Consider the following 850,296-nt stretch of genomic DNA (forward strand, 5'->3'; position numbering starts at 1 on the left):
TCTCTCTTACTGGTTCTTTCCCACACCTGCCACCTGGCAGCCTTGGCCAGGAAGTAAAGATGTCTTATTTTTGATGTCAGAGATTTATGACCTATGTTTCCAGTAAATCTTTTTTTTTTTTAAGTTTTATCTTTGGAAAATGTAACTTTGTATATCAAATCCTAAATTCTTTTTTTTTTTTTTTTGGTATAAAGATTTTGGTTTTTTAGGTAATATCTACATTCAACGTGGGGCTTGAACTCACAACCCCGAGATGAAGAGCTGCATGCTCTACCAACTGAGCCAGCTAGGTGCCCCCAAATCCTAAATTCTTAGTAGAATTGGAGATTCTGTTATTTAAAATTCAAAGATAACTGTGCATTTAGGACCTATTGTATTATTAAGTAATTTTTCACAAGTAATTTACCTTTTTCACTCTCCTTCTCTCGTGATTCTACAATGGATTTTTCTAGAGGCTACATGACATAGTGACATCTTCACTCCGATGGTTAACGGAGCATGTACTTGTGTGCTTTTGTGTTTCCTAGACTCTTGTAAGTTGTAGAAATTTGTAAGAATTTTCCAAGATTCATCGGGTGCCTGGGTGGCACAGTCATTAAGTGTCTGCCTTCGGCTCAGGGCGTGATCCCGGCATTCTGGGATCGAGTCCCACATCGGGCTCCTCTGCTGGGAGCCTGCTTCTTCCTCTCCCACTCCCCCTGCTTGTGTTCCCTCTCTCGCTGGCTGTCTCTGTCAAATAAAAAAATAATAAAATCTTTAAAAAAGAAAAAGAATTTTCCAAGATTCAGGGTCCCCTCACCAAATTGTAATGGGGTGTATGCTGGAAGATTTGCTACTTGTGTTTATAATCAAATCTCACTTAGCAATTCACTCTGCATGGAATAGAGTTAAATCGCACCTCCTATCACTCCAGCCCGTTTTTGAGGTACTGACTTCACTGTCAGCTCCTTAAAGAGGAAGAGGGAAAATGGTCTCTCACTGCAATCATCACACAAGATCTGTGTTGTTATATAAGAAACTTTGTCACAGGAGAATAATCTTGATTTTTTGGGAGGGGGCACAAGCAGTTAGCCCTGGACAAACTCCATTCCTGTGGTAGAAACATGATTAAAGTCACTTCTTCTGGTGGTTAAGTAAGCTCCAGAACTTACTCCATTGGACACTGATGAGAATCCAGCTTCGCGAAGACCCAAAGCGTGTTTGGGTTCACGTCTGCACCATGCTTTCTTCCTGGAGCTGAAGGGAACCCGACGGCACCAGGGGTGTGTACTGAGTTGAGGAACGCACCTCTCAGATTCTCCCTTGATGCCTCCAGGGAACATGGATATGCCAGGATGCTGCAGGCGAGAGAAAGGGCTGCCGTTGGGGCTGGTTTTTATTAATAGCTTCCTTGCTGTTGTTAATAAAATGCTCTTTTAAACAAAAGATCACATATATTCGCCTGTGGCAAGCCATCCAGCTGTACCCTTTATGCTTTATGATCTTTTCAATGCGTATTTTATACTTCAGTTTAAATGTTGGTTTAAAAACAAACTTCGTCATCCAGAAGTTACTACTCCCTATGCATTTAAGCACATATCATATCAAATTGTTAAATAACATTTCACAGATAACAGCTAATATTTGTGGAATGCTCACATTTGTCATTTTTGTATTAACTCTTTTTTTTTTTTAAAGATTTCATTTATTTGAAAGAGAGGGGCGCCTGGGTGGCACAGCGGTTAAGTGTCTGCCTTCGGCTCAGGGCGTGATCCCGGCGTTATGGGATCGAGCCCCACATCAGGCTCTTCCGCTATGAGCCTGCTTCTTCCTCTCCCACTCCCCCTGCTTGTGTTCCCTCTCTCGCTGGCTGTCTCTATCTCTGTCAAATAAATAAATAAAATCTCTAAAAAAAAAAAGAGAGAGAGAGAGCACGCCAGCAGAGGTGGGGGCAGAGGGAGAGAGAGAATCTCAAGCAGACCCCCCCCTTGCTGAGCAGGGAGTCCGACATGGGGCTCAATCTCAGGACTCTGAGATCATAACCTGAGCTGAAGTCAGCCGCTTAACCAATTGAGCCACCCAGGCTGCCTGAGTATTAACTCTTTAATCTTTACGGTAGTCTACCTAAGTTGGTATTATCATTACCCTCATTTTACAGACTGAGGCTTAATGAAGTTAAGAGATTTGCCTGAGGTCATAACAGTTTATACCACCAGTTCTTAAAATGTGGTCTCTGGACCCCTGGGAATCCCTGGGAACTTTTAGGGCTATGTGTGAGATCCACACTATTTTCTTAAAACTACTAAGGTATTATTTGTTTTCTTCATTCTAGTGAGTGTACAGTGGAGTTTTCCAGAGGCTGTATGACATGGTGACATCATCACTCTGATGGTTAATGGACTATGTGCTCGTATATTTTTGTGTTTTCTAGAATATTGTAAGTTGGCAGGTTAACATTATAAGTAATATGTTTTTAGATATTAACTCAGTTTGCTCTGAGTATTTCTCCTGTGCTTACTATTTTCAGTTTTATCTGCTGTAATGGGCTGAATTATATCCCTAGGAATTCATACGTTGAAGCCCTAACCCCCAGCAGCTCAGAATGCGACTGTGTTAGGAATTCCTATGTTGAAGCCCTAACCCCCAGTAGCTCAGAATGTGACTGTGTTTGGAGATAGAGTCTTTCAAGGGGTGAGCAAGTAGAAACGAGGCCGAGGCTTCTAGGGTAGGCCCTAATCCAGTCTGACCGATGTCTTTATAAGAAGAGGAAATATGGATACATCAGACCCCTGGCCTCTGAGATTGGCCCCCCTGGGTCTTTCTTCAAAAAAGGTTGGTGATGATATTACCAAGGCAACTGGTGATTGGAAGGGTCTGAGGATCATGGTGAAACTGACCGTCCAGGACAGACAGGCCGAGATTGAGGTAGTTTCTGCCTCTGCCCTGATCTGTGGGCTGCAGGGTGGGTGGCTGCTACCTTCATGGCATCAGCAGTGGTGTGGTGACATGTCCAGTTAAGAACTAGAAAGGAAAATACTTCAATAAAGGGTTGTTTTACAACCAAGGGAAAAGGAACCATCGGGCATGTGCGTGCATAGAGGAATGACCATGTATGACCCAGCAAGAAGTCAGCCATCTGCAAGCCAGGAAGAAAGGCCTCAGGAGAAACCAAACCTAGCAACACCTTAATCTTGGACTTCTAATCTCCAGGACTTGGAGAAAATAAATTTCTGTTGTTGAAGCCCCCCAGTTTGTGCTATTTTGTCATAACAGTCCTAACAAGCTAATATACTTGCTATAGTGCAGGAGCTGATATACCTGTCTTCCTCTGAGCCAGATGTTAAAGGTAAATCAGTGCCCCTCTTCTTGCTAACTTTTTTGGGGGGGAAACATAGTTGTGTTTCATAAAATACATTATTTTGTTAATATGTAATGGGTTCCTTATTGTTATTTTTAAACATTTTTTCACTTCTTAGGCGTTTCTTTAAAGATTAAAGGGCAGTTTTAGGTTCACAGCAAAATTTAGAGGCAGGCTTAGTTTTATTTTCAAGTACAATAGATGATATCTATGTCTATATATCTCATATAAACAAAAGTTCGTGGGAGTCCTCAATAATTTTTTAGTGTAAAGGACCCCCGAGACCAGAAAGTTTGAGAACTGCTGTACCAGACTATACCCCTTCCAAGTGGGATTATATTTATTACACACGGTCTTCTATAACAAGCTTTCCTCATCTGCAGTATGTAGTGGGTCCCTTAGTTGTCACCAGATACAGGTCTACATGATTTTTAATATCTCGCAATAGTTCATTGTGTGTATGTATTATACTTTAACTAGTTGGTCCCTGACTGACAATGAGTTGGTTTCCAGGTTTGGCTATTATAAACAATTCTGGATTGAATATCTTTGTGCATTTTTTTAATGCTTTTGAGGTCATCTAGACATGAGATTACATGCTTTCAAAGATGTTAAATTTAAGTTTCTTATTTAGAAACTAAGGTTCCTCCATTTTGTATTGCTAGGTACTAAATACAAACAGAAAAATGCATAAAACATATGTACCATTTAACAAACGCACCCAGCAGCTTTTGGGCCCGTTCATTTGAAAAGGCCTACCTCGTAATTCTCTCAAAGGTTAGGAAAACTTTTCCTTCCTTATAAATTATAATTGTCTATTTTCTACAACGCTTTTACCTGTCATCTGGAAAATTGAATTCTCTTCCCTAAATTAGCTTTGCTATTGGCTTAACTAACAGTCCTAGACTTTCGTTGATTTGCTTTCAGCGCGAATCAGCTGACCCAGCTTGAAGGTGTTGCCGGAGACCAGTGCCACTGGAGGAGCTGCCCAGCAGTGTGGGAAACATTTTGACCTTCAAAAGTCTGGAAACATCTCTTGTCTTATTGATGGGCATCTTGTCAGTGCCTGCCCAAACTCTTTATTAGGCAACTTTGGTAATTCTAGAAGATCAGGGACTTCATAAGACAGCACTGGAACAGGAGAGCTATGTCTAGAATCTAACTTGCTCAGTGCCTTGGAAATACACAATGAGCTTTGCTAAGACTAGGATTAAGACGGTGGGAAAAGATGGAAAATTTTAGGATGTCTTCAGAACTATAGGGCATCAGAGCCTTCTCTTCTAGACCTGAGAAAAGAACTCACATTTTTTTAAACACCCACTGTCCTGCTTAGTATGTAGTTTTACATGAGTTTTCTAGAATTCTTTTGAGATAGATGGTATTAGCATTAGAGAGAAAATAGATTAGAGAACCTGCCCAATAACACAGCTGGTAAGTGGGCTTCTACCCCCCAGTCTATCTGACAAGAAACTGCTCTCCCACTATACAGAGTTGCTGTACAGCCCGGCGAGGCTACTGTATTTACTGGGAGATAAGGACATCAACGGCCAGAGCCGCCCTGCAGCACCACCCCTAAATCCAACTGCAAAGGGTAAAGAAAACACGGAAAGGAGCTATTGTTTTCTGTTTTCCCAAGGGGACCCCAGCCCAAGCCATTGATGCAGTCAGAATTCCCAGGCAGGCCAGATTCGGGGTGACTATGAACCTTCTAACCTGTGTTTTTTCCTACCGATTAAGATCATGTTTTTCATTGCCTTTGATTTTTTTTTTTTTTTAAAGACTATAGCAGCCAAGTCTTTATAAAAACACAATCTAGGGCTTGGGTCCCAAAAGTTCATTATGTTTTGTCCTGTCAGATTCTCCATGTTTCCTCTTCCATTTATTTGTAATGTAAACCTCACCCCGTTTCTGCTCTGATCCTGGGACTGCCCAGCCTCCAGCCTTCCCAGCTGGGATGGCAACACGTTTTTACAGGCAACGATAAGGGTCACAGTTTTAACAAAAACCTAAACACCTCAAACAAAACCAGCCTCCCCTCCAACCCCCTTCCCCAGTGGCTTATTAGAAACAAGTTGAAGTCAAAAGCGTGAACAAATGTGCCTTTTCCAAATGTGCAGCCTCAAGGCAGATGAAATGGTCAGACGCTCGCCTTTTAGGGTTGCCCTAGAAAGGGCTAACAAAAGGGGTGATAGCCCTGAAACAGCTGCTTGGGGAGGAGGACATCTGCCTCTGTTACCAGCCATTCAGTGCTTCGGCCTTGCCTGGAAACAAGCATGAGGGGCTGGGGAGCAATAGTTGTGAGGCAGCCAGTTGTCCTATGGCTTTTGTCTTAACGAAGCCACCCATTACTGTCAGAGCCATAACTCGCAGGAAGCCAGCTGTCACGGCTGTGGCACAGGCCCCTCCGGGTGGCAGGCAAGGGGAGACAGAAAGAGTGTCTGTAGCCAAATTCCCTTTTAGACACCTGAGCCTACTGGCTTTGTAACTGGAGAGATTTGTGTCCTCCCCACGCTCATCTTCCCTGGGGAGACCCCAGGGCCCTTTTTCTTGCTCTCCACCCTTGGGGGGACAGCAGGGACATCTCAGGATTTGGATTCCTTGGTTTGCAACTCCTTAAGTGCTAGGCTGGGCTGGGTTCTGCTGCAGTTGGCTGGCGTTTGGCGCTCTCATCTAGTGCTTCCCTTTGAAATCTACCCCCTCCTTTTTTTCGTTTTCTTTTTTTTTTTTTTTTTTTCCTCTCCCTTTTTTTTTAACCAGGTATGATGATGTCAAACGTGATGCTGATGCTACAGTTACAGACACGGCCCCTGCTGGCGCAGCCTCTCTGATTCTCTCTCCCTCTCCGCGTCCAGCGCTGGGCTTTTTCAGACAAGTGCATCTCCTAACCAGGTCACATTTCAGCCGCGACCCACTATCCGTCTGTCACCGGAGTCACACCGCAGGAGGAGGGCGGAGGAAGACGACGGCGTTTGCTTCGCCAACCGCGGGGTGGGAAGAAGGACATTAAAATACTGCAGAAGTCAAGACCCCCCCCCCCACCCCAGGTCGGACCCGGACCACGATGCGCGCCCCGGGCTGCGGGCGGCTGGTGCTGCCGCTGCTGCTCCTCGCCGCGGCCGCCCTGGCCGAAGGCGACGCCAAAGGGCTCAAGGAGGGCGAGACCCCCGGCAATTTCATGGAGGACGAGCAATGGCTGTCGTCCATCTCGCAGTACAGCGGCAAGATCAAGCACTGGAACCGCTTCCGAGACGTGAGTCTGCAGGGCCGCGACGGCCAGGGGCGCGGGTTTGGGGAGGAAGGCTCGGAGCGGAGCCCCAGGCGCCGGGAGCGGCGGCTGCACGTCGCAGCCACGGGCTCCGCAGGCCAGCCGGCTGACCGCACCGAGAGTAAACAACGCGCACCCACCCGCTCCCGCCAGCCGTCGCCGGCCCAGCTCGGCGCCCCCTCCCCGAGAACCCCCGGCCCGGGACCCCAAGCCCCACAGCCTCCCCGGGCGAGTCCCGGGCAAGGAGTTGCTCCGGGGGCGCGCGCTCCAGACACGGTCTCCACTGCAGGTCGGGCGCGGAGAGGGGCGCGGGAGGCAAGAGGGGTGCAGGGTGGGAGGGGTGGGGGCCCTGGCTGCGGCTGAACCCCTGACCGGCTCCCCTCCTTTTTTGGTGGGAAAAAAAAAAAAAAAAAAAGAGGCCCCCAGGCCTGCCACCAGCCGGGTGGATGCTGCAGGCTCCACATACGGGGCACTGCAGAAGGGGCAGGTCTGGGTGCGGCCGGCGGGTAGGTAGCATCGTCTTGCGCGAGTGCCCTCTATTCCCACCTTGGGCTTTGGGGGAGTGAGGACAGAAGGGGACAGAGCCCTTGGCCGGGGCTTTGAGTTGGGGTTGGGGGGAGGTGTCCTAGCAATCCTCGTTAGGCGACATGGTGAAAGGCGTGTCCATGATTGGGGGCGGGCGACGGCAGTGAAAACAGCCGAGGCCACCTCCGGCGGGCCACCAGAGCCAGGTCTGGGGTCCCCATGCAGAGTGGCGCTAGCTCAAGGACCAGCCTTTCGTGGGGGAGCCGGGCCCAGAGAAGGGAGAGGCTCCGATCCGGAGGAAAGACTCCGTAGCCCGGTGGGCTTGGAAAAGCAAAGGGGAGAGCCCAGGAGCTGGGTCTGGGGTCCCTTCGGGGACGCCTGCCCGAACCCTGGCTTAACCTTGGGCGAAATTTAGCCTGGTGGGGGTTGGGGAGGCGGCTGCGGACTAGCTGGCGTTGCTGCAGCACTTTGTTTACGAGCACCTGTAGATCAGAGGGGAAACCGGAGGCTGCGTTCCCAGAAGGGGGAAATAGGAGCTGAAGGCGGGGGGGGGGGGGGGGGGGGGGGGGGTAATGGAGGGCGTGGCTGGAACCCGGAGAAGGGGGCCGGGTGTGAGGTGGAGGATGGGCCCGGATGCGGGTGCACCGGAGGAGAAGAATGCTGGTCTTGGCCACCTAGTGCTCTCAGATGCCAGCCAGTCCCCAGAAAGCCTCTAATACGACCCCACTTCTCGCTTCTCATTTGCCAAATTCCCTCATCAGACCCACCTGGTACAACACTGGCCACACCATGACCTTTCTCATCTTCTCTTAAATTGTGTGCATCCAGAAGTTCCTTAGAAATGTGTTTAAAACACACATACTTCATATGATCTCAGCCAAATGATGGGAAAAGGAGAGATACGGATCTTTTTGTTATCATTGAGACAAGTGACAGTTTCTCTTCAAAGTCTAACCGGTAGGTTGTAATTGATCAGAAAGAATCGCATGCAGCCAGGTCATTTGGGGCAGAGGGGCCTGGGCCCCAGAGTGGGCAGTTTGCCCCACCCACCGCGGGTCAACTGAGGGAGGCAGGAGGCCCAGCAAGGCCTTTTCCGGGGCCCCTGCAGGCCCAGCACAGATTAGCAGCAGTCTCCTGCCGCTGCCTGGGAAGCAGCCTGGCCACGGCAGCGAGGGGGCGGCAGCAGGCTGGTCCATCCCAAATCCATGTGTCACTGGTCCAGGCCTCCCTCTGACTAGCTGGCTGTTTGATCTTCCAAAGTGAGACTGGTGAAGGTCAGAGGGAAAAGAAATGCTTATCGGAACGGGAAAGGTTTAAAAATAAAGATGCCTCCCCATCTCCCTTCCTCCACCTGCTTCCAATAGCCAACTCTGTGGGTGAGGATAAATGACTGACTGCTTGACCCCCTGGCACATGGCTGCCCACCTGTCTCCCTGTATTGGTGCCAATCATTTCCTCCTTCCTCCCATGCTCATCAGAAGAAAGGCACCAGATTATAAATTCTGCAGGGCCTGACCCTGGCAGATTCATGGAAAGCTTTAGGGCGTGTATGAAATTGGGTGGCCTGAGGCCTTAATAGGGCAGATGTCCTCTAAAACCCCATCTAAAGTAGCCTTCGCTGTGGGAAGACAGGATCAGGGAGAGAAGGAGGCCAGAGAAAGCTGGGCAGGAGGGTCTGGCTTTGGGGATCTGTTGGCAGCTTCTGCAGAAGGGCAGGAGGCTGCTAGCTCAGAACCACTGCATTGCACAACTCTGGAGGTGCCAGATGTGATGGTGCCCCTGGAGTTGTGCGGTGCTCACACTGCCCACAGGGACTCTGCTGGTACTACAGATCCTTCTCATCCCTCCTCTCTTAGTAGACACCCCACTTCCTGCTCTAAAGCCTGAAGGCCCTCTGGTTGGGCACAGTAGCATAGGGCTTTATACCCATTTCCTCAGGCTAGCTTTCTTGCAAATATGCTCCTTGGATCCTCAAAGGAGAGATGGAAGTTCTTTTGAACCTCTAAGGCATTGCCAGGTTGTACCAGAACCTTGTTCATAACCACAAAATGGCGCAGGACCCCAGTTTGCCTGAGTAGAAGGGAGGCAAGCAAGAGGAGTGGAATGTTCTTGGGGCATAGATGGAAGAGTCACTACGGTAGGTGAGGGGCACGTCTCGTGAAATGGTGCAGACCGCATCGAGGGGGGAAGATTGGGGCATCGTGTGGAAGAGGTCAGGAGGACAAAGAAGAGGAAGAAAGCGGGGGGCAGGTGCTCCGATTGGTGTGAGCTGGTTGGGGGGGGATGTTGAGTTTAGCATTCTTTCTCTGAGCGCGGGGATTAGAGGGAGGCAGGGTTTAGCAGCAGAGTAATCCTCCCCTCCAGTGGGTGCGGGGCTGCGCACCCTGTGCTGGGGTAGATTCCCTCTAATGCCCGGTGCTTCGCTGCCAGGGAGGAGAGAATTTCAGGCCGGAGGAGAGGGGGAGGCTGTGATCTGGCTGTGCCCTCCCCCGGGGCAGGCCTGGGCCTTTCAGAGGCCTGCTCCCCGGGCGCTGTTATCTCCGGCTTCACTCCCTGCAGAACCGGGTGGGATTTTACTGCAGGTCTAGAACAGAGCGCCCAGGGCCTCGTAGCTAGACACGGACACGTGAGAGGAGCCAGGCCCATTACGCAGCATTCTTCCGGGCAGGCTCCAAGAGCCGGGCAAGGCAGCACTGAACATTCTTTTTCTTCTTGGCTCTTCCCTGCTTTATACTCCATTTCTGTTAAACTTTCATGAGATGGACGGGTGTCTAGCACGGTGCCTGGGCCCCAGGAGGCACACCGTTCAAATCACCGCGGTGAGCGCTGGCTTACATCTGCCGGTCCCTGCAGGAAACACTCGATAGGCATTGTCTCTCGTGCCCCTCAACCCCCCGGGAGCTAGTTATCATTTTGTGGTGGTCCACGCATTCTATGGTTGAAGAAAGGAAGGCGCAGAGAAGTTAAGTAACGTACCGCAGGGTCAAATAGCTAGAAAGTGGCAGAGCTGGGATTTGAATCCAGGTCATCTGATTCAACTCTGCTTTTCAGGGAGCTCGAGGCCTCACCCTTAGGGACAAATGGAGAGGAAGAGTCTATCCTGAAGAACAAAGTCTACCCCCACTTGTGCCCTGTGAGCCTCAAGGTTGCCCTGGGCTGGAGTAGCACCTCCCGGGAAGGTGGGCCAGAGCCCGCAGTGTCTCCAGCGGGCCCGCCACCAGCCTGCCCTCCCCGCCCCTTGAGCTAGCGACAGCCCTAAGGCAGCTGTCTACCCAGGAGAGGTGGGAGTGCAGTGTGCTGGGAGAGCTCGGGCCTAGGAGCTGGAAGGCCTGGGTGCAGGTTCGGGCTCTGCCACTGGCTGGCCACGTGATGCCAGGTACGTCACATTACCTCTCCGGCGGGCAAGGAGACCAAAACCAATGCGTCAGCACGGAGGCGTTTTGTCACAGGGCCGGAGGGCATCCAAACAGGCAGGACTCCCCGGCCCCAAGCCCCCACGGAAAACTACCTGGATGGACCATCATCTTTGGGGCTAGCCCACAGCGAGCCTCAGTCTCCATGAGAAGGACATTGATGTGTGTTCACTTATTCCCTGCAGATCTGAGCCCCTCCCCTGTGCGAGGGGCTTCACCTTGACCCAGGGAAGAAGGGCCTGCTGGCTACTCATGCTTCTCAGATTTTTATGATCGCCAAGTAAGCCAGTAACAAGTTTTAGCCACAAAGGGGCTCCCTTCTCACCACCCCTCCCCTCTCCCCATTCCACACACCTAAACCAATGCAAGTGTGGGAATGAGCAGCACAGATGTTTGTGAATAAGTGTGGGTGCGTGAGAAGAACCCCAAACTGGGTCAGAATGGATTCCATAATTGAGGTTTGGGGATGGGAGGCTGAGTCCTTCCCTGGCCTCCTCCTCCATTCTGACTTTGACTCCTCTCCACCTGGAGAGGCTGGCATCTCCCAGAGCCGTGTCAGGATGGTGAGGGACACTTGAACACCCGGCAGGGCTCCAAGCCTTGGGAAGAGAGCGAGAGAAGAGCACTCTTTACCTGGAGAGGCTGCTGTATGGTCCTCTCACCTTCCAGGCAGGCTGAAGACGGTGAAAGATCAACACCACCCTTCGCATTCTCCAGGAGGTCAGAGGCTGTCTGGAAGACTGGAAGAGCTCCATCCCACCCCATGCCCCAAGAGCCCTGGGAGAGCACTCAACCTGTCTTCCTCAGGAGAGGACAGAGCTAGCTGTGTGACCTGTGAGAGCCACTTCACGTTTCTGGCCCTCGGTTTCCCTGTTGGTTTAATCAGCTGCCTAGTCAGAAGCCTCCACAGAGCCCTTGGCTTTCTAGGACTCCAGGAAGATGGCGCCAGAGCCAGCCAACAGCCCCTTCACCTGCAGATATACCCCCCACCCCCTCCACCCTTCCACAAGCGGGGCAGCACCGTCTTTGGCTTTAGGGAAGGGATTTTCTTTTTGCTCCTGAGGAAGTATCCGTGACCAAATCAGGGTAGGGCATGTATTAGCCAGAGACAGGGAACGCTGAGGAATGGGGCCTGATGGCATCTTGGGGCAAACACCAAGAGATGGTCATCCTACCTTGCATAGGTTTCCCTGCAGGGATAACATGGGTCTTCTTTGGGTGTGGATAGACGGCTGTAGCTTACATTGGGGGGCAGACCTAGGGCCTGCCGCGGGAGGTAGGGTGATGTGGTTCTGGAAATGGGACAGCTTCCTAGCTCCGAAGGGCTCAACAGCATTCCTTTGCAGGCATAGCCCCCTCCCCAGGGTTCCCGTGGTATTTATTGGCCAGAAGGTCAGTTGGCACCTGATGGCGCTGGCTTGTGGCCTCCCTTACGCTCGCACTTGTCTCTGAAGAGTGCTCTGACTGGTATTTTACTGTGTGCTTAACACGTTCCTCCTGTGGCTTAAGCCCCCGAGGGCAGGACCTGGGGATAGACCACTTGTGTACCTTACCACCCCGTGCTCGGAGCATTCAGCGGGCTCTGTGTGCACACTGTAGTGCTCAGTGTAAATGCGCGCATTATGGAATGGGCCAGAAAGGATCTCAACTCACCTGTCCTGTGATCTGGGGAGATCTCTTCCTCTTTCTGGACCCCGAAAGGTGGAGACAGTCAAACTAGAGCCCTGGCACCCTGACTTTCCAGTGATTCATTTGTAGGATAAGGGAGTGAATGACATCTTGAAGGAAAGTTGTCCCCTTGCTGTCCTTCCGCGCCTGTGTCTGTGGGCCTGGGCCTGGCTGCAACCAGCTTCCCCTTTTCCGCGTCCCACCCATCCTCAGTATGCCGACAGAGCAATCCATCCACCTATCAGACCTGTGAGTAGGTAAGCACAGGACTCCTGCAGGTAGAGAACGGATTCCCCAAGGCAGGACCTCCAGCCCCTCCAGCTCCCTTCCCTGACATCAGAAAAGAGGTGAAGGCTTCACTCAGCTGAAAGGACAAGCCGGGCCCAGCCAGTGTCTTACCTCTGCCTGGATGCAACCTTCTGGCTCTTCCCCTGATCTCTTGTTCCCTTGCACGGGTTGGAACACATAGAAGAGTCTGAACTTACTCAGGCTCTTTCCCCCTAGCCTGAGTTCTCGGTTTGGAAGAGCTGGGAGAGCAGGACCGTGGAGTCTCAGTGGCACTAAGCCCCTACATTTTCCAGATGGAGACGCAGACCCAGAGAGGTGCAGGCTCCAAGAACCGTTCTCCCTTCTCAGCCCGGGGTTCTTTCCCCACACCATGCCTGTGTTTCCGCAGAGATCCCTGGGCTTTAAATCCTGCTTCCACTCATGTTCCAGAAGGGAAAACAAGGTCTCAAGGCAACCCAGAATAGAATTTCAGGCCCCATCTCCCTTGCACACCTCCCCTGTTCTCTGCCCTTTATGGGCCCCTGGGGCTGCTGCCTAGAACCAGAAACCCAAGGAGGGTGTTTTTGTGTGTGGGGGGGTGGCTGAGATGCCCCGAGTAGTGGAGAGGTCAAGCGCATGGAGTGGGGGCATTGCTGCTTGCATACCTGAGGCCAGGTGGAGCCCCTGGCATGCTGGGAGTGATAAGCACATTTTTGCCTTCCAAGGAAATTCCTCCAAGGGGTGGGGGGAGACCGAGAGTCTCCCAAATGCCTGTCTCCTTCTGTTTGTGCAGGCCTAACACAGCCTCTGCCCTTCCCTCCGAGAGGGGGACAAATATTTAACGACTGCCCCCATTTTCACATACTCCACAGGGCGGCCACGGCCTCCTCAAGGAGCCTTCTTTTTTTTTTTTTTTTTTTTAAAGATTTTATTTATTTATTCAACAGAGGTAGAGACAGCCAGCGAGAGAGGGAACACAAGCAGGGGGAGTAGGAGAGGAAGAAGCAGGCTCATAGCGGAGGAGCCTGATGTGGGGCTCCATCCCATAACGCCAGGATCACACCCTGAGCCGAAGGCAGACGCTTAACCGCTGTGCCACCCAGGCGCCCCCTCAAGGAGCCTTCTGCTTGGCCTTGTGACGGAGGTGTCAGTCCTCAGCTGAGAAGGAGCCTAGATGGCCCCCACTTGACCCTCCTCATGCCTTTCTGGGTTCCTCACTCCGTGCTCCACTGGCTGTCTGCAGGGAGGGACCGGAGAGGCCCCAGCCGCAAGTGCCCCCACTCCTGGGCCTTCTCCAGGGGCCTGGGCTCCGTCGGAGGCTCCCTCGCCTGAGGAATGAGGCAAGAATAATGCTGGGCACAGTGCCTTTCAGAGGTTCGAGAGGCCTGGCCCACGTCCATTTTGAGAGGTTCTCGATCTAGTAAAAAATGAAGAAATGCCATCACAAGGTTACAAAAGTTGTGCTTTCTTTAAAATCTCATGATGCACATCTTCTGGTCCTGTCGGTGTGCCGCGGCCGCATTTGGTGACAATGTCAAAAGTCTATATTTGAGGCCCCTGATGACCATGAGCCCCCAGAGTGCCTCTGGCCCACCCCCTCCCCTAGGCTCCCACCCTGTGTGCCAGAGAACCCAGGCTTCGGCGGCCCCGTGCTGTGGCTTTTGAAAGTCTAGAGTGCCATAGCTCATCAGGTCCCCTGAGACACTGCTCCGGGTCCCTGCGCAGCTGGGGAGGGAGGCAAGGGAGTCAGCCCGTGTCACAGACTGAGGGAGTGGGGTCCGGGGAGGGCAGTATTGGAGCCTGCCGTCTTGCTGGCAGTCAGAGGCAAGGCCAAACGGGGACCCTGTGCCCTGGTGCATGTGGGGGGTCGGTCTCCCCATCACACTGTGATGCAAAGAGGCAGGTGGAGATTTGCCCAGGTGCTTTTAGTCCAATCAATCAGGGCCTCGGGCGGGCGGGGGGGGGGGGTGCTGCTCTTCTTTGGCTACATTTACGGCAGTGTCCCGTCCTCCTCAGCAGATGGAGAGGCCGGGAGAGACTGGGTTAATTCAAGCTGTGAAGTGAGCGGGTGATTTGGGTGCTAATTAAAATGACAGGAAGTAAACAGCGCTTGGAAACACCCAGCGTGTGCCCCCTAAGCCCAGCTAGGCCTGCGCACTTACCACCATCTCTCCCCCAGCTTGGCACGGTGGGCCCCGTCTCCATGGCAACCGCGGGAGCCGCAGAGATCAAAGCAGGAGATGGGTGAGCTCCAAACCAGCTAAACCAGGGGCTTAGGAAGGCGTTTCTGGGAAGTTTCTGGAGAAGGCGGTGTCCAGGTGTCTCTCCCCATCATTGCCAGCCCCTCCGCTGGCTCCAGGACTCCCTGCCGAGGGCGTGGAGCAGAGCTGGTGTGGTGGGCGGAACCACCCCTGAGCTGGGATCGGACCTCTGGGTTCAGCACCTGGCCTGGGATGTTCCTCACCCGCTAAAGTTGATGGGTTTACGGAGCTCTGGTTAGGGACACAGATTCTGGAATCACAGTTCCGGGGGTGCTAGTACTCTTCTGCTGTGCAGTTGACATGTGAGCCTGCGTTAAGTCGCTTCATGTCTCCAAGCCTCAGTGTTATCATCTGAGAAATGGGGATAACAATAGTAATTTTCTCTTAGGGTTGTTGTAAAGAGTACCTGAGCCAATGAATATAAAGTGCTTAGCACAATGCTTGCCACGTGCTAATTGCTGAAAAGATGTTAGCTGTCATTAGCAGTATTTTTACTATGTGCTAGGTCCTGGGCATAGACAGATGAATTTAATAGGGTGTCTGCCCTCCAGGAACTGGACATCTCAATCGGGCAGAAGCAACGCCATTACGTGGTGTAAGTGGGGCAGTTAGCCTAAAGGAGAGCTGGGCTTGGGGCTGCGCTAGGGAAGATGACGCCCGAGCTGGGTTTTGAAAGATGAATAGAAGTCCTGGAGCTGGATGCCGACACATATTCCGCATGAGGAAGGAAGCCGTGCCAAGGTATGGCCAGGAACAGATCAGGGGAAGAGAGACTTTCTTCTGTAGGTGACAGGGAACCAGTGAGGTTTTTTGGTTTTTTGGTTTTTTAAGATTTTATTTATTTATTTATTTATTTATTTATTTATTTATTTGAGAGAGAGAGCACAAGCAGGGGGAGAAGCAGGCTCCCCACTGAGGAAGGAACCCGATGTGGGAACTCGATCCCAGGACCCCATCATGACCTGAAACGAAGGCTGATGCTTAACCCACTGAGCCACCCAGGTGTCCCAGTGAGGGTTTTTAAATATAATATTTATTGTAGTTTTTTCCCTTCATTAGGAAGTAAAACATGTTCACTGGGGCACCTGGCTGGCTCGGTTGGTAGAGCATGTGACTCGATCTCGGGGTTGTGAGTTCAAGCCCCATGTTGAGCCCAGAGCTTACTTAACATTTTTTTTTAATTTAAAAATTAAAAAAATAGAAAGTAAAACATGTTCACACTGTAAAAAATGTGGAGACTTGGCAAAAGGCAGAAAGATGTCAAAATTCTCTGTATTTCTATCCCCTGGAGGAAATCACCTTTAGCATTTTGGTACGAATCCTTTGTACTTACTAACCTTGAAGACTTTTTCAAAATGAGAGCGAAGTATATTCTGTAAAGGGTTTTAAGGAGGGAGAGCCGTGGTCGGGATTGTGTCTGGAAGGATCCCTGCAGCTGCAGCGGTGTGGAGGACAAAAGACAGGGAGACCGGCCTGGCAGGGCGGGAGGGGGGCCCGGTGCAGGGGGCGCTGGTTGGGGAGAATGGGGTGGGGTGCACAGGATGTGGGGATGATAAGGGCAGCCTTCACTTTGCTCTTGTCAGCTTGGAGATGGTGCTGTGATGAGCATTGCAGGGGAGAAGGCCCGGGAGCCCGGGGCCCAGTGAGTCAGCCTGTGCCTCGAGCGCTGAGCATCTGCTTTGTGTGAGAGGGAGGGAGTAGCTGCTCTTTTTCCTCCCCGAGGCCCCGTGGTAGAGGTGACGATGCCAGAGGAGATGAGGAGAGCCTTAGACCTCAGATGCAGAGCTGGCAGGACCCCGCCCCTAAGAGCGGCTCAGCACCCGTGGGAGCTCGGCCAGTTCTACCCCCCTGGAAGGTTCCAGTGGGCTCAGGAGGCTCTGGGCAACAGGCAGGTGATTCTAATGTGCGGCCGTTGCTGAGATCCACCTGGCACAGAGGAGCCAAGCTGAGAGTGGTCTCTGGGGGCAGAGCCCTCCCCACCTCTTCTGCACCCCCTTGCTCAGTGCAAGACTGTTCCTCTCTCAGTGAGAGAGGCCTCACGTATGCAGACCAGGTCAGCCAAGGAATCTTGGCTTGGCTCTTCATCTGTCTTCTGACCCTTGGCCAGGTGCTCTGCCTCTCTGAGCCTCAGTTTCCTCCTTTTCTATGGGGTTGATCCTACTGGTCCTGCCTCCTTCACAGCAGCACGACTGTGCGGAGCACCACAGGGCACGGGGGTGGTCACGGCTGCTGAAACCAACCAGGTGAAACAGACATGCTCTTTCTTTGCCCAGAAATGCGGATCTCAGCCTAGGACCCACCTTCCCTCTGGCCTGGCCCTCGCTCCAGAGCACTGGACATGGGTTCTTCCAAATCCTCGATTCTTAGGGGAGGACATGATCGATGGGCAGCAGAGCCAGGACAGAACCAGGCCTCCTGTTTCCTGAGAAGACCCTTGTGCCTTTATGGGACCATTTGTCACAACTGCTAATAAGCACATTTAGTGCCATAAATAGACGCCATAGCATTGAAAGGCATTATTCACACTTGCCAACAAACACCTCCTTTTCAGCTTATAGATGGTGCTGGCCCACACCTGACCTCAGGGACCCCTAAATGTGTCCCTGGACTCTGCCCCCCCCCCCCCGTGCTGTCCGCAGGACCTTGTCACCCTTCCCCAAGGGATGCCTCAGGGCTGTTCTCCTCACACCCCGCTGCTCTCTGCTCTCCCGGGGGCGGGGAGCGGGGAGCTCTGCCTTTTCCACATGCAGGGGCTCCTCATGGGGCCTCTCCCTGCCTGTTTCCTGCCCCTCCACCCAGAGTCCTTGGTCTCTTCTTCTGCTATAACAGCTTGTATTAGCTGAGTGCTTTCTGGACACCAGGCACTCTGCAGACACCATCTTTAATCTCTGAGGAGTTCTAGGAGTTGGGTGCTGAGCTTCTAGAGGTCAAGGTGCTTGTCCGAGGTGTGCTGGTAAGGGGAGTGTGGGCACTGTGTGACCCTGGGCCCTCTCTTTTCCTCAGTGCCCTCCCTGGCTGGCTGTTCGCACTCTCCTGGGAGTGAGAGCTGCTTGGGCATGTCGGGGCGGGGGCGGGGGCGGGGGCGGGGGGGGGCGGCATGGGAGGAGTGAAGGGTTAGGAGAGAGAGAGAGAGAGGAGGCAGACAAAGAGACACACAGAGGCACACGAAAGCAAGACAGACAGAGTTGGTGCAGTGCACCCCTCGTGGGGAGAGGCCTGCTGCTCCCCTTCCTCCCCGCCCCTGCCTCGCCCTCTCTCTCTCTCTCTCTGTGGAAGAGACAAGAAGGCCAAACCTGAGGGAGGGCCTTGGCGCCTAAGTGTGAAAACTGGGGGCTGCCCACAGAAGTGGGCTTTGTTAACCTCATTTCTGGATAAAAACCATCTGGCATTGGGTGAGCTGCCTCGAAGTGTCCTTGTTTCCTACGCACACCCGGTGTGCACTGGTCCTCACGTGTGTGTCCGTGTACGCATGCTCACAGATGGGACTTGCACACCTGCTCAAATTCGCGCTCTAGGCTATGTGCCCATGGGTGTGCATGTGTGCAGCCGGGGCCCTCACGAATGCACAGGCATGTGCAGAAGCACACGTGAGGGTACGCACGTGGCCACGGTGTGCTCCACCTGGGGATGATGCCCGCTGCCTGCTTGTTCCTGGCCCCTTCCTGGCCTTTGCCCAGGAGGCCGTGTTGACAAAGGCCCTTGTCCCTGCCTGTTCCTCTGATGACTGTGAGCTTCCAGGGGGGATGTCAGCGACCGGGAGCCTTTGGGCTTTCAGAGCACTTGCGGATGCCCTCCTTCGTGCTTGTTGCTGCCCCCGTGCGGGAGCCCTCTGGTGCAGGAGCCCCAGGCCCTCTTCTGCAGGCCGGACAGGTGTCTGGCCCCTTCCCGCCCCCACCCCACAGTGGGCCTTTGCCTCCCATCCCTGCACAGCTCTGATCCTTGGGTGCGTGGGACTCAGGATGAAGGGCGCAGCACCAGGTGGCTCCTTCTAGCCCTTGAACCCCAGCTCCCAGAGGCCCGTGCAGAGGAGAGCAGCAGCTGGCTCCTTGGCACCACCAGCTGGCAGTCCCAAGAAGCCGTCTCCCAGCCTGCCGGATGGCCCTTCCACCCGGAGTACCCTGGGAGCTGTGTGCTGGCGGGCTGTCAGCAGCTGCCTCTGCCCCAGGAGGGCTAATGGGGAAACCGGAGGGAGCTGCGGATTCAGTGCCAGGGAGCTAGGCTGGGTGTGAGCTGCTCTGCCTCTGGCCACAGTGGGCCCATGGGCCCAGGGGAGGCCCCTGTGGCTGGAGCAGGGCAGGAGCTGCTTCTGGGTGCCTTAGGTTGTGGAGACTGTGTGTCGTAGCCAGAAGAGAGGTCTGTGCTGGGCGTCGGGAGACCTGGGTTCTGAGACACTGGGATCTGGGGTGGGTCATGTCCTGTCTGGCCTCTCCCACACACACAGGGGGCTGGGCCAGATGATCTCAGAGGGCTTTCTCAGGGTCCTCTGGATCTGAGGATTTGCAGTTGGACCATGGTAACCAAGGAAACCATCAACACTGGGAGGGACTGCAGCCCCCTTTTCTCTCAGGGCACCATCTGAACCCTACAAGAAAGTCAGACCTTGAGTGAAAAACAGTCCCCGTGCGGTGGAAGAGAGGCCCCCCACCTCGCCCCACTCACAGGGTGGCAGGGGCGGAAGAGGGGACTGCCAAGGGAGGGACCGTGGCAGAGGGAGAGAGTGGCATTTCTGGGATACTTAGGGCAGGTGTGAGAATCACTGTTCCCGGGCAGTGTGGGTCCCTTAGACATCTGTCCTAATGGTCAGGCCAGGGCAATGGAGAGATGGGGCCTTGCCCTCTCAAAGCCATGGTCTCACCTCCAGTGCTCCTAAAGCCAACCCTGAGTGGGCCCAGGCCTTAAGCTCCCTGTAGTGAAGACACAGGAATACTGTCCTCCAATGGAAGACCACAGAGCTTAGGGGGCCATAGCAATCAAAGAGCATTGCTCAGTGCGTATGGTCACATGATGAGGCCTGTGGAATGCTGGGACCACGTGGTCTGAGGGAGGGCTTCACACTAAAATCCCCATCTCTCCTTCCCTCCTCCTGCTCCGTTGCCCGTGGCCTGCTGCTGCTGCTTCCTGATCCCCAGGAGGTGGAGGTGAGTCCTGCCAGGGGGGCCCCACCCTGTATGTGCAGCCCCACACCCCACTCTCCTCTCTTCTCCCTCTGCACCCTCTCCCTGCCTTCTCCTTCCCTGCAGCACCCAGCATTGGATGGAGGGGTAAGGAACATAGGGGAGAGGCTGGAAGGGATTCCGGATAAGGGTTTAGGGGGATAGAGTTCTGGGGGAGGCAGCTGGCAGAGCTCAGGTGGCCAGGGGTCATCTGGGCAGCTGCTGGGCTGATGGCAATTAACATGTGGAAGCAGTGGTCCAGCCCTCTTCCCTCTTGGCCCTGGAGCTGAGCCTTGGCTCTAGGACATAAATCTCAGCCCTTCCCTTCTTTCTTGTTCCTCTGTCCTTCCTTAGGATGACTACATCAAGAGCTGGGAAGACAATCAGCAAGGAGATGAAGGTAACGTGCCCCTCCCAGGGGAGGGAATATGACTGACAACCGTGAAGACTTGAGGCCCAAGGGCACGTGCCAACCATGGCCTTGCCAGCCCCTGTTGGGAGTGGGGCTTCAGAGCTGAGGAGCTCTGGTTGTTAGGGCTACTGCAGAGAGGAGCTTCTTGGCTCAGAAGTGGGGCTGGGGGGTTCCTGGGGTCTCTGGCCCTGACTTCCAGGTGACCTGTGTTCTGGCCCTGTGTCCCGGCAGCCCTGGACACCACCAAGGACCCTTGCCAGAAGGTAAAGTGCAGCCGTCACAAGGTGTGCATCGCCCAGGGCTACCAGCGGGCCGTGTGCATCAGTCGCAAGAAGCTAGAGCACAGGTGAGGGCCTTGGGGAGCTGGGCGTTCTGGGGGCGTTGCTTAAATAGCAAGGGCCTGCCTGATTGACTTCTGTGTGGCAGCTATCTATGGCTAAAAAATGACCTGTCCCCAAAACTTTGTGCTTAAGACAACAAATGTATTATCTCACACCGTTTCTGAGGGGCAGGAATCTAGAAGTGGCTCTCTTGGGTGGTTCTGGCTCAGGGTCTGCCATGAGGTTACAGTCAAGGTGCTGGCCGGGGCTGCATCATCTGAAGGCTGGATTGGGGCTGGAGGACCCACCTCCAAGCTCACTCACATGCCTGTTGGTTCTAGTCACATAGACCTCTCTCCATGGGGATGCTTGAGTGTCCTCACCACATGGTAGCTGGCTTCCCCTCAGTGGGACATCCAAAGGAGAGAGAGGACAAGGAGGAAGCCACAATGTCACTTACGATCTAGTCTCAGAAATCATACATTGTTACTTCTGCCACTTTGTTAGCAGCAAGTCTCTAGGGGAAGGGAATTACACTCTACCTTTTGAAGGGAGGAGTGCCAAGGGATCTGAGGACATATTCTAAGACCACCACACTCTATGAGATCCATCACAAGTGTGGGACCCAGGGAAAGGCATCTCTCCTCTCTGGGACTTGGTGTCCATATCCATAAGACAAATAGGTTGGCCCAGATAGTCGAGATTCTTTCCAGCTCTGACATGCATTGACTTAATGAAATATTTAAGGTTGTAGCTTCTGAAGCTTGCAGAAGAGGGAAAGGTGTTAGCTCCAGCCCAAGGACAAGACCTGCCAGGATCCAAAACCCCTGGAAAAGGTCCCATTTCCCTCCCTCTCTCCAGGAATCCACGTTTTTATGGGGACTCTTCCATTTTGTAAATATTGGTGAATAACTCAGAGACAAAAACCTTTGGTGGCCACACGAAATGAGTCTCCTAGCCAGATATGTGCTTGGCCAGATGTGTGGTGGCCATTAGTTTGCAACCTCTGATTTGGTGTGACCCCTTATGTGAGGTGGGATTCCTTTTTAAATCTTGCAGTCAGGCCTGGAGTTGCTGCCTGAAGGCCCTGCTGGACTCAGTAAGCACAGGAAAGGGGGATCTGGGGGTCTGTACCCTGCGCAGTTGGCTCCATCCGCCCTTAGGAGCTGGACGAGGGTCTGGCTGGGGCTGATGGGGAGGGTGGGCAGGGACAGGGAGGAGGCTGCCGGTGCTGGAGATCGCCGGCTTCCTGTGAGAACCAGACTCTTGAACCTTCCCTTTGTGTGTCCCTCTCTCATTTTCGCCTTCACCCCATGCCCTCCCCATCTCTGTCCTCCTGTAGGATCAAGCAGCCTGCCCTGAAGCTCCCTGGAAACAAAGACACCATCTGCAAGCCCTGTCACATGGCTCCACTCGCCTCGGTCTGTGGCTCCGATGGCCACACCTACAGCTCAGTGGTGAGGAGCCCTGGCCCTGGGTGGGGGGCTGGGTTGACACCCGAAGCCACGGGGAGCTGAGAGGACAACGCAACCAGCGTCCCCTGGGGGGCTCCCAGTGTGACACAGGGCCAGATGTCCTCGGTCAGGGCATGCGGTGTGGCCGACCGTAGAAGGGATGCCTGAGCCCTGGGCTGGGGCTGCCTGAGAGTCGGAGCCAGACGCCCCCTGGCAGTTGGGCAGTGGGGCTTGGAAGACGCAGGTGGGTAGGTAACTGCGAGTCAGAGTAAGTGAGGTAAGGTCCTCAAGAAGGTACTCAGGGCTCTGGAAGGAAAGAGCCCTGTCATCCAGTTGTGGGGGGTTGGTGACGGATGGAGCTTCCCACAGGCAGATTTCCACCCAGAGGGGACGGTGTCCACCAGCAAGCACCAGGCATTCTGGGGCGGGAGAAGATCCTCCGTGAGACGGCCATGTGGGAGGGAATGGTGGTTGTGGGGAGTGAATCCCTACCCTCTAGGATTTTTATGAAGGTTAAATGAGACATCCGCAGAAGCATTTTATAAACTCCGAAGGACCGCAGAAATGCAGCTTCTGCTGGCGGCCGGGAGTCGGGAGTTGCTTAGTTTTCGGAGGGCGCTATCAGCTAGTATTGGGTTCTAGGGCTTAGGAACGCTTTCGGGGGGACATGCAGATTTATGAGTCACAGTCCCAGGCTGTGGGAGAGAGATTACGCCAGAGGCTGAGGGCAGAGCCACACTGAGGAGGCAGGAGGGCAGAGCGAGCTTTGGGCAGGAAGCTCTGGTCTGAGGGTCATGGAGCTGTCCTGCAGGGACGTAGAGGACATGGGGGAGTCTGGCTTCCATCCCAGCCCCGTGGCCTTGGGCAAGTCACTAGGCCTCTCTGAGCTTCCGTGTTCTCTGCTGAGCCGTCAAGGTCAAGGGAGATAATATAAAACACTACGACCCCTTCTCATTAGCTGTCATCCCCCGGGGATGAACCAGACAGGACCAAGGAAAACACTTTAAGGGCAGGGAGTGGATGAGACCTTCTCCGAGGCTGGCTTCGGCAGACAGCTGTGGCAGGGGGTTTTAGTAAAGGCAGGGGAGTTAGCAGATGGGAGCAGAGACTGGCAGCTGTTGTCCAGAGAGCTGGGCGAGCCCATCGGAGGTCACTGTGGAAAGACCACTGAGGGAGGGGCCAGCAGCCAGTGCCCCAGGACCGAGGGACTGTGGTAAGAAGGAAGATAGGACAGACAGCCAGGAGATGGGGGCAATAGGCAGCTAAATAGGGGAGGTGTGTGGGTGGGGGTGAGGGCGTGGGGAGACTGGTGTCCTGGGAAAGATAAATGTGCGGAGACGTTTAGCAAATGCAGACCAGGGTTCATGGGAGCCTTTGAATCCTTGGGAACCCCTTTCCAGGCCTGCTGCCCCCCAACACTGTGTACCTTTGGCCTCCCAGAGGGACCCGGAGGGCTAGCCCTCCATGCTGTTCCTGGCTGCTGTCCGTCCTGTCAGGTGTGGCTGCCTGACAGGCTCGAAGTACCCCAGCTACAAGTGGCCATGGGTGCGCCCCCCCCAGTCACGGAACCCCACCTTTCTTCTCGTGCAGTGCAAGCTGGAGCAGCAGGCGTGCCTGAGCAGCAAGCAGCTGACCGTGAGATGTGAGGGCCCCTGCCCCTGCCCCACAGAGCAGGCCTCCCCCTCTGCCACCGATGGCAAGCCAGGTAACAAGGAGTGCTGGGCCCCAGCCAGGCTGGGGGAGGCCTCCCTGCCGGTACCTCCTGGGGCGCCTCCATCAGGGCTCTGGGATGCTAAGAGAGGTTCACAGAGCAGGAAGGGGGATGGCAAAAACAGGGACAGGCCTGAGGACCTGTGGGCCTGGGGGTATAGGGAGCATGCCCTGTGTGATTTTAGTGCTAGGGGCTGTGGGGGGAGGAAGATGGGAGAGGATGGAAGGGGGCCTTTGATTTCTCACCCCCTTCCCTCCTGACCACTGCCCAGCGTCTGGCCTGCAGGGCAGCCTCCCAAGCTGAGACCATGCTGCGCTTCACCCCACCTTCACCCACGCCCCTTTCTCCCCATTCTGCCCACTGCAGAGACCTGCACAGGTCAAGACCTAGCTGACCTGGGGGACCGGCTGCGGGACTGGTTCCAGCTCCTTCATGAGAACGCCAAGCAAAATGGCTCAGCCGGCAGTGGGGCCAACCTGGCCAGTGGTACAGAAGCTGCTTGCTCTGCCTGGGAGGAGGGAGGGCAATGGGGAGACAGGTGTGCCCTGGGCCAGCCTGCCTTGTGTTCTCTCCTGCCAGACTCTGAGCCTCAAAAAGGGCCTAAGCCCCAGGACAAGGAGAAGGAGGCTCCAACTAGACAGGAGGGGTTTGGGTTAGCTATTGGAAGATCTTCTAGAAAGAGGTGGAAGGAGCTTAAACCCTAAAATATTCATGGCTGCTGTCCCTCCTGTCAGGTGTGGCTGCCTGGTAGGCTTGACGTACCTACCAAGAGAAGGCAAGAAATTATCTTCCCTGAAGGGCTTTCCAGACACAGTTCTGAATAGCTTAGGTGCAGTCCTGTGTAGAGGCAGAGGGACCAACCTTCGGCCATTCTTGAGTTTCTCACTCCCACGGTTACATTCTGAGCTGCCCTGCCCCTGCCCCTGGATGGATGGAGAGGTGGAGGGATGGGTGGAGAGTTGGTTGGAGGGGTTTGCCTTGAGCGTGCCTGAACCTGGCCTTCTCCCCAGGGCTGGACAAGAGCCTGGGGGCCAGCTGCAAGGACTCCATTGGCTGGATGTTCTCCAAGCTGGACACCAGTGCTGACCTCTTCCTGGACCAGACGGAGCTGGCCGCCATCAACCTGGACAAGTATGAGGTCTGCATCCGTCCCTTCTTCAATTCCTGCGACACCTACAAGGACGGCCGTGTCTCCACCGCTGAGTGGTGCTTCTGCTTCTGGAGGGAGAGTGAGTGTGGCCCCTGGCTGGCCCCACCCCTCACTGGCCCCGCCCCTAGCTCACCTGCTTCCTACCCTCTCCAGCTGTTAGAGACCCAGGGAAACCAGCACTTTAACTCCATTCCTTGGCAAGCTCCTTAGTGATCCAGATTTTATGGGTCCTGAAGCATATGCACATTGGGAAAGTAAAAACTACAAATGTAAAATTTCTAGGGTCCCTGGGGGCCTTGGAGAGGGCTGCTGCGTCCTCCTGCTGAAGCTATATTGGCTTCTCAACGATTCCACTTCTGGGCACATCTCACAGTATTTACCCCAAATCTGTGATCATCAGCCTTAGAGATAGGACATCATTTGCTAGCTTTCTATATCCTGAACCAGAGCTGGGCATGTGCTCAGGGATCATCCAGGCCAGGTGGCAACCGACATCAGTGGGGAAACTGAGGTTCCCGGGGGTCAGCTGACCAGCTGGCCCGGAGGTAAGGGAGGCCCTGGTGCTCCCTCTCGGTTGTCCTGCCTGGTTCCCACAGCAGCCGTGCAGTGGAGGCAGCACAGCGTCAGCCTGAGGCCGAGCCTTCCCCTCGGGCTCCACCATCCGCTGGTTTGGGACGCTGGGCAAGGCACTGAATCTTTCAGGTTCGGCTTCTTCATCTGATTTGGGAGATACCACCTGGCTGGGAGACTGTTGTGAGGGTGAACAGAGAAAATCTAGGTGCAGAGCACTGTGTCAATCCCATATCCATCTGCCAGTATGTGGGGTCTTGGTCACTTTTAGGGACCCCACCTGCCCTGCCTTCCAGCATTTTCACCTTCTAGGCCTTTGAAGCTCATTCTGTCAGTTCTGAACAGCAGCCTTCTTGGGCAGGAGGCTGGAGACTGATCTCATTTTACCGTCAGCCAGGCCTCTTGCTGCAAAGGGCTAGGGACTTCTCGAGGTGACAGGCAAGTTAGATTCGGCTGCAGTTACGTCTGGGCTACTGTTGCTTCTTTTTTTTTTTAACTAGGCTCCATGCCCAGTGTGGAGCCCAACATGGGGCTCGAACTCACGACTCTGAGATAAAGACCTAAGCTGAGACCAAGAGTTAGATGCTTAACCAACTGAGCCACCCAGGCGTCCCTGTTTTTGAGCTTCTGTCTAACCTTCCCTCTGGCTTTGTGTTTCCCCTTGGGCCTCTCCCCTGTGGAATCTGTGCACTCTTCTGGACCCTGCGTCCTTATCCCATGAGTTCCCAATATCCTCAAGGGCCCTGGGCTTCTTGGGCACCTCAGCCCATGCCACAGCCATGGAATGGCCTCCCCCAGTTGGAGCTCTTTTTTAATCTTGCAGAGCCCCGTGTCAGTTTTTGGGAACTTGAAAAGATCCGTGCATCCAGTACCACCGGGAGGCTTCCCCAAATCAAAGCCTGGGTATTTTCATCTCAGAGCCTCCTGCCTAGGTTTCCAAGCCTTGGGGGCTACACTGTGAGTCTTACCAGCACCACGGGATGGCCCCCATTAGAGGCTGCATCTCTCCCCACAGAGCCTCCCTGCCTGGCGGAGCTGGAGCGCATCCAGATCCAGGAGGCTTCCAAGAAGAAGCCAGGTGAGAGGGCTGGCTGGGCTGGGCTTGGAGGAGACAGGGGAGGGGTGCCCCAGGGTCCCCCTGAGGCCCAGAGACTCCAGCCCCTGGGCCTTAAGGAAGAGCTGAGCCTAGAGGAGTCCCCGGCCTAGGAAGACAGGAAAGGGCACTCCCTTCCTGTTCTTATCCTTGTGGTGGGACACAGTCTCCTACCAATAAATATGTTTTAAGCACTCATCTGGTGTCCATCCATTCTGGGGCTGGAGAATGGGATAACAGAAGGTTCCTAGAACCCTCCACTCAATCCACTTCAGCAGGGGGGTACGTGCAAAACTCAGGTGAGCCCCCTCCGTAGCAGACGTTCATGTCTGCAGCAAATACTCGAGCGCCAGCCCCAGAGGGAACAGTAGCCCCGGCCCAGGTCGGAACTGGTGGGCAAGACAGAGTTGGTCCCTGGTCTCAGAAAGCGCACAGGCTACTTGGGAAAACACAGTACACCAGTTGGCTCCCCAAAAAGACAGACCTACCCACGGTGGCTTGTGTATGTATAGTGCCGAGGGACAGCACCGTGGGTAGGCGTTAGCCCGGGTATCTGCAAAGGCCTCTTGGGGGAGCTAGTTTCAAAGGAAGACCTGAGAGATGAGAATGAGGCTGCGAAGGGCAGCAGAAAGCTCGAGGTTCTTCGGAAACAGAAAGAAAGGTCCCACATGGCTGGATCATGGTGGCTGAGGGACAGAGGGCCAAGAGGCGGATTCCATGGGACCTCGTAGCGACTTGAGAGCCGCGTGGTATTTATCTGGGCCCACGAGACCAGCACATGTGGGACCCAATGCCAGAACCACCCCACAGAGCCTTGTTGACCGAGAGCCCAGTGGCCTTCGGGATTGGGCGTTAGTGCTCCTTCTGCCAGGAAGCCACGCTCTTCCCTCCTGGCAGCAGTCCTCTAGGGTCTGTGTCCCCTGAGCGTACTCACTGGGCCTCAGGGTCCTATAGTACCTGGAATTGTCATTTCAATGTGTGTCTCACCCGCCTCCCCGAAAGGGGCAGAGTCTCTTTCTGGGTCAGTGCTCTCCGAAGTCTGTCGGGTGGACAGAGGGGCCGCAGTGCCAGGGTCTGAGGGAGAGCAGGTGGGCCCTGAGGCTGAGAGGAGAAGCCTGGGCATTGCTGACAGAGGACAGCAGGGCCAGAGGGGCAGCTGCGGGAGCACGATGACATTGGGGAGGCAGGTGTTTCCGGCTCCAATCAGTCGAGCCAGAAGAAATGCTAGCGTCCAGCCCTGGACATCTGGGCTTGTCGGGAGGCTGGTACCTGGGCTGGCTGCACTTGGGGGGGTCTGGACCCTGGCTTGTGCCCCAGGCTCCGGGGCCACCTGGAGCTCACACCCCAAGGCGCCTGCTCTGACCCTGCTGGGTCCTGTCATGTTCAGGAATCTTTATCCCGAGCTGTGACGAGGACGGCTACTACCGGAAGATGCAGTGTGACCAGAGCAGTGGTGACTGCTGGTGTGTGGACCAGCTGGGCCTGGAGCTGACGGGCACCCGCACGCACGGCAGCCCCGATTGCGGTAAGGGCCGGGGTAACAGCATGCCCCCCCGCCCCCATGCCCTGCACAGGGAGGGCTCCTGGGGACCTGGCTCCATGTGTCCTGCTGGCAGGGAGGAGAGGCGGCCAGCGGGGTCCTCACCTGCCCCTCGGCTTGTTCCCCTCACAGACGACATCGTGGGCTTCTCAGGGGACTTTGGGAGTGGTGTCGGCTGGGAGGACGAGGAGGAGAAGGAGACAGAGGAAGCAGGCGAGGAGGCTGAGGAGGAGGAGGGCGAGGCAGGCGAAGCGGACGACGGAGGCTACATCTGGTAGATGGCCCTCGGGGAGCCGTGGCAGGCCAGGGTGCCGATGGCCAGGGGAGACGGGCCAGCAGAGACCTGGACAGAAGCAGGCAGCTTACGCATGGATCCGGAAAATACAGTCGGAAGGACCCTGGCTCCAGCAGGGAGGACTGGATGTGTGAGTGTGCATGGCACGCGTGCGGACGTGTGAATGTGTGTGAGTGTGGCATGCGCTGACAAATGTGTCCTTGGTCCACACCGCTCCAAAGACCTCCTTGTTGTTTGCTTTCCATTGATTGTGGGTTTAGAGTACACACATCCACACACATACACCCACCACAAGGTCAAAACTGATGAAACGAGACGCCCCTGCCACATCCCCAAGCCCCTCCAGGCCTGTCCCGACGCCCTTGGGCCGCCCTGACTGGGGTTTCTTGTCTCGATTGCTATCCTTGGCTCAACCAGCCCTGCTTCCTCCTGCCCTTGCCTGCCCTCTCCCACCCCCCTTTAGGTGTCCTCATTGCACAGGGGAGCAAACAGGGACCTGCCTGCTGGCTGCGGTCCTCCTGGAGCCGGGCCAGTGTGGCTGTGACACCCGCACCAGCCTCTGATGACGTGGGCTGGGACACCCACCGCAGTGAGCCCCTTCCCTTTGCTGGACTCGCCAGCGCTAGAGAAACTGGTCTCCTAACCCAGGCCCGCGTGAGCTAGGATGGCCAGAGCTGAGAGGCCGGGGGAGGGGAAGGCCTGGCCACCAAGCCGCTGGGGTGGAGCAGAGGGAGGAGGAAGGAAGATCTGCCTTTGCAGATCTGGCAGGAGCTCTTCGGAGCCAAGGCTGGGTAGCCCTGAGTGCCAGACCCTAGAACAGCCCGGTCCCTTCCTGTGGCTCAGGTGGGGGCCTGGTCTGGACTGTTCTCCTGGAGGCAGGGGGCGGTGCTTATGCAGGTGGGCTCTGCCTGGCCTTGTGGGGCTGCTGCACTGCCCTTGTCCCTCTGGTCCGCTCTGGGAGCCTGAGGCTCGGGCAGCTGGTGGAGAGGCTGGGTCTCAGCGGGGTTGGGGGGGGGGGTGCACCCATCTCCTCTGCCATCCGGACCAGTGGGAGGCTTATCCCTGAGCCATGGGGAAGGAGAAGCCAGGAAAGCTCCACTTCCCATGACCTTTCTCCATCTCTCCTCCAGCACGGGGCACCAGGCCCACTTCCGTCCCGTCCTCTCCCAGCACCAGGGCCTTGCCTCTGACCCTGCTCAGGGTCCCCTGAGGCTGCAGTAGTGGAGGGGCTTCTCCAGGCTCCAAAGTGTTCAGGAGTGGCGAAGTCAGGGGCCAGGACTGGGGCCACACCTCCCTGTTCCCCCAAATCTCCTTACCAGGTGGGAGCCAGAGTGGATGAGACTCGGCCCCATGTTTTGGTTTTTTGTTTTGTTTTCTTCCCCAATCTGTCCTGTTCTCCCTGTTGAAGCAAATTCCTAAATACCCTGGGTGAAGAATTTCTAACCTGGACCTGGGCCTCTGCTGCCCTTCTGTGCGTGGTGAGCGCAGTGTGTGTGCGTGTGTGAGTGTGTGTGAGCAGCTGTATGTGTGTGAATGTGTGGGAGAGCCTGGGATGCGAGGAGGGGTGCCTGTGTGCCAGGTGGGCCGCCGCCGTGGGGCCCCGGGGCAAGGCTCCCTGCACAGGGCTCCAGCCCATCCCTGCCCGGTTTCGGCAGCATCCGCCGAGTCCGTCGGACCCTATGGAAGAACCTCACCCCGTCTGCCCCTTTGACTGTACCCCGGAGTCAACATCTTCCCAGTCCCGTCCTGGGGAAAATAGCGAAACCGCAGTTAGCCCCGTGAGCCGCTTCTCATCCCGCAGCACACAGCACAGGTAGGGTGTCGCGCTGCCCCAGACCCCCCACACCCCGTCTCCCCTGTCCCCAGCCCTCCCTGCCCTCCTCCCTCCTCCCTCAGGCCCAGGCTCAGTTCAGGGAACCGCCCTCTGCTCTCTGAGCAGCCGCCCCTCTCTCCAAGCTACTTGAAGCTTCCTGCTCTCGCTAGGATTGGAGTCTGTCTGTCTCTTCCCTCTGCCCCAGCGGAGGCTTCTGGAAACTGTCGCTGGGAGCGGCTGTTGAGGAGGCTGGGGCGTTCCGGGGTGGGGAGGGGGCGGAGAGGAAGGGGCACCCCTCTCTCACTGTTGCCCTCCCCTCCTGGGGGCACAAGCACCCTCTCTGTGTCTCTGGGTCTTCTGGTTGTGCACGTTTCTTATGACCTTGTAAATATGTTGTAGAAAGAAAGCAAAAGGCGCTGAACTAGACCCTGGTGGGACTCAGGGGTCCAGCCCTGCCCTGTCTCTGAAGCCCCTACGCTGCTTTTCACCCCACTCTCTGAGACTGAGACCCCCGCCCCCAGAGCTAGACGAAGCAGCTTGTTCTCAGGGGGCTGACAGCCTCCAAGTGACTTCTTGTCCGACGAGCTGCAGGTTTTCTCGTGAGCAAGGTTGCAGGGTGGGTCTTCCTTGGGTCCTCGGATTCATGCCCTTGACCAAGCTGCCTGCCACCCAGCTCCTCCCACGTCCCTCTACGTGGATATTCTCTCTCCCCTGGTTTAGGCAGGCAGTGGAATTAGGGCTCTGTTGAAAAGAGCTCAGCCAAATTTGCAGAGCAGTTTCTTGCCTGGCCCCGGAGCTGCCCTTGGCCGCCCGAGGCCTCCTCACCCATGGGTGCGGGGAGAGCTGGGTATGTCTAAGATGGGGGAGTTGGAGTTGGAGAGAACAAATGTGCCTTGAGAGACCACTCAGAGGGTTCAGGGTGATGGGGAAGGAGGCACGGCATTCGAGCTCAGGAAGGAGGAAGAGGAAGGTGAAGTTGACGAGGGCACCGTGGGGCATCACGACGGCCCCCTATTGTCCCACTGGTGCTGTGACCACAGGTGGTCACACTGCCTTCCCCATGCCAGCTCACCTGGTGTTAGTGGCCACCCCTGCACCTTTCATGAGCTCTGTCTGCTTCCAACTTCACCTCTGAGTGGGTGGGGTCCCTTGGGACCCACATGGGAACCCTCCATTTCACCAAAGCCTCACCTCAGCCCTTTGGGGAGGACGATGGTTAGTCTGCTGCCACCTGGGGCCAAGATTGTGAGGCCGTGGGCTGGCGGGGGTCAAAGGGAAGAGACACCGGGGGTACAAAAGGAGACTCGAGACATCCCGAGGAAGTCCCAAGCAGAGCGAACTGCTTTATAGCCTGAAGCCTGCGTAAACTGTGTAACGTGCAATAACTGAGCTTAGAGTTAAGAATCGTGTTCGAGTGCTTGGATCTCCGTCTGTATATTTCAGTGCTGAAATCGTATCTTTCGGTAATTTTAGATGTCTTAAAAAAATCGAGAAACACAGTGTTAGACCGTGTACGTGCATTGATGGGTACTCAAGCGTCCCGTGAGTCACCCCACCCTCTCCCCTTCCCCTGTGCCCCCAGCCCCTCACCCCCAGCCCCCCCTCCACTTGGGGACCCCGCCTCGTGTTGTCTTTATCTGCCTATTACTCAGCCTAAGGAACAAGTACACTCCACACATGCATAAAGGAAATCAAATGTTATTTTTAAGAACACAGAAAATAAAAACTTTATAAACATCACCCACTGGCGATGTTCTGATTACTCCGCCCCTCCGTGCCATTTTCACAAAAATGACATTCCCAGATGCGTTCCCAGCTACAGACACATGGTCGGCATGCTCCCCTTATGCACCTTCATGTGTGAGACCCCGAGGGGGGTGCCGGGGGGGGGCTGATCTGAGGGGAGAACCAGGAGCAACTTAGAAAGATTTTTGGTATTATCGCCAATCCTCATGCAATCTGTGTTTGTATATATGCCAGTAAAGACATCTATACCTACCGCAGAGCGGAGACCAAGCCTCACGTCCTGCTTTTCCCATTTATCTTACTATGAATCTTGCCTCAAGACTTTAATAGTTACATTGTATTCCATGATATGAATGTACTTAATGAGTTGAATAATTTCCCTATTTTTGGACATTTAGACTGTTCCCAAATTCTTGGCACTCTCAACTCTAGCCCTAGAACTTGCTAACCATGACCTTTGGCAAATCATCTGGAAGACGGAGAGAAGAACTCACCTCAAAAGGATCCCTTTTTATAACTTGTGGACGTGCTTTCTAAACAGTGAAAGCCATGTGTGATGTCAAGTTCACCCCCTCCCTCCTTGCCAGCCCGCAGCCAGGGCAGGCTCTGCCTATCTGGCTAGAACAGACCCTAAGGAAAGGGATCCCTACCTTCTGGGGGAGGTTTTCTGCCCCTCCTTGTTTCTCACAGCCACCTGCAAGGGCAGCTTAGAGGCCCAGGAATCTTCCTGGAAGGAAGCATGAGGAAGGATGTGTCTTGCCAAGGGGCTGCTCCCAGCATGCAGGATGGAGAACGTGTGGGGAGACAGGGACAAAGGTCTCTAGGAACTGGGTCACTTGCTGGGCTTGTGGGAACCTGTAGTTTTAGAAATAGAGGACTTGGGGATGCCTGGGTGGCTCAGTCAGTGAAGTGTCTGCCTTCGGCTCAGGTTATGATCCCAAGGTCCTGGGATCGAGTCCCGAGTCGGGCTCCCTGCTCAGGCTCCTTGCTCAATGCGGAGCCTGCTTCTCCCTCTGCCTGCCGCTCTCCCTGCCTGTGTACTTGCTCTCTCTCTTTGACAAATACATAAATAAAATCTTAAAAAAAAAAAAAAAAAGATAATAGGGGACTGACTCATGGGCTGGGGGAGGGCTGGAGGTTGGACTCAATCAGTGGGAATGTCCTATATCAGCCTGTAGGGAAGGTACTGTTGTTGATGCCCATTTTGTAGATGAGGAAGCGAAGTCTCAGGGAGGTTCAGGAGCAATCAGGGACGTGCAGCTAGTGGGCCCAACGCTGGGATTCCTCTTGCTATCCACCATCTGAGACGGAACAGGCTGCCCGCAGGGCCCGGTGACTGCTCCTCGCGTGGCTCAAAGGCGCTCAGAGAAGGAGAGTCCCCTGCACGGGGTAAGTTCAGGAAGACTTCCTGGAGGAGTGGGACTTCATCTTGGCCCCCTATGTGGGTAGCCATGGTCTAGTGGCTTAACTGTGGCTGCACATCAGAATCATTTGGGGACGTCTAGGTTCCCAGGCCCCACCTGCGAGGATTCTGGTTTCGTTGTGCTGTGCTGGGACATGGGCGTCAGTACATTTTAGAAGGGTCCCAGGTGATGCTGACGTGCAGACAGAAGCGGGCCCTGTGGGTGAAGACAGGATGTGCAGGAGGCCAGGGCAGAAAAAAGCCTGTGAGGAGCCAGGAGGGGGTCCCCATCTCTGCGTGGGGGCGGCGTGAGGCCTATGGGCCCGCCAAGGGCAGAAGGGCTGGCGTGTTCTTGTTTTTATTTGATGTCTTGTGAATCCCCAAGCCACGCCTTGGTGCGAGCGCCCAGCCCGTGGGACCCCTCCAGGTAGTCTCCTCGGCCTGCAGGGAGAGACTGGGGTTTGCGCTCAATGATCACATTTGTTCAGGAGATGGGGCCACAGAGGCCAGGCTGGGCCGTCGCTTCTGACATCCATTGTCACCATGTCCCAGCGCCCTGGATTCCCAGGGCACGTGGCTCAGACGGTACTGCTGGAGACAGGCCCAGTGCTGACAGCCATTCGGGAAGCGCCCACTGCCCCCTGCTCCTCCTGGACAGGGTCCCTCTTCAGCACTGGCCCTCCCAGCCTCTCCCTGCACTGTGGGCACCGCCTCATTCTGGCGCCTTGTTTTTCCTTTGCATTTGGCCTCCTGGGGACTGGGACTGTATATTTACTGCTCTCTGGTCAATCACCGGGCCTGAGAACAAATCTAAAAGAGGAAAGACAAATGGCACACAAACCCATACAGCTATGAAGGGGCAGAACCAGCCTCCCCCACCTGCCTCCCGCCTCCCATGCCCGTGGCGGGTCTCACACCTTTGTGCTGGCTGGAGACCGAGAACAAATACACAAACACAGACAATTGAAAAAAACAAACAAACTAACTTTAAAAAAACAATTTTTTATAATGTCTTTTTGAGCCAAACAGGTGAGGGAGAGGAGGAAAACCCACGTTTCTATGTTCCCATCGATGTGCTTTCTCTGTCGTATCTAATCCTGCCTGCATCTCCGTGAGGCAGGTATTACGAACCCAGCCCCATTTTACGCAGGAGACAGCTCTGCCTCCAGGGGCCAACCTTGGAGAGCACAGTCATACACATGGAGCTGTGATGTCACCCCGGGCCGGGCTGAACTCCAAGGTCAGCCCCCACATTCCACTGCCACGCCTGGCTGTACCCCACAGGGAGGTAATAAGTTCCGCAGGGAGCCCTGCGTCTTCCTAGACAAGTCCTGGGTGAATACGGGTGGCAGCATGAGAGAAGGGGAAGAAGTCCAGAAGAAGTGAGGATGTTTGGAGGCTGCCTGGCTCTGCCTCCCAGCACCTTCCCTTGAGCCTCAGTTTCCCCATCTGTAAGATGACTTGGATCACCCATTTTTGTGATTCTGTGGAAGAATGCAACAGTATGAATCCAGAAACCAGTTTCTGTAAGGTTCAGGGTTATCTCTCTCTCTCTCTGGAACATTCCACAGTTGATCTAATTAACCCCAAGGGCTCACACGTTTGCAAAGCAGAATTAACTGTGCTTTAAAAAGAAAGCTGGGGATGGAATATAAGCAACAGCTGCCATCTTTCTGAAGGCTCGAGTGACAGTTTCTCTTGGTGATATTTGGGGGTGCTTGGTATCCAGGCAGGGGGATGGTGCTTGGAATTTTTGGAGGCCATGGCCGGACTCTGGGGCATGGCACTTTCTCTAGTTGGGAAAACAGACTGGAAATGAAGGCACCACCCCCTTTAGCCTGAACACTCTGCCATGTGACAGCCCAGGAGGCTGAGGCCAGGGCTCCGGCTCGGACACGGACCCAGCAGGTGGTCGGTGCGGTCCTTGACCTCAGGCGGGGCAGGGCCAGAGTCTCCACACACATGATTTCATCGAGCCTACCACATCCCTCATCATCTTACAGGTGAGGAAACCAGTCACACAACCATCTGTGACAAGTCCTCTCGCTGTCCCCCCCTTACAGATGGTGCGGCTGGGGCACAGGCGGCAAAGGGCACATGGCCGACTAAGTGGCTAGGTTGGGGCCACCTGGCACCGCCAACCATGCTCTATGCTGCCACCTGATATGACTCCTTGTGCCGCTTCTCTAGAGGGCTGGCCTCTGGAGAGGGCGGGACTGACCCAAAGACTCAGGCTCCCGCTCCCTCCTCCCATCCTTTCCTGATTCCTGCCACGCAAGGAGAGGGTGGGTGGTTTCCTTCCAGACTTCCCTGAACACTCGCTTCCCTGGCCCTGGGGGGGAAGAGACTGCTCTCTGTGCAGAATCCTCTCAAACACATTTAAAGTCAATGACAGACGCCTGCGGAAACTCCCCCCCCAAGCAGGCCAGCCTTCCGTCCCCCCCCCCCAGCCCCGGCCTCCCCACTAATCCTAACCCCGCGCCAGGCAGCCAGCCCCAGCCGGCCCCTCCAGCATTTACCTTGCCCTGGGGGGTGGGGGCAGCCCAGGGCCTGGCAGCACCCTCATGAGCATCAAGGACCCCAGAACCAGCCAGGAGGGGCCCCGCATCAGCCGAGGCAAGGCTGCTGGGCCAGAGCAGAGGGTTCCTCCTGTTCGCGATCGGACCAGCCGAGGTCCTGCCCCTCCGCCGTGAGCTGACCGCCAGAAAGGTGCTGGGCTCCTTCCTCGCTGTCCTGCGCTACCTGCCCCCTTCAGGGTCGGGACTTCACCCGGTCTCTTTGGTTTTGCTCCTTTTCTGTGCTCTGCGCCCACACGCCAGGCTCCGGAGCCCGCCTTGCTCGGCGTTCAGGTGGCCACACTGATTTGAGTTTCTCCAACTCTGAGACCCGTGGGATCATCAATCATCTGGTCTGCTCCTTCCCCAGAGCCACACCGTCCCTGACCCGTGGAGACGGGAAGTTCCACCCAGCTGAGTTTATGGTGCTCCTGCTGTATGCAAGGCTCCCTGTTTATCCGAGCATGGAGGGGGGGTGGTGGGAAGAAGAAACGGAGAAAAGACCCAGCCTGCCTCAGGGACCCCAGCGACCCACCGAGAAGACAGTCTCGTGCCCAAGAACGCAGTCCGGATGTGATTCTTGTGGTGCGGGAAGACGCTCTCCCAGGGTTGCGAACTCAGAGTGAGAGGGTGACAGGGCCTGACGACTGGGTTCTGTGACACTGTGGCAGGGGCGGGCCTTGTGCAGCGGAGCCGCCCCTGCTCCGATCTGGGTGTGTAATGACTGGGACCCAGGAAGAGGTTCAGAGGAAGGCTGGAGAGGTAGCTGGGGGTCAACCCGGCAGGGTTTTGTCGTCTGTACTGTTCCCGACTTTCCCGCGTCACGTGCCACCTTCCTTGGCAACTGTGCAGAGCAGAGTGAGCACAGCAGGCCGGAGACCGCTGTCCTTCGAGAGGCCTGCTCACAAGCCTGGCCCTCGGCTGGCGTCTGGGAGCTTGGGTTTCGGGAGCGCTGCCGTGATTTTCTGAGAAGGGCTCACGATGCCTAAATCATTGGTGCAAACAGGATGGCTTACCTGGAAGCCCTGCTCTCCTTGGGGAGTCGGAGTTTTGGTGCATCTAGGCAAAGGGTAGCTGTGTGACCAGCCGCTGGTAAATGCCCTGGGCGCTAGGTCTCCAGTGAGCTTCTCCGGCAGAAAACGTTGTGTGTGTGCTGTCAGGACACGTTGCTGGAGGAGTTTAGCGTGTCCTGTGCGACTCTACAGAATGAGGACTCCCGGAAGCTTTTGCTTGGTTTCCACCAGCCTTTCCCCTGTGCCGACTTCGCTCTCTCTCCTTGCCCTGTCTCAGGTCTTAGCTGTGGGTGTGGCTCACTGCGGGCTCCTGGGAGTCCTAGCAAATCATCCAAACCGGGAATGATCTTGGGGACCCCGACGCAGGGGCTCCCTCAGGTCAGTCAGTGTCAGTTGATCTCTTCGTTCCCAGGATCCTGCAGGAGAGAGAGGTCCCTTGGATGCTGAGGGAAGAGTGTTTATAAACTGTGTCAGGAACTCCTGGCCTGGGCTCCTGGGACCGGTGCCACTGTTAACGGGGTGAAGCAAGGAGCAAGAGCAGATCTGGAGAGGAAAGACAATGCAGACGGCTTGGCTCCCCAAGGGCTTGCTCGGCACCAGGCCCCGCACAGTGGGCTGCGCACCCGGGGGCCTTTCCTTCATCTGTGGAGTCTGAAGAGCATGGTGATGCAGAGGAAGAGGGCCTCCCTGGCCAGGCAACAGACCCCAAAGCCACGGATCCTTAGCAGCTCCTCAAAGCCAGGCTGGAGCAGAGGCTGCTAGGTGACCGCATGCCCGCCCTCCCCTTCTGCAGTAACGGAGACCTCCATTCTAGCTGGGCACCCGCTGTCAGACAAGGACCACGCTTCCCAGCATCCTTGCAGCTCCACATGGCCGGTGACTCCCTGGTGAATGGCAGGGTGTGAGCAGAAGTGATTGGTGCCACGGCCTGGTTGCGGCCTTCAAGAGAAGAGGCCATGCCCTCCCCTCTCCTGCTGCCTCTCCCCGCTGGCCGGGGCGTGGACGTGGTGGTTCCGTCTTGTCCGTGCGGCACCCACGAGGAAGGAGCCTGGGCCCCCCGGCCCCTGGAGTCACATTCCAGCCTGGGACTGCCGGGGCCTGACTGTTATGGAAAGAGACATAACTGTTTCTTTGGTGTCAGCCAGGGTTACTTTTGGTCTCTGATACAAAAGCTAAATCTATATTCTAGTTTTGAGGGTTTCAAACTTTTTTTGCCACAACCACAGAAAGAAGTACATTTATCTTGCAGCGTGTGTATGTGACCGGAACAAGACTTCAGGAAGCAATACGAACCCTTACCGTGCACCCTGCATTCTCATATTTTAAGTCTATTTCATTTCTTTTAAAATGCTGAATGTGTGTTCATCAAATTGCTGTGACTGGAAGCCTGAAGAACACTGTTTCCACAATTGTCCAGGCTCACCTGCTCCCCTTAGCAACCTGCTTTCCTGCTTCTCTGCCCAACCCCCCACCCCCCCCCCCCCCAGGACTACTGGCCTCACGCCACTCTTTTCTCCCCCTTCCAATCATTCACTCAACAAACTGTCCACATTGGGCCAGAAAATGCTCCAGCGTTGTTCTTGTAAAAGTGGCAAGGAGCTAGGAGAGGGAGGGACGAATCCAATAGCTGTGATCTGGGGAGGCTTCCTGGTGGAGGTGGCATTTCCACCAGGCCTTGAAAGACGGTTGGTAGCTCCACTGCAGCCTCAGTTTCAGCTTCTCCCAGACTCACAGTCTTTTTTTTTTTTTTTTTGAAGATTTATTTATTTATTTATTTGAGAGAGAGACAGAGAGAGTGAGACAGAGAGAACATGAGTGGGGTGAGGGGCAGAGGGAGAACCAGACTCCCCACTGAGCAGGAAGCCCGATGTGGGACTCGATCCCAGGACTCCGGGACCTGAGCCGAAGGCAGACACTTAACCATCTGAGCCACCCAGGCGCCCCCGCCAGACTCACAGTCTTGAGACCCTAGCCACACTAGTCTTCCTTCTATGCCTGAAAAGAGCCTAAATCTTTCCCACTTCGGGACCCCCACATTCTGTTCGCTCTGTCGGAAACACTCTTCTCCTGGCTCACTGCTGTTCACCCAACTTTCTTCCCACCACTGAATCCCCAGCAGGGATCATCTGGGCTCACGTCTATCTCTAGTCACTAACCAGCTGTTGAATGACTGAATTCTAACTCCACCCCGTTCACCTGTCACTTGGACACCTTGTCTTCCAGCCCCTCCTTCCCAGCACTCCCGGTCCATCTTTGTCAGAGCTGCCATGGAGACAGGCACTCCCTTCCTCTGATAAAATCCCCAGCAGCTCCCAATTAGCCACCGGGTAAAAGTAAATTTCTCTGTGGCTCTTTGGAAGCCTGGTGATTTGGCCTCCACACTCCTCACTAGCTTCTTCCTCTTCTCCTTCTCCCCATTTCCTGTGCCTCAAAGCCTTAGTGCGGGCTCTACTCCAGCCTGAAAATGTTCCCTGTTCTTCTTCTTGACCTGGCAAAACCCTACACAGTCTTCAAACCCCGATCAAGCATCACGTCTCCCTCCTACCGGCTCAGGCAGAGAGGACCAAGCCACCTCTGCTCCTCAGTGGCCCTGTCCAGGTCTATATCTCGGCCTAATAGCATGGGGCTACCTCTCGCTGATGATGCCTGGGGTTTTCCCCTTCTGATTTCTTTGGGGACACAGATCATTTCTTGTCACAGCTGTATCCCAAGTCCTGGGCCTGGCGCAGGGCAGGTAACTAGGATGTATATGTTAAATAAATGAACGGGGAGATGAATTATCTTGTCCCCATTCAGCCCTGACATCACCTTTGTCCACAATAGTTATCATCACCCCTGGTGCCGCGTCTCCCCGTCAGAGACTCGCTTCTCTTTGGTTGCTTGAACAATTTTACCTTTTCCTGTAGAACCTTTCTGCAAATTGATTCCAAGCCAACATATCCCAACTGTTTCTTGTTGGAAAGCAGAATGTCAACATTTTATATGAATTGCTGAAAACTTCACATTTAGTTAAAAGAAACAAGTTTTGGGTAATTTTGCTAATTTAGTAAATTTGGTGCATTCATCTAAGGCTTATTGAGTTTTTGGCAAACTGGCCTACTTTCTGCCTCCTAAACTTCTCTCCCAGCTCCAAGTTATATTTCAAAAGGAGCCCTAAAGCAAAGGAGGCTCCCGTTCTTTATCTGTATTTCACTCGGATCCACACCCCTGTGCTTTTTCGGTTTCCCCCTGACAGCAAGTGCTCACAGGCTCGCCAGAAAGCACTCAGGGGCAACCTCTCCGAACGGCATTGGGAGCGGCCGCTCTGGAGAGGCACCATCCTCCTTTGCTCTCATTGGCTGCTTTGTCACCCTCCTTTGCTCCCATTGGCTGCTTGGTCACCAGGGCGAGGGTTTGGGAAACCACCGTATCACCCAGGACAGTTTGGTTGCAAGGGACAAGGACCCAACTCAGACTAACTTAGAGAAGGAATTTATTGGTCCTCGTTAAGGGGGTGGATATTGGGACAGCTCTTGGAAATGGAGGCACAAATGTAAGAACCAGGGCCCCGGCATGGCAACTGTTAATCCCCCCCTGGACTCTGGCCATCTGTCATCTCCACTTTACTGTTTCTTTTCGTCTGTTGGCCTCATTCTCTCTGACCCCTGATGGGCATTCTCCATTTGACAGGAAGCATGCTGCTCCAACAGAGAGAAAGAGCTGCTAGCTCCCAGAGTCAGTATCAGTCCCGGCAAAGGGCTCCTACTGGACCCATTATGGCTGCCGGGTGGCTGGAGTGCTGTGATTGGTCAGGCCCAGATCACATGACCACCCTTGTGGCTGGCTCACGGGGGTGTGACCAGAGGAAGTGACACAGGGAAGCTTCCTGCAGAGATGCAAACCCATGAGTTATTTACACAAGAGTAGAGTAGTTTAGCTTGAAGGAAAACCCCAGGGATGTGGATGAATGTCCCATCCTGTACTTAGCTTGCTTGGGAGGTCAGGATTTTTAAAGATTTAAATCCTTCACTGTTAATTCCAACCTACTGACTCCGCCCAGCCACACACCCTCATTCCACTACTCCCTGCTTAGCAAATAAACATTCATAGAAGGGGCAAATGAATGTTTCTGTATGTGGCCTTCCCCTGCCCTGTCTGGAACATGTGTCCTGCACCTGTTTCTCCTTGTTCCGATCATTTTAACCCTTCAAGGCCCAGTTCAAACGCTGCCACTTCCATGAAGCCTCCCTTGATTCCGCAAGTGGCAGGGATTCATTTCTTTTTAGACCTTGATTTCTCCCCACCTTTTATAAACTGTATCCCGATTTTGTGTTATTTGTATTACTGGTTTAGCAGAAAGAAGTTTTCAACTAGTCCATCACACAGATGGGACATGTGAGCTCTCCATCCTGGAGCTTTAGAGCACAGGCCTGTTTGGGGGGGACACTGGACAAAGGTGAAGACTTCACTGGGGCGTGGTATATTAGTCTCCGAGGGCTGCTGTAACAACTTAACCATAAATTGGGTAGCTTAAAACAGCTGAAATTTATTCTCCCACAGTCCTGGAGACCAGAAGTCCAAAATGAAAGTGTCAGTGGGGTTAGTTATTTCCGGAGGCTCAGAGAATCGGGCCCATGCCTCTCTCCTAGCTTCCGGTGGTGGCTGCTAGCCCTGCTTCACTCTAATCCCCGCCTCTGCCTTCACATGGAATTCTCTGTGTCTCCCTGTGTCCTCTCTTCTTCTTATAAGGACACCCGTCATTAGATTTAGGGCCCACTCTAAATGCAGAATGATTTTATCTCAAGAGAAAATGATTTTATCTCATGACCTCCGCAAAGAGCCTATTTCCAAATAAGGTCAGTTGCTGAGGTCCTGAATGTTTGGGAGACACTACTCAACACACTGCAGGGATTCTGTGTAGGACAAACTGGCCACAAACCAAAGTGGCTGCAGCAGAGGCTGGGCAGGTACCTGGAGGGCATGGGCTGTAGCCCAAGGCATTGGCACATCCCGTTTTCAAAAGAAGCCGGAGATCTGGGTTTTTATGTAAAACATCCAGATTTTTAAATGCTGGCAAGATATTCAAAACATTTTTAAGCATTGTGACCCATGCATCTATGCATTGATAGACAGCATATCTGTAAATCAGGTTCTGTCTTTGCAGGTCCAGTGGGTGACCTCTGGTGGAAACTCAAATCCGACTTCTGTGAGCTCGCTCAGAAAACAGGGCCTATTGCACTTCTTAAAGAAGCCACCAGATGGCGCGCCAGTCATTGCGTTAGGCCGGCCTCTTCCAACCAGGCCTGGGAGCCGTCCAGGGGTTGAAATGCTACAATGAGGCTTTATCCAGTGGAGGAGGGAGGGAGAGGTGAGATTGGGGGGAGGGTGAGATTAAGCTAACGGACAGAGTTCACAGCATTTCATTTTTTTTAGAATATATGGTTTTAATTTAAATTAAATTAATTAACATATAATGTATTATTAGTTTCAGAGCTAGAGGTCAGCGATTCATCAGTTGTATATAACACCCACTTCTCATTATATCACATGCCCTCCTTAATGTCCATCACCCAGTTACCCTATCTCCACATCCCCCTTCCCTCCAGTAACCCTCAGTTTGTTTCCTATGATTGAGAGTCTCTTATGATTCGTCTCCCTCTCTGATTTCATCTTGTTTTATTTTTTCCTCTCTTCCCCTATGATCCTCTGTTTTGTTTCTTAAATTCCATGTATGAATGAGATGAAATGGTAATTGTCTGTTTCTGATTGACTTATTTCGCTTAGCATAATACCCTCTAGTTCCATCCACGTCGTTGCAAATGGCAAGGTTTCATTTTTTTGAGGGCTGAGTAGTATTTGATTGTGTGTGAGTGTGTGTGTGTGTGTGTGTGTGTGTGTGTATACCACATCTTCTTTATCCATTCATCTGTCGATGGACATCTGGGCTCTTTCCATAGTTTGGCTATTGGAGTTCACTGTATTTCAAATGTACACCCCGCCCCCCCATCATTATCTCAATCTTTGATGCCTGCTACCTCTTGCTTGTTAGTGATACTTGCTCTCTGGGCAGATGAAACAAGTTCAAAGGGAGCAAAGATATACCCTAGAAGGAAGAGAGGAACAGCCAATAACACATGTTCAACAGCTGTTCTTTATTCTAAACAAACCAATTAACTTTAAAAAATTGACACACTCACACGGCAAAAAAAAATCGTAAACCATACAAAATATTGCTGCTCCCACTGCCAACCCCTGCTGTCTCTCTGTTAGCACTTTCTCATTGCTTCCAGAACTCTGAATTCAGGCATGAGGATTTCTTCTGTGGTTGCACATATATAATACACTTTTCTTGAAAGGAAAATTTTGCATTGTTGGCACAATGGAATTAAGTTTATCCATCCAGACGGTTACTGACTTGTCTGTAAATATGACCCTGATGATCCTTACAAAAATCACGAGGTGAGTGTATAATAGTTATGAGGAGGGGGAATTTCCAAGAATTTCATTATGCCTAATCAGAGTTTGACTTTTAGATGCAATGCTTAATGATAGATTTCCAATATTTAATGTAAATTTATTTTTACTTTTTATATGTTCAGATATTCATATGGCATAATGAACCTCCATGCTTCAACAATTAGTGACTCATGACTGATCTTCCCGCGACCCCCATATGTACTTCCTGTTTGTTTGCTGCAATATTTCAAAGCAAATCTCAGACATTGTGTCCTTCCATCCAAAACCACTTCAGTACCACACGTTCTTTTATTTTGTTCTTCTGTTTCTGTTGTTCTTTTTCTTCACAAGAGAACTCAGGGCCAGCTCGCTCACGACTACTCACCATCCAGCTCAGGCCTATGGTGGCCCCTCTTGACTCCATCCCTAAGACTCAACTGTCCTAATGCGGGACCCCACACACTTTTCATCATTCCCATTGGCAGGTTCACTTTTCTGTTTTCCATTTGTTTTTTAAAAATCAGATAATACAGGTAAAACTCTACAGCATATTTAATTAATTACCCCAAACTCAAAGATGGCCTCTGACAAAGTCTATCTCTTGGCTGACACTCAGTGCCATCAAAACTAAAGGTGTTTGTGGGTCAACTGAGGCCTGAAGAGGCTGAACTTTGTGTAGATGAAAGGTAGTCTAGGAGTATCAATGTCGAATGTACTGAGGTCAAAGGTCACCAGGCTTCCATCTGCCTCAGTTTGTCTTTGCCCGCCCCAGAAATTGGTGACGGCTCTGTGTGGGAGATTATACCTTCCCAAGATAGTTGCAACAACATCTCCCAATCTACACGTTATTGAGTGACCTTGACACTCCTCCCATTGAGAGATAAAGTCTATGTCCTCTCTCCTTGAATCCCCTGGGCCTCTGACTTGCTCATAAGCAAAAGAATGCAATAGAAACACCACCAGCGACTTCCAACATTGGCCCATAAAACCTGATACAGCTTCCACCTGGCTAGCCAGAACACTCGGGTGTGAAACCCTGAGCTGCCAGGTAAGATGGCTCACCATCTGAGGCAGCCATGCTGTTAGGAAGCTCAAACTATCGCACTCGAAAAGGTGGCGTGGAGATGCCCGAAACCATGTGCTTGGCCATCCCTGGGCTGCTCCAGTCTCACGCTGTTCCAATACCAGCCTCCATCGGACCACAGCCTCGTGAAAGCCTGAGCCAGCACCACCCAACTGAACCTTCCTTGATTTCTTGGCCCCCAGAAATGGTGACAGATAATACAATGGTTGTTGTTGCTGTAGGCCACCCGGTTCTGGCGTGATTCGTTACTCAGCGATAGATAACCATGTTGTTGGTTTTGTGATGAGTGTCACAGCATATGACTTTTGTTACTGTCGTCGTGTTGTTGCTGTTGTTACTTATTATCCGCCTTTGCTGGAGAAGCTCAGCGGGAGCTGGCCGCCTGACCGTCTCCCTCCCTCCGCCAGACTCTACCTCTGAGTGTGCTGGGAGCCTCATGGTGCCTGTCAGGGACTACTCACTGTTAAAATATTTATTGATCATTGACAACTGGAGCCTCTCATCTGTTAGTGATACCTGCTCCTTTGCAGCGCACCCCTGCTCCCCCAGGGCGGGTAGTAAGACCTGCCTAGCCTTGGGTGGACGGGAGAGCTTTCCAGGCATTCTGATTTCAGCAACCCCTACATGTTTTGTGCCAGAAAGTTCACCATCACTGACTCTTTGGGATGTGTCAATGGCTCTCCTTGTGAGAGGCGAACAGAGAGAGCTTCTGACCCCATCTCACCTTCCTGCTCTGTGAAGGAAGGGGTCAGCTCCCTTTCTGAGTCTGTGGGGGGGCAACAGAGTGGGGCTGCAGGGCGTTTCCCTGGACAGACCATCTGGAAGCTTCAGACCCTTAGCCCCACGTCAAGGCTGACCTGCGCCCTGTCCTCAGGGGGCAGGAGGGGACACATCACACACTCTTTATAAAGCAACGTCCCTCCCATGCTCACCCCACCTCTCCAGAGAATGCCCCACCCTTCCTAAGGCCAAAAGCACTCACTTAACTTTCTTCTACGGACACTAGGAGTTAGTAACTGGCCGCATTTCTGTTTTTGCTCTGGTTCCTAGAAAATGTATGGCCAAAGCCGTGGTTCACCATGACGAGTGTATAGATCAGGCCGGTAAAAAAACAAAGGAGAAAAAACATCGTTTACAACTCTATTACCTAGGGATAAGGTCGCTGGCTCTTGTGGGATAGCCTCCCACACGACACACAAACATAAATTGGGACTTTAGGACTAACGTACGGTTTATACACAACGGAAGCATCTCGTCGTGGCATTAGATGTCTTCTGTAGGACAGTGACTCTTCATTTCTTGGGGACCATAGTCATTTCAAGAAGCTCACGAGACTTCTAGTCCGTTTCCTAAAACAGTACAATTGGACATATACTTCCGAACTTGGCATTGGTTCTCTAAATAAACTATAAGTAAATTAGGTCCTATAGCTGTCATCATTAATGCTTACGGCCGCATCACAGCCCGCTGTGCAGCTGTATTATAATTTATTTAACTCGTCCCCTCTTGTTGGCTCTGCCGTCGTCTTGTCTTCTCGTGTTGCACTGTTCTAAAATGCCCTGAAAATCCCCGGAGCGAGGAGGGCTCATCAGCCTTAATTTATGCTGGTTGCGTCTCAGGCATCTAAGGCGGGGCATGTGTAAGTACATGCAAGGTCCGCAGAAGGAGAGATCCCTGAGTTGGAAGCTCTCCCCGACACGGCCTGGGGTGCAGCCCGGGGGATCCTGGCCCAGCCTCCCTCCGGGGCACAGAGAGGGCCAAGCGGAGGGGATGCGTGGGCGTGGTTGCCAGGAGCAGGGTGTCCAGGACTCCTGCACTGCAGGCTGCGGGGGACCCGGCCTCGCTGCCCGGTCTGCGGGCCGGTGATTTATGTCACCGGCCAGGAAGAACAGGCGCTGTGTGTTCCGTCCTGGAGCCTGGGTGGGGCGGGGGAGGGGGGGTGCGGGGAATGAGGTGGGAATGTGGCAGGAGGGTGGCAACAGCTGGCTTCCAGGGGCCTGGTACAGAGGCCGGCGGATCTTCATGCCCATAAAGCGAGCCTTCAGCCGCGGGCCAGCCGCGGCCAGAGGCTGCCCAGGGGGTGGGCAGGGACCAACACAAACAGCCAGCAGAGAAAGGGGCCTTTGTGGCGAACGGGCAACGGCTGCCCGGCTGGAGGGAGGAGGCCAGCGCTGCGGGGCGGGGGAGGTGGCCGGCAGGTGCTGCTCCCAGCTCGCCTGGTCCTGCGGGGACAGCGTGCGTGGTCCACACCGCAAGACGCTGGCGCCTTCGGTCTCCAGAGCACTCCCTCCCTTCTCCTTCTTCTTCTTCTTCTTCTTCTTCTTCTTCTTCTTCTTCTTCTTCTTCTTTTTAAATCATTTTTCTTTTAAAAGGGTTTTCTCTTTATTAATTTTGGTAATTACAAGAGTGGTATGCTCATTTATGTGGTGAATCCATGCAAAGATGGAAAAAGAACATAAGGCTCTCCGCTCCCCCACCCCCAATTCCCACAGCAGCCCGGCCGCCCGCCCCAGGACCTCACGTCTACACAGCGAGGGCCTTGCCATTGTGTGCTCAAACAAACACACCCACGAGACAAAACCACACCAGACCTCCCCGTTGCACAGTTTGGAGTCTCGGCAACTATGTCAAGGCTCTTTTGTTCTAAGGACACAGGAGGCAGCCATCTTGGCGCATCATGGAGGGACCAGGGACGCCACATGTCCAGAATGTGTGGACAGTTGTGCACATTGACTTGTCCTGCCTGCAGTGCCCAGTGTCCCAGCCCTGCAACATGCTTTCCAAATTCAGCAGTAGGCCCACAGGCCTCCGGATGGGGGGACAACCCGCCGTTCATAGCATCTGCGGAATCGGCCGCAGGACTCCCCCCATCCCCAGACACCTGGGGGGGGTTCACGGCTTCAAGCAATATTATAAAACCCACTCCTTTTTTTTTTTTAAGATTTTATTTATTTATTTATTTATTTATTTATTTATTTATTTGAGAGAGAGCACAAGGTGAGGGGGCGTGGGGAGAGGGAGAAGCAGGCTCCCCGAGGAGCAGGGAGCCCGATGCAGGGCTCGATCCCAGGACCCTGGGGTCACGACCCGAGCCGAAGGCATTCGCTTAGCCGACTGAGCCTCCCCCACGCCCTTGGGGAGCGCTTTTATTCCCATAGGAAACCTGTCAGTGTTGGCACTGTGGGGCTAATATGTGTGTTTTTCCTATTTTAGAAGAAAACGTCGGATTATTTCCCAAAAAGGGGATGCGGCGCACGCATGCTGGAGCCCGGTGCGGAGCCCCAGACCCCCAGCACCGCCGCCCTGTGGCTTTGGGTAAACCCCGCTCTATTGGTGGCCAGAGAATAGTGATCTCGCGGTTGTTTTAATTTGTATTATTCTGAACTCTGACGAAGCTGAGCATCTTTTCAAATTTTGATTGGCCCCTGGCTTCTCTCTTCTCAATTTCTTTTTTCTTTTTTTTTTTTAATGTTTTTTTTTTAAGATTTTATTTATTTATTCGACAGATATAGAGACAGCCAGCGAGAGAGGGAACACAAGCAGGGGGAGTGGGAGAGGAAGAAGCAGGCTTATAGCGGAGGAGCCTGATGTGGGGCTCGATCCCATAACGCCGGGATCACGCCCTGAGCCGAAGGCAGACGCTTAACGACTGTGCCACCCAGGCGCCCCTCTTCTCAATTTCTGCCTGACAGTTGCCTCCGGGGAGGCTGTCCCTTGTGGAGCGGGGACAGCACGTAGCAGAAAACGCCCTTCCCATCACATGCGATCAAGGGTACGTGGTAACAGGACTCAGGATTGTTGGCGCTGACCTTGCTCAGCACCCTCGGAAGAAGGCCCCTTCCTGCGGGACCAGGCCTGCCTCTCAGGGCACATCCTGCAGGGCCTGGCTTCAGGAATCGGCTTCTCGGTTCTCCAGCGCCTCGGACTGAGAGGGACACGGCCAAGCTCTCCCGAGCACTCTGCCTGCCCAGGCTCCTGGGTCACCAGACGGCAGCCTCTCCTCCTCACAGGAACCCCCAGTCTCTAGGTGGGATTCCGAGAGCGCCCCCAACACTTGGCTGGGGCTGGGGCCCGGGTGAGCCACCTTCCTACAGAGGCTGGAGTAGCTGCTTCTCACCGGGTGCCGTCCCCACGGGAGACTCTGTCCACGGTCTGCGAGGGTGGGGGGTGCTGGGGCGGGCTCCGTTTGGCCAGCCTGGTGGCCTCTGGGGGGACGTGTCTGGTCCCAGCTGGGCTCTCTTAAAACCTGGGTCCCACTTTGGAGGTCCTGTAACTTTGCTTCTCTGCTGCCTGTTATGTCATGGAAAGAGCAAGCGAGCCCTGATGATGATTCTGGGCCCCACTCACAGGGCCCGAGCACCCCTGCATGGCAGCCTGTGCTGTGTGCCGGCGGCAGAGCCAGAGAAGAACCAGACGGGGCCCAGCCTCTTCGGGGCTCACAGGCTGGTGGTTCCGGATGATGGATCCGAAATAAAGCAGATAAGCTCTAGTCACTGGGCGTGAGGAACACCCTGCAGACAGGAGGGGGGAGGGGGCAGGAAGAGTTCTAGAAAGAGGAGACAATGGCTCATCACCCTGCCTGGCGGGGGGCGAGGGGCATCCTCAGAGTCACTCTGCTCCTGCTGGTCCCAGCCTCAGGTAGAATTTTCCTCCCTGAGGTCCCCCAGACACACCTTGCTGTCTTGTGTTTGTCTCTGTAGCTCCAGCTGCCCCCAAGCAGGAAAGGGTGGGTGTCAGACCTGCTCCTCCCTGTTCTCTGTCCTCCAGCCCCGCCCTGGCCTCGCCACCACCATCCCACCCTGTAATTTCCCTGTCTGCCATAGGAGCTTATTTGGGACTTACTGGGGACTGGTCTTGCTCAGGCGGAGAACACGGTCCTCAGCCCCCTCCCTGAGAACAGGGAGGGCCTCAGCCTACCCACCACCGCCGTCTCCCTGCTGAGGCTGGTGCCATAAGGGGTTGGTGACAGAGCACTGGCCTGAAGGCAGGGCACTCAGGCCTTCTCCTGGCCCTTCTGAGGCTCCCTGGTGACCCCAACACATCATTGGTCCTCTCTGAGCCTTTCCAAACTGATAGCACAGAGTTCAATCGAAGGGAACTTAGAAACCTGTGAGAATCTCAGATGACAAGAAGCCCGGTATTGTCTCTCCGCTGCAGGGGGGAAATGGAGGCCGAACCACAATGTGCTGGTTCAGAGGCTTTATGGTGTGGGGACGAGAAGCCAGGCCTAGAGTGGAACCTGTCTCCCAGTGCCATCTCGGACTCCCACCAGCCGTGAGGCCCGGCTATGCATGACTCTTAAACCTCAGTGTCCCCAGCTATAAAACGGAGACAAAGCTCTTGTTCCCTCATGGGTACCGTGAGGTTAAAATGAGGTAAACAGAAATAAAGGGCCTCATAGAGAGCAGCTCCTGGGGAAGGGGGTGTGCTATCTGTAGGACGAGATCCCAGCCTCAGCCCTGCCCAAGGCCCTCACTTTACAAACCCCATGCAACTTCGGACAGAACTCGAAGGAGCAGAGGTTGGACACGGGTCTTTCTTGGTGGCCAGGGGGAATTTGGGAGGGGCAACGTGATAGGAGGCCGACATTCTTCAAGGGTGTCTATGTGATGGTGGCCGGCTTTGCCAATGTCCTTGAACCCCAGTTTCCCTAGCTGTAAATGAGAATCCTCATACTTCAGAGATGCATGTAGTAACAACTCACCACATTAGAAACTATTAGTATTATTATTAAACATTTATTTACTTATTTGAGAAAGAGTGAGAGAGAGAGTGTGTGTGTGTGCACAGCAGAGGGGGGAGAGGAAGAGAGAAACCCAAGCAGACTCAGGTGCTGAGTGCAGAGCCCTATGCGGGGCCCAATCTCACCACCCCGAAATCACGATCCGAGCCAAAGCCAAGAGTCAGATGCCTAACTGGCTGCACCACCCAGGTGCCCCAGAAACTATTTGTTCCTTTTTATGGATGAGGAAGATGTGGGCAGGCATACATGTCCCCATTTTACAGATGAGGAACATAGGCGATATTGGAGCCCAGCGACAAAGGGCTTCTCTCTGCCCGTCCTCTAGGCGGGGAGGAGCGGGCTCCAGAGACTCGAAGGTGGGTCAGGGGAGGCCTGAGAACCAGGAACAGGACTAGCCTTCAATTCTGAAAATCAGACTGGGTCATGGGGGGACAAGGTGCTGGAGGAGACAAAAACAAGCCCAGACCATTTCCTGATTGGGCACTGAAAGCCAACACCAACCCTTTTCGCTCCATAAATAAATTTCGCCTTTAAGTAAATGGGGATTGACATGACATTTTTTCCCTTCTGCAAAAGAAAAGGGCATTTATCCCGTCTCCAGAACCTCATTCCTTATTTCCAGCTCCTCTCTGACATCACCCAGCGGCAGCATGGGAGGAATTTTCTCTTCTCCTCCTCTGGGGAAGTCAGGTCGGATCCCTTTGGGCAGTGCTTGGACTCCCAGCCACAGACAGGCTCTGTTCCCACAATTCTACAGGTCTTGTTGGGAACTCAGAGTGGATTTTCCCTCTGAAGCAACATTGTCCATGGTTCTTTGGTCCCCAGCCTAGACCAGCAGCCCATTTTGGAGACAGGGAGGAAAAAGCAAGGGCTTTGGAGTCAGATTACCTGGTGTAACCCAGACTCTGCTACCTCCCAGCTGTGTGACCCTGGGGAAGCAGCTCACCTTCTCAGGGCCTCTCTGCCCCAGTCTGTCAGTGTTGGGGGCCAGTTCTCCAGCTGCCCCTGCAACTTCGGGGGGTCCCGTGAAGGCGTTTGTTCTGGATTAACTTTTCAAGGATTTTTTTTAGCAAATAGCTTTGGAAGATAAACATGGTGTCTCCCTCTAGGGCAGAGGGTAGATTTGTTTGCTGTCCAGGATAATAAAAGCCACGTCTCCCTCCAGGGCAGATTGGGCAGTTTTGCTAGAAGCCCCCTTCCAAAATTGGGGGCTTCCTAATCTCAGGGTTCCTCGATTGTGACCCAACTCCACTGTGGGTACGGCATCCACCTGGGCTCACCTCCCACCTGGCCCGTGAGACAAGGGAGCAAAGGGAACCAACGGGAACACAGAGCTCCTGTCACCTGTTCTGTCGCAGTTCGAAGTCCTTTGTCTCAGTCCCGGAAGTCTCGTGTCTTCTGCCAGCATTCACGGACCTGGCAGGCAGACTGCTAGCTTGCAAGCAGAGTAAAATCTCAGACCCACCACGGTTCTTGGCAGTCCGCTGCCTGGCTCTGACGCCCGCCCAGTTGTTGGGAGGGTGGGTGCAGGCTGTGCCTGGCCATTGGTGGGGAGTTAACAAACAGTGGTTGAAACAATGGTGGGAAGTTGGTTACTCACCAGCTCTCACCAGCTACTCAGAATTCCCACCCAGGATGCCAGCAGCGCAGCACGCCCTTGGCCCTGGGAGTCAAAATTCCATCCTATCTGGGGGAAGCTGGCAGTGGGGATGGGCTTGTGGGACCAGGGGCCAGGGTTCCAGCCTGGTGGAGCGTCAGTCCTTCTTGACCACCCCTTCAGGTGCCTCCCTCTTCAAAGGCAGCCTTTATGATGAATTTGAAATCTGTCTTTCTGGACCTTCCTCTGTACATAAATATGCTTAGAGAATATGCTTTATGTTTACATAAATGATTTACGCTGTACGTGTTGTTTTGCGATGTACATTTTTCATTCCAGACACCTTTCTGCGTCAACCCGCTTAGCTTTTGAGAACAGCTGGACAACGTTCATAATAGCACTGACCAGCATTTATTTCCCAAGAAGGCACAGCTTGCTAAGGTCAGGCCGGCAGAAGGATGTGGCATTGAACACAGCCAGAATAGAATTAATTAGCAGTTCATTAGCTAACCATGTCTTGGGTGCTACCCTGCCAGGCTCTATCCTAATCTCTTGATCCCATTTCTCCTAGCCTCCCCATAACCCTGTGAGCCAGCTGTTATAACAAGCCCTCTTTCACAGATGAGGAACCAGGCCCAGAGAGGGTAAGGAACTGGGTCCAGGTCCCACAGCTAGTGAATGATGCCCCTGGGACACAAACCGAGGCCTGCCTCGCTCTGGCATTCTGCTACCAAATCGTTCTTTGCCGTTACAGAGTCATGGCTCCTTAGAGATTCTGATGAAGGCCCTGAGCCTTCTAATCAGAAAAGTGCCTGCAGTAAAAACAGGCAACCCCCCCCCCCATGTGCACTGGGCCCATTTCCTGGGTGTGTGGCCTGTGCTGTCACATGGGGCCTGTGTTCAGAAGGACCTGAGCTTGGTTGCATGTTTTGCTGCTGCCATCATGAAATTCTTAAAACGTTTTGAACAGAGTCATATTTTCCTTTTGCACCGGGCCCCCGAAATTATGTCTTGATTGTGCCCGCACTTTACACACACACTACAATTTTGCAAACCACTCGATGTGCAGGAATCCCATGAGGCTGTTCAAAGATTCCTCTGCTTCTTGGAAGGCTGTGAGTGTGTCTGTGTGTGTATTTGCAGGTGTGTGTGTGTGTGTGTGCGCGTGTGCACGAGTGTGTGTGGGTGGCAAGTCGTCAGGTGCCACTGGGTGGCCGGCAGGGAGCGGGGCCAGGGAGCAGAGGAAGAGGCGGCGGGGACGGCGTCGATTTCCACACGGTCTGTGATAGCAACACCTTCACCTCCGAGAGAGGAAGCCCGGCGCTGGGCACACAGCCCCGGTACTAACCGTGTCCTCAAAAACCGGCCGCCTCCAGACCCACACAAGGAGCCTTTGTGGGGCACGGCGGCCTCACGGCAAACACGGGAAGGAGACCGGCGGCGGATGCTCAGCTTTACTGTCTGGGGCAGGATTTTCTTTGTGTGTGTGTGTGTTTGTCTGTTTGTTTTAAGGAAAAGTATTTATTATTTACACCACTGAAACAGTCCCGTAAGAACGATATACACCGTGTTTATTTGAAAGGCGGACAGGATGTTCTAAGTCAGGCGCAGCATTGCGCTCAGAGCGCCGCTTCCTGTGGCTGGAAGGTTCCCCGAGCCCGCTCCGGAGACTGGAGATGCCTCGGCAAGGGGTGGGCACGAAGGTGGCCGCACAAGTCCCCGAGGACGGAGGGCACAGAGAGCCTCAGAAATCCCGAGGGGTCTGCTGGTGGTGGGGGGAGAGGCCGTTATACGATCCTTGCTCTGATCTGTCACTTTGGGCAACTGGCTTAACTTCTCTGTGACTCAGCTTTTCCGTCCGGGAAATGGGGATAATAATATGATCAACCCCTGAGGTTGTTGTGAGCGTTGAGTCTAGTGGAATGTCCTTCCAACCAAGCACAATAAACGGTATTACTATTACCTAAAGCTAGATCAGAGGATAAGGCGAAAAGCCTAACAGTTGTGCTTTTAGTTTTGGGTTTATTTTTGCCGTTTCTCAGTCAGTTAAAGCCTTGGGGTGGCGGAGGGGGGCCTATCACTCTGGAAGGAAGGGGGGAAAGGGAGGGTTTTTCTGTTGCTGGGATGGAAAGTGCCCTGAGGGGAGACGCAGGGCTGGGGCAAGGGTCGTTCCACAGAACAGGGCGTCAAGAGCCCAGGAGGGAAGGGACCGGCCCTGGGTCTGTGGCTGGGGCTCTGCAGGGGGTGGCTTTGGACAAGGAGGATTTTTTTTTTCTTTTCAATCAAAACAGCAAAAGGTTGTTTCTATGCCTTTGAGGGTGACAGGTTCCTGGGTTCCTGGCCTTCCCCTCACCCCAGCCTCTCACTGGGTCAGGTCACACCACGGCCATTCAAGGTGAGCGACCACAGGGCACAGTGTCGGGGGGGCCAGACAGTGGCAGTGGGGCCTGGAATGAGGGTCCCACACTGGGGCCCCCCACAGGCTCAGAGACACCACCTGCCCCGGAGCTCTGGCCTGGGACCCGACAGGACCTGGGGGCGGGGGTGTCATCGAGTTGTCTAGTGAACCCCCGCCACAAGTACCAGCAGCCTTTTGCAGGCTTTCTATGCGCCGAGCTCTCTTGCAAGGCCGGTGCCCGCCCTATCTCATTAACTGTCACGGCAGCCACCAGCCCCAAGAGTCACGACAGATGAGGACACCGAGGCTAAGACAGGGACAGTCACCAGCGCAGGTGACTGAGCCAGGGAACCGTGATCCTGGACTGGGGTGCAGCTCAGGGGGGTTCTTCACTGGGGTCACCCCAGGTGGTCCACACACCTTGGTGACAGAGGGAGCTCTCCGTACTTTTGCGGGCCTTTCAGGGAGAAAATCTGCGGTGAGCCGAAGTGCTGGCACTTGGTAAGCGCTGCACTGCTGTCAGCTGTGACCCTGAGCTTCACCGTGTGCTTCCCAACCCCCTCCCAGGACAGCGCCTTCCTCCTCCGTGTGAAGGGCCGCAAGGAGGGCTGGGTAATTTGCTCAAAGCCACTCACTCGCTTGGTGCGTGCAACACCTCACCCCTACCCTCACTCCCGAGAGCCCGGGGAGGGGGTAGAGTGGGAGAGGGGGGTGCGCAGGTGCGTGGGGGTGGGCGGGACAAAGAGAACAGGCCTGAGCAGGGCTGTGCTCGCATGATTCTCATATTTTGCAGAGGGCGACTGGGATTAACTTCTGAACGTCTGCCCTTCCCTCCCTCCTGAGAGCAGCACCTCTTTCCCCACATTCTGGTGGCTCGGAGGAGACAGGGCGCAGGCTCTGTTCCAATCCTGCCTTGATCAAGTTACTTAACAGCTCCAAGCCTCCTTTGCTTCATCTGTGAAATGGGAATAATAAACATCTACCTTGCAGAACTGACGTGAGATTGCTTTATGGCAAGACCCAAACAGGACCTGATGTATTGTAGGTGTTAAATAAATGATGGCTAGTGTCATTACTTGGGTCTCATCCCTGTACTCAAAAAATATGTTCTCCTGTTGACTCAGTTTTTCCTCTTTTATAAATTCTTACCCTAAACAATAAACAGATAAAAAACATCCAGGGACGCCTGGGTGGTTCAGTTGGTTAAGTGTCTGCCTTTGGCTCAGGTCATGATCCCAGGATCCTGGAATCGAGCCTCACGTCGGGCTCCTTGCTCAGCAGGGAGCCTGCTTCTCCCTCTGCCTACTGCTCCCCCTACTTGTGCTCGCTCTCTCTCTGTCAAATAAATAAATAAAATCTTTAAAAATAAATAAAGTGTCTTAAAAAAACTTCCAGTCATGTGTCACCATCTTCCATCACTTTGAAGCGTTAACTCCCTGTCACACCCCACCTGTTTGAGGGCTTTGGAGAAAAGGCAGAGACCATGAAACGGGCATTCATATACTCAACTGGCAGGAATATAATTTCAGAAAGTGACTTGTCAGAGTGTATTGAGGGGTATTAAAATGCTGATATGCTTTGACCCTAAAATTCCAAGACCAGAAATCTATCCCAGGAAAATAATAAACTAAATGAGCGGTCGCACGCTCACACAAGTTTATACGGAGTTTTTTGCAGAAAGATGTTCGCGTTACACTATTTAGCATAGCAAAAACTTGAAAGTGAATCTGAATGTCCCAGCTTCATCAATAGTTAAGCAGATGTGACATCTCTGGTTCAGTTAGCATTAGGTTCAATCTTGAGTGACAGAAACCAAAAATTATCTGCTATCAACAAGATAGAAGTTTTAGACTTAAACCCCGTATAAAGTCCAGAGAGGGGCGCCTGGGTGGCTCAGTTGGTGAAGTGCCAGACTCTTGATTTAAGCTCAGGTTATGATCTCAGGGTTGTGAGATCGAGCCCTACGTTGAGCCCTGCATGGGGCTCTGCACTGGGTGTGGAGCCTGCTTAAGACCCTCTTCCTCTGCCCCTCCCCCTCTCTAAAAAAGTTAAAAAAAAAAAAAACAGTCCAGAGACAAATTGTCTAGGCTAGTGTGACACCTCTGTGATTATCAGCGATTCAGGCTACTTCTATCCAATTCTGGTATCCTCAGTGAGTAGCTTTCACCTCATGCTCCAACATGGCTGCTTGACTCTAGCCATCATGTCTGCATTTTAGCTATCACGAAGCAAGAAGAAGCGAAAGAGGTGCTCTGTGAATTTACACCTGACATTTCCACTTACTTTCCCTTGGCTAGAGCTTAACCATATAGCTATTCCTAGCTGTAAGAGATTCCAGGAAAGACAAGAGAAATCTTCATCTCTGGGAGGCCACGTGTCCCTCAAAAAATTTAGGAATTATACTACAAGGAAAGCAGGGGAGAAAGGTTATCGCCACAACATTTACATAATGATTTAAAAAATATATTTCACCTTTTTAATATGGAAAATTACTAATGCATATAGAAGTAGAGTGAATGATACAAAGAACTGCCTTCTACCTATTACCCAGTCTCAAGAATTGTAAACTCAGGGCCAATCTCGTTCAATTTGTCCCTCTTCCATTTCCCCAATTATTTAGAAGGAAATTCCAGACTTTACATCATTTCATCTGCAAGTACTTTATCATGTATCTCAAAAAGATCAGAGCTCTTTTTTAAAAAATCGTAATGCCAATATCCTACCTAGAATTTTAACGAAATCCTGGATATTCTTTTAACTATGTTCTTAGTATCATTGAATATCAAGCCAGTGTTCAAATTTCTCCATTTTCTCACAATTGTTGACTGTTCAAGATCCATCCGAGGTCCATACAGTTCATTCTGATGAGGTGCAGTTTATCAATTGTTCCTTTTATGGCTCATGATTTTGGTGTCAACATTAAGAACTCCTTGCTTACTTATAGGTCCTGAAGTTTTTATAAGAGTTTTAGAGTTTTGTTTTACATTGAAGTCTATGATCCATTTTGAGTTAATTTTTGTATAAGGTGCCAGATGTTTAGATCACGGTTCATGTTTTTGCCTGAATGGATGTCCAATTGCTCCAGCATGGCTTGTTGAAAAGTTTCTTGCCTCCCTCAAATTGCTTTCGTGCCTTTGTAGGGGAAAAAAATCAGTTGGACATATCTGTGTAGGTCTGTTTCTGGTCCTCTATTCTGTTCCACTGATCTGTGAATCTCTCCCTCCACCAATGCCGTATACTCTTCATTGCTGACACTGTGCAGGAAGAGCTCATATTGGAGAGAGCAATTCTTCCCATTTAATTTTTCTTTGTCAAGATTGTTTCAGTTATTCTAGGACCTGTGTCTTTGCATCTAAACTTTACAATACGTTTGTCTGTGTCTATAAAGATCTTATTCAGGATTTTGATAAGAAATGTAAACCTATAGATCAGTTTGGGGAGAACTGACATTTTTACTATGTGAGTCTTCCCATTCATGAACATGGTAGGCTTCTTCATTTACGTAGATCTTTGATTTCTTTCATCAGGATTTTGTAAATTTCTTTTTCTCTCTTTTTTAAAAAATTAATTAATTAATTAATTAATTAATTAATTTGACAGAGAGAGAGAGAGGGAACACAAGAAGGGGGAGCATCAGAGGCAGAGGGAGAAGCAGGCTCCACGCTGAGCAGGGAGCCCAACATAGGGCTCAAACCCAGGACCCTGGGAACATGACCCGAGCCGAAGGCAGACGTTTAACCAACTGAACCACGCAGGCGCCCCAGGATTTTGTAATTTTCAATAAAGATCCTCCATGTGTTTTGTTAGGTGTATACTTAAATATTTTATTTTCTCAAAGCTACTGTAAACTGTACTGTGTTTTTTAAAATTTCAGTTTCTTCATGTTTATTGTTAGTATATAGAAATGTTATTGATTTTTGTAAGTTGATCTTATATCCCACAAACTTGCTAAGTTCACAGGTGATGGAATATTATGCAGCCATCAAGTTGATGTTTATATTACCTATCTCTCTCCTCCATTCAGGGTGAATTTCTCTGAGCTAAACAGCTGTGTCCCATAGGAGGTATCCCTTGAGTTCAATGACATATTTTTTACTTTAAAGATATTTTAAGAATTTATTGAGATATAATTGACATATAACATTGTATAAGTTTAAGGTATACAATGTGCTGATTTGATACATTTATATACTGCATATGATTACCACTGTAGTGTTTTTATTTTATTTTTATTTTATTTTATTCTTTTAAGTAGGCTCCATGCCCAGTGTGGAACCCAGTGCAGGGCTTGAACTCACAACACTGAGATCAAGGCCTGAGCTGAGATCAAGCGCCAGATGCTTATGCAACTGAGCCACCCAGGTGCCCCTACCATTGTAATGCTAGCTAACACTTCTATCATGTCACATAATTATCATTTCTTTTCTGTGGTGAGAACGATTATGATCTAGTCTCCTTAGCAGCTTTGAAGTTTATAATACAGTGTTATCCACTACCATCACCATGGTGTTCATTAGATCTCTAGGACTTATTTATCTACTGGTTGCAAGTTTGTACCCTTAACCAATAACTCCCCAATTCCCACCCTCCAGCCCCTGGTAATTACTATTCTACTCTCTGGTTTTATAAGTTTGGCTTTTTTTCGATTCCACATGTAAGTGATATCATACAGATTTGTCTCTGTTGGTCAGACTTATCTCACTTAGCATAAAGCCCTCAAGTTCCATCCATATTGTTGCAAATAGCAGGATTTCCTTCTTTCTCATAGCTGAATAATATTCCATTGTGTATATAATATATATATAGTTATAATAGATGCTATAATATTGTATTATAATATATATAATTTTCCATTGTATATCTTCTTTATCCATTCATCCAGTGACAGACACTATGTTTCCATGTCTTGGCTATTATGAATAATTAACATGGGAGTGCAGATATCTCTTCAAGATCCTATTTTCGGGTACCTGGGTGGCTCAGTTGGTTAAACTTTCAACTCTTGGTTTCGGCTGGGGTCATGATCTCAGGGTCGTGGGATCGAGTCCTGCGTGGGGCTCTGCGCTCAGTGGGGAGTCTGCTTGAAGATTTTTCTTCCTTGCCCTCTGCCCCTCCCCCGCTTGCTCCTGTTCTCACTCCCTCTCTCTAAAATAAATAAATAAATACATCTTAAAAAAAAAAAAAGATCCTATTTTCATTTCCTTTAGATACATACCCAGAAGCAGAATTGTTGGATCACATGGTAGTTCTATTTTTAATTTTTTGAGAAACTTCCGTTCTATTTTCCAAAATGGCTAAAACAGTTTACATTCCTACCAACATGCACGAGGGTTCCCTTTTCTCCACATTCTCACCTACACTTGTTATCTGTTGTCTTTTCTTTTTTAATTTAAATTCCACTTAATATACAGTGCAATATTAGTTTCAGGGGTACAATTAAGTGATTCAACACTTACATACAACACCCAGTGCTCATCACAACAAGTGCCCTCCTTAATCCCCATCACCCATTACACCCATTCCCCACTTGCCTCCCCCTTGGTAACCATCAGTTTGTTCTCTATAGTTAAGAGTCTGTTTCTTGGTCTGCCTCTCTCTTTTTTTCCCCTTATGATCCTATCATGGAATATTACTCAGCTGTTAAAAAAAAAGAATGAAATCTTGCCTTTGCAACAACACGGATGGAGCTAGAGAGTACAATGCTAAGTGAACTAAGTCAGAGAAAGACCAATCCCGTAGGATTCCACTTCTATGTGGAATTTAAGAAACAAAACAATCTGTTGTCGTCTTGATGATGGTCATTCTAACAGGTGTGAGCTGGTATCTCATCGTGGTTCTGCTTTGCATTTCCCTGCTGATCTGTGATGTTGGGCGTCTTTTCATGTGCCTTGGCCATCTGGAGTCTTCTTTGGAGAAGTATCTATTTAGTTCCTCTGCCCACTTTTTTTTTTTTAAGATTTTATTTATTTATTCGACAGGATAGAGACAGCCAGCGAGAGAGGGAACACAGCAGGGGGAGTGGGAGAGGAAGAAGCAGGCTCCTAGCGGAGGAGCCTAATATGGGGCTCAATCCCAGGAACCTGGGATCACGCCCTGAGCCGAAGGCAGACGCTTAACCGCTGTGCCACCCAGGCGCCCCCTCTGCCCACTTTTTAATTGGATTGTTTGAGTTCCTACTTTTGAGTTGTAGGAGTTCTTAATATATTTTTGAATGCTAACCCCTTCCCCGCTCTGTGGTACGCACATACTGTTTCCCATTTCATAGGTTTGCTTTCTCATTTTGCTGATTCTGTTCGTGCCGTGCAGATTTGCTGTTGATGCAGTCCTGCTTGTTGACTTTTTACAAATAAATATTTTTACATTCACTGTTCTTGTTTCATTTCTTCCCCCTTCGGTTTCATAACGGCTCATTCTTTTTTAAGAATTGATTCCGGCGTTGATCTTTCAGGAGCTTCACGCCACTTCTTCTCAAGGACTTTCTCAAATTCATCTGCAGTGAGTTGACTTCTTACTGTTGAGTCTGTCCGTTTTCTTAGCATTAAATTTCATGTGATTTGGAAAGTTAGTTTCAAGGCCAATGGCCAGTGGGAAGTTGGTTCATGTTTTTGTTTTCTGTCTTTCTCTCTTCTGCTCCCCATGCCTGTCTGAGGCTTTGTTCTCTGAGCCCACAGTCTGGAACGGACGTGGGCATCTTGGGGGGCCTGCTCCGCACTCATCCTGGGGAGATCAGACGCGTGTTCCTGAGCAGGGAGAGGCCGGCTGTGAGTTCCGGTGGGGAACCCAAACCTGCGTCCTGCTGCATGCTGTCCCCAAAGGGCGGCTTCTCACAAGCTTTGCTGGCTTCTGCCTCTCTCACAGCTTGAGGTTTTCATACCATTTCTGTACCACAAAAATTTTTATCATGTTTTTTTACTGTGGTTTTTCTTTTGGGGGAGGGGGAGCTTTTTAACGTGTACCAATCTATTTTGCTTATTATTACTCTATTTCTGGAACCATGGGGCCTCAAAGCATGAAGGTAAAACTAACTTGACCAAAAGCCCTCCCACCGCCCTCACTGCCTGCATTTTATATATGGTAAGCTGAGATTCTTCGGAGAGCCAAGGGGGGAGGGGCTCTAAGGGCCCAGTTATTAAATGACACATGGGACTCTGGACACCCAAACTTGAGAACTTTGGATTCTTTCCTTCCAGTCTGGGCTAAGGCGAATCCTGCATCAATCCAACAGGAGACCCCTCGGGGGAGACTATGGGCAAAGATGGAGATTTAAAAAAATAAAGATGGGGTCTGTGTGCGGTGGGGCTGGGAGGAGTAGTGGGTAGGAACCTGGAGGAGAGCGTCGGAAGGTATATGAATTAATACACGTGCACACACATCCCTTCCCATTTCCCGCTGGCTTATTAACAGCCACGAGGAGGTGGAGGTCAGCTGTCACACCTTCCAGACTGAGGTGGGCTGCGATGCCCACGCCTTCTGTCCGGCCCCCATCACCATCCCAGTTGGGAAAGATGGGAAAGGCAGATGTGTCTTCCTTCTAGACCAGGCTGGTGGGTGGGACGGTGAGAGAGTCCCACAGCTGTTTGTTCTCAGGAGAGCACCGCACCCCATTTGTGTGGAGGGAGCAAGAAGGGAGAGGAATTTTAATTTCTTGGAGGTTTTCAACATCCCTATTGAAGAGTTTAAATGGATTTCGTGTTTATAGAGTCAGGACAAGTGTAAGAGTGGTTTTATGGGGTCCGATCCCTGTCTCTGGGGACTGACCAGAATAACATGATTCATTGTCATCATCAACGTGGCTCCAAAAGTTTTATAGCCCTCCACCTCAAAGGAAGTCATTATTACCCTGGATGGAGAGTTAAGTGAGACAGACTGGGATTTGAGCGATTTTATTATTGGCCGCATGTGATCTCGAGCAAGGAGCTTGGGTTGAAACTCGTCTCCGAAAATTCACATGTTGAACTCCTAACTTCCAGGACTTCAGAATGAGATCTTATTTGGAAGTTGGGTTGTTGCAGATGAAATGAATTAAGATGAGGTCATACTGGAGTAGGGTGGGCCTGTAATCCAATACGAATAATGTCCTTATAAACAGGAGACGTTTGGAGGCGGACACGTACAGGAGGAAGGCCGTGCGAAGATGGAGGCAGGGATCGGGGTGACATTTCTACAAGCCAAGGAATGCCAGGGATGCCAGCCAACCGTCAGAAATGAGGAGAGAGGCAGGGCACAGATTTTCCCTCACGGCCTGCAGAAGGAAGCAGCCCTGCCGGTACCTTGACCTCAGGCTTCTGGCCTCCAGAACTGCGGGACAGTAAGCTTCTGCCATTTCAGCCCTCCAGTCGGTGAGGCTTTGTTGTGGTGGCCCAGCAAACAAATACAGCAAGTGACCTCAGCTCTTGGTCTTACTTTCCTTGTCTGTAAAATGGGGATAATAATAATAATAATACCTCCCTGTGGCAGAGATAGAGATGGTCACCACACCTTGTATCTCATCCCCTGCATTTCCAAGCCCCCAAGCATTTGCCAATGCCACGAGTCACTTCTGGGGCAAAGCATGGCAAGGCCAGCACGTGACCCTCCAACCATCTTTTCCTCTGCCCCAGCACCAAGGTGGCCCCTGTTCAGTGGGCCAAGCCGCAAGATCAAGACTGCCTGGCTTGCTTGGTCACCGAATGAAGGGAAGTTGCCCTGGAGAGTCACACGGACTCATAGCAGGCTTTGTGTAAGTGGGAAAGAAACCACCGTCGCGTCAGTCCTGAGACTTTGGGGATTGCCACAACACAATCTAGCCTATGCTGCCTACCTCTAGGACCGCTCTGGGGATCGAACAGGTCAATATGTGTGCAACTAAAGCAGTGCCTGTCATACAGTCATATCTCAATAAATGTTAGCCAGCACACAAGCTGTGTGACTTTTGGCAGGTGCTTGACCTCTCTGAGCCTCTGTTTCCTCACCTTCGAAATAGGAGCAATGACAGCATCTTCTGTGGGGACTGTTGTAAGGATTCAATAAGATACTCCTTGGAAGACCTTAGCCCAGGGGAAGTGGAGTGTGTTCCTTCTCCTCGCTCTGCTCCTTGGGGCTGCCTGGGTCAATCTGCTTGCCTGGCTGGGTCTCTTTGAGGCTCCTAGAGCAGAATAGGCCAGCATCCACTGACCCTTCCCTTCCTGATGTGAGGATTACTGGGCTCCGTGCTTCAGTGAAGTCATTGTAGAAAGCATCTGCTCTTTGTTTTGTAAATCTTCCCACAGCGGGGCTGGAGGCCCACAGCTCGCCTCCTGCCTGGCCTCGGATGGGGATTTCTGCTCTTGCAGACCAAGGATCGGACTGTCAGCAGCATGCTCAGCTGCGGCCTCCCCAGAGCCGGGCCGCCCCGGGCCCCGGATGTGGGCTCACAGGACCTTGGCTCTTCCCCCATCAAGGCAAGTCAGCTCTCCTTATCAGAAGGGGATCTCTGCCCCAGATGCAAGGACGGGGAATGTTTCTCTTGGAACGAAGCAAAGGGAGAGAGCATGAAGGCACCGAGGAACCTACGAACTCAGAGCTGAGATTGTGACCACGTGCTGATGCCAGCACTCAGCCAGAAACTGGAGCAAATCAGACACAAGGGGGAAATGGCCTCTGGGAAGCTGCAGATGGGCCAAATCAGAGATGTCGAGCTTTCTCTTTGATGTAAAAAAGGAATAGGAGTGAGATAAGGCCATGATTGAGAACAGCTGGATTGTCGTTAGTCCTTCACTGATAACTGGATGTTTGTACTTATTTTTTTTTTTAATTTTATTTATTTATTTGACAGAGATAGAGACAGCCAGCAAGAGAGGGAACACAAGCAGTGGGAGTGGGAGAGGAAGAAGCAGGCTCATAGCGGAGGAGCCTGATGTGGGGCTCGATCCCAGAACGCCGGGATCACGCCCTAAGCCGAAGGCAGACGCTTAACCGCTGTGCCACCCAGGCACCCCAGTACTTATTTTTATAATGAGCTCTTAATAGTACATCTGACCTTAATTGGCCATTGAGGTGAGGGAGGTTCTCTCGGGATCCTCTGGGCACTTTTATTATTGATTTATTTTTAAGTCAACTCTATGCCCCATGTGGGGCTCGAACTCACAGCCCTGAGATCGAGAGTTGCGTGCTGCACACTACCGAGCTGGCCAGCTGCCCCACTCTGGGCACTTTTAAATAACGGATGTCCAGAGCCCACTCCGGACCAGTTGCATCAGTCTCCGAGGACAGGGGGAGGGCTGTGGTTCTCGAAGTGTGGCCCAGGGACTAGCAACCCTTCTCAGGCCCTACCTGTGCACTAAAACGGCGGTGTATTAAGACAGGCGACTGCTGTCAGGCTTCTGTGACCATCTCAAGTGACCTCAAGCAGAAGCCAAACCAAGAGGATCCGGAAAACCAGTTCAGCAGAGACATGCAGGCAACGTGTTTTAACAATCGGGTGTGATAGACACATAATGTATTAAGATATATTACAGAAAAGCTATGTAACTGTATGGAAATCAGTAAACATTAATTTTTACACCTGAACAAATTATACCTTGTGATGCACAATTACACCTTGGGGAATCGCTTACAAGTACACAGAACCTCAGTAAGACAACAAATAAAGCATTTACTAACCTATTTTAAGGTTGGCTTTTTTTTTTTTTCAGTCGACACACCCTGACCCACTGAGTCAGAAACTCTGGGGTTGGGCTCAGAAATCTGTGTTTTAGCAGGTCCTGCAGGAGATTCTGATGCATAGGAAAGTTTGAGAACTAGTGGGTGATTTGTTTTATTTATTCTTTTTAGAGACAGAAAGTGGGGAGGGGCAGAGGGCGTCTTAAGCAGGCTCCATGCCCAGCGTGGAGCCCAATGCAGGGCTCAATCTCACAACCTTGAGATCATGAGCTGAGCCGAAATTAAGAGTCGGACACTTAACCCACGAGCCACCCAGTGGGTGATTTTAATGTGTGTCCACAGTTGAAAACCACTGGGTTAGTTTGGGGAGCTCTATTTTGTTGTTGTTGTTGAATAAGTAGTAAAAGGGTGAGTGTTGATTTGAGTGGCTTCTTGGTGGCTTATCTCCTCCCCGCTGAGCCCCAGGGATCACGATGAAGTCATCGGCTCTCTACTCCCTGGAGGGGGAAGGGAGTGTGACCTGCCCGTTCTCTGAACATCTTCTGCATACACAAGGGAGAGCAAGGCAAAACTTATTGTCACAATTAATATTCCTGCCCAATCGTCCTATTACTAACAGGCCCCAAACCCGCTCAGGACATCCTTGACCAGCGGGATTTTGAGACGTCACTGATACGCAACGAAGTCAAGCACAAGCTCCCCTGAACCAACTTCACGCCCTGCGAACATAAGGCCTTTTCCTTGGGTTTTGGCACATCCTTCACAATCCTAATCCTGGAGGAATTAATTTCTCATTTTGGAGTAATAGAATAGCTGTGGGAAGTGGGTGGAGTGGGAATTTCTAGGAATCACAGCTTTTTTAATGCACTTTCTCTCATTTTCAGCCTAATGCTTCTGTTCACCCTTCCTGACGCTGTATCCAGCAACGGCGGGTCCTCGGCTTTTCCTGGCTCAACAGAACAGAACGAACTCCGCGTCCGTCCGGGTTAAACGCGGAACACTGCAGCATCCTTCCGGGGTCAACCAACTGGAGAGCGGAATCTGGCTGGAAAACCCCAGAGCCCTTTTTCTTACCCCGCCTGGAAGAAGGGGTGTGTGTGCGTGTGAGTGTGCGCACGTGTGCCTGTGTGTGTGTATGTGTGTGTGTGTAGGAGAACAACTCAACATGTCCCATGATCCTATGCTTCTCTCAGTCTGGAGAAATCTGTGACCATATGAGCCAGCTGCTGCTCGTGAGGGGCCACAGAAGAGGATAGAAACCAAGGGCAGGTGGATGCTTGCCAGAGGCCGCTGTCGGCTCCCAGGCGCAGGTCTCTCTCTCCGGCCCATCCCTCCTGATTTCTAAAAACCTCAGTCACGCGGACGCGCCTCTGCCCGGATGCGCCCTGGTCAGGCTATTAATCACCCTCCCCACGCCTGTCCATCGCTGCCTCTCAGGGCTCCTGCTGGCGACACGGCGGGGTTTCTCCGTGGCTTCTTCCAAGTCTGCTGGGCTAAGGGACATGTCTTGGATTTATTAAAATCAGCCCCATATTGGAGCCAGATGCTTCACAGCGAATGATGTGGTCAGGATGGAGTGAAGAAACAAGCAGGACAAACAAGGAGGCTCAGCGACGGGTGACCGTCTCTTCCTGGGCCTTACTGAAAAGTCTCCTTTCTTGCTCCTTCTCTCCTCCCAAATCAAACATTTGCTTATGCGTTTTTGTAAGCTTCCGCATCTCACTCTGCGAGCAGCAGAGCCGTGTGTGTTGGGCTGTTTCTTCCAAGCCCTGTCTGCGGCCACGGGCGAGGAGGACAGAACCCTGGAGTCCTGGCAAGTGTGAGCAGAAGACCTAGCGGGAGGTCAGAGAGCAATGGCCGGCCTTGCGGGGCAGGGATGGCTTTCTGGCTAAGTGGGAGGAGGAAGCAGGTAAACACTCAGGCTTTTCTCCTTCCTGCTTGCAAGAATTATATAACTGATAATCATAACAATGATTAGTCACGGTAATCATACTGATGGTGATGGTAAATCCCTGGGAGCCTTTGCACTAGAGACTCCACACATACCGGCTCACTCAGAGCTGCCCAGCCCCCCAGCAGGTGCTTTGCCATGACTATTCTTATCCCCATTTGTACTTGAATACGGAAACTCAGAGCTGTCTCCGTGAACCAGAGGTAGAACTGGGATTTGATGGGGCGCCTGGGTGGCTCAGTTGGTTAAGCATCCGACTCTTGGTTCCGGCTCAGGTCACGGTCTCAGGGTCATGAGATCAAGCCCCGAGTCAGCTCTGTGCTCAGTGGGGAGTCTGCTTGAGATTCTCTCTCCTTCTCCTTCTGCCCCTCCCCCTGCTCACTCTCTCTCTAAAATAAACAAATCTTAAAAAAAAAAAAAAAAGAATTGGGATTTGAACTCGGGCAGCTTGACTCCAGAGGCTACACTCTTAAACGCCAAGTGACGGATGCAAGGAATACATGTTTGTTCAAGAAATTGTTAAAGACTCAGATAAGTAATTTACTGTCAACAATTTGGCTTATGTGTTTCCAATCATTTCTCTTTGCAAATGTATTCACAGTACAGAGAATATTTTCTATAAATTGAATCATATGGTACTTGGTGTTTTATAGATTACTTTTGTGATGTGATGTAATTTTCCTAAACATCTTTGTCATTAAAAAAGTCTTCTGCACGATCATTTTAATGGCTGTGGAGAATCCCATCATATGTGTAACCACAATTTATGTGACCGATTCTCTGTTATTCAACACTTGCGTGGTTTTCCGCTTTTTCCCTATTATAAGCAACATTCAAGTTCACCAACATTAAATCTTAGCATTCAGCCACAGTTATTTCCTTAGGATAAGCTCCTGCACTGGGTTTGCTGGATGAAAATGTATGAAAAAAAATGTTAAGGTGTTTGATACATATCCACAGACTTCCTTCCTCTGTTCTCCCATAAGATGAAAGGATGTTTCTCCACACCTTCACCAGCACGGGGTTTTATTATTTTAAAAACATTGTTGCCCATTTAAGAGGTCATTGTTGTTTGGGTTCACATTTCTTAGCTTTCTGCTGAGTGTGAGCTTTATTCCTATGTGTGTTATGTGCACATGTCTTGAGGGCAACAGGTGACCTTTCCCCCAGGAACCCTGTATGTGATGTTTCCCTGCCTTAGCTCCACGCCACTGTCATCAAAAGCCGAGTTCTAAAGAGAGGCTCTGGTCCCACTGCCCCTTTCTTGTCCAGGTCAGGATCCCAGGAGCACTGTTCACAGAGGCACATGACATCTGCAGGGATTGCCCAAGATCCCAGACCACCAGGCCAATGAATCAGTGCCTTCTATTTGTCCTGTCACCAAGGAGAGGGACGAGGGTGCAAGTCCCAGAGTTCACAGATGGCCCCACAACGGTGTGGCACAGCTATTCTGAGGCCAAGCTCTGGAGGCAGGAAGACCTGGGTCTGCAACCTGGATCTGTTCTCGATTCCCCTCTGCAAGCCTTAGTTCCCTCAGCGGTAAAATGGGTGATAATCAAGTAAGGACCATCCAGCGAGATCATGCATGAGAGGCCCTGGGTGCAGGACTAGCAGATAGTATGTGCTCAATAAATCTTTCATCATTACGATTCTCATTCAGTTGTCTCTGGAGGGCTTCAAGGGAGGTATTTTGAGTGAGAAACAATAATACGAATGTTCACTTGCTTGAATGTTCATGGACATGCAAACAATCTTGTCATTTCTGGGAAGAAAATTCAACAGAAGTCCATTTTATTCTCTTTATTCCCACTTCTGACCAGGCTCATAACATAATAGCTAACATTTATGAGCACCTACTATGTGCTGGCCCCTTACATGTACCACTTGACTTAATCCTTACAGTAACCCCCTGAGGTAGACACCATCTGTATCCCCATTTTACAGATGAGGAAGCTGCAGCACAGAGAGGTTGAATGCCTTGCGGAAGGTCACACCGCATGGGTGTGGGCAGAGCCAGGATTTGAGAACAGGCAGGCTGGCTCCGGATTACACACTCTTGTCCTCTAGGCTACACAGATGCTGATGTTTGCAAAGGTGGTAGCACCTTTATTTGGGAAAAAATGCCCAATCTCACTTAAATTCCGCTTCAGTGTATGCTCCAAGAGGTCACACGCGGCACTGGGTCTCTGCAGGCAGCTCCCAGGGCAGGCACTGAACCTCCTGCAGAGTCTGAGAAAAGACACGAAGGGATGGGCTTGGAGCCCTCCAGGTCCTACAACTTTATGCCTCTCTGCTGGAGCCTGCCTGGGGGGTGGGGGCAGGCAGGCAGTGACTAGAAGTGCTGGCAGGGCCCGGCATGAGCCCTCTCCTGCTCATGTCCTCAGGACTCCACACTGTTCCCACAGCCACATGACCATAGGGCTCTCTAGACACAATGCTGAGAAATCCTTGAGCCCGCCACAGGTCTGGGGTCTGGTCCCTCTGCTTCTGTGTCTGAGATAAAGTGCATGGCCGGGGCAGTCCTGGACCTCGAGAGGAGACCTATAAAGCTCCCTCGGGAGCTGTGGCTGCAGATTTACCAGACTGAGTTATACCTGAGCCAAGGAGGCCCCAGCCACTTCAGTCTGGACATTCCCATCCGTCAGGCAGGGAGGGACGGACACAGAGACGAGGTGTTGATGGGGGGTTTAATTTTTCCCCGACTGTGAATTTTTAGGTACAGATGGTTACAAAGTAAGCCGCACTAGAATCATCAGTGAATTTCTTGTATTTGGTATTGGAAAGTATAAAAGCTTGCCCTGACAGGTCTGACAAGGGATGTCTGCTCCCACGCAGACGGAGACTATGCGTACAATTCTCTACCCTGCAGCTCTGCGTGGGGTCTGGCACACGGTGGGCACGCAGCCAATGTTGGTTGGGCTCAACTATTCTCTGTTACTTTCCATCTCAGCAAGTTCCTTAAACCTTGCTGAGCCTCCATTCCTTTATCTGTGAAATGGGGAGATAATTTCCACCCAGCTGAGAGCAGTTCTGAGGGATCAAGAAGAGATCATGAGCGAGTGCCCCACACAGGGCCTGGGTCATAGCAGGTGTGCAGGAAATGGTTAGTAAACAGAACTGTTGACAGGTGGAAATGACCCAAGGGGCCATCAATGGACGAATACGTAAGCAAAATGGGGTCCATCCATACAATGGAAGGTATTTAGCCTTAAAAAGGAATGAGGTTCTGATACATCCTATGTGGGCAAACCTTTTAAACGTGGTGCTCAGTGAAAGAAGCCAGACACGGAAGGTCACGTATTGTACGGTTTCATTTGCATGAAATGTCCAGAATAGGCACATCCCTAGAGACAGAAAGCCAGTCAGTGGTTGCCAGGGAATATGGGACTTCCTTCTGGGATGATGAAAACGTTCTGGAGCTAGAGAGTGGTGACAGCTGCACGTTACACATGTATTAAGTGTCACTAATAGTACGCCATTCGTTCCTTCATTCATTCATGCAACCACCACCTGTGCTGTGTCGGGCACAGGGAGCCGACGTGAATGCTCCAGACTTTCCCTGAGGCTTAATCACCCGTGAAGGAGAGCGAGGAGGGGGCACTGACATCTGGAAGTAAGACGGCAGGACCACTGTCCTGTATTGGGTTCCTTGGATTCCTGCTTCCATGGGCAGGTCTTTTTTTTTTTTTTTTTTTTTTTTTTTTAAAGATTTTATTTATTTATTTGACAGAGAAACAGCCAGTGAGAGGGGGAACACAAGCAGGGGGAGTGGGAGAGGAAGAAGCAGGCTCCCAGAGGATGAGCCTGACGTGGGGCTCGATCCCAGAACGCTGGGATCACGCCCCAAGCCGAAGGCAGACGCTTAACGACTGAGCCACCCAGGCGCCCCTCCATGGGCAGGTCTTGACACGTCTTCTCAGCTGTTCCTCTGCTCCCCAGCCAAGCGGGACATGTGTCAGGAAGCAGTGGGCTCCGAGCCAAGTGCAAACATGCCTCTGTTTGGGGCCAGGGCGGTGGGGAGCAGCACCCATCAGGCAATGTTTTGAATGAATTGACCTCAGCCCAGGTCTTCTTGGTCCCCCAGCGTCAGTCTCTCCACCCGTACAGACGGAAGGCAGAGGGCATGCTCTCCTGGGCGGGACGCTGCTTAAAGAAATCACCATCAAGTCAGGGGGAAAGAGAGTGTTAAAGAAGCGGAATTAATGGAAACTTACAAGGGGAAACAGGATTAGCCCCTGTTCACTTACCCAAACACCAAAGGTACTCCATGGGGCATCTCGGGTCTGTCCCTGAAGCTCAGCTCTGCTTTTCAGGGTTTAGGACAAAGGGCAGCCTGACTGCCTGGGGCAGGTGCTGAGGGACGTTCTCTTTGGCCCTGGGTTCCATTACAAGTTCTACTTGGGCCTCCCTTCCAGCCTTCAAAATATTCGTCAATTCACTGATTAACTGAGAGGCGTTCAGAGGAGGTCGAGCATGGGGTGAAGGACCTAAGCAAAAGCAGTAGCTGTTTCTTCAGGGCTCATCATGAGCCAGGCACAGGGCACACGTCCCCGTCCTTCATGTTGATATTGTCCCCATTTCACACAAGAGCAACCTAAGGCCCAGAGAGGACAATTCACTGGTGCAAGGTTGCACAGCTAGGACACATTGCTGCTATTCAAGCCTGGAGAAGAGCAGACTCAGGGGCAGACTTGGCGAAGTGGGCACTTAGAAGAGGGGTCAGGCTTGTCGTGTATGACCCCAGAGGGAAGCCTTCGGTTCAGCACTTGTGCCTCCTTGACATTTCCATGACCTGGGGCTCTCAACAGATCGCAGTGGGAGACTTGAGGCAAAGGATGGGACAGAAAGGTCTGTGGGGATGAGAGACATGGCTTTACATCCTGACACTTGCTGGTCATGTCAGCTGCCAGGGCCTCACTCTTCTCATCTGTGAAATGGGATCCAGTGATCACAGCAGGCCACTCTGCTTCACTCTGCCTTTCAGTGGCTCCCTAGACCCTTCCTAGTGTGGCTGAGAGACTCCCGAGCCTTCAGGCCCAGCTCTGCTCTCCAGCTTCCTGTCTCCCCAAAAGCAAGCTGTTTCTCGGGCCACAAGCACTCCCAGTCCTCTTTGTCTTCCAGGCCCTTGCACCTGCTGCCTCCTGGGTTCCTCTGTTGAGCTTTCTTGGGTGAGAGAGAGTAGGGCGGCATTTGAAAGCAGGCACTGGGGATTGCCACACCGATCACCGCAAGAGCACGCCCAGGGGACCCGTGTACCCCACAGGCGAGCATCGCCCACTGTGTACTTTCCAGGGAGGGCAACTCTGGTGTGAACTGGACACAGGCTGGCCCCATCCAGCCTGTAGGTGGGCAAAACCACCTCACTCCTTCCTCACTGCTCATTCTGGCGCCCTGCTTAGGTGGGCAGCCGCTGCTCCGGGGGCGGGGTGGGCGAAACCCAGGTGGGTGCAGCTGGGGTAGCCGAGTTCAGTGCTCTGACTGGCAGACAGCAGAGCCCACGATTTGCAGACTAATCAGCTTATTCCTCAGGTTTAAGCGTTAAAGAGCCCCGGGTAGGCCTTGCTGGGAAAGCCTACTCAGACCCCAGCACGCCAGCAGGACTTCAAGCTGGAGGTTGAAAACGCAAAGGCCTATGGGTCCCAGGGAGCTATAAGCATAATGAATGGAGTGGCCCTCAGGGACGGACGCGGATTCGCAGAGATGTCTTATTCGGAGGTGAAGTATCAGCGCCTCAATGGTAAATGGTGCCTCAGTGTTGGAGAGCCCAGGGGAACGTGGGACCTGGCTCTTCTCCACTTAGAGGGACTGTTGCCTTCCCCGGGCTGCAGTCCATTGTCCCTGCGGGAATTAGAGCCCCACATCTCCCAGGAGCAGGTGCTGTCAGACCCCTCCCCCCCTTATACCTCGCTCTGCGTCCTTACACTGCACTCTGGAAAGTTCCAACTGCCTGCATCTCTGGGACTGACAGCTTGTTCCAGAATTCTGGAATGCTGTTGTGCCAGCAAGCCTGTGCTGGGAAATTAATATTCCCCAAAAGCAGCCTTCAGCCAAAGTCTGACAAGGATTGGTGTAGGAATACTCCAGGCTCCCTCATCTTCCCCCTCGGGTAGAATAATTCTAAGGCACCGGCTTTATGTTGTTTCCCAGAGGGCTTCTGCTCCAGTGGCCACCAGGGGCAGCTGGCTTACCGGAGCACCCTTCACTGGCTGTCTCCCTCCCCTCCTCCCCTACTGGCTGTCTGCTGGTCCCAAAGAAACCCTTTGCTCTTTGCTCTCTAACCCTTTTCTCTGCATCAGCCTCAGGTGTTACTCAAACCAAGACACCTGACGTTCTAGGGGAAGCGGAAAGCTGGTTCTCGTATAAAACCCCTTAGTTTTTAAATGTCGGCCTCTAACACCAATCGTTAAAAATGAAACCAGACCGTGTGTGGGCCACGCATCCACAGGGTGGATTCGGTCCATGGCCGGGGGCGCGTGGGGCTCTGCGCGCACTGGGCCCTGAGTGCTCGGACCTCACGGCCGTGGCTATCCTCATGGGTGTTCTTTTTAGCAACTTGGCTCTCTTCCTCCCCTGCATCTCCTGAGGATGCCCCCTCCTTGTTGTCCCCCCCCCCGGCCCCCTTCCTTCCTCCCTTCTTTCTCACGGTCTGATTTTCCTGGGCAAGCCTCTCCCGCTGAGCCTTTACTACTTGCTTGTTCTTCCAATAAACCGCACAGCGGCGTTTAGCAAGGGGTTTACTGGCTACGAGAGGATTACATCTCCAGGGAGCCTGTTTACTGTTGGTAACCTTTGTCCAGCTGTTTCAGAAATGGCTCCTTTAAGAGTTACCTCCAAGCTCAGATCAATAGTGTTTATGCTTGACCTGGTTCCCCAGGGTCCCCGCTCTCTGTGGGGGTTACCGTACCTTTTGGGTAATGCCACAGGGGCTCTGCAGGGGTGGGCTGAGTTGAGGAAGCCAAGGATCAGGGTATCGGGTGACCAGGAGGTTTTATAACAGCAGCATGGATGCCTTGGGGTATGAACTTTGACCCGCAGTGCCCCTGAGGCTGCTACAATCTCAACAGGCCAACTCTTGCTCCTGGCCTGCAGCTCCTTGAGAATGGCAGGAAGGTGGGATGGGGCCCTGAATCTCGATCCTGAACTCTTTCTCCCCACCCTCTTTACCCACAACCTCCTGGTCTGCTTATCATGGCTTTTAGTCCCGTGTGCTTTTATTTGCAGGTTTCTGATAGCTACAACGTGTTCTGTAGAATGCCGGAGTCTTGAAAATGTTTGGCAAAAAAAACCCCAAAAACAAAAACAACTTTTCATGGTGAAAGAATTCTTCCTGTAAAAATCGTTCTGGGTGAATTCTGGTAAGCTGAGGGAAAGGAAAGCAGAACTTCTCAGAGCCTTTAATATGCTAATGTGCACTGTAACTTCCTAAGAGCAGTTAGGTGACCGCAGTTCTTCCAGACACACTTGGGGACACACTGATGCAGACTCCAGTGCTGTGCCTGCTGTGAGCAAATGACACAAGTCCCAGGCCCCTGCTGATGGTCAAACTGCTTCGCAGATGGGTCCGGCCGACTGTCACTCCCTCAGAGACCCCGTGGAGCATCTGGCTCCTTCCCAGGGTTGGGTAACTTGGGGTATAGTGGAGGAAGATTCAGGAGTCCCGAAAGGCCTGAGAGCAGAGAGCAAAGATGGCTCCAGCCTGGGCTGGTGACTGAGGGGGTGAGTGGGTGGGAAGGTCTCCAGCCTTCTCTGCTCTATGATTATGGCAATTTGTTTCTCCAGGAGGTCATTTGTGGTAGGAAACAGAGCCCAGAAATTAAACTAAATATATCCAGTCCCCAGAAGAGTGGAGACAGCAGCGGCTCCTGACTGGGGGGTTGGGGGGGGCAGAGATACTCAGGTTGGGATGTCATTGTACACAGCTGAATTTCAAGGGTTGGGAGGAAAATGGTTTGAGTTCCCAAGGCCCAGCCTGGGTGGAAAGGCAGAGGCACAGGTTTGAGTTTTTGGGAAGGGGCCCCATTCCTTCCCATCATGCCTCCCTCTGTTGTCGCCCCTCCCACCAGGTACCTAACTGCTCACCAGTGCTCAGCCCTTCTCTGCTTCTTCAAGGTTCCTCCCCTGGGCCCCCAAGCCCATAAAGCTTTACAAGCTCTGTCTTCTCGAGTTCCAAAATGAACCTTCTCCCTTCTCTCTGGGGAAACGCCTACTGCCTCCAGGTGCCTGTTAGGAGGTAAAAGGGCCCAAACCTAATTTGCACTACAGTGATGAGGACTGATAGAGCCATGTAACAACAATTTGAAAGGACTCCATTCAATTTCTTAGCCAAAGGGTCTTTAGCGATCTCCTCATGTGGTTTTTGTGATTTTGTTGAAGGCCAAAGGAAATCTTAGGTTTCAACACGTGAAACAAATCAATATACAGGAGCTCTGGGCGAGACAGCAGAGCCTCTTTTTCAGCTGACTTTGGAACAATGGCTGTAAAGCACTGATAACACACCTCATTCTCAAGGAAACTCAGGCTCAGATAAGGGAAGTGACTTGTCTAAGGTCACAGGGCCAGACAGTGGCAAAGCTGGGACTTGTCCCCAGGTCTCCTGACCTCTAGCCAATGCTCTAGTCCCTGCCCTGTAACACCTGGGTATTCATGTCAGACTGCATTCCTGCAGCCAGCTCCAGGCACAGTTCCCACCAGCTCCGCCATCTTGGTCACAGAAGCAACTATCATCACACCAGCTGCACTTAGCCATCGTTCCCTATGTCTTTCACTTCTCAGGAGCTTTCCTCTGCCCTGCTTAATGCTTGAAGTCACCCCTTTCCTACAGCTGCTCATTTTTTTTCTTAATTTTTCATTGCTGTTGAGAACAAAAGCAAAAGAAAGGCAGAGCCACACTTCAGATTTTGCTCACTGCATGGTTTCATTTTTAATTAAATAAGTCAAGTAAGCCATCAAGTGATGGTTCACATTCTGTTCCACAAAGCAGACCCTGACCGGCGGTGGCCCCTGCATTTCCAGGAGATGGCAGATTGCAGCCATGGCAAGGATACCTGGGACATTCGATGGCGAGAGGGGCTGGGGGCAACGTGGCCGAGCAGGAGGAGCTGCAGGCTACACATACACACGTGTGGACACATATGTACACACATGGCCACATGTGGCTGCGAAGGGAGTGTCCCATACCATGTGGCCACGAAACATGACACAGAGCTGAGGTCTTGGCAAAAAGAAGACAGAGTCTGCGGGATCCAGGAGGGAGCAGGGGAGCCAGGCACACTTGGCTTAGAACATACAGATGAGATGGAAACTTCTGGGGTGCCCAATGGTAGAGGAAGCCCAATGGTAGAGGAAGCAGGGTATTTTCCCAAATAAAATATCTGGTCTACATTATGAGCTGGGCCCATGGGGCTGGCACTGCGTCCGTATCCCTGGAAACACACAACTCATTCGTCCCCGGGCACAGTCCTGGAATGACAAAGGATATGAGACCAAAGGATTTCCAAGCTCTTAAGGCATCTGAATTTGCCAATTCCGCTTCCTCCTTTTGAGGTAAAGGGCAGCTTCCACTATTCCTGAAACTGTGGGCAGCCAAGAGGCAATGCGGTGGCATTCAGGAAGTGTCCAGGAAGCCTTCTGCCTCTCATCCAGCTGGACCGTGTCCTGGCAATCTCCACGAGCAAACCCACCCACCTGGGACCCTGGGAGTTCAGCAGATGCCCTTCCACTTTCTGCAGATCGGCAAGACCTACTTGGCTTCTGCAGATGCGTTTCCCCATGCCCACCCCCTTCTCTTCCTGCCCCCGAAATCCATCCCTTCAGGACCTGCCTTTGCTTTCAGCCTGGGGGATGGGAGCAAGGGACCGCCTCAGGGACGCGGCCATCTGCTCTTCTGCTCCTATCCTTCATAATCCAGGGCTTAGCAAGGGGCAGGCCCTGCAGTCAATTAAAACAGGCCCTAATGTGGGAAAAGACCACCAGGGCTGAGAGACCTCTGGGATCAGGACCAGACTATCTGATGCTTACCTCTCCAGGCCAAGTGCCCATCTCCCGGGACAGGGATCCCCTGACTTCCTGCTGGGCCTTGCTCCATCATCAGATAGGACAGAGGTGGTGGGGAAAGATGTAATGGCTTGGGTGGGCCCTCTGCTCTCAGGGGTCCTGGCAGCAGCTGCCCCGTTAGACCAGCCCCTGGCTGAGGGTGCTCCCAAGCAGGGAGTAAATCTTCACTAAACATTTTCTTCCTATTCATCGAGTTATTTATTTTCAAGTGTATGTATCACATAAAGGGACCAAAGACTAGATTTTTCATGTCCCTCAACCTTAGTAAGAACTTCTGATAACCTGCAGCAGTGGGAGTGGGGGTGGGGGGGAATGCCACAGAGCTGTGAATCTGCTTCTTTTTTCCTCTCTGTGGGGACTCAGGAACCCTGCTCCCCATGGACTGCTCCCAAAGATCCCCACCCCCAACCTGGTGCCCTTATTCCCTCCAAGGTTTACAAACGAGGCCAGAGGAGAAGCCAGGAATAGGCAGCCTCAGTGACAGCCTGTGGGTGTTAGACACTGCCCTGTCTCACTAAGGCCTGGAATGTTCTGAACTATTTATATAGGCCAGGCTAAAGAGGTCTTCATCAGGAAAAAGAAAATGAGTCAACATTCATTGCTGAATGGGCCTCTTGTTCCGGAGAAGCCGGCAGCCCCAGAGGTGAGGCCTCAGTTGCTCCCTCCGTCTGCAGGCAGGTGGACGCTGAGCGGGGAAAGGCTGCCGCTAGAGCCAGCAAGAGCAGAGAAGCCGGGGCTGGCCTCGCCGGAAGAGGAGGCACTCACCCCAGATGGACCACCTTCCTCGTCCCAGCTGCCTGCTGAAAACCCCAAATACATACCCCCAACTAGGTCCCCCAGAGTGTAAAGTCAGTAGTCGCCCCCACCCTGTCCTTCCCCAAACCCCGAGGGTTCCCGGAGCGCTGCTGAGGGCTCTCTCTCGAGCTGTGTCCTGTTTCAGACACCAGGAAGGGAATACAGCAGAAAGAGCCTCCAATGTCGCATCTTCCAAACTACAAGGAAAAAACCAAGGTACCTCCTTAAACAACACCCTGGGGCCAGTGCAACCCCCCTGCCCTGGGGGTGACTCTTCTCTGGTATTCTGAATCGTCTTCTTCAAGTGCCCTTGTGTGTATGGCGCGAGTCAACGGTTTCTATTACTGTTTCGTCTTCCTTGATTTGGGTACAGCTTTGAGTCCCTGCAAATAATAAGGTATTTTATGTCTCTTCTTTGTCACAAAATAAATAAATTAAGTCAACTTGCAGTGTACAAATTGTGAGTGTCCTGAGAAGTCCCAAAGGTCCATTCTCGGCACTGTTCTCAGAGCTCCGGGGGTGGAGACCTTGGCCCCAGAAACACAGGAAGGAAGGAAGGAAGGAAGGAAGGAAGGAAGGAAGGAAGGAAGGAAGGAAGAAGTTTGCTGTCCACACCAGGGGGGCCCCAAGGAGAGCCCCAGATGGAGGTGCCTGCCTCTATCCCTGCCCCAGCCCCCACCAACCACAGGTGGGGAACAGTGCAGGGAACAGGGTGGGGGTGGGGAGGAACAGCCAGCACTTCTGTGCTTGCCAGAAACATCCTGGTCCCCCTCTGCCCCAGGGTCAAGTTTTCAGGGCTGGAGTCCCTTTGGACCCCAAATTCGAGACAGCTCCCTGCACAACTTGTTTCTGGGACTGGAAAGCCAAGACCGGAGACCTCCTTGAATGGCTGCAGTCCATGGTGTCGGAGACCCAGCAGCTTCAAGCGGTGATTAGCACAGACCCCACAAAATGGCTGCGGTCCTCACCATCTCAACCAGCAGCTTCTGGCCAGGACACACTCCCTGTGGCGGCACCAGCTGGACTCAGATCCTCTAGTTCCCTTGTGTCCGTATTACTCAGACCGAAACTCAGCCCTCTGGTTTGACAACAGGACAGATCCGACAGAGAAGTTGTCCAGGAAATCAGAAACAGCCCTAGTGAACTCGTGTAGCTCTTCAAGCTCTGAAGGGGACTGAGTTCTGCTCCCCAGTTTGGGGACATTTGCTGTTTGGCCACAGGCCCCTGATTCCCCCAGGAAAGGCATTTGGACCTGGAAGAGATGTTCAAATCTGGCCTCATCTCGGGGAGAGGGCGAGAGCTGATTTATGTTGCTTCTGGACACACAGCAAAGAACGCTGGTGGTTTCTGAGACTCATTCCACACGGGGCTCAAACAGTAAAGCCCGCGGGGCACTGCAGGCTGCCATGTGGCCACCTAGGCTCTGATCCTTCCTCCTCCTCCTCTCCCTCCAGCAGGAGCCAGAGTGCTCCCTGCTGGTCCTCCCAGCCTCCTCACGCCCAGATTGCTTCCGAGCTGCACTCCTGCAGAAAGAAAATCAAAAATGTAGCCACAAAACAAGATATGAAACTATAAATAACTTTTTTTTTAAAAAACCCAAATAAAACACCCAGCCTAACCCAAGTTGAGCAACACTCTTCCCAGAGCCCTAAAAGTTGGAATTCCAGACACTAACCACGTAACCATGGTGACCAACCATGAGGCCGACCTCTGTCCCCTGTCTTCTCAGGGGAGGGGGTATCCTGATGTGACTTCTCCCCCAGGAGCACTCTGCACTCTCTTCTGGGCCCTGCCCCACACGAGGCCTGGCTGAAAATGGCAGGACTGGTCAGCTGCCTTTTGCCTCCGGTCAGGCCTGAGGCAGCCTTCACACATGGACATGCTCTCGGAGAGCCAGCCCAGCTGGGACCGGGCATTTGGGCTGTAGTCATGTGAGGCTTGGCCACACCATTTCAAAACATCCTGCCTGCCAGCAGGGAGGACGAACATGGGCCAGAGGAGGTAGCCAGGGGAAACCAAGGCGGGCAGGGGCCGCAGCCTCGGCCCTTCTGTGTCTACCGTTCCGTCCCAAACCTGTGTTTCCTTCCTCATCCCCAAATAGTTTAAAAATGTAACGAAAGGCTCGTCTTTAGGTCTGTGATAGTTAAATCCTGTGGGCATAAAGCAACCGGGAAGCTTGTCTGGTCTGCGTGTGTTCGGATTGGGTTTCTACGTAGTTTGGGTCTGTGTGTGGTGTGCACAGAGGCGCTGTCTTCACACGTGTGAGTGTGTTTCACAGTTCTGTGCCGGGCTGATCTCATCAGGAGCCAGCACGGCTCTTCCATTTATGAAAATACTGAATCGTTCTTGGTTGAAAAGCCCCAACGGCCATCCTCAGACATTCTGGGCTGTTTACAGTCCCTCCCCAGGGATCCATGCGGATTCCACACTGGATTGTGTAGAAATCCAGAAACTGTAAGATGAACGCTGAGTACGCAGGAGGGCTGCTGTGACTGGTCCGTGCACACAGCCCCTTCTGGTTCAACACTGGGACTCTGACCCACAGGGTCTGCAGGCACTTAGGCGTGTTCCCTGTGTGTGTGTGTGCGTGTGTGTGTGTGTGTGTGTGAGAGAGAGAGAGAGAGAGAGAGAGAGAGAAAGGCTTGTCAATAGTTCTGGGCCTGTGTGGGCCTGCTCAGGAGACCGCAGCCCCTTCGGTCCGGGACTGGCCACGGGACAGGCGCTGTCTGGCTCTCGGTGAGAGACCCCAGGCCCCAGGCTGGGGTGGGGGGGAGCTAGCTGGCGGGGGGCGCCTACTGCTACGGGAGGGCTGCCTGCTCCGCGAGAGGCCGCCCGCCCGTCCCCCCTCCGCGGGAGCCACCATCGCACCCTCGGCCGGGGTGGGGGGCGAGGAAGGCAAGGGTGGGCCTTCCACAAGGAGGGGTGCGCGCGGGCCCCGGGCCGCCTACGTGACCCAGAAGGTTCCGCGCTCCTCCAGCAGGCTGACGGAGCGGTTGGTGAGGGAGGCGGCGTCCCGCGCCAGCCGGTAGCCGAACAGGTGCATGGCGGGCCCGCAGGCGGCCTGCACCACCTGCGCCAGCTTGAAGGGCATGCTGAAGCGCCACTTCTCGAACTGCTCCGAGGAGTTCTTCTGCGTGGAGTAGATGCCGCTGCCGTCCTGCGCCGCCTGCGTGTTCCTCTGGATCCAGTCCTCCACCTGCGCCGTCAGGGGGATGCCGGCGAAGCGGTACATCTCCCGCGCCTTGCGCAGCGGCCAGCGCGCCACGTCCTCGTAGCGCACCAGCATGTAGCGGCCGCGCAGCCACGCGGGCTGCCGCAGGCCCAGCTCGGCCGACAGCCGGATGCTCTCGCAGTTGCCCCGCAGCCGCTGCACCTCGTCCTCGCCCAGCCGCGCCTGGCCCTCGGCCAGCCACTTTTTCCAGCCCTCGTACTTGCCCGCGAAGGCCACCATGCGGGAGGCCAGCACGGCCCGCGGGTCCCGCACCAGCTGGATGACGCGCAGGTCCAGCCGGGGGTCCTCGGCCAGCGGCTGCAGGAACTCCAGCTGCCGGATGCGCACGGCCTTGAGGGCCATGTGCTCCTTGCGGCGGCAAGCCTCGGCGGCCAGCGTCACGTTGAGGGGCCCGCAGCGGCGGTTCTTGCAGTGGTACTTCTCGAAGACCTTCTTGACGAAGGGCGTGCACACGGGCTCCTCGCACAGCGAGCGGCTGGAGCCGCGGCGGAACATGAACTGGGTCAGGTGGTCCTCGGGCAGGGGGCTGATGAAGTGCTCCAGCACGTACAGGTCGCACAGGAACAGCTGCTTGAGCACGTCGCGGTAGACCAGGGCCGAGCCCGCGGCGTTGGCGCCTCCCGCCTCGAAGGACACCGTGCGCTCGATGTGCCACAGTGGCTCGAAGAGGTAGAAGATGTTGCCCTGCTGGTTGAAGAACTCGCCCACGAACGAGGAGCCGGTGCGGGTGGTGGCCATGAGGAGCACGTGGCGCCGAGGCTGCGCCCCGGGGGGTGGCGGTGGCTCCCCTTCCCCGGCCTCCGCCCGGGCCTCCGCCTCGGCCTCCCCTGCTGGCTCTACACCCAGCTGCAGACTGAGGTTTCGCAGGCGGCCCTGCAGCTGGGTGAAGGCTGAATCGAGCTCACTCAGGGACAAGAGAGACGCATTGTCGGCCAAGATCAGGGCTGGGTCGGTGCCGTTGGCATCTACCAGGGGCTGTGGGATCTGCTTCAGCTTGTCTGACACCCTAGGAGGACAAAGGGAAATCGGAGTCAGTGAGTGACTGGGGACTCCATCCCTTGTGCACCCCTAAGCAGCCTCCTGGGCTGATCACCCAGAACCTGTGGTAGCTGGGTTTCCCCGGAAGCTGATTTTGAGGCAAGGATTTGAGTGTTAAGTAGTGTATTTGGGACATAGTCACAGGAAGAACTGGTAGAGAGGTGGGGTGGGGAGACAAAGAGGTCTGTAAAGGGTGAGCGGGGTGTCCCTGTGGGCAAACCAATCCCCCTGGGGCATCCTGGGAGACAGTGTAGAACACACCAAAGGATTCTCTTTCCCAAGGTATGTGAAGCCCCGGCTGGCCTTGGCTGAGGGCTGCTTCCAGAGGCATTTACTCTCTGTATTTTCTGGTTTACTAGTGTGCAAGTAGAGAGAAAGCTCTCTGGTGGAGAGTTGCACACTCCTGGATTTTAGCAGTATACAACCTGGACAGCTGCACATGGCAGCCCTGCCCACCAGGGTATATATACCAGGACCCTGCCTTTCCATGGGCTCACCCTCATCCATGGCTTTGGGCCGATATAGTAGATGTGCTGTTAATGTGAGGCATCATCCTATTCAAGAAGTAAATTAATAATAATAGCCATGGTCAGCAAGTACTGGATACTGCATGCCACGGACTGAGCTAAATGTTTTATATTTCCTAATTTATTCTTTTTATAAGGAAAATCCCATCGTTAGCCGTATTTTACAGAAGAGGAACTTAAGACACAGAAAAGTGAATTTGCCCAAGTTGTCACAGCTAGAAAGAGCCAGAATCAGGATTCCAGCCCAGGCTGCCAAGGGTCATCCCTGTGCAGTCCTGGGGACATATGCAGGACCACTGCCAGAGCCCAGGAGGAGCCTGATGATTACTCGTTGAAGGAATGCCTTTGTAGGTCCACAAAGAGCCCTGTAGCTACCTCTCTGCCCCACCCACCCCTCCCTGATAAGGAGGACTGGCGCTCGCATCCCTTACCTTGAGATGATTTTATTTTCCTTTTCAATGAAGACAAAAACCACCACTACGAAAGCCAGGAAAAGGGCATATTTGCTCCTCATCCTCAGGCTGTGCAGAAAGTCCCGGCAGTCCTGGGGTAGAGCGAGTCCCTTCTCCATGGGGAAGGGTGGGGCCACGGGCACTCAGCTCAGAAGCATCACTCAGGACCGGGCTCGTCGTCTTCAGGTGGGGGACACCCTCGTCCTGGGAAGAGACCAGTGGTCAGGACACCCTTGTCTGGAGATGAGGAATGAAGAGTTTTCCCACCCAACTTTTGAGGGTTTTGGCCCTACTTAGTAGCCAGAATCCCAGACCCACTCTCCTGATGGCTGAGAGGTGAAATCAGGTCATTTAAAATGCTAATCAGGGGGGTGGGGGAATGGGATAGACCGGTGATGGGTAGTAAAGAGGGCACGTATTGCATGGTGCACTGGGTGTTATACAGAACTAATGAATCATTGAGCCTTACATTGGAAACCGGGGATGTACTGTATGGTGACTAACATAATATAATAAAAAATCATTAAAAAAAAAAAAACATAAAATGCTAATCAGCCCGTTGATTCATTCATTCCACTTTCATCAACTTACCCTTTGAACTCACATGTAACTCAAGGGCAAGTACATGGAAAAGAATGTTCCTTGCACTATAAATGTTTGCAATAGCAAAAGACTACAAATACCTAAATAAAAAATGACGGAGATGGACCTGTAGTGTTATGTGAATAACCTAATAAATATATATTAGATCCTTCACTTGGGTCCTTCCAAAATACCTCCCATGGCCTCAGGCTTCACGTCTCAACCTCCTGGAGCAGCCTCCCCCTGGCTAGGTTAGGGTTCCCCGGCCCCACCACCGTGCAAAGACTCCTATTAGCATCTGAGACTGCCATGGGGTGAGCCCACTTGTATCAATTTGTTCACCGCTGACCATCCCTTTGTGGAGTGCAGGGCGTTTGTCTAGGCCCCTTATTATCCTTTAGCACCGGGCCAGGCACACAGGAGACGTTGGAGCATGGCTGCCAAACGACAGAACGGATAAAAGAATAGAGGGTCCTCGATGGAAGAGGTGCACATTTTTCAAAGCTGGAGCAAACGCAGCACTGCCGGATGGAGCCCATTTCTTACATTTACAGTCACCATCGCACACACACCTGTCTGCATCAGGAGCCCCAGATTCCAGCACAACACCCCCCATCAAAAGTCTATCCCTTCTCCATAAGGACCGTCGTCCATGGGATACTATTTGCTCCAAGTGTGGAAAAGTCTTGTGACCTGGTGCAGTGCACCCAGGATCCTCTCTCTTTCTGGAAAAGATGGATTTTCCCACGGGAAGCAGCTGACATCGACATGAGGGAGGAGAAGGGCAGGAAGGCAGGTCCCAGGGTTGCACCTTCATCGCACAATGAAAGTGGCTAAAGGGATAGGCAGAACATCTGTCCTTCGGGGAAAACAGTGGGCCACGGGCTCTGCAACTCGAGGAGGCAGAGCTATAACCTTGGCAGCTCAGTGGCGGGGCCCAGCTGTGCAGGGCAGAGGGGGTGGTGAGGCTTCCTGAGTGTGGGTGGCTGAGAAGGGGCTCAGGAGGGAAGAGACCTGCAGGGCCAGCTCCAGGGCAACTGCAATATTCCTGCCCCTTCCTAATTCTTCTGGGCCTTTCCCCACATAGTCATTCAACAACTATTTCCTGAGCACCCACTCTGCACCTGTCTCTGGTCTAGGCACTGGGGACACAGAAGCGAACAAGCGGAGCTGGCCCAAGCCCTCACGGAGTTGACACTCGGGGTGGAAGGGTCAACTGGAACGATTGGGGAGCTGAGATTTATTGAGTGCTTACTCCTCTGTGCCAGGTGCCATGCTAATAAGCACTTAATTTGCATTTCCTCATCAGATCCTTACAGAAGTCCTATTAGGTAGCAACTATCCCATTTTACAGATGAGGAAACTGAGGTTGAGGGATTAAATAACTTGCCCAAGTTTCCCCCAGCAGCAGCCCTCATCATCCCTCCAGGATCTGGGTCATTCGAGCCTCTCAGTGCTCCCCAGTAGCACATATGGTTGGGCTTTCCAGCCGATGGTCTGTCTGTCTTCCCAGACTCCGAGCCCCCTGAAGTAGGGACTAGCATCTAGAACGGCACCGAGCATATACCGGCTGCCCAACAAGACACGAGTGAGCAAACAGTGAGCACAGTTCCTGGCAGGCTATCAGCAAGAGTTTGCAGAATGACGGGCAGACCCACGTTTCTCGCACCCCGTGGTGCGCAAGGCTACCCAGCTCTCTGGAAGGGTGAGACTCAACGCTAAGTCTGTAGAGAAAAGGGATTGAAATCCTGACTTTCTGCCCTCCCGTCTCTTGGGTGAGAGTTGTCTGTGTCTGATGATGTAAGGGAAGCAAAAGGAGCTGGGACCAGGAGTCCTGGGTTCCAGTCCTTCCTGCGTGTCTACCATGCTGTGTAACCTTGTGGGAGTGACTTAACTTCTCTGGGCCTCAGTTTCTTTATCTGTAGCATGAAAAACCTGTACATAAGGCTGCCGTGAGGAACAGTACCTGGGGCATGGTAAGTGTTCATTAACTACGAGAGGGGAGAAAAGGCAGGAGTGGGTGAGGGGAGTTGCCCTCATTGTCCTCTCCCTTCTGGGTCTTTGGTGAGATTAGAAGTTCGGCTGCCTCGATGACGAAGCTCAGCACCTTCTCCTCCCCTCCCTTGCAAGCACTGTTTCTATTTCTGAGTTGCCCTCCCAGTCCCCTCACCCCCCTGAAAAATACAGGGTTCCTAAGAACCTTCCCGGCATTGCCCTAAAAGGAAGAAGCAATGGTGAAAACTCTCTGACAGGAAACACAAGGCAGGCTGTTGGCTCCGCCCTGTCCCAGCGGCTGCCCCTAGCTTTAGCTCTGGAAGCCCAGCGGACTGTGGGCAGGCAGGTGAGGGAGGTTTAGGGGTCCCAGGGGCAATGGGGGAGGTCCTCAGACCAGGAGGTAGGAGAGGGCCACAGGGGCCAGGAGGTCACAGGGCCACTAGGGAGGAAGATGGGGCCAAGATGGGGGTCACCTGGCAAAGCTCCCGGCAGAGGTCCTCTGTAAGAAGTGGGCCTGTGAATGTCAACACTAGTCAAACCTTTGCGCTACTCCCTCCCCAAACGCAGGGTGCACCCTTACTTAGCTCATGGGAAGAATGAAACATCGTTTCCTTCTTTTGGCAGACGCCGCCTCCCAGGGGAGTCCTCGATAGCTTTTCCCCCCTGACATCCAGCAAGTGATGTGACAGCCAAAGGAAAAGGTGGGACACCAGCCGAGGTCCCATTTCCAGGGCACCAGGGCCAATGGGGAAGAAGGCCAGAAGCACGGGCCAGCCCAGCTCTGCCTGGCCGCAGCAGGGGGTGGGACAGCTGCCCTTGGCCAGTCATCCCCAGCGCTCGGCTCTGGAGCCCTCCCCTGGAGCCCTTCCCTGACCGCCAACATCACGCTGACCATCTCCCCTCCCCCGTGACTTCCCTTCTCAGCATCCTGCTTTGTTTCCTTCCTGGTCGGAAATGCACTGGTTTCTTGCCTAATTCAGCCACTGGCATGTAGGTTCCATGACAGGAGAGCTTCGTCCGTCTGTTCCACCTTTGTACTCTGTGCCCAGAATCCTCGTGCCCTACCCTGTACATACGGGGCACAGACCAGGTTTTCTAGAACACTTGTCAGATGAATGGACGAATGCCTTTTCCAAAGCGTCTGGCCTAGCGGGAGATGCTCCCTCACTCTAAGCTGATGGACACGTGAAGAAGAAAAAGCGGCTGTCCCCTAGATGAGCGAACCCTGTGTGTTCTCGGAGCGTGCACTGTGGGTGTGTGCTCTGAGTATACGCCCCGAGCGAGTACTATGCGCAAAACTTCACGCTTGGGGCTTCGCATCCGTCAGTCTCTTGAATTATCACTATCAATCGGGATGTCATTTTGAGGATGAAGAAATTAAGCCTTGGAGCTTTCAGTTCAAGCCTGTACAGTGATGCGCTAATGATGGGAGGGCAGAAACCCACCCGCATATCCCAGACAAATCTTAGAGAGGGAATACTGAAAAGAAAGTGGGCTGGGCTAAGGCCCCAACTCAGGCACCCATCTCCCTACTTTCCTCTCCCCTCGGGGGCTTTTCTGGCCAGGCCTCCCTCCTGCCCCATGAGGGGCCTTCACTAGACAACAGTTTTCTACTTGGACGCCTCCCAGCCTGCCCCTGCGTCCCCTAACGGAAGGTGTGGTCCCAGAGTCTGCTGGGAATGGAGCTCTGATAAGGGACGGGCCCTGCCAGACATTGCATCAGGCAGCAAAACTCCACTCCCCTCACTTGCTGGGGCCCAGAGCACAGTGGGGGCTGGGCCTCAGCGGTTGTAGGCCCTGCTCCCACCCCCGTTCCATCAGAGGAAGAGCCACACCGAGAAGAGAAGCTGAGAGTGGGCAAGAGTCCAGATGGGGGGGCTCTGTGGGAGCAGTGAAGCCCACTGTGGGAAACCCTAGACCGACACGCTATGGGCCATAGCCCGGGGGGGAGGGGTGCGAGGAGGTGCCCCAAGCATGATGCTGCCGAAGCCCATGAGGGGAAACCTTGGGAGGGTTTCTGTGAGTTGTCTCTGAGTCCCCTAGAGACTAGGACGGAGGGCGGGGCAGGGAGGAGGGACTCCAAGGCTGGGCCTGCCCCTGAGGGAGGCGGTCCCTGCTTGGGGAACGCAGAAGCCCATCCAGGGGCCTGTCCATACTGGGTTCCATTTCACATAGGCAAGGATGGCCTGGAAAGGACCAAGGCCCCCAATATCTCAGACTTAGTGTCTGACGGGAGAGTAAATGCCTAGGGGCTGTTGGATGAACCAGTGAGTGAAGGAAGAAGGGAAGGATGAAGAGAGTGAGGAAGTGAATGGATGTCTGGCCGATGCTCCCCTGCGCAGCTCGGGGCCGTCCTTACTCCTCAAGCCTGCTCACATTCCAGGGCTCCAGCTTCCTCTCACAAGAACAAACCCCTCCAGGACCTCCTTATGGGCATGTGCCCAGCCTCAGCCAAGACAGAGACAGAGAAGAAGCAGCCAAAGGTAGAAGTGTATCCCACCTGAGCAGCAGCAGACATCCAAGAACTTGTAAGAAGCTCTGGGCCACTGCCACGAGGTGGACCAGGGGGCTGAGGGCCAGCCTGGTGGGGGTGGGGCTGCCACAGACTCTCAGGGTATCAGCTCCGCCTGGGACAGACCCTGGCTGCCCCTCAGCCCTGTTTTGCTCTGTGGGGATATGGGGGTACACACTCTCTAACCCCATTTGAGAGTCACTTTATCAGGGCCGGCTCAGCCCTGTGAACAAAACATCCTGTGTAAACCCCAAAGCCAACAGGCGCATGAAATACAGGGCCCCAGAGAACAGTCCCAGGCCTTCCTGTCAGCGAAGGCGCTTCCAGCACCTCTCACACTGAACCTGGGGCCCTGGGCTGGGTCGGAGCTGCCCCGCACTCTGGGCCTTGCCCAGTCAGGGCCTGCAGTGGAAGCTTGTGTCCAGGATGTCCAAAAGAAATGTGTCCTGTATACTACCCCGTGGACCATGAAAAAACATGGTTCTTGTCCTAACACTGCAGAATGTCAGGATGTGGACATTGTCTTACCTACCCTTCCTCATTTTTTATCTACAGAAATTCAGGCTCAGAGAGACCAAGGCATACAAGTGGATGCTGACAAAACTCCAACTACTATGTGGGTCTCCTGTCTCCCCGGTTAGTGATGGCCCTGCCCCTCTTTATCACTCTGACTCTCATAGCTTAGCCCACTTAAGAAGCTTCATCACAGGGACGGCAAACACACAGCACACACACCACCACTCAGCAGTGCTGTGCCTGGAGCAGACATCACTAATCAATCAATGCCCCCCTTCAGCTGAGACTGGGATGCAGCCTCATAAACCTCACTGCAGCGCGGATCCATTAGAGTTGTCCTGTGAGATAAAACCGATTTGCCCTCCCAACTTTACAGGATCCTTACTGGCTACCAAATGCAATTCCTCCCCACCTCTTAGTCTGGCATTCTACAGTCTGACATCGCCCTGCAATGCCAGCCCAAACTCTTACATAAACCCTCCATTCAAGCACACGTGCCTTGTACGTCCATCCTCCAAGCCTTTCATTTAGCCCCTTAGGCCCCTCACTGAACAAAACACCGCAGATGGTAACTCACGGCGAAGGTTACTAAGAATAGTGAAGGCCTCAAAAATGTGCACCCCCACCCCCAAACTGCTTTTTGCAAAGGACTGCAATAGATGTAGGGTTCTTACAGCTCCACCCTTCTCCCTCACGTGGCCTGCGCTTTCCTGAGTGAGAGTGGGGGCGGAGTTCTGGAGAGCTTAGGAAATTGCCCGAACCGCTGCCAATCTGTTCCATACCACAGCTGGCAAGATCTTTACACGGCTAATTTTATATTATTACTCACATGCCTTTATATGTTTTTATGAATAAGAGCCAAAACTTAAAAAAAACGTCTCAGGGCTTCCCCACAAAATGTTTTTTGGGTTCTGGGCAGATTTGGGCAAGCCCCCTGGAGCGCGTCCTGAGTGTGAACATAGTCTGCCATGGGGATCGCAGCAGACGGCGGAGGCCAGTTGCCTAAAGAAAGCGTCTGAGGGTTAATTGAAAAGATACATGGTCACATGTCAGACTGAAAGACAGCGTCTTCTGTAACCTAGTGGGCAGATAACGTCAGGGAGACCCAACGGGCAGATGGGCAAACACTTGGTGCTCATCAAGTGCTCCCACGCCCTCCGCCATCCTGGCCCGTTGAGGCACAGAACCAGGTGTGCATCAGTGGGATGTGGGTGGAAGTGACGTGAGCCGCTTCAAGGCCTCGTCCTTCAAGTGACCCCACACGCTCCTCAGGCCCTCTCTTCTCTTGCTGTGGCCGCACTGGAGACCACAGGTTCCAGCTGGCTCAGTCCCGATCCCGACCTGCTGACGGGAGAGCCCCCCAACCTGCGTCAGACGTGGTGCGAGGGAAAAATAAGCCTTTGTTAGGCGAAGCCACTGAGATGTGGGGTCTGTGACTACAGCACGGCCTGTTCCGTCCTAACTAATACACAGCATCCTCTTGTAATGCTGAGGGGGGTGTCCTTTTTGAAGGACAATTTGGCAAAACCGTCCCGATTCTAAGTATGCATGCTCTCTGACCCGGCAATTCCACTTCCGGAAGATTCATCCTGTAGACACGTTAGGACAATCACAGCAAGGCCACACACAACAGTAAGCCGTTCATGATTGCAAAAGGTGGAAAATGACCTTAATGTCTGCTAACAGGCACAAACGTAAAAATTCAAACAAAAAACTAGTTCGATAAATGATGGTACATTTGTCAGTGCAATACTCCGTAAGTGGTTAAAAAGAAAGAGGCTGGGGCGCCTGGGTGGCACAGCGGTTAAGCGTCTGCCTTTGGCTCAGGGCGTGATCCCGGAGTCCTGGGATCGAGCCCCACATCAGGCTTCTCTGCTGAGAGCCTGCTTCTTCCTCTCCCACTCCCCTGCTTGTGTTCCCTCTCTCGCTGGCTGTCTCTCTCTCTGTCAAATAAATAAATAAAAAATCTTTAAAAAAAGAAAGAAAGAAAGAGGCAGCTCTGTAGAAGCTGATACGAAACGCTGTTCGAGACATGAGTGATACAAACAAGGGACAAGCGTGTGTGAGGTCTACCAACATCTGTGTAACACGGGGGTGGACACACACACACACACGCTGGTACACAGACTACCTCTAGGGGAAAACAAGAAATGGGCCAGAGTGGTTGAGGGGAACTAGGAAATAGAGGTGGGGATGGGGACCCATTTTTCACATACACCTCCTTGTATTGTTTGAATTTGTTACCATGTTTATTTATTACTCTTCCCAAAGAAAAGAAAATGGTTATAGGGGCGCCTGGGTGGCTCCGTCGGTTAAGCATCTGATTCTTGGTTTTGGCTCAGGTCGTGATCTCAGGGTTGTGGGATCAAGCCCCACATTGGGCTCCATGCTGAGTGTGGAGCCTGCTTAAGATTCTCCCTCTGCCCCTCTCCCCACTCACGCTCTCCCTCTCTCTCTCAAATAAATCAATTTTTTTTTTGAAAGGAAGTGGTTAAAAAGTAAGCTAGAATAAAAGAGTATATGGAATTGTGCTCTAATCCATTGCCCTGTATACAGTTAGTGCTTAATGTTTACTTGAATAACCAAGTCCGCCTAAGGAGCTTTGTGATAAACTTAACCCAGCACAAGCAAGAGGGAGCCTGACAAAGATGGTGACTGTACCAAGTTTCCAGCGTCTTGAACCAAAGAATGTGCTTAAGCATGGACAGCAAACAATCCTCAACCTGTGAGCCAACGCCAGTAGATCGGTATTGACTAGAGCTCTGTGAGAAGACTGAGGTCATGCTTGATTGCCGCGAGAAAGAATGTGGTGTTTGACTAGTGATGTCTGCCATGCGTGTAGGATGGGAAAGGGTGGACACGTATGCATCCCTCTTACTTTAGGAGGAGCGGCCTAAGGCGGCCAGGAATCTCTGGGCCATGGAATTCTTTTCTTCCCTCATTCCTCATGTGCCCTATTATTTCCATTTTGGTCACGCTCATTACTACACAATTCTGTGCTCACGGGTGGGCTTGGGAGCTTTCGTTAGCTTGACTGATCCGCAACCGTTCAACCAGAAACGTGTGCAAGTATGCATACGTGCATGTGAGTGCATCAGACGTGAACATGTTCAGGACAAGCCCGTGGCCACTGCGGGGTACCCGGGGGTCCCCTTCAGTATGGTCACACGGCTGTCCCCTCTTGCTCTGCACCTTTGTGAAGGTAACTCCTACAGCATTTCTGGGATCGCCGGAGAGGAAAAAGCTCTCCGTGCATAAGCCCACGATCCCCTTTCTGCTCTGTCCTACTTACTGACCTTCCTCAGGAGACTTCAAACCTCTCTGTGCTTGGCGTACTGCACACAGCTTGGATGACTGTTAGGGGTACTAAGTGAAAAAAGACGGTCTCCAAAGGTTACAGATGCATGACCCCATTTATACAAAATTCTAGCAATGACAAAATTGTAAACCGAAGAGCACAGATCAGTACTGTCAGGAGCTAAGGAAGGCGTGGGGGCGGGAGGGAAGTGGTTAGAGCTATCAAAGGGCACCATGAGAGATCTCTGCCGTGCTCTATCTTGGCTGTGTCCATCAGTGTTAGTGCCCTGGCTGTGACCTTCGAAGAGAGTTTTGTAAGATATTACCACAGGGGAACTGGGTAATGGGTGCACGGGCTCTTTCTGTATTATTTCCTAAAACTGCACGTGTATCTGTAATTATCTCAACACTGAAAAAATGTAAATATTGGGGATGACGGATTGCACTTGCCGTGACGAGCCCCGGGTGGTGTACGGAATTACGGAAGCACGCTACTGTACGCTTGAAGCGATATCACATGTACGTGAACTCACTGGAATTAAAAGAAAAACGTAAAAAAATGTAAAAAGTTTAACTGAAAAGAGGGGGAAAGGAAACTGGCTCTTACCACAGAGGCGGGGTTGAAAGAGGACTTTGGAAACACAGCTAGAGGTGGGCAGTAAGACTGAGCAGAAATGGCCTTCCTGGGGCAGAAGACTGAACGAGAACTGAAAAGAGGGGGAAAGGAAACTGGCTCTTACCACAGAGGCGGGGTTGAAAGAGGACTTTGGAAACACAGCTAGAGGTGGGCAGTAAGACTGAGCAGAAATGGCCTTCCTGGGGCAGAAGACTGAACGAGTTGAATCCAAACTGGATGCCTGAGTTTGGCTTTTTGTAGGACCATGAACTGGCCCCACCCCTGGGGTCTATTCATGTGCAAGGATAAGCCTGGGGGGCTTTTTTTGTGGGGGAGGCTGAGTGAGGAAGTAGAACCTGATGAGGAAGCCCCATCCTCACAGCGGGGGGCAGGGAGAAAGGGGGGCGGGCCTTGAGGGACCCATAGTCTGTGATACACCCCCCCTCCCCCCCGCTCCCCCCTCCTGCCATCAGCTATAAGGCCTGGCATGGGCTCCAAGTAGGAGAGATGCAGAGGGTCCATGGGAGGCCACACAAGACTCCGTGTGTGAACAGTGCTGCCCCAGGGCCCGGGGACCCCGGGGAGAGCTCAGGAGGTCGGCCAGGCGTGGCCTTGACAATGATGTAACACTGGCACTCACAGGTTGTGAGAACCTGGGACCTCTGGGTTATCTCGGAACCGCTCCTGGGACTTACCAAGGGGCGGAACAAGCTTCAGAGCAAGCTTCAGGCTGCTTTCAGGCCATTCTGCAGTGAGGCAAGGAGGAGGAGGGTGTGAACTAAGGGGGAACTTGTAAAAAGTTAAAAGTCTGGGGAAAGTACCTAGTGAGCCTCCAGATGATAAAAGCTCAGGCAAGACAAGTCAACTCACTTGCAAAGTACTTGCTCCCGGCCACGCAGGGCAGGGGCCGAGGCCCTGGCAGCAGAGTGAGGGAGAGACAGTCTCTGCCCAGGGGAGCTCAACAGTGACGAGCTGACGCTGTGAACAAGGCGCTTCCAAGGGCTTCATGCATTAAATGTGTTCGGTCCTCAGCACAGCTCCATGAGGAAGGTGGGCAGTACCCTGCTGGCTACTAACCACCACCCCCGCCAAGGCAAGGAGAGGCCGAACAACCCGCCCCCAGGCACAAGGAGAGCCGAGGCAGTCTGGCTCCACGGTTCGGGAACGCAGCTCCCATGTGGTATCCCTGAGCAGGCAGGTGTAACGAAGCCTGGGAGCCGCACGGCGGCGGGCAGCTCCGGGGGAACTCGTCTGCCGGGACCTGTCACCTACTTGCTGTGTGACTTTGGACAACAACACTCTAGACCTCTGCTTGTCTCACACGCCTCAGAGAGACACACGTGACCTCAAATACAAGGTTCTTGGCGTCCTGGAAGAAATATCCTTTGAAGGCACAAGGTCATTGCTGGCCTCCCAGGAAATGGGAGCTTGCCGGCTGTCCCAGATAAGCAGCTGTTGCTGGCTGTGGGTGACAGCGAGTGGAATGCCGCTCCTGCCCAAGCCTGTGGCTGGCTTGTGGCCGCAGGCCAGATCCCAAAGGCAGAGTGGCCTTGAGGGATAGCGTGATGACAGGCAGCAGAGGAGACGGGGGACGGTGTCCCCAGGCTCCGCTCTTCCAGAATCGAGTTCAAACATGGCATTCCACCTGGGGACAACCCAGCCCATCCTAGCTTTCCTCCACCTGCCCACTCCCCCACCCCCACCTTCCCTCCTGGCCAATGGGCCCCACTATTAACAAAGGACACAAGAAAGAAGGCGGCGGGGCGGGGCTTCGGACCCACGTCTGTCTGTCTGGCTGCAAAGAGGGGCAGTGCGGGGAGGTGGAAGAGCACACAGAGTGAGGGTACTTCCTGCTCCAGCTCGGCCACTCACTAGCTGTGTGACCCCAGCTGACTGCCTCACGTCTCTGAGCCTCATCTAACAGAGTTAGTAACAGCCCTGTATTCGTCCCGTTGTAACACACCACCATCGACTCAGCGGCTTAGAACAACACATATTTATTACCTTAAGAGTTCTGAGAGTCAGAAATCCAGGATCAGTTTGGACTAAAATCAAGGCGTCCACAGGCTCGAGTTCCTTCTAGAGGCCCGAGGGGAGAATCTGCTTCCCTGACTTTTCCAGCTTAGCTTCTAGAGGCTGCCCGCTTTCCGTGGCTCGCAGCCCCCTCATCATCATCCAAGCTAGCAGTGGCTGCTTGAGTCTTCTTCTTCAGGCATCACTCTGACTTCCTCTTCGGTCGTCAAATCTCCCTCTTCGCAGGACCCGTCTGCTGACATTGGTCCCACTGGATAATCCGGGGTAATCTCCCTGTCTCAAAATCCTTAACTCAGTTCCACTGCAAAGTCCCTTGACCTTAGGAAGTAACATGCACAGGTGTGGGGGTTCGTGTGTAGACATCTTCGGGGACCCATTATTCAGCCTCCCACAAGCACCTCCCTCATGAAATGGGGGCAAACCAATAGGAGGCCCAGGATGCTTAACCCCAGCTGGGAATGAGAATCCCTTTGAGCGCTTTTACAAAATAGCAGGGCCTGCGGTTCACTCCCGGAGATCTGGGGTGGAGGGGCCTGCAGGCTGGAATTTGTGTAAGCTCCTTAGTGACTCTGCTGGCAGCCAGGGATGGGGGTGACTCGAACAGGCACTGAATTCATGTTACTGGTCATTCTTCCTGCCCACAGCTCCTTAGCACTGAGCCTCCGTGCCCAGCAACTGCTCAATACATGTTTGTTGAATTACACGGAACTGAATCACCCCTGGGGCCTCGAACTGCCCCTGGGATGGGATAGGAGGGGTAAGTGGGTTTCTCACTGTTGCCTCAGGGCCTGAAGAATGAGGTTCTGTGGGCAGAGGCCAAGGACTCGATCAACTTCACACCCAGAAATGGCTGCCTGGGGGAGGGGGGTTGGAGTCCTTCCTCCTCCCCTAAGTCCAGTCAAGGGGGCCGCCCTGGGCAGAATCTAGTCATCAACGGGCCATTGTTAGTGGAACAGAGGGGCTCTGTGCCCATTTAACACTTCCCTCCCTCATGAGGCTGCTCCCAGCTGAGGGTTGGCTTCTAGAGGACTGCACGGCTGGGGAGGGGGCCCCAAGGCTATGAAGGGGGAGGACTGGGGGGGCTGAGAGTTCTCTGGTTGGAGGAGCAGACGCAGCTTAAAACGTAGGCGAGCCCGGGTGCTGTCACACGCGCTCAGCTGCCATTCCAGGAAGAGGTTCCAGGGAAAGCTGGGAGTCCAGCGATAGCCAATGAAACCCAGCAGACCCCAACCAGAGTGAGGGGCAACAGCTTTCCCCATGGGGTGGTCATGCTTGACTTACCTTCTTCCCTTTAAAAAACCAGAATAGGTGAAATCTACATGGTAAATGGCACCTTTCATTGCCTATAGAGGAACAGTGTTTTCAAAAGGGCTGGGAGGGTTTTATGTTCTGTGGGTTTGGGATTTAAGAGGCAGGTAATTCAACCAGGGCTGGGCATAAATGTCCCTTTGCTTTGCAGACCTCTTCTGCATTCGGCACTTGATATTAATAGCGTGAGCTGGATTTCAGGAGACTGGTGTTTAAGATCCCGAAGGTAGTGCCTGACCAGCACCCTCAAAAATGTCAGAGACCCAAATTCTTGTATTAGCCGCCAGCGATTCTCATCTGTAGAATAAGGCAAATCCTCTGGAAGTCTCTGCCGGGAAGTACAATGCTTTAAAAAACAACCTAGGAAGGTCAGATCTCAGAGTGGGGTCCGGGGCCAGCAGGAGCAGCAGCGCCTGGGAGCTTGGTGGAAATGCACATTCTCGGGCCCCTCCGCAGACCTCTTCAACCAGAATCTCAGGGGGTGGGCACAGCACGCTGTTCCAACAAGCTCTCCAGGTGAGTCTGATGTAAAGTTTGAAAATCACTCTTCTAGGGGGATATTTTTAAACTCCAGCTTGCAAAGTTTGGTAGGTCGACCAGCTTTTTTTAAAAAAGTGAACTGGAATGGTGTAGAACTGAAAATACCAGAGTGTATCCTGGGTGATAAAGATACACACGGGCTTCGTAAGACTTGTTTCACTTCTGTATCTGTGTCTGAAGTTGTGGTCCAAAGAGTGAAAACCACGGTCATGGAGCCAGCTCCCCTTCTATAATGGGTCTGCATCAGGAGGTTTTAAAGAGCAGAACGTCTGGGTCCTCCCCCAACAACCTCCCCCCCGACGATGCCCTCATGGACATGGGGACAGATGAGTGGGGTTGCTTCGGGGCGCACAGCCTCCTTAGAACACTGGCCTAAAAGTTAAACTAAACTGTGCATTTCCCCATGTTTAGAAAACTTCCTGCCTCTCTACTGCCCCCTCTTCTATGTCTACATGCCTAGAGAAGGATGTGCGAGGAATAACTAATGGGTTACATCTGGGTGGTGGGACTGAGGGGCGAGTTTTGCTTTCTTCTCTGTATTTGTCCGTTTTACTTGAATTTTGCAGAGTAAGCATCTATTCCTATGATGAAAACTATAAAGTCATTACTTTAGAAAAGGGTCCATTGGGGGTCCATTTCTGAGTGGAAATAGAGAAAGAAAAGGCATGCCCACGGGGGGCAGGCAGCCATTAGCCCAGGGGCCAAGCTGCCTAAGAGGCCATTGTGCCTAGTCAAAGTCTACCCTAACCCCACGTGTCCCAGAGCCCTCCCTGATCCAGCCCCTGCAGCCATAACCAGTCCCCCAAAGGAACAGCCCTGCCCCCCCGCCCCCCGCCCCCCACACCTGTCACCTGTTCCTCCTTAGAAAGCCCTTTTGCTCCTCCTGGTCCTCAGGCCAGCCCTGCACCCAGCCTGGATTCTTACCACCACCCTTGCCTTCATTCTCCAGATGAAAGAGTAAGGTTCAGAGAAGCTAAGCAACCTGCCCAAGGTCACCCAGCTGGAGATGCAAGGCCAAGATGTGAAGGGCAGGGTCTGTGGACATCAAATCTCCAGCACATTGCTCTCCTGGCACTATTTATTTCTCTGCCTTGCTCTACTCTTACGAATTAGAGTTAACATTTGCTATATAGCACCACATAAATATGTCAGAAAAGGAGGGAGGAAGGGAAGGATGCAGAGAGGAAGGGTAGGGGAGGGGGAAGAGGGAGGAAGGGGGGAAGGGCAGGGGAGGCCTAGGTCACACTCGGTCTCATCAGGAATGGCAGTGGAGAAGGGTGGACCTGTCTGTGTGAGCCCCACACCTAGGGGACTCTGAATATGCAGTCAGTCTGGCCGAGAGGCAGTATGTCCATCAGATCACCAGCGTGGGGCCCTGACCCCACAGGCCACAGCTGCAGGGCCCAGCCCAGCCAGACAAGAGGGGAAAATGGAGAAGAGGCAGCCGGGAATGCAGGAGACAGCTCACTTGGAAGCTAAGGGGCCACGCTGGGGCTAGCGGGGGCAGAGGGATGTGGGGGCCTTTGCGTCTCATGGGTGGAGTCCAAGGTGACTCCTGGGGGGGCTGGGATGTGGCAGCCAGTACGGCCTGGGAGCGAGCACTTGCCGGCTTAGCAATGACCCCCGGGCAGGGGTCATACTAAGTGTCCAGGACAGCTACTCTCAAGCTTGTGCCTCAGTCTGAAAGCGATTTCACCTTGTATCTGTTCGTACCTTTCCAATCGGGTACCGTGGGCATGTATTGCTTAATTTATACAATGTAATCAAACTAAAAAAAAAATTAAAAGCAGCTAGCAGTTTTCTACCGATAGAAGTAGAGACAACGTTCTTTTGAGGTGAGACTCTCATTTTGGAAGTCATTCTAACAGGCCTTTGAATTTAAGTGAGGCAAAGCCAGAAAAGAAAATCTGGAGGCAATGAGAAGCAGAACTGCCCCTACAGTCAAACTTAAGTCTACTTCCCTGCAAGAAAAGTGACAATTGTCCAGAAATTGTTCCTGTAGTGGTCGGGGGGAGTAACTGGTTTGGGTCCCCTCCCTTCTGGGTGTGGGGGTCCTGGGGCTAAGAGGGGGCAGTGTCAGGGGGACTGACCCTGCAGACTTCGTGGAACCCTGGGGGATCCCCATATATCTGTGGAGAGGGCCCCTGGAGTTGGGCTAACCTGGGGCTTGGGCATTAAAAAGGGGAAGAGGGAACCCTGAGAATCTGGCACCAGTCTGTTCAGTCACGTGCCAGGTCATCACCTAAGCCAGGTTATCTCTTGGAGGCCCTTTGTTTCCAGGCCAGGCCCACTAAGGTGGGGCTGGCTCCCTGGGGGAGAAGGGCCCAGCCCCAGAAGCCTGCCCGAGGGCCCCTATTGTTTCAAAGTGCTCCTGGAAAAATCGTAACTCATAGCCCAAGGGAAATCTGAGAGCTTTTTCTCTTACTCCAGAGGGTCATTCTCACAGCAACATGGGGACCCAGTGACTGTAGAATGAATCAGAAATGCTAGCCTGAGAACAGAGCTGGCCTGTACCCTCGGTGTGGGGGGGAGGCACGACTAGCTCCTCCCTCCTCCTGTCCCTTGCAGAGAGAAGACTTCACAGTCTCCGTTTCTCCCCTTTTCCGGCCAAAGGAGTTCAGGTGAGCCAGAAACCCTCTCTAAGCCTCAGTGTCCTCACCTGGCAGATGGGGCTAACCATGCCTCCCTCGTGAGGTTGTGGAGGGTGAGGGCACCATTCAGCACAGGGCTGGGCCCTGGCCCCTCCCCCTGCCTGGGGCGGCTGGGGCGGAGCTGGGAGCAGCCTGGCATCCTGCGCCTGCAGACGGGGCTGAGGAAGTTGGCACTCGGCCCCTCTCTTGACTCACACTCCTTTTCCAGGTCTGGCCCACCAAAAACGTCACAGGCGCCCCCTGCACCCCGTCTCCTTCCAGAGAGGTGAGTTTCACCCCAAATGGCCACGTCAGCAGGGTCTGTATGGCCAAGAAGCTCGGTGCTCCCCTGCCCCCTCCCTGGAGATCCACAATCTCCAAGAAACTCTGGGGAGTGGGTTCACACTGAAAGATGAAAACTGTGCTGGCACTCCCTGTCTGCCCCACACCGCCTGGCAGGCATAGGTTCATACGCCCTGCCTCCTATGACTCCGGTGGCTTCATTTGCAGCTGGATCATGGAGTGGCTAAGAGCACAGGCACAGCTATAGTTGGACAGCTGAGGGTTTGAATTCTGGCTGTGTGACCTTGGACAAGTCCCTAACCTCTCTGGGCCTCAATGTTGGCATCTGTAAAATGGGGCTACCTCATGCAATCTGACTGGTGCAAATAAACCACCCAGCCTGAGGATGCTTGAGTGCTCAGGAAGGCAGGAAGGCAGAGGCCTTTAGGACCTGGCATAGTGCTGGGCACAACAACTCAACCAGGCTTTACTTTTTAAAAGTGATTCCAACACTGGGATGCCCAGAATTCCAATCAGAGGCCTGGAAAGGATGTACTTTTGGAAGTTCTTCATGCCCATCACCCCTTCCAGAAGCTTCTGCCACAGCTAAGCTTATGAGTAAGGGGTGGGGTGGGGATTCCAAGCAGGGAAAGGAACCCTGGGAAGGTAGGAAACAGCAGCTGGGGAGGAGAAGCCAGGACAGAAAGCCAGGAAGCTGACCTGGCCCTGCTATCCGGGGTGGGAGGGTCCCTAGCAGGACTTCGGGCACATGGTCACCAGAGGACCACAGAGGGCAGACTGGCAGGTAGGCAGCAGACACTGAGACTCAGTGATGTCATGCTTTCCCAGAATGACTCAGTGGTGCCCCTGGGCTGTGAATAGTGAGCTGTGTGCTGCGGCCTCAAGGCCTCCCTGTCTCTGTGCCCTCCAGGCTTGCAAGGTATCTCTCCTTCCCTGTTCCCTCCCGCCCTCCCTGCCCCAGGGGCCCATGACTACAGCGTCCAGGCTGCCACTCTGGGCAGTGACCCACATGCTACCTCTGTCATGTCTCTCCAATCTCCACACAGGCAGACCCAACTGCCAGAGACACTTGGATTTCATTACTGCCCCCGACTCCTCCTGGCTGAGTGATCTGGGGTGGGTTAACCTGCCTCTCTGAACCTCAGTTTCCTCATCTGGAAAATGGACACGTGCCTAACAGCCTTGCTGGGTTGTGTGGGGCTTAGTGAGACGGTCTGTAACTACCTGGCACACAGCAGGCGCTTAGCAAATGGAAAGTATGGCATTCAAAGGCCTCGATGATCTGACCTCAACTGACTTTTCTAGCTACATTTATTTAAAAAATAAGAACAATAGCTCATTCTTCTGGATGCTTACTGTATGGGAGGCCCTGCTCTAAACACTTGTATAGGGACACTTTTATTCTCCTATCACCCCCTTGTGGTGGGTACTGTTAGTATCTCCATTTTACAGATGAGAAAACTGAGGCATAGGGAGATGAAGCACCTTGGCCACGGTCGCACAGCAGGTCAGCAGCAGGGTCCCCTTCCCTTGCAAGCAGCCCGGCTCTAGAGCCTGCAGCTCCAACCACAGCGCCATCCGCCTCATTGCTCGTCTTCATCCATCCTACAAATTAGAGTTCGGTCCAACTGGACTCCTTGCCCTTCTCTGCGTTCCATCCGAGCTTTCCCGCCCTGTGCCTTTGCCCAGGCTCCCTCCTGGCAGCTGCGTGCCCACCTCGTCCGTGAAGCCCTCCCCAAGTCCTCCCTCACGTCCACCTGTGTGGGCTCATCACAGTTGGACTCAAAGGTGGTTATCTGTGCCCAAGTCTCCTCTCCCTTTCTAGCACCTTCTGCTAGCCCCAGGCCACCCTGCACAGCGTCAGGCATGAGCGAGCATGCGGTACTAATGCCCAGGCTGAAGCACCTACTGTGTGCTTCCTGGGTGGTGTGGAGGAGAACTAGCCCTCAGGGGCCCCACTACTCTGCAAGAACGGCTCGAGGGCTGCAGCTGGAACCAGCCCCCAGCCCGGGAGGCAGCCTGCCAGCTGGGCTTCCTGCTGTCTGCTCAGGGGAAAGAACTCGGCCACAGGAGGCCTGCATTGCCTGGGGGGCAGGTCTGAACCCTAGAGGGGCCGGAGGGGCTGGACGGGCTGGACACACACCCATAAGGGGACGGGACTGAGAACCACTTGCTGATGGGGTTGAGCAGTGGGGCTCAGAGTGCAACCACCCACCAGCCCCACCTAATTCCAAGGGGCCTCTCAGAGGGTTTCAGGACCATTGTCAGGACCCCAGCCCAGCCCACCCCAGCACACAGGATAATGACTCCAACAGGTCACATGCCCAGGGTCCCACTCCCCTGTTTCCGCCCAGTCCCACACAAGGCCTCTGGTCCACATCAGCTGCCTCCTCCAACTCACCATGACTCCCCCCAGCTCTGCCCAGACTCCGAGCACTCCCCAACGGGAGCATCCCATCCTGGGAGGGCGGACACTGTGCTACCGGGCATGGCGAAGCTTCGTGTCACCTCCATCACTCTCGGTTCCACGGTCAGATGGGGACTCCCTGGGGGTGTGGAAGCACTGGGGACACCAAGGGAAGCTAGGCAGATGCTGTCCTGCCTCACAGAGCTCACTACGCAAGGAGACCACAGACCACGAAAGCAGCAACGGCCACAGCGCGGGAAAGTGTGACGAGGGGGACGTGCAGGCAGCCACAGGGAGGGCTGCTGACCTAGGCTTCCAGAGCCGATACCCAAGCGGAGGCCGGAGGCTGAATGGGTGCTGGCCACAAGAAGAGCAGGAAGGAGAGGCCGGAGAGGCCACGGAGAGCAGGATGCCTGTGTCTGAGGAACAAGGACAGTTCGGAACGGGGAACAGTGAGGACAAGGGGAGGGCTGGGGAAGGGGAGCCTGGGCTGTAAGATCCACCTGGAAGATCACAGGGCCGTGGAAGCCACCGGCATCCCGGGCAGCTCGGCACCTAGCCCAGGGTGGGGCTTCTGTCTTGCTGGAACACCCTGATCGGCCAGCATCTCCTCGCGAGTTTAAATCCCTTCTCCTGCCACCTACGCCACTTCTGAGCCCGGGTCACTGCCAAGGGGAAGCAGCGCTCGGCACACAGCCGGCCCTGCAGAAGAGGCCGTGGTACCGTCAGAGACGCCCCGTGTGGGTCAGCCTGGGGCAGGCCGGAGGGCTCGAACCTCCACCCGCAGTGCCCCCGAAGCCAGCCTCCCCCAGAGCCGCCAGGACGAAGCGACCGTCCTCTTGGCCGCGACCACGGCAGCAAGCTCGCACGCGCCAGGGCCCGGGGCCGCCGCGGCTCCGCACGCACGAGCTGGGGCCGGGCAACCTCTCCTGGCCGGCGGCCTCTGCGCGCCCGTCTGCGAAATGGCCATCGCAGGCTGCCTCCGTCACGGGCTTCCTGTGGCACCGAGCGAGCGCAGGCCCGGAAGGTGTGAAGGGGACGTCCCCGCTCGGGCTTCCTGTGCACCTGACCGTGGGCCCCCCGCGCCGCACGCAGCCGCAGGAGGAACCGCGCGAGAGCAGAGCTCCTCTCAGAACAAAAACACGAAGGGCCTGACCTTCCCGGTCAGGGGAGTTTCGGTCCCCCCCCCCCGCCCCCGCTCCCCCCCCCCCCGTCCCCGCTCCCCCCCCCCCCCCCCCCCCCCCCCCCCCCCCCGTCCCCAGTCCCGAGAGGCCGACTTCCGCTCCCTCCCAGGTGCTAGGTTGCCATCTCCTGCCTCTCGGCTACGCCTGTCCGTGACCCCGCAGCCAGGGGGCCCCGGGCCGTGTCCCAAGCAGAACCTCGGCCCGGCCACGTGCCCTTGGCGCGGGGCGAGCTGTGAAATGGCTTTGCTGAAAATTGGTGCGGCCTCAGCCAGGGGGGCGGCCCCCTTTGTTTTCAAAATATTTCCTCCGATAGCGCTGCTTTGGCTCAGACCCCTTAGCACTTTCCAGAATCCTGCAGATGGTGCGGCAGCTGGAGGGGAAGGCAGAGGAGGAGAGTGGGGAAGAGCGCGCGCGAGGCGCGGGGCGCACGTCAGGCGACGGCATGGGCTCGCGCCAGGCCCCGCGTGTGTGGACAGGCACGCGTGTGTGGACAGGCGCGCGCACAGGACAGTGAACAGGTCCGCCTGGAGACGGGGGCCTGCAAACGGCGAAGCTGGGGAGCCCTCCTCTGAACCAGAACTTCCCTCAGAAGCCCCGTGTGTGCCACAGACAAGGCGGGGAGAGGCCTGGAGCTTCCTCCCATCAGGCCTCTGAGGGGTTCCCCCCACTGAACTCTGGGGTTCCGTGGCACCTAGTTTGAAAAACCCTGCTGCTAAAGGAATTCCCGCCCTTCCTCGGGGGAGTTAGTACCAACAATGTTTTAAGAGAATGAGCTTTCTGAGGGAAGATGAAATTATTTTCCTAATAAATTCTAATTTGAGTCCAGTACAGCAAATGGCTCACATTCTGAGAATCAGGGCTCAGAAAGTACAAAGCGGTTGATTTCACTCACTGACAAGTTTGTGGGTGCCTCTCGGAGAAGTCTTGTGAACTTGGGTCTGAATATCTGGGGCAGAGGGTGTGTGGCGAATAATACTTGTAAACACTGCCTAGTTCTCTGTACAGGCACATTTCTAAACTCCTCACAGATATGAATTCACTGACAGCCCTATTACCTATGACCTATTACCGATTAAGAAACTAAGGTCCAGAGAGGTTAAGTAACTTGCCCAAGGTCACACAGCTACTAAGCAAGGCTGTGAGCATTGCGGCTTTAGGATATGTGCTCTTAACCATTACATAATTTGCCTTTTGGCATGAGTGTGTCCCTGTGTTTGTGTATCTGTATGTGTGCACACACGCACTCGTGCCTACAAATGTTTTGGTATATAATGTCCCCAGCTGTTTACTGAACTATCTGTGTGTGGGGGGGGGGGGGGGACATATCTGAATGTGTGTGTGTGTGTGTGTGTGTGTGTGTGTGTGTATTTCAGCCCGTGATTATGTGATGGTCGGTGAGGATGTGAGGATGCAGCCTCTCTCCCCAGGGCTGCAAGTTATGGAGCTCACCCCCAAGTTCTCTCTCAGCAGCCTGGCGGCAGCATGATAGAAAAACTCCCTGGCCAGAGGCAGGACCCAGAGCCTCCCAGCAGGGCCTGCTCCCCAGATCCCAGAGGTTTCAGTTTGCCAACCCAGCTCAGTACGGTCACATATGATGGAAAGGCCCCTCAGCCACTCTCTGGTCTCAGCCAGGAACGGCCCCCCACCCAGAGCCCTGGTTCTCCCTTCTCACTAGGCGCTACTGGGTTTTAGAGGGGTCAACTGAATGCATTGACGTTATTAAGCTATCATGAATTTGCTTCCCAGCCTATGGACATAGCAACTTACGACAGCGCTTGAGCTCCTCGAAACCTCTGGTGTGAACCTACCCCCCAGCACCCTGAGCTGATGTGGCCTAATCTGATATGACTCCAGCCAAAAGCAAAGAACCCTGACATTCTAGGTTGTCCCGAAAGCCCTTCAAAGTAAATGCAGAGGTTTTGAGGGTTTTTGCACATGTGAGCCCCACCTTGGTGGGGAGCATGAAAGGGGAAAATTAGCTTTGGTCCATCCACCCTAAACTGACATTTAAGATGCAAAACTTCATCAGGACCCCCACCATTCTCCACCATCAAAGTCCAACTCACCAACCGGGAGACCACCCTCTGCCTGGACAAGTGGGGCCAAGGCCGGAAGACTTGCTCAGATGGAGCAGGGCTGAGCGGGCACCCTAGGCGGACCTTCCTCCCTCAGGTTCCTCCTGGTCCCAGCAGCCTGCGTGCCAACCTCCCTCAGCACAAGGACAGTCCAGCAGTCCGGTCAAGTCGTGTGTTCCCTGACTTTTGAGGCTCCCAAAGTCAAGGAGGAGGGGCTGGACAGGGAGAGGGGAGGGAGGGGGGAGCTGGTGAAAGCAGCCAGTGAGCCAGGTGTAACCATGGGAGGCCAACACAGAGCTTCCCAGGCTGGCCTCCGGGATGGCTGTTTACTTGTGGTATTCAGGAGAAGCTCAACTGGGAACTGGCTTACTTTCCACACTTTCCTCCAAATCCTTTCCAGAGAGTCCTCTAGAACCCCAGTGATAAATTTCTCAGGGCCCAGAGAAACCCACAGTCCTTCAGCACACTGCCATCTTTGTGGAACAGGGGGAGAGAGGGAGAGGGGGAAATGTGAAGGGGAGAAGCAAAAGGAGGAGGAATGAGGGGGTGCAGTTACTGGTGGCTGGGGGCTCCCACGGCCCGCCTGCCCCATCTCTCCGTGGTGGTGGATAAGGGTGGGGGGAGCAACCAGCCAGATTTGGAGCGATGGAGCAGAAGACTGAGCGTGTCCACCTCCAAGCACAGAACAAACTGCCCAGCTGGTCAGCGACCACCCTGCCCCCAGCCGTGGAAGCCACGTGGTCAGGGCAGGACAAGCAGCATTCTATCATTTATTTAGTCATCAGAGAAGAGATGACATTTATTTCCTACTTCTGTTTAAGGAATGAAACGGAGAGCTGTTTTCCTTTCCTCCTGCGTGACTTCATGACAGGCAGAGGCCTCTGTGAGCGTTTCCTCATGGCTAAGATTCCCTTGGCTCCCCTGCTTTATGACTTCCCAGCAGAGGCGCTCGCCCACGGCCCCTCCCTGGGCTTCACCCATCACCTGACAACAGTCCCAAGTACTTCCACGTCTCAGACACGGGGATGCAAAGATAAGCAGCCCCTGTCCCTCGGGTGGGGCAGCTTCTCCCCACACCCAGTCTCCCACTTCTATCCGGATATCATGCCCACTCCACAGTGGAGGTGGAAGAAGGTTCTAATACCCGCAGCTCAGCTCTGTCCAGGCTCTTAGAATCACCCACGTGGGCTTCCTGGGGAAGGTGGGCAGGGGCCAGCGGGGCAGTGCTCATTCTCTGCTCCTCATTTAAGGTTACCAGTTTTTCCTGTATATGGACAGCCTGGGCAGAGATGAGGGTGGGTAGAGCCGTGAGAGGCATCCCCCTCAGCCCTTACGGGGCATAGAGGACCAACCAGACTGAGACCACAGGCGCCCCTAAGTGCCTGCAGTTCCCTGGCTTCATGACCTTGGGCATCCACCACACCTCTCTGAACCTCATGTCCTCATCTGTCAAGTGGGGACGATAACCACTGTCCCTCTGTGGGGCATGTGTGGGAAAGCATTTGCTAGGGACCAGGCGAGCCGTGCGTTCTCATCCCTCACCCCAGCTCTGCCCCACCCATCTCTCGTGGGGACCAGAAACCACCCCAGGGCACATGGCAGGTGTGGGAAAGACAGCCACCACACGCTGCTTTACGTTCACCAGGCGGGAGGTGGCAGGTGAGGGCTGATTTTCCCAAGAGACAGATTTCCACTCTGGTGAGGGCCGAAGAAAGAAAGGAATATAGTAACCCATTTGAGAATGTCTACCTGGCCATTTCTCCCAACCCCAAACTTATGACTTGTATGGTTACAAGTGGCAGCTTTGTCCCCACTTCTCAGATAAGCAGCGAATCATCTCTCGCTGGAATTACTGCAATATCTCCCTCAATCACTTCCAAATCTCTATCATTTCCCAACTCCAGTCCTACATGGAAGGTTCTAGCAGCCTGAAGCCACCCAGACTTTGATTTCCCAACTCCAGTCCTACATGGAAGGTTCTAGCAGCCTGAAGCCACCCAGACTTTGATTTCCCAAGGCCCACGGTGTAATCCAGTCTAGGCAGAGTGGGTGGAAAAGGGACTGCAGTCAGAGGCCCCAGGACCATGTTAGTTAAGTGTTAGTAAGTAGCCAGTGTTGCTTCTTTGTTGCCATGGAGAACAAATAGGGACCCTAGAGACAGCCTAGCATGGTGGAGACAGCATGAGTTCCAGAGTCAGACTGTCCAGGTTCAAATCCCAGCTTTGTTCCTCATCAGCCGTGTGACTTTGAAAGAGTTACTTAACTTGTCTAAGCCTCAGTTTCCTAATCTGCAAAAGAGCGATAGAATTCTAACTTCAGATGTAGGGCTTAATGAGATCATGTACGGAGAACTTGATTCACAGAAGACACAAGGCGGGAAGGCGATATGGGGAAGGGACTGGCTTGCAGCATCCCACCTGAAACTGGAGATGGCCAAGTCCAGCTCACTCCCTCTCTCATCTGGGGTCACAGTTCTGGTGCTGGCCCCATACCTTGCTAATTTCATCACTGAGACCATTTAGATGCTTGAACCGCAGACTGAACCTAGTCACAAAGGGGTAGGGGAATGACACATTTCCTTGTGATTCCATGGCCAGGTTGTCCCATATCCTTGCACACTCAATCCCATGCCAACAGGGAATCACTCCCAAGACTGCTTCTAATCCCAGTTCCAGGAACATGAGCAGTTTCAGCTCCTCTGGGAAACTCAAGCCAGCTGGCACAGAGGAAACCACCCGATGCTCAGTACAGGGACTGTGACTACCCCTCCACCTGCTGCCACTACGGAGCCAAGCCCCTGCTGGAGGACACAGCCCCTAGACCCTTCATGAGACCCATATCCAGCCAGGCCAGCAGGAGCCAGGAAGAAACACCCAACACCATCCCCTGCTTAGCCAGATGTAGAAATGGAGACTTTCCTGCTGCCCCTCCTAGGGGAGCATAGACCAATGATGAGATTCAAGTCGTCAGTGCCAGCCCACATGGCACCGTGAAACATGCCGCTTGGGCCACTTCTCCAGACAAATCAGACAGGGCTCCCTGGAACCACTCAGGGCCCCCTCTTCTGCAGGAAGACCAACTCCAACCCAGCTGAGGCCACCAGGCTTGGCTCATAGTGAGTCCTTAGCAAATATTAATTATTGGTGTCATTAATCATCAAACAACTACTTACTGAGTACCAACTACGTGCCAAGCACTGGGCTAGGTCCAGGACAATCCCTGAAACATCCTGGGGCCCAGCACACCAGAGCATCTGAAAGCAAACACAGCTTCAGGTGCAGTGAAAATAAATAGGGTTCCCGCATCGCCCTGGTTTCTTCGTGACCTTGGGAGCCTTAAGCATCCCCCACCCCGCGTACACACACACATCCAGGGCTGCAGTCTCCTCTGCTGGTCCTCCTGGAAGTCCCTCTGAGGAAGCACATCCGCTGGGGGTGGGGGGCGGGGTGGGGGGCAGGGTCTGTGTGCTTTCTTCACAGGCTCTGTCACTGCCACCACCCAGCTGTCCCGCGCAGCGCAGCAACCGCCTGCAGCCTTTTTCCACTCTGCTCACAGAGCCCAGCACGCCGGGTCCGAGTTCATGAATCACTCCCTCCTCTTTCCCGGCCTCGCCTCCGGAAGGGCTGCGCACACCCAGACACATCACCAAGACACCGAGTTTCCACACCAGACTCGCTGCTGATGAACCCCGAGATCCGACTGCAGTATCCGCTTTCCCCTCCCCACTTCTAGCCTCGGGGTGCTGGCCACGACTTTCAAAGCCAAGACAGCCCTTCCCCGGCCCATCGCGCTTTAGGGGCTCCTCACTGGGGGGCTGCAGGGGCAGCAGACAAAGACCGTGGATTTATTTGAGGGCAGGAGGGCATGCTTGGTCTAAAGATCCGAACCCCGGCGCCCCCGGAATTGTAAATTTCGGCCTGCAGCGTGTGCGGGTCGGTGTGGCGTGTGCTCCCAGCGAGTGCGCGGTGTGTCTGTGGCTTGAATGAGGATGAGCTGCGAGTACCTGGCAGCCGTGAATCCGAGTGCGGGTTGGGTCTGGGGGTCGCGAGTGCCTGCGTGGAGTTTTCCTTGGGCCGAGAACTCCCTCTCCCACGCTCCGATTCGCCCCCTCTTCCTCCAAAGTTTGGTGGGCCGCCGGGACGGGGAAGGTTGAGGGGCGCACGGCTGGGCGGCCTTGCCCGGGCCTCGGAGGCGGTTCCGGGACGCCGGCGCCCTACTTACCCCGGCCGCCGAGCCTCCTCCGGCGGGGGGCGGATCCGACTGTCCGCGGCTGGCGTCCCGCGCCGGCAGCATCCGCTCCCAACTTTGCCCTCCTCTGCGCAGAACGCGGCAGAAGCGGCTCGGTCGCTCCGATCCCTCGCGGCCCGGGCTCTGCGCCCTCCCCGGAGGCGGTGGCGGTGGCGGCGGCGGCGGGGAGGGAGGGAGGCGCGGCCCGGCCGGTTCGCACGCCGAGCGGAAAGCGGCGCCAGGCGGGCGCCGTCCTGCGCAGCGAGCGAGCGAGCGAGCAAGCGGTCCTGCCTGGCGCCCTCCCGGCTCGGGCCCGAGCCGGCGAGCGGCCCTCGGCGGCGGAGGATTCCTGAACCGCGTCCAAGGCGCCCGGGGAGCCCTCCTCCTCCTCCTCCTCCTCCTCTCCTTCCTCACCCCACCCCACCCAGCTCCCAGCCCAGCGCGCCCGGCAACTTGGGAACCGTTGGCGAAGTTGGCGCAGCTCGGGCTGCGCGCCGGCCGGGCCTCTGGGTGGAAGGAGGGGAGGAGAGGGAGGAGCTGAGGGGGGAGGGAGGGGGCCCGCCCCCGCCCCCGGGGAGCCGCGCGCTCCAGGACCCCTCTGTGGGCCTTTGTTCCGGGAGCCGCACCTCTGGCCGCCCTCCCCGGGGACTCGCTGGGGGACCGCTCGGATCCCCCATCCCCTCCCAGAGAGGCTGGGAGGAGCTCCCGGCCCCGGGGTGGGTAGGTGGGGGGAGAGGCGGCGTGGAAATCCTCGCGGCTTCGCCCTGCCAGAGCCTCCCAAGCCATTACCCGCCTGCCAGCCTCTCTCTCCTCCGAGAGATCCCTCTGGCTACGCTGGTTCTCCACCCCGAGCGGGGTGGGGGTCCAAATGTTGGTCCCCCAGGCTTTCAAAGACCACAGCACACCCTCTCTGGGCCGTCACAGGTCACCCACTCGCCTTACCGCCTTCTCATGCCTCCAGTCAAGAGTTCCCTTAGTGTGACACCAGGCAAGCCAGAAGGAAGTGGGGTCCACCACGGCCAGCCAGGGAGGCTTTATCTTCCCACCCTTCTGGGCAGCTGGCGCCTCCCGCGGAGGGTGGGGTGGGTGCTGCTGGCCGACGAGTGGAGGCCGGTTGCCTCCCACAGGTGGGGCAGTGCCCGGGCTAGACAGCGCCCGCTCATGGGTACAAGGCCAACTTGACCAGGAGTGCGGTGAAGTGCTGGGGTTTGGAAGACAAACAGAGACTCCCTGTTAACTGCCCGAGTCCTGTGGTGCCCTGGGCTCTGGCGTTTCTTCGGAGTCTTCTCAGCACTTAGCACCAGGAGCTAATTCAGGCCCTTTAAGGCAGTGGTCCTGGCATTTAACGGGATAGTATAGGGTTCAGAACAAGAAGTCGTTTCCCGTAAAGGAGAAATAAGAAACTCAAAAAGACAAAAACTTCAATATCTACACTTTGCCTCCCTTGTCATTTTCAACATTTGTAGAAAAGGAACCCAAACAGAACAGAACAGGACCCAGGCCTTCCCCCAGGGGTGAGTCCTCACAGGTGGGGGAAGTCAGAGGTGTCTGTTCATTATCTGGGTGGGGACCAGGCCAAGCTGCCCCTGGGGACTGTGGGCTGCAGGGGACCTGGGCAAAGTGCTCCCAACTGTGAAGTGAGACCTTGGTGTGTGTCTCTTTTGGCAGAAAAACCCAATGGGGTGCTTCAGTTCTATTATTAACAGCTCTGTGGCCTGCTCTGGGGGGCTAGAAATTTGGTGAGAACCGAGACCTTAAGTCACTTCCTGGGTAAGCATCCTGAGGCCCTCCCCACACGTCCTGCAGGCTTGGCTGCCATGGCCGCATCCACAGGGCCCGGGCCTCTGCTCTGGAATCAGTCTGGCTGCTCTCCAACCAGTTTCTGAAACAAGCGGGTTTCTCCGGACCCCATCAGCTCTTCTCTGAAGGGAGGGCCTCGCCTCCTTGGAGCCTCGCAGATCTGTCAAGGAGCTACTTTCAACTGTGCCTGCTGGCCTTATAAGGGAGGTCTTCCGGTCAGCCACACGGAATCTGGGATTTTACTGCCAGAAATTTGTAGGCGCCTCAGGGGATCCAAAGGCTGAAACCTAGGACTGTGTCACCCCCAGATTATAGAGCAGGGACAGTGCTACTGAGTCAAGGAGAGGAAGAAGAAATAGGGTTATAGGAGGGAGAGGGCGACGAGAGAGCTGGAGAGAGATGAGCGGGTACTGGATACGGGGGCCCACTGGGGTAGACAAGCCTTCGTCCCACCTCCTGTCCAGAGAAGACAGTCCTGTATCGCAACAAACACTAGTGATACCATGTGCTTTGTAAGGGGAGGCTGGAGCCAGGCGTTGGGAGAGCGGGTGTCTCAGGAATAAGATCACAGGCTTGCACAGCTCCGGGGGCCCCAGGCAGATGGAATGTGATGGGACTGTCGGCCCCTGGAGTTGTTCAGTGCTGCGGCCTTGTTCTTGGACCTGAGGACCCCAGGCCTGGGCTCTTCCTGAGAAGGCAGAGATGGGACAGGGCTTTCTAGGTGAAGGGACCAGCAATGGAAAGAAACAGGTTCCTTTGCGCTGGCATGACAGCCAATGCCTGGACCTTCTGTTGAGGGTATCTTGGTTGCAAATCAGAGGCAGAGGGTAAAGTTCTGACAGGACATTGGGGATTTTCATCCTAAAATAGTTTCCAGGCTCCGCTTCTTCCCACAATTGCTCTGCCAAGAGATTTGGTCTCGTTTTTATTGTTTTGTATTGTACTGTTTTGTTTACCCTGTTTGAAAAATTGAAAAATTTTACCCTGTTGTAAAAAGAACTTTCCAGGCCAGAGGCAGAATGGCAGAGCGGGTAAGAATGTGGCAGCCTGAGTACCATTTTAACTTACCCAAGTTAAGATTACTAATCATGGGACATGCCAGCACCATGTGTCTCCCAGTATGCTGTGCCGGGAAGGGTACGATGTTGAGTATGAAGTATTCCTGTCAAAAATGATTTACCACCTGAATCTGATCATGAGGGTACATAGGACAAACCCAAACCGAGGGACATTGACAAAACAGCTGGCCTGTAAAATTTTAAAATGTCAAAGACAAAGAAAACGACTAAACCACTCCAGATTAGAAGAGCTGAGGGATGTGAGCACCATGGCAGGCAGGCTTCTCAGATGGCCCCCAACGACCCCACCTCCTGGTGTCCACTCCCTTGTGCAGTCCCCTCTCCTTGAGTGCGCCTGGACCTGGCGACTTACTTCGCATGAATACAATAGAGCAAAGGTGAGGGAATGTCATTTCTGCGTCACAAAAGACCATAATTTAGGTTACAAGAGACTGTGACTTCTGTGTTACTACATTCTCTCTGGTTCTTCTCAGCCTGCTTGAATTGAGAGCTGCCCTATGGGGAGAGACCCCCATGTGGCAAGGCACGAAGGCCCTCGGGCCAACAGCGTGCTACCACCTGAATCCTGCCAACACCTGCCGAATGAGCCTTGGAGCAGATCCTGTCCCTGTGGAACCCTGAGATCACAGTAACCCTGGCGGACACTTTGATTGAGGGACCCTGAGCGAAAGAGCTAAGCCACCTCCAGATCCTTGACCCACAGAAACTGTGGGATGATCAAAACGGGTGTTTTAAGCCATGAAGCTTTGTAGTGACTCGTTATACAGCCACATATAACTGATACAGCCACTAAGTACGACGCATAATCTTGGAACTGGGGAAAAAAATGCAATGAAAGACATTATTTAGATAATTGAGAAAGTATGAGTGGGGGCCAAGTGATTGTGAATATTGTGTCCGTGTTGTATTTCCTGCGTTTGATAACCGCACTGTTCTGTAAGATGATGTGTGGCTCGTTAGAGATACACCCCCAAGTATTCAGGATCGCGATTTCTGCCGCTTCCTCTCAAATGGTTCTGAAAAACGGATACAAATAAACATGAGGGGGGCACCTGGGTGGTCAGTCTGTTGAGCATCTGACACTTGGCTTTGGCTCAGGTCCTGGTCTCAGGGTCTTGAGATAGAGCCCCGCGTCAGGCTCCACGCTCGGCAAGGAGTCTGCTTATCTCTCTCCCTCCCCCTCTGCTCCTCCCTCTGCTCTCTCTCAAATAAATAAATAAAATCTTAAAAACAAACAAATAAACAAACATTGGGGTGCCTGGCTGGCTCAGTGGATGGAGCACGTGACTCTTGATTTCGGGGTTGTAAGTTCAAGTCCCACATTGGGTATAGAGATTACTTAAAAATAATTTTTTTAAAGAAAAGTAAACATCATGCACATTGCACATGCACTGTGTATTTTAGAGGAAGAATTTCATTTATCTATTAATTTATCTGTCGTCTAACAAACCATCTCTAAACTTAGTGACTCAAAACAACAAAAATGTAGTATTCCTCACAAATTCGTGGATTGACTGGATACATCTGGAAGGCTCCTCTGTTCCATATGGCATCCACTGAGGCTACTCACTCTGCTGCCTTCAGCTGGCAGGCGGGCTGGGCTGGAAAATCCACGAAGCCTTCCCTCCCAAGCGTGGCACCTCAGTGCTCCTCCAGACAGCATCTCTCTCCCCATGTGGCCGGCTCGGGCGTCCTCAGAGCATGGTAGTTTCCAAGGGGACAGACTTCTTACAAAGCAGCTGGCTTCTGAGAGCGGAGGTATAAGCTGTCTGTCCTCTTAAGGCAGCCCAGTTACATGCTGGGCCAGGGAACCGCTGAGCCATTCTTGGGATCGGGGCAAATCCTCCTCTCTGGAAGGAAGAGCGAGTTGCCATTGACTCAAGGAAGAATTCTGGGCACAAAGGAAGAGGGGAGGGGGAAGAATCTAAAGGGGTTCCCCACCTGGAGTTAAAGGGCCCGAAGGCTCAAGAGCCTGGAGTAAACTCTCCCCTCTCCCCACCCCCCAACTCATCCCAGCCTCCTCTACTTCCTGATCATTTTCACCCAAGAGCTCGCTTCAAGATGGTAACGCGCAGAGATGGGGGAAGAAAAATGTCAGTGGTTGAACACAAAGTACCAGGCGCTTTCTCCACAGTATTTCATTTATCCTCACAGCAACCCTGCAACGAAACTGCTACCATGCCCTTTGAAAACAAGAGGTAGCAAAGGTTTTGGGTGGTGTGGTGCCTTGAGCCAACTCGCACCGCAAACATATTGGTTCAAAGAATGTCTTTGCTTCTTTATTCAACAGTTTTGGGCCCGGGACTGCACTGGGCTTGGGAGCACAGGGATGCGTGATGTCTTAGTCAGCTATTGCAGCAACGAGGGTACAAAACAAACACCCTCCCAAGCCCAGTGGCTTACAACAAGGATGGATTTTCTTCGTTCACGGGTAGGTCAGCAGTTGAACAGGGATTTCTGTTTTGGGCCACGGGATGGGCCCACGCCCGTGGGGCCAGCCTCTGTGCTGGCTTCAGGTCTGCTGTTCGTGTCCTCACAGTCTAGTTGGTCCTGTGACTACCCGTGGCACATTCTTCTCGAGGTAGACCACAGGAGTACAAGAGACAAAGCAAACCACCCAAACACATTTAAAGCCTCTGCTGACATCACTAGCCAAAGCAAATTCCATGCCCAAATATAAAGGCATTAAGAGAAGTCTATTTTACCCACTATGAAGCCCCAGTGATAACAGAAAGGCCTGTGACAAGGAGAATGAGAATTGAGAGCAGAAGTCCAGCCAGCCACAGGAGACCAGGCACAGGTCTTGCCCTCAGGGAGCTCACAGTCTAGTGGGGAGTCTTCACGGAGACACAATTACAATGCAGTGAGGGAGGTGCAAGGAGGAGGTGCAGGGGGGTGGCATGGCAGTGTGTGTGTGTACGAATGTTCACACGCAAGCTATGAAAGCATGGAAGTGGGTCCCTGCCACCAGCTAGACATTTAGGAAGATGTTCTAGAGAAGACGACTGAGGTAGATGCGACAGGAGAAAAGAAATAGGCGCTCTTGGCTGAAATAGAGAGAAGAGGACGGGAAGTTGGGAGGGCGTTGTGGGCAGCCATGACTGTGCGAACAAAGGCAAAGAGGACAGAAACAGGGTGGTGTGTTCAGGGACACTGAGAGGCAGCTTGCTGTCTCCAGAGCACCAGGGGAAAACAGTGAGTGTCAGGACTTGATGAGAGGAGGACCTAGGTGAGGCCCAGCCATGCAGGGCGTTCGTCAGGTGCCGGCACCTTTCCTTGGCTGCCAAGAGCGCTGCCCGCCCTTCTCCACTCTGCTCTCTGTCTTGGGGCACGGGCCTGTATGAACTGCAGCCAAAGAAAGGCTCTCTTCTTCTGGGATGATGGCAGAATGTAGAATGTCTCTTCCCAAATTCCCCATTATGGACTGAAAGCTGTTCTCCCCCAAATACAAAGCTTGAAGTCCTAACCCCCAAAGTGACTATATTTGGAGACAGGGCCTTTAAGATGTAATTAAGGTTAAAGGAAGTCATAAGTGTAGGCTCTAATCCGACAGGCTGGTGTCTATAGAAGAAGAGGAAGAGACACCTCTCTCTCTCTCCTCACAGAGGAAAAGCCATGTGAGGACACAGTGAGGAGGCAGCTGTCTATAAGGAAGAAAGCAACCCTGACAGCACCTTGATCTTAGGCCTCAAGCCTCCCAAATTGTGAGGAAATAAATTTCTGTTGTTTGAGTTACCCAATCTGTGGTGCTTTATTATGACGGCTCGAACAGACTAATACACCGACCCCCCCTTTAAAAAAATAAAAATAAAAAACTAGGTAAAAAAAAAAAATCAGAAGACCCACAAACAACACCCACCAAAAAAAAACAAAACAAAACAAAAAAAAAACCTAAGTGATAAGTTAAACCCACAAGCCCAAAATACAGGTGGGCTGGGAACAAGCCAGAGGCAGTTAGGAGCCCTGTGGATATCGGTGTCTGTGTGGGGGAAGCAGAAGGAGGAAAACTGGGCTTCTCATCATCCTGGGAAATGGTAAACCCCCATATCACCAAGTTGTGCTCAAAAGTACAGCTGACCTGCTCAGTAGTAGCTGAAACTGGAAAACAATCCCACAGAATCCCGTTTGCGTGGGAGTGCCAGGGGACCACTGCACAATGGGGTGTAATGGCTCTGGAGCCATCTGGGCCCTGTAAACTCGCTCTTGCTTCCCCTATAAACTCTCGGCACTAATAGACTAAAGACTCCCTCTTTCATAACAAAGTCCCTGACTGGGACTTTGAGAGTAGAATCCAAACTGATCAGGACAGGCCCACTAGGGGACAAAGAAAGAGAAGCTCCAGGGGAGAGTGGGATTGGAAGGTGGAGGGTTGGGGAACCTCAGAAAGTACAAAGCTATGTGGGAGAGAGAGGGAGTGTGTGTGTGTGTGTGTGTGTGTGTGTGTGTGTGTGTAATCATTGAGGCAGATTTTATTTTCCAAAGATGGCTGCAAAAATTATCTCCTCACCCCACATGCTCTTCTTACAATGAGACCTTGACACTCGTCTCATTAAATGGTGGGATCCATGGAAGTCTGTGACTGGCTTGACCAACAGAGTCCAGTGGACATCAAGACCATGTGACTTCCAAGACTGTTCAAATGTCATGCACGGCTACCTTTTTTCTTAAGATGGCCACTCTCGGAAAAAAAAAACACAAAAACCGCCATGTCGTGAGGAAGTCCAACAAGACACATGTGGTAGGTACTCTACCAGACCACCAGCGTCCCCCACCAGACACAGGAGTGAGGAGCCTTCGGATGGCCCCAGCCCCTAGCCGTCAGGTCACCTTCACACCATCTTCCACCGGAGCCACCAAGCATCAAGATGCAAGACATGCCATCCTCACTGTACTTTTTCTGACCGTCTGACCCCCAGAATCTGGGAACACAGTAAAATGGTTTTTCTTTGATACGGTACTTTTGGGATAATTTGTTATGCAGCAGTAACGATAAGAACAATCACGTTGTAGATTCAACAGGAAAAGCAGCTCAAAAGTGATGAAGGTAGATGGGGCACCTGGGTGGCTGAGTTGTTAAGTGTCTGCCTTCGGCTCCGGGTGTGATCCCGGGGTCCTAGGATCGAGCCCCGCATCAGGTTCCTCTGCTGGGAGCCTGCTTCTTCCTCTCCCACTCCCCCTGCTTGTGTTCCCTCTCTCGCTGGCTGTCTCTCTCTCTGTCAAATAAATAAATAAAATCTTAAAAAGGGGGGGGCAAGGTAGAAAACTGTCCTTACTCACCCTTATCTCCTAAAAGTGCTGGGAAAATCCATCTAATTTAAGAACAAGGAGAAGAAGAAGCAAAATAATATTCCTACAAATAATAAAAGCACGCAAGAAAAACACGTCCACAAAAGAGATGGAAATGGTAACTTAATATTTCAAAACCAAATTAGAGAAATTTTAAAAAAATGACAGAAGTTATGAAATGACATAAATCGAAATTAGAGAAACTCAGTGAGGAGGAAAAAAGAAAAAAGTGGCAAAAAGTGATGATAAAAGTCAGAAAATAACTAAATATAAAATAAGAAACCATTTCAGAAACAAAGATGAAAAGAGAAAAAAACAGAAGAGAGAAGAACCACAATAGATAATATTCTAAGAGTAAAATGAGATAGAAAGGAAGGCATTTTGTTTTATTTTTCAAAGATTTTATTTGTAAGTAATCTCCGTCCAACATGGGGCTTGAACTCACAACCCCGAGATCAAGAGTCACGTGCCCTACTGACTGGGCCAGCCAGGAGACCCAAGAGGAAGGCCTTTTAACATATAAAAATAAAACCAAGGGATAAAAGAGATAAAAGAGGGTTAAGTGATAGATCCAACAGAGAGAAAAGGAAGATTCACCATCCAGGTAGCAGAAATCCACAAAGAACCTTAAAGAAAACCAAAACAATGCAATAGAGCAAATACCCAAAGCTGGAATTCAAAACACTGTTCCTCGCAGAGAGTGTGGCCTGAAATTTCATACTGAGGAGGAGAGCGGTGCCTCTGGGCTAAACAACCCTGAGACTCAAGTCTGGGAAGACTGCTGGGCTTTACAGAAAGAAAAAGGAGCGCCTGGCTGGCTCAGTCTGGGGAGTAGGCGACTCTTAACCTGGGGTTTGTGGGTTCGAGCCCCACGTGGAGTATAGAGATTACTTAAAAATAGAATCTTAAAAAAAGGAAAAGAAAAAGAAAGAAAGAAAAAAAAATAGAAGAAATCCAAGCACACAGACCGCGTCACTAAAGGAGGAAGGAAAAACAAATTGTCATCGTGACTTTCCACAGCAATGCTTTATGGCAGAAGACAATGCAATGTTTAACATAAGACAATATGGTATTTCAGGACATGCGAACCACAGATTTAACACTGAGTCCAACCAACCATCAAGTCTACGAGTCAAACTGTTTCAACACGGAAGAGCCCGAGGAACACTGTTCCCTTGAACCCTTTCTGGATAATCCACTAGAGAACAGATGTCGGAAAATCAAAAAGATTGGTGCATCATTGGCATTAAGTCTTGAGAAATATCCCAGCTGTGGGAACCAGACTAATCCTTGGACAAATCCTCCATGATGACCTTGCCGTGACCTGAATCCTTCCGGAGCACAGCTCCCCTCCCACATTCTTTCCTTTTGTTTGATCACACCTTTATGCACACAGAGGTGGGGGGTGGCTGTCTCCGTCCTTGATCTGCCTGGAGATAAGACTGTGACACATGCTTATTCTTGAACATTCTTCTTTTGGGTAGTCTTAAGGGAGCTGGGGTTGTGGGAGAGCTGCTCCTCCTTGTCAAGCTGGGATTGTTGGCCTTTCTCTTCGGTCTTACAGCCCCTTTGGCCTTTGGAGGTCGTTTTGCACATACCTCCTTTTCCAGAACACCAGCTAATAATCAAAGAAGGAATCATAGCCTCGAAAATCACCATTTTGTATCGCCAATGAGTTACAGGATCCGGGCATTGATCATCTACGGCTGCTAAGATTGAGGACAGGCTCCCTATTTCTGCTGACCCTTGATGTCGGCCTGAGGGAGAGGGACCAGACAGGCAGAGACTCTCCCAGGAAGACAACGCAGGTGAAGAGCCAAAGGGAAGAGAGAGCTGCTTGGAGCAGAGGTGGGGTGTGGGGGTGGCCTGGGAGGAGCCTGGAGGGTTGGTTTTTGGAGAGCCAGTTTTGAGGAGCGGTGGTGAGAAATGGCAGGATTGCAAACAGAAGAGCGGCACAACCACATTCTTGCTTGTGGGAGGTCATTGCGGATCTGGAGCAGAGGAGGGCTGAGCAGGGAAGGCTGGATTAGCACCCAGTTTGGGTCCAGGCAAGAAGCTGACGGTGGCTTGGACAAGATAGTGGCAGTGGGGATGGAGCGCGGTGGGTCTTGTCAAGATTACTTTAGGAGGCGGAGTGAGTGGGGCCTCGTGACTGACCAGACATGGGGAAGGGGGCAAGGCGGGAGCCCGGCAGTGGGGAGACAGAAGGCCCACTGGTAGCAGACCCTGGTCTGAGCCCTTCACATTAATGAGCTAATTTCAGCTTCTCACAAACTCTTAGAGGAAGATAATGGTTGTCTGGCCCGGATTCTCATCTAGCAAAGCCTAAGAAGCCGAGGGCTGAAGCCTACTGCTTTGTCGGCAGGAGGGGCCCCAGCCAGCAGGAGGGAGAGACAGACCGCCCAGCAGGGAAGGAGGCAGAGTTGATGATAAAGGTGTGTGATCCAACTGGCTGCCTCTAGAGATGAGGGAGTGCCCTGTCCCCGGGAATATCCTTCACGAATGCACATAAAATGCATCTCAGGACAGTTGGACCAGGGTGAAAAGGGGGCAGAATTTATCCACAAGCTCCTGGCTCCCATGGGCAATGTCTACTCCAATGGGCTTCCCCCACAACACAAACATTTCTTGGTTATGCGGGAGTAGACACCAAGCAGAGCCCTGTGGCATCCCATGCTTTGATGGCCCCGGAGAAGCCCCGGGACAGGAGGCCAGAGCATGGAGCACGGACAGGAGACCAGGCGCCGTCAGGGCTGTTCATAGTCCGTGCCGAGCTAGTTGCCACCCCACTGGTTAGAATGAGTAGTAGCAGAGGCCAAGGGCATCCGAAGTCACACCTCTGGAGAAAACTGATCCTCGCAGAAGTCACCCAACCCATCAAAAGCGGAGCCAAGATTCGAACCCAGGCAGTCCGGCTCTCAGGATTGCATTCTTAGCCATCGTGCCATTATGCTAAGCTGCAGCTCCCCCCCTTAGTAAGCCTAGAGATTCCAAAGCCTTTCAGGATGTACAGGAACTAGAGCCATCGAGCTACACTTCATTACTGGGGAGGAGTCAAGCGTAGGGAAAAAGGAGAAGAAATAAAAATCATACTGGAAGAGAGCTTTGCAATTTATAATCATTCATTCATTCATTCAACAAATATTTGCCAGGCACCTGTTACGTGTCCAGCCCTATGCCTGGTGCTGGGGAGACCGGTAGGAGGGACACACCGTCCCTGAGCTGGAACACTTGCGTGCTGGTGGCCAGACTGACGTGCATGCCGTGCTCCCGAGCGAGGCAGTCAGCATGTGAGGCAGGACACGTCTCTGCAAGATGTGGCAGTAGCAGGCTCGGCAGCACGGGTACTTAGCCCAGTGCCCCGCACAGAGGGTGACAGAGCGTATGCCGTCGCCACGGTCGTTACGTGAAAGATACAGTGGAGGGGACATTCCTTTATCCTCCGGCCCCACACTCTGCGTCAGCAGCCCTGCAGTCCTCTGATTCCCAGCCTTGGACACAGGCTTCCAGCCACCCACACCTCGCTGGCAGATGAACCAATGCCTGTCATTCTCTCCTTTCTTCGGATCTTTTTTTTTTTTAAGATTTATTTATTAATTTGAAAGAGAGAGAGGGAGAGAAAGAGGGGGGCGCATGTGTGCACATTCCTGGGGGTGGGGAGGAGCAGAGGGAGAGAATCTCAAGCAGACTACTTGCTGAGTAGGGAGCCCGATGCAGGGCTTGATCTCACAGCCCTGAGATCATGACCAGAGACGAAATCAAGAGTCAGACACTTTACTGACTGAGCCACTCAGGTGCCCCTGAATCTTTTTTTCTTTCTTTCTTTCGTTCATTCTTTTTTTAAAGTAACCTCTACACCCAACGTGAGGCTTGAACTCACAACCCTGAGATCAAGTCTCACGCTCTACCCACGGAGCCAGGCAGGTGCCCCATGGGATCTGGATCAGAAACTGGGTCAACAGGTCAGCCCTGAAGCCCTGGAGGGCTCAGCCCCCTTGGCATCTCTCTCTAGGGTCGGCTTGGGAAGCGGGGTTTGTGGGCTGATGGGATGCTGTCCAGAGATTTCTTCAGAAGGAAGCCAAGGGGCCCAGTTTCTATGGTAACAAGAATGCCTTCCAGGGGCTGCTGAGGAGCCCAGAGGCCCATCTGACTCTTACTAGAGGCTGGCAGCAGGGTCCAAGCTGGCCAGGAGTCTGCCTCTTCGGCTGTGGAGGGGGAGTTTCTACCAGGGTAGTCAGATTGGTAACCCCCACTCTGCTGAAGCACTTCGAATGGGCTCTCCTGCCGTGCTCAGAAAGACCCCAAGTCACTTCGCTTGGAACTTTCCAGGCAGAAGTCGGGAGGAAGAAGCACGGGCGGTTGGCAATGTCCTTCGCAGCTTCTCTAGCCAGGAAACCCACCAGGAAAGCCTGGGATTGGGGATCCTGAGCGCCTCCGGCTGTCCCCATCTGTCATGGAAACTCTCTGAGCCTTACTTTTTTTGGCAGGATAGTAGGATGGAAAAAGTACCCACTTTGGAACCAGGCAGACCTGTGTCTGAATCTAGGCTTTAGCCCTGAATTTATTCAACAAAATGTGTTGAGCGCCCACAGAGGGCTGTCCCTGTTCTGGGTGCTGGGGTGCAGCTATGGGCAAAGCCGGCCAGCCAGCTCCCTGACCTTGAAGGCCTTAGTTCAGTGAGAGCCACAGGCCACAATCAAATCGTATAATGGAATGAAGAGGAATGTGGTGTGCCGTGCTAGCAAGTAGAGGGTAGGGCTGTGAGGAAATACAACCCAGGGCAAGGGAGAGAGAAGCATTCGTGGTTGGAGGCACGGGGTGGGGGATGGAGGGAGACTGCTTTAGATAACACTCCTGAGGGCTCCTGGCCCAAATCCGAGCCTCCCTTTCCTCATCTGTGACGCCCAGTGGGGCATGCCCACCTCCCAAGGATGTTGTAAGGATCAAATAACACCACGAAACCTTCACCAAGCAGAGTAGATGATGCCAGAAAAAAGGACCAATTTCTCAGCCACCAGTAAGCACAGGACAATGTAGCAAAAAAGTTCAACCAGTTTCTGATTTTATTTTATTATGAAGCCTTCTTTTTTTCTTTTGTTACGGTTTCTGTGTATATTGAGGCTCTAATACTCATTAAATAAACGAAAATCTGCCAACAGCAAACCGGCTTGATCTGAGTGGGGTACTCTGTAAGTACCCAGCAATGTACTAGATCCCTTCGTCCGGAGTTGGGGCTCGTCTTGTGGATGTTAGGGGAGTGCCATGGTGGGAGCTGAGTTTTAGTGAAAGAGCATGGCAGGCACGCAAAGGGTCTCGCGTCTTCCTTGAGGCAGGAAGGCATGCAACTTGTCATTGCCGCCAAGCCAGGCTGGCCAGGCAAGTCGGTATCCCCACACGTGGACACGCACCAGGTGGGGAACCTTTACCGAAGGTTACCCCGAGCGCGAGCAGCCTCCCCTGCTGCTCCCCTAGCCTCGCCGTTGTAAAGCCAGCCCCACGCTCAGCACCAGCCCGTCTCCTTTGAGAAGAGACAGCACAAGCCTATTTCCAAGATAACCGAGTCCAGCTCAGTGGTAGAGAGGAGGCAGGTGCAGAAAATCCAGAGTCCGGGGCGCCTGGGTGGCACAGCGGTTAAGCGTCTGCCTTCGTCTCAGGGCGTGATCCCGGCGTTATGGGATCGAGCCCCACATCGGGCACCTCCGCTGTGAGCCTGCTTCTTCCTCTCCCACTCCCCTTGCTTGTGTTCCCTCTCGTTGGCTGTCTCTATCTTTGTCAAATAAATAAATAAAATCTTAAAAAAAAAAAATCCAGAGTCCTGAACACCCTCTCCTACCCCAGTTTTTATTCCATAGCACTGAGTCCTGACTTTAAGTTGCAAAAGAGACTTCTGGCTACAGGGCACCCCCGAGTGCACACTGAAGGGGCCATCTCGAAGTCTGAGCGTCTGCTGGGGACTTGCGGCACAGAAGTGGTCGGGCTCCCAAATGACAGGGCTGCCAGGCTAAGTGGTGACTGGGATGGCTAAAAATAAGCCGTGGTCAAGGTTGGGAGCTGAGGGATGGCATCTCCCCTTGGAGATCGGGGGCAGCTACAGACATGGACTTGGCAGGATGCTGGTGGCAGGGCCACACTCCCTTCTGCATGGAGCTCTGCTGTCAAACCGGCGGCTGCGAACAGGGCTGTCCAGTCTCTTCAAGAGTGTCAGCCCCACCCAGGGTGGCCTCCGCACCCCTGCCCTGCCTCACCTGCTGGTCCCTCAGCCCGGCCAGCTGAGAGCCACTTGTCCAGAGACAATCTAGGCAAGAACGAAGATTTAAAATTCTAATGCTAGTTATTTCACTTTTGTTGCAACTTGGGGCCTGATTTCAAAAACAAAACCAAACAAAAATTGGGGTAGTATTTTGAAGTCTATTTATAGACCTTAGAGTGTGTTCTGTTTTATTTTTCTTAAGAACCCTGGGCTTTAAAATGTTCTAGAAAGGCGGAACAGTGCACGTAGTCTGCTACCATTTGTGTGAAAAAGGGGCTGGGGAGGAATATACATTTGGGTCACCCCTGGGCAGAATTCTTAGAAAATGATAATGTTAGTTGCCTCCAGGAAGGGGAACTGGGTGTGGCTGGGGCATGGGTGTATGGAAAATTTCTATGTTTTTCTTTCGCTTACTGTAGAGAGAGGCTCAAAAGAGAGGGGGTGAGGAAGAAGAGGGTATGGGGGGGGGGCTTAGATCCAACAATTTCAGTGCTAGGAATTTGTCCCAAGAGATTACTGGTCAAGAACACAAAGATGTCTGCTAAAGGATTTTTTTTTTTAAGATTTTATTTATTTATTTATTTATTTATTTATTTATTTGGGGTGTGCAGAGGAAGAGGGAGAAGCAGACTCCCCACTGAGCAGGGAGCCCAACTTGCAGCTTGATCCCGGGACCCAGGGATCATGACCTGAGCCAAAGGCAGACACTTAACCGACTGAGCCCCCCAGGCGCCCCTGCGAAAGGATTTTATACAGTATTGTTTGAGTCCTGAACTGGGATTAGGAAAATACATGATACGTGTCGGGAAAACTATGCAGTTCTTAAAAAGGACAAAGTGGATTTATAAACATTGATATGGGAAGACATTCCCATCCTTGTTGAGGCAGAAAGGCATGAAATACAAACAGTGTGGGTTGTATGACCCCATTCATGTGACATTTCTGGGAAGCACTCCCAGCATATGGGATTTTGAGAGCGCAGCCTGAACAAACCAAGACAGAAGGCCAGCCCATCCTATCTGCGCCGCATGATAGCTCCCCAGACGTGAGGAACCATTCTCACCTCTACACCCTCGCCTGTGCACGTTGCTCCTTGGGCTGGGAACACCCTCCCGCCTCTGCCCCGGGACAGGCTCAGCTTCCAGGCTCTGCCTGGAGACACAGGTGAGCCAAACTGAACTCCGTTATAGGAAGAAGAGCTCTCTGCGGTCTGACTGGGCTCTGGAAGGCTTCGGGGTGGGGAGCAGGTGGGGAGGGAGGTGAGGGATCCCGTTCAAAGGGAGGAAGCGGGGCCTCTCTGGTGGGAGAATCAGCACAGAAGCAGGAAGGAACCCGGTGTGTTCTGGGTGTGGTGAGGAGACCAGAGCTCGCAAAGGGCTCTTCCCAGGAAGAGGGCCTCGGAGCCCGTGAGGCTGGCCGGGGCCAACAGAGGCTCTGGGCCTCCCACCGATTTCGTTCGCTAGTGCTGCCATCACAACGGATGGCCAGCTGAGTGGCTTCGACCAAGGCGAAGTCACTGCGGCACAGAAGTCCCACCTGGGGCTCCCTGGCTAAAATCGAGGTGGCCACAGGCCTCCTCGTCTGGAGGCCCCCGGGGAGAAACCACACTCGGCTCCCACATTCCTCGGCTCCCGGCCTCTGTGTCCATCTTCCAAGCCAGCAGCTTCACATCTCTGACCCCACCCCACTTCCATGGTCACCTCTTGCTCTGACCAAAGCCAGGAAAGGTTCTCCGCTGTTTGTGACTCACATGGTGCAATGGGCCCAACCAGACCATCCAGGACTGTCCCCCCACCTCAAGGCCTCTAACCTTCATCACCTCTGCAAAGCCCTTCTGCCTGTGAGGTACTGTCCATAGGGCTGGGGGACCGCGGCTTGGACATCCCAGAGGGGCCATCGTGCAACCAGCCACACGGCCTCGCTCAGCCTCCTCTATCCCACCAGGGAGGCCTCAGGTTTTAGGAAGGAGAGAGAGGGGGGCAGATAGTTCAAAGACCGATGGAGCCCAGTGCTGGGGGCCCCTGTGTATGTGCGTCAGGGGGGCTGTAAATTGGTACAGCCTCTTAGGGGAGTAATCGGACAGCAGGTACTAAAATATTATATCCATGTACCCCCTCCGTGGAATTAACCATCCTACTTCTAGGCATGAATCACACAGAAATACAGCAAGCCTGGAAACATCCGTGAGAGGTCGATGCAAGTCCGTAGTTACAGATTTAGGTGTAAACATCTGCGGCGACACTGTCATATTGAAAATAACGTGTATACGTGTAATGGGATTCTATACCCTGATTTAAAAGGATAAAGTAGACCTATAAATACAGACCTGAAAAAACGTCCACGCTATATTACTGAGTGAAAAATAAAGATCACTATTAATAGCATAACCCCATCTTTGGAAAGAAATGGAAAAATGTCTTCTGCTGAGTATTTTCTAGAAACTCACGTGAAAATCTGGGTCTAGGGATGCCTGGGTGGCTCAGTCAGTTAAGCATCTGCCTTTGGCTCAGGTCATGATCCCGGGGTCCTGGGATCAAGTCCTGTATCGGGCTCCTTGCTCAGCAGGGAGTCTGCTTCTCCCTCTCCCTCTGCTTCTCCCCCTGCCTGTGCTCTTTCTCTGACAAATAAATAAATAAAATTTTTAACCCCCCCAAAAAAACCCTAAAACTAAAACTAAATAAATAAATAAAGCTGGGTCTAGATAAACTGGGCAGGATTTGAGGAGACTATGCCCCAACCTGGTAACTGGTTAGAATGGGGTAGGGGCAGGGGACAGGAGGGTGGGCAAAATGGAAATTTTCACTTCTTACTGTATAATTTGGGGTGGAATTTGGGGTGACTTTTGAACTATTTTTTTCCTGGTTTTGAGCATTAAGGAAAAAAACCGGGGACACTTAGCTCAGGCCCCCATGAGCAGTTCTGAGAGGGTGTGTGTCCAGGAGGGGCAGGGGATGGGCCCAGAAGGCACCCCTGTGGGAGCCCAGATCTCCGTCACTCTGCAGGACTGACAAAGGACTCTGGGTCCTGCCTACTCTGGAGAGCAGGCAGTGGGAGCCAGTTCCATGTGGGACCCTGGCTGCTCCAACGCCCCCACGGAGGGTGGGCCAGGTGGTCCTCGGAGTCAAGAGTCCTGGATGGGAACAGGGGCTCCATGCCCCACTCTATCCTCTGACTCCTGACAGTCACTGGACCCTTTCTGCCTCAGTTTCCCTATCTTAAATGGGAATGAGTATACACAAAAAGAACCCCACTGCATAAAAATATATATCAATTTTAAAAGTGAGATGCACATAAAGAAAAAAAACTAGGATATCTTCCAGAATATTCTTAGTGGTTCTCTCGGGAGCAGGACTAGGGGTGATATTTCTTTCCTCCTTTCCTTGTTTCCAACGACGAACATTGAATCCATGGTATCATTTTTCAACTGCCTAACTCCTAAGGTTAATGCTTTGGAAACATGTGTCCGGGGCTCTGCAAATGGGGGGTGGGGAGGGAGACGGGAGAGTGAGCAGGCCAAACCGAAACAGCCACACATTTCCCTCGCCAGGGATGGAGAGCGTCTAGGCAATCTCTCTCCCCAGGCAGGCATGGCAGGAACACCGGCCCACGCGCCCCACGCTTCAGCAGCTGCCGCAGATCATGGCCTTGAGAGAGGACTGGCAGCCAAAGAGTATGGGACTGGGTCCTCAGGAGTTTGTTTCTGAGCTTCCCCAGGTCCCTCGTGCGGTGGCCGCATGACCATCTATCCAAGCCTGTGTCCACATTCACGGGCAGACTGGCAACCCGGACCAGAGCCCGAGTCCTCCTGGCGTACCTGCCCGCGGTGGGAACGGCGGGCCCGGAGAAGTGTTTGCGGAAGGAACGCACGATCCCTCTCCGTCATCTGTTCCTGAGGGCTGATGCAGCTTGCCAAGGTTGTTTGAGATCCTTCAGCCTGTGAAGGACCGAACCCAGGCCTGAGCCGGCGTGTGTGCTGGACCCTGTACCCCATATCGGATTCAGTGCTGACACTCGAGGGGTGAGCACTGTTATCGTCTGTTTTACAGGTGGGGAAACCAGGGCTCGGGAAGACGAGGTTGTTTGTCCAAAGTCACACAGCAAGGGAGAGGCCAAGTCAGACACTACCCCAGGTCCTCTGGCTTGGTGTCTATTGGACCATCCCAGAAAAGGTCGGTGATTTGCCCAAGGTCACATAGCTGGGGGTCAGACCTAATCCAGAACCAAGCCATCTGCTTCCTTACCAGAAAGTGGGCCCAGGCCTAGCAAGGTGAATATAAGTCCAAAATCCCCACAAAATCAACTCAGAACTACAGGACCGGGTATCGTGGCTTGACTGAGAACGTAAGAAAAGGTTAAAGGGCTCGAACTGGCATCAACTCTGTTTGGTCAGTAGTGTGAGGTGGCTTCTGGATGGGTTCCGTGGCTGCATTCACAGGAGCATGGTACGCAGAGCAAAGGAGGTGGCAGAAGCTCTCTGGCCCTCATCTCCCGTAACACCAGGTGGGCTGGGCACAGTTCCGGACACCGGCTCTTAAGAGAGGCACTGAGAGGAACATGTCGGGGGGCGGGGTGGCGAGCAAAGGGATGTAATAGATCAGATAAAGAGCAATAAGTGGGACCAGGACGTGTTCAAGGGGATGTCAGGGATCCACAGGGAACTCAGGCTCCGACTTACACCGGGATCTTTGGGGGAAAGAGTGCAGGCTGCGCAGACGACAGAGCAGCACCAATTTGCAGAAGGTGCAGGTTTCAGCTCAAAACAAGAAGTTCCTATCACATCAGAAGAGCCCCGTGAGGGGCGCCTGGGTGGCACAGCGGTTAAGCGTCTGCCTTCGGCTCAGGGCGTGATCCCGGCGTTATGGGATCAAGCCCCACATCAGGCTCCTCTGCTATGAGCCTGCTTCTTCCTCTCCCACTCCCCCTGCTTGTGTTCCCTCTCTCGCTGGCTGTCTCTATCTCTGTCAAATAAATAAATAAAATCTTTAAAAAAAAAAAAAAAAAAAGAAGAGCCCCGTGATGGCGGTGTGCGCTCTGTGCAAGGGGTGGAGCTCCTGTCACCGCCACAGATGAAGCACGGGACAGATGTCCGGGCCGAGTGGGGGAGTCTGTGTCTCACTGTCAGCTGACCCAGAGGCTCAGAACTCCTGACTCAGGCGAAGTCCTGGCAACACTCCAGGGGGCAGTCAATACAGCGTCCTCCTCTGCCACGACCCTGCATCATCAGCTCTGACCTCGCTGTCATCTCTTTTGGCCAGGCAGTCAGAGTGGTCACATCGAGCCTGTCCCCGCTCAAGAGCTTGTCCCCGCTCAACCTTCAAGGGCTTCCTCATCCCTGAGCAAACGCAACTCTTCCCTGCCTTCCCAGGCAAGCAGAACCTGGCTGCTGCCCCGCCCCCCTTCCTGGCTCACTCAGCTCCACACCCTGGATTCTTTTCTCGGGCTGAAATTCACAAAACACAGGCTCAGTCATTTCCAAGTGCACACGTCAGTGGCATTTAGCGCATTCACAAATTGTGCACCCATCACCCCTATGCAGTTCCAAAACACTTCCATCACCACGGAGGGAAGCCCCACACCCATGAAGCAGTCCCTCCCTCTGCCCCACCTCATCCCTGCGATCTGCCGATCTGCCGTCTTCATGGATTTGCCTAGCCTGGATGTTTCAGAAAAATGGAATCTTATACTTGTGACATTTTGTGACGGACCTCTTGCGCTTAGCGTAATTTTTTTGAGGTTCATCCATGTTGTAGCATATATGACAGCTTCGCTCCTCTTCATGGCTAATATTCCAATGAAACCAGCCTCCTTCAGCTCCTGGAGGACGCCATGCTTTTCCTCATCTCCAGGCTTTGCAGAGACTGCTTGCTTTGCCTGAAACTCTCTTTTTCCCACAATCACCTGATGAGCTTCTATTCTTTCTTTCTTTCTTTCTTTCTTTCTTTCTTTCTTTCTTTCTTTCTTTTTCTTTCTTTCTAGATTTTATTTTTAAGTAATCTCTGCACCCAACATAGGGCTCGAACTCACCACCCTAAGATCAAGAGTCACATGTTCCACTGACTGACCCAGCCAGGAGCCCCTTTATGTTTCTTTCTTGACTCCCAGGATTAAACAAGGTCCCTCTCCCAGGTGTCCTGAGAGCACCTGTCCTCTTTCACAGGCAACTGCTGGCTCTTCTTCTTTTTTAATTTGGTCGATTTTGCTGCCGGTGTATCTCCCCCACCAGCTTGGAAACCCCATGTGGGCAGGGCCTAGGCCTTTCTTGCTCGTCACTGTGAACTCTGTGACTAGTATAATACCTGGCATTTTCCAGGTGCTCTGAGATTTTTTTCTTCATTAAATGAATGAGCAAATGCTTTTGTTAAGCACCTACTAGCCACTAAAAATTTTATATACATCGGATTTTCCTAGAGCCAAGGCAGTAGTGGCCAGAGTTGTCATCCAATAACTTTCTAGGTTTTTGCTGCCCAATTCTGCATCCTTTTCAGCCCCTCTGGGTTTAGGGGTCTGGAGTGTGCCCCTCCCTAGGGGCTTATGTGGAAGCTTATGTGGATAAGATAGTTTAGCCTGCTGATGGGGCACTTCAGGCATCATTACTGTGAGCAGCTCTATAAGGTCACTCTTGCCCCCGCCTGACTCTTCCCGGTCCCCTGTCCCAGTGCCTGTGCACCAGGCTGAGCGTGAGGTTTCAGATTAAGGGCCCCGTTTCTCAAGGGTTAGCCCGGCAACTGTTGTGTTCTTGTGTCCTCTTGTGGTCAGTCCCGGGATAGCAAGTGCCGGTTTCCTTGCCATCCGGATGCTATGCTACAACTGGCCGCCAGAGGGCAGGCTTCTCAACACTAACCCACATACTACTTCCCACATACAGCCCCAGCTTTTAAAAAGTAGATTATTTTTCAACAGCTTTATTGAGCTATAATTCCTATGCTGTAAACACTTCACCCATTCAAAGCATACCATTCAGTATTTTTAGTATACTCATACAGGTGTGCAACTGAAGTCAAATTTTGGAACACTTTCATGGCTTCAAAATAAATCACCCGTCCCTTAATTGTCACTTCCTCCATTCCCACCCCACCCCCAGCCCTAGGCAACCACTGATCTGCTATCTCTATAGATTTGTCCATTCTGGACATTTCATATACACACTATCATCCGGTATATGCTCTTTGTGACTGGCTTCTGTCAGCACAATGTTTTCAAAGTTCATCCACGGTGTAGCATGGATTAGAACTTCATTCCTCTTTACCGTAAAATCATCTTCTACTGCATGGATATACCACATTTTACTTATGCATTCATGAGCCGATGAACATTCAGACTGTTGCTACTCTCGGCTATTATGAGTAATGCTGTTGTGAACGTTTGTGCACGGATTTTTATGTTGAGTACGTATCTTCATTTCTCTTGGGTATATATACTTAGGAGTGGGGTTGTTTCTCTCTCCGTTTAACAATTTCGGAAAGCGCCAGAGTTTTTCCCACAGCAGCTGTGCCATTTTGCATTCCCGCCCGCAGCGGATAGTGAGGGTTCCAAGTGTTCCACGTCCCTGCCAACACTGGTTTTTATTACAGCCATCCCGGTGGGTGCAAAGTGGTGGCCCTATGCATACTTTTCCAAAACAAACATTTTGAAATGCTCTCTTGCAATTTTCAAATTAGATGCATCGATTAGAGGTTTTCAAACTTGTGTTGGGACACCTCGACAGTCTTAAGAATTACTAAGGACCAAAATGCCTATTAATTCATCTAAAAATAACAATAATCCTATGCACGTAATAGGTTTCTTACAAAGAAACCAAAATATTTTTATGAAATAGATCCAAAATATATGTATGAAAAATGAACATACTTTTACCAAAACTGTCTGCATTTCCACAACGTCCAACAAATTTAGTAAGAAAAGTGGCAGTGTTCTTCACTTTTGGAAATCTCTTTAATGACTATATTAATAGAAGACTGCTGGATCCTTGTAGCTGCTTTTGCACTGTCCGTTGTGATATGTTCTGATTGAAGAAAATCTGCCCTCACAGATATGTAGCTGGAAAAGAGAGGAGTGGTTTTAATAGCCTTTTCCACAATTGTGGGTATTCCTCTTTGATAGGACACCAGAACTCAACAAGTGGCAGTTTCTTTCTTTTTTTTTTTTTAATTAAGCTTTTGTTTATTTATTTGACAGAGAGAGAGCACAAGCAGGGGGGAGCAGCAGGCAGAGGGAGAAGGAGAAGCTGGACTCTCCCCGTTGAGCAGAGGGCTCCATGCGGGGCTTGATTCCAGGACCCTGAGATCATGACCTGAGCTGAAAGCGGACACTTAGCCAACTGAGCCACCCCGGCGCCCCAAGTGGTAGTTTCTTAAAGATTAGTTGCAATGTGGAATCTGAAACTACATCCATGAATATTTCATACACTCTTATTTTTTTAAAGACTTATTTCTCTTTTTGAGAGAGAGAGAGAGAGAGAGAGAGAATGCAAGGGGAGAGGGGCAGAGGGAGAGGGAGAGAGAGAATCCCCAAGCAGACTCCCCGCTGAGAACAGAGTTCAACACGGGGCTCCATCCCAGGCCCCTGAGATCAGGACCTGAGCTGAAACCAGGAGCAGGTAGCTTAACCGACTGAGCACCCGGGAGCCCCAGTACACTTAGTTTAAAATGCATGGGTCTATCTTGGACTTGAAATGGATCTTTTAGCTAGGTATGATCTTGCAGTATCATGCATCCATCATTTGGAAATTGTTGGTTTGCTGAATGGTGTAGGTCTTCCAGAAGAGAACCCATCACAAAACAACGTAAAAAAATCACATCTGTTAACATCTCCGCTCATCTCATCAGAAAACTTTTTAAATATTAGCAAGCTGTCAAGTTCACGGTGGTAGATACAAGTCTTCCAAAATTCTAACTTCTGCTTCACAGCTCAGATTCATTGACAACAAATGTGGTCAACTCTTTCTCCTCCCTTTTGAAAAACTGCCCGCCAGATAGCAAAGTCTGAATGCCCACAGTTTGTCTGTCGGTTGCTCTTTCAGGTAAAAATGGTGTTCTGTGGACCAAGAGGCTGGTTTGCCTCCAACTCAGATAAGTTCACAAGTGCAGTTCCCTACAGCCAGCCATGTAGGACCGGCCAAGCGCTCTAGATACACGGCCGATCTCATCACACAGAATGTTAGAAGTCGGGTACTCGAGGGCTGAGACTCAGCGAAATTGATCATTTGTACTATTTCACCAAGGACACCCTTAAATGACGCTGGCATTTTTTGTCGCTGTGAGTATGTGTCTCTGCAGGATACCGTGGCGACCTCTCCAGTTTGGGGCCACTGTTTTGCTTCCTGCTGAGGTTCCAGCAGTTTCACCTGCCATGGCTTCCGCATCACCAAATGTCCTCGTGGTGAGAAAGGCAGTTTCTTAGTACCATCCCGATAGGGTCTCAGGGACTTCACTATAAAATATTCTGCACAGATCATCAAACTTATCTATCTATCTATCTATCTATAATTTATAAAAAAACAGTCTAATGCCCCTACTAATATGTAAAGGAAAAAGAAAGTCATTTATAATCACATATAAATTCATGTGCATCTCAATAGGTGAACACCCAGCAAACCCTTCCAGCAGTCGCAAGGTGAAGCGGGCGGCCGCCACACCCTCACGCCACATGAAGCACATCACACACGCCCGGCTACAAGTACAGGCGGCTTTAAGGATCCAGTTTTGGGACTTGAATCCCAGGAGATGGCGCTGTCAGAGCTGTGATTTTCTGAACTGGCTAAGACTGCTAGTAGCATTGCCCCGAACAAAGTAGAGTCTTCCATCAATTTGCATTCTCAGAGTAGGACTCAAAAGGTGCAAAATACCTTGTATTTAAGGGCGAAATGGAATTTGGATTTTTCTCCTGACATGAATATCGGAAGGGACCTGTGAAAATCAGGAGAGGATTCTGGAAACAATTTTTCTGTTTCAGGGGCAGCGCTGAGCAGTGTAGGCTCAGCCCTCCCACCTTGCCCCAAATACCCGTAGCCCTGCCTCAGATCCAACCCCAGGGCCCTGAGGACCTGCTCTGCACCCAGAGTGTCTCAGTCCTTCGGGGCTGTTAACAACGTACCCGGAGTGGGGGGCTTATGAACGACAGAAACTTATTTCTCACAGTCCTGGAGGCTGGGAGCTCGAGATCAGGGAGCCAGCATGGTCGGTTCGGCAGAGGACCCTCTTCCAAGATGCAGATCGTCGACTCCCACTGCATCCTCACATGGTGGAAAAAGAGCAAGGGGGCTCTTTGGGGTCCCTTTCATAAGAGCATTAGCTCCATTCATGAGGGCTCCACCCTGATGACCCTCTTACCTCTCAAAGGTCCCAACTCCTCATGTCATCACATTGGGGGTTAGGATTTCAACATGCGAATTTGGGGTGGACACAAACATTCAGTCCATCACGAGGGTGACTGAGGCCGGACGGGGGCCGGGGGGAGTCCCCCAGCCAGCAGCCCGGAAATTCAGGCTGGCTGCCTTGGTAACATCTGCTGTGTCCACAGCCCTGGGCTGGCCCCACGGGGAGGGAGCTGGCCTGGCGCTGGGTGCTTGCTGGGGAATCCAGGCACATCTGCTGAACAGCATCTGTACGAGCTTATCCGCAAGAAGCTGTGGAATGTCAGGGCCTCGAAGGACCTGGATAGCCAGGGAGATAGCAGGGAATGGAGCCCTTCCAAACTCCCAAACTGCTCCTGTCCTCAAGGTGGCCTCCCCCAGGTCCAGCCTCATCTCATCAGGGCCCTGCATGTACCGTATTCTCCCTCTCCTCCAGGCCTTTGTCCCTGCTATTCCCTCTGCCCCCAAACCCTTCCCACCTGCTGCACTGGCCTGGTAACTCACCCACCAGGTCTCACCTTAGATACTGCCTCCTCCAGGAAGCCCTCTTTGACCCTCCTAAGTCTGGATCAAGTGCCCTGTAGTCACCCATCAGAGTATTTATCTTTCACTCTCCCTATCCATGGGTCTGTCTCCCCACTAGAGCTGTGAACTCACAGAGGGCAGGACAGGGCTAGTTCTCTCTTGTTTCCCCACAGGCCTGACACAGGGCTGGTGGCTGTGGTTAATAATATGTAGGGAATGACGCATGAGGCCAATGAATGGAGTAAGGTGGAAGGTGTGGCTGACCCCACTGAATCTGGAGGGAATTGGGGGGGGGGGGGCAGGGAGATAGGAGCTGTGGAAAGTGGCATGGGCAGCCCAGAGAACAAGGTCATGTGTGTTTGGGGGGCTATGGGAGACTCAGATGGCCACCACAGGCCCCCTTTCTGGGAGGGCAATGGCCCAGTGTTCTCGCGTCCAGCTCCTGGCCAGCACAAAGCGGCCTTCTTGCCACGAGGTCAGAGTCCTGGGGCAGGCCTCATTACTATTTCCAGCACTAATATAAAATTCCTGAGCTTCTCCGACTCCTTTATTTTAGGGATGAATTTGAAAGGGAGACCCAATGAAGGGGTGACTGGGCCAGGAAGGCAGCAGGTTGGTGGCAGGGCCTCTGAGCAGGAGAGAGGTGGGGAGGGGGCGGAATTCGGGCCTCCCGCCTCCTTCCTCTCTCTGGTAGAAGGTGCCAAGTGCCGGGCCCGTTCTCAGCACTTCTGCAGGCCTCGCGTTAGCCCCATTTCACAGACCAGGAGGCTGAGGCCCAGGGAAAAGGGAGATACTTTCCCCAGGGGTCGCAGGCAGCGGAGCTTGGCAGAAAGCATACCTGCTCTAGGGTAAGGAGCTCCGGATAATTCCTGCGGAGCTGGGAGTGGGGGTGGCTTCTGGGAAGAGGTGGCCCCAAAGGATGGACAGGGGGGAGGGGTGTGCGTGCGCGCGCGCTCTCGTGCGTACGTTCGTGAAATCAGTAAACACTCTGGAAAGGGGTGAAGTGACGAGTGAGTCCTCGGCAGGGGCCCGAGCGCTCGCCGCGCTTCCCGAGCGTCTCCGGGCTGCGTGGGCGCCGCGGTGTGGACGCGCGCAGGACTCAGCGCTGGGTCCCCGCCCCGCGCTCTTTGCGCCGCGGGGCCTCCCGGGGCCGCCCCGCCCCTCCCGCAGGCTCGGCCGTGAACGTGAAAGAGCTCGGCGCGTGCTTTTGGATCCTCTTTCGCTTCTCCTTCTTGGGGAACCTACAGCCGGGTCCGCTGGGATTGCAGGAAACTGCGTTTCGAAAGGGGATGAGGACTTGGGCGCGGGACGGTTTGCGCAAGCAAAGAGAGGGGGTGAGGGGTGTCTGCGGAGCGGCCCGGCCCGACGGCGGGGGAAGCTTCCCTGAGAGCCCCCGCCCCAGCCCCTGCCCCCCGGCGACGTGCCCTAGGAAAGTCGGGGTAACGCTTACTGCGGGGGTCGGGGGGAGGCACGGGGAAAGCCTCGTCTTCCTCCTGGGCTCGGTGGCGTGCCCCGTGTATTGAGGGTTCGGCCGTGCATTGGAGCCCAGGGATTTTCCGTCTCTGTGTTTTGTTCTGCAATCACATTATTTTTAAAATATTCAACCAATTAAAGTTGTAGAAGTGAAATTCCAACTCTAATTTTCTTCTTTCTTCCTTCTTCCTTTCTTCCTCTCAACAAATTTCCCTCCCTCCCTCTCTCTCTCTCTCTCTTTTTTTTTTCTTTTTTTCTCTCCTTTCTCTTTCTCTATTGGTCTCTCTTTTAACAAATATTTCCTGAGGCCCCATCATGTGCTAGGGGATGTTCTGGGCTCCAGAGGTGTTGGAGAATAGACACGGTTCCTGCTTCTGGGAGCAGCTTACCGTGTAGTGAAAGCAGGTTAACAAACGGGAAAACACATAAATGCGTAACTACAAATTGTAGTAAGGATTCTGAAGGTGTGATGTGCACCGAATTTTTTTGCATGCGTAAACATGCATACAATTTGGTATATTGCACATATGTAGGCTTTTTTGGGTTTTGTTTTTTTTTTTTTTAGACTTTATTTTTAGAGAGAGAATGTGCACGAGTGGGGGCTGGGGAGAATGGAGAAGGGGAGAATCTCCAGCAGACTCCCCAGGCTGAGCTCGGAGCAGGAAGCGGGGCTCCATCCCTCCACCCCAAGATCATGACCGGGGCGAGATGGAGAGTCCGCTGCTTAACGGACTGAGCTACCCACGCACTCCATATGTAGGCTTTTTTTTTTTTTTTTTTTTTTTTTTTTTTTTTTTTAACACAAGGATCATATACAGTACTGGCTGTTCGGTACTTCTTTTTCTCACTTAAAAATGCATGGTGGGAAATTTTCCCAATTGGCACATGCAGGCTACCTTGTTATTTTTGGTGGCAGCGTACTATTCTGATCCATAGTTGTAGAATGTTATACCAAAGACTTGCCAGGGATTCTTGGAGATCCCGTGGTCCCAGGAGCCGCCTCAGGGGGGTGGCTGGAGAGGGGACTGAGTGGGGTTTGTGGTTGGCCTCTTTTTAGGCAGAGCAGCCCTCCTTGGATGTGTGTCCTCTACCCTGTCTGCATATAAGGCATCTGGCAGCTTTTTAAAGCATTGAATCAGGATCTCCAGGGTGGGCACGGGGAATGGGTGTATTCTTTTTTTTTTTTTTTTTTTAAAGCGTTCCTCAGATTTGTCTAAAGTGCAGCCAGGATTGAGAAGCACTGTACTATCATGGGGTGGGGTTGGAGGTGGTCCACATGAAGAAGTTGAAAGCCCGTGACCTCAAATGAGGAAGGATATGAGGCCCTCCCAGCAGGTTAAGAGCAAAGCAGAAGTGGGGTGGGAACTCTTGCTGCCCACTCCAGGGCTCTGTCACTCAGATCACCTTTTCTGCAAATTTCCGGTGTTTCCCTTTTTGCAAAATTCTCTGTCTCCGGATTCAGAGATTGCAGGGTAAAGATGGGTATGTTTTCCTTCTTCTTTTTAATTAAGATTTATATTACTATTCCAATTATGAAGGCAATAAAGCTCTAATGAAGAAATAAGAATCAAGAGATGTACATAGTAGGCAATTCACAAAAGAAATCCAAAGGATGCATGAACGTGTGACGAGGAGTCCCAGCAAGATGAAGAGACGAACCAACCAACAAGGGACGTCTTTCCACGCACACCATGGCGAAGGTGAACGGGGAGAAGTGGGCACTCCCCTTAAAATCCTACCCATGCAATCTTCTAGAGGGGTTTTGGCAATACAGATTAAAAACATTAAGTGGCGCCTGGGTAGCGCAGTTGTTAAGCGTCTGCCTTCGGCTCAGGGCGTGATCCTGGCATTATGGGATCGAGCCCCAAATCAGCCTCCTCTGCTATGAGCCTGCTTCTTCCTCTCCCACTCCCCCTGCTTGTGCTCCCTCTCTCGCTAGCTGTCTCTCTCTCTGTCACATGAATAAATAAAATCTTTAAAAAAAAAATTAAAAAATACATTCTGTGTGCCCTAGCAAGTCCACTTCTAGGAAAAATCCATGTGCAAAGATATATGTAAAATATGTTATTTGTTGTGATTAAAATAATTGGAAACAGCATGATCCAGAAATAAAGGATTTGTGGCAAAAATAAATTATTCTGCATCCCACTGTGCAACATTCAACAGTCATCAAAAAGGATGAGTCTGGGGGTGCCTGGCTGGTTCAGTCGGTAGAGCAAGTGACTCTTGATCTTGGGATCGTGAGTTCGAGCCCCAGTATAGGCATGGAGTCTGCTTAAAAAAAAAGTTGAAAAAAAGTTGAATAAAAGGGTGAGTCTGATCTGTGGACGTTGATTTGGAGAAATGGGTATGTTACATGAAAAACCAAGCTTCAAATGGTGTGTGGCTATCGTTCCATTTTTGCATAAAAGTAAATACGTGTGAATTCATGTATGTATGCGTATGTATAATTGTGTACATATGTACATGTATGAATATATACGTGTGTGTCTGCGCGTGTGGACGTGTGTGTAGGTATGTGTATGTATGAGTATGCGTGTGTTTGTATCCGTGTGTGTGTAGGTGACTAAGGATATTAACAGGAGTTAGCTCTGAGCAGTAGAATTCTAGATTTCCTTTGTACTTTCATACATATATATTGTTAAAAAAATTTTACCAACAGAATGTATAATTTTAGAATCAGAAACATGTCTAAAATATTTTCCTTTTTTAAAAAAAATTACAAGGAATACAAAGTTATTAGAGAAAACTCAGAAAAGCAGAATAAAGAACCCAAGTTCCCCTTGGTTCTATCCCACAAAGACTGTTGCAGGACCACGTTAGCTCATTTGCTTCTGTTTTTTTTTTCCTGTGTCTTTTTTAGGGTATCTGTTGTCACTTGGCATTAAAAATTTCACATCCTGTTTCGTCTCCTTCTTGCATTTTAATGCAAGCATGTGGCCCACAATGCAAAGGCCTCCTCCAGGCCCCAGTTAGCGCCGGTGCAATATTCTAGAACTGTCCTGATTTTCTTAATCCTTTCCTTCCCGTCAGAGGTTGGGCTCATCTCGGACCTTCAGCTGTCATGACTGACACTGTAATGAGCTTCTTTGTCACCATGCTTTTCTGCCTCTGAGCTTCGGGTCAATTCGCGGCAGTTGAATTCGTGGGCTACAGGGAAGGAACACTCTTTAAGTCCTCGGCGCTCATTGCCAACGTGCTCTCTGAAAGGGTGGGCCTGTCTCCGCGACACCAGCCATGCATGGGCCCACCTCAAGAGGCAATTTTCTATTTCATTTTCGAGTAAGACCATTTCCTTTTCTGAATCCTTGCCCTGCAAACTCCGTTTTCCCCACCTCTGTCCTCCCTCCCTGTGGTTTAGTGGACAGAGCGGGTACTGTGGGTTCAGATCGTGACTGACCCTGTGAGTGGCTGTGTGACCTTGGGAAGTCGCTTGACCTCGCTGGGCCTCTATATTCTTCCTCTAGTTCCTGTCTTCCATCCCGTGTAGCTGGAAAGATAAAGCACTTGACCTTGGAAATTGTTATTCTCTGGGACAGCACCAAACCTTTTCCTCCAAGTTTCCCCCAGGGATCTGGCTGGAGAGGCTCCCCTGCTTTGTGAAGGCTGTGTCCTGGTGCCTTCCCTAGCGATTGTTCTCCTGGAGACCTTCCTCTCCCGGGAGAAAGAGCAGGGGCTTGTCGGCTCCCAGGAGGTTTTGTCTTTCCCTTTCTTGCAAATCAGTCTAGAGAAGCTGCATGTGACCTTCTTCCTCCCTGGCCTGCCCAGAGACCACAAGGTTCTTACTGAAGATTCAGGGAAACAGCCCCAGAACCCCTGGGTTCATTCACTCGTTCAGGCATGCATGCATTCATTCATTAGCCCATCATTTAGTCACATATTCCACGAGGGTTGATGGAGGCCTCCTCCTGGATGCCTGCCCTGATGCACGCTGAGAAATGCCATGGAGGGGAGGGGCCGAAGCCCCAGTTCTCTGCTCTGTAGAGTGACACGTTGAGGGAAGCAGGGTGGGACTCTCACAGGCTTCCCGCGGCCCTTTCCATCAAGTGCAGACTGCTTCAGCTTGCAGAGCTCTGCGGGATCCAGCCCTCCTCCACCAGACGGATGCCTGGGCTTCCTGGAACCTTGGCTTGGAAGGCTCCCATGCTCTGCCCTCTTTTCCAGGCTCTTACTTATCCTTGGGTCCCAGCTTAGATCTACCTTCTCCCAGATCCCTTCTAGGACTGTCCAACGTCAGATTGGGTGGCTCCCACGTGTTTCCAGGGCAGCCCCTCCCTTTAAATCTGACCACGCATTCTATGACCTTTGTCCCTTCTCTTGTGAGTCACCCCATCAGACTATAACCTCTTGAGGGCAGGGATTCTGTCTCTCTTATTGAACCGTGTATCTACTTTATCCAAAACAATGCTCAGCATAGAACAGGAGGGTGTATGGAGAATTAGGGCCACGTGAAGTGTAGCCCTCTGAAAGGTGCAGCCCTCAGGCATGCTGGTGGGAGCCCAGGGGGGTAGGATGATGATAGGACGTTTCCTGGAAGAAGTGGGACATGAACTGGCTTCACAGACTGAGCAGGAGTCAGGAGAGCAGAGGGGAGGAAAGGCATTCTGGGTAAAAGAAATGGCACTAGCAGAGACAAGATGGCGGCATGGCATGATAGGTGTAAGGGCATCCCCTTGGCTGGATGGAGGGCTTGGACGGGGAGTGAGTGGGAAAGGTGGGCATTGCAGGTTGTGGGCACAGGGGCTGAAAGTGAAGGGGGCACTCTGGAGAGCAGTGAGGGACAAGGGGAGAAGAATTGAGTGTTGACTGCCAGGGAGACGGTTTGGCCCTGGTCCTGTGGGCAGTAGAGAGACAGCAAGAATTACTGAGCCATAAAGTAGCAGCAGAGCGTGGTGGTGTGAGGTATGATGGACCCAGCTCTGTACAATCAGCCTGGAGACCTGGGTTCAGCCCCGTCTGCCCCTAGCTCTCTGGCCCGGCAAATCTTTTCCATTTCTCCAAGACTCATTTAGTCAACAAAAAATCTTGAGCTCCTTCACGTCAGACACGGTTCTGAGCCCTTGGAATTCAGTGACAGTCACAGCAGACCCAGCTCTGTTCTCACAGAGCTTCCAGTTTTCACAACTGTAAAGCCTGCAGTGAGGATTGTGCCATGAGCGTGGATGACGACTAATAAAATTGTTCCCTAATGTCTGTTTAAACAAACAAACAAAGAAAAAAAATGAGGGGCGCCTGGGTGGCTCAGTCGGTGAAGCGTCTGCCTTCGGCTCAGATCATGATCCCAGGGTCCTGTGGGGCTCCCTGCTCAGCAGGGATCTGCTTCTCCCTCCCCCTCTGCCCCTCTTCCCTCTGCTCATACTCTCTTGCTATCTCTCTCAAATAAATAAGTGAAATCTTTAAAAAAAAAAAAAAGATGACAGATTTCGACTATATGGTCTTGGTAGTAGGAGATGGGATGGCCTATGTGAAGCCATTTGTGGTGGCTACAGAGGTGACAGTGAAGATGACTGTGGCCTCTGAGATGTAGGGAGTCCCCAGAGATGGGGTGGGAGGTGGGCAGGGTGGAGACAATGCATGAGAAGGTCATCTCTTGGTCCGCATGGGACTTCGGTGAGAATCTCTTGAAGGCGGGGCTCCCCCATACCGCCCTTCTGACATCCAGCGCTCGCCTGTAGTGTGCATGATGGCGGAGCCTTAGCAAAGGCGGTGGAGGGAATCATTTAATCTGTGTTAACACCAGCCCACGGCTGCTTCCCAGCCCAGGAAGAAGGCCTCCCTTATCTTTCAGTGAGTCTTGTCGTCCCTAAACCCAGATAAAGTGTTTCAGAGATCGGGAGAGAACAATGAGGATTATTGCTGAAGGAAGCACAGCCCTGGGCAGAGACTGGCTTCCTTCTGGCGGCCTCAGGACCCACCCCCAAGTCCTTCCAGAACGTCGTCGCTGGGCAAGGCCTGGCTTCCTAGGGAGTCAACCACCCCCCTGGCCTTCCAGGGAATGTAACGTATCTGCTACCCAAACTTGATGCAAACTATCCCACCTCACCTCTGTCCTTCTAGAGCCCCATCCGCAAAGGCCCCTGTTCTATCCTGTTAAAAATCCAGAGGTGACAGTGCTCACCTGGTGACCAGGGAAAGGTGAGAGGTCAAGTTGCCTGGAGCTGGCTGTGGGCCGACGGGGCAGAGGGTTGTAGAAATGTATTTGTCCTCCTTACATTTTTCTTCCCGGTTCTCCACAAAATTCTCCCAACTGACTATGCTTGAGAGAATCATTTAAAGACGACATTTTTCATTGACAAGATGTGTAAATAAATGGGTAAAGAAATGAAAATATAAGGGGTATGGATTGTTCCCACATCATGGGGGCTGAGATTTGGGGCTTAGTGCCTGGCACATAGTAGGCGCTCAACGTGTTGGTTGAGTGAGCGACAGGGTGGCATAATGGGTCCCTCCTTTCTCGCCGCCACCCATCTGTCCACGAAGCACTTACTGAGGATTCCCATGCTCTGGGAGCTCGCGATCCAGGCATGCCCGGGCTCCCAGGCCGGAGGGGGAGGCGGCAGGTGTAGGCACTGGAGCCCAACCGAGGAGTGCCACATATATGGGGAGTGTGCTCTCCGGTGGAAGTGAGGAAGGTCTCAGAAAACTGGGTAATGCTGGAGCTGGGTCGTGAAGGGCGGGTAAGCAGTTTGTCAGACTCGGGACAGCGTGCAGACATTCCGGGTCATGGACTCACATTCTTTTCTCCTTCATTTATTCACTCGCTTATCATCCTTCAAATAATGCTTGTCTGTGGCCCCAACCGGATCCAAACCATCACTGCTTCGCCTCTGCTTCTGGAGAATGTTTCCAGAGCACCTACTATGTGCCAGGCCCTGACTCAGTGGCTGGAGATCTGGCAAGATTGTCTCTGCCTCTCTGACACTTACATACAAATACGCTGGTGGAAAGTAAACATAGGCTACAACTCCAAAGGTAAGGCCAAGAGAAAAGTGCCAACAGGTGACAGGGTGAGTGTGGAAGCCATTTTGGTTGGGGTGGTCAATGAGCAAACTCCAGCATGAGCGTCTGGGGGAGGAATGCTCTAGGCAGAGAGGAGGACAAAGGGCAACCCCCTCCCAGATGGGAATAAGCTGGGTGTATTGGAGGAAGAACAGCAACAAAAAACCACTGGAGAATTTTTTTTTTTAAGATTTTATTTATTTATTTGACAGAGAGAGAGAGACAGCCAGCGAGAGAGGGAACACAAGCAGGGGGAGTGGGAGAGGAAGAAGCAGGCTTCCCAGCAGAGCAGGGGCTCGATCCCAGGACCTTGGGATCATGCCCTGAGCTGAAGGCAGACGCTTAATGACTGAGCCACCAGGCGTCCCCAACCACTGGAGAATTTTGAGCAGATAGACGGACAGTACGATCGGATGGATGTTTTAAAAGATTGCTTTAACAAGACGATGATCACCCTTTTTCCTAACAGGCACTCTTTAAAACACATTTGAAGGATGTGCCTGGCTGGCTCAGTCAGAAGCACATGCAACTCTTAATCTCAGGGTTGTGGGTTCAAGCCCCATGTTGGGCGTAGAGCTTAACACACACACACAAAACACTTTGAAAGTTTTTATACCATAAATTAAAAAAAATTTAAACTTGCAAGTGATGCATTTTGTCACTTGCTATATATTGTAGATGTTTTTAAAATATCTTTTCAGGGGCACCTGGGTGGCTCAGTCAGTGAAGCGTCTGCCTTCAGCTCAGGTCAGGATCCCAGGGTTCTGGGATCGAGCACTGCTTCAGGCTCCCCGCTCAGTGGGGAGCCTGCTTCTCCCCCTGCCTGCTGCTCCCCCTGCTTGGGCTTTCATTCTCCCAGATAGATAAATAAAATCTTTAAAAATAAAGAAATAAATAAATAATCTCTGGAAATGTAAAAAACTGCTGTTGTAACTAACTCCTAAACATTTATGACTTACGTGTGAATTCAGGGGAGAATTTGAATTTCTTCATATAATTTATCCTTACTAAAACTTTCCACCCCTAAATGTAACTTTTGGATCAAAATGATCTTCCTTCTGAACAAGTACCAGATTGGCCCCAACTCCTGGTCCTTGGAATGTTTAAAGCTCAAATAGACTTCCCTTTTTAAATTCAAATAAGGTGCATGCCCATGACTGCCTCTTCGCTTCGGAGCTCCACAGTGGACTCCACAGGGCAGTGCTCCACAGAAGACTCGGTCGGGTGTGGGGTGAGGAGTGGGAGAAGGGTGTCCAGGAATTGGGACTTGAGAGAGCAAGACACATGGATCCCAGCCGAGTGGATGCCCTTGCGTTTGCCAGGATCGGGGCACAAATGCTTTAAGATGCTGTCACTTTCGTGACATCTACACAGATGTACCCACATTCCTGGCATGGATGATGGAGAGCAGGGGGACAAGGGAGGGAACTGGGAGACCCCCAAGGCCACAGAAACCATCCCGTGAGTGAGTGCAAGGCGGCCTGGATTAGGGTGGTACCGTGAAGGTGGTGAGCCGTGGTTGAGTTCAGGAAATAGCAGGCTCCCTCCAGGTAACAGAGCCTGGCACGCTTCTTTGGAAAGGTGACCGGTCCCAGGCCTGGTACAAGGAGCAGAGGTCTAGGGACTGAAGGCCTGATCCCACCACTAAGCGCTGTGTGACCTTGACACTTGACAAGTCACTTAACCTCTCTGGGGATCATTTGTCAAGTTGGCCCAGCCTTGCCTCACTGTCAGGGAGCTGTAAAGCTGGGACCAAGGGAGGTGGGCTTTGGAAGGGCCGGCATGCTGGCTTCCTGAGAGACTCCGCTGTCAGACTCAGCCTCGGACTAACCCTGCTTTGTACCTTCAAGGCTTGGGGTCTCAAAGGTTCAAGGTGCTCAGGACCGGTGACTCAGGACCCCAGCTTGGCCGTCGCACCTGGTACTCTTTGAGCTTCCCACAGCCCTAGCTTACCACTCAAGGGCATTTCCTTAATCAGTAATATTGCTCAATTATGATCTGAATGGTCCAATTTATAAGGCAGGGGACAGGCAGAAAGGAAAGAGCTGTCAACAGGCCCCAGGATCTCAGCCCTGTTCAACCTGTTCCTCCCCCACAGAAGCACCTCTGGCCTCAGTTTCCCCTCTTTAGGCCCTGCTCTGTGCCAGGCTGACCTCTGAAGGCATGCTCCTGAGGTTCTAATGGGGAGACTGTAGACCCACAAGGTATCCAAAGCCCTACTATGTGCAAAGCCTGGCTGCCCATGGGGGCTGCAGGACTAGGAAGCCCCCTCTCCCCCGCCAACACACACACAGAGGCACATACTGTCCAGGGTAAGGAACAGTTTTCGAAACCCAGTGCTAGCAAGAGTTTTGGCAAGCTTCCAGATAGGGGTGTGTGTGTGTGTGTGTGTGTGTGTGTGTGTGTGTGTGTATGTGTGTGTTGCAGCAGTGGGGAAATTCAGGTACAGGAGCCTGAATGGCATAGTGCACGCCGGCCTGAGAACTGAGATTCTAGGTCTGAATCCCTTATCTTCTGGGGTGTGACCTTGGGCAAGGCTCTCAACCTCTCCAAGTGACTGGTTCCCCATTGGTACAAGAGAGGCAATAATCTAGATTGGTCTCGAGATCGCAAAGGGCCCTTTCAGCTCCGATGGTTTCTGTTTTACTTTCCTAGGTCACACGACTGTGTGCTACTCCCTGCTGGGATGGAGTTTTCCCAGGAGAGGGACTTCAGTTTCTCTTTCCTATCAGGTGTGGGACCCCCTGCCCAATGGGTCCCTAACCCCCATGTTGACTGACCCTCTAACCCACGATAAAACTGGGGACCCTAGTTGGGTGGGGTGACCAGATATTCCCGATCGCTTTCACAAGTGTCCTGGTCAGACAGATAGCCTCGCCTCTGTTGTCCTGCCCGCCACTCCCTTGCAGTGTATTCAATAAACTTCAGCCTCCTTAAAAACAAAATGTATCCTGGTCAGGATGATACCTCGATACATCCACTGTAGGTGGTAGGACCCACCCACAGCTCACCTTTGAAGGCCCACAGAAGGCTAGACTCCAGCGTCATCCTGAATGAGGAAGGGAAATTGAGGGAGTAATGCCAGATCAGCTGACTCATGGGGCACCCATCCCCCAGCACACCTGTGGGTCCTGATCCACCCACTCAAAGCCTTTTCCAGAAATACCAGCTGTGACCGGCCGAGGCACACGGCAGCTTCCCACCTTGCTGTGAGGCCTGATATCTGTAAACTTCCAGACCCAAGCTTGGTAATCACTCCTCTTTCCTTAGGCAAGATTCCTTAGGCTCTCGAGATTAAATAAAATCCCAAATTGATTTTTTGTTAGCAGATTAGACCTAGGGCAAAGTCCAAAGCACTGGAAAAAGAATTGTTCGGGGAGTCAGGAAACTGGGGTTCTGCCATAGCTGTAGAGCCCCTTACTGGATGACCTTGGAGGAATCACTCGTTCCTCTGGGCCTCAGTTTCCCCTTCTGTACAAGAAGACCATTGCCCTAGGGGGCTCTCTGAGGAATTGTAAATTCTATTTTAACTGGTTTTGGTGTCTCAGGGCAGGGTCTCCTCAGCCTGCCTTGTGCCTGCCACACACACAAGGGTCTGCTGAGCCTCTTGCTGATGGTCAGAGGCCAGAAACCCAAGGGAAAGGTAGTTTTGATTGTCTCTCATTTTCTGGAAGTGGTGACACTAGACCAAGATCTGTGGCTTAGTATGACCCCAGGCCTCCTCAGCAGCCCAGATGCAGACAGTTTTATGGAGGGCTGAGCCCTGTGGCCAGACGTCCTACCCAAGCATGTGACCCAGACAGCTGCAGGCTGAGGCTTACAGTGAAGTTTCCCAAGGCTGTGACTCCCTGTGGGGGCCTGGAGGCCCAGGAAGCCCAGGGTGGGTGTGAAGAGGGCCGTGGAGGGGCTGCATTTGTCCCAGGAGGGTAGGCACTGATCTTTCCAGGCCCTGTAAGTGAGGCCTTGCCTAAAGCGAGTGAAGGTCCCTTGCCTTTCTATAGTTCTCAGATGAGGTTTTTATGAAGCCTTAGAAGAAAAGGATTTTTACTTCCTTCTTTGTGCTTTTCCACATTTTCTCAATTATCGACTGCACATATACTGCTTTGGTAATCAGGAAAGAAAGCCAGACAGACAGCCAGCGAGAGAGGGAACACAGCAGGGGAGTGGGAGAGGAAGAAGCAGGCTCCCAGCGGAGGAGCCCGATGTGGGACTCGATCCCGGAACGCTGGGATCACGCCCTGAGCCGAAGGCAGACGCTTTAACGACTGCGCTACCCAGGCGCCCCCCACCTGGTACTCTTTGAGCTTCCCACAGCCCTAGCTTACCACTCAAGGGCATTTCCTTAATCAGTAATATTGCTCAATTATGATCTGAATGGTCCAATTTATAAGGTTTTTAGTGCCATTCCTGACGCCATCAGCACCCTCTGCTTTGCTCATTTCAGGATTTGTTCTAGGGAGCCCAGCACTGGGTGGTGGACAGGACATGGGCTTGAGAGTCAGACAGACCTGGGCTGAAAGGCTGGCCCCACCATTTCCCAACTGTGTCCTTGGACGAGTCACCCACATTTTCGGTGCCCCAGTTTCCTTCTAAAATGAGAATAGGGGCGCCTGGGTGGCTCAGTCAATTAAGCCCCTGACTCTTGATTTCGGCTTGGGTCATGATCTCAGGGTCGTGAGATGGAGCCTCAGGTCAGGGTCTGGGCTCAGTGGCGAGTCGGCTTGGTGTTCTCTCTCCCTCTCCTCCTTCCTTCCATCCCCCTGCTCTCTCTCTCTCTCAAATAAATAAACAAATCTTAAAAAAAAATAAAATGGGAATAATAATAGCCGTCAATCTTAATGAGCATTTAGCAGGTGCCAGTCACTGCTCTAACCACATTACATGTATTTACTCATTTGATCCTCACGTCTCTGTAAGGAAGGCACTACTATTAACTCTATTTTACAAATGAGGAAGTGGAACACAGTGAGCTCAATGTCTTGCCCGGGTCATCCGCTAGTTCATGGTGGAGTTGGGATTGAGCCCAGGCCATCCAACCTCAGGGCCTGGAGGATCCTGACCTCCTAGCCACATGGGCTTGTAGGCCACGGAAGTTTCTGTGAGACGGAGTGTGCAGAGGGCACAGAGCCCTGCACGCGATAGGGTCACAGGCCCTCCTCTCCCTCCTTCCAGGGTCAGACAGAGTCCATGCGAATGTCCAGCCTCCTGGGGGTCTCCGACTACTGGGGGAGCACTGGTCTTCTGAGCCACTGTGTCACCGCAGGGGTCCAGACCTGGATGGGGCCTGGACGGCCTGTACCCCAGCCTCTCACCATCCCTCCGTCCCATCGGTGATGGCGACAGCACAGCCAGGGAGGCAAGGCCCTGCAGCTCAGTTGTGATGGGCAGGAAGCAGGAACCAGGTCTCCTGAGCCCTACCAGGGGGCTTTCTCTGGGCCACAGCCTTCTAGACCAGGAAAAGCCCCTTGGGGAAGCAGGGGGTAGGCTCCCACCATCTTGAATCTGGCTGTAGTCAGAGGCTCTCTTACCCCCTGCTGGGCTGACTGGGATGGGGGATGGGGGAGCTGCGGGAGCACCTGCAGTGTGTAGACAGAGCAGAGGAAGTGAGAAAGCCTGCTGAGCAGCAGCTGGCAGGGCAGGGTTGGTGGCAGTGGGCTGGGGACTTCTCCTTCCCTTGGCATTGACATCCCCAGCCACTCCAGCAACTGCAGACCCCTAGCCCTGCCACCAGCACGGGCAGGGGTGGGGTGAGGTGGTGGTGACCATGGTGATGGGGCTGTGGGGTCAGTACATCTGGGGGGATTGTTGCTTTAAGTACTGGGAGGATCCAAAACCGTGGGGGCAGATATTGGCCCATCTGTGCGGGAAGGGGTGGGGGACAACATGCAGGCTCTGGGGCAGTTTCCCCACTTTCTTCGTTCACTTGAGGAAGCCTCCTCCTCTCGCTCTTAGTAAGTAATAAGGAAGCAAAACCCCACACCATCCCCCACGTGTAACATCCCCCTGCTCCTCGCTCTGTCTGCGCAGTGCTGACGCGGGCCAGGCCTGTGTGGGATGCTTCACGTGCCCCCTCTCATCCCATTCTCACAGCAGTCCTGGCATGCGGCTGCATCCATTCTCCCCATTTTCTGGATGAGGACACTGAGGCTTGTCCAGGCTCTCACGGTTGGGAGAGCAAGTGATGGAGCTGGGACTTGGACCTTGGTGTCTCTTCTCCTGGACATTTTAGAGCCAAGATTGTTTAGGCTTTTTTTTTTTTTTTCCTTTTAAAGGAAAATATTTTCTTAAACAATTAAAAGATATTTTTACAAAACAGCTTGAAGATATAATTCACCTACCATATAATTTACATGTTATGGTACATAACGTGTATGGTATACAATATCTGGTGTATCATATAATTCACCGGCTGGTAGTATAGACACAGAGCTGCACAACCATCGTCACCGTCACCAGCTCTAGAGCAGTTTCAGGACATCGTTACTTGCCAAAGAGAGCCTGCTCTCCTTAGCTCTCATCCCCAATTCTCCCATCCTCTTCAGTCTCTGGCTATCACCGACCTCTGTGGATTTGCTTACTCTGGACATTTCCTGCAAAGGGAGCCATATAATACGTATGGTTTTAGGACTGGCCTTTTTCGACTGGCTGCTTTCACTTGGCCTGATGTTTTCGAAGCTCATCCATGTTGTAGCCCGTGTCCGTGGTTCCTTCCTTCTTATCGTTGAGTCACAGCATGCTGTATGGACGTACCACAAGGTGTTCACCCATCCAGCAGGCAGTGGCATTGGCGTCGTTCCCTCTTTGGGGCTATTATGAATAACGCTGCGACGAACACATGCGTGCACATTTTTGGGTGGACCTATGTTTTCAGTTCCTGCAGGTGTATCCCTAGGATCACATAGTAACTGTTTAAAATTTGGAGGACCTGCCAGCCTGTCTTCCGCCGCGGCTGCACCACTTCACATTCCCACCAGCAGAGTAAGAGGGCTCCGATTTCCCCACATCCTCCCCAACACTGGTTACTATCTATCTTTTTGGTAATACAACCCTCCTAATGAGTGTGTGGGGGCATCGCAGTGTGGTTTTGATTTCCGTTTCCCTGACGACTCATGATGTTGAGCTTCTTTTCTGATCACTAATGACATTGACCACTTTTTATAATAGTTTTCATCTTCTTTCTTTATGTTTTAAGAATATTTATTCATTTATTTTGGGGGGAAGGGGCAGAGGGAGAGAATCTCAAGACCCCAAATGGGCTCCATCTCACAACCCATGGGACCATGACCCCAGCCAAAATCTCTAGTGCGACCCTCAGCCAACTGAGCCACCCAGGCGCTCTGATCTTTGTTTTTTTAAGATGGACCCGAGCACCTGGCGGGCTCAGTCAGTAGAGCGTGGGACTGTTGATCTCCGGGTTGTGAGTTCAAGCACCATGTTGGGTGTGAAGTATACTTAAAAAAAAACAAACAAACACCTATTTTTTTTAAAAATAGGAAATGCGTTTATGTGGTTTCTCAATGAATTCTAAAGGAGGTTTAGTAAAAAATTTCCACTCCACTTGCCCTGAATTCCTCCAGAGATATTCTATGTAAATATGAAAAATGCGGACAAACTGTCTTTTCTTTACACAAATGGAGCCTATTAAACAACTTCTCTGTACTTCGATTTTCCACTTATATCATTACTGATTTCGACATTGCTTTAGTGCCACCGGAACCATTGGCGATCCCAGTGCATCTGCAGGACCGTGAGCCTTTAATTTTCTTTGGGGGCAAATCAGGATCAAGCCCTTCGTCAGGCTCCCTGCTCAGCGGGGACTCTGCTTCTCCCTCTCCCTCTGCTTCTCCCCTGCTCATACTCTCTCTCTCTCTCTTGCTCGCTCACCTCTCTCTCAAATAAAAAAAAAAATCTTTTTAAAAAGCACATTAAAAAGTCTTAAAAACTAAATTAATAGACTTCATTTTCTAGAGCAGTGGAGTTTCTAGAAACTCGAGCCCATAATAGAGTTCCCATATGCCCCTTCCCTCCCCTCCCACTTTCCCCACTATTACTGTCCTGCATTCCTGTGGTACCTTCGTTACAATGAATGAACAGATATTGATACACTATTATTAACTAAAGTCCGCAGTTTACATCAGGGTTCACTCTCTGCGGTGCCCTTTTAACAAATGCAGAATGTCACATATCCACCATTACAGTATCTTACAGAATAGGTTTACTGCCCTCAAAAGCCTCTGTGTTCCACCTTTCATCCCCCACCCCCCACTTCCCCCAGCCACCACGAACCTTTCTACTGTTGCTCTAGTTTTGTGTGACAAGGCTTTGAAGGGGAAGCCCTCCCTGTTCAAGTCCTGCTCCCAGCTCCAGGGAGGGGCTAGACCCCCCTCAAAGGCTGGGGTGGGGGCCTGCTGAGAACTGTCAATGACAAAACTGAAACAATTTAATAATGAGTCCGATGTCCTTTATTCAAGAGAAAACAGTGCAGGGATTGGGCAGCAACAGTGCCTCGCAAGCAGCGGAACTCCCTTCCGGAGGGATTTGGGAGAAGAGCTGGTTTTCTAGACTTAAAAGGGACAAAGAGGAAACAGGGCATGATTGGCTGGGAGGTTGGGATTTCTTTCTAAAGCTGGCAGATCCTGTTTCCTAGGATACAGAAAGCTAGCTAAAGCGGAGCTGGAGGCCCACGACTGGTGTATGTTTCCCCCACAGGTGTTTCCCATAAGGGCAGGCTGATTTAGGTTTCAATTTGTGACTTAGGCCTCCCTTTTGTGGGTTGCAATATATACGAAGTAACTTTATCAGAACTGACCTTGGAGAGCCTCTGAAGGAGTCAGGCACTGCACGGGGGTCCCCTTGGTGAAGGATTCTGGTCTCAAATTTATTTATTTATTTACAATTTTATTTAAGATTTTATTTATTTATTTATTTGTCAGAGAGAGAGAGAGAGCGCGCACAAGCAGAGGGAGCAGCAGGCAGAGGGAGAAGCAGACTCCCCACTGAACAGGATGCTTGATGTGGGGCTCGGGGTGGGATCATGACCTGAGCCGAAGGCAGATGCTGAACTGACTGAGCCAGCCAGGCGTCCCTCGGGTCTCAAATTTAAAAGTGTCATTACCAAGCATACCTTTGTGATCCTCCGTGGAGACGAGGGGAGAAGAGATTGCTCAGAAATTGCCAGCCCTGTCTCCTCTCAGAAAAGGGGGGTGTTCACCCATCTGAATCTCTACCCAGATTGCCAACTTCGAGGACAGAAAGACATCTGTGCTGTCATACAGTTGAATTTGTGCTTGAAAAGGCAAATTTGACCTTGAAACAGGCTTACGCCTCCCAGAGTCACAAGGATTCCTTCTGTGGGCACGGCTTTCTCCAACTGGTTGCACAGTGTCACAGTCTTGACGTTACGGTGGTCCGAGGGTCTTGGTCCACCTGGCCAAGTGAGAAGTTTAATATTTTCAGGGCCCAGAGTTGATGAGGGTCATGAACAAACTCATGCGTCTGATCGACAAACCAGACCAACAGTCTTCACCTTGAGAAATCGCCGTGTTACCTGAATGCGATCATCTCGCCGGCTGAGCAGCTCGTTCTCCTCTGCCGTCAGGCCGGTCGGGCAGGTTACCAAGTCTGCCCGGGGCGTGTGGCGCCTGAACATGGAAGGGTGGTTGCTTGATGGCATCAGGCCCTGACAGCCCTGCTGCATCTCTGTAGTTGGCGTCTGCCGGCCCTGGACGGGAACATGAGCGCTCTAGCCAAGGCACTCCGGGCAATTCTGGGCATTCTCCGCGGAGGCAGTGTGGCCTGGGCTTGAATCCTGGTTCTGCCGGAATCAGGGATATCCTAGGCAAGTCAGCCTCCCGAGACTCAGTTTCTCTATCTGTGAAATGGGCACAATTAATTTCTGATTTAAAGATTTGAGATCACGGATATAGACTGGTCAGTAGAGAGCCTGGGATATTACAGGCGGTCTATTAATGCCAGCTATTGTTGTTACTGCTATTACTCTCTAATGTCAGTTTGCCTTTTTGATTCTTCTCTCCCTCCCCTGCTAAATTCCAAGTTCCTTAGGAAGATTACTTTTTTTTTTTAGATTTATTTATGTATTTATTTGAGGGGGGGGGAGAGAGAGAGAGTGCTCAGGGGGAGGGGCAGAGAGAGGCTACTTTGCACTGAGCATGGGGCTCGATCCCATGACCCTGAGATCATGACCTGAGCCGAAACCAAGAGTCCGGAGCTCAGCCGACTGAGTCACCCAGGCACCCTAGGAAGCTTTACTTTTTAAAGATAAGCTCTTGTAGTCAATTTGATAATAGCCCAGTTCTTGCTTTCCCTTTCAGGTTCAGAAACTACTCCGTCTAATCTCATCCTTGCTGTTGTTCACTCTCCAAGCCTGGCCCAGAGCAAGGGCCCAGGGTGCGCTAGAAGCTGGAGGAGGGAAAGGATGCCTGAGGCTAGTGGGGGCAGGGAGCGTCCCTGGAGGTGGAAGCAGCAGGTCCTTGAAATAAAAGGGAGGCTTTGGTGGGTGCTCAGCACGGAGAGATTAAGCTGGTAAATCGAGAGGGCTGGAATTTCAGAGAGCTGGTTCTGGTCCCAGTTCTGTTATTTCCTGGCCGTGTGACTGGCTAAGTCACTTCCTCTCTTTGGGTTTACTCAAGTTCTCATTCTGTATTCACTGATGGATGGCAGAGGTCTGAGAACCTCCTGAAAACAGTGCAAAATGTTGTGTCTGAGCGCTTTTTGGCCGAGTGTTCACGGCTCTCAGCAGATTCTCCAAAGGCTGTGACCTCACAGATGTGCGGATTTTTCTTCCAGTGACTCAGCACTCCTCGTGGGCTCTGCTGCCCACTGCTGACTCACCGGCACCAGCTCTTAGCAGCCCTGTCTGAGATCCCCAAGAGAGCATCTGATTGGCTCTGCCAGGCACAGGGAACCATGAGGACACCTGTGGGCAGAGTTCTGGGGCCTGGCCCTGTCCTGGGGGCTCGCCAGCCTCCAGAATAGACTGGCTGCCTGGGACTGTGCTCAGCCCCAGCCCAGAGGGTGGCAAGGCCTCGAGGTTCCCAATGTGACTCTGGCTTCCGCAGAGGGGGTAAGATAACATCGGGCCCCTTGTGAGGCCTTTCCATTCAGCCTGGGTCTTTCCATTCAGTGTCCTCAGCCCCTAGTCCAGTGCTTGGTAAACGCTAGGTGCTCCATAAAGACACTGCTTAACCACCACGAAGACGGGTACTTGACAAGCAAAGGACAGTGGGAGCAGTGAGGAAGGGGATCTTGGCTGTCTCCTAAACCATAGGAAAGGCTTCCCTCTGCGAGTATCATCTTAACTGGGTTATGAAGGTTAAATGAAAGTTCACTAGGGCAAACAATCTGAGGTAGGGAAGGGCCAAAGAGTTGTGAAACTGCCTGGCTTATTTAGGCCGCCATGAGAGTGGGGCAGTGGCTGGAACCATGGGGTGGAGGGAGGTGGAGGGAATGAGATTGCACAGATGGGGTGGGGCAAGGCCTTGCCTTCTGAAAGGAAATGTCAGCGTAGGAGGAGACATCAGACGCAGGGATGGAATAGTGGTGCAGTGTACAACCAGATCTTCCTTTCAGGGCTAAGGAAGTCAGCTCTCTGCTGCCTGGAGGGCTGCCTGCTGGGGTCTCCCAGCCGCGCACTCACCTCAGTCTGCTCAGGCTGCTGTAACACGATGCCACAGACTGGGGGTCTTAACAGACATTCATTTGCTCACCGTTCTGGAGGCTGGAAGTCTAAAATCCAGGTTTCTGCTAATATGATTTCTATTTTTTGTTTTAATTTTACTTATTTCTTTGGCAGAGAGAGAGAGACAGCCAGCGAGAGAGGGAACACAAGCAGGGGGAGTGGGAGAGGAAGAAGCAGGCTTCCAGCGGAGGAGCCTGATGCGGGGCTCCATTCCAGAACGATGGGATCATGCCCTGAGCCGAAGGCAGACGCTTAACGACTGAGCCACCCAGGCACCCCATCTGGTGGGAGCTCTCCTCCTGCTTTCTCACTGTCTCCTCACATGGTCTTTCTTCAGTGCGTGCAGGGGAGAGTGGGGCTGAGGGGTGCAGGAGCAAGCTCTCCAGTGTCTCTTATAAGGACAATAATCCTATAGGATCAGGGCCCCACCCTTACAACCTCATTAATCTTAATTACTTCCTCAGAGGCCCCAAATCCAAATACAGCCACACTGGGGGGGAGGGTTAGGCTTCAATATTTTAATATATGAATTTTGTGTGTGCGTGTGGGGCAGACACAAACATTCAGTGCATAATAGCTCCTCTTCAGGACTTGCCCTCGGTCAAACAGAACTCCTGGCTCAAGGTTACCCCTCTCCCGGGGGCAGTATTACGTTGAGGTATAAGGGCCGTTCCCCTTGCTTCAGTTGAGGACGATTCAATATGGGGTAGGCTGAGGGCTCTGTTGCAGTCACTGCCCTTCGATTTCCCCCTCTGCCCCAGCTTGCTGCCTTACTGCCTCAGAAGTGCGATCCTGAGAGCATGCCCCAGTAAACTTCGGCCCACGTATCTCCGTGTCAGAGAGTGTGTCCCAGGGGACCCCAGCTGTGACGGATGGCAAAAGCAGGTGGAGTACTGAGTTGAGGAGGCTTTGGAGGTCACATTCTAGTAGTGATTCCTCCATGTGAAGAAGTGGGCATTGGGGGGGGGGGACACCTGCATGGCTCAGTCGGTTAAGCGTCTGCCTTCGGCTCAGGTCATGATCCCAGGGTCCTGGGATGGAGTCCCACACATTGAGCTCCCTGCTCAGAGGGGAGTCTGCTTCTCCCTCTCCCTCTCCCTCTGCCACTCCCCCTGCTTGTGCTCTCTCTCTCTCCCTCCCTCTCTAATAAATTAACTCTCAAAAAAAAAAAAAAAAAAGAAGTGGGCATGGGGACCATGGACTGAATGGTCAGCATCCCTGAGGGGTGGTGCTGTGTCACTGATGCCAAGGGGGGGGGAGTTGTAGGAAGGAGAAACAGACCAACAGTGTCAGAGCCCGAAGGGAATGAGAGGGGGGACTTTCCAAGTAGGAATTTACAATCTGATTTCAGAAAGCCATTCGGTGGAGGGCTGGGCTGGGTTAGAGTTAGGCCGGAGGGAGAGCCCGGGACATGGTGAGTGTAGGCGACTGTTTCAAAGAGCAGCGGAGGGGAGGTGAGAAAAAGCACAGAGCTGAAGTGAAAATCAGGAGCGAGAAAAGATTTCTTTTGGATGGGAGAGCCTTGGGTGTACTTGTAATCCGAGGATGAAGGGTCAGTGGCAAGGCGGGAGACTGAAGATAGAAAAAAGGAAAGCACCCTGATGGAGCAAAGTGCTAGAGAGGTGACATTAAAAATATGGAACAATTGCTAAGGCACAGGTGAGGAACAAGAATGAGGTCACAGGAGCTGATCGGCAAAAGCATAGGAGGGCTTAGCAGCTAATGTTTGGCCTCCTACAGAGAAGAAAAGGCATTTCCTCCTCCGAGATAGAAGGAAAAGGTAAATTGGAAATGAGCATGAAGCTAAAGATGAGGTATGGGCTTGAGCATCACTGAGGAGATCTAGAATGTAACAGAAACTTGAGACAAAGAAAGCTTAAACAAGATATGGGTGTGTTTACATAAATAAAGTTTGGAGGTGGACCGCATAGAGCAGCTGTAATCACCAAGCAGCCAGGCTCTTATCTTGCTGCTTTGTCATCCTTACGAGGGCTTCCACCTCAGGGTCCATGATGGACTCTTGGGCTCCTGCCGTCATGTCTGCAATCCAGGTAGCATGAAGAAGAAAGGAGTTTGTAGCCAGGACTGGCATTTCACTGGTACAAATCAGTAGAGCTTTTTCAGTAGTAAAATTATTATTATTATTTTTTAAAGATTTTATTTATTCGACAGAGATAGAGACAGCCAGCGAGAGAGGGAACACAAGCAGGGGGAGTGGGAGAGGAAGAAGCAGGCTCATAGCGGAGGAGCCTGATGTGGGGCTCGATCCCATAACGCCGGGATCACGCCCTGAGCCGAAGGCAGACGCTTAACCGCTGTGCCACCCAGGCGCCCCGTCAGTAGTAAAATTATTGAAATACTTCTCCACCAGCTGGTAATAGCTGATGACTCCCTCATGCCCACCTCCCTGTCCCCCCAACTCATCCCCTGGCTCAGCTGGGACTTTTCATGGCATTCCCCCAGCACTCTGGCCAGATGTGGCGTATCCATTGTTAAATATTTGCACTGGATGTGACTCTTCAAGAACAGTACCTAGAATTCAAAAAATGGGCACTTGTGCTTTTATCACATTGGCCAGAATCCTATGGTTGCAAGGGAGGTTGGGAAATGTAGTCTTTATTCTGGGTGGCCATGCACCTCGCCAGAAATGGGGGGGCGGGGTAGTTGACTACTAACTATCAAAATCAAGGAAAAAGAGCCGAAGGATACTAGGAGACAATAGCAGGCTCGACCACATGGGAGGGCTCTGTAGGTACCCAGTAGCACAGAGGGCTTGTGAGCCTAGCTGGAATGGTTGATTCTGCAGCCAGTATCTCAGGTGGGGATAGAAGAGAAGAAATCAGAGGCTGGGAATTGGTGGGTGGGTGGGTGACTGAAGTGTGAGGGGGAGAGGGGTGCCTGGGAAGGGCTGATATCTGAGCGGCTGCCTGAGGGGTCCAGAACAGGCAGAAAAGCAAAAGCAGGCAGGGGAGGCTGAAGGCTGCAGGTCTTGATGAGGGAGAGGCTGGAGGAAGAGAAGCCTGACGTGGTTGTTTGAGACACAGAGGCGGTGGCGCAGGAGGCTTCCAGGGCAGGATGAGGTTCCATGGTGGCTGTTTGGGGAGCCGAGTGGGTGAGCTGGGCCTTCATGGCGGATGCCTCTGTTAAATCAGCTGTCTTGGCCATGGACCCTTTCAGGGGTAGAAACAGTAACAGATGGAAGCCCTCTGGGGCCGAAAGTGGAATCCAGGTGGATCTGGCAGGTGGGGGTCTTGACAGATCTCAGGCACTGAAAGTGGGGCCTCGTGAGGAATTGAGACCCAGAACTGGAAAAACCATCGGGATCGCTGCTGAGATTTCCAGTATGGCTCACATTTCTGAGGAAAAAGATCTTTTCAGTTTTCTGAAAACTTGAGCTCAAAGGAGGGAGGAAATGAAGGGGATTTTCTTTTCTCTTTAAAATTTTCCCGTAATCTTTTTCTTTAAAAAATTGAGTAACACATGGACATCGAAATGAGTGAGGTAGTGCAGAGATGAGTTAATCCCAGTCAGCAGGCTCTCTTCCCACCTCCGATTCTCTGTTCCTTTCCTCACCAAAAGTCCTACCGTTTCAAAGGGAGAAGGGCAGGAGGGCCTCACTGCCTCACTGCCCCTGGGCACGCCTGGACCGGGGGACCTGAAGCTCCCTCGCCCGCTCTGCATTGCCCTCTGGGAAGTCAGTGGCAGGGCTTGAGGTGGACCACGGGGCTTGGACCCTGCTCTGCCGGTATCTTCCTGGAACCCACTGCCCTCCGAGGCCTGTTGCGTACCAGTGCTTGCTCCTTCTATCTCCTGTTTCAAATGCACTTCACGTATCAGTGTTTTGTCCAGGCCAGCTTCCTTAGTTAGCCATCATTGTTCAGCATTTGGGATCTTTCCAGTATCCACTGTTATAAAGGGTCCTTCTGTGACTAGTTTGGATAAAACATTTCTTAGTTCTGGATTATTTCCCGGAAGAGGGGGCTATACAGCTAGGAATGGTACTGCAGGGTCAAAGGGTCCAAACAGTCCCATAGCTCTTTGTTGCCTGTGCACAGATGGCTCAGAAGGTATTTTAAGAGATTTAAGCATCTACTGACTTGGTAAAAAAGAACAATAATCTGCTTACTGTTTTTTATATTCGTCATTACAATTCTGTCCTTACAGGGAGGGAGATGGATGCAGGATCATATTTTTGTGTTCCAGGCATGCAAATGAAGGTAACAAAAATGCATCTCAAAAACATTGACTTATCCCTCTGGTTATGAGAAAGGGGGATATTAAAAAAGAGTTGTGGTTGGTTCACTCTGTCATTAAGCAGCTCTGAGAGCTCAGTAACTCCACCAAAGTGAGAGCATATGATCGGAAGGTCTCTAAGCTTCCTTTTGGCGTGGAGTCTTGTCATTTCTGTATGGCACACAGGGATGCTTTGCTGGAGGTGAGAGACAGGGCTGTGTCCTTGAGCCCCACTTCCCCTGCGTTTATCTGGCTATTGGGGGTGATTGGCCCTGTGCTTGTGCCTGGACCGAGGAAGCCTGCAACTGGGGCAGCCACGCAACCATTTGGCCACGGAGGCCAACCAGTGAGGCATCCAGTTTAGATCAAATCTTTTCCCAACTTTGCTCAGCCCTCTCACATCGCCCACTGCGGTGCACACTTCCCCATCACCCACTGTGGTGCATACTTCCCTGTCAGCTCCCCAGTGGGAAGTAAGAACCACAGTGTGGGGGTAGCGGTGGAGGAGGCCTACCAAAAGCTCTGAGAACTGTCTGTGGCCGGTTCCAGTTCCTAAAGGAGGAGTACACATTGTTGGAGGCAGATGGAACCCTGGGTTTGCCCCTCTCTGGTGAGGCGTGACCTTAGATAAATGTCTTTCCCTTTCCTGGTCCCCACTTCCGCTTTGGTATAATGATGGAATGGGACTAACTGACCTTTAAGGACCTGCCTGCCCTAATAGGCTGACATTTCCCTCCTATCTTCCCTTGGACTAGGAGGTACTTGTCCCTTGGGAGAGGGCAAAGGTGGGGTGAGACCTCTGCTCAGAACCAGACTGGGTCAGCCACAGGTAGAGGGCAAGTGGTTTGGTGTGGGCCACCCGGGCCTTTCTTATTCTGGAATGAGATGAAGGTTGAGGGCTGCACAGTGTGGGGCCACTTCCTTCTCCAACAAGGCCTCTGGCTGGTGCACAGCCAGGTTCTCAGATTCCAGCTTCACTTCTCCAATGGCCGAGGCACTTCTTATTCTTCCCCATCTTGCCCTCCCCTTTGTCCAAACCCAGGACAAACCATGGTAGGACCTCGGGAGGGACTGTATTTAATACTGAAAACTTGTCTGAGGAGAAGCGGTTGTGGATATGAAATGTTAACAAGGGAAATCAGGGCCCAGAGTGAAGCTACACGCTGGCCCTAACTAGGTAACCACATATTCGTCATTTAGGAGACAATGTGGGCAGGGCGGTGGGCTTGAATAATGACCTTGAGAACTTAGATCAAGTCGTTAACCTTTCTGAGTTTGGATTCTCACCTGAAAAATGGAATAGAAATAATAATAGAATATTATTTCTATATAATTTCTATAATAACAGAAAATGGTAACTCAGAAAAAATGTGAGGCTTAAAAGATTATTAATACATATAAAATCTCTAATGTTGACTTATTCAATTACTAGTTTTCTTTTTGGACGACCTCTCCTCTTCCACCACACGTTTTTCCCCTCCCCGCCCATTCCCCCCCCCCCCCCCCCCGTTCCCGTCCTCTCCCATTCACCGCGCCCCGCCCGCATCGCGTGCTCTCCTCCTCTCTCCTCGCCGCCTCCAGTCGCGCAGGCGCCCTGAGCCGCGCTGAGTCAGGCTGCGGGGAGAGCTCAGGCAGGCCTGGCCGGGGCGGAGTTTGCGCCTGCGCGGTGCACAGCTTCGGGGCGGGGCAGGTTTATAGCCGCAGAGGATCAGCTGACGCTCTGCATTGCAGACTGCGGAGTCGGGCGTCGCCATGTACACTCTCTTCCTCCTGGCCAGCCTTCTGGGCGCGGGTAAGCCCTGAGACCCCCCCCTAGTCTGGGGAAGGGGTTCCCCGCAGAACGCGGCCCACCGGACCTGGAGCAGTCCCGGGCGTCGCCCCTCGCTCCCCGTTGGGGTTGACGAGGGGCGCTTAGTGCGCAGGCGCGCGCGCAGCGCAGATACCTGCGGGGCGAAGGGGCTGTGGGAGGAGGCTGGGAGACTGGCCGCCGAGAAGCCCCCGGGCTGGCAGCTCAGGGCTGGGGTCGGGGCGAGTGGGCTAAGAGGGCGGGACTGGAGGAGTAGCGTTTCCCTCCGGGTTCGAATTGGTGCCGCCCCAGGCCTCTCAACATCTATGGGGGTGGGCCTGTAGGATGACCCCTCCTGCACCTGTGTTGTGCTTGTGCGGGGCGCACGTGATCGAGATGGACTGGAGCCCCATCCTAAGGGACACATTTTGGCTCTTGGCCTCAGTTGCCCTAGTTTTTAAGAAGGTTGAAGTTGCAGGAAGCACATAAGTATGTCATCTCTGTTGATGTTTATCTTTACCTGTATATTTACTCTTGATCCTACATCTTGAAGATAATACAGGGTTTTGTGCGGATAATTTTGCAGTGAAGTTCACGTTTCATCTCCTTTAAAAGGTCTTGCACAGCCGCTGGCCCGTTTTAGCCGCGGCCTTTATCTTGGGGGAAAATGTAAGTACGTGAGAAGCTGTGCACAGGAGTATTCTTACACTTGTTTGTTGCCCTGAAATAATAATGATGGCTATTAAAGTCGTTGCGGGCTATGAAGGCAACGGTTGGGAGCCAGCTACATTGCCTTCCTGGAATTAGAAGGATCCCTCCTGCCCTCCCCATGTTACTGTGACCTTTCTCAGTTACTGTGCCCCAAACTCATGTCTTCACATCTTAAACCTCTTTTAAGTCATCATGGTAAAGGAAAATGAGTGAAGTTGAGTACTTATCAAACTTCTCTCGTTTTATAGTCGTGGAGCCAAATTTTAATTTCTATGCGGAGAGGATCCCAAGTCTGGGTTTTTTCAGGCGTTACAGCTTACTGAAAGGGAATAAACCGGATCGTTAGGGCCAGCCTGAGTTTATTTTTCTAGTTAACTGTAATTAGGGGCTAGCTTCCATTCTATTATGCAGCTATTCAGATTTTGATAATTAGTAATAAAGTGGATGGTGGGGTTGATGGAAAACCAAAGATACAGGCTACTTATAGGTGAAATAGATTTAAGATGTTTTTCTCATGTTAGAGCACCTCCCAAGAATGTGTCTTGACCTTAAACCACGCTCTTAAACTTGTTTTACTTGTATGCTGTGAAAGGTGATCTGCTTATAAACATTTTCGTTTTATAGTCAATGAAGAAAATATTTCTCACTGGAGTTGATACTACTTGCTAGTCCATGGTCTATAGGATAAACTATTACTAGTCTCTAAATTTTCTGCACTGGTTGAGAACAATTTTTTATCCCTATCAAACAGTTGTTCTTATTGGCAGTGAGTCACTCCTCACAAGACCCTTAGGAATTCTGAATCACTCAGATCACCGGAAGGGGACTTGTTTCTTTTGAAGTGTAAAATCCTCCCATGGTTTATTTGGAAGTACGGTTAACCAGAATATTGGGTTAACAAAGGGACCCTCTTCCCTTCCCTGAACACTTGAGTAAGTGGGAGTATGTTACAATTATAGGCCTTGTTCTAGCCTTGATACCGAGTTTGTTAGTGAACTTGCGTAGTGCCTGCAGCTGTCCTCTGCTCTCTGGGACGTGCTTCGAACTTGCCATTCCAGCATGGCACTGCCGTAGTACAGAGTGTCATCCTGAACCTAGAGATGCTTTGTTGTGTGTTTTAGTGACATCCTGGTGATTATAGAGACACTTGGTTTTGAGGGTTTTTGTGTTTTTGTTTTTTGGTTCATCCAGTGGTCCCTCCCTTTTCCCCACCTGATAAAGAAAGCAAAGTAATGGTATACTGAGAAAAATTGGAGGGCATCTAATCTAAACTCTTAAGGAATGAAGACACCGATGTGCCTCCAGAAGTGACTCTCCCAAATCACAGGCTGTTTACCGGGGAAGGCAGGATCAGAAACCAGGACTCCTGACTGTGCTTGCTCTTTCCATAGCCTTCCATCAACACTTAGCTTTTACAAACTGACTGGGTTGTAATTTATATACTGAAAACATGCACTTTTTAAATGTACAGCTTGATGAGTTATCAAGAGTGAACGTTAACCACTGTAAGCAGCCCCCAGAGTCAAGGAACAGAGAGCATTAGTAGCCTCCAGAAGCCCCTGTGCCTCCCCCATTCACTACCCTGTTACACCTGCCCCAAAGGACACCACTTTGTTAGCTTCTAGCACTGCAGATGTAATAATAACTGTTTGTGAACTTTCTGCAAATGGAATCATTTGGTAAGGGCATACTGTTGGGTGACTCCTCTCACGGAAAAAGGCAGGGCCGGTGTTAATGAGGTGATACATGTAAAGCATGTGGCGTGGTTCCTGGGATGTAGTATGTGCTCGGTGAAACTTAGGGGCCCTGTTACTGTCACTTGTGCGGTGGCTAACAAGTGAGTGCTGTGTGCCCAACAGTGAGGCAGGTAGGCTCTCTGGGGATGCTAGAATATATTACATATACACATATATTCATTTGATAGCTTATTTTTATGATGATTCAATACATGGATTTACGGCGCAGCCTTCTGAATATCAGCAGAACTTCCGTTCTCACCTGACAGGAGTTTTGGATAAATCCCATTTCTCAATTTTCAATCAATAATCAGTTTTATTCTGAAAGCATTAATGTAATTCACGAAGGGTTTATTTGTATAAACCAATCACAGATTTAGTAAGTGCTTGAATTGCAGTTGATAAGTTGTATCCAGTACATTTTTTATGAGTGGTTCTCTGAGTGGAAGTATATTGGGTTGAGTGGTGTGAATTTTTCTAGATCGGGGGAAAGAGAAGTTGTTCCTCCATTTTCTTGGTTTGTGAAACTGGGATGGTCAGGCTGGGGCTTGACTAGATGGGGAAGAGGGAGGATGGACAGGGTGCTGCTGACCGGGGAAAGCACCTAATGAGGCATGGGAAGCTCTCTAAGCCAAGACCATGCCACTTGAGCAAGTGTGTGCCACAGCTTTTGGAGACAGTCTTCTAGTATTCTGGGCATTCTAGATTACTGGATGCCAGGCTCAAAGCCTTGCTTTCTGGCTCCTATTTGGTTCTGCCACCAGGAAGGATTAGATTTTCTTTAAATCAGCAGAAGGGAATACTGATTATTTTACCATGCCTTTTTCTTTTCCCCCCTCAATAATTTTAAAATAATTGTGAAAAATACAGTGATTGGGATGAAGAATTTGGTTGTTGCAGAAGTACTAGTTGCTTTACTTTGTTGTTGTTCTGTGAAGTTCAGAAAATAGCTAGAATTATGTCCTTGAGTAATAATTATGTACCGAAAAATAATGTGTAGACTCCATGTTTTCTTTTGCAATTTGTAATTATAATGGGATTGAGAGGAAACTGGAAAAGAATTTTATCATGTCGCTGAGAGCTGTGGGCAAGTTACAGTGTCCTTTCCATCTGCAAAATAGGGTTACTGATCATTCCTATCTAATAAGGTTGCTGTGAAGCTTTTTAGTATTTTGCTGTACAGAGGGCGTAGGTAGCAGGTACTGTAAGGTTGGCTGCTGTACCACAAATAAAAACTGTCATGTCTGTCGGCGTCCTTGTTGTATCTGCACAAGTGACTCTCCTCTGCCCTTGATTTTGTGATATCTCTTAACTTCTTTCATTTCAAAAATCTTAAATTTAATAAAAGCATTACATTGACTTATAAGTGTGTGCACTGTTTGTAATTACTGGGTCAAGAAAACCAAACCAGGATAGGCAGTCAGCAGTTAGGAGGGGGTGGGAGTCAACTCTAGTTAGCCAGACTTGGTTTCGGATGAGATCAGCCTTTATCAGCAGCCTAGCAGATCAGGGCCACGTCCTGGTAATCTGAGTTATTCCTATTCTGGGGCTGTTGTTACTAACCGTGGTACCTGTTTTAAGTCCCCTCATCTGGTTTCTCCATCCAGAAATGGGGGTGAACTGTTGAGATAATGGCTGCACACAGTGAACAAGTCCAAGAGTGTAAAAATTAGGGCAAAAGTGTATTTCCTTCCCACCACTGTCCCCCAGGCCTTTCCCAGAGACAGCCTGGTACCAGTTCCTTTGGGAGCCTTCCAGAGAAACATATAATTGACAGTGTGTGGGATATCCCCCTTCTCTCTTTTTTTTTTTTTAACCGCAAATGGTGGCATATTACACCAGCTTGGTCTTTTTTCACACATTGTAGACCTCCAAAAAAGTGGAAGAATAATTATATTGAGCACCCATGTATGCAGTACCCAGTTAAGAAACAGGGCCTAACATGGATGTGAGGGCGATCTGGCCGCGACATCTGTTACCCCATTGATCTCCACGGTTGATTCGGCTGATCTGGCTGGCTAGGCGGGTGTCCCCTCCCTCACTGCTCCATGTGTGTCCCTCCCGAAGCTGCGCGCTCGGTCGAAGAGGACAACCTTCCCCGATAGAGGAGGACCGTTCTTCAGTCAAGGGTATACGAGTAGCTGCGCTCCCCTACTGGAACCTCCAAACAGGCTCTCAAGAAACAGGGCCTAACAAGCCCCCCTCCCTTTGTAAATAACCACCTTCCGGGGCTTGGTGTTTATCATTCCTCTGCAGGTCTTTATCCTCTCAAACATGGAAGTGTGACCTTCTGTGTATGCTGTTACATTGGGTATTTTTTTTTCCTTAATTTTTATTCATTTAGTTGCCAGAGAGCAACGGGGGAGGGGGAGAGAGAAGAGGAGAGGGGGGAGCTCGAGGTCATGTGCACAAGCAGTGGGAGCTGCAGGCAGAGGGAGAAGCAGGCTCCCTGCTGAGCAAGGAGCCTGATGCAGGACTTGATCGTGGGATCAGGACCCAAGCGAAAGGCAGATGCTTAACTGACTGAGCCACCCAGGCATCCCTTGTATTGGGTATTTTGTGCAAATATTGTGTGTATTCTTGGGTTAATTTTTTTCTTTTGGCTAGTGAGGTTCATTGATGTCCATAACGTGTAGATCTTTTCACTGTAGTATAGTATTTCGTTTATGTCCGACTTCGTTGCTAGGCATTTAGATTATTTCTAGCTTTGTTTTTCTCTTAAACTGCTTCTATTCAATTCTTGTGCACATGAACAGACCTTTCTCTAGGGGGTATACCTAGGAATGGACTTGCTAAGCTGTAGACTGTAAACTTTGCCAATTTTATAAAAGAGTGAATAGGTTTGCATTCTTCTTTAATTTATACCTTAGAGGCCATTTCATGCCTAGTACGGATAGATCTGTCTTTTAAAATTTGGAATAATTTGAGATTTACAGAAAAATTGAAAAGATAGTGTGGTGAGTTCCTGTATACCCTTCTCCCAGCTTCCTGTACTGTTAACTCTTGTATATCCACTGTATATTTGCCAAAAGTAAGGAGTGAACATCGGGACAGTGTTGTTAACTACACTGCAAACTTGATGGGGCCTTTACCAATGTTCCCACTGATCTCATGTTTCTGTTCCGGGATCGAGTCCAGGGTTCCACATTGCATTTAGTTGTGGTGTCTTAATCTCCTCCCACCTCCCAGCTGTTGAAAAAACAGTCGCAGAGGATTTCATTGTATGCATGTATCAGTTTAGTTAACCTCATCGATGGACATCTTTTTTTTTTTTTTCCCAGAAAAAGTGCTGTGAATCCTAATGACACTTCTAAATTTTAAAATTTAATCCTGGCCATATTTGGACAGCACTGCTTTTGAAAAGGAAGTATTTACTTTAAGGGGGATTTCATAAATTAGATTGAAGGCGATACTATAGAAAGTTCTTTTGGCCAGTCTTTGGGGTGACACTACAGTAAAGAAAAAAAAAAACTTCCTTTACCAGTGGTGATGGGATGCTGTCCTGCAAGTGTAGGCATCGATAGCAGAGGGTCACATGGCCTCCTGTCTCACAAGGATTAAAACCCAAGGTTTGTCTTGCAGGGTTGCATGTTATCTGGCTTTTGGCTGCCTTTCAGAGCTCTTCTCCCTCTTCCTCCCATTTCCAGCCTCTGGTGCCCTGTTTATCCTCCGAGCCTTTGCATTCTGTGTGCCACCTGTCTGGAACATTTTCCTCCTGAGATGATCCCCGTGCATTCCTCCCTCCACTCAGTTGTCTGCTCCGTTGTTGCCTCATCCGAATTCCCCACTGCTCCATCTAAATGGCCATGCTGTCCTGCCCTAGTCTTGTTCTTCATTTGACTTGGCCTCATGTGTCTTCATAGCACTCACCGCTACCTGACATTCTGTGCTATGTGTATTTGCAGTTGGTCTGTCTGCAGTGTGTGTGTGACTGTGCTCGGCCCCTACTAGGCGCTCAGTGTTGCTAAATGGTGGTGTGAGGTGCTGCCAAGTGGACTTCAGCCCAGGCAGATTACTGTGCCTGAAACTTCAGTGTGGATAGTGCCAAGTCTTTATCACAAATAAAAAAAACATTGTATTTACTGAAAGCCGTTTTAAGATTTTGTGTCTTGGAGTTGACAAATCGGCAGTGACTTTGAGCTCAGGTGAAGTGTCGACCATTGTAATAGTTTCTACATCCAGGTTAGAGGGACCCATAAGACTGTTGGAGAGGGTTTTCTGTAGGCGGTAGAGACATTAGGAGTCTAACAGAACTTAGATACTCTGGTGGCTGTGATTTGTGGTGAATCTGAAAAGGGAACCAGCTATAATTTGAGAAGTTATTTCCCTTCCGTTGGGTTCCACAAATTGGCTCTTCGTAAATGGTGGCTCTAAAGCTTTTTCGTCTCCCCATCCTTATATACTCATGAGTTGAGGGACCCCAAACAGCTTTTGGTGATGTGGGCCCTAGCTATTGATATTTACCATCTTATCAGTTAAGCTGACAATTAAAAAAATAATCTTTTAGAAATGGTAAGCATTACATAATTTTAGTGAAAAATAACGTTTCTTAAACACGGACATATTAAGTGAGAAGAATGGCTTGTTTGACATTTTTGCAGTTTTTCTAACACCTGGCTAGATTGTCTGCTGTGTCTGCATGCGGTGTGCTGCTGTGTCACGTGCCATATGCCTCTGGAAAAACTCCACCGCACATGTCGGACTGAATAAGTGAAAAAGGCAGCTAATGCCTTGGTATTACTATTATGAGAATTTTGACCTCCTGGATGCCCTGAAGGAATCTCCGGGACCTTCAGGGTTCTCTGGATCACACTTTGAGAACCACTGGTTATATAGCTGCTTTGCAGGAGCTACAGGCATCATAATTACCACTTAATTGAGAGTTTGTGTATCCAGTACTGTTCCGAGTGCTTTTTGCTTCACATTGGTTTAATCCTCACAACAGCCCTCTGAGGTGAAAGCAGCGGAATCAGAATGCTGGGGCATCCTGATATCCTAGCCTAATCTGTGCCGTGGTCTGAAGTTTAGATCTTGGCATTTCAAATGAAGGGCTGTATTCCTTTTATTGACGAAGGTGAGTCAGAAGTGCCATACATAGTTGACATATTTACACGTATCTGAAACTTTCTAATGATCCTGTGGGACAGGCCCAGAGCACTGTACTTCTGTATTAGTGCGGTTTGCATGAGATCCTTTTTTAGCATATTATTGCCTTCTCCAGGTGTGCTGAGACCACCCAGCCTGTTAGCAGGGATGGGGTAGAACCCATGGTGGCTTCTAGGTGACTGAGTTGACTTTGCAGCATCTGGGCCGGGACTAGAACTGTTGACGTCTACCTGGACCTGTTCACCTGACTGGACCCTGGGCAGTCCGGCCAGGGGTTCATTTCTTCATGGTCCAGTTGTGGCGGCATCCTGTCTAAGGTGATTGAAGTTCATCTCTGATCACCACCTGATAGGTTAACACTCAGAAGAAGAGCTTTCTTTGTAGCAGTTTATGTTGCATTGAAGTGCTCTTGAATGAACTAGATAGGAATTTCTCTTCCCCAAATTAATTATGCCACATTGCATCACTCTTGTGCAAGGTATGAGGATTGCACTCTTGTCCCTTGGTGTTTCAGTTGATTGCACAAGCCGATTTGCCTGACCACTCTCTTGCCTTCTCCACGTAGATCAGTTTTTTGTCCTTTTTTTTTTTTTTTTTAAATATTTTATTTATTTGTCAGAGAGAGAGCGCGCACAAGCAGGGAGTGCGGCAGGCCGAGGGAGAAGCAGGAGCCCGATGTGCGATTCGATCCTAGGACCCTGGGATCATAACCTGAGCTGAAGGCAGACCCTCAACTGACTGAGCCACCCAGGTGTCCCGATCAGTTTTTTGTCCTGGAATGATCTTACTTGTGAGAAAAATTAAGGAGCAAGAGGAGGGAAAAATTGAGGGAGAGGAGAAACAGGGAAGAACCTTTGTCTTAGATAACAGAACTAATAGCTTATTGGGGCCAGAGGTGATGGGATGTCAGCCAGGCGAGCTCCAGAACTTTATCGCTATAGTTTCCTTTTGTGATAAGAGGAATTTTTGGACCTTACTTCCTTCAGATCAAGGCAGACCTTGGAGCATATGCTATTCTGAATGATGAAATGGGCAGTGTTTTTATTTGGCTCCGCAGAATGCTTCCCAAAACAGGATCCTCTAAAGAGGAGACAGGTGCTCCTTGCCGTAGAAGCCAGCTTTTGGATGGAGCAGTCAGTGTTGAGTGGATTGCTTTAATTTCCTGCAGGACCCAAGAACCTGAGTTCTGAGAAATGTCTTGAGTGCAGGGAGCCTGAGGTATTTGCTGCCCCTCCCCGGGGCTTAGCCTCTCCTGGTTTCCTAGCAGCCTGCCTGTTGCCATGGTGCTCCATTTCCCAGGCGGCAGATCCATTGCCCTGTGGAATGTCTCCTCGGATCACTGGTGCTGCGAAGCTGCTTGCATTTTCTGTTACCCTTTTTTTGGTAACTAGACTCTGAACAGTATTTAGCATATGTTACCTAAGATATTTACAAGGAAAAACAATGGCTAAAATAATAAGACTGTTTTAACAAATGGAGCATAAGCTACATCTTCTTGGAAAGGTTGTCCCCTTCATTCTGAGAGTGTTTTTGAAAACCTTCGGTGATTAAGTTACGTATGAAGACTTAAAATATCCTTAGTGGAGTCCTTTGGGGCTCTTCTGGTGAGTGAGGTAGATGATGAAGCTGGTATTTAGTTAGGCTTAGGTTTGACTGCAGACAACAGAGACCTAGAATAGTATGGCTTAAATATAATAGAACCGCCCCTGTCCTTCCACGGGAAGTGCAGGAGCCAGACAGTCCAGGCCTAGTGTGGTGGTTCTACTTCCAGAAGCACTGAGAGACTGCATCCTTGAGGTCTAGCCCCTTTCTTCATGAGTGCTAAAGATCCAGCCGTCACGCTTGTCTTTCAAGGCCGGAATGTGGTTTCACGGCCAGACCCCGCTACAAGGGAGACTGGGAAATGTAGTTTTTAAATCTTGGCAGCCATGTGTGTAGCTAAAAATCTGTGCTTCTGCTCCCATGAAGGGAGTGGAGAATGGATATAGGGAACAATTTGTGGTCTCGTAACCAAACCCAAGTTCCTCTCTTGGGTGTGCAACAAAGCCAGTCTCTGAGACATCAGGTTTGCAGCAAGGGAAGCGTTTATTTGAAAGCCAGCCAAACAAGGAGAGGAGAGGGCAAGCCTCAGATCCTCCTCCCTGAAGGGGGACAGAACAAGTTTTATAATCAGGGGTTGAGATTACGTATGTGTGTTGATGAAAAGGGTGGGGAAACAGGACTGTTCATGAGGAAAGGTGGAACATGTACGTTGAGCAAGCACGTATGTGACCTCTCCCATGTTCACTTTGGGGTGGGGACGTGAAATTAAAATGAGGCCAAATTGGGGTCCTGCCATCATCATCTTAAGTAGAGGGGCTATGTGGATGCTCTGAGAGCCCCTATAAACTGGATGGGGTTTTGGGCTCCTATCTCAGGTAAGGAATGCAGGGTCTTGCTTGCTCGTAGGCTGAAATCTTATCAGTAACCTTGAGCCCAGGCCTCTGCAGGGACAGCTAGTGGATTTGTTACTGGGGTCTGAAAAGAAACAACAGCCGATTAGGGAGAAACAGGTCTGTGAAAAAACAAGCTTTAAATCCTCATAGTTTCAGCCTCTTTAACCCTGTAGGATACAGTTTCAGTTTCTGCCATATTGGGCAGTAATAATTGTTCCCTGAAACTGGTGGGTAAGGTTTAACTTTTTTCTGACTTGGAAGGTAACATGGGAAGAAATTGTACCACGATAATACAAATCAGAACGTGAACGCTTTCCATTGGTGATTCTTCCCTCAAGTCCATCATTAACAGTTAGGTGCACAATTAACTGAGCTTTGTAGATACCCGGCACTCTGTCCTTCCTTTGCTTTCTCATTGATTTTCACAGAATTCCCGAGAAAGGGGCGCTCTTTTTTCCATATTTTGCAGATGATTGTGGCATAAGTAGTTGTCCAGGTCTTGGCATTAATCGCTAGCAGAGCAGGGGGTTTCAGTCAGGCCAGTGTTCCCCCCAGCACTCAGGGCAGCCATCATTTTGTCATATTGCCTCCTCGTCCTTCCCGAAAAGGAAAGGTTTGGAGGGGGCTTTTCTGAAAAAGGTGGGTTCCAGAAAGAATTTGAACTATGACAACTATATCAGGATTGGAGGCAAAGAAGCCCCTAGCTCCAGTGTCATGAATTATTGAGAGCATTTCGTCTGTGGTGTTGTTAGTGCCTTGCTGGGCCCCTCTCATTCTTGCTCATGCAAACCTCTTGTGTAGCACCTGTGTACATAGTGTCGACTCCTGGGCTTCTGCGTGGAGCCTGTGTTCCACTCTGTGTGACTAGCATTTGGGATGTAACTCTTTAGGTCTTTAAGCTGCCAGTGAAGTACTTGATGAAATGCAGAGTAAACAGACACAACAGCCTGGATTCCACTATTTGTGGGAGCACCTGTTTTGGGCAGGAAGTGGATCAGAGAAAGTCCTGCTGTTGCTACTACAGGTGGTGATGAGGATGATGATAGCACTTGACTTCTGTAGTCCTGCCTTGTGTTTTACGAATACTGGTTACTTTTATGAACTTCTAGGAGTACTAGTAATAGGCCCATTTTGCAGATTGGAAGACTGAAGTTGTCAGGTCACCTGACTAGAATTGGTGAGCTGTGATCTGAGCCCTTGACGGTCTGATTTCAAAGCCAGTCTGGTAGGGAGTCGAGATATGTGGATAAATGAAAGTGCCAGAGTGAGGCTGGCAAAGGCGTGATGGCTGAGAGATGTAATCATTCTGGCAGTTGGAAGTGCATAATGATGTCGCCTTGATTCTCAGCAACGTTCCAGTGACCCCAGTAGCTGCATCTTCATTTTACAGATGGAGAGCAAGCTCAGGACAGTGAGTAGCTGAAGGTCATTTATTTGGGTGGGACGTGGAGGCAGATCTTGTTTTGTTTCGCTTTGTTTTTTTTTTTCAATTTCCCACATTTGAAAAACATTTACTTTAGATGGTGGGTCACCTACCTTGGAGGTCTCATTTTCCAAGTGCAAGGGTTACTTTCTTTTTGCAAGAGGTCATCACACCTAAAACAACGTGGCTCTAGTGAGCTCTCCCTGCCTTCCAGGCCCACTGAGGTTTTTGTCTAGAGGCAAGAGCTGCTGCAAACCCATTTCTGGTCCAGCTCATGGCCGCCGTTCTTAGTAAAGGAAGATTGCATTACAGCCTCTTTGTTATAAATGACCTACATGTGGGTCCTTTAGAACATGTCTGTTTTCAGGGGCGCCTGGGTGGCACAGCGGTTAAGCGTCTGCCTTCGGCTCAGGGCGTGATCCTGACATTGTGGGATCGAGCCCCACATCAGGCTCCTCCGCTAGGAGCCTGCTTCTTCCTCTCCCACTCCCCCTGCTTGTGTTCCCTCTCTCGCTGGCTGTCTCTATCTCAGTCAAATAAATAAATAAAATCTTAAAAAAAAAAAAAAAAAAGAACATGTCTGTTTTCTTTTAGGCCTGGGGAGTAAAAAGGGAACACAGTGCACCCATTCCTTTGCTAAGGAAATACAATTGAAGTTCTTGGTCTTAGAAAACAACACAAAGCCTGTCTTTCCTTAATAAAAGGAAACTTGCCCGAAGGGTTTTAGTGTCTCTGAAGGGATGATTTCTGTAATCTCAGTTTACCAGTGTGTTGTCATTGAGGGCTCAAGTGGCAGGCCTTGGAACCCAGAGGGGTAGTGCCTGGTTCGCCCTGAGGAGTGTTTGTGCCTTAACATATTTAATTAGAACTCTCCAAGGGGTCAGGCACATGTTTTCTAAGAACTTTCTTAGAGTTCAGCATATTGCCTCAAAAGAAGGAAGTTGGTGTTTGGGGGCAGAGTGTGGGAGAATGAGAATAGAGATGAAAGCTTTGCTGGGAGCATGTTTCGAGAAACAACTCATCAGAAAGTGGCTTAGGGTAATTTTTATATGTTGGTTATGTATACCCACTGAAAATGTCGTTTGCCTCATTGTTACGGGAGTGAAGATGTGTGGCCCCTAAGAGGGCTTTTAGCGCTGCTCACCACGCAGGATCTCTCACACAGAATTCCTTGTAGGTTGGGCATTTTGTTTCTGTGTGGTTGCTTCTGCTTTTGGAGAGGTCATCATCTGATGAGGCAGCTCACTCCCTCTTTATGACCCTGCGGACGGCCCGTGCCTCGAGCTGTGGTCTGTTTGCCTTAGCCTCTACCCATTGCTCTCAGGTCTGGGTCTGAAACCTCACACAGCAGATCCTCTCCGTTGTGATAGGTGGAAAGCATCCTTTCCCTATGAAGATGGCAGTTTCTCTGAAACACTGTCTCTCCCAGCTGAACACCTCCAGTCTTCTAAGGGTCTCGGGAATGGTGTCACGTGCCCTCACCTTTCCGACCTGCTGTGCTTGGCACTGACTCGGGGAAGCAAAGCAGGTGTGTTCTGCCCTTCCTGAGGCTTGAGCACCACTGCCCCTCCACGGGCTTGTGTTCACATTTGTTTTTTTTTTATTTTCATTATGATTTTTTTTAGATTTTACTTCTTTATTTGACAGAGAGAGAGAGAGAGCCCACAAGCAGGGCTCACAGCAGGCAGAGGGAGAGAGAGAAGCAGGCTCCCCGCTGAGCAGAGAGCCTGATGTGGGGGATCCATTCCAGACCCTGGGATCACAACCTGAGCCAAAGGCAGGTGCCCCTCGTGTTTACATTTAAGTTTAACCCTGTGAGTTTCATTTTTCTAGCTGTCCTTTTGGAATCTTTCTGGTAGCTTTTCTTTCATCCTGTTGCTACCACTTTTTGCTTGGAATTTTTGGTATGAGCTTTCCATTCGAGTCAGGTGCCCCATCATCTGAATCTCCCCCCCCCTTTTCAGTTCTCCCACATCATGCCTGGGTTTTTAAGACCGTAGCATGAGCTATTGCCCATGGTGATTTTTCACATAGGGACTAGTGTGCCAGATGAGATCTTCTCATTGGGCCTGAGGTCTGTCATTGCAGCCTGGCTCCTGAGAAGACAAAGATTTCTCTCCTTTGGAATGTTCAGGAATTCCCTTTCCCCCTCTCAGCCGGTCTTTTGTATTTCTGTCTTGCAGGGGCCAGTTCAAATTTCATTTTGAAGAAGCCTCCTCCAGCTGCCCCTGTGCAGCTAGTCTTTTTGCTGCTCCAGGACTTGTCATCGGCCCGTTTCTGTTAACATACCACCATTTCTTCGGGGTCTGTCCCTCCCACCCGTGGAGTCAGCCCAAGTCTGTCCACTTTTCCCTGCTGCCTGAGCGCAGTGTTCTTGGCCCAGTCAGTGGAGTTTGGTAATCACGCCTTCTTAGTTGTTTTCCCACTTGGGTGGAGAAAACCCATGTTTGCTTTTAGAGCCAGGCTTCAGTCCTCAGCTGGGGTCCCTGGACAGGGGTAGTGTCTGCGAGCTCCCTGAAATGGCGTGAGGGTGTTGTGTATTTAATACATTTTCCAGGAAAAGGATTCGCGTCTCAGAGTGTTCTGATCCCACCGTTTGGTTCCCTCACAGGGCATCAGGTCCTGAAATAAGCCCCTGAGCCGTCCCCGGGTAGCTCACTGGCATCACCCACGCTTGTGTGTCAGCCTCACGTTACGGATCCTGAGGACACACAGTTGTTTCTGTTCATAGACATTGGGTCATTTTAGGATATCAGATTTGTTGTATACCACAGACTATTTTTCTAATAGGCACCTTTAAAAATTTGGCTTTAGGTCGGAGGACCATGGGAGTGTCTTACTGAGAATTTAATTTCTAGGAGCTGGGAGTTTAGTTTATTTCCCAGTGTCCATGAAATGTTCTAGATTTGACTTTGAGGATTTCATAGGTCTACCAGCTTGGCCACCATGCATAAATTCCTTTTACTTGTGAAAGTTCTGAGGTGGGCCATGGAGTGACAGTAACTGTTGGGATTGTGGAATGACTTGGGTGTTTGTTAGCTGGACTAACCTCAGATAACCAGCTACCCAAGACTACTTTTAGGCCAGAACAGTTTGGCCAAAGCTGGTAACAAAGTCATTATTGTACGTGATTACTGTTCCAAGTTCCTTGAAGGAGTAAATAAGCTACAAAGTATTCTTGCTTCGTGGGCCTCTGATAGTGCATCCTGTTCCTGAAACTTGATGGATTTTCGTCCTTGTATCCAATTCCTGACTGGGATGGTTGGAGAAAAACCCCGGATCAAAGTTCTAGTTCACTGTGACTTGTGAGAATGGAGGATGGTGGTCAGGCCTTATGTAGGGAGGGCTGCTCCCTGGCCCTGCCTGTCTCTCTGAATCCTGTCTGGCTCTCATCTGTTGATGTCTAACCTCTTCTGGCTTCCCTTTGTATCTCTGTGCATTCTTTTGCCTAGAGACTCATTTTGTAGCTTCCTGTTATTTTTCCGGCATATTTTCTCCCAATTGGAGGTAGAACCAGTTGGTGTATCTTGGGTGCTTTTCAGGATCCCTAGGGCCCAGTGCATGGAAGGAGCATGGGAGGTGCTGCTGGAACCTCTTGGTTATGTGTGCTGTCTTTGTGGACCCCCCCCCCCCCCCCACTTCCCAGAGCCCTTACCCTTGTGACACAATTGTTGCCCCCTCCCCTTTACCCGGACCTACAGCTCAGGGCTGGCCCCAGCCTCGCTTGGCTACATTACGGGTGCTAAACTTCTGTGAACCATCTGGGGATTAGTATGTACTGTTGAATCTGCTGCATGTTTCTGCCTGGAAACCAGGGTCCAAGCCAACGGCTGTTGGAATGTGGCTAGTTCGGCTGCGTTTGTGAAATGGTTATGGATGCGATTTTTGCTGCAAAGGGGCATCGAAGGCAGTAACCTGGGTAGCAGATTAATAATTCATTTGCGGGTGTCCGAAAGGGTGCAGATCATCGGGCTTAAGCTTTCTGCAGACCTGTGACTCAGTCTTTTGTGAGTAGTTTGTGGACTATAGCTTTGGTTAAACAGCTAGTAATGACCGCATTTCATTGCCTTCCCTCTCCTGGAGCGAGAGCACCTACCAGCCTCCACGCTTTGTATACCGCGTGTGTGTTACACGTCTGTGGAATCGCTGCGCCTTCTCGTTGGCTTACAAACTGAAGCGAAGTGCCGCATGACTCCTGAGGTTCTCAAGTCTGGTTCATCGGTGGCTGTGGGCTTTCTCCTCAGACTTGGGTCTCGTGTTTCCTTTTCACAGTAGAAGGTGGTTCTGCCCTACTGAGGTGTTGTTGGAGTCGGCCTCCTGCGCCGTCACCCATCTTTGTGTAGCCTGGTGGAATCTGTTGTTTTTTAGCGGAATTGTTGGCTGAGAGATGAGGTGCCAAAGTCAAGGTTACCATAGACCTATTGTAAGAAACATAGGTACTCTTAAGGTAGTTTATAAAATATTTTTAAAGAATTATTCGTATACATCATGACGTTGGGAGTTCAGCCAACCACCTGCTTCGTTCTGTTTTTTGTGCAACTTCTGTATAATTTCATATTCTTGAATTATTTTTCTACGTGACACATAATATTTTTATACTTAACAGCTACATAATCTTTGTAGTAAGAGTATCGTTTTTTTCCCCCTCTATTTTTGGCCATTCAGGTTACATCTACTTTTATTCTTAGTATTGTGAACTATACTTCATAAATACAGTTATGCATATCATATTTTGCCTCTTGGATTGCTGTATTTCCTTAAAATCTATTTCTAGAAGTGGATTACTTTTTTTTTAAAGTAGGTTCCACACCTAGCATGGAGCTCAATGTGGGGCTTGAACTCACAACCCTGAGATAAGACCTGAGTTGAGATCAAGAGTCGGGATGCTTAATCGACTGAGCCTCCAAGGTGCCCCAGAAGTGGATTACTTTTTTGAAGAGGGTTCCCCCCCCCCCCCCCAGTTTTTGAAATACATTAATATACTAAGAAGTCCTTACCGGTCACACTTACTGGCCTTACAAATGCATATTTTATGACAAACTTGCCACTTTTCTTCCCCTTGGCTATTTAGCTTTCAAAATATGACACCTTCTTGCTGTAACCTGCATTTCTTTGGTCCTAGGGGACTTTGTACCTTTCCTGTGTTTTTCCCTAGTCCCATTTCTGCGCATTGACTTCTGCCCTAGTCCTTTCTTCATTACCACATGCCGCCCCCCCAGTTTTGAGCGGACACGTGTTCACTGGGTGATACAGGAATGGATTATGGAGGGTTTTTTGTTAGACTTGTTTATGAGAACATATTCACAAAGTGAGCTTTACAAAAGGGCTCTTCTACTAGAACATTAAAAATCATTGTTTTTTGTAATAAGAATATGAATCTTGTTTTCCCTCCAGATTCAAAAAACCTGGCTTTGTCATTCTATAGAAGTTAAAATTCTAACAAAATCTGCCAGTGTTTTCCCATGATTTCTTTTATTCATGGAAGATTTTAAGGTTATAAAGATGAAAAAGCCTGATACTGTTTAACATAGTTCAGGAGGAAAAAAGCAAACCAGGTACTCCCCGCTCCCTCCCAGCCCCGTGACCTAGACTGACTTAGACGGTCACTGAGCTTCTGGACCCAGTGCCGCTGTGTGGTTTGTGTGGCGTGCAGTGCCTGGGCTGGTCCTTCAGCCTGGGTGGCTGAGTGGGGCGGGCCACCTTCTCATGCCGGTGTTTCTCTTAGCTCTGGCCAGCCCTGTCCTAGGCCTGAAGGAATGCACCAGAGGCTCGGCAGTGTGGTGCCAGAACGTGAAGACGGCAGCCGACTGCGGGGCCCTGAAGCACTGCCTGCAGACCGTCTGGAGCAAGCCGACGGTGGTAAGTGCCGTCGGGACCGTACTGATCTCCATATGCCATCTGTAGCTGTTGCCATTTACAATGCGCTTTCTCTTGCCTCACTTCGTTTGCTCCTCACGGTGACCCTGCGAGGGAGGCAGGACCTGTTGCAGGGTGGATCCGTTTTAGCACAGTGGAAACAGGGTCTCAGAGGTTACCGTTCCATTCCCCCAAGGTCACTGAGTCTCTTGGTGGCAGTGAGGTTGAGGTCCGCCCATGGCCACCTCTGTGTGCACTCCACGCTCCTTCCGGGCCTCTGTGCGCGTCCCACCTCTGTGCTCCAGGTGAGGGACCAGAGGTGTGCAGCTTCCGTTCCTGGGGCTGGGTGCACGGGCACAGCTCTGTCCTTGGTCACTCAAAAAAGTAGATGTTAGGGGCACCTGGGTGGCGCAGTCAGTTAAGCGTCCGACTCTTGGTTTCAGCTCAGGTCATGATCTCAGGGTCATGAGATTGAGCCCTGTGTTGGGCTCTGCACTCGGCACAGTGTCTGCTTGAGTTTCTCTGCTGCTCGTCCCCAGGTGCACGTGTGTTCTCTCTCTCAAATAAATACATCTTAAAAAAAGTAGATGCTAAACTTTTGAAATCCTTCCGTGCTTTTTGGTATTTTCATTCTGCCCTTCTCAGACAAGCAGATCACTGATTCAGACCCTAGAGCTTAGTAGCTATTTAAAATTTTATTTCTAGCTGTAGCCAAACTGGAAAAGATGCTACTGATTTTTTTTCTTTTTTTTTTTTTTAATATGGAACACTTCACAGATTTGTGTGTCATCCTTGCATCTAAATGGTGTTAAATATAGCATACTAATGTGGGGCTCTAACACTCATGAGGTTACTCTGAGATGACACCGCTCAAATGCAGTCTTCCTGCCACCTGAACCCTCTCGGGAGACGCCTGAGCTTTGCTGGCTGTCCCACCTGACTGCAGAATGTGCGTGGGCTCGCTCTGGGATGTGCCACCTGATTGGGCGGATCCGGTTCCAGGTCTAAAACTCAGTCACTAGCGGCCACTAGTGCTGCTGCGTTAGGAGAACAATTAAAAACCCTGTTCTTCTAGAAATGCTTCTGAGTTTGCTAGATCACTACCCTCTGTGGCCAAAATTACTTTCTGATTTGGTTTCTAATTTGCTTCTCATCTTGTTTTTAATATGGCTTCCTCTTTTCAAATTCAGCATGTGACAAGGGAGGGCTTCAGCTCTTTCTCTTTTGATAGGGCAGCCTCACAGGCTCCTGAATCCGCTAGTAGCCTGACCAGGCCCAGAGGTTCAGATAGATTTCTTTCCATGTAGCTAAGTTACAGGTGTTCCTTCATTTGACTCAGACGTTTTAGTTCCTTCTTTCTTCATAGGTTGAAAATCAGTTGCCCTTGAGAAGGGAGCTTCCCATGGACCTCAAGAAGCAGCTAAAATCTCCATATCCCGGGCCACGTGGGGCGCTGGGTGCACAGGCTTCTCAGGGACAGGCGTGCTGTCTAAGCTCTGGGGTGGTGACAAATGGCTTCCATGTGAGCATAGCAGCCCCTGGGAGCCAGAAGGTAGATGGAGTGTAGGAGTCAGTGCCAGTGTCCGGCTGGGCTTCTCTGCCTCACCACCTTTTACTCTGTGATAGTGATATTTGGCCCCAGGTGACCGGTTTTCTCGGATTTCTGCTGCTCTGATTTTCACCTTTCCAAGCCTCAGTTTCCTCCTGGAGCTGTTGTGAGCATTAATACATTTGGCCTGTGCCACGTGTGCTGGGGTGTAGAGGGTACAAGAAAAGGGTATCTCTCCCTAGAAGCACAGAGTGTTCTGGTCAGTCCCCCCGATCCTTCTCCCATGGCATCCCTGTGCTTCTCATCTAGGTTAGGGAACCAGAATGTGCCAGTGTGTCTGACATCCCTGGTTAGATAGGCCAGGACAGAGGCCGGGGGGCTTTTTAGCTGGGTAGGGTGTGCATTACGTCCTGCAAATACAGATCTCTCTCTCTCATGTTCTGTTCTCCTAGAAATCCCTTCCCTGCGACATATGCAAAGATGTCATCACTGCAGCAGGCGACATGCTGAAGGACAATGCCACGGAGGTGAGCCGCCAGGAGTATGTGTGACCACGTGTGAGCAGCGGCCACATGGCCATGTGCATTTGTTCCTTGAAAGAGCTGTCTGTGGCTTTGGGGGTCTCACGAGGGATGGTCTAGGCCCGGGTAGGAAGTAGTTCAGCTCTTGTGAGCCACATACTTTTTCTGTCACCTAGTTTTTTTCTTTTTCCCCCCAAATCCTTAAAAATGTAAAACCCATCCTGAGCCACAGGCTGTACAGAAAGAGCCTGTGGGAGCTAGCTTGCTGTCCCGTCTCGGTGTTTAAGTGCCCAGGGTTGGTGGGGGTTTTCATATCGCTGGTCGCTACCTTTAGGTCCGTTCTGGCCCTCTCTGCTCAGAGTTCCCTGTGCCCGTGAGACTGCGGGTCAGAGCAGCTTCATCTGGAGAATGTTTGCTTTTTGCCTCTTGGTGTGATGCAGCCACGGCCAGCCACTAACCCTCTCCCAGGGCTCTTCCCTGAGGCCGCTGTTTGCTGGGAGGTGTGGAGGTCCTCTGCTCTCAGTCGTTTGCAGAGCAGAAGTCCATCCTGACCCAGCCCTTGCCTGTATCCCCTTAGCAAGAGATCCTTGTGTACTTGGAGAAGACCTGTGACTGGCTGCCTAATCCGAACTTGTCTGCCTCGTGCAAGGAAATGGTTGACTCCTACCTCCCAGTCATCCTGGACATGATTAAAGGACAAGTGGTACGTGGTGGAGAATAGACTCTTAGGGAACTTCTGGGGCCCAGGGAGGTGCCAGACCAGAACAGTGATTAAAGTGGAAAGTCTTTTCTCAGCAGCTCGCTAGTACAGTTCTGACATCTGAGATGGCTTTGCCCAGCAGACCACTCTGCTTGTAAGTTTCACGGCTGGGGGAGAGCACAGGAAATGGGACCTTGCAGAACACTGAAGGAGTTGTAGACTGCTTCAACATTTACACGTGCGCATTTGCTAACTCATGTCAGATCTTTAGCTCTCCCTTTGAGCATGCATTTCATTTCATTTCTGTGGTTTTTATCCTAAATGGACTGAGCTAGAGGGGTGTTCTGCTTGCATTCTAATAAGCATCTACCGTGCACAAACCATGTGCCACTGCACTGGTTGGCTTTTCAGCCACAAACAAGGAGCTGGGTTTGTGGAATTTGGAAAGACCCTAAGAAAGAAGAGGTGCTCAAAACACAGGGCCAGCAGGGTAGAAGTGTCCTGAGACTGGATGAAGGTTTTAGCGAGGATGGCATGGGTCACACCATGCAAGGCCTTTTCGGCTCTATTTAAGGATTGTAAGTGCAGTAAGAAGTCCTTGGAGGGTTCAAGGGGAGAAGTGACATTAGAGGTGCCTTCTTTAAAGGGTTTGGTCTAGGTCCCACCAGTTGGGAGTTGGAAGAGGGGAAGCTGGCAGGGCAGTCCATGTGAGATGTGATGGGGCAGTGGAAGGGGACAGGTGCACGTTCTGTTTCAGAGGAGAAATGGGCTGGACCTACTGAGGGAGAGGAGGGACAAAGGGAAGAGTGAGGAATGTCTTCCAAGTCTCTGGCTTGAGCTGCTGGGAGCTGGGTGAGGGAGCCATTTGCTAGAGTGGAGATGGAGGGGGGAGCAGGTCGGGTAGTTTTGTGAGCAGGGCATGCGTATGTGAGGCCAGGAGGTGAGAACAGAGACTCATTCAGGGGCACTGGGCGGTGGTTTTGTTTCCTCTGGAGAGAGGATTTCCAGCTAGACTTCTTTTCCCACTAGAGCCATCCTGGGGAGGTGTGCTCTGCTCTCAACCTCTGCGAGTCTCTTCAGAAGCACCTGGCAGAGCTGAATCACCAGAAACAGCTCGAGTCCAATAAGATCCCGGAACTGGATGTGGCTGAGGTGGTGGCTCCCTTCATGGCCAACATCCCCCTCCTCCTCTACCCTCAGGACGGCCCCCACAGCGAGCCCCCGCAGAAGGTAAAGCCGCAGGCCCAGCCACTGAGTGCCCCGTTCCTGCTTGGTTAGAGATGAGACGTGAGAGGGGGTGTGTGTGTGTGTGTGTGTGTGTGTGTGTGTGTTCTCACACTGGGGGCTTATTCCTTCATTTGACCCTGCAGTTACCCGAACCACCCTTCAAATGGTTATGCCGCGGAGGTTCTGAAGAACTTGGGATATTTAAAGTATGCAAAGACTCTCTCCATTCCAGTTTTATTGAAATCAATGCCTTATTGATTTTAAGCCTATTGATAATTGTAGAGCCTATAAAGACACAGAACTGGGGCACTTGGTTGGCTCACTCGGTGGGGTGTGTAACTCTTGATCTCAGGGTTGTGAGTTCAGGTGCCACATTGGGTATAGCCATTATTTAAACAGAACAGAACAAAACAAAAACCAAACTTTAAAAACAGAACTGTTCAGTAAGTCACTGCCTAGTGCTTTGGTCATGAACATACAAGGACATTTTCTTGGGAGTTTGGATCCTCTTATCTATCATAGGAGTATGCTATGTTTACAGCCTGACACCCCCCCCTGCCCCCCTTCTCTGTAGGCTGGTGGGGACGTCTGCCAGGACTGCATCCAGATGGTGACGGACATCCAGAATGCTGTAAAGACCAACTCCACCTTTGTCGAGGCCTTGGTGGACCATGCCAAGGCACAGTGTGACCTCCTGGGGCCTGGCCTGGCTGACATGGTAAGCCTTATCTCTCCATGCATGGGAAGGTACACTGGGTCAGGGAGCTTGGGGGACCTAGGAGCGGGGGACCCAAGAAAACTTCAGTTCCCGAGGTACCGTTTTAAGTTCCAACTCCAGGGCTTTGAGGAAGAGATGGTTCAAACAACTGTTTTCTTTTTCCACAGAAAGCATCTGGAATAGTTGGTGGGTACTTAAATACTTTGTTGGTTAGTTGAATTTGTATGTGTAAGCAAACACTTGGGATAAGAGTGGAAGGGGACCGCTTTTGTGAGGATTTGTTTTCCTCCCAGTCACTGTATGTGTAAGAACACTAGAATCCTTTATAACCTTGTTTTTAAAAGCCTGGCTGTTGTATATTCATAATCCTGAGTGTGCTCTCCCCACAGCCTGTGGGGTTTTCCATGGAAGCCATGCAAGGACTTGCAGGATGATTCACGTCTTCCTTACCTTGGTGATGTTAGTCCTGCAGGCTAAGAAGCCCATTTTGTTAGTCTCTTAGAGGGTCTCACTTCTTGGACCCTATTCACATTAACTACATGTGTTTGAAATTAACCTGTAAAACCAAAGTACTAGTTTTGTACCTGGCAGCGGAAAAACCTTGGCCAGACTGGATGTAGGGAAGCTGGTTGTAATGACTCCATGGGTCTGGGATCAGAGCAGCCATCTTGGGTAGGAATGGCTGGTTCTGGGAGCTCTGGGTTCTTCTGTTGGCTTCCTCTGGGAGTCTTTTGGCCTCCTTGAAGTATTTTTGTATCTTGCTGTGTTAACTTGGCCTCCCCAGTTCAGCCCTGTCTGAGGGCCGTTACTACCCTTGGCTTTCTCACTGTGGAGGCACCCCAGTGTGGCCAGAACTACTCTGTGAGGGTCTACAGGAATTATCTCGCTGTGGATGAAAATAGATATGCTGAAAATCATCATGACTTGATTCCTCGTGGATTTTAGCTTTATAAGCTTGTCCAGGAATGCATGAGCGGGTTTGAAAAGTCACTTTGGGTTCATAGCAGCATGTCTCATATCCACATTCAGAACTGCTCCTGAGTGGTTACTCTGTGACCTTGGGGCAAGTGTGGGCTGTAAAAGGAGATTGGAGGACCTCTCCTCTAAGGTCCTTTGGGACACATTTTCAAAACACCCTTTGCACACCTTTTCCTATGAGGTATAGGATAAACAAATAGCCATCTTTATCTCGAGATGTTTGTAAGACTGCACTCTTCGAAGCTCTATAGTCACCTGTTGCCGTTGCTGGAAAGGCTGGGTTTTTGGTGTGTGTTTGCAGCAACGAGTGTCACTCACAACCGTTGTCTGTCTCCCCAGTGCAAGAACTACATCAACCAGTATTCTGACGTTGCCGTCCAGATGATGATGCATATGGTAGGTGGCGGGGAAGTTCCCTGTTAGCATTCTTTGCCTCGAACTGTATGAGTCCCAGGATTTTGAACATTACATGGTTTAGTCTTCCTTTTCTCCCTTCAGATAATGAATTGGGTCAAAACGAACCTCGTTCGACCAGCAGACTCTCTACCCGCAACTCAGTACCCCCCCCCCCCACCTTACCTTCCCCAGCCAGGGGACAGGCTGAGGCAGCTCCACCCCCGGGACGGCCCTGTGGCTTCCTGGCGGTTAGTTGGCTTGTGCAAATCGAGCTGGCCATCAGATTTCTAGTATCTGGCTCTTATCCTGGGACTCGTGGGAGTAGTCTGCTCTGGAGCTAGTCCAGGCCTGAGAATGGCTGCGTTGCAGCGTGAGTGTAGGGGTGCGGGGAGCCCCGCCTGCCACAGTTGGTCCTGCACCGCAGCGTCCTTAGCCGTAGTTGCTGCTTGAGCCCACGACTCCTGCACTTGCTTCTGACGCATCTAGCTGGTACGGGCGTCCCTCCGTCGTTAGAGGTAGAAGACCCTGATCGTGCGGTGGGCTGGCCAGCTCCGCGCAGTAAACTGTGGTTCAGAGCAGGGTGGGCTCAAGGAATTTGTACGTTGGGAACGTGCCCTGGCTTCCTGAGATCTAAGCTGCAGGGCTTGGGGGGGGGTGGGTTGCGCTTTTTGTGTCTCCATCCTGCTGGCTTTCTGACTGCGTTGTTGGTTCCCTCACCAGGGGTCAGCAGGCTGTGGCCCACTGCCTGTTCCTGTAGTTTTATTGGTGCGCAGTGATGCCTGTCCCAGTTTTTGCTGCGACGGCAGCGTTGCAGACCTGAGAGCCGACGGGCATGGTGGAAGCCGTACCCTGTGGCCTTGCTGTGACTGCTCTGGGGCTCTGTCCAGACATGAGAGGGCTTATTTGGGATTCTTAGACCGTGCCTTGTCCTAGAAGTACCTCAGAGGCAGCTTACAGAGACACACAGCTAGAGTAGGAAATAAATAAGCCTTTGATTTTGATTTGGTTAAGTGCTTTCTCATAGCTAACTAACAGTTTTCTCACTGTAAAAGATACACTACACAGATGTTTTTTGCAAATATGGAAAATACTTCCCAAATCAAAGATCATTTGCAATTAAAAAAAAAACAGTGAGGTAGTATGGTTATGTGTTATTTCAGACTCTGTAGTTTGCACTGTTTTGCTCATGAATGTATTGGCCATTAAACATCCTTGTAAATGATTTCTAAGCGGCTGCACAATCTGCTGTTTGGGTGGAACATACTTTCTGTTAACCCATCGCTCTGGGTGTTTAGGTTGCTTTGGAATTTGTCTTGGGATCAAAAGCGTGATGAGCCCCCGTACAGTTAGATAGATGTGCGGACCCCTGTTTCTCCCTTAGTACAGATAACTAGAACCGACCTTCCTTCGGCCTTCCAGGCTGGCACCTGGCTACCTGGGGTAGTTGCCCTGCAGCCTGGGGAGCAGTGGGTGTGGTTCAGGATCCCTGACCCTTTTGGGTGTATTTTATATTCTGGCACACAGCCCTGATTCGGGCAGTCCCGTGTCCTGTTCCAGTTTGCTGCTTACCATCTCGCAGGCATGTGGGCCTTAGGCTTCTGAGGACGGACAGCTCCTCATCACCTGGCATTTTCTGGGGTCTGCTGGCCAGTGTTCTGAGTATGATTTGGTGTGTCGGGCATGGGGCCTGTGCACACACCAGCTGGACAGTGTGATCTGTCCCTTGGGGGCCAGAAGAGCTTTCAGGGCCCCCCGAAGTGGTAGGAACAAGGTAGGTTGCTGATTTGTGACTGCAAGGTTTCCCCTGAACATCTCGTGATGCACTTACACCTTCGTTAACTGATCGTTGTTGTTTTAATTTTTTCTTAACTGTTGTGTCCTTTCCTTTCTCTTGTTTTCATCTCCGATTTCCTGTTTTTGTTCAACAGCAGGATCAGGTATGTGGTGGGGCATCTGCTTGTAGTAGCAGTCTGCTGCTTGTTGTAGTTGTTTTGCCTTTTTTTTTTTTTTTTAACAGCATGATCTGTGTTTAATAGGCTGGTGGGGGAGCTTCTGCATCTCTCCCCTGTGACTTAGCACTTGAGGTCCTAGGGGTCTCCTCTCCCCTTCAAGGGGCCAGAAAAGGAAGCCAGCAGGGCCTTGGACTCCAGTTAAAAACCAGCACTCAGCTGGCCATGTGCATGCCAGCAGTGTGATGATGGGGAACCACGGGTGACCCCCGAGATGCCTCGGCCTCCTTAACTGTAGGCCTGACTTCTGGTGGGACACTTTGTTTCTGTCATGACTCGGGGGAGCATTGCATGTCTTTAGTCCTGTTTTTCTTGACCCCAGAAATGCTTCTGCTGCATGAGCAAATCATTTGCAAATAGAGAGCAGACTGTTCCGTCTGTTGGATCCAGAGAGTTGGAAACAACCTCTTGATTTGTGGCTTCTGCCCCTCTGGGTAATGGGGTCCTGCAGCTCCTGGAGCCACATCAGATGGCTCAAGAGCCAGGCCAATGGTGGCATGATACTGGGACCAACCCCCCAGCCCGTACTTACTGAGCCAGCACCCCCTTCTGAGCACTGGCATCTCTCTGTGGGAGTAACGATTTTTCAAATGTATTGTGAAGTCTAATGGGAGAGGACTTTGGCTGAAATAACCTGAATTTTCACCTGGGCTGCCCCAAGGAGGAAGCAGAACAAAGCTCATCTGAGACAAAGCAGCCACACTCCTCCTGAGTCTTGGTCTTTTTTCTAAAAAGTTTGCTGTGTCTTTGGCCCCATTCTGGTCTTCTCCCCATTCTTAAAGTGTGCCAAAGACAGGCTGTTTAGGATACTTTCAGACTTCCTCCGTCTTAATTCTAGAGACTTCTTGATATTAAGGTGAACAATAGCCATGGTCTAGCTCTCTTGCATTAACAGGTCTCATGTGAGCAGTCCTGTCCTGCTGCTGTGGTTTGGTGGTGGGAGGCAATGGCCGTCAGGACCAGAGCTAGGCGCTGCTTGCATTTGGTTCCCAGAGTATACAGAGCATGTCTGCTCTTCTCACTCTTGGCCATCGTCATGGTGAAATGGTTAAGATGTCCATCTTACCCAGTTCCCTGTGGTTTGGTGTCTGGACGGGAAAGGGGATCAGTCTGGAGCTTCGGTGACCTGAAAGAATTCATCAGTTGGGGGCATTGGGTTTTTGTGTGTACTGTGTTTGCGCAATTGTAAAAATCAGAATGTGTTTTTTTTTTTTTAAGTCCGCCATTTTTTTCTTAAACAGTCCTGCCACTGAAGGATCTAAGACATTTGGCTTTCTGTTAGTTTGTGGGCATGGTGGTTCCTCCTCTAGAAAGAACATGCAGCTTATTTCCTACTGAGAGTGAACCAGCTCAGCCACGAAACAGGTCCTAGAACAGAGCAGGGGTCCTCAGAGAGGATGTGATTGCTTGTGAAAGGGAAACAGGTGCCAAAAGCCTCACTTCCCGGGGGTGCTCCCTGGGGTGCTCCCTGGCTGGAGCAGGGACAGCCGTTCTGTCTGCTCTCCCTTCAGAGTTTTGTGTGGCCTCCTCCCCGTGTGAAACTGGTTCATCTGCATTTTCAGGAGTCCCTTTAGTTTTAACATGGAATCTTTGTCTGTTCGGGCAGTCAGACTTGACACTGTGACCAGGGTGCTTCCCCAGCACCCCGACCTTTGTGTGTAGAGAGTGGGACTGGGGGAGGGTGGGTGCGGGCCTGCATCTGACTGCTTTTTCTGTGCCTTCTCAGCAACCCAAGGAGATCTGTGGCCTGGTTGGGTTCTGTGAGCAAGTGAAGGAGATGCCCTTGCAGACGCTGATCCCTGCCAAAGTGGTCTCCGAGAACGTCATCCCTGCCTTGGACCTGGTAGAGCCCATGAAGGTACCTGGTGTCATCGTGTTGCACTGGCCAGGGCTGTGTCATGCCCGGGCCACTCCATGTGTACCACATTCTGTAAGGCACACGCTTTTTTGGTTCCCTGCCTGACTCCTAAAGGTGTTTGAGTTTGAGAACATCCGTTAGTTTGTGGTGTCCCTGTACGAGTGCAGCGTCCCGCTCCCAGCCCTGAGTACGTTTATTCCCTCGGTTACGAACCCGAGTGCTCCACGGGGTCAGCCTCCATTGTAGCATGTCTCCCACCTCCTCGGACACGGTTCTGCCCCCCCGCCCTGCCCACGGTCACTGCAGCGCAAACCTCATGTTCCCAGAACACCCGGGGCTCACGCAGAAGCCTCTCGGTGTGCTGCCTTGCGTGCACGGGGGTGTGGGTGGTTCCCTAGCGCCCTGCACTTGGTAAAGACGCACCGCGTTCCCGTGTCCGTTTCCGTTCAGCACTTGCTACGGGTCTGCCAGGGTTAGAGATCGAGTCCTGAAACTGTTCAGCTGGAGTGGTCAACAGACTTGTCCCGGTGTTCATGTGGCTCCCGGTTTAGTGCTTCAAAGGGCCCAGGCCCTGTGACATCTTACCATGTGGCACACGCACGTGCTTCTTCCAGAACTTCCTGTCACTTGACCTTTAGCCGTCTCGTCTCCGTCTGCTGCCCTCCCTCAGCGTGTGCAGCGTCTGGACCACACAGTTAAGAAGTCAGATGGAGTTGGGGAGGCAGAAGTGCCTCGTTTTGCCAACCGAATTAATAGCCAGAGAAGATGGAGGAGAGTTACAGCTTATATTCTAGCCGCACGGGACTACTTACGTTTAAATAAAATTACACCAAACTTAAAAAAAATTCAGTTTCTCGGTTACCCTGGCACATTTCAAGTGGTCCGAGGACACGTGTGGCCCATGCTGCTCTGCTGGACTGCAGAGATGGAGAATGTTTCTACTGTCACAGAAAGTTCTGTTTAGCAGTACTACTTTATTAAAGGCTGGCTCTAGGAAAGCAACCTCAGGTACTAGTGAGACTTGAAATTCAAGAGCAGGCCTGAAATGTGTTTAAAGCTCTGTCTTGTAAACAGCGGACAGGTAGTGAGTCCTCACTCTGCCCTGCGCCTCCACCCACCTTCCCAAAATGACTCCGGAACGCTGAAATGATGGTGACAGATAAGATACATCGTGCGGACTGCTCTTTGGGGTCGGGGGATGGTTTCACTGCTCTGTCTTCTGAAGTGTGGATTCCTGGTCTGTCTGTGGGGTTGGGGGTGCACGGCAGGAGGTAGTGGTGGTAGAGCACTGGGCAAAGGGATGGGTCTTCCGCCATGCAAAACCAGCAGGGACAGGAACTTGCACACTGGGAGGAAGCCACCCTGTGTCCCTTTGTTCTCCTGTCCCTGGCCATAGGGTGTCCCTTCCCCTTTAGAGCAGCAGGACTCGGGTGAGGTGAGGGTCTCAGCATTAAAGTGCCCTCCTGCCCTTCCCATAGAAGGACATGGTCCAGGCGAAGGCTGGGGTTTACTGCGAGGTCTGCGAGTACGTGGTGAAGGAGGTGGTCAAGCTCATTGACAACAACAGGACCGAGGTATGAGCATCTCTAGAATGCTAGTGTTTCCGTTCCCTAGTGGCAGAACCAGCAGAAGAGGGGGGCTTGGCCCTTGCCGGCATTGGACACCAGCCCTGGGAATCCTCACAGCCGCTGGCCACCGGCGGGTGCCTCTGGGTGGGGGTCGGGCTGCTTTCTGGGGAGGAACTAGCACCTTGTTGTGGGCTGGTTTCCTAGTCATGTTCGTATTTTGAGAATCTTCCCCAGCCCTGTCCAGCCTATTCTCTTCTAATAAGGATCGTCTTGTGTTGTGGTTCAGGAAGAAATACTTCACGCTTTGGATAAAGTGTGCTTGAAGTTGCCTACGTCCTTGTCCGAAGAGTGCCAGGAGGTGGTGGACACTTACGGCGCCTCCATCCTGTCGATCCTCCTGCAGGAGGCGAGCCCTGAGCTGGTGTGCGGCATGCTCCACCTGTGCCCCACCCGGGGGCTGCCTGTGCTGCCCGGTGAGCGGGTGAGGGCGTGGCCGGCCGGCCCCTGGGGCTCGGGGTGGGGGGCCTTGCCGGCGCTGAGCCTGTGCTCCTGTGTGTAGTCCGTGTCATTCAGCCGAAGGACGGGGGCTTCTGTGAGGTATGCAAGAAGCTGGTGAGCTATTTGGACCACAACCTGGAGAAAAACAGCACGAAGCAGGAGATCCTGGCTGCTCTCGAGAAAGGCTGCAGCTTCCTGCCTGACCCCTACCAGAAGCAGGTACGCCCTGGGCTGCTTTGGGCCAGAAGGTCAGAATCTGCCTGCGGAGCACAAAGCCTGGGCTAGCTCATTGTGCCGCCCATGGAGGTTTTCAGGGAAGACTAGCCATTTCTTAGAGGGGTCTGTTGGCTCAAGGAGAGCCGAGGAGGGGGAGTAACAGGAGCAGGTGAGGGGGGAGGCGGAGTGTGGGTGGGTGGGGCATCTGGGAAGGGGTGCCGGGCTGGCAGAGCATGCGTAGTGCCCCTCCTTTTATGCCCCGTCTGCTGGGCATGCCTTGACCTGGACCCGTATCCCTGTGTACTTAACAGTGTGACCAGTTTGTGACTGAGTACGAGCCTGTGCTGATAGAAGTCCTGGTGGAGGTGATGGACCCATCCTTCGTGTGCCTGGTGAGCTCCCGGGAGGGGTGTGGCCTGGCTGGTTCTGCATGGGGTGGGGGGGGTTTACCTCTCAGGTTCTAGCAGAGTCCCTGGGGATGGACTGTGGGAGGACAGGGCTTCCCACAGCACTGATGTTTTGGAAATATATGTCCGAGCTCGAGTTCTGGCTGCTTCTAGAAACTGATAATCTCTGGTTTTGAAAAGGATCAGTAGGGCTGATCTGATTCTTCCCCCTTTTCACCACATAGAAAATTGGAGCCTGCCCCGCAGCCCGTAAGCCTCTTTTGGGAACCGAGAAGTGTGTGTGGGGCCCTAGCTACTGGTGCCAGAACATGGAGGCAGCAACCCAGTGCAACGTGAGTAGCTCGGCAGCTGTTCCACAGGCCTGCCTCGCCAGTCGGGCGGCTGCTGTGACAGTCCTGGGTGAGGGGCCCCGCGGTCGGTGCTGTGCCCAGTCTTCGTGTCAGAGGAGACACGGAGGCCCAGAGAAGCAGCTAGGCCTATTGGTGGCTGCCCAGCAAAGGCAGGAGGACTAACAACATTCTTGCCTTTGAGAAGTGAAGGGTGGGGGTGTTCTTTAGTGTTTTTTGCTTCTGCTTTCTTGTTTTTGCCTTTAGTTTCCATGTGACAGGGTCAGGATCAGATTTGCACAAGGCCACCCTAGAGATTGAACAGGTCCTCCTCTCTCTCGGGTCAGTCTGGGCTGGAGACTGGCCTGAGTCTTCACCCAAGGCCGAGCTGCTGTTCTTGAGTGACGCTGAGACTTGGTGCCTGCCCAGGGCCTGCGGCACTGTCCTGACTGGGCCGCCACCAGCGGTGCCCCACACTGCTTGCTTGGGTGGGGACGTGTGGACTAGTCGGTTACGTAATGTTCTTTGGCGCAACCTTGTCTTCCTCGAGCGGGTTCCTCCTGACCAGTGGGGCATGACTGCCGGTCCGGGTGAATCAGGTTGGGCCCCTGCAGGGAAGGGGTGGTGATGCCCACCCGGCCGTGTCCAGCTCCTTGCCCCTCTGGCCCCAGCGCACAGCACAGTCAGTGGACGAGTAGGTTCCTGCTGCCATCCTGGGTGCCGGGGCCTGTGGGGCCCTTGTTCTCAAGGCCTGAGCTGGTGTGCGCTCTCTTGGCTGAGGAGTTCGCCTCGGGCGCCTCCGTGCCACCTGCGGAGCGCTGGGACCCCGCATGCGAGCAGGGGGAGGGGCCCCGGACCCACCTGCAGGGGCGCACGGCGCTCAGGTGCTTTGCAGCTGCTGTTCTGGCCTCGTGCCTTAGGCGTCCCCGACACTCGGGGGGGTCACCTGCTCCCCAGTTTGAAGGGGGCTGCTGTCAGCTGACTAGGACAGGAGAACGGGTCCCATTTTTGCGTGCCAGGAGTAGAGTTTGTCACGTGAAGACTAAATCCAGCTTCCTCTCTCCTGTCAGGCTGTGGAACATTGCAAACGTCACGTGTGGAACTAGGACGTGTGGAACTAGAAGGGACGTTTCATCTTGGAGAAACTGCAGCATCTTTTCTATTTGTGTGTCTGGGGCAGTGAACACACTGATCTGTTGACTCTGTTATAAAAATAGGTCCCCTTTCCCTCCCTCCCTCTCTCCTCCCCCGTAGCCTTGCTGTCAGTGCGGAAGTGCCTGGCCCGCAGCCGCCACCACGGCTTCACTGTCCCTTTCCTTTGCCTGGACAGGTGGGCACGGACTGTGCGCTGGAGGGCGTTCAGCCTGTGCTTCTGCGGTGGCTCCCTGGAGGTGGCGGCGGGGGGCTCTGGGGGCTGGCGTGCGCCGGAGCTGCTTGACCAAAGGCTCTCCGTCCTCTTGGCCGGGGCCTTGTTCTGAGCCCTCCGCCTGCCCCTAAGCAGGGGCCTCCCCTCTCCTGGGCAGCTCGCTGTCCCGAGAAGGAAAACAAAGGCAGTTCTGTATGAAAGATTAGAGGCTCAGGATAATGAGGCTTTTTAAAACCACGTAGTTCTCACTGGAGGGGAGATTGAGGAAGCAGCTGCTCGGGAGACCTGGGTGTGTCTCGGGTTTGCTATCCCTGGGTCACCCTCCGATTCAGCTTTGGGGTGTCTTTCCTGGTGATGCCTTGGTCGGGGTTCTGTGGGTTTGGGTGGGAGGGGGAGAGCCTGCCTGAATGTCATCTGCTAGCTCCATGGGGAGGTCCCGTGGGCCTGGCTTGTGTGTGTGGACAGCGGTGGCCGCCTCTTGCTTGCTCTGTGTCCGCCTGGCTGCTGAAGCCTTGCTTTGTGCGTCTCTAGTGCTGCCCGGGGACCCCCTTGGCTCCGGGCCTCCCGGCCTCCTCACCTCCAACCCCCATTTCCTAGATGTTCTTTTTGACCTTCGGATAAACGTGGATGAGAAGCTCCTAAGCCTCTGGCTGTCAGAGGGGGTGCTGGGGGTGCTGTCCAGGGGCCTTGGCTGCCGCCCTGCCTCTCCCGTTTAGCCTGCCTCCTCTTCTGTCCCACTTCTAGTTGCCAGGAGACAGCGAGACGTGCAGTTGCTATTAAATGGACTTAATGACTTTTTTTGGTTTGTTTTGCACTAAAGTTTCTGTGATTTAACAATAAAGTCTGTTAACTAGACGTGAGCCTGAGTGCTTCTGTTAACACCTCAGCCAGCGTTTGGTTTTGGAGTAGCTCCGGGGCCGTGAGTGTCCGGTGGTCCTCTGGCCCCTCTTGGCCACAGAAAGCAAGCAGAGTGGCAGAGAGAATCCCGCCTGGCTCCTCTCTGGCCAGCCCACCCCCTTGCCCTAGGCCAACCCCAAGGGTAGTTTACGGGAGCCACGGTGAATTGAATTGCTGTTCAGTGACGCTGAGTTGCTTTTCTTATTTAAAATGCAGACCATTCCAGAAACGTTCAGTGAGTCCCAGTTAAACAAAATCAAGGGGAAAATGTTGAGGGAATAACTTAATTTAAAAAAGGAATACACACAAACACTCTACATTCAGAACCCAAGGGAACACCAGTCCTTTCTCTTTATGAGCTGGACACGTTTGGGAAGCCAGTGGAATGTAGAGAACGCAGTTCGCTGACATTGACCATGTCCATCTGGGGAGTCAGGGCTCACTCACTGCTCCCAGCTGGGTGTCTAGCCGGGGAGGGGATGTGCTAGAAATGCATTGGGACTTGAACTGAAGTCAGGGAGTCAAGGCCAGGTGGGGTATGCCAGCTCTGGGCCTCCCTCCCCTGGTGCTGGGCGCGGGGGAATGGGAGATAGATGGACAGGGATGTGGGAAGGGCCTGCTTGGCCTCTTAGAGCTCAGCCTGGGCTTCTGAGTTCATCCTCAGACTCCTGGGCCCCCAGTGACCCTCCTTACCTTGTCCTTAGATGCTTTTTTTTGTTTGTTTGGTTTTCTTAAAAAAATAACAAATTTTATGAAGGTAGAGGTCAGGTGCTGAATGGGCGTCTGGCAGAAGTGGAATCTGAGCGGCTGGGGCGGGCTCCCCCAGGCCGGCCCGAGGCTGTAGAGTTGGCCTGGGGAGGGGCCCCCACTGTAGTCCTGCTCTGCCCTGCCCTGGGAGGGATGGGGGACAGCAGCGAGGCCCCCCCGTCCGGTCATAGCTCTGTGATCTCCAGGGGGCTCTCAAGGATCACGTCACGGAGCTTGTGCAGGGGTGTGGATTTGGCCGACTCCGTGCGGGCGTTGCGCTCGAAGGCACTGGCTTCCGCGGTGGTCAGGGTCTCCAGTGAGCGACCTAGGCCCTTCTGGTCATCCTCGGGCAGGCTGTTAAGGTCGGTGGCCAGCAGCGTGCCCGTGCTGCCGTGTACCATGTGGATCCCGTCGGGCCCCTTGAGCTCTGCTGGTGGCTTGTGGCGGAAGCGCAGGCTGCCCTGGCCAGGGCTACGCTCCCCCGGCTCGTCCTCCAGCTCCGTCTGGATCAGCTGCAAGAGGCCAGGATCCCCCTGTGGCTCTGGGACCCACCCAGGCTCAAGGCCATGCCCAAGGGCTGAGCAGTGGATGGCCCCAGAGTCCCGCCTGCTGTGTCCCTGTTTCCTCCCTACCACACACAGGTAACTGCAGTGAACTCGGGGCTCGTGCTGCAGCAGGCCTCTCAGCTGATGACGGGGTTTCTCCAGCTGAGTACCAAGGGGCACCACGGCCACTTAGGCGGTGCTACAGCTGTGTTCTTAGAATGTGGGCTTCCCAAGAGAATCTGGAGTTTTGTGTATCTGATGATATACAAAGATCCTATGATGCAGTTTTGGTATCTGGGTTTGTTACCGATCTGTCTTCCAGCAAGATCCACTCTGGCCAGGTAGGGAGTGTCCACAGCTGAAGTTGGAGGGGTGACGGTATAGTGGAAACTCAGCATGTGGCACTTTCGTCCCGTGTGGAACTGTTAGCTTTGGCCTGTTCCATTTGGGAATTGTTGGCCCAGCTGGAAATCTGGGTTTTTAAATAAAGTCTGAATTTTTAAGGTGTTGACATTAACTGCAGGCAAACAAACCTATTTAGACCCATTTGACCCTGAGCCAGTTTCCTATAGGACATCACTCCTTCAGGGCGTCTTCTGGGGCTCAAGTCTGAGAAACACTCCCCAGCACCCACCCCGGGAAAGCCCACTGCAGAGCCCAGAAAGGACACTTCCTGGATCCCGCCCTGGCTGCTGAACTCCAGACTCTGAGGAGGAGGAGGGGGCTGGGAGAGAGATTGAGAGAGGGAGGGAGGGAGGGAATGAGCACCCCCAGTGCTGGGGCACAGCACACAGCTCCGGGCCCGCCCGGCTACCTCAGAGACCGAGGAGTGGCAGGAGGCGGCTTTTTGCACCATCCGCTGTGCAAAGAGCTTTTTGAGCCGCAGGTAATCCTCCAGGACCACCTTGAGCAGCGAGCCCTGGGGGAGGGAGAGGGTTAACCCCCCACCGAGGCCCTCCCCTGCCTGCCGCAGCCCTCACTCCTGACACTGATGGGGGTGATGGGGGTGATGGGTGAGAGTAGTCTAGGGTACACAGGCTCCTGATCCAAGGCAGAGCCTGGTGACAGGGACCAGCCGGAGCCCACGTGGGCTCCAGGCCACCGCAGGCTGAAGCAGCTCCCTGTCTGCCCAGTGCCCGGGCCCCGCTTTCCGCACGGTCATTCCTGCCTAGTGGAAGGCAGATCAAGCCGAGCCTAGAGGTGGAGAAAGTTGTTCCCTGGGATCCTCCCCCATCCCTGTGTCCTCTGGAGCGACTCACAGCGCAGTCAGAGGTCTGGGTGCAGGGCCCTGAGGGGGGTGGTGCGGGAGCCCGCAGGGAGGACTCACCTTGATGGGTCCCTCCCGAATGATCTGGCCCAGCTTGGCAATGTTGTCATACTCCTGGATGGCTGCCCGCAGGTATCGGTCATCGTCAGGCTTGGCTGCTGCCGGTTCACGCCCAAAAGTTCCCTGGGGAGAGAACCCGAGCTGGAGCAGACGTAGACTGCACGCACACACGTGTACATACACACGGGGCTATGGCTACAGCCCCCCGCCCCGCAGCTCTGGCCGCGGCTCACGTGGGTGCGGGTGGGGCTGTTCCACAGGTCTGCGATCTCGCTCAGGTTCTCGGGCAGGTCGTCCTCGTGCTCTGCCTGGGCAGCCAGCTCCAGGTTCCGGCAGAAAGGATCCAGCCACACGGGGTTGGCTCTGCGCATGGGGAGTGGGGGGGGGGTGGAGTGAGGAGGGACAGCCTGAATACACAGACGCCTTGTAGCTTCACCTCTGACCCCTGCCCTTTTCCCTGGCCAGCAAGGGACTGGGGGTTCCGGGTCACGAGAAGGAGGCCCCTTGCCTGTGGCCCTCGGGGTGTACCCTCCCACACTAGGATCCTGCAAGAACCAGGACAGTGTGTCAGTCTGGATCAGCTTTGGTTTAAAGGCCTCACTCTGTACCTGGTATCCAAAGTCTGTGTCCCCTGGAACTGGGGGCCCAATTAGGTGTGGATCCTAGCTCAGCCAATAGTTTGTGTGTAGAGAAGGGTAACTGCCCCACTAGGGGGCACCCCCACCCCAGGTTTTAGCTAGTCTGGTTCCTCAGAGCTTGAGGGGTGGTAGAGAACCTACTCCAGTTGGGTCCTGGGCAGGCCTCCCCAAAGTGCACCCTGAGGGCTCAGGGACCCCACTCACCCATCGAAGGAATACTTGTTGGTGTTGGGCATGTCCATGATGTCGATGAAACCACGGTTCCCTGGAGGGAGAAGCGCTGGGGCATGGAGGGCAGGGGTGCACCCTGCTGGGCCAGGGGAGCCGAGCCAGCCTTGTGAGGCATAGGCAGGCGCTCTAGGCCCCTCGAGGCCCCTCCTGCGCTCTCAGCCCCGCCCCCCAGCCCTTGCTCACCTGCTGAGCCAGCCACAATGGCTTTGAGCTTCCTCTTGTGTCTGGAGGGAAGCAGAGAGAGGGGCTGGTGAAGGAGGCTGGACTGGGCTGGCGTCTCAGGGCCCTGCCTGCCTCTGTGACCGTCCCAGGAGCGGGGCTGGTCAGCCTATCCCAGGGCAGGGAGTGGGGGTCACTCACACGGTCCTGTAGTACCAGTTCATGAGGATGAAGAGCATGGCCGCCAGGAAGAGGAGAATGGCCAGGACAATGATCGCCATCTGGGGGAGCAGGGCCAGGCATGAGTGGGCGAGAGCGCCCGGGGCAGGGGGGCGGCGGGGCTGCGTGCGCCCAGGACTACCTGCAGGGCAGACATGTCGTCGGGCAGCCGGACAGAGATGGCAGGCTGCACATCCAGGACGTTGTAGTTCCGGAAGAGATTCCGTAGCTGCTCCTTGTTCTCGTCAATCATCTGGATCACCCTGCGCGAGGGGCAGGGGCCTCAGCTCCCCTCAGCCATTCCTTAAGGGCTTGTCCCACGCAGAAAGGTCTGCCGAGCTCCTGCCTCCGCCTCCCAAATTCACTCCCACCAAGCCTTGCAAGATCAAATCCCACCCAGCGAGAATAGCTTCGTGCCTTACAGGTCCACCACCCCTCACCCAAGATCCTGCTTGCTCCTCACGATTCATGTAACACTCCCATTTTACAGATGGAGAGAGTAAGGCTCAGAGGGGTGGAGGACACCCCCAAACTATTCTTTACCAGGCCTGCCCACCTCTGGGGGGAAGCCCCCACACAGCCGGCTTGATTGTGTTATCTGCCTCCTTTGGGGGGTCCCCTCCCCAACTCCAGGGCAGGAAGGTGGGCCGATGGTCTGAGCACAGACCCCACCCACCGGTCCACGTCCAGGATGCGGTTGCTATCGCGGTTCACCACATGGATGAGCAGCTCTGTCTGTGCGAAGTTCACCCGACCCTTCTTGTCCACATGGAACTAGGCGAGAAGGGGCATCATGGGCTGTGACAGGAGCAAGGGATGGGATGGGGAGCCCCTCCTGGCCTGCCCTGCCACTAAACCTGTCACTGCTGAGTGCTCCCCGAGGACCAAGCGTGATGCCAGTCACTTCCCCGCATCGGGCCAGGCACTGTTACTAGCCCCATTTTACAGGTGGTGATACTGAGGGCCAGAGACGCGGAAGGACTTTCCTAAGGCCACGTGGCTTAGGGAATGACTGAGGCGGCACAGACCCCCTTACCGACCCCTCATCTCTCCGTGATGCCCTGTCCCTGTGGCCTCCTCCCCTCAAAGCCGCTAGCCCCAGGGCGGTTCCATGGGGCACCTGCACGTCATCAGTGTTGACAATGGCGCCAGTGATGTTGGAGAGCAGGCCGATGAACTCCTCCTCGAAGCCACGCACGCGGTCGGGGATCTCGTTAATGACGATCTTGACACGCTGGTCGTCCCTCAGGATGTAGATGCCGACGATGGCCGTGTCATTGTGGCCTGCCAGGTCCCGGGCCACGATGTCCACCACAAAGTAGCCAGGGCTGTAGGCCATGAAGAGGTCGAAGGTACGCAGGATGCCATCCACACTCCCTGCAGGAAGAGCCCAGGGGCAGGGGCAGCTCAGGGGCCACCCAGTGCCCCGAATCCCCTGGGGAGGGGCAAGGGCCAGGGCATTTGGACACACTGACGGGAGGCGGCATCTGAGGCCGCAAGTGGCTGCAGGGCCCGGGAGAGAGCAGAGATGACCGAGGAGGGGGGACAGGTGAGTGTGAGTGTTGATCGGAGGGAGCAGTGGCGTTGGCCTCGGCTCGGCTGGTGACGACCCTCAGAGAAGGCAGCCGGTGAGCCGGTACTTCTAGAGATTTTCTAAGTTTTTACTCAAACCCTGCGAGTTCCAACACAGCTGTGGGCTGCACTGACCTAAGGATGATAAGTTTGGGACTCTGTTGTCCCATGCTGGGGGACCAGGGGACACGTCTGAGCCCCCCAGTGACTCTCTCTCACACACACACGCACTTCAGAATTCCACAGCCGCACGAGAGAGACGACGAGAGGTGGTGCGGCGGTCTTCGAAGACCGTAGACCTGGGTTCAAGGTCTGCCACTTTCTAGCTGTGTGACCTTTAGCAAGCTCCGTAGCCTCTCTGTGCCTTAATTTACTAAACGAGGAGCAGTAGCAGATCAGAGGACAAAGGGATGGCGTCTGGTGGTGTGACTGGAGGAGGTGGCCTGTGAATTAGGCTTCAGAGGATGGCTGGAGCGCATCTGAAGGCAGAGGTCAAGGTCAGGATGGTGTTTCAGGAGGTGAAGACTGAGGGCGAAGGCCAATGGCGGGTGGTATCGAAAAGGCTGAAGGAGTGGTGAGGCGTTCAGCTCGGGTGGGCACGGGGCCCTTACAGGTAGTGGGGGCTGTGGAAACAGCAAGACGGACTGGGAGGAAGACCTGGTGAACCTTGAAAGCCAGGCCAAGGAAGAAGTCTAGATTGACTCTAGTAGACAAGAGTGGGGAAGGGGTGGGGTCTAGAAATAAGGTCATGGGACACCCACCAGGACACCTGCTCGAACCTGACCCAAGAGGCTCAGCTGTCCACACGGGCAAATGCACAAGTCAGCGTGCATACCTTCAGGTAACGTGTGCTCCCCAGTGCTCACCACGATGCCTGACCCAGGGGCAGAGAAGTGCGCAAACGGGAAGACAGGTGGACGTGTGGAAAGGAGGATGCGAAGGTGGATGGATGAGTGGACGGGGCAGATGGGTGGATGCGTGGACGAGAGAGGAAGGCTGGATGGATGCTCGGGGGTGCAGACTGACACATGGGTTGATGATAGATGGATGAGAAGATGGAAGGAAGGAAGGAGAAAGTGGGTAGTAGATGGAGAGGTGGAGAGGTGGATCCGGGACTAGAAAGGCAGATGGTGGAAAGGATTAACAAGGGGCTAGCTCTATGGCGGCTGGGTGGCTGGGTGGACAGAAGGATTCGCATGGCTGGCTGGCCAGCCACTCATACCCTGTGGTGCCCACACAGACCCCATCTCCTCCAGACTACAGTCCATGCAGTGACCGAGGTCTCGGGTGGAGGCTCCTACCCATGGTGAAGACCTGTCCCACGTCCTCAGAGTCATTGGCGAGGGCCCGGAAGTAGTGGACGGCCAGGATGCCGTAGAAGACGAGGCTGTTGTTGCCAATGTCTGCATCCAGGGCCAGCACCTGGATCAACTCTGAGCCCACCTTGGCGTCGGTGGCCACTCCTGCGGAACAGGCGGGCGGGTGTCAGCGGCAGGGCAGGGGTCCCCCTGCAGCCCGGCCCCGGGCCCGGCCCCCATACCTGCAGTGTATTCGGCCTTGGTGAAGCGCGGGGGCTGGTCGTTGATGTCTTCCAGCACGACACGCACCTCCTGCAGGGTGAGGTCAGTGACCAGGTCGAGGGCCGGGGAGGGCCCCCGCGGGGGTGTCCAGCTGCGGTTGCTCGAGGCCTTGACGATGAAGGAGAAGACCGCTTCCCGCTCCCGGTCCAGGTCCCGCAGCACCAGCAGGCGCCCGTCAGGCCGCAGAAGGAAGTTCTTCTCTTCGTTGCCGGCTGGGGGCGGGACCAAGGCACGGGGTGAGGGGATGGGGCCGGGGTGGGGCACGGTGGGGTCGTCTCCAGCCCCGGGCCCTAGGGCACCAGCCCCTGCAGGCCCCACCTGCAATGGAGTAGTACACGACGGCGTTGGGGCCCTCGTCCGCGTCCACGGCGCCTGTCACGTTGCCCACGAGGGTGCCGCGTGGAGAGTGCTCGGGCACTGTCAGCAACTGGTACTGGGGGCTGCCTTTCTGCGGGGGGAGGGGGAGGTCACAGGAGGCCAAGGTCGGAGGGCCCTTGCAGTGCCTTTGGCGGGTGCTGAGGGAATTCACTGCCCAGGCCCTGTGCGGTGAGCAGAACTTCTGGAACGTCAAGAAAGCATGGGCTGGGCCTGGCCTGTTCTATGAAGCATCCCGGCCCCTGACCGGATGTTTGAACAAGGGGGCACACTCACAGACATGTGCATGCACTCACACCCCTGCACTCAGCGGTCTCCGGGGAACCTCGCATCCCACGTGCACACGAGAAAACCCCCGCCGAGCTGCAGAGTCTGAGCGGACAGGCGGGGTCAGCCCCAGCTCTGAAGCGGAGCTGAAGTTAGGCTTCCCGCGCTTGTCTGCAATCAGGAGAGCTGCGGCTGCACCAGTCGGGCCTGCGTGCTTTTCTGGCTGCCGCGTGTGCCCTGACAGAGCTGCTCAAGAGACAGTTGTTCTGGGAGGTGCCGGCGACTTCCCGTGCGTCCGGCACACTACGCTGTGTGCACAGGAGAGTGAGCATGTGTGCCTGCAGGCAGGTGAGTCCCTGTGTGGGTGTGGCTGGTGCCCGGGGGCGGGGGTGGGGGGGCTCACTGGAGGCCTCACAAAGAGGGGTTCATTGTCGTCGATGTCCTCCAGGGCCACTTGCAGCGGCTGCATGGTCTCGTACGGCACTGGCTGGCCCAGGTCGCTGGCCACCAGGATGAGCTGGGGACAGAGGGACACAGTCAGAGGAGGGCACTCCCGGGGGGGCCAGCTCGCCACCCTGGCAGGCATTCTAGGTGGGGAGGGGGTGGCCCTTGCGCCCGGAGGAAAGCCCCGCCCTCGGCCCCACCCCACGCTCCGGGCCCCGCCCCCTTACGCTGTACAGGGCCTGTTTCTCGCGGTCCAGGCGCTGAGCTGTCTGGATGAGGCCGCTGATGGGGTCGATGGTGAAGTACTCCCAGTCCCGGTTGCCCGCCGTCTTCAGGAAGCTGTAGCGCACGGCCCCATTGAGGCCCTCGTCCTTGTCCGTGGCATAGGCTTCGTATACATTGGAGCGCAGCGGGATCTCCTGCAGGGGGTGGGGGGGTTGGCAGGGAGGCTCCTGGGGCGTCTGAGAGAATCCCAGCTCCCGGGGCCTGGTGGCGCTCTTGTTCTTTGTCCTCACTCAGCAGAATGTCCACGCCACCTTCCAGCGTCCTTAGGAAACGTCTGCCTGCTCAGCTGGACTCGCCTGGAGTCTTGAGCACGAGCTAGAACATTCCTTCACCCCACCCCCACTCCCTGCCCCGAGATGGTCCTGCCTGGTCTCCATCTGTCCTGCCTGGTCTCCATCCACCGTGCTTCAAACTCTCTCAGGGTTATTGCCCTTCCAGGGACTTCCATCCCTTGGGTCCCACTGGAAGGCAGAAGCGGAATTCAGAAGCTGAGGCCACAGCTACCCCTCTGTCCCTGAGTCTGTATTGCTCTCTGCTACCCTAATCACAGGAGCCCTAGGTGTCCCCAGACAACACCGTCTACCCAGTGGGGTACCTGACAATGAGGGACAGGCAGGTAGGGTGACATGGTGGACAGAGACAACAGCTGGGTTCTAGTCTGTTACGAATTCGCCGTGTGACTTGGACATGCACCCCACCTCTCTGGGCCTCAGGCTCCTGATTCCCTTGAGTTAAGTCTGAGATCTCAAGAAATCTCAGGGACATCATATACGGACCCATAATATGGCTGCACAGAGCACAAGGAAAAGAGCACGTTTCTTGGTTTTTACTTGAAAAATTACCAGCTCAGCATAGTTTTACTGTGTATCTCACTGGTCATGACAATGACCAGAAACCCCAAATGGCAGTTGCACCTAATTAAAAGCAAGTACGATGGCACAGCGAGCGTTACTTAACACACGCTGGCGTTGGGGAGACACGGATCTTTCAAAATACGGTGTCTTGTAGGGAAAAACGCAGCAAATGGGGCCTTTGTTGTGGAAAAGAACTAGATTATTAATTTATATCTTGCCTCCTTCCACAAAAAAGATTTGAGATCACTGACAAGAATGTATAAATTATAGCAACAGCGAACAAGTTAAAAAAAAATCAGGGTAAAGAAAAAGAAATGGTTGGCAGGAAAATGGAAACTGAGGGGTGGGGTGCAATGTCTGTGTACTACGTCCCTGCAGGGCCACTCAGCTTGGGCTGGCTGCTCCGAGCTCCCTAGTGGGCAGCGCAAAGAGGACCACTCCCTCATTGACGTGGGCACCAGAAAAAGCAGCTCACAAGGTAGGAGCACAGCGTGTCCTGGTGCTCAGCCCTGGGAGATATGTCTCCTGTGGGACCTCAAAGAGGGGACAGAGTGACAAGGACCCGATGTTGACATTCTGAGAGGTGGAGGCATGCTGAAGTTCGGGGAACAGAGAACAAGTGGGAGACCTCCCCCTCTCCAGGAGACCAGCACCGAGCAGGTCGGGCCTGGGTGCTGAGAGGAAGGAGGGGGCAGGGCAGGAGATAAAAGAGTGCTCCCTGCCTTTACGAGGCAATTTAGAGCAAGGGATGAAAGAAGGATTGAGGAATTCTGGAACCTCAGCCACTTCCCCTTGTTTCTTATTTGGATGCCCATCCCCAATTCCTAGGGCTGGTATCAGCAGGAACAGCAGACAGACGGAAGGAACATGTGTGTTTATTTTGGGACACAAATACGGGGGAAGTGGGTGTCCGGGGAGGCTGCCTTTTTTGGCAGACGTCTAGGAGCAAGAGCGAGGGCATCTACTATTCTTAGTCCCCTTTGCAGATGGAAAGCCACTCAGACAAGTCTCTTTCTCAAGGTCACAGTAGTGACCGTCAGACTTGCGCCCGGGACCTTGTGGTGGCATAGCTCATACTACTCCCCACTCTTCAGGACTGCCCTGTGTGTCACTGAGCAAGTCTGTCTCCCTCTCTGGCCTCAGTTTCCCCACCTTCCCAGTGGGACCCTTTCACTCTTCCAGGAGTGACTGTGGGAGGGAGACGGTGGTGGGCGGGAGGCCTGGGGGACGGCGGTACCTCTCTGATGTGGAGGACGGTGCCGTTGGGCGGGCGCACGAAGACAGGTCGGTTATCGTTGACGTCGATGACCTCCACCAGGAGCATGGTGGTGCCCCAGAGTGGGGGCTGTCCGCCATCCGTGGCCACCACGGTCAGGTTGAACCTCTCGTAGGACTGCAGCGGCCGCTTTGTCGTCACCAGACCTGAGTCCGTGTCCACGTGGAAGGCCTCTGGCAGGCGGGACAGGAGAGCAGGGCCTGGCTCTGGCTGAGATGTCCCTCCCGTCCCTCCTCCTCCTCCTGGCCCGGGGCTGCATGCCGGACCACCTGCTCCTCCCACGCCCAAGGCACCCCGGGTGGGGAGCGGGCTACTTACCCACGCCGGGGCCCTCGAGTGAGTAGGCCAGCTCCCCATTGGGGCCCTCATCCTGGTCTGTGGCCAGCATGGTGATGACTGAGGTGCCCGGCGGCTCATTCTCATACACGCTCGTGCTGAACTGGGGCTTGGAGAACTGGGGCCGGCAGTCGTTGACGTCCAGCACCTGGATCACCACCTGGGGGGGGGAGGTCAAAGGTCAGGAGCTTACTGAGGGGCTGCTTGAGGCAACCCTGTCACACAGGAGTAAGCCTGGGTAGACAGCACCCGCTACTGGAGTCTGACCTCAATTTCTTTACCACCTGCCCCCCCAGTCTCCGTTTCCAGCTGTACACTGGGCACAGGATCTCATCTCTCAGGGGCCGGTAAGGCTCACCCATGATGCACAGCGCCTGGCCCCGGTACATGCTCTCCAGCTAGTCCAGTGGTTACCAGGTGTCTGTGTCTGGGTCCTGAAGCAGGAGCCCTCCCCACCCACCTCCCACTCTGTCCTTTGCTCCTTCCCACCGGAGCCCTCTACAGCTGACTCAAATCTCTGGACCTTAATGCCGGACTGTGATTCCTCCACTCTCAACTTTCCCTCTTGATTGGGATTTGTGTCTGGCTTGGGGCTTGGCTCCCTCGGCTGACCGCTCAGCCCAGGGCGGGGCCTACGGACACACCAGGACGGAGGCTGTCCCTCCCCTGGCTGCGGAGGCCCTGGCGGACCGCGTCCACATGAGAGCCCTTCACAGCTGTGATTTTAAGAACGCTTTTCCGTGCACAAAGCACCTTCCAACTCCCCATCTCCCTGCCTCACCACTGCCTGGGGCAGGAGGCATCTTCCTTGCTGACCCTGCCTCCCACCCACTGCAGAGTTGACAGCTGAGGCTCAGGGGGCTTATACGCCAAATGCAGAGTGCTCAGCCAGGGCAGTCTTAGTCTTCTGACTCCGAATACTGTGCTTTCCCCAGCACAGCAGAGTGATGGGGACGGGATTCAGGTGTGTGAGTGCTCCCAGCCCCTTCCCCTACCTGCTCACAAGACTTCGTCTTTGCCCACCCAGCTGCTCCCCAGCCCCCGTGCTCCAGGAGAGTTTTCCTTGGATGGTTAGGCTATTGTGGGGAGAAATGGCAGGACTGTGTACAGAAAGACGGGACTGGAGGAGGCAGGAACAGGAAGAAGAAAGAAGAAGAAAGCAGAGCCTCAAGGCGTGGGCCTTGGGACAGAAGTGGGGTAGAGCTTAGAAGGTGGCACGTTGGCCTCAGGGGAACCCTGTTGTAGCTAGAGCCTGAAGGGGCCCGGGGCTGGGAACTGGAAACCCCCTTACTGTCCTTTAAGGGACATAAATAAAAATAACCGTGTTACAGTTATGTTTGGTTGCTGGGCTGTGTTTCTTTCACTGGGACACCGTGGGCAGTGGGACCTGTGGAGCCCCAGGCTTTCCTTGGGTTTCACTTGGGTAGGTTTAAACACTGTCTTCGCAGGGGGTTGGCACAAGAGATCTCTCTTAGAGAGTCTCCATCTCCCTAAGCCACCTACATTTTGACTCACCCAGCTAAGCTCCTGCTGGCTCCTCCTGCCACCATGCCTCCGAGGGGACAGGGAGGCTCTGCCCCCGGTCTGCCGCATTCTCTGGAGGAAACGCTTTGCTTGCTGCCTCCACCATTCCAGTCCTTAGGGTCCCTGGCCCGGGCTGGTGGCCCTTACCTGCACCGAATTTTCTCGACGGTTGCTGGCTATATCCCCAGGGTTGTCTTTGGCCAAGGCCGTCAGAATATAGTGGTCCTTCTTCTCCCGGTCCAGAGAGGACAGCACATAGATGTCACCCTAGGAGGGGGAGGGTGGAATCAGTTCCTTCATCAATCCAGCTGATATTTTTTGAGCATACCCTCTACAGCAGACATTGTTCTAGGCTCTGGAGATGCGCCTCCGAAGAGACAACAGCCCCTACCCCCAGGGAGCTTGGATTCTAGTGGCTCTGCTTGCCCCCATGACTCCCATCCACCCAGAGATGGGATGGACAGCCCAGGCTGGAGCTCGCTACCCGGCCAGGTATAGAGCAGTAGTCTGTAAGTATTTGCTGGTCACAGTGCCAGGCCAGCAGCATGACCGATTGTTCTCACCGAGCAGGAAGCACAGAACCCTGCTGACAGGGCAGAGTGCAGGGGGATGTGGGCAGTGAGGCGGTAGGGGGAGAGTCCAGTCCTGGCCCCGTCCCTGGGGAAGGCCCTGCCTGGCCGCCCGCCCCCAGGCCACAGCGGTCTCTCCCTGCGCGGAAGCGGCAGCTTGGAACCAATTTAGTCATTTCAAATCATCACCCATCCTTTCTCTTGAGTTTCTCCTTTCCCACAAGTCTGAGACCCATGGCAGCGTGGGGAGGCACCCGGGGGGGGGGGCTTCTTCCCTCCCCGCCCCCAGCACTGATGTAGGGCCACGTATACAGTAGGTGCTCAAACACTGTGCCCACTTTCTGCAGAGCTTCCGATATCTTTTGACGGTTCCAAAAGCAGTTGCATGGACTCGAGTCCAGTTTTCTAGTCTGGTGGGGACACATCTCAGAATTTTTTTTGTCCCACAAAGGCTAGCTCCAAAAGACTCTGGCCACAGAGACAGAAAGGCCACAGTCCACAGGATGTCTGGGACTCTTGCCAGGCTTGCTGACTTGGTGAGAAAAGCTCTGAGACCACAGACGTCCTGATGGCAGGACCCAGAAACTGGGACGACGATACTTGTGGTGACTTCTCAGCCTCTGACCCCGGGCCCTTCCCACCGCCAGTTTGCCTGCTTACCGTGGTGGGGTTGATGGCAAACTTGCCCTCTCCATCCCCGAGGCTGTACTCAATAAGGGCAAAGTTGCCCGAGTCGGCATCCGTGGCGGTGACAGTCAGGATAACCGTGCCCACGGGCGCATCCTCAAAGATGGCTTCCTGGAGCCCAGCAGGCAGGGAGAGAGAGCGGGCTCGGGTCAGTTCTAGCGTCTACACCCCTGCCCTGAAAACTCACCTGGTAGACAACCCAGGGCACCAAGCTGCTCCTGGGGCGGTTAGGCCCGCGGGGCGCAAAGGCTGGCAGGGTAGGGGTGGACGATGCCCAAAGGCCCCAAGGCCTGGGCACGGGTCCTGACCTGACTTGTTGCCCGGCTGCCCACCTGGTAGGAAGGCTGGTCAAAGATGGGGTTGTTGTCATTGATATCCACGATCTCCAGGTAGACGGGGATCTCAGCTGCCCGGGGCGGAGAGCCGTTGTCCGAGGCCCTCACGGTGAAGTTGAGCCAGTGCACTTCCTCATAGTCCACCGTCTGGTTGGCAATGACTTTCCCTAAGACACACAGGCACCCACTGCTGGTTTGGCCGCTCCTCACTCATGGAAGCTCTTCAGAGTATAAAGATCTGGAACTCTGAGGGGCAGGGGTCGCCCAGCAGCACTGCCCAGGGGCAGGCAGGCCAGAGGTCTCACAGCAACTGGTATCAGCTCTTCCCCTTCCCGGAGGGGTGAGAAGCTTCTCCCAAGTCAAAGGGATGAGTACCAGCGAGCCCAGGACCGCCTCGGAGAGAGTCTTCCCTTGGCCTTCTCTCTCCCTACGTGAGACTCATAGTGGAAGCCTGGGTGCTAGAGATGCTGGTGGGGTATCCCAGGGGTCCAGTAGACCTCCGAGGGGGCCTCCACCTCACCTGGGACTCGGTATTCTCCTTCCCTGTAGTTTGGGCATCGGGGGGTGACAGCAACGCTGGCCAGATTGGATCTGGCCCAGCCCACCGAGGGGCTAAGGTAGGGCCCCAAATGGAGGGTGACAAGTGGGCCATGGTTCCCTGTGGAGGCTGAGCGGGCGCAGACACGGGTCCCCCAATCCTCTTCTGGCAGATTTCCCACCCACCTGCTGAGGGGTCTTCCAGCTGGACATAGCCTGGGGGCATCAGGTCCAGCACAGTGTAGGTGATCAGCCCATTGAGGCCCTTGTCCGGGTCCACGGCGGCCACAGCAATGAGCGTGGTGCCTGGGGTGGCCCCCTCCATGATCCGCTCTGTGTAGTGGGTGATCCCGAAGGGCTTGAACTGGGGCGTATTGTCATTGACATCCAGGATGTTGACTGTCAGCTTGGCTGGGGTGGAAGCAGGGGGTGAGGGTGATGTGAGGGACACCAATGTGGCTAGGCCTGGCCTTCCTAAGCGTCAGTCAAGCCCGGAAAGGGTGGTGGCCTTTCACTGTCTTCTTGGGACTCCCTGAAGCTCGACCCAACCCTCGCGCGGTGGCATGTGACCTTTTCCTCTGGTCTGGTCACTCACTCTTCCATAGCGGAAGGGGTTTGGGTTCCACCAACTGGTTGAGTGACCTTGGCAGAGCCCCCGGCCCTTACTGTGACTCAGTTTCCCAACCTGTCCAATGAGGTAGGGCTGTGATGGTCTAAGGGTCGAAGACCCTTTCCATGATTCAGCCTTCTACTTCCTGTCTGAGGTGTCCCCTCTATGTAACCTGCCTGGGCCCTTCCCCTCTGAGCAGGGGACATGTAGGCAATGACCAGGTCTGCTCTTCCTTCCTGAAAACTTGGACCTCGGGCCTGTAAAGACAAGCAGCCAATATCTGCCAGGCCTATCTCCCCATCTCAGCAGCTGTCCGTGCCCTCTAGGCAGGGGTGACTGGAGGCCACCCCTTCACTACGCCCCCTCCGCTTCCTGCTCTGCCCACACAAAATGCACTCCTTTAGCACCCCCTCCCGGTCGTGCCTCAGGCCGCGGGCAGGGCAGCGGCTGGTGCCCGTCTCTGCTCTGGCGCCCGCACCCTCCAAAGTGGTGTCCCGGTCCCCACGGACATTCGTGTTTCCTCGAGCTTTCCTTCCTCTGGGCCAACCCCACAGTTTGCTCTTGGATCTGAGGTTCCTGTCACACGTGCCAGCCACACCCTCCTCACTTGCCCTGACCACGGGACTCAGGCCGAAGTCTCCGCTGGCCGGTCAGTTTCTCAATGCCCATCAGCCTCTACGAAGCCTCCTTCCCACTCTGAGCCTTCGAGTTCAAGCTCACACCCAACTCTGGGCTTCCGGACCCCCCGCCGTTGAGCTCTCACCACTGGGACACAGGGCCACCCTGAGCTTCCCTGTAGCGGCCACCCTTCATGCCGTTCGTATAGCTTGACGACTGGCAGCCCCTGCAGTGAGCGGGTCCCGCTGCTCCCTCCCTGGGGCCAGGCCTGTGCTTGCTCCCCATCTGCCCTGACGGGCTCTGAGTAACCCACAGGAGATGCCGGGGGGAGCCTTACCATTTGGCACACTGACAGAGCGCTCTGGTAGGTCACTGGCATTGTCAATCACTGACAGAGTGACCTCATAGGTGGCAACCAGCTCCCGGTTCAGCGGGGACTTCACCATTACGGACCCTGCAGACCAGACTAGGTTCAGTCTGAAGGGAACCCCCTAACATCTGGGCCTCCCGGGGGCTCTCCTGACTAGCTCTCCCAAACTGCACCAAGAGCAATGACCCCAGTAGAACGGGGACTTGCCGGTGACATCTTTGGCTGGGATGAGACCACAGCGACCTGCAAGTTGGGGGCCCCTCGCTGGCCCCTCGCTCGCTGCTTACTAGCCAGGTAAACTTGGGAACATTATTTACCATCTCTGCACCTGTTTCCTCATTTATAAAATGAGGATAATTACAGTCTGTACCGCAGAGCTGTTTTGAGATAGATTATAACCGTAAAATGAGTTTACATTTGCGAAGGGTTTAGAACCGTGCTTGACACATCGTGCCATGTAATTGCTGGTTTCAAATGCTTATATTCCACAACCCTGTGCGTATTCTGACACTACCGAACCGTATGCTTAAGTATAGCTAACATGGTAAATTTTATGTCGTGTGCATTTGATTACAATTTAAACAGTGCTTGTATTCTAGGGAGACCAAGTTTAAAGGTCAAGGCAGCTAGAAATCCCTGCGGGTGTTCTCTGGAGGGGACAGTGGTGGGGCAGGCTGGGTAGTCAGACCTATCTCTTTGTCTTGATCAAGTGGGGAATGGCAGGGCCTGATTGTGGGAAACGAGCACTGTCCTGTGTTAATACTAGCCAGGAGCTGTTTTCTTTCCTCCTGCCCCCCACCCCCACATCTCCTGCCTGCCCCTGAATCACAGAGGGACCCTCCAGAGGCTTGAGCTTGAACTGGACAGACCTAGTTGGGCCAATCTCAGGGCTGGCTCTGTTGGAGGGCCTGGTGGCCTAACCCTAGGTGAAACTTTCTGTCTCTCTCCGGCTCCCTCTCAGGCAGTGTGGCCTCTGGGATTCCCTTCCCCCTTGGCAGATCCCCTGCTGGGCTTCTGTCTTCCTCGGGTCCCCAGCCATGGGGCAGTCACTTACCCTGGGCTGCTGCCTCCTCCTCCTCCTCCTCTTCCTACTCTCGCTCCCCGTCCCCGAGGTTGGGGAGCGAGGATGGGGAGAGGGTGGCTGCATTCAGTCTGCAAAGGCTGGGCCATGGCCTTGGCCTGGGCCCCACAGGACAGGAAGGGTGGTAGGGGTGTGGTATGGAGGAAGGCAATGGGGTGAAGCAGAGATGAGGTGGGAAGTGACAGAGAAACCGAGCTCAAACCTGCAGGCCTGCCAGCCATGAGGAAGAGAGAAGAGGGTTAACATCGGTTAGTTCAGGGTGCAGAGGGGATGGAGCAGAGCAGGGCATGGGGGACAGTAGGATTCAGAGCAGACCAGGGCAGGTGGTTTGAGCAGGAAGGGAGTGGAAGGGAAGGGGGGCGGTTTAGGAAGCCAGGGGAGCAAGTGGGAGCCCCATTGGATAGGAGAACTCAGGGAGCTGAGGCTCTGGCAAGAAGAAAGGGGAAGAAAGGTAAGCCAAGGGAGGTAGGGAAAGCACGAGGAAGAGGGGGTAGAGAAGACACTGGAAAGAAAAATAGAGAGAAGTGAGTCAGTTGGAGGGAGAACAGAGAAGAGAAAAGTGGTAGAGGCCTCCGTGGAGCATGAAGGGGGGCTGGGCACCGAGCAGCTCTCCACGGTCCCGACCAATCACCGCACAGGAATTCTGCTCACCTGGGGTGTGGCTAACCCTTCTAAATTCTTCTAGTGCTCCCGGTTTTCCTGTCTTCTTTTTTCTTTTGGGCCTCAGGTGCATATTGAGCGAATCATGCTCTCTGGTTTATTGCAGCCTGTGGTCACTGGCACCACTCTTGTTTTATGTATGTATCCGCTCCCTTTTATTCCCATCCTCCTCTCCCCTCTTCTCCCCTGGTCAATCACTGGAATGGACCGAAGTATATTTTTCATTTGAAAGTGTTCCTGAAAATCATGTGTTGTTTCTTGTATGTGTATTTACATTTACACAAATGGGATTGTGAGATGTATCTATCTCCATCCCATTCTATTTCTTACTCTTTCAGTAAATACTTATTGTTAAGGTCCTCCCACATTTCTCAGCGAATCTAATCTATTGCTTCTGACGGCTGCGTCGTGCTCATGGTGTATACCCACCATGTTTTACTCTCCAGTCTCCTAGGGCTGGATGACCAGGTGGCCTCCAACTCCCGCCACCAATAACGTGGCAGGTAACATGGCATATAGTGCCATTACTGACCTGAGAATGTCCTTGGGACATACACCCAGGAGCAGAATTACTGAATCGTGGGGTCCGAGTGTACTTTGGATGGTGGAAGCCTACACTCCTACAGTAGTGTGTGAGTGTCCTCATGTCCCCACATCGTCACCGTACTCAATACTGTCCAGCATCTTAATATCTGCTAATTACATACAGAAAATTGATATCTCATTGCTGTTTTACTATGCATTTCCCTGAATAACAATGGTTTTTAGAATTTTGTCATGGCCATATTAGTTTTTCTGTCACTCTTCTGGGCCTTTCAAGAGTATACCTGTAGGGGTCCAGTGTCCCCTCTTGGGACTTTTGGAAAAATGGTAAAACCATCAAGATTGTAATAAGCTGCATAGATCAGGAAAGACAAGCCACACTTGTTTCTTTTGTGATAGTGTAAGAAAACCATCAAGGGTGTATATATATATAAACTTACAGATGACTTAAATGATTAGCATATGCATGAAGAAAGTGTTCATTAGCATATGCATGAAGAAAGTGTTCACCTGGTTATTAAAGAGAGACCTATGAGAACAAGGTATGTTTTCCTATATAATTACAAACATGAAAGCTCTGCAGTATTTAGTACTGGCAAGAGTGTGTGAGGTGGGCGTTCTCACAGAACACTGGTAGAGTGAGGGAATCTGAAAGAGCTGGAGCTGATGAGTGGAGGAGGAGGAGCAAGGAGAAAGGGAAGGAGCCAGGGAAGAGAGGGAAAAGAGAGGGAATAGTGTGGTGCTGGGGGTGGGGGAAGAGAGTAGTAGGAGCAGCTGAGGGAAGGGGAGGAACAGAAAGGAGGATCAGGAAGAAAGCGGAGGCCAGGAGACTGGGGCAGGGAGTCGGGAGTGGGGCGAGAGGGGAGCAGGCCCTTGTACCTGTGTTGATATTCACAGCAAAGGCTTCCTCCTGGTCGGGTACCAGGCGGTCAGTGTCGTCCTTGGCCACGATGCCAATGATGTAGTACTCTAGCTTTGGGTTGAGGTCACGGTCGATGGCGGTGATGTTGGCAATGACGGTGCCTGGCTCTGCCGACTCCAGCACACTCACCGTCTGGATGGGGTTGAGGAACTCGGGGCGGGAGTCATTAATGTCGTCGATAAGGATAGTGATGGTGGCCGTGCCCGAGAGAGGGACGGTGCCCCTGTCGGTGGCCACCACTGTCAGCCTGTAGGATTCCTGCTCCTCCCTGTCGATGGTGGCATTGGCGACACGGATGACCCCAGTGACTGGGTGGATGAGGAAGCGGTCCTGAGCCCCAGCTTCTATTCGGTAGATCAGCTCCCCATTGAGGCCACTGTCCCTGTCCGTGGCTGTGACCTGAAGGACTGAGAATCCTGTGGGGATGGGAAAGGGGAGTGGTTGAGCACAGTGGCCTCTTCCAAACACCTTACACCAGGATACACTTGGTAGTGGTTCCCAAGGGCGCCATCTTGCCAGTCTTACCAGTGATTATCTTTTATGCAATTTGCATGTTTGCAACTTTGTAGGTAACTCTCGTTTTCTTTCACATTTTAGGATTATTTGAGAGATTGAAAAATCTTTAATAATTTAACAATTAGTAATATCTTCTGCAAATTGTCTGCTTTTGACCTTTGTCCACTTACCTGTCAACTTATGTAAATTATGTAATTATGATAATTGGTGACAGATAGTTTTCTCTCTGTTTGTTTGCCTTTCAATATTGGTTGTTACTGTCTGGTGTAAAGAAATCTAACTTAGTATGCATCAAAATTTAATAGTTTTCCCTTTTTGAGTTTTATTTCTCATATGCTTAGAACCTCTTTATCAGAAATCAGAAAAACATTCACCTAAAGTTTCTTCTTTTGTTTGTAAATGTTTCTGTTCTTTTGTATTTTCTCTAGAACATCTTTAGGTTTCATTTTGGTGTCTGTTGTGGGGTGAGAATCTGCACTAAATATTAATAGATATTTTGCACATTAAGCAATTAGTTTTCACAACTGATTTCATTGTTTCCTTATTTTTTTTTTAAGATTTTTAAGTAATCTCTAAGTCTAATGTGGGGCTCAAACACAGAACCCCAAGAACAAGAGTCCACACTCCACCAACTGAGCCAGCGAGGCCCCCTTCGTTGTTTCCTTGAGCACATAATATTACTTTTCTTAATTTATCCGTGTCCATTGCTGGGTACTCTGCCCCAGAGGCTCGTGCTCCTATCATGTGGTTTTAAATACGGTAGCTCTGTACCATGTTCTGATACCGGGTAAGGCCAACCTGCCTTAGTTATTACTTCTATCTCAAAACGTTCTTACTCTCCCAGATGGCCTGTAGAGACAAATACACCCTCCAAATCACACTTGACTTTGATGGGAATCACGTTCATCCCCATTTTGACTTTAAAACAGTCTTTCCGTCCAGGGACATGGATGGAACATATCTTAATAATCTCATTTTACAGATAAACACTGTGGATCAGAGCAGGGAGGTGAGGGCCACCTGGTTTTTCTGACTCCCTCTCCAGTGCTCTCTCTGCCCACCCTACTGCCCTTCTCCCCCCCCCACCCCCCCGCCGGGTGAATTCTGCCTCCAACCTGTGAGGCTCCAATCCCTGTGGACCACCAAGCAGCTCCTGCCTGGGGCCTGGGCCCTGCTTACCTGGCGGGCAGTTTTCTAGCAGGTGGACTGTGAGGGTGGGAGGGCTGAAGGTGGGCCAGTTGTCATTGTCGTCCAGGATGGTGACCAGCAGATCGGCTGTGCCATTGAGCAGCCCGATATCCTCAGCCAGCAGCAGCAGCTCCAGGACCGGGGGTGAGAAGGCCTCCCGGTCAATGATGACACCTGACCTCACTGTCACCATGCCTGGCACCCGGCACCACCAGCCGGGGAGACACAAAGGAAAAAAGGTACAGTGGGGAGACGGGGCAAGAGCCAGCCAGGAGGGGATTGAGAGAGACAGCGGTGAGATAGGGGAAAGATGAAAGAGGAGCGGGGAAGACAACACAGTGACTTTCTTCCCTAAAAGGCTCAACAAGCAGCATTTAGGGAGGGCCCCCGGTGGCCAGTTTCCTGGGATGATCTCTCCCCAGGTACCCTCTGCTGTGCTCCAGAGTCTTGCCTAGGACGAGGGACCCAGGGAGGAGCACTGACTGGCTCGCCAGCGTATCCCTCCCTGTTGTCACCTGTCACCAAGCTGGCCTCCTGTCCAGGACCAGACACGGTCTCTGGGGAACTTTGGATGTGGTCTGAGGATAGACGTTTGACTGCTTCTGTGGACTAGGGGCCTGAGCCTCTGCCCAGGGCACGGCGGATGGAGGGAGCGCACTGGGGGGCCCTTTGCCTGGGCGGAGAGCTCATGCACCAGCAGGTCCCTTGGGTTGGCTCCAGGCCTCCTGCTGGTGCCTCCTGCCCGGCCCCAGGGGACTTAGTCCAGCTGCAAAATTGGGTTGTGAGGCATGGGGTCCCCCCGGAGAGCCAGGATCTAGCGCTGAGAAGGGAGGCCCTAGGTCTAGGGGCCGGGAAGCCTGGCGCCAAGCTGGGGGTGCTGGGATGGCACAGAGGCCTCACCGGTGCTGTTGTCGATGTCGAAGAGGCCACTCTGGGAGCCCAGCAGCTTGTAGGTCACCACGGCGTAGACGTCCAGGTCTGCGTCCAGGGCCAGGATGGGCCCGTTGAGCACCGTGAGGGGGGTCCCTGGGCCAGGGGGAGAGGGGTCACTGCGGGGCCGACCTGGCCCCCTCCCGCCCCCTCCCGCACCCCGGCCCCGGTGAGCCATGGCTGACGATGGATGAGAGGGAGGGAGGTGAGGTGGACGGGGTGGGGAAGCCCCGGGCCGGGCTGCGGCAGCCTTGGCAGACTGACGCAGATGCCTGGGGAGCAGCCTCAAAGCCCTGCTGGGGAGAAAACACAACAGCGGTGAGCAAGCCCCTCCGGCTGGCCTGGAGCGCGCCTGCCTTCCCAGCAGCCTTTGAGGGTCACTCCGTGGGAGGGTCGGGGGCTCCCTGAGTGTGTGGGCCCTGTCTAGCTATGCGCGTCCAGCCCAGTCTGTCCACAGGGGTGTTCAAGACGCTCTTTACAGGGCTCTGGCTGCGCCCGGCTAGGAATATGTGACACCCGCATGTGCACAGGACCCCATGTTCATGGTCGTGAGCACACAAACAGGTGCACTGGCTGGCCAGGGATCCCCCTGGTTGCGCACCTGTCTGCCGCTGCGAGCGGGCACATGTGCACATGGAGTGCTCTGTGTAGGCCCCTCCCGGCGTACCTGTGTGTGTCTGTGCACACGAGCAAGCCCACACCTGTACCTCGACATCGGCACGTGCTAGCATGTGCGTGTGTGAGCGCACACACGGGCGGGATTAAGAGGCAGAGTGGGGGATGCCCAGCCAGAGACCAGGAGCATCGTAGCTCGTGTCTTTCTGAGTTAGAATCCAAGCTTCTGGGGCTGGGGAGGCTGGAGGAGGGGTGAGGGGGCCTCCCAGGAGCACAGTAAAAAGGAGGTTCTGTTCCTCTGGAGACGGTGAGGCTAGTCAGGGTACCTAGTCCAGAGAAGGGGCTGGGCTGGCCTACCTGGGGCGCCTTGGCCCCCCCTCCTCTGATTCTGTGTGCTCCCTGAGCTTCTGGAAGTCTCTAGGATGCCCTGTGCTCCTGGGGTGAGGGAGCAGGGAGGGATGAGCTTACCCCCTTCCTGGATAGTCTTCACGCCTTAATTGTCTCTCTTGGGGGATAATGGGGACCAATTACCACAGCTGTCCACTTTGGGGACCAGTGACTATAGCTGTCTTTCCCAAGCAGACCTATGGCCTCTTTGGTTGGCCTCCAAGAGGTGTGGCAACCTGGGGCCCACCAGCCCTTCAAGAGCTGTGCCCCTTCCTCCCCTCCACATCCTTCTACAGCTGCTGGGTCTCTGGTCAGCCATGCGGTGAGGCCTCCCCAGCCAGGCTTCAGCCAGGCCCCTATCCAGCACAAGGAGGTCCTCAGGCATCTGGGGCCCAGGTGGGTCTGGCAGCAGCAGGAGCCCTCAGGTGGCTCTGGCACCTACCGGCGGGAGAGTTCTCCATCACCTCTGCCTGGTAGGTGCTCTCGGTAAAGAGGGGGTGGTTGTCATTCTCGTCTGCCAGAAAGATCAGCAGCAAGTCAAAATCCTGAGGGAGGCACAAGGGAGGGTTCGGTTGTAGGCCATGTTCTAGCAAAATGCTCCCGTGGGAGGAGGGCTGGGAGGGGGGTGGTCGGGGTACAGACGTAGAGGATTAAAAAGCCCACACTCGGGGTCCAGAGACCAGGGTCCAAGTCCCTGCTGTGTTAGCAGCTCACTTGGTGACCTTGGGCAAATCACTCCCCTGACTGGGCCTCAGTTTTGCAGCCTGGTGAATGGGAATCCTGACTCCTTCACAGAGGTATTGTGACGTGAACAGGATGGAGGCGACCAGCCTGTCATCGTGGTCCATCTCCTGGTAAGGAAGGACTTCAGGCAGGAAGATGACTCTTGGTTTTCAGACCCTGCATGCCTGCCTGATACCCCGGTCTGGGCCCAACCGGACTCTCCCCCCGTGCTGTACCTCGTGCCGTGCAAAAAACACAGTGGGGTCCTTATCTTAGAACCTCTCCATGGCCCTGGATGCTATCTGTGTTGCAGAGCTGAGCAAACCAAGGCCCAGAGGCGGGGCGGTTCTCCAGAACCACAGGGCGAGCTGGCAGTGGGTGGGGACCAGCCTCCCAGCTTCCCGACTCCCCCACTCAATGCTGCTGTTCGCGGGCATGTTCAGCAGCACGGGGCCATTGTCACTGATGTCCAGCACCCAAATCCCCACCAGCATCTGAGGTGTGCTGGGGAAGAAGAAGAAGAGATGGGCGCGAGATGGGGCAGGCGAGCGTGACGGGTGGTGAGTGCCCAAGTATCAGTGGTTTGGGGAGCAAAGAGGACAGCTGGTGCTCATTGAGTGTTTGCCACGTGTCAGGCACCGCACTGACGACTGTATATGTATTGGCTCCTTCTAGTCCTTTCCACAACCTTGGGGTAGGGGTGATCTTCATTTTGCAGGAAAGAAGGAAAATGGGGTAGGAGAGAAATCTGCTTGTCAAAGCCACACACCCAGTGACAGGTAGAACTGGGATTTGAACTCGGCACGGGCTCACTCTGAAGCCTACGCGTCTAACCCCCAGGCATGCCGCCCGCCACCTCCAGTGTGCAGCCCTGCTCCCCCATGTCCTCCGGCCTCACCCTCCTGGCTATGCGTGGGTTCTCTGGGTTGTCCTTCACGGAAATGGTCAGCTTGTACTCTGGGATCCTCTCGCGGTCCAGTGGCCGGTTCACGGTGATGACCCCTGTCTGGGACGTGGAGGGTCGATGAGCTGAGCAGCGACCTGGCCCCCGTTTTGGGCTCTGCTCCACAGACGCCCAACTGCTTCGCCTGCAGCTCGAGCTGTAGCTGTGAATTCTCTCCCTAAATTGCCACAGAGATGGTCTAGAAGGCCATCATGGGCTGGCAGGGTCTTGCCAGGGCAAGAGTGATCTGCCAATGCCTGGGTCTTACTCTCTGGAAGAGGTGGGCCCCCTGAGGACCCTGGGGGCTAGAAGCGGGTAATACTCCAAGAGGACGAGGACTTCCTGGTGCATCTTGGTAATAAACCAAAGGGAACTGAGGCTCTGGGCCCATCGCTACACATGGCAAGCCTTGGGGGTGACGGGGACCCCCGAGATGGCTCGGCTGGAAATCCAAGATTCCATGCTACCCAGAGACTCCCTGGTCCCAGCAGAGGACAGAGACTCTGGGAGGAAAGTGAACCCGAAGACGCCCAGACAGCAGAGCAGGAAGCCTCTAGGGCTGCGTCCTCCCGTTCAGGAGGCGCCCTGGGGCCTCCCTACCGTGGCATTGATGGCGAAGGCCCGCTCTCGGTTGCCTGCAGTGATGTTGAAGGTGAGGAGCGCGTTGCGGCCGCTGTCGGCGTCGCTGGCCAGGATGTGGGCGACGATGCTGGAGACGGGGCTGTTCTCACTGATGGTGATATTCGCGGGCAAGTTCAGCAGCACGGGGTCGTTGTCATTGATGTCCAGCACCCGAATCCCCACCAGCATCTGGGGCGTGTCAGGGAAGAGGAGGAAGTGATGGGCGCGAGGTGGGGCAGGCGAGCAAGTGGGGAGGGGGGTGATTGACGAAGGAAAGGTACAGGCGGCCATGGAGAAGGAAGAGGAAGAAGAGGATAATAAAAAAGGCACGAGGATGAAAGTGAGGATAAGAAGCGAGCAGAAAGGGCAGAGAGGCAGAGCGGGGGCAGAGGATGGAGGGGCATGGCAGAGTGACAGGTGCAGGGGCTGGCTGGCTGGGTGGGGAGAGCTCTGAATGGCCATGGCTGCCAGGCCCCAGGGAGCCTCTAGAGGCACTGGCCGGCCTGTTAGGGGCTCTGCAGGTCTGCACTGGCTCCAGGTCAGCCTGGGGCCTCTCTGGGCACAAGAGTGGGCATATAAATAGAAACCTCTATGGAGAGTTAGGGGGGGGCAGTGAGGGGAAGCCCCTGGAATGGAGCCCCTAGACTCACCGTGGAGCTGAGTGGAGGCACCCCCCTGTCGCGGGCACAGATGGTCAGGTTGTAAAAGGCAATGGTCTCCCGGTCCAACTCCACATCCTTCTGGACCCGCAGCACCCCCTCCACAGGAGAGATCACAAATTCCCCTGGGTGATGCCCAGGGGAGGCTAGAGTGAGCTGGGAATGGCCAGGAGCTGTGGAAAGCCCTGCCTTACTCACCAGGGGTGGGGGACAGCTAGGCGCGGGGCTCCCGCGCCCCTAGCTTCAGATCCTCAGGGAGCCTGCCAGGGGCTGGGCAGGGCGGGAACGAGGGGGACAGACAGCTGCTCGGGGTGCAGGTGCTCAAGGGCCCACTTATACCCTGGCGTGCCCGAGACACCGGTTTAGCTCCCTTCCCTGGGTCACGCGCACGACAGGGACTGACCCTAAGTAAGATGGTTATGTCCAAGAAAGGGGGGGGCCCTTTCTACACAAGCACCCTCTCACCACTCTTGATCAGAAACTGATTAATGAAGGTCTCGGGTACTTTGTAACGTGCGATTCCTTCCAGATACCACATCTTGGAAAACGGGGCAAGGGCAAAGCTTACCCCCAAGGAACGGTTTGCTAGTGGTGACGCACCAGGGCAGGACAGAGCGGGAGTGACTGAGGGCAGGGAAGCCCCCAGCTGCCCTCCATACAGCCCTGGTCTTGAGCCACAGCTGGTGTGTCAACAGGGTTCTGCCAGGCCTGGGGCCACCTCTTGGCCTATCTCTTGGCCTCTAGTCAGATCTGACTTCTTTTCTTTGATGTTTTGGAAAGCCCTCAGCTGGCCCTTTGGCTTCAGTGCTTATTTCAGCCTGGCTGAGGGGGCCGGAGGTCTGAGAGTGTCTACAGCACCTCAGATTCTCAGACTGGCCTGGAAGGGGCCTCAGAGACCATGCAGGCCCTCGTGTCCTTTGGAAAATGAATCAAGAGTCTGGAGAAGGGTGACACCTTGTCTGAGCTCCCACAGCAAGTTCATTCCAGAACCAGTGTTCAAATCTGGGGCTCTGGGGCTCAGCCCACTGCATCCACAGGACGGTGGTCTTTCTAGAACCACCATCGGAGCGGACCAGGGCGGGAAGTTAGGGAGAGAAGGGTGAGGACAGGGAGTGGGCGGAATGGAACAGATGGGAGCCCAGGTGGGAAGGAAAAGGGCAGGGAAAGCGAGGGAGGGAGGCGGGGTGGATGTGAGGACAGGGGCTGCCTCTATGCACTCCCCCAGGGACTGGGGCTTCCTTTGCTTTCCGTCTGACACCTGGGGGAAAGGCCCAGAGTGGGGCACTGACTTGCTCGTGGACACCCAGCACATGGGCACAGCAAGGGTGGAGGCCCTAACTGCCCCCGATTTCCTCTGCCTGCTTCTTCCCATCCTACCTCACCGTCCCTGCCCCGGGCCCTGCTGCTCTGGCTACCCAAACAGCCCTTCTGTGGCCCCCGCCCTCAGCTGCACCCTCCCAGAGGGGTAGAAGCTGCTGAAGCAGGATTTCCTGAGCCTGACACTCCAAGGTCTCACAAGAACTGGGGATTCCCTTTCTCGGGGTTTCCCAGCCCTGTCTGGGCCCCTGACCATGTGCGAACAGATGGCCTCCAGCCCTTTCTCCAAAGCCAGCCACCCTCTTGAAGGAAGGAAAGGCTCTGGGGGACTGGGCCCAGGCTAGACCCCCATAAGATCAGCTCGAGGACTGAAGATCAGGGAGTCGGTCAGGCCGAGAACCCCATGACACGTTATCCTCTGCAGCTGGCCCCCAGGGAACTCCCCAGCATTCCACTCCTTTTGGAGATAGGGGTTAAAAACAGAGGCTTTCCATCTGCATCCTGGCTTCACTCCCATGTGCCTGTGGGCATGTGACTGAGCTTTGCCTCCATGTCCTCATATGGAAAATGGGCCCAAAAGAGGTGCCGTTGCACAGCGGCGCTGGGACTGGACAAGGTCCGCCTCGTGGGTGCTGGGTCTGTGGCACGTCTTGGTATCGTTAGAGGGACCCAGAAAGGAACCCAGGCAGACCTCTGAAGGAAGTGGGGACTTTCAGGGAGGATGAGGATGGATGAAGGGTCCCAGGAGTGGGCTTGGCCGGAAGGGGCAGCTGGAGGTCCCGAGAAGGCTGAGGTGAGAGGGAGGGGCTCCAGGGGTTAGGGCCTGTTTCCCAACTATTGCTTGACCACGCATCTCCTCTGCAGAGCCGAGTGGGGCTTGCAGGAACCCTGGCGTCCCTGATGTCTCCCTCCCACAGGAGCCCCTCCAGGCTCAGGCTGCTGTGCTGGGAGCTGGGTGGCCCAGAGCACGTGGTGAGTCCGAGCTGGCTCTCCACAGCAAACAGTCCTGATTCGTAGCGTGTCGGGTTTGCAAGTTACCGCCGTGGTGGCACTGAACCTGGAGCGGGGAGCGGAGGCTGCGCCCTGTGGGAGCCGGTCAGGCTCGCCCCCAGGTTGCCCCTCCCTGCCCCCAGTTCCTTCGTCTATCCTGAAATGGGGCCATGCTCTATGATTCTGAAGTTATCTTTGGGCTCTTCCTTCCTGGGGGAAGGGGACCCCAAGCTTCTCTTACTCCTCCGGGCGGAGGGGGGTGCCTCTCAGTCTCCTGGGACGCCCCACGAGACCCTAAATCCCTTCGGCTGTGATCATGTGTCAGTTTCACTGGGACGTTTGGCTCCAGACTCCAAAAGCCATGGCGTGGAGCTGTCTGCAGTTTGCTAGATACAGTGTGAGCCCTGTACCCCAAAGCTGGGGGCAGTGAGGGCCTCTTACGGGGAAGGGGCTCAGCCGCCTGCCCAGCAGCCGCCTCTCAGGGACGCTTCCGTAGCCTTCCGAGCAGGCGCCGGGCCTCCCATGAGACGGTGAAGCCTCTGTGTTTGTGAGAATAACAGAAAGTCCCTTGCTCTGCTGGTTTGGGGAGAGGAAGGCACAGTGCTTGGCCAGAGAAGGGACTTTTGGGGCATGAGAGGGTGGCATGCCAGAATGGAGTGACCTCATGGAAGCTCAGGATAGCAGGGCCTCCAAGTCTTGCCCTACAGAAGTGGCGTTTTGGCATCTTGATTGCAAATACAGCCCAAGTTCTGTGTTCTGTCCTCGGACCTCTCGTTTGTCTACTTCCCCGGCGATGGCCTCTCGTCTCGTGGCTTTGCATATCTCTGGGCTGACAGCTCCCCGTTACCTGCCTGCAGCAGAGACCTCCCTCCTGAAGCCCTGGCTTGTGCATCTAACCCCCATCTGACATCTCACACCTCCCTTCCCCTCTTCCCCCACATCTGCTCCTGCTGCAGCCTCCCCGCCAGCTGACGGTCATGCCCTCTCCCCAGTTGCTCAGACTGAAACCCTGGTGTCATCTTAGACTTTCTCCACATCTAGTAAGTCAGCACATCCTGTTGGTTCCACCTCTGAAACATACCAGAGCTGTCTACCTCACTGTTACCGCCTCCGGCGCGACCAGCCTGGTCCCAGCAACACCGTGTGTAGCCGGGGTGATGGCAACAGGCTCCTACAGTCCCTCCCCATTCCTACTCCTTAACCTCAACGGTCTGTTCTGAGCACAGGAATCAGAGTGGCCCTGGTAACATCGAAGTCAGATTGCGTACCTCCCATGCTCTAAGCCCTCCTATGGTTCCCCAATCACTCGGAGCCAAAGCTGTGTCCTCCTCATGGTCAGCAAGGCCCAAGAACATCTTAACGACTACCTCTCTGACCTCATCCCTTCCCACTTCTCCTCTCACTCCACTTCACACCAGCCACAGGGCCTTTGTGTGCCCCTATGAACAGTCAGGCATGCTCTGGCCTCAGGGCCTTTGCACTTGCTGCTCCCTCTGCCTGGAATAGTCATCCCCACATATCCATATGACCCACTCCTCCTTCCTTCAGGTCTTTGCTCCAATGTCACCTCCCTGGACAGGTCCTCCCTGAGCACCCTATCCAAAATTCCAGCTTTTGCGTGGTACGCCCCATCTCCTGGCTTTATGTCTCTCCATAGCACTTAGCACTCCTGATACACTAATTTATCTACTCAGTCACCTAAGTGAAGCCTGTGTCTTCCCGCTGAGGGCAGGGATCTGTGTCTGTTTTGTACCGTTCCGCATCCTCAGCACCTGGAATACGACTGGCATGTGGTAGGTGCTCAGTAAATACAGAATGATCAAGTGAAAATCAGGATGTTTCACAAAGATCTGGGTCTCTAGCTTTTGTCCTGAAGGTGGGAAGACCTAGCCCCTCTGGGCCTGCATGTTGACACAGCCACACTGGCAGGAGCTGAGTGTGGCCGGCACAGCCCCCACTTCTCCCTACTGTCTTGCCTAGACCCCTTCCCCACGTGTGTCCCCGGCCTGATCCTGGCAGGCCTTTGAGTTTGGAATTCTGACTCTGCAGAAATGAGTGGAAACTGACTTGAGGAACCACTCTGGCCAGGGCCAACCCTGCTCTTCACCCGAGGACCGACACCGAGTAGCTGTGAAGGCTGTTCGTGGCAACAAGCTGTGCAGAGAATCCAGGTGCAGAATGCATCTAGGGGTTCCTGGAGGGTTGGGGCAAGGGTACTCATCCTCCCTCTGTGCTGGAGTCTTTCCTCTGGTATGACGCAGGGGAATTTTCTACCTGATTCTCAAAGGGGTCTCTGACCTTCCAAGGCTACCAGTCTCAGATTTCAGAATGTTCTCACATATCCCTGTGAAGAAGCGTGGAGAGAAGAGTATTTCCATCATCTTGTGGGTGGGGAAACTGAGGCCCAGAGAGCGCAAGGCCACGGCTCCTAAGTGGGATGGGGGAGAGGCCCCTAGGTTGTGCTGCCCTCCGCGCCTGGCTCAGTCCCCACTCACCCAGAGGGTCTCCATCCACGATGCTGTATTCCACCTGCCCGTTGGGGCCTGAGTCCTGGTCGTGGGCCAGGAAGGTCCACACTCGGGGCCCCGGCTGGCCCTCGGTGACATCAAATGGCCCCTCGTAGTCTCGGGGGAAGGTGGGCACGTTGTCATTGATGTCATTCACGTTCACAAGCACCTGAGATGGTGGACAAGCTTAGCTGGGGCTGCATCCCGGCTAGCCCTGTGCTCAGCCCAGTTCCCTCATCTGTGAAGTGGGTCTGATGATCCTGTCTCATGGTGCTGAGGCAAGAATCCTCAGGGATCATGGATGGGGAGGGCCTTTCAGGCTATGCGTATGGAGAAGTTATTGTCATTGTCAAAGCCTTTTTATGGGCATAAGCATTGTATTATAAATAATAATGCTACAAACTTCTATTTATTGCCACACTATGGTCTCATCTGCTCTGCCCACCCCTGACAAGTCTTTACTCTCTCCCTTTCATGGAAGAGGAGAGCGAAGCTCAGGCGGGCTAACTGACTTGCCTAGAGTCACACAGCTAGGAAGCGGGAGAGCAGGGATATGAGCTTCCGCTAGTTTGACCAGAGTTCGTGCTTTTCCCATGAAGGGGAGGAAGGCATCTATCTGTCTGATAGACGCAGCCACGCAGAGAAGTTCAGTAACCTCCTCGAAGTCACACAGCAAGTTTGGCTGCGTTGCCAAGACCAGGACAGGGCTCTTGGATTTAGGTGTTTCTCCTGGACAATCTTCCCTTTTCCCCTTCCCCATTAGAGCTTTCTGGGCCCTGTCCTCCCCCATGTTGAGGCTATGTCCCACCCACCCACCATGGTGGTAGAGGTGAGGCGCTGAGACAAGATGGGGCACTGGTCCGTGGCAGTGACGATCAGAGTGTAGCGGCCATTGCTAATCTCATAGTCCAGTTCCTTGGCGGCACTGATGACGCCCTGGGGGATAACAGAGGGGACAGGGTGGATTAACGGATAGTGGGTCTGGGGCACCCCGGAGACCAGCTTCTTCATGGGGTACCCTCAGACCACCCCAGGAAGTGTGCTCTGATATCCCGGCCATGATGGGGAGCCCCTGTTGCCATCCCACCTGAGTTTTGCTTCCTCTGCACTGGTTGCCCCCACGCTTTCCTCCCAGACTCCATCTTTGTTCTGCTCCCACCTCCCATGATGTCATTGAAGTCCCTTCCAATCCCCTTAGCCAGCTGAGGCTCCTTCTAAACCCATCAGCTGCTGACCGTGTGCCTGTCGATACGGAAGGTGTTGATGATGTTGCCTGAGACAATGGCGTAGTTAACTGTGCCATTGGGCCCCTCGTCCAGGTCTAGCGCCTGGATGGTGATGAGGCTAGCGTTGATTGTGTCTGGGCCCTCGTCCAGTAAGATCTCGTAGTGGGGCTGCTGGAACACTGGTGCGTTATCATTCTCGTCCACGATGGTCACGTACACGTGAGTGGTGGCCTGTGAAGAAGAGGGTGGTCAAGTTCCTTGGTCAGCTGGCTAGAGGGGTTGAGGTGGAGCTGGCTGGATAGCCTTCTAGGCTGGGATCACTCAACGTGATCCAATAGGGTGAGAGAAAGAAGAATGAGAATGTGGGGAGTCACAGGCTGGTAAGAAAATCACAGAGGTTCCTCCAAAAGCCAAGCTAGGTCACTGTATAGGTCCAAGATGGCACTGGTACCACCACAGCTTTGTGTATGCCCATGGCAGACATCACTAATCAATCGTGGCTCTGCTGAGGCTAGATTCAGCTCCGTGATCCTTGTCAGCACAGGGATCTAGTGATTCAAATTAGCATATAAGATGAACCCCAGTAACTACTCCCAGCCTATAGCTTTGGTTGGGCCGGGGCCTTATTGACCCTGGGCCTCCTGCCAGAGCACCAAAGGCATGAATGTGGTGTTCTCAGCCTAACACAGTATTAAGCTTCACCCACTGTTCATGTAAATGGAAGAAATACCTATTTTCGGCATTTTTAAAAGGGAAGACATTGGGTTTGGAACAATTTAAATCTGCAGAATTTGTTGAACCATGAAAAATAAAGCTCACAGAACATGACTTGACCGCAACAACATTTTCTGCAACATGTTCTCCTGCAATTGGCCAGTTCTGGCTGATGCTTGGTCTCATCAGACCACATGAAGTATCTAGCCAGTTGGAACTCAGGGATCGGCACTCAAGAACCATAGAGAGATGACGGATGTGGCACTTTACAAGCAGAGTAGATAAATGGGAGAAGGAAATTAGCCCTGTGCTGGTATTCTCTGTCCCTCACACCTCTCCCCTTCCATTCTCTGCTTCTCCACCTGGGAGGACATCCCCTGAGGACCACCTCCTCTGGGCTCCTTTGCCATCTGGCTTCCAGATGGGTTTCACCAACAGGAGGTCCTGGCAGAAGCCAGGAGGAGGGAAGAAAGAGAGGTGGGGCATTTCTTCCATACTCCTTCCTTTCCTTCCTGCAGTTCTGCCAGTGGCTGTGTTTTTCCTGCTGAGTGGCCCTTCTTCCATGGTTCCAGCTCCCACTGGGCTCATGCCACCTCACCTCCTCTTATTGTCCTTTTGGATGCGTGGGTGGTAATGGCTTCCTGCAGTTGCTAGTCTAGGGGTGCTTCACCAGCCCTCCGTAAACAGTCCCCCCATTAAACTCTCTTTGGTGGAGGCCTGAGTGTGCCATCTCTTTCCTGCTAAGACCTTGACTAATACAAGCCATAATTAGTAACTAATATAAGATAATAAGGTTATAATAACCATAAAGATATCTGGGTAGAGAGAATATGACTAGACTATTGCCAAGGCCACAGAACAGAAAGCAAGTAATACAAAAAGCTGGATGTAGGCAGCTTGTGCACATCTTTTTCCTGGGGCTTTGGAACACACCCCGGGTGGCTCTAGAACCACCTGTGGAGGGACAGATGGACAGCAGACCTAGGCCCAAGAAGATTTTCATTGCCCCTGAGGAGGCAATAAGTCCACCGAGCTACAGCTGTGGATCTTGGAGGGTTGGGTGTTCGGTGGTTGCTAACGTTGTTTCCAAAGCAGGTAGGGTTGGCACCCTGGAGAAGGAGCTCTGCGACCTTGCGCATATCACATTTTCTTTTTGGACCTTTTCTGTTAATAAAGAACCTGACTTGATATCTACAGTCCCTTCCAGCTCAACATTCTGGGGTTCTGGTCTACTGTCATCAGTCATGCGGCCTAAATCCCACCACCAGGGAGGGATTCTTTGGAGTCTTAGAATGTCAATGAATCTTTATTAAAACAATAATCACACAGAGAAGGAAAATGTATTATTTTAACATTGTTCAAACTTTTCTACCAGAGAGGGAACTTGTACAAACTCTGAGGAATACTCTGAAGTGTCTGTCTTAAGAAGGAAATATCTTCAAAATCTCTCATGTTATCCTGAAAGCTCATATGAATTTTACCATCTTTTCCATAATGTGTTTGTGTTAGTTTTCATTAAAGATAGTGGCGGGGATTTATGCCAACACACATCTAAATATACAGCTTGTGCACGCGCATGTGTGCGCGCAACCTCCCCTCCCACGTATATAGCAAATGTTACCAGACATAAAGGGAGAGATAGACAGTAATACAATAATAGTACAGGACTTTAATGTCCCACTTACATCAATGGATAGGTCATCCAGACAGAAAATCAACAAAGAAATATTGGCCTTAAACAACACATCAGACCAGATGGACTTAATAGGTATATACAGAACATTTCACCCCCAAACTACAGAATACACATTCTTTTTAAGTGCACATGGAACATTCTCCAGGATGAACCACGAGTTAGGCTATAAAACAAGTCTTCATAAATTCAAGAAGATTGAAATCATACCTTTTCTGACCATGATGGTATGGAACCAGAAATCAATTATAAGAAGAAAACTTCAAAAAACACAAATATATAAAGGCTAAACAACATGTTACTAAACAACCAATGGGTCAAGGAAGAAATCAAAGAGAAAATAAATACCCTGAGATGAATGAAAATGAAAACACAACTTTCTAAAATCTGTGGGGTAAAGCAACAATAGTTCTAAGAGGAAAGTTCATAGTTATACAGGTGTACCTCAAGAAACAAGAGAAAATCCCAAATAAAAAAATTAACTTTATACTAAAGGGACTAGAAAAAGAACAATCAAAGCCCAAAGTTAGTAAAAGGAAGAAATAAAGATCGGAGTGGCAATAAACAAATAAAGACTAAAAAAACAACAGCAAGGTCAATGAAACTAAAAAGCAGAAGCATGTAGCCTTCTGAGACAGAATTATGAAGAAACAGAAAATCTGAATAGACTGATTACAAGTAATAAAATTTAATCAGCAATTATAAAACTCTTCCCCAAACTAAAGTCCAGCACTAGATAGCTTTGCAGGAAAATTCTGCCAAATATTTAAAGAAGAGTTAGTAGTTAACCTTCTCAAATTATTCTAAAAAGTTGAAGAGGAGGGAATGTTTCCAAACTCATTTTATGAGGCCGGGATTACCCTGATACCAAAACCAGGCAAAGACGCCATGAAAAAAGAAAATTACAGGCCAATATCCCTGATGAACATAGATGCAAAAATCCTCAACAATTAGGAAACGGAATTCAACAATACATTAAAAGGATCGCACACCACAATCAAGTAGCATTTATTCCAGGGATGCAAGGATGGTTCAACATCCACAGAGCAATCAACCTGATGCACCACGTTAGCAAAAGGAAGGATAAAAATCATACGATAATCTCAATAGATGCAGAAAGAGCATCTGACAAAATTCAACATCCATTTATGATAAAAATTCTAAACAAAATTGTATAGAAGGAACATACTTCATCACAATAAAGACCATATCTGACAAAACCACAGCTAACATCATCAATGGTGAAAAGCTGAAAGTTCTTCCTCTAAGATTAGAAATAAGACAAGGATGTCCACTCTCACCACCTTTATTCAATATAGTATTGGAAGTCTTAGCCACAGCAATTAGAGAAGAAAAAGAAATAAAAGGCATCCAACTTGGGAAAGGAAGAAGGAAAACTATTATTTGCAGATGACATGCTACTATATATAGAAAACCCTAAAGACTCCACCAAAAAAAATTATTAGAACTGAGAAACGAATTCAATAAAGTCATAAGATAAAAAACTGACATACGTGAATTGATTGTTTCTATGTACTAATAAGCTATCAGAAAGACAAATTAAGAAAACAATCCCATTTACAATTACATCAAAAAGAATAAAATACTTGGGAATAACTTTAACCAAGGAAGTAAAACACCTGTATTCTGTAAACTGTAAGACATTAATGAAAGGAATTGAAGATGACGCACAAAAAATGGAAAGATATACCATGCTCATGGATTGTAAGAATTAATATTGTTAAAATGTCTGTAATAACCAAAGGAATCTACAGATTCAATGCGATCCCTATCAAAATACCAAAGGCATTTTTCACAGAACTGGAACAAAGAATCCTAAAATTTGTATGAAACCACAAAAGACCCCAAATAGCCAAAGCAATCATGTAAAAGGACAAAGCTGGCAAGATCATAACCCCTGGTTTCAAACTGTACTACAAAGCTACAGTAATCATTATAGTGTGGTACTGACACAAAAACAGACACACAGATGAATAGAATAAAACAGAGAGTCCAGAAAAAAACCTCAGGCATATATGGTCAATTAATCTATGACAAAGGAGGCAAGATATACAATGGGAAGAAATTTACAATGGATTAAAGACTTGAATGTAAGATTTGAAACCACAAAATTCCTAGAAGAAAACATAAGCAGTGAGCTCTTCGACATCAGTATAGCAATATTTTTTTTTGGCTCACTCTCTTGAGGCAAGGGCAGCAAAGGCTAAAATAAACAAATAGGACTACATCAAACAAAAAAGCTTTTGCATACAAACTATCAACAAAACAAAAAGGCAACTACTAAATGGGAGAAGGTAATTGCAAATCATACATCCAACAAGGGGTTAATATCTAAAAAATATAAAAAACTTACACAACAACCAAATAACCCTAATAAAAAATGTCCAGAGGCCTTGAATAGACATTTTTCCAAAGAAGACACACTGATGGCCAATAGGCACATGAAAAGTGCTCAACATCGTGCACCATCAGGGAAATGCAAAATCAAACCCACGACAAGATATCACCTAATACCTGTCAGTATGGCTCTTATTAAAAAGACACACACGCAAAAATCACAAGTGTTCTCGATCAGTGGTACAGAATAGAAGTCCCAGAAATAAACCCACAATCATATGGTCAATTGGTCTTCGACAAAGCAGGAAAGAATAGTCAGTGGGAAAAAGACAGTCTCCTAGACAAATGGTGTTGGGAAGACTGGAGCGCTACATGCAAAAGAATGAAACTGGATCACTTTCTTATACCAGACACAAAACCAAATTCAAAACAGATGAAAGACCTAAATGTGAGACCTGAACCCATAAAAATCCTAGAAGAGAGCACAGGCAGTAACGTTTTTGACATCAGCTGCAGGAACGTTCTTCCAGCTATGTCCCCTGCGGCAAGAAAAATGAAACCAAAAATAAACTACTGGGATGACATCAAAATAAAAATCTTCTGTACAGGGAAGGAAACAATCAACACAACTAAAAGGGAACCTATAGAATGGGAGAAGATATTTGCAAATGACATACCTGATAAGGGGTTAGTATCTAAAATATATAAAGAACTTAAACAATTCAACACTCCCCAAACAAATAATCCAGTTAAAAAGTGGGCAGAAGAAGTGAACAGATATTTCTCTGAAGACTTCCAGATGGCCAACAGACACGTGGAAAGATGCTCAACATCACTCATCATCAGGGAAATGCAAATCAAAAACCACGATGAGATACCACTTCACACCTGTCGGAGTGCTAAAATACACACACACACACACACACACACACACACACACACACACACACAAGAAACAAGTGTTGGTGAGGATGTGGAGAAAAAGGAACCACTGTGCATTGCTGGTGGGAATGTAAACTGTGGAAAATAGTATGGAGGTTCCTCAAAAAGTTAAAAATAGAACTACCCTATGATCCAGTAATCACACTACTGGGTATTTACCCCAAAAATACAGAAACACTAATTCCAAGGGATAATGTGCCCAGATGTTTATGGCAGTATTATTTACAGGAGCCAAATTATGGAAGCCCAAGTGTCCATTGATAGATAAACGGATAAAGAAGATGTGGTGTGTGTACACACACACACACACACACACACACTGGAATATTACTCAGCCATAAAAATGAAATCTGGCCATCGTGAAAACATGGATGGATCTAGAGAATATTATGCTAAGTGAAATAAGTCAGATAAAGAAAGAAAAATGCTGTATGACCTCATTTACATGTAGAATAAAAACACAAATGAACAAACAAAACAAGACAAAACAGAAACAGAAACAGACTTACGGATACAGGAAGCAAACTGTTGGTTACCAGAGCGGGGAGGGGTGGGGGGACAGGTGAAATAGGTGAAGGGGATTAAGGGGTACAAACTTCCACTTGCAAAATCAATAAGCCACGGTGATGAAAAGTACAGCATGGGGGATACAGTCAATAATATTGTAATAACTTTGCATGGTGATAGATGGTGACTAGACTTATCACGGGGATCACTTCACAATGCATAAAATATTGAATCGCTAGGATATCTGCTCAAAACTAGTAGACTATCGTATGTCAATTACATGTCAGTAAAGGGTGGATGCCTCAAATGTTGGAGAAAAGACGACCATCTAGGAAGGCCCCTGTGCTCATTTCATGGCTCCGCACGGTCCTGGATGCAGCTGTGAGCACTCATCTCCCGCCAGGAGCCCCGCATGGAGTCCTCCCGAGACCCCAGAGATGCCAGTAGAGCCTAAGAGTGCTACCTTGCAGGGAACGGGCTTATTCCAGCCTCATAGATGGGAGTCGTGGTGCTGGCGTGTCCCACTGCCCCAGACACCCCGAGGTAGGTCTCACCATCACGCAGGATGCACAGGCTGGGAGAAGGGGCTGCCCCACAGAGCCCCTTCTCTCTGCGACCTGGCCTGAGCATGGGAGGGAAAGGCAGGTCTGACTTCCTGTGGCCTCTGCAGTAAGGAGGAAGTTAGGGCTCCAAAGGCCCTCTCAGCTGAGTCCTTCCTGCCCTGGCACTGAGGAAACTGCTTGAGGTTTCTGGACCATGCCCACACCTTGGGCAATGCCTGTGTGTCTCACTCTGAAGCAAACCCAGGAGGTTCACTAGTGGGCAGTGTGGCAGGGAGGAAGGAAGTGGAGGGGAGCACCACTGGGCCCCGCTCAGGTGTTCTAGCCTACTGGGGGAGGGGATGGCTGGGCAGTGGCTTCCCTCCCGAAAATCCCATGCCCTCTTTATCCACCTGCTAGGCCCTGGGGCAGAGGGAGTCTGGTCTCAACGGTGGTCTGGGTGAGGCCCGGTGCTCTAGGGTCTCACCTTTCAGTGACCCCCACCTCACCTCTGTCAGAGGCTGGCCAGGGATGGAAGAGGGCCTGATTTCAGTTGGCTTTCTTCCTTTTGTGGGTGGAAGAGTTCACACTCTGCCTGGGCTGTTTCCCAAAGTCGAGTCACAAGGTCAGGTTCATGATGAAGGACCCAGTTATGTCCTGGCAGTCTCTGGCCCATCTCAGGGGGCCTGGGCCAATGTCTTCTAGTAATAAAAGCATGACGCCCACCTTTCCTCTGTATAGCCTTTCCATCCCAGGAATGAGGACTGAGAGCTCCCAGAGAGCCTCTGATTAGGATGAGGTCACCCCAAATTCCTGGCTACCTTTCAGTTCCACTACCTTGATTCCCAGCCTAGGTGGACTCTGGCTGTCCTCTGTTCTTCAGCCTGGGGTCGCGTGAGCTCAAGACCCCTAGTGGGTCAGCAAAGCCCCTGGAAGCTTCAGTGAGGCTGGGGTAAACAGTACCATGGCTGCACCCCTCCCTTCCTTCCCCTGACCCCTGGCCCTAGCCACCACCACCCCCACTCCTTCATTTAGGAAGCTACTTGCTCACTTATCAGTGTATCCATTCAGGTAACAGTGCTTTAAACACCTTCTCTGTGCCCACTTTTGTGTCAGGGACTCAGAAAACTCAGGCAGGGGCTCTGGTCCCCCCAAAGTGCACAGTCCAGCTCAGGCGGGCAGGTACGCCCAGGTGCAGATCAGCTGGTTGGCCACTTGGGTGTGACAGTGGAAGGGAGTGTGAACAGTGAAGCCTGGAGGGGTGCCTGCTGGGGAAGCTCAGGACCCTTGGTGAAGGGGAAGGACTTGAGCCCTGAGGGAGAGGGGAGGCGGGAGACCCCACCCGTGGGCCAGTGCTGGGTGGGTGTGCAAGAGTAGAGGACTGGGGGGGGGGGGTGCATGACTGTCCTGTGGCTCTCCAGGGCACAGGGAGCTAGAGAGGGTGCAAAGTGGGAAGTGATGCTGGGGCCTAGCAGGAGAGGAGCCCTGATGGTTTCCTGCGGGATATCTACCAGACGCACGCACACATGCACGTGCAGGGATGTGCCAAGCCTGTTGTGTATCCCTGCACCTGTGCTGTGTGTGTGTGTGTGTGTGTGCGCGCACAAGGGTTTTGCAGGCTCTGGGTCAATCTGCTCCTACGTGCCTAGCCCTTTACAAAAGTTAGATTTCATTCATTCACTCATTCATTCCACAGCTGGGATGCCTACCACCTACCAGGCCCTGGGCTGGGTTGGAGGATGCTGGAGACAAGTGCTTGCCCCCAGACAACTCAAAGGCTGGTGGGTGAGGTCAGACACCACCTCTGATGCTTGTGCAGCGGCTAAGTTAGAGGCAACACCCTTCTCAGATTGTGCGGCAGTACCAGTCCTCTCTGGAGGGGCCCCGGAGAGAGGAGCAATCAAGCGGAGAGACGGGGACACTTCGGCTGTCGCCCCTACCTAGAGGGCCCTGTGCCCAAGAGTCAGCGGGGAAACCCCTCTCGCGAGCCCTCGGCGAGGCAGTTCCCCCCACGGCCCCCCGGGGGCGCTGCGGGAGAGGGGGGTGGGCCCTGGAGCCGCGGCTCTCGGGCGCCCACGGCGCGCACTCTCGCGGCACTCACTCAACCGGAGGTTTTCCGGCCAGCTGTGTGCTGCCGCTCCCGGAGCTCCAGGCACTCCCCCTGTGCGCCCGCGGTCCCGCTCCGGCCCCGGGGCTCCAGACGCCGCCACCCCACGGTGACATGGGCGTCCCCCTGGTCCCGGAGGCCGGCGGCCCGCGCTGGGGGCCTGTGCTCCTTGCTCTCTTCCTGGCTGCCTCCCGAGGTAAGGTCGGCAGGAGTCCTGCCCGGGTGCTGGGGAAGCGCACTGGCACAACACGGCGGGGGAGGGGGGTCGCAGGGGGAGGGGGGCGCTCCCCTCCGCCTGCCCTGTCTCCTACTTGCTGGGACCGATTGGCAGGGGCCAGCAGCTCTCTGCCAAGTGCCCTGGCTGGGCGGTGGCCCATCTGCATGTTCTGACAGCTGCCCCAGCTGCTGCCTGCCCGACCCTTCCCTGCCCAGAGAGCCCCGTGCAGGAGCAGCTGCTGCAGTACAGGAGAGGTGGACATGGTGGGGACAGCCCAGAATTTTCTAGTGGATGCCACGGGCTTTTGACACCTGGGGCATCTCCCTGCCCCTCCCACCTCAGGGCTCCAGGATCTCACTGGGCGCGGGGGGTGTGGTACGCTCTGTGTCCTGTTCCGTGGTGACACTCCTGGTTGAACCTTGGGGGGCACTGCTCCACTCCCAGATGTGGGCGCCCACCTGGTCCTTATCCTGAGGGTCTGGTTCCTGGCATCCTAGCAAGGCTGCAGCTCGGGGACGGGTGTGGGGTCCCGGGGAGCATGTGGGCCACTTTCCCTGCTCAGCCATGAGCGCCATCTGGGTCCCAGGATAACTTATGGCATCTTTCTGGTCTCGGTTTCCTCAGCCCATGCTCAGAAGCCCTATGCCAAGGAGGCACCACTTTCTTCTTCCAAAGTCCATACTGTCACAACTCCAAGTGGAATCCTGGCCAGGACACAGGGGCTCCCAGTGCAGGGCAGGGAGTGGGGAAGGGCAGAGGCTGGGGTACCCCCAGACTGGCCCCTGGTTCTTGCGTGCCCAGCCCTGGAGCAGCTGGATTTCAAGGGAAGAGGAGGCCAGCAGGCAGCCTGTGAACTACACTTCGTGGGGAGGGCCCAGGGAAAGCTTGAGTCATGCAGGGAGGCAGGGAAGCAGGAGGAAGGTGGGGCGCTTGGCACAAGGATCCAGTGGGTGGGTCAGAAGATGAAAGAAGGGGGAGCAGGGGGTAGGAGCAAGAGAAGGGAGTTGAGAGAACCTGGAATATGCCTCAGAAGCAAACTGGGTGCCTGCAGGCAGTGTGTTATCTCAGCGCTCGGGGTCTGGCCTCTGATAAGGAGGACGGAGCCCACACCCACACACAGAGCTGCCTAGCCCTGGCCTGGATTCTCCCAGGATGGGGGAGGCAGTCTCGGCACCAAGGCCATGCTTCGTGACAGGACATGAGTTCCAGAAAGGTCAGGGGATGGTGGCAGGCAGAAAGGCCAGCACGCCCCCACCACAGAGCACCTGCCCTTCCCCCTTCTCCCCAAGTGACCCCGAGAGGCCCTTCTGCTCTCTTACCCCTTCCCCTGCCATCCCCTGGCCAGGCGGCCCTCTGTTCAGCAGCCCTGAGTTGGGAAACAGAGCCCTGGAGAACTAAGGTGCAGGGAACCACCTTGCAGAGTAGCTGGCTGCAGAGAGCCTCGGAGCCGCGCTCCGTAGCGTCGACATAGCCCGAAGCCTTCTTCCCTAGAGGTCTTGGCCACTCTGACAGATAGGCACTCTGAAGGGCCAGCTCTTCCTGGGCCCAGCTCTTCCTGGGCCCAGCTCAGGGACATGGTTAGGGCTCGAAGCAGCTTGCCACTGAAGGGGGTCAAAGCACTCTCTTAGCTTTGAACTCCTCTGAGACTCAGTATTCTTAACTGTGATATGGGCATGCTGGCGAACATCACACTACCCAGGACAGTGTGTAACAAGGGGCTAACAGACGGGAAGTCTGCTCGCAGGCACGGTCAGGAGGGTCTGTGAGTTGGAAAGACTTACTCGCCGGCCTGCTGAGGTGCTGGGTTGCCTTGGGTGGGATTTACGTCCGAGAAGGTGAGATGGAGGTGGCTGGTGTAGGCCTATCTTTTCTAAGCTCCTGAGGCTGGGTCAGCACCAAGGAGAATGGTGGTGGTGAGTCGGCACTCAGGAGGCCAGTAACAGTTGAAGATGCCCCTTTCCTGGGCCCGACTCAGGCTGAGATGGGGGGGGGGGGGGAAGCACCTACAGGGCCAGGCCTAGCAGACCCCAAGGGTGGCAGAGACTCTTCTTCCCCTATAAGCACTCCTAGGACCTGGGGAAGTTCTTGTCCTCACCATGGCCTTATAGGTTGACCCAGGAGGCCCGGACTCTGGGACTAGTGCAAGGAGGTGCACTGAGGCTAGGGAGGGGAGACCCCATCTTCCCTTTCATGGTAAACAGGACTGCAGGGCCTTGTTGAGTAACCCAGTGGCGCAAGCCTCTGATGCAGCAAAGGTCAGCTCTTAGGAAATCCACTATCTTCTGTGCAGAGCCCCCGGGGTGGCCCTTGAGGGCAGCGCACGGGCGTGACGGGGCATCTACCCAGTGCCAGGGATGCCCAGCAATACCAGGGAGTCCCTTGCCCAGCTGGGCTGGTTGTTCCTGTCCCCCACCCTGTTCCATGCAGGGCAAAGTTTCCCTGCCCGGGCCTGACCGTCCTGGGAGTGGTGGCTCAGGTGGGAGGGACAGCGGTGGGAAGCTGAAAGAGGCCACCTTCCTATAAGCATACACATACGGATCTTAGGCTGCAGCCTCGGAGAGGAAGAAGGAAGGAAGGAAGGGCTCCCCGGTGTCTGTCCGGCCTATTGGCACTGAGGCCTTCAACCAGCACTGAGCTTGAGGCCCCCCGTTTTAGGCCAGCTACTCATCCAGAAGCAGCGTGCCTTCACCTGGGCAGGGTGAGCCTGGGATGGGCAGCACAGCTTTCTGAGGGACCCCTGGGGCCCTTGGCAGCAGCACTGGCAGGCCCAAGGCCTTCCTGATGGCACCCTCTATGGGAAGGGTGACGCAAGGGACCTGGGGTTGTGAGCCTTGCATGCTTCCCCATACAGTCCTGTCCCTTAGCAGTCTGGTCTGGGGGTCGGCAAGGTAGACGTAGGTTCATACCCCAAGATGGCCATTTATGGCCATGGCTTTGGGCAAGTTACTCAGCTTCTCTGAGCAAGTTCCTTCATCTCTACAAGGGGGACGATGATGGCCCCTCCCTCAGGGGGCAGCGGGGAAGAGCCCGTACAACCTCAGCACCCCGCCTGGCACCTGGACGATGATGTGGAGCGTTAAGCTGCTTCTTGGCTTTCTGTGGCCACGTGCCACCGGCCCTCCGTCTAAGTTCCTTGCTGCCTGCAGAGCCGGTGGAGAGCCCGGGGTGTGGGAAGGCACGGACTGATTTCCTTAGGACTGGACTCGAAGAACCCAGAGGTCTGGCCACCTGTCGGTACCTGTTGGCACTTAAAGTGTGACATGTCCACGGAGGTGCCTGTAGATTGTCTCCAAGTTCCCCAGAGATGGGGGACTTTGCAACTTCAAGGCAAGCCCGGCTCGGGGTTTGCTGGTGGAACTGGGATCTTTCTTGCACCGCATCTTTACGTTTCGCCTAGTTGCTCTGGCTGCGCGTTCCCAGAGAGAAAGGCCGTGGCTGTTACGCGCATCCATCGTTCAGCCATGAGCCCACTGTGCAGACCCGTCCTTTCATGTTCTACATAGGATGCTATTTCCTGCGGGGACCTGCGGTTGAATCGGGGATGGTGAACAGCAGAGGCTATTCACTCCCTGCGGGACCTTGAACGCACATTCTCTCTGAGCCACGGGCAGCCTGGGGGACATGGCCTCCGGCCCGCGGACCGCCCCTTCTGAAGGGCAGCTCCAGCGTAGCGTTCCTGAGCTTCAGCATTCTGCTCATGACCTTTGGGATTTCTGCAGACGCATCTGCCTATCATATGTACTTATTTTTTTCCTCAAATGGACTCATTCTTTTACTTAAGTAAATAGATTTTATAAGGAAACTTTCTATCACTGCCACCGATGGAAAGCCAGTATCATTGCTATAAATAGAACAAAATCATACAAGTACACAATAAGAAAGCCAAATAAGGGTATTAAATTCTAGCTGGAAACTATAGCCTGGGGAAGGCTCTGAGCCTGAAACCTGCTGTCCCTTGTTAAATAAAAGGGCGGGGAGGGGGAGGGGAATAAGCTTCTATGTGATTCGATGGCATTTAGTGCCATAAAACTAAAAGTAGAACTGTCTGTGTTATAGTCACCATTGGCTCCTCCCCCCGTCACTGCAGAAGCCAACCCACCACTGTGAAGAGCGATAGCTGGTGGCAGGGGACAGGTCAGCTCTCCCAGAGGAAAAGAAAGAGAGCAGTAGTCCCCATCCTAAGAGGTCAGGGCAGGCTCAGAGGGCCTCTCTGAGCTTCTTCCAGCCCCCAATTCTCCCAGCCCCTGTTGCCTTCCTCAAATAAATACAGTGTCTAAGTAAATACAGTAGCTTCAGCAGGCTCCTCTCTTACGTTGGGGCCAACTAGCTATCTCAGTGATGATGGGGTGGGGGGGAGAGGGAGAGAGAGCGGACAGCAAACTGAGCCCTCATTGGCCAGGCCAGCTGTCCGTCTGCAGGAAGGACATGGGCCCTCCAGTGTGTCCCAGGCTACCTCTACTGTGTCGGCGACTACGGGCTGCCTGCACCGAGGGCAAGGCACAGACTAGAACCTGGACCTGGGGGAAGTCTTCACAGCCCAGAGCCTTGAGGGAAGCCGGCTAGAGCTGGTGTTCTGGGCTGCACACAGTCCCCTTCAGGGAGGGCCTGGGCGAGTCTGGGAGGGAGGCATCCAGAGAAGTATCCACTGGTGGGGCGTCTGGCCAGCTGCCCAGGCCCTCTCCAGGGAGGCGTGCTGGCCGGCAGCCTCCAGCGCCGGCTGCGTGGATGCTTTCCCAAGGTGCTGGAAGTGCTGCTTCCTCCAATAGAGCCTGGCTTCCCCTTCCCAGACTCCCTGGTCTGATGTGAATGGACACTTCCTGCGGGGGCAGGTATCAATAAACACATCTGAGATGCCCTTTGTCCTTGCTGGCCACAGACCCCAGGGGCAGACCTGCCGGCTCCGCCCCTCGCACTGGGGGCACTTCCTGGAACTTAGCACTGGCAGACTCGGTCCTGATTGGTCCTTGACTCTGTTTCCCTCTGTGCTCTGCAGCTTGATAAAGACAGAACTGAGCCTTTCCCTACACCCTCCACAGACTGCCCTGGGGCACAGGACCCGGCAGGGAGCTGGAGACCAGTGCCATGTCTGTCTGGCGCTCCTTCCGAGGGTGAGGTCCTGGCCTCTCGCATCTAACATCGGGCCAGCGACAGCAGATCCGGGACTGTTTGACTGTTTACTTACAACCCCTAGCAGCAGCTGGACAGAGTTCAGCTGTTGGTGGGGCCTCCCAGGCCCGACTAATCAAGCTGGGGCCCCACCTCCAAAGGCTGGGGCGTTGCCTTGGCAACCGTGGGCTAAACTCATGCCCCATCAGGGAAAATACACAAGCCTCTCCACACCCACACACACACCCATCCCGTGCACACCCACAGGGTTTCACGAGGTGCCTGCTGGGTGGAAAGAGGTGAGGTCATGAAAACAAGCATCCCGAGACGGAGCCAGACAAGAGCCCCTCTCCCCGGTACTGGAACAGAAGCTTCTCCAAGGGGCCGAGCCCACCTTTGGCCGGGGGTCCCACAGGAGCAGGACTAAATTCTGAATGGCCATCCCTTAGAGAACTCTGCACCCCCTTGGCCTCTCTGCCCTGGGCCTGGCTCATGGTAGGACCTCGGTAAATATTTGTGGAATGAAGGAATGGTGTTTTTGGTTTAGGCCTGAGGCAGAGCAAGGATGATTGCCTGGAAGTTGGGGTCAGTTCCCGCTCCACACTGGTGGAGGCTGAGGTGTCAGCCCCACCTGCTTCAGGAGCCGGGGGGCTCTCCTTCCTGCAGTGCTGGTGTGTCCAAGGTATGGGTTTCAGCTCGGCCACATAGGGTTGGGTGGTCTTGGGGAAGTTGCTTGACTTCTGGGTCTGTTCTCTTATCTTTTTTTTTTTTAAATAGATTTTATTTATTTATGTGACAGAGACAGCCAGCGAGAGAGGGAACACAAGCAGGGGGAGTGGGAGAGGAAGAAGCAGGCTCCTAGCGGAGGAGCCTGATGTGGGGCTTGATCCCGGAACGCCAGGATCATGCCCTGAGCCGAAGGCAGACGCTTAACGACTGCGCCACCCAGGCACCCCTGTTCTCTCATCTTTAAAATGGGGATGATAATACCTACACCAGGGGTATGAAGTGAGAGGAGTATAAAGTGCTAAGCAAGTCCTGACACGTAAGAGGTGGCCCATTTCTTGCCCCCTTCCTCTGCGTAGGGAAATACAGCCCTGTCCTCCTGCCCCAGGCTCTCAGAGTTGGAAAGGCCTAGGAACATGGGGAGTCTCTTGAGGCCTAGGAACATGGGGAAAGGCCTAGGAACATGACACATAAGAGGTGGCCCATTTCGTGCCCCCTTCCTCTGCGTAGGGAAATACAGCCCTGTCCTCCTGCCCCAGGCCCTCAGAGTTGGAAAGGCCTAGGAACATGGGGAGTCTCTTGAGATGAAGAGAGGGAGACACAGGGAAGGATGGGACCTGCCCAAGGGCACACAGCAAGGACGTGGCTACGCGGGGCCTGGGGCCCAGGGATCTGTCCGACCAAGGTTTTAATCCTGAGACCTGGAATTTTCCAGGTTCCTAGCAGTCTTCCTCCAGGGGCTTCTGCCTTTTTACCGGTGACGGGGCGGGCCCCAAGAGGAGCACAATGACTGGACCCCCTGGGCACAGGCTCAGGCCCAGGCCCAGGGCCATTTTCCTGTCCCACATGTTCTCGGCCACCCTGGAGCCAAGGGCTTTCCTCCCCACCCACTCCCCAGTCTCTGACAATGACCCAGGTGTCCAAAAGGATCTGTTCCTGACAATAAGCAACATCCTCCTGCTGAATAATTATAAATCCAGCTGTGCTAGATGTATCCCCGATAACACACGTGCATGCGCAGTTGTGGATGGCATGGGGGGCGTGTGTTATTTTCCCCAACTCTGTGCCTTTGAGCATCCTTCCAAGGACAGGCTGTCCTGGGCTTTGACCTGGCTTGAGTCTTAGACACAACAAAGGGGATGTTCCCTCCCCCCCTCCCCTGAACCCCCTGCTAGGACAAGATCCTGTGAACCCTTGGTCCACTGCCATCTGGCCCTTTTGCTGAAATCGAACACTGTCCCCCATCCCCCAAACCTGAATCCCACTGCAAGCTTCTCCTTTTTCTAAAAAGGGAAGAGGTCCTCTGGGGTGTGTAGGGTGTTGGGGATTGAGCAATGTTCCCTCCCCATGCCCCCCACCCCCTGCTCTCAGCCCCAATTCTGTATCCCACTGTTGGTTTTCAAGGAAATTGCCTCTAGGGCTGAAAATCTCTCCCCAGTGCTGTCCAGGCCATTCTGTGCTCACTGACACCATTGCTTGGACCCTGAGGGCTGGGGCCTGAGGCCCTGCTGGCAGCCCCAGGGCTGGTGTCCCACTGGAGGCCCTGCTGCTTGCGCCCACCCTGGTCCGCCCCAGCCACAGGCTGGCCCCAGCTTGGCTACATCTCGGCCCCACCCCGTCTACACCTCTGTCCACTCCGCAGCCCCCAGCCCAACCCAGCTTAGCTCTGTGCTCCACTTCCTGCTTCTGCCTCCACCCCTGCTCCGCCTGTCCCCCCACAGCTACCTCAGACATCGCCCCGGGCCTCTACTGCGCCAGCTCTGCCCCCAGCCCCCAAGGCGTGTGCGATCGGGGCACATGCTGCTGGGTCTGGATCTGGCTCCCAGCCTTGGGTTCTCTGGGGTGGATGTGGGTGGGGAACAGGGAAGACGGGCGCTGGTTGGGTGAGGTGCTGGTAGGACCTGCCACTAGCTGGGGCCTGCTGGGGAAAGGGGGAGCGCCTCCGTCTGCTCTCTGGGTGGGGTTTTGTTCTTCCTGGGAGGGCCTGTGAGGGTCCTTTCCCTGGCGACTCCCCCTCCGTTTACTGGCACATGTAGTTCTGTGGCCACGGCCGCTGCCACACAGGCCTGTGAGGGGAGCCGAAGTCACTTACTGTGATCTTCAGTGAATTATTTAGTGTCTCTGTGCCTCACGTTTTCTCCTCAGTGAGACAGGAATAAAACAACAGCGACCTTATAGCGTCGTTAGACATGCCCCTAAAGGAGTTAGCACAGCACAGGACATAAGCTCTTCCTTCTAGCTCTAACTAGATCTGGCTTGATCTGAAACCCCGCGCTCCAGCTTCCGAGTCCATACCCTCCCTCTGGGGCACTTTAGGAAAATCACTTTCCCCTTCTGGGACTCTACATTTCTGCCTGAAAAGGAGACCAGCATCTTGCCAGGAAGTTGTGAAATCTCTGCTCACCTTGGCAAAGATTTTCCACAGATCTGGGGCTCCCAGACATGGTTCCCTCTCACATGTGGGTACAGTGAATGGAGGGATCTGGTGTGTGTGTGTGTGTGTGTGTGTGTGTTCTTTACTTTCTAGGGGCCTAAAACACCACCTTGCAGACATATTCTTTGGGGCCATGACTTTGCTAACCCCCCCACACTAGGCTTTAAATATGCAGGCACTCCAAGATCGGATCCCCAGGTGCTGTCAGTCATTCACACCTTAGTGGGAAAGAGTTTGAAGCTGGCTTCTCCATTCTTTTCTGCAGAACTACTTTCACTCCTAGGAAATGTTTCTGGACTTGCCCAAACGAATGAGCGAGCTGTCTAGCTTCCAGCAGCAAGCACCAACTACTCGCAGAGTAGCTCCAGAGCATTTCATGGAGATTATTTGCAATCCTTGCCTCACCTCTGGCAGGCGGATGTTTTCATTTCTGTTTGACAGTGAGGAGTCCGAGGCTCAGAGTCGAACTGACTCCGAGCTGTTGGACTCCAATGCAGGCTGGTCTGGTTCCGAAGCTACATCAGGCTGCCTTCCTCCCGACTGGGTCCCAGGCTCTAAAGGCAGGGAAGGGGGTGCCTGCAGGAGGAAGTGGCGTTATCTCGATTTGCTCAGTGGCAAGGGAAGAGACGTGCTGGCTCAGATTCTGTGCCCATTTCCAAACTCTCCTTCCCTGCTTACGACAGCCTCTGAAACGCCAATGAAAATTCAAATATCGCCAACGTATAATAACCATAGCTATCTTCCCTACGTCTGTAGAGGGCATGAGAACTCACATCTCGTGTTCTCAGCTTTCCCTCGCTCTGTCCTCTCACAACCATGCATCATAGGGAATATTTTCTCTCATTGCACATGTGAGGAAGGCGGGGGGCTCCCACAGCTAGATAGGAGCCGGGACTCCAGCCCCAGCATTCTGCTCTTAAGGGCCAGTGCTTGTGGGGGTCAACATGGTTGAGGGCTGGCGCGTTGGGGTAGGTAAAGACGACCAGGGGATGGCTTCGTTTGCTTACTGAAAACAAAATGAACTAGGAAATATTTCTAAGAAGACTCGGTGGCAGCGGGTGCATGGATGAGGTGAACTTTGGCCCCAAGACACTGGGTTTTCCTGCTTCCTCACCCCCTGGCCCCATCTACTTGCTGAAGTCCTATCTGTCCGTCAACCCCAAAGACACTTGCTCCTTCGAGAGGTCTCCTGACCATCCCCAGGACGGCTATGTCTTCCCTCCTCCAAGTGCCCTTAAGGCTGGCACCAGTTCTCCCTTTAGCCTGTGGGGTTACTTTGTCTACCCAGCTGGGCCAGAGCGCCCAAGGGGGACCCATGTGCTCAGCATCCAGGTGGCATGTAGCACCTGGCACAGGCCTTGAACACAGGTGCTCCATCAGTGCTCACTGATGAGGTGGGAAGGCATGGCCAGCCCAAGGAGTGGAAGGGCCCAAGGTGCTCATGGCCCCTGAAGGGCGGTCAAGGGCAAAGGGCTGCTGTTCCCAAATAGTCTTTGTGCGCCTCATCCCGCTGCTCACCGGACGGCACAGGGCGTGGAGGCTGGAAGTGCCAGGGGCCAGTGGTGGGCAGAGAGCCCCAGTGCCTGCCGCAGCGGTGTGGGGAGACAGACACACTGGCTGGGCCTGGTCCGCCGCCTGCCAGAGTCTCTCCTACACCTCGTCCAGCTTCCTGGGAGTCAGGGGAGTCCCTCCCCCGGAGAAGCTCCTCCTCCCACGCGGCCCGGGGTGGAGGCAGGTTCAGGAGCTAACGAAGAAGCTGAGGCCTGGGGAGGTCAGCTGAGTAGACTGGGGCCTGTGGCCGGGGAACCCACAGCTTTGGAGCCCCAGGTCAAGGTTCTTCTCACTCTGGGGGAACTGGGAGTCGTTCCGGCTCAGGCAGGTGACCGTCTCTTGTCTCTCTGAACAGGTCTGGTGGCAGCCTTCAAGGTCGCCACGCCGTATTCCCTGTATGTGTGTTCTGAGGGGCAGAACGTCACCCTCACCTGCAGGATCCTGGGCCCCATGGCCAAAGGGCACGACGTGACCTACTACAAGACCTGGTACCGCAGCTCGCGGGGCGAAGTGCAGGTGTGCACGGAGCGCCGGCCCATCCGCAACCTCACGTTCCAGGACCTCCACCTGCACCACAGCGGCCACCAGGCCAACACCAGCCAGGACCTGGCCCAGCGCTCCGGGCTGGAATCGGTGTCCGACCACCACGGCAACTTCTCCATCACCATGCGCCACCTGACCGCCCTGGACAGCGGCCTCTACTGCTGCCTGGTGGTGGAGATCAGGCACCACCACTCGGAGCAGAGGGTCCACGGTGCCATGGAGCTGCAGGTGCAGACAGGTGAGGGCCTTCTCTACGGGACAGCCTTGGGCTGCCGTCGCTGTGGGGATGGCGCACGCGCCCGTCTGGAAGCAGGGCAGAGAGGACGGTGTGACTCTGGGGCTTGGTGCTGTGTATTGTGTGGTGTGACCGTGCATGATTCTGTGTTGGGAAGGTGTGTGGTCCCAGGTGGGTGACACGGACACTCCAGGGACATGTGTGGTGAGATGGGGTGGCCACGGGGTGTAGGGCTGCGTATAAATCACTCTGGTCAGTGGGTGTGGTGGAGAGGGGGGTGTACGGGGTTCTGTGTAGTAAGAGAGAGGGTACAAACCTAGGCCGGCAGGTACTGCTCATGACAATATGGCGGCCATGGTATGTGACCTGGGTGTGAGCCGGTGCACGCTTGTGGGGGAAGATGTATGTGTGTGTGTGTGTGTGTGTGTGTGTGTGTGTCCAGGTGAGAGTGTGAGGGGTAACAGGCTGGGCAGACGTGTGGGTGCTGGCAGGTATCCACACCCCTGGGGTGAGGTGTGGCAGTGAGCCAGGCACGCCCAGCCATGCGGTGAGAAATGCGTCTGTGTCTACGCGTGTGCCGGCTGCGACAAGCCTCCCTGGCCTCAGGCCCACCTAACGACCCTTCTCTTTGCTCCCACAGATGAAGCGGCATCAGGCCGGTGCATCGCGTACCCACCTTCACCCAGGGAGAGCGAAAGTAAGGCACCGCCCTTTTGGCCCTTCTGGGTTCTCTGTTCTCCTCTGCCCCCATCTTGGACCAAGGCCCCTCTCTGAACTCTGACCTCATCACCCTGAGCCCATCGAACCCCCATTCTTCCTCCTCTGCTATTGCCCCTCCCTTTCGCTTCCCCCTTCCCTGGAGCCATTGGGCTGCAGTCCCCAGCCCTCCAAGGCTCGAAGTCCAGGGAAGCTGGATTGGGGGGGGGGGTGCCCTGGCAGTGGTCTCTGACCAAGTGCCCCCAGGACAGGCGCTGAGCGCCACAGGCTATTTTCCGTGGACGCTGCTCTTGCCCACCAGCCCTCCGCCTCATGGGAAGATTGGCGGACTGTGGGGGGTTCTCTTGGCTTGGACCCACCCGCTTAAAACTTCCTTGTAGCGTGCATGGGGGAGAGAGACTCAGTGAGGGGAAGAGAACTGCGTTTCCTAGAGTTCTTCCTGGGTGCAAGGCACCGTGCTAAGGGTTTGCAAGTACTGGCATCTCCATGCATTCTGTTAAGAACCCCCTGAAGTACACAGCACCGTCTTCACTTCCTACACACGGACGCAGAAGCCCAGAGACGTAACATAACTGCCCAAATTCACACAGCTGGGTTGTGCTCAGTTCGCCTTCTTCCCATCCTGAGGAATGCATAGGGTGGTGGGTGGGTGGCAGTCAGCCCCCTGGTGTTTGCCGCGAGAGGCATCCTGCGGAGGAAGGGGGGCACTGCTCTGAGGGGTGTCTGGGTACTCAGAGGCCAGGGCAGAATGCCCAGTAAAGGGGAGATGGCTCAGGGGTGCCCCATTCTTTGGAGAGGAGAGGGTCTTGGCTTCCAGAGCCTTCTATCCATCAGTATTTACTGGGCCTCTAGTATGCCCTGGAGATACAAGAGGGCAGACCTTCCCCCCTGCCCTCCCAGAGCACGAGCACAAAGACTGAAGGCAGGAACGGGAACAGCTAAAACTACAGCCCCAGCCAAAGCCCCGCTCAGAGGTCACGGTGACTTTCTACTCCAACTACTCTGTTTTGAACCAACAAACAGCTTAGCCAGGAATAAAATTAGAACACACATTTCAGTCTGAGCCAGACCCACATGGAACTAAGGAACTCTTTGGTTCGAGCCCCTGCTCCTAACACCACAAACCCGACATGTCGCCTCTGCACCAGGCCACTGCTGTCCTCACTTCCTCCAGCGGCAGCTCCCCGGTGAGCGTGGACGGCCCTGTGTGCAAGCCTCCAGGACGGGGGGAGCCTCACCTGGCGGGGCCCACGAGTGTTCACTTCCCCATTGCTCCTTCCACTCTGAGCAACCCTCCAGGAGCTCCCAGAGCTCCCTTAGAGACTGTCACCTCTGCCACTGCCCACATGTCACTCGTGGGGAAACCAAGGTGCAGACAGGTGCAGGGATTGCTCCCAGTCTCTCAGCCAGATCGCCTGATTCTCAGCCACAAACCCTGCCTGGGTGCCGAGCTGCCCTCCCCTCTGACAACACCGATTTTCTGAAAATTAGTTGTATGACTTGAAGTCCTGGGGACAGAGACGAGAGGTGCCAGTGGAGACAACAAAGAAACCAGGTACAAAATAGTGAGGGAGCAGAGATTTAGTTCATGTTTCCTGATCTAGACTCTAGAGCAGTAGTTGCTGGAATTAAGCAGAAGTCACCTGGGAAAGCCTAGGAGTCTGGCTGGTAAGAACCCGAGGCTGAGGCAGAACTTTGAACTTGACCGTCAAGAGTGGGTCAGACTTCCCTCGCTGGGCACCTCTGCTCTCAGGTTTTTGACATTTGCCTTCCTCTCCAATTTACAAGGACACGCAGCCTCACTCTGGTCCCTGCTACCCTGAGCTACTGTCCACAGTGACCTGGTTCCCCAAGGGCCAAAGGGATGTGTTTACTTCTATCCTAGCTGTTGAGGGCAGGACGATGACTTAGGTGACCTCTGGAGTCCCTTTCCAGTCCCTTTCCAGACTTGGTTCTGGAGGTCTGGAGACTACAGCTGTGGTGGGGTCTTATCACTAAGGTGGTCATGGTGTCCAATGAAAAGAAACGCAGCTATGCTTTTGGGTGGGGTGTGGGGGTTTGGGCCAGCATTTCCATTCTCTAGGTATCATGGGTCCACTGAGAAGTGGGAGCATGCGTGTGTCTTCCCCACTAAGGGAGACAATCAGTGTTACCCAAGAGGCTGAATCAGGGATCAAAAACTCCAATGCCCCCAAAGCCAGGGACCTGGGGAGGAAGACAGTAGGGAGGGGTGGAGACTGTGGTGAGCAGCCAGCTGCCAGCCTGTAAGTGCAGCTCCAACTGCTATATGTTTGGAGGGGGGCTCGGGGCTGCCAGAGCTACTCCATTTCCTAGCAAAGTCAGAAGTCCAGATCTTATAGAAACTTTCGATTTTAAAATGTTGGCCCCCCTCCCAAAATTACATACAGTGTGCAGGCATGACAGTATGGCAAGTAGATGGCCACAGACAGTGGACACACATCTGTTTTTCTAATGGTTTAGAAACATTTGCCTGGTGACCCCTGTGCTTAGTGGGCCTCAGGGCAGGCTGCTGGGTCCTGTCCTCAGTGCTGCTGACCTTTGGAAAGACCCCAGTCCCTGCTCGCTCTAAGACAGGTGCCTCACAGCCAGCCTTGGTACCTGGCCGGCTAACGATACTTCCAGCGAAGTGGTTCAGAGCTTTTCTGTTCTACCTGCAGCCCCGTCTCCTAATGGTCTCTTTGGGAATTAAGAGGGTGGCCAGCCTGGGAAATCATCTGAAAGCCCAAGTCAGTCTGAGGTTTGGGGAGGCAGGAGGAGGGGAGAGAGGCTGAGGAAGTTGGTCCCCAAGGAGCCCCCAGTTGCTGAGGGGCTGTGGTTTTTTTCACTGAGCCCAGGGAAGGGAGCTGGGCAGCCTATGTCTGGCAAAGCAACCTCCTTATCCCCCTACAGGATGTTTGGTTTGCTTTCACCCAGCCCCTTCCTGGGGGAACCAGGCAGCCCAACTGAACTCCCTCCTCCCCTCTCTACCTACCTACCTGCCTACCCCCCCCCCCCCCCCCCCCCCCCGCCGCTCCACAGGGTACTGGCAGGTTCTAGACAAGGATGCAAGGCTGAGCGGGTTAGGGTGTGGGGGAGCGCCCATCCCAGCCTGCTGTGTAAAGGCCTGGCAGCTGTCTCTGCCAGTGCCTGGTCACCTTCCCCATGAGCCTGGCTCTGGATGGCTGCCAAGCAAGACCCCCCACCCCCTCCTCCCGAGGTGCTGGCTAGCTTGCAGGAAGGGGCGAGGAGCTGTGGCCAGGCTGGGTTCTGCAGAAGAGCCCACAGCTTCTAGGGTGGGTGGGCCCACAGACTGTCCCCAAACTCCTGACTCCGTATCCCGGCCTCAACTCTCAGCCCAGGTTGTAAGGAAACCAAGTACTGACCCCCTAGAGGGGCTGCAGAGGGGGATCTCTGCCTGAGGACAGGAGTCAGGCTGTGAGGGGGACAGGGAGCCACAGTGAGTGAGCACCTAACCTCACTGACTGTGGCTTAGTAGCAGTCCAGAACCCTGCTCTGATGACCAGAATAGAGCACTTTGCAACCCCCTTCTCAGTGCCCACAAGAAGGTCCTATGATGGGGAGTTAGAAATCCTCAAACGTCTGAATTACAGAATGTGTCTGCTTTCACTATTCCACGTCAAAATGCAGCTCTGCTGAGATCTGCAGGGAACCTGCTTTAATGTGGACTCGAACTTGCTTTGTAATTAGCACAGCAACGGTTCCTGTACCAGTGGGTAGGTCTACAGTGCTGTGAACAGTTTGTTCTCTTCCGTGGTATGAACAAACCCCCCGGAAAGCCCATTTACACCATCAAGTTGTTTAGCAATACTGAGATAAAAACAGCCTTGACTCCCGAATACATAGCGCAAAGGCAACACGGAGACCACAGCCCATCCACCTTCCCCAAGCTCCCCGGGGGCCACGGGGATGCAGGGCCAAGGTATCCCAGCCCGGATTTTGTATTTTGGGAAAGGCTGAAATCGGGAAGGAAACGCATTTACGCTGGTTGTGGTTCTGAGGGCACGTCTGTTCCCAGCTAAAGTCCTGGCGTCAGCAGATGGGCTAAAACAAATCAAGCCTGTCATGCCGTTGGTGGCATGGTAAAGCGGCACAGCCTTTGCGGAGGGCAATTAGCAGCCTGAAGAAAACGCACATACTCTTTGGCTCAGCACTTTCACGGCTGGGAGTTTACATACAGAGGTAGCTGCCCGAGCGAGCGAAGATGTGCACACGAGGAGTTCGCCGCTACGCTCTTAGTTACGTGCGAAAATGGAAGCAATCTGCATGTCTACCAATGGGGGACTGTTTCAATAAATGTCGGGGTGAGCCCCACGACAAAGCCCTAGGCAGAACGAGCTAGCTCTGTGTGACGCACAGAGCTGTCCAAGCCACGCTAAGTAGGAGAAGCGATTGTCGTGAAAAGCACCTGTATGCCGCATACACAGGGAGCGCATCTGGGCCGCATGCGAGAAAAGTGTGGACAGCTATGATCTCTTTGCAGGGGCCCCGGGTGGAGGAGGAGAAGCAGGAGGAGGAAACTTGTGACTATATTTTAACATATATATATATATTTGGAATGTAGAAAGTTTAAAATTTTTAAATGCCGGATACGGATTCACATTTTTCTGGTTCTCACCCACGACTCCCCCCGTGACTTGTATGTGTGAGATCACTTCCAGAAGCTGTGTCCACAGCTAACGGGTCTCTCGGGATGAGTGGGGCCTTGGTTCATTTTGATGTTTTTTCTTTCTTATTGTGGTACAACATCTATAACATAAAACTTGCCATTTCGACCACTGTGAAGTGTGGCATTAACTTTGCTCCCCGTGTGATGCAACCACCCAAACGTTTCTCACCACCTGGGTTCCTTTTGACCTTGAGCTTCAGGGCACAGGGTCCGTGAAGGACCTGTTTTCCCTTTCCAGGGAACACCCTGTGGCCCCAGGGCAGCTGAGCGGTCCCTAGCGGGCTGGGATGAAGGCCCTGCTCTCTCGTCCGCAGAGCTACCTGTGCTGTAAGCGCCCGGCTCATTTCTGCACGCCCTGGACCCACCGGCACAGGAGGCAGGGGGCTTGCTTTGAAAGGGGCTCCCTGGGCCTTCTGTGCCTCTGCAGGTCACTGAGGGTCTGACTCTGGGGCCTGGGTAAAGCTGGGTCCCTCGGCTGCCTGGACCTTCCCTCTCTGGGCTTCGGTTGCCCCTCAGGCGCAGGAAGGGAACGGAGTCTCACCGCGGCCGTCTCTCTGCCCTTCCAGGTATCACGGCTGCCGCTCTGGCGACGGGCGCCTGCATCGTAGGCATCCTGTGCCTTCCCCTCATCCTGCTCCTGGTCTACAAGCAAAGGCAGGTGGCCTCCAACCGCCGTGAGTATCCCCGCCTGCCTGGGGTGGGTGAGGGTGCGAGTGATCTGCCCCAGCCCCCAGCTCAGCCTCTGTGGTTAGCAAAGGCAAGAGGCAGGCACATTTCCTCTCTGTTCCGGAGATGGGAGCCGCTGTAGTCCCTGCAAGGAGCTGGGCTCAATGGTGGAGAGAGGAGGGGACCCAGGTATGCCATTTGGGGGGTCTGAGTGCCTACCAGCCCCAAGTGGTCCTGGCCTGGCACCCAGTAAATATCTGTTGACTAAATGAATGATTGCACGGAGTCGTCCAAGTTGGTGTATAAAAATGCTGCCCCTTGGAGATCTTTGCGGACCTGCTTTAATGTAGGGGTAGGCTTGTTTTGTAACCAGCATCGTCATTGTCAGGACAAAAATGACCTTTGGATTATGAGAACTGGAAGGGATCTTGGAGATAACTTAGTTCAGTTCTTTCAGCATATAGCTGAGAAGCCAAGATTATTAGGGGGTTAAATCATTAACCGAACATTATATAAGTTAGTAAGTGGCGGAGCGGACACTCATGCTTTTCCCAGGGAATACAACCCCCCCGTATCATCAGAATGCTCACGGCACGAGCATCCTGGCCACCGACCCCAGTCTGGGAAGGTTGCCGTGCTGGGTCCCGTGCCAAGTTGGTTATATACCTTCTTTCACTGAATCCTCATAACGATGGGACCACTTGGTCCTACAATTGTGCCTCCTTTACAACTGAGCAAACTGAGGCACAGAGAGGTTCAGCAACTCGCCGATGGAACCTCACAGTGAGTCAGCGGCGGAGCCAGGCTTCAAGTCACGGCCACAAACACCATTTCACCCTCCTCTGTGGTACAGAGCCTCTTGCCCTTCCTCTGACCCCACCCCTGAGCCTGGGCTAGCCCGAGTCCTCCAGGAGCAGGAGGGTGGGGAGTCCTCTGCCCTGGCCCTTGCGTCACCTCCCCTGCCTCTTCTCCTCCGGCCAGCTGCAGAAGGTAGTAGAGAGAGGGCTGTTCTGCTGCCAGGTGGCTTTTGGCTCACACCTGATTTCCTCTGGCTGGACTGTCACACCTGGACAGCCCTCTCTCCTGGGGGCCCAGCCTGGAGCCCCCACAGTGGCTCACTCAGGGGCTGTGGTCACCTTTCCCTTACTCTCAGGACATCCACACTCCTTTGGCAAAACCCACCATAGCCTACCTCCAGAAATACCCGAGGTTTGGGGTGGGGTGTGGGGCAGGCAGGTCAAGGGCTTGGAGCAGAAAGAGGAACCCAGGGGCTCCAGCAGGGAGAGTTGTCAGCATGGAGCTGCCGTGAGCTCGTGCTCATGTGTGCAGTGTTTTCACGGAGGTGAGGAAGAGACGAGGAGGGAGACACACTCAGCTCCCGGTAAAGAGGTACTTCCCAGTAAAGAGCTCCCAGTGCTACACACACCCTCTGAAACGAAATGGACCCCGATTCTGTGATGTGCAGCTGCATACAGCTCCTTATCCCCAAATTAAATATATGCAGCCACAAAAAGTTGCCAATAACTTATCTTCTAATAAAAGTATTTTTGAGGCCAGTCTGCCCACCCCCTCAAAAGAAAAAAAAAAGAAGAAGAAGAAGAAAAATGAGTGGTAGGGTCAGAGTCTTTGAGACAGACCCAAGAGATGTTGGGAGAGAAAGCAGGTGTGAAATGGAGAGGGAGGGGGGATTTGGGTCATTTCTTCATCTAGCCTTGCGAGAGGGGCTGCTGCCAGAATTATGGGAGCAGAAGTCACTGGAAAATGCCAGGAGTTCGGCCGCAGGACAGAGGCTGAGCGCCTGGGTGGGGAGGGAGGGGACAGGGAGCGTGTGTCAGGTGCTGCGGGCAGGGCAGGACGCTGGCTCAGAGAGCATGCTCCGGGGGTGAGCCACCCTCGGGGAGGAAGAGGGAGAAAGGGTTGGGAGCACCGAGGCAGGCAGCCTCCTGCAGAGGCTGATGGGTGCGGAAACCAATCTAGTTTTAGATGGAGATTGGGTTCCCCAGCTCTGAAGTGGGGCCAGCCATCCCCCCGCAAGGGGTGGAGAGGATGAGCCCAGGGAATGCTGGGCACCTGCACGAAGCCTGAGGCGCAGAGCCACCCGCTAAACGGTCGCCATGATTCCTCCCGAGAGCAGAGATTTTAGGAACCTTTGTGCAACTTCCCATGTGTTCCGTGTGTGCCCCTCCCGCCCACGTTTCCCCACAGTGATCGTGGTAAAGCTCTTGCAAATGAGACGCGTATGGGGAGCTGCAAGGAAGAGGGAAGTAGCGCCACTGCATCTGGTTGGTGGCCAGTTTGGGGGTGGGGAATCCCAGGAGGGGGGCAGTGTGGCAGCAGTTTGGAGGAGGAGCGGAAAGTGGTGGAATGGCTGAGAAGTAATGGGGTCTCAGGCCCCTAAGGTTCCTCTAAGAGATGTCACTGGTAAAGCCACCCTCTAGGCAATGCGGAGGGTGGGCCAGAGAGGACCAGGAACCCTCCAGTTAGGAACTGAGCTCGCGGCCCTCCCACTCAGTAAATCCTGGCGACAGACCAGAATGTGGCAAATGTCCAAACAGGAAACAGTCAGGCCTTTGGTTGATGCTTAAATCCGGAAGGTCTCACAACACCTAATCGAGCCATAGGAGAAAGCATTGGCTGCCTTTGGCCTCCTGGTGACAAATGCCATCCTTCATACACGTGAATGCGGCTCGAGTTTCATTTATCACTGGTGAAAACACCAGGCTCACTGAGGCCTTGCCTGCAGGATACATGTTACCGTGCGGGCCTCCTGGGTCAACAGAAGGGGAATCCAGGGCTGAGCGTGGCCCAGCCTGGACTTGCTCTCCTTCCCTGAAGGGCGTCTGCCAGTGGGGGCAGGGATGTGGTCCAGGGAAGCCTCTCCTTTGTGACCAGCTTCTCTGTCTGTATGTCCCCAGGTGCCCAGGAGCTGGTGCGGATGGACAGGTAAGGCCCATGGAGATCTTCCCGAGAAAAATTCCTGCCGCTGCCGCTGCCCCAGCCCCAACTCCATGCTTGGCAGGCTCTCTCTCTCTCCTTGCCTCTCCCCGGGCCTGTGGCTGTCAGGCAGTGTCTACACTCAGCCCGTAGCTGGACTTAATGCAGAAGAGAGAGGGGTCACTCTTCTCCTGGACTGACTCCCCTTCACCAGAGTCTTTTCCCCTCTGCCCCTGCTGATAACTTGTCCTGGGACAGGGCTCAGAACACAGACGGCCTCCCAGGTCCTCCCTGGGCCCTGGGTCACCTGCCAGGAAGGAGAGCCGTGCAGGAGGCTCCCTGTACAGCCCCCAGGGCACAACTGCTTAGAAAAGCATCTGCCAGCTGCCACCGAAGCCTACACATCTGTGCTCTCCCTGTACCCCCTCGCCCAGTGGGCTGAGCTCTGACACTGCTGGGATGAGCCTGGCACCTTCCTTCAGGCCTCCATGTCAGCTGGCCAGGGTGGGGCGGGGGGAGGAGGAAGCAGCTGAGCTGGGGACAGACACTGAAACATGCAAAGGAGGACGGCACACCCGGAGTCGCGGTCCCTCCCTGCAGAGCACTCCCAGGAGAAAGCAGTCAGGCCACCGCAGGCCACCAGGGGCTCCGCGTGGGGCAGCAGGCTGGGCATGCGGTGGCCAGGGAAGTGTTTGTTGGCGCGCTCGGGGCAGGAAACAGACGTGGTGCCCGGCATGGAGGGTGGTCTCAGGAATGCGCCCCGCTCAGGAACTTGGCCTGGTTACCTTTACCAGCAGACCCAGAGCTCCTCTGGGTGTTGGAAGGGGATGCGTTTCTAGCCTGGTCAAAGGAGGTCCTGCCAGTGATCCTGCCAGGATCTGAGTTGGTGGCAGTTGGCTGCGGGGGAGGGGAGGGGTCTCTTTCGAGGCGGTCCCGCTCCTAAGCAGGAAGAGGGAGAGAACTGCCCCCTGCAGCTTACTACAAGCTGTGGCCACAGTCGATCCTGATGCCATCAGCTCCACCGACCGGAGAGAAACCTGTCGCAGATTCCTGAATCTGGTGTCCTCAAAGCGTCTCTGACCGCAGGCTTCCCGGCTGCGCCCAGGGCGGAGGCCAAATAATAGCATGCAGCCCTGAGCTCAGGGGAGACGGGAGAGTGCAGGCCACGGCCTTTTCTCTCTGACCCCACTCCTCCCTTCCTGCGGGAAGAGGGTGCTGAGGCCTGGGCTGTGCAGGCAAGGGAGGGGAGGGAAGCAGAGGAGTGGGGCAGGCAGGAGGACAGAGGCCCAAACCCAGGCAGCAAAACCCACTGAATCAGCTCTCCTCTTCTAGCAACAACATGCAAGGAATCGAAAACCCCGGCTTTGAGGTCTCCCCGTCTTCCCAGGGCATGCCGGAGGCCAAACCCAGGTCTCCGCTGTCCTACATGGCCCAGCGGCAGCCTTCAGAGTCCGGGCGGCACCTGCTGTCCGAGCCCTGCACTCCTCTGTCTCCACCAGGCCCTGGGGATGTCTTCTTTCCAACCCTCGGTGAGTACTTCCCAACAACCCTCAACCTTGGGGCACCATAGCGTGCAAGGTCATGACCTCGCATAGCCTGCAAGGTCATGACCTCCTCGTGGCCTGCAGGGCACCAGCCTCACTCCCCTTCTGAGGCCTTAGAGCCTCCCGGTGTGGGCTCAGGGGATGAAGGACCGAGGAGCGCCACCCCATCCATTCTACTTCTTTGTTTTGCAGACCCTGTGCCTGACTCCCCGAACTCTGAGGCCATCTAGACCGGCTGGGGGCAGCGGCAACTGTGGCTGGGCCTGGGGCAGGTGCATCTGAGGCAGAGCTGGCCCTCTGAGTGGTCCCTTAGCCTTGGCCCTGGTTTCCTCCCTCCTGCTCTGAGCCCAGACTCTGTGAGATACCTCTGATGGCCAGGCCCTCAACTCCTCTGGGTGCTACATGGCAGAAGGGAAAAGGGTCCGCCCAGCCCCTGTCTCAAGGATGGTGGGGTGCTGGGATCCCACCCCAGAGACCTGAACTTCACCAGCTACAAATGCCAAATGGCCTACGTCCTAGAAGCTCAAGAGTTTCCAGCCTATGGCAGCTTTTCTCCCTGGGATGTGAGCTTTGTGACTGGACAGCCCGGATGGGACAAGATGGGCACTGGACAGAACTCCTCTCCCCCCGCCCCCACCCAGTGCCATCCTCCCAGGTGCGAGACACAGGACCAGCTGTGGCAGACTCCTCCTCGCTGCCGGAGAGCCAGTGCTGGTCTCGCCTGGGGCCGCTCATCTGTCAGACTCCCGCCTGTAGCCTTGGCGCTCTGGGGCTGGGCCTGCCTGCCTGCCCCCGGGGCCGCAGGAGCCTTTCCCAGCGATCCGCTGCCAGCAACCTCTCCCAGTAGCTGTCCTCTGGTTAAGCAAATCTGGGCTGCCACTGCCTGCCCTCTGGTCCCCAGAGTTCACTGGCCAGGGTCCCCGAAACAGGAAGTACACCCTGAGGCACAGTGGCCACTGTGGGCCAACTGGCATCTTGGGCAATGGGGGCCAGGCCAGAGGTTGCATTGCCCGCTGCAGGACCGGGGGTGGGCGGGGGGGAGAGCAGGTGGAGCCTGCTGGGAAGGTGAGTGGAGAGGTTCCACCTCCTGCCCCCTCCCCCCTCTACTGTGCAGTGCGCTCAGTGCAGAAGGCGACCGCATACTGTACTGCCCCAACTGTGACCCTCCCTCCAGTGGAAAGAGGGGTGCTATTAAAAACTCCACGGGCAACACGTGCAAACCCTGTGAGTGGACTGCAGGAGCTGGGGTTTAATCCCTGCTCTGGGAGCCCCCCAGCTCCTCCTCCCCCCCCACCCCCTGCCCCTCGCCCCATCTTTGGTCTTCCATTCCATTTAATCTGTGCCGAGTCTTCACCGACCAGTGACCCTGTCAGGAGGTGTGTCCATAGAAGGCTCTGTGGCGCTCTGCTCCGGGACCTCAGCTCCGTCCCCTGCTTCAGGGCCTGTCCCGGATTTGTTTTTATACACCATATGCAAGAGAATCCTTTGTGGAATTTTGATTAAAGAGTTTTAAAACACGGAGAGGACTGGGGGGCCTCTGTGCACGCTGGGGAAGGGGGGCCCGAGAAGGGAAGGGGTGAGTTTGAGCGGGGTAGGGCCCAGGCACTGCACTGAGGAGGGCATTCAGCTGCCAGCAGCGGACGCGGACTTTGCTGAGCTGGGCACCCCGGGGCGCAGAGCCTGGACTTCAGGCCAGCGTAAGGACCCAGCAGGCAGGGAGAACCCTCTGGATGGCCTGGGGAGGGAGAGACAGGAGTTGGGGGTGGAAGAAAACAGCTCTAGGCTCTCCAGCAGCAGTGAGCCCCCAGGCCTGCGGCTAAAACCAGGGAACCCCCCTGGATACACGGCACTGCTTCCAAACTCCCCTGTCAGGCCCAAGGGGATGTCCTGCTGTGTGGGTGTCCTGCTACGCCAGGTGGTGGGGCGGGGCGGGGGGGACAGCTTGAGGAAAGAGCGGGCCTGGGCCTTGAGACTGTGCGGACACCTCTAGTGGCCAGAACACCAAACTCCTGGCTCCTGCTTTGTCCCTGGGGGTCCCTCTTCTATTCCACCTGCTGCCTAGACACTCAGTGCTGCCACAGAAAAACAGTGCCGTTCTAACAGCTCTTGGGGGCCTATGTCAGGGATGGGCAGGGCGACACTTGCTCAGGGATGGGCTGGGCTACCCCTAGGATCGAAGGCAAAGCCTATAGACCAGACCCCCCCCCCCATCCCCCAGCTCAGAAAGAGTGCTCCTGCCCTAGGGGGAGGCTGGCCTGGCCCAGCCCTCAGCTTCTGACCTCCAGGCAGATATAATTTCTAAGAATTTGGCTGCCAGACCCCAAGCCCGGCTGCTGCTGTGTGGAGGGTGGGAGGGAGGAGGCCCCAGAGCAGAAAGCCACCACACTTCCTCCCCAGCTTCCTCCTGCATGGCCTCGAGCTCTTCTTCTCTGGACCCTTACAAGTGAACACGTCTCAGCTTCGTGGTTTCCTGTTTTCAGTGAAATTTACTCTGAGCTCCAGGCTCCATCTTCATCCATGACCACACGCTCCGCCCCCAGGGGCCCGAAGGCACCCTCCCTGCCGCTCACGAGCTCATGAGGCGGGGCAGCCTGCAGAGGAGCCCTCCACGCTCGCGTGGGGGTGGCCGGGCCTCTGGAGGCACCTGCCCCGAGGGCTGGTCCCTGTGGGCCCTATAGCTCAGTGCCTGTGGGCCGGGGTGCACAGAACGGAGCAGGGGAGTGGGATCATCGTGCCTGCCTCTAATGGGGCTGGGAGGAACACGGGGCCTCCAGAAAGCCAGCTGCCAGGCAGGGTGGGACTGAGGCAGGAGGCTGATGGGTCATGGCACTGTCTGAGGCCCTCAGGAGGCAATCTGTGCTTTGAGGCACGAAGTAATTGTTAAGAGCTGTATCAGGAATTATAAGGGCCATCATTCCTGTAACGTCCTCCCGATGCCCACGTTTCATAAAGAGAGCCTGCCTTTATTCCCTCCAAGGGAGAGGCTAAGGGAATGGAATGGACGCTCTCTGAACACATGCCATGGGGGCCGCCGGAGATGCTGCTGTTGGATCAGGCTGGCCCTGCCGGGGGGCGTCTGTGACGAGGGGCACTGGGGTAGGTTTGCAGGAACGCGGGGGCCTGCTTCTCAAAAGACCAGCCCTAGGGCCAAGGGGCCGAGGCACTGCCTTCTTTAGGGAATGTTCTGTGGTTAGGGCCCCAGGAAGACATCGTGGAGAGACGACCACCCCAGCTTGGGCACTGCCTCCCAGAAGGGGCCTTCCTGGGTGTCAGCTAGAGCACCCCAAGGCTGGTCTGACTGTGATTTCTCAGGAAGTCCAGGGGCACGGCAATGGGCAGAAAGGGACTGGGGTTGCCAGCCAGGATGCCAGCGGCAAAGGCCTCTCGAGAAGTAGACGCTCAGAGCCCAGCTTCGCAGGTGTCCCAGCCCACAGAGGGCACCCTGGCCACACAGCCCTTCCACTGGGCATTCACTGGGTCTGCTTGGCACAGTGCCTCTCTTTCCCGTACGGACGCTATGTCTCCCTAACTATTCTGGGAGCTCCAAAAGGGCGGCGGGTCCAATAACAGCCTGTCCTTTGGACCCGGCTGCAGAGCTGACAACTGGAGCATGGCCATGGGGTGATGGGTTGAACTGGGATGCCAGGGTCCTGCTCTTGGGACCACTCACAGGCCACCTCCCCCCCCACCCCCCCCGCCTTTCCACCAGCTCTAGTTCTTAGCAGCTCGTGCTTGGTGGGATCTCCCGAAGGGCAGTATGATGAGCTCGTGCAGAGCCCGGGGGCGGGGGGGCAGAGGATTTATTCGGTCTCGCAATTCTCATCTGGTGGCATGACTTCCTAAAATGTATGTTGGGAGCGGTTCTGAAGTAGCAATAGAGCTTAATGAGAAAATGCTGCCACCAGCAACCCCGGGCACACGATGGAGAAGTGGTAGCTTGTGGCCTACCTCTTGGCCTTTTCTGTTACGATACCACGTGTTCCAAAACACACACGTTATTGCTTTTTCGATTGCTCCTCCCCCACCAGAAAACCCTGGGAGGCTTTATGGCGTCCATTTCATGCACAGGAAAACCGAGGCTCCAAAAGACTTGTGTCTTGTGACAACAAGTGAATGTGGAACTGGGACTAAGACCTGGCTCTTCTGCTTCTCAGGCTCGTGCTCCTTCCTCTTCACTGGACTGAATGGCACCAGAGGCCAGACTTAGACCTACTTACAGTACAGACAAGGGCTGGCGGGGGGGGGGGGGGGGGGGGGGAGGGGCGGTGCACCTGTGCCCACAGGCCCAGGGCTCCATTTCTTTGGCATCGTTCTCATCACTCCCCTTTCTGCCTGGCAACCCTGAAGCACAGGACTCCTGGTGGGCACAGTGGCCTGTGCCCCCCTGACTCGCTTACTGTGGGGGAGGGGAAGGGAGAAGCTCTCAGCTGACCACAGAGCCCCACGGTCTCTGGGACGGAGATGCGTGCATGGCATTTGAGCAGCGGCAGGACAACCCTCAAGATGCAGGACAAGGGAAGGATCTGGGTGTCATGCTGGGCCGGAGGAGGCTGGCTTTCTGGGTGTGCGGCCCAGGGAAGGGGCCAGGCTGGGGATTCCTGCGCTTGAGCCAGGGGAAGCAGGCTTCATCCACAGCAGCAGAGGCCACGTTTAATACACAGAAGAGCTCTTGGCCCTACAGATAGGAGGTCCGCTGCCAAGAGCAATGTCCCCAGCTCGCAGACTTTCTCTGGGCTACTGCTGGGCTACTACTCTTGGACCAGCAAGTGGGTGGTGGCGACCTCTGTCCCTCTCCCTGGACAGGTGACTTCTGTAGGTCCCCACCAGCCTGAGATGCCAGAGCTGATTGGCTGGGATTGTCTAACCTGCTGCCTGTGATTTGTGTGGCAGGGGGGCCCCCGGTCAGGCCCTCCCTCTCTCCATCCTCCTGCCAAGGTGCCTCTGTGGCTGGGGCTCAGCTTCTGACCTCCCAGTTGCCTTCCGTCCTTCCTCCCCGGGCCCAGCCCTTCCTCTTGCAGGGGCCTCCCTGACGGCCACTTCGACCCCTCCCCCTAGCCTGGCCTCCCTTGCCTGTGGCCCGGAGCTAGCCAGAGAGCAGAGGCTGCACAATGATTTCCCCTGGCTGGGTGGCACACCATTGTGTGACCGGCCTGGGCTGGCCCGGATGCCCCTTGCTGCACAGCTGTTCCTAGCTCGGGGTGATACAGGGCTGAGAGCTGGGTGGGGACAGGAATGTACAGTTCTCAGGAAATTGGGGGGAGGGGGCCCAGGGTGAAATGAAGAGATAAGAGGACTCAGATACAAGATTTCTCTTGGTGGCTGAATCCCAGGCCCCTGCTAAAAGAGCTTCACTCCGTAAGTCACAGGCGCAAATGATGTCTTATCCAGAAAACCTTCCCTGGTTCTTGGCTCCAAGTTCCTGGCACTTCATCACATCACAGACTGGCAACTCTCTGTTATGTGGCCATCTCCCCTCTAGTTTGGGGGCTTCTTGAGGGCAGGACTGTACCCAACTCATGTCTGACTTCCGGGCCTCTAGCGTAGGCCAGGCACATATTTGGTGTTGAACGAAGAAAGGAAGGACTCTTACTTGCCCTTGGGGGTTGGTCCTGTGCCGGTGAGGGCTGGCTTGGGCCAGGCAGATAATTGCAGGCGGAAACAAGAGGATGGTGTGTGGGTCGGCCGGGCATCTCTGGACAGATATGTGCAGAGTGACATCCACCCGTAAGACCATGACGACCTTTCCTGGCACCTTGGAATGCTGCTCAGGGCTCTGGCTGGTGAAGGAGGGCTTGGAACGACGCTATCCTCGAACACCAACCAGGGAAATCCGCCCAACAGCAGAGAAGGGACCTCCTCTGGTCACCTCTGGCTTGGCCCTCAGTTTTGTGCTTGACCCTGGGGCTGTCTAGAGGGGACAGTCTGATCACTGGAAGCAAATCTTCAAGGATCCAGTGCTCCTTGGAAGCAGATGCCAATCATGGCCGAGCCCTGGCCTCAGGGCCCTCTCTTGCGGCTTGTGCCCTGTCCTCATCCTGGCTCAGCTGTACTGGGAATGGGCGGAGGGGGCCCGTGAGAAAGTAGTGCGATCAGCCCTAGGGCAGGCCCCAGAGATGATGTCACCGGGAGGATATATACACAGAGAGCCGCACTCTTGGCTCTGAATCCTGCCACGGGCCTGAACTGCGCGCAGCAACTCGAACCCACCCCTGGTGATTGCTCACTCTTAGGCCTTTGTTCAGGTGGTTCAGGGGTCCAGGATATGCTTTGTTGTGCTAATGATGGCTGAGTGACAAGACAGCCTGGTGTCACCTCCTTCGAGAAGCCTTCCCCAAGCCCTTGCTAGCGCTCCTGAATGCAGGCCCATCTGCACGTTGGCCCCTGCGCTTGGACAGCCTCACTGCCTCCCCTCCTCGGCTGTGTTTTACCACGGCAGGGACCGACACTGCTTCCTCCCTGGACCCTGGTGCCTGGCACAGAGAGGGCACTCAGGGAACACCCGCTGCCTGAACGAACGGACGGACACCTATGTTCTAGTGCTCAGTTCTCAGCTACTCTCCTGCGGTCACCGCAATTCCTCACCGTCGCACGTCCCTTACGGAAGTCAAATACCAGGGATCTTTCCTCAACCTGAAGAAACAGGAGAACGAGTTGAAAGGATAGATTCTTTTTGACCTGAAAAACGTCTGCTGTAAATCTTTGCCCAGCTGCACCTGACGCTGTTTGTCTGTGTCATGGTGTTACAGCCCAGGAGCCATACACATATTTCCTCAGCGATGGCCTCAGGGAAGCCCAGGCCTGGTCCGAGTCATCTGGAAGGTGCTTTCCGGGGCTCGAGCTGGTGATGGCCAGAATGAGGAAGGTAGAGAAAGGGAGATTATACTTCTCACCACCCAACTTCCCATAGTCTTACCAAGGGGCTGGAGAGCCTGAGATCTCCTTCAAGGCGGGGCCAGAATATCAGCGGGGTGGGGCGGGGTGGGGGGTGGGGTGTCTGTCAACAGAAACTCTTTCTGGCCATGGGGACCGGCCCTAAGTTCTGCAGGAACCGCTTGAGTAGTGGCCCACCCATTCCTGGTGGTTAAATGTGGCTGGGGTGATTTCACGTTTCCCCAATTGTCCTTTCTTCTGAAAACCAAAAGGAAGCCATAGGTCACCTCCAACACTCAGGGTCTCAGAATGTCATGGGTGTCACTGACTGCCTCCCGAGGAAACTCTAGAACTGTGGGATGCGGGGGATGGGGGAGCAGGGGTGAGGTCCGTGTGCTCACTGGCCTAGGTCGGGATGGGGAGCAGGAGGACAGCACGTGCTCTCAGTTTCCCACCCCAGATCTAGTCTCTATCCTTCCCTCAACGACAAACTCTGCTTTTGTTTGAGGCGGTGATGTATCTGGCTCCCACGTAATGAGCTAGTCCCGACAATCCTGTCATTTTTTCCAATCTCCCTTGCAGCGAGGGTGCCCCTATGAACATTTTCTGGCCACAGGCAGAGGCGGAACTTTAGAGAGTAGTTCTGGAAAAACTTTTGCTTTCTTGATAAAGGGGCAGAAATGGCTTGCATAGCTCTTTGTCTTCTTGTTATTTCCTGCTTCATATGCTGACATGATGGCTGGTGCTTTAGCAGCCATTATGCACCATGGGGGAAAGGTCAAGAGGCATTAACTCTGACATCACTGAGTACAAAACCAACATTTGTAATTCTCTCCAGAGGTTTGTTATGTGAATAAAATGCATTCTGATTTATTGATGACTCTAGAGTTAAGTTTCTGTCACTTGTAGCCAAACACATCTCTAAATGCCATTGGTGAGATGACCAGGATGATGCCTTGCCCTGAAGCCGGGTGCAGTTAGGGAGGGATTGTCAAAACAGAGTCCTTCCATGTCACCACAGTAACTGATATCCCAACCTGTTCCCCCCTCAGGTAGTTGTATGTGTCCTGTAAACATGCCTCAGTTTGGCTCACTGGGTGGGAATGGCTGAAATGTTAATGGGGACACTGGCAGCTATGGAGCTGAGGATGCCCAGGGTGTGCCCAGAGCCAGTCCCATCGCCTCAGCATCTCAGAATGTGTTTTCCCAGGATGGGTCAAATTCCACCATCCTCCCCAGAGACACTGCAGATAAACAGCCCAGCCCAGGCCTGCTCTGACCCCACAGTCCATAGTGCTGCTGCCAAAGGGGAGGGTCTAACAGGGTCACCTGTAGAGGGCAAAGGGACAGGGCTGAGACCTTATTTATGATTGGGTTCCCAAGGTGAACAAAGTACAAAAATGTCCCCAATCCTTTATATCTTCCCGTATCCACACTTTTTACAACTCACTTGCAACTTGTTCCTTCAAAAGATAGAGTGTATTTCTCCACACTTTGAACCTGTACTGGTCTTGTGACTTGTTTTGGCCAACAGAATGTGCTAGAAGTAACCTCAGTCCAGTTCCAAGCCTGGACTCAAGAGGCCTTGCATGCTTCCACTGTCTCTCCTGGACGCTTTCTAGCTCCGTATGAACAAGCATGGGCTAGCCTTCTGGAAGAGGAGAGACAGGTGGCCCTGTCACCCCAGCTGAACCCCAACCATCCAATGACCCACAGCTGCCCCTCCCCAACCCCGACACAGGTGGGAGCCCAGCTAAACCAGGTCTCACTGCCACTGGGCAGAGCTGGCGCGAAGTCAATGGTTGTGTTCATGTCTCCATTTGGTTCGGTTTGCAATGCCGAATTACCGCAGCCATACGTAGCTGGTACAATCCTCTCCTCAGGGCTTACCGAGCACTTCCGTAGACATGAGCTAATTCAACTCCCCAGACACCATCTCATAGGAGATATCATCTCTCTGTACGGATGACGAGACCCACATTCCGAGAGGTTCTGACTTGCCGGCGATCGCACAGCCAGTCTACAGGGCTCCTTACTCCAAATTCCCCACCCTCGGTGTACAATGGCTCCCACCCCAGCCCGTCGCCCCCTGACCATCTCGCCATCCAGTCCTGCAGGCACCTCCTTCTCCAACCTTGCATGTTGCCTTGGGCGGAGGCTCTGGCCATTCAACCACCAGACGGGACCGAGGACATCAGTCCCTTCCAACCAGGACATACCGCGACAGCGTGTCACAGCAACGTGACAGAGGGCAAGAGGCCAGAGAGCACCTCTTCCTATCTGGCATGGAGTGTGGGTGAATGCAGTCTCGTGGGCACACAGCTTGACCAGTGGTGTGGCGGCTGGCCAGGCCCGAAGGGCTAGGCTCACTCTGTACCATCCCATAGAATTGCTGTGTAAGCAAAGAGGGCTGAACAGAGGCTCTGAGCGGCTGTGGGTGCAGGACAACTAGCACGTGAGTTCTGCACACGCGGTCCTCATAAATACACACGCGGGTCCTCCATAAATACTCACAGGCAGACCTTCTAAAGGCACAATAGAGGAGCCGTCAAAGATTCTCCCAGGGCACATTCTGCTCCCACCCCTCTTGTTCCCAGCCCCACCCCAGAAGGCGGAGCTGGTCCTTCAAGCACCCTCCACTCCCTGCAGCCGCCCCCATTACTCACCGACAGGGTGGGGGTGCCTTCGTCCTCCACGGTGACCACCAGGTGGTAGAAACCCTGGCGCTCGCGGTCCGGCGGGGCAGGGCGTGTGGCAATCTCACCACTGATCCGGTCCATGCGGAAGGTCATGTCCTCATTGCCCTCAGTGATATAGTAGGACAGGACGCTGTTGATCCCGACGTCACGGTCGGTGGCTCTCACCTGGACCACAGCAGTACCCCCACCCACGTTCTGCGGGGAGAGCAGGAAAAAGGTCATTCTGGATGCAAAGCGCCCCCAGGGCAAAGGCTAGCACCTGCTCCTGGGAGCCCAAGGGCTTCACTTGGGCCTTTAGAAAGCTTTGCTCTGTCTACTGTGGCGCACCGAGGGGGAGGATGAAGCTGCTGGTGGTGACCATGCTGTGGGCACCCACTACAGGCCGGGCTGCGTGAATTCACCGACGCTTCTCTGGAACCCTATGGGGTAGGCATGACATCATTCCCGTTTACAGATGAGAAAACTGAGGTACAGAGAAAGCATGTATGCCAGTCACACAGCCTGTCAGGGGCAGAGCCCGGGTCTGAATCCTGGGAGCCTGGCCTGAGACCTGGCCTTTAAAGCCCCCTACCATCCTGCTTTCATGGACGTCCAACCAGGTCCGATACCCAGCGGTGCTGCAGCAAAAACTTCCCTCGAGGCTCAGTCTTAAGAATGAATAGTAAATGCTTTGCTTGTTTAAAAGCAGCTCTCCTGGGGATAAATCCCATTTCCCTATTGGTGGTGAAAGGCCACTTCCTTCTTTCTCTCTCCTCTTGTCTCCTCTTCACACCTCCCACAAAAAGATACTGTGTTCCGGGAGCCGGCATTAGGGTGGGAATTGTGAATGAGTGCGCCAGGCCCCCACCTGCCAGACCCGAGAGCCTCGCGGGCCAGACAGACACTTAAAACAGTTGCGTCATGGTCACTCACACCCACTGCCCACCCTGGACATCCAGCTGTACGGACTCGAGAGCTGCCCTCACCTCGTTCACACTGACATTGTACCCAAAAGGGCTCTCGATCACTGGAGGGTTGTCATTGACATCCAGGACGGTCACCTGTAGGATGTGGTCCTTCTTCCGTGGAGGGCTGCCACGGTCGGATGCTACAACCTGGAGGAGGGAGAGGACTGGATTCAGGGCTAAAGGTAGGGGAAGGATCGGGAATATGGAGTCTGAAAGGGCAGTCTGCCCAGTGGGGAGGATCAGGAGGACAGAGAGGCTCGTGGGTCCATACCTGACCCTGTGTGGCCTGCCAGCCCTGGGCTCTCCCCAGGATTTTGCCTTCTGCCCCACCATTTGGAATCTGATTCCGGCGTGCCCAGTCTTTACCTCCTGATCCTACCCCTGACTGTATTCTGGGCTGTGCCAGCCCCTGACCATGACCTGGGCCTGTGACTAGATCCCGGGCTCCTGCCTCTAGCTTCAAACACCTCTGTTTCACGCATGCCTATCTGACCCCTGGCAAATAGAGAGAGCCTCCTATAATCTTTTCAGCAGTGACCTGGAGTTCTCCCCATAGCCTGAGCCTGTCCCTGGGAGCCTGGATGCTTCCTGGGTGCCTGTGGGGCAGCAGAAAGTACTCTCCAGGGTCAGACCCCTGCAGAAAGGCAGCCCTGGGTCCCCCAGAGTCCTCAGGAAATAGGCCAGCCGCAGCAATTCAGCAATAATGGCGGCCTTTGTGACTCCTCACACCTGCGCTTCCTTCCCAGCTAGGCAGAGGCAGCCAGAGAGGGGTTCTCCTGCCCATTGTACAAGAGGGGAAACCAAGGCCCAGAGAGAGTAAACAACTTGCCCAAAGTCACACTGTTTCTGGAAGAGTCAGGGCTCTATCAGCTCTGCCAGGCTTTCTCTCCTGGCTCCTGTGGCAGGGACAGACACCTCTGCTGCTCCCTGCTCTGGGCCCCCTGAGGACCAGTGACACAGGAAGCTGACTGCCAGGCTGTGCCAAGCTCTCTCCTGGTCAACAGAGACCCTAGGGCAGGGCGGTTCCCACCTTGAGGATGTAGTGGTCTAGCTCTTCTCTGTCCAGAGGCCTGGCCACAAACACTTCGCCAACGGAGTCATTGGTGGTGACAATATCAAAGGCCCTAGCGATGTTGCCAGAGGCCAGGGAGAAGACCACCTGTCAGGGAGGAGGGAGGGTGAGGGGTGAGAAAGTGGGGAGGACAGGCCACCAGGTCAGGCCAAGGGTCTCTCCCCTGCCCTCCCAGGCCCTCTGCTCAGTAAGGGCATTTGGAAAGGGAACATTAGACACAGAGGTGATGGCACCCTTCAAAACGTGTGCGGCAGGCCCACCGAGGCAGCGCAGGACCTGTGGCAGGTTCCTGGGGGCCTCTTCCAGGTCAGCATTAATGGCCTGGGGGCCAGAAGAGTGGGTGTGAGTCCCACGGCGTGGATGTTTCCCAGCACAGGGGTGGGGAGGTACTGAGACTTCTGGGGGCCCCGCTAGAAGCAGGCCCGAGCCGTAGTGTGACATGGGTTCCATCTGGCCCTCACAGCAGCGGTCAGAGGGAGATGCTCTTTTCAGTTTGCAGACAGGAGGCTCAGAAACATGTGACAACTGGCCTAGGTCACACAGCTTGCAAATGACCAAGAGAATGAAGATTTGAACGTCTGTGCTTCTGACCCCAAAGCCAGCCCCCCCAGAGGTGTGCAAGCCATCTTTGCGGGAGCAGAGGCAGAGGGAGACAGGATCTTAAGCAGGCTCCACGCTCGGTGCAGAGTCCAATGTGGACCTTGAGCTCATGACCCTGAGGTCATGACATGAGCCGAAATCAAGAGTGGGCCACTTAAGCAACAGAGCCACCCAGGCGCCCTGAGCAAGCCATTTTTAAATGGTGGAACTTCCTCAAACATACCCCCTGATTCACAGGACAGATTAAAGCAGCAGGAAGACTAGTATCCCCGGTCCTCCTTGTGCGCTGGGTCATCCAAACCCGGCGTGTGTGTGGAGGGAGCACCTCCTGCCGTGGGACAGGCCCCCCAAAGCAGGAGGGAAGAGGAGCAAGTCCTCTCTGAGACCTGGGGCCACATGGGAAGGGCTGGCACACAGGGCTGAGATCCCGAGTGGTTCGTGGCTCCGGTGACGAAGGAGTCAGCGGGAAGGGTGAACCCCTCTGCTTTCAGCTTGCTGTGGGGGGTGGAGCTGTGACCGGCCTTCGGGCTCCATGTTCACTTGACCCAGGCAGGGCCAACAGCCAGCACAGCTCTGCCTCCTCTCCTTGACCACGGACTGGGGTGAGGGCAGGGCGGCGCTGCCTTGGGGCCAGGTGGAGCCTGACTGCCCCTCCTCTGGTGGAGGGAGCCTCCTACCGACAGGGAAGAGCCAGCACTTTTACTTGCTGCCCACCTGCCCGTTGCTGCCAACGTCGGGGTCCCGGGCCTTGACGGTGGCCACCTGCTGGCCCACGGGGCAGTCCTCGGGCACGCTGACGGCCGAGTCGGAGGTGAAGTCAAACTGGGGACTGTTGTCGTTCTCGTCCAGCACCGTGATATAGACCTGGGGGGAAGGCAGCCAGAGACCTACCGCCTCCTTCCGCTTCCTGGCTCCAAACACCAGGCTCCCACCGTGGGCCGACTGGGGCCCAGAGCTCTGCCAGTTCCAGAAAGTCAGCTAGCATTCAGAGCCTGCCTGGGCCGACTGGGACTTTACACGGAGGTGTTGAGGACATTTTTCCTCGCAGTGCGATGGGGGAGGGCTGCACACACTCAAATGCTGGGGTCAGGACAGCAGGGTGGGGGTCTGGGGGGGACTCAGAGGTGGTGGGGCTGAGAGCTGGAAGGCATGGGCCTTGGCTAAAGAGGACAGAGGCTACTCAGCAAAAAAAAAAATCCAGTGAGGAATGCCAGCTTGGCATCGGCAGAGCTTCCTGTTTTTTAAGAGGAACTCAGAATCCAGATTTTCATGAGGAATTACATGGTGATTAATAAAAATTAAAGGAAAAACTTATGTGCCGGCTGGTCAAAACACATCTGGCAGCCAGATCTTGCCCGAAGGCCTCTCCGTCGGTACATCTGGATTAGAGGGACAGAAACGGGGCTTTGGAACAAGAGGGGGCCCTGAGGTAGCCGGGTGGTCCCAGTGGGGAGAGGAGAGGAATCTCCCAATGTCAGATAGAAACTGGAAACTTGCAACTTGCACGCAGACTGAGTATTGTTTTGTGACTGTTGCTTCCAGCCCACGGATGGCCACGAGCCCCTTCAGCTCATCGAGGGGAAGGTTCAGATGGGGTGGGAAGGGCTTGCTCCCACCGCCCTGCCCCAAGCCAGACCTCATCCCCTCCTTCCCTGGGCCTGGGGTACAGGGCTCCCAGGCCTGCCTGCCTGTCTTGGGCATACATAGGCCCCCATGGAGAGCCGGGGGACACCTCCCGGCCACAGAGGAAACCCCCTACGTCCTTCCCCTCCTATCAGGTCTTCCTTCTTCTCCATCCTAGCCACGCCTCCGTATCTTTAGGGAGCTGTCAGAACTGCAGGGCAAGAAGCCCAGGCTTGGAGGCAGGGCCAACTCCCCCATTTATTAGCTGTGTGACTTTGGACAGAATGATTCAACCTCTCTGATTTTCCACTTCCTTAGCTGAAAGTGGGGACAAAACACATATAGCACCAGGATGCTTTGGGGAATGAACGAGCAAACAAGAAGTTCAGGGGTGGTACAGGGTGATCCTCGTCCTGCTTCCTGCCTGGCAGACTGGCATGAGCTCACGTGCCAAGGCTTTGCCCATCCATCATGATTTTGGCCAGGGCGTTCTGCGAAGTCCCAGAGCCCCAGTCTGCTCCCCTGTGAAATGGACTCAGTAATGCCCACCATGCTATTCTCAGGGCAGAACCAAACAAGGCCTCTGTGCTCTGATTCCCCCCAACTCTCTCGCTCCACTCGAGGCTTTGTTCAGGCTTCCTGCACTGTTTCCCACCGCAGAGTGTTTGCATATGCTATTCCCTCTGCCTTTATGCTCTTCCTTCTTGGCTGGGTAAATCCCTATGCTTTCTGAGGATCTCAGCCTGAGTCACTTCCTCAGGGAAGCCCTCCTCGATTTCCTTGACATCTTACTACAGACTCTCTCCTATAGCATACGTTGACTGGTGGGATAATTTAATCAACATCCCTCCGCCGCTGTAGCTTATGTTTGTGAAGGCAGGGGCTATGTCTGACTTTGGTTTCCTGTTGTACCCTGAGCCCAGCCCAGAGCCTGGCACACAGTAAGTGCTTCCTCTAGGATGACCACTGTGATGTTGTCTGTGAGGTGCTCCCAGCAGCAGAGAGTCTGCCTCAGTGAGGGAGAACGAGGGCAGGTGTCAAGGTCTATAGAATTAGATCTGGCTCTCTGTTCCCACCCAGGGCCTCATGGTCCAGATCTGCTTCCCCCAGGCCCCAGAGGCCTGAAGGTATGATGCAAGAGCCTGCCCCCGTCTGCCCCTTCCTGCTGCCTCCTCACCCCTCCCAGGGCCCACGGGGGCTGCCGGGGTCAGGGAGGAGTCAGGTATAGGTGAGCTGTGGTTTGGGGGTTCCGGCCTTGCAGAGGAAATGGTGCCACCTTTAAAAGGCCCCTCAGCCTGCCTCCACCCTAGCACCTCCAACAGTGCCTGGGGCCTACAGGGCTGGTGTTTCTGGGGCAGTGGGCCCTGGGGCCGGAGAGGAAGCCAGGGCAGAGCAAAAAGCCACAGGTCGTGCTTCCTGGAAGACGGTGAAGCGACCGTGGAAGTCCGGGGCCTGCACAGGAGTGTGTGCTTAGGGTGTCCCCCAGCCCGCGTGGGGGAAGGGGGCTGCCTGACTACAGAAGGGCTCTAGCGGCCTTGGTGGGGAGCGTCCTGGCCACCCTGGCTGCTTAGCAGGCTCCGCCTGGCTTCAGGTCCCAGACTCCTCATAAAAATGAGGGGCGAGCTGCAACTGGGCCCATTTTATAGATCAGGCTGCCGAGGCCCAGTGAGAGGGCCCCACTTAACCCGAGCCTCAGCTCCTCTGGCTGGGGTGGCCAGGAGCCGGAGCTGGGAGGTGCGGGACACGGTACCTGGCTAGAGTTCACCACTGAGGGTTCTGCTCACCGGCTGCTGTCTGGGAACACTGGGGAGCCGAGGCGAACCATAGAGCTCACGGCTACTCTTGGCCTCATTACCCCAGGCTGGCCCCGTGGATGGAGGGGGCTTTGGGATACAACTAGTCACAACGAGGGCCACTGGAACTGAGCCCCTCCAGGGAGCAGTGGGGCGGAGAACCCCAAGCAGCTGCATTGGGCTCTTAGCCTGGACAGTGGGTTGGTGTCTGTCTGTCTAGGCTAATGTGATAGCGACCCAGTGGGGAGTGAGAATGTGGCTATAACCAAGGCCGTGGATGAGCTGGACGCCCCATGTGGTCGACAGATGCCCTCAGACCAGACTGGCTGGGGCCTGAGCCCAATACATTGTTAATATTCTCGTTATCCCTGCAGGACGCTCCCCTGGTAGACCCTTCCCTCTGGGGACCACCCCCATTTCAACCCCCAGCCTGAGGTCCCCTGCCTGCCTCGCCCACCTGTCCTACCCTCCTAAGACCCTGGCCCGACACCTCTGGCCTCAGCGGTCATCCTCAAAATTCTCTGAGCACGTGGTTCTGCCCCAGAGTCCTCGAGGGCAGTGACTCACACTGTGCCCAGCATGCCGCAGGCCCCAGCCCCGTGGGCCCCACCTCCCACCTACCGCAACACAGTATGCTCCTTCCCTCAACCCCCAAGAGAGGGCGAGGTTCCCCTTTACAGACGCCACTCCCATCATATGCTCCTTGGGGCCTAGTTTTCAAAGGGCTGCTTATCCGCCATCCCCTGCCAGCTTCAGGCTGCTGGCGTGATCCTCACTTTAGACCCAAGGAAGAGAAGCACAGAGAAGTTGAGCAACTCGCTTGCGTCACACAGCAGAGCTGGCATGAAGCCTCCGGGTTCCTTCCATTGTGTGTTCTTCCTCCTCCTTGCTAGGGCCCCTCCCCCGCCACGGGCTGGATCTGGGGAACGTGCCCGAGAGGGGCCGGGACTGGAGTGGTTGAGAAGGGTCTGGAAAGGAACCTGCTGCGGGCCTGTCCATGTGTCTGTCTCCAGGGGAGGCAGGAAGGTGCCTGCCACACAGGGACAGAGCTGGCCCTGGCCACAGCCCACAGTACAGGGGACAGCCCCAGTCCACACGCCACTCACCTTCTGTGGGCAGAGCCGGCAGGATGCCAAGAGAGAGAAAAGGCAAGGGTGCCACTGGTTAGCAGTCTGCAGCTCCCCCAGCCCCCTCCCTGCAGGGCTGTGCTGCGCCCCCCCCCCCACAGGTCTGCAGTCTCATCCCCAGCCCGGGCTGCCCGGGAAGGGGTGGCATGACGGCCACAGAACTGTCCTTGGGTGGCCGAAACCCTCACCCACTGCCTGGCCCGTGTGTGGGGTGGCTGGTGAAGATGGATGTTTTGGGGTGCCTTGGGTGGTGATGGGCTCTACCTGTGGGGCTCTCACCCGGGGTCCCACTCACCACAGTGGAGTCCACCTTGGGGCCCCCATCGTCTGCCACCACTGTCAAGGTGTAGAAGTCGCCTTTTTCCCGGTCCACCAGGCCCTTGACCGTGATCACACCCTGCGGGGAGGGGCCCAGATGGGAGAGTGACAACATCGTACTCACAGGGCAGAGGCCGCCCCGCCCCCAAGCAGACCCCTCCCTAATCCCCAGCATTCTGCCTACTTTCCCGCTTCCACGTCGCTCCCTCTGCCCAGCAGAACATCTCCGCGGAACTCTGTTGGCGCAAATCCTACTTCTTTCTCAAATCCCGCTCAGGTGCCCCCTCACCCGTGTAGGCTGCCTGCTTCCCCAGCCCAGTAAGATTCCTGGTGTTCGGGCCCCAGGGAGTTCCATTACACCTGTATTCTAGCTCTTTCCACATCTTCCCCTGTGGTGCTCGGATGTACATCCCTCATTATTCCCACTTCTCCTCCCAGTCTATAAACTCTTTGGGGGCTGGGAAGGGTCTCGTTCATCTTTGGGATCCCAATATTCCCTAGGACAAGACCTGCACACTTCAGTGATTCACATCTTGCCTATTTCCAAAGAAGGGACTCTGATAAAAGACACACCAAAGCAGAGATGAAAGTACGATCCAGATAGTAGATAAGAGACTAGCTGCTACTTAACTAAGACTAGCTATTCTGACGAAGCAATTTATATCTGAGCTTCCTAACAGCCAAGGTAAAAAGAGAAATGTGATGACTTGCATAGCTCTCGTCTAATAACAAGAAGGTAACCAGGTTGCCTAGGTAGAAAGTTTATCTTACCCCCGAATATTGAGAGGGATCATTACAGGGATATTTATCTCAAAGACACTCTGTGACAGAGAGGCCAGTGCCGTGCATATAGATGGAGCTCAAGAAATGTTGGTTAGCTTTAAAAGGACTGTGCTTCCCGCCCCTAAGGAGAGCCCTTGCTGTGCCTGCTCCCAGCCTCCCTCACCGTGACGGAATCTATCTTGAACAGGGCTTTGGCCTGGGCGCTGGTATAGGCGTCGAAGCGGTAGGTGATCTGATTGAGGTTGTCAATGGAGTAGGCCTGGACCCGCATGATCTCAGTGCCCAGTGCCAGGTTCTCCAAGATGGCCGCCTCGTAGGAGGTGTTGGAGAACTGCACGGCCTCGTCCAGCTCATTGAGCAGCGTGACGTAGACACTGCAGAAGCCCTGGTTGAAGGGGGGGGCCTGGTCGATGGCAGACACGTTCATCAGGTAGCTGGTTTTGGTCTCATAGTCCAGGTAATCCACAGTGATGATGAGCCCCGTGCTCTCGTCAATCTCGAACTTCCCCTCCGCACCAGATAGGATGCGGTAATTCACCAGGCCGCCGTCCCCTGCAAGAGGACACAAGAGTGTGCAGTCCCGGGGCGCCTGGGTGGCACAGCGGTTAAGCGTCTGCCTTCGGCTCAGGGCGTGATCCCAGCGTTCTGGGATCGAGCCCCACATCAGGCTCCTCTGCTATGAGCCTGTTTCTTCCTCTCCCACTCCCCCTGCTTGTGTTCCCTCTCTCGCTGGCTGTCTCTGTCTCTGTCAAATAAATAAATAAAATCTTTAAAAAAAAAAAAAAAGAGTGTGCAGTCCCAGATGGGGGTGGGGCTGCCCTGTGGCTTCCCAGGATGCCCACGACACACCTGCTACTGGCCCCAAAGGACTGGGTGAGGGGCCCTGGCTGGCCTGCCCAGTGTGTACTGTCCCCCCACCTCTGGGGGTTGGGTTGTCCCGAGAGACGTGGCAGAGGATGGGGCCAAGGTCTATGTGGACAGCAAGGCCCAACACACACAACCCCTCTGGGGCTTAGCCTTGGCATGAGAGATATGCTGGAGGGACTTAGTTCTGCTTCTGGGGCCTCTAAAGTTAAGCTCAAGTACCAACCCCTCTCCCCACCCCACCTTGGGTATTTGGACAAGTAGCAGTGGGGAAATTAGGGATCTCTTGTATGGGGGAGCTTTCATCTAGAAAGTGTGAGACAGGGGCAGCACCCTCAGAAGTGGCCAAGACTCTATTTGGTCCCTCCAGCCAAAGGGTGCTAAAACCAGGGACACCTTCCCCCATCCTCCCCACTCCTCCACATCAAATCCCAGGGCCTCGGTACATTCTTCGACCAGGAGCTCAGTTGGGATTCTTTAGCTAAGGTCCATAGACTTCCAGGAGAATGGCCATAAAACCACTCAGGAAATCTCAGACTTTCTTGAAACCATTTGCAAAACTCAGAATGGATGTGTATTCTTCTAGGGAGGGACACATAGCTCTCTAATTTCTCAAAAGGATTCCTGACCCAGAAAAGGCCATGAACCATCGGGCAACAGTGACATAGGTGGCCTGAACTGTATAAATGCACCCTGTAAGGCACGGCAAATCTGAGAGTTTTCAGACCGATCTCCCCGTTACCCCATCCTGTGCCTCAATGGGGCTGGGGATGCCGAGAGGGGCTGACGTGAGGGAGGGGCTGGAGCTGGGAAACTGGGAGCAGCTCAGGGAGCCTCTCCAGGGTGGGCAGTGGACCCCTCAGGAAAGAGCTCCTCTTTGGCTGCAACCCCGGCTTGGGGCAGAGGCCCAAATAGCCAGGCCCCATGAAGAGGGCCACCGTGACCTGGCCATGTTCTCCTTTGTTTCGCACTGCTGACTGTCGCTGTCTCTGGGGCTCGGGGTCCTCGGTGAGGGCCGGGCTGCCTTCAGAGCACTCCAGAACACTGCCCCTTGTGAAGCCTGCATGTGTCAGGCCCCGAGCCAGGCCCGCAGGACACGGAGGCACCACTGGCTGGAGGGGCAGGCCTCAGCCAGCTGTGTGACAAGTCCTTTACCTCCCCCAATCCTGCCTGGCCCCCAGCCAAAGGCTAGCCAGGAGCTGCCGACTCCTCCAGTGACCAGACTTTCCAAGCTTGGGACCTCCCCTCTCTCCATCCAGAGATTGGGACAACTCCCCCACTCCAATCCTTCTAGGCCTGGGCATCTGGTGGGGATGCCACCAGGACTGTCCCCAGAGCCCCTCCCCAGCCTGGGAGCTGCCGAATGGGGGAGGCTGTGGCATCCCAAGGATGACGAGCCCCACAGGAGTGGGAGGGACGATTTGTGGAGGGTGACTGCGGAAAGCCGGCCTCACCGGTGTCTCGATCTGTGGCTCGGACTACGATGACTGACGTGCCGACGCCCGCGGTCTCTCTAAGCCCCAGGCGGCTGTACTGCTGCTGTGTGAACACGGGGGCCTCGTCATTGACGTCCTCCACGTACACGATCACCTATAGGAGCCAGACCAGGGGTGGAAGGTCAAGGTGGGGCGGAGACCGGAGAAGTCCCGGGCTGGTGCCTGCATGTGTGGTCACTGCTCTCCTGGGCCAGTGGGGAGCTCCAGATGGTTGGTTAGCATGGCCCCCCACCTTGCACGGTACCGGGCATGGGGCAGGTGCTCGAACGTCACTTGATCTTACTCTTGGCACTGCTACTAACCCTGTGGGAACCTGTGACTAATTAGTGACTCTTTGGGGCCATCAAGTTGCTCAGCCATGAAATAGTAACATATCAGCCTGATAACTCATGCTCTGTGCCACGGCCAGGGTTGTGCGGAAGACAAAACCAGCCAGACTTTGCGAAAGTGCTTTAAAAGGCTGAGGTGACCCCGTTCAACTATCAAAAGCTATCTGGGAGAATAGACACGAAAACGTTCACTCTGATTGCGTCAGAGGACTTCGGCGCTAAGACCCATCTAGATAATCAGGCACGTTCTCTGGGGGCTCTCTCTGCCAGCAGCCAGCCCCCGCGGCTCTTGACGGAGGACTCACCCCACCCCGCCCAGGCTGCTGGAACACACACACACCCAGAGAGCCGGAAGTGCCTGGGAATTATGTCCCCTGGGGCAGCCCTTACCAGTGCCTGACGGGTGTGCAGTGTAAACACTCCGCTTCCTCAGCCCTGATTGCGTAGTTGGAGAGATTCTCGCCAGAGCTCCCCATGGGGCTGAGTCAAAGTTCCCCCGGCTGCCTTTCCTTCCCTGGTCCCACGCCCCTTCCAGCTTTTCCTGAGGACACTTCCTACTTAGCATCTTCCTATCAACTCTTGTCCCAGGATTTGCTTCTGAGGAGCCTGGCCAAGACAGCGGCTCTATCGGAACTGTGCCATTAGCACCATTTTCGCCATTGCTTAGCTGTCCTTTCTTTAAAGAACACATAGGTCTTGCGTAACAGAAGAAAAACAGTTTAAAAGATGTTTATGGAGAGAGACGTATATAGCTAGAGGTCAAGGTTACAGCATGTTTTTGCCACACCACCTGCCCCTGCCCCCTCACATACACACAGGAGCACAGGGAGGGTCTGGCCCAGGGACGCGCAGGACCAGGTCTGTGTCCAGAAGGACCGGGGGGGAGGGGAGGGGGGCACAGACTGTTGGTGCTTAAGGAGCCACAGGGAGGCCCAGGGCCCCTGCCTCTTTTCCCAGATGGGGGGACTGAGGCTCGGGGGCGGGGAGGGACCTACCCAAGGCCTCATGGTAACTGAAGGGGCAGGAAGGAGAGGGGGAACCCTCCTGGTTCTCAGTCCATCGACCCCGACTCCTCTTTGCTCTATGTTGGGGGTGAGCTGGCCTCAGAACAGGAGACCACCTCCTTCCAGGCTGATGGAACCAGGGTCAGCAGGAACTTGCCAGCAGAGGGAAAGCCGCAAATGGAGCGTGGGCAAGAGCGTGCAACACAGACGTCACACGTGCTCACCAGCACTCACGGCAGGCCGCAGCACAGACAATCTGACGGCACTAATGTGGGGTTTCCGATTGATCACCGCCCTTGGGATCAGCCCTGGCTTCTCTCCTGGGCTTAGCTGGGAATTTGCTGGAGAAGTGAGGGGACTTCTGTAGCAGAAATGGTGGTCTGACCAGTGGAGGACTTTCGTGGAAGGAGGGGGTTGCAGGGGGAGGAGAGGCATATGGGGGTAAAGGTTTCTCTATCTTCCAGCTCTTGGGGTTCCTTGCAGCCCTGTTGCGTCATCACATTTTCATGTCCAGACACCCAGAACCCACTATGCAAACTAAAGTGCCCACCCCAGAGCACAGCTGTTCTACAAGCCGGAACCTTCTAAGTTTGGCTTCACCAAGAACTTGGCTGGGAAGATCCTGGGTGGGGTGGGTGTGGGGGAATTTGCATGGATGAATTTCGGGAACTCTCTTGCTGTAAACAGAAACTAACCATCCATCTTTCAAAACTGTGAGCCTTCCCCTTCCTGAGTCTGCTTGTCCAACTGGCCTCTACTCCAAGGGTTGAGGGGGCACAAACAGGGCCAGTCTGTCAGGATGAGAAGGAGGAGGGGGGTGGCATGGGGCCTGGCCGTGGCCCGTGCTCCGCGGGCCGGCTCCACGCCACTATCCTCTTGTCAGTTTCAGCCTTGTTTTTAGCAGCAGAGACACAGGAGGCATAATGGTGTGTGGTTTGCAAACCTGAGAGACACAGATGTACAGGAAACGCACAGGTCTGCCAAGTTCTTATAAGAGGGAGGGCTCAGCTACTGAGCTCCTGGGCCCCCTGGAGAAGCAGCCCCACGGCCTGTGTCGTGCCGTGCCCTCCAGTGGGGACAGGGCAGGAGACGCGTGTGCGTGCACATGCATGCTTGCAGGGTGCACGTGAGGCCCCCAGTTTCTAGGAGGGCCTTTCACGCCATGCTCCTGGGCCCTCATCTGTGCTGTCCCTGGTCTCTAAAGCAGGAACTGGAGGACGTGGATGGTCCCCAGAAGCCATCGGCAAGTGATGCTGGGGCAACGCTGGAGTCCCCACACTGTCTTCGGGGAAGTCCCCAAGTTTCTTGGGGTTCAGAGATGTGTGAACTGTGTCCTACAAAGGCTATGAAGCCTCTGCCCTGGGTGCCAGCTCCTAATTTCCCATCTTAAAATGACTCGGGGTGGTAGACAGTGGACTCTGGGCTCTGAAGGGCCTGTATGTGGGGCAGCGGAGTGTAGGGATTGAGAGGGCAGACCTGCGTGGACGGCTTGGGTGTGAAGTCCAGCTCTACCCTTACTGCTATGTGACCCTACACACGGTGGCCAATGCCTCTCTGCTTCAGTCTCCTCCTCTATACAATGGGTATGAAAACAGTGCCTACCTCGTAGGGCTGTTATGAGGGTTAAGTGAGTTCAAGGGCATAAAACACTTAGAAAATGCCTGGCAGAGAGTAATTACCATGTGAGGATTTACTATCCTTCAGGGTTCATGGGGAGCGGAGCAAAGGAGGGTAGGCAAGCAGATATGCTTCCCGCCCCCCACCCCCACCGACCCGCCCAGCCCGGCTTCCATCGGTTTTATGCTGTATCCTGGCCCACTGCATACCATTTTGTTTCAAAAGGTCTGTGGTTAGGGGCGCCTGGCCGGCTCAGCGGGTGGGGCATGCCGCTCTTGATCTTGGGGTTGTGAGTTCGAGCCCCACGCTGGGTGGGTGGAGAGATTACTTAAAAATAAAATCTTGAGGGAAAATAAAAGTCTGTGGCTAAAAAACGTTTGCAGTCACAAAGTCAAGGCTGATAGGAGCAGGCCCTGGAGAGAGGTGCCCACCTGCTCCTGGGAGGATGGGGAGCACAGGGGCCCCAGGGAGGGCTATAATTAGGAAGCTTAAAGTCTAGGTAGCCAACCCAAGCTACACTGACGTCCGTCCCTCCGTGACCTGACGTGGGCCCCACAAAGAGCGTGCTCTGACGTGGGCACACTCATCAGCAGGTAAGCAAAATTCACGGTCGTGCGGGGGAGCGGGGCGGTGTGGGGATGTCCCGGCGCACATTCAGGTAACTGAGCGTGACCTGCCGTCCCCGGGTGCCCCCGAGTCATCCCAAGCAGCCCCAAGGTGTCAACGCCCCAGGGATCTGACCCCCCTCAGCCATCCCGCCCCGGCACATCTCACTCCAAGGGGCAGCTGTAAGGACCCAGCCTGCTCTTTCCATCTCCTTCTGGGGCAAAGCTGAGGGGGTGCCAGCAGGAGATGGGCCAAGGCTGAGTCACCTACTCTCCAGCACCTCCTGCGTGATGATGACCCGGGCGGGCTTCTGTTCATTGTTTCCAGCCTGGGGAAAGAGTGGGGTGGAGATGGGGCTGATAAGCAGCTCACTTTGCTCCACTCAGTCCTGGGTAAAAGTCCCTGCTTGCTCCCCACCCCGGCTTTTCCTATCTTCCTCCTACTCTTCACCTCTGGGGCCTGACTCACTTTCCACCTGGTTCCGGGGAGGGGGCTGTGAGCTGCTGAGTGTGCAGTGGGGGGAGGGTGGGGTGACCTTGAGAGGTTACCTCAGCCAGCCCCTGCCGCTGGGCAGAAGAGTGCCTAAACCAGCCCAGCCAGTAAGCGGATCTGTGTGTCTACTGTTGACCCATCAGGAAGATGAAGGGTTAATTTGATTTCAGCCACATGGGGCAGAGGCGTGAGGTAAGTCTTGGTGGGCAGAGAAGAATACATTTGAGGGACAGCTGGGAGTGGTAACTGGAATATTCTGGGGGCACTTTCAATGGAAAGTGCACTGAAGCGAGACTTGGGAGACCGGGCTCAAGTCCCGGTTCGATCCCCAGCGACCCCTCCGTACTTCAGTTCCCTCATGTGTAAAACCCAGTTGGCACCATCTCTGTCTCCAAGGTCATACTGGTGAGATTTCCTTGTGAATGGCGTGGGTAGGGGGGTTCATTCTGTAAGGACACCTCCCTTAGGACAGACATCGGTATCACTGACCCCCTTCCACATCTGGAGAAACTGAGGCTCAGAGCAAAATGACACGACCAAGATCCCAGGCTGGGCTTTGGCATCCCCTCCCGCAACCGTAGCCCCAGGTCAGTCAGCACCTAAACCAGTGGTGGCCTGCCCCCTTCGGGCCCCTGCTGGTGGCCGGCTCTGTGCCAGCGGTGGTCTCGGCCCACCTCCGAGGCCGCCGCTGAAGTGTCTGCAGGGCTTCTCGTGCTGCTGACCGCTAGACGCAAGCCCCACCCCGTCGCCCAGCCTCTTACCCTGACAGAGCTCCGCATGGGGCCCAGGTCATGGTTGTAAGCCTCCACTGTGAGCACGTGGGAAGAGTTCCGCTCTCGGTCCAGGGGCCGGGGCCCTCGCATAAGGAGCCCGTTGCTGACGTGGATCCGGAAGTTGTTGCCATGGTTACCTGCGTGGAGGGACAGAGGAGATGCATGGGCTCCGGCCTGGAGGAAGACATAGGGGGCTCATGGCATAGTGGGGGGGAGAAGTGGGGGTGCCCAGACCCCCAGAATTCTGACCCTGCCCAGAGGTCTTGGGAGCCTGACCGAAGCCCACGATGGCAAGAAGTCATCTGTCTCGTGTTGCCCTGGCCTGCAGGATTTGAGGGAGAGGGCAGGAGCCCACCTTGTAGCCTCCTTATGGGAAGGCTGGGGGTCCCCTGACAGCCCCATACCCACACGTGTCAGGGGATTCAATATTTCAGAAAGATCTGGGGCACCACAAAAAGAGGAGCCAAAACCCAATTCTTTGGGGGGGGTTGAATTGAGGGTTTGGGGTATGTCTTTGGGCTAGTCCAGTACCCATTCTGTCATCTTGGGGTAAGAGCACTCTGATTTTCCTTTGGGGATCCAGCCTGCTCCACTCTCAGTCCAGGGGCTTTGTGTCAGGGTGATCTGACCCTGATTCCCAGGGGGGCAGTTCAGCAGATTCTAGTCTCTGGCCAACAGTCATTGGTTCAGGGATGGTCCCACGCGATATGATGGGCCAATGACCATCTCCGGGGGGCTCGCTTCGGGGAGCGGCCCTACCCCAAGGCCCCTCGGTCAGGGTGGTATTCCATATGAAGAACATTAAGAGCATAGCAATCAAATGCAGCACATTCACTTAAACACCCAACTTGGTGCGAGTGATCCGAGAACGTCCGTTTCCTCCCCTTGCCCACCCGTGCGTATGGCGCTTCGGGCTCCCTTGGCCTCACTGCCCAGACTCCTGGCAGCCTGGAGAAGCCCCGCCACCCTGAGGGCAGGAGCGCCGGCCCTCTCTGTCCTAGGGCAGCCCACTCACCGTGAAGGATGCGGTACCACACACGCCCAAACTCGCCCTCGTCTGCATCTGTGGCTTTCAACTGAGGGAGAACGAGACACGCGGTCACTCCTAGCATTCCACCCCACAGGGAGAGAAGACCGTGTGTGAAGCCCCTTTCCTGCCGCCACACCACCCCCAGCCCACCCGGCACAACCCAGGGTTTCCCACAGAAGCTGGGGGTCTGAGAGAGAAGGACACGTCTGTCTGTCTCGTCTCCCACGAGGACACCCGTTGATGGCAGGGGACCTGCCATCTCTGCTCCTTGATCCTCCGCCAGGGTCCTGGGGAGGATGGGGGAGCAGGTGGAGGATGGCATGGTAGCTCTCCGGATCTGGGCTCGACGAGGTCAGCCCATAGGAACCCACTTTCCTCCTTCAGCCTTTTGAGATCCCCGGAGCCTCATCTGGGGGGCTGGATTGGGTGGCTGCTTCTTGCCCACACTTTCCTGGTCTGAAGCCATTCTGGCCACACTGAGTCCCAGGGGGGCACTGTGTACCATAACAGCCACTTCGCCGAAACCCAGAAATCCCACCTCCCACCGGGTCGCTCTATCTTCAATCACCCACACATTCGCTCCGGTCTGGTTTCAGACCACTCTCCACCCCGCCCCCCCACCGCCCGTCTTGCTTGGTTGTGCCTCAGGCTCACGCACGGTCTCTGATGGAACTTGGGGGCATGCTGTTCTCACTCAGAGACACTACGCGGTGTTTATCCCTCTTCATACGGAGTCCAGCCTTGAGGCTGCTGGCAGAGTCAAGGTTGGCCCCAAGGCGAGTCCTCTTAAATCAAGAACCGACCACCTACTCTCCCCGCTATACACCTGAAGTGAGTAGAGAGATTGCTCCCCTGGAAGGTGATGCAGGAAGTCTTGACACCGCGTGGCTGGGAAGTCCCAGGGCCTCGGGATCTTGTCTCGATTGGTGGTGAATTGCTTTGTGATGCCCTGGACCCCACGCTTCTTCTGGATCTGCCCTCCTCTCACCACCTCTCACTGCGACCCTGTGGTACGCACTGGGGCTGCCATGTTCTTACGGACCATGGCCAGCAGTGACTGGTCCGGGAGAAGGGACCTGATCGAGACTGGGTCAATCTCACCCTTCGCTGCAATTTTGGACCTTGGGCCCAGAGAAAGAGCAAGTCCATCTTCCTACTGGTGAGAACTGAGACTATGTGAGCTCATCTCCTCGCCAGCTCTGCCCCAGCCGCACGGATCTCCTGACTACTTCTTGAATGCTAAGTGCGTGCTGTTTCCCCCACTGGCCAGCTCTCCCCCAGGTATCGGCATGCTCACTCTCTCATGTCCTCCAGATCTCTGCTCAAATGCCAGCTTCTCGTCCGGCCTTCCCTGAGCCTTCTCTGTGGAATTGCATTCCCCACTCCAGCACCTAGGCTGTCCCCACCCCCACCAGCTGCTGACATACTGCATCCTTGCTTAGTGTCTATATTCCCACAGAAGACGGGCCTTTGTCCACTGCTATCTCCCCAGTCTCCAGAACAATGGCCCTGGCACTGTGCCCACTGTGTTGTATTTCTGGGGCCTTGGAGGAGTTCCTTGAAGGGGAAGCTGCTCAAGACTTAGGCTCCTCTGTAGGGAGCTGGCTGCTGGGGAGGCTGCGGGGACACGCTGGCTTCCGGGAAGAAAGAAGGCTGGGGGAAGGGCATGCGTGTGTGGGTGTGCGTGTGTGTGTGGGGGGGGGGTACGTGGGTGTGCGTGCGTGTGTGTGTGTGTGTGTGTGTGTGGTGTGGGGAGGGCTGGAAAGCCACCACCTGGAGGGGCTCCAGGAGCCCACCCAAACTATAGGAGCAAGCCATGGCTGTCCCTCAATCCTGTGCTTTCTGCCCTAAGATCTCTCGGACCTTTGAAAATGTCTCTCACCCCTCACTTCTGTAGCCAGACACCTTCAAAGGGCAGGTGTTTTCCTGGGAAGCTGAGGGCAAGCCTGGAAGGTGAGGGGCCCAGAGACGCAGGAGGGGAGGAGGGGCCCGGGGGGTTGCCAGGGCTTCTCCCTCTGCTGTTGGGCTGCAGCCCCTCTCCCCTCTTCCCTCTCCCGGGTAACCCGGAGGCTGGCAGGCACTGAATAGCAAGCCGTTGGCTGCCGACCATACCATTCAGACACCCGATGGGGGAAGGTGAGAGCTGCTGCAGAGACTGGGAAACCCTCCCCATGGCTCCCCAGTGCCTCCACCCTGGCCCCTTCAAGGGCTCCAAGGAGACAGGCTGGAGTGAGGCCCTGGGAGGGCTTGGGAGCGACCGGGCTCCTCTGCATGGCTCCCCTCTCCCTCTGCCCGGTCCAGTTGCCATCCCTACCCTCTTGGCTGTCCCCTCCCCCAAGGCAGGGCCAAAACTCTCCCAGACAAAGCCAGGGCTAGCTGAAGAGTGAGTGAAGACGGCCCGCTCTGCCCGGCCTGGTTGACTGAGGGGCACAGGGCACGGCAGAGTCCAGAGCAGGCTGGGGTCACGATTGGCACCTGCTGCTCCTTGGCCCTCCCGTGGACAGCTAAGACGACCTTTCTACCCAGCTTGGGACTGCTGAGCGCTGGCTCTGAGGTCAGTGCTCGGGGGACTGCAGGAAAAGGCTTGGTGAAGAAAGTGGGGCCAGACCCTTGCTGGGGTACTCTGGGGAGGATGTGAGTGTGCGCTCAGACCTGGGGAATCCCTCTGCTTTTGTAGAGAGTGGAAACGGCCCAGTGAAGGATAGTGACTAGCCCAAGGCCACACAGCAAGATGTATTCTGAGGCTAGTCCCTCTGCTCCAGCGGGTACTGCACTATGGAGTTCCAAGGAAAGAAAGAAGGTTCTAGACTGAACTTGCTATGTCTAGAGCAGGGCCTGCCAGTGTGCCCTGGGCTTGTGGGCAGGGAGAAGCTTCAACTGCCCTTAAGACTATCCTAGCACTGGTCTGATGGAGGCCTCTTTTCCCTGCAAGCAGCTGGCCCTTGGAGGATCAGAGGGGCTGCAAAGGGACCGGTGTGTTCCAGGGCGGGTGGCTTGATATTTTCAAGCGCTTTAGACTCTCTTGCTTCCGAGAAAACTATGAAAATGCTAATTATACCCTCATTTATCTTTTTATTAAAGTGCTTGCCCAGGGACCGAAGACTGGACCAGCTTTGCTAGCCCGATCGGATCTCCAGATCCATGTGAGGGCCTTGCGATAATATCAGGGCTAACAGGATTGAGACGCCTCCCACTTCTGATTGTCCTTTTCTCACTCCCTGCCAAATACTGTCCAGAGGACGATAGAGGGCCAGTTTTCTCCCTGTGGGAGATGGTGGTGGGCACACCCCATCCCTCTCCATGCTCATATTCAAGGGCGGGCCAACCCACGTATGGCTGCCCAGCCAGAGCGCTTTCTAGGCCCAATGCCTGAAAGGCAGAGGCCGTGGGCAGCTAGACAGGCATCAAAATTTCCAGCTGGGAGCTGGGAGGGGTCGTGTTCTGTCTGGAAACGCTGGAAGGAGTGGTGGCAGGGAATGGGTGGGAGGTGGGGGGGGGTGCCCTGGATGCCCTAGTTGGCTGGGCGGAGGGCGAGGCTGCAGGCAGGAAGGAGGCTGAGCACAGGGAGCCGGGAGTGAGGTCCTGCCGCTGCTGGTGAGTGCCTGGGGTGGGGACGGGGGCTCCAGGGGGTGGGGGCAGGGTGGCCCCTCTCTGGTCCCCACTGCCTGCTGACACAGACTCTGCAGCCCACGTTCAGAGGCTTGGCATGACTCCGCTGAGCGCCATGCTAGAAACTCAACTGAAAGCTTATTCTAAGCTGCGAGCTGGGGGAGAAGGAGGGCAACTTGCCGTCCCTCATCACAGGAAAGTCTCCAAGGTCAAAGAGAAAGAAATGATGGTTTTTTACTAAGACCCTCTTTGGGACTTCCTGTCCTGTGTCTGTAGAAATCAAAGGTCATCCATGCTGGCCTGCGACTGGAGGTATGCCTGTCTGTTTGTGTGGCTTGTTCTAGCATTTTAAATATTTGAAAATTCATTTCAAATTTTTGGGGGGTCAAGTTTGTTTACTTTGCAGTATATCCTCCCTCCCCCGCCCCTCTCTTGCTTTAACCAAATTTGAATCAGTTGTCAATATTTAAACATCAGGGACATTTGCCTGAAAAATCCAGATTTCTGGCTTCTCTTGGGAAACTGGAAGGGCTGACCACACCAGGCCAGCGTTCCATCAGCCTGGCCGAGGCACCCCCACCTCTGCGAGGGGGCTCTCTGCGTAGACCTGCCACCAGCCCTCTGTGGTCACACGTTACCTAGTGGTCAGGCTCCATGGGTATTTTCATCTGCAACCCCAGACATATTGAACCGGAAGCTCAGTCGGATTTTCCATCTCCAGAGATGCTCCGCTGAGGTCCCTTTAGTGGAATAGTCATGAGTGATAACAGGTGACTGGTGTCTGGGGGACGTTTTGAGCCCCACCTTGTCAACTCTGGAGCTCTCTTGGTGGATTATTTCTCACCTGTTCTAGGAGCGGCTCAGTGATCCCAGAGGACTGGGTGCCATAGGGCCAGGAGTCCGGAAACCTGGTTCCGGCCTTTGCTTGGCCATGGCTCACAGTGTGGGTTTGGGCTTGGCCTTCCCTTATTTGGGTCTCGGTTTCCTTACTTGTCATGGGAGCAGGCTGGGCTGCAGTGGGAAGCACTAACAGGAATGCCCAGGGGACCAGGCAGGTGAAATAAGGTGTGTAGTGGACCTGTGGGGGAGTATGGTGATCTGGGGGCCAGATCTGTCTGAAGGGGGCAACTGCTGCTCGGCCTCAGCTACTGGGTGCCAGGCAGCAACTGGCCCTGTGTTGCCATTGTCGAAATTCTGGAATTTCAAGAGAAGCCAGATATCTAGATATTTATGTGAAATCGCTTGGTTTTAAAAGTCTGTGACTTAAAATATTCACAATTAATTGAAATTCATAAAAACACTAGAACGACCGAAGAAACACACCTGTAGGCCAGCCACCAGTTTGCAGCCCCGACGTTAGATAATTGTCAGGGTCCTTGCCAGCGGCAGCATCCTGTAACTGATGACTTGTTCCAGGTCAGAGAGCAACCAATTGATGGAGTTGGTTGTATGTTCCCAGGTTTTCAGGTGTAAGACTGTTGTAATTCATGAGAACTGATTTTCCAGGCCAAGAGGCATTACCCTCCCATCTCCTCTGTGGCAGGTGGGCAGGGGATATAGAAGAAAAAGGAGCTGGGTTCAGGCCCAGCTCCATCCCTTTCTGCTGTGTGACCTGAGACGTGTCAACCTCTCTGGTCCTCACTGTTCCACCCTGTAAAATGGCCATGATGCTGTCCGCAGCTCATTGAGCAGCACGCGGCTCCCATCAACGTGCCCTTCCCTTGCCCGCCCTGGGTCCAGCTGCATTGCCTCTGAGCTCCCGTCCCCTTCCTGTTGCAGGAGCCATGAGCACACAGCGTCCCAGCCCCCTCGCCTTCCTCACGGCTCCTGTCACGCCCGGCAGCCCCACAGAGGCAGCTGACCCCCTCCCCATGCTCATCGCCCTCGCCTGCATCTTCCTCCTGCTGGCCATCTGTCTGCTGTTCATGACCCTCTGCAAACCGGCCGCGCTGGACCCGACCCAGCGCCGGGCTAGGGAGTGCATGCCCCACCACCCCGGGAGCTCCAGCGAGCCGCAGCTCAGGCTCTGGAAGCGCCTGGGCTCTCTGCGCCGCTCCCTTCATAGCTTCCGCCGAGGCAGGCCTGCTCCCCGACGCCCCCTGCCGGGCTGTGATGACGGCCGCGACTGTGACTGCACAGAATCTACCAAGATGTGACCGGGTGGCCCTGCCTGCCTCGGACAGAGCCTGGAACCTGGGGCTGCCGAAGGACGTGGGCCACACGTTCAGCCCCAGTGGTCCCGTGTCCCTGGGCCCGTGGCCTTTCCCAGAGACAGCCCTGGGAGGAGAACCTGGCTCTCTGCGGACCCTCTAGTGGCTGCCGGCTGAAAGACTGCCGGGCCGACTGCGGGGCCAGAGGGGGCAACGTGGGGCCCCCAGTACCGCCCTCTGGCAACCAGGCACCAACCACCCCCGGGAAACAATGCCCCTGCTTCTCAACAGAAGTCCCGCTCACCCTCCCAGGTGCCAAAGCCCAGCCTGGATTCCAGTTTGAGCTGCCAAATGGCCAAAGGTTCCCTCCAGTCAAATGAAATACTGTGCCCACATGGGGGGCAAGGTACTGTCTTGCCCTCTGTGCCAACTCAGTGCCCAAGGCAAGAGGAAAGCCAGGGACTCCTCTCCTTGGAATTCCTGGGCCCCACCAGCATTCGCCTAATAATCCCTGGGAGCAGTCAGCACCTTCGTGGTGGGTGAGATGCCTGGGTGCCTCCTGGGAGGAGGGCAAGCAGGAGGCTTCCAACGCTGCCCAGCCAATCGCCATCTTGACAGCCATCTTGGTGGCACCCCTTGGAGGTGCTGACGTTACAATGGACCAGGAAGGGGCTGAGAATGGGTTAAGGAGCTCCTTGAGATGTCAGGACCCGTGCTGTGTCAGAGTGGAGGGAGGCATTGCCAGAAGCTAGAGGTGATGCCGCCTGGGCTCTGAGGACACGCCATAGTGCTCCTGCCCCACCCAGGGCAGGAGGCATCCTCCCTTTGGGGTAGGAGGGTCCAGACCTCTCCAGGACAGCACCCCAGGTTTGAAGCACACGAGGTCTGCTCTCTGAGTTTTTGGCAATTACATCATTGACTGGCTACCTGTCAAAGCAATCCCACCCTAGAGCGGACTTCTCAGCATTCCAAACCCCCAAACTCTACCCAGGGCCGTGGCTGTACATTCTGGGTCCCAGATTTGGAGAACGGACAGAGTGGTTCTGAGCTGTCTACCTCCTGCTCCCAGAGAGTCAGCTTGCCAGGGCCGCCTGGTGCCCTGCCACAGGGCTGCCCCAGCCCCCCTGCTGTGACTCATGGTGCGGCCAGCCAGCCAGGTCTTCTCAAAGAGGGAGCTCCAGCTTTGCCACTTCTTCCCAACCGTTCCAGCTCCAGAACTATCCCTGGTTCCCAACTGCTGGCTAGAGAAAGCCAGAGCTCTCTAGTCTGACGTTCAGTGCCCTGGGAGCTGGCTCCAAACTATCTTTCCAGCCTCACCTTGATCCAAGCCTCCAGACAAACTGAACTTCCTGCCCTCCCCAGGCTGTGGCTTATGCTGCGCAAGGCACCCCCTCCGTGAGGCCACCTTTGCTCCCCGGCTGAAAGCCACCTCCCACCTGGAACCAGTCCTACTCTTTCCATCTCTCAGAGGGAGGGCAGGGATCACTTCCTCTCAGCGGTGTGGGCGACCCACATCTATGTCCCCTCCTTCCTACGGGCCTGGAAGCTTGCACGGAGTGAGACTACGTCCAACCTCTCACGGGACCAGCTCCAGGCACAGAAGTATGAACGTCATCTCCATCTCCAGAGTGAAGGGTGGCCCCACCTCAGTGTGTCCCCACTCCCAAAGCTTAAGGAGTCCTGGGGGGGGGGGCATCTTCTTCCCTCACGTGCCCCTAGACAGAATCTTTGTCTCCGGACATGGTGGTGAGGTGAGGCTCACTGTACCTTCAAAGAGTGAGGTCACCTTGGCCAGAAACTTCCAGGGCCTTGGAGAAGTCACTAATGTCTGAACTTCTCCCTTAGAAATGGGGAGAATCGGGGCTGCCCTGTCTCACTCCTGGGCTCTAGGATTTCAGGCTGTGTCATGTCAGGTAAAGAGAAACCAATTCTTCAGGTTTAGAAAGAGGGGCAGGCCTCATTCCACAGACATTTGTTACCCTCTCCCCTTCCGGCTTGTTAACTTTGTCCTGGTTCCCCTCCCAGGGCCTCCTGACACACCCCAGGATGAATCTGGCCTACAGTCACTGGCCCAGCACTAGGTGCTCTCTTCCTGGAGACCAGGGTTGGGGGCAAGGCTTCCCGGCGGGACTGAAGGAGATGCGAAAGCTGGGGATGGACAGGGGGACCCTCACAGTACTGGCCATACTCCCAGGCATGTCTCCACTTTGGTCCTGGGAGACGGTTGGTTAGTGGGGTGGCCGGTGTGAGGCTAGAGGAGAAGCTGAGCCCCAGAGGAAGCTCAGGGCTTACTCCTTCTGGAACCGGCCCCGGCCTCTGGTACATCCCTGCAGTTTCCTGGACTCTCCGGGCCTCTGGGAGTCAGAACCCTGCTCCCAGCCCATTCCCTGCCAGGCCCCCGGCTCCGACGCAGGGAGCTGGACATGCTTCCAGCCCCTCCCGATCCTGGGAGCCTGCCCCAGTGGACAGGCCCAGATTTGCTGCGTTTGGCTCAGCATCCGCCTCCACAGCTGGCGAAGAGGGTAATCCCGGCCTCCCTGCCCACCCAGAAACGGAGGCGTCCAGGGCCAGCTGGGGGAGGGCACCCGAACCTCCTTTTCAGGTCCTCCCCTTTCTCCCTTGGAGACTCATAGCCCTCGCTCCTGCTCCCTGGGCAAAGGAGCTCTTTCTTCTCGTGCCTGTTTACTTCCCAAGAGGGGAGCTTTGGCCAAGGGCCCCATGAAAGCCTCTCTGTTCCGGGCCTCGCTGGGCCCTGGCCATCTCCCCTCACCTCCTTTCGGGAAAATGTGACAGCTCCATCCCCTTGCTGCTTTGAAAGGCCCTCTGGGTGGTGTAGGGGAAGAGGAGAGGGCTTCCTTCTGTTTTTGGGGGGAGCCGGGGTGCTGTCGTAGGCAAAAGAAACTAAAGGCCTGCTCTCCCCAGGAGGGAGGACGGCGCCTGGCTACTTCCGGGGCAGCCGCTGGACCCTCTCCTGTTTCCATCCCTCCACGTGGCATCCAGGCCACGATGACACCGAGCCTGTATGCAGCCCTGCCTGCCCCCAGCCCACCAGCTGCCCCAGGGGGCTACGGCCACCTGCCTGCACGATGCTGTGTCCCTCAGGGATGTCCTCGGGGACGCTGGCCTCATAGCTGCTCTGCAGAAAGATGGGCCGGTTGTCGTTCACGTCCAGGACGGTGACAAACACGGTGGCCGTCCCCGTGCGCCGCTTACCTACGGGGCCGTTGTCTGTGGGAGTCGAAGGCGGACGGGTCGTTAGCAGCTGCCTGACGGGCAAATTCCCTGGGCGTGTATCCTGTTCATGCCACCCACTCTGGCCTTTGTGAGGGGTGGCTCTTTCCCTTTTTAGATCGAGAACAGCACTAACAAGGCCTACCATGTCCCAGGCGCTCTTCTAACTCGTTCAGTCCTCACAGGAAGCATGTGCAGTAGGTGCTGTTATTATCAGCCCCACTTTACAGAGAAGGTCACTGAGGCACAAAGCGGTTCCTTGGTGGCCCCCAGAACATAGACCCATGTCAGGTCCCTGGCATCGTCGGAGTGCAAACTCATTAGGAAAAAGTGTCTTTGAAGATGTAACGAAGTTAAGAACCTGGACCTGGGGTATCCCGGACTGTCTGCGTGGGCCACAGACCCAATGACAAGGGTCCGTAAGAGGAAAGGGCAGAAGGAGATTCGATTCAGAGAGAAGGTCATGTTAAGTCAGAGGCACGGACTGAATTTTGCAGGCACGAGCCAAGGAACACTTAGAGCCACCAGAAACTGGAGGGGTCAAGGAGGGGATCCCCTCTAGAGCCCCTCAACAGCAGAATGCAGCCCTGCTGACACCTTAAATTTTGAACTTGTGGCCTCCAGAGCCATGAGGAAATAAATTCCTACTCTTTAAAGCTACCTAGTTTGTGGTAACTTGTTGTAGCTGCCCGAGGAGAAGGAAGCGGGTACGGAGGTCACCAGCCAACGGCTCTCAGGGCCAGGCGGGTGAGACCCGCGGGTGCACACGTGGGAGGGCCGACCCCGACAGGCAGCTCGGCTCTCTCCAGCCCACAGTGGACAGGCAGAGGGTAGACCCAGTGACCCAGTGACACGAGGTCTTCTGATCTCTCCAGAGAAACTGAACATCTGAGCTTCTTCTTCTTCTTCTTTTTTTTTTAAGATTTTATTTATTTATTTGACAGAGATAGAGACAGCCAGTGAGAGAGGGAACACAAGCAGGGGGAGCGGGAGAGGAAGAAGCAGGCTCCCAGCAGAGGAGCCTGATGCGGGGCTCGATCCCATAACGCCAGGATCACGCCCTGAGCCGAAGGCAGACGCTTAATGGCTGAGCCACCCAGGTGCCCCTGAACATCTGAGCTTCTACATAAAATCTCCTGGTTTTTCAATGTTCCCAGCTAACTGTCATTCTGTATGAAACAAGATACAGGTCAAACACGCCTACAGGACAGAGTGGGCCTCTGGGCCCTGGGCACTCAGGGACATAAGTCCTGCTCGATTTCTAAGCCTAAGGCGTCCAGGGGTTCTGCGCCTTCGGTTCCCTGCAGGACCCTCCCAGGGCTGGGGATGTGGCTCAGCCCCAGGGGCGGCTGTCAGGTTGCCGTCCCTGGAGGAAGGAGCGTGTGCCCTGTGCTACCTGTCCGGGTGAGGGTGGTCAGCCCAGGGAAGAGTACAGGTAGCTGGCGTTGGCTGCGGAAGAGGGGTGACTCCGTCCTTCTTCCCAGGCCAGCTGACCACATGCTGGGGCACAGTTGCCTCTCCCGCGGTAGGTGATCTTGCCGTCCTAAGCTCCTCTCCAAGCCCAGCCTCCCACTGCCCTGGAGGTCCTGCTTCCTTGGCCCGGCTGAGGACAGTATGCGCTGGCAGGCCCCATCCCAGGCCTGAGCCTGAGTCCTCTCCTCCTGCCAGATGCTTGATGCAGCGGGAATGAGGGGTCTGGGCATGGGTGGGCTGGGAGGGGCTGCTGGCTGGAAAGAGGGAGGCACAGAGAGCTCACTCCCTCTCCCCTGCAGCTTTACTGCAGATGTTGGACTGGGTGCTCCTTGGGGGGGAGGGCACAGGCCTCCTCACACCCTTCTTCCCATCCAGAGCCTTCATGGGCTCCCTACTGCCTAGAGACCAGAGCCCAAGTTGCTGGCCCAATGTTCAGGCCTCTAGGAGCGGGCCCTACCTGACTGCAGCCTCCTCCGACCCAGTGTACGTCACGCCATGAGCCGGCTGCTCACACACACGCACACACATGCACGCATGCACGCACGCACAGCTCTTTCCCACAGCCAGCTCTCTGCCTGGGCTGGCTCCTCTGCCTGAAAGGCCCTCCCCGCTTCTTGACTTACTGAAACCTGACTTGGCCTTCAAGGTGGTGACAGGCAGGTGTCTGTCCAGTCCTGGAGAACCCTCTGAGAACCCTACCTTCCTCACTCTGAGGCCTGGGCTTCGGGGCAGGTCTGCCCATCCGCCGGCACCAGAGACAGACATGTGATTAAGGTCTAACTAGCACATCTCTCCTCCCTTGGCCTAGACGAGGGCTTCAGGGACAGGCTCTGGGGCAGATGAACTCCTTAGAGCTCCTTGGGGGCTTCAGCTGGGAAGACCAGCAAAGAGACAATGCTCTCTCCCTGCTGCTGCTCTTGAACCCAAAAGGATTAAGGCCAGGGCTGCAGCAACCACTGGCCACTCCGTCAGCCAGAGAATGAGGGCAACACACGGAGGCAGAGCTGGCCACTGCGGAGAGACTGAGGCCTCATGGTACCACCCGGGCCCCAAATCCAGTCCTACCTGAAGCTCCATCGCCCTATTGACTGGTTTTGTGAGCCCATATTGCTTAAGGTAGCTTGTTTTAAAACTTGCAACTGAGGGGCGCCTGGGGGGCTCAGTTGTTAAGCGTCTGCCTTCGGCTCAGGTCATGATCCCAGGGTCCTGGGATTGAGCCCCGCATCGGGCTCCCTGCTCCTCTGGGAGCCTGCTTCTTCCTCTCCCGTTCCCCCTGCTGGTGTTCCCTTTCGCTGGCTGTCTCTGTCAAATAAATTAAATCTTAAACAAACAAACAAAAAAAACAATAAAAAAAACTTACAACCGAGACTCCTAACTGATCCAAAGACATTCCCAGCTGCCTCTTCCTCTAAGAAGGCTTTCTTGATCACACCCTTCCCCTAACATGTTTCTACATCCCTTTGTGCCTGATACTCTGGGCTCTCCCCCTCCCCCTTTCTGCCTCACTTGGCCTGGTGTTGCAGTGATCTGTCTACACCCCACCATCTGAGCGGCTTGCATGTAGCACTGCAGGCTAAGCCCCCGGCCCGCCAGGGCTCAGTGATACGCTGGATGTCCGGCTGCCCTTTCTCCACTGACGTCAAGACACAGCCTCTGCTCAAGGCCTGGCTCCTGGGGCCAGGCCCGGCTGGCCCTCGAAGGGCACCCCACTAGACTGCCCAGAGCCATGCTGGTGGTGTGCAGGTAGGGTTGGGGCATACCGATGGCCTCCAGGACAAGTGTGTATGCGGCTGTGGTCTCCCGGTCCAGGCTTACTACTGTTCTCACAACGGCGTCACGGTAGCCAACGCTGAACTTCCCATCCACGTTTCCACCTGTGGGCCAAAGACAATGAAGCCTCTGTGAGGAACCAGGGAAAGGGCGGTGGCACCCCAGCTCTGCTCCTGGGCCAGGACATTCCAGGGGTAGTCGGGGAAGAGAAGGCCATGCTGCCCGTTTAGCCCTGCCTGAGGACAGGGTTCAGGGGGTGGGGGTGGGGCTCTGATGAGGGTGTGGCTTGTGTGGGCTCAGGTGGGGGTGCCAAACGCCTGAAATCATAAGGGGTGAACATTCATTAAGCACCTTCTGCATACCAGGCACTTCATGTGGATTCTTCCATCTCATTTGTACTATCATAAGACCACTTCGCAGAGAGGGAAATCAGTCCTTTAGTGAGGCTATGTGTGTTGCCCTGGGTTACAGTCACCTAGTTTGGGTGTAAGACTCCAACCTGGCATTCTGATTCCTGAGCCTGCATCCTTCACTCTGCCGCCTGCCCATCAGGTAGGAGTGTCTGAGCAGTTAACCTGGGTTGAGGCTTTTATAGGTGGCCGGGGACTTTGGGTCAGCTAAGATTTTTCCAGGTCCCTAATCTTGGACTCTCTGAGTGGGGACTCCTGGAGGCTCCATGGAGTGAAGAGTAGGGGCAGGTGGCCAGGGTGGGATGTGGGAGGGTCTCCTCTCCAAGGTGGACAGGAAAGGACTCCATCTGAACTGTGAAGACCCCTCCTCAGCCAGCTGGCAGGCTATGTGGCATTCTGGGCAGCAGAGGGCGCTGAGGCACCGGCCTTGGGCCAGCTTGGTCCAGGACCCTGCTCGGCTCCTTGAAGAATGAGCAAATTAAAATCTAAGAGTCCCAGCTGGGAGGGCTCTCAGCAGGTCAGCAGGAACTGGCCACTTTGGGGTGCTGGGAAATCATCCTGGGAGCTGCCAGGTGCTCTCTTTTCCTTACGGGGTTTGCCCCTGGGGAAAAGCCCTGACCCCTTTGTGGATAGTCTGAAGCACCATTCACATGGACAAAATCTGGCTCCTAGGGGGTGGGGGAGAAACTGAGGCACCAGTGGTGCTGGGTGCTGACCCGTGACTGGTCCACGTGGGGGGGGGGTCTTTTCTTGGAGAAGTGTTGAGGACTAGACTGTGAAGAGGCGGCCTGAGGGTGCTGGGGCTCTTTAGGGAGGAGAGGGAGGGAAAGATCTGGAAAGGAGAGGCTGAGGGCTACTGCAAGCAGGGATGGGCTGTGAAGCTGGGATTCCTTGCTCCAGGGGCAGAGGCGTCAGGGAGACTGGTGCGTGCACTGAATGCATGTGCAGACACCTATGTGCATACAAGCTGGTGGGTAACGAGGCTGCAGGCAGGCCATGGACAGAGAGAAGACCGAGCCAGTAATGTGGCCGAGGGACAGCTAAGGAATGTGAAAGAATTGCCCCCCAGCATCCCAGCATCTCAGGTGTGTCTGGGACTAAAGCATGCTGGGCAACCATTCTAATCCAGGCATGACTAATACACGGCATGTTTACCACCACCTCCCAAGCCTACCGTCACGGCAGACATCACTAATTGATCATGACCCCCCGTTCTCCTGTTGAGCCAGGACATGGCCTCATAGGACTTCTCCACAGCTCTCTACTGGGTATTTGTGAGCTAAACCCATTTTATTTAGAAATACTGAAACCATCAGTCTCTAAACAGACAGGAATTCTCATGAGTGAAGGGTCCCTGGGGAAGGACAAGACCACAGTCTTCCAGTCACGGCTTTATCACCTTGACATGAGGGTGGAGGGGGGCAGGGCTCCTCCCCAGGAGTCATGGGCTCTACCTCCCTCCAGACTGAACCTCGGTAAGTTCCCCCAATTTCTGAATAGGTTTGGGCGGCCCCCAGGGAGCCAGGCCAGAGGAGGGTGGCGGCAGGGCACCTGTGATGAAGTAGCTGAGCTCGGCATTGAGGCCCGCGTCACTGTCCGTGCAGTTCAGCCAGACCACCCGGAACTCGCGCGGCACGTCCTCGGACACGGACACGTTGTATGTGGCCGGGAAGAAGGTGGGCGTCTCGTCGTTCACGTCCAGCACTGTGGGCAGAGTCAGCGCACGGGGCTAGGCCTGGCTTCTGCTCCAGGGAGCCCGGCGCCAGAGGCGGTGAGTGACACGTCTCGGTGGTGAGCTGAGGGCCCCACGCCTGCCACGGTCAGGGCAGAGCTGACCAGAGCTCCTCGGCCTCCTACGGCCCTGTTCACCGGGCGGTTCGGCGCTGCTGCGGGCATCCAAGCCAGGAGAGAAAACCCCAGGGCCTCTCTCCAGTACGTGCCTCACAACAAGAGCGGTGAGGACGACGGCGAGGACCGTGACATCTCAGCTCTTCCCCCGCGTCGAGCCTGTGCTAAGTGCTTCCCAGGCAGCACCCCGTGTGCCCCTCCTAACACCCTCAGGAGGCAGGCATTCTTAGACACAGCAGATCGGGGAGGGGACAGGAGCTCAGAGCAGTTGAGTCACTTGTCCAAGTCACATAGCAAGTGGGTGGCAGGGTTGGGGTCTCGGGGAGGCCCACCCCTAGTCTGTCATGAGGTCCCAGGAAAACAGCTGGCTTTGAGGGTTACTCCCACCCCCCTGCAAGAAAAGTTTAATTTCCCTTAAAGATTTGTTTTCTCAGCTGATGGGGCTTGGGACAATCTTCACAGTGAAATGACCTTACGTCCCCACTTTGGCTCCTCGTTGTGATAACACCAGGAGAAATGATGGGCTTGTTTAAGGACCTGGCTTCTGCGGAGGCGTGGAGAAAAAGCTTCTCTGAGAGGACTGAGCACCTCCCTTGCAGTCACTGGCACACAAGCGGGTCCCCACACTGGCACCGGGAACCCACAAGGCAAGCGTGGGACCAACAGATGAGAGAACGCCTGGGCATAGCCTGTGACTAAGGAGGGCACACGGTTGTACGGAGCTAACCCCCACCGGCCCCGAGCCCGCGGAGGCCGGCAGCAGCCAGAGAACAGGCCCCATCTTGCCCGCCACGCTCTGTACTTAATTTCCCTGTGGTTAGTGCTGCCCCTTTGGCAGCAACTCGAGCCAATGTCCCTGCTTTGTCCCAAGGATTAAAGATACGACCAGAACAGAGGAGCAATCCTAAGTGGCCTTGGCCCTGCCCCTCCCCTGCCTGCAGCTAACCCCGAGGGCCCCACCCACCCCTGCGCAAGTCCTCTCTGCTCTTCGCCAGGTTCAAAGATGCTGGGAGGGATCGGGAACCTTGGCAGTGGGTCCAGGCCCCGGGGGGTACTGAAGGCAGTGGCTCGGTGGGGAGAAGGCTCTGCTGGCATTTTGGACTTGGTGGAAGCAAACACTGTGCTGAATGGCATGGTTGAGGAGGTGCCCTCGTTAGCAAGGCACCCTGTGTTCCCACAGACAGGGACAGCAGCAGCGGTCGTGGGCTCCCCAGCCGGCCCGGCACCGCTCCAGGGCCCAGGCGCTCACCGCGCGGTAGGAGGCACCCCCGCCCCTCACCTCGGATGGTGAGCGTGCTGGTGGCGCTTTTCGTGGGTGTGCCCGCGTCGCTGGCCACGACGCGCAGCTGGTACTCGGCGATGCGCTCGCGGTCCAGCTCCGCGCTGGTGACCACCGCGCCACTGGTGCTGTTGATGAGGAAGTCCATGCGGGGCATGCCCACCTGCATGCGGTAGGACACCAGCCCGTTCAGGCCCTCGTCCAGGTCGACGGCCACCACCTGACGGAAAGCAGGGGCCACGTGAGGGGTGGGGGCAGGAGGACTTTGCGCCTGAGCAGGACCCCCCCTCCTTCCTACTGACCCACGCTCAGCTCTAGCCAGACACGCCCGCTTCCCTCAGCGCCTCGGGCCAGGCCACTGTGCCCAGTGCCCCTTCCCAGATGCTAAGAGCGCAGCACGGTCAGAGCTGAAGGCATCCAGATACGTCAGGTGGGACCAGGGGGCGGGGTGGGGAAGGCACTTCCTAGAACGAGAGCCTCGCTCCCCATAGCCTTCCCCTTCAACACCCTGTTCTCCTCCTTGGCAAGCCCCCCCAGTTGGACCCTGGCTGGCTCAGGGCTCCGAACTGCATCGGGTTCTAGCAGGCTTCCTGGCTGCTGGTCAGACAACAAGATGATGGAAAGGCGCAGTGTTTAAGTCACTTGATGATTTATTATTTTGAAAGCGTCGTTCGAGGCCATGTGTAGGCAAGCACCTTCCAGATCCCTACACTGTTCCCATCTGTTCCTCCAGTCCTGAGGAGAGCTCTCCTGACTCAAGACCCTGATACATTGAAAGTTTCACAGAAGATTCAAACCCTTTGAGCAAATGTGAGGAACAGTTAAAATAAAAGCTTTGGATTAGGCCAAGACTCTCAAGAGTGAAAGACGTCAAGGTCATCTACTCTAACTCACATCCAACAAGCTGGACAAGAGGGTGTCCACTCAGCTTGAATGCTTTCCAGGATGGGGGGCTCACTACTTCTAATTTATCTGCATACAGCGCTAATTCCTGGAGAAAGTTCTAACACCCATCCAACGGAAATCACTATCCGTCCAGGTTGTGGGGGGGGGGGGTTGGGGAATGCATGGCTCCTATCAGAACCCTCTTCCTGTATCTGAGGACGGTTCCCAAGCTAAATGCTCCAGCTCCTTCAACCGTCTTTCCACGCCTGAGCCAGTTCCTCTGTGAACTCAGAAGCTGCGCTATCTGCACTGTCTCTGAGCCCCTGGAGAACGGGCTGGGAGGGGGGAGCCCATTGCTTCTCTTACCCCCCCCCCCCATTTGGGGACTGCTCCTCAGGGACTGGCTGCCGTTCCCTGGCTTGCAGCTCCCCCTGCTGGGCGTTTGGGAGAATGTCCTGCTGGAGAGATGGCTCCCTGGGACCTTCAAAGACCGCTGCTAATCTCCTATCACAGATGAAGAAACTGAGGCACAGCAGGCCTGCAGGGCATCGCCAAGGTTACCCACTGTGGCATCCCGACAACCCTGTCTTCTTCGAGTGGGATCAGGCTAAACCTTTGCCACTGGATCCCGCTGTGCCTCAGGTATAAACCCCCACGGCAGACACCTGACAACGAGCACGTCAGCCACCCTGGATCTCCCGCAGTCCAAGTACCACCTTGCTGGACATGCGTGTCTGGCTGAATCCCCACGGCACAGCCAGGCAGGTACGAGTAGGAGCCCCATTTCGCAGGTGAGAAAACCGAGGCCCCGTGAGGTTGTTTGCTCTAGGTCACACAGCACACGAGTAGAAGAGCTGGGATCCGCACTCATGTTGGGTGCGCTCACAAAGCCCATGCTCTTAATCACGAGGGCCTTCCGGCATCTCTAAAGGGCACCATCCTTCCGGAATGAGCCCCTTCAGGGCCTCCTTGACAGAGGGTGATGGAGCAGGAGGCAGAGGGGCCGGGTTCAAGATCAGGCCCTACCTCTTCTTGGCCCCAAGTCTCTTTAAGGCTCCTGCCAAGTGGGGTGAGTACCCCCCCCCCAGCTGTGTGGAGCTGCCTTGGGGCTGAAGGGAGAGTGACCTGCCTACCCATCAACCTTCTCTGTGTTCTAGAACCAGCTACAGGCTTGGGGTGTTGAGGCTCTTGGGCCAGACTTCCATAATCAGTACCTGCTTGACTTGGCTTCCCAGAATCCTGTCATCTCCCTTGGCACTTTCCCTCCACCATCCAAATTCACCTGTCCTTTAAGACCCAGCTCAAGCCCCTCCTCCTCCAGGAAGCCTTCCATCACATCTCTCAGAGCACTGGCTCTCCAAGCCTGGCACAGACTGTGTCCTGTCTGGTGATCTCAGCTGGCATCCCCTGCTAGGTGCCCAGGGCCTCCTCTGCCCTCTTGTTGGCTGGGTGAGATGAGGTGAGGGAGACAGATCAGGAGCTCAGGCCAGGAAGGGGAAACTCACCTGGTAGACAGAGACCCCGGCTGGAGTGCCTTCCAGCACCTCAGCCACGAAAGGCAGGTTCTGAAAAGTGGGGTCGTTGTCGTTGAGGTCCAAGAGGTTCACAAACACCGTGGCACTGCTCGTGGCTCTCAGAGGGGGACTGCCACCTGGGGGTGCCGGGGAGAGGGAGAGAGGGGTGCAAAAGAGACAGGGAGAAAGGGGAGTGGGGAGAGGGAGGCAGGCTCAGTGACGTTTCATCCCAGGGTTCCCTCCAGGGAGCAGCCCGGGCCTTGCACCCCCAGCCACCCCCACCCCCTGAGGGTACCCTGGGGGCCCCGCCACTGGCAGGTGGGTGTTACCGCATCCTTAGTGATCATGACACAGCCCTCCTGTATCCAGGCCTCAGGACCCAGGGAGGACAAGTCAGCGGGAGGCCCCCAGGACCCTGAGAGTCAGGGGCCACCGCCAAGGTGTGTGGGGCTGCGGGGGGCACGTACAGTCAGTGACGGCGATGATAATCTTGCGCATCAGCTCCGCCTCGCGGGGGTCGGGGTTCTCCCGATCCAGCATCACGTGCGTGGTGCGGATCTTGCCCGTGCTGCTGTTGAGGCTGTAGAACTCGTTGGGTGGCTGGATGCTGTACACCAGGGTGCCGTTCTCCCCCAGGTCCGGGTCCACGGCCACCACCTGCCCAGGACGGAGCCCATCCTCCACTGAGCCCGGCGTGCCCGGGCTGCCTGCCCAGGTTGTCTGAGCTCACGCTCCAGTCCCTCCCTCCCTCCCGACTCCAGTAGGGGGTTGCTGGGGGATGGGAGGCAGGACGTTCACAGGATGGGTCAGCAGTGGAAGTCTGGAGCTCCTGGGCTTCTTCACCCCCTCAGTCTTACCCTTAGGCCAGGCCCTTATCCCACTTAAGCGCCAGCCTTCTGATGTGTAGCAGTGGCCCCTGGCACGCACCAGTCTATGGAAAGCGCTCCGCAGCTCACTCAGGCCGGGCCCTCCTGTACGAGTACCCCGGGGAGGGGGCAGCCCCGTGAGGAGATCTACAATGATGTGCATTTCACGCACGAGGCTCAGCGAGGCTCCCAAGGTCTCTTAGCCTGAAGCGGCCCTGCTGTCCCTCCGGAGCCCACCCCACGCTAGCAGCCAGCAGGCCACGCCGTCCACACATGTTCGTGTCACTGCTTTCCAGACATGTGGGGTAACACGTTCGTGGGCTTTGGCAGAAGCAGGGAGTGCCCAGTAGGTCCCTGATCATGGAATTCTTTGGGGATTAGGAATTCTTCGGGAAGCTGGGAAGGGCTGAAGAGGCTGAACCTTTGGCTGAGCTTTGGGAAGACTCTGAAACCCTGGATTTGGGGAACCGGATCCTTCTCAAACCTTCTCTTCCTTCCTTTGAACTCTTCAGGAGGCAATTTGAAAAGAATTAGGCTTCTGTGACACCAGGAATGACAGGGCAGGGGAAGGGAGCCGTGGACAAGCCACCCGGGTTTAGAGGGTAGGTCCCAGCAAGTTGGGGCTGTTGTGGGGCTGGGTGGGTGGGGAGGCTGGAGGAGAGAGGGGGCTGAGTCTCCCTGCCTGAGAAGGGTGAGGTCCTTTAACTCTCCAGGCCCCCCACTTGGCTCCCCACCCGTAAGTGCCCTCCTAACCCAGGGCAACGGCCATAACCCCTTCTCTCTCCGTCCCCATGCCTGCCAATCTCCCGCTTTGCAGAAAACCTCTCTAGCATGTACCACCCCCAAGGGGAGGCAGAACTCAGGGAGGCACGGGCCAAGCTCAAGGTCACACAGCACGGGCCTTGAGGCTGACCCAGCTCCCACCCTGGAGGCCTCCCAGGGTCCCAGGACGGCAGCAGTACCCGCTCTACAGCTCATCCCTTGCCCTGTGCTGCAGAGCTCACTGTGGCACCAGAGGTGGACAAGATCAATGGCAGGGGGGTGGTGACCGCAGTCCCCAGGGCTGCATCAGGACAGTGTCATTCTTAACTCCAGGACACTCGGCGATGACAGCCTGGCCTCGTCAGCCCCTTCATCTTACTTGATGTGGGGCATTTTGTGCTTTGGCAGCAGAATCTGTCCCTCCTCTGGCTTAGTCCCCTGCTGGAGGTGTCTCTGGGGCCACCAGACCAGAACAGACAGATGGGCTGCCCTGGCCGAGGGCCCCCATCTAGGCCCCGGATCTGGAGTGGCCAGGGAGAGAGGCCCGAGCTGGCACTGAGCCCTGAGCCCCACAGGGCCACCTCCTGCCTCAGAGAGGTGGGAGGGGAGCGGGTGCACCAGGCTGCACCAGGGAGCAGGGGTGCGGGGAAGGCCCGAGGGGCCCTTGCTGCTATGGGGCAGGTCACCTTAGTTTCCCCAGTCTCTAAAAGGGGACCCCTGCATTGACAACAGGAGGCGGGGCTCTTAGGCACGTCGGGTGTCACTTCAGCCAGGCAAGTCATTCCACTGATGGACAAAGGCAACCAGCAAGCCTTGCATTTCTGCAGCGCGTCTCTGGGGGGGTGGGGGGAGGCTTATCCCCATTTTTCCGGATGGGGAAACTGAGGTACAGAGCAGTTAAACGACCTGTTCCTGGCTAGCAGCTTGCTGCTGAACATGTGGAGATCAATTTTACATGATCGGGGGGGGGGGGCGTTTCTCTTCTCTTCCTGCCCCTGAGTACGAGTGCCCGAGGGTGCCTGGGGTAGCTGCTTCCAAGGGACCCTAGGTGGGGGCTGGTCCCCGGCTTCCGCCTCTCGGCCCACTCCCTGGCGGGGTGGGGGCACAGAAGCGGGCTGCCGGCTGTGGCCCCTCCTGGGGCAACTGTGCAGAGTCTCAGCACTCTCCCTCTTCATTTCCCGTGTCACACTGTCATTTTTCTCTCTCCCTCTCCCCTCTCTTATTTTGCTGGAGGGCTTTGAAAGGCTCTAAATCAATGCCCATCAGCCAGGTCCTTGAAGGAGCCTGCAGGAGCCAGAAGGGAGGGGTGGGCCAAAATCTCACTTGCAAACGGAGAAGGGCCACGCTGCAAGCTCACAACGGGGCAGGTGCATGCCCTGGGTGCACGGACGTGCATGCCGACACACGCGCGGGGACAGCTCCTAGGGCACCGGGATGCAGGCACACGCTTGTCTACACACAGCTCTCACAAGTCATTGGCATTTGGGAGAGTTGTGGGGCGCACACCCTGATCTCCCTCTGACAAGGAAGACCCGACCTGGCCTGGCAGAGCTGGGGGGCCAGGTAAAGTGAGGAAGAAAGGTGAACAATCCCTCAAGGACTAGCATTTGCCAGTGCTTGAATTCCTACAATGCACCTGGCACTGCGCTAGGCACCGGGGTTCAACAGCAAGCAAGACGGCTCTGATTCCTGCAGGGGAGGCGTGGTGACCACCACTATCACTCACCTATCACTCACCTATCACTCACCGGGTGGCTGGTTAAATACGGACCGTAACTCTATCAGGGGACTTCTACTAGCCCCATTCTCTAGGTAAGAAAATTACAGCACAGAAAGGTGAGGTGACTTGCCTAAGGTCGCAGAGCTGGTAAGGAATGTGTCTGGGATTAGACCCTAGACATTCTGGGACCAGAGGCTGCCCGCTTAATCACTAAGCTACAGTGCGTCAGAATAAGCTAGCAACCTAACAAAGAAATAAACGCAGAGGTGGGATCAGCTCCGGAAGAAACAGTGTAGAGAGCGGGCAGGGCTACGTGAGGCAGGGTGGTCAGGGAGGGCCTCTCCGAAGAAGCGGGATTTTAGGCTGGGACAGGTAGAGGAGAAAGAGGTAGCCCTGGGAAAAGCAGGGGTGGGGGGTAGAGGGAGAGGAATGCTCTGCAGGCAGAGGGAAGGGCTTGTGCAGAGTGTCTCAGGGGAGGAAGAGTTTACTGGGTTCCGGAGGCTGAGAGGCCAGCATGCATGGTTGGGGGGACTGAGTGTGGGAAAGGTGGTGGGACAGGTGTCGGAGGTGGGCAGCCCCTATGCAAACATGGCCTCCTCCTTGACGTCACCTCTGGGTCAGCTGCCCCTCCCCAACTCCCTTTCTCCATCTCAGCCACAGCCCCCACTTCACCCAGGGCCACTGCGTGGCCTTAGAAGGCTTCACAGAGCCCCCGTTGGTATTACAGCATACCCACATATAAATGCCTACAAACCATAAAATTTAACCAGATTTTACGACTATTCCTTTTGAAATTATTTCGCCATGACAAATTGGACTAATAGATGGGCTTCTTGATTTCTAGTTTCCTGGCCACCATTCAACATAGCTGGGAATTCCAGAGAATTCTGAAAATTCTTAAGAATTCTAGAAAATCTAACCTACAACTTGTCTTTAAATGCAATGAAATTTTTTCAAACACTAATTGTCATAATATATTTGGCAGATGTTTGATATAACAAGTTCTAATTTTGAGTTCGCCCTTTTCTGTTTGAACTTCTGAGTCACGATATTTTGTTTTCAGGTCTCAGACATGGAAACACTTGGGGGTCCCCACCCTGTAGCCGCCCCACACCAGGGGAGGAACGGCCCTGAGATGCCCTTACTGAGTGGTGGGTTCACGTGTCCGTCTCCCTGGAGGTAAAGGAGGGGCATGTCCCTCCGGAAGAACTGTGGCTCTAACACAGGGTGGGATGGGAACCAGTGGTGGGTTCAAGCAGAAAAGTGACAGAAAGCTCCCTGAAAATGGAAGGGAGCCTTGCTGCTCCCTGTACTCCTGAGCTTGGCGGAAACAGGGCCTGGCACACAGCAGGGGCCCACTGAAGTTCTGCTGAGGTTCCTGGAGAGTGACAGCCCTGGGTAGCAGGCCTCCGGCCTCTTGTCCACACCTGCTAATGGCTCAGAAGGCTGTGAGGAAGGCTGGAGACCCACAGAGGGCCACTGGGGACCAGATCCTGGGAAATGCCCAAGGTCAAGTGCAGTCTCAGTCCAGCAAACCTCTTGGTCTGGCAGGTGGATTCTTCAAAAACAGCTGGTGTCCCATGCAGCCATTTTCTCCCAGAGACACCTGTCTCAAGTGACACCCCCCTCAGTTCCTTCTGCAAGGACTTTCACAGAGACATAAAGCAAAGGTAGGAGTTGACCAGAAAGGTGTTCCGAGGTAGGCTCTTTTGGGGTCCCAGAGGGGGAGTTGTCTTGGCTAAACCCCAAGTGCCCACGAGATGGCAGCAGAGAGTACCCACAAGCTCTCGAGCCCTAGAGAGAGCGGAGGAACCAGCCTAAGGTAGTGGTTTCCACACCCGGTCCTTTGCTTGAAAGAATCCTCACCCGGGGCCTTTGAAAACCAGATTCCAGGCCCTACTGGAATCTCTGGGAGAGGACCCACTCCCCAGGTGAAAGTCATTCAGATCTTGAACACGTGGAAAGGAGGACAGGAAGCTCCCTTTGACACTGACATCCTCCCCCTTCTAGACTCTGTCCCTACTGGCTGTGGTTGGTGAGGGGTCGGGGTGGGGAGGCTAGGCCTCACCAGGGTGGGGCAACCTTCCTGAAGAGCTGGATGTGAAATTTTCCCTCCCTTCTCTCATCCCACCCACGTTCTCCAGGTACTCAGGACCTCAGCCACCTGCCAGGACACCCTGAACCAGCAGAGATGGAGGGCTGGGCCGGGTAGTTTCCACATCAGACAGACCCGGGCTCAAGTCCTGACACAATCTCTTACTAGCTCTGGGACCCTGGGCAGACCCCTCAAACTCCAAGACCCAGTTTCCTCCATAGCCCAACGGGAGCCCTGAGTCCACCTGCCCCGTGAGATCGTGATGAGGATGAGAGCAAATGCAGGAGGAGGCCTCGGGCAGCGCCCGGCACACTGCGGCACTCAGTACGTGGGGTTCCCACGGACTATCAGGTTCACGTCTGTCACAGCTGGCTCAGTGGCTCTGGGGCTGGACCCTGGGGAAAAACCACCTCAAATGAAACCAAATGGGGCACAAGGGTGAGGGGAGATGACCTCACACGTGTGAACCCCAGAGCCGATCAAGGGGGTTGCTCAACCCTGGCTTTTCTCATCTTCCCCAGGACGCTGGCTCCAGTCCAGACTCCTGAGACTTTGGCCAAATCTCCCCTGCTCCCCAGTCTGAGTCCTATCCCTGCACACAGCGTACACAGGGGCATGGGCAAACCTGGAATATTCCTGGGCGAACTTCAGACACCCCACTGGGGTGGCCCTGGGGTCTGCCTTTGGGGACAGTAGCGGTGAAGGAAAGGTGGGGGACAGAGCCTACATTGTATGGCTTGAGGAGGTGGCTGGCACCTTGCCAGGGAGGGTGGGGGCACTCCTGTGGGCACAGAGGGAGACACAGCCTTGGCAAGTGTGCTTACTAGCTGAACCAGCCCTAGCTGCCTCAGCGCTGTCCCTGAGCTGCTCGCGCTCCCTTTGACAAAGCCTGAAGAAGCCCACTGCCTCTGAGGACCAGGCGAGGGCTTTTCCCCAGCCTCTGACTACCTTCCACTACGCAAGAGAGCTTCCAGAATTCTGCTCCGTGGGCTGGCTCAGAGGGAAACAGGAAGTCCGTCGGTCCCACATGGGCCGGCCCGTAGGGCTCACGCGGGAATGGCAGACACCCCGAGCAGGGCAGCCTGGCAGTTCTGCTGTCCCACCACCACCACTTACCGTGGTCACATCGGAGTCTGGAGGGGTCATCTCCACCAGGTTGATGTAGTAGGGGGCATCCTTCCAGGTGGGGTGGTTGTCATTGATGTCCAGGAGGGTGATGTTCACCTGCAGGGCCACGAGGGACAGAGGGGGAGGAGCCTGGCTGAGCAGTGCGGAGGTGGGGGGACCACGAGAGAGCACACTCTGGGGCCTATGGGACATCTCAGCCAGAATTCCATGGGCTCCACCCACTTTGGGGGCCTCGGGGCAGGCCCTGGGCTTTCTAGCAGCAGAGAGCCAGTTCCCTCCAGGAGGAGACAGTTTAGCAGAGGGATGAATGCCATGACCCCTGAAGTTCTTCCTGTAACCGGGGACATCTCTCAGCCAATCCAGGCTTGGCAGAAGGTGACAGACAGGGTCGGGGACCTGGCAGGATCCCTTGAGATTCCATCAGTCTCAGCCAAGAGCCAAGCAATTTCCCTGCTCACTTGCCACCCAGGTAAATTATTTATAGGGCTCAGAATCCTATTAGCAGCAGTCTCCCAGGATGAAATGGGGTTCTGGGGATTTTTCTGCCAAGTCCCTGGCCAGCCGACACCAACCCCCACCCCTCTGGCAAAGCAAGGATGGGGGACAGCTGCTGTGGGTAGGGTAAGGGCCAGGCAGAGAGGTCAGGGAGGGCTCCTGAGGGAGAGCCAGAGAAGTCAAGTAGGATCAAAGAGGGGAGGTGGCTAGAGGGACTTGTCAGTGGGTCTTCCTACTTCCTCTCCGTAGGTGGCTTCCTGCTTCTCACTGCCCCCTGGACCCCCTATCTCTTCTGCAGCCTAGAGCTCAATCAGGACCCTCAGATATCCTTTCTCTAGCTCCTTATATCTGAGGCACCTTGGTGGGATGGCAAGGCCTTGGATGGGGGTTCTGGGCCTTGATGGGTCCTACTTACTCATGGGAGGGAAACCTAGGCATCATTTCAGCACCAGGTCAGGGGCCCTGCTTCCTGTTCGGATCCACTCCTTCTGGCAGGAATACCTGCTCCTTGTAGGAGCCCCGAGGGAGGGGTCTCTGGAGCTCATCCAGACTTGCCCAGCTGGTCTTTTGGGGACAGGGGAGGAACATTTGTCCCTCCTGGGCCCCCCCATGTCCCAGGTGGGAATGCCTTTCTGCCCCCTAGCTGCAGTGGCCCTAGGGCTGAACTTGGCTGACGGTGAGCTGGGAACTGTCACCCTCACCCCGCTCCCAGTGCATCAGGACACAGGTGCAACCTGCAGATGGGCTGGGGAGCAGCGCCTGGGCGGCAGGTGGGGAGCAGGGGGCACGGGAGGGGTGGGCACTCACAGTGGCAATGCCGGTTTTCTGGTTGTGGCCCACACCCCCGTCCACGGCTCTCACAATGAGGATGTATTCAGACTTGGTCTCACGGTCAAGCAGGGAGGTGGTGGTGATTTCGCCTGCAGGACAGAGGGATGGGGTGGGCCGGGGAGAGGGCAGGGAAGGAAGGAGAGAGTGAGGGACATGGGCACGATGTGGCAGTGTGGGTGCAAGTGTGTCTCCGTGTGTGTGCACACGCTGGGGGTGTGGGGTGGCGCTCTTGAGGGGAGAGAAGGTAGCACGCATGCCCTGGGAACCGGAACCTCCGAGATGGCAATATAACCCCCCGACAGGGAAGCATTTTTGTGTGTGGGACAATGCAGGCGGATGAGAGGCTAAGAGCTGGGGAATAGGGCGGGAGCAGCCTGGCCTCAAGCTCGGTCACAAAAGACCTCTTTTTCAGACTTCTGACATGATCTTACTGGCGCTGTCACTTGGGACTTGTTACTTAAATCCTCCGTGCCTCAGTTTCCTCATCTGGTCAAAAGGGAAAAGTAATAAGGGGCTGTCAGGGGATTAATCTGGTCGACATCACAGAAGGCTTAGAACGGTGCCTGGCACTGTTTGTTCAGAAAGTCACAGAAAAACAGAGACGACACCGAAACGGATGATGTGTTTTACACACGTTCACACTGGTGACTCATTACTGGGCAAGTCAACCCATAACGCATTCAGAATAGTCATAATTTCCGCAGTGACCTTATAACATGATTCTCTTGCCCTGAGGTGTTTTTTTTTTTTAGTGTATAAGCGAGTTGTTCCATTAACTACAAACATTTAAAACTGACCACTTATCGGTCTGTTTTGGCTTTTCTTTGTATTTTGGTGTAACTGAAACACGGAGGTCCCCCTGGTAGCGTGGAGTGGTGTGCTGGTGTTTGATAACTGGCTCCCCAAAGGAAGCAAAAATAAATAAATAAATAAAGCAAGCATTTGCTGATTTCCATGGTGTTAACAGTCCCACCAGGGCCACTGTAAGTGACTTGATGGCCTGGAACAAGGAGTGGAGGAGATGCTTGAACTTGGCTCTTGGGAGCAGGTGTGAGCCGGTCCCTGCCAGCCTCACACATGGTAGGCAGGCTGTGTACCTTTGACCTGGGCCGTGGCAGAGAGCTATGCTTTGAGGACAGTAAGGCCCAGATCCGAATTCCGATTATGGCCCTTTCTATACGTTTGGCCTTGGAAAAGTTAATTTCTTCGAGCCTCAATTTTCTCATCTGTAAAATGGAGATTAGTATGCCTTCCAACCAGAGCTCTTGTGAGGATTAAATAATTAAATAATCAACAGAGCTATGGGTAAAGCTCCCAGCACACAGAAAACGCTTACTGCCTTCTCCAGACTCTGAGAATTCCCCAAGGCAGGGAGTGGATACCATCCATTATTTTTATCCCCCTTGCCTGAGCTGTGCCTCCTGAGGCAAGTTACTCAACTTCTCTGTGCACGGTTTATTCTACCATAAAATAAGGGAGCTGCACCAGATGGTCTCACATCTCCCTCCCTGCCACTCTGACCTGTCCCCTGACCTGCGCAGGGCTGAGCGGGGAGCTGGGGGTGGGGACAGGGCCGTGAAGTCACTAAGGCCAGAAACAAAAGACTGGCAAAGGTCGGCCCACCAGGCCATGTTCCTTGCTGGGGCGGGTGTCGATTAATTGGCAGGGCGAGGAAGAAATTAATCTCTAAAAAGTTTTAAACATGAACTTGTCGGCATGATAGATGGCTCCTCCTGTCTGGGAAATTAGATCCAATTAAGGCCACCTTTGTGGAGCGGGCCTGGCTAATTTGACCGAGGAGATCAGAGGAAAACACTTACACCTTCATAGCTGAAGGAGCTGTGTTAAGGCAGCAAGAAAATGTCCATGTCATTATTAAAGGCCCCAGGGTGGAGATGTGGTCCCTGGCTGGGGAGGCAGCCGGGTGCTGAAAGGTCAGCGCGCCCATTACCGGATGTGGGCGGCGGCGTGCGGCTCTAACGTGGCTTATATTATGTAGCGCTTAAAGTCTGGGCTCCGGACTCAGAAGTTCAGGCTCTCCAAGTCCTCGGTCAAGTTACTCAACTTGCGCTATGCACCAATTTCGCCATCCGGAAAATAAGGGCGATGCTGGTACCTGTCTCCGAGTGGCGAAGGCGGTAAACCGGCAGGATGCTGCTCTGAGCACCTGCTCATGGTCATAAATGATATTATTCTGGGCCCCCTGGAAATGCGGGCTCACCGGCAGCAGATACTCCCGAGAGCAGGGAGGAAGGCCCCCATTGTGTCAGGGGTGGAGCGAGAGGCTCAGGACGGCCCTGGACAGGTCTCGCCCTGTACATGTCAGAACCGTCTGCTCCCCTTGCTTCTAGGAAAAGGGGATGAAAGAAAGCCTGAAGGCAGACTTGAACGGTGGGGTGCATGGGTCACAAGAAGACTTAATGCCTCCCCCAGCCACCTGTAGCAGGGCTGGCCAGCGTCCACCAGACCCCTGCTCTCTTTCTCAGGCTAGAATGCCTGCTGCAAAGGGGCTGTCAGGCCAGAAACGACTTTCCCAGGCTGCTTTCTGTCTAGGTGGGGCTATCACCTGGTTCTGGCCAAGAGGATATGGGCAGAAGTGATGCATGTCACCTCCAGTCCTGGCCTACACATCTCCTTAGACAGCACTCCAGGCTCTCTTCCCCTGCAGTGACCTTGGAGCCACAACATGGAAGGTGCCTGGGTCCCAGAATCGCCATGTGCAGGGCGGTCCCCTGAACATGACATTGAATTGCTGGGAATTTCTGTTGTGCTGAGCCACTGAGATTTCAGGGTTGGCCAGCGTGGTACCTTCAGTGCCCTTACCTAATACAGAAACGGGCATTTAGAAGTGGGGGGCCTTGCATGCCCACTAAGTAGACCGGGAACCCTATGAGGGCAGGTCACATCTAATTCCATCCTGTGCCCCAGCACCCGGCACCCGGTGGACAGCAGGCCCCCACTGACACCGAATGAATGTATGAATGAATGTCCAGGGGCCTCCTATTCCTTCCCAGCTTCTGACCTGGGGTCTCTTTTTGCTTTTTTCCTCCCTCTTCCCCCCGAGCTTCAAGGGAGAGAGATCAGGAGGGAGGCACAGAGAGAAAGGAGAAGAAAGCTAAGAGCTCCACTGACTGAGCCGGGGGCCGGGGATAGGAGCCCCTGGTGAAAAAGACCAAAGGGAATGATGAGGAAGACATCACTGTGTCAGCACCTGCTGGGTGCCAGGAACTACTCTTGGAGTGCTCCCTCTAACAACACACGTGCTCCACACTCCACCCCTAACACGACCATCCTTGTTCTGCAGGGGGGAAACCAAGGCACACGCTGTGTTAAGAAGAGGAGCCAGGGTTCAAGAAATACGCCTGCAGCTGACGGAGGGGGACATGGAGGCTTGTGGAAAGAGATCCCCCGTGGGGTGGTATGTTAGCCAGCTGTTTGTAAAACGGAACACATTTTAAACATAACAGGCTCTTCACCATTGAAAGGCATCCTTCAGTGGATACATTCATATCCCAATTTTTTTAGGGGGGCGGGTAAGATCACTAATCACACTCAAGGTCATATGTCAGGATGAACCCAGGTGCTCCAAGCCGGCATGCTCCAGACGAGAGCTTCCTGGGAAAGGGAGGGAGAACTTGGCTCCGGGGCGGGGGAGTCGGCCTGAGGTGGGGAGGATGGGGACCACGGGGGCTCACCTGAGCGGGCGTTGATCCGAAACTGGGAGGAGCCCTCCAAGGAGTAGATGATGGACTCCTGACCGTACTCCCGGGAGCGATCCAGGTCCGTGGCGTTCAGGAACAGCACTGTGGCTCCTTCCGGGAGACAAGGGGGGGGAATGCTCACCGTAGGCTCGCAGCTTCCGGCCCTGGGAGCAGGCCCTGGGACCTCCTGCTGACCAGGGTCCAGGAGCAGGAAGCCTGCCCCTGGGGCACCCAGGGATGAGAGTAGGCTCAACACCAGAGCTCCCTGGGCTGCATGGGGACAAGGCTCCATGGGAGGGGGTCCCAGAGCCTGGGGTGGATTACACCTGCCACTCTTACCCCCTCCCCCCAGAGAGTGTTCCACTGCTCTCCCCCACTTCCCTCTGGCTGCTCGCCAGAGAAAATACACTCAGATTGAGCAGCTTTGACTCTGAGTCAAAAAGAAACGAAGCCTACATTAAATTATCCCACGTTTATCGTATTCGATTTTGGTCTTGTTTCATCTTGTTCACAAGCGGGAATTTATAAGGGTTTTTATTTTCTCTTTAATGTCTAGTTAAGGCCCTCACCTTCATGTCCATCTCTGTGAAACCCTGGGTCAGGGGACCAGCCTTTCCAGCGGCCTTCGCCGGAGACCCTGAGAGTAGCCTGTCCTGAGGCCACATTTGCTGGGCTGTGGGCTCCAGCCCCCTCCTGTCTCCCACGGCCACCTAACGGCCACACTGAGGAGATTCAATGTGTGGACTTCTAGAGTCATGGCGGCCAGGCTGGAATCCCAGGGGACCTCTGGCAACTAAGTCTCAGCTTCTTCCTCTGTCAAATGGGTCTACCTAGAAAGCCAACTTATGGGGTTGTTGGTGGGGACCCCGGGGGAAAGCATGCAGGGTGCAGGCCCACGGCAGCTCTCACTGAGCCACAGACGGGGGTTACTACTGTGTGGATGAATCAATAGTTCCGTGGGTATCAGGGGCCAGGCAGGGGGCTGATAGGCAGGTCATTCTGGCTCCTTCCGGGGAGTGTGGGGCCTCCGACTCTCAGTCTTACCCTGAGCAGGGGGACAGGTACATGGGCCCTGATCCACCCTTTATCTAAGCACGAAGTAGAAGAGCATTAAGCGCCGTGGTGAAGGCCTCGCCTACCAGAGGCCGCGGGGACGGTGGGGAATGCAAGGGGTTGCTTCAGCGCTGACCCTCTCCAGGGGATGCTTGACTGGCACAGGGAAGGGTGGGCTGGGCACAGCCTGGCACCCACCCAGGAAGTCGTCAGACACCAGGAAAGTCCCATGGTACCACAGAAGGTCACCCTCCAGATGCAACGATTCCTAATCTGGGGGTTTGCCCCACTGGAATAGTCCACCCTGGATGTGAGGGTGAGCTGTCAGCCTGACCCAAGGACACAGCGGGTCCCCGGGAACACAAATGTGGAGCTGGTGGTCCTGGGTCTGCAAGCTGGGCCCTGCCGCCAGAGACATGGCTGTGAGACAAGTGTCCCCTTCTATTTCTCACATAGGAACATAGGCCAGCCTGGTCTCACAGCACTGTGATTCAGTACTCTGTACACGCTCGCTTAGTCAAGCCCGTTCCATCACTGGTCAGTGACCCCTCTCTCCCCTGCTAGACTGCAGCCGAAGGAGAGTGGGGACCCAGTACCCAGCCGAGTGCCTGCACATAGTAGGTGCTCTGTAAACAGTTGCTGGCTGGCGGATAACTGGGCTTGTCGTGGGTGTGTCTGCTGGCTTCCTGGCCTAACGGCCTCCCCGCTGGGGCCCGTACCTGCCATGACGTTCTCCACCACCGAGACGAAGTAGGCAGGCCTGCTGAAGGTGGGCGGGTTGTCGTTCTCGTCCTGGATGGAAGGGAAACAGACAGGTTGTTGGAGCCAGGGAGGCCGTCAGGGCTGGTCAGCTGCCCAAGGGGAGGCTGGGTGTGGCTGGCACGGAGGAGCCTCGGCCCTGGCATACAACCAGAGCCAGGTGGGGTGTCACGGGGGAGGGGGCTGGGTGCTCCCCTGGCTGGGCTACAGTTCGGGGAGGGAGGACAGGCCTTGGGGAGACACGTAAGGGCCAGGAAGATGGAGAAGGAGGGCAGCAGGTGGAGCTGCCTATACTCCCAGCTTCCCTGCTCTCCCGCTGGTCTTCCAGTGCTGCTCCAAACGTACTCTGTTCCATCAGCTCGCCATCCTCCATGCTGGGGGTGCCCACTCGAAACTTCCCTCCCAGCTCCCCAAGATGACGGTGGAAGGTTCTAGGACCCTCCCCACCAGAAGTGAAGGGAGAAAGGAACACCCCGGCCCTGAAGTGTGCAGTGGTGGGCAGACGGGGTCAGGTGGCTCCCAGAGCCCGAATTCCAGGCCCCTCTGCACACATAAGACCATGGCTCCAACACCCACCGGGGCAAACCCTGGCCCACCCTCCCTTCCAGCTCCAACACCTCTGGTTCTTGAGCAGTCCCTCGCCCTGCCTAGCCTCCACCAGAGACCAGGTCCGAGGGACAGTGGCCAGGGGCTGGTGCAGGCCGAGGGGCTGAACCGGCACAGCCTCGGCCTCCTCCTGCTCTCCCTGTTCCTCTGTCTCCCTCTTCCACACTCGGCGCAATTTCTACACCCTTTAAGACTCTGGTCCTCACCCACTGCTTTTTGTGATCAGTCAACATGAATTTCTTCCTGTTCGCCTCTTGGAGGAAGCCCCACTGGCCCCCTGACTCAGAGCCTTCTCCTCTTCCCCTGGAAGCCCTGGGGGTGGCGGCCAACGGGAGTCTCCAGGCTGCAGTGTTCATGGCACGTGCTCTCACGGGGCCTCCTTCCTCATGGACCCAGGAGCTCGTTGAGGAGAAGACTCCCATAGAAGCCCCCTTTGCTGGTGTTACTTATAGCTGAGCAGCAATGAAAGAGAGGGAGGCACGACAGCTGGCCGTCCACGCCTTGGAACTTTAGAGAATCCCATCCTGCTGGATTGCGGGTGCCCAGAAGGGAATGCTGCTCTTCTCCTTCCCCAGCCTGTCCCCCGGCTCTGGGCTGCACACCAGAGCCCCCCGCCTCAGAGAACTGGCAGCGTGAAGACTCTCCTGACATCCAGGGTCCCGACAGCGTGCCAGGGCATCCCCCTGGTGCAGGTGCGAGGGGCCCATATACGTATATATTTAAGCCTTCTGCTTGGCTGCGCGAGACGGCGCTGAGAATGTCAGTGACAGAGCACGAGGCAGAAACTTATTAGCGGTGATATTTCCCTGGGTCCTGGCACTGCATTCGCTATTAGTTCTAACTCAGCGGCTCCCTCTACAAAAGCTTATTGTCCCCTAATGGGAAATCTACAAACCAAGTTTGACTTCTTTATTAAAAACCAACAAGCAGTGGGTGAACAGGAGTCACCTGGCCCCTTTCGCTCGCCCCTTCTTCCTCCAGGAGCCTCGTCGCCCTGATCTGCCTCTCCCCACCCCCAACCTGTGCCGGAAGGGCTGCCATGAACTTCTCATCTCTCATCTTCACTGGGTTTCCCCGCCTCCCCGCCCTCAGTTGAGAGAAAATCCCTTCGGTGGACGGAGGAGGCAGCTTAGCCACATGACAGCTACTTAAAAATCACCCACGTGCAAAATCAACCCAAAGGCGGTGACCTTTTCAAGTGCGGTCCTTAGACACAATTGACTACACCATCCCAAAGCCCTGCTCGAGAGATGTTCACTCACAGCCAAGGTGGCACCTGTCTTTGTTGCCAGACCCCTCATCCCCTCCTCCCTGCAGTCAGGGCCAGAGCACACCTGGAGGGAAGCTGGGGGGCCCCTGCTGATCTGCAGGACAGCTTTGAGGGAATTTGAAAAGGACCCTTTCTGCTGGGCTCCGGTAGCTCCAGGCAGAGTGGATCCCCGCCCCCACCCACCCCTGCACGTGGAGACCCTGCTGTCTGGATTCAGGGAAGGAGGCAAAGGCTGCTGACCACTCTTTTATCCACAGTGAATGAAGAGTTAGTTTGGCTCCTTGGCCACCCTCCTCCTGCTTGCGCGGGCTCCCCTGGAGAAGCTGAGGCGAAAGGAGAAAGAGGCCCTTTCTGGGTTCCTTCCCTGAGCCACAGGCTGGGAAGCTGGGGTTTGGGGCAGTCCCTGGGTTTCAAGATCCCATTGGGACAGACCTGTGAAGGCCTTGCTACTCCAGGTGTGGTCCCCTGACCTGAAGCATCAACATTGGCTGGAGTTTGTTGGGAATGCGTAGCCTCAGCCCTTGTTAGACTCACTAAATAAGAATGTGCATTTTAAGATCTCCAGGAGATTCACATGAACCTTGAGGTCCACTGGTCTCAATCACAGGAAGATAGGGATTTCTAAGGCTTCAGGCCTAGGACTGTAGTGGAAAGGATGTGAACTCAGGAATCAGGTCAGGATTCAAATCCTAGCTTACTAGGACTGGAAGCAAATTCAAGTGCCACTTACTAGCCAGTGAGCGAGGAAGGCACTGGGAATCCCGGACCTGCTCTGTTGGCTCATCTGTGGCATGGGATTGGGAGCGACTGTGTAATGTGAAAGCACCTGACATGTTAGTGGCGCTCAAGAAGTTTTAACTTCCATGTGACCAGTTCTGCCTGTCCATCCCTGGGCTGGTGTAGAACACCTCAATTATTTCCCAACACCTCCCCTCTTCTCACCCTCTCCCTCATCTGCTTCCCCCAAACTGAGAGCGAGTTCCTTTCTGGCTGAGTTCTCTGGAATTCCCATGTATAGTGGAGATAGCCTGGAGCACAGATGCTGCCGATGGTATGCACGTCTGTCTTATCAGCCGCGACAACAGCCAACATTACAGGTGCCAAGTACCACCTGCGTGATCTCACTTAATCCTCACAACGACACCATGACGCAGTACCATGATTATCCCCATTTTGCAGATGAAGAAACTGAGGCTCAGAGAGACAGAGAGTTAAGGACCGCAAGTCACGGAATTAGAGCGTGGCAGAGCCGGGTGTCAAAGCCACACATCTCCAAAACTATGTTCCTTCCTCCATTCTTTGAGGAGGGGGGCAGGTTTCACAGACACCTTTGCATACCTCCCAGCCCTACTGCCGCACCTGGCGCACAGGCAAAAGCCACCGTGCCTGAGCAGAGAACACCAGCTGGTTGACAATGATGGGTGGGTTGCCCGGGCATAGGAGCATGACCAGGACTGGGGCGCTTTGGGGGCTGTGTTTAATCAAGATTGGTAAACTAGGGCTGGGGTCTCGTGGAGAAGAATACCAAGACATGGTCATGATTGGCAGGGAATGCACTCTGGTTCTTTGGTGCCCCCCACCTCGGTGCTTCAAAGCGGGGGGCTGTGGATAAAAGGAAGAGTGTTTAGGCTCCCGTGGATCTTCTCTTTCCCAGCCCCCCACTCTCCCCAGCCTCCTACCACTCCCTGAAACCTGTGGGGTCCCAGACTCTCCGTCCCTTTGCTGGGTCTTCACAGCCTCACCCTCCAACGCCACCCCTAAATCCTGTTCCCGCATGCCCACCTGCAGGGCCCCCCCAGGGCATCACCACCCACCTCGTCACTGCCAGCCCTCCTGTGCAGCAAGCAAGAAAGTTTCCCTGCCCGGACAAGGACTGTCCCACTCGGCAGCTGGCTCTGGAGCCTCTGCTTTGGGCTGAGAGGACGGGGCTTGGTAAAGCCTGGTGTGGGCCGGTGCCAGAGGCTGCTGGTGAAGCCGTGTGGGACAGGAAGGTCACCCAGCACGCCTGCTCTGGAAGGGATTTTCCTGACTGTATGTCAGATCACGGCATATCTCCTAACCTGACAATCTGATCTAATCCTCCTGGAGCCATAACGCCCTAACTCTTCCATCAACACGCATTCACCCGCTCCTGCAGGCAGCAGCCTTTATGAGATGGGGGCGGGGGCGGGGGGCATGCTTGTGCATGCACAGTGGGGAAAGGCCCACTGGTGCCCGGTCGGACCATGCTCTGCATCCTTGGGATCGCGAGGGGCACGGCATGGGGCAAATGAACCAGCGTGGAGATGGAGACCATGACTGATAATTTCAGACATGGAGAGCACTAACGTGTGCTTGACATTCATGTCAGACAAGCTGTGGTTTGGTTTCAGGCCCCTTTAGATCCTCAGAGGACCGGACAGAGGAAAAGAAAAAAGGAAGAGGGGGATATAGAGAGAGGACAAGACAGAAGAGAGATGACCTCTCCGTAATTCCCTTAAACATCACAAAGTATGGCTCTAAATGAGGGAATCCCACGACATTTCCTCCTGCTTGAGCCCCAGTTCCTGTTCCCCATCAGCAGGCATCCTGAGTCCCCCTAATGAAGTTACAGCAGGATGATGGGGCTCTTCTCACATTCCAGGGCCTGACCTCCCTGGCTGAGCTAGGAGGCAGCTTGGCCGCCGCAGCACTGGCAGAAGTTTGCGGGGTGCAGCCTTTGGGACAGTCTGCTGGGTGACTCCCAGAGCTGCGGGGACAGCCAAGGAGGTAGGGACACAGTCTGACACCACTGGGTTCAGGCAGGGCCCCCAACACTCTGGGAAGCACTCACCACCCCTTATCTTGAAAGGGCAAGACCAGCAGCCCCAAGTACTTACAAACACTTCGATGGTGACGGGGACAGTGCTGTTTAGAGGTGGGTTGCCAGCGTCCTTGGCCATGACTGTCAGGTAAATCAGCCCGTTGGGTATCTGCTCATAATCCAGGGGACGGCTCACGCTGATCACTGAAATGACAGGAACAGGGCCCAAGGCCCCGTATAAGCAGACTTCGGATGCCCATCCAGCCAGGGTCTCCTTTGGGCAGAGAGGGTGTGGTAGGCGCAGGCTGGCCAGCCCTGCCTCCTCCCCCGCCCCTTACTCTGAACTTCTGGAGCCTCATGGTCTGGACTTCGGTTTACTGACAGCCTGATATGTGTGAGGCACAGTGCTGAGCACGGCAAGCGTTGACTATTTTGGTGTGTAAGCACTGCTTGACAGGTGAGGAAACCAAGCTCAGAGAGGCTCAATAACTTGCCCAAAGTCACACAGCTAGCACCTTGATAGAGGTGGGACTTGAGCCTAGGTTTGTCTGAATCCAGAGCCCCGTCTCTTCCCCAGTAGGTGCTATGGCCTGCTTATCTGTCTGTCTGTCTCACCCACTTATCTGGCCCTCTCCTTCAGTCTGGAAGCTGCTTGGAGGATGGGGTCATGCCTCAGGCTCTCTAGTTTGCTCTCTTACCAATTCTCCCTCCAGATACTCACAGAGTTCACCCACTTACTGCCCAGCCTCAGGGCTGCTGGGGTGATGCCAACAGTGGGGTGCAGATGGCAGCTCCTTCCTCAGTCTCCTGTAGCCGTGCCCGTTCCCTCCCATGGCCTCTGTCCCCTTTACCCTGGGGTTTCCATGCCCATTCCATCCAGCAGCCTGCTCTGGGCACCGCTTAGACCCTTTGGGGGGGACACTCAGGTGCTGCCGACTTTACTGTCAGAACTCTGCTTGAAGGTGGTGAAGACACCTCTACAGCCAGAGGCAGGCAGAGGTGGAGAGGAAGGATTTGGGGGGAGCTGAGAGATGCCCCCCACCCTGAAGTCCCCACCACTGCATGTGCCTGAACCCTCCCACGGGTCCTCTCCTGCCTGGGGAGGGAAGGCATATCGGCTCCCGCATGGGGGTCACAGGTGGTCTGCCAGGGCATTACGACAATATGAAATCACCACTTTCTATGCAGAAAATGGAAGCAAAAGCATTGCTTTTGGTGGGTCTAGTCAAGAAGAGGCCAGGCCGTGCCAGTGGGCAAAGACACTTCAGGTCTTTAAAGTGTGTGTGGGGGGGCACAGATTTTATAGAGAACATCAGGCTCTAGCCTCTGGAGCCAGGATTGCAATTTCCGTGACCACGTTTCCTTGACCTAACTGTGGGGTACAGGAGGAGGGAGTGCTGGACTCAGAGTCACCCAAAGCGCATCCGTTCTGCCTTGGGGGCACCTAACCCATCTTCAAGCATTCGGGAAGTTTCCCAGAGGAGGGGGTGTCCAAATGAACCCTTAAAGCCAGCCGGAGGTTATCGACTTAAAGGCCAAAGGGAGGCAGAGCAAAGAGACAGGGAGGAAGGGTTTTCCTGGCAGGAGGAACAGACTCTGCAAAGACATGGAAGTGAACCCTAAGGGAGACGGAAGGGCTGAAAGAAGAGGCTGGAGAGGCAACCAAGAGCCAGATCACACGAGTGTCGTCGGACCCCTTTGCTGTATGACCTTGGGCAAGTCACTCCCTGTCTCTGGGCCCTTGTCGCCCCTCATCTGAAAAACAAAGTGGTCTCAAGATCTTGGAGCTGAAGGCTGCTGCTGCTACTCCCTGCCTGGGGTCTGGGGGTCAGGAGTCACAGCGGGCTGGCGGGGCAAGGCGCGGAGTCTGGGACTGCGCCCGGGGCCAGGCGGGGAGTGGCCACCGCCTGCGAGGCAGCTGAAGCCCGCCCAGGGGGTCAGGAAGCACGCTGACAAGCCTCTACCTTATGGACCTGGCCGGGCGGCCTGGGTAAGGACGAGGGGCCCTGCAGACAGTGGAAGTATCAGACGCGGGGCTGCCCACGGCCTGAGACCCAGGAAAGATGGAACTGATCCTGCAGAAGGGCCATCCCAGGCCTGTGTCGCTCGCCCCAGCTGATGGGCTGTGGGGCAGCTCCCTGGGTCGTCCAGGTGTGTCTGGGAGACAGATGGCCACCCCCCCCCCCAAAGAAAGGCGTGAGCGTGCAGCCCTGCTCTGGCCCGCCGCCCTCCTCCCTGGGCTGAGCCCTCCTCCCCAGCACGCTACCTCCATAGCCCTCGTACACGCTGATGTCAAAGTGGCGGCCGAAGACGGAAGCGCTGACGATGCTGTAGGTAATCTGGTTGTTGGGAGGGGAGTCTTCGTCCGTTGCCTGGAAGCAAGAGTGCAGACAGGGCCCGTGAGCCCTCAGAGGCGGGGGCTGGACGAGGGTGGGTGGGAGGGGAGCACTGGCCCCCTCGGGGTCCCTGCTTTGGGTGATCCAGGCCCTCCTTGCCCCTCAGCTGGATGCTGCCCTCTGGCTCCCCGCAGACACACCTCATGTCGGGGTGTGGATGCAGCATGGGAGTCTAGAAGGTCAGCTGGAGGCCTAGGGGAAAGGGGGAAGGTCGGGGCTTACCCCGAGGACGGAGAGGGTCACCGCCATCCCAGGCACGACCATCTCCTAGACTCTCCCGTCTCAGCTTGAACACCCCACCCACAGAGACCTTCCCTGACCTCCAGACCAGGTAGGCCCTGTGCTGGGCACCCCGTTAGTCCCTCCGCACCCAACTGTGGCTTCCTGCTCCGTTTCTGCTCGCCTCCCTCAGACCGTCAGCTCTGTGCCAGCAGGAACCTTACACTTCTTGATGGCTGCTGCATACCTACAGTCCAGCACAATCTTTCGCACACAGTAGGTGTCAAATAAATGCACATGGCCTGAATGCAAGGTGGGGGGAATGCCCTGGAATGAGGTCAGAGATCCCTCTTCCCCTTGACGGTCTTCTGGAGTGACTAAATGAATGCACTTCTTTTCAGAGGTCTCTGTTCCCAGAGAGCCTCCTAGGGCATCCCACCACTCTGGTGTACCGGGAGCTGAGTGGGGCGGGACGGCATGGTGGGTGGGTTCTGCCGTCCCTGCTTCCCCCTGTGCCCACTCCTGGTCTCTTGCCTTCATCCCTGCCTCCTTCAGAATCCAGTTCTAAAGGGAGGCTCTGGGTCCTGTCACTCTGGGTGGGCACAGTGGGGGAGGGGAGTGAGGACATCAAGAAGTCTCTGGTCAGAGTTACTATGCGTGGGGGGGGGGGACTCACTGCATGAGGACACTGGGAGTGTGGGGTCCCGAGTTCTGGCCCCAGCTCTACTACTCCACTGCCTCCTTGTGCCCTGGGAACTGCCTCTCCCCTCCCATTTCCCCTTCTGGGACATGGGTGGTGCCCCATGGTCTCTGGTTCCTTCTCGCTGGGGCAGTTCCAGATTCCAAGCAGCCACCAAGGGGCCTGGATGGGGGTCCTTCTATGAGATCCTGCTTGGCGTTTGCCAAAGGAGGGGGGGAGGACATCCCTTTGCTGAAGAGTGACCTGAAATTTAAGCTGACCCAGACACTTGCCCCACTCGGTTACCCAGGACACGAGGGAGTGCTCAGAGGCCTGACACAAATCGGGGCTGAATTTTTGGTGGATGGCAGGGTGGCCTCTCTTGTGGCAGTTTCCACAGGGCAGTGGCAGGCCGAGGGTGCAGAGGGGAGCGTGGGAGCGGGGCTGGACTGCAGGATGTCCTGGCATCTTACCCGGAGCCGCACTAGCTGGGTGACGGAAGGCTCATTCTCCCTCAGGGCCCCCACATAGGCATCCTTCTGGAAGGTGGGCACGTTGTCGTTGACGTCCAACACGTTGATCCTGACCCGGCCGGTGGTCTCCTCACCACCCCCGTCCCGGGCGATGACTGTCAAGGTGAAGCGCTGGATGAGCTCATAGTCCAGTCTGGCGATCAGCAGGACGAGTCCTGTGTCCTTGTCCAGAGAGAACCTGTGTCAGGCAGGACGGGGGAGAGAAAGGGACCCTGGGGTGAGGCAGCTCATAGATAAGGCCTGTATTTACCAGCCTGTCCTTGCCCGAGCTGATAAACACAAATGAGGTCAGAAATCTGCCATCTTTTCCCTTGCCCTGAATCAGAAGAGCGCCTATTTCTAACGAGGAGTGGGGTGGGAGGTGGTGGGTGGGGGTGAGGACCACATGGGGGTGGAACAGTCAGGTACTGAGGGGGCAGGAGCAGGTTGATTTCGTCAAAGAGGAAACTCAGGCAGACTGACCCTCCTGCGCCGTGAACAGGAGCTCCTGCCTACCGTAGGCATTTTCATGCTGGGGAACAATGATGGTCAGAATTCTGCCGTCCCCGATGGTTTTGCACCAAAACGTTTTAAGTGGGTGGTAAAGCATGTAGCTAGGGGAGGGCTGGCTGGTCATCTCTCGGGAGAGAGCTCTTGTCTTCTGCTCCAGGGCACAGCCTTGGCTAAGAGCCTGGCAACTGGCTCCTGGGGAGGACCAAGGTCCAGCGAGACCATCCCTCCACACGCCTCCTCTGAGCAGCCCCTCGGGAGCCTCGCTCGAGTTGGAAGTTGGCACATGTATGCCCGGATCTGGTTCCACAGCTGCCAGCCTCTGAGCCTGAAAGGTCCTGGCTCCAAGACCAGGAAAGAATATGGGAAGAGATAAGAAAACCTAAGTTGATCAGGACAAGGCCGTGTGGACACGGGTGCCCTGAGGCGTAGAGGTGCCCTGTGCATGCCTGCTGCTGCTGGCTCCTGCCTCCCCTCTTGAGGCTCCATCCGGAGTGGCCGAGAATGGCCAGATGCACCTAACAAGGTCTGTCTCTTCCTGATCCCTCCCCGGAATGCAAGCCGACAGCCCCTCTCCTCCTCAGCCTGTCGAGCTTCCAGATGCATCAGACACTTCGTTTTTAGAGGCACACCTGCTGTCTGACTTCAACTTGGCTTTTGAACATGTTAAAAATGAGAGGGTTTCGCCTTCGGCTTAACTGAGGACAGGGAAAGAGATGGCCCAGAGCCATGTGGGTGACAGGGCGAGGTGGCACCGGCTGGGCAGTGAGACAAGCCACCCACCCGATGGCCGAGGTACGTGGTGGGCCCTCTCCTGCTGGACGCCATGTGTCCTGGTGGTGAAGACCACGTGCAGAGGCCGGGCCCTAGTGCTTACCAGCTGTGTGACTTTGCGCAAATGACTCAGCCTCTCTGAGTTTCCTCCCCTGCAAAGCGCAGATCATAACAGTGCCCAGTGCTGCGCTCCTCCCGCACTTGTGGGGATGAAATCAGATCACATGTGGAAAGCTCTGGGCACAGAGCCTGACACACAGCGAGGGTTCCCAGATGCTAGCTGCTGCTCTGGCCTTCGCTGGGCACTGTCACTAGCGTTTCTGAACTGCTTCATTTCCAAAGCTAAAGGCTGTCTTTTGAGGGTCAGAGAAATGATGCCTCAGAGAGTTTAGAGGACTTGACCAAGACTGTGCTACGGCTAGGGCCACGCCAGCAGTGGCGTCCGTGGGTTCTGACTTCCCACTCAGAGCTCTAGCCATGGTGGCATGGCACCCTCCCTGGGCACTGAGAAGTTTCCTGAACCTTGCGAATAGCACAGTGCCACTGCTGGGGTGGGGGTGAGGGTGTGCCGGGGCAGGGTCTTACCGGTCAGGGTCATCACTGAAGAAGTAGTTGACTTCCCCGAAGGTGCCCACGTCATTGTCTGTTGCCTGCAAAGGTGAGAACAAGAAGTCGTTGCTGCCAGACCCAGCAAGCCTCCTGATCTCACCGGAAAATGTCCATGGCCAATCCCTGGTCCTCCCAAGCAACTCCTCTGGCTGAATTTTCTAGAGGTGCGTTGTTCAGTATGGGTGCCCGCAGGCACCAAGCGCTATTAACAGTGGGGAGCACAGTTCTGGAGGATCGGTCTTCCGCCTAGGTCTCTAACCTGGGGAAACCACCCCTTCTGGGCTCCTGTCAGGCAGGCTTATGCTCTGCAGAGGCTCAGAGGACTTGGGGGAGAGGTTTTGGACCTGTGACTTTGGGTCCCAACGTGTAGGTTTGCAAAGTATTGCAAACAAAGGTGGAAGTGGGTTCCACCATCTGGTGGATTCTTCCAGTCCTTCTCTCCTAGTCCCCAAAGCCTCCACATCTGATGTGCTTCCTGATGGGAAAGGCCCTTTGGGGGGGGGGGGAGGCATTCTAGAGTCCTGCCCCTGACATTCCTTCCACCCTCAGTTTGGTTTGTGAGTCCGGCAAGACCTCTTTTATCCTGTCTGGTCCAGCTTGGCTTCTGCCACTTGCAGTCGAAAGAGACAGGGGAGGGGGAGAGGCCTGCCTTACGCGGATGACAGTGGCAATGACGGTGACCACCACCAGCCTGTCCTGTCGTCCCGCCTTTTACATTTTCAAAGACCATCCATGTTTATCATGACCTCATTTTATCCTCACAACTATCCCACATGATGAGGGAGACAGACGTTTCCACCCATTTCACAGATCACAAAACTGAGGTCCTGACCCCGGTGAGGGCCATTCTAGGTCACAAGCCGGGTTATGAGCAAAGGGAGGCAGAAACAGGGATCCTGACTCCTAGCCTGTGGTTCCTTTTTTCAGGCCATCCCAGTGGGGCCCCGCTCCATCTCCTGCCCTCTCCAGGACAAGGGCAGTTTTCAGCGGAGGTTTGGCTTTTGTGGGTGGGACTTCCGGCTTCGGCCTCATTCTCGGCATGGCCGTAGTCTACAGTGTAGGGGAAATGACACCATTCATTCGTTCGCTCGTTCCTTATTAAGCACGCGCTGTGTGCCGGGCACCGGGACTCTGCTCCTTTCCCAGGCCACTCACTGCCCTGGAGCAGCCCGCTGCCACGTGCCAGGAGCAACGGCCTTGGGCTGACCTTGGGGACATCTGCTTTACATTCAGGGCTTCTCCATAAGACTGTGATTGGACAGAGTTTCTGCTAATAAAAATATGTTTCATTACTTTTATTTTTTAGCTTTAGTGAGGTATAATTGACAAATGAAACGGTAACATAGCTGAAGTGTGCGATGTGATGATTTTTTATACGTGTACGCTATAAAAGGATGTCCCCATCGAGTTAATCAACACAACCATCACCTCCCTTATTTACCATTTTTTTTTTTTTTGCTGAGAACACTTAAGTTCTACTCTCTTAGCAAATTTCAACTCTACAATACAGTGTTAGCAGCCGTAGTCCTCATCTTACACATTAGAGCTTCAGACCTCATTCATCGTACAGCTGACAGTTTATACCCTTTTACCAACCTCTACTTCTCCCGCCCTCCGTATCTTCGTATTAAGTATTTTTTGAGGTTCTCTTTCAAGTTCCTAGATTCTGTGAAATCTATTAAATCCCATGTTATGATACAGCTGAATGTGTGAGAGACGTTTGTGTTCGGTATACTTAGTTGAGGAAGGCAGATAAGTGAATAATAGATTTCTACACCTAAGGATCCAAGGGAAGGGTTCAGATCTCAGTTACCCAGAAAGAAGCCATTTCTGGGGCTGAGGGCAGCCTCTGTGCCAGATTCCCATTCAACGTCCCCACTGTGTGTTCTGGCAGACGGTGTACAGACTTCCGCTCGGCCAGGCTCCGAGTACATGACGGGTTCTTAGGGATGCATATCGAGTAAGTGACAGAGATGACACTGAGCCATGGAACCCACCCTCCTTGGCAGGACTGACTCCCAGACAGACAGACCCTCCCTGGTGCCCTGAGCCACTCCTCACGACCACTGCCATTTACCGAGCAGCTCACACTTGTCACACGTTCTATCTCTGTAACCACCCTACAAGGTAGGGCCTATCATCAGCACCACCTCCAATTTACAGACAAGGAAACTGAGGCACAGAGAAGGTAAAAAGCTCCCCCAAGGCTTCACAGGGATTTGAAGCCAGTGCTGTCTTGCCACGCCCTTGGCCTCGGCGTGTTACTGATTCTGAACCGAGGGGAGAGCTTGCTCTCAGAAGAACTTACACCTGGGGATTCCAGGGGAGAGGAGACAAAGCTCCTCAGAATAAGCCTGCCTCTCTCCTCCCGTTTCAGGGACCAGAGGAGAAGCGGGGAGGAGCCTCTAGTTTCCCTTTCGCCCCACTAATCACCACCACCATGTGTGGCAGTATTCAACTAGAGTAAGGGCAGCTTGGTCTGCTGAAGAACTGACCAGATGCCATCAGGCCCCTGCGTGAGGGGTCAGCGTGGCCTGAAGACCCCAGTTCCAGGCCGGTGTCAACAGCGCAGGTCACTGTGTGACCAAGCATCACCCCCCTCAGGCCTCGGCGTCCTGGTGGGTCAGAGGAAAGGGTCTGGGGGAGCAAGGGAGGCCGGGCTCACCTCCCAGCACACGGTGCCTGGCGCAGGGCCGCTGCTGCAGGAGTGCTTGGAAAAGGAATGAATGAATTCCAGGAAGAAGGGGTGGAGAGATGGGGCAAAGCCAGGGACGAGAGAGGACTAAAGGGGATGGAGCAAAGGGGCTGAGAGAAGGGGCCAGGAATCCGAGAGAGCAGCTAGGAGGTGTGGAGGGGATCAGGAGGAGAGGAAGAGAGGGCTGGGCTATGCAGGAAGTGAGGGGGTTCCTGGCCCCAGGGACAAAGCCCTTCGTATCTGGGTACTCTGTGGAACTGCACTCAGACTATCAGGGCAGGAAGGACCCTGGAGGTCCCCCTTGTCCAGGCCCTTCCACCCTGGGACCTGGAACAGCTGAGGCCCAGGAAAATGAGGTGACAAGATGGGCCAGTCTTCTCTTCCTGGGAGACACTGGCCTCCAAACCCCCAGCCCCAATCGCCACGTCCTCCCCTGGTGGGCTGGGCACGGCCATGGCTCCCACAGTGAGCCCTTTCCTCTGGGGCCTCTCGCTGCCTGCCCACGCCACTGATGCTGACCAGGGAAGATTTGTGAGTCCTTCAGTGCCACCGTCTAATGACCATAGGAAATACGTACGCCCAGTGAAGAGGGGAGGGAGAACTTTCATCTTTCAAATGCACGAAGCAGAATCAGAAGAAGATGAAAAGCTGCTTTTGTGCCCCTGCCAGGGTGGGGACAGCTGGCACTGACACAGAGGGCTCAGGCCAGTGGCAGGGGGCCCAGGTCAAGTGCTCTGGGCCTGGGAGGAGGCAGCAAGTCCCATCACTCGGCGGCTCTGCCAAAGGCCTTCTGGGCTGCTGGGTGCCCTCAGGAGATGGTCCCTTCTCCTCCACACACACTCACGGCCCTGCCCTCTGGCCTCTGCTGTCAGCTCCAGCCTCACCTCTGACCCAGGCCAGCCCATGTGCGGTTCTGGGCCAGGCTGGCACAGCCCATCTGCTCCCTCTGCCTGGACCGATTCCTTCCTCTCCTGCCTGGCTCACCTTCTCTCCTCCCTGGCTCCCCAAGGCTGGGTTAGAGCTTGGCCCTTCGGGAAAGACTCCCAGCCCTGAAGGTGCTGTGGAGAGGAAGCGGTCAGCTGCCGTGTTTCCTCCCACCGGGCTCTGGCTCCCTGGGGACACGGCGGGGTCATGGTGCCTGACGGGAGGGCTCACGCTGTCCTCTGTCCTCTATAGCGACATCTGCATCCACACCTCCACGACATGCATTCACGTACGCGGGTTTCGTTCCGGCCCCCGCCCTGTGAGCTGGGTACTGTTACAGCCCCCTGCTCCTTGCTTTTACCGAACGACCAACGAGGAAGCAGACAGGATCATCAGTAGGAAAGTTGCCCAAGAGCTCACCGCTGCTAAGTGGCAGAGCTGGCCTCCAAATCCCCATGTTTAAAACCATTTAGCACCTCCAGGGCCAAGTGGCCCTTGTGTCGGGCCTGTGACAGCCAAGGTGCCGCTCAGCCACGCTGGCTAGGCCACTGGAGGGCGCTGCTGGGCCTGCCCCCTCTGTTCCTCACGCACTTTTCAATCAGCCTCCTTCATGCCTGCACCACTGAAACGAATCCAGTGCCACACAGACAGCGACCCTTGGGCCCACTTTAGGAAGGAGGGGTTGGGGAGTGAGCAGGGTCTGTGCACAGAGGACACATGTCCTCCTCGTGCCATGAACACCCTCTCTCCTGCCACGTTAGCCATTGGTTTTGACTTCTTGCCCCCGGTCCCTTCTGACCAGTCCTGGTAAGCACTAAAGCGTACCAGCATGTACCTATGGGTTAGATCCTAGTCCTGGGGGATGGCAGTGGGTACGCGGAGATGGCAGAGGGGAGGCCTGCAGTGTAATTCAAGTGCTCATCTGGAACCCTGGTTTGGCGTTGTTTTTAGAATTCTAGGAATGAGTGTCTCTGTTTCCCTGCAGGGTGATGTCCGGGGTCTCATGGGCCGGTCAGATAGCTACAGGGATGGGAGAAGGGGACGGCCCAGCTGGCCAGCTCTCACACCATACCTGGGAATTCTAAGAAATGCCAAGCCAGGGTTCCAGGTGTCCCCTCTGTGGTCTCTGCGTACCTACTCCCATCTCCCAGGGCTAGAATCTTACCCACAGATACACACTGGTACACTTTACTGCTTACTCAGGGGCAAGAAGTCAAAACCAATGGCAAACATCATCTTCCTCTGCTCAAAAACCTTCGGTGGCTCCCCTTTGTTGCGGAATTAAATCCAGACCAGCACCCTGGTGTCGAGGCCTGGCTGGCTTTGGCAGTCTTGTACTCGCCTCTCCATGACGCACCCTCTCTGTTCTGGGTTCTGATGACCTGGTTGTACCTACCCCTTCATTCTGTCACTGCCATCCAAACTCCAGCCCAGCCCTCAGGACCCACCCCAAATGCATGCTCACGGAAGGAGCTCCCTGACTGCTCAATGTTCTTGACCTGAGAGCCCTTGGCTGTACCTCTTTTGTTTTTTTGTTTTTGTTTTTTTTATAAAGATTTTATTTATTTATTTGACAGAGAGAGACAGCCAGTGAGAGAGGGAGCACAAGTAGGGGGAGTGGGAGAGGAAGAAGCAAGCTCCCCGTGGAGCATGGAGCCTGATGGGGGGCTCGATCCCAGAACCCTGGAATCACGCCCTGAGCCGAAGGCAGACGCTTAACGACTGAGCCGCCCAGGGCGCCCCTGGCTGTACCTCTTTTGGAACAGGTGGTGCAATCTGCCATTTCTGAGAACTGCCCGTGTATGCCCCGTGTCCCCCCTTGATAGAGAAGTCTCTAGTTAACTCATTTTTGTATCCTCCGTTGTGTCGGGCACAGGGGTCAAGATCTTTGCCAAATTTAGCAAAATCTGGGATTTCTACTGCCAGTCACTGAGGGCTGGCATGACCTTCCTTCCAGGGGGCTGATGTCTTCCATCAGCAGATACCACAGTGGGCAGGGAGCTGCCAGAGCCAGGCTGTTCAGCTCACCCAGGGGGCGTAGCTGATGTTTTTAAAGCCTCTCCAACGAGTCTCTCAAGCTCTGATGTCCCCCCTGAGCTCTGCAGCCTGAGTAGGGGGACTCAGCAAATGGTGCATGCAGTCAGCCTGCTGGGGCCCACGCAGAGCAGGTGGGAAAGGGCAGCATGGAGTGGGTCTAGAGGGGCAGATGGAGGACACCTGGCACACCACGGAGAACCTTCATGAAGACAATGACCAGATCCTTAGTCGTGTATTCAGTAAACATTTTCTGGGCTTTTCCAATGTGCTAGTGATCGTACCAGGCACTAGAGTCATGGTTATAGGTATGCCAATGCCCTTGCTGGAATGTGACTTACAGATGGGAAGGGGAGAAGATGAGAATGCAGGGGAGAAATAACTAAAGAACTTAATTTCAGACAATGGTAACAACTGTGAGGAGAGTAAAGCAGAATAGGGGCTAGCAGGTGATGGGGCTGCTATTTTAAACTGATGAGTCCTGGGAAAGACCTCTTCCGCCAGGTGTATTTGGGTCTATGGGACAGCCACTGGCTGGACACCAAGAAGCCCTTGGGAGCTCCTGGGGAGAAGGGCCCTACTGCAGGCACGGAGCTCGGAGGCGGCTCACAGCACCAGCCTCCTCTAGCACAAGTGTGTGCAGTTCAGAAAGAGGGGCCCTCACGCAGGGTCAGCAGCTGTCCCCACCACTGGCACGCGGGCAGAGGGTGCGGCTGGGATTGGCTGCTGTCCAGCGCCTGATTTATAAGACATCTTCTCTGATTCTCCCCAACACTGGCATTACCAGCAAAACTAATTCCCTCATTTGGGCCTTTATAATTGCATTGCGAGTGCTTATTTCCGTGATGGACAATGCTGGCAGAAGTGTAATTTTCTTCTGCTGACAAAAAGGAAAAAAATAAATACGCATGGTGGGGGGAATTCCAAAGGTTAAGACAAGGTGAGCCTGCAGTGGGGGAATAGCCAAATTCCCAGACTGGCCAGGCCTGAGTCAGAAATGCCCATCTTTCCCTTGGCTATGGGGCAGGGGGAGGGTAAGATGGTGCCCCTTGCCATCTCCCTTTGAGCACATACTGTGAGCTATGCACTATGCCCAGTGTTTCCCACACCATATTTCCTTCTATCTTCCTGACAGCCCTACCCTGGTGGTGGGGGGATCAGAACCAATGTTATCCCCATTTTACAGACAGAACTGAGGCTCAGAGAGGTCAACCAACAATCAACTTGTTCCAGGTCAAATGGCCAAGGTACAAGATATGAACTCAATTGTGCTCTCATGTGCTATTAACCACTCCCCGCCCCTGTTGGTGGGGCTGGGGGAGAGCTGTCTTCCTGCAGTTGGAGAGCTCAGCCATGAGATCCAGGGTGCCCCTACCAGGTCACTGTCTCTGCCCTCTAGAAGCCAGATGAGTCCCCACAGGCAGACTCCTCCTTGCCATAACGGCTCTGCCCCCGCCTCTGCCTGGAAGGGGTAGGCACCGGCGCCTCTGGCCATGCCCATCAGCAGAGGAAGCAGGGGTCTCTGGCTGTGGTTTCCCTGGAGGCAGGCCCTCAGCCAAGACCCCTGGCCCTCAAATACGGCCCCCCCACCTCTGCCCAAGCTTGGTCTTTCTATGTGCATGTGGCTCAGGACGTAGACTGGGAGAGGCCATGGCCTGCTAAAGGTTGAGGCAGATGGACTGGCTGTGGGCACCCTTCCCAACCCACCCAGGTCTCTTCGCCGAGCACCCTCCGGATACAGTGCTCCCTTTAACTTGTATGCCAGGGCTCTGTGCCCAGCCCAGCTCATCACGACATCTCACGCCCACTCCCAGGACCCACCACGTCACGAGTGGTCAGGTCCTCCCCTCTCCTGGGGCCCTCCCAAGGGCCCCCTTCTGACCCAGCCTATTTTCCTGACAAGCCATCACCATCTCCCACCCTCTTCCATTCATTTGCTCTGGACCAAGGGCCTCCCTTGCTGACACACTGTCCCCATCATGTAAGTCTGCACCTCACTACTGTCCCTCTTAAGAGCCTCACAGAGGCCCATCATGGATGCTGGGCCTTCTGCCCGCTCTGGCCTTCTCCCAGGTCTCCCTCCAAACTGCCACCCACCGGGTGCTGTACTCTGACAGCGCTGACCCCTCCCTGGGGACAGACGCCATCCTCTCTCACGGTCGCAAACAGCCTCCACCCTTCTCTAGAGCCTGAAAGTCCTGTCCTTGCATCTTCTCTCCTCTGGTATCCTCATGCTTCCCCCCACACACACGCCCTCTCTCTCTCTCTTCCTCTCCCTGTGGCTTGGGCAGCCCCCACTATATACCTGTCCTTCTGCCTCCCACAGAAATCTGTCTGACTCAGATGGACCCCATCCCACTACACAATCTCACACACACGTGCACACACTTGCACCCACCCTCAGTCTCGGGCAACCCCCACCCCACCCTGGTTTCAGCCCCTGTGGCCCCTCTACACCCCTTCCCCGCCACCTGCATGCCCTTCCCTGCAGGTTGGCAGCTGGCAGGCACTCACTCAATCACTCCCCAGCAGCGCCCGCACCCCCGTCACGCATGCTCGCCCAGACACCCCGCACGGGGCTTCTGCTCTGAAGCAAGGCGGGCCCAGCTGCCTCCCCAACAGCCCTGGGTCCCAGCGATGGTGGCAGGCGGCGGGCGCCGGCGAGCAGTTCTGCTCCCGTGCACAAATCCGCAGAGAAGGGCACACAGTACAATTTGTTCAGGAAACAATAGCAATGTTTGACATGTCATAAGGATTGATGGAGCAGAAATTTACATGGGAGAATGCATTTTTAAACAGCTCCACGGAGCCCCGGTGCTTTGCTGGTAATGCTTTCCACATTCATCATTCGCTGAGCCTCTCTGAATAACTCCTTAAACTCTGGGAGATTAACTGCACTCTTGCAAGCTCTGGGAGGCTGGTGTGGCCGGCGCGAGGCAGGAGGGACTCCGTGGAAGGAAGCCAGGAGCCCAGAGGCCGGGTGACCTCCACTTGGCCTGATGGGGCCCATGAGGCCTGGTCCTCTTCCATGTTCTCGCGCTCCCACCCACGGTGCTCTGTGAGAGGATTTCGGCTTCTTTCTAGGACACGAGGCAGAAGCAATGGCCGGGAAATATTTAGTCTGCCCCACACTTCTGGGGACATGCTAGGTGTAGCAGTTCCGCTCGTCATCTAAGAAAGAAGCCGGGGCTGACGGGTGAGCACGCGGCGGTGTTAGGTGGGCAGAAAGGTTTGGCTGGAAGCTGCTGCTCTAAGCACTTCCATGGGGGTCCCGCCCGGGGTGGTCGCACTCCTCGGAGAGGAGATGCCAGTAGCTCTAAGGAAAATGCTGTATAGGGGATGAGAAAGGAGTGTTCAAGGTGGACAGGCGTGCCAGGGAGTGAAAACAGGGTGCAGGAGAGATCTCGGGGACACTGTAGATCCTAGGAAGAAAAATATATTCAGGAAAACTCCTGGGTCCTGCTCTTGGCTTTCTGGGCATGCAGGAGGCCTTAGGACAAGAGGGTGCCGCTGGGGAGTCTGGGGACAGAGGCTCAGAGCACATGGGACAGTGGAGTCACTGATGGGAGGGTGAAGTGACAAAAGTGTGGGGGTCCAGCTGGTGGTGGGGAAAGGGAAGAGGGCCTTTCCTGCCTCGTGTCCCATTATGGATCGGGGACGGACAGCCACGACTCCGTTACCCATGGCCATGGCAGACTGACTCACCATGGTGCTGAGTGCACGGAGGTCCTCGGGATCTCTCAACACTGTCTTCCCCACAGCCACTAACAACCAGTAGTTATACCAGTCGTGTTAAAGCCTTGCTGCTAACTCTGCTGGGCTCTCTGCGCCTTGAGGGTCAGGATGCGGTCTCCTTGGGAGGCACCGTAAAACACCAGGCGCCAAGGGCCTCACAAAGGATTTGGGCTAAGTGAGGGGTCATGAAAATACCAACAAAATGGCAGCGTGAGAGCTGGGTTCTGGTCCAGCTTCTGCTGCAACCATCTAGCCACGGGATCCTGAGTAAGACAGCAGGCTTCAGGCCTGGGTGCTACCCGGCCTTCTGACCCACCTGCCTGCTTCCGCTCTGGCACCAGCAGCCCATCCTCCGTCCGAGCCAGACTGACAGTAGGAGACCCCACGGGCCACCTTAGAAGGCTCCCAGGGCCCTGAAGACAATTCCAAACTGCCTGCCATGACCCCTGAGGCGGGCCAGGCTCTGCGGCCTCTGACCTCCTCTCTGAGCCGTCTCTGGATCACTCTGCTCCTGCCACCCGGTCTTCGGGCTCCCGACAGGGCAGGCTTGTCATGCCCGCCTCACAACCTTGCACGCCACGGCCCTGGGCCAACAGGGCTGCTCCTCACCCCCGCGGGCTCAGCTAGCAGGACCCATTTACATCTGGAAAAGCTCTTGCAGCTGCCCATTTGCTGCTGTATGCACTCGGAGCTGGGGTGGTCACGGTGGTCAGTAGTGGTGAGGCCATGGACTTGGACCGGGGTGATCGGGGCCGTGCTGGGAACTGGCTGGACTCAGCTGGGGCAGACGGGCCTGGCTGGTGGCTGGATGCGGTGGGGAGAAGGGCATGGTTTCGGCAGGAATGGTGGGGTGAACGTTCACTGGCTATCTCCTTCCCATAGACTGTAAGCTTTCTGAGGGCAGGACCTGTCTTGTTCAGCACGCATCCCCTGCATCCAGCCCGCGCAAGGCACCCAGGAGGCCATCCACAAAGTAGTGGATGAAGAGATTTTATAGGAAGAAGGACTTACGAGGTCTTCCTACCAGTGACAAGCCAGGAGTCCCTGGTCTGAGTAGATGGACTTCTGAGGAGGCAAGGGCACCAGAAGGATACGATGGGGTCTGGGGGGAAAAGGAGAAAGAGAGGAGGGAGAAGGGGGGAGGAGAGGAGGAAAAGGAAGGAGAGAAGAGGAGTAAGAGAGGAGGGAGAAGGGGGGGAGGAGAGGAAGAAAAGGAAGGAGAGAAGAGGAGGAACCACTACAGAAACATGTACTCTAAGCCTCAGCTGTCTCATCTGTTAAATGGGCCTGATACTAGTACCTGCCTCGCGGGATCGTCGTGAGGGTTAAAGAAGGTGTTGCATGTAAGGGGCTGTAGGTCCCTGCCTGGCAGGGGGAACTGCCTCCAGGGGAGCAGGCATGAGTTTTCTACCCCCAACTCGAACCGCTCTGGGCCAGCTGCAGGTGGGGTGCGGGTGGAGGGGACGGGCGCTCAGCCTGTCAGCCCCCGGCCCAGGTCTGGAGGCGTCTGTCTGTGTGTGTGGGGGAGGAGGGCTGAGGATGGGGCTGACAGGTGCTCTCCGGGTGTGAGGGGTCCCCGGCGTGTTTGTTCTTGCAGACACGGTATTGTTCTTGGGCTCCCTCACCCCCTTCTTTATTTCTCTTTATTTTAAAACCTGGAAATAAAAATTGATGGGGAGCAAATTGCTCTGGCCAGCAGCTCTGTGCTTAAAGGAGTCTCCCTGGGAAAGCAATTACGGGATGTCAGAGGCTGTCAGGGTGGCAGGCAGCTGCCAGCGGCCCAGGGCCTGGGCGGGCCTGGTGGGCCCTGGGCCTCCTGCTGGGGAGATGCAGGAGCTGGCGCCTGGAGGAGGGATGGGGACCCCTCAGAGGCACGGGGATAACCGAGATCGCTGCCTTGCTGAGCGTCACCCGTGGGCCAGGCATTGAGTGAGGAACTTGACACAATCTGTCCCAAATCCTTAAAACCACCAGCGAGATGGGAATCGAGTCCCATTTTACAGATGAGGCAGCTCCAGCCGAAAATAACTAGAACCCCAGTCGCAGCAGCCCCGCCTGGCATAGCCCACATTCCACTTCCACTCCCACCCCGCAAGAGAAGTACTAACGCCGCCCTTGTCCTATGGACATGGAAAGCGCCCAGCCGGTGGAAACTTCCAGCGCCACGCACAGCCCCCTGCTGCTCACCTCTGCCCAGCAGAGGCTGCTTTACTGACAGGACCTGGGCTTCTCTAGGCCTGCAGGCTCTTTTCTCCAGGAAGCAGTTGGCATGTCAGGGTACCCACATCCCCAGAAGCTGCCCTCACGCCGTGGGGGCTGGAGTGGCTGGATCAATACCCCAGCCTCCTTGCCCCAAGGTGGACTGGCTCACCTCTCCCCTCGGATGTCTCGGTGGACAGAACTCCCATAGCCCCCCATGGTACGTGGCTTCACAACGCCCCCATTGGTGACCTCATCTCACTTCCCAGTCCTGGGTTACCTGGGGCCACCTCTCCCAAGTAAACTGCCTGCCCGCGAGTCCTGTCTCAGGGTCTGCGTCTGGGGGAACCAGGCCTGAGACACAGGCTGGGCGAGCCAAACAGTACGTCCCTGTCCTCACAGCTGCCCACGGCTCAGGGTCCCACAGCTGGTCCCTGGCGGAGCTGGGATTTGAACCCTAGTCTGTCTGACATTCACACACACAAAACGAAAAAGAAAAAAAAATTCAGCTCCTAACCCTTCTACACTGCTGTCCATTCCCTTATGCCCTTGGCTTTGAGGAGGACTCAACTGAGTGACTTTAAAAAAAAATCACATCTGACCATCAAAGAAAACTAGGATACAGAAAGCCATTTTCCGGGGATGCAGGAGTGAGGGCAGCTGGCTGCCTGGGGGTGAACGAGACATTCACAATCAGGAGGGACGCAGGGCCTCTCCGGGGCCAGTTATCAAGCTGGGATTGTGTCGTAGAGGATGGGAAGGGGAGGGCGCCGGAGAGAGGTGGGGCCAGACACCAGGGCTGAGCCTCAGTTAAGTGAGACCTTATGTGCAGAGGAGATGGAAGGAGGAAGAAAAGACAGTCTAATCAGCCCCCTGGCGGTGCAGTCAAACCATGGTTCCCCCATTACCGGATCTCACCATACACCCCTGCCCTGCCTATGACCCTCTTCTCCCCTGCCCCTGTGGGATGCAACAGGCAGCTCGAGGTCTCGTGAGAAGGTGGGGAGAGGTACCTGGGCTGGGGCTGGTCCCACCCACACGCCAGGACGTGTCCTTACCCCAAGGTGACTTAGAGCCCGGGTGGCACGCCCCCCATGCCTGCTGCCATTGGCGGGCACTGATTGGGCCAGTGCGTACTGCTCGCTAATGAACCGTATTGACTCCACATTCTCTTGTTGTCTCCCTAAATGGCAAGCCACACATCTGATAGATTAAATACCCACATGATTGCCCGCCTGACATCTCCATCACGCCGCCTGCGGGTCCCTAATGAATTTTACAGCCCCACAACGACAGAAGAAATTAAGGTCAAAGTCCGACGCAGGAACTATAAATCACCGTGGTCTCTGAGACCAGCCGAAGCCTGCAGCCCTAGCCCTCACTCACCTGGGCCAGTTCAGCCCAGGGCTTGATGGCAAGATGGTCACATTCAGTGAGTGCCGGGAGCACTCATGCCTGAGAAGCAGCCCCCACGCACAGACGTTTGGGTTCCCTCTCTCCCCTGCCCACCCCACCTCCAGGAGTCAGAATTCTCTCACACAGGGAGGCTCCCTGATAGGAAAGCAGCGTATCTCCTTTACAAAGACTTGTTTCCCAAGGAGTTCAAAACATGCTGGTTGCACTGTTCTAATAATGTCCCCAGAACAGGAAGAGGGATGAGCAGCATTCGTCCGTTTTGCAGACGGAGAAACTGAGGTTTGCACAGAAGGACTTGCCCAGGGTCATTCAACAAATTGAAGATCTTTATCTTCCAGACCCTACGTTTACAGGTCTTGTTACAAGGGGAGCTTAGAGGAGCCTTTTGTCCTGGTCCTGTCTTGCCTCTGGGTAGGAGGTACCAGCTGCAGGTGGCTGAGCAGGCAGAGGGAGCCCTGGCCTTGGAGTCAGCTTGGACATCGGCCGGTCAAATGCAGTGTGCATCCTGTCAAGCCTCTGGCCCTGCAGTCTCACCAGGCTCCCAGGGAGGGATTCTGTCTCCGTGAGGAGCTGTGTTACTAGAAACAAGGGTTCATGCCTCAGCTCTGCCCCTTCCTCAGGTACGGCCTCAGGCAAACACCTAACTTCTCTGAATCTCAGTGCTCTCATTGATAAAACAGGGAGGCTAATTTCAACCAGGTTGTCATGGGGGGGGGGGTTCAACGTGGTAACGCACATAGCTGCTGAGCTTGGCGCCAGGCAGGCGGTAATAGTACCTGTCCTTTGACACAGACCTGTTCTGTGCCAGGCACTATGCTAAGTTCTGTCTGTGTATTATCTCACTGAAGCCCCACAACAAATCTGTGAGGAACGAACCTCATCACCATTTTGCAGAAGAGAAAACTGACGCACACGAGAGGTAATTCGGCAGAGACTAAACATCCATGCTCCCTTTTTCAAACGAACAAAAATTGTTATTTTTAGGTGGTATGACACTATCTGCCTAAAATACTACATTGGCCAGCTTCCTTTGTAGACAAGCACGGAGAGACAGAACTCTCCAAGTTCTGGCCAAAGAGATGAAAGCAAAAGTTTGCAAGATATTTCTAGGAAGTCTTCTCAAAAGGGAAGGAGAGTATCCTTCTTCATTTCCTTCGTTCTGCAGCTTGAACTATGGATGTGATGGCTGGAGCTCTAGCAACCACCTTGGACCATGAAGATGAGGGCCACATCCTAGAAATGGGGTGGAGAAGAGAGCTTAAAGGAGCCGCCCAAGGCTGCTCACCTCTAAACTGCTTTTACATGGGAGAGAAATACACCTCGATTTTGTTTAAGAAACTATTTGGGGGGGTTTCTATGACTGGCAGCTGTACCAGGTCACTGCTGATACAAGTAACCTATTCACAGTCAGATAGCTCAGAAGTGGCCGAGTCAGGATAAACTTGGGTGGTTTAAGTCTGGAGGTTGGGGTCTTTACCACTCTGCTTCCTATGGTGAGCACTTGAGGCACATGAGATAATATCACCACCACCATCCTCATCCTCATCCTCATTGCATAGTAAAGTAGAGGAGGCTTCTTCTAGAGATGTTCAAACTTGAATTAGTTGGTCACGAAATCAATTTAGTGGGTCATGACTAGCATTTTTTAAAAATGAAATGTGGTGGAATAAAATAGAAATATACTAAGGTGAAAATTATAAGATGTGAGGAAAGAAGTTGAAGACGACACAAACAGAGATAGTCCAGGCTTATAGATTGGAAGAATGAATATTGTTTAATTGTCCATACTACCCAAAGCGATCTATAGATTCAATATAATCCCCATCAAGATTCCAATGGCATTTTCCCCTACAGAACAATCCTAAGACTTACATGGAATCACAAAAGACCCCAAACTGCCAAAGTAATCTTGACAAAAAAAGAACAAAGCTGGAGGCGTCACGTGCCCTGACTTCAAACTGTGTCATAAAGCTATAGTCATTGAAACAGTGAGACACCAGCATAAGAGCAGACACGTAGATCAATGGAACAGACCACAGAACCCAGAAATGAACCCACGCATACATGGTCAAGTAATATTTGACAAGGGAGCCAAGAACACTCAATGGAGAAAAGACAGTCTCTCCAATAAATGGTGCTGGGAAAACTGGACAGCCACACGCAAAAGAATGAAACATTTGAAACCCATAAAATTCCTAGAAGAAAACATAGGTGGTAGGCCCTTTGACACCAGGCGTGGGGATGCCATTTTGGATCTGACTCCAAAAGCAAAGGCAACAGAAGCTAAAATAGATAGACGGCACAGCCTCAGATTACAAAGCTTCTGCGTAGCCAAGGAAGCCACCAACAAAAAGAAAAGGCAACTACTGAATGGGAGAGAATATTTGCAAGTCACAAATCTGGTAAGGGGACAATATCCCAAATATATAAAGAACTCCTGGAAACTCAACAGTAGAAAAAGATCTGATTTAAAAAATGGGCAGAGGACCTGAATAGACGTTCTTCCACGGAAGACATCCAGGTGGCCGACAGACACATGAAAAGGTGCTCAACATCCCGGACCAGCAGGGAGATGCAAATCTGGACCCCGAGGAGCTACCACCTCACTGTCGGAATGGCTATCGTCATAAAGACAAGAAGCAGCACGCGTTGGTGCGGATGTGGAGCAAAGGGAACCCTGGGCACTTTTGGAGAGAACATAAATTGGTGCGGCCACTACGGAAAACAATATGGAGGTTCCCCCCCAAAAAATTAAACATAGAAATACCATATGATCCAGCAATCTGACTTCTGTGTATCTATCAGAAAGAAAAATGAAAACACTAACTCGAAAAGTTACGTGCAGCTCCACGTTCACTGTAGTTTTATTTGCAACAGCCAACGTAGAGAAGCAGCCTAAGTGTCCAGCAAGGGATGGATGGATACAGAAAGCGTGGAGCATGCTTACAACGGATTATCTGGCCATAAAAAAGAAGGAAATCTTGCCATTTGTGACAAGGACGGACCCTGAGGGCATTATGCTAAGTGAATTAAGTCAGAGGAAGCCAAATTCTGAATGATCTCATATGTGGAACGTGGAAACACAAAGACCCTGCTCACAGAGGCGGGGAGGTGGCCAGAGGTGGGGAGTGCTGAGGAGGGCAGAACAGGTGAAGGGGATCAAAAGCTACGCACTTCCAGTTATAAAATAAATAATTCATGAGGACGTAATGCCCAACGTGGCGATTCTAGTTAATCACACTACATGGTACATTTGAAAGTTGCTAAGAGAATAGATCTTAAAAAGTTCTCATAAAAAAAAAAACCCAAACCTAGAATACTAGAGCGTGTCATTATATGTGATAAGGAAGCACTGTTTTTGTTCTAGATACGGAGGTGTGTGTGTGTCCCGAGTATGAAGTTAAAGATAGTGTTTATTACGGATTATAGTAAAAGTTTGAACAACACGAAACCAATAGGCATAGGGACTTTGAGCCCCTCCAGAAAGCAGCTGGCAGGAACCACGGCCTTCATTCCCTCCTATGGATCATGCAGCAAGATTAAGCTACCCCAAGGGCATAGGTCCAGCTCAACTGCTCCCTAAACCTCTGTGGGCCCCCCTCCCCGTTCCCTTAGCCTTTCTCCCCCAGCTGCTCTCTGGACAAACTCTCAGGCCGAGGCCCTGGGGGCTGCTCTGAGCCCAACCCACCGCTGTCGTCCCATCCCAGGGCCCATAACCTTCCCAGCACAGGGCACAGGTGGATTCTGGGCAGGCCGTCGGCTGACTGCATTTATGAACTCATTCTGTCTTGGCCACTCTTACGGCGACCTAATGTCCCTTCGCCCAGGGGCTCCATTTTCTCTGCTCCGGCGTCCTGGGAGCAACTGCTCGAGCAGGAACAATCAGTAGCTAACCTACAGAAGGCGGACTCTGACAGGCAGCGTGCAGGGGGCCGCAGGCTCCGGGCGCGGGGGGCCGGGCTCTCTGGGCGGCAGGCAGTCACATGTTGTTAGCGCGGGGGGCCTTAGAAAGTGTTCAGCACAACCCCTTCATTTTACAGATGAGGACACCAAGGTCCCGGAAGCCAGGGACCTGCTCAAGGTCAGCCGGTAACGGAACAGCTCTGGTGTCCCAGGCCCGCGCCCTGCCATCTGCCCGGACTCTGGAGTATCCCCACTGCAGCAAGAGGCTGGGGCCCAGTGTGTGGGGGGCACTTGATGGAGACCAGCAAACAGGAGAGGGGCCCCGGGGGTGTTGGAGTTGGACAGACCCAGGTGTGAAACCTGGCTTGCGGGCTCACTAGCTGGCCGACCTGGGGCGGGTTCCTGATGTCTCTGGGCGTCCGTTACTGTCAGAAGAGGAGACTAACCTACCACTCAGGGTTTATCATTTGCCAAACTCACAACACCCGCTCACGAGGCCTGGCCTTTCAGTTTCTGGTCAAGGGGCAAAGGTCAGTGGCAGAGCTGCTGTGTTCAAGGATGGGGAATTCTGGAGGTACCAGTTAGGGAAGGTTCAAGGCCTTGACAGGCAGTGGGGCTTTCCATCAATTGCCACAAGTCAAGTAGCTGAGTGACTGAATGACCCAAAATGGTTAGACCTTAAACAAGGTCCAGGGCGATCACTTCAGTGGCGGGGGGTTGGGGGGGGGGGGGCGCAACTCTCCATCCTCACACCCACCCTGCCATGAAGGGCTCCTTCCGGAAGTTCTGGATGGTGGTGGGCAGGCGGCAGCCAGCTGTGTGCTCTCTGTCTCTCCTTAGTGCCTGTCCTACTCACCCCATCCTAATTTGGTTTTACGGATATTTAGATCAAAGAGATACACACACACAGCCGAGGAGCACTGAGGCCTGACAGACGGAGGAACCCGACCCGTCAATCACCACAGCCAGCTCCACTTCCTCGGGCACCTGGTAGGCACCGCGGCGGCCCCTCCAACTGGAGATGAACCGAGAGTAGATTAAAGGGGTCCAGAAGTACAGCCTGGACACGCCCCAAATGGGGGAGGGTGTGCCTACAACCTACAAAGGCCGGCCAGCTTGCAAGGGGGGCTGGGGCGACGGGGGTACATGTGTGTGTTTCACCTCCCTCTTCCCCTCCCCAGGCTGCAGATATTCAATTTTCTTTTAAACGGTGGGGAAATTGGAAGAGATTTTGTTCTGTTTAAGCACAGCTGGAGTCTCCGTCTCAAGGGACCGGAGAACAATGAGATCAATTAAGATGCCCGCTGTGAAGGGTGTCAGGAGGGGGTGGGGAGGGATAGCGCCAGGTGGGGGGCGGAGGGGGCTCTTCTCAGGAAGGGGAAGGTGGAAGAGGTGGCCCAGGCCTGTCGGGAAGTCCAGCTTTGGCTCTTCTCTGCTTTGACCTGCCTGTCTCCATTGGGTCTTGCTGATGTACCTGGATGAGGGCCGCTCGTCGGGTCATGTTATCTCCCAGACTTACTAATAATTCATTTTGGCAACTTCTGTCCCCAGCTTTATACGATGATAGAATCAAGTTTGAACGGCTGCTATCAGAAGCAGGGAGAGGGCCACCGTTCTAGAACAGCGTGGAGAGCCCTGGACACTTGGCGTGCAGTAGCTGCTGGTACTAATACCAAAGCCTCGGCTATGCGGGGACCCTGGACCACCGCCTTTCCATACCCTGTCCTGCAGCACTGCCGAGATGGGGATCCTTCTCCCCGTTTTATAGAGGACAAAACTGAAAGCCAGGGAAAGGAAGTTATTAGCCCAAGGCCAACCTGCTGGTAAGAAGCTGAGGCAGGACTCCTTCCCAGTGTCTGTCCACGTCCGTGCTTGCCAAGGTGCAGGCCCCACCTGGCAGTCAGGTGGAAATGAAGATGGATGATGGACCCTGGGGCCTGGGGGGAATGGGGAAGCCATGGCCCAGACCCAAGCAGGAGCACCGCTATCACCTCTCACCTGCCCTGCCAGCCTCCACCCTGGAGCCTTCCACACCCTCGCTCTTCCCCACCCCCATCTCAGCCTATTCCCCACATGGCAACCACAGTGATCCATCAGACTTCTCTGGCTGTCCCCTCCGATGGGCTCCCTGTCCTCGCCCAGTCACCTCCTGACCACCTTGCCTCCACCTACACCCCCAGGCTTTTGTCTCCCGGTCTCTCCCTGCAACTCCCTCAGCCTAGGGCAGCTTTTCCCAAACTCTACCCGCCTCTCCTGTCCTTAAGGCCTCTATCCACTGTCACCTTCTAGGACAGGTCTGTCTCCCCTAACCCCCTGAGAGCACACAGTAACACTGCCACCCCTGGCGCTCCCCGCCGGCCCACTTCTCTTTTTCCCCATGACACTTCTCCCCACTTGACATACTCTGCTTCCTTGTTCATCCTCTATCTCCTGCCCCTGGAATGGACAGGGATGTTTGTCCGTCTTGCTCACTGCCATCATTCTAGGCCCTTGATAAATAGCCACTGAATGCCTCTGGGGGCCCCCTGTGCCTCAGAGAGCATGGAGTCCTGCTTTGGGAGGGACGGTAGGTAAGGCTTCTGCGGTGGAGACGCAGGGGCTCACAGAGGGCATCCAGCTCTGCCCAGCAGCAGCCAAAAAAGCAGGGTCAGCTTCTGTTCGCCTGTCCACAGAGCCAGGCTGAGAGGGGCTGGGTGCATTTCAGCCTTGACCTTGCAACCACATGACCTGATTAGGACAAGGAGGCCCCGGGGGATCCTGGAATCTGGTGGCCATCGTACCTCACAGCCCCCTATCTTTGTTCCTAGGTGAGGGGTCTGCATCCCCAGACTCTGCTTGCCCTAGGGAAGTTTCCAGTGCAGCAGGGAGGAAAGGACACGAGCCACAAAATCCCTGAGTGGTGAGAAGAGCCAGGGAAAAGGAGGTGCAGGGCACACAGGGGAGCTGGGAAGAAGGGTTACTGAACTGGAGCTCTTATGGTTCCAAGACATCTACATTTGTGTAAATGCCTTGACCTTCCTTCCATTGAGAGCTGGGGGTGTCTCCATCCCCTGCCCTTGACGTGAACTTGCTTTGGTGACTCCCTATAACAAGCAGAATTCAGTGTCAAGGACTATGTGAATTTGAGGCTAGGTCAGAAATGGCCACACAGCTTCCACCTGGTTCTCTTGGGACTCTCTTTCCCCAGAGGCCTCCGCTGAGGGTCTCCGGCTCCGAACGCCTGTGTCTGCGATGCCTACCCTGTGGGGAGAGGCCCTGTGTGGGTGCTCGTGACAGTCAGGCTGAGCCAGTCCTTCGGTGGCTCCAGACAAGGGAGAGAGACGCCTCCAGCTGCTGGGGTCACCCCCACACCCGCAGGAACAGAGAAGGGCCCCCTTGCTGAGCTCTGTCCAATTCCTGACCTACCCAACCCATGAGGGTCAGAAAACGGCTGTTGCTTCATGCAGCCAAGTTCGGGTGGTTTCTGATGCCACAGAAACCCAGCTCTGAGGGTCCTCGCTCAGAGCACGCCACAAAGCAAGCCTGAACCTAGCGTGTGCTGAGCGTGGGACCGCACGAAACCAGCAGAGAAGGGCATGCCTGTGGGCTGCTACAGCCAGGACAAGCTCTGTAATTTGCAGGGCCCAGCTCAAGTAAGCACACAGGGCCCCTTGTTCAAAAATTAAGAATTTCAAGACAGTGACAGCAGCACATCAGGCCAAGTACGGGGCCTTCTGAATCCAGGTCCCTGAGCACATGCCCAGGCCGCACGCACACCCTCTGAGTAGGCTGCTGGCCGGGCTCAGCGCTGAGTGCCCTCCCACGCTGTCCCACTCCAATCTCACAGCAGCCCTCCCGGGCAGGACCTCTCAGCGTGCCTCCCCAGGTCGGGGACGACACAGGCTCAGGGGCCTGTCAAGGGCCCATCTCAGCAGAGCTGGGCTTGCACACAGGCTGAAGGGGAAGAGGGCAGCCGGATCAGGGTCCCTGAAGGCCACTCATAATAAAAACCACTGTGGACCACTGTAAGCCCTTGACCCCCACTGGGGTCTCCCAGCAACCTGGCCACGTGTGCTGGGCAGGTGCGACTTTCCTCACCTCATGGGAAGGAAGTCAAACCTGGAGAAGGAGTGGCCAGCCCACAGCAGAACCGGATTCACGACCCTGCCCAAGACATTACCAGTCTCCTAAGGACAGGCTGGGAAAAGCAGCAGGGAGGAGAGAGAGGAACCATGCCTGTCAGCCCCAACAAGGCCACCCTGGAGCCAAGGGGTAGCACTCTGCCCCCAGGCTGAGCAAACTGGGCCCATGCCTACCCAGTCGGGGTGCTTACATGCCTCTCCTTCTTGCTTTGATTTCTATGCCTAGAGAAGAATCCTGTCTTGTCTGACAGTCCATCTTCTGCCCGTTCCTGCTGTGCCCTAGCTCTCTGGAGCAGGGACAGAAGGTCCCGGAGGGCAGTAAGCTCTGCCCTAGGAATAACCTCCTTCCCGGCAGCTGTTCCTTCTCTGCGTCCCTCTCTGATGGAGCTAATAAATCCGGGACATGAGCTCCCTATTGCAGGAGGCTGGGCTGGCTCATTGCATATCCCAGGTACAGCCTCTCTCAGGGGTCTCCCAAATGCCTGCCATAGGCCACCACGATGGAACAGGTATGAGAATGGAGATGGTTTGATACAGGATTTCTTCACTATCAGAATAGCAGCCCAATGATTATATTTGGGATGGGTAGCAATTCAGGAGGGAGAGAGCGAGCTGAATCCTACCCATATCATAGGAATGGAACTCCACCTCCCTACAGAGCACATCCCCCTCTCTATATTTCAGCCACAGGGCCTTTGCACATGCTATTCCCTCTTTGTCCAATGTGCTTCCCTTCCATCACTCACCTGTTAAGGCCTATGCAATTGCTACTTCCTCAAGGAAGCCTTCCCTCACTCCAGTCAAGGTCAGATGTCCTGTTACAGGTTTTCATCCTTCCCTGATCTCTCCATCATGGCAAATAATAAAGATTCATTTCTTAGTATTAACCTCAGCCTTTCCCAGGAGACTGTAAACTTCACGAGGGCAAGACTCACATCACTACAGTCCTCACGGCCACATGCCTAGCATACACTAGGTATTCAAAACACATTTGTTAGATGAATGAATGGTCGGATTGCTTTCTCACTGCCCAGGAAAACTGCTAGGTGCCAGGTTCCAATTGGACAGGCTGCAGAGCTGCCCCAAGCCCAGGAAGAAGACACCCCACCTCCTGCCGCCTGACTCTTGTCAGGGCAGGAGGCAGGATGGGAAGGTGAAAATCAGAGCAGCCAGGGATAGGAGAGGGTGACAAACCACACAGCCTAGAGGATGGGGTGCCACCAGCAGGATACAGGAAGTTTTACGTGTTCACGGACACAGACACGTGTTATATACACACGCCCCTGAGCGCATGGAGCCGCATACACACGTGCGTGTATGGATACGAGAGCACGCCTCCATGGCGCACAGACATGCCCCACAAGCATACCTCATGTGCCCCCCAAACATATGTGGGTGCATGTGCCCCTGCACATCCCTCCCCTGAGTGGTCACCCTTCAGAGGACTGGCTCCGATGTCTGTCCTGCGTCCTCCTGCCTTCCAGCAAGACTCTCCTCATGAAGACAGCGCTGGGCTGCCTTGGGGTCTGTGCTTCCCTAGGCGAAGTGCTCCAGTCTCCCTGACTTGGTCTTCTCATCAGTGAGAGGAGCTCCCCCAGCTCTGACCCTCCAGGGGCTGGGGGACCTACGGAACCGGAAATTCACCTGATGGTGCCAGAGACTCGTGTGTCACCCAGAGATACAAGGCCTGTCCACCGGGTCCTGCAAAGAGCGCTCCCTAGCACCTCTCTTACACCTCAGCTCTGAGCGCTACTGAAAGGACAGGCTCAGCAGTCCAACACAGAACCTTCTGGCCGGGCAGCCACGGTGGCTAAGAGCCTGTGGCTTGGGGTCAGGCGGCTTCTGGTGAATTTCAGCTCAATTGCTTGCTAGCCTGGGGGCCCTGAGCAAGCGGTACAGCACTTAACCTGAGCCTCCGTTTCCTCAACTATAAGACGAGAAGGACTGCTTGTGCGGGGGTTAGAAACCGCGCGTGAGGTGCCGGTTTCCAACCAGGGCTCACCAGGGACACCGCGGAAACGATTACCGCAGTGGCAGCGGCGCCCTCAGAGGTCAGCTCGGGGCGTGACTGCCCAAGGCACGAGGTCTGGAAGGGACTGGGGACACATCTTAGTCCATCTTGTTCATTTTACAGATTAGGTGCAAGAAGAGAAGCAGCTTCTGCCCTAGTCACCCAAGGTTGGCCGGGAGCAGAGGTGCTCAAGGTCAAGCCTCTGCACCCTGGGTCCGCACTCTTGCCCCTCCACCAGTGGGCACCCCTTTTGCTGTAACTGGGGGGCTGTAGGGGCCTCAAAACCTGGGCTGGGGGAGGTCCAGGGAGCGGGGAGGTACAAGGGTCCAGCCCTTCCACCTGGCTGGGAGACCAGGCTGGAGGTGATGGCCCCTCCTCTCCCAGCTTCCCCACCCAGCTTTCAAGCTGCTGCCTCCCTCTAGGATGGGTGGCGAGCCCACAGAACCAGGCCAGGGCCAGGGTGGGGGCTGGGGACGCCCCTCACAGCAGGCTCTGCCCCAGCCATCGGTGCAAATTAAAACATTTTCCTTTTTCTTCATAATTTTTTTTCCTGACACAACTGCCCATGAAACATTTTAATAACATCCTAGAAAAGGTCATGGAGAAGGAATTTCACAGTCCCTGAGCAGGCAGCTATAACTTCAGCTCCTCCTGCAGCAAAGGAGGTGGAAAGAGCAGGCTGACCCCTGGAAATGGCAGGGTGTGGGGGGCGGCCAGGTCAGGCTGGGCAGGGCGCCGGGTGTGGCCACGAAACACTCCCTGCTAGGGCTCTGGAAGCGCCCTGGGGGAGGCTGGGAGAGGATGGTGGGTAAGTAGGGTTGCCCAGGGGATGCCTTCGCCAACATTCACACCTCTTGACAGCAGCCTTGGGGGGCCTCACACCCACTTTGCAGACAAGGAAATGGAGGCCCTCAGAGGCCACGTGGATGGACCAGCACACAGCTGAAGCGAGGAAAGCAGGGCCCACGGTTTCCCCAGAGGTCCTGGGCTCCCGCAGGCACACAGTCCTGGCCCTGGAGCTTATTACTGGGTAAAATGGCCCCTCATATCTGCACAGTCCCACAACCCTGGGGGCAGGGGGTGAGAAGGAGGTGGGCAAGGCTTAGACAGACTCAGGAACTGGAGGCTGACCAAATGAGCCAGCCCTGGGCAGAGACACTCAGGAGGCTAAATGCATCTGTTAAACACCCGGAGAGGAACTGGAGAAGGGGTTGTGGGCAGCAGGCAGGGGTCCATGCAGGCCCAGGAACTCCTCTAGCGCTTGAGAAAACCTGGTTTGAGGACCTGCTCTCCAGTGGTAGCCCCAGAGGAGACTGGGCCTCACGCATTGTCCTTGGCAGCAGCAACTGGCCACCACCAGCCAAGAGGTGTGCCTTCTGACCCTTCACACCCCACCCCTGTTCCCTAGGTTCCGCAAACCTTCCCCAGGGCCACGGGAGCTTGCGACTGCAAAGTGAGACCTCCGTCCCCAGCAAGAATAGCGGGGAGGAATCCCTGGACACCCACCAAGCCTGACACCCAAATTCGTTGCCATGTGGGCCCTGAAGCACAGGTGCTTGGCTGTCCTTCACCCTGATATTTGAAGATAGCTGGGGGGAAGGGGTCCTGCGGACTCACTTTGGGTCCAGAAGGCCAAAGCCTCTGGCACTTGCTCTCTGGCTGGGCCCCTAGAGGCTGCAAGAGGGTCCATGGGGGGGCCCCCAAGCACCAGGTGACTAATTACAAGGAACACCTTGGTGGAAGCCAGGGGGGCCACAGTCTAGGGAAGCAGCGGGGAGGAAAGCAGCCACAGCAGACTTGGTGTTTATGTCTGTTGGCCCGCCTAGCTAAACATCTGTTTGAAGTATTAATAACTGTCAGATGGGAAAGGCCTGGGGCTCAGGACGCCTTCACACCATCTGTCGGTACAGTAAACACACTTCGGAGTAGGGGGCCTGGGATCAGCAGGCAAGGTCTTGGCTTGGAGTAAGGATGGAGCAAGAAATGGAAGCGAGGACCCCGAGGCCCTCAGAATGCGCAGAGAGCTCAACTCCGTCACATTTACTGAGCACCTATACCGGTAAGAGCTGAGCTTGTGTCACACTTTGATTTAAGGGTTTGTGTCCCTTGCCATCAAGAGTACCGACTGATACAAACGGACACTGGGAGGGCCCCCTGTCAAAGGCCCAGCCAAGAGGAGCTGGGGATGGCCAGGCACCCTCAAGGAGCCCATTCTTCCCTGGTGCTTAGAGGGAGGGTGGCCCTCCTCAGAGACGGCTGGCCTCTATCCTGATTAGAGGACACTTCCAGGGCTCCTGGCCCACCTAGGCTCAGTGCCTCTCAGAGACAAGGCAGAAAGCCAGTGTCCTCGGCCCAATCCCCTCCTCCCCGCGGTTGGTCCTCTTTCCACATTGTTGCCCAGACCATGGAAGTCCCATCATAAAGAATCCAGCTGCTTTAATATACAAACACCACAGCTTCTGGGGGCTCAGGAGCACCCCCTTCCCTGACTGCCCAGGTTTCGTGGACCAGTCCCTCTGGCTGCCTCCCCATGGACTTCCCCAGAGCTCGGTGGCCCTGCAGAAGAGCGGGACTCACCAGGACTGTCAGCACAGAGGTCCCCACGGTGACGTTCTCATGCAAGCTGACGTTGTACAGTGGCCGGCTGAAGACGGGCCGGTTGTCGTTCTCGTTGATGAGGGCGATCTTCACCTTGGCATAGCCCACATGGTCAGGCACACTCTCGTTGGCGAAGAGCTGGGTGTGCAGAGCGGGGGATCAGGTGAGCTCTCACATGCTCCCAGAGCCTTGTCCCCCTAAGTCCCCCTGGGGTCTTTGCAGGTCCTAACCCAGAGTTCCTGTCTGAGTCACTGCCCATCCCAGGTGTGTGCTGCTGGGAGTCTCTCCAGCAGTGCTCCGAAGCCAGGGTGGCCATGGATTCTGCTGGGGGCTGGGCTGGCAGGGGCTGGGCAGTGAGGCTCCTTATGGGTTTCGGGGCTGTGCTGCTCATTTCCCAAACACTTCTTTGTCCTCCTTAAAAAGGGGAGGCTCGGCCCAGCCTCTGCCATGGGCTCAGTGGGCTTCCTGGAGTCGGATCCACAGGGGAGGACTGGAGAGAGGCAGAAGGGGGAGTTTAAGGAGAGGGTGTTCCCCTCTGCCTCCCTTGAAACCCTCCCACCCGGCAAAGAAATATTGAGGGGGCCTTACATCAAAATCGTAGCGGTCCACAGTCTCATAGTCCAGGGGGACAGCCACCCGGATGCGAATGTCTGCTTTCCCTTGGACAGAGGTGGGGGAGATGATGAAGTGCTGGGAATTGTTCCCCACCAGGTACACCTCGAACATGCTGTTCAGGCCCTGGGGCAGAACAGAGAAGAAACCAGTCAGAAAGGGCTCAGGAGGCCGAGGGTCCAGAGCAGAGTGGCTTTGGTGGACAGAGAGGAGGGGCAGGGTCCAGAGCAGGGCTTGCCTGCACCCCACCCCAGTGTGGTCTGGCCTCCTCTGGGTCACCCTGGCCTGGCTCTCAGACCCTGCCTCCTCCAGTCTGGGCCCACTGGAAGTCTCCATCAGTCCTTTTTGCCTTTGTTATCCCTTCAGATGCCCCAAATATCCCTTCCAGATGGTTCAATTCACGTCCCACCTTGTGCTCCCTTCCTCAGTCCCAGTGACCTCAACTGGGGGGGGGGGGGATCTGCAGCTGCACGACACAGCAGGGAGACAGGAAAGAGGGCCAGAGGGGAAGGGAAGGGAGAGAAGCAAGTATGTGTCCCAGGCAGGCTTGGGCAGGAGAGGGCATGAAACACAGAGCAGGACACGGCTTCTTCCCCTCCCCAGCCCCCCCCCCCCCCCGCCGAGGTATCAATCTGGGAGAACACTGGCTTCCTTACACATGGAATGGGAGTAACCCGAGCAGCTGAATGGCAAAGTGAACCCCCGTGGGCCCCACACTGTGGCCAGCTAGTGGTGGCCCGGAGGACACTGGATCCCGGGTAGCTCAGAGCTGCCGTGTCCTCCACGGGCTCTGCTGCGGCCCAGTAGAGGAAATCCACGGTTGCAGGTTGGGGGGTAGTGCACCTCCCTCCCGGTCAGGTGTTTCTGATCATTCTAACAGGGCCCGAGCTCAGAGCCCTCAGACGCCACTTAGCTCGTTCTGACGTAAAGGGTGTGAGGTCTCCATGCTACCCGAGACCTCAGATCCAAAGAGCCGCTGCTGAAGGGGGGGACACGGCTTACGGACTCCCCAGAGTCTGGCCTGCTCAGAGATGGAGTCAACTCCCCCGGGGGGGGTAATTACCCCCAAATAAGCCTCCTTCAACCTAGGCAGACAGGCTTGTGGTTTGTCACCAACCTGTGGAGAGCCTCTCCTGACCCTTTACTGCAGATGCTCACTGGGTGACAGACCTGGGCTGGGAGCACCAGCAGGGAATGTCCTCCTGCCCAGGCTGCTCCCCCGGCCCAGTGCCCAGCACAGCCCCTGTGTGTACGCGTTTCTTTGGAACCGAGGGCTGGCAAAGCATGCCTCTCCTCTTGGTTGCCCAGGGATCCCTTCCAGAACCCGTTCCTGCTGTGAGGGGGGCAGCCAGGCCATCTGGAAGCCTTTCCATGGTCAGAAGGGGATGGTCCTGGCATGGCTGGAAAGGATGCCCCCCCCCCCCACCGTGAAGCCTGAGAGTTCACGAGATTCTTCCAACCCTGGACCTGTCCCACAGGTGGTCGAATACGTTTGGGGAATGAATGCATATTAATGTTTCCATTTACCCCTCACTCTCTTAAATTTTTTCTATTTGTAATTACAAATTGGCAAATCAGGAGCACTGCCAATCTTGGGGTCCAGACCAGCAGCAGGGCCTCCAGAGCCCCCACCCAGATTGGCTCCTGCAGACGGTGCGGGCAGTGCTCCCTCGGCCCTGTCAGCGTGTGGAGTCCTCAGTTCTCCCTGGCATGGAATCCATCCGTCAGACGGAGGCCCAATTAAATGCCCGAAGGGGCACTAATAGCCCAAACCGGCAGAGTGTGACAGCTCTGAGCAGGTGACACGAACACCGCTCCCTCCACCACAGGACCCGGAGGTCCAGAGGCCCGAGGAGGTGGGGGCGGGCTGCCCTCTGGCTGGACAGGTGGAGCAACGGCCCCTCTGCAACCCCTTCCCCATGATGCCCACCATCCTCCCCAGCCCCTGCCCCGCCCGGGCTCACTTACCAAGTTCTGTCAGTGGGAGTCGGTCAGTCAAAGGGTATGGAGACAGAGAAGGAGCCGGAAAGGTACGGAGAGGAGGAAGGAACGGGAAAGAAAAGATGGTGAGATTGGAGGTCCGGGTGAGGGAGAGGGGCTGAGTGGACCCCAGGAGCACACCCTGCTCCAGAGGAACAGCCCCTTTCGTGTCTGATGGGCCCCACACCCAGAGAAAGGAGAGGGAAGCAGAGGACCACGTACACTCCTGGACGCTAGCACTCCGTCCTCACGCAGAGGGAGGTCGGGGAGAGGCGTAGTGCTGGGGGGGGAGGGGGATGGGCCACATCCCTATGTCCTCCCAGGAGCCTAGACCACACCCCTGTAGAAAAGGACCCCAAGCACTGTCAGTTTTTATCTTCCTAACACAGAAAATGGGAAGACGTGATAAATATAGACATGGAAAATTTTCACATAGTTCAAAAGTGTAAAGGGCACACTGCTGTCTCCCTGTCCCAACCACTGGAGAACCTTCTCTGGAGGCCACCACCACACCCCGTCCAGGGGTCTCTTCCCCACCAAATCCACGCAAGTACCATGAGCTCTACGTATCTGTGGCTCCCCTCCCTGACACAAACGGCAGCGCACTACACGCATTGCTCTGGGTGGGGTTTTGTCACTTCGAACCGAGTCTCGGAGATTATCCCGTCAGTGTACAAACAGGGGCCGATATTAACAACAGCACAGCACACAATTACCGGACACCTACTCTTTCCCAGGCACGGTTCAGAAGCAGCACAGAATCATCCTCTGTGGTTACCGTGGAATGCTGGGAGTCCACGAGGCCCCTGAGCGTGCCTCGGGCAGTGTAAACCCACAACAGAGCAGGGACAGTGGGTGCTCAAGAGGCCGCCGGGTTTGAGCAGCTTTTCCTCACCCTGTCGTCTGGGTGATCCTCTTCCCACGGGCCATAGGGTGGAGATGAGGAAACACTGGAGCTTGGAAACCCCTCCAGAGGAGATGGACTTCAGAGAGGTTGAGTGAGTCACCCAAGGTTGCACAGCTTGTTGGCCCCAGAGTGAGGATAAAAGCCCAGGCCAGGGTGCCGTCTAGGTTGACGGAAGCGGGGTCAGGGTGTCCCCCAGTACAGTATGAGTTCCCAGAGCAAAGGGAGGTGGTAACACTGAGCACCCCAGGGTGGAATCTGAGTGAGCACCAGCAGATGAGGCCAAGCCAGGAAGGGTGCCCCAAGAAGGGGAGCTTTGTACTGGTTTAGGAACAAAGGAACAGGAGCTAGAAGAGGAGGGAGTCCGTCTGGAGGAAGTGGTTTTATATGCTGAGCTCTGTCCTTAGCGTGCATCGGAAGGACCTGGATGCTTTGTTAAGCCAGAGGCTGCTGCCCACCGCCAGGACTCCCTGATTTGGGGCCTGTGAATTTCCACTTCTCACAAATTTCAGGTGCTGCCTTCCTTGCCACTGCTGGGCTGGGACCCCCACTGGCCTCAGCAAAGGCATGGAGCCGGAAGGAGGAATTAGTGAGGAGGCAGACAGGGAGCTGATCTGCAAAGGGTGCAAGTGGGGAAGAGCTGGAGAGATTGCTGTGAGAGAAGGAGGCGGGGGGGGGGGGGGTCCCATGGCAGGCACGGTCTGGAGGGCTTTGGCACTGTCTTCGTGAGCAACGGGGAGGCACTCTAAGCTCTGAGCACATGGATACTGGTGAAAAGCAGGCAGGTGAACTCGGCAGTGAGTGCGAGTCACACCTGCAGGTGTAGCCTCCTGCCCAGGCTGCACACCGGAGCCACCAGCAGAGCTCTAAAAATCAGACACAAAGACGCCCACGGCCCCTGTGTCAGAACCTGTCGGGGTGGGGCCCAGGCAGCTGCAGGTTTTCCATGCTCGCTAGGGAACCGCACTGTGCAGCTTAGACATCAGTGTGTTGCTTAGACATCAGTAGGGGCAGGTAGGGGCTCGGCGGCACCCACAGGGGTCCAGAGGGGTGAGCCGGGGAGAGGCAGAGCGGGAGTCCTGCATTGGGCCACCCAGCACAATCAGGGAGGGGGTCTTTAAAATATCCCACTGCCTCGGCTGCACCCCAGATGTGGGTGAGCGGGAGGAGACCGGACCTCAGGACCTCGTAACACTCTCCACATTATTCATTGTACTGTGCGTCCAAGGGTGAGAACCACGGAGGCAGAGCGGTGGTTCTCCGAGTGGGGTAAAGGGACAGTAGCTCAGCTTGACCAAAAAAACATCGTTAGAAATGCATATTTTGGGCCACGCCCGGATCTACCCTTCCCAGAAACACCAGGGGCGGGGCGAGCACCCTTCAGCCAGCCCTCCAGGTGTCCTGATGCTCCCTGATGTTTGAGAACCGCCAGGACAGAACAAGGCAAGGCAGGGAGTGAGTCTGAGAACAGGGAAGAACTGGCCATCAAGGAGTGGTGGATGAGCAGCTGGAGAGAGCCCAGTAAACACCTTGTGGGGGGTGCGGGGGTGGGGGCTGGAGCTGCCACTGGTGCCCGGATGGAGGACCAGAGAGAGGGACAGAAGATGTGCCTGGGAATGTGGGGCTGAGCTCAGTGTGGACTCAGCCCCTGTAGCTGGCCGGGCAGGAGCACTGGCCCCTCAGACCCAGTTTCTGGGTCTCAAGGAATGAGGTCCCCATCCTTCTAGATTTGCCATCAGGGGCTGGATGTTCACTCAGGCCTGCTGTCCTGAGACCCCAGGGCAACTTCTGGCTAAGTCCCATTAAATGCTCGGCTTGCCCCTTTCAGAACCTGCCCAGATGGCCAAGTCCTGCTGGGGCTTGGCTTGTGACTGTGAGCCCCTCGGGATGGGATATGTGTGTGAAGTTCACCCAGTTCACTAAAGTGCGGCAAAGCCCTGATTTACTCCAGACAGCTTCTGTTTATGAAGCCCCACTGTGTGCTGCATGTGACTTAACCACAATCTTTACCGACATCACCAGTGAATCCCTTTCCTGGAGAAGGAAAGCCAGGCCCGGGAGGGCAACGCATTCAGGTGTCACAGCTGCCAGAGAAGGATTTGAAGTTGGTCTGTTCTGTCTCCATCGCAGTGTGGGCTCTCAACCAGCCAGCCCTCCAGCCCCTCCCAGGGCACAACAGTGCTTCCAACGCAAGCAAAGAACTGGCCTGAGAGGGCAGGGGTGGGTTCCTCCCCCATTCTCCCAGGGGCAGGAGTGAGGAGGCCCAGGGGAAGGCTCCTCTGCAAGGTCGGGGACCCAGGCAGTTGGAAGGCGAGAGCCTGCCCTCGCTCACTGCCTGGTCCAAGGGAGGGCGGTTCACTGGGGCTGGAAGGGAGGGAGCGGGGCGGGCAGAGGCAGGAGGCCCTCTCGGAGCTGTTGAGGGGCAATTTTGTTGGGAAGGGAGATAAAGAGGAACATCAAAAGGAGTCCCAGTGCGTGTAGAGAGGAGGCCGGTGGATTAAATTCTCTTCCAGCTGGGAGAGGCGATGAGAAGGCTGATAGCCGGCAGCCGGCAGCCGGCAGCCGCGGTTCCCCGGAGCCAAGCGGCAGAGCTGCCTTCCCCGCACCAGGCTGGGGCACCAGCAGCGGCCTGCGGGGCTGCGACAGCTCGGCTTTATTTGTTTAGTGGAAGGGGGAAGGACATGGGAGGGAGATCACTCCTCGCTCCCCACTGTGCAGCCAGCATGCTTTGCTCCCGGTGACTGAAGGCTTGCCACCTCCCGCGGAGGGCAGCGAGCTGGTCCCTGGCCCTTCTTATCAGCCGCGGCCAGAAGGGGCTGCCCCCCACCCTCGGCTCGCCTCAACCTTGCCCCCCACCTCCCACTGCTGGAAGTGGGGGGTGGCCTTGGGAGCGGTTGGAGCAGGCACTGCCCAGAAAGGACACCCTTCCTAGTCTCCCTGCAGCTGCCACGGCCAGGGGTCACCTGGCTCCGTGAGGTGACCCAGCCGTGTTTTCCCAACTAGTTGCTGAGAGCTTGGTATGTGCTGGGCCCTCTATAGGGCGCCGGATGCTCACAGCTCTGGGGGGGCCCAGGGCGGCATTTCGTTAAGGACTGCCGGGCACAAGGCCTTTCCCTCCTCCAGCAGACGCAGGTTCAGGCAGGCCCCTGCCCTGGGCTCTCTCAGGGTCTGCCCCTGACTTCTTGTTTTATTTTATTGTTTTAAGATTTTATTTATTTGACTGAGAGAGAGACAGCCAGCGAGAGAGGGAACACAAGCAGGGGGAGTGGGAAAGGAAGAAGCTGGCTCCCAGCAGAGCAGGGAGCCCGATGTGGGCCTCGATCGCAGGACCCTAGGATCACGCCCTGAGCCAAAGGCAGACACTTAACGACTGAGCCACCCAGGCGCCCCTGACTTCCCTTGGTTGTCACCTGGAGGCACTGGCACGTCCCTCCGCAGACGACCTGGTCTCCAAAGGGAGGAAGGTCTGGCCTGGCCCCCAGACTCCTTCCCTGGACCTGAGGCCCGCAAAGGCCTCCTTCATAGCTCTCACTTGGCTCTCCACCCCACCCCCCTCAGGCACCTCCCTGCCAGTTCGGCCCTTGGAGAGGCTCATCTCCCTGCTCTAGGTCAGGGAAGTGGCTGGCTGGGGACCAGTGATGGGATGTGCAGTGGAGAGTGAGGGTCAGGTTGTCACTTTCTAGCTGTATGACCTTGGGCAACGCGCTCCCATTCCTGGCGTCTCAGCTGCTTCATCTGTGAAGTGGGGAGAACAAGGCATACCTGCAGGATTAAAAAGCAGCACCGTCTCTTTGCCCCGTCTTGTTTTGGTGGGTGATATAGGAATTATGTTTTCTTACCTAAGACAGGAGGCTCTCTGATAGGAGCTTCGTGGGTTTTTTTTTGTACCCCAAATGCTAGGGGTACCAACCTCACCTTACCCCGTGAGCTACAATATATCCTGCAAGGGACCTTAATTCCTTTCCACAGAAGAGGAAGGCCCAGGGAAAGGCAGCAAGGCCCAAGGTGGTCTTTATGTTGGGAAGGGTGGGCAGTGTTGGGAAGCAAGACAGAAGAGCCAGGGAGCTCTGTGGGCTAGTGGGCGACCCTTAGCTAAGCTGGGAATGGGGCTGCGGTCTCGAGAGCCCAGATGTGCCCAGAGAGTCAGCACCACCCCCACAGAACAGAAACCGTGTCTAGGACTCAGACCCCGTAACCAGTGACTCCAGGGTGTGGGGCCCTAAGCTTCAGTGGTAGCTCAAAGCACGGCCTCTTGGGGTTGGACCTGACTCCAGAGGGAGGCAACTGCCCTTCTCGGCTGTGTGATTTTGCACAAAAGCTCTTCCCTCTCTGAGCCTCAATCTCCTAATCTGCAAAATGGAAAGAATAAAGCCCCCTGACCACACTCTCACAGGTGAGCTACCAGATCCTGGTCAAGTGCCCATGACTGAGTGTTCGGGAAACAAGAGTTGTTATTCTTGTTCTAGAAGGGAGTGGGGGGAGGGGAGGAGGTGGCCCTGGGGAAGGGCTGATTTCTAGACCTTGGCCAGGAATGAGGGTGGCCAGGGAAGGGCAAAGGCTTGGATGTGTGCAGGGGCGAGTGGACCCCCCCCCAAATGCTGGCCAGGGGCCGTAGGTCTCCCTTCCCCCCTGTGCTCTATTGGTCTCATCCCTGCTATGGAGTGGCAGAAAATCAAAGTCCACTGGAGACAGATTCTTTACCACCCCTTTGTCCAGCCTTTCACTTAATTAACCCAATCAGACATGCCAATGCGGACCTTGGCAGGGGGCAGGCCTCTCGGCACCCCTTCATGTCACTGCTTCTCCCACCTGTCCCCTACCCCTAAGGGGTCCTCTGGCCCTGCTGCTGCCCTGTGGGAGCGTCCCATGCCCAGCACACCAGGCTGCCACCGTGAAGGCAGAGGCCAGAGGGCCACCAGAAGGAGCCGTGCGGTGGCCACTGTCTCCATCCCCTAACTATGCCTCAAGCCCCAGGGACCTTCCAAGTTGCAGAGTCCCGGGGAACTGATGCTGGCACCTCCTTGCAATTCCTGCGTGTAGGACCACCTTCTGTCTCTGTCTCTTCACGTTCCCTCGACCCCACGCCCTGCTCCTGGACACACAGTCCCAACCCAGGGCCCCAGCAAAGGCCATAGCACAGGCTTGGTAGCTCAGCCTTGTCTTTCTCTCCTGCATTCCAAGCTTATCCAGCCCAGAGCCTCAGTTTCTCTGCTTCTCAGGCCTGCATCAGGTGAAGGACGCTGCCCTGGTTTTAGGCTCTCAGCCCACCCACACCCTCCTCCCCAAACTCCTTTGTGGTTTGGGCCCTTCAGCAGTGTGGGCAGGAACCATTTTCCCTGGACGGGCCATTTGTCACTGCGTGACGTCGGCAAGCCCTTCATTCTCTCTGGGCCTCAGTTTCTAGATCTGCAAACCGGGGTGATTCTCTAAGGGCCCTTAATGTCTGCTATGCTCTCTTGGATTGCTTTCCACTCCTACTACTGCTCCAGGCCTCCTCGGCTGCTGCCCTCTCTTCCGCTCCTTTGTGTTTCTTCATCTTTTCCTCCTCTCCTTTCCTCTCCCCTCCTCTTGCCCTGCTCTCCTCTTCTCTCCCTCTTCTCCTTGCTCTTTCTCCCCCCATTCTCTTTTCCATTTCTCCTTTTCTTCCTCCTTTTCCATCACCCCTCCTGTTTCCCCTCCCTCCTTCTCCTCTGCCTCCGCCCCTCTCTCTGCCAGACTCCCCCTCCTCCTCTCCCCAGGTTATCTGCTAAATTCCACACACGCCTGCACAGACGGGGATCAATCCAAGGCTGCCTTGCCTTCAGCTTATCTCTGCTCCAAATGATTGATTTTCCCTCTTTAAGAGTAATTTGCTGGTGAATTCCATGTATTGCAAAAACCCCTGTGAAATCTAATTCAATCCGATCGGCAGCTGGCACTTTGGGGAAAGAATACTAGAGAGCTGTCAATTTCATCGCGCGGACGTGTGTATTATTTTGCTCACAGACGAGGGCACGAGGCAGGCAGGTGCTCCTCACCTGCACGTGCACGCCTCCCCTCCCTCCCTCAGAGGGATCTTGTCGCTGGCCCTGCAGCCAGCCCCAGCTCTTCTGGGAAGTGAATTATAATGTGCTATGGGGTACTTGCATTAAGGTAAATGAGGGACAGGTGCTTTAAAACTGCTTTCCTGATTTGCAGCCCACTGCCCTCGTGCACGTGGGAATCTCACTCGTCCAGAGCCCAGCTACCCCTGACCACCTCTCTTCTGCATTCCAGGCTTGCCTGGCTCAGAGCCTCAGTTTCTCAACATGTATAAGTGTGTGGGTGTGAGGAAAAACCAGGCCACCTCTCAGGCCTGCCCCTAGGTGACCAGCTGTCCCAGTTTGCCTGCGATGTGGGACTTAAATGGGCTAAAACCCAGGCAGTCACAGGCAAACCAGGAGAGCTGGGGTCCAACGCCACGAGGCGTGTCTGAGAGCCCAGCAGGGTAAGTTGTCCCCACTGCACAGGGGTGACCATCATGCACTTGGAATGGAAAATAAGGCTCTGAGCATCTGACACACCAGTCCCAGGGTCGGATAGGTGCTCCCCAAAATCGGCACCACTTCGGGGGCTCCAGCCCTCATGCGGCTCAAACACAGGAGCTGGTCCTCTGCCAGTGAAGATGGCCGCATGGTTGACCAGGGGCTCTTGCTCAGCCCCGGTGACCTTTGCTCTGGGAGGGTCCCATCTTGGAGGGGTCATGGGTGCCACCTATGTTCACCGAATACAGCAGACCTAACTGTGCCTACCCCCAGAGTTGGAACCAACCACTCTGGCCTCATTTCTGTGCCCCAAGTAAATAGCCATTTCTGGTGGGATCCAAATCTTTGGGCTGCCCTGGACCTCTAGGCATCAGACCAATCAGTCCAGGGGTTACTTAGAGAAATGACATGGCTTTAGGGGGATTGGCCAGTAGGCTGGAGGCTCACCTTAATAGTGCTTGTGGGCATGGTCAAAGGGCAAAATTTATGTGGAAGGCCCAGGTGATCTCGGGGATCTTCCCAGGCCACATGGAAATTCATGTGCACAGGACAGGGGGCCATGTAGGATTTATGAGGCCAGGGCTCTGAGCTCTTCATTCCAGGATGACATGTTTCATCCTCTACCCCCAGATCTCAAGGATCCCCCAAGCCAAACCCCCTTCCTCCTTCCTTCCTGCTCTCCTGCAAGGGACCCTGTTTGAAAGGCACATGCCCCAAGTGGAAAGCTCAACAATGGCTTCCTTGTGGTCCTGCCTGCCACCTGCCATGCCTCCCCGCACAGGTGGCCTTTAAGGTCTTCACTTTAAGGTCTACCCTGATCAGAACCTGCCAACTTGGACCTCACCCCCATACCTGGTGTCAACTCCTTCCCTCCCTCACTCCACCAGCAGACCCTGCACTGGAGTTTTGGCTGGGATTGGGGCAAGGGGCCAAAGTGGGGTGTCAGTGCTCTTAGAGGTGCAGGAGAATCCAAAATGCAGGAAAAAAAGGGTGTGCATCCTGGTCTGCCCCAAGCCCAGAACTGTCCCTCCCTTTCCTGTAGGGTCTTGGCTGGGAAGGATCGTGTGGCCTGAGGGGCAGGATGGCTGCAGGAGGGTGAGCCTGGCTGGCCTGGTTGGGGAAGGATGGCATCCAGCCCTCAAAGGGTCTCAGGAGGAGGAGCAGGGGGGTTGGTGCGGAGCTGGGAGCTGGGCTTTGCATCCAGCCACTGCCTGGCTCTGTCTGTTTACCATGCTACAACGATTTCCCTGTTCCCACAGAGAGAGAAATGTGTGGCAAGGCGGAGAAATCTAAATGCCTTATGGAAATTGGGAGGGCACACTGCCGGCCCTAATCACGCCACTTTGCATTCCTCTGCCTTTCTGACTGTGTCCCCCTCCCCAGGCCTCTGGCGGGCGGGGGCAGGGGGCTGAGGAGGGGGTCCCGGGGCCCCGGAACTGGCACGCTCTGTGACCTCAGGCAAACTGCCCTCTCTGGGCTGCTTTTCAAAATGAGAGATCCCTTTGCCTCAGGAGGCCCGGAGGGCAGAGCTCAAGACCGTGTAGAGTCCAGGCACCTGGGTGTCGGGGAGCTGGGAGTGATTCACCTCCCTCCCCCTGCTAGCCCTCTGCCAGGGAGGTCCGCCCAGCTTTGCATCCCCTTGCCATGAACGAAAACATCACAAATGCCCTAGGGGATGGGTGCTGGGCTGGGACAGGGTGCTGGGCTTCAGGCAGATGGGTGATCATGCCTGGGGACAGCCCTGCGTGGCAGCCACTGTGGTCCCAGAAGTCTAACCCCGGGCACAGCTATCCAGGCCTGCAGAGAGCCTCTCCTACTTGACACATTCCACACCTTGCAAGGCACTCACATGGGACACACAACAACTACAGTTGAATGGACAATGGGATACATGCACGAATGAATGGGCTACACGTGTGTTTATCTGTGAATGTGTGGGTGTGAGGAAAAGCCAGAAGACAGAGGCAGGAGGAAGGCTGGGAAGAGGGGCGAGAGAGGATAATCAGACTCAAAGAAAAACAGACAGAAATGGAGGGAGTGGGCAAGGGCAGACGATGGCAGCTCCCATCTTCTTTCCGCCTTCCAGCCTGTACTTCTGGGTTTTTGCCATTCCCGACCCTGGGATTCCAAACCCTAGCTGCATTCCCACCCTACAGACCCTGCATCCAATTCCTGCCCTTTCTGCCATCATCCTCTGTCACTGTCCTCGTTCTCCTGGTGTCCAGATTAATCAACTTAAAGTACAGCTCTGAGAATACCACTCATGCTCAAGAACCATCGATGGCTCCCGCTTGCCTGCTGAATTAGGTCCAAACTCATCTTGTCATTCAAGGCCCTCCAGTCTATCTTTCTGGCTTTATAGGGGGTGCGGTGCGCATGACATACTTGCTGAATGAAATGACAATGGAGAGAAGCATGGTGCTGAGTCCAAAAGCTCACCAGTGCTGCTATTTATGCTGCTACCTTTGACTTCATCTTTTTGGGGGGTGCGTGGGGGGGGGGAGAGGTTGTCAATAATTTAAAATTTTTATAATTAACCTGCAGTGAAATTGACATTTTGAAGTATTCAGTTTTATGAATTTTAACACATGTATAAATTCATGTTACCCCAACACAACCAGTCCCCCAGACTCCCCTGCGCTTACTTTTCTGGTCAACTCCTCTTTTGCCCCTAACCCGTGGTAACCACTGAAGGGTTCTCTGTCACTAAAGTTTTGTCTTTTCAAGGATGTCAAATAATCACACAGAACATAGCCTTTGAGACTGGTTGCTTTCACTTCCTATAATGCCTTTGAGATCACCTGATTCTCACTTCCCCATAGCGGTCTGTTTATTTAAGCCCGCCTGTCCCCAGAGGAGGAGTGAACATCTGCACGGATGCACTGAGCGGGAGGGGCAGTCCCGCATCCCTCTAAGAGGTGAGCCTTCCAGTGCTGGGGGAAGGGCTTTGAAGGCGGGGGAGCAGAGGGTCAAGTGGATTAAAAAAGAAAAAAAGGCCTGGTTGGCCTGCTCTGTCAACGTTAGCGGATTTGGACATTCCCTAATGAGGGCAATTAAGAGTCATTATGCTGAAAGCAGAAAAGTAAACACAGATCCATATGCTAATTGGCAAATATTGCTGCGCCTTACGGCTGGCTGCCTCCTCCCTCTCCTGAGCGCTGTCCCTCTTCCTGCACAGTGCCTGTCCCTGCCAACCCCCCACCACACTCCTGTAGTGCTCCCTCTTGGTCCTCCTCCTCCCTGGGAGGCCGCTCCTTCTCAGTCGCCTTTGCTGGCTCAGCCCCATCTCCCTTCACGTGAACACTGGGGTGCCCCAGCCCCCCTCTTCCGACACCCACACCCCTTGCCTCAGTGAGCCCAGCTGGACCTGTGGCTCTAAATATAGTGCAGTCTCCATGGTGGGCTCCAGAGAGTCAAGGGCTGGGTTTCCAGGATCCGGGTGAGCCAGCTGCGGTCATGCTGGCAGCTTGAGGTCGGTGTGGTAGGAGGATTTCCCCCAGAGAGAATGCCACGTGCTACAAATGAGGGGCCCCCAACCTAGAGCTGCTTGTTGGACACTTAGCACACCCCCTCTGCCTTCTCCATGTCTCCATAAGGATGACCGACAAGCACGTCAAATGTAATGTGTTGAAAGCTAAACTACAGATTCCCCCTCCCCCTCACTAAACATACTGCTTCACTATCTCAGGAAGGAAGGACGCCATGTTTCTAAGTGCTTGGGCCAAACACCTTGTGCAGTCATTGTAACACACACCCCTGAACACACACACACACACACACACACACACACACACACACACCAGCAAATCCTTGACTCTCCCTTCAAAATGGGTCCAGGAGCTGACCCCGTCTCACTCCCCAACAGCACTCCCCTTACTGTCCTTACCTCCCAGTGATGGCTCTGCCCTGGGTGGTCTCTCTACCCTGGGCAGCCAGAGCATCCTTTAAAATGATTTTGTGATTAGATTCACCATTGTAACATTTTAAAGAGTATAATTCAGTGGTTTTCAGGATAACTGCAATGTTGTGCAACCGCCACTTCTATACTGTTCCACATGTCCATCATTCTAAAAGGCAACCTTGTACCCAGGAACAATCACGCCGCATTCCCCTCCCCGCAGCCCCTGCAGCCACGAGTCTGCATTCTGTCTCTACGCATTTGCCTACTCCGGACATTTCATACAGATGGCATACAGATGGCATCGTACACTATGTGCCCTTTGTGTTTGGCTTCTTTACCTAGCATAAGGTTTTCTAGGTTCATCCATGCGGTAGCAGGTGTCAGGGCCGCATTACCATCACGGCTGAGTAATATAGTCTGTTGTGGAGCTACCATGTTTTGTTGATGCTCTCAGCAGTGGATGGACACTTGGGTTCTTTTCACGGACTGTCCTTCCAATACTTCAATCTACAAGACCCTCGCTGCCTGCTCACTACCCTTAGGGGACTTCCTGTGTCCTGCCTCCCTCCGGTACACAAGCTGAGCACTGATGGCACAGCTGCCTATCTGACTGCCTCCACCAGCCCCGGGCCTCCCCGCTCCTCCCCAGTCCTCCTGCACCGTGCGCAGGCCACTGCTGCCTACAGCCGTGTGCCTGCCGTGCCCTCTGCCTGAAATGCTCTTCCTCCAAGTGTCCACGTGGCCAAACGCCTCTTCACTGAGGTCTCTCCTAAATGTCACCTCATCAGAGAGGCCTCCTCCGACCCCTCTGCCTCCCCGGGACTCCCCTGAGCCCCTTACCCTGCTTTATTTTCCTCCATGGCTCTGGTTGCCGTCTGCCATAGATTTACTGGTTTCTTCAATTTTCCACTGCTGGAACGGATGCTGCGTGAGGGCGGGACCTTGGCTGCTGCGTTCACTTGTGAACAGTACCTCGAAGAGCATCTGGCATGCAGCAGGTGCTCAACAAGTATTTGTCAACTATATAAACTAATGAATTGATTCCCACCCCGTTCCATGCAAGAGTCCCAGCAGGACATCTCTTACGCTCGCCTGCCCCAGGCCCGCGGGTGCCCGCTACTCTGCGCTCTGCTGGCTGGTGTAGCTATGGCACTGCTCTGACCTCAGAAGAAGGTTTCCTCTAGGCTAGTTTTGCCCACGTGAGAGCAGCAGAGATATCATCTGCCCGTTGACCCTGGACTCAGGGCATGTGTCAAGGACCAAGAAGAGGAAAACCTGCACCTTTTAACCTAGGATATAAACATATGACAACCTTGATTTTGATAATTTAGTCTCACTCTCAATTCCTTTTCAAATCAGATGGGTAACAGATGGGGAAACGAAGGTTTGGAGAGAGAAGAGGGAGTGTCTGCCCTGTGCCTTCCTGGGTAGAGTGACAACACGGTCATGAAACGTTGCCTTGCCATGAAATGCGTCCTGCCCCCGCCGCACCCACCCCTGCACCATTCCCCCTTTGCAGGGGACAGAGTCTGCAGCAGCTCAGGCGAGCAGCGCTGGGTGCTGGCTCTGGGGAGGAGGCTCCGTGCCGCCCTTGGTGGCCCATCCTCACCATCGCTGCCAGCGGGGCTCTGCCGTCCCTAATACTTGTTAATTAGGAAGTTTTACCACCGTGTGCACAGGGATGGGGTTAGGCATGCAGGGACCACTCCCAGCTGGGCTGTGCTTGCCCCTACTCTTCTGAGATGGGGATAAACAAGACACACTGTCTACGGCTGTCAGGGGTGTGATGGGGGTGACAAATGGGGCAGGTGGGAGAGGGTGGAAGGAAGAAATCACGTTCTAGGGTGAGACTGGGCTCACTGGTGCCCACGGTAGAAGGGGCACCGTAGTGGGCATGAAGCCGTCAGGAGGTCCTGGAGAGGAAGAGGATGGAGGATGAAGTGCGTTAGTTCTGCTTCTGATCCCCGCGGGGGTGTTCAGGAAGACCAGGCTCTGCCTTGCAAAGCGTGACTCCTAAGAACAAAATGACTTCCACTACTTTCCATCCTAAGTGGGGGTGGGGTGGGGGAAGGGTCAGCTGCCAGGGAGGGGGGTGAAGGGGTACAACCCCCCACACCCAAGATGAAAGTCCACCTCTAGCTGCGGGAGGGGACTTGGCCCAGCAGGGGAGCAGGCACTGGGGAGGGGAGAGGCTGAGGAATGGGGCTGCCTGCTTTACACCCCTGCCAGGGCTACTGGGCCTGGTGTAAATAGCACGCTAATTAGATTTACGGATGAGACTAAATTAGGAGGTGTCAGAATCACACCGAGGACACCCTCTGGTCCCTTAGGGAGGCTGAGCTTAGCATGCTGGGAGGAATCACACCACGGGACGCAGCCATGCACAGAAAAATCCTAATAATCACCATCGTCATAATAAGAGCCTCAGTGAAGGCAACTGGGGAGAAATAAATAGGAAAAAGAGCAGATGGGGCTGCCCTGCTCCCTCTGGCTTCCCTTCCAGAATGGCTTTGCTTTGAAGTCCACAGATAGTCTCCTGGAGAACCTAAACCTTAGGGAAGAACCCCGGAAATGTGGGCTGAAGACGTGACACAACAGAGGTCCTGCCAACAGACCTCTGCCCACTGCCAGGCCAACAAAGCCGCAGAGCGATGCTCACCGCAGCACCGTGGATTCCAGGTACCAGCTGTGCGGACATGGCTCTGGGCGGACGCTTACCTGGCTGTGCAGCCAGATCACCAGAGAACCTTTTAGAAACAGGAGCAGCCAAGATGGGCACCTTGGCCTGGGGAATGGGGACTGCGGGAAGGCAAGTGCTGACCTCCACTTCTGGATGTGCCTCAACTTGGTTGCTCCCTGGACCAGAGCCCTCACTCCCTACTTCCTCTAGGCTTTGTGTCACTGATGACATCACAAGCTGGGTGAGGGACAGATGTTGGAGGCAGTCTATGTACTTCCTTTATACCCCCCAGGGGATTCAATGGGAGGTGGGTGATTTCCAGCCAGATCGCACTTATGTCCCTAATAGGGGGGAAACAAGAGTCTGGATAACTGGATAATCACACACCCACAGAAAGTGCAAAAACTCACGTCTGCTGCCACGGATGCTGGCAGCCTGCCCCTCCCTCTCTTCCCCATCTCGTCACTACTTCCAGTGTTTGGTTTCTGGTGCAAACTGCTTTGGAAAATAGGGAAATGGAGATCGATGTTCTGGGTCCCATCAGCAGGCAGGGAGAGTTTAGGGCAACGGGGATCACTCCCTGGGGTGGTAGGGGCATATATGTCCTGTGTCTCTACTGTACAGCGGCTGCTAGTGGATGGATATGGGGGGCCCAGTTGAACAGCGGCTTGGAGAATCCAGAGCTAGAAAATGGACCCTCCGTTGAATGTGTGCCATGGAGCCCCCCTGTCCCCGCACCCCCCACCCCACGCTCCAAAAGATGTAAGGCTCAGGATGCGGACTCCACCAACCAGCACACTATCAGCCTTACAGCAAAAGCCCAAGAAGGGAGCTGGGCTAAAGGGTGGTAATTCACGAGCATAGGGATTAAGGAGGGTTTTTCATCTTTTTTTTTTTTTTTTTTGGCACCAAGGACCCCTCTGACAGTCTGGTGAAGCCCATGGAGCACCCTTTCCTAGAATAACATTTTTAATTGCAAAAAAATAAAATACACAGGACCACAGAGTCAACTCACTATGTTGAAACAGAGTTACCAGGTATGTTAAAAGGGTGTTAAAGAATTAGGTGCTTCCTGATGCATTAAACAATAACATTTGGCAGGAGGGTTAACGTATGCTGTAATTTCAAAGTAGTGATAACTGTAAATGGTATGTTGAGATCCCAAGACACTTGAAATGGGATATGAAAATGTCTAAGGTTTCTCTTGGGGTCAAAGCCCCAGGTACTACTAATGTTTGTTTCTATTTTCAGAAATGGAGTACTAACGGTCAGTTACAGGTTAGTGAAAACAAAGATGCAGATTTTCCTCCATCCAGAGTCATGGATGCCTTGGGGAAGCAGTGGGCCCTCACTTCTGGGACTGAAAGGGAGCCTGGCCGAGGCCCCTGGGGCCCACAGCCACAACCATGCAGGGCTGCCTGGGGAGAGAGGCCAGAGAAACCACAGGCTGGACAGACTGAGGAATAAGAACAAACAGGAAAATAAATTTAAATAAATACAAGGTTGCGGGCTGGGCTCCCTGACAGGCCTGGAACACATGTGGAATGGAGAATGAGGGTGACGGATAAAAACAAGGCCCAGATTAGCAGGAGAATGAGAACAACCTCCCCTTCTCACTGCCCCTCCCCCCAATCCCTATAAGTAAACCCAGTATTCTGGAATATGGCTTTTTCTCCCTGTCATTTGCTTTCTTTTATTTATTTATTTGGTGATGTTTTCTCCTTGGGGAGGTGGGTAATTCTGTTGTTTTTTTTTTCCTATGCCCCTCAAACAAATGAATCGTGTCATCTCCTGCCTGAAATAGGAATTAGCTCCTGCCAGATGTGTCCCCGTTCACCTTGCCTTACCTCCCCCCTCGCCCTGCCCACAGCCATGCTGGAGGTGGGAGACCCACCTGCTTGGGTGGGATCAAACCTTCGAGAATGGGGAGCCACAGCTGCAAATGTGGAGCTCCCCAGTGCAAGCCAGGAGCACGGGATTGAGAGTTCAAGGCCAAGCTCTGTGACCCACGGGCTGTGTGACCTTGGGGAAGCCCCTTAACCTCTCTGAAGACTGCCTCCTCTCTGAAGAAACACAGTAATACACCTCTCTCTCTCAGGGTTGGTATAATAAAACTGGTTAAAATTTAAAGAGTGCTTTTTACGGGGCAGGCATGGTTTCAAACACACATATTAACTCATTGAATCCTTGTAACAGCTTTGCGAGATAGGTCCTATCTCTGTCTTCATTTTGCAGATAGGAAAACTGAATCAGAGCGGATAAATCAAGTCCCCTAAGGTGACCAGATCAAAAGCAGCACAGCAGGACTCGAACCCTGGCAGTCTGGCTTCAAAGCGCTCATGTTCCACCATGCCAGCTGCTTCTCTCTCCCTAACCGGTGAAAGGAGGCTCCAGTAACGGCAAATAAGCAAGCACGCGGGCAGGCTGGGAGAGGACAGTGGGGGGACGGGGCCCTCAGCGGTGCCAGGTCCCTCTGCCCAAAGTGGGGAGCAGAGGTGGCCAGAGCAGGGTCGGGAAGGGAGGAGGGGCCCACGCTGGGGGCAGGAAAGAAGGAGGAAGCTCAGGTGGCACCCTCCCCTTCCCACGCAGGTCCTCTTGGACCAAAAGGTTGGCAAAGTCTTCACTGAGACCGACCGGCCCAACCCACGGGTTTCCACAGGTGGACGCTGAGGCACAGAGTGGGGACGTGGCTTGCTGGGAATCGCTCTGTGGGTCAGGAGCAGGATGGGGGTGGGACTTGGCTTTGGGGTTTTCTCTACCACCTCCCCTACACAGTTGGGGTCGGGCTGGTAGCAGAAGGGTTCAGAACCCTGGGCCGATTCTGACAAAGACCAAAGTGGCCACTCCCCTCCTCCTGGGCAGAGTTCTGAAGGCGGTCTCCATTGGACTTTCTGGGTATCCTAATAAGGGGCCTGGGGTTCTTTGGCTTCTTGCCGCCCTGAGAGGAAAATGGCGAAACTGTAGGAGAGCCTCCAGTCTGATGCTGGAGACACTTGCTGGGTGGAGCAGGTGGCTGAGGGGAGGGGGGCTCCCATGCGGCTTTGCTACATTGCCTGCTTCCAGCCTTGCCTCCTGGCAGCCCATTTTCAACACAGCAATCAGAGGGCTCCTTAAGAAAGGCGACTCAGAGCATGTCACCCGCCAGCTCCCCACTGGGCTCGTGGTAACAGAAAACAGCCCGGCCTGGCTCCCGCTGACACTGCCACCTCGCCCCCTACAGCTCTCTCCAGCTCCCCCCACCTCCGACCCATCTCTTTACTGCTCCTTGAAAATGCCCAGCCTTTTCGGGGGACTTCTGGCCTTGCGGGGGAGCATCTGCTGCCAGAATGTTCTCTCTCTGCAGATCGGTGCGGCTGCCTCTTTTACACCTCTTAACCTCAGCTCTAAGGGCACCTGTTTTGGAAGGCCATCTGGAACCGCTGAGTCAAAAATCGTCCCCCATGGCACCCCATCACTCACCCTGTTGATTGACCTCTTGACAATCATTTATTTTTACCTACAGTGGTGTTGGGGCCTAGCCCTCTAGCTTCCCTGCTGGGATGAAACAGAACTCTCGAGGGCAGGGACCACATCTTCAGCACTAATTCCTCAGTGGCGGGCACATAGTAGGCTTGCAAGAATGATCGTTGAGTGAATGCATACATCATCCCCCAGCTGTGTGGATTTCCACAGAGGCCCTCAGAAAGGCCCGGGGGGGCCAGCACATTGACGATGTCTGAAGCCCATTCTCAAATGATTCCAGTTCCCAGAAAGAGCCAGAACCAGGCAGTAGAGGCCTCTCCAGGGGGGATACTGGCGCCCCACTCCCCTGCAAAAATCAAGGACAGCAGGAAACATGTTCTGAGAAGCTGTGCGTCAGAAATGAGACTGAAATGAAGTGGATGAAAGGCCCCCAGCTCCTGAGAAGAAAGGCGCAGGGCGGGTGAGGGGTACTGCCAAATGTCAGCTCTCCGAGTCCGCTGGGCGGGGTCGCGCACCATGCCAAACGGTATTTAAAACCAAAGCCCTTTGCTGGAATTTGTAAAGCAGCGGGCAGGGGCACGGATGATCCGCAGCAGAGGTGGGATGACGAGCACAGAGAATCTACTCGAAGGAGAAGAGTGGATTTTAGGACAACTGAACAGAAACTTGCAGCCATCCTAAGAACGTCACCCCACGCAGGTGGGAAAACAGGACAGGCCAGCTCAGCTCTGGGCAGGACTGGGGGTGCGGAGGGCTGCAGGCTTGGTCGGGCCAGGAAGAGCTGACCGGACTGGAGAAGACACAAAGAACGTGCTGCGGCCAAGGGCGTGGGAGAGGATCCGGTAGGAGTCCAAGTGGGTGAGTGTGCTGCTTATTTCTTGTGGCTTTCCAGAACACGGAGGAAGAGACAGGAGAACGCCCAGCAGCCGGGAGGAGGGGAATGAGGCTGCCGCAGCCTTCAATTCGAGAAACTCTGAGAGGAGTTCCACACCAAGGCTGACTCCTGGGGCCTTTGCCCTGAGATTTTGTTGTTGTTGTTGTGATTTGCATTACAACCATCTATTTGCATCTCAACTGTCATGTAGAGCAAATGGGTTGTTGGTGGTTTCAGCCCATCCTATCCCTTCCTTCTGGGGCTTCTGTGAGTTTTCTGTAGCTGGGCAAAGGAGAAGAAATTACTCAGTGGGACTTGACAATGAGGATGGAGTCCTTGGGAGATAGAAAGGGCTTCTTTCAAGTACCATTGTTGTCTTGCATTTTCCTGCAGAGGCGAGATTCAGCAAGAAACTGGGCAGAATCTTCCGTCTGGTGGGGATGCCAGCATTGCCTAGTTTTTGTGAAGTAGATTAACATCCTTCTTGGGAGTAACTGCCACAAAGTGCTACCCGGGAAGTTAAACTGCTTCCTCTTTCCCTTTGTTTTCCATCTGCACCCTCTGCTGCCCCACTGTGGACTTCTGAAGTCACTGTCTTACACAATCGCAGGGGAACTGAACTTTCGCCCAGGGGCACGGATTGACGATCAAGTTTGGACAAAGCCCTGAGCCACCTCATGGCTACTTTTATCATTCAATCGTGCTTTAATTCAACCAGCACGCATTTCTGCAGTGCCTCCTAGGTGCCAGGCAGAGTGTGAGGCTCCGGGTTACACCGGCGGCAAAGGCAGCCCTGCCCCAGCCCTGCCCCTGCCTGAACCCTTCAGCTGAATCAGGGAGATGGTATGACTGAGGTCATCACGCTAATACCTGCAAAACCACATGCTCTCTGACTCTACCACAAAGTGACTTCACCTCTCTCAGGCTCCTTTCCCTCCTTCAACTCTGCTTGATGAACACATTTTTGCAACACGCCCAGCAAATCCAGCCACCTTCACCCCAGACACAAATCCCAACAGATGTATCCTCCCCTCAGAAAGAGAACCGGAAGAAATGACAGATTTTTAAAATGTCCTTTCACAAAAGATGTCTGATTGCTCTTTGAGGTTCCCTGGTTTTTCCCAGATTCCGGACGTTGGCAACGTGGCTGAACTACTCCACGCTGGGAACCTGGGGCCTGACCCTTGGCACCCAAGCCTGGGCCTTGGCGGCATTTACCCCCTCCAGATCCGGATCCCTCCAAAATTTTGGAGAGTAGAGAAGAGATGGGACACATAAAAAACCAAAACAAAACAAAAATTCCAAAAACAAAAAAACAAAAACAAACAAACAAAAAAACCCAGGGCAATTTAGAAAGCAATTGATTCCTCCCTCTTATTTAGGACTCGGCCCAAGACCACGTCTGGGATGTTTGGGTGCAGCTCTACCAGGACGCTGGGTTGTGACCCAGAGGACCTTAGGGTGGGGAGTCTGGGCTTCTGGGCTGTCTTTCTTCATCAGTAGTTCCCTCTCTGCACCTCACTGTGCCCTGGAGAAGTGGGGCCCTGCAGGGAGGAGGCCAACCCTTTACTGTCAGAGACACTGGCCAACTCCCTGGGGCAAGCAGTGAAATGGTCTCCGGTGGTGTTGGGCACCCCGTCCACAGCGTGGATGCCTATGTCTGGGCGGGGAGTGGCCACTAGAGGCAGGCTGGACCCAGATAGCCCTCAGCCTCCCCGCAGACACTTCCAACAGGCCTTCCAGCAAATTAGGACTGAGTTTAACCCCAAGGAGTCAGAGTGACCCTGAAACCCCCCAACCAGTGGTGGTGAGAAGGCCCTGGGGGTTCTGGCCCTGCTGGTGGGGATGCTCCCTGGACCCATCTGGTTAACATCTGGGTGTGTGCCAGGTACTGTGCTAAGTCCTACAGACTAGAGGTCTGGTCTCCTTCTCTATCCCGTGTTGGCATTCCCTGTGGCAGACCCAAATAGGTAGCTGCTTCCCCATATTCCACAGCCTTCTGGCAGTGAGGTGGGGCCATGTCCCTAGTTCTGGGCAGCAGTCTCAGGATGAAGCATAGAAGAGCTGGTGCTTGCCCCCATAGCTGTCCCCTCCCTCCTGCAGTGACTGATGTGACCTCAGAGCATGCACCTGAGTGACTACAGAGTGGGGTCTCCCTACCCACCTGTGCCAACGAGTAGTAATAAATCTCTGAGCAAGAAATAAACCTCTGTTTCAGGGTTAATTTGTGACTGCAAGAGAAAGATACATTTTCACACAGATGAGCAAAGTGACGCTTAGAAAGGGTCAATGACTCACCGAAGGTCGCGGAGCTAGTGAATGGCAAGGCCGGATTTGAACACAGGCCCCAGCTGATTCCAGAGCTTGGGCCATGAACCACTACACAAGCTGCCTCCCCTCTGGGTTGCCTCCAAAATCGAGCCCCGAGTCCTTGGTTTGGCGTTCAAGGCCCTCACGGCCTGTGTCCCAGCCCACCCTCCCACAAGCCCACTATGTAAACCCTGCTTCCCTCACACGGTACGGCCTGCTCCCTCCTCCTCACGGGTTCCGCCCTCCGGGCCTCTGTGCGCCACTGCCCAACCTGCCAGCCCTCCTGGCTGCCTTTCACCATCTGATTTGTGCCCCAACGCTCAGCCCTGGTCTCCCTTTCAGCATAGAGCTTTTGTTGTCCTCTGGCCCCTTCTTCCCCCTTCCTCAGCCGAGCTCTGGAGCCCTTGCTGCCCGTCGTCACTGGCCTGCATGCGGGGACCAGCGTCTCTGTTCTCTTGGACATTCATCATGGCCTGAAACCAGAGATGGCCCTTTCTCCCCAGGCCCTCACTCACACAGCAGTGTCTAAAGGGGGCGCTGCGCTCCCGGGGGACCAGAGCTGACCCACTGGGGTATGAGAAAATCTTGGAACTTGTTTTTATACCTGTTTATCTCCACCTTTTAAACTTCCCACATTTTTGCACAGGTTTAAAAAGTATCCACTACACGTGTGTAGTCACACTTGGTCCCATGGGCTACACTCCCCCAAGGGACCAAAAATAGCTCCTTGTAAACAGTAGGTGCTCAGTACATACTTCCCTTATCTCAGACAGATAGGTACGAGATGACTTAGCAGGAGGTGGGGGCCCGTGGCTCACGCACGCGCACACACTGTGGGGCTGACCTGCCCCCACGGACCTGCATCCTTGGTGGGGGCAGGGGCTGGCTGGGGCGGACGTGGACGGTGCGCAGTTAGGAGAAGCTGAGGGCAGGCAGACGGGTTGGGTCATGGCAGGACTGCTGGCCAGGTGTGCTGGTGGCTTGCTGAGCAGCCCCAGTAGAGAGGGGCAGGGGGAGCGAGCAGGAAGCCAGGCCTGGAGCAAGGCCAGTGAGGGAGTCCCACACTGTGAGGAGTAATTGCAGAGAAGCCCCTCAGGCTGGAAAACCGAATGGAATTCCTGAGCAGAGTGGACCGGCAGCAGCGGTGGTAATAAATAGAAGTGCTATTAAGGACTGTGGCTGCTGACAGGACTGTGGCTGAGACCGGCAGGGGCATGGGAGGGGCGGGGGGAGGCAGGCTGAGAGGGTCTCCCCAGCAGCATGGAAGCCTGTCCCATCCAGGCCTGGTGGGGCTCGGGCCCCATCCCGGAGCCTCCTCCCTCCTGTCGTTCCGGAGCTCTCCTTCCCTCGCGGCCCATGTCCCTTCATCTTAAGACTGGCCTCAGCCAGGGAGGCCCTGCAGGGGGCTGCAGGCTTCCCGGACCCCCGAAGTCTCCTTGTGGCCTGGGATCCCCTTGAAAGCACTTACGCTACTCACATGGAAAAGGAGTCATTACTACACCAAAAGCAGAACTAAGACTTTTTTCCAAGGTCGTATTTATACAACAGCCTCCAACTTTTAAAATATCTATTTTTTGGTGTAGTTTTATAATGTACATACTAGACCAACAGGAGGGGCATATATTTCTAAACAAATTCCTCAGTAAATCACTAACTGAAGAACTACTCGCTGCAGGCGTGTGCTCCAAGAGTTTTTGCAGGGGTGGGGGGTAGGCTGAGGATTAGAGACTGCTGATTTCTGCAGGGGACGAGGGCCGGCAATGTTTGTTTCTATGTTACAGATGGGTACTTGGAAGCCTAGAGATAGCTTGTATCTTTCCCAGGGTTGGAGGGCCCGGGAAGGGCAGGGGTCTGGACAGGCCACGCGTTCCCAGAACTCACCTCGTCCTTGTCCACCACCTGGATGAAGAGGGGTAGGGCAAAGCCCACCTGTGCGAGCTCGGTGATGGCCACGCTGTATTCAGAGCTGTTGAACTCTGGGGCATTGTCATTGATGTCAATGACCAGGATGTTGAAGGTTGTGGTGACTGTGGCATTGGAGGGGGTGCGGTCATCATTCAGCTCTGTGCCCTGCGGGGAGACGACAAACACCCCAGAGATGAAGGTGGCCATGATCACAATACCATCATTGACCAAGGCTTTCTCAATGCCAGGTCCTGTGCTTTATGCGGATGATCCCATCCCCTCACCACCATCCCGGGAAGAAGATTCTATCGTTAGCGTCCCCATTTTACCTTTGGGGAAACCGAGGCTCAGAGAGGTTAAGTAACTTGCATAAGGACACACAGTCAGAGTAGGTGTCAAACTTAGGCAGTAGGGTTCCAGAACCAAGGGGACAAGGCGGCGTAGTGATGACAAGACAGATTTGGGGGCTCATCAAGGGGCAAAGGGAGACTCCTTATTCAGTTTGGCAGATGATAGAGTGAGGTCAAGAATTTTTATGCTAGCAGGTAATCAAGACTTAATTTGGCATCTGCTATGGCCCAAACGCGGTGCTAGGTGCTCTGAGGGCCTGGGTCAGACTCTGGGAAAAATGGGCTCAGATCCTTGGGTGCCCGGTCTCTGCACCACAGCGCCCTGGCCCCCGAACACCCATTCCCAGTTTCCACTCAATCTTCTGAACCCAAACCTCCGGGCAGGAGGCGCAGGACTAGCTATCTTTTACCAGTTCCCTAGCAGATTTGGATTCACAGCCAAGTTTGGGGAACTCACCCTCACATTTTATATAAAGATGGAGGAACTGAGCTCGGGGTCCCGCAGTGAGCTGGGGGTGGCGCTGGGGTCAGGGCACAGTTCTCTCTGACTGGAACTGCGCCCCTCCACAGGAAGCAAGCAGAGAGGAGGGGAGGCAGAGAGGGGCCCCGTGGCCTGGTGGCTTGATGCTGGGTGGGCAGGAGGCAGTGTTAGCCCCCCTCCCCCTGCTGGCCTACATGTGCACCCTAGGTGGCGACAGAGGAGCCAGCTGGCAGGGGAGGGCTAATCAACAACCCTCCCAAGGTCAAGGAGAGCAATCAAGGGCCAGGCTGGGCTGCTCCATTCTCTTCAGGGTGGAAGGACCTCCTTCCCCAAGCTGCTCTTCTCAGGCCTTGTCCCCTCCCCAGCCTCCATTGATGGGTGGGCTGGGGAGGACCCCTGTGGACTAGACACAGTCTATACCCTAAATGGGTTTTGGGGGGAACGGCTCTGCAAATCAGAGATTTTAACTAAAACCTGCCATCAGTGGCAGGGGCTATGGGGGCCAGAGGGGTGTGGCTCTACCATACCTCGGGGGTGAGGACCCCAGCGGTTTTCACCTCTCCCCACTATGCTGCTGCTTCCTAACCAGGGAATAGCCCCCAGGAAGTGGTCAGAATTAGAAATGGGACAAACCCAGAAACGGGGTCAATATAAGAATTTGAGGCGGCTACAACAGAGAACTTGGAATCATGGGTAACAGTAAGTACCAAGGAGGAGCACCTCCCATATGCCCCCTCACTCCTCACATGGGGATAAAAGTCCTAACCCTATGTGATTGTTGAGAATGGCTGTGAGGTGCCCAGCACCAGGCCCTGACGTGGCCTACGCCTGGTAAGTGGGGTTCCTTCCTGACCGGGGCCCTGGCACGAGCCCCGGGAATCATGCAGGGTGAGAGGCCGGGGGCTTCAGCGGGGGCACTGCTGGAGGCTGGTACCACAGTGTGGGCACCCCTCCCCCCAGGACGCAGGTGCCTGCCACCTGGTCCTCACCTTCACGGTCAGGATGAAGCCGTGGCTGTACAGGGGGTTCTCCCGATCCAGCAGGCCGTTCAAGGTCAGTGCTCCGCTGATGTAGTCCAGGGCGAAGATGCTGTTGGTATTCCCTGCAAGAGAGAGTACCATTCCAGGTGTACCTGGGGCCCGGGGCAGGTGGCATGGGCTGCGCTCAAGGCTCCTCTCTGTGTATTAAGGACGAATCAGTAACTTAACACGGATGCTGGCCCAAGGAGTAATGGGAAGTGTTCTGGAAGACATGGCCCAGGCAGAAGACAGCACCGATTCATGGAGTGAGGACGTTCTGCTCCTCGGTCTTCTGTCTCTTGGAATGAGTCAAGGAGAAAGTCTGGGTTTGGTGCTAGTATGCCTACAGCATCTCTCTAGCACTTGCTTGTTTTCCTCTGTAACAGAGAGAGAGCAGGCTTCAGGCTTGGAAGCTTCCAGAGGGAGTGGTACTCAGCAGGGACTCAGTAACTGCTACGATCTGAACGCTTGCTTCCCCCCAGAATTCCTACGGCGACATCCAAAACCGCACAGTGGTGCTAGTAAGTGGGGCCTCTGGGAGGGGCCTCGGCCACGAAGGCGGAAACTTCATGGATAGAATTAATCTCTTGTAAAAGAGACCCCAAGGGATCCCATGCCCCTTCGGCCATGTGAGGACACAGTGAGGGATCACCATCTCTGAACCAGGAAGAGGGCCCTTACCTGACCGTGCTGACACTCTCGGTCTTGAATTTCCCAGCCTCCAGAATTGTAAGAAATAAATTTCTGTTGTTTATAAGCCACACAGCCCCTGGTGTTCTGATAGCAGCCGAATGGACTCAAGCAGAAACCTAGTTTGGTTTCCTTTGTGCTTATTTTTATGGTCATTTTCAATTCCATTCCATTCTATCCTATTCTCATTTTCTATTTAGCCATGATACAAGTTCCTTTTATAATAAATATAAGTTAAAGACCTAATTCAATCTCAAGAATAAGCATTTATTTTAAGTACCTCTTAAAACTTGAAGTACATATTTAAAGTACTGGCAAAAATCATACACAAGTGACACCAGCTCACATGGAGGCCACTGTGCCACCCGTCTCCCCCACTTCATTTCATGCTTCCCCCTATAGGCGCCCCATTTCCCATAGAGGCTTCCCCAGCTCCCCCAAATCACCAAGTTCATTCCCGCCTCCTCTTCTCTCTGTGTCCACCTTCCTCTCTTGGCCTCCCCTCTCATCTTCCCACCGAGTGCCACTGGTCCTCCTCTTCCTCTCCTCCTCCTCCTCTTCCAGGAAGGCGGCCTGACTTCTCTGGCTGACGCTCCATGCTCACAGGCAGCAGCCACTGTTCTGTTGGCTCTCCCATTGCTCCCTGTGTGTTCATGGGAACTTCCTGGCCAGCCTGAAGCTGGGGGACCTTTCATGGGTCCCTCAAGGAACCTGGCCAGTGCTGGGCACCCTGTGGCAAGCAGGTTGCTGAAGGATCACTGCTCCCGGCCCACCTGGGCCCCCCACCCTTATCCTTGTGCCCTTCCCTCCAGGCTATGGATTCACTTGGGCAAATCCCAATTCCACTCTTCTCTCTTCCTCATAACCAGTTTGTTGGTTCAGTCACATACACACGGCCACTCCTTCACAGAGTCAGCGATCTCCGGGGCAGGCATCCGCTGACCGGGCCCTGTGCTTGGTGTCGTGGGGGTGCGGATGTCAGTGTATCAGGAATCCTCACACTGAAGCCCCTGCAACCTGCTGAGGGGGCTTCGACATGCGCGAGAATCATCATCTCTGAGCTCACGGCAGGGACAGACTGTTTCCACATGGGAAGGCTCAAAGAAGGAAAGCTTCACAGAGGAGGTGGCAGTCATTCCCTGCACCGCCGTGGAGCCGCTGTGTGACCTTGGGCAACTCACGTAACCTCTCTGTGTCTTGGTCTCCCCATTTGTAATATGGGGATAATAACGGATCTACCTCATAAGGTCATGAAAATTCAATGAGTGTGAAACACACGCACACACACGCACATGCACACACACAGGCTCGGAACAGTTCCTGGCACAGAGTAAGTACTCACTAAGTATTGCGTGAGTGGGGCCCTGCGATGGGCAGGGTTGGGGAAGGGACGGAGGGACACTGGTTCCACAGGTAGGAACTAATCAATACCCAGGCCTTGACACACACAGGTGAAGCTACTGTATCTCCCCGCTCGCCCCCTGCCCTGTCACCCCTGCCCCGGCTCCAAAGGGATCTGTGCACAGTCAGGGGCTCATATCATCTCTTGGATCAACTGGGAAAAGAATAGAGCAGAGACAATGTCGTCTTCTAACTTTAGACGTTGGGACAAGGGCTGTTCTCGGCTAGTCCCCTGCTGGCCAGCCAGGGATCTGCTTCTACCTGGCTGGTAGCTACAGGCTGTCCTCCCCTGTCCTCCTGGTCCAGTGCAGGGGTTGGCTCAGGCAGGGGAGAGACAGCTGATGCTTACAGAGCCCGTTCAGGTCTCACATCAGTCTCAGACTGTGGGCTTTGGGGACTCTGACGTGCGGCCTGGCCAGGGAGTGGACATCACTCCAGCCTCCCCCTTGCCTGGAGCTTCCTCCATGGCCATAGAGAGACCTGGACACCTTCCTGCTGAGTAGGTGTAGTTGGGGGGGACGGGCTGCAAGGAGGCATAGACACGCATGAAGGGAAGGGGCTGTCTTTTTCTTTAGCCAGGAATTCCACTGCTGGGAAAACAGGAGGATGGATGCTTTCATCGGTGTGTCCGTTCAACAATTACTGAGCTCCTACGATATCCCAGAGACACATTCTAGCAGGGGATGCAGGCCTCAACCAGGTATTCACATCACAGGGTAATCAGGGTTGAGTTGGGGTGAAACATGGACATCACAGGGCCCTTTGGGGGCTGGGTTCTCTGAGCCCCTAAATGCTGAGCTGAAGGGCTGCCCTGAGGCAACACCTCCGAGCCTCTTGCCACCCATCACCCCCCATACCAGCGTGGGCCCCACTTCCTCAGCCCCCAGGGCTAGCATCCCATCATTCTGAATTTTCATAAAAATTTATTCTTCCCAATAAAGGAACCTATCAAATGTTAAACTAAATGTAATTCAATTTTTATCTTTGCAAGATTTTTCCTATAAATCATTCACAAACCAGAAGCCCCTTGTGGAATGGTGTGCTTTGGGTTTTGGCTTGAAAAATGGGGTTATCAACCCTGGTACACTCAGCTGGCCTCCCCACTCAGCACCTTTGCCCTGAAGATGGCCCTACTGCCCGGCCCCAACCCGAAGTCTGTCTCCAGCACATAAAATATCCCCTGACCCAGGCATTTTTCTCCAATTGGTACACATTCAAACTCAGGGACTCTCTCTCTCTCTCACACACACACACACACACCCCACTTCTCCTTATCTCTACCTGTGTGGAGTTCACCTCTCAGCCTCTTGCCAAGTATGAATCACCAACTCCCAGGGCCAACAGCCAGAAAGGGTTACACCCAGGAGCTGACAGGACCACCTGAGAGCTGCTGGCTCTGATGGTCTGTTGCCATGGCAATACAGGACCCCTGGGATGCTAAGCCCTGAGTCCCAAGCAGGGAGGGCCAAGGGCAGGCAGGACTCTTTCAAAGACTGATGGACTGATTAGATCACTCATCCATTTGAGTTCGTATTGAGCACCTACTGTATGCAAGGTGCTAGAGAATCAGTAGAGAAAAGCAGGCCAGGTTCCTGTCTCGGTCTCGCAGTGAAGGGCGACATTAATGATATAATCATGCTATTGAACCCATAAGTAAGGACTTGCTGAGCTCAGGTCCCTGAAGGAAAGCAACATGGCGCAGAGAGGTGGTTAAGATTATGCCCTTGGGAGGGCGACTGTATGGGTTCAGAGAGCTCTGCCTGTGGCTGGCCGGGTGAGCTTGGTCAAGTTACGGAACATATCTGGATGATTTCAGTTTTCTAGTCTGTAAATTGGGCTCACAGTAGTCCCCACCACAGAATGTTGTGGTGAGACGGGAAGGAGCGAATACAGCGCCTGGCACGCAGGACATTCTCCACACAGTTCGGCCACCTGTGCTTCACCGACATGATGCCGCCGTGGACCTCCTGCCCCACGCCCACCCCCATCCCACCAGCCTTGACTGAGCCAACCCTGTCCTCTTGCCAGGAGGGCCTCACAACCAAAAGCCCAAGTGTAGGAGTCGGTAGCCCCAAGGCCAAGGCCGAAGCCCACAGGGCATCTCATCAGGGCTCTGGCCTAGGGGTGGGTCACCATTTCCTTGCTCCTCTCCCTTAGCTCCCCTCCCACCATCCTCCCTTCCCCAGGGGGCTGTGGGCTTGGCAGCCACACAAACAAGTTTCTCTGCTACCCTGGAAGCTGATACCACCCTGTCAGCCCTCTGGTCTCCCAGACATTCTTTATCCTAGTCCCGTGGGGACTAGGGGGCCAGGGGAGGCTTACCCGGGACGCCTTTCACCTGTTCATCCCCCATTGCTGAGCAGAAGGGCAGCTGCTTCCCCTGGGTTGACAGGTGCTGTCCTAGGTGCGTGTGGATATACCTGGTAGGGGAGGGGTTCTGGGGTGGAGTGGAACTGCACCTCAGTGCCCTAAGGGTTCTGGGAACTGGTGACTTGAAGCTTTCACAAAAGAGAAGCAGCAGGTCCTTATCACCCTGCTGGTTCTCTTGGGGACAGCCACCTCTTCTAGGAGCTCTAGGCACCCAGACCTCTTCAGATTCCCAAAGGAAAGGCTGGGGGAATGTGGATTGAGTCTGCGAAAGCGTGAAAGACTGTCAAGGGGGCATCCCAGCCTTCTTTCCCTTATTTATTAAAAACAGTAGCTAGTACTTATCGAGAAGTTCCACGTGCCAGCACCGAGCAAAGCCATTTGTGCAGCCATGTTACTCACTCCTCACGATAACTTAGTAAGAACACAGCCTGTTCCCATGCGAGGAAGCAGCTTCGGAGACGTCAAATAACTTGTCCAAGGTCATGTGGCTACTAAGTGGCTGGCTTACAGCTCTCTTTCTTGCTGCACCGGCACTGGCCCTGCACACGTTTGCACCCACTCTGCACTTGGCCCCGTGCTAAGGGACAAGGAGATGCGGAGACACAAGAGATCATTGTCCTACATAGAATGGAGTGGTAACAAAGTTGCTTTTTTCTCAGGAGGGAGTTCTAGGTAAAAACACAGTACATTCTGGGAAGTTCTAGATCAATTCTTCCACAGCAGATTTAGGTAGCAGCAGAATGTCCAGGTGGCGATGTCCTCCAGGTGGTGGCAGGAGGGCCCACGATGGGGACTAGTAGGAAGGCAGGGCTGTGGGCAGGAGCTCTGAGCAAGCCAGGTGTTGATACACAGAAGGTGCTGGCAAGGCTACCTTCAGGGCAGACCTAGGGCTCCAGTGAGCATGAGCATGAGACTCTAGGGAGACTGGCAGTAGTCTGAGATGCAGGGGGACACTATATAGTGCCAGGTGCCTGGAGGCAGGAGAGGAGGAAGTTCTGAGAAAGAGTGGTCAGTAGGGTCAAGCAGCGCCGAGAGAGAGGCTCAGGAGAAGGAGGATCCGGCAGAGGCCAGTGGTTGGATCTTCAGATGCCCCCAAAGGTCAGACTGTGAGACACTGCGGGCAGGTGGGGCACAGATGCAGGGACAGTGAACAGATGCAGACCCGTGGGGAGTCACACACAAGGAGGGAGGCAGAGTGGCACTAGAGGGCGCAGCAGAGTCAAGCAAAGGGCTTCTGTGCTTTACGGAGGTGGAAGGCAGAGGGAGGAAGTGGGAGAGGGAAGGTGGATGGAGGGAGTGCGGGGGTTGGGGGAGAAGGTCAGCCTTGGGAAGCAGGAGGTGCAGCTCTTTTTGGGCCATGGGGACTAGCGCTCCCGCCGCCTTGTTCCTCAGAGGCTGAAAGCCTCTCCCCTTCCCCAGGCGCCCCTCCTCCTAGCTCCTGCCAAATCCCATCACTCCCACATCTTGTTCCTTTGTTATCTTGCTGGCAGCATCTTGACCCACAGCGAGCCAGGTCTGGGAGGAATGCAGTTAGCAAGTGGCTGATGGTGCGTGTGGGAACACAGGCACGACTTTCAATGGCTTTGTCTGCTCCGCTGGGCTAACAGCAACCCGGCCTACTGCCCTCCGAGTTAACGGAAAACCAATGGCTTCCACCCTGGTCCTTCCTATTCTTAAGATCCACGTCCAGTGTCACAGGCCTCAGGAAGCCAGTCCTGGGGGCCATGGCATCTCACACTCCTCTGAGCCCCAGCGCTGTGCTGCACTGTGGGGATGTCCCTGGTCCTCATAGCAAGACCCAGGGTGGCCTGGAGGATAGGGCCAGGGTCTCACACTTCTGTCCCCTGGGGGCACTCCCCCAGAAGGACGCCTGAGCAGCGGTTAGGAAGGGTCACCAAGTACACACTGGGTGGGGGCATGCTCCTGGCTGGTCCTGCCCTGGGGCTGGCGAGGGGAGAAAAGAAGAAAAAGTCCGTGCTTATGAGGAGTTCATGATCTGGTTTGGCTTCTGGGCCCAAATATCCATCCGCTCCAATGCCAGTCCCTGAATGGAGAACGGGGGCTACAGGGAGGTGACCTGGGGGACGCTGAACCCTCACCTGGCCTCTGACTTGCTCACTCCGCCCTCCTCAGGCCCGGGGTCAGGGACCCTTCCCAGGGAAGAGAGAACTGGGATTTGCACCCCCTTCTCTCTGGGGGTGTCTGTCTGGAGCCTGTTACGTCAACACCCAAGCGAAGACTGCCTACTGCACATAAACTGGCGTGATGAAAAAAGACCCAGGTGCCAGCTACAGATCTGCCACGTACAGGCCGCGAGACCTCCCGCAAACTGCTAATTCCTTCGAGCCGAAGTCCTCATCTGTATCGCGTAGATAACAGCTCCCACCTCACCAGGCTGGCTGAGGACCGGGCGTGATCACGTCAATAGAGGACCTACTGCACTGCCCGGTGCTCAGTGGGTGCGCGTTCTGGTCCCTGTTCCTTCTTTCCCTGCTACGCCTCCTGAATGGAAGAATCAGACGAGGGCGTCCCCAGGCTGCGGCGCATCTCATCCAGAAAGAGCTGCGAGGGGTCTCCCTACGACAGCCGACATGACTGTGTCTGGTCCCGTGCAGGGTTTTGCGTGCCTATCTTTTTCAATTTTCACATCCCACCCTTAGGAGATAGATACCGTCATCCCCATTTTACAGATAAGGAGCCTGAGGCACAGAGCAGTTAAAAACCCCTGGCCCCCAGTCATCCAGGTAGTGAGGGGTAGAATACAGAGTTAAACTCAGTGCTCACGAAACTAGAGTTCATGCCCCCCTCCCCGCCATCCACGGGCCCTGGATTTTCCTTCCTCCCGCGCCAGCGGTAGCCCGTGAGACAGCTAGCTGTATGTGTGCTGCTTTGACCCCCGGGGCCCGTGGGGCAGGCTGGCCTGTGGGCCCACCCTGGTCCTGTCTGGCCGTGTCACTGCATGATGAAAATTGGGAGTCAGTCTGGGACACGGGCTTTGGGCAAGATGTCTTATGAATTAAAAATTGTTACTTAGCCGCCTGCGGACAAAAGGGGCCGGCGTCCTGGGGGGCCCCTGGCTGGGCTGCATTCAACAGCTCTGGGATCAACATATGGCAACCGGCGGTGTGGGTTACCTCGGCTCTCAACCAGGGGAGGGGACACAGGCTGAGACCTTGCTGCCCCTCTGAAGGACCCTCGAGGAGGCTGGGGGTGTGTGTGGGGTGATTAGACCTACCCCCTCTCCAAAGCTTCTCCAGAAGCCCCTGGAACCCTCTCCCTGCAGATCTCTGTGGGATGCATTATCTGCTCCAGTGTCACCTCTGCAGGGAAGCCCTCCCTCATCCCCCCACCTGCCTCACGCCCCTCACTCTCCACTCTGTTAGCCTGAGCCTTCTACTTTCTGAACCTCTCTTCTCACCTGTTCGTGTGTTTGCTGCTTGTCTGTCTCCCCTCACTGCCACATAAGCCCTGGGAGAGTAAGGGTTTGTTTCCCCAAATGACCAGCGGATGCACTGTAGTGCTCGACAAACGGGGGACTGAACCGACGGACTGAGGCAGGGATGCCGGGGGGCCGTTCTGAGGCTCGTGTCAAAGGCAGGGCAGCACGTTACCGGTGTCACGTGTAACGTCGCACATCAGAGAGACCACAATGCTCCGGGGCTCTGAGGAGGGACCAGCCCATTAGCCGTGCCACCCGGGGATCGTCTGCTCCTGCTGCCCTCGTAGCAGTACGTCTGCCCGAGCTGAATGCATCTCGCCTAATGACGGTTACTACCGTCCGGTCAGGGAAAGAACCCTCGAGCCCCTCAGCTAGGTGCGAATGGCAGGCTGCTTGCCCTGCAGACGCTTTACAGAACGACGGTTTTCACCAAGCTCCCTCAAACCAACCAATGATGACCCCTCCTAGTAAGACCACGCACTGGACTCTGATTAATTTGTGAATAACTGGCTCCAATGTGTGACACGGTAACCTGAGTAGCCAAGGTAGTAAAACTGATCATATTAGGGCTGCCGAGGGTCACGCAACGGCGCTGTCGCCCACAGCAGTGCCTGGCTCCCTGCACGACAGGTGGCCCCAGGCAGGTGGCCCCCGGTGCTCTGAGGATACTTTAATGGGGATCCACAAAACAGCACCAGGGGTTAGAGCTGGGAGCAGAATCTCCCCCGTTTCCTAAAAACCTTTCCTCTCCAACCCCACGTGCCCGCAGGGGCGGCCACCAGGCTGTCCACCACGGTGCCGCTTAATAAAGAAAATCCGGAACAACCTAAGAGTCCAACAACAAGGATTAGTTAAACAAGGTATTATACGAGATTCGGTCAGCTGCTAAAAATAATGTTGCAGAAGAGAAGTTTCTGTCCTGGAAAGATGGATGTTTAAGACGTGTTTGTTTCTTAAAAAGGAGTCACCAAATAGCATAGTTCCAGCAGATACTTCCTATTGTTAAGAATACACGCTTAGAGAGAGGCATGAAATGCTAAAAGACGTTCACCGAGATTATCTTGAAGTGGTGACGCTAGAGCAGGGTTCCTCCCTCCCGGAAGTGGTGGCAGGACGCTGGAAATCTGTTGTTGTGGGGGCTGCTCCCAGCCCTGCGGGATATGCAGCAGGACCCCTGGTCTCCAGGGTGCCAGTAGCATCCTGTCCCCGCAGGCGTGACAACCAAAATGTCTTCAGACATTTCCAAATGTCCCCGGCAAGGCAGGGGGAGTGGGCATGTGTGTGGCAAAATCACTCCAGGCTGAGAACCACTGCTCTAGAATCATTTCAACTTTTTCCTTTTGACTTACTTGAATTACAGGTGTTAAAAAAAGAAAAAAGTAAATGCAAGTTCCTTTAAAGAATAATCCCCAAACTTCTAGACAGAGATGATGGTTTTACCACTGTGAGCGGTCTTAATGCCACTGAATTGTACACTTGAAACTGCTGAATTTTAGGGGCGCCTGGGTGGCTCAGTTGGTTAAGTATCTGCTTTTGGCTCAGGTCGCGATCCTGGATCCATCCCTGCTCAGCGGGGAGCCTGCTTCTCCCTCTCCCTCTGCCTGCCACTCCCCTACTTGTGCCCATGTGCTCTCTGTTAAATAAGTAAAATCTTAAGAAAAATGAAACGGTGAATTTGAACTTATGTATATTTAAGCACATGCAAAGACCTCCCAAGGTTTGATGACGCGCGTCTGTGTGCGCTAAGCTGGTGGCAGATGTGGGCTGCCTTGTAAATGGATCTGCTCTAAGGAGCGACGCTTCCTCTACCCGCTTTAGCAGCGTTCTGACTACGATTTGGGGACGTTAATCTCCCCTAGGGTAGGGGCCTCTCCTGCCTTGGCCGCTGCTGCATCCGTCACAGTAAGGAAAGGAATTTGCTCACAGAGGAGTCTGCAAGACTCCAGAGAGGTTGAGCAGCGCATGATGAAGTCTCTGCTCCCAGGTGCCACCAGTGCAGATGAGGAAATGGGACCTGGGCGCCAAAGATGCCTGGCCTTGGTGAGGGCAGCTCGTGGGAGGCTGGTGTGGGAGAGGCTACTTCCGCTAGGCCTTGGAGGGCAGATTTGGGTAAGCATGGAAGGGAGAAGGCCTTCCTGTTAGGGGTCTAGCAAGAGCAGAAGGGGGAGAGGAAGCCCTCCTTTCACAGTGTGGGGGGGACCGGCTGGAGGAGCAGCTTTGTTAGGAGCTTAGGGGCGGCTGACGCCAGGAGGTGGGAGCCTTGAATGCCAGGTAAGCTGTTTGGACTTCTGTCCTACGGGGAGTCCCTGGAGGCAGGAAGGCCTGCTGGTGATGTTCACGTGTCAGGCGAGGTTCTAAGCACTTCGCATGTATCTATCCATTATGCTTCATGGCAACTCCATGGGCAGGGGCTCATCACCTTCGTCATTCCCATTTTTAGTGTCCTTAGTGTCCCATTTTACAGGTGAGAAAACCAAGGCACAGAGAGACCAAGTGATTTGCTCGAAGTCACACCACTGGTAAGTGTAAGTGACTCCAGAGCGTGTAAGACTTAGTGCACACACCAGGCAGCCCCCAAGAGCTATGTGTGAGCTCACTGGATTCTTAGAATGCCCTGTGAGGCCAGCACTGCTACCCCAATGATCAGATTAGGAAACTGAGGCTCAGTAAAGGAAGTGCCCCCTTTAAGGACTTGTGGTAACTTAGCGACCATGCTGGGATCAGAACCGGGGTTATTCGGGTCTTGAATGTCCCCCACGCCTGCATGGTCTCTCCTGTGTGGGTCTGGAGACTGGCCGCCGACAAGCAAGGTGAGGAGAAGGAGAGCAGAGGGCTGCTGATCTCCCAGGAATCCACCTGCTCGCTTGCCCTGAGCCTGGTTGCCTCCAGGGCCTGTGGCAGGTGGGCCCGGAACACCCACTCCTACCCTCTACTGAGGCCCTTCCTCCGGCCAAGGGCGGGTGCCAAGGTGTGCCAGGTCGCTTGGCTGTGTTCCCCAGAGGGCCAACTGCTCTGCCCGCGGCTGGGCCCGGCCCACATAACTCACCCGAGGCTTGGCACTCAAGAGGGCGTCAGGGCTCTGGGAGATTTACGGGCTCCGATAAAGCCATCTCAGTCCTCGCGTAAGGAGCCTGTGATATTTGATGATCTGAAAGGCCTTGTCCCGGAGTGGGAGTGTGAGCGGGAAGGAGGAGGGGAGACACTTAAGAAAACAAAAAGGACAGTGATCAGATGCCCAAGGAGATGGAAGTGGGAGGGGGGTGTTTGCACTGTCATCCAGCGAGCCCTCACCCCCTCCTCCAGCACCTCTGAGCTGCCCCAGCAGTGGGACGTGGGAAAAACAGGTGCAGGGAAGGGGCTGTGTAGGGAGCAGGGGCCCCAGAGACCACCTACCACACTACCGAGCCTCTAGGTGCCAAGCACAGGTCAGGGACACAGGTAATGCCCCCAGGTGCCTGCCCCCCAATGGGGAAGACGGGTCCCCTGGAGAGGGACAAAGCTCTGTGTAAAAAGAAGCTGGCTGGGGAGTCGACATGAAGTCAGGGGACTGGATTCATGCTCGTGGGCTTGTGGGCCTTTCTGAGCCTCAGTTTCCTTACTGTGGGTGAGAATACCTGTCCTGATCACAGCTATTTGGAGGTTCAACGAGATAAGGATCTGAAAAGGCTTTACAAACTGACGTACTGAACCTATGTCAGATATGTGTCAAGGCCGATGATCCAAGCGTCTAGGGCAGGTGGAGCTAAGCAGTGCCCGGAGCTGGATGACGTTAGGCAGAAAAGACTGTGGGAAGGGGGCAGGGTGGGGTGCCAGGCCAGCTGTAGGCACACACCGGAGTTTGCGGAATGAGGCAGCGTGGCGTCCCTGAACCTTCCCTTCCAATCCTATTTCCCAGGGTCTAACCTCGTCCTCTAAATGTCACTTGTTCCGTTCCTTGTCTCGTCATTGCCATGATCACGTGGGAGGAAACTCTGGCATCAGGGAGCCCTGAGTTGGAATCCTAGCTCCATGTGACTTGGGGCAAGTGATGTCGCCCCTCTGAGCCTCAGCTTCCTCGCCTGCCAGCCAGAGACAGTAACAGAATTTGCCTCCTGGGGTTGCTGCGAGGATTGATGGAGCCCACAAGCATGAGGCTGGCTCGGAACAGGGCTCCCTGAGTCGCCGAGTCCTCCCGTCTCCCCTGCCACTTCCCCTCCGTGGCTGCTGATCCTGACAGCCCCACAGCTGCCCCCCCTCCGGCCCCAAGTACTGCAAGTTCTGGAGTGAATGACTTTCAAATCTGGGAAGGAGAGCCCATCACACACACCTTGAGCTGGGTAATTTATGAATCAAATTGTGCTCCGTCAGGGCTCCGCGGCCCAGAAATAGATGTGGTCGGACGAGGTTCAGGGAGCCAGCCTCAGACACAGTTATCTTCATACAAACTGGCCACCCGCGGGCAGAACCAGCCTGGACGACTGACCTTGAGGGGCTCCCCGGGGGGCTGCGAAGCTCCCCCCTCAGCCTGGCTCCTGCTCCAAGTCCTGGAGAGAGGACAGAGATCTGCCTGGAGCTCAGGAGGAGAGCTGGTGACCCTGGGGCAAGTGACTTAACCTCTCTGGGCCTCTGGGTCCTCCGTTGTTTAAAAAAGACAGGCTTTCCTTTGGCAGTGGTTTTCCAAATGTCTTTCGTTTGGTAGCAAATCCTTTTGTCGGACAAAATCTTGCACAAAACCCCAGTATAGGAAACAGTCAAGAACAGAGCCAGCTGCCCTGGCTGAGGTCGACGATGGGGGGAGGTGACGGCATCCAGCACATTCTGCACCCTGCACAGAGGGGCCCCAAGGGATGCACTGTGGGCTTGGGGCCTCAGGGAACTTGGAAGTCCCCGTGGACTCTTTTGGTTTTAAGATTCCATGGTTGTCTACGAGCACATACCCGAGGGTGCACAGGGCCTGACATTATGCCAGCCAGGTCATCCTAGGACCAAGAAACGCTGACCAGACTGGCAAAGTTCCTGAGGATCAGAGGATTAATGTCTTCTTCATCCGGATCTGATCTTTTTGAAAGGGGTAGATGTTGTACTGCCTAAGATCACTTCCCTCAAGCTGTGTGACCATGGGCAAGTTAACTACCCTCTCTGGGCTTTAGTTCCCCGGCTGTAATAGGGGAGGGATAATACTTATCTCACAGAGCTGATGTGCATGCAAAAGCCGGTAATGCATCTATTTAGTTCAGCACAGTGTCCAGCACATAGTAAGTGCTCAATAAATATTAGCTATTGCTATAAATTCTTTCAGAGAAGGAAGGACACTTGGCACTTGGTACATTCTATGCTGCTTAATCCTCATAGGAACCCCACTGATGAGGAAACTGTTGTGACAGGCTAATTTGTCTCAAGTCATTTGGCTGGTAAGTGGTTGAACTAAAATCCGAACCCACAGCCTTTAATGCCAAAGCCTGTGTTCTTTCTCCTACTCCTCCCTAGAAACATTGCTTCTAGAAGGCCCCACCAGGAAAGCCCCAGACTGCCAGGCATAGTTTCCCAATGTTGGAGGGTTTTCCAGCATCTGGTCAGTGACTCAGAGTGTAACATCAAAGCAGCTATTTCTGGTCAGGGAAGACTGGGGTTAACAACTACCAATTTAGCTAAGTACAAAACCCACCCAATGATGTGGAAAGCAAAAAAATCTTGTGTTCTACTGAAAATGGGTCAGAAATCATTATGTTCACAAAAAAAGATGGTGAATTTGTCCTATGGGGTAGGATTCCCCCTAATTTGAAAACAAGAAGGTCAGGTTTTCCCAGAGGGTTATCTCTGGGAACTCTGATGCATGGGATATAGAAAAAGACAACTTTTAAAAAAGTTCTGTGGTCAAGAAAATTTGGAAACACCGAGCAGGTATCTTCACTGCAAGACTTGTCAGAGCCTTTAATGTGCTAATGTGCATTGTGACCTGCCAGGAGGAGGATGTTGTGATACAGCATCTCTCCAACTTATTTGGCCACAGAAGCCTTTCTCCAAAACTCTCTTCAGACGTGGTGTGGGAAACCCACTGAGGAAAGTGAAGGTGTACAATGGGCTGCTTCCACAGTTTCCCTCCCGTGGGGTCTCTGAGCACACAAGTTATATGTGTTCAGAGTCAGAGATGGAAAATAGATGAGTGCTCAGAAGCCCATCAGGTTCGAACTTCTCCATCGCCCCGGGGAGCTGAGGGTCAGGGACGGGGAGGCACTTGGCCAACATCACATGGCAAGTTAGAGGCAGAGCTGGGTCCGCTGGGTCAACCTCAAGTCTGGTTCAAGTCTGGGTGCCCGACGGGGCCATGGTCAGATATGGGTCCCCCATGGTCAGATGTGGGTCCCAGGCCAGTGGTGGGTCCCCTGGCAGCTTTGGAGACCATACTTTTAAAAAGAAATGAGCTCTCACTGTGGACAATTTCAAACATACACAAAGGTAGAGATAAGAGCACAATGCAGCCCTATCTCCCCATCACCTAGCCTCGAGCATCATCAACATTTTGTCCATCATTTTTAAAACTCCCCCCTCCCAACAGTTTCTAGAGTCATTACAGCAAATTTCAGTTCATCCTTAAGGACTGTATACATATCCAACAAGGACTTCTGAAGTGCACGGAACCTGCCATTGCCGCACTGAACAAAATCAAGGATTCCTAATGTCACTTGAGACATAGTCCTTCTTCAAGCAGGGACCCCCTCCCCTTTTTGAAGCCACATTCAGATTAGAGACCTTAACCCTTTCTACTTAGTCCTTAGACAGCGGGCCTCTGGGATTATTGAAAATGAAAGAAAAGGTGTTGCCAACATGGTAAAGTTTCATTTCCCAACCAAGGACAAAAAAAAAAAAAAAAAAAAAACAAAAAAGATCAGAAGCAAATAGGGCAAAACGCCAAGCAGCGTCCTCTGGGTGGTGAACACTGGTGGGGGGGGGTTGTATCAGGTTCTATACTTTTCTAAATACGTAATAGTTCACATTTGCCAGTGATCCTGGCCCTGCTTCTCTGACGAAGGCCAGGGTCCTGGACAGGGTTGTGGTGGGGGAGAGGGGTGGCCATTTCACCCCGGCAGCCCAGCCTCCAGAAAGCCCTCATCCTCCCTGGTCCAGTGTCAGTCCTAGATGTCACATTGTGTCCCCAGGTCCTGGCCTGGCGCCCCACACCGAGTGTGTGTTCAGAATGCTTGATGAGGGAGCCCGGCCAGACAGGGAGGGGTGTCCTGAGATGTTCCCGCCCCCTTGGCTCACACAGGGACTTCTGCTGAGCAAGCGGGAAACGGGAGAAAGAGAGACGTCCTTGCCTTTTTGGCCAAGGAGGAGGGTCAGCAACCAAAATCTCCGCAAAGACTCTGAACACACTTTCGAAAAAGAGAGCCACAGGTCAGAGTTCAGGGTCCCTCTCCCTGGGCCAGCCTTGGGATAGGGGGCCGGGGGGTCCTCTCTATTACAAGGTCCGATCTGGGCTCCAGACCCCTACTCTCTTGGAAGGAGGACAGTTTCTCTGGGAAGCTCCCCAGCGCTGTCGAGGGGATGGGCACCCTATGGCACCCCCACTCCCAGCTCTGTGAATAGACCCTTCCGGAGGGGGAAGAGGAGCACCGAATCTTGTGGGAGACAGATGGTATCTTTTGGGGGTGTCTGCAAGTTTGAGACTCAGCGCCCAGGGGACAGAGGAAGTCCTTTATCTGTGGAAGGAGCTCGGGCACTGCCCCGACCCCAAGCAGAGCCTCGGAGTCCAAACAGCACCTCGCCAAAGCCAGAAAGGAGGGCAGTCTTGGCTCTTCAGCTCCCGACCTCCGCCCACATGTGCAGGTCACTCTCCCTCCCAGCACCAAGCCCAGAGCGCTGCCAGCTGTGAGCCCCAGCCTGTAGCTCCCCCGACGGAAGATGACTTATGGCTTTAATTATGGAGCGCCGGGTAGGAGCCTCAGGAAGGGGCCAGCCCCACCAGGCTCCGTGCCTGCTGACAAGGGGCTGCCAAGTTGGCGAGTCCCGTCCTGCGCACGGCCACGCTGTCCCCCACTGTCTGGGTTGTGAGCAGGCTCTCCCTTCACTCCGGGGGTGACTGCAGCCTGGCCCCCTGCTCTGGAGTGCAGATACGGCTGCGTGTGCAGGAGGAACAGCTCAAGGCTGGCCCAGGAGACAGCTTTGCCTTGGGTTGTGGGAGAGACTCAGGGGGGATGAACTGGGGCAGGGGAGAGCAGGCCAGGCTCTGGACAACGAGGGAGTTCTCTGAAGGGCGGGGGTGGTGCCAGAGAGCCTAGGGTGGTTAGGAAGAGTTGTGAGTGGCTGGACCGACAAGGGACAGAGCCCGGATGGTTGACAGGAGCACTCCAGATTCTCTCGCACCTGGTCACCCCAGTGGCCTTCCAGCTGTCTCCCTGCTTCTCCTCTTGCCCCCTCTCCAGCCCATGTTCCACCTTTCTCTGATCTTTTGAAGGACCGACCAAGGCCTTTAAGATCAAGTAACTCCATTGCAATTTCCCCAGGGCAAATGGAATAAAATCCCAATTACTCATCCTGGTCTGCAAGACCCTAAGTGCTCCTTCCCAGTCCAGCTCTCTGAATTTCCTGTAGCCAATCCTCTATTCCCCACCACACCCTACCCTCATCGAACCTCTCTTTCTGGGTTCCTGTTTCTTAGACACACCCAGCTCGTTCTTACCGCAGGGCCTTTGCACATGCTGTATCCTCTGCCCGGAATACTTTCCCCCCATAGCTCTAAGTCGCTGCCTCCTCCATCGTTGCTCAGGCCTCTCTCAAATGTCACCATATCGAAGAGGCCTTCCCCAACCACCCCAGCCAAGTTGCCCCAGCTCAGTCACTCTCTAATTCACCCCCAACCCACCAGTGTTTTATTTTCTTACATGTACCTGTCAACTCTCTAAAATTATCTCATGCATTCATCTGTCAGTTTACTTTCTTTTTTTCTTTTTTCTTTTTTTAAAGATTTTATCTATCTATTCGACAGAGACAGAGATAGCCAGCGAGAGAGGGAACACAGGCAAGGGGAGTGGGAGAGGAAGAAGCAGGCTCATAGCGGAGGAGCCTGATGTGGGGCTCGATCCCATAACACTGGGATCACGCCCTGAGCTGAAGGCAGATGCTTAACCGCTGTGCCACCCAGGCGCCCCGTCGGTTTACTTTCTATTTTCCTCACTAAACTGTAAGCTCCATGAGGTCGGCAGCTTTATCTGTCTTGTTCATGGATATATCCCCAGAAGTGGCACAGGAGAGGTACCCCATAAATATGTATAAGTAATCAACTTAGCTCAAACTCTGTGTTAAAAAGGGGGACAAGCTCCCCAAACCACCCAGCAAGCTACAGGCAGGGCCAATAGACCAGAAGCAAGCAAGGGGAACCATGAGCTCCAGGACTGTGTCCCCCTTCCTTGCTCTCCCTTTCCCTCTTTGCATGGTGAGTGAACTGCTAACCTCCCTCCCCTCCCCACCGTAAAAGCCCCCTTGGGAAGCAGGCTCCAAGGACGCCCATGGGGGGCTTTGAGGAGCTTCCACCAGTGATGGACCCTGACTCCTGACCCTGACACCCGAGGTGGCTTCGCGGCAGAGCAGGGGAGTGGGGCTGGGGGAGAGGTAACTGTGGGGGAGGGCTGGGGCTGAAGAGCTGGCCTGGGAAACAGGCCCTTCCCTCACTGCTCAGGGCCTTGCTTTTCCCATTTGTGACCTGGAAGGGTTGGACTGGATGCTACTGGGGTCCCTGTGGCCTGTGGCAGGTGAGCCCCCATGACACTGGGCCCCCCGTGTTGGGAGTAGGATGGGGATGGGCAAGGGGACAGGAGGCGGTAGCCTGGTGCCTGGTCTGCTCCCCTCCCTGCCCGACCCCAGCACCGTCACGGGTCCTCAGCCTGGGTTATCAATCTCCTGCACCTGGAGAACTCCCCTAAATGAAATTCCTGTTGGCGTGGGGCCTGTGATACAACAAGTCACTTGCTTTGCCTGGGAAATGAAAGATGGTGAGGCAGAGCTCCCGGGACAGAGGCGATCTCCATAAATCTGCCGGAGTGTTCCAGGGATTACTTTGTGGGATTAATGATCTGTCCTTCACACAAAGACCTGACCTCAGCGGCCTGAATGTCGCCAACCTGCAGGGGCAGGGGCACCGGGCGGCTGGGAGGCGGGCTTGGGTCGGGCTGCACAGGCGTGCGCTACAAGCTCCCAGGTCAGCACTTCACTTGTCCTGTAAGACCCTAAACAGCTCCCTCATGCCCAACACATCAGGTCTGCCTAGCTTCCAGCACTTTCTGCAACTTGGCCCTTCTTGACCCCTTTCACAACCGGCCTCCCAGGACGACCCTACCGAGTTATGCTTCTATTGCCCGGACTCGGGGCAGTGGTTTCTGGTACAGATGAAAAAGCTACGTGTACATTGGACAGAATAAAAACCAGACCAGGAGCCAGTTCAGTATCTACCGCTTCACCAACCATACGACCTTGAGTTTCTTGAGTCTCAGTTTACCCATCCGTGAAACGGGAACAGTGTGGGAAGGGTCTGTACACGCTGGTGTTGTCATGACAACCCAGTGGGGCTGGTGGACTTCAGACTCACATGGACCTGCCACTTCTTTTTTTTTTTTTTTAAAGATTTTATTTATTTATTTGACAGAGAGAGAGCGAGAGCACAAGCCAGGGGGAACAGCAGAGGGAAAGGGAGAAGCAGGCTCCATGCCGAGCAAGGAGCTCAACGCGGGACTCGATCCCAGAACCCTGGGATCATGACCTGAGCCGAAGGCAGACTCTTAACCATCTGAGCCACCCAGGCGCCCTGACCTGCCACTTCTTGACCTGGCTGACCCTACATGTTCCATAACCTTTCTGGCCCTGTTTCTCATCTGCAAAATGGGGACAGTAGTAGTGCTCGCCGTAAGGCGAAGATACAGCCTCTGTACAGGGCCCTGCACAACATCCTTGGGGGGCGGGTGGGACTCCACTGGCATCTTAATTACAGCTACAGGACAAGCGGGCTCACAGAAGCTTTCTGTTTTCTGCCGTCAGTCTGGCCAGCCCCTTCTCCCTGCTGAGCCCACATTATGTGCAAATCTTCCACTGCCCCTGAGTGGAGCCAAGCAGAAGGCACCACTCTGGGAGCCAGGAAAAATCAGCGCTAATCATAGGAGGGCTGCCCGGAGCCGCCCGAAGTCAGCCAAGCCCCAGTTAGCTGCTCTGAGTCATAAGGGCCGCAGAGGAAAGGCGGCTGCTGTGGTCTTTGGTTCCCTGGAGAAAAGGGAAGGGGGGGGGGAGTTTCACAGTAGAAACGTGGGTGTCAGATGGTCCCCTCTGAGCAGAGGTGGCTGGGGAGCGATGTGGATCCTGCATATGGGATGGGGTCCTGGATATGGGATGCGGATGGCTTGGCGCCAACCGCTGGCCACGCCGCACGTGAGCTGGGCAATCCCGAGCAGGCCACACTGGGTCGGCCTCCACGTTCTCAGAGGTAAAGTGGAAAGGCCATTCCTCCCTTGCAGTGTCATCCTGAGGATACATAACTTCGGTGAAGGCCCCCGGCAGCTGCTCAGACCCATGTGAGTCCCTCAGCAAAGATATGGCTTCTTTCTGGGTTCCCAGGGCAATGTGGTTGGGGCCCAAACAGGACTCAGGGTCAGTGACTCACATCCAGGGGGCCTGATGGACATGTGGATTCCAGAGGATTCCATGATCCCCATGATGGGGAGGGAGAGAATGAGGCAAAGGAGGCAGAGCCTTGTGAACTCCTGAGCCCAGCAGGTAGTCACAGCCCAGAGGGGACATGGTGCTGGGTACGCGGTGGGAGGTGACAGGTCAGAGAGAAAATGGAAGCGGAGCTGGGCAGAGGGCATGAACATCCAATGAGCAATGGGATGGAGCTGACCAACCTGCTTCCATCAACTGACCAGACCGCGCGAGCTGGGGAGTCAGGGGAGGCTTCTGGGGCAGTGAGTGGGAAGATGAGGTTTAAAGGAGGGGAAGGATATAGACAGATGGATAGAGGGACAGGCAGACTTGGTAGTAAATAGCTAATGCAGGCGCCTCTCTTCTCTCTCTTTTTTAAGGTTTTATTTTTATTTTTTTGAAAGAGAGAGGACGCACGGGTGAGTATTGCAGGGAAGGGCAGAGGCAGAGGGAGAAAGAGAATCTTAAGCTATTTCCATGCCCAGCACAGAGCCTGATGCAGGGATTGCTCTCATGACCCTGAGATCATGACCCCAGCCGAAATCGAAAGTTGGACGCTAAACTGGCTGAGCCACCCAGGCACCTCTCCTCTCCACTCCTCTTGACTGTCCTTCTTTCAAGAACATGCAACGGGAAGCAGTCACCCTCCTAGATGAGGTTAATGAACTCGGGAATGATAGCATTTTACTGAGCATTTACTGTATGCCAGATATTGTGCTAAGCATGGCTGCCTCTGACGCAGGTTTCACCTCAATTACAGAAGCGATCTGTGGAGGTCCCACAGGCTGTTGCACTGGGAGCCGGGATTTGAACTCAGACCTGTCTGATCCAAGGCTGCCACCTCAGCACACCAATGCCGGAGCCACTTCTCAGGGAACATCGGGGCAGTCATTTCGTCCTGTGCATAGCACATCCCATCACTCCCGGTTGGGTCAAGGCAGTGACAGCATCCATACCACCTAACTCTTTGGTCCTGTGCCTGTAGGATGGTCAGCATCTAAGGTGGGTGCTCAAATTCTGCAGAAGCAGGATGAGAAAGGAACAGCAGGGGTTTCCTGGGCACAGAGCAGGTTGGGATTGGGGTAAAAGGGTGGAGCCAGATCTGTTGGGTCCGCCTACATCCCTTTGAGTTCCTCCTAGCTTTCCCGACTTCAGATTTGATCTCCAAAGCTGGAGCCCAAACTGCCTCAGTCCAATCCCGGCTCCAACGCTGACAAGCTGAGTGACCTTGGGCAAGTTACTTAACCTCTCTGAGCTCTGTTTCCTCATCTGTGTTGTGGAGACAATGACAGCGCCTTCTTCGCTGGGGTGCCATGAGGAGCAAACGCGTTAATACACATAAGCTCCTTAAAGCAGTGCACAGGGCGATACCCCAAACACTGGTTTCCCTGCACACACACGTACTATTGTTAAATACCTCCTGTTGGCTTGTTTTACTTACATATATGGTATCGTGCTATTCCTTTCTACTTTCACCACTCAACGCTAGGCTTTCAAGATTTATCTCTTTTGCTGTTTGTACATCTATTAAGTTGAACCATATGAAATTGCTGACATTCCACCATTTTTGACCTGTAAGAATAGTGATTTCATGTGATTTAACCTCCGAGTTTGTGGCTTCTAACTGATACAAAGTATTCTCTAGCATAGGGGTTGGCAAACCTTTGCTTAAAAGGCCATCATAAATATTTTAGACTTTGCAGGTCAAGAGGCAAAATTGAGGACATGATATTGGTACCTTTTAACGAGAGAAAACAAATTTCCACAAGATTTTTGATGAAATTCACAACACAACAATAATTGAGCACCATTTTTGTAATACAGGCTACTGGTGAAAAGAATGGAACTTTGGGGGTAAGAGATAACATTTCACTTGAGTGGAGTTCAAAGATAGGATTTACTACCATTAAATCACCTGCAGAATGGTTCTCTAGAATCCATTCTCAGCTCTGTGATCACACAAAAGCAGGCAGTGGGGGGGGCACCAGGCCCACATGCCCACGTCGGGGGTGTGAGGGGATGGTCACTGTAGTTGCCACTTGCAATGCCCTGACCTCGACTCAGCCTCAGCCCTCTACACTGGGGTCCCCTAGTCGGCAGGCTTCCCCATCCTGGTGAATACACTTTGCCTATTTTTCCATTGAATTTCCCAGCTTTTCCCTACTGATTTGCAGGGATTCCTTATACAGTCGGTTTTAATTGCTGCAGAAATCTTTCCCCACATGTCATCTGCTGTTAGTTTTGTCCATATATTCCGACTGAACTGGGAATCCTTTGATGTAGACCAATCTTTCCTCTCCGGCATCTGCTCTTTGGGTGCTAAGTCCTTTCCAAGCACAAGGTCATGAAGATATACCCCCACATTTCCTTTTATGAGCTTTATATTTTACCGTTCACATCGACGTCTTTAATCCATCTGACGTCCACCTTGGTATACGGTGTATGATGGGGATCTTGCTTTATTTTTCTCCACACAGTGAGCTGGTTTTCCCAACACCGGCTACTAAACAAGTCATCTCTTCCCCATTGATTTGTGGCACCGCCTGTACCATATGTCAAGTTCCCATGTTTATATGTGGGTCTAGTTCTAAGAGCTGCATTCTGTCCCATGGGCCTATCTGTCTGTTGTTTAAGATGTACTAGACGGATTAGGGCTCACCCTACTCGTGGCCCGTTGCCCTCTTCTGCGCTGGCTAACTTGGGTGATACCATCTCAGGCTGCCAACGGCTTGTGGACACTGCTTGTGATGATGAGCTGGCCAATCTGACCCCCTCTAGGAAATCTAGAATTGAAAACTAGAACATGAAGATGGTTGACAGTTGAGATGGAAGCCAGAAGGACCATCTAGGGGCAGCCATGATGGAGAGGGGGCGGGACGGCCATCATGGATATACTCGGTGAGATCACGAGGGAGCCAGTGGGGTAGAGAGAGATGAGCGGGGCAAATGGCCAGAGCAGGGCAAAGATGGTGTGGTAGGCTGAATAACAGCCATCAAAGGCAGCCCGCTCCTGATCCCTGGAACCTCTGAATGTTATTTCACATGGCGTACGTGATTCAGTGAAGCATCATGAGATGGGCAGAGTATCTTCCGGGCTCTACATGTCACCACAAGGGTCCTTGAAGAGGGAGGCAGAGGGAGATTAGACCACAGAGGAAGAGAAGGCAATGTGGCCCCAGGGAAAAGAGATTGGATGGTGCAGCCATGGGCCGATGAAGGAAAGTCTACAGTCACCAGCAGCTGGAGGTGGCAAGAATGGATCCTCCCTGGGCTCCCCAGAAGGAACCAGCCCTGCTCACACTTTGATTTTAGCCCCATAAGACTGACTTTGGACTTCCAGCCTCCAGAGCCATAAAAGAATACGCTTCTGTTGCTATAAGCCACAGTTTGAAGTGGTCTGTTACCACAGTCATGGGAAACTCTGTAAGAAAGGAGAGTGTGTTCAAGCTTGCTGTCCCGGTTCCTCTTCCCAGAAGGCCCCACTCCCAGAAGTGTCTGCCCTGGGTTCCCGCAGGAACCAGCTTCTTAAGTGCTTTCAGATTCTTGGAACCACAGATGCCCTGGAAGGAACACACCACGCCCCTCACTTGACCCTCAAGACCCTTCAAATCACGTTTCCTCTTCTGCAGCCTGGCTGGTCTGTCCATCGCCTTGTAGACACTTCATGAATAGTCCTCTCCCTCTAAGCCTTTGCTCCGGGCAGCCCCTCCTGCCCAGGATGCCCTCCTCCCTACCTCCCCCCACCCACCCTTCCAACCCAGCGATACAGCCTCATGGGTGCTAGCGCTTCCCCCCTTCCAAGGTGGCTTCCTTACGCGACCCCCTCCAACAGAGCGCTCGTGTGTGCTGGGTGCTTGCCCCGTGCCAGGCGCTGTTCTGAGCACTTTCGTGTGTCGATGGGACTCTTGGAGCCTCCACCATCCCATCTCTCCATTTGACAGCTGGGAAAAGGGCCAGCTCAGGTCCACTGCCTGTCAGGATGCCCAATCCTCAGCCCTTTGGATGCTACCCTCCCAATTATTACCATACCTGCATGTCCCTTGTATTATTATTTACTATTTTTTTAAATCTGACTGAATTTTTTTTCTTCAATAACGCATTCTAAAAGAATCCATTTAAGAGTTTCACAAATGGAGAACCAGTTCACTGACCATAAATAGAGAGTGATTGTAAAATGGGTAATACGAGCCTACGTGGCTAGATTTTTAGCCACACCAGCTTGCCATCTGAGGGCTCCGGCCCACTCTCTTCTCCTTAAATGGGAAGATAAGCCAAAGGGGAGCGAGGTGTTAAAGGTGTGAGCACCCAATTGGACTTTCTCCTGGACAGAACTGACCGAATTAGAAATTCTGAGGGAGAACTGGGAAGGGAATAACCGTTTCACTGTGTGGTTCAATGTGATTTCACGTCCCACCCGTGAGCCACTTAGAATCGTCTCTCTGGGAATCAGCATGCTGGTGAGGCTTCTGCCCTCAGGCCAGCCCTAGCCCCACACTCTCGGCCTCCTCTGAGCTGCCCCAGGGCCTTCCAACAGCTCTTGCTGCTCAGTGAGTGCTAGGTGCATGTTTGAGCAACTGGTCATAGGCTTCCCTCCCCTCAAGTTCTCAAGCTTCTGGATGGAATGGTTTTCCATATCTAATTTCCATTCTAGAGCCTGTTTCCCCAAGACCACCAAGTAGGGAGGCTGGTTGGAGACCTTGCTAAGCATCTGAGGAGTCATGAACAGGCAACGCTCCTGTGCCTGCAGACTTCTAGAGGACCCACAGCACCCAGGACCTCAAGTCCTCCTCTGCAAAGCGCCCCCGTAAGTCTCAGCTAAATTGCTCTCTAGGACAGCAACGACTCCCACCATCATCATGAAGAAAAATCAGTCCCTGACTCCTTTAAAATAACCCTTGAGATGCCGGACGCTGCTGTGAGGTGCCCTTCAGCCTCAGCTGGCCCTGATTCAAAAGCGCCTCACTGCTGTGGCCCTTCGGAGTGGGGTGTCCTGCCCTGGTAGCAGGGGTGGCTGGGAGGGGCGGCGGGCTGGGGAGCAGAGGCAGCCTGATTCCACCTCACTTCCCCCACAAAAGCGATGCCTTCTGGGGGGCTGGGATGGAACACCACGCAGCAGAAGGAGACTGTGGAAGCAAGAAATTCATTCTGTGCCAGAATGTTTGCTCACTTCAATCAATGTCTGAAGGTATCAGCTCTGAAATCTCTGTTTCCAGGATATTGGTCAAATATTTGAATGGGGCGGCTGGTTAATTGACTCAGGCAGAGCACTTGACAGAGAGGCAGAGGGAGAGGCTGCGGGGCACTGCACCACAGTTGAGCCCAGAAGTAGGTCTGGCTGGGAACCTCAGCAGTGCCAACAGGTGCTCAGGATAGGGCAGGGGAGCGTGAGGTCAGGGGTCCTGCAGAAGCGTGCGTTCTGAAGCCATGTGACCTTGGGCAACTGGACCTCAATTTCCTCATCTATAAGAGGACGACCACAATAGTACCCACCTCATGGGGTTATTGGCAGGATTAAAAGAGTTGAAGCATCTGGATCAGCTCCTACGGTTCTCGAAGTGCTAGCGACTCTTACTAATGGTGATTGCTCCTTAGTCTGGCATTCAGAGGTCTCCAGTGGGAGTCCCATGCTGCAAGAGGGTGTTAGGGCTGGACAGGAAGTCCCCGGAATGTGTGCTCACAACCTACCCTGGCTGGTGACATTTCCCTTCCTCAGGGTCTCCAAATCAACCCCCGGAGGACTGCTTCTGAGAACAAACCCTTTCCTGACCTCCTGAGGTCTTTGTTCTGTATGCTGTGCTTTAAGCTTTCCAGATGAATTACTTGTGCATTTGGGTTCTCCCGGGGGCCTATATGGACATGTCTAGTGAACTGGTGGGTGGGCTTTCAGTGGCTGACATTCTGGCTGGAAGAAAGGTCCCTTCTCCTCCCTTCCCTTTCTTGTTTTAAATTGCTTTTAACACGGGTTCTGTTGGAGAGATGGGAGTAGGGAGGGTGGCATGGTGTCTCCAAGGCCCTGTCTGGGCCCTACAGAGAGAAGGACTGCAGGCTGGAGCTGGAGAAGCTGTATATGGGGGGGTGGAGACAGTGCACAGGGACTCAAGCAGGGGTGCCATGGGGTCCAAGCGCAGCTGCAGGAGTAGGGGAGAAGCAGCCCCTGTCTCTTCCCATGATCCATTTCGGTTCCAGGGCTGTTCCGGTGGCTGTGGAAGGTGTTGACAGCAGGGGCCCCGGGGAGTTACCCACCTCCAGGAGCTTGGTGCAGGGGATACCCTCAAGGGATTGGGGCAAAAGACCAGGTCAATCATATAGCACATGGAACTGCCTCTCTTTCCACGCCACAGGGGCCCCTGCAACACTTGGGGATTTTACAGAGAGCCGAAGTGCTAGGTTTTGCTGGAAGAGGGGCACGAGCCAGTGACTTTGATGTTTTCAGAGACTCCAATCCCCCCTCCATGCTGAGCAACCCTAGTATCTTTCCTGGTCTGCGCTTGTCATCAACCAGATGATAATTTTTTGGTTAGACCCTGTTAACACTCCCATTTTACAGAGGAGGAGACTGAGGCACAAACAAGAGAAGTCACCTGACACTTGAGCCCTCTCCCTGGGGTGCCCTGCTAATGGCTGGCACACAGCAAACACTGAAGACAGGGATCTGCGGACAGGAACATAGGGGCAGATGCCGGAGTCATGAATCAGAGCTGTGTGGGGGTGGGAGATGCTGATGGGCTGAGTTCCTGGAACTCCATCTGCTTACTTGCCCGGTCTGCAGGGAGCCTAGGGCGGCCCCCTCCTGCGCCCTCACCCCATCCGCTCCTTCTCCCTCTGCCCCTGCCGAGCTGAGCCCAGAGAGACAGGGGACTGCAGCGTGGGGTTGCTGGGTGACTTCAGGCTTAATATCTTTGTAACCATATTGCAAAAGGGCATGCCTAAGACGGCGCCTTTCGCTTAATCTTTCTCTTTTATTGCTTTTTCTCTTGTATGATTTAACCTTGCACCAGGTATCAAGCTAGATAAATAAAAACTTTTATTTCAGATTAGCCCCGGCTGGGGGCTGCCTTGAAAGCTGAGCAGTCATCCAGGGAGTCAGATGAAAAAGGGAGCTGGGAACCTGAGCTGCTTAGAGGGGCTCATCTCAGGTTCAAAGCCCCCAAAAGATATTTGAGACCTTTTCTGAAGGGAGGGGCAAAATCTCCTCCACTGCCCACAGCCTGGGTGGGGGAGGGGGCTGAGGCCAGCACAGCAATCTCCCCAGGGCAGCCCTGCCCGCCCCCTCCAGGACGCCCTCCCCAGCTACCTCTCCTCAGCCCCAGCGCTCAGAGCAGCCACCAGACACTGCCTCTGTAGACTTATTTCCCAGTGGAACGTGGGCTCCATGGGGGCAGTGATAGTGGCTTTCATGTCACCGTTGGTCCCCAGGGTCTAGCATGGAGCCTGGCCCACGGTAGGCACTCAATCAATATTAGGGGCCAAATGAAGGAAGGAAGGAATCCTGGGATTCCAGTCCACACAGAGACCAGTGGGTTGACATGAATCGCTTCATTTCCCAGTCAGAACAGTAAAGGGTGGCAGAACGAATGTGAGTTTTGGAAGCAGGGAGATCTAGAATGGAATCCCACGTCCAACACTTAGGTGCTGCGTGATCCTAAGCATGTTTCAGGAGCTCTGTGAGTTTAGTTTCCTGGCCCGTGAGATGGCTCTGGCCAGCCACATCCTGGGCTTATGGTGAGGGTCAGAGAGGATGTCCAGCCCAGGCAAGCGCGCGCACGTGTTCAGAGACAGGCATACCCTGTTTGGAGCAGCAGAGTTTGTAATAGCAGAGACCAGTGCCCGTTCCCATCGGTGGGAAAACCCACTGCCTGTGGCATTGTCTCACGATGGAGGACTGTGCCGTAATAAAAAGGAACGAATGATGCCTACACCAAAAAAAAAAAAAAATGAATGAACCTCAGATATATAATATTGGGTAGAAAACACTAGTCCCAAGAGACCATGTATAACATGATACTTCTTAAATAAGGTTCAAAGACAACTAAACCCAAACAAGATGTGATCCATAGATATGTGACAAAAGATTTCGTAAAAGCAAGGGAATGAAAAAAACACAAGATTCAAAGACGTGGCTACGGGGATGGGGCGGAGCACAGCCAGATGGGAGGTATGGTGACAGTCTAGCTCTTGGGTTGGTTGGGGGGTTCACGGGTGTCGGCGGTGTTATTAAAAATGAACAGTGAGGCTAAAGGGGGTCAACACAGACCGATGTGGATCGTGACCCAAGAATTATGTCTCCATCAGTTCTGTGTGGCTGACGTGCAAGCTAATGCTGAAAGAGAACGCAAAATAGAAGGTGGCTAATTTCATAATCCTCTCAAGAGCTCCAAGCCCTGGAAATCCAGTACAAAGCGGTTACCTGAGAGAGGAGGAACAAGTGGGAAAGAGCCAAATTTGTTAAAAAGACAGATGCTTGTTGACATGGGAAACCGGACTAGAACCTCCCTGCCAAACAACCTCCAGCCACAAACTAGAATAATCCCCAGCCCTGTGAGCAACCTCCAGCCGTGACTGGTCTGCCAGACCCCAGGCAGGCCTGAAGAGAAGTGGTTTCCCTAGCCGAGCTGAGGGGCACTCCCTGCCCGGCTCGGAGGAGGACCCGGCGCGTAGCAGAGGGGGTCTAGTTGGGCCTGAGGGGGAGTTCCTCGGGGGGTGCTCCCACAGTACACGGGACACATAGGAGGCTCTACAGCATCCTGAGCAAGGGACAGAGACTCCTGCCCATGCAGAGGGTGTGGAAAAGAGGAGAAGTGGGAAGGGAGGGTCTCAGACCGTGTGGCAGTGAAACCTCTCAAAAGTCCGCTGACAGACGCAGGGGGCAAGCTACTGCTGTTGACAGAGCGTACAGGGCATCCTTAAAGGAGGGAGAAGAACAAAGACTCCTCTGGTTTATCACAAAGGCAAGGCACAGGACAGCGTTGGGAGCAGGAGCAGACTGGCTGAAGAGAGGAGGGAGAAAGATCAGGGGGAGAAGGAAGGGCAGGCTTTCCTGAGGTTCATGGGGAGAAAGTAGTGTTGGTGTGAGAGATCACTGTCGTTTAGTATGGTGGGGGAGGACCATAAATAATATGCCAGTGCACCTGTTTCTTTTTTTTAATATGTATGTATGTGTGTGTGTGTATATAAATATATACACACACATATTTAAATTTTTCCCAGTATATTTGTATAATTACATAAAAAATCTACCAGAGGCACTGTCCCAAGGTATTTTCAAACAAAGAGAGCCATGGGCTGCAAGTAGAATAAACCTTGGACACATTTGTTCTTGCTCTAGAGAGAATGCCTACCAACTGCCAGTGGTTTCTGGAAGGCCCGGTAAGGCTTGGCGGTCCGTCCAGACTAATGGGAAAGTGTGCTGGGATCAATTAGTGATGTCTGCCTTGGTACGGGATTGGTAAATTGGGGAATGCGTGCTGATGCAGGTCTAAGGTAGCAATCGTGGGTATAAACAGATCAACTTTCCTTATGAATATGCCCCTTTTGCCTAGGCTACCACCAAGGCCCCAAAAACCTAGACTCAGAGGTTAGAAGCCACTTTGTCTCCTCCTTTTTTTGGTACTATTTATTTTAGTATGTCACCAGAGCCTGCAGCCTTCTTTCCTCGGACCACCCCTCCCAGTTGGGGTGACAGCGTAAGGAGACCATCCTCGTCCCGGTGCTTCCTACTCTGATTCACCTAGAACTCCCATGAGATGAACCTTCAGATGACCCCCTGCTCATCTCTTCACCGCCAGCCTGGCTCAAGAACCCTCTTATTTTGCCTTCGAGGCCTTCTACCAGCTGGCCCGCTGCCTGTCTCGGATCTGCCCTTCACTTCTCCCTGGCCACCTCTTGGCTCTGGCTGGGTGGATCATTCCCCCTGTGCCCAGCAGATGCTCTGAAGTTTCTGGCGCTTCCAGGGACCTGCTGTGCTGCCCCAAGCCGGGGGCTGTGGCGTGCAATTCCGATGTCTACAGCATCTGATTTTCCCAAGTTTTTACTTCTCAGGGTGGGGGAGGAAAATGCCAAGTGGCTTAATCACAAGAGCTCTAATGCATTTCAAACGCTGGTCTCCTGTGACAGCTGCCCCCCCACCAGGCCATGGCCAGGGGCCTATTTAGTTACTGGCATATGTGTAAGCCCATGCAAGTCTGACTGTATCTGCTTCTTCTCTCTCCACACATACATGCACGCACACACACACACACACACACACACACACACACACAGGCACACTCGCACATGCACTCACACACACGCAGTCCTCACTTCAAAGCACTCAATGCATTTTCAAAGAATTACCTCACTTGTTAATATTAAAGTAAAATCCAGGAAAGGCTGGCAAATGAGGGCTTTGTCCTTCACTAACACAGCTGGGCAGGTCCCCAATGTGGCTGGTAGGGAGGCCACTGCCTTTCAAGCTGGGGTGAGGGGTTTCGGCCCTGACACTGCTCCCGATTCTTCATTCTAGGCCAGTGTTTCTCAGCCTTCCTGTCATCGTCCCCACTACTGGCCACTGAAGTCATGTTTTTGGAACGGCACCCCCCATGAAATCCCAACACCACAGATATATCTGCCGTATATATCTGTGCTTTATAAACAAAGTAAACACTTTTCACCCCTCATAACAAATGTTGGCCTCCTGGAGGTGCTATCGCCTCTGTTGACTACATAGGCTTTTCCTGACCAGTGCTTCTCAAAGTGTGGTCCCCAGACCAGCAGCATCAGCATCGCCCGGCTCCCACTCCCAGAGGTTCCCGTTCAGTAGGTTTAGGGTGGGATGCAAAATTTTGAGTTTCTAACAATTCCCATTATTGGGTGTTGATGCTGATGCCGCTGGTCCGGAGACCACATTTGGAGAACCACTGTCGTCATGAAACATGGGCGTATTCTGGAGCCTGAGAGACTTGGGTTCAAATCCCTGCTCTTCTACTCAGTAGCTGTGACCCTTGGCCAGTCTCTGTACTCGCCGAGCCTCGCTTTCCCGTGTGCAGGCTGGAGTAACAATGTCTCCCTCACAGACCGCTGTGCACATGGCAGGTGCACAATAAATGGGCTTCCCTCCACTCCCCCTGGGGGACACTCTGGAGCTGCAGAAGGCCCAGGCAGGCAGGGCTGCAATGGGTAAAGGGATGTGGGCTGCAAGGCATGGGCGGTGGGAGAGCTGGGGCCCCCATAGCCTGTAAGGCGGTGTGTGCGCTGAGAGAGGCCGTAGCACAGGACATGGTGGAAAGTGCTAGTATGGGCTGTTGGCCACACCCTCACTCTCCAGGTGGTAAAGGCCCTTCTGGCAAAGGAAAGAAGGCCCTTTAGCATCAGTGATGGGAAGGAGAGAGTCAAATGACAGAACTCATCAGTCTAGCATGTGTGGGAAAGGAAAATGCTTCCAGAAAGGGCTCAGACAGAGCCCTGGAGGACTCTTTAAGACAGTTTTGTGGGCCCCCTTCCCTGGGCCCCGAGTCAGTAGTTCTGGGGTGGGGCCTGAGAACTCGCATGCCCAACAGGTGTCCAGGTGCTGCTGCTGCCCGTCTCAGACCCCTGTGCTGAGAACCGCTGTTCCACAGCCTTCTGTAGATGGGTTCCCTACCACAGGGGACGGAGAACCAATGAAAAATCTGGGTGCTTGCAGGAAGCTGATGGCAGGACAGAACCCTCAGTGCCCTTAGGGCTGACTGAGAAGTCTTCAGCCTTGGCTCCTGGCCACCGGGGGAGCCCGGCTTGCTGGCACACGAGAGCGGCCTCAGCTAGCGATGCGGGTTTCAGACTGCATGCCACATGGCTGTCTCTACTGCATCCTCACGGGAGGCAACAGAGGAGGGAAATGGCTGGCGTCTGCCGAGGGCCTACCATGCAGTGACCTGTGGGACACTTGCCAAATGCCACTCACTTTAGATAGCAGACTCACTTATTTTTATTTTCACAACTCTGTGAGAAAGATACAACTGGCCCTGTTAAAGGGTGGAAAAACTGGTCCTTCGAGAGTTTTGGTCACCCACTCAAGGGCACTTAGGAAGACAGCGTTCCTCTCTGGAACACACAGTGGTTGGGTGTTAAATTAAGCAACATCCCTGCTCAGGGGGCTCTAAAGCCATCTCAGGCCATGGGCCAATCTTATGCCACCTGTCCCAACAGCCACCTGTCACCTTAGCCTCCTCACCCTCTTTTGGCTCTGCTGTCTCTGCTCCCTCACTGGGATGTCCAGCTGGGGGACGGACACCACAACAGCCTCCCCTTGGGCCTGCTTATTCCTGCCTGCCCTCCCGCAGCCCAGTGGCTCCAGTCTGACCACAGTGAGCTTCCTGCAACGCACCTCAACCATGCCCCTCCCCTACTGAACTGGCTCCTGGCGACCCTCGGGAGCAAGGCCTGGCATTCTCTTAAGTAGGGCATTCCACGCTGCCTGGCTGGGCCCTGCCTCCCTCGGTGGCCTTGGTCTCCCCAAGGTCTCTCTTGCACGCTGCGCTCAGCCATGCTGAATTACTGCAGTTCCACGACCGTGCACTCTCTCCTGCTCTGGGATCGTGCTCTGGTACGTGCAGTTCCCTCTGCCTGCAACACCCTGACTCCACCGTTCCCGGCCAGTTCCTGCTCATCACTCAGTGGGTGGCTCAGGTGATCTCTTCTCAGTGAGTCTCCTCATCCTAGTGACCACGGGGGGAGGCGCCCCCTCCCATGGATTCTTTCTCACGTCCTGTTACAGATGTTTTCAAACATATACAGAAGTAGCGAGAACAGTCTAATGGGCCCCCCGGGGAGCCATCACTCCATGTCCACACGGCCCATGCTTCTCAGTCTGCCTCCCCACCTACAGTACAGGTTCCTGAGGCCGAGATGGTGCCTCCAACCCCACACCCTCTCACAACATTAGCGCAGCTCTTGGCCCAGAGAAGTCCCTCCAACCACCGTGGGTGGAGGCCAAGAGTCCACATTTGCTGAGCACCTGCTATAAAATCAGGCACTCTTCTATGTGCTTGCACACCTTACTCACTGTATGCACGTAGCTTCCCTGTGAGGCTCAGGCTACCTTCCCTCCATTTCACAGATTGGAAAACTAACAGCTCAGAGGTTACACAGCTGGTCAGTGGTAGCAGACCAGCGAGGCAGTCTAACCCTGGAACAGAGCTGCCCACAGAAATAGGATGCGAGCTGCATGTGGTATTTTAAATTCTCTAGTAGTTGCATTAAAAAAAATAGATGAAATTAAGTTTAATACTATGTCGTATTTAACTCAGTGTATCTAAAATAGCACTTTAACACGTCATCAGTATAAGACATAATTAATGAGATGCTTTATAATCTGTTTTGCATACTAAGTCTTCAAAATCCTGTAGGTTATCTTACAGACTAGCCACAGGTCAAGTGTTCAGTAGCCACAGGCAACCGTACCAGCCAACAGAGCTAGTGGTCAGCACCCTGGACAGCAGCCCCAGAGCCCGCACTCTCAACCACTTCTCTGCTTGAATGGATGAAGGAGGAAACGAATGAATAGAAGTCCCCAGGACCCTTGGGCCTGATCTTTCCTTGATAATTAATAATGCTTAATACTTTATGGTCCTTTAGAGTCTCTCTGGCACCACTTTATCTGCCGTAGAAATTATTAACCCTGTACCATGGATGAGGATTATGGGGTGAAGAGGGGTCAAATGCCTTTTTTTGACACAGTGCTGCAGGTGGCAGAGCTGGGCCTTGAACCCACAACTTTGGACTCCAAGTTCAGTGCTCTGTGTGGGGTGGGGCACAGCTGCTCCTTGAAGGAGGACTGCCTCCATCTGGCAAAGGAGGGTGTCTGTTGAACCCCAGGTTGGGCTGGCCATTGGGGATGGGAGCCCCATTTTGTTTGGGCCCTGGGAGAAGTGATGCCCTTGGTGAGTGGCAGGGCAGGCACAGGCTGAGGAAGCAGATGGGGCCTGTGCCAGGTCCTCTGAGGGAAAGAACCTTGTCATTCTTCAGTCTCAGTTTGGCCACAAGAGGCTGAGAACAAATTGATGGCAATGGAGCCATAACTTACCTCTGAAGGCCTCTTTGTTCTTGGCAAAACAGAGGGGTCATTAGTAATGGCGAAAGCGCTGGTGTGCAGACATAAATCCCCCCAGCTTCAGGGCTGATAAACAGCCCAGAGGGGACGGGGGCCTTAAGGAGCCAAGCAGGTTAACCACGTGCCATGGATCACTCATGGGTTCAGACCTGTGTCTACCCACATGCAGACAGAGTCACCCCCTGCCCAGGCTCTGGAGGTGCCCAGAGACTCAGTCACCCACAGTGGCCATCAAGACTCACATCTGGCTCCAGGAGCCCCTGCAACCTGCATTTTTTCTTTCAAATGGAAATGGTTCCTTAGCATCCAGGGCAGGAGCAGGCTCCCATGGGGTACTCAGGGCCAGCTTGGGCCAGTCAGCGTGAAGGTGCCCTTGTGGGCATTCCTTCTTCCTGCTTCAAGGCAAACAGACACTGGCTGAGCCTCCCAGGAAAGGGCTGAGACTTAACGGCACTGGAAACGCATGTGTGTGAGGCCAGATCCTTGGCAGACAAAGTGCTTTGCAGCAGTGTCTACTGGTCGAGAGAAGTAGAGATGAGGCCATATCCTAGTTTTCTGTCTACCTGCTCCCCTGGGGACTTCACTCTCCTGCCTGTCTGCCTGCTTTAGGGAGACCATGCCAGCCCAGGGCCAGAGAGAAGGGCGGGCAGGAACAGGTGGGTGGGCAGCTAGGTGAGCCATGTACTCAGGATGGGGAGGGAGGGGAATCCCGGGAAGCGCTGCCCTTTCCTCAAGCTACCTAAAAAGAATTTGGGTGGGGTTTGTGGCTTGTGTGGTGACAAACACCCATGAGAGAGTTAAACAACCATCAAGGCCACCCTACAAACGAGGTCCAAGTGCTCTCTTAGCAAGGACGGCAAATACTTGCAGCAGGTGCTGTCTGCCCTCTCTATTTCTGCACCCATAGCAGACTCTACCAATTGAATATTGCACTGAGCCTGTTTGGATTCATGGTCCTCTTCAGCCAGGCATTACCAATCAATCACAGTTGGCATGTAAGAGGAAACTCATTTGTCATCCTTTCTCAAAGCCCTCAAAACACATCTGTGCTGGCAGTGGGACTCCTAAAACGCTATGTTAAGTGCTGCAAGCTTTCTGGAAGTTTCTGCCTCCTGTTCCCACCTTCACACACATCGCCTACCTGTAGTTTCACATCCTGTGTCTCCCTTCTCATCCTGCTGTTTACATTTGGGGACTGGCGCAGGGGAGTATGCCCCGGAAATCTCATAGTATGCTGCCACAGGCAATTGTCCCCAGACTCCAGGCTTCAGAGCCCAGCCCAGACACCAAAGGCTCAGCATCTCTACCCTCCTACCTCCTGCTCCCAGGGGAGAAGGTGAGGAGGGAAAGCTGGCTGGGGCCATCTTTGAGGGCTGGAGAGGGCCTGAGGGTCTGAGGCTGGTGGCCTGGCACCCGGCAGCAACTTGGAACAGACCAATGCCCTGGAGGATGGCCTCTCAGTGTCACGCAGGAATTTCCATGTGGCCACGACCACGGGCTAGCTCCTGGCTCCTTGCTCCCCACCTTCATCTAGGCTGGGGTATGTCTGGAACCAGCCCACAGGCAAGGGGATGAGGAGACAATCCCCCACCCAGCCAGGTGTCCCCTTATGCTGCCGCCTTCTCCTGGCTCCTCAACTCTATCACTCTTGGGGCTCACCGGTGTTCCCTTAGGTCTCCAGGACAAGCCCCTTGTCCCTGGGAGGCACTTGCTTTGCTTCCCAAATTGAAAAAGTCACGAAGGAAACCAGCACCAGCATGGGCCTCCCTCCTTCTCTGCTCAGCAGGAGAGGGCCCCCTAATTCTCTGGGGAGTCTGCCTTCCTGCAGAATGGCTTCCCTCCCCCGCACACCCTGGCCTAAGGAACATCTGCACCCAGGGTGCTGTGAAAAAGGACCATTCCGGGGCTCCACCCCAGTTTCACAGAATGAGAATCTCTGCGGGCGCCACAGACTCTGCATTTTGGTAGGAGCTCCAGGTGATTCTTGGGCATACTGGAATTTGAAAGGCCATGACCCTAGAGTCACATTCCTTCTCTCCTGTCTTTCTTCATTCCACAAGTACATATTGGGGTTTACCCTGCTGAGTCCTGTGCTGGGCACCAGAATGGGGAGGAAATGGGGTTGGGAGGAGAGGCCTGAACCCCTGCTGCTGCTGCTGCTGACCACAGGAGCCGGTGTGGCGTTTGCTTAGGGTCCTGGGGTACCCTGGGCTTAAAGACACACTAGTAGTCATGCCGGCAGCTGCAGGTCACAGGGAGCCCACAATATCCCTGATTTCCTGCATTCCCAAGGATGGGGGGGGGTCTTCTTCCCACCAGCTAACTCTCAGCTTCCCAAGGTTATTATTAGCTGCCAGCAATAATAATAATAACAGCAACTAACACATATGAAGGAACTTACATCCATGAATTAGGTTCTTTACATATACTAAGTCTTCTGATCCTTAACCACCCAAGATACGTACTCTTATTGCTCCCATTTCATGGATGAGAAACTGAGGTAGAGAGACCCACCCAAGGCAATATGCTCATGAGACTCCATCCTCTATGTTCTTGATCATTACACCTTGGTGTTTGTTGAGCTTTAGGGGAAAAAATGTCCCCTAAATGTCACTCCTTGCTGTGGGGGTGTGGTCGGGAGAGGCGATGGGGTAGACACCAGCCTGGTGGTCTGCCATCCTCCTGGCCATCAGTCCGGCCTACCCAGATGCATGAGGCTGACTCTTCACTGACTGTTGGGCGGGGGGGGGGGGGGAAGCCACCTGTGGGGTGGGGTGGGGTGGGAGCACAGGGACAGAGTGAGAGTCTGTGTGTGAGGGAGCAGCTCCTCATGGGCCTCTCACTGACTCCCTCTCTCCAAAGCCACCCAGTCCTGGGACAGCCAAACGGAGTTACTTGGTCTGTCTTTAGGTAGGGACATGGGATCAGGGATCCCATCGCGCAGAACCTTCTCTGCAGCCAGTCACTATTCTGTCACTATTCTGCTTAACCAAGAGATGGGGTGGGAGAGGAGGGGGCTCTGTGCTTCCCCTGCAACATTCCCGACGAGACATGAACTCATGGTCAGAAATGTGAAAAGAGCATGAAATCAGCTGAAGTTGCAGTTCTATTCATCTTAAAATGATGTACAAACTGCCACCTTTTCATCAAGTCAGAAAAGAAAAACAAAGAAACACCCACAGCACCAAAGGAGCTAGATGGGGTCCCCAGTGACCCAGGCTCAGAGCCCCAAAGTGCTCAGATGCCTCTGACCTCAGACAGTGGCACATGCACCTGTCCCCCAGTGCCACCCAAGCGGCCCCCAGTATGTTAGCCTCAGTCCCCAGCTCTTCCCCTCCTCCCCGGCTCTTCCCTCCTTTAGCCACTCAGTCCCCTTCCAGGCCCTCTGCCCAGGGTTGTCCCTGGGGGCGAGTCCCCTCATACCACTGTCCACACGCTCAGACTCTGCTCAGCCCTGCAGAGCCCGGCACTCCTGCAGTGAGGGTGGAGGGCCAGGGAACCAAGGCCTTACCTGAGACGATGGTGTAGCCAATCCCCCGGGGACGTCCTTTATCCTGGTCAATGGCTGTGATAACACGCACCGTTGTGCCCTGGGTAGGAGAGAGGACGAAACTAATTTGGCTGCCGAGTCCCTGGGTGGTCATCTCTTTTTGTAGCTGTCTTGGCACCTGCAGCTTCCCTCCCCAGGTAGTGGACTCCCTGCCACAAGGCCAGCCTAGGAAGTAGCTACTGAGGGCTCGGGTCTCAGCTTTCCCCATCAACCTGGGGACATAACACTGAGGCCTCAGTAAACACCTCAGAGTCCCTTGGAGAGGCCCAATCTCACTGATGCTCTTGTTCCCCCTTCCCCTCCCCATCTCGCCTCGTCTGGTACAACCACCCAGGAAAGAGGAAAAACAAGCTGGGGGACAAGAGATCTGGCCTCTATCTCAACCACCCATCAAATTGCTGTGTGAATTCAGGAAGGTACATTTCTGATTTCAGTTTGCCCTACCTTAATATGAATAACAGCAAAAGACCCTGGGATCTTGCTTTTACTAGGACTTGAGTAAAGGGGAACATCCTGGATCAATCACTCTTCTAATGAAAGTATTGCAAATCCTGAAAGTGAGAATCTCCAGGGATGAGCCTGGAGGCCACCATGGCCCTATGAGCTATGCCCTATCCAGCACAGCAACCAGCAGCTCCTGCCTCATATGGTTCTGTCCCTCACCTGTTCCTTCTCCCTGCAGCACTCGGGAAGAAGGGACCAGGATCTGGGAATATCAGGATGGGGATTCAGGGGTCCCTGCTCTTAGGGCGCACACAGCCTGTGGGGGAGGGGCCAAGGACAGATTCACAGACACTGCTATACACATCTAAGGGTGCTTAGACGCAGAAATGTACTCCAAAGCACCGAAGTCCTCCTGGAAGACCTGGCCAAGGGTTGTACAGACAGCAGCATTGAGGATGGGTCATGAAGAAGGAGTGGGAGTTTGCCAGGGAGAGAAAATGATACAGAAGGCAAAAGATACAGCACAGGCGGGGACTTAGAGGCGTAAGTCTCTCCAGAAAGGGATCCTGGCATGAATGGGCACATTCAAATATCAGCTGATGGACTGGTTGGTTGATTGAATAACTGGATGCACAAAAGAGGATTCTCACATCACCGCTGCCACCGCTACCACCTGCTGAGCGCCCCTTGCCCACGGAGACGTTCACCTTACTCTCCAGGCCCTAGCACGCCATCGTCCAGCCAGCCAAGCCTCTCCACCCGCCTCCCTGAGGTTCTGGCTTGGGCTGCAGTTTCCCCTGGTTAACAACCAGCAGGAAAGTCCTGTCCCCATGCCCTAGGGAAAATCAACCCTGGCATTTACATGTCTCAGGACAATCTCTTGTGGCTGTCCATCAGCTAGAGGGTGAAGTCTGCAGGCTGCACCCTCCACCCCTACCTGAGCACCTCCTCCTGTGGAGAGAGTCCTGTGCTCTGACATCCAGGCCCTCTGATCAGGACGGTGGGGGCGAGACACACAAGGGGTGGCCCCAAGTCACCCTCCCAGAGCAGTGCTGTCCCTGTGTGGCTGTCTCTCCGTCCTCTCCTGGGCCCAGGTGTGCAGCAATCTGGAACACCTCTAGCTCGGGCCGAGGGAAGGTGAGAATGTTCCAGGAGAAACGGTTCCCGCAGAAACATGGACACAGCCCTGAGGCCAAGGCCGTGCAGAAAGCAGGTCTGGCTCCCTCCTTGGGGCTCCTTCGCCGGGGAGACAGGAGCTCTGGCTACATCCCCTGGGGGAACAGACTGTTATGAACTCAGAGAAAGACACCATTAAATGAGCCTCTCCCCAAGTGGGTTCTGAGGACCTGAACCATGCCAGAGACCAGAAGGTACCAGCTTCGAGAGCCTTGTTCTTTCCCGAGCACTGACTCTGTGCCCCGTGCTATTGCAAATGCCTTCTAGGTACGAACTCATTCCACCCTCACGCTTATCCCAGAAGCCCCGTCCTCTAGATGGGGAAACTGAGGAATTCGAGTTAAGGGGGACCTTGGCAAGGTCCCACTGCAAGGAAGGGATGGTGAAGCCAGGGTTCAAAGTCAGGTACTTTGGCTCCAAAATGCTCTTGCCTGCCAAGCGATGCCGCCTCCCTCCCAGGTTCTGTTTTAATAATGGTAACTGTCATTTGTGAACGTCCTTGCTATGTGGCAGGCACTAATCTAAGCACTTCACAAGGTTTAGCTCATGTCAAATTTGGGACAACTGACATATCCCACTATTCCCTTCGGCTTCAGTGTAGTAACGGCTCCTCAAAGTAGTAAAGTGATTTAAAACCAAACCAAACCAAACCACACCACGGCAACCCTGTTAACCTTTGTTCTCCAGGGCTTTCTGATCTGAAGACTGACTGTCCCCCTGGAACATCTGTTAATGGCCCCAGCCCCAGGCATCTGTGGAGGGTCATCGCAGGGTCTGCACTAACAGTTTCCTCCAACGTCACCCCTCAAGGGGCTCTTTTTGTGTGTGGCGGGGTCTGCCCCTGCAGGGGCCACTCCTCACATAGGAGAGGCCTGGGTTTGTCCCCAGGAGGAGGTCCCAACAGTGTGGGGCTCTGGTGTGGGCTCAGGTGCCAAGACAGGCTTTCTGGCCACGGAGACCACTCCCTCTTTTAGAGTCTCATCTGGCCTGGGCCCTGAAAGTGTCCCAGTTTGAGGGTCCCCAGGCAGCCTCTGGTCTGCTGAGGGCAGGGACAAGCCTGCCAGGTTAATTGGGCCCAGAGCCACCAGAGCACCTTTCCGGAAAGTCACTAAATAGTAAACCTCTAGGGACAGCTGCATGTCCCCAGGCATACAAACCGGAGTGGCTGAGCTGAGCTGGGCCTACAGATAAGGACAAGTATACCTTAAGAGGACTGAAAGGGGGGCCAGTGCTGGCCTGTGCAAAGATGGGGACCTAGTGGCCAAAGAACCCTCAGGCCTCAGAGCCCTGCGAGCATCTCCCCATGGAAACCCCCACCGTGGGCTGCCTGGAGGCTCGTGGGCAGGCGGGGCTCATGGGGGCCGGTGGGCAATCGAAGACCAGAGGACAGGGAGGCTGGCTCTCCCCAGGAAGAGCCACACCTGAGCTTCTGGGAAGTGAGAGCCAACAGGCTCCTGACAAAGTTTGGGGTTTCATCTCTTTTTGGGTAAATAAATCCATTTTTAATAAAACCCTGAGCTTTTAATACAAGTGCAGCCACAAAGACTGGAAATGTTATAAGAAGGAATTAACGGGGAGGAATGGGGGCTCTTGGGATCCCACGGCTCTTGTTTCAGAGTCTTAGTAATTATATTTTCAATATACTGAAACTTATTTCCAAAGACGACGGGATGGAGAAGCATGGCCCCTGCCCGGACCAGAGCCAGGCCCCTTACTGGCTGGTTCCCCAGATAGGGGCGGGGGTGGGGGTACGCACAAGCACGCGGCAGGGAGAGCAGGTGGGCAGGCCCAGGAGGCTCAGAGAAGGGTCCACCCTGCCATGGGGGTCCTCCCATCCAGGAACCCACGTTGTAAGGAAATGAGGCTCCCCCGAGAGGCTAACGGTGCGCAGGCCTCCAGGGTCCCTGCTCCTTGTGGTGGGAAGAACAGTATGGTGAGGGGGTTAGAGGGTCTGATTCTGTTGCCAGACTGTCTGGGCTCAAATCCTTTGAGTGAGTTACTGGATCGCTCACTGCCTTGTTCTTCCCGTCTATGAAATGGGTACAACAGCCCCACTCCTCAGCACCTGATACGTGTGCAATACTTGGACCATACCCAGTACACAGCAAATGCTGTAAAGGTGACTGTCGCCGTTCACTGGGACCCCTGTGAGCACCTGATGAAAGTTCACGTGCCTCTTCCCAGACAATGCATGCTCGTGCAGTGCCCAATTTCAGCACATGCGGACTCCCCAGCACCCCAGATTCACACTCCGTACCCTGGAGCGAAGGCGTCTTCTGAGTATTATAGCGAGAGAACAGCTAACGGCCTGGGGAGAGCTCACACTGGTTAAGCGCCTACTGTGTGCCAAGCACTATGCGGGACACCCAACATAGGTACTCTCACGTTTTCCTCACAAGCCCAAATGCGAGGAAGTATGGGAGGAAACAGGTTCAGAAAGTTCCAGAATTGGCTTCAAGTCACAAGGCGTGGTGAGTGGGGGGGAGGGCTGAGGGTGACTGGGGAATGCCGGCCTGTGTTGGGGTGGGTCTGGGGGACTCCACTGCTCTGTGGCAGACGGGACAGGCCCGGGGCTTCAAGCCCAGTGGGTGTGCTGAAGACGGGTGGGGGAGGGGTGCGACACAGCCCCTGGCCCCTGAGCTTTGGGTCCTGGTGGGGAAGTCCAGGCAGATTTGAGAGGAGCCGAGACTCCCCTAGAAGGAGCTTGTGTCTCCCCTTCTGCCACCTGCCATTTTCAGAGCAGCCGGCCGGGACAGGAGCTGCAGCTGCAACCCATAGGGCCAGGGCTTCAGGGGTCCCAGCCCACCTCTCTCCCCTGGGTCCGCGGTCCCCATTTCCATGACAGGATTACGGCCTTGAAAGGTGGACCACAGTTTGCTTCAGGAGTGGGAGGCGCCTTTTGGGGGGCGGGGGGGGCGCTGGAGGGGACTTCCGACAAGAGCTGCCACAGCAGATTCTGAGGCAGAAAATCCTATTTCTCAGTCCTTAATTCCAGTCAATTCCAGTCAAAGGGCTGATAGGCATCAGCTAGCAGTAATTTGTGCAGTTTATCCGCTCTTTTCACCTTCTATCGGTCCTTCACTGACGGGCAGGCCGACATGCCGCTGCTCGAGTGAGGAAATTAAAATTTGATGCAATAATCCCAAATAAGAAGGATTTTATTAGGTAATATATACACTTTAGATGAGGCATGCTGGCCCGATACACCGATAGAGAGAGGCAGACATGCTGGGAGCCGCAGATAAAGAGGAGGAGCGAGGCAGAGTGGGCAAGGGTCCGACCGGAGGCCCCGGGCCAGCAGCGGCAAGGCTGGGAGTGGGGACGCCTGGGTCCTCAGGGCGAGGAGGCGGCACAGGCCACGGAGCTCCTTCCTCGGCCTTGGCTGGCCTGGGAAGTATGGAGTTAAGTCAGGGTTCCACACTGTAAAGCGACATGCAGGGTCTGGATCAAGGCATGGAAACCGATTAGAAGCCTGGAAAAATCAGGCTTGGAGCATAAGGGAATTGGCCTGCGGTAGAAAGAGCTGTCCTAGAGACATGGAAATGGGAGCGCTCCTTTCAAGTGTGGGCACAGGGAGGGGAGGCCAAGCTGGTGCACGCGAGACGATTCTGTGGGTGCCCGGGAGAGTCCGAAACCACCCACTTACTTCCTTGTCTGGCTCCCCCGGAGCCCAGTCATGATCTAAGTGGTGGGGCTCAGACCTGCCCCGTGGGAGCGCCTGAGGCATTGGCTTTAGCGGCCTCACAGCGCCCAAGGGACAACCAACTCATAACCACTGCCAGTGAATGTCTTGCTGGGCACTCTACACGAGGATGCGATCTCCAATCCTTAAAACCCTCAGGGAATGGAGGCAGGGCTGCAGACATTACCAGCCCGTTTCCCAATGAGACAGTGGTCCACAGTGTGTGGGATCTGGCCAAGGTGAGTGCAGGGACCTGCTCCAAGTTTCTCTGGCCGCGTGGCCACCATAACGTCCTCACTTCAATCAACAAGTTAGCTTTGAGCACCTTCTCTGCATTCAGCCCTGGGCCCGATGTCCTGGGAGATCCCCTGGAAGCTGAGACCAGGTCCTAGAGACTCAGGCACCTTGATCCCAGGAACTCCAAATAACCCGCTCACACACTGGTGAACGTTACAGGTGCAACTATAATTCACTAATACATTATGCAATTCAGGGAGAGGCCACGCTACCAGAGCCGGGGGAAAAGAAATGGCGGGCTATGTCTGTGGGCTGGTGAGGATGAAGCCGGGGGAAAATTCTAAGAAAGGTGGCCAGTAAGTTGGGAACCAGCAGATGGGCAGATTTTGGATTGGTGACAGGAACAGGCATGGGGGTGATGAGAATGGTAGGAGGGTGAGAGGGCTGGTCTGACCAGAGCATTGCTCTGTTGATTGTTCGCTCGTTCATTTATTCATTCATTCATTGCACACACACACCCTTGGCACCCCTGATGTGTTTTGCCCACAGCAGACCCCATCCCTGCTGAACTACACTTCCGGTCCAGCGGGAAACAGGCTGAGCAAGCTGTCCGAGAGCACTGAGTGCTAAGAAGGGCGCGTCCGGGGTCAGGGGCAGTTGGCGGGGCCCACCTCCTCTGAAAGGTCAGGGAAGGCCTCCCTGGGCTGAGAAGATGTGGGTGTAGCAAAGAGATTTTGGAAGGAGATAGCCTTTAGTCTCAAAAGCTAGAGGTCCTGCTGTCCATGGACCACTAAGAAAGAGCAGGTTGGGGTAGGGGGCATTGAAATGTCCCCCCCTACCCTAAATGCAGCTTCAGACACCTGCAGCAGAGGACCAAAGAGCATCTGGCTTGTTAGATCCTCCAGCCCACACCTGGCCCGAGAAGGAAGTGGCCCACACGCCCAGAGACAGAAGCACAGTGCTTTGAGGATGCCATGGTCAGGATGGACCACGGTCTCCAGATTGGAGGTCAGGCTTCCCTGGCCTGTGGTGGCCTACAGGTACAGTCTGCACCCTGGCCAAGGGAAGCCTGCGTCTCACTTATACCCAATTCTGTGAGCCTGTGCAGATGGGCGGGTGGGGCCCCTACCATCCGCATGTTCAGGTGGGTGCCCTGCTTGGCTCTCACAGTTGTGCGTCCTTCCTCCAAGCACACGGAGTTCCCTCAAAAGGAAGGGCACGTTCTTTCCACAAGAGCGGCTCCCCAGACTGCATGTCCAGGGGTTGCAGCTGCCCAGAGGAGCCAGCTTTTCTTAATTTAGAAGCGCGGCATGTGTGCTTGATTCTACTTTGCACGGAAGCACGGATGCCTACCAGGCAAGGGACGGGTGAGCAAAGCTGCCCACCCCCAGCCCCTGCCAAGTGGGCAGTAGCATGTTTGGTTCTCGAAGACTCCCGGTCACAACTGACTGGACCAGAGGCAGACACAGGGCCCAAGGGCAGCCAATTTATAGCCTGGCTGGAGATCTGTGACCTTGTGACATGGCACAAAATCAGGAGCACAACCAATCAGATGCCTCTTTTAAAAATGTGGGACTTGAGAAATCCAAAGACGGAGCCGTTAGAGGGGCAACTGGAGCTGTGTGCCCTCAGAGAAGAGCTGAGCCTGAGAGGACTGGGGAGTGGAGGGCAAACTGCCGCCATCTTGGGCAGCGCTCGTTGGCTGAGAGAGGCAGACTGAACCATGGGGGATGTGGCTGAGCCCAGATCTGTTACGGTAAGCCTGGCTGAGTCCAAATCTGCTCTCCAGACCAGGCTGGTTCCGCAGGCATCCCTATCACCCCACATCAATCTTTCTGAACTGCTCCCCTTAGTTTACACTTGTAAGTCTTTGTGTTTTTGCCTCTTGGAGCCCTCTGGGGATGAAGTGAGAGGGTGAGGACACAGGGCGTGGTGGTGTGGTAGGAACAGGAGGTTAGGCTTTCACTGGGCTAAGACACCCAACCCTGACATGCACAGGGATTGAGGGGAGTAAGAAATGCCAAGGAAGCACCTGTCCGGCCAAACAGGGCCCCCTGTCCCTAATAGATGCTCAGAGGGGCGTCCCATGGGGGCCAGAGAGCGTCTTACCGGAGGAGAATGCTCATAGATGTTAGTGCTGTACGGCAGGTTGATGAAGACGGGGTCCATGTCCTGGACGTCTGTGATGATGATGGCCAAGTTGGCCAGGGTGGACAGAGGCCTGGTCTTGTCTTGATCCTTAGAGGACAAAGAATACACAGCCTTAGGTGGTGACATTGTTGACACGCACACACATACACACACACACACCTGAACACACATGATACCCATGTCCACAAACATGGACGCATGTGCTCCCACTGTCCTTCAGGAAGAGCATTAGTACGCAGAAGTTCGAGAACTCGAAGAACCCACAGTGATCTCTGACCTGTACAGGAAAACACAAACAGGGCCCCCCAGGCCCGGCAGAAGGTGGCTTGTCCAATGTCACAAAGCAGGGCTAGCGTACAGCCGGATGTCCTGCCCCCAGCCCAGCCGAGGCCTCATCACCCCGGACACGTCGTGGGTGTGGGATGACAGGCTTGGGGTAAAGAGGGGGTGCTGTCCTTACCAACTTCTCTTCATTCAGGCAGAGGGCCACTGGCCTCCCCATGCCCACTTCCCGCCCCTCTCATCCCAGGGCAGCACGGGAATGACCAGGATGGGCGTTCCTCAGAAGAAAGGCCCTCTGACAGCAGAGGGGGCCACTCTGAGACCTGCACCCCCCACCCCTGCACGGAAGAGTTACTGGTCAAGCAACTTTTCTGACAGAACCAGCAGGGGGAGCCCCAGGGCCTGTGACATCTGGGGGACTCCAGGAAGAAATCCTGAGAGGTCATGCGGGCCATCCCCCTGTGGCCAGGCAGGCCATGTTTAAACCCTCCTAGTCAGTTGGAAATTTAGCCTTACGCCAACAAAGGAAACCAAAACCACAGCTTGTATAGCCCTAAAATACACAGGCCACCATGATCAACTGGTCCATAGCCGTCTGCTATGGAATGACAATAACCCACCGGAGCAGACTCCGCTCAGTGCAGATTACAGATTCCGTAGTGGGCACGTGCTAGCACCTTGCTTGCTTTTGAAGCTGCCATGTGCCCGTTATTCAGATGGGAGACTCACAGACGTGGAGTAAGTTGCCCAGAGTCCCACAGCTGGTAAGTGTGCAGCCAGGACCCAACTCAGATCCTTTCGTAATACGAGCCTGCCCTAACTGCTCTGATTTCGGGCCCTAACATTAGCTCAGGCCCTGACTTGCTGGGTCACTTCAAATAAATTCTCTTCCCTCTCGGGGTCTCAATTTCCTTCTCTGTCAGATGAAGGGGCTCAGCGCAAGGACCTCCAGGGACCCTTGGGCCTGTAAAGTCTCTGGTCTGGGAGCTGAGGAGTGACTGTGCTCTGATTAGGTCTCCCTGGGTCTGGGTGACCGGCGCGATGCAAAGCCTTCCCCCCATTACAACAAGCCTGGAGCCTGCTCCCGCGCTCCAAATACAGAGGTGCGGCGGAGCCTCTGGGAAGGGACGGCAGGTTGTCCTAAGAGTCCTCAGGGGCACCGTGGAGAGGGCGAGGGACTTCGGGGACGAGGACTGGGTGCAGCAGTGAGGAGAGTTTGACGCGGGAGGGGCAGAGCAGAGGGTACACTGGGGAGACAGCCTCTTGGGCTCCAAGACAATGGAACCCACAGCCCAGGCTTCGGGGCAGCCCATGGTGTGAGAGCTCTCCGTCAGGGGCCCGAACAACCAGGCAGACAGGGCCAGGGTGGGAGGAACAGAAAGTCCCTTGACCTTTGAGCAGGGGAGGCCAGTGGTTCTCTTTTGCCACTACCAGGCTTTGCGCGTAGGTGGCTTCGTTCAGCCTGGCACCTGCTCTCCCCATCCCCCAGTCTCGGGGCCCCCAGCCCTGCTCCTGCCACAGATCCAGCCTACTTTGGACTCCGTGGCTGGGGAAAGGGGATGGCAGTGACATCCCTGGCAGGGCAGGCACCTCGCCAGGCTCCCAGCTGGCACTCTGGGGCCCGCAGCTCTCAGCAGCCACTCCCAGGGAATTCCTCCTGTTTCCCCACCTGGTGCCCACCCAGGGGTGGCTGGGAGCCCATGCTGCTCCCTGCGAGGCCACACAGGAGAATCTCCTTGGGGAAATGTCCAGCCGCCAAGGGTGCAGTGCCAGTCCTGAGGGGACCGTGCTACAGGTGGGGGAGCCCTCCGCGTGGAAGGGCCCCTCCTGTCCCACTGCTCCAAGGCCTGATCGCGGGCAAGATTAACTGTATTCACCATCTCAGCTGGAGCCCAGGCCTCTTGATGGGTCCGGCCACCCAGGTTCTTGCCTGCGCCCGGCTCTGGTCTTTTCCCTGCCTGCCCAAAGCCATTTTCATGGAAGACAGAAATTACTCGACAGGGACAGGCTCATAGCAAGAAAGAGCGCAAGCGTCTGTGTGTCTCTGGGCCCTGGTATGAGCAAATGCAGAGCGGCTGGAGGGGCAGCACGGCTGTGTGTGGGTGTGAGGCGGCGCACAAGGGCACAGGTGCATGCAGAGAGTGGGTTCTGGGCTTGCACGCCCCCTTGATCCCAGATGTCAGGTTTACAAAGAGCCAGACACACGACCTCCCAGGAACCCCCACTTAATCAGGGGAGAAGAAAAGAATGTGAATGGCACCCGCAGTGGCCTCCCCAGGAAAAGTGGGCATTTCCTGGTTTCTGGGGACTCTACATGTTGCCCAAGCCTGGGGGAACACCGTCTTTCAAACCGGACCTAGTCCATGTGTCTCACCCCAGGATCTGGGGTCTCTGACTTGCAAGTGGAGCCCCCAGCGTCCCTACTGCTGTGACAGGGGGCTGGGGTGGGGGTGCTGGGGGTCAGGCAAATGGGTCCTGACAGGTCAAGAGGGACTCCTATAACTTGTTTCACTCTCGGCCTGAGCTTTTTAAACAGAAACTGAAGGGACAATAGGCCTGCTGCCTGCTGAAGGTCCCAGCTGTGCCTGGAGACAGACGGAGGAGCCTGCAAGGGAGGAGTGCAGGACTAGGAGCCCACTTGGGGTGTCACTTGCCTGTCCCCCAGGCCCTCGTGAACAGCAGGCGACAGAGGCCAAGCGGCTGTGATGATCTGGAAACTCAGAAACTCCCGGCCACGGGGCACTGGACTGGTGTCAGACAAACTGGGTTTGCGTTTTTGCTCCCCGCTACTCATCGGCTTGTGAGTCTCAACGGTGTCAGCCATAAAATGAGACAATTATTCCCCTCTCACTCCTCCCTCTTCTGACTGACTAATCCCAGAATTCCCAGGACCCAGCATTATGGTTGGTGCACACGGGTGGGCCCTCTTGTGTAAGCATCACTCACTACTCAGGACCCTGTGGCATATAGGGTGGTGTCAGGACACCGCTGGGCTGCCACCTCTGTCTGAGGTTCCAGAGAGCGAGGGGACACCCACACCATGAACGTCCTGCAGGGTTCCCAGTGCAGGCTCTGGAGTGCAGCGGCTGGGTTACCAGCGGCAATGACCTGAATTGCTCCTGGGCCTCAGTTTCCTCATCTGTAAAATGGGTAACAATATTACGTATGAGACAGGGCTGCCATGGGGTTTAATGGAGACAGTCCATTTGAATGCTCGGCATAGCACCGCTCCCGTTCTTATTGTGACTGTTGCCAGCATGGCTATTATAGAGCTTTGACCAGCTGGGAAGGACGCTGGTGTCCCGTGGCTCTCTCCCAGGGTGGGAGGAGGCAGACATCCGGCGCGGGACTCACCGTGGCATTGACGGTGAGCTGGTAGGCCTGCGTGGTCTCGTAGTCCAGCTCCCGGACCACGGTGACAATGCCGCGGGCGCTGTCGATGGCGAAGAACGGGGAGGGGGGCTGGAAGGAGTAGAGGACGCTGCCCCCTGCGCCCAGGTCGGGGTCCGTGGCGTTCACGATGAAGATGGGCGTCCCCACCGGCGTGTTCTGGGGGTGAAGCAAAGCAAACGAAAGGGTGAGTGGTGCTCAGATCAGCTGCCTTTGTCAGTGACTATTCCCCCAAAACCCATTAACCACGTCCCTCCAGCCAACCAGACCCGCGGCTTTGTCATTTTTATTCTAAGAGGGTTCAGAGGAACTTAAAATGCAGTATCTATTTTTTTTCCCTTTTTTTGATGGCCTCCTGGTGGCTATAACAGCACCCGTTCTAAAGATGACCTGCTCATCCTGGCGTTCTGGATGAGGGCCTTTTGGTCCCCAAGCCCCTGTTTCTTGGCGGTGTCATTTCCTCTGTTCAGAGCCCTTTGGCTGCCCAAACCCCAGGCCTGGGGCTGCTCTGGGGGGCACCCGAGAGTCTGCATGTCAGGAGGCTTCCGGGGCGGGGAGCTGAGAGGTGTGTGACACAGGCAGGTGGTGGGGGACCCCGAGGGCTTTGCCTGGCACCACAGAGGTTACCTGGATTGCCCTGGGGTAGGGCATCCACATACCATCCCTGGGCCACGGCAGCCTTCCACGAGAGACCCACAAGACCCACTCGAATGGTACCACCTCCTGGGAGCCTACCACAATTCCCTCTGCTACACACCGTGCATAGACTCCTGCCCTTTTCTGACTTGGGGTCTCTGGTTAAATGTGAGGTCCTCTTGGAGCCTTCTCCACTTCTAAGGCAGGTCAGCCCCTACCACGCCCCCACCCTCCACCACGGTTTATACTAAGGTTCCCACCTCGCCCAGGGGATTTTCACCACCCACCTATCTTCCGTAATTCCTTGGTCAGTGCCTGTCTTCCCTCACAGCACGTGTGCCCCACGGAAGCCGCAGGGCTCCAGCTGCCTTGCCTAGCACAGGGCCTGGCACATGGCAGGTGTTCAGTATCCCTTTTGAAGACACAGACGAGGGGCTTTGGGAGCACTCAGCGTGGGCTCAGGCTCGGTTTGCCTCTCTGCCCGACTGCCAGCTCTTATCACCGCAGCGCCCACCACAGTGCCCGGCACGGAAGCCGTGCCAGTGGAATATGGGGCGAGGGAATTTATTCATAGTTTAGTGGGCTCTGGGCACACCTGGAGATAGGCAATCGAATGAGGCTCTTCCTAGAGACAAAAGGGTACAAATAATCCCTGCTCCCACCGACTGACTGTCCTTTGAAAAGGAAGCTAAGGCTCAGAGAGGTTAAGTAGCTTGCCCAAGTCACACAGCCAGGCGGTGGTAGAAGAGGGCCTGGAACTCAGGGCTGGCTAAGTCTAAGCCAATGATCTCAGGCTCTGTAAGAAATACTTCTCTAAAACACTGATGGCAGATCTTTCCCTACCTCTTCGGTTATGACGCTGAGCTCAACTGCCCCCAGGAGTGGCCCCTCCCAGCCAGCAGGGTGGGAATAGCCCGTCAGATCCCTGATGGCACAGACAATATTCCTGGTCCCATGAAGATGACTGGGTCCCTTCTGACACCTGTAGGGCTCCTTTGCAGGAGGGCACCCACACTGCTGCCTGCTCCCTGTGCTGCTGGCCATGACTTGGGCCCTGTGTCATATTGCTTGGAGCAGCTTCTTTCACTGGGGCATGCTGGCAGCTCTTCCCCAGGACCATCCGCTTGAGGCAAGGGTGTTTTGTAAGACCCCCAGTTGGGCTGGAAGGGGCCTCTGGAGGACAGGACTATGGGGCAGCCACTGTTTCTTTCTGAGTGTGCTGACCCTCCCCCATCACGAGGCAAGTGCCAAGCTGAATGGACAGGCTCCTAACCTGTCCTCCCGCCAGCACAGAGGACAGGAAGCAGACAGGGAGGCCGCTCTCCTCCACACCATCCATGACTCCCCAGTGCCCTCTGCACAGAACACAGGCCCTCATGGTCCGGCCCTGTCCCTTCCTTCATACTGTATTTCCTGGCAGGCATCCCTTCTTGGCCTTCTGGTTAAGATCACGTGTAGCGTCTGTTCTTATCGGTTTAATATTTTCTGGTAGGTAGAACTATCTGTACTTCTCAAACCCAGCAGGCTGCCTCACACCTCGGGGCTTCTGAACCTCCTATTCCTTTGCTAGACCTTCCCTCCTCAGCTCGGTGGCTTGGAAAACAGATGCTCTCTTTCCCTCCAGAAGAGAATCAAGTGTACAAGGGGGCAGAGCAGACAAGAGCCAGGATTTCAGGGATCGACAGACTCTGTCGGAACCCCAGCCTTGCTGTGTGTCTTTGGGTTACTTAATCTCTCTGATCCTTAATCCCTTCTCTATCCACTGAAGTTAATAATATCCCATAGGGTTAGGGTGAAGAGAACATGAGCTCCTGAGTGTAAATTTCCTGGCGTATAACAAGTGCTCAGAAACGGGCAGTTGTGATGTTGTCGTCTTGTGTCTTCCAGAGGACTGCAGACAAGAATGGCTTCGAGGGGAGGGCAGGCAGGTGTCAAGAAGCACTATGGATATTAATGGTGATACTGTGTTGGGCATTCCCTGTCCACATGCACTGAGTACCCTGCTCTGTCTCCCCCTCCCCACCCCAGGGAGACCTCAGTGGACTGCCTCCAGCCCCAGGCTCCCTTGTAGGCTGGCTTCTGCCTGGGGAGGGTGCTGGTAGGAGCTCAGAGTTTGGGAAAGAGGCAGGAGGAGAGTTTGGGTATTACTTTCCCACTCCTTCCAGCTCCAGGCCAGCGGCCCCTCCTCCCTGGCCGCAGCCTTCAGGGGGCTCCTCAAGCCCCACTATCCCCTCGCCTTCCCACTCCAGCCTGAAGGGCTGCTGCTGGTCCCAGGTGCCTCCACATCCCGTAATGCCCCCTAGCCCTGCATGCCCTCTGTCATGGTCTCTTCACTGAAATGCCTTTGTTGTAACGGAGATGAACTGTTTCCTGGGGGACTTGATGGGTGCAGGTACTCTGCAGACACACACCCTGGGCCACCAGGTGCAGAAAGAGCCCTGAAGTCTGAGCTCCCCTGGTGCTGGGCTTGGTGGAGCCGCCCCTGCCCCCGACGTGTTGCCATGATGGCACTGGTCTTGAGGAGATCTTTAAAGTCTCTGAGCTCAACTACGGTTCTCCCGCGGTCCCCCTGTCCCCTCGAGTCCTATATGCACATCGCACGTGAGCACGTGAGTCAGCCCCACACTCCAGAACAAAACATTCCAACAGGGCCTGGGGTTTCTGCCATGAGAGGGATGGACATGTCCTGATTTCTGAGCAGGCAGCCCCCTGGGAGGGAGCTCGACAGCACTTCAGACCACTCCCCACAAGGAGCCAGTGCCCAGAGGAGAGGGATGGCTCCCTCGAGAATGTCAGCTCTCCGGCCCCCTGCCTCGGGGAGGAGGGGACATTTCACCCATGCGTACCTCATGGTCCGGGGCAAAGGCTCTCTGGGCAACTGATCAGACAATTTAAAAGCAAGATCCAAGAAGACAGGGGAAAAGGGGGAAAAGAAGGAATGGTCCTGTGTCTGACCTTCTTAGATTATGTCTCATGCCCTGCAGTGAAAACCCATTTAATTTCTGCATAACTTAGAAAAGGTTTTAAATGGGCCTGGCAAAGAGCCATTCATATACTTGGAAGGGACAAGCCATTGGAGAGAAAAGACTGCTGACTTCCCGCATTTCAGGTCCTGGGCGCCATGCTCTATCAGGGATATGGGGGGGGGCGCTCATCGGCACCTATCCTGGGGGGCTTCTCCAGGCACCCAGCTGCCGCTTCATGCAAATGTGCAGACGCGCCTCTTTAAAGGTCTACACCTTCCACGCAAGCAGATTTCCTCTACGGTGCCAGGGGTATCTGGGCTTCCGAGTATGCTGTAGGCAGTAAAACTTGGTGGCTCACATGGCCTGAGTCAGACTCCCTAAGTTTGAGTCCGAGCCTCTCCACTTACTGGCTGGAGACCTCAAACATATGCTTCCAGCCTCAGTTTCCCTGTGTAAAGGAAAATGTAAAAATGGAGCTGTTAATAGTACCTTCCCCCAGGGTTGTGAAAAAAATTATGAGAGACAAGGTGTAGGGGGAAAAAAAAACTTCTCACCGAGCCAGGCACACAGCAATATTGAGCAATACTCAATAAATGGTCGTTGCAATTATTATTATGGCAATAAAGTACCATCACAAGCAGCGTGAGATGAGCTCTATTTAAAGGGGGGTATTAAAAACAGCCAATCAAGCTCTTTATCATGAACTTAGACAAATGGGCATTTTAAAATTCAGAAAGAGACCATCTCTGTTGATGAGTTCACGGCTGCTGCAGAGGGGTTCAGGGTGCGGGAACTTTGGGAGACCTTCCCCTGTGGGACTGGAGGGCCTGAGAGAGGAGGTCGTGGGAAGGGCTTCCGGAGGCAGCTCCTGAACACGGAGGCCGGGCCGACGGGGCACCACTCAGGGACCGCTTGAGTGGAGGAGCAGGAAGGAGCCTTGGGGATTATCCAGTCCTGTCTCCCCAGATGACTGATGATAAAAGCGAGGGACTGTGCCCAGCTCTAGGTCTCCCAGGTGGTGAATGGCAGAGCCACGACCGCAAATGTGATGCCTTGTCCTATATAGAGCGCTTTACTCACGCTGCCCAGAGACGCTAACCACTGCCTCCCTGCCCACACTTCCCAAGGAAAGATGCTCTTATTACCCACAGTTCCACTCAAGCGGAGGGTCTAGGCAGCCAAGTTTGTAGGCCACATCTGATTGGACCAGGGGTAATCACCTGACTCAAAGAGGCCAATCAGACGGGGCCTGGCCCGTTAACTCCATCTTCTGGATCTGAAAAAGACTTGAAAAAGACTTGAAAAGGACTTCTGGACTTGAAAAAGAAGGTTCTTGCTATCTGGTTAGGGCTGGAGTGGGCAGCATGACCAGCCGAGCGCCACAGAGAAGCCAACATTTACAGGCAGAGACGCCACGGGTGGGCTGAGGAAGCCCCGCTGAGGTGATGGTAATGGAGCACAGTGCGGGAGAAAAGCAGAGACAAGTCCCTCTGAGAGCCTGCCCTGCCCTGGTCTTCACAGGTCCTGTCTGGACTTCACTTCCTGTCGCTGGCTGGGCTGCAGAGACCCCATCTGGGCTGTCCTTCCTATGGCTACCCCCTTGGCTGACACTGTCCTCCAGAGTCTCGGCTCCTTCCTCCCCCACGGTACCCCCAGAATGCATCCAGCCCCAGGCAAGGCTTCCTCGTTCCTGCAGCTCTGCCCCGGGCTCAGCCTGACTCCTGCCTGCTGGGATTCTGTCCTTTTAATGCCCCGGCTGGGCCACAGAGAGCAAAGCTCCCTTCTACTGCTCCTAGACTGCTGGGGGCAAGGGAGGTAATAAGGGGGAGAAGAATAAAACAGCCTAGATGAACGAATGCTGGCTCCCTCTCTTTTTAAAGTGTCCCCAGACACTCCTTTTAACATGCAAATCCAGTCAGGTCACTGCAGTGATCAGCATGAATGTGGGGGTGGCAGGGGTGGGCAGGGGACAGCTCGTTCACTGCTTGACACCAGCAGTGTCAAGACAGGCTGGGGAGGGATGCCCTACAAAGCTCGGCTCTGCCCACCTGGGAGGTACCCCTCTGGTGTCTAGGCTTGGGGCTCAGGGGTCTACAGAACCGTTGCCAGGGTGGGCCTGGGCTGCAGAGGCAGGGCCAAAAGGCCCATTTCAGCTGAGGTGGGCTGCCCCATTCTAGGAACTTCTCCCTGCAAATTTATGGTGGATACTGGCTCTGAGTCCAGCTTCTTGTTGAAAAGGAGCAGCTGGTCTTTGGAGGAAAGGTTCCAGGCCTCTTGGCCTGCTTCTCCGCCCCAATTCTGCTCCCAGCACCCCTTCTTCCATGGCCATTCCTCCCCTTGCCCAGTCCTGCCCACTCCCCTAGAGCTTCTGGGCCCTTTCAAGGGAAATCTTCCCAAACACCCGGGCCCCTGCCTCCTGGGAGGCGGGGAGCAGCATTTTGGCATCAACCCCTGCAAACCACAGGCCTGCCAGGTGGATTCTCTCAGAGGAGGTCCCCTCTGGGCAGGTCGCAGACAGGGCAGGCCCCTGCCTCTTCCAGTTCCCGTTTAAGCTCCACATCACTTCTGATGGACCTGCTGTAAATGGGCCACCCTGTGCAATTCAGAGACAAATAAATCTTTTTGCTACTCCTGGGGTGACAAGGGAATAGACTCTGGGAAAGTTCTGCTGTGCAAGGGATCTTGTTCGTTAATAATAATGATAAATAGCTCACTTCTCACATGCAGTGTGAGTTACATTACACTCCAGGCTTCTACAGAGGTGGCTCGGGGTGCTCACTGGAACGGTGGGGGTGCAGGCAGAAGGGAGGAAGATGGCCTGACAGACAGAGAGGAGGAGAGGGAGGGTAAGGAAGGGGGTGGGGGAGGGAGAAGAAGGTGACTGGGCGTCAGGGACAAAGGAAGATAGGAGGGGATGGTGAAAGGGCAGAACTGGGGAGCAGAGGGAGATGGGGGTGAGCGGGAGAGCACTCACAAGAAGAGAGAGGGAAGGAAAGAGGGAGGAAGGAACTAGAAGGAAGAGAAAGACACTGCAGAGGGAAAGTTGTAAAGAAAGGAAAAGAAGCATAAAAGTTCGCAGCGCCAAGAGAAAGGAAGATAGGAGAAAGAGGAGAAGCACCCCATCCCCGCTCATCTTCACTGTGTACCCTCCTCAATTCGATTTATTCTGTATCCTCGACCAAAACTCCACAACAAGCCCTACCATTTCCACCATAGGTGCCATCTCTAAAGGCGTTATTAATATTTATGGAATGCTTGCTGGATGCCGCCACAGTCTTTAATATCTTATTATAAAGCCTGTTATAAAATGCATTAGTAATAAATTCCTGACAGATGGAGTTCTGACAAGGTGCAGGCACCTCGGTGGATCTGAGCTGGGAACAGACGCTCCTGGAACGCGCGTGTGCTGCTCAGAGGCTGGGCTGCTGGGCCCCCGAGGCCAGGTTGGGGGGGGCTCAATTCTGTACCCTCAGGCCTGGGGGGGTCAACAAATCTTATCTCATCCCTTCCTTTTGGGGGGGCGGTAGTTGAAAGCTCAGAGAAATGGAGCAACCCGTCTCAAGTCACACAGCTTGTAAATAAGTGGTGGAATTAGGATTCAAGTTCAGGTCACCTCTGTGTCCCCAAACCTCAGGGACCCCAAAGAGAGGGTGGAGAGTGGGCTCAGGGCCCCTGCTCAAGCAGGGCTGATTCATTCACTTTCCTCTCTGGAAAGGCTGGGGTGACGTGGGGGCTGAAGACGGGGGGCTCCAGGGAGTCTGCATAGAGAAGGGAGTGCTGATGGGGAGTTTAAGCCCCCCCAAAAATTCAGAAGGAAGAGAGCATCTCAAAATTTGCACACTTCCACTGGGAATCAGGAAATGGGCTCCCACCGTGTCAAGAAGTCGAGTCAGAAGTAAAGGCCTCTCTGACAAGGGGGCTCCTGGGGCAAAGGGAGGGGCACCCATGTTTTAGTTTCCATGGAATGCCAAAGCAGGTGTCACTTCTCTGGTGACTCTGGAGGCAGGGGCCTGCTACTGGGTTCTTGGGGAGGGTGTCATTCCAAATGTAAAGTTTTAGAGTTTTGTGGCATTCCAGCTTAGGGAGGAGGAGAAATGGGGACTGTGGGAGATGTGGGCTGTATTTCTTTCTCAAAGAGGCAAGAAAGAGCATGTGGGCTCCAGCTGAGAGCAGGTCCAAAGAGAGCAACGGTGCTCTGAGGGGAATGTGGAGAGGCAAGTACCCACCGGGCCTCGATGGCTGTCTCAGGTGGCCCCAGTCAGTCAGGGAGAGGGCGGGCACGCCAGCTCGTGCACACGCCCGCATGCATACAGCACACACTCCAGCACCTCCCTCTGCAGAGTCAGGGAGAGATCATCTCGCAACATCTCTTCTCTCCATTAGCGTCTGCTCTCTCTTGGATGATGTGCGTGAGACTCCAAAATGTGCTGGGTCTGCTCGAGAGCCGGGCAGGCTGCCAGGTGGAGGCACCAGCTCTGTGGGCAGAAGGAGCCCCAAAAGCCTGAGCTCTGAGTCCCACACACCCTGACATGAGTCGAGTACTTTCCCAGCTATTCCACTCCTTAGAGCCGGCTCAGTGCTCTCCCACCGCTGAGTCTCTCCCTCCTTCTCGGCCCCCCGCTGTGTACTGCCCCTTCTGAATCCCAGGAAGACACGCATCAAAGTGCTGACTTACGGCCCCTCCTGACTTCCCCGTGTCTGCGAGGGTCTTCGCCTACCAGAGTGATCTTGGACTTGCCCTTCTCTCTCTTTTTTTTTTTCAAGATTTTATTTATTTATTCGACAGAGATAGAGACAGCCAGCGAGAGAGGGAACACAAGCAGGGGGAGTGGGAGAGGAAGAAGCAGGCTCATAGCAGAGGAGCCTGATGTGGGGCTCGATCCCAGAACGCCGGGATCACGCCCTGAGCCGAAGGCAGACGCTTAACCGCTGTGCCACCCAGGCGCCCCTTGCCCCTCTCTCTTGCCCCCCGTTCTTCATCAGGCACCTGTACCTATCAATTCTTCCTTCCATATGCCCCCAGTCCTTCCTTTTCTCTTTGTTATTTACCTTGGCCACCCCTGCGGTGACACCTAGTGCTGTCACTAGCACACAGAAGGCATTCAATAAATGTTTTAACAGAATCGGGATTTCCCATTCAACAGAGCAGATTGAACACATTCATTTATTTCTGTTTTTGTCCAAACCCCTCACCAAAATGACAATACGAAAATTAAAAATGCATAGATCCACAAGGACAAAAAGAACAGGAGAGGAGGCAACAGCAGATGAGAGATGCTGACAAAATCCTGGAAACAGGAAACAGATGGAACTGAGACTGCCTCAGGAAAGAGGGGGCAGACCAAGGCTCAGGCTGGGGACTCAGAACCCTGGAAAATCTCAGGAGCTGGAGACGCCAGGTGAGGCTAAAACCAGGAAGACCAACTGCAAATCTTTAAAGAGGAGTCAGACTCCCAAATGCCTTCCCCGATTTGTGAAGACAGGAGGTTTACTTTCTTGAGGCACTGAGTTAGTCGGGCTCTGGACAAGGCACTGAAAACAGGGAGGTTAAATGAAAATCTGCTTCTCCCCTCTACTCCCATCCCTGATCAGGCCTCTTTAGCCAGTCAGCCTCCTGAAGACTGACAGCCAGGCAGGAAATAGGGAAACTGGCCCAAGAGAAAGATAAACACAAATGTTAACATGGTAGAATTCTTGAAAAGAAACAGCGAGGTCCTCACCTAATCACCCATGGTGAAGTCCACTGGTCAACAACAGCACTCCACCTTGCCCTGCCCTAACACACAGCAGGCTTCTAGCTGGCTAAATGTCAACTAAGCTTAAATATAAACAATCAACTACGGGTCATGAAACATCTGAGAGGAGCCTCTAATGTGAAAGACAGAGATGGGGGTGGGGGGGCAGTGGGAAGGAATAACAAAAATAAGTATCTTTGACATCCTTAGAGAGACAAGACATAGCATCTCTGAAATAAGAATATTCCAAGAGGAAGAGATAGTAGAAATGAAAAACTTAACAGAAGAGTTGGAAGATAAATTTCTCCAAAAGTAGGACAAAACTTAAAGAGATGGAGAATAGGGGAGAAAAATAAGAAAATCAGAGAAGCAGTTCAGAAGATCCAACACCCAACTAATAGGGGGTCCAGAGAGACGAAACAGGGTAAGGGAAGGAAAGGGAATTATCTGGGAGGAGAGGTAAGAAAATCTCCCAGATCTGGAGGACATGTTTCCAGATGGAAAAAGGCCACTATGTGTTTGGAAGAGAGATCCACACTGAGGCTTAGAACTACGAAGTTTCCAAACACAGAGTCTTTAAAAAAAAAATCTCAGACATTTTCAGAGAGAAAACAAAAGACTACACTCAACGGGTCAGGAACCAAAATGACACAGAACTTCTTAACAGCAACATTATAGGCAAAGGAGAAATGATGTCACATTACGAGGAAAACTATTTCATTCTAGAATTCTATACCCAGCCAAACTATCAACAAATATGCATATAGAATAAACACATTTTTTCAAACAGAGTAAAAAAAAATTCCCATGAATCTCTTTTTAGGAAATTACTGAAGGGTGTTCTCCCACCAACCTGAGGGTGTAACCCCAAAAGGAAAATATGGGAACCATGTAGAAAGAGACAAAGAAATTCACTGGGTGATTCCCCTATCCCCCCCTCCCCCATGCCTATTCCACACAGGCCTCTTCACCACTCAGCCTCCAGAAGAGCAGCCAAACTGGACTAGAGCAGGCAGATGGACGCTCCAAGGTGAATGTTGCCAAGAGAAATACAAACTGATAAAAAATCAGTATACTTTTAATAGACCAAGAGGAGGTACTTAATTATGTCCGACTATTTAGAATAAGTGATAGCTTCACAGAACTCTAAGCAAACAAACAAAAAGGTGGTAATTATTAATCCTACAAAAAACAGAAAAGGAAATATAATTAAGGAATGTGCTGTATCAGCTTGAGTAATATTTGCACCAGCACGATGCTGTATTCACTAAATGCTGTGCGAGCTACGGTTAAGCTGGGGGGATAGGTGGAGCACGTGACAGGGGTGTGTGTGCACGTGCAGCAAAGACGAGGTTAAGGGTGGGGTAAAAGTGCCTCTCACTCTTCAGAGCTAGAAGTCAATGTCTAAAGCGACAATGTCTAAAACTGAAAAATGTATATGCATGCGATTTGGAAATAAGAAGGTAATTATCAGCAGTTGAAAGAGGTTGTCTCAGGGAAATCAGGAAGGGGAAAGGGTGTTTTTATCATAAACCTAGCTTTACTCTTTGACTTTTCCACTCGTGCAACCATGACCTTGATAAAAATTAATAGAAAGGTGGAAAAAATGTATCTCCCCATGGCTGGCCCACTGCAGCCCCTCCTCTCTTTCGGCCATGACCCTGTAATTGATCCCAGAAAGTCACTGCCTTAAAGCATGGCTCTCCCATCTTGTTCTCTTTCTCAGACACCATCACTGGCTCCTTTTCCCTCCAAGGCAAGGTTTCCTGGACGTCGAACATCACTGCAGTTTGACCAAAGCTTCCTTCTCTACACTCATCTTTCATTTTTGCCCCAGTGAGAGCCTCTGCTTCCGTTGGACTGTTCTACTTGGCAGCCCCCAGAGTGTGGGCCCACCTCTAGCCTTTGCTCACGGCGCTGTCTTTCCCACCAAATTCCTTCAGATAGTTTCCCTGGAGAGCAGGCATCACCGTCCGGCACACAGAGATGGACACTCCCTTCCCAGAAATGTCTGTTGGCTCCCTGGGCTTCTAGGCACATGCGCCCAGGCTGGGGTTGAGACATTCTCTCCCTGCCCCACACACATGGGCCATGGCCTTCACAAGACACTGCGTGTGCAGGACTGGGAGAAGAAGCCTCATCCAAGAGACACTTGGGGCCTCCTTCCCTTCTTCTCAGAAGCTTGCTTTTTAGAGCTAGGTATGATCCTCAACTGTGAAATGGCCCCAGCTCCTCCTAATTCAGAGATTTAAGGAGACCCCAGGCAATTTTTCTCACCCTTCACTGCAGCAAGCCCAGCCCAGCCCTGTGACCTTCCTGTATAATGAGTGGTCACAGAGTTCCAAGACAGTCCCCTCCGCCACCAAGTGCCACCTCCCATTAGCACCACGTTCCAGGGCTGTCCATGACCCGCCCTCTCCCAGACACCACCCTCGACACCCTCTCACTCACTGACCCGCAGGAGCTGAGGAAGGGAGAACGTGGCAGCACAGGGCAGGACGCCTCCTGGACAGTGCACCGCTGGCTGACCAGCCCAGCGGCCGGCTGAAGGCCACATGCAGACAGAAGGGGACAGAAGGGCCACCATGGTGGGGGAGCCCCAGTCCCTGCAACATGCAGCTTTCAACACCAGGCAGCGCCACCCCCTCCCTCAGGGAACCGGCTTCAACTTCTCTCTCTGTGGCGTGGGAGGAGTGAGAGCGGAGGTGCGGGGTTCCAGACCTCAGTGTTCAGCCTTACTCTCCCACCCTTCCCCAACCTGAGAGTTAGGCTGATTGGCTCCTGGGAGCCTCCCCACCTCCCTCCCCCAGCAGGGACTTAGAAACCAGCTTCTGGAGACCAGGAAGCTTCCATTAGGTGATGATTACTCCCCATGCCTGTTGGCCTGACTGGAAAAAAAAAAAGAAAAAAGTCCAGAAACAATCCTCAAGTGCTGGGTCACGTTCTGTCTTGCCCATAACAATCCACAGGACTTCCTTCTCTGTTGTCACAGAGCATTAATGCAAACACTGATTGATGCCTCAGTTTTCCCACCTGGTAAATGGGTATAGCAATTCCTGTACTGCCTCCCACATAGAGCTGCAGGGGAGATCAAACAAGCTAACAGTGCAGAAAGTACTCTGAAAACTCAAAGGTCAAAATAAAAATCACCATCTTCTGCGGAAGTAGACAAGTTAAAAAAACAACTAGGGAAAGGTATGATGTGACCTATAGAAGAGTCCTCTCTAAAAAGCTCCCCTGGAGTCCAGAAGCTGGGTTGTCTGGGTGCTAGGACACTGTCCCTGAGCCCAGGACTGCAGGCGGCTGAGTTCCAGACACAAATAGGGTTCAGCTGAGGCATGAGGTGGTTTTGAGACTTGGTAGATTCTGGAAGATGGCAATCAGTAGATGCAAGGAGTCTCCTGGGATTTTTTTTTTTTTTTTTTTTTTTTTTTAGATAAGAAAAAGACTTCCATGGGTCTAAGGTAATAACGCACATCTACTGAAGACAGCCTATATGTCAGACCCTGATTTAAACACTTTCCACACATTATATTGTACAATCCTCGTGGAAACCTTGAAGCAGACACTTTTACCACCCCTTTTCCAGATGTCTAAGGCCGTGTGGTAATAAGCAGGAATCCGGGGATTTGCACCCAGACAGGCTGCTCCAGGGCCCAAGCTCCTACCCACCATGCTATATTATTCTCAGTGACAAGCGAGCAAAGTGTACCAGGGTCTAGGACGCAGGCAGATGGCCAAGATGACCTTGAGAAACTGGGACCCTGGCATTCTGGCTAAGTGCCAGGGCCTCCCGATGACGTTTAAGGAGGCTGCCACGGAATGACTTAGGTCATCCGAGGTTCCAGGTTCCGAAGTTGACAGGTGTCAGAGGTCACCAGGAAGGGGCTGGAAGTGGGAGAGTGAGTTATCAGGAGCAGTCAGCTTCTTCCATCCTTTGATCCCAAACACATTTATCGGATAACATAGCGCACACTCATACTCTTCATTGCTCCGGCGAAACTATGGTCATGAGCAATTACATGTGGTCATTTATGCGGAGGAAGACAAACATAATAAAGGGAGGCTTTGAAGGAGCAAAACCAACAGGGAAACTGTGGTTTGAGTCCCAGCTCCAGCCCTTATTTGCTGTGTGACTTCAGGGAAGTTAGGCAACCTCTCTGAACCCCAGTTTCCTTCAGTGAGATGGGCATACTAAGAAAACCTGTCTCACTGATTATCGTGAGGCTTACAGAAGATAATGCATGAGGAGTACTTAGTGCAAAACAGGTGCTCAATAAATCTTAGGCTCTGTCATATTGTTGTTACCTCTTGGCGTGGGTGTAAGAGTCTATAAACTGTAAAGTGCTTTGCAAACATTACTTCTGGTGGAGAGGTCTGGAAGGGAAGGGGATGCTTCTGAAGGCTGAGGTCCTTGCTCTGGTCTCTGCAGAGACAAAAGGTCTGGATAAAAGGCCAGGGGGAATCTTCCTAGTGGCATGCACCCCATCTGTGTCCCAGTGGAGCCCACCGGGTGTGTCGTGCCTCCACTGGTACCCTGAGCTCTCTGTGCACAGCTCCATGGCTCACAAATGGGGCTCCATCTCCCAGCCCCCAAATTCATTCCCCTGCATGATGATGAATCATGTTAAACAAAATGAATATGCAAATCTCCTTAGGGCAGGCCTTACATCTATGGGAAGCTGAGGCTAATAAATGGATTCTGAATAAGGAGACAGCTCAAGCAATACAACTTCGGCTCATCTCTCCTTCCCCCCTTTCAGGCTCCACCCACCAGTGTGCCCCTTTGTCCCCAGCTGGGGCGTGCTTTCTGAAGGGGTGGATGAAGGAGGCAGCAGAGGCCTGGGCAGGCATGAGGAGTAGGTTAGGCCTGGCACGGGTTTTCCCTCTTAGATCCCTGATCCCGATCCCAGTGGCTACTGTTGCTGGGCGGTATGACGCGATAAGTGGAACCTGTCACCTGGAGCCTAGGGGCTTAAGGGCGGACAGGCAGTGGGGACGGGGAGGGGGGTGTGCACACATGGCTGTAGGGGAGCTGAGGGCTGATGAGGGCTGGAGAGAGAGAGGGTGGCTGTGGGAACTCACTGGCCCTGGGGTTGGGGGGAGGTGTTAGTGCTGGGGAATGGCTTCAGAGCCAAGAGGTAGAAAGAGACTGGAATTGTTGGGGTTTCCAAGGACTTGAGGACTCACCCAGGCCAGGGCCTCACTCCCTGGGCTGCACAGCAAGATAACTGGGGAGCTTTGAAACAAAATCAGTGCCAGCCCACCCCAGCCTCTGGGTTTTTCGATTCCCAGAGGACTTGTCAGGTCCCTCTGGGGTGGAGCACTGCCGCCCCAGCCACTACTCTACAGATGAGAAAGCTGAGACCCAGAGAGGGGAGGGGATGTGACAGAGGTCACACAGATGACATTCTCCTGCTTGGGTAAAGATGGCCCAGGGAGGCCCAGACACCCAAGGAACACCTCTGCGGAAGGAAGATACCCCGCTCCATTGTCCTTGGGAACTTTCCCATGGTAGGGGACCACGAGGGCTGTAAAGGCTGGGGTGGGATGGAGCATGTGTTTCCACAGATCTGGGGAGATGGGTGCCCTCTGAGGGACGTGTGGGAGGAACACGGCAAGCGGGTCCCGTTCTGTAGTCTTCTGTGCCTGGTAGACCAAGGCACACGGGCTCCACCACTGGCTTGAGGGACAGTCAGAAGTCCCGGCACACAAAGCCCAAGAGAAAGTCCACTCTAGACAGACCCCGAGAAAAGATGGAGACCCCGAGTCCCCGAAGCACTCTGCTCGGCCTCGGGAAAGGCAGTCTTAGGGTAGCCACGGCCTCATCTGTGAAGATGGGACTTGACCAAGGCAAAAACCAGCTTCCCCTTCCCTGACAGAACCCACAGAAAGTGGCTCCACACACTGCCTGGGTACTTCAAGCGGATGACCAACCTGGTTAGGACATTCCCAAGGTCTCCCCAAGCCCCTCCGGGAATTACGAATGTGGAGACCGATTTCTACGGAGAAACAGAGAGCTCCCCAGCTCCGCTCCTGCTGGCCCCAGGGTGCCCACTGAAGGGCTTGCCGGCTCCTAGGGCACACCGGCCTTCCCGCAGGAAGTAAGAGAAGTAAGAGTGATGACGGAGGGTAGGAATTGCAAATGACTTTCATTAGGCAGGGGTGCTAATACCATGAATTACAAATGAAACCCAGATGAAGAGGACCCTGGCAGCCTTACCTCCATTTGATATTAATTGGGCGACACTTTGTTTTAATGGTACATTAATTAATGCGGAATTTCGACGGAAGTCCGCGTGACACTCACATTAATACAAATGAATTCATTACCGTTGGTGTTATTACAAGAAATGACAAATAAATCTGTAACAGTGGGACCCTTCAAATAATAATCACGAATCATTAGGTTTACCGCTCGTTTGTACTGTAGCTTGCAAATATGTGTGTATGTTTTCTGCTGCCTTTTGGCTGGGGGAGGCGGCCGCGCGGGGCTGGCTCTGCGGTACTGAAAGGGGAAAGCCTCTTCCAGACTTCTCTGCATCTGCTTTTCCTCTCTTTCCTCCTCCCACCTCAACCCCCAGACAACCCCACTCCCCCGAGCCCTGCCCCAGGCTTAGTGACTATGTCAGGGGTGTGATGGGGGTTGGTCCCCCAAATCCAGCACGCCCAGTGTACAATCTCTGTCCCTGAGGAGGGGGGTTGGGGGAAAGAATAAGAGCAGCAGGCCGGGGGTGGAGCCTGGCTTGAGGAATGGGTGCAGGCCTAGAGCTATCTGTTGCCAAAGGTTCCCCACGTCAGATTGGTCTTCAAGCCTTGGAGGGTCCTGGGGACAGAATCCAGGTGCCCAATGACCGGCATTGTGCTGGAAGTTTTATCCATTTACCCCATGGTCAAGGGCACTAAATAGGGTTTGAGAGCTCAGACTTGAGCGAGGAAGGGCCAAGCCTGGGACTCAGCTCCGCCTGGCCCCCGAGCTCCCAATACGCAGGCTCTTTCCAGGGAGAATTGCTGTATGCCTGGTGGGTCAGCGTCCTGGGGGAGACAGGTATAGCCGGCATGACCCTGGCGAGCCAATCCCTACTCACTCTCTATTCCCCTGCTCAGGGCTTCGGGCTGTAATCGCACAGGGGCCAGCAGGAGACCAACGAGCTGGGTCTACAGCTACCATCCTGGCGTTCCTCAGCCCCTCTCCGTTCCCTGCAGCTGAAGCCAAGATTTCTGGCAATAAGGGAGGCCCCAGGAAACCACAGTGGGGGAAAGCATCAGACGGGCCTGGGGGACTCGGGTGGGTTTGAGTTCTCCAAATCCTTGGCACACAGGCTGCCTTGCCTCCATTTTGCACGCAGGGCAGACTGTGTGGAGAGATCACAGCGCTGTTCCGCAGCTTCGGGATTCCCAGCCCAGGGCTCTAAGCAGCTTCTAGCCATCGACTGGTGTTGACACGTGATTTGAGAGCTGTTTGCTATCCCTGTTTTAGAACATCTCTCCCTGGAGGACTTTAAAATAGGATCCATTCTCTGACGAGGATGCCGACCAACAGTTCAGCTCGGTAGCCAAGAGGTTTGTTCAATGACCTCGTGGGGGGTCCCTCTAACCCAGGGAGTCTGGGCCTCCATGAATCAGTTGCTCCCTCCCCGCCTACGAGAATCAATCGGCTGGTCTGACTTCAGTGTACAACAGCGTTCTGACCTTTGGCTAACAGGTTAGACAACATGGAAGCCAAATCCAGCTTCTCCACCCGTGAGACATTGCTAACATGGCCAAGCCCTGTTGGCCCCTGCCCTATGCCCTGCCCTCCACCCCAGCCCTAGGCATCCTGGCTGTCGGAGGTTAATGTCACTTGGCTATATACTGTGGACTAGCAGTGGGCCACGCAGCCCACAATTAGATGTTTGGGGGACTCCAGCTCCCTCTCTGGCTCACGTTTGCCCCCATTCACACTGGTACTGAATGAGCCAATTAATCACCTAAGATTGTTAACTGCACTAATTACGCTCACTCTTGAAACTTGTGGAACAATTATATACTGTCTCTGCCTCATGAGCTATCAATTACAGTGATTGCAGGCAGGCTGTCACTTCTCCCAAGCCAAGACAGGGGCGGTCTCACCAGGCTCAGAGCTGGTTTCTCAAAAACTCCCAGAAGGCTTTGTCTGAGCGGAGCCTACACTCAACAGAAGTGGCGAAGGCAGAGACCTCTCCATGGGACTAGGCTTTGCCAGTGACTAAGAGCCGCTCCACACTGATCTTACGTGAGGTCTTCATTCCACAAAACTGTCCCCTTGTTTGCTTAGAAGAAATGGCAACCACAAAGTATTTCCCTGGGAGCTGTACTGCTTCCTTCGTCCTTGTGTCCTTGGCCAGACTTGGCATGGTACCCCAGAGATCTCCGCGGGGGCTGCACGTGCACACTGGGTTTTCCTCTGGTTCCCCAGGGGCTCTATATTGCCTCTTCCCAGCCCAGCTCAATGCCCATCCCACATGCTGCTGCCCCCGCTTCTCAATCCCTTGCCTGGTGGAGAGTTGGTGCCTCTAGCCAAGATCTTTGCTAACCGCAGGAAGACAAAGAAGGGGGAGAAACTGTCAGTCTCTCTTCATTTTACCTGGCCCTTGAGATATTCCTGTCCTCCAAGACCACTGGACTTTGGAGCACATACTCACAGGCCATTACCACCCCCACACGGACACACTCTCCCCTCTCTGCCCCCAAACACCCCCCAACTGGCACCAGGATGACAGTTTGTGATGTGGCTGTCGGGGAAACATGTATTTCTTCAGGCAAGCAGCAGGCCCCAGCAGGCTGTGGCTCCCATCCCCTGGTCTCCCTCCCCCATCCCAGCCCTCCCGCTGCCCAGAGCGCTCATTTCCACACGTCAGGGCAAAAAGCACTTAGAGCCAACTGCTAAGCTCACATCTATTCTGGTGCGGAGAGATGCACCCCGTCACCACGCAGCTGACAGGCTCCGGGCAGGCTGGACTGTGGTGGCCAGGCTCTGACTGACCCCAGCCTGCTGGGCCTCCCTTCTGGCTTCTCTTACTGGCAGGGGTCAGACGGGCTGGCCCACTCCTTAACCCCAGCTGCAGCAGCCAAGGGACCCCCAGCCTCCCTGGAGGTCCCTAGGGGTTCTGAACAAGCCACTGCCCACTCCACGTGAATGTCACAAAGATGCTTTTAGACTCAACTGGTCCAAGAACAAACTCTAAATCTCCCCTGGAAACCGTGTCCCTGGCTCTGTGACTGGTAATACATTCCCTCTGCATTTAGTTGCCAAGCCAGAAACCAGAGTCCTCCGTGCAATTTCATCTCCCACACGTCAGTCCCCTGCTCTCTGTCCCCGCTCACCACCAGCTCCCACGTGGACTGCTGCAGTGGCCTCCTGACTGGGTCCTGCAGTGGGGACCCCCTACACTCCCCACCTGCAACTGGTATGAACTCTTTGAAACAGTCATCTGACTGCATTGCCCCTGCTCCGACAACTGTCCAGTGGCTCCCTGCTGGCCTTAAGATCAATGTCAGAGAATCCCTTCCATGACCCTGCTTGGCCCGGCCCCACCCAGGTCTCCAGCCCCTCCCTTCACCGACCCTCCTGTCCCTGCTCCAGCCCTCTTTCACCTCCTCAAATAAACTGGGTGCTTCTCTGCCTCTGAGCCACCTGTGTGTCTATCCACCAGAATTCTTTCCTCATCCTCACCCCCATTAATGCCTACTCAGCCTTCACATCTCAACTGAATCCCATTTCCTCCAGAACTTTCTCTGACCCCCAGTCTGGCTCAGGTTTTGGCTACGCTTGCCCCCTGGGACTTTCCTGGGGGCTCTAATCACATCTTATAATTATGTGACACTTCAATTCCCACATGTTCCCCCACCAAGCCCTTTGAGGCTGGGGGCCCTGTCTGGTTCTGCTCTCTGATGTGTCCCCAGGGCCCAGCACGTGGCTGGTACCGAACAACATTTGTTGAACGAGAGACACCCCCGGCATCCTTCTCCTGACGCTCTCCTCATTCTCCTATCTGGTGAGACGGTTGGGAGACACCAGCTCCAAAGTCTCTCCCATGCATTCATTCAACAAACATTGACTGAATACCCCCAATATTCTAGACTCTGCTGGGTGATCAAGGTACACTGATCCGTACTGTCGGGAAGGAAATCTGAGGGTGTCGGTGACAGGCAGATGTTGAACCTGAGTTCTGGCTTCCAGCTCCATCACTGCCTGGATCTGGCCCCTGCTGGTCTGCCCTCATGCAATTTTCCTGCCTGGAACATTCTTCCTCATTCACCCATTCATCCAACAAATAATTAATTACTGTGTACCCAGTAGGTATCAAGCAGTGTTCTAGGTGCAGGGGAAACACTGGTACACTCCTATGCATTTTCAGTCTCAACTTCGTTATTACCTCCTCCAGGAAGCCTTCCCTAATTCCTGAACCTGGGTTGGATGTCCATCCTATGAGCCGCCAGAGCCCCTCCCCGGACTGCCCCTTGCCTAGCCCATAGCAGCCATGCGATATCTGTTCTCTGCACCAACGGATGCCCCCCTTTGTTACACTAGTGTCCCCATGAGCTTTAAAGGCAGAGGGGAGACACTGGACAGAGTTGTGGCTGGCTGAGGTAAACACGGAGAAGGGGCGCCTGCAAGAAGGCCATGGTCACTGCTGAAGAGGTGGAGGACATGGCTCTGCGGGAAGGCACGAGGGAGGATATGAGCTGGAAGGCTGGGATCTTCCTGCCTTGAGTCCGAGAGCCCCACAGCCCTCAGGTCAGGGGGACATGAGCCTGCAGGGCCAGAAGTCGTCAGACAGGCAGGCCTGGACACCCCGGCTATCCGAGACCCCAAACCCCTCCACGTTTGGGCCCTGATGCTTCCCTTGGTGTCCAGTCCTTTCCAGAAGCCCTCCTGGTGTGGCCCTGATGCTGTGAGGTGCCGGGCGGCCCCTGTCTGGAGTCATCACCCCTGAGACAGTGTGTGCTTCAGTCTCTCAACGCCTCTGCTTGGATGTCCTCGGAGACTTCCCTGGCCACAGATCTTGCCAGAGCCCCGTGCCTGCTTTATTTTTCTCCATGGCCCTCATCACCAGCAGACACGGATTTCTGTGTGCGTTTGTTTGTCTCCTCCACGAGTGGACACTGCCAGCAGGCAGGGACCCTGTCAGCTTTGTTCAGCCAAGTCCGCAGCTCTGAGGACCCATACAGTAGGCCCTCAAGAACGGGCTGACTGAGCGCAGGGAGAAGGAAGGCGGCACGTGGCATCTAACTGTTACTGAGGCAAAAGGCACAGAGCCCTAGAGAATAAGGTTCCCCAGTGGGGCAAACAGAAGTCACCCGTCTGCAGCCCCCACCCCGGGGACCAGCCGGTGCTGGCCAAGGAGCTGACGGCCTCAGATGTGCACGCGCCAAGGCACTCCGGTGGAAACACAAGGGTGGATTTGACCGGCCTCCTGGGGTTCTCCCCAGGCCGCTGACCTCTCTGTTGAGGACAACGCTTTATCATCCCCTCCCTGTCCCCCCTCCTTTCCCTGCTGGCGGAGGTCTTCCTGGAGTATGAAAATACGGCCTCGGGCACCCATGCCTCCATCCTACCTCTCCTCTCTGCGGCCAGCTGCCTTTCTTCCTTCTGGGAGGAACTGAGGTGATGAAGGCATCTGTAGCCCAGAAGGCCTCGGGAGGGGAGGGGAGGGGAAGGGAGGTGGCTTTCCGGCTGTCATATCTGGTGCTTCTGGCTACGGGCTGTGTGCGGAGGCTGCCAGTCCCTCCCTGTGGCGAGGGGGGTAGCCCTGACCCTGGCCCCAGGCTGACACAGGCCAGTGTGCCAGTCATGAGTGCATACCAGACCCTAGCCACTGGCTACCCCCTACTTGCTCTAGATTTAGCGAATCTAGCCATAAAATGACTCCCAAACTATGAAGAAATTAGAACAGCATTCGCCAGCCTGGCTGAGAAGTCAACTCAGAATGACGGGACTCCCTTTGAAGATGGAGAGAGTTGGAAGAAGAAGGTAATGAAGCACTATCTTTTCCCTCCAGAGAGCTGTGGTCAATGGTCTTTCCCTTGGGGCCTTGTCTGCGGCACTGGTGACCCCAACTCAGGCTGGAATATGGGCGAGGTGTTCGGGGTTGGGGGCAATATGCCTGTGCCCCTGGGCCTCTCCTTCATCTGGTCACTCACTGGTTAACCTCTCTGCCGGCACTCCCACCCTGATAGCCAGAACCCAGAGGAGAGGGTGGGGGCCGGGACCCGGGCAGGCTCCGACCCGGGCAGGCTCCGCTCCCAGGGCTCTGATTGCCCGCTGTCCAGCCCCCGCTGCCCCCAGCTCTGAGCCTCTCCATGTGGCCCTCCCCTTGGTGGAGCTGGGGGTGATTGGCACCCCTCCTGCTAGGGCTGATTAGGCCTGATTTCACCAGCCTGCTCCCACCTCTGGAAGCTTCCCCTGTTATTAAAGTTGTTTTCCGTCCACTCTCTCGGTCGGCTGGGTGAGGCGAGTTTATTCGACTTGATTTCTTCCCCCCGCCTCCCTTTTTTCCACTACTCTTATCCACCCGCCTGTGTCTATGGCAGCCCCGGAGACCAGAGTCCGGTAAAAATCAGGAACATTAACTTCTCACCTTAGAGTAAAAATAGCTATAATAAAGGCAGGTGGAAAAGAAAAGCTCCAACTAGTGTAACTTTGATGAGTGCTGAGGCTGTCTCCTCATCGTACTGCCACCCCCACAAGCACGAGGCTGGCCCTTTAAGCCGGGAGACGGTTGTAGGGATGGAATATGCAGCCAGCCCTCGCCTCCGGTTTGCTTTTTCTCACCCTTTTTTCTTCTTCTCTGCTCTCCAAGAGGCCCAAGGATCCCATCTGCTAGTCTTCACTCTGCCCTCCAGCACTTACTAACTTGGGAAGAACCAGGTCACTCAGAACCAAAAGCTGCCGGCAGCTCTGGGACCCTCCCCTCTCCGCTTCATGGGGTGGGGGTGGCTGAGGACAGGATGCTGGGAGGTTCAGTTCCCCCTGGCCCCTAAACTCCTCTAAGGCCTGGGGGTGATCAGAGTAGACCTCTGGGCCTCTATCTGCCCATCTGTCAAATGGAAAGAGAGAACCTTTTCCCTTGCCTGAGTGGTCAGAAGTGCGAAGATTCATGAGAAAATTCAGGTTACTGGGAGAAAGATGGTGGTCTTTCCCTGAGTTTGCTCACACTGTTATAACCAGAACCATCTATGAGGAATTGGTTTTTACAGGAAATCACCCAGCACGGGCAGCATCCTTGTATATGGACCCTAATAAGCATGCAGTTGGCCAGCTTCCCCAGGGGGCTAGACCCTGGAGAGGTCATTGCCAACATCTGTCCTACCCTACTGGCAGGGGGAGAAGAGAAGAGAGTTGCCCCGGGCCCTACCCTCAGGCCTATCATTTCTTTCCAGGGATTTTTGGATGACAGAGTTACACAGGGCGGAAGACCAGGAAGGTGACAAGTTCTGGATCACCTGAGCTACAGAGGTGAGAGCTCTGCCCCAGGAATCAAGGACCTGGTCCCCCACCTGACTCCCTGTGCACGTGGGGCCACACGCTTAGCTCTCTGGGCCTTGGCACCCTCCCCTGTGGACTGGGGCCTCCGGAGGAGCATTCCAGGGTCTGTGCATCCAGGCTGTCCTGAGAAGTTCGGGGGGGGCATAATTTCACAAGGGCAAAGTCTACCTACTCGCCAATCCCCTTCCCTAGTGACTCCCTCTTCCATCCAAACCCAAGGGGCAGCTATGCCCCCTAAAGCCCCCAGGCCCATGAAAGCCCCCTCCAAGCCACCCTGGAAAGGGACACCCTGCCCAGAGCCGCTGGCAACCTCAGAGAAGCCAGACATAAAAAAACCTGTTCTTCCTGCACTTTTGCTTGGAGGAGGGGCGAGGGGAACCGAAGTGTGGCAGCTTGGAGCCCAGCCCAACGGCCAGGCTGGGGGCGGTCGCCTTTCATTCACCATTCCACTCTCCTCTCACTCAGGGCACCGGGCTGTGGAAGCAGGAGTCTGGTGCTTTTCAATTTCACGCCAGGTGTCAGTGGCCAGGCCCTGGCTGGCCTTATCTCCTCGGCCTCCTGCCCAGCCGGGCGCCCTCTGAGCTCAGCTTCCCTGAAAAGCCCAGAGAAAGGCTGCTCCAGAGGCAAAACTTATAGGCAGGGGGACCCTGGCGAGCTGACTTCCGCTGGACAGACAGGGAGGCCGGACCCTGAGTCCCGCTGCAGGAGGTGGGGCCTTAGGACCACGAATCACAGAGCACACTAAGACAAAGGAACGGGGTCCTGAAAAGTCAGTCCTAAATGAATCATTGTTCGTAGAGCTGGAAGATCCTTCGGGACTATTTCATCCTCTATCCCACTTTCTCCCATTTTCCATACAAGGGAAACTGAGGCTCTGGAGATTTCAAATAACTGGCCCAAGTTTCCACATAGCTGAGCTCCCACCCCAGGCTGTGCTGCCCAGATTCCCCACTGCCAATCACTGAGCGGTGCCCCCTCTCCATCCACAAGTGAATATGGGGGAGCTCCCGAGAGGGTCTGAGTAGGCCAACAGATCCCTCATGACCATGAGCCCCCCACCTTCAGGTGGCCAAGAGCTCAGCTTCCCTCATCTGGAACACAGGGAGAGGAGTGTTGAGTCAAAAATCCCTACAGACCATTCTCCATCTAAATCGAGGGTTAGCAACCTATGACCCATGGGCCAAATCTGGCCCACTGCCTGATGGTTAGCTAGCCCACCAGCTAAGAGTGTTTTTTCACATTTTTCACTGTTTAAAAAAGAGTCAAAAGAAAAACCGTATTTCGTGACATGTGAAAAATTACATAAAATTCAGATTTCAGCATCCATAAAGTTGTATCGGAATCACCCACACTCATTTGTAGTCCGAAAAACAAACGGCTGCTTCTGGTCCACGACAATGCTGAGTGGTTGCGACTGAGACAGCAAAGCCTGAGATGTTTACCGTCGGGCTCTTTACAGAACATGTTTGCAGAGCCCTCATGTAAAAGGCTGAGTCAGGTCCGAGCTCCAGACCCTCCGGAGGAGCCGGGGTGGAAAAGCTCCGAGACAAAGCTGAGTGGGGCCACTCCTGGCGTCTACTCACAGGGGCATGCGCCAGTCACACCAAGTGCTGGGTCACACCACGTGTACACTGCCAGGGCCCCCTCCACGTCTGGGGTGCTGGGAAGCTGCTTCCCACCTGCCCTCCAGCCCAGAGCCAGGCCCCAGGCCTGCCTTCCCAAAGCTTCTGCTCCCACCAGCATCCCGCGGCTCCCGGGTGTGAAGGGCTCCCTGCCCGGCCGGCCGGGTCGAGTATGTTGTCAGTAAGCGGGTGGCTGTGTGGCTGGCGCTGAGGCCCGGAGGAGAGGAATCAGAGCGGGTAATTGCTGCATGAAAATGACAGTGCAGTGATTTACCCACCCCAAACTGGGCCTCGGCATACCAAGAGGCTGCCGGCGGGCAGGAATCAATACCACCCCAGAGGAGGGATTATTAGGGAGAAAAGGGGGTTTGAAAGATCCGTAAGAGCCTGATGACTGTCTGTTTCCAAGGGGACCATCAGCTGCATGAGAATTGTACACGGGAGGCGCACAGCTCTGGCTGCCTGTGCGAGGGAAGGCCGTGCCCGGTGGCAGAGCTGGGGCCCTATCCTTGTCCTCCTCCTAACCACCTGGGACATGGGGTTGGGTGGGACCTCCCTGCCAGGAATCTGAGGCCCCAAGAGCCAGGCATTGGGGTGGAAACAGTGGGGTCCACGAGAGAGACCATCCATCCCAAGTATGCACCTGGCCCAGGGACAGCACGGAGACCACCCTGTCCCAGGCCCAGCTGCAGCCTGATCTGCCGTGTCATCTTGGGCAAACCCGGGAAGGCCCAAGGGCATGAGAAATCCCTGGGGAACTCGAGATCAGCACAGAACTGGGAGGCTGGGAATTCCTGGGCTGGGATCTAGTCGATACAACTTGGCAAAGGTAGGAGGAGACACTCGTTCCCGAAAGGGTCTTCTCTGGCCCATCCCAGGGCCTTCCTCTCCTCTCTGTGCAACGGGGGAAGGGAAGGGGTAAAGTGGGGGTCATGCCGCCCCTCGTCTCTTGGGGCAGTGACACCGTGTCAAGTCATCACCCACAGCACGTTTATGGTCTGCACAGGCTGATCGGAGCAGGCCCCACTCCTCTGCCAATCTCAGGGGGTTATGAGCCCTCTGAGCTATGAGCCTGAGCGGCCGGGGTGCGCAGGGTGCTCGACCACCACGCTCGAGTACAGAGGCCCACGTAAGCACCGCCTGGAGGATCCCCGGCTGCTTGGCACCACGCACCGAATAACCCCGGTGGGCTGAACTTGCACAGTGAGCTGTGGGGAAGGTGGGGGGTGAGGAGCTGCTTTCTGCTCCAGCGTCCGGGCTGATGCAGGGGTAGGTTCCCAGGGCAAGCCTGGGAGGGTCGTGGACTCTGGTCTGGGAGGGACCTCGGCCCCCTCTGGGCCCCATCCCACCACCCTGGGTTTTGGGAGTGGGGAGACAGGAGAAAAATCACACCACCCCATCACTTAACATCTGAGATGGTTTGGGGGAGGGGGTGTTCCACATCCCTAAGGAGCAGAAAGTCCCCTCCCCAGAACTCCAGGGGTTCCTGTTAAAAGAGAGGCCCCTGACTCCCCAGTCAGGATCCAGGCAGCAAGGAAGGTTATGAAGCCAACCTGCTTCCGGCCAGCCATGCCACCAGCCACGCCGCCACCCACTCTGCCACGAGCACACCTGCTCTTCTACCAGTTAACAGGCTCATGGAAAGAAGGCAAAGGCATGCAGCTTGTCCCCAAGGAGAGAAAAGGGAAAATGGGGGGTGGCAGCGAGCAAGAGAGGGAGAAGGAAGGAAAGGAACAGAGACACCAAACGAGTCAGAGAAATGGATAAATGTTTGGAGGGCGGGGAGGGAAGGGGGAGAGCACGGGGATCAGGATATGCAGAGTTCCTGAAGTAGGGGAGAGGCTGGGTTTGTAGTGCAGCCCTCAGGAGACAGCAGGAACAAATTGGGTTTTGAAATGAGAGATAAAAGGAGCTGTTACATCTCCAGCTTTGCATCATTTAGTTCTTCAGGCTTGACATGTGTCTAACAAACAAAGCCACAAGGCGGCAAAGAAAGACATCGGAGACAGAGAAGGGCTAAGGAACGGGGAGGGCAGGGAGCCTGGCCCTCCCCTGGCTCTGAGCACAGCTGAGGCTCCAGATTTTTATTCTGAGTTGATGCCCTGCTCGAAGGAGCAGGAGTCGTGAAGAGCAATGCTGCGGGCGGGCAGGACAGGCATGAGAGGAGTCAGTCCTGGCCTGGGGGACACCATAAACCGAGGTGCTCACTCTGAGTTCCTGGCTGGGGTGCCCAGGGCAGGGGACCAAGGAAGGGACATGGGGAGGACAAGTGAAGGCCTCTGCCCTCAGGAGGGCACTGTCACCTGCTTGGCCTGCCAGCCGGGGGAACAGAAATAGGGAGAGGTTGAGTGGACAAGGGACACGGGATGGGGGTTGATGTCTGGACCTGAGGTACAGGCGGGCACTGGAAACTCTCTAGGTTCCCAGGAGACAGGCGGAAACAGCCCTCCGTAACAACGGCACTCACAGAGCCTTGCTCTCTGACTCCCACGTCATCTCCTGATTTCCGATCCTTTCCCTTTCCCTTGTGAACCCAGCCTCAGTTTCCCCCCCTGTCCTGCAGGGATTAAAAACTCCTGTCCTGTCAACCTCACAAGGCTTGGGCGAGGATTTAATAGAAGAGGGCACACAAAAACACCTGGTACACTTTCAGAACCCAAATGCGCCCATTTAAAGAAAAGGAAATACAAAGAGATATGATTGATAGCTAGCGCCTGGGAGTTTATCAGATGCTGGATCCACCAGCAGGACAGTCCTTGTAGCTGCCTGTCACTTGCCAGAACATACATGTCTCAGCATCAGAGAGTTTTGATGCACTTGGTTTTGATTCTGTTTTCACTAAAATCAGATTAATCTGAAGAACAGAAAAAAAATATGTTGGACATAACGGGGGAGCAGGACGAGGAATGGTTTTGGGGGCGCCAATGGCTCTGTGAATCATGTACCTTAGACCCTGTCGCTTCGGTTTTCTGGGCCTCAGTTTCCCCAAATGTCAAGTGAGGAATGGGCCAGACAGGCCAGTCGAGGCCCTGGAATTCTGGGACGTTGGCAGCGGTCAAACTACAAACCAGGCAAATGGCTAAGCACCAGACCAACTTACTCCCTCCTTGTCCCAGCTCCTTGGGGACCTGGTAGCAAGTTATTAGCACGTGTGGAGGGTGTGAGAAGCTCACAGTTTTGGGGGTAACCCTTAGTGTATTTGAAAATTAACTCACTTATCACTTTCCCAGCTGCTCCTCCCTAAGCAACATGACCAACGGAGACTCGTGGGGGTGGGTGCCGGCAGCAGGAAGACAGACTGTTTATCTCTTCCCCTGCCTGCTGCAGAATGTTGGCCCTGACTCTGGGCCTCAGTTACTCCTATCTGTAAAAAGGACAATGCTGGCGGCTGGATCACACTCAGGACGGCGGTGGGAGAAGACACTTATTGGGCGCCTACCACGTAGGGAAGGAGGTGGGAAAACCATGGGCTTGACTCCCAGCTCCGCTCTACGCCAGCCAAGTGAATTCCAGGAGTGGATTTTTACGTTTTTAAGTTTTCTCATTTGCGAAATAAGATCATAACACTGACATCTTCAAAGAGTCAGGAGCAGGAAACAAGCGGGTGTTTGAGATCCGTCACCACAGCGCTGGCCCACGCTACGGGCTCCTTCCACAGCTGCTGACGCGGCCAGCTCGGGGCCCCAGGAAGAAACTGCACCAGTGACTAAGACGGCAGGCAGCTGGATCTTTTTGGGGGTGGGCTGGGGAGACAGAGAGCCAGACTGAGGCCCCGGCCCAGGAGAGATACACACAGAGTTCATTCATTACTGGGCTCCTCTGGGGCATGCAAAGTGGGGGAGGGAGGGGACGCAGAAATTGCCTTGATAACACTCAGTTTTTAAGGAAATAAAAGAGCCACTTGGAAGAAGCGAAGCTATCGCGGGCTGCATTGTCCTTGGCATCACGACACCAGAAAAAAAAAATCCTTTGGATTAATGTGCTTTTGTGAATCTTGACTTCTGGGGGGAGAGAGGAGGGTGTTGGTGACATTCTGCCAGCTAACGAAAATGCAAATGGAATGACTCCCCCTCCCCACTGTGTCCTCTGTCAGGCCCCTGACGGATCCTCTCTGCTGTGTTTATTACTACTAATGACTTTCTCGTTATGATTTGGCTCTGAAACATAACCTATGGTTCTGGAGAAATCCCATTATTTCCACACACCATTCAATTAGAAAGCCGAGCTGCCCTTTTGCTTGGGGAGTAGGGGCTGTGGCCCTGAAGGGTGACCACTTGCTTCTGGCTCCTACCTCTTGGCCCTTAGCTGCGGACCAGTGGGAGCTGGGAAGATGGGGATGGAGTAGGAAGCCGTTGAGTGGTCAACACTGCTCCTGCCGTGGTCCCGTCAAATGTACAGTGTCAAAGGAACACAGAACCTTCCAGAACTGTCTTGCAAACAGGGGCGCCTGGGTGTCACAGCGGTTAAGCGTCTGCCTTCGGCTCAGGACGTGATCCCGGCGTGATGGGATCGAGCCCCACATTAGGCTCCTCCGCTATGAGCCTGCTTCTTCCTCTCCCATTCCCCCTGCTTGTGTTCCCTCTCTCACTGGCTGTCTCTATCTCTGTCGAATAAATAAATAAAATCTTAAAAAAAAAAAAAAAAGAACTGTCTTGCAAACAAATATGCAAATAGCTTGAATTCTTGTCCCAATTTTATAGGCCAGGTTACCCCCTTTCCAGGGCAATGGAGCCTCCTGTGGCACGAGGGGCGTGGCTGAGATGCTCACATTTAGTGACTAATGGGCTCTGCTGAGTCCTTTCACCACCTCAGACACATGGGCTCCCAGCCTCTTTGCCTGCTGTGACCGTGGCTCATGAAGACCTTTCCCTTGTCACATCACATGCCCTGCTCACCCCTTTTGGGTCTGGATGGAACAGAAGGCCTGGATGGACGATCAGTGGTGGATTTCCATGACCCACTGTCTTGAACTCCGCCTCACCCCAGAGTGGGTCCTGAGCTTCACTCCAGACGGAAGCTGCAGTCCACAGCCCTGCGGCCTTTCCCACTTGCTCTGTTTCATGGTGGTCCTCCTCTCCATCCACTCCCAGGGGGCATGCCATCACCCCAAAGCCTTTAGGGGCTCACAATTTCCACTTCATGGAAAGCAAATGCTCTGCATGCCCTTCAAAGCCCTCCAGAGTGCTCTTTCCACTGGTTCCAACACCCCCTTCCCTGGATGCCTTCCCCCATTCGGTCACGCCAGCCCCTCCTCACTAGCCCCAACCACACCACGTGTGCCCCACCTCTGCTCCTCTGCCCACTTCCCACAGTGTGCCCCCATCACCTCAGCTTCTGTCCAGACCTCACCCCATGTTCAAGGGAGCCTCCAGTCCTCCTTTCACAGAGGCCCTCCTGCCCCCATAGACCCTCAAAGGTCGGCCCAGCAGCACCCACAGCCTGCACCCCACAGATTAATCCTTCCCCTCTGTCTCCCTGTCCCTGTGCAGTCCTTCTATTTTAGGCTCTCTTTCCTATGATGGGAACGTGGGCTACTTGAGGGCAGGGGCCATGCCAAGGCTGAGGGGACCTGCTCTTCGGCTTGCCCTCTCCACCCAGCAGCCCAGGGCAGCCAGTCCTTTGACAGGCAGATGAAGGATTTCAGCTGAGAGCATGTGTCTTTCCTCAGTGACTTCCCGGACTGTCTGTTTGGGGTTAACAGTGTCTGTTTCAGTTACAGGTACTTTCCTCGGTGTCCAAACTCAATGCCACATGCACAGAGCTGCGTGGTCAGCACTTCTGGGTGACGAAGTGGAGATGTGATGCCCCTTGCCTGGCATAAATCACCACGTTCCAGGCCATATGGGCCCCAGCTATGCCCTGGCCTGAGTAACCAAGTCTCATTACCCTGCCCTGGAGAGGTGACATCAGGGGTCAGTCGCCTCCGGCTAGCCAGCTCCAAGGCTAATGCCACTGGGCATGGAGAACACTCAAACCCTTCTACAGGCAGAACGCAGGGCAAAGCCTACCCCATGAGGCTCCACACAGTAAAAGCCGGTTATGATGGGTGTCTGCCCATCAACCGAGCTTTCTTCCTGTTTCTCGCGACCCACTGAATGGTCTCAACATGAGGCAGTTTTCTGGGGCTCCCAGGATGTGGAGCAAAGCCTTCTGTGGTGCCATGAACCCCAATATATTTGTGAGTCAGGCTCAACTTGAAAAATGAGCAGACTCTTGGTCCCTGTGGCTTTGAAGACTCCTCGTCATCTAGAACAAGACCCAGGAAGGCAGGAGGGTCCTGAGAGCTCACCCCCTCCCAGCAGAAAATGATGATCTGATCAGGAATGCAAAATGGGGCTGAAGGAAGACACGGGCCATAATTTACACCATGTCTTTGGGCTTAACCAGAGGTTATAAGCACCATCCACCCCGCCCCCAACCAGTCTGCCCTTCCTTCAGTTCTACTGCTGTCTTTCTCCTGCTCCATAAACCACCAGCTCCAAGCCATAAAAAGTGCAATGAGCAGTCTGGATGGAAGAGATTGGGCATGGAGCAGGCAGTCAGCCATGCTTCCCTGAAGAGCCTCAGAGGACAGAGGCCGGCAGCAGAGTGAACCCAGCCCCCAGGGGCCCTCTCCTGGCCGCCCTGGCAGGGAGGGGAAGACGGGGGCTCTACAGGCATTAGGCCAGGGACTATGGGCTTTCTGGTCTGAAAGGGACCTTTTGCCTCTGCCTGTCCAAGCTGGGGGAGGGGATGCCCCGGGATCCTAGAGTTTAGGTCCCCAAGCCAAGGAGCCTAGGACAGCGTCTATCCCTGCCCTACCTTCGGCGTCCAGCAGACTCGGTGATCACCACCCTCAGAACAGAGCTAATGGGGGTGGAAATCAGAGCAAGGGAAAGACCCCCAAAGTGCCACTGGGGTCTAACACTTCAGGTGACCCGGTCTGACCACCCCAGGAGTTTATCGGTTCTGATGTGGCTGGTGGTGACAGCAGCATTTTGGGGGGAACGGACACGCGTGTGCTTATCCAGGTGGCAAGATTCTTCTGAACAGTAGAAATGAGACGCAATTCAAGAAAGTACTCAGCTCAGAGGGGTTTAAATAAACCTTATTTCATTTCTCCATCAGCAACAAGGGACTGAATTGGGGTCAGGCAGCAGCCAAGCCGGGGTGGGGGGATTCCCCGGCGCTGCACCGTTTGCTGGGCAGAGTGGGGGCACTTTAGGGATTGCCAGGGACAGCCAGTCCTTCCAGACGTGGAAGTGGCAGGAAAAACATGAAAATCAGGACAGATGTCCCTTGGCTGAGTTGAGGGGGCCTGTTCTGTGGGTCAGTTTATGAGCCGGGGTGACCCAGATTCAGCCTGAGATGATGGACACTTGCCCCCAAATTTTATGGATCTGGGGTGGGCTGGAGCTCTGCTGGCCACTCGGAAGGAACCAGTGGGGTCTGGGGACAATCACATATCCGAGCGGGGACGAAATTGGGCATCTCAGAGCAAAGGAACGCCTCAGCGCCTTGAGGGACAGCCTGACACACTTAGGGAAGGCGTCGGAAAACATGGGCTGTTTATCATAAAATCGGTAAAGAAAAGAATGGTTAAAATTCAGAGCCTGGCCAGGAATGAGGAGGGAAGGGTGGGAGCCTCAAAGGAGATGTTTTCTGAAACCTCAGGAAAAAATAATGCAGGGAAACGGGAAGTGGGACAGTGCCTTTTCTAAAACAGGGGGTAAATAGATTTAGACAGTTTGTGATGAGGGTGGGTGAGAGCAGAGACTATCTGCCCACCTGGCTCCGCGACCTCCATCCAGGCTTTCTGCAGCCACCAGAGACCCTGCCCCGAGGCTCAGCCCTGACAGCATCCTTCCCTAGCACAGAAACACTCCACCCCCGTCCACTGCCTCAGAGGAGAAAGTCCAAACCACAGACTGGGAGATTTGGGGTCCTTTATACTGTGGCTCCAGTCAATCTGTTTTTCACTGATGTCCACTGGGTCTATTCCAGAATCTTCTCCTTACTGTTCCCCAAGCATACCTGGCCCTTTTTAGCCTCCAGGCCTTTCCTTGTGCTGACCACCCCCCACCCCCCATCCCCTGCCTGGGCTGCCCGTCCCCTCCAGCTCAGCCCACTTAGCAGGGTGCAAAGCCTGCCACCCCCCACTAAATGCCTTTCAGCCTCCGCAGCCCCCAGCGGGTGTTTGCACGTGTCCCGTGCAGCCGGCCTGGGCTCCCAATTGTGTGGGTTTCTACGTGTCTCCCTCGTGACGCTGGAAGGTCCCAGACGGCGAGGCTATGTTGCGCACGCGTGTCTTCCCTATCCTAGGAGCCAGTCTTTGTTGAATTTACTACCCATAAAATCGAAGGCCAAATACAGCACAGCGGGGCCTAACCCTGCGAGGTGGGCAAGGCGGTAATAACATCCTCGCTGTGCAGAGTCCAGTAGTAAGTGACACTTAAAGTCACCTGGCTGGTGGCAGAGCCAGGACTAGAACCGGGGGGGTTGGTCTTATGATCCGGGAGCACGGCGTGCTGCTCCTCGGCACATTTGCTCAATCGCACACTCACGGAGTGTCATCGAGGACTCGGGCTGCACCAGAGATCCGCACTCTCCCAAGAGCTGGAGCCCCTAGGAGACGGGGAGCATCAAGATGCGCCATGCCCGGTGCTGCTGGGTACAGCGCTGGGCACACGCAGACAATTAAAAATACTCGCCAGCAATCAGAGGTGACACTCCTCATCTGAAAGCTCCGGGGCTTTGCATGAGGACAGCTCGGGGTTACACATGCAACAGGCCAGGCTATCTGAGTCTCAGGCCAGCCCCTCGGGGTTCCAGGTGACCTCAGGGGGGCAGGGCTGCGCCCACGGGGTGCGCCTGGCTGTGGCCCCAGCCTCCAGGTTGGGATGGCCAAGGGTTAACCACCTCAAGCTACCCCCTCCCCCACCCCTGTCCTGACACTCAGTTCCCCTAAAGAAGGACCTGCCATTACCCTGATTGGACTCTCCAAGATAATCACAGGGCCTCAGATCCCAGCTGCTCTTGTCGCGTGTGCTCTCCCCCTCAGACCAGCCGGGAGGCTGGCAGGAGAGCAGCCTTAGTGAGAGGCAGATGGGGCTGTAATGAACTGAAGACGTGTGACAGCTACGGAGGAACAAGTTCATCAATTAGAGCCTTCCTGCCTGAGGACTTCTGGGAAGGGCTGGAGTGGGGGACGGAAGGGGCTGACTGGCTTCCCTCCAAAAGGTCCTGATGCCTCTAACTGCTCAGCTCCCCAAGTCTCAGGACCCCGGAGGGGTCTCCGCCCCGGCTCCCAAGCAGCTCCTTCTGCCGTTGACTGTGGATAGCAGGGGTCAGTGTCTTCCTGGGAGGGGCTGGCTAGCAGTTTCCCTGAGGACTAAGGGTCTTCTGAACAAGAGTGAGAAATAGATAGTCCAGTCCCAAACTCTTCAAGTCCTTAGAAACCGAACTTGTGAGCAGAGTACAAAACTTAACCACCGCTGCTCCCCTCTTTGGCTCTGACTTGCACACCCAGGGGTCAGAGGATGAGGAAAATCTTGCTCCAAAGGGCCTGGTATTGGGGTACCACACTATTGCGGAAGCAGGCCAAGATTAAGAGTCTAAAATGTCGGCACTTCCTGCCTGTACAGGAAGTGCCAAATGTGGGTGTCGTCTACGGCTAAGAGAAATCAGAGCAGTGATGGCCTTTGGAGGCTCCCTGGTCCTCAACCCCTCCCTCAGCTCCCACCCCTACTCAGCCTGCCTTTGCTGAGCCTGGGAGGGGTGTGTCATGCCCATGTTTCCAGGGCAGGAGCCTTAAGTCATTTCCTGGGGAGCAGAGAGCAAAGGGGCAACACAGCAGTCACACACTCAGGCGAGGTGACTGTGGTCATTATTTATGTAGGCGGCTAACTCAGATGAATATTCCAATTCCACATATTTTGGAAGGAGGGGCAAATGAGTATCTTAGAATGGAAAAAGTGCAATATTTTTGGAGATGTGTTAGTACCCATGGTGTCTGGGGACCCCTGACAAAAGGGGTTTAAAATCCTGAACAGGGGACACTGGGCTTATGACCTCCAGGGGGCAGTGGTACTATTTCCCCTGTCAAAATGCTAGAGGAGATGAGGCCCAGGGATCTACGACTGGGAGAGTTCTGTAGAAGAAGAGATTACTCGGAGGCCCCCTTGCACCTATCAAGCACGTCACAAGCTGGCCAGAGGCTCACATGTGGTGCTAATGGGACCCACGAGGTGGGTTCAACCCATGGCAGTCTCCCACAGTGGCAAGTTCATACACAGACCCTAATCCCAGCCAGCAAACCTGGATCAATGGGGTGCAAGTGGCAGGCAAGCATATTTCAGCTTGACATAGGAAGAATTTTCCTACAATTTTGAGATGGCTGAACTTGTCCTGCATGACCCCGGGAAGCTGAGAGTTCCGTGTCACAAGAGAGCAGCCACACAGACACACTGTATTTGTCGTGCATGTTGTGGGGTGTGCTAGCCCTGGGCAGTCACTTAACATCTCTGGGCCTCTGCTTCCTCACTGGCATAAGGAGCAGAGTGAACACACCTTTCTCCAAGGTGGTCTAAGAATGAAGTAATGCCTAGAAAGTACTAAGCCCTGTCCCTGGCACAGGGGACGTGCTTTGATAAGCATTAACTCACTGTGCACATTATTCACCGGTGGGACAGAGAGGTGAAAAAAATGAACATTTGGACTCCTCCCTCTTCTGATGGTCAGAGGGGCAATGAACGCCAACCCAAATCAGCTGGATGTGAGATGAGAGGCCATCAGGCAAGGCAGGTGCTTGGGAAAGATGATGCTCTGCCCACCTGCGAGACCACCAGAGACCCAGCCTCATATAGCTGCCCACCGAAGACACGCCACCAGGCAAGAAGAATGACACCATCCTTGCGACCCTTGGCATAACAGGACGAGGGAAGTCGAGTCTAAGGCGGAAAGGGGGCCCTTCAGGCTGTGTTGGGAATGGTGGGAAATGGGCGTGGCAGCTGCAGAGGTCTGCCGTGTGATTGTGGCTCTGCGGCCACGGAGAGGCCCCCTCACTTGGTCTGCAGGCACCACCAGCAAGAGGCAGGCCTGTGCTCAGCTGGGAGTGGGCAGGGCGGAGCTGGGAAGGGGTGGGCCTCTCTCCCTTTGCTGGGCCTGGCACTCAGGCCCAGAAGCCCCCAAGGAGGGCTAGATATATGCCAGTGGAGTCCTGTGCAGGGAAAACCTGGCTGGGAGAGATAAGCTGTGGCATCCCACCAAAGGCCCCAGCTCCTTGAAGCTGCTAGAACACATATTGATGGGGCCCATTCAGCTCAGCCTTCATGGCAATTAATAATGGGCCAAGCGGAGAGACTGAGTATGGTATGCATGCGTGCGTGCGTGTGTGTGTGTGTGTGCGCGCACATGCTGGGGGGAGGGCATAGCCTGGGTTGGGCTGAGCCAGAGAATCTTTCAAGGACATCCCCTCCCTACAGCAGACTTGGTTCCCACCCCAGGCTGGGACAGAGGGGCCTGTCCTAGCCTGACCTCTCCAGCTGACCTCTCCTGGCACGGAGGGGGCAGGAGGCTGGAAAGGATCTATTTCTTAGGTGTCCGAGGCTCAGAAAGGCCTGAGAAGGGACTGGATGGACTGGAGGGAGAAGCGGAGTCTGGGAGTGTGAGTGTCTCCCCTTTCCTTGGACTTCTGGTTCCTCCGGGAGAAGCTGTGAGATCACAGCGGTGTGATGTGGGGTGTGATGGAGGAGGATGGGGGTGTGCAGAAGCAGGCAGATAGTGAACGGCTTTAAGTCTGCGGGCAAGGCCTATATGGTGCCTTTGTACAAAACTAGAAAAAGCTGCCCCTTCAGCGTGGACCTTGCCCCGTGAATACATAGCTTGGTGAGCGAACCACTCTCTGTGCCAAGAGAACTACTCCTTTCTTCAGGCAATGCCACCCAGCTCCAGGGTACCCAGTTTCAAGAGCAATGCTTGGGGGTGCCTGGGTGGCTCAGTCAGTTAAGTGCCTGACTCTTGATTTCAGCTCAGGTCATGAACTCAGGGTTGTGAGATCAAGCCCCAAGTCAGGCTCCATGCTTAGTGCGGAGTCTGCTTGTCCCTCTCCCTCTGCTCCTCCCTTCCCTTCCCCCTCTATCTCAAATAAATAAACAAAAAAATCTTTAAAAAAAAAAAAAAAGAGCAACGCTTGGGCTGGGGTTCACCAACCCTCCCCCTCCTTGCTCAGTGCTCTACCTGCACCACCACAGAGGGCAGCCCTGAACAGGAACTCGTTGTTTTCTCCCTGGGTATGTCCTCACAGCTGGGCCCCTCACTGAGAATCTGGAGCATTCTTGCTGGACCCATGCCCTGATCTCTTCCTAGAACCTTACTCCTCAAAGCCAGGTGGGAAGACCAGCAACGGCATCACAGGGGAGCACAGTAGAAATAGAGTCTCAGGCCCATGCCAGACCTACTGAAGCAGGATCCGCATCTTAATTAGATCCTCAGGTGACTCCTATGTGCATGAAAGCAGCTTGGAAGACCCTGGGGTTGTCCAAACCCTGGAGGAGGTAGGGTAGCACGTGGAGGGAGGGAGAGATGCAGAAGGTACAGAAATCCCTCTGCAGAGCAGGGGCCGGAGAGGAGCCCTGTCAGAACGAGACAAAGCAGTGAGGGGGGGAGAGGCTACAGGCAATGGGCTCTTGTGCTGGTTTCAGTCTGATGCCCAGCCCTCTCCTCATGCACCTGTCACCGGAGACCCTCTGCCTGTGCCCAGCACCCCGAGGCCTCGGCCGTCTCCTCCAGGCACCGAGCTGCCGGGGAGCGCATTGCAGGACAGGCCTCGGCCTCTGGGGAGAGGAACAAGGATTCGGGGGACCTGGCCGCACTCCATCTATCCTCCCCAACTCTGCACAGACCTTTCATCAGGATTCCCAGGCTGGTGCGCAGGCCTGGGCGCCTCAATCACTCCTATCCTGCCGGTCACAGGAAGAGAATAGCTTTCAGCTCAATTACCCTTCACATTCCAATATCATAACGCTCCAATGAGGCTTTTTAACCAAAAACAAAAAAGCCGTGTCTGCTGCAGGCCGGCTGCAAGGCCAGCCGTGCAGAAGGGACAGGCCTGCCTGGCTACAGGCTCTCCAGGTGAGGCTCTGGGAAGGGACCTGTCCCAAGGCATGGCTGCCCAGTGCTTGGGGTCCCAGGCCTCAGTTTTACAAATGCCCCCACCTCTGCTCATCAACGGCTGGGTGGCCCTTGACCTTGGAGAAGGAACACTGAGCCCCAAGTCCAGAGAGGCACCACGGAGTGACCTGTTCTATGATGGTCCTCTGTGTCACAACACTGGCTCTGCCGTCAACTCCCGGGGCAGGAATGCCACACAGAACCCCCCTCTCATGCAATGGCCCAATGGCAGCCTTCAGCAAGGCCATGACCTGGCGAGATGGGGCCATGGTTTGCATGCCATCCCATCCCTGGCCTGTCTGTTCCTACAACAGCCCGGACTAGCTGAGGAGCTAGCCGGAGCTAAGGTGATTAACCCCACTGTAGAGGTGGGTAAACTGAGACCCCGGGAGATGAAAGGGGAGGACCAAGGACGTATGGAAGAATCCCAGTGCAGTGTTTCTTTAAGATACACTGCTTCCCCCAGGAGGGTGGCAGGGGGATGGTCTGCTCTAGTCCAAAGCTTCTAGGAAGAAACCAGCTTCTCTCTTCTCTCCACTTTACACGTGCAGTGACTGTTCCCATCTGCAAATTGGTCTCATGGGAAGGCATAAGCAAGCGTCCCTGCCATGAATCCTGCACGTTCAGTGATTCCCAGGGAGCACACATGTCCACGTATGTGCCCTGTCCCACGTCACATCTCAGAGGGCTACAGAACAGGGCCCAGAGGAGGCTGGTCTGCTCGGCCCCAATCAGCTGTGCTTTCGTTTGCCTGGCCAGCTCGATGCTAATGGCTTTGATGGCAGTGTCCCCTCCTTCTGTCCTCCTGGCCTCCCACTGGCTGTGGCCGATTTGCCCATGATTTAGCACTCTGGGGCGCTGACCCGTGAGGGAGACACACGGGACAGGAGGAGGCAGGGCAGACGTCACGCCTGAGGTGTGTGCACGTGTGCGTGCCCTGGCGCAGGGTGAGAAGGCTGTCATTCCAGGAACACGGTCCAGCCCGACTCTATAGGACTGGGAGTGGGGTCTGCACTGCCCCCCTCTCCGGCCCATGCCGGCCATGGCACTGGGCACTGTCCTGGGGAGAGAAGGATGTAGGGAGACCTCGGGAGGGCTGCAAGGAGCCACAGCCCGGAGGTCTCACACTGGTCTGCTGGCTGCCAGAAGCCCTGAGTGTCCGGGCACTTCACTCGATGTACAAGACGGGACCCCCTAGACTCACTGTCAACAGAGGGGCAACAGCATATGGGGGCGCTGGGGGGGGGCACACCTGGACTCATATCCCAGCTCTGCAACCGACTTAACCTCTCTGAGCCTCGGGTTCCCTGTCTTCTAACTGGGAGTAATCCTAGTACGTACGCCTCAGATAGGCTACAAAAAGCACACATGGGAGTGCACGCACGGTCTCCTTTACTGTCAGCTGTTCCGGGTGCTTTCCCTGTGCCCAGTACCCCCTGGAGCTTATGGGTTCAAGGACTTGTAAGGTACAGACCCTAACTTTAATCAGATCATAAACCCTGGAACTTGGGACCAGGAGGACCCGTGTATCAGGCCAAGTGGTATAAAGGAGGCTGGAGTAGGACGTCAGAGGAAAGTGCGGTCACTAGCCCGTGCTAGGCCTTCTAGGAGGCCTGTGCCCTGCCCCTTCTTCCAGAATGTCCCTGAACCTTCCAGAAGGGCCTGTTCTATCTTGTGGGGTTTCCACCCACCCCAGATATAAGGAAGCAGATGGGGCCCCAGAGATGGAGTGGGGGTCTCTCTGCTTGTCTCAGACCCAAGGCAGTCCCTGCTTCCTCCCTCCCCAGGCCACATTGAGAGCAACTTTCGGGGAAACCCTGTGCTGCTGCAGGGCAGGGTGGCGAAGGCGTGGGACAGAGCAGAGAGAACCAATTTGCCAAGCTCATTTAGAGCTCATTTGTCCAATTCTGTTGCCTGGAGAGAGCTGCACTGGTGTTTACATGTATGCCGCACGCCGCAAGGGGCTCGGGAGCCAGGACGGGGCAGGTGGGAGGCATGACCCAGGTTTGCTGTAGCTCCGAAGATGGGATGGGTGGATGGCCCTGCTCCACCCCCTCGGCCACCTAGACAGAGCCAGCCTTCGGGTGGTGGCTCCCTGGGTCCTCAAGCACTGGCTTCCCATTCTGTTTTACAGAGTGCCACTGTGGGTGAGCAGGATCTCCTGGGGAGGCAGGCACCATGGCTCGTTCTCCTGTGTCCCAAGCACCCAGCATTGTTCGATGAATGAATGCAGGTGGGGTCAGGCACGTGGACACAACACGCCTACATTCATTACTATTTTGGTAGCAAGCCAAGCTGAGACTCCTCTCTCTCCCTGGTCTCTGGGCTGGTTGGCACCCAGAGGTCAAGTTTTCCAGGGCGTTCTCCAGCACTCTGGTGCCTGCTAAGTCCACTTTGGTGCAATGGGAGGGTTCCCTGGGGCCCACCAGCACGGTGGCCAGTTCTGGGGTGCAGCCCTTCCAGGACCACGCTCTCCCACTCATCTAAAAGCTCTTCTTCTCGGGGCGCCCGGGTGGCTCAGTCGGTGAAGCATCTGACTCTTGATTCTGGCTCAGGTCATGATCTCAGGGTGTGAGATGGAGCCCCGTGTCAAGCTCCGCACTCAGTGGGGAGTCAGCTTCAGGATTCTCTCTCCCTCTGCCGCTCCCCCCTGCTCATGCACTCTCTCTCTCTCTCACTTTCAGATGAATACATAAATCTTAAAAAAATAAAAAAATAAAAGCTCTCCCACTCCACACCCACGACATGGGCTCTCAGGCTCGGCCACCTCACCCCTCCCGGTTCCTGCAGGGCCCCTTCCCAGCCAGTTGCGCTCCCCAGCTCCTGGTGCCCCTGCCCCGTGGCTGGCCCTCATGACCATGCCCAGCGACCACCGGCCTCACACCGACGTCTAGACAGCCCACCTCCAGGGACGTCCGTCCTCCTGCCTGAAGCGCCCCGAAGGAACCAGTGAATTAGTGTTTGGGGGTGCTAGGGGTGCGCTGGAGAATGCATGCTCCTACTGTCCTGCCTCCAAAGCACACGCCGTGTCAGCTTCCTCCAGCCGCTCTAACGAATCCCCGCAAGCTTATCATCTTACAGTTCTGGGGGCCAGAGTCCAAAATGGGTCTTACAGGAACAAAATTCAGGGGGTTAGTGGCCTGCACCCCTTCTGGAGGCTCCAGGGGAGAGTCTGTTTCTGTGCCTTTCCCAGCTTCTCGAAGCCACTCATGTTCCTTGGCTCATGGCCCCTTCTTTCCATGGTCAGACCAGCAGCATGATGCCTTCCAACCTCTCTCTCTGACCTCTGCTTCTGCTGCCACTTCTTCCTCTGACTCTCCCACCTCCCTCTTACAAGGACCCTTGTGATGATGTCGGGCCCCCAGCAAAACCAAGATATCTCCTCACAAAGGTCCTTCATCACACCTGCAGAGTCCCCTTTGCCATGTGAGGAAGAGTCACGGGCTCCCAGGATTAGGATGCGGGGCTTTCCTTTCTTGGGGGCTGTTCCTCTGCCTACCATACCCCAGCCCCTTCAGCGACACCCCTTCCTCCAACACCCCTGCGTGTGGTGCCTTCACCACTTCCCACCGGCTGCCTGGGAAGTCTGGTGAGACCCAAGGCCTTGGTGGGGAACTCGCCCTCACTTCCGAGCTGCCTTCCGCAGTGGGCCTTGGGAACAGAGCACACCAAGGACGGGTCCGTGGCAATTCTCACTGAAAGGATAGGCACTGCAGAGGAGAGGAGGAAGAGAAGCTCCCAGAAGACAAGTGGTATCAACTGCATCGTGCAACAAATCTCTACTAGGTCCTGAAGGTCCAATGATGGGGAAATGGTCACATGGACATGCCCCTGCTCTCAAGGAGCCCACCGTCTCACCTGGGAGACTAACAGAGATCAAACAGTCCTATAAATAAGGAGTCATTATGTCCCAAGGTCATAGCTATGGTGCTCTGAAGACCCAGAACATGAGCATCTGTTTTGTACTGGGAAAAGGGATCATCAGGGATTGAAGATCTCAGGGGATATAGAGAGCTCATGAAGAAAGGGAGGGTACCGCTGTGCAAAGGTCCTGTGGCACGGTGCTCTCAGGGACTGGAAAGAAGGCAGAAGTGCAGGAAATCAGAGAGTCAAGAGGAGGCTGGCATGAGGGGGCTGGGATTAGACCCCGCCAGCCTGGGGGACTCTGGCCACTGACAACAGAAAGGTTCTAGCAACATTCCTGGCACCTTCCAGGGACTCACTACAGTGGAATGAATGGATGGATGGAGGAATGAACGAATGAGCCTGGCTATCTTCCTTCCGCTCTCCCCAATAACCTGCTGCATCCCTTCCTTCCGCACAGCAACAGTTAACGCGCTCTCCGACGCTGGCTCACTTATTTATTTATTTATTTCCCCACCACTGCTGGCACCGACCCATGCAGCCTGAGCGTGGCTCCGTGGAAATGTCTGTAATCGCCAGCACACTTTAGACATTACTTCCACACCATTTAGGGCTTTCCGCCCCGATAGCTGCGGCTGCATTTCCCTCCATCCCCATCTTTTGGGTTGTGTTGGGGGGATTTTTTTTTTTAAAGATTTGGTGGCCCCCTGTATTTGGGGGATCTGATGGTTTGGGGACATGGGGAGAAAGACAGTGCTTTAGGAGAATTCATTATTCTTCTCCCATTGCCCTGGCCCTGCCCCAACCATGACCAGGTAAGGGAAAGAAAAAACAATCACAAGCTGCTAAGAAGCCTTTAAAGATTTTTGTGGGTTTTTTTTGTGCAGACTTCAGATTGGGTTGCTGATACAAGCCGCAGCTTTGTGGGAGGCCCACGGTACTGGAACACAATAAAGGTCACTAAAGAAGAATCCCCCTCCGAGCCGAACAACCCCCTCCTTCTGCCTTCTCCAGACTCAAGGCTGGCTCCTCTGAACGCAGCGGACACTGACACTAAACCCCAAACCCTGAGCGGATGTGCTGGCGGTAAAAGGCGTTTGGGCTTGCTTTGGGGGCAGTGTAATGAGGACAAAATCCAGGACCAGCTGTGTGACCTTGGGCAAGTCATTTAACCCGTCTGGGCCCATTTCTCTGGCTCCAACATGAGGATAACCAGACCTTTCTTACCAACCTGAAGGACTCCTGTGGGGCCCAGCAGAGGCACTGTGGGGAAAGGGACCCTCCTGCCGTGTTTCTGACTCTTTCCTCTCAGTCCAACTTTTGCTCGCTGCATTTAGGTTCCTGTAACTCCCTTCCCTGCCCCCCCCCATCCTCCTGACCCAGCTGCTGGACAGCTGCATATCCACCTGCAGAGACGAGCCTTCCTCCCCCCCCCCCCCCCCCCCCCCCCCCGCCCCGGCAGAGTCTGCGTAGAGGTGATGCCTGCAGGGGAGGGTCCTGCCGGGGCAGGCTGCCGGCCGAGCACACGCACACTCCACACGCGCACACTCGGTCACGCCCCGGCAGAGCAGCGCTGCGGGAGGAGCACCCTGGCAGCCCTACATGAGCCACACCCATTTCAGCAGAGACACTTCGCTTCCGGGGACTCGGAAATGGAAGCGGTGAGCGCAGCACCCAAACCACTAACCTTAGCACTGATCCTAACCCCTGTGGGAAGTGACCTCCCAGAGGGAGCTGCCTGTTCCATAGTGTAGGTGGTAATAAAAACCAAACAGACTGCAGGCAGTGAGATGAATACGGACAAACATACTCCGTGGGGATAGAAGCCAAGATAGAGGTTACCCATAGGAGGAGGGACTGGGAATCACAAGGGGGCTTCTAGGTGCTGGAGAGTTTCTGTTTCTTGATGCAGCTGTGATTACACAAATACATTCACTTGGCAATAACTCGTAAAGCCGAACACTTATGACTGTTCGTTTCTCTGTACGTATACTTAAATAATATGTAGACTCAAAAAAAGAAAAAAGGAAAGAAAACTCATAAAGCTGGGAGGGAAGGAGGCACTGGAGAAAATACTCCAGGGGTTCATCTGTCCCACTTGCATGAGGCTTTAAGCTCAAGGCCATCCTGTCTGTCCTGTCCCTGATCTCCACGATGACATGGACAGACCCAGGATTACCAATCTCATTTAACAGAAGGGCATATTCAGATCTAGAAGGGGGGGGGGGGTCCCTCACCGAAGTCTCCCAGCTGCAGGTGGTGGGGCTCCTGTCTCCTCCAGGGTAGAGCTCTCCCCACTCTAACTTGCTGAGCTGTACAGACAGGTGGCCAAGACATGAGGAGCTGCCTCTGGCTAAGCCAGCCCCAGGGAGGCTCAGCAACCAGATTTGTACCCGGTTAACCTCTTCTGCCCGCAGTAGTGGGAAAGGCCAGGCCAGGGTCAGGAGGCAGCGGGTGGGTCTGGGAGTGGGGTTTCAAAGCCAGCATCGAGTGGGTATAAGCAGCAACTCCAAGGGCAAGGGGTAAAAGAGGCCTGTGCCTTCAAGCCTAGCAGAGAGAGGACCAGGTGAAGGACCTGGGGTGGGACCCCAGTCAGCCACTTCCAGAGGGAACGACCTGGCAAGTCTGACTTCGCTCACACTTGGCTTGCCTGTCTGTAAAATGGGGACAGAGTACCAACCTCCCCCACTTCATTTTTTCCAAGGAAGAAAGGAAGACTAGGATTTAGTTAAACGGAGGGAGGAAGAAGGTGCAGGGGGGCATGAGTGAGAGCATCTTGGGGGAGGGCACGGCATGAGCAAAGGCAGGGCAGCAGGAAAGCAGTCACCCACAGTGAGGATCTAGGGTAGGAAGCACAGAAAAGCCCAGAGCTTAGACCTCAGGCAAATGGGATGGATTTCTAACATGTAGGGTTTGTGTTGGGAATGGCAGGAGGTGTGGCTCTGCTCAGACAGGGAGATAGAGGGGAGGGGGTCCGTGGGAAAAAGGCCTTCTCAGAGGCAGGACTGGGAGAGGGACCGTCCTGAGCCTGTGACCCTCCTGGACAAGGACGCGCCCGGACATTCGGCTCTTTGTGGCTGGCAGTCCTCCACGCCTGCAAAGTGGGCCGGCCTACTGGTGATGAAGACAGTGAGCGGGGAAGATTACATCGTACCTAGTGATTATGCCCTGGGTGAAATCTCTCGGCTGTATTATTGCATCTGGAGAGAAGAGCCGGCGTTTTCATAGACGGACGGGAGGCTTCCACTTACGGTTATTATAAAGAGGGAGAGCCCAGCCCCTCCCAGCTTCTAGCCAGTGCCACAAAGTTGCAAAGTAATTAAAGGCTGCTGAGGAATCAGAGAAATTATAATAATTCCATCAACAAAGCGCCTGCTCGCTTTCTCTTGTATTCCCCCCTCCTGATAGGAAACAAGGTGGGTCAGGCAGCCTGCAAACATACCCACACCGGCCTATTGTGTGGGGGGCCTCGTTGTCAAGGGGGGCTGCGGGGCCTGTCCCCACGCTGTTCTGACAATACTCCAACTTGTTTGGGTAAATCAAGGGGCTGAGGCAAAATTCCAAAGTCTCCAGAACAGGAGAAACAGCAGCGGCATGCCAGCGGTCTGCCAATACACTCACACGGCCCCTGCGCCCTACATCGGAAGGCAGCCCACCAGGCCACCGCTCCTGAGCTCTGAGCTTGCGGGGGGGCGGGGGGGCTGTAGGAGTCCACAAGGCAGTGCCCCTCCCCTCTCCCCAGCCCGGCTCTGGACATCAGACCCCACCTGGGCGAACAGCGCTGCACCTCCAGTGGAGGGATGGGCTCAGGCTCATGGGTTCTGGAGACCATGTCCCTGAGAATCTTCCCCAGTCACCTTAGGTCTTCAGCGGTTTGCCACTGACTCCTGGGGGGACCCTGGGGAAATGGTTTCCTCTGCCTGGTTTTGTCGACCTGTGCAGAACGTGTGGTTAGATTAAGTCACCTTGATGGTCCCACTGGTGCTGGTTCCAAGGAGCCCGTTTGGAATGCTCTCAGGCCATCATTACCAGTTATTTCTCGGTGACTGCTTCCTTTTTTCTTTGTCATGTTTTCATTTCATGTTTTCCACATGTTTCCTGTCTCCCGCTGGACCGTAAGCTTCTTGACCACTCCCACCCCAATATCAACCAATCCAGCCATAGCAATAGAGCCCATCTGTCAAGCTCCTTGGACCCCAAGTGACTTTCCTGAGGCTCTCTGAGAACTCTTCATGACGACGGGAATACCCATCCTCTACCCCAGGAGTGTGGTGCTTCATACATGGGCTCTCTTGGAACTTTCACCCCCCCCAACATACCCCCATTTTACAGATGGAGGCACTGAGGCTCTGAAAGCCCAAGCATCTTGCTCGTGGCCTCCCGGTGTGGAGTCAGAACCTGTGTGTGCGTGGCTCCATCACCCTGAGCCACAGCAGAGATCAGGGTCCCCATGTCACAGGCGGAGCATAGGTCCTTCCATCAGTGTCCTTAGCCTGCTGACCACCCAGGGTCTGAGGAGACCCCACTGTCTGGAGGAAAAAGGTGCAGGCAGGAGACCTGACCCCTCTGGCAAGAGGCCCCACCACGGGGGAGAGGAGACCATTTAAGAGAAAGGGGATGAAGACGACAGGTGGCCTCCGGGCGCGTGGGGCTGGCAGCCCAACCATGCGACAGGAGCATCTCCTCACAGCCGGCTCTCGTCTCCTTCCGTTTAGACGGTCTTTACTCATAGGGCGGGGGCACAATGAAAGGTGTGCCGGCTTGCGCCAGTGCACCCCTAAGGCACGCGAGCCGGGCTCTGCCCCTGGGCCCCTGCTTCATATTCATGGCAGCGGGTCCTTCAGCCATTGCAGCAGAATTATAGGAGCCCCCGAAGACTCCCAGCTAGAACCGGCGAGGAAACCGGTATCATGAAGAACGTTATTACTGTTCAAACAAAATAATAATTTTAATTACATCTGGGCTCCTTCTGTCCCCTGCTCCCATGTTGCCCTCTTTCCTTGTGCAGAGAGTGGCGGAGGGCGCTCACAGCCCTGGCCGTGCCCCCGTGGGCATGGAAGGAGGAGGTGTCACGGAGGTCGTGGGGGACCCCAGGGGAGCAGGCTGGCGTTCACCTGTAGGGATGGGTCTTCTACTTCTCACAGAACAATGTTGTATGCACATCCGGGGACCCAACTCTTGGAGGCGGGGCACTCTAGGTAGTGGTGTCACTACGAGCATGGCAGGATCCTGTCCTCATGCTAGAGAGTGGGCAGCGGGCGCCGAGTGGAGCTTGTCCACCAGATTGCTACCGCCTGTGTACAGGGCGCGTGTGACGGCCCTCGGCCTTGGACGGCGGTAAGCCTGTGCATGAGGCCCCGAGCTCCCCGCTCGTCTGCCCCCATCCTGGCTCTATCAGGGTCTCATCTTTGCGACTTTGGTCAAATTATAAGCAGGTCATGGCAAAGCTACAAAAAGACGCATGCGAAGATGCTGGAGATAACAAAGAGCAAGACTATGGCTCTAGTTGAAAGTATGCTTGACTCGGGGGACTCGAGGAATCGTGAAACTTCTCTTGGCCTCAGTTTCTCTCATCTCTAAAATGGGAAGAAAAATTCTCCCCTAACTTACAGAGTTGTCACGAGGCCAGATGAAAGGGAAAATACTCGGATATAGACAATATTACTTCAATAAGTACATACTCAGCATATCACCCACGTGTGTGCATGCACGCACACACGCACACGCACACACACACACACAATTGCACCTCAAGACTATGTAGAAACAAGTGGCCCTGCTGCTCTGCCCATGTGCGCATGTCACTTCATCGCTACAAGCCCAAAGCTCAGTGCCCTGGCTGCTGCAGGCTGTGGCACCTGCCCGCTGCCGGAGAGGACGTACCTGTCATTGTGCAGACAGTGGGGGACCAGAGGACCAGAGCACCTCGGGGTGCTCACTGAGGGGCACAGAGACATGGCATAGCTCGGGGCTGCCGCCCGGCTAAAAAAACCACTCTGGCTCTGGCCAGCAGATCCAGGGCCCCTGAGATGATGTATCGGTCCCCCTTTCCCAGATCAATAGGTGGCTGGTTAGAGATGCAGGGGGGGCCGCCGGGCACCGCAGCCCCAAGGTATAAATTATATGGTCTGTCAAGGGACTGCCTCTCCTGGCGTGGGAGACGACACTCTCATGAGCAGAGCTGACATCTCAGGGGGGAATGGCCGGCCCAAGCCAGCGGGAGCCCCCCGACCCCCCACCTCTCGCTGCAACCCAAGCATGCAGTTTATAAATCATTCAGCATCTGATGGGCATGCCGTGAGGAGGGCAGCTGGGGGCACTGCTGTCGGCCCCAGCGGGTGCTAATAAGTCTGGTCATGCCTACCTCTGCAGGCTCGGGGCCTTGTCTGGCCACCCCTCCGGGGCTCCCGTGTGCCCACCACACTGAGAAGAGCATGGCCAAGGTTCAGGACCTGGCCGGCTCCAGCAGTGAGCTCTCAGGAGTCCTGTGAGATGCAGGCACCCCCTCCACCCCGGCACCGGCACCGGGCCTGGCTGCTCTCCCCGGGACACTGTGAGCAATAAAGGACCCCTCACCTGGGTGATGAAAGCTGGTGGGGGCAGAGCCCTTCATGTGAAGGCTCCTGCCGTCCTCCCAACTGTCCAAGAAGCAGAGGGAGCAGTGGGGCTCCGCCCATTCTTGAAGTTCTGGTCCATGAGCTGGACCCCAGGCTGGGTACGGAGGGCACACAGTCCCTGCTCAGGATGGCGGGGGAGACGAAGGTACCAGCAGCTACAGCCTCGACCGTGTGCTGGACACTTGCTTATGCTGGGCCCTGTGCTAAGCACTTCCCACACACGGTCCCATTCACTTTAATCCTCACAACAATTTTGCAAAGCATAATTATCTCCATTTTGCAGGTAGAATCAGGCCTGTCTCCTAATCCTGGCTCCATCCTTGACTAGCTCTGGGCAAGTCATGAAACTTCTCTGTTCCCACGTCCACACCCGTGGCATGGGACTAACAACGTGGCTAGCCCGTGAGGTGGCAGTGAGCACTCAGGGAGCTCCCACGTGCATGGAAAACACGGCCTTGGGCACAGAGGAAACTCTCAACAATAACAACGGCTTATTATTATCATAGAAATGAATTACTTTGTTTCACTGACACATGCTCACCAGGAATCTCCTTCTCCCTGCTTTCCTGTCTCCAGTAAGGAGCTCCAGGGAGGAGTGACTTTCATCTGTCCTTGCTAAGTGATATGGAGGGATGGGGTGGCCTTGGGGGACCCTGGCTTGGACTGTGCCTCCAGCCAGGGCAGGGGGCTTCAGGCGCCTGCTGTCTCATCCCAGTCTACCCTTCCCCTCTTCTGGCCTCCTCCCCACCTCACAGCTGGTCACACAAAGCCATGAGTGACAGACATGTTTGCAGGACCTGTCCATCACAGTGACACAGGGAGCCCACTTCCAGCCCAGCTTTATTTCCACAAGGGAACACTCGGTACCAGTGAGGGACACGCATATGCCACCTGCCACTGGCCCTCTTCAACAGGATCCCTGGTCAGTGGTTAGAGTTCACTTCCCTCTTTTGGAAATTCCAATATATGAAAAGAAGCCAAAGGACAGAGAGTATATGACATTCAGAGACACCACAGTCTCCTTCTATGACTACCAAACTTCTACACACCCTGTGAGGTCCCAAACAAATAGCCCCTGTGTAGAGGCCAGGTCACTCCTTCCACAGTGCTTTCCTCCTGCTTTGCACACCCTAAGCTACCATGGCATTTAATACGTTTACATGTAGTTAGACATCCTCTTGTCTTTCTCCCTGTAAAATGATCTCCCCGGAGGACAAGACCTTGGTCTTAGTCCCGAGCATTTTACTGAATATACAATGAGCTACAAAGAGGGCTGAGGGCTTTACCCACCTGCATTATTCTTTCTCTCACAATGACCCCACAAGACAAATATTGTGGCTTATCTCATAGATAAGAAAACTGGGGTCCAGAGAGGCTAAGTCACCATCTGAACTTGCACAGCTGGCAAATGGGAGAGTCCTTTTGCTCTACCCTACATGTCCAGGTCAGCTTGGGATCCCTGGGCCTTGCTCCATAGCTGCTCAGCAAACGTTTGCTGTGTTCGTTTAAAAAAAAAAAAAATTGAGTGGCTCAGGGCATGGTGGGTCAGCGCTGGGCTTTGAAGGACCGGCAGAACTGAGTCAGTTTGAGAGCAGAAAGAAAACACTCCCGTACCAGTTAGAACAGCACAACGTGTGTGTGTTGGGGTGAGAGAAAAGAGAGACGCAGACCCAGGTTCACAGCCACTGAATCGGCCCCTGGGCTGACAGGACGATCCATGCAGAAGAAGCCGGCAGGGAAAGCAAGAAAGGTAGGTTGAGGCCAGGTGGATAAAAGCCTCAACTGTCCAGCTATGGTGGCTGAACTTGTCAGAACTTCAAGGACACAACCGTGCCTGAGATTACAGAAGCCCTCCTTGACTCCCTGATTCGAGGAGCCACCTGGCACCATCTGACTTCTAACCTCACGCCCACCTTCCAGCCTGAACACCCTGGCTCCAGGGTCACCTCCCCGGGGCGCACCAGGAGGACTGTGGGGGGGGGGTGGCCCAGGAGGACACAGGGGACAGGGCAGCGCTGAAGGTCAGCGAGGCGGACACACACCCCTAATGGAGGTAGCGGAGCGGTGCCGCTGGGCACAGACACAGGCAAACACGTTTGAGCAAATTGGAACGCCATAAAAGTCTATTACAGCAAATCAAACAGCAGTCAGCATGACAGCCATTAGCCTGAAATGAATACACGGGGGCTTAATGAGGTCTGTCGAGGCTGGCTTGGGGAATTAAGTTGCCAATTCTAGCAGGATTTCCCTTTTCTTTACGGACTTGAAAGCATCCACGCTGCCTCGTTAGGGCTTCGACAAGTGAATTGCAGGGCCTTTCACCCTGATAAAATGGATAATTACATGTAGAACAGCTTAGTGAGGGGAGAGGGCTGGGCAGGAGGGGAACCAGGAGCACAGAAACCCAAACACACCTGTCTGGCTTCTCCTGAGCAGGGGCGGAGCCAGGCAGGAGGTCTCGGGAAGGAGAGGGGCAGGGCTGCGGGGCAGGGGGCCAGTGAGCTTCTGCTGGAGAAAGGGGCAGGGCCTGGCCTTGATCCAGCCTCCCACCCACTCCTATTCCAGCCCGAGGACACGGGTCCCCATGGGCCATGTCTCCAGGGCTTGCTGTCACCAGGGGAGTTTGTTAAAAATGCAGCTTCCTGGGCTGGCTCTTTCCAAACTATGGATTCAGAGTCGGAGGAGTGCAAGAGTATGCACCCTAACTAGTCCCCCAGGAAATTCTGATGGGTATGTTCAGGGCCTTCTGATTCATCCCTTCTCTAGCACTCAGTTCTGAATGGCTTCTGAGACACGTGGTTCTCCTACTTTAGCTTGCATCACTCCAGGGCTGGGAAGCCAGTACATCCTTGGGAGGGTAGGGGGTAGACTGTGCGCTAGATTTCAATATTAGAAACGTCTTTGTTATGTAGACCTAGAATTTGTATCCCTATAAACTTGCTCTTCACACCCATTTTTGGGTTCTGGGCCCAATAGACCCCCAACTTATCAGGGCCCCTAGGGCTGGGGACAGTGGATGCTGAGAAGGTAAGGGAGAGGGGGCAGGTGGCTGGCACGACCCGAAGTGGAGCTCAGTAGATGGAAACAGCCACGGGAGCTTCTCTGCCAGCCCTTAAGGAATAATGAAGTACTGAAGGAGAAGCAGGAGCTTCTCCTGCTGGGATTCATCTTTAGATCACAGGCTCACAGCCCTAGAAGGAACCTGGTCCAACTCCCCAGTTTAACAGCTGTTGGAACCAAAGCCAGCAGGGGCAGTGACAGGCCCAGAGTCTCACCCAGCCAGTAGCTGGAACAGCCAGGACTAAACCCCAGGTTTCTTGACCTACAGGAGCTCCACAGCTCACCTTGGCAAGAGTCAGCTGGAAAGCCACCTCCTCCAGGAAGCCTGCTGAAATTTCTCTGGTCACTCTGGCAACCCCTCAGCATGACACCTCACAGGGTCTCCAGGTCCCCCCCTCTTTCTCTCGTTTGCATTCTCACCCTACTTATTTCCATAGGGCCTCTGCCATACATCATGCTTCTAGGGCAGGGGCCTGGGGTTGCCAGGGTGACCTCAAGGCCAGCAGGAGAACCCAGACTCAATTCTGGGCCAGGAGCCAGCAGGCCCTTTGCTGGTACCTCAGCTGGGGCCTGAGCCAGGCAGCTAAGTCCTAGCTCAGGTGACCACACCAGGCCAGGGCTGGTCGGTGCCGAGCCACCTCGGGTCAGGAGTGGCTAGGCCTTCATGCAGCTGATACCACACCCCACCGGCCACACTGAGCAGCCCTAAGTAGGGCATCACGTATCAAGTCCAGGAGGTGGCCTGGGGATGTTTACAGGTGAGCACCCACACAGACTGTCCTCCAAGAACTGTATGTCCTCGTAGCTGGCCCCTCTCAGCCCACCTTCTCCTCATCAGATGGGCAGCAGGCAGGCCACTTTATCCTACCTGTCCTCTGTTTTTATTAGATAAGGACTGTGGCCCAGAGAGGGTAAGTGGCATGGCCAAACAGACTCAGCGTTCTGGAAGCAGAGCAGGGGCTGGACCTGGGGTCTCCTGGGGCTAGTTCCGGCTCCTGTCATTGCGCATTCTTCTGGCCTTCTAGGTCTCTGGGCAGCGAGAGCCTGGCTCAGCGCCAAGCCCACAGCAGACACTCAATAAATATTTGTTAACTAGATGACTGACTGAAGAGGCTCTCTCCTTGGAGGCAGAGGCCTTCGGAGAATCCCAGGGGATTCCGACAGGGAGGCATTGGAGGTCATATCTCCTGGCAAGGTAGCGAGGCAAAGGCTGGCCCTGGCCCAAAGGCTGGGGAGGAGGGATGTGACCTCTCATCCCCTTGCCGTCGCTGCTGCCTGCTGCCCCCTGTGAGGGAGGACAGAGGGCAGCCATGCCTGCCAGGATGGCAGCTGAGCAATGGGTCCAAGGCTCATTAACTCGGAGCCGTGCCCTTGGTTTCTGAGCCTGGGCCCAGAGTGCAGGCTGGCACGTAGAGCCCCTTAATTAAATTAGGGAGACTTCCAAATGAGAGGGGGCCCAGAGCCAAGCTGCAGTCCCAGACACGCTGGCCACAGCCCAGGGCACTGTGTCCCCATGCTTGGGACTGCGGGTGCTCCCTCCTCATGCCCGGCCCCATCACGGGCAGGGCGTGGGAGCCTCTGGTGTGTTCTTACCCACACACTTGTCCTCACTTTCCGCCATCTGGCACAACCATAGGACCATTGGCTCATAGCTGAGTGAAGAGGGCCAGGAACAGGAATGGGGGAGAGGGCATGAGACAAGGTCTTGTCATCTTGGAGGGAATCTGAGGCTGCCCTGGGAGTCAGGAGGCTCAGGGGCAAAGCTGTGTGACCTTGGGTAAGTCACTGTCCCATACTGAGCCTCAGTTTTCTCATCTATAAACAGAACAGATATTTTCTAAAGACTCTTCCAGTCTCCTGATCCAGTGACATATAATATAAAGGGGCTGACCTGCCTCTCCCTAGTGGATTCCATCTTCCCTGGTTCCCAGGCCAAACTTTTACTGCTGCCATTCAACCCAGAGCCCTGAGGGCAGGCCTGAGGGACACCCAGCAGAAGCTCTTTACCTACCACCTTCAAGGTCTTTGAATGGCTAACTGCTAGCCCAGAAGACTGTCATCAGTCACTGGGAGAGGGACAGTAAGCCACGAGAACCCTAGTACCACTGGGAGCCGGCAGCCAGCTTATTAATGAACCGTTTGTAATGCAATAATTTGTACTTCTCAATTACCAGTGATGCTTGGTTTTACATGCATGCACTCATGCAAACACACTCAGAGTACACAGACGACCCAAAGGAGCAGAGGGCCAGGGAGACAGGGGGGCAAGCATAAGGCTAGGGGAAGATGTCCCTTCCTGGAGCTGTTTGCTTCCTGTGTCCTGGGCGGGGACGCGTTCTGGCCACAGCTGGAAAGTCTGGGATCGGGCCTGCTGACCCATGTGCCCGAGGCCCACGCTGGCTATGAATGGAAGGAAAGAGGCCATAACACCTGCCCCTCCCAACTCCTGTCCTGCCACCTCCAGCTGGACTTGTGGGGCTCATCCCAGGCAGGCCTTCTACCAGACCCGAGGCTTCCACCGACCCACTCTCCCTAAGTGGCAGGCGGGCCCCTACCCTCAGAGGTGTCGGCACGTACACCAACCTGTCCAGAGCTGGTGCTTGGGCTGCGGTGTGGGCAGGAGAAGCAGAGCTGCAGCTGCCCTTTCCCCAGCTTCAGCCCACTCCCAGGTGGCCCTGGAGCAGCAGCCCACCCGCCATGTCCGTCAAGCGTGACCCTGGGGGCTCCTACCTCAGGGATGCGGACGCTGTAGGGCTGGTTGTGAAAAGTGGGTGCGTTGTCATTCACATCCCCGACCTGAATGTTCACCTTCCGTGTGATCACCTGGCAAGAGAAGGGGGGGGGGGCGGGATTTAGTGTTGGCATTGGCCCCTGGCCTCTTTCTGCCCAAGGGCCCAGGACCCTGCCTCCCAGGACAGCAGGGGCCTCAGGAGACACTCACCCCCTGATGGTCGCTGACAGAGAACTCCACTGTGAACTCAGACTTGGTCTGAAAGAGAAGGGAGGGAGGGAGACGGCAGAGTTAGAGGGAGGCACGCTGATGTCCTGAGTCCTGGGCCCTGGGCTCTAATCTGGCCTCGGCCTCTAAACTGCTGTGTGATCTTGAGCAAGTTGCTAGACACCTCTGTGGCCATTACTTTAAATGTAAGGAGAAAGCAAAGGTTGGGGTTTTCAAACTCGTACCTTAATTTGCTAAGGGCTGCCATGTCACCAATTCCTGTGTCTCTGGAAAATGTCCTTTAGGGGAACACTGTTCATGGGGATCGACTTGTCTATACCATGGAGCCACCATTCTATGGCGGATGAACCCTGGGTCATCGTCCTTCTGGTGGGGACACCCCACCCACCCAGGGACACCCCACCCACCCCATTCCAATCCCCAGTCCAGATGTCAGCACTGATCGTGGAGGAGGGACTCCATTTAGGCAGGAAGATGCTACTTCGGGGTCAGAATGGGGCCTCAGAGGAAGCCCCTAAAAGAGGATGAGCCGGCCTCCCTCAGTGTCTGCCTCTGCCCCCAGGAAAGAACTGGGGCAGGGTATGGCCAGCTCGTACCTCTCTGTCCAGCGGCTGCCGCAGCCACACCACGCCTGTGTCGGGCTCCACGGCAAAGAAGCGGGAGGCCTCCTCCCCAGACACGCCGAACACCAGGGGGTCATTGTCCATGTCTCGGGCCAGCAGCTGCGTCACAGAGGAACCTGGAATGGCCATGGGAGAGGTCAGAGTGCAACTATGGGAGGTTGGTCCACTCCTCAGCACCTTGCTCAGGTGGCGGAAGCCCAGCGGGAGCCGCCACCCCGTGGACTGCCCCAGCTCACTGTGCACCTCTGGGCTCTGACCCAGGCTCCCTGCCCCCAGCCTGACCACTTGTCACAGCGTGTATATGCCCGTCACAGAGAACTGTGGCTCACCATGTTTTAGGTGGCTAACAGACAGCTGAGACCTGGGCCTGTCCCCCTTTCTTCTGATTTTAATGTGGAGACCCCCTCCTCCAAGTGGCTCGGATGAGGGCAGGCCCCTTCAATTCTTCTGTTCCAGGATGGGCACATAACTCAGCCTTAGCCAATCAGAGCATTCCATCTCCCTGGTCACAGCGATTGGTTCAGGGATGAGCACGTGTCCCAAACAAACCAGTCAAAGCCAACCCTGGGGCCTGTGCTTGAATGGGAAAGAGGAGCCCTCCTTCCACGGGGTCGCTAACTTGGCCCTGCTGGCAGCCACCTGTGGCACCCCCCGGGAAGGGCTGGCCTGACAATGAGGCCAGCAGGGGGCAAATAGAGCCACACGGGGCACGGGAGAGACTCCTGAAGGTTTGAGGGTGGGCGGCCAGCTGTGCCCGAGTTTAGCTCCAGCCTCTGGACTTCTCAGCTACATGAGCTAATAAATCCGCCTCCCCTCACGTTTTTCTCTTTGGCCTGAGTCCGCTGAGTTGGATTTCTGCCTTTTGCAAATGGAAGCACCCTTTCTAATTCACAACATACTACAATACTTGGCATTCGCCCAACAGTGACTAGGTGCTGGCCTTGTGCTAAGTGCTGGAGAACACAGAGGTTAGGAAGATGTGGCCCGGGCTCCAGGAAATCGAGGCCAGACTGGGTACAGGGGGTGGTTTCTGTTCAAAGGAGAGGACTGAGGTGTCCCTGTTCCCCAGGAAACACAGCCCTGGCCAGAGGCCCCCAGGATGCCTGGCCTAGAGCCCTGCCTAAGAAGCCCTAGTGTAGGGCACCTTCCCCCGGGAATCACAGCTCTCCCTAGGTAGCCTTCGGGCAGGGTGACCAACCCCCTGGTTTGTCTGGGACTGAGGCAGACATACTAAAACCAGGAGGTTGCAGACAATTGGACGGGCTGGCTGCCTTAGCTCCGGAGGCCCTTGCACCTCCAGGAACTGTGCAAAATGTCATGGGCACACAGTGTCACTTTCTGCAGAGCGAGTCTATAGTCTTCACCTGATTCTCAAAGGGGTGGTTAGATTAGAATCACGGCCTTGGGCAAATCACTTCTTTTAAAGCCTCAGTTTACCCTATAAGATGGAACACTCTTCCCCAAATACAGATTCTCGTGTTTACTGAGTAGCTCTGACGATCAAGCTAAGTAAGCAAGGATTCCAAACTCTGGGACTATTATCTAGAAAAGAACACTAATGAGCTTTTCTAAGTGAACTTCTGAAAGGACAGTTGTTCTTTTTTTTTTTAAAGATTTTATTTATTTATTTGACAGAGAGACAGCCAGTGACAGAGGGAACACAAGCAGGGGGTGTGGGAGAGGAAGAAGCAGGCTCCCAGCAGAGCAGGGAGCCTGATGTGGGGCTTGATCCCAGAACTCTGGGATCACACCCTGAGCTAAAGGCAGACGCTTAACGACTGAGCCCCCCAGGCGCTCCTGAAAGGACAGTTCTAACATGACAATGATAACTAATATTTCTGAGTGCTAACCACACTCTCGACACTGGGCTAAGAGGTTTCCATGTACCGTCTGATTCAATCCTTACCATTATTCTCCCCATTTAATAGATAAGGTAACAAAGAATGATTAAGTAATTGACCATGGCCCACAGTTAGTAAATAGCAGAGCTGGAATTCAGATCCCAGGCATTCTGGGTTTAGAGCCCTTGTTTCCACAACCCTACACATCTCAACACTTGATATGTGAACTCAAGATTCAGGACTTCTATGGACATGACCCTCAGACCCTGACCAGAAGACTAACACTTGGAAAAGGAAGATACCGGGCAATCACTGGGCTCTGTGGATATGCCAGACAGAGTACTAGGCTCATTCACCCAGGTTATGTCATTAAATCATCCCAGCTACTCTGTTTGGTAGCCATTATTCTACCCACTTTACAAATTAGGAAACTGAAGAGCAGAGAGGCAAAGTCCCCTCTCCAAGGTCACACAGCACAGCAGGATACGGCAGCATCCAAGGTGATGGGAGGAGGTGAGAAGCAGGAGGAAGAAGAGTAAAATCATGGAACAGAGTCGGAACAACCTCGGAGACCTTTTGGAGAGCCCAAACTTTCCATTTTAAAGATGGAGAAGCTGAAGGCGTTTTGCTAGTTGTCCTTAGTACAATGGTGGGGGAAAGAGTCCACAACTAGAACCCAAATTTCCAGACTCCCAGCGCAGGGCTCCATCTGTATGAGGAAGGAGGAGGATGTGAAGTCATCGATAAACCAAGAGCATCTCTGCAAAGCATCTGTGTTGTTCAATGGCAAGCGATTGTTTTATACTAAAATAAATAGGGTATTTTGGAACACAATGTAACAACTTATTTTTTAAGACCGAACCTAAAGCTATAAAAGAACTTCCAGCCTCCCCCTGGCTTCCAGGGATGCACATCTCCTTTCTGTTCCCCTCAGGTGTGCTGGAATGGCAAAGTTTGAAAGGCTACATCCTAATGCCTTGGGGAGAGTCCATGTGAGGAATCTGAAGCCCCGAGCGGCCCCGCCTGCCCACAGCATAATGAGCCCGTGGCGGCCCCCTGGAGTGAACGCTTCACCTGCCAACCACCGTCAGGGTCCAGCCCAGGTGGGGGATATGGGACCAAGCTCTCTGCTGGCCGATGGGATTCTGGAAAAGACCACCCTGGCCCTCTAGCCAAGGTCATATGACTTGGCCCGATATCCCAAATGGCTCTCTTAGGCCCGATGCTCAGGCCCTTCCAAGAAGGGGGGCACTGGGCAGGACATGGATGGGGCCATCAGCTGCTGTCGCCCACCCTATAATTTCCTGGACTTTTATCCATTTTCCCCTCAATTATGCGCTGCTCAAAATGGTCCTTTTCGGCTTCCTCACAGGCTCTTGCCTGCTTACGCCTTCTTTGTGTCCCAGGTAATTGCTAGTGACCTTTTCTAAGTGTACTAATTAAAGGTGCCGATTTAATATTATATTTAAGACAAGACGCCCCGCAATTTTCCAGCTGGGCACAAACTGGAAACCCCCGCCCAGGGCTGTTCTGTCACTCCACAGAAGCTGGGCCTCGCTTTGGCTTCTCCTGGACACAGGGCTTATTTCTCCACCAGGAAGCCTTCCAGCAACCTCTGTTTGCACCATTCACACAGGAACGAGGCCAATCTGTGAGGCCCCACTCCAGCCCAACGGTCCTAGAAGCAGCCACTCAGGAGAACCATCCCTGACTGTGGGGCCCTGGGGTACACATATCACACTGCACGTTTGCTTCCCACCTGAGAAGCAGATAACATGCCCTCCGACTCAGACCGCAGAATACCTGGAGTTTAGTGTTTTGTTCTAAAATTGGGATAAAATGCATGGAATACAAAATGCATCGTTTTAACCATTTTAACATATGCAATTCAGCCATATTAGGTACGTCCACAGTGTGGTGCAACCATCACCACAATCTGCTGCTAGAATATTTCCATCACCCCCAAAAGGAAATCTGTACCCACTCAGCAGTCAGTTCCCATTCCTCCCTCCCTCCGCCCTGGCAACCACGAAGCCACTGCACCTCTCTATGAATTTGCCTGTTCTGGATATTTCCTATAAATACAATGATACGATGGGTAGTCTTTGTGTCTGGCTTCTTGCACTCAGAATAAGTCTTCGAGGTTCATCCATGTTGTAATGTAGTATGTAATCCCTTCCTATGGCCGAGTCACATTCTGTTGTATGGAGAGATCACACTTTTTTGTATCCATTTATCTGTTAATGGATTTTTGGGTTGTTTCCCCCTTCTGGCTATCGTGAATGGTGCTGCCATGAACATTTGCCGGCAGGAACAAGGAACGAGGAGTAGAATTGCTGGGTCCCGGGTAATTCTACATTCAACCTACTAAGGAGCCACTGAATTGTCTTCCACAGCAGCCACACCATTTCTGTGCCTACCAGCAGTGGATGAGGCCCGGAGCTCTTTCCAAGGGTAGGAAGGACACTCAACGATTGACCGGGACTGGACACCCCCTTGCACAGTGCAGAGGTGGGAGCTGGCAGTCCTCCATTCCAGATGCTTCTGGTACCTGGCCCGCTAGGCCTCAGCACATGCCACTGTCACACACACCAGCCCGACCTCCAGTGCCAGCCTGGCACTCTCTGCTGAGGGTTCTGGCCATTGGAGACTGCCTCCCCCACCCCGGACAGGCTGACGTGCCAGGGACTAAAAGCTCTAGCGGCAGTGCTCAAAGAATGACTGAGGCAAGGTGGCGAATAAAGAGGTGGCAGATAACCGCTTCAGCTCCCTCCCCTCTTGGGGGGCTAACGCAGAGGCGTGTTGTACCCTGGCTCTCAGAGCTCCCTGCTGGGACTCACCCCCATGGGGTAGACGTGATTGGTCATGTGTCTTCACCTCCCTGTCTCACCTCCTCAGTCCTCACCTGCGTTTTCTGGAACCCTCTTTCCCACAAACGATTTGCACTTGAACCCTCATCACCAGGCCTGCTTTGGGGGGAACCCACAGAAGATACCCCGTAAAATTGTGGCATCAGAATCACCCGAGAAGTAACAGAATAGGTTCCCAGGCCTTGCTGACTCAGGTGGCCCTGGGGGACGTGGGGAGAGCCCAGGGTGTGAACTTTTAACACAGCAGCCCTACTCTCCCTGCGAGAGAGCCTGACGCACAGCCAGGGTGGGACGCCCTGAGACTGCTTTATAGCAGGGAGAGCTTCAAATATTTAACAATGGGCATAGTACAGGCAGCAACCAATCAGAAAGGATGCCGGCCGTAAACAACCGGACGGGTGCGTGCCGACTGTAAGTCAGCATGGTTTATGGCTCCCATTTCAGATGCAGAGAAAAGCTCCTCCGGCCCCAGGATGATTTAAAGGCTCAGTCTTAGGGCTCTTGGCTCAATCAGTGAGGCAGGAGGACTCTCTGTTCTTGGCCCCCCCACCTCTACCCTCACGGGGAAGGGTAACTCCACAAGGCTAGCCCCCTCGGCTCTGTGGCAACCGGATCCAGGCGGGGGCCACGCCTCGCCTCATGGGTGGAAAGTGGAACTCTAAAGAGCTTAAGTCCCCGCACACCCCTGCCCATAGCAGCGTTACTCCCAACAGCCAAAAGGTGGAAGCAACTCACAGGTCCATTGATGGAAGAAAGAATTGACAAAACGCGGTCTATATCTATAATGGAATATTATTCAGCCTTAAAAAGGAAGGGAATTCTGACATGCACTGAAACAAAACATGATCAACCTTGAGGACACACTGCTGAGTGAAACAAGCCAGTTACAAAAGGACAAACGTGATATGAATCCCCTTACACGAGATATCCAGTGTAGTCAAATTCACAGAGACCAAAAGTTGAAGGGTGGATGCCAGGGGCTGGCAGAGAGGGGAGAATGGGGAGTTGCTGTTTAATGGGTATAAAGTTTCAGTTTTGCAAGATGGAGAGAGTTCTGGGGATCTGTTGCATGACGACATGAATGTCCTGAACACTCCAGAACTGTACATTAAGACATGGTTAAGATGGTAACTTTTTGTTGTGGTTTACCACAATTAAAGAATTTAATGCCCAAACTTAATCGGATTAGGTCCAAGGCCCTAGCCATCTGGCCTGAGGCAGCACCTCCCACATCTCGCACTGGCTCCCGGGCTTACCCCTCCCGGACCTGGACCTTCTTTCTGTTCCCGAACAGTTTGTGGTTGCCCCAGGGCCTTTGCCCTGGTTGTGCCTTCTGCTGGGCATGTCCCTACCCTGCCAGCTTCCTCACTATTCCCCTCTCAGCCTAAGAGTTACCTTCTCAGAGAGACCTTCCCCATACTTGATCATACACAGAGAGTCTATCTGAAGGGACGCCCCATCACTCCAAGTCCCTGCATCCCGTGTCACTGTCCTCATGGCTCTCCTTCTTCTGAGCTGACTGCGTTTGTTCACCTGACTTGCAGACAGCCTGCCCCAGCCCCTGCCCGGCATGCAAGCACACCTGGGTTAGCTCCACGGGGGCCAAGGCCTGGCCTGTCGTGTTCCGTTGTGCCCCTAAACCTAACACAGGGGGCTGGCATTCCAGGGGTGCTCAATAAAGAGCCACTGGGTAAACAAATGGGTCCCGCCAACTGTCTAGAGGTGCTAGGCGACAACAGACCCCAAAGTCATGTTAGATCTGTGAGCCACAGCAAGGGGAAAGAGGATAGCCAGTTAATTCCTAATTATGTATACTAATGGACAGGAAAAAGCATGGCTAATCGAAACCTAATAATGCCGAAACCGTAGTGCTTGCTTTGGGATGCAGGCAGCATCATAGCTGGGTACTGGCTGGGGGTCCAATCTCTCAGGAACTAGAGCCCTGTATTCCACTCTTGGGCAATGTACCCCAACCTGGGGCCATGAACTCTATCCTGTAGCTCTGTACCCCATCCTGGGGTAATGTTCTCCATCCTGGGGTATTTATTACACCTTATCCTGGGGACCATCTACCCCATCCTGGGCCACGGACCCTATCCTGGGGGCCATCTATCCCATCCTGGGCCATGGGCCCTATCCTGAGGGCCATCTACCCCATCCTGGGTCATTGACCCCATCCCACGGACTGTGGACCCATCCTTGAGGCCAGGTACCCCAACCTGGGCAATACATCCCATCCTGGGTGCCATGTACCCCATCCTAGGGCAGTGTACCCCATCCTGCAGCCCAGGGGCCCTGGTTGGGATGGGGATCCACTCAGTAGGCTGCAAATGCCCCTGAGACGCACAGGGCTGGTGACACATCTCCGTGGTGGCCTCAACCCCTCAGCAGCAGGCCCCGTCCGTCTTCCAGGCAAGGGACGCACAATCACAGCTTTCCCTGCAGCCCTGCTGGGCCCACGCTGATCGCTAAGATGACTGCTATTACTATTATTGTTGTTATTTGTGCCGAGGAGTGAGGGCTGGGATTGGCGTGTCATGCTCTCCTGGAGAGCTGTGTGTTTTGCCCGCTAGACGAGGGGTGGGCCAGAAACTCAGGCAGGGCAGTGGCGGCTACAAGCCTTCTTATTTATTCTGGATGGGGGGAGATGAAAGCTGTTTGCTCCCCAAACGCCAAGTGGGAATCACAGAACGAATGAAAGGGCTGGAGAACACGCTGTGTCCTCCTGGGAGCTGCGTCTTCCTACAGCAAACCTCCGATTGTGCCCACCCCACTCAGACACCTCCGTAGTGCCCACAGATTTCAACCCAACTCCTTCCTGAGCTGGCCAACGCCCCTCCCAGCTTGCGCTCGACTCCCTGGCGGCTCACATTCCCACCGCGTCCCTGGGCTGGGACACCAGCCTGCCAGCAGCCCTTAGGCACACCGTGGCTCTGCGTGGCGTGGGCTCCTGTTGCTCCGAGGACCTGGAAGGCCGCTCCTCCTCCCACCGCCTCTCAATCCCACTCACCGGTAAATGCATGCCTCAAATGCCACCCTGGTCACAAAGTTCTCTCCCCTCTGCGCTCCCTGAGCCACTGTCCCTACCTCCGTCCAGCACAGAGAGGTTATTGGAGGCTGATGTCCTGGGACATGATTTCAAATCTTCCCACTGCTCCAGGAGGGACCGTGGCTCCTCTCTGGGGCCCAGGAGCCAGCCGGTGCCTTCCCTTGCCAAGCACAAATGGCTAATCCATCACAGTTCCCTTTTCCATTGAGTCTATACTCAACTTCAGATTCCTTCGCGATGCTGGGTTATACACTGCCACGACCAGCCAATCTTCAACCTAAAAGGACTTCACGTCAGCCTTGACCTATTGCCCCTTCCCATCCAGGGACCAAGGATCTTACCATCCGCCCCTACCGGGCTCAGGGCAGTTGGAAGGGAGAGAATCAGGCTTGGAGTCTATGGGCAAACTCAGAAACACGGGCTAGTTATGGCTGAAGTTGAGACAAAGCCCCATATTGTGCAGAGGGAGAAGCAGGGGTCCTGGCTGGGAGACAGTCGGGTGCTTGGGACCTGCGGATTGGGAAGTGCACTGGGAGTGGCTGAGTCAAGGAGGAGCAGACGGCGGCCCCCAGACCCAGATGAGAAGCCATGGCTTATGACCAGGTCTTTCTGAGAATAACCAGTCCCTGCTCCCCACACGCCCCAGGCCCACCCTTCTCCTCCTGGTCCCGAGGGGCCTAGCTGCACTGGTCTTGGTCTCTGCCAGAGCCAGGGACTCCTGCCCTCCCCCTCTCCCCAGGAATGAGCCCCCCAGAGCCAGGGCTGGCCTTGGAGCCTGCAATCTCATTTGTCTCTCCTCTGGGATCAGACAGGAGGGTTAAGTGCCTTGATTCCTGCGGATAATCTCATTTGTCTCAGGTTCACCCTCCCCATTCTCCTGCCTTCAGTCAGGCTCCTTCCTCCTAATCCCCCTCAGGGGCTTGAACTTGGTTTGACCTCAGAGGGGCTGATTTTTGTTTTTGGGTTTTTGTTGTTGTCCTAGGCGGCTTTCTGGGCCTGGGGGAAACCAGAGTGAGTTCTGAGGTGGACCCCTCTCTACTGGAGGCAGGTGGAGCCGAGCCTGCCTCATTACCCTCATCAGAAAACCCTCGCTCTAATAAAGGGCACTGGCTCTGAGCCGTCTTCATGTCCTCTCTCTCCTGTAGTTCGGTCCGCTCAGAGTAGATGGCATGAACTGTCTGGGGGAAAGGAAGCTAGTATTCATTAAGCGTCCACTGTTTACCTGGCACCGGGCTCAGTGGTTTTCATACATTCTCACTGTCATCTATTTCTCATCAGGACACCACAGAGAGGGGTTAGCATCCCCACTATACAGACGAGAAAAGTGAGGCTCAGAGGGGTAAAGTGACCCACCTAAGGTCACACAGCTAGGAGGTGGCAGAGTGAGGATTTGAACATAAGTCGGTCTGACTCAGAATTCGTGTTCCCTTCCCCATCCTCATGGCTTTTATCACAAAGCCTGTTGTTATCCAAGCCCTAATCTGAGCAGCTAAACACTGCCCTCTCCTCATCCCACAGAGACTGACCCCCACAGACATCCCCAGACCCCCTCCATGTTTTAGGCTCCTGCATACTTTAGGCTGCTCTGGACCCCCGGGGTTACCTGGCTGGGCTGAAGGTGAGTACCCTTGGGGCAGGGACTGTGGGGACCCACCCATCACCCTGGCTTTCCACCGCCCACTTATCACATGCCAGCAAGATGGCAATTCCCTCCTGAGAGTCCAGACGGGTGGCTGGCTCACTTGAGCACACAGGTGTCTGATGGCCAAGGGGACAAGCTAATTCAGCAGAGAGGAAGGAGACATTAAACTGAGCAGAAGGATAGAAACCACGGGGTTTGGTGGCAGGGCAGAGGACGAGCAACATGTTACTGTTCTTTTAAAGTAATAAGCCCAAGAGGAGAGATCGGAAATCAAATACTTGAAGGACCTGGACGAGAGTCTCAGAAACTCAGAGCCGTTCCACTTTTGGCACAACAGACACATAAAAAATCATCATTGCCAAGGGCTGCCAGGCCCAGCCGCAGACACTGACGTGCTCTCAGCCCCTATAACCTTATGAGTCACAGAGAGGTTGCGTTACTTGCCTAAAGTCACACAGCTAGCACGTGACCGAACTGGAACTGTTCAGTGACTCCTCTGATGCCCATGATGCCATTACAGTCCTTCCCTCATTCATTCAACAAACACGGCCCGAGGCCCCGCTCTAGGCACTGGTGATACAACCACGAACAAAGCAGACAGAAGTCCGTATGCTCCTGGAGCTGCCATTCCAGTGGGCACGCCTACACACCCGTTAGGCCACACGCTTTTCGTGGCCGTTCCCAGGCACACGGGGGAAGCACGAGCATGGGCTGAGGGTCTCGCCACTGTCGAGACAGATGTATGGAGAGCTGCAGCCCTGCCCTCTGCCCTGCTTCACGGGCTGTGGCCCCCAGGATGAGCACTGGGCAGGGAGGTGAGGGCCGTGGGATGCAGGATCAAAGCGCACAGACGATATTTCAAGAGGAAGACAGCCTCAGTGAAATCCCTTTGTAAGAAGACACAAGTGGTCAGGCATACGACTGACAGGGCTGCACGGAATGGCGCTCAGTCATAACTTCCTGTGTGGTCCTGTGTGACCGTGAGGGAGTCACGCCCTCTCCGAGCAACCATCCCCCATGGACACCATGAAGGGGCTGACATCAATGGCCAAAGCACAGAGATCCTTGGGGAGAATCAATTCCAAGCCTGGCAAGCGGGCCTCGGTTCATGTGCTGGGCTGGTCCCCAGGTCGTGGTTCACGGAAGGATCTTGAGGCTGCACGGGTTCAGTGGGACAAAGCACTGTGACCCATTAGACACCTGCTGTGAGCGGGGGACAGACCACACTCTCATTCTTGAGGAGGCCAGCAAACTAGGGCTGGGCAGCTCCATGACAAGTCCACGGCCGCCCAGCTAACGGCTACAGGCGGTAGAGTTGACACTCGATCAGTCTTGGGCTCCCAGTACGCCTTCTGCCTCACAACATTCAAGTCCCATCTGGTTCAAATACCTCCAAGACTATGGTCCCGTTTGCCACACCACGTACAAGGCTCCTGGCTGGCAAGGCTTCCCAAACTAGTGGAGACACCCGGGGAAGCAGCCTGACCTGTACGGCCGGGGTCCGGGCTGGCCTGGACACTCTTTCCTGCACAGGAATAGCAGCCTGAAGAAGAAACAGCCATGGATGAAGAGGCTCCAGAAGGCTCTGTTTGACTTTCCTGAGTCCTTGCTGCCAGCTCCCAGGCCCAGGGGGGCTGAAGTCCTGTCACAGGGGCCCAGAGAGCCAAGCGGTAGTTACCAGATTTAATAACAGTGATAATAGTGGGGTGGGTATTTTTTTCCTTCTCCTGAAACTTTTCAATTCATTGAACTGTTCAATTAACTTTACAAAAGGAAATGTGGAAAAATGTCGGCAAATTGAACTTGACATTATCATTAAAATAAACAGAGCACTGCAGGCCTTTAAAGGCTCACAAAGAGATTATCCAAACACTTGCAGGGCGTGCTGATTCCTTCCTGCTCACGGGGACCCTGGCCCTCCCCTCCTGCCCGAGCTTGTGCTCCGGTCAACACTCACATTCCCCCAGCTCTGAGCGAGGCCCTGCCAGCATCACCCGTCATCACCACCCTCCCCTCGCTATGAAAGTGAAGGAGGGGGCCAGGCTCTGCTAACCAGCTGCCGACCCCAGTGAGTCCCTTTCCTCTCCGGCCAACAATGGAGTGTTTTAGTCCAGTAGGTCTCGGGCCTGGCTGGACATCAGAGTCCAGATCCTAGTCATCTAAAATTCTTCTCAAAGGGAATTTGGACCTAAAGGCCTGACTTCAGAATCCCAATCGCTCCTGTGCCCCCAATCCCTTAGCCAGAGCCCAAGGCCCAGGGGCTGCAGATTTTCACCTCTCAACAGCAGGAAACGATACTACTACTAAGAACCTAAGAAAGGTGTCACAGGGAACCAGATGAGAAAGACACCCTTCCCCTCACCCCTTCTCTCCCTCCCACTCTCCACTGCCCAGGAGGCCAGAAACGTCCCTCCAGAAATCACTTCCTCTTTGAGGAGACTCCTAATTACCCACAATGATCACAGCACCATTCATTTTGCCCTAAAATTAATACATCACGTTGAGAATGATATCGTACTAATTTATCACAAGATTTATGAAACTTGCACTTTTTCTAATGAGATTTATGCAAATGCCGCTCTTGACACTGTGTTTTAAAAAGTTTTGACAGGGAAGTGGGGGTCCAGCCCAGCTGGCAGAGGCCCTGCCCCTACTCCAGGGCCAAATGGGAGGGGCTCCATAGTGGTTCCTGCCCTTGGAGGGCCCCAGGTGAGCAAGCCCCTGGGCCTTTCTACTGGGCTCATCCCTCAGTCCCATCTCTCCCCAGATACACCCTTATTCATCTGGAGCCAGCCCTCCGAGCGCGTGTACCCGTTGCCTCAGGTGGGGAGGCCGTTACAGGGGGTGGGGCTGCTTCTCTAGGTGAGCAGGGTCTCTCTCGCCCAATCAGAGAACTTCCAGGCCCTCGGTCCCTGAGAACAATCACAGGTGACAGCATCCCACTAGCCAGGGCGTGAGACAAGAGCGGCACACAGAAGCAAGGGATAAGGTGGCACTCACTCTCGGGGCTGACCCCATACTTGCATAAGCCTCAGAGTGTCCCCTAAAATATTGTGTCCTGGGTGCCTCTCCTGCCTCACCCTAGTCCCCACCTTGCCACTAGCTACCATTCACTGAGCACCTACCGTAGGACAGGTACTCTGTTAAGCACTTCACACACACGATCTCATTTGATATTTACCACACACCTGGGAGAAAGGTATTTCCCACACTCAAGGGAGGAGACTGAGTCTCAGAGAAGTTTGGCAATTTGCTCAAGATCACACAGCTAGGAAGAGGTGGAGTCAGAATTCAAATCCAGGCCCATCTGACCCTGAAGACAATTTTTTCTTCAGAACTGACCCCAAACAAGTCACAGGGGACTTCCCTCTTCTGGGGGTTTAGTAATACCAAATACCCAAGAGTCATATCCCACATATTCCGTTATCTAGAACATGGATGAAAATCAGGAAATTAGCCCCAAAGGTCTTTGAGCAGCTAAAAGTCATAGCACAAAACCCATACACTAAATTTCAAGCCCATGATGAAAAAGAGAGATAAGGTCAGGTCCTCACTCTGAGCCTGTTTACTCCCACTTTACATACAATTATAATCAGATTGGTTCTTTGTTTTTTCAATTCATAGAAATGTCAAACAGTAATGAAAAGCAATAAACAATAACTTTCACTGTTCACAAAATGAAAAGATCAAAGCTCTCTGAAAAGTGATCACTTAAAATAATCTGAATCCCTCCACGAGCTCCTGTCAATGACAATACATCATCAGAGCATTCTATCCGTTCAATCCGTCCTGATGTGTTCAGTCCCGTGCCACGTAAGTGCTAAATGCTGAGTCATTCCTACGTAAGAAGGCAAGTGCATATGTAAGAGATCTTATGAATATTCCGTGCAAGTCACTCTAATTTAAAAAGATTTTATGCTTAAAGGAATGCTCCCCAAAGTGTATTTCACGAATCCTTCATTCTCTAAGATGCTAATGGCTACTCCATGAAAACGCACTCCTTGGTCAAAGAGGCGTAGGAACACTGCCTTAGAGAAATGTAAACAGGGTTCCTTCCTGCAGAACGTCCAGAGCCTTTCTTATATTAACATGCGTGCTGAAGCTCCACGGGTGGTAGAGAGGATAGAGCTTTCCCCAGATTTATTTGGCCAAAAAACCCTTTCTTCTAAGAGCATCTCAACGGGAAAAGGGTATAAGTGGTTCAGGAAATAATAATTGAGGAAACACTGGGCCAGGAATTTTTCTGGTTATATTTACTTGAGGCATATCTTTTTTTGGGAGGTGAGGGTGGGTGGGTGAATGGATGGATGGGTGGATGGGTGGATGGGTGGATAGGTGGGTGGATGGGTGGATGGATGGATGGATGGATGGAAGGAATGATGGGTGGATGGATGGCTAGGTGGGTAGATGGATGGGTAGATGGGTGGGTGGGTGGGTGGATGAATGGATGGATGGATGGATGGATGGGTAGGTGGGTGGGTGGGTGGATGGATGGATGGATGGATGGGTGGATGGATGGATGGAATGATGGGTGGGTGGATGGCTAGGTGGGTAGATGGATGGGTAGATGGGTGGATGGATGGATGGATAGATGATGGACAGATGATGGATGGGTGGATGGATGGGTGGATGGGTAGGTAGGTGGGTGGGTGGTTAAGTAGGTGGGTGGGTGGAGAGATGGATAAATGGATGGATGGATGGATGGATGGATGGATGGATGGATAGATGGACAGATGGAAGGAATGATGAATGGGTGGATGGATGAGCAAATGAACAATGAGTAAAGGAATAAATAAACGAATAAACTGTTTTTATCCAAGGAGCATATGCGAATCTCTGTCATTGAGGGGAACACATGAGTACAAAGCCTGGGACCACTCCTCCATATGAATCAGCCCATTTCCCCACCAGGTTATAAGTCACTGCTTCATGAGGAGGGAACTTTGGCCTCAAAGGAGGACATCAGGTGAGCTGCTTTTCACTGGAGCCAAATCCTAAGCACCTGACACACTGAACTAATACTCATAATAACTCTAAACATGTGGATGGTGCTCAATACTTAGAAAGTGCTTTCCTGGCCATTCATTCCAGGTCCTCTGCCACCACACCCTCTGGCAGCGGGCTGGCCAGTGGCTACACACTCTCTTAATGGGGAAGGAACTTACAGTTCAGCACAGCTGAGTGAGGAATCCAGAGTCATCCAGGGTAGGTTCCTGGAACTGGAGTCAGAGGCCCAGGTCCCACTCCTGGCCCCATCTGTGTAACCTAAGCAAGTCTGGCCACCTCACTGACCTCACTGCTGCCTCAGAAGCTTATGGCAACAGTGAAGCCAGAAAACATAAGAAGAAACACGTCATAAATCCCAGACATCCTCAAAAGGCTTCAATTCCCCCACAGCGGATCCCAACCAAAGCATTTCGCACACTCTGTCCTAACTAGTTGCCGACCTCTTCTGAATCTACCCTCTGACCGTAAGCACCCCAAGGGCAAAGACTATGGCTCCTGCTGCCTGCTGTACCCCAAAGCTTCACACAGTCCCTGGCACAAGACAGGTCTCTGATCAGTGTCTACTGAACAAATGAGTGAGTGAGTGAAGGAATGGATAAATGAATGAATGAATGAATGAATGATGAATTACTGTGTAAACACAATGTGATTTGATTCTAGAATTTGCAGGAGTGTGGGTTTTGGAATGCTAAAAGGATTCCATCCCCAGTCTCTACTGGGCACATTCCAAGGAGTACCTGCTGTTTTTGTTTTGAGGGGCACACAGCTTTCCCAGTGGGCAACCTGCCTGGTGCCTGTCTAACTGGGAAGGATGTTCTTTAATTAGGTCTGCTTAGTTTTTAATTAGGCAGAGGACAAACTTGTGGAGTCCTTGGAGGTCCCCTTTCCGTTGGAATGAGGATTCTTCTTCCTAGTCCTCTGTGAGGAGAGTTGGAAGTGCTCAGGCCCCACATCATTGAAACGGTGTACACGTGGGCGGGAAGTGGGAAGTCGTAAGTGGAGAGTTAGGGTGGGCTGCGGAGGGGTTCACTTGCCTTTTAGAAGGGACTGCCTGGAGATTGGCTACCTACATACCTTTTCATGTATACCTGTCACACCATGGTTTATAGTACCCCCATTCTCTAGATGGGGTTATAATTCACTTTGGAAACTTGTGGGCAAAACTCAGGCCCCTTTCTTTTCTCTTTTTCTGGGTCTTCTCTTTTAAATTGTTCTGGGAAATCTGTGTCAAGAGGCCTAGAAAGGGAGGTAGAGGATATGTGCTCCATTCCTACTGGGTCCTGCATTTCACTATAGACTGTCAGGGGCCAGGTGATCATCAGTGCCTAGCAGACCATTTTCCCCCCAGAGCAGGTCAGAGAGCATGGCAGGATGCCAATGAAAATATCCTACTTCCCACCGGGCAAATACAGGAGGCACTGGCTGCCTTCCTAGCCCCACCTAACCAAGGCTGACGTGGCACTGTGGGGAGATGTGCCCAGTGAGCCAAACAGTCCCTGAATGTGGTTCCTGAGGGGTGTGGTGGCCAGGACTTGCCCATGCCCCAGTGGAGAAGGGGGTCCTCTGGCTCCAGTGGGAATCACAGAATGTCAGAGCTGGATGGGCCTCAGACATCAGGAAGTGCCCTCATGTTGCTTACAAGGACACAGAAGCCCAGGGTGAGTTGGGCTGGTCAAAGTCCCATATGCAGTGATGAGTCAGAACTAACGTTCTGCTCGCCTCTGTCACCAGTAAGTGCTTTTCTACCTCTTCTCTTCCAAAATATAGCCCTTCTCCAACCATCAACTTTTCTGCACACCCTTCCTCCCACAAATTATACTGAATGTATTAAGACAGTCTCAGAAAACAAAATGTAATGTTTCTGGCTACATCACAATAGAAGGGCATAGACTGTGACCCTAGTTTAGGTTGTAAAAGAAAACCCAACTCCTCCAACAGCAACTCAGTCAAGTCAACCACCACCACTATGGTTCAGTCAAAGCGCTTACCTGGTAAATGGGTGCTGAGGCTAATGTCAAGCTTGGAGGATTGGACTTCAGCTATGTGCCCCAAACTGTGCATGTCTGTTTATTTGACTGGGGACCTCGGGTAACTGGTGTTTTCCTAGGGGTGTGCCATGGACAGGGAGCTGGTGAGTTCGTGGTGTTGGATGGAAGGCAGGAGAAATCTAAAGGTGCCCAAGTGATGGCCTCAGCCAGGGCCAGCACCCCTCCAAAGTGGCTCCTGCTGAGGAAGGGGTGGGGGAGTCTCAGCAGCCAGCACACTCACAATAGTCACAGCCAGGCCTCACAGACAGCTACCCTGGAGGTCAGCCCTGCCTACCAGTGTGGCTGCAGCAGCTGTGGCCCAGCCATAAGAGGAGCACACTCACAGACCACACAGGAAACAACCCTGGAGCACTCGGTTCTGGTGACCACAGGACCCCTTCTAAATAAGGCCACTTCTTCAAGACCAGGAGAAGTAACTGATCTGCCTAATATATAGAAATAAACACAGAAAGTGAGGTGAAATGAGGAGACAGAGGAATAAGTTCCAAACAAAAGAATATGATAAAATCTCAGAAAAAGAACTAAACAAAACAGAGATAACCTACTGCATAAGAGTTCAAAGTAAAGGTCATGCAGATGCTCACTGAACTTAGGACAGGAATGGATAAACACAGTGAGAAGTTCAACAAAGAGACAGAACCTATAAGAAAGAACTAACCAGGGCTGAAGGGTACAATAATTAAAATGAAAACTATACTAGCTGGAATCAGTGGCAGATTAGAGAATGAAGAAGAATGAATTAGTGATCTGGAAGACAGGATAGAGGAAATCATCCAAGCTGAACAGCAAAATGAAAAAAAAAAAAAACCCACATTTTTTTTTTTTTAAGTCAGATAGGTTAAGGGACCTTGGACACAACATCAAGTATACTAACAATCACATTACAAGATCCTAAAAGGGGAAGAGAGCAAGAAAGCAGCAGAAAACTTACTTGAAAAGATAATAGCTAAAACACTTCCCTAACCTGGAGAAGGAAACATCCAGGCCCAGGAAGCACAGAGAGAGCTCCAAATAAGATGAGCCCAAAGAGGTCCACACCAAGACATAGTAATTAAAATGTCAAAAATTAAAGATAAAAAGAAAGAATCTTACAAACAGCAAGAGAAAAACAAATAGTTATGTACAGAGGAACACCCATAAGACTATCAGCTGTTTTTTCAGCGGAAACTTTGCAGGCCAAAAAAGAGTGTCATGATATACACAAAACGCAGAAAGGAAGAAACTTACAACCACGAATACCCTACCCCATTTTGGAGCTGAAGGTTATCAACTTCAAAACTGAAGGGGAGATAAAGAGTTTCTCAGACAGAAGTTAAAGGCATTCATCACCATTAAATTGGCCTTATAAGAAATGCTACAAAACACTTTTTTAAACAGAAAAGGTCATAACCAAAAGTAAGAAAATTATGAAAGACAAAGAATCTCACTGGTAAAAGCAAACATATAGTAATGGCTGTGGATCAACCACTTACTAAGCTAGTATGAAGGTTAAAAAAAAGATATAAAATCAATTATATTTACAATAATTATCTAAGGTATACACAAAATAAAAAGATGTAAAATATGACATTGAAAACATGAGACATGGGGGGAGGTGGGGAGTAAAAATGTAGTGCTTTTACAATGTGTTCCAAGTCAAGCAATCATCAGCTTAAAATAGTGCTATGTATGGGGTGTTATACATGAACCTCATGGTGACCACAAACCAAAAACCTATAATAAATGTACATACACACAAAAAGAAAAAGGAATCCAAACATACACTAAAGAAAGTCACCAAATCACAAGAGAGCAAGGGAAGAACAAATAGAGAAGAACTACAAAAACAACTACAAAACAATTAACAAAATGGCAGTAAGTATGCAATTGTCAGTAATCACTTTAAATGTAAATGGACTAAATGTTCCAATCAAAAGACACAAGATGACTGAATAGAAAAAATGAGACCCATCTATATGCTGCCTAGAAGAGACTCACTTCAGACCTAAAGACACAACACAGACTGAAAATGAAGGGATGGAAAATGAAAAACATTTCATGCAAATGGAAAGAAAGCTGAGGTAGCAATAATTATATCATACTAAATAAGCTTTAAAACAAAGATAATAACAAGAGACAAAGGAGGGCATTATGTAATGATAAAGGAATCAATCCAACAAAAGGATATAACAATTTTAAACATCTATGGAATGCAACCAACATGGGAACACCTAAACATATAAAGCAAATATTAACAGACATAAAGGGAAAAATCAACAGCAATACAATAATAGTAGGGGACTTTAACACCCCACTTACATCAATGGATAGATCATCCAGAAAGAAAATCAATAAGCAAAGAGTAGCCTTAATAGGCCAGATGGACTTAATAGATGTATTAAGAATATTCCATCCTCAAACAGCAGAATACACATTCTTTTCGAGAACACATGAAACATTCTCTAGGATAGATCATTTATTAAGCCACAAAACAAGTCTTAATAAACTTAAGAAGAGGGGTGCCTGGGGGCTCAGTTGGTTAAGTGTCTGCCTTCAGCTCGGGTCATGATCCCGGTTCCTGGGATTGAGCCCATGTCAGGCTCCCCTGTTCAGCGGGGAGTCTGTTTCACCCTCTCCTTCTCCCCCTCGTTCCTGCTATCTCTCTCACTTGCACTCTGTCTCTCTCTCTCAAATAAATAAATAAATCTTTTAAAAAATAAACTTAAGAAGACTGAAATCTTATCAAGTATCTTTTCTGACCATAATGCTATGAAATCAGAAATCAATTACAAGAAAAAAAAATTGGAAAAAAACACCAACACATAAAAGCTAAACAATATGCTACTAAACAACCAATGCTTTAACAAAGAAATTGAAGAGGAATTTTAAAAATACCAACACAAATGAAAATGGAAACAACATTACAAAATCTATGGTATGCAGCAAAAGCAGTTCTTTTTTTTTTTTTTTTAAGATTTTATTTATTTATTCGACAGAGAGAGAGACAGCCAGCAAGAGAGGGAACACAAGCAGGGGGAGTGGGAGAGGAAGAAGCAGGCTCATAGCAGAGGAGCCTGATGTGGGGCTCGATCCCAGAACGCCGGGAACACGCCCTGAGCCGAAGGCAGATGCTTAACCGCTGTGCCACCCAGGCGCCCCAGCAAAAGCAGTTCTAAGACAGAAGTTCATAGTGGTACAGGCCTACCTCAAGACATAAGAAAAATCTCAAACAATCTAACCTTACACATAAAGGAACTACAAAAAGAGAACAAAGTCCAAAGTTAGTAGAAGGAAGAAAATAATAAAGATCAGAGCAAAAATAAAATAAAGGCTAAAAAAAATAGAAAGACTAATGAAACTAAGAGCTGTTTCTTTGAAAAGATAAACAAAATAAAAAAACCTTTAGCCAGACTCATCAAAAAAAAAAAAAACTGAATAAAATCAGAAATGAAAGAGGAGAAATTAATTGACACCACAGAAATACAAAAGCGGTAAAAGAGACTATTATGAAAAATTGTATGCCAAGAAACTGGACAATCTAGAAGAAATGGATAAATTCCTAGAAACATATAATCATCCATACTGATCCAGGAAAAAATAGAAAATCTGGATAGACTGATAACAAGTAATGAAATGGAATTAGATATTAAAAAAACTCCCAACAAACGTCCAGGACTGGATAGTTTCACAGGTGAATTCTACCAACCATTTAAAGAAGAGCTCATATTTACCCTTCTCAAATTATTTCAAAAAATTGAAGAGGAAAAAACACTTTGAAATTCATTCTATAAGACCAGCCTTACCCTGATACCAAAACGAGATAAAGACATTACAAAAAATAAATTACAGATCAATATCCCTGATGAACAGACGCAAAAATCCTCAACAAAATATTAGCAAAGCAAATTTAACAATACATTAAAAAAAATTATTCACTGTGATCAAGTGGGATTTATCCCAGGGATGCAAGGGTGGTTCAATATCTGCAAATCAATGTTATATACCACATTAACAAAAGGAAGGATAAAAATCATATGATCATCTTAATAGATTCACAAAGAGCATCTGAAAAAATTCAACATCCATTCATGATAAAAACTCACAAAAAAAGTGGCTACAGAGGGAACATACCTCTATATTATAAAGACGCACATATATGACAAATTCACAACTAAGTTCATACTGAATGGTGAAAAGCTGAAATCTTTACCTCTAAGATCAGGAGCAACATATGTCCACTCTCATCATTTTTTTCAACTTAGTACTAGAAGTCCTAGCCACAGCAATCAGACAAGAAAAAAGAAATAAAAGGCATCCAAATTGGGAAGGAATAAGTAAAACTGTCACTATTTGCAGATGACATGATACTCTATATAGAAAACCCTAAAGACTCCACCAAAAAACTATTCAAACTAATAAATGAACTTAGTAAAGTTGCAGAATAAAGATTAACATACCGAAATCCATTGCATTTCTATACACTACCAGAAAGAGAAACTAAGAAAACAATCCCATTTACCATTGCATCAGAAAAAAAGAAAATACTTAGGAATAAACTTAACCAAGGAGGCGAAAGACCTGTACACTGAAAACTATAAGGCACTGATGAAAGAAATCAAAGATAGCGTAACTAAATGGAAAGACACACAATGCTCATATATTAGAAGAATCAATGCTGTTAAAATGTCCATACTACCCAAAGCAATCTACAGATTCAATGTAATCCCTTTCAAAATACCAATAGTACTTTTCACAGAACTAGAATGGAGAATCCTAAAATTTAGATGGAACCACAAAAGACCCCAAACTGCCAAAGCAACATTGACAAAGAAGAACAAAGCTGGAGGTATCAGATGTCAAACTATACGACAAAGCTTTAGTAACCAAAACAGTATGGCACTGGCCCAAAAAAAGAGACACATAGATCATTAGAATAGAATAGAGAACCCAGAAATAAATCGATGCATATAAGGTCAATTAATTTATGACAAAGGAGGCAAGAATATACTTTCTGTCTTACACCATATATTAACATAAGCAGTAAAGACTTTGACATTAGTCTTAGCATATGTTTTTGGATCTGTCTCCTCAGGGCAGGGCAACAAAAGCAAAAATAAACAATTGGGACTACATAGAAGGAAACCATTGATAAAATGAAAAGGCAACCTATTGAATGGGAGGAGATACTTGCAAGTGAAATATATGATAATGGGCTAATATCCAAAATATATAAAGAACTTATACAACTCAGCATCAAAAAATAAATCCAGTTAAAAAATAGGCAGAGGATCTGAACAGACATTTTTCTAAGGAAGACTTACAGATGGCCAACACACATGAAAAGATGTTCAACATCACTAATCATCAGGGAAATGCAAATCAAAGCCACAATGAGCTATCATCTCACACCTGTCAGAATAGCTAGTATCAAAGAGACAAGAAATAACAACTTTTGGTGAGGATGGGAAGAAAAGGGAATGCTTTACACTGTTGATCAGAATGTAAACTGGTGCATTCACTGTGGAGAATAGTATGGAGGTTCCTCAAAAAATTAAGAATAGAAATACCATATGATCCAACAATTCCACTTCTGGATATTTATCCAAAGCAAACAAAAACACTAATTCAAAATATATATGTACCCCTATATTCATTGAAGCATTATTTACACTAAGCAACATATGAAAGTAACATAAGCATCCACTGATAGATGAATGCATAAAGAAGATGTGGTGTGTATATGTATACATACACCCACACCCACACACAACAGACTATTATTACTCAGCCATTAAAATCAAATGAAATCTTGCCATTTGCAATACATGGATGGACCTAGAGCCTATTATGCTGAGTGAAATAAATCAGAGAAAGACAAATACAATATAAGCCACTTATATGTGGTATCTAAAAACCAAAACAAATGAGCAAACAAAGCAAAATAGAAACATACTCGTAAGCACAGAGAACAAACTGGTTCTTGACAAAGGAAAGGGGTGCGATAGGGAAGGGAATTAAGAGGTACAAACTTCCAGTTATAAAATAAATAAGTCATGGGGATGTAAAGTACAGCATAAGGAATATACTCAATACTATTGTAACGACTGTACAGTGACAGATGCTAACTAGACTTATCATGGGGAACATTTCATCCTGTATATAATTGTTGAATCACCATGCTGTACACCTTAAACTAATATAATATTTTATGTCAATGGAAGGGAGGGAGGGAAGAGGGAGAGAAGGAAGTAAGGGACAGAGGGAGGAGCGAGCCCAGCGAGCCATGGCCAGGCCACACAACAGGATTGAATGATTCTACAGTAGGGCCCTCTCAGAGGCCCAGCCTAGAGCAGAAAGTCTTGGCTCCCTTGAAACTTCTATACCCAGTCAAGGGGCTGGGCTCTTCTCTAAGGCCTCCATTTCCCTCCACCTTCTAGCCTCACAATGACAAAGATGAAGGGCAAAGAAACAACTCCAGCACGGTCACTGTCTAAGGGGACACTTTAGTAAGTGAAATGTGTGGGGCTGCCAGAAAGAGAGTTATGGAAGCCTTCCCCACAACCTCACCACATGGCCAGCCTGGAGGGAACCCCCTGGAAAGACCTCCATCAACCACTTCAACCCAGCTGCGATCACATGGCCTGAGGGGCTGGCAGCCTTACTTTCATGCACTTAATCAATGCATTTGGCACTCCTGGCCACTTGGAGTTCCTCGTGGTGCCAAAAGTCTTAGTTGATGGAGGTTGGTCAAGGATACGGCATCTCAATTATGCAGGATGAGTTAGCTCCGGAAAGTACAGTACGTGATGACTAGAGTTAGCAATACTGTACTGTATTCTTGAAGTCTGCTATACATATATCAGAACATCTAGTTGTATGCCTTAGATACATATAATTTTTATTTGTCAATTATACCTCAATATAGATGGGGAAAAAGTCCTGATTGCTGGGGAGGGGCCAAGGCCAGTTACGGCCACTCTTAATACAGCATTTAGGATGGGGAGCTGTGAAGCTAGATTTCCCTGGGTGCTGGATTGGCACTTTCACTAGCTGGGTGACCTGGGGCATGTTACTTTGCCTCTGTGAACCTCAGTTTCCTCATCTGTACAATGGGAATAATGACAGTATGTGTCTCCCAAGCCTGTTGTGAGAATGAAGTTAACACATGTAAGAACTCGGGAAGTGTGTGGCACATTAAGTATGTGCTCAGGAAATGCTGGTTACTAATACCATTCCCAAAGCCACTCATAAAGATTTCTCAGCTGCCTGTTCTGAAGCAGGCCCTTGGCTGTCCTTTATAAGCCTCATTCAAGTAGCCCTGGCTCAGCTATCAACCCCTGTGTGGAAAAGTCCGTTGGCCTCAGTTGCCTGGTTTGTAATATGATGATCTTCCATTCTATCAGCGAATCTACCTGCTATTCACTCAGCGACTCATTCGTTCCTCAATAAACATTTATGGAGGGTCTATCATATGGCTTTTAGTGTGTGTGCCAGACATCAAACCAGATAGTGAGAATTAACAAAAGTCATAACACAGGGGCACGTCTGGCTGGCTCAGTCAGAAGAGCATGTGACTCTTGATCTCGGGGGTCATGAGTTTGAGCCCCATGTTGGGCATAGAGCTTACATTAAACACACACACACACACACACACACACACACACACACACACAAAGTCATAACATAAATAATAAGAAAAAATTCTACTCTCAAATAGGGCCATAGTTTAAGTGGTCTTGGTTTTCTGGTTCTGGCAATATGGTATAGATGTCCGGGTCAAGCTGAAGTTGAAAACAACTACAAATACAGATCAAGTATTTACAACTTATTAAGTGGATAAATAAGTATAAGTTGATAAGAAAGTAAAGATGACTCAGGCCAAATACTAAGTTAAAGGAAGATACTCAGAGAGGCTGGGTCATGCCTCCAAGCCATTTACTGAATCAGGCAAAGCAGACTTTTCATGGTTACAGCTCCCAGGGCTCAGAGAAGAGAAAGGGCCCGGGGCCCACTGTGCTCCAATCAGAAAACAATCCCCACCAATGCAAGGATCCCCAAGAACCACATCTTTAGCATAAGGGTGAACCAGAAATAAATCTGTACCTCCACATGAACCTAGAGTCTTTAAAAAAGCATGTGGAGCTGAAGAGAAAAAGGAGTACAGCCCTCAAGGATTCATAACCACACGATGGGCCACATATATATTTGTAGCCCAAGTTCTTATCACCTGGGTGTTGAAAAATCCGTACACAAAATAAATTTGATTTAGAGTGGGCCCAGACAAGTAGTGAGCTAAGTGATTCATAAAAAAAACACATATAAATCCTCTCTGGAGTAACCCACCCAAAGGTCTCGGGTCTCACAGAATCCCTCCCCTCCCCTGCCAACCAAATGACAAGCTCACAGTCAAAATCGACACATGCCCTAAACACGATGACTGAAAATCTAAAGGAAAAACGCACAATCAGACCCTTCAACACTCCAGATATTGGAATTATCAGGCACAGAATATAAAATATGTTCACTACGCTTTAAGAACCAAAAGAGAGGCTTCCCAGTATGAATAGGGAACGAGAAAATTTAAAGAAGAGATCAAATAGAGCTCCTAGAAACCCAATTACGATCATTACAATTTCAGATGCACTGGTTTTACTGAGGATTAGACATGGTTGCAAAGAACTGGTGAATTAAGGACAAAATGGAAGAGCTGGTCTAGAATGCAGCACAGAGAGGCAGTGATAGAAAATGCAACAGAGATGCTAAAAAGCACGGAGGCTAAAAGAAAAAGATTCCAGAAGTAAAGAATGCGCAAAAGCAACAATATTTGAAGAAATAATGTTCCAGGATCACTCAAAGATCACATCTATAGATTCAAGAAGCCCAAGGAAACCCAAGCCGGATAAATACAAATTCACACCAGACAGGTCATAACAAAACTGCAAGACAACAAAGAAAAATAGAATACCTTAAAAGCAACCAGAGAAGAAAAAACAGACTCCCCTCAAGGAAGGAACATTTTAAACTGGGAACGAATTTCTCATGACAACAATGGCGGCCGTGTGCTGAGGAAAAAGCCAATGCCAACCTAGAATTCTCTGTGAAGCAAACATATCTTCGACACAAAGACACGTTCAGTTGTTTGACTGGTCTCTTCAGGAATCGATGACGTCACAGCTTAAGGTCACTAGGAGCTCAGGGAGAAGTTCGGGGGGGACCGTGCTGCTCTAAATGGGGCAGCTTCCTCCGTGACAACTGGTTCTCTCCTGATCCAATCAACAAAAACTGGAAATCTAGATTTTGATACAAAATCTCCCGGTAGGAAGGAAGGAAGTCCGAAGGAAGCAAGTCCAAACACCAAACACGGTAAGCGCATCTGTTATGGGGGGGGTGGTGCAAAGGACCAACCAAAAGACAGGGTCAGGGCTGTCACGGTAGCCAGGGCAGTGCTAGGAAAAGGCTCTGCAGACAAATCCAGCAGCCCTGGGGGCCCCAGGACTGGAGGGCAGCCCTCCTTCCTGGAGGAAGAGGTCCCCATCTTTTTCTCTGAGTGCTTCTGCCCCACTCACGCGGAGCTATCCTCAGGAGAAGGGCCAGGCCGAAGCTTGTCTGTCTGCGAGGCCCTTCGCTTCCTAGTAAATGCCTTCTTCACACGTCAGTGCGGACATCCCCGGGGTGGGGTGGGGGAGAGAGGAGAGCCTTCCCCAGCCCACCCCAGAGCTGCCTGTGTTTGCTGCCACCGGGGGCATTCATTATGTGTCTGTGCTCCATCCCCCCACTCCCTTGAGAGCTTGACCCTGGCTCTCTTGCAGGGCGTGGGGTAGGCACCCAGGGGCCAGTAGCTGAGGTTCTTACAAAGGTAGGGACAGTGACCGGAAGCGTGACCCAGGGAATGCAGAGTCCCACACGTGCATGCAACGACACTCCACCCCACGCACGGGGTGGGTACAGTATACAGACGCCTCTAGGCTGGTTGCATGAGTGATCACAGAGAGCATTAATGGGCAAAAAGTGGAAAGAGAGCAGTTTGTTTTAACGCACGGAGTGGGGGGAGGAGAGAGGTCAAGGGGAAGCAGCAGCCTGCCTGAGAATGTAAGACTGGATAGCCTCAAGTGCTCACTGTGGGTGTGCTGGAGACCGGGTCAGTGTGCTGGACGAGATGGCCTTCACCAAGCTTCTGATCTGGGGGTGAGGACAGCCCTCGATGAATCATGACACCTGAATTATGTAATTACAGTGGCGTTAGGGCCTTATGGAGAAAAGCGAGCGGCTAGGCCCTGCCCTACCCAATGGTTTAACCATTCTTTTCCTTCTTTGTGTTTTTAATAACTATTTAGTTTACTTTTACTAAATCATTTATATCATTCAAAATTCAAAAGGCATAAAAGCTCCCACCCACACAGTCCTCACCTTACACACCTGCTGCTTTCCAAAGATATGTTTACGTTACTCAAAGGGGAGCAGATCTGAGTGCACAGTACATGTATGTATATTTATGTATACTCTATTTCTCTCATGTTTTAAATACAGGTAGCAGTCTTCTGTCCTGCACTTTGCTGTATCTCTGACATTTTAAAGGTGTAGGAAATGACATGTGAACCTGGACTTGCAGGGGAAGCTGGAGTTCTGTAGGTAAAAGGAGCAAGGGGACTGCTCTAGGCAGAGGGAACAGAATGTTCTAGACACACCTAGGCAGGTGGGGGGGGCAGCCTCTGCCAACAGGGGGAGGGCATGGAGCACATGCCTTGCCCAAGGTTATGCCCCCTCCCAGGATGGCCTGTGTCCCACGAGTGACTGAGGGTGGGCACAAAGGCCTGGCCCCTGCCTTAGTCTGGACCATCCCCGCCCCAGAGGCTTCCCCCCCCCCCCAAAGATCAACTGAGGCATTGTTGGGACGACAGCACAGTCCCCCTTCTCCCTCTGCCCAATCCTGCTCCTCTCCCCCCTTGCACACCCCAATAAATCCTCTGCATGCAAGTCTGCATCTCAGAGTCTGTTTCTAGGGAACCTGGCCTCAGATGGTCCAAGAGCAGGAGAGCTGGAGTTCAAGGGCAGCCATGCTGGGTCCAAGTGCAGCCTCCCCCTTCACTGACTGTAACTGTGGCGCTGTCCTGAGCCACAGCTGTTACCTATGAAATGAAGACTATGACGTTTGTCCCGCACTGCGGAGCCTTGGTGTGAGATGATGTGTGGGGACACCCTGGGAGCCACTATTGTCACTGAAGCCACTTTACCTGCATTAGAGCCCCAGCCTTTGTCCCATCTGTCCTCCCCTCCCACCCTGGGCTCCAGGCTGGCCAACGCTACAAAACACCCTGCTTCTCTCCCCTCCTCCCATCCCACCTTTTCCAGCGACAGGCCCACCTCCTCCAGGAAGCCTTCCCTGATCATCCCACACTCTGCCTCCTCCTCTGTACTTTCAGAGAGCCTGGAGTCGCCACCAAACAGTCGGTGAATTCAGGGCTTCGCACCACCATATCCCTGGATGCAGAGAAGGGAACGTATGTCTCAGGAGGCTCGTGAGATATACAGCCTGCAGAAGCGGCCCCAGAGGCTGAGCTAATCCAAAGTCTTGTGTTTAATATTTCACTGGTGTAGTTAAAGAGCTCACTCCTTGGGGCACTCAGTAAATCTGCAGTGAGTACCTACAAGACAATGACCAGGGCAGACGTGGCTCCTGTCTTCATGGAGCCTAAAGTCCAATGAGCCCGCCTTAAAAATCTATGTAACTTCTGCACTCTACTCCAGAATGCATTTGTGTTTATGTCAACATAAAATCTGTCTTTCCTCATTTCAGTATCAAATAGTACCAGCTCCCCAGGAAGGTATGTCAGGTTTATCTGTGGCTTCTTGCGTGCCGGCTTGGTCCGTGGATCCCAGCACGAGAAGCCCAGATGGCGCGTCCCTCTCCCACACAGCTTGGTCACAGAGTCTGAGCATTCTGGGGGCAAGCAGGATGCAGGGTCACCTGGAGATCAGCCTGGAGCCATGGGTTCCATCGCAGTTCCTGGCACCCAGGCCAACATGCCCAGCATCCATGCTCGCTTGTCCACATACTGCTTCTCTGCCCGCACAGCCTCTGTGGGTTCAGGCAGCCAGTGGAGGGCCCTTGACTCCAGAGAGGTAGGCCCGTCACTGGCCTCAGAACCAGGATTGAGCTAACGCAGCCAAACAGTCTCACTCCCCTTGGCTGATTCTGGCCAGTGAGAGTAAGGGGAGGCCTGCTAGGGTGCCCGTGGGAACATCTTCTCAATGGCACATCAAGGAACAAAAGCCCTTGTCTCCCCCCTTGCTCCAACCTGGGATATAGAGGTGGGCCTGCAGCTGTGACCACTTGAGGATAGAAAGTCACCAGGGGAAGGATGGTAAGAAACAGAAAGATCCAGGCTTCCAATCATTCAGCCACTAACGAACCCACTCCAGCCACTGCCAGCCTTCAGACCTTGTGACAAGGCAAACACCAGCCCCTGCTTGTCTACATGACCGTCAGCCAACTTTCTATCATGTGCAGCCAGATACACTCCTGGTCAATCCACTCCTTAGAGTGTACAACTTTTATGTGAGTTTTTCGTTCTGTCCTCACAATGTTACGAGATGTTCATTTTCCAGATAAAGGGTCCACTCATGTATGTAACACCAACGCCTCTTTTGTAATAAAAGCCCAGCGAACTAGGAATAGGAGGGAACTACCCTATCTCCACAGAACCCATATACCAGACCTACAGCATTATAAGGCATTCTGCTTCACAGAGACGCCAGTCATGAGCCCTCCAAGATCAGAAACAAGACAAGGATGCCGCCCATCACTGCTAGTGTTTACAGGTGACACACCGGGTGGTCAGGCGGCAGGGTCAGCAGGTGGCAGAGCAGAGCCCAGCTCCGACCTCAGACTCTCAGTCCTGCCGTCAGCTGAAGGAGCTGGCAGACAGACAGGCAGATGTCTCTCGGACAGAGGACCCGCTGTGAATGCCACACAAGCCCTGGGGCCCAGAGAGGCCAGGGTCTTGCCGAGCCTGCCCCAACCCAAGACTCCTCCGTGCCTGGGAAGAGGCAATTCTAGAGCCTCTGGCCAGGCTGGAAGGTGCCCCGCACTGAGTTTCCTGCCCACTGCCTCCCCTCTTTCCTGCTGCCCTGGAGATGGAAGAGGAGAGGGGAAGATACTTGGCAGGTGTCTTGCAAGCACCTCGGCCCCGTCTGCTTATCTGCGTCCCTGCCACCTCGCCACGGCAAATTGCTTGTTGATAAATGAGGCTATTTAAGAGCGAGTGATGCTGGCATTACAGTTATTAATGAGGACGACGTGGAGAGACGTTTAAGAGTGGCCCGACTGTTCTCACGTCCTCCTACCTGTGAGTAATGGGGCTGCTGTGCCACAGGCCCCTGGCTCCCTGCATCCAGTGACAGGCCCTGGGAAAATGGCAGCCACGCTCTGTGGTCATGGGAGGTGTGCAATAGCGGAGGGCCCCAGAACTAGGATTTTGACAGGAGCGCTCGGGCTGGAGGACAGCAGCCAGCACATCCTCTGGGAGCTCCAAGCAGTGAGGATGCAAGAATGTGCATGTGACAGTGTGGGTGTGCACGGGTGTGCATGCGTGCATGGGTGTGTGTGTGTGTGTGTGTAGGCGCATAAATGTGGAATTATAGGTAATGTGTGCAAGTGAGTAGATACACGAACAGACTGATTTTTGCTTCATCTTCTCCGAGGACTGGAACTTAAACTTGCTAAGCTCAGTGTACTCATCTGTAGAATGGGTGTGAAACTCATCCACCATACAGACGGCTGGGAGGATTAAATCAGATAATCTACACAAAGGGCTGAGCCCGGAGACTGGCCCTGAGGACCCAGAAGGCCCAGGAAAGGGTGGGGAGTTTCTCCTGCCCATCACTGGAATTCTTTTTTTTTTTTTTTTAAGGATTTATTTATTTATTTTTAGAGGGCGGGAGAGAGAGCATATGCAAGCAGGGGAAGGGCCGAGGGAGAGAGACTCTCAAGCAGACTCCCCGCTGGGCATGGAGCCTGACTTGGGGCTTGATCCCATGACCCCAAGATCATGAGCAGAGCTGAAACCAAGAGCTGGAAACTCAACAGACTGAGCCACCCAGGCGTCCCCCCGCACCCTGCCCCAGCTATCACTGTAATTACTAAAGCAAACTTGCTCATGGGAATGAGTACCAGGAAGAAAGTGCGGAGTGGAAGGAGAGAGTGCCCATCTGGGTTTATGGGGATGCTGGGAACAGAGCACAGACAGGAACAAGAGGAGGCGCCGGGCTCCAGCCAGGAGACCCAGCTGGGACACCCCCATACAGCCATGCTGGTGGACAAAATATTGTAACACTAGGTACCAGCCGATAAGGAGCTGCTGCCCCAAGTGCCAGCAACCCCGCTGCCCCAAAGAGCTCCGGCCTCCCACTAGAGGGTTTGTGGGACATGCTCCAGCCCCATGGCAGGCCAGCGTCTGTTCAGCTCAGCATGCCCCACGCCGGAAAGGTTAGGAAGCATCTTGAATGTCACCCGTAGCAGGTGTGAGGGTGTGATTTCGAGCCTGAGCAGAGCAAGGTTATACCAGGTTGGGTCACTGAGTCCTCACACTACCCTTCATCAAGGGAGCCTCCTAGAAAGCGAGGCCCGGGCTCCAGCCTCATGTGGAATCGGGGCTGCCCCCATGCTGTGATTTATCATGAGGTCCCTGCGTTAGTCCCCTGTCAACGCCAGCAATGGGAGCAGCATTTCAGATTTTTTTTTTTTTTTAAGATTTTATTTATTTATTTGACAGAGAGACAGCCAGCGAGAGAGGGAACACAAGCAGGGGGAGTGGGAGAGGAAGAAGCAGGCTCCCAGCGGAGGAGCCTGATGCGGGGCTCGATCCCAGAACGCTGGGATCATGCCCTGAGCCGAAGGCAGACGCTTAGCAACTGCGCTACCCAGGCACCCCAGCATTTCAGATCTTCTGCACATTTCAGAAGGCACCGAGGACTGCGTCCCTCAATGTCCTCTGTACTTATGCCCAGATGATCCATTCCTGCTGGACGCTTCCTTCCAGGAAGAAAGCGGGCTCTATAGATTAATGGGCATGCTCCCTGCCGCCTGGAAACACCTCAGTGTGGCTTTCTTTTGGATTGAACTCTCAGGATACTTAGGCGCAAACTCAACGCCCAAATATCGTAATCTGCTCAATTCAGGCACCTGAGACTACCTAATCCCTCAGCCTCCCCAAATACGCTGTGACATTCCACACACCCCCCCCCGTGTCCCCGGTCACACTGGGCTTTTTGTGTTAAGCCCCCAGGTCCTTGGGGACGTCAGAAATCTGAACTAAACAACCAGCCCAGCAGCACGGGAGGCAGAGGAGAGAGAGAGAGAGAGAGAGAGAGAGAGAGAGAGAGAGAGAGGGAAGAGGCCCTTCTGCTCAGAAGCCCAGCGGCTACTAGAATGGCCTTGCCGATGGGAACACACAGAAAGGGGACTGTCAGGACTCAGGCCCTGGTCCCCACTGCAAAGGGCCTCAATCAAGCTCCTGCTCCTCTGGGGAGGGCGAGTGGACAGAGGACGCAAGCAGCCCGACTCCACAGGCCCTTGCTGGGAAGGGCAGCCCAGGCTCTGCAGGCACCCCTTAGCCACGGAGCTGCCAGACCCCCAGTATCCATGCCGGCCACCTGGGGAGAGCATCCCCGTCCTGCTGCGGGGCTGGCAGAGGCCGCTCACCCCATGCAGGCAAGAGGAACCCCCACACAGCCAGACCCAGGGCTGCCCCACAGCTGCCTCCCAAAGCTGGGCTCAAGGGGGATGAGAGGGAGCCCTCGGGAGGTAGGGAGCCAGAGGGAGCTTGCCTCAGCATGCCATTGTAGAGGAGAAACTGCTCCAGGAGCTCCTTCCCTCCCTATATGCCCCCTCCAGTGATGTCCCTGCTTCCGGTTTAATAAGCTTTCCTCCCTGGCCCTAACTGCCCATTGTTTAGACAGAAGCTGGTATTGATTCAACTGTCTGCTGAATGGTACCCGTGTGGACGGACGTGGCAGGTCAGGGCGTTGGCCCGGGGTGCCCCAGGACCCAAAGACCCTGGTTTATCTAACATGAACCCCGAGAACAGGCACCACTCAGGTACTCTCACAAGCCTTCTCCCTTCCTTGGGGCGCTGGGGGCCTTCTGCCCCCAAACACACACCCCTTCCTTCTCCATTTCCTGACTCCCAAGGGGGCCCGTGGGTGGGCAGCTGGCTGTCTACCACAGACCTGTCTCAGGTAAGCCCCCAGTTCAAGCCCTCATCCCTCCACTCATTCCCAGCGCTCCGCACCCTCTGGGGACACAGAACTTTCTCCCTTTCACTCTATAGGTTCATCAAGGCACGGCTTTGAGGCATGGCCCCGACTGTGCTGGGGCCCGGCAGACAGCCAGGAGAAGCCAGCGCAGCCGCGAGCCGAGCTGAGGTCCAGGCCTCCAACGGAAAAGACGGAGCTGCGGTCAGGGCCACAGCCGGACAACGACAAGGCTGGGAGACAGGGCTCCCCAGGAGTCTCGAAGTTCCCCACCCCTCACCTCAGCCCCAAACCGAGGTTCCCGTGCTGTCAGGCTGCACATTTCCACAAAGCCATCCTGACGTGTCCACTTGGATACCCAAAGGCTAAAACTGACCCCCGATCTTTCTCTGGGGGGAGGTTCCCTAGGAGGTGTCACGAGCTATAAAAGCCATAACCAGGAAGCCAGGCTTGAGTCCATCCCTTGCCTTACGTATCATCCCACCAGGCAGCCCATCAGCTAGTGCGTAGAGTCTACGGCCAGATACACCCCATCCACGTCCTCCCCCCTGTGTAGGCGAGCAGCCCCCCCCCAAATTCTGTGCTCATTCTGCTCCTCCAACCTGGCCCCTACGCCATATCCTACCTCACCCTTTCCCTCACCAAACCCGGTGGTGGCTTCCTGGGGCTTGGAGGACACAGACGTCCGTCCCCACATGCCTTGTGCACGTGAAAGCCCTCCCCAGCCCCGCCTCTGTGCCTTTGCTCCTGCTGCCTTCCTCACTGAGAGCGCTCTTCTCCGTCCTCCCCTGGTTTGGGTGCACCCCAGTTGTCCCTCCAGCCCTGTCCCTCCACTCCTGGCTCACACGCTATGTCCCTGCCTACAGAGCAAGCTGTCCTCTCCCTGAGCGCGCTTTCAGGCGCTGTGGTCGCACCCTCACCACGGTCGTTCTCACCAGACCGGCCCACCCAGGAGAGCAGAGTCGTGTCTTGCTCACCACTGTCAGCCCAGCACAAAAACCAGCGCACAGTAGGACGTCATAAACACCTGTGGGACACAGCACGGCAGAAATGCCATGGCACGATGAGAGAACTATGATGATAGGCAGACATGGGGAGACACACTACAGAGGGAACCCTGTGTCCCACCTGGCCATCCGTCAGATGCAGATGTGGGCTTTACGACCCTACTAGTGTGGTGCGCTCCCTTGTTTCCCAGCCCCATGGCACCTGCGTGGGCCAGGTGCTGAGTCTGGCCAACAGGACCCAGGAGGCAGTGCCATGGGTGACCTCCTGGCCAAAGCATGGAAGTGGGGGCACGTCATCCTCACTCTTCCTTGCCGGGGAGGGCCTGTGGAGTCCACAGGTTGAGACAGCAGCAAAGGCACAAGAGCAAAGCAGGATGATCACTGAATTACCGTGTGGAGGCCACGTGCCCACCGAGTCATGTCTGGCGCCCGACAGGTCCTCATATGAATTGTGACCCAGTAAGTAAGGTGTGCCCCTCCTCAGGAGTACCTTACCTTTGCAAGAATCAAAAATTTAAAGACCCAAAGAAATGACACCTTAATGGTAGAATTTCTGGTCCAGACAAGAGCAAGTACACTTTCCTGGCTCAAACCTATCCTGGTCCCTCTGAATCTCCTCTGCCCCCTCACAAAGGTCCCCCTGCAGAGGGGCAAGCCCACCCTTGGCCTCACCCCATCCCCCTTACTCCTGCTTTCTTAAGGCATTTAGCTCATTCCTCACCTCTAGCTCCTTAGACAAACTTTCCAAAGACTTCCACCCTGAAGGCTCCCTAAGGAACCTAGAGGAACCACTCCTTGAGAGAGGGGAGAGAAAGGATGGAAGAAATGAGCACAGGAAAACCCCAAGGACAATAGCCTTGCCTTCTCCCCTCCCTTCATGTGGGCAGGTTACAGATCCATCCTCACCCCAGGAAATGGAGAAGCATATGGGTTTGAATTCTGCCCCCCTTTACTTACCTGCTGTGTGACCTTGGGCAAGGCACTTAACCTCTCTGAGCCTCATCCTTATAATGAGAACACTCATTCCTGATTCTTAGGACATCTCTGAGAATTAGGTAAAGAAACACAGCTGAAAGTCCCTGCTTTGAAATGGACACTCCATAAATGCACATTCCTTTCCCTTCTCCAGCCCAAAGCCATTAAGTCTCCATGTGACCAGCGAACAGACATAAGAACCAAGGGGACAGATATACCAGCCCACGGCCTGCCCAGCCTCTCCATTCTTAAAGAAGAAGAAGAGAGTCAAAAAAGAAAAAAAAAAAAGACTCCTTCCTTTTTGCTCAAGTCATTTGTTAAGGAGAGGCTCTAAGAAAATATGAAAATGTTTGACTTCTGTATTTCAGGCTTTTGGGATAGGCTCTTAGATTTCTCTCTCCACAGCTACTGGGGTTACTCATGTACTGTGGAACACGGGTTGCCCCTCAGCTACACAGAGCAGCACCGGAGACCAGGGAGGAACATGGAGGGAGGGGGAGGCATGGCATCCCGAACTCTGCCCCAACAGCATCCAATGGACTACCTGAGGCCACGTGTGCCGGGCACAGCACTAGGTCCCAGAGAAGTCAAGATGGGTCAGATGCAGTCAGAATAGCAGAGACCCTGTGACAAGCCCTCCCAAGCAGGGATATTCAGGACACTCCAGGACAACAGAGAGGGGCAGCTCGCTCAGATGGGGTAAGGCGGCCATGGGAGTCCAGGAAGGTAGAGCCTTGAAGGATAAGAAGGAAGTAGCAAGAGGTGGCGCTGGGGGTGGGCAATCCTCGCACTAAAAAATGCAGGTGCAAAGGCCCGGAGGCATGGGGTTGTGTGACGTATCAACAGAACCGTCAATCCCCAGGAGGCAGGGGCAATGAGTCAGAGGTAGGAGGAGAGGATGAGACACGGAGGGGCAGGCGGCCTGAGTCACAAAGCGCCCTGCATGCCTGGCTAAGAAGCTTGTATCCTGCTGGCAATGAAGACCTATAGAAAGACTTCTAAAATTGTGGTAAAAGATATGTAACTTAAAACCTACCATTTTAAACATGTTTAAATGTAGGGTTCAGGAGCATGAAGTGGATTCACAGGCTCGGGCCACCTCACCACCGTCATCTCTAGAACTTTGTCATCACCCCGCACTGCCCGTAGTTATAAAGCAGGAACAGCACGCCCCCGCCCGCGGCCCCTGTGACCACCGTTGGACTCGGGCTCTGTGCAATTGACTGTTCTAAGCACCTCGCATAAGAGGGATCACACAGTATTAGTCCTCTGGAGACCGGCTTATTTCACGCACTCTGTGTCCTCGAAGGCTCACCCAGGTAGGGCGTGTGTCAGCCTTTCATTTTTCTTCAATTTTTTTTTTATCACGGTAAAACAAACGTAACATAAAACGCATCATCTTAACCATTTGTAAGCGTGCAGTTTCCAGCGGTATGAAGCAGGCATGCATCGCCGAGTGGCCATCAGCACCGTCCATCTCTGCGCGTCCTCACTTCGCAAAACAGAAACTCTGTGCCCGTTAAACAACAGCTACGGAAGGATTATTAAAGGAGACGCGTAACCTAGCTTCATCGGTACGGTGAAAAAGACCCTTCTGGCAGTCATGTGGAAGACAGACAGGTGTGGGCAGACACTGCAGGCAAGGAGACTATGGGAGGTTATTACGAAACCCAGGCCACAGAGAGCAAATCACTTCCATCGCAGGCACCAATTCTGATAGATTGGTTGTGGCTGTCTGGGGCTCTGTGTTGAGAAGAGAAAAGGTGCGATGATTGACTAATGATGTCTGGTGCGGGCACAAGACACTAAAATGCGGTGTGAGTGCTAGGGATTTACCAGTCCTAGGCTAAACAGAGATTTAGGGACACAGCACAGAAAGAAAGGGGGCAGACAATGTGAGCGACGTTTCCGGAATAGAAACATCAAGACTGAGTGACTTACTTAGTAAACGGGCTCAGGTATAGGCAGGTGGACTTGTAAAGCTCTGGAAAAGACAACTAACTTACCACCACTCACTACATTTTGGAAGATAGGTGGGAGAAAAAATCTGGTGTAGACCTGTGATTGTGGCACCTGAGGACTACTTTAGGTAAGGTCCAGTGGGCTGAAAGCAGAGGCCCGAGGAACACCAGCAATCAACGAGGAGCCAGAGAGGGAAGCCAAGAAGGAATGGTCAGAGAAGCAGGAGCGGGGCCTTGGGAGAGAGGATGGGACGTGGGAGAGGTCGGCCATGAGGGACGCTGCGCGGAAAATCATATTCAAGGTCAAGGGTGAAGCAGCCCGATGTTTTCAGTGCCCCTCTCTGTCAATGTGTTCTTTCTAGGCTCTTTCAGAGAACGTTCTTAGAGGAGCAGTATCCCCGCCTCTGAGGACTAGGGAACAGGCCACGCAGGCATGGGTAGGGAGGGTGCTCTGAGGGTCCTGGCAGTGCTCAGGGTGAGATCACACAGGTGTTCACTTTATTTCTTTAACCTGTATGTTCAGGTGCTGTGCACTCTTTCGTCTATGAGATTTTCGCCACAACCGAGGTCAAAAGTAAAAACATGAATTTTAAAACAGGCACAAACGGGACAAGGCCTAATAGACAAGCCCTGTGCTGCCCAGTGTCCCCTCCCAATGCTGTGTCTGTCCCCTCGGCCAGGTCAGTGGTTTTCCGTTTGGCCATAAGGTGTTCCGGCCACAAATCTCTTCAGACAACCCCGCAGGACAGACTGGAGCTGGGGACACATGCCCCCCCTTCCCCACTCCCCGTGCTGTCACCCGCCATGTGTGCTGTCGTCTGTGTGCAGTGGTCACCAAACAAGTCACCAAAGGTTCACAAACCCTAGGGGGGTGGAGGTGGGGCTGCTCCAGATACACAACGAGAGGGCGAGGACTGCGGAAATCTCCCTGCCGTTTGGAAGAGCAGAGACTGGCGCCCAGAGAGGGCAGCCAACTTGCCCAGGCTCCACAGTAGACTGAAAATGGAACCAGAGCTAAACCCAAGGCCCGGCATTCCAGGCTGATCTTCCTCCCACCCACCCCAAGCTTCTGGAGCCCACGCCTGGAACCGGGGCCTGACCCCCCTGAGATTCCAGCCTCTGCCCCTCAGGTCCCCCACTCCTGGCCAGCAGCTACCCCTGCCTCCCGCCCCTGGCCATGTCTGCTCCACCTTTTCCTTCTCCTTCTTTCCCCTGCCCCCAACCCAACATCCCATCCCAGGCAAAGCCAGCGGGGGGTGGGGACCCCTCGGGTGACGGATGGGCCACGCACTGTTTTTGCTTGTCACGCGGGCATACAGAATGACAGACCTTGGGAACCAGCATTAATACTGAAGATTTATAGTCAAATCTGTCACGGCTGAAGGCACTTCCCCCAAAGTTGGCTCGGCCTGAAGGTCGCTTTTCCGAGGTGATAAGTGCAAAAAAGATGTCCTCACCCGCCCTCCTGGGCCCTCCCCCTCCCAAGCAAGAGCTCAGGCTGCACAGAAGGAATCAGAGAAGAGGAGGCAGGAATGGAACTCCTCCAAAGGAGTCTGAGCCATCACCCACACACTCCCTTCCCCCCTCCCGACCCCCTCTCCCTGGGATCCTACAATGGGCTCCAACTTGGCTGGGGGATGTGGAGGAGGGCGAGAGGATGCCCTGGGGAGATCACCGTGTGCTCAAGAGCCAAGCCCGGTGAATCACCTCTCCAGCCCCTGGAGGTGACGGCAAGCCGGTGGGGGGGGGGGGGGCGGGCGGGGGAGATGTGCCTTGGCCTAGGCAAGGTGACCCCGCTCCAAGGCTGCAGCTTACACCAGCATCTGATCTCAGGCCCCATCAGAGATCTGGAAGCCGCCCTGAGGGGCCTGCAGGTGACATAAATCACGGCTCCAGGCCTCCTTGTGAGGGCCGAGGTCAAAGTCTATCCGCTCACCAAATATTCACCAAGAACCTCAAAGGATCACAAAGCAGAAAGGCCGAGAGGGCCCTTAGAGACTGATCTGGCCAATGGCCCCATTTTACAGATGGGGAAACTAAGGCTCAGGGAAGAGATATTAAGAGTCTAAGTCTGTTCATTCATTGGACAATCACTGGCACCACACTGGGGGCTTGGCCCATCAGCCAGGGCTCTTGACCTGCCTGCTTGCTCTGAGGAGAGCCCTGTACTATGCACAGAGTGGGGCATGAGGACAGATCAAGAAGAGGCGAGACGTAAGCCTTCCCACGGCAGCACAGCGGGGAAGAGTGATGATGACGGCTGATGCACTGGTTCTGCTCACCATCACAATGACTCTGGAGTCATAGGTTATTTTCCCCATTTTACCAATGAGGAGACTGAAGCATAGGTCTGACAGCCAATAGTTATCAGAATTCAGGGCCCATCTTCGGACCACCATGGTCTATTGTGTCCCAGGAAAAGGCAACCTGGCAGACACTGTCATAGACAGGCCTTGATTAGCTACCAGTGTTTGGCAGGTGAGGACCAGGCTCTCCAAGAGGGGAAAGGGCTCTCCGGGCTGCGGCGGTCTCCTAAGGCTTCCTGGAGGAGGCAGCAGAGACATCAGAATGGAGCCAGAGCCTTCCTAATAGGAAGCCTCCCAGACTTGGGGCTGGCCGGGCACACATACTAACCCATCCCTGAGGAGGTCACCGTTGACCCTACCCGGACCCCCTGGAGGCAGGGCCACGGGCCCTTGGCACAAGCTGGCTGGACTGGCTTGGCAGTGCAGGCTGCACTGGCAGCTGGTGCCCAGCGCACGGAGAAGGGGCGGGGAGGCAGTGGGTGCCAGCATCCTGGACTCCAGAGCCTGGCGCGAGAGCGGCGCCGTTCCTGGGTTATAGATGAGCTAAATTAGCTGTGACGCTCATTAGTGGCAGCTCCTAATTAGTGAAAATTAATATTGGCTTTGATAAAGACGTTGGCACCAGTCTCCAAGGCGGAGGCATTATCGACCTTGTCAGCAGGGCTAAGGACTGGGTAAGTGGAGGTGACAGGGGGCCTGGGAGTGGGTAAAGGGTCACTGGGAGGCAACATAAGGCCCTGTCCCTCTGCAGCTCTCAGCCCTGGGGGCAGGGCCACGAGCGTTCCCTCCCAGGGCTCACCTGACCCTCGGCAGTCTTTCCCACAGGGGCCCATCCCCACACCAGAGCTGCTCCGGGAGCCCGGGACAGACCAGTCCTGGCGGCAGCTGGCACGGGGGCTGAGGAGACGTCACCTATAACTACCTTTAATGTTGCTCGGCTACGAGATGCCCCAGGCAGCGTTTGAAATGTTTTCACATATATTTAAAGTTCCCCAAATCCCTGCAAATAAATCCTTCCATTATTTCCATTTTACGAAAGAGGAAAACTGAGGCCCAGGGCGGATGAGTCACTTGCCCTGGGACCTATGGGTAGCAGGACTTGGACCCAGGCAGCCTGACTCCAGAGCCATGCTCACCCCCCTCGACCCCAACCCCAGAAGAGAGGACTGGACGCCAGCACACCACAGCGCACCCAACATTTAACACCGTACCTGGCACACAGCAGGTAAGCAACACACACTTACGAATGAACAAACGAATAAGCAGAGGGAGCTCTTAGTTCTGCCAGAGTGTCTATATTTACTTACCTGTTACATCTTCCTCAATCTATTTAGTACAATGGAGACCCTGAATTTCAATTTGGAGCCACCGAGATGTTTCCCCCGAAACTTCCCGGGACCGTCTCCAGACACTGTATCCTAGAATGCTGCCTCTGTGGCGGGGGCCGGTGTGGGGGGAGACACAGGGGGCACCCCTGCTTCCCAGGCAGCGACTAGAAGCCTGGAGGTCTCAGTGCGCCCAGGCCCCAGCCAGGCTGTTGCCAAGTGACCAGCTCTGGGACCTTGTCCTTCAGGCCCCCTGGGAGGTGACTCGGCAGATATGGCTTCCCTTCACCCACGTCCCTGCTCCCCAGCCAGGGATCCTGAGGCCCTCCCAGGGTAATGAGGGGAAGTAACAGATACATCTATTTTTAATCCAAATAAAGGAAAAATGTTTGCCACCATGGAGCTTATAAAAATAACAACGCATTATTCGGGCATTAATAACAATAAAGATGTCAAACTGTCAGATAAGAAGTTAATCTCATTCAAGCACAATTAAAAATGCTATTATCCCACCACCTGGGGCCACTTTGGCTTTTACCACTCAGCAGGCTTAACAGATAAAGGGGCCACGCCAAGCGCACGGGAGGCATTGGTCCAGCCGCCTGCTCCTGCTTGACCCAGCACTCAGCCGCCCTTTCCTTGACCCCTGCACAAGGACACAGGCCCCGTTCAGCTGTGGAGGACCTGGCAGGACCTTCAGGGCAGAAGGATGGTGACAGGATGACCTGGGGCCTGGGCCTGCGTGCCTGCCATTCACTGAGCGTTTCTTGGATGAAGAATTCCTAAGCCGGTCCTCGGTAAAGGCAGAGGGGCCCCTGCTTCCTGCAGTGTGACAGGGTCCAACCGGGAGGAGAGAGCACTGTTAGTATGGAACAGAGAGGAAATGCAGTGTTGGGAATCGGTCACAGGGTGACGGAGGACGGTGCGGTGACCCAGGGATCAACAATAGCAGGAAGCCACCCCTTGCCGGCTCTGCATGGGCAGGATAAGGAAGTGATGCTTCCAAAGCCGAAGGGCCGTGGTCACCTGGTGGGAGCGGGAGCCACTGGCCAAGGGGAGAGTGATGGGGACAAATACCCTGGCCCCTCCCTTCTTCCCGCTGTCCAGTCTTCTGCCATGGCCTCCCGTTGGCTAAATCCAGATGGGAGCCGGCTGACCTGGGAGTCTGGGTAAGGCAGCCCACAGGGTCAGCTCCCTGTGGTTCCGAGGAGAGCTGGGGAAGGCCAAGAACAGATCCAAGGCCAAAGAGACCAGGGTCTAGCCCTGAAATTTAATCACCCAAGGTTCACTGAGCACAGATACCGTTCCAGGCACACCTGTGCGTGGGGGGATACGATATGAATCAGAAGTCACATCGGCCCTCTGGTTACTGCCCAGCGCAGGAAATAAACATAAACAGATCATTTCCAAGTACTATGACAGGTGCTAGGCTGCATTATGGGCCGTGAGAGGCCCAAGGACAGACTACAAAGAAGGAGGTCCAGGAAGGCTTCCTGGAAGAGAGATAGCTATGTCGGGGAATGGGAGAAGGACAGAAAAGAGGAGAGGAGACCAAGAAAGGGTGCTCTGGGCAGCAGGAACTCTGCAAACAAGGCACGGAGGCAGGAGACAGTGGAGCGTGGGCAGGTTTCGTGACAAGCACAGCTGCCCCTGGCCTCCTCCTGTGGCTGCCAGGGCACAGCTGGGTTTGTGCAGTCTGTGCTTCAGTACTCAGGACACAGCAGGGCTCCAGAAGGTGACCTGAGTATCGCAGATTTGGGGGTGATCATGGGATGAATGGAGAGGGAGGTCCCACTACAGAGAGCATGTGAAGGGGAGCAAAGGGCACATTCCTAGGAAGCACTACAGTTAGGTGGACGGAGACCAAGAAGGAACAGTCCCAGAGGTAGGAGAGAAGCAGGAGGGTGTTCGAAGAGCAGTGAGTTTGGTCTGAGTTCCCACAAGGTCAAACACAGCAGAGAGTCTGGGAGGTAAGGTCCGAAAGCCACCCACTGGGCTGGGCAAGGGCAAGACCACTGGGTGGCCTTGGTGTGAGCCCCGTCAGTGGGGTGTGGGGGCAGCAGCAGGGCTGCAAAGGGCAGGGGGATAACAAGGGATTGAGGTCAAGAGCAAGCCAGTGTAGCCCACCCTGTCAAAGAGCCTGGCTGCACAGTGTATAAAATCACAACTACTGCTCTTCAGGAGACACTTAGTGCTAAGAGAACGGAGACAAGCCGCAGCCTGGGAGCGAATATTTGCAAATCCTACGTTTGATAAAAGACTCTGATTCAGAATATAGAAAGAACTCCCAAAACGCAATAATAAGAAAACAACTTGTTTTTCAAAAGTGGCCAAAAGAGTTGAATAGTCACTTCACCAGAGCAGCAGGCAAAGCGACACTCACCATCATTAGTTATTAGGAGAATGCAAATTAAAACCACAACGAGAAACCACCACACACCTACGAGAATGACTAAAATTAAAAATACCTCCCATAGTAGAGGCTACTGAAGGCTGGAAGGAGGGGAGAATGGAGAATTATGGTTTAACGGGGACAGAGTTTCTGTCTGTGGTGTTGAGAATGTTCTGGAAACAGTGGTGATGGCACAACACTGAATTACTGCCACGGAATTAGTACACTTAAACATGGTTAAAACGGGTGAATTTCGTTATGTGTATTTCACCACAACCAATAAATAAATAGGTAGATAGACAGACAGACCGACCGACCGACCGACCTCTCTCCCATGCTAAGTGCGGGAGAGCGGAGCAGCTGAGACTCGTGCACACTGCTGATGGGAGGGGGCGTGGAATGGTACAACCGCAGTTGGGCAGTTTCTTGGGAAGTTAAACACACACATGACCCAGCCATCCCGCACCCAGATGCTTCCCTGAGAGAAATAAGGGCGTATGTCCATCCGGAGCACACAGATTCTGGCAGCCTTATTTGGAAGAGCCGCACACTGGACACCACCGAGGTGTCCAGCAACAGGTGGATGGAGAAAGACATTACTGTGTATCTTTACAACGGAACACGACTCAATGCTATAGAGGAATGTCCCATGGATGTGCGACAGATTGAATGGCTCAAACGACGATGCCGAGGGACAGAAGACAGACAAAAAGACGACACACGGTACGATTCCATTTACAGAAAATTCTGGAAGATGCAAACTAATCTTTAGTGACAGGTGTAGTTCAGTGGTTTCCCGGGAGTGGTTACCAGGGTGGGGAAGGTGGAGAGGAAGGATTTCAAAGAGGTGAGAGGAAGGATTTCAAAGAGGTGAGAGGAAACTTTGGGATGACGGATGTGTTCCCTATCTTGACGGTGGTGATGGTATCAAGGGTAGATAATGTATCTCAAAATAATCCATTATACACTTGAAATGGTGTTGTTTTTCATTTATGTCAATTATCCCTCAACAATGTTGTAGAAAAGTTCGTTCTCCTAAAGGCACCTAGGTACAAAAAAGGAAGGAGAGTTGGTGGAGGGAGACACTGGGTCCAGGAGGGCTGTGTTTTCGGAGGGAAGGGACATGAGCCTGCCTTGGGGCTCCTGGAGGCTGCTGGCCTTCCTCAGAGCCACAAAGAAGCACCCTGAGAGCCAACGTGAAGGGAGAGGACGTCCTGAAGGCAGAAGGTGGCCTCCATGAAGACTGTTCAGGAGGAGGACATTCTGGGAGGGTGAGGAACAGAGGCCAAGCACTGAGTTGTCTGCCTCCCTGCCTCCCTCCTGCCTGCCCCTGCAAAGAGGCTTGTGGCAGCTGTGTAAGGAACCAGTGTTCCGCGTAAGAGAAACAAAAACCACCATGAACAAGGGAGGGTGTGGGCACGCCTCACAGGGAGGGCTCCCGGAAGCCACAGGCAAGGAAACCACCCCTGGTGGTGGATCGGGGAGGGTTTTGATCAGGAGAGCCTTGCAGGGACAACATGAGCGGAAAAGCGCAAGACAAGTGCAGTCCCGCCACACTGCACAACCGACATCCTCTGGACTTGTGGGACACGACAGCCCAGAAAGCACGTGGGGGATGACGACAGATCTTTTTAGGGGAACCAAGGAGCCACACAGGCTGGAAGGTGGTGAATCCAATCACAGATGGCCTGGTTGGGTAGACCGAGGGGCCTGGGATTGATGCGTGGGCAGTGGGAGCCACTGATGGTTGTGGAGCTGAAGAATGACACCAAAAGAGCAATGCTTCAAAGACCCTGCAAGTATCACGCTCAAAGATCAGCCACAGCTCACCATGACCTAGGCTCCAGGCCAAGTTATGAGGATGTGGCCTCAGGGCCCCCTCAGTGGGATCATGCCTTTTCATACCATCTTTTCTGCCATGACCCCCTCTCCTACAGTTGGACCAGCTGACCTACTCTCTCCTGGGCACAGGAGGCCACTCGCTGACTCTGCTTACAGTTTCCCCCCACCCAAATGCCATCGTTTCTCCTCTAAGCTAAAGATATATCCACCCTGACATTCATTCATTCAGTCAATCAATCAATCAATACCTTTTGAAGTCGCATTGTGTGCCAAGACCCAACTAGGCACCAGGGACCCAGCACTGAAGAATAAAGTTCTGCCCTCGTGGAGCCAGCTTTGGGGGGTGGGGAGGGTGGGAAGCAGACAATAAACACACAAACAGTGAATACTTTTGGGTATTAGGTGTCAAGAGGTAAACAAAACAGGGTAATGGGAGAAAGGGAAGGAAGATAGGTATGGGCCATATTAGAGACGGTGGTCAGCAAAGGCTTCCAGAGAAATGAGCAATGAGGAGGTCCCAGTTTTTGCAATCTCTGTAAAGACCCAGGGTAAGAGTGTTCCAGATGGAGGGAACAGCAAGTGCAAAGGCCTTGAGGTGGGAAGATGCTTGGCTTGTTCAAAAGACCAAAGACAAGTCTGGTACCTGGAACAGAGTGAGCAGGGAGGAGGGTGATAGGAAAAGAAGATGGGCAGGGGTCAGGCCACGTTGCTTTGCGGGCCAAGGGAGCAGTCTGGGGTTAATGTAACTAGAATTCTAGGGGAAGCTCGGGGAGGGCCTTAAGCAGGGAAGGGTTGTGCTGATCTATATTTTAAAGTGACTGCTCCAGCCGCAGTGTGGAGGGTGGACTAGGCGACCATGGTGGGAGGGGGGCAGCAGGCTGACCTTCCTCGTCCCTTCTGGAGGCCCCTATCGAAAGACCTCCTCATTCAATCATTAAGGTGACACTCGTGGACTGCTTACCACATGCCAGCCCCACCCAGCTCCACCTCCCCCCCGGGCACCAACCCGGGGGCATCATGACACTTCAGTCTCCTGGCTTGGACCACAGAGAAGTCTCACTGTCTCAGCGGAGCCCTGTCCCACAGTACGTGCTCAGTCACTGCTCCGTACCATTGTTGTCATTGTTACTCTGTGTCAGTGATGAGCCCTGTCTGAATGTCTTCACTGTGGCTGCCATTTATTTGGGGCTCCATCATTAACCCCCGCGACAGACTGTCTTGGTTACTGAAACCTTCACATGCAGGTGGATGGCTGTGCCTCCCTCCAAATTGAAAATTCCTTTTACTATTAACAACAAACTTAAAACTCCCTTAGTGCCAAGTGCCGAGCTCTGCTTGTGACATTTGTAGGATGAAGCACAGAAGACGGAGGAGGGAGGAGGGAGAGGGAGGAAGAGAATGGAGGGGGGAGGAGGAAGGAGGAGGAATAGAGGGAGGATGGAGGAGGGAGGCCTCTGCGCTGGGCCTGGCCTGGCTGGCAGGGCTGGGATGAATGCCACTGCTGGGGGCAGAGGACATTGTTCTTACAGCAGAGCACACTTTCTGGGCGACAACAGCCCTCTTTTCCCTGGTGCCACCAAAAGGGGTGGCCAAAGGTCCTGCGGAGCAGGGACACAGGGCCCAGGGGAAGGTAAGGACATCTGGGAGAAGAATGCTGAGCAGTGACAGGAGAGGGGACAGGGGCAGGAGGAAAGGAGCATGGAGGAGGAAGAGGTGAATAAAACGGACTTGGGTCAGGGATAGCAGAGAGCTGAATGACTGGGCCCAGCTCTGACCTGGGAGCAGGGGGACCAGGAGGGTGGAGTCATGGTCCCTCCCTGGAGGACAGACAAGGAACTCATGGCTGAAGCCGAGGCTCTAAGTGTGACACAGAGGTCATGCAGAAGCAGCCCAGAAGTCCAAAGGAGGAGTGGCCGGTGCTGCCTGACGGTCACCCCACAAGAAGGGTGTCTGCCAGGGGGCAGGCAGCGAGAGGGCCCTGGGCTCTGCAATGACCCCCAAGCAGTCCTGCCTCCGAGTGTGCTTCTCCTCTTCCTCTCTGCCTGTTGAGGCTCTGCCCAGCATCCACCAAGACCTCCTCAAATCCCCCTCCTGCCTGAGGCTGACCCGGGACAGCGTTCCTCCAAGCGCTGGGACTGCACACTGAGCCACACGGTGCTCCTGTCATCTTCAGGAAAGACCCATCGTGCATCCCAGCAGCCTCTGCGGACGTGTCCAGCAGAGATGTGGGGAACTGCTGGTCCTGGGCCCCTCCCCGAGGGCATGCCTCTCTCCCGCCCCACCCCCACTCTCTAGGTGTGCGTGCTCCCGGGTGGCCAAGAAGGGTCTGACCTTCCCACTCCGACGGAATCCCTGGCAGGCCGGGGCCCTTGGGCCCGCTGCACATCTGCAGGGCTCGGGGTGCTCAGGAAACACGGCGGAGCCGAGCGCAAGCCCAGGGAAAGCTGGAGACAGTCACTTCGAGACCACACAGTTCTCCTGGGAATCTCTTTTCCTCAGGGCGGAGACTCACTCTCTAGTTTGGGTTCCTTCGCTGCAGTGCACGTCGGCAATGTGGGAGAACCTGCCCTAAATTCCCATGTTCAGGACCATCCCAGACACGGTGCATGGGAACCTCGGGGCACCTGCGCCTCCACGTCAGCTACCTGCCCTCCCTGCTCCTCCGGCAAGGATGTGCTGCCTCCCAGAAAGGCCCCAGTCTGTTCCCCAGAAGGTCCTGCGGGCAGTGAGGTGGGCTCCAGAGGCTGGGCAGAGGAGGCGAAGACCCGCTCCAGCCTACAGCTGCTGACCACCTGTTACAAGCTCCTCCAGCGGCTCGCTCCCCTGCCCGGAGCCCGAGGCTCCCGAGCCACGGCGGGGTGGGCGCGTGCGTACAGGTACGTGCACACACACAGAAACACACATGTGCATGACGATTTCCCACGCCTTTCTGCCCTCCATCCCCCTGACCCAGCCGCCCGAGGCCAGGCGCAAGTTCGGCACGATGCAGCCGCAGGGCTGGGCAGGGCAGGGAGCCGCGCTGGCAGAGCTTGGGGGGCAGTGGGGAGCAGAAGGGCTGGGGCAGAGGTCAGAGCTGTCAGGCAGGCTTTGTTCAGCCCTCCTTCCTCTCTGAGGGGGAAGAAGTAAAGGTCTGCCTCCCCCTGAAAGGAGGCTCGGGAAACAAGCCTGCAGGGGCAGGACCCAGCGGCTCTGGAACCAAGGGACCCCAGTAAAGAAGAATGGAGGAGCACAAAGTCAAGTCAGACGGACTGGGTCTCGTTCCCGCTTCTCCTTAACTCTCGGTGTGACCTTGGGAGGCCACATGCCCTCAGTGTGCTCATCGGCAAAGTGGGGAGAAGAACATGAGCCAAGACAGACGGTGCTGGCTGGGTACCAGGCACTGTTCTAAGCTGCTTCCTTACACCAAGCTTCTGCACAGCAGCCCGGTGTGGTGGGTAGTGCCATCATCCCCATTTCAGGATGAGGAAGCCCGAGCACAGAGAGGTTCAGTCTCTTGCCCAAGGGCCCAGAGGCGCTAGGTGGCAGAGTCAGGCTCTGAACCCCAGCAGTCTTCTCCCACACCCCTAAGCACTGTATATACTACCTCCTCGCCCTCGTTGCACGCTTGCGGTACTGGGGGTAAAGGACTCTGTGAACAGCGTGCCTCAGTGGTTCTCGGAGAGTGGTCCCCAGAGGGGCAGCGTCAACCTCACCCGGAAGCTGGTGGGGAATGCAGATTCTCAGGCTCCACCCAGACCTGCTGAATCAAACTCTGAGGCCGGGGTCCCATCATCTGTTTTAGCAAGCCTTCTAGAGGATTCCGGTGCCCACTAAAGTCTGAGAATCACTGGTGTAATACATTTTCTACCCACAAAATTTCTTTTCAAGTTCACACTTTTCTGTTTATGAGCTTCACTTGCTGAAATGAGACGACTATTCCTGGCCGCCCAAACCCTGGGGATCGTTCTCGCTCTCTCTCTTCCTCTGGGGTCTCCAAAGGGGCTCGTTCAGTCATCTTGCCTTGAGCCAGCCTCTCCTCACACCTCCTACCATCCTCCACAAAGAAACACCTTTGGCTGCACAAAAAAAAAAAAAAACACAGCCAATGTCCTCTAAGTAATAACCCCAGAGCGCACGCACCCCTACAGCGCTGGCAAGCCGTCCTTTCGCTGTCCCCCAGATTCCAACATTGTAATAAATAGCAGCTTCTAGGTGGTCTGCAACTCTGTGGGCGTGCACACACATGCGCACGCACACACACACACATACATACACAACCTCACTCTGCCTCATCCGTGGGCTCAGATACTCCATGCAGGTTGCTACAAACACACAGAAAAAGCAAAGGATGAAATCAAGATGTGGTCACACACTTACACAAACACAGCACACAGAGACAGGTGTGTTCACGTGCAGAACACTACCTTGCAAAGACACATCGGTATATGCACGCATGCATTCACGCACACAGAGGCCGGGACACGCGCACAAGCACACGTATGTGGGCAGGAACAGATGCACGCACGCACACGCACGGAGCTGTCTCTGCAGGGGGTGGTCCCTGACGGCGGTGGGGAAGCCAGGCCCCTCTTGCTTGATGGACCATCCTGCTTTGACTGTCCCCGGGGTGTGGCAGCGGGAGCCGGCCAGCAAGGCGGGGGCGACAGGCAGCCTCCACTGAGATGTTGCCTTCTGAACAGCCTACTTCTCCCACCCTTGGGAGGAAAATTATGACTTTCTCAGGGAGGAGGTTTTTTTATTTTTTGTGTTTTTTCCTCTCCCCTCGTTTGGCACACGGCACTAATTTATGACTATTTTCCCAAGTCCGCTGGAGTAAGAGGGTAATGGCTTTCAGCCGTTTCCTTTCTCTCACCTGTCATTCACTGCCGGCTACCTGACAGGACTGCAGACAATGTTCCAATCACAGGGGCTGGTTTTTTTTCCCAGGGAAGCGAAGAATTCATAGTGGCCATGGGGAGAGTTATTTCACTCCCGGACGGAACGACGTCAGGTAAACCGCTGTAAAAATTCATAAGCAGCGGGGCTGCCTCTGGATAGGGGGTGGGCACATCGCCCACGGCTCAGGCTCGGAGCTGGCCCGGCTGGAGGTCCGGAGAGCTGGGGGGGCACTCAAGGACTCAGGCCCCTCAGCTGCCATTACCCCATGGACTCCAGCCTCTCGACCTTGAGTAGGTCACACTGCTTCTCTATACCTCAGGTGCTCCAGCCGCTCCCTGGAGAGAATATTCTTTGCCCTTAGAGTCAGGGGGGTGATGACCAGGCATGGGTGTTCCCTTGTGGGGGTTGCCTGTCCCCATCTGAGTGACAACTGGCAGGCTGCCGAGTCTCAGTGGCTCACGTGAAAAGCTGAGACGCTCTATCCCAGTGCCATTCGACCAAATTCGCAGGAATCACAGAAACGTTCTCTCTCCTTGCCGTCCCGTACGGCAGGCCCTCCGCACGTGCCTACCGAATGCTCTCGATGTGGCCAGTGTGGATGAGACAGTGAGTTTCGTGTTTCCACTTAGGTTGTAATTAACGGACCTTTGAATAACCACGTGTCCAGTGGCTGCTGTTTGGGATAATGTGGTGTTATACTTGCATGCTTGTAGTGTCTTACACTGATTATAGGCCCTCCTCAGATGTTGTGAAGACCGAATGAGATAACACATAGAAAGTCTGGGCACCTAGTCGGCCCTCCGTAAGTGACCACTCTCACTAATACTATGGGACGCAGTCAGGACAGGAGGGAAGGGGGGCTGAATTCGGGAGTGTCAGGTTAGAGCAGCCCTTTAAGTAACTTAACCTTCCCGTCACTGGTTTTCAGTGTAACTGGGGGGCACATGGGACACATGACCAGGGCCGACCATCGATTGTCCAGGAGAGGTCCTGTTGTCCCGCAATGTCACCCCCTCCCCTTCTGTACTCCCGTCCTCCTCCCCAAGCCCCATTCCTCACACTCGTGGCATCACCCAGAACTATAAGGAGGAATCCTCCACCCAGGCTCTGGCACAGTGGGGCTGAGTGGAATTGCTTTTGGATGGGAAAAGTCCTCACCACAGACCATCGGTGGGGCTCAGAAGACCCCCTCTTTTCTGGAGCCAGAGCATTCAGGGGATACAGCAGGACCAGCTTAGGGGAAAGACCCCTGGACCATCTCCCACGGCCCTGCAGGGCTGTCCTGGGTCGGTTACTACTTCTGTGACCATGGGCAAATTCGTTGCTCTGAGCCTCAGTTTCCCCATCAGCTGCATAGAGACCTAAATACGCCCCTGATGGGTGATCATGAAGGTTGGATTGCAGTAACATGTACCAATTGGTACCTCATAGGCACTCAATAAACAGAAGTTATTCCCACCATCACTACCTCTTATCCAGAGACAGCAGAGCACACCGAGTAAGACAGAGGCTAGCCGCTGGTGCTGGTGCCAGACCACCAAGTTCAAGTACTAGCTCCATCCCCGCTCACCGGCTGTGTGATCTTGGGCAAGTCACTGCAACCGTCTGCCCTTTCCCCCACCTATGAAGCAGTAATGATAATGACAGCACCTTCCTCCCAGGAACGTTATGAGGATCGAAGGAGCTCACAGCAGTCACGGACACAGAGTAAGTACTATGCATTGGTTAAAGTAAATATTCCGCGAGGCCTCTAAAGAGGCCTTCCTCATAAAGAAGGGGCCAACGGAAGAGAGCCCAGCAGCCCCGGGTTTTGATCTGCTGATGGCAGGACACCGCCCAGCGAAAGCAAAGGGGCAGAGAATGAGGGACTCACCACAAGAACTTCAGCAAAACAGAGCAGTTCTAACATCACGATGCCTCTGACCTCAAGGATCCTGGCTCTTGGACACGCTGGGGAACTTTACCCTCACTGACGCTTGCTCACAAGAGCGTCAACATCCTGATTTACAGGCAGGAAAACTCCGGCAGCAGAGCTGGCTGGTAAGAGAATGCACACTTCCTTCACCTTTAGTTCTGCTTTCCCTGCCACCCACCCTCCTCCCCCGGAGCCCGAGAGGGGAGGCTGAGAAAGGGATGCACCCCAGGGTGAGGAATGGGGTGAGGGAAGGGAGGGAGAACCACCCTGTCCTTTGTTCCTCATCGTTCTTTTCATGGCATTGGACTAGACAGAAAACACCTGGAAAGGAAAAGGCACTCCTTCTTGACACGCGGGTGAGGGCAGGTGGGGGTTCACCAGCCTGGACAGTGGACCAGGCCCTGTGCTGGGCAAATGTCACACATCGTATGTCACAGCTCATATGTCATCCCTCCAAATGAGGGCACCAGGCTGGAGCAGGGACAGCACCTGCAGCAACCAGGCAGCCGGTCTTCCCGATGTGGCCCCTGGTCTAATCTCAGGACGCAGGCTCCTTACTGCCATTTCTCAGATAGACTCCGGTATTTACATTTTTCGGAGCTGAAAAGCAGTGCCACTTTTCCCACGGCCACATTTCTGGTCAGTAAGGTAGGTAATCCTATTGTAAAAATACACATTGTCCTCCCCCACCCCTCGCCCCCCACGATGAACCTATTTTCATTTTGGACAGAGGGAAATGCAGCTGGGAAACATTTTAATTCTCCTGAATTGGCCTTTAGGCAGAAGGAGAGGTATGCACCCTCAGATCTGATGCTAAGAGCGAGGCAGGGACTGAGCCAGGCTCAGGGGGTCCTCGGACTGTCACCGTCTGAATGGTCTTTTGCTTTTAGAAAGCACCTGTGCATGCAGGGACAGGTGAGGTTCCCCAGGTGGGACAGGAGTCACCATCCCCGTCCCCGAGCACCTGGTGGGGGTCAGGCCCTGTGTTCACCATATTCAGAACTTCCCTCGACAACCGCAACAGCTCTGCAAAGTGCACGGGACCAGCCCCATCCTAGAGATGAGAAAACGGAAGCTCCCGGAGGTGAAGGGGCCGCTCGAGGCTTTGGCAGGCCTGCCGTAGAGCCAGGGCTCCGTGTTCCTCCCTCCACGGCTCACGGGTCCTCCCACCACGCTGAGAGTGCTCAGCCGAGAGCGGGTGACCGATGGCTTGGCTGCTGACAGCGAGGGCAGGGGGTTCACCGGCTCCAGAAGCCACGCACCCCTCTTCTTCCTTCTCCTCCCTGCTGGGCCCTGAAACACCGGCCCATTCCATTGGAAGCAGGTGGTGGTGGTGGGGTGGGGGCACCTGAGGAGGGAGCAGTCCCCTTCTCCTTAATTGACTGTAAATTGCTCCAGAGCTTTTAATGAAGGCCGTCAGGAGTAATTACGTCCGCTGCTGTGTGGCCACTCTGTAAACACCGGAGGCAGGGCTGGGGGCAGGCCGCACGGAGCATCTCACATCTGGGCTCTCCTGCTCCTCCCTCCCCCGTGGGTCCCTCTCAATTCACACCTCTGTCCCCCGAGGAGGAGCCACAGCAGTCCCAGGCAGGGGCCCTGCTACACAGGCAGCCAGGCGAGGGGAGGTACCGGGGAGCCCCACACTGTGTCCACGGGGTGGCTGCCACCAGGGCTGTGGGACAGGGCAGGCCTAGATGGAGGACTCACACCAGACTTGGGAGCCAATTCCAGGGGCTGGGAAGCAACATGGTGAGGGCAGCAGTCTCAAAGTGGGGTCCCCAGACCATCAGCAGCATCACCTGAGAGCCTGTGGAAAATGCAAATTTGCCGGTCCCACGTGGGCCCACCTACTAAATCAGAAACTCGGGGGTGTGGTAACAAGCCCTCCAGGGGGTTCTGAACTGCTGGGGAGGAGGAAAGAATGATGGGAGACGCCTGCTAGCCTCAGTTTACAAGATGGGGAACCTGAGGCCTGAAGAGCTGAGGGTGTTTACTTATGGGCACACAGCTGGGAACGGAGCCAAGTGCGCCCCGGGGATCAGACTGTCAGGTTGCAATCTTGGCACTGACATTTCAAGTCAGGGCATGAACTTCTCCTCATCTATAAAGCGGGGCCCCATGGGTCTCGTCCAGGGGACCAGATGTGAGGGAACCCGGCACAGGCTCTGTACGTTGGCCCTGCCATCACACTCCGAGTCCTGTGATGTGACGGGGTGCAGAGAAGGGCAAGAGTGAGATGTGGACTGTGCTAAAAATAACAGAATGCTGGTGCCAGCACTGCCCCCACCGCCCGCCACCCAGGGCACTGACTGTTAATTAGTACTGTGCACCCCTGCCACGGGGAAGTCCCTGCCACCTGAGCTCTCTCGTCCCCGAGCTGTCCCCGAGCTGTGCCACGTGTCTCCCTACCACTGCCTCTGGATGCCTCTCCCTCAGAGAAAGCTTTCCTGGCCTAAGGCTGTCAAAGCCTAGGATGAATGTCTCTTGCACCAGGACAGACACAGAAGACATTACACACAGGAGTGCCACCCGGGGCCAGTCCCCGTGCCATGCTCCAAAGGGGACACCAAGAAAGGAAGGTCCTCGCTGTCCAGCTATTGCACAGTCCAGGCGATCCCACCTACCTGCAGGGTTTTAAGACATGGTCCTTGCCCTCAAAGAGTTTACAACTTGGCTTATTCCCTGGCTGCCCCCCAGAAGGTCCCCTAGAATACCAAGGTGCTGCAGGGGAGGGTGATATGCAGGGGAGGGTGATAAGGACAAACACCCAGGGTGACCAGGGCTGACCCGAGTGGCCAGGACCCCACAAGGGGCTTTGCGCCCCCGGCCTCATGCCCTCGTGTCGGCGCTGAGCAAGGCTGAGCCCACGAGGTCACCTCCCCAGTAGCGTACTGAGTCCTCACACTACAGATCGCTTTGATCTGCCGGGGACCCCGCCAGCCTGCAGAGGCCATGTCCCCGGCGATGAGGCTGGGCTGAGCCCCGGGCAGACAGACTACCAGAAATCAAGCTGATCTGTCTGCCGGCTCTGATTCACTCACCTCCGCTCTACCCGGCCTGTCCGAGCAGCCTGGAGCCAGGGGGCCACAGAGGGACCCAGCAGGTGGTCACCACGACCCTCACCCCCTGTCCTGGGTTGGCCCTTGATGAACAAGGGGGAGGGATGATGACCTGCTCGCAGAGAAGCTGGAAGCTGCTTCTGGGCGACCAGACAGGGCGAGCTGGGTGCCTGGGCGCTGCTGGCATTACTTGCTAAGAGAATGTAGGAGACGAATGCCGCCTCCCTGCCCGTCAGGCTGAGTTACCCACAACATAGGGTTTTTCTAGAGAGCTCATAAAGCAGCTGATGCGGCGAAGCAGTCTGCTCAATAATCCCTCCATCTCACTCCAGTCGGACGCCGGCATATTCATCTTGAATTATCCTTTTCAAAGGCCAAATCAATCCTAGGAAGTGCCGGGGCTCGGGCCGCACATAGTCTTGCTACCAAGAGAGCCAGGAAAGTAGGGTCCGTGAGCTGTGCTAGGACACCAGGGGGTGGGGACAGAGAGAGGCGGGGGAGGCACGTCCTCTCCCTCGCCCGATGGCAAGGAGCCCGTGGGGACCCGAGCTGAGGCTCTTGTCCCCTGCATCCACTGTGGCATGCAGAATGGGGGAGCGCAAGAGAGGCCGGAGACGGCAGGTGAGCAGCCAGGACCAGCCCCAGGGATGGAAGATTCTCCTCTTCACCTACTCTGATCTACTCACCCCGCAAAGAGGCTGAAGCATTGGTGACGGAGGGAGAGAGATCTGAGTTTGAATCCAGCTCTGCAACTTCATGACCACGAGCCTTGGGGAGGTGGCCACCTCTCTAAGCCTCCGTTTTCCTCATGGGTAAAATGGGCTTCATCACCACCTCCTTCACAGGGTACTGTGAGCATGAAATGAGCGGGCACGCAAAGCCTTCGTGTGGCACCTGGCAGACAGGAGGGTGACCGGGAGGGAGAAGGTGGGCAAAGTCCGTCCCAGGTCAGAGGGCCGGCCACGGAAGCTAGGGACCTCCAGAATCAAGCAAAGCAGACTCAGGGGCAGCTGTCACATGAGGAGGGACAGGCAGACTCCAGGAGCTCTGCGCAGACCAGGACGAATGGGGAGCAGCAGCAGGAGGCAGACCACCCATTAGCAGGCGGGTGGCCCTCATCACCCAGGGAAGCAGGGAGGTGCCCACTGCTGCAAGCCCCCACCCCCGGCACCTGCAGCACCTCTTAGCGGATAGCTGCACCAACTGGGTTCCTGGTCAGGCTGGGAGGGGGGACCAGGGACCTCTGGGACTCTCCCGCCTGGAAAGGGAAAACACCCTTTGGGAGAGTAACACATAAAACCATAGCAAATATTTATGTGGCAGACACAGTGGGTTTTGGCCACTCAGGATATCATTCCTGTCCCCAACCTGCTTCTCATCTGCTTGGGAATAGCACTAGTCAATGATGACAACAATGGTTAGCATGCCAAGCACAGTTCTAAATGCCTGCAGTTAATTTATTTAATCCTCACCACTATTCTATGAGGATATATACTGTGTTCATCCCATTTTCCAACTGAGTAAACTGAGTCAGAGAGAGGTTAAGTAGCTGGTGGTACAGGCCACACTTGCTGTAGATGCAGCAGAGGGCTTCTTGGAAGAGGAGGCACTAAGGACAAGCTGCCCAATAAAAACAACATCCATCATTTGTACAGGAACTTTATTTTCCAAGCTCTTTCATGAAGCTCCCTGTGAAGTGGGCTGGGCAAGGACGATCATGCCCGTTTCCAGAAGAGGAGAACAAGGCTCAGAGAGGCTACAGGCCCTGCCTGAGGTTACACAGCTAAGAAGTGTAGAGCTGGGATCAGAAGTCAGGCTTTGTGCCTCCCCTCCCAGTGCCTGGAGCACCACCTCGGGGAGAGGAAGGGAAGGCGCCAGGTGAGGGGACCAGCAGGGAGACCCCTGCACCAGGGACAACTTTCCCGGGCATGCATACCCTCTCTGACACAACACCTTGAGCTCCTATTCCAGGAGAAGCTGCAGTTGAACAGTCAGGCTCGCAGGTCCCCTGAGCCATGTAAAGAACAGTCGGGGCCAGGGGTGTGATGACAGGTTCAAAACCAGCTCTGCCTGCACAGTCTCCCCAACCAGCTATTGTAAATCACACCTTTCGGCTGGCTCCCAGGGAGCCCAAGGGTTCCCAGGCGGCTGCAAGCTCAGCACATCCTCGCCTGATGACACGTCTGAGCCCGGCTCTTCTGCCAGCCCACCAGCTCCCCGCAGAGGGAGTGCCTGCCGCCTGGTCACAGCACAGCGGGCCGAGGCCCCCACCGCCTCCCTTGCCGGCCACTGGGAAAGGACGTGGGCCCAGGAGCAAGCAACCTGGTTAATATATGCTCATCTATCTCCCCCAGTCATTTTTTAGCAATCGTTCCAACTCTGCGTAGTATGTCCGGCAAGGATTAGCGTCTTTTGAGTAATGCGGGGAAGTGAGGCCTGGAGGGGGAATTGACCCGCCTAAGCTCATTCGGCTGCATGAGCAGAGCCAGGCTGGGACCCAGGCTCCTCCCCAGTCCTGGGCCCGTGTGTCCAGGCCAAGCCATGCCGGCCACTGCCCCCTCCCTGGAGCAGTTGCTCCTTCACTCTGTGTGGACCCTTGACCACTGACACCCTTTCCCGGGTGACAGGCTGAGCAAAGGCCCACACTATCAGAGAGGTAGCACGATGGGGTATTAAGTGTGGACACTGGAGCCTGAATCTTCGGATTCAAATCCTGACTTTGTTGTGGGAGCCTGGGCAGGTTGCTTGACCTCTGAGTCTACACCACGGGGATCACGATAGAACAGACTTCCCATCACTGCTGAAAGGATTCAATAAGACCACGCAGGTAACCTAACGAGTAAGATGCAAGTACTAAATAATTACTGTTATTATTTTTATTTTTAACCACAACAACCTATTTCTGCCATCCGAGACACAGTACAAATTGCTTGTTCCATGGTTGGCTGGCCTATTCCATCACCTTCTGAAATGCCTCTCCTATGGCTTCGGCCTGTCAAAACCCAACCACTCACTGCCCCCTTTACTATAAAGCTTCCTCGTCCCTGCACCCAGGATGAATTCCTTCCCACTCTGAGCATTAGCACCATCTGCAGCTCCTGCCTTGCACCTGCCTGGGGTGAGCTGGGCATTTACCAGGGTCCCCTTCTCCACTCCTAATGGGGGCTCCTTCAAGGCAGTGACCCACGTACAGAATCCCAAAGTTGTGGTTAAATGCACAAGCTGGGGGTCAGGCAGCAATAAATTCAAGCCCAATCTCCGGCCCATACAAGCTGTGTGAGCCTGTGTGAGTTACTTATCCTCTCTGAGCCTCTGCCCCCTCAGCAGTAAGATGGGGGCTATATGGCCCACTTTCTGGGTTTGTTATAAGGATTCAATGGGCCGTGTGTATGAAGTGCTTCCCTAGACACGGAGTAAGTATGGAATGAAAGATAATTGTTGTTTCCCCGGCTACCTTGAATGTGCACGTCCCTACCCCACCCCCGAGCACGGCCTGGCACAGGTGTCCAGTGCAGGCCATTAACGGCCTGCCCACACGACAGGTGGCACATCATCGTTATCATCAGTGTTATTATGGCAGCATCCAAAACACCCAGCCCACCTCCACCCATGTGTTGAGGGGCAGTCTGTCTATAGCCGGGGCTGCCACAGGCTCCAGATATGCCCAGGGACGGGTCTCATGGGAGTGGCTACAGATCACAAGAACCCCCCAGAAGGGTTCACCCTTTGAGGGCCTATGTTGCCCTGAAGAAAGATGGAGAGGAGACAAGGCCACAGAAGTTTCCAGGCCCTTCCAGGGATTCTGTGATTCACCCTGCTCCCGCTCCTAGAAGGAATAGTAAAATCCCTACTCTGAGGTCACCAGGAACCCAGGGCCCCAGGTTCTTTGGTCCCAATATCTGATCATCTGGATAGATAGTGGGTTACCTCCTTCCCTCCAAAATCTCACACCACCCCCCTTCCAATGCCAACAGCCCCAGGGAGACTCGGGGCTACCTCACTTTCTCTCCTTAAGCACTCTACCCCAGACTGTGGAGCTGTGAGGCCCCTTCAAACCTCAAGTCCCAAGCTCCCAGTTCCCTTCATCCGCAGGCCTGCAGGAGCCACGTGCCTGCCTGGGAAGAGTCCCCTCGAGCCCCTTCTGCTGCTGGGGTGTGGAGTCAGGGCAGGCTTCAGTCTGGAATTCAACAGTAACTCTCTGGAGCCCTTGGGCAAGCTCCCCACCGTGGGCCTCAGTTTCCCCATCTGGAAAGGTGGAGTGTTTGACAATGACAGTGGTCATAGAGTTACCTGGCAGGAGGCCTGAAGCTGTTCATCCCAGGCCTTCTGAGGGTCCTTCAGGTGGGGGGTAAAAGTGAATACGGCTATGACGTCTCCCCACTGTCTACCTCTGACCCTAACTTCACCAACAGATGATTATCTCCCCTTAGAGTTATTGTCTAACACACTGTAAATTTTCTGCATTGTTATTAGCTAGCGGGCTACATGGCCCTGTACGTGGCTGGCAGAAAAGCCCAAACACGCTCAGAGCACACACCCACCTGATATCGGGGACCCTCTCACTGGACTCCCCACATCTACATCCCTGTAGCCCGTAACGCCTGCGACTTTGTCTCCGACCCTTGCCAAGGAACTGCTCTGGGGAACCATGACCTCCTCTCTTCTGTGTCAGTCCTAAGGGACACTTTGGTTAAAAGAAAAACCATTCCCACCCTGTGATTCCTTCATCCTCTCCTGAGACATGATTTCTTCCCTTTACAGAATGGGAGAGGGGCTCAGCGAGGAGGGACAGCCTCCTCTAGGACCTTAGGTACAGAGAATGGTCCCAGGAGAGGCCAAAGCCCCTCCCAGACTCCCCTCCTACCCACCACTCTCCATGTCTGCTCCGGAGCCCCATGCCCGCAGGTCTGGCCCTCCATTCACGCCAGCCCTCCCGCAGCTCGTGCTCCTAGCTCTGTAGGAACTCCCTGCGGGAGCCGTTCCCCACACTTGCCGGCACTCTGCTCCTCTGTCTAGGGAGACGGCTAGCGCGGGGTCAGCCCACCTGCAAATTGCTCTCCGTGGGTCCAGACGGAACAGCTGGGCGCTGATGGAGTTTGCAGGGAAATTCATCAGCGCCGACTGGCCGCCGAGCCAGGCGCTGCCTGGGCCCGAGCCACCCTAATGAATCCCGAGCTCCCGCCTTAATGGCTCCTGACAAGACTAATTTGGTCGCGCAGGTGATTAGCATTATCACCTGAATCGTGGCTCAGGCTGCTTTGGGGGTACTGAGGGGTCTGCTGGGGGGAAGTCGGCTCCGCGTGCAGCGACCTTGGTGACCTATGGCGGGTCCGGGAGCCTAGGGGAGGGGGCTCGATGAGACGTTTGGCATCTACTCGTCCTCCTGCCTCCTTCGCTCATCCCGCTACACTCATTCTGTGTCTGCTGAGGCCCCCTTGGTACCCCGCACTGTGCTGGGCACAGAGCACCGGCAGGCCCGTCTTGCTCAGCGGCAAGATGGAGACAGTGACGCCTCCCCAAGACGCCCCTGAGGTCTACAGGAGGCCAGGTGCTGAGAACCCTTATCAGGGGCCCTGGCAGAAGGCTGGCAGTCAATAAATGCTAGCTAAGAGTACCGCTCTGCATCTTATATGATACATAAATACTAAAATTATAATTAATTGTAATGTCGATATTAATAAAAGTAGTAAGTAAAAACGAACTGCCGATGGGAAGTTACACACAAATAACCGTGAGAGAACTCGCGGGCCCCACAGAGCAGGTGACATCTGAGCTACCCCTAGAAAGATGAGTAGGAAGTCAGCAGGCAGGAAGGGGAAAGAGTACTCCCTGCCGAGGGGCTGGCCTGGGAAAGGCGCAGCGGGGAGACAGAGGGGAGGTGTTGGGGTGCTGAGTGTGTCCCCATGGCTGGAGATCAGGGTGCCTGTGGGAGAGGTGGGTGACAGGCCATGACGAAGCGTTCTCACTCCTTCCGTTAGGCCCTTGGGAGGCTTTTGGCTGGCGGTGTTTAGAATCGGGATAGAAGGAGTGATGTTGGGCCCCAGCCCCCGAGAGACACCAGCCCCTTCCAGGATCTGCGGCATGAAGATCAGGGTCACAGCCAAGGTAGATGGACTGGATGTCCTCACCCCTCACAGAGCTCCTCCGTCAGCCCTGTGCCTCCAGGCCAGGCCTCACGCTGCTGCGTGGCACCCTGAGGGTCCCCGGCAAATATACCCCATGCGGCCCTGACAGGCTGCTGGGATGAGAAAAACACGACCCCAGCACAGGGCGAGCTCCGTCATTCACAAGCACAGTCACGCACGGCGTCTGTGCCATCTGGGGCACGTGCTCTCCTGGGCCCACTTCCTGGGCAGCCATCCCTGTCATCACCCACACCTCGCTTCTGACACCCTTGGGAGGGGAGCGCCTGGCTTGAGACTGCGGGAGGGGGGACGAGCAGGTGCGGAGCCAGCTCCAGCCCCTGCCAGGTGGAACCCCCCCCCCCACGCTCATAGGCTCCAGACTTCACTCCTTCCTCGAGGCGCCCTGAGCCCCAGGCACAAGTTGGGCCCTGGGGACACGGAGACGGTCCAGGCCACCTGGAGGCATTGACAGTGCAACAGGGGAGGCAGAGGAGCAATGGAGCCACAAGGGCCCCGTGACAGGGACTAACGGAAAGGAAAGAAAGCAAAGGAAGCAGCGCTTGAACCCTGTCTGGAGAAACCCAGGAAGGCCGCAGGGAGGCGGCAGCGTCCGAACTGACCAGACTGATCAGCGGAGGTTCCCCATGTTCTAAGTAGCAGGAGCAGCAAATGCAAGGCTGAGGTGGGAAGCCGCCTCTCACGCACACGGAGTCGCACCGGGTGGAGTGAGCAGGGGAGAGGGGAGGAGACGAGGTCTGACAGGGAGCTGGACAGCCATCAGCCTTCATGCTGCTTTCATTCCAAGTGGGATGGGACACTAGAGCACACCGCATGAGGGGCTCTGTCTCGGGTTCATAAGCACCCCTGGACCCCTCGGCTGCGGGGGTGGGGAAAGGCTGTAACAGGACAAGGGGACAGGGGAGACCACGGAGACCATTAAGGAGCTGCTGGGATAATCCAGGCCTGGACTGTGGTGGCGGGAGCCGAAGGGGTGAGAAGTGAGAAGATTCTGGAAATAGTCTGAAGGTGGAGCCAACAGGATTTGCTGAGGAATCGGATGTGAGGTGAAGGGGAAAGGGAAGACGCCAGGACGACCCCAAGTTTCTAGCCTGAGCAACCCGGGGTGGGGGGGGTAGTGTTGCAGGTACGGCTGAGACAGGCAAGGCTGCAGGGGAAGCAGGGTCTGGGGAAAGGGCAGGAGTCCGGCCCGGGTGCCCTGAGGCTGGGAGCCCTTCAGAAACCCAGGTGGAAACGCTGAGCACAGAGGTGGGCACACAAGTCCGGAACGTCTTCTGCGAGGAGGCCCAGGAAGGAGGTAGAAGGCTCCGACTTGTCCTCATGCGGACAGGACCTGAAGCCATGAGTCCCGAGGAGACAGCCATGGGGCTAGAACATGCGGAAGGCACACAGGAGCTGGGCTGTGCCTTCCGGGGGACTGTAGGAATGAGGGAGGGTGCGGGACGCTTGGAGGAGGCAGAGGTGGAACAGCCAGAGAGCCGAGGCCCTGGAAGAGAAGACCAACTGCCGAAAGGCCACAGGTCCAAGAATTAAGGACTGGCTTTAGCCACCTGGAGGCTGTTGGTGACCTTGACATGCGCCATACCGTTGAGCGTTTGGAGTGGATTCCGGAGGTCACCTGGAGACAGCACCCAGGAAGCATCCATCCCTCATCGTAAAGGTGCCATGTGGCCATTCACTGCTGACAGTCAGGGCCAGTGTGGGGGCGAGGCTACCAGCCCAACCAGACATTGAGTCCTCGCTCTGCCCTTGCTCTGCCCCTCCCAGGCCAGCTCGGCTGCCAGAGACAGATAGTTACATCTGCAGCGAGACGCACAGTGACAAGGGGGCCTGAATGTTAATAGGATGGGGGCGGCGGGAGAGGCCGGGCTCCTTAATGACTCCATTTTGCTCCTGTCTTCCCTGGCGGGGAGACGGTCCTCAAAAAGAGCATCAGGCAGAGGGAACTGGAACTGGAGATGGGTGAGGAGATACAGCGACAGAACGTGTAGCCTCCACAAGGGATCTGGGACGGCCGCGCTTTGCCCTCCCACTCCGCTCCCCAGCACGCAGCTGCTGGCTGGAACTGCAGCGGGAGCATAAAGGATGGAAAGGCTCAGAGGGTTTGTGGTGAATCCAAGTCGCAATCTCTAGACCAGGAGAGAACATTCACAGAAACTAGCTACCAACAGAGCCTGCAGCCACCTCTACTCCGATTCTTAAAAAGAATGTGAAGACACATTAGTTAAAACACTTTGTACACTACCTCGAGCACTCAATAAATAGTTATAATAATAACATGCATTATACATATGTAGTATGTCGTATATTATTATTATTAATCTGTAAGGCTCCAGTGATCAGAATTAGGCTCAATGGGTGGGAGTCCCAGGGACAGATTTCAGATTAATATTAGGAAGAATTTCGCATTCCCAGAACTGTTCCACAGCACATGTCTTATAAGATCATGAGCTTCCCATCATCGTGCCTTAAGCAGAAGACAGATAATCAGCCCCAGAGCTGGAAGCTGGTCTGCCCACAGCTCTGACCTCTTGCCACTTTCAGACTGGCTTGGGCTCTGCCTCCAAGCCATTGGTGTTGACCAGCCCACTAGACCCAGCTCCTCTCTGTACTTGTCTGTCCCCACTGCAAAGCTGTGGCTGGCAGGACAGCTTAACCGGGGCCACACACAGGCTCTCCTCTCAGTAACAAAACTTTCCAGGTATGGAATCCAGAGAGGGGACTCTCCCATCCCCAGTTTGCAGGCTGGAACACTGAGGTTCAGAAAGCAAAGGGCAAGTGAGAGCCAAGCCTCCAGGTCAAGTCTCTGGGCCACCCCATTCCACATGGCAAGCAAGGGGCCAGCCCCTTGGACAAGCTGTTTCAACACGACCCTCACCCTGGCCTCTCCTGGTCCGAGGCTTGCACCCTGCCACAACCGTGTGAGTCCACATCAACCTCTGGATGGCCCAGGGCCACAGAGGTGACAGCACACAGGAGAGGTCCGCTGGGCCAGCAGGACTGCCCACGTCAAAGCCCCCTGGGCCCATCTTTCCAGTGCCCTCTCGTTGGTGAGATGGGAGGTAAGGCCCAGGGCGCGGCAGCGCTGTGCCCAGCGCCACACGGGCCAGAGCTTGCTGCCCCACCTGATGCCAAAGGAAGGGAGGAAGCCAGGAGGGTAGGGGCCAGCTCAGCACCAGCCCCTGCCCGGAGAGAGGGACAGAGCTGTCTTCCAGCTCACCGAGCCCTCCCTCATTCCTACAGTCCCCCAGAGCCAAGAATCAATCCCCATTGCGCCAGACGGACGCCCCTGCTGTGACTGCAGAGTGCAGCCTTAATGGGGCCATGTCCTAGGAGTTGCTCCTGGAAGCCGATCGATGCTAGCATTTGCAGAAGACAATCAAGAGCCAGAGCCCAAGGTAGCTAGAGCAGGGCCTGCTGGAGGGCTTACTGGGGGGTGTGTGGGGGGGTCCCAGCCTAGGGCTCATCACTGTCAGCACAGCAATATTCACCCCACCCCACCACCTTCCCCATACCCTAGGCCTCTGAGAACCCCACACTCAGGGCTGGGCAGGGTCACAGATGGGGTGACGGAGCCGGCACCGCTCACCTGACAGCGGCCTTCACCTCTCCCGGCCAGCCTCCCTAGTCCATTAGTGGCCGGCCGCACGTCTGTCTCAATGGCCCACCTGTCCCAAATACATTCCCTCCACCACAAAGCAACGTCTGGGAGGATAGGGTGAGAACAGACTCTTCTAAATAATCAGCTGCAGGAAATAGTGTGTGAAGAAATGGCAGGGGAGCCTTTCGGGTCGCTACTCAAGGGCCACCACCTCCCCAAAACCTCTCCTGCTCCCTCCTGCCTCTGCTCTGTCTCCAGAGGAACACCCCTTCCTCCTTCCATCCTTCACTGGGACTTGATCAGACATCCAGGCCAGCCCCCACCAGCCTGACATTGCCTTCTTTATCCCTCTGTCGAATTCCGTGCTGGGCGCACGGCGGCCAGGCGTGGCACAGAGGGCGGACACCCTCTATATCTGACAAACTGAGGAATGAACCGAGAGCCTCTAACGATGATAAAGGCTGCTAACAGTCATTCATTTACTGAGTCACATATACTAGGCACCAGTTCCCCCTCTGCGCCGGCCCCATGCTAGGCCTGGGTGTGGGGAGAAAGCCCAGATGGATCCAGAAGCCCACAAACATGCCCTGACACAACCCCGAGGGGAGCAAACAGCTCAGCAGCATCCCCAGGAGACTTCCAGGTACCCACTCCACCCCCCACCAGAAGGTAAGCCTATGCAAGAACATTCCAGAGAGGCAGGCAGCCTTCCTCTTGAATGACCCTTTAAATACCAACACCCACAGATCAGCCTTTCAATGCGGCCCCATGTGGGCTGCTAGTCACCAAAAGAGCTGTCACATTCCATAGAGGCCCCCCCATGGGTCCTAGAAATGAAGTGCCACTGGACCTTGGGGACATTCTCCCCAGTAGTCAGAAACACACCTGCTATGCCCTGCACCCACCTGGAAAAAAGCTTCCACCAGGAAGAGTGGAAGGAAAGACTTCTTCAGGGGCTGCTGTCACGACCCCCCTCGGCCCCCACACCAAAGAGCAGGGAGAGTCTGGGGCCTGCTAAGGCACCCCTCTTCAAGCAGAGATTTTCTTTGAAGAATTTTGCATCTCCTCTATCACACATCTACATTTGGTTTTGTACAAATGAGTGTTTAAAACGACCTATGAGATCAATATCAACACCCCTCCCCCTCCACGCCATCCCACTTCATTTCCAAGGACAAGCGATTCTCCAGAAAGATGCACCATGCCAACCCCAGACGTACACTGCTTCTGGTGTGCAGCCCCACCGCAGACCCACAGAGCGGGCGGACCTGAGTTAAAGAAGCCACAGATGGCAGGCACTTTCCCTAAAATGACACCCACAGGAACGGGGACGGAGGAGGGCGTGTGGGTGGAGGCGGGAGGGATCTTTCCAGGCACCACCGTTTGCGTGCGTGCTCCCCGGAACGAGAGTCCTCCCATCAGCACAGCGGCAAGATGGGTTTGTTCCATTCAACCCCCACTTCCTGAGAAGCTGCTGGTCCCCAGAGCCGAGCGAAGGCCGCAGGGCTATGTGTGCACACGTCCAGCCGCAGGTGTAGAAGCCAGGCCGTCAGGAAGGGGGTCATGAGCACAGAGCTGGGTCATGAGGTGACTCCGGCTGGCGTGGAAGGGGATGCTCGTGATCACCTCCTAAGTAGTCCTTTTTTTTTCCCTCGTGACAAAAGCAGGCAGACTCTGGGCAGAAAACTCCGTGATCACAGCAAAGTACAAAAGGCCACAACAAACTCTATGACAGCTGCCATCTTTAAAACTTCACAAGGAAGAGGAAAGAGCCATTTTGTAGAATGAAACTAGTGCAGAAGTGGAAGTTAAGCAAGTTGGGCTCAACGTGGTAAGTCCCTGGACACTTAGAACTTCCCTATGTTGGAAGGAACCTCCCTGGCAAGTACTGAGTGCCCCATCCCCGGGAACAACCAAGGAGAGGTCACACAAACATCATGGAAGAGCCTCCAATAAGGGGAAAGATGGCCTCCATCTCTAAGATCCCCTTCATTTGAGGGAGAGGAGCCCGCCCCACGCTTCCCGGCGTGCCCAGCAGCCCCCGTGCCAACTCACCCACAGGCGTGTCCTCACTGATCAGCAGGTATGTGTCGAAGAAGTGGTTGGTGAAGAAGGGCAGTCGGTTCACCTGGCCTGGAAGTCAGAGGACAAGAGTGTCAGTCAAGTACCCTCATGGCAGCTTCTGGAAGGAGACACAGAGTGGGGGCTGCAGGGGGCACTGAGCCTGCATCCAGTGCCACAGCCACTTTCCCAGGACCTCAGCGAGTCCCCATCCTGCCTCAACGTAAATGGGGAATGATGCCAGTAGGGAGGTCGTGGGGTCAGCGAGGCCACCAGTCCTATGCGGCCCTGGTATCCTGGCCACACGGAGACGTGCTGGAGCATAAAATATACGCAGGATTGCAAAGACTTGCTATGAAAAAAATGGGTGTAAAATATCCCATTAACCTTTTATACTGATGACGTGTGGAGATGAAAATATTGCGCGTCTATTGGGTGAAACGTATTATTAAAATGAGTTTCTTTTCTAATGTGGCTCCTAGAACATTTCGAGTCACACATGCGTCGCATTCCTACTGGGCCTCCTGGCGGCACACGGCGCGTGAGCATGTCGAGGCCCCGGGCTGCATGCCCGAGCAGGGGCACGGCAGTCAGGAAGCCCTCGCACTGGGAGGAGAAGGGGGCTTGTGGGGGATCAGCAGTCACTGGCCCAGGGTCACACAGCAGGTAAGTGGCCCAGCCTTACAGGGCCCCTGGGTGGTTGGCCCCGTACCACTCTGTGATGGCCTTGGGGTGACGTCCGGGTCCGGAAGGAGTTGGGGCCCCTCGTACCACAAGTCCCTCACATGAGGCCTCCCCAAGGCCAGCTTTACCTGTCCCCTGAGCCCCTCCTAATGGTCTTCAGTAATGTGGTATAATAAAAAACCTATTTGGTCTTCGTCCCAGTTCCTGGCACAGAGCTCCAAAACTCCTTAGAAATTCCAAAACGAGAGGAGTGACGTTTGTCCTTTAAAAGGAGCCCCTTTTGAGCACAGCTGGGTTTATGCGAGCGAGGGGACCTAGGGTGGGGCTGGTGGGCAGGAAGACCGACTGGTTAGAAGGTGGCACTTCTAGCCCCACCTGGACCTGCAGGGAGGGGAGGGGGCTGGAGGTTTAAGAGATCTGAGGAGTTTCCAGGAGGTGAACATAGCCCCATGCTGGGAAGGGGGCACCCCTGGAGAGGACAAGGAAGCTCCCCGCTGCCCTCATCCCCACTCTGTCTGGCCGCCCCTGAGTTGTACCCTTTGTTTAATCCAGTAAATGAAAGCCATGTGGCTCCCTGAGTTTTGAGAGTCATTCTAGCCGATCAAACCTGAGGAAGGGGGTGGGTCACAGGAACCCCTGACTTATGGCTTGTAGGTCAGAGGACAGGGGGCCTGGGACTTGTGGCCGGCCTGTGAAGTGGGGGTAGTCTCGTAGGCCTTAAATCTGTATAATCTGACACTAACGCCAGATAGAGTCAGAACTGAATGTAATTAAATTGTTAGACACCCAGTTTGTATCCGGAAAATTGAAGAATTGGTTGTTAGTGTGGGAAGACACCCCAGAAGTAGGCATGTGAGGAGGGCACTTCCCTTTCCGCCCCTGCCAACCAGTGGGTAGCGGGTCTGTCTCACACGGGGCTGACATTGTGCCGTGGTAAGCAGCTCCTGCTGGGTCCTCTGGGGATGTCCTCCATAGGGGCAGGCTGCAGCCCTCCCGTTCCCTGTTTCTGCTGACCCGGGGCTCTCTCAGGGCCTGTGGCTGGCTGGAGAACAGAGGCCAGCTCCCAGGAAGTGAGAAGGCGGGGGCTGAGGGAGGGCACTTCCCCCTCCGGCCTGAGATGGCTCCTAGTTGGGGGGGTGAGCAGAGTGGCATCCTTTCCTCCTTCCCCTAAATCTGCTCAGAGTGATGCCATTTCTGATTCCTCAAACATTCTGGACTCTCTCTCACTTCCTGGCTAGGACTGCTGACCCTTCTGTCTTCACCTGTCCAAGTCCTTTTCATCCTTCGAGTTTCATCTTAGGCACCCCTTCTTCCAGGAAGCCCTCCTTGATCACCATTACTAAAACATGCACTCACACACATTCCTCCACCCTCTCATACCAGGAACCCCTCGCCCCTCGCACCTGTAACAGCCCCAGAAAGCGGCCAGTGGTCAAGGGCCTTGCGTTTGTTTGGGACTGTGCTGTGCTTCTTTCTAGCCACCTGGTCTTCCCATGCCTCAGTTTACTCAGGTGTAAAATAGCAACAATAAGACTGACTTCATGGTTGTCCTGAGGATTAAGTGAGATTACATACATAAAGCGCTTAGGGCCGTGCCCCAGCACACAGCAAGCACGGGATAAATGGTAGCTACTATTAATATTGGTATTAACAACAGTGCCACCCGCTCAGCCAGAGAGGGCTGCTCTGGGTCACTAAGAGGAGCCCTGGGCACTGGTATGGGAAGCAGGCTGAACGCAGGGAGAAGGCTCAGGGAGGCCAGAATACAGCGGTGGGCAGCTGGGGGAGGGAAACCAGCGAGGAAAAAAATCGCCTGCAGCAGCATTATTCATTTTAAAATTCTCTTTTACAGGACCTGCCGATAATCAGCTGCGGAGAGCTCTGCAAGGGTAGCTGGCAGGGCCTCGGGGACATGTGTCCCCTGCCACATACCAAGCAGGGCCTGTGTCCTCAGCACCCGGGGACTGGGAGGGGGCTGGTGGGAGGGGGTGGGGAAAGGGGTACGTGGACAGGTCACTTACTTGTTCTCTTAAAAGCCACTTTCATGGCACAAGGCTCTGTCCTCCTGAGGCAAAATGGCTGCCTCGGGAGCTGTGAGACCTCAGCCAGGCTGGACTGCGAGTGAATGTACAAGGGGCGGGGGCGCAGGGGGCTTCGATGATGGACAGTCCCCGCTTCCCGTGCCCAGGACCCGCTCCTCTGGCCATGCCCCCCCCCACACACCTGTTCCCCCACGAGCCTACGTCCCTGCTCGCTCTGCCCTGGTGGCGTCACCCCACCTGCCCCGGTCTCCCCCGGCCACTCACACCGATTGTTCCCTGCACAGCGGAGAGGAGTCCACCCGCTTTAAACACGGCAGACAGCGCCCAGCATCCCACCGCCGGCCGCCACAGGCCCGAGGGGAGAAGGAAGCAGGGAGGTTCGCAGAGACCACGGGGTTCGAGCTGCCGCTGCTGAATGACAAAGACTCGGGAAGGGCACAGAGGAGCGCAGCGTCCTGGCCCGGGACACCTGATCCCGGGAGGACCGGCGCCAGGCACAATCTGGGGACGCCTGGCCAGGAAGCACTGACTTTATTCAGGGTCGTGGGGGGGGGGGGGATTCCTCTTCGGGCTTGACCAACACGGGGCAGCGGCAGGGCCTTGAACCAGCGGGGCCTGGATCCACGCCTGTCTCCCCGGGTCTCGGAGGGCTGTTGGGACGCTGGAGGCACAGCGGCTCACCCTGAGGTCCATGTCGTGGGGAGCCCCCTGACAGGGGAGGAGCACTGGGCAGAGAGGACAAAGCTAGAGGCCTTAAATGCTCCGCCCGTCGCAGCTGTGTGGCCGCGGGCAAATCTTCTCTCTCTGGCCCCCATTTCCAAGCGTCAGGAGAAACCCTGCGCGGCCCTCCCAGCCTGCCTCCATGCCAGAGGTGTCCTGTGCGCTGTGTCACGGTCACAGTGGCTGCAGTACGGGCCCTGGGCGTCCTGGGGGTCCGAAGCCTGACCTGCTGCCGTCGGGCACGAGAGCTGGTAGCCCCACCGTCAGGCCCCCTCGTGCCTCCTGCCTGGGGACCAAGGGCAGGACCCAGCAGGATGCTCAGGGGCCAGGCCAGACAAGGATGGGGCAGGGCAGGCCTTCACCTCCTGCCTTCCCAACTGGCCCACAGGCGGAGAACACACTGAGCCCAGAGAGCAGGAGGGAAGCAAGCTGCGGCAGAGAGAAGATGACAGGCTGACAAGGGGGGCTGACATCTTCGGGGGTTAATCCGTGAGTCTGGCCATCTCTGACTGCCCGGGATGGGAGGAGGGATCCCCTGGGGCTGTGGGTCAGATGAAAGCAAAGTGGGGAGAGGTAATGTGGGATGGTCTGGGGGACAAGGGGCAGGTGTCGGAAGAGCAGGGTGGGAAGATGGTGTCCTTCAGTCCCTAAGGCAGCCACGGTCTCACCATGCCAAAGCAATAGCACCGGCCATCTCAGACAGGGACCAGAAAGAGGGGACTGTCCTCAGCAATGAGAGAAAGAGCGCCCCTCATACACACAAAGCAGACTAGCCCCCAAGCAGACTGGTTTTGCCACAAAGTTGCTGGTGGTCTCAGGCAACTTGCTTAACTTTTCTGTTTTCTGTGCCCCAGACGGCTTCCGCCGGAGAAGGATACAGCTCATAATCAAAGAGCTAACACGGATTTAGCACCTGATATGTGGCAGGCGCTACTCTGAGGGCTTGATACATGCATTAACCCACCTGATCATCCCACAACTGACGGAGGGGAGTCCGACGGTCCTCCGGACTTCGGAGATAAGAAAGCTGAAGGACAGAGAGGCTGAGACACTGCCCCAGGGAGGCCGCTGGAGAAGTGGGGCAGGAACCCCGGAGTCCTGGCTCCGTGCTACTCCCTTGTGCCCACTTGAGATGCACGAGCTTCTTCCATCCCCAGAGCTCAGGAGGCAACTGTCACCTCTGCTAGGATACAGCTGAGCTCTGGGCACCTGTTTTATTTTCACATCGGTATTTCTTCTTCACAGCGGGGGCGGGGGGGGGGGTGGCGTGTGCGACCAAGGTCATAGAGCCTCTGGGGAGACTGAGGAGAGTGTCCTGACTTCTACCATCCAGCAGAGCCAGGGCGCCAGAGCTGTGTCGGGGGCCCCCACGGAGGCCTCCCCGAATGGGGCTCAGAGGGCAGGTGGGGGAGGGCTACCCTGACAGAAAATCCCGTGGAGGATCAGAGACCCTGACTGAGGCTCGGCCATGCCCTGCTTTGCATGACCTTGGGCCAGCTGCTTCTCTAGATGTCCTTTCCCTGCCAAGTTGGCCAGGAGCTGAGAGAGGGTCTAAGAGCCCCTCCGGCTTTGCCCCGAGAGTCAGTGAGACTCCGTTGTAATCCCGGGATGCCTGGATGGGAGTGAGCTCCCCATCACAGAAGCACTCCCACAGAGATCCTTCCAAACTCAGGGGCCAGGAGAGGGGACCTTCAAGGGACTCTCGGGCAGCCAGCGTGAGGCTGGCTTCCTCCAGAGACTCCCTGGCTCCCTGGAGTTGTCGAAGGAGCTGGCCTCACTCAGGAATGTGTTTGCCCCTGTCACCAGGCACGCCGTGCCCACAGCTCTTCCCTGCGGACACCCTGGCCCCAGGAGACACTGCCAGCTGCAGTCCTGGCCTTGTTCCTTCAGCGCAGCCCAGAGCTGCTTTGCTCCTTGCCACCAGCTGGCCGGGAGCCAAGGGACAGGCACATGCCCAGGTCTTTCCCAGCCTCCTCCAGGGGCACCGGAGCTTACACGCTCCGGCTGCTGCAAGGGCAGGGGAAGGAGGGCTGGTCCTGCCTGCAAGCGGAAAGGGCTCCTCACCGCCACACCTTTGCTCAAGCTGCTCCCTCCTCTGGGATTCCCTTCCTCCTGCTCCCCTGCTCTAAAACTCCTACTCAGGCTTCAAAGCCTAGATGAAAGATTTCCCTCTGGCTGGGTCCCTCCTGTCCCAATGAGTCTTTTCTTCTGATGGGCTTCTCTGGGCCGTGTCCATCCTTTATTACCACGCTGCTCACCTGCACTCCATGTAGTGAATCCTCCCCCCGCTAGGCTCTGGACTCCTCCTTGCTCGCACACCCCAGAGCCGGGCACCGCAGACACACCCGGTGTCACACAGCAGGCGCTCACACGGCAGCCGTGAAACTGAAGAGGACCGTGGCCAGGCCCTGTATCCCACAGGGACAGTTCGCGGCACAGATGCCTCCTGCCCCTAGAGCTCCCCTCCTTCCAAGGCTCCTCCCCTTCCCTCACAGGGAGGCTGGTATTTCCAGCCCTGGAAGTGCAGCAGCAACGGAGGCCCAGAGAGGGAAGTGTGTGCGCGGTCACACACATAGTAAGGCAAGGTCTGCAGGCCCGGAGCCGCCCTCTCCCAACCCCTGCCCCAGAGCACATACCCCGTGTGGCGGGAAGGGCAGAGGGTCGGACTTACCCCGGCATCCAGAGATCAGCACAAACAGGCAGGCCGCGAGGCAGCTGGTGGCAGCGTGGCACCCCATGGCTCCTGGGGACACAAGGAAGGAGAGGGTGACAAGCCTGCTCTCGGAGTCCCTCCCATACTTTCCCACCCCCACAGCTCCAGGGAGAACTGGCCTGGGAAGAGGAAAGGGAATCACCTCACTGAGGGGGTGAGGAGAGCACATGTGGGAAAGAAGAGAGGGTCTGCATCACTGGGTTTCATCCTCGTCCAGGGCTGGGTTGGGCTGGCGGCAGGGGCATGGGGCCGTCTGCCCTCGGGGGGTGGGCTGCACAGGCCCACGAGCAAGCAGCCAGCACAAGAACGCATGACTGAGGCATTCTGGGCTTGGGGGGAGGAGAGGGTTGTTGCCTTGGCAGCCCCAGGAGTGACGGGGCTTGCTTAGTCTGGGGACAGGGATAGGGGATGGGTGCTGAGCGGGACGTCGGGGGTCTAAGAGAGGGCCTGGCAGGCCCAACAGCCCGGATCCCCCAACCTAAGTGCCCAATGGGCGTGTCTTTTGCAACTTTTTATATCCATCGTATTCTCTTAAAACCTTGGGTATGAAAGGAGGCAGCAGGGGACAGTGTCCAAAGAAGCACAGAGAGGGCAAATAACCACACAGGGCTCCACAGCAAGTCTGAAGAAAGCTGAAGCCAAATTCCCAGGGGCTCAGAGCGAAGCTCCAGAGAGATCTGGGGCCCAGCACCCAGAGGCTCAGCGGGTGAGATCCCACCTCCAAGGGTGTGGGGACGGTGGCTGTGCCTCCCACCACAGCAGTGGCCCCATTACAGAAGAGCCACGGTCCTCTGGCTCCTTCTTACCCTCGTAGCAGCTCAGCGGTGGGCTTCCCAGAGACCGGGAGTAACACCAGGAGGGGCCCACGTGTCTCAGCTGGGAACCCCCGCCTCTCTCTAAAATGCCAGCCCTGTTAGTGCAGGGACACAGCCCACACATCGCTGCGTCCCCTCGGGCCCCAGCCAAGGCCTGCACGTCATCCTCTAGTTCAGCAATTTGCTCAGAGACTCCTGGCTCGTGGGTGCCGGGGTCAGAATCCGGACCCAAGTTGACTTACCACCTCCCTCGTGGATGGGCGATCAGGAAAGACACAGGGAGGTGACGGGAACTGAAGGGAAGGGGTTTTTGGAGAGACTTCCACATCTCTGCAAGATCTAGGGGCAAGAGATTCCAAAAGAGCCACAAGCTCAGATCCCATCATTTCCAGACCTGGAGCGGCCTTTGTCAGCCCGGACCCCCGAGTGGCCCATGACATAACCGGGCCGGGGTTCCTGACACATGCAACCAGCGATGGCCCGTGATGCCCTTTCGTTTCCCTTCTAACACTGTACTTAAAAGTCCTGATTACTAGGCATGCAACAGCAATCTGAAGAACAGAACATTCTAAGGTGTACTTAAATAATAAAAGACGACCCCCCCCCATAGATGCCTGTATTTCCACCCCCTTGAGCTTTGGAATGTTAACAGCCCATCACAGGGGTACCAACCGATCTGCTACAGGGGCCAGGCCGGGAATATAAATGAGGGGGACGCCAGGTGGTTGGGGGTGATGGCCACTTAGAAGCCACGGACTCTGTCTAAAAGTGGCAGCCACTGATGTGTTCTAGCCCAGAGGGAACGTGGGCCCCGTGTGGCCAGAACTTCTGATTTTTCTCAATGAAAAACTGGCAATGTGGCTTTTTCTATGAATTCGATTTTTAAATGTTGGCAAATAATTCGATTTTCATGAGCCTACCAGGACGTGTCTGACGGCCCAAGCAGGCCAGTTGGGCTAGGCACGCATCCTACCAGGCCCTGCTCCGCACCGAGGCAGACACGTTCGCATTACACACACGTATGGAGCAGTGCGGCTGTGTTTATCTTTAGAATAATGGAGTCTGCCTCTACACAAAAGAAACTAGCTTTTCTCACATCATGATATTTCACGGATGACCCTCCAGGTCAACACTGCTCCATCGACACTTCTCTTTAGGGGCTAAGTCATCGTTGAGAGAGTGGATGTGGTGTGAGCGACACGAGCGTCCCCTGCGGCTGGGCATCTGGGTGTTCCCAGGGTCCCACCACCACAGGCACCGGCACGATGGCCCGCCCTCTGCACGTAATTGTGTGGGGCCTTCGTTGCTCTTGAACGTGGCTCTCCAGCTGCGGCATTACCGGGTTGATTAAATACAACACCAAGCATGTATGTAAACCTTTATTAGACATCGCCATATTACCTTCTGGAAAGGGGGTGGCAATTCCCACTCCCTCCGGCAGCGTCGGAGAGGGCCTCTGTGCCCACCTGGAAGTGATTCCTCTTTTAAATGGCTGCCAATCGGATGCATGAAAAATGGTATGGCATTGCTGCTTTCATTTGCATTTCCCTAACTACTAGTGAGGTTGAGCACGATGCCTTTTTCTAAATGTTCAAACCACTTTCCATCTGTTATCCTGCGTTAGCCTACCGTATCCTGCGAAGAAGCTAGCCAGCATTGCTGGCATTATCCCTGATTTACAAGTGGAGAAACCGAGGCACAGAGCAATTAAGTGACAACCTGACATCTCCTGGTGAGTGAGTGTTTTTAAAAAAAAAACAACTCCAGCCCTCTGCCTTTCCAAACCAGATGTTACAAGAATCAAACAACATCTGCCGAGAACATCATCCACAAATAGGTGGGGAGCGCAGCCATTCTGTGCTGGGGGCTGCAGGAAGTTTGCCGTGGAAGGAAGGAAGGAAGAAACCGAACACTTACCGGGGGCAACGCCCACAGGCCAGGGATTTTCAGACGTATTATTTTATTCCATCCTCCCAATTGTCTCTATAATGTAGATATTATCGTCCCCATTTCACAGAGGAGGAAATGAAGGCTCGGAGAGGTGCCTCCAGGGTGGGAACTGGCTCCCTCATGCCCTGCTGCCGTCCCCCAGCTCCGACACACCGCCCACCCCGCTTCCTAATGGAGAAAAGGGAAGGCACGGCCCTTCCCTCAGGAGTCCCACACACAACACAATAGACACAGGATGCATGTCTGCAAAGAGGTGCGCACATGTGTGCAACACACACGTACAAAATGCATCTCATTTCCACAACACTGGCTCAGGCTATGACACTGCCAGGCACACTGTCCCCAACCCGTCTCCTGAAATCACACGGCCTCGCTGCCTCTCTTCTGTGGGTCAATGGCAGCCAAACACAGTCCTAACCCTGCAGGGCTGGTGGGGCCGTGGCTGAAGCAGATCGAAGCAGGGGCGATGCTGGCTCCATGCTGACTCTTCATCCTCAGCTTGGGGCAAGGTAGCCTGGACAGTAGGGCGAGGGGGGACACAGGCTCCAAAGGGTGCAGCCGAGCAGCCAGGCAAAGGAGGGTCCATCCCGCTACTGGGTTTCCCCTGAGCTCCCAGTTCTTGCTCTTCCTCCTTCCTTCCCCTTCGGCTATGGGAAGGAAAGCGAGGCCCAGAGAGAGAGGCTAATGGCGGTGGGAAGAGGCCCCTGGGCCCCAACCTCCAGCCCAGGTACCGTAATGGATGCTGCAGGGTCTGCAGGCATGCCCTTGACACTGGGGCTGCGAAAGAGGCCCGCGTCCCCCAGGAGAGCCCGACCTCGCCCTGTCCCCTGCAACAGCCTCCCACCTCCCAGCCAGCACCGGCTGCACAGGCCTCCTCCATCATGTGAGGCTGTACCGCCCTCAGGATGGGGCCTGAGATCCTACCAATCCTCACCTGTCCCCACTGGGCCAGGAAACACACACACAGCCTTTTGTGCTGGGCTTCCTCTCTAGGCCTGGGATAAGTGCCAGAGACATGCTCCAGAGGTATAAGCGGGCTCTGGGCTGGCCACACCCCAAATCTTCAGGTGCCTGGCTTAGAGCCCATTCTTGCAGGAAGACTTCCGGAAATCTCTCTACATACCCACCACCAAGAAGACATGGAACCAGGCCCCACAGCCCTCAGGCTGTCAATTCCCAACCTCCTCCTTCATGCAAAGCTCTGTGCCCAGTCCTGGAGGAGGATAAAGCGCCATGAGAATGGCTGGAAGCATGAGCTAGGTGTCAGATAAGCCATCGAGACTATTGCTGCTCGGGGCCATCAAAAGAGAAGTCCTGAACCTCGTAGAGGAGGTGAGGCGGGGGCTGCACACACTTCAAGGATTCGCAATGCTGACATTCACTGAGCGCATGTTTCGTGCCATGTGCTCTACATGCTGGGGCTCAGAGAGTTTGAATAACTTGCCCAAGGTCACACAGCTAGTAAGTGGTTAAGTCTGGATTTGACAGCCGTTCTGATGGCTATCAGAAGTTGGTCTCCCAGCCTCAGACCCAACCTTTACTGAGCTCAGAAATGTGCCCCAGGGCAGGCCCAGGTTAAGGGCCTGGTAGGAAGGCCCTGGGCAGGACTCTGCATCTACCGGTGAGCTGGGCCTGGGTGAGAACTGCAACCTACTTCACAGCCATAGTGTACAGGAGCAGCGGCCAGGCCAAGTGCACGGGCCAGGAAGAAGGGGAACAGCAAGGGCTGGGGAGTGCGCTCCTGTTTAGTCTGCCTTTCTGGGCTACTGGCATCTCACAGGCCTTGGCCCTAGAACCAGTGCCAGCAAGATGATGTATACACCATCAGAGGTGACCAAGCCCCCCACCTCCTCCGCCCATGGCTCCCTCAAGTACCATCCCCAAGAAGTTGATACCTTTGCCCCTGGAGGGAGCAGACTACAAAAATCACCATACTCAGGGCAGCAACGCTACCCACATTGGTCTCCACCTTCTCCTGTGCTCAATCCATAAACACCTGCTACTCAGGCAGGCCTGGGCTGAGGGCCACAGGAGAGGCTCTGGCAGGTGGCACAGTTACAGCACCCAGGGAGTCACCCCACATGGGAATCACCTCCCCAATCAAAGCAAAGCCTCCACTTACACCCCCGAGAGCTGGTGAGCTGCACGGAGAGGCCTCCACGCCAGGTCTGGCCACACGGCACATGTCTGCCCTGACATTACTTGCTGTGTGCCAGGCACAATGCTAGATGCCAGCACACAGAAGGGAACAGGCCGAAGACCTTGCTGTGGGGGAGGTGCCACTCCCAGAAGAGACCAACAGGGACTGAGTAGGTGGACAAGTTCTACAGTGTGTTTGGAAAAAGGAAAGGAGCAGGGTGAGGGTGGTCTGCCTATCGCTGAAGGTGCTATACAAACAGACAGTGAGGAAGCAGGAGAGTGAGCCATGTGGTTATCAGGGAGAAATGTCTTCCAGGCAGAGGCCACAGCCTGTGCAAAGGCCCTGAGGCAAGAGTGTGCTAGCGGCCAGCGTGGTTGTAACTGGGTACGTGGTGGGGAGTGCTGCAGGAGATGAGGCCACAGACACAGTGGGCTCATCACTGATATGAGTAAACTGGGAGTCATGGTCTTCAGCCAGCCAAGAGTAACATGAAGGAGTCAAGTTTTACTGGAGCACTTGGCTGCTGTGTTGGGGACTGACGGTAGGGGCAGAAGAAGGCCGACCAGTGTGGAGGCTACCATAGTGATGGAGGCCAGAAACATTTGAGGGCTCTGTCCAGGGACTGGAGTAGACGGTGTGGGATCTGGAAGATTCTGGGCATATGTCAAGGTACAGCTGAGTGGGTCTCCTGCTGGAGAAGATGTGGTATGCTAGGAGGACCTGAGCCCAAGGGTCTGGCTGAGGCCCCTGGAAGGACAGAGCTGCCATTAACCAGTTGGGAGAAGGCTGCAAGTGGAATGGGCCAAGAGTCAGGGGCAGAAGTTCAGTTTGGGGCATGGTGAGTTTGAGAGGGCTATTGACAACCAAGCAGCAATGGGGGACAGGCAGTAGGACACCCCCAAATAAGCCTAAGGCCCCCGGGGGGGGCTCTAGAGATATTTCGAGCTACCCAAGGGACCACCAAGATCACCAAGGTCCTACATCCTCAAGCTGAGGCAACTTGGCTACAAATCGATCGATATCTGAAAACTGTATGAAGAGCCACCCTCGTGCATGGCCCAGTGCTTCCACTTCCAGAACTCTGGCTAAGGAAACCGTCATAGCCTTGCATGCGCACTAAGCCCCAGAGATGTTCCGTGCAGCCCCGCGGGGCAGCCCGACAGCCAGAGGGAACTGGTGTGACTGTAGGACATGCACGGGAAGCAAAGAGAGGCTCCCAGATGGATGGGTACGTGTGTGAGTGTGCACAGGGCAGGGTGGGCACCCACGGGACTATCAGGGGAAACAATGTTATCTGAGTACTGAGGTTATGGCTGATTCCAGATTCTTCTACACATTTACTGCATCCTCCACATTTTCTATAATAACACTCAATATTTTTACAACCAGAAACCTAGCTTACATCCACCCTACCAAAACAGGGGCAGCAGCCGATGAACAGATAGCTCTGATGAGAAAGTTCTTTCCTGTGCTCTACTGAGCCTCCCTGAAGCCCTCAGCCCAGCCCAGCTCAGAGACCCCCTACCTCCCAGCCCAGCCCTGTTACCTTTTCAGGCTGGGGCAGCATGGGGGCATTCCGATGACACCCGCCCTCGGGAGGACTTTCCTGTGCTCCAGCCATGGGCACTCACCAGCACAAGAACGGGCTAAACCTGACCTTGGAGATGAGGCCCTGGTCTGCTGCTTAGCCCTGTGCTGTGGGCTCTCCTTTCCCTGGGGGATGGGAGGGACTAACAATTTAAAAGAGAAACAAATACCTGAAGGTACTCACATGCTCCCTCACACATACACACAAACTGGGTTCAGGGAACCCCTGCAGGAAATGCGCCCACAAGATGCCCCTGGCTGAAACTTGGAGGGCCCCTCCTCCCTGTCCCCACGGCTTCCCCCAGGCTGGAGGAAGCCAGGGTCTTCACAAACTCCTCCTGATCAGTAGGGGGTGTCACCAGATGCCTCTGGACCAAACCCAAGACAAAGCCCATCACAGCCTGGTGTCTTGGACACAGACCAGAAAGCATGTTCCTTGCTGCCGCCAGAGCAAAGCACACTCCCCTCCTCTGGGAAATCAGCCCATTCTGGGCTCAACCCCCTGTCAGGGTCCTCATGGTTACCATCTCGCACCTCTCCCTGCAGCCCAGCCAGGGGATGCAGGAGCAGAGAGTGCACTCGGCAGGGCGAGAGGCAGCGCCTTCGTCCCAGCAAGCAAGGGGACAGGAAGGAACAGAGCAGAGGGGGAGGGAAAGGGCAGGAGGGGACATCTGAGCAGCTTTTCAGTTTCTCGGGAGCGAGAGATTTTCACAGCAGGGTACCACAATTTAGTTTGAACTGTTATGAATTCCCATAAAATCAGATGCACTCAACTTTGAATAGAAATACAGAAATACACGGCAGAAATCAAATACAATTTGGGGATTATTCACCACCACTACACACGGAGGGGTTCGTGCGTGCAAGGAGGCGCCTGCAGACGACACCATTAGGGCCACTAATGGACAAGCCAACGTCAGCTACTGATGGCCACGCTTCAGAGCCCACCCTATCCAGGCCACTGGCAGGGAGGCTGCTGTGATAGAAGGTCCCTAAGATGGACTTTTCCTGTAAGGAAGGAAAATACCACCTGGGGCCATTCTGTTCATGCCCCCTCCATCCCTCCCCAGAGTTCCCACTGACTGAGGCCCAGGGACGGGCAGGGAGCCAGGCAGGACTGAGAGGGGCATGACTGAGACCCCCCCCAGGGCGGTATCTCTGAGTCCCCTTGACCTGTACTTTAAAAAAATTATTCAGTAGGCAATATATTTTAGTTTCTTCACTTTGGAAGTAATGCACAGACGTGGTCCATAACTGTATAAAAGGGCGTGTAGCAGGAAGTGAGCCTCCCCTCTACCCAAGCCCACAACTTCCCGGAGGCCACCCTGGAGGGAGTGTTCCTGAAGTGCTATCTGTATATACAAGGATACAGCACGCAGGTCTCTCCCTTTCTTAAAAAAAAATCTAAGCAGTGTCCACGCTACCCTGTTCCATTCTGTCACGTGACACTCTATCCGGAAGACTGTTCTGTTTCAGAACACACAGGGCTTGCTCTTTTTAGCGGCTGGGGATATCCTATAAGGGGTGGGGGCAAAACTTAATCCCCGCTGATGGACATTGAGGTGGTTTTTAACCTTTCACTTCGAAACATGAAGCTGCGATGACTATCCTTGTTCCTGTATCTAGACAGATGGTATGAAGAAGGAAATTTTCAAGTTTTTATAGCTGCTGACAAACTGCTCTCCAAAGAGGGGGCACCAAGTTGCACTCCCCCCAATTCTGAGAAAAGGGCCAGTTTCCCCCATACCGTTACCAGAACTGGGCACTCGCTATGTTTTCAAGTTCCAGAAAAGGCAGCTGAGGCTCCTCATCCTCAGATCCCCCAGCCCCGTCAGGGAGTTAGGACGGGGTTGATCAAGGTCGGCTTCCTCCTCTCCCCCCGGCTCTGTGCCCTCTCCCTCAGTGGGGACGCTGCCGGTCACCACACCCTGTACTGTCCCTATGTGCCTCGGCCAGGCTGTTCTCTCCGCCTGCAGCACCCCCGGGGCCATCTTGCACGTGCAGCCCCGCCTTCAAGGCACAGCCCTCATACTACGTCTTCCATGAAGTCATCCTGCATCCCGGCTAGAACTTGGATCCTCGGCTCCCCTTGTCTTTGGTACATTTTTGGAGGCAGCTATTCCAGCTGTGGGGGAGAGACTTGTACACATCCTTCTTCTCCCAGAAGACCCTCAGCATCTTGCAAGTAGAGTCTACTTTATCCCACAAGCCATTTGCCCACTTAATATCTCCTCCTGGGTTTGTCCCCCAGCCAGGGCACGCAGGAGCAGAGAGTGCACTCGGCAGGACGAGAGGCAGCACCTTCCGTCCCAGCAAGCAAGGCGACAGGAAGGAACAGAGCAGAGGGGGAGGGAAAGAGCAGAAGGGGACATCTGAGCAGCTTTTAACAGATTCAGCAGTGCCTGGATTTTTTCCCCCAAATAGGTTCCCATTCTCACCTTTCCCACCTCAGTAAATTCACCTCCATTGATACACTCTTTTCTTTTTAATTCAGTTCACAAATAGATTTCATATATCCAGTAAGTGGCACTTTCCTCGTTACCCTCTTTTTTTTTTTTTTTTAAGATTTTATTTATTTATTTGACAGAGAGAGACAGCCAGCGAGAGAGGGAACACAAGCAGGGGGAGTGGGAGAGGAAGAAGCAGGCTTCTAGTGGAGGAGCCTGATGTGGGGCTTGATCCCAGAACGCCAGGATCACACCCTGAGCTGAAGGCAGACGCTTAACGACTGAGCCACCCAGGCGCCCCTCCTCGTTACCCTCTTGATCACCATATTTCAACCGGTACACTAGCCCTCTCTCGACCTCACACACCTGCCAAGTTCATTCCCAACTCTTGACCACCACTGTGGTTGATCAAATTATTATTCCCCCAACCCTTCGCTCTGCCTAGAATGATGCATCTACAGCCATGCCGGGGTCTCATGGTAGGCACAGTGAGCGCACTGAAACCACACGTGGCCCAGAAGCAAGTTCAGGCCCACCTAGCCTAGATTTGCTGGCCCTCCAGTTGACCCAGAGACACAGGAGTGAAAATAAATGATTGCTGGAGTGGTTTGATGGGCAGCTTTATTGAGGTAATAAGTAACGGATGCCAATACTATGAATTATATATAACCATACAGAAACACAGAGGGAAATCTTCACAACATTAGATTTGGCAATGATTTCTTGGAGATAACACCAAAAGCACAGGCCAAAAAAGTTAAATAAGCTGGATTTCATCAAAATGAAAAATTTCCATGCATCATAGGACACTATCAACAGAGCAAAAGGGCAACCCACAGAAACTATCTGTAAATGACATATCTGAGAAGGGATTAATACCTATCGTAAATAAAGAACTCTTAAAACTCAACAGCACAACGAAAGATTTGATTCAAAAATAAGCAAAGGATTTAAATACATATTTCTCCAAAGAAAATATCCAAATGGCCAAGGAGCACATGAAACAATGCTCAACATCATTAGTTATTAGAGAAATGCAGATAAAAAATCACAATGAGAGACGACTTCTCACTCACTGGGATGGCTATTATTTCAAAAAAAGAAAACATAAAATAAGTGTTGGAGAAAAACTGGAACCCTGTGTATTGCTTGTGGGAACATAAAATGTTGCAGCCATTGTGGAAAACAGTCTGGTGATTCTTCAAGAAATTAAGCACAGAATTACCATATGATCCAGAAATTCCGCTGCTGGCATATACGCACAAGAACTGAAAATGGGTACTTGAACAAATATGTGTACAGCAATGCTCACTGCAGCATTATTCACAAAAGCCAAAGGTGGAAACAGCCCACACGTCCATCAATGGCTGAACGGATACACAAACGGTGGTCTATACATACAATGGAATATTATTCAGGAATGAAACTGTGACACGTGCTATGACATGGATAAACCCTGAAGATGCTACGCTGAGAGAGATACGCCAGTGGCCAAAGGACAAATACTGTCTGGTTCCTGTTATATGAAGTAGCTAGATTCATAGAGACAGAAAGTTGAATGGTGGTTACCAGAGGCTGGGGGTGGGGAGGGAGAAAGGAGGAGTTATTGTTCAACAGGTGCACAGCCTCAGTTTGGGGTGACGAAAAGTTCTGGAGATGGATGGTGGTGATGGCTGCACAACAGTGTGAGTGTACTTGACACCACTTAAAAATGGCTAAAACGGTACATTCTGTTGCACATATTTTGCTGCCAGAAAAAAATGCTAAAAATGATTAAAATGGTAAAATTTACATTTTGTAAATCCTGCCACAGGAAAAATATGTAATATAAAATAAATAAAATAAAAGGTCACCACTCCTCTCATATTACTACTCAAAAAAAAAATTAATAAGCCATATGTAGAGCCAGGCACACCAATCACAGCAGGGGCCAGCCCAATCAGAAGAAACTCATGGGAGCCACCAGCGGCAAATCAGCCCAGCCACCACATGCAAAATTCCCCCCCACACCACACACCCTATTTTGCCATATGTCGCCCTAATTGTCCCCTGCTGGGGGAGGCCTTCCCTAACCAACTGTTACAGTTGGTCCTTGTTTTTTTCTCACTCTACCCTCTTCTTGCCTTCCATACCTCTCAATAATTTCATAGCTGCAGAGTAGTCTGCTGGTTGGTCGTCTCCCCCACACCATTAAGGTTACAGGTGGGTGGGGGACCCAGACGCGTAGCCAGGTGATAGCCAAGGGGAGAAGGTGGAGGAAGGTTCTTGTAGGGTGGGCTCCCTTTGACAACCTCTGTGCACATTGCTCAAGCCCCGCTATCTCCTCTGATGTAAAAATTGGAACAGGAAAACAGGAAGAGGCCCTAAAAGGCAAGAACAGCGAATCCTTCTGCTTTTGAGTCAGACTATTCCACATAGCAATTTTTTGTGGAAATCTCCTCTAGCATAAGTGGTACGACTTTGTGGGAGGCCTTTTGGCACAATAAAACTATAGCCTTGGAAGCGTTCATACCTTTTGACTTAGCAATTCCACTAACAGGAATTTTCCCGAAGGAAATCACCAGAATTATGGCACAGAGATCTGTTTTGAGGATGTTTACAGAACACTGTTTATAAAGTAAAAACAGGCAACTCATAATCAGTGATAGTAGGGTCTCTCCACCAACCAGGCGGGCAGCCGGCCCTGCCCCCCACGCACCCACAGTGGAGGCACCAAGTCATTGCCGACAGCCGAGCCACGGGTCAGGCCTGCCCATAGCAATCAAGGCCCAGGCACAGCAGGAGGGTGCGTGCTGTCCACAGAGAGGACACCCCTGGGACACATGGTTGTGGAAACCAGGGGAGACTGTGCTACCAGGCCCCACAAGACTTCTACATCAGGCCCCTACTTTCAGCACGAGGATAGGTAGCTGGCCTACCTAATACATGGAAACAAACACATGGAGTCAGATAAAATGAGGAGCCAGGGAAATATGTTCCCAATGAAAGAACAAGATAAGACCTCAGAAAAAGAAATAAACAAAATGGAGATAAGCAATCTACCTGATAAACTGTTCAAAGTCATGATCACGAAGATGCTCACTGGACTTGAGAGAAGGGTGGAAGAGTCCGTGAGAAGTTCACCAAGGGATAGAGAACACAGAAAAGAACCAATCAAAGCTAAAGAAAACAGTAACCCAAATGAAAAATACACTAGAGGGAATCAATAGCAGATTATAGAATGCAGAAGAACAGACCAGCAATCTGGAAGACAGGTAGTGAAGAGCGGCCATGCTGAACAACAACAACAAAACCTTTCTTAATGAGGATAGATTAAGACCCTCCGTGACAACATCAAGCATACTAACATTTGCATTATAGGGGTCCCAAAAGAAGAAGAAGAGAGGGAATGGGACAAAATTGTTTGAAGAAATAATAGCTGAAAACTTGCCTAACCTGGGGAAGGAAACAGACACCCAGGTCCGAGAAGCACAGGAAATTCCATACCAGATGACCCCAAGGAGGTCCACACCCAGACACGTAATTATTTAAAATGACAAAAATTAAAGATAAAGGGAATCTTAAAAGCGGCAAGAGAAAAGCAAATAATTATATACAGGTAAAACCCCCTGGGCTATCAGAGAATTTTTCAGCAGAAACTCTGCAGGCCAGAAGAGAGTGGCAGGATATATTCAAAGTGCTGGAAGGAAAAAGCCTGCAACAAACACTACTCTTCATACTTTGTTGTACTCTACTTGGCAAGGTTGGCATCCAGAACTAAAGGAGAGAGAGAGTTTCCCAGACAAGCAGAAGTTAAAGGAGCTCACCGAATTCACTAAATCGGCCTTACGAGTCATGTCAAAGGAACTTCCTTAGGCAGAAAAGGCCATAATTAAACGTAAGAAGATTATGAGAAGAAGAAAGTCCACAGACAAAAGCAAATATATACTAAAGGTATACGTTTGAATCACTCATAAAACTAGTAGGAAGGTTAAAAGACAAAAGTAGTAAAAAACCAAGTACATCTACAATAATTAAGGGAGACCCAAAATTAAAAAAAAAAAACACAAAACATGACATCATATTCATTAAAATGTGGAGGATGGTAGTAAAAACTATAGTGCCTGTAGAATGTGTTAAAAAGGGAGAAAGTGACAGTAATACAATAATGCAGGGGATTTAACACCCCACTTACATCAATAGTCAGATCACCCAGACAGAAAATCAATAAGGAAACAATGGCCTCAGATAGCACATTAGACCAGAGGGACTTAACAGATGCATGCAGAACATTCCATCCCCAAACAGCAGAATACATATTCAAGTGCATGTGGAACGTTCTCCAAGATAGATCATGTTAGGCCACGAAACAAGTCTCAATACATTTGATAAGACTGACATCATATCAAGCATCTTTTCTGACCACAATGCAATAAAGTAGAATCAATTACAAAAAAAAAAAAAAGTAAAGAACACAAACACATGGAGGCTCAAACACATGCTACTAGAAAACCAATGGGTCAATAAAGAAGTCGAAGAGGAATTCAGAAAAGACTTTGACACAAATGAAAGTGGAACCACAAGGTCCTCAGATCTATGGGACACGGCAGAAGCAGCTCTGAGAGGGAAGTTTACAGCAGTACAGGCCAACCTCAAGACACAAGAAAAATCTCAATAATCTAACTTTACACATAAAGAAACTAGAAAAAGGAGACCAAACAAAGTCCAAAGGTAGTAGAAGGAAAAAAAAAACCATTAAATTCAGAGTGGAAACAAATGAAATAGAGATTTAAAAAAAAAAAACATAGAAAGACTAATGAAACTAAGAGCTGGTTCTTTGAAAAGATAACCAAAATTGATAAACCTTTAGCCAGACTCGGAGAAAAAAAGAGAGAGGACTCAAATAAATTATGTTAGAAATGAAAGAGAAATTAACTGACACCAAAGGAAGGCCAAAGGAGTATAACAGACTACTACGAAAAATTATATGCCAACAAATTAGACAACCTAGAAGAAATAAATTCCTAGAAACATATAATCTTCCATGACTGAATCAGGAAGAAATAAAAAAATCTGAATAGATGGATTTCTAGTAATGAAGTTGAATCAGTACTCAAAAACCTCCCAACAAACAAATGTCCAGGACCAGATGGCTTCACGGGTGAATTTGCCAAACATTTAAAGAAGAGCTCATACCTATCCTTCTTAAACTATTTCAAAAACTGGAAGCAAAAGGAACACTTTGAAATTTATCTACAAGGCCAGCATCACCCTGATACCAAACTAGACAAAGACAGCACCAAAAAAAAAAAAAAAAAAGAAAAGAAAAAAGAAAGAAAAGAAAAGAAAAGAAAAGAAAAGAAAAGAAAAGAAAATTACGGACTAATAGCCCTGATGAACACACTTGCAAAAATCCTCATCAAAATATTAGCAAATCAAATTCAACACTACTTTAAAGGATCATTAATCCTTTAATCCTTAATAATCCTGATCAAGTGGGATTTATTCCAGGGATGCAAGGATAGTTCAATACCCACAAAACAATCAGTGTGATTCAGCACATTAATAAGATGAAGGATAAAAGTCATATGATTGTTTCAATAGATTCAGAAAAAGCATCTGACAAGATTCAACATCCATTCATAATAAAAACTCACAACACAGTGGGTGTAGAGGGAACATACCTCAACATAATAAAGGCCATACATGACAAGCCCACAGCAAACATCATGCCCAATGGTAAAAAGCTGCAAGCTATTGCTCTAAGATCAGGGACAATACAAGGATGTCATTCTCTTCACAGTTATTCAACATAGTACTGGAAGTCCTAGCCATAGCATCAAAGAAGAAAAAGAAATAAGAGGCATCCAAATTGGTGAGGAAGAAGTAAAACTATCACTATTTGCAGATGACATACTATATAAAGAAAACCCTAAAGACTCTGCCAAAAAAACTATTAGAACTAATAAATGAATTTAGGAAAGCGGTGGGATACATGATCAATATACAGAAATCTGTTGCATTTCTATATAGTAGCAGAAAGAGAAATTAAGAAAACAATCCCATCCACAAGTACATCAAAAACAATAAAATACCTGGGAATAAATTTAACCAAGAGGTGAAAGAAACTGATGAAAGAAATTAACGACAACACAAATAAATGGAAAGATATACAATGATCAAATACTAGAAGAATTAATGTTGTTGAAATGTCCATACTACCCAAAGCAATCTACAGATTTGATGTAATCCTTATCAAAGTATCAATAGTATTTTTCACAGAACTGAAACAAAGAATCCTGAAATTTATATGGAACCACAAAAGACCCCAACTGCTAAAGCAATACTGAGAAAGAAGAACAAAACTGGAGGTATCAGATGTCAAACTGTACTACAAAGCTATAGTAAACAAAACAGTATGGTACTGCACAAAAACAGACACATATACCAATGGAATAGAATACAGAGCCCAGGAAAAAAACCACAGTTATATGGTCAGTTAATTTATGACAAAGGAGGCAACAATATACAATGGGGAAAAAAACAGAGTCTCTTCAACAAATGGTTTTGGGAAAACAGTCACATGCCAAAAAATGAAACTGGACCACTTTCTTTTTTTTATGATTTTACTTATTCATTTGAGAGAGAGAGTGCACAAGCAAGGGGAGAGGCAGGAGAGGGAGAAGCAGACTCCCTGCTGAGCTGGGAGCCTGACATGGAGCTCAATCCCAGGGCTTGGAGATCATTTCCTGAGCCAAAGGCAGACGCTTAACCAACTGAGCCACCCAGTTGCCCTGAAACTGGACCACTTTCTTACACCATAAACAAAATCAACTCAAAATAGATTAAAGACCTAAATGTAAGACCGAAACCCATAAAACTCCTAAAAGAAAACACAGGCAGTAAACTCGAACATCAGCCTTATCAATATTTTTCTAGATATGTCTCCTAAGACAAGGGAAACAAAAGCAAAAATAAACAATTGGGGTTACATCAAACTTAAAAACTTCTTTTGCACAGGAAGGAAACCATCAACAAAACAAAAAGGCAACCTACTGAATGGGAGAAGATCCAATAAGGGGATTATATCCAAAATACATAAAGAACTCACACAACTCAACACCGGAAAAACAAATAATCTGATTAAAAATGGGCAGAGGACTTGAATAGACATTTTCCCAAAGAAGGCATACATGGCTAACAGACAAATAGAAAGACGCTCAACGTCACTGATGATCAGGGAAATGCAAATCAAAACCACAATGAGATAGCCCCTAACACCTGTCAGAATGGCTAGTATCAAAAAGACTAGAAATAACAAGTGCTGGTGAGGATGTGGAGAAAAGGGAATTCTTTTTTTAAAAAAGATTTTATTTATTTGAGAGAAAGAGAGAGCACAGAGGGAGAAAGAAAGAGAAAAGAGAGAGGCTGAGCAGGAAGTTTGATGTGGGGCTCAAGCCCAGGACTCAGAGATCATGCCCTGAGCCGAAGGCAGACATTTAACCAACTGAACCACCCAGGTGCCCCAGAGAAAAGGAATTCTTACACACAGTGGGAATGTAACTTGGTACAGCCACTATGGAAAACAGTATGGAGTTTCCTCAAGAAATTAAAAATAGAAACACCATACGATCCAGTAATTCCACTTCTGGGTATTTACTTGAAGAAAATGAAAACACTAATTCAAAAAGACATATGCACCCCTATGTTTATTGCGGCATTATTTACAATAGTTAAGACACGGAAGCAAGCAGCCTAATATCCGCTGATAGATGAATGGATAAAGATACAGCGTATACACACAATGGAATATTACTCAGCCATCAAAAAGAATGAAATCTTGCCATTCATGGCGTACTGTGAGGCAGCCATGGAAAATCATTTTCAGAGAGTATTTATTGACAAGGAAAATGTTCATGACAAATTGTTAACAGAAAACACAAGCTACAAGACTGTGCATAGTGTGTTCCCATGTTAGAAAAAAACATATATATGTATATATCTATACAGAAAACATATATCAACATACTGATATCTTTATCATATCTCCAAACACGGAGATTACGGGTGATTTTATTATCCTTGTGTTCTGTATTTTCCAAGCTGTGTGCCTTGAGTAACAGATAACATTTAAACAAAGTAGCAAACATGCATTTATAAACAAACTAGTAACCCAGATATAAGGTCCTGGCATACAGATAGATATATAGATCAATGGAACAGAACTGAGAGTTCAGAAACCAAACCACACGTCTATGGTCAACTGATTTTCAGCAAGGACGCAGACCACTCAACTGGGGAAAATCAGTCTTATTTTAACAAATGGTACTGGGACAACTGGATAGCCACATGCAGAAGAATAAAGTTGGACCTTTCCTCACTCCATATACAAAAATTAACTCAAAATAGATCAAAGACCTTAATGAAGAGCTAAAACTTAAAAGAACTCTTCGAAGAAAAACAGATGTAAATCTTCATGACCTCGGATTAGTCAATGGTTTCTTAGGACACCGAAAACACAAGCAACAGAAGAAAAAATTGATTCAACTGGACTTCATCAAAATAAATTTTTTTTTGCTGCAAAGGACACTATCAAGAAAGTGAAAAGACAACCCATGGAATGGGAGAGAATATTTGCAAATCATACATCTAATAAGGGACTTACCTAGAACATAAAAGAAACTTTTACAGTGCAATAGAAAGAGACAACTAGAAAATGAGCAAAGGATCTGAACAGGAAGATGTCCAAACAGCCAAGAAGCACATGAAAAGATGCTCCACACCATTAGCCACGAGGCAAATGCAAATCAAAACCACAGTGAGACAGTCCTTCGCACTCACTAGTGTTGCTATAATCAGACAGATAATGACAGTGTTGGAGGGGATGTGGAGAAATCAAACCTTCCTACACTGCTGATGGGAATATACAGTGTTGCGGCCACTTTAAAACAATCTGGCTATCCCTCAAACGATGGCACAGAGTTAGCATGTGACCCGGCACTTCTAGGTACATACCTAAGAGAAATGAAGACCTATGTCCACACGGAAACTTGCCCGTGAATGTTCACGCAGTGTTATGCATAACAGCATAAGGGGACACAGCCCAAATGTCCCTCAATGGACAAACGAATAAACAAATCGTAGTACGTCCATGCAATGGGATATGACTCAGGCGTGAAAACGAAATCCTGACACGTGCTACAACACAGATGAACCTTAAAAACATGCCAAGTCCAAGAAGCCAGTCACAAAAGACCACATGTGAGTCCCTTTATATGAAATGTCCAAAAAAGGAAAATCTACAGACAGATGTAAATTAGAGGACGCTTAGGACTGGGGGGGACCGAAGAATAAAGGGTTGATAGGGTATGGGGTGTCTTTCTGTGAGGATGAAAATGTCCCAAAATAGACCCCGCCCGCCGTTGCACTCTGCCGTGAATATACTAATAACCACTGCCTTGTACGCTTTACATGGGTAAGTTGTCTTTTATGTGAATTCTAGCTCAATAATGATGTTTAAAAATTTTAAAGTAAATTCAGAAGTCAATAGATAAAGCTAGTATAGAAACTGAAGCTTATGGGAATTAAGCGAGTTAGCCTGTCCTGTTCAACCCTCTGCTCACCTCCCTCCACCCTGCGCCCCACCCCGAAGGAGCCTGGCAGCCGCACCTTGAAGCCCATTCTTCACGGTGAGCCCGTCTGGGCCAGGCGGCGCACTTTCCTAAGGAAACCGAGCGCCGCAGAGGCTGCCTTCCTTCTCTTCAGACCTTCAGGCCATGAACCAGAGATGGAAACAGAGACCCCAGGGCGTGAGCCTGTCCTCGCCATTCGCCTGCTGCACGGCCTTTGGAAAGTCATGGCCCCCCTTCTGTACAGGGCAAGGTGCATTTGGGTTTCCTGGCGTTCCCACCTCTGCTGTTCTCTGCCTCCCTAATGCTGCCCACCCTACTCATCCCCTTCCAAAAAAAAAAATATGTCAAGACCATTTACTCAGGAGCCATGCAGGTAGTCAAGGGAACTGTGGATAGGACCAAGGCCACTCCTGGTGGCTGCCTGTTTGATCTCCACCGGCTAACTCCCTGGTACCCCCAAGGCTGAGGGGTGAGAGGGAGGCCAAGACACCACCAGACAGATGGGGGGGTTCACATCTATGCCGAGTCCCTACTCTTCTCTCCTTTTGCTTATGCCACTCTCACCCTCCTGCACCCCAAAACCTGCCCCAAAGGAGTCCAGAATGCGGGACAGCCTTCACCCAGAAGTTTCCATTCTGTGTCCTGAGGCATAAGCCCCGGACTCCAGGCAGCTGCCAGGAGAACAGCTCTGGTGACTTGAACTCTGGAAAGGCTTTCTGTAGGTGCTGCGAACCGGGGCAAGCAGGTGTTAGCCCATTTCATAGATGAGGAAACAGCACTGGAAGGATCAAGCTGATGCCAAGGCCGGACCAGGGGATCGGCGGCAGAGTCCGGGCCTACCAGCTGAACAGCGAGCCGCCTCCTCGGCCTAGGGCCCTGGGGGGCAGGGGGGTAGGTGAGAGAAAGCGCATGCAGGTGCCCACTTCCTGCTGTGGCCTCTCCCACACATGCTGACGAGCCCAGGCCGGCCACACCCAGGCAAAGGCCCTTCCCAGGCTCTTCGTCCCCATGCCTCTTCAGTGACCCGGGAGCCCATTCTCCACCCCCACCCCCCGCCATCTCCCTCTCTCTCTCACTGTGATTTCAGCCAGACTGGTTCCCTCCCTTTCCACCCTCACTCTCCCCAGAACGCCTTCCGTGACATTCCCCAGTATCTCACGGACACCCCTTCGGCACTTAGCCTCTGCTCTGAGTCCTTCGGCACAAATGCGAGTTCTTAGACGCCGAGCAGTCATAAATTGCTGGGTGACCCTGGACAAGGCATCGGGTAGCCTCAGTGTCCTTGTGTGCAAAATGCCACTGAGGACATCACACGTCATGCCTTTGCTTGGGCAGAGGTCCTTCGTCCCCCGTGGCCATGACAGGGACTCACCTGTCAGGAAGAGGCTCAAACGTCACCTCCCTTCAGCCCCTGGCAACCCTCGGCCCAGGGAAGTGGTCCCTCCATCCCTGCCTAGGATCCCTAACACGTGACCCGTGCTGCTTTCAAGCGCTTGGCACGGGGCAGCAGGAGCCCGTGTTTACCTGCCGGCTTCACCGGCTGCGCTGGGAACGCCTCCCGGCCCGCCCCGAGCCAGCACACAGTAGGTGCACAGGCCACACCCGACGACTATACGGCTGAACGAATCCAGACGTGTGGTCCCTTCTAGTTCGAACTGCAGGAGGCTGCAGTGCAGGGGAGGCCCAGGCCCCACCCCACCAGCCGGCAGGAGGAGGCACTCTCGGGTAGGGGTACCCATGGGAGGGGCGTCCCCGCCTCGGGGAAGGGGAGGAGGGAGGGCGGGGTGTGCTCTCTGTAGCAGCAACCTGATAGTCCTCTCTGTAGTTAAGTGATAAATCTTTCCCAAATTGCCTGTGACAGCCACTTCATCCCCACGTAATTGTGTGAGATGCTGTTCGATTGTTTTTATGCTTATTAATATCACAGCTCCCGAAGGGAGAAAGGGGGACCCAGCGGGGCCCGGGGGGTAGGAGCTTTGGACCCTCCACTAAGAGCTCGGTGAAGAAGCTGGCTCCCGCCAGGTGGGCAGAGAGGGACAGTTCTATACGGGAACCATCAGGAGGCTGCAGCGAGAGATCTAGGTTCAAATCCCTGCTCGGCCTCAGTTTCCCCTCTGTACAAACCATGAGAATGGCACCTCCTCAGCAGGGATGGTGGGAGGATGAAGTGAGAGAGCCCAGAAGTGTGCCCAGCACCAGGGGAGTGTCCTCGGAGTCAGACGGCCCCCTGCCTTCCTCCCTTGTCAGTCCCTTTCTCTTCTGCGCGATTCACAAGGTGCGAAGGACCGCAGTAGCAGCAGGGATGCCCGGTAACCCTCGCAGAGCACGTCACCACCGTCATGCTCATCGCACACCCCCTACACACACACCCCACACACACACCTGGACTGCAAGCCCTGAGAGCACAGGCTGCAGACCCCAGATACACACCTGGTGGTCGGGAGCAGAACGGAGAACACCACCGCCCACCCCCTCCCAGCTCAGCGCTGTGCAGCCTTCTAGATCGGCTGGCTCTCTCAGCGACTTGGAGGTGGGTGCATCACCCCATTTTCCAGATAGTGAAACTGAACCGCAGGGAGGCTAAAAGGCATGACCCTAAAACCATAAAGTGCTTGGACCTCAGTATGACTGACCCACTAGGAGTGTGACGTTTAGGTGAGCCTCAAAGCTGTCACCTCCTGCCACAGCCCTACCTGCCTCCCCAGATGCCGGTCCCCAGCAAACACCACCCATGGTGACCAACTCACCGTCCTGGAGCTGCTGGCCGGCTCTCTCTCTGCCTGCTCACTGCTAACCTCTGCCTAGATGTGCTCCTCACCAGCCAAGGAGGGCCATCCTATTCTTTTCCCTCCTCTAGGGGCAAAGGACTTGCCAGGAACCAGGAGCAGAAGTGGTTTCAAACTCAGCCCCAGGTGCAATGCAGGGTTGGCCATCTGGTGGTCCCTGAGCCCCAGTTTCATGCGGACACAAAGCGCACAGCAGTTCCTTCTCCTCCCTGTACAGTAGCTTGGCCATCACCTCCTCTGAGAAGTCTTCTCTGATTTCATCTGCTGGGCTTTGGCAGGCCTTCCTCCACACCACTGTGCCCCTGACAGACAGATTTCCCTGTTTGGGTACTCCTCTGTGCACACGTCTGTCTCCTTCACCAGACACTGAACTCACCTGGAGTCAGGGCCTTGTTGGCCTCGGTGGCTCCAGAGCCTAACACAGTGGCTGTCATAGCATAGGAGGGGTTCACTATGACGCGCTGAAAAAATAAGGGAAGCAGGAGAAGGAAGCGAGGGAGGACAGGAGGGAGGGACAGCAGAAGACCAGAGCACAACTCCTCCCCCAGAGACCACAGCAGGGGTGTCCCAATGCCAAACGCTCCCCAGAATTCTGAAGGCTTTTCTCTCTGCTCCCCCCAGTCCACAGAGCTCCACAGGAAAAGGAGTCAGGGGTGGGGGCTCTGGGGGAAGCAGAGGGGCATGCTATTCCTCTTCTCTCTGGGCCTCCACTTCCCCACCTACGAAATGGGGATCCAGTCTCCCAAAGGCAAGGCGCGCACACGGAGTACTTACAGCCGGTGCTTTGAGCAGATAAGCCCCACATCAGCGCAGGCAGCCATGACAGAGGTTCAACGTGCTGGGAGCTGCTGGACAGGCCTGTGGAAGCCTCGAGACCCCAGGGGTCTAGCTCCTTCCCTCAACCACCTTCCTTCCTCACACTGAAAACCTGGGGCAGAAATCTAGAGCCAGAAGAAACCCAGAGAACCTCAGCAGGCTGTCCATTTTGCAGAAAGTGAAACTGAGGCCCCAGGATGGAGGCAGGCAGAGCATTGGCACATACTGAATATACCCACTACGTGCGAGGCTCTCTGATTTCGTAAATCACCAGCACTATCTGTGAGGGGCCTAACCGACCCATTCTGCAGATGAAGAAACTGGGACTCAGGGAGAATCTGTAATTTGACTGTAAGACTAGGGTCTCAAACAGCAGAAAGTGAGAACAGCTGGACTTGAATCCTGGAGACTCTCCAGAAATGGAACTCCTTCCCTGGTGCCACAGAGCAAGGGCTGCCTGGAGCTCAAGATAAATGTTCTTTAACACCCAACCCAGGGCTCTCTCTCGTACATGCTACAGGGCTGCCCCGCCCTGACCTACCTTCCAGATCCACTGTGTGCAATTCAGAGCATCACTGAACACCAAGACTGGACTACAGTTGCTCTTCATCTGACCGCTCTACTCTACAGCATCCTCCCGCATAGAACTTCAACTGGGACTTGTATACCCCCAGTGATGGAAAGCTCACTACTCAATGCAGGATACATTCTATCTTATGGATCGCTTGGTTAACTAGGGTGCCCTTCCTCTTACGGGACCAAAAGCACCTTCTAAAGGCCTGAAGGCATCCTGTGACTGCAGGTCACTCTGTCCACCACTGCTTCCATTCAGCCCCTCACATACCCACTTCCCCACCATCCCCCACCCCAGCCACTTTCAATTTATCTTTTGACCCTACCGCCCTCTACCCTTCCCCAGTGACCACTTTTTAACCTTTACTAAGGGCAAGGATATCTTTTTAAAAATACTCAATTTAAGAAAAAGATATTTCACATCTGTATGAGCAATACACAAATCATAATTCTTAAAAATAACAAATTGCAGGCCAGAATAATCATAAGTAAATTGATATTGATAAATAAGCTTTTCTCCAGAGCAGTAGGTGGTTTATTTTAATCTAATGAGTTTTGTATTTTCCCAGCTTTCAGATTCCATGATGAAGGGCTGTCTGCAATAGAATTACGACGCTCTCCGAAATATTGTAATTTAATGCCTCATTTTGTCAAGACTTTCTTGAAAATGAGATTTGTTCCTAGTGAAGAATTTTACTCAGCTCTTTCCTAGATGCCCCCCACCCCCCTCCCCAGGCACACAGGTTGTCCTCAGGCCGGGCGTGGAGAGGGAGAGCCGGGCTCAGCACGGGTGCAGGCAGAGCGCCAGGAACACCGCCCGGAGAGCCAGTCCTGGCGGACCTGGGCTTCCTGTGCCTGAGCAGCACCCTCTGCCCACTCCGAGCCTCCCTACCGCCTCCTGCCAACAGGCTGGGGAGGGCAAACCTCATCCTGCCTCACAAGATGCTGAAAGGACTCCTCTTTGGGGGTTCAAGGGAGCAAGGTGAGCACCTGTGACCCCTAAAAACACGAGACGCGACGGACAGATGTCGCAGGCAAAAACCAAAGCTGGGGGAAAACATAACAACGTTATTTGTGGAGAAGCCTTTAGGAGTCATTTGGTTGAATGCCCCCCAGGGACGGGGAGCTCACCACCTACTCAGCCAGTCTGGTGCACTGTTAAGTATACTTCTACCAGGGGACTGGAGGGAACTTTTGCTAAAGCTGGGACCAAGAAATGTGGAAAGGAGTAGAGGAGGAGGTCAAGAGAGCAGCCAGACGAGCAGGACACACCATGACCACCCAGAGAGGTGTGTGAGCTGGTCTGAGATGCTTCATCTCTCTGGGCCCCAGCTTCCTGCATCGCTGAAATGAAGATAAGAATAGTACCTCCCTTACAGGGTTGTTGTGAAGAGCAAATGTAATGCAGGTAAAATACCTGGAATGCAAGCCCAGATACTGTAAGCTCCCAAGAAATGTTATTAACACTGGTAGTACCATTGTCATCGTACGACATGAGCGCGTGGACTATTGGAGAGGACACTAAGAAAGCAGAAAGTGACAGCCTCTGGGAGGGAAACCCAGGTGGTTGGAGGGGCGAGGTGGGAGAGAGATGTTTCACTATATTCTGTTTGGGGCCTTTTGAATTTTCTACACGTGCTATATGACTGACTCAAAAATACATCTGAAAAAATAAACTGCAAGATAATTTGGTATTTCAAAAAAGAGAAAGAAAGACAAACTTCTTCTAATGGACCCCAGGTTGCCTCCTAGAAACTTCTGCTCCCTGTTTGGGCTTCTGGCCTCCAGAGCCACACAGCGTCAACGCTGCTTTTCCAAGCAAGTCATTCATTCACTCAACAAACCCCTCTTGAGCGCCTCAGTTGAGCTGCTCGGTGCGAGGCATCCAACTGAGGCTGGGACAGCCCCAGCAGCCCGGCTGGCGAGCGGGGCCGTCAGCCTCACCATCCCCGTCCTGGGTCCTCCGGGTGAAACTCTTATGGTGACACCACCTTCTTCCCTTCTTGGCCCACTTTCCCTTAGAAAGCTGTTCTCGTGCCTAAATTAAAAGTTTCAGATCCCTACTTTTGATTTGAAAATTATGTGAGTTGACCACTTAATGGTACACATATTCAAGTGTTGAGAGGTGAGGGGCACCTGGGTGGCATAGTGGTTAAGCGTCTGCCTTCGGCTCAGGGCGTGATCCCGGTGTCATGGGATCGAGCCCCACGTCGGGCTCTTCCGCTATAAGCCTACTTCTTCCTCTCTCCTGCTTGTGTTCCCTCTCTCGCTGGCTGTCTCCATCTCTGTTGAATAAATAAATAAAATCTTAAAAAAAAAAAAAAAAGTGTTGAGAGGTGAAGTGAACTAATGCTCCCAGCTCACTTTGAAACACATCATCTCTGTTGAATAAATAAATAAAATCTTAAAAAAAAAAAAAAAGTGTTGAGAGGTGAAGTGAACTAATGCTCCCAGCTCACTTTGAAACACATCCCCCCAAAAGTGATCTGATGGGTGTTTGGGGAATGGATAGAAGGACAGACATAGAATAAAGGAAATTCTACAAAATGTAAACTGAAGAATCCTGCTGGTGGGGATACAGGTGTTCACTGTACAATCTTTTAACTTTTCTGCATGTTTGGAAATTTTCATGATAGAATGTTGGGGGGAACATTAGGAGAATTAAAAACCACACAAAACTTCAAATGGCTTTACACATCTGGGTGGCCTCCAACGCTCTCTTCCTATGGGTTAGGGGCTTTCCCTGGGGAAAAGGTCTCTGCCAGGGCGCAGTCCCCAGTGCCCTTCTCATACCACCTGCCACGGGGGTGGGCACTCTAATGGGCTGAGGATGACACAGAGCAGGGGCAGGGTGGGGGCAGCAGGGATGCCTCTTCATTTTCATCCTCCCTCGAGTTCACTTCATTCTCCCGAGAGCCAATTCCAGCAGCACCAGCCACCCGAGAACCAGTCCTGCGAAGAAGAAAGCTTTGCTCTGATACTTCGGGGAGAAGACGAGGAAGCGGAGGAGAGTGTGGGCACGTCTGCGGGGCAGGGGGGAGAGGGTGGGTGGCTGAATCCATGCTGGCGCCGCAGAGAAACACTAACCCTCAGCGCCCTCAGGTCATACTGTGGACCCCAAGACCCCTCCCCAGAGTTTTTACTCACTTCACGGTACAATAGCAACAAGGACAAAGATGCTGGTGGTGATGATGGTGAGAGTGGGCATTTATTGAGCACATACTATCCAGCAAGCATTGTGCTGCTTATTTAATTCTCACGACCATCTGATAAAAAGGATGCCAATTACTACTACCCCCATTTCACAGATGATGAGATGGAGACTAAAAGAAGAAGTCATGAACCCAAGGTTGCTCAGCCATTAAACAGTCAACAGGGATTCAAATCCCAATTGGGCACCGTTCCGCCTTGTCCTGCGAGGCACAACATGGAGCAGATCGATGATCCCAATGTGACTGGAAAATCGGGACCCAAAAACGTCTGAAAGCACGAGAGAGGTATCAGGGCAGACGCAACCAGAGACGCAAAAGTCCAGAGACAAAGGAAATTCCTGGGGATAAGCCCAACATTCTAAGAGCCTCCTTTCCACTCCGGGCATTGGCAAGAAATGAGAGTGGAGAAGCCAGCAGAATTTTGGCCATCCTGTGAGTCTGGGGAAATAAAAACTGGGCTTCGGGGTGAAAAAGGCAGCCAGCACTTAAGGAACCAAGATCCCAGAGAGAAGGGAGGCATCGAGAAGTGAATTCAGCACTCAGTACCAATTTTCCCCTCAAAGCGTTTGCTATTTCTTAAGCTTTGGAGAGAAGAAGCTAAGGAGCCAAGCAGAAAGCAGCTGAACAGTAGAATGGAGTGTTTAGCTGACTCATTGTGGAGACAAAAATGGAGTGTAGAAGGAGTGGCTTTAGTTAACACCCAGGCTTCGGTTAACAGACCCCTGGAGAGGTGCTCCAGAAGTGTCCGTGAACCACAGGTAAAGCAAGCGTTAGAAAGACTTCAATCCAGCCTGAGTCGGCTCCGTCCTGACCAGACTCGGATGACGGGCTGCTCTGCTGCCTGTGGAGGATGAGGTGAGTCCTCTGTGAAAGGAAGCAGCAGCACCGGAGCCTCTGCAGGTTTTCAAACAAAACCACCAATGTTCATAAAAACATTACCAACCATTCCACAGACAGGACCAAGAGAGAAAACGGAGAATAGAAACAAGCCCACAGGTAACCCAGATACTGGAGTTACCAAATATGAGCTTTAAATTTTATAGGGATCGATAGTCAAGAAAACAGTTGACTATATGGATGATTTCACCAGAGAATTCAAATCTATAAAATAAAGAACAAGAAATGCCAAAAAATGAATAAAGTAATGAAAATCAAGGCCTTAATGGTTGGGTTCAACAGTGAATTAGACACTGCTGAAGAAAAGACGAGTGAGAGAAAAATACACACAGAGAACTGATTTTTAAAATAGTTTACGAGATACATCAGATACAGTGAAAATATCTAGCACATGTGTAATTTGCCAAAGAAAAAAGAGAGAGAGAGTACGGTAGAAGCAATAGTTGAAGTGATATTGGCCAACAATCTTCTGAAACTGATTAAACATATCAAGCCACAGATTAGTTAAATGCTACGAATACAAAGGAGGATAAATCAACATAAAACTGTTGAAAACAAAAGGCAAAAAAATTTTTTAAATAAGTCAGAGTGAAGAAATATTAGTTTCAAAAGTGCTAATAAAACTTACACCTGACTTTTCAAAGGAACTATAGAAGTCAGAAAACAATGAATGGATTGACATCTATAAATGTGACAAGAATATTTCATATTCAATACAAATACCCTCTAAAAGTGATGGTATAATATATACATTTCCAGATGAACAAAGACAGAAAGTTAAACAACATATTTACAGTAAGAGGAGTGATCTGTAGGTAATGGGAAAATTATTCCAAAGGAAAATAGGAAATACAGTGAAGAATAAAGAACATCAAAAAGGGTAAATATGTAAGCAAATGACTACTGACTAACAGGAAAAAAAATAATAGTGTCTTGTGGAATGCAAAATATACACACAATTAAAACTCATAGCAACATTAACAGAAAAGGAAGAAAGGGGGTAAATGGAGTTAGTGTTCTAAAGACCAGCATTGTCCGAGAGATAGTAAAAAGCTGACTGCAGTAAGTTAAGGATGCAGGCTATAATCTCCAGAGTAGCTGCTACGTGAAGACTAAAGGACTGTGTATATAAACTAATAGAGGGGAAAATTGAAAAATAAAAAACACCCAAGGAATCCATAAAGAGGGCAATAAAGTAGTAAAAAGGGGTAGATAGATAGGTGGGCAAATAGAAAACAACTATTAAGATAGTAGCCATAACCAAAATATATCAGTAATTACATCAAGTATAAATGAAGTAAATATTCAAATTAAAAGACAAAGATAGGGGCGCCTGGGTGGCTCAGTCTTTAAGCGTCTGTCTTGGGCTCAGGTCATGACCCCAGGGTCCTGGGATCAAGCCCCATGTTGGGCTCGCTGCTCAGCGGGGAGTCTCCTTCTCCCTCTACTCCTCCCCCCTGCTCCTGCTCTCTCTCTCTCTTTCATGCTCTCTCTCAGATAAAAATAAAATCTTTAAAAAAATAAAATAAAATGTTTAAAAGACAAAGATAATCAGACTAGATTTTAAAATACTACATTATGCTTATAAGTGATACACCTTGAATATAAGGACACAGAAGCACTGAAAGCAAAAGGATAAAAGAAGTTATGGCTGTGCAAACTCAATCGATAGAAAGCCAGCATAGCTACTCTAACAGCAGACAAGTAACACTTTAAGGAAAAAGCTACCAAAGATTACCAGAGATGAAGATAGATATTTCAAAGACAGACATTTCAACATAATGGAAGGATAAATCCACCAGGAAAGCAGCTGAAGATAAGGAAAGTAGGAAGATAATCCAATTCTAAATTTTTTACTTGCCTGATAACACAGCTTCAAAATACATAAAGCAAAAACTGACAAAACTAGAAAGGGAAACAGACAAATCCACAATCATAATGGAAGACTTCAATGCATCTTTCTCAAAAATCAATGGAAAAAGCAGACAACAAATCAGTAAGGATACCAACATCTAAACAACATGATTTACATACCTGACCTCATTGACAAAATTAAACACTGCACACAGTAACAGAATAAATGCTCTTCTTGTGAGGCGATGGAAAACTTACCAAAATCCACCATGCTGGGCCATAAAGTAACTTTTAGTATGTTTCAAAGAAATGAAATAATTCAAAGTATGTTATCTGGTCATAACAGATTAGGTTCAAAAACAACCATGAAAAAAAAAAAAAAGAGGAAATCCCCAAATGTTTGGAAGTGAAGCAATGCACTTCTAAACAAAACAGATCAAAACCCATTAATCAACGAAGAAACTACAACAGAAATTAGAAAATGTTTCGAACCATACAATAATGAACATGGGACATATAAATTTTGTGCATAGAGGAAAATGTATACCCTTAAATTCAGATTTTAGAAAAGAAGAAAATCTTAAAAACAATCATCTATGTATCTAATTACATAAAAATTTTAAGAAATAAATTAAACTCAAAGAGAGTGGAATTTTTTTCATCTCCTGAGAAGATGAATAGAAATTGATGAAATAAAAACAAAATTAAATAGACAAAAATCAGTAAAACTAAAAGCAATTCTTTGAAAAGACTAACGAAATTGATGAATCTAGTGATCAGCAAGATACCAAAGAAAATAAGAAAGAAGACATATATTTCCAATATCATGAATGAAAAAGAAAGTATCACTATAGATTGCACAGAGAGTACAAAGATAAGAGGACAATTAAAGAGATACTATGAATATCTTTATATCAATTCATTCAAACATTTATATAAAATGGATAACATCCTCAAAAATATAATTTATCAAAACTGACACACAAAAACATAGAAATATAAATAATCCTATTTCCAAACTGAAGTTGTAATCAAAAACCTTCCCACTAAGAAATCTAAGTTCACATGGCTTCTCTATTGAATTTTTCTAAAACATTTAAGTTAAAAAAAATAAAAACCTACACAAATCTTATCCAGACTCCTGCAGAAAAACAAAAAAAGAAGCAACAGTTTCCAATTTGTATCATGAGCCCAGTATAACTTCATGACATCATCTGACAAGGATATCATAAGAAAGGAAGATCACAGATTGATCTCTTTCATGAACAGAGATTTAAAAAAATCTTAAGCAGAATAGTAATAGTTCACACATACCATGCAAAAGATAGTCAAAATAACATGCTGTTGTAGCTTTTCTATTAGCAGCTAAAGGATTATGAAAAGAATAATACAACACGACAAAGTTGGATTTATTTCAGGAATGCAAGGTTGGTTAACTTTTGAAAGTCAATCCATGTAATTCGCCACAAAGAAGAAAGGTGAAAACTTGTATGATCGTCGCAATAGATGCAAAAATGCATTTGATAAAATGCCATGCACATTTATGACAAAATGCTGAGCAAAAAGGAACGGAAGAGGCCGTCTGTGGAAAACGCGCAGCTAACATCACACTAAATGGCTGAAGACTTAACTTATGATCAGGAACAAAACAAAGATGCCTGCTATTACCACTTCCATTCAACACAGTATTGAAAGTTCTAGGCAGAGTGATTAGGCAAGAAATTTCCAACTCCAAATTGGATGGGAAAGAGTAATCTCCATTCACAGATGACGAGATCTTTATGTAGAGAACTCCAAAGATGTCATTAAAATGCTGTTAGAGGTAATGAATAAATTCAGCAAAGTTGCAAGATACAAAATAAACATGCAAAAATAAGTTGCATTTCTATACACTAGCAGTAAGTAATCTGAAGAGAAATTTAAGAAAACAATTCCATTAACAATAGCATCAAAAAGAACAAAAGAGGAATAAATTTAACCGAGGAGACAAATGACTTGTACACTGAAAACTACAAAACATTGCTGGAAGAAGTTAAAGAAGACATAAATAGGTGGAAGACATTACATGTTCATGAACTGTAAGACTTAATATTGTTAAGATATGATACCACCCAAAGCATTCTATACATTTAATGTGATCCCTATCAAAAAATCCCAATGGCGATTTTTTGCAGAAGTAGAAAAACCCATCCTGAGATTTATATGGAATCTCAAAAGGTCCCTGAATAACTAAAACAATCTTGAAAAAGAAGAACACAGCCATTAGAAAGAATGATTACCCAATATTTGCATCAACATGGATGGGACTGGAGGAGATTATGCTAAGTGAAATAAGTCAAGCAGAGAAAGACAGTTGTCATAATGGTTTCACTCATTTGTGGAACATAGGAAAGAGCAGGGAGATTGGTAGGAGAAGGAAGGGAAGAATGAAGGGGGGGGGGTAAACAGAAGGGGAAATGAACCATGAGAGACTATGGACTCTGGGAAACAAACTTAGGGTTTCAGAGGGGAGGGGGGTGGGGGGATGGGCTGGCCTGGTGAAGGGTATTAAGGAGGGCACGTATTGCATGGAGCACTGGGTGTTAGGTGCCAACAGTGAATCATGGAACACTGCATCAAAAACTAAGGATGTACTGTAGCAGTTCAATAAAGTCTCAAAGCATTAAAAAAGAAAGAAAAGAAAAGAAAAGAAAAGAAAAGAAAAGAAAAGAAAGAGCAGAACAAAAGTGGAGTACTTAGACTTCCTGATTTCAAAACTTGCTATGAAGCTACGGTAATCAAAACAGTGTGGTACTGGTGCTGTAAGGACAGGAATATAGACCAATGGAACAGAATTGAGAGCCTAGCAATCAGCCACTGCACATGGCTAATATATTTTTGACAGGGGTGTCAGGACACTTCACTGGGGAAAGAACAGTCTTTTCAACAAATGGTGTAGGAAAAACTGGATATTCACATGCAAAAGAATCAAGATGGACTCTTACCTTACACCATATTTACAAATTAACTAAAAACCACAAAGACCTAAATTAAGAACTAAAACTATAAACTTCTTAGGGGAAAATCTTCATGACATTGGATTTGGTGATGATTTCTTGGCTGTGACACTGAAAGCGGGGGCAACAACAAAAAAGATAAATCAGAGCTCATCAAAATTGAGAAACTTTTGTGTATCTAAAAACAGAGTGAAAAAGGCAACCTATGGAATTGGGAGAAAATATTTGTAAATCATATACCTGCCAATGGATTGAAAACACATAAAAACCTCCTACAACTCAATAACCACCACATCACAAACAACCCAATTTAAAAATAAGCAAAGGACTTATATTTCTCCATAGAGGATATACAAATGTGCAATAAGCACGTGAAAAGATACTTACATCGCTAGCCATTGGGGAAATGCAAATCAAAACCATGATCAGATACCACTTAAAACTCATCAGGGTAGCTATTATCAAAAAGCAAGGGGCACCTGGGGGGCTCAGTCGGTTAAGTGTCGGCCTTCTGCTCAGGTCATGATCCCAGGGTTCTGGGATCAAGTCCTGCATCGAGCTTCTTGCTCAACGTGGAGCCTGCTTCTCCCTCTGCCTGCTGCTCCCCCTTGCTTGTGCACTCTCTCTCTCTCAAATAAATAAATAAAATCTTTAAAAAACCACAAGTGTTGGTAAAGATGCAGAGAAATTTTAACTCTTGTGCAGTGCTGGTGGGAATATATAATCGGGCAGCTGCTATAGAAAAGAGTATGTCAGTTCCTCAAAAAATTCAAATGCAGAATTACCATATAATCCAGGAATTCTACTCTTTGATATACTCAAAAGAATTGATGGCAGAGACTCAAACAGATACTTGTACACCAATGTTGATAGCAACATTATACACAGTAACCAGAGTGGGAACATTCCAAATGCCTGTCAACAGATGAGTGGATAAACGAAGCATGGTGTACATATACATATAACTGGACAATATTCAGCCTTAAAAAGAAATGAAACTCTGACGTATGCTACCACATGGATGAACTCTGGAAATATTAGTGAAATAAGCCAGACACAAAAGGATAAATATTGTATGATTCTACACATATGAGATACCTAGAATAGGCAAATTCATAGAGAAGGAAAATAAAATAGAAGCTACCGGGGCTGGGACTGGGAGGGAATAGAGAGTTATTATTTAAAAGGCACAGAGTTTACAGAGTTACTGTTTGGGATGATAAAAAGTTTGGAAATGGTGATGATGGTTGTAAACATGATGAACATACTTAATACCAGTGAATTGTACACTTAAAAATAATTAAAATGGTAAAGCTTGTGTCAAGAATATTTTACCACAATTTTGGGGAAAAAAGAATAGAAGGAAATTTCCCTAACTTGATAAATGACATCTACAAAAAACCTACAGCAAACATCACACTTAATGGTGAAATATTGAAAACTTTCTCCTCAATGCAGCAATCAAAATAAACATGCCCACTATCACCACTTCTATTCAATATTGTGCTGAAAGTCCTAGCCATTGCAATAAGACAAGAAAAAAAAAGTATTGAAAAGGAAGATAAAACATGGTTATTTCTGGAAAATATGATTGTATATGTTAAAAAATAAAAAATGCTATAAACAATTAGAACTAATAGGTAAATTCAGCAAAGATTGTTGGATTCAGGGCAATACTGTAAAAATCAATTGTATGTCTACATACTAGAAATAAATAACTAGAAATGAAAAAATCTTTAAATATCATTTGTTATGGGATTAAAAAACGTAAAACACATAGAAATCATTCTAGTAAAAGAAGTGTAAAGCCTCTACACAGACAACTAAAAAGCCTTCTTAAAAGAAATTTATTAGGACCCAGGTAAATGGATCAGCTTATCTTGTCTGTGGATCAGAAAACTCAATATTGTAAAAATGTCAATTTTCCTCAAATCGGCCTACATATTTTTGATGCATCTCAATCATATCTCAGCAGGGATTCTGTGGAATTTTGAAAGCCAATTCTAAAATGTATATAGAAATGCAAAGAACCGAAACAAAAATGTTAAAGAGGAACAAAGCTGGAGGATTTACACCACCAGCTTATCAAGACTACATGTATAAAGCTATAGGAATTACACCGTAAAGTTTGCGTTGGTACAAGGACAAAGATGCCCAACAAAACTGCATACACACATATGTACGTCAAAAGACACATAACCAACAATCATAACAGCCTTTCCTATAATAGCCAAAAATTGGAGGCAACCCAATTGTCCATTAACAGCGGAATGGGTAAACTGTGGGACAGTCATACAATGGAATACTACAGAGAAATGAGAATGAATGAGTGTAAGTATACACAACAGGATGAATCTCACCAATAAGCTGAATAAGAGAAAACACCACAAAGAGAATAGACTGCATGATTACCTGCATACTACACGGACGAAACAGACAAAATGAATGTATGGTATTAGAAGTCAGGGTAAGAGTTGCATTTGGGGACTAATGACAGGGAGATGGCTTCTGAGATATGTAGATAGATAGATAGATTTTTTTTTTTTTTTTGGTTTGGGTAGCAGTTACATGGGAGTGGTCACTTTGTAATAATTGAAGCTGTACGATTTGCACACTTTTCTGTATGTGTAATACTTCAATTAAAAAGTTGACTAAAAAAGTCCCAGTTGGTTTGGCACCGTCAGGGCTACTCACCACCACGCTGCCCTGCCTCTCTTCCTACCATGGGAGCACCATGCCGGTGGGCACAGAGAGAAGCCACAGGCTCTGGGCAAGGGGGCCTCCTCCTCCATGAAGCCTTCCAAGACTGCCCACTTCCCCCATCTCCTTTGAACCTACAGAGCCTTCCTCATAAGTATGAGAGTTACTCCTGGCACCCCCAGGTGGCCTGAAAGACTGTGAGCCTCCAGAATGTAGGAGCTGAGAATAACAGCGGCATCATGACACCTAACTGCAGCATCTGTTGAGCCTTTACTATGCGGCCGGCACTTTTTCTAAGGATTTCCCTGCAGTATCTCACTCCTTCCAGTAACCCTGTGAAGTAGATACTGCTGTTATCCTGATTTTCTGGATGAAAAAAAACAAAGAAAAAATGATTGATTAAATTGCCCAAGGCCACAGAGCTAAGAACTGGAAGAGCGAGTGCTCGACCCTGGGTAGTTTGACTCAGAAACATTCCCCTTGTTTCAGCAATAGGTCCACCTATGAGGCTGGTGCCCGGAGCCCCGGTTCCACCACAAAGATGCAGCCCAAATGAAGACAGGCTCCCCAGCTCTTCCAGGCTGGCAAATGCGTCTACGTGTGTGTGGACAGGGATGAGGTGTGTAACGTCTTGAAGGCCCAGTTCTACAACTAAAGAACAGCAGGCAGGCCCGGCCTCTGGGCCTGGGCTCCTGAGCCTGGGGAAGCCGGCTGGGGCCGAAGCGTGGCTTTGGGGGCAAGTTCCGTCCCTATCCTGTGGAGGAGGGCCTGGGCCCTCCTCAGAGATCGGACCCCTGCTGACCACACTCAGGACAAACAGAAGGTACAGGATGAGGGCCCCTGTTCCCCTCCCAGGCACTGGCCAAGGGTCCTCTGCTTCCAGGGCTCTGGAAAGGATGGTTCATCTGGAGGCAAAGCCAGCCTCCTCTGGGAAGGAATTGTACCGTCTCAGACGCTCCGCCCCTCGCCTGACACATCGTATAACCAGTTTCCTCTTGAATCTGCCTTTGAGCTCTCCTGCTGCGGTTTAAGCACGGGCCCTTTGCTCTGTCTCGAAGAGGCCCTCCTCCTGCCAGAGACGTTCTTTGTTTTCCTAGGAGGTATGGGGGTCCAGAGGCTCCTCTGTGCCAGGTCTGGGTGGCTGTAGCCGGGTCCAGTGGTGAACACTTAAAATGACAGGCCCCACAGCACTCGAAGATAAAGTCCGAGTTACCCGCCCCCCAACTTACATGGAACAGCGCTTCCCTTGTTGGAGGCCAAAGCCCGGGGAGACAAAACCATCTCGTGTCCACGGCAACCAGAAGGAGCCCAGAGAGGGGGCCACCCTAGCAAAGGTGACACAGCACAACCGTGCCAGAGACGGGGCCAGGCCTGACGCCCGGTGCAGCAAACAGCGCTGGAGACCAGGCCTGGGGACAGGGCATAGGACACGGCCCACCCCCACGTGCGGCCACTGCTGCGGGCTGTCCAGGTGCAGAGCATCAGCACACCTGTGTGTGAGGACGCGCGCACACGCACAGCCCGGGCCATCTGGGCCCAAGTCAGGACAAGAGGGCGCTGTCAGTAAAAAACACTTCTGAGCCGGACAGATGAAAGGGAAACAGAAACGCTGGGTCTGCAGCTGGCCCTTCCCATTTCCCTCTGCCCTCCCTGACACCCAGGCCCTCCACGCCTCACCCCGGGGGAAGCTGTGAAACACACAGGTGCAACCAGGTCACCTAGTTAACAGCCTCCCTCCCGCTGTATTATTCATGGGCTCCCTTCTTCCGGCCTGAGCTCCAATTTCCAACAGCCTTCGGGCTCGGCTTGGCAGGTCAAGCCACCTGGCAAGTCTAGCCTGCGGCAATCCCCACTGTTTACACCCCATGCCCTTCCCGTCCCCCCGTTAGGGTGCAGCTTTCCCCGTGCGAACTCAGCCCCCGGGTGTCATACCGTACTTCAGGCGAAGGGGAGTGTTTTGGGGTCAGTGAGCAAGAGCACAGAAGGAGCACTTTGGCTGAGTCAGGCATGAGATGCTAAAATTTCCAAAGGGCACTGCAGGCCCCCCCCTTCCACCCCTCCCACCCACACACCCAGAATCGGCTGTCCCAGATATGGTACTCCCAACAAGGGTGGGAGCCCATGGGAGGAAAGGGCCCATGCCTTCTCCACGTCTGTACTTGAGTGTGCCTTGCAGTGTCTCCTGCAAACAGTAGGTGCTTAATCAATACTTGCTGACTTGTACACTCTCCCCAAAAGATGGGTATCAAATTGATAAGGTGGGCATAAGTCAGTCAACTATTTGAAGATATTGCTGTTGGGTTTAGAAATTTTCGTGTTATTTCAATAGCTATCCGCGCAGGTCTTATAAATCCCACATAGTTTAAGTCATTCATTCCTAGTGATAATAAATAAATATTGATTGATTGATTGATTGCAGTTTCTAGGTATCACAATACATTCTGCCAAGCATTTTCACGCATCTCTCGAGAGTCCCCTACCTCCTGAGTGCGGTGGACTGGCCTGAAGGATTTTCCCCCTACTTCACAGATGAGTAAACTGTCACTCAGAGAATTAGAGCCCTTGAATCCGCACAAGGACAGTGACGGAAGTCTTCACACACTCACTGGGGGTGTCTTGCTTCACAACTCTGCCTCACGGTTCCCGGGCACACACCAATATAGGAGAGCTGCAAGGTCCCCCCATGGTCCCCCAGTGAGGCTACGCGGGCTGGGAGCAGCGTCTAAGCCGAGATCATTCTAGGACTAACCCTCGGCCAGAAACACTGAGGGCAGCTCGTGGGCCAGCCCGGCCAACAGCAGAGGGAAAATGTGGGCGGGGATTCGATCACCAGACTTATGCATTTGACCCCTGGCTTTACGGGCAGGGAGAGCTGGGGGTCCGACTGGGGTGGCCAGGTCCAGGCAAGTGCGGAGACCACTGAAGTCATGGCCCTCCCCGATGGGGGCAACCTGGTCGGGCCAGATGACCTGAGCTGTGAGAGGCTCTGTGGGTCATGCCCACGGATGCTTAAATCCCTGCCCGGCCTCACTCTCTTATAAGCCTGTAGACACCTGAGTGTCCTGCCCCAAAGCGCGGGCACTCATAGGTGAAGCCCGGACAGCACTGAACCCACACACAGGCTGGACTGAGAGCGCAGCCCCGTCACCGCCTCTGTGCAGACCCGAGGTGGGTCACGTGTCCTTTCTGAGCTCGGTGTCCATCTAGATCGTCAGGGATTTGGCTCTGGGCTTCTCTAAGTGCAGTGTGGGGCCCAGAACAGGCCGAAGCTGAAGGAGTCAGACTGCCTTGTGCAAATTCTACCCCACCACCTGCCTGCTGTGTGACTTTGGGTGAAGTGCTTGACCTCTCTGTGCTTCCGGTGTCTCATCTGTAAAGTTGGAGTAACGGCAGTGCTTATCTCACAGGCCATTATCAGGAGCAAGGGAGGCACTTCATGTGAAGCACTCAGACCAGGGCCTGGCACATGGTAAACGCTTAGTAAGTGTTTCTAGTTATTACTGTCAGTCCTGACACCCTAAGTCTACGACAGAGGTCACACATAAACTGTTCGTGCATAGGCCACAGGCAGCTTGCTGAAGGGTCCTCCCTACAATATGCAGTCCACAAAGGCAGGAGCCACTCCTGGGCCCCAGGGGCCTAGAACAGATCCTGGCACCCAGTAAAGACTCCATAAATATTTGATAAATGAATAGCCTCGTGGTATCTTTAAATGTTGAATTAGTTGCTAACATTTAAAATAACAAAATTTTGCATTTTTAAAAATCTGCACTTCTAGATAATTTTTGGAAGTCAGTTGTGGCCATACCTGTCCTGTCCTCCTGCTTGACAAGCTCTGGTGAGAATGGAAGCGGTGGCACCCCCTTCAGACAGGGGGAGCATGGGCACTTTGCCCCAGCACCTGCCCAGCCAGTCTGTCTCGTAACATCAGCTGTCTAGATGCTGTAGGCACCTGACCGTTCACCCTGGCCCAGGTCAATCACAGCTGAAATCCAGACAGCAAGCCCCAGGATCCACCCCCCAGCCCTCCTCCCACCCCAAGTCCAGGAGAGGAGACAAGCCTCCAGGTCTGCAGAGCACCCCGACCCCACAGCATCCGAGCCCCCCTACTTTGGATAGGCCAGCCCTTCTCCTCCCCCGCAGAGGACACAATCCCTAATGCTCCACAGGGCAGCAGCTTTCCAGGCTGACACCCTCCTTGTATTGAAAACTCTCCATCATAAAAAGCAATGGGCAGCAATGAATTTACTCCTTATCTTTCTCATGGAAAGCATGCAGAGAAGATGTGTGGGGGGGGGGGGACAAACACATACACACCCCAGAGATAAAGTGCTTTTCTAAAATATTAGTAACCATCCAGGCCCACTCCACTCGGGTCTTCTATGGAGAGGGGACATAGTGTCCCATGCTCAGTAAGTATGGGGTTTGGTGTGCTGTGGGGGATGGGGGAGGCTGCCAGTGGACACATGGATCCCCCCCTTTCCACTCCTCCCCCCCAGCCTGCCAGGGCTCAGGTCCGTGGGGATGGACCACATCTTCCCATCCTCTGAAAGGCTTCCCCCAATCACTCTATTTTCTGCCTTTAGCACGTCAATTGCCCCTTCTGTCTTCTCTGCAGCGCCCAGGACTATCTGTCAATGCCTTGGGTGTGTCTTTATTATTCGACTTTCTCCCCCAGTTCAGTGCAGTAGCCACCAGACACAAGTGGCCTCTGAACACTTGGAATGTACCCAGTTCAAATTGAGATGGGCTCTAAATGCAAAGTACACACCAGATTCCAAAGACTTGTACAAAAAATTAATGTGAGATATACAACAAATAATAATCTGTTATACTGATATGTTGAAATGATAGTATTTTAGATGAACTGGGTTAAATAAAATAGATTATCAAAAATAATGTCACCTGGGGCGCCTGAGTGGCACAGCGGTTAAGCGTCTGCCTTCGGCTCAGGGCGTGATCCCGGCGTTCTGGGATCGAGCCCCACATCAGGCTCCTCTGCTAGGAGCCTGCTTCTCCCTCTCCCACTCCCCCTGCTTGTGTTCCCTCTCTCGCTGGCTGTCTCTCTCTCTGTCAAATAAATAAATAAATAATCTTAAAAAAAAATAATGTCACCTATTTCTTGTAACTTTTTAAAGTGGCTACTAGAAAATTCCAAGCCACACCTGCGGTTTGCCTTTGTGGCTCGCATTATATTTCTAGTGACCAGCCCCGCTGTGTATTCTCGGCATGAATCCCCAGCAACTAGGTAGAGCCTGGTACACTGGCGATGCTCAACACTGGCCAACTGAATGGCTGAATGAAGGGCCTCCCGCACAGTGCACGCGAGACCCTAAAACACAAAGGAGGATGGGGCCGCAAGGACTTTCCACACCACTGCCCAGTATAGGCTGGTTTCCTGGTGGCCTTCCATCCATAGATCCCCTTCTAATACGAAGCCACAGGCCTCCGTACAACGGGCAGAGAGGTCTGGCGCAGAGTTCTGTCACCACAGCTTGCCTAATTAGAAGCCAGGAAAAGCCAGCATCCCCTGCAGACAGGACCAGTGACACAAATGGATACCCAGACATGGTCCCAGCCACCCTGGGGGTTTTTCTCTCTCTCTTTCTTCCCCCTCTCTCGCTGTCTCCTCTACTTCCCTCCCTCCCTCACTTTCACTGGCTTCCAAATTACAGCCTTCTTTCAGAAACAGAGACAATCAAGGTGGTACTCAGGGCCCTTGTCACAAATGGCATCTCAGGTCCTCTCCAAATGGAGTACGGCCTTTAAAGACAAAAGCAGCGCCACTATCTGCCTGCCTGGGGGAAGATGTATTTCCAGGAAGGCATGGGCCAGAAAAGGCTCCCTCCCTCGTAGGCCGATCAGGCCTAGGGAGGCTCTGGGTGACTGTGATTGCAGAGCCCAGTGCGGGGCTGCTAGGGTCCCAAGGGATGACAGCCAGCCTGGCCTCTCCCACACCTCATGCTGGGGCAGGAGAAGCAAGGCTTGGCCCGACTGACCACCACCCAGATCTCCGTCACCAAGGGAGAGGGCCTACAATAAGCCCATTCCCCGACTCTGAACCTCAGTTAGTTTCTAAGAATGCTGCCAGTCCTTGGAATGGAGGTCCCACACTCAAATGGCTAAAGGGGCCAGGATGGAGGGCAAATGAGTAGGGGGGTCAAATGTGAGATAATAGGGAGTAGTGGGGCCTGTGGAGAACCGAAAGCCGTAAGCTCGCCTAAATCTACAAGGAGGAGGCCCTCAGACAAAACTCAGATGTGTGACCAAAGTCTGAGTGAAGTGGGGACGGTGGTCGCTTCCAGAGCGGGATGACCCTGCCTGGGAGGGGGCGTGCGGGAGCCTGCCAAGGCCCCGGGAATGCACCTCGTCCACGTGGGGTACGCATCTGCGAAAGTCTGCCACTTCTACTTAAGATCTGCTTATCTTGTCGGAGGCATGTAATCCTCCGTCAAAGAATTTTTAAAATAAAAACGTAAGTAAACAAAAGGGGCGGCCGTACGTCGGCACCAACCAGCAACTGCCAGTCGGGAACACGGACCCACCGTTGCCAGCTCCCGTCAGAGATGCCAGAAATCTAGGTTTTTATGCAAAAATGCTGTTGTTTTAATGTTGTTAGTAACTAATTCAAAATTAAAAATCACGACCACACGCGCACACACACCCCTTCAGGCAGAATTCAATTTATGAACTTACAGATTGTCAAGCTCTCAAAATAAGGGGAGGTTTCACCTCTTGGCTAGAATACAGAGTGCCTAACACATGACTAAATCAACAGGGATAATAAAAGCTACTACATTTTGCATGTGTGCTCTGTGCCAGGCATTGCACAAAAGGCTTTCTACACAATTTTCTTCTTATTCACGTTGAGAACAAGCCTACAAGGTAACTGAAAATTATTCCCATTTACCAGATGGGAAAACTAAGGTCCGGGCAAGGCTACATGGCAGACCAAGGCTTCAGAGCCGAAGAGCGGACACACTGGTGTATAATCCCAGCTCTGTCTGCCTCCGAGCTGCCTTACAAAAATTAGGAAGGGAACAGCTTTACAGTCATAATAATAACCAACACTTGCATGGGATTTAGACTACACAAAGGAAATGTACAAAATACGAATGCGGAACGTGAGCCTGCCATGTTCCCCTTAGTGACACAGCTTGAGGTCCCTGAGGCCGAGGACAGTGTCTGCTATTCCCACTCCCCTTGTCAAAACACTGAGCCACACGGACATTCACTGCTGGTGTGAGACCGTCGCTCACAAACACCAAAGCTGAGACCCAAATATACAGACCAGCAAGGAGGAGCAGTGGCCGGCCCCATTCCCCGTGACAGGTCCGGATTAAATTTCACAGTGAAAGACTAGAACACTGTCTCCATGTGGCTACTTCTTAAATACGCCAAGTTTCCCACAGACACCCTTCTGATCAATAAAGTTGGTAACAATATGCATTCTCTGCCCTATGGGATTCAATAAAGCTATTTCCATATTGAACCAAAATAAATCTGGCCCATAAATGCTCCAATTTTTCTGAATTGACTCTTCTGCACAAATGATCAGTCACCACTGTTGCAGACATTCAGCTCAAGATATGGAAATTTCCAGCATTCAGGAAGCACACCTTGAGTCTTAGTCATGACACCCCAGGGCAACCACGATCCTGACTTCTGTCGCAGAGATGGGTTCTGCCCACAGTGGCCCCTTTCCTACGGTGCCTGGGCTCTTCTGTTCTTATGGTGCCCACAACTCCCTGTCATCCCACATTTGGCGCTGTGGTTCTCTTTGTCTGCCTCCTAGCCCCCGCAGGCACGTGATTTTGAGACCTCCACTCCAAGGGCATATGCCTGGAGCCCCAAACACAGCAAGACTGGCAAAGCTGCCCAGTCTTGAAAGTGATCAACAGGAAGAGTGACGACTAGTTATGAGCGCACCAAATGCCCAGTCTGTTAATGATCAGTTAACAATGGGGCTAGAGAAGGCAGTGGAACAATCACCTGGCAATCGTGCATTCGGCCAATGAGCCCCGAGTCTACCAGGGTGGGGGGTCCTGAGGATTCAAGGAGTAAGAGACAGCCCATGCTGTGGGAGCTCACTGCCCAGATGAGGGGTCAGAACCCCACGGGTGTGCTCAAGGGGGCACTCCACCATCTGGGAGGGACAGATGAAGCAGAGGACAGCTACTCAATTCCTTCCCTTTGAGGGACAACACCTCCGCAGCCCCAGGCCACCTAGAGGCAGAGCACCAAATCCGGCTTCCAGAACCGCTGCCCTGTGCCCACTTTCTACCAGCCCATGTGCAGCACACACAGCAACATTTTAACCGCACAGAAGGCTGAGCTGCTACTTGAATCTGTTTAAAGGTCCCCCAAACACAGACACTAGCAGGGGATGGCCCCGAGGGGCCAGCTTCGGTGAACTGTCACCCAACCCTACCGTGACTGTCCAGGAAAAGAAGTTCCAGTGCGTTCTCAAACCCACATTCTTACCCACTGCCCTAGGTGATACTCCTTTGGCTCCGAGAGGTTGTGAAACACTCATTCCCTAGAAGGTACTGTGGACCAGGGCTTCACAAACTTTACTGAGCACCCAAATCACTCAAGGATCTTGTCAAACACACATCCTGATTCAGGAGTTCTGGGATGGGCCAAAAGCCTTTCTTTCTTTCTAACAAGCCCCCAGTTGATGCGGATGCTGGGTCCACAGGCCACAGCTGGAGCAGCGAGGCTCCACCAGGCCCTCACCTCCCAGAAGTGCGTGCAAGTACAGTAAGGACTTCAGCAAGATGCCCTTTAAAATATTAAGCTCAAAGAAATGAATGTCAAATGGTGAAACTGCAGGTAAGGTAGCTTGTTGGGTGAGGGAGCTATTTGGGAGGCAAACAGGACCATCTGCCAATATAACCCTCTAACCAAGCTCTTTAGTAGGCAGATGTGAGGAGCCCAGCTGTTTGAGGCTCAGGAAGGCCAAGGCAGACGTGTGTCCGGGGCCCAACCCAGACCAGGCCAGGCTGCCAGCTCCGGGCCTCCCACTCCCTCACCATCCTCCACCACCTGGTTCACACCAGTCACTTCTGTAGGGCTACCTTTCCAGCCCAAGGGGTACTCACGCTCTGTGCCGTGCAGGCCCTGTGCTTTCCCACCTCCCCAGCCCCAGGGAACAAGCGGCAAGCATTCCTATTCTCAGCGGAGGGCCCTCCTCCTGGCCCCTCCAGGGGCAGAATGACCTCTAGTCCCCCACCCCCATGGGTGCTGCCCGCAGTGCGCCTTCCCCGGGCACCATGACCCGAACATTAACTCCAAGCCAGCTCTCCCCACCGTGGGCTGACTCATCAGCACCTCGCACTGGCTCCAAACACGGCTCTTCAAGCCCACCCCAGCCCAGGGAAGGGTCTGACTCCACCCAATATGCCCGCGGGGACACACACACAATCCTCATGTGCCTCTCCAGCTTATTTCAAAATACACGTTGGGGTGGGGGCTCTTGCTAATCTCCTGAATGGCAAGGGTCAATGCCTGCTCCGGTCCAAGAGGGCAAAGTACTCAGAAGAGGCGGGAGCTGCTTTCTGAATTACTAGGGAGGGTAGGGGCGTGTTACTACTCAGACAAGGCTAATTCCCCCCCCCCCCCGCCCAGTAGGCCACTGACAGCACCAGGGCTGGGGGTTGGGGTCGCAGTGGGGCGGTGGCCAGCGGCGATGGCACCGAATCTCCGCTCCGAGCACAGAGGCAGCGACTAGCGACTCTAGGTGCTCGCTTAGGGAAGGCAAGGTACCGAGAGCTCGCCGGCTGATGCCGCCACCACCTTGGAACACGCGGGCTTGGCACGCGCCCCTGGCTGACCTGTAGGGGAGATGGGGGGCAGCAATCCCGAGCGCAGGCCTCCAGGGCCAGCCAGCACCGTCGGTGGTGGGCCTGCCAGGGGACCGACTGGGGAAGCGAAGTGCAAGCCGCACAAGGCTCCCTGCTCCGCGAGGGGTGCGTTTTCCCAAAGCAGGATCGGTTTGGGGAGGTTGCGGGAGTCCTCTGGGGTCTCTCGCGGGCACCGAGAGATGATGACGGTAGGGGAAAGCTACGTGACTGTAGGTTCCTCCAGCGCCAATGCCCATCCCGCGGTGGCGGTGCGCCCCACCCCATTCCACTGCCCAAATGGGACCCAGAGCGCAGAAGGGGACAGGATTGGGATCCCAACGCCCTCTTTACCGCCGAAATTCTCCCCACCCCAGACCCGACCAGACCCTCTCTAAGGCGCGGAGAGCAAAGCGACCGAATGTCCAGGAACGGGGCCGGGAGTGCAGTGCCTGTCCTCCCAAGGCCAACCCGGCGGGAATTCGAGTTCCCGGGAATCAAAGTTGCCGCGCGTCCGGCCGCTGGCTGCGAGCGGGGCGCCTGACCCGGGCCAGCGGCCGGGGATGGAAGGAGGCCCCGGGCGCTCGCCGTGGGCGATGGCCGTGCCGGGAACAAGTGGTTCGGCGGCTGCGGTCGCGACCCCACGGCTCCAACTTTCCCAGCGCGTGGCGGGCAAACGGTGCGGAGAAGGCGAGGGAAGCGGGGAGGGAAGGGGCGGTGCGCGGCTCTCGGTACCGTGTGCGTGTGCGGAGAAGCGCCGCGTCGCGCCTCCGGCTCTGCTTTCCTCCGGGTCGGCCCCCACGGGCCGCCTGCTCAGCTGCTGGCCACCGCCGCGTCTCGCCGCCGGCTCGAAGGCTCACCCGCGGCACGCCCGCCGCTCCAGCGTCCCCTTGGGCCGGCCGCCCGCCTCTGGCCGCTGGCCGCCTGCAACTTCAGGCGCGCCGCGGGCTCGGACGAGGCGCGCCCCAAACGTCCAGAGGCTCTGCACCCCCGCGCTCCATGCCCGGGGCCGGGCCGCCCCGCCCCGCCCGGCTCAGCGCCCGGCCGCCGTCGGACGCGTCTTCTCGCGGGGCATCGCGCAGCACAGCCCGCGCCCCTCTCTCCCGAGCCGCCGCCGCCGCTCAAGTCTGCGATCAACTTTCCCTCGCTTCCTCCGCCCCACTCGGCCCCCGCCACCCAGACCCCGCCTCCTGACGCTCCCTTCCGCGCTCTCTCCTCCCCAGCCCCCGCCCGCCCGGCAGCGCCTCGCCGCCCACCCCCTCCACGCTGCGCGCGGGGAGCGCGCTGGCCGGGACCCGGCCACGCTCCGACCCCCGGGAGCCGCGCCGAGCCCGGCCGGGCGCTCAGGCCATGAATATTTCAGCGCTGGCGGAGCTGCCCTCTGCCGATGTCATGGCACCGGCTGCTGTGGCAACTCGACGAATTCCCCCAAGGGGCAGGGAGGACGCCCGCGGAAGCGGCCCCAGGTGCGCGCTGGAGCCTTGGCCCGCAGGGCCGCCCGCCATCCCGGAGAGGAGCACGCAGAGGGGTGGGGTCCGGCCGGTCTCCTGCCGGCTCCGCGCCTCGGGGCGAACCGGGAAAGGCTCCTGGAAGCCAGAGCGAGCGAGCCGGCACACGGCCTAGGTGAGCCTGCGCCATCTGTTGGCTTTAAGCGCCCCCTCTCTGCTCCCAGAATCGCGGAGCACCGAGCGGGGCTCGGTCCCTCTAAGTCCTTGAGGCTGCTTGGCCACGCTTGGCTCAACCCGCTGCCTTTGCCCATACCACTCGCGGGGTATGGGCACCACTCCCACCTGCGCCCTCTCCCTCGTTCAAGTTCCGAATGCCCCCAGGCGCTTACAAACGGAGGACCCCATATTGGAAGAGGGCCTTGAGGTCACCTGAACACCCTCACTTGTGTACTACACCCTTCTGCAGTAGTGATCTCCCAGCTTCCTTTTGCACACCTAAGGGACGGAGACTTCATGACTTTTTCAGACACCTGGATTGGGGAAGAGTCCTACTTGATTCAGGAGTTGTGGCTGAAGAGGGGCATTCCTTGACCTTGATCTCTACTTCACCAGACTAAACATTCTGAATTCCTTGAACTGTTTATCATATGACACGATTTCTGGACCTGTCACCATCACAGTCAGCCTGGAGCCAGGCTCTGGGCTGAGACTCAACTCCTATCCTCAACACAGCCTTTCTGGCAGGTCCTGTCATTAGCCTGGTTTTACAGTAAGAAAACAGGCTTTAGGGAGATGAGTGACTTACCTGTGTGGTAGAGTCAAGCATTGAACCCAGAATCTTTATCATTCACTCATTCACTCACAGTTGCTACTCTCTGCTAGCTAACTGAAATAGGTTCTGGGAAAATGATGGGGAACAAAGTAGGCTTGGTCCTTGTGCCTGGTGAGGGAGCTCCTCTAATGGGGGAAACAGACATTGGTCAATGAAACCCAGAAACAAGTAAAATCACAGCCGGCATCAGTGCTTCCAAAAATGAGTGCTTTAATGGCACCTGGCCTTGGAGATCAGGGAAGACTTCTTGGAGGAGGTAACACTGAGCCAAGATCTGAAGGATGAGCAATGGAGAGAGAAAGTCTTAGGCAGGAGAAACAGCACGCACAATGGCCCTGTGGTGGGAAGGAGCTGGCCTCTGTGAGAGAGTGGAGGAGGGCCAGAGAGCTGGAGTGCTGAGAGCGTGAGGAGGGCTGAGTATAAAGCCAGAGTGGGAGCAGGGGCCAGACTGTTCGGGGCGCGCTGGCTGTCATCGGAGTTTGATGTTTATCCTAAGAGGAGAGGCTTTGAAGCAGGTGGTTGGAGTGGAAGTTGAGGGATGGGAGTGCCATGATCGGATTTATGTTTGGAAAAACAGGGACTTAATTGGGAGGCAATAGAGAATAAGAGACCAATTAAAAATATTTACTTATCATCTACTATGTGCCAGGAGCTTTTCTAGGTCAGGGTAAGTGAACTGCAGTCTTCAGGTCAAATCCATCTTGCTACCCATTTTTTGTAAATAAAGCTTGAGTGAAACACAAACATGCCCATCGAATTACGGCTCCCTTTACACCACAGCTGCAGCGTTGAAGGGTTGGACAGAGACGGTGCAGCATGCAAAACCTAAAATATTTACTATTTGGCCCTTTACGGAAAAGGTTGGCTGGCCCTTGTGAATCTAGATACTTAGGATACGTCAGTGAACCAAACACACACGTGCGTGCACGGGCATACACACATATCCCTGCCCTCCCAGAGCTCACATTTCTGTCGCCCACCGCACTGTCCAGGTGACAGAGGCTGGGACCGGGGTGATAGTGACAGAAGCGGAGAGAAGTGGTATTCAGGAGGTAAAAAAAAAAACCCCACAGACCCGGGAGAGGGAGCCATCATGGGGTGGCATAGAGGGAGGTGTCAAGGAGACCCCAGTTTCTGGCTTGTGGAAGCAGGCAGACAGAGTGCTGTTCCCTGAGATGGAGATTGCTGGAGGAAGGCCACCACGGGGGGCTGGGTGCGTGGGGAGTGAGAGGCTTATGCCATGATGGAGCCCAGATGTCGAGTAGCCCATTGGACACGCGAGCCTGGGGCTTGAGGGGAAAGGGCGGGACTGGAGTTGTGGTAGGTCTCAGGTGTCACGTTTTAGACAAGGTGATAGAGCCAGAAAGGGGGGGGGGGTCTGGGTTCCGAATGCGAGCCTGCTCACTAGCTGGCTGGACACTGGACCCCTCTTCGCATCACGTTCCTTACTCATAAAATGAAAGGGCTAGAAGAGGTGGTCTTCAGAGGTTCTTCAATCCTAAAACCGTCTTTCTTTCTGGTTTGCCACCATCTGCCTTAAGCTGACTCCCCCAACTGTCTGCAGTCATTTTATACTGAACCAAAACAGCACTGAGCTCCCAGAGACCATCACCTCCTTTGATGTGGGCACCATACTTCTTTTCATAGGACCGCTATGCTAGGAATGGGGTGTCCATCAGGGTGCAACCAGCCCATAAAGCGAATTTGGCCACATAGTGATGAAAGAGCTGAGAATTCAGGGGGATGGCAAGGTAAGACAGAGGTCAGCAACAGCAAGAAGTCGCTGTACTACCTCTGGGCTGGAGGGACAAGAGGAGGAAGCAGTGTTACCAGGCTCAGGATCACATGGTGGAAGATGGAACGGCGGTGGACATGTCTGGTGGGGGCCGAGGATGCTGCTACTGTCCAAACACGGCTTAAGGCCCAGTGTGAAGAAGAGATGCCCCGGCTTCTCCCTTCCTCCAGCCCTCTGGCCTCCCACTAGGGCTTCCCTGTGGTAGGCCCCAGCTGGAAGTCAGCAGACCAGGGGCTTGAGGGCTGCAGCCGGCAGTGACAGAGCGTAGCAGAGAAGAGCGGGGCATGGATGCGAGGGGAACAAGCCAGCACCGCACGCTGGGGACACAGATGTGAATAAAATCCAGCCCCTGTCTTTGAGGCCCTCCCCGTCTAAGAGAGAAGCAGACATAGAAATCAATGATAATCGAGCGAGGCAAGTGGCGAAGCAGAGAGGTAGCCCAAAGGGGAGCAACATGAGAGGCTTCCAGGAAAGTTGAGTCCAGAAAGGCTGCCTGGACAAGGACACCTCAGAGCTGGTTTTGCTGCCATGATCAGGAGCTCCTCAGGCAGCAAACGCGGAAGGGCATTCCAGGTGGAGGGAACAGCAGGAGCAAAGGTGATCCTGGAGGTAAAGAGCAGTCCTGCTGTTCTGCACAAGAAGCAGCCAAAGGCAGGCTGAAGCGTTGGCAGGAGACTCAGTGCTAGGGAAAGAACCCACCGGCCCCGTCCTCTGGACCAGCTGAATCCATGCCCGGAATGTTAGCATTTCTCCCTTGCTGGGGTGGCCCTCCCTCAAAGCATGTCAGGGCTGCCCACCCACAGCTCTTGGGGTTCTTCCTGCCCCCCTTTCCTCAAAAAACATCTGCCCCTCCCCAAGCACCTGCAGCATGGAGAAAGGGGGATGAGTGTGATTAAGAGACACTTCGCGCCATCTTATGTGGTTTTGGACTAATCGCTTACCTCTCTGAGCTCAGGTTCCTGGAGCCTGGCCAGCCTTCCTCCAGGGGCCCAGTGTGAAAGGTTGACAGCAGTAAAGAACGACACAGATGTTCACTGCTCAGTCCCCAGCATCGGGAAACCCCTCTCCTACTGGATGGGGCCTGGGAGTGCGCCCCCCCCCCCCATGAAGTAAGGGAAGGACCAGACTCAGCTTTAACCGCAAACAGCTAAAGGGTAGGTTCTCCAAGGTCCTGCCTCCTGGGTGCAGCACGTGGCCCAGGCTGGCCAATCAGAAGCGCCACTCTCTACTTCAGCCCTTGACAGAGTCACAGAGTTTAGACATAGTTTAGAATAGTTTAGACATTATGGAAAGCACCAAACCCCAAACAGACAGCTCCTAGGGCCTGACCTGGGCTGCATTCTCAGCTGCGTTCTTGGCCATCAGTCTCTTTTGGTTGCTGTTTTCTGGGCCTATCCTCCAGTCTTCTGGTTGATTGTGCAATCCCACCTCCCCGCCACCTCATCTAAGCACAAAATTCATTTTCTGCATCGATTAGCCAGAGTTCATTTCTGCGGGGGGTGGGGGGCAACCATGAGAACCCTGCCCGGTACGGACCATATGACGATTCTGCCAGCGACTGTGGGGGATTCCAGTGCAACACGGGCTCAGCATAGGTGAGTTCCTCTACCTCCTGTTTTCCAGATTTAAAAAAGGAAGGGAGGGAGGGAGAGAGGATGGATGACATACTGGCTCATTCCATATCAGAACACTTTGTCCAGGTGTTTCCTTCCAGAAGTGACCACCTCTCTGTAGTGGGTTCCAGTTCATCTTTAGCTCAGAGACAGTGCATTTTAGGATCCTCAAAGGCAGGGACTGTGTCTTTGTTCTTTCATGTAACAGGCATCCCTAGAATGAGAGGATGTCATTCTGGTCCTCAGAGAAGCTACAGTCCAGCTGGAGACACAGACACAGAAACAAACAGGAAGCGTGAGATAATGTCATTCTTGAGATCAGGCCCAGGCTCAACAGCGACAGAGGGCCCCCGAGACGGGTGCAGTCCCCCCTAACCGAGCAGTCCGACAGGACAGGGGGATCCCTTGAGCAGGGTCTTGAAAGATGAGTGTGCCTGGCAGCATAAGGCCACAAGGGCCTCAGGGGTGTGCAAAGGGGGAGGACTGAGTGTGTGCAGAGCCACAGAGGCCACAAACAGCAGAAAGGCTTCAGGAGATACGGCGGGAGGGCTGGACTGGGGTGTACCGGGCAGGGGTAAGAGAGGAGACGGACCAGGGCTGGTCGGAGAAGGGCCTGGCCTGCCACGCCGGGCCTTGGGGTCACTCAGCAAGCGATGCTGACGGCGGAGGGGTGAAGATGCCCAGGAACAGAGGCAGGCAGAGACTGTGCGCTGTCCCAGGTGGACCCGGGCTGGCATCTCGGAGGAAGGGGCAGTGAGCCTCCGCTGTCTCTGCATCCCCAAGCACCAAATGATCAGCTGGCCCACGAGCACTCTGGATGAACAAGAAAGGGAAGGGAGGAGGGAGGGAAGGGAGGAGGGAATCCAAACATGCTGTTTTAAACCTGTCCAGCCTATTAAGCCACCTGGCTTGGATTGTAGTCGGCGTCTGTCCCTGCCTCCACTGGGGAGCTTTGTGCCCCTGCTTCCTCCCCGGGGACGGAGGTAGGGCTGAGTGGGATGAAGCGGGACTCCCAGACCTGGGTCGTAGCCGACCTGTCTGAGCCTCAGTTTCCTTGGCTGTACATGGGCAAGATAGCCGCTAGGCTTCCTGAACGCCTCCCCAGGATGCCGTTCAGGTGGAAGGAGAAAACACAGGCATGCGAGTGCTTCATAAAGTGTGAAAACAAAACAACACTTACATACAAGTCCCTCCTCCCCATGAGGGTCGATTATTATTTTTAAAGCACATAAACACCTCTCCTCTGGGTGTCCTCCATAACAGCTTCCCTTTCCCGCCTTCCCAACAAAGCCCCGGCTCCTACTCCCTTTCTATTCCCAGCCCTGAGCTGCTGAAAAGCTGTTTGTGGCTTCCTGTCTGAGTCCCCAGCCTGCTGGCCCTCTCCCGGGGGCAGTGCCTGCCACCATAAACCAAACATGTGTGCTCCTGAGTTTGGTTTGTGGGCCCCCCGAGCCTGGCACAGCTGTGGTGGCTCAACTCAGCTCGTGGAAGAACGAGGCCGGGAGGCGAATAAGGTGGGCTGGGGCCACCCATCAGCGAAGTCGAGGGCCCCAGGAAACCCCCAAGGGCACGGCTTCCCCTGGCCCCACCTTGGAAGCTCACCCCTCCCCAGCGTGGCCTACAGAGCGTGGCTCTTTCCCTCACGTTCCTGCCCTGCTCCCTGCTCCCCCTCCTATCATTTATTTATAAGGTGTTCATAGCAAAATGAATGACGAAAAGTTAGAAGCTAATTAAAGCTGGCACGGATTGGCACACGGGCATGAATTATGCATTGGTGCCGAATGGCGCATGGTGGCAAGGACTGGTACCAAGTGCCCTGGGCGCTGGCAGGAAGCGGATACAGGACCCCCAGCTTCAAGAGGGCCCCCTACCCTGCCTCTCTGAGGGACCCTCCATCTGGGCCCTCTGTCTTTCTCTGGGGGCAACTGGAGACTTATCAGCCACCACCTCCCCAATTTCTCTCTGCACAGCCCAGAGCGTCCTGGCTGTGTGAGGCATCGACGCCGCAATCAGAGGCTAGACTCGTCCCACAAAACACATCCCTGGTTCTCCAAGCACCAGCCTACTGCAGCCCCTGCGCAAAATGGGCAGGGCAGGGCTGGGCTGGGCTTCCGGGGTAGGGGGGAGGTGATGGGAAAGGCCTGAGATCCAACCAGCTAATCGCTGACGTGAGCACATCAGAGTTGAAGACACCTTTCCAGACCATGTAATCTACACAGCATGATGCCTTCAGATGGTGAACCTGAGGCCCAGAGAGAGCCAGGCTCTCCACCCAGCTACCCAGCAAATAATAATGAATAATAATAACAATAATCATCTTGCTAGCATTTATTTAAAGCTGATTTTGTGCCAGACACTGTTCTAAGCTCTTTGCATGGATTATCTCGTTCAATCCCCCCATGAAGGAGACACTGTCATGATCCACTCTGGCAGATGAAGAAACTGAGGAAACACAGAGGGTAAAAGCACCTTGCCCAAGGTCACTGGAGCAAAGCCTGAATTAAACGAATCCTGCAGGCCAGGGCAGCAGTTCTCCACCCTGGTTACACTTCAGACGTTCTTGGGAGCTGGGGCAGGGGTGTTGAAATAAAAGCCGAGATTCAGTTTTGATTGGTCTGGACTGACATCCAGACACTGTCCTCTCGAAAGTTCCCTGTGTAATTCTACTGCGCAAAGGAAAACCACTTGTCTGGGACAGGGGCTGGGGGTTGGATTCTGATCCCAAAAATCACGGATGTGAGTTCTTGCTCTGCCACTACTGACTGTGAGTTTGAGTATATGGCTCAACCTCCTGGGGCCTCAGTTTCTTCATCTGTAAAATGGGCTTAGTAGTATCTTGAGCTCCAGAGTTGGGCTGTTTGGGCTCATTTGGAATCCTGGCTCTGCCTCTTAGGCAGCTTATCTTACTTCCCTTTGCCTCGGTTTGCTCATCTGTAAAATGGGGACAAGAATTGCGAAGTTTGAGTCAGTGGCTGAATATAGAATGGTACCCCAGAGCCGTGGCCGTTGGCTGTCCTGGGAATGGAGAACCTGGCCCCTCCTGGCTCACAGGGCTGTGGCCTCGATCAAATGAGGATGTGGACAAGAACAGAGGGACAAGAACACAGTGTGCACTGTGGGGCATGGCGAGAGGCTGTCAGTCAGATAGACCGCCCTCCTGGTTACCTGTCCTGGGCCCCGACTTTCCTTTTGTTTGCAGACAGGAGACAGGAATACATTATCATCGCAAACATCTCAGACCACATAGACAAACCACTGCGCTCAGTGTGGTGTGTACCCTTCCAAGTAACGTTCCACGCACATATGGAAATACATAGTTTTCGGCTGGGGGCAGGGGTGGAAGAGAGAGACATCTATCATGGTACACTTCTGTACTTTGGAATTTTGAACCATATGAATGGCTCAAATATAAAACTAAATATAAAGGGTATGCTTCAGGCACAAGGAAAGTGGTCCCAGATGGAAGCTTGGATATTCAGGAAGGAAAGAAGAGCAATAGAAAGGGAAATACGGGTAAATACAAATGAATCTTGGTTGTATAAAACAATGAAATGGATGTCTAAAATATATAGAGAGAATTAAAATACACGACACAATAGCACATGAGTCAGGAAGGGGGTAAATGGAGTTAGAATGTTCTGAGGTCTTTGCATTGTCCAGGAAGTGGGTAAAAATGGGAACGTATGGGAAACGTTAATAAATCAAGGATGCCCGGTCTATCTCTAGGCTCAGCCTGGAAGAATGGTAGACGGATGTTCAGCCAGTAGAAGGGAAAATAGGACGATAGTTATGCGTGCGTGCATGTGTGTGTGTTTAAAGAATTATTTGTTGTTTATAAATTGAGTCATACTTCACATATTGTTCTATAACTTGACTTTTTCTGTTTAAATATGTCCCGGAGCTCTTTCCACACTGGTACACAGAGGGTCGGGCTCCTCTCTTTAATCTGCCAGCCCGCGTTCCACAGAATCATGGCGACAACAGTGCATGAGACTGAGGGGCCCTTCCAAGCGTGGGGTGCTGCGTGACTGCACAGGTCCCACGGCCGCAGAGCCAGCCCTGACCGAGACGATGGTGCAGAGAGAGGGCAGTGCCCATGGATGTGTCTGCAGCCCGGACCAGGGAGCCATAGGCGGGCCCTGCTCTGTCCGGACTCTGAGCCCCCCCAGCTAGCCCCATTCATCACACACCAGAAAACCTAATGTCCAGGAAAGAGAGAGGCAGCCTGTGATCACCTCCCACCTCAGGACCCACTGGAGTCAAGCCGCCCCAGAAAAGATCTTGTTCCCGCACTGCTGACAGTCTTCAGGGATGGGGGTCCCTTATGGGATAACCCGCGAGTCACTTCCTGCTAGACACAAGCTTTCATCAGGTCACCTCTGGGAATCGCATAGAAAGTTGTTTCGTTGTCAGTTCTGGGGTAGTCTCTGCAAGCACGCACAGAAGATCGTCGCATTTGTGTCCTATATCTTTAAGAGGTCCCAATCCCTCTTCCTTGAACTGGAAGGGATCAGACTTCCTCTCAGCCTTGAGCCAGCAACTCTGGCTGGCTGTATTTAACAGCAGGGTTATTGCTGGGTTTATTTTTATAGTTATCTTTCATTTATTGCAAATAGTACTGTTTTTTTTTTCTCATTTATAGTGATGATAAATTTTTAAAAATAGACAAGCTGAAAAGTGAGGGATTAAAATTGAAATGGAGGGGCGCCTGGGTGGCACAGCGGTTAAGCGTCTGCCTTCGGCTCAGGGCGTGATCCCGGTGTTATGGGATCGAGCCCCACATCAGGCTCCTCTGCTATGAGCCTGCTTCTTCCTCTCCCACTCCCCCTGCTTGTGTTCCCTCTCTCGCTGGCTGTCTCTATCTCTGTCGAATAAATAAATAAAATCTTTAAAAAAAATAAAATAAAATAAAATAAAATAAAATAAAATAAAATAAAATTGAAATGGAGTTAATATAGTGTAGTTGGCACACGGATGGGCCAGAATTGGTCAGTGTGGCCAATGAATGGTTGAAATTGGAGGTTTTGGCCTGAAGAATGACGTGGAAGCATTGGTATAGCATTCATTGCCCCCAGGCCTCTCGCCCTAAGAAATGAGGCCCAACATCCCTTTCGGGCTTCACCCCAACCTTGCTTCCCTGCAAAGTCTCTGTTTCAGCCAGCAAAATACACAGATACACAGAGGCTGGTACGAAGATGTTCGGTGCAGTGCTCTTTATGATGGGGATGGGGAGTAACCTACATGTCCTTCACTAGGGGATTGGCCAAACAGGCTGCACCTTGATTCATCTGTCCTAGGGGCCACTCTGCTCTTTGGACCTCCCTAGGTTACACTGTCCTCTCTCCTGCCATTGCTCGCTGTCCTTCCCTGATCCCTGCTGAAAGCCATTCTTCAAGTCCCACCATCTCCTGGAAGCCTTCCCTACCCACCTCCCAGGCCCTCAGGTCCACCGCCGACCTTCAGAATCCTCCCTCTCTGGATGATTCCCCACACCTGTACGTAGTATGGAATCTCCAGTGATCTTTTGGTATTCTGTCTGTCTGTCTTGTTTCCCATCAAATCGTAAGCTCCCAGAGAGCAGGGACCAAGGTGTAGCTGAAGGAGCGCCAGACAGAGGTTGGAAGACCCCGGCTTCAGCCCTGACTCTGCCACTCTCTGTCTGAGTGACCTTGAACAAGGCATCTCTCCCCCTGAGCCTCCGTCTCCTCATTTGGCCAAGAAGAGTGAGTTCAAGATCACGGGATCCCTCCGGCTCTGAGAATCTAAGGTCATTTCACGTTTTCCTGTATTTTCCTATAGAAGTGGTAAAAAGTCAGATTTTGCATTTTAGGAGGGTTGCATTCACGATCTCATTTAATCCTCACAACTCCATGAGAGCCATACTATTGTCGCCATTTCACTGATGAGAAAATGGAGGTGCAGGAAAGCTGTATCGGAGAACTTACACTAGGTTATAGGGTGACATCCACGAATCCTGAATTCTCGGCGGCAATAACAGTTTACTTCTTGCTTATATAGAGTGCAATGCCGGCGGATGGCGCTCCTCCAAAGGTTGCTTGGGGACCCAGGGCACTTCCATCTTACAACTAGACTATCTGCACAGCTGTCCCCACGGCCACACCCAGGTCGCTGTGACAGGGCAAGAAAAAGGATGGAAGAGGTCTACGGGCTCTTCACAGCTTTAGTCTGGAGTGACACACGCCACTGCCCCCATTTCTTTGGCCAGAACTCGTTCATCCCATGGCTCCACTCTAACTACTCGGGAGGCGGGTTTATGGAGCGGAGAGCACTAAGAATCTGCCTACGGAAGCTAAGGAACTTGACCAATGGGAGAGGCAAGGATCTGAACCCAAATCGTGAGATTTTAGAACCTCTGTCTCACCACGGTTCTATATGTTCTCTGAAGAGGTACCAGGTCCACAGGGGACGGGCAATAGAGGTTGGTGATGGCGTGATGGGCTGGCGTCACATGGTAAGAAAGACTGGGAAGAAACAGCAGCCAGACAGAAATAACATCAGGCAGCCACTGTCCACAGAAACAATCCTAATAGTTCCCATCTGTTGAGCACCTGCAACAGGCCATAAAATGTTCCATCTGATTCTTTCAATATCCTGGAAATACAACCCACTTCCACTCTACAGACGAGGAAAGTAAGGCACAAAGAGATTGAGCACACTGCCCAAGGGGGAGCACATGGGAAGCGTCCGGATGCCCCCCCCCCACCAACCCTCTGGAAGTTCTCACCCAGGGGTCCTTGGAAGGCTGGCAAGGGAGGACCTGGTTGACATGTGAGTTCCCGGTCTGGGTCCTGCCAACCCTTCATTGCCAAAGCCCTGGCAGAGGCGGCCTGGGGGAAAGGGGGAGCTGTTTTCCCCTGGGAATCCTGAAAACTATGGAGACAAGCCATCGCCCAGGGACAGACCAATTCCCGGTGGCTTGGCTTCCAGAGGGAGTCCAGATCTGCAGTGCGGGGCGCCACCTAGAGGCCGAGCGCCGCGCGGCACCTCCCGCCCTTCCCAGGCCTTACCCTCCAGCCTGGCTGTGAAGGGAAATTGGCTCCTCTTACAGACTTGGACGAAAACGTCCAGCTCCCCAATCCCCAGCCATCCTAGGTCTCTTTCCCTAGACTTGCTTCTACCACAAATATTAACTGATGGGCCAGGTGCCCTTACAGGCTCATTTTGGGACTGAAAATCTAGACTTTTGGGTTCAGTATCTGCTCGGCCACTAGCTGGCTGTGTGACCCTGGGCAAGGCACTGCCCCTGTCTGGGCTTCAGCTACCTGCCTTGTAAAATGCAGGTTACAACTAGAGTAACACATTGGGGCCTGGGGCCAGGCAGGCCTGAGTCTGAATCCCAGCTGTGCCACTTCCTTGCTGTGTGACCCTTTGGGGAAGTTAATTAAGTTCTGTGTGCCTCCAGTTAATATATCTGCAACACATGGGGTATAACCCATGGTTGAAAGATAAAGATCTGGAAAGTCCTCTGTAAACTGACTAGTCCTGTTCAGACACGTTATTCCCATCCCCACCTGACCAAATTCATTCACGGATCCATTAATTGAGCACACCGCTGGGCAAAGGGCTGGGGATGTGGTGGTGAGCGCAAGGCTCAGTTTCTGCCGCCGTGCACACCTTGAGGGAACAGAGGAGAAAAGACGTCATGGCACCTTCCAGAGGGCACCAGAGCCTTCTCCTTCTCCTGGCTCCACCTCCTTGTGGGAATGGCAAGAACATCGTGTACAAGGCGCCCAGCACTGTGCCTACCCAGCATAGCACAGACACCTAGCATGTGGTTTAATCTTTTCAGGAAACTCTAAAAGGTAAGGTACACACCGTCATTCCCATCTTAGAGATAAGCCGACTGAGGCTCAGGGATTTATACTTTAAGTGGAGGAAGCTGGATTCCAAACAAGATTGGTCTGGCTCTCCGATGAGAGTGCACCCCTGAGTTACGGCGGGAAAAGGCCATCATTCCTGAGTGTGTCCCCTGTGTTGTGGGACCAGCGCTTTACATGTTTCATTTTACTCAATCCCTATACCAGCCGTGTGGGTTACGTATATCAACCTAATTTTACCGATGAGAAAACCGAGGCTCTGGGTGGACTGGGGAAGAGGTCCTTCCCCTGCCATCCTGGCGGACACCCTGGGAGTTAGACAGATTATAGTAATCAGCTAATGCTTGAGCAGGGCTCTGAAGATGCAAAGCTCTTATTGAGAGTGCTAAGTATGATGATTAAGTCGGAACATGGAATTAGCTGCGCAGGGGGAGTGGCCCGCAGCCATCGGGAGAGGATTAGTCACTTGCTGCCCGATTAAACCGAAGGCAGGCTAGGAGTGAGGGAAACTGAGAGGCTTATGGCTCCACGGTGCTGCTCACCCAGAGCGGGGGAGTGAGGCTGGGGCTGCAAGGCCCCGATCGCACCCAGTGTTGAGGGACAGGGGCAGTATCCACAGAGAGCAGGCTGGGTCCCATCATCCTTGCCTTTCTCCCATCCATCCATCCATCCAACAGATGCTTACCCACCGTCTTCTAGGTCTCAGGCACTTTGGATACAGCCCCCTGCCCAATGGAGGGAGACAGACCTTTAACAGTAACCACATATCAAGAAATTGCTGTTCATCTTTCTAAGCGTAATAATGGTATTGTGGTTATATTTCATTAAAGAGCCCTAATTAGTCAGAGATACATATCAAAATATTTATAGATGAAATGATACTATGCCTCAAATTAATACAAGGAGGGAGGGAGGGAGTGGGGGTAGAAATGGAAAAAGGTTGGCCCTGAGTTGGTGACTCTTGAAGCTGGGTGATAGGTACAAGCTGTTTTCCTTTGTACATGTTTATAATTTCCCATTGGGGAAAAATGTTGAAAAAACACACAGGCAGGTAAATAATTGTAACATGGGATGAGTGCCATGAAGGAAAAGCAATTGACATGGTAAGAAATTCTCCACCACTTGACTCATTAGGAACGCAGACCATCTGGGTTCAAAATCACCCAGATTTCAACTGGGGAGTCAGGGGAGATCGTTTTTGACAGGATGAGATACTGGGGCATCCTTAAGCCTAGTGATCACCAAAGTAATCCTTTCTATCTCTTCCCACCCTGAAAGGTGGGCTGGCAGGGTCCTGGGGAGAGGGCTCTAGCTTTTGGGCATCAACCACAGCCTCTGGCTGACCGGGGTCCTGGAGAACCCAGGACCAGCCCCCAAGTACTCTCATCCTTGTAACGGAAGGAGCAGAGGGAGGTTGCCATTGCAGACCCGTAGCCCTCACTGTTCGTGCTTGTGTCCTATGTGGGCATTGCTTGTCTGCCACGAGCAGCACATCAGTAGAATAATCTTCAGGGGAGTGGAGTAGGAGTCCCCATTTACAGATGAGAAAAACAAGGCTCTAAAGGGTTAAAACAAAAAGACTGACCCAAAGTCAGCAGTAGAGTCAAAAATCAAAGCCTGCGTTCCTGTCAGTGTCCCTCCCATCCACCTCCTACTTGGAAACACACCCCTCATTCCCAGATCACAGGAATGGGCAGGTGACGAGGCACTAAGAGCTGCCATTTCCTGAAAATGTGCAGAACCAAGCAACCTTTGGGCTCTGAACATCAGGGAAAGCAGAGTTCAGAGGTAAGTGCCACACACCACCCCCCCCAGGCAGCTCCAGATCTGGCTCAATTTCCCGGTGTTTGTGACAGGAGAGGCCCCAGCTCTGGGGTCTTATGGGCATATGCGGTGGGTGCAGAACCCGCCTTGACAGTGCTGGTGTGGAGGGACCTCAGGCACTGGGAAGGTCAGGAGTCCCACCGCAGTGTCCCGCACCGGGCACTCTGGACTTCTCCGAAGTGCACAGACTGTAGCCTCACAACAAAACTGGATTCCTGCCTGCTGAGAGAAGAGCAGTAATAACAAGGGACCGTGGTGTGGGCCAGTCCTCTGTCCTCACTGGTGAGGAGCTTGCCCTCGGAACTCAGGCAGACCGGGGTTCAAATCTTTGGGCAAGCCCCTCAAATCCTTCAATCTCCAATTTCCTCGGGGTCCAGGGATGAGACAGTGAAGGCAAAGCACTTAGCAGAGCATTCAGCCTTCAGTGGGCACGCCAGCCCCCACCCTCTCCCCACTGGGCAGTGACATCTCCTCCTGTTCTCATCTAAGTTGGTGTTTCCCTAGAAGCGGACCTGAGACAAGGATTCAAGAACAGGTAGGTTGTTGCAAGTGATCCCAGCAAGCCCCCAGGTGAAGAGTGAGCAAGTGAGGCAAGCAAAGGAAGGAGAACCAAAAAAAAGTGTGTTACTGAGTAGGTTACCATTGTAGACATCTGGAGCTCCAGCCCCCAGGGAATGCTGGGAAACAGCGTGGTGGAAGAGTAGTTCTCAAACTCTCCTGTGCATGGGACTCACCTGGAGGGCTTATTAACACACCAATTGCTGCCCCCCCCCCCCGAGTTTCTGATTCATTAGGTGTGCGGTGGGGTCCGAGAAGGTGCATTTCTAACAAATTTCCGAGTGATGTAAGTTGCTACAGGTCTGGGGACCACACCTAAGAGCCACTAGTGTAAAAGGTGTCTCAGCATGGTCCTACCTGAGGGTTGATGGTGGCCAAGTCCGTGTCCATATGTTTGAGAACTGCTTCTGAGGACATTAACTCTCTGGAACCTCAACTTACTCACTTGGCAGCTCAAGCTTGCTGCCACGGCCAGAAAGCCTGACTAAACCCATTGCTAGAGGTCCCCCACCCCCACCCCAGTGGAGGGCCCGTAGCTTAGATGCAGGGTAGGGAGAGGAGCTACCTGCAAGGTAGTTTGGTGTCTGACAGATGGACTTCAGTGGGACTAAAGGTCAAGAATGCCTTTGTGTAGGGCCCTAGCAACGTGTACATATGGTCATAGATACCTGTAAATTAGCAAGTGTTTTGTTCTGATTTCTTTTTACCTTCTACACGAGTATTCTTTTGGTGCCTAATTTTATATTTGCAATTTGTAACTCTTTCCTAAAGAGGTCCCCTAAGTTGTCTAAGTTTCAGGGCCCATAGAACCTGCGTTATCCCCTGCAGATAAGGCTAATACGAACACAGACTCGTTTGTGGAGCTGAAAGGAGTGTTCACTGCTTGACTCAAGAAGACAGAGCACCTGGGTTCAAGAACACCGAGGTTCAATTCGCCTCTGCTACTCCCTCGCTGAGTTATTATGCAAAAGGTGCCTAATCTAAGACCTCCGTTTACTCATTTACAAAATGACAACAGTAATCATATTTTTCCTTGCAGGATCAGATGAGGATCAAATGAAATAACCCCTAAAAAGAGCCAGGCCCATAGAAAATGTTCAATAAATACGAGTATTTTTTTCATTATTGTTAGGCCCCATGGTTTACCCTTATCATTTGCCTTGATGATCTTCTCTTTCCTCCAAGTCCAGGTGGTAGTGAAGAAACTGGAGACAAGAAAAATTCCTTCGGGACTGACAGGTCGCCTCCCTAACCTGCTACCACACCAGCTCCCCTGCCCAACTGGCTCCGCCCCCTCACCTGGGCGCCTGGCTCGTTGCCGGGCAACCACTGCCCGCCCCCGCAAGAGGATTGGCTGGGTGGCGTGGCTCCCGGCAGGCCCCGCGGCTCCCGGAAGCCGCACTCGACCATCTGTTTCGGGGCGGTTGGCGGCTGTGGCTCCAGAGAGGCTGGCGTGGGCGGTGAGGCCACAGTGCTGGGAGCCGTTCCCGGCCCGCATTGAGCGCGGCGAGTCGGCATCGCGGGGCTGAGAATCTGCCTCCTCCCGTCTGGTGGCGTGAGTCTCCTGCCAGTCCGAGACCCGGGAAGACGGGGCTGAGTCCCGGAGGCAGCTTGGAGCATCCGGGGCCCGGGCCCCTCTGCAGCAGCTCCTGCCACCCCACCTCGGCTCTGGGCCTCGAGGATCGGACACTCCTGGACCTGGCCCACCAACCTTAGCCTACCTGGTTAGGCTCTGTGACCTTGGGGAAATGACCCCCAGAAGCTTCTTTGCCTTCCTGGTACTGATAATATCAAGAGTGATTAATTCCCAGTGACATTATTACTGATTGCTTATTTTTTACCCTTGATAAGCATTCTATCATAGACGCTTTCTGATCCCAAGGGATGGGTATTTACATTATGCCCATTCTGGAGAGATGAGGAAGAAACAGGCTCCGGGAGGGATTTAATTTGCCTTAAGTCACGCAGCTCCACAGGGCCAGATTTCCAGCCCCAGGGAGTGCAACTCCAGAGCCCAAGATTTTTAACTTAAAAGCTTCGTGTGAGGATTGATGAGAGGATGTCAAGTCTTAGCCAAGTGCCAGGCATCTGCTAAGCGCTCAGGCAAGGTTACTGGGCAAATCATCAGATTCATGGTAACAAGTAATGACAGTTGTATCAGCATTGAAGAGGGACTTTGGCCAGAGCTTTGTCAGAGACATATTGCTTTGTCCACTTGGGACAAGGACAGTCTGGAAAACGAAAGTGCCCTACTCCAGTTTCAAGTCCTTAAAAATGTTGAAGCTGCTGGGCCTTCTACTTCCTACTTACATTTCTCTCCACTTCTATTTTTACCCCTTCCTCTCCTTTTTACCAGTTATTGCTAGCTCCAGGGCTGAAGCCCTTTGCCTCTGAAAATGGCCCAGTTTGTGCCCTGAATTTAAAGGGAACAATGAATAACTTCAAAAGTTCTCACTTTTATGGGCTAATATGGAAACAGCCATAAGACGAGAGTTAATGGGGCCTAAAGTTAAAAGGGGGCCTTTCCTAGCCCTTGACCTCCAAGTAGAACACTGTGGTTCTCAGGGCACGTAGATGCCTGTATTCTTAAATATCCCAGACACTCATTGTAGGATCTGGGGACTCCTGCTGGATGTCAGTTTACCTGCCTTGAAAATAGTAAACTTGAATGCTATTTGCCATATGCAAGTACCAAAGTATTTTTAAATTTACTATGCTTTAACTCAGTAGGTTTACTTACATTTACTTTAAAAAACAAACTATAGGGGCACCTGGGTGGCTGAGTTGGCTAAGCAACTGCCTTTGGCTCAGGTCGTGATCCTGGAGTTACTGGATCGAGCCCTGTATCAGGCTCCGGGCTCAGTGGGGAGTCTGCTTCTCCCTTTCCTGCTCCCCTTTGTGCTCTTTCTCTCTCTCTGTCAAATAAATAAATAAATAAAATCTTTGAAAAAAATAAATAAAAAGCAAACTAGGCTCCTGGCTGGCTCAGTCAGTAGAGCATGTCACTCTTGATCTCGGGGTCATGAGTTCAAGTCCCACATTGGGTGTAGAGTTTACTTAAACAAAAAAATAATAAAAACAACCAAAAAAACAAACTGTATATCATGATTTACTAGAAAACCAGTATCCCCTGTCATAAATAGAAGGTAAGAAAACATAAAGAAATACAAATAAAACCAAAACATTCCCAATTCTAGCAGGCAAGACCTTGAGCTGAGGCCAGATCTCATTTTGTTAAGAAGGGAGAATAGGGAGTTTTAGCAAGGTAGTGAGGACTTCCAAGCACTAAACTGTAAGTGGCTCCTGTGGGTCATCAGGGTTGAAAGAAGCGAAAAGGGAAGAACCCCCACGTGCTGAGATGCTGCCTCTTGACCCCTCCCACCTCCTAGCACAGTATCGGTAGCTGACTTTCTCCCTTGAAAACACAGCGGCCAGGACACTCCGTGGAGTTGTCTGATATCCAGTCTTGGCTCTGATTCTCTTCGGATCTGCGGGGCAGGTGGGGAGCAGATGGTATTTCACAATCAGTGCACCTCAAGGCTGTCCCCTCATGCCCTTCTTCCTTCTCTGTGTCTAGCCACCTCAGGCACAGGGGAGGTGAAGCCATTCAGCAGAATTTGATGTGCACCGAAGTCTTGACCCACCTGCTCCACCTTCCCGGGACAGCAGGAGGCAAGGGGGGGGGGCAGCTCTTCCTGTCTTACCTTCTGGGGCTGGGGAGACTGAACTCACAGAGGCAACCAACCCCACTTCCAGATCAGAGTCCCTGCATTGCCAAAGGGTATCTGAACAGGAAGGGGACGTTGGGAAAGGGTTTTCTGTGAAGCAGAATGTGGACAATGACACCATCGACAGCAAGCAAGGAAGAGTTAGGAGAACCCAAAGGGAGCTCCATGGTGGAGAGTCGTTGGCTGCTACCTCTCACCCACCGATGTTCCCCCTCTGCTGGCTGAGGACCTGTACCCCTCCAGGATGGAGGTGGGGGAGGATCAGGCAGGACCACTCTTCCTAGAGTTGCCCCCTATACTAAAGTCTAGGCTTCCAGGGCCTCCCCCAGCCCCAGGATGGAGCCCATGGCTTGTCTTAGCATCAGCTAGTTCCTGTGGCTTCGGGGCTACCATAGTGTCAGCAGCATGGAGCTCTGTCTTCTGAAGCAGTAGAGACATCCACTGTCTGCAAACTGCTTAGGAGGCCAAAGGGAGGCAGCCACCGACCAGGGAGGACCCAGGTTCCCTGCCTGTGGTCCGCTGTGTGTCACTAGGGAGGTGAGAAGCGGTGTGAGGAAGAGAAGGGGGCTCCTGAAATCTCAATAAACGTCTCTGAATCCCGGCTACATTTCCAAATAAGGCAAGGCTTTGAATATTTAGGAAGACCGAGGAGAGGAACTAGGAGGCACAGAGAAAGAGGAAATTAAGAGGGCTGTCTGGCTCAAAGGAAGTGGAATTTAACCTTCTAATAATAAAAAGGAACATGTGTGGGCCTAGCACAAGAGTACGAATCGAGGCCCGTATACCATGTGTCTCCATATGTAAGTTATAAATCAAGTAGCAAACTTAAATATGTTCTTCCTTCTGGAAGCTCAGGTCTGCATCTGGAATTCTCTGACTTCTTAGAGACGGGATGGCTTATCCCCACCTGTAGGGGGGTCTCCTGTGCCCAGATTGGATGGTGAACCCATATGTCCCAATGCAGCACCGCTTACACACAGCCATCCCCTGAGTCTAGAAGCACCTCGAGCAGTCGGCCCTTGGGGGGATGGACCAGGAAAGAGTCCCTCCTGGGCCCTGTTTGCAAGTTTAAGCCCATTTAGGCAAGGGATTTGGGAGTCCTGGGTACCTGGAGCATGGCCCCCGTGGGCTACGCTACAAATGGGCTTGCAGTTAGTTTGGCAGTAATAACAACAGCTACTGTCTTGATGTCTTTTGCAGTTTACAAGGCACCCGAGCTGATCAGAACTTCAAGGTATGCAAGATTAGTTCCCCATTTTACAGGTGAGAACATGGAGGCTGACAGAGGTTAGGGACTTACCCAGAGTCCCCTGATTGTAATCCCTGTCCCTGAGCTCTTCCCTATTTGAAGAATTCAGGTGGCTAGTCCTGACCCAACATGGCAGAAGCCGAAACGTCCCGAGCAGCAAAAAGCAAGGTAAAGGGACATTTCCTGACGGCATCACCACAGGCCAACGGGTGGGCGTTAACAGGCCTGGCGCCTTCTGGCATTTGACCCCTCCTGTTCCCTTCTCACAGAGCTTTGTGGGCAGAAGGTGAGCCACGGACAACTCTCTTCTGAAAGACAACTTCGATATAGCAGGGCCAGACTTCTGCATTCTGAGCTCACAAAATGGTATAAGAAAATGCAGCCCATTCAGTTTCTGTTGCAAAAAGCGTTGCTGTTTGGTAATGGCTCATTTCCCTTTTCGAGTCTCAGCAAAGACTCAGCAAAATTAAAAACAGTTAACACCACCTCAGCAGTTAATGAGCCCAGGGAACAGGTAGGAAGTGTGACCCTGCCCTTGGCAGGAGACGGCCCTGCACCCCCATGCTGCCACTCCCCAATTACAGAGCACAGCTCCTTCCGACTTGCCAACTCCAACTCCTTGCCCATCAGGCCTCCCCCTTTCTCCCTCCTCTCTCCTCCCTCCCAGCTTTATTGATGGTGGAGGGAGCAGGTGGGAAGGAGGCAGCCGAGGAGTAAAGCCTCTGGATGTCAACCCCCAGGTGCTGGTGGAGAACGTGAGTTTGCACAGGCTCTGCCCTGGATCTGTGATCACTTTTAAGGAATGACTGAGTGTCCCCAATCGTTTGCTTCTCTAAAGGCTTTCCGGTCCTGAGCCCTCACCTGGAGCGGGAGCAGACGGAGGCCTTGCTAGCTCTCTCCCTGGGCCAGGTGTGAGCTCCAGAAGAGCCCTCATCGGTCTTCGGTGGTCTCGCAGAGTGGCTCTTGCAGTGGGATTCCCGGACCAGCAGCGTCCGCACCACCTGGGGACTTGTCAAAAAATGCAAATTCTCATGGCCTATACCCCAGACCCCGGGAATCAGAAACTGCGGGGGTGGGTACAGCAGTCTATCTGCAGGTTGTCAAGCGCTCCAGGTGAGTCTGGTGGGGGGGATGCTGCCACAGTCACCTTCAGGCGCTGGCGTCTTGGAATCAGACAGACCTGAGCTTGACTCTCAGCTCTGCCCCTTAGCGGCTGTGTATCTGACTCTGTTTTGTCACCTATAAAATGGGGAATCTACGACTTCCTCAGGGGGAGCTGAACAGATTAAGATTATGCATTGACAAGCTTGCTTATAGGGCTCCAGGGGTGGTAGCTCTTCTGTTTCTCTGGAACTCAGATGAGCCAGGGTAACCCCAAGAAGGCCTCCTCCGACATGCTCGCAGGCCACGTGGCGGGCCCTTTCAGACGCGTGGCTTCTGACTCATGCCTAAAGCCACTTCCAGCACCCTGTGACCCTGTGCCTGGTTCTCAGTACTGGACCGGGGCTGACAATGTTGGGAGACCTGCTTGATTTCCAGCTTCTCTAAGGGAAACTCTCCCACCTTTGAGAGCAGCACACAGACCTCCTTGGGGGACCTGTTGCGGTGACAGGCCGAGGCTCTGATCTGGACTTAGAGTCTCCACCATGCTGCCTCCCAGAAAATGGGATGGAGATAACCCCTGACCTGCTGACCTCCCAGGGCGATGGGGAGAAGCAGTCACTGAGCACGGATGAAGAGGTTTACATGGATTAACATGTTCGATCTTTACAACAGCCCCATGAGGGTGGGTGCTCGGTCAGCCCCTTTCCCAGATAAGGAAACTGAGACAGAGACGCTAAGAAACTTGCAAAACCGGGCAGGCCGGCTCCAGAGTCCCACCCTTCAGCACCGTGCTCTGTACGGGGACACCATCTAAACAGGACAGGTCACCGGCATCCGGGGGATCTGAAACCTTAGAACACGGAATCCTCTGATTAACTGACAGATAGATGTCTGGACCCCTCTGCCCAGAAGCACCCACACTTCTGCACACGCTCTCAGGGCTCCGTGAGCCTCTCACTGCACCCAGGGGGCCGAGCAACACCTGTGTAAGGCTCTGGGGAGGAAAAAGGCAGGACAGAGGAAGGCCAGGGTCATTAGTCTGCTCCGCCCTCATTACGCCCCACAGAGCAGGCCTGGGGCTGGAGCAGCAGGGGTGGGGCTGTGGGGGGAGGCTGCTGGGGGAAGGTCTCACGTCCTTCTGTCCAGAGTAAAGCCTGTGAGAGGTGGGCTGGGAACACGGGGCTGTTTGCAGAAGAGCAGGACTGAGATGCTCCCTTTCCTTGGGCCTCTGGGGACTCAGTCTGGAAGAAACTGCTTGCTGATCAGCACAGGCCGGGCGCCTGACCATCTAGAACAACCCAAGTGTCATCCGACCAAGAGGCAGGGGTCGGACTTGGGTGACGACAGGACCCCTCCCAGCTCTAGGTGTGTCTAAGTCAGGGACAGGAGGTGTGGGCATCTGAGGACCTCACACTTCGGCCTGCTCAGTGTCCAGGAAGGGGGGGCCCCAGCCCTGGTCCTTGGCACCCTGGAGAGGACTCACGTGAGGCATCTGCCGTGTAAGGTGTAGGCAGTGAAGCTCCCTGCCTGTGATCGCATGCCCTGCAGACTCGGCCCTCGGCTCGGTGCGCTTTATGTTCCAGGCTCCTATAAAGCCTGCGGTAACCCAGGACCAGTGACTCTGCACCGAACAGCACCGGGGCACTGAGGGCAGGCCGGGGGGAGGCTGTGCCTCGCCCAGGACAGGTTAGTCTGGCCGCAGGAGGGCTGGATACTCCACAGCGCCCGCCGCCCACCCAGAGGGTGGCCCAGGGCTCCTCCCGTCAGGAAGCCTTCTGGGTGGCAGGGTAGCCCGGCAGGGTAGCCCGAGAGAAGCCAGGCTTTGGAACCTCACAGCCCTGGGCAGAATTCCAATGTGACCTCCTGCTGACTTAACCTGAGCCTCAGTTGCCTCCTCTGTGAAATGGGGATGACCACCCCACCTGGCAGGTTTGTCGTACGTGGGTACAGCCCAGCCCTGGCAGGCACGCAATCATCGCCCCCTCCTTTACCGCGATGCCAGGAGGAGCCGGGCCTGTGCTGAGGCTCATGGCCCCGCCGGCCCTCGCAGAGCCCGGGTGCAATTGTAATCTCTGCGTCGCAGCCCAGCGTGGAGCAGAAACCCCTCGTCCCTGAGGGCTCTTCCAAGGTTAAAGTCACCAAACCCTGCCTGGGCATAACAAGGCAGAAGTGTCATCCTGGGGGCAAGAAACACCTTTCCAGCTGCCTCCGGGCAAAGGTGGGCAGGTGAGGAGGGGAGGAGAGGAAAGCAGCTGTAGTGTAAAGACAGAGCAGCGGCCACAGCTGGAATCTTTATAGGATACCTCTCACTCCCATTCACCGAACCGCCTGCCTCCAGGAGCCGGGGGGAGACCCGACTCCCAGCCCACCCTCATCTCCTCTTTTCGCTCCCTTCCATCCTTCCCTTCCTGTCTTTTCCCTTCCTCCCCCCAACTTGTAAAACAAGCAGGGGGTGAGCAGGGCCATCAAGCCACATTCCTGGGGAAGCTCCTCCAAGCAGACTCCGTTGGCCCCGACGGTGGGCCACACTGGGAGATGTTGCTTTGAGAGGTGGGAAGGGGAGGGGCCGGGCAGCTGGCACAGAGGCCAGGCCCAGAATCTAGTGAGGGAACGAGACAAGGTCAACGAGTTTGCCCTGACAGGTTAGTCGGGTAAACCGGGAAAGTGCGAAGATACAGCCTTCCAGAAGCTGGTGATGAGCGCTGATTACACCCGGCTCAATTCTCAAGGTTTTCTAGGAGTTACCACCATGTCACTTACTACACACGAGCCAGCTGCGAGGCTGGAACAACCGTGGCCAGTCAGGTTGAACTGACCCCTGGTGGAAGGACGGGGAAGCCACGAGACTCAAACCTGGGCCAGCTGGCTCCAGGGCTCAGGACCACTTTGAGACACGACTGGTGTCTACACGGCGTCTGTGTAGCCGGCCACCGGTTGATGATGGAGGCACGACAGGTGTGGAGGTGGCCACCTTCCCCGCCGAGGCTTAGCACCAAAGCGATGCGGCCAGCCCGGAAGGCAAAGCGAAGGGCAGACTGTGCTCTGAGGTCCTGCATGCCCAGCTTTCCACCTCGCCCATCCCGCCCCCAGGTGGGGCGTGTCCAAGCAGGACCCAGGCAGGGCAGCAAAGAGCAGGCATCAGGACCAAGGTGCTGGGCCCTGGGGCCGGGCCCTGAGCGCGGGGCGCAGCCGACGGTCCGGGCAGCAGCGGGAAGTGGGAGGAAGCACATTTGTTGAGGATCCGCTACCCGCCGGGCGCTTCTACCTACAACCCCGGGGCTGCTTTACCTCTTCCAGCAGCCCTGAGGCTTCTCAGTTCAGTCGTGAGGGGACTGGGCCAAAGCACCCAACTAGGAGGCAGCAGAATCCGAGCTTCCACGTGGGGCTGGGCGCCCGAAGCTTCTGACTGTCCAATCTCCCCCGCCCCCACACACTGCAGGCCTGGGGCTCCCTCCCACTGGCAGGCAAAGGCAGGGCCTGTTCTTAAGGGGGTGCACAGGGCCAGCGCATCAGCTGGCTGGAGTCTTGTGAGGACAGAGAGCATGACCGTCTCTGTCACTCTCCTTTGGTGTCAAGCCCACGGCAGCCTGAAGTTGAGGTCGTCTGTGCCCTTGGGTCAGCCTGCCACACGCACTGTGAGGCCTGGTGCGGCTCAGCCTACGTGGATTGGGTCGGGGGTGGGGGGACTGGGTGTGCCGGCTTGGCTCACTGGCACCCCGAACAATCACATTCCAGAACTGATCGTCCCCTTTACAGATGAGGAAATGAGGCTCCAAAGGCGATGTGACTCAGAGCCTGGGCCTGGTGGAGCTGGAGGCAAGGCTTCCTGACTCCCTAACTACGTGCTGGGCCCCACAACCCTGCATCCAAAGATGGGCCCAGCAGCAGCAGCCACGCTGGGGTGACCTCAGTGGCAGGGGCTGGTATGGCGGAGGAAGGGCTGTGGGGACCAGGAGGGCAGGGGCTGGGGATTGGAATGGACAGGGCAAGGCATGGAAGCAGCCCAAGGTCCCGTGCTGGGGCCCACGAGGACCCAGTCCAGCGGGCCCTGGCCAGCCGCACTGGTCCGACCGTTGGGCCAGGCCCAGTGTTCCGGGCAATCCGTTTATTTGGCACAACACTCCCACCAGGCCATGGAGTGAGGAGTCAGGGAGACAGGCAGCGAGCACCTAGGAGAAAGTCAAGGTTCAACCAGGGAGCAAGAGGGCAGGGTGGGTGAGGACCTCTGAGTTTAGGGAGAGCTCGATTCGATTCTTGTCTAGGCTACTTGGTAACTGAGTGGCCTTAGGTAAGTTACTCAACCTTTCTGAGCCTCCTTGTGTTCATCTAGGTGGGGAAGTAACCGGGGTGAAGCACCTGGCGTAGGACAGCACCGAGCGAGGGTTCTGGGCGGCTGATGGAGAGCCTGGGCGCTGGGCCTGTGACCGGCTGGCGACACTGGGCCTCCACCTGTAGTGGGGCCGAAACTCGTCCTGGGATCCTGCCAGGGTCCAGGCGAACGGGAAAGCGGGCCAACCTCAGCCAGTGGGTGGAGAGCAGCAGTGACTCAGGCCCCGACAAGGCTGCCACCAAGGAAGTGAGGGTGGTAAACTGATACCAGAGGCTTCGCTCAGAAAGCCCGCAAAGGTAAGCCTGGGCAGTAAATGTGACTGCCCACGGAATGAAACCTCTCAGCTGATTTTTGGCCCTCTCTCTTCTACTTTGAGTTCTCTATAAAAGCATTACACGGTCTCAGAAGCCGGGGTCCTGCAGTGACCTCCTCCCACATCACGTCCAAGCTGATGCGGGGCCCCGAGTCTTCTCTAGGGAGCACTGTGCCGAAGACAGCAGAATGAGGAGTCTTCTGCTAATAATACTCCCTCTTGTAGGAACAAGCATTTTCCTAGAAGCGCCCGTCACTCGCTAGCTGAAGCGTCAGCTCCTGCGGCTGCCTCTGGCTTTCTTTGTTGAATAAAAGGAGGAAAATGAAGATGTGTGTGGTCTGGAAGATATACAAGGGCACGTGCTAAAAACTGGTCCTTGGGATTAAATCGGACTACGAGGCAAAGCCAGCTTCTTGGGGACTCCCCCACCCTCACACTGAAAATACCCTTCTCTTCAGCAAGTTTTGTTCACTCCCCAAAGCACGGGAGCTAGTTCCACGAGGCTGCTGGGGTCACATGAGACTAACCCCACAAGCGAGTCCAGTGCCTGGGAACGATGGTGACTAAAAGCTACTGTCTGTCCTTCTGCTGGGAGACGCGCTTTTACGTTCCTTCCTCCCTCCCCCGGGAAGGAACGATGCTTTGTGAAATGCTCACGAAGGTGAGCAAAAGTCTGGATAACTCCCACCAGCCAAGCAGCCTCCTCCAGGAAGCCGGCCTGGTTGCCCCTGCCACCCCCCCTCCCCCATCCAAGGGCTGCATCCTCATGGCTGGCCACCCTCTTGCCCCGTCACTCCGCACTTACTTCAAATCATTTCACTCACAGGGATACCTCTTCTTCTGAACGCTATCTCCCTTCACCTGAGACATGCTGCCCATTTGTAAAACGCCTGAGGTTGGGATGAGTCACCAGCCAGACCACTGCCACCAAATGATCACCAGCATTAGAGTCGGTGAAAAAAACAAGGGAAAAGATTTCAGGCTCCTGCAAGGGGAGGGGAGATGGGAGAATTTATTTTTAGTTAAAAAAATTTTTTTTTCTCTAGAAATCAAGTTTCAGAAAACCTTTCAAGGGTGTCTATTTTCATTCTTTGGCTGGAGAGAGGGAGTGTGTCCTAGCCTGAGCTGGAGGGGACATAAGCTGCTCCCACTGGGTGGATTACTGGCTGCTTCCCAGGCTAATCGGCTGTCTGCAGGACACCGGGGTGCCCCAGCTCTTCAGAGAAGGAGTGGGTGGGTTTATGGCTCCCAGGGTTGTTGCTTCTTGGGGCTCAAGCTCTGTTCTTTCCGCACAACTCTCGAGAAAGAACTCCTGGTCTGATCTAGCTCCTTTCTCTCGGATTCCCCAGCCAGCCTGCTCCCCAAGGAACAGCCCTGCAGAAGCCTTCGAGGAACCGAAGGAATGTAAATTACCACTCACAGCAGACCATTGTGGGGCCACACAACCTGAGCGCCTTTTGAAACAACAGCTTTAAAATGCACAGCGAATCCAGGACAAACCAGAACAAAGCACCACCCAGTACAGTGGGCCAAGGCTTCAGAGCTATCCTAATGTGCATATGGGACTGGGAGGCTGGTGGCCCCTTTCGGGACACCTGCTGCCCCTCCAGTCTGGGCTCCACCTCTCTGCCTGCTCCTTGGCTGTGGTTCAGTCCACAGGGGCTTCGAGGAGATGGGAGGGAGGGAAGTATGAAGGGAGTACTGTGGGTTACAGCAGGCTGGAGATGCCCCCTGCCCCTAGCCCTGGTTAGGGGTAGAAGGGCCTTACTACTTCTGGGATATAAAGCACGACCCTGTAGGATTCCTACACCCTGTCTCAAATATCCTCCTATCATCCTGTTGGAGTATGCCATTCCCTGCCAAGAGCCTGACTAATACAGCCACCAATCAGGCTCTCATTAAATAGCCAGGTGTTCATTATGCCCTTGAACCAATGTGCTTGACGTACTGTAAACATGGCCATGAAAAGACCTCCACCCTGACACAAGCCATAGACCACTTGGAGGATCCCTGCCTGAACACCCAGGCCTGACCCCCTCCCCCGCAGACTCTAGGACAGGGGAGCCTTCTGGAGCCCAAATTTAGGGAATGGAGGATTCTTAGGAGGCCTGTCTTTCTGGGGTCCTCTGCCTAGTTGGCGGGTCGTCTCTCACCCATAGAAAGCAGGGGTCTGTACAGCGTTGGGTCTTGGGCCCGAGAACTGGCCATTCCAGTGGATTTCCTTATTTTATTTAATTTATTTTTTTATTTTTTAAAGTAGGCTCCACATGCCTAGTGTGGAGCCCTATGTGGGGCCTGAACTCACGAGAGGACCCGAGATCAAGCCCTGAGCTGAAATCAAGAGTCCGACGCTTAATCGACTGAGCCACCAGGTGCCCCTCCAAGGGATTTCTATTCTAGGGGAACCCCCTGGAGAGGGAGGGCTGGGAATTGTCACATCCTGCTGTCCCCTGGAGGGAGGAGGGCTGGGAGAGGCAAAGGGCCTGTGGTTGGGTTTTGGCCCTGGCCTTGTAACAGCTCAGACTCCACACTGGTGATGGAGTTCATAAGAGGCTAGAAAACAAGGAGGGATGTAACCAGCAGCTAGAAAAGTGCTTGGCACGCCCACTGTCCCCGTGTAACTGTGGGAACTGTGCCCCATTTGGATGTCTTTTGGTCTCCTTCAGAGGTCTCAGGAGAGCTCTTTAAAGTGTCTGGAATGTGTGCCTGGCATGGCTGCCAGCTCCCCAGGGGAGAGGGGAGGCCTGGGTGCGCTCGGTCCCGCACCGGGCCCAGCTGCTCTCTCTCCTGCACGCTGCCCGAGCCCTCCCGGCACTCGCTCCCCACCTCACCGCGGCTCCCGGGTGTCTGTCGCTCGGCCCCGAGGTTCTTGCCATCGGCCCCTTCTAGATGAGGTGCACGAGCAGGGCAGAGCAGGCGGAGCCCAGGACCAAGCCCAAGCACAGGTAGAAGGACATCACCACGCCCGTGGCCTCGGCCAGCTCGCGGGGCACGATCTTCGGCCCGTACATGAGAGCCAGGGTGCTGAGGTAGCCGTTGCTGAGCCCCAGCACGGAGGTGAAAAGCACCGGGTAGAGGTCAGACTGGAAGACCACCGTGTGCAGGCGGACGCGGGGCTGATAGTTGCAGAACATGAAGAGGGGGAGGAGACAGGTCCGGAGGAGCACCAGCCCGGGGAGCACCTTGCTCCTGGGCCCCGGCACCTGAATCCAGGCTGTGACCTGCCGGCCGCACAGGTCGGCGAAGTTAAACAGGAGGAAGGTGGTGAGGGGGACGAAGAACTTGGTGCTCCACAGCGAGCCCGAGCCCTTGTCGAGGGACTCGATGTTGGTGGAGATGGCGGGGAAGATGAGGCTGGTGATGAAGAAGAGGTAGACGACACAGAAGCCCAGGCCAGCTGTCCTCTCGAGGATGGGGCGGAGTGGTGGTATGGAGGAGTCGTGGGCTCCAGGGGCTGCCGAAGGGGCGCCGGGGGGGTCCTGGGGGGGCTGCTCTTCCCCAGAAAACACGTGGGCCGGCCAAGCAGGCCTCAGGTAGAACCTGGGGGGGAGAGGGCTCATGGTCAGAGAGCTCCGGAAAGCAGGGTCACCTGGGATTTCCAGGGACACGGCAGGGGACCTACAGGCCTGGTGCATGAGGATAAAGCCTCAGGAAGCCCTCAGACACGTGTGTCTTGGGGCGGCCACGGGGAGGCCCGCACAGTCCCTGCCCATCCTGGGGCTGCCTGAACTGCTGGTGACCGTGCCTTGAGCAGGGACACAGGGAGGCAGCACTAACTGCCACGTGGTGAGCCATTGTTTTTGTTTTGCTTTGGGGAAGAGGTGGATATAAAATAGCATTTTAAAATGTAAATGTTTACAATTACAAAAATAACACAAGCTTGATGCGATGAACCCAAAATACAGAAGGAAAATGGGAGAGTAGAATGAGGACTGCCACCTCTGTCTGGTCTCACTCCTTAGGAGTCTGATGGTTAAAAATCTGGTGGCTATGGCTCCACAGATGTGTAAACACCCGCCCCCACATATCGTTCCTAGTTCTGTTTCTTAAGCAAAAGTGGGTTCAAACTATACACATTGTAAAACTTTCTGCAACAAGACAATTCCTAAGTATATTGTATAAATAATGTATGTTAAATACATTACATAACAGCCCAAATAACATGCGTAACTATGATAGACACATGCACGCACGGCATCGCGTCTAGAACAATTATGTCGTGGCCACGCTTTCCCATGGAGACACGTGACTCGATGCCTCTCTGCTGAGTAGCCTATTCCCCTGTATGCACATACAATTTCACCGCTCCCCTACTGACGGACATTAAGGTTAGCTCCAATTTCTCTGTACTACAAATAACGGAGCGATGAGTACTCCCACACGTACAACCTTGCACCTGTATGTTAGGACTTCAGTAGAGCAGATTTCTAGAGGAGGAACTTCTGGGTCAAAACGTTTGTATCTCTAAAATTTTGATAGGTGTCAGTATATTGCTCTCCAAATAGGTAGGACCAAATCGTCTCTGCTCTGTACCACTCACCCGCCCCCTCTCCAGTCACCTGCCCTGTTGACCTCTACATGGTTATTGCTTTCTGCAAAAACGCTGACCACAAATTATAATCATTGGGTTAGTTTATGGTTTATCATCTGGCTCCTTCGATAGAAGACAGCTCCCTGGGGCAAGGACCATGTTTGCCTGTTTCCAGCTTAATCTCTAGGCACAGAGTAACCCTTCAAAATAAAATTATAACTAATAAGCCTATAAAGGTATCTTTCCCCCCATATCCTCAACACTGAATATTATCAATATTTTCAATTTCTGCTCCTCTCACCAGCATAGAAGACACTCAGGTCACTTGGCCCCGCCATCTTGCTGTGTGACCTTGCCTGAGTCACTCAACCTTTCTGGACCTCAGATGCTGAAAGCCAGGAGACATAGGCTGACTGCATGACCACACCTCAAACACGAAGCTTGGTGTGGGGTTGGGAGAACAGTAGCTTGATGATGGCTGGGTGCTGCTGTCAGTCTCCCCTTAGGCCAGGCATGCCCCTCTCTGGGCTCAGTTTCCTCCTCTGTAAGATGGAGGGATGCTGAAGCCACGGCTTTCTGAGCCCCTTGCCAGGCTGCCCATCCTAAGCGCCTACGGGGAATAAGCGAGTCGGTGGGACGGCTCCTCCTCCGAGCCACTTTTCCGTGTGACACTGAGCTGGGCACTGCAGCCCTGAATTCTGTCTTGTTCCACGACCGCTATTTAGGGAAAGGAGTACTCTTACTTCCCCCTCTGCTCAGTGGCAGGTCCCAGCCTGAAGTCAGCTCCGAGAGGGCTCCAGCCCAAGTTCCTCTGGTCAAAACTCTTCCTCATCAAGTTCTTCCACGTCTGTCTTGCGCCGCCCTCCCCGAGCCCGCAGCCGCCCACACTGCCTGCAGCTCCGTTCCTCCTGTGGCAGTGCCCGTGGGCTCCCTTTTAACTATGATTTAGTCTGAGCAGCCCCAGGAGCACGGCTGTCTCCAAAGCTCCTTCCTCAGACGTGTTTCTGTAAACCCAGAAGTCTTGACCGAAGTTTTAATCAGCAAAGAAGGAGAAGCTTCCATGGGACAGCCTAGCCCCTGGGTGTTCTCTATCTCACAGGCTCAGTTAGGAAGGATTTTGTGAGGATTTCAGTTGGAAAGTGAGACTGGAAACTAAGGTGACCGACTGTCCCCGTTTGCTGAGACTTTCCTGGTTTTAGCACCGAAAGCCCCTCATCCTGGGATCCCCTTCAGTCCCAGGCGAACAGGGAAGGTTGGCCACCCCACTGGAGACAGACCCGTGTGAAGCACCAAGAAACAGGACACAGGGAAACAGCAGAAGGAGTGCCGGGACCCTCCTGCCTTCTGTCCATTCCGTGACTCAAACATGGCGCAAAGGGCACAGCTGTGGAAACAAATCCGGATTCAAACCCCAGCCTGCGACTCACCAGGTGAGCAGCCTAGGCACATCTATTAACTTACAAAGCCTCAGTTTCCTCATCTATAAAATGGGGAAGGGCAGTAACAGCTGCACACAGTTGTCACACAAGAAGTGAAGGAGAGACCACAGGCGTAACCCGCTGAGCTCAGCGTCGCCACGCAACATGCGTCCCCGGGGAAAAGGGCAGGGACCGGACCTGAGCCTCCCCAGCCCTGCCAGCTCGCCCACTGTGCAGCCACAGCCTGGTCCCCCGGCCTTCTCTGGCTCCGTTTCTTCACCTGTAGAACAGGGCAAATAATTCCTGCCTCTCCTACATCAAACATGATAATGGATCTGAAAATGCCTTGAAAAGAATAAAATGCGAGAAAAAATTAAGGACTGTTGTTCAAAAAGCAGCAAGAAGCACGAAAGAAAAAGGAGGAATGAGAGAGAGAAAGCATGAGAGAAGGTGAAGTGAGAGAAGAGGTCCCCCAGTGGGGAGGGAGGCCTGGGGAGACAGTGGGTACAACGCAGCTCTGGGGTCAGAGTGGAATCCCGACTCTGCTGCCCACGGGCCATGGCTCAGCCAGGCACGTCGCTCAACCTCGGGGAGCCGAGCCGGGGTTCTCGCGTGTGCACGGGGCCAGCCGTGAGGAACAGGTGCGTGAGCCCCAGATGAGACATGGCCCATCAGGCCGGGCTGAGCCCCGTGCAGAAGCAGCAGGCGCTCCGCCAGCGGAGCTGTCCTTTGTCACTATTGTTCCTCAGTCCCTCTTGCGGCACCTGGCCTCCCTGTCCAAAACCTGGCAGACTCCAGCCGCTGGAGGGGGTGGGGGTGCGGCACAAAGCCGGCTTCTCATATCCGTCGGCCTGGCCAATTTACAGAGCAGCTACTATGAGCCAGCCATCGCTTGAGGCTCTGGGGTTCGGCAGTGAACACAATCCACCCATTTCTGCCCGGGGGGAGCTCTCTCCGCAGTGGGGAGATGCGCAGTAAGGAGGAGGCAGCCGCGCCCCCGATCAGATAAGGGAAGATCGCGAGCGGGTCACGGGCGGTGGAAGCACAGCTGGGGGGACACCTGAGGGCCAGGCGGCCTCACCTGGCGTACTCCAGCCGCGGCAGCAGCAGGTAGAGCCCGACGCAGAGCCCGAGGAAGACGTCTGCCGTCAGGAAGAAGGCCAGGGCGCTGTCCGTCACGTCGTTGGACGCCGCCAGGTCCACCAGCAGGGCCACGGCACTGATGGTGCCCCCCCATGGCTCCTCCTGCAGAGAGCACAGGGCGCCGCCGAGGTGGGTGGGCTGCGCCCCCCTTCCCGAGTCTCGGGCCTGCCCCCCGCCCCCTGCCGCTCAGCCTTCATGGAACTGAGCTAAGAGCACTTGCTGCTGACCGAGATGCTGCAGCTCTCACCCGGCCCTGATGCCGCGGCAGCCACCCCCAAGAGGGTATTGGAGGTCAGGCCCCAGTCCCGGTTCCCACCGATGGGCTTGTAGGAGCTGCTGCCTGAGGGGTAAACGCCCTCTGAAGTTTCACCTTCACCTCTGACCTTGGACCCTCCATCTCTCTTTACTGCCCTTCTGGCGGGGTGAGCAGTTTTAGATTCGGGGGCGGGACTTCTCAGAGAGCTCCTCTCCCGTGCCCTCAGCCTAAGCCACCCACCAACCGAACTGGGCCACAGGCTCAGGGAATGTTCTAGCATAGGCCCTCCCACGGCTCTGAGCACCAGGGAGTCCCCGTCAGTTACAGAACCCCTGCGCCGCCCACCCGCGAGCTCACGGAACTGACCTCGCACCCCACGGGAGCTGTGGCACTATACACACGTGAATGTGAGCGTGCACACACACTCACACGCGCTCACACTCTCTCACACACACACATCGCTGTGCTATCACACCCTTCCACACATACACACTCACACTCGCATGCCACCGCCCTCCCACATGGAATGTTCTCTCTCGTCAAGGGCTTTAACGTGTGACCCATGTGACTACGTGCCACCACCATTCGCCGTTACCAACACAGAAGGTGGCACAACTTAGTGGACCCAAGGCTCCGGGAGCCAAACAGATGTACATCTGACCCTTGACCCCGAGGCCTCCTCGCGGCGACTTGGGGGCTAACGCGACTGCTTGGAGCCACAGTTTGCTCATCTGTAAAATGGGGCTAACAAGGCCTGCCTTGCACAGCGGCTTTGAGGACTGAATGAGAAGATGTCTGGAAAGTGCCCAACACATAGTCTGCTTTCAACAAGTGCTGGTCCCCTTCTTTGCCAAGGTCAGGCCGTCACTTCTGGGGGAGGTGCCTTACTTTTCTATCGAACCCTCACAACCGTGGGTAGTCAACCCGTGCTGGGCAAGACTCAGAGGTCAAACGTGTTGTGTGTGCCCCCAGGTCATTTACTCCTCTCTGCTTCTGTTTCTTTGCCGGAAAAATGGGGCTAATACTTGCCCTCTCTGTCCCCCGAGGCCTGGTGAGTACGCTGCACTGCCCGGCTGAATGAATGAGTCCGCCCGCATTAGAGGACCAGGATACAGATTCTCAGGGACACTTGCCACCTGGTGTTGCACAGAGCAGAAGTGGAGAGCGACGGGTGAGGGCCTCGCCCACACTCTGCCCGACACCACACTGCTGTGGCTCTGCAGGGAACAGCCCGCTGCCCTCACGGACAACACCCCCCTTCCACCATGAGCTTCATTCGCCTGGGCGGGCCCAGGATCGGGATTTGAAAGGACGGCAAAGAGATCAAGGTTAGCACAGTGACGACAATGAGCACAGACTCTGCAACCAGAACATCTGGGTCCAATCCTGGTTCTACCGCCTCCGGCTGTGTGCCTTCAGCAAGTCCCTGAACCTCTCTGTGCCTCCATGTCCTCATCTGTAAAATGGGGATGTTAGTAAAACCCACATCCAAGGGCTCTTACGAAGATAAAAAGGATTCTTAGCTGGACAGTGTTCAGAACGGTGCCCGGCACAGACAAGTGCCTATAGCTGCTCTCAGATTCCCAATTAGGTGTTTGGCTATTTCTGTCCCTCCTACATCAAAGCTGCAACAACGGGGTAAACCCCTCGCCAAGAGGGTGCCAGCTTCAGAGAAGCTGTAATCCCCACCTGGGTGTTTTGTAAGAACTGGAGCTCAACTTGAGTAAGACACTTGCCGGCTGCCCTGAGGAAGAGATCTTAACATCACTGCCTATTGATTTCCCTCTCTCCCCAACTTGTAGGGAATTTACAATATTATCATCAACAACAAACCAGGCCTCCGGGAGCTCATCCTTCATGACTCCCTACTTTTATCTCATCAGTTATGGAAATACATGCAAATGAGGGGTTTAAAAAAACATCAGTACAAAACAAATGAATTGTTCCTCGGATGCCGACACGCGCAGAATTCACAGATGGGCTCCTCTGGACGAGAAACAACGGGGGCTGGGGAGGCCGTGGTGGAGCCTCTGGGAGCTGGGGCCACCTTGGATTTTCCAGCGTGAGGGGCGCCCGATGCCCCCCCCCCCCCGCCCCGCAGAGTGATGACACTGGCTTAGGGCCCGGGGTAATCAATCCCGAAGTGTGAGAGTCGGACTTCTCCACTTTTTCAATAATGGACTTTCTGAAAAATTCACAGGTGACTCCTCTTTTCGAGAAGATTCACATGTGGCCAGATGAGTCTGAAGGGCCCCCTGCCAGCATAAATGGTGTGTTTGGTCACTGGCTCCTAGACAGGTAGCCAGCAAGGCTGTTATAACAAAAAATACATCCTCCCACAGGATGGAGGGAATGAGGGGACAAGCGCTTCTCTCTGACACTCCGGTAACAGAAGAGATTACATCTAATGCTTAGGGGCCATTTCTAGGCATGTTCTTCTCAAAGCCCTGCTAGGGCCATATTAATTGTACTCAAGAAACTTACAATGGGTCCACTTTTATTTTACTTTAGACCCAAGGATTTCCCTGGATAGAGCCAGAAGCCTAATCTTATGTCCAAAATGGCAAACAGACTTGAGCTCACATCTGAACTCTGATGTGCAGGTGGGAACACCGCTAGTGCTGAGTTGAGAAGGGACAGGAGGCTCAGGAGGAAAGATACAGATCTATTAGTGATGTCTGGCACGGGTGCGGGCGTGGGGAGGGGATGTACGCTTGTCCAGGTATTTGTCATCCCTGCCACATACTGCCTGGTGTTATGATTTCATGGACACGGAGCAGATTCTTTGTGACCTTCTGCTCAAGTGGGCAAATGCTTATAGCACTCCTCCACTCAACAGGGCTGTGCCCGGACGCCGAACGCAGCAGCTGAGTCCCCAGCCTTGCGTTAAGGGACGGTGGTCTTCTGCGAAAGCACAGATTCTTACTGACCCACCTCCTTTTTGTCTTGCTGGGACATCGGAGCGAGGGAACAGAGCTGCTAAGGCCTGGACCACAGGCTTAGGATCAGCATCAAACTTCAGCCCAAGGGGTTGGCCCAAGTGGTGCACCTGCGTTTCCAGAGAATGCCAAAGTTCAGGGTCATGGAGGCGTTTATTTGCTAGGCTATCAGCTCCTGTGAGGCTGGGTCTTGTTCATCTTTGAATCCCTGGCACATAGTAGGTCTTCTATAAAATGAGAAGGGAAGAAAAGGGGGAGAAGCTAAGAGGAAGGAAAAGGAAAGAGAAGGGAAGGGACAGAAGGCGAGGGGATAAGGAGGAAGGGAAGAAAGGAATGCTGTTTCAGGAGAGGCACTTGGTAGACGGATGTGTTTGCCAGAAGTGGCTGCAACTGGCTGCCCTCGCACCTGCTCCTCTTACAGGATGATTTTTATGTTCTCCTGCTGGTACGTGTGGGTCTGTGTTCTCGCCCCTCAAATCCAGGTGGGCTCGTGGCTATGGTGGACGTGGCCTTAAACGGCTTCCACATCTAAGCCATGAGAGGAAATAATGCTTCCGCCTGGGTCTCCTGGGATGCTCGCTCTGGTGACCCAGGCACCGTGCCTCGGGGAAGCCCACCCAGCCGTGCTGAGGTACAGTGGAGCCCCCTGGCCCCAGCCCCAGCCCGGCTGAGTTTCTCGGGAGTGGGTCCCCCAGCCCCATTGAGCTATATCGGCTAATGCCGTGTGGAGCAGAGGACAGCTGTCCCTGCCACTCCTGCCCGGATTGTAGATTCGTGAGCCCAAGAAATGACTGTTTATTGTTCGAAGCCACTAAGTTTTGGGGTGCTTTGTCACCCAATAATAGATGGTGGAAACAGAGCTAACGCTCGTTGCTCTGGAAGGATCGCTGCAGGCTCAGCTCTGGGTCCTCCACGTGACCCCCAGGGAGACTGACCTGGTCGGCTGTCTGGAGCCCGGCTCTCACCTGATATCAGTGCCTGGGAATTCCTCATGGGGAAGGAGCCAGTCATGCCAAAGACGCTGCTATTGAAGATGGTGGAGGTGCCGCTGAGGACCGCCATGCAAACAATGGTGACAGCAAAGAAGCCATAGGTCCAGGAGGAGGTGTCCACCTTCACCAGCACGGTCATCACCAAGAAGATGGTCAGCATGACAGTCAGCGAGGCCAGCACGCGGACACGAATCGGAACCCTGGGGGGAGGGGGGAATGCCAGAAGTGGTCAGGGATCCCCTTGGGCCTCCCATGCCAGGCCAGGGGTGGTGAAGGTTCTTAAGGGACACTCTGCAGCCAGGAGGCCTGGGCCTGAATCCTGTCCTCCTGGCTCATTAGCTGTGTGGCCTTGGGTCAGTGACTCAACCTCTCTGGTTTCAGCTTCTGCCTCTGTATAGCAGGGAGGAGAATGGATCCACCTGCTGGGGTGGTTGTGAGGGTCTCGGGAGGGGCGTGTGCGGAGTACAAGGGGGCAGCATCAGCTCAAGGCAAATGCTTGGTGGATATTGCTGCTTTTCATCTTGCTGTGAGGTTCAAGGACAGGACAGGAGGGCTCTCGAGGCAAGTCCCTGCTCCCCCACCACAGGGCTGAGCTCTCACTGGCTTTGTCTAGGGTTTCAACGAAGCGACCACCCTCTGGGCTTCCTTATCCCAAAACTTAGCAGTGGGGGGAGGAGGGAGAAGAGCAGAAAATCATCATCATCATATAGGAATCACCCAGATAGTACTTAATTTGTGTTAAGTACTCTTCGGAATGTTTCTACATGCTGACTTGTTGCATTCTTGCACCGGCCCTGGAAGACAGGCCCTCTGACCTGTCCTGCACATACAGGGAAGGAAACGGAGGTCAGAGATAATAAAGAACTTGCTCAAGGTCACTCACGGTGACCCCGAGAGGACTGCCTCCAGCCTGCGCTCTCAGAATGACACTCTACTGCCTCCCTGGAAAGAAGGGAATATGGGTGGTCCAGAACAGGCCAGGGCAGAAGGATCCTCCTGTGATGGTCTCAGTTGTCATGGGCAGCCGCGGATGCCAAGCCAGCGCAGCCCACACCTGCAACATAAACCGTACGCTCCTCCCGGCCCCCAGCCTCCCAGACGCTGCCCTGAAGGGAGGAGCGGAGATGCCTGGCTCTCCGGGAAACTGCACATTTTTATTCCAGGGAGAGAGAATATCATTGAACGGGGCTGTTTAAATCATCAGATTAGACGAAGCTTTAAGCCGGATTGGATGTTTGGTTAATTTTCCTGCTAACCAGTGGGGGGGGGGGGGGGGTGGGGGCTGGGAGAAAAGCCAGATTAGTTATACATGCAAAAAAAATTTTTTTTTTATAAAAAAGAAAGACCTGAAAGGTAAAAAAAAAAATGTATCTACATACATATGTACATAAATAGGTGTGAAATGACGAGCGCAAGAAGCAAGGATTTTTCAAAGTGCTTTAGCGGCTCCAGGCTAACTTGAGTTTTCTCTGATCTTCGTTCTGATCCTCGCTGGAAGGAGAGCAGGTGCCGCCTCTGCTGTGTGAGGGGCAGAGGGAAGCCTGAGGATGTGAAGAGGCAGTTCAAGGTCGCGGTGTGAGTCCGTGGGGAGCAGGGAGGAGAACCAGGGTGTGCCGAGCCTCCGCCCAGGGCTGTCTGCCAACATGCATTCTCTCTGGTGTCCGTCCCACAAACGTGTATGGGGCCACTCCTGCGTGTCGAGTGCTCTGCAGGATGACCCCGGCCCCGGGCAGACGAGGACCGGGCATTTTGCTTTAGCGTGCACAGTGCTCCACTGGGAGGGTCCCAGGGTGTCCTGGGCACAACCAAGGGGCACACAACCCAGCCTGGGGGTCGCACAGTCTTTTTGGAGGTGGTACCTAAGCTAGAGTGTAAGGTGTGTCAGGGTGTGAGTGCACGCGCGTGGTGAGAGGGAACACGGCAGGTTCAGGGAACTCGACTGGCCTCGGGCTGCAGGGGAGATTGAGAGCAGAGGCTGGAGGGAAGCGGAGCCCTATCCTGGAGGGCCTGGTCCACCTGGTAAGTGTCAAGGCTTGACCCTCAGAGTAGGGTGTAGGGTGGGCGTGCGGGCTTCGTCTGCCAGCATCCCTTCCCCGAGGAACACTCTTCCATGCCAAGTTGTTCTGGAGAGGTGGCCAGCCATATTGTCTGCCCTGACCCAGCCACAGATGATGGACACACGATGACTGGGTCTGGGATGACTGGAGTGTCCCATGCCACAGGGCGGGCTGCTGGTTTGGGTTAGGGATTAGCATGTGAGCCAGGCAGGGACAGTGAGGGCTCTCCAGGACTGAAAGGTGGAAAGAAGTTCCCTCTCTGCCACAACCGTGTCGGGGGCTGCTGGTTGCCACCTGACAGCTGTGTGGAGAGAGACCACACCTGGGAGAGAGACCACATCTGCCTGGGATAAAGCCAGGCAGACACACAGAGCCCAGGGACAGTGCAAGAGAAAGACAGCCCTGGGGACATACCGTGATCCCCTGGACCCAGCAATGTGTGGAGGTAGCCCGGACTTTAATTTTTCAGGTAAAGAAGGGGAAAACCCTTTTCGTGTCTCTATTGTTTGTTCCAGGAGTGCCAGCTAACACAAAGAGGCACATCAAGGTTTCTAGCTGGTGAGTGACCTGCCCATGCACCCTCCCTCTACCAGGAAGCAGGCTGCAAGTGACAGGTAATTAACACCCCCTAAGAGCAGCCTTCAACCAATGACAGAGAAGTGGGTGGATAAATACCCCAGCTCCGTCCCCTTCAGGTGTGTGTTCCGCACTGGGTCCCAGAGTCCTCAGGCAGGTCAAGCTCGGTCTCTCTCTGTGGGAGCTGGTTCGGTAAGGCATCCTGTATTGGCTGCCTTTCCCTCTCATCCACCCTCTTCACCTCCCAAATAAACTGCTTGCACTTAAAATCCCTGTTCCAGGGGCTGTTCTGGGGAACCCCATACTACGATGCATCTTCCCAGGGTCTGCAGGGGCCCCATCCTGGGCAGGAGCTGGTGGGCAGCCAGGTGGAGCTGGGGGCCCCTGGGGGCCGAGTACCTAGTGTAAGTGCACACCAGGGGCCCGGGAGGCTGGCGGTCAGGCCTACCTCTGATGCTCGGGGTGGTTCTACACACTCACCCGTGTCACATAATGCCTTCCACTCTCTCCCAGCAGCTGGAGCTGCCCGATACCCCAACGATAAGAGCCAGGAAGAGCCCAGAGCCCAGGTCAACATAAGCTTCCATTTACAATTGTGAATATTAAGATAATCGAGTGGAGAGAGAGGGTGGGGACCAATGCCAAAAAGCTTTACCAGATCCCTGGGGCAAGAAGGTGGCCCAGGGCAGACTGGGAGACATGAAGGGTGCCACCAGGACAGTGCTCTGTCTTGTTCTCCCCGCCCCCCACCTCACCCCCATCCCAGGGTGGACATATGGCCTGGGAGGGACCAGTATCCACGGAACACACAAAATGACAGACAAGGGCTATTAGCAGTGCAGGGAGGCTCTCTGCTTCTTGAACCAAGCACGGCAGGGAGACCGCGGGACACACTTGCAGAGTTTCCAGCCAGCCTCCAAGTGACCTCTGCCTTTAACCACCTCCTCCAGCCCAGTGGACAAAGTCCACTCCAGGAGTGCTGACGGCATCCCAGGAGCTCTCTGGCGCCTGTCACAGCAAGGTAATCAGTTGCCCCTACAAGAAGGCTGTTTTGGAAAGAGCTGGGGACTTCTCACCCAGCACCCCCGGGGCGGGCAGCCGAGGGAAGAGTGGGAGGTGAGGAAGTAAATGCCAGCGGCAGGCCAGGAGCACCGCAGTCCCCACAGGTCAATGCCAACGGCAGGACAGGAGCACCGCAGTCCCCACAGGTCCCTCGCCTGCACAGGCCTCCTCCTTGCCTGCAAATTACCTGCCACGTGACCCATGCTGCACCTGAGCCCCATCCCTGGGCCCCAGGTCCTCAGGGGTCTTGCGTGGGGCTCTCTTCAATGCCCACGAAGCTTTATAAACGTGCCGCACGAAGCCCACCCCTCATGCAGTGACGGAGGACGCTGGCCTCACTCTGCTTCTTCCACCTGGGCGGGGAGAGTGGCCCAGGGGACAGTGGTGCCGTTAGGATGGTAGAGAAAGCCTAGACAAGTGTTGCCCTGGTGGCAGTGGCTCTGCTCTGGGGCAAGAGATGGCCGCGATAACTACTTCAGCCCTGGGACCCTGGGGCAGGCCACAGGAATGTGAGATTCTGGGAGAGGGCTGCCAGCTCCCCACCCGCTTGCTCGAGAGGGCTCAGGACCCCAGGGGACTGATTTCTTCATAAGTCTCTCAAATGTAAATCCTCCTCATAAGTATTTATGATGCTACAGATTTAACATAATAAAACACTTGGAGATTATGGATGAGCCGGTCAGAGAGCCAGGGTTCTCCAGGAGGGAAAAAGGAGATGTTTCAATCTCGCACATTAAATAAAAAACAGCTTAGCCCCAAACCATCTTTCCACAACCCAGAAACAGACGGAGGCCCATGAGCACTCCCCACATGGCCTTCGCCCCCTCCTATAGGCAGGAAAGGGCAAGGGCAGGCCCTGGGGTAGGCTGGACCTTCTCGAAGATGCCCTATAATGCTGAGACTTCAAAGCCAACAGCCTGCCTGACCTTGGGAGGGTGACTGCCTAGGCGGTCCCCTGTCCCCACTGCAGACAGACCTACACCCCCTTTACCACCTCCTTCCTTCCTGCCTGAAGCCACGGCAGAGACCCTCACCAGAAGGCTCTGAGGTATGGCTCTGGTGGCAGGGAGGGGCCAGGGAGCCCAGAGTTTCCAAGTACAAGTGTGGGGTGAGAAGGATCCCAGTTCCCATCTGGCTTCACCCTGTTGGTGGTCACGTGACCTCTGCGAGCCTATCTTCCCATCTGTAAAAGAAGGTACCAAGTTTCTGCTCTCTGGTTGGTGGGAGGGTTAAAGGAGACAAAGCTCTAAGGGCGCATGTGCTCGGAGGCGCTAACCTCGCGTCCTGAGGGTCGACCTTCCCTGACCCAGCTGACCCCTGTCCCAGGCTGGCTTCTGGTCTGCTGGATCTCATGACTACAGAGGAGGCACAACACCAGCTTGGGCCACCCCTCACAGGTCCTGTGGTCTTGGATACAGCTCCGGACTTCCGCCTGAAAAGTGGCTAATGTCATGGTCTCCCTCTCAGGTTACTGTGTGTCACCAGGCCTCACCCCTTGTTATAGTTCAGACAACGACGCCAGATCTAGAAGGGGGTGGGGGCCTCTCACTTATACGAGCCCGGGCTGTCCCCGCTGGACAAACCCGTATCCTCAGGGCCAGCCAGGCGAACGGACAGAGAGGATCCTGAGAGAGTCCTGGAAAAGAGGGGGGTGGTGAGAGACCAAGGGGGCCTCCACCACCTCAGCTGTCACCCCCTCTTCCTCATCCTCCTCCCTTGTGTCCCCTTCCCTTCTTCCTGCCTTCTCTCCTGTAGCACTTCCCTCCAGGGACCAGCCGTGCTGAGGGAACACTTGGCCCTGCTCTGAGCTCCATTCCTCCACTCATTCCTCCTGCAGGAGGGGGTCCTCTGGAGGCTGCACCCCACCTTTGAGGATACTGAGGGTAACCCCGTGCACCAGGGGAAGGCACGAGGAGGCAGGTTAAGGGTCAGTTGGTTTACGATTGGGGTTGCAAGGCCCTCAGGCCACGTGTGTCCCATTCTGCTTTTCGCCCTTACAGCCTGCACTTTGGTTTTAAAATGGGTGCAAATTCTTTGCCTCTCCTTCCACTGACAGGTGGGTGTGTGTCCCCTTGAAACCAAGTGGGCTGGGTGAGTGCTTGCCCAGCTGAGTCCGGCATAAGTGACACTCGTCACGTGGCTGCAGAGACCGGGTTACAGAAACCGTGTAGCTTCTGCCTTGCTCTCCTGAGCCCTTGCTCTTCAGCCACAAGATGAAACGTCCTGCTACCTGAGCCAGGTATGTGCCAGAGACCACGGGGAAGGGAGGGGAGGGTGGAAGAGAGGAGAAGGAGATGGTGCCCGAGAGGGTGAGCAGGTCCAGCCCAAGCTGTCTGCAGCCACGAGAGGCAGCGAGTCAGAGCCGCCCACGGAGCCCGATGATGCCCCGATCATGAGACATACTCATTACTGTTAGTGTTGAAGCCACAACCACGCTGTGGGATCTGAATGCCGCGACAGATCGTTGCAATGGCCCCGCAGCACAGTGTGTTTGGAAGCACTGGTCCACCCAGGCTTAGCCCACATGCCGCCTCGCTCCTCCTGTGCTCAGAGCAGATGCCACCAACCTATCGCAGCGCACTCCCTGAGGCCAGACATGCCTTGGAGTCCCGTTCCACCAGAGATCCAGGCTGGTCCTGCAAAGTTAGCAGTGCTGGGTAAAACTGATTTGCCAGCAGGGGCCTAAGGTTTCAGGCAGCTGTGCCCAGAGAAGGTTCCTGGCGGTAGCTTAGGGGAAATGTGGGCAAAGCCGCTAGGGCTGGTGCTCCTGCAAACCTAAGTTGAGGCAAGGGTACCCTGGTGGGTCTACGGGCCATGCTAACTTGCCCGGCTGTCTCCTACATCATTCCTTCTTCCACAGCGCAGCCGGGGGGCTCTCTCCCAGCCCCCACTCCAACACACTGTCAGGAGGTCCCCACTGAGCCTCTGTGAGTAATCAACCCATGAGCTGATGGCCTACCCCATGGAGCGAGAGCCAGAATCATGGGGTACCAGGCTCTTAACTTCTCACGCTCTCAGAAACACTTGAGGGGGCGTCTGGGTGGCTCAGTCGGTTAAGCGTCTGACTCTTCGTTTCAGCTCAGGTCATGATCTCAGGGTCGTTGGATCAAGCCCTACATTGGGCTCTGCATTCAGTGTGGAGTCTGCTTGTCCCTCTCCCTCTGCTCCTCCCCCAAGCTCTCCCATCTCTATCTATCTCTAAAATAAATGCATCTTAAAAACCATAAAAAAGAAAAAAAAGAAAAGAAATGCTTAGAAGACCAGCTTCCACAAGCCTTACACCCCGGGCCCGCCCCCGCCATCCACATGCTGGCCTCGGGCCGCCCCATCAGCAGCCCAGGCAGCTGGTGACAGACAGGCGTCCCAGATGGCAAAGGAGGAAGAGCCGAGTCCCCACATGCCTCCTGCTGGCTGCTGACGCGGTGTCCCAGCGTGTGGCTGGGAAGTGAAAGTCCAGCTCCCTGCCCCGGCTTCCCTCGGCGGGGCCCCAGGTCACCGGTCTGACCTCTCAGTCTTCCCTGCTGGCCTCCTACTTGGGGGGCTGCCCCCGAGGCGAGCAGAAAAGCAGCAGCCGTGAGCGAGAGGTGCGCGGAGATGGCTGGAGGGAAGGGCGGGGGCTGGCAGACAAGGAACGCAGCCTACCTGTTGACGAGGAGGAAGTTCGCCATGAGGCACAGCACAGACGAGACGGTGGAGGCAACGGTCAGGTAGCTCTCGAAGTAGTTCTGCAAGCACAGAAGTGAGGGGGCTGCTGACATCACCGGGGTTGGGTGGGAGGCCCTCCTGGGGGCTTCTCCCTCTGTCTTCAGAAACCAGTGAGTGATGGATAGGTCTACCCCAAGACGGCACGGTCCCGCCCCACTGTGACCAACGACCACTCACTCGGTCACTCAACAGACACCGATATGAGCTGTGTGAAGTGCTGGGGATGTAAGTTAGGATCGGACCTTGTCCTTGCCCTCAGAGAGGCCCCTAATGCTCTACAGCCCATGCTCCCACCTGCTCTCCCCGTCCCGTCCCACCCACGATGGGCCAAAGGGACAGGACTCAACTGTGAGCCTGTACACGCAGAAAGACTGTGCCCGACCAGCCTGCTTTGCTACCGCCAGATTTCAACTAACCGAATGGGCTTTGTTATGACCCAACCACATCCTCGTGTTCTTGCAACCAAGTGAGGCCTCTTAGAAATACACCAACCCTGACGCCCACGGGGAAACTTTGTTCTGACTCTGGATTTGCTCCCTCAGTAGAGATGCTACCCAAGGTCAAAGCCACTTTGGGAAATGGCTCCTAGACTGGCCAAGAGGAGGGAAAAGGGCATTTTTTCTGGAAGCGGTTGCAGGGTATTCCAGATGACACATGCATGAGACCACACGATGAAGAGCTGCTGATTACAATGTGCTGGAGCTCAGAGCTCGAGAAGCTGTGTGGCAGCTACACCTGGTTCTCCAAACTCAGAGAACTGCCCACTCCTCAGGGAAGATGTTACTGCATATCCTTTACTCCTCAATAGACCTGTCTTTAAAAATCGGAAAGGGCTGACATACCTTGGTTTTGGTCACTGTATGTCAAACCATGAACCCCAGGTTGGTAATGACCATGGGTGTTAAGCCATGAGAACAGATGACACGTATTAAGCATTTCCTGTGTGCCCAATACAAAGGCTTTATATTAAGTATGTTTTTTACTCTGAAAAATAAAAAAGAAGTTGTGAGCATTCTTCTCTGGAAAGCTCACAAAGTTGGACTTAACTGAGGCAATATTTTGAGTTACAAATGTACCAAGCGCAAGGGACAACGTGTGCAGAAACCTCGCCGACGTGCAGAGCACTGGGCCAGTTACAGGGATCACTACACAGAATGAGACACGCTTCCTGCCCGCTAAGAAGGAAGCATCCCACTGGGAGTGGAAGATAGAGTGTGAAGGTACTTGCATCTCAAAACGCCATGGGAAGAGATGTCAGAATTCTGTGGGTTTTTGTTTTTGCCAAATCAGAGGTGGGAGTGGTGAGTTCTAGAAGAAGGGTTCCAGGGCGGGGAGTGGACCAGGGAGGAGGATCCCGTGAGAGAATGGGAATGAATACGGGTTTGGGGAAAGGTCCCAGAGGAGGTGGGATCTGAGGCAGACCTTGAAACAGAGGGTCAGATCTGTCCTTTCTGGGAGAGTCTGATTGCAACGTGGCACCCGAGAGAGAAAGGTATCATAATGAGCTCCTTCTGGTCTGAAACTGACTGTTCCATGGTCCCTTTTTAAAGCCTGCAGAGTGCTTTGTGGTCTTTGAAATCTGCACCCCGAATATAAGGTGGTGGCGGCCTTGCAATTAAAATGGTAATCACAGCGAGTGCGGGCCATCAACCATGAGCCTTAGAAATAGCCTTCCTCCTTTGAGGTGCCACCTCATTGTCCCTGCCCTGATGGGCTCAGTAGAGCCTGGACTGGTCCGAGGCACTCAGTCAATTACGTCTTGACACAGTGGCTGCGCCTACGTGAGGCCAGGCAGGCGGCAGGCGGGAACCACGGAGAAGGGCCGCGAGGAAGAGACAGCCGCAGGTGGGGGCCGACCAAGACGGCCCCAAATCCAAGCCCCTCCCCCAGGGCTCCCTTCCTTCAGTGGCGGCTCAATCCGTGGCAAGTCTACGAAAACCATCGCATGGGATGCAGGGTCTCTGTCCTTGCTTTTTCGAGCAGGCTCAGGTCCCCTGAACATTTTAGGAATGGGGATTTTCTAGGTAATTGAATGTTCTGGTCTGCTGATATTTAAGCAGAAAATTGTCCTTTTAATGTTGGAAAGCGTTTTAAATATTGAAAACGGATAAGGCTCTGCCTCCCTTTCTGTTGACGGAGCCCATTTTCTCGGCTTTTCAAAGAGCGTGCAGGAGGGGCAGAATGGGCTGGACTCTGGGCCATTTTTCTACTGGTGCGGATGGGGGGCTGTAGATGGTTGTGTAGGCTGACTCAGCACACCCCATGGAGTTTTTTTTTTTTTTTAACTTAGTTCCTGATATGAACATGTTGTGTGTGTGTGTGGGGGGGGGTTACTTACTTGCTGCTTTTGCCTGTAAGTAGAGTTCTAGCAAAATGTGGTGGGCAGACTCTCTAGGTGGTCCCCACGGTCCCAGCCTCCTGTGCTCACGCCCTTGTATGAGACGCCCTCTGCTAAGTGTGGGTGGGACCTGTGACTTGCTTCTAACCAAGAGAATATGGCAAAGGGGCGGACATACAGGATGACGTGTATGGGATAACGTTACACGAGATGGTAGCACCTGTCTTGCTGGGTGCTTTTTCTTTCTCCCTTGATGGCTCAGAGGATGCAAGGGGCCATCCTGGGGAACCCCAAGTGGCAAGAACTTCAGGTGACCCCTAGTTGCTCAGAGAAGTTTCTGGTCAATACCCAGTAAGAAACTGAAGCTCTCAGTCCTGTGACTGCAAGGAATTGAATTCTCCCAACAACCCAAGTAAGCCTGGAAGTGATCCTTCTCCAGCCGAGCCTCTGGTGAGACCGCAGCCCTGGCTGAGCCTGTGATTGTGGCCGTGTAAGACCCTGAGCTGAGGACTCTGTCAGGCTGCACCCCGACTCCTGGCCCACAGGCACTGTGAGATAATAAACGCGTGTCGTGTTAAGCCGCTGGAGTGTGTAGTATTTTGTTACACAGCAATACATTCCTAATGAACGAGGGCTTGGGACCGCTGAGCTCCTACTATCCAGAGTTTTTCTGCACACTGCTGCCTCTTGGTGTAGTTTACATTCAGTTCCTTGATGAAAACAGGGACAGCCAGACACAAAGACCAATGTATCTGCCTGCGAGGGAAACAAGGTTATGCTTGCTGGCATAAGTCCTCTTCGACTTTCCTCATCAAATCCTTTGCTGAAATTAGGCTCATTGTGTGCAGATTCCAAAAAACAGGATTTAGCTTATGTGTCACCCCAGATCTGCTTACCTTGCCCGCCCCTCGGGCCATAAAGCCACTGCCGCTGCTGCCCCCAGAGAAGGAGCCGACTGCAAGGGAGAGACCCCTGTGCTGTGCACTGCCCAGGCCCCACGCTTGAGGCTCTCGCTCCCTGGGAGACGGTGGGAGGGGTCAGGTGACATTCTCTGAAGTGGGGAGAGGAAAAGCCCCATGACATAGGCTTTGACCAACAAGAGGCAGGAAATGGGAAGGAGACAAGAGATAAACTTCTCGACTTTCTTCTCCCCCCACGAACTGGTCTAAAATGTGGTGGGTGGCCCCATGTGGCTTCTCTGGATTCATGCTGGGTGCCCAAGCGACCAGCTGTGTTTTGTTGCAAAGCTGTGGCGAGCCTGCGTTTGCTCTCTCCCATCCCTGCCTCACTTCCCTTTTCCCTCACTCTTGCTTTCCTAGGACGGTGCACCCTGAGATGGTATATTCACACATAACGGGTGGCCTCGGGTTCCTTTCTAAGAAACATCCAGCAGTGAAGGCCCTACTTTCCATCCTGGATTACACCCTTTGCAGACCTGCAGCTGGCATTTCCTTCCTAGCTTCGTCTCGTTTGCCTGCAAGGGATGTTGGGCCCCCTTCTCCCATTTTACTCCAGGAAATGTAAAAACATGTGAACTGGTTCAAACACATTGGTGACAGTCCTGCCTCCTCCAGAGCAATCCATCCTTTCCATCCCATAGGGCGATTGCATGTCATGCCACGTGTGGGGATGACTTGTACTTGTGCCTCGTTCCTAGGAGCTCCCGCAAAAGGCTCTGTTGCTATTGTCACACCAGCTGCCCCACAACATGACTGATGAACATGGCCTCTACCTCCAGAGGTGAACCCAAAGACCCCAAAGGCCAGCGCTGGCCATGTAGGAGTAGAGGGACAAGGAGAGCCCCGGGGCAGTGGCACTGGGTCACCTCGGGGGACAGCAGAGGCTGAGAGCACCAATCCTGAAGCGACGAGATGAGTGAATCCCCTCACAGTTGTGCCACATGGCAGCCCTGTTTATAGAGTCCACAGAAAACCTATGTCCTGGGGGCGGGGGTCGCTCCTGCAGGTAGGAAACCGGGTGATTCAGCAAGCAGGCAGGGCTGAAGATGGGTGGGATCAGCAGGGCAGGACATGGTGGGATGACGGGGCCTCTCTGAGCAGGGTTCTCTGCCTCAGTAGTCGGGAGCCCCAGAGGCCGGTAATCCCACGGACTTCCACATGGCCAGCGGCTGCTGCCCATCCAATCAGCAACCCACTCCTTTGTTTCCTGAAAATGTGGCCACCCCCGTGTGCCCTGCATGTGCTGGTGGCCTGGTATATGCCTCTGGGAGCATGAAGCCTGGCACCATCCTCCAGCTTGAGTACAAGGGACACAAGGTATGGTGGAGGAGGGAAAGAGGGGCCTGGGGGGGAGGTCCCTCAGGAGGCCCTGAAAGGCTGGCGGAAGTTTGCCAGACGGATATAGGGAGGTGGGGGTGCTGGCAGGGGGAGAGAGAGTGCACTCCAAGAGGCGGGAACAGCACATGCAAAGGCCCGGAGGGTTGCTTCTTTGCCACCTACGACTCGGACCCAAGTGCCTTTGTTGGAACAGACTCCCTGAGGCCTTCCTCGGCATTGACAGGAATCTACTGAGCTATGACAAAACTGCACTGTGCCGTGCATTCAGCCCAGACGTCCCGGGAGAGGTGGCATGGAGCCACGGCACCCACCCTTCTCTTTCAGGGTGCTAATGGGAGACAGCGGCCCCATCGGCCACCGTTCTGAATTCGCCAACCTGATGGGAGGAGAAGCCCAGTGAGGAAGAAAGCAGAAAGCTTCTGCTCCTCGTGCTTCTCCTCTAAGCTCCCCGCCCTCAACCATCTCCCTGCACACTGCAGTCCCCCGGAGCTCAGCACACTGGCAGCGGGAACACCAGAGCCATCCATGACACGGTGCAGGTAAGCTGAGTGGGGGCACGGAAGCCCCGCAGCGTGCCAGGTAAACTGCCAGTGAACAAAACTGCTCACATGTGGCCTGCACAGACCCCCGTCCCTTTGCTCTTAAGGCAGCCTGCGAGGGCGAGGCAGCGCTGGGTTTGCTCCCATTTTATAGATAAGGAGCCTGAGGCTACCAGGTGGATGAACTAGACAGAGGCGCCTACCTGGCGCATGCTGGCGCCAGATCTTCTGATGCAGGGCAGGGGTGGGGTGGGGGGACATTTAGGGGCTCTAGCTGAGGTGGCCTGCCTCACAGACGCACAGGCTCCAATGCTGTCCCTGGGATTGCACCAGGTCACACGGAAGCCCCAGTGGCCAGCACCAGCAGTGAGCAGGGATCAGCTTGCACACTCTGAGGTCCCATCAGGGCGGCGTCTTCCCTCTGCCACAGCCCCGACACACGGGGGACCTGCCCAAGCCAGCAAATGACAGGTTTGATTTCTCTCCCCTCTGCGGTTAACTCTCTGCTCCTTAAACCCCACGGTCCATTTCCCAGGGCATTTCCACAGAGCGGTGGTTCTGAGTAGAGTTAAAAGGAAAAGGATTCGGAGAAGAGCCCTCGCTTCTGTCAGCCGCCCGAAATGGACGGACACGGTCCGCTGACAAGCACAGAGCACGGTCCAGGGGACATGAGAGTCGGGAAGAGCCAGGCCGGCTTCCAGCTTCTCCCCTGACCCGGGCTGACTCCGCAGAGCCCCGCCCCCCAGGCCCAGCAGAGGCGGGGCTCAAAACCCAGACCCCGGGGGGGGGGTGCCTGGCAGGTGTGGGGGAGCCCCGCTCCGGCCTGGGTGCGGGGCGCCTGAGCCACTGGTGATGGAGATGGGCAAGTCACATTCATCCGTTACACTCTGGCCCGGCGAAGGGGAGAGCCGCTCTTCAGACACAATTTAAAAATCCACCAGAGCCAGCCGGCCAGATGTGAGGCCCATTTTACGAGGGGGAACATTTTACGAGGGGGAACATTTCCCCTCCTCCACCACGCTGAGCGGCTCCGTGCTAAGCATCTCTTCTGGAAGAATTTAATTCCGGGCTCAGCGTCCAGGTAAAGAGGTTTCTTCGGGCAGGGAGGCCCTGAAATGAGCCCGTTTATCTCTGGCAGGCCCTGGTTAAGCTGCTTCTCCCCTGAATGCTATTTGGGCACTTTGAAATAAGTGCGGCAAATTAGTCACAAGCCGTGGCAGGCTAACTTGGAGCCCGGCCGCCCGGCTCAGAGGCAGCCTCGCGCAGCCCCCACCGCAAGAGCACGGCGGCAGAGGCAGTGGGCTCCTGCGGGGCGAGAAAAAGCGATTCGGGCCCGGGGGTGGCAGCTCGAGGCAGCAAAGCGTTACCTGGATCACAGGGGCATGAAATTAGCAGCAGCGAGTGGGCTGGAGCCAAGAATAGTTTGCTGCTGCAAACTTGCTTCCTTCCGATCGCCGAGCTCTCCGGCCTGGGATGTGGCGGGGAGGCGCCCTTGCCCTGGCATTGGCCAGGAAGGGAGCAGAGGGCAGGTGTCCCCCAGGGGTGCAGCTGATGTCCTCTCTGTAGGTTCCGAGGCCCTGTGCTTGGGACACTGGCCCAGGGAAGCTAACAGTGGTGTGGACGAGCTGGGAGGGCTGGCTGGACAATGCCTGCTCCAGGGCCCAGACAGGTGAGGGACACAGGAGCCCCGATCCACCCAGGTATGATAGGTGGCTAGGGGCCCAAGGGCAGAGCAAAGCCGGGTCAGAAGCAGACAGGTAAGGCCCTGAAGGATGCCGGCCAGACAGACCCAGCCACTCTAAGGACAGGCCCCCCATCAGACCTGTGAGCACGGCACAGACACTCAGCCTCATGGGCCATCTCCAGGCCCCGGCTCCCTGGGGCCACTGTCAATCTTGCTCTTTAATGGCCTGGAGGCCCTCCTTAGTCTGCAATCCTTTTTCACATCTCCCTGGAATCCCTGCCAGAAGATAAGCAGAGTTGCTGAGAGTTTCTGGAATGAGACTCCCTACTTCCCCTGCTTCTGTGTAGAGCCCTGTGGAGCACACTTTCTCTCCCCCGGCCTATGCTGACTTCCGGAGACTGCACCGTGAACGCTCACCCTCCCTGTCTGCATCTTCTCTCTCTTTCTCTCTCTCTCTCTCTCTCACTGCGGGGCCTTCCTTCTTGTTTGCCTTAGGAAAGAAAAACCTCTCTGACTTCATGGCCTTCAGCCTTTGCCCCAAACCCCCTAGACAGGCAGCCCATGCCCTCAATGCTAACACCTTACCCCCTCCCAGGCTGCTCTGGGAAAGACTCCTTCAAAGGGGTCTCTTGGCAGCCCACCCATAACCAAGGCTTGGTCATGCTCCTGACACCACTACACCCCCCCCCCCACCTCGGCTGTAGTGGGCTGAAGAGTATTCCCCCAAATTCATGTTTCTCCAGAACCTCTGAATGTGACCTGATTTGGAAATAGAGTCCTTACAGATATCACCAGGTAAGAGGAGGTCATACCGGATCAGGGTGAGCCCCAAACGCAAGGACTTGTGTCCTCAGAAGCAGAAGAGGGCACGCAGACGGAGGCGGGGAGAGAGCCACGCGAACAGAGGCAGAGACTGGAATTACACTGCCGGGAGCCAAGGACTGTGGGAGCCCCCAGAACCTGGAAGAGGCAAGCAAGATTCTTCCTAGAGTCTTTGGGGCAGGCATGGCCTCTTTGTTTGGGGCTTCTCGCTGCCAGAACCGTGAGAATCAAATGCTGCTGTTCTGAGTCCTCGGTAGCTTGGTCTGGTCTTGGTCGACCTCTGCACTCTGCCACCAGCGGTGAGGCTCCTGTGCCCCAGGATGGAGGTGCCTCCTCCGTCCCCGTGCCGTACTCCTGCCTTGGGAAGCTCATCTCCCCTGGCTCCCATGAGTCCCGTACCTACATTCGTCCCTGCGTCCAGAACAATTGCCACTGCCTGCCTCCCATCCTGCCTGGGTGGCCTGCTGAGCCCCAGCTCCGAGCTCGCCAACCAAAGGCCTTCCAGAGCACCTTCGAGAGCTCCCCCAGCCGCCTGTCCCCAGGCTCCACGATCTGCCCTCCTTTTCTCAGTGCTCCTGCTCCAAGTTTCTCTGCTTTCCTTCACCCTCACCCCAAGTCGGTCACTTGCTGTTCCCCACTTCCCTAGCAAAGGACAGTGGCTCCTGCTGCCCCCCGGCCTCGGGACTCCCCTATGCCCACCCTGGGCTCAAGCTCCTCCCAGGCCTGGCCGCGCTCTGCCTCCCTGACTCCAAGCCACGCTCACATGTCTGGTTCTTGTCTGCCTCGCAGGGGCCTTGCTGCCTCCTCTGCTCCTCCATGCAGCCTCACCCCCCGGCCCTCCTCGGGCTCCTCAGCGCACTGTCCACCCTTCTTTGGCCCCCTTCCAGGACACCCCAGGGGCTCCAGTTTAGTTAAATGAGGGGGCCTATGAGGTGAGGGAGGCCCGGAGGGGAGACTACGGATGGTGTCAGGTAGCAGGCTGAAGAGGGGTGCTTGTCTCAGAAGGAACTGGGGAGCCATGGAAGAAGGCTTCTGAACAGCACAGATCTGCTCAGGGCTGGGCACAGAGGGATCACCTGGCCAGGGAGGGCAGAAGGGACCGAGGGGGAGCCGCAGGTGGCAGCGGCCACGCATGGATCCATTCATTTCTTCACTCAAGACACAGTAAAGGCAGCTGATCTGCTAGAGGCCACTCACCTCCTCGACAGTAACAGCGGAGCGCCTTGTGAGGGCCGACGTGCGCTAGAGGCTGGGAGGCCGTGGGGCTCTGGTGAGGGAGGCGGCAAAAGGAGCGAACAGCAAGTTCAGAAAAAAAGATTACATTAAACGCAATGAACAGAAAAACCAAGTAAGAAGCTATAACAGAGCCTGGGGCAGGGGCGGGGGCTGATGTTGGCGAGGGGGGCGAGAGCCCACCTCTTGAAGGAGCTGACGTTTGGCCCGAGCATAAGCTATGAGAGGGGTGACGGGCAAAGCATTCTGGACAGAGGGAGCAGCATGTGGTGGCCCCAAGGCAGGAGCGAGTCTGTGTGTTCGAGCACCTGGCAAACCAGGCTGACCCTGGACTCGGGGAGTAAGGGAGAGAGTGGGGAGACCCGGCTGGGGTCAGAGTTTGGATCTTATTCTAAGTGCAAAGGGAAGCCACTGCCAGATCCTAAGCGGCTGAGAAACTTGGTGCGGGCGTGCAGTCATGGAGCCCTCCCCACACTCTCCTGTTCTGAGTGCTTTTCATGTATTCACTCCCTTGATGCTGATAGCAGCCCTCCCAGGGACGAGTCCTGTTGCAAATGAGGAAACTGAGGCTCAGAGAGGTCAGACACTTGCCCAAAGTCACACAGCTCAAACCCAGCCCTCTATCTGCAATGCTTGCCCCTTTACCTGGCACAGGAGACAGCCGCTCCATTTCATATCTTAAAGAGACCCTGTCTGCAGCCTCCATGGAGAATGGTTTGCGGGGGGCGCCCTGGGAGCCAGTGTCCAGCAAGGCTGAGGCTGGGGTGCTGGCCGCGGAGAACAGAACAGGAGGCACTTGAGCCGCTGGGAAGGCGGGATCAACAAAGCTTGCTGACAGACTGAGTGTGGGGGCAGAGGGCAGAGCAACCCAAAGGGGAACCCCAAAGTTTCAGGCATGATGGACCTGTTATCAGCAGTGTGTACAGCTAACCGGGCAGTGGGGGGCGTCTGCTCCGGTGTCACCTCGGTGCGCTGGTAAAATAACCCCACCATGATTCCAAGCCCTGAGCACGGCCCCACGGTGCACAAACCTGGGAGCAGGGCCCTCCCCCCATTCCTCCCCTCGCCAGTCCAGCACCAGACAGGCCTTCCACAAACTCTTACAGGTTAATTCACCACTCCGCACGTATGTACTGAACTCAGTAGACTTCCAGGCACGTGGGATTCAGCCCAAGTTCCCACTTTCACGGGACAGATGGTCTGGTCAAGGAGACAGTCGGCAGACGCACACACCAACAAACGGCATGTCAGGCAGCGGTCCGCGTTCCGCACGGAAGCTCAGCATGGTAGGTCCCTCTATAATAGACCTCGGAACACTAGTGGGGAAAGCCCCGTAAGGGAGCGTCTAGTCCAGGGGTGCCTGGGGCCAAATCTGCCCGCCTCCATTTTTGTAAATACGAGAGAGTGGTCAGGCCCATTCGCTTAGGGATTATCTGTGGTGCAGAGTAGCTGCAAAGAGATCACGTGCCATCCAGCCGTTTGCAGAAACGGTTTGCCCACCTCCACCTAGTTTCTTAGATAAGGAAATAGAGCCCTAAGTCACCCAGCAAATTTGAAACACAGTAAGAAACAGAACCAGCTCTCCCAAACCTCAGGTCTTTCTACCACTGGAGGTGAGCATGGAAAAAGGAAACATGATTTCTGCCAACCCTTCCGCCCCACCCCTCCCCGACAAGGCAAGCCGGCCTTTGATTTTCATCCTTTCTGTTCCCCTACCCACCCTTCGGGCTAAAACCTCAGCGGGCAGAGAAATGGCTCAGAATCAGTTCGAGGGAGGGGTCAGAGGGACAGGGAGCCTCGTCAGTCCACACACAAGTGATCCCGACCTCTGAGGGGTGACAGCTGATTCGGGGCTCGGTCACTGCTGATGCTCAGGCTGGGCTGTCCTTCCTCTTCTGCAGCCTGACCATGTGGCAGGGTGAGGAGGAAGAGGACGCCTTCCAAGAAGACTCCCCACTTACCCACACAGCCCTCGCTGGAAGGGGCAGCTTCTGCACCTCCCAGAGGGCCGACATGGTTTGGTGTCCCAGGGCTGAGCGGGGGATAGGGCCCAGGGATATGGCATGTGGGTAAAGAGGAGGTGGTCTGGGGGTGCTCCAGGTGTTCTCCACAGAAGGAAACCCAGCAGAACCACCAGGAAGAGGGAGAAGAGAGAGTCCCGAGAAGGCCCAGCCAGCACTTCCCTACCCAACATGCCTGGCGGGAGGCCGAGGTCCCAGGCTCACATGCTGCCACAGGCCTCAGGTGAGTGCGTGTGTGCACACACAGAGGACCCCCAAGAGGCCGGCTAGGACCCCCCAACCCCGCACCAGCACCACAGACCCCTCCCAGCTGATGATCCCGGTAACGAGGGCGCCCGGCAAAGGCTGTGATCTGGCTCTGCTCTCTGGGTACACTTGACGATCAATCACGTTAAGGAGACACTTGAACACTTAAGGCCCAGGCCGTGTTCTAATTTGTCGAGGAAATCGCCTCTGGATTCCAAGGATGAGTGTGGGAGGAAATAAAATCGAAGGCGGAGGGGGGCAGTAGGGAGCGATCGATAGCCCAGGGGGGCCAGGGAGCAAGGCGCGGGTAGGGAGCGAGGCCATGAGCACGCACAGAGAAAATAAAAAGAGAATTTGAGAAGTCGAGGCCACCGAAGGCATGACTGACAGCGTTTCAAGTCAGGCTTTTTCTCCCCCTCTGCAGGACACAGCAAGAGCTAAACACAGAAGAAAAAGCCATCACAGGTATATTTATTGGAGATAGCATGCTGGCTGGGTCTGCAGTTAGAATCAGAGGGTGGACAAGGGAATAAAAAAATATGACTCACTTTTGGTTCTAATTTTTAAAAATGGTTTGAGAGCAGCCATCCACTAGCCCAAGCCACTGGGCAGCTTCGGGGAGGGACCTGCCCTCTCTGCCCCACGGCCGCTCACCCATGCCCTGGGAGGGAAGCCTGGAACTCTGTCCTCTCCTGCCTGACCCCCGGACTGTCTCTGCCATCTCCCCTTCTGGGATGACAGGGCTCAGACCAAATCCTGCCTTGATTTGGGGTGAACACCATGCTTTGGAATTCTGCTCTTAAAAAGTGGATTGCCAACGGAGTCCACTGTGTGTGTTTTCCATTTGGAGGGATCCGAGTGGCTCTAGGATTGGTCTGCAGGCACATAATGATCCAGCGACGTCCAGGATGGTGGAAGATTCTCAAGGAATAGCACGTGCCATGGAGGAGTGGTTCCCGTACGCCCAGAGCACCTGGCAAGAGTAGCCCAGGTCCACTGTGGGGAGGAGCCAGCACAGTGGGATCCGGGAGTCTCGGCCTTTGCCAAATGTGCCAAGAAACACAATGCAGACTCAGATACCCCTGGGTCACAGCCCTGTGCCATCAGCAAGTTACTTAGTGCTTCTGCTTTCCTCCCCTGTCAAACGAGGGCAAAAATGCACCCTCATGGCCGGCTGGAGGCAAACAGGCAGAGCGGGGTGTTTCAAATTACAGGCTGCAGCCCCCTAAAGGCTATGAAATCCACCTAATGGGTCATGACTACAGTTTTGTTTCATCTTTGGCTGCCTTCTCTCCTGTTCCTAAGGATGAATCACCTGCATTCTTTTTTTTTTTTTTTAAGATTCTATTTATCTGAGAGAGAAAGCACAAGAGAGCGAGTGCGAGAGAGCAGAAGCAGAGGGGAGGGGCAAAGGAAGAAGCAGACCCCACACTGAGCAGAGATCCGGATGTCATGTCCGGCTCGATCCCAGGACCTTGGGATCATGACCCCAGCGAAGGCAGCCCCTTAACTGACTGAGCCACCCAGGCGCCCCTCACCTGTGTTCTTTTCTGGGACCCCCTCCACTGTGCCCCAGAGCCCAGGCCCTCTGCTCATGGACCTCACTTGCTCTGCTTCTTCCTGTTTCTCAGCACCCGCCTTCCCCTCTCTACTAGGCCACTTGCGTGAGCCCACAAGCTGGCTGCTATTTCTCCTGAAGGAAAAAGAAAACCAAACCAGAAAATCCATCCCCTTCTTGACCATACTTCCCTGGAAGCCCTGCCTCGCTCCTCTAGAATGAGTTTGAAAGCTGCCTCTAGCATCCCTCCCCCATCCTCCAGCTTGGCTAGCAGCCTCTGGTCCAGCATCTGTCCCCGCCCCCCCCCCCCCCAGCACTGCTCCCCAACGCCACCACGGACCTACAGAAGGGCAAATCCAACGGCAGCTCTCCATCCTCAGCCTAGCTGACTTTTGCCACTTATAAGGTCATCATGGATGATCACTGGCTCTTCCTTGAAAACTCCAACCAGAGACTGTTCTTGAGTGTGGACGCTGCTGTTTCTGTTACAGACATGGAAGTCTTGCCAGTGAAATATGCAGGTGTCAAGAACAGTCTGGAAACACTCGAAAGCACTGGCATGGAGCCCAGGGTTGCGAGCACGGACAGCATGGGTTCAGACAGCCCAGTCTGAGTCTCAGCTGTCACTTCCTTTCTGCTTGGGAACAAATTACATTTTTTGAGCCTTGGTTTCCTTCTCTGTAAAATGGGTATAATACCTATCCCTTGAGCTATAATAAGGAAAGGGATAATGAAAATAAAGCCTCTGGCACATAGCAAGGTGTTGAATAAATCCAGTGGGATTAAGGAATGAACCAGCGCTTCTGGTGGGAGCTTCCCTCCCAGTGATATCTGGGCCTGGAGGGGAGCTTTGACAACCTGCCTGGGGGACGTTCTTCCAGAGAACGCTCACCATCTAGACTAAGTCTACTGGGTGGGTGCTCTGGTGGGGGCAGAGAACAGCTCATTAGCTCCATGTGGGGGCCTTTCACTTGGGTCATGTGGTTGCTTGCTGGCCTCACCTGGAGAACTTTCAAATGCTTGTGCCCAGGCCCCTCCTTCAATTGCACCAGAACTGGGTGGGTGGTCGGGGCAGGCGGGTGGGCTTTAAAAGCTCCCCAGAGGTTCTAGTTTATTCTACCACGGTAGCTGGAGAGGCCAGAGAGCATGCTGGCTAGCAGCGCAGGCCCTGCTCACCTCCAGACTGCTCCTGAGCCCAGTTCTGTCACTCGCTAGCAAACGGCCATGGGTCAGTGAGCCTCAGTTTCTCCATCAGAAAACTGGGGAGGACAGTCCCTAACTCACCAGGTTATCCTGCAGATAAAGATGGTAGGTCCAAAGGCGGGTAGGCATGGGCTTCATGTCCGGGACTTTGTGAAGTCAGCAGGTCATTGCCAAGATGATCTGTCTTTCAGTTTCCTCTTCTCCAAACTAGTTCGTCCTGGTTCCTTTTAACCCTACCCCTCTAAATTGGGATGTCTGCCCTTGTTCATAGGGATAGCTTCCAAGTCAAGCTCTCCTGCTTTTTGGGGGATGCTGAGGGTTTGGGCCAGAACGAAGGTGCTATAATGAGGGGATGTCCTAGGAACCCCCCACCCTCCCGCTGAACCAGGCCAGCCTGGGTCCCTTCCCTATAGAAGAAATCTCACTTCAGGGAGGGGGGTGGAGGGATGCGGTAACTGGGGGATGGACATTAAGGAGGGCATGTGATGTAATGAGCACTGAGTGTTATATAAGACTGATGAATCATAGACCTGTACCTCTGAAACCAATAATAATTTTAATTGAATTAAAATTAAAAAATTAAAAAAAAGAAACCTCACTTCATGTCTACACCAACCCACATGAAAGAAATGCTTTGGTGGTGGCCACTATGACCCCTAGGTCTTCTTCTGCTTCTTTGCAGACCCATGCCATCCCTATCTTGGATTGGGGCAATGGGGCTTTCCTCCTCAGCCATACAATAACTAACGCAACAGATTTTTCTTGTTGCTATTATGTGCTGGGCACTATCCCAGCTGTGCTGAGGGCACAGGGATGTACGGTAAGAGAGCTGCACTCTCTACCACAAAGAGCTCACAGTTTGGTGGGGGAGGCAAGCCCATCTGTGAACTGGGTACTCTCATCACGGATAATAACACTTCTGCCTCATGCAGGTGCCGTGGGGGTAAAGGAGCTAAAGCCAGCGGAGCGCTGAGCAGTGGCCCCCACACGAGAGACAATACCATGAATTGTGTGGCAAGCACCAGAGGAGGAAGTGGGCTCTGGGGACCCAGGATCCCCTAACTCAGAAGGGTGGCAGCAGGAGAGGTTCCACTCCCTCTGACTGGGCTAGTGGGGCTCCCTCCAGTTAGGGAATGGATGGGACAGCAGCAGACCGCCAGGCCTAGGTCCCAGGCCTGCTGACACCGAGTCAGACTGTAGGTCCCACCATGACCTGGTCATGTCCTGCAGTCCCATCAGAGAGGAGCCCTGGACAGGCCAAGGTACGTCAGAAGAATGTGCGAGGAGGCCATGGTGGGCTTGTGAAGCAGGGAAGGACTTGGAGAAGGTGTGGTCCCTCTCCTCTGGGGGGTAGAAAGAAAGGCAGGTCTGGCTTATACTCCCTGGCCCAGGGGCAGCCCAGACCGGCTTGCAGGAGAGGCCAAGGGGAGGGCGAGGAGTGCCCCACCGGATCAGGGACGGCTTACAGACCCCAGAGCCAAGGGAGGCCCTGGGGGTAGGGAAGGGATCAGGGACGCCGACAGCTTGGAAGCTGGGTTCAGAATCCAGGAGTGGAGCTGAGGCACCTGTTCTCCCAGGGTGGAATAGGAGGCCAGACCAAGGGCAGGCTCTCCATTTGGCAGAGACAGGGGCTGGGGCCGTCCGGTCTCCAGGAGAGTCCCCTCTATGCCACTCTCTGAGCTGGACCAATTTTGCAATCATCTGTCCATCTGAATTCTCTGTGACATTCTCTACCGCCCTTGCTCACTCTGTGATTGGAGGCAGGTGACCGAACCTCCCCGAGCGTGGTTTTGGGTCGAAACAGTTAAGGAGAGGCGAGTTGAACACCCCTGCCAGCACAGCGGGCCCAGCGTCGGCTCAGAAGACGGCGGCCACCACGGCGCCCCGCGGCACCGCCTCTTCAGAGACATTCTTCCTTGCTTATGCTCGAATTTTCTGGGCTCTGGGCCCAAAGGCCCGTGGTGGATTTATTCAAAGTTCTTATTCCAGGGACCAGAGACGAGGGGGCAGGTGAGCAGGACACTTTCTAAAGCATCCCCCAAAACTGTCCTAGGCAGAAGGACATGAGCCTGGGATGGGAGGTGACCTTGAAAGTCACCTAAATTGGAAGGGAGGGGGTCTGTACCAACATTTCTACTCAGCCGAACTCCCCAGCCCATGGTATCAGTCCCTGGGAAATATTAAAGGAAAGTACAGAGAAAAACCACCATTCAGAGCCACAGCTAACTGAGTTGCAGGTGGAGACAGACCCATCTGACTCCTCCCCCTCCTTTCCCCAAAGTGGCCCTCGGGTGACAGAGCGGACCAGCCACCTCTTGCAGAGAAATCAGGAAGAGAGTGGGAATGAACTGGGGAGGTGGGTGGCAGCAATGAGGAATTAGGCAAAGAAAAATGGCCTGCAAAATGCAGAAACGCCCCAGCATGCTTGCTTCGCAGACCCGGCCCATGAATCGAGGGGTGACAGGTCTCTCATCTCTGATGCCAAGAGCCAGGAGCTCCGGGCAGCCGCAGGTACTACATCTGCACCTGCCAGCCCTTGGAAAGAGGCAATAAAGCATCCTAGCAGGGCCTGGAATGCTAAGTGCCTGCAGCTGGGAAGGGACCGCCTTGCAGCGGGAGCAGTTCGCGGCAGACGTCCACTGCGCGAGGCCCCACTCCCAGGCACCGGCCGCGGCTTCCTCTCCTGCCCCGGGGCCCGAGGAGACAGGTGCACACTCAGTCTAGCCCTGGGGGCTGCCACGGCCGGGTGCTGGCCCAGACAGAAACAGGGATCTTCTGGATGAAGCCCAAGTGGGCTGGGTAATTTACCGAGGCTGGCAGGAGCTGGGATGCTTGAGTCACGGGTATATAAAAGTGGATCATAAAGCACCCCAGCTAAGCCAGACGTCTGGAAATACACCAGGGCCACATGCAGCTCGGAAGTGAGTCCCCTCCCCCGAGTGATAATAGTGATAATGTTTGTACAGCGCTCGGAGCAGAGGCGCCAGAGCCTGTGCTCAGTGCTGTGTGTGCGTATTTACGTACCGAGTCCTCGACACAACCCTGAGAAGCTGGTGGTAGTAGCACCAACCCCCCCCCCCCATCCACACCAGGAAGACGCGGCAGCCCAGAGGCCAGAGAGCTGGGCACTAGCAAAGCCAGGGTTGGAGCCCCCCAAGCCAGCTTCCGGCAGCCACGCCCTAGCGAGTGTCTCCAGGGCTCAGTCACCTGGGGGCTTGGCGGCATGCCGCTCCTGACTCAGCTGCTCTGGGGCCGGGCCTGCCGCATGCACAAGCTCCCAGGCGACGCCTGGTCCAGGGACCACACCTTGAGTAGGAGGCCCTAAAGTCCTGGACCACCTTCTCACGACACCTCTTCAGCTGTGGAAATGGGTTTACACCGCACTGCTCTGGCCCTGGGGGCGTCTACGAATGCCTCGGTGGACAGAAACAGGCCCTGGCAGGGTGTGAGTACCAAGGGCCTGACGCCAGGGGAGGGCGTGTGAGGTCTTCAACTACCTCAGTCCCTTCCGCACCTCAGCCTAATTCAATCACGATCGCTGCGGAGGGGCTCAGACTGGGTGTTTTTAAACTCCCTGTGGGATTTCAATGGGTGGCCTTGTACAGGTCCCAGAGACAGACAACAGGGCTGCTCCAGTTGATGTGTTAGATTTATCTCTACAGAACTGGGGAAATTCTTTGGGGTTAGGTCAGGGATTTCAAAAGCGCTTTCAGAAAAGGGGTGGTGACCCACTGCCTGGGTATGGCTAGGGTCGGCTAGGGTTCCCTCTTCTTGTCCCCCGGAAGACAGGGGCAGCTGGCCACCCTCCAGCCTGCCACACTTTCAGAGATGCCCACACTCTCCCCACCCAGGAGCTTCCGAGAGAACAGACACAGCCTAGATCAGCTGTGGACACTGAGGCTCCTGGCAGAGATGACCCAAACCTCTGAGCCCTCTTCTCCACTAGGCTTTGACCTTGGCCTCCACCCGGTCTTCTACCTCTCCAGCCCAGTCCTAGCAAGAATCCTGTTAAGTCCATTTGTGGAGAAGCCCCCCCACCCTTGATATCCGACCACCCTCGATATCTGAGCAAGCCCCCCATCCCCCACTCCTGGTGTGCATGCCCTTGGCCTGCCTTTAGCAAGAATCCCCCTGCCCTTGATGGCTCCTCTTTTTTCCATCAATTCCTCTAATTTTCCATCCACTGAGCTCTCACCTGGCTCCTTGGCTATAAATCCATCCACATGTCCTTGTAGTATCTGGAGTTGAACCCGATCTCTCTTCCTTATTCCAACAGTCTTGAGGAAAGCCTTCCTTACATTTTAACAAGCGGCAGAGTAATTTCTGTCTTTAACACAGCCCTCACCCAAGGGAAAAGTCCTGCCCCACAGTGAGCAGCCCCAGCAGTGGGAGGGGGGCTTGGTGTCACTAAATACAATGTCTACTCCTCACCTTGGCATTCCAGGCCTGAGCAATGACTTCAGGGCCCAGGCAATGATCTCAAGCCTTACTTTTCCCTTACGTGTACGCCCAATACAGGAAAACTCAGTGCCTTACCGCCCCTCACACACCTGAACGTCCCCCCATCCTGCCTCTGCTCAGGCTTTTTCTCCCCTGGAAGATCCCCTCCCTTCTAGTCCACCTGCTCTGAGTCACAGTGATCTCTCCCCTGGTGACAAGACTACTGATCCCCCAGGCTTCATCTCCCCTGCCCTCCACAGCTGGACAACCTCCCATTTTAGCTGAGCACACAGGTCTCTGGGGTAACGACTACATCTAAAGGCTACATTTTGCAGCCTCCTTGCAGCTCACGTGGTCACGTGACCAAGTTCTGCCCAATGCTATGGAAGCAGAACCAAGGTGTGTTACTTCAGGAGTGTTCTTATGCCTCTCCTCTTGCTGTGATAGCTGGAGCTCCAACAGCCATCTTGGACTGCGAAGTGATCTTGCCCATGGAAGCTTTACATGGTGGAGCAACCAGGTTCCCGACCACATGGAACATTGTACCAGCGCTGGGCTGGCCCCTCCAGACTTGAACAGGAGAGGAAAATTAGGTTCCATCTTGTTTTATCATTGCTTTTTTTGGAATTTTCTCTAACAGCTGAACTTACTGCTATTAGAGCCACCTTTTCAAATCCCTGGAGTCCTGAACTCTGGATTCTTGGGTTTACCACAGGACGGTGCAGAGAATCGCCATTTGCATCTTCTGCCCAAGTTAAATAGTACGCGGGCTGAAGGCTGCAATTGTGTCTTCCCCACTTCCACCTTCCCACCACATGAAGCACGAGGCTTCACGCACCGCACGAAGCACGTCTCGGGACTGAGGTCTTCCTACTACGTTCCACACAACACAATGATTTGCATCCGTATTCTCAGCAGGCTGCAAACCTTCCCAGAACAGTACACCCAAGAACAGTCACCTTCAACCCCATCCGGGCTGCTTGCTGCCCCCGCCCCCCCCCCCCCGGCTCCCCACCCCCCAGGACGAACACGCCCTTACCAGGATGTCGGAGCCCACGGACTCCTCCCCCGCGGCTGGGTCGGAGCAGTTGCGGAACTTGAACACCCAGTACTCCTTGGCAGTGATAAAGAAGTTCCATGGCAGTAGGCCGCCGATGCCCAGGCTGAAGAAGATGACGTAGGCCCCATGGAAGCTGTCCTTGGGCCGCTGCAGGCCGGGCGGGGGGCGGTCGAGCGGCTTCTCGAGCAGTGCTTCCTGGTCAGTGCGGACGGAGCTGCCTGCGGTTCTGTAGGTGGAGTTCGAACTGTGATGAAAGTCATCCTCGGAGGCCATGGCCACAACTGGAGCAGAGAGACACAGAGACAGGGCAGGCGATCAGAAGCGTCGGCTGGGCCCGGCTAGGGACTCACCCGTCCTGCAAAGCTGACTATGCGTCCACCCTGCGTCACCGAGGCATGGTTAGAGAGCTTCCAGTTCAAGGATCGGGGAGAAAGACAAGATGCTGGAACTGTAAGTGACCAAAGCATCACCCCCCCCCCCACCTCCCCACCGTCCGTCCTCGTGCAGGGCAACATAGGTGGCAAACAAGTACTGGGCTGGCCGGGGGTAAGGCAACGTGGCGCCGTGGGACCCACGGCAATCGATCTAGAAGGGCGAACCTGAGTTCAAGCCCTTCGAATGTCTATGGAACCATAAAGAAAGGAATTAGGACCCTTGATAGGCAAGGCGTGTTCTCCAAACTCTGCTCAACTTTATGTGAGAAAAGTAAGGAGCAGGAAAGTGCGTAGAATATGTTATTATTTGTGCCAAAAAGCAGGCAGGGCTGGGCTGGGTGGAGAGCAGAAATCCTCTGGAAGGACACATGAGAAATTGCAGAGGGGTTGCCCCTGGGAAGGGAGGGGTCTTCAGTGCCTCCTCTCTTGTGCCTTTTGAATTCTGAACTATGTGAAGGTATTATGTGTTCAGAAATAAAATTATAAATAAAAACAAAGGCATTCAAATAAAATAACATTTAAAACAATAAAAAAACCCTAAAAGCTGCCTTCAGAAGCCGGTTTGAGAGATCTAATAGTCCACTCCCTCATTTAGATCGCCGACCAGGTCCAGGGCCAAGCCTGGGTTCGTAGCTCCTGCCCGGGTCCCCACCCCTGTCCCTCACATCCCATCAGGAGACAGCCCTCCCAATGTGTGACAGCACCGAAAACTAACTGAAATTCTCGGTTGCTAGCAACTATTGCCTACATGACCTTGGGCAAGTCATGCTTCTGAGCCTCGATCGCCCCATCTGTAAAGCTAGGGAGGCCTATTTACGATGATTATGTAACTGCAGCTGGGGGCAGTGCCTGGCCTGTGGTAGCAGCTGCTGCACGAACGTCAGCATCTTCCCCAGCATCCTGGGCATGTCACCTGGCTGGCTGGCTGAATTTGGCTGCGAAGTAGCATTCCTGCTTCTATGCTCCATATAGCACCTAGGCCATGAAGGCAGCTCGATCAATGGGCAGTCCTTCCATAGAGCTGAGAAGGGACCACTGCAGTTTCTCCTGCGGTAGCTTCCCTCCTCTCCCAATATATCAAGACATCATCGCGGCTCAGCTCCCATCGGAGGCTGGGCCTTAACTCACAGCATCAAGCCAGGCAGAGCCGGGCCCTCGTTCCCTGGGGAGATGGGAACATCCTGCCACACAGGCACAGAGCTTTCTCTGTTGTCTCAGGAGAGCCTCACGACATTCCTTGGAACTAAGCAGGACAGGAATTGGTGCCTCCTTCTTTCAGGGGCAAAGAATGAAGCCTTGAAGGCAGTCGATTTGCCCCCCATTCAAACAGTAAGAATTCCCAATAGCTAAAATTGCTCATGCAATGCCAAGGTCTGTGCCTCGCCCATGGGCCTGACAGCAGCATAACAGGATAGGTAGTACTCTAAGACTCAGTTCATAGATACAGAGTGAGGCTCAGAAAGGTTCAGTCACTTGGCCAAGGACACACAGCTGCCAAATGGCAAGGACGAGGTTACATAGCCAAGCAGTCCGAGGCCCACCCAGGAGAGGAGTTTGGGTGGTAATGTGAACCCATGTCTGCTGGCTCCAAGTACAGACCTCCTTGTAGAAGGGCTCATGGACAGTGAGCTGTGAGCAGAGGCAAAGAGGTTGCAGGGCACCCTCACTAGTGTTTGCTGAATGAATGGACTCTGGGTGGTCAGGATATCCTCTCCTAGGGGGGCAGCATGCACCCTGGAGGGGGCAGGCAAGAGGCTGCCAGATGCCCGAGCATCCAAGCCAGCAAGTCTATTTTCAACTCCCCTGGCGGAGCAGCGCCCTTTCCTAGCCTTGTTCCACAGGAAGCCCAGCACGAACAAACGAACCAGTGCGGGCACACACGCAGTGTGTGTGCCCAGGTGCAGACATACACGCATTTCTCAATTCGTGCTTAGAAATGTAAAAACTATGACCCACGTAGGACAATAGACAAAGGACAAGTGGTTCTTTCCAGATGCTCCAGCTACAGGGGGGGGGGGCAGGGGCCTGCGGCGGGGTCACTCTGGCCCACGCTCATCTCCAGGCATCTATTTGTCCAGGACCATTCAGCCTTGACTGAGCTTCTGAAGAAGGAGCCAGAAATTTTCTCTAACCTGGGTCACAGGCCAGGGCACTGGAGTGAGCAGTCTTATTACTCTTTATAAAAGCTAGCTGCTGGCTTTTGGATTAAAAAGAAAGAAAGGAAAAAGAAAACTAAGGAAGAGGCCTGGTGTCACCAGCATGGGCTGGCTGCGGCCTGCTGTGTACTCTCAGTCACCTGCAGGAGTTGGCCAGGCTTGGCGGGGCTCCCTTCCTGGGTGACTTGGGGGAGGGGGCAGCACCCCCACAAAGAAGCAGAAGTGTGTGGTGCCCGGGCTGCTGCAGACCACCATCTGGAACTGGGGCTGGTTCCAAGGAGGTTTCTGACTCTGGCTAAGTCAATCTCCTCACTGTGCCTCGATTTCCTCATCTGTGAAATGGGGGTAGGGGAGCTGGTGATGCTAAGGAAAGCATTGCTGGGGAACACGGTGCCATCCGGACACCAAGGCAGAATCGCTTTGGGGTTGGAGGCACCCCCAGCCTCAGACTCCCCCAATTTGAACTTAGAGTCAGCCACCTTCTGGATACTTCGCGCTGACTCGTCCATACCCAGGCCCCCCACAACCAGGCGGTGAGGTCCCGTGTCAGGAAATCCATGAGGAGGAGGAAGAGGAGCGGAGGGAATCTGGGGGATAAAGAGCATAGAGGCCCAGAAAGGAAAAAATTAGCAGGGCGGGGGGAGCCGAGAGTTAGACGGGGGGGGGGAGCCATGTGGGGGGCTCCAGCGAGAGGTGAGAGGCGCCGCCGCGGAGGGGCTGGGAGGCCCCCCCCCACGCCAAGGTTCCCGTGGAGCCGCCCCCAGGAGGGCTCCTCGTGGGAGGCCGCCGAAGCGCGAGCCCAGGGAGCGGCCGGGAGCCTGAAGAGCCGGTCGGGGGTCAGGTCCGCGCCCGACCTCCGGCCCGCACTTACTGTCGCCGCCGCGCCGCCGCCGCCGCTGCCTCCCCGGCCGCCGAGGCCACTGCGAGTCGGGGCTCGGAGGGGCCGAAGGCCGAGCTCCGCCTCCCGGCCCCGCCCCGCCCCGCCGACGCCGGCGCTTCCCTGTTTGCGAACCCGTCCCCGCCGGCGTCCCGAGGCCCGCGCCCGTCGCACAGGGGGACCGAGCGAGGCGCCCCCGCCCCGTGCCCCGCCGCCTCGGCCTCCGGCCGCTGCGCGCTCCGTCTCCCCCGCCAGCCGGCCCCTGTGGTCGCCAGAGCCTGCGCCCCGAGACCCGGAAGCGCTCCCGTCGCCCCCCGACTCCTGCAGAGGACCCTCCAACTGCAGCCCGCCCCTCCTGCCCAGCCCCCTGCGCCGGCCGGCCCCCCAGCTTTGGCGCGTCGTGTCAGGCCTCCTGTGGGCCAGGCCAGCGCCATGTCGCTTTTCCTTGTCACCGCCTTCCGGACGCCCAGTGTCTGGCTGAGGCAGAGGGGAAGCTGGGCGGGGGGGCCACCGGGTCCTCAGGTGGTGTCCGAATGGCAGGCCACGGGGGCCACCTTAACCCGGCCCGCTTCCTCTCTCCGCCGCGCCCTTTACACCCCCTGTCTCCTTACCCCTGGCATGCCTGAGGGGCAGGGGGCAGTATGCCCTTTTCACAGACGGGAGAAGGCTGGGCTTGCGGGAAACCGAGATGGAGCGGCCCGCCTGCGATGCCCCCCCCCCCCCCCCCGCCACAAGGGTGCGCTCAGGGCTAGGTGCTCTTAGGGCAAGCGAGGCTCAGAACACTGCGCTTCCCTCAACACACCTGCTGTGTGGGGCCTGCAGTGAGGACCTGCGATGTCGTCATGTAAATACATGTTTAGGGGGCGCCCGGGTGCCTTCGTTGGTTCAGCATCGGACTCTTGGTTTCAGCTCAGATGTGATCTCAGGGTCCTGGGTTAGAGCCAGGCACTAGCCTCTGCCCTCAGCGGGAAGTCTGCTGGAGATTATTTCCCCCTCCCTCTCCCTCTGCCCCCCCCCCCCCCCCCGCTTCCCACGTGCACTCTCTAAAATAAAAATCTAAAAAATATATATGTATGTATACATGTTTATATGTATATATGTGTGTGTATATATTCATACATATACAAATATACACATATATAACTATATATATATAACTATATATATATATATATATAGTGTTAAAGAAAACCGCAGGCCCCAAATAGTCATTTAGAGTGAGTTCCCAAACGGGGACTTAATACCCAAACTAAATGCAGTTTCAATCTCCCCCAGAAATGTGGCCTTAACTGGTCAGTCAGGAAATATTTCTCTCCAGCAGCACGGATGAATCTGTCACCTGGGGTCCTCTCCATCCCACCCCACCCCCAACGGAAGATAAGGCAATCCACGTGATAAGGTATCTTGCTTTTTCCCTGGCAGACAGCCTCCACTGGAATGATCCCCCCCCTTTTTTTTTTCCTAAAAACTTTCTTGCCCCCACCCTCCATCTATAAAAAAACCTCCCATTTTGTACAGTGCCTCGGAGTGCCTCTCTGCTTGCTAGATGGGGGCTGTCCGGTCCATGAATCATTTAATAAAGCCAATTAGATCCTGAAATTCACTTGGTTGAATTTTGTTATTAACATCGGTCTGTGTCCAGTTCCGGACATGAGAGCTTCTGAAACCCTTGGAATTTTCTGGGTAATAGAGTTGGTTTTGGAATATAGGCGAGGTCCAGTAGGGTGAGGTCCAGAGCCGACGACCGAAAGAATTCTTGAGATGTCTTTGGTGCACAATGGTGGTTTATTAAAGCATGGGGACAGGACCAGTGGGCAGAAAGAGCTGTGGCACCCAGGGTTTGAGGGGTGGCTGCTTATATACTCGGGAGTTGGGGGACCTAAGGAAAAAGGAGGTTTCAAAAGAACTTTCATATGCTAAAGAGGACCTACAAGATACCAGAGGTCTTGCCTTTGTCAAGTTAAGGTTATTTTCCCCTCTAGCAAGGTATTAACATTAAGACAGTTGGGAGATTCCCAAAGAATGTCCCACAGGTCCCATCCAGGAGTGGGAGGGGAGGGGGAGCAGTTTCTGCGTTGTCTTCAGCTAGCCTTCTGCTCCCTCATCACTAGGAGCGTTTTGTTTGTTTGTTTGTTTGTTTATAATAACCCCCTTTCCACCACACCAGTGTTTATGCTAATCAGGTGACTCTTGCTGGGCCCCTAGATAGTTTCAGGATGGGGGAGGGTTGTGCCGGAAGAAGCAACCACAGATTTAGAGGTTGGGATTTTCAGCACCACGACCTCCCCCCCACCCCCGCCCTCTTGGGAGAAGAGGATCTGGAGATTGACTTCATCACAGTGACCACCGAGTTCCTTACTCATGCCCATGTGCCTCCATAGAAACCCCTAAATCATGGGGTTCAGAGAGCTTCTGAGTTGGGGAACACTCCCACTTACTGGGAGGGTGGTGCCCCGCAACTCCATGGGGACAGAAGCTCCTTTGCTGGGGACCTTGGACCCTGTTCATCTGTATTCTTTATAAGAAATCGGTGATAGTAAGTTAGGTGTTTTCCTGAGCTCTGTAAGCCCTTCTAACACATTATTGAAACTGAAGGTGGGGCGTTGTAGGAACCCCAGACTTCGTAGCCAAGTTGGATGGAAGTTTGGATACCCTGGGCAGCCCATACGTGTGACTGGCGTCTGAAGTGGGGACAGTCTTATGGGACTGATGCCAGCTCCAGGTAGTTCGTGTCAGAATTGAACCGAGTTGCAGGACCCTGGAGAGAGGGAGGATTGATGGTGGGGAAAATCGCACACGTTTGGCATCGTAAGTGTTGAGAGTGAAAACTGGGCAGAGGCCCAATGGTACGGAGGGTTGGGGTCTTGCTCTGGAGAAGCTTGCACCTCCCCCCTCCCTGGGGAGGCAGGCCAGCGTTGGAAGCCCTGCAGGGGTGTGCACGGTGCGGTGGCGGGCATGGATGGGCAGGTGCCGGGAGTCAGTAAGGACTGGGCTCACCTGCCCCGCCCCCCCCCGTGCCTCACTGCCTCGTCAGCCCTATTTCACAGGGTGCAAGTCCCAGGCTTGTAAAATTAAGTAGTTGGCCCAAGGTCACAGGACGGTGGAGCCTGTATTTGCCCCCAGGTTTGTCTGACTCCAAAGGTGGCACGTGTTTTCTGCTCCACCACGTGCCCCTCCTAAGGGCCTGGGGGTGGGTAGGGTAAGAAGTGAGATGGGGGAGAAAAGGGTATGGGGGCAGCCTAATCTGATGAAAGAATTCACCCAAGGCAGAACGAAGGAGATAGAAGTTTATTGACTGCACTGCAAGGGAGCGACAGGCAGGACAGTAGAGAAGAGACTGTCCGCTAGGAGGCAGTGGTAGGGGGGCTGGAGTTAAGGGGGGAAGAGAGGAGAGGCCGGAACGTATGGAATTTTCCCCTTTTTGGTACCTGTGCCCGGTTCTAAATAGTCCACCGGTCAGCTAGGGCCTCTGGCTATTTCCAGGTGGGTCTCCTAATGAGCCTGTTTGCAGTCAGCTGGGGGGTCACTGTGGGCCCTTCTACCCCACTCACGTTTCCATTGCTCAAGCCTGTGGCCTAAAAGTAGCCTCTACAGAGGGTTTCTCAGGAGAAGTGACCTTGGAGCTGAATCTTCAGTATGCTTGTGGCCCATGGAGGACAGCAGGGAGGACCTTCTGGAAGGAGCAGAGGGCTGAAGCGAAGGCAGAGGGGAGAGCAGTGACATGTCGGGGGAGGGAGGGATGAGAAGCTGTGAGAAAGTTCAGGACTGGGATGGCCCTGAGAGCCAGTCTGGGGGTGTGCTCACCACCCTGCAGGCCACAGCATGCCATTCCATGGAACAGCATTCTGTAAGGGTTTGCATAGAGGAGAACAGACCCCACCAGGGGTAGAGAGGTGACCTTGGGGACCGCTGATCACAGGCAGGGCAATAGAGCCTGGGGCCACCCGGCTCCAGTATCTGCCTGAGTTCTCCAGCCTAAGAAAGAAAACAGATCCATGTTTGCAGGGGTTGCATTTGGCATCTTAACCCTTTCTAGGCCTTGAACCATCCTGGCTCCCAGCCCTGGCTCCCTAACCCAAGTCAGTGCAGTTTGAAACACCCAGCCCAGGACACCTGGACCTTACCTGAAAGGTGGGAAAGGGGTGGGCAGGAGGAGCAAGCGGTGGGGGTCTGGGCACTGTTTTGGAGGATTTGGAGCCCCCGTGTGGTTGTGGGGCGGGGGAGCGGGGGAAGGCGGAAGACTGGTCTTGAATCTCCGTTTGCTCAGCAAGCTGGCTGCTCCATTTCGCTTGTGCAGATCGCAGATCGGACGAGCAGCCAGATTTCCCAAGATGCTCTGGTCCTGTACGCTCTAAGTACAGCTGACAAAACAGGCGCTGTCCACGATGAAATGACAAGAACCAAGAGGCCGAAGACCTTCCCAGATGCTGTCCCTGATGGGGAGAGGGGCGGTCGGGTGTCGCTCTTGCTGCACTTGGCCTCCCAGGGCTGGGCGGATGTTTTCAAGGGACCTCAACGTGGAGCAATTCTTGCAGAGAGTAGGAGTCCAGTAAGCAGGACTGCTGCCTGGCGAGGAAGGGGGATCTTCACAGAGCTCTGTGCTGGCTGCCCCCCACCTCTCTCCTGCAGGGACCACCTCCTCGAGTCCAATGTACGCTCCATGAGGTAGATATGCAGGTTAGCCTCATTTTGCATACGAGGACCCTGGGGTTCAGAGAGGTTAGTTTCTTGCTCAGAGTCACACAGCTACTAAGTGGCCAAGACTCAAATCGACACCTCACTGCCTCCAGAGCCCCGTCGGGGACATCATCCAAGGGGGCGGTCCCACAAGCTCCTGGGCTTGCCCGAAGACTGCTGACCCGAAGGTGCTTCAGCAACAGAAGAACTGCTTATTCAGGCAGCCAGCTGCCCCTGGAGTCCGCCAAGGCGGCTGGGCCTCCAGGCACGGGTTGGCAGGCCATCTTGTGGCCATGCTCTGTCACTGCAGGTACTGGCTGGCTCGGTGAGGCTGCACTTTCTGCCGTCAGGGGCTTACTGGGCCCCCGAGGCCGGGGCGTGGGGCCGGGGAGACAAGGACTCATCCATAACCGCTGAGCTTCATTCTCTGCTCTCACATCACCAGTTCAAATCCACCCTCCGACTCTAGCCATCTTTCCTTCTGTGTCCCACGGCTCCCTTTGGGAAAGTTCTGCACCTTCTGGAGATTCCAGCCCTTGACCCCTCTGTCTCCGCTCCATGCATCGGGCATCTTGCCCTCCACCCTGCCTCAGCTTAGATCCCATGACCCATTATTGCAGTAACATTTCAGCAATCCCCCAAACTCCCATGACCCCCGTCTCCTGGCGGCCCCACTGGCCAAGCCTGGATATACCCACCTACATCTGAGCAGATAAGCCTCGTGGAGCAAGCCCCCAGCCAGCAGGCGACTCCGCTCCGGATTCATGGTTACCAACCTGAGATGGGCCTCTAGCCTCCAGCAGGCCCACGGCATGTCTCGGCTCCTGCTCTCGCTGAGAACTATGACCAGCTTCCTCCTCCAATTGCCCCAAAGCCCTGGACACAACCATCCCAACATGGTCTTGCCTCCTGCCTCCTGGAGGAACATCCTCATTTCTCAACATGAAATCTGCCCCATCAGCTTTGGGTTTTCTCTCTCCAGTGACAACAGGGCAGTGCCCCCTCTATCCTAGAGAGGGGATGGGATCTGGAGCCAGAGGGGGTTCAGACCTCCCAGTTGTTGATGGCTCTATGCCTCCGCCATCCGGGCCGGTCAGCCCACCAGAACTCCCCCCTGGGAGTCAAAGGGACAGAGGCAGGCCACCAGGGACCGGAGGGAGCACAAAAGGCCTTGTGGTTGCGGAGCTGTGCCTCGTGAGGACCAGCCAGCATTTGCACGGAGGAGGAACTGCTCTAGGGTGGAGCATGGGATCTGTTTCCAAATCTTTGAAAAGCTGTCAGGGAAGATGACTTAGACATATTCCTAGTGATTGCTGAGGGTGAAATTAGCCCCTACAGTGAAAATAAATATAGTAAATGCCATTTATTATGACTCTTTCAGGAAGTAGTGAGCTCACCGTGTCTGGAGGCAGTCAAGTGGCCTCTGGACAGGCCCAAGTCTGGGCTATTGTGGAGGGAATTCTGGCATCAGGTGAAATGTGGGAGATGATGGCCAAGGACCCCCCCACCTCTGCCATCCTAAAAGTCAGTGAAATGGATCCCAGTGAACCCCTGCAGTTCTCAGGGACAGCCTCTGCCCACTGTAACCCCCTTGGTAATCACGATATTTACTGATCTGCACACTGGGCGTCTGTCCCTGGCGACCTGGGGGTAGGGGAATTGCGGGGACCCCAAGGCCTCAGCTAAGCCCTGCCCTGGGGTTCAGCAGGCAGTGGGGAAGCTCCTGGGAAGAGGATGGGCTGAGCTCACCATCCCACGGAGGGCTGCAGGAGGGCTGCCGAGGCAAGCACCACTGTCCTTCAGATGCCACCCCTGCAAAGTGGCCCGCAGGGTCTCTCGGTGGTCAGTAGAGAGAGCCAGGGGCTCAGGGCTGCCCCGGTCAGCAAACCCCTGAACCAGAACACTCTGAGCCTACCCCTCCCCTGCTTCAACGCCTTTCTAAAGCCCACCCCTGCCCAGTAGATCCCAGACCGGGTGGGTCTTATTAGACCCTGTGCTTCAAAAAAATAGGGCCCACAATTAGCCAGATGGAATGATTTCACATACAAATCCGAATCCTGATTTCTGGTTTCTAAAAGCAGAAGGATAGAGCAGTCCTGGGCACTCACTCCTGCCTGGCAATCATCAGTTTGAGCCAGTAGTGAGGGCCTTCCCCTCCAGGGGGCTGTGTGGTCTCCAGTTAACTACAGTCTCCACTGCTCCCCATCACTCCCTAGCGTGCTGAGGCCAAACGTGAGAGGCCATCTGATGGAACATTTATCCTCCAGCTCCATTCAAGTAGAGATCCACGCTGCTGACAAAAGTGGTGAGAAAGCAATATGCTAAGACATTGTATGTTTCAAGACCCAGCCAAGAGGGCACGTTTCTTTGTGAAGTGTTGATAAGGCTGCTTCTCTTATTCGTATGATGAGCAGCCTGGACCCTGGAGATACTTGCTTTTGACCCAGGCCTACAGACGAAGCCCTGAGGCTGACTCCAAGGCCGAGGAACAGATCTGCATGAACCTGGAGCGAGTGGCCTATGGCAGTGGGGTCAGCATGGCCCCTCTGTCCTTCCCAGACTCCCAAACTGATCCTTCGATCCCTTTGCTATAAGCTTTCTCACCTCCTTACCTGTCACTGTACAGTTCCTGCCATCTGGTGGTTCCTTGGACCCAGTCCTCCACCGCAATCCCCACCTGCCCAGACACCATTACCTTCCAAGGCAGGCTGGCCAGAATGACCCCCTCCCTTCTTCGTGCTTGTACAGAGCTGGGGCCAGGCCCAGGCTAGCTGCCTCTCAGTCCTGGTAAACTGTGGGAACTCACTTTTTATTCTGCAGTGAGCTGCTAGGGGGCACGTCCGGGCATGATTTATTACCCCGCACCCCCTATGCCAGGCGCATCTACGGATCAGATCAATGAATATTGATTGAATGTCCAGGTATTCCAGACCCTCTCCCTGGGGAAGCTTTCTAGGCCGAGGAGCTGGGGTTGGTAGATTCAAGCTACGGGCATGAGGCCTGGGCTGGGTCAGGCCCTCATGGCCGCGGGAACAGCACGGACTCACCGGTGGCCCCCTCCCCAGGATTACCGCCATGTCCTGGGTCGGGGTCCCTGAGAGGTCACCAGCTCCCACCCCCACATGCATACACACACCCAGAGACGCCCCGAGACCATTTTGGCCCCTGGGGCAGACAGCGGCCTTGACATCTGGCCCATTACCTGCTAAAGGGACATCAGTGTCTTCTCTTAGCAAGAAGTTTCATAAAAGAAGGTTGCTGCAAACTTTTGCCTAAAAGCATCTCCCCCAAAATGCACAATTGAGAAACAATGGCTCAGGGAAACCAACCCCAGTGTTCTAAAAATCTGTTCCTGGGGCGCCTGGGTGGCTCAGTCAAAGTATCTGCCTTTGGCTCAGGTCACGATCTCAGGGTTCTGGGATGGAGCCCCATGTTGGTTTCCCTGCTCAGCGGGGAGCCTGCTTCTCTCTCTCTCCCCCTGCCCCCCACCCTGCTTGTGCTCTCCAGCGTGCTCACTCTCTCAAATACATAAATAAATCTTTAAAATACCACTGTTGCAGAAAGCCTTTCTCGATGCCCAGCTCAGTCAGTGGCTTCTCTGAGCTTCCATGGCCCCCTTGTCCACTGATGCCTCTGTCTCCCGGTTAGGCCACGGGCTCGGAGGGCAGTGTGCGGCCTCGCCCCTGTGCCCAGGACTGACCGACAGACACGGTGTGCTGGATGAGCCGTGGGACCCCACCCCCCACCCCGCCAGCTGGTGTCTGGAAAAGGCAGGCCCGTGGAGCTCCTCATCTCGAGCTCCTCCGGTCCCTGGGCTGCTGAATCCAGGGCAGGGATTACGGGAGACACAACTTCCTGTTGAGGACCGCCACCCAGTTCTCTAGGACCAAGGGCTAGGAAGGCTGGGCTCTTGGTGTGGGACTGCCTGTGCCCAGGGCAGAGCGACGGGTTGGATGGCAACTTTTCCCATGTAGGGCTGAGGAAGGGGCCCGGCTGCTGGCAGGGGAGAGAGGCTGGTGGAGGCGGTGAAGGGAAGGGGCAGGGAGAGCCGGCAGCCGCAGCCCCCAGCAGCCTATCGCGGGCACTCCGAGGGCTTTAGGTAAACGGGACACTGGAGTTCCAAGATGGATGGGTTGCGCCTTAGCGACCAAAATGAGATAGAGACCGTCTTACTGACAGTGAGGGAGGGACAAGTTAGGGACCTCCACGGGGACATCATTAAGGGAGCCTGTTATCCTGTGGGAAACACAGTGTTGGCAAAACGAATTTCCGAGCAGTTATTGGAAAAATAAAACTATTTCATGTTTATACCTCAAGGGGTTGAGACTCTTGGATCAGATCCATTATATTTAAATATTTACATGTACAAATATATGTTTGTATTTGCATAGATCTTCCTGGGAGGATACATACAAGATGAACCAACTGCCTCTGGGTGGGGTGGACTGGGGACAGGCAGGGAGCAGGGGACGGCCGTGAGACAGGAGAAGGAAGGGCATTGACTTCTCAACCTTTTCTTTTGTTCCTTACACATTTTTTTTTTAAGCCATAGACGTGTATCCTATTTTGAATTAAAACGGGCAAGAGTTTTGACAAATTTGCTAAGCGGAACTCGACAAGGTCTTCCTTCCTGTGTGTGAGATCTCATGCCCGAGGCTGGGATTGGAATGGGTTTTCTTTTCTTTTTTCTTTTAATTTAAAAAATTTTTTTCTTACGGCCCCTAGTGGTGGAGGGCGGCAGCTGGTGGCCTGAAGTCTGTGGGCTGTGACAGCTTCGTCACATCACTGCCCTGTTCTAGGGCACCTTTTCGGGCCACGCTTGGTTGTAGGGTCGGAACCAGCCCACCTTCTGCCGGCCTCTGGTTTTTCCTCACCCACCCCGGGACTGTGATGGAAGAGGGCCCACCGGGTGAGGCCGTCACACCCCTGCCTAGAAGCAGGACCCCGGATTACAGAACTACTCAGCCAGAGGGAACTTACAGACTGGGAGGTCGAAGGCCCCCATTTCATGGATAGGGAAACTGCGGCCCAGGGAGGGACAGTGACGTGCACAGCATCAGAACTAGAACCCAGGTCCCTGCTCCCCAGGCCAGAACTCTTGGCACCCAACAAGGGGTAGGTGGCAAGGAGAGGCCGTCCTGTATGTAGTAGGCAGAAGGGGAGGGGTTTAAATGGGTACCTTGATTCCTGGGGGGACCCTAGACAATCTGCTTGCTTGTAGGGACTACTTGTAGGAAATAGCCATCCCACACCTGACTCTGCCCACCCCTTCCCTGCACTGCTGCCCCACCTCAGGCTATACCTCCCTTCCCTTCCTACCCACCCCCCCCCCCGACAAATGAATGCTCTGGGTACCCTGGGTCTCCGGGGAATGGTGACAGTCAGAGCAGTGGGTCTGTGTGCATGTGTGTGCGAGTGTGAGCTGACGATCCTGCCTGCCCCGCTGGGCCATAAGCTCCCAGAGGACCTAGCCCACATGTGCTCCCTACCCCTCGTGCGACAGCCGGGGGACACCTGGCACACACCCAGAGCCACAGCTCCCTGAAAGTCAGAGCTGGCGGTGCCTATAAGTACCTCATACTTCAGGGCATGGAAAGGTTAGAAAGGGGTCTATGGCCAAATACACGGTGGGGGGGGGCACCCTGAATTAATGTGAAGAGACCAGCTTCTTGCGGGACTTCTCAGAGCCCTTCATGTGCCGACGGACACTGCGAGTGTCCACCTATGAGACCAGAGGGTACTTTCACCCCAAACTTCAGAGATCACAGCATCCACCATGAAGCAGGCACCGCAAGCTTGAAACTGCTGGGACTAGACTCAGTTCACATAGGGAGGCCTGACGACCAGCTAACAGGACCCTGCCAGTCATATGACCCCTTTTGTGCAAAGTAGAAAAAAACGCCCCTTCAAGGTATTTCCATCTGTGGAAAAATTCACAGCAATATGTTGGTTTTATTACAACAGGACCTTTACTGCCATCTGCTGGAAACATCTCATAGTAAATACACAGATCAACCATCTGTGGGAATGGCTCCACTCTCCCCTTTAGATATTTGCAAATGATACTCTTGTCCAGTGTGTCACCTGCCGAACCATGCATAGCGGCCCTGGCTCCAAAGTCACCTGATCCCCGCCCACCCATCAATCCCTTTCTACAGGCACCATTATGTCCCAGGTGAGTGCTCTAAACCGACCTCTCAGCCTCCGCCCCTCTGCATTTCTTGTAGACAGAAAGGCATGCTGGGGGCTTCATGTCCACCTATCACTTAGCCCACAGCAGGCTCAAATGACTGAGCCCTGAATTCTATGAATGCTTTTGCCTTGAGGGTGCCGCCTGGGGAGCAGGGGTTGGGATCCAGACCCAGCACGGGCTCTACCTTGCTGTGTGACCACAGAGAAGTCCTTATCTCTCTCTGGGCCGGGTTTCCCTTCTGTACAATGAAGCAGTTGGGCTTGATGGTTTCCAGGAGCTCACAGAGCTCTGACAGTGATCACCCCTTTCCCAAACCCATGGAATTTTGGGAAAAGCAAGAAGGTCATCCGAGTTCCTGATAGACAGTCAAGAAGACAACAGAATACAACTGGAATCTTTTATTAGACTAGGAAATATAATTTATTTTGTAAAAATTAATTTTGTTACAATAGGAATGCTAAACCGTATGTACAGGTTGAAGTTTACAGACTAAACAGCGGTGGGATGGGGCCGTCCCCGCAGCCCTGGGACACGTAACCATGTCCACGGCCCAGGCAGGGGGCCCAGCCCTTTGCCCCCAGCAGAGCTGCTCCCTGCACCCAAAGTCCTGGTCACCTTCCCTCAGAGGGCATACTAAGGGACCTGGCTCAGCTGCCTGGTTGCTGGGGACAGAGGACCAGAGGGTCCTGGGTCATCCAGGAGATGGAGAGGCCCCCACACCCGCAGGAGGACCCCTGGTCTCTGCGAGAGAAGGCAGAGGAGAGGCACGTAGAAGATACACCGACTGACCCTGTGGATTCAGAGAGGTCACACACGCACACCCAGGTGGGGACATGTTCCTGGGGGGGGCACCCTGTTGTGCCTGGAGACAAAAGCACGCACACATGGGGCACGCGCACACACACATGCACGTGCAAGCACACCCCAGCGATGAGAGAGACACAAACACCAGCGCGAGGCCCCTGCAAGACCCTCAGGGGCCCCTGATCTGCCTCTCGTGGGGCACATGGGCCACGGGGGGCGGCCGCTTAGGTCGGAATAAGAGAAATCCTGACCTCCCTCAGGCAGGCAGTGTGGGGACACAGCCACGGTAGCCTCAGGAGAGGACTGGTGGATGGAGCCAGCACACCTTTTCCAGGCGTTTCTTATAAAGCCAGACAGTTTGAACCCTCCCAGGAGGCTCCAGCCAATTGGTTCTGTGCTCCAGGCCCTGGTACACAATTTCTGGAAATGAGCTGAGAAATGGCACGTTGGTGGCTGGTCTGGCCTCATCCACCAAGAGCTTCCATCCTGGGTGCTGAGCAGGTGGGGTGGGGAGGAGGGGCACGGCAGATGGCAGCCGACCTCCACCCACTAGGGTTCCCACTAGGCCCCTAGAACGACCATGTGTCAGAACCCAAAGGGAGTCAGACAGCAGCTGCAGGTATGAAAAGGAGATGAGGCCCAGAGAGGGCAGTCCTATGCCTGAGGTCACACAACAGTTTAATGGCACAGCTGGTCTTCGGACTCCAGGCTGCCCGGGGGTCTTTTAGAGACGGATGGGGAGGGCACCGGGAAAGCCCCTGTGGCACTGGTCAGGCTGCTGTCACACAGGCCCGCACAGCTCAGGCTAGGACGCATCAGGGACGCGGAGCCCACAGCAGACGGGCACCCTTGGCAGGGAAGGCTCGCTGCCTTTGAGGCACGCCACTCAGGCACTGGGATCCAGAGCTGTCGTTGCCCCGCCCCGAATGCAGGCCTGGCCCCTTCAGCAGCCCTGAGAGAAGAAATCCTCTCTCAAACCAAGCAGGACTCTGTCTGCCTGTGGCTAAGCTACCCCCCAGGGGGGTCGGTAGGTGGTGAGAACCCCCATAAGCCCCAGAGTCCACGGCAGGGAAGGGTAGGCTGGGGACACCGGCTGGGACTGGAGCCCCAAAACCTGCTTTCCTCCCAGGAGACCAGGCTTTTCAAAGGGCAGGATATGCCCAGGCTGGTCCCAGTAGCTGCTCATGGACCCGCTGGGGCAAGCCCTGGGGTTAGCGCCCGCACAGAGCTTTGGGGGCGGGGGGAGCTGGCACTGGCTTTGCCCTGGGTGCCAAGGAGGAGAGAGAGGCCTGTGGTGAGGCCTCTGTGCCAGCTGTAAGAACTTTGTCCCAGCCATTGTCAGCCAGTCAGAAAGAGACCTTGATCTGATGGCCCCGTGGAGCTTCCCGGAGCAGGCTGGCCAGGGGGTACCAGCCCGTCCACTCTGGCAGCCCTGCCTGTTAAAGCTCGCTTCAAGACCCCCCAGACTGCAGGGGGAGGCTGAGAACCAGGCTGAGGGAGGTGCCGGTAGAGGTCAGAGCTGGGAAAACAGGCCTCCCCAGGTTCTCCTCCACTGGGGGAGGAGGGGTGTAGCACACAGCCAGGCACCCACCTCCCTGCCTCCTGGACTGGAAAGGCTGACTGCCGACATTCTTCAAAGCCACATCCCTTCTGTTTTATAGATGAAGCTCCCAGCCAACTGAGGCTGGAGAAGACCAGTTTCTGGATTCCTGGGCATTAACAGAACGCCAATGCGCTCCCGCCCCTCTAGTCTAGGCGCTGCTAGGTGGAGGGATGACCGGGCTGGTCCCACCCTGGGGTGAAGGAGAGAAGTGTCCAGAGGAGACTCTGTCTTCCCCCACCCCACTTCGTTCTCTGCTTAGGCCCCACTTCTGGGTCCCGCTCCCTTCCCCAGGAGCTACCAGACAGGGACACGGGAAACACTGTCCCTGGCTCCCAGCTGGCCTGGCCTGCCCACACTTTCTACCCCAGGGCCTCTTAACCTGGACTCCTGAGGAGCCCGGGGAGCCTGTGGGAGCCCTGCCTGGGGAGGTGGTGGGTGGGAGGAGCCAGCCCACTCCAAACCTCAGGGCTCCTTGGCTTTATAGACTCAGCACCTGCTTAAGATTTTAGAGGGAAATATGGTACCATGGCTAAAACCCCATTTGACCCTGTACAACTGGGGAAACTGAGGCCTTGTAGGACTTAATCTAAGATGGAATCTTTAGCAGCAAGGTGTCCCTGTTCTGTCTCTCTCTCTCCCTGATAATCTCTCTCTCACACACGCACACACACGCACACACGCTCACTCCTGGCCAGAACCACGAGCAAGCCCACACTCATCCACACTCAAGAAAAGAGTTTTCTATTTTTTCTGTGTTGTTTTTCATTTTCTTTTTTTTTTTTCTTAAAAAGGACTTATCCAAATATCTGGATAATAAATCATGTGCGTTTCCTAAGAAACTGGGTTTTTCTTTTCCCTTGTGGTTTTGGTGTTGCTCTTTTTCTTCTTGGAGCCTGACTAGCGGTCTGAAGTTTCTTTCTTCCCTTCCTTTTCCTTTTTGCTTTGGACAGGAGAAAGCAGTTCGTCTGAATTGTACTTGACTCTTCAAAGAGGAAAATGGTGTGGAAGGAGAAGGGGGCTCGGGGGGAGGGAGAAACCAGGAACCGAGGGAGAAACTGAAGGACGAAACTAAGACAAACATAACCCAGAGCTCCCGGGGCGGCGGTGGCAGGTGGGGTGGACAGAGTGGGGAGGGCCACCTCCTGGCCCCCTGGGCTGCCTCCAGAGGCCTCAGGGTGATTTCCGCACAGAGATCTGAGGGCAGGAGGGACAGCAGAGGGTGAAGAAGGAGGTGGGTCCTCCGGACAACGGAGTACATGGATTTGCTAAGGCTGGTTGTGGTCTGGAGTGGGGCGAGGGGAGGAGGAGGGGGCGACTCTGGCTGTGAGCTGGGGGGCAGTGGAGGCCGCACCACCTCTCATGAGGCTGCCCGGCGCCTCCCTGCGCCTGTCTCCTGCCCGCCCTCCCAGCCCATGGTTCCGGGGCCTCTCAGCAGTCCCCATCAGTGGCCATGGCCACCAGCATCTCACTCTTGCCCATCTCCTCCAAGGCACTCGCCAGGCTGTTGAGGTCCCCGTCGTCCTGCTGCAGAGCTTCCCAGAGGTCCAGGATCACGCCTGTGGGGCTCGCTTTGGTGGCAAAGTAATTCAGGTACCTGGCGGAGGGAAGGAGAAGGCCGTCGGGCTCCCCAAACACCCAGCACCTCCTGGGAGCTTGGAAATGGAGAGCACCGGGAGGTGGGAAGACTCTGTGGTCCCACAATCCTGGGTCCTCTGCTGGGGGGCTGTGTGGCCCTGGGCAAGCCACTGCTCCTCTCTGAGCCTCGGGCTCCTCCTCTCTAAAACCCAAACTGTCTTGCTCATTGTCAGCCATCATCCCTGGTGGTACCACCACTGAAAGACACTGGCCCCCGGAGAGGCTGTCCAAACCTAGCCTTCCATTCTTTCCTGCTCCCGCATCCGTTCCCTGCTTGGTCTTGCCCTCCACACTCTCCTGAGAGTAGGAACAAAGCCTTAGACGCTTTGCAAAGCCCATCCGTTTCTAGTCCTGTACGTGGCATCTGCTCACTGCAGGTTTATTAAAGGGCTTCTCAGTAATATAACGTAATAATAAGGACTATTGTTGCCATGGTATTTATCCAGCATTTTAAGTTCCCCAGAAGGGCTTTGACACCAAAATATACTCTGTCACCGGCAAACATTTCCAGAACACCTGCTCTGTCCTGGGCACGGGGGTGTAAGTGGTGATCACAGCGGGGGTCCCAGCTTCCCCTGGTTCCCACGGGCCAGCGCCCTGAGCATGGCACTCCTCAAGGATGGGCTTCGGCTTCTTGGATTTAGCACACCCGAGCCTGAGCTCCTGACCTACCGCAGATGGAAGGATCTGATCCCGGACTGTGGGGCTGCCTGCCCCACCTGCGCCCTGGGGACAAAGGGAGGCCGGGGGGGGGCGGGCCCGGCCCAACACCCACCTGTCCATGGAGAGCTTCTGCGCCAAGAGCCGCCAGTCGTTGCCCCGAGAGTTGGGGGCGTCCAGGCTGTTGCATATCTTCTGGCGGATGGACAGTGGAATCTTGAAGGCGTAGGGTCCCAGCTGGGTGGTGACCATGCTGCCAGGGGCAGAGCAGAAGGCATCCAGGGAGCCGGCAGGCGTCTGGAAGAGCAGGGGGCAAGGTGAGAGGGGCAGGGGGCGCCCCGCTGCACAGCACTGGCATCTGTCCCTCCAACCTTCCTGCCCAGGGACTGTGAGCTCACGGAGGTTCCGGTCACCCCCCATGCTCGGGGCAGGCTCCACCTACTCAGTCAGAGGCCTCCTCTCCCGGAAGGTGAGCTTCCAAGGGCCAGGGCTGCACGCGCAAGCCCAGGCCTCGGGGCGCAGTGTGCTCTCGCACCCGCCCGGGCTCCCGCTGATGCCCTCTCAGGATTACCGAGCCACGAGGAGCCTCAGCCACGCTTTAATCCGCCCAGAGCCACTTCCACACGTGTGGAAATGAAGTCTCGAAAGGGGAAGTGACTTGCCCAGGGTCACGTGCCAAGTTAGGGGCAGAGCTGGGTGGAGGCCTACAGCTGTGCTCTTGACACCACACTGCAAGGAGGTTCCAGCACTGTGGTCCTGGGCGGCCTGGGTTTTGTAAGCCTCAATCTGGATTTAGAGTCGGGGAGAACCACAGGCCTGGCCCAGTGCTGACCACATCCAAGGTCGACGGTCTCTGTCCTCCCTAAAACCCCACTTTCTGACTTAGTGAGGTCATCTATGTTGCCGCTCGGTAAGCGCTCTGAGCAAAAACTGCCCGAGTCCCAGCTCCGACTTGGGGGGTGAAGGGGACGTATCTTTACGGGAGACAGCATTCCCACCCAGCTGAGTGGGGAGCACGGGGGTCTGAACACCGCATGCCCCGGCCCCACAGAGAGTCTGGCCTCTGGCCTCACCTCTGCCAGCGTGGCGTGCAGCTGGAAGATCTGGCCCTCCCCTTCCACCTGCCGCACACAGATCTTGCAGGTGAGCTCTGCGGCGGCCAGGCTGTGCCTCTCCAGGGTGAAGGTGCAGTGCAGGGCCTTCTGGCTGCCGCTCCAGATGTGACAGAAGGGGATCTCCTGCGGGAGGGGCGGCAGGGTCAAGGACGGGAGGCCGGCCTGCCCTGCCCTCGGGGAATGAGGCTAGCCTCGGGAGTGTGGGGACCTCTCAGGGGCCAGTGCAGGCCTCTCCATCCGGACGGGCAGAGGAAGAAGAGCTGGTCAAGGGCCCTTCAGCTGAGAAAGCGAGCACAGGGGGGAGAAGGCACAAGTCTGGATGCGTGAGTGTGTGCGCATGTGTATGCGTGTGTGTGTGCGTGAGCGTGAGTGTGTTTGTCTGGGCCTGGAAGCCTTGCAGACTCAGTGGTGGTGTGCTGACAGGGGCAGGCACAGGGCTGTGGCTATTCGAGATTCTTCTGCACAGTCTGCCGGGCATGAACACGCTTGGAGATGGTAAGTCCTCTCCGAAAATGACGCGTATAGACATTTGTGTGTGGGCGTGCGTGCAGGGGTGGGGGTGAGTACGGCCGCCAGTGGCACGAGCGTGGGGATGGGCTTCAGGGTGACGGGGTGCATGGAGAGTGGGGTGGGAGGGAGACAGCGACCCGGGGAGGCGGGGCCAAGGCTAGAGGAAGGAGACGGGGCCAAGGCCTGGGAAGGGGCATTGGTCTTCCCTGCACAGCCCCTCAAATGTTCCCGCTTCCCCAGCCTCATGCCCCCAGCTCCTCTGGCCCAGCCCTCACCTGGTACTTGGCCAGCAGCTTGCTCCTCCAGTGGGCGTGGGGGACGTCGTGCAGAGAGAGGCGTAGGTTGTGGTAACTGTCCTTAAACAGCAGGGGTTTGGGCTCCTCCAAGAGATAGCCGCCCAGCGTCCGCTCCAGCTCCAGCACCTCCTGGGGGCCGGGGGCCATGGGAAGGGGGAGCCCATCATACTTGGCCCATGGGTTCTTCCTGCTGCAAGCTGGGGGTCTGGGGACACATGCGGGCAGTGGGAGCCTGGCTGTAGGACTGAGGGCAGGCACCCAGCGGAGCACAGGGCCAGGCATTGGTAAGTGCTCGGAGAAGACACACCGTGTGAATGGATGCATGAGTGGACAGCTGATGGATATACGGATAGATGACTGGATTTGCACATGACTAGACAGATAGATGGACGAACAGATAGATGGATGCATAAATACAGACAGACAGATGGACATGTAGGTGGATATACAAATGGATTGGTATATAAATAGAAGGACAGATGGAAGGAAAGATGAATGGAGGCTTGGGGATGGCTGGACAGACAGATGGACTGCTGAGTGAATGAGTATACAGATAGATGGGCAGCAAGCTGGATGGATGATGGATGGATGGACGAATGGACGGATGGACAGATGGGGACTGAAGAGATAAGGAATGCCATCAAGCCAAAATGTGGCAGCTTCCCTCCTGACCTCCCCTCCACTCTCTGACCAAAGCTGGACCCTGGCCAGTGCCCCAGTGCTGAGGGATGCAGGCCACGAGAGCATTTCTCCGAGCCTCCAACCCATTCTGGGCCTTCTGGAATTTCAGGCCAGCCTAGCCCGGCAGAGACACCCACTCTCCCGTGAGGCCTTTCCACCTACGCTGCCTCGGTCCCCAACTGGAGTTTGGGACAAGTCACAAGTGACTGGGAGACAGGAGTTGGATGAGACCACAGACCATGGGTGGGGGGCGGCCTGCAGCTACAGGAAAGGGCCTGGAGGCTTCGCAGAGGGATGGAAGGAAGGAGGAGGAGGTTTACAGGGGGCCAAGGGGCTGTGCTCTTCCAGTGTCAGGATGAGCCTGAGGACCTAGGAACTCAGGGGACGGCTGGGGAGGCAATGGACAGGGACTTGGAGGCTGGGGGCAGGGGGCGGGGGGCAGGTGCTACTAACACAGGCTCCATGCCTGCCACCATCAGGCTCTACGTGCCCAAATCTGACCCCTTCGCCTTTCTGCCTCCCCTGCCCAAACCACTGGCACCTGCCACAACCCCTCCCTCATTCAGGGGCACCGTCTGTCCTTCTGCATATACTCGGAACCTGGCTGTCAGCCCTGATGCCTCCCCTCTCCCCTTTATCCCATCAGTCACTGGGTTCTGTCCATTCTGTTAACACAGTGGCCAACCCCCTGTCCTCGCTGCTGTCACTGCCTGGTGTCCAGGGCCCAGGTGCAGCTTCCCAACTGGCCTGTCTCTTGCCCGCCCATTCCCGCAGCAGAACACAGGGGCTTTCAAAAGAGTGCCTGTGAACAGTGTCCACCGCCTCTATGCCCCCACCCACTGGATCGATCCCAAATTCCTGAACACGGCTCCCAAGGCTGTTGGGGAGTTGAGCCCTGTCCACCTCTCCAGCCCCATCTCTCTCCCTCCGTCACATTTGCACAGCCCCTGCAGGCTTCGGTCACACGCAGCGACCCACCTGCTTTTGCGTTAACGGCTCTGCCAACTGGAATGCCCTTCAGCCTTCTCTGCCTGGCACCCCTGCTTGGCTTTTGGAGCATAGGTCTAAGGTTAACTGTGCTGTGACGCCTTCTGAGACCCTCCCCCTCCCAGTCGGGTGCTCCCCTCGCCCTCCGTCAGGGAGCCCCCATCTCTCTCCCTTTTCTAGCCAGGAGCTTGGTGAGGGCAGAACTGTGCCTCTCTGATGCCATTTCAATGAGCAATGAATGACCGATTCACGGGGCTGATGGTGGAAGAGGGGTACCACGATTTTGGGGTGAAAGGTACCGGAAGGCAGCAGGCAGCTGGTCCGCTGGGGGTGACGCACCCCCGTGTGCCAGCGCTGTGGCCTACCTAAGGTCGGCCTTACCTTCAGGGCTACGGGTGTGTCCTCCAGGCAGTAGACCCTGAGGCTATACTCCAGGGAGGTGCAGAGGGCGGGGGCGAAGATGGCCAGCTGGAGCCGCTTGACCGCCGAGCGGGAGTACGACTCGCCGGTGAACACATAAGTGCCCAGCTGGTCCAACAGGATGTGGCAGGACCTGGCCTCCAGCTGGCAGTAACAGGGCGTGTTCAGGGTTTCCTCGTCCAGAGTCACCACCTCCTGCAGGGGGACGGCAGGGGGAGGCCTACAGGTCACAGTCAAGGCCGTGGAGAGGTCCACCCAGGTGGGGCCAGGAGAAAAGGGGCTTGTTTTCAGCTTCGGAGGCCTCCTAGAGCAGCTTCGGAGAGCGGGTCCCCCACCCCCCAGCCTCAGCTCCTCACCTCCCAGTGGCCCTGGTGGGCCTGGGTCTTGAGCTGGAAGATCCAGTCCCCGGCGCTGACCTCAGCACAGTGGGGTACCGTGAGGATGACGGGGCGGCACAACAGGAGGCCCGTGGGTCCACAGGTCACCGAGGGGCTCAATACTGTCTGGGTCCCTTCTGAAAGCGGGCTGGGGAGAGGGCAGAGGGCAGGGGGGAGGCAGTGAGGGGAGGCCACAAGCTCAGCAAGGGCTGGGACTGGGGGTGGGGCTCCCGCCTCCACCCTGGCTCCTGGGTGGCCCAAGGCAGGTCTCCACCCCCGGGGGCTCCCAGAGGTCAGGGGTTAAGGAGAGGCAGAAGGATGGCATAGGCCTTAAGATCGTTCTCAGGTTTCTGCTGTTACACGGTGAAGTTCTCACAGCCATATCTTTGTTCGCGGTTTCAAAGGTTCTGAGCTCTAAACTACTTTCTAGAAAGCTGCTACCAGTCTAGGCTCCCGAGAGCATGTCATGGGGGTGCCGAGTCCCCGCGCTTTTGTCAATATGAAGGTTTTACTGTTTGAAAAAAATCTGTAAATTCAAGAAGCAAAACATTCCTAATATCTCCTGTTTGAATTACTATTTCTTTGACTACAAATTAGGCTGTTTTTTCTTTATCTACTGGCCTGTGTGTGTGAGGGCGCGTGTGTGTGAGGGCGTGTGTGTGAGGGCGTGTGTGTGTGTGTGTGTGTGTGTGAGGGCGTGTGTGTGAGGGCATGTGTGTGTGTGAGGGCCCGTGTGTGTGAGGGCCTGTGTGTGTGAGGGCGTGTGTGTGTGTGTGTGAGGGCATGTGTGTGTGTGAGGGCTTGTGTGTGTGTGTGTGAGGGCTTGTGTGTGTGTGAGGGCTTGTGTGTGTGTGTGAGGGTGTGTGTGTGAGGGCGTGTGTGTATGAGGGTGTGTGTGTGTGTGAGGGCGTGTGTGTGTGAGGGCATGTGTGTGAGGGCGTGTGTGTGTATGTGTGAGGGCATGTGTGTGAGGGCATGTGTGTGTGTGAGAGCCCGTGTGTGTGAGGGCGTGTGTGTGTGTGAGGGCGCGTGTGAGGGTGTGTGTGTGTGAGGGTGTGTGTGTGTGTGTGAGGGCGTGTGCTTCAGAGAGAGTGTGTGTGAATCACTTCATAGCCTCTGACCAGTTTTGTAGCGAACTGTTCAAAGCCTCTTTACATAGTAAAGACATTTGTCATAATGTAGCTACTTCGTCAACTGCCCTTCAGTTTCGTGATTTGTCCGGCTGGTTTCGTACATTTTAAGTGTGAATGTAATCAGGTCTGTCGATGTCTTCCTTGGAGAACTACCTCTGGCCTTAGGATCAGGTGCAGAGTGGGGGGTGGTGATATCTGAAGCCAGGGTGGACAGGTAGCAGGCAGAGGAAGAGGAGGGGCAGCCCAGGCTGGAACTGAGGTCTCTCTACTCACAGGGTGTTCTCTGCCTTGTTGATAAGCAGGTACAGCTCATAGAACTTGCCCTGGGGGATGGCTCCACTGGGCACCAGCAGACTGACCCCTAGAGGGAGAGGGTGGTCAGGAGGGAAGGGCCGGAGGAAGTCTCAGAGCTTAGAACAGGGGTGAGGGGTGGGTGGCTCCTAGCTTAGGTCGGGGGGAGAAAGACGTTTCCTGAGAGCCAGGGGTCAACAGCAAGGGGTGGAGACAGAAGCTCTGGGAATTAGGTACCAAGACAGCCCAGGCCACTGAAAGCAGCGGGTCTGTCTGGTACCACAGGGGCCGCTGCCACTGTGACAGGGTATAAAGATGGCAAAGACTCCAAGTCAGAAGGCCCCAATGCCAGCTCCAGCCCCAGATCAGTGTGACACTGGGAAACCATCACGGCTTTGCAACCTGAGATCAGCCCCGCCCTCCCAGTAGTTCTCTGTAGGTCTGTTGAACTACAAAGAGGTATTCTCCCCCACTTAGCAGGTGAGCTTTACAGAATGGCTAGTCCAAGGTTCCGGAACCCGCCTTAGTGGGGCAGAGAAAGGTCTGACCCCAAATCTTCTATTTTATTGTCCTTCCTCCCCCTGGGCCTCATGTTTCCCATCTGAGAAGTGGGACCGGGAAGTCCTATCTTCTGTCGGTGGAGGGGGACATGCGGAGGCCGGGCCGAGAGGCAAGCGGAGCGGGAGCCCACCTGTGCCGGGGACGCTGAGCCTCCCCCCCAGGCAGCCAAAAGTGCCGCTGACGCTGCTCCCCGGGTCACGGGGCAGGCCCAGGAGCTGCTGGGAGCCGAGGCTGGCACTGTGCAGGTGCAGTAAGTGGGCATCCCGGGTGAAATCGCCCGAGTAAGTGCCGGCTGGCAGGACCCCCAGCAGGTCGGCCCCATCTGGCAGGCCTGGCGCAGAGCCGGTGGTGCCGGAGTTGTAGACCTTGATCTTGAGACTGGGCAGGGGGTCCAGCAGAGGTGAGTTGGTCATGGGGATCTTGTCGGCTGAGTCCTGCAGGGCATACATGGGCCCGCGGTAGATGCCAGCACTGGCCGTGAGGTCCGGAGGCGCGGACGGGTGCAGGAGCTGCGGGTTGTCTGCGGGGGTTGGGGCTATGGTTAGACCCAGCTGTGCCTCACTGGCCGGCTCCTGCCCTCTGCTCCTGCCGGGGGCCCTTCTGTTGCAAAATCCCACTCAAATGTCCAGCTGCCAAAGGCTCAAGGGCCATCCGCTGCAGGAAGCTTTGGGGACTCACCACCTGAGCTACTCCTTCCCTCTTCTCTGGGTCCACCAGAGCGTCTCTCTGATCTACACTCATCCAGTTATCTGCACAGCAAAGTCTAGAAAAACCTCCAGAGGGAGCAGGACCCCTGCTCTGGTCTGGCAGGTCTGGCCGGCTGCCATGCCCCTCTGGGTGCCCCGGGCTGCATCTGCCACCCAAGGTATGCCCGGTGCTTACTGGGCCTCGCAGTCTTGAAGTTGACGGGGTGGAAGCCACCAGTGAGGGCGGCGGATGAGTCGGTGATGTCCGTGTCGAAGTCCCGGCAGTGGCGGCGGTACACCACCACCCCCACCACCATGAGGACGCCCACGATGATGAAGGCGGACACCACGAGCCCCGCATACAGCGCCACGTCCCCCGAGGCCTCCAGCACTGCGGGCACAGGAGGGCTGCGTGAGACCCAGGTCCCGGGACAGAGACCCAGGTGCCGGGACAGACCTGTGCTATGCTAGGTCCTAGTCTGAGCACCACCACGACTGGCCGGGGACCTCAGGCAAGCCTGAACCGCTCTGCGCTTCAGTCTCTGTGAGTAAAATGGTCTCAAGTCCCCTGCCTTGCTTCCCTCCCGGTGCAGAAAGACAGGCAGAATGACTCGTGGTCAGTCCCAACAGTGAACTCATGGCTCACTGCTGAGAAAGAGACAAGGGCTGTGGCTCCGTCTGTCCTGCCCCGGCCAGGAAGTTAACTCAGGGCCCCACTGCAGCCTCAGCACATCCTCAGGCCGGAGGTCCCGGCTCCCAGAACTCTCTGCAAGCAGCTGTCCTGAGCTCAATTTGCAACCTATGCTTGGGGTGGGGGGGAGTGCAGGCAGAGAAGGAGCAGGAGGGAATGAGATGCAAAGGCGATGGGGTGGAGAGGAGGTGAGCAGGCGGAGGGGCTCAGGGAGGCCACCCACGGCTACACTTCCCTCCCCCAGGTGGGGGGAGGCTGCCACACAGCTGCAAATAACTCCATCTGGGCCAGGCAGGCAGGTGTCAGGGTCCAGAGGCAGGGTCTACACGGCAGAGCCATCAAACCGCGCTTTCCACACGATGCACGTTCTGTGTCTGTGTCGTCCCACATGATCGCCACTAGCCCCGTGTGGCTAATGAACAACTAAAATGTGGCCGGTGTGACTGGGGAACTAAGTCTTTAAAATTGTATTATTACATTTTAACTAAGTTAATAGGAAGTTGAAAGAGCTACACGTGGCCAGTGGTTAGCACGCTGGGCAGCACACAGGCGGCGCCTCAAGACGGCTGCTCTGCCCTCCTTTGTTTTGGGAGTGCCAGGAAGCACATGTCCCGTCTCCCCTCCTGGGGCGGGGGTGGCCCTCCGGAAAGTAGGCCTGCTTTCCCTGCCTGGACCCTACCAAGCCCCACTTCCCTGGTGCAGACTGAGACTTCGGGGAGGGGGAGAGGGGGTGGCTCAGGGCTGGTGGCTGCCCGCTTCTGCCACCTTCTGGCCCCATCTCTCCTCAGTGGCCCTCATTCTTAGGCTCCCCAGAGGATCCTGGCCCCCGGGACACCTGCCAGAGGAGGCCCTCAGGGCTTGGCTCTGCCTCCTGATGTTCTCCCTGACCGCTGTGAGCTGGGCCCAGGGCCTCGCTGCTGATGTGATGATTCTGGAATTATCTGGGAATTATGGCTCAATTACCACAGCCAATCGGCCCGAGCCGCTTTACCGCTCTCGAGCTGCCCCGGCACAGCCTGGGGAGAGAGCCGCCCCGCCCCTCGGGGCTGACGCCAGGCAGCGGGTTTCCCAGAGAACCTAGGCCTGCTCTTGGGGGTACAGTAAGGGGCACGGGTTGACGGTGTGGGCCTGGGTGCTGGCTCTGTCACAGAGAGGAAGGCCGAGGGCACAAAGCTAAGAGCACCAGCTTTGGCCACATAACGAGTGAGGTTCAAATGCTGCCTGGATCCCCGGGTAAGCCCCTTCCTCTGACACCCATCTTCTCCCATCACGGGAGGGTCGGGACAGTGTCCTTTCTGTCAGCTGTGGGTCTGCCTGTCTGCATGTGACGGAGGCCGGGACGCGTGCAGCCCTGGGGGCCGGGGGACCCCATGGAGGGTTGGTGAGGGGCCACCTTCAAGTCTCCCTGCCCCCACCCTGCCCTGCAGCCCACACCCTGGAAAAACCAGCCAAGGAGAGCCAGGGAATCCCCCAGAGGAAAGAGGACAGCCATGAAATGGGACTTACGGTGGCTTTTGGGGTCACTTAGAGTTTTCTTATCTGTCGAGGGAAATAAAGGGAAAGACAATGACATAGATGGCGGAGAAAGGATGGTGGAAGTGACAGGAAACGCGCAGATGAGATGATGCACGTGGCGGGTGGGCAGAGGCCCCAGGGACTGCTCCACAGCAGCCGGCACCTGAGGCCTGGGGCGGGCTGGGGGGGCCCCCTCGTCCTCCTTGAGCCCCCACCCCGGGGAGGCCCCCGCCGTCCCAAGGACTCACTCTGCACGCACAGCCCGTCCGTGCAGTTCTTGGAGTCAAGCAGGGTCCCGCTGCAGTCTCGGCCTCCGTTCTGGGGTGGGGGCGCCATGCACTCGCGGCTGCGCCAGTGGGCGCACTCGGTGCTGCAGGCTGACCACTTGCTCCACTCCGTCCACGCTCCGTCCACTGCGGGGGCACGGCACACAGAGCGTGGGACAGCGCACGCGCGGTTAGGCCATGGAGCACAGCCACGGACCCGCGCACGCGCACTACGGCAGGGGAGGGACCCAAGACAAGCAAGCCACAACGGAGAGATCCACCCCCGGCCACGCGGCCCTGTGCCAGCGCGGCCAGGGGTGTTGACAGGGACTCGAACCCAAGGCAAACACCCCGCATTGTTCACACAAAAACCTGAGCCAGGAGAAAACCAGGCATGCGAGGGCCCACAGACGGGGACGCACAGGGTGAGGCGAAGACGAGAGGATGAGAGGACCTTTGCAGGACTAGGGGTGGCGGTCAAGATGTGTCTAGCTCAAGGGCAGGAGCACAGGCTCCTCTGACCCCGGGCAGCGCTGGGACCCCAGCCCTGGAGGCCGACACCGAAAGCCCGCAGCCTGGAGGGCAGAAGAGCCCACCCCTCAGACGGCAGCTCAGAGCCTCTGTCTGTCTCTCCAGCAGCCGGCATCCTGTCTGGCCTGCTCCGCCAGCCGCTGGCCCCAGGACAAGCACCTTCCGCCCCCCACTGTGCAGGCGGAGTGGCCACCCTGAGTGTGGCAGCCGCCACAGCACAGAAAGCAGGGCTGGAACCGGGGTGGGTAGGATGCCAGCCGGCCTGTGGCCTTACCTGGGCACACGGTGGTGCAGGCGGTCTTCTGGAAGGCCTGGCCCTCACAGAAGGCGCCTCCATTGAGCGGGGCCGGGTTGGTGCAGGTCCGGGTGCGCTTCTGCCAGCCACGGCCACAGCGGTTGGAGCAGGGCGACCACTCTGCCCAGCTGGACCAGCCCCCGTTCACTGCAAGGGCAGCGGTGTCACCTCCTTGGCCTGGCTCTGCGACCTGTGGGCTGCTAACCCCATCTGCATTCCCGACGAGGCCCTTCTGCAGAGGCCTGGCCTTTCCTAACTGGACCCCTCCCTGCTCTAGCACTGGGGACAGATCTGGGCTGCAGCCGCCAGCACCAGAGGGGCCCAGTGAAGTCACGGTCTACTCCCAGCCTCATTGCACAATGGCAAACGTAGGTCCGGAGAGGGCTACGCTTACCCAAGGTCACCCGGTAACGGAGGACCTGGGACTGGAACCCCATATAGAGTTCTTTCTACCACACTCGAGGCATCTCAGCTATGGCTCTGCCCCTCCCACCCAAGGGAACAGCAAGGAATAGCCCACAGGCCTGGGCGGCGGTTCCTCACTCTGCTGGGACACCAGGCTTGGGTATGAAGATACTGACGGGGCCCCGTTCCAACCGTCAGCCCAGGAGTGCCTGACTTGACCGCTAGCTTTGCTGTGTGATCTTGGGGAAGGGACCTGCCCTCTCTGGGCCTCAGCCTCCCAGCTGCCCACCAGAGTCCTGCTGGCCTCCTGGGTAGGACGCGGGGAGGTGGGCAGATGGCCCAGGCTCTCCCGTGCCCCTGGCTAGGCTGCCCCCTGTGGGCCTGTACCGTAGACGGTGACGGTGGCCGTGGTGCTCCGGCGCTTGGCTACGATGTTCTTGGCCACACAGGTGTAGTTGGCCGTGTCTGACAGGCGGGCCTGGCGGATGATGAGGTTGTGGTCGATGGTGAGCAGGAAGTTGGTGTCCTGGGTGGGGTCGATGATGTCCTCGTTCTTCAGCCACTCCACCTGCAGGAGTGCGGTCGGGGGGCGTGAGGGCCTGGTGCCTACTCACCTACATCTTGGGGAGTGGGTCCCCTGTGGGGGGGGGAAGGGAGGGCGGCCATAACCAGGACAGCAGTTCTATCCGTGTAAGCCCACGGCGGTGACGTGGTCAGGCAGGCCCTCCACGGGCCGGGCACTGTGCAGGGCAGTACGGAACCCAGGGGTTGTGACAACCTCCCACCAGCTGGACGGCCTCAATTGCATCAAACGTAGGGCAGCATTTATTGGTATCTACCCCACAGGGCGGTTACGAGGATTAAACGAGTTAGTGTGGAAAGTGGAGGATAGTACTTGGCTCCCCATAAGCACAAACTTAGCATTAGCTGGTAGTGTATGACTTCACCATTAAGGCCAAGGCCACGTGGGGTGCATCCGCGCTCAGACCCACGTATTATGAAATCCTTTGGTGTCCATAAGCTGGGACTTTGGCTTCTGGGTGGGGAAGGAGGATTGGGCCACAGGCACTTCCCTTGCAAGAGACTGAGCCCGTGGCCTGCCCAAGTAGCCCTTGGGGATCTTGCCCCAGCTCTGCCCCAGCCCTCGGGGTTATGCCTGTGGACGGCCCGGCCCGGGTCTAGCACATGCTGAGTTCTGCAGAGGTGACAGTTCCCTTCTCTGTCTCAAGTCTCTATATTCCCATCTATGAGATGGGGAGAGCTCTGGGAGGCTGAGACACTGTGGCTGGTAGTCAAGACCATGCCTGGCTGTTCTCTGCCGTGGCTAGTATTCCCCTTGCCCCTGCTCACCTCAGCCACAGGCACCCCCTCTGGTGGGCGGCACTGCAGGAGAACCTCCTGGTCCAGGGCCACTTCCTTGCCCAGAGGCTCCTGATCGAAGTTCTTGCGCAGGTCTGGGAGAAGGACGAGGGGTCACCAGGCACAGTGAGGCAAACCGAAGCCTGAAGTGCCCCACTCAGGCCACTAGGTGGCAGTGCACACCAAGGGAATGAGCTCAATGTAGAGCATCTCCTCTTCTCCAAAGTGGGGGCCTCACTGGGTGGAGTTGGGGGAACAGGTTTCCCTCCCTGACTCTGGGATCCTAAGCACATAACAACCCAGGACGGTGAGGAAGCAGGCAGCTCCCTTATACAGAAGTAGGTGAAAGGGGCCGTTAGAAATCCCGAGGCCAGAGGTGGCCCAGGTGCTGGGTCTAGGAGCTTCTTCTGAGTGGGCACCCATGGGCCCTGACATCTCTGACGGATGCCCCCACCGAGGATGAACTTCCTCTCCAGGGGGCACGGGCAAGGGGAAGGGGCCCGGAGCAGCAGGGTGGGGGTGTCGGGACGGCGTACATGCGATGCGGACATAGGCCCGGCGACTCTTGGTGGTTCCAGCAGAGCTCCAGGCCACGCACTGACACCAGTAATCCTCCAGCCCGAACAGCTCCTCCACCTGCTGCCGTGACACCTCGATCTGGACCTCCCGTACCCGCAGGCCTGAGAGGGGGACACGGGTGTCAGCAGGGGGCAGGCCTGAGGCTGGGAAGCAGGGACATGGCACCGGGACATCGGTCTCTCTTCTGCCAAGTGCCTCCCATTTCCATCTATTTCCCTGGCCTGAGCCGCCACCGCCACTCCCCTGGAGACTGCCCCTGTGCCATCCACGTCCTGCCCTAAAGCCGGTGTGTGCTCTTCAAAAGGCACAAATGCCAGGTCACTCCCCTGGTCGTGCCTCCAGTGCTCACAGCACAAAGACCTCGACCCTCCACATGGCGAGCAGGACCTACACCGTCTATCTGCTATGGCCTCACGGGGCATCTCCCCCCCCAGCCGCAGGGCCTTTGCACACCCAGTTCCCTGCCTGGAACTCTCTTCTGTTCCCCCTGTGCCTGATGGACTTCCCGTCACCAACAGCTCTGGGTCGGGCTGCACTTCCAGAGGGAAGGCCCCTCTGACCCTGCACCCCCCCACCCACTGTCAAAGTACCACACTGAGCATGACTGGGCTGTGCAGTTCTCTTTCCCTGCCCAGCCTGGTTTCCCCACAGCACTGACCACTCTCTGGAACTGTATCCTCTATGGATGTGGTCATGTGTTAATTATATATTTCCTGCAGGAGAATAAAGCAGGGCTTTGCCCTGTTTACTGCTGGAGCCCAGGACCTGGCACAGAAAAAGGGGTTCCACAAAGATGTGAAGAGAGCATGTGGCCTCTCTCTGGTTAGGAGCTGGAGCTGGTGGGAGGCCCCTCTTCCTGGGAGCCCTCCAATCTCTCAGTAGCTCCCTGCCAGGGCCTGGAGGCCTCTCCAGATAACTGGATCCACCAGCCGGCCCAGAAAGGATCAGTCACTCTTCTGCCAACCCTCGACAAAGCCCCTTAGGCTCAGAAAAGGAGTGAACCCTTCTGGATTAGGATGCCCATCCACAGCTCCTCCCCAAAGCCTGTGGGAGGACTGAGAGGCCTCCTCCTCCAGGAAGACCTTCCTAACTACCCCCATTTCAGAATCCCTAAAGCTGCTCCTCCCTGCCATGTGTCCCAGCTCATCCTCTCATGCTTACACGTGGGTTCTGACAAGCCCCTCGAGGGCAGGCCTGTCAACTGTACACTCTGTGGTACTGTGGCCCAGTGGTCAAGTAGGGTTGGATGGCTGGGCAGGTCTGAATCCTGACCCAACCTCACTCCCCAGCTGTGTGACGGTTCCCTCAGTTCCCTCATCATAGTAAGACACTCGGAGTAAACTCTAAATGAAGCATGACAATCACTCCACCAAGCACCCAGCCAAGGCTGAGCACAATCTACTCTGGAAGGTCCCTTGGATCTCATCCAGCTCCTTCCTTCCACTTGTGAAGAAACAGAGGCTGAGCGGGCTGGGGGCAGGCCCGAAGTCCCCCCTCAAGGTGCCAGCACAGCCAGATCAGCTATTGGCGCCTTGCCCTGATTAGAGCTCTATTCCCAAATGCATGATGTCTTTGGACCTCTCCTAGCGAAGTCCATTGCCTTAACTCTCCTGGGTCATGGGGTAGGATGGCCTTTGCACTAGGAGCCCAGACAGTGAGGAAAACCCCAGGGATCTAAATGGGAGGGGGCTGGGGGTCTGCCATCGGGGAGCACCAGGACGGAAGAGGCTTCTTCTGGGGGAGTGGCTCTGCCTGCTCGCAGTGGCTGCCCGGAGTCCTGGCTCGACAAGCGATGCTGTGTGGTCCAGGCCAGCACAGCCGGGACCCCCGCCCCTCATTCACCAGGCTGTGAAACTGGAAGTGGGGGGCCCTCTCCCAGGGGTCATCCATCCGGAAGCACCCAAAAGCTGGACAGACAAATCATCACCCAGTGGGGCTCACCACCTTGGTGATGGTCACCAGCAGACAGAGAGGGGACAGGGACCTTCAGTCTCCCAGACCTGGGCCTCAGCACCAGGTATCCCCCCTCTGGCATCAAGGCGACCTAGCAGGGCTTGGGCTGCTTTGCCCCAACCTGGCATGAGCCGCTGAGGGGAGGCTCATCTTGCCTCTTCTGGCCCCCAGCTGTCATCCTCTGCTCTTCCAGGGCCTCTGAGAGTGCCAGGGTGGGGAGCAGGAGACTAAGGTGGAACCAGCCATACCACCGCCAAGAGAGGGCCCACAGGACTGCGGTCTATCCTTTGTCGTTAATGCGGACAAGAGTGCCCCAATTTCTGGGGCTGGCAGGGGAGCGCCTGGTAGCAGGGGAGTAGGAGCCATGCTGTTACTATTACTCATAAATGCAGGGTTTGTGAGAGGCCCCAGCAGGGTACACCATCCCCCTGCTCGGTCTGGACCCCTACAACTGACCTCCGGATCCAGGCCAGTGGGGCTCAGGGGGACAGAGAAATAAGGACAGGTTTCAAGAGGAAAGAGGCCAAGAAAAAGCCAGAAAGAGGATGGAAGAAATGGGGTTTACTGAGTGCCTGCTAGGTCCTGGCACTGTGCTCAACACTGTGCAGGCCCCACCGTGTTCCACCCCCACCCGGACCTTCTGTTAACATCCCAGTTTACAAGGAGAGGAAGTGGGGCTCAGAGAGGGTGAGGGACTTCCCAGAGTCACAGAGTCAGAGAATGGGGGCAGTGGGGGTATGTTTCTTTTTTTTTACATTTTCTTTTAAAAATCCCTTATTTTATTTTAGTTTTTAGACTTTGGGGGAGCATGAGACTCCAACTCTATTTTCTAAAATTCTTTCACCAAAATGTTGGTAAAAATATATATATATATAATATATAACCTAAAACTTACCATTTCAACGTATACAGTTGAGTGGCATTAAGTACATTCTGGGGTATGGTTTTAAGCCTGGGTGGTTCTGAAATCTGCGAGCTTTTCACAGAAAAATAGAAGTTGGAAGGAGGGAGAAAGGAGAGAGAGTGAGAGAGAGTATGTGGAGGGGGAGACAGACATGCGGAAGAAAGACGGACAGAGAGAGACAGGGGTGAGAAGGGAGAGGCGGGAGAGACAGAAGGAAACAAGAGAAGGCTGAAAAAGGAGGGAGAGAAAAATGAGGGAAGAGGTGGTAGCAGCAAAACCAAAGGTGAGGGGGGCTGTGGGGCCAAGGGCCCCCAAAACCCTGGCCCGGCTGGGGCTGCCTGACACTGGCCACCTGCAGGTCACCAGCAGCGGTGGTGGCCCCACGGGCAGCCCCCTCCCCGGCCTGAGCCCTGGAAAGGACCCCTGAGGGGCCTGGGGACACAGAAGCCCCCACCTGGCCTCGGAGGCACTGCTGGGGGTGCCCGGGACCCAGGAGTCCTGGGGTGACCAGACGAGTGGGGCAGGCTCACCTGTGGCCTCATCCAGGCCCTCCTGCGTGACATGCTCATTCTGGCTGACCCACTCGCCGTTGCACTTGAAGTAGATCTGCGTGGCGGGGAAGGCACGGCAGCGCAGCTCCACCGGCTTGTTCTTCACGATGTAGGCGTCCTGTGGCTCCTGGAGGAAGTGGGGCAGGGGCTCAGCCGGCGCCGACGGGAAGGAGTCGGGGAGCACCTCGCTGCCAGAGTCTGTGCCTGTGGAGGGAGGAAGGGCTCCGTGAGGCTGCAGGCTAGGAGCAGGGGTGGGCGGCTAGAGACCAGCCGGGATGCCCTCTGTGACCTGGGCAAGGTCTGGCACTCCTGGGGGCCTCAGTTTCCCTGTCCCCCCCAGCCCTACAGAGCTTGTGCTTTGGAGCCAGTCCTAGCTCTCTGATCCTGCGTGATTCTACTTCTTTACAGATAGAGATGTCAGGGGGCCCGGAGAGCTGCAGTGACCCATCTGGGCGAGGATACCCCTCTAGCCCTCCCCCGTGTCCCCTGCACTGGATCTACTGAGCCTCCTTCCAGTTGCCCACGGTGATGTCACAGGACGTGAAGGGCTGGAATGAGGCTGAGGCCCGAGCACAAAGCAGACCAGCTCTGCCCGGAAGCCACAGCTGCCCTTTGCAGCCCCGGCCAGCCAGGCTGGTGGACATGGGGAGACAAGCCAGGACCCAGAGAGGCGTGAGGTGGGGTGAGGGGGGTGGCTGCACCGGACCTGGATTCCTCGGTGCTTCGCCCCCGGCAGGGCCTCCTTCTCCAGGATGCCCAAGGCAGGCCACAGCACGGAGGGGGAGCCCACTTCCCCAGCAGCCTTTACACAGAGCCTCCCCTCTGGGCTGGGTCTCTGCTGCACTCCTTAGCCTTTCCCACCTCAGCCAAACCCACACCTTCTACCCTAACAACAGACTAGAAGACTGCAGAGCCTGGGAACGCAGACAGGCTGTGCCTGCAACCATGTCCTCCCCAACAAGGGGCCAAATGGGAAGCCTGGCCCGCCGGCCTCCCGGGAAGAACAGTGCCTCACGAGGTGAGACAAACAGGAAGGGAGAGGGGCCCGCCACTACCAGCGCTGGCAGGGAGGGAAACCAGGCCCGGCCAGCCTATTGGTTCGCCATCCACTCAGGAAAACTGACTTTCCAACACCAAGCGCCAAATGATCAGGTGGCTGCGACAAGCGGTGGGGGGCTCACTGCAGGGGTGCGCACCTGCCCAGCCCCTCACGGCCAGCCACGGCCTGCCACTGTCCCAGCACCCCAGTCCCTCTAGTGGGGTGGGGTCCTAGGAGGCACTCGTCCCCCAACCCAGGAGGCTACGATGGGACATGCTTGGCCCTAGGGAGCCCCCTATGTGCAAAGGGGCCAAGGGACTCTGCATTCTCCAACGAACAAACATGCCATCTCTTTGTGGACCGGAATCTCCTGCTAAGACTTGGGGTGGGGGTGGGGGTGGGCGTTCAGGGGCTCTGAGAACATGCAGAGGTTGTCAATGGCTCCAGGCACTGGGTCCTGGGTGTGTGTGTGTGTGTGTGTGTGTGTGTGTGTGTGTGACCTGTGGGAGCAAAGGGGAAGCCAGCAAGAAGGTGTGAATCCAGCTCCATCTAGCATGTTCTGTGTGACCCGAGGACAGCCCTTAAACTCAGAGCTTGTTACTTGTCTCTGAAGATGGCAGGGAGGTAAACACCCTCCCCTGGGCTGTTTTGAGGACCACATGAGCTAGAAAAGCATGAGTGCCCAGGAGGGCCAAGCACATAGTAGGTGCAAGTTGTTGCGTGAAAATGCCAACTAACGCTCGCCTCACATTGGGCACTGCGTTTTTGGTACTTTACACAGTCAGTTTACTTAACCCCTGCAGCAACTCTGTAAGGTATTTATGTTAGTCTTTGGTTTATATGTGGGGAAACTGAGGCTCCAAGAGGTGAAGCAACTTGCTCTAGGGCACAGAGCTCGCAAGAGGCAGTGCCAAGGCCTGAACCCAACAAAGAGACCCCAGTGTCTGGGATGCTGCCCAGGACTCCCCCCTGCCTGCCACTGGAGTAGCTCCCGGTGAGTGTCCCCGCATCTGAGAATCCAGATAGATCCTGATGCCAGCCAGGATCCCACAACTCCAAGAGCGCTGTCATGAAAGGCTCAGCAAGGCTGCAACCGTCCTTGTTTTGAAACTGAAGACTGTCCACGTGGGGTAACGACCGACCGAGGCTCCCTGGCTCATGGGCAGCTAAACCGGCAAGAGCACTGAGGATCCGAAGGCTTCTCCACACGCACTTCCCTCTGCCAGGCAGGGAGACGCCTTCTTTGTAGGTAGAAGACTGGTGGCCCCTAGGGTGTGGGCACTGGGGCAGTTGATGGCAAGATAAAACAGTGCCCAGGGAGCTGGACAGTGTCGCCCAGGGGGCTGAGAGCTGATGGAGCCGGGGGGCATGTGGGCAGCAGAGCAGCTGCAAGGCTCCCCCCCAACCCCCGCTGCCAGCCCCCCTGCTTCAGTCTCAAGCCTGGGGGTGTGAGGCAGGGTGTAGGCTTTAGACTCAGCCACCTCTGGGTTTGAAGTCGCCCTTACCGACCTCAGGCACCTCATCGGTGAAATGGGGGGACCAGGCCTCCCTCTGGGGGGGTGGCAGCCACCAGAGAAGGTGCATGGGAGCCTGTGGGTCCAGGCACCTGCTAGCTCTCCCTTCTAACTGTGCGGCCCCCGGCCCCCGGGTGACGGCTGCCTGGGCTCTCTGTGGCACTGCAGGCTGTATTTATGACTTTGTTCTATAGCCCTAATGCGGCTCATTTATAAAGCAGGCGCAGACGCGGCGGAGGAAAGTAAACACGAGACATCCATTAGTGCAGCAGGGCCCGCGTCTGGCGGCCCCCGGCCCCGCCCTCCCTGCCCCAGCCCTCCTCTCCACCCTGGCACAAAGCTCCTCTCTGGCCTTGGCAGGGATGCGGCTGGGGATCCTCATCGATGCCTCTCCGGCCTGGCGTGCAGGGTGGCTCTCGATGCAGCTACTGCCCGGTTGCAACGTCCCCGCCCCCCAGGCGTCTTGGACTCGGACTCTGCCAGGAGACCAGAAGGACCAGGTCTGACCTAAGAATTCCTCCCCAGGCGGACCACCCGCAGACTACGTGCTTGCCTGGCATGTAGCAGGTGCTCAGTGAATGCAAATTAAATAAAAGCAGGGCGGGGTGGGGTGTGCTGCTAGGGCCTGGGGAACAGCTACACTGGGCCCCCGCCCTCATCAGCGGACGCTTCTTCTCCTTAGCTTGGCCACTCGCAGTTAAGGGAGGCTCCACAGACGTCCCGGGCCTGCCCTGCTGGGGCCAGCCTGGAGGAAGAGGAGTGATGGCGTTTCAGGGTTCCCAGGGGGCTTCCTCTGGCCAAAGCTTTCCTCTGAACTCAAAGAGAGTCCCGCACCAACCCACATACAGCTTCCTAAACTTCTTTGGTCTTTAGTGTCTTGGTAAGTTTTACCCCAAGGCCAAAAGAAATTCCTAGTGGTTTTATTTATTAGTTAGATACAAACAGCGTGTGTGTGTGTGTCCCCTAACGACTTGGTAGCCATTTGAAAAAACAATACCCATAAATTGAAAGAAAAAATCAGATCCGTATTCCATTCCTAAAGAGTCACAGTGACGAGTCTTGGGGGTGTGCACATGGCTTGGGCACAGCTCCTCAAGTCTTGGAATCAGACTGCCCCCCCCGACTGTCTGTCTCAGAGTACTTCCAAATGCCCAAATCCCACCTTTGCAAAGACAGGATGCTCTGTAAAGGACAAGAGTGTGACACGATGTTGAAATGGAAAGCTGTCTTGAGCCAACAGCTTGTGGCAGTGTCTGGCAGCTGTTCAGCACGGCTGCCTTTCCTGGAAGATGAAAAATTTCCCATAGCACCCCTGGGAATGTGTGCAGCACCCTGGGGTGCTTTGGCACACCGTTTGGGAACCACAGCCCTATGCATTAGGTAATATCATTATGCCCCTACTACAGACGAGGAAACGGAGGCCAGGAGAGATGAAGTAACTGGCACAGTGCTATCCAGCCAGTAAGCAGCAGAGAGCGAGGGAGCAAATCCAGGCATTCGCATACCTGAATCTGACTTCTGAATTAGAATTGGCATTTGCTTCTACCACGTGGCAGGTACTTTAAATATTTTGCCCAATTTATGTCCCACAATCCCCAAGGTGAGGATTATCTTCCCATTTTCCAGATGAAGACATGGGGCACCCAGGGACTTGGCCCATGACAAGGTCACCTGGCCAGCGGGAGGAAGGGCCAACTCTCTCCATCCCCCATTGCCCTGGCTTCACTACAGCTCTTTTCAGAGGAGACTCAAACCCCTGAGAAGAAGCCCCAGCGGAGGACAGCCTGCTCCTGCCAGCTGGTGCCGGATCCGGACTTCCTGCTGGTGGGAAAATGCCTCACATCGAGTGTGTTTTCCCAACAGCATCTCATTTAAGATGCAACCTGCCTTTAGAGCCACATACACGAGTGGCCCGGCTCTCCCAGATGAAGGCAGGAGGACGCGTCCTCGCACAGATGTGACCGCAGACGGTCACACGCGGGAAGACGCCAGGAGCTCTGGGTGTGCACCCCGGCTGGGGACTGGCGCTGCTGTCGGCCTTCCGCTCGAGCCTCACAGCCCCCATCTGTAAAACCAGACGTTGGTGGAGCTGATGTCTCCAGCCTTGCTCTGGCTCGGTCACCTGGAGCCTGGAAGGGGCCTGACGTGGAATCTGTCAGCGGAGGATGGTGTCCTACTAGGTCCATTTTTAATTCCTGAAGCGAATTTCCTTCAAGTGCGGTCACCTTTTTTGCCCCTGTTACTCCTCGCTCAAAGGCCCGCACAGACTGTGGTTGGACGGCACAGTGTGGGGGGAGCCTGGGGAGGGAGGGGAGGCACTATTGACTGTTGGGCTCTCCCAACCAGGCCCAGGCCCTTCCACCCCAGGCCTCAGCTCACGAGGGCCACCAGCGCCTCCAGGTGGGACCCCTTGAGGGCGCCGTTGAAACCCTCGCTTCCAATTTGCCTACGGCCGCATGACGGTTCTTGTCGGGTGGGGTGGCGTGAGTGTAGATTCACAGGAAGAGGTCGCTGTAAGGGCCGTCTTGTACAGCACCCCCATGCACTCCATCCATCCTTCACTCACGTCCCTCCAGGGACAGGCAACTCGCGGCTGCTCTTCTCAGCTAGGTTCTCCTTTGAACAGATCTAACAGAAAAGTCCTTCTTACTTTCAACTGAAATGTGCTGTCCAAGGTTCCAACCATTGCTACAATTTTAACCTCTGAGGTTCGACAGAAGAGTGTTTCTTCTGGAGTGCGGAGCTGCCTTCCCTGGCCTTCTGGCCTTGCTTTCAAATATTCACGAGACACAGTTTTGCACCCCCTCACCGCCAACCTGGCTTCCTCACGGACACGTTCCATTTTGCTCCCAACCCCCTATAAATGTGGGGAGGAGAGGCGACCAGGGTGGGGTCTGGCAGGCCTGTGCCTGCTTCTGGCGGCTCCAAGGTTCCTTAGCAGTTTTGGTGGCTGCACTGGAGAGCAGGGAGCACGAGGCACCATCCTTGGTGTCTCCCACGGTGTTCAGGACTGAGGAACCGGCCTCTAGTAGGGGAGTGGAGACTGCTGGACGGCACCGGGAGCCCGAGCCCAATCCCACCTGCCAGGAGGAGCTGTGCTGGGTTAATGCTCCCTCCCGGGGGCTGGGCCTGGGCAGGGCCCAGTGCGGGGACACAGGCTCCCACCTGGCAGAGAGGAAGTCAAGGCCATAGGCTTGCTTCCGAGGTGCCAGAATCCAAGCCACTAGAATAAGCAGGAGCCAGGGCCTTGGGAGGTGAAGGAAGTGGCTTCAGGACAAAAGCGAAGAAACTACATTCCGGAGCCACCCCTGAGAGGAGCGAGAAGCTAAAACTACAGCATTCAGACGTTTCTGAAGGGGAGACTCCCACCAGACACTCAGGGAAGCCAGAGGGCTTCTGCTTCCCTTCCAGGGACTGTGAGAGGAATGGGTTCGAATCCCACTCCGCCACCGAGACCTCGGGACGGTTGTTTTCCCTCTTGGGGCCATCTATAAGAAAGGGGAGAAGAGGCAGAAGCATAGAAAGTCACAGTCAGAGGGGCCTGGAGCCCTGCCTTCCACCAGCTCAGAGAGGGAAAGTGACTAAGCAACATCACACAGCAAGTCAATAGCCAAGCCGGACCAGAGCGTGGTTTCCGCTTCGGGGCTGAAGAGGGTAGACAGCACGGCCACGCCAGGGCTGGGGGCACATGTGTGGTCTCTGTATTCCCCCTGCCTGGGATGGAAACTCATGGCCACCCACCTCAGCCGGGCTGCCTCTGGTCTCACCCAGGGCAGAGACCTCAGCACGAGGCCGCAGTGGTTTGGTAGCGAGGGCCTTGACACCCCCACCCGCTGTTTGTGTCTCCAGGTGGGCGACAAGGCCAGCCCTGAGACCCCTGGGCTCAGCTGCAGGAGGTGGACCTCTGTAGCTGAGCCGGGCCGTGCGTCTCCAGGGCTGGCGTTGAGGCGGTGCCCGCGCAGACAGGGCAGGGCTGGGAGGGGAGAGGGGAGCAGGCGGGAGGTGAGGGAGGGAGAAACACCCCACGCTGGGCACATTCATCATCAGCAATCACAGTCTCTCCAGCCCCTGGACGCGGGCTGATTCTTGCCAGACTTGATCTCCCACCGCATGGAAAATCTCCTCCATTCACTGTGAGGCTGATGTGCTCAGTGGGGGGTGTGGAGAGTGGGGGGAAGGAGCCCACTTATTATTATGTTTTAAAAAACACATAAACTCCCCATGGAAGGACCCCTCCCTGGATACAAAGCCCTTCTTCCATCTGGCCCTGGTTTCTGGCGGCTGTGGGGTTCAGGCTGGGGCCCCCCTCAGAGACTGTTACAATGGCCGTTACTGATGACAAATGGGGGCTGGCGGGCTTGGGGGACGCTGAGTTACTCCTAACAAAAGAGGCCCCTTGCACAGCCCTTTTCCCATACCCTCTGTAGACCCGCCTGTGCCCATGACATCACTTCCTGTGCTGGCCCCAGGAAGTGGCCTCACCGTGATGGCCAGCTGTGGCAGGAGCCTGCATCCTGAAGGGGGGTGTCTGGCTGATCCTGAGAAATGTCTCCCCTGGGAGGACTCAGGGGCAAGCGAAGGAGCTGATGCGAGGCTGGCGATGAGACCCCAGGGTGGGCACTGAGTCCTGGAATGGAGCCTGGGCCCCATTTTATTGGGGGCCACATGACTTACAAAGTCAGGAGGGACACTGCAGTTACTGGGCCTACCCTCAGACTCTCAGTGGTGCCTGGGGAGGCTGCATTCCACACCCAAGAGTCCAGACCCTCCCCCCCCCACACACTTTTCCTCTAGCCACTGGACTTCCTCAGCCTGGGCCTCTCTAGGGCTAATTTTTGGTGGCTCCCCTTCCAAGCCCCACATCCCAGGGTGTCACTAGGTCTGGAGGCTTGGGCCCTAAGGAGGGGGCATTCTGCATCCCCCTCTTCTCTGCTCAAAGACCTCCTATGCATCTCATTCCAGATAATAACCTTTTACCAACACGCAGTGGGCTAACGAACATCACCAATACAACAGCCCTGCGAAGTAGGTGTTCCATTTCACAGAGGAGGAAACTGAGGCTCAAGAAAATAAAAGGACATGCTCACCCCTAATGAGAAACCCAAAGCTCTTCTTGTTAAGCCACAGGCCTCCTTTGGCCCACAATGCCCCTGAGGGATTAGCAGGGGTAGCTATTTTCCTGCTCATTTTGCAGATGAGCAAATAGAGTCCAGAGTTCACTAGCTTGCTGGAGGGGAAGAGGGTCTTGGCGCCCTCACCCCAGCACCTGGCCTCCCTACCTCTGTGGGCCTGACAAGTCCCAGACTTGTTCTGGACGCCCCAGCCAAACAGAGATCCATCCTAGCCTGGAGCGACCTGTTGCTAGCCTGGAGCAGCCCCCAAGACGTCACACGGAGACACACACAGGCTCACAGCAGCAGACACACGCAGACCCCACCCGTAGTCACAGGCCGCCACCCTCTCCCCGGGATCCCCTCGGCTAGACTGGGAGAGTGACTCCTTTCTTAAGGCTGTTTATGTCAGTGCTCTAAGGCTATGGCTGTGGCTCGGGCCCCTGGGGGACCTTCTATTTTATATGGTCATCTCTCCTCCATTCAGAGTTGGGGTGGGGTGCGTCTGAGTTGCTCCAGTCCTAGCCAGGGAGGCCAGGGAGGCCTGCCTTTCCCTCCCCAAGCCCGTGTCCTCCTGCTGGGGCCTCCTCACGGTGCTCCCCACCTCCCTCCTTCCCCCTCCAATCCACTCTCCTCACAGTGGCCGGAGCCACCCTGTGAACAGAAATCCGTCCCCCCCTCCTGCTTGCACCCTCTGACGGCTGCCGTTTGCACCTGGAATCAAGTCCCACCCAGCACCGAACGCTTTGACTTCAGAGGCTCACCCGTCATCACTGAGCTCCAAGCCCCCTGGGCGTTTGCTGCCCCTTGAACATGCCTCCTTTATTCCCACCACAGGGCCTTTGCTGTTCTCTCCTGGAATGCACGCGCGCCGCAGGCCCATCTCCCTGCACTCCCGAGGCGACTTTCTGTCCCCGAGATCTCAGTGCCACCTGCCCCTCCCGACTGAGGCCCTTCCTGACCGCCCCGCGTACACTGATCCTCCTCTGCTCTCCCCCGTGCCACCCCCAGATTGTCCTGGGGTGGGTTTTTGTTGTTGTTGTTTTGCTTGTCTGTTTTCCTTGACAGTGTTCAGCTCTCTCTGGAATACCTCCTTCCTGTATTTGATTGCTTGCTGTGTCTGGACAGGTCTGCTCTCTGGAAGGCAAGCTCCTGGAGAACCTGGCAATCCTGTTTGCTTGTTTAGCTGGGCCTACCGGGGATGCAGGACTTCTTCCAACCCCTGGGGTGGCAGGTGGAGGTGGAGGGAATGGCCAGAGGGGACGCACACAGGTTGGGCTGACCTGAGCCCTGGAAGGCAGGCCCCTTGGAAACTCGATCCCATAGGACACTGCTAACCCATGGAACCTCAGAGATCATCATATCCTTGTCCTCTTGGATGGAGAGCAGAGAGGGTGTGGCCTGGCCTCAAAATCACACAGCACCCGAGAAGCAGAGACTGTAGAGAAACTGGCCTCTAGACTCCCAGGGCAGAAGGAGGGGCCTTTATTTTAAAAATCCTCCTTTTCCTTCTATTGAAAACACTTTTTTCCCCCTTTGCCTTTTCTGATGACAATTTAGGAAGAAATAAGAATGAAAATAAAACCACCCATTCCCACCCACAGTTTATCAGAATTAACACGGGACATTGGTCCTCTCAGACTTTTATAGGCAGGACCCGTATTTTGCTACTGACGTGCCACCACGTACAGCTGCATATTCTGTTTCCCTTGCAAGTCCCGTAACTGAAGACTTTGAAACCACAAGCCAAATGCATGAGGCATTCTCTCTGGCGCTCAGCACAGTCCCACAGGTCGGCTGGGCTGACTGCCCCCGGCACAGCATCCCGGGTCGCGGGAGAAGCGACAGTTTGCAGAGCCAGTGCAGGGAGCCACTGGGCAATTACATCAGGTTGGCTTGCCACACTTGGACCTGGGCAGGAAGATGCCCAGGGTCTGTCCCTGTCTTCCGGAAGTGAAAAAGCCCATAGGTACAGCCTCTGGCTCGGGGGCTGCCTGGTGGGGCAGGGGTTAGGCCCTGCTACCCTTCCAGACCAGGTGTCCTCATGCCCTCCTGCGAGGTCCAGGGTCATGCCTGTTCTTAGAGTGCCCCGAGGCACAGATTTCCTCTCCTTCCCAGCGCCATGCTCTAGGGCTGAACAACCCCTCCTTGAAAAGGGGAGACAAGCGCCCACACACTGCAAAGCAGAAAATCGGTTGATCCTTGCCTGCTTGCCACCCTCAGCACCGTCATCATGCCTGGCCAGACCGTCCCCCAGTGCTGGTTGTGGTCCACCTGGCAGGCACCAGGAGGCAGCTCAGACTCTGGGCTACAGGGCCCTCAGACCTGAGTCCAGGCCCTTCACTTCCAGAGAAGAGCAATGACTTGTCCAAGGGCAAACCGCCAGTCAGTGGCTGCAGCAACCCTAGTGTCCGGGCATCATGTTCGCACAAAGGGAACCACAGCAGAGCCGGAGAAAAAGGCGGCAGGCTTGGCCTTTGCCAATCTGGGAAATGGGGCCTGGGACAAAGGAGGAGGGATGAACAGATCTGGAGGTGGAGTCACGGGGAGAGGGACAGAGAAAGAGAAAACTGAGAGCGCCAACAGTGGAGGGCGAGGGGAGCAGTGCGGGGGCTCCTTGTCCTATTCCGAGCCTGGAATCCACCTGGGTTTGCGCTCAGGCCCCGAGAGCGAGGGCAGGTGGTATCCAGCCCTGGTCTTCATCTGCTCCGCTCTTCTGCGAGGCCAGGACTGGGTTAAGGTTCCATGGGCCCCAGAGGAGACAGACCTTGTAGACTCGGGCTCCCAGGGGTTGGAGTAACTGGGCTCAGCTCACAGAACAGGTGGGAAGCAAAGCTGGGCTGGAAAGTGGGCATACTGGCACTCAGTGCTCTTGCCCTTGCCTCTCTCTGGTTCCCCTCCTCTGGTGGGGAAGACCCTGGCCCTGGTCTTGGGTGAACAGCTGAGTTGTCAGCGCTGGAGATATGGGGAAACAGGTGCCACAGGCCAAGGGGAAGACCCACCTGGCTGCTCAGGCACCCCTCGAGGGAGACAGGGTGGTGGGCAGGGGCTCACCCCACTCTTTCATTCATTCATCAGACGTCCTCATCTCGCCTTGATCACACTATGGTAGGGCCTTGGAGAGCTCTGGCCAAGCTTCAGTCACACCCACGGGAAGCTCGCAGCAGAAGTTCAAGGTTAAGGATCCCACATGTTGACTCTTAGACTCCTGATCCGTCGGCCTCCAGCCTAGCCCCACAGTGATGCCCCTCTGCCTGTGAACCCACCATCAGTGCATAAATAAATCTACAGCTGTGTCTGTAGCTCCCTCCTTCTCAGTTGGGGAGACAGCCCACCTCCTCCAGGAAGCATGCCTTGACTACTTCCACCTCGACTACTGGAGGGAGTGCTCATTATAGGCCCCTATAATCCCTTGTATTTCTCTTGGGCTGAAACCCATGGTGCTGTCATTGGCTCGTGAAGCAACCCTGGGTGAGCCACTTCCCTCTGGGCCTCAATCTTGCCTTCTGGGAAATGGGGCCACTTTGACTTGCTTCACCCCCCTAGGGTTGTCAGGAACATCAAGGTCAGAAGTGTGAAACTATTTTGCCAGGTGGGCAGCCTGGTGCTCTAAGTTTTATTACTGCTTTTTTGCAGTAAGAAATGGTGGCTGTGCCTTCCTGGGGCTGCCAGGTTCCCTGGCTGACATCTTGACCAATAGCTCTAGGGTTTTCCTCCGGGTTTGAGGTGCCGGCCCGGTGCCCCACTCCCCACCCTGCCCCAGCGTCCCAGCCACTGTCCCGGCCCACTCAGTGATGACCCACTCAGTGATGACATGGAGCTGCAAAAGGCTGATGCAAGCTGGAAGGAGGGAAGGAAACAGACTCGAGTGGGGCAGGTGGAGCTCCACCCCCAGCCCCGTGGGACTCCCAGCCCTGCTCCTGCCTGCTTGTTTGTACCTGCTGATGTAATCGCTGGGCCTCCTTGGCTCAGGGCTCGGCCTGCTCACCTTGACCTCTGAACCAGAGCCAGAGGAAGTGGGAGATGGCAGGTGCCCGGCCCCCGCACGCCATGACAGGGCTCTTCTCTGGGGGCGGGGACAGGTAGGGAGCAGTGCAGCTGGGCTCCGGGGAGAGCAGAGGGGAGGAAAGAGCCTGAAACACAGCATGGAGAAGAGCACGGGAGGAAGCAGGACCTGGGTCAACCTCAGCGCTGTCACTCTGTCACTTCAGGGGAGTTGTCCGATGGCTCTGAGCTTGTTATGTGACAGCCCTCAAAGCGTCAATCTTCTATGCATTTCTCCAGGGGGATAAAGAAGTCAGGGGGAAAAGAAATAGGGGAGAAGTGTGGCTTCTCCCCTGTGGAAGGAAAACACCAGAATGGTTCCTGTGTGACAGGGCCAGCTGCCTCACCTCCTGGGGCCTTGGGTTATCTGTAAAACGGACACAACAATATCATGAGCCCAACTGAGCTCACTTCTCAGAGATGCTTGAGGCCAGAGGTGTGAAAGTGCGACATGACACTAAGGCATGTGGATAGCTCAGGGGACCTGGAGACAGTGGTGGGAGGGTTCTCTCCAGGAGCCTGGGGGTGGGGCTGTGCTCTCCACCTGGCCTGGCCCCAGGAGCCTCCTCTTGGGGAGGAAGGCATGGATGAGGAGTGCAGGGTTCCCCAGAGATCTCCAAGGAGCCTTCAAAAACACGCAGGTGGTGAGGACAAGAGCCAAGACACACTCCTGGAAACTGCAAGGCCACCTGTGTACAGCTGAGGGCCCTGAGCCCAAGAGCCCAGGGTCTGGAGATGGCCCTGTCTCCAGACTCATTCTCAAACCTGGTTTCCCTGGAGACCCCTTTGCTCTTTCCCTGAGAAGGAGGAGGAGAAAAGAGCCTCACGCAGTTCATGTGTCTCTTTGGTTAACACCAAAGGTTCCTGAAAGACGGGGAGCGAGCCCGGGGGGGAGGAGATGTCCCTCTCAGCTGCCCTCGACCCCGCAGCCCCAGGATAATGGGGTTATCTTTGGTTCTGCTAGGTGGCTCTGGAGGGAAAGCGGCACTCCAGCTGGGATTCATGGGCTTCCATGGCCACACAGACCCACCCTCCCTTTCCCATGGCCTTGAGTCATAGCAGGTCACATGGGGAACCAATAACAACTGCCGTTTCCAGGCCAGCGCGCTCCTGGACTTTAGGCAGAGCACCTGGCGGACAGCATCGAACCAAACACGGCCAACGACCTTTGAGGCAGGTACTCTTCTGAGGATCCCCAGTTTGTGGGTAAGGAAACTGAGGCACAGAGAGGCTAGGTAACTTGCTCAAGGCCACAGAGCAGGGTTGTTGGCCCTTGTATGCGCATCTCCCTGACTCTAAGCCTTACTCATCAACCCCCATGGCAGCCGTTCTCGAACTGCAGCACGCGCCAGCACCCCCTGCGGCCTTCCTCCTCCACCCCCAGGCCCCCCCTCAGCAGGTCCACGGTGGGGCCTGAGAAAGAGCGTTTCTCACACATTCCCAGGTGTTGCCGCTGGCCCACTGCTCTATGCTCTCTTGCCTCCCAACAGGAAGACAAAACACCCAGCACACAAAACGGTGATTGATGGAGTCAGCTCCCTTTCCCTGAGCTTCTATGATTCAGCCGCAGATCTTTCAAAAGGAGCCCGAGGAATCACATGGCAGCATGGGGCCGGCCCCCTTCGCTTAAATGGGCTCCGGTGTGCGGCAGTGAGGGTAATGACAGCCGTCCCCTGCACCCGCGTCCTGGCCAACTCCTTAGCCTCTCGGGGCCTCAGTTTCCTTATCTGCAAAACGGGAGGATGAACACATCATACGCCCAAATCGCTCAGAGTAGGGCGAGGCACATCAAAAGGGCTTATTGAGCCTAAACTGTGTTATTGTTTTTATTATTATCATTGTCACTATGCACATCATCTATATTGTCTTTCCAACGACCCTGGGAGGTTGCTGTAACCCCACCTCCATTGTTCACCTGAAGTCGCTCGGTGGGATAAGGAACTTGCCCGTCACCAGGTGGCGGCGGAGGAAAGATCTAAAGCCAGGTTTGGGAGCCCAGTGGCAGGACCTGTCCCCCGCGAGCAAAGAGAGATGCCTACTTCCTCCAGGAAGGATGGAGAGTTATTTTCTTATTTACGTTTCTTACACTTCCTTCTAGACGGCCCCCCAGCCCAGGGTGGAACAGTGTCACTGCTGAAGGGAGAATGTCTCCAATAGGAATCCAGAGCTGTGTCAGCCCCCATGCTTGGGGGCCTTGGCCAGCCAGACCCCTTCCCTCCATCCCCACCCCATCTGTCCCCTGGTCTGCTCCTCCTTACTGGGCACCCTCGAGGTGCAGGGGATGGCTCAGCATTGGCTGGTCCAGCCCCTGAGAAGGGGATGGTCACATGCTTCTCCGGAGACCCTTCTGCCCCCACGTCCTCTGGGATCGCAAGTTCAAAACAATAGAAGCTTCAGGTTGCCCTTGATGTAAAGGTTTAGTAGGTGTCTAATTTTAGCTGAGAAATACTCGGCATTTTCCCAGCCGCCGCCGCTGCCGCACTCCATGCTGGACAAATGGCCTTGGTTTTCCTCCCCAATTGTTCTCGGCTGGGGGGCTCAGGGCTGACTCCAGCTCAGGACAATTGCCTTTGTGTCTGCTTCCGGGTGGCTTGTAATCACTCAGCGAAGAGAACGGGACAGGCTGCAGTTCTCAGCCCAGAGCTCTCAGCCCGAGCTCTCTGGCCCCTACGCCCATCCCGGCTGTAGGGTCCTTGCTTTACAGTTCAGGGTGTCCCCAAAATGTGGTATTTAAACAGGACTTGCTGGTCACAGCCTCCTCAAATACCCAGGGGTGGTGGCAGTGAAGGAGGGCTGTGGCCTACGGGGGCCTCCCAGTGGACAGACGGGATGCCAAGACCCAGAGAGGGTGTGACTGGCCTGAGGTCACACAGCACTCTGGCAGGGCTGGGCCTAGACTGGCGGTCCACAGTCAACAGCTCGGCACTCTGTGCACCACAGGCAGGAGCAATCCCACTGCTGTCTATGCTTCCAGCCAGCGTGGGGACACCTCAGAGCATCAGATCCCAAACTGTAAGCCTCCAGTGGAGACACCTGGAATGCTGCGACATCACCCCACCTTCCCTCATCAGTCCTTCTGTCTCCAGGTCTCACCTGAAAGGTCACCTCCTCAGAGAGCCCGGCCCTGACTGCCCCTCCCAACTACCCTGGGGCCCTGGCTCTTCCTTGGGTATTTCTTTTTCCTTATTGCCCTCACCACCATTTTTAGTTATACACTCCCCTGTGTATTTCCTTGTTGAATGCCTGAGTCTCCACCAGATCCTTGTCTCGCCCCGGGGGGCAGACGCACGGTGGCAGTCACAACACTGAACCCCCTCTGTGGGCTCTGGGCCAGGGTCTCAGAGCCCCTGCCGTGCCAGGTGAGGCTGGCAGTCAAGTGAGTCCCAGGGGAGTGAATGGGGCCACTGGGGCTACTTAGGCCTCAGGACAGTGGCTCTTTGCCACCCAATGTGGACACACTCAGATGTTCTCAGCAGTGGGAGGTCTTCACTGGCACTTTTTGCCTGAACACCATCCCCGGCTGGATGGCACACGTGTGCTCACTGCTGACCCCCAGCGCCAGCGCGGCACACAGTAGGTGCTTCATAAGTGCTCTCTGCATGAATGGATGAACATCCTGGGCTCCTCTGGATCCTCTTCTCCCTAAGAGGCCTCGATTCAACGTATGCCCCACCCTTCCCACACATGGCTCTGGAAGCAAGAGAAATGAGGAGCCCTGGGGAAGGCACCCAGGGCCCCAACCCAGAGGGCTGTTTGCTGGCCTTGCAGCCCCCAGCTCTGCCTGGCCCCCCACCACTCCAGCCGGGACCCAGCATGCTATAATTAGAGTCCTCCTTCCAGGCTCCGGTAATGAGGGGTGTCGGGTGCCAGCCGTAATTACAGCCTGGTTAAAACGAACAGGAGCCGCCTCCAAGCCAAATTACAAAGTCTGCAGCCGGACTCCCTCCTGCCCTGCTCCCTTTTTATGGGGCTGGTTAGAGGGAGGGACTGGGGAGTTTACGGAGAAGCCAGCTCAGGCTGGGGCTGCGGTTTCGGCACAGCAGAGCACGGTGGAGAGCCGAAAGTCTGGGCCTGCGATGCTTCGAAACTCTCCTTGAGCCTCCCCCCACCCCACCCTCATCAAAATTCCCAGCCAAAGCCCAGGTCAAGAGCAGACAAAGAAACCAGCTCTTCTGACACTTTCATCAGCACCACGTCATGGCGCTGAGCACTTTGCGTGCACAGCTGGATTCCATGGGCCCAGGCCCCGTCGTTCCTACTTTACCAACCATGGTTCAGTGCTTAACGGACTTGCCCCAGTGAAAGGGAAAACCCAGGGTTCAGGTCCACACGGGGAGAAGGTTCTGGAGCACAGGCACACTCCACCTTGCACAGGGCAGCATCGGAAAGGGCTCGGTAATCCCGAGAACGATGAGTTTTGGGAGTCAAGGCCTGAGAGGTTCCGTGAAGGCCTTCTTCCCCTTTTGGAGATGGAGAGATTGAGACCAATTTCCAGTGACATCTCAGCATCCAGAGGCAGAGCCAGGATGAGGGAGTCCTTGTCAGCCTCAGAGTATCAGGATGGGAGAGAGTACAAGGGCTACGGAGAAAATCCAGTTCAAGCTCAAACACCCAGCAGCATGGCCCATCCCGACGCAGTGGCAGACATCACTAATCAATGCCTGAACAAGGCCTCAGACTCCTTCTCAACACAAGACTACGCCCAGTCACACCAATCATGCAATGAAAAAAAGACTCCATCATCCCTGATTTGAACTGTCCCCAATCACCCCAACTTAACCCCAGGGGAAACAGGCCAGAGAGCTGGGGTGACCTGGCCCAGTAACAGAGTGGCTCTTACTCCTTCATGACCAGCCTCCATGGGTGTGCATCGGCCACTCCCCCTGCACCCTCAGCACAACCCCGCCGACTCTGAGCCTCCAGTGTGCGAAAAGACTCAGGAGATGCAAAAGCCCTTCCCGGCCCCGCCCCTGCCCCCACCGCACTGACCAGGCTGGCTGTTCTGCTGCCCTGACCCAAGGTGGCTTTTGTCAGGGACGGCGGAGGGACAGGGTTGCTCACCGGTGGAGGTGTCCCTGTGCAGCAGTGGCAGCCTCTGCATGGAGCCCCGAGCTGCCAGCACACCCCTTTCCGGGGCCTCTTGGCTGGGCTCTCCTCCCAGCCCGAAAAGCTGGCTCCAGCCACCCGCTGCCCACTCACCACAATTGGCCCGTGGTGACTCAGTCTTCTTGGTTACCTCCCCCCAGCCATTCTTCTGCCCCTGGCATCCCCCGCTCTAACAAGCCTCTTCAATAGAGCCTTTGATCCGGGCTCTCTAGGCTCCTGGACCAGGACAGCCGGCTGCCTTCATTGAGGGGTGTTAGAGAGAGGTGGGTCTGGGAGGACAGTGACCATGATGGCATGGGCACAGCCCTGGGGTCCTCACTTTAGCGTGTGTGACTCCCCTAGCCTCACCAGGATGACCAAAGGCCCTGAGCCTAGAGGCCCTCCAGGGGAGGTGAGAAAGCTGCTGAGATTTTTGGGAGGTGCCTGCCTCTCCCAGCAGTGCTAGGCCTGGACCGGAGGGCATTTTCAAAAGGACACTTTAATTAGGGAACAGGGCGGCCAGCCAGCAGGATTACAGGCCACACCCGGTGCCATCAGAGGCCTCTAAACGCCCAGGCCTGGCTTGCCTGTCTTGCCTCCACCTAGTGTCACCTTCTCCCTGGAGTTGTGAGGAAAGCGGGGTGGGTGGGTCCCTGAGCGCGTCTGCTTCTCACCCCCACAGCAGGGCCCCTGGAAAGAAACACTGGATATCTCAGGTGTGCTTTTTCAAGCCGAGTTTGGATCTCAGGCCCAGAAACACAAGTGCTGCAGACAGTTGAAGCAGAGAAGCCGTCCTCTGGGCAGGAGGCCAGAGCAGTGCTGGGCCACGGACAGAAGCCTCCACCCCCAACCCTCAGTGCCCCCCACCGCTCTCCACCAAAGGGACAATGACAAAGGTTGGTTTGTCCCCTGGAGGCTCTGGCTCAAACCCGAACTGTGCTGTTGCAGGCGTCTTCCCCAGCACAATGTTCCCACATTGAAGATGGGCAACCTGCAGTGGCCCGGGGCTGTCCACCCCTAAATGCCAGGAGCAGGTGCAGAGGGCCCAGGCCCCCTGACCTGGCTGGACTGGGGCCAGGGCCAGGGCACCCCACCGCAGGTCGTCTCCATGCCCCAAGTTCTTCCTCTATAAAATGGGGAGATCCACAGCAATCTCCCAGGTCTGCCATTCAGGTAAACCGTCACCTGCGTGAAAGTAACCAGCACAGGGTCTGGCTGGCGTGCTCAGGAAACCTCGTTTAGGTTCAAGTCCCGCTCCTATGTTAATGGACTGTGACCCTGGGCAAACCATTTCACTTCTGGGAGACTCAGTTTCTTAATCTCTGGATGGGGTGAACAGTAGGTTCCGCTTATAGCTGTGAAAGTGCTTTACAAAGTGTGAAGTGCTGTCCGAGGCTAAGATTACTCGCGATTCTTTTTCTAATGAACAGCTACATATACCCTCCCTCCACCCTGCCCATGAGGTGAGGCTGGCACATATCTATCCCAGCTGCCCACCCCGAGGCTCAGCCTATCCCTTGTCATCCGCCAGCTGGCTCTCGGACAGGTTGGTGACTGGCGGGTTCTTGGACCGGGAGGGGGAAGAGGGGCTTTGGATGTCTAGGTCTCTGGGGAAGAACTCTTTACCCACTGGTGAGTCCTCTGCTTGGCTGGGCACCAACCCCAAGAGAAAAGAAAATGTTGGGGTAGGGTGGGGCAAGGGTGGGGCCCTGGGTGACCCTGGGAGCAGATGGATATGGGTGGCAGCCAGGTGGGCAAAGCCCATCTTTGGTTCTTCCTCCTACTTCTCTGAGGGAACTCCAGAGGGTCCTTGGGATGCCCCAAGCTGTGTGACCTGGGGTAAGTCCTTCTTTCTCTGGACCTTCTTCTTCGTCTAAAAGGCCACTCTCCAAGGACATGGCTTGTCCTGTTGCTCTCAGATGCTTGGAGTAGAAGGCTCTGGGAAAGACACAAGGGAAGTCAGCCCCTCCACACAGCTCCATGAGAAGCCAGGTGTCCTGGGGCCACAGGGCTGGGTTCAAAGGGATGTGGGGTGGCTTCTGGACACTCACGAAGCAAGAGCGTTTGAAAGCATCAGGGCTTCACTTCAGTCTCCCCTGATCTGCAAGCCCTCGCCTCCCATCGTGCACTGGGCCAGCAGGCGGTGAGAGACAAGCGTGAGACAATGCATGGATTCCTCCAGGCTAGACCTAGAGGTGGGAGCCCTGCCTGGAGCTGAGGACACCCACATCTCACCAGGAGGGTGAGGGCCCTTGCTCTCAGTGGAAAGAGCTCCTGCCCACCCACGGGAGAATCTTGGCATCTAGAGCTGTGGGATCTTAGGCAAGTGCTTTTCCCTTCCTTGGGCCTTGATTTCTATACCTGGAAAATGGAGCCGCGAGGAGTCCCTAGCCTAGCGGATAATTGGGAGGAATAAGTGTGACTGTGTGTGGAACACTTAGTCTAGCGCCCGGCTCCAGGTGAGTGCTCACCTTGGTGCCCAGTGAATGCAGCGCCGTCCTTGGAATTGTCACTTCAGGTCTCTGGGTCTCTGTGTTGTGTCTGGAAAACGGGTATCAGGACATGGCCTGCCTTGTGCCGATCACACATACGACAGACAGGTTTGGCACAGGCCTGGCACACCAGAGGCACTCTGGCTGTCTGTGGGAGCCGCTGAGGCTGGGCGAGCTGGCAGAGCTCCCCGCACACCTGGCCGCGGCCAGCCCCGGGTCCAGGGAGGGAACGGAGCCTCGTCCATGCCCTGCAACAGACGCAGGTTTTTTCACTCCTGGTTGTCAGGCCCCAGATGGCTGCTGGGTCCCCAGCCAGGGGCAACACCTTCCACACCCACGCGGCACCTCTATGCGGCACCTGGCGTGTGGAGGCGGGAGCTCACCACCCAGTCCGGGATGCCTTCCAGCCTGGGGCTGGAGGGGAGCCGGGAGCCCAGGGCGGTGTGCCCATTTCACAGACTGAACATGTCACCGAGGCGCTAGCCACCTAATGTGACTGGTCTGGGTGGCCCGAAGGGGAAAGGGGTCCCAGAGAGACACAAGGGTCCTTAGACACCTGATTTGAGGTCAATGGCAAATCTCAGCCCAAACTTCCCAGTTCACCATCTGTTTGGTGGTGGGCAGAACGGTCCCACTTAACAGGTAAGGAAACAGAGGCTCAGAGAGGTGAATGGCCTGCCTGGCTCAGAAGCTGGGCTGGTGGTGAAGCTGGGGTTTGAGCCCAGGCACGCTGGCTGGGGGATGCTAGTGGAGAGGAGCAGGGCAAGATTTAGGGGTACAGCTGACTTTCCTCCTGCTTGTCCCTTTGTGCCTGGCAAAGAACCTCAGGGAGCACCCGCTAATTGACAGAGGCGTACCATTCCAGGGTCCCCCCTTAACCTGTCCCTGCCAGGATGGTCTATACTGGCTGCTAGACCCCTTCCCCTCCTGCTACTGGGGCTGTCCCAATTCTCCTTAGTATACTTCCTTAATCCTGTGCCCCTCCCTCTCCCTGGACCGGACTGACCCCCCAACTCCACACTTTCTGCTTTGCCTCACAATCTATGCCTTTTTTATGGTCTTCCTTTCCATTCCCCTGGGCTCCACACTGGCTGGAGTGTTCTTGTGACATTCCAGGGAGGCAGGGCACCTGGGCTCTTGTCTCAGCTCAGTAATCAACTGCTGTGTGACCTTGAACAAGTCCCTGACCCCCTCTGGGCCCCTGCTTGCTCATCTGTCATTGAGGGGTTAGGTGAGAAGTTCTGATGTTCTACGAATATCAAAGCCCACATCAAACGTTCAGGCTGGTATGCTGGTGGACATCTGGGACCTTGGGCTCCTGGCTCACTCTTGGCTCCCCACTGGGGGCCCTGGAGAAGTTGGTCCAGGGACCGGGCTGCCAGGTCCTTTGCACCTCCAAGTCCCTGTCTGGGCTCCATCTGCTTTCTCAGAGCTTTCAGTGTGCCTCTGTCTCTGGCTTCTGTTCGACTTCCCTGTTCCCTATCCTGTCCTCACCCCCAGGCAGCGGTGGTTGCCCCTGTCACTGGAGCCCACTCCTGGCAGAATTATTTCCCTCTGTGCTGGGTTTCCATTAGTCAGTAAGTACACCAGACCTAGGCAGGGCACTAGGGGATGAGATGGCCATACATCACCGTGGCTCTCTCTCCTAGCCCGGCTGCTGACAGCCTGGGAGCCCTGCGGGCTCAGCTGAGTTTCCCTTCCTGGAGAAGCCGGGGCCAGGGCTGGAAAGGCTATGCGAGTGGCAGTGGTACAGGGTATGGGAGGCACATGGCCACTCATCCAGTCACCTCCGGGGTATGACATTATGACAGCAGCACCCCAGCTCCCTAGGGAGTGCCGCCTGATAATCACTCAAGGAAGGGGACATAATAGGGACCTTGGCAAGTCATTCAGACTCAAAAGCCTCAGTTTTCTGGTCTGTAAAATGGGGTGATCTTACACCAAGTCCACAGAGTTCATGGGAGGATTACCTGAGGACCCCGCCCTGCCCCATGCCAGTCCACACACACACACACACACACACACACACACACACACACACAAAATGCCAAAGAGCATAACTCAGTCTTCCCCTATAGTAGGGGAAGACGGCCTGCTTGCTTATGTCCTTTACACTAGTCCCTTGTGCAGCTGGACGGGGGCAGGTCTTTTGCTTGGGCTCCAAGCTGCCACAGGTGAACACAAATGCCGGCAAAGCCTACATTCGACCCCGTCTGGGAAGGGTGAGAACTCAGCCCGGCTGCAGAGTCCAGGAGCCTCTGGCACCCTCAGTGAACAAAGTTTGGCTGAGAAAATTAAATGAGATCACAGGGGTGAGATTAAAAGAGCAAATTGCTTTAAAGGGCTTCCGCTCATTCCAGATCTCACTGCAGATGGATGGCGCTAATTACCAACGAGGAGTGGCCCGCTTAGTAAAGCAGGTCCCTAGGGGCCCCTGGTGTTTCTAAGTTAGGGACTCTGGAAGCCAAGGCCCTGAGCTCCTTTTGTCTCCGATTCACATTCCCTTCCCCCACAGAGGGGCACCTGGTGAAGCCCAGCAGTGTGTGATGTCTGAAAAATACTTTGCCATTTCCCGAGAGTGACGGCTTGGGGATAACTCTTGCTCCCAATCCATAAAGCTACATGGCCACATGGGTCAAGGACGGCATATCTTCTCTAGAATTGCATTCTGGGAAGTTCTCCCGAAGTGCTCAACCAAGCTGTGGGCATGGAGATGTTCACAGCAGTGCTACTTACCAGGGAAAAGTATCCCCAAAGGGGGGGAACTGGTGGAGTAAATTAAAGTGTATCTGTCATCCATATGTGGATAATTCTGAGGCAGGAACAGTGCTAAGTATGAAGTCTATGTAACCATATGAGAAAGGTTAGTGCAATGGGGTTAAGCAAGAAGACCTGAGTGTGACATGAAGCATTTACTTTGATTTCACCATAAAACAAACCCAAGCCTGAGTCTGGAAGGAAATACAGAAGGAAAGACACTAATATGAAAGCAGTGGCTGGGTCTGGGGGATGGGATTATGCCTGCCGCTTTTTCAGACCTCTGTTTCCCATTATCTGGGGCAATATGGCAGCATTATCTGGACGGTATAAGCAAGCAAACAAACAAATACATCTTGGACCCAGGTGTACTAGGTCCAGCCTGGGGAAAGGGCCGGAGCCTGGTCTTTCAAAGAGCCTCAGAGATTCTTTTTTTTTTTTTTTAAAGAAATAAGACAGAGAGTGAGACAGCCAGCCAGAGAGGAAACACAAGCAGGCGGAGTGGGAGAGGAAGAAGCAGGCTCCCAGCAGAGCAGGGAGCCCGATGCAGGGCTTGATCCCAGGACTCCAGGATCATGCTCTGAGCCAAAGGCAGACGATTAACGACTGAGCCCCCCAGGCACACCTCAAAGAGCCTCAGAGATTCTAACAAGTGCCCCTTGGGCTGCTGCTCTGCAAGCCTGGCCCACATTCTAGGCTCATGGAGTGTGTAACAGTCTGGGGGCTGGGAGCCTGTGGGGGCGGGAGGCCATCCACCCTGCTCTGTGCACCTGTTGCCCCAGGAAGGCCTCTCTGGGGATGTCCCATTGTTCTCTGGCCAGGAGGAAGATGGGGGCAGGGAGAATGGCTGGTTCCAAAGCCAGGAAATAAATCTCCCCAACCCAGCCTCTCCATTCAGGCCGGCTTATTGATGGGGACCCAGGGGGCCTGGGGAGAGCTAGTCACCTTCCCAGGATGCGTGAGAAAACTTCCCTGTGCTGGGCCCATGGCGTCTTATAGACTCTGGGGGCCCATCCTGGAGGCTTCCTCTGGCTACTTCCTGGCGTTGTCAGCCCCACACCGCCACCGTAGCAGGACGCCAGGCGCCCACAGTCCCAGAGTCAGCACACACCCCTCCCCTTTTGCCACAGCCCACTGGGACCCAAGCCTTGGGGCAGGCAGGATGATCTCCATGGGCCTTATTGGATCTGATAGTCTGTGAAGGGAAGAGATCCCCACCAGCTCCCCTAGGACACACCCTGACACGCTAGGTGCAGAGAGCCATGGACATTTGCATATAATATACATTAATTTGATAACTACCTGCTATTGTAGAAAGAGCATGAACCAAGAGTCAGAAACCTTGGAGTTCAGCCCTAACAATACTACTAACTCGATGTGACCTTGAGCAGATCTCCGTCCTCTCTAGACATCAGTCTCCCACCTGCTGAACTGGGGACTGCACTGCTGGTCTATAAGCTGACGTGATATGGTAAATAAGAAGGACACACATGGAGCAGGGAGGGGGTCCCTGGGACGCCCCTCTTAAGCTGTGACCCCCACCTGCCACAGGTCTTGCCTGAATCCCTCCTGGCAGACATTACTGAGCCAGCTGCTCTTGTCTCTGGGGGCCCCCCCCACACTGGTGCTCACCTCTCAACCCCAGGATCTGGCGGTTCCTGGACAGGAGGAGTGCTGTCCCACCCAGCACTCCTGCCCCTCCTCCCCTTGGCAGCCCTTGGGGAAGCCCAGCTTCTGACAGCCTGGAAATGCTATGAATCAGGTGCTGGGGAGTTTGGCAGGGCCCCAGGGAAAGGGAGGCAAAGCCCAGGCTGCCCAGGGATTGAGTGGACTCAGCACACACACGCACACGCACACACACACCACCCCGCCCCTGTAGCCTGGACCAAAACAGTGCCACTCCCAGCATGTGCCACTCGGGCCGTGCCTGCAAGCCTGCCTACCTGCTGCGGGCAGGGCCTGGGCAATGGACAAGGGGCTGGTGGAAAGCAAGCCTCGTCTCTGGGAAGTGCCGTTGCTGCTCCTTGCATCAGGATCTCTGGGGCATGGTGCCAGGGGAAGGGCCGAAGCTCAGGGAACTGTCTACTTCAGCTCCTGGGCCTTGGCCTTGCGCAGTGGGGTGGCTAACATGGCTTTGCTGCGGGGTGTGGCACTTCTGATAGTCAGTGCTTTGGGGGTCCCCTGAGCCCACAGCTGATGAGGGATAGGGTGTGGGGGAGGAGTCAGGGTGTGAGCTGCGGAGGCAAAGAGCTAAGAGGGACAGGGTGGAAAAGCCCTTAGACCCCGGGACCCCACAGCCTGGGCTCTGCCCTAGCTCAACCTGCCCCTGGAGTTCTCCAGAAAAAGCCCCCTCTTCTCCCCAACCCCTACCCCTCTTCTCTGCCTGCCCTCTGCTCCTCTGGGAAGAACAGACCGCCAGGGTCTGACTGATTGTCTCTGGAATGTACTGTAATGCTTTCAATGCCTTCACTGTCCCCAGAGTTCACAGGTGCTGTCTAGCGAGGCAGGTCCCCAGGAAGGGCTCTGGCCCGGGGCAAGTCACTCCACCTCTCTGAGCCTGCTTCGTCCTCTCCAAACGGGAGACAGGATACCTACCTCTTGTGTTGTTCTGAGCACTAAAGGGGGTGATTTAATACAAGCTCAGCACAGTGCCTGACATGCAATAAAATCTTACAAACTGCGAGCGGCTGTTATTATTAGCAACCTCTTGGAGCCTTGGTTTCCTCTTTTGTACAACGCAAGTCCTGCCTTCGCGGGGTGACTGAGATTAGAAAGAGGTGAGAGATACGGAGGCACACCGCCAATAGGAGTGGGCAAGGTGGAGGGCAGGAGGCTGTGGGCTCTGGGACCAATGCCCGGCCCCTGTGAGGCACAGGTCAAACATGCCCCGCCCGAGTACGGAGCCACAAAAGGGAGCCACGTATTGTGGCCAGGTGTTCTGTCACAGTTTCTGCTGCCCCAGGCCCAACGTCGTCCCATTTTGTGGATGAAAACACAGACACCCAGAGAGGGCAACAGACCAGCTCACGGTCACACCACACAGCGAGGGAACAACACTGAAGGAACTAGAACCAGAAAGCTAAAACTCAAGACTCGGGTGCCACTGAGAAAGCAGGAACTGCTTCCCTCTTTCCCCCTTTTTTTTTAAGTACAGACATTTAGAAAAATATTGTGATCTATAGGATACTTATTTTAACCCAGACTGCAGCTCACTCTTTCGCGAGGGGGAGAAAAGTACTCACTTCATGTTCTAAACTCACTACATCTCACTTCACATACTCACAAAGCCCACACACCTGGTACACCTCAAGCAGCAGACTTCCAGAAAAGTCTAGTCAATGTGACAGCAAATGAAATGAGAGGCTGGAAATATACACCCCCAGCCTGTGGACTTTTTTTTTTCCAGAGGAAAAAAAGACTTAAAAATAAATAGCATCCTCGCTTCTTCCCTGCCTGAGCTCCTGTGTAAGACTCTTGTATGAAACTCTTACAGACAGGAGTTCTTTCTTGGTTCATTCATCCTTTCGTCTGCCCAGGACTGTGTGGTGGGGGGTTCGGATGGAGACAGGGCTCAGGGTCGTCGCAGGGACTCTCTGCAACTTACATCACTTTGTCTGAAGGCACGCGCCACACAAGCGAGAGACAGCATTTAAAAGCAAACGTGTTACAGTACAGGCCACCTTTGCAGCACACCGGCCCAGGACAGATTCCATCTCCCATCATGGGGCAAATGGAAAATTGCTCTCGCAGATGGGGAGGTGTGTTCTGTGGCCTGCGAGTCTCAAGGCCAGGGCAGCTGCCAGAAGAAAATCCAATTTGCCTTTAAATGCCATTTACAGAGTGTTTCTGTCACACCAACCACCTACGACATTAAAGGGTAAAAGGTAAAAGTTTAAAAGTTTAAAAACTGCATGAAGATGTCTGAAGACCGTGGCTACAGGGAGCAAACAGACAGACACATGGTCAGTGTGTCTGCCAAGACTCCCTTGAGCTGCCCCTACGTCCCACTCATCAGCCAAGCAAGGATGAGGCTTGCCAGGGAGAAGGCAAAGGAGAGAGAGAGAGAGAGAGAGAGAGAGAGAGAGGGAGTTTGCATATATTCAGGAGCATGTGCGTACGTGGTGTATGTGTTTCAGTGTGTTTGTGAGTATTGTAAGCCCAAGTGAAAACTCATGAGAATGTGCTGGAAAAACTCCTGCCTTCTTTACTTTGACTCTCTTAGCAGGAGCTAGCATTCTCTAATCATTCAACCAAGCAGTGGGATGATGTCTGACACAGTACCCCCTCTCTGGCTCCTGGCTCCGTATCAGTCTACACAGAAGACTGAGTAAAACCCAGACAGCCATACCCTGGTAGCATGGCTGCCATGGCTGAGCCCATGACAGACATCACTAGCTGCTCACGGCACTCTCTCCAGCTGAGCCTGATCTTGGCCTCAGGATGGGCACAGCTCCTGGAAGCCATTACTGTCTGTCAGGGTTGGCAGGCAAGAGGAAGCCTATCTGCCATCCCTGAACTGGAGCACACTCTAAGCATCCCCCCTTCAGTTTCTACTAGATCTAGACCTGTGCTAGGATCTGGCGGGGCCGGAGAAGTAGCTTCTGCTCACAGGAGACATACAGCCTATGCTGTTGTGCTGGGAGTCAGGAGGGGGATATGCCTTCGTGCAACCATGAGAGTGGTAACAAGGCTACGACTGAGCCCTGGATCCGAGATGGCAAATACCTGACCTCAGAGCCACCAACTCCAATCCCGTGCCCAGAGCAGACATTCCTGACACTCACCTTACAAACGAGGCCAGGTGTGGCCCTAGAATTCTTCTGAATGTGACACATCAGGTAGTCACCCTCCGGCTTACAAACAGCCACCGGAGATGAACTGCTTTTGCCACTGCCGCCCTAGATTTTAAGGTATGGGCTACAGGACTAGGCAGGCTGGGGTTATCAGGGAAGGCTTCCTGGGAGAGGCAGGAATTAAGCTGGGACTTGGGAGGCACCCAAACACCTAAGCCAGACCAGACAGATGAGGAAGACAAAGAGGCCAAAGCTGGGAGATAGGTGATGGTGGGGATTCCCAGGAGGACCCCAGGACCACACCATCCAAGGTAGGGAGCACCCTGTTTGGATAGAGCAGAACGGCTAGAAGGTCAGGCTCATCCTGGGAACCAGGTCGAAGGGGCTCTGGTGTCTGACCCACCAGCACTGCCCCCTCATTAAAGGCATCCTGGCAACGGAGGCCGGGGCCCCCACAAGGTAGGCCTTTGGCAGCTGGGAGGCCTGGGCCCAGGCCCAGTGTATCATGGGCTCCTGTGCCCCTGCCGGCTCAGGAGTAGGAGATGCTTGTGCCTTGGTAGTCTCCCAAGGGGGGCAGGAGATGGGCACCTGTGGCCCACGCATTTTCTACCTGGCTCCCTTGGACTGTTCTCCTGACCCCGGACATGTGCTCAGGGAAGAAAACCACCCCATCCCAGGTAGCAGGGGAGCAGTCTGAGTACCAGAGTGGGAAGAGAGAAATCTGCTCTCCAAAAGGCCCCACGGGCACTGGGATACATGGCCAGTGCCCTACGAGGGACTTTACTAGGGGACTGTCTAAGTATTTTCCTATGATCTAAGATGCAGTCTTGGTTTTCCGTCTGTATAATGGGTTGCTCCCACCAACTGGAAGCCTGCACTGCCCACTGGGCTACCTGCCTCCCAGCCACCTTGTATTTAAGGGCAGTAGGGGACAAACGGGGAGTGATAGGAGGGAGGAACCATGCTGGGGGCTCTCCTAGAGTTAGGGATGACAGCTGGGAAGCCACATCCTCCAGGACAGCTCTGGATCCAAAGAGCCTTGCCTGGAAAGCATGGTCTCAGCACAGAGCTACAAGGTACGTTCCCCAGGGCTAGGGGCCTGTCTCAGCTGACAAGCTCAGAAACATACACTCACACATAAGAACACTGTTCTCTATCACTACTGTCCCTACCGCCTGGGAAACCCCCAGCCCTTGTAAGCTGGCACTGGGGCAGCTGGGGCAGCATTGGAGGGGCAGCTGGGAGCTGGCAATCCCGAATGGGCTCCCCTTGGCAGCCTGGCTGTGTCAGGGCAAGGGCTCAGGTTGCTGTGCCCAGGCTGGAAGGGTCTGGAGCCAAGACTGGGTGGGCAGCCCATCAGAGACGCCTGGAAGGAGTCTGGAGCTGGGGCCAGCCCACGGTCTGTGAGCAGGGTGGAGAGGTGGCCATGATATTGCTCTCATGTGCGTGTTCAACCCCGGGCTCAGTCAGGCGCCCATGTGGGGCTGCACAGGAGGGACAGAAAACTAGGGCACAGAAGGGTCCACCTGAACGCCATCTGGAGCCCACCCACCTCTTTACCAGAAGAAGCTATATTTGGGACCACCTGGCCAACTGATGCAAGTATGAGCATGTATGTAGAAATAAGGAAGGGCGGACGGGGGAGTGGCGACTGCAGGCCAATGGGGCATGTGCTTTCCATCCTGCTGTGTGTGTGTGTGTGTGTGTGTGACCCGTATTCTCCGCCTCGGTGTACACGCCTGTGAGCGGGTGCACGTCAGTGATCCCTGTGAGTTCAGGTACCCTCCCGTGTGCACACGTGAACGGGTACACGGGGCTGTGTAAATGCGCATTATAGGAGCTGCTTTTGAAACAAAGAGCTTGGGCAGCAAAGGAAAATGATGAGATTCTTAAGAACGTCAAGTGCAGCAGATCCTAGCCGGTCTACTGGGGGCTGTTACACTAACCGCGTGTCCATTCTGCCTAATACATAAATTACTAATGTAAATTAAAGGATAATTGAAGCCCTTTAGGCCCAAATATTTAAATTATTTAACAGGCAGTAGGGAATGGGAGAAAAAAGGAAGAGCTGAGTTTAACACCCAGAGAAAAAAGTGCCAACTCAGGGGAAGAAAGGGAGGGTGGGCCCTCCCACCGGTTCAGCGCTCCTGGATGCGGGGAGGATGTGCAGGTCCCAGGAGGAACCTGGCAGGGGAGGGCTCCTCCTGCTCCAGGACTGCTTTCGTTGCCCTGTCTGTACTGCCTCCCTCCTTCCCTTCCTTGCTCCTCTCTGGCGGCAGCCTTCCTGGGCATTGCTGCTTGGGTAAGCGCTGCTGAGGCCGGAGGCAAGGCTGCCCGCCCAGGACAGTGGGGGAGCCTGACTGTCTCCTGCTCAGAGGCTCTGCCACCAGGAGAGGAGAGCGGGTCCAGGGGCTCGGGGTTCTTAGATCCCCAGGGTGAACCTGGCATCTCCTTTCCCCAGATGCCACACACCTGGCAGGGCAGTGCTAAGAGAGGGGCTGCGAGGGGTCACTGAGCCCCCCCCTTATTACACAGAGAAGGAGGATAAAGACGCAGAGGAGGAGGGACTCGGCAGCTAGCCAGAGGCAGAGGCGGTGCTCCCTGTCTTCTCTCCTATTCCCCGAGGCCTCGAAATGGACCTCCTGGACACAAGTAAGACCCCAAATGACTAGGGAGCCTTACTTTCCCGGCACCAGACCCCAGGGCAAACCAAAGGAAGTGTGTCTTTCCTAAGGCCCTCTGTCTGATGTCTGGGACTTGCTGCCTGGTTTCTCACAGACCTGAATGGCACAGATTCTAGGTTTGGGGGTACGGTCATGGCTCACATCCTTGCCAGGGCCTGGGGTGCTGGGGGTGCAGAGGTGAGGAAGACCCAGTCTCAGGTCCCTGAAACAGCTCTGCTGGGGCTGGAGCTGGGTATCAGATTAGAAGTACAGAGGGTCAGGCCTGGGGAGCTCAGAGGGTGAGGCCCCCAGCACAGAGTGCACTGTGTGGGAGCTCATCTAAGAGTGGAACCCTCGGTGGGCAAGAAAGAAGCAAGGCAGCCCTATTCATTCACCTCTCTTCTCCAGCATGTTCCTGGGGTGGGGGGGACCTGCTGGAGTGGCTGGCCAGATGCAACAGTGCCTTCTCCACAGGCCCCAACGCTCCCTTCAGACCCAGCCCCAACAGCACCTCCTCCAAGAAGCCTGCCCGATGTGCCGGGGATGTCTGTGCCACAACCTGAGCTGCTGCGACCTCTGTGTGACCTCTTTGATCTCAGACACTGCGAGCACCTTCGCAGCAGAAACCAACCTTTACCACAGTTCATAGTCTTGAGGAACCACTATCAAACAGCTGGTGCTCAGTAAATACTCAGCGACGAGCTTCCTGGACAACCCTGCTGGGGCCTGGACACGCCTCCGGCGGACAGTCAGGGCCACTGGCTGTCTCATTTGGTTTGTGCTAGAATCTGGGGAAGGCTGGAGCTGGGCCGCCCTTGGCACCGGGGTCCTCCGAGCAGCAGGCCCAAGATCAGATGGGCTGTGGATGGCCTTAGGCCGGGTGTCCGGTCACGCAGGCAACAGGCCAGGGAGGCTGGATGACACGGGGCCCAGCCCTGCCACTGCGGAGCACGAGGAAGCCGGGGTGCTCAAGAAGCAGTCTTCGTGGGAGACTGCTGGCCCGTGGGCTCTGCCTCTCTGGGTCTGGCCTTAGTCTTACCGATGCTACGGAGAAATACTCACAGCTTTTCTGCCTTAGACGGCGAGCGTGGGAGCGAATGCATGGTGGATGGGAAAGGTTTTGACAAGTACAGAATACCAGGACGATTACATTCATCCCTCCTTCCCTCCCTCCCTCTCCTCTCCATCCACTCACTCACCTGGCCACTCACCCACTGATGACTGAGCTTTAATGGGCACCTACTCTGACACAAGATGGGGTCACCTTCTGTGGCGAAGGAGCCCAGAGTGCCCACAGGGCGGTCCTTGCCTGGGCCCCACCTCCTTGGGGAGGGCTCCCCCACCATCCTGAGCCCCATCCTGCTAGGGACTCAACCAGGCCTGGGAGCCATCCCTCTACAAGGACCCTGCGTGGGCCTCTTACCCTGGGGTCTCCACCTTGCTAGGACCTCCCCACGTCCCCGCATACCCCTCCGAATCTCACCCCTCCCAGCCTGCCACACCCCTCCCTGCCACCCCACCTTGTCCAGGAATGGACTCCTGTAGCTCTGCTCTTGCCTGAGGGGCAGGCTTTGCCAGCTGGTGGTCTCCTGCCCTGGGGTCAGATTTTTCCTTAACCTTCCAGACGTGGGAGTCTTGTCTCCCCAGTTAAGCCACCAGCTGCCTGAAGTTAGCCCAAGCCTGGGCCTCAGGCCTCTCAGGGCATCCGCTGCCCCCACCCCAAGCCAGGATTGCCATGTCTTCCACAAGCCCTCGCTGAGAGAGAACACTGGGCACACATAGGGTTGGATAGTTTATGGAGCCATCACAGGTCCCCGGTGAGGCAAGCAGAGCTGACATTATTTGCTCTATTTTCATAGGAGGCAGGACCACAAGCTGGGTCAGGTAGAGAGAGGAGAACACAAACTCTGGCCACCCCCCCTGAAGAGTCCAGATTGCCGGGGCATGGAGAGGCTCACGCCAATTTCTAGAGGGCACAGGGTAAGGACTAACCAGAGCCCAAGAAGCAGATGGGAGGGCTGGCCCAAGACCTCTTTACCATGCTGCGTGGTCAACCTGGGGAGGTCTAGCCTGCTGCCCTACTGGCTGCCAGGGATGGGATGACATTCTTAAGATCCATTTGCCCCCTCTGCTGCCCGACCAAGGGCTGTCTCTTCCCCCAGCCCACCCAGACTGGCAGTTCAGGCTCCAAGCACTGAGGGCTCAGGGCCTCCTAGTCTGTACCACTAGACCCCACCTGGGTTCTCCTGACGCCAGGACCCCCAACCCCGCTCCGAGTCAGCTCCTATGACCCCTCAACAAGAAGCCCAGCCTAGTACTTCTCAAACTTGAAGCAGGTATGAATCACCTGGGACCTTGCTGGAACGTAGACTCAGGTTCAGGAGGTCTGGGGCAGAGCTGGGACTTTACATTCTTAACAAGCTCTCAGGCGATGCTGGTCTGGGGACCACACTAGGAGCAGCAAAGCTCTACAGGGCTCCCTGCTCTGAGCCCCAGCTTCACGACACTCTTCAGAAATACCCAGCCTCAGCTTCCTGGAGAGCCAGCGTCACGGAGATAGGACACGTCATGTAGAATAAAAAGAAATCTTTTCAAAAGGGGTCCCCGTGGGTGGGGGGAGCAGAGGTCAGAGAGAAGAGAGCCTGGGGACAATAGTGAATAGAGTTGGGATTATTTCCTGAACTCTGACTCCTCGTGGGAACAGGGTTATGAAAAGCTTTTCTTAAAATGGTTATTATTTAGTGGGCTGTCCAAAATAAACATACACACGCACTGCACGGAGCCAGGCAGGAAGTGAGAAACATCTGGGAGACATCTGGCTGCCAGAGAACTGGGAAGCGGGTTGGGGGGGGCCAGGGAGAGCTAGAACCGTCTGTGTGCCGTGATCGCCCGTAGATGCACACTGCCACGCCAGCGGGACGTGCAGCAGGCGTGCACGCCCATGCATACTCTCTCCCTCTCTCCTCTCTCTCTCTCCAAGCAGTCCCAGTGACCCACAGGATCGTTGCTCACAGGGGGGCCGGAGAACACAGGTTCTCGGAAGCGGACATCCTTGCTCTCAGCATCCGCCCTCCCTCCTCCCTCTCCTCCTCCTCTTGGATGTTATTATATTTATGACTGTCTCTCTACGCAAGCTGAGTGTTTTCCTTCCACCTGCTCCCTGGTTCTCATAGAAAAGCAGCCACAGGAGGTAGACAGGGCCCTGGAGGAGACAATCAGGAGAGCTGGGGGCCCAGAGCAAGGGCATGACCTAGGGCAAGCCTTGAGGCTCAGTTTCCTCCCCTGAAAAATGAGATGTGATTCTCCTGCCTGGCTCACAGAGGAGAGAACACTAGAGAATATTCATCCAACTGCTTTTTGCTGGAAGCCTTCTGTAGTGCCAGGAAACTGCTGGGTGCTGGGGGTCCTTTTCAGAGGTGAGAATTCAAACCTCAGCATCCAGGCTTAGGGCGTAGCTGTAATGCCCGAGTGGTCCCAGGGTGGGGAGCCACCCGCTCCCTGCAGCCTTTGGCCCTGGGTGACAAGAAGACTTGCCACAGTCCGTGCAGGCTGGGGCTCAGAGACTCCTGACTGGGCACTGGGCACCCCTTACGCTTCTTGTACAGCAAGTAATGTGCGGAGGAGACTTGAAGGGCAGGGACCCTGCATTGTACAATTCTGTGTCCCCAAAGCTGCCTGGCCCAGGACTGGCCACAGAAGAATAGGTAGACGGTAAATAGGTGAAACAAAGGGGGTGGAGGTGGGAAAAGGGCATGGCCTCTGGAGACAGACAAAAACCTGGGTACAAATACTGGTGCTGCTGCAGGCTAGCTGTGTGCTGGCTGGCTGGCGACTTCACCTCTCTGGGCCTCGGCGTCCTTACAGAATAGGGAGAACAATGCTTAGCTGAAGTAGCCTGGCGGGCCAGGCCCTTCGCACGGTGCCTGCTGCTCGGTTAGCACTCAACGAATGTCGTTACGACCAGGCACGGATGAGATTCGAAGATCTGAAGAGCAGCTGCCACCCTATGCGGTCCCCAGTGCCACAGCCGTTACTTCGCTCTGTGCTGCAGAGGGCCTTCTTAAGACAAGCAGACAGACTCCCAGCCTGTCCTGGCCTCTCTGGTCCTCCCGCCCTGGCCATTCAGGCGGGGTGGGGTGTGGAGGGGAGGGGTCTCTGAGGAGCCCCTCTGGGCAGCAGGGAAAGGACTAAGTCCCCGGCGGAATGCTTACACCGAGCTAGACACACGATGGATGGCATCTTCCCAGAACCTCCCGAGCCGTGCCATGCAACACGGCTGCCACTAGCTGTTTAATCTTTAATTAATTAAAATGAAAAATTCAGTTCCTTAGCTGCACAGCCATATTTCCAGCACTCAACAGCCTCGTGCGGCTAACACTACCACGTGGGACCGTTCAGGTAGAGGACACGCCCGTCATTGCCGGCAGCTCCTCTGTGCGGCCTCCTGGAGCGCCAGGCCACGTGTGAGTGTTTCCCTAGGAGCCAGGGACGCTGGGGAAAGTCTCATCTCCCCGTCCTGTGACTCTGGGCCAGCCCCACATCCTCTCTGTGCTATCATCTCACCAGAGGTGATGTGTGAGATAACGGGGCCGAGGCCTGAGCTGTTATTATCCCCATTGTTAGAGGTTTATTATTAAGATTAACCTGGCCTTAACCCACTCGAATGGCCCAGGAGCACCATTATGATCCCGTGTCCTTGGGCGGCACTTAGACACTGAGGGCCTCGACTTGGGCCATGGTAATGGGAGGCTCCTTTCAGCTCTGACAGCCTGTGATTTAAAGATAGAGATCTCCTGGTGCAGTGCCAGGCGGAGAAGGCGAGCCTCGTGTCTGGGTGCCTGTTACTACAGCTGCTGTTCGAGTCGGCCCATGCTCCCAGGGACAGAGCTAGATAGGCCCCACAGCACATTCCCCTGCCTTCCCCCTACTCAGATCATACAGGGCTACCTGGGCAGCCCCCGGCAGTGGGGGAGGACGACAAGGCCATTCCCAAGGGCAGCTCTCGGCCTAGGGCTCACGTGCTCCCTGTGGCCTCTGGCCCATTCCCTGAGCAGACCAGGGCCACCAGAGCCAGGACTAACCTTGGACGTGGTCAGCCACCAGGTTCCATGACGCCAGCCTCTGATTCCAGAGGGCTGAGCTACAGTACAGATGCAGAGCGTTTGAGGAGGCCTTGGCCACAAGCCGAGGCGATGTCTAGGATGCCTGCGGGGGGCTCCTGCTGCAGTTATGGCCTCTCTAGGGGACCCCTTGGGCACTTGTGGCCCACCAGGCTTCTCAAGGATGCTTGGGCAACCTCTCCTCCAGTTGGAGCCAATCACAGCTAATTGAATCTCAAGAAACAGGCTCTGAGGGCCGTGGAAGGCAGCCAGGCACCATGGAAGACCCGGCAGTGGTACGATGATCATGGGGTGGGGTCTGGAGGCACACGGCCGGAGTGGGATGCCCTGGCTGGTCACTCGGCTTCTCTGGAAGATAGGGACAGAATTCCTACCTAAAGAGGCTTTCAGGATGAATGGGGTCGATGCACACCGAGTGCGTGGAACAGTCCCTCACATTGATGGGGCCACTGCAATGGCGGACTTGGAGATATCCAGCCCCAAAGCCAGAAAATCAGGGACTCATGGACTTCCAGGCTGTAAAAGAAAAAGCAGCCTTGCGGGTCATCCGGATCCTGCCTCCAGGCAGGATCCGCACCAAAGTTGTCTCTGGTTCTTGGGGACTAGTACCCAGGAGCCTGCCTCCTCTTACTTCTAAGGGCCATCAAAGGAACTTTCTTCTGATTTCTCAGCCACAGGCATTCTCAGGCTAGACAGGCTGGCCAGAAATATCAAATACGCCTTCAGCTTGTCCCGGCTCCCATCCTCCCCCTGGTCTCCCAGAAAGGAGACCACTTAGTAGGAGAGAGAGTGGGGGGGGGCATATAGGAGGGCAGGAGGGGGGTGGGTATTTGCTTGGGCCAGAGACAAGGCAGGCATCTGCTGGGCAGGGAGGAAATTGTTGTCGCTGGCCTCTGTCTGGCGTGACCCTAACAGGAAGCAATGCGTGGGCCCCTCGGGAGGCCGGAGTCAGAGGGAGTAGAAGGCAGGATGAGGGATAAAGCTGGCCCTTCCAGACCCACACCCACCATGCTGGCCCTGTGCCCATGCTGGAGTCTTCCAGAGGCAGGCTGCATGCGGCACCTCGGTGGCTGGGACCACTGGTTTCTGGGGGCACTGGCCATGCCTGAGAGCCTTCCTTCCTCACTGGCGATATTCGGGTCCCGGGCAAAGGGGAATTTAATGCTCAGCAGGTTACGTCAGCAGAGGAATTGTAGTGGCAAGTGGCTGGCCCAGGGCCAATGGGTGGAAGCCAGAGGAGGCCGATTTAGACTGGACCAACCGCTGCCCAAGTCATCCCCAAATGGAGCAGGCCACGTGGCAGGGGAGTGGCAGTGCCACTCAGGGGTGCAGAGAGAGAAGCACGGCTCACAGTCTCTGGAGCTCTCTTGGAATGAGACCTTCTTGGCGGGGACTGAGAGACGAGAGTACAGAAGCAGGGCGGCGGGGGGGGGGGGAGGCTGGCTCCGCATGGAGCGCGCCACCCTCTGGCACCTGTCTGCAGGTCCTGGGGCCCAGCTCTGCCCGCCCCCAAGCACCCCACGTAGGACATTGCTTACCTTTGCTCAAGCCCAAGGCCCGTGTCCCCCACGGAGCAGGCCGCTCCCTGAGGGCTGGCCCGGAGGGTTATACATCAAGGCGCATGTGGAGAAGCAGGAGAGGAGCCTGTGACGCTGCCCTGAGAAATCTGGGCTTCAGACTCACCCAGGAACCCTCTGGCACGGGCTCACACTCACAGCCCGGGAGCCAGCTGCCCACTGCCCACCCGGGGAACTCTCTGCTGAACAGAGAATGGGACCGGGGGCGGGGGTGGAGTTGGCGATCTTGGCTGGGCCCTGTCTAGATTAGCACCAAATACTAATATTAGCGTTGGGAGGCGCATGGAGCGTACTTCCGAGCACCTCCGATTTACCAGCCCTGGGCTGAACTTCTCAGGGGTCCTCCAACTGACCCCTCACAGCCTCCCATAAGTTAGGTGCTGCTGGTAAGGGGGAGACAGGGCACAAGGGGAAGTGATCTGCCCAGTGACACCTGTGGCTCCTAACTGCTTAGCACGATGGGGAACCACAGCCTGCCACCCAGCCGTTGCCCCTTCTGCCCACCCCGCAAGTGAGATGGCTACTGTCCGTCTCATTCACCCCTTGAGCCTGGGCCTCCTGCTGCTTCAGGAGCCCCGTTCCCATTAGTAGGTCCTCCTGGGGGAGGTCTCTGTTGACCTTACGTTCATGGAAGACGTTGCCCAGGGCGGCTGCTAAAACCCACCCCACTACCCGCCAAGTTATCTGCTGCCTTGTAAGTCCTCGACTGCTCGGTGTCTGTGAGGTGAGAGGTGATGAGCCAGCCTCTCCTGGGTCAGAGGCCCCCTGGGGACACAGGGTGGGTTTATGGTGGCTGAAGGACAGGCCAATCAAACCTGAACCTGCCCTCTCCCCTACCATCCACCATCTACCATCATCCCCCATCCCCAGCCCCCAGGCCCCAGCCCCCAGCCCCCAGCCAGGACGGCTCAGCAGCAGGGAAGTTAGCAAGGAGCTATCAGGCCTCAGTTTCTAAGTCTGAGCCAGGAGGGGAAGGAACGCAACAAGCAAGGTCAAGGCAAGTGCGGAGGACAGAGGACAAGAGTAAGAGTGAACAGCAAAGCCTGCCGTCGGGTGGAAGCTTCTGGAAGACAAGAGCACGGGGGGTGGGGTAGTGGTCCAGGAACAGGGCCTCCCTGGGCCATAACCAAGAGTGCGGGGCTTTCAGGTCCCCTCTGGGAGCAGCAGGCGCTCTGCAGAAAGGTCGACCCCGAAAGCTGTGCGCAACCCCTTCTTGGGGCTTCAAATCGCTGGGGACTGGCCTTTCCACCCGGGGCAGGGCCCCCAGAGCGGCTTATTTTGAATGATCACACTCCTATTTATTTATTTCATTGCTGAATCCGCCCCCCCGCCCCACGTCTGCCTCAGGGACTTACAGGCAGCTGGGCTATTTGTGTTGGAGTTTAATGAGGCGACACAGAAGCTGCCTTCTCTCCCACCCGCTGTGGGAAGACAGAGGAGCCCCCTCCAGCCCCAATTACCTGCCTGGTGGGGCTGCTCCTGCCTTACTCATCCTCCCCAGCTCAGGTTACCCTCCCTCCTCCCCCGACCCACCCAGCTCACCACAAATGAGGAAAATGGCCTGGCATTTATTGTTTTTACTTGCCTTAAGGTAAGCATTAAACATGTCTCAAGACAGAAAAAAGAACTTAAGGAGGGCTAATAAAGACCATTTCTGCTCCCAATGAAGCCGCCCCTTCCCGACCCTACAGAGGCCCCAGGCCGAGGACGGAGGCACAGACCCTGCGACAGGTAAGGTACATGCCCTCATGCAGTAACAGCTGGCGTGGAATGCCCACTCCCGTACCCCACTTCTCAGACAGGAGAACTGGGGCCACCAGACGTCAAGTCAGCACCCAAGGCCATGTGGACAGTGAGAGGTAGAACTGAGTTTTGAATCCAGGCTACCAGATTCCAGAGACCCCTAACCCACAACGTGTCATTGAAACTTTCTGACAATGGAGCCTTTGGGGGTAGGTTGCTATTAATTCCGTGTTGCAGTTGAAGTTGGAGTCTCAGATGGGCTAACTTGTCCAAGGACGTGTGGCTAAGCAGTGGGAAAGGCGGCGACTGACCTCTTCTGTTGCTAGAGCTTGTCCACATAAGTGTGAGTCTTGGTGACCAAGAGAGAGGGGTCCTTGGGCAATGTGTTCAAAAAGCCCCATGGCTCTCACAGCATTCCCCCCACTCCCGGCAAGTTCATGTCCTGGCTCCTTAGCCACTGCCACTGCACTGCACACCCACCCTGGGCTCCAGCCTAGGCAGGCTCGTGTGCCCACCCATCCCCACTTCTCACTTTCATATTCCCCGAGTCCGGCCCACATGCTGCCTCCTCCAGGGAAGCCTTCCCTCATCCCAGCCATGGAGACCTTCCACCTCTGAGCTAGAGAAAACGTGAGTCCTTTCTTCATAGGCATCCATCTTCTCCCCCTAACTGCAATTTTGTGTGCTCCTTGGGGCAGGTTCTGGGTCTCCTTAGGCTAGACACAGAGAAGGGAATTAGAAATAATGCGGGCTTCACTGTTCTCAGGAGACATCCAGGAACAGGACCCCTCTATGCCTTCTGAGACCTTCACTGGCCTGCCAAGAGCTCCAGGGAGCCCCGAGCCTGGACTTCCCATCCATCCCCCCACAGGAAAAGTACAGCAGGTTTCCTTTTCACAGAGGAGAAACTGAGGCACAGCTAATGGCAGCAGCAGGTAAGAAGCACAGGAGGCTGGTGGCTCGGATGGGGGCTCAGGCAGAGGGAGTCCCACACCCGCAAGTGAGGAGTCCACTGCCCACCCGGGTGGGGTGGGAGAGCCCTGGGCCCAGCTCCGAGGAGCTCCAAGAGAACCACTTTACGACTTTCTAAGTGGGCACTCTGCTGACAGCTTAACGGCCAGATCCTCCCAGCCCCGGGCTTCATATTTACGAGCTGGAGGCTCCGGACGGGGAGGCTCAGGAATTCAGCCCACACCACCCAGTCCCCAGCCCTCTGGCTCCAGGGCCAGGAAGCCATAAAAAATGATCTTGCGTCGCTTCCCTTCCCCCAGATGGTTTTAGGGGCTGGGGGAAGGGATGGTGAGTGGAGGTTGGGAGCAGGAGGATGTAGGGCCTTTTCCAGAGCCTGCCCAAGCAAGCACTCATGGAAAGAGATTGCTGACCCCCAGTCTCCTGACACCCCCTGCCCAGCCTCCTGCGGCAGGGCTTCGCCGGTCCTGAGGTTCCTAGCCAGAGCTGCTGACGGCGGGACACGATCACATTTATGGATGCCCACCCCAAGCCAGGGTATTACCTCCAACATGAGGCCATATATCCTCATCCCACCTGGGCTGCCTTCCCAGTGTACAGCTGAAGAGTGCAAGGCCCAGAGAGGAAAAGGAACTCACCCAAGGTCACACAGCGTGTTAGCGGTAACATACTGACCCGACTCTAGGACTCCCAACTCCCAGTGCGGTGGGGCCCGTGATGCAGACTCCTGACCCCTGGAAGAGGGAGGAGCATCTGACCTGTCACTGGGTGAGATGGGCGTGATGCCTTTTTGTTCTGAACAGGTCTCCTATCTACTGCCTGAATGTGACCAGATGTTCTCTAGGGGGTCCCTGTCACTCTAAGACAGGGGTTCCCCCATGGAGCCAGATCCTGGGCCCCGGTGATGGGGAGTCACTTGTTTCCAGGCTGAGGCCAGGAGGCCACGCTAGCCCTGGCCATCTCTCAAACCAGTCCCCAGAGCTGGGGGAGAGGCTCTAGGAACCCTCGAGCACTCTCCCTCCTCTGTCCCTAAGTGTCCTCAGCCCCAGTCTGGCCTGGGAAGGACCAGCATCTCCCACAGGATGTGGCCGTCTGGCTGGCTGCAGCCGCTACCACATCCCCTCTGGGCACTGTCCAGGCCCAGTACTGAGGAACGCTGACCACGGAGGCGACCCCACCCTCTGGCCTGCTCTGGCCCGGCCCCCAGTCCACATATCCCTTCTTCCCACCAAAGTGGGTGAGTCTACCCAGGGAAACCAGCCCTCAGCTCTCTGCTAAGCTGGGGGGCTTAGATAATGGCTGTCAAGTCCCCAGATGGGTGCGGGGGTGGGGGGATGAGTGGGGTCTGACCTGTTGGTGGCCACCGGCCTTCCTGGACCCCCTCCTGTCTTTCTCTGTGCGCTGGACCCTCTCCCTGGTGGCCCCCCAGTGAGGGGCTGTCTGCAGATAATCAGGGAACAGATTCGGAAAGAAGGAGGAAAAAAGCACTCAGGCGCCAGACAGGATCCTTATCTTCTGGGGCGGAATGTCAGAGGCAGCAGCAGCAGGCCAGGAGTCCTGCGACAGAGGCCTTGCGTTCACAGCCAGAGGGGAGGAGGGGACCTGCCCTGGGCGCTGGGGAGGAAGGCGGGCAGGATGGTCTGTTCTGGGCCTGCAGAAGCTGAGGACAATGGCATCTGGTCCTCTGACCCCAGGAGGGATTCTAGATACCAAGTCCCCAGGCCAGCTCTCAGGCCCCACAAGTTTACACTGGCCCTGGGACCTCCATAAGAGGACAGGGGAGGAGGGCTCAGCGAGTCCCCCCAGTCCCCAGCTGGGCAGCAGGGGACCCAGACCCAGACCTGAACTGGCTGGGCCATAGCCTTAGCCACCAGACTCTGGCTACGTTCCCTGATTAGCTGTGCCTTGGTGCTCTCACCTGGAGAAGGGGACTGAAACCCCCACTGCCTCTTGCACGGAACTACTGGAAACCCTCCATGGAGACACCACCTGTGAAGACTAAGAAGGGCCACGAAAAGGGGGTGCGTGTTCTGCTCAGAGCCTTCCACTCCAAGAGGCTGCCGGCTGCTTCTCACACAGCTTGGGGGCCCACGGGAAAGCTCTACGGCTTGGGACCGGCCCCTACACTTGCCGTGAAACCCCCTGATGTGACAGTGGTTCCTTTCACAAAGCAGAAAGCAGCCTTTCTGATGGGGCACTGTCTTCCCAGGGAGGTCCATAAACCAAGAATAGGACCAAGGAGCCTGGATCTCCCTGGCTTGGACTTCTCCCCTGGGGCTAGACTGATTCCCAAGGATGAGGGGTCATCTGTGGGGCTCCAACAAGGGCCTTGGGAGGAGGGCACTGTCAGTGGGGATTAAGGGCACAGGCCCTAGATGTTGGTTCAAATCCAGGCTCTGCCACTTTCTAGTTGTGTGACCCTGGGCAAGTGTCCTTACCCCCCACATCGCCACCTGGGACCTCAGTTGCTTTGTCTGTGAAAAAAGAGATGTCTTTTCAGCTCTAACATTCTGTGACTTGATGCTTGACCTGACACTTGGGTCTCGGCCGCTATAACCCTTGAACTGTAACACCCAGAGACAGGAAACACACCCTCATGTACACATCAAAGCAATATCAAACTAAGTGTGACCAGTGTATCCTAGAGCATCCTGAGGCCACCTATGTGTCCCCTGGCCCTAATTTCCTGCTGGCCTCAGCCAGGGGCAGTCAGAGTAGAAGGCCTCTGCTGAAGTTGGCTACTTGATCTCTCAGGGAGGGGGCCGGAAATGCTAGTGAGGGTCCCACAAAGAAGAAAAGACTTCTGGTTGGCAGTGGGGATTAAAAGTACACCCCCCAGCCCCACCCCCAGCCCCATGAGGGCCGGGCTGGCCTGTCCTCCAGCTGTCATCTGCAGAGCCATGAACTAAGGCCAGTCTGGGACAGCGCCTGCCTTTGGGGCTGGAGTGAGTGATGGACAGGGGATGACAGGAGGGGGAAGGGAGGCAGTGGGAGGAGGAGGCACAAAGGCCTGGCCAGTGGGAAGGGTGAAGGTGAGCGCTGGCTGGAGCCCGAGCATTTTCCGGGCTGTTATTCTGGGCAACTTTTTATTTATTCAGAGGCTGGAGATGCGGCTTAGCATTTGTCGGCTCAATATTTATTACATGCACATCGGCCTTGTACCACGGATCCCGTGACAGGGCCACCGCAAGACCCTCGTCCCCCATCTCTTCAACGTGAGGGCACACTTGACGACCAGCAAGGAGGAGCTGAAGGGTAGAACCTTCCCAAAAGACCACCTAATCCAACTCTTTGGATTTACCTTCAGGGAAACTGAGGCCCAGAGAGAGAAGCAGCCCGGCTCAAGGTCACAGGCACTCTGACACTCGATCCTTGATCTCTTGGCTTTCGGGTCCGAGAAGAGACAAAGAGCACTAGATTAAAAACAATGCAGACCACATTGAGACGTGACGGCGACCTGCCCTCCAGTCTCCCACCGGGTCCAGGCAGCGCCCTCAGAGATCTTGGCATGAGGCTGCAGCTCTGCTGCCAGGGTATTTACCCCTCGAGCCTCAGTTTCTCCTTCTGCACAAGCAAGGTAATCATACCCCTGTCAGGAGCGGTTGGGAGGAGTGTGTGACAATACCCTAGAAACGGTCCAGTCCTGTACAAGTGCAATTTGTTTATTGATCTTGATGCTACGTAGGCCGGCGGGGTGGGGGGGGCATGAAGTGACGCAGGACGTGGCGGGGGAGGAGGGGCATCTGTCCACGGCCACCAAGGCCCTTCCTTATCACAGCCTCCAAGGCAGGGCCGGAGGCACCTAGCAGGTCAACAGCAAGAGCCCCTGCTCCAACCACTGAGGACGTGTAAATGATTAGAGCAGCACGGTGGGGGCGGGGGAGGGCAGTTGGCAGAGCTGGTGGTGACATCACACTCGCACCCAGCACCAAGCCTTCCAGCAGCCGTGAGGTCAGCTGGCAGAGCGGGGCACCTCCCCCACCCGCCACGCGCTGAGCCAAGAGGAGCGTGGCACTGCCAGGGCGAGGGCCCGGTGCCAGCTCGGATTCCACGGGTTCCTCCTTCCTCCCGCCCCCCCCCCCCCCTGCAGCCGCTTCGCCTCCAGCCCCCCTGACTGCATCTCCGTGCACTCCCCGTGAGCACAAGATAGCTGCTTCTCATATAACACATAAGCTGTGGTGTGAACTTCTGGTAAATGAAGATCTTATTTAAAACTGTGTGCTGTCAAGGGAGGGGAAGAGACAGGTTCCAACACAGCTCAGCCCTCTTGCCAGGAAAGGGAGGTGCTGGGCTGTGCACAGAGCCACCAGCGCCTGGGAAGTCGCCTGGAGAAGGGCCACCGGGCCCTGGGTACACTCCTGACGGATTGCCCACGAGGGTCGAACAGGGCTACTGTCTCTTTATCAGTGCAGGAGGGGAGGGCAAGGAGGTTCCCCCCACCGGAGGTTTAGGCTTGCCATGTGGAACCCAGAGTGGTTTAAACTTTGCAGGGCTTTCCAAGAATGGCAGAACTTTGGACCAGAAAGGCTTTGGAGAGGATTGGACCCTGGGGCCCTCTACCTTAGTGGGACAGATCACCTGGCGTGCTTTTTAAGGCTCCCAATGCCCAGGTCAGACCCTAAGACCAATTAAGTCAGAATCTCTGGGGGGAACCCAGGCAGAGGTGATCCCATCATTCAGCCAAGGTTGAGAACCACTGAGCGGGTCTACAGCAGTATGCAACTGAGAGGTCCAAATTGGTACGCACAGACTTCCTAAACCAGAACTGCTAGGGGTGAAGGCCGGGCATGTGAAGTTTGAAGAAACTCTAGGACTAGACTCACATGTACAACCCTGATTATTCGTTCCCTGAGCCCCTGTTCATCGAGGGTCCACACTGTGCCAGGCACTGTTCCGGGCCTTGTGGGTATGTTGCTGGTGAGTGACACAGCCTGCCTTCGTGGAGTTTATAGGCTCCAGTGTAACAGATAAAAAACCAGCCAGCATGAAAGGCCATAAATAACCATCCTAGCTCGCAGTAGATGCTAGAAGAAAAGTAAAAGGGGCAGTGGATCAGGGAAGGGCTCTCTGAGGAAGGGACATCTGGGCCAAGACCTGGATGATAGGAAGGAGTGGGGGGGTGGGAGAGGGGGTGTTGGGGGGCACTCCGTGTGGAGGCATCCTCTACTGACATGGGGACTACGCACTCCTGCAGCTGCAGGGCCCTGTCTCATTAGCCCCTCTGTTGACAGGGTCCTGGCTAGACAGGAAATGCTGGGAACGAGTCAGTCAGTGTCGCAATGGCCCTCTTGGGACATCAGGAAATTCTACAGGCTGATGGGCTAAGGGGGATCTTAGAAAACGGGCAGCTGAAGGCTGCCAGGGGCCTCAGAGTCCACTGGTTCAACCCCCCTCAGTTAACAGATGGGGAAACTGAGGCTCAGCAAGAGGCCAAGATTTGCTCTGGTGTGGCATCTCTGTTCTGAAAGGGTTACACGAGACAAGGACCCCACGATGGAGCTTGCTTGCTGCTGTCAAACCCACTGCCCACCCCTCCCCCTTCCCTCCTCTCCCCAAACTGCTGTTTGTTGCTCTCTGTATAAGCGACCTGTGTGTTCCAGCCATGGTTGAAACCCGGGACACACCCAGGGAGCTTGGATGATGGGAAAGTGTGGGCGCCCCCCAATAATTTCTGAGGTTAGAGAGGTCCTTCCTCCCACACCAGGAAGCCCATCGAAGGCCAGACAGAATGGTGCCAGATAAGGCCATGGAATTTGGAATTTAGCTGGATCTGGAATTTCCCTTATAGGAAAGCTGTTCCCAGCTGTCCACCCATGGCGAGCATCCAAAGGAAGGCTATGACATATTCCAGGGAGGGGACAGGTGGCTCAGGTACCCAGAGTCAGAGGCCTGATGTGGCAGGGAGGGCAGAGAGAAGGGAGCTGGCCGTCTCTGGAGCATTCCTGCCCAGAAACAAGCTGGGTCAACCAGGTCACTCTGTGTGGACAGACCACTGAAAGTGGCCACTGGCTTGCTCTTGCTCAAGCCTGACTTCCACCTTTGAATATGGTGTCACCAGGAGGACTAGAGGCCAGGCTGCAGGGCCACCAGCTTCCCCAGTCCCTGAACCGGCCCATACCCCTACCCTCTCAGAGCACTCAGAGCTAAGGCCCTGACAGCTCCTCTCAATCTCCTGCTGAGTTCCCTGGAGGTAAATCCTGGAGGTAAGACAGGGTGCCCCAGAAAAACAATCTAGAACAGTCTAAAATGATTCTTTTCTTAATCTTTTTCAGCCATGCAGGGTGGAAAGGGCCTGGTAAGGGTGAACACTCAACCAGCCACAAAGCAAGTCCCGAGATAACTTGGGTAAGTCATCCCTCTCTCTCTGCCTCAGTTCCCCCACCTGTAAGGGGGAAGCGCAGACACACCCTGACGACCTCTGTTCAGAAGCTAGATTCACTTGTGAAGGTGCTCTTTGCTCCAAGTGCTCCATGCCTGTGAGCAATGGGCACCACCGTGACATGTGCTGGGTGGGAGAGCCAGGAATGGGCCCTCGTGTGCCCCTTCACAAGCTCTGTCAGGCCACGGTTTCTGAGCAGCTCTGAAGACTGAGCCTCCCCCACAAGCACTAGGCTTCCCTAGAAGGAGCCCTGGAAAGGAGGGATAGGGCAGTGAGGGTGAGATGCTTCAGCACCTGGGAACTTGTTCGGCCGGCTCTTTGCAGCAGTGATTAGGGCCCTCCGGGGGCTCCTGTGAGCACTCTGGTCCAGTGGACTGTCACTGGACGGTGGGGAAGACAGCAGACTTCGGGCTTCCAGCGGCCCCTCTCCCTGGAGGGGCCAGACCCTCAGCTGGCCCAGCCCTTCCCTCTGCAAGCTGCACAGGACCCAGGGCGGAGGCAAAGGAGGATGCTGTCAAGGGTGTAATAAACGACTTATTGACTGGTAAGCAGAGTTCTCAGGGCTTGGAGCATGACCTTCCGGCAATTATGCCCTCTACTGCCTGCCCAAGGACCCCTCCCTCTCTGTGGAGGCTCAGGTCTGGCTGGGCCCCTTCTCCCCAAGACCCTGCCCTGACCTATGCCCAGCTCTGACCTGCAGGGGCCTGAGGCCTGCAGACAAGGTGCCCCTGGGGCTGCTAATGTTCCCCCCTCATGCACCCACGGGAAGAGGCACCCTCTCGGACCAACCCTTAAAACGGCACAGGCTGGAGAGAGAACACCGACATGCTGGCTGGGACTGGTCTGTGGGAACAGCCCAGTTCTGCCCGTCAGCTCTTTACTGAGACCAGAATCCCACTGGTGGGGCGGCTGCATTTGACACGGGTGGTCCAAGGCTCCTGTATGCTCACCACGCCATCGCTCCACAAATCATCGCTGTGCAGCTGGCTGTCACGGGGACGTCTGGTGAAGTGTACAGGGGTAAGGCCTGGTCCCAGCCTAGGGCGCGGACGCAGAGTGGATGGGTTCCTGGAAGCAACACCGAATTTGGAGTCCAGAGACTAGGTAACACCCCAACTAGGCTCTGACATAAAGTCTGGAAGCTTGGGGTGGGTCACTTCACTTCCCTAAGGCCCATAAGACCTTCTTCTCAGAGTCATTACAAGGGGTCAATGAGACTCAACGTGGGCAAGAGAATAGGCCCAGAGTAAGAGGGCAGCTGGGGCCTCGGACGGCCTACAACACAGCTGGCACACGGAGTGTATGTGGATGGGACCCTCGCTAACCAAGGGGAAAGCAAACGGAGCCGTCACCTCAGCATGTCTGACCGCTCGAGAAAGAATGGAGGTGTGTGTGTGTGTGTGTGTGTGTGTGTGTGTGTGTGTGCATGCATGTGTGTGGCAAGGGACTGGAAGAGGAAGATCCAAGGCTTATCTGAGGCCCAAAGAGCAACCAGCAGACCCTGTAGGTAAATAATAAATAAAGCCCTTTCCACCCGCATGAACTGTGACCATGATCCCACCTCTTCTCTGTGAGGCGAGTGGTACAGGATTCATTATCCCCCATTTTACTGAAGAGGAAATCGAGTCCCAGGGGGCTGAAGAGATGTGCTCAGGACCACATGAAGCCAGGAGTCACAATTCAAGCCAGGGCAGGGCCAGCGTTGGGGGGTCCTGCCCTCCCCGTCTTCCCTGGGAGTGGCACAGGGAACCCGTCGCCCCATGAACAGCCAGCTGCTTGGACCCGTGAGCAGAGCAGGAAGCCGGTGCATGAGGAAGCAGAGAGCATTCAAGCAGCCATGAAAACAGAAAGAGAAGGGAGGTCCGGATCCCGCCTGATCTCACACCCGCTTCTCTCTTACGAGGAAGGTAGCGTCCTCTAGATAGGATTTTGTGCTTCCGTCCTGTGTTGGAACATCCTGGAAGCCCTAGCCTCTTGGCTCCCCAACACGGCCACGATTTCTGCTGTGTGCTTGTGCCCTCCGGAGCTGATGGAACTCCAAGGCACTCAGGTGATTTCCAGCATTTTGCAATTACAAACAACGCGCATATGTATTTTGTATTGAAGGGAAGAGTTCTGGAAGTAAGGTTGTTGGGCCAAAAAACAGAGTATATAATGTGTGCTGTGAAACACTGGCCAACTATCCATCTGAAGGATTGCACCAAGGAGCAGTTCCACGCAACGTCTGCAAGTGTGTATCACCCAGCTTCCCAACAGAAGGTGTGGTCCTAATTTTTAATTTTGTCCAGTCTTACAAAGTGACAAGTGGCATCTCAGGGTTGTTTTCGTTTGCAGTTTTCTAACTCTGAGTTTTAATATTTTTTCATGTGTTTGAGGGTCGCTGTTGTATCTTGTTTTGCGAATCGTCTGTTCATGTCTCTTTTCTTCCTTTTTCACCAGGTTTTTGGTCCTTTGTTCCTCCATATTTTGGAATGCTTTCTGTATTGGGATATTAATTCTTTGTCTGCGGTGTATGTTACAAGCATCTCCTCATGGTGTGCCAAATATTTTGTCGTTTGACTAGTTTGGGGTGCTTAATTGTCAAAATTTTTTTTAATATTTATGTAATAAACAGGATCAATTTTTAGTTTATTGCCTCTGGATTCTGAATCATAGTTGGAAGGCCTGTCCCACCCCAGTGTTAAAGAGGAATTCACCCACAGTTTCATCTACTACTTACATCTGGATCTCTAATCCATTTGGAGTTGTGTTTTTTTTTTTTTTTCTCTATGGTGTGAAATGTGAATCAAAGCCGACCTTTTTCCAAATGGCTACCCAGTTGTCCCAGCACTATTTATGTCAAAGTCTGTCTTTGTCCCAGTGGGCCGAGATACCATCTTTGTCATACATTACATTTCTTTATGCACTTGGGTCTTATTCTGGAATGTCTATTAGTTTGACTGGTCTGTCCAACAATTCACACATCCATGCCGCAGTTTTAATTATGGAGGCACTACAGTCTGTTTTAACATCTGGGAGGGATAGTTTTACCGCGTCTTTACCCATTTTTGTGCCTCTAAGTGATTTCTCATTTAATCACATCGGCAAATGCTTCTAGCACAGGGTTGAAGAGAAGAGACGGTGGGAATCCATGCTTCATTAGTGATCTTAATGGAAAGGTCTTTAGTGTTTGTTTCCCCATTAGACGAGACACTGGCTGTATTACTAGAGTATGTATATATTTTATCAGGCTAAAAAAAAAAAAATCCCTTAACTGCTATTTTTTTGAGTGTTTATACAACGAATGGGTGTTAAATTTTGACCAAGGCTTTTTCAGCATTTATACAGATCATCACATGATTTCGTTTCCTTAGATTCATTAATCTGGTGTATGATATTAATTCGCCTTATTATTATGAATGGATTTTGAACCAACCTTGCATTCCTAGAATGACCCAGAGTTGGTCATTCTGTATCATTTTCTTAGGGGAAAAAAGAGAGAATGGAACTGAGTACCAAGGATGACAGCTGGCCTTAATGGAACCCTTCCTTTGTCCTCTACCTGCAGTATTAACTGATTCAACCCTCAAGACTGAAGCGATGGAAGCAGGCTTTATTATTCTCATTTCCCAGATGAGGAAACCGAGACCAACCATGTGGAAGCGGCCGGGCCCACATCACACAGCTGGCAAAGAAAAAATACAGCATCTTGGGTCTCGGTCATAATTGGGGAGTGGTATGTGGCTGTTACTTAGATATATGAAAAATGCTTACGACATGATAAAATGTGGGAAGGGGAACGTCTCTATAGGAAATGGGGGAGGGTCTGCCCTTACTTCCTGGAAGCTTGAGCTGCCCCCCTCGCCCCACCCCATCGGAGCCCGGCAGAGGCATGGTGCGAGGGGGCTGGCGAGCACGCGGGCCAGGTGCTGTCAGCAAGCAGCCTGCCGAGGCCCCTGAAGTCTGCGAGGCCACGCAGCAAGCAGCCCTCGAGGCCTGCCACGTCCCCATCCAACCTCAGCCTTTGCATTCGTGTCTCGGGTTCCAGACGGTGTAGGAGCAGCTCAGAGAAGGAACGCTAGTCCGGGGAGGTGTGGGCTGCCAGGGAATAAAGGGCAGAGAAGAAAACCCTACCCCTCCACTCCCTGCTGGTCCTGCCTGCCCCGTTTTCTAAGAACGGGCAGCCGGCCGAGGGATTATGTAAGTTCTGGTGGGCACGGCAGATGGCGAGCTGGCTCACACACATCCAAACCAGCACGGACACTAACCTTCCCTGACGTGGCACCCTGGCCTCCTCTGCTCTGGGGTGTGCAGCATGGAGAGGGGTGGGAAGAGACCCAAACTCTGTCCTCTCACTCAACAGCCACGGCCAGCCAGGCTAGGGGAGAAGCCAGGGCCCACCACGAGCGGGAGGTTCCAGCCAGGGAAACGAATGGCGAGCCCTCCCCGCCCCCCAGCAAACAGCTCTCAGATGAACCACATAGTCCACGGAACAAGAGACCCTGCTCTGCCCGCCTCCTTCCACGTCAAATCAGCTTCTCGGGTTTGGAGAACAGTTTCCAAAGCATCTCCCTGGGTGTTTTCTCCTTTGGCCCTACCTGACAGGCAGCTTCTTTGATTCCTTTTGCTGATGGGTAAACCAAGGTTCAAAGAGGGTGGGTGAGTTCTCTGTCACACAGAGCTGGGCTTAGAGCTGAAGCTTCCAGATGTCTAGTCCAGTGCTCTTTCCAAATGCACATGACCATGCAGGCTTCTCCCCTTGCTGTAACCCCAGGTGGATCACTAAGTCCCTAGCAGGCCACCGTGAACCTTATGTCTGATATTCCCCACGTCAAAAGGGGACTACTGAAAGAAGCGAGGGCTGTAATCAGCAGCCTGCAATGGATTTCTTCCTGGGTAGAAAGAAAAGGAAACCAGCTTTTATTGACCATGCCCCATTTCTGTTTGGTCTCCCCAACAACCAATCGGGGCTCCTTTTTTTTTTTCTTTTTTTTTTTTTTTACAGCAAGGAGGTGCAGGCTTGGGGAACTATAGTTAGTGACCGAGACAGGACTTGAACTCAATTTTCTAATTCTAGGGCAGACCCTCTTCATTTGAACACATGAGGGCACTGAAGCCCAGAGAGGGAAACGGACTACCTCAATGTGACAAAGCAGATTAGCTGTGTAGATCGGATTAGAACCCAGGCTTCCCAATCCTTAGCTCAGGGGTCTTTCCAATGTTGTCTCTTCTGAGTCTGCATATGTGTGTACAGAGTGGGGTGCACCAGCAGGAAAATATGGGGCCAGATCAGATTTGCAGCAGGGGTTACTGTGCCCAGCAGCCCTGACTGGCTGGCTGCCAGGTAGGAACTCCAGCTCAGCCTGTGATGGGGGCTCCTGGCAAGAGCCAGTGGGTGCCCAGCTGGGAGGGTGGTACTGGCTAGGCCTACTGCTGTCTCGGCCAAAGGCCCAAGGGGGTTGACTCTCCCAGGGAGGCTCCCTGAATGTTAGCCCTGAACACAGTGTCAGGGAGAAGCTGGCTCCGTCAGATCCTGCAGCCAGAACTGCTCCCCTGCACCAAACCCAGCTCCTGCCAAGGAGCTGGTGGCAGTTGCTATGGATGGCCGAGGGCTGCGGTCAGACCCTGCCCACGGACCTTCAAGAAATACCCTCTCAGCCCACTTGTGGTCCCCAGCCCGAGCCCATATGCATGCAATGGCATTCTCTTGAGCCACGAGAAGGCAAGCTGGAGGGGACTGATCAATGGGCTTGCGAATGCAAGTAGGAAACAAACATTTTACAAGGGCCTGGGCTGACTTGACGGCGAAACTTGGTTAATTCTTTGTGGCTTCCCTGGACTTAGTGAATACACTCTCTCATACCTAGGGGCTCTGACCACTGAAGACTTGGCTCTGACTTTCATCACATCGTCTCAAAGACAGAAGCAGAAGAGAATGAACAGAGAGAAGTAGGCAAAGAGGGGGAGGCTGTAGGCAAAGCAATGAGAATCTCCTGATTCTTTGGTTCCACCCACCGCAGCAAGTCCAAAGCACAGGAGGGACTGAATCATAGCAATGACCTGGGTGAATAAGGCCTGACAGTGACTTCTCATTCATCCACACTGCAAGTGTTTATCGAGCACCTTCTATGCGCCAGGGACTGTGCTGGGTGCCAGGGACTGTGCTGGGTGCCAGGGACGTGCAAGGGAGCAAAGTCAGACCCAGTTCCCTAGTCACCTGGTGTCATAGCTGCTCTTTCATTACCTAGTTGTTCAACCCCATCCTGTCTCCACCCAGGTCCCCAGGGCCTGGGCTCAGTGACAGGGAAAGGGAAGGGTGGGAGGCTGCCCCGTGCAATATTTGCCACCTGGTCCTGGGCCACCGCTCACTGTGTCTGCTGTGTCACAGAATACCCGAAGGTGGGATGGGGGAAGGAGCCAGGAACAACTTTCCTGGAATTTCTGACTCAATTTCTTGTAAGCTCGGCATCCTCCATGGGTGCTCATGCCCCAGGCTGGGCAGGCGGGCGCCTCTGATCGCATTACAGAACTGCTTTCCTTCAGCTCTGTCTCCTGACTCCGGTAATGCCTCTAGACGCCACTTGAGGCCTCTGGGGGTTGCAGGCTCCTGGGTGATCTCAGTAGATGTTCCTACCAGACCTTGGGGATGCCTCCTGGTACCCACCAGCCCTAGGTGAGCCCCAGGGACCAGAACAGGCAGGCAGCCTCCCTCTTCCTGCCCCTCTCCCTGGCTCTCTGGCCAACCTGGAAGCTGCCGCTGTCTCCTTGCTCTCCTGCCCAGAGATGTCCAGGGAGAGAAGCAAGGCACGGTTCCGGGTTCAGCCGGATCAGGGTCGGGGGGGCAGGAAGGAGGGAAGGCAACAGAAATCCAGAGAACCTCCTCCAGGATCGCATATGCCATCTCACAGCACAGCACTGCCCAGCGAAGGCGGCAGGTCACCTCACAGGCGGGGATGTGCGGGTCCAGAGACACTGAGCCATCTGGCCCGGGCCCTCAGTGAGGTGCCAGTTGCTATGGAGGGTGGAGGGCTGCTTTAATCCCAAAGCCTGGCTCTTTCCACAGTACCAAGGGACTCCTGGTCCCAGAATTCTTGTGGTATCAGATGATCAGATAAAAGTCAGTGGCTGAATTAGGAATTTGATTCCTGGGTAGATGAGTCAGATGTTCCCACCCCCACCCCCTCACAAATAAACCCCCTACTAGGGACGCCCTCTCTGCCCCCCCAAACTCTGCTCATCCTTCAAAGACCAAACAACACCCTCCCTCCTGCAGGCAGCCCTCCCTGACCAGCCCTGCAGGCCCACAGGAGGCTTCTCTCAACAGCCTCAGCACCGCCCGTCATACCATGCAATATATGACATCAGTAATAACGATGCTGTGAGGACGGTGAATGCTACCAAGCACTTAAGAACGTGCAATGCACCTGTTTGTATTATCTCATTCTTCCCTACAGCAATCGGATACAAGTGGCATTATTAGCAGTCCCATTTTACAAATGAAGAAACTAAAGCTCAGAGAGTGTAGGCAACTCGCTCTAGGACACACAGCCAGGATATGGCCCATGTGGTCTGACTGCACAGCCTGCCCTCTAAGCACCGCACTGAATCCCTCCCAGGCCACCTGTGAGTGAGCTCCTCTCTGTTGCACCCTCTCCCTCACTCTCGCACCCCAGCAGCACACCCCGGGCACGTGGCTCAGGCCTCAAGAAGCGACACGAGTCAATTCAAGGGTCAGGCCTCTGCATTACCCCCCTCCGACTGCAGAACCCAGCCTGCTCAGTTTGAAGGAATAAATCATGTACACTGAGTTCCAGGGCTGGGCTGCAGTTCCAACAGGATGTGGGGACCTTCCCCACCCACAAGATCGGCCACCCTCCACCCCTGCAAAATGAAACAGTGAATGGTCTGGCTAGGTCTGAGAGTGTGTCCCTCCCACCCCCTCCACAGGGACCCCAGAGCCTTGGTGGGCGTGAAAGGGTGAGAGGATCAAGTGCCTCTCCTCTCGAAGACTCAGGCTGCCTCTGCCAGTGGGGTCCTTCTCTGCCCCCGGGCCCTGCTTGGCATCTGGGGCTCTTGGCCTCTGACACTGGAGACGTTTATAGAGCAGGAAAATGGGACTGAAGTCCCAAAGGGTGATTTATGGCTTCAGAGAGAGAGACCCAGGGCCACATAATGCTCACAAGGGCATTCCAGTCAATATATTGACTTTCTAGAGGGGCCTCTGTAAACACAAGAGGTTCTGGGCCTCAGCTACCTCTGTCTCGTGCTGGCTGCTGGGGCCTCTTGAGAAAGAACTAGACAAAAACAAACAAACAAAAAACAACCAAAAAAAAAAAAAACCCCAAGAAACAAAACCCCGAGGCCCTTAAAGGTCATCCTTCCACCTTTCCCCGCCCCAAACTTCCAGAAGGGGAGACCAACTACGATCCAGGGAGGAAAAGGCAGCTGTCACACAGCAGCAGCAGAGCAAACACTCGAGTCTCCTAGGCCGGGAGCTGCTGGGCCTCCAGGCCCTAGGCCTCCCTCCCCACTCCTCCCCCCACTGCCCCTGGAGGAAGCTGACTCTGGCATCACAGGGCTGTCTCAGTGCTAGCGCTTTATCATAATCAGGTCATGTGATCCTTCAAACCACCCCACGAGGACGGTATTACTACCCCTATTTTACAGATGAGGCAACAGAGGCACGGCCCAGTTAGGTGAGCGGCCAAGGCCACAACTAGTAAGCGGTAATGTTGGAAGGCTACATTAACCTCCTCGAAATCCCAGTCGGCCGTGCCACACACCCTTCGTACCTGCTGCTGAGGCCTTTGGAGAAGGGTCTCTGTGAGGAGGGGTGGCGTAGAGGGCCTGGGGGACGAACAAACCTTCCCCCTCTGACTGGCTCGCAGAGGCTCCTGAGCCCTGGGTTCTGTCCTTGCCTCCTTGTCTGCTCTGGTGGGAGCATGGCAGAAGACACAGGAGGATACCACCCTGTGCTCCCGCCCCTAACATAACGCCTACTAGTACGTAACAAGTATTTTCGGGGCTCACTCCATCTTCAAGAGCCACAGGGAGAGAATCAAAGAATAAGATAGCTTTTCCTCTCCAGCTTCCGCCCCAGGCCCCAGCCTGCAGTCAGAGGTAGCAGAGGGTCAGTTCCCCAAGGGGCACCCCCTCAGATGAGGCCGAGAGGCCCAGAAGTGGAAATGAGACTGGGGGTTGCCTCATTAAGGACTGCGCTTGCCAAGGCGGTGGCTGAGCAAGTGCCGAGGGGGCCAATTTTCTGAGAGTGGGAGAGGCCTGGGGCCGAGCACCCCTGCCCAGGTACCCCAGCTAGCTAGCCCCCTCCCCATCTTTCCAGGACAGGCTCTTAGAGTCAAGGTCTGACTCCCATCACCCCCTCCAGGAAGCCCCAAGGCTAAGAAAGTTTACTCTTCGCTGTGTTCTCTCTACATATACCAACACTGCCCTCACTTGACATCTGAGGCTCTCTGGAGGTCGTCCCGGTTTTGAAGTGGACATCAGCATCCAGCATAGTGACCACCTTGAGGGTTGGGCCCAGGGCTGCTCTGGCTCTGTCCTGGGTCCCAGGTCAGCTTCCTAAGTGGCATCCCCTCCCCTTGGGGTTCTTACAAGGACCAAGTGAGGTTCCATCTTTAAGAGGTTTTATAAACTAATGCACCAGCAGTGGGGCTGTGACTTTCCTGTAGGTCTCCCTGGTCCACAACGGCACATCTTTTATCCTAGTGTTTAGGATGGCAGTCAGTATAGGCAGCAGTGGGAAAGCAGAGGGACTTTTGGCGACCAAGGAAGTGGTAAGGACAGTGGAGTACGGCTTTCGTGTGTGTCTGCGTGCACACGCGTGCACTTTCAATTACTTCCACTGAGAGTCCCAGCCCCAGCCCCAGCCATGCCTGTTTATGTTGCTTTCCATGAGGGATGCCACTCACTCAAGCTCTGCTTGCCTCTTCTCTAGCAAATTCCAGGAGACCCCATTGCCCCTAGGGGGCTGCAGCATGAGCCAGACCCAGGCCAGAGAGCTGATCTCCAAACTACGAGTGCACCACCACCGTTCTTGGTAAGCTGGAAGTCAACTGCAAGTGACCGGAGACTCAGACCCTTGTCCTGGGGGCATCAATCAAGCTCCTGGACTGGCTTTAGGACCTATCTATGGTTGACCTTCCTCCCTCTGGAGAAGCAGGACCTACCTGTCCTATCTGCCCTCAAGGGGGGGGGGGCATACGATGGGGATGAGGGCACAACACCACACCTGGCCTCTGCCCTTTCAACTCCGGAATCTGGCACTTGGACCAAATCCTGCTCGCAGCCCCCAGTGCAGGGCAAAAAAAGGTCTCCGCAGTGCTAAAGGGCAAATGGCCTGGATCCCATCAGGAAGGGACATCCCCAACAGAATACAATGGATGGAGCTTCTCATGCCTGGTGGTGACTCACCGTCCCCACACCACATACCTATTTATACACAAACACACCACAGCTGTGCCCATATGCACACTGCACACGCCCCCACACACCCAAACACGCGTAGCCACCCACCTCACACATACCCGTATACCAGAGGCACAACCCTCGCTGACACATCTATTTGTCCCGCACCTTCACCTCCATAACCTAACACCCCACCTACCCTCACTGCACACTCCCTCCTCCGCCCACCTCCTTAATACACATTCTCACCCCTTCCCACGACACGCATACTCCTTAATACACACTCTCACACCCACTGCCTGCCTTCCCCCGGAGCCCGGCCACCCGGCGCAGGGAAAGTTGTGAGGCGCCGGGGGCAGCCTGTTCTGGGAGGTGAGGACGGAGGCTGGGCGCCGAGGTGTTGGAGCGCCGGGGGCTCCTGCGGACGGATTCAACTCGGCAGGGAAGGGGAGGGAAGGGGATGCCGGGAGAGAGGGAGGAGGGGAGAGGGACGCGGAGGGGGGCAGGGAGGAGAGAGGGGTGCTGGGGGGCGCAGGGAGGAGGAGAGAGGGATGCGGGGGGCGCAGGGAGGAGGAGAGGGCGCCCAGGTGCGCCGCCGCAGGTAAGCACGGCTGGGGCGGTGGTCGCGTCCACCCCGCGCCGGGAGGCGCTCATCACAGTGGGGCGCGCGGCCGGCAGAGGTCAGTTCGGGCGCTACCAGCACCGGGCCGCTTTCGGAGCGAAGGAACGGGGAACAAAAGGGGTGGGGGAGCGGGGACGCGGCTGATTTAAGCGCGCACTTCGCCTGTGTTTTCGCTGCCATTAGCGAGAAAAAAGCCGCCGCTCAGAGGAAGGGGCGCTGCAGCGGGGACGGCGTGGGCCCGAGTGCGAATCCCGCGCCCTCCCCCCAACTCCCAGCCGGGAGACCAGGCCGGCTCCCCAAAGAGAGTGTCGGGGTCGGGAGACCTCCCCCAAGCCCCCGGGGGGCGGGAGGGGCGCGCCAGCCCCAACTTCGGAAGCAAATCAAAGAGGGCCCTGCACCGCTTCCCTCGACCTTCCCGAAAAGGCCCTTCCTCGCATTATTCTAATTACGGTATTTTAAATTTCCCTTAAAAAAAATAAAGAGAAAAGCCCAGAAGGCACTTGTTTGGTTTCATTTTGCCTTCACAGCTTTAATGACTCCATTTGTGGAAGCTGTTTAGGAAACTGGTGAGGAGGAGAAGGAAGAGGAGGCTAGGAGAGGCGCTGGCTGTGGCCTCGGACGCCCGGCTCCCTCCCTTCTCCCCTGGGGATCCCCCATCCAAGGGGGCAGGGTCTCTCTACTCCTCAGTCCCAGTCCCAGTCCCGATGCGTGACCCCGCCCCTCTCCCTTTCCTACAGGCTTCGGTGGGCTCCAAGGTGTCTCCATGCCACCTCAACGGCAGGGCTGAGGGTCAAAATAACAGGCTGGGGGGGGGGGGGCGCGCTCCACAACGGACCATTCAGAAGCACTAACCTGACTCTCCAAGCACTTGGAAGGAGGGGATCCTTCTCTACCCTCACCCCCAAAGTCCTAGGCAGCCCACACCCTCCTTAGAAGACAGTGGTGAGGAGGGGAAGGGGAGATGGGAAGATCTCATCTTAGGCCTGACAGCCAGAAACTCAACAACAACGTGGGTGGGGAGGAGATGGGCTCCCCAAAGCTTCAAAATAAAAAGTAAAAATATATTCTCCATCTATACAAACGAGGCAGAGCTTTAAAACGTAGAGCCAAGTAGTTCTGCAGCCCAAGGGCGTTTGGCTTGTGATTTATCTCACCTGGGGCAGATTAGGACGGGGGTGGGGGTGGGGAGCTACCTTTAGGCACTTGGCTAGTCTCAGGCCTTACCTCTGACCTCTGGCCGAGCCCTGTTCCACCTGTCTGGGGTCCGGGTTCCTGACTCCACCTCTGATCCCCATCCTGCTGTAAGTCCCAGTCTCACCTAACTACCAAACAAACCTTATCTTTAGTTGCCTGCTTTCCCTGGGGCCTCAATTCCGCAGCTCAGTCCCAGACCCACGCTGGCCAGTCTGCAGCCCGGTGGTATTAAGGAGTCAGAACCCGCCTGAGGTTTGTGAGGCCTGAGTTCAGATCCCAGATCTATCCCTGAGTCCCCATGTAACCCCCAGGGCATGTCAGGGCCTGTCCCAAAGCTTCTGCAGGTTAAGTAAAGGGGTTGGAAAAGGGGAATTGTTTTGTCCTCTGGAATTCCCAGTTGTGGGGGAAGGGGGGCAGAGTGGAGAGAGGAGGGAGGAGAGAAATTACCTGTAGTGATACTTTCACTTTAATGAGAAAGCACATTAAGACACAAATGATTTTCCATTTGTTTGAGATGGGTGTTTGCTATAGTGTAGAGGGAAATGTGGGATGGGCCACCACACCACACCCATGCACATGCACACACCTGCACACACAGCAGACACTGGGAAAACTCTGATTTTAACGGCATATTAAAAAGAAGTGTTCTCATGATACCACAGTCCCTTCTCAACCATCACAGTCAGAGGCCAAGGCAAGACTCTAAAAATTCCAGGAAAGGGGAGGGGTGAGAGGAGATCCTCAGGGCCAACCAACCGGGGCTTTTGAAGTGGCCTCTGATGGCCAGTCACTTGCTGACACCTCCTTCTAAGGGTCTGGGGTTTTATGGTTCCGGGTTTGATTTTTCCACCCCCAAACTTTATGGCTCCAAAATCCTCGGTGCCGTAAAGGGAGCTCATCCCCATATCCTCTGGGGAGGCGGGTGAGGGAAAAGAGAAGTGTCTGCCACCTGATGGGAGCTTGCACGCCCCCCAGAAACAGCCCCCCTCTGTGGAGACAGCCTTGTCTCACGCAGCTTGATATAAGCCTCAGGGCAGAGGTGGGTGGGGTCACAAGGAGGAGTCCCGTGTGACCTGAACCAGCCTGGCTATTAGAGAGGAGCAGCCCTGCAGGCAAGTCCGCAATCTGTAGTCCAGTGAAGGCAAGATTCGAGGAAAGCCAACACTCTGGCCTTGGTTTTCCCCATCCATGAAACGGGACTCGTGAGGGACCCACTGGGCAGACCCAAAGAACATTCTGAAAGATGTTCTGTGCCTGTGGTATTAGAGAAATGGGCTGCGTAGGAGGAAGGGGCATGTTCTCCCTCCCGAAAGCATATTTCTAAGGGCTTCACGTTCCGGGTAGAGGGAAGACTGCACGCAGACCCCACCAGTTGGCCCCTCTCCAGGCTGGAGGGCAGGCAGCCCCTGCCGGGCTAAGTAATGAGCACAATTCCAACACCGGTTCTGCTCACTAGTGAGAAATCAAAGCCCGGTATTAGAGGCCGTTTCTGGCTGGGCTCTGTTTGTGCCCAAATCCATCAAAGCCCTGGGCCTGGGGTTTCCTCTGGGGAAGGTGGGGGCTGGATGCTTTGTTAAGCAGGAAAGGCAGGCCGCCCCCAGCCTCCCCAGCTGAACCTGGCTCTGGAGAACTCTAGGCCAGCCAGTCTTGTCTTTTTCCTGCCCAGCAGAGGCCCTCCCCCCACCCTCAGTAACCTCAGTATTTATTCCTGATCCCATTGCCAGGCTGGTTCTAAAACAGTTTCCCAAGCCCGGATCCTGCTCAAGTGCCGTTTACAGAGACTTCACCCTACTCTTCAATCACCTCCCCTCAAACACCCTCAAACCAGAAACCAGCACCTCAGCCCAGCAACTCCCACATTCAACTGCACTCTTTAAAACAAGGTTGGTCATTCAGCAGCCTGCCCCCTCCCCCATCATTACCTTCCAACTTCAAAACACTGCTTTAAATACCAGAGTCTGCCCAAATCGTAATTAACTTGGATCAAATGATTGTGTCGTAACTTTACAACAGAGGGCTGGAAAAAAAAAAAGTGGAGGATGTGCTAAAACCAAGCCCTCGCTCCTAGGCCGTGGGAATCATTAATTCCAGAGTGAGGAATCTTTGGCTATTGGGGTGTACGTGGAGGGCGGATGCCAACATCCCAGCCGAAGGTGGCGGGGGAGGGCTGCGTCACCTCGTCTACTTTCTGCACCAGCTTTCCTACCCCATTCTCAGCCTCAACTCAGAGGGCTCCGTGCAGGATGCCCCCCCCCCCCCGCGCACCCCACCCTGCCCCGCCCCGGGAGCGGCCGCCACCAGCCCACCTACTTGGGTTCCGGCACCAAAAAGAGATTGGCTCGCCTAGAAGACGCAGCCCAGTCAGCGACGCGGGGCCCAGCTACAGACGAGCGAGAGGTGTACACAACCAGGGCGAGAGGGGGTGGCGGTGGTGATGGGGACTTTATTTCAGGAGCCCACCAACCCGCTGAAGGCATCTTGCAGGCCCACTGTAGGCAAGCGCATCTTGTCTGCTCCCTGGACGGGGAAGAATGTCAGTGACCCATTTAAAAGGAAACTTGGCAGGATCACTATGTACTCCCCCCCACAACACACACACACACACCAAACCCCGGAAAAAATCCTTCCAGACCTGCGGATCCTGCGGTCTCGGCGAAAGCTGTACGAGCAGTATTCAGCCCTTCCCCCTTCTACAGCCAAAGCCCTTCAAGCCAGCCTCCCCCCGCTAGCGGAGCGGACCCGCTCTTCTGTGCTCCTCGGGTCTCTCGCTCCTCTCCCGTCTGCGGATTCCAGTGGGTGCAGCGCGTAGGAGCTTGGAAGAGCCAGGAACCAGGTCTAGGAAGTTGCCGGCGAAAGGCAAGCAAGCGCACACCTAGCCCGGGCAGCAATAGTCTTTTCTATTCTTTTTTTTTTTTTTTTTTTTTTTTTTGCCGCCTCTGGAAAGCAGTCCTCCGGGAGGAGCAGATTCCGACTCGGACACCCGTTCCAAGGAAAAGAAGCGATCCCTTCTAGGAGGGGGGGGGCAGGAAGCTTACTCTGAACCACCTGGCCAGTGCCCCCAGCGAGGTGGCTGCGCCATTGCCCACTTTGGTGGGGCGGAGAAATTTACCTTCTAACTTGGGTGCCCTTGCGCTTCCCAAGTGCACACCGACGCAGTGATGGACCATTTCAACTTCGGGACAGAATGGGGCGCAAAGGTCCCCTATACCCCCGCCCCCATGCCCGAACGCTCCCTACCTGCTTGGCTCAGTCTCGGGTCCCAGCAGAGCAGCAGCGCCAGCAGCAGCGCGCCCCGCGCTCCGCTCCGGGCCCACATGCTCCCGCGGCCAGGCTCGGGCGCCTCTCCCCCGGGGCTCTCTCCCTGGCCCCAGCCTCGCCGCCGCCGTCTCCGCCGCCGCCGCCTCCTCCTCGCCGTCCTCCCCGGCGCCCGGCCGCGCCAGCCCGTGCCCTCCGTGGGGGCAGCGGCAGCCACGCTGCGCAGAGGGCTGCCCGGCGCTCGGAGCGCAGTGGGTGCCCGGCTCTCGCTCTCCAGCCAGGCTCCGGCGCGCCCCTCTCTGCGCTCCTCAGGCTCTGGGGCTCCGAGCGCTCCCCGGGCTCCCGCGCCCTGGCTTCGAAGTTACGCGACCGAAGGTGAGTGCACTCAGCAGCCCTCGCAGCGGCCGGCACCGCGCCGTCCGAACCCCCGCGCGCGCTTCTCTGCGCCCCGCCGCTACCCGCGGCTCCGGCGCCCTCGCCGGCCCCGCCGCCTGCCACAATGCCGAGCCCTGCCGCTTGCTCGCCCTAGTCAGTCCGCTAGCAGAGGGGGACGGCGCGCGGCGGGGCGGGGCCTGGGCGGGCGAGGGCGGGGCCGGCAGGGGGCCCTCGGAGGGGGGAAACCGACTACCACCTGGGCGCCGCCTCAGCTAGAGCTAGGGGCCTTTCAGGGGGGTCCTCGCGAGCCGCTGGGCCTGGCGAGTTGGAAAACCCGGCCACTGGAACGCAGCTGGGAGCGGAGTTTGCCCAATTTTCTTTTCCAAAAACTAAGGAAATGTATCTAAGCTCTCCTTTGGCTTGGCTGTGTCAGCTCTTTCATCTGATTAAGGTGAGGACTCTCACTTTTGGCTCCCTTGATCTGAATTACGTCCTATGCCTTCAACCTCTGGAGATATTTCCAAAAAGAGTCCATAAATCTCAAACACTCAAGTCCTGGTTAGGCTGGGGCTTCCAGCTATGTGAACGTGGGTATAGATGTGGATCATCCTGGATGCCTCTACTTGTCTGTATAACCTTAGGCAGAGCTGTTTACCAGACCCCTCTAAACCTCCTGTAGCACTTTAGGCGCAAGTGTTAAAAACCTGACCTCCAAGGGACAGTGGGGCAGAGGGGAGAGGTACAGCCATTGCGCTCTGCTCCTCACCTTCTGTGTGACCTTGAGCAAATCATTTAACCATTCTGACACTCCCTTCATCATCATCTAAAATAGAGAAAAATTGTAATTATCTCATAAGGGGGTGTAGAGTTGAATGAAAAAAGTATGTATGGAAACTGCATAAACGTCAGTAATCTCTCTTTCCAAGATCTCGCCTCCCTACCAGTCTGATTTGTGGGGGAAAGTCCTGGCCACCCAAGGGTGGGCCAAAAGACATATGGAACTAGGTGGAGTTTGAGGGTTGGTAGTGTCTTGAGATTGAAACACAGAGATGTCAAGAGGGTGAGCCAGCTACACCGGTAAAGACCTGTGCCCCAGGAAAGGAGTTAAGCACTTTGTATGTATTACCTGAGTTAGTTCTCACAACAACTCTGAGTTATACCAGTTGCACCCCCATTTTAAGGATGATGGAATGGAGGCACAGAGATGTGAAGTCATTTGCTCAAGATCACACAGCGTTGCAAGAATGAGCGAGTGAAGGGGGCAGGGGAGATGAGATTGGAAAGAAACTCTCTGAGCTGGGGGACATCCACCCCACACCTTCTCTGGGGCTGGACTTGGCAGCCAGCAGGAACACCTCTTTCCCCTAGCTCTGATCTGTTCTCTACTTGGGATTTTTCTAGAGCTGGGATCTAGAATCACTCCTCAAATACAGGTGCAGTAGACTGCTTCAGGAAAGGGAGAAAGAAGTCAGAGGATGGTCCAGCCAGGCCCAGGAACCAGTAGGGGATGGGCTGGAAAAAAGCCAAGTGTCCCCAGGGATGCTTCCTAGATTGGAGGAGAAAGGACTTGGGGACCAGACCCTGCAGGCTGGAAGGGGATCCGGTGGGGGCAGAGAAGCCGTAAGTACCGCCCAGTATCCCCCTCCGCACACACCCCTGCACAGATTGGGGTCTGGAGCATCTGAGGCAGGGTGCTTGTAGTCAGCCACCTCCCCCGCCCTCTCTGGCTGCGTATTCACAATCAGGAGGGTGGGTATGGGTGGAGCAGGGTTCCCTGGGAAGAACTTTGGCCAACTGAGGACGGTCCCTGTGGGTGAAGGTAGTTGGGTTATTTTTAGCTTAGCCCAGGACAGCCCAGGCAAGGTCAGTGGGTGAGAGTCAATAGCTCACACACCAAGCCAACTCCACCCATCCTCATAGCTACAAGCATGTGTACACACACAGGCCCCTAGACACAGTTACGAGCACACCTCGCCGAGAGACACCTATAAAAGCACACGCAGGTAAACATGCAGCAAAGACCCACAGGTGCAAAACGACCTTCCTAGATACACTTACAAATAGGCACCCAAATGCAGAGAATACCATATACCTAAGACAAGAGCGCTTCCCCCCGCGAAAGCACACACATGGCCCGTGTCACAGACACAAACACATACACAGACATACACCTCCAGAGCATAAATATACTACTCTTAAGGAGATGATACTAAAGACAAATGGATACTTAGATACCTAACTTCCCTGAGGAAACACATCATAGGACCACAGTTACCAAGATCCACAGCTGACTGTCATCCCCTGGATGCAGACACAGGGTCAAGGACACTATGCTGAATAACACAGCAGGGACCTCAGCAGAAGCATGGCATGTGTGCAGGGACCATAGGGCCGGTGCACGCCTGTGTGCACTTTCTCTCTCTTTCTTTCTTCATCAGACGCCAGTGGGAATTGGAGATTTTTCCAAAAACTACAGTCCTCTGGACTTGCTGTTCAGCCAGTAGATGCACCAGGTAGGCCCTTCTAGTCCAATGTCAGGTTTCATGACTTTAATTCCTGGCAGCAGGGAAAGGGGAATGGGAGGGCAAGCAACAGAAGAGTGGTTATTTATTTCCCCCTCTCCTGCAGGTGTCTGCCCCACTTTCCTCCCCAGCCTAAAAACTCTTTCAACTCTTAAAATATGGCTATGTGGGTGGGGGGAAGGGTCTTGGGCCATGTTTTCCCTCCAGGACTCCAGCATCAGGGTGAGGAACTTACCACATTGGGGATCCCTCCGTAATTCCCCTGCCCCCCTCCCATGCTGTAACAGTGTGAGTGTTGGTCCTCAGCCAGGGCCAGGGAAAGGACTTCAGAGGGAGTCATAATGCCCTGAGCCCACACCTTTTCCTGGGATGGGTGAAGAACGGGCAAGGCCCAGGCCCTGGGATGACTCATCGGAGTAACTAGATTAAGAATTACCAAGGTGTTCCCAAACCCAGTGCCATCAGACTCACAGCGAAGGTGTCCTGCTGTGAGTTAAGAAGGAGGGGAAGGTGGTGAGCTGCTTGGAGGCAGGGCCCCTCCTTTCCAGGTTACCATTATACATCCAGCTTGGAAGACAGCATCCTGCACACAGTAGGCCTACAATCAATATTGGTTGAATGGAAACATCAAAGAGGCTGGAAAATGAGGGGTTAATGAGCAAAGGGCCTGTTTGACAAGGCTATGGGCCCTAGAAGGAGCCTCCCACCTCCCCCTCCATTTCCTGGGGGCCTAGGGTCTGGGGCAGGAGGTAGGGTGGCCTTCCTGCAACATAGCTGCTTTGAAATAGTCCCAGAGCCAGTTCTGACCTTTAGTGGGGGCTGCAGATGCTTCTGTAGGCTATCCTCCTTTCTCCCAAACCAGAAAAGCATGTGGGAGACAAGAGTTCTGGAATCCGAAGTTAAGCTGATACTTGATGGACCAGGGACAGCTCTTACCTGCTTGGAGAAGGCGGGCTGGCTGCTGAGCCTTTCCTAGCTTTGGTTTCCTCAACTGTAAAATGGAAACACTAACTACCTCCTAGAATTGAAAAGAATATACAGAAAGCCCCTTATCTGGTTGAATACAGGCTACTTCTTTAGTAACAATGCTGATTTAAAAGCAGCTGTAGGGGTTCCCTGCCGGCGGGGCTGGCGGCTCTGGCTTGGCACCTCCCTCTGCGGCCGGGACCCGAGTGCTCACAGGTGCCACTAGGCGGCGCGCTGCAGCTCCACACCTCCCCCGCGGCCGCAGCGACCTCCGTCCTAAGGTTGTGGGTCTGGAGAGAGAAGCACCCCTGGCTTCCACCCCGGGGGGGCCCGCCCGGGGAGTGGTTCTTGGACCCCCGGCTTGTCAGGGGGAGGGGGCTCTCAGACGACTCGGTTTGGAGGATCTTGGGAGGGAAGGTTTGAGAAGGAGTTCATAATCCTTCCCCTGATCCATCCAGTCCATTGTGGACCCCAAACACCTGGACCCTGGGGAGGGAGGCACCTAGGGTTGAAGCCCCTTGAAGCTCTACCATGTTATTATTATAGCTAATATGGAATGCTTTCTACGTGCCAGGTGCTGACCTGAGTCCTTTATATGCTGTCAACAACTTCCTGAGAGAGGTACAATTATTATAGCCCCTATTGCCAGCTAAAGGAACAGAGGCACAGAGAGGTCGCTTGCCCAGGGTCACATACAGCTAGTCAATGGTGCAGTGGAGATGCAAATCCAGATAGAATGGATCTCAAGTTTGTACTCTTCTTTTTCAATTGAGATTTAATTTGCATAACATAAAACTTACCATTTAAGAGCGCACAATTCAGGGCACTTGGTTGGCTCAGCCAGTGGAGTGTGCAACTCTCTTGAAATCAGGGTAACGAGTTCAAGCCCCACACTGGGCATCAAGCTTACTAAAAAATAAATGAGTAAATAAGTGTGCACAATTTGGTGTTTTCTAGTATATTCATGATGTTGTACGGTCATCACAACTATCGAATTCAATAACATCTCTTATCACCCCAGAAAGAAATCCCACACCATGAGACAGTTCCCTCCCCTGCTTCCCCTCTGCATTCTTTCTTTCCTCTCCCAGCCCCTGGCAACCACGAGTCTACTTTCCTGTCTCTGCGCATTTGCCTATTCTGGGAATTTCATATAAATGGAATCATAACACTACGTGACCATCAAGCTTGGGCTCTTAACCTCAGCTAAATACTGTGACAGCCCTCCTCCCACTCCCCACCCCACACACATCTTTTCTCTAGTCCCCAGGGAGGGCCTTCTCCCTGGGGTTCAGGCAACAGAAGCAGTTAGTCACAAGAGCCTTGGGGTCAGGCAGATCCGGGTTTAAATCCTGGCTCTGTCTTGGACAATTTGCTCATTTTCTCTGCTGTTGCCTTCTCAAAATTCTTTGTCGTTGCTACTATTAATTAAAAAAAAACAACTTTGAATTTTAAAACAGTTTTAGATATACAGAAAATTGCAGATATTATGTAGAAAGTTCCTACATAGCCCTCACCCTATGTCCCCTACTATTAATGTCTTACATCCGTATGTACTATACTTGCTACAATGAATGAATCGATACTGATACATTATTATGAACTAAACTTCATTCATATTTTCTTAGTTTTTACCTAATATCCTTTTTCTGTTCCAGGATCCTATCCAACATGCCACATTACGCATAGGGATCATGACCTCGAAGACTTCTTTCGGCTGTGATAGTTGCTCAGATTTTGTTTTGATGATCTTGATGGTTTTGAGAATTATTGATCAGGTATTTTGTATGGAATGTCCCTTGGTTGTGATTTGTCCATCTTGAAATTCTTAATAATTTTTAAAAAGATGTTATGTATTTATTTGAGAGAGAGAGAGAGACAGCATATGAGCAAGGGGAGGGGCAAAGGGAGAGGGAGAAGCAGACTCCCCGCTGAGCAGGGAGCCCAAGGAGAGGCTCAGTCCCAAGGCCTTGGGATCATGACCTGAGCTGAAGGCAGATGCTTAACCGACTGAGCCACCCAGGTGCCCCAGAATTCTTAATAATTTTTGAACAAAGAGCCCTGTTCAAAATAATTTTGCACTGGGCCTACAAATTAGGTAACCTGTCCTGCTTGCGGACAGGGAAAGGCTGTATAGCAGGGCCTGGGAAGGGCCCCAGTCTGGCTGGCAAATCTCAGTACTGCCCAGAGGGGCTTTCTCAGCTCTGAAGAGGGAGTGCTGGACTCCAGACCCAGGGTGGGAAGGAAACCATAAACCTGGACGAAGATTGCATTCCAGGGAATGTGTGAGAAAAGTTGTAGGGCCAGGAATGTGGATGGTGTGGTCAGGGTGTGGCCAGGTCCTTGTCTTTCCACCAGGGGACAAGAGGGCAGAGAAGGCAGGAGACGAAATCTCCCAGCGAAGGCGGGGCCTACTGTGGTAGAGATGGATTTTGTAGGAAATGGAAAGTCATGGGTGCTGACTGAGCTGGAGGAGGCCTGATGGAGCCCAGCTGGGGGAGCATATTTCAGGCTGGGGTGTAGGGACAGACTGAGGGGGACAGCCCAGGGCAGGGAAGCCAGGGAAGTTTGTGCCTGGGGGCTGCAGGGGGTGAGGACTCTGGGTCTCTTTGAGTATGGGAACTTGGGGTAGGGGAGAGAATGGGGGCTGGGGGAGCCCGACGGGGGAGGGCAGGGCTGCAATGGGAGGAATACTGAAAAGAGGAGGAGGGGTGGGTTGGGGAGAAGGTGGAGAATCTGGGTTTGCACATGGTGAGTTAGGGGTGCCCGTGGACTTCTCAGCATACCTGTGTGAATGCAGCGCTTAGAGGAGTGGCCACTGTCTTAAAAATGAACAAAGCCAGCTAACGTATACTAAGCAATTACAGCGAGCCAGACGCCACGCCAAGAGCTCTACGCGAATCAGTTCCTTCAATCTCCATGATAACCCGTGAAGTGGATGCTCTGCTTATCTCCATTTTAAAAATCAGAAAACTGTGGCTCAGATTTCCCTGCTCAGTGGGAGACAGAAGCCAGATTGAAACCCCGGGCAGTCTAGTTTCAGAGCCCGCAGGGCTGACACACACAAGGGACCACCTAAGTTCCCCCGGGGAATTCTTTTAACAACGCGATTTCCTGTTGTTCCTCTCCATTGTTCTTGGAGGTCAGTGTTGATCCTGGACTCATCGAAATGGAAACTGAGGCTGGGAGAGAGACAGGGACAGCTGGTCAGGACCGACCTTGAGCTTTCCACCCACATTCTATGACTGGTCCACACTACCAGCCTCTTCTGATCCAGTCTGGAGCAGGATTGGGGAACAATCTCTGTAGAGGGAGGAGGAAGAGGAGAGGGTACCGTCTAAGGAGATGATTAAAATAGCAAGATAGACCTTTTCAACTCTCTTGTGCTCTGTTTTAAACATTGCAGTTTAAATGTATTCAGGTAACACCAAGTTACTTTGTCTCATGAAAACATCAAGGCACTTCACGTTTGTCTTAAAGCTATAACAATACAGCACTTGGCATATAGAAATGCCTTTTGCCATTTCAAATATGTCCAATTTCAGAACTGCTCATGTGATGCTTCCAGTATTGTTCATGTAATAATGGGCTGCTAATTGAATTGAATGCTATATTTATACTATCCAGAGAGGACAAGATAATTCACTCCCTGCGGTTAATATTTAAATCAACTTTATTTACAAATCACTATCTCGATAATTATAACTCTGTAAAGTTTTCATTTGGGCAAAAGTAGAATTGCTTAAGTTCTAGGAGTTCCTTAAACCAAAAATGAGAGATAATACAAAATTAATTTGTAAGAGAGACAAAATTCCGGTGTTTCTGGGATTCTGTGCTTCTGAATTTTTCAGTAGCTGGTTCTTTTGAAGGTAACTCACTATGATTTTCAGGATAAATGCCAAAGACATTCTTCAGTGGGAAGTATTCTTGAGGTGGGCCTCCTGTGAACTGGATGCATGGGCCACAAAGATCTTAATTGGAGGAAGAGGGAAAGGAAAGAATCAAGGAGTGGAGTAGTCTCTGTGTGTGTGTGTGTGTGTGTGTTGGGGGAGAGGCAGAGTGTAGATCTTTCCTTTCTGCTGGATGCTGATGCTACCGTGAAGGGCCCCGTGGGGAGCACTCCTGCTCCCATCCTCTGCTCTATCTTTGTTGTGATATCAGCAGTCAGCTCACTGAATTCTAGATATTTAGATTTCTTTTTGTTCCACTCTTTTGCCATAAAATTGATTCCACCATGAACTCTGAATTTGGACCTATTTAGCTTTTCATTGGTTGCTTCTAGATCTCCTGTTCCTGATGACTCTTTATCACCATGGTCATCTTTTAAACAGACAGTCGGTGTGCATGTGTATACATATTCTTTCTTAAAACGGCTAAGTTCTTTAAGTAGTTAGGTGAGTTGTAGGGTGAGAGATTTTTTAAACAAGTCACAACTTCTGCTCCCAGTTAAGAGAGCCATAGAACATTCCGATGATTGCTGTCCAGGTACCATCACTCAAGGACCTGTGCAGAAGTCAGGACCTAGACCAAATTGCCTGGTGGGGGTGACCTTTTGGAACCAGGAAATCCCAAATGGTGGACAAGTTCAAGGTAGAGGAAAGGAAGGTTCAGGAACTAGCAGTATACTCACATTCCTGCCCGCTACTTTCTCTTCTGTCTTTTAAAGAATTTGGTTGAGGTGTAATAAACATACAATGAAATGCACAGATCTCGAATGTAAAGTTCTATGACATTTGACAGGTGAACACACTTAGGAACCACAATCCCAATCAAGGTATCAACATTTCCATCATCTCAAAATTCCCCTGCCTCCTTCCCAGTCAATCCTCACCCTGATTTCTAGAATATTCCTTACTCTTGAATGCCACATGCATGGAATCTGATAATAGGTAGCCTTCTGCGACTGGCTTCTTTTGCTCACCATAATGACCGAGATCCACTCCAGGTTGTTGTGGTAACGGAAGTTCATTCCTTGTTATTATTAAATAGTATTAATTATTTGAACATACCATAATTTGTTTATTCATTCTCTTGTAATGGACATTTGGATTGTTTCCCATTTTAGTCTAGTATGAATAAGGCTTCTATGAATATTCTTGAACCCATTTTTTTCTTTTTGGAAAACTATTTCCATTTTCCTGCGGTAAATAGGAGTGAAATTGCTGGGTCCTCAGGTAAGTATATATTTAATTTCATAGAAAACTGCCAAAACTGTTTTTCCAAAGTGATTGCTTCACTTTGTACTCCCACCTTGAGAGCTCCAGTTTCACAATCCTCACCAGCATTTGATATTGTCAGTGTTTTTAATGAAGCCAGTGGGTGTGAAGTGGTATCTCAATTTAGTTTTAATTGGCGCTTCTCTGATGACTAGCGATGGTGGTCACCTTTTCATGTGCTTATTAGCCACTTGTATGTCTTCTTTTATGAAGGATCTGTTCAAACCTATTGCCCAATCTTTATTGGGATGTTTCTCGCGTTTTAATGTTGATTTGTAGGACTTCCTTGAACATTCTCAATGCACATCCTTTGTCAGAGAGATGTTTTGTGAATATTTCCTCTTAGTCATCTGTTGTTTGGTTTTTCATTTTGTTAACAGGGAGTTTTAAAGAGCCAACATTTTCAAGTTTGGTAAAAATCCATGCTTTACATTTCTTCTTTTATGATTACTGTGTTTTGTGTCATAGAGATATTCTCCTGTTTCCTTCCAGAAGGTTTATTGTAATTAGCATTTATGTTTAAGTCTATTATCTGTCTCTAATTATTTTTAATGTATAGCGTGAGGTGGAGGTCGAGGGTCATTTTCTCCCCCATCTCATTATCCATTTGTTTCAGCACCATGTTTTTGAAAAGACTTTCCTCTCCCCATTGAATTGCTTTGGCCCCTTTATCAAAAATCAATGAACTGTGTAAGTGTGAATCTATTTCTGGATCCTCCATTCTGTTTCATTAATCCATTTGTCTATCCTTACCCCAATACCACACCATCTTTACCACCATGGGTTTACAGTTAATCTGTTAGCTCTCTAACCCTCTTCTTTTTTTTTTTCCAATATTATTTTGAATCTTCTAGATCATTACCATTTCCATTACCTTCAGAATCAACTTGTTAATTTCTATTAAAAAGGTTAAGATTTTGATAAGATGTCATCAAATGTATAGATCAATTTGGGTAGAACTGACAACTTAACACTGAATTTTCCAATCTGCAAACAGGCATATCTCTTCATTTTCTTTTTTTTTTTTTTTAAGATTTTATTTATTTATTTGACAGAGATAGAGACAGCTAGCGAGAGAGGGAACACAAGCAGGGGGAGTGGGAGAGGAAGAAGCAGGCTCACAGCGGAGGAGCCTGATGTGGGGCTCGATCCCATAACGCCGGGATCACGCCCTGAGCCGAAGGCAGACGCTTAACTGCTGTGCCACCCAGGCGCCCCATATCTCTTCATTTTCTTAATTTCTCTGAGCATTAATCTGTCATTTTCAATGTAGAAACTTTGTACATTTTTATTAAATTTATTCCTATGTATCTTATGGGTTTCAGGCTATTAAAATGGTTTTAGTCTCATTTTCTAACTATATAAAAATACAACTGATTTTGTATAATGACCTTGTATACTGTGAGTTACTAAATTCAGTAATTAATTGTTGTATTCTCAATTCTTCTGGATTCTGTTCATACACAGACATATCATCTGTGAATAAAAAGCATTTTACTCATTCCATTCCAATTGTTATGGATTGTATTTATTTCTCATCCTTATTGTACTGGCTAAAACCTCCAGGACAATGTTAAACAGAAGTGATGAGAACAGACATTCTTCTCATGTTCTGGATCATGGGGGGTAAGCATTCATACTTCATCATTAAGTAGGATGTTAACTGTCCGCTTTCCATAGCTATCTGTTACCATATTGAGGAAACTCCCTTCTATTTTATTCCTACTTTGCGAAGTTTTTTGAGTATCATGAACAGGTACTGGATTTTGCCAAATACTTTTTCTGTGTCAATTGAGATGATCATAATTTTTTTCTTCTTTCTTCCGTTAATGTGGTGAATTACAGTGATTTATTTTCAAGTGAGAAATTAGCCTTTCGTTCTTGGGACAAACCACGTTTTGTCATCATATATCACCCTTTTGATATCTTTCTGAATTCAACTTGCCAGTATTTTGTTAAGGAATCTTTACACTGATGTTCATGAGGAATATTGGTCTATACTTTTATTTTATTATTATTATTATTATTTTTAAAGATTTTATTTATTTATTCGACAGAGATAGAGACAGCCAGCGAGAGAGGGAACACAAGCAGGGGGAGTGGGAGAGGAAGAAGCAGCTTCCTAGCGGAGTAGCCTGATGTGGGGCTCGATCCCAGATCGCTGGGATCACGCCCTGAGCCGAAGGCAGACGCTTAACGACTGCGCCACCCAGGCGCCCCTATACTTTTATTTTTTGTACCATTTCTGTGAGGTTTCAGTGGACTGTCATGCTGGTATCGTGAAACAAGTAGGGAAGCATTTCTTCCTTTTCCAATTTTGGAAAAAGTTTATGTGAGATTGGTATCATTTCTTCCTTACATCGTTGAAAGAATTCACCAGGGAAGCCCCTTGAGACTAGTGTTTTCTTTGTTGGAGGTTTTGATTGTTAATCCAATTCTGTAACAGACTCAGGCCCGTTGATATTTGCTATTTCATCTTGGGCCACTTTCAGTAAGCTGGACTTTGATGGAATTTTTTCATTTCATCTAAATCGTCATATTTATTTGTGTGGGGTTTTAGGATGGGGCCTAGAATGATATGCCCTCTTTGGTTTTTGGTATTGGTAATTTGAGCATCCTTGGCTCTCTCTCTTCTTTCTGTTTCAATCCAGCTAAGGGGTTGTCAATGTTTTAATAAAAACTTTCACAGTCTTTCAAGTGATCAAATTTGTCTTCAGTGAATTTTTATTTTATCTATTTTTTATATTATTGCCTTTCACTCTATTAATTCTTTCCTTCTACTTTCTATGGAACTTGCTCTTCTTTTCTTCTTAATGTGGATGCCTGGATCATTGATGGTTAGCTTTATTCCCATCTACCATAAGCAGTTAAATCTATACTTTCTTTTTAGGAAAGGACCACTTTATGTGCATTCCATTACTTTCGATATGTTTTCTTTTCAATTTCATTTGGTTTGTTCAAATAACTGACAAGGAAAAAAAGGGGAGGGGACAAAGAAATAAGAAACGGGATGAACAAACAAAGAAATAATAAAGTGGTAGATGTAAGCCGTAACATATCGATAATGACATTAAATATAAGTCATCTAAATACATCAGTTAAAAGCCAGAGATTTGCACAGTGGGTACAAAAAAATTACCTAATTATATGGTGTCTACAAGAAACCCACTTCTCACATAGCTATACAGGTAGGTTGAAAGTAAAAAGAGGGGAAAATATACTGTGCAAACATTAATTTTAAAACAGAGTGGAGGGGCACCTGGATGGCTTAGGCAGTTAAATGTCCAACTCTTAATTTTGGCTCTGGTCGTGGTCTCAGGGATTGGGATCGAGCCCTGTGTCAGGCTTCGCACTCAGCGTGGAGTCTGCTTGAGATTCTCTCTCTCCCACTGCTTCTGCCCCTCCACTCCACTTGTGCTCTTTCTCTCTCTAAATAAATAAATAAAATCTTAAAAAAAAGAAAGCAAAGTGGCTATATTAATGATATCAAATGGACTTCAGAGCAAAGGAAGTTACCAGGGACAAAGAAAGACATTAAATATTGATAAAAGGGAAAACACACCAAGACTATATAGAAATCCTTAATGTGTATGCACCAGACAACAGAGCTGCAAAATATATGAAGTAACAACTGACAAAACTGGAAGGAGAAATGGAAATAGACCTACCTGCAGTTACAGTTGGAGACTTTAACATCTCTTTCTCTCAACCAGACAGAAATCAACAAGGATATGGAAAAACTGAGCAATAGCATCAGCCAACCAATCTAAGACGTATTTATAAAACACTCTACCCAAATAGTAGAATATACATTCTTTTCAGGTGCTCATGGAACATTCACAAAAGTATTCCATATCCTGGACTTTAAGACAAATCCCCCAAAGTTGAAAGAATTGAAATCATGTAGTCCAACCACAAGGGGAATCAAACTGGAAATCAATCATAGAAAGATGACAGGAAAATCTCCTAACACTTAAAAAAAATAGTTAGAACTGAATTATAATGAAAGTACAACATAATTGTGAGATGCGGCTAAAGCAGGGCTGAGAGGGAAATTTATAACACAAAATGCTTACATTGGAAAAGAGGAGAAGATCTCAAGTCAGTTTCACTTAGTTCAAAATATTATCTAATTTCCCAGGGCATTATTCTTTGACCAATGAATTATTTAGGAGTGTGCTGTTTAATTTCCAAATGTGTGGTATTTTCCAGATACCTTTTTGTTATTGATATTTAATTTATCAAAGCATGGTTACAGAACAAACTTTTCATGACTTCAGTCCTTTACAATTTATTATAATTTTTTCTGTATGAATATGAATATCTATAATAATAGTATATCATATATAATATCTTGATGAATATTTTGTGTGCCTATATAAATAATGTATATTCTGTAATTGTTAAATGTAATATTCTATAAATGTCATGTAGTTTATTGAAAGCAACCAACAAATTTACAGTTGTGCTCAAATCTATTTCCTTTGTTCAAATCCTTTTTGATCTACTTACTCACATGTTGAAAGAATAATGTTAAAATATTCAAATATAATTTCTCTATTTCTTCCTTTAATTTTCTGAGTACTCATTTGATGTACTTTGAAGCTCCATTCTTGAGAGCATAGACATTTAGGAAGGTCAAGTCTTCTTGGTAAATTGACCATTTATCATGGCGTAATGTCTCTTTATTGCTGGTAACACTTTGTTTTGAAGGCTTCTTTGTCTGGTATTACCATAGCAACAACTTTTTCTTACATGATAAGAAAAACTTGTTTTATATGTTATACGACAATATTGTAAACAGAAAATATAGTTTCCTTGAGCAATAAGAGAAAAGGCAAACAAATCTATCAAATTAATCAATATGAACTTTACATATTTGTTGTACCTATGGACCATAGCATATACTCTGAACAATTCGAACAGTTTTATTGAAATCTCAATATATGTCAATGTATTATAAACTGCACATATTTGATCTGTATATCTTGTAAGTTTAGACCCTTATACACCCATGGAACCATGACCTCATCAGGATTGCAACCATATCTACCACTCCTGCAAGTTTCCTCATGCTCCTTTGTAATCCCTGCCTCCTTCCCCTCTGTCTTCCCCAGCCTCGCAAGCAAACACTGACCTGCTTTCTTTCACTGTCATTTTCTAAACATGGAATCATACAAAATCTACTCTTCTTTTGTTTGGTTTCTTTCTCTCATATACTAATGTTGAGATTCATCCACGGTGTTAAGTGTATCAGTAGTCTATTCCTTTTTGTTACTGAGTAGTAACATATTAGATGAACGTACCATAATTTGTTTATTCAGTCACCTGTTGCCAGATGTATGGGTTGTTTCTAGTTATTCCATCCGTAAGGATGGACTATCTTTATGATATACTAGGTGTATATTTAAAGATACTGATAAACTGTTTTCCAAAGTGGTTGTACCATTTTCCATTCCCACCAGTAGAGCATGAAAGTTCCAGTTTTTCCACATTCTTTTTTTTTTTTTTAAGATTTTATTTATTTGACAGAGAGAGAGAGAGAGACAGCCAGCGAGAGAGGGAACACAGGCAGTGGGAGTGGGAGAGGAAGAAGCAGGCTCACAGGAGAGGAGCCTGATGTGGGGCTCAATCCCAGGACTCTGGGATCATGCCCTGAGCCGAAGGCAGATGCTCAACAACTGAGCCACCCAGGCACCCCCAGTTTTTCCACATTCTCGCCAATGTTTGGTAGGTCAGTCTTTTTAATTGTAGTCATTCTACTAGGTATGATGAAACATCTGTTTAAGTCTTCTGTTCTTCTTTCAGTTGGCTATTTGTTTTCTTACTGTTGAGATTTGAAAGAGACATACATTTATACACTTGAAATAGATATATACTTTCAAGATAAATATACTTTATATATAGACAATATACACACTGGTTAAGAAAAAAGGACATCCTGCTATTTGCAACAACACGGATGAATCTTAAGGCGGTTATGCTAAGTGAAATAAGTCAGACGGAGAAAGACAAGTACTGTATAATCTCACTTACATGGAGAATCTAAAAAGCCGAACTCATAGAAACAGAGAGTAGAGTGGTGGTTGCCGAGGGGGAGGGGCAGGGAAATGGTGGTCAAAGGACACCAACTTCCAGTTGTAAGATGAGTAAGTTCTGGGGATCTACTGTACAGCATGGTGACAATAGCTAATAGTACTACATTATATACTTGGGAGTTGTTAAGACAGTAGGTTTTAAAGTTCCCACCATAAAAGAAGAAATGTGAGCTATAGCACGTGATGGAGGTGGCAATCATTTTGCGGTAGAGGAGTGCATCACACCAACACAGGTTGTGCACCTCAAACTACACGGCGCTCTATGTCGACTAGGTCTCAGTGAGGCTGAAAAATTATATAGGTTCTAGTCAGTACAATTAGGCAAGGAAAAGAAAGAAAAGGCAAGCAAATTGGTTAGAAATAAATACAACTGTCTTTATTTGTAAGCAACATGATGGTCCATGCAAAAAATCTGATGCAATCTATAAAAAAGCTACAAGAATGGGGGCACCTAGGTGGCTCAGTTGGTTAAGCATCTGATTTGATTTCGGCTCGGGTCATGATCTCAGGGTTGTGAGATCGAGCCCTGTGTCGGCCTCCGAACTGGGCATGGAGCCTACTTAAGATTCTCTCCTTCTCCCTCTGCCCCTCCCCCACCCATCTCTCTCTCCCCCCCCCCTTAAAAAAAAAGTTATAAGAATTAAGAAGTAAATTTAGCAAGGTTACCAATATAAGACCAATATATTTAGAAATCAATTGTATTTCTATATACTGGCAATGAGCAATTGTAAATCAAAATTGTTAAAAATGTAATTTACAATAGCCTAAAGTCAACTCTCGGAGGGAAAAGAAAAAGAACAAGAACAAACAGTCCCAGCAGCCCTGATTGACGGTGTTTGCCAATGTCGGTTGTGTAAATAGTCCCCCCACAGCTGAGTTCAAGTTATCAGGATCCCATAGTAACAAATCTGAGCAGGGTTATGAAAAGATGTGTTCAGCTGGCTCTCAGGAGCACAGCTGGCCCCAGCACACTGCTGCAGGTTTCCCTACTTCCTCGTATGCATTCAAGTATTTTTATTTCTTATGAATATCTAGAAAAAATGTGAGGACTGAAATATAATTTTACTTTGTTTGCTGGTATCTTGCATAGAGCGGGGTCATCACTTTCGTCCGTCTTGGGGTGAAGACCAGACTCTTCCCAGGTTGAATTCACCCCACGGGAAGGCAGGGCGCTCAGGGGTGAAACCGTATGTGTGGCGCCAGACTGTTGGGCTGGGAGCCGAACTCTGTCCTTGACACTTGGGCTGATTTTTAAAAAATTTAATTTAATTTAATTTAATTTTAATTCCAGTAGAGTCAACATACAGTGTTACATTAGTTTCAGGTGTACAATATAGTGATTCCCCACTTGCATACATCCCAGGTGCTCATCATGACAGACCCTCGTGTGACTTTGAACAAGACCCCTAGCCTGTCTCACCCTCGGTTCCCTACCCGGGAAGTGGGCGCAATGCCTGCCCCATGGGGTCATTTTGAGAAGGAAATGAGATGAACTTTGTGATGTGATGAGTAGGGGCCTGACACACAGTAACTCCTTTCAGACCTAATTATTCTAGGCTTCTGAGGTCAGAGTCCTTGTCTCTCTGCCTTTGTCCCTCTCTTAATAGGGGCAACAACAAAGGAGGCCTTGCAGGGCCTTTCATCCTCCCCGTAATAGCTCCCTGCCCCTCTTCCAAGCTGTCACCCAAATAATATTGCTTGATACAGACAATTGGCACTTCTCCCCAATCTTACAGATCAGTAATCTGAGAGTACTGTTGTGGGCTGCATTGTGTCCTCCTAGCCTCACGAAAAGGTATGTTGAAGTCCTAACTGCCATTATCTCAGAGTGTGACCTAATTTGGAAATAGGGCCTTTGCAGGTGTGCAAGTTAAGAGGAGGTCATTTGGGTGGGCCCTAATGCGCATAACCGATGTCCTTGCGAGAAGGAGGAATCCTCCGGACACAGACGCACGCAGGGCAGATGCTGTGAACACGCCCAGTAAAGACGGAGGATGGGGGGGCACAGTCACACGCCAAGAAAGTCCAAGGACTGCTGGCTGCCCCCAGAAGCAAAGAAGAGCCCACGAGGGTTTCTACCCAGTCTCCGAGGGACCACCGTCCTACCCACACCTTGATCTCAGACTTCGGCTTCCAGAACCATGGGACAGTGAGTGTCCTTTTAAGCTCCGCAGTCTGGGGCACTTTGTCGTGGCTGTCCCAGGAAGCTAATCCAAGCACCTTGATGGAGTGCTACTTTCTTACCTCTCATCCGAGCTGCTTTCCCCGGGGTCCCTTCTAGGAGGGGCTTGGGGGGGGGGCACTGCCCCCCCCCACCCACCCAGAGAAGCAGCTACCAGTTCTCTCCAGTCCCATCCTGCTCTCACCTTCCAGGAACCACGTCTCCCCTCACGCTCCAAAGGGGGGCCCTCCACAGGGAGGCAAACAAGCCTTGAGTCCCTCCTGGGCTCCCGGGCGCCTCAACACATGGTCCCATGGGATCCTGCAGCCTCCTTGCACCAACGGAAGGGTGCTGCTGGCCCGGTGGTTAGGGATGGAGACCCTGAGGCTCACAGCAGGTGGGTAACCGGCTAGAGACAGCAGGCTCATGAGGGCAGTGACAGGAGCCAGGCTCCAGGGTCATTCAACACCTTCCTCTCCACACAGCCCCAGGACAGGTGCCCGTGGCACAAGCCGACACCTCCCCTGGACCTCTGTCCTCCCTGAGGCTGTCCCAGCAGGCCTGTGGCTCTGGATGGACTCTGCTGCTGACTTCAGACATTCTGGCTAGAGAAGCCAGCTCCTTTCCTGGTGGTTCTGCTCAGGGAGGAGGGCTCCCCCAGGCTGGGATGGTCTTTTCCTATTGAACAGTCATTTACTGTGTTTCTCGCTGAGCTTACTTCAGGGAAAAATACACTGGGAAACAGAGAGCAGCAGCTCGTGACGAGAGGGTGTCCTCGGAGGCACTTTCCTCCCCACCCCCCTTTTAAAAAAATCGCTTATCTAATGTTAGTCAATTGCATAACATCCTATTAATTTTTTCCATCATCTGCCCTGGAAACTCCGCTGATGGCTGGCTGGATCTCGCTGGGACGGACAGAGCACTGGGGGGTCAGGAGTCCAGTTCTGGCTTGTCCGCTCACTCCCTGTGTGACCTTGGGCAGGTCACCCTGACGCCGATGGCAATGCCGACAGCCCTGATTGCTGAGCACCTACTATGCTCTGGGCTCTCTGTACGAGTCATCTCATCTGTGCACAAGGGGGAGTGGGAGCCCCACTAGCCGGGGGTGAGGCTCGGGGAGCCTGGAGAGCTCCAATGAGGCCACCCAGTGAATAACATCTAGGCTGGGGTTTAAGATGAGGCACATGGGCCTGTTTTCATTCCACCGCGCCGCTGCCACGTCCCTCTCTGGGTCCCGGTTATCCCAGTTGTGAAATGGGGGATCAGACTAGGTGGCTCTCAGCCCCTTTTCCAGCTTCCTGGACAAATGGCTCTCCTCTTGTTCCCCTACAAATCCCTTCTTCATCCAGCGACCAGCGACCCTTGAAAGCAAAAACCTGATCATACCACTTGCCCAATGTGCAGTGGCCTTGTTGGCCTTGTTCATTTGCTTACTTGTTTATCGTGTGTCTCCCTTGAGGGCCGGGGGCCAGCTGTCCTCTCACAGCCCAGTCCCCGGGACAGAATGGGGCCCGGCGAGCTCTAGGTGCTGGAGCAGGCTGGGCAGAGAGGCAGGAACAGGACTGGGGCGGGAGGTGACTTTGCAGGGCAAGCTGGGCTGCACTGCGTGTGTCTCGAAGCAGGTCAGAAGGCCAAGCTGGTCTGCCCGATGGTCATGATGAAATTGGCGAAGCTGGGCTTTGGTCCTGGGGCTGACCCCCTTGACCGCCAAACCAAGCCCATCTCTGCCAGCTTATGCTCACCAAGGTCTTAGCTGCTGAGCTATTTCTGTTTCTTATATATAGCTCTCCGTAGTTCCGTGAGATCTGAGTGGAACATAAAGAACCGGGGATCCGAAGCGGTGCAGTGATAATGGTGGAATTTTAGACATTGTGAAAGACTAGAGGAGACATATTTTGGGGCAGTTAGTGTCTAAGCAGGACCTCAAAGCCTTCCTGGTGTGCAGTGACTCACTCCAGAGGAAGACTCACTCCAGATGGGGAAGAGATGTGGCTGCTCCCTGGTCACCTGTTTCCAGAAGGGCGGGGCAGCTGTCTCACCCCTACTCATGCCAACTTTCTCCCTTTGCCCCATTGTAGGATCGTGGCCATCTCTTCTGACTCACCCATCCCAACGTCCTCGCTGGACCAAAATGGACCCGAAGCTCAGAGAGGGTAGTAACTTGCCTGACGTTGCCCAGCACGACAATGGCCTGTGCTATGTAGCCCTATCTTTCTGACTCCGTCTTTCCTCATCCCAGTAACTTTCAGTCTGTGTTCTGGGGAGTCCCGGGGTTCTGTGGCGGTATCTAAGAAGCTGCCACAGAGCGGGATGGGAGCAGGTGTTGAGTAGGAGGATTCCAGAACCCCACCCCGTCACCAGGAGCTGGTTTACACATTAGGTCATCTGTTTAAAGAAAGGGTCCCACTCCTAGAGAGAGAAGTTTGGAAGCCACAGTGGTCCTGTTAGGGGGCATGCATGGGGGGAAGCTTTGCAAAGATAGAGGAGGGGGCATGCATGGGGGGAAACTTTGCAAAGATAGAGGAGGCAGGAGGGGCCGCTCTGTGAGGCTGTGCAGGCGTCATCCGCATCATCCCTGGGATGGTTCGGTCCAGGGAGAGAATATTTAGCAGCTGAGAGCCCTCAGGGAAGTGCTTGGTCTACAGGGAAGAGCTGCACACACCTGACATAGAAGAAGATGATGATTATGACAATTATAAAATCTAGTGTGCTCTTGAGTTTGTACCAGACAATTTTCATAACAATAAATATTAAACTGATGTTTGTTGACTGAATAAATGAAAAGATGAGTCTATTCCTGTACAGAGAAGCAGGTAAGTACCCGAAGTGGGGATAGAGGGAGAGAGAGAGAGAGACGGAGTGAGACAGAGAGAAGGAGAGAGGAGTCTTTGAAGAGAAGTGGGAAGCAGTTTGCTTGTAGCTTTCATGTAACACCTTGCTTTGAAAAACCAGCTCTCCACAGAGTATCTGTTTCCTTTGCGTATTGGCTCTGGGACCAGGTCATCGGCTACGGGCTCAGGTCTCCTATGTCCACATGCTTGCACGTGCAGATCCCAGCATTTCTTCCCTCCATAGAGGTCTGGTCCACCTCAGGTGTGGGGCAGAAGAGGGGCTTCCAGGATTGTCTTCCCACTTGGGAAACAGGAACCGAGAAGCAAAGTGACTTTCCCAAGGCCACACAGCAATTCCTATATTGCACTGCAGCCCTGAGAAGCTGCCTTATCTGGAATTTTGACCTTTATATTCTCTCTCTGTGACGAAGCCCAGGTCAAAGGTGGTTTCAAGGATTGTGTGAAAACCTGCCCCATGGAAAGGATTTGGAGAAACTAGGGACAGAGAGAAATGTAACAAGACAGGTAAGCTGATCTGGTTCGTCCCTGGGCCTGGGGAAGACATGGGCCCAGCCTCCGCATCCCTCAGGGTCCTCTCCCCGCAGGCAAATCCAGGATGAGCTAGGGAGTTTCCGGCAGGCTTGGGAGCCTGAGTGGGCCCTGCACACCGGTGGCCCAAGCCCAGATATTACAAGGCAGGAATTGGGGTCATATTTCACTGGCCTGTATGTCCCTCTGCAGCATCAGAGCTGACAGGTCTGACGTGTGTCATGCTGTGCTCCCCTGGGACGCCCCCCTCCCCCTGCCAGCACCCGGCCACCAGGAGCATGCAGAGACCCAGGCTGATGACTCTGCCCTGGCCTTGTCTGTGGGGGAGGCGGGAGAGGTAGTGGGGAGAGGTAGAGATGCCTGCTTTTCACGCCTGGCTGGATTTAGGACACTCTGGGCACGAGGCCGGCTGACAGCTCAGGGTGGTGGTGTGGGGCACCAGAGCCTAGAAGCAGAAGCCCAACTCACACGCTGTAGTCATAGACTCTGTGAATCTTGAATAAAATATATGTATAAAGCCTTAGAGTCATGGCGCTTTTTTTTTCAGTGTTGAGATGCGTATGGGGTAGTCTGGAAGCACACAGAGGGGCCCTACTCAGTCTTAGGGAGCAAGGACGACGTCCCAGGGCTACTCACATCAGAGCCACATAATGGATAATGCATATTCTCCTGCTAAATTTAGGCCAGCATGCAAGACTTTCAGCTCTGTCCAGCTGAAATATAACGCGAGTCACATATGTAATTTAAAATTTTCTAGCAGCTACATTTTCAAAAGTAGAAAGAAACAAGTGGAATTAATTTGGTATATTTTATTTAACTGGATATGCCAGACACATTTTTGTTTCAACGTGTAACCAATATAAAAATTGTTTATAGTTATCCCATTCTTTTTTTTATACTAACTTCAAAATCCAGCGTGTATTTTACACTTAAAGTGTGTCTCAGGTTGAGCTCTGCATCGTCAACTGGAATACTTGATCAGTGTCTAGAGTCATACAGTTTACCACGGCAGGGTACCCTTGTTGTTCTAAACATACTAAAAGGTTTTCCAATAAGGGAATCAAGTATCAGTTTTACAATTTAAATTCAATTTTAAATTGAAATGAATTAAAATTAAATTTTTATAAAATGAACTAAAATGAAAACTGAAGTTTCAGTTCCTTAGTCACTGTGGCCACGTTTCCAGTGCTCCGTGGCCACTTGTGGTCAGTGGCTGCTTCATGGGATGACACAGATACCGTGTGCCTCTGGCCCAGTGCTCACGTCCCCTTCCCTTCGGCTCCCCTGAATGCGCCTGGGTACCAGCCCTCCCGTCCCTTCACACAGGTGCTCCCTCTCCTCCCTTCTACATGGGTAAGCCTGGTTCTCTTCCCAGCCCCCACCTTGGCAGCCCCCACCAGCAGGGGGCGTGGTGAGAGCACCCCCCACCTTGAGCAGTCCCTGACTCTCACTATGGCCTGTCATTTCCTGTCCCAACAGCCTGCGAGGGCCTTCTGTCACCACATGGAAAGCTGGCAGCAGAGCTGGGACCAAGAGTTCCCTTCCCTTTTCCCAGATCTCTTCCCACACCCCGTCTCCTGCACCCGCTGGAGCTAGGCCAGACAAGGGGAGGCGGGTACAGCCATGATGCTCTAAGAGCTAGCACTGGGCACTCTCATGGACTGCCTTCTCTAGGGCTTTCCAGCTTTGCCTGCAGAGGGGGATGGCCCACCCAGCTTGCCCTCCTCCTTCAGAAGGCTGAACTCAGGAGCAGAGAGAGGAGCAGTGGGGGGCACCGTGGGGGATCACTGGAGGCTCACCCAGAGAGGCGTGGTTGTTCCCTCAGAACAGCCTTTCTGGGCCTCAGTCTTTCCATCTGCTCGGTGGGATCTTCCCATTCTTCGCAGATGGTGCCCTGCATGGGGACAGCAGGGAGGGCCTGCCAAACCCAGCACACCCCTGCGGCTGCTTCTTGCACACCTGGAGCGTTTGCTCGGCCCTGCCCCAGGCCATTGCTGCAGATGTCCCATTCAGCCCAGAGGGAAGCTGACGTAAGGTATACGCCCCCAGAGCGCCACCAGCTCCTCCTCTGTCAGTGCCCCATCCAAAAAGGACCAACTTTTTTTTTCAGTTTCTTCCCCTTGGGGGTCTTTTTGCCCCATTCTGGCCTATGAGCTCATACTGTGTCCTACCAGCTTCGAACATTGCATGCTGGATCATTGTCTCCAAGCCTTTTAAGAAAACACTCCCTCGCCCTCTGTCTTCTGTGGGAAAACAGACATATGTCTAACAATAGAGATATTTCCTGTGCATTTCCAAACCGGACAGGCCTACCTCCTCCCCGGCTGTGCCTCTGTCTCATCCTTCCTTCCAGAGAAGAGTGACATAAGCATGTTTAGCTGGCCCAATGGAGGCACTCCGCATGAGGTCTGGCACATATCAGGGGCTTGATAGGTGGGAGGAAGGCAGACACTTGGTCTCCTACGAGTAGGTCAGAGGTCCCTGCCCGCAGCACGGATCCTTAAGGCACTGGGTGGCAATGCCACAGAAGGATCTAGAGAGGGAGGCGCAGACCTAGGGGGTGTCTCTGACATCATGGCTGAATGAGTGACTGAATCTTCCCAGAGCCAAGGCCGGTCCTGCCAGGGAGCCCAGAGCCACCTGGCCACCGTGACCGCTGGCTAGCCGTCGCCGAGGGTGCAGCCGACCTTCCCCCGAGACGGACGCGGCTCCCAGGCGCGAGCACCGGAGCGCTCATTCTCCAGACGCGAGGATGGCTAGTAGTTGCTAGAGTCTGGAGGCAGAAGCGTGCCCACCATGTTTAGCTCTTTTTAAAGTTTTATTTATTCTGGGTAGGAAAAAATAACCCATAATGTCATCGCTTCTTTTTTTGGATTATGTAGAACGAGATGTGTTCATTCTCTTACCGTTATCCTCGCCCAGCCAGCCACGGCCGACCACCAACCTCCTAACCTCTGTGAGCGGTTTCAAGGGGTGTTTCTCAAGTCCGAAGATGACACGGACGTGTCATTTATATCAACCTGGCTAAGATATCTATTTGTGAAAACACAATGGGTGTATGCTTTATATGCGGGTGCATTTTGTTTTTCCACTTAACCTTACCACCCTGATATCTGAGGTCAGCACACAAAGACCTACGTCAGTCTTTGCCATGCCCACCGAGAGGCCTGCCTGAGGGTGTGGATGGTGCCGGGCCTCGTGCCCACTGCTGGGAAGGTGCAGGCCGCCAGCCGCCTCCGCCCCAGGTGCTCACTCCCCCCTGGGTGCCCTCCTGGATGACCGCCGTCTCTCCAGGGAGAGCCAGGAGTAGCGAGGCGTAGGAGACTCTCTTTCCTGGAATTGCGTGCAGGAGAGTCAAGCCCCTGCACTTCCAGGCTGGGAAGACTAATCCAGGGAGCTCAGTACCGAGAGATGAGAATGGTGTTCTCGGGGGCACAGTCGGTGCTGGGAATGGCTTACAGAGTTCCTTCCGCAGTGCCGGCCTGGCCCGGGGCCCAGCTGCCAGGCCAGCTGCTGTGGGCAGATAGAGCTGAGGTTAGGGCTGACCCTCAGTCCTCGAAGAGCCAAAGGAGAAGCTGCCAGGCCTGGCAGGGAGGCTGGAGGAGCCCCATGCCCAGTACCTGTGCTCCTGGCCCTGGCCTGGGATGACATAGATGGAGGTGGGGCCACAGTGTGGACCTCTGCCTCCAGTCTGCAGGAGGGGGTCCCCGTGGGGTCAGCTGCCTCCTCCCCCTCCTTCCGCCTGCTTGGAGAATGCCGGGGCTACCAAGCGGTTGGGGAGGGGATAGGTTAGGGGCATCAAGGGACTTGGGAGGAGGGGAGATGCTATTAAAAAAGTAATTTGTTGTGTGTGTTTTTTCTGATTACAAACCAATGCATATTCATTGTAGAAAATTTGGAAAATAGAGATAAGCACAAAAAGCAAATAAAAAACCCCCTCCTAATCTCCTCATTCAGAGACAGTCTCTCACATACCCAGTAGGATGGTTAAGAGCCCAGGCTTGGGGTCTGACTACCTGGGCTTCGCTCCTGGTTCTGCTACTCACTAGCAGTGTGACCTTGGACCCGTGCCTTAACCCCTCTGTAGCTCCCTCCCATCGTGGCTGTGAGGATGAAGGGAAGACCCCTAAAGCTCTTGGCACCCACTGAGCGATCACCGTTGTCGTGGTAATGAAGCCCCTCTCCATATCCACCTGGATGGCTGACAGTTTTCTCAAACTTAACCTGGAGAGAACAGGACTGTGGGTCCCACCCCACCTAAATGTCTGTTCCCTAGCTTTTCCCCATCTTGGGCCGCAGTGCCCCAACACTTGGGTGGCCAGCACCTGGAATAGTCCTTGAGGCCTCTTTTAGATGTCAACTATCTACCAGAGAGAGCAGGCCAGAGAGCAGGAGCAGGAGCAGGAGGAGAGGAGGAGAAGGAGGAAGGTGTAGGAAGGAAGGAGTGAAGGTGCCTAGGAAGGGGAAATCGAGGAAAGATGGATGAAGAGTGAAAGAAAGAGAGAGACACACATATTGCTTTCCCGCCTGGGGTGCACAGAGGTGTACTTCTCCCCCAGCTTGGGTCCTCTGCCAGAACCCACCGCACCTCACTGTGGCAGGCACTGTGCACCTGCTGCCCTCCGCGCCCCCCCCCCCCGCCCCTCAGCCCCGGCCGCAGCCCCCACCTTGCCATTCTCTCGGTCCTGTCAATAATTTATGGCTTGCAGGGTACAATAACTATCAATAATGCACAGGCAATAGCGTTCTACAGCTCTCACACAATTGTGTTACTCCTAATGTATGCAGGGCTGGGGCCTGGCCCAAGCTGCTCACCCTTCCTTCCTCAACAGGACCCCGCGTGGCCCAAGAGACGAGCTGGGCTGGCCAGGGTGGGAGGCCGGCTCTGACAGAGCTGCCTCTTCCAGATCCTGCGGCCAGACCAGGCCTTGACTCAGCCCCTCCAGGCAGAGCCTGCCTCTCAGTGCTAATATTCGACAGGTAGGGAGTGCCCCCAAGCCTATGCCAATGGGCACCTACCAGTTTATTCAGCTCCATCCCACACCCACTTGCCAATCAGTTTCCCCATCTGTAAAATGGGGCTACCACCCACTGCTCCCCTTCCCAGCACACTTTGCGGTGGTTTGGGAGGTGGGTGTGCTATTGCCTTGGAAAGCTGAGAGAGCATTTTGCAAGCATTCTCCAGAGGGGACACATGTCTGAGGGTGGGCACTATTGCCCTGGGCCAGACACTCTGGAGGCTGGAGAGAAAGAGGGAGAGAACACAGGAACACACAGATCCTGCCCTCAAAAGCCGTCCTCTGGGGGACAGATAATGGCAGATAATGTCCAGTGAAAGAAGCTGGCTGGGTGTGAGGCTATAGGGAGTAGTGGGGATTGTGGAGAAGTGGAGACAAACATCCCATTTCAAATAGGTGGCTACCACTCGACTACCACAAATGATGCCACGTGGGTACGTGGGTCTAGCATCACCATATTCACTCAGCTATCAAAGAGATGTGCGACTGTGGCTTTCTATGAAAAATCTCTGACTTCTAAACATGGGGTAAAAATTTAAAATATCAAAAGGATGGGTACTGGCAAAGGAAGTCCATCAGTGGGCCAAATCTGGCCCCAGCTACTAGTCTGGCCTACAAAGTGGTAGCTTTCTCTGTGTTTATCCAAGAAAAGAAAAATTCTCCCCAGCCCAGAGCAACCAAAGGAGCTCTGGAATGGGAGTTGGGGACCCTGGTCTGGTCCCAGCCCTGCCCAGTTGTTTGAATCGCATGCTTCCTCTTCTCTGGACTTTCTTCTCCCCTCTGTACAATAGGAGTCCTGGACTGCATGCTTGCCGAGGCTCCGGCCAGCTCTGTGGCTAGTGTGGAAATATTCCAAAGTTCCAGACAGGGTGCAGAGTCTAGGGGCTTGGCTTTCAGCTGGTGTCAAGCCAGACAGTTTGGGGAAGAAAGGGCTCAGATGTGCCTCCCAGGAGTGAAGGAAGGGATAGCAACACACACACACACACACACACACACACACACACACACACACACACACGCCGGTCTCCCCAGTGTCTGTAGGTCACTCTTCGGGTGGGTTCACTCTTTGGAAGCCTCTCACACGAGGGGCCCCTGAGCCTCTTTGGCCGTTGGTAATTAGGCCATGCAGACAGGGTGTAAGTCAACTGCTCTAGGGCTCCATTTGTCTGGAAATGGACGCCGCTAACATTAGTGGCGGGCCTTCCACCTGCTGAGCTTGTTATTTCACGGTCATGTTGAAGCCTTCCTACAATCCTGTGAGAGGAAAAACAAAAATCAAAGAGATCCCCCATGTAAGAGAGATTTCCACTTAAAAGGGAAAAAAAATAAGCAAAAAACTCCTCAGGCTCAGAGAAGTCAAGCAACTTACCCAAGGTCACACAGTGAGACTGTGAATGTGAGAGCCATCACTCAAACCTGAGCGTCTCAAGTTCCAAATTTCAATCCCTCATGGCATTCTTCCTCCCCAAGGTAGGTTTTAGATTTCTGGTTTCTGGCTTCTTATCCTGTCTGGCGTGGGACTGGCTTCCATGGGTTGGAGAGGAACAGTGTTATTTCTGTGGAGAGAAGCCTGCACACCATCTGCGAAGCTGGGATGAAGCCGCAGAGAGGTCTGGAGGGGCTCTCAAGGTCACTGCCTCCGAAGTTCCTCAAGACCACCCTGATGGGGGCAGGGCAGAGCAAACCATAGCCATTGCCCAGAGGGGAAGAGCGAGGCCATGGTGGAGCTTTGCCCCCATAGCAGTAGAGCCACTGGGGAAGAGCGCAGCTCTGGACACTGTCAGCCTGGAATGGGGTCCTGGCTCTGCCAGCCTCGTGACCCTCAGAGCCGGGTCTCCTCCTCTCGCTAGGGCTGTTATGACCATTCAGGCAGATGGCATATGGGGAAGAGCCTGGCTCATGTTAGGTTCTCAGGAAGCGTTTGTGCAAAGGAGAAAGAGCAGAAAGAGAAGACAAGTTTCTTGATTACCATTCCATTTCCCTGATGTCTTGGCTGGGGACAGAAACATGGCAGTTGTTAAAAGAAGGTGACCTGCTAGGCTGTTTGATGTGACATACTGGTTTGGAAAGAAAAAAAAAAAAACAGTGTTAGAAAAGGAGAGAGAAAGAATAGGAAAGCCGAGGTGAGGCTCTAGTTCCCAGACTCTCAGCGAGAGAACTGAGGGTGGGGGTCAGGCGGGGCGGGGAGGGTGGGAGGGGACTGAGGTTTCCTGGGGCAGGGGCCTCCTGGTGGGGCTGCTGGCTTACCCCAGGTTGTATAGTCACCTGTGAGCCCCTCCTGGGGACAAGACTTTTTCCCCGGGGCAGCCAGTTTCCAGAGCTAGGCCTCAGAGGACTCATCCTAGGCCAGGAGCTCAACTCTGGCGGGTCAGGCAGGACCCAAAGCGGGGCTGTCCTGGGGATCACCCTGCTGGCTGAGGTGGGACGGGGACCTGGGGACTCACTTTGAAGGCTTCTGGTTATATAAATTGCTTTTATTTCTCATCATTCATTTTAAACTCTTCTAATCACTTTATACCATGTGGTCCTTTAGCAACGCCATGGATCAGAGCAATGTGTGAATAACCCAAGTGAAGGTTCGAGGTCTAGTCTGATTAGGGGGAGCAGGTGAGTTAGCACCGATGAGGCCCAGAGAGGGTGATGTCGCGTGTTCAGGTCACACAGCAAAATGGAGGCTTGAATTCTTTTTTTTTTTTTTTTAACATTTTATTTATTTATTTGACAGAGAGAGAGACAGCCAGCAAGAGAGGGAACACAAGCAGGGGGAGTGGGAGAGGAAGAAGCAGGCTCCCAGCAGAAGAGCCCAATGTGGGGCTCGATCCAAGAACACCGGGATCACACCCTGAGCCGAAGGCAGACGCTTAACAAATGAGCCACCCAGGCGCCCTGGAGGCTCGAATTCTGAAGAGTACAGCTCTCATCACACGCCCTGCCCAGCCCCAGGCCCACAGCCCTCAAGTCACTCCCCTGACAGCCACGTGACCAATTGGATTTTTTTTTTTTAGGTAAGCCTCGCCTGGGAGGGGCACCCTGGGGTCTTGCCTCCACACCTGCGGCCTGGCCCTCCTGCAATATTAATCGGGCTTTTATCAATGTTTCATCTGCTTTCTATCCCACGTCACCCCTGCTACCGTCTTCTCACACTTGAGCTCGGGATCATGAAAAATAAATGTGTTTACTCCACCCGCCGTGCCGCTTTCCCCAGGTTTGGCACTTGGCAGGAGGTGATCTTGCTCAAATGTTCCCCCAATCATCCCATTCCTTGGTCCCTGTGCCCCTTCCTGCAAAGGACACTGAATGTATCTTGTTCTGGGCCCTGCTTCCACTTTCTCTAAGCCCGCTCCTGGGCACTGGAGTCCTGGGCAGGCAGGAGGTGCCATCTTTGACCACTGGGCTCAGAGACGCTAACCCACTTGCCCAAGGCCACACCGGAGATTTTTCGTGGTTTCAAGGGGCAGGAGTCAGGACTGACAGTTGTCATCCTCTGATTTTGTCCTTCCAAAGCGGCGTCTCACAGAATGGGCCCCTGAGACCAAGCCCTTTTTGCTTTTTTATCACATGACACAAACAGTAAAATCTAGGAGGGAGAGAAGAGGCAGAAGAAAGCCGGGGAGGCTGCGGCTGGTACTCAGCTTTGACACGGAGTGCCCTTCCTCAGAGACCTTCAGTGGCTCCCCACTGCCGTGAAGATCAAACCAAGCTTCTCGGCTTGGCAAGGAAGGCCCTTGGCAAAAGTGGGCCTGACCCATATTCTAGTCTCTGTCGCTCCTGCCCCGCCAGTAGTCACATGGGGGGGGGGGTCTCATCTTTCCAGGACCCCTGTCTGCCCCTGCCTCTCCCCTGCAGTGGAACTGCCTGTCTCCCCTGGTCTCTTTGGAAATCTTTTCCTCCTAATCTAGACCAGTGATTTTCCAAGCAACCAACCAAGGATTCTGCCCAGAGAGCCTCCTAATGCCTGGGTCCTGCCCCCAGAAAGTCTGCTCGCACTGGTCTGGGCTGGAGCCTGGGCACCAGTGTCTCCATGCATGTGACACGTGGTCCACTGTGAGCTCGGTATAAATAATAAAGCACAGTCTGCCATGTGGCTCAGAACGAGCCTAGCTGGGGTAGGGAGAATACGTTTTTAAAGCTGGATTTTGCACCGAAGTATCACCCTTTCCCCTGGAAAGCTGGTTTGTCTGTTTTCCAGAGCTGGGGAGATGGCTTGCCTCCTGAGGACCGCGCTGGCCTTCCCTTCTGGCTGCCTTTCCTTCTCTTCAGGTCCTGGGGTGGAAGGACCCACAGAGGGCAGCAAGAGGGGCTCCCCGCTGCTGCCTGCCTTCGTCCATTTTCCTGTCCCTCCCCCCAGGCAACACAGGGCTGCATTTTTCCTGCTGCCTCCTGGCACCCAGCACAGTGCCCGCCACACACACGACAGGCACTCCACAAATGTTAGCCCAACTAAGGGCAGATGTGGTCCAACCCGCAAGTGACTTACCCCCATCCTGGGGTGCTGGTGGCAGAGGTGGGCCTGGGACCCACCTGCTCTAATTTCCCGAGTGTGCTCCCCATATCCCCCACACCCTTTTCTGCTTGTCTTTTCCCTTCTGTCATGACTCTGCTCCAGGAGGCCCAGCACTGCCTTCCCGTTCCCAAGAGACCTCAGTAGTCCCTGGGGGTTTGTGGAGTTAGGGGCCCCAAAGCCCCTCAAACCCAAGGCAGGCCATTTTCCTTATCCAACCCTGAGGAATCAACCCCAAAGCATTAACACTCTTCCTATAAATCCAGGTCCCCCCATTTCTTCATGAAACGGGAAGGCACACGCCCTTTCCAGCTCCGGGAATTCTAGAACAGCTGTTTTCAATGTGTGGGCCTCACACTGGCAATATTGGTGCCACTAGGAAACATGTTTGAAATGCAAATTCTCGAGTCTTCTCCCAGACCTACTAACTCAGAAACTCTGAGGATGGGGGCCAGCAATCTTGCTTTGACAAGCCTTCCAGGTGATTCTAACATATGTGAAGGACAGGAGAACCACCGCTCTAGAAGGGGCAGGATCAGAGCCCTATAAAAACCGCCAGGCAGGGCCTCCTGTGGGCTGATGGACGGGGTTACTGCCAGCTGGGCTAAGTGGCACTATCCAGGGATGCAGCTCTCTCCCCTGATAGTGCTAGGCCGAAGCAGGCCTCCGGCGAGGGGCTGAAGTGCTCTGTGTCTGAGTAAAGATGGTAGCCCCCTTGCACCATGGCCAATGCGTGAGGAGCATGACTGGCTGGACCTGAAGGGGACTCCTGGCTCTAGGACAGCCGTGACCTAGGGAGTACGGGCACGGTGAGGACGAAGGCGTGACTGAAGCCTGGGACCGTGGGACTTGGTGTCCTGACAGCAGGGCTGACAGCTGCCTCTCTGGGGGATGTGCTCGCTCTGGGCGTGAGAAGACTGTGGGCCTGGTACCTGGCTGTGCCTCTCTGAGTCGGGCTGGGATCAGGACTCCGTGGGAACCCTGAGGACCAGCCTGCCCTCTGTGGTGTTACCTGCCGGCCATCACTCGGGCTGGGAGGCTGCCAGCCTGGCCCCAGGTACCAGGGGGTGCGGGTCCTGCCTCTGTTTGCACCCTGCCCACTGGGCTGCATTGTTCCGGATGGATGGGGCCCGGCAGCCTGTCTCAGAGGAAGCGGTTCTGAGGCCGCTGCGCTCAGGCGAGGAGGTGGACCCGGTGCTCAGCCCCGCAGCCACAGCCGCCTTGGAAGAAAGTACCGCCGAGGTGAGAAAGCCCCGGGGCGCAGCCGTGCGGGGTTTCCACCGGATGAAGACGGAGGTAGGAAGGAGAAAGACCATGGGAGCTGGGCTGGAAGAGAGCCGGCCGCTGGCTCCAGTCTGTGGCTGGAGCAGACCCCCAGAAGTGGAGGGGATGGTCGCCGGGTACGCTCTCTGGCCAGCCCGGGCCTCCGGGTGCATGGGGCAGACTGGGGCTGAGACCCCGGCTGGCCGGGGAAGAGAAGCAATCTTGACATTGGCCGCTGCAGTGAAACTGGTCTGAGGCCCTGCGCTCCCGTTCTTGAAAGGGCTGCCGTTTACCTGCTGCCTCAGGTGTCTGAGTCCTGTCCCAGGCAGGATCCCAGAGGATGCCACTGTTGTACCTGGGGTCACAGGCTTTGGGCCTGGCTGTCGGAACTAAATCACCCCCCACCCCTGAGCAGGGCTGGGTTCTGGAAAAGGAGATCAGCGTCTCTGAGCAGCTACTTGGCTTGTTAAGGAGCATATGGTCAGGTGGTCCTGGAATTCCCCAGCTGCCTCCGTTTCACCTGAACCCCTTGGGTCAGTCCTGAAGACCTACACCTGGCATCAGTCTAGTTTGGTTTATGGCTCAGGAAGGAGCTGATGAGCATAAGTTCACACCTGTGTGGGCACTAGGAGCCTTGGTGTTTGAAATAAGGGGCTATGTGGAGACGCAAGTTCTGGGTGCACGTCTCCTGTGTGGAAGCCCCGGTCTTGGCCTACCTGCTGCCCTAACATCCAGGCTTAGCTGCATGGGCTCGGGCCCTTGGGGCTGGCCAAGTGCCCCACTCTGTTCACAAGTGCCACCTGGGGAAGAGGAGCTTGAGGCCAGGGGGACCCTGAGTCTTAGAAGTCTAGACTGGTGGCCTGAGGATTTCCTGTTCTGGTACTGAGGCCAGGAGATGTCACCTCAGGTGGATATACTGAGGTCCTCCTTAGGCTGTGGCTTCCACCGAAGGAAAGCCTCCAACAGAGGGCTTGACAGAAGAGGCTAGGCCACAGGGTCCCAGTGGTGATGTCTACTGTTGTCTCTGCAATGCCCTGTCACAGCTCTAGGCCATGCTGCTCAAATATATGGCTCTCCTTGGCAAGCGAGCCCTCAAATGCTGGGTGGGGGTTCTATCCCCCCTCCCCCGTGTCTCTGGCGTCCAGCCCAGGGCAGGCCCTTTGACTGCTGAGAAGGAGAAAACGGCTCTGGGTTCCCTGGCCATACCACAGGCTACCGTGGTGTTTCGGTGGACTGTGCCCTGAGAAAGCTCCTAAGCTGGGCTCAGGATCCTGGACCGAGCTCCTGAGGTGACTGCCCGGCCACAGCGCCCCCAACTCCTCTCCCCCCCCCCACCCCAGCCAGTGAGGTCATGATGCAGGAACACCCTCCAGCCATCCCCCTGGGCCTCAGAGGATGCCTCCTCCAGGAAGTGTGATCCTGGCCCTGACCGGTACGAGGGCCAAAGATGAACACGCCCGGCCTCCTCTGTGAGGCCTCTAGTCTAGTAGGGGAAGCACGTGTGAGTAGAGAGGCCGGATACTAGCTGACTGTTGGGGGAGGGAAGGCCTAAGCATCCTCCACTCTGAGTAGAGAGGAGCGGGTAGCAGGAGTATGGGCTGCGGGGGAAGCGTGTTCTCTCCCTGGCAGCAGTGAAGGGTGTTACGGCCCCTTCCCTCAACGTGAAAATCGGCCAGGCTGTGGTGGACACAGGACCTAGCTGAGGCCCTGCCGAGAAGCCTGGGCTCCGTCTAGAACAAGTAAGGACTAAGAGTGGGTAGACCATGGGTGAAAGGACCAGTTACAATGAGGGACGGAGTGAGGCTGGCCCCAAACTAGTGCAAGCAGCCGGTTCAATGACCTCAAACATCTCGAGGGTGCCCCTCCCGAGCTGGCCGAGCAGACCCCTCAGCCCGTGATCTGGGCTGCTGTCCTCGCACCACCCTGGCTGTCTCCGTAGCCGTGGGGAGTCCGGGTTCTCCTGCTCTGGCCCAGGACAAGGCCCTCTGACCATTGCACTGCTGTGACGAGCCCTCGCTCGGGTGTCCGGATGTGGTCTCCACAGTTCCCTGGACTTCCCTTGGGAGGTATGGCCTCAGGCAGGCGTAGCTCTGTGTGGACCGGGGAAGCGGCCTCTTGGCTCTGCTCTCTGGAAGGTCGCCTCCTCCAGACGGCCTGCTTTCGTCCCTCCACCCAAAGCCGCCATGGTGGGAGTCTGACTTTGCTCCTGTGTGTGTGATCTGCCTTTCTAGCCAACTCCTCTCGGGCTTGGGTCTTCCTTCGCTCCTCCCTCCTCGTGGCCCAGTTCGTTGTCTTCAACATCTCTGCCTCTGGACGATTCCTCCAGATTCTTCTGTTTTCTGAGAGGTCTCCTCCCTGGATCTTGGCCTATCTTGCAGGTCTTAGCTCTCCATCTACTCTTACTCTCCTGGGGGATTCTTCAACCTGGACTTCGAGTTACTGTAGTATGGTCCTTAGTGGAGTCCATTCTGTGGTCTGTGGTGTCCTTTATTGACTGTTTTCATCTCTAAACCCTTGCTCTCTGGAATCTGATCTAATTAATCACTTGACCTAGTTGAACTCCTTGTCCCTGGTGGTGGTGACTACTTCCAGCAAGGTCTGTGGTGGGTGGGAGAGGCCAGATATCTGCTCAAAGGACTCACTGGGCTGGGGTGGGTAGCGGGTGGGAAGGAGAAGTGCCCCAGGGTGGAGCACCCAGGTGCTGGGAACCCAGTGAATCCTCCTTCACCCCACCCAGGCCTTCTTAGGGCAGGGCCTGCCAGGCAGAAGGGTGTGGGGTCATGAGGAGAAAGGGGCAGAGCTGGCAGAGGGGAGGTTCCCTTGCCAAGCGATTCCCCACCTGTTTTCTCTTAGCTCAGGGCTTCTCTGGGTCCTGACGTTATTCCTGGAGACACCTGGCCCAGAGGAGGGAGTTGCTGAGGCAGGAGGCAGGCCCCGTCCTAAGGTAACGGGGGAGAAGGGGGAGCAAACCTCAAATGACCTTGGTTCCTAACTCCACAGTCAGCAGGTTGCCTCCTGCCCTGGAGAAGAGCCACCCCCTCACAGGTCCAAGCAGCCCCCACCCTGAGGGTGCGCCTCTGTTCCTTCGTTGTCCTTCATCTTTGTGGGCCCGATCCTGGTGCAAGGAGCTAGCAGCGGTGATGTGTGTTCTTAGAGCAGGAACGAGACCCAACGCCTTGTTTGCTAAAGGAGTTCCCCGAATTACGCATGTGACCGTGCTGGTTGTGGCCGTCCTCGCCAGTGGAAAGTAACCAGACATGTCATCGGAATGTATTAAGAGGTCCACTGTGAAACTCCTGAGTCCTCCCTGCTTTGCCGTACTACCTTTTCAATCATGTTTTTAGAAGGTTTTCTTCTCTCTGCCTCACTGGTAAGGCTGTCTACCCTTGATCCTAGAGTCCGTCTTTTCCTTGCTTTATTCCCATGTTCCAATCTTTACTCACTAGAGAGTGGTGAGGACATCCAGACCCACTCCTGGTATCCTCACAGCCAAATGCAAAGACTGGCCGATGGTTGACACCGGGCCAGTGGAAAAGCCCAGAAAGGACAGCATATAAGGATTGCCGGTACAACCAGGTCTAGATCTTTGGAAGATGCAAAGTCCTTTGCAAGATCCAAGGGACTTAAAAACAGCTTTACTGTCGAAAGCCTACCACGGTCTCTTGGGTCAGACCTGTTGAGGTTCTCAGGGTCTGCTAATGCTGGAGGGAGAAGCCATTCTTGTAACCGGCTATTGGAATATGCAATCTAGTCCTACTCCGAGATTGCTGTGTTCATGCTAGCTTTTTTTCAGCTTTCATTACAAGGTCCTACTACTTCCACAAAATCGTGGCCCTTCTGACTCTAGACCTTTCCTGTGAACTTCATTCCTTCTCTATGCCTGGGATGCCATCTGAAATCCCTTGCCTTTTGGCTGAATTTGCTGCAGTATTTAGCACAGCTCAGCTGGTGACTTTCGCAGCTTTTGTCAATATTTCATGTTAAATTTTGGAGGATCTTTGGCAGCCAGAGTTCTAGACTGAAAAGCTGTTGTTCCAGCCTTCTGGCTTTTTTTGTTTTGAGAAATCATCCGTCAACCTTCATGGTCTCTTCCTTCTTGACTGCTTTTGGGACTTAGCTCTGTGATTATCAAAACTGATGTGCCTACACTTCTAATCTACTCGATGGTTGAACTTCTCAGATATCTGGGCTTGTGTCTTATTTGGAAAGTTCTTGGCACTTTCAAACTTTTGTCCTATTCTCTCCCTTCTGAGTCTGACTACACTTGATGAGATCCCACAAGTCCCTGCTCGGGGCAGCAGGTGACCGGAGTCTTGAAGGCCGTTTCAACTCCAGGTTTTGCCGAACCTCTCACCCTAAGCAGCAGGCAGTGACATTTCTAATAGGGACAACAGGTGGGGAGCTTTGCCTGGAGCTGGGACAGCTGCTTTGGAACCTGGAGGGTACAAGTAACTAGCAGATCTCTCCCACTGCAGGCGGGCGTGAAGGAAAACCACACCGGCTCTAGGCTGGCTGCCAGTACCTCTAGAGAATGGAAGGGTTGATCTCTTATCTGCCTGCTTCTGCCTCACAGACCACTTTGAGGGAACAGGTGGGACCCACACTACATATATACTCTGGGACTTGGAGGAAAAGACCAAGGTCATTCATCCAGAACCTGTGGCTTCTTTCCTGGTGAAGGGGCCAGAGAACAGTATTAAGATCAGAAAGGTGTCCTAGATCAAGTCTGATGGACTGCTATCCAGCAAGGTGTAAGCCACCTGAACCCCTGGTACCTCTCTGTGGGTGCGTGTACTGCTCAGAAGATGTCCCTGCTCACGTGTCCCTCCTAGGCTCTGGTTGGTTAGGGACTAAGCCACATGCTCAAACATCCGGGTACTGCCTGGAGCTCCTAGGTCTATTCCCTAACCCCTAATCACAGCCACCTGAGGCCGATTCAGGAGGCCCCAATCCCTCACCCTCTGTCAGGTGTCTCTTGCTTTCAATACCCGAAGGAAGAAAGTTGGCTTTTTTGTTATTGTTCTTGGTGAAAAGGCTGGTTTACTTAACCTCCAGCGCTGCTGAAACTTCTAATTCTTGCCTGGTTTCTCTTGAATTTTCCATCTTAATCCTAGTTTTAAAAGTCTGATCTTAGGTGAACAAGGTGCTGTCCTGACAGGAAGGGTGAATTCCTGTGGCAAAGTGTAGGTATCTGGGAAGGGAACCCAGCTTAAACTGTTAGCTAAGATTTCAGGTTCTCTTTGTGATTCTGGACTGTCTAGCCCTCTCTTTGACCATGGGCTATGGGAAGAAGTAGAAGGTCTATCTAGGGCCATCTTGAGCAGGCAGGGCTTGTGGCAAAGTACCCGGTTTACCTGCTGCTAATTCAGCTGGCCTTGGAGAGGGCAGCTGGGCCTCCTGTGCCTCCCCTGCCTCCCCTAGCAGGGGAAGAGGCTTCAGGAAGGGGCTAACAAGGCTAAGGCAATTAGCCATTTAGAATAATCATCCGTGTAAGAGTCCTTATGAAGCGTGGCAGATCTGTGCTGCTAATCGTTCCTTGCCTTGAATGTAGGGCATTGGGACATGCTGGAATTGGGCAGTAGCCCCAAAGTTCTGGGAGATCACCAAGAACACCCCGCAACTATGGGGAAGCAACAAGTCCAGGGATCCAGGGCCTGCCTGGTCCCTCTTCCTTCTGAGAGCTGGCTGGCAGAAGAGGGGCCGGTGCCAATGCAAACCAAAAGCCAAGGCTTGGCAGGGAAGCCCGGCTGGTCCCGATGTACAGCCAGAGAAGCAGCGATGTGTAGAGAACAGAGAATCCTCTGGAGTTCTGCCTGTTGGCTACGGACAGGACCTGAGGATGGAGTACCTGACGTGTGACTGGTCTAGGAGCCCCTTCACTCTGGGAACGCTTTGCCCCTAAATCTGTGGGGAGGAGGACTCGGAACACCTACTAGTCAGGAATTTGGGTCCACTTTTTTTTTTTTCTTTGAATACAAAGTCTCCTACCTCTACCTAACTTGAATTCCCCACTCCTTTCCTTGGTGTCTGCTCTACTGATGAGCCCAGCAAAGACCTTCTTCTGTTTTGGCTTTTATATATATATATATATAAAATAACATATATATATAATAATATATATATATAAAATAATATATTATTTTATATATATGATTTTTATTTACTTATTGAACAGAGACAGTGAGAGGGAACACCAGCAGAGGAAGAGGGAGAAGCAGGCTTCCGCTGAGTAGGGAGCCCAATGTGAGGCTTGATCCCAGGACCCTGGGATCCTGACCTGAGCCGAAGGCAGACACTGAATGACTGAGCCACCCAAGGGCCCCTCTGTTCTGGCTCTTGATCACCAGTGTTTCTTCTTGATCCTTGGAGTCTCCTCTCTCTGTGTACATTATTCCTCTGCTCTGGCATGTTGCCTTTTTCCATTTGAGCCCTTAACGTATTAACCAGTGATCTTGAACTCTGTATCTGATAACCCCAAATCCATCTCCTATGGGAATCTGATACGGGTGCTTACACTCCAGACTGTGGCATGCCTTTCTGGCCTGCCACGTAAGGGGGTGGTGGATGTTGATAGTAGGAGCCGATGTAATTAGGCTGGGCTAAGTATGGAGGTTGCTGTGGGGACCAGAGGACTTGGTTTTCTCTAATCCTTCTCTACTGTTCCTCCGTTTCCCTGTGAACTCCTTAAATAGGGTCTAGGTCTTGTAGCTCTCTGTTGTAAGCCACTCTACACTAGAGCCCTGTGGGTGCAGGGGTAAGGTGTAGGTGTGGGGAGCATTGTGTAGTCCCCGGATTAAGTTTCAGAATTTCCAGTGGGCCTAGGTGCTTAGGCTGGACTTCAGAAGTATATTGTGGCTTCCCCTCTCCTAGTAGGGGAAGGCTAGAAGGGCTGGAGCTGGCCAACTAGTCTACTCTTGGGTCAGGTAAGACTCAGATCATGGAGCCGTCCTTGGAATACCGGCCTCTGTCATGGAAGATGCTCTGGGCATATCTCACAATGGCAACTCTTCCCTTCCACTGGCCTGAAATGAGGGGACTTTTTTTCTTCTTGGGTCTGACCTTCACAGGAGAACCTGGTGGTGTTTCTGGAGGTAAAATTCCACAGAAGTACAGGGCCCCCTACTACTACAACCCCTAGAATTTCTCACTTCAAGCTAGTCCAGCAACTTGGCCTCCAGCAAGCTGCCAAAGTGTTTCTCCCAGTTCTGGTGGCTTCTGCAGGGAAGTTACTCTTGGCTGTGATTGTGTATATCTGTCTCCATGTCTTGGGGGGGGGTGGTTTGCCTCATGACCCTAATTTCCCAGTAGGCCTAAGGAGTTGCTGACTCTGCTCAGCGTTTTTCTTGTGTGAACAACCGTGACCTCCAAGCTCTTCACATGTCACAGCTGGCTTTCATCTGAGTAGCTTTCTCGGCTGGTCACTGAACATGGCCTGTAGCAATTCTCACCCTTGATTGGGCAGGGCTCAGGCAGCAAAAGGACCCTGGCTGTCTCTGGCCTCTTATGGTGGAACCGGCCTTCTAGGTCTGAGATGAAGCCATAACTGTGAAGGACCTGTGGCAGAGGCTCCGTGCAGCCAGGAGGTGGGGGTCCCTTCTTCCCTAGTGCCCAGTGTAGGCTGGGGCTCTGCCTCCGGTACAGCATACTCTGAACACCGGAGCCCCCACAGCACTTGCCTGGCTCCTTCCTAAGTGGAGGTTGCACACTGGGGAGGCAAGCTGTCCCCTTCCCACTCTGGCTCTGCCAGGTACCCAGTTCCATGGCCACCTGATTTTTTTTTCTTTTTTTTTTTTTTTTTAAAGAGGACTTCAGGTATGTTCTTTTCTCTATGACCTTTTGTTTGGAATTCTAACCTCTCAGGACAGTGAGGAAGAAGGGTCTCTGGCTTGGATGGAGTTGGTTGCCTTGGGTTGATTTCTTCAGAGGACCTGCTGTTTCCGGCTGACCCTGTGTTTTCCTGAATCCTGGATGAGTCTCTAAACATAGAGAACAAACTAGTAACTCCAGGGACTCAGTGACTCGAGCTGATAAATAGGTAGAAGGCTTTCTTGCTCATGTGCTCATGCATTGGTTTGGGGTCTTGCTCCTTGAACAAAGTAGTATCTGGATTACTCCAGCTATGTCAAAACTTAAAATAGCTAGCTCCTTCTAGACGTCTGTGGAAGCTTCAGGAATGTAGAGCCATCAGGAGAACCTCTAATACCAGACAAGTGATCTGATGACCTGGCCCTGGAAAGCTGGGCCTGGTTCTATAGAGATTGGATACATTTCTCCAGTTCAGAGCCCGATCAATGAGCATGGCTCTCTTGGCCTGTGTTTTGGCCATGGGCAATGTCAGCAGCATCTCGGAGGCTTGCTGTGTCCTTGACACCAAGGAACAGCAGGGATTCCCACCTTCCTCTGCTGGGGTGGGAAATAATTAGAAGCTCGTGTCTAGGAGAAATCCCTATGCTAGGGGGAGTGAGCCTGTCCTGGAGAGTGGTTAGAATGTGTCTACATAAACGATACTATGCATCTGTCTCCTCTGGCCACTTCTGTGAATTTCTCATGCTGTCGCTATGGAAGTCCAGGTGGTACACTAATAGTGTAGCCTGCCATTCAGAACAGGTCACCTGTTTATGCTTGAGGGACTCTGCTGTGAGGAATGGAGGGTCTCTAAATGTCTTAGGTGTTTGAGATCTGAGGTAGGTACCTAACCTTGGAATGCCCGGGCACAGGCATACTCAGTGTCACTAAGGGCTACCATGTGTCAGAGCGGAAAGTGTTCCTACCTCCATATTTCCACACCACACCCTTTGTGATCAGTAAAAGACTACTAGAAACTTGTATTTCTGACCAATAAAATAGGCTACCATATCTATAAGTCCTTTTCTGAACTACCTGTTGCTGTCTCTAATCTCGCCTATTAGCATTCTCTCATTTGGTAGGAGTTCTCCGTATCTTCTAGATCTCCCTTGTCCCTTCTTTAAATGCTGCTCATCTTTTTCCAGTCACCAGTCTAATCTTTATGGCCAATAAAGAATAAGCCCTAATATTCTTCCATCCTCTCACGACTTGTGATTTGGGTGTTAATGGGGAGATTTCTTACCCTCAAGGTCAAACATTTTTCTCTGTTAGCTTTAACCCTGAGTACAGACCTTCAAATGCCTACAAAAGTAGGGTATCCCACTAACTCTTAAGTTCCTATGGAACTGTGACTGCTGGTGCTCTTACTCCTATCCTTGGGCCAGAACCATTGCTATGGTCAATGTGGGGTTTCTCCTCTCCTGGCTTCAAAGGTCTGGGGTATGCACCAACAACCTTGGACTCTCCAGAGTTCTGTCTCAAGCACACTAAATCTATGCTTCTGTGACTTTCCTGAAATGCCATGTTTGAGCTACAGAGTTGCTTCTGTTCCTGAATGTGAAGAACTTAGTATCCCAGGGTTTTAGGACTTAGGAGCTTTTCTAGAAAGCATTAATATGTCAAGTTCAATTAGAAATGTATCCCGCTGGTAGGGAGGGATGCAGAAGTCTGACTTCTCAAAACACTATGAGAATCTACCTCACTGTCCAAAGACCTAAAAATGAATGCTTGTTTTGTCCATTTCTATGGCCTGTCTCATTCAGTCTCTGACTGTGGTGGGCTCTAACTCTCCCCAGTCGGAGTAATTGGGGGTGGGGTGGAAGGTGGCAAGGAATCTACTTTCTCAAGCCATCAAGACAAAACCTCCCGTCGCCTGGAGAAAGCCTGGTATAGCAGTGTCCTCAAGATCTACTTAGTGACTGAAAGTGAATGGAACAAATCTATCTACGCAGCCCTTAATTCCTACCACTTGACCTGCCGGCTCTCAAGTGAGCTAATCTTGTGAATACCTAGCCAGTAGCTAACTTTTGGAATTAACCCCTAAGTTTAAAACCCTTCTAGTGAATGAGGCTGCAGGGACTGTGGGATGGCAGTCCCTCCCATGCTTGTGTGTTTACTCGTATCTTCGTAGCCTGCTAATAACTGAATCTTCATTTTGGAAATAGGAGAGAGGCTTAGGGAAACAGCAAGAGACTGCTTAAGAGGAAATGAGGGCTACCAAGTTAGCTAAGGATGTTAAAGTTCGGGGTCACCATTCCTTCCAGCCTGAATCAGCTGTTGTCCAGTTTCTGTTCCTTGTCCATTAAATGCAAAGATCACTTGGACTTGCATATGGTCACCTTTCAAGTGAGATTTCCTGCGTGTCTGGGGTCAGGTGAGATCTACCACTTCCTAGAAGTGAAAACTTAGATAATTAAGTACGTTGCTAGAAGTTTTATGGTTTCTTTTCCCTTAGAACATAGGTTGGCAAACTTCTTCTATAAAGGTCTGGATAGCAAACATCTTGGGTCTTGTGGGCTAAGAGGCGGTAACTGCGGATATTATGGTGGTACTAATGAGAACTTCACAAGACTTAGAAAATTAACTTCTGTGCAAAAACTTGTATAGGTTTACTAAAGAAAACAACACTTTGTCTCTGGAGGTCAGGGTTTCAAGTTAGTGGTCCCCACAGAATCGATTGCATTAGTTGACTCATCAGTGCTGATCTATAACAATTATGTTTTTGACTTCAAAAAATCTTCGGTAAAAAGATACTGCCAGATACTGCTATCTTGTTAGTAGACCTATATTACAAGATTATACTCCATCAGCTTTGCTTTACATCAATAAAAGCATCAGCTGAACTATCTTAGGAATAGGAGGAATAGGGGTCAGGGGCATGCTTCATAGGGGCAGTTAAAACAGGGATAAGGTCAGAAATACAGGGGTGCATACACCCCACTCCAGGACCCAAGTGGATTGCCTATGTCAATCTACAAATACTGCTTCACTCATTAGGTCGACAATAAAGACCGATAATAAAACAAGTGCTGGTGAGGAGGTAGGGAGAGCCAAGTACCCTCCTACACTGCTGGTGGAACTGTAGGATGGTATAGCTCTTAAATAGCTCCATGACCAGAAAGCATCTGTGTGTGTCTAACCATGATGGTGAGGTCTCTGGATATCTCTACCTTAAGGAATAACAGAGCCACAACGACCGTGGGCCATAGAACAAATAATGGGGTTGTTAGAATCTCATAGATGACGAGTCTAGGTATACTAAGACCTGCTGTTCTTTAACAGCCTTTCAATTGGGTCCTGAAGGCTATCTGGCAAATCTTAGATACATCTACCTCTAATCTTCCAGGCCAGTCCATGCAGTTCAAGAGCCAATCTAATTCCATTTGGTCTTTGAGATGGGAGGGTGGGTGGTGGTGTTGAGTAGTATAACACATCTTAAAGGACAAAGAAGCATAAAAGGAGGTTAAAAGCCGTTAGGGACAAGGTCAGCGTACATAGTGTATGTGGTAGGTCCACCTTCCTTACCATTCCAGGTTCCTATACTACAGAGAATGGGAGACTTATTTCTCAGATTGTTTGACTTTCTCACAATCTTCTCGCTGAAACTGTAGGTGCGATCAGATTCTGCCAATTAGATGCACTTGAGTCCATCTTCCCTTGGCAAGCCAAGATCTGGGGACATCCTCACTTGCAGAGGTGTTCTATTATTGGCACTAGCCTTGTAGTGTCAAGGAATTTGGGTAGTTTTAGTTCCTCCCCTTCTAGGTCATGGCAAAAATATCTGTTCTTCTCATGGGCAGGTTCCATGATACTGTCTTGACAATCTTTCTCAGAAGCCCAAGGTCTGTTAGTCTTCAAAGACCTTGTAAACTTCTCTCATTTTGCTGAAGCTAGCTAGAATGGCTCGTTTCTTAGTCCTTGACTCCCATCTAGGACTTCGGGCCACATTAGGAATGCCTAGCCACGGAAGTAGGTAAATGCCCTCCATGACATTAAAGGTCATTCTGGAGGCAAGATAAAGCCCTGCAGGGGCTGAGCAGGTAAGGACAGTCTTCCTAGCTTGTATCAGCTAGAAATAATGGAAACAAGGAAAAAATGGAAGGGTTTAAGATTTGAATGGTAGAAATGACAGGACTTGGTGGTGAACTTAGGAGAAAAGGAACAATGAAGTGTCAAATACTAGGCAATCAAAATTAAGCATGTGGGTATGCTCAGTTAATGAGTTAGAGAACAGAGTACTGGTTAGAGGATTCACAGGGAAGGTTACCCCGTCTTTGGGCAAGCTTGGTTTGCACTGCCCGTGCGACAGGACTATAACCTCACACAGGCATATGAACAGCTGGACTTGGAACTCTCCGTGCTCGCTTTGGCAGCACTTTTACTAAAATTGGAACTCCCCAAAGCAAGGGCAGTACCCCGAAGGTAAACCTGGACTTCATCTAGGGAGCATGTAACTACCCTACAACTTCTGAAACTGCCCATGTGCCAAAGTGGGGGTGTCTGGAGGAGTCTTGGCACATAATGGTTTGGCAGGTACACGGGCAAAGGGGGACTGGGAAGTAGGTGATCATGAAAACTGAAAGAGCAAAAACACTGTGGTAACAAGGTGGTCACAGAAAAGCAAGACAAGCTAAATACCCACACTTGATGAGTGGAATGGAATCGTATCTTACACTTATCAAAATGGGTAACTTAGTGTCCATAGAAGCTGTCGAAACAGTGGGAGCTGAAGTTTGGACGGCATAGAGCAGTAGAGCTGGAGTAGAGCCAACTCTAACGCAACGGAGGGGACAGGAGGGGAAAATAAGGAGACTCCATAAGACCCTCCTCCTTAAGATGAGCGCTACCTCCTCTTAATCTACTGGACCACCTTCCCCATTATCCCTAAGACAGAGGGACGACTTCAGGCGGGAGATTCTAGATGAAAACACAGGGTTTGGCACAGGTGGACCACTAGCCATTATCGGAGCACATCCTATAAGGAGGTCTAGATTATAGGTCAGCCTGTAGGCTTGTGACAAAGTTTCTGCTACCTTAATGAGCGGACTGCTGTCTGAGAATGGAGGCCAACCCCACGCACAGTGTGTTCTCCCACCTGCCTTCCCATGTATTCATTGGTCACAAATGGGAGGTGGGTACCAGGGTTGGGAGAAGATGGTTGAAATGTCCTAGCCTCTAGTAGTTCTTGATCCAGGAGGCTCTTTGCTATATTCTTCCCCATGGGCTTTAGGCTCTTACGTTTCTATTGGGTGGTCCTTTACTTGTTCATGCTGGTGGGGCGAAGCAGGATCTTCTTGCTGGAGGCAGACAGAGCAATAGGGTGCTTCGTTGAGCTAGCCTGGCTTGGAACCAGTCCCTTCAATCTTACCTTGGCCTAAGGGGTGTTAAGAATTTCTCTGAAGATCAGGGACGGGCTGTGACCTAGGTGCTGTTCTAGGAAGTCCCTCCCACAAAGACTTGGGAGCATACAGAATTGGCTATTTCCTTTCCTAGTGTCCTATAACCAGAAGGCTGAGTAGACCGATTTCTAAAAATCTGTATAAATACCTTAATTCCCAGACAGGGGCTTGGGCAGGGAACCCTAACAAGACAACATACAACCAAGCAAAACAAAGTAATCTGTGACCATATGGAGTTCACATCTTACCAGTTCCACTATTTACCAGTTCCTTCTATTCCTTGTGGGAAATAGGATCCAGGTAGGGTCTGTATGCTATCCTGCTTGGGGTCTTCTGTCTCTGCGTATAGGTTTCTCCAGCTTTCCTTGCAATTCTTTGAAGCAGGGTCTCTTATCCTACAGGAGCCTCCCCGTTTGGGACTTCACTAACTGCATCTCTGTGGTGTACTTTAATACATCCCCTCTCTCCTGTGTTTCCTGGAAGTCTGTGGTTGGCTCTGAAAGAGGAGATTCAAGTTTACTTCTTGGTGAGACTGCCTCTCATGGAGCTGTGTACTACTGCCCAGAGCTGTGTCCTGCTGTAAGCTGGGCTTCCTAGCCACGGACTGGGGTCTAGTTCTTAGTAGGGTTGCAAGGAGGCGGCATCCAGCTGAAGAGCTAGGCCATTAAAAAGCAGCATAAATGTATGAGTCTTTCCCTGCACCTACCAGTTCCTATATCTTAAAAGTCTCATTTTAAATAACTCTATCTGATGGAGGTAGACCGAAACATTGTCGTGGTGGTCAGATAAGTCTACAGCATGGTCTCCCAGAGACCCCTGGCCTGCAGCAATAAGGCCTGGCATTACAGGTGCTCAGAGAACAGGGAGCCCTCATCTAGAAATCTATACAGTGGTGTTAGTTTGTATAAGTCAAAGCTGCCTGGCCTCTGAGAAAATAGGTAGGTGATCGAAACCTGCCCCAAAGAGTGCAGTCAGGTTTAAAAAATACATACACGTACCTGTAAGAGCGTCTTTTAATAGGAACTTCTGAAATGCCAGTGTCAAGATGATAATGCTAAGGAGAAACAAAATTCTGAGGTACTGGGGACCTATTCGTCCTGACTTCTGAAGTCCTTTAACTTCATACTTGTAGTGATCTGATCAGACAAACAGTTTTAAAGGATCTTACTGATCCTATCAGTAAAATTCTAGTTTCTTCTAAATATCCTGGAGTCGACTACTCTTAAAACTTGTCCTGCTAAATAGGACTTAGTGTGGTATATTAGAGATACTTGGCTTTTGGAGACATTAGACTTGACTCTCGTAAATGCGTACCTTCTGGGTATATACTTGTGGTGGAGACTGCTCGTGCTCCCAGCACGCAGGTTTCCTCCTGCCCCCCGCCCCCCTCCCCCCCCAACTAACGACCGGCTTCTAGCCTCCCATACATCTAGCTACGGTCCTGAGCTGAGTTCCCACCAGTAGAGCAGGACCAGCAATGTTGGACTACCAGTGGGAGCCTAGCCTATGCTTCTCTCACCATCTTTCTTCCCTTATCTGCTGGTGTAATGGTAAACCCTGAGGAAGGTCAAGACACAAGGTGAAGGGAGCCCCAGTCCCTGAACAGGTTCAAAGGGACCAGGAGTTCCCACAGGTAAACATTGATGGGCATGAACTTCTTCTCAGCCACGGAGGCCGAGGCCACTTAGAAAGGCTTACGTGAATTACTAACACAACCTGCCATACTGTTCACCATAAAATGCTTATTGTCCTCTAAGCTTTTCTAACTGCTGGTCCTAAGCTGACCACCTCCATGTTAAGCATTAGCCATTAAGCATAAATTAGATCTCCTAAGGTCTTAAACTGGCTGAAGGACTTCTTAAAGGGGGAGTGTTGGCCCAATCCCTGTGGAAGGGTCTGAGAGGGTCTAGCATGCTTCCTGGAGGAGAGCTGTCCGTTAGAAAGGGTGGCAATTCCTAGCTTGCTTGGCACCTTCTCAAGCGGGAAGGAAAATCAGACCCTGATGTTCATCTCCTACCCATCGGCCACTTTGAGTCCCAGCGCACCTGGGTGCGAAGCAGTCGGGGGAACTGTGGGTAACCTATCAAGAGCCCAGTGGTATCCCTAAGTTAGAGTAATTTTCTGCTTACTAAGGTGCTCTAACTTAATTCGTGAATACTGTTGACAGTAAATAGAGGTGTCAGACTAGAACCAGAGAGAGAACTAAACTGTCAGGACCCTGGGCGACTTCTACATCTCGACCACCTTTAGTGGTCACACAGCTGGATTCCTAGGGAAACCCTCTCCTTTTCTATACCAGTAGATGCAAGGAACTCTAGTTTCACTTCGGATATGGCTGCCACGAACATCCTTGTACATGTGAATTGTGCACACGTCTGCATGCCTGTTAAGCATACAGCTGGATGAACCTGCAACGTAAGCATTCATGTAACTGACATTCGGGGGGGGGGGGATCTTGCCGGCATCCCCCAAAGCCCCCCCCCCTCCGCCCCAAGGTCCCTTCCTGAGGGCTAGTCAGTACCCCAACGTAACAGTATCCGATGACTCCTATGGGTAGAGATTAGTGATGCTCTCTGCCTGTTGTATCTTATGCCCTGGTGTTTCAGGGGAATATTCTTATTTCCTAGAACTAGTACGTACAGAGCTCTCACTTGCCAAGTGTTAACGAGCATCCGAATGCAGATTCTATGCTAGAGAACACTAAGCAATTCACATGTCTAACTGCTGCCTCTCAAGCCCTCGAAGGTAGACGCTATAACTACTTCACACGTGAGAACTGCGGCAGAAGTGTCTCAGGCATGTTTTAAAGATTAACTGAATTAACACATCCCAGGGATATGGAACAAATGCATATGTAGCATTTTTTACAGTTGAAGAAACTGAAACAAAAAGGTTACTGAGGGTCACTCCCTTCTCCCCCGATCAAGGGCTCAACCCTGTGGCTCCCTTGGGACCATCCTTGTGCTGCTGCTTCTAACCTGGAAATCTGAAACTTGGCTTTTTCCTGTAGAGTGGTGCTGTGCTTATTCTGTGGAAGCAAGCTCCTAACTGTGAAATTAACTGAGAACCTGCAGTGAAACCTACAAGTACACCAGGGGTCTTCCTGGCTACCAGGAGTAGGTATAAAACCCCAGAATCGTGCTCACTGGCTTAGTCCTGCTCTGGATTGAGAATTCCTAGGTAGCCAGTAGGACACCCGAACTATCCTAGTTTAGATAAAAATAGTAATTAAGTCCTCTGGAATAAACCAAAGACTTGACTTTAGGCACTAGAAATATAATTGCTCCATTCGGTTAGCTTTGTGGAAGGCAGTCCTGTCTTGACCCTGGAGCCAATTTTGCAGAACTCAGTTCGTTCAGGAAATTAGAAAAGGCTGGTTTAGATACGAAGAACGGTGACTAGCATGCATATAGGTACTTGCCCTCCTTTTTTCTTAAAATCTAACAGTTTAGTGACTCCAGCTATGTGTCAGTTGAAGGAACAGCTTCTGAAGTACAATGCTTTCTGAGCAGGGGAACTAAAGGAAGCTTCTTTCCGTTTTGAATTCCCTGATGCCGCTCAGCTGGCGACCCTCCTATTGCAGAGCTACTGAATCTGCCTCTTCAGAGGCACGGTGAAGACCTAGGCTGCGCAGCAAGCCTGCCTGGACTGAATGGCTAAGTGCAGTTTAACAAACCCTTCTCTGTTCAGTGGCTCCTGTGGATGAGCTCACAACGTGGTCACCACTGGGGAACTGAGTCAAGAGCCCAGAGAATGTGCCTTCTATCCATGGCTGGTTGAGTAGAAGGCCATGGTGAAAGGGTAAGCCAAGAGGCCACAGGCCCTAGAGTTCCTTGGGGGCTCTTTACATTTTTCTTAAGCCAAGAAAGTGCTCTGGTCATCCTCTTGTGGGGTCCTGTGTTTATTGGAAACTTGTCATCAAATGTATTCCAAATGTGTTCAAGAAACCCCTTGCCTTCCACAGAAGGGTGTGGCAGACGACAGGCAGGTTATAGGTGTTCTTCTGCATGTGATTTCTTGGGTCCGTCCAGCAATAAAAACCACAGGTGACCACCAACTTTGTCCTCAGGGGACAGGGTTAACAGATACAATGCGGGAGGTCTGTATGGGACACAGTCCCACTTATCTGTGGGTGGCTCATCTGAAACTCTACCCTCAGCCTTCCCCGCCCCCCACGATGTCTGGCAGCCCTAGCAGGGAGACTTTCCCCACCGTACTCCTCGCCACCTGACACCTAGGCTTTTGTGTGGCACTCTGGAGAGATCCAGGGCTGCTGCCCTGGGTTCCTGCCCTCCCTGTAACTCCAGAGGGGCAAGTGGCATGTTTAAGCTGAAGCAGGTCCTATAGCTGCATCCACTCCCTTAGTGGAAATGTCTCCCTCGGCTCGCTTCTTGAACTTTATCTAGATCTTGGCAGAAACCCTTGGACTGGGGAAATCACTTAGGTACTTAGCTTCACCCCACGGACGTTCCGCTTGAGTGGCTATCTCCAGCCTGGGCAGAATCTGGAGATACAGAAATGGCTGGAGGCAAAAGATGGATTCATGTCTTCAGGTTTTTGCCAATCTTTGAACTGTACCCTCTCCTGAGAATGTAGAACTCTGTCCTCCTGTCTGACTTGCCCCAAGCCGAACTCCTTGGTGAAGCTGATGTACAGGCCTAGCTTGGAGATACTGGGGCTTTGGCTCCAGACCACTGCAATGAAGCAAATCAAAAGAATGTTTCCTAGTGCGTACAAGAGTTCACACGCGACTGTAGTCTCAAGTCTGCAATAGCACGATGTCAAACCATGTATGTACCTTACCTAAAAAAATGTTACTTAAAAGCTAACTATCTGAGCTTTCAGGGAGTTCTGATCTTTTGCTGGTGGAGGGTCGTGCCTCCAGGGTGATGGCTGCGGACTGATCAGGGTGGTGGTTGCTGCAGTTGCTTAAATTAAGACCACAGTGGAGTTGGCCGTGTTGGTGGACTCTTCCTTTCACAAATGATTTCTCTGTAGTGTGTGACGCTGTTTGATAGCATTTCATCCACAGAAGAACTTCTTCCAAAATTGGAGTCTGTCGTCTGAAGCTGCTCTAACAGCTAAGTGGCTGTAATCTCCTAAATCCCTTGCTGTGAAGACCACTGAAACGACATCTTCACCAGGAGTAGATTCCATGTCCAGAAACCCTTCTTTGCTCCCCCATAAGAAGGAACAACTCTTCCTTCTAAGTCTTAGCAGGAGATGGCAGCCATGCCGTCCCGTCTCCAGCTCCACTTCCTGTTCTCTTGCTGTCTCCGCCGCGTCAGCAGGTACTTCCTCTGCTGATGTCTCCAATCCCACGAAGTCCTCCACGAGGGTCAGAATCCACTCCTCACAAACACCCGTTAACATAGACATTGATGCGCGACTCATGGGAAGAGGCCAACATATGTTCTGAGTGGCTTCTAGAGCAATGAATCCTTTCCAGAAAGCTTCTAACTTACTTTGCCCAATTACTTTGGGCCATCAGAAGAATCCCCATGTACAGCAGCTATAGTCTTAGAAAGTACATCTCTAAAAAAGACTTAAGTCAAAATGACTCCTCGATCCATGGGCTGCAGAATGGATGTTGTGTGAGCAGGCATGAAAACATTAGCTACCTCGTACATCCACCATCGGAGCTCTTGAGTGACCAGGTGCATTGTCAAGGAGCAATAATATTTTGAAAGGAACTTTTCCCCCTGAGCAGTAGGTCTCAACAGTGGGCTTTAAATATTCAGCAAATCCTGTTATAAACAGATGTGCTGCCATCCAGGTTTGTTCCATTTATAGAGCACAGGCAGACTAGATGGAGCGTAATTCTTAAGGGCCCCAGGATTTCAAAACAACAAAGGAACATTAGCTTCAACTTAGTCGCCAGCTGCATTAGCCCCTAACAGAGTCAGCCTGGCCTTTGAAGCTTTGAAGCCAGGCATTGACTTCTCTCTGGCTGGGAAAGTCCTAGATGGCATCTTCCAACAGATGGCTGTTTTTATCTACGCTGAAAATTCCATTGGTCAGTGTAGACACCTTCACAAATTATCTCAGCTAGATCTTCTGGAAAACCTGCTGCTTTACCTTGTCCTTCCAGGTTACGAAGGTAGACTCTTTCCTTAAACCTCAAGAACCAACCTCCGGTAGCTTCAGACTTTTCTTCTGCAGCTTCTTCCCCTCTCTCAGCCTTTGTGGAATTGAAGAGCATTAGGCCTTGTTCAGGATTAGGCTTTAGTTTAGGGGAATGTCGTGGCTGGTTTCACCTTCCATCCAGACCACTCAGACTTTCTCCATATCTGCAACAAGGGTATTTTGCTCTAGCATTCACGTGTTTACTGGAGTAGCACTTCCAACTTCGAGAACTTTGCCTTTGCCTTCACAACTTGGCTGACTGGTTGTAAGAGGCCTAACTTTCAGGCCTTTTACAAGCCTTCCTCACTAACCTGAAGCATCTGTAGCTCTTGATCTAATGTGAGACCCGTGGCTCTTCCTTTCCTATGAACGCCTAGGCTGATTAGTGACCCTGTAGTGGTCTCTACATTCAGTTTTTGTCTTGGAATAGGGAGGCTTGAGGAGAGGGAGCGAGGGACCAGCCAGTGGGCAGAGCAGTCAGAACACCTACATTTATTGATGAGTGTCATTGTCTTATATGGGCGTGGTTCACGGCACCCCCAAACCATTATAGTAACATCAAAGATCACTGATCACAGATCACTATACTAAACATAGCAATAAATTTTGAAATATTATAAAAATTACCAAAATGTGACAGGAAATGAAAAAATGCTTCTGGAAAAATAGCCCCAATGGATTTGTTTGATGCAGGGTCGCCACAAGCTTCCAACTTGTATTTTTTTTTAAAAAATTTATTTTTTGTATCTACAAAATACAACAAAAGGTATGCCTGTACTTGGCCAGCTCTGTGTTCGTTGACCTTCAGGTTCTGTGACAGATTGGAGTCTGATGGAAAAGCTTTCCCGATGCTTCTGGAGGCTTGTTCCTCTTGTGTGAGTCCATCATGCTCAGAAGAGCAGCTCAGTTGCTCCAAAAATCCTAGCTTGAGCCTTGCTCCTCTGAACTTACAAAAACCTCCATGCTTAACTCTTCGTACTTGAGGCTTTAGCTGTGGTGCACATGACCGTAATCGTTAGCCTCGTCTGCTAGAGACGACGCCACAGCTATACAATTGTTGACTGCTCAACTTATTGGACTCCTGAGTTTCCTATTTGGGGCTATTACAGGAAATAGTGGGCACTGGCTGGAAGGGGGTGGGCGGTGGAGGTGTTCTGGCAGCCTAAAGAAGAGCAGGTATGAGGCAGGACCTTCATCAGAGGGCAGCCTCTGATATGTATGGCTGTGGGCAGGAGTGGGCTGTCTGGCTCCTGTGTGTCCTGCAGACAGACTGGTCTCTAATGGCCAGGCAGGTGGCTTCCTCTCCCCAGATGTCCTGCCACCTTCAGAACTGTTCTCTTCCCATGGCTCGGTACAGCCTGTCTTGGGGGGCTCTTGATGCTTGCCCCTAGCTCCTTCCTGGCTGTGTCCTTGTCTGCTGTGTAACTGTCCCTTCATTCCTACTCTCTCCTTTTCTAGTGGGACTGTCTGACCTCCTTGGCTCCCAAGTAGCTGGAGTGGCGCCACATCCCATAGTACTATGTTGGTCTGTGGGCTGGTGACAGTGGGTCACTTCTTCAGTGAAGAGTCCTACTGGGTTGGGATCAAGCCCCATTCTTGGCCACTTGTCTCTACTAGCATTATGCTGCAGGCCCTTAGTTTCCAGGGTCTGGTGGTAAAATGGGCTTGGTGCCTATTTTCTCTATGTGGGCTGATGTTCTCGCTGGTAGATTAGGACCTAGATCTAACACTTTCTTGGCTGCGAGACAATTGTGGTCCTTCCCTCCTGGAATTTCTCCTGTCTGGACCTTGGTCTAGCCTAACTCTTGGTTGTGTCTGATTAAGAAGACCATGTCCTCCAGGCTGTCCTCTGAAGAGACCTTGGTAGGAACCCCTTTCTGTGTACTGGTCTCTAGTCCCTCTTGGGCAGTCATGGTTCTCCCTGAGTTCTGTCCTGATCCCTTCTGCTGGGGTCCATGGGGCAAGGGCCCCTGAGCACATCAGTAAAGTGTTTGGATTCCCTGGCTGGGCCCACCCTCTAACTCCTGGGTACAAGACCTGTGGTTTTGCCATTTTCTTACTGTGTATGGCAGAATTTGCTCTACAGAGGGTGACGTGGCCTACAGTGTTCCCCTTGCCTCAGGGCCACTTGTATACTTCCTTGTTCTTACTCATGCAGTATCTTTGTTTTCCTTCTGGCAGGGGCACCCCTGTGCAGGTGTGGGCCTCAGGAACCCAGGCCACCTGCCTGCCCTTATCTGAGAGTGCTTACCCCATGAGAAGGATGGCTTCTAGCCTGTGTTCTAGTGCTTTCATCCTAGGACTGTTCCCAATCTGTCCCTCAGGTCACCTCCGTTCAATGTGTCTCATTCTCTGGGTCTGACTTCTAGGTCCACCAACTTGGTTTGGGTTCAGTCTGTCTTGGGCCCAACCTCTGCCCTGCCCTCCCAGGGTCCCATCAGTTGCCTTTAGTCTCTGCTTGTTTCCCTCAGTCCACCTGCTGCCTTCCTCGGTCAGTGGAGTCATGAGGTCTGAGGATTTCACAGGTCTAACATACCTGTTCTTGAGGCACACTTCTACCTTTTGGGGGACCTTCAGCTTGAGCATTCTCATAGGAGCAGGAAGGAGGAAGCTCCTAGTTTGGGGCTAACAGGAATTATCTTGTAGAAGCGTTCTTTTTCCATCCAGAGGAGCTTGAATTTAAGGGTGCTTTCCTGGGCCTGGATGGAGTTGAAGGCCCTACACCCTCTGGTATGGGAGGATCCCACAGTGGTTCTACACTGCCTTGTGTCCCAACATGTGTAGAGAAGGAAATTGCTTCCCTGTTAGAGAATCCTAGGTCTTCCCCATAATTTTCTTTTCTTTCTTTTTTTTTTTTTTTTAAGATTTTATTTATTTGACAGAGATAGAGACAGCCAGCGAGAGAAGGAACACACGCAGGGGGAGTGGGAGAGGAAGAAGCAGGCTCATAGCAGAGGAGCCTGATGTGGGGCTCGATCCCACAATGCTGGGATCACGCCCTGAGCTGAAGGCAGATGCTTAACCACTGTGCCACCCAGGCGCCCCTCCCCATAATTTTCTTGTGGCATTTTGAGACTGAAGACTTAATGTGTACACAAGTTTGTATATCATCCTAAGGATCAAGGTCTTTCCTACCTATAAATGTCACCCTTCACGTGAAAGCACTAAAAGATACTGGTGCTATTTTTAACTTCAGAAGTTTTAGAAAAGCCTATAAAAGAAAATGACAGTTGTATATACTTTCATGAGTATTCTATAGTTTTCTGAGTATAGATCCTTTGCTTCTTTGGTTAGATTTATTCCTAGGTGTCTTATGGTTTTTGGGTGCAGTTGTAAATGGCATTGACTCCTTAATTTCTCTGTCACATTGTTGAAGTTTATAGAAATGCAACTGATTTCTGTGCATTGATGTTACATCCTGCCACTTTGCTGAGTTCCTGTATGAGTTCTGGCAGTTTTGGGGTGGAGTCTTGGGTTTTCCACATAGAGTATCATGCCATCTGTGAAGAGTGAGAGTTTGACTTCTTTGCCGATATGGATGCCTTTTATTTTTGTTGTCTGATTGCTGAGGCTAGGACTTCTAGTACTATGTTGAACAGCAGTGGTGATAGTGGACATTCCTGCCATGTTCCTGACCTTGGGGGGGGGGAGCTGTTTTTCCCCATTGAGAATGATATTTGCTGTGGGTTTTTCATAGATGGCTTTTATGATATTGAGGTATGTACCCTATATCCCTACACCGTGAAGTTTTAATCAAGGATGCTGTACTTTGTCAAATGCTTTTTCTGCATCTATTGAGAAGATCATATGGTTCTCGTTCTCTTATTAATGTAGTCTATCACATTGATTTTTAGGGATGTTGAACCAACCTTGCAGCTCAGGAATAAATCCCACTTGGTCGTGGTGAATAATCCTTTTAATGTACTGTTGGATCCTATTGGCTGGTATTTTGGTGAGGATTTTTACATCCATGTTCATCAGGGATATTGGTCTTCTTTCTGGGGGGTTTTTATCTGCTTTCAGGATCAAGGTAATGCCGTATATACTTTCAGACTTAGTCCTAGGCCTACGCAAGTACATGCCTTCTCTTAAATGGGAACTGATCATCTGATGGTTTATCTATTGATCAAGTCAGTCTCAAAGTTCCAGTTGCTGCTACTTCCAGTTAAATTGGTCTTGGTGGAATTGTTACCTATGGTGTCATCCATCACTACTCATGACGAGGTGGGAGCTTGGGAACCAGCTGGCTGTGGGTCTCCCTTGTGCTAAGTGATGCTGGGATTTTGTTCCTAGTGTCAGCCTGAAGCTGACTATTCGGGAAGCTCAGTGCAATAAGCCCTAAGAGAAGCATGTAGCTGGAGCCTGGGATCTATGCTGGGGACCTCTATCCTGGGCACCAGTGGCCCTTAAGGTGCAGGCACATGCCCCATTTGGCTCTTGCCATAGCTCAGTGCTGGCTTTGCTAGCACTTGTTCTCTATTTTCTAAGGCCTGATGGGACCACTACTCTTCCTTCTACCCAGTGGCTACAGAAGACAGACAGATAGTCCTACTGATTACATTCTGGTTCCTTGTCCTGAAGGTCTGAAGCTTATCTCAGGGCTTTCTTGGTCTAAGATCTATTATCCCTCCCTCCTACCTGATTATTCTTGTTAGAGAACATCATAGGTGGTACCCACTCATAGTCAAGGCAACTTATAGCTGCCAGCTGTGTCCAGGGTTCGGTCTTCCAGTGAAGTCTTGTCCAAAAGCAACCTTCAGACCTGTTAACTGTTAGACCAGAAACATAAGTTTCTGTGAGGGCCAGCTGTGTTTCACCATATACATAGAATGGGCAAGGATGCCTGGATTTGAATAGCACTGGCCATGAGGCATAGTGCCCAGTTTGTTTCACTTCCAGGTATATGGTCAGTGTTCTTGGCTGAGAATAAGGTCTGGACTATGTTAGAGGCCAAAAGCCCAGGGTGAAGGTTCTTGATGGCTTCCAGTTCCATACTGCAGTCTGGTGCCCCACTCCTTGGCCCCATAAATAGCATGGTTTCTCTTTTAGACTCTATCCTTCCCTTTATGGCTTCTCTTCTGAGGGTTGCCCAGGGCTAGATGGAAATCCTTGGACATGCTGATGGTCTCTCTCACCTGGAAGATTACTAGGACCCAGCAGCTAGAGAGTCTCCTTGAAGCCAGCCACCATCTTGGAAGCCCTAGACAGAGTTCTGAGAAGAGTACAAATCTCCAGTCTAAGGTCCATGCTTGGTCTTCATGTGCATGGAGCCAGTGGTCCTTGGTGTGAGGGTATGTCACGCTAGTTCTTTCCTCTAGCCTGTCTTTGGTTCTAAAGCTGCTTGTGGAGTTTGGTTAAGTCTAAGTCCTGAAAGAGCTTCTTTTCCTACTGGGACTTCACCTCTGAGTTGCCGGCTGATATAGTGGGCGGTCTTGGTCTCTGTGGCTCATGCTGTCTCTTGCCCTGTTTTGCATTGTCTGAGGTTATATGTACAAGTTCTTTACTGTGCTCCCTGAGACCTCCATCTAAGCTGTTCAGAGAAAAGACCAATGGCATCTGTAGTCAGTGGCATCTTCTATTCTGCCAAGTAAGGAACAGACCTAGAACCTGTTTATTCCTCTAGGGAAGTCTCTCCAGGGTCCTGATAAGACTTTCTTTTGAGTATAGTTTTTCTTAGGCTCTAGGCCTGCTTAAACATGCCATAATACTTCCAGAATTGGCTCCTGGCATCTGTGGTCTTCCAGAAAAAAACTCCGATTAGAGCCTGGTTTCTACTCCTATTCCATACCCAGGAGCCTGGCCAGTGCCCTGGCTGAAAGGAATTTGTATCAGAGCTTGTTCTTGCTGTCAATTTGTCTTCCTGGCTAAGCAGGACAAACTCTTTTTGGGTTATTTTCTTATGTGTATTACTTTGCTAGGGCTGCCATAATAACATACCACAAACTGGGTGACTCAGTGAACAGGAGACACTTGTCTCTGTTCTGGAGGCTAGCAGTCAAAGATCAAGGGATGGATACCTTCTGACAGTGGTGAGAGACCATGTTTCTCTCTCAGCTTCAGCTGGGTGCTGGGAATCCGGGGTTCCTTACCTTGTATCACCCAGATCTGTCAATCTTTACATGGCATTTTCCCTGCCTGTCCAGAACTTTTTTTATAAGGATATTAGTGCTATTGCTTTAGGGCCTACTTCTAAAGACGCCCCCGCCCCTCGGGCTCCAAATACAGTCCTATTTTGAGGCAATAGGGATGTAGGACTCCAAAACGTGAATTTTGGAGGGACACCATCCAACCCTTAACCCTGCAATAACCTTCAGCCTGAGGCCCAAGGATCTACTATGTCTAACTTGACCCTCACAGTTGAACACAGGTCCAGCAGTGGGCCCTCAGCTTCCCCTCGTTCAGGAAATGATACACTAAGGCAGTGCCCAGGTCAGCTGACCTGTCCGCTTAACTGGTCGGCGGTAGTTCTTCTCTGCGCTGTTTGACTTTACCTTCCTGGAAGAGGTGACCGATAATCCTAGAAGAGGCTGTGTGCAAAGGTACCCCTAGCAGAGTCAAAGGTTGTCTGGTTGCAGAGCCTGCTGGCCTGGGCAGGGCTCAGGTCTTCTCAAGGAAGACAGCTCAAACCTGTCAGGCTGTGCTGTCTGGAAGGAGCCTGAGCTTAAACTTCAAAGGTGCCAAGAAGACAGCTAAGTTATGGTGGCTGGGCTCTACCAGGATTCCCACAGGGATTTAGGGATTTCTCAAAGGGCCAGCTAGACCTAAACTACATTCCTGCAGCTCTTTTTTTTTTCTCAAAGCAGAGGCAGGCTGGTAGAATGTACTAGAAGATAGGCAGAACTAGGATTTTGGGGGATTGAGTCACTTCCTCTTGGAAAGAGGACTTCCAAGGATTCTGCTCTAAGAATGTCCTTCCCAGGAGACAGCATTGGAGAGGGCTGCAGGAGAGGAGCTGGAGCTGGTGCTCGGAGGGAGCCTCAAACGGAAGAAAACAGCTCTTACAGGAAGTGATGTATGGGAAGAAGTCTGTCTGGTTTGGATATTAGGGTAATGGTGGCCTTACAGGAATTGGAAAGTATTCCGATTCTATCCCCTGAAAGACTGTAGAGAATTGATATCCTTTCCTTAAGTGTTTAGCCTCTACAGTGCTGTCTCCTCTTTCATTTCTGATATTAACTTGTGCCTTCTCCTAGTTAGCCTGGCTTAGAAGCTCTATCAATTTTATCGATCTTTTCAAAGAACCACCTTTTTATTGGATTTTTAGCACCCCTGCCCCATTGACATACTGTTTTCAATTTCATTGATCTTTGCTCTAATTTTCTTTGAATTTTAATTTGCTCTTTCTAGTTTCTACAGGTGGAAACTTAGATGACTTTAGATCTTTCTCTAATATGTACCTTCAATGCTATGAAGTTCCCTCTAAGTACAGCTTTCATGATAGCACACTTGAATTTTTCATTTTCAACTAGTTCAAAATAGTTCCCTTCTTTGACTCATGTTAGAAGTATGTTTTAATCTTCAAGTATTTTGGGATCTTCCAGCTAAGTGTCTGGTATTGATTTCTAATTTAAATCCACTGTGGTCTGAGAGTAGACACTAAATGATTTAAAAGAAATCTGTTTAGGTGTGTCTTATGGCCAAGAACGTGGTCTATCTTGATGAATGCTCCCTGTGAGCTTGAGACAAAACCTATCCTGGTGTCACATGCAGTCTATAGGTGTCCTTGGAATCCAGTTGAGTAGTGCTGGGGTTCAATGATCCTGACTTTCTGCAGGATTTCTCTGCTTCTGAGCGGGGTGGTCAAGCCTCCAACTATACGAGTGCATTCGTCTGTTCTTCCTTGCCACTCCTCCAGTTTTTTGCCTTGTACAGTTTGACACTCTTAAGTGCATATATAAGTATTCTTGGAGAACTGACCTGTTAGCATTCTTCAATGCCTTTTTTTATCCTTAATACCTTTCCTTTGAAGTCCATTCTGAAATTAATAGAGCTACTCCTGCTGTCTTCTGACTAGTGTTAGCATGGTGTATCTTTCTATCAATTTCTAACGTGTCTCCGAGTGGGTTTCTTGTAGGTAGTGTAGTTGGGTCATGTGTTTTGATCCACTTTGTCAATCTGACTCTTAATTGGTACCTTCGGACCATTGATAGGAAACAGTAAAGAATATGGTAGATATTAATCCAGTCATTATTACATTGACTATCTGTGGCCCTGTCCTTCATTCCTATTTTTGTCTTCCACTCATGTGCCTTCTGGTCTTAACTGAGCATTTTGCTTCTGTTCTCTCCTTTCTTAGGGCATCAATTACATCTTAGTTGGTTGCCCTGTACAGGTTTTTGGGTGGGTTTTTTTTTTTTTTTTTTTTGCTATATGCATTTACAATAACACTATAGCACTTTGCAAGTAGTACGAGAACCTTGTAACAGAATAAGCCTACTCTCTCTCTTTTATCCCTTTTATCATTGCTGTCTCTTATGTATAAGCATGTGTATCCATATCATGCATAATTGAATACCTCGTTATTTGGAGCAAACTGTCTTCTGTTAGAGCAATTAAGAATTTTTACCTTACTGCTTTGGTGTTCCTTTATGTAGACCTGGGTTTCTCACCCTGTATCTTTTGAAAGAACATTTCTTGAAAGGCGCGTCTACTGGCAACAAATCTGAGTATTGCTCTCTCTCTCTCTTTTTTTTTTTTTTTAAAGGATAGCTGGGGGTACCGAATTCTAGGTTGGCTTTTTTCCCCTCAACATTTCAAATATTCCCCTCTATTTTCTTGCATGGTTTCTGAGAAGTAGGATGCAATTCTCCATTGCTTCTCTAGAACATGTTCTTCCCCACCCCTACCCCCCAATTTGCAGGAATTTTGATTTTTTTGTAACTTGAAAATGACAAAGTACAGTTTGGGCATTTCTTTGGCTTGGTGTTCTGAGCTTCCTAGATCTCTGGTTTCTGACTTCAGTTTGTAACATTTGCTGTCTGTTCAAATCTTTTCCTTCTAGTATTCACATGTATGTTATGCCTTGCCCCCAGTCCTCAGATATTACCACCCCCCCGGCCCCACACACACTTTAGGATTCTATGGATCCATCCTGGGATTCTTTCCCTATTGTCCAGCCTAATAAGCACATAAAAGGCATTACCCATTTGTTAGTGTGGCTCTCTGGAACTTCTCTTTGTCCTTCCTTAGGATTTCCGTCTTTGACTACACTGCCCATCAGTTCTCACATGCTGTTGACCTTGTCCATTAGAGTCCTCAGCGTATTAATCAGTCCAGTAATTCCAACATTTCTGCCAGGTCTAGTTCTAATGTCTGCTTTGTCTCTTTAAATTGTGTGGTTTTCTTGTAGGACTTGCAACTTTTTCTTGATGGCCAGACATGATGTACTAAGCACAAAGGAACTGCCACAAATAGGCTTTTAATAATGTGGTGAGGGGGTGGGCAAGGCTTCTATATTCCTGTGACTAGGTCTCAGTCCCTTAGTGAACCTGTGCCTATGGACTGAACTTCACAAGTGTTTCTCAGTCTCTTCACCCCCACACTCTGACCCCTTAAACAGCACAGGATAGCTTGAGTTGAGTATTTCCCCAGGCCAGGTAGGCTCTGATACCCAGTTAGGCAGGTTTTAGGGCCTAAGTCAGCTAGCTCCCCTGGGGGCAGGTGTATACTCTGGCATATTTCAAAATGGGTCCTTCTCCCTTCTTGCTGGAGCCAGGGGTTTTTCTGACATTTACTGAGGGAACTTGGTCAAGCTCCTAGAGGTCTCACAATGCTGTGCACAGCTCCCCTGTAAGTGGGTCCCTCTGGAGTTAAGTCTTAGAGTTGTCTACACTGAACCTGCAGGAACTCACCAATTCTAGCTGGGGTTTTCCTTCCCTAGTTTGTTTGGGCTTCTGAGTCTCTGCTTTGGTAAACTGCCACTGACTGTGTTTGCCTGTCTCCCCAGTTTTCAGGACTGTGCTTTCAACTGTGTCCTCCCCGCACAGGGAACTCTCTTGGAGGGGGTCTATTCTATCTTTTTAACTTCATATGATACACTGGCAACATCCAAGCTCAATACATGTAAAACCAAGAACTAGAAGTTGAATACATTTTTCTAACCCAGTTCGTGAGGAATCAAGTATTTTGGGGGTCTATTCCTCTTCACCCACCACCCACATAGAAAGGTCTGTTTCAGGAGACCTACATTATAAAGTTTTCAGAGGTTTTTTTGGTGTGTGGTGTGTGTGTGGGGGGCGGGGTTTGTTTTGTTGTTGTTGTTTTAGCATTATCCTTTTTGCTAAAAGCAGACCTATTAATGGCAGTGGGAGGCTGGGCATGTGGCTCATGGTGGCAAGTTCTACATTTAACTCCAGAAAGATCACATGGCCTAAACTCTCCCTTTCCTCCTGAGGGATTACTTTCCCTTGTCATAACAACTTCCTATAGATTTGCCTTTGTGACATCTACTTCTTTACACCTCTTAAAGCTTCTAGAAATCGACAAAATTGAATAAAGTATAGGACATGATTTGATACATCCAGAAGTAATTAACATCATCAACTTACCACATCCAGTCCTTCACATAGCTGCCTTTTTTGGTGGGGGGAGAGGAGAACGTAATCCTGCGTTGCACACTGGAAACTTGCTGACACCAGATCTCAAGCTCTAATTCGTCAGCAGCACTTCTTCCTGACCTTACTCCCCGGACTTGAAGGTCCATCCCGTCAGACTCTTCTCCTTGGCTTGTGGCACCTTTGGGCAGTGTGCCTTTCTGTCTGTACTCCACTTTCCATGCCTAAGGGGCCCAGAGATGCTGAGGCTTCTTGGTACTTCCTTCAGTTGGGCTGGCCTCTGGGCTGCCCCACCCAGGTCCTGCAGGCTGCTACAACCAAAGCCTCTGATCCTGTCTCTACTTAGCTCTGCCGGCGTCAGTCCAGCTGTGGCCCTTCTTTGTTAGGTAGACATGTTCCCCAAGCTGTTTCCCTGTCCTGGCCACGGGATCTACATTTCTATCTACTTTGAGGTCTTTTATTTTGTTCTAGAGCAGTGTTCTCCACAATTGCTCACTCATTTTCTGTTGTAACCATGGCCTTCTCCCAGAACTAGACCTTGGTATCTCTGCCACCTTCATGGTCACTGAAGGTTATTGGCCTTCTTCCATGTGACCTCAGAAGGGTGAAAGAGGAACCTGATGGATAGGGGAGACCAGGAGCATATCTTCTTGTCATCTTTCCCTCTTACTCCTGGAATCTGAGGTCTGTGGGAACAAGACTGGTTCTAAAGTTGGGCTGGGGAGCTAAGGTGCTGCTCTCACAGGTCCGGAACGGCATGCTGGAGGTAGGGTGAGGGGCATTCCTTTATCAAGGCCCTGAGTGCACTAGCTGAGGGGAGGGGGCTCCAGGAAGACCTGGAGGACCTACCTGTCCTCTGGTGCACCTTGCTAAGGTAAAACGTGGAAGTCAGCTGGCTGTGCTTGTGTGGACCCTGGCAGGGCATCAGTTGGATGCCTAAGCTTGAGATCCCAGTACCTCTGGGACCCCTAACTTCAATGCACCCCTGTCCCTGGGTCCTGTGGTATTAGGATGGTGTGTAGCTTGTATTGCTTATCTCTGGCCTGTTGAACACAGGTCTGATCCTTCAGTGAGAACATGAGTCCTACAGACTGTTCTCCTCTGTGATTCTGAATAGGGGATTTTGGTTTTTTTTTTTTTTTTTTTTTTAATGGGGTCTACCTTTCCATATAGTTCATTTCACAAGATGTGTAAAATGCGTGCTTGGCATGGTCTGTCAGGACAGACTGGTAAAGGTGCGTGGTTTCTCTATTGCTCCACACCTAGGTAGTTAGCCAGTGTCTGGGCTGGCATATGTAGGTCTGAGCGGAGTGTTCACAATCACAGCTTCCTCCAGGATGTGCATGACTACGACTCCTATTCGTGAGCTCCAGCTTTTACCTTCATTCGCTAACCTGAGAAGAGATTAAAACTCAGGATATAGGTACGTTCCTGGGCCACTTCTCCCTAAAACTAAACTCAGACACAGCAGGCATATTAGGTCATAACTTGTTCAAAAATGGCTGGTGTTACCAGGCCAGAGGTCTGGGTGTGCCAGGGTGTACTTTCCTAAGCATTTAGTCCCTGAACGCTGACTTGGCCTCATAGTCCCAGGGGTAAGTGGGAAGGAGTTCTAGGGAGCAGCGTAAAGGCCCTTCCTGACATAGCTCCCTCTCTGGCAGAGCCTGGGCCAGGGGGGTGGGGGGAACAGGACAGCCTCTCTGGCAGCCCCGAGTATGGCTCAAATGATAAATGGGAAAGGCCTCTTGGATTGTGCTGGCAAGTCAGGGGTCTTCTAGACTTGATGCTGAAGGACTGACCCTGCTGGGTGGCTGGTTTCCTTGGGTTCCCCTTGGAAAGTTTATACTTACCACCCACCAGGGGCCAGCTTCACCTCTATGAAAGCTAAGATAGAAGACCTAACAGGCAGGCAGCAGCACTGGGATTCTGGTGGGGATGGGCATCTGGGCCAACCAGTAACCAGGAAGAATCGAGCCTTTCAGGAGCATTAACAGGACAAAGGCTGCTACTAGTCACTAGAGGGGACTGAAGCTGAAGGAGGTAAGAATCTCGTGTTCTCCAAGGAGTCAGCTATGTAGAGACCACAGACATGAGTTCCTCATGTGGCAAGGCTTGGGTTATGGCCAGAAATGGGACCTGGGACTGTCCCATTGACAGGGACATAATGTGCAGATATAGGCAAGACCTGGGTCTATAAGGAAGAAAACTATTTCTAGAATCCTTTTAAGCTTGGCTGTTGGGTTTATCGGTCAACCGGACTAAAAAGGATATCCTGGGACTTTCCTTTGTAACACCTGAAAGACTTTCTAGAATCAACATCTGGGGAGGATATAGTAGTGTTTTTTGAGATCCTTAAAGTCCAATCCTAAGTTTTGTCTTGGAAAGACTCTTCCCTGTACTTGAGGTGGGACAGAGTATACTTAGATATGTGGCTGCGTGGGGCTAAGCGACTGGCTCCTGATGGCCAGTAGTATGCCTTTTCTGGTGGGGTCATGAGGTCTACACTATCCCTTCTGAGGTATTGCTTTCCTTTGTCGTGGATGCTGTCACTTAGAGTCTCTTGGTAGATGTCAGTTGTGTTCTTGCTGGGAGCTCTGTTCCTTGCCTAGGTCTCAGTGTGTCTTCATTCTGGGGCCCCTCCCACTCCTGTTCTCTGCCATCCTGTGAAATGGACCCATTTGGATTACTTCTGTCCTGGTTTTCTCCCATTCGGTCTCTAGGATTTCTGCCTATCAGGCTGGTTTGGGGTGTTTCTATCTTGGTCCTGCCCCTTGTTAATGCTTAGACGCTGCTTCAATTAAACAGCCTTGTCACTGCTTTCTGTAAGCTAGCTGGAGCCTCTCGGTCAGGTTAGTGTGGCTGTCCTTGGTCCTGCCTGACCCTCCCTCCCCCCATAGCACCCTGGTAGGGGCTCCCCAGCAGGGTCAAATTGGACTCCTTTTCTTGTTCTCTCCTGACTTGGGCCTTTAGGCTGGTAGATTCTTACTGAGCCTATCGTCAAGACCCTGTTGTCTTAGCTTCCACCATTGCTCCTTGGGACCATTTTTCTGCTGCATCTGCACATAGGGTAAGGCTGAGCTCTCTCTCTTCCAAAAGGGAAGTATCTTGTACTCTCCTAGTTGTGTAGAACTTGCTTTCTGTGATTGCTTACGGTGTAATCCAAGGGTCTAACTTCTCCAGGGATTTTGAACATTATCTCAAGAACATTGTAAATGTCTTATTTCCATGTTAGAAACCTCTTACCACATGACAAACGTCAACAATGGTTCTTTAACTTCAAGAATGTATTGGTTACCATAAGCTTTCAATAATATGCTATTACATTGAAAGAAAATAGGACCTAACTACTTAGATCCTTCCAGATCTAATTCTAAGCTTTTAGTTTATACACTTAATATCTTCAGCTGGGATCCTATTTTGTGGTAATATTATGGTCGAATACTCACATTTTAACCATGTGAATTCCTCTTGAGTTGCCAGTTCACATATTGTCCGTTGGCCTTGGTCCCAATGATAGGATAAGCATTCTTATAAACAAGCTGTGGCTTGGGTTTATCTGCTGTGATCCTTGTCTTTGACTAGAGGGATGGCCTGGAAGCCAGCCATAGCCCTCCCTCAGGCTGGTGGATTCCTGGGATTTAGTTGAGTACATAAAAGGCTTTTTAGATTGCCTTTCATAAGACCTGACATATAGAGTATACTTGGATATGTGGACTTTCACTTCCTTTGAGGGGCTTCACCTCTTTTTCTAAGGGGGACTATTTTCTGCATGAGTGTCTACCAATGCAGAAGCCTGAATCTGGGCATCCTTGCTGCTTATGTTCTGGTGCCTTGTTCTTCTCCATTCTTTGCATGGTCTTCTTTCCTGACCTCACTCTTTGCTACCTGAGTCCTTAATTGCCAACAGAATAGAAATGGTAGTTGCAAGTATTCACGTTGAGACTGGCAGCTACATTTATCTTATGTTCAGCTGGGCATGGGACTTTGCTCTTCTCTTGGTCCTGATTGATCTCCTCTAGACTTCTTGAATATGGCATTTTATATACCCTTTTCTTAGGTTCCAGGACTCCATCTAAACTCTTGTCCTATGTGTAAAGAATAGACCCTTGGCCAGAAAGGCTGTTGCATATGGCATCTGGATTTGACATTTCTGGCTGACAAATGACATGAATAAACCTTTACACTTGCTGCCATGGTCATTTTCTCCTGCTTGACTGGGTCTTGTCAGCTCTTTAGCTGTCCTTACTCTTAGTCCAAGCATGTTTGCAGGCCCCTATCCCTTTCCATTGGAATGAGTCACAGGTCTGATGGGGACCCCTAGACCTGGCCAGTGGCCTGGAGGCCAGAAATGACCTGCCCTTGTGTCTTCTGGTTAACTCTGATCTCTCCTGGTTCTTCTCTAAGCTGACATTTAGCTTTGGTTTTCTGGGCTCATGGAGTGAGGAAACCATACAAATACCTATCTGACAGAGCTTGAGGTCTGCCTAGCAAAGTCTGGATGGCTCATGGCCTGACCTGGATTTTTCTATAGCAGGTGGTCAGGGCTTTAGGCTGTATGGGTATGTAAAGGATGTGTGCTGTCAACTAAGTCCTGGTGCCTAGTCACTCGATACAAAGGAAGTGAACTTCGCAGTGGGTGAATCACATTTAGACTTTACCACTAATGCCACTACTATATGGAAACTGAGGTAGAGGCACCACTGGAATTCTGGGCATAGTCTGGATCAGGCTATATCTATGAGAACATGACCAAGATCTTGCTCTGGTTCCTCCTAGGAGCAAGGCATAAAGGCTGCTAAGAGAAGCCGGCATTGACCCTTAGGGGGGACTCATACTAACTGAAGAAACCAGGATGCTCAGTTGTGTCAAGTGGAGGCAGGGGTGGGGGGGTGGGGTGGGGAACCTGAGCCCCAACAGCAAAGCCCAATTCATGGCAAAGAACAGGGGTTCTTGAACTGAATCCCTTTGATGGGAGCTTAATGTATAGATGTATACAAAACTCCTTCTCATCCATCCAGGACGGTCTTCGCTCTGAATTCATGGGATTCCTAATTCTGGATGCCTTCCTAGCATGGGCAGTGTCTGCTGGTCAGGATAGGCTGAGACAGCATGGCACGTGGGAGTGTGTGTGCTTTGTCACATCTGAGCCAACATGTGGGGGATAATACAGAAGGGACTAGAAACCTCTGCTTCTAGATGCCCCTTTCATGTGCCGTCTTAACCTAGATTTAGGGTTATCTAGTGGTCCTGGAAGTACTTCCTTGTCAGGGAGATTCAGAGTTCAATTCCACATACCAGTGTGAGTAGGTACGTCTTTCATTGAACAGTGATTATAGGTCAACACAAAACATGGAATCCAGGTACTCTGTAGACATTCATAGTGGTGATGTGGCTTTCTTGCTGACTTGAGTTCTTCCTTTTCAGAGCTAATTTAAGAGCAGGATGAGGCTGGAACCCTCAGCAATGTAGACTCTGGTGTCTGTACCGGGTTCCTGAAAGGCTTCTCTTCAAACTACCCCTGAGGGACAGTACACCTTGTAAGTTCTTGTTCCTCTGTCTTCTAAAATCTTCCCCCTTCCTGTTTCTAGCCTCTTATGCTCTCGGGTTAAGGTGGTTGCATCACTTCCCTTCAGGTGTGTTCCCTTTGAATTCCCATAGGTACCAGAATCTTATTCAAGGGCAATGGGGGAGTACAGACTCTAGTTAAGTTGACATAAAGGGGCCAGAGGAGACCGAGGGTTTAAGGGAGGATTCTTCTTGTGGCCTGTGCTCCTTAAAGCTAGAACTGTAGAGGGATGTGTTCCCAGAAGGCAGGGTGTGTTTGCTAGAATTATGCACAATAGGAAACTTGCTCAAAGTGTCCATACTAAGAGTCCTTGTTTAGGCCGAAGAAACTGGACCGATTACAAAGCAAGGCAAGGGCTCTTAGGATTCTTGTTTTTCTTCTTTCTTATAGCCTCCTACCTTGCCATGGCCCTTTATAAGTCTAATACTCCAAGATTGTATCTTTTAGTTGTTAAAACCTGGGGACCGGGGGTAGACGGTTGAGTTACACCCATTAGTTTGTGGTACACCAACATCATTGGCCTATCCAGGGATCCTTCTTTTTCTCTACACCTGCTCTTCTCTCTGACCCAGAGGCAACCAATCCAATATGTAAGGTATCTGAATGATTCTCCTCCAGGGTTATAAAAGGTCTCCTGTGTATATTAATGGGTCACCCTGTCTCTTCCCCACTAGGTCTGATACTCATATGTATACCCAGTCTGTTTTTATCTGTTAAGTGATGCTACATGGCACGTGGCCACCACACCTTTCCTATCTGCTCTCCCAGGAATGGACACCCAATTGCCTCCATCCGTCACCACAGCACTGAAAAGAACATCCTTATACATGTGCCCCCATCTACGTGTAGGACAAACATCTTGGGTTTTACTCACAGGAATAGAATTGCTTAATTTGACTAAATGATACCAGATTGTTCTCCAGAATGGCTGTCCCACTACATGGTCCCATGGCAATGCAGGCGTGTTCCTGTATCCCTGTATCAATATTTCATATGCCAGCTTTCTAGCACTTGCCAGTTTAATGGACATAAGGGAGCTCAGTGTCATTTGCATTTCTGAGTTTAGTCACTGATGGTTGCATTTTGGGTACCCTTGACTTTGCCTTTCCTTTTGGGGTTCCCATCTGTCTTATTTAAGGAATTCTTATTCAAGTAGTCCCTCATTGGTTTTATATTGCACTCAATCTGTTGTCTGACATAAATTTGTTCACAGGATCTTTCATTGAACAGAAACTTTGATCAAACTAAATCTTTGCCCTAACGGTTTGGGCTAATAGGGTCTTACAAAGTCACTTCCTATCACCAGATCATAATCTGTATTTCCTTCTAGTAGGTCTCCAAAGAATCTAGACTTCTTCTTTTTTTTATAATCATATTTTTATACTGTTAGTCACCACACAGTACATCCCTGGTTTTTGATGTAAAGTTCGAGGATTCATTAGTTGCGTATAACACCCAGTGCACCATGCAATACATGCCCTCCTTACTACCCATCACCAGTCTATCCCATTCCCCCACCCCCTCCCCTCTGAAGCTCTCAGTTTGTTTCTCAGAGTCCATAGTCTCTCATGCTTCATTCCCCCTTCTGATTAAAAACATGGCTAAAGACTGTTTCTAAAAATTAGAAACAGTGGTATGGTATTCAGCTGTTTTTCTCTAAAGTAAGTGGGCGTTCCCCAAACTAGAACAAGTTTGTCCTTTACCATTGGTCTGCGGTAGCCCCCTTTTTCATAGTTCCTATGCATGCTTGGGCCTTGCCGCTTGGTCTGTTTTTGTGCAAATACCATACACACTGCCTCTCGCTATCGCACTCTATCGCTTGGAGAAGTCCTTTATTCTTGGTAGTTGACTTAGCTATTGAAGGACCTTTTATAGGTTTTAAAGTAAATTTGAGCTCTTCAAATTAAGCAAGGATTTGAGGATTACTTTGAATTTATGAACTAATTTAGAGAGAACAAAAGTCTTTAATTCTTTCATGGACTATTCACGTATTCAGAATCTTATTAGAACCTTCTTGAGTTAATTCCTAGAAACTTGACATTCCTTTTTCCTTGGTAAATTAAATTCCAAACAGGTAAACTATTCACTTGATGTTTTATTATGTTAATATACAGGAAAAAAAACCCTTCAGATTTTTAATTTGAACTTTCCTTTTCTCCTGGGATAAAACCTACTTGATCATATAGTAATCTTAAATACACTACTGGATTCCATTAGGTTTTTTTTTTTTCTTTTGCATCCATATTTGTAAATAGAATAGACCTAGGACTTCCCCTGGCTTGTAACTAAATCTGACTTCCACAGAAGTGAAGCAATCTTCTGCTGCAAAGTGCTCTGATACAGGTTACACCTTCTAGAATACACTAGAATATACTCAAACTTGGGAGGAAAGTGGTTTTCTAACTCCTACAGGCCCAGAGGCATTTGCCAATCATGGTGGGCTTTCCATGAGTGGAGTGGTGATGCCCATGTCAGTCTGGAACCACTTCGGGAATTGTCTTGCCAGTAAACATCTAATATGAGCTCCAGAGAGCCAAATAAGTTCTTCGTGTTCATACAGGCATAGCAAGACTTTGAACTTGTGGGATTGTTTCTGAGAACTTTATCAAGTCTTTAGCTTTAGTCACATAAAGTATACCAGACTCTTCCAGATTCTCTATGTACGGTAACATTTAACTTTGTTATATAAATAGCACACTTTTACTATAGAAAGTAAACAAGCAAAAACCGCTCTGATCACCAGACATTGCTACAACAATGGTCTAGTACTGTCCTTTCCAGATCTTTCTCTGCATATGAAATGGGACTTACCTCCTAACTGGTTTTTCCTCATTTATCAGTAAGCACTCATTTAACTCATATTTCAGGCTTTTCTATTAATGCCAAGATGTTTTCTATAGTCTAAAGACTTCTTAAGCTAATACCAAGCCTTGTCTGGTTATATCCAATACAGTCCCTTCTGATTGAGAGACCAGGTAAGTCCTACTGCAGTGTATCCCACCTTCTAGAATGATTTGGTTGGTGCTTCTTACTGTTGTCTAACTTGTCCCTCTATCCTTTGTATATCCTGGAGTCTAGAATTTGCATCTAAAGGTTTATAGTCTGGCTGAATGTTGAACTTTATTCTAGGTAATGTTCCATCACGTCAGAAGACCTCATTAAATGATAGAATGTCCCCTGGATTAAGGTGGCAGTCTCCCTTGATCATAGTCTCCCTGTGATTAGAAAGAAATCCAGCGTTCTTTGGCATTACACAAATATCCAGTATTCCACCTCCATGTCCTGTCTTCCCACAAACGGACCATTCTTGCCTGGATCTATGGTGCTGTACTTAGAGGCAACACTGGCTCCCAGCATCCTTTGCAGAGGATTTACCCTACCTGCAGGAGATACATCTGGCTCTTGGGGTGGGGGGAGGACTAGGTCTATCCTTTCACCTTTTCTAGGTGAACAGCTGTTTCACATGGGGGTCTTTTTGTTCCCACAGTGAATGTATTCATATTTACTGTTCATTAGCAGGAGTGCTTAGGTGATGTCCAGTAGCTTCTCTTCATTAAAGAACACTTCAGCAATTTTTGTTTATATTCTCACTGCGGTTCCCAAGGGTGCTATCCTGGGAAAAGCAGCCACTTTGAACTTCGAGTGAGCTTACAGTTGACAGTGCTAGTGACCACCCTGTAAACGCACATGGCGTCTGTGCCGTGGCTCGACCTAGGGCAGTGCTGGTAGGAGGGCCTCTGCCTCCAGGGGAAGTGGACCGTATGGTATTGCAGACTTCCTGGGACAAGTGTGCCACTGAGACTTGGGTCCAGTCAGGGCCTGGAGGTGGTCTTACAGAATACTCAGACCCCCTCCCTCATGTGGGGTCCATGCTAACTATAACCCGTGGAACATCTGAGGCTGGCACTTCCGACTCCAAGTTCTGATGTTGTATGGATAACTTCAGTCAGATTGTGGAGAAGCAAACACTCAGCGTGGATAGGCTTTGGCACAGGCCGACATGCTCTGATGGGCTTTCCCCTGACATGACTTATCTTTGTGTCCAAGGGAAAGATTTGCTCTTTGGTCCATCTGTATTCAAGGCCATTTCTGAATGTCGCTGGCACCAGAAGGTCTTTCTGTGCCAGGATCTCTAGTACTAAGGGTGACAGGTGAAACTTGACATGTATGAGGCCATCTCGGGCATCCTTCATGGTCCCTGGAAGGCCAGGAACTGTTTTTCCCTCAAATCCTTAGCTAGTGTAGACCAATGATGCTGCTTCTCGTAGACGCATAACCTGTAGTGGCTGTGACAGGAACTCAGGCATTGTGCTGTCCGTTAATGCTCAGTGCCCATCTCCAGGCCCTTTACTTCCCCATCCCCATGCATCATGGGCCCCTTAACTAAAGTCTCACTGATAGTCGTGAAAACGACCTCACTTCTGGTCCAAAACCATGGAGGGTAGGTGTGTCTTCCCCACGTGCCTACATGTGGAGATGGCCCTGAATGTTTTGTATCTGAGATGGTCTAGCTGGAGATCAAACAATGCCTGGGTCTACACTAGGAAGAGAGCCTTGTACAAACCACTTTACCCTCAAGACTTGCACCAGAAGTAAACTCATGTTAAGCCACCTAGAACAGATTTGTTATGAGACCAGAGCTTAGTGTTCCTTGGACTGACCCATGTCCCCTGTGGACTGGGCAGTGTTGTCCCTACCAATGCCTCCACTGCTCCCTGCAGCCTCCATTGTGACCACCATTGCTGCTTCTGTGACAAACCCAGATGTTCTCCAGGCCTGTCCTCCTGGGGTCCAGGTTGTGCTCTGGGGTTGGGGCATCTGTTTCTTCTATCTGAGCCCCTTTCCAGAAGGGATCTCCTCAGCAGCTGCGATAGCATCCACACTCTGCTGGGCACTTGGCATAGGGAGGTAGAACCCACAGGCTCTGTTCTTAAGGGCTTTAATCTCATGGTAATGATGGAAGAAACACCGAGTAGAGGGCCTCTAATGGAATGAGGTAGATGCCAGGGGACGGAGCCGTCCTCTGGGATCCCCCACCTACTTGTCAGTTGCCCTTGTCCATCCTTCCGGAAAGGTGTTGCCATCCTAGGAACAGCATCTTCTACAGACTATCCTTGTACCGAGGCCTTGATCTGAGTGCTGGGCAGCAATGGGCTGGAGGCTGGCGTCAGAGCCGCTTCTTGGGAGTTGCCTGAGCCTGCAGACTGACAGAAGCCTGCTCTGTGGCAGCCTGGGAGGGGCTGCCGGCTGGCCTTCTAGACTGCCCTATCAGAAGCCCCTAGAGCCAAGCCACTGCCAGAGCTCTGTGGGCTATTGGAGTCTCCAGGCCCAGTTCTTCTCTGAGAACGGCAGGACTGTGCTGTTTTCTTCTTGATTCTTACCCCTGTGTATTTGCAGGCCTCAGGCCTTCACCAGGCTTGAGTCCTGAGAATCCAGGCTTCCCAGCTCCCCAAGCCTGGGAGCTCTGGCCCATGGGAAGAACAAGTATCTCCTTGGAGACCCACTCCAACCAGAATCCTCGCTGTTCTGGGGTGTGGGCCCACTTAAGTTTCCTTTATTTCCTGCTCTTATCGTAGCCGTAGGAACTCTGGGGCCAATAATGTGACTAGGAGTTCATTTTGAACTTGGGTCTGCTGTGGCCTCCTGAACTCTACTTCTTCGGTGTTCTGTCCATTGCAGCATGGCCCTGCCTCTTGCTTATGGTGCGAACTTCTCAAGTCCTCTGCCTCTTCTGTCAGTCCTTGAAGCTCAGGCCTGGTCCTTGTTCACTCAAATATTCCTTGCTATTTAATCCCAGGTGTGCGTGGCTCCTACATACCTGTTTCAGGTGGCTGTGAGCCCGGGAGGGGGGTGATCGTGTGGATAATCCTACGGGCTCTTCAGACGAGACTACTCCTCAAACACCGTTGTCTATACATGGCTTCAGAGAGGCGTCCACGAGTTCTACACCTAACACGCTCTCCCCACATAGAAGATGTGCTTCAAGAATGGCTTTGCTGTGACCTGGTCCTTTAGACATGGACTTGGGAGATCAGACTTCATATTCTCTACAGGTACCCAGATTAAGCCCATGAATTTCAGTTTGGTGATCATCTCCCCCCACCCTTCCATCGAAGACCAGGAATGGCTTCCTGACCAAACTGGGTTTGAGCGTTCTCATCCAGGGAGGATCTAACTGTTCAGCGGACTTTGAGGTGGTTGGGGGACATCAAGGGCACAGGTAAGGTAAGGCCTAGGTTTGGCAGGTGCCCGTTCACAGGTGTATCTCTGAATGTATGAACAAGAAGACCATTTATGAAGTTCTTCTTTCATAGCACTGGGGGGTGGTGATTCAGGTCAGAGATCAGATACTTCCATCTGGAAGTCAGATGGCAGCTCAGGACTCTGGAAGGTGCCTTCTATAGCAGATGTTTCTGGCTAAAATAATGGGATCCTGCCCCAGGGTTGCAGGTGAACAGGAAAGCAGCTGGGACTGATCTTGGCCAAAACTAATTAAGTTGGTGGCATGTAGGGGTCTGAGGGGAAAGGTGCTTTAACTTTCATAGCAAAAGGTGACATGGGGGATATAAAGATTCTAGGCTGGCTCAGGATAGAGACTTAATATTAAGACCCAGAGGCATCACTATTTACTTCCCTACCACTTTTGTACACACCGGACACCTTAGATGCCATGTCTATGGGAACAAGACTTGGTCTGACTGGGGGGGCGAGCATGACCTGCTGGTCTGACTACTCAGGGACAAGACATGGTATATGAATAAAATGAGTACATCTGTTAATCTTGAGTGACTGCATTTACAGTTGGCTTGTTGGAGGTAGGGAGGTAGAGTGGTGGTCAGGAAAGGAGGAGCTTGGGGATTCCTAGTATCTCCATCCATCCTAAGGATGGCCCCAAACCAACTAAGCAGGTATCTAGGCATGTGGATGCCAGATAAGCCAGTATGACTCAAGCATGGGAAGTGGCCACAGTTGACACTGGAGACTTAGGCCAGGCTCAGACTGCATAAGGACTTTGAGGCCAAGTTGAAGATCTGGTTGTATACCCTTAGAATGCTGGGAAGCCCTAGAACAGATTTGCGAGGAGGGAGAGACAGGTGATCCAATGAATTTTAAGATAACCATTCAGGCCTACACACCGGAGACTAACCAGGAGTCAGCATGAGAGTTTATTGAATGACTGGTTAGATGGGAACTTACAGCGCCTTTGAGGCAAGAGTTCAGAACTTGGGGCAAGGGATTGAGGTGGAGTGAAGCAGATGGGTTTAAGAGATACTTAGGAGGTAGAATTTAAAGGATTAAAGGAGAGAAGCAGGAAAAAGCTTCTAGTCTCCTGGTGCTTTCTAGGTCTACAGCAGACCTTGGTGGAGATGTTGTTCTCCTAGAGTCCCTTAGAGGCCAAAAACATTCAGTGTAGGGCCACCTTGGTTTGGGCTGCCTGATGCTCCAAATGAGGCCCTCCAGCAGGCAGGTGGAGATCGGTGAGTGGTGTAGGGATGGTAACTAAAGATCTGGGAGGCTGAGCTTGGCCCGTGAACCCTGTACATGGATACCTCTTCTGCCCAGTTGAACAGCAAAGATAAGGAACAGGAATGTCCTCGGGGACTTGCTACTTCTGGGCTTCCTGGGGACCTTGGGACCTTGGACATTAGGAAGAATATCAAGCTGGGGGTGGTATCAGAGTGAGGTGGATAAATGTTGAGATGGAGAAGCGTGGGCTGCTCAGCTATAAAGTCTCAACTGGAAAAAGTTACAGGGTACAGAGAGATGAAGTCTAATTCTAAAGAGATTAGACTCTTCTAAAACTATAGATGGGAAGTGTCCAGTGGCAGGCAAGTTGAAGGGAGGGGAGAAGACTGGCGGATAGAGTGGCTCTCCCGAGAGCGGGAAGGGGTGGCTTAAGCAACTCAGTTGTTTGTTGTCCTCTTCCTGTCCCTGCCTTAAAGCTAGAGGCAGTGGCTAGAAAGTGGCGGCTGGGCTTGCTCTGTGTATCTTGCCTAGATACCTAGTATCTTGCCTCAGTGGATGTCCAGCCAGGGACCCAGGTGGATATCTGAGAATGGCACCTCAGGCATCCCCGGAATGCCCAGGAGCCACCTTGGATGCCCCCTCAGCCTACCTCTTAACTTCTAGAATCTGGATGGACAGCAGGGCCTCATTCCAGCTGTGGCTCTCAGGACTTAATCTGATGGCTTCAGTCACTTCCTTCCCCTTAGAGTTAACTGCAGCAAGTGGTGGCATCTGGGGACCCCAGCTGTGAGCATCTTGGCTCTTGGCCTGCTCAGTGCTGAATGTGGAACTTCGTCTTCACGGTCTCTTTCCTGATCCTCTCGAGCCTGTTCACCTTCCCTTCTACCTGGGACCTCTGCTCCACCAGATGTGGAGACCAGGGTGATGGCGGCTTTGGCCCTTGGAATCAGGACACTGACTGTGGTCTCCTCCTATACGAGATGCTGGGCCTGGCCTTTCCTTGGTGAGGTCAACTTGGATCCCAGCTCGGGCTGGGCTTCTCTCTCCAGAGCTATTTTTCCTGTTCTTCCTCTAAGCCCTGATTCCCACCAGTTGTGGTTTGCTCCTAACCCACAGGATGGGGCTCCTAGGCCAAATCTCTCTGGCTTTCCTTCTGCATCCCCTGGTCCTGGGGGCCAGGTTCCGGAGGGCGGGAATTGATGTGGCTAGAACTTGTCACAGCTACCTCGTGGCTGGACTAATCTATCCAAGCATCATTTCCTCCCTGCCTTTCCTCCCAGACTGTCTTTCCTGAGAATTCTTGACCCCAGGAGCTGTTTCAGAATTCCTACATATGGAGACCCTGGCATACCAGTCGTGCAGTTGTGTACGTGTCTACCCTAAACAGTAGCTGGTCTAGTTGGCATGCTTAGAGTTCGTGAGGGTCGTGAGGCCAAAGTTTCCTTAATGCTGTTGCCGCTACTTGGTCCCATCAGAGCAGATGGGGCCTCAAGGAGTCCCCTTGACCGGGGAGCTCCCACAAGGTCCCCGCGGATAAGCATTCAGTGTTCTCTTGGACAGAGACCAGAAGCAGCCCCTGGCCTGGGTCCGTGCTATTTCGTTCCAGCCTTCCTGGGAGTTGTTCTGTCCAGCCTCACTCTGCTTAGAATCAACAGCCATGGTCACTTATGGCTCCTTAAGCCATCTCCTAGACTTTGTTACCATAGAACATGTCACCTAGGCGCTTGCTCATCTCTGACACCTGGGACCTTCCAGGCAGTCTACTTTCTATAGTAATTCTCTATGTGTGACTAGACACTTGCTGTCACGGCCTGCGGTATAGACAGCTCAGTCTCTGCCTGTAGGGAGGCTGGGGTAAGGAGGGACTGGTCATAGGGAGCATGTGACCGCTCTGGGTTGTGACCTTGGCATGGGAGTTTGAACCTCCAAATCAGGGCTCGGACTTGCATTCTTTCTCAGGCAAGAACAGCTTAGTGGGGGGCCTCATGCAGCAGGTGGGGCTGCCGGCACCCTGCACCTCTTCCTTCAGGGCTCTGGGGGTGCTGCTCCATGCCAGGTGTCCCCTACTGGGGCTTTGAAGTGATAATCCTTAGGCACCCCCTGGGTTGCAGGGCCATGTGTTCCTAATGCTTAATGTATATGGCAGTGTTCCCCCTCAGGGAACATGTGGCTTAGGCTTTCATCCTCTGTTCAGCCTCCCGGGTTCTACTCCGTTGTCTGTCATAAGTGACGCACCTCGAACTTGCCCTCTGGTTGTTCATGGCCCATGCTAGTGTGGGAGCTGGGTTCCTGGCTGCCTGCCTCTTTCAGCTTGGAGCCATGGTCCTGGGCTTGAGCATCTGGCTGCCTTCCTACACCTGAGCATTCTCTCTGTCCCAGGGCCAATCCAGACTCCGTGCTGTACCTGCAGAATATTCTCTGGGGCCTCCTGTTATTTCCCTTGCTTTCCCTTGCTCTGAGCTCCTCAGACTTGTCTGATGTCCTTCTCTCTGTGGCCTGGTATCTGCACTCCTGACCACGTCCTACCTGTTGCCTCTGAGGTCTCAAACTTCCTCGATATGGCTGCTGCTGCTGCCCTCTCGGGCTGCTTTGGCTGCTTACTGATAGCTCACACCTCTGGCTTTGCTGCCAGGACCTGTCTTGTGAGGACCAGGATCTCTGAAGTCCTCCTCGAGAGCCAGGCCCTTCTCTTGGGCATCAAGTCAAGAGGACAGTCTTCCCTTCTATCAAGGAATCGAGACTGAGGTTCCCTAAGTTTACAGACTTTCGGGGAGCACTGGCTTTCCTGAGTGGCACAGCACTCTTTTTGGGGACACTGGGTTAGGCAGCGCCCAGGGCCCCAGCAGCTGGGTCTGTTGGCCTGCGATGGCCAGGAAGGACACAGGCCAGATGCAGAAGGTGCGGGGTGGGTGTGGTTGGCCGATCGGAGCCAGGGCTGAAAGGCGTCTTTAGCAAATTCTGCAGGGAGAAGGTGGAGACAGACCGGCGTCCCTTTGAGCCTTGTGCCCTCCCTACCCTATCTGTACCCTCAAAGGAGTAGTCTTGAGTATGTAATAAAGAACAGGGTAAGAGGACAGGGAGAGCTGAGTAGGCCTGTATTTCCAGGTAGAAGGCAGTTTGTCTATGGCCTTCTGGATTAGCTCTTCCAGGCAACCAGCCTTACCGGCTCGGAGAGTTCTGGACCTCTGCAAACTATTTCTGATCTCTGCACTAGGGTGTACTAAGGTAGGAACAATGGCTCAAGCAGAGGGCATCGGTGACAAGAAGGAAGGGGATGGCATCTTCTGGGATCTGACTGCCTGGGCCCAGGGCAGTGTTTCTGGGAATGGTGGCATTTATTCATGGAGGGCAGAAATTAGGGAAGTAGGAGGGATGAACCAATAGGATACCAATGTGTTAGCTGTTCTAAGTTCTTAGACCCCAGGCCTGGCCTGGAACAGGATGGAGTGTGGAACTGTGGCATGAACTATGGTTGCTAAAATGAAATGCGTCTCAGAGGGCTTGTGGACAAGACTAGGACAACTGGGTCCATCTAAGCATCTCTCATGATCCCCAGCCCTGGGATGTGTTGAAAGGGTAGTGTCTCAGTCCTGCTTCCAAGCACTATAATGTAATCACCTGAGGGGTGGGGGCTCCCAGTGCCAGACCCTTCTCTGTAAAGATGAGTTTCAGGGCCATTCTCCTGGTGCTTTTCCACTTCTCCGCAGGGAGATCAGTGAAGCAGAGACCGCTCTGCATCCAGTGAGACCCGAGCAGCACGAGTTAGAGCAGGGCCTGCGTCTCTAGCAGAAGGCAACTCAGATCCTTCCAAGACCTCCTGCCCTCTTTGCCTCTGTTCCACTGAGATCGGGCTGAGGCCACAGGCGCAACGCCCTTCAAATACAGGGGTACCTTTTATCCCCGACCTGACCCTTTCAGAGAGATGGGGGTAATGTAAGGAGAGTAGGCAGGAGGGAGAACCAACCCTCTACAGCAGCCAGAGCTGAGAGTGGGGACCCGGATGGTGTAGGGAAGTGCTGCCATCTTAGGTTGTCCCCCCCCCCCCCCCGCCCCTCCAACTCCTGGACTTTTGCTTGGAGCCAAGCAGAGATCGCTGGGTGGACTAGTCCGGCCTGAGGCATTGACAGCTATGAGAAGACACGAGAATTTTTCAGAAGCATTGGGGAAGGCTTTTCAAGGTGCTAGTCTGTCCCTTTTTGTCCCTTTTTGAACCAGAACTTGTTTGGGGGTGCTGGGCTGGAGACCACGGGGCTTGGATAGAGGCTCCTGGTCCACATGTAGGCAAAGCTGTGTCTCCCTTTGGTCTGTGGTGGCCCTGCGGCTGGCTGTCACCTCGGGACTCTGAACAGAATAAACAGTACATTCCACAACAGCCATGGCTACGGAGCAGCTGAAAGATCTTCCCAGCAGGCATGAAACACGCATGGAGGGAAAGATCCCTAGTTCTCATCTTTTCCCGTGAATGGTTACTGACTGGTCCTTCTAGCAGAATCCAGCTAGACAAGTGGGTGACTGAGCAAACTGTACCCATCTGTCCAGGCCGGACCACGTGATGGCCGAGGCCTTCTGGCTAAGCCACCCCTGCTTCCGGGCCCTGGCGTGGCCCTGGCCTTGTTCTCTACGCTGGGCTCCTGACCCCTCTGAGGACCCACAGTTGCTTCAGAGACTGTGAATCGTGTTCTAGAACAAAACTTCAGCCTGGAGGCCTCGGATTACTGCTACCAGAGGCGGCTTTTCAACTCTGCCCTGAGACTTCGTGGATGTCTATGCAGGTAAAAACTCCCCCCGGATCTGCTGTGGGATTTGGGTTTCTGTATGTACCGAACTGGTGGGCCCAGACCTACGTTCTGGACTATCTTCCATTCTCCGTGTGCAGTGCCAAGGGCACCCGCTTGAGGGAGGCTGGGTCAGTAGCTGGGCTCTGCCTCGACAGAACCCAGCAGTGTCGCCAGGTGTGGGAGCCTTGGGCTGAAAGTGGAAGATGCAGGTAGGAGACGGGCTTGGTCCCCAGGGCCTCTGCTTTACCTCTGTGGGCTCCTGAACTCCTGAGGAAGACTTGAGCCAGAGTCCGTGTGAAGGACAAAAAAGGTAGCCAGTGTCTGCTAGAGGCCAAGGGTAAGTAGAGCAGACCCAGGACTGCACGGGCTGCCCACTCCCCAGCTGCGGAGGCGTGCCTGGAGGGCATGAGCCCCCACACCATAGGCTCTGGCTGGAGGAGGTCTATGCATGAGCCCATCCTCTAGAAGAGGACAGTGGCAGGTAACTTATCCCATACCCCAGCTTCTGGGCTAGTACAGGAGTCCTGAGGCAGGAGGGTCGCAGATGGAACTGGAAGTGCTAGGTCATGATGGGCGGGGGTGGAAGGGGGTTGCAAGTGGCAGTGTGGGCCCCTGGGTGTCCTGATGGGGATGTGAAAGCCTTTTATTTTCTCTTGCCCTGTTCTCTGCTTGGAACCAGCACGCCCTGGCACCCTGGTGGTGAACCTTGCAGCCTGGGCCTCACATGGAAGCTGGCCTCCTCCTATAGTGGTGATGTGGCCTCGGGGATATTCTCTGTGGCTCCAAGTGAAGGCTCTCCCAAGGGCCATAAGCCAGGAAGCATCTGCCAGAGCACTTGGACTGTGGCCCTCCCTTACACATGGCAGTGGAGCTGGCGAGGGGCTCCTGTCCTGCATGAACAGGTATGGCCTGGTGTCTGAGTCCTGCTGCCAGTGGCTGGGGAAATCTCCAGCCTTCAGTCCTGGTGGGGAGCAGCACCCATGTGCCACCACAGAAATGGAAATGTGGATGACCCTTTCCTGATCTTTCTTGCAAGTAGGCTACAGACATGGGGCGCAGGCTCTGTGAATCAGACATCCTCCCTGGATTTGGTAGAATAGAAGCAACGAGGCAAAGCTACCAGAACTTTGGAGGATGACCTTCTCTCTGCTAACTGACTGTTGCCAGGGGCTCATCTGTGTCCCGTCAGTAGTCCTGGCTGTAGCATCTGGTGTTCGGGGGTGGGGGTGGAGGGGTCCTCGTGAGACAGGTCTGCTGGGTGACCTGGGAGTCCTATTCTCCAGCCCTCCAGAGGATTCTGCAAGCTACCTCCAGTCTTCCACGGGAGTCCATTTTCCTGCTTAAATGGCGAGAATTGGCTTCATTGCCCTGACCAAGAACCCTGCGTGAGAACCTCACAGGCTGGGCTCGTGGCAAGAACCAGATGGTGAGGGAAGCACACGGGCATGCTGGCCCCGTTGGGACTGAAGGGAGTGATGGCCCAGCCGGTATGAAGGACTGAGACTCTCTCTCTTATTAAATCATTAACAAGAATGAGACATTCTTAAAGCTGTCCAGCAACCACTCTAGCTCCATCTTGACTTGGCCCACCTTCCATGCTGTTCAAAGGAGGCCGTCTGTCACCCGAAGCCAGGCTCTAGTGGGTGCACTGTTGCTGGCCATGCTCTCATCTGGTCGGTAAGAAGCACATTCTTGGTGGACTGCTTTGATTCTTGAAGGCTGCACGTGCCAGGTTTGCTCCAGCTTCAGTGGGAATGAGAAAAACTAATTTTTGAGTGGCCCAGGACACAAGTTGCTGGAACAGGGTGTGGTTGGGCAGCTCTTCCCTTGGCTCCCATCTTAGCGGAATATTGGGGTCCAAGTGTCTGTAGTGAATTGGGCTGCTCTATGGAACTCTTGGTAAACCCTAATCAGAATCCCAGTGGAGGCCCCTAGGGTTTCAGAGCAAACCCAGGCTGCCTTCTGCAAGGAACTGCTTTTGAAGGGGTGCTTGACCTGTTCTTTTTCCTCTAGTGGAAAGTGAATACTGCTTACCTGAGCCAGGAGGTAGCTGACGCACTCGGCCATCACTGAGCATGGCCAGCGGCCCATCACATAGAAGACTTAAGACCTAGGGCCAAGTGGATCCTAAGAAAACCTATAAATTCCATGAACAGTTGGCTCACCCAGCAGGACTAAACCTGTCACAGCCCCCCTATCCTCACTCCATGCCTGTGACTCGGAGAAAATCTAGACATCACAAGAAGTGCCAGACAATATACTGCATCAGCTGGGTATGGACAACTCTGGCATTCTAGCCCCACTCAAAGGGACCACGAAGGACCACAGGGGAGACATCTTCACAAGTAGGACTTTGGGCAGGCCATTTGCGCTTTTTTTTTCCTTGCCTAGAAAGGCACATGGTCTAGAAGATGTACATAAATTTGTCAGATGCTAAGGATGCGCCTGGCTGGTCATGGACCTAGAGGGAGCCAGACTATAGGACTGGTGCCAAGGAGGCTTAGGGAAGAAGTTCATTGGGTCCATTCTAAGAATTCTCAGTGCGGGGATACTCGGGCAAACGCTCACAAAGGCCCCGCTCTGGAGGAGGCTGTCCATCAGGTGAGCTAGATGGTCTGCCCTTAGGCCAGCCTCCCTCCCCTGGCGCCCCAGTGCTTGCTTCATGGACTCATCAATGAAGTGCTACGGGGCCAGTTCAAAGCCGTGTGGAGGATCACCGTGAACTCTTACGAAGGCTGAACAGACAGCTGCTAAGAGACCAGCTTGCCAGCAACTGTGACCCTGGGCTCCTGATAAAGCACCTTAAACCCAGGAGAGCAGCCAGCTACCTGATGCTAGGATTCCAGTGAAGGGAACCCATCACGGAGGGGGGCGGCTATTTGCTACCATCAGAACCGATACTTACTTGCATGTGTACCTTTCTCTGCCCAGCAAGGACACTAAAACTATTCACGAATTTGGATGTAACATTCAGCCTTGTCCCCATGCTTCATTGCACCTGACAAAGGAACTTGCTTCTCAGCCCAAATCAATAGGCTGAAACCCCTGGAATCGTCCAGCGTTAGCATGAATTGTCTCCCAGAAGTCGCTGGCCTTACAAGAGGTTGGAACAGCCTATTGAAATGTCCGTCATGGTACCACGTGGGATTCGCTGCCTTGGGAGGCTGGAATACTGTCCTAGAGAGGGTGGTATGTGTTCTAAACCAGAGATGAAGGGGACGGTGATTCCCGTATGGCCGGACTGCTTGGATCCAGACACAATGTGGCAGAAGCGAACACGGCCCCTCACTGTACCGTCCACGGTTCCACTCTGAAAACTTGACGGCCCTTCCTGGGTTTCTGGGCTTGACAAGTTTAGAGGCCTGAGAAATTAGAGAGGAAGGACTCTACCAGAAGAATGTCCTTCCTCCATGGAAGTGGAGGTGGAGACGGAGATGGCTTCTGGTCATTTGTTTGCTACTTGGAGCAGGCCAATAAGGGGGTGGTGGTGGTTGGTTTCTAATGTTTTGACAGTCAATTACCCCAGCCAACTAGATCCCCACCCCCTCCAGTGCAGAAGAAAAGCTTAGATCCAACCGAGAGAACCTTCTGACAAAGCTCCAAATACGTAGGTTCCAACAGCCTTACACTAGCCGTGGTACCAAGGGTGTATACATCTCCGTAGTGACCGTTCGGATCATTCCACCATCTAAATCCAGGCAGCCGGAGTTTAAGGAAAACAGTTGGTTTTGGAAGATGGACCCAAATAACCTTGGCCTTGTACCCTATTTAATAAAGGTCCTGAACAATGATGTGCGTTTATCCCCCTTGGAGGGACTAATGCTTGTACCCTATTTGATAAAGGTCCTGAACAATGATGTGCATTTATCCCCCTTGGAGGGACTAATGTCTACCTCTCCCCGATAAGGTATGGGGGAGATGGCCCGGGTTCTAGTCCGTAAGTCACAATATCCTGACAGGATATCCTTACACGGGTTTGCAGGCTGTTCTTGGGACTGGGGGTGGGCACCTAAGTAGTAATGGCCTTGTACTTGAAGGATAGGAGGAAGAGTAGGTATTGAGGTTACGTGGTAAAAGGGACAGACTTAGTGAACACTTAATCTCTTTGCTGTGAATTTAAACCATTTGGGTATCCCAGATGCATCCGTGTCTTCCCACCATAAAAATGAAAGTATCTTGAACTTGCTTTCTCAGCTAATCTTGCAGCTCATGCTCGGAGATGGTAACAGGATCTTGAAGCAGTTCTAGGCTGTGATTTGGGGTGATGTTTCTGGCTGTGCCTTCTCTGACCCTGAGTGATGATGTGGGCGGTGTATTTCCTAATAAATTCCCCTGTGCTTAAATCCGTCGGTCTTTGGTGCTATGGCTAATGTGGGACATTCGAGCTGCTGTGCCTACGTGTCCTCCAGCCTTGACTGAGCCCTGGCTTTGCTCTCTAGATGGGCTGGAGGCCAGGCTGCCCCTTCAAGCCAGCGTGCCCTCCGGCTCTTCCCTCCAAAGCTGGGCTCCTCTTCGTTTGCTGTCTAACCTGGAGATCTACACGTGGGCTGCATCTGTACGGTCACGGGTAGACCTGCTTGTGAAACTTCTACGGGTATAGGACCTTACTTGGTCTGGAAATGGCAAAGCTGCCTTCAGAGTCTCCTGTCCTGCTGATCTGGTACCCAAGGTGCCTTCAGAACCCCGCCTGACCCCCAGGCTCGAAGCCCTAACTGCCCTTCACGTTTCACCTAGAGAAAGCCTACCGGGGAGTACATGAAGCGGATATCCCTCTTGTCCCTGACCGTTCTGGGCTCTTCTGATCCAGAAGCCTGTGCATGTACTGGATAGCTCAGATCTGCGCTGCAAGATGCTGAGCCCTTCTCCAAACCCGGAGGGGGAGAAATGGTCTAGTCTGGCACCCCCTCCCCAGGTTCCTGGGGGCTGTGGGCAGCTTGGGGCCTAAGATTCCAGTACTCTTCTTTCCTCCCAGGAGCACCAGGACCCTGACAGATTTGCCCTTCTCCCTTTACCTGGGGTCTGCTTATTCTCTCAAACTTCCTAGTCTCCTCCTTAGGTCTGTGGGGTGTGGCTGGATTTGATCACTCCTGTTTCCGAGGACTTCGGTGCTGGGTGGGGTAAAAGATCATGGAGTGAGTTTAATAGCTGGTGTGAATTGCTGTGCCAGACTTGGACTAAAGGCTCAAGATAGACCACTGGGTCTACAAAAGGGATACTTGCACAAATTGTCTACCATGGCTTGTCTTAGGTCTCCCCAAGGTTACTGCACAATCTCCCTAACTGGTCTCTGGGTTTCCCCTCTCAGTCCCTGCTCTCTGCCATATCTCCAGCAAAGATCTAGGCGCACAGCAATGCGGTTCTTCCCGACGGAGCCCGTGGCCCCTCGTGGGAACACAGCTGCTCTGTTCAAGGCGGCCCTGCTTACCCCCAGTAACTGGTGCTGTCAGGGACTGACTGCTCTCCTGCCTCTCTGCCTTGCTGGGCTGTTCCCTCGGCCTAGAACCCAGGCCAGCGCTGATGCCGAGGAGGCAAGAAGGGCAATGCCTACCCTCGGTTGGCGGTGCAGTTTGGGAAGACGGAATCCCCTCCAGATTGAGGAAAGCAGACTGGCAAATACCCTCCTGGGTCCCCAGTCCCGGGAGAGCCTCTCCCCAGGCCGCCAAGCCCCCGAGAGTGTGCTGTGCCCTAGCTCGGGGAGACTCCCGAGGGTGGAGGGGAATGAAATGGTCTTATCGAGAGGAGGGCCCGAAGATGACTAAAATGTATCTGGCTCTTAGGGTGCTCCTAAGTGCTTTGTATGCATTAACTGCTATGCTCCCGATAGCCCCATGGAAGGTACTATGGTCTCATAAACGAGGAAACAGGCCCAGAGAGGTTATGCAATTTAAGTCCCTACAGTTGGGAAGCGGTAGAGTCAAGATTTGATTTCAGACGGTTAATTCTAGGTATTCGTGCTCTTTGGAGAAACGGAACCAGTAGGCTAGAGAGTTTATTTGGAGGGACTGGTGCCCACGATTATGGAGATGGGCAAGTCCCACGGTGACTCAGCACAGCTGGTAGAGCAGTTCCGGTCCCCACCCGACGGCCTGAGACCCGGGGGAGCTGATGGTGGCCAGTCCTGGTCTGAGTCCAAAGGCCCGAGAACCAGGAGTGCTGCTGGCCACGGCCGGGAGTCCGATGTTGCAGGTCAAACAGCGAGTTTGCCCTTCCTCTGCCTTTTTGTTCCCTTCAGGCCCTTGAGGGGCTGAGTGGTGCCCAGTGGCATCAGGGAGGGTGACTGTCTTTACTCAGTCTACAGACTCAAAGGCTGAGCTCTTCTGGAAACCCTCATAGACCCACCCAGGAATGTTCTACCAGCTATCTGGGCATCCCTTAGCCGAGGCAAGCTGGCACAAAATCAGCTATCACAGGTGTATGCTTCCCCCATATTATGAATTCAAATGGATGGCCCCGTTGGTAGAATTTAAAGCGAACACCCATATATTAACATTTCAAGCTTGTTTGATCACATATGTGTCCCCCCCCCACCCTCGGTCTTGTTTTTCACGCATTTAGAAGTTGTAGAGCTCTGTACACCTCCCCTAAGAGTATTAGCTAGAATTTAATATCTACTCTGTTCTTTTGATGCAAAAGCGACACAAGCAGGGCTCTTTCTGTTCACAGGTAGCACGAAAAGACCAGGCTGCCGTTCTGCAAGTGTTTGCTGAATGGGGGGATTGGGGGTCCTGCAGGTGGATCACCCCCGCCCCCACTTACGGAGTTCACACTGAGCGCGAAACTCAGGAACAGGGGAGTGCTGCGGACGCGTGAGGCCGAGGCCGCCCGCCGAGGGGGGATCGGGGAAGGGAAGGCTTCACAGAGGAGGTATTGCGTAGTTTTAAAGTAAGGCCCTGGCCACTACTGAGGAGCAGTCCCTCAGAGCATCCTGCTGGCCCGGCATGTCCTCTAAGGTCCTCCAGTCACCCCTGCAGTCAGGGGCCCCATCCCTCTGTGCAGAAGCAGGGAGACGTAAACGGGGCTGCCTTACACAGCTGCAGGGCGCCTGGTGTGCTGTGAGACTTTCTTTTTACGGCTGTAACAAATCACAAACTTGGGGGCTTGAAACACTGTTTTCTTGACGCGCTGGAGGTCAGCAGTCTGTAACGGTGTGACTGGCCTAAAGCGTAGCGTTGGTGGGGCTGCGTTTCGGGGGGAGACCCTCTTGCCTTGCCTTTTGCAGCCTTGGTAGGCTTCCTGCGTTGGGTGGCGCGTGGCCTCCTTCGGTCTTTCTTATGTGCGTGTCTCAGATACTTGCCCCCGTTGTCACTTCTCTGACTTCTCTCCCTCCTTCCCTTCTAAGGACACTTGCGATGACATCGGGCCCACCTGGGTAACCCCAATAATCTCTCCATCTCAAGATCCTTAATCACATCTGCAAAGTGCCTTTTGCCAAATGGGACACCAACACGGTCCCGGCGATCAGAGGCACTGGGTGGCAGGGACCATCAGGGCCATGGAGCTGGGCTTGGGCTGAGACTTTGGGAGGGCGACTTGGACTTGGCAGAGAGAGGAAGGACGGACTGGGTGGAGGGTGGAGAAGGGGCTACTCCAAGCCCTGCCCTGGTCTCCTGTACCTGTCGGCTGGGCCTAGAGGGAGCGCCCAGGAAGAATGTGCAAAGTGAACAAAGGGTGAGGTGAGCCTGGCTGGTGGCCGGGGTGGGGGGTGGGGGGCCTGCAGGGAAGAGCCTCTCTGCCAAGCCAGCTCTACCTGGGAGGGAGCTGGGGACTGCAGTGGGGTAAGGGGGGCGGGGGGGCTTCTCCTGGGAGACCCTAGGGCAGCGCCCCTCTCCACGCAGCGTGAGGGTTAAGACAAGTCTATTACTGTTCCCTTGTCACTCTGTCACCCATCCAATGGCCGTCGATAGTAGTTGAATGAGAATTGATGGGGAGATAGATTTAATTAACCCTGGTGTCAGCAGCTGCTGGGCTACCCGTTTGCGTGTTAATAGAGCGGCTGCTGGCCCTCTCCCGGGCTTTGCTGGGAGCCCAAGGCCAGTGGAGCAATTGGGCTTGTCAGCGGAGGTGGCCCGGCAGAGGGAAGCCGGGGGCCCAGCGTGGGCCAGCCGCCCCCCTCCTCCCCCTCCCCTCTTCCTCCTCCTCCTCCTGGAGCGGGCAGTCACCTTGTCAGCCTGACTGCCCCCCTGCTCTGCTCCCTTGTCTAGGACTCCAAGCAGGACGAGAGTGGTGGTGAGGGCCCAGAGCCCACCGCAACTCCCCTAAATCTGGCCCTGCTCTTTAAGTTGTTATTTTAATTCCAGTTAACACAGTGTCCTCTTAGTTTCAGGTGCCCTGGTCTGTTCTTGGTGCCCCCCCCCCCGCCCCCCGTTGCTGGCCTGTGCCTACTGTGTGATGTCCTCCTTCATGCTTCACTCTGCCCACTCCCACTGTTTTCCTGGACTGCGTGTGCCCCCTCTACTCCCCCCGCCTCTGCTCAAAGCCTGCAACCCCCCCCACCAACTCCAGCCTCCCATCCCACATTCCCACCCCACTGTCCGGCTTTCTCCCCTCTCCTGCTGGGCTGTGTCCTAGCTGTCCCAGAGCTGGCCTTGACCTCAGTCACCAGTCAGCTGGGAGTACGGCCAAGGAGGGGCTGCGGGATGTGGGCTCAGGAGGCTGCCCCTGCTCAGCCCCCCAGCTTTGAGTGACAGTGGACCCCCATCTTCCTGTTCTGTGAGACACGGGCTTGGATGGGTGGCAATCTTGGTGGGCAGCCAGCACCTGGGGCCCAGGATCTGGACTCCTGACTCTGTCTCCTGCCACAGGGTCCCACTGTGGGTGATCAGTAATGAAGTGACCCAAGGAGAAGGACTCTGTCCTTTGTACTCTCTGGGCAGTACACTCTGAGGACAGGAACCTTGTGGCTCCACTATGGCCGTGGGCCCAGTACACAGTAGGTGCTCTATTAAATAGCCACCATGATAGGGCCTGCCGCAGGGCCTGAATGTGGAGGGCCATGGACCCCTCAGGAAGACCCGGCCGGTGGTCATGGTGCAGAGGAGACTGGCAGCCTTGGAAGGGAGAGTCCAGTCTTAGCAAGCCCCAGCTGTCCACTCAGTCTGCCCTCCATGGCTCTGTGACCTTGGGCAAGTCACTTTAGTACCCAGAGTTTCCGGCTGTGGGTGCAAAAATAGTCTCTCCTCGTGGGGGTGACGCAGGATTCAGGGAAATGGTAAGTGGGCCAGAACCCAGACACGTGCCTGGTCGGGATTAGCGCCGTCCTCCTGGGACTCGGTATCTCCACGACAGCTTGGACGGGAGAGGGCTTTGGAACCTGGAATCCAACCCTCCTCCTGAGGACCCCAGGCCACTCCTGGTGAGGGAGGGTCTGCCCATTCCGGGGATCACGCTAGGTAACGACTTTGAGAGGCGTTTGAGGGTTGGCAGGCTGCTAAATACAGAATTTCTCCCCCATCCTTTGACTTCAGCCCTGGGCCCAGGCCCCGCTCCTGAGGTTGAGGGAACAGGCCCATGGTTCCCACTGGCCGCTGCTTCCTCGGGTGGCCGGACCTCAGGAGAGCCCCCGCGGACTGTGGGCAGGCGTGCGGGCCTGGGCCCCGTGGGCGGCCAGCCACCCAGTGTCCCGTCTGGCAGTCTCCATCCTCCCTTCACACCTCCACTGCCTTTCATTTTCAGCTCTGATTGGTTTTCTTGTTTTAACACATACCCCAGGCCCTGTCTTTGACCCCGGTGATGGATTCAGCCGCTCTCTGGGACTCCAGCTGCCAAGCGCGTCTGGAGCTGCTGGGGGTGGGGGAGGGAGACACGGCAGTGGAAATTATCCTCCATGTTCTGGGCTCAGCGGGGTGGTGGGGCGCCCTCCCCAGAGCCAGGAGGCCGCTCATGACAGAGCAGGAAGGGAGGTGGGGGCTGTCAGACTCCGTCATAAGCAATGGATGTTCCCTCTGCGGGCCTCCAGCTTCCCTCCCGCACAAGGGAGAGCGGTGGTTACGGGTTGCTCATCTCTAAGACACGGGGAGCCCGAGTCCTCAGATAAATGGGACATTGATTTTCCTTCATGCCTCTGGATGGGCCTGCCCCAAACGTCTGCCTCCTGCTGGCTGGGCCTCCAGAGAATGAGCCAAGAGCTGGTACTAAATCGTCGGTGCCCTGCTGGGCCTGCAGGGAGCCACGTGGAGCCCTCCACCCAGGTTCTTGGACGGAACATGGTAGATGACAGGTTGGGGGGTGGTATCCCGGCCACGGGGATGGGGTCTTTGACCTATCGGATGCTCGGTGTGCCCAGGGCCCCAGGGTTATTTGGGCACCTCCGGATGTTTCCTTTTTAAACAGGTGTCAGCGACTGCTGTCCATGAGCCTGGAGGTGAGGGGGCGGGGAAGACTGGGGGGAGGGGCTTTAAGGTTTCCTGTTCTCTCTCTCCTCCCCTCCCTCCTGCCAGCTCTGTGCTCCATTTGTTCTTACGTTTTAAAGTTCGTAACAAATACGTTGTCACAGATGAAACAGTGCCGTGATCAAGGGAGCTACTGGTGCAATACCCCCCCCACACACACATTCATCATACATTTGTTATGGGCCGATTGTCTGTGGTCCCCTCTTTCCCAGTTCGAAAGTGCTAACCCCCAACATGGCTGCATTTGAAGTTGGGCTTCTGAGGAAGTACTTAAGCTGAAATGAGCTCATGAGGCTGGGGCCTTGACACTATACACGTAGTGTCCTTACAAGGAAAGACACCAGAGGACTTGTGTCCTGCCTCTGCACCCCCCTGTAGGCAGTGAGGAAAGGCCACAGCGAGACATGTTCAGAAAGGGGACATCTGCAAGCCGGGAGGAGCTCTCACCAGGAACCGACTCAGTGATGCTCTGATCTCAGACTTCCAGCCTCCAGGACTGGGAGAAGATAAAGCTCTGTTGTTGAGGCCACCTGGCCTACGGTTTGCTGTTCGGGCAGCCTGACCTCAGACTGTGTGTGTATCTAGACAGCATCGCACGGTACCCTGTCTCTGGCTGTTGAGACCCTGGGAAACTCGTAGGCATCTTTCACTCCGCTCGTTGTCTTCCAGTGAAGAGAACCCCACATACAAATACACCCCGTCTCACGCCACCCAGGAGCACACGCTGTACTTTCTCCCCCTCCATCGGACACGACCCCCCCCCACCCCATCAGTCAGGCTCTGCACAGGTGGGAGTAACCCCTCAGTGGGGAGTCAGGAACCCAAGTTCTTCCAACTCTGCCACCAACTGGCCGTTTGGCCTTGGGCGAGCTGCTTCCTCGTTCCAGCCTCCGTTTCCCCAGCTGTGAGGACCTTCTGTGCGGACAGACTGCGATGCAATGCTTGCAGGCGTGTCCCTGGGAGTTCGGGGCCTGTGAGGGTGTTTCCCGCAGGTGAGCGGGGCCCCGCCGGATCTCAGGGAGGAGGGCCTGGCAGTGCAAGCTGTGTGATGAGGCGGTGGGGGCTTGGGGGCGCTGACACAGCTCCCAGTGCATGAGGAGGAAGCAGCTGGCCCCTGCCTCACGTCAGTCTGGAGGGGAGGTGACCTCCTCCCCTCCGCAATCTGGCAGCTGCCCTGAGCAGCCTCCCCGCCTGTGTTGGGCCAGAGGAATGAGTCTGATGACCTGGCCTTCTAGGCCAGCTCTCCCTCTCACTGTGGGACTTCTGGAAAGCCTCTCTGCTCGTCACTGACTTCATCCTTCGGGCTGGGATGCTGGCGGTGCATTGCGTGCGGGGTGGCTATAAAACCCTTCGGAAACCGCGAACTGCACAGCGGGATTTGGCCATTTTGCTCTTCTCAGAACCTGAGGCAGCAGAACCGCGGCCTCCCCTGCAATCTATTTGGCTCATCTCCTCCCTGCTGCAGGGCCTCCAGCAGAGCCAGTGACCGCCACCACGGCCCTGGGGCCCAGACCGCACCCACAGGCTAAGCTCAGGTCCGGGATGCCCGTGAGCCGTCCCACAGGCTCCTCCTTCCTGGGGCCCTGGGGTCTGACTGGAGAGGCCAGCTATGCGCCCCTGAGTTGGCAGAAAACCTAGCAGGGTGCGCCGTGCTGTTCTGAGGGTCCAGCCTCTACAAGCTCGAGGAATGGGAAGGACAGGGAGGCCAGGAAAGCTTCCTGGGGGAGGGGGCACTGAGCTAGGGCTCGAGGGACAAAGGGGGGGGCTCCAGGTGGGAGTGGGGAGAAGCCAGTGCGTTGTCGCAGCTCACCTGGGGGTGGAGGTCTATATGTCTATCAGAGCTGAGCGGGGAGAGGCTGCTCTTCAAGCCCTGGGACCTTGGGGGGTCTTAGGCTTGGAGGGTTGGGCCGGCAGCTGACCCCCAGCACGGCTGTCCCTTTATTGCTGTGCAAATGGGCCAGTCCCTGTCCCTACACCCTGGCCCCTCAACTGCCCTCTTCTAGGAAAAGGCCATCTTCCTCCCCCACCCCTCCTGGGTCACCTGTACAGATCTTGCCAGAAACCCACAGTCCAAGTCCATAGAAAATGGCTAACATCAGTGAGTAAGAACCAGCCGCAAAAGCGGATCCTTGAGAAAGCTGAGCTACCCCAAGGAGCAGCTGAAAGCATTACCCGTAGCAGCATCCGGGCTGCTGAACTGAGGGTGGGCTCGAGGAAGGAGGCCATTCTCATTAAAGCCTATCGGCACCGTCTGATTTGTTAACTTCAACAAAAATGACAAATCATTTTTTAACAAACCTTCTTGCCTAACCCAAATCCTCCCTATTGCGCTGGAAGGTCTTGTCCTGTTATCCTGTCCCTGGGACAAACGAGGGTGGGCAATGGTTTTGGGGGTTCCTCTGAGACTCCCATGGCTGACTGGGGAGGGGGGTAGGAGGTGTTGTCCCTCCCCTGAGCTCGTGGCCATCATGGCGGAAGAGTTTCCTTTGGTCTCCTAGGCCCTCAATCCTGATCAGCCCAGAGTGGGAGCCCAGAGCTCCGACTCTTCAGGGAGCCCGGGCCCTGCTGGGACAGGGGAGTGGCCTGTGTGTGTGCCCTGAGCCCCACCACCTGGCCTCAGTCCTGGCTTTCCACGGGCAAGTTCCGGAACCTCTCAGGGCTGCCTCAGTCTCCCCTGGGGCAAAAGGGGACTGTGAACACTACGGCCTCTCAGCCTTCCCGGAGGCATGAGGGACAGGGCGCCTGCTTACACGCGGAACCTGGCGTGTGAGAGGTGCTTGGTCCGTGCAAGCCATTTGTTGGCCGGATTTCGGCTCTGCAGCAGGTTATAAAATGCTAGGAGACTAGTTGCTGGATACAGAAGGGACCTGAGAGAGCCCCTTCATTTTGTACAAAGGAAAGAGGTTCTGAAAGCCTGAGACAAAGGAGTCTGAGAAGAGCCCGCAAAGCGCTCCTCGGTTGTCCTCCCCCCCAGCCAACAGGAGGGGCGGGGACACTGGGGAGCCACTTCTGGGCTGGAGCAGGCCCGGGCCCCTGCGAGAGTGGCAGAAGGGAGGAAGGAAGGGAGCAGGAAGCAGATGCCAGGGGAGGGCGGAAACGGTGGTGGGAGAGGAGGTAGCTGGGCTGTCCCCTCCATTCAGAGGGTGCTCTGGGCTTGGTGGGGGGGGGAGGGGGAAGGGGGGTGAGACAGGAAGCGCCTGTGAGGCAGGAAGCGGCTGGCCGAGTCGTGTGCGGCATACTAGCGGTAGGCCTGGAGGTGGCTGGGCCAACAGACCTTCCTGGGGGACCGTACTCTCAAATGTACTCTGGAGGGCAGCGGGTGTCTGGGACCCCAAGGCTGCAGGCTGACTGAGTTGCAGCTGGGCCTGTGCCTGTTGGGGACTGGGGTGTGTGGTTACCGGGACAAGCTAATGCTGGAGTCCCGCAATGCATCCTGGACACCAGCATGTTCTGGGGCCCTGGGTGTGTCACATGATGTGCGTGAGGCCCAGAGGGATAGAAGATTGAGGTTTTGGGTTTTTTTCAGAAGTCAGTTCCTCTCCCAGCCAGCCTTACTCCAAGCACATCCCCAGTCCAGGCTCCGCTCCAGGGAGCTCTGGGCCCTAGTCCACCTGCGGAGATCAGAAGGCCCCTGATGCTGGGAACCTGTTCCCTATGACTGTGCAGTAGCAGGCCCCGAAATGAACTTGGGACTCCTGGACGGTGGGTAAGGAGGAGAGAGGATGTGTCTGAGAAGCACAATGGGGGATCCAGGATTTCTACTTAAGAGGGATTTAGGGGCAGCAAGGTGTCAGAGAGGGAGGCCAGGCCTTGTCTTGAGGCTGCATTTGCATTTGAAGGTGACCTTGAACTTTCATAGAGTCCAAAGCTACAGCTTTGGACCCAAGCTCTGTTCCAGCCTTGCTCCTGGGCCAGAAGTAGCTGGGCAGCTCCCAGCCTGAGCATGGATCTTTGACTCCTGGGCAATCTGCTGTCTAGAAAATTCTCTGTGAGCTCGGTTTTCCTCCTTGTAATTGTACCAGCTGGATCTCATTCGGCCAGCTGGAGCCAAAGGGCATCCATCTGCTCTCTGTCCTCAGGACAGCCCCGCCACCGTTAGCGTCAGCAGTGTGTCCCCCAGGTCGGCTCCAGGTGAACCTTCCTTGGAACCATCCCTCGCCATGAGAACAGCATGGAGCAGAGCAGAAACGGTCCCTGGGGGGCCCTAAGATGTTTCTTCCGTAACCAGGCATATCTGGAATTTGTATGTCTTTTTCCCCTTAGACTACTGCTCTTGACCAGTGTCTCTCCTAAGCTCTGCTTGTTTACGCCGCGCCCCCCAAAGTGCAGGATTTTACATTTACCCTCTTAACCCTG

At 53.8% G+C, this 850,296-nt stretch overlaps 8 protein-coding genes and 1 pseudogene across 13 annotated transcripts; 5 read left to right on the forward strand and 4 right to left on the reverse strand.

Annotated features, from left to right (window-relative positions):
• The first annotated feature begins 6,094 nt into the window (after positions 1-6,094).
• Positions 6,095-31,987, forward strand: SPOCK2 (SPARC (osteonectin), cwcv and kazal like domains proteoglycan 2). The gene is made up of 11 exons (XM_044386146.3): positions 6,095-6,587; positions 19,866-19,874; positions 20,244-20,289; positions 20,533-20,647; positions 21,964-22,078; positions 23,666-23,780; positions 24,153-24,272; positions 24,797-25,015; positions 26,522-26,584; positions 27,987-28,124; positions 28,272-31,987. The coding sequence occupies exons 1-11, from the start codon at positions 6,399-6,401 to the stop codon at positions 28,415-28,417; spliced, it is 1,275 nt and encodes a 424-aa protein (XP_044242081.1). The 5' UTR covers positions 6,095-6,398; the 3' UTR covers positions 28,418-31,987.
• Positions 31,988-75,686: 43,699 nt separating this feature from the next.
• On the reverse strand, positions 75,687-110,151 carry CHST3 (carbohydrate sulfotransferase 3). 4 transcript variants are annotated; one of them, XM_057308591.1, is made up of 3 exons: positions 110,057-110,151; positions 82,868-83,092; positions 75,687-81,877 (listed from the first exon to the last, which is right to left on the reverse strand). In XM_057308591.1, the coding sequence occupies exons 2-3, from the start codon at positions 83,005-83,007 to the stop codon at positions 80,584-80,586; spliced, it is 1,434 nt and encodes a 477-aa protein (XP_057164574.1). In that variant the 5' UTR covers positions 83,008-83,092; positions 110,057-110,151; the 3' UTR covers positions 75,687-80,583. The 4 variants fall into 4 exon arrangements, with proteins under 4 accessions (XP_057164574.1, XP_026360201.1, XP_044242080.1 ...); XM_026504416.4 differs by lacking the exon at positions 110,057-110,151 and adding an exon at positions 109,109-109,199; XM_044386145.3 differs by lacking the exon at positions 110,057-110,151 and adding an exon at positions 108,891-108,975.
• Positions 110,152-160,456: 50,305 nt separating this feature from the next.
• Positions 160,457-193,053, forward strand: PSAP (prosaposin). Of its 2 annotated transcripts, XM_026504414.4 has the most exons (14): positions 160,457-160,600; positions 177,731-177,864; positions 179,863-179,937; positions 180,509-180,634; positions 181,661-181,861; positions 182,433-182,576; positions 183,894-183,950; positions 187,686-187,817; positions 189,296-189,391; positions 189,672-189,858; positions 189,945-190,102; positions 190,411-190,491; positions 190,731-190,838; positions 191,903-193,053. In XM_026504414.4, exons 1-14 carry the CDS (start codon positions 160,561-160,563, stop codon positions 191,936-191,938), a joined length of 1,575 nt encoding a protein of 524 aa, XP_026360199.3. In that variant the 5' UTR covers positions 160,457-160,560; the 3' UTR covers positions 191,939-193,053. The 2 variants fall into 2 exon arrangements, with proteins under 2 accessions (XP_026360199.3, XP_057164479.1); XM_057308496.1 differs by having other exon boundaries at positions 190,731-193,053.
• A 361-nt stretch (positions 193,054-193,414) lies between these two features.
• On the reverse strand, positions 193,415-596,718 carry CDH23 (cadherin related 23). Its single transcript, XM_057308495.1, has 68 exons — positions 596,396-596,718; positions 551,393-551,464; positions 545,270-545,347; positions 479,097-479,239; positions 478,483-478,530; positions 478,272-478,364; positions 424,347-424,541; positions 420,669-420,797; positions 412,982-413,060; positions 375,815-375,927; positions 373,971-374,159; positions 349,452-349,601; positions 348,843-349,001; positions 323,204-323,268; positions 321,296-321,533; positions 319,795-319,900; positions 317,605-317,732; positions 312,831-312,903; positions 311,053-311,169; positions 307,334-307,446; positions 306,020-306,127; positions 299,928-300,117; positions 299,452-299,597; positions 297,062-297,281; positions 295,486-295,638; positions 293,515-293,628; positions 290,130-290,278; positions 281,277-281,337; positions 280,250-280,398; positions 275,399-275,534; positions 273,244-273,632; positions 272,275-272,376; positions 268,151-268,300; positions 266,795-266,923; positions 265,783-265,911; positions 264,785-265,012; positions 225,038-225,259; positions 224,619-224,738; positions 223,791-223,971; positions 218,980-219,113; positions 218,309-218,518; positions 217,664-217,771; positions 216,485-216,587; positions 215,011-215,136; positions 214,102-214,305; positions 212,364-212,822; positions 209,168-209,284; positions 207,789-208,013; positions 207,063-207,232; positions 206,704-206,841; positions 205,622-205,741; positions 203,933-204,110; positions 203,576-203,787; positions 201,427-201,618; positions 201,159-201,272; positions 200,432-200,561; positions 200,074-200,325; positions 199,835-199,996; positions 198,082-198,338; positions 197,638-197,735; positions 197,104-197,224; positions 196,944-197,023; positions 196,767-196,807; positions 196,557-196,617; positions 195,948-196,077; positions 195,715-195,837; positions 195,202-195,306; positions 193,415-194,354 (listed from the first exon to the last, which is right to left on the reverse strand). Exons 2-68 carry the CDS (start codon positions 551,457-551,459, stop codon positions 194,028-194,030), a joined length of 10,056 nt encoding a protein of 3,351 aa, XP_057164478.1. The 5' UTR covers positions 551,460-551,464; positions 596,396-596,718; the 3' UTR covers positions 193,415-194,027.
• On the forward strand, positions 233,819-256,767 carry VSIR (V-set immunoregulatory receptor). The gene is made up of 7 exons (XM_026504415.4): positions 233,819-234,084; positions 244,278-244,703; positions 245,341-245,397; positions 250,671-250,778; positions 253,686-253,713; positions 255,037-255,233; positions 255,441-256,767. Exons 1-7 carry the CDS (start codon positions 234,003-234,005, stop codon positions 255,476-255,478), a joined length of 936 nt encoding a protein of 311 aa, XP_026360200.3. The 5' UTR covers positions 233,819-234,002; the 3' UTR covers positions 255,479-256,767.
• CUNH10orf105 (chromosome unknown C10orf105 homolog) lies at positions 284,820-290,939 on the forward strand. The gene is made up of 2 exons (XM_044386143.3): positions 284,820-284,885; positions 286,680-290,939. Exon 2 carries the CDS (start codon positions 286,685-286,687, stop codon positions 287,054-287,056), a length of 372 nt encoding a protein of 123 aa, XP_044242078.2. The 5' UTR covers positions 284,820-284,885; positions 286,680-286,684; the 3' UTR covers positions 287,057-290,939.
• On the forward strand, positions 426,441-426,557 carry LOC113259314 (U2 spliceosomal RNA; annotated as a pseudogene).
• A 17,942-nt stretch (positions 596,719-614,660) lies between the features above and the next one.
• SLC29A3 (solute carrier family 29 member 3) lies at positions 614,661-663,936 on the reverse strand. Its single transcript, XM_057308603.1, is given in 7 exon segments — positions 614,661-625,832; positions 629,323-629,474; positions 629,476-629,486; positions 633,545-633,771; positions 640,909-640,991; positions 660,392-660,693; positions 663,874-663,936. Coding segments are annotated over 6 exon segments (1,422 nt in total). The 5' UTR covers positions 660,686-660,693; positions 663,874-663,936; the 3' UTR covers positions 614,661-625,177.
• An 11,198-nt stretch (positions 663,937-675,134) lies between these two features.
• Positions 675,135-756,836, reverse strand: UNC5B (unc-5 netrin receptor B). 2 transcript variants are annotated; one of them, XM_026504405.4, is made up of 17 exons: positions 756,301-756,836; positions 695,537-695,761; positions 692,107-692,250; positions 691,562-691,665; positions 690,599-690,779; positions 689,786-689,953; positions 688,963-689,127; positions 688,706-688,738; positions 686,705-686,899; positions 685,953-686,342; positions 685,244-685,331; positions 683,817-683,985; positions 683,422-683,655; positions 681,352-681,501; positions 680,525-680,689; positions 679,567-679,748; positions 675,135-678,750 (listed from the first exon to the last, which is right to left on the reverse strand). In XM_026504405.4, the coding sequence occupies exons 1-17, from the start codon at positions 756,377-756,379 to the stop codon at positions 678,585-678,587; spliced, it is 2,838 nt and encodes a 945-aa protein (XP_026360190.3). In that variant the 5' UTR covers positions 756,380-756,836; the 3' UTR covers positions 675,135-678,584. The 2 variants fall into 2 exon arrangements, with proteins under 2 accessions (XP_026360190.3, XP_048075089.2); XM_048219132.2 differs by lacking the exon at positions 688,706-688,738.
• Positions 756,837-850,296: the final 93,460 nt, after the last annotated feature.

The sequence above is a fragment of the Ursus arctos genome, unplaced genomic scaffold (assembly GCF_023065955.2).
Source record: "Ursus arctos isolate Adak ecotype North America unplaced genomic scaffold, UrsArc2.0 scaffold_7, whole genome shotgun sequence".
Classification (NCBI taxonomy): Eukaryota; Metazoa; Chordata; class Mammalia; order Carnivora; family Ursidae; genus Ursus; species Ursus arctos.

Coding starts and splice junctions, on each gene's coding strand:
- CHST3 (XM_057308591.1), bottom strand. CDS start 83,007: ATGGAGAAGGGACTCGCTCTACCCCAGGACTGCCGGGACTTTCTGCAC. Junction 81,878..82,867: donor GAAAATAAAATCATCTCAAG/GTAAGGGATGCG, acceptor TTGTCCTCCTAG/GGTGTCAGACAAGCTGAAGC.
- CUNH10orf105 (XM_044386143.3), top strand. CDS start 286,685: ATGAGCACACAGCGTCCCAGCCCCCTCGCCTTCCTCACGGCTCCTGTC.
- CDH23 (XM_057308495.1), bottom strand. CDS start 551,459: ATGGGGTGCCACGCTGCCACCAGCTGCCTCGCGGCCTGCCTGTTTGTG. Junction 545,348..551,392: donor GCTGATCTCTGGATGCCGGG/GTAAGTCCGACC, acceptor TCTGACTTCCAG/GCCAGGTGAACCGACTGCCC. Junction 223,972..224,618: donor GCCTCACCTCTACCACCATG/GTGGGTGGGTGG, acceptor CCACCATCTCAG/GTGCTTGTGAACGTGAATGA.
- VSIR (XM_026504415.4), top strand. CDS start 234,003: ATGGGCGTCCCCCTGGTCCCGGAGGCCGGCGGCCCGCGCTGGGGGCCT. Junction 245,398..250,670: donor TTCACCCAGGGAGAGCGAAA/GTAAGGCACCGC, acceptor CTGCCCTTCCAG/GTATCACGGCTGCCGCTCTG. Junction 255,234..255,440: donor TGTCTTCTTTCCAACCCTCG/GTGAGTACTTCC, acceptor TTTGTTTTGCAG/ACCCTGTGCCTGACTCCCCG.
- SPOCK2 (XM_044386146.3), top strand. CDS start 6,399: ATGCGCGCCCCGGGCTGCGGGCGGCTGGTGCTGCCGCTGCTGCTCCTC. Junction 23,781..24,152: donor TGCCACCGATGGCAAGCCAG/GTAACAAGGAGT, acceptor TGCCCACTGCAG/AGACCTGCACAGGTCAAGAC. Junction 25,016..26,521: donor CTTCTGCTTCTGGAGGGAGA/GTGAGTGTGGCC, acceptor CTCTCCCCACAG/AGCCTCCCTGCCTGGCGGAG.
- PSAP (XM_057308496.1), top strand. CDS start 160,561: ATGTACACTCTCTTCCTCCTGGCCAGCCTTCTGGGCGCGG. Junction 187,818..189,295: donor ACCTGGTAGAGCCCATGAAG/GTACCTGGTGTC, acceptor CCCTTCCCATAG/AAGGACATGGTCCAGGCGAA. Junction 189,859..189,944: donor GGGGCTGCCTGTGCTGCCCG/GTGAGCGGGTGA, acceptor TCCTGTGTGTAG/TCCGTGTCATTCAGCCGAAG.
- UNC5B (XM_026504405.4), bottom strand. CDS start 756,379: ATGTGGGCCCGGAGCGGAGCGCGGGGCGCGCTGCTGCTGGCGCTGCTG. Junction 690,780..691,561: donor AGGGGGTGCCTGTGGCTGAG/GTGAGCAGGGGC, acceptor GCACTCCTGCAG/GTGGAGTGGCTGAAGAACGA. Junction 689,954..690,598: donor GGCCACCGTCACCGTCTACG/GTACAGGCCCAC, acceptor CTGCCCTTGCAG/TGAACGGGGGCTGGTCCAGC.